Raw genomic sequence first — 1153433 nt, forward strand, 5'->3', positions numbered from 1 at the left:
CCAAGCCTCTCTGAGACGCACTCAGGCCCTTACGACGGTTCCCATGGCTTCCGCTTCGGCTTTTCACCGTCTCCTGCCAACATGCATCTTTCCTTTGTGTTTCCCCCACGTCAGATTGTGCTTATTTTGCTTGTCTTCTTTCATTCCGTTTTTAAGTCTGGAAACACCACCCGGGACGGTGCCCGCGTGACCTCCCCCTGACCCACTCCTTTGGTTTCACGTGTCTCTGTCCTCTCTCTTCCTAGTGTGTGTGTTGACTCACAGGGGCACAGTTTTTTAAACATTGTAAATGAGGCACTTTATTACTTTTATGCTCAACTCTCATTTGTCTTTATTTTTAAAATTTTTTATTGGAGTATAGTTGATTAAAATGTGTTAGTTTTTGCTGTACAGCGAAGTGAACCAGTTACTAGTTACTCAGTCGTGTCCGATTCTGTGCGATCCCATGGACTGTAGCCTGCCAGGCTCCTCTGTCTGTGGGATTCTCCAGGCCAGAATACTGGAGTGGGTTGCCATGCCCTCCTCCAGGGGATCTTTCCAACCCAGGGATCGAACCCACACTTGCTGCCTCTCCTGCATTTCAGGCAGATTCTTTACCCCAAGTGCCACCTGGGAAGCAGGGACGCCCTCACGTGTTGGAGAGACTCAGGTACTCTTGGTTCCTGCCTGACTGCCACCTGCTTACGAGTGCGAGGGGTCTGGCAGTTCACACGCAGTAGGTCCAGAGCTGTACACGTGCAAAGTTGAGCGTTAGTGTCACACGCGTCCTCAGCGGCTGCACACAACCGCTGCATACAACCAGCTCAGGGTTCGTATGTCACACCCTCTGCAACCGCAAACCGGAGCAGAGAGGGCAAGAGCAAGACTGTGGGTCTGCTGGAAACTTCCTCCGAGACTAGCACACCCCTGCCGTCTTGAAGGGAGGCTCTGGCAGGAATTCGTCCCGGGTCGTGCTCAGGGCCCCCACCCCTTCCCTTCCCCGGTGCTTGGAGCAGCCGGGGTCAGCCCCGAGGGGGCAGCGTGGGCCCTGCGTAGGCCCAGGGCCTCGGTCCACAGCGGCCTCCCCAGGCTCGCTCTCTGCAGCCCTTCCCGCCTCACGCCAGGCCCCCAGACGGAGACTGTGCTCCGCGTGCCCCTTTCCCTGTGGTTCAGACTTAGTTTCACTTTTAGGGCCCTTCCCTCAGCTGTTTCTTCCAAACATTCTATTAAAATTTTTATTTCTCCTGTCATAGGAGTTCTTTTTGATTCTTTGTTCTGTTCTATTTTAAATAGCATCTTGCTCCCCCCACCCCCGCCCCCGTGGCTGCAATATCTTCTCTCATCTCTCTGAACATTCTAATTATATTTTCTATGAAGTTTTCCTCTCCCTGTAGCTTTTGTTCCATAAATAAAGCCCTCGGGCGTGGGCGTCTCGGGTGTGCAGGGATCTGAGTCAGGCTCCCGCAGCTGGCTCAGCGGCTCTGGCCATCTCCCCATGGGGCCCGTCCACTGCTGCCTCCTCAGGAGGCCATGGCCTGCTCAGCATGTGAGCCTTGCTGCTGGTGCCTGGGTGTCCCCACGTGCCCGGTGTCTGGGTCTCCCCGACCGCCCACTCTCTGGGTATCCCCGTGTACCCAGTGTTGGGATGTCCCCGTGTGCCCGCTGTCTGGGTGTCCCCGTGTGCCCGCTGTCTGGGTATCCGCATGTGCAGACTTTGGCAGGTGGCCCCCTTTAGTGAGGCTGGCCCCTGCCCTCAGTTGGTCCTGGGGTCTCAGTCCAGAGACCTCCCCTGTAGCCCTCCCTAGGGTGCGGCTGTCTTGAGCTGGGTCGGGGAGGGTGGCCTCTTAGCTGGGCAGCAGGGGTGGGGGGTGCCGGGGCCCCCCTCCCAAGTGGAGGGCCTGCTTGAGTGGTTGGACGGGCTGGTGGGGGCAGGCCTCTAACAGGCCCTCTGGAACGGTCCCAGGGGGCTCCTCAGGGCCACAGCTGTGCGTGTGCACGTCTGCGTGTGCATGTGTGTGTCTGCATGTGCACGTGTGTGAGTACACAGGTATACGGCCCCACCCTCGGGCTCAGCCTGTAGGTTCTGAAGGGCCCTCCGGCTCCACCGTGCACTGCTGGGCTGGCAGGGGCTCCAGTGAGACCACGTGTGGCCACCCCCTTGCCCCCAGAGTCCCGGGTCCCACGGTCACCCCGATGCATGTCCTGCCGGCTCAGCTCCATCTCGGAGTCGGCTCCCTGGGCGAATCCAGTGGGCAGCTCTCCCACGCTTCCACCCCTGCTATCCAGCCCTTCCCCCAGCCTTGCATCTCGAGACGTCCAGGGCCTGTGGTTTGAAAACAGCCACACTGCACCCACCACACCCCTGCACCCACTGTAGACCTTGGCGCCCCAGTATAGACCACAGCACCCCATATAGACCACAACACCTCACTATAGACGACACCCACTATCGACCACAACACCCCACTAAAAACCATGACACCCCACTATAGACCAGACACCCCACTATGGACCACGACACCCCACTATAGACCCACAGCACCCCACTATAGACCATGACACCCCACTATAGACCACGACACCCCACTATAGACCACGACACCCCACTATAGACCACAGAACCCCACTATGGACCACGACACCCCATATAGACCACGACACCCCACTATAGACCATGACACCCCACTATAGACCAGACAGCCCACTATGGACCACAGAACCCCACTATGGACCACGACACCCCACTATAGACCACAGCACCCCACTATGGACCACAACACCCCAATATAGAACCACGACACCCCACTATAGACCCACAGCACCCCACTATAGACCATGACACCCCACTATAGACCAGACAACCCACTATGGACCACAGAACCCCACTATGGACCATGACACCCCACTATAGACCACGACACCCCACTATAGACCACAGCACCCCACTATAGACCAGAGCACCCCACTATAGGCCACGGCACTCCCCTAGAGACCACAGCACCCCACCATAGACCAGAGCACCCCACTATAGGCCATGACACCCCACTATAGACCATGGCATCCGCCATACCCCTCTGTACCCACTGCCCCACTGAGGAGTCAGCATCTGCAGTCAGTGCTCTAATGAGTCAGTCTGGACAAGCAGATCAACTTTCTGGCTTCCAGAAGTTTCTCCTTCCCCTGTGTCCACTGTTCACCACTCCTCATGGATTAAACCCTTAGAAGAGCCCTCGTGGTTGTTCCAGTGCGGCTTGGAGTCCATGCACATGTTTCTCCAGAATTCACCCTGGGTTACGTTGAGGGACGTGAGGTTTGGGACCTAGGGGTGCAGCACCCTGGGACACACGGGCACAAAGCCGAGGGCAGCGCCACGGGCATGGGGAGACTCCATGGCTGCCGTGGTGTTCGGTGTGTGTGACAAACATGGGGGCTTCCCTTGTGGCTCCGCTGGTAAAGAATCCACCTGCAATGCAGGAGACCCCGGTTCGACTCCTGGGTCAGGAAGATCCCCTGGAGAAGGGATAGGTTACCCACTCCAGTGTTCTAGGGCTTCCCTGGTGGCTCAGCTGGTAAAGAATCCACCTGCAATGCGGGAGACCCCGGTTCGACTCCTGGGTCAGGAAGATCCCCTGGAGAAGGGATAGGTTACCCACTCCAGTGTTCTAGGGCTTCCCTGGTGGCTCAGCTGGTAAAGAATCCACCTGCAATGTGGGAGGGCTGGGTTTGATCCCTGGGTCAGGAAAACCCCCTGGAGGAGGGGCTGGCAACCAGGTCCAGTATCCTGGCCTGGAGAATCCCATGGACAGAGGAGCCTGGCCAGATACAGTCCATGGGGTCACAACCAGTTGGACACGGCTGAGCGACTAAGCACAGCACAGTACAGCTGAGCCTCGACGGGAGAGGAACAGTGGCTGCCACCCTGGAGACACAGCGGCAGATCCGGGCTTATGCCTGAGGAGGGGGTGGGGAGGGGCCACGTGAGGGGGTCGAGGGGAAGGGCTCACATGGGGTCACAGTGGAGTCCCAGGGAGGGGGTCACGGGGAGGGGTTACGTGGGTCGTGGGGGGTCAAAGGGGGCCGTGGGGTCCAGAGTCTCTGGATGGCCCACCCGGAGCTGGAACCTGGACTCACCTGGACCCTCTGCCGCCAGCAGTGGAGGCAGGCCTGCCCTTCCGCAGGCTGGTGTGCATGCGGGCGGGACGGCTGCTGCTGCAGGACCACGTCAGCCTGGATTTGAGGTGTCGGGGCCGTGACCCCTTCCTCGGCCGGACCAGACCCGAGCCCTCACGTGTGCACCACCCCACCGTGTCTCACGCTCTTGGACTTAGCGGTCAGCTGTTAAGAAGGTATCCATATTTCCACTAAATTCTGTCCTGTTCTTTAGGGTTTAAACGGCAGTATTTTCTTTTTCATGAATCTAGAGCCAAGTCCGGAAGGCTGGCGTGTCCCCCTGCCCCCTTCTCTGGGCAGATTTTCAGATCAGGCGAGTCTGGTGATGGATGCTCGGCCCACATCCTAGGAGATGCGAGTGGACCCGACTTTACCCCCTTTTAAGCCAAGGTTGCAGGTGTCCGAGGTGGGTGCCTTTGGGACGGAGTCCCCCGCGGGCCTGGGCGGCAGAGTCACCGTCAGGGGCCACCACAGGGGCCTCCTCTCCTCGGCTTCTCATCTCCCACTTCCCTCCTCGGAGACTGACTGTGGCCACCACCCCACACTGGGTCTGGGAGGAGTCAGGAGGGCAGGCGCCAAACACAGAGCCCAGAGTGCGCAGCCCCTCTGATGGGGGTGGGGGTCGAGGTCACGCATGGTGTGGACCCCAGCACTCTGCAACATCACAGCTGAGAGAGTCCCACACGGTTTCAGGGGCTGCAATGTGCAGACACACCATGGAAAAAAAATAGGAATTTTTTAGGTGAAAATGTACAACTCAGTTTTGCAGACAAGACACCTTGGGCCTCCCTGGTGGCTCAGGTGTCAAAAAATCCGCCTGCAGTGCAGGAGGCCTGGGTTTGATCCTCGGTTAAGAATCCCCTGGAGGAGGAAATGGCAATCCACTCCAGTATTCTTGCCTGGGGAATTTCATGGACAGAGGAGCCTGGTGGGCTGCAGTCCATGGGGTCACAGAGAGTCAGCCAGAACGGAAGCGACTGAGCACGGAGCACACACCTTCAAAAGGAAGGAGAGCTTAGGCTGACGCGGGTGTGTGGATTCGCCTGTTAATCACAAGTGAAGTTAGTGTTCCCCAAAGCCCTCTCTGTGCAACAGCTGTGGGTGTCGCGCGTGCCCCGAGGTCCGAGCGACCAGAAGGCGGCCGTTGCGGTCAGGATGGGCGCCTCTGGCAGCCGTGTTCGTGCCTCAGCCTGACGTGGTCGGAGCGGGTGCAGAGCGGCAGGAGGACAGCGGATGCGATAACGGGGTTAGAACACGGGGGACACAGCTGCCTGATGAAGCGAACCACAGCCCTGGCCCGAAACCGGTGCGATCGGATGTAAAATCACACTCCTGTCCGCGCACAGCCTCGTCGGTGGGAGAGCGGCCGCTGGCAGAGAAGCCAGAGCGAGCTCTGCTCCCTCTTCTTTGAAGAGATGGTTCCACACCCGAGGCACTCGGGGCCTTCTGGGTGGGTCTGTCGGCAGGTGATGGCAGGCTTTTGTGTTTTGCGCGAGGCTGGCTGTGGTGTGTGTGTGTGCGTGTGTGTCCCCCTGTAAGATTTTTTTGAGGCAGGCTGCTGTTTCTCTGAATTCAAATAATAGCCTAATTAATTTTAATATTCGCCTGACTGTGCATCTAAGTCAGTTGCAGGATGTGTCACAGGAGGAAAATACTAATAGGAATGTGCCAATTTGCAGCTGAAGTAGGGCCGCCTCTAATAGGAGCTGAAGGGCTTTGTATTAACCCCTAACAATGGAGCGAATCAGCCCGCACGCTGATTACTTAGGCAACCCCCAGACACACTCACAGGCCTATTGAAATTCCAATCACTCCCTCCCACTCTTCCCACCTATATAATTGTCAACTGGCCCTTATCATCATTTATTATGCAAAACTGAATTTTTTTGAAGCGTGGAGAATGAAGTAATTTCGTATGCAAACAGTTAAAACTCTCATGTGTATTCCGATTCCGTACATGTTGATAAATTCACTTATGGTGAGTGACAGTGTGAGATTCTGGGGTCGGGCCGGTCAATCCGTGGAAGACACTGATGAAAATGATAAACTAAATGCCAGAAGTGTCCCCGACGCGTCTTGGGATGAAATGTGCAAAATGTCAGTCTCGCCGACGTCTATTAATAACTAAATATGATTGTGCGTGATGAGCAGAGATTTCCATGGTGATTGAAGGAGGGTGTCTTCTGCTCCTTCCAGCTGTCGCTGTTAGAAATTCCTATTGCTTTTTTACTGATAAATGCATAATGACCTTTAAAGCCCTTTCACCGTTAAAGCCCCTGTTGTTTGCGACTCTGGACTGAGCTGGGGTCTGTCTTCCCCTCGCGTTTGGGCCGACGTCCTACCCTTTGTCACGAGTCCCTCTTCCCCATATTCCCAACCGCACTCTCCCGCCTGGGCTCCAGGGTGGATGGCCCCAGCGGCGTCTCCTCCTGTCTCCTGGGGCCAGCTGCTCTCTGGGCGCCTTGGGACACCATGGAAGGGAGGCCCACCCTGGAGTCTCCCGGGGGCAACCTCGAGCCGGCAGCTGCCTGGGCAAGGTGACCACCCAGAGGGCCGGGGCTGGAGAAGCAGGGTTCCTGGGGGAGGGAAGCCGGTGGGAGCTGTCAATCAGAGCGTCTCCGTGGTTACAGGCCAGGCGTTCTGTTATCATCACTCCACGCTTGTGAGCTTTCACTCTACAAATACCCTGATGGAGGAGCCTCTAAAAACGTTCCCAGTGTGTGCTGGGGGCCAAAGGTGAAGATGAGTCAGGCGGCACGCCCCGCCCCCCTCCAGGACAGCACACGTGGAGCAACGAAGGCAGCAAAACAAGGTGGGGGCTTGGGGGGCGCCGCCGCCTGAAGCCCCTCCCGGAGCGTTGGAGGAGCGGCGCGGGGCGGGGCGGGGCCGCCTCCTTTTGCTCTGACCTGCTCCTGTCCAAACACCGGAGACCTGATGTCATGCGGCTCCAGCCGCTGCGGGAGGAACGGCGTCTTCCCTCCACATTTGTTGCTGACCAGTCGCTCAGTCGTGTCCGACTCTACGACCCCATGGACTGCAGCACGCCAGGCCTCCCTGTCCTTCACCATCTCCTGGAGCTTGCTCAAATTCATGCCCATTGAGTTGGTGATGCCATCCAACCATCTCATCCTCTGTCGTCCCCTTCTCCTGCTCTCAGTCTTTCCCAGCATCAGGGTCTTTTCCAGTGATGCTCTTTTTTCCTGATGCTCTTCGCATCAGGTGGCCAAAGTGTTGGGGCTTCAGCTTCAGCATCAGTCCTTCCAATGAATATTCAGGGTTGATTTCCTTTAGGATGGACTGGTTGGATCTTAGGATGGTGCTTAACTCTTGAAATGCCTTTCCTAGGGTGCATTCCACGCCCAAGTTCTGATGACAGAAAGCAGGGAGTAGATCCTTCAAGACTGTGTGTGAGGCTCGACGCTTGTACAGTGAACACTGTTTAACAAAAAGAGAAAAACTCACAAAGTCAGACACAAAGAAATCCACGCAGGCAAAGCAAATGAGCCAGGACACAGCAGGACCACAGGCCAGTGGATGGACGGGTGCTTCCCTCTGGGGTCCCCTGGGCCCAAGGAGGAGAGGTCAATAAAGCATGCGCTGAAGGCAAGTCCCTGTGGCCAGCTGAGGGTAGGATGCTGTGCCTCCCCCCACTAGGATATATTAAGTCCTGACCCCGTACCTGGAGTTGGGTCTTTGCAGTTATCATTGAGAGGAGGGTGCCCTGGAGGAGGCGGCCGGCCCAGCACAGGCATTCACAGTGGAGGGGGAGGTGCAGTCACGCAGGGAAGGCCCGGACGACGGAGACAGGGGCCAGGCTGATGCTTTGTGAGCCTAGGAGACCCGCGGTGCCATAACCACGTGGGCTGAACGGGTGAGAACCTCCCCTCTGGGGGCCACAGAGGGAGCCCAGCCCACCCAACCGGCAGCAGACTTCTGGGCTCCAGAGCTGTGTGGGGTTCAGCGCGCCCCAATACGACCCTTCTTACAGCAGTTTCCCAGCTTCTATGAGGAAGAGGGCTGGTATTCTGATATGAACCAAGGTGAATCTGCCCTCAGCCTGGGGAATGCTCCATCTTCCATGAACATGGGATGTCCTTCCATTCTTTCAGAAATTCATTTCTCACAACAACACTTTGCAGTTTTCAGAGCGTACATTTTACATTTCACTTGTTAAGTTTATTCCTAAGCCATTCATTCTTTTTGATATTATCTTGAATGTAACTGGTTCCATAATTTCATGTTTTAGTTTGTTCATTGCAAGAGGATAGAAATATAATTGCTTTTATATACTGACCTGATCATACTATTTTGCTGAACTGGTTTATCAGCTGTGACAGTTTTTCAGTGGCTCCCTTAGGGTTTGGCACACTCTGCATCACGTCACCTGTAACCGAGGACAGTTCTGCTTATTCCCTTCCCACTGGGATGTCTGTTATTTCCTGTTCCTGCCTTGCTGCCCAGGGGAGAGCCCCCAGCAGGTTTACGAATGGCTGGGTGAGATTGGACATCTGTCCTCACGATCCTACAGGGAAATAAGTCATCAGACTTTCACGGTGAAGTGTGACATTGGCTGTGGGTTTTCCTTCAGATGCCCTTTGTCAGGTTGAGAAATTTCCCTTCTTTTCCTAGCTTGCTGAGTGTTGTTATCATGAAAAGATCATGGGTTTGTCAAAGGCTTCTTTCTGTGTGTGTTGAAATGGTTATGTGCTTTTTTTTTTTTTATTCGATCAATTTGATATATCCCTTTATTGATCTTCAGATTTAAATGACTTGTGTTCCTGGGATAAATCCCACCTGGTCCTCATGTATAACTCTTGCACGTTGTTGGATTCAGTCTGCAGGGGTTTGTTCAGGGTTTCAGTTCAGTCGCTCAGTCGTGTCCGACTCTTTGCGACCCCATGGACTGCAGCACATCAGGCCTCCTTGTCCATCACCAACTCCCAGAGCTTGCTCAAACTCACGGCCATCGAGTCAGTGATGCCATCCAGCCATCTCATCCTCTGTCGTCCCCTTCTCCTCCTGCCTTCAATCCTTCCCAACATCAGAGTATTTTCTAATGAGTCGGCTCTTTGCATCAGGTGGCTGAGGTACAAAGTGCTTTAGGATTTTGCTAACGGTCGACGTGACATTTGCTGGTGTCGCTATTGCTGAATCTCCAGTCCTGGGACGAGGGGCAGGAGATGCACCGGGATGTGCCCTTGAGGTGTGTTAGACACCACTCAGCTGGCATCTCACTGGCCCGTGGGCCCCTCCTCGCCTCTGCTCTTGGGTTGGCCCTGGGCCCGCGGGGGTGGGTGCTATCCCCCATGGGGCTCATGTCCACAGATCCCGTTTCTGTCCCGTCAGGGCTGGTCCCACGTGGGTTCCCTTCCAGATGCCACCTCATCACGGTTCAGAGGAGACGGAGTGGCTGCATAGACACTCGGGCTCAGAGCCTCAGGGGTCCTGATGGCAGAGGAGAAGGAGCTGCGGGAGTGGGGACAAAGCCGGCTGGTCCCCTCGAACTCGGATGGGGGCGGGCAGGCCGGCCTGGCCTACTGGTCCCAGCCTGACCTTGGCGTCCCATCCGCTGCCCCCTGTGCTTTGCTCGCCGGCCGCAGTGGGAGGATGCGGCCACCCAGCGCCACTGTTCCCTGATTTCTTCTCCAGGGCCGGTCCTGCACAAAGCAGAGTAATGGGGAACATGGGCCGAGCCTTCGGCAGTGGGACAAAGAGCCCGGGAGGCCCTCCGCCTCTGAGAAGAGCGGCCTCCGGGCTGCTCTGGGCGGGGCCTCGGGCTAGCGCGCCTCCCGCCCGCTGGCAGCTCTTCGGGCAGCGTGCTCCCGGCTCCCGGTCCCGCGCCGCGCCCTCAGGCGCCGTCCGCGTGGCACCGCCGGTGCGCGCACGCGCTCGTCCTCGGTCTGCACGGCTGGCCGTTCCCAGGCGGGCTGGGCAGCAGCCTTCCTCGCCCTCCGTGGCTCCGACCTGCCCGCGGGCTGCGTGCCCCCTTGGCGTCGCCGGAGCCGCGCCGTGGGTGTCCACCGCCCACCCTGGGAGTGACGTGGCGGGACGGGACTTTGCTCGCCTTGCTCAGGGCTGCCCACCCTTGGTGCAGACGGCACCTTGCAGGTGAGTGTTCCGATCTGCGCTGAATGAGTGGACGGAGCAAAGTTTGCTAGCGGCCTCTCTCAGGCCCCCGCCCTGGAGCCCCCTCACACGGGGATCTCTTTGCAGAGGCCGTGCCCCTCACCCTTAGTGGGTTTTCTTTCAGACAGCCCCCCTCCGGTGGAGCAGAGAATCAGAACCTCAGAGTTCCTGACACGGAAAGGGCTCTGAGGGCCCCCGTCTAGCTCTCCCCTTTACTGGGGTGAATCTGAGCCTGGATGCCAGCTGGGGATGGTTCCCAGGACCCTGCATCCCTCCTGCCCAACTGGCGTTCCTGACCCCTCTGTGGAAGCCAGCCGCCTGGGTGGACTAGCTCCTCGGAAAACGTGCTCATATTCGGGGTGGGGGTGCCCAGAACAACGTCCTCTGCAGCTCTTTTTCAAAGAGTGGATGAGTGACTTCTCACTGCCTTCCCCCGGGATCATGTAAAACCACAGGTGGATTTTGTTTGTAACCAAACCTCCAGAATCAAGAGGAAAGTCTGGCTTCCGAGAATGTCCAGGGTGGACTTGGACCTGGGACTCAATCATTGCTGCACTTTGAGCTGAACACGTTATTTCTTGGTCAAATGAATAGATTTATCATTACGATCCCAGTAAACCAGTCTTTGTGAAGTTTTGATCAAAGCATCCTTCAATCCCTTTGGAACAAGGCGGGACAGAAATAATACCTGCGAAGATGATGGATGTCGGCGCTGGGGGAGGGAAGGAGCTCGTGGTTTCCGTGTCCAGCAGACGTCCACTGGCTGCCTGACCTGTGCAAGGCTCTGAGGGTGCCAGGAAGAACAAAGAGCCCTTCCAGGAGGGCTTGTGGGGTGGGCAGCGTAAGGAGACCCCGGGACAGCGCTGCGGTGAGGGAGGCACGAGTGGTCTGCTGGGGGGTTGTCACAGCCCCTCGGCTGTGATGTCCCCAAACCTGGCCCATCTTTAAGGACCAGCAAGGGTTTCCTGGAGGGACCAGAGAGGCTGCTGCTGTCATGGGTACGGCCCTGGAAGAAGGTGGGACCCTGGGCTGCAGGAGTGCAGCGTGACCAGAGCCCAGTGTGCACTGGGGCCGAGGGGGAGGTTGTGAAAGGTCTTGGAAGCATCTTATCCCGGGACGGAGAGCTGCTGACGTCTGGAGTGACGCCATCAGATTTGCCGTCAGGAGGATGGAGCCCTGGAGGTGGGAGTGGGTTAGGAGCCAGCCCAGAGGGAGACAGTGGCGGGGTGGGGGTGGGCAGGGGTCTTGCAGACATGGGAAAAGCAGCAAGAGCCTGGCGCCCGGGGACGGTGCAGATGGAGGGAAGGGTCTGGAGGAATGGGGGAGGAGGGACAGAGAAGAAACTCCAGGAAGACCTTCCCTGGGCTTGGGGGTGCTTTGGAGGCACGTGGGGTGGAGGCTTGGGGGAGGTGCTCAGTTTTGCCACGCAGATCCGGGGTGTGGTTTCCGGGGGAGAAGCCATGTGTAGCTGCAGGTGGGGCGTGGACAGACTTAGACCTCGTGTGTGCAGGGTCGGCAGCTCACGAGGACTCCTTCCTGGGAAACACGGTCAATTTGGAAACGGGGCCGCGGGGGATGCCTGCCGCCATTCTCAGAACCTCCATCTGCGTCCCAGCACCCCGCCCGCGGGTACCCCCGTTCAGCCTCACGGGCTCCTGCAGTGTTTTATTCGTCCTGGTGATGCGATCAGCAGGTGTTAGGTGTCTTTCCCAGAGTGGGATCCGTCCACCTCCCACCAGCCCCTCTGCTGTCAAAGGACCGTGCTCGACAAGACTCCTCACGAGAAAGAGGAAGGTGGGTCTCCCTACCCGACTCCCAGGAGCTTTCCCAAGACGGGGCCACCCTTCCGGGAGCCGGGGTGAACGAACACTCTGCTGTGCGTCTGGGAGCAGCATTTGTCGGTGAAGTAATTTAATCCGTGCTGGCCAGGACAATACTGCGGCGGAGGGGCTGACTCAGTAGCCATCAAGGGTTCCCAGACGAGGTGGGATGTGCAACAGCCTTGGGACATCAGTGGGTCAGAAGGAAGACAGCGAGGGGGGGATCGCCCTGCCTGGGTGGGGGGCTCTGGCTCTCGGGAGGGACACACCAGCCTTTCTGCTGTGGACACCCATGTCGCCTCTTCTTTGCAGGATGGCTCAGCCCAATGAGGCCTGTTTGCTGTGTCGGTGGTCTCTGGTTAGACCCCTTAACAGCTCCTGATACCTCCAGGAGAGTTTCTAAGCTGTTGGCCTGATGCGAACCCCGCGTGAGGGTTCAAGCTCCCATCCGAGCCTGTCGCCTGTGGAGCTGGCGCCCTGCCCTGCCCTGTGGGTCTGCCCATGTTCCCGGGATCCCCGCTGTTGGAACAGCAGCACAGGTCTCTCTGCCCAGGGAACACCCCTGCGGCTGGACTCCTGCGCCTCTGGGAATCTCCTGCCAACCCCCTGCCTTAGTTTTTAGGACACCTCTGGCCTCTGCTGTCACCTGCTGAAGGGCAGGCGCTGTGCATTCCACTATGCCCAGGACAACGCGCTGCTCCGAGAAGGTTCTCGCCTACCGTGAGTTGAAAAGAAAAGACCCTTTAGTTGCTTGGACGCTTTTCTCTGCTAGAATGAGATGTGTCTTAAGAGGAACCCGCCTGAGGGCGGGCTTGCTTCTACAGACGGTCTTACCGGGCGGAACACGGACAGTCACCAGCAGTGGGGCTGCTGGAGTGTCCTCAGTGGGCTGTGGTCAGTGGAGTGCGGCTGGTAGGTGCACCTCCTGTGGCTCCCAGAGGGGAGGAAAATGGAGCAAGACCCCCAGACAGAGGCAGACGGGCCGAACTCGAGGGCGACGCGTGAGGGGCCAGTGCGCCCTTTCCTTCGGGTTAGGGAGGTGTGAGTATCTGAGGGGCCGTGGGAGGAGAGGAGGATGGAAGGAGAAGGACCCGGTCTGGGAAGGCAGGCCCACACCACCCCGGGAGACGCAGGGCGCGCTCAGGACACAGGCTGGGCTGGGTGCCCCCTCCTGGCGCTGGGGAGGGAGCCCCGGGGGGTGAGCCCTGGGGGGTGGGGGCGGGGGCGGGCGTAGGGCGGGAACTCCTGGCTGAAGGCTTATTAGCAGCATCAATCACCGAGGTGTCATTTCCAAGCGCCCTCTCCTCACCTAATTTGCTAAACCTAATTCTTGATCACACCCAGAAGCTGGGTGAGAGATGCGAGGGCTAATGAGTGCTGGCTGGAGGCTCCCAGAGGGCGGGGGCGGGGCTGGGGAGGGAGTCCTCCAGCTGGGAGAGCTCCCCCCACCGTCTGTACCTCTCAGTCCAGCCTGAGCGAGCCACCGGGTTCCTGCCTCTCCAGAGACCCAGCTTCCAGGCTCCTGCTTGGAAAGCACCTTTGCAGCTCAGAATGGTCCCCGCTCACGATTAATCCCACCAAGGCTCTCTTTACACTCTTGCAGAAATCCAGGGGTGTCCAGCAGGGGGTGGGGGGTGGCTGGAGTGGAGAAGGGGGTAGCCCTCATCAGGTATCGACTCACAACTTTGATGTGTGAGTGGTCAGTGCCCATGTGACCCTGAGACATCCTGTGAGATGGGGACAGACCACTGAGATGGGACAGATCACTGAGACGGGACAGATCACTGAGACGGGGACAGACCGGTGAGACGGGGACAGACCCGTGAGACCGGACAGAGCAGTGAGACGGGACAGAGCAGCAACCTCTGAACCCCATCCCCTCTGTGGGAGTCAGAGCCAGGGAATGCACAGGCCATCCTTGCAGCCGCACCCACCCCGGCTCGGCCCCCGGCCCTGCCCTGACCAACACCCAAGCAAAACTGTAGCAGGAACGCAAACAACCCCCTCCGCTGGAAGGGACCCCAAGAGTCCACGGGCGCCCTCGCAGCGGTGAGGCTCTGCAGGACGGAGTCCATCCGGCCTTGGTGCACCTCGAAACGGAGGCGCAGTTCATGGTGCTGGGGTTCCTAGTTTTCTTTTCAGCAGAGGAGCAGTTGTGGTCAGGCTGCCAGTCAGACTTCTGTGTCCCGGGACAGCAGAAGACTCAGGCCCTCGGAAGTTTGATTCTGCACAAGAGCAGACCCAGCCATGAGGACAGGAGCAGGGGTGAACTTCCCCGAAGGTAGGGCCCCGGGCCCAGTGCCCTGAGCGGGGCCAGGGCCGCGGCCTGCCCAGGTGGGTCTGTGCAGCCTCGTCTTCGGCTGTGTCCGCAAGGCCTGGGAGATGGGTGAGCTGGGTAAGGCCAATTCTGCCGCGCCAGCACACGTGTGTGGGGCCAGCCGTGAGCGCAGCTGGTGCAGACGTGCTGGGGTGGCCGGCGAGCCACCGGGTCTCTGCCCTCCTCAGTGCCCAGGCCCCTCCGGCATCAGGGCACCCAAGGGCGGCCGGCTCAGGCTCTGGCGCGGGCGCGTCTGGGCCCGGCTGGGGGGCTGTGCTTGGCCGCCTCCTTGATGGCGCAAGTGTCCGCCCGCCTGTCTGAGCCCCAACCTGGCGGGTCCCGGGAGAAGTGCAGGTCCCGCTGCGTGGCGGGCCCCATGTGCGCGGACTAGGGTGGCCCCCCTGGAGTCTGGTGGACGGCCTGGCCTCTCCCGAGCACGGCCGGCCCTGGGGCCATCGGGGGACCGTGGACGGGGAAGCCGCAGGGTTGGGTCTCCCCCGCCAGCCCACCCACGTGGCTGCTCTCACTGCAGGGTCGGCAGCTGACTCTTCTCTGTGGCCGCATCATCGACAGGCCAGCCCTCCCCCCGGGGAGCTTCTGCTCTGGGAAAGGGGCCCCAGGACAAGTGGGAAGTCGTCACACGCAGTCCCCTCGTATGGGTTCTGATGTGTTTCTGGAACCTTTCTCCCTCTCTGCCCAGGTGCCGCCCGTATTTTAACTCAGGAGTCAGGCCGTCCCTCTGGGCCCTGTGTCCTCGTGTGCGTGTGATGTGTGTGTGCACAGGCACCATGGTGTGTGTGTGGGTGTGCCTGCGTATGCTCACTGCTCAGTTGCTCAGTCGTGTCCGATGCTTTGCGACTCCATGGACTGTAGCCCCCCAGGCTCCTCTGTCCTGGGATTCTCCAGGCAGGAATACTGGAGTGGGTTGCCATGCCCTCCTCCAGGGGATCTTCCTGACCCAGGGATCCCACCCATGTCTCCTGCATTACAGGCAGATTCTTTACCTCTCAGTCACCAGGGAAGCCCTAAATCAACTATACAACTTAGAAAACCACAATAATAATAGTGAGCTATTGTTCCTACAGAGTCTGGGTGAGCTGTTTACCCCAGGCAGGCGGGGAAGCCTTGCCTCTCTCGTGGTGTCTGGCGCTTAGGCAGGAGGATCCTGAGATGCCTTCCCCACACGTCTGGCCCGCAGTGATGGCTGCGGGCCGGGGCCCAGCGGGGCGATTGGCAGGTCACACCCACACGGGCTCCCGCGGCCTGCACACGGCGGCCAGGTCTGCGTGTGAGCACGTGAGGCGGTGGAAGCAGACACGGGCTCCCGCGGCCTGCACAAGGCGGCCGGGTCTGCGTGTGAGCACGTGAGGCGGTGGAAGACCCCGGGCTCTGATGACCCCGCCCCAGAGGTCGTGCAGTGTGAGCCCTGCGGCTTCCTCTTGGTGAGGGACCTGCTGGTCCAGACGAGACTCCAGAGGGCATATTCCCGTGCCATTGTTTCCGTAGCAGCTCAGGGCCGACCTCAGACTGCAAACTGTCCTCCAGTGACGGCTCCACCCAGTTCAGGCTCATCCTCGGGGGCGTGGCCTCCGCCCCAGCTCAGGTTCATCCTCGGGGTGGGGGCTCCACCCCAGCTCAGGTTCATCCTCCGGGTGGGGGCTCCACCCCAGCTCAGGTTCATCTTCCGGGTGGGGGCTCCGCCCCAGTTCAGGTTCATCCTTGGAGGCGTGGCCTCCATCCCAGCTCAGGATCATCCTCGGGGGTGGGGGCTCCACCTCAGTTCAGGATCCTCCTCGGGGAGGGCCTCCGCCCCAGTTCAGGTTCATCCTCGGGGGCGTGGCCTCCACCCCAGTTCAGGTTCATCCTCGGGGAGGGCGCTCCGCCCCAGTTCGGTCTCGGGGGTGGGGGCTCCGCCCTCGTTTAGGTGCTTATTCTTGGAGCCCTGGGCTTGCTTCTGCAGGGCTGGCGGGGGTTGGGGCAGAGGTTGAAGGCCCCCGTTCGGGTTCCTCCCGCGCTGCTCAGAGGCTGTGGTTGCCCTGGATGCTGGGGCCTGCCCTTTCGTAGCGTTGGCTGCCTTGCGGCCCCAGCTCCAGGCCGCCCCGAGGGTACAGCAGGTGCTCCCCCGTGCTGCGCTCCTGTTCGGGGCTGGCCCCTCCAGGGTTCTGCCTGCTGCGCTTCACTCTCCCTGCCGTGGGGTAGATTTCATCGCCCCCAGAGTTTGCAGTCATGTCTACAGAAGCGTCCACGTGGTGGGGACTCACGTGGCCTCAAGAGAAGCAGAGTCCAGCGTCTTCATGTGAAGACGAGGCCCCTGGAGCCCTGGCTTCCACCCCAGGTCCCCTCGCAGCTGCGGCTCCCTGCTGTCCCGAGTCCCGAAGCCTGGTCACACGTGGGGCCGCCCCGCTCGGGGGCGCGTCGACGCAGCCGTGCCAGGGATTGTGCAGTGCATGACACGCACCGCCGTCTGGGCGGCCCTGCCCTATGCTCCCTCCTGCCCCCTTTCCCCCTGAGGCTGACACCGACCTTTGGCCTGTTGGGGATCTCATCCATCCCCACTTCCGGGCTGGGGCCTTTCACGTGGCTTTAACCCCCCCACCCCATCCTTGCTCCTCTAGAAGTGCTCGGTATCTGGCCACCCAGGGGCAGGAGCACGCGTCCTGAGCCAGGCGGCCTCCACACCTGCCCCACCAGCTGGCCGTGTGCCTCGGGCAGGCCCCCTGTCTAGGGGGCTGACCTGCCCTGGGGGCCGGTCATGTAGGGCCACCCCGCACAGCAGCGCCCCGCCGCCTGTGCCCGGCGTCCACAGCTCCTGTTCCCGCCTGTTCTCCTCCCCTGGGCGCCCCCAGCCATCACCCTCCTGGGAGCCAGGCCTCCCCCTACACAGCCTCCATGCATCCAGGGCCTGCGGCCGCCCTAGCCCAACCAAGGAGGATGGGAGCTGGAAGCCCTGCCCAGGGCCCCGGGCCGCTTACTGTCCATGCCCTTGAGGGGCCTGGGGTCAGGGATGGAGCTGGACCTCCCGATGCTGTCTCAGGGCCCAGCCTGGACACACAGAGGCCCTTCCCACATGTCCCCGAGAGCTGGCGGCACACAGATGAAGCCTCGTATAACCTGTGCACGATCAGGACAGGCGTTTTCTTCTAATAAAGTGGAATACCTACGGCACAGCCCGCGTGGTAGACTCCCGAGTCCAAAAATGTCTGCTGAGCAGGGTGTAATTTTAGCCAACAATTCTAAACCACTTACGAAAGGCAACTTGTTCCTAAGCCAAGAGGACACCCTCCCTTTCAGATAAAAAGGGAGATTGCCCTGGACTGATGGTTCCAGAGCCAACCGCCTCCTGGCCAGAGGTTCACCAGTGGCGTCCCCACGCGTCCCCAGGCCAGGCGGGGCGCTGAGGCCCAGGAGGGCGGCCAGTGCCCTTCACCATCCGTCCCACCAATGCTTCAGGTTGCTGCCCGCAGGGCCCTGGGGCACACGGGCCACTGGGAGTTCTGGGGAGAAAACCAGAAGTGTGTGTGTGCGTGTGCGTGTGTGAGACAGAGACACACAGAGAGGCCCTGGTCTGTGCCCCCGTGGGGCTCTGGCGGGTGGCACAGGCATCGTGTGCATCCCAGCACAGCAGTCACCTGACTGCGACCCCACGAGAGACCGCAGTGATACCTGTAGTTGAGTCTGCTCAGCACCAGAATCGTGAGAAATAGTCAAGTGCAGTCGTCTGAAGCCAGGGAGCCTGGGATGCTTGTTAAGCAGTGATAGCTGATGGATGCAGAGGTGCTGGTGGGAAGAAGCTCACAGGCAGGTCTGGGAGGTGGGGCTTGGCACGGAGCCTGGCCACTCCACCTTCCTCTGCTCACAGTCCCTCCCAGGCCTCCCGGCCCAGCTGGGGAGCCCTCTTGCTTCTCTGTCTGGACCCCAGACTCCGGGACCACCCGCAGGGCCCCTCTCCCTCCTGGCGAGGCCAGGGCAAGCCTCAGGGTAGGGGCTGCAGACCTGAGTGTCTTCACACACATGGGCCCTCCCTCCCGTCCCCGTCATCCCCACACCCTCCGTGGCCGGCTCCGGGCCCAGGGCCCTGCTGCAGGCTGCACACGCGGCGTTGTAGCCACAGGTGTGGTGTGTGTGTGTCTCGGCGCCCGGCTGAGCGTGCCCAGGACCTGCTGGGACCTGGGTCACCCCGGGGCTGGGAGGCACCAAGGGAGGAGGGCAGGGTGGAGCTGGTCACTGCCTCGGTCCAGCAAGGCTCTGACCACAGGTGCACAGAAACGGCCTCATGGCCAAATGGCTTCTGACCAAACGCTAAAATCAAAGCCAGTCCACTCTGAGGCAGAAACCGGGCACCTCCACCACAGGAGGTGCTTCGGACCAGTAACTGCACAGTCACAATTTTATTATCAGAAAGCAAACAGTCAGCATTAAAGTTTAAGGAGTTCGTGTAGCAGAACGTGGACTTCTCAGCACGCCAGTGGCTGCCCCCGCCCCGCGTCGCGTGGATGAGGGGAAGCCTCGGACCCGGTCGGTGGGATGCAGGACCCGTTGGGTCCCTCACACGCTCTTCTTGTCCTCACACACGCTCTATTTTTCACACTTGAACCAAAGTTGACGTGTCCATGGATGGACATCTTCCTATTTGTGAAATAAGTGGATGTCCATGTGGACTTTTTCCTATTTGTGAAACTGCAAAGTTAACATTCTGCCTTTCGTTCATTCTCAAAAGCTGAAAAGTATTCTCAAGTTGGAATTGTTCTTGACTTTCTAAATGTCGGCAAATCACTGAAGATTCTTGCGCATCATTTGTTGCATTTTATGCACACAGAGCAGTTTTATACAGATTGTAAACAGGACACAGCGTGGTCTAAGGTTTTATGTCTCAGGCTGCCAGTCACACTCGTGTGTGTATTTTTGACCCCCGAATTGTGACACCTCCGTGAAGTTCCCCCACCCCTCTGACCGTCCGCAGCAGCCGCGGCGCTGGCCCATGCTGGCGGGTGGGCCCGGGTCCCCACCGGCTCCTCCCCCGTGGTGGCTGAGTTGTGACCTCATCTCCCTGGGCGGGACGGGTGTGCGGACCCGGAGGCTGGGGCAGTCGGCGGAAAGGCTTGTAGACTCAGCCTTTACTTCAGATCAAAGAATACACCTCTGATTTCATATTTTTGGTAAAACTGAATTTGAAGCTAGTTCTGTCTCCTGCTGAAAATATGCTGTTGCTGAAATTGAAGTTTAGCAAGCTGTGCAGAAGGACGCAGTCGTTTCTGGCTTTGGCCGAACACTCGCTAGGCAGGCAAAGCTTCTCTTACCGCCAAACCTGATTTCCACTTGGTTGGCTTATAAGTCTTTCAGAGCCCCTGATCATGGCTTCCCCATGTTTATGGGAGCCTGGAAACCTTACTTTGGCCACCTGATGTGAAAAACTGACTCATTGGAAAAGACCCTGATGCTGGGAAAGATTGAAGGCGGGAGGAGAAGGGGATGACAGAGGATGTGATGGTTGGATGGCATCACCAACTCGATGGACATGGGTTTGGGTGAACTCCAGGAGTTGGTGATGGACAGGGAGGCCTGGCGTGCTGCAGTCCATCGGGTCGCAAAGAGTCGGACATGACTGAATGACCGAACTGAACTGAATTTAAAAAGACCTTCGTCTGGATGACATTTACCCTCCACTTCTCAGCCCTTTCTGGTTTGGGGACAGGACCGGGAGGCAGGGTCGACTCTGGGCAAAGAAGCCACTCAAGGACGATCAGCAGACTTGGTGTGGGGCGGGCAGACCAGGTGGTCTCTGGACAGAACCTCTCTGGGTGACAGGTGTTGCCTCTAAGTGTTATTTCTGTCTTTTATCTTGTTCCACAATAGAACTGGGAGTGGTTTGCAAAGATGGCCGCATGGAGGGGGTGACAGGGGCAGAGTGCAACCCAGGGGCGTGCCCCGTCTCTCTCGCTCTCTGCCCGTGTTCCCAGGGGCGTGCCCCGTCTCTCTCGCCCTCTGCCCGTGTTCCCAGGGGCGTGCCCCGTCTCTCTCGCTCTCTGCCCGTGTTCCCAGGGGCGTGCCCCGTCTCTCTCGCTCTCTGCCCGTGTTCCCAGGGGTGTGCCCCGTCTCTCTCGCCCTCTGCCCATGTTCCCGCCAAGCCTGAGGTCGGATGTCTCAGCAACCCAGGGGCGTACCCCGTCTCTCTCGCCCTCTGCCCATGTTCCCAGGGGCGTGCCCCGTCTCTCTCGCTCTCTGCCCCGTGTTCCCACCAAGCCTGAGGTCGGATGTCTCTCTGGACGTGTACATTGACTCTCTTGCGATGCTTGTTACAAACCCAGATGCCCAGATTCTCTCAGTGAGCTGGACCGTGGACTCTGCCCTTGGCTTCCCCTCGGCCCTCATGGCTAGATGGGACCCCGTGTCCTGAGCCTGGGCAGCTGGCGGGACTGGGTCCCACCAGCTCTCGGCTGCCTTCCTGTGCCTGTCCAGCTGCAGCTCAGCCTTGTGTGTGGCAGGTCAGGTGCCTTGGCTTTCCACCACCCGAGTGCAGTTGGGTATGTTGTGCACTGCACAAGGGCCCTCGGCTGAGGGACAAACAGGGGCTGGAACCCAGCCCTGGCCTGTGGGCCAAAGCAGCACACGTGGCTGCAGGGCCAGCAGCTGCTCTGGTCCCCATGAGCCTCCAGGCCTCAGTGACACCTCCTCCGGTGCTAAGCAGCTTGACTGACCACGACAGCCAGTCAGCCCCAGCTGGGGTCCACACGGGCCAGTCCCACCTGCTCTGTGACTCATCCCCAGCTCTGTGCCCCGACTTTCTCTGGCGCCTCCCCCACCCTCCCCGACGCTGCCCCAGGGCCCTTCCACCCACCTCTCCTGCTGCTTCTCCACCTGCTCACGCTGTCGCACGGGCATACACACGAGTACACACGCACAGACTCGAGCACACATGCACACACGCACATGTATATGAGCACACACACACGTGCACATGTGTGCACACGCAAGCAATCACACAATGCACACAGACACGAGCACACACACAAGCACACATATGTACATACATGTGTGCACACACTCAAGCACATACATGCACACACATGCCCTCCCCCTCCCAGCTGCCAACACTGTCTGTCTGTGACCCTCTGTCCCCAGCAGAAGGTCTTCTGTGAGGTCAGCCTCTTAACAGGGGTCTTGTAGCCCCTCCAGCAGCCCTCTTGGGGTGTCCCCACACCTGCAGAGCCAGCCCTCAGTCCTGGGCCTTCCAGATGCTGAGCCCCCCAAGCCTGGAGGGGCCAGGATCCTCGACCTTCCACTGGGTCCCATTTGCTATGAGACTGTGGGAATTCTCTGTAAATCTTGACTTTAGGATTTTGGAGTTGACTAAAACAGCCTCATTTCTCAGTATTCTGAAAATTTTCATTGTTTCTTAGTGAGAATGTGTTCTGATAATAAATACACATTTGAACTTACAAAACACAATTATCAAATGCGATTAAACAAGGCATTGGCTGCCGACGTGGTGAGAAGGGAGGGGACCCCACGCCCGCCACCCGCCCTCCTGGCTGCGGCCCCCACTTGGGGCCTGGCACACAGTGGGCATGGTGGGGGCACTGTCTGCCTGCAGGAGGTTGGGGGGGGCCTGGGGAGCCCCTGGAAAGGCCCCGGGGACCCTGCTCAGGGGTGGCCTGTTCCTCCTCTGTAGGGACTGACCAGTCTGACTGCTCATGGATTGATTTTTCTGATTTCCATGAAAAGGGAAAGAAAATAAGAGTGTGTGAGGCCCTCAGAGGACCAGAAGGAAGCAGTCTGGCTGCAGATAAGCAGACGGGGGGCTTCGCCAGGTGGCTGCGTGGCAGGGAGGGCCCAGTGGCCCCAGAGGAAGCAGCCGGGGCTGACCCCAAGCTCTTGTGGCCGAGGCGGGTGAGGGCTGGGCTGCCCAGGGCTGGGCCCTGCCCATGCTGGGGGCGGTGACCATGTCCTTCTTCTTCTAAACCTGGGGACAAACCGAGGGCTCAGGGCTCAGGGCGGAGGCTGGGCGTGAGGACACCAGAGGCTGTGGCCTCGCGAGGGTGCTTCTTCTCCCGGGATAGTTTACAGGAGTGAAGAGAAAGAGCCTCAAGCACCCTGCCACCAGGCACATGACAGAGTCGGTCTGACGGACTCGGGGCCTGATGAAACAGCGTCTGTGGATGGCAGAAGCTATTTTCAGTGACTTGATAAATTATCACTATATTGTAACTATGATTGGGTCAGGAAATGAAGCAGAGACGGGAGGAAATGTTCAAGAAAGATGGGTTTGAATTAGACAGCCAGTCCAACCACCGAGACGTGTGTGTAAGCTGCTCTTTCAAAGCAGATGCCCCAGGAGGGAGGAGAGAGAGACAGACGGACAGGCAGAGGACAGACAAGCGGAGAGAGACGGGCAGAGGGGCTGGACCTGAGGCTGCCCCCGGCCAGAGCAAGCAGGGGAGGGCGAGCCCAGAGCGGCGTGGAGCTGCCTCTCGCTTCCTTTCCTCCGAGAACCGGCCCCCTCTCTGGCGGCCTCTCTGGGGACTCAGCTTCCCTCAGAGGCGGAAGCAAACCCACCAGCCCCGGCGCCTCGACGTGTGCGGGACGGACTCTGGAAGCCTGGGTTCTGGACAAGAGGGGGCGGTGCCCACGGGGGTCCCCACGCGTCCCCACGCCCGCCCCGGACCGAGTCTCCACCGCGCCGGGCTCGGCCCGGGCCGGCGGTCACGGCCCGGCGGAGGCGCACAGGCCCGGCTCCTGGGAGCGCCCTCCGAGCCGACCGCGGCAGCCACCAGCGTCGCTCAGCCACGGAGACGGCGGACACGCGCCACGCGGCTCGGCTAAGAAACGGAGCGGCCTGGACGGCGAAGACCAGTCTCTAAACAAATACCCCGAACAAAATGAAAGCCAGCCATTGTTTAGCAACAAAGGTGTAATCAAATTCTAATTTTCTATTCCAATAAACATCTTTGAATCGATGCCTGTTCTGCTAATTATGAAGGTTTTTATTAGCGTTCTACTTGATTAATAAACACACAGACAGACACAGAATACTGCTGTCAGTTCCCCGCGGGATGACGGTGGGGCCTTCCTGTTCAAATTTGAAGGCCGGAGTGAGAGAGCAGGAAACGGCTGGGAGCAGAGGTGAGCAGACCGGCTTTTAAAAGCACGGGCGTCAATTTTGTAAGAAAAAACTAAAGCTTCCTGAATGTGCCCTCTCCGCCTGCACCACCCAATAAATCAGACCAACAGCATCGACTGGAGGTGGCTCGTCCTGGCCAGGGAGGCCCAGGTGGGCCAGGGTGGGGCAGAGGTCTGTGGGGAGCGTTTTCACCCACGACCCTGCAGAGGAGACGCTGCTCCCAGCCACAGAGACAGAGCAGCATGGGCATGGGGTGGAGCTGGGTGACCCAGCTGCAGGATCTCAGCGGTGCCAGGCCAAGGTGGCGAACGGACTTGGTGTGGGCGGAGAGGGGGGTGCTGACCTGTGACCTGGGTGTCTCAGGGGAGGATGGGGAATTCTCTACAAGCACCGACCCCCCGAGGGCAGGCTGGGGTGCCTGAAGACACTGCGATTAGTTTTTCGGGGGGCAGGGCTGGAGAATGACATCGGGGGAGGGGCAGACTCTTAGAGTCAGGCTGTGGGCTGCTCTAGGGACCCCACGGCCTCACGCCAGGGCTTAGGACTCCCGGGGGAGGCGGGAGTTTTTAACAACGCTGGATCTGCCAGCTGATGTGAGGCTGTCTCTCCCCACCCCATGCATCTTCGCGGAATTCCAGCGAGCCCACCCCCGCCCCTGACACAGATGCCGGGTCGCCGTCTGGAGAAGCGCTGGGCACGCCGTGGGTGGCCTAGTTTACAGCACTCAGTAGGTGGGCCCTTCGCGTTCTCTTTGCCAGATCACCATCATCTCAGCTGCAGTGACGGTTCAGCCCCGAGGCGTCGTGAAGGTGAGCGGTGAGACGCCCACCCCAGCACGCGCCGTGCCCAGAGAGGCGTGGGGGCACCGGTGAGAGTCAGGACGGATTCGGAGCCTGTGTCACCCCAGGTGTGCTGTGAGAGCCGCTGAGCCCGTGAAGGGGGGTGGCTCACCCCCCAGATCCCTCCTCACGGGCCCCTGGGGAGGACTTGCACACTGCTCTGTGGCCCCCAGGGGCCCGTGTTTCCTGGTGGATCTTGAAGACGAGGGACTGAACCTCCCACCGCATGGCCCACCTCCAGCAGGGTACACATGTGGTGCACACTAATTGCTGGGTATTGTCCGGGGAGAACGCCCTACTTGTGGTTGGGAGACTCATAGCCTGGGTCCCTGGCGCCAACAGACAAGGAAGGCTCAGTTCAGTTCTGTCGCTCAGTGTGTCCAACTCTTTGCGACCCCGTGGACTGCAGCATGCCAGGCCTCCCTGTCCATCACCAATTCCCAAAGTTTACTCAAACTCATGTCCATCAAGTCGGTGATGCCATCCAACCACCTCATCCTCTGTCGTCCCCTTCTCCTCCTGCCTTCAGTCTTTCCCAGCATCAGGGGCTTTTCAAATGAGTCACTTCTTCACATCAGGTGGCCAAAGTATTGGAGTTTCAGCTTCAGCATCAGTCCTTCCAGTGAATATTCAGGACTGATTTCCTTTAGGATGGACTGGTTGGATCTCCTTGCAGTCCAAGGGACTCTCAAGAGTCTTCTCCACCTTGATAATAAAACTTACACCGGGCCTGCTGCCGGCTCTGAGCTGGAGCCGGGTGTGGGCAGGGTGCAGAGGGCCCGGCTCTCCCAGCTGAGACGGGACAGAATGTGGATCCCGGCTGCAGCCTCGGCGTCCGCCCTGCAGGAGCCCGCCACTCCTGCGAGCCTCGGCACCCTCTTCTGTCCCTGGGTCAGGGCGTGCTTCCTGCCCGCTGCACACGCTCACTGCATGTCTCCACCCCTTCCTCCATCCACAGCTCGGGCTTCCGCTGCTGCCTCCCTTCTGTCTCATCTGGCCTGCCTGTAAAATGAGCGCCGGCCTTCTCTGCTTTCTGAACAACTGCTCCCCTTGGGTTTCCTTCCAGAGGCTTTGTTGGGTTCTTTTCCCCTCTCCTTCCAGTCTTATAAGTGATAATTTACATACACACGGGTGAGCAAGGCATGTACAGAAGGACCGGACACACACATCATGAAATGATGACTACAATAATCATGGTAAACACCCATCATTTCAAACAGATACAAAATTAGAGAAATAGAATTTTTTCCTTGTGATGAGAACTCTTAGGATTTACTCTAAGAACTTCCCTATATAACACAGTGTTAATTATATCTATCACGGTGCAAATCACATCGCTGGTACTTATAACTGGAAGCTTGTACCTTTGACAGCCTTCATCCAATTCTGCTTCCTCCCACCTCCTGCCTCTGGTAACCACAAATCTCATCTCTTTTCCCACAAGTTTGTTGGTTTTTGAAGTAATGTTTACCTTCAACGCTATGTAAGTTCTTATCACACAACATGGTCGTCCAATATTTCTGTGCAGTTCAGAACCGTGGCTGGGAGGTCTGGCTACCGCTGTCACCATGCGAAGCCGGTAGGTAGCTCCTGACTTCATCTCAGCCCGAGACCCTGCCTTTGTGCCCGGCAGCTGGTGCCCCCAGGCTCCTGTGCCCATCTTGCTCTCCCCCTCTGGCAGCCTGGCCTCTGTCTCTAGGGTGCTGCTCCTGCCTCGTTGTTCGCTGGTTCTTTTTCAGAGCCCCTTGCTCTTGTTTTGTTCTGTTCTTCCTCACTGGCATTTACAGTGTTTAAATCTACGACTGTCTTCCCGAGTTGCGTCACCGCGCGTCGTCACAGCGGTGACCTTGGCCTCCTGGGCTCGGTGATGGTTCATCCGGAGCTGAGCACCACGGGGACGTCTCCTCTGGGGCTTGCATGTGGTCCATCTGAGTCGTTTGGCCTCCATGAGGTGGAGACCTCAGGGCTTCATCCGCGTCTCATTAGATTTTCATCCTGTTCACATTGAGGACTCCCTGTGTTCCGTGGGCATGGGGAACAAGCCCCAGCCTCTCAGACTGGGCGCCCACCTTCTTTGGGCTGGATGGTGGGGCCGGCCTTTCTCCAGACTTCTCCATGATCTCGAGGCAGAGGCATACCACAGCTGGCTCCTGAGGACTTGCAGAAGCAGACTTAAATTTTTGGGAGTGTTACAATCTAGTTGTTAAATATAGCCACGATTAAAATCAAATTATGTTAATGGACACATTAGACGAAGACGTAGGTGATAAACACTCAAAACGCATCCCTTACTGTTTGGACGGCACTTCCCTCTCAAGACTCTAGCAGCTGTCTCCGCAGCTCACCGAGGGAGCCAGCACTAACACCATTCCTGGCGGGTGTGTTTATGGCCCAGAAATCAGCAAGTCTGGCCAATCAAGGCTTTACTGTTGTCTGGGGGATTGCCTAGACCTTAAGCACGGGCTGGGGAAGACACTGCGAATGCGGATCAAACTTAAATGCGTGTGGCGTCTGCAAGTGAGAATCTGAAGAGCACGCGGACACGTGGACATGGTCCTCCAGGCCCCGAGACCACAACCCAGGTCCACAGAGGAGTCACCGGCCCCCAGATGAGCACGTCCCCGCTGCCTTGCTGGGCCGGGTGACAGCGGCCGCCAGTGCGCACGGGGGAGCTGCCGACACAGGACTCCCAGGGCACTGAAGCCGGATCCTGTGGGCCCGTCAGCTAGGGGTGCCGACGGCAGGGTGGCTGGCTGTGTGCAGCTCCAGGTCCCCTGCGCTGGCCCTGCGTGGACACGTGGATGTGGTCCCCCAGCCCAAGGGCACGCCCTCTGTCCTCATCCTGTCTGTTCAGGGCTGGCTCTGCACGACATTTTCAAAGTCCATTCTGCTCAGCATCCCTGGGCACCCTGGATGGAAGGGCCCCTTTAGGCCCCACGCAGACTCACATGTGTGTGTCTCGAGACGAGTCACCCGTTGTCCAATGTGTGTGTATGAATGACATCGACTCCCAGCACATGGACAGCAGAAGCGCGCTGGACCCGGGGCAGGACCCTGATGAGAAGCAGGCTCAGGGAAGGAGGGGCCCGCAGGGGTGGAGCCAACGGAGCAGAGTTGGATGCCCGCAGCTGAGACGGGGGGCTGATTTCCTGAGAAACCAACACCCGCATCTGCTCTGGCAGCACAGACCCCCGCGTCTCACCACCGCCCGCGGAGACCGCACGGGCGAGAGCGGGGCAGTGAGTCACGGCAGCAGGGCCGTCCTGGCAGGGTCTCAGTGCTCCCAGCGGGTCCCTGGGCTGAGAGGCTCCCGGGGCGGCTCGTGTCTTTGTGAGATGGGGAGCCCCCCTCCCCTGTGGGCAGCAAGGACGGGCCACCGCTCCCGGACGCTCCCTGGGCAGACACATGCAGCGAAGAGGTGGCAGGGACACCAGAGGCGGAGCACGCCCCAACGTTCGCCTGAGACTGTGTCATCTCTTTTTAATGAATAGACTCGCAGCCACACGCGACACTCTGGCCCCTGTACACACCCAGCTCGGCAAATAAAACTAGAACTCAGCATGGAGCTCCTGGGATGTACACAGTTTGTTCTGGCATCTAAACGCCCACAGCTTCAGGAAACAGGATGGATGGGACAAAAAAAAACCAAACAAACCCAAAAAACTGCTCTCTCATCCAAATACAGACCATTCAAATGTGAAATCAGAAGTTTAATCAGACACAATTAAATATATTTGTGTATCTCACACTGAAGAAACATGAAATGTTAGAAATTACAAGTGGGTATATGCGTCCTACGTTCAGATAAACTAGTTTCCATTAATTGTTTAGATTCCAGGTAGAGAAACAGCTTTGGGAAGGAAATGATCCATATATTAAAGCAGATACACACGACAACACCATTTAGAGACACAAACAGTATTTTGGCAGCTTTCTCCCCATTCGGTCGGCCACCTTCCCTGTCCCGCTTTTTGAGACGCGGCGTCTGTTTAAGATGAGAGGATGGCGTGCCGCACGGGAAGCAGAGGGCCCAGGGCCGCTGGAGCATCTACTCCCTAAAGCGAGGCCAGCGACACACAGAGCAGCCCGCACAGCCCCCTCGGCATCGAACTGTCCTCAGTCTAGTGAAGCGCATTCCTCTGTTTTGGGGTGGGGGCGCCCAGGTGCTATTTTGGCAAATCTGAAGGATCGCTAGACGCGTGTCTGTGTGACATCAGATGGGGATCTGCCTGAGAGGCCAGGAGCCTGAGCCCCGGGAGGGCCCTGGCCACCGCTGCGTCCCAGATGCCTGGATCCCATGCTGGCAAGAAGCAAAAAACAGCGGGCCTCCCTGCACTTCCCCCATGGTGAGGGCATTCCCGGTCCTCTCGGGACGCCAGCAGGGCCTGAGCCTTCCTGGGGAGGGGACCACACAGGCCTGGCCCCATTCTCATTACCCCTCAGGGAAGCCTTGAGCGGCATCTGGGTGAAGTCCAGTATTCTCGCCTGGGCAAGCCCGTGGACAGAGGAGCCTGGCGGGCTACAGTCCACGGGGTTGCAAAGAGTCAGACACGGCTGAAGTGACAGCACACGCGTGTAAACCCCTATTTGTAGCTAAAAGCCGTGTCTGGAGGTTGGGGCTCCGCCAGGGCCTTGCCAAGTGTCCCTGTCTACTGGCCTGGAAGGAGGCACTCTGGGTGGGAAAGCGTTTGCCCCCGGGGCCCCTGGCTGTCCTGGGGGAGTGGAAGTTTGGGCGGGGCTGTCACTGTCCCCCAACAGTGCTTGGGGGAGGGTGTGCAGCAGCCCAGATCGGATGAGGAGCTGGCACGATTGTGTTTTATGATCTACCCCAAAGCTGCAGAATGTCCCCGTCACGTCCGCCTAACTCCTGAAGAAGCCTGCGGTTTCTCCCGGTGGTACACAGTCGTAAGGACAAAGGCCAAGAGTGTCTTCTACTGAGGTGGCCCGCTGGCCCCTCTGGGCCCCGCCCTGCATGGCTGACCCTCCAGAGAGGGACAAGTCACAAACCAGCCCTCTTCTGGGGACCACACTGATGGTGCCGTCCGTATGACATGATTGGCAATTAAGAACATGGATATGTGTTTTAAGGAAAAATAAAGTTTTTTCCAAGAAATCGAAAATAGAAGGACTGATTGCCCCCATCATTTCATCTGCCCATAGATCTCCCTTTATCATTATTTGGCTGAACACACACACACGTAACTGCTAAGCTGCACTGACTGTAGACTCCTGAGGACTAGAGCTCTAGGCGGTTGCAGCAGAGGCGCGGGCACGACGTCGTGGTCGCTGACGGGGCCCCCGGTCGTGGGCGCCTCCGGCCTCACTGGGGAAAGGCCTTGAGGATGGCGTTCACCTCCTCGGCCACGGCCGTCAGGGCAAACTCGAACTGCTCCTGGAGGGACAGAGGAGGGAGACATGAGCAGGGCCCCTTCTGCTCCAGCCGTGGGCTCCCGCGTGCCATCCTGCAGGGAGAAGCTGTTTACGGAGGACAGGGAAGAGCTGCAGACTTCCGTGGGAGGTGGGCAGGGTACGGGTTTGCGGGAGGAGACCCGGAGCAGACGGGCTGCATGTCTCGTGTTCATCTCCGCTTCTGTCACTGGAGAAGCTGGGGTGGACGTGTGAGTGTGACAGCAGCTGCCGCAGGCTCCGTGCGCCCCCTCCCCCAGCCCCTTCTGACTCCAGCCCCAGCATGGCCCCCCAGGGGCGGGGCTGGGCGCAGCCTCCCGTCCTTCTGAGACTCACCGGAAACGGTCACAGTCATGACACCTCGGGGTTCCCTGGCCTCAGAATGGAAAGGGTCGTACTCGCGCTCTTTGAAAATCCACCCACCACCCGGCTCAATCCGACTCACTTCTGTTTGCCAAGAAACCTCGTCTCACCCTCAACCGTGCCAGCTTAGGCATACGTGTGCCCACGGACACCAGTGCTCCCAGGACGGGGCACGCTTCTCGTGCCGGCGGAACCCGCAGGGCTGCTGACTATACACTAGGGGCGAGTCCCGGGCGTCGGACCGTCTGCTCCTCCAGAAATGGGGGCTTGGCAGACAGAGGACAAGCCCACCTGTCCGGCAGCTTTCCCGGGTCCACAACCTGCTCCCAGCTTGGCATGAAACACTCGGAGCAGTGTACCCAGTACTTCCCCATCACACCAAAGAAATCACAAAAGAATAAACTATGCAAACACTCCCTTAACAGCAGATAGGGATTTTTGATGGAGGAGAGCCCTATCAATGGCTTAGATACTCGAAAACTCCAGTCATTGATAGACGAGTCCAGTGCCAGAAAGACTGACACATTTCCACTCTGAGTGGCACAGAACAGAAGCGTATGTGCTGTTCTGTGCTCAGCCGCTCAGTTGTGTCTTTGTGACTTCAGGGATGGGAGCCCGCCAGGCTCCTCTGTCCATGGGATTCTCCAGGCAAGGATACTGGAGTGGGTGAACATTCCCTTCTCCAGGGGATCTTCCTGATCCAGGAATCAAAGCCGGGTCTCCTGCACTGCAGGCAGATTTTTTACCGTCGGAGCCCCCAGGGATGACCTGCCAGGTTCTAGCTCAGAGCCTCTGCTGGCGGCCACGAGCCTCCCGAAGCACAGTGGGCTCTCCCGGGGAACAAGCCTCCAGGCCCACATGCAGGGTCAGCAGGAGGCCCGTCCACCTGCACCTCCCCACCCCGTGTGCCCACCTGGATGGACCTCTCCTCCCCTCGAGGCCTGGGCTCAGGCCCGCTGCCACCCGGACTGCCAGGCCCCGGGGAAGCCACCTCCTGCCACCGTCTCTCAAGCCAGCGGTCAGCCAGGGGCATGGTGTGTGCAGGACACTGCCCCAGACACGGGCACAGCCACCCCTGACACCTCTCAAGCCAGCGAACGGCGCAGGCCTGCTGGACTCCCAGACTGAACGGCCTGCTCGGCAGACATCGCGACACGGAAATGGGACAGGACGCAGGGCGGCTCTGGGAGTCCCGCTGGTTTGTGAGGCGACAAAAGCGGGGCAGACCTGCCCTGTGCCCTGACTGCTCACTGACCCACACGGGGCACGGGCCTGGGGCCAAGCAGGGCCATTCACAGCACTGTCGAGGTGCCGGCCAGCCGGGAGGGCGGGCAGCGGGCCCCACAGCCCGGGGCTCACGGGACCAGGAGGCGGTGCCATGAGGGAGCACGTCGGCCAGAGACAGGACCTGACTTCTCCTTCCTGGGCAAGAGCCGCCCCTGCCCTCAGCCCCGGTTCTGGGCTGCGTGAGGCTGCTGGTGGACACGGGGCCAGACCCTCCCAGATGGTGAGCCGACCCTGGATTTCTGGTAGGACGGCCCCGCCAGGGCCACTGGACCCGTGGGCTGCCCATCACCAGGATGGCAGGCAGGCGTGGGCAGGGTTCAGCTCTCCCAGGGCCCCATCAATTGCCAGTGGAGGAAGAGTGAGCACCAGGGAACGGCGGTGGCCACCCAGACCCGGCCGCTAGGCACATCCGGCTCCACCTGGAACAGTTTCCTGGCTCTACACGAAGGAGCTGAGTTGGTTTTGCCTCCATGCTAGGGGCTGACTTTGACCACGTGGAACCAGCCATAGGGGCCCATGAAGCTGTTCTGAGAAACGACCTTCAGGGTCAAAGTGTGCTCGCCATGCTTACTAGACGCTGGGCTCCTTCCCGCCCAACAGAGCGGGCGGAGTGAAGCCTGTGCTCCCTCCCTCGAGGCTCAGATGCTGCCCTGTCCCGTCTGCGGCACGGAGCTGGGCCCAGGAGCTGCTGACACCCTGAGGGGACAGTAAGAGCCCGAGCTGGGACGACGGGGGTCCCAGACCCTCACCACTCGGCACCAGAGCACAGAGCGGCCTGGTCTCCCGGGAGGGCTTTTACGACTTTTATAACTGAAGTTCTCTGCAAGGGTGGCTTTAGTGGAGGCGATGATGGCATCTGGAGAGTCCAGGCCACACCAGGAAGGAGAGGATCCTGTGCTTACGACTGTAGGACATGCGTGTGGGGTGTCTGTGGCTGGACATGGACACTCCTGCAATGCTAAGGGAATAGGCCATCATGTGGACATTGGTTTCGGCTTCAGCGAACTCAAGGCTGTCCAGGGATCTTTAGGCTCTGCTCCTTTTGCTGCAAACTTAGCCTTTTCAGTAAGCTACTCAGGGTGCTCAGGGGCCCAGCATGGCCCAGGGACATTCTGGTGACCGCCGTCCTGATAACCTTGCAGCGGGGCTGTGGCTGTGGGCTCCGGCGGAACACGCCACACACATCGCTGGCCTCTGACGTGGAGATCTCACTGTTCCCCTGCTCCCCCCATCGGCACACGGAGGGTCCCGGGCCCTGAGGTCCGACCACATCTACTCAGGCTGGAACGCTGGGGCTGCAGCCAGAGTTGCCCCGACCTCCTGAGTGGAGCGGGTGTGGGAGGCAGCCGGCCGGCTTGCCCCTCACTCCTTTTGAGAAAACCGCCCTCATGAGCCCCAACCCCGAGCCCCAGGCCCGGCCGCCTTACCTTGGTCTGGACCATGCCCGGTCGCTGGTCCCGCAGATGCTCCAGGGTGGCGGCGATGTCGATCTCCTTGGCGCCTGCAACACACACACGCCAGGCTCAGACGGGAGCAGTGCACATAGGGCCGATAGACACACGCCGGGCTCAGACAGGCGTGGTGCAGAGCGGTGCCCCTCACCCGCTGCTGGGGCCCCCAGGCTCGGCAGCCAAATGATGGTGACCGTCATTCTTCAGCTGCCTGGCTGGGAGGGGCATTTCGGGGTTCATACAGGAACACAGGGCAAGGTGGCTTTCGTTTGTGTTGGCTCAAGAAAGCTGGACAGAAGCTTGCTATCAGAGGCAGATACACACACCACGGCAAGCTGAGGCCAGGACAGACTAGGCCTTTACTTGGCTTTATTTGGTGGTGTTTCAAGATTTTTATTTTTTTGGCTGTGAGACTTGGAAGATCTCTGTTCCCCGATCAGGGACTCAACCCCGGCCAGGGCAGTGAAGGCACTGTGCCAACCACGAGGCCCCCAGGAAGTCCCCAGGAAGTTTTCAGAGAACGGAGCAGGTAAGCTCTAGCTTCTCCTGCGTAGGGTTTTCACTTAAGAGGAATGAAAAGGCAGACTAACCTCGTCCACCTTAGACCCCTAACGCCGGCTTCTAAAGAGCTGCTGCCTTCTGTTAGAAGCGAGTGTTCCCAACGCTAAGGAAGGCTGGGGCGCCCCGCGTGCTCACGGGCAGGTTGGTGCTGTGGCCCAGCGCCCCTCAGACGCGCCCACAGGACTCCAGGGGCCTTGGGGGCCGCGGAAAAAATACTATTCGAGCTAAAAATGCAATCTCATGAATTATGAATTCCACATATACTCCCGTTTTCCTGTCTTGCCAGGAGCTCTGGTAGGTGAACAGTGAACAGGACTGGGTCCCCAGCGCCCGAGCCTCTTACAGGTCAGAGGTGAGCGTCTGCAGTGCATCTTGGCAGACGCGCAGCTGGGTGGGCGGCACAGTGGGGCTGGCCGGAACCCACCCCCAGCCCCCCAAGGATAGGTGTCCTGCCAACACTTCCTCTCACGCATCAGGCCGTCACCAAACCCCTTCAGAGGAAATCAAGGCTTGTCCAGGTCTCAGAGCCGTGATCATCGGACCCAGACGTGGAAGAGACCCCGGGCCGGCCGCCACCTGGGGCAGCTCTGGCCTGCACCTCTGGCATACCTGTGTGTGTGTGGAGCGGATTCACCAGACGGAGACGAGCCTAGTCCTGTACAGTGAAAGCCTCAGGGGCCCGGGGTCCCGACCTAACCCCTCTCATCAGACGGAGACGAGCCTAGTCCTGTACAGTGAAAGCCTCAGGGGTCCGGGGCCCCGACCTAACCCCTCTCATCAGACGGAGACGAGCCTAGTCCTTTACAGTGAAAGCCTCAGGGGTCCGGGGTCCCGACCTAACCCCTCTCATCAGACGGAGACGAGCCTAGTCCTTTACAGTGAAAGCCTCAGGGGTCCGGGGCCCCGACCTAACCCCTCTCATCAGACGGAGACGAGCCTAGTCCTTTACAGTGAAAGCCTCAGGGTCCGGGCCCCGACCTAACCCCTCTCATCAGACGGAGACGAGCCTAGTCCTTTACAGTGAAAGCCTCAGGGGCCCGGGGCCCCGACCTAACCCCTCTCATCAGACGGAGACAGGCCTAGTCCTTACAGTGAAAGCCTCAGGGGTCCGGGGCCCCGACCTAACCCCTCTCATCAGACGGAGACGAGCCTAGTCCTTTACAGTGAAAGCCTCAGGGGTCCGGGGCCCCGACCTAACCCCTCTCATCAGACGGAGACGAGCCTAGTCCTTTACAGTGAAAGCCTCAGGGGTCCGGGGCCCCGACCTAACCCCTCTCATCAGACGGAGACGAGCCTAGTCCTTTACAGTGAAAGCCTCAGGGTCCCGGGCCCCGACCTAACCCCTCTCATCAGACGGAGACGAGCCTAGTCCTTTACAGTGAAAGCCTCAGGGGTCCGGGGCCCCGACCTAACCCCTCTCATCAGACGGAGACGAGCCTAGTCCTTTACAGTGAAAGCCTCAGGGGTCCGGGGTCCCGACCTAACCCCTCTCATCAGACGGAGACGAGCCTAGTCCTTTACAGTGAAAGCCTCAGGGTCCGGGGCCCCGACCTAACCCCTCTCATCAGACGGAGACGAGCCTAGTCCTTTACAGTGAAAGCCTCAGGGGTCCGGGGCCCCGACCTAACCCCTCTCATCAGACGGAGACGAGCCTAGTCCTTTACAGTGAAAGCCTCAGGGGTCCGGGGCCCCGACCTAACCCTTCTCATCAGGCGGAGACGAGCCTAGTCCTTTACGGTGAAAGCCTCAGGGTCCGGGGCCCCGACCTAACCCCTCTCATCAGACGGAGACGAGCCTAGTCCTTTACAGTGAAAGCCTCAGGGGCCCGGGGCCCCGACCTAACCCCTCTCATCAGACGGAGACGAGCCTAGTCTTTACAGTGAAAGCCTCAGGGTCCGGGGCCCGACCTAACCCCTCTCATCAGACGGAGACAGAGCCTAGTCCTTTACAGTGAAAGCCTCAGGGTCCGGGGCCCGACCTAACCCCTCTCATCAGGCGGAGGCGAGCCTAGTCCTTACAGTGAAAGCCTCAGGGGTCCGGGGCCCCGACCTAACCCCTCTCATCAGACGGAGACGAGCCTAGTCCTTTACAGTGAAAGCCTCAGGGTCCGGGGTCCCGACCTAACCCCTCTCATCAGGCGGAGACGAGCCTAGTCCTTTACAGTGAAAGCCTCAGGGGTCCGGGGTCCCGACCTAACCCCTCTCATCAGACGGAGACAGAGCCTAGTCCTTTACAGTGAAAGCCTCAGGGTCCGGGGCCCCGACCTAACCCCTCTCATCAGACGGAGACGAGCCTAGTCTTTACAGTGAAAGCCTCAGGGGTCGGGGCCCCGACCTAACCCCCTCTCATCAGGCGGAGACGGCCTAGTCCTTTACAGTGAAAGCCTCAGGGGTCCGGTGACCTAACCCCTCTCATCAGACGGAGACGAGCCTAGTCCTTTACAGTGAAAGCCTCAGGGGTCCGGGGTCCCGACCTACCCCTCTCATCAGGCGGAGACGAGCCTAGTCCTTTACAGTGAAAGCCTCAGGGTCCGGGGCCCCGACCTAACCCCTCTCATCAGACGGAGACGAGCCTAGTCCTTTACAGTGAAAGCCTCAGGGGTCCGGGGCCCCGACCTAACCCCTCTCATCAGACGGAGACGAGCCTAGTCCTTTACAGTGAAAGCCTCAGGGGTCCGGGGTCCCGACCTAACCCCTCTCATCAGACGGAGACGAGCCTAGTCCTTTACAGTGAAAGCCTCAGGGGTCCGGGGCCCGACCTAACCCCTCTCATCAGACGGAGACGAGCCTAGTCCTTTACAGTGAAAGCCTCAGGGTCCGGGGCCCGACCTAACCCCTCTCATCAGACGGAGACGAGCCTAGTCCTTTACAGTGAAAGCCTCAGGGGTCCGGGCCCGACCTAACCCCCTCATCAGACGGAGACGAGCCTAGTCCTTTACAGTGAAAGCCTCAGGGGTCCGGGGTCCCGACCTAACCCCTCTCATCAGACGGAGACGAGCCTAGTCCTTTACAGTGAAAGCCTCAGGGGTCCGGGGTCCCGACCTAACCCCTCTCATCAGACGGAGACGAGCCTAGTCTTACAGTGAAAGCCTCAGGGGTCCGGGGCCCGACCTAACCCCTCTCATCAGACGGAGGCGAGCCTAGTCCTGTACAGTGAAAGCCTCAGGGTCCGGGGCCCCGACCTAACCCCTCTCATCAGGCGGAGACGAGCCTAGTCCTTTACAGTGAAAGCCTCAGGGTCCGGGGCCCGACCTAACCCCCTCTCATCAGACGGAGACGAGCCTAGTCTTTACAGTGAAAGCCTCAGGGGTCCGGGGCCCCGACCTAACCCCCTCTCATCAGGCGGAGACGAGCCTAGTCCTTTACAGTGAAAGCCTCTCAGGGTCCGGGTCCCGACCTAACCCCTCTCATCAGACGGAGACGAGCCTAGTCCTTTACAGTGAAAGCCTCAGGGGTCCGGGGCCCCGACCTAACCCCTCTCATCAGACGGAGACGAGCCTAGTCCTTTACAGTGAAAGCCTCAGGGGTCCGGGGCCCCGACCTAACCCCTCTCAGACGGAGACGAGCCTAGTCCTTTACAGTGAAAGCCTCAGGGGTCTGGGGCCCTGGACCTAACCCCTCTCTCTTCTCTCTTAAGTTTGCTCAGGTGCATCCTTGTGCCTTGAAACTGGTTTGAAAGACTCTTCCAACAGCCGTTTGTCTCCGGAAGGCCAGTCTGAGCAGGAGAGCCGGCGTGCGGTCCTGGACCCCCGTTACTTGGTCGCCCTGAGGCCACTCCCTGCAGGGCTCCAGGTGGGGCCACGGGAGGTCCCCTCCCCGGGCAGTGTCGGGACGACCCTCCAGTCAGCTGTCACCAGTACTGCAGCGATGCCGGGCGAGGAAGCGACAAAGAGGACAGAGAAGGTGTCATTAGGTTTTCCCTGGACGGGGTCTTTAAAATATGAAATGCCAGGGCACGATGTCTCAGAATCAAGCTTAGCCCGAACCCAAAACTCTGCAGTGGAGGAAATTAAAGGAATGCTTAAAAGTGGGTAGCTGGAAACAGACAGAATGGGTTTATCAGGTGGGTCAGGGCTACCGTCTCCCTGCACGTTAGGACTGGAGTAATTAGTCACCTGAGGCGTGCAGGGAGACGTCTTAAGAGCACGCCCATGCAGGAGCTCTTCTGGGGGGTGGGGAGGTGTGACCCTGCACCTGGTTCAGTGACCCTGAGCATCCAGTGACCTCGTGGTGCAGGAGTGGACGGGCCGCCTCGGGGCGGGCGGGGTGGGCGGCATGTGTCCTTCTAACAGGCTTCACCGAAGGTAAAAGGATTTACTTAAATCCCTCAAGCACGTAGGAAGCTCCCTTGAGCACATTCAGCTGGAGTCCTTTCTACAAATCCCAGTCTACTGACCACACATTAGAGTCCAGGCGAACAGATACACGTGGTGCGCTGCCCAGGTCGACAGGCATGTGAATAGTGACTCTTTGCGACCCCACGGACTGCAGCAAGCCAGACTCCTCTGTCCTTCTCCATCTCCTGGAGCTTGCTCAAACTCATATCCATTGACTCAGTGATGCCATCCAACCATTTCATCCCCTGTCGTCGCCTTCTTCTGTCTTCAATCTTTCCCAGCATCAAAATCTTTTCCAATGAGTCAGCTCTTCGCACCAGGTGGCCAAAGTATTGGAGCTTCAGCAAGAGTCCTTCCAATGAATATTAAGGCTGATTTCCTTTAGTATTCACTGGTTTGATCTCCTTGCAGTCCAAGGGATTCTCAAGAGTCTTTTTCAGCACCACAGTTTGAAAGCATCAATTCTTCAGTGCTCAGTCTTCACAGATGCAAATAAAACTCAGATAGAAGATGGGTTTTTACCAATACAGGGGAGTGCACGGTGTGGTTCGGAGGACAGGCTTCCAGCATCTTCTACTGGAGAGAGTCACCACTGTTCAGACGCGAGACAAATGTATGTAAGTGGTTCCATGGTCAGTTTAAGCTGGTGACTCCACGAATGTGCAACCGAGGTGGATGCAGCCTGTGGGTGTGCACCCAGCAACATACGAGGTGAGCGTCCAGCCTGACCCATCTCTCCCGGTGCCCACGACCCCATGGGCATGCTGCAGACTCCAGGCACACGGGCTGGCCGGCTGGGTCCTGAGAGAGCCTGGCCTGCTGCCATCCCAGGCACCACTCTGTACATAGGGATAGCTGGGGCTTTGGCTTCCTGAGGCACTCAGGGGCCATCGGCTCTGGAGTTCATATATTGGTTAAATGCGTTTTTAGGACAACAGAGGTTTTTTAAGCTTTAGATAGAAGTAGTAACCATTAAATGAGAAACATTAAAAGAGCACTAATATTAAAGATATTAAAACTGCTTTTTTTTATGATGAGAGAATCAATTCGAAGTGGGAGAAAACCAAGCAAATAGGCCACCGCGCCTCGTCCCCAGGCCTGCGCTGATTTCTCCTGGGGCTGGCCAGCGGGCAGAGGGAGGCGTGGGACTCGCGGTCTTGGCCGCGTCGCCTCCTCCCATGTGACCGAGGGGCCGCAGCGCGTGGGCAGGAGCCAGCCTCGTCTCTCCCTTCTGCAGCACGTCCACGGCGTCCTCGGTGACGTCATGTCAGAAACAGAAATACCTTCTGGTCAGACTTTAACCCAGAAGGCTTCGCGAACCACACCGCAGGGATGCAATGCATCCTTTTCTCTGCAGCATAAAAGACACCACGTGTCGAGTGCACAAGACAGAAAGGTCTGAATTTTGCGGGAGGAAACTGTCTCAACTCCACTCTCTGGGGGGACCCAGGAAATGCTAAATACACCTGAAGGGACCAGGGCCGGGGCGGAGCTGTCCGTGTGCTGAGCTGGGCCCCAGGGTCTGTGCTCTTTGGCTGAGCTCCATTTTGGAAGGAAGGGCTGGGCAGTGACGGGCAGGGGCTGTGCGAGTCCTCACCGGCGGTCGGCCCGAGTGGCTGTCACCGCAGCCAGAGGGCAGCCTTCCTCCCACTCCGGGTGCCTCCAGGTGGGGGTCCCCCCTCCAGACCTCAGCCCCACGCTGACGCACACACACACGCACGCATGCTCACACTGTGCACACGGGAGGCAGCTCCCACACGCCTCCTAGGGGTGCGCACGCACGCGCGCGCACACACACACACACACACACACGCATGCTCTGTCCTGGGTCTTCCGTGCCAAGCAGTTTCTACTTCATGTTTCTGGACGCTCTGAATCGATGGAAGAGCTGTCAAAATTACAACCAGGACGACTTTTTGCAGGCTCTCTAGATTAACTGTAACCTCCCTTTCATGAGGTTTCGCTGGGATGAAGGAGACAAATGAGCATCTTGTTCACTGATAACTGGGGACCTCAGAACCCAAACAGCCCAGGTACTTCTCAAGCTTTTAGAAGCTAACTCGAAAACATTTTTTCAGGAGAAACTGGGATACCTCCAAATCTTGGCCACTGTAGACGCAGGCCATTGGGAAGGAGCGACTGTTAAACTCGTAGAGGAAGAGTGGGTGGGAAGGCCAGGAGAAGCTGAGAGGCCTGAGTCGCCAGACACTCGCTCCCTGTTTAGATCACCCGAACCCCGCCCCCTGGTCAACCCCAACCCTGCCCCCTGATCACCCCAACCCCGCCCCTGACCACCCCAACCCCGCCCCCTGACCACCCCTAGCCCTGCCCTGCTCCTTGATCACCCCCAACCCTGCCCCTGATCATCCCCTAACCCCGCCCCCTGATTCCCCCCCACACCCCGCCCCGCAGTCACAGTTGGGCCACACAGAGGCAGAGACCTCCACCACGGGGACCTCACTACCTCCCAGCACCATGGCCTGAGTGACACAGGGAGCCGTGCGGGACACACTCGGGTCCCCAGTGGACAAGTCAGAGTTCCGAGGGGACAGCGAGTGGTCATCTGGGCGATGTCTGTGGCTGCAGAGAAGAGGCGGGGGACCCACGGAGTCCTCTGAGTCCTCAGTGACACGGAGGCTTCAGGAGCAGGGGTCTCTGAGGGCACCCTCCCCCCACTCCACCGGCCCCATCTCCCCCAGGACCGGCACGTGGGGCCCTGGACACGCTCCTGAGTCCCTGCAGGGTCACAGCATGAGGGCAGAAGTGCTGGCAGCCAGGCCTCACAGACCAACGGCTGCCCTGAGCAGGGAGACCCTTGTTTCCCGTGGACTGTGGGACGAGTGCTCCAGGGGAGCTGGATGCCAAGCGGCCCCCCGAACCCCATCGCAGGCCCTCCTTGCCCCCCTGGCCCCTCGGCCCCAAGTCTATTTCCGGTTTAGAAGCTGAGTGTGTGGCCAGCTCGCGGCCTGGCTGGGGGCTGGACCATCCAGTTTCTCAGCGGACGGCAGCTCCAGACCCTGTTCTAAGGACTCCTCGGGCCTCCTCTCCTGGTGAAAGGAGACGCAGGGGCCCAGGGAGGCCCAGGGGATCTGTGAGCTCCTGAGGGCAGCACGGACATCAGCACTTGTCATAGAACATTCTACGGGAGGTTTTTGGGGGGTCACTGATGCAAAGTGACCTGGTTCCCGACCCCGCTGCCTGCTCAGAGCGCAGGCCTGAGTCCTTAACACGGTGTTTGGCCCGCCACTGTCCAGCGACTGGGTGGCTGTGCTCTGCGACTGCCCACCACCCGCAAGGGATGAGCGGTTCTTGGCAGGAGCAGAGACAGACCCTCACTGCCTGGTGAGGAGCTGTGAACTATTGCTGAAAGAGGCTGGGGCATGGCAGTCTTCCTGGGCCTCAGAGGCCTCCAGGGAGACGATGCGTGGGGTTGGGGAGGCAGCCAGGATCAGAGTGGCCACATGGCTCTGCAGGGCACCTGTGTGGCAGGAGGACTCTCTGGGCCTCTGAGCTGAAGTGATGCCACTGAACACGGAGAGCCAGGCCTGCCAGGGCCAGCAGGACAGATGGGGACGACACTCATGGGGACGGGGACAGTCTGGGTTTGGGGACGAGTGGACAGGTTGGCTGCTGCCTGTCCAGGGGAGGAGGAGAGTGACGGCCCGGAACCGGCAGCAGAGGGGGTCCAGCAGGTTCCTGGCTTCTCATCGGGTGAGTGAGGAGAGAGGAGGAGCCTGGGGGCCATGTGGGCGGGTCTGACCCCTGAGAGGCACAGGGGGCGGACGGCCACACCGGCCAGGAGCCCCTGCTGTGGTCCGAGGTGCGCGGGGCCCCTGCCCACCTGTCAGCAGGTGGGAGAGAGGGAAGAACCGTCAGCTGTACCTGCCCAGGCCCGATCCACAGGCTGGAGACCATTTCGGAGGCAAACTGCAGGATACGGTTCACAAAACTATCCGGATCAGACGATGGGCTTGTCGGGAAGTTTTCCAGGAGCAGCTGGTTCCGTTTCGTCTCATTCCTCTCCGATGACGATGGGCTTGTCGGGAAGTTTTCCAGGAGCAGCTGGTTCCGTTTCGTCTCATTCCTCTCCGGTTAAACTCACTTTGTGTATCATGTCACCCAGGCCTGGTCACACCCCATCCGGATCAGACGATGGGCTTGTCGGGAAGTTTTCCAGGAACAGCTGGTTCCGTTTCGTCTCATTCCTCTCCGGTTAAACTCACTTTGTGCATCATGTCACCCAGGCCTGGTCACACCCCGGCCACGCTGCTCCTGGGTCCCCACCCCCGCCCTCCCTGACCTGAGTCTCAGCTCCAAACGGAGAGACAGACGAGGGAAGAGGTGGGCGCCTGTCACCTCATGGGACACGAGTTCTCCACGCAAAAGGAAGACTCTCTTCTCCCTGGTTCTGAACGCTTCTCTCAGCCTGAAACTCCAACAAGCTGGAGACGGGGTCTTACCACCTTGAAGCCACGCAGAAGGCAGACCGGTCTATAGAATCCATTTTCTGCTGGGTCTTCGTGCTTCAGCCAAACATAAAAAGTGAGATGTTTTTCCCGACGTACCCTGCTCTTTGCAGCCTGCCTCTCCCAATCAGTCAGGCCCGTGGAAGGGTCGTCCACGGCTGGGGTCAGCTCAGCCCTGCCTGCAGAGCCCCGTGGGCACAGACCCCTGGGGTCCTGCCCCCCCAGCCCTCTTGTCCAGAGGTGCCCAATCAGTCCTGCCGGGACCAGCTCTATGTGTTCCTTCCCCCTGGCGCCAGGCAGACCCGAATCAGCGAGCCGGCGGTTCCAGGGCCCTGTCGTCCGATCTCTGTCTCCCCTCCCTGGCGGAGTTTCCGCTGCGGCTGTGACAGACCCGCTGCCTGCTCCACCCTGGCCCTGGACCATGCAGCCTGGTGGCATCTCTGCTGTGCTGACCCCCCCGCCAGCCACTGGGGCTCGGCCACTTTGCAGCAAGACCAGGGCTCTGCATTGCCCGGCCAGCTGGGTGCTTCCCAACAAGTCCCCAAACCTTGGAGATCTGCTTTCTCAGTTTGCAACCAGGTGTCAGAATCGGTGAGCCCTGAGGGCCCTTGGTGCTGTGAGGATGGGGTACAGATGCACACGAGACTCTGCAATGGGGGCAAAGTAGACCCCAGCCCTGCACCCCAGGGCCTCGATGGTGCTCAGCAGCCCACTGAGCTGTGGACACCGCCTGTTTCTCTCCACGGAGTGCAGGCCCCAGGAGGGTGGGCTCGCCTCCCGTCTTGCTCGTCGTGTAGACCTGGTGCTCAGTTAATAGCAGGGTGGAATGGCACTTCTGTGGTTCAGCCCAGTATTTGCTGAAGGGAGGAACAGGATGGTGGTGGTGGCCGAGAAGAGCAGAAGGACCTGTGAGAGGGGAAAGGGCTGGGGAGGGGCGCCTACCCCACAGTCAGGGCCGGGACCCGGGTCCTGCAGGAAAGAGCCAGTGTGGCCCCGAGAGAGGGGTCTCCTGGGGCCACTCTCACATCTCACCGGCTGCCATGAGCAGAAGAGACCAGTCAAGGGGTTACAGAAGAGGAGGCGCAGGGCGAGGGGCCCAGGGAGACAGAGAGACAGTGGTCTGGACACGCATGCATGAGCCCCTCGGCACATTCCCCGGAGCAGAGCTGTTGCACGGGGCGTCCTGCCGGGAGGCCTTCTCCGCACCGTGTGCGTGGCAGGCCCTGGGCACCTGTGCTACTGGGCGCTCAGCACGTGGCCAGCGTTTTAACCTCACCACGAAGCTGCCGCCTGTGACTGGCGGCTGCTGACTGAGCAGCACAACTCTGGAGGAGCGCTGGGTTTTAAAGTTCAAGGAGAAATGTTATTTCTCCCAGGATGGGAGGAAGTACTTGCACCACCACATATCTGGTAAGGGGCTGATATCCTCAATATATAAAGAACGCCCACAGCACAAGAGCAACCAAACCAACAGCCCAGTTAAAAGACGGAAGAAAAGAACTCGAATAGGCATTTCCCCAAAGCAAATATACAAAGGGCCAACACACACGAAAAGACACTCGACATTTCTAGTCTCCAGGAAAATGCAAAGCAAAACCGCAGCAAGACCTCACGGCCACCGGGGTGGCTACTGCCGAAGCCCCAGGGAACGACGGTGTGCGAGCTGGTGCGGGGACGCTGGCCACAGCCCTGGCCCGTGCGCTGCTGTTGGGGGCGGAAAACGGTGCAGCTGCCGTGGAAAACAGTAACGCAAGCTCCTCGAGAAATCAGAACAAGACCACACGACCCAGCAATTCCACTCTGGGTATTTCACCCCAAAGAACTGAAAGCAGAAACCAGACAGATACTTGCACAGCATGATTGGAGTAGTCGTGATTCAGTAGCTGAAAGATGCAGGGAACCCGTGTGCCCGGACAGACGGTGAACAAGGTAAGCGTGGTCCGTCCCGGGGGGATGTTACTCCGCCTCAACCAGGGAGGCGGTCCTGACACCTGCTACAGCACGGTCAGCCCCAGGACGTGACACTCAGAGAGAAGCCAGACACGGAGGGGCACACCCGTGTGCTTCCACCCACTCGAGGTCCCTGGAGACGTCGGAGCCACAGAGACGGGGGCACAGGGGAGGTTATACGCCCCCGTGGAAGAGGAGATGTTCACCGATGCCACCATGTGACGGGGAAACGGGAAATGGGTGAGCTTGCCGAGGACAGAGACCAGGGGCTGGACAGACGGCCACACAGGCGCCGGACATCCACTCACGCTCCGTGCTGAGACCATTTAGAAGCAGCTCCCAGCTGACGCGAGCTTCCTGGGCGTCTCCAGGCGCACCTGTGGACTCGGGCCCACACTCTGCGTCATGCAATGAAATCCCAGTCCTGCAGCTCCCGCCAAACAAAAGGAACAGGCTCCCAGGCTGGCCCGGGCCTGCGGACACCCCAGTGGCTGGGGCTCAGGCGGCACAGCCGGTGGGGCTCCTGCCGAGTGGCCCTCAGCCAGCGAAGCTGCCGCCTCCCGATAACCCAGCCAACGTGATCCTTGGGAAGCCCCCCCATTTGTCTGGCGCTCTCCATTCATTTAAAAAATTGTGGCGAAATATGAAAAACCCTGGGCGAAGAGACGTCTTGGACAATGTAAAAGGCACAGCTTGGAAAGTACCTTGGCTGCAAAGCCAGAGTTGCTGCACTTTCATCCGCGAGAGGGGAACGCTATCAAACCCTGATTCTACCCAAGACGTTAACCCTGAGTTAGAAATGTGTCTGGGGCCACAGGAAAAACACGCAGAAGGACTTCCCGGGGTTTCCTGCTTTCCCTCCGGCTGGCGGAGCACACACACCAGGCCCCGGGCGGGGTCCCGACGGCTGCGGAGCGTCCCCGCGGCCCTGGGGGCCAGGGCTGACGGGCCCGGCTGCAGGAGAGGCCTTCTCAGGTCCTTCTGCAATTCATTCCTTTTAAGAGAAGGAGACGGGAAGAAAGCTTTCGTGTCTAGGCCTGCGGCCTTTGATCATTTGATGAGCACAGGCGGGCAGTCGGGCCTCCGGCTTCTCAGGCCAGACAAAGGCACCCCCACCGCCCGGGGCCGCGCGGCCGGGCCCAGGACAAAACCCTGGTGGCTGCTGGCTGGGAAGGCCCGGGAAAGGGCCCCTCGCTGGCCGAGGGGCCACCCTGCCCTTTGATCTGCCCCGAGACCGCGGCCGGGCCCCGGGTCAGGGGATGGCTCAGTGTGGGCCCCTCGGGCAGAGGGGAGCAGGTCAGGGGCAGAGTGAGGGGTGACCGATCTCAGAAAGGGCTCAGCACCCGCCCTCCCGGGCCGGTTCCACACGGCTGGGCTCACATTGTTGCCGCCAGCCTGCACTTCCAGTGGAATCTGACAGGACGCGGCAGGCGGACGGGCCGCTGAATGAGGGGGCCCAGCTGGGATGGGGAGTCGCCGCCGCCTGCCCTGGGCTGTGGCTCTGCTCAGCGCCCCGTGCTGTCACACCAGCGAGCTGGACACCGACCCCCTCCAGCACTGCTGGGGCCCGCTCCTCGGGGGGAGCTGGACTCCACGTGGCGGTGTGTGCCCGTGAGGCTGCGTGTCACCTGCCTGCACACACAGATGTCTCCTCAAATGTGCGAGACGATCCACAGTCTCGGAAGGTGTTTGGTTTATCAGGTGGAAGCACTCTGGGCCTGGTGGCGGGGGTTGGGGGGCAAGGGTGGGAGGAGGCAGGAGACCCACGGAGACTCTGGGTTTGCAGAAACCGTGCGCTTGCAAATGAAGAGACAGACCCAGTTGATGAGATGGAGAGGCACAAACGACCTTCCCACTGGAGTTAGCTTTGCGGCTCTAAGACCAAGCCACGTTATCAAGAGCCGTTGTTTGCATCCGGTTTGCTGGTTCTTTGTCTGCATGCCTCAGCACTGCCTCAGGGTGTGAGAAACACCCTCTGGTGTACAAGCCGGGCCCACTGTCCCCTGGACCCTGAAGCCGGCAGGGAGCCTGCGGCACCCACTGGGTGGGGGCTGCCTGGGCCCTGGCGGCTCGGAACCTGACCGTGCTCTGTAGTCCTGGGCGTAACGCGACGGCCATCGTTTCATCTTCATGCAACCATATATCCTTGGGCTAGAAGTGTGTTCTGCTTTTCTGCTTTTCTTTTAACCAGGAGAAGATGGAGTAAGAAAGATGCCTGGTTCAGAGTTGCTGGCACTTGTCTGACGATGTATAGAAACCCATTTCTACAACTGGTGTCTGCTCTTATTGCCAGGCAAAGGGTGAAGGGTGGGTTCCTGGAAGCCAGGTGCCCCCACTAAGGACACACGTGTGAGTGTGTGCATGGGTGTGTGCCCACGTAGAGGAGATGGGGTTTTCTCAGGCGGGAAGGAGACCGGGAGATGGCGCCCATCCCAGGGCTCCCTTCCCAAGTCCCCAGAGGCTGAGGACAAGGAGGGGCCCCGCAGGTCAGGCTGGGGTCTCCCCGCTGACATGTGCCTGGTTCCCCCAGAGGCGGGTCCAAGGGGATCTCCCACTTGGCTCTGGGGTGTGCTGGCCTCGCAGGGGACACCTCACAGGTCTGGCGTGTGGAGCACACTGGGGAGCCGCCAGCCCCCTCAGTCCCCGCACTCTCGGGGGCTAAATCCCACCCAAGCCACAAGCTCACCCAGGCTCTGTGCTCAGGTCATAGTCCTCTGAGCCCAAGCACCCAGACGCTGTTACACGCAGGGTGTCTGAAGTGGGGCTACTTCAGAGGCAGTCTCCACCAGAGATAAAGGGGGTCTCCTGCAGAGACAGTCTCCACCAGAGAGTCTAGGCTCTGAATTTTGCAAATATAGTTCTAACAACAGGGAGGGTTTGTTTAAGGCTCTTCTGAGCCACCGCAGCCCTGGAAGATCAAGATGGCCTTCTCCCCACTTGTGATGTTAACACAGGATGCCGATCGCCCACTGCGCCCTGAGCCTGGCATGCGACCCCGGGCGGAGGTGGTGACAAAGGAGGACCCTCAGAAATGAACATGCTTGCTGCAAACAGCTTCCCTGCGATTCAGAAAAGGGACAACAGGCTAATTTCCCCATGGCTTTCTGTGACTGCTGCACCGAGGTTGCCATGGCAACACCATCCGGCTGGAGCCTCACAGAGCAGCCCCTTCCGACTCTTACCTTTGGCCATCTTATTGAGAACCATGTCGATCAGGACGTAGGTGCCACTCCTGCCAGCGCCGTCACTGTCAACAGAAGGAGAGAGGTGAGGATGCGACAGGTCACGCTGCCCCCACGCCCCACATGCCCACGACAGCGTGTGCCCTCGCGGCCCAGGGGGCCCATGGGAGGAGGGGAGGGCGGGGACCTGGAGAGGAAGAGACACAGAGCTGGGCATGGGGGGTCAGGGTGGGAGGGGGAGGAGGGAATGGAGGGGGGAGGGAGGAGGGGGAGGGAGGAAGGGATGGAGGGGAAGAGGGAGGAGGGGGGAGGGAGGAGGGAATGGAGGAGAGGGAGGGGAGGGGGAGGGAGGAAAAGGAGGGGAGGAAGGTGAGGAGGGAATGGAGGGAGGGGGAGGAAAGGAAGGGAAGGGAGGAGGGCGAGGGGAGGAAGAGGAGGGAGGAGGAGGGGAGGAGGGGGAGGGGAGGAAGAGGAGGGAGGAGGAGGGGAGGAGGAGGAGGGAGGGGAGGGAGGAGATGAAGCTTTCTTCCGGGCTGTGCTACGGATTAGCTATTGTGCCTGTGTTGATTTGTTCCTTTCTTCCCTTTTTCTCCCCTCTTTGGTCAAAGATTCAGCAAATTTTGTCAGGAAAAAAGGAAATAAAGAACTGGCTTGCAGTGTTGGAGCTGATGGCACTTGTTTTCGGAGCCTGCAGGGGGCTGGCTGCGGGGGAGGAAGGCTGGGTGCAGGCCTCGGCAGGCCCACCCCATGGAGGCAGGTCCTCCACCCATTCATCTGCTCCACCGCGGGGGGCGCGTCCGGGCCCCCATCACCTCCTCCAGCCTCCCTGCAGCCTCCCTCGGCCCCAGTGGAAAGTCCTCCTCTGGACGAGGGTTGTGAGAGTGTTCCAAGCCGTGGCTCAGCAGCAGGCGGCAACAGGAAAGGAAGGCAGCCTTTCAGGCGGCGGCCTGGCGTCTCTGCTCTCTTGTGCGGTGCCTTGAGAGGGCTGTCAGCCCAGCAGGCTGTCCCCCGCCCATGGGCACCCCTGGCGGAACCCGCTGACTTGGCAGGGAAGCGTCTCCGTTTCAGGACCCGGGGGCCTGCATGGCCACTGCGTCTGCTCTGTCTCAGACCTGCCAGCCAGCTGGTAGCCCGGAAGCCTGTCGGTTGTCCTTTCACAGCAAAGAGTCACTGGGTTTGGTGTCAACGTATTTCTCAAAGAGCAGAAAAAGGCTCAGGTAGAAAGAGAACAACTCCGCATAGCACTACTGAGTGGGGACACAGCCACGCCGAGGTCACTGGTGCCCCAGTGACATGCCGGCCGCTGAAGGCTCCTCCCAGACCAGCCTCGGAACCAACGCCAACCGGAGCTGCTCCTTGGGCGGGTCAAGGGTGTTCTGGTTCACTTCCCAGGGATCCAAACCACTCTGTACTCCTCCTCCCTCACGGACACACACGACACACTCAAACACACACTCAGACACACACACATACACACCACACAGGTGCACTCAGATGTGTGCATGCACTCACATACACACTCAAACACACACTCAGACACACACACATACACACCACACAGGTGCACTCAGATGTGTGCATGCACTCACATACACACTCACACACTCAGACATACACACTCACATACATACCCACACCACTCAGATGTGTGCATGCGCTCACATACACACCCAAACACACACTCAGACACACACACATACACACCACACAGGTGCACTCAGATGTGTGCATGCACTCACATACACACTCACACACTCAGACATACACACTCACATACATACCCACACAGATACACTCAGATGTGTGCATGCGCTCACATACACACCCAAACACACACTCAGACACACACACATACACACCACACACACTCAGATGTGTCATGACACTCACACACTCAGACATACACACTCACATACATACCCACACAGATACACTCAGATGTGTGCATGCGCTCACATACACACCCAAACACACACTCAGACACACACACATACACACCACACAGGTGCACTCAGATGTGTGCATGCACTCACATACACACTCACACACTCAGACATACACACTCACATACATACCCACACAGATACACTCAGATGTGTGCATGCGCTCACATACACACCCAAACACACACTCAGACACACACACATACATACCACACAGGTGCACTCAGATGTGCATGCACTCACATACACACTCACACACTCAGACATACACACTCACATACATACCCACACAGATACACTCAGATGTGTGCATGCGCTCACATACACACCCAAACACACACTCAGACACACACACATACATACCACTCAGATGTGTGCATGCGCTCACATACACACCCAAACACACACTCAGACACACACACATACATACCACACAGGTGCACACTCAGATGTGTGCATGCACTCACATACACACTCACACACTCATACACACTCACATACATACCCACACAGATACACTCAGATGTGTGCATGCACTCACATACACTCATACACACTCACATACATACCCACACAGATACACTCAGATGTGTGCATGCACTCACATACACACTCAGACACACTCACATACACACCCACACAGGTGCACTCAGATGTGTGCATGCACTCACATACACACTCACACACACACACCCACACAGACACACACACTTACATACACACCCACACAGGGGCACACAGACAGGCACATGCACTCACATACACACTCAAACACACACTCAGACACACACACTCACATACACACCCACACAGATACACTCAGATGTGTGCATGCACTCACATACACACTCACATTCTCACACACATGCAGATGCACAGACACACTGAGACACACACTCAGATGCATGCACACACACGCACACACACTCAGATGGATGCACACACTCAGAAATGCACACCCAGACACATGCACAGACACACACTCAGACTAGTGCACGTACACACACGCATGCACATACTCTTGACGGAATGGGCAGACTTGGTGTTTGGTCTTTGGAGACCTAGTTCTTCTTTATCCCAGACAGAGGGAACAGCCTGTGAGACGTTCTGGAAGATAGAGCACACTTCTTCACTGGTGCAGACAGGTGCAGAGCCCACCCTCGGAGGGAGCTCTATTCCAGGGGCTCTCTCTTCCAGGCTTGGTGTAACCTTCTCAAGGACACGAGCCGCTGAACTTCCACCCAAAGGCCACTCCTTTGATTCCAGGTTCTGTCCTGTCCACCAGTGGCCCCGAGTGCTTGGCACAGGTTCCACAGGTCTGCAGAGGGTGTTGGGCTGAGACCCCACCACACCACACACACACCATCTCAAGGTGCTTGTGTAGTGGCCCCAGGAGGTTTAACATAAAGTAAGCTATTATTCTCTGTTTCCTTAAGAAGCACCAGTTAGATATGTTATTAAGCAATTAGGAAGCTGAGCTTCTATATCCAACAGTGTTTACTTTTGAGGCAGCGGACACACGTTATCAGGGTGCAGCTGTACTTGCCTGCAGTGGACGATTATTAACACACGTTATCAGGGTGCGGCTGTACTTGCCTGCAGTGGACAATGATCGGACAAGAGCGGCCCCTGAAGCACTTGTTCACTTTTCTGAAACAAAGAGACACAGAAGTCACGGCGATGCGCTAGGCCGCAGCAGTCACCAACGGCCGCAGCCAAAGCAGACAGGCCGTCCTGTGGGCATGGTCCTCTAGTGGCCTGTTCTGACAAAGAAAATCAAAATTACACACACATTTTCCAAGGCTTATTTTTCTTTCCAATATTACATTATTAGACAGAGCCTTGAAAACAATTCTTACATTTGCGCAGGTTGCTTTTTCCCTTAATAAGCGTGAACTCTGGCCTCCAGTCGACCGGCCCATCGGCTTGGGCCCCCCGCCCCCCGTCCCCTCCCCCTTCCCTCCTGTTGCTCTAGTTCGTTTGACTTTCGTCGTTGCGGCATGTCTAGACTCCTCACGGAAATTTTTGAGTTTAGCAATTTACACACTGAATTTCTCACAGTCTAGACACCACACTAAATGTACTCTTACCATGACATCTCAGAACAGCATCTTCAAGACATTTCTTGACCTGTCAGTTTTGTAAGGACATCTAAATTTTGGAGAAACCTCAACTGTGTACAAGACAAATTTTTCCACTTTTATAAACCTGATTTTATGTAAAACAACCCTGTTGTGCAGGTTTTAGATCAGAGTTTATGCAAATTAACAAGAAGCACAGATTAGGGTTTTGTACCCAAGTCCTAAATCAAAACAGAGCACAGTTTAATATTCACTGTGTAAGCTCGAAATTTCTTGTAATTCAATGAAAGACATAAACATGTTTACAAAGTACATCCAAGTTCTTAGGAAAATCTTCCTAAATGAAGAAAAGCAAACACTGAGCTTTGGTTAATTGGAAGGAAAAGTGTGTGAGTGAGTGTGTAAGACGGGCTGTGAGTGTGAATTTACACAATGTAAGACGGAAAATAAAATTTTGAAAAGGATGATGGTGGAGAAAAACCTCTTACTTCATGCTGGAAATGGGAAAATGTCATTTCTCTGCTAAGGCCTGTCCGCTCAGCACGGAGATAGCTGAACGTGGACTTTCAATCAGCGGGTCCTTTTGCCATGGAAGCCTGAGAGGGTGTGGGGCTGGTATCTGATAGCCCAGGGTGGTATCTGACGGAGGAGCTGAGGGGTATTCCAGCATCAGGTAAAATGACGCTAATGCCCAGACCTCGGAGCTGGGCTGAGCTCCCACTTACGCTGTGGCCTGAACAGAACAGGTGCCTCTAAGGGAGGCTCCACCCTCCTGACCAGCAGCAGGGCTGGCGGGCCTGGCTGTGCAATCCCGGTAAGACGGGCCTGGAGGTGACCACGCCTGGGCCCAGCCCCCCAGCTGGAGGTGAGGACCCAGGCCCACATGCTGCTCCCTGAGGCCGTGTCATCGCCACTGCAGCAGCGGCTCCCTGCTCGGGCTGGCAGCTGGGCCGAGGCTTGGGGCAGAGGGAATGCGGATGGCTCAGAGCTGAGGGCGCACGGGCATGGGGTCCCTAGAAAGTGCTCTGCCCTCTGAGGATGAAAGGTATTGGAAAACAGACCCGCCTGCTCCTCCTTCTAAACCTCCCTTTCCCTGACTCAGGTTGTCAAGGCAACGGGAGCTTCAGCTCCGACAAAACAGATGCCAGACCCCGAGGACGTGCCTCCAGTGTGAGCGGCGGGGAGCCTGCCAGCCCCATACAGGTCATGTGTGTGCGCGTGCACAGGCGTGTGTCAGGCGTGATGCACGCACTGTGTGTGTATGTGCGGAGCCGGGAGCTGGGGCGGCTTGCCGCAACAGGCCCGGTGCCTTCAGAGGGCAAGTCATCCTGGACCCTTCTCAGTGGCCACATCCTTAATGTGTGGACCACCTCGGCTGGGCTCCTCCAGTTCTATTTCCTGCCTGAAGGTCCTGCCCGTGTTTCTAAAGGCTAACCCCAACTTTTGGTCAGTCACCCAGTTTTGCTCATTTTTTTTTCTGATGGGACCAAGCACAAATGGGTCCATTAAAAAAGAAATAAACAGAACAAGAAGACGGTCTTCTTTAAACTGTGCTGGTTTGGCCAAGAACAACACAGGGAGTCGGCGGACCAGCGGAGCTCCCTGTACAGCTGGTCGGGCTGCTCTGTGGCAGAACGCAGCAGGGAGCATCACCTCCCTGGCTAAGAATCGCTGCTGAGACGCGGGTTCCTGGCTGCACTGGCTTCCCCGTGCCTGCAGCCCCGGCCTCTCCTGTGGCACCTGTTTAAAGTGTTATTCTTGCACGTGTGTTGTGACCGGCTGCCTCGGGGGCCCCCAGGGAGGTCTCACTGCACTTTGACATCCACGCCAGCCCCGCCCTGTGCTAACCCTACTCGTCGACAGCCATGAGCAACCAAGGAGGCGAGCAGTGAGGTCCTGGGTGCTGCTGTGGTGGAGAAGTTTATCACAGAGAACTGGGCACTTGTGTTGTTACCACACAGAGCATCACAAAGGGCAAAGCAGAAGCAGCACAGAGTCCACACAGCGTCCATCTGGTCGACCCGAGACAGAGACGCGGGTTATTCATGGAGAAGAGCAACGCACAGCTGTCTGGTTTACTTTACTGGAACAAATCGTCAGTCAGCAAGAGGCCAAACATTGAGAAAAGTGGCGACGGCGTATACTGCAACAGGAGGAATTCGCCGAGAGAGAATGGTTAGTGATACAAACCGACCCGTGGGTCACTGCGTGAGAGGGAACCGCCATGCAACCACCAGCAAGCAAAGGCCAGAGGGCGTGAGAGGCTCAGAAAGGGGGCTTCCCACACTGTCCCTGCAGTACAGTCACAGTTTCCAATGATCACTTTTGTGACTATGCAACTGGGCTCATATTACTAGCTGCAACATCACAAAAATGACACTGGCCACCGCTAATTAGCTGGCAAAGTAAGGGTTGTCCGTTTTTACAGAGAGCAGCATTAGTGAATGTCAGTGCACACAGCCACGAGAGAGAGACAGAGACGGAGAGAGTTCTTCTAGAGCAAAGCCCTCGCATGTGATGCTAATTATCTCTTAGCTTAGCAGTTTCTCTTTAAAGTGTAAATGTGCTCCCTCTGGGCGCCAGAAATATTTAATTACACATCTCGGTCTCTGATGAACACGCTCGGCCAGAGAGGGAACGAGCTGGGTCTATTGTTCAGAGGGGGCCCCGCAGCCCACTGCCCTGCAGTGACCAGCGTCTTCCCAGCCGTCTCCTCTGCCGGACAGAGAGTCACAGAGCAGTGATTGTGTGTGAGCGCCACGCGCCCTGAGGATGTGACGAGACCAAGGCCTGGGGCCACGTGAGCAGCCCCGACCGTTGCTGAGGGCGGGCTGGCCTTCCCCAGCGAGATGGGCCCGCGGGCCTGTAAGCATCTCATTTCCCGAAACCTTCTCGGGCCCTGTCTCCTGGGACTCTGGAGAGAGGGAAGCGGGGGAATCCAATCTGTCTTCCGACGGACTGCACACACAGAGGGTGGGTTGTGGATTGTCCGATTCCACACACGGATGTGGAGCTAGAAACACGCCATCTGCACATGTGAGCAAGTACACCGGCTGGAGCGGGGGGCCGTCTGCGCAGCTGCGCCCGTTCTGCCGGTACTGACCGCTTTTTGAAGATTCTGTCAGGAAACGGGCTCTAAGCGAGGTTTTTAGAAATAAATTTGTATTAAGAAAATGTAAAAAATGACTAGGCGATCGGGATGGGTGGGGGCGGGGGGCACGTCTGGGTGTGTGTCATGCGCCCCTGCCTCCCTGGGGACGGACTGAGGGTGATGGGTATGACGCCAAGCAAGTGTCTCTCCTGGAGCTGTTTCACGTGCTATTTGATACAAAGGATTATCCAGTAAAAAAGAGAAAACAAACCCTGTTTTGTTTTTCCAAAGTGGACTAAAAGGAGAGAAGTGGTATCAAAGTAACCTTCAGAATCTGCCCTAAATTCAAGACACCCAGCTTTACGCTGGAAACCCCACCTTGATGACAGCAGCACTTGCCACACCCAGGGGTTACGTGTCTGTGAACTGTTCAGACACAAGTCAGTTCCCGATCACGCGCAATTCAAGTGCGTTAAAGCGTGTTTTGTCTTGACTCTCCAATTTCCTGTTTTGAAGATTTACTGGAAGCCTACTTCCAATCAGTAACATGTAAGGGAGGTTCCAGGGAGCGTAGAGTATGGCTCTGTGTAGCCCTCAACATCTTCATTTTCTTTCTAGATGTTTAAAACCGTCAGTTTCAAAACTGCACCACAGATACAGAGTTACGTGTGACCCCAGGCCAGGCGTTTATCCAAGGTCACCCATTAGCTAGTCATCTAGGCCTCATTCTCACCACCATCTCTAAGCAGATGAGTAGCCAAAACTCTGGGCTGTATTCATCCATACCTTGTGAAATATGAACCCCAGGAATTCTGCCCCACTGAAGAATCTTACTGATAACCATGGCCACATTTCCAGAATTCTAAGATACCCAGCCCCCCTAGCGTCTAACACCTCTAAAGCTACAGACGCCTCACAACCAACATGTGAGTTACCACAACCTCCCTCCTCGCCTCTGCAGATAACACGGATGTACCTGTGACGCACAAGCATAAGACAGACGGCATGTCTCACAGCGAACAGCCCCTCAGACCCAGATGTCCCCTCCCTCTGGGGGCAACCCGAGCGCGTTACCCCGCTGGCGGGCCGCGGGTCTTACCTGCGGAAATCCAGGAGGGACCTGGTGGAGGAGGGCACCCCCTGGTCATACCAGCTCAGGAAGTGGAACTGTGTCACTGTGCGAGTCTCGCTGGTCTGCAGGTTCTTCAGGTAGAAGCTCCTCACGAGGAAATCCTCGCACCAGATGTGCTCAGAGACCAGATGCACCTGTGTGGGGGGAGCGGACAGGGCGGGGGCGGGGCAGAGAGCACGTCGGCTGGGGGCCCGGCTCCCGGCGCGGAGCCACTTTGTGGGGAGGGGGCTGGGACCCTGAGGGCAGACTGCACGTGGCAGGCCGGGGGCCCGTCCAGCCTGCCAAGTTCAACACGGTTTACACAAAAGGTCACTTTGTGCTTCTGTTGTTTACATGTCACTCAGGGGCAAAATAGTCAAATTATTGGGAAAAAATGCGTTACAATCAAAATGAGTCCACTTTCTGTCTTTTCTAAGCCATATAAACCTCCAAGAAAATTCACCAGAAAAAAATTATACTTTCGGACAAAAACTCAAACGGGGTTCTATTCTCAGTGGCCTTTCATAAGAGAGGCCCCACCCAGCTGCAGAAAGACGAAACCGAAAGGTTCGTATAGACGCTGCCAGGCCGTGAGCGCTGGGAGCCCAGGGCGGGGACCCCAAAACCATGACCAGCTCAGAGGGGAACATCCGGACGTCTGAGGTGAGCCCTCCTGAGGGACTCTGGTGTTCTGACGAATTTCAATGGGAAGCAAAGTCGAAGGCACACCCTGGTGTTGGTGTAACTGCCCAAGGTCATTCATTTCCTTCTTGATGTGGGCAAGAAGCTAGCCAAGGAACCGAGCTGCCCAGCAGGGGACCCGCAAATCAAAAGGCCGAGTGGGCGCTACGGACACAGGGCCCGGGAAGCAGCGGGAGCCGGGATGCATGTGGGCCGCAAAGAACCAGGGTCAACAGGGCTGCTTCCTGAAAACAGGCCCCCGCGAGGTCCTTTCTTGGTTGCTTTCTGGCCGAATTTGGATTCATGGAATTTAAAAATGGAAACCACACCATTTCTGGCAGAGTTCCCGTGGCATGGCTGTCTGCAGGGTCTGCTGACCGCAGGGCTGGGCAAACCTCCTGGGGCTTCCAGGGACGGCGCCCGGTGTCTGCCCAGGACGGGCCCGCCCACAGCTGCCACACCCCCTGCCCACGGCCCGGCGGGCGCCCTGGGAGTACCTCGTAGATGTGGTAGAGGCTGGAGCCCTCGTCCGGCCAGTAGCGGTAGCACTGCCGGACGCCGTTCTCCGCGAGGGGAGTCAGCATGACGACGACCACGCAGCCGCTCTCCCACACCATCTGCGGACCAAGAGGCGGGTGAGGCGCCGAGCCCCGCCAGTGCGGAGTCAGCGTCCCGGATGCACGGCGCACGCGGGCCTGTCCCCGGGAAACCGGTTAGTTGCCGAGCCCCGTGACTCGCGGAGTCAGCGCCCCAGACACACGGCGCACACGGCCTCCATCCCCAGGAAACTGGTTCCGCAGGCGGTGCACTCTGCCTTTGCAGCTGAGCACACGGGCCCACAGTCTGCACGTTCCAGGAGACATTGCAAACAGGATGTAGTAAACCCGTTCCACACCTTACACCCCCTGGGTTCCCTGCTCTGCTCAGCCACGGGTCCTCCCTGCTGGTCTCTGACGTGCCACAAACAGGCCACTGGGCATCGGGTGCTGGGCCCCAGGCGGGCAGCCTGCTGGCTTGGACACGCCGCTGTTCCGAGGGACACGGGGGGAAATCACGGGCACGTGTGTGTGCTCGTCACCACCGTGGGACCAGAGAAGCGGTCTGCTTTGTGGAGCTGCCATCCCACCTGAAGCCGACTCTGGAAGATTCCTGCCCACGTGCGTTACAGAGAGTGCATGCCCACTTCTACCAAAATACAGCAGCTCTGCCCAAAGGAGAGGGCACCCTGAACTGACAGTCGTCCACCGCAGCCCCTACACCAGCTCCGGGACGCGCAAACGGACCCACATTTGAACACCAGACCTGGTGAGGACACAGAGGCCCTTGAACCCGACTCCTTTTCAGACACGTGTCACAGCGGGCGGCCGTGGACTTGGTGCTCAGTCGCTCACCTCACTGATTCTAAGGGGTCCCCGAGCAGCCTGAGGCCCTGCTGGCACGTTAAATGCAGTGACGAAGTCTCCGCATTCCCTGTGCTGGGTTACGCTAACTTCTCAGAAGTCTTTATAAACAACTGCGTCTAGACGTGAAGTTTGTATCCGAGCTTCCATCTCTTGAAAACACAGATTTAACAATCTGATGAAGATCTTGTAGTTTATAAAATCCACATAACTCGGGTATAAAATGCTTTCCCGTCATGCTCTTGTTACTAAGTTCCCCTTTAAATTATATTCTGAAAGTCAGATGTATGCACGATATCGTCTCTTTTAATATTGGTTCACCCCCACCCCCGTGATGGAAACAGCTAATATTCTTAAGGCCCCTCATGGTGTATCATCTGCGGTGGAATTTAATGGGACTTGCTGCGATGTTTACAGAAAAGCCCACACAAATATGAATTGCACTCGAGCCCACGCGCTTCCCTCTTCTTCAGTGCAAATCCAACAACTCAAGGCGGACGCCTGCTCTAAGCTTTGCCGGCTCCCAGACTGGCCCTAATCGGCCCTTCTCGCACGCCGTGGTTTAATGTGCCTGGAGAAGGTACAGAAGCTCATTGAAGCCATTAGGAAAATGAGCAGAAACACAGGTTTTATGAGTGTAATAAAAATACAATGATCCGGGCCATAAACTAATCACCAAGGCTCTGCTGTACCCCCGAGTGTGGAATCAGGAAGCCCTCCCCGCCGAGGTTCCTTCTGTCCAGGGACGCTCGGGGCTCTCTGAAGGTGTGGTTGAGAGTGAATCCAAATGAAACAATTTAGACCAACAACTCCAAAAGCACCCCAGGGGATAATACTTCTTTTTAGGTCACTGTGTGGAAGCAGAGAGGACTGACTAAATTGAAGCTGTCTCACCCGCTCGGGCACCCACTCCCTGCCCACCTCCCACCGCGGTGCCCTGCTCGCAGGGCTGGACTTCAGGGCACACCAGGGAATCCACGGTGGGTTTTGGAGAGAACACAGGGTCTGCTGAAAGTCCCGGTCACGTAGGGACCGTTTCTGGACGGGAGATCGCACTCTTTCCGGGTCAGTTTCACAGGGTCGTGCCCAGCAAGAGAAAGGCACGACTTCTATGCCCCGTCTTTGCGATACCTCCTGTGCTCTCTTCAAGGAAGCAGGCAGCAGCCTGGAGTCCTCCCTGATCCTGCTGTGGTCCCCTGAAGCAGCGGCTTTGCTGAGCCGAAGAGCGGATGGTTGATACCAGAAACAGCACTTTCTACACTTCCCGTTTGGTTAGGGCTCAGACAGCACAGTGCCGTGGGGCACGCGGCACGGTTACTGGGCACCTAACACAGGTCAGGACACCACAGGCCACGGCAGGGGGAAAGGGATCGGGCCGTAACGTTTTTTGGTGGCAAAAAGTGGGTGCCTTCTCCCAAACAGGAGGCAGGCACTGCCGGTCCTTGGTCGGATGAAACATGATCTCGGGTGGGGATCCCAAGGACAGGTCCCGGGGCTGTGCTTGGAGAACAACCAGAAATGCCCCCTTCTCCTGAGTGTCTCCTCAGACGCAAGGCACCAGCCGTGAAAGGCCACCCTGAATGCTCACTATCACCTGGCACTCGGTGGCGGGGAGCAACGGTGGCGACGGTCACTGCTTCACCAGCGGGCGTGTCACGGGAGTCGGGGCGGCGGCTCAGGGGTCCTGGGCTGCGCTCAGATGCTCAGTCGGGTCCGACTCTGTGCGACTCCGTGGACTGTAGCCCACCAGGCCCCTCTGTCCATGGGATTCTCCAGGCAAGAATACCTGAGTAGGTTGCCATTCCCTTCCCCAGGGGATCCTTCCCAACCCAGGGACTGAACCCACATCTCTTATGTCTCCTGCACTGGCAGGCGGGTTCTTAACCAGTAGCTCAGCCTCAGGGGTCCTGGGCTGTCGTAAAACACCGGCGACAACCTACACCCCCAGCCCGTCTGTGGCACTCAGAGGCCACCCAGGGAAGGGACACGTGATGATAACACAGCTGACACGGCCGAGGACGGGAGCCCGTTCACGGCCATCAGTCCTGGGCGCACAGAAGGGCTAACATGCAGCAATTCAGACCACGGGCGTGCGTGACTCGGAACACGCACTTTCGCGGCTGTTTCATCCAAATGAGTAAGCTTCCCATGCGGATCAGTGGTAAAGAGTCTGCCTGCAGTGCAGGAGACATTGGACAGGACAGGTGCGTTGGATCCCTGGGTCTGGAAGGTCCCTTGGAGGAGGAAATGGTGACCCACTCCAGTATTCTGGCCTGGAGACGCCCATGGACAGAGGGGCCTGGTGAGCCACAGTCCACGGGGTCACAGAGGCAGACCCGACTGAGCGACTAAACCACAGCAAGTTCACCAACAGTCGGTTAAAAAAGAAACGCCGTGCTGCTCTTGGCTGTGGGCTGGACTTTGTCTCTGAAATGACACGCTGACGTCTTAACCCCTGCCACCGATGACTGTGGCCTGATTTGCAGAGGGTCTCTGCAGATATCACCGGGATAAGAAGGCGAGGTTCCGATGCATCAGGGTGGGGCCTAATTGAGCACAGAGGAGGGAGATGCCGGGTGAACGATGGTGCTGCAGAGACGCTGCCGGAACACGCGGGCCCTGCGAGCAGGACGGAGCCTTGTCTTCCTGCTTCAGGGCCGGGAGAATAGCCCTGCTGGCACCTGGGCTGGACTCGGCCTCTGGAACTGAGAGGGAGCGTGCTTCTGCAGCTTTCGGCCGCTCCGTTTGGGGAAATCTGTCACGGCAGCGCAGGAAACGAACACACTCACCGAGGCCCGGCCTCTATGCCAGGCCCCGAATCGTCCGCAGGACTCGGGACATGTCCGTTCGAACCTTCTTTTATTCATCGAATTACACCAGACGGAAGGAAACTGTAGATTCTCTTCACCCGAAGTCTTTCTTGAGTACCAAGTGTATAGAAAAAAAAAAAAACCTCCTTCGGAGTGCACCGAGGCCTGATCTAAGGCAGGCGGTCTGCATGGACGCTCAAGTCCGGGGCCGCCTGCTCTGCAAGGAGCTCTGGTCCCTCCGGGGGCACGCGTCCCCTCCCCTTCCCCTCACGTCCTGTGAAACCCCCTCCACCTTGTTCTGCTTTCATCTGTGTGGGCACAGCTTTCTTCCACCAGACTGTCAGCTCCTTGAAGACGGCAGCCCGTCTGGCTGCCAGCTCTACCTCCAAGGCATCTGGCACCAGGCTTTATTATAGTTGATGCTTAGTTGAAAACAATACATATTTTAAAAAAGAGACCATTTGACTGCCTCTCTGAAAAGAGAACTCAAAGAAAACGCTATCAAAGGCTCGCCTGGCAGAGTCCTCCCAGGACCTGTTCGGTGCAGACATGTGCCTCTTGAAACCCCATGTGCTGTTTGCACGCCCGCTACAGCGGCCGCTACGTGAAGTGGAGACAGCTTTTCTCCAGAGCAGGCCGAGCGTGCCCCTCCATCCCTGACGCATGATTCGTTTCCGCTGCCAACTTCTTTTCAGGTGGAGGAGAGATCAGCTTAAGCCTGGCAGTGAGCATGCTGACAAAGAGGTCTGAGAACACATTTTATGTCAATCGGCTGGAACCACACACTCTGAAATCGATTAAAGAAGAGCAAACAGCAGTGTCTGAGCACCTTCTGCAGAGCAGACCCCCAGTCCCGCTCCCGCCCTGTCCAGAGGACGGTCGTAAGAAGCCTGCCCTGAAGTCTTCCCAGCCTCTGGTCTGTTTCAGCCACACATTCACCGGCCCTGTGTCAAGCTGTGAGTGAGGCAGCTGGCGATCTGGCTAAACGTGAATGAAGGTGATGAAATCTTCACTGTGTCTCGATGCAGGACTCATAACACAAACCCACCTGGTTCCTCTGTGAACAAAGCCGTCAGCATGGGCCTCCTTCGCAGGTAAAACCCCGAAGTAACAGGAACAAAGCCAATACTTAATCCTGACCCTCAGGAAGGGCTGAGCAGGGAGGAAGGAGTCTTGCAGATATTAAGATCGGACCCAGGGCTTCCCTGGTGGTCCAGTGGTTAATAGTCGGCCTGCCAATCCAGGGGACACGGGTTCAATCCCTGGTCCAGACAATCCCACATACCACGGAGCCACTAAGCTCGTGCACCACCTCTACTGAGCCTGTGCTCTGCAACAAGGGAAGGCGCCACAGTGACAAGCCTGTGCCCCAAAACTAGAGAGCAGTCCTTGTTCGTCACAACCAGAGAAAGGTGAGTGAGCCAACGAAGACCCAGAGCATCCAGAAATAAATAAGCAAATAAATGAATCTTAAAAGAAAAACCTGACCTGAGCTCAAGTCAGTCCCAATGCTGATAAACTGTAGCAGGCCCCCCTGGCTGCTTTCCCACCAGCCGTGTTTGTGCCCAGGCAGGAAGGAGAGCCATCAACTAGAAACACTTGCCCGTTCACTGGAATCCAGCAAGCGTCCTTTCGCAAAGACAGAACGGCCCGCTTCTCTCTGAGCAGAGGCGAGGTGGCTCGTGTGTGCCACTCAAGCACTTCCACAGCGAGGCCACGCGCAGACCAAGCTGCCTGTTCCCCTGAGCTTCATGCAGCTGCCGCAGAGGTGTTTCTGCCAGGTACTCGACTGTGTGGGAAGCCGCCTGAGCCCGGGCGTGCTGTCACTTAGGAGCACTTACAGCCCCTGGGCTGTGTGCACGTTTCACGTTTAATACACGTGTTGACGTCTTAAGCAAAAGCACCACTCAGGCTGTCATCATTTCAAAACCAGGACCTGACGTAGATGAATCAGATCCACTTGTGAACCAAGGGAAGAAGGAGGAGAGAAGAGGGGACAAAGTCAAAGACTGAATGAAAAAGAATGAAAGAAAGAAGGAGGGAAAGACAGATGAGGGAGCTGACACCACACACGAAAGCAGGGTGTTTTCTGCCGAGGGCCGTAAGAATCAGTTAAGAAGGGAACCCAGGCTGTGTTTTTCACGCCAGCCTGAGCTCTGACCCACACGCCTGGTGGGAGGACACACATATATCCAGGTGCCAGGCACACCACGCCCGACCACACACACGGCACGTTTCCCAAGTCCCACCTCGACGTAAGATGATCAGACAAAAGTTTTCTTTTATCTATAAAGGTCTGTGAATTCATGTGCAGAAAATTCAATCAGAATAAATGTTTGAAGAAAAACGTCCTAGAAAATCTAGGGCCTGTGGTTAAAATGCTTCTGAAACACAGAAACAAAGATCAGGTTTTTCTTAGGAAACTCATGGTCCTCAATTCCTGTAGTCCTTTAACTTAATCAGATAATCCTGCTTATTTAACTTATATGCAGAGTACATCATTCGAAATGCCAGGCTGGATGAAGCACAAGCTGCAATCAAGATTGCCGGGAGAAATATCAATAACCTCAGATATGCAGATGACACCACCCTTATGGCAGAAAGTGAAGAAGAACTAAAGAGCCTCTTGATGAAAGTGAAAGAGGAGAGTGAAAAAGCTGGCTTAAAACTCAACATTCAGAAAACAAAGATCATGGCATCTGGTCCCATCACTTCATGGGAAATAGATGGGGAAACAGTGGAAACAGTGACAGACTTTATTTTTGGGGGCTCCAAAATCACTGCAGATAGTGACTGCAGCCATGAAATTAAAAGATGCTTGCTCGGAAGAAAAGCTATGACCAACCTAAATAGCATATTAAAAAGTAGAGACATTACTTTGCTGACAAAAGTCTGTATAGCTATGGTTTTTGTGTATGGATGTGAAACCTGGACCATAAAGAAGGTTGGGACCCGAAGAATGGATGCTTTCAAACTGTGTTGCTGGAGAAGACTCTTGAGAGTCCCTTGGACTACAAGGAGATCCAACCAGTCAATCCTAAAGGAAATCAGGCCTGAATATTCGTTGGACGGACTGAAGTTAAAGCTGAAGCTCCAATACTTTGGCCACCTGATGCAAAGAGCCAACTAATTAGAAAAGACCCTGATGCTGGGAAAGACTGAAGGCAGGAAGAGAAGGAGACGACAGAGGATGAGATGATTGGATGGCATCACCGACTCAATGGACCTGAGTTTGAACGAACCCTGGGAGATGGTGAAGGACAGGGAAGCCTGGCGTGCTGTAGTCCATGGGGTTGCAGAGTCGGACATGACTGAGCGACTGGAAAACCAATTAGATAGCGTGCTCTAGAATCAGTCAGTCTGCACGTTAACAGCCCCCGAGTGCACTGCTCCATCCACAGCCTCTCGACATCAGAACGGTACCTCTGCAAGCCCTCCTCGCCCATCACTCGCTGCCCAGGGCTCGTGTAAGACGAACAGAGGAAGTGACTGCGTGGGCATCACAGGGACGGGGACTGGGGACCTCCTCCCGCTCTGTGTCCTGCCTCTTAGGACCACCAGAAGCCACGAGCCCCGATGTGACGTGGTCTCTGAGCCAGTGGGTATGATTTGACTGGGCGTCCTGCAGACTGGGGGTGCTGGGTGTCTGCAAGGGTCACCTCTGGCTGCTCCAGGCTAGGCTGCTGGGGGCTTGGTGGTACTAGCTATAACGGGGTCACCCTTAGCTGACCTGCCAGAGGTGGGGGTGGGGGCTGCCACCTTCCGGCCCCCTGTCTGCTGGGCCCATCACCGCCCGGGTGCACTGGTCAGCTGTGGAGCTCATCACTGCCGTTCTCATCACAAGTTCCTGGAGGAAAACCGTTCGGTCCCTCGGACCTCCCACAGCCCTCCACTCGGGTCCCTCCTTGTCCATCCTAAGAGCGGTGACTGATGGGTGCTGAGGAGCTCAAGTTCTTCAGTTAAATCAAGCCCCACTGCTTGGAAAAGAAAGTACACTGCCCCAGTGAAGACTTCATAGTAGAATACACTTTCAGAAAGTGGGAAATAGAAAGCAATAGGTGGACTTTTTTCTTGGTAAAATGTTAATAAGTGTCCGTACTAATTGGGCACCAGCTGAATTCCAGCTGCCTTCAGCGCCTGTACCTGGGAGTCGGGGCCCAGCTCCTCAGCCTCTGATTGCATCATCTGAAAGTCACCAAAGTCTGTCAAGCAGGGAGGGCAAGGCTGGAAATTCTAGACTGTCTTCCCTGCCCCTCAGCTCCCAGTGAGCAGGGCCGGCCACCAGTCCCAGCCCTGGAGAGGCCCTGGGCTGAGCTCAGGCACCGCTTGGCCGACTGCATGGTCCACGTGCGTGGACAGTGCTCACATGCCTGAACCAGCTGACCGTGCTGCCTGCACTTCTGCTTGGTCCGAAAATATGGGGGAACGGCAGCCAAAATATGAGGGCTCCTTGGACGGTGGCGAGGGGGCTGGTGGACTGGGGGCTGGAGCAGCTCTAGGACGGGTGGGTGATGCCCAACCGGACAGCTCAGTGCCGGCAGCCTGTGCCGGGGACTTGTCCTCCCTGCTCACAGCCCCGAGGTGCTGTTCTCTGAGAAAGCTGGCCCCGGGGCCCCCAGTTGCCTGGTGGTCACGTGTGAGCCTGGCCCCGGCAGGTGACAGACCTGCCCCCCTCCCTGTGTGGAAGCCACGGCCTCCTGAGAAGTCTTCACCCCGATCTAGCCTGGCTCTAGCCTTGCACACTTGCACGCACATGCACAGCTGGAGAGTGTGGTACACGACCTCTGTGCCTGGAGAGGACGCACCCTGAGGTCCTCACAGAAGGGGGCTGGCCTGAGCACAATGTCCCCATCGCCGATGCCCTCTCTCTCCTCTTTACAGAGACTCGCCTGCCCACTCACCGCCCCCCTTACTTCACAGCCCGTGGGGCAGCAAGAAGTGCTGTGGACCACAGGGTCAGGCCTGATCACAGGAGTTGGGTCTGATCATGGGGTCAAGTCTGATCACAGGGGTTGGGTGTGATCTCGGGGGTGGGGTCTGACCTCAGGGATCGGCTTTGATCATGGGAGTTGGGCCTGATCTCGGGGGTCGGGTCTGATCTTGGGGGTCAGGCCTGATCTCAGGAGTCAGGTCTGATCACAGGGTCAGGCCTAATCACAGGAGTTGGGTCTGATCATGGGGTCAGGTCTGACACCTGTGCAGCTGCTGTGGAGATTGGGGGGTCGTGTGGAGCCCTGGGCCTCAGTGCTCTACTGGATTGGGATTCTGACTTTCTTTTATTCTAGTAAAGTATACTTAATGTAAAAATACCTTCCTGATGGGTTTTGAGTATACAGTTCTAGGGCATTCAGGACATTCACCACCACCCCCAGAACCTTCCCATCTCCCCAGACTGAGCCTCTGCACCATCAAACACCAGCTCCCTGACCCCCCGACCGCTAGCCACCTCCCATCTTGCAGAACTGCCTCTGGGGATCACGCACTCGTGATAGCTTCACCCCAGGTCGTCAGGTGAGGTCACATCCCCCCGTGCCTGCCCAGGGTCCAGCATACACTAAGTGCTCAATACCTGTTGCCTCCCCTCTGTGGACTTGGATGCAGGCTGACTTCTCTCAGAGCAGGCACTTCAGGCCCAGGAATACCCGGGCTGTCCTCACAGGTCAGAACACATGTCTACAGGAAGGCGGTGGGCCTTACGTGCATTTGGGTTTAGAATCAGATTCTTAGAACGTGAGGTGTGAATTCAGAGAAAGAATTCTAATCGCTGGAGGGCGAGTGGCGCTGCATTCTGGCAGAGCCCCAAGGGCTGCAGGGTCGGGAGGGAGGGGCCTGGCTGGGCGCTGCATCCTGGCAGAGCCCCAAGGGCTGCAGGGTCGGGAGGGAGGGGCCTGGCTGGGCGCTGCATCCTGGCAGAGCCCCAAGGGCTGCAGGGTCGGGAGGGAGGGGCCTGGCTGGGCGCTGCATCCTGGCAGAGCCCCAAGGGCTGCAGGGTCAGGAGGGAGGGGCCTGGCTGGGGTGGGAGACCCCGCCTTGAGGTGACTGCAGTGTGGGCTGTCACTGGGTCACACCCACGATGTAATGTTCTGGAAGCGCCACGCTTGCGTGAAGACAGAGCCTCCCCCAGCCCCTCCTCTGGGTGTCGCCCCTCATCCTGAGCCTGTGGGGCCCACCTCGTGTGCCCCCTGCTGACGGCCTCGGGTGTCTCTGCTTTATGTTCTTCCTGCAACTGGACCCGGAGGCTTGGTGTGGAGACCACGCATCTGGCTCAAGGGCACCTGGGGAGACACAGTCAGGGAGGTCTTTTTGCTGCAGGCTGTCTCAGAGGCTGTGATGAGCTGATGAGCCTGAGACGGCCTGGGAGGGCGGCCTAGTGGCCAGAGTGTCCACTCCCGCCTCGAGGGACGCCAGTGTTTCCCGGAGGTTCGGTAAGTGCTGACCGAGGTGTCCTCATAGTATCTTGCACTTCATCTCACTTGAATATTTTTCTCCAGTTGCCTCATTTAGAGATGTTTCCTTTCCATTTCAAGAATGCTCCTTGATATCAGACCTCCATAAATGCTCTAGGACATCCTATGGTTTACAAATGCTGGCACAATGAATGGCCCCCAACAATGGCAATTGCTCAGAACAAGCAGTAAGAAAAATATACCAGCGGCCCTGTGTACTAACCACAAGAACCGGGGCAGAGTATGACCGCGAGTCTCGTAGAACGCCAAGATTAGGGGTCAAAATACACAAACCCCAACGCGTGGCCTGCCACAGGGCAAGTGCTCCATGGATGTAAGCGGTGACTGTGTGAGTGTTGACACAACCTCAGGATCTTGTGCTTCTGTTGGCAAGAGAAGCTTTGCCTACAGGCAGTTGCGACTGGGGCCTGAAGCTGGTAAAAATGAAACCACCCCTCTCAGGCACACCTACACAAACGTGCATGCTGGGATGGCAGGCTGAGGCTGAATGGAAGACGCGGTGACCGTGGAATTCTGTTGGCCCTTATTCTGCCACACGACTTGGGGTTTTCTGTGTTCTTTCTGTCTGAGCACGGAGCCTGGGCAACAGCAGGAAGGTAACTGAGCAAACCATGGAATTCCAGCAGCACTCCATAGGCAAGCTGGGATGGGTGGGCTCATGGCTCAGGGGGACAGCTCTGCGTGGGGTGAGGAGGCCCCTTGGGTCCAGGCTGGAGCCGGCCGCCTGGTCCTCCCGGGCTGCACGACCTCTCGGCAGGTGTAATGAGGAGGAGACGCCCTCAGGGCGGCGGGACCCACTGGTCCAGCCTGATGGCTCGAGGCAGCGATCACGGGGCTCAGCCTGGTCTTTCCTTCCCAGAGTGTGAAGCAGCACGGAAGGGCAGGGCCACGCAGAAGTGTCCATCTGGTTCCTACGTGCAGGTTGGGCCGAGCCACGTCATCTCACTGACGCGCACTCGTGTGGCCCATGAAGAACCAAGATGATGCCAGTTTGTGAACGCGCATACAAGGCAAGAGCGGAGCCCGGGTCCCTTCCTGACTCCCAGAAGCCCGCAGAGACTCAAGGGTGGGCAGGAGCACAGGCCTCCTGGGGTGGAGCCAGGACAGGGCTGGCTGGAGAGTTGGGGACGGGGCACAGGGGGCAGGGAACGTGGACTCTGCCAACTTCAGCGGGTCCCTCTGGGTTAGAGATGGTGCAGCCACTGGACCCTGACGGCCTGGCCCTGTGGCCCTCACACTGCTCCCGCCCATCAGCTGCGGACCCAGAGGCCATGCGTCCCTGATCTCATCCTCAGGGTGCACTTTGCCAGTCCTGGGACGCCCGTGGGCCCGACTCACAGTAGGGCTCTGTTTCAACTGCCAAAGAGTGGCGGGACCCCGTGTGCACACCCCTTGGTGCCACCTTCTCAAGACTGTGCTCCTGGAGCTCTGCCGCCTGCTGGACGGTGGGCAGGGAGACCGGAGCGCGGAGGCGAGGCCTCGCTGGCCCCCTGGCTCTCCTCTTACTGGCCAGTGTCCCCAGCGCCCAAGCCTAATCCGAGTGTGCAGTATTTGCTGGATGAAAAGAGACCAGCCTGGCTTCTCAAATGCATTATTACAAAGAATCCACAAGGAGAGACTATAATCTGAGCACCATTTTTTAAACTTCATAAGATTAAAACTATCAATACGAGACACATCTGACTAAAATGCAATAATTTACGCATGCATTATTTCATTACATTTCATAAGATAAAGTGACCGAAGCAGCTTAACAAGTAAAAGTCTTTAAAGGTTTAATATCTCAAAGGGAATTTATACTCAAGTTTTGGAAAAGAAGGTTGATCATAAGAAATATGAACGAGCTCATATAAATTCTGAAACCAAGGAACACCTGATGAACACCTGTAAACAAATCTGGATTGGCTTAACTGGATCCAAGGCATTACTCATGATCAATTTATTAAGCTGTTAGACTCAGAACAAAATTTAATTTAAAAAGAGTCACCTGCCAGAAGTCAGCCACAGTCGAGGGCAGGGGTCCTTGGGTGGCGATGTACGCGGGCTTCCTGGGGTCGTGGTCCATCTGCGGAGACAAGAGCGCAGGAGGAAGATGAGCTGGGGAAGGGCAGGGCCGGGGAGGCTCGGGGCCCTGAGTCCCGTGCTGACAGCCCCCAGGCCCGACACACACCACCTCTGTGGAAGCAGGAAAGCCCCTGGCTCCTGCCAGACCCCTCCTGACCTACCCCCCCAAGATTCTAGGGGGGCCTGGGGGCCTGGTGCCTGGAGTTTAGGGGAGGCTTGGTGCCTGGAGTTTAGGGGGGCCCTTGTGCCTGGATTTTAGGGGGGCCTAGGGACCCTGTGCCTGGAGCCTGGCGATGGGGCTGGATGTGCTTCTGACACCTGAAATGGCACTAACTGAGCAGCATCAGTAGAATGGAGGCCAGTCAACCACAGACCAGATGCCAGAGCATCAGCCACGTAGGGGCCACGTGAAGCGGGGCCGTGGGGAGGCAGGGAAGGTGCCCGGGTCACCCACGTGGCGACAGGTCCACAGACGACTGTGACCGCAGAGGTGTTCCACTGGTATGGGTGGCCTCCATGGCCACCACTGGCCACACACAGGGCTCAAAAGTAAAGCGGCCGAGGTTGGCACTGCGGGTGCTGGGCTGGGCAGAGGGCGGGCATCTCTCAGACCTGGAGGGGCCCAGCAACAGCGCTTCCTGCCTCCCAGGGTGAGGCAAACCCCCTCCCGTGCTGCTGTGCTGCTCTGCACCCTGAAAGGGTCCGAGAGCCAGCCCAGCAGGCGCTGGCCAGGGACGGGCCCAGGCTTCTAGCAGCTCGTTTCATATTCTTTTTCCACCTTGCCAGACAAGGACCAAAAACAAACAAGCAAAGGAGAACGCAGTGGCGAGCTTCCTGGCTGTCGATCCGCCCGAACGCGGCCTGCTGGCTCCGAGAGAGGAAGTCTGGCTTAAAAGACCTTCATTAGAACAGTTAATTCCAAGACTGACTAAGCAGGAAAAAAACATGAGAACAAAGCCTGGAGCAGCAAATCGGATTAAATCAGACGGCGTTCTCCCTCTCACGCTGGTGTCCCAAGAGGACAAGGGAGGGGCCAGGCGAGGTGTCAGCAGGACGTCCTCACTGTCCCCCCTTGGGGACCACAGAGACACCCCCCAGAAGAGAGCAGGCGGGTCTCCCCTGGGTGTCAGGCGACCACTCACTCATCAGACATACAGCCTCCTTTATTCTTTCCATCCAGCACTGGTTTCTACTCTTTTGACACCAGGGTTTGATGAAAGATTTAAAACACTCCGAATTTAAAGGTACTTGTTAAGAACTCATTTCCGAACATGGCGAAAAACAAGAAAGGTGCAACCACGCGCGATTCAGTGGAGACGCGATTCAGTGGAGGCGCGATTCAGTGGAGGCGCGATTCAGTGGAGACGCGTGGGGATGCCGGCTGGAAGCCCCGCTCACTGGAAGCCCCTCCGAGTCTGGGTCTGAGAAGGGCTCGTGTGCCCTTTAACATGCGTGCGGTGTAGCCTGCCCGTCAGCACTTTCAGAGCCCACGGCTGTCAGTCTGAAAGGACGCCCCCAGTGCACCTTATAATTACGTGCACCGTGAGAGCGGGAAAGAGCACAGGAGAACAGATGTAAGTCGCTCCATCAGCACAGCAACGTGACGCTGGCTAAGGGAGGGGGCAGGAAAAAAACGCTTTCTGTGCATCTAATTTAGTGATTCGTAATTAAAACTGGAAATTCACAACAACACACAATACAGGTAAAATTACGTTACTCTTGCTGAAAGCCCCAATTAAAATGTTTCAGTGGGAACGTGCTTGGCAGAAATAAGGAGTTTTGATGTTTAAAATATGCATTTGTTGGGGGTGACAGCTATTTACAGGGACCCTGTCTCTTCCTTGCAAATAGTTCTGCATGAAAAGTATAACCCCACCTCCTTTTCAAATGTGCTTTTTTGCCCAAAGCAATTCAGAGAGCAACGTATTTTAAAATCCTTCGTATGTACAACCCAGCACATTTAGCTGGTTTCACAGTGAGAAAATATGTGATTGAAAGCAAAAATCGGATCAGGGTTTCGGGAGGTAAATAAGGCCCCCTGTGGGGAGAGGTCTCCATGTCACTCCGTTGCCATCAACCCGAGCTGGAGATGGGAGGACGTGGGGTTGGGGGCAGAGGGTGCGCGATGGCCCATGTCACTCCCCTCCCCCTTGACTGTATCACGTGGCTGCCGCTTGGACGGCAGTAAATGATCACAGAGCAGCGACCTGTGCCACCAGCTCAACAGTCGCTCGGAAGACAAGCACCATCACCTCATCCCTCGCACGTTCTCTGTGTGTAGCAAAGAGGAGGCCTTGCTCACACACAGCAGCCTCTGTCCAGTTTTGTGCGTCTGTTACTGAACGAAAGTAAAGCAAACATTTAACTGAACAGCAGGCGTCTCAGCACACTTAAGACTTGCGGGGCAGGATAGGTGTGGTGGTTGGAGGGAACTGTCAGTTTCCGGGAACACGACTCCTCGTGCAGGCACGCTGGCTGCTGCCCCGGTGGGTGGGTGAGGGTGTCTGTACTGGCACTCCTGGTGGGGATGAGCGCTGGCTTCCGCTGAGGTCAAGGCTGATGGCCCCCCTTCTTCCTCACTCCTTTGTAGCGACTTCCTTCTGTATGGTTGCTGTGGTCACACAGTGCGCCAGGGCCATGGGCAAGGTCAGGCTCTCTGGCTCCCATCTCAGTGTCTGTAAACTGGGGTGGGAGGGGCTGGAGAAGTGCGACTTGGCTCTACGGGTCCTTTAGCTCTGGGATTCTGGGATTTTTTTCAGAAAAAGTAGACCCCCAACGTTTGGGTTGAGTCTCATGAAGACGCCACCTGGATAACCAACAAGGACCTACTGTGTAGCACAAGGAACTCTGCTCAGTACTCTGTAATAACCTAAATGGGAAAAGAACTTGAAAAAGAATAGATAGAGACATTACTTTACCAACAAGGTCCGTCTAGTCAAGGCTGTGGTTTTTCCAGTAGTCATGTATGGATGAGAGAGTTGGACTCTAAAGAAAGCTGAGCGCCGAAGAATTCATGCTTTTGACCTGTGGTGTGGAGAAGACTCTTGAGAGTCCCTTGGACTGCAAGGAAGTCCAACCAGTCAATCCTAAGGGAAATCAGTCCTGAATATTCATTGGAAGGACTGATACTGAAGCTGAAACTTCAATACTTTGGCCACCTGATGCGAAAAGCTGACTCATTGGAAAAGAGCCTGATGCTGGGAAAGATTGAAGGTGGGAGAAGGGGACAACAGAGGATGAGATGGTTGGATGGCATCACCAATGTGATGGACATGACTTTGAGTAGGCTCCTGGAGCTGGTGATGGACAAGGAAGCCTGGCATGCTGCAGTCTCTGGGGTTGCAAAGAGTCAGACACGACTGAGCGACTGAACTAAGATACATGTATATGCTTAACTGAATCACTTTGCCATACACCTTAAACTAAGACAGCATTATTAATCAACTATTCACCAGTATGAAAAAAAGACATAACCTGAACCAGGGTGCCTGCAAGGTGTGTCCCTAGAGATTTGGTTCAAGCTGTAGAAGGAGAGTTATAATAGAGCGACTAGCTCTAATCTGCATCAGAAAACGCACCAATATTTCCCTGATGTTCCAAACAAAACTCGTCTTGAAAGTTAAGTCGTCAGCGTGTTAAGACCAGGGCATCCATGTTCTGAAGCCTTGAAGGGTGGCTTGGGGGAGGCTGTGGGCTGGTGTGCAGGTGAGGGCAAGGTTGGTTCTGCCCCCAGACCACTGATACTTGCTTTTCATAATATGCAAAACAAATTTCACACATGGTTTCTAAAAACAAGACCCTATCAGGCGGAGTTTTCAAACCGCTTTTCCAGATACCAAGTCTTATGGTGAGAGTTTGCTGGGAAACAGTAGTCAAATCAGTGGGAGAGAGTGTGGCTTATGAACTTGAATTATTTTCATATTCATACAAGTTGAGATTTAAGAAAAATAATCGATATAAACTATAATTGGGCTTCCCAAGTGGCGCTAGTGGTAAAGAACCCACCTGCCAATGCAGGAGAGGTAAGAGATGAGGTTGTGATCCCTGGGTTGGGAAGCTCCCCTGGAGGAGGGCATGGCAACCCGCTCCCGTATTCTTGCCTGGAGAATCCCATGGACAGAGGAGCCTGCTGGGCAATAGTCCATGGGGCCGCAAAGACTCAGACATGACTGAAGTAACTTAGTACGTACGCATGCCAACTATAATTATAAATACATGGATGTTCGCTTATAAATCTGAAAACCAAGGAATTGTTCCCCCTATTTGGACAATTTCTTGTGATGTTCAGTGCATCTGAGCAGTTATTTTCTGAAGAGTCAATTTGTACTACTTAAATTTGTTAAATGAACTGAGTTTAAAAATTAAACAATTCTCCCCCTTTATTAATAAACAGAGGAGTGATGAGTAAGTTTAATTCCAAGTGTCACTGAGGTGTTCAGACTTGCCCCTGGTGAGGAATGTGTGTGCTGTCACACTAGTGGTAACACTATCCCTAGTCCACGCCCGACAGTGACCAAGCTCCCACGTGGCTGACGGTTTCTCTCACAGAACTCCCACAGACTCTGGTGACCAAGCGCCCGCGTGGCTGACGGTTTCTCTCACAGAATTCCCACAGACCCTGGTGACCAAGCGCCCGCGTGGCTGACGGTTTCTCTCACAGAATTCCCACAGACCCTGGTGACCAAGTGCCCGCGTGGCTGATGGTTTCTTTCACAGAATTCCCACAGACCCTGGTGACCAAGCGCCCGCGTGGCTGACGGTTTCTCTCACAGAATTCCTACAAACTGGTGACCAAGCTCCCACGTGGCTGACAGTTTCTCTCACAGAATTCCCACAGACTCTGGTGACCAAGCTCCTGCGTGGCTGTTTCTCTCACAGAATTCCCACAGACTCTGGTGACCAAGCGCCTGCGTGGCTGACAGTTTCTCTCACAGAATTCCTACAAACTGGTGACCAAGCGCCCACGTGGCTGACAGTTTCTCTCACAGAACTCCCACAGACTCTGGTGACCAAGCTCTTGCGTGGCTGATGGTTTCTCTCACAGAATTCCTACAAACTGGTGACCAAGCTCCCACGTGGCTGACAGTTTCTCTCACAGAATTCCCACAGACCCTGGTGACCAAGCTCCTGCGTGGCTGATGGTTTCTCTCACAGAATTCCCACAGACTCTGGTGACCAAGCGCCCGCGTGGCTGACGGTTTCTCTCACAGAATTCCCACAGACCCTGGTGACCAAGCTCCCATGTGGCTGACAGTTTCTCTCACAGAATTCCCACAGACTCTGGTGACCAAGCTCCTGCGTGGCTGATGGTTTCTCTCACAGAATTCCCACAGACTCTGGTGACCAGACCCTGGTGACCAAGCGTGGCTGACAGTTTCTCTCACAGAATTCCCACAGACCCTGGTGACCAAGCTCCCATGTGGCTGACAGTTTTCTCTCACAGAATTCCCAGACAGACTCTGGTGACCACAGACCCTGGTGACCAAGCTCCCATGCGTGGCTGACGGTTTCTCTCACAGAATTCCCACAGACTCTGGTGACCAAGCTCCTGCGTGGCTGACGGTTTCTCTCACAGAATTCCCACAGACTCTGATGACCAAGCTCCCATGTGGCTGACAGTTTCTCTCACAGAATTCCCACAGACTCTGGCAACCAAGCTCCTGCGTGGCTGATGGTTTCTCTCACAGAATTCCCACAGACTCTGGTGACCTCTGATTTCAAAGCAGAGATGGCACATTATTTAGCACTCATGGCTTCCCTGAACTTTAATGAGGACCAAGTACAAATATGACGGGTGTAATTACTGTAGTATTGTTCTGCGCAGCTGGGGCTTCTTGGGCTCTAATCGTAAGCTTCTCATTCAGCTCTGCCAGGAAGCTTGTTGTCATGGGACCATCACTCATTTCAGGGAGAAGAGGAGTTGAGGAGTTCTTCTAATTCATACTTAGACCCCAAATTTGAACAGAAAGAATTGTGGGGCAAAATAAAAGGAAAACATAAAAAGACACTGAAAGGTCATGTCTCTCTCCTGGCCTCACCTTCTGACCCATGCCCCTGCCCCGTCGTTGGGCCTGGGAGGCTGTTCTAAATCTCCGCCAACAGGAGAGAGACGGGGAAGGTGTAGGAGTGGGGGGCTGGGCAGCTCGGAGAGGAGGGGGCGGTGATGTGGCCTTCAGCCCCTTATCCTCCGCTGGTCCTAACTAGCCTGAAGTGGCCCAGACGTCTGAAAGCCGGAAGCCATTCAAGGGGGAGAGGCGGGCACCCCCACACTGAACTCCCGTCTCTCAGACTTGAAGGAATTTCTCTGGCCTGTCACATGTTCGTTCCAGGGAAGGAGCCCAACAGGACAAAGGCTGCTCCCCCTTCTGCAGCCACAAACCCCAGCCTCATCGGAGGAAACATGGGGAAATCAAGGGGGCTTTCACTTGGCTTTTTGAATTAGAATTGATGGAAAAATACCAAACTCACCAAGAGTGTTTACTGAGAAGACTGAAGGGCTCCAGTGAGGCCTCTGCACACATGGAGCCAACATTTGATGTCTATGCTGCCAGAAAGGAAGGTGTGACTCCTTAAAACAGTCCCAGAAACACTGGCTGGGGCTTGGGCGGGTGTAGACGGGGTGCTCACTGTGAATCCCCTTCTCACAGCGCGTGTGTTACATGGAGCTCCCACCGTGTGGTTGTGAAGTGTCAGGAAGTGGGACTGACCCACGGTGCACCGGCATCACGATAATAGGGTTCATGCGACAGAAGCGCTGAAATAAGCCACCACGATGACAGCGGTCTGCGCTTGGCGGTCCTGCGTGTGGCAGACAGGGAGCTGTCTCAGCAGGGTCACCCCCGAGGACAGCAGGGACTGTGGCTGGTGGCTCGCACAAGGCTCTCTCAGGAATCAGAGACAGCCCCGCCCGCTCGGCCACCAACACTCCCAGAGCCTCAGTCGTCAGAGCCCCAGGACGTGCTGCATCCGGCACGCCTGTCTGTGAAGCCAACTTGAGAACTTAGTGAGGTGGCCTGGCCCTCCCTGAAGACCAGCGCGGAGACCAAGGGGACCAAGGGACACAGCCCACACCCACACCCACTCCTCACACTCTGCTGCGGGTCCAGGTGGTGCCAACGCGGCACTCTGAGTGGAGACAGCAGGCTCAGCTCACCACCTGCCACCTACTCTCACTCCAGCCCTCAGGCCCACCTTCCAGCCCCTCTTCCCCCTGTGTTGGGGGGCGCTCCAGAGTTTCCTCCTAAGTGCCCCCCCCCGCCCCACCCACCGCTGGATGCAGGGCAGGAAGCAGGGGGAATAGCGGCTGAGGCTAGGGGTGGGGGGACTCTCCAGAAGCCAGGAATGTGCAGGACAGAGACCTCCCCAAGCCCCCATCTGATACCAGCTGCCCAGGGAGGTGTGGCTGCGGCCCGCCCACCCCAGGAAGTGAAGACCCTGCCGCTGGGAAAACCAGAGGAAACCAACCTAGTTTACACCACCTCCAGGCCCTCCCTCATTCAACACGCACCAGGTTTGGGTCTGTTTTTTTTTCTGTTTCCCCCAAGTAGGGAATAAGGATTTCCCCAAAGTCATGGGTTCCAGCAGCAACTTCGCAGGACGCTGTTGCTACAGGCTGACCAGGCCCTGTGCCCTGCACCGTGTCCCCTCTGCCCCGGATGCTGGGGACAAGGGCCGTCGAGAGCAGGCCGGGGTGGTGCACCAGCCCTGGCACCTGACAGGGGCTAGTAACCTGGAGGAGGCGAGTTACAGGGTGGAGGCTAGTTACCAGGTGGAGACTAGTTACCAGCAGAGGCTAGTTATCAGGTAGAGACTAGTTTCAAGGTGGATGCTAGTTACCATGTGGAGGCTAGTTATCAGGTAGAGGTTAGTTTCAGGGTGGAGGCTAGTTACCTAATAGAGGCTAGATACCAGGTAAAGACTAGTTACAGGGTGGGTGCTAGTTACCAGGTGGAGGCTAGTTATAGTGTGGAGTCTGGTAACTTGGTGGAGGCTAGTTACCAGAGGGAGACTAGTTAACTAATAGAGGCTAGTTACCAGGTAGAGACTAGTTACAGGGTGGATGCTAGTTACCAGATGGAGACTAGTTACAGTGTGGAGGCTGGTAACATGGTGGAGGCTAGTTGCAGGGTGAAGGCTAGTTACAAGGTGAATGTTAGTTACCAGGTGGAGGTTAGTTACCTGGTGGAGGCTAGTTACCAGGTGGGGACTAGTTACCAGGTGGAGGCTAGTTTCAGGGTGGATGTTAGTTGCCAAGTAGAGACTAGTTACAGGGTGGATGCTAGTTTCTGGGTGGAGGCTAGTTTCTGGGTGGAGGCTAGTTACAGTGTGGAGACTAGTTACCTGGTGGAGGCTAGTTACGGCGTGGGGGCTAGTTACCTGGTGGAGACTAGTTACAGGGTGGATGTTATTTATCAGGTGGAGACTAGTTACAGTGTGGGGGCTGGTAACCTGGAGGAGGCTAGTTATAAGGTGGATGGAGACTAGTTACAGAGTGGATGTTAGTTACCAGGTGGAGGCTAGTTTTATTGTGGAGGCTAGTAACCTGGAGGAGGCTAGTTACCAGATGGAAACTAATTACAGACTGGAGGCTATTTACCCCAGGGGGAGACTAGTTCCTGGGTGGAGGCTAGTTACTGGGTGGAGAGTTACCTGGTGGAGACTGATTACCAGATGAAAGTAGTTACCTGGTGGAGACTAGTTACCAGGTGGAGATTGGCTCAGCTCTTGACCCAGGGCGGGGCTGGCCTACTCCTTCCCCCAGGCTTGGTGGGTGGCAGGGTTGGTACTCACGATGGGGCTGGCGTTGATGTAGTCGGAGCTGCTGTGGCTGTTCTCCGATTTCAGCCGGATCCGGGAGTGGTCATCTGCAAGCCCAAGGGCAAAGCGTTAACCCATGTGGTGTGTCTTCAAGGGCCACCGCTCGCCCCCCCAAAGTGCTCCCAGTCCGTGCCTCCTCCCGTCACCCCCACTGGGGTCCTTCAGTCTCCCAGTCTGTGCCTCCTCCCGTCATCCCCCACTGGGGTCCTTCGGTCCACCAGCAGAGCGTTAGGTGTGTGGGCACCCAGTAACTGCTCCCAGCCCGTGCCTCCTCCCGTCACCCCCACTGGGGTCCTCCGGTCCACCAGCAGAGCGTCAGGTGTGTGGGCACCCAGTGTTGCTCTTGCGTCAAGTTCAATGCCAAAGCTGGCTATCACTCAGTTGTGTCTGACTCTTTGCGACCCCATGGGTTGTAGCCCACCAGGATCCTCTATTCATGGAATCTTCCAGGCAAGAATACAGGAATGGGTTGCCATTTCCTTCTCTACGGAATCTTCCTGGCCCAGGGATTGAACCTGGGTCTCCTGCATTGCAGGCAGATTCTTTACTTTCTGAGCTAAAGATAATCAACTCCATGGCAATAGCTCATGCAATGTTTGCTTTTAAATGACACATATTCAGTAACATAGAGAAAATAAACACCAACATAGATATTAAGCTATTAGCCCACCATTCAATACACCCAGTTTTGTGGTCTAGAAATGACAAGATACTCATGTTTAGAAGAATGTAGATTTAAAAGGGGAATAAGGGCAAAAGAAAATGAGGTTGAAGAGGGAGCCAGGAGCCACATGGGGACTCATCGACATGAAAATGTGCTTTCAATGGGCACAATAACTTGACTGATGCTGAAATCAGACACTTTGGTGGGGAGTAAGGGCATGCTCCATCATAGCTTGATGTGTCTGATCTGTGAATCATCCCTAATTTTGGTTCTGGAACAAGCACTCCCCTGCCTTCAGTGATAACTCTCTTTGCCTATTTGCAGGGACTTCGCAGTGAGCAGGGCACCCCGAGGGGTCCCGAGTCTCCTGCTTTCCTCCTCTCCCTCAGCAAGGTGAGACCTTGAAAATGGGAAGTGCTGAGCTCCGCTGTCAGCCCGTGCTACAGCGGGGCCTAAGGACCCCACCCCACCTGCTTCTGCCGAGAAGATAGAGCCCCGCTGCAGCCCCAGAGGCCTGCGTTTCTGCGGCGGCGAGCATGTCACCCCAAGTCCGAGTCTGGATTCCTGGCCCTTCAGCCGGGTCTCCCCACTTCCTGCCCCCGCCCCTGGGAGCAGGTCGGGGAGTGGGGGAAGGAGAGCTCGGGGGCTTTGCTCTGGTGGCTTCTTTCATTTCTCTGGGAGACTTTATTCACTTATTTTTTGTTTTAGACGGTTCTGGGAGTCAGGAAACTTGGCAAGGCCTATAGCTGACTGAACCCGGAAGTTACCGTTTACCCTCCTGTGCGTCTTATTAAGGTATTAACATTGGCCGTTTCCAAGCAGAGATAAGACAGGTAAGAACCATCTAGATATCAGGAAGGAGTTCACACTTGGCACGTTTACCTGAGCAGAGGTGACATGGAACGCACCCTGTGGAATGTTCTGAAGGTGTTTACGATGGCAGCTGCCAAGCCTCCTGCTAAGATGCCACCGATCCAAAGTCCCCTGGACCCAATGACTTTGGGTCCTGCACAGATTTATGTTCTTGAGAGGCTGAGAAATGGCTGCAGCAGGAAGTTACAAAGAATTTACAAGAGAAGTCTGTCAACTCTGGCATTCCAACGTGCTACAACACTAACCCTTAAACGCACTTCAAGGGCCCAGTTTCTCGGTGTGTTGGGGGAGGGGGGTGAGCCGCTCAGAAGCCGGGCCTCTCTCTGAATGGAGGCTGCGCTTGCTGCAGCCACGCAGGGGTCTGGATGCACAGGGCAGGGCTTCCAGAGGGCTCCTGAGGGCCTCACTGCACACTCTCTCCATGAGCCCGCTGTGGGCTCTGCTGACAGCAGCAGTCAGCTGCTCCCAGGGTCTGAGAACCCAGGGCCCAGGGCAGGGCTGCTGGTGATCGCAAGGGTGGGGCTTGGAGCTTCAGAGGGCCCCGTCCACCCGGGCAGGGTGGCCCCCGAGTAGCACTGAACTGACACAGCCTTGGGGGCTGTCGGGTCCCCGCATCTCCACGGAGCCCCACGAGCAGCCAGGCCCAGCAAACCCAGGACCAGCTGGGTTTTCTAGCAGGAGAATCGAGAAAGCGGGTCCTAAGTTCGGACATCCCGGTGAGCTCGGCTCTCTGATCGCTGACGGGACAGAATGAGCAGGGCTGGAGCGTGAGCGTGCCTGTGAGGATAGCACGCAGCCTCCTGCACCCTGCGGGCGCCGGCCCAGCCGCCTTCGTCCCTGCAAGGCACCCTTTCTGAGACGCCCCTGAGTCTGGGGCAAAGGCTTCCAAAGCTCAGAGTTCCGCTTCCTTCCCATCACATATCTGACTTGGTGGCAACATCCTCATTTTAGAATTGACAGTGAAGTTGATTTTTTTAGCGTGGCACCGTCTTTACCTCCCTCGGAGACACTGAGCGCCACCCTGGAAGGGCCAGGGTCCAGTGAAGGGCGGTTGCGTGTAGCAGGGATGCTCCAGTGGGCACGTCACTCGGCTGGGCATGTCTTATATTTTGTGGCTCGCAGTTCCTGTTTTGAGGGCGGCTGCAAGTTTTCCTCATGATGTGAAAGGCACAGAGAGTGCCTGGCAGGATCACCGATTCACTCCCGGTCAGCAGGTGCAGTGGAGCTGACGCCAGGGCCGGGGTGAGCAAGTCCCCGCCCCTCCCCCCAATGATTCCTTCGTCTTCCTCGGACAAACACACACATCTTTTTTGGGATCAAACTCAACATGATGACTCCAGCCACAGAGCAAGACATTTCACACCCGCAGCGCTGGTGTCTGAACGAAGAGGCGGGTGTGTCCTCAAGGTCTTCGTCTGAGACGCCCTCGGAAGCCAGGACACGAGGAAATTCAGGTCGCGTCTCCCCGCTGCACCTGGCTCCATCACTGGGCCATTCTCCTCTCACGAGATCCTCAGTGGTAACTTCAGCCAAGAAGGGAAGGAGAAGAACTCCTCTCAAGAAGAAGCTTGATGAACCAGCCCTCTGTGAGTAACCTTTCTGAACCCCTATAGAATTACTGGTGTTATTCCCACGTTTAAAAACGATGTCTTGAATTCCTCTCGTGGTCTATCCAGTACCTGTCCTGGTGTTTCAAACTCATCACCTCCTTCTTCCTAGAACACTGTGCCAGACAGAGCAGGGGCCATTTTCCCATTTTAGGCTGAAGAAACTAAGGCTCCAAAAGACCAAGTAACTGGCCTGGCAGAGGCCACAGCACTGAGGGCTCAGCCAGCCCTGCCTCCTGCTAGCCACGCGATAGCTGAGTAAACGGCTCCGTATCTTAAAGTGTCAGATTCATCATGCGGACCCTAGGACGCTGCAGTCCAACTCACAGGGCCGTTGTGCGAACGGCTCCCGTCAGGTGCCACGTGAGGCCTGGCAGACGGAAGGGACTTAGAAGCAAGGTCGAGACCACAGACAGACGCACACCTGACTGATGAAGGGTCTGCTGGGCTGGCGAAGCTCGCTGCATGGCTCCGACGAGTCGTCAGCAACCTCAGGATGGTTTTCACAAATGCCAGTGAGGAACAGGTTTTAGAACTGCTTGGCTATGACGAGGGCAGAGGAGCCTTGAAGCGGCAGACTCTGGAGGTGACTGAGCGTCACCACCCAGGCTTCCTTCCAGCCTGGGCCATGGTGTGGACCCTCCCCGCACTGCCGGAACCCAGCTCCGGACAGTGCGGAGGCCGCCTCCACTGTGATCTCCCACACGGGCCCCTCAGGATGGGGCTTTCCTGGGCTCCCCGGTCGCATCACTCACCCTGCCGAGTGTGCCGATCCGTGGGCGAGTCAACAGACTTCACCTCCCTCGAGGACGTGACTCATCGATGCTGCTGACGGCAACGCAAGCCGGGAGTCTGTAGAACCCGCTGGTTGACAGCAAGTAGCTCCAGCCGAGGGAGCTTCTGCCTCCGGATGGTCTGCCAGTGTTGCCTCAGGGCCCTTGAGCTTCTCAATTTGCTGTTATGACTGCGATGGGACCATCACGCTCGCTGGCTGACAGCAGTTTCTCCACTTGGAAGGCGTGCCAGGGGCGTCTGAGATGGGCCAGCACTGTCCAGAGGGCTGCGAGTCCTCCACAGAGACCCCACGTCGGGCCGCGCTCGGGAATGACCCAGTGGTCACCAGCTCCTTCCTGAATTTTGTGGGTCTCCCGATGGGTGAGCAAAGCACGAGCATCATGGGGGCTTCCTGCAGGGTGGCCGCCCAGCTCGGCACGTGAGTGGCCCTGAAGGTGGGTCACAGGGGCTGGAGCTCAGTGGGACCCCCTGTTCTAACTATGCACAGACCTCGCACTCAGCGTCTACAAGGGGAAGGCCTCTCGGGGCTCGGCCTGTGTGCCAGGCAGGAAAGGACCCCACAGGCTTCAGGTCATGGCCCAGGCTGTCCTGGGGCTCCTGGGGTCAAAGGTTGAACTGTGCCCCCCAGGACCTCGGGCTGTGGCCTTGACGCGGAGCTGGGTCTGTGCAGAGGGGATGGGCACAGCAAGCTCACAGGCACGGGTGGGCCTCACCCCACGTGTCTGGGGCCTGGAGAGAAGTGGGGAGGTTTGGACTCAGACCCAGGCAGACAGAAGGGAGCATGCAGACATGAAGGCCGAGGAGACGGCCTGGGACGGACACCCCTCAGAGCCCCGGCGGGCCAGCCTCGTCCTGGGCCCGGCCTCCAACCCGTGAGGACACAGCTCTGCAGCCCGGGCGCGCCTGCCCCCAGGGCTGGCCTGTGTCTGGGCCTGGCTCCCTTAGGACGCACCGACCTGTGTGCCCTGCTCCTGCATCTCAGCTCTTCCAAGTCCCACACCTTCAATGACCGAGAGCAGGACTTTCCTACCAGCCTAAAAAAGTGAGTTTTCTATGAGGAAAGCAGGGAACAGGCGCGAGGTGGGCCCTCACGAGCCTGGAGGAAGGGGCGGGAGCTCTGCTCAGAGGCCCCAGAGGCACTGGGGCCTGCGGGAGGCTCCAGGCTGGCCCTCGGTGGGTGCAGTGCAGACACCAGGGCACCGCAGGGTGGCGGGGAGCGCGGTGTGCCCGTGTTTGCCACAGTGGTCGTGTGGCACACGCAAGAACGACTCTGCAGAAACAAGAGCTCAGACACTGACCAAGCGAAACCACGCCGTCGCACGGTCCCACCCAGAGACCGTCAGCCGGCGCACCCCAGCCACCCGCTTCTCTGAGCGAGGCACCTGCCCCGGGCTGAGCGGAGGGCTGCGGACAGACAGCGAGGGGCGCGGCCTCCGAGGGCCCGGGTAGGGGGCAGCTCATCCATGCTTACACGAAACGGGGCAAGCCTGGTCTGCTGAGCACAGGGCTGTCAGCGGGAACCAGCGGCCTCCTCTGGGCTGACTGAGGGCCCTGGTCTGCTGAGCACAGGGCTGTCAGCGGGAACCAGCGGCCTCCTCTGGGCTGACTGAGGGCCCTGGTCTGCTGAGCACAGGGCTGTCAGCGGGAACCAGCGGCCTCCTCTGGGCTGACTGAGGGTCGATGGAGGGTGACACCCGCGTCACCTCCAGCTGACAGTCTCAGCATCTACAGGGACCAGGGCGGATGTGCGACCTGAGCCTTTGGGACGGGGTCTGAGAACAAGATGAAACCCCCTGCTCCCAGGCCCTGCCAATGAGGACGCCTGGGGAAGGAAGGGGAGCAAGTCTGGCAGGAACTGAGTCACCTTAATAGAGACGCACCTGTGACGGCAGGTAGGAGAGGGGCCCAGAGGACACTCCGACCGAGGCTGACGTGGCGGAAGGGGGCCGGGGCGGGGAGACCCGCGGGGGTCTGGGGACGGAGTCACCGGGACACGAGGTGGAGCAGCGTGTCTGGCTCCGCTGCACCTGTGACCCCGCAGGGGGCGGCCGCCCGCACCCCCGCCCCGCACGGAAGCCCGCCTCAGGGTCCTGGGCCTCTGTGTGCAGCATGGGAGGGTGGATCCTCCAGGAAAGGAGAGCCCTCGGGAGGGGTGCTCAGCGCAGCTGAGCTGGGGGAGCACGGGGCTGCAGTTTAGGTTGAGACCTGAAGGAGATCGGGCATGAGGGGACATGGCCCAGAAGCCCCCGAGGCCCCCGGTGCTTGACGCAGCTGCAGCAGATAATCTGTCCTCCTGGTGTGCAAGTCACTCAGTCGTGTCCGACTTTTTGCGACCCCGTGGACTGTAGCCCTCCAGGTTCCTCCGTCCATGGGATTCTCCAGGCAAGAACACTGGAGTGGGTTGCATTTCCTTCTCAGGGGATCTTCCCGATCCCAGCAGATGCTGAAGCCTAAACAAACAGTCCGGTTACTTGTTCTTTTAGGCCAGGAGGTCCACCAACACGGGCCTGAGCAGTGAGGAGGCGACTGTGCTTCTCCGCGTCTTCATCTCCACCAGAAAGGCGGCTGGCTGTATCAACGGTGTGGCTTTTCGCACAGAAACATGTTCACGATGCTCTGGGAGAGCTGCGGCAGAGGGCGGGGTCGGGGGCAGAGCCCAGCTAAGCGAGGGGGCAGGACCAGCAGAACCCGTGTCCACAGACCTAGCGCTTCAACACTGCCCGTTTATGCTTGTCCTTCTGCCCAGAAGCCTGGGGTGAGTCTGAATCAAGGTAGTTCTCCGGGTTCCAGCCTCCAGCTGCTCCCAGGATCCTGGCCAGGACCGTCCCTCTTCACCGCATCACCCCAACCAGCCTGGCTTCCCTCCTCCACGCCAAGGACCCTGGTGATGACCCTGGGCCTGTCTGGAAAACCCAGGCCCCTCTCCCTAAGTTAAGGTCAGCTGATGAGCAAACCTCAGGCTCATCTGCAACTCCCCTTCACGTTGTCACGAAGGCGGCACCTGCATGGGCCCCGGGGGCAGGACGTGGGTCCTGGGGCTGGTGGTCTGCTGCCGCACGGGCAGGGGGACCGAGCGGGACCCATCAGACTCAGGCTCCCTCTCAAGAGCAAAGTGACTCTGCGATCTGGGGTGTCTGCTGCCTGTCACAGGCCCGGGGCGGTGCGGGTGGCATGCCCCTCACCCAGGGCCGAGATCAGGCCCGAGGCTGACGGAGACGGCCGTCAACCTGATGGCTCCTGACGCCTCAGTCCGCTAAGAACTCTAACTGAAGTGAGCAGCGAGAAGAGGGGGTAAGAAGGAGGAGGAGGGAGGGGAGGGGAGGGGAGGGGAGGAGGGTCAGAAACGGGAGTACAGCTGGCAGTCTGACCCTCCTGCTAAACGCTGACCTCCTGGAAGTCTAAGCAGGTAACCACTCAGTTCAGTTCAGTCGCTCAGTCGTGGCCGCCTCTTTGCGACCCCATGGACTGCAGCACGCCAGGCTTCCCTGTCCATCACCAACTCCTGGAGTTTACTCAAACTCATGTTCATTGAATCGGTGATGCCATCCAACCACCTCATCCTCTGTTGTCCCCTTCTCCTCCTACCTTCAATCTTTCCCAGCATCAGGGTCTTTTCCAAGGAGTCAGTTCTTTACATCAGGTGGCCAAAGTATTGGAGTTTCAGCTTTAGCATCAGTCCTTCCAATGAACACCCAGGACTGATCTCCTTTAGAAGGGACTGGTTGGACCTCCTTGCAGTCCAAGGGACTCTCAAGTGTCTTCTCCAACACCACAGTTCAAAAGCATCAATTCTTCGGTGCTCAGCTTTCTTTATAGTCCAACTCTCACATCCATACCTGATTACTGGAAAAACCATAGCTTTGACTAGACGGACCTTTGTTGGCAAAGTAATGTCTCTGCTTTTTAATATGCTGTCTAGGTTGGGCATAACTCTTCTTTCAAGGAGCAAGCGTCTTTTTATTTCGTGGCTGCAGTCACCATCTGCAGGTAACCACTGTTGTCAGCTATAACGATGGGGTCATAGTTACGTAGGAGAAGGTCTTTACTTTAGGAGACACAGGCTAAACCATTTAGACACATAAAACCCACTTTGAAATAGTTCAGCCAACAATGAAGTAAAACAGCCAGATCACAAAACTGAGTGGCAGCCATGTGGAGTCTGGCCCGTGGGGATGTAGGCGATCATCAAATTATCACTTCAACCTGAGGATCTGAGAACTTTTGTAATAAAAAGGGTGGGGAAAATGATGCCAAGCCGGCGTTCTTTGCAAAGCACCCGCGGGACTGGGTGGCCAGGAGCCCCCTGGGGTCAGGAGGACGGGGGACAACCCTTGTCGCCCCCGACGCCCTGGCTCACCTCTGGCTCCAGGTTCTCAGGTGGCAGTGTGAAGGGGACGTTGCACACGTGGCCTTTCTGCTGTGCGGGTGTGTCAGGGCTGCAGGGCGGCGGCAGGCGGGCCGGGGTCATGCGGGGAGCAGCCATGGCCATGGTCCTTCCGGGTCCGTGCCTTGGGAGGCAGCGCTCTGCATTCATCTCCTTGAATATGATATCATCAGTGACTCGAAATAATCTGAAACATGCTTATAAACCACATGGAGAGCAAACACCGACAAGGAGGCACCATGATGAGCGGGTGTTGAGCTCCCCTAGGCTTTGAACAAGGGTGCGTTTATCGGAAGTGAATGCAGAGTTCAGTGCTGAGTCAGGATGGACAGATGAGGGCTGGGCCCTGTGAGGAGCCCATCGCACGCTGAACGGACACTGGGAACATCTCAGTGGAGGAAACACAGCCCGGCGTGGCCCTCTGAAGGCTGTGATTGGCTGCTCGGGGTGAGGGAACCAGCACGCATCCAGGAGAGGGCCCAGGTCTGGCCCCCCCCGAGGTCCCGGGTCTCTCCGAGCCCCCGAGTCCCCCTGAAGCTGAGACTCTGTGCAGCCTCGGTTGTGAGAGGTGAGACGTGCAGACACCAGGCCACAGGAGGTTGGACGTCTCACATGTCCAGTGGTCCAGCTTCCAGGAAGGGAGTGAACAGGAGGCAGAAGCTGGACCTGGGTGGCTGAACTGTGCAGACGGTCGGCATGGACCCCAGCCCGCCAAGCAGCCCCTCTGCTCTGGAGGGCTCTGGAGTGTTGTGCCCTCAGCCCCGGGCCCTGACTCCAGAGGCTCTGGCCCTGCAGGGCTCAGCTCCACGAGGAGGTCTGGTAGCGTCTGGAACACGGCCTTAGCCTCTCCTCTGCTTCCCTTAGAAACTGTTCAGTCCCAGGCAGCCCAGCCTCTGCGAAGGAAGAAGCCCACACACTGCTGCGGGATTTCCTTTTCGGCACCAACGTATCCACGGCCTCCCCCGTCTGGAGGCAGTTACTCAGCTCGTTCTGAGGCCATAAAAGTGGGGGTGAAGAAAAGACAGTGGGTCAGGAATTTCTCTGGACGCGCTGCTTTCTTGGGCAGCTTCTCACACGAGAAGAAATCCAGCTTGCTGTCAGATTCAGGAGAATTTCCCACGACTGATCGCTACAGGCAAAGCCGGTCACTCCAACGTGACCACACCAGGATGTTCACCGCGGAGATCCTGCTCAGAGTGGGGAAAAGCGTCAGCCCAAGGTTTGCTTGGAAAGAAATTTTCTGTGTGTTTTGAGGGAAGTGGTGCTTTGTCAGGACGGCGGCTGTGGGTGTATTTTAGATGTTCAGTCCGTGGAAGTGTGAAGTCTTGCTCACTTTCCTGACACGAGAGTCTCAGATGAGTCCACAGAAACATGCAAGGTGTTCGTCATCACAGGGCACACAGACAGACTCGAATCCCAGCCCCTTCATCTGTCAGGTGGGGGAGGCCGGGCAGGGTCAGGGGCAGGCCCGGGAGGGGTGGGGGCAGGCCCAGGCAGGGTGGGAGTCAGGCCGGGGAGGGGTGGAGGAGGCCTGGGAGGAGTGGGGGGCAGGCTGGGGAGGGGTGGGGGGCAGGCCGGGGAAGGGTTGGGGGCAGGCCCGGGTGGGGTGGGGGGCAGGCCAGGGAGGGGTGGGAGGCAGGCCGGGGAGGGATGGAGGAGGCCCAGGCGGGGTGGGGGGCAGGCCTGGGTGGTGTCAGGGGCAGGCCCGGGAGGGGTGGGGGGCAGGCTGGGGAAGCATTGGGGGCAGGTCCGGGAGCTCGGGGATGGCACGTGACATGATCAGCCGGCCACCGTCCTTTTCGTCACACGCAGCTGAAGCTGGTGCCACGTGTGATGCGGCTCCCACAAAGAGCCAGGAGGGAGTAGCTCAGACCCTCCCCTGCCCCGTCTGCCAGGTAAGGCCGTGGACGCAGCTGTGAGCCCGTCAGCAGCAACACCCTAAAGGCCACAGCTCGAGACACGGCTTCAAGGACCTTCTGTCCATCCTCCGTGTCTGCGTCCTCGACTTGACCTCTCCGGTTTCATCGCTAAGTACCCCCGGACCTCCATGTCTCTCTCTTGCTATTATGAGTCAGAATCACAGACTTTAAGATGGCATACCACCATACATCATATTCCTGTCCTTAGCTTGTAAAGAACAGGAATATGAGGGAATATTGCATAATTCTTTTAAAAATGCAAAAAAAAAAGCACTCTAAAGCATTTTAAATTCTTTAAACTTCTGAACTATATAACAGGACCCAGCACAGCACCAGCCAACATCTTGTAAATCTGCCTTCTTCTTTGAAAGACAATTTGTTTGCAGCTAGAACCTTCGGGCTGTCAGGGATGGGAAAGTTGCTGGTCCGGCCACTTTGAACTTCCCACCAGCCTGCTGATGGGGACGCAGCGGGTGCCCCAGCCTCAGCTGGACCGGAGCCAGTGTGGGCGGGGCGTGGGGGGCGGGGAGGTATCAGGCGGGCAGGCGACCAAGAGACATGGATGGGGTGGAGGGGTGGGGCCCGCACACGGCCCTGGGCGGGTCCAGGTGGGTGCCCCAGCCGTGCCCATCGGGGAGCATGGCGGAAGCCCAGAAGCACTCCTGTCTCCTGGGCGGAGGGTGGATGTGGTTGCTGGGGAGCGTGTCTGACACATGATGCTGTAATGAGCACCCTGACACCCACGTGGTGTCAACATTGGCTTCAGGGGCCAGGGTGCGTGGAGGCCCACCCTGTCTACACGCTCTGCTCCACCACGGACATCGCTGCACGTGTGGAGGGAACAGTCGGACAACACGAAGCAGATCTCAAGAAGCAGCCGTTCTCCTTGGTGGAGTCTGGTGAGACCACCAGGAGTTTAATGCACGCCATCGCCCTGGGGTCCTGCTCGGGGAGGCTGCAGGCCGAGACCTGACCACCGGGTCTCCTTCTGAAAGCTGAGAAGGCGGGAGCATGGAGGACCGAGCCAGGGACGCGTGTGCGGGACAAGACCCACGCGTCTGGGGAGGCTCTGTCCACCCGCCTGTCTCTGAGACCAGGCTCTGTGATGGCCACATGGTCAGGAACGGTGGCTTCTGGCTCGCGCCCCATGCCGGAGTCCGGCCAAGAAAGCACTTCCTTGTGGAGCCCTGGCTCCAGCCCACGTGCAGGCAGCAGGCCCGAGGCTCTGGTCCGAGGGCTTCTAGGGCCCTGGTCCCCTTGGGGTTGGCCCCCCACCCCCACTGGAGGCTGAAAACAGGTTGTCCTGTGTCCCTGAGGCCCCGGCCTGTGGACCCTCCGGCTGCAGGGCGTATGGCCCGGAACCTGTCTCCTTCTGGCTGGCGCTGCAGGAGGGCGCTTAGGGAAGAGCCTTTGAACTTGAGTGTTTATCTTGCAGCCCCAACAAACAAGGAAACCAGAGGCTTCCACACAGGCTGACCATCTGCCCCACACGGCTACTCATCTGGGGTGCAATTGGAATCCCCCACCCAGATCCTCCCTGAGGACAAGGGCTGAGCGTGGTTGACCGGACATCGCTGTTGGCCAGCAGTCCTCGGTGCTCAGTGCAGTTCAGTCGCTCAGTCGTGTCTGACTCTTTGTGACCCCACGTACTTCAGCACGCCAGGCCTCCCTGTCCATCACCAACTCCTGGAGTAATGTCTCTCCTTTTTAATATGCTGTCTAGGTTGGTCATAACTTCTCTTCCAAGGAGTAAGCGTCTTTTAATTTCATGGCTGCAGTCACCCTCTGCAGTGATTTTGGAGCCCAAAAAGATAAAATCTGTCACTGTTTCCACTGTTTCCCCATCTATTTGCCATGAGGTGATGGGACTGGATGCCATGATCTTAGCCAGATGCCATAAATGTTGAGCTTTAAGCCAACTTTTTCACTCTCCTCTTTCACTTTCATCAAGAGACTCTTTAGTTCTTCTTTGCTTTCTGCCATAAGAGTGGTGTCATCTGCATTATCTGAGGTTACTGATATGTTGATATTTCTTGGTGCACAGCAGGTACTTAAATATCTGTTTGTTATTGGCTTTCCTTCTAAATATAAAACACAAATTGCAATGGCCCCTATTTTTAGAGCTCTTTAGGGAAAAGCCCTTCAGACATCACAGAACTGGTCTGAACACCAACTAAAGTGTTAGAAAAACCTTATACCTAGAAGTGTGTTAAGATTTTCACAGGAGGGTGTCATTCCGGGCTCGGGTCCAAAGCCACACAGGTGCGTGTCTTGGCTCCTCCTGTCCTGTGAGCCGGGAGTGAGTCGCTGCCGTTGCCCACAAGCCAGAGTGTCGGCCACTGCATCCCCCAGGCAGATGGGCAGCAGGAGCTGGGCTCCTGCCTTTGGGTGACACCGCCTGGCCCCCTGGCTCCCAGCGCAGGATGCAGGCTGTGTCCTCGCGAGGGTGCTGGTCTTCCCTCTGAGACCTGAGGGGCTTTGCTGAGCCCTCGGACACGTCAGCCCACAAAGTACGTGCTGTCACGTCTGAAGTCTGCCTGAATCCCTCCTGCCCTCCGCCACAAACTCACTCCACGCGCACAAGTCACTCATCACGTGAAGCTGGCACTTACATCAGACACTGCTCACAACACACGTCGGACTCCCACCCCCACAGGGGGTGTGTATTAATAACAGACCCCCCCCCCACCCCTGCCACCAGCCCCAGCCTGGAACCTGCTGGAACATGGGAGGCTGGAGCATCTCCAGATAGTGACGGAAGGCAGGAATGGCTGGGTGGGGAGACGCACATTCAGCCCGCACCGCATATCCCTTCACGCCCCTGGGGTCCTCTGCCCCTGCAGTCGCCTGTCAGCTCACACAATGTCAGGGAGACGGAGGGCTGGCATCTCCCCGTGTCCCCTCTCTTGGCAGCGACTCCTGCCAGGCAGCAGGTGCCCAGCAATGCTGGGGAGACCTGTCTGCTCCTTGCACAGCCTGCCCGGCCTGCGAGACTGCCTCACTGACCCCATAGCCCTGAGAGTCCAAGGGCGATGATGTGATCCCCAGGAGAGGGGAGGACGAGGCTCCAGGCGTTTGGAACCGAGCCCCGAGTCCACAGCAATAGCAGCAGCACAGCCTGAGCTTGCTGGCATCTACCTGTGCCCACCCCCACCGCCGTGCCTCCAGGACCGGGTGGGGCTCGCAGGGCGCCAGGCACGGAATCCAAAATACAACACAAATGAACTTATTTACAAAACAGGAAGGGACACAGGGACACAGAAAACAAACTGATGGTTGGTACCAAAGGGGAGGCGGGGAAGGGATGACAGGAGTTTGGGATCAACACACACACACTTGAATATATAAAACAGATACTCAACAAGCTCCTACTGTGCAGCACGGGGAACTATACTCAATATTCGGTAATGACCTGTAAGTGAAAAGAATCTGAAAAAGAATAGAGGTGTGTGTGTCACTGAATCACTCTGCTGTACACCTGAAACGAACGCAACGTTGTAAATCAACTCTACGCCAAAAAAATAAAAAAGTGAAACGACCGATGTCGGCAAAGCGGGTAGATACGGAGGAGGGAGGGCTCTGGAGCCCCACGAGCCCTAGAGGAGACCCTGGAGCGGGGCGGGCGCAGCCCCTCCCCGCCACCCCCAGAGCGGGCGGTGTGTACAGGTCAGCACCGCCGGGCCGCCCCCGCCCCCCGGAGCCGGGCGGTACGTACAGGTCAGCACCGCAGGGCAGCGGTTCTTCGGCAGGTTCTCTTCCCTCTGGGCCACGAGCGAGCTGCTGGGCTCGGCCTGGTAGGCACACAGCGCCTCCCACTCCTTCTCCAAGCGGTTCTTGTTCTTCAGGTGGTCCTCCATGTAGGCCTGGAACAGAGAGCAAGCGTCAGCAGGTCCACCTGCGGGGCGTGGGCCCCGGGGCGGCCCCGGGCGGAGCCCACGCTCCACCTGCGTGGACCGGGAGGGGCGGGCTGGCACCGCTGCGGGGAAGGGGCGGAGCGCGAAGCAGACGTTGGGGGGCGTGTGTTTCGCGTCGCAGGGCAGGGAGCCCGGGCCAAATCCTCGCTGGGGCTGCTGACCTTACTGCCACCTCTGCACAGAAGTCGTTTTCCTTACGACAGGCCGGCTTCTCTGAACCCACCAGGGGGATGCAGTTTGCTCTGATCGGCACAGTGTTACGTGGCCGTCAGTGTTAAAAAACAAAACCCCAAACACAAACCAAATGTCTGACCCTCATCTGCTCTGATCTTAATTTTTCCAGGCACCTGCCTGTGGGCAGGGACACAGGACAGGTGGACAGGCAAACTGGCCTCCTGAACATTCCCTCCACAGACTCCGGAGCTGGTCTGTTCACTCGCCTTACTGATCTGTTTAGTCCAGAGATGACCGCGGTTTTAAGGAAAAGAATCTCAAAGGACCGACCCAGGTGGTTTTATTGGGCCCAAAGGAAGTAGTCTCATCTTCTAACGTCTTGCTTGTGGATTTTCAGATATGTCCACACAGCAAAGTGAAACACATACACATGTGCACACACACACGTGCACACATGCACACACGGAGCCAGGTCCCTGGTCAGGCACTCCAATGTCCCGCCAAGATTTACACCTCTTCCACGCCCACCCTGACCCCTCTGTCGGCCCCTTCGTCTGCTCAGTCCAGCAACCACCACTCCAGTGACCATCACTGCCCTTGACTGCCCCGCTTTATCGGCACCCACCCCAGGGGACAGACGGGCACGTGAAAAGGAAGGAAGTCCACCAGACGGTCGGGCTGAGACCTCACACCTCTCAGTAAAATGCGGAGTACAGCTGGCCTGAACGGCTTTGTATTATTCACTTAACAAACACCGACCCTGTCCATGCTGGTCCGACTGGTGTGTGTATCAGTGAGTGCACGCTGAAGCGGGGTGTGGAGGCTGGGTGCCCGAGGGTGCTGCTCCAGGGGAGGGGTCACGCTCCCGGTTGCCTGGCCCAGCTGAGGTGCCCCTGGCCTGTGGCTCCAGGAGGGCCAGTGACGGGCCCTGGGCGATTATCACACGTCCCTCGATCCCCTGCTACAGCCGCTTAGGGGACCAGCAGATGGCCTTTCGTGCAGATGACAAAGAACTGTGACCATGAACCCTTTTCAGGGACAGACCGTGAACCTCCGTAGCTCACCCTCGTGAGGAGAAGAAACACCACAGCAGTTCTAAGCCCACTCCCCGACACGGCCCTTGGGTTTCAGGAAAAGAATTTCAAAGGACTGACCCAGGTGGTCTGATTGGGCCCAAAGGAAAGTCTCATCTTCTAACGTCTTGCTTTTGGGTTTTCAAATATGACCACACAGCAAAATGAAACATCTTTAAAGCAGCAACTTTAGGGCACAGTCCAGAAAATGTAAACCACACACTGCTTTCTTTGGGGACAATCATCATGGAACATCACATACATATTTTTTGTACCAGTTACTCTGAAAAGGATGGCATTTTTGCATGACACCGTACTTAAATCTGTGTAAATACTGACCAGCTTATTACCTAGCCTTAAACACGGTGTGTGTGGAGGTTCCAGGAAGGAGGGTAGTTCTGGGTAAGTGTATGGTCTCAGTGCTTCTGGGGTTACTTTTCCCAAGACTGGTTAACGTACAGTCTTACTCGTGGGCATAAAACGGTTCCTGGCAAAATGATCCGGGATCCTCACTTTTCTTTGGAAAATGCTGTTCATGAAGCCCATCGGGGAAGAATGAGCTTCTTTCTGAGAACTGTTGTTTTCTAGCAGTAAGCTATACGGAGACTTGCTGGTTCTCTCCTCTAACAGTAAGTCTCCGTTGTGTCTGACTTTGTGACCCCATGGACTGTACGTGGCCCACCAGGCTCCTCTGTCCATGGGGTTCTCCAGGTGATAATAGTAGAATGGGTTGCATTTCCTTCTCCAGGGCATCTTCCTGACCCAGGGATTCAACCAGGCTCTCCTGCATTGCAGGCAGATTCTTCACTGCTTGAGCAATCAGGGAAGCCCCAAATGAGCTTCTTTCAATAAAACATGATGGATTCTAAACTGATGAGCCTTGGAAGGTTTAATCCAATCTCAAATGTTGTCTGCAAAAGGGGCCTCACACTCGAGCCCACGAACCCCAACTACTGCCCCGGTGCGCCCCAGAGCCTGCGCTCTGCCACAGAAGCGACCGCGGTGAGGGGCCCCGGCTCCTGCAACTGGGAGAGCCTGAGCGCAGCCAGAAAGAAAAATGAGTAAAAGAAACGCAAACACCGAGACAAAGCTTTCCTCCTCTAGGCGTGCACTGCCGCGGTCAGCTGTGCTCGTCCTGCTCCGGTCGTCTCAGTTGATCTGTTCCGAGCAGCGGTGCTTCTCTGTTACACCTTTACAGAGCGTCGGTCACCATGATAAATGGACATAATTCCCATCCGCGTCTGAGGAGCCGTCGCTCCCTACGCTTGTGGATTAGATGCTTTTCTTCTGAGACATGGGAGTGAGTTTCACGTTGTCTGTGGGGAAGCTAGGCTTTGGTCGCAAAAGAATGAGTTTTACACAAAAACAAAACCTGCCACCGTGACTTAACACCACAAGGGCCCTTCTTTTCAAGGGTGTGATAACAGGTGGAGGGGTGCCTCCCCGGACACAGTCGCCTCCTGGAATAACTAGGTAAGTGAACAGGAAATTTAAACACTCCGCGTGCTCCTCCCCCAGACTGTAGGTGTTCCAAAAGCTGACATTTAAAATACTTTCATTTAACGTGTGTGTGCCTGTATGTGTGTGTGTGGGGTAGTGGGTATGGCAGGATGGCCTAGTTTAAAAAAAGCGGTACCTTTTTATTCCATAAACAGCACAAGTAGGACAGGACAGAAAGTGAAGGGAAGCAGAGTGAAGCAGAAGCCGCTGATGACCCCCCGCCCAGAGCGAAGCTGCAAGGCTGTGGTAACTGCCACCGTCCTTGGCACATGCGTGAGCTGCTTTTTCATGTTGCTATTGCTTCTCTGTCCTGATAGCTGCTGCCTAGGCCTTGGACAACATCAGTACTACGGGGTTTTCTCACTTGAGCTGAAACGATGCTGAGACGAGGGTCTTTCAGACGCACCGTCCTGCCGCCTCCTCCGCTTCCTGCCTCAGGCCTCCTTCCGGTTCCTGCACAGGCGGGACTGTGGTCACAATACCACCTGCTCCAAATGCCGCCACCGGTGCCCCGACAGCATGTGCTCTGTCCAGACTTCATGCTACCAACCTGCCACGCCAGCCCAGCAAGAACACTTCCCTACTTGAACTCATCCCCCGTCACGGTCATTCTCAACACTTCACGCCGATTCTGCCACGAATCCACCCAGACGTCCAGGTCTGTGCAGACGCCACCTTCTCCTTCAGGCCCGTCCCCGCCCTGATCTTCCTTTCCCACAACCCGCTCCCCACATCAGATACTCACTATTGCAAAACCTGAGTCTCTGTGACGTGAATCCCCTTCTGCTTTGTGGGCGCCAGACCCTCCATCCTCTTGTGAGATCGCCTGTTCCAGGCTGGGGCCAATGCTGCACGCACTTAGCACAGAGTCAGTATTTGTTGAGTGACTGACATAATCTGGAAACCTGGATGCTGTTTTTCAGTTGCTAAGTCACGTCCAGCTCTTTGCAGCCCCGTGGACTGCAGCACGTCAGGCTTCCTCGTGCACCACCATCTCCCAGAGTTTGCTCATTCACGTCCATTGGGTCAGTGATACTATCTAACCGTCTCATCTTCTGCCTCCCTCTTCTCCTCCCGCCTTCAATCTTTCCCAGCATCAGGGTCTTTTCCAACGAGTTGGCTCCTCCCATCAGGTGGCCAGAGTATTGGAGCTTCAGCTTCAGCATCAGTCCTTCCAATGAATTGCTTTCCTTTAGGATTGATTGGTTTGATCTCTCTGCACCAATCCAAGGACTGGTGCAAGGGACTCTCAAGAGTCTTCTCCAGCATCACAAATTGAAGTAATTTGTATTACTTAAGTTGTATATTGTATATTGATAACTGGCAATCCAAAATTTTTGCCATCAAATCTAAAACTTGGAAGAACCGCCCCCCAAAGTACCATAAGGAGTTTGGAATGTTTCATTAAATATTTCCTGCTGCCTTCTTCCTTTCTGAGTTACCCAAGGAACATCCATACAATTCATGTCGAATGTTCCTGTGACAATCTCAAGGTCTCACAGGTTCTCAGGCATGGCCAGAGTTCAGAAAGGTCTTCTCCCAGTCTCCCCCACTGTTTGATCTTAACCCCCTTCAGCGTCCAGGTCTGTGGTGTCTCTGTGGGTCACTTCTGTGGACCTCGTGCCCTGGGTGAGCAGCCTCGTTCGGGATGTGCTGTGCGCAGTCCCAGTGTAAGGAGCCTGTCTTCCCCATGGGTTGTGAGCTCCTGGGGCATAGGGACCTGTCCTACACCAACACCATCGCCCCCACAGAGGAAGCTCTGGGTACACAGAGCAGAGCAGAGCAGAGCATGAGTCACAAGCACTGGAGCAGGCCTGGTCAAGTGAGGGAGATCCCCCACCACTTGGAAGACCCCAGTCAAGTGCACAGTCAGGGCTCAGCACCCGTTGGCTCAACTTGAAGAGCTTAGATAGTTGAGTTAAGACAGCTACGTAGTTCGTAAGGAGCTATTGTATCCTGATCCTCGCCTATGCCGTCTCTCCTTCGAATACCCTGGATCTGCCGGGGCTGGTCCCCGGCAGTAAGGGACCTTTGGAAGCAAGTCTTTAATCCTGAAGAACTGCTAAGTACTCTCCCCTGGACATGGGTTCTGGCGGGCTCTGGGCTTACGGGAATTGTGTTCCCAAAAGCCTGGGTCCATCGGGAACGTCACTCGGGCTGAGTTCAGGTAAGTCCCGAGTGCGAAGGTTTCTAAAATCTTCTTGAATTGTACTTTCCAAGAGCCTAGGTTTGAAGCACTTGCATAAAAGATAATCCCCAGATCAAACCATTCATGGAAAAAAGTCTTGAGCTTTCAGAATACGGGTTTTCTACATTTGCAGTCAACCCGGCTGACAATGACCTCTTGAACCTTGACCACATGATGCTACCATGAGGACGGCTTTCACAGGACCCAGTTCATGAGATACTGACTCAATCTAAGGCGTTCCTCTTTAACTTCCTTGTATTTCTGACTTTAACCTTCCAGTTCCCGAGCTCGCGTGCTCTTTTCTGGCCCACATGATTAGACTGCTTGGGTAGGAAAACGACCAACAGTTTCTGGGCCATGAGGACCACGTGCCACGAGACGACTTTTCAGGACACACTCTCCATATGTTGGACGAACCAGCTGGCTTCCACATTTAATAGAATCAATTTACTCAGAATCCCGAACCTTTGGGACAAAAATTACTGCATTATAATGTGGAGACGTATGTCCTTAACTTGTTAATATCACCCCAGGGTTTTTTGCATGGTTTTCTGATCAAATTGTCAACTACTTCAGGTCAAGAAAGTGATTCCTAGGAATATGGAGCGTTTGGGATGCTCTGGAGTATAAAAGAGTTTTGTTAATAATCACAGGAACATATTAAGAAAATAATCACAATCACAGGCACATTTTTGTATCTTTGGGAAGTTAATTTTACCATCACTCTCAGAGCCTTTGTGAATGCCTAAGGGAGTTTTCCAATAGGAAGGCAACTTCAATAAAACAGAGAAGGCAGTGAGCTTGATTTCAGAAAACTTCTTAATAATGTAATAAACAAAAGGGTTTGGTCCCCACACAGACTTTTTGGGCAAACCATCTAATTTTACTTACCCTTCATATACTGCTACGCAAAAACGGGAATTCTAGTACATATTTCTAAGGTAGTGCTGGGGCTTGAGTGAGTTAATATATGAATTATACTTTGTGACTATAAACTATATACAGATGGAAAAGATGGTGTTTCTCATGAGAGAATATCTCATGTCTTTTCCATATTCTGTGACTACAGTGTTCTGGGGACAGTACCATCCTCTAATGAAATACAGTATGTTAAGTCTCCACGGACAGCAGCTGCCAACTGCGGCCTGAGCACAGGAGGCGGGATCACAGTAGAGTTGTTGCTGTGAAGCCGCCTTGTCTGTGGTCAGCCTCCTGACGCTACTAAAGAGGCGAGCAGCAGCATCACCAAGCTCGTTGGTCATGGTTTCGATGCTGCTTCCGATTCACCAGGGATGGTGATCCCTCTAACAAGCCCACCGCCTCCTCACAGCACGGATCAGGCAGGACCCTCAAGCTCCTCCCCACTGCATGCTTCTTATCCCTGGGTTCAGATGGAGGTGTCGTGAGCCAGCCTTGAGGCGCCACTGGAAATGCCAGTGTAGAGACGTGAAGCTGAGCTGCCGACCTCTGGGCGGAAAGAGCTGGTGATGCCAAGTGGGACTGTGACCTGGCACCTTGGATCGTGTCGGGATCTGGACTGTTTCACCAGCACTGTTTTACCAGTGTTGGCATCACGGGTCATCTCCAGGGTCACAAGCAAAGAATCCCAGTCACTGAAATCATCTACTTCACCACAACATGACTAGCTCAATTTGTCTTCGTCAAACAGCAACAAGCCAACACTTTCCTCATGAAACAGAATATCCATCGGAAGGACTGATGCTGAAGCTGCACTATTTTGACCACCTGATGCAAAGAGCCAACTCATTGGAAAAGACCCTGGTGCTGGGAAAGACTGAGGGTAGGAGAAGAAGGGGATGACAGAGGATGAGATGGTTGGATGGCATCGCTGATGCAATGGACGTGAGTTTGAGCAGACTCTGGGAGAGTGAAGGACAGAGAAGCCTGGTGTGCTTCTGTCCATGAGGGTCACAAAGAGTTGGGCGTGACTTAGCAACTGAACAGGAACAAAACAAGCCAGCATCTGTGGTCTCAAGGGCTTTGGACTGTGACTGCTCCAAGGAGAGCCACGGGCACCCGGCTCCTGGCCCCCAGGCCGTCCTCTGTGCTGCAGGAGTGTTGCTGCCCACCTCTGAATGCTGGGAGGACCAGGCTGGAGATCTGTGTGAGTTGGTCTGAATCCAGCCCACAGAGCTGAGATCCTGGCAGATACTGGCTGCCAAGGTGCTCGACCAAACTCACGTGGAGTGGTCACGAGAGCCTGGGTGAACAGTGCAGTTTTAGTTCTGTGAAGTCACAGAAATGATGTTACTCTGGCATTTCTGACCACTACCAAAGGGGTTTCCCAGGTGGTTCAGTGGTAAAGAATCCATTTACCAATGCAGAGGTTGCAGGATTCATGGGTTTGATCCTGGGTTGGCGAAGATCCCCTGGAGAAGGGAGTGGCAACCCTGTCCAGTATTCTTGCCTGGAGAATCCCATGCACGGAGGAGCCTGGTGGGTGACAGTCCCTGGGGTTGCAAAGAGTCAGACACGACTGAGCGACCGAGCACGCACGCATGTACCACTAGCAACGAGAGGGTGACACCCTGAGAGGGGCAAGGGGACTTACTAAAGATAAAAATGAAAATAAGCTTTTAACACAAAAAACTGGAACTCATAAGGAGGGCGGACCATTGCTAAAATCTAGCAAACTCTAAGATCTGGTTCACTGGATCAGGACACACGGAAACCACTCACGTCAGCACAAAACCACGTCTGCACAGATCTCTGGAGACCTCTGTGGCTCTTCAGACATGAAACCAGTAGAGGCTGTCCCAGTGAAAGTCCATTTCACAGTGACACTGCCGGGAACAAGCTTCTGCCACTGAGGAGAGGGTGTCATAAAGGAGGTGCAGGTTTTGGAAGATCCAGTTATTACTCGGAAAGCTTTGTCTCTGTTCTCTACTCTACATGTGTGCCTATGCTGTTCTGCATGTGTGCTCAGTCATGCCCGACTCTGTGACCCCCTGGACTGTAGCCCGCCAGGCTCATCTCTCCATGGGATTCTCCGGGCAAGAAGACTGGAGTGGGATGCCATCTCCTTCTTCAGGGGATCTTCCCGATCCAGGGATTGAACCCACATCTCCTGCATTGTCAGGCAGACTCTTTCCCACTGGGCCACCTGGGAAGCTGGTATGGGTGCCCATGACAGCAATAAGACCGTTTGTTACAATAAGATTACATCCTTTACGTTTTCTTTCCTTGTGAGAGGACCCGAAGGCTGGTGCTTTAAAATCAGATGGAATCAGATGCAGGCTTTTAACAGCAAGGAGGGAGCTGCTTCTGCTGCCATTTGGGGAGATGATGACGTTTCTCCCTTAAAAATAAACAGGGTCACCTGTCTCTATTAATGCACGGAAGGAAGATGTGTGTGCTGAGCATCTGAACTCTAAAAGGAAGACGTTTAAGTCATGAGCAAAGAACATGGAAAGATTAAAGGAGAAAGGAGGTGGGGTCAACTGTCTGGGCTCAGCCCACATCACACAGATGCGGGCACAGTGAACGGCTGGGTTATGCACACAGATGCGGGCACAGAAAACGGCTGGGTTAGGCGGGCATCCTGTCTGCATAGACTGCTGCATCTGGCATATTTCAAATGGTATTTGTTAATATTATGCATCAGGCAGGCTAAGACATTTGGAATTAGAAATTCAAAGTAGTCTGTTCAAACTCAAGGAAGGGCAGATATGGTTAGGTGATCAGAGGGTAGTTTTGCTGTTTCTTAGCTTAGCAAAGATTTGCTTGAAATGGGAATCACAAACCATACAATCAAGTGTATTCAAACTGCCATCTGACTCCAGTGACAATAACCACACTGGAACCTCCGGACACGGCCGGCACCCTCCCCCCAGCAAGTCCTCACACCTGCCCCGCCCGCCCAGTCTCGCCTGGCGAGGGACGAAGGGTCTCAGCGGACAGTTACACACGTGCCGTTTTATCTCCTTCAAACCGGGAACTTTAAGTGCAGCGCAGCTACACACGCATCATATTAGAGAAAAGGGACACGCAGGGACCCAGACCGGGCGGCTCAGCACGTGGCCCTGTGCGGGCAGCGGGGGCTCACTCGGCAAAGGCCAGCATGACCTGGAATCCAGCCCCTGGGCTGCGTGTGCAAAGCCTGAGGGAGCCCCATCGGGAGAGAGGAATTAGGAAGGAGGAATGAAAGCCCATTCCTGCGGCCTTTCCTCTTTTTATCACACTTTCAGTATCACGGCTGAGGAGGAGGCATCTTTGAGGAGGGGACATTCACACGTGAGCTCGCAGGGGGCAGTCTGCCTCCCTTATCCTGGCGAGTTGGGAAGAGGACGAAAGCCTGACGCTGACCAGGAAAAGCATCAGGCATGTGCAGCAGAGGTGGCTTCACCAATGCATGTGAATCAAGGCCGTTTCCCCCAGTCCCCCCCTGAAAGCTCTGTTTCTCAGGCCGAGCTGTTTTGAAGATGGAATGGAATCTCGGCAGGTCCAGTGACCCCGAAAGCTGTTCTCAGGCTGTCTCAGCGAGAGTTAGAACCGAGCTCCCCGTTCTGATGTGGTGACCAACCTGACTGCGATGGTAGGGATGTTAAATTGTTAAAACAGTGCTGAAAAGTTCACATGGTTCCAAATGCAAAACCTTTAAGAGGAAGTCCCCAACGGACGCTCATAAGGCGAGACGGTGAGCAAGTAACAGCCCGGGACAGAGAGGCAGCAGAGGAGAAACGGAAGACGCTGGGCTGGGCTGGGGGCTGTGAGTCCTGGGTTATCTGTTTGGTCTAAAGTTCCTTCTGTACTTGAAAAAATAAACTACATTGAGGAACCAAGAAAACAAAGAAACAAAAGCTTTGAAGAAAACCATGTGCTTTTTCAAAGTACTGCCGGGAAAGCCTCCCCAGGATGAGTTCTTTGCCCCTGTGTGGCGCTGAGAAGGGCTGTGCTTTTGGAAGAGAAGGAAAAGGCAACTGCTCGCAAAGCAGGGCGTTGAGAGCACACGAATTTAGTTCAATTTAGATTTTGTAGAGCTTCACTTATTGGAAGGTTTAATTAATATATTTTTATTATAATTCTGAGTTTTGGTATTCTAAATCTAGAAGAGTCCTTAATTGCGGGGAGGCTTACTGATAACATAGGATTCCCTCATAGCTCAGCTAGTAAAGAACCCACCTGCAATGCAGGAGACCCTGGTTCTATTCCTGGGTCAGGAAGATCCCCTGGAGAAGAGATAGGCTACCCACTACAGTATTCTGGTCTGGAAAATTCCATGGACTGTATAGTGCATGGGGTTGCAAAGAGTTGGACACGACTGAGCGACTTTCACTTTTCACTTTCTTTACTGATAATGGGCTTCCCTTGGGGCTCAGCTGGTAAAGAATCCCCCTGAAATGTGGAGATCTGGGTTAGATCTCTGGGGTGGGAAGATTCCCTGGAGAAGGGATAGGCTGCCCACTCCAGTGTTCTGGCCTGGAGAATTCCATGGACTTTACAGCCCATGGTGTCGCAAAGAGTTGGACACAACTGAGTGACTTTCACTTTTCACTTTCTTTACTGATAATGGGCTTCCCCTGGGGCTCAGCTGGTAAAGAATCTGCCTGCAATGTGGGAGACCTGAGTTAGATCTCTGGGGTGGGAAGATTCCCTGGAGAAGGGATAGGCTACTCACTACAGTATTCTGATCTGGAGAATTCCATGGACTGTATAGTCCATAGGGTTGCAAAGAGTTGGACACGACTGAGCGATTTTCACTTTTCACTTTCTTTACTGATAATGGGCTTCCCTTGGGGCTCAGCTGGTAAAGAATCCGCCTGCAATGTGGAGATCTGGGTTAGATCTCTGGGGTGGGAAGATGCCCTGGAGAAGGGATAGGCTACCCACTCCAGTGTTCTGGCCTAGAGAATTCCATGGACTTTATAGCCCATGGTGTCGCAAAGAGTCGGACACGACTGAGCGACCTTCACTTTCACTTACTGATAACAGGAATTTCCTGAATTCTGCAGGGTCAGGCTCAGGAAGCCTCCAGCTTCACAGCTGGGTCGTCCCCACGGAGCGGGTGGGAGATGCCCTGAGAGACTCTCCCACACTAACCGATGCGCCCGTCAAACCTGCTGTGACCTGCACTCACCTTGCTTTACAGGTTTATGGAAAAGGAAAATCACAATTTTATGAAGACTCAAACTGAAACCCTGGTGGAAAATGTTAATAAGAGACACACTCTGTTCCAGAAGCGTTCTAATCAGTAAACTTTAAAGAATAAATATTTTGTCCTCACAACCTCTTCTGACTAAACAGGAGAACGTCTCTTTACACAACCAAGTTTGTTTCACGCTGGGCACTTTAGAGCCATGTAATTTTGGGTGTGTGCGTAGGAGAGAGTGACAAAGGTCTTCTGCAGTGAGGCTGAGCGAGAGCCATGCGGTAATAGCAACAACAACAGTAACTACACCTGCCTTTCAGGGCTGACGTGTTCAAGAAGCTCAAAGAATTTTAAATGAACAATTGTATGAACCTTAAGATCTTATTTAACATCTTAACAATTAAGGTTATATGAACGTAGGCAAAATACAAAGGTGAATACTTACAAGCAGTGGAAAATATTAACAGAATTATACCATATTTCCATAAATGTACAGCTATTTATAACTAAAGCGAAGGCAAAAAAGCTTTGCCTGGCATTATGAGTGAAACGTGGATTCTGCCTCTACTTGTGGAAGAGGAAGCTGAGAATTGCAGTATTATTTCAGAATCTTGTTCATGCGTTGGTAGATTTAGCCATTTATTTGTTCATTCAACTAGCTTTATTAAAAGCATCGTAGGAGCTGGGGTGTTGTATGTTCCGGGGACCCAGCAGGTCAAAGACTCTGTCCTCGGGTGCTGGGGTTTTAGCTGGAGAAAGACCACACACAGTAGGTCAGCACCATTTAGAAGATAGCTTCAGACAACGGCAGGGGGTGAGGGGACTAAAACAGGCAACTGGGGGGTGAGCAGCCCAGGAAGGCAGGTCCCTCCTGAAAGATGGGGAGGCGAGGCTGCCGGGGACGGCGGGGCGTCACTGGAGGGAGAACGTTCCGGATGGGAATGGGCCCCGTGGTTCCAGAACCAGAGAGGAGGCTGGGGTGACGGGGCCCAGGAGGGGGCACCAGGGGCCAGGGCCGGGAGCTTGAAAGCTGAGGGTGGGGAGCGGGAGATGATGCTTATTCGAGAGTGGCGAGGGCCAGCCGGGAGCTTCACGCAGAGGCACACGATGACAAAGATGCCCCGTTCCGTGCCAGCCCCAGGCAGGACCGAGGACACCAGCCAGGCGTTCCGAGAGGGGCTCAGGGGCTGGTCTAGGGGGGTTCCCTAACAGAACTAACTAGAGGCTTCGGGCCGAGTTAATACAGATTCTGCGCATTTCATTCTCCTGCCTGCTCTTCCTCACCCTCCCAAATGCCTGCAAACCCGGATCCCTCACTCAACCGGTGAGGACAGGTCTGGTCTCAGAACCAAAACTTCGGTCTAGATCCACTTGAAGTCAAACACCTGGGTAGAAATCGGAATGCTCAACAACCCTGACACTTCTAATAGCCTTTATGCTTCGTTACCCAGACAAAATGCTCAGATATTTGATGACACTAATTTTTATCTTAGCTTTGTTCTACAACATCTCATGGAAGATCAGTTTGCCCAACAGAAAACAGTCAATACTTAACCCAAACTTAATATGCAAAATCAACCTAACAACTAAACCAACTTGGTATTCTTGGATGTGCTGTGCTGTGCTAAGTTGCTTCAGTCAGGTCCAGCTCCGTGTGCTCCTAGGAACTGTGGCCTGCCAGGCTCCTCTGTCCATGGGATACGTTGATATACTTACACAAATAAGGCAACTCCTGAAATGCAGACAAGGGTGTGTGAGCACGCGTGCATCTCCAAACACAAGAACAGTCCTGAGGAAGCATGTGGTGACTGGCCACCGTCCCAGGGAGCAAATTCTCCTGGTGGCACAGAAATACTGCTCAGCTCTTCAGGTCACGTGGGTCCAGGAGTTCCGTCCGCATGCCAATTGTGGACTGGTTCCCAGATGACACGAAAGCCTCCTCTAAGAGATGCGCACCCTGGAGTAGCCAACAGGCCCAGTGCACTCGAATACACTTGAGTGAAACCAAGATGATCCCAGGCTTTGAGAAAACGAGAACGTCTAAGAAAGGCCCGGAGCACACATCTGCACCAGCTGTCCTCGCTGGTTCGCCATCTTCGGGGCCCACGTGGGAAGGGGTCCAGGGCTCCCAGGGAACCACCCAGCGCCCGGGCCCAGCTGCCTCCTCCAGCCCGCGGGGCTCCAGGACCACCCCCGAGCGCCCAGAACACTCGTGGGGTCTGCCACAGGCCCTAGAAGCCACGCCCCACCCCCCAGATCAACCTTCCCACGCTTCGGGAAATCCCAGCGTGGCCGTTCTCCTGTTCGCAGGACACCAGGCTCTAACCAGGTGATGCCATACACTGGCTATTGATTCAGTGGGAGGAACCGGCACAGAGAAATGAAAGATGCGTTTTCAGGCTGATCACTCTACTCCTCACCACCCCAGTGCCTGGCGCGGAGCCCAGCACAGCCTAGGTGGTCAGTAAACACTTGACGAACGAGGGGGGTGCACCCACCCACCTAGCCCCACCTGGAGAAGGGGCCCCAGCTCCACGGCCTCTGACGCAGCCTCAGCACCAAGGCCAGAGCCACCCGGTGGAGACGGGGGTCACCCCGAGAGACACTGAGCCGTGCCGGCCTCGACAGTGAAAGCCATTGGGAAGAATGGGTCTCAGCGCTTCATTTTTCAGTGTTCTCCACAATACTGACTATCTTAAATGAGCACTCAGCAGAGGGAAGGACAGACTTCTATGCTATGAAACAAATTTTAATTTTTTGCAGAATATTGTCATAAATTTCATTTTTTTCCGCCTTGCTTTTTTCTCTGCCTAGCTTACCAACGCTCTCACCTTCATTGGGATATTTGGGAATATTGCATAATCTATTCCTGGGATGCATGAGCAGCTCTGCAGCTTATAAAATATTCATTCACTTTCAAAAGTATTTGCACCCTGCTGTCAAACGTGGACAGATTCATACAGAGTATCGGAAAATGGCTATTTTAATGGCAAATGCTTTCCTCAAACCTCTCCACTAAAACATTTTCTTCAAAATTATTTTCATAAGATGAACAATTTCAACATTAGCGGCTAATCCCCTTTCATTTAAAACTCTGCTGATAAAATTCTTTGCTTGTCATTCAAATAGTAAGTAATAATTATAGACTGGAGGCTCCCATCTCTGGATTCATTAATGGTAAATTGCATGGAAGTCTGAAGCATAAGGCGGCTTTGATACATCTCAAAATGCAATTTCCATAGCTTCCCTTGGCTATGTACAATTAATTATACAGTTAATAAGGGAAATATGTTAATGAAAGAAACATTATTCATCCAGACCACCTGCCTTCACCAAATATCTTTTGTAAGCTTCTCTTCTTTTTGTACTTTTGGTCTACAGACAGTAAAAAAAAAAAAAAAAAAAAAGACCTCACAATTGACAATGTGGTGATTTTAAACATCAGTCTCCCAGGCTGCAGCTACTTCCATTAACACAAGTCTAAAGAAAAATTAATTCAAGTTTATTATATTTCTACTAATTTCTGCCTTTTAAAAGCTTAAGATGTCTACCCATGGCATTTTAAATGCCTGAAACAGCTGTTTATCAAACAAAAAATTACTATTAAGCTGTCTTATTTCTACCAACAATACACTCATCTTCATAGATAAATGGAAAGCCCTGGAAAACTAGGAGAAACTGCAAGAAAGATGCAGAAGCCCCAATCATTCTGAATAGATTAAACTCTCTTAAGTCGTTTCTCATCCACTGCAAACCCCCGTTTTTAACAATCATTAAATCCTCTCATTCCTTGGATAGTTGGAGTTTGTCTATAGATGGTTTAGTGCAGAAGCCAATGGTAACCCTTACAGACAGTTAATGTCTGAGGCTTTGATGGGGAAGAGAGAGCAGAACAGTTTAACAAGAAAAGTAAACTGTCCAGCTGTAGCTACCTCTCTGTCCGCTTTTTATAAATTACTTGGACAATAGGAAAGAAAGCATCTGCAAATATTAGTTTTAAACAAATTTTTATTAATATAGATTCTTTATTAAATGAGATAATAAGCATTTGATTCCAGCCTCAATCATGTCTTTTTGATATATGAAAAATACTTTCAACCATGAGTTATTCAGAAATTCCATTAATGTTCAAAACGTGTTGGAAACCAACCTTGGATTCCAGAGCTGATAGGCAATAAGAGGAAAAAAAAGAATCATGACAATGCAGTTTTAAGATAACAAACCCTCAAAGATCTTCCAATGAAGAAACTAGTTCTGGGAGACAACATTCTCCCAAAGAACATCCCTGCCATCTCTAGCATGGGGTGGGGGGCCTGATGGGTGACGTCAGACAAGAAGGTGAGCGATGAAGAAATCACTGCATTTTCACTGTCATTCGGCGACTCAGGCAGTGCTGCCTCAAGATCGTCGTGAAAAGCAGTTGCGAGTAACGTTTCTGTGTGGGTACCAGCAGGTCCATATGTTTAAAGGGCCATCCGCCCACACCTCCCCAACCAGATGGTCACCTATAAAATTCAAGTGGCCAATCTCAAATCACAATGGTAAGAGCAGATTCTGAGACCCAACACCTTCACCATCACCTAGCTGACATGAAAAAGCTGAGAGGAGGCAATTTTCACTCGAAAGATGACAGCAACCGCTTAACAGGGAAACCTCTCAGGAAGAGGAAGGGGGGGGGGTGGTTGCCTAGCAACACAGAGACAGCATCTCGCGCATCGCCAAGCAGCAGGGCTTTTCTTAGCAGCAGTCTCTTCTGTTCTGTACCAGTGATGTACTCATTACAATTTTCTGATGGAGTTTTTAGGAAGAAAGAATTCCAGTGGGTGCACTAAAGGTTTGCTAGGAGAGCAACATACCCATGAATTTCCTCTCCCATATCCAGACGGGAAAGGCTGGACTCTATAGAATAGTATTAGGGGATATTTGCAGACGATCTAAAAGTCTATTTGGAAGTACGATGTCTGGATTTTAATTTTCTGAAGCCAACAGGCCACACGCTTGTCGGCAATAATATGAGAGCGGGGAACAGAAGTGACACCAAGACAGGAAAAGCTAATATAAGACACACGCATTTACCCGCATCTTCTCCCCAACCAAACTTGCCGAGAGGGTATGAAGCCTAGACGTCGGTCTCCTGTCCTCCCCAAGACCTTCCAACCAGCAGCAAAGCCGCTAAAATACAGCGAAGAAAGAGGGAAAGATGAGGCTTTAATCGTCAGCACAATAACCAGGAGTTGGTTGACAAGCGTTCTTTGTTCAGTTGCTTTCAAATGGGGAGTTCAAGGTGGAAGAGAGAAGAGAGTTGATCTATCAGGCATTATTTTCACTTTTTAGGGTGAAAAGTTGGAGATAAGACTACCAAACACACTTTTCATCTCTCCTCAGTTCAGCTGCCAATCATACCGTGAGCTGCCCCAATGACACGCCCACGCGCTCTCAAGGTTTGATGGGTTAAGCGGAGGATTATCAGATGTCAGTCTTCCTGCTCCTCCAGCACAACCCAACTGGGAACCAGCAGGGCCCCTCCCAACAGCTGCCTTGACTGTCACGGCAACACACACGTCACTGGCATTCCCCGTGGCCACCAGACGTGCGCATCCAGGGTCCACTCACCTGCCCAGCTGCTGTTGACCAAGGCGCCTGTCCACGTGCGTCCACAGACAGCCTATGCTGCACACAGCTGTGCAGGCACTTCCTGAGGCGAGGTGACCCTTTTCAGTGCAGTCCCTCAGTTGTGTCTGAGTCTTTGCGACCCCGTGGACTGCAGCACGCCAGGCCTGCCTGTCCATCACCAACTCCAGGAGCTTGCTCAAACTCATGTCCATCGCGTCAGTGATGCCATCCTCTGTCGTCCCCTTCTCCTCCTGCCTTCTGTCTTTCCCAGCATCAGGGTCTTTCCCAAGGAGTCAGTTCTGTGCATCAGGTGGCCAAATTATTGGAGCTTCAGCTTCAGCATTGGTCCTTCCAATGAATTTCCTGATTTCCTTTAGGATGGACTGGCTGGATCTCCTTGCAGTCCAAGGAACTCTCAAGAGTCTTCTCCAACGCCACAGTTCAAAAGCATCAATTCTTCGGCACTCAGCTTTCTTTGTAGTCCAACTCTCACATCCATACATGACTACTGGAAAAACCATACCTTTGACTAGACGGACCTTTGTCGGCAAATGCTGTCTAGGTTGGTCATAGCTTTTCTTCCAAGGAGCAAGTGTCTTTTAACTTCATGGCTGCAGTCACCATCTGCAGTGATTTTGGAGCCCCCCAAAATTAAGTCTCTCACTGTTTCCACTGTTTCCCCATCTATTTGCCATGAAGTGATGGGACCAGATGCCATGATCTTCGTTTTCTGAATACTGAGTTTTAAGTCAGCTTTTTCACTCTCCTCTTTCACCTTCATCAAGAGGCTCTTCAGTTCCTCTTCACTTTCTGCCATTAGGGTGGTGTCATCTGTGTATCTGAGGTTATTGATATTCCTCATGGCAATCTTGATTCCAGCTTGTGCATCATCCAGCCTGGCATTTCACACTGCGTATAAGTTAAATAAGCAGGGTGACAATATACAGCTTTGCCGTATTCTTTTCCCAATTTGTAATCAGTCTGCTGTTCCATGTCTGGTTCTAACTGTTGCTTCTTGACCTGCATACATATTTCTCAGGAAGCAGGTCAGGTGGTCTGGTATTCTCATCTCTTGAAGAATTTTCCACAGTTTTTTGTGACCCACATAGTCAAAGGCTTTGGCATAGTCAATAAAACAGAAGGAGATGTTTTTCTGGAATTCTGTTGTTTTTTCTATGATCCAGTGGATGTTGGCAATTTGATCTCTGGTTCCTCTGCCTTTTCTAAATGCAGCTTGAACATCTGGAAGTTCACAGTTCACGTATTGTCGAAGCCTGGCTTGGAGAATTTTGAGCGTTACTTTGCTCGTGTGTGAGGTGAGTGCAACTGTGCGGTAGCTTGAGCATTCTTCGGCCTTGCCCTTCTTTGGGACTCATGACCCCTTTGCCCATGTACAAAAGGGAAGTGTGGGAACTGGCCTGGATGAGGTGGCTGGTCTCTCTCAGAATACAGGAGCACCTTGAGGTGTCTCATTTATTATGCAGAACATGAAGCTGGGCCTTAGATGTGATTCTGAAGGTGACGTGAAATCAACTGGCAGTGGCCATCCACACTGCATTTAACCTGCAATGAGCCTCGTGTTCCTGGAGACGAGAACAAGTAGCCGGCAAGGCTTCCTCTGTGAGAACCTGGAGATGCTGGGTGGACGGCACGGCCTGCCTGTCACAACACAAAGGGAAGTCCCGGGTGCCGGGCTCCCACTGCCCACACGAGACTGCGGGCCACCAGACACGTAGGAGGCAGGGTGCTGGGTGTGAGCCACCTCCTCCCCAAACCAGGACGCCCAGAGACCACACGCCAGGGAAAGCATTTGCCGAAAGCATAAGCTCCACGAGGAGCTTACCTGTCTCCTACAGACTCAAAATGGGAAAACATTCGGACCTGGGGCCTCATCTAGGGTTGAGGGTCAAACTCACGATACGTACGTCACCTGGGAATCTCTGGGTGGGGAGCTGATGTAAAGATGGTCGTGGCTTCATGAAAGCCAGGAGTGGCAGGAATATCCATCTCAAAACCTCTCCTTTGGGGTCAACACTGTCAGCATGGCCTACACAAAATTCTGAGAGATAAAGCCCCACTGATGAGGAGCTTATAACCTGAAATTCCAGAATCCAACAGATGGCAAACCTACCCAAGTGTGAGTTTCAGCCCATAGGAACCTAGATAATAGAAATATCACTATTACATGGAAACAGTCAAACGCTATGTTTATAACTGTCAGAGGAGGTTCAACAATTTAAGACAAGTAGAACGCAGCAGGCAGACTTGGAAAGAGTAGCAGAACAACTGCAAACGAAAAATGCACTCCTGGAGACCAGACACAGAGCACACGTCATGTGGTGGACCAGACGCTGCTAAAGGGAGGCGAGGCACGCTGGGCGGCAGGGCTGGGGACACGCCCTGGAATGCAGGGCAGAGGGGCCGACAGGGAATATGCACAGGGAGAGTGACAGGGGAGCTGTGAATGGCGCTCCACCTTCTAGAACTGGCGGAAGATAGGAATTCTGGCTTCAGGAATCGCAGTAGGTCTGGAGCAAAAGACAAATATATCGTGAAGTGGGTCCCCACGAACACGGCACAGGGAAGCTCCTTAGCGACGGAGCTGCGGGCCTCAGGAAGAGTCAGATGCTCACGAAGGCACAGCCTCCGCACGAGCAACAGCCTGTCAACAGCCTCCAGGGCAAGAAAACCAGGCTTAAAAGCGGCTAGAATCTGACCCTCGTCTCATCTATCACGCAAGTGTGAGGACTAATTAAAGACATTTTCAGACAAGAAAGGGAAGACTTTCCTACTAAAGGACCGCAAGAAGAATATGTTTTAGGACGAGAGGAAATTGTACCCCAAAGAACTGAGAAAAGTGATGCTGATGTGGAAGAAAATGAGTCAACCTGAATAAGGGCTGAGTATGAAAATCAGTAACTAAGAAATGGTTAGTTTAAGGGCATAAACATACAGTGAAACTAAAATACTGGAAAATGACAAAACTTGTCTCAGAGGGAGAGACCAGGTCAGCGTCAGCGTCCCTGAGGTTATCTGGGCGGGGGCAGAGATGTGCTTGGTAAAATCACCTGGATAATAATTAAATTACAACGGCTGAGCCTGTGGGGGGCAGTCAGCTGGACTCGGGCGAAGCCAGGCCTCGCAGAGGAAGCGAGGGGGCGACGCCGCGGCACGCCGGCGGCCCGCCCCACACCTCTGGCACAAGGAGTCCTGGGCGGCCCTGCACAGGCGGCTCGGGCACCCTCACGGGGCTTCGTGAGCCACCCTGTTCCTCGGCTGGGGAGACCAAGCCGATGGTCTTGAGCGGCCCCAGGGACTGCCCTGGGAGGCAGCCTTTGGGTTTGGGACCGCCTTTCGTCAGCGCCTCTCCCCTCTGACTCCGGAACAGAAACCGTCAGAGGACAGAGGTTGTGACCCCTGGGGTCCGGCTTGTGGGTCACGCCTTCACCTCCGGCAGACGCGCTCAACTGAGCAAAGGGAGAGCTGGACTCTCCCTGCTCAGGGAGCCGCAGGGGCCACATGCGGACGGAGTGCAGCCCCTCACTCTGGCCAGGGTCACGGCCGTTCAAGGCTGTGTGAACGCCCCGCTTCTCCCGAGCACTCTCACCCTGGGAGCAGGATTGGGGTTCCCGGAGGGGCTGCAACCTTTCCTGCCGTCTCCTGCCCACCCGGACAGTGGCCCCTCCCTGCCCAGGCCCCCCAGGACAGAGGGTCTCCCAGCAAAGGACCCGGCACTTGGCTGCATCCAGCCTGCTCCAGCTGCGCCCTCCTCCTCACCGCAAACAGACTGAAACCTTCTCGGGACAGCTCACTGACTGACTACTCCACTCGGACACTCAGGAGCACGTGCTGTGCCCTGGAGCTGTGCCACGTGGCAGGGACGGAAGGATGAGCAACAGTGTTCGCTGATGAACTACTGGTGAAGTGCAATTTCAGAAGCTACATGTTATACAGAGAAGCTACGACAAGCCTAGATGGCATATTAAGAAGCAGAGACAGCTCTTTCCCCACAAAGGTCTGTCTAGTCAAGGCTATGGTTTTTCCAGTGGTCATGTATGGATGTGAGAGCTGGACTGTGAAGAAGGCTGAGCGCCGAAGAATTGATGCTTTTGAACTGTGGTGTTGGAGAAGACTCTTGAGAGTCCCTTGGACTGCAAGGAGATCCAACCAGTCCATCCTAAATGAGATCAGTCCTGGGTGTTCATTGGAAGGACTGATGTTGAAGCTGAAACTCCGATACTTTGGCCACCTGATGCCAAGAGCTGACTGATTGGAAAAGATATGGATGCTGGGGAAGACTGAAGGCAGGAGGAGAAGGGGACGACAGAGGATGAGAAGGTTGGATGGCGTCACCGACTCGATGGACATGGGTTTGAGCAAGCTCCAGGAGGTAGTGAAGTACAGGAAGCCTGGTGTGCTGTAGTCCATGGGGTCACAAAGAGTCAGACACGCCTTGGAGACTCAACAAGAACAACACGTTATATACTACTGATTTTACACAGTTCCGCCCTGGGCCTGGGCTCACGCTGTGGTCACTCCGTTTCCCGAGTGTTTCTAAATCTGCCACACCCCAGAAGAGCCCTTTGGGCTGGAAGAACGTGGCCTGTTTTCTGGGCGACACGTCAGGTTTCGCTGAGGAAGGCAGTCAGGCACACGGGGAGTGTTTCACGTCTGTGCGTGTGAACGGACACCTCCCAACTGCTATCTGGACACCAGTTTCCATTTTTCCCCCTTGGAAACGTTAACTCACAAACTTACAGATTGTGTCTGAGCATTCAATCTAATTCAATAAACCCTAACTGAGTGCTGGGCCCCACGCCATCTTACACAGCTCACTCTCAACAAGAAGGTGTGACAAGCAAGAAGTCGTTCCGGCCTCATCCTACCACTTTAAACGACAAATCAGCTGTTTAATAATCACAAGACGGGTCACACCTCCCACCAAAAATGTAACGATGGTTCTGTGCCCCCAGGACTGGGCAGGGGAGACGGCACTCCCTCAGGACCAAACAGTGAGGAGCCACCGACGCCACCGGGGCCTCCCTGGCGGCCCAGTGGCTAAGACTCAGTGCTTCCAGCGCAGGGGTGCAGCTGCACTTCCTGCTTGGGGAACTAAGGTTCCGCATGCTTCAAGGCGGGGCCAAAATAAAAGGCACTGACCTTGAAGCTCCAGAGCAGCCCCATGCGGAGGGCCGGCCGCGTGGGCGGCACGGTCAGCAGGGGCCCCGGGTCGGCTCTGCAGAAGCCCAGGGCCCAGGCCCGTGGGTCTGAATGTTGCTCTGCCTCCCCACCTTCTATTCCCCGCTGAGCAGTGGCCCCACCCCAGCTCCTGGTGAGAAGCTGACGGCCCCTACACGGTTCCTGCCATGTGCTGTTGCTTCCTGTGCTAACACCTTCCTTTCCTGAGCACCCTCCTGGAGACGCGCCTTCTCCCAGAGGAGGAGGGTATGGGGGTCACTGCACCCAGAGGGGTAGGGGTGGGGGTCACTGTGCCCAGAGGGGGAGGGGTGGGGTCACTGTGCTCAGAGGGGGAGGGGTGGGGGTCACTGTGCCCAGAGGGGGAGGGGTGGGGTCACTGCACTCGGGGGTCACTGCACCAGGGACGTGGGGGTCACCACACCCAGAGGGGGAGGGGTGGGGTCGCTGCGCCCAGAGGGGGAGGAGACAGCCTGCGTCCACCAGCCTCCCCTCCAGCCCACTCGCTGTAGGTGGGGGCTGCAGAGCAGACGCCCCCGGGAGCCTGGGGAGCTGGCCGCCTCCCAGCAGTATAAGCCATCACCTCCAGCACAGTGTGTGGTGGAGGGCTTGGGCAGAAAGGAGTCGGGCCTCTCCCTGCCTTCACATGAGCAGCAGACGCACGCGGTTCAGGCCTCAGGCCCCGTCACATGCTAACTGTGTCCCCCAAACCCATAGGAGGAAGTTTGGCCCCGAAGACCTCGGGTGCGAGTTTGCCTGGAGGTGGAGCCTCGAAAGAGGTGATCAAGTGGTGGGTGGGCCGTGGGCCACCCTGACTGGGGTCCTTGTAAGAAGAGATGAGGTCACGCACACAGAGGGACGGCCGTGTGAGAACGCGGGGGAAGACCACGTCCAGGTGGCAGAGAGAGGCCCAGGCAAACGAAATCTTCCCACACTCCGACCTCGGGCTTCCAGCCTCCAGGCCCAGAGACCTGACAGTCGGCCTCTGAAGACGAGCGTGGTCTAGAAACAGGCCTTTTGAAAAGGTAAATTCAAAGGTGACCCTTTAGCTTTCCAAAGGGCGGATGGGGGTCTGAAGAAGCCGTGCCCGTCACGGGTGTAAACGATGATGCTGACCGCAGCTCCATGCAGTCCCTGACCCGAGGCCTCCGTCTCCGGAGCGCTGTCCTGAGCTGCATCAGACCTGGTCACATTGCCTTGGAAACGCGTCTTCAGAAGCCAGCCTGGTTCACCGCCCCATCTCCCCTCGTGGTGACGCTGGGGCCCCCACCTCGCCCCAGGCCTGTGTGCTGCATGGTCAGGCCCCGCCTCGTGGCCCCCCTCCTGGGCTCACAACCCCCCCCGAAGCACCGCTACATGCACCCAGGGCTGCGGCGTCCGCACGTCTCCCCGCGGGGCAGGCCCTTGCTCCTCAGCTTCGTCGGAGGAAAATTATTCTCATTTTGGCCCCAATGCTTCCCGGTTTACTCGTCACAGCTGCAGGTCCACAGGCCCGGCATCTCACCCTCCCTGGGTTAGCCCTCACGGGGAACTCGCGGGGTGCTACCACTGAGCCTGTGTTGCGGATGAGAAAGCAGAGGTCAGAGGGTTCATCAGGGACTCGGGGCCGGGATACGGCCATGCTTCCTCGCTTCTGCCAGTTGTGGGGGCCTGGAGCCCTCGCCGCCAGCAGGACGTCCGTCTCCAGTCTAGCCCCGGGCTCGGCAGCCCCGAGGCTGTGCCGGACCCCGTGGCGGGAGGTGGCCCTGGTCGGGTGGGCTGCCGTCAGTGACTTCATCGTCAGCAGCGCAGCCTGTGACTGCGTGCACTTCTCCCGCGAAGGCCTCGCAGGGCCGCCTGCCTCCTCTAGGGGGAGGGCTGCCGGCTCCGTCTCACCCCCAGGAGGACTGGTGTGTCGAGAGCTCTGTACGGCAGCTCCCAGCGTGGGGCCTCAGCGCAGAACCCGACGACACGCCGCGTGGATGGGGTGGCCGGGGTGTGGGGCGAGGGCGCTCAGGGCCGAGGGCTCCCGCAAGGTTGGCCCCTTGCCGCCCTCCGGCTACAGTGGCCTGGCTCAGCAGCGGTCTGCTCCTCAGTCCCTCAGAGGCTCCAGGCTCTGCCAAGGGGTACGTTCCGTCCTGCACCTTGGGGGTGAGGGCGCCTCCCAGCAGGTTCCCGGTTGGCTCCTGGGGTCTGCTTGGACTTGGGCACCCGTGGCCCCCCCACTGTCGCGAGTGATCCTGGGGGCCGGCTGTCTGATGCCGGGAGCGGTCCTGACGGAGGGCCGGGAGGCCCAGGCATGGCACGCCCGTGTCCCGGCGGCCTTGATGGGTCAGCAGGTCGGGGGTCAGGTCCCGAGGTTTAGGTGCTCCGCAGCCCATGCGGACGCGGGCCCAGCGTCCATGTACCACTGACAAGACCGCCCGGCCCAGGGAGGTGGCCCCGTGAGAAAGGCCACGGTTCCTGAGCCTAAGAGACGAGCCACACCACCTGCCGTTGTGGTGAGACGGTGTAAAAGGCCGCGGGGACTCGCTTCTGCCTGTCTCCATGTCTTGGCCCCCCGTGCGGGGGATGACGACCAAGGCGGGCTGAGAGGCCCCTCTGTGCCCGGGTCAGGGGGCGGCGGCTCGGGCCGTGCCCAGTGGGGTCCTCATGGCCCCCTTGGCCTGTCTCCACGGGGTTTGCTCCCCACTCCGAGTCGGGAGGAGCAGCTGGTGACCCCCGTTCAGACGAAGTCGGTTAATGAGAGGGAGCTTTGAGTCCACGGGCCGGCCCAGGGCATGCAGGTGTCTGTGTGGGATGGTGGTGGGTGGGGGTCGCTGCCGTTGCGGGGGCTTGCCCCATGTTAGCGGGGCTGCGGGCAGCTGGGGGATGGTGGGTCAGCTCTGTGGGTCGGGACTCACCCAGAGACTACCACCAGGCTCCCTCTCACATTTGCCGTCACACACGGGAACCGAGAGACACAATTTCCTATGGAAAACATAATACTCTCACCTCCCGTTTGGAGGTGAGATACATCAGGTTGCAACTTGAAGGTCTGGAAATATGGAAACATCCACGACAAAGACTCTCAACACACGTCTCCCGGAGGGAACCTGCCAGATAAATGGCCCTCGCCGACGTGTTGGCCCCAGCACGGAATCTCATCAGAAATCTGAACTTTTGGATACATTTCCTTTTCTAAAAGGGATGTGTTCTCTAAAAAAATCAGCTCTAAAGTAATATGACCACAGTTACTTATCCACAGAGAAGTTCCCTGGTGACTCGGTCTGTAAAGAATCCGCCTGCAATGCAGGTGACCTGGGTTCAATCCCTGGGTGGGGAAGATCCCCTGGAGAAGCGAATGGCAACCCACTCCAGTATCCTTGCCTGGGGGTGCAGTCTGCGGGGTCACAGAGTCAGAGACGACTGAGCGATTGAGCCACAATCCACAGGAGAGGCTCTTCCTGGGTTGCTGCCTGTGGGCGCAGCAGGGCAGCACATCTGAGACCTGAGGGTGAGCTGTCTCCCCAGGAGACTGCAGACCCGGGACTCAGGATGCCCCCACGTCCACGCGGAGCCCTGGGAGCGTCATGCGGCCTGAGCCCTGGGCCCTCCGCCTGCAGGGGTGGGAGGAGAGCTGAGCTCCTGGACTTCGGCTTCCTCCTGTCCTGTGGTCTCAGATGTGTCCGTCAGTCTGTGAGGCACCTATATCTCCTGCCCTGGGACTCGCACATCCGGTAGTGAGGCCTCTGCCCACCGAGGTCACCGTGGGTGACCCGAGGCCTCACCTCCAGCTGCCCACCGAAGCTCTTTAGCGAACACGTGGTCTCCCAGCTGCTCTGGGGCGAACGTCTGTGTCTCCCACATTCCCTGGAATCCTGGCCGCCAAGGTGACGAGGGCAGAGGTGGGGCCCTTGCGCCGAGATCAGGGCCCACACGAGACCCCAGAGCTCCCTGCCCCCTCCCCACAGAGGACACGCTGAGAGGCTGCCATCTGAGAGCCAGGACACGCACTCCCACCGAACCCCACATCTGCCGGCCTTGTCTCAGCCCCCGCTTCCAGACCGAGGGACTTGAGCGTCTGCTAAGCCACCCGTCTGTGCTGGTCTCCTGCCGGGGGAACCCAGACACTGGCTTCCTGTGGCTGCACCCTAGCACGCATGCTGTTAGCAGATAAACACCTAGGAAAGTCCCCACGAAGAACAAACGTTTAACACAAGGGCGGCATGTGGGACCCACCCCAGGGCGGGTCTCTGGACTCTAAGTATGGTGGACACTCCTCCCCGATCACGAGGGCCCAGCTGCTCTGGGGGCAGCAGCCCAGGCTCTGCCCAGGGTCACCTGCAGCCCGCCCCCAGCAGGAGGGACTGTGGCCAGAGAGACGGTCCTGACCAGGGAGAGGGTGGGGACCACAGCTGTCAGGACCTGTCCACACGGTGCAAGGGGCTGAGTTATGAACGCGCGCCTCTTATAAAACCTGGACGGCAATTATGCACCAAGTACCACCTGCTGGAAGGGCGGGGGGCTTCCTATGGGGAGGCTTCTGTGCTGAGCGGGCAGCTGACCCTTCCCACAAGAAGCAGCATGGGGTGGGGGGGACATTTATTCACCGAGACGCTGCTGCTCAGAAAGCCTCGCACACAGTCGGCACTCAACTGTGTACATTGAGTTGGCGCTCACCTGTGCGCGTTCCCAGGGCAAACCCCACAGCTGTTCACTGGGGCCAGTGTTCTGTGTAGAGTGGGGACAACCCTCCCTTGGGGAGGCCTCGGGGGAAGGCTGGATATCAGGGTGCCCTCCCCTTACTGCCTCGCTAGTGTGCTGGGCAGTTGGGGACCCTCCCCCACCAACCCCACCTCTCCCAGCCGCTCCCCCGGTGGGCGGGGCGCAGGCTGGGCAGTTACCCCACCCCGACCCTCCCAGCCGCTCCCCCGGTGGGCGGGGCGCAGGCTGGGCAGTCAGGGACCGCCCCCCCAGCCTCTCCCGGCCACTCTGCGTGGCAGGGCCCGGGGCCTTACCAGGACCATGTGGCCGGTGGAGATGTCCATGTTGGGCTGCACGGGCTCCTCTGACCAGGACGAGGTGCTGCTCCGCGCGGAGGGGCTGGGCATGGGCCCGTCGCTGAACTGGGAGGACACACTGCTGACGCGGGACGTGTGCGCGGCCTCGGGGCGCTCGGTCGTGCGCACCGCCATGCGCTGACGGCACAGCTCCTGCAAGACAGCGGGCCGGTCAGAGCCTCCCACCTGAGTCCCGGGGCCGCGGGACAGGGCTCACCCGAGACCACGCGCACCCTACAGATATGCGCACAGACACACACAAGGGTAGACATGCTCCAGAGACAGGCATACGGACACAGACACAGTCACATACACAGACACACAGACACATAGAGTCACACACACAGACACACACATGCATAGACACACAGAGACACGCACACACACACACACACACACAGAGTCACACACAGACACACACACACAAAGACACACACACACGCACACACAGACACACACAGACACAGAGTCACACACACAGACACACACACGCAAAGACACACACAGACACGCACACACAGACACACACAGTCACACACACACACGCAAAGACACACAGAGACACGCACACAGACGCGCACAGGCTCAGGCGGGGCTGCCAGGCCCACCGTGGCCGCCCTGGCCCGGGTGCTGTGTGGACAGACTTCAAGCGCCTCCTCCCTCCTCAGAATGTGGGCTCTGGTGGGGGCAGGGGTTATACTGAAATACAGACACTTGTACTTTCGTCACAGCACTAGGAAAAAACCCTCTTTTTGGTTCTTCTTGTTCCCAAAGCCTCGCTTGCAGCGGTGAGGCCGCGCAGGAGAGAATCAGCAGAAGCACACACGGGGGACCGTGCAGGGTGGACACGGACGGGCCTGCCGGACAAGCTCCCTGGGGCTGACGGAGCTTGGCTGGGTCACCGCAGGGCCTCAGGGCCCCGGCACAGGGGTGTGTGACCAGCCTGGCGGGGGAGGCCCAGCTGTGCCCGTGGCCGCCAGACTCAGGGCTCAGTGGTCACCCGGCCCCCAGGAGATCTGGCTGGACGCTCCCCCCTTCTGACCCACAGAAGTGCCTTTGGGGGGATCCCATCAGTCATGCTGTGGTGACTCCCAGCCCTGCCCAGCGAACGCTGTCAGCAGAGCCGTCCAGCAGAAGGATGTGGAGAGAAAGTCTACAAGAGAATCTTGGCCCACGAGTTGAAGACTGCTCGGGACAAAGAGGCGGTGTGGAGACCCGAGGCTCCTCCTCTTCCCTGGTGCCCTCGGGGGCTGCACCTCGCACACCCGGCTGCTGTCCTGGCCTCAAGGTCCTGCGGGCAAGGAGGTCTCCGCTCTGTGTCCTCTCACCCGGCCGCCTGTTTCTGGGACTAAAGCTCGTCCTGAGGCCGCTGAGGGCTCGCTCTCCCCGGGGACACTGTGCTGACCCTTCCCCGGGTCAGAGGATGGCTCAGGTGCGCTGTGAGGGGGGCCACCTGGCGGAGAGCCCCCAGCCCCGTCTGAGCATCTGCAGGGGGCGGGGTGGGCACTGCAGAAGCCAGCGCAAGAGACCAAAGGGAAGGAAGGGCGGTGGTGAGGGGGGCCCTGCCTCTCTCCCCCAGGGCTCAGGAGTTACCCATGGCTCCCAGACAACCAGTCTGCTTGAGACTTCCCCCTCGGCTTCACAGAATCTTAGAAGCAACAAGGAGCCCAACACAGCGGGTGTGCTCAGTTGCGTCCACAGGCCACCTATGGACTGCTGGCCAGGGCTCCTCTGTCCGTGGGAGTCTCCAGGCACCAAGGCTGGAGTGGGTTGCCACGCCCTCGTCCAGGGCATCGTCCCGACTCAGGGATCGAACCCGCATCTGCTGCGTCTCCTGCACCACAGGCGGGCTCTTCACCACCGAGCCACCAGGAAGCCGCACGGCAGGTGACTGTGCCGATACGGAGGCAGATGCCTCCAGGGCCAAGTCCACCTCCCACCGCTTCCCACTTAGGCACCGCGGATGTCACCTGACTTTGAGAAAAGCACACCGAGAACTTTCTGCAGTAACTTGCGAGGTTTCATGTCATTCACCCAGAAGAACAGAAAATGCCCTCCAAGAACGGCTCCTCTGGGGAAGAGGATCTGAGAAGCTGGCAGTTCACCCCCCGAACAGTAGAACATCAGGGCAGCTGCTGTCTGCCCTGGAGGTGCTGGGATGAAGGGCGACGGGCACCCCGGGTTCCATCCTTCCTCGGTCCCCATGGAGAGGGCGCGCCCTGGCGGGGCCCCTGCCTGGCCAGACTCCCTGTGTGACCTCGGGCGAGGCATTCAGGGCTCGACCTGAGTGCTTTCACCCTGAGACGGAAGGAACCGGAGAGCGCAGAAGACTCAAGGGTTCCAGTATGCGGAACGCCAGCGAGGCCCCGAGTGAGGTCCATCACAGACCCTGTCACCATTCCTGTCACTGACCAGTGCGGGAGTGGGGGGCTCCCCTCACTGACCAGTGCGGGAGTGGAGGGGGTCCCTCATTGACCAGTGCAGGAGTGGAGGGGCTCCATCACCGACCAGTGCGGGAGTGGGGGGGCTCCCCTCACTGACCAGTACGGGAGTGGAGGGGCTCCCCTCACTGACCAGTACGGGAGTGGAGGGGCTCCCCTCACTGACCAGTGCGGGAGTGGAGGGGGTCCCTCACTGACCAGTGCGGGAGTGGAGGGGGTCCCTCACTGACCAGCGTGGGAGTGGGTGTTGGTGCAATTAAGACAGAACCGTTCTCTAAACCAGATCAGCTCTCGGTGGCCTGGCGAGTTAGAGACACTTTTCTGGAAGCAGGAGTTTTAGAGGTGGGGGTGCCCCAGATCACCCCACGGCCTCCTCACGAGTCACTGGTGATTAGGACCGACTTGGAGAGCCGGCCCAGCCCACACAGGTGCCCGTGGCCCCCCAGGACTGGCCCTGCAACTCAGGCCCAGCATTCTCCAGGCCGCTACTGAGAGTGGATTCTCCTTGTGGGTCTCTGTGTTTTAAATAAAAGCTGCAGCAACAATCCAAGAGAAGCTGTCACCCCCGCATCCAAGAGCACCAACACTGACCACAGGGGCCCCAGGCTGCAGAGGAGGCCCCTTGCCTGCCCAGAGCGGGGCTCCGGGCCGCGCAGGCCCACTGCCGGGGGGGCCCACGCAGGGTCAGGCCTCTTTCACCTGCATATAAAAGTGGGTGTAGCCGCTAAGGGGGGGACGCTTGACCTCAAACTGACCACAGTCCAGCCTCTACATGATAAATGATGAGGTGGGATGAGCTGAGAGGTGGTGGAACCAGGGGAGGGTCAAGCAGAGATGAGACACCCGGGGGCTGGAGCCACTGCTCCTGGGGGCCTGGGAGGGCCCGGCCTGGTGCAAGTGGATGGGTCGGGGGGAGGTGATACGCCCGGGGCCCAGCAGCCGCCTCGCCCCAGCTCCCGCAAGTCACCAGCAGAGGTGAGTTCCGAGGGCCCTGAGCAGACACTGGGCAGCCCTGCCTCCGCAAAGCCACCCCTCTGGACAGCACACCAGGCCGCCCTGGCTGAACGCAGGCCCCCTGGAGCCCAGCGCCCTGCACCTGCTGCTCCAGAGGCTGCGATGGGAACAGCAGCATCCCCCACACTGATTCTCTCCTGGCTCCTGGAAGCGTCCATCCACTCACATCCGGAGTGCAATGCTGACGCTGAGTCCTGGGGATGGCAGTTGTCGGCTGTGTGACCTTGAGCAAACCGGCGAGCCTCTCTGTGCCCCCACCTCCTACTCTGAAATGGGGACACAGGCAAAGCCCTCTGGAGGCCCGCGTGGGAGACCAGGCTCAGGTGGAGCGTTCAGGAACAGGCCTGAGCTCCCAGGTGACCATCAGTGTCATCACGAACTGTCTCAGCAAGGCTCCCACCCGACACTGGACGCTGGGGCCTCGAGGGGTCAGGACGGGAGCCCCATGGGCGGACGAAGGCTGATGTGGAGGCCAGGAGGTGGGCAGTGAGGGCAAGAGGGCAGGAGGCCCACGTGGCTGGAAGAACGCCCCAGGAGGGTGGCTGCAGGTGGGGGAGCAGGGGGCCAGGACCTCCGTGTCACCCCTTGGGGAGCAATGCCGGGCTCCCACCACACACCCTTGCTTGGCCCCCCCTGGGGGACCTGGGTCCGGAAGCAACAAGGGTGGTCTCTGCACCTGCGTGGCTGCGGCAGCGAGGGTCAGAGCCGCGCTCCCTGGTCCCCCCAACCTGCAGCTCGGCTCCCCGGGGGTTTGCCTGCTGCAGTCCTCGAGGCTGGGGTCCCAACGTTGCCCTCTGGACCCGAGACATGGGGACGAGCTGTGTCTGGCTCGGATTAGTAGGCCGTGGCACTGTCAGAAGCTGTGGGGCTTGTCTGTGCTTGCTGCAGGACCACAGAGCTGAGTGCCATGCCGTGCCCGCAAGCAGGCAAGTCCCACCCCCGCCACAGCTCCTGACCTAACCCAAGAGCGCCAGACCGGTCCGTCCACAGCCAAAAAACAGGGCTCACCCCACAGTGGTTCAGTCTGACCCGCCCCAGTCTGACGATGAGCACACCCCCCTGGAGGGGACACGCAGGTCCCTGTGTTTGAGGAAAGGGCTCGAGTGAACCTTTGGTCCTGGCTCCTTCCACCCAGTACCGGGCAGAGTCCCTCACGGTCACTGCAGCCACCTCCCCGACCGGCGGCCACGTCACCCCCTACACGGTCGCAGGATGCTCTGGGTGAACCCAGAGAGGCAGATGGTCATAGAAAGATGCGGAAATCCTGGGGGTCACTGTGCAGCCTTTTAAGTTAGTCCTTTATGTTGATTACAGCTTGTAAGTTAATAATAGAAATTCTATATTTTGTCCATGCTCTGAGCAATGCTTGAAAATTAAAATTTTCAAAGGAAAAATGAACTTTTTAGAACATACCTGCCCTAGTAATGGTCTGGCAAGGAGACTGACTGGGTGGATTTTCACTGCCCAGGTGTACGGTCTTGTGGCAAGGTCCCAGTCTGTGGGTCTCGCAGCGAGGCCGCCTAGTGCGGCGGGTTCACCAGGCTGCCCGCCCCTTGACCAGATGGGGAACCTGCAGACAGAGCCTCATTCTTCATTCAAAAGGACCACGTCTCCCGAAAAAGGCATCCGCAGTCCCCATGGCGACAGCGAAGGCATGAACCCGCTGACCCCTCAGGCGACAAGAGAGCGCACCAGCTGGGCTTAACCACTTATTTAAATGTAACGTGCAGTTCACAACGTGAGTTCCCATCACACGGAGCTGCGACCAGGCCAACGCGCTTCCCTGAGTTCACTGCCTGCATTTACGACCAGGAAGGACCACGCAGCATCGTCGCGTGATAAACGCTGCAGTCGCCAAGACCAATCTCCTGTAGGTGACAGCCTGTGACAGGGGGTGAGAGTGCAGAGCTATGAGCTGTGATCATCCAGGGAAGGTGGCCCACTTGAGCGAAAGGACACTGATCACGCTGAATGAACTCCACAGCCGGCTCTGAGAGAAACCCAGAGACAAGCCCATTCACGTTTGGGACTTTTCCTCATTCATAACCCTGGCAGCCAGCAGACAGGGCAGAGTCCACGCCGAGCACTCACTCCCTGGGTGAGGTCACGGGAACCCTGAATGAAAACTATGGGACACAGCCCATCAAGGTACGAACTAGTGTGTGTGTGTATGTGAGTCACTCAGTCGCGTCCAACTCTTTCTGACTCCACTGACTATAGCCCATCAGGCTCCTCTGCCCGTGGGATTTCCCAGGCAGGAATACTGCAGTGGGCTCTGTCTTCTTCTCCAGGGGATCTTCCCGACGCAGGGAACTTGCGTCTCCTGTGCTGGCGTTCTTCACCGAGCCACAGGGAAGCCTGCGGACCACAGCGCAGCCTCACTGAAATCAGTCCCCTTCAACTTTGCAGACGTGGCCACGTCCTGAGCACAGACGAGAGTCTGGCAAATAGCCTTTGCTCGGCTGGACAGCACCTTCCAGCCCCTCCACCGAACAAAAAATCTTTAAGGAGTTTAAAGATCCAGACTAACTCTCTCTTGATTAAAAACGGACTCTGCTCATGATCTAGGACATGTTACTCTCATAAGAATGATCCTGGGCATTTAGCATGATGCCCTTGAGTGGATAAAGGCAATTATCATCCTCAGGTCCCGATTCACATGACTCAACAACCAAGGGCAATCCATTACGAAGAGGAAGATGGGCAGACTCAGTCACAGGCGCCTTTTGCTCGCAGACCTACATGCAGGGTCGACCAGCCATGTGTGGCTTCCCTTCAAACGTCTCTTGGCTCAGGGTGCCCCTCGTCCATCCCTGCAGAGTGGGCGCCAGCACAGAGCAGGAGCCCCGGGGCTGTACCCGCAGACATGGGGCTCCCTTACCCCCGAGCACTCTCTGCGGCTGTGACCGGAGCTCAGGGAACACTCCCACTAGGAGTCTGGCCGGATCTGTTTCTCCTCACAGTGCCTGCGCTTTAGCAGGAGAGAAGACGGCGAGTGTGAAGGAAAAGAAGTACTTTTCCAACAGCGAAGAGGAAACCGCCTGTTTGGGGCCACGCTGCTGTGGTTTCCAGGACGCCGGTCTCTGGGGAGCTGATGCTTCTCTGCGCGGCTGTGTGTCTTCAGCTTCTGGACTCTCTCAGGTCTGGGGACGGTCATGGAGAGGACAGATGCAGTGTCCCGAGCTCCTGTGGGGGGCGGTGCGCACGCAATCACGTGGAGATGGGGCCCTTTGGCCGGCGAGCCCACAGCAGCATCAGCAGCGTCGATGGGGCCTCTCCTCTTGGGGAGCAGGGGTTCCTTGCCATGAGCATCTCAGGAGCCAGCCCAGGGAGAAGATGGACCCAGTGGAACAGATAGCTTGGCCCAAGACAGACCCCATCCTTGGGTCAAGGGGGTTGGGGGACAGAGCTTGGCCCGAGACAGACCCTGCTCCACCAAGCATCTCGGGTCAAGGGGGTCCAGGGACAGAGCTCGGCTGGAGACACACCCCGTCTACGCCAGGCATTTCGGGTCGAGGGTGTCCAGGCAACGACTCCCACCCAGAAGCCTCGGGCCTGAGTCCCAGCTTGGCCGCTCAGCAGCTGCGAGGCTTTGGACAAGCCGCCTGTGTCTGGACGTCAGCCTCCTGACCTGTGGAGGTGGGGATGGTGGCAGAAGGGCTGCACAGGGCCGTAGGGGGCATTCCAAGAGCGAATGGGCAAAGAGCCAACACAGGGCTGGGGCGTGAGGCGAGCGTGCAGCCGCCGACCACACCTTCCTTCTGCTGGACACGGGCTCCCCGACCAGCTTCCTGGATCACGCATGGGTGTGCGGGAGCAGTCAGGATGCCTGGTCAGGTCCTCCTCCCAGGACACCACAGCTGAAAGGCGGGGTTCCACGCGCACTGTCCCCCTGCTGGGGAGGGCACGGGCCATGAGGAACCCAGTTTGCCGACCGGCCACTGTCTACAGTGGGAAGGATCTCTCCCCTCCCTTCTTGGGGAAACCAGGGTTCAGAAGTCTCTAAAGAGAAAAGAATAGCACTTCAGTCCCCCTAAAATCCAGTACTCCATCACAGAATCATCAAACATGTGCCGCACGTGTCCTGAACGCGTCCTCGTTGGTCAAGAGAGGTGAGACGGGGCGTGAACCTCCCATGAAGCCAACGCGGGGCCCCCCTCCTGGCACCGTGCAGGGCGCCCCCTCAGTCCATCCAGCCCCGCCAGCCACCCAAGCGGGCAGGTCCAGAGAACAGAGTCAGCACAGCATCCGCTGAAGCTCTGAAGCCTCCCACTCCAGGGGTCCTCAGGGCGCGGGCGTGCGGGGGTGTGGGGGGCAGGAGGGGGTGCAGGGATGTGGGCTCAGGAGCCAGGCTTGCACAGCGTGTGCAGATCTTTGTCTGTGAAGCCACCTGCTTCCCCCGCTACCTCCGGCCGCGGCCCTGGGTGCGTCTGCAGTGTCCACTGTCCCTACACTGTAGCACAATCTGCAAAGTGAGTCGAACAGGACTCTGGCGGCAGAAGGCCACCCTCACACGTGGAATCTTATCTGACGGGAACCTGGACCGAGTGGGGCTTGCTCTGAGAGACAAGGCCTGCCGTCCCCAGACTGCGCCCGAGGAAAAACAGGACTCCCCGGGCTTCAGAACAGCCTCTTTGTACCTTTCACGGAGCAGTGGGAACAAAGCAGCAGACGCCGAGTGTGCACACAAAGGCCCTGGGTTTGTGGGGCTATTTGGGATCGTAATTAGTGCAGCAGCGCAAAGCTGGGGAGGGACGCGCAAAGCTGGGAGAGAGCGAAAGGGGTTCATTACGTGCCCCGGGGGGTGGGGGTGGGGGGGCAATTACTCTCCGGGCGGATAAAAATGCTGAAAAGGAGCGGCTGCCCTGGGAGGCCTCAGCCCAGCTCCAAAGGCACTGCGGACCCCACAACATGGTGAGAGCAAGGGGCACAGGCGACCCCAGAGTGGCGTTCGGGGGGTCACATGCAAGAGGCCACGGAGATGCCATGACGGAGGGCGCCACGAACATGCTCGGAGGTGGCGTGACCACAAGCACCACGGCAAAAGGCCCGCGGGCAGCAGGGGAGCCCTGGGTCAGGCCCTCAGGGTGAGGCCCAGGCACGTCTCCTCTTCCCGCTCAGTTTGCTGGTTTGTAGTTGACTGATCAGGCTTCACTTTCCCAATAAAACCCCACACGAGGTATGTCTAACACACGGCAACTTCTACGTCCAAAACGAATGAACGAGTGAAATGTCTGACCTGGACACTCCGGGTCCGGGAACGTCCATCGAGAAAAAGCACAGGAAGAAGAGTGGAGCCTCGCCTGGTGCGCCGGGCTCGCCCCCAGCAGCTGTGACGCGTGACAAGTGTGACCGGCAGGAACAGCCTCGAGCAGGCCGCGAGCACAGACTCACGCTGGGTGAGGGTGGGGTTTCACGGGGCCCCTCCCACTGAAAGCAGCTCATCTGCTCGGCGTTGCCCTGGGACGTGGACACAGATGTGCGCTCTGTGCACCCCAGGACAGCTCTCCCCAGTGGCCTCGTAAGGGATCGGGTGCCCCGGCTGTTTCTGGGTAGGAAGCAGAGGACCCGGGGGGGTTAGAGGCGCAGCAGGGGCAGTGGGCGGGGTCCCCGATCCAGGCCGCCTTCTGCTCTCTGGACGAGAGCTGGCGCTCAGCCTGTCTCTCCAGCCCTGGCGTGTGTCACGGGGTCCCCACCACTCGTCCTGGACCCTCTTCACTGCATCCACCAGCTGCTCAGTGATGCCCAGATCACGTTTACATTCCCCTGGCAGAACAGCATGCTCACCCGTGCACAGACCATGTGCATGCATGTGCACACACATGCACGCACACATGTACACAGCGCACACACCATGCACACACGAATGTGTGTATGTGCACACACATGCACACACACACACATCCACGCATGTGCCCATGCAGGGGAGAAGCCCGTCTCCAGAGTGAATCCTGAGCTGGCCTGAGAGTCTCCACAAGCCGGTGCTCATTCTGACCTTTAACCTGTGCCCCACCAGCACCCCGACACCCTGAGAACAGCTGTGGCTGCAGACCCGGGCTCCTCTGGCGAGACCGCAGCCGCCTTCGGTGCCGGCTCCCGTGGCACCAGTCAACTGTGAGGACAGCCCCCCGGCAGCAGTGTTTACGGAGCAACAGTGAGTCACGGCTCCCGCCTTGTAAACGCTTTCTGTAAATGAGAGGTAAGGACACAGACTCATCTCTGCTGACAGAGGTGAGAAGGGCGTCCCGCTCGCTTCCCCGTCTGGAGCAGTCCACGGTCAGAGATGCGCGGCCGCGACAGTGACCCTGCCTGCTGTCCAGTTACCGCCACGTGGACAGTCCTCGCCTGCCAAACCGAGGGCAGCGGTCACTTTCTTGTTCTCTGTCCCCCTCGGTGTCCAGCACAGATCAATGAGGCTCTCCCGATGCCCGCTCATCAATGGGTACCGCCTGCAGCCAGGAGCCCCTAGGGCCCAGGCCCCCCACGCTGGGCAGTGGCCGAGACGCTGAGGGCAGGGCCGCCCCCACGAGAGGCTGCGGGCGGTGGGGCTGCCTGGGGGCTGGACTCAGGTCCTCGGGTGGGGCTGGGACATCGCTGGTGAGCCTTAGGTGAAAGCTCGAGACCGGTCTCATTTTCTATAGCTCTCTAGTGCAAGAGATGAAATCACCAAATTACGGCTGGCCTGCTGCCTAAAGATGGGCCCAGAAGACACATTACTAAGTTCCTCCCCGGTGTGTCTGACTCGTCCACGTCCACAAGGCCCCGCCCCGAGCCTGAGTGTCCTTTCAGACCTGGGACACACGCCGTCGGCTCTGTTTCTGATCACCATCAGGGTGAAACCGGGGAAGAGCTGTGACGAGGAGAACACAGGAAGGAAACACGTAACTCCACGAGTATCTTCTCTCCTAACCCACAGTTACCATGGTTTCCGCAATGATCTCTGATGCTTCAGCTGAAAGCCGGAATTCATGGAGATGCAGGAGAGAGTGTGTCTGACCCACAACCTCGGCAAGACCCAGAAGCCCTCACAGGAGGGTTCCCGTCCACAGGAGGATTCCCGTCCAGCTAGAAGCCCCCAGCAGGGCCACCGTCCTTAAGACAAATAAAACAGCAAACACAAAGCCCGAACTTCCTGGACTCCTGCAGCTGACAGCTCCCTGGGTCCTGAATGTCAGAGACGCCTCATAGCTCACATTCGACTCGGCCTCTGAGGGCAAAGGCAGTCTGGAGTGGCTCCACTGTGTGCAGGGGCGTTTCAGGTTCATATTTCATATTCAGACAATAAAAAACGGCCACGTCAAGTGGAAACAAACTGCGCACCTCTTCAGGGAGCCCTGGTCCTGACGCAGACGTGGACGAGCAGCCGTCTCCTACCAGCAACGTTTGCACCTCCCTTATTTTCTCCTTGCTCAGCAGATACCGAAGCCCCAAGGTCTGTCATCACCGTCGTCTCGTTCATCCACATGTGGAGCTCAACACGCACCCCGTGCTGCGTGCTGGGCACTGCTCTCAACGCTGGAGGTTAAGGGTGATGTCTTCACGAGAGTTCTAAACACGCCCCCCGACCGGCTCCTCTCATGACGATACCTTAGACCCACCTGCCAACCAGGCTTTCCCGGGCTCTGAGCGGTCCCTGCTGAGGCTGAGCGTTCATTCCACAGATCCTCACCTTCTTTTCAGAGGACACGCAGGGGAAGGAACAAGCCAAGTTCTGGTCTGGCTCAGCCCGGGGCGAAAGCCCCTCCAGAAGTGAAGGGCGGTCCAAGGTGCCAGGAGGGGTCCCTCAGGAGGGGCCACGCTGGGCGGGCGGCGGGTGTGGGGTCCGGCCGGGGGACAGATGGGACGCTCGAGGGGGCAGAGCTGGGGGACGGCTTTCCGAGTGAGGGCTGCAGCCTGCACAAAGGTTCCAGGACAGAGGAGCTCAAGGGAGGCCCAAGGCCAATACAGAGCCAGGCAGGGGCACAAAAGGGCTTCCCAGCTCCCCATCACACCTGCAGCCTTGTTAAGGCAGAGGCAGGGCCGCGGGGGCCGCGGGCCGGGAGGCAGCTGCCTCCGCCTCAGAGACAAACTCACAGCATCCTTCGGGGACCAGTTACGCCACCGAAGCTGCTGTGAATGGCGACGCGGCCCCCCAACACTGACGCACAGGGTGATGGGGGCAAGTCACCGTCAGTCCGTTTGATCTCGGTTCTCCCAGCTGTGAGGTGAGGGCGCTGACCTCTGAGGCCAGCAGGAACGTCTCAGGCTGTCACCGCCAGGAAGGCACAGGCGCCCAGCTTCCACAGCAGGTCCAAGCTGGCCGCGGCCCTGGAGGAAAGCCCCAGAAGGGGCATCCCAGGAGAGGCCCCGAGAGCAAGCAGACACGTGGGGCACTGCTGGCCAGGGCCCGGGGCCATGAGTCGCAGGTTGCTGGAGCCAGCGTGAGGTCTGTGCACCCAAGACGCGCCCCAGGAATCTGTCTCAGGAAGCGGGGGGCCACAGGATGGGGGACCAGAGTTAAAACGCACCACTTAACGACCACCATTTGGGAAACACAGGGTCTGAAGTCAGAAAAGAAAGTTCGAAAGCAAACAACAGGGGAACTGAGGTTTTTTTCCCCTTGGCGTTTCAATGTCAAGTTCTGCGGTCGCTGAACTCAGTACTTCCCTTCTCCCTGGATGTGGGAGAGGAAGGGGAAGCCGGGGTGGGGATGACTGGGGGCAGGTAAACAGCTGAGACTGCCCTCCCAGCTGACGGCTGCTGCACAAGCAACGCTTTCCTCCCACCCAAGACCACCGTGGACTCTACTTAAAGAGCACGGTGTTCGGGATTACGAAGGATGTAATCTAAAGAACATTCCTCTCACTTGTTATTCTTCTGCTTCACTGTCTATAAAACAAGAAAACGATAAAATGCTTACATATAAAACAAATCCCAACTCCTAACTCTAGAGGATATACGTCTAGTTCCATACTGACACTGGCGCCCTGGGCAGTGTTAGAGCCCCAGCGTCCGTCACACAGACTCTTCTAGCTCGTCTGCGATGAAACATCACTAACCTGTGCTTCCTGTCCGTAACCCTCACACACCTTACACAGCCGAGCATCTTAAAGCATCTGGCCTTTCCTGCTGATGCAATCATTTGTGAGCCTTCCTTTTTTCATTCTCCAAATAGTCACAGACGCATGCAAACACACACCCAGATACCGAACTTTGCTGGTTGCATTATTTTTTACATTAAAGAACCTTAAAACACTACTTTTTCACGACTGTCGCCTTCCTAATAGGAAGTCACCTGTATGAATACCTTGCCCTTGCTAATAAATAACCCACCACAATTCCATTCTTAATTATCAGCAAGTCTTTCAAAGCAGGAGTGCTTTGGCGGGCTTTCCTCATAGCTCAGTTGGTAAAGAATCTGCCTACAATGCAGAAGACCCTGGTTCAATTCCTGGGTCAGAAAGATCCGCTGGAGAAGGGATAGATTACCCACTCCAGTATTCTTGGGCTTCCCTGGTGGCTCAGCTGGTAAAGAATCCTCCTGCAATGCAGGAGACCTAGGTTCGACCCCTGGGATCCCCTGGAGAAGGGAAAGGCTACCCACTCCAGTATTCTGGCCTGGAGAATTCCATTCATGGGGTCACAAAGAGTCAGACACATCTGAGCAACTTTCACTTCCAAAATAGAAAACCCCAACGGAGACTCAAATGTTTTGAGCCACAAAGTTTAAGAGCTGTTAATTAGATGGAGAAGAGAAACACTGTTACGGAGCTTCTCCCCCGTTGGGCATCCCTCTGGTGACGTCTCCCGAAGAAGTGACTCGCGTGCAGCACAGACACGCCCCCCGGCTCCTGGAACTCCCACCTCCATCTGTCCAAGATGCTCTCGGATCTGGGCTCGACCGCCTCCAAAGGCCTCTCTCTCCTCAGTGTAAGCGTCAGCTCCAAGGAGACGCCTCTGTCCATGGCCCAGACTCCGGCCCCCTCCTCTCCCAGGCACCCTGCCTCTTGTCTCTCCGTCTGAGCCCCCTCGCTCACCTCCTCTGGGAAGTCCTCCCTGACCACCGCAGGCTCCCAGGGGCCCCTCTCAGAGCTGCTCGTCTCAGGCACGTGCCTAACCCAGCGTGAACCGGTCCTCCCTGTAAACTGCTTCGAAACAGAGTTCTCTTCAGCCCCTGCCGCTTTAGAAACCATGATGTCATCACTGGAAGAAGTGGATTCTGGAAAAGACTTTCTGGAAGAGGCGTACTTCTCTCGAGGCACGTGGTCTTCCCGAGGCTCCCCAAGACGTCCCTCCCCCAGGGTGAGCTGCAGGCCAGCAGGGACCCAGACACACAGGCCGTGCAGCTGCTGGCCAGGGGTGGGGACTGAGGCACACACACTCCACGCCAAAGGGGCCTCAGGAGACAGCGGTGTGGACGCTGGGCCTGCCCGGGCGGGTGAGTGCGCCGCCCTGCGTCGGGGGCTCACAGGTGGCCGTCCCCCGCGCCACGTCCCCGCATGGTCCCCTCTGACGTTTGGAAACCACTGTGCCCTGCCTGACTCCCCTGGGTTGGGCTGTGCAGCTGCTCTTTCCGAAGCGTTCTCCCCTCGTAAACACACACTTCTGTGGCCTCCGACGGTCGGAGCCAACAGCCCTCGGCTTTCCCCTCAGTGAGCTCTGCCCTCTGTTGTGCCAGGCCCATGTCAAGTTAAGAGCTGGGCTTGGCCGCCTTTGATGGGCGGGTGCACGTCACTGTGCGTGGCACGGGGGGCCCCCGGGGGCACAGGTGCCATCGGGCCAGCAGGGGCTCAGGAGCTGACCGGGCAGCGCTGCGGGGCTCTGCCCATGGCCGCCCGCGCCAGGCCCATCCTGGAGGCCTGGTGGACAAACAGCGGGCTCTGCAGGCGCAGGCCTCTGTGGAGCCCCCTCACCTTCACGGGGACGCGCGCTCCCCGGGGCCGGGCCAGCAGGAGCTGGGGAGCGGGAGGCAGACCCCGGAAGGGGAGGCGGGTTGTGGGCCTGTCGCTGGGCTTCGCGGGACCGCCTGGCTCACTCACGGGACCCCGGCCTCTGATTACCTGCCTTTTAGCATTCCCTCCCGCCCTCCTGCCGTCTGGGTCTAAATCCCCGTTGAATCCATTTTCACACTTCCCTGCACTCTCGCAGGCTTCTCCTCCCAGCGCCCACCTTTCAGCAGAGCTTGGCATCGCCGAGAAGCCCACAGGGGGTCTCCTGGGACACCAGGCCGCACACGGGCTCCGCCGCCTGCTGAGGGGCGCCCGCGGCCGGGCGAGGGGAACAGACGCGCTGGACTCAGGAGGCCCTGGACACACACACACGAGTCCACCTTCCTGCAGACGGTGGAGGACGGCGGGACTGACCTCCACGGACAGACGGGGAGCAGCGCCCCACGGACACCACGGCCACTGTCCCCACAGCCCGCCTCGATCAGCGCCCTCCCCACAACGTCCTGGACTCCCCAGGACAGTCAGGCCTCGGGTTTCTCTGGCTTTCCCCAGGAGCACACTGCTATTCTTGCAGAACGTATGTGCTCAGCTGCGGTCCAGGAAACGTGCCTGCATCTCTGGATCAGGGTCTAAAGCAGAGAGAACAGCCCTTGCAGGGCAAGAAGTCAGAGACGTTCACCTGAGCTGGGGGGGCCCGAGCCGCGCCTCCAGAGGAAGCCACACCCACCAACACCCGAGTGCCATGGTCAGCACACACACCGCGGTCAGCACACATGCCGCGGTCAGCACACACGCCGCGGTCAGCACACACGCCGCGGTCAGCACACACAGCCGCTCCCTGAACAGCACATAGAGGCGAGGTGCCGGGCGCCTCCGTGACCTTCTCGGACCTTCTAGAGCCCAGGGACCAGCCCGATGCGCTTCCCTTCCCGTCCCGTGGGTGAGGAGCATGGGGCCCGGGGACATGGCTGGCTGCTGCCGCCAGGCGGGGGGGCAGGGCCGTCCACGAGGTCAAACACTGGGAGGGAGCGAAAGGAATGGAGAGAGACTGGGAAGCGCAGTGGGAAGACAAGAGAAGACCAGCTGGACGGGGCGACGGGCCTGGCCCACAGTCGCCCTCACGCAGGAGAAGCCAGCTACCCGCAGGGGCAGCATGGCCCTTGCTCAAGGGTAGGGAGGGTCACTGGCCCCGTGGCCCTGGACCCCGTCCCTGCTCCACAGCGTAGGGGACACGGCGCCTCGGCGCGTACTCCTGCCCGCACATCCGCCCGAGGGTCCACACTCAGGCTCCAGCATGCCGCCCTGCCCTCCAGCGGGCTCTGTGCCCCTCCTGTGGCCCAGTGTGGGAGGTCCCCATCAGGCCAACGACCCCTTGGTCATCTGGGTGGTGCGGTGCCCAGGCCTGGGGTGGGTTTACAGCCGACGCTGTGTCTGCGAGGAGTCCCCAGCCGGCAGGGCGCAACGTCCGCCTCTCCAGTGTCTCCCTGGCTCCCCTCCCCTCGAGGAGGAAGGTGGCACAGGGCCCATCAGACCTGGGGCAGGGAACCCTGTCCAGCGAGCATCCTGCCGCCTGCCTGTCCCGTGGCCAGTTCAGCTCTGCTGCCTGCCACCTGGGGCCCGGGACAAGTCATGCCCACCCCACGCCTGCTTCCCGCACGCGTATGACAGGCCCTGCCGCCTGGAGTGGCCCCGCGGCATGGACCAGGGTCAGAGCAGGCTTTCCCAGCATGTCTACGGGCACCGCTCATGGGAGCCAGAGGCTGGGGGCAGAGGCGGGGCTCTCGGAGGGTCTTCCAGGCCCCGGGCTCCTATGGCGCGCTGCTTGGGCCTCAGGGAGGTGGAAGTGGACGCCCATGCTAACAGAGAGGGGCAGGCGGACGCGAACATTCCACCCACCCTCGCCAGAATCAGAGTCAATTCAAGTGACGCACCTTCCCTCCCCACCTGCCCCAAACCGTGCCGCCTGGACCTGCCTCTCAGGTACACTCTCTGCCCTCGGCTGTTACGGGACAACACGAGACCCGGGAAAGCAGCCTGACCTGGAGGAGGCAGGTGAGCCCCCTCCGGCCCCCATGCCCTGGGCCCGCCTAGGGTAAAGCCCAGATCCATGGACACATCACCAAGAGGAGAGCTGACCACGGCATGTAACACGGGATCCGGGGAGCCGCAGAGGCCAGGCCGCAGCGTCCTTCGCGTTAGACGTCCCGATCGTTCACTCCCCAGACACCTCACTGAGGGGTCTCCGGTGTTTAATAAGTCTGGTCCGACCGCCCCTGTCTGACCGGGGCAGCAGCTGCTCCATCGGGAAGGCGGTGTGTTTTCTGGGCGTGCATAGGTGTCTCTTTGGCCATCTTTCTAGACTCCAGCCTCCCCTAGAACAGGTTCCCCGATCTCGGGGCTATTTCCGAGAGAACGCGTTGCACAGAAGCCAGGGAACGCGCATGCAGTCGCTGCTTTTGGAAACGGCATGTTTGAAAATTTAAGATTTATGAGAAAAACACGCTACCACTTCAGGTTTCCAGAGGCACATTCAGACCCGGAGTGGAGAGGTATTGGGAAGGTCTGACTGAGCATGCAGGTCAGAGCCCGTCGGCCCTGAGCCGGGTCCCCTGACACGGAAAACACAGGCAAAAAGCAGGTCCCGCAAACAGGCCCCCTTACTCTCACCACCCAGAAAGTGAGCATGTTTTCCTGGGGTTCTCACAAGGCTGCAGGCAGGGAAGCTGAACGGACTCACAGGGGGCCCAGGCCTGCCCGGGGGTCACCAGGCTGTGCCCTCAGCAGCCTCCTGCTGCCCGGCAGCCCATACCCCTGCCACATGACCAGAATTCAGGACGTTTCGAGGGAATTCTGCCTGCGGTGGTTGGTACTGATGGCCACTTCTGCAGAGGCAAAACCCGAAAGACTCCAGTCCTCAGGCCTGACTAGGTCATCACAGAAAGAAATGTTCTTTAATAGTATTTCAGGGCACCCTTCCAGTTTTGAAGCAGGATAGATTTTGCTTATTGGAATTTGCACACAGAATTATTTCAACATGAGAATTTAAACATAAAGCCACGCCAAGCTGCTAAAAGATTCGCAGTGGACTGAGGTGGGAAGGGCTGGTTTAGAACCTGGATCAGGTAAACCCCAGGAATTCCCTGCTTTCCACGTTGAGGGGGGAGGGTTTCTGTGTTGAGAGCCACAGCAAGTGAGAAGAGGAGAGTCACCAAGGAGAAGGCCCCTGAGCCAGGCCAGGAGCAGAGGCAGCCTGGGGCCTCCCTCACCCTGAGCCAGGCTCTCCTCGCCCCAGCGCGGAGGTCGGGGGCCTCTGGGCTCCTGGGACCGCGGTTCATGGGCACCCCCAGCCCGACCCCGCCCTCTCCTCTGGGTCTGGCTCCAAAGGCCCCAAACACCCTGGGGCCTGTGGGCACCAGAGGCAGACCATCAGAGGAGGCCTCCTCGCCAGAGATTCTGCAGAGCTGCACCCTGGCAAGGGGAAGGGGAGCAGCCGCTGCTCTGAGATGATCAAAGCCTGGAAACAGAGCCGCGTTCAAAGAAACTCGGGGCGGGGGCGGGGGATAGGCGGGGACACCTCTGAGCATCCAGGGGCTTGTTTCTGCCCAGTCTTGCCCAATCCCCTTCCACGGAAGTAGGGCACTGACGTGACAAAACTCACTTGTGGGCTGTGACTTCGTCCCGCAGCCCCAGGGCTGCCCTCAGCGAGCACGTGTGTGTAAATACACGCTCACACATGCACATACGTGCACATCACGTGATGTGCCAACTGGGGGGAAATAGGAATAAAGGCAAAGACATTGGCCTTTTAGACCAAAAACACCGATTTAATCGAAGTATCTTATGCTTATCTACTTAGAGAACAAAAATAACATTTACTAAAACAATGGAGAAAGTTTAATTGCAGAATCCCATTAAAACATGACCTTTAAAGACGGATTTCAGTTCTTCTAAAAGTTAATACACCCAGTTCTTCCAAGTCCAAGCAAATTAAACTTCAATAGATTACCTGGTGAAATTGATATCTTGTTACTTGTTAAAATATGAGTCTGTTGAGAAAGATGTGATTTTTCCAATAGGAAAAGCAAATGAAAATACCACACTCTCACACATACGTAAGAGTCTTTAAAATGCTGACTCTTGTCTATAAAATAGTTCTATTTTAAGGGACAAGAGAAAAAAATGTTTAAACGTATTTGCACTGGAAGCTAATAATGCAAATTACTCGCTGTTTGGAAACAAGTTTAAAAAAAAAAAACCCGCCGAGCACTCAGGGACACTCCGCGAGCCCACAGGAACCCCGAACCCCAAACCGTGGATTAGACGAGCAGGCAGGGGCTGGCCCAGAGGACCAGGGACGTGCAGGGACGGGTTTTAGCAGAGCAAGTCCAGGTGTGCATGGAGGGCCGACCACCCGAGGGCTGCCCCGCTGGAAGAGCCTGGCGGCCGCGCCCCTACTGTCCGTGGGCTCTCCGCTCGGGGAGCAGGCGGACGCCCAGGTGCACCAGGCCCGCCTGCAGACCACCAGCCTCGAGCCTCCACTGCCCGCCCCCAAGGCCGCTCTCCTGTAAAGGCTGACCTCCTCCTGCTCTGAGGTCAGTAAAGCTACGACACTGCCACCTACCACTCCCGGGCCACTCGCTCCTCCCCGAACGTGCAGAGTGCTCATCTATCTTCTCCTTCAGAAACTTCATAAAATGAATGGGACGTTCCCAGACGCCCCATGAAAGAAAGCTCCATATTAAGTCATTCCGTCTTCCTTGTAACCCCGGGATGAGGGTCACTAACCGGACGGTACCCGTAACCTCGAGCACAGGGGAGAATTGGCAAAGTGCCGAAGTCCAGTGATTTGAAAACGAAGCACGGAAGCCAGCAAGACACCGTCTGCAAATGGCTGTTTGGGGTTCGAAATACTTAAAAAAAACTTTTTCAGGCAGATTTTTAAACTCGAAGGGGTCTCCATGGCAGTTATAGAAAACCCTGATGAAGGAGGGATCCGTGAATGGATGAGTACCCGCCCTGTTTACAGAGGCAGACTCCTCTGTGTGCAACTGCACCCCCACCAGCCCTTAACACATGACTCAGCAAATGCAGAGCCAAGAATCAGGACAGCCTCACCCCATTTGCTGAGTGTGCTCTGCTAAAAACAAGCCCAAACAAGACGACAGCCCAGTGCCAGCATGTTCTGAGCAGTGAGCAGTCTACTTCGGAGGAGCAAACCTCCACATTTCATCAAAGTAGCTCCCACAAGGGTGTTCTGTAGTAATCTCAAAACCAAGCCCACCAGAAAATCTCTACAATACTTTCATTTCCAAATTTTCCTAGACCCTATTTTTAAAGTTTTTTTCTGTGTTCCTTTTTTTTTTTTTTTAAATTAATCTGGATTGAAGAAAAGCACACATTTCATTTATTGTCTGGATTACAGATTCTTATTAAACAAACCAGAGCTCATTATAAAATCAATATCAACTTAGCCACCATGCCCCCAGGAGGAGCCACATAAAGGTCACTCCAAGAAATTCAAACAATTTTCCTGCTGGAAGGGCATGATTTTAATTACAGATACTATTAATTAGAGCTGTCGCTGGGACGCTTTTTTTCCTGTTAATTATCACAAACGCGGTCCTAAGTATGCATTCGCAACCTGCACTTTTGCCAGAACGAGTCACTTCTGCATGCTAGCCCAACCTTTCCATTCTATCAATATTTCATATTTGAATTTCAAAGCGTATCAAAGGATGCCATGCTTTCTAAAACCCTCCGCCCGTGTGATCTCCCGTCTCTCACACACGGAACAGAACCGGTGTGATAATTTATTTATGTCCTGGCACAGGCCTGGCCCAGCAGACCCGGCTGCCTATGCTGGCCTTGCTCAATAGAATTTCTGGATAAAGTCTTACTAGTTGGTGTGACATTTTTCCCCAAGCTTCTCCTTCAAACGTGCTTTTTCTTTTGCTTTGAAGCAAAGCTAGCTCTGCTCTTGAAATGCCATCTCCCACACATCTGAAGTTGCTGTTTCTTTAATAAGAAAAGACTGCACCGACCAGGCTTCTGACCCCCTCCAGAAAACCAGAGGTTCTCTTCATTCAACACCACCACCAAGAGTTTTGAAACGGGGAAGAAGGCTGTCTTCTGGTCTCTTTTGAGCAGAGTGATTTTATAAACTCATCCCAGTGGCTTATGCGAGATAGGGTCAGGGTGTCTCTCAGACGAGCTCCCGGGGGCGGGTGGCTCTGGAAAGGGCTTGAGCAGCCTCCAACAGTGCAGCTGTGATGACAGAATGGAAGTGCTCATAGATGTGACCGCGAAGCAGGACGCACTGTCTACGTGACATGCGCCATCCACAGTCACATGACGCGAGGAAACGACTCCGCTCCAGTCCAATGGGAGAGAGTCTTTTACAAAACAGACGACTGAATTTTAAAGAAGATGACTGAGTAAATGACTTTCCCAGGTGGAAAATACACTTAGAGTTACATTATATTTTCTGTTAAAAGCAATCAAACGCCCTGACTGGCGTATATTCCGGGCCTGCACGGCTGTTAGAACTGGAAGACTGTTTTCCTCAGAGAGCACTATTCACCTGGAGTGTGTGCTCCAGAACCCCCAAACATTCTGTGGGCTTTCCTCCTGTCCACTTCGGTCTGAAGCTGCCTCCCCTCGCTCTCATTGGTCCCCATTTGTTTCCAGGTTTGTTGGGACTGTTCCTGTAGCCCCCTGCCCACACACGCTCCCCCACCATGGCTCTCCTAAAGACACCTTGGTTTGCTTTCCAGCCATCAGCCTGAGATTCCACGTCATCCAAGACACAGCAAAGGTGGCAACAGACAGGGTCAGAGGGTCTTTTCATCTAAGACCCTGAGGAAGTCAATGATGTAAGAGACATCTTCGTACATCTATACAATCAATTTATCTTGCAACTCTGGTGTTTTTTTTTTTTTATTACTAGTGGCCAAACTAAGAAAGATAACAGATAATACATAATTCATGTATTGTACATTTTCCACATTTCTAATTAGCAGCCTGCTTTCACAGCTAACGTGAGACCATCCCAGAACAGCCTAAGATTAACTTAGAGAAGGAAAACCAGGGTTGCAAGGCATTTACATGAATGCTAATGAGAAGTTTCAAGTCGTCATCACACAAGAACCCAAACTATGAACAACTGCCAGGCATGCGGGAGGCCTGTTCTAAGGGTGAACGGAATGGCCATGGCACCGAGAAAAGTGTCTCTTTACCTGGTAGGCGTCGGTGGCATCTGGGCCCGGGTCACCCACCAGTCCGGAGAGCTTCTCCTTCAGCCTGTAGTGAGAGTTGTGTCGCAGGCAATAGATGACGCCGGACGCCAGCAAGACCCCCACGATGACCACGATGGAGACCAGGGTGAGCACCACGAACTTGGTGGAGTCCTCCCGCGCAGCCTGGTGAGGCAGAAGCTTGATTCTGCTTCTCTGCAAACAGGAGAAGGGGCAGTGAGAGGTGAGTACCCAGCTCCTGAAGACAGTCCTTTCCAAAGACACCCACAGGGGTAAAGCTCTGGGCTGGCACCGGACCGACCCGAGGGCGTCCAGCCGTGCAGCCCCCGGCCCAGGTCCAGGGTCCTCTGGACATAGCGCACCTGGGTCAGCAGGGCTTTCACCAGGAAGGTCAGCAGCGGCATCGCTCAACTCAACGACAGGAAGTATCTGGGCCCTAACTCACTGCCTTAAGGAAAACAAAGCCTTTCTCCCTTCTCAACGGGTAAGAGGGGCATTTAGGGCCACCACCGAGGCATCTGGGGTGGAGAGACCGGTGGGGTGGGGGGGTAGAAGCCGCAGCACAGGTCAGACCAGGGGCTGAGCTGCGAAGGCAGGCGACTACTCCTGGCTACACTGCAGGGGGAGGCCAGTTCAGAAGTCCTGCTCTCCTTCGGAGGCGCACCCCGCCCCCCTCCGCCGTACAGACCACCGACGGCGTGGCGGGCCGGGGCGGGGGCGCTTGCACCCACACAGACCCCCACATCACGCACTGCGGCAATTTTCTTTGAAAGCAGGGGCTTTCAAGGAAAGACAGGGGCTCGCGATGGTCCAGGAGTTCACTTCTTGGTGGGTGAGAGGTAAGAGAGCCCAGGTCCATCAGCTTCTCAGGCTTGACGAGGGTGGGGGGTGGAGGTCAGAACACCCTTTCGGTGCGTCTCACCGTCTCCGTGCGCCCAAAGCTGCACAGTGCTCGCCCTCATTAGCTTCATTATAAGGAATATTAGCAACAATTAAAAAACGCCAGGGGGACGATGGACCGGCTCCGGCCAGCACGCCATCCGCAATTACCCGGGAAATGAATAGAGACGCGCCCGCCTCAGTGCGGGTCGCTACGGGATGAGCACAATTAGCAAACTCCTTTCCACCACCTAATTTCGCGTGGTAACAAAATGGATTTTTCCCCATGAATGCCTGGCCGGCCTATTCATTATCTCCCTTCTATTAGTGATTTTCTGCGCCGCGTTCGGCCTCCAGCTCCTCACTTCCTCCGGCTCCCAATGTACACAGGGCCTCTTATGTCAGGCCGGGCCGTTTTTATCTTGTAATCATAAAGGCCACCAAAGCAATTATCGCCGGTCTTGACTGGAAAAGCTGGTCATTAATTAGCCTCCTTTGCCTTCCGTGCGGCGGATTAGTTGATGCCAGGACTGGGTTAATGGAAACGCGGGCGAAATGAGAAAAGACGCCGGATTTTCTTGCCTGGATGCTCGGATCCGAGGAGGACGGCAGGTCCGCCCGCGGCGGGAGGGACGGAGGCGCGAGTACGCGGCGGTGGGGGGGGCGGGGTGCGGAACGCGGAGGGAGGGGGAGGGGGAGGGACCCGGGCGCGGGGAGCCAGCGTGGGGCCCCCGGCTGGGGCGGCCGGCCAGCCGGGCCCTCCGGGTGGACCGAGCGCCGGGCGGGAGATCCTCCCCGCCCCTCCAGCCCCTCCCCTCGCTCCTCCCCCGGCCCACCCTGCTGCTTCCAGAACAGTCACCCCCGAGGCCGCTGGCAGTCTCCCCCGCTCCCCCCGCCCCGCGCCCAGAAACAGACCCAGGTCGGGGGGGAGTCCCATCCGCGGTGCTGGACCCCCGGGCTGACCCGGAGGGCGCCCGACACCCCTGCGCCTCCCACCCTGCTCCCAGTTCCTCGCCCGCACGCGGTGCCCGTGGTTGGCGCCCGTCGGGCCGCGGCCGGTTAACTCGGAGGCACGCCCCTCTCCACGAGCTCCGGCCTGGGACGCTCCTCCTAGAGGCCGGCGAGGCTCGGCCGCGCGGATTCCCGCTCGGCCGCTGCGCCCCTGCCCCCGCAAGTGCCGCCCCCCTGCTCCCGGAGAGGCCCGGGTCCTCCACACCAGCTCCGAGTCTTCGCAGACCAGCCGGGACGGCAACAAAGGGGGCGCGGCTGGCCGAGGGGCGTCCCGCTACCCCCGCCTCGGCGCTCCCGGCCATCACGGCATCCCCACCCCGCCCAGGCACAGACGACAGGCGGTCCCCGCGCCCCATCTAGGGGGTCCCGCCCGGGCCTCGGGAAGACCCCGCGCTCACGTGACTGACCGCGCCCCAGAACGGAGGCTTCCAGAAGCTTCTCGGCCCGCGACAGGGCGCGCACACGCGCGCGGTGACCAGCCTGGCTCCGAGGGGACGCGCGGCGCCTCGGTGGGTGGCCCACAGCTCAGTGCGCAACGACGGGCGGTCGCAGCGCGCTGGGGACAGAGGCCTGCACGGGGCTCCTCCCGAGCGGTGCACGCCTGGCGTCCGGACGTAAGGGACACAAACACCGCCCGCTGGCCCTTCGGTTCCAGGCGGGAGGCCGTGAGCGCGCAGGAGCCCCCGAAGGAGGCCGGCCGCGGCCTACACGTTACCCTGGCCCAGGCCTGTGGCGGCAGGAGAGGTCCCGGCGGGGCGCGCACCCCCACCCCGGAGGCTCTTCCAAGGGAGGCCAGGCGGCCTCAGCGTCCTTGATGCCAGAACCCAACGGATGCCGTGACCAGCAGTGTGCTTGGCCTGGGGAGCGGAAAGGAGCCTGCCTGCTGCCCCTGGCGCCGCGTTTAGAATTGGCTCAGAGGTCAAAGGAGAGCGTCCAGGAGCGGGACTGCGGGTCCCTCCTCCCGGGCCCGTTGCCCAGTCCCCGCGGGGTTCCAGCTGCCTCCGGAGGGTGTAGGACTGGACCCACGCCCACGGAGCCCCCTCTTCTACGCTCCTGCCCGGCTCCCCGCTTCCCCGGGCCGGAGCTGCCCCCCAGGGAAGGGATGGCCGGGGTCGGCAGGCTGGGCGGACTGGGAGAGGTGTGGCGAGGCTGAGGATGGCGGGCGGGGCGGCTGGAGCAGGTGGGGAGAGGAAGGATCTGACGCGGCTGCAGGGATGCGGGGCTCGGAGAGGCCGGAGACCCGGTTCTGACCACTGTGGTGTGAGGCCGCAGGAGCTTAGCGGCCGGCTGGGCGGCCTGCCTGCCGCTGGCGCCGGGGCACTTCAGCCGGACCCTGACAAGTCCCGCTCCTGGCGGGCCCCTCAGTGACTCTACAGAGAGCCGCCGGGAGGGTGCGGAGGCGGGGACTGTCGACTGCAAGTCCGGTCTTAGGAATCTTGGAAGAAACAAAAATTTATATTCATGTTTTTAAAATTAAAGAGCATAAACTCCCTCCTTGTCACAGTGATTGTGTTGAAATAATTTAGGATTATTTTATCTCCTTTCTTTTTTGTAGAGTTAAAAAAATCTCAGGATCCCTGCTAACCAGGAGAGGTGAGAGAAGGACACGTGTGCTTTCGCTTAAAGGCGAGTCTGACCCTCCGTCCTTCCGGGCGTAACCGGGTCCCCGGGACCCCCTGCGGAGCGCCTGCCACACAGGTGCTTTCCTGCCATCGCAACCTGGGGCTGAGCCCTGCAGAGAGCCCTCCACTAATTAGAGGCATCTTGTCAGTCTTGACTTGGAATTGAAAGAAAATAATGCTTAAATATTTATGACTTTGACATTTACAGTCAGGCGTCTTTTAAAAGCGGACCGCCTCCTTCTGTATAGTGGCAGCTCGCTTCCCTCCGGAAAGTTTGGAGCAGGAAGGAGGGGGGTTGGAGGAAGCAGTCCCAGCAGCCTGGGCACACAGGGAGCGTGGGGTGTCATGTACCCTAGGACGTAGGGGACACATATACAACTGGCACCCATAACTGAGTTTCAGAAGTAGGAAAAGTGTGCTTTTTAAAAATAGTTCAGGAAGAGTTAAGTCAACTTTATATCAGGTGAGATGCATCTTGAGAGTAAACTGAAGTACAGTAGTACATATTTTTCCCACTCAACCATCTCCACCTGCAGCTCCTTGAATTTATAATATAAAATATTTCAGAAGCTGTGGTTTGAAATACACGTGTGACCACAGAGTCAGTCAGTGGAACTGCCCTTAGGACCCACAGACATTATCCTGACCTAGTTAGACTATTTTGATCTGTGCTTACAAGTGGAGGTGCATGGGGCTTCCTTTCTGTTATCTTCTGAGCCATTTCTGGCAAAATATCTTCAGAACGTTTTTTTTAGCAGTCCATGTGGTAATCTTAAAATAAAAGAAGAGAGGAGAAAAAAGAACACTCTATACCCAAGCTTGACTGAGAATTGAGGCAGCCACACAAATATAAAACTTTATGGTACAATATTTGTTGACAGAAAAATTTAATATTTTTCTAAGACTGTGCTATGTAACCAGTTAGCAAGAGTAATTCATTACCTAAGTCATTGACTTCAGTTTTAAAACACACTTGCACCCAAAAACTTATATGGGCACTGGCATATAGCAATTTCATTGATACTAAAGTTCTTATACTGTGGATGTTACTATAATGGTAAAGATATTTTTCTCTGTAAAATTTAAAAATTAATTTTAGGGACTACTAATGAGCTGCTAAAACAAGTCTGTCTTTGGTTTCCCAGATGAATCATCTTAGAACTACTTGGGAATTTCATGCTAAATTTACTAAAATATATTTGCTAAGATACAGTAAGTATCACCTTAAAGCTGATCAAAAAATTTTAACATTTTTTCAGGCCATGGGAATGAACAAACTTAAACATATAGAGGGGGGAGGTGTCTTAAAATATTTTAAAAGTATTTTTAAAAGCTGTTAACTGAACTATTTTTAATTTGGACCCTGCCACAGAATTCTAATAAATGAGAGAAGTCAGGCGGAAATAATCATGTATTAATTCTCTGCATTACAAAATCTTTTCAGAAGCTATTATCAGAGCAAGAGGCATTGCGGTCTGAATTCAGGGTGGGAGAAATCCTTTGTGCAGCTGAAGGCTATTGTTCGTCTGTGCAGATGAAATTGTACTTGCAAATCTGCCATTCAAGTAGCCAAAAAAAAAAAAAAAAGGTCTATAAGGGCAAAAGAAAACAATCTCCAAGAAACAATTATTGTTAAATATAAACTTTAATGGAAATAAACTGGGGATACGCTGTTTTAAAATAGGCTATTTGTGAGGTGTTTTCCAGGCATAGGCAGAAAAAGAAATACATAAAAGGTGATGAACTGTCTATTTGCATCTTTAAGCACTCCTGGAAGGTCAGTTTTGGGGAGACACTCTTTTCCGGTGTCAGGGAAGATTTACGACATTTATGTTTAAAGTGGGAAAAACACTCCCCTGTGAACTAATTTTTAGCAGAGCTTCATAAGCACCAAATTGTCTTGAGCGGGGTGGGGGGGCGGAGTGGGGAGCGGGGTGCGGGGGCGGAGTGGGGTCCGGGGAGGGGGCTCATGGACGGCAGCGCTCCGCGAAGGGGCGGGCGCGCCTCGGGCGGGCGCGCCTCGGCCGGGCCATCGCTCAGACTCCGCGGCAGGTTTACTGCACCCGAACTCGGGCTCCGCCAATCGACTCGGAGCGCGGCCGGCGCGCACCGTCGGTCGGTGGCCTGCCTGGACCCGGGCGCGCCCCCAGGGTCGGCGGTCCACTGGCTCGCCCCTGCTTTCCAAGGAGCTTCCCTCGGCAAGGACCCAGCCCTTCTCAGCACTGAACTTTCCGCTTCGTCTCCTTCGCGGAGTCTGAGAAGCCGCCGCCTGGAATCGCCTGGAATCGCGCGAGTGAGGCCCCGGCTGCGGCGCCGCTCGGAGCGGGGTTCCCGGGGGCGCACGGCCGTTTTCGGCCCCTCCCCTTTCGACAGGCCCGGTCTTTCTCCCTCCTCCTTCCCAGTCCCTCCCCCCTTCCTATTTACGCGATCCGCACCGAGGTCAGAAAGATCAGACCGCAGTGCTGGACACAAAGGGTTCAGGGTTCCTGGGCGCCGCCGGTATTCATGGCACCGAGGGGTTCCCAGGCGGCCTCAGCTCGTTTCCCGGGGACAATGGTGGGGGGGGGGGCATAACCTCCCCTGCCACAAAGCGCGCGGGCCGCGGAGCACGGATCGATGCCCACCCCAGGGCCCGGGGAGGGAGGAGCCCGGCAGGCCCCCCCCCGCCTCGCCTCGCCACCCCTCTCGAGAGAGCCAAGCATGGGGCTCGTGGGGTGCGAGGGGGTGATAAAGAGACGGGGGTTCCGATGCTTCCTGCACACAGGCCTCCACCTTCTCACACTTCGGTTCGAGTTAAATTCAGAGAAGGTGGGTTTGCCTTGCAGCGCGCTTGACCCCAGGCGGGGAGGCTCCCCGGTGCAGGCCTGGGGCCGCTGTCTGCGCACTTCGCTCAGCCACCCGGCCGCAGGGCCGGAGTGCGCGGGGCCAGGGCCGGCCCTTGAAGCTGGGCAGCCGGGCGGAGCGCGGTGAGCACTGCGGCCCAAGCGGCGGCGGCTCCCGGCCCCTCACTCTCCGGCTGTGTGTTTGGGTGGTGGACGGGCAGAGGTGACGGAGACGACAGCCACAGCCGTCCAACGCGGAGCAGCCTCCGAGCACTGATAGCGCCAAAGGGCGGGAGTCCATCTCCGGCTCGAAAAGGCCTCTTCGGCTGAGGTTCCCACCCCTAGGTCGGGGTCTGCCCGACGGCCCCGAGCGAGGCTGCTGGAAAACCCGAAGCAAGTCTCAGCTCAGAACCACGCAGGGAGTGCTGAAGGAAGGAAATCAAGTTCCTCATTCAAACAGCTCCGCGTCAGAAGTTTCTCTGGCAAGCGCGCGCCCGCCCCGCCGGGGAGGGGGCCGAGAAGGCGCAGGTTCCTTTCGGGGGAGGGGAGGCGGCCGCGCCGAGGCGATTCTCCACCGGGCCGGGAGGTCCAGGGGCCCCTGCCCTCTCTCAGGCCCCCGCCCCGCCCCCCCCCCCAGGCCCCCGCGCTCTCCTCTCCGGCTCTGGACGGCTCAGAGGCGCGCTCCGGCCCCAATGAGGAGGGCGAAGAGCGCCCCCAAAATGGGCTGGGAGGAAAATGCCCCCACGCTGGTTCCTTCCACCCTGGCTGCTCATCATGTCCTTCACCTTTTCCCACCACCCTGCCTGTCTGCGCCCCGCGCCCCCCGCTCTGCTGCGGGTCGGAACTGCCCGGAGGGGCTGGCGTTGCGAAGGGAGAGTCCAAGAGGCAGTGGCCACAGCCCGGCCCGGGGGTCTCCGCCGGTGCCGTGCGGCGGGACGGCGGCCACCGCCTCTCAGTCTTCGCGCTCAGGACGAGCTGCCACCAGCCGGGTCACCAGGGGATGTCCACCCCTGACCCACTAGGAGGATGACCTCAGACGCAGACCTCCTCAGCCAAACAGAGCCTTTGGCAGGCAGCCTGCTGCGAGTCAGAGCTAGTCCCTGGACTGGGCTCTCTCCAAAGCTCGGGTCGCCCCCCCGACCCCCTCCTCCCCCGCCGCGTGCAGCCTCCATCCTTCCCCGGCTCGGGTTCCTCTCCGCGCCACCTACATGCCTGGCAGGTGCCTCCTTCAGTGGGACTCGTCCGCTCCCTCCCGCCCCCGACCCAGCCCCTGTCCTTTCTCCGATGGCCCCACCAGTGCCCACGCCCCGGCCCGGCGTCCCTGGTTACCTGCAGCGGGGCGGGCGCGGGTGCCCAAGCCGGAGGAGAAGGGGGACGTGTGCCCGGCCAAACAGCCTCGGGGTGCGGCGGCCGCGGGCAGCGGCGGCGCCATCACCACTGCCAGCCTTTTCCCGGCGCCAGAGCCACAGACAAGCGGGGCCATCCTGCTCCTGACCACAAACTTCTCGGGCAGCCGGCGGAGACAAAGGTGCCGCGCGCCGCAGCTCCCCCGGCCGCGGCGGCGGCGGCGGTACCAGCTCGGAGCCCGCGGGAGCCCGCCGCTCCGCTCTGTCGCTCAGCCGGGCTCTGTGGGCTCCGCCAGGGCCCGGGCCCGGGGCAAGGCGCTCGGGTCAGGGTACGGCGAGGGCGGGCGCCCGGTTGGGCGCGGGACGGTCCCCGCAGGGCCCCTGGCCGCGCGCGCAGCTCCATCCAGCGCGGCCGCCGCGCCCCGCTTTATATCCGGCCCGGCGCGCACCCGGCCGGCGGCGGCGCGGCTCGCGGCCCAGCCACCGGTTGCTATAGCGATGTCCCCCCCACCCCCCACATGTTGCTGACAGCAATTGGCTAAGGGGCCGCGGCTCTCCGCGCACCCTCTCCCGCCCGAGACTATGAATGGACATCGGCTTTGTCAGTCATTTGTACAGCGCGGCAGCCCGGGCCCTCGCCTTTTCTTTCTTTTCAGCCTTTCTCCCTTTCATCGGCCGAGTTGCACTTCAGACTGGGCAAGTTCAGGGTGGCACCCGGGGGAGAGGGCACTCGGCAAGAAATGTCAACCTGCGCGGCTCTACCGTGACCTCTGTTATTGGCGGCGGGGGTCCAAACTCTTGGCAGGAGAAAATCTCAGGACAAATCCTTCTTCCGAAGTGGTTTGAACACTTTTGCCCTGGGGGCCTTCCACTCCCTTTCCGAATAGAAGCAGGCTCAGGACCACCTGCCAATCGGCGCGTAAATACCGCCCCCGCCCCCACCGCCGACTCCCGCCTTCGCCTGGGCGGACGCAGGAACTACCGAGAACTTTTGCCATCGTTTGGTCCAGGCTGGCCGCGGGGCCGTCTGCCCAAGACGTCGGACTGAGATGACGGGGAGACGAAGGCGTCGAGCCGCCCAGGTCGCAGGCTCGGCCTGGCCCACCGGCCTGCGGGAAGGGCAGAGCGGTCACACGGCTCAGGGCGCGAGTCAGCCAGGCCGTCGGCGCCCCAGGTCAAACAGGGGCCGGGGTGGGGGTGGTGGGGGGCGGCCAGACCCGCTGGGGCCCGCAAGCGGCCTCTCCAGGGCTCCCCAGACCCCTCTCCCACATTCTCCGCCTCTGCGCCGTGGACGCCTGGTCGCAGCCACAGGTCGGGGCCGCCCGGTGCGCGGCGCCCCCGCCGAGCAGCCGGGAGCGAGAGAAGAAACCCAACATCTGTGTGTACAATGCGCTCTCGGGCCCACAGCTGCAGGCACAGGGGGAAGAAAGGCAGGGAGGAGGGGGAGACCCTGTCACAGGCGATGACAGTCTGCGGAGGGCTCTTTCGTGCCTCCTTTTCTGGAGACCCCGGCGCCCTACTCCTCGGCCTCCTCTCCCGCCGCCTCCCCATTGTTCCCGCGCTCAGGACAGCTGGAGACGGCGGCCCGCGCCAGCAGGGCGGCCCCTCCACACCGACGCCCCTCCTGCCCGCTCCCGGCGGCCCGGCCGAAGCCCCTATGCTCCTCGCTGGCCAGCCCCCCAGCCCCTCCCCACCCCCAGGCCCCTGGCTCGCTGCCCCAAGACCAGCCGCGCGCCGAGGCCCCCTCAGGGCCACAGAAATGCCTAAACCCTCCGCCCAGTGCTCAGGACACGAGGGCCTGCGAAGGGCTCGTCTCCAGCTAAAGTGTCCCAAGGACTCCTTCCTCTGACCGAAGCAGAGAACTACCTGTGTTTGGTGCTTCCCTGATGGCTTAGATGGTAAAAAATCTGCCCGCAGTGCAGGAGATTCGGGTTCGATCCCTGGGTCGGGAAGATCCCCTGGAGAACCAGAATAGCAACCCGCTCCAGTATTCTCGCCTGGAGAGTTTTGTGGACAGAGGAGCCTGGTGGGCTACAGTCCATGGGGTCGCAAAGCGTCAGACAGGACTGAGCGACTAACACTTGAGGGGCCGCGAGTGGAGCGCTTCAGCGAACCCGGGCTCGCTAGGCCTGGGAGGGCCCGAGCTCGTGGGGGCTGGAGGTCTACGAGCCGCTATGCCCGGCTGCCAGAAGCGCGAGCGGAAACTCGGTTCTGGGGTGGGGGGCAAAGGGGAACCAGGCTCCTCTCCAGCTGCGCACCCCAGCCCCACACAGCCGGCAGGACGGGGGGGGCCACCCCGAACCTCGCGTCCCCGCGCGGGGGTACAGGGTGCAGACCCCCTCCCGGCCGCCCTCCGCGGGGCCCAGGTACCTCCTGGAAAGAGGAGGTGAAAGGGAGGAGGCGGGAGGGCCCCCGAGAGCCGGGGAGGCCTGCGGGAGGGGACCTGCGGCCCTCAGCCTGGCTGGGAAGCGGCCTCTCCATAGCAACCGCCTGTGCGCGCGCGCGCATGTCTGTGTGCGCGCTCGTTTGTGTGCGGAGGAGTGGGCTCGCGGGCCTCCTTGGCCCGGGTGGGGGGATCTCGAGCCCTGGGGACGGGGGACAGGGAAGTTCTCTCCGGAACAGGGGGGCCGGCCTTTTCGAAGGTGCTGGGGACTCTGGGATCTGGGCACGCGGCGGCAGGCACCGGCCGAGCAGGGGGGATGAGCCCGGGCCCCGCACTGGGCCGTAGGGGCACCGAGGCGCCCGGTCCCGGCTGTTCGGCCGCCTGCCGCGGTCACGGGGACCTGGGGCTTGGCGGGCTGAGCGCGGGCGGTGGTCTTCACCTAGACCCAACGCGGTGCGGCGCGGGGTGCGGCGGGGAGGGCGGAGGCCCCGCGGCCGCGGTAGCCGCGCCTGCCTCCCGGCCCGCGCGGGGTCCGCCGGGCGCACCTGCGGTCGGCGCGCGGGGCGGCGGGGCTCGCGTGGCCGGGAAGCGCACGGAGGGGACCCTGCCCGGGCCCCCAGCGACGCGCGAGGGGCTCGGCTGCACCCTCCCCGCCGGCGCCGCGGTACATCCCTCTGGCTTTCCTCGCGCTCCACTCGATGGCCGGGAGCCACCACCAGGTGTGAGGACCCCCTCGGGCGGGCTGGGGAGTGGCCCGGGGAGGCCCGGTCCCTTGCCTCGGTCACCAAGGTGGCGCGGCCCCCATGCGCTTCCCGGCCCTACGGCTGCGCGAGCAGGACCGCTGCCGCGTGATCTAGAGCCCCTGGGGTGGGGTGGGGGTCAGAGGGTCGGCGACCCCAGAGGGGACGTGCAGCTCAGAGCCAGATACTGTCCTGCTTTCCACAGACACCATAGGACATGTTAAATAAGTAAACAGTGCTCGGTACATCCATTTTATTCTGCTAGTTCTCCCATTGTCCCAAAGGGTTTCAGTTCCGACATCAAAGCCGCACGTTCCGGGTTTCGTCTGAATTTGAAAGCCGAGTCTTTCTAGTGCTTTCAGAAAGGGTGGGAGGCGCCGTGGAGGCACAGTAGGTTTGCTCGGGGTCACTTTAGTGTAGAGTTAGAGGGGCCTTAAACTCTGAATGCGGTTTTCATAAGCAGAAAAGTCTTCTCTCACCCCACACCACATGGTATGTTCTTTGTGGGGTCCTGACTTGCCAAGTTCCCCTACCCTTTCCTCTCCGACACCCCCAACCCCACCCCAGGACACCACCCGGACTCCAACACTCCCTCTCAGAGCTTAAAGATAAACGGATTGCCTAGGGAATTCATTAAAGAAGGTATTTGTATTTTAGGTTCTGATCCTTTTCAGAAACTGATAAATTAATCCACCAGATTTTCATTCTATTTCCCTTTATTTTAAAATCCTTTCTTATATTCAGGGCAAGGAAAAATGTATCTATCTTTTAATTCTTGAAAATACTTTAGTAGGAAAGTGTTTTGACAATAATGTAAGACCAAGTTCAGCTTATAACTTGGAGAATGTTAGGATTTTGGTTTTTGTCCTCAGAGCTTAGACTTCATTTAATAATAAATTCCAATTTAAGATTTCAATGACATTTTCAGAGAAAGGCTTTACACGTGATGCAGAGTGTTTCTGAGAGGCATGTTGACTGACATTATTTATATATGATGAGTATATTATTCATATAAAAGTTAGGATTGTCTGGCTGATGAATAAAAAGAATAGCATATGTGAAATTCTACATAGTATCTGAACAATATAAATAGTTTAAAATGACATGTTGATTTTGCTAAGACTTCTTTTAAAGTGAAGTTCACATTTGTTATGTGTAAAACCTAATGTTCTGTGTTAAAAATCTCATTTTCAATTTAGGGAACACCAAACTGTTATAGATCGCATACTTAACTGATTAGAATAAAGTTCCAATGAACTAAATTATCAAAGAAAATGTATTTTAAAACAACATAGAGAAAGACAATCATGGGAAACATTATTATAAGGCAAAACAATACCTATTTCAGAAAATTTCAATATTATGATAAGATAGAAAATGGCAAAAACACCCTCTGAAATACTTGCCTGATTTCACAAAATCTGACTCAGTTTTGTTAAAAATATAGAATGGCACATGAATTATATTTAAAATGCTTTTGATTTGTAAATCCATACAGATGACTTTAAATTATAAAAATGAAATTTGATCCTTTTGAATATTGTAGCTATGTATATGTTGTATTTTCATACATATGTAATTTTAAATAACGTAACATTTTATATCAGTGAATGAACTTTGGGAAGTAGGATGCTTTAATTGGTCAGCCTCCTAGTGAAACAGTAACTGGCACAGATAATTTTCTAAAAAGGATGCTTGTACAGGTCAGTATAGACGACTCAGAATTGAACGGCATTAGTTGTAAATGGCAGTATTTTCAGGGGCAACATTTGGAAGAGCTTTAGACACTAATGTCAAGTCCTTCCTCTTGGAGACAGAGGACAAGTCTCTTGCATGTCTGAGTACAGTTCTCACCAGGCTCCCTTGCACACCAGAGAAGGACTATCAGATTTACAAAGAGGGGCGATTCTTTAGCAACTTTAACACGTCGCTGCAAAACCTTTAAAACTGAGAGGAATGGAAAAATAATAAAATTATTGGTTCAGATATTTTACTTTATTTCAAGAAAAATGTAAATTCTTTACTCAAAGAAAGTCTTTTGGTTTTTAAAAAATTGCCAACATAATTCAGCTTTTATTATTAATTCTCATTTGGCTCATGTTCAGATTGATCTAGAGCTTCCCTGGGGGCTCAGTGGTAAAGAACCTGCCTGCCAATGCAGGAGACTTGGGTTTGATCCCTGGGTCGGGAAGATCCCCTGGAGGAGAAAATGGAAACCCACTGCAGTGCTCTTGCCTGGAGAATCCCATGGACAGAGGAGCCTAGCGAGCTACAGTCCACGGGGTCGCAAAGAGTCAGATGTGCTGCGTGCGCATGGGCACGCACACACATACACAGATTGATCTAGAATTTTTGAAATCCAAAAATAGGAACTCTGTTATGAAACAGAGTTTCAATTCCCTTCAGTGGCTTAACATGATCACACAAAAGCATCATATTAAAACCAAAAAAATGGATTTCAGCTAGAGTCTGTGCTTGAAGGGTTGATTAACAAATATGTAGGAATTTTAGACTTTTTCAAACTTTGAAATCACAGTTCCTGTAAGGACAGGAAAAGTTTTGAAGCCTGACTATTGTTATTATTAGTCTGTCCATTAAAAGTAGCATTCTGAAAACTTCCTGGGGACAGAGGTTGAGAAACAGCAGTCTCGCTACAGGTTGATCTGGTTTTTATTCTCTAGATGCTAGCCTAGAAGATATATTATTTTCAATCTACCTCTTTGTAAAGATCTTTATTATTTACAAAACAATGCTGTAAAATACATATTTAATAATTGACATCCAGTATAGTAAATATACTGTATGTTCAAACTAGATTTTATTCTTCACAAAACTGACCTGAAATTCTGTAAAGTGCGGCGAATACTGGCAAGAAAGACTCATTACCATCGACCGAGCACCTGACTTTGTTGAGAATGTGTGCATCAGGCCATTAGGCTCAGAGGAAGCACAGGAGCGCTGTGAAGCCTGCGCGGCTTCTCTCTCCTTTGCGGCTGGAAGTGCCTCCACACGCTTTGTCATACGTGTCACACGAACATTACATATGCACGTCCACTACCGTTGTTTGGAAATAGTTTATTTTTTCCCTGAAATTGCTTGGGAATTAGAAGAACAGTAACTCACATCAGTGTTTGCTTCATAATTATGCATTTCAGCTTCCTACTGTCCACATATACTTTTTTAGGAAAACACGGACGGGTGTATGGAGATAGGTTCCCGGGTGTATGAAGACGATGCTTTTGTGTGATCATGTTAACTGTAAAACCATCACAGCCTGACAGTGGGTTTAGTACCTGGAGTCCGCAGAAGAGCACTGGGTATAAAGTGGTCTTTTCTGGTTTTACATTGCAAACATTGCACAAGTGTTGAGATCTAATGGGCACAGAGCTCCTGGAAGCAGCCAGCGGCGTGGCATCTGACACCGCATGGAGCAGTCCCAGAGAACTCAGGGTTAGCTGTCACTCTGAGAAATCCAGTAATGGCCCTTCAGGATTCCGAACGAATTCACCCATAGCTGCCAAGTAGCCGAGTGAATAAAGAACAGTGGGGTCTCCTCTGTGGATGCAGCACCATGCACGTTCGCACTCAGGGAGTCGGGGACACAGTCAAGCAGCGTGCAACCAGCGTGCTCCGCACACAGGGCGCCGTGGTGGACCGAGACACCCACCCCATGTACGCACATACATACAATCCCCCGAGATCTTTCGATTCAAACCCTTTAGGAAATTACACACTTCCTTCGACCTTTCTCCGTCACATTTGAAATTCTCGTTCAGAATTACCTGGGGATGTGCTCAAACAAAACTCGGAATCTGGTTTTATGTTTTCGAAACATTTTGGATTTCTCATTCCCCGAAGACGCTATTATTTACCCTGATGGCTGTCTAGTTCACTGTCCTATTGCCAAATGGCTTCTTGAGTATTTTTAAAAATAAACCTTTAAAGAAAGATTACTTTCGACCGTTAAGAATACTTTTTAAAAGGCCATTTACATGGGCAGTGCCCAAATGTGGTGTGCTGGGGCGTGGGGCTTCCTGGGTAAGGCCCCTGTGGGCTCAGTGTGGTCAGAGCAGATGTGGTTCCTTCTGTTCTGGTGGGTGTCCTGGTTTCCATGACAACGGCCCCTCTGTCCTCAACGTCCTTCTGAGGGTGAGGCTTGAGGCTTTCTCATCCTCTGTCCCCCTGCAGTCAGGTGTGTCCCTTCCTGCAGACCACAGTGGGCTCTGACCTCCTACTGTGGTCCCTGCCCGAGCCAGCACAGGTCGGCCACGTCCCGTGTCCGCAGGGGCACTGCCCTCAGCCCTCAGGGTCCACCCCTCCATCTGACCCCTTCCCTTCTTGCTGTGACCTGTGCCAGCTCATCCCCAGGTCATGGGACCCTCTCCTCCCACCATCCAAGCTACAGGCACACATACCTCCTCACCAGGTCACACACCACCTACAACATGCGTCAGCCATGTCACACGTGTACAACCCTCTCACATACATGTGCACACGTCACTCACCTACAGGCATACACACCTCCTCACTAGGTCACACACCACCTACAACATCGCCAGCCATGTCACACGTGTACAACCCTCTCACATACATGTGCACACGCCACTCACCTACAGGCACACATACCTCCTCACCAGGTCACACACCACCTACAACATGCGTCAGCCATGTCACACGTGTACAACCCTCTCACATACATGTGCACACGTCACTCACCTACAGGCACACATACCTCCTCACCAGGTCACACACCACCTACAACATGTGTCAGCCATGTCACACGTGTACAACCCTCTCACATACATGTGCACACGTCACTCACCTACAGGCACACATACCTCCTCACCAGGTCACACACCACCTACAACATGCATCAGCCATGTCACACGTGTACAACCCTCTCACATACATGTGCACACGTCACTCACCTACAGGCACACATACAGCCTCACCAGGTCACACACCACGTAGAACATGCATCAGCCACGTCACACGTGTACAACCCTCTCACACACATGTGCACACATGACTTCCCATGTGAACATGCATTGTCTCATACACTCTGTAATGCTGGTACTGTTGAGTGGAGCAACTGTTTCCTACTCAGCATCACGACGGGGCCAAGTTCCTCTGAAGTTCTCACCTGGTGTCCAGCTAAACAGCTGCGGTTACTTTCCAATCAGACTTCCTGCTTGGGATTAAGGCGCCTGCTGAGAAACTCCTGCTCTGCTCACATTACTGGGGGGCCCAGGGGCCACCCAGACTTCCAGGTGGTGCTAGGGGTAAAGAATCCACCTGCCAATGCAGAGACTTAAGAGACCCAGGTTCAAGCCCTGGGTTGGGAAGACAACACTTAAGTCAAACAGACAAAGACAATCATGGAGATGCCTGGTAGGAAACTGTGGATCTTCCCCCCACTTTCGGAGCCTGGTCTACCTTCTTTGGGCTGCCCTGGTAACTCAGTCGGTAAAGAATCCGCCTGCAATGCCAAAGACCCAGGTTTGATCCCTGGGTCAGGAAGATCCTCTGAAGAAGGCAATGGCGACCCATTCCAGTATTCTCGCCTGGAGAACCCTATGGACAGGGTTACGTCTATGGGGTTACGTCTATGGGGTTGAACCCAGTGAGGTGGTTTAGAGAAAGGACTCCCACCCAACTGCTGCCGCTTCCTGGCTCTGGCCTGAGTGAGGAGCTCCAGTTCTTGGTGGCTCTGGAAACGGAGATGAGGAGGGTGGCCCGTGGGGCGTGTTGGAAGGGTCACAACAGAGGGCTGGCCTCGGAGCAGGGTGGAGGTCCGTGCTGGGGCTCTTGCTGCCCATTGTTAGCGTTTTCTCCGCCTGTGGGCGCCGCCATCGTTTCCACTGAGGCACATGGAGGTCCTGAGTGCAGACAAACGCTGACGCTGTGATTTAAGGTGACGCAGCTCAGCAGCAGAAGTGCAGAGAGGAAGAGGTGCCTGCAACAGAGGCGGGAGGCCCCGCGCGTCTGAGAGCAGGCCCCCAGTTCCGCCCCTGCTCCCTGCACCCCTGGCCTGCAGCTTCTCCCAAGGGCCGTCAGAGGGAGGGTGGGGCTTCTCGGGGTCTGGAGGAGGGACCTTGAGCAGGAACTCGGGTCTGCCCAGATCCGGGCCGGGCTGCAGGCCCAAGGCAGGTCACGTCGGGAGCACGGGAGCACGTCTGACCTGCCCCGCTGGGCCCCCTGCGGTGGCAGCGATGATGGTTAACAGCCGTGGTTGAACAGAATCCCCGAGGCGCCCAGCCCCTCCGTGTCGGTGAAGGCCGCAGGGGTCTTCCTTCCGACATCACCCGACCCAGCGCTGCTCACCCGACTTCAAGACCAGAGTGCCCGGAGCGATCTACTGCTTCCGGTTTTCATCCTCCAAGGAAAATCCCCGTGGTTATCCGATTTCAGCAAACACCGCCAAAACCGCGGGGGTTTCACAGTCCCGAGCACTCTGACGTTCACGCTGTAGACGCCGAGGGGAAAGCCGGGTGACCGGTCCTGGGGCTCTGCTGCTGGGCGTGGGGCCGCGGTCGTCCACGCGCGCTCGTCCCCGAGAGCCAGGCCTTCCTCCGCGGGGCTGCGCTCTGTCATCGCCGTGGCTTCCCTTCCGCTCACGCCTCCTTTCTGTATCCTGCGGGACTCCCTGCCCTTCCCGTTGAGAACGCCGTCTAGGTGCTGAGCGCCTGTCCACGCTCGCCGTGTCCCTCCCGCCTGCCCACGAGGGTCATCAGGACAGCTCATCAGGGCCGGCCCTTGAGCCCCGGGAGGCGCTCCCGACGGGGCCCAGACAGTCCCTGTCTCTGCTTCAGTCCTCGGGGGGCCTCGCCCGCGAGACCTCGGCAGCATGGGCGGAAGTGAGCGCCCTGCCTGTACAAACTCTAAAGCCATGTCCGACTTGACGCTTCACGTTAGCCGCGAAGGTGCCTTGTGATGGGGAATTCTCTCCATGGGACTGAGAGGTTCATAAACCAACGAGTGCGATGTAACCACCCAGAGGTACATAATACGTTTATCCTTTCTCTCAGATATACTATGGGTCATAGGCACAGTTTAATAACAAATCAAGTGGGGCTCAGTAGAAATTATCACGAAGAGCTGGAAACTTTCTTCCGTTAACTTTCTCTGCCGAGTCTGGCTCTCGCACAGGGTCCTGAGCAGAGAGAAACCATCACCAGAGTGGGCACCGCTTCCAGGGTGAAGAGAAGCTGCCCAGGCCGGTGCTGAGTGAGCCTGGGAGGGTCCCTGCAGCCCCCCGTCTTCCGGCGGAGGGAGGCCACGGGCCTCAGGGAGACGCTGCCAGGGGCAGAGTCCCACTGTGGACGGAGCCAGGCCTGTTTGTGGGGCTGCCCGAGGCGACCCGGGGCTCCACGTGGGAGAAGTGGGCACATTTCTGTACAAAAGCACAGGTCCTGTACAGAAGCTCCTAACCCCTCAGGTCTGGATGGAGCTGCTGAATTTTATTTCCCAGAAGATGACGGCGATGGTTTTGACCTCTGACTATTGTTTTAGCTCCTCCCTTCTTCAAGGAACTGAAAGCGGGTGTGAGGCGTGGAAGGCAAGTATGCTGTGTGTGAAAACCCTCGCACAGACTCGACAGCTGGATTTCCTAGGTCTAGGAGACATGGGGGCAGGAGGCCCGGACCCTCCAGAGAGGCCATCTCTCTCCCAGCGTCCAGCCTCTGCCTCCTCAGGGGTCTCATCCACGGTGGGGCAGCTGCAAGGATATGGAGCTTAGGGGTTCACAACCTGCTCTGGGAGCTAAGTGGCACCTCCTTTGCTCAGATGCCCCCTGACTGCTCAGGCTCCAGAGGTCTCAGGCGGCAGAACACAGGCGGGCCCCTGATTAGGTGGGGGCCTCCTGGGAGTTAAGCGTTCAAGAAGGGGCCACGAAAACCCAGAAGAGAAAACCACGCGAAGTGAACAGAAAGATGCCCGGTGGGGCCTGCTCACCAGGAGGCGAGGCCACGGGCCAGGGCTCCAGGCGACCTCTCCAGCGGGGAGTCCAGGCTGAACCCCTGGCGAAAGGAGGCTGGGTGAGAAGCCCTCCCCCTGACCTCCCCAGCCATCAGTTCTAGCCATGCTTTCTGGAACGTTCGGAACAAACGTAACCCCCGTCTCTCCCTGTCTGGCCTTTCAAATGTGAAGACATGGTTATGTGCTCATCAAAACACTTTTCCCAAAAATTCTGATGCCAGATTATGAGCACCTGAATTAAGGCAGTGGCAAAAGGGACAGTGAGGAAGAGAAGAAACAGATTTAGGCACCCAATAGACCTGTTATAGAAATGACATGTAAGAGGCGAGACGGTTCCAGTTTCCAGTTTGAGAGAGACACTAGTGTAAGGAGATGAGCTGGGCAGCAACGTCGGGCCTCTGCACTCGGCCCAGGAAGACTTGCTTCCTCCCGGCGGTCTCAGGGGCACGCGGGTGGTGGGGTGTCCCTGCCTGCACGGCCACGCCCTCAGGAGGCTTCCTTCAGTTTCTTGACTCCACAGCCGCACGGGGCCTCAGTATCCTCCTCCAGTCCCTTTCTAGCCGCTGGCCAAACCATGAGGAGACCTTTGGGGTCCATCACGGGACAGCACGCTCATTTCTTTGGGGCTTCCCTGATGGCTCAGATGGTAAAGAATCCGCCTGCAGTGTGGAAGACCCAAGTTCGATCCCTGGGTGGGGAAGATCCCCTGGAGGAGGGAATGGCCACCTACTGCAGTATTCTGGCCTGGAGAATCCCATGGACAGAGAGGAGCCTGGCGGACTATGGTCCATGGAGTCGAAAAAAGTCGGACATGACTGAGCGACTAATACACACACGCACACACACACACACGCACACACACGCACAGCAGTTGGGAAGATCACTTCCTCCATGAGAGGTGGGTCATGGAGCCTGGGAGGTATGCGGTCTAGGGGGCCCGAGAGGAGGGAAAGATAGACTGGGCAGAAGACACAAACACACGAGGAGGAGGCCTGGCGATGAGCACGGAGTCCAGCCCTGGGAGGAGCCCACGTCAGGCCCAGTCAGGCCCAGAGCCTGAGCCTCCAGCAGACACACCCAAGCCGCTGGGAAGTCAGGTTCCCAGCAAAGAGGAGACCGGCTGCTGATTCCTCTAGGGGAACCAAGCCCTGCCCTGCGGCTGAACTTAGCTTGGGGGCAGGGAGGAGGCCCATTTCTGAGAGCAGGGCAGGAAGGGGCTCCCATTTCCAGCAGCATGATGAGATGCCAGAGATGGATCTCTGGCATCTCAGCAGCTGGCGAGATGGATCTCAAGGAGAAGCCTGCTTCAGGAGCAGTGAGGCGGTCCGTCCACGGCCCCCAGCAGGCAGACCCGAGGTGCTCTATGCTGCTCTGCCCGCCGTCGAGTCCGAGCTGTGCGCTGACACTTTCTTCAGCGTTTGTCTCGGGCGAGAAAAACGCCCAGGTGTCTTGGGCACACTCAGCAGTGGCAGCGCTGAGCGCTTCCCATTTGTCTCCGTCCAGTGAAAGGCGGGTGCCCTGGGACGGACACCCCGGTGAGGCCACGTCGCGGGCAGGGCCTGGGGTCCGAACATGGCCCGGCGTGACCCCCGGGTCCCCGAGTCCTTTCATCTGGATCCCAGCGCTGGACTTCCCTGGGCAGGCTGGGTCCTCTCAAGCCAGCACAGGCAGAGCTGTGGGTCGTGTGTGCACATGTGTGATCGCATGTGTGATTCACGCACCTCCGTCCAGGGCCGTGGCATCTGCCGCGTGTGGGGGAAGTTTTGGCTGCACAGCGGGAGGGGAGGTGCCCCCGGCTCGCTGGAGAGAGGGGGTCCACGCCTCAGGTTCCAGCGTGAGACCGACTCCCACTCACCTTCTTTGTTCCTACTGCCTTCGTGGCCCGGGTCATTCACACCTTTAATAAACCCAACTGGACATCATCAGGCTTCCCAGGGGTGCAGTGGTAAAGAGCGTGCCTGCCAGTGCAGGAGACGTGAGATGTGGGTTTGATCCCTGGGACGGGAAGATTCCCTGGAGGAGGGCAGGGCAGCCCACTCCAGTCTTCTTGCCTGGAGAATCCCATGGACAGAGGAGTCTGGTGGGCAGGCTACAGTCCGTGGGGCCGCAGAGAGTCGGACACGCCTGAGTGACAGGGCACGCACGCACAGATGTTCTTCAGCTAGGCTCCAGACAAAGCTGCTGGACGGAGCTCAGGTTACACCCCGCACGGCCCACCCCAGGGGGCCCCTCTCGTATGTCCAGCTCTCCTGGCTGGTTGTTCACCCAACAGCCTGTGAGAAGAGGCTGGTTTACTCAGCGAGACATTTATCTGAAGGCGCCTTCATTCCACTTCCCTAGGTTTGCTTTTGAAGATTCTGTTTAAAAGAAATCGCTGGCATCTATATTCTTGGTCAATAGCAGTTCCTTGATTCCCCAGATAGACACCTTCAAGGAAGAGACCAGCAACGCCTGACCCCCTGAAGTGCCAGGAGCCACCTGTTCGCAGTAGGTCCAGGATTTTACACGACCAAGGTAGGCTCCTTGGCCAGTGTTCCCTGAGCCTGCCCTGAGCCCTCAGTGACCACTCACCAGATTCTGCCACCCGCCAGCCCTGCTCCCTGCGGCCCTGTCACGGCCAACTCGAGGCCTGACCCAGCTTCCTTTGATCCCCAAGACAGGACTCACTCAGTGAGATGCAGACCAGGACGGACAGGGCGAGTCCCCCAGGCCACGGGGACTCTGTCCCCGTGAAGGAGGTGCCTTGCACTCATCACTGTGAAGATGCATCGTCACCCCTGGCTACCAGCGTGGTGACTGTGTCTTAGCGAGATTCCATGAGTGATCGTGACCAACCTAGACGGCATATTAAAAAGCAGAGACGTTACTTTGCCAGCAAAGGTCTGTCTAGTCAAAGCTATGGTTTTTCCAGTGGTCATGTATGGATGTGAGGGTTGGACTATAAAGAAAGCTGAGCACCGAAGAATTGATGCTTTTGAACTGTGGTGTTGAAGACTCTTGAGAGTCCCTTGGACTTCAAGGAGATCAAACCAATCCATCCTAAAGGAGATCAGTCCTGGGTGTTCATTGGAAGGACTGATGTTGAAGCTGAAACTCCAATACTTTGGCCACCTGATGTGAAGAGCTGACTCATTTGAAAAGACTCTGATGCTGGGAAAGATTGAGGTCAGGAGGAAAAGGGGACGACAGAGGATGAGATGGCTGGATGGCATCACCTGCTTGATGGACATGGGTTTGGGTGGACTCCGGGAGTTGGTGATGGACAGGGAGGCCTGGCGTGCTGCGGTTCATGGGGTCACAAAGAGTCGGACACGACTGAGTGACTGAACTAACTGAAAGCTGTGCAGTCTGCTCTTGGGCGTCCCTCCCGTGTTTCATTCTTGACCAGCAGGTGGTGGCTGGTCTGAGGTGAGCTCGGCTGCCCCTGTCATTTCACAAGGGACACTTAACGCTGTGAAAACTAAGAATTCGGTCCACGAGGCCGCAGAGTTGGACACGACTGAACTGAACTGACTGAGCGCTACCGCGTACAGTATTCAAACTAACGTCTTCCTCAGAACATCAGCATGCTGACGCCTCAGGAGAGCCAGCGTTGGCCGTCATGGGGTCAGGCGGTTGGGGGGTGACACGTGGAACCCACGTCCCGTGGGAACATGTCACCCAGCCCGGGAAACACTACAGCTCCCGCTTCCAAATGCGCGTCCGGGGCCTTTTGTGTTGCCTTTGTCCTGACGAGTGAGTGTGCTCATGAGAGTCTCTGCCAAGAGCCGTCTCCCGCAGGTTGGGAGACACACCTGGTGATGCCAGAGGCGGGGTGGCGGGCCCGCGGGGACGTGGACGCCTGTGGGTGCTGGGGTGGGTCAGGGCCAGGACCTGGTGATGCCAGGGGTGGGGTGGCGGGCCCATGGCAATGCTGCCTTGGGGACGTGGACGCCTGTGGGCGCTGGGGCGGGTCAGGGCTGGAGCCTAGTAAGGACAGGGGCATCCAGATGAGCCTCGAGGCCCTTGGAACACGAGTCCTCTTCCTGTGGTGGCCCCAGACGGGCCGAGGAGGGGTCAGGACGGGAGAAGGGATGGGGCGGGGGCCCAGGATTCAGGGACGTGCAGCCTTCTTCTCGTTGGTTCTGGGCTCTGCTGACCCCACCTGTGGCCTGAACGCTGACCCACACTTCCTCTTGGCCCTCCTGACTTTCAGCCACTCCAGGAGTCATCAGCCCAGGACACTGACAACAGAGACTCCCAGGAAATCCACCAGGAGCTGGAACCGCCGAGGGGAGCGTGGGCTCGGAGGGCGTGCCGTCTTGGGCGGGGGGCCCTACCCTCGCAGCAGCTCCTGGACCAAGGGGGTTGTGTGTAGGGACCCCCGTGGGTGAAGCTGCGAGTGACACATGGTGACATGCAGAGGCTCTGAGGATTCTGGGGTCAAGTCTCAGATTAGCTAAGTTTTTTTGGTTCAACCCAAACCTATCTGAGACCCCAACTGGCCACAAGATGAGGGACAAAGACCACAACCTAAGGTGGAGCCCCTGGGCTGGGGTGACCGGCAGAGACCCCGAGGGGGTACCCTGAGATCCCTCACGAGAAAGCACTTGCTGGAGGAGGCGTGGGCCACCCCGCGCAGCTCTGAACACCACTCACCCACCCAGCTGGAGCCCAGGTCCCCCTCAGCGTCGGCAGAAATGACGTGTGCGCACAAGTGTACGCATAGATGTGTATTTGTGTGTGCACGTGTGTGTGTGTGTCTGTGTGTGTGGGAGCACAGCCGTCAGGGTCCCCGCCCGTCTGCAGTGCTGAGCTGCTCCTGGGGAGTCACCTGCGTGGGCATAGCCCGCACCCCCATCCTGGCCTTGGGGGCCGCGGAGCTGGGGTGGCCTGTCCTGGGTCCTTGGCCGTGAGTGTCCGTGGGGACTGGCACCTCGCCCTCTCGGCTCAGCCCTGGAGGACCCACTCACTGCACATGCTCAGAGCAGCCTGGCCTTCCCGCGGGCGCCACCCTGGCCCCTCACCCTCACCCGCATCTCTCGTGTGACGCCGGCAAGGAGCCCCCCGGAGCCAAAGGGGTGGAGGAGAACCGGAGGCTCTGACCCTCGTGTGGCTTCAAGGAGCTGACGCGACACATCCGTCGGTGACCAAGACACACACGCCAGGCCCTTCCATCTCCCCGTCCTCACTTGCCTCCCCACACCCATGCCCGCCTCTGGCGAGAGGCCTCCCTGCCCGACACTTGTGGGGTGACCGCTCTTTCTTAACCCCTAATAAACGACCTCTGCAATCGCCCCCGAGCCGTCGCGCAGAAGGACCAGCAGCAAAGAGGAAATAGACCTGCAACAAACGGGGTGTGGGGCCAACGGCGAAGATCAGGATAATCTGAATGAACGCAGCAGACAACCGTAGGGTTTTGAACTATCAGCTCATGAGTAAAGGAGGCTATTTTTACAAACACTTGGCATCTCCGCCTTCACATGCACTGCGGACAGCGGGGCTGAGAGCACACCTCCTGCGCTGACCTCCCTGGGCGAGGGGACAGGCTGGCCGGAAACCACACAGTCAGCCAAGGCACTGTGTAGGGCGCGAGCTTTCCCCGCGCCTCGGGGGCTCTGTTGCTCCGTCCTGGGCGCCTCCTGGGTGGCACAACACCTCCGAAGTCCTCAGGGACAGTGAGACGCGGTCTGTCCTGTCTCAGTGTGGTCAGCGGTCCCCGACATGTGCTCTCCATGCCCACCCAGCCCTCCGACTTCCTCCTCCAGGCAGGCACCCCTCCTTCCTCTGCTGGCTCTGAGCCCTGGTGGAGCTCCCTGGGCCTCCCGTGGGATGTCCTGACTCGGGGTCCCAAGGAGGGGTCCCCAGGGTTCTTATGTGGCTCCTCTCCCCTGATGGCTGTCCACCTCTCCACCCACCCACTTGGTTCTGCAGTCAAGTCCAAGCCCCAAATCCTTTCTGATGGAGGTGCCCCTCAAGCAGGAACCCCCTCCACCAAGTGGACCCCAGTAGATCTGGGTCCTGGGTCCCCTGGGGTCGTGGGAGTGCTCTGACTCCTTGCCCACTGGCTCTGGGTGGTCCAGGCCAGTTCTCTGCAGGGCTGTGTCTCCCAGTCTCCACTCCAGCCTGCGGGCCAGGCCCTCCGGGGGACCTCAGAGCCCCCTTTAGGTTTGGGGATGGGGAGCCTCGCCAGTGGAGTGGAAGGAAAATGCCGGCCCCTCCCTCCCTGGGCCCCGGAAAGGGGCTTCCCTGTCTCCCGCAGCCCCCACGCCCCGACCACCCCCTGCAAGCCCCCCGGGCGCCGACCTGCCCTGGCCTCGGACGTGGGCTCAGAGCTCCCTTCCCATGGGCTTCTCAGTGTTGGGGAGAGTCATGGAAATGATGCGGAACCCAGAGCACACGGACGGCCTGGGGGCTGCAGGGATGAGTCTCCCCCAGGAGAGCAGGGTGAGACCACAGGCCGGGCCGGGCACAGACGGAGCTGGCCGTCTGCGTGGGGCCAGGGCCAGCAGAGCTCCTGGAGGGTTAGCGAGGGCGTCTTCAGAATGAGAATTCAGGACGCTCATCAACTATTCAGGCTTCTTCTCTATTTTTGTCCCTCTCTGTCATGCTGGACAGCGGTGGGACCGCCGGCACGAACCTCTCCTCCAGTCTGAGAGGCAAACGCGCCGAGGTGTGAGTGTGTGCTGACATGGGGGGCAGCCTCCTCGCGGCTCCTCTGCTGGTAGGGCTTCACGCGTTGGTGGCAGGGGCAGGGAGCCGGGGAGCCTGCTCCAGAGCCTCCTCTCCGAGGGATTCTTCTTCAACCTCTTGCCGCCTGGAATCTCCCATCCATCCCCCACGTCTCAGAGGCCTCGCTAATCTACTGTCTAACCGGACCAAGAGATACATTAGACCTGCTACTAAGGAGGTCGCACGTCAGCCAATTAACCCACTGGTGTCTGTTCATCAAGTGCTTTTGTGTCTTTGAGTCCAATGTGCTCCGTCGAGCTGCGGGGCTGTGAACACGAGAGACGTGGTTCCCTTTTTAAGGGAAGCAGGCAGGCAGCCGTCCACACGAATGGCCGCAGCAAGTGGAACACGCAGGCAGTGCTGTAACAGGTGAACTGGGCTCCTGGGGCTTAGCGGCGAGCACGGTGCCTGGGCTCAGATTCATTCCCAGGACTGCTTCCTCACCAGCCCCTCACAGCTGCAGGGGCCTTTCCTGTCATGACCGGCTCCAGACGCAGCCACCATCCAGTGGGCCACGCACCTCACCTTCCTGCGTCCTTGGCTACCTCCCAGTTGGGTGTCCTTGGTCCAGAGTGAGGTTCGGGGTGTGGGGAGGGCAGGGCTGGTGAGCGGCTGGCAGCTCCCCTTCCCATCCGTCTAACAATGCACAAATATCAGCGTGTACGAGTGAAGGTCTGTCTCGTGGGGAAGCACACGGCACCCCAGGCAGAGTCAGGGCTCAGCTCTGTCGCCTCCAGAACAAGAAACGCTGGCACCCCAGCCTCGAGTTACGGACTGAGTCTGTGTCCCCCCGGACGCGTCTGGTGAAATCCCCACCTCTGTGAAGGTGTTTGGAGGTGGTGCCTTTGGGAGGCGATGGGGTCAGTGCTCTGAAGGAGGAGACCCCTGAGAGTTCCCTCATTCTTCTCCCCCCGCCCCCCGGAGGACACGGCGAGAAGACAGCCGGCTGTGAACCAGGAAGCTGGCCCCGATCAGACAATCTGCTAGCAACTAGGTCTCAGACTTCCGGCCTCCAGAACTGTGAGAAACGAACGTTTGGTGTTTAAACCACGTAGTCTGTTTTGCTGCTGTTGTTGCAGCAACCTGATGGTCCAAGACCTGCCAGCGCCTTAGAATGTGGCCTTTTGGGAAATGAGATTGTTGCAAATGTACCCAGTTAGGGTCAGGTCAAAGGGTGGCCCTGATCCAATACGACTGCTGTTCTTACAAGAAGGTGCACTGTTTGAAGACAGACACAGTGTTGACGGAGGGGAGCACCAAGGAAGGTCAAGGGCACCTAAAGCCGGAGGGATGAGGGAGGAGCCTGCTGAACAGACACGGCTGCAGAGGAGATGCAAGGATGGCCCACGGGGTGCTCACCACCGCCAGTCACCAGGGAAATGCAGATCAAGCCGCCACGAGGAAGTGCCTCCGCCTGTCAGAATGGCTGCTATCCTAATGATGCGAAGTAGCAAGTAATGATATGAAGTAGCAAGTGCCGGCCAGGACGTGGAGAAAGGGGAGCCTCCTGCACTGCTGTGGGGACGTGAGGAGGCGCAGCCTCTGTGGAGGACAGGATAGATTCCTTAAAGAGCAAGAAATAGGGCCACATATGAGCCAGCAATTCCACTCCTGGCTACACAACCGAGGAAAACAAAAAAAACCAATTTGCAAAGATGCACACATCCCTGGGCTTCTGAGGGCTCAGCAGTAAAGAAAGTGCCTGCAATACAGGAGAGGCACGTTCCATCTCTGGGTCGGGAAGATCCCCTGAAGGAGGGCATGAGAACCCACTCCAGTAGTCTTTGCCCAGAGAATCCCATGGACAGAGGAACCCGGAAGACTATGGTCCACAGGGTCACAAGTCGGGCACGACTGAAGGGACTGAGCTCGCTCGCTCGCGCATGCACGTGCACACACACACACACACACGCGTGCGCGCATCCCTATGTTCACTGCAGCAGTATTCACCATAGCCAGAATATGGAGGCACCTGAAGTGTCCGGCTGAAGAGGAGTGGGCCCAGAAGATGCACATATACATACACGACGGAATATTACTCAGCCGTGAAAAATAATGAAACAATGCCATTTGCAGCAGCACAGATGCACTTTGAGGGCGTTATCGGAAGAGAAATAAGGCAAAGACAGCTACCACAGGATCGCTTTTATGAGCAGAATCTGAAAAAACCTCAGAGAAACAGAGTACGGAGGCTGTTGAGGGTGGGGGTGAGGAGAGGCACCTGCCTGTCGATAGGGACGAATTTGAGTTGGCAGGTGATTGAGTTCTGAGATCTGACGTACAGCATGGAAACGTTAATAAACACTGTATTAAAAACCTGAAATTTGCCAAGAGAGGAGGCCTTAAGCGTTCTCACCACGAAAACAAACAGCCCCAGATGGTCATCTTCTAGAGCTTTCAGAGCGAGCCTGGCCCGGCTGACACCTGCCCTGCAAACCACCCCCAGGACCGTGAGAGAAGCAGGCTCCGCTTTGTTTAAGCCACCCGGTCTGTGCACATCGTTACGGGATCTCTGGGAAACAGGCAGAGAAAGAAACCTCTGCAGCACATGGCTGTTCACTGAGCGATTTTGTGATGCACACAGCCAGCTGAAAAGCCACAGTCAGAGTCAGCCGGAATTCCTAAAGGAACGCTAGTGCTGGGATTCCTAAATGAAAATGGTTTACTTAGTTATTTAAAACTTAAACCTTCTAATGTGAAACTCCCTCTCACCCCAAGAAGCGTCCTTGGTTTGAAAAGCCCACAGAAGAAAATTAAGTAAGAAAAGGTGACCAAAACCAGGAACTATTCTGCTGGACATTTTTCAGAACATCAGCTCCCGTGACTCACGGTGCAAGAACCCAGTGTGACCCTCGGGGCAAGACGCTGGGGTCAGAGAACATGGATGAAGGTGGCCAAGACTCAGCTTCAGGGGGCGACGCACCAGGACCCCCCCGAGGCCCTCGGGGCACAGTCATCTGCTGGGGTCTGGGTCCCACCCGGGCCCCCACCCCACCACGGGCCATGTCCCAGGCGAGGACAAGCTTTCTGGAGCAGATGCCCGGGACCGTGGCCAGCTGCACCCTCCTGAGGCTGGGCCGGCCCCTGCGGCCCTGGTGTCTCTCGAGAGGCCGACCCATGCTGGGGGCTTGTGTCACAGGCCCCCCCATGCCCATCAGGGCCCCCCCGAGCTGGTCTCCACCGGCCACAGCCCCGGATGAGCATCTCAGGCCCCACGGCCACAGGAAGGTCTCTGGGGGCCCTCACCCCCATCAAGTCCACACACACGTAGCACAGCTGAGCCCCAAGACCAGAGGAAGACCCCGGGCAGGAGGCCTCCCACTGCAGGGTCAGCCCCATCCTCAGCTTCGCTCCCACCGTGGAGGGCACCATCCTGCTTGCGGGCTCGTCGGTCCTAGAGGACCCGCCTGCGGCCACTCCTCCTGGGTCACACGAGGGCACACCAAACCCCTTCTTCCCCAAGTCCAGGGAGGTTCGGCTCAGGGAAGTCGTGAGGTGAGTGGCTCTGGGAACCAGGGCCCCGCTCTGCCTGTCCTTGGGGGGCTGCCAGTGTGGGGTCCTTGAGAAGGCTGAGACAGGCAGCGGCTGTGGCCTCTGAGCTCAGAGTGACCCCTGGCTGGGCCCTCAGCGGGGTCACCAGGGGGGTCCAGGGAGCTAGTGTGTGGAGCCCGCCGGCCGCTGGCATCTGGGGGCTCAGGACACGGCCATGGGAAGGGATGGGTCAGAATGGACGAGACGTGGGAGCAGAGACATGGATGCTGGCTCTGCGGGAGGGGGCGCAGGGGGACCCCCGGGGGCTGAGAGGGGAGCCGGGGGCTGGGAGGGAATGCTGGGGGCCGAGAGGGGACCCTGGGGGCTGAGAGGGGACGCCGGGGGCGGAGAGGGGACCCCGGGGGCGGAGAGGGGACGCTGGGGGCCGAGAGGGGAGCCGGGGGCGGAGAGGGGACGCTGGGGGCTGAGAGGGGACGCCAGGGGCTGGGAGGGGACCCCGGGGGCTGGGAGGGGACGCCGGGGGCTGAGAGGGGACCCCGGGGGCTGAGAGGGGACGCCAGGGGCTGGGAGGGGCCCCCGGGGCTGGGAGGGGATGCCGGGGGCTGGGAGGGGACGCCGGGGGCTGAGAGGGGACCCCGGGGGCTGAGAGGGGACGCCAGGGGCTGGGAGGGGACCCCGGGGGCTGGGAGGGGATGCCGGGGGCTGGGAGGGGACGCCGGGGGCTGAGAGGGGACCCCGGGGGCGGAGAGGGGAGCCGGGGGCTGGGAGGGGACGCTGGGGGCCGAGAGGGGACCCCGGGGGCTGAGAGGGGAGCTGGGGGCGGAGAGGGGACGCTGGGGGCCGAGAGGGGACCCCGGGGGCTGAGAGGGGACCCTGGGGGTGGAGAGGGGATGCTGGGGGCTGGGAGGGAATGCTGGGGGCCGAGAGGGGACCCTGGGGGCTGAGAGGGGACGCCAGGGGCTGGGAGGGGACCCCGGGGGCGGAGAGGGGACGCTGGGGGCCGAGAGGGGACCCTGGGGCTGAGAGGGGATGCCGGGGGCTGGGAGGGAATGCTGGGGCCGAGAGGGGACCCTGGGGGCTGAGAGGGGACGCCAGGGGCTGGGAGGGGACCCCGGGGGCGGAGAGGGGACGCTGGGGGCCGAGAGGGGACCCTGGGGACTGAGAGGGGATGCCGGGGGCTGGGAGGGAATGCTGGGGGCCGAGAGGGGACCCTGGGGGCTGAGAGGGGACGCCAGGGGCTGGGAGGGGACCCCGGGGGCTGTGAGGGGACCCCGGGGGCTGAGAGGGGACCCCGGGGGCTGAGAGGCGACCCCGGGGGCAGGTCTGCCCCATCGCCAGTTGTGCGGGTTACTGGGTCCGGGCTTTTTGCAGGACGTATGCCTGTGACCCTCTGAGGGGGCCTTTGGGGTCGGCTGCTTCTGCTGGGGGTCCCCCGCCGGGAGTCCATGGGCTTGTCCCACGAGGAGAGGCAGGAACAGGCAGCGGGCAGGGGCTCCTGTGCGGGGCCAGTGCTCGGGAAGCAGCCACAAACACGCACGCTGTCCATGTCCCACCTGTCAGCCGCATCGCCAGACAATGTCTACACCGCAGGGAGAGCTGCCTCGAGCTTCTCTGTGAGGCAGACAGTCCCTGAGTCATGGTTAACGGGGGGAGAAGTTCAAGAGGGAGTGGGCAGGGCTCAGGAACCCTCCCTGACAGAGGGCTCACTGGATCCATCTGGGGAGGGGTCGCCACGCGGTGCCTAGACTGGGCCCCCATTAGTGGGCAGACCCTGGGCTCCATCCCTGACCTCCAGCGCCTGAGTGCCCGGAGCTCTGCCTCCAGCTCTGGCCTCGGTCTCCCCTGGAGTCCTGGGCCTGGCCCCACGGAGCTCAGGCGCCTCCGCCCAGCCCCTCTCGGTCTGTGGCACGAGTACCGACGACACCCTGACTCTGCCCTCCTAATCTGCATCCATCCTGCCACTCATGTGCCCAAACCCTCCATCCCTCTGGTGCTGCTGCCCAGCTCCCCGGCTCTGGCCCCAGCAGACGCCACCCTGCCCCAGGCATTCTGGCTCAGACAGCCCATCTCGGCCTTGACCGCTGCAGCAGCGTGGAAGTTCCATGTGACGCGTGCTCTAAACTTCCAGCTTGCTACTGAGGGGTCTGCAGGGCTGGCTGAGGGTGGGCCCTGGGGAGTCGCCAGCTGGGGGTGGCCAGCTCCTGAGGGCTCCCTCCCGTCATACCCCGCACTCCAGAGTCAAGGTCAGAGCTGAGGCTCCCAGGGAGGGTGTCCAACCTGGAAAGAATTTAGACCACTCACAACAGAAATGTGTTTATTTACAGAGGCTTGCTTACGAATAGTGGCCTGAAATTTCATTTTAAAAACTGAAATTATAAAAATAAACCATTTTTAATTGAAAAAGAATGTTCAAATGTCTGGTCATTAAAGCATTTTTTTGGTCTATTATCATCATAACACCTATTTAAATTTGGTTCCCAAACTAAGCATGATATATTATTGTTAAGTTTACTTTCACAAACAGGACTGGAAAAGGTCAGTTTCCATTCCAATCCCAAAGAAAGGCAATGCCAAAGAATGCTCAAACTACCGCACAATTGCACTCATCTCACACGCTAGTAAAGTAATGCTCAAAATTCTCCAAGCCAGGCTTCAGCAATATGTGAACCGTGAGCTTCCTGATGTTCAAGCTGGTTTTAGAAAAGGCAGAGGAACCAGAGATCAAATTGCCAACATCTGCTGGATCATGGAAAAAGCAAGAGAGTTCCAGAAAAACATCTATTTCTGCTTTATTGACTATGCCAAAGCCTTTGACTGTGTGGATCACAATAAACTGTGGAAAATTCTTCAAGAGATGGGAATACCAGACCACCTGATCTGCCTCTTGAGAAATTTGTATGCAGGTCAGGAAGCAACAGTTAGAACTGGACATGGAACAACAGACTGGTTCCAAATAGGAAAAGGAGTACGTCAAGGCTGTATATTGTCCCCCTGTTTATTTAACTTATATGCAGAGTACATCATGAGAAACGCTGGACTGGAAGAAACACAAGCTGGAATCAAGATTGCCGGGAGAAATATCAATAACCTCAGATATGCAGATGACACCACCCTTATGGCAGAAAGTGAAGAGGAACTCAAAAGCCTCTTGATGAAAGTGAAAGTGGAGAGTGAAAAAGTTGGCTTAAAGCTCAACATTCAGAAAACGAAGATGATGACATCTGGTCCCATCACTTCATGGGAAATAGATGGGGAAACAGTGGAAACAGTGTCAGACTTTATTTTTCTGGGCTCCAAAATCACTGCAGGTGGTGACTGCAGCCATGAAATTAAAAGAGGCTTCCTCCTTGGAAGGAAAGTGATGACCAACCTAGATAGCATATTCAAAAGCAGAGACATTACTTTGCCAACAAAGGTCCGTCTAGTCAAGGCTATGGTTTTTCCTGTGGTCATGTATGGATGTGAGAGTTGGACTGTGAAGAAGGCTGAGCGCCGAAGAATTGATGCTTTTGAAGTGTGGTGTTGGAGAAGACTCTTGAGAGTCCCTTGGACTGCAGGGAGATCCAACCAGTCCATTCTGAAGGAGATCAGCCCTGGGATTTCTTTGGAAGGAATGATGCTAAAGCTGAAACTCTAGTACTTTGGCCACCTCATGTGAAGAGTTGACTCATTGGAAAAGACTCTGATGCTGGGAGGGATTGGGGGCAGGAGGAGAAGGGGATGACAGAGGATGAGATGGCTGGATGGCATCACTGACTCGATGGGCATGAGTCTGAGTGAACTCCGAGAGTTGGTGATGGACAGGGAGGCCTGGCGTGCTGCGATTCATGGAGTCGCGAAGAGTCGGACACGACTGAGCGATTGAACTGAACTGAGACACCAGCCTGAGCTGTGACAAACTCTTTTACCTGAACAGTTGCCTCTTTTCCCATATATTATACAGAAACAAACTGACTTTTAAAAAAATCTTTTTTTTTTTTTTTTTTAGGATTCTAAAGAAAAGAAGGTTTTATTGCTGTTTCATCACTAACTGATGTCTGACTCTTTGTGACCTCATGGGTTGTAGCCTGCCAGTCTCCTCTGTCCATGGGATTTCCCAGGCAATAATACTGGTGTGGGTTGCCATTTCCTTCTCCAGGAGATATTCTTGACCTAGAGATTGAACCTGAGTCTCCGGCATTGCAGTCAGATTCTTTACCACTGAGCTATCAGGAAAGCCCAATTAACAGAGTTACGATTCCAAAGAAAATAAGGTTTTATTGCTGTTTCTGTTGTTTAGCCGCTAGTCATGTCCAACTCTTTGTGACCTCATGGACTGTAGCCTGCCAGGCTCCTTGGTCCACGGGACTTTCCCGGCAACAGACTGGAGTAGGTTGCCATTTCCTTCTCCATTAAAGTCCTTTGAGGGGAAAAATAGTCTTGTCTAGAAATTGTGTTGGAAAGCTGGACACCCACATGCAGAAGAACCAGGATGGACCCTCATGTTGTACCAGATACAAACGTTGACTAAGGTAAGAGGAAAAACTATAAAACAGAAGAAAACCTGAGGAAGAGTCTTTATGACACTGGATCTCCTGCTTATGACACCAAAAGCCGAGACAACCAAGGATAAAAACAGATAAATCTGACTTCATCAAACAAAAACTTTAGTGCCTCAAAGAACACCCTTACAAAAGTGAAGACACCCCAGGGAACGGGCGTCTAACAGGGGTTAGTGTCCAGAATGAAGAACTACAACGTAAAACAGACAACCGCATTTCTGAGTAGACAGCGCTCAGGAGGCCCTTCTCCAGAAAGACACACAGATGGCCAACGAGCACACACACAGATGCTCGCGGTCCGGGATCCTCAGGAAAACGCAGACCCAAGCCACAGGGAGACACCGTCTCACCTGTCAGAAGGGCTTCTAGAAGCAACACAGAAAATGGAAAAATGCAGGGAGGATGTGCAGAAATCAGAATCTCCACACGTTACTAGTCGAAACGCAAACTGGTGCAACCACTGTGGAAAAGTTTGGTGATTCTCCAGAAAGCCAAACACGGGGTTACCGTGTGTGTGTGTCAGTCGCTCGTCGTGCCCGACTCTATGCAACCCCGCAGAGTGTGGCCCGCCAGGCTCCTCTGTCCATGGGATTCTCCAGGCAAGAATACTGGAGTGGGTAGCCATTCCCTTCTCCAGGGGACCATCCCGACCCAGGGATCGAAACTGAGTCTCCTGTATTGCAGGCAGATTCTTTACCATCTGAGCCACCAGCGAAGCCCTCCAGTGATCCCACCCTCATTATAAACCATGGACAACTGAAAACCAGGGCCCAGACAGACCCCAGGACCTGTGCCCACAGCAGCGGGAAGACGGAAGCAGGTCTAGGGGCCATCTACAGAGCATGGATACATACAGACCATGGGATATGTGTTGTTACTGTGGTTCAGTCATTAGGTCGTGTCTGACTACATTTGACCCCATGGACTGCAGCATGCTAGGCTTCCCTGTCCTTCACCATCTCTTGGAGTTTGCTCAGATTCATGTCCATTGAGTCAGTGATGCCATCCAACCATCTCATCCTCTGCTGTCCTCTTCTCCTTTTGCCTTCAATCTTTCCCAGCATCAGGGTCTCTTCCAATGAGTCAGCTCCATGGAATACTACTGAGTCTTAAAAATAAAGGAAATTCTGTCACCCGCCACACCATGGATGAACATTGAGGACATTATGCTCAGTGAAATGAGCCCGTCACAGAAGGACAAATATTGAATGATTCTACTCATAGAGGAGCTTTGGGAGGGTGGGGGCCAGGGGCTGGGGAGGTCACGGAGAGTAGTGATCCGTGGAACACAGCTACAGTTCTGCAAGGTGGAGGGTTCTGGAGGTGATGCTGGCCCAGCAGTGCGAATGTACCTGACACCCCTGAGCTGTAGCTGCAGACGGTGAAAACGGTAAACTTTAGGCTGTGTATATTTCATTGTAACTTAGACAAAAAGGACATGATGGTGGGGAACAAAATCTAACCCACAGAGCTGCTAGGAATGCTATGCTCCTGACGATGTCTCAAGAGGCGGGCGGACAAGAGTGAAGCTGGGGTGCTGGGCTGGGGCCCCCAGGGCAGGCTCGGTACCCGGCCTCTGCCTCGGTCCGTCCGGCAAAGCCCTGGCTCGGGCCCCGCGCCTCGGGGCTGTGTCCTGGGTCTCTGGGAGCAGCTGTGCCTGCAGGGCCGTCCTCCTGCTGGTGTGGGGCCTCTGCCCAGCGGAGCTCCAGCCCATCCTGCCCTGTGGGCCTCACTGTCTATGCCTGAGCCTCACACTGGCTCCCGTGAGGTGCCTGGGACCCCGCGGGCGCCCAGGGAGTGAACCGTGGTGAAGTCCTGTGAGGCGCGGTTGGCTGGGGCCCTGGGGCCCAGGCAAGGATGGGCTGAGCCAACCTCCCCGAGGAGCGAGGGTGCGGGTCTGCACTCGCCTATGTCCAGTGACCTTCTGACGACGCCAAGGTCGGGCCAGGCGTGTCTGAGAGCCGGGCGGCTCTGACGTTGACAGGGTCCTCAAGCCCCAGGGAGGGAGCTTAGCCAAGTCTCTGCTGGAAAGAGACGGGCTGCCGCTTTCTGGAGCCATGGTGCCTGCCTCTGGCCCGTCTCCCCCCCATCCTGGCGGGGTCAGCAGGGGGCAGGGGCCGCGCTGTGCTGCCCATTAAACATGCCACAGGGTGTCTCTCGGTTCAGCCGACGAAAGGGCCTTAAAGTTCGAGGCTAACGCAAATTGGATTTTAGAAACACAGAGTCTTAAACATTTGTACCAAACCAAGGGATTACACTCTTATCTTATCCTCAGAGAAGCCTTTGAAGAAGTGGTGGGGGGAGGGAGCTCAAATTTTAAACTGGGCCTCAAAATGTGCTGGTCTGGGGCCCGCCCCCCATCCCCCCACCCCTGGCGGGCTGCCTGTTATCAAAAGGTAAAAAGTCTGACACTATTGAAAAGAGGATTTGCATAAATTGCTTTCACCTGCTTCTCATATGCGGTTAATGAAATGCGAACAAAGGGGGATGAATTCCCAAAGCCCGGGACCCCAGCCCAGAGACCTCCTTCCCATGGAGCCGGGAGCGCTGGTGTCTGGGTCGCTGCTCTGCCCTGGGGAGGTCCTCAGGAGGTCGGCTCGGCCTGGCGGGGGCCCCGCTGGTGGGGGCTGGGCACCCAGCACGGCGCCACTGGGGTCCGGGCCCTAACACGGGCGCCGAGCCCAGAGGCTGCCCCGGTGCACGGGCATAGAGTCTGCGTGGTCCCCAGCCTTGGAGAGCCAGGCATCAACGCTGGGAAATGAAAATAAACAAGGAGGAGGCGGCTTCAAAGGTGGGAGGTCAGTAACCACCTGGATTCACTCGGCTTTTGGAGGAAGCTTCACTAAACACAGTATTTGTTGTTGCTGTTCAGTCGCTCAGTCGTGTCCGACTCTACGACCCCATGCACTGCAGCACGCCAGGGCTCCCCGTCCTTCACCATCTCCCGGAGCTTGCTCGAACTCATGTCCATGGAGTCAGTGATGCCATCCAGCCATCTCATCCTCTGTCTCCTCCTGCCCCCAGTCCCTCCCAGCATCAGAGTCTTTCCTAATGAGTTTTAAGTAGAATGGGTTCCTGATTTACCTGTACTACCAAAATGATTTAAAAGTAGTATAAAAAGTCATTGTTCCAACTTCAGATACGTAATATAGAGTATTGTATTTTTCATCTTCCCCTCTATCCATCTTTGAACTTCCATGCATTGCAGGAAGGAGAAGCTGAAGGTGCGAGGCTGCTGGTGCAGACTGGTTTAGGTGCACTGGATCCATGGCTGCAGAGTGCACCCAGCCCAGGGATCGGTGGCTGGATGCCTGCCTGGACCCTCGCTCCGCCTTGAGGTCTGTCGTGTACTGGGATTCCTAGAAAACGTCTCTCTGAAGAAAGGTTTCTGCTGCTGAAACTTGTGTGAACACTGCTGTTGGCTTAAAGGGCGGATGTGGGAGACACGAGAGCAGACGCGACCTTGTCACCCAGGTCCCCAGGGACCACGATGGGTCAGGATGGACGTGGCGCCTTCGGCCCCTGGGCTGCGACAGCGGGGTGGGACCGCCCCAGGAGGGCGGCCAGGCCCTCCCCGAGCTCAGCCGGCCCCACAGGGTGTCCGGGGGCCCCGGGGGACGTGCCAGGAGGGCTGAGGGCTCAGGGGCCCCAGGCTCCCTCCCCTCTGTCTCCATCTCTCTCCCTTTGCCTTTCAGGTTGTTTTCACCTGACCAGCCAGAGAGGCCCCAGCGTGCAGGGAGCGCTCAGTGCACACGGCACCCATGCCAGGCAGGGGCAGCGTCCCGCAGGCCTGAGTCCTTGTCTACAACCTCCTCCGGCCCGAGTCCTGCCCTGCACCCCTGCCTGCCTGCCTCCCCCCGCGGAGGCCTCACCCCGGGCCCCGGTCACCCACATCGTCACTGCAGCAGGGCTGACCGCCTCTCACAGACCCAGCTCGGGACAGCTCCTGTGAAGTGTGATGACTGTCGCAGATGGTGAGCTGAACTGGCCACACGCGGCGAGTGTGACCCGGCCAGGTTGAGCCTGGCCGGAGCCATGCTGTGTCCTGGGGACAGCGAGGCCACGAGCTGGGAACACTGAAGACACCCCGCCCACCCACAGTGATCCCCTTCCTGGGGCTTCAGCCCCTTGCCGCCTTCACTGAGACGCTGAGGTCACTCCAGGGTGAATGGTGTGCCCCTGAGGGGTGGGGACATGATCAGGGTCTCTGAGTCCGAGTGTGTGTGCTCAACCCCATCTGGAAGCCAGCGCTGCCCAGAGTGGGATGCCGGCCCGCCATGCCAAGGTCGGACCCCCAGGCTTGTCCGCACTGTGAGCCGTGCAGCTGCCGGGCGGCATCCGGCCCGGAACAGAAGCTCGGGAAGACCCCCTGGGGAGCAGCGAGTCAGCTCCCTGGGCACAGGGGTGCTGCCGCTCACCTCTGTGTCTCAGGCACTCAGCGCGGCATGCCGCGGGTGTACGGGGAGCGTGCCGTAAACATTTATTCCAGGAAAACACAGCACAGTCCTTAACGAGGATCCACGGCCGGAAACAGGTGCCGCAGGGAGAGTGGTTCCCTTTACAGCGACTCTCGGCTCCTCGGGCTTGCAGCAAAGAGGGAGGCAGAGACGACATTTCAGCATCCTCCAGGCCCAGAGACGTGCAAATGTTTTAGCAACATCCGACGACTGAACCGTGACTCAGCCAACGCGGCCTGAGTGAGCAGCTCTCTGTTCTCTGCACCACCCCCCACCATCACCGGGCTTACACCTGGACACGGCCGCTCTCACATAGCTTGGCAGTGACACGGCGGAGCGTTTCGATCACTGGGAACCACCAGGGCCACCCCGCTAGTCATTCAGTCCCACCCACACGTCACGGACGGAGACGCAGGAGGTGGGGTTGGCCAGGGCGAGGCAAAGTCACACCGGGCCCCCAGGGCTCTGACCAGGGCTGCCTCCACGGCGGCCGCTTCGGCCGCTCTCAGGAGACGTGCCTGTGAGACCCTGGATCGGCCACTGACAGCCGCTGTGGGGGCTGCTGTCCCCTGACCAGCAGTGGTCCCAACTCTGTGGGCGGGCCGCTGTGTCTCAGGTGAGTCTGCCTCACTGGGCTGGGATGGAGCTGTGTGCACAGTGGCCCGGGGCATGGGGGCCGCTGGTGGCCGCTGAGCTGTGACGGGCTCCTGGGCTGCAGCACTTTTCAGGGGCCTCCGTGGAATGCGCATTTCCATATTACAGACTTTCTCACCAATCGCGTTCACCCACACACCTGGATGGACAGCTTTGACCAAACAGATGAGCTGGACAAGCCTTGAGTTGGTTTGGCGGAGACCCCCTGGAGCTGCAGCTATGGGCGGCCGAGTCGGTGGGTAAGAGCATCCCTTTGGCCGTTTGGTGGAGGGCAGGCAGGCTCTTCGTGCCGCTGGTCCAGGGCCTCGGGCGTCCGAGAGGTCGGAGTCAGAGTGGATCCACCTTTGCCGGCGACCTGCCTCCTACCTGTGCCTCTCCCACCCTAGCAGGAGTCCAAGGCACGGGGCCTGTGGACTGGCTCTGAGAAGAAGTTCGGACCCGCCCCTCGGAAGTGAGCTCAAAGCGCAGGAGCAGCGGGTGCTCGAATACAAGGAGCGCACCCCTGGATCTGAGACATCCAGCCTGAGGACTGCAAGACGGCCCGCATTGTGGTAGTCGGTACTTGGCAGCCCAGGCCGATGCAGACCGAGGGCGTGAGGCCTTGGGCAGCCCTGGGAAGGCAGGGCCCGTCTCCGGGTGAAACGGGCGTCCGGCATCTCCCCGGGGGCCACCAGAGCCTCGCCGCGCAGCACCTCCTGTTCCCCGCTTTTTTGCAGGGCGTGCCATTCACCCAGGTTCTGTGCAGCTGCTGCCACTTTAAGAGACAAAGATCAAAAAGGACACAGTTCCTCCCGGGCCAGGCTGGACACATACTGGCCTTGGAGCTGAGGGGCAGCTCTGCCCTCTGCAAACAGCCTGCTCCGTGCTGGTGGGTTGTGTGTGCGCGCGCGCGTGTGTGTGTGACATTTCTAAAGGGGAGAATAAATTTGCTCCAGCTTTGGCTGCCCTTTCCAGAGGTGCCGGAGCCCCTGGGGGATGCGTGTCCTCGTGAGGGGGAGCCCCGAGGATGCCCACAGGCACGTGGAGCCACACGCTTGGCCGGGGCCCGGGTCCAGATGTGTGTGAACCACTCTCGTTACAGGGTAACTGCACAGGTACCTCGTGCAGCCTTGGCATACTCTGAAGCGGCCCGCAGTTTCACTGTGGCCTGTCTGCCCTTCACCAGATGCTGGAAAAGGCTTCTCCCAACTGCAGCTGGGCCAGGGTCCCCACGGGATCAGCCTGTGAGCCAGTGGCCACTGCTCCTGCACTCAGCACGCATGCCCCAGCACCTGCCCATGGAGGATGCTCTGGACCCCAGGCCCTGTCCCCGAAAGGCTCTGGCTCCAGGGGCCCTGGGCCGTCAGCTCCTGTGAAGCAGGAGCCCCAAGGGGAGGTCCCAGGGCCCCTGGTCTCCCCCAGGGTTGGTGCTCCCATTCTGGTTCTGTGGCCCCAGGTCAGAGCTGGCGGGAAGGAGCCAGTGCCTCCCCAGCAAGGCCGGAGTGCTCGTCTTTAGGCGCAGCGTCCTGGCTGAAGGACTGCCCGAAATCTGCAGGACAGAGCACACGGGCCCCGCGTCGCCTGCTGCAAAGTCTGGAGAGACCCACTCGTGACTCAGATGCTGCGTGTTACAGCACACGCACCCCGACCGACGGGGAGCAGCTGCGTCCAAGGCTAGTGAGGTGGAGGCTCACGGTGGCCGGGGCTCAGGGCCGGGGCTCAGGTGGACACGCCGGCCAGAGGAGAGGCTCTGCTAGCACCGTCCTCCCCAGGCCACCGGGCCTGCTCACGGGGCCTCAGGGCGGCGGCTGAGGAGGCCCCGTCTCTGCCTTTCCTCCCAAGGCCCCAGAGGGCCTCCCTGCTCTGGACTGCCGTTTAGAGCTTGCACTTATCCTGAACACTTTCACTGTTAAACAACAGTAAGCCCTCCTGGGGGCTTCCCAGGGCACGCTAGTAGCAAAGAACCTGCCTAACAGTGAAGGAGACCCGGGTTCCATCCCTGGGTGGGGAAGAGCCCCTGGATAGGGCATGGCAACCCACTCCAGTATTCTTGCCTGCAGAATCCCAAGGACTGGGAGCCTGGAGGGCTACAGTCCATGGGTCAAGAGGCAGGTAGAGGATGGGAGGGTTAGACGGCATCGCCGACTCGATGGACATGAGTTTGCGCAAACTCCGGGAGTTGGTGATGGACAGGGAGGCCTGGCGCGCTGCAGTCCACGGGGTCACAGAGAGTCAGGCATGACTTAGTGAACAGCAGCAGGCCCTCTCAGCACTGTATTTCTTTAAAATACCCATTTATTGATTGTTTATTGGATTGATTAGGAGAAGTCTGTCACACGCAGCTAGCCAGGAACGAGTGACCCCCCCGGGGGGCAGACGCCGCACGGTCACCGCCTGCGGCCCCTCAGGTGGGAAGGGACCACCCGGAGCAGGAGCGGGGGTGGCTGCAGGTTTGCTGGTGGAGGCAGCACAGATGCAGGCCTGGGGCCCGACGCTCTGTGGTCTGGAAGCCCGCGGGGCCCCCAGAGGGTACGGCCTCTCCTGAGGCCAACCCAAGTGACGCGCAGAGCGGGGGAGGGGGACGGCTTGTTCCCGCTGCCGCCGTCCCCTCCCCCAGGCAGCCCCGTCCAGCACCACGTGGCCATTTCAAGTGAAGTCACCTGGTAGCCGATGCTTTAAGAGAGTCGTCATCACAGGAAAGAGAGCCCTTTCCCGCTTCTAGACCCGGTCTCATGGTTCTGTGCTGTCATTTTAGCGACACGAAGGGCAAGGGGGGCCAGACTTTTAGATGTTCCCGAGTCAAAACAGGCCGGTCCACCGCCGGACGCAGCTCCAGCCGACTGGGGCTGGAGGACGGTCACTAGGAGTTAGGAGCAGAGGAAAGGGCGCCCTTCACCGTTTGAGCGCGAGATTAACCCTGTATTAAGTTCTCTCTCATTGGAGCCTCCAACTAAGACAGAGTCCTTCCAGGAGCGCCGAGCACGCTGAACGCGTGTTTACTTCTTGTCCCCAGGTCCCTGTGACGCGGGGGAACGTCTCCCTTCACAGAGCTCGGTGGAGAAGAAGCCGTGAAGCCCAGTGAGGGACGCGACCTGCTGTGGTCACAGGGGACCTGCGATCCTGGGGTCAGCCTGGCCTCCCTCCCCTCCCCCAGCAGAATCACAGCGGCTGGGACGCCGCCCGCAGCCCCAGGGGTCACAGCGTGGGGCCAGGGGCAGCCCAGGGGTGGTCATAGCATGGGGCCAGGACAGCTCAGGGGTGGTCATAGCATGGGGCCAGGGCGGCCACAGGGGTGGTCACAGCGTGTGCGTGCGGTGTCAGGCGTCACCTCCTGGCCCGTCCATCTGGAGTTCCTGCCTCCTGAGCCCTGGAGGCCTCTGGGATCGGGTCCACACTGAGTCCTTCATCTGGGGAGGGTGGTCCTCACGTTACCCCAGGGGGCCTGCACCCTGTCCCCCTCTCTCCGTAGAGGGGGAGACTCCAGCGGCTGGAAGCTTCGGGGCACATTCAACGCTGTGACAGCCCCTCCGCAGCCCACCGTTGCCGCAGCGGGCTCAGTGCACACCCCGGGCCTCGGCTGGCGCGGCCTCTCCTCTGCGTGCCCACCCACATGGCCGCCGTCGAGTCTGACGGCGAACAGCGAGAAGGCTCACTCCAGCCTCTCTGCCGGCCCTCCCCAGAGGCACCGCAGGCCTCTGTGCGCGCTGAGCTCTGTGTCGCTGAAGGGCAGGGGGCAGCTCAGAGGTGCGGACATGGGGTCTGAGCGTGTTCACACACGGCCCGTCTCTGCACCCGGGTCTGGGGCGGTGCCCATGGGGGAGGGGTGCCCGCCGGCAGGCTCCAGCCAGAGACTGCAGGGTTCCCAGCGACGTCCTGTCGTGGGGTGCTGCCCACAACACGGTGGGGATCTCAGCCCAGCAATCTGCCCTGTGGCCATCAAGTAGGGGGTGGTTAGGAATGCCCGGGGAAAATGAAAAATGCAAGTCAACCCAAATCTCACCCGCATTCTGTTCTGCTGAGGAGGTGCTGTCTCCAGAGAGGCTGATGGAGCCCCATGCCTCCCACCCGCCGGGGCACGGGAGGGGACGGTCCACACTGCTCCACCTCCATCATCCGCCTTTCTCACGCTGAGACGAAATGACTGTTTCCTGGTCGGCCGGGTGCGTTTCCAGCAAGGCCCCGCCAAGGATGCTACGGAGATGCTAACCCGCCTTGCTGCACCTGCGGACACGGTGAGCTCTGGCCACACTGCGTGTCCACGTGCCCCCGGAGGACCATCGATCGGCAAGTCAGGCAAGGGCACCACTGGGCTGTTTTCTGTGCTACGACTCGACTGCTGGGAGACCTCGTGTCTGGCGCTGTCTGGATACTTTCTATCTTGTGCAGAGTCTTTAATTCAACATGTATTTGCTGCACAGCTGCCACATGTTAGTGACTGTGGTGAAGGGACAAGCACCCACGAGTGCCTGGGAGACGGAGGGTCCAGGCAGAGGGGGCAGCCAGGGCGAGGTGATGGAGGGTGGGACGGGGCGTCCCCAGGCGGAGGGGGCAGCCAGGGCGAGGTGACGGAGGGTGCGGCGGGGCATCCCCAGGCGGAGGGGGCAGCCAGGGCGAGGTGACGGAGGGTGGAGCGGGGCGTCCCCTGGTGTGGGGGCTCATGAACCTCCCCCAGCATGGGGATTCCTAGACACCGAGTTGAATTAAAAAGTTTAGAATTCAAAGAAATGGAAGGCATTGGAACATCCACCTAAATGCAGACGACGGGGCCCCTGGTCTGGTGTTTCACAGCACCTGACCCCCACTCTTCGCATCCAGGCCCTGGGGTGGGGGCTATGGCAGCAGTAGGGCCCACCCCAGGGATAGTGAACGGCTCTTCTGGAAACACGCCCAGAACCCCAGTTAGTATTAAAGGTTACAAGGTACTCTTCATTTAAAACAAGCAGACCTGTGAAACTGCAGCCACCTCAGTTGGGATACGAGGCTGGTCTGCTTTTGAACCTCAGGAAATACTGACGTCTGCTCTCTGCATGTTCGATGTGTGAAGCACCTGAGAACGTGTCCAGGAGAGAGGCGACGCGGCGGCCAGTGGGGTCCTGGGATGAACCTGGCTGAGCCCCGCCCCCACTCAGGCCACGTCATCCCTGTGGGGACTCCCCATGCGTCTGGTCCCCAAGGACACACCGTGAGCCACGCCGCCCCCAGCCTCTTGTCCAGGCAATCCTGGGCCTGCCTCAGGAGCCCAGCTCCCGGGTACAGGCACCTCACAGCTGCTGACCACTGTCTCCTCGAGCCCTGCCCCCCCCCCCCCCAGCAAGGGGAGGGCGAGGGGCCAAGAGGAAGCAGGGGCAGGCCCTGGGGCCCGTCCTCTCTCCCCGGCAATGACTGGAGCGTGTCTCCAGTTCTTTTGAAAACAGGTCTTGGCAGCCAAACAAACGTCTCTGGCGTCTAGTGTGTGCCCTCCCAGGCTCCGTGGCTGAGACCCTCCCCACCTGCCAAGAGGGGCCTACATAACTGTGCTGGGGTGCGGGGGGTGGGTTTCTCAGTCAGCTTAGAAGCAGCCAGGATGCCAGGATCCTGAGATGACCAGACCAAGCAGGGACCGACCTGCAGAGACTCTGCCAGTGGCTGGGGCATGGGCTCTGGGGGTGTGGGCATCGGCTCGTCCTGCTGGCAGGAGCGCCCTGGACCTCAGCGTCTGCATGGAAAGGGTTACTGGGCCGGATCTCCCTGCAGACACGACTCACCCGTGAGCGCCCTCCCCCTCCTGTGTCACTCTGGCTGCGGCCATCTGATCGTGAAGGTGCGAGGGGGACGGCCTTCCAAACACCCACTAATGGCCCGGGGGTTACACACAGGGGCCATCTGGGGAATTGATTTCTTTCTCGGTTACAAATTGCAAATGGAGACATCCTGCCAGGTGAAGGGAAGCCCGGGGGCGCGGGGGCGCGGGGGCGCGGGGGCCACGTCCAGAGTCGAGAGACGGCTGAATGTGGTGTGCACGCCCGACACAGTGAGGCTGGGTCAGCGAGAAGAGCGGCGGAGAGAAAGGAATCCATCCCAGGAGTAGCCCGCCTCCGGCAGCGGGCTTTACTTCTGAATGAGAGCTCCGTGCATTTAAATTAAATGTCAGATATAATTTCGCAGGGAGGCATCACCGGCTGCGGACCTGCGCGGGCCGACAGCTCTCCTGAGTGGTTAATTGCTGCGCCTCCTCTCGCGCCCTCTCTGAGACCTCAGGTTGGGGCGAGCTTTCCATCTCCTTTCGGGGGAGGGTCTCTGCCAAGGTGCAGAGGGGCTGCAGCCGCTGGAACAGGTGAGGCCGGGTCTGGAGAGCCCTGCCCTCCTTCTGTCCCACCGCCCTGGGGGGCGCAGCTGTCAAGGAGGGTGGAGCTGAGTCTCACGATAATGATCCTCTGTTCTCTGTACCCCCAAAAAACGAGGGGACCCTTTCCTGTGGGGAAGACGCCCCTCTAACAGCTTCCTGCCCCTGAAGGAGGCAGGAGGAGGGGGAGGGAGAGAGAACCAAAAGGAGCAGGGAGGAGGGGCTGGGGGTCCAGGTGAAGGGAGCATCCCCGCCCCCACGCCTCTGCTTCTTGACGTGGACGGCCTCAGCCTGGGCAGCCACGGGGCCTGAACCTGACTTGGAGAATGTGCCTGGGAGGTTTCCTGACCCTCGAGGGCCAGAGGTGCCGGGACACATCCGGCTTCTGGGGCCTGAGCCTCAGAGCCTGGGTCCCTGCACGGCTTCTATGAAGCACCTGCTCTGCGAGGCCACCTCATTTCTGGGGCAGACACCCCAAAGCGGCGGGTCCAGAGGGACAAGGAGAGGCTGGGTGTCCCCAGAGGGGGGCGGTGCTGGAGGGACCCTGGGCCCTGCTGCAGCACCGCGGGGGCTCCGGCAATCTAACCCTGCAGCCCAGCCGTTCCTGCCCCTCCCAGGCCCGGCTGGGGAGAGGGCCGGCCGTCACTCGGGCCTGATCATCGTGGAGGAAGTCCAGCTGGGGACATGGTCCCAGACGGCTTCCGAGGGGTCGGCGGGGTTGGAAACAGAGGCAGCCCAGGCAGGGTGCCGGCTGCGGTGTGGTTCTCTGGTTCCAGGAGGAGACGGGCCGGTCAGGGCGAGGCTGACCCTAACCCCACGGAGGCCCAGCCAGGCCGGCAGAGACACGCGGGGCCCTCGGGGCACCAGGCTCCCTGGGGCACCATCACGGGAGCTGCAGCCACAACCTTCAAGTGAGCTGATGCTGCGTGGACCCTCGTGGTAAAAGCGCTGCAGATGCGTCTTCAGAGGCCCTGTGCTCAGGGACGCTCCCGCAGATGACCGTGAAACACTGCTCACTGCACAGCTGTTTGTTTCTCTGCCCGCGTCCCGCCGGGCCATCAGCACGTGGCCCCAGAAGATGCCCCTGCAGATGTGGCCAGCGCCCCAGCTCACCCTGCTCCACCAGAAGTCAGGTGGATGTCACCTGTGGGCACGTGGCTCTGCCCTCCCTGGCTGCCCCATCCCCGCTGTGGGGAGTGTCCACCTCTCGGCTGCCCCCTCCTGCTTCACTGATTTCCACTTGCTGACGTGGATGTTCACCTCTGCTCACCCCCTGCTCACACCATCGGCTCCTTGGGGGCCGGGAACGGCCCCAGCCAGCGGTCAGGCCTTGACTGGGCCCCCCGCACTCACATGTCCACTGTGGCCGAGCACTTGCTCCAGCCAGCTGGGCCCCCACCCGAGGGTTCATCAGCAGTTAACCCCAACCCTCGGAAAGTCCTGTCCTGCAGGCCCGACACCCGCCACGTCTGTGAGTGGGTCCTGGGTGAGGGGATGATGGCCACGCCGTGAGGAGCCGACATCCGAGTTGGGCAGACGCGGAGGACCACAGAGGCCCACTCGGCTGACACCCTCCAGGAGGGAAGAGCGGAGCCTGGTGGGCAGCCCGTTCTGCAGCCCCCCGAGCTCAGGCCTGTCCCGGACACGCCGCTGCTGTCTGCCTGAGGACCCCTGCCCGGTCGTGGGAGGCGGGAAGCAGCCGCAAACACGGACCACTGCAGAGAAAAACGAGGCAACGCTGGGGCTGCGCTGAAGTCAAGGTCTGCGATGGAAAGGCTGTGGCATGGGCTGCTTCGGTGCAGATAAGCTTTAGTATGAAGTTTTGCTTTGAGTTACTCTTTGTGGAAAACACGAACATGGAAACTTTAGATTAAGCAAGCTGGACAGACACCCAGAAACGGATACCTTCCAAACGTTGAGAAAACCAGAGACACTGTAATTTAAAGCATGGGCTTCTAATGAATTTTGTTATTTTTAAATGACCACGTGGTACTAGGGTGCCCACGGGGATTACAGAGGATATTTCTTTCAGAAGTGCACCAAACTTGAGAGCCTGGTATTTATGTCTTTGGGTTCGTGGGTGAGTTTTGTACAGTTGAATCATCTCCATTTGGCGTACAAAATGGGACAATTTTCTATTGTCAAATGTTCTTCCCACGGCCGTGTCATGGACCCCAGGACAGCACAGGCGTGAGCATCACGGGCAGGAAGCCGAGCGGCGCTTGGTGGCCGACTGTTCTGACAGTTTACAGGCAGGATTTGTGCAACCACAGAGCAGTTCCAAGTGAAATACACGTGAAAAACGGTATGAAATGTAGTGACAGGATAGGTCGTAATCATACAGTAGTGTGTGTGTGTGTGTGTGTGTGTGCGTGCACGCAGGCGTGTGCGTGTGTGTGTGTGCATGTATGTGCGTTATGTTGGGTGCGTGTGTGCGTAAGTGTATGTATGCGTGTGTATATGCCTGTCTATATGTATCCACGTGTGTTTGTGGTTGTAGATGTGTGCGTGTGTATATGTGTGTATGTGTGTGTATGTGTTTTTTGTGTATGTGTGTCTCTGTGTGTGTGTGGATGCGTGTGCGTGTATGTGGTTTTTTGGGTGTGTGTGTATGTGTGTTGTGTGTTTGTGTGCGTGTATATGCATGTGTCCGGTCCCATCACTTCATGGGAAATAGATGGGGAAACAGTGGAAACAGTATCAGACTTTATTTTTCTGGGTTCCAAAAATCAATGCAGATGGTGACTGCAGCCATGAAATTAAAAGACGCTTACTCCTTGGAAGGAAAGTGATGACCAACCTAGATAGCATATTCAAAAGCAGAGACATTACTTTGCCAACAAAGGTCCGTCTAGTCAAGGCTATGGTTTTTCCTGTGGTCATGTATGGATGTGAGAGTTGGACTGTGAAGAAGGCTGAGCGCTGAAGAACTGATGCTTTTGAACTGTGGTGTTGGAGAAGACTCTTGAGAGTCCCTTGGACTGCAAGGAGATCCAACCAGTCCTTTCTGAAGGAGATCAGCCCTGGGATTTCTTCGGAAGGAATGATGCTGAAGCTGAAGCTCCAGTACTTTGGCCACCTCATGCGAAGAATTGACTCATTGGAAAAGACTCTGATGCTGGGAGGGATTGGGGGCAGAAGGAGAAGGGGACGACAGAGGATGAGATGGCTGGATGGCATCACTGACTCGATGGACGTGAGTCTCAGTGAACTCCAGGAGTTGGTGATGGACAGGGAGGCCTGGCGAGCTGCGATTCGTGGGGTCTCAAAGAGTCGGACACGACTGAGCGACTGGTCTGATCTGATCTGATATGCATGTGTGTATGTGTTTTTTGTGTATGTGTGTCTCTGTGTATGTGTGTGTATGTGTGTGTGTGTGTGTGTATGTGGTTTTTTGGGTGTGTGTGTATGTGTGTTGTGTGTTTGTGTATGTACGCATATGTGCATATATGTGTATATGTGTATGTGCGTGTTTATATGTGTGTACGTGTGTGCATATAGGTGGGTTTTTGTGTATGTGTGTGTCTCTGTGCGCACGTGTGTGCACACGTTGAGTGTTCGTGTGTGGGTATGTGCATATGCACACATGTGTATACGTGTGTGTATATGTATGTGCACATGTGTTTCTATATGTGGTTTCGTGTGTGTGTGTGTGTGTGTGTGTGTGTGCATGTGTGGAGGTGGATTTCCCTGGAAAAGTGGTATTTCCAGAAAGGAGTTTCTGTTGATGGGTACAATGTTGGCCTTGGTGGCTGGCTGGGCTCTGGTTGGGGTCTTCTTGGTTCTGTCCCATTTGTGGGGGAGGCAGGAACAGTGAGAACATCGCTGTCGCGTTGAGGACTGCAAAGCCCCCTCAGCAGTGAGGCCAGAAGAGCCCGGGAAGCGGCGAGCACAGCCGGCCCGTTCGGTTTACAGCAGGCGCGGGGAGGGGGTCAGGAGAAGGGAGGGAGACCAGCCTTCTCCTGACGGATGAGAACCCGCTCAAGAGAAAGGAGAAATAGCTTTTCCACTCCATTATTCTCCTGCCAATGCGGAATGGATTGAGCCGCCAGTCGATAATCCGGAAGGAGGAGGCAGCCTCTGAGAGGCCTGGGAGCCCGCGTGGGCAACGCCGCTCCAAGGCCGTCTGACGGTCCAGGGCGGGACAGGGCAGGGCCCCAGCAGGCAGGCGGGCTGTGGGCTCCCAGTGGGAAATGGGGAGATGCCAGTGGAGCGCAGGCAAGAGACCCCAAGGGTGGCTAGATGCAAGCTTCCTCCCGACCCCGCTGGGGCCATGCAGGCACCCACACAGAAGCAGCCTTGCTACGAGGGACCCCCACTCCCCCCAGGCCCCAGCAGGAGCGCTCGGCGTCCCCAATGACCGCTGGCATCAATGAGGGTCAGGCCGGCAGGGGGCAGGCTGAGCTCCCCACAAGCTCCAGGCCAACTGGCAACCGGGAGCAGGATGGGCAGACACGGAGCTGCGACTTCTGGGTGCTGGCTGGGTGTGGGACCCGTCCTGCTTCAGGGCGGGTGTCGTCCATGCCTTATTGAGCCAGTTTCATTTGTCCCCTAGTTAGTGTGAAGAACCCGCCTGCCAATGCGGGAGATGTAAGGGATGAGGGGTCCATCCCTGGGACGGGAAGATCCCCTGGAGGAGGAAACGGCAAGCCACTCCAGCATTCTTGCCTGGGGAAGCCCATGAAGGAGCCTGGTGGACACGGGATCACAAAGAGTCGGAGACGACCAAGCGACTTAGCCTGCATTTGTCCACTGAGGAAAGTCCAGACGCCGGGTATTTCACTCACTCATTAGACTGTTTCCTAAATACATGTTTGCTTGTGTGTTTTCTTTTTTAAAGAACCTCCCTCATCTCTATATTATGTTATATATAAAAAAATCGGGACATGAGTTTGAGTAAGCTCCGGGAGTTGGTGATGGACAGCGAAGCCTGGTGTGCTGCAGTTCATGGGACACGACTGAGCGACTGAACTGAACTGAAAAAAAACTAAACTTGCAAAACATATTTTGAGGAATAGTTCCCCAAAGACCCCTCTGCTCTAAGAACAGACTGCTGCAGAGACCCTCAAAGAGAGGGCACGGACAGGCAGCCTTGCCCCCCGACACAGAGCAGAGACCCTCCGTCAGCCCTCCGAGCCCCGCCTCTCCAGGACGCACGCCTCAGTCACTGTCCTCAGGTCAGACAGGGAGAGGAGGCCAGGGCCGGCCCAGCCTCCAGCGCTTCCCGCTGGCCACCTGCCCTGTGGGCCCGCAGGGGCTCGAGACCCCCGGGCCGCAGCAGCTGCCTGCCCCGCCTGGTCCCTGACGGCTGGTCAGCGTTTCTGCTCCAGCCGGCGGCCCTGAGCTTCCTGCTTCCCTCCAGGCTCCCCTGACTCACAGAGGGAGGTCCTGGTGGAGAAAGTGAAGGAAGGAATTGTTCTGGAATTTCTGCACTTAGAATTCACGTCGCACGTTCAAAGTTACCTAAGTCACACCTGGACTGATTTTGACATCCCCCTTGGGTCTGAACAAATCCGGCACCCGGAAGCCTTTGAGAACCTCCCCCTTGGGTCTGAACAAATCCGGCACCCAGAAGCCTTTGAGAACCTCCCCCTTGGGTCTGAACAAATCCAGCACCCGGAAGCCTCTGAGAACCTCTGGAGTAGACGGGGTCCCAGGCCGGGTGTGGACACTACGTGTTCCCTGCACTTCGGCGTGGCCTGCACGCTCCTGTCCGCCTCTCAGAGGCCGGGGCAGCGCCTGTTCTGGGTGAACCTAGGTCAGAGGAGACTGCCTTCCGCAGCTGTCTCTTTCGTTCGTGGACACATTCAGCTCTTGGTGGAGACCCGATTCCAGTCCTTTAAGAAAGCAGCCCAGACACAACAGACCCCCAAACTTGGCCGCGCCTGCCCGACGCAGGGAGCAGACTCGTGATGCTGGCGAGAACCACAGCACAGCCCTGGGTGCTGGGGGCCTTCCCACACAGGGTGCCCCTGCCTGGCCCACACGGAGCAGGTGGTCAGTGTCTGCATGGAACGGACTCTGCACGGCCAGAGGGTGGCCTTACCAGCTTCGATCCCTGGGCCTCACATCCCACTCAACACACATGACCCCAAACTTCCCAAATGCTCAGGATGCAGATAAAGTCACCACAAGGCTGGCTCTGAACTGACCATCGTCCGACCCCAGGCAGACTCGTGATACAACTGCGAAGGGGAAGAACGAGTGACTGGCCTGCCCTGTCCTCCTCAGACACTGGCTGGCCTCCCCCCATGGCCGCTCTGGCAGGCAGTCTGGCCCCAGGGCGACTGGGATACCAGTCATTTATCAAGGCATCTGGAACTGGGGAAAAACTTAAGAGCCAAAGTGAGGAGTGAGAGCCAGGAAGTGGACAGAAGGGACAGGGTGGAGCCCCTCTGAAGGGGGGACCCCACGCTGTTCTGCTGCTCTGGGGCCAGCCCTCCTTGGGGCCCAGGGCACGGGACACAGTGGGTGGGGTGCCCGCCCCTCCTCGGGGCCCAGGGCACGGGACACAGTGGGTGGGTGCCCGCCCCGACGGGCATGGGGCACAGTGGGTGGGGTGTCAGGGGTGGAGCTGGGGGGCCTGCCTTTCCTCATCCGTCTCTCCCTCCTGTGTCCCAATAAAGGGGCACCCACCATGGGCACAGAGCCACTGTGATACCCGGAGCTGGGCTCTCATGGCTGGAGAGGAGGTGGCCAGGGGCCAGTCCTCACAGCGGTGACCCCGGAGAGCATGGGTTGGCTGGGCTGGCGGCCTGGGTGGCAGCCCTTCCCGCGGCCCCAGGCCTCCCTGCAGGACTGGCAGGCTGCCCTGAGTGCGGGCAGTGGCCCCCGCAGCCTGGCCCTCAGACCAGCACCCGCCCCTCCGTGAAGGCGCTGTGCCGAAGATCAAAGCCCACTTCAGGGCTGAGCGCTTCACCGATGATTCCGCCCTCATCAGGCATTAATTTCTCACTCGGATGGCGCTGGCTGGTGGCGCATCCTCTCCTGACACACGGAGCCGCACAGGGCGGGGAGGTGGGGAGCCCCCCGGGAACAGACAGACTGGCGTCGGGACACACTGCCAGCCAGGGAGGGACTTGGCCCCAGCGGCCAGCCCGGGCGGGTGTTTGTGTCTCCTTGGGGCAGGACAGAGGCGCTGGGTAGTGGGGGGCCGTGGGGGGCCGGGGCGGGCTGCACCCCGTCTCCCTGCTGTGCCGGGGGTCTCTCTCCCCGGCTGCTCGCCGGGGGCTGATTGCACCTGGTGTAGCCCGGCTCACGCCAGCATCCCGACTCGGAGAAACCACAGCTCCTGCCGTCCCACCAGAGCTGCGGCCCCCGCCCCCGCGCTCCGTCACACTCAGAGGGCCTCCCTGGTGCCCTGAGCCCGGGCCGGCCTGAGCCACCATCCCAGGAAGACGCAGCGCAGGTCGAGAGGCTGTGTGCTCGCCCACCAGGAAGGTGCAATTAAAAAACAAACCAACCGGGAAATAGGTGTCGGTGGAGACATGGAGGAGAAGGAGTCCTTGTGCCTCTGGGTGGGCGTGGAAAGTGGAGCAGCCACCGGGGAGAATGCTGAGGAGCGTCCTCAGACAGCTCAGATCAGAGCTGCGTGCGACCCAGCAACGCCCTGCAGGTGTTTATCCAGGAGAACTGAAATCAGGGGCCCGGAAGTCTGCGAGCACCCACCTTCTTAGCAACGTTATTCCCAAGAAGGAGGCCGACACGGTCCCGACGTCCCCTGATGGATGGATAAACCGACAAACACAACGTGGTCCAGCCGCGATCCAGCCTTCCAAGGAAGGAGACCCTGACACAGTTACACTGTGGGTGGACCCTGGGGTGTCGTGCTGAGGGGGGGGCACCAAAGGACGACACCCGTGTGACCCCACGGCTGCGAGCGCCCCCGGAGGAGCCAGCCTGGGTGGACCCTGGGGTGTCGTGCTGAGTGGGGGGGGCACCAAAGGACGACACCCGTGTGACCCCACGGCTGCGAGCGCCCCCGGAGGAGCCAGCCTCACAGACGGGGGCTGGGACAGGGGCCGCATCCGGGATCACGGCTGGGTCAGCCTCGCGGGGCCCAGAGCACCCAGGAGTGGCGCCAGGGCACCCGGCCGGCCCAGCCCTGGGGCCTCCGGTGCTGTGCGTGGGCAGGCTGGTCTGGCGGCCCTGGCCCCCTGCCCTCCCCGGGGCTCAGGCTGCCCCTGGGCCTCCCTGCTCTCAGAACAGGGTCTGGACAGCCCCCTCCTCACCAAGGAGTGGACACAGGCCCCCAGGGTTCCCTTAGCCACGGGGGAGAAGGTAGGCTGTTCTGAACCAGTGTAGGAGGGGGAGGCCGTCTACACGCTCCTGGGCTCGGAAAGCCCACCCCAGGCTGCGGGTCTGGAGTCCAGGCCGCCTGGCAACGCCCTGGAGAGGCAGCACCATTTGGCACAGAGGGGTTACTTAGCCTCTGTGTACCCTTCCGTCGGTCCACCTGCCCATACATCCCGTCAGCAAACATCCACCGCACATACGAGAGCAGAACAAAGCCTGTGCCCAGGGCAGTGTCTGCTCTGGGGACTTGCTGTTCCCGGAACTTGAGTGCCGGGCTCTGTCCCAAGGGCACCCTGGGCACCTGGGGCCCCTTGCTGAGACCCTGCTCTGCTCCCGCCCCAGTCCACGGGCAGGCGGAGCTGAGCCCTGCGTGCTCGGGGCTCAGTGATGCACAGCATTTGGTCGCTGGGGGCCCGCTCCCAACACCCCCAGACCCCCCAGCCTCCTCCGTCTCTTCAGCAAGGGCCCTCCCCGGTCGCCACAGTGGTGCAGCAGTCAGTCTGGGCCGCCGACTCGCCTCTCAATCTGCTCAGGCTTCGCAGCATGAGAGCCCCTCCCCCGGCTTCTCGGGGCTCCCCTGGGTGGCAGCCCCGGCCTGAGTGCAGACCTGTGGTTCTGGGGGGCACGGTGAAGCGCAGGGCGACGTGGGTGGTGAGAGCCCCGCTTCCCCGGGAGACGAGGCGCTTCAGGTCCAGGGTGCACCTCCCTCGTCTACAGGACAGGGACGCAGGGCTCCGCCTGCTCGGCTGTTCCAAGGCCAGCAGGCCGAGGCGGTGCGGCGAGCATCCCCACCGTCAGCTTACACGTCGCTGCCACACACGCACCCTCTGACTTCACACTCACTACAGGGACACCGAGGGCAGAGCAAGCAGGGAGCGGCCCCGCCCTCTTCCTGGAGTTCTCTTTGTGATCGTTAGCCTGACTGCCCATGGCACCCAGGCCAGACGTGCAGCCCTGGAGTCGATGGCGGTTTTCACACGTTTATAAACACGGCCGGGAAGCGACCAGCACTCAGGACTTGGCACTGCCAGACGCAGCAAGGGCCGCAGGAGGAGAGGAGGAGGACCCAAGGGGGTCCTTGGCTGGGACATCTAGGACTCTAGGAGGCCGTGACGGGAGCCTGGCCTCCCTCCAGCCCCGCTGCTGAAGGTGAGCTGTGGACGGAGAGGAGCTCCCCGGAGTCACATATGCCAGTGCTGGCCGGGCACCGTGCCCCCAGACACTCCCACAACAGAAGCCTCCCCCAGGGGCGCCCAGACACTCCCACAGCAGACGCCTCCCCTGGGGGCCCCCAGATACTCCCACAGCAGACGCCACCCGCCACCCCTGGGGGACCCCCAAGATACTCCCAGAGCAGATGCCTCCCCTGGGGCCCCCCAGATACTCCCACAGCAGATGCCTCCCCTGGGGGCCCCCAGATACTCCCACAGCAGACACTACCCCACCACCCCTGGGGGGCCCCCAGATACTCCCACAGCAGACGCCAGCCCCCCACCCTGGGAAATCCCCACACAGGAATCCCCACACAGGCCGGACTTCCGGTCCCCCCAGGAGACGCTCAGAGCACCGTCCTGCAGGCCCACCTCACAGTGGGTGAATGACCAGCCGCTCCTCTCAGGGGCTCAGTGGCACGTTTGCGCCCTCTGAGCCTGTCCAGGAGGCCCAGCGGTGCAGGGCAGGAAGCGACCCCCGCCCGGGGCAGAGCATGGCCGGTTGGTGGGGGTGAGGATGCAGGGTGGCATCACTGCCCCAGCCTGCAGCAGTCCAGCCCAAAGGCTGACGTCCAGAGAAAAGCAGTTTAATAAAAACAAAAAAACAACATCACCCCACAGGAAAAGTACTTTGAAAATAATACTGATTTCCTTAAAATTTTTTTCAAAACATTTTAATTTATCTTGGCCTCCTGGGTTCTGCTGAGGGGGGCAGTTTTCGCTTTAATCACTCTGCCTTTTCTTTCGTAAACAACGGAAAGTAATTAGAGGCGTTTTCGGAGGCCAAGGCCACGACGGGAGGGTCTGAGAAGAAGGCGGGCTCCGGGAGGGAGGGTGCTCAGCCCCTCCCCGGGGTCTGGGGGCCGTGGGTGCAGCGGCCCTGCTGGCCGGACGCCCGCCCGCTCCCCCAGGCCCTGCGAGCGGGAGGCAGCCGCCGCCATCGTCATGGCAACGCCTGGCGAGTCCCGCGCGGCGTCCACTCGAGGGGAGCCGCTCAATGTCCTCATTACGCCGCCCCGCCCGTGCCGGGGGACGCGGCGCGCGCCGCTGATTTATTCCCGCGGCCGCTCTTGACAGCCTGGCATGGTGTCTGGGCTCGCGGCCGGGGCTGATTTCACAGTTTAATTACTGCTAATCTGAGGGGGGCGTGCTAACGAGCTGCTGGCGGCCCGCGGCCCCCGCCCCTGTGCGCCCTGAGCGCTCGGCGTCCAGGTGGACAACCACGGAGGCTGCGGAGCTGGGCGCTCCGGCCGCCCCAAGCGAGCGGCACGCGCCTGGGGGCCGCGCCCCCGCAGGCGGCACGGGGTCCCTGCCCGACCCTGGGCTTCGAGGACTTGGGCTCGCTGCGTCCTGGGGTCCCTGGGGTCTGAGTGCTCACCCTGACACTCCACATGGGCCTCAGATTCCGACCAGCTGAGCGGAGCTGAGAGTGGCCTCCACGCGGGGCACCCCCAGGATCTCCCAGCGCCCCCAACGCCAGCCCCTCCCAACCCTCCCCCCCGCCCCTCGGGGCTTGTCGACCATGTGCTAAACACGGAGCCCCCCGACAACCCAGCTGTCCCGCGGGGACCCCCACGGCCCTCCATCCACCCCAGTCTGTTCTTCCCACGACCCAGCCCAGATCGCACTGCCTGTCCCTCTGGATTAAGCTTTCAGAGGCTGACTGCTGCTTATAGGTGCAGACCCCGAGTCCTCCTCACGCCCTGCAGAGTCCACACTGGGCCTGCCAGGACCCTCGTGGCTCCGCTCCCCACTGTGTCTGGCCCTGCACCAGGGAAGGGCTTGTGTCCCTCCGCCAGGCGTCTGCCATCTCCCCGCCCCGTGCCCCCTCCCCACCCCTCGTTATGCCCCTGCTCTCCACGCGTCTAGGTGGGGCACCTGGTCCCACAGTGAAGACTGTCCCCTCCGCTAGATGCTGAGCTGGGCCCAGGCCACCGTCACCCACGTGGCGTCGACACACAGTAATTATTTGTTGAATGAGTAAGCAGAAAGTATGCTCTGCACACGGCATTCATTTCACCTCCGCATAACAGAGTACTAAAGGTATAATGTATATCTCATAGCTCAGTTGGTAAGAATCCGCCTGCAATGCAGGAGACCCTGGTTTGATTCCTATGTGGGGAAGATCCTCTAGCGAAGCGATAGGCTAACCTACTCCAGTGTTCTTGGGCTTCCCTTGTGGCTCAGCTGTAAAGAATCCACCTGCAATGTGGGAGACCTCAGTTCGATCCCTGGGTTGGGAAGATCCCCTGGAGAAGGGAAAGGCTCCCCACTCCAGTATTGTGGCCTGGAGAATTCCATGGACTGTGTAGTCCACGGGGTAAAAAAGAGTCAGACGTGACTGAATGATTTTGACTTCACTAAAATGTGTATCTGATATACCAACATTTTATATTTTTACTTATTTATCTATTTGTGCACTAAAATTTATTTATATCTCTCCTTATTCCACAAAAGACAAAAATACATCCAATAAAATGGAAAATACGTGAATAAAAACAATTGGTGGTCCAGCATTTCAGACCCCGCACTTCCGAAGCAAGGGGCCTGGGTTCCATCCCTGATCAGGGAACTATCCCACTCGCTGCAACTAAGACTTCATGTGCCTCAGCTAGGGCCCCGTGCAGCAAATAAATGAGCAAACAGTAAAACAGAAGTCAGGTCCAGGGCAAACACTGACGGAAACAAGAAAAGAGCAAATCCTGGTGTCACGCTGCGTATCAGGCCTCCAGGCGGCACGCCCATTCTAAGCCACGGACTCGACCTCTGAGTTTCTCAGAGGCCAGAGCGAAACCATAGAGAGTCAGCCCTGTGCTCTGCAGCATCTGCAAGGACACCACGCCCCCGCCCCAAGAGAAGTGGCTCTATGGCCAAGGCCGTCGCTGGTGACACAGGCAAGCTCTGTAGGTTGATTCTGAAGGTCCCTCAAAAAATGCCAAGGAGATGAGACACCAGGACGGCTGGGGGGAGGCTCGCGTGCTGACCCCGACCAGAGCCTGGCACCCCTCGGAGCTCCCCAGCGAAGACCCTGCTGCCACCGACGGTGCCATGCAGCACACAGCTCCATCTGGGGGGCGGGCGCAGCCACCCAGGAATGAGGCCTCTCGTTAGTTTCCCCACACGAGGTGCGCATCAGACACAAAACCCTGGTGCCCTCACTTGCGCTCTTTAATCCAGTAATTTAATTTCCGCAACGCATCAGAATGGAGCTCAGCTCCAGAGCAGGGTTCATGGAGACAGAGCGTAACTGGTTTAAACGCGTCTGTCACAGAGCCCGTGATGTCATCCTGCTTCATGACCCTGCTTCATGATGACGCTAATTAAGTATTCTTAACAGGGCCCGGAGAGGAACCGAGTTTTCAATGAGGCACTTTCATGTAGGAGGCCGGAGCAGCCTTCCTGTCTTCACGCTTCATGCGGGGCCCCCGTGGCCACCAGGCTGGTTGTGTTCCCTTCCCTTCGGGGGTCTGTGCGCCTTCCCAGGCGCTTGCTCCCGGGGCGGGGGTGCTCCAGGAATGCTCTGCTGCTGTCGGGGTGGGAGGCGGGGGTGGGGTGGACCCAAGAGAGCCCCCTATGTTCTCCCGGACACTCGTACACCGAGCTACTCCTCAGGGCACAGGTGCTGGGCCACCTCAGTCCGGGCACAGCCGCAGGCACTCGCTGGGGGACGAAGGTGGCCCGAACTCTGACACCCGACCCGGCAGAGAGGCCTCTGTGTACCCCCAGCGGCCCTGCACCCGTGGCTCCGGCAGACGCGGCAGCAGTGACCCTAGTGTCTGGCCTCCCCGCCCAGGCTTGAGGCCTGTCCCCGGGGACCCTTTCCACCGTTTTGGGGGAAGCCCAGGCCCCCTGGGGAGGATCTGAGACCAGTGGATGGCGGCCTGGTATTGCTCCTGGCTGACTGCCAGCCCCCACCTCCACAGCAGGGAACACAGGCTGTGGGTCCTGGGCTGGGCCGGGGGGCCTGCTGTCCCTCCCACAGGTCTCTGGCAGGTGCACCGGCCCCCCAGGCTGTACTTCCCCGTGGCACTCCGCTCCCGGGCCAGCCCGAGGTCACTGAGCTGCATGTCCTGGATGTTCGAGCCGTTCCAGTTTATAACCTGTCGCAGCTGCTGCCCTCCATGGCCTGCCCCGTGGAGGCGAGGTGACCGCCCCGATGAACTCCAGAGGCGCAGGGGCTGGGGTGCCTGGGGCGGGAGGGCAGTGAGGCTGGGGGCCAAGACCACGGCCATGGACGGGTGGCTTCCTGGTTCCCTGCCCTCAACAGGGCAGCTGAGCTGTGGACTGAAGGGGACCCAATGCCAGGATGTGACCCCAGAGGCAGGCTCCCCAGAGGCCAGCCCGGGCGCCCTCTGCTCCACCCGAGGGTGGCGAAGCCTCCTTGGGTTTAAGCAGAATTCTCACGGACCTGACGGCTGGGCCAGCTGAGGCCGGATTCTCTTTGCAGTCCCGAACCCCCAAACCCGCCCCCCCAGGGACAGCCATCAGGACTTGCCCCTGCGTGGCTCTCAGTGGGGGGATGTCTCTTCCACCGGCCGGAACGTGGGCCATGTGAGGCCTCCGGTCTTCCCACAGGGCCTGTCCCCCATGGCCACCAGGGCCGGGCTCATCCTTGCCTGCAGAAAGGAGTTGCAGGGGAGAATGTCAATGCCACTTCCCAGGGGTGAAACCAAAGGTCAGGGTGGGTCCCGGGGACACAGAGCCTGGTGCCCTGAGAGTCCGGCTGGGCCAAGCCTCGGTCCTGGGCGCCCAGCTGTCAGGTGGGGCGGCCACTGCCCACCTCCCCACCCTTCTCCTACTGCTGTGGTCCTTAACAAAGGTTTATTCTGCTTTCTTAGCTGGCAGCTAGGTTTCCAATTCCAGGCCTAGTCTGCAACGAAGGCCTTCCCTCAGTTCAGTCGGTAACGAATCTGCCTGCAATGCAGGAGACCCAGGTTCGATGCCCAGGTTGGGAAGATCCCTTGGAGAAGGAAATGGCTACCCACTCCAGGGTTCTTGCCTGGAGAATCCCATGGACAGAGGAGCCTGGCGGGCTACAGTCCACGGGGTCGCAAAGAGACACACACGATTGAGCAGCTAAAGCACCAGCACCAGGTCTCCAATCCCGGGTCTCGTCTGCAGCGGAGCCTGCTCTTCGGACTAAACAGACTTCTACAATGAAGAGAGGCTGGTGTTCTTGGCGGGTGTTTCCTGGGCCCGGCCCCCTCTCTGCAGAGAGGGGCTGAGGCCCCTCTCGCTCTGGGCTCCCCAGTGGGACCCCCATCTCCTATCCCAAGCCAGCCCTTTCTGCCCAAGGCCCTGCCGTCTCAGTTAGGACTGTCCCGGCGGCCTCAGTCGGGAGGCGCTGTGGTCAGTGGAGCCTGCTTGTAGGGCTTCGAGAGGACTGAGAGGGCCTTTCTGTCAGGGTCGGCAGGTCAGGGCAGTGTGATGCTAACCGTGGGAGACCCTCCCCACATTTAAACTGCATGCTCACAAAAACTTCCCACAGAAGAAGGCAGACAGAAGTGGGGACGGTGGTCGGGGAGGGTCACGATTTTGGAGCACGAGCCCTGCTTTTGCACAGTCTGCCCAGGGTCAAGGCTCGCTCCTGAAGTGCTCTGGGAAATGGCCCCCTGGCATGCAGTGTCCAGCCTGCTGGCCCCGCACTGCCCGGGAGGGAGCCCCGGAGGCCAGGCCGCCTGGTCTATCTGGCACGGCCCCGTCCGCGGCACACCCTCCATGGGAGCGGGCGCGAGGGGGGCGATGAAATGCCGCGTCTCTGAGCCCCCCGGGACCCGGCCCCTGAGCGGGGCCTCTCTGCACACAGGGTCCCGCTCCAGGACAGCCTTGTGGCCCAGAATTCTGAGTCTCCTGGCATCAGCTCCCTTTACTGAAACGAGACAGAGGCCGCCTGCCTCCCAGGATCTAAGTGCGGGTTGGCAGGCAGGAGGCTGGCCGCACCCCCCACGGCTCCACCCTGATCGAGGTGCTTCTCCAGCGTCACCGAGGATGCCCGCCACCACCACCAGCACCCTGCCCTCTGCACACTGCGGGCTGCAGGGACTAATTGCAAGCAAGGGGGTAAGGGGTTCGTCTTACTACTACTTCTCCAGGCCCGCAAGGGAGCCCCCGGGACTGTTGGCAGGGCAGCTTCTGGTGGGGGGGGACAGCTTGGGCTTGCGGGTCACACAGGGACCTGTCTTCCTGGGCACCCCCACCCCGAGAGGGCCCAGCCTCCCACGCGTAGCTGGAGACAGACCCGTGCGCAGTGGCGGCGGGTGGAGGTCTCAGAGCTGAGTGGGGGGCGGCGTGGGAGACCCCGCCAGATCGGGGTCACAGGCGGGCAGGCCTCCGTGTAGTTTGGCTCGAACTTTATTTCAGACAAAGTCCATTTCCTTCAGTTCTCACCACGGAGCATCCTTCCCCGTCTAGGTCAGCCGAGCAGCTACCATTTAGCAACCACCCCTGAGCATCTCAGCGGCAGCTCCCTCCCGTCTCTTCCCCTTCAGGACACAGGACCGACCTGGTCAATGCCTACAGCGTGTAAGCTTGCACGTTTGCTCAGCCCGAGGCTCCCGCAGTGTGTGAGCACAGACGCCTCTCCACCAGCCGAGTGTTGACCTTGCTGGCGCGTGGAGGGACGGAGGGCCTGGGGACGGTTTTGCTGGAAGAGCCTGAACAAAGGCAGCGCTTTCCCAGGAAGGGGCAACTACGAGGGGAGGAGGCGGGACGCGGAAGGACCCGCTCACGGGCTCAGCATGTGGACCTGCGCTCAGCCGCCCGCTGGGCACTCATTGGGGCAAGTCTGCCTGGGACCTTGGGCTCTCGGGCTCCGCAACCCGGGTCGCGGGACTGACGGTCGAGAAGCTTCCCGTGCGTGTTCTGGTCCTGCAATTGGCAGGTGTGTCCCTCGTCCCTGGGGTCTGCATGCACGCTCGCAGGGCCGAGCGCTGAACCCCTGCCCAACACGGGTTCCAGCCGCATGCCCTCGGGGGAAGGGTGGTCCACCCCAGCCGCTGGGATCCGCACACAAGGAAGGGAGAACTAAACATGGCTCTAAAAATCAGCTCTTTCTTTCTGATTGAAAAAGAAAAACTGAAAAAATACAGAAAGATATAAGGAAAATAAACTGATCACTGTGGATATTTTTGTGTATTTCTTTGTAGGTTTTTTTTTCCTTTTTACACACACATACATCCCCCCGAATGGAGGGGGACCACTTCAGGGGTGTTTGTGAAGATTGTTAGTGGTCATTTGGAGTCTTCACTCTCCTGCTTCTAGAACTTTCTATGAGCTTCCTGAGCTGGTCCTTCTTGTCCTACGGAAAGGAAGCTGGAAGGGGCTTAGGACCCCCACCCCACCTCTGCCCTCTGCCCCAGGGCACTTAGGAAAGTCTCCATACACTGTCCTGTGAGAACATTCACTAGGGTTTGCCTGCGTGTTTCCTTATCACCAAAAACGCTCAAGAGAAGGGGGAGAGAGCGTCTGTGTGGTGGGACTTTGAGGGCACTCTCAGGCCCAGGGTGGAAGCGGGGGGCGGGGGTGTGCGGCTCCCTGGGGACCCGACAGTCTGCTCCTGGGATGCGAGAGGAAGTTCGAGGGCCACCTCCCTCCTGGCGCCCAGAGGACCCGCCGTCTGCCTTCTTCCAGGAGCAAACAGATACATGGGTCCTCTCTGGAGACAGTGCGTCACAGACATGCAGGGAGCCTGGGGTTTCCTTCTCAGGGCTCCCAGGGAAGTCCCACCACAAACAGACGCTTCGGGGCAGTGAGGCCAGGCGCCCAGCTTGCCCTGCCCTTAGGAAGCCTGGCAGGTGCCTCCCTCAGCGACCAGGCCACGGCCCACACCTCCGGACTGAAAACAGCATCCTGACCTGCGTTCCCGCCCAGCGAGCGGCCAGTCTCTCTCTTCCCAGGACACGACCGCCTGAGCTTTGCAGCCAGTGCGGACAAGGGACGGCAATCTCTGATAATCTGGGCACGACACCCAGAATCAGACCTTGAAACACACGTGGAAATACGCTTATCGTTCTTCACTTTCCCTTTAACCGTGGATGTAAAGGAAAAACAGGACAAAACGTCTGCCTGAGAGTCAGTTCTTTTCAACCACCAAGGAAAATGCTTTGGTCAATAATATTGATACACGATTGATGACAGTGTTAAAGCACCTTTAGACGAATCAGCACAACACAAAATGCCCAAATTCAAAGCAAATTAGAGTAAAAATCAGCTCAGACAAGAACCCCCAAAGGCATTACGTCACAGAACAGAAGCTTAAAGTGAACAGAGCAGACTGGTGAAAACCGGAGCGTCCAGGGGTGGCTGTGTCCTGAGGACCCTGTGGAGGATGCGGCTCAAGGATGGCGGTCAGGACCTGGGCTGGAAGGGGCTCAGACGCCCCCGGGAACCAGGGCTCAGGCCTGCATCCTGCGCTGGAAGGGGCTCAGACACCCCCTGGAACCAACGCTCAGGCCTGCATCCTGGGCTGGAACATGGGCTCAGACACCCCCCGAAGCCAGCGCTCAGGCCTCCATCCTGGGCTGGAAGGGGCTCAGACACCCCCTGGAACCAGCGCTCAGGCGTGCATCCTGGGCTGGAACATGGGCTCAGACGCCCCCCAGAGCCAGCGTTCAGGCCTGTATCCTTCTACCGCTGCCTGTCTCTAAACCATCATCACAAAAGCAACCACTGGACCAGCTTCCATTCAGCCTGCTCCACACAACTTCCACTTCGCCAGAAACAGACAGAATTGCTCTCACAAAGCACTGGCTCAAGTGATGCTCAAGGAAAACCTCCATCGGCCTTGCTGGGGCCTCGGACGATCCCTCCCTGGGGTCTGGGGCCCCTCAAGCAAATGGCACTTGAATTGAACACTTTTCCTGGTCACCAGGAGGCAAGCCTTAAATATAACCATGGCTCCAACTTGAGTAGGACACCTCTCGAGTTTAGGTGGCAACGCTATGTCAAAAATGCCAGAATACTGTTCTCAGGGGATTGGTGATGCAGGAAGTTGCGCCCTGGGGCCTGGCACCTGCTGACCAAGGCCTGCGGGGCATTCAGCAGGTCCGTGCCCCACGGGGGCAGCCTTAGTGTCCGCATGGAGCACCGGTCCTCATTGGACCAGCCCAGGAGGCTGGCTGTCCTTGGGGGCCTGCAGGCTGCCTGAACAACCCTCCTCATGGCCCTGCCACGTGCCCTGGCACGTCCCCCTCCCACCAGGAACGGGAACCACCCTGACGAGGACCCACCTTCCCTGCCATTAGGCTGGGGTCGGGGGCACAAGACGTCCCGGGGGTCTGCTCCCTCAGGCCCGGGGGGTGGGGAGCATAAGACTGTCCTGGGTGTCTGCTTCCCCAGGTCCGGCGGCAGGTGGGGTGGGCAGGAGCCTGTCCGGAAGCCTGCTCCTCCAACAGCCCTCCCATGTTCCCAGCTCTGCGCCTGGGTCTCAAGGTCCAAAGACGAGCTCTGGACACTGAACAGGAGGAGCTGGGGGTCAGGAAGCTGGCCAGGTGTATGTCCTGACTGCAGGGCACCATAAGCGGTCCTGACACACAGTATTTCCTGGGTCGCAGCAGATGACGGCCTCAGCTGCACCGTCCGAGCCACTGGGCCGCCTGAATGCACGTCTGAGATGGACCAGCCTGTGGGTCATTAACCTGATGCTCTAATTCTCTGTGGTTGCTAGAAGTCAGCAGTGTGTCTCTTAAGCGAGGCTCTTGAAGGTCACTGGTACGCCCCCTGACGTGGTCTCTCTGACCCGCCCCAGCGAAGGACCTGGGGGCGGGAGCAGGAGTGTGCGCCCAGGAGATGGGGGGCCTGGCTCCAGTCACTCTGGGCCCCAACAGCTGCGGTGGCTGTGGGTGCTGAGTCAGGGACTGGGCTCTGCATCTGCTTCCTGAGCTTTGCAGTGAGAGGAGAGGCGTGGGGCAGATGCAGCAGACCGATCTGGGTTCCCTAGTCCCAGAAATTCTCCTCAGGCAAATGCTATTAATAGTCACTGCGCCTCTTGCCCGCTGAGAACAGAGGGAGGCCGGGTGATAAGTGAAGAGCAGCTTTGCTGAAATTATTATTAATTAAAATGATCAATATCACGCCTAATGGTAGCTTTCAAGGGACAAAGTTGTTCTTTGGCTGCCGTGTGCATCAGAGGCCAGTGGCTCATGATGCCCGTGGGGAGCTGGGTTTGTAGGCTCATTGGTGAGCTGCTGAGCACAGGACGCAGCCCTGGGCACGTCTGGAGCCTGGACTGGGAAAGACGGAGTGAATCAGGAGGAAGCGGAAACAGCCGCAGCACGTGCTCTGTGGGAACGCGGTCATCCACGCGCGGGTCTGCCGGGGCCGCCCCGTCCAGGGCTGTTGTCTGCGGTCTCGACAGAAGCAGCAAAGACCAGCTACACACTCGTGTATGTGCAAGGCCCCCCTGCTCCAGGGTCCCTCCCAGAGGAAGACCATCGTGTGCCCTCGAAGATGATCTGGATGATGATGACCACACAACTTCCCTCAGCGTCCAGCACACACGTGTCCGGTGCAGAGCAGGGAATCAGGAGAGCGGATGACAGGCTTGTCTCCTGTCCTTAAAGAGAAGAGGCATCGAGCTGGGGAACTGGCCGACTCCAGCCCTGAGGGACGGCTGTGTGTCCGGCGCTGTCCGCCTGCAATGGGGCTGTGGGAGCGTGTGGCTCCCTGAACAGGTTGCTATGACGAGCTGCGATGGGAGCTCCAACAAGACCTGGGAAACCCTCCCAGTACCCTCCACGAGAAGGATGGTCACATGCCTCCAAGCTGGGTGTTTCAACTCTGAATAGAGTGGTCTTGTGAGCAGGAACTGCACTCATTCAGATTTCGGAATCCACCAGGTCCGCACCGGAGCCGACTGGCCCGACCCGTGACGAGCCACTGTCCTCAGTGAGAATCCAGGACAAGCAGGACGGCCTCACGGCCCGACGCTCACTGCACGTGTGGCTGTGGCTCAGACTGCGGGTTCCACCCCACCTCCCACCTGGACCCGCTTTCCCGCAGTTCCTGGACAACCCTGGGAGGTTCCGCTTTCGGACGATGGTCGTTGGGGTCTGTTGACATCTGATCCTGACTCCAGGCCCAGAGCAAGAACGGGAGGTGAGGAGAGAAGCGTCTCCCGGAGGGGCCGCGGGCAGGTGTGCGGTCAAGCAGCTGGGGCGGTTGCTCTGTCACTCTCTGGGCCCCACGCCTCACCGGCACCCCACTCATGACAGCGCCCATCCCCCACAGTTATTCCCTGCCCTAGTCCCCGGGCCAGAACGGCCCTGACGCTCATTATTAAAGGGGAACATCACCCTGGGGTGATGGCTAACCTGAGGGCCGGAGGGGCTACCGGTTTCCCCGGGAACTGCTGTCAGCTCCCCCGAGGAGCTGAGGTGGCTGCCGCGTCCTGCCTGCCGTCTGCCGTCCACTGCGTGGGGCTGGGGGAGGCGGTGTCACTCCCGGACGCCCGGCCCCTGATGTGTGGGCTGCCCCATCCAGCAGCCCGCTGGGGTCCCTGCTGGTGCCGCTGGGTCCTTTCATGAGTCTCGAGGTGACAGCAGGGCGTTCAGGCTCGCACAGAGCAGCCGTCGGGCTGAGCTGCAGGCGCGTCGTCCCTCCCTCCCTGCCCCAGGCACATCCTCGGCGCGTGGGGGCCCTTCCCGAGCAGAGGCGGAGCCTCAGCGCCTCCGTCGGGGAGTCCTGCCTCTGGAGGTGAAGAGAATCCTCCACATTGTCGTGGATGAGAGGCGTCCTGCGGCTGGCCTGGCGTGAGGCCGCCTTCCCGGGAGGCGTGGACGGAGCAGCCCCCGGGTCTGGGGTTGGGGGGCAGGTCCAGACATGTGAGAACCCTCTCCTTCCTCAGAGCCTAAGAGATACACGCCCAGGTGCCCACTGGGTTTCGTTTTGTTGTTTTTAACAGGACGATATAACTTAAATAAGGAAGCTCTACTAGAGTGGGAGAGCTCTGGGGACAGTGGTCACCCCACATGAGGGGTTGCTTCTCTTCCGGGAACCAAACTGTGCGCCTGTGAGGCGGGCGTGGGCCGGGACCCAGCACCCCGACCACCCGAGGAGGGGAAGCGGGAACATGAGCGGCTCAGACAGCAGGTCGCGGGGCGCGGTCTGGGCTCGGGGCAGGGCCGCGTCCGGCTCCAGACCCTGTGGTCAGTGGGCGCGGCCCCCGGGGCGCACCTCCCTCCCTCAGGCCCGGCTCCAGCCCGCGAGGCCACGACCGGAGCCCCAGGAGGGCCCGACGGGCGAGGCCGGGTGAGACGGCAGGACGCAACCCACGGCCCAGAGATACCAGCACTCGGGGGCTGGCGTGGGGGGACGCTGGTGTGCGGGGACACTGCCGTGGGAGCCCTGTTGGGATGATGCTGGCCACCTCAGAGCACGACCCAAGAGCAGGGGAACACCTTGGCACTAGGAACGGCCCCAGTTCCGTGTTGTTAGAGCAACTCTGCACACACAACCCCGGTCAGAAGCTGTGACGCCAGCTGCATCCAGGCCTCCAGCCGCCCCCACATCTCAGCCCCGCTTCCAGCGCCTGAGCCATCTCCTCTGCATGCAGGCATCCAATTGATCCGAAATCCGGCCGAGTCGTGACACGGCTCTTCCTCACTGCCAGTTTTGAATTACCTCCTGACCCCTTGCGCCCTGAACCCTGACCTGACTGTCAACCCTTCTGGCCCCACAGCAGGTGCGGAGAGGGCAGCACCCCCCTGGGGGACTCATCTCTCTGGTGGCCCATCGCCAACAGCAGCCTGAAGGAGCTGCGCTGGGGTCCTGCAGTCCTGGGGGCAGCCCCTGCCTGTCCCGGCGGTGGACACAGGAGGCGTCCAGGTTTCTCTGATGGGCCTGGGGATGGGACTGCCGTGGGCGCCCTGAGCCCCTTCCTCCCTGCCACATCTCAGTCTCCAAATGCAAACCAAGTTCAGGCAGGAGCAGAAAGGAGACGCAGAGGCGGGCTGGCGCTGTAACCTCCCAGCACCCGACCTGGATGAAGGCTCCGTCCACTTCGTCCTCCAGAACTGGCTCTGGTTCAGAAAGGAGCCAAGCGGGCTTGGTCCCGGAGCTGCTGAGGCTCTGAAGGTCCCGCATGGAGCTCAAGTAGCCGCAGCCAGGAGGATACCCCAGCACAGTCTCAATGCAGGAAGCCCGGCCAGTGGCCCACAGGCCCCTCCGGGTGGAGGGCAAGGCCGAAGGCTTGTCGGGTGTCTGCACACAGCCGCACAGGGGCTGCTGCTGTGCCTGCCCTCACTCACAAGAGAAGAACCCCCTCCCTTCTCAGAGATGCACAGCCGACGGCGACCCATGTCAGGTGAGGCCCGCTGCATTCCCGCGTTTCCCCAGCTTTCTCATCCAAAGGAGTCATGGCAAGAGCCAACACACGTGTGGAAATCGTGGGATTTAGGGAAACTGTTGAACCTGCCGAGTGTGATAAAAATTCTAGGTCAGCATCTTCTAATAATGCTGACATTTGATGAGGGGGAAAAACCCCACCATTTTCTGGCTAACTGATCCTCTTCGGTGACATCATGAAGTCAGATGTCCCGGGACTAATGTTATCACCTCCAAATGACCCCTTTACGATGACAGGAGCGGCCACCAGGCCAAGCTGTCCACAGCTCCAGGCACGGCTGCTCTCCTGGGAGAGGAGCCACCAAAGTCCAAGCCCACGGCCACCAGGCTCCACTGGCAGTGGGAGGGAGGCCAGCGGACAGCGCTGAGGCAGGAGGGTCTGCTTCTCTGGCCCCCGCCTCGGCCCAAGGAGGGTGGATGAGGCGACTGTGCCATCTGGGCTGCCTTCTGCCGTCAAGACGGCTGGAGCGCTGGTGGCAGAATCCGGGACCCGGACTCTCGGATGACAGAGTGAAGTGGAGACCTCGGGGCCAGCAGGACCGGGCCCCTCACGCGTCTGGCCCCTGCTGTGTGGCGACACGCCAACATCGAAGGCTAAGTGACTATCTGGGGAGACTGTGCGCCCCAGGCAAGAATACTGGAGTGGGTTGCCAGTTCCTCCTCCAGGGGATGTTCCCGACCCAGGGAAGGAAGCCACATCTCCTGTGCATCTCCGGCTTTGCAGGCGGATTCTCCACCGTGGAGCCACCAGGGGAGCCCCACTGTGCAACCAGGGAGCCCCAAAGGCCCCGCCAGTGCTGACGGGAACCGGAAGGGCAGGCGCGCGGGGGGACGTGCAGTCCAGAGCATCTCTGCTCTGCTCTGCAGGAAACCAAGCCACGGAAAGGCCTCGGAGCAGTGACAGCCGCGAGTGCGCTTGACCGCAGAGGTGGGGGGTCTGTGGAGGAGACAGAGCGCGGTCCAAACACTTGAGGCAAGTCCTTCAGAAACGGAGAAATTAATTACGCTTCTGGATGGCGAGGCCCTCAGAGGGGAGGAGCCAGTCCTTACAAAGTAACGTGTTATGTGCACACATTCCTTATGAGAACTCCAACCAGGTGAGTCTCGCGGGTTGAGTGTGACTTGATGACCTGGCTCTGAAGGTCACTGGGATTCACGTCCCAGAAGAATAAATGGCCAGGAGCAGCCAAGAAACCGGGGCAGAGAATAAACAGCTGGCTCTGCAGACATTAAGATACATCATCAAACACCGAGGCGGCATTGTGCTGGCATGGGAACCGGCATCTGGAATAAAGTGGATCGTCTGGAAGCAGAGCAGGTGACACCTGGGAGTCTAGTGAGGAAGTAGCATTTCACACCGAGGGCAACGAAGGAGCTATCCAAGAAATACACCCATTTGTAAGAGCATCACATGAGATTCCTACCACATTTCACACGGAAAATTAGATGGCTTAAATCCACACATTAAAAAAAAAAAAAACAAAACTTCAAAGCAATTAGAAACACAGTGTAAAATACTCGATTGTCACAAACCCTAAGCTGTTTTTAAAAATCCGTGCATCTTAAAAGATTTATATTTCTAATGTGTAAATGGCTCCTACGAACCAGTATAGAAAACAATGAGAAGAAAACAAGCATAGACTATGATCAGGTAAGCTGCAGAGGACACGAAGGGGATGTTCACCTTTGTAATGATTACAAAATAAAAACTAAACCATATTTTGCCTATTGCATTGGCAAAAGTTAAAAAGCTTGATAATATCTTTTCCCCGTATACTTCTATTATACGTATAAATTGGTAAAGCCCTTTTGGAGGGTAATTTGGCAATAAAAATGCACATACTCTATGAGCAAAAAAAATCCCATTTCTTGTAATCTGATTTACAAAAATTATAGCATAAATGCATATACTTGTACAAGAATAGTAGCTCTAGCATCGCCTGCAATAGCAAATAAACAAACAGGAGACGAGCCATCACTGAGGATCTTTGACTACTTCGTTTTTAAAAAGAATGTACCTCTAGGTTCTGCCTGGGAAAGAGCCATAGTTCGCTGTTACGTGTTTGAAGCAAATCATGAACAATAGCCAACATCCAATTTTACTTTTGAAAATAAAACAATAAAAAGCTAACAAGAAACAGTGACCTTAGCCTGCGTGTCTGAGTGCTGTGTGCCTGGGGGAACCCGGGCTCCTCACGGGGCTCGTTTCTGGGGGCTACGGCGGACGGGGCGGGAGCTGAGACCCTCTGTGCTCACACACTCCTTGGACGTGACCCTGAGGCGGGTGGAGGCTGTGTTCGTTTTCTCCTGTGCTTGTGCCTTTGGGTATTTTTTGGGTGAGGGAAAAGCCTACAGGGACGACTGCCCGCCCAGCCCAGGCAAATGGGTAGCCGGGACAGTGTTGACGGCGGGTCGTTCTGTGGCAATGTGTGCAGAAACACAGCCCACCTTCACGGAAGACCCCAGGTGGCACCGAGCGTGGCTTTGAGGCCAGGCTTCACATGGACGGACGCGTGGCCTGCGGGGCTGGCTCCAATCACGCGCTGGGTCCGTCGTGGGACAGACCCGCCCTCGGGTCCCAGGCATCCACCTGGGCTCAGGGCCTGAGTCTCCATGGACACCGCTTTCTCCTCCCTCTAAATCTGAGTCTCAAACCAGCCCCAGCTCACAGCCTCCGGGCTTTATTTACTTTCCTACAGCAGTCTTTCAGCCAAGACCTTCTGGCTTTTAGGTTAATTTGGCAACAGAGTCCCAGCTGTATCCCTGCTTAGAACCTCAAGGATCCCTGCTTTTGCTGAACGCCCAGATTGTTAGTCTCGGAGCTTTCTGTGGCCAGGTTGTCTTTCCCAGAGACCTGACCTTTGAAACAGACTGGGCCCCCGAGTCCCCCTCCCCTGCCGCCCCCCCGCCTCACTCCATGCTCTACGGTCAAAGCAGGCAAGTGCTCCCAGCCGCCCCCGCACCAGGCTCCCCGACGCCACAGCCGCAGCCCCCAACCCCGCCTGGAGCCACGGCCCCTCCCATCTGCCTCCACAACCAGGAGAAGACCCACATCCGCTGTTTCCCGAGGTTCACCGCAGAGCACACACTTGGAGTGAAAGGCTCCAGGGTACTTCGCAGGGGGCCTGGGTCGCCGTCCCAGGCCAGCCCCCAGCCAGTCCCCTGACGTCCCTATAGACTGTCCCCTGACCTCCCCATAGACTGTCCCCTGACCTCCCCATAGACTGTCCCCTGACGTCCCTATAGTGTCCCCTGACCTCCCCATAGACTGTCCCCTGACCTCCCTATAGACTGTCCCCTGACCTCCCCATAGACTGTCCCCTGACCTCCCTATAGACTGTCCCCTGACCTCCCTATAGTGTCCCCTGACCTCCCCATAGACTGTCCCCTGACCTCCTAGAGTGTCCCCTGACCCCCTGAGTGTCCCCTGATCTCCCTATAGACTGTCCCCTGACCTCCCCTATAGAGTGTCCCCTGACCTACTTTAGAGGTGTCCCCTAACCTCCCTATAGACTGTCCCCTGACCTACTTTAGAGGTGTCCCCTAACCTCTCTATAGACTGTCCCCTGACCTATTTTAAAGGTGTCTCCTGACCTCCCCTATAGACTGTCCCCTCTACTGGGTGTCTGTGGGTGGAGAGGGACAGAGGGCTGCAGGCTGACCAGGAGCAGACCTCGAGCCCAGTGCCTGGCAGGCCTGAACTTCAGCCCAGGGTTTCCAGGGTCTGGAGAAGTGTCTGGCCGGGGCACGGTGCCCAGCACATGCAGAGGGTCTGTGCAGTCACTGAGCTCCTCCGGACCCCCCAGCCTGCTGGGAGGACCCAGGAATGCCAGGTGCTCGCAGAGCCGGGCTTCAGTGAACAGAGAACCCGCTCCTCTGCCCGCCCGCCCGGCCACGAGGCGCCCTTGCTGCTCTGGCCCAGGGATGTGAGGCCTCCGATGCGCGGGCCCCGGGTGGGGTGCGACCTCCCAGGATGTGGGGAGCAGGGGTCAGACTCTCACCCGGGGCCGGGCCGGGGCCTGGGGAGCCCGCGCTTCTCAGGCACTGCAGGAGCTCGGGCACTTCTTATCCGTGGGCTTTACATTTGAAAGCGGCGCTGGTGATTTAACACGAGAAATCAATGCGCACTCCGCTTTGACCGCACAGCTCGCCGGGCGGATCAATTTCTCTGTCATGCTCGTGCGGCCACCGACTCGGGTTTAAAGCCCATTGCTTCTCTCTAAAGCGGAGCCTCGGGACTTCGGTTTGGGATTAATCAACAGTGATGAGCTTAAATAAACGAGATGAATTTTCTATATATCTTGCAGGGTTTCTTTTGCCCAAATTCATGGAGCCCCTGTGTGCTGCGAGGGTGGGGGTGGGGCGCCCGGGAGCGTCCTCCAGGGCCGGGGGACGGCGCCCAGCTGCACGCCTGCCGGTACATTTGCACCAGCAAAGCGCTGTGTTTACTGAAAGTGAATGTCACACATTGATAAAACGCAAGGCTTGCTGGAGACGTTTAATTGGTGCTTTATGTGACACTACAGACCTCGGCGTCCACTTAGAGGCGATGGGGTGAAGCTCTAATGTGGGGGCTCCCCGTGGCACTGGCCCTGCAGACACTTGTGTGTCCAGGGGTAGAATTTCACGCTCGAATTGTTCAGACTATCACCAAATCACAAAATGGGTGACTATCACAAAATCACAGGGACTGGGGCAGGAAGGGCTTGGAGTCGTCTGACACCTCAGCGTTCTGTTTCTCGAGGGGGATGAGGGATGCATGTGGAGTTGGGTCCACCTCGAGTCCCCCCGCCCAGCTGAGAGGAGCAAGGGACTGCTGTCCCGCTCAGAGCCTGAACTGGGGCTCCCGAGGGGCGACACGTGCCGTCAGCCACCCCAGCCTGGAGGACATGCCCACACCAAGGGGTTGCAAGGCCCTGGCGTCTGAGCCCAGTGGTGTGTCTGATGCTTTGTCCTGGCCGGCAGGTGGGCCTCCCACTGAGGCTTCCTATGGAGGCCAAACACTCACCTCCCCGCAAGGTGGCCTCCGTGGGATGCCTGAGCCCACCCAGGTGTCTGAGGACACAGGACCCCAGGTGCCCTTGCCCACTGTGCCGGGCATGCTCAGCCCTGCTGGCTCCTCCGCGCTCTTTGTGAATTTGTGTGTTGTTCATTCCGGACCCCTGAAGGGCCCCGGTGGGCCAGGAGCATCGTGAGGGGCAGGGATGAGTGTGCTGCCCTGTCCACCGAGCTGGGCTGTGGAGGGCAGGGCTTTGGGAATGGCTTGGTCCCTGAAGGCCCACGAAGGCCTTAGGCAGAGGGGCTGGAGGCTGACATCGGGGTCGGACAGAGCTGGTGTCGGCACATTCCCCCCATTTAATCTCTAGAAACCTACGTAATCTCTGGGCCCTGGGCGTCCTCACCTGGATCTGAGGTTGGCAGGACCTATTTGCAGAGCGGCAGGGAGGGCAGAGGGCACCACCGTGAAGCCCCTGCCATGGGGGGAGGGGTTCCAGTCCCTCGTCTCCCCTCCCTCCCTGCTGGGGGAGGACGCAGGCCGCCCGCCCCCGCTGCAGAGGGGCCAGCTGGCCTGCTTCCATGGGTTCCTCAGCCGCGCCCTTGCTGCATGGAACCGGGGCGGGGGGCGGGGGGGCCACAGGCTGCAACGGGCCCACGGGTGAAGCTCCGCCACACTCGGGGCCAGGTTCCCTGCAAACCGTGCGGAGACCGTCCAGGGGCCGGGGCTGGACACGGTCCCCTCTTCTCCTGAGCCACATGGCCCCAGCTCCCCCCCACCATTGCCCGGCTGGCACCCAGGGCTCACCTCCCAGCTCCTCCCACACGGTGCCCAGCTGAGAGGAGTTTCCACAAGAAATGGGTGCTGGGGCATCTCTGCAGGGCTCTTGGGCAGGAGGAAGAGGCTCACCTGCTTCGGGTGAGGCCCACCTGCCCGGCTCCAGAGACTGACAACAGGAAGACAGGACCCAAAGTGGTTCCACCTCCTGGTTCAGGTAGACGTGCCCGACCGACAGCGCCGGAGCTGGTGTCTGGGGCCGACACGTGAGCGGAAAGGCCTGGGTTTCAATGACACTGCATCCCAAATGCCCGAGCCTGGAGGCCTGAGGACTTGGCTGTGTTCCGGCTGCTGAGACCATGGCCGAGGGGCTGCGCCGACCAGCCTGGCTCAGCAAGCCTGCCCAGAACGTTCGACCACGCCCGCGTCTCTCTGCAGGTGCCGCGTGCTCCCCGCGGCACTGACTTCCTACGTGCTTTCCTGTTCAGGCCACGGCTCCGAGACCAGCCAGACCTTCAGGGCCACCTCGGCGTCCACACTGGGGGGCCCGAAGTCTGCCTCCTGCCTTGCTCAAGAGCGACCTTGCCTCCTGGGTGGGACAGGGCCTCTGAGACAGACCTGGGGACTGTCACCTCCCGAGCTGCCAGGGTGGCTTCCCGTCGTCCCCCAGCCTGGCTGTCTCACTACCAGGCTGGACCCCTGTCCCCACGGGGTTCAGGGCAGCTGCGGCTTCCGTGTGCCTGTGTGGGCCTTGTGGTATCTCCTGCACACACGTGCACAGTCACGCACGCACGTGTGCACACACGTTCATCAATTCCGTTTGAGGGCCTCTGCCCCCTTTCCACCCCTCGAATAAGTCACTTCCTTCGCCTACTTATCACAAGCCCGTCTCTCGTCTTAATGATGCTGATGAGAGAGATTTACACCCTGTAATCAGGACTTCGTGTTTGTTTTATTAATTACTTCTTCTCTGCCTGTTGATCTGAAGAACCTGAGGCTGTGAGGTACGACAGACGCTTCTCTGCTTGGCTCTTACAGGCCCAGTGAGGGGGTGGTGGGGGGCCCAGGCTCCACACGGCCCCTTGAGCACCTTTCCATTTCAGTGCCGGCCTCCGAGACGGTCACTGCCGCTCCCTCCTGCTGCGTGGTCGCCCGGCCCACCCGCCGTGCCGCCCCCGCCCTCCAGGCTGGTCACAGGGCCACAGCCCGCGACCCTGCATGTCCTACATCCCATCCCCAAGGGGGAATCACACCGACCTTTTGAAACTGTAAGATTTAAACCACGTCCATGTGCTAACTGACCACCTCCTGGCTCTCACCCTGTTGGGACAGAGCTCAACCAGGATGCCTGTTGGTGCCGGGCAAGCCTGGAGACTGTAGTTGCCCGTCCCCCCGGGCTGCCTGCCTTCCGGGTCCCCACTGTGTCTGGTCAGAGGCACGTGGTCTCCACACGTCCCATCCTCGCTCTCCTTTGGAACCGGGGGCCGCTTCTCATCACCCCGCTCAGGGTCTCCTCCCTCGTCTGTCTTCTTCGAGTCTCTCGTCATCTGAGATAACCCCGTGCGCCTGCGGGTTTAGAACCTGGGCTCCAGGGCACGGCGGCCTCTCCAGGTGTGTCCCCGCCGACCCTCGAAGGTGCTGGTGCCCGGTGGGCAGCGTGGTCCTCACTGAAGCAGAACCGTGTCCCTGCTTCCTGGGCTCACTTGCAATTGAATCGAGGCCTTGTTAAAAAGAGGAGCTGTGAAAACTTTAAAATGTGAATGTCCGACTCACAGTTCACCCTGAACCGTGCTGGGCTCTCGGTGGGTTTTGTGCATCGCGTCTGGTGCAGGCGGCGGTGACTCCGAACCAGGAACTGAAGGGGCACAGAGCATCACGGTTCCGCCAGCCCCCCCGCCCCCCATAACCCTCCCAGCATCGGCCTCCCGGGTCCTCCATTTGGAACAACAACAGTAAAGCAGAATAAACGCCGCCACTGAGTCAGCACGGCTGGCTGCGGTGACTCACTCATCAGGCTCCTGGGTTGAGCGGGTCCAGAGCGTGACTCATGAACCCGCCGGAGGGCGAGGCCAGCCTCCCGGGGCGGGGTTGGCGGTGGGGGGCAGTCGCACCGGGCTTTCATGCCACACCCCACACGCAAACAGCACAGATCCCCATTTCTGCCCCACCAGGCTGAGAAGGCTGTGGGTGACACGTGGCATAAAAAAACCATAGTTTTCAGTCTGCTTGAAAGCAAATATTATCTTGGAAGAAGGAAGGAGCCAATGCTCTGAGGGTGCTCTAGGGAGGATGGGTGGGCGTGGTGCTATTACTGCCAGACGGTCTTCTGAGGAAGATGCACAGGAGGAGGAATGGCTGGTGATGCCTTGGGGCAGGGGGGCGTCACTGTCACCCAGACAGGAAGGGCACACAGGCTGCAGCCTCATCCTTGGCTCCACGGTCTCCCCCAAAGCCCCCAGCCTTCTGGGAAACTCGCACACTTTCTCACTCTCTGCCCTCACTTGCTTTGGAGGCCAGACGTCCCAAATGGCTCCGTGGGGTTGGGATCGTGGGCTGGTCTCATTGTCTCAGTTTCTGCGTTCCCTGCCCCTCGGCCCCTCAAAGCCAGCAGCTGGCTGTCCTCCGACTCTGCCCACTTCCGGCACCTCTCCAGGGCAGAGAGGGCACGGAGGCTGGCCTCTGCCCACTTGGCACCTCTCAAGGGCCGCTGGCCGCAGGCGCAGGTGGGAGGGTGGGTCTCCACAACTGAGGCTTCACGGCGCGGACTGGGAACTGCTGGGAACTGTGGCTCCAGCCCGGCCAGTCCGCCCTCTGCTCCGGCGAGTCTGGCCCGCTTGGGTTTTTCACGGAGCGCATCAGCAGTGTCTGTCCTGCGACTGCCTCTCTCACTCAGCATCTCGCCCACCAGGTCCGCCCATCTCAGGACGGCCTGCTTGCGGAGGCTGAAGCACTGCAGGCAAACCAGGCTCCCCTTCCTGCTCATCTGCGATGGTCACTGGGATTGTTCCCACAGATGGGCTTTTGTGAACAATGCTGTGATGGGGTGCAGACGTCTCTACAAGATCCAGATTTTAATTCCTGGATAAATACCCAGACGTGGGACTGCTCCATCTTACGGTGTCCGTCTCTGTGCGACCCCAGAGATGGCAGCCCACCAGGCTCCGCCGTCCCTGGGATTCTCCAGGCAAGAACACTGGCGTGGGTTGCCATTTCCTTCTCCAACGCGTGAAAGTGAAAAGTGAGAGTGAAGTCGCTCAGTCGTGTCCCCGACTCCCAGCGACCCCATGGACTGCAGCCTACCAGGCTCCTCCATCCATGGGATTTTCCAGGCAAGAGTACTGGAGTGAGTTGCCATTGCCTTCTCCACATCTTATGGCAGTTCTTTTTAGCTTTTTGAGGAAGCTACACATTTTGCAACATTTTACAGCATTTTGCATTCCCACCTACAGTGCACAAGAGTTCCAGTTCCTGAATATTCTTGCCAACACTTGTCATCTCTTGTCATTTTGAAGACAGCCACCCTAATAGGTGTGAGGGGATACCTCATTGTGATTTTAATTTGCATTTCCTAATGATTAGTAATGTTGAGCATCTTTTCACATACCTGTTGGCTATTTCTATGTTTTCTTTGGAGAAATATCTATTCAAGTCCTTTGCTCATCTCAGAATCAGATTAATGTTACTATTTTGCTATTGAATTATAGGAGTTCCTCACATATTTGGATATTAACCGCTTATCAAACAAATAATGTTTTCTCCCACTCAGCAGGTTGCCTTTTCACTCTGCTGACCGTTCCTTTGCCGTGCAGAAGCTTTTAGTTTGATGCGGTCCCATCTACTTTTACTTTTGTTTCTTGAGCTTTCTGTGTCATCTCCAGGACATCACTGTCAACCCAAATGTCATGAAGCTCTCTCTGCTTTCTTCTAGGAGTTTCGCAGTTTCATGTCTTACGCTGAAATCTTTAGCCCGTCTGGAGTTGATGTTCATGTGTGGTATGAAGGTCCAGTTTCATCCTTTCGCATGTGATTGTCCAGTTTTCCCAACAGCATTTATTGAAGAGACTGTCCTTTCCCCACAGTGCCTTCTTACGATCTTGTAGCAGCTGAGCCGCCCGTGCACACGTGGGTTCACTGTAGGCTCTCTATTCTGTCCCACTGACCTACGCGGTTGTTGTTGTTCAGTCGCTTAGCCATGTCCGACTCTTTGTGACCCTGTGGACTGCAGCACGCCAGGCCTCCCTGTCCTCCACTCTCTCCCAGAATTTGCTCAAATTCATGTCCATCGAGTTGGTGATGCCATCCAGCCACCTCATCCTCTGTGGCCCCCTTCTCCTCCTGCCTTCAATCTTTCCCAGCATCAGGATCTTTTCTAACCAGTTGGCTCTTTGCATCCCGTGGCCAAAGTACTCGAGCTTCAGCTTCAGCATCAGTCCTTCCAATGAATATTCAGGATTGATTTCCTATAGGATTGACTGGTTTGATCTCCTTGCAGCCCAAGGGACTCTCAAGAGTCTTCTCCAAACCACAGTTCAAAAGCATTGATTCTTTGGTGCTCAGCTTTCTTTATAATCCAACTCTCACATCCATACACGACGACTGGAAAAACCATAGCTTTGACTAGATGGACCTCTGTTGGCAAAGTGATGGCTCTGCTTTTTGAACATACTGTCTAGGTTTGTCATAGTTTTCTTTCCAAGGAGCAGGTGTCTTGTAATTTCATGGCCTGTTGACCTATGGGTCTGTTCTGGAGCCAGTGCTACACTGTTCAAATGGCCAGAGCTCTGCGACGTGTTCCGAGACCAGGGGCTGTTGCAGGATCTTTGATTGCCTTCTGGGCAGGTTTATCATGACAGCACAGCATGCCAACTGCTCCGTTTGGTATAATTTTTTCATTGCCAGCTCTCATTTTCCTTTGACAATGAAATAAACATTTTCTTTCTTTTTTTTTTTTTTTTTATTCCAGGAGCGGCTAGAGCACATCCGGCGCGGCCCAGGCTCCAGCACACCCCGGGAGGAAGTTACGACAGGTAGGGGCGGAAGTAGCTTCTGCCCTGAAATAAACATTTTCTAAGAGCCCCTTCAGAGGAGCCACTGAAAACACCTGGAATAAACAGGTGAAGAGTGAGTAATAGTGATGGACCCTTAACTGGCCAAGAGTTGAAGTAAAAGACCTCATCCTGCGGAATCTAGAAATCGCACCATCCAGGATTCCCTAAGAAGCAGGCTCAAGCCCTCCGTCTCCAGCAGCACACAGATGTCCCTCATGCACGGAATGGCTCCCCTGGAAGGTGCTTCGATGTCATAGCTTGGTCGTGCCCGGCTACCCAGGCTGGGAAGATGAATTTCCTAGTTCACGAAACAAGCAGACTTGCTTGGGAGTTGCTCTGAGAGAGAGGTTTTGTTTCCAGCTAAACAGCTCTTGATGGGACCACGGCACGTACAGGTGAGAACCCAGGCGTGTACACAAGCATGCACACACACACTCCCCTCCCTCTGCCTCCCTCTGGCCCTCCTGACCCTAGCAGGTCACCACCAGGTGATTAAGGAGACCACCAGCCCGTCCTCCAGACAGAACCTGAGACCTGACCCCTCGTGGTGGTGATTTTGTCAAGAGCTCTGAAGTCACTTCCCTCCCAGTCACACCTGCAGCCCCACGTGGGCGCCTCGCCCAGGCGGGGGCTTGTGTCCTCCTCCTGCTGTGATCGTGGTTTGTGTGGTCTGTCCTCACTTTTACCGCAGTGCAGGCAGCTCGTGCAGCGCTGTCGAAAAAGACCCCCCTTCAGCTCTTGAAAACAACCACAAAACCACAGGCTCCCGTCCCCAGCGCGCCGATACGCTCAGACGCCTTCTCCAGAAAACCAGAAACTGCCAATCCCAGCAAGGATTCAGGACCAGCTCTCTCCTCTAATGATGATGATTAACTTCCTTCCCACTTGTGGATGATCTTTTAAAGACTAGTTGTTTTCTTGAGAAAGGGAGAGAAAATATATAAAACAGCAGCAATTGAAGGCTTAAAGAGAAGGGAAAGGACGTCAGCTTATTAAGAAGGAAAGCTGACTTCTGCTCCAACATCCTAGTTAAAAGTTCAAAGCACATTTTTCTTATAAATTAGGCGAGTGTAAAATTCCGGGAGACAGGAAAAGAAGAAATAAGATTTTAAAACCTGTGAAGAATTTCAATGGGCAGCAGGAAGGAAAATCGGAGGCAGGCAACGTGCATCCGACACACGATTAACATGGTCAACGGGTGGCTCCTGGCCTCACTCACGGGGCAGGGGCCAGGGCAGGACTTGGCTAGTATTTAAGGAAGAAGAAAATCTTAAATAATTAGCTTGACAATGTAACTTTAGTAAAAGAACCATATTTTGCAAAATGGAACAGGAGCAATGGAACGAAAAGGGAAACAGCGATGGTTAGCGGCGATCCCGGGACGTGACTGCACTTGGAGGTGGGTCTTTGAAGAGGTGATTAGGGTAAGATGAGGTAGAGGGTGGGCCGTGATCCAGTGTAACCCGTCCTTGTAAGAGGAGGTGATCAGGACACAGGCCCAGAAGGATGGCGTGGGGACAGGATGCTAGGGCAATGCTATCGTTACCCTGTTGAGTGCAGACTCAGAGAACAACCCTCATCAGGCGCCAGCAGTCCCGTCCTGAGACCTCGTCCCCCACCCTCAGCCCAGGCTTCAGCGCCCTTAGACCCTGGGTCTCGGGTCTCAGAGCCTGCTCTTCCCCTCGGGGCTCTGTCTCCTCGTTGGCCTGTCCCCGGGCCTCCTGGCCGGCTCTCTGCCTGGACACCAGGTCCCCATGGATGCTGACCCACGTCTCAGGGTCAGCCTAGCTGAGTCTCTGCTGCTGGCCCAGCCTGTTCCCCGGTCTTGGTCCCCAGACCCTCCCTCCGCTCATCCAGGTCCCATCGCAGAGCCACGGAAGCAGGGGTGGTTCCCGGTCACCATGGAGACCCGTGCCCTCATCCCCACACTGCTCTGGGACCCTGACAGGTGGGCTGTCCTTCCCCTCAGTTTGCTGGGAACAGAGCTTCTTTGCCGGCGGACGTGCACGTCTGGCTAAGCTTGGCCCCTGTGCTCAGAAGCGCCCACGCCTGGGGCGGGCAGGGTCTCCAGGGCTGCGATTCTACAGCCTGAAGCGGCGGGGATTTTCAACAGCAGTTCATCTAGAGGGTCTGCTGGCCGCGGTGCCCTTGGGCATCCAGAGGCGCCTGGCGAGCCAGGTGCCCTGGGCGCAGCACTTGTCAGAGCTGAGCCCACGCTTTGCTCAAGAGCCCAGGTGGGCGGGGCCGTGGGCTCCCAGATGGGGGAGCGGAGCCTGGATGGGGGCCCGGGGAGACCCAGGCACGGGAGGCGGACACGTGGGGGTCTGTGCTGAAGGATGTGAACTGACATTCCCCCCAACATCTCCTGTCCCCGACCCCCGGCAGATGCCAGGCAGCCTCACTACGCTCTCCGTGAAGGAGGAAGACCCCGGCACCTTCCCCGGCTCCTGGAGCAGCAGCACGCACCCCCAGGGGTCCTTACACACAAGGCAGCCGTGTAGGGGGAGCAGATGCCAGCAAGACAGGAGTCCTGGTCCAGGGGCCTCGCGCACCCCGAGCAGCGGGAAGAGCGCCTTCCCTGCGCTGGCGCACACGGCACTGATGCTCAGCCGACGGAAACGAAGGGCGTCTTCCCAATTCTAAGAGGAGAAACGGCCAGAGCACATGGGCTGCGTGTTGCTGGGAAACTGGCCCAAGAAGAGATGAGAGATGCCTGCAGTCCTTCATGGTCACCCCACGGTGACCAGGTATTCAGCCAATTTCCATTTAATTTATAGCCAGAGAAGCCTGTAATCTCATCCATCTGACCTACAACCGGAGCGAGACAGGGGTCCGTGGGAACAGAGATTGAGTTCGTGGAGAAGGGACCCAAGGCTTTACTGTCATCGTCTCCCTGTGCTGAGACGCCAGTCAGGGACCAATATTGTGCAAACTGGCAGCAAGATGTGGAAGACCTGCCCCCACCCCCTGTCCAGCAGACCTTTATCTCTTGCTCAGGAGTCGCACCTTCCTGTTCACGTCCCAGCCTCCTCTGGCTGACCATGTGAATCAGGCTCGCCTCTAAACAGGCGTCTGTGGCTTCAGAGAGAACTGGGGCCCGAAGGGGACGTGAGGAATTTCAGCAGCATCTCGGGCACCACCGTGTGCCGGGCACATGCCGAGGTCCTCGTTGACATGCCACATACATGGTCTACACACACACACGCCATGTGTGACACACACGCATATAATGTAGATAACATGCGGGATAGGAACCCTCCGGCTAGGCAGCAACCCTGTGGAAACGTGCTTTGGTCCCCAGGGGTCTCCACAGCGCGGGATGGGTCCTGGGCTCTCACTGGCTGGAAGGAAGCGGGGCTCCTGCTGGGGAGACCAAGGCGGGGGTGTGGCCTGGGCCCAGCAGAGGGGACAATCTGAGGGTCTGAGAGCAGGTCCGTGTAACAGCTCGGGACGTGGGAACGGTCTGCTACATCTAAGAGTTCAGACACAAAACCTGCCAGTCCCACTTCTGCGCAAAAGGAAGCTCAATCTTGTAGGAAAAAAGCCCAGCGAGACGCCCCGGGAAGGAGGCAGGGGCCAGGGGACTTTCCTTGTTCTCTGTGGCCCGCAGGACTTTCTGAACGTCCCATGAGGATCCTGCATTACTTACTGGTCAGACACGGTTAGATCGCAGCCCTGGCGGGGGGGCAGGTGGGGCAGGTAGGGTGCCCAGGAGTGAGGAGGTGGACGAGGGGTCCGCATTCTCCATGTGGCTGCACCCCATCTCGGCACTGGCTTTGGGGCCCCCCGGGAGTGGTCAGCTCAGCACATCTCACCTGGCACTCCTGCATGGACATCTGTTTTATTTCCTTCTTTGGGAAAAGCTCAGCTCAGGCAAGCAGCCTCTGCAGGCCATTCTCTGTAGGAGCCTGGAGACGGCGGCTTCCCACCAGGGAGCCCACTCAGGGGCCCCGAACACAGGCTGGGACAAAGCAGACGGGCTCTGGACCTGCCACACGTCAGCGCGGGGCACAGGGGCTCTGCTCTCACCTGAGGACCACACGGCCTTTCTCTGAGGTGCCCCTCGCGTGCAATGGTGCCCGTGGCTTGGCCCATCCCCTCCACCCACACCGCACAGGCCGCACGCCGTCTGTCCCCCCCGGGCACCGCCGAGCGAGCTGTAACAACAGGCAGTGGGAACCCGAGACCATCGGGCTGAGCAGCAGGCACTTTGGGGTGGACTGGGAACAGCACCTTAGTAACTACTAAGCGGTCTTGTGAAAATTCCAACCAAACGTCTCTGAATTTCCAGGGGCCCCTCCATCATGGGAGTGTGGAGAGCAGAGCTTCCGGGAGCAACTCTGGAGCAATTACAATCAACACGTGCAAATCAGCGGCCCACAGTCAGACTCAGCTTTAAAAGGTGCTGGTCCTCGCTCTGTGGGACAAGTCCACTACGTTCGTTTGCAAAGAGAGGAACCCCATATCGAGCTCAGCACCGACGGCTACAAAAGCAAACCCCCGTTCACTCCAGTGAAGAAGGGACAGTGCAGCAAGGAGCCACAGCTCAGAATCGAGGGGCACGGGGCCCCGTGGCCAGGCTCTGGGCCAGGCCGTGGTCTCCAGACACACAGGGAGCCGGGTGGGGATGCGCCTTGGGGCTGTGGGTGCGACATCACACACTCAGGGTGCAGAGTAGGATGGAGCGTGTGGCTCAGGCCCAGCTCCCCTCTCAAGGGAGAGAACTGACGCTGCGCAGAGCCAAGGGCATTCCTACCACACCCGCAGTGACAGAGAAACCACCCGGGGGCTGGAGGCTGAGCCGGGAGACTCCACAGAAGTGGCTCCTGGGGGCAGGACAGCTGAGGGGGTCTGGAGGAAGTGGGGGGGCACCTGGGCGGCAGGTGGGAGGGGGCACCAGCTCTGGGGGCAGAACTCAGCTCCCTCGCAGGGGGGCCAGTCCCCAGGGCCACGCTGGGCTCAGCGTCTTACAGTCCCCTCGAGCCCCTCCCGCACTCCCTGCTGGCCACCCCGTACCCTGGAGCTGTCTCCTGGGTGGCTGTCTACATGGCAGGCATCCCTTCGTCCGGTGGTTTTCAAACCTGATCACGAGTGAGAATCACTGGAGACTTGCCCCCCTCCTGCTTTCAGAGGTGCTGAGTCCCTGGGTCTGGTGTGGGCCTGACACTCAGCATTTCCCAGGTTCCTGCTTCTCCGGGGACCCCCTTGGAGATGCACTGCCATGGACCACAGCATCCAGAGGCCGCTCCTCTGTCCTGCCTGGCGAGGGGGGCTGACCGCCAGCCGCACCTATGTCCCCAGGCGAGGCCCTGCACACAGCCGGCGGGCCCCCAGGGTTGGCTCGGCCCCGGAAGCTACGGCTGGAGAGCTGCCCCGGCGACCTTCTCAGGAACCCCACCCCAGGCTTCCCTGCCTTCCAGCTGAACTCTGTTCCTCCCCTCGCCCTCTGCTCACTCCCAGAACGACCCCTGATGCAGCTCAGATTGCATTCGTCCAAGGGAAGAAGTCGGGGTGCTGATGGCCCTGAATTAATACCAAGCTCACAGGACACTCTGTGGTAACCCCGTGAGGTTTGACCGGAGGACGGAGGGGTGACGGTGCAGACGGGACCCCGGCAGGGAGGGGAGGGTCAGGGGCTCGGACTGAGTCCAGGTCTTGCTCCAGCGGCCCTGCCTCCATCACCATCGTCACCCCAGGACCCCCAGCCCCACGCCAGCAGGAATTCCATTATTGAAAACTGAGGAATGAGAAGAGTGCAAACATCTTTCAGTCTTTGAACTGCCTTTGGGTCATGAAACAGTGCAAGAGTCGGCACTTAACTCCCAGCCGAACTGGCAGGAAGAAAGCTCTCTCCTGAACTTTATTTATTTCTTTTTTTTTCTCCTGAACTTTAAACATCCCTTTCACTCGGCCCAAATGTTCACATGCAAATCAATGATCACACGCAAATCTTCACTATTAGCTTCTACACTCGGCGTGCCCTCAGGCCCTGGAGAACTGGAGGGGGTGGTGAGCCCCTCTTCCTGATTTGGAAGGTGGAGATGAGACCCCCGGCTCTGGCTCCTGTTTGGCAGCCTGGTTTCACCCCCAGCCCCTCTGCTCTGAGGTCGCCCACAGGCGTGTTCAGGGCGAGGCTGGGCTCTGAGGTCCTGGATGCGGGGTGGGTCCGGGCCCGGCCCTTTCCACCCTCAGGCCGCGGTTCTCCTGGCCCATCACCCGCTGTGACCTGGGCAGGGACGTGAGCTCTGTCTGTGGAAATCGAAGGGCGCAGCCCGATGGCGCCATTGCTGTCTTAGTGTTCGTGGAACAACCTGGAGAAAACCTGTCAGCAGGGTGCAAAGGCATCACCAGTGGGTGTCGTGGGTTCAACCGTGTCCCTTCGAGAGACGCGGCTGTTGTAATCCGCAGTGACCGTGACCTCAGTGACTGTGGGAAGGGGGGCCTCTGCAGACGATGGGGTCACGACGGGCTCGCCTGGGGGGCCCCCATCCAGTGTCACGAGAGTCCTTGTTACGAGAGAGTCTGGAGAGAGACGGCCACGCCAGGGGACACGGTGTGACACACGGGGGGCGGCATCGCCAACGTGCACATGTATGACACACACGTGTTCTTTCACAACCCTGCTCACCGTGAGGCTCCCCCACCCACCATGCGCTTCTGGGGGCCAGCTGCCCACACAGCGGCCACCTCCTTCCGGGGCTGCAGCTGCCAGGGTAGATTCCAGCCCCTGGCTGGTCAGCCCCTGACGCCCCTCCTCCGCTGCATACCTCGCCCCTTCCCGCTTGTCCTTCTGTCCTTTCTTTCTACTTGGGAAAGCCATACCAGGGACCCTCATCCCCTCCATTTCATGCACCCACCAACCTAGTTATCCATGGACCTCTTCATCCGTCCATCTGCCCATCTCCACCCAGCATCCATCTGTCCTTCCATCCGTCCTTCCCATGCATGCACACCTCTGAACTGCTATGAACACATGTTGCACAAAAGAGAGCTAGTATCTGTATCAGTTCAGTCAGTTCAGTCACTCAGTCGTGTCTGACTCTTTGCGATTCCATGACCGCAGCACGCCAGCCTTTCTGGTCCATCATCAACTCCCGGAGCTTATTCAGATTCATGTTCATCGAGTTGGTGATGCCATCCAACCATCTCATCCTCTGTCATCCCCTTTTCCTCCCGCCTTCAATCTTTCCCAGCATCAGGGTCTTTTCAAATGAGTCGGCTCTTCACATCAGGTGGCCAAAGGATTGGAGCTTCAGCTTCAGCATCAGTCCTTCCAATGAATATTTAGGACTAATTTCTTTTAGGATGGACTGGTTGGATCTCCTTGCTGTCCACGGGACTCTCAAGAACCTTCTCCAGCACCACAGTTCAAAAGTATCAATTCTTCAGCACTCAGCTTTCTTTATAGTCCAACTCTCACATCCATACATGACTACTGGAAAAATCATAGCTTTGACTACATGATCAGCAAAGTAATGTCACTGCTTTTTAATATTTTATATAAAATACTTAATAAAACCTAAAATATTATGACTACTTAGAATATAAAAGCCTGGAAAAATAAATTATTAGCAGAATGAAATGGAAAACTCTTAATTAACATTCACAAGGTTACTGTCGGCCTTGAGAGACCCCCGTCTCAGGCGTAGAGTCCGGGCTCCTGACATGGAGCGCGGTTCCGGTGCCGGGCCCGCCAGCCCCTGCTACGGGTCAGGGGCTCCCTTGTGCCGGGGCTGCACCCACCTTCGCTCCTGACAGGAGACCCGTCTGGAGCTGGACCCCCGGCAGCCTGGTGTCTCCATCGCCCGGGACACCGTCTCCGAGGCGCCATCATCCAAGGTCAGGGAGGGTGGTCAGGTTTCCTTTCACTCACTGGCGGGCTTCCTGTGAACTGTTCAGGGCCCTGCTGTCCAGCCCCCTTAAACGGCCGAGCTCAGGTCCTGCGGCTTGATTCCCATCATGTCAAGCTCTTCCTTGAGGATGAAGATGCCCCAAGAACTCAGAAACCTGGTGGGCGTGGCTCCCAGTGGGTTTGGGCGCCCGCTGTGCGCCTCAGCTCCTCCAGGGCGGGGCCTGGAGGTAGATATGGGCGGGGGCTTCGCAGAGCCTGGGGCCTGGAGGGGGCCTGGGCGGGGCCTCGGCAGAGCCTGGGGCATGCAGGGGGCCTGGGCAGTCTGGGCAGGGCCTGGAGGTGGGCCTGGGCGGAGCCTGGCGGGGGTGGGGCCGGGCGGGCGGGGATGGGCGGGGCCTCAGCAGAACCTGGGTGGGGCCTGGAGCCTGGAGGAGGCGCTGGGTGGGCAGCTCGCTGGCCCTATGGAGAAACCAGTGCATTTCCTGTCTCCCCAGGGATGGGAGGGTGGACTGGCTGAAAAGTTTTCTCCTGAGTGAGCAGATTCCAGGCCTCAGAAAAGCAGCAGGTGACCGGCCATAGGTAACATGGCCCGGGACCACGAGGGGCCTGGGCAGGGTCACCGGAGCACCACTGAAGCCGGATTCTCATGCCTGCTGCTCCTCCTTGATTTCCTGGAACCCCCGGCCTTTAAAGCTGGACCACAACTGCCAGCATACAGCTTCTGCCTGCCGGCCACTCCCGCGGTGAGGCCAGTGCTTCCTCCCTGTGGTGCCCCTGGTGTGTGCTTCCCGCAGTCCCTGATGCTGGGATGTGGGCTGATGGTAGGAACTGGGCAGCCACCTTGGGCCGTGAGGAGGGAGCCCTGTGCTGAGGGTGTGGGAGCCACACAGGGGAAGGGCCTCTGCCACCTCAGATGTCAGGTGGTTCCTGGATTGCCTGACTCTGGACTTTTTCTTCTCCAAGAAATGAAAATAAATTTCTAGTTGTTTAAGCTGCTATTATTTTGGATTTTCTGTCACAGTCAGTCACACTAATCCTGAGTAATGCACATGCGTTTGCCAGTAAACGGATTATCCCCTCAAACGTGTGAGAACACCAAGTCAGCCTCTGAATCACACTTCTGGATGAGGGAGGCTTCACATCCAGCCTGGGAGGCCAAGGGAAGGCTGCAAGGGCAGGCAGACAGCACCCTGGGCCCCCATGTGCCCCCACAGCTCAGTGTACAGCTGGGGCCCAGGCCGTGGGGAAGACCCCAGGGCAGGGCCTGGGGAGGCAAAGCTGTGCCCTGGTCCTTCTGCCCCTCCTGCTCCCTGAGTGCAGAAGGGGCTTCCCGGCAGAGCTCCTGGCCGAGCGCTGGGCAGGAGCGGACACCAGGCGCTGGGGGCTCGTCTGGGCACTCGGCCCACAGCCTCCTCTGGAGGAGCTCAGGGCCCCTTGTTGTCCATTTTCCACTTCCTCGCCTGTGTGTTCGAGGGTGAGTGTGGTCCTGCCTCGGGGGCACAGGGTAGAGGCGAAGACACCCTGGCAGGTGAGTGTGATGAGTCTGGAGCCGGGCACCTTCCACACGGGGAGGCCTTTCTTGTCCCCTTTTCCAAGTGAGGACCCCAGGCGGAAGGCCCTGCGGGGAGCCAGGAGCCGTGGGGACGGAGCCTGATCTCGGCCAGGCAGTGATGGGGTATCCAGCCCGGTGGGAGCACCCCTGGGTGTGGTGGGACCACGGAGCAAAGGCCAGTGTTTAGGGAGCCTGGCAGCCCTGACGCCCTGCAGACAGGTCACTGCACCTGTTCTAGAACCTGCGTTACCCCCAGGCAGCTCTGCGCATGGGACCCCCGAGTGTCTGAGAGAGACATGCATGTCTCAGTGATTCTGCCAACGGGCATCTCCCCAGATGGACGGCACAGTCTGTAAGTGGCGCTGCCCTCAGTCTGAGGGTGCCGTCTAAGCAGGCAGGCTGGCTGTGAGTTTTCATCTGTAAACAACAACCCTGTACCAACGTTTCTAAAATATAAAACCCCCCTGCCCTCAGCAGCGCTCAGGGAGCCCACGGGTTTCTGGAATCACCTTTCCCAGGAGACTGTCAGGAATGCCCTCGTGTGCTTGCCTAAACCTGATTCTGCCTTCCAGTGTCGAGGGACTGGGCCTCCCCACAGATGAAGTAGGAGAAACCGGGCTCACTTTCCACACGACCAGGAAGGAGCTCAGATCTGGGCCGAGCACAGGCGGGGCCTGGGGCTCCGACGAGGCCTGGGGTCAAGTCCTTCCCCACAGAGGTCAGGTTGTCCTTGGGACTCATAGGGTGGGAATGATGCTGCATCCCAGGGCAACTTTCCCAAGGACTCCCCCCTGACATGGGGGCTCAGCTGGTAAAGAATCTGCCTGCAATGCAGGAGATGTGGGTTCAATCCCTGGGTCAGGGAGATTGCCCTGGAGGAGGGCAAGGCAACCCACTCCAGTATTCTTGCCTGGAGAATTCCACGCACAGAGGAGCCTGGCGGGCTACAGTCCATGGGACAGCAAAGCGTCTCACTTTCACTGGTCTTCCTCCTGACACGTGGGACCCAGGCCACGGCCACACATCCTGCCACTGTGGTCTGGGTAACTGCTTCCTCAGGATGACTCCAGAAGAACATCATGTTCAGACGGCCCTGGGGGAGACACCCCATGCTCAGATGGCTCAGGAACCCACTTAGCGTGATGCCAACAGCCCCAGGGATAAGAAGGGATAAGACACTCTGGGAGAAACCCAGCGGAGACCGTCTGGGTTGAGCTGACAGTCGCTCTTTGGGCCAGGAAGCATCTAGAAGCTGGTTCCGTGCTCCTCGGGTGTTTCCCGCCACCTTGCTTCTTCTCCTGCTGAGCCCGTTTCAGGTAAGACTTGGGACCATGTCGGGACCCTACTCGCATTATTCAAAGAGAAAGCGAGAAAAGAAACCGCCAGGGAAGTAAAATCAGATTGGGCGATTCCTCGCAGCCAGGCGCCCCCTCCAAGGACATGGGGCTGGTGTTCCCCCTCCCTGGGTTAATTTCCCCAGATTCAGACAAGAGCTGGGACCAGCCTGGTTTTCGGAGTCAGAAAAAAACTTAGCAACTAACCACAGAGCCTCACACAGGCCGAGGTGACGGCCATCCTTCCCGGTGTGGTGCTGTTCAGCGCCAGCCCCAGCGCTGGGGGCGGAGGAGAGAAGGGGCCGCCTGTCCTGGGCGCGGTCCTGCAGCCTCACTCGGAGCTGATGGCAGAGACGGCCAGCCTCACAGGGGTGTAATCCAGCCGAAGGAAACCAGATCCGGTCGGCTCCTGCCACTAGGAACCCCTGGGTGAAGGTGGCGGAAGCGTTCCCCTACTGAGGGACCTGGAGCGGCAGCCGGCTTCTCTAAGCCAGGACTCCATGTCCGAGAGACGGGCACAGGCTCAGGGACCTCACTGTCTACTCCAGCGCCGCCAAGGGTCCCCCCGGGGCGAGCTCCTCTGAGAGCAGCAGCAGCTGGTCGGAGCCAGAGACCTTGGTGTCAGAGACGGAGGTGGAGGATCAGGGGTCAGCTGCCTCATCCAGAGGATTTTGGCGAGTTTCCTGACGCCCGGATCAGCCAGACGCCTGGATCTTAGCGATGCCAACGGCCGGCTCTGCGGGGGAGAGTCGTGGAGAATCCCAGCAGAGGGAGGGCAGGACGAGGACCCGGAAGGCGTGCTGCTCCCCACCGTGTCGGGGCCGACGTGCACCTTTGGACGAGTCGATAACCTGTTTATGGCTTCCCCGCACACAAAGCCGTCATGAAGGGCCACTGCATCCGCCCTCCTCGCTCTCCTTCCTCAGCCGCACTTCAAGCTCTGATCTCAGGGCCCCCTGTGCAGACCAGGCGGCCGGGCCCTGACCCGGGCAGCTGCCATCTAGGGGACACGCTGTGAACCCTGGACAGACCGTGGGCACCACCGCGGCTTCCCTGGACCCCAGTGCTGACTCCCCCAGGCTGAGGCCTCTTAACAGACCCCTCTCCACGCCAGCCTCCCTTCCCGACCTGTCTGGATCCTGGGGGTCTTCTCTCTGCCTTGGACTGTGTCTGCATGTGGACACGATCCGTGTTTCAGTGCTGCACATCAGAGGTCGAGCCGATCAAGGAGCTGGTGTGTGAAGCGAGGGAGCCATTGGGTAGGAGATGTCTATGCCCTTTGCCCCCAAGCTGGCAGCCCCGGCAGCGCCCAGAGGGTGGAGGGGAGGGAAGTGGGCAGACACGGGCCAGTCGGGGGAGGCTGGACGGGGCCTCTGGTCATTGCAGACGTGAAACCTAAGTCAACAGTGTGCCGACGGGAACTCAAAGAAAACCAGGCAAACTCCAATCGATGGCCAGTGCTGCTTCCTGCAGAACAGCCGGCAGGGGTGGGGGACGCTCCCGGGTCTCTGATGCGGCCGAAGGGCGGATGGCAGCTGGAAGAGCACCCGCGGCTGGACGTGGCTCCCGCGGCCGCTGTGAACATTATTTCTGGGGCAGGCGTCCGGACTCGTGAATCCAGACAAGACGGTGTCACCGTTTCTTCAAACCACGCTTCTCTCTGCATCTCAGTTTCTGTAATTTTCTAAGGAAAACTGATTATGTCCCCACCTTAAAAGTAAACACTATTTTAATTTCGCACGCGTTGCGTTCGGAGCACTTCCTCTCACGCTCTGCTGATGTGTGAGGCGCAACCACGCCCGGCATCCCAGGGAGCTGCTTAGTTTTGAAATAACGCAATACATTTTTAGAGAGGACGGCTAAATCCGTCACCTTCCAAGTGCATTTTAAACTGCCATCTCTAAAGACAAACTATTTAAAGTCAAAGGCAGACATCCAAAGCCTTGTTCCCAAAGCAACTGTCCGGAGAGGTGCTGCCCACAAGCCAAACTTGTCGGCACACTACAGAGACACCAGATTCTACGGCGATTTGCAAAGTCGGTTGGTTAGCAGACGTCTGTAAAAATGACAGAGCTCTTCCGCATCAACCAGGCCACGATCTGGGGCCCTTCTGGGGTCGCCCTGCTCTAAGGCCACACGTGACCACGAGTACCTGTGTAGACCTCGTGTGACCCAGGCCTGAGGGCCCCTGCTGGTGGGGCTGTGCCCCCCCGGGGCGTCCCCACAGGAGGTCTGTCAAATGGCAGGGGAGCTCCACTGTTCCGAGGCTCCTGCAGGACTGAGGGGAGCTCGGCTGGGACGTGTGCAGAGGCCGCATTCAAAACCGCGAGAAGGACCGCAGCTCTGAGCCGAGCCGTGTCTAGATGGCCACCGCTCCAGGGAGGCTGTGCGGCTCTGCCCAGGCCCCGAGGGACGGTGTGGGGACTGTCCATCTCGAGGGTTCCCCTGGGGGGCGTGGTCCTCCCCGAGTGCCTGGCCATAGATACAGACTCAGGGGCCCACACCCAGCCCTGGGCGGACAGCATCCCCTTCCGCAGCAAGACCGTCCCCTCTGCCCCTCAGAGTTGCCCCCTCTCCCGAGACACCAGCGGGCTCTCACTCTGGGGGGACAGCCTGTCTTGGGGACACTCTCCGTCCTCCGGCTCCAAACCTCGGGCCTCCCGACCCCCAGAGCCCCACCTGCATAGCATGCTCCCCTCTTCCCCGTCTCCCGAGCTGGTCCCGCACCGTCCTGCTTACTGGCCCCAGGATAAGCTCCCACCTTGATGAGACAGGACGAGGTGCTGTATCACTGTCTGCATGGCTGTGGGGCACCGCTGAGAGCCTTGGGGCCACGCAGGTGGGCAAGAGGCTCCTCCCTGGGTAAAGACCCACCCGGCTCCCCCACTCAGCCTGAAACAAGGGGCGCCTGGGGAAGGTAGCTCTTCAGGGGATCAGGACATCTAACCATCTCAAAGTATGTCCCAGATTATTGGTTAACCACCTAGGAGAGATAGATGAAGGTGAAAAAGAAGAGTGGAAAAATTGGCTTAAAACTCAACATTAAAAAACTAAGATCATGGCATCTGGTCCCATCACTTCATGGCAAATAGATGGGGAAACAGTGGAAACAGTGACAGACTTTATTTTCTTGGGCTCCAAAATTGTTGCAGAGGGTGACTGCAGCCATGAAATTAAAAGACACTTGCTCCTTGGAAGAAAAGCTATGACCAACCTAGACAACATATTAAAAAGCAGAGACATTACTTTGCTGACAAAGGTCCATCTAGTCAAAGCTATGGTTTTTCCAGTAGTCATGGATGGATGTGAGTTGGACCATAAAGAAGGCTGAGTGCTGAAGAACTGATGCTTTTGAACTGTGGTGTTGAAGACTGTTGAGAGTTCCCTGGACTGCAAGGAGATCAAACCTGTCCATCCTAAAGGAAATCAGTCCTGAATATTCATTGGAAGGACTGATGCTGAAGCTCCAATACTTTGGCCAGCTGATGCGAAGAGCACACTCGTTGGAAAGACCCTGGGAAAGGTTGAAGGCAAGAGGAGAAGAGGGAGACAGAGGATGAGATGGTTGGAGGACATCACCGGCTCGATGGCCATGAGTTTGAGCAAACTCTGGGAGATGGTGATGGACAGGGAGGCCTGGCATGCTGCAGTCCATGGGGTCACAAAGAGTCAGACACGACTGAGTGACTGAACAACAGCCAGGAGAGAGGGTCCCTTCCTAGAGGAGTCACTAGCTGGGCCCCATTCTCAGCAGGGGCCTCACCCTCAGCAGGTGGCCGTCCAGCTCCTGACATGACGCCCAGGAGGTGCACGCAGACCCACATGTGCGGCATCCCTCGCCAAACCTTTCGTCTGAACCCGACCTCGTGGGAACAACAGACAAACCTAGATCGAGACGTACTCCACGGGACGAGTGGCCCAGTGTCTGTAGAAACTGCGATATTAGGAAAGGCCAATAATAAAACAGAGTCAAAAGACAGGAAGAGTGTTCCAGCATAAAGACAGTTAAGGAGACGTGACCACAAGAGCAGAAGTGCTCCCTGACTGCAGTCTGGATCAAAAATGAAATAGCAGCTGTGAAGAGCGTCACTGGGACGAGGGGGAAATCTGAGCACAAGTTGTGATAAATGACGTCCAAGCTGTGCTCGGGGGATGGTGTCAGAGAACACACACGTTTAAAAACACACTTCACGTGGAGTTTCACGTCTGCAGCTTACTTTCAACAGCTTCATCAGGCGGTGGATGAGTGGCAGGGGCCACTGCTGACCGTTGCTGAATCCAGATGAAAGGCTGTGGGTGTTGACTTGACTGTTCTTCCAGCTTACTTGCAAGTTTGAAATTTGCAAAAGAAAATAAGAAGAGAAACATGAAGAAAGTCTCCTTTCTGCCATGAGCTCGGCTGTGGGGAGAGGAGGTGCTGGGCACGGACTTGCATCCTATGACCACGGGGACAAGCTTGGGACCGAAGCCACCACGGGGAGGACAGCTGGATTCCCCCGCCTCGGAACCCCTGCTTCCTCATCTGGCCTCCTCTGCAGGCCCAGCCCTCTTCCTGGGGCCCCGAGGGTCAGAGCCGCCATCACCAGCCAAGCGTGGGAGGACACTTGGCCCCCCGGAAGCCACTGCACAGACGTGCTCTCCTGAGTTCCTCTGGGCTTCGGGGCTGGGACTGAGGCTGGGAAGGCTCGTGGGCGGCCCCTGGGCTACTGTTCCCACACAGGTGTCCCACGAGGCAGCTGCTGACGCTCCTTGAAGGGAGCCCTTTGCAGAGTGGGCATTGAACCTGAAATATAGCACGGGTCGGAGGTTCGAAGCCACGGAGCCCTGAAGGGGTGTGGATGTGTGCCCTCTGGATGGCTGGGCCTGCTGACAAGGGGCAGCAGTTCCCCATCCTGCTCCCGTCTGTGGGGGCCTCGTGGGCCAGCAGGACGTCAGTGGCGCGCGGTGGCTGGTGCTGCAGTTAATTCCTGAGCATGGAAACCGCTCCCACTGCTACGGGATTAACACTCCAGTCACCCCAGAAAGGGAACAGCCTAGGCTGCCAGGAGACACGGTGCCTAGCCAGCCCACAGGCGCCCCGGCTCGGGCGCCACTTGAAAACCGCATTTCCAGTGTAATTGGCGTCGGGCTCAGTGCCGCATCCTATGTTCTGTTTTATAAACAGGAGGATTATTTCAGATTGATCAGAGGCGACTGCCTTTTGCAAATTACCTTGTGCGGTGACTGTCTCACACTTTGCTAAGTGGGCTCCGCAGAGGCAGCGGCTCTAATCCATTTGGGCTGTTAAGGATGGCTGCGTTTGTGTAAACTGGAGACGGGAGACTGTTGCTTTTGTTTTAAATATGAGTCTGAGGAGCAGGTGGGAGGCAGGACAGTTCAGCGGCTCAGCTGGGGGGACAGACGTGCCCCGATCAGTCTGATCCTGAACTGTGCCCGGCGGGTGGATGCAACCAAGCTCCCCCAAGACCCAGAGATCCCTGTGCTTGTCTCCCGACGGCACAAGTCATCACTGAAAAAGGAACAAAGCAGCCTCCAAACACGAAGGAGAGGAACAGCGTGGAGGACGGAGCGGGGAGAAGGGAGCGCGCGCTGTCTCCGGCAGTTTTCAGAGGCGTGTCCTGAGCAGGGATCTGGGCTGTTCAGGAGGCGTGTCCTGAGCAGGGATCTGGGCTGTTCAGGAGGAGGCCCGGCCCAGTATTTCTGCTCCTCCAGCCTCCCCCCTCCTTCTTCTGGTGAAAGCAACCAAGGAGAGCAGGCTTGAATCCAGAGGTGGCAGCAAGCAAATTTACTGCAGTGCTCCCAGAGTCCCGAGGAGGAAGGCGGACGGAGACGCTGTCCTGAGGCCTGGACGTGGCGGCGCTCGGGATCTGGGTGCGGGCTGAAGCCCGCCAGCCGCGGGCACTCTCAGCTGACCCACCTGGGCCTCCTTCCAGAGAGAAACCAGCACTTTGCATTTTCCCAAATTCTTCCTTAAGGAAATGGCAGGACTAAGGAGTCGCCAGCCCCATCAAGCAGTGGGCCATCACGAGCCATGTTGGGGCGGAGGCAGGTGGACAGCGGGTCCCCCTGTCGCTGTCCCTGGGACGCCTGGGGCCGTGATGTGGACGCGGCCGCCCCGCCCGGAGCCCTAGTGGCAGAGGTCCGCTCCCGCCCAGGGCCTCGGCCTCCCGGTCCTCCACGCGCACGCCGGTCAGTTGCTGGGCTGACGGTGGGCTGGGCCCGCACTGAGCCCCTGCGGGCAGGCAGGTGTGGAGGGACGGGGTTGAGGAGGTAGATGCCCCGGAGGACGTGCGGGGAAGCTGCAGACGAGACCCTCGCTGACGGCGAGGACCGGTCTGGGAGGAAAGAGCCGCTGAGACGAGCCCGGCCGGTCCTCCTGTTCCAGGGCGACTTGTAAACACGTCACGAACCTGGCTAACAGCCCAGGAGGGGCGTGAACACTGAGTCCTGTGTAGATGTGACCTCGTGACCTCGCTGGCTGCCCCCAGCCAAGGGCTGGCTGGCCCCTGGGGATTCAGGGTCGCGTCTCCCTGGGCTGGGGGAGCTGGGGCCTTGGGCTGTTGTGTGGAAGCCGGGCTGGAGAGAGGTTCCTGCATGTTCCTCTGGCCTAGACTCGGAAGCCCAGCCCGGGAGCAGGTCAGTTGGCCCCACGGGGAGAGGGGCCTGCTCTCGGAGGACCCGGGTGGGTGGCCCTGCCCCCTCACCTCCTCCTCCCTGCCGGAAGAGCATGGAGGGGAGGGCCCGGGCCTCCCCTCTGCGCCAATGCCTCTGTCATAGGAGAGCGGCTAGCACCTGCCCCGTGCAAAACTCGAGAAACAAAGATAGGATCCACACTCTCCTGTCTTTACGAAATTCCAGAACAGGCTGGGACAGAGTGAAAGAAAGCAAATGGGTGTTGGCCAGAGTCAGGGTGAGGGGGGTAGGGCGGGATGGGCCTAGGCTTATGGGGAGGCTGGGGAGAGCCTGGGGAGTGGGGGACAGGGTGAGGGGTGAGGAGGGCCTGGGGGTGGAGGAGAGAGTCTGGAGGGGCTGGGGGAGGTTCTGCTGTACAGCTGCCAGAACTCATCAGGCTGGTGGGTTTTATCGTAAGTAAATCACACCCAGGAAAGCTGACCAGACCTGCCTTGGAAGCGGGGGACTTCTGCCTGGACGTGACCAGAGGGGCGGCCAGGGTCGCCGGTGGGAACAAGAGCAGACTCGCACTTGAGGAAGAGCCCGCAGGACTGGGAGGACGCTGGGGTGAGGATCAGGACTCTCAGGGGGAGTCGACGCAGGTCTGTCCACGTGCAGCCTCGGGGCTGAGGGAGCCACTGCCCACGCCAGCCAACAAACGAGGGCGCTGCCTGGGGCGAGCCCACGCTCTGCCTCGCTGCACAGCACGGGACGACAGTAGCCCAGAATGATCCGGATAAACTCAAAGAGTAAGTCGGACAACACGAACCAAAGAAAAGCTAAAGAGGAAAGCTGCTACTGAACTGGCCACAGAATGATCAGGGGTCCTCTGAGTGCGAGAGCAGCTGGTGAAATCGGAAGGGCCGTGACAGTGTGCTTGACGCACCACATACACCCTGGAGTTCAAACTCCTCCAGCAGAGACACAGGCGCAGAAGCTGCAGGACGGGAGACGAGAGGCCGGGAGAGAGACGCAAAGGTTCCTGAGCAGGGCGCACCCAGAAGCGGAGCGACTCACGACCACGCCTCAGAGACTACCTCCGCTTTACGAGACTTCAAACCCACAGAGTGACGCGATGAAAAGATGCCATAATTTGCCTTAAAGAATGCCCCAAACAGGGCTTCCCTAGTGGCTCAGGGGTAAAGAACTTGCCTGCCAAAGAGGGGACATGGGTTCAATCCCTGGCCTGGGAGGATCCTGCATGCCAAGGGCGACTAAGCCCCCGGGTCGCAGTGACTGAGCCTGTGCCCTGGAGCCCAGGAGCCACAGCTACGGAGTCTGCATGCTCGGAGGCCTGTGGTCCACAGTGACACAAGCCACCGCAGCCAGAAGCCCCTCCGCTGGAGAGTAGCCCCTGCTCCCCACACCCAGAGCAAGCCCGCACAGCAAGGGAGACCCAGCACAGCCATAAATGAATTAATACAACTGCATATTTAAAAAGAACGCTGAAACACAAGCCGGGCGGACATCTCCTTGTTGCCGAGAGCCTGTCAGATGCACCCCCCCTTCCCGAACCTTCTGGGATCTGGGGAGTCAGTGGCTCCACTGGGTAATAAGAACCAAGAGACCAAGAAGAGTCTGCACCTTTTGACATAGGAGTTATACTTCTAGGAATGTGTCCTAGAGAAGAAAGTCACAGAGACCAAACCCACATATATGGACATTAATTGCAGCAAGGTTTGTAAAAGTGAAGACCTTGGAACAGCCTAAATATTCAGCACTAGCAGATTGGTTATTTAATAATAGACAAATTATGGTTCCTTAAACTAACACCAGATGCAAAGAGCCTCATTGGAAAATACCTTAATTCTGGGAAAGATTGAGGGCGGGAAGAGAAGGGGACAACAGAGGATAAGATGGTTACATAGCATCCCCAACTCAATGGATGCGAATCTGAGCAAACTCCGGGAGATGCTGAAGGACAGGGAAGCCTGGGGTGCTGCAGTCCATGGGGTCACAAAGAGTCAGACACGACTCAGCGACTGAACAACAAACCACAATACAGTAACATTCTAAAGACCATCTGGCAAGGCCGATCACACAGAGTAAAAAGCTGGACGAACTCTGTGAGGTGCGCATCATCCACGGAGTCAGTATAGCGTGTGCCGTGCATGCGCTCCACAAGCAAGACCGGTGGGCGGGAACATGCGAGTGCAGAATCACCAGTGATTTTACTGTTTTACTGCATTTTCTGGTTCAAAATTGGGAAAGGTGTTCGTCAAGACTGTATATTGTCACCCTGCTTATTTAACTTATATGCAGAGTACATCATGCAAAATGCCAGGCTGGATGACTCACAAGCTGGAATCAAGATTGCAGGAGAAATATCAATAACCTCAGATATGCAGATGATACCACCCTTATGGCAGAAAGCAAAGAGGAACTGAAGAGCCTCTTGATGAAAGTGCAAGAGGAGAGTGAAAAGGTTGGCTTAAATCTCAACATTCAGAAAACTAGGATCATGGCATCTGGTCCCATCACTTCATGGCAAATAGATGGGGAAACAATGGAAACAGTGACTGACTTTATTTTCTTGGGCTCCAAAATCACTGCAGATGGTGACTGAAGCCATGAAATTAAAAGATGCTTGCTCCTTGGAAGAAAATCTATGACCAACCTAGACAGCATATTAAAAAGCAGAGACATTACTTTGCCAACAAAGGTCCGTCTAGTCAAAGCTATGGTTTTTCCAGTGGTCATGGATGGATGTGAGAGTTGGACCATAAAGAAGGCTGAGTGCTGAAGAACTGATGCTTTTGAATTGTGGTGCTGGAGAAGACTCTTGAGAGTCCCTTGGACTGCAAGAAGAGCAGAACAGTCAATCCTAAAGGAAATCAGTCCTGAATATTCATTGGAAGGACCAATGCTGAAGCTGAAGCTCCAATAATTTGGCCACCTGATGCAAAGAGCTGACTCATTGGAAAAGACTCTGATGCTGGGAAAGATTGAAGGCAGGAGGAGAAGGGGACGACAGAGGATGAAATGGTGGATGGCATCACCAACTCAATGGACATGAGTTTGAGCAAACTCCCGGAGATAGTGAAGGACAGTGAAGCCTGTCGTGCTGAAGTCCATGAGGTCACAAAGCGTTGGACACGACTGAGCAACTGAACAACAAATTGCATTTTTTAAGTTTTCCATCAAGTGGCGGTGGTGATTTAGTTGCTAAGTCATGTCTGACTCTTGCAACTCCATGGACTGTAGCCCACTAGTCTCATCTGTCCATAGGATTCTCCAAGCAAGAATACTGGAGTGGGTTGCCATTTCCTTGTCCAGGAAATCTTTCCAACCCAGGAATTGAACCCAGGTCTCCTGCGTTGCAGGCAGATTCTTTACTGACTGAGCTACAAGAGAAGTAGTCATCAAGTAGTTAATAAAATAAAACGAGTTTTAACAAGCATATCGTTTCCTGTCTTTGAAAAGGTAGAAAGCTGCCTACGAGCCCCATCCTGATGCAATGAACTGGCCTGGACCATTTTTATCTGCCACATTCACCCTTCCCACAATCCCCATGGCCTGGGGGAGCCGGGCAGACAGCTGCCCACTCAGGACAAAGCCCAGGCAGGTGCCACCACAGGACATGGCCCCGCTCATGGCCAGCCGACAGGATGGTCCTCTTTCCTGATAGGTTTTCTTTGACTTATAATTCTGTATATAAATGTGTAATGTAATATTGTATTTGCGTTTCAATGAAACCCGGGGGAAGGCTCCACACGGAAGCTTCTTCAAGCCCTAAAGAAACCCCGAATTAGCCTTAGAGAGAGACTCGAGATACAGGGGGAGCCCCTGGGGAGGGGGCATGCGCCGTGAACCCCGCCCCCAGGGGACCTCTATGGCTCGGGGGCTGACCAAGCCTGGCTCATACATTATTCAGGACCGTACGTGAAGCTGGCGTTCAAAAGGGAGAAAGTTTGGTTTAAAAGGGAAGCGGGAAGTAAATAAATGTTACTCAAGAAATCGCGCCATTTCCCCTACTCTGGAGGACAGCAGCCTGGGGGCCCGGGCGCCTCCCTTTCCGCCGCGTCTTCCATCCTGCACTTTCTTGGTGGGCTTGAGGCCCTGGGCGGGGGTCCCTCCCTTCCCCCACCGGTGCAGGGCTTTGTCAGCTAATGCTTCAAGGATCAACATCAAAATTGGAACTTTCTCTCTCTGCAGCCACATCCAATTAAAAGTCCCTGGACCTCCAGCAGCCTCCCTGCTGGGCGGCCTGGCTGTCAGAGGCGGGAACCACACAGGCCCCCAGCCCACACGCGGTGTAAAGGGCGGGATTCATCAGCCCTTTGTGCTGGGCTGTGAATCGATGCTGCTCAATCACAGGGCTGGGCTCCCTCCCGCACGCCCGCTCTAGGAGTCATTTCAGTGCGTCCAATTAGGCGGCTCTTCCCGTGACTGGCTGTTGATTACAGATCTATTTGCACTTATTTTCCTGTGGGAAGGGGGAGAGTTTGGAGCGGAATGGACGGTCGAAGGCCACCTTGTGAGCAGCTGCAGGAGCCTGGCCAGTCTGCTTTCTCCTTGACGTCGTGGGAACAGGCTCTGGGTGCCTCTGCAGGGTCCCTGTCTGGTGTGGCCCCCTGGACCTGCCTGGTGCGGGTCGGGCGCCCAGTGCTGACAGGGGCGGCCCACCATGTGGCTCCAGGGCCTTTGGGAGCAGCGGAGCCAGCCGTGCGGGTGCAGGAGGCAGGGGAACAGTGACCGCAGCCTCGGTCAGGGAAGGGGCGCGGTGGCAGGCGTGGGAGCTTCGCGCTGGGTCCCCGCACGGCCCTGAATCACGCTCTGTGAACATCGCTGTGACAGTGAAAAACAAGATTTCTCCCCTGAAAAATTAAATGTCACTCCCGATAGCGCAATGCCTGAAACACCATCTTTCCAAGTCCGCACCAATACTTTGTACAGAAAATTAAACTCTGCCTGTTTATTGAGTGGATAATGTAGCCTTCCAACGTGTGAGATCCCCCGCTAGGTGAGAAATTAAAAAAGCTGCACTATAAACCCTAATGGCATGTATGAAATACAAAAAAAAGGTAACTTAATTGGTAATCAGAAGAAATCATAAAACTAATCATGCAATTAATGTCTTCAAAAGCAAGTGTGTGAGGTGGGTGTAATTACAAGGAAACAATCCAGGCTGGCTCGGGCGCTAATGAATTAATCGTCCCCAGGGGTCGGTGTGCCGCTCCGGTTCATGCACCGCCTCCTGGGTTTGTGCCCACCTGCCTCTACCTGGGTCACCTTCCTGCAGCACCACCTTCCCCAGGCACTGGAGGCTGAGTCCCCACGGGCGGGAGAGGCCAGGCCGAGAACAGCGAGGTGTCGGAGGCTGGTCGCTGGGTGAGTATTAACGCGGTGGGAGTCCTCAGGCTTGTCCCTAAATGCGCCCGACAGGTTCGCACCCAGCTCCTCACTTCCTGCCTCTGTGCTGCTCAACCACTGCTAGGTCTGCATGCGGACGCGACGTGTGTTTTCAGATGAGGAGGGGAGGCGCCGGGGAGGCGGACAGTGCAGCACCCGCAGACCTGGGTCACAGCGTCTCTGCTTCGGGTCCCTTTGATGCCCTTGGCAGGTCTGGCGGCCAAAGGGTGGAGGGAGGGAGTGGGGGGTAAAGGGAGGGCCTTGATCCCACATGCAGATGCCGAGCTCAGGCCCCCAGGCTGGGGAGCCCACGGGATCAGACAGACAGGCGAGAGGCGGGGCCGGACCCCAGGGCATCTCCATCAAGAAAGACAGAGAAGGAGCAAGAGATTCTCTCTCCGCTCTCACCAGCGGACACTGCTCCACCTGGAGAGGGTGCTTGGCCAGCAGGGTAAGGAGGCAGACGCGCGGGGCCCGGCCTGCGGCTCCCACGGCCCACACCCCGCCGACGGCCGCTCTGGTACGGATGCTGTTGAAGCCCCTGTCTCTGAGGCTTTTCTCCCCACACGCGTGCAGCCGTGCGACACATGTGCTCTCAGTCACAGGCCACGGACACAGAGACAGCCTGCTGGCCGAGGCAGGGGCCTGCCCTACTGCCCGGGGACTCGGCGTCCAGCAACAGGACCCCGCGTGGGCGCCTAGGGGAGGGGCAGAGGAGGGCCCCAGACACGCGAGGATGCCGCGGTGGCACCAGGGCCACTCGGGGAGGAAGGAGGCTCAGCTGGACCCGTGTTCCTCAACACGTGAGAGCCAGCCCTGGGTAGACAGACACGGAACTGTAAACGCTTCGAAGGAAAATATCCAAACACCACTCTGAATGCAGGGGGGCGCGAATCACCAAGGGAAAGAGGAGAAAATGTGGTCAGACTCAAAGGAGAGTTTTCTGGGCCTCTCGGGACTTGCTGGTCAGCAGGGACAGGGCGGCTGGAAACCTGGGGTGCCAAGGCAGAGTGGGCAGTCCTGCCACCTGTGCCTGGGCAGCGAGGGCCTGTAGAGGAGGAGCTGCTGGTGTTTTCAGAAGACAAGGCGGAAATCACAGAATTGGGTCTTTAGAAGCTCCCAGCTGTGACTCCAGCTGTGACATCTGAGGAAATTAGAAAAGTGGACACTGACCTAGGGACTTCCTGGTTGTCCAGGGGTTAAGAGAGTTGGACTATAAAGAAAGGTGAGCGCCGAAGAATTGATGCTTTTGAACTGTGGTGTTGGAGAAGACTCTGGAGAGTCCCTTGGACTGCAAGGAGATCCAACCAGTCCATCCTAAAGGAGATCAGTCCTGGGTGTTCACTGGAAGGACTGACGTTGAAGCTGTGGCCACCTGATGCAAAGAACTGACTCATTGGAAAAGACCCTGATGCTGGGAAAGACTGAAGGTGGGAGGAGAAGGGGACGACAGGGTGAGATGGCTGGATGGCGTCACCGACTCAATGGACATGAGTTTGAGCAAACTCCAGGAGCTGGTGACGGACAGGGAGGCCTGGCGTGCTGTGGTCCATGGGTCGCAAAGAGTTGGACAGGACTGTGACTGAACTGAGGGTTAAGGATCGCCTTGCAACGCAGGGGGCACAGGTTTGATCCCTGGTCGGAGAACTAAGATCCCACGTGACGCTGCACCTACCGGGCTGGCGCTCTGGCCCACGCACAACCAGAGCCGGTGCGCTGCACAGAAGGATCCCGCGTGCCACACCAAGCCCCGGCACAGCCAGACAAACAGAAACACAAACCAGGAAACTGACCCTGAAAACTGAGAGCTGCTCCATTTGACCGTGAGAACAGCTGGGTTCTTATGGACCCTAAACACCCATGTCTCCTTCGGAGGGGCGCAGAAGGCAGTCTGGGGGCCTCGAAGAGAAAGCTGAGGGGCAGAGAGCAGGGGGCTCCCAAGACACAAGGCCCTCGGCTCCCCCTGATGGCAGGGCGAGCAGGTGGGGCCCCAACAGTGGGGGAGCCCCACCCCGGATCAGTGAGATGCAGGAGCCAGCCTGGGCCAGCACTGCCGAGATGGTCACCATAACGACACCACAGATCAGCACCCTGATGGGATGTTCACAGGTCTCCTGTTACTTCAGTGACTGGGGCCCCGCCCCAAGAGTGAGACCCAACCACCCATGTCCAGGTGAGGAGATGGCCCTGACCCTCCAGGAGCTCCAAACGGCAGGAGGTGGCATTTCTCAGGCCCCCCTGCAGTCCCCTCTCTCACGGCGGAGCCTGTGCCGGCCCGGGAGGCAGGGGTGCGCGCCTGCGACTGTGGTGCTGGGGCGGGATGAGCCCAGGGTCCGTCACGGCGGGAGGGTAGGCTGTGCGGTGGACACAGAGTCCACCTGCACCTCGGACTGCCCTCCAGGAACTGACGAGTCTAAACTCTGCTGTTTTAGTTTATACTAGCTTCTACTCAGACGCCCTTGCCGTTGTCGTTCAGTGGCTCAGTTGTGTTCAACTCTTTGCGACCCCAGGGACTGCAGCATGCCAGGCCTCCCTGTCCTTCACCAACTCCCAGAGTTCACTCAGACTCACGTCCATGGAGTCGGTGATGCCATCCAGCCATCTCCTCCTCTGTCATCCCCATCTCCTTCTGCTCTCAGTCTTTCCCAGTGTCCGGGTCCACGTGCTTCTGTTTTCTAACGACAGATCTGCATGAACAGGAGTTCTGTGACACCCTGCTCTGGGCATCCTCGGCTCTGATCCTGAGAGCAGCTCTTCTAGTTCCTCTGTCCAGGGGCTTCCCCTCTAGAGTCGCTCCAGCCAGGCTGGGCCAAGCACACGAGGCCAGGCCGGCCCACGGGGTCACACCGGGCAGCACGCACCTTCCTGCCCACTGTGGGCAGCGGGAGCTGCCACCCTGCAAGCCAGGGTGCCGGCCATCACAGCCACTCTCCACAAGGACCAGACCAGAAGTGGGGGGCAGTCAGGCCCTGGGGACACACGGGACCTCTCAGGAAGCACCCATGTCCTCAGATCCTCTGACACACGCAGTTCTCTTTCATACAAGAAGCATGACATGTGTGTGCAAGCCCCATGGCCTGTGTGTGTGTTTGAGCAAAGTCTTCTCTCCAGGTGCTCATGCAGCACACACCTTCCCCGACTCACTCGAGACAACTCACACCTGCCCACGGCCTCAGCCACAGCACACATCCCCCGAGACTGGAAGGCACGCACAGTCAGAATTCCATTCTACACGTGACGCTTCCCCGCCTGGTAAAGACAAGCAGGACAACACGACAAGAACCGTCACCTCCGCGCGGAGGTTTTTCTCCTAAAAATGATACCACAGTGTTGCCAGGCTTCAGGGTCAAGTTTGCTTAAAATGATGCCCACCTTTGTGTCTAGATTTTTTAAATATGCTAAAAACAATCCAGGGTCACAGTGATAGAACCAAGGAAAACTATTTCTATTGAGATTATTTTGTTTTAAAAGTTCAAATGTTAGCACACTCTTTGCCCAATTAAACATGCTTTCAATAAGAGACACCAATGTCTTTCTTTAAAAAGTTAATTTGCACATCTCTGTTCAAAACAATTAGGAAAACAATTATTAAGCAACTCATTACAAAGTGCAGGGAGGTCCGCTCACACCGAGATAAATTTCTTAACAACGTCCAGGTGACGAGGCCACAACAAGACACGTTAATCTCATGACTGCCACACCAGGTTGCCTTCCCCCCAGAATGGTTGTTTTAAAGTTGCTGCTGCTGCTGCTAAGTCGCTTCAGTCGTGTCCGACTCTGTGCGACCCCATAGATGGCAGCCCACCAGGCTCCCCTGTCCCTGGGATTCTCAAGGCAAGAACACTGGAGTGGGTTGCCACTTTCTTCTCCAATGCATGAAAGTGAAAAGTGAAAGTGAAGTCGCTCAGTCATGTCCGACTCTCAGCGACCCCATGGACTGTAGCCCGCCAGGCTCCTCCATCCACGGGATTTTCCAGGCAAGAGTATTGGAGTGGGGTGCCATTGCCTTCTCTGTGTTTTAAAGTTAGGTGCCTAAAAAACTTCATCTTAGAAAATATGGTCTGCCTGTGGTGAGGGGTCAGAGCTCACGAAGGATGGGCGGACTTTTCAGATCTCGGGGAGGGACGTGGATGTTGTTAGTGACCCAGCAAACCATCCGAGCGTGAGGCTCAGAGTGGCTCCCACTAGCCCACAGTTCTGGCGGGCACTTATATTGGAAGGAAGGGGCCCCCCTGGTTGGGGGCCTCCTGGGGGCAGCAGGCTTCCTGCCCAGGGTCCACCCATGGACCGTCACCCACCTGCTGGGCTCTCCCAGAGGGGCTTGTCCGAAAGATCGAGACGAGGGCTGACCGGGGAGGGGAGCCCGGCTCTCCTGGGGGTAATTAATTCCCTAGCGAGCAAGCGGCAGGGTGGGCGCAGACCTGGTCCCAGCAGCCCCGGTGCCGAGCACGGGAGGGAAGGAGGCGCATTTTCTTTAAGATTCGTGAGGAAGGCAGGGGCGCGGGGACCCCCTAATCCAGGGCCGGTGCTTTGTCTGTGCCCCTCCACCCGGCACCTCGCTCAGCTCCTTTGTGTCTGACTCTGTGTAAATGTGAAGTGGAAATCCTCGCGGTCAACACCCTAAGCCCTTCCTCCCAGGGGGCAGGCGGCCCTTTGTCACGGCTGCGTCTCCTTGGTGACGCCTCAGCAGAAAGGCCTGGAAGATCAGACAGAGGAGGCGGAGCCGGACCTCTGCCAGCAAGTTCTTCCCGAGGGGACCAGCGGGCGTTTCCATCGACAGGGCGAGGGTTCCATCCTCTGGTGTGTGCGGGAAGTCGGGCTTGGAGAGGAGACACTGCTTCTTGCAGGTTAGGGCTGAGCTGTGCTCCCAACTCACATGCCGAGTGCCAACCCCAGGTCCCTGGGAGGCACCTGGGGCAGGTCTGTAGAGGCAAGGGGGTGACCCTAACCCTGACCCCATAGGACTGTGTCCTGTAAGAAGGGATCAGGACACAGACGTGCACACAGGGACGACCGTGTGAGGACTCGGGGGGACGACAGCATCTACGCCTGAGGAGATGGGCCTCAGGAGGACCCAGGCCCGCAGGCACCTGGATCTGGGGTTCTAGCGTCCGGATGCGAGACACACGTCTGAGCTGGAGAGAACCGGGAACCCGTGCCCCATGCCCGCCTCAGCCAGACCACGGCCACAGCCACGCTCCTGCTGTGTGTCCTGAGCCTTGGGCCCTGCGGGAGCACGGAAGGTCTCCTGAGCCTTGGGCCGAGCGGGAGCACAGAGGGTCTCCTGAGCTTCGGGCCCTGTGGGAGGGCGGGGCGGGGGGTTCTCCTGAGCCTTGGGCCCTGCGGGAACACGGAGGGTCTCCTGAGCTTTGGGCCCTACGGGAGCACGGAGGGTCTCCTGAGCCTCGGGTCCTGCGGGAGTACAGAGGGTCTCCCAGGCTGCCACCAGGACAGCCAGTGCCCGAGGGCAGGCGGGCAGGTCCTGGCCAGGCTCCAGGGTCTGGCCTGGCCGCTTCCAGGTCTGAGCCGTGGGCCTGCGGGCCAGGGCTCTGCTGTGCACATGCGCTTGACCCGAAGCCCCTCTACCTGGACTGAGGGATATGGTCTGTCCAGGGTCCAGCCCAGGGGGACAGGAGAGGCCCTGCTGGGGACGCAGGACGCCATGCAGATGGCCCCTGGGGCCACACTGAGAAGGAGGGCGCCCAACTTGGGGCGCTCGGCCAGAGGGACTGGCCGGCGGAAGCACGGCAGGAAGCTGAGCTTTGTCCTCGGGGACTTAGATAGGAGGTCAGGATCACAAAGGTCAGCATTTTGGGAGAAACAGCACAGATACAGACACGAGGGAGAAAAAATGACTCCAAAATGTCCTTGTCCTGCAGCTTCGGGCGCCTGGCGGCAGTTACTGATTCATGGCAGTGTGTCTGTCCACTGCTGTCCTGATACACAGGCGATTCTGTGGTGTGTGCTGAGTCGCTTCGGTCGTCTCCGCCTCTGCTCGATCCTGTGGACTGCAGCCCGTCAGGCCCTTCTGTGCATGGGACTCCAGGCAAGAATCCTAGAGAGGGTTGCCATTTCCTTCTCCAGGGGATCTTCCGGACCCAGGGATTGAACCTGGGTCTCTTACGTCTACCTGCATTGGCAGGCGGGTTCTTTACCACTAGGAACACCTGGGAAGCCGTATTCTGTAGAGCGTCTATGAAATAACTTCTAAAGCATGAGAAAAAGATGAAATAAACAGCATTTAAAAGTAACTCCCTATATTACATGATCACATAAAGATCATTTTGCTCTCAAATATACTTCAGTGATAACCAGTTTCAAACATATGGTTGCATCAGTTCAGTTCAGTTCAGTTGCTCAGTCACGTCTGACTCTTTGCGACTCTATAGACTAGGCTTCATTATTTTTTGTAAGATTGGATTTATACCTTGTCCTAAAGACATCTGAAGGTCTGATACTAACAGTGTATTATTTTGATCCTTGTTCTAATGGCTCTTGAAGCTGTAAGGTCTCACACTATTCAGCTATTCAGTTTAGTCGCTCAGTCGTGTCCGACTCTCTGCGATCCCATGGACTGCAGCACGCCAGGCCTCCCTGTCCATCACCAACTCCCGGAGTTCACTCAAACTCATGTCCACTGAATAGGTGATGCCACCCAACCATTTCACCTCTGTTGCCCCCTTCTCCTCCCGCCTTCAATCTTGCCCAGCTTCAGAGTCTTTTCAAATGAGTTGGCTCTTCACATCAGGTGGCCAAAGTATTGAAGCTTCAGCTTCAACATCAGTCCTTCCAAAGAATATTCGGGATTGATTTCCTTTAGGATTGACTAGTTTGCTCTCCTTGCAGTCCAAGGGACTCTCAAGAGTCTTCTCCAACACCACCATTCAAAAGCATCAATTCTTCAGCACTCAGCCTTCTTTATGGTCCAACTCACATCCATCCATAAATACTGGAAAAACCATAGCTTTGACTAGATGGACCTTTGTTGGCAAAGTAATGTTTCTGCTTTTTAATATGCTGTCTGAGTTGGTTCATAGCTTTTTTTCTAAGGAGCAAGCGTCTTTTTAATTTCATGGCTGCAGTCACCATCTGCAGTGATTTTGGAGCCCAAGAAAATAAAGTCTCTCACTGTTCCCATTGTTTCCCCAACTATTTGCCATGAAGTGATGGGACCAGATGCCATGATCTTTGTTTTTTGAATGTTGAATTATAAGCCAGCTTTTTCACTCTCCTCTTTCACTTTCATCAAGAGGCTCTTTAGTTCTTCTTCACTTTCTGCCATCAGGGTGCTGTCATCTGTGCATCTGAGGTTATTGATATTTCTCCCAGCAATCTTCATTCCAGCTTGTGCTTCAGCCAGCCTGGCATTTTGCATGATGTACTCTGCACATAAGTTAAATAAGCAAGGTGACAATATACAAGCTTGATGTACTCCTTTCTCAATTTGGAACCAGTCAGTTGTTCCATGTCTGGTTCTAACTGTTACTTCTTGACCTGCATACAGATTTCTCAGGAGGCAGGTAAGGGGGTCTAGTATTCCCATCTCAAAGGCTTTAGCAGAGTTGGTGAAGCATAAGTAGATGTTTTCTGAAACTCTGTTGCTTTTTCTGTGATCCAATGGATGTTAGCAATTTGATATCTGGTTCTTCTGCCTTTTCTAAGTCCAGCTTGAACATCTGGAAGTTCTTGGTTCACATACTGTTGGAGCCTAGCTTGAAGAATTTTGAGAATTACTTTGCTAGCATGTGAGATGAGGGCAATTGTGCAGTAGTTTGAGCATTCTTTGGCATTGCCTTTCTTTGGGATTGGAATGAAAACTGACCTTTTCCAGTCCTGTGGCCACTGCTGAGTTTTCCAAATTTGCTGGCATATTGAGTGTAGCACTTTCACTGAGCTATTTCAAATCCTAAAAGGTCTCACATAGAAAGAGAAATATCTCCAAATGTCTCCTTTGCTCTGAAGGTTCATTTTATCTGCAAATATTTTCTGGGAAGCCTCCAATCCATCTGTCCGTCCATCCATCCGGACGCTGTGAACATGGGTCCATACAGCCCTTCAGTTCTTTTGAAATATTTCACCACATAACCAGCCAACCCCTGTGTGTGGCAGACATTTTCTGGTTTGTCCCTATTTTTGTACAAAATTTATGACAAAGGTTGTACGACAGTCTTGTATTAATAAAATAAAAATAAAAGAATAAAAAATTTTTAATGGCAGAGTTCAATCTTTTGGATACAGTCATGAATTTTCATTTGTTCTCCTGCGTGGATTTTCCAGAACGGGGCTCAGTATCTAACTGCATCCCCAGCACATTTCTGGTTTGGAATTAGACATCTATGCAAATCTCATTTCTGTGTTTTAACCATGCTTTTAATATCTAATCTTCTGCTCTAATATCTTGGTCACTAACTGTGTGGAGATAATTAAGTGATAGAGCCAGACAATTACTCAGTGGGCAGAGAGGAGACCATCCCTTACATTTATATAAATGCACTAGCTTTAAATAAAACAACTGAATGCATTTGGAGACCCGTCTAAAGCGGGCGACTTGAGAAACCGTTTGATCGCACGGTCGATTCAATCAGCAACTGGCTGGCTGGGTTCATTTTTATTTTTATTTTTTCATGGGACTGACCAGGCAATTCAGTCAATAGTTGTCAAAATTGGAGTCCAGAACAGGCACAGCTGGACCAGCCTAAAGTTAATTAAAAATCAAGAGCAGGATAAATGAAACGCGGCTCCTTCGAGGGAGCCTGGAGGCGGAGGGGGGCATCTCTTCTCTCTTAAAGGGGCCCGAGAGCAGCCGCCACGGGAAGCAGGCGGTTTTCCTGGTGGACAGTTCGTCCCTGTGAGGCCGAGTGCTGTTCCTGTGTTAAGTGGGAAACGTGTAAAACTAGCCTACGGTCTGGATGCCATCTGGTGTGGTGGGGGGCCCGCAGGCAGCCAGGAGCCCAGCACCCGGCCTGGCACGGCGCAGATACGCTGGTGGCCGTCGGGGACCCAGCCTCTCTACCCGCGTGCATCCAGCCCGGCACCACCCCATCAGAGCAGCCCAACCCCGCCTCCCCGCCGGACCAGCGCGTGGCTCCTGACTGGCCTCCCCACCAGCCCCCGGGACCTCGTCCTCTCCGAGCCCCGGCCGCTGCCCGCCTGGTCTCTGCCCAGACAGCTTGCATTGTATGGATGTCCAGCTGCCTGAGCCCCCTAGGTGGCCAGAACTTGTCACCGTACCCTGAGCGCCCAGAACAGCAGACACTTAGTCTCCCAGAGTCTAGAGGCCGAGGCCTGAGGTCAGGGTGTGGGGGCCCCCACCCAGGTCTCCACAGACGGGTGCCTTGCCTTCGGCACCCAGCCCCGCTGTGGCCTCTGCTCTGTCCCATGCTGCCCGCTCTCTAAGGACACGGCTGCACAGGGTTAATGGCTCACCTGCCCCTGCAAGGCCTCATCTCAACTAAAGTAGTGACACAGAGCCACCCTGGCTCCAAACAAGGGTCCGTTCAGGGCCCCGGACGGGACTGGACGTCCACAGCAGCCTAAGCACCTTCTTGTCCCACATAACCCGGGGACTGGAGCCTTCAGCCACCAGAGTCTCTTCGGAATACAAGGAGTTTCTCGTTTATTTCCATATGCTAATTCATCACACACTGCTGACTTGTCTTCACATTTCTCCCACTAGATTTTAAGGCAATGGAGGGCAGGATCTGTGACTTGTTATCTTTAAATTCACCTCTATTTCAGCACTGAAATTGGAAAGCCTTGGAAAGCCTTGAGAATGAAGCCTCCGGAGTGTGCGGTTCCAGAGCCGAGTGTGGACCCTGAGGTTAACAAAGTGCTTATGGAATGAAACAAGGAACCTTCAATACACATAAACACACACCCAGGGCCTCTTATCCAACATAAGATGCTGTGTAAGAAGGACCCACACAGCTGGCATGTGGAACGTGCGCTGTTCAGATGCAGAGGGACAGCTGGACCGTCCTCAGGGTGGACGGATAAACCGAGACTAGAGTTTAAACTTGGAGAAGGCGATGGCCCCCACTCCAGTGCTCCTGCCCGGAAACTCCCACGGACGGAGGAGCCTGGTGGGCTGCAGTCCACGGGGTCGTGAAGAATCGGACACGACTGAGCGACTTCACTTTCACTTTTCAGTTTCATGCATTGGAGAAGGAAATGGCAACCCACTCCAGTGTTCTTGCCTGGAGAATCCCAGGGACGGCGGAGCCTGGTGGGCTGCCGTCTATGGGGTCGCACAGAGTCGGACACAACTGAAGCGACTTAGCAGCAGCAGCAGCAGAGTTTAAACTGGAGCCCGACGCCGGGGCCAGAAGGCTGGACGGACTCCCATCCATGAGCCTTAGTGGACTTCAGAGACAAGCGGAGGAAAGGCCGGCCAGGCCTGTGCACTGCCCAGACCCCCGGGAGCCCCGTCCCCCTCTTCATGCCTGGGCCCCCGTGCTGTACATGTCTCAGTGTGAAGCTCAGTGGCCCAGAGCCAAGGGCTGTGAGGGCCGGAGCCGACTGGCGGCCAGTCTCCGAGGGGGCAGAGTCCAAGCCCACCAAGGCTACCGGCTCCTGAGACCAGCTGGGACAACAGCTGGGAGCTGCTGGGAGGGAGCTGAGGGCTGGTCACCGCGGCCCGGGAGACAGACGGGCCCTCCCTATGGGCAGAGCACAGAGCTGGTCCACCGGACGGTGGCCTCTCCAGGGCCGTCTCCCCACTTCCTGCCCCTGTGGCCAGGGGGCGGCTGGGGGCCCACAACTCCCGGGTTCTGGGACGTCGAGGGGAGGCCTGGCCACCAGGCTCGCCACCACCTGGCTGCTTCCAGGCCATGCTCTGGGGGGACTGACTCAGGATTCACAACGGCTCTGAAGTCAAAGTCACGGACTTCCCTGCACCCTCGGAGTCACACCACACACAGGATGAGAGCTTCAGGACGAGAGCAAAGAGGTCAGCACGGCGAGTCCCACCTTGATGCCAAAACATTCAGATGTTTTACTGAAACATTGGTTGTTTCTACAGATGCTTCCAGGGCTTCCAGTTTGCCAGGGCCAGAATGAGTGCTTTGTGGGCCTGCTGGGCACCGAGGCGGCCCATGGACATCCAGGAGGGCTGCAAAGGTCACCGATGGGGACAGCTCAGCTGGGCTCCACGGTGCCCAGAATGCCCCCTGCCTGGGCCCTCCCAGCGTGCATGGAGTGGGGTGGGGCTCTTACATGCCAGCTGCCACGGCACGGCACGGCCGCACAGTGCCTCGGGAGAAAGCCGGGCTCCCAGGCCCCACGGTCACTGTTAGGGCCCGATGCCCCTCTCGCCTCGCCTGCCGAGACCTGGGCCCCTGGGCTGTGCTGCTTCCTGAACTTCAGCCTTCGGAGGAGCACACTCCCGGGGGCCCGGCCCCGACCCCTGAACCCCAGGCCCAAGGTGGACGTGAGCGTCCTGAGTCAGCGCTCCTGACAGTGAGCACCACCTCTGGGGGCCCCGGGGCACTCGGCCGGGAGGCGCCCGGAGTGTCTGCTCCAGCCCACAGCCAGCAGCCCCACTTCACCTGCAGGCCCTGCCCACCCCTCACGGCTACTAAGCCCTCAGCTCCTCTGCTATTTACCGAGGGAAGGCTTCCTAGGGAGTGAGGCTGGTACAGGGTTAAAGTTCCTGCAAACACACGCCTGCACTCGTGTATACGCATGCACGCACACACACACGAGGACTGCGCTGTCCTGCCTGCGACGTGTCCCGGGCTGGACGGGGTGAGACACGGCCCACCGCCAGGCTGACCGTCGGCTTGAGGATGGGACAAGTGCACTCAGCAAACTCCGCCAGCTGCGTCCTGCCGGCTCCCCCGCTGGTGGCCGGGGAGGGGGAAGGCAGCCGGGGGGGGCGGGTGGGAGGCGTCGCTGCCCCTTTCCTGTGCCCAGCACCCAGTGAGCCCCCCGGAAGGGCCACGTGCTCCCAGCCTTGACCTTCTCTGTGATTCTGGTTTCTGCAGGAGGCTCAGATGGAGCCGGAAAGCCAGTGAGAGGGAGGCCCTTCTGGCCACAGGGCTGCCTTCCCGCCTCTTCTCCCTGGCTTCTAAATTCTTCCCCACTTCACACCACATCTCCCCTCCTCCTCACGCGGCCGCCCACCACCTCACAATCTGGACTTCCACAGAACCCGAGAGTCCTTGGCAGCCTGGGTCCAGCCCTGAGGTGCTGGGAGGAACCCACTACATGCACGTCTGGCCAGGTGGGGTCGGGGCCGCCCTGCACCGCACCACCCAGCCCCTGAGATGCCCCCGGGCTTCCTGTTCCTCTGCCCCCTCCAGGCCAACTGGATGGGCTGCTGCCCACCCAGCTCTCACCTCCCCTGTTGCCAACACACCAGCCCCTCACCTGGAACCCAAGGCCCCTGCCTTCCAGCCCACTTCTGACAACCACAGACCTTCCATCCGGACGCCAGCACGAGGGCTGAGTCCCACAGCCCCGCCCCCACAGACTGGACCACAGGGAGCCTAGTCCTGGACACTGGGCGCTCCCCAAGACCAGAGCGTGGATGGGTCCACCTGCCTGTGCCTGCTGCCCCACCTCGACCCCCGCCTACCTGCTCCGAGATGCTGCGGTGTCAGCTCGGCACCTGGAGCCACCCTCCCCTCAGGCCTGTGACTCTGACACATGAGTGGAGGCCAGGGGAGGCCAGTCCTGCTCCTCCCAAGGACGGGGCCATGGCCACGGCTGCAGGGAAGGAAGCTGGTCCTCGTCTGGGGAGACGTCTGCGAGGGCTGCTTCCCACAAGGTCAGGGTCGAGATCCGACTCCTGTGTGCTCACCGACTTGCCTCTTGTGTGCGCCGCGATGCCGGGCCAGCTTCCTTCACAGGGAGTCTGGACGACTGAACCGGTAAGCGAGTGCTGTGACTTCACCAGGAAGTCCTGTGGTCCCTGCTGTCGCGGGAGACCACTTGCTAACTATTCTGCACCCCCTCCCACCCTGGCTCCGGGACTGACTCTGCTGCAGCACGTCTTCTGGGCCATCATCCCGTAGGTATCTCAGCGCCGCGGAGAAGGAGCTGAGGAGCAGCAGTCTCGGGTGGACTGGGCCACCAGAGTGCGCCTAAACCCTAATGCTGTGTTTATAGCTCTTGCTGTGGCAAATGATCCCTCTCACACACCATAAACACCCACATACATGCACACACACACACACGTCCACACACCACATGGGTACACAATGTGCACACACACCACACACGTCCACACACATGTGCATATCCAAGCACACTCTCACACATGTACACACGCACACACGTGTACACACATCACATTGGTACACAATGCGCACACACACCACACATGTACACACACATACACACGTGCATACCTAAGCACACTCTCACACATGTACACACGCACACACGCACGTGTACACACATCACATAGGTACACAACGTGCACACACACCACACATGTACACACATACATACGTACGTACCCCAGCACACTGTCACACATGTACACACACGTGTACACAATACGCACACACACCACACATGTACACACACACGTGCATGCCCCAGCACACTCTCACGCATGTACACACGCACACACGCGTGTACACACATGTGCATACCCAAGCACACACATGTACACACACACCACACATGTGCACACAATGCTTGCACATGCACATGTCACAGTGCACACATATACTTAAACACGCAACACATGTGTACATACACCATGCATGTACACGTGCATACACATCACACACACACACATGTACACACCTCACACGTACTAGGTAAATGCACCCCCTTGAAAGAACAGACTCGACACTGGCACTGCCACAAACAACCCTAGTTGCGGACAAGCCCCTGTTGGCAGACACAGTCCCTGGAGCTTCCCCTCTCCCCCTGCCCCCTCCTGCCGCTGCTCCTCTGGGTCCAGGCCCCCAGGCGGTGAGGACCTGCTCGGCCCACCAGGAGCAGGAACATGGGGCACCTGCGATGGTGAGTCTTCACCTCCAGGGAAGAATGAGCCCAGAAGTCACAGGACACTGTCCCCCCAAATCCATGAGGATGACGCTCCAGGTCACGGCAGTAGAACCCAGCCTGGAGGAAGCTCAGTGTGAGAGGCTATACAAACCCTGCCCCCTGAACTCTAAGTCCTGCAGGAGAAGCCAGGGGGTGGAGGAAGGCGACTTTGCCGGCTGCCTGGGTGGAGACCACTTTCTCCCTTCTGCGAGAAGGACACTGGTGCTCTGGGGTCTTGGCTCAGACATGGGTTGGGATGTGCGCCGTGGATCCCCCAGGTCCCAGGCCTTCGGGATGGACCCAGAACTTGCAGCACTGGCTGCCCTGTGCCTCCGGCCTGCAGGCAGCAGACTGCAGCCTCAGGATGGACGGCCAGTTGCTCGTCATGAGTCGTCTCTCTTTACCGTGGTGGTTCTGTTGCCCTTGGGAGCCCTGGCTGACACTTGGGGGTGGTGCTCATGGCTCACCCACCACGCGCACAGACGTACACGATGAGGCTCTGCCGCGGTGCTGGCAGCAGCTCCCCCCGGCAGGTGAGGGGAGGCTGAGGCGCATGGCACAGGGCCACCAGTGGAGACGTGTCAGGAGGAGTCGGGTGAGGTTGGGGGGTCCAGGGGCCCCAGAGGAGGCTAGTGGCCCGTGGGGATGCCCCCAAACCCGACTTCTGGGAGGAGGGTCTCCTGAAAACACTGAGATTGACCGACTCCATCTGCACAGGAGCGGCGCGCGGGGCGCCGGGCGGGGGCTGGGGGTCGCGGCTCAGCTGAGAGACCTGAGCCTGTGAGACCCCCGCCCTGGGGTCACGCTCTTCTCCTCTCAGTATACAGCCCCCCACCCCGTGCTGGGGACTGAGATGTCCCTGGGCCGGAAACGTGAGGTCCTGATGGTGTGTGTGGGGGGCAGGACAGGAAAATAGACAGGGTGTCAGAGTCACACAATCTGAGTGCGGAGACCGCAGCCCCCAGCCGGCCCCTACGGGGAGAGCTTGGGGGGACCCCTTCAGGGGTCACATGTCCACGTGTTCTCCAGATGACCAGACCACCCCGAGACTGCTCTACTTGAGTCGGGTTAAAGTGAACGGGAAGGGCACGTTGGGTCATAATTTAACATACACATCTGTCAACATCCTGATTCGACAGAGATCAGTCGTGATGCAGAGCGAGTCCCGTCCAGGGGGTGGGGGCCGTCCCATCGCCGGCTGAGGGCCTCGTCTGCTACTTGGCTGGGGCTGAAGCCACCAGCTCGTGTCCAGCCTGCTCGGGTTTACGAGCGTGAACTAGCGAAGGCTCTGCTTCCCTGGAGGCCCGAGTCTAAGGGGGGCCCAAGCACGGGGGTCTGAGGGGCCCAGACGCCCCTATGCAGGAAGGCCAGGCACGTCGAGGGGCCAGCGGCCGTGTGTGGCCCACCGCGTCAAAGCTCACTGGCCAGGGGTCTGTGCACTGTCCTCACAGCTGCGACGGGCCGGGGCAGTCACGGGGACACATGCACCGTGTCCTGCGGTCGCCATCTTTTCTCTTTAAAATCATACATGTTTCATTAAGCTTCAGGCAGAGTGGCTTCTGATTTATGGTAATTGTCAACAAAGACACAATTCTAACCCTGCAGAAGCTTGGAGTTAACCGGCACGAGATTATGTAGTTTTTCCTTAAAAAAAAAAAAAGGAGGGAGGGCCCAGTGTGCCACACACACACCCCCACACCCCCCCACACACACACATCCCCACACCCCCACACACACACACCCACACACACAATGCAGAGGATGCTGGGGGCAGTGAGCTGGCCCGTCGCTAAGGCCCGCCGCGCGGGTGGAGCTGGTCTCCAGCGGCCACACCTGACCCGGCGGACACCCCGTCCCCGAGCCCCGAGTGCTCATGGCCTGGGAGACTCCAGTGAGAGGAATTTCCATATCAAACCCAATTTAGATGAAAAGTCTTGGTTTAAAAAAAAAAAGCCAGTGCATCAATAGTCCCTGGATTAGATTTTCATCTCCTGAGCAGACAAATATGAATATTTATTACCTTGGATGCAGACTTTCCTCCCTCCATTGCTCTGTTCTTGAATATTATCCACCACTAATTTTTATGAAAATTTGGGCAACATAATGTTTTCACATAAACTGACAGTTCTTGAGATAATCCCGTTATCGTCTGGTTGAAAATGACAGCTTCCGCTTATTCATGTGTTAACGAGGGATTAAATATTGTTTTTAGTCCTATAATCTAAGATGGACTGGAAATTAAAAATTGAACATTGTACATTAGCAGGGCTTTGTTTGCATTTACTTAGAGAAGATCCATAAATTAGCAGTTTAACAAGTAGGCCCTTTAATGTTGCTGCCAGAGGCAGCACGACGGACATTTCTAAGTAAATCCTAAAATAAGTTGTCGTCTACCTGCTGTACACCCAGAGGAAAGCAAGCCAAAGAAAGACGGCCTTCACCAAAGAAACACAATGGCGACACAACAGGAAGTGCTCCAGTGTCGGGGATCACTCAGCCTCCCTCCTCTCCCCAGGGAGCACTGTGTCTTCATCACGCCCCGGTCCTCACATCCTGAGACATGCCTGCCGTGCACAATCGCCGACGGGGCCCGGTGGGTGGGGAGCACGCCAGTCCTCCCCAGTGAGCGGCCGTGGGCACCGGGGAAGATTGTGCATCTGAACCAGGTGATTCAGTCAGTTCATCACTCAGCCGTGTCTGACTCTTTGCAATGCCATGGACTGCAGCACGCCAGGCCTCCCTGTCCCTCACCAACTCCCGGAGCTTGCACAAACTTAGGTCCATCGAGTCGGTGATGCCGTCCAACCATCTCATCCTCTGTCATCCATCCCCTTCTCCTGCCTTCAATCTTTCCCAGCATCAGGGTCTTTTCAAATCAGTCAGTTCTTCACATCAGGTGGCCAAAGTATTGGAGTTTCAGCTTCAGCATCAATCCTTCCAATGAACATTCAGGACTGATTTTCTGTAGGATGGACTGATTGGATCTCCTTGCAGACCAAGGGACTCTCAAGAGTCTTCTCCAACACCACACTTCAAAAGCATCAATTTTTCACTGCTCTGCTTTCTTTCTCTGTCTAACTCTCACATCCATACGTGACCACTGGAAAAACCATAGCTCTGACTATATGGACCTTTGTCAATAAAGTAACGTCTCTGCTTTTTAATATGCTGTCTAGGTTTGTCAAAACTTTTCTTTCAAGGAGCAAGCATCGTTTTAATTTAATGGCTGCAGTCACCATCTGCAGTGATTTTGGAGCCCAAGAAAATAAAGTCTGTCACCGTTCCCATTGTTTCCCCATCTATTTGCCATGAAGTGATGGGACCGGATGCCACGATCTTCATTTTCTGAATGTTGAGTTTTAAGCCAGCTTTTTCACTCTCCTCTTTCACTTTCATCAAGAGGCTCTTTAGTTCTTGTTCACTTTCTGCCATAAGGGTGGTGTCATATGCATATCTGAGGTTACTGAGATTTCTCCCAGCAAACTTGATTCCAGCTTGTGCTTCATCCAGCCTGGTGTTTTGCATGATGTACTCTGCATATAAGTTAAATAAGCAGGGTGACAATACACAGCCTTGATGTACTCCTTTTCCAATTTGGAACCAGTCTGTTGTTCCATGTCGGGTTCTAACTGTTGCTTCTTGACCTGCATACAGATTTCTCAAGAGGCAGGTCAGGTGGTCTGGTATTCCCATCTCTTGAAGAATTTTCCCCAGTTTGTTGTGATCCACACAGTCAAAGGCTTTGGTGTAGTCAATAAAGCAGAAGAAGATGTTTTTCTGGAATTTTCTTGCTTTTTATATGATCCAACAGATGTTGGCAATTTGATCTCTGGTTCCTCTGACTTTTCTAAATCCAGCTTGAATATCTGGAAGTTTTCAGTTCATGTACTGTTGAAGCCTGGCTTGGAGAATTTTGAGCATTACTTTGCTAGTGTGTGAGATGAGTACAACTGTGTGGTAGTTTGAGCATTCTTTGGCATTGGCTTTCCTTGGGACTGGAATGAAAACTAACCTTTTCCAGTCCTGTGGCCACTGCTGATTTCAAAATTGGCTGGCATATTGAGTGCAGCACTTTAACAGCATCATCTTTCAGGATTTGAAATAGCTCAGCTGGAATTCCATCACCTCCACTAGCTTTGTTTGTAGTGATGCTTCCTAAGGCCCACTTGATTTTGAACTCCGGGATGTCTGGCTCTAGGTGAGTGATCACACCATCGTGGTTACCCAGGTCATTAAGATCTTTTTTATAGAGTTCTTCTGTGTATTCTTGCCACCTCTTCTTAATATCTTCTGCTTCTGTTAGGTCCATACCATTTCTGTCCTTTATCGAGCCCATCTTTGCATGAAATGTCCCCTTTGTGTCTCTAATTTTCTTGAAGAGATCTCTAGTCTTTCCCATTCTGTTGTTTTCCTCTATTTCTTTGCATTGATCACTTAGGAAGGCTTTCTTATCTCTCCTTGCTATTCTCTGGAACTCTGCATTCAGATAAATATCTTTTCTTTCCTCCTTTGCCTTTAGCTTCTCTTTTCTCAGCTATTTGTAAGGCCTCCCCAGACAGCCATTTTGCCTTTTTGCGTTTCTCTTTCTTGGGGATGGTTTTGATCACCACCTCCTGTACAATGTTGCAAACCTCCGTCCACAGTTCTTCAGGCATCTGTCTACCAGATCTAATCCCTTGAATCTATTTGTCACTTCCACTGTATAATTGTAACGGATTTGATTTAGGTCATACCTGAATGGTCTAGTGCTTTTCCCTACTTTCTCAATTTAAGTCTGAATTTTGCAATATGGAGTTCATGATCTGAGCCACAGTCAACTCCTGGTCTTATTTTTTGCTGACTGTACAGAGCTTCTCCATCTGTGGCTGCAAAGACTATAATCAATCTGATTTTGGTATTGACTATCTGGTGAAGTCCATGTGTAGAGTCGTCTCTTGTGTTGTTGGAAGATGGTGTTTGTGACGGGGGAGCCTGGTGGGCTGCCGTCTATGGGGTCTCACAGAGTCGGACATGACTGAAGTGACTTAGCAGCAGCAGCAGTGAGGTCTCTTGGCAAAACTCTGTTAGTCTTTGCTCTGTTTCATTTTGTACTCCAATGAGGTAGCTGTTGGGCTTCCCTGTGGCTCAGAAGGTAAAGAATCTGCCTACAATGCAGAAGACCCAGGTTCAATCCCTGGGCCAGGAAGATCCCCTAGAGGAGGCATGGCAACCCACTCCAGTATTATTGCCTGGAGAATCCCATGGACAGAGGAGCCTGGTGGGTTACACTCCATGGGTTCGCCAAGAGTTGTATAGGACTGAGCAACTAAAGCTTGCAAGCTGCCTTGCAAGGTAGCCTGCTGTTACCTTATTGCTACAACTGGGGTCCCAGATCAAACCATGGATCTGGTGGAGCTCTAGGCAAGACCATCCCACAGGCTTCTAGGCGTCCACAGTACCTTGTATTTGTTTGTGCTTATCTCTGTGACCGGCATGTAGAATTGTTCACGTTTTCATTTATTGTCTGGCACGGTGTAGCGCATAGGACAGGGACATTTCTTGGAAGCCGACTCGTCCAGGCGATACTGAGTCTAATGAGACACCAACAGGACAGAGTTGACTACGGCTCAGTGCTGGGGGCTGAGCCATGACCCCAGGACCCGAGGGTCTGTCCGTATTTGGAGATGAGCCTTTAAGGAGAGAATTAAGGTAAAATGAGGTCCTATGGTTGGGTTATGATCTAGTGTGACTGGGGTCCTTATAAGAGGACATGATCAGGACACGGCCACGCATGGGGGGTGACCACGTGAGGATATGGAGGAGCAGTGTCCACGGGCCAAGGAGAGAGGCCTTGGGAAGGATGCCCGGATGTCAGATCCCAGCTCCCAGGACGCCCGAGCACAGGGCCCCGGAGGCGGCCCCAGGAAACCAGAGCATCAGCGTGCAGACACTCACCCTGGCCACCCTTCCCCTCCACTGAAGGCAGTGTCGCCCCAAGGAACAGCAAAGAGTTAGACGTCTTTACTGCTGGGTGAAGTCGAGTGCTTGTCAAGGGAAGAAGGAGACCTCTTATAAAATTCATTTTTGCTTTACGCTCTCACTCAAAACCAGAGCTGTGGCTCAGAGTTTACACTCGCAGAGGCCTGACTCACCTCTGAAAACATCTTCCTTCCTCAGGAACAAGAGGTGGAGTCTGTGCAGACACGCCGATTGTGAGTCTGGTGCCCCCCTCCCCCGAGGGGCTGGGCGCCATCACCCCAGGGAGGCGCTCTCCCTACACCTGCTGTCCTGGGGCCCCCCGAAGAGTGACCATGAGTAAGACGCAGGCAGGAAGGGCCGTCCCTGTGTCAGCAGGACAGCCCCAGGCTCTGGTCCAGGTGCATCCGGGGGGCCCTGTGCGTGGCAGGACCACTGCCTCATTTTAGGAGCCAAGCTCACTCACTTGCCCACCCCCCACCTTGCAGCTTATCCAGAAGTTAGGAAGTTCAGGTTTTACACTTGTCTCCCTTGGACAGCAAGGAGCTCAAACCCATCAATCCTAAAGGAAATCAACCCTGAATATTCACTGGAAAGACTGATGCTGAAGCTGAAGTTCCAGTACTTTAGCCCCTGATGCGAAGAGCTGACTCATTGAAAAAGACCCTGATGCTGGGAAAGATTGAAGGTAGGAGAAGGGGACGACAGAGGATGAGATGGTTGATGGCATCACCAACTCGATGGACATGAATCTGAGCAAATTCCGGGAGATGGTGAAGGACAGGGAATCCTGCTGTGCTGCCGTCCATGGGGTCGCAGAGTCAGACATGACTCAGTGACTGAACAACGAAGCAACGTGTCTCACAACCTTTGCCGCTAACACCTTCACGTGTGCAGTTAACCTTGCTTTGAAATACACCCTACTCACGGAGTGCAGCTGGTGTCACATGCCTCAAGAAGTGCCTACGGGGTTTCAACTCTCACAAATCTTGAGAAAAAGATGAACGACAAGACGGCGAGAATTAACTACTTTAATGACGAGTAACAAATTAGACTCTTTACGTTCCACGTTGTCTTTGAAGTGTGCAATTGTCAGGAAGGTCTATAAGGGAACACTTCCATGCATTTCTCAGGACGGTGAGATCAATCACAGTTCCAGCCCTGGGCACAGACAGTGGTTCGGTCCAGTTCTCCAGCCCCGATTCCTCCACCATAGTTCACACCCGTCAGATGGGCGGCGGGGAGCTAGGGAGCATGTGTGTGCCTGTGTGTACATGTGTGTGCTTGTGTGTGAGTGCACAGGGGCCTGGGGAGCAGGGGACCCAATGTAGCCCAAGGTCCATTCAATCAAACTTGACTCTTAATCAGCTGGAGAGGTGAACCCCGCTTACCAACCAGGTGAGCAAGGCACCTTAACCCCGAAAGGAGAGAATTCGGTTGTGGGTCAGCGGACAGGCGCGCCCGGTGCTTGGATGATGTCTGTGATTTGTGGGTGTTGAGGGCAAACCATCTCCCCGAAAGCTGTGCACCTCCTCAGCCCCGGTCCTGGGAAGGAGCCTCCCTGGCCATGGGGTCTTGGCGGGGGTGATCCAGGGAAGCAAGGTCACTGGGGGGCAGGGCGGCCCTAGTCCTCCTAAGAGGAGACACCCAGGGAGGCCGTGAGGCGGCGGGGCAGAGGCTGGAGGAGGCTGGCGAGGACGGGGCAGCCCCAGGCGTGGGACAAGGCGGACGCACCCTCCCCGGGAGCCCCCAGGGCACGCAGCCCCGCACCGTCCGGGCTCTGCGCTCTGGCCTCAGAGCTGAGGGGGGACACGCTGGAGTCTGCAGCCCTGGTCTGCGGCGCTTGGTCACCACTGTCAGCCCTGGGACCTGACGCCGGGTCAGAGGTGCCCACGGTCTGGGGAGAGAGACTGCAGCCAGCAGGAGGTGCCCGCCAACCAGGGAGGCCCCGGAGGAGGCAGGTCGGGAGGATGGTCCTGCAGAGGGATGACATGAGACGCGGGCACCAGGGCCTGTTAACGGGTCCCACGTGGTGTCTCAGGGACGTCAGAGGACCGGTGGCCCCAGTGAGGGCAGAGTCTTTGGACCACCTCAGGGCCTGGGTGGAGCCACACACGGAGCGGCTCTGCGCCCAGGGGTCTGGGGGTCCAGGTAAAGAGAGGGCGGTTCCGCTGGGCCCACAGGACCTCTGACCTCCCTGGATGCTCTCAGGACCAAGTCCCGGCCCGGGGCAGCAGCTCCAGCACCAGCTGCCCTTCTGCTCAGATGCGGGTTTGCACGTGATGGCCGGCGAAGCACAGCCTGGCTGGGCCGGGACACACTGAGAAGGGGCCCCGTCCTGGGTGGACGCCTGCATGGGGTCCGCTCCTCACTGCAGGGGAGCCGCGGGCCATCTCGACAGAGCAGGCCCACACTGCGGTCGCCAGCGTGGCACTGGCTGCATGTCTGTTTTGACGTGAGATTGTTTTAAATTTGGTGTTTGATTATATGTAGTGTTACACTGATTACTAATTAACGTAATTATTAATTACATTATATGGGTGAACTTCATATGGGTGAACACAGCTTTTTATTTTATTTTGAACTCACGGATAAAGCAGAGGGGAAGTATTCAAATCAGCAATTAAGGGCTGCACACCTGTTGCCATGGAGACGCGGCCTGGGATGGTCACAGTTAAAGACTGAATGTGCCCAGGCGGGTGTCCACCTGCTGCCCTGGGCTCGCGGTCACTCTGCCCCGACCAGGGGTGACTGAGCTGCCTCGGAGCGTCAGACCACAAGCTGGAGGCACCGGTGGTAGAGACGCAGGCGGCTTCGCTCCAGAGCTCACAGAAGAGGAGGGACCGGCTTCAGCTCACGTGACCCAGCACAGCCTGGGGAGCACCCTGGAGGGGGCGGGTCAGAGGCAGGGGACGGGTCCCCCACGGCAGAGCAGCCATCCACTCAGAGCAGCTCCCCGCCACCCCCAACCCTGTGATCCCCAGGGAGGGAGGGAGGCTGTGAAAGCGCCGATCTGGGGGGGTGGGCAGCAGGAGGCAAGCACCACAAGCCTGCCTCGGGGGGACCCATGTCCCCCCATGATGGACAGAGCGGGATCCTGACTCCCAGGACTTCAGGACACAACCTTTACAGAGGAGTGCAGTTCAGGGAGGTCACCCCACCAAGTGATGCCCCCATGACTCATCCCCCCCACGGCATTTCGGGCGGGGACTCGGGGGGCAGCGGGTGTGGAGGCCCCTGGAAGACCCGCATCTGTGGGCAGGAGACCGGAAGCCAGGCCTGGGGCTGACCCTCTAGTGGACACATTTCCAAGTGACGGGAGCCTCAGGGGCTCTTCAGCTAAAAGGCGGAGCTCAAGACATTTCTAATTTCAAGGCAAGGCTGGATTCAGGGACCGAAGCTCAGCCTCTGGAGGTGATGCCTGAAGGGGCGCTTCCGACCTCAATCCCCCGCACCCGGCTCCCCACCCGGAGGGTCATCTGCCTCTGCCTGGCAGGGTGGGCGCGTGGGCGCCAGGGACACTCGTCTCTCGCGGGCTGCCCCTGGCCACACGGCCGCTGCCCTGAACGAGGCTGGGGTGCTCTGCACGACCCCTCCAGCGGTCTTTGCGCCTTCTCGGCAATTCCAAGTCCTAGGGCTGAGGACAGGAAGCGGGCTTCTGGAACACCGCGTTCCGGGGGCTCTTCCGAGCGTCTGCAGAGCTCGGCTTGATATCAACACTGCCTTCTGATCCAGGCTGCCCGGCTCCGGGGAGGAGGACCCTGAACCGGCTCACAGACCATGAGACGTGCCTGCTCCCGCATCCCAGCGGGATGGTCGCCCGGCCCCAGCTGGACCACAGTGCGGCCTGGCAGGGAGACACACACCAGGCACTTTCTATAGCAACGCAGCTGACATGTCAGCCCGGGATGGTGGGGGATGCCACAGGCAGACCACACGCACTCCATCTTACATGACTGTTTACCCTGACGCTGCATCAAAGCTGAGTGTGTCACCATGGCAACTGCCTCATCACAGGCACCTCGCCTGCTTTAAACCACGGAAAGCACTCAAAAGACCCTGCGGGCCCACGTGATGGCGACTGTATACAGCACCGCGGAGGGAAAGGACGCCGCCTCACACTGAACTCACGTTTGCCACCATGTCAAGTGCGTTAATTATATTGAACATATTTTTGTCTGAGTCTCTTCACTTTTGAGAAATAAGAAAACAGTATGAGAAACCCTGGTTAAGGCTGTGTGGGGGACGCTGTGCTGAGCTCCGAGGGGCCCGGCCAGCAGAGCTGGGGACCCGTCCTCGTGGAAGGGACCACGTGGCCAACCCCGAACTCTGACCTCTGACACCGCCCCGAACTCTGACCTCTGACACCGCCCCCTCAGCCTAGCACTGGAATTCTCAGGCAGCCTGGACAGACCGCGGCAAACGTTCTAACGCAGTTTTATGCAGATTTTCAAACATAAATAGGAATATTTACAAGGCTAAAGAAGCCTTTCTTGGGATGACGCACATTTTACACCTTGAAGAAAAAAAATCAACTTTCTCTGTCTGGAAACACAGATTAGAATAAAAATTAAGTGACAGGCACAAGAATATAACCTGAGGAACCAGAGCCCTCGAGGACGGGCACAGGGCAGGGCCCCCAGCAGCCCAGGACGCCCGAGCCCCAGGTGGCTGCCAGGGCCCACCCTCCATCCTCTGGTCGCAGCTGGACAGGGAGGGGGAGCCGCGGGGGCGAGAGCGGCCCCGCCAAGCAGCCCTCACGTCTTCAGGGTCCAACACCCAGCGTCGCCTCAGTCAGCGCACAGTCTACGCGGGACAGCCTGCCGGCGCCGCCTCAGTCAGCGCACAGTCTACGCGGGACAGCCTGCCGGCTCCGGCGTGTCCGTCTGATCTGTGTCAGCATTCATCCTCAAAGCGACCGCTCCTGCTTCACACACTCTGGAGCCTGCAGCTCCTCCCGTCTCACAAGACCCACCCGCCAGCGCCACCTGTCAGCTCCCCACCTGCCCGGGCCCAGCTGCGGTCCCTGCAGGCCGCTCCCGCCCTCTGCATCCACACACCCCCAGGGTGCTTCCCCTTGGGTTTCCAAACACGGGCCTCGGTCTAAACCCGGGACACGTGTGACCACTTACCGCGTCCTGCCTACGTGTCTGTATTAACACAGCACCACAGATGTGAGTGTGTGAGGACTCGAGTTACCTGGAATGTCCTCCACAGCAAGCTGGGAGCCGCACTCAGCACACACGTGGTGGCATTTCCCCTCGCGTCCTCACTTATTTAAAAGCAAACATGTTCTCAGTTACTTTGGTTGCAAGCTTTTTCTTTACTAGAACTATAAGAAATGGTATCAAAGATAAAATGACGAATACCTACACACACATTGAGTGAGTGATAGTTGCTCAGTCATGCCCGACTCTGCAACCCCATGGACTGTAGCCCGCCAGGCTCCTCCGTCCATGTAATTCTCCAGGCAAGATTACTGGAGTGGGTTGCCATTTCCTTCTCCAGACACACATGTTGAACTGATACCCATCTCCTGGTTTGACTCTCAGCCTACAGCGACGTGGGTGCAGCCCGAGGGGTGGGGGCCCGGTGAGTACATATACATGGCCTCACTGGGCCCTCCTTGCAACTTCCTGTAACTTTACAACGATGTCAAAATAAAAGCTACAAATGATACTGACCGAGATTTTGGAAAAGGAGAGAACTGGCTTGTGATCCCACCATTCTAGGGGTGACCTCACGTCTGCACGTGCTGCCCCAGCCCAAGTCCATGGCCCAGTTTCCACAGCTGCGCTCAGGTTCAGAGCTGTCGTGACAATCTTCATGAAATAATATGACATAATGACCTTCCTGGGGTTTTACACTTAGGACAGTTTTGGTATTTCCAAAGCTCTGCGTTTTCATTTTCTTAGCAAAAGATGTTCAGTCGTGTCCTACTCTTTGTGACTCCATGGCCTATACAGTCCATGGAATTCTCCAGGCCAGAATACTGGAGTGCGTAGCCTATCCCTTCTCCAGGGGATCTTCCCGACCCAGGGACTGAACCCAGGCCTCCCGTGTTGCAGGCGGATCCTTTACCAGCTGAGCCACAAGGGAAGCCCTTCATTTTCTTGCCTGGTGCATTATCCTCATAAGATAAGTTTCTGGGGTGTGAGGACTCACCGAGAGTGAGGCCCTTCTTAAAGCGTCAGATCCGCACTGTCCTGCAGCTTCCTGAGTCAAGTGGAACTGTTAGCACTTATGATTTCTATTAAAGATCTGAGACTATTACCCGCCAGCCACCTCTGAAGCCATGTCCAAGGATGAGGCTTCAGATCAGCGCTGGGACGTCCCCAGCGCGTCTGCAGGCTCTGCACTCCAGGGTCCTCTGCCACGTCCCCCACCCCCCACAGCTGCCACGGGGCTTCCTGCATCACCATGAATTTATCCCCTGGAGAGCCGGTCCCTGGGCAGCACAGCCATGAGGCATTTCTGTCACGAGTACCTTGTCACTGTGAGTACCGACCATGCACCTGTGGGTACCGACTGCACGCCTATGGGTACTGACCACGCACCTGTGGGTACTGACCATCACCTGTGGGTATCAACTGCACACCTGTGGGTACTGACCATCACCTGTGGGTACTGACCATGCACCTGTGGGTATCAACTGCACACCTGTGGGTACTGACCATGCACCTTTGGGTACTGACCATGCACCTATGGGTACCGACCATGCTCCTGTGGGTACTGACTGCATACCTGCGGGTATTTACTAAGCATGATGAAGTGCCACTCCATCCACAGGTGAAAAGTGACCCCTGGGGGTGACAGCTTCCCCGTGGCCTGAGGCCCACACGGGGCTCTGTCCCCACCGTCCCCTCAGGGCAGGGGGTTGGCCCCACATGCCTTCTTCCCATCTTGGCAAGGCTGTCAACATCAATCCATCCCCAAGTCCAAGTGGACTGGCCGCAGGGTCCCTGGGGACTCGGCTCAACACTACCCCCCGACCCCGAGGGTCCCCGTGCCCCGGGCTGCCCGGGCTGCCGTTCTCTGGCCGCTGAGCACCACTCAGTTCTTCTCAGAGGCTCCCCGCACCCTGAGCTTTCCCAACAGCCGCTGAAACAGCCACGTGCTTCCACAGACACGCAAGGCTGGGGGCGCTTCTGGGGGAAACTACACCATCCCTCAAGTGACCGTGGAGTGTCCCCATGCCACCCGCTCGGCCTCCCGTGATGACTGTGGGCAGCCGCACACACCCGCCAGCACAGGCAGCACACAGCTGAGCCACGTTAAGGCATCAGGGGAGGAGTGCAACCACAGCTTCACAGCCTCTCAGGGTCTGCGGGGACCGACACACGCTTGGCCGCAGAATCCTTTCTCTGGACAAAAATCTTACCCAGGAGCCGGAACGGTGACCGATGGGGGCAAAGTGCAGCTGGGCTGAACCGGGGGGTAGATGGCCGCCTGCCCCGCCCCACAGAGCTCCCCGAGCCCAGGCTCTGAGACACCCCCAAAACCACGTGCGACCTCTCACCGACGAGTTGGGGACCAGGACACGCCCCCCGACACGCCCCCGTGGCCGAGGGCGGCTCCAGCCGCGCACAGCCTTCTCCCTGAGGCAGGCCCAGACCCTCTGGGAGAGACGCCCTCTGCAGAGACCCACATGGTGTCCGCACCCATGCCCCCCGACTCAGCAGGAGGCAGCTGGTCTACCCACGAATGTGGGCTTCTCTCCCCACGTGTCCTGGGAAACACAGATCAAGTGAACGTGCCGCTCTGCTCCTGCGTGCCCGTCTTCGTCAGTTTAACTTTCAGGGCAGGGGCCCTCAGGGGGTGCGGGAGAACCCCTCCTTTTCCCACAACCTGCGAGGAGGCAGCTCTCCCTCCTGCCTGGCTCTGCCCCAAGGCCGCCATCCAGAGCTATGCCAGGGCATCTGCACCGGGGCCCCGCTGAAACGCAGGCAGGTACATTGCTAATTGTGTTGCATTTACGACACTCTAGAGAACTAGGAAGCCCCGGTTTATTTCAGATATACCACGCAAGCCACTCTCACAGAAATGCTGGCCTGGGGACAGTCATCTAGATGGTTTTTCTTCCAAATGTTTGAGTTTATTTTTCTTGGTAATATCATAATTTTCCTTTGGAAAAAAACATGACTTTATTCACTGGAAAAAATATGAAGACATTCAAGACATCAGAAACTAGATTTTGAAAAATGTCAAAACACCACCAGTCTATCAGGAATGCGTGCGTCCCCTCTAATCTGTTCATTGCCTTTAAATTTTGTTTTGAGATATTTCCATTTAGCTTAAAAGGCGTTAATTCCGCTATCTGTCATCGCATGTTGAATCAGCAGCACTGGGGAGACATCCCGTAAATGATGGCAGATTTCTAGGAATCAAGACTCTGCTCCACTTTCCAGAGTCAGGAATTAGCAGAGACATTCATATCAAATACATTTCAAGGAAAATCAGAAGCATCAAAATCAGGCTCAACACTGCACAAGGCAATTAAAATTAGAAAAAGAAAGACTAGCTTCTTACACATATCTCCACTTGCCCCTCCTGCGCCCGTTTCCAGATCCAGGGCCCACCCCACGCACACACACCCCCTTCCCACTATGGGACCTGGGTTCGGGGCCTGACAACCGCAAAGGCGATGGCGGCACTGCCTCTGAGGATGAAAAAGGACGGGGCCTGAGACCCGGGCTCAGAGCACCCCGTGGCCGCAGAGACCCGGCGCCCCGGGAAGACACGGGCGACTCGGGGAGACCCTGGGGAGGAGAGCCGCCCGCGGCCATGCTTCAGCCTGGGACGGAGTACGCGGTCTGGGATGTGGCTGTTTCCTGCCCCTGGGGAGGGTGAGGTCAGGCTTCTGGCCGCTTGAGGAGCACAGAGGAAGCAAGCAAGGACGAAGACGCAGGAGCAGTGCTGTGGGCTGGGGTCTGCTCTGCCCTGCACCCCCACTGTCCAGGCCGGAGCCCTGCCAGATAGTGGAAGGGCACCCAGAAGTGGGCAGGGGCTCCTCTCTGAGTGTAGGTTGTCATCTCTGCAGACAAGCCGCCAGAGACTCAGGCTCCCCTCGTGGGGTCCCCCAGTCCCCAGAAAGCGTGTCACCAATTTCTGCCGTGAGCTGGGGTCCGGGGCAGGGCCAGGTGTGTGTGTGGGGAGAGGTTTAGGGTCCTTGCTTCGCCCAGCCTCGGGGACCCCTTGCTGGTCTCCAAGGACAGAAAGTTAGGGCTGGTGTCTGTGCATGCCTGGAGCGTGGAGAACGGGCCAGGTGGGGTCATCGTCACAGGATGACGTAAGGGTCGTGGCCTCAGGGAGATCCCCGGGGACATACAGACCCCACACGAAGACCCCTCAGTGCAGCTGGCTTCAGAAGGAGGCCAGGCAGGCAGGCCAGGAGGACCAGAGGCCACGCTCACGACAGTGACCACTGCTGCTGACCACTGAGCTCCGAGGCCGCAGACGTGAACCATCCAGGGGACGCTAGGGGCTGGGCGCGGCCGGGTGTCAGGAGTGAGCAGATGCTGACCTGCTGGTGCTAGGAGTCCAGACGCCTTTGCAGATTTGGGGGTGGTTTTGGGAAGAAGGAGGCAGCGAGCGGCAGGGAGGCGAGAAGGCCAGTGTGCCGAGAGACATGTCCAGGGAGCTTTCACCGTATGAGCTGGACACGCTGGTGCACGTGTTTGTCCAATAGGATGAGCCAGGGAGCAGTGACCATGCGGGGGAGCGCGACGGCAGGGTGGGGTGTGGGGGGCCCGGGGTTCATGGGCGGCGGGGGCCAGGGGGCAGGGCAGGTCTCCGAGCTGTGACACAGGCGTCAGATCACAGACAGGGGGCCCTGCGTGCAAGCTGGATGTGTGCCCGGCCAGGCTAGGAGCAGGGGGCGGTGGTCAGCGCCCTCCTCCGAGACCTGTCCCTACGACCTCTAGTCAGAGGAGTCCGCAAAGTCGCAACACCCCCACCCCCAACTCCCCGCCGCCCAGAACCACAGCAGCCCCCAGCTCCGCACCCCGACCTGGGTCCTTCCTCCCCTCCCCTGTCCAGGGCGGTCTGCCATCTCCAAGGAACACGCTCTGCCACCGCACAGGAGGGAGGGGCCCAGGGCCTGAGCCGCCTCTGACCCCTGATGCTCAGGGCCCTCGCCAGAGTCGGTCTGGGTCCGCTCCACCACTGGGCACCAGGCGCCTCCTGCAGGAAGGACACCCTGCAGAGGCTGGGAGCCGCGGACCAGAACCTTCCATCTGTGCCTGGATCCTCCGAACCCTCTGCCTTCCGGCCAGTGGTCACTGCACCCCCGAGGGTTATAGATGGTTTTGGGGGCCCACAGACCCCGGGCGTCCCCTCCCCGTCACCAATTGCCAAGGTTGGGGACACAGGGGCTTCGACGCAGGCCCCCCGCAAGGTGCCCTGCCTGGTGTCTGTGGAGCACAGAGCCTGCCTCTGTGCCGAAGCAGCTGCTAAATACGTTCTTATTTCAAGAGCCAGGGCTCCGGTGGGCCTTGGAGTGGCCACGTGGAGGCATCTCGCCCTGAGCCAGGAGCGGGTAAATAAGCGCCCTTAACGGTTAATTACTGTCACGGCGGGCGTGAAATCAGGGATTTCAGATGCGCGCGCACAGACTGGCTCCGGGCCCGCTGACTCATGATGGGGACAAGCACCCCAGGGCGGTGCATCCGCGGCGCACAGCGCACGTTTCATTAACTGCCCGCGATCCGCTCGGCCCGCGCCAGGGCTCCGGGGCTGAGTGCCTTCGGCTCTAATTGCTGATGGAGGACTCAGTCGAGTGCCTACTTATGTGGCCGGCGCAGCGATGCTGGGACTCGACGCCTCCGAGGGTGTCACGTCTACGCGCAGGCGCCCTGCTCTCTCCGCTCCGCCCCACGGGGTCTGTAACTAGGGAGATGGAAGGGCCCCTCCCGCGGGAAGAAGAGAACAACTTTCCCGCTGCAGACCTCACACCGGTGTCACTGGAAGAAGGGAGATCGCGCTCCCAGAGGCTCCAGCATTTTCTCGAGGGAGATACCGAGCACAGTTTCAAAGGCAACCAAACAGCGTCACACAAGCCGGGCACCACGCGTGAGCACCGCCCGCGCCACCGGAGGACCAGCCTGGCCCCCGCTCCGGCCCCGGCCAGGGCCTGCCAGGCCCCCGGCCGCGCAGTCACTCACCGAGCCGACTCCGGCCTGAAGAACTCTCAGCCCAGACATGGTCTGCAGTTTGTCTCTGTTGTCAGCTGCGGGAGAGATGGAGAGGCAAGAGGTCAGCGAGGAGAGAAGCGCGTTCTCCAGACACCTGAGCACCCCCTACCACCCAGCCCCGTGGTCACTGCCTGCCTGGTTAGCTGTGGACGGTTAGCTGTGGAGGAGCCTGGCGTGGAGACCCGGGCAGGGGGCTCCCCACCCAGGGCAGGATGTGGGTCCCTCCCACAAACCATCATCTTAGGAAATTCACAGCATCCTTATGGAGCCTGGGCGAGAGACGGGAGGCAGGCGTGCCGCCCGGAGTCTTGGTTTGAACGACAGGCGGGTTGCAGATGTGTACTGGGAAGTAGGTTCTGGTCCCAAGGCTTGTGTTCACAGACAGACTCACCAGCCGGGGGGCCCGACTGAGCCTTCCTCACCCGCTCCTGGAGCTGTCTACCCCCTCTGGCTCCTACCCCTGGCAGAACATCCTGTGAAGACCCACCTCCAGCACTACCCTCGTCCTACTTTGCTCCTGACTTAGAATGAGCAAGACTCTCAGAGAATGAATTACCCTCCATATCAGACCAAGTGGAATGGGTCCTGGAAACAATTAGCTGCCGGAGATGAAGCCCAGTTAATCCCGACGCCAGCCCGGCAGGCGCGCGGTCCCCACCTCCTGGAGAGGGAGGGTGTCACAAGGCAATTGACCTTGGCTTACGATTCTGCGGGAATATTCTTTCGGATAAAGCCCATGTCATTTTGGAAATGAAAACCAGGAGGAATAGAATTTTATCGCAAAGCCTAAGAAGGAAGAGTGCATTGCAGTTGTGATTAATGCAGAATGAGAGAGCAAAACAACCATCACTTTCACTCTTACTGTGAAACACCTCCGTGCATCTTAGGTGATGGAATTATATCTTTCAGAGGGATACACACAGAGCCTGCCACAGCCACCTCCCCAGCCTCCGGGGCCCTCTCCTTGTCTGGCAGAAAGTTTTCCTTTGAACAAATGAATGTTATTTCTTACATTTAGGTAATTATGGGAGCCCTGGGGGAGGCAGACACAAACCCAGGGGTTACCGCACCAGCACTTGAAGAAGCTCTAAGCTGGGGAGAGGGTGGCAGGGTGGTGAGGGGGCAGCGGCTCAAAGGTAAGCCTTGAATGGAGGATATTCTTTAAGAGATAGGGTATAAAGCAATTGATTTTAATGTTCTCCTGCGAACAAAGGAGGCATTTTACTGAATGACAGGCTACTTTGGGGGGATAATAGTGAGTCTTCAATAGGCTGAGGACACAAAGCACTAAAGATGGAATTAAATGTGCTCCGCCATCGCTGCAGAGGACGGACAGGCATTCCAGGCGCAGGGTGAACAGCCAGCGAGCAGGGAGGCTGCGAGTACCCAGCCAGGCGTCCGCACACCTGCCGGAGGGACTCCTGAGGCTCAGCCGCCAAGGATCACTCGCCATCCTCAAGTGTGCCCGCGGAGGGCTTCCCCAGCTGCCCGCCTCTCAGGGGGCCAGCCAGGGAGCCTGGGGACTCAGCCTCGTGCTGACAAGGGGCTGGGTCTGCTAAAGGATTTTCACTGGGAACTGACACAGCACTCATGGGGGCTGTCCCTGAAAAACCAAACAGGTGGGACAGACAAAATGCTGGGGCCGGTGCGTCCTGCAGGCAGTCGGAACATCCAGGGTCTGCTGGGAGGGGCTGGACACGGCCTAGTCCCTCCAGCATCGGCCGGAGGGATCCCCGCCTCCCCGGACATTCCATTACCACCCAGAGAAGCCCCAGGAGCGCCCCCTGCTCTGCAGGGGAGACGGGTCGGCAGCGCAGGGGCCCGTCTCTGCCTCCCGGGTCAAGACGCACGTCTGCCCCTGTTCTCATCCGATTTGCAGAGTCTGCTCCGCCCTTCGAGCCTGCTGTGGTCCTCAGGTGCCGCAGGGTGTTAACAGCCCTCCGTAAGTGGGCCTCGTCCCAATCACCGCACGTGTGCGTGAACAGCACACACACACACACACGGGTACGCACGTGCACGCAGGACCAGGTGCACCCTGAGGCGCACCCTGCGGGAGGACCAGCCACCTTCGCTCAGCTTCACGTGACCCACAGACTCTGCTCTGCGGCAGCCGTGGTTCAGCACGTGGTGAGTCTGCCCCAAACACCCCACACCATCCACTACTGTCACGTTGTCCAAGAACAGCACAAGCCACCAGTGTCCTCCTGAGGCTGCCCACCCCGCTTCCCGACAGGCTCTTTCTCGAAGAACATGTGGAGCCTTTGCTGGGATGCTCACGGGGGCCTCCGGAGGCCACGGGCACCTTCTCCGAACGACTTGAGCTAGAGTCCCAAATCATGCTGCCTTGAGTTCGACTCCGGGTCCACCTCCAGCCCACCTCCATCCTCAGCCAGAGAGCAGCAGTGCCCCAAGGCGCTGCCTGGAGTGGGGGTCTTCCGAGAGCCCCCCAGGGTCCCTGCCTTCCCGCTCTCAGCCGAGAAACCTCCCAGGAGACAGTGCGGTTTCTGGGCACATGTGTGTCCCCTCGGCGGCTGGAACGTGTGCGTCTATGGGACCTAAACGCTCTTCTCCAAGTCTCAGGCTCTTGTGTGACCTTCTCAGTCTTGGGCATCAACTCCTTTTCAACAAAGCCTGTCTCCCTTTTAAAATTTCTCACCGGTGGGGATGGCAGCCGCACACACACACTCTGGGATGGTCCCTTTATTCCAGCCTGTGTGAACGGTACAGTTTGTATTAGGCTGAGCCCTTTTGTGGTTGTTTATTTACATCCATTTATTGTAGCTCACGCTGATCTGAAAGGACCAGTGGTCTGCGGGTCTTCAGCATGCTCTGCAAGTCTCAGCCATCCCGAGTCCTCCCCACGCTGTTCTTAGACAGCCACCGCTGTGTCCACTTGCTCCAAGGCTCCCTGGCCCAGCTGCATGGACTTCGCCTCATGCGTCCCTTCTGCCGAGTGGAGGGGACCTCGCATGTTCATGCATCGTGTCCCTCACCCAGACGTGTGCCCTGAGCTCCGTCAGGCGTCCAGACCTGGCTCCCGGGCACCGACCCCTGTGTGCCCTCTGCCCAGCACCCCCTGGAGACACAAGGGAGATGAGTTTCACCCTCCACGGGACGTGGAGCTCATCTCCACTCCCAGGCAGGGCTGGAACCTTTCGAGGGGACAGAGGAGCCCTGCTGGGCCTGGATTTTCTGCTGGCTGTCGGCTCCGGGTTATTTTTATGCCCAAACGTGGACCCTGAGCTGGTGGGCGTGAGCGCCAGCAGGCCAGGATGCAGAGACTCCGGGAGACGCTGCTTTAATAAAGGCGAGAACAATGCATAAAGCCCATTCTTATCTTCACAGGAGACAAAAAGCGTTTCCAAACACAAAAAGAAGCCCTTTAAAATTAAATTCACTAGATGAAGGATATGCAAATTACCTGGAGGAGCAGAACCCCACAATGTTCTCAAAACTCCGCAATAGCCTATTTAATTAGTATTTTAATTTATCAGAATAATTCTTCGTACTTGACAATTTATGCAGCATTCCATATAATTAAGCCCGTAGCTACAGTGGAATAATTTTGCCTCCTTCTTTATCCTCGTGATTCTAACCTGAAAGGATGTGCAGAAGTCTCTTCTGTGATCTGAATTGCTACAGGGACAACTTAATGGCCGTGCCCATTAGAAAGCGGGAGGCGGGGAGCGGGGCTGGGCGGCGGGCGGACACGGGGGACCCACCGCTGCAGGAAGGCGTGGAGCCGGCTTCTGGCAGAGACGGAGGTGCCGCCCCTCGGGTGCAGATCCGCACGCCTGTGCTCGTCTGCCCGAGGAGACACGCGTCCCTCTGCACCGGCTCCCACCAGCAACCTCTGCAGAAGTGAACAGCCCAGAGCATCTGGGACACTGACCGGACCCATCGCCCCGGGACCAGCCTTGCTGAAATCGGCACGGCCTCTGGTCAGCAGCCCAGGGAGGGACTGGACCTTTCCTTAGAGATGCCAGCTGCTCAGAACTTGTTGGGCGAAGCAGGCCTGGGAAGGGGGCGGATTGGTAGGAAAGTTGATGCCACAGTTCTGGAAGCCTGGCCTCCCCCTCGGCTCTGAGCAGGGGGCCCAGATGAGCAGCAGTCCCCCCAGGCCCCAGGGGAGCTGCGAGTCGCCTGCCTGAGGACGCGTGGAGGCCCGGCCCTGTCGGGGGGGTCCCCCTGCAGGGCACGAGCACAGGTTCGGGCCGTCAGCAGGGGCCATCTGGCCAAGCTGCAGGCCTGGGGAGGGGCCACACCCTGCTTGTCCGGTCTGCTCATCCCAACCCCACAAGCCTTCAAGCTGGGGAGGGTCTGCATGTCAAGAAAGAGAGCCAGGTGGAGAAGACACACATTAATTAACTTGTCCATCCTGCCCTCAGCCAGAAAGCAAAGGCTTCCTGCCTGTGGGGCTGAGCCTGCTCTCCCGTTTCCCAGCATCTTGGTTTGCGGTTCTGCAAGTTCTGCAGGTCCCTGCGGACCATCACGCAGTCTGCGTGGCTGAGAAGCGTTTTGCAACCAGAAGGACATCTATCGGTTTCTCTGTTTGTCCGTCTGGGTGGAACGTCACACATCATGTCCCTGGCTCATCATACTGGCAACTAGATGGATATTGAAGTTGAACTGCACACACTTTATTTTTATAAAAAATGACTATAATTTGATTACAGTTTCAAAAACAGGATAAAACTTCAGCTTTATTTAAACACTTTAGATTTAAAGCTTTGTTACTTATTAATTCATTTTATTTTATAACTCTAATAGTTCATTTTAACTTTTTAAAATGTCTTCTTGAAGGGACATAATTTTAATTTGCAATTTCACATGTATCTTATATTTTTGATGAAAACAGTTTCACATTTTATACAATGTGTGCAATTACAGCTGGATTATTTCTGTTGAAACGCACAGACTTTTTGAAAATGATTTTTGCTGTCTCTCACTTATTTGGCTGCAACGGGTCTTGTGACATGCAAGCCCTTTAGTTGTGGCGCACGCGGTCTGGTTCCCTGAGCAGGGGTTGAACTCAGGGCCCCTGCACTGGGAGCGTGGAGTCAGCCACTGGACCGCCTGGGAAGTGCATAGATTTTGTGAAAATCTTTTTTAAACAATGTTATCAGTGATTTTGCGAAACAAAGGGAAGAAAATTCATTTGTAAATAAATATGCTACAATTTAGGAAGTGTATGTCTTTAAATTATTACACAAAGGTCTGTATAGTCGAAGCTATGGTTTTTCCAGTAGCCAAGTACCAACGTGAGAGTTGGACCATAAAGAAGGCTGAGCGACAAAGAACTGATGTTTCCCAACTGTGATGCTGGAGAAGACTCTTGAGAGTCCCTTGGACTGCAGGAAGATCAAACCAGTCCATCCTAAAGGAAATCAACCCTGAATATTCATTGGAAGGACTGATGCTGAAGCTGAAACTCCAATACTTTGGCCACCTGATGTGAAGAGCTGACTCACTGGAAGAGACCCTGATGCTGGGAAAGACTGAAGGCAGGAGGAGAAGGGGACGACAGAGGATGAGATGATAAGATGGCATCACAGACTCAATGGACATGAGTTTGAGCAAACTCCAGGAGATAGTGGAATGACAGAGGAATCAAGATTGCTGGGAGAAACATCAACCTCAGATATGCAGATGATACCACCCTAATGGCAGAAATCAAAGAGGAACTAAAGAGCCTCTTGATGAGGGTGAAAGAGGAGAGTGGAAAAGCTGGCTTGAAACTGAACATTCAAAAAAGTAAGATCATGGCATCCGGTCCTATCACTTCATGGCAAATGGAAAGGGAAAAACTGGTGACAGATTTTCTGTGCTTGGTCTCCAAAATTACTATGGATGGCGACCGCAGTCATGAAATTAAGACTCCTTGGAAGGAAAGCTATGACAAACCTAGACAGCATATTAAAAGGCAGAGACATCACACTGCCAACAAAGGTCTGTCTAATCAAACCTATGGCTTTTCCAGTAGCCATGTATGTATGTGAGATTTGAACCATAAAGAAGGCTGAGCACCAAAGAATTGATGCTTGTAATTGTGGTGCTGGAGAAGACTCTTGAGAGTCCCTTGGACATCAGGAAGAACAAACCAGTCTATCCTAAAGGAGATCAGTCCTGAATATACATTGGAAGGATGCTGATGCGGAAGCTCCAATACTTTGGCCACCTGATGTGAAGAACTGACTCACTGGAAAAGACCCTGATACTGGGAAAGATTGAAGGCAGGAGGAGAAGGGGACAGCAGAGGATGAGAGGGTTGGATGGCATCACTGACTCAATGAACATTAATTTGAGCAAACTTCAGGAGATAGTGAAGGACAGAGGAGCCTGGCATGCTGCAGTCCATGGGGTTTCTAAGAGTCAGACACGACTTAGCAACTGAACAAGAACAATCCTATAACCAAAGAAGAAATTAAGTTAGTAGGTAAACATCTTGATTCCAGCTTGTGATTCACCCAGACAGGCATTTCGCATGGTGTACTCTGTATATTAAGTTAAATAAGCAGGGTGACAGCACACAGCCTTTCTATTTCTTCATTTTGGTCATGGTATCTGAATTTTCGAATAAACAGTCACAACCCTGTTCACCCTCTTGCTCACCTTTCATACAGTAAAGCGTCTGTAGCTACGTTCCACTTTTGACTCCCAATATGAAGTTGGAAGTGACAGTCGCTCAGTCATGTCTGACTCTTTGTGACCCCATGGACTAAACAGTCCGTGGGATTCTCCAGGCCAGAATACCGGAGTGGGTAGCCTTTCCCTTCTCCAGGGGATCTTCCCAACCCAGGGATCGAACCCAGGTCTCCCAGATTGCAGGCAGATTCTTTACCAGCTGAGCCACAAGGGAAGCCTCCCAGTATAGTTTTTGCTTTCTTTCATATTGACCATCTACAATGGAGATTTTATCAGTTTTTCCCCCAAAAGAAATACTTCTGCTTTTTATAAAAATTTTTTTATATTTTATATCTCCGTTTTATATTTGTTCTCTATTTCAGTCATTTCTGCTTCTATCTTTATTATTTCATTCCTTCCACTTTACTTGGGTTTATTCTGTTGTTCTTTTTTCTAACTTCTTAAATTAAAAACTCAGTTATTTAATTCTTCTTTCTTTTCTAACACAGTTAAAACAGTAAATTTCCCTCAACTTGCAGATTTAAATGCAAACTCCCAGGTATTAAAATATACTTTGGTATTTCTATTATGCATTATTAAGCATTATAGCTTTAAAATTTGTATGTTGATATATATTATTTCTCTCTCTTTCTTGCTGTATTTATTATTTAGTTGCTAAGACGTGTCTGACTCTTTGCAACCCCATGGACTGTGTAGCCCAGCAGGCTCTTCTGCCCATGGAGTTTCTGAGGTAGGAATCCTGGAGAGGGTTGCTGTTTCCTTCTCCAGGGGATCTTCCCTACCCAGGGACTGAAGCCGCATCTCCCTGTCCCTGCACTGGCAGGCAGGTTCTTTACTGCTGAGTCTCCCGGGAAGCCCCAAAGGGGTGTGTGTGTGTGTGTGCATACGTATGTATGTATGTATCTTTTGTGTATTTTTACCTATGCTTCAAAAACAACATGCATATATATATACATATTTAATTTATATCTATCTTTCTAGTCTGTAGACCTCTGCTTCTATATATATATATATATGTATTTAATTTATATCTACCTTCCCAGTCTGTAGGCCTCTGCTTCTTCTATCTCTTTCACTGAACTCTGGCTTGCTCACCTTTATTGTGATTGCTGACGCGTCTGAGTTTACCCCAGCACCCTCTGCTGTCTTTCTGTTTGAGGGTCCTACTCCCTGTCTCCATCCTTCAGTGGTCTCGCAGAGACTGTTGCCCACAGGAGCAAATGCTCCTGCCCCTAAAGGCCTGTGCGCTCCCTGAACTTGACAAAGGCCCTAGAGCAGTCTACCCAGGCGCCCTCACGCAGCTCAGACACCGCTGCTCTCACGCCTGCGATTCCGCTCCTCTGTGATTCCAGAGGGCGTTCTTCATTTAGCTGCCTTCCCACATCCACTGTTTCCTTTGCTCATCAGCCCTTCTGCCCCTGAAGTCTTCCTCATGCAGTTATCTTCTTTTGCTTGTGGAAATCTTTTAGAATTAACTTAAATGAGAATCTCGGTGACATAGTCTTTTTTTTTTAAAAAAAGTATCTTTGTTCAGCACATTTTCTTGTAAGCCCTCATTTTTGAAAGACACTTCCTCTTGGTACAGTTCTAAAGTGAAAGTGAAAGTTGCTCAGTGGTGTCCGACTCTTTGCCAGCCCATGGCTCACCAGGCTCCTCTGTCCATGGGATTCTCCAGGCTAGAATACTGGAGTGGGTAGCTGTTCCCTTCCCCAGGGGACCTTCCCAACCCAGGGATCGAACCCAGGTCTCCCGCATTGCAGGCGGATTCTTTACCGTCTGAGTCCGTCCGGTACAGTTCTAGGTGGACAGCGATTTCCCTCCAGCGATATAGACATTACACTTCTGGCATCCAGTCTCCTTTCAGCTGCTGAGAGATCAGCCGCAGATTGAATTCTCTCTCCTCCCTGCCTTGCTTTCCTTTCTCCTTGGCTACTGTTCAGATCTGCTCTTTGTCTCGGATGTCCTGCAGTTTCTCTGTTACGAATCTGCACGTGGAATTGTCTTCACTCCGCTAGACTTCTTGAATCTGAGGACGCGCGTCTTCCATCAGTGACGGGATTCTTTAGCCGTTATATCTTCAAACAGTAAAGCTTGATCACTTTCTCCTCTCTTCTGGAACTCCTAGTAAGTACATAAAAGACTTTCTGCCAAGAATACTTACCTTTTCCTTTTCTTTACATGTTTTCCATTTCTTTCCCTCTCTCTAGGCTGCATTCTGGATAATTCAGTCAGTTCTATCTTTTAGTTTCCTAATCCCCTCTTCAATTAGATTTAATCGGTTGTTAAACTCACCTCCTGTGTTTAAAATTTCTATAATTGTATTTTTCATTTTAAGAAGTATCTTTGGTCATTATTAAGACTCTTGATCTTCAGGTTGTATTAACTTCCTTTTGTATTCCTCTGAACGGACTAAGATTCTTGGGCTCACTAAGAATTCTCCTAGTCAGCGTCCGAGGTTTCATTCTGACCGTGCTTGCAGGCAACCTTTCTCGTGGTGTCTTATTTTCCAGCATGTTCTGAAATTCCTATTTCTGGAGGTTTTAACTATGGGACTGCTTTGAGGACAGAGAAACAGCAGCGTTCCTCCAGGGATTTGCACTTCCTTCTTCCAGGCTTCTGGAAGCCCACCCAGTTGGGGCTCCAGTTTAAAATGAGATGCGTACTTTGGGTTTGCGGCCAGCAGGTGGCGTGCAGGCGGACGGATGCTCCCTCGGGGCTGGGCGTGCTCCGCGCCACCCTCACACCTGGTGACCACGCGGGCTCAGACCGAGTGGATGGGGGCCGCGTCGCCCCGTGGCTCTGGGGTGGCCCCGGCGGCCTGTGTGGGTCCTCGCCGCCCTCTGGGTTAGTCCCACCCTGGGTCTTGCTCCTGCCCTCCACAGTCTCCAGGGTCATGGGTGTTAAAGTTCAGGCGCATCCTCTGAAGACGAAGGCCAACGTCAGTGTCCCTCATGCCTCAGGCTCCTGCTTTCCTTCAGTCTGCCAGATCGTTGGCACTTCTGGTTGCTTTCTGAATGAGGATCAGTCCTAGTACCTGGCTTTCTCGGCGCAACGATGAAGTGGACAAACTCAAGCCACCCCCAGGAGGCCGCCACCCAGCACTGACAGCTTCCGGTTAGCAGGCTTTGAGCAAAGTGGCGGGAATGACAGACACGAGGCGTGCCACTGCAGGGAACGGGCGATGGGGCGGATGGGCTCACTCAGCTGCGTCTGACTCTGCGACCCCATGGACTCTGGCCCGCCAGACTCCTCTGTCCATGGCAGTTTCCAGGTAAGAACACCGGAGCAGGCTGCCTTCTCTTCCTCCAGGGGACCATCCCGACCCAGGTTTTGTTACACTAAACATAGCTGCAGGTAAACGCATGTTGGATGGTCGGATTCTTCAGCGTCGGGTGTGGCGTGCTGCAGGAACTCCTGTGTGGACTGTGAGCTGGGACGCCAGCAGCCACTGCGCTGCATGTCACGTGCAGAGTCTACAAAGGCCCTTCCCAGCCTGCAGGTTCCAGAGTCTCTGTCATCTACAACTTGGAGAGCAGCCTGGGCCTGACCAACCCCAGAGCTGCTGGCTCAGAGACAGCCGGAGGCGTTCCAGGCTCTCAGTGAGGTCGCAGGCACTCAGCCAGGCCGTCCTGACCCCTGACATCACCCCTCCAGCCCTCAGTGAGGCTATGGGCACTCAGCCAGGCCGTCCTGACCCCTGATGTCACCCCTCCAGCCCTCAGTGAGGCTATGGGCACTCAGCCAGGCCGTCCTGACCCCTGACATCACCCCTCCAGCCCTCAGTGAGGCTATGGGCACTCAGCCAGGCCGTCCTGACCCCTGATGTCACCCCTCCAGCCCTCAGTGAGGCTGCGGGCACTCACCCAGGCCGTCCTGACCCCTGACGTCACCCCTCCAGCCCTCAGTGAGGCTATGGGCACTCACACAGGCCGTCCTGACCCCTGACGTCACCCTTCCAGGCTCCCAGTGAGGCTGTGGGCACTCAGCCAGGCCGTCCTGACCCCTGATGTCACCCCTCCAGCCTCAGTGAGGCTGCGGGCACTCACCCAGGCCGTCCTGACCCCTGACATCACCCCTCCAGCCCTCAGTGAGGCTGCGGGCATTCAGCCAGGCCGTCCTAACCCCTGATGTCACCCCTCCAGGCTCTCAGTGAGGTTGTGGGCACTCAGCCAGGCCGTCTTGACCCCTGGATGTCACCCTCCAGGCTCTCAGTGAGGCTATGGGCACTCACACAGGCCGTCCTGACCCCTGACGTCACCCTTCCAGGCTCCCAGTGAGGCTGCGGGCACTCAGCCAGGCCATCCTGACCCCTGGACGTCACCCCTCCAGGCCCTCAGTGAGGTTGTGGGCACTCAGCCAGGCCTTCCTGACCCCTAACATCACCCCTCCAGGCCCTCAGTGAGGCCGAGGGCACTCAGCCAGGCCGTCCTGACCCCTGGACATCACCCTTACCCCCTCTAGGCTCTCAGTGAGGCCGTGAGACTCAGCCAGGCCATTCCAACTCCTGGTCATCTCTGGCCTCCGGATGACTGAGATCAGAAAGAAGCACGTGCTCCCGCACTGCAAATGGCTCCCTTCCCGTCACCTTTTGTTCACAAGCAGAGGAATGCAGACGGTCCCAAGCAGCTCTTCGAGGGGCCTGAAGAGCACAGGCACTGCCCTGTCCTCACGCAGAGAGTGGCCCTGGCACCCCGACCAGGGGGCGCTGCCAGCTCCCGGAGCACAGCGCCGACGCACCCGAGCCTGCTCGCAGGGCCCCTGCGTCTCGGAGCTCGGGCCTCGAGTCCGCAGTGCAGACCCGCCCTCCTCTGCCTACCGCCCTGTGTGAAGCGGAGCGCTGAACACATTCAGTCTCAAATGCAAAGTGCACCTCCAAGAGCCATCCTCCCTTGGAAACGAGAGCCTGATGTCAGCCTCTGCCATGGGGTCCCAGGGAAGGTCCTCCTGGCCTCACCTTCCAGCCCCGACTGAGTAAATAAAAGGCTCTTATTTGCTGGGTGTCCCGTGAGGTCTCCCAGGAGAGGCTGGGCTTTGGTGGGGACGGAGCTTCATCGCACGGTGACGACAATGACAAGCTGGTAAAAGCTATGTCAGCTTCAATTTCTAACTCATTTTTCAAATTATTTTAATTAGATATTGTTTCAATCTCACTTACATTAATTTAATATCTGATATCAACATTTCAGTTTTCAATTTGTTCAAATGATTTTTTCCAGTCTGCCTGGTTGCCTGTAGTAATTTAAAATACAATGTTTATCTTCAGCAATTTTCCATGCGTGGGTCCCGGCAAACTGCGAGTCCAATAAAAGTGTTGAGGGAGGAGGGCCCTGGTGTTCAGGAGGGATGGGGGCGTGCCTTCTTGCCGTTCATCTCTAGACATTAAAGGAGGTGGAGCAAGGGCTAGGAGCTCATAATAATAAGATTTTCCACCAATTTCACTGTGTAATTGGCTTTCCCAAAGCAAATTTCAGTGAAATCTGACAAAGGTATTTTTATTAAAAGGTATCCAAACAGCCACATTCCCTCATCAACACGTCGTTCTGATCGATTCTCAGCCATCAGGCCTTTAACCTGCCCCCACAGGAGCCTTCCCCCCACTGTTGGAGCCTCCTTATACTTCCCATTGTATTTTTGTTTGCTACACAGACACTAGTAAAGACACGCCTTTGATAAGGTGAACGTGAAGTTAAATTGGGCCTCCACATCACAAAATGTGGGAGTCAGAGGTCCTCAAGTGCCTTCCTAAGAGGAGAGAAGTAGCTAAATTCCTGAAGTTGATAATTAGAAATATGCAGATCAAAATGGTTTTTGAAAAGTCTAAAAAACAAAAGAGTGACTATCATCTCCAACTCACTTGAGAACGATACGAAACCAATACAATCTATGTGGCAGAACACAATAAGAGATGGGAAGGAAGCACGGAAAGTAGAAAGCATAAAACAAAATTATATATATATATATATCTCATTATGACAGTCAATGTGAATAGGTTAAATTACACAAGGACAAATTCTCTCACTCAGGCCTAACTATATGTTATCTACAGAAAATCCATCTACAACACAGCAGTTCAGAAAGAGCAAGAAAAATGAGGTAAATATAAAGAAATGAAGGTGTGGTCATGGCATTAACATCAAGGTCATGTATACTTTTTTAAGTGAAATAAACAAGGTAGTTGCATATTAATGTCACCACAAGTCCAGAATGAAGTATTCATGACCCAGCACGTGCCAAGAAATAAAACAAAAGGCTGAAGTAATAAAGAATAGACTCGCCGCTCAGACTCAGAGACGGAGGCTCTGACTGACGGTTCACGAGGCCTGGGATGGAGCCCAGTGCTCTGCTCGCACAGCACTCCCTGGGGGCAGCCCCTGGGGCAGGCGCCATCCGCTGGCCCTGGGCAAAGAGCAGCCAGACTCGAAACTGGTCTCTCCAACCCACGGTGGGCCCAGAGAGTCTTAATAACCCAGTTAATAAAGATAGCTCAGGAGCAGTTGGGCAGACTCCCTGGAATAAAATCAAAGGCATAACTGAAAAGATATTGGGTCTCAGAGAAGGCCCTCATGGTACCCCCAGAGTAAAAATTATACAACTTGCATCTCTAACCATAACCTAATAAAATTAGAAATGAACAACAACAGGAAATAAACTCTCTAATCAGCTGGGCACAGAAAAGTACGCTCTTCAAGCTCGCAGGTTGGAGAATAAATCAGAGCTGTGGTTACTGGACACACACATAAACCACGATGGTGAGGTCCCTGCAAGCGTGACCCGTGGAGGTGCCTCAGTGGGTGGGCCACCCCTGCTCTCACTGTCACATAGGAAATGAAGAGCACAGAAACCAGGCATCCGAATTAAGGAGTCCAAAGTGAAACCGCTGAAACTTGAGGGAAGAAACAGAAACAAGTAATAAAATTATAAATTAATAAATCATACAAGGAAACAGGACTGATGAATGAGTCCAAGAACTTGCTTTTAGGGGGGAAGACACAAAAACCCTCACTAGAAGTCTAACATGGCAGAGTAAGATATCCCTAATCCAAAATTACTAACAATTGATGATGAAAACAAAACATAACCGCAGATAAGTGGAAATTTGAGAGTTGTAAGCTAATGACACCACTTAGAGTATAAAAAATCGGAGCTCATAAGGAATCGAACTATGAAGAAAGAAAGTATAAATGACTAGACTGGTAAAGTATGAAGAGAGAAACTATGAAGAAATAGAAAAGACTGTCAAAGAAACTTCCTCCAGGATAAGCCCGAGGCCCAGACTGAGGAAGCAGAGCGGCTCCGAAACTGAGCAGGTCTTCCCGGGACGGACGACCCACCCCATGTGCTCCATCTGCCTTTTGTCTGCAGAAAGACTTTAGTCAAAGAATAAACTTAAGAGAAGTGAGAAAAGGCGGAAAGAAAGGAAAAGAGTCAAACAAGACAAAATAATAGGAGTTTAGCCACTGAGCAAAGCCAAGGACCTTTAGTTCCTCCTCAAGGGCTGTAGACAATATTCTGAGCTGTGTCCTTTGAGCTGTTTTGCAGCCACTGACACCGCCACCAGGTGGAAGAAGTCAACGACGTGCTGCCCACAAGCACTAGACCTCGGACGCGGTGGAAGCAGAGGTTTGGCCACGCTGAACCCGATTACGTCACCACCGAACAACCAGAAGGGTGCCCACAGCCCGTCACACGCCCTGCAGCCTCTCCCGCACCTTGCGTTTAAGAATCTTTCCCCAGAGCCTGCAGGCCTTTTAAGCACGAGCTGCCCATTCTCCTTGCCGGCCCTGCAATGACTCCGCCTTTCCTCCACCATCACGCGGGGGCAGTGGGCCGGCTTTACCGGGCTGGGCGAGCAGACCCAAGTTTGGGTCAGTAACAGCTCTGAACACCGTGGAGTGAATGACCCTGCTCAGCTCCTCTCGGGGCTGCAGCTGGCATGGGAGCCCGCGGAGCGAGCGGTCGGGGCTGGAGCCTCTGCCGGCCGAGGGCAGCCTGGGGACTGGCCTCACGGCCCCACAGCCCGGCTGATCTCTTCTGGTTTCAGCGTGACACTGCAGACAGACAGGGCCAGTGGGGCCACTCCGGCTGCCCACCTCATCTCTGCACTTACAGAGCTGCACAGGAGGGGGCGGCCGACATCGGACAAAGGGGCCAGGGCAGCTCATGGCAGAGGGCCGGCCCCTAACTGGGGGTGCAGGGGCCACCATCGACCACGCGCACAGGGTGGGTCTGGGCAGAGACCACACCTCTTAGAAAATCAATCCAATGATAGAAGAAAATGAAAATTATAAAACTAAATAACTCTAGAGGGTGACAGAGGAGAAGACCTAGCTGACCTGGGGCTCAGTGATGACTTTTTAGACACGACATGAACAGCATAATCTACAAACGGGACTTCATTACAATCAGGAACTTCTGCAAGAGACATGGAAGAGAAAGGAAAGAAAAGCTAGAAGACATTTCAAAAGTCATATCTGACAAAGGATGTATGTATATACAAAACACATACAAGCGCCTTAAAAATGTAAGCAGAGAACTCTCAAAACTCAATAGTGAGGAGACAACCTAATTAAAAGTGTACAAATGACCTGAACAGACACCTCAACAAAGCAGCTAGATGGTAAGTAAGCACCTATGAAAAGATGCTCCGCGTCACATGTCATCAGGGAAATGGGAACTAAAGCGGCGAGGCCCACCACACACCCACCAGAAAGGCCACATATGAACCTCCAACACCAAACGCCGACAAGGACGTGGAGTAACAGAAGCCCCCACTGCTGGTGCAAACGCAAAACTGGACGGCCACTCTGAAGAAGATGGCAACCACTCCAGTATTCCTGCCTGGAGAATCCATGGACAGAGGAGCCTGGTGGGCTGAAGTCCATGGTTTTGCAAAGAGTCGGACATGCCTGAAGTGACTTGGCACGAACGCACAGCCACTTTGGAAGACAGTTTTTCAGTCAACTACAAAACTGAACGCAATCTTGTCAGACAATCCAGCAATCCCACTCCTTGATATCCACCCAAAGGAGCGGAACACCATATCCACGCAGGGCCTGCACGTGGATGTCGACGGCGGCTTTATTCACAACTGATGCTAAAACTTGGAAGCAACCAAGATGTGCTTCCGAAGGTGAAGGGACGAACGAACTGTGGTCCATCCAGACAACGGAGTATTACTCAGCGCTAAACTCTAATAAGCTGTCAAGCCATGAAAAGATGTGGAGGAAACTTAAATGCCTGTTATTAAGTGAAAGAAACCAGTCTGAAAAAGCTACACAGATCCCAACTATATGACATTCTGGGAAAAACAGAACTATGGAGACCACAGACAAAACCACGGAGCAGAAAGACCAGTGGCTGTCGGGCTGGGGTGGGGGGTGAACCGCAGAGCACAGAGGCTCCACAGGGCAGGGAAATCACCCTACAGGGCGCCGGAAAGGGGAGACACGGCATTGGACACTTCTCAAACCCCCAGAGCACTCAGCACGAGGAGTGACCCCTGCTGCAAGCTGGCTTCAATCGATGATCAGGCGTCAACAGTGGCTCCTCAGGGGCGACCCGTGTGCCAGCCAGAGCTGGGTGTTCACGACAGGGACGCTGAGGGAGCAGGGACAACCAGCCTGAAAGCCCAACGTGGGGTCAGCTGTTGGTGTGTGAAGTGCAGACAGCCCTGGGCAGACACTCAAACATCTTAAGGACTTCAGGAAAAGGGCGTCCTCTCAGAAAAAGATGCTCACCGCAGAGGAAAGTTTGGGGGAATCTTGAAGAGCGATTATTATTTTTCCACCCCAACTGACTGCCGTTCGATGTCTTAACATCTCAAATACGGGATTTTTAATTTTTTAAAACCAGGTGACGGGGCAGTGGGGGTGCTCCCCGCAGAGGCTGAGTTCTGGCCGACTCCTCGCCCCGTGCCCTGGGGCCCTTGCGCATGCTGACCTGCAGCAAAGATGAAAACAGACCTCTGGGCCACAGTCCTGCCGCACAAGAGGCCAGAGGCAGGCAGCATCCAGTCACCCCTGGGACATTGAGGTTGCAGAGGAAATTACCAGCAGAGCCCGAGAAGACCCTCGCGCATGGCCAGGTGCTGGCTTCGACGCGACCCTCTTCTCTTGCTGAAGACGGTTGCCCGGATGCCTGCTCGGGGGACCCCGCTCTGGACAGGGAGCAGCATCAGGGTTAGGCCACGTCCTTCCCTCCAAGCCTTGGAGGCCGTGGGAGGGGGCTGGTGTCCTGTGTGAGCCGTGCTGGCATCAGCTGAGTGGGAAACATTTTCAATATTTCAGCTGACTGCGTCCCCGAGTCCCAACATGGCTCATCCGCGGGTCCCTCGCTCACAAACATCTGTCTGCTCTGCTTCAGAGCAGAGTGAAAATACCCATTATGAGTGGTGCCACCAGAACCGGCGCCCTGGGCCCAGCTGACCCCTGCTCTCCCATCACTGGCGGTTAAAACCCCTCTCCACAAAGCGATGCTAATAAAGACCCCGGAGACTGTTGACTCGGATGGACACGCGTATTTGTCACCAGGGCCTCACGTGAAATGCAGCCTAAATGGTGTGTGTTTCAATGCGGGTCTATAAATAAAACATCATTCTGGGTTTTTCATCTTTATTCCAACACGCCGCAGAGCTCAATATCAGAGCAGTTCCACTGGGAAATTCTTTAACCCCAAGCTATAAAAATCAGATAAGCCACCGGGAACCTTCCTACGAGCCGGCGTGGGTGTAGCGGGAGCAGCTGGCGCTTCGTTACTGCCTGAGACCGAGGAAAGAGCAGCAGGGTGTGTCCGGGCTGGGAGCCGGCGGGGCTGGGGGGTGGGCGAGCCAAGATGCAGGCTGGACCCGGGGGAGGCCAGCGGTTCTGCAGAGGGTGGGGGTGCGGGACCTGACCCCCACACGGCTGGAACCGCCGAGAACAGCATCACATCGTCCCTGTGGTCCAGACCGAGGCCAGGACCAAGCTCTGAAGCATCTGAGCTCAGTGTCTGGGGCAGAGCCAGACCTCGGAGGGCCTGACTCTCAGCCCCTCAACCACGGACGAAGCGCAGGAACCTGGAGAGGCAGTCACTTCTGCAAAGGGCCCTGACATGCGGACATGCTGGGCTCCAGGCCAGTGAGAAGGGAAGTCAGAGGACAGGCGAGACCACTGCGTCTCGGTTAAGGCGAACTGTCTGAACACGGCTGTGGTTCCAGTGGCACCTCTTCAGGCCCTGTGGCCCATGGGGGGATCCCTGTCATAAAGGCCATAAAGGTTGGAAAGAAGGGGTGGGGGGCTCAGAGCGTCCCCAGTCTTGGCAGGGGCCCTCCTCACCAGGGGCAGGACCAGAGCACAGAGAGGGTTGGGGAAGCTGGGGGGCTTCCTGCGGGGGACACCCTCCCATTCCTCGTCCTTTTCACCAACAGAGGAGCTCTCAGATGAAGCATCATAAGGAAGAATCTGGGTTTGGAGCGGAGGTGTCCTCTTCCAATGAAGCTGTGAGGTGAGCGACCCCCGCAGGGGCAGCGGCTCCTCCATGACTGTGGCTCCCACCCCGGGACCCCCGTCCCAGGAGGGCCCCCCGGCCCCACTCACGGGGCCTGCTTGTGGAGGCCCCGGTGTGGTCCTGAGTCACAGCCAACAGAGGTGTCCCTGCCCCACGATGGCCATTTCCGTTCTTGAGCCCAAAGGAAGACGAGTGTGGGCTCCCCAGGCCTGGAGAGGCGCCCCGGCTGTACTGGGTGCCACCAGGGTAAGAAGCCCCGCGTCAGGATGCCGAGGTGCACTCCCCACCCTCCAGCTCGTCCAGCTGCGATGAACGAGGATGCACGGGCCTCACACGCTCCGGGTGATGAGAACACTGCAGCTGAGGCTCGAAAGGGCACGCGCTGACGCTCATGAGCCATCGGGGGCCAGAGCTCACTGCGGTGGTTAGATCTCCTCCAGAACCTTCCGGATCCGCTAAGTCTAGACGCCCGTGTCTGCTGTCAAGAGCCCCGTGACATCGGCTCCTGGTGGTCCCTGCACCACCCAGCCCGCCCAGGCTCTGCTCGGAGCTGCCGCACGGACCCGTCTCTGTGGCTGCCCCCTGGGGGGATGTGGGGACCGCGGGTCACCCTGGACGGGGCTTCTCGAGCTGTGGGCATGCAGGGGTCACCTGCAATCTTGTCAGAACGCAGACTCTGACACAGGAGAGCCTGAATTCCCGGCAGCTCCAGGTTGAGGCCTCAGGAAACGAGTGCCTAATCGCCCCACCTGAACCTAAAACAATCAGGACAAAACGCAGTCATGTTTTTAAAAAGGGGAAGAACATGGGCAGCGATTCGAAGCGTTCTTCATCAGATTTCCCTTATTCTGAGTAATTATAAACCCGTTCTCCCAGGGATGAGAGGGTTATTTCCCTACAAAACATACTTTCCACTTTTGTCATAATTTTCAATATATGTACAACAATTAAGGCTTATCAAGATAGACTCTGCTAAGCTCTTGAGTACATCTGTGACACACACGAGTGGATTTGATACGTATTTATTTCCTGTATCTGTCTTTGCCCTTACTTGACCACTGTTCCCATCTACGGCCCATTTACCCGGCACCCCTCCCTCCACCGGCCTGCCCATCCTCATGGCCAGAGGAAGACACTGCTCCGTGTTCGCGGGTCCCCAGAGTGCCCCAGCGTGTGAAGCAGGAGGAAGTAGCGCCCCACAGCCACCTAGAGGCCGGAGAACCGAGACCCAGGGCGCGGTGGCTGGCTGAAGATCCCAAGCGAGGAAGAGCCTTCTTCAGCCCAGGCCTCCCCCTGCACCCCGACAACCCACAGCCAGGCGCCCCTGTTCCACTCCCTCCTGCCTCTCTGACGGGGACCCCCTCATGAAGGGACCCTGGATGGGTTCAGGAGACCCGAAGGCCAATCCGAGGGGACCCCCAATCCCTGAGGACAAATGTCCTGACGGCTCTGCGCCTCACCAGCTCCTCTGATGTCGAGGCCCTGGAGGGTTTCCTGAGCTCAAACGCAAGGAGCTGCCACTGCCGGCACGAGGCCGGTCACTTTTCCCCTGGAACGCCCCTGCCGGGAGCCGGCATATTGCATATTGAATGCAGCACTTTCCACAGCATCATCTTTCAGCATCTGGAATAGCTCAACTGGAATTCTATCACTGCCGGGAGCCAGTGTGAGGAACTCCGCCCATGACAAAGGTCATGAGGAAGGAGGCTCAGCATACGCAAAGGCGGGATCGAGCCTCAGGAGCCCCCCTGGAAATTCTCGAGCATCTACCCCCAAAACCAGAGTCTGCCTACTTTCTGCTTTGTGCTTTCACCTACACCTCTGACTTTACGGGGGGCTGTCCCCACTACCTCTCTCTGAAAAAAGAGTTAGCTGACACCTCCAGTTAATAATTCCTGGGTGTGACAGTGTTTAACCTACAAACTCCTTTGGAAATCCTCTAGCCTGCCTGAATAGGTTTTTCCGGCCACATGTGATTGTTCAGAGCCTCCCAACTGTGAGAGGCAGGAGATGTTCTAAACTGTCTAAACACAGATTCCTTTGAGTAGTTAAAAGATTGATTAGAAATTGTATTGGTGAAGGGATTTTCACTTGTTGGGCCAATGTTTGCTGCTAAGTCTCCATACCCCTTACCTACTGTGTCCTTGGCAGTGTATTGATTGATATAATGGGTGTATAGAAATGTAAGCAGTTGCCTCAATGTTTGTAACCTTGGACCCTTGAGTTAATTCTTTTCTTGATTGAGCCCACCTCACCTTTGCCCTATAGCAATGCAGCTTTGTCCAGTGCTTTTTGGAGGCTGGCGCCTGACTTTAGAATAATCACCTTTAGAGAAATATAAGTTCCTTAAAATGTTAACAGGCCTCCTGGCCAAAAGATGATGTAATTCACCTGAACCTTTGCATATGATAAGTTTAAAAGCCTGGCTTTGATTAGGACCAGGAGCTGCTGTCCTTGCATGACTGCACCCCTTCCCCCATTATCCTCTATGCACAACTTAAGGTATAAAACTACTTCGGAAAATAAAGTGCGGGCCTTGTTCACCGAAACTTGGTCTCCCCATGTTGTTCTTTCTCTCACCTTCTGGCTGAATTATTCAGCCTCTTTTCTCCACTGAATTTCCTCACTGAGCTATCCTTATTTCAGCCTCTTTTCTTCACTGAATTTTCCTACTGAGTTATCCTTATTCTATTACTCTTTATATCTTTGATAAATATTTAAATAAATAGGTCGCCTATGCCGTCTCTCCTTCGAATACCCTGGATCAGCCGGGGCTGGACCCTGGCACGCCCCTTCCCCCATCCCCCATTTGTAGTCCCCCACCCTCATTAAACACATTTATTCACAACCCTTGGACCTCTCTTCCCAAGGAGCTGTCCCTACCCCAGACACAAGCTTCCTCAGAGGGCCTGGGTGCAGGCGTGCCCCGGACCCATGTCCTAGGGACCCACCGTCACCCCCATGTCCACCTGGGCGGGTGAAGAGCACACCCACCCGTGAGGCCAGGCCCGAGTCCCGGCTCAGAGGCTCAGCCCAGGGCTAATGTGCACAGCTCCCACGCCCCGCGCCTCCAGGAGCCTCGGCGGAGAATCAGGGACTCACACTGGAGCTGCTGGTTGACCCTGGGTGAACCCAGATGGCCCCACAGAGGGAGCCTCGGGGCCCTGTGGGGGGAGCCCTGGGGACTGCAGAGGGATGACAGCCTGGCCCTGGCCCACGTGGTGGGGCTGCATTTCCTTGAAAACACTTGCGTAAGCCCCACGTGACCACAGCTCTAAAACACTCGTGGTCTGCAGTGTGTCAACCGGCAGCAGCTACACGGGTCTGATGTATCAATATTTGGTCATGAAGGCGGCAGTGCCCAGGGCCGCAGAGGCTCTCAGGATGTTGTTGCTTTCCCGCAGGGGCTCTGCTCGGCCGCCGCCTCACGGCCAGACCTCCCCGGGGCGGGAGTGTCCACAGGGAGGCCAGGTCCACGGAAGTGAGCGAGATGGAGAAGGTGCGTGTGTCTCCTGGGACTGCACGCCGACTGGGCTCCTGTGGATGCAGTGTCTGTGCTTGTGGGAACGTGAAGGCTCTGTCGCCCACATCCCTGCTCCCTCCCTGTGTTTAGAGGCTTCTTTGGACAAAAGGCAGACCAGCTCCCTGCCCACAAGTCGGGATGCTGACCGTCTCCCCGGGAGGTGCAGGCACAGCCCTGCCCTCCCTCCTGCTGGACCAGGGCCAGGAGCGGAGGAACCAGGACTCTGGGGGGCTGAGTGGCCTGCTGCAAGAGGGGTTCTCTAGACTCTGAGGTGAGAACATCAGCGCCTACAGCACCAGGACACGGCCCCAAAGTGCCTCCAGGCGGTGGGCCTGGTTCCAGCTCTCCAGGTTGGTCTCTGAGCTGACCGATACTTTTCAGAATGGACTCGGCGGCTCACACCAGGCTCTTCTGCCGATTGCAAGAATTCTGAATGCTGCAAGATGCTGGGGGCGCGCGAAGGACAGGGTCTCCAGAGGGTTGTTGCTGTTACGCTGCTAAGTCGTGTCCGACCCTTCGTGAGCCTGTGGACTGCAGCCCGCCCGGCTCCCTTGCCCTCCACCGTCTCCCGGAGTTCTCCAGCGGGTGACGCGCAACAAAAAGGCAGGTCCAGGAGAGAAACCGAGATGCTGAGGAGGGCGTGCAAGCTTGGGGCCTGAGCGGAAGCAGCAGGGGTCAGGTGATTCTTCTCTGCTCCCAGTCTCCCAGATACACAAGCAACAGACACTTAGAGAACCGCAGTTAAACAGGGGCTACACTGCTCGTCCGGAGAAGGAAATGGCAACCCACGCCAGTGTTCTTGCCTGGAGAATCCCAGGGACGGCGGAGCCTGGTGGGCTGCTGTCTCTGGGGTTGCACAGAGTAGGACATGACTGGAGCGACTTAGCAGCAGCAGCAGCAGCAGCACACCGCTCGTGCCCCTGTTCACAGGGGCCTGGGCGCCTGCCGGGGTGAAAGCACCTACTCTAACACTGAACCCGCCACCCGGGGGCAACTTCACGGGCATCTCAATGGTCATCAATGAACCAAAAATGCAAATAGTTTTCAAAATGTGTATGGCTAATTCCACATAATCTCCCTTCTACATATGACTAAGGGCTCTTTACAGGCTGTTGTTAGGTTAGCCTTGGTGAACTAACCTCAGTGGATGACTGGACTTTTACCACTGACTCTGACTCTGTGCTTGGCAACCGGCCGGGGCTTCTACTGTATACAGCCTGCCCTCTGTACCTGTGGGTTCCACATTTGCAGATTTAACCAACCGAGGATCAAAAATGCCTGAAAAAAAAATTCCAGAAATTTCCAAAAAGCTAACTTGAATTTGCTGTGCATGAGTAGCTAGTGACCTAGGGCTTACCCTGTATTAGGCGTTACAAGTGAGCTGGAGGGGATTTCAGGTGTGTGTGAGGACACGCCTAGGTTGTACGCAAGCACTACCCCATCTATACCAGGCATGTGGGACCTGTGGATTGTGGAATCAGCCAGGGGTGGAACCAGCCCCCGGGGATGCCGACGGCCACCTGTAGAAATGGTGCCGACACGAGGAACGCCACCAGCTCCACTGCTGGACACTGGTTAGGACGGCCCTGGTTCTCCGCCGCTTCTTGCTATTTGATACGTGTCAGATTTACAGAAAAGTTGTAAGAATATCATGCTAGAATGCTAAAAGCCCTTCACCCAGATCCCTCCAATATTTTATCCCACTGTATCCCTCTTGCCAACTCTACATTTATATTTTACTATCCTCAACCAACTGAGAGGCAGACACGATATCCCTTCAGCCTAAAAACTTCGGTGTGTATTTTCCAAAAGCAAAGGCATTCTCCCACATAATCACAGTACAGTTATCAAGATCAGGAAATTGATATGGTACCAATATCTAATCAATAGAATTTATTCGGATTTGTCCAGCTATCCCAGTAACATTTTTTATGACGAGATAAAGCCTAGATCACGCATCACATCAGGTGGTCCTGTCTCTTTAACCACCCCCAATTAAGAACAAGTTCTCCGGGTTTCCTCGTCTCTCACAACGTTAGCGTTTTTACCGTGTGCTCGTCAGCTACTTTACACTGTGTCCCGCGATTCAAGTTTGTGTGAGAGGCAGGCTTTGCATTTCGGCAAGAGCACTGTGGAAGGGCATGCGTCAAGGGGCAGGGGTGTTGCATGCCCCCCAGCACTTTGAGTGCTGTGCTAGGGTCTTGTCAGCCAGATGTCCCCATGGAAACGTCACCACATTCCCGCTGCAGCTAATTCCTGTGATGAGTCCATCCTGTTATCCCTCAGAATGGTACCCAGTCATCTTCACAGGCATTGATGATACTGGTCTGAATCATATACCATCAAGATGTATTTGATTTTACTGTAAAGAATATCAATTTTTAAGCACCAAAGGAGATTTTAAGCATTAATGTTATCGAGGGTGAATGTGGGATCGTTCCTTCCATGGAATAACGAGGGAGGAGGGTCTGAGCAGACAAGCTGTCTGCACCTCAGTCTTCGCTGCCGTCGTCTGCACGGGACAGACGGACAGACGTCTGCCTGCCATCTCCGCAGGCTTCCCTCCCCCTGTCCTCCGCCCCACCACACAGCCTCCCTTGGTCCATGGCCTCTTCCCGGGAGAGCAGATGAGCGCAGGACCCCTCCGGCTGCACTGTAGGGTCATACCGCTCTCCTGCCCCCTCGCCCGAGCCCCGCTCTGCCCCTGGGTCACTGAGAACCCGCCACTCCCCGCTGCCCATTCCTGCAGAGGCGGGTCTCCACCTGCTGACTCCTTCCTTGGTGGGACAGCATCCTGCGGCGTTTGGAGAGTCAGCGTCCAAGCGTGCAGATTCTCTCGTGCTGAGCTGAAGCGAAAATGCCTTTATGTCGCCCTACGTGGGAGGATGTTTTTGATGGATGTGGAACTCAGGCTGACTTTTTATCCCCCTCGCAGAACCTTTAAGATGTTAAGCTGTCTCCTGGCGTCTACTGCTTCCAGAGTGAAGTCACCCGTCAGCCTTGTCACCCTCTTCAGAAAGCAACGTGCCTCTGTTCCTGGTTTTTAAGATTTTCTGGCTTTGACATCTGAGCAGTTGGAGTGTGCCGTTCTTAGCTTGGCTCTGTTTTCACCGATTCTGCGCGGAGTTCACGGAGCTGCTTTTTCACAGGTCTGGGGGGCGTGCGTATTGCTCTTTCTCTGTGTGCTGTTCTGGCTCTTCTTCTTCCGGGATTCCTCCTACGGGCGTGTTAGACGACTTGATGTCCTACACGTCACCTCGGCTCTGGGCACTGTTTTCACCGTGCCCCTCTGCTCTTCAGAGCGCACGTTTTCCATTGGTCTATCTTCACGCTTGCCAGTCCTTTATTCTGGTCTCAGATCCGCAGGTCAGCCCATCCAGTCACTGTTTAGACTTTTTCGTGTAGTTTTCTGAAATTGCTGTGTGGTGTTCTGTACGGGCCTCCGGTTTCTGCTGAGTTTCTCCACGTCTCCAGTCACCATAAGCAAATTTTGGTTTAAGTTTTTGTGCGTATTTGTGATGGTTGCTTTAAAGTCCCTGCCTGTCCACCTCAGGTTTGTGTCTACTGACCACGCTCTTCTCTCATCACCGGTCACGTCCTGCTTTGCCGCAGTTTAGTAATTACTGATTGCACGCTGGACACTGGACAGACATCATGGGACTGTAGTTACACCTCATGAGCCGCTTTGGAAATAACTGTGAGTTACTGTGTCACATCTGTTAGTAGAGGTTTCCTCTCTGCAGAGCTGTTTAGTGATCCCCGGAACATGCACCAGCGGTGTTCTGACATGTACACTTTGCCATCCCGAAGTGAACTAATCATGTATCTATTACTACAGTGAATACAAACACATTCACTTTAACTTATTACCACAAATTCTTGTGCGAGGATGCTTGATACTACACTGAGTGTTACTACTACCATGACACTGTTACGGGGAAGTCTGAGAAGGTGTTTTGCCTCAAGTTATTTAAAAACAAAGAGAGCCTGCGATTCACTGGGCTGAGCTCTCTTGTGCTGCTGGGGAGATCACACCGAGATCCTAGGCTCCGTGGCCACAGCCGCCTGCACATGTCGACCCAGCTGCAGCCTCTGGAGCTGGGCCCTGGCCCTGCCCTGCACACCCGCTCACTCCACCAGATCCTGCTGAGCTTCTGCTAATCGCTCTCTGGCGGCCCCCCTTCTCCTCCCGCCTTCTGGTCACCAGGAAGGTGCCCTGCCTTCCTGGATCGTCACACAGACTCCTTACTGCCCCAACATCAGCGGTTCTCACTCCCAGCACCTCTTCTGCTCTGAAGCCAGAGTGGGAGCCCTAAGTCACAGGTCTGATCACACAAGACCCTGCACATGGCTCACCAAAGGCCTCCCACTCCCTTCTGAGAATTCCCGAGTCCTCGGGAGCATCAGAAGCGCTTTCCTGATGGACGAGCCTCGCAGGCTCATCCCCACCGTGATCCTGCCCTCCCATCAGCCCACCACGAGCCAGGGCTGCCCCTTCCCGATAGACCAGGAGGGGGACCTGGGAGGCCGCTCGCCACACACCGAGGCGAGGCACGGCCCGGACCCCGTCTGGCCCGCACCACACGTCGGCATGGCCGGTGTGAGGCTTCCCACTGCAGCACCCGGAACGGCACAGGTCTAGGTCTCGTCCAAGTCAAATATTCACGTGCTATTCAAGACCAAAGGCGCAACACCTTCCCGATCCACTGAACACGGTCACTGTGTCATGAAGACAACCGCACCCTGGGGGCCTCAGCACTTATGCAGAACAACCTGACGTCTAATAGTGAGACTGAGAGTTTTAAAACCTACTGGTTTGGCCCACAAGGAGCAACATCCCTGTCATGATGGTCACCCGGGCACTAAAGCAAATGAGCCGGGTCCACAGGCCCACAAGAGACCCCCTGCACAGCCAGGAGCCACAGGCTGCACACTAAATCACTTGGGATCAAATGAGACGCAGTTAAAGTCCTCAGTCACACCGGCAGCACCCCCACGTGCTCAGCCGCCTCACCGACACCGCCTCCTCGACAGCAAATCCACGTCCCCGTCATCGTGGGACTGCCTGGGGACCGGCCACTGAGTCTTGCAAGTGCGTGAGTCTGGGCGGAGCTTGCCAACAGGTAGACGCCTCTCTGAGGGGAGGTCACGCCGGCAGAACCAGCCCCCGGCCTGGCCTCTGTGCCTGTCGTTAGAAGGGAGAGCTCATGGCCTCATGGGTCCTGCTGCCTGGCTCCCTCTGAACCCACGGGATGGCCTGAGCAAGACCCAAGGTGGGGCCCCAAACCTCTGGGGCTCCATGGGTCATCAGCCCCCTGACCTCAGGGAAGTGTGGACTGGCTGCCGTGTATACAGCCCCAGATCTGTGAGGTCAGGAGACATCCACTGACCCGGCGGCCACAGCAGGTGAGTCCCGCTGCTGGAACTACACTCTTTATAAGCAGAGTTTTCTGTGGCTGACACACGCGCACACGCCCACCACTCACGCTCACACAGCAGGGACCACAGACGAGGTCGGCTGTGACCAGGCAGGCTGGGGAGCTTGTGAAGCTGGGGTCAGCCCACGGTGGGGTGAGTGGGCAGGGAGGAGGCGGTCCCTCTGCCCAGCTGTGCAGGCCTGGCAGGAAGGCGAGAAGCTTTAAACAGGAAGAAACCTGCGAGACCGGCTGGGGAGCTCTTCCCAGGGGAGTGAATTGAGCCAGCCTGTGCTGAAGACCTCCAGCACATGCCCTTCAGGGGGCTGTCTCCCTGAAGGGACGTGTCTCCTTTACCCAGGACGTCCCGCAAGTGCGTGAGCGTCAGTGATCTACGAGGCTTCTCTCGACCCAGACCCAGAAAGCTCAATGAGAGGCAGTGTCTGGCACGCTGGCCCCCAGGGCCCAGAACTGCAGGGACACCGGGACTGGCCCCCAGACCAGGCTCAGAGCAGCCTGAACAGCCACCAACCGAGGGCCCAGGATGCAGAAGAGCCTCATTGGTTCTAGAAGGTTCTGCATTCCTGTTTCAGAGGTCCATTCTGTGTGTAAGTTCCAGTGTGAGCCTGGTTGTTGGTATTCAGTTGCTAAGTCGTGTCCGGCTCTATGCGACCCCACGGAATGCAGAACGCCAGCCCTCCCTGTCCTTCACTATCTCCCGGAGTTTGCTCAAGCTCGTGTCCATTGAGTCCATGCTGCCATCCAACCATCTCATCCTCTGTCACCCTCTTCTTCTGCCTTCAATCTTTCCCAGCATCAAAGGAGTTAGTTCTTCCCAGCAGGCGACCAAAGTATTAGGGTTTCAGCTTCAGCATCAGTCCTTCCAATGAATATTCAGGACTGATTTCTTTTAGGATGGACTGGTTGGATCTCCTTGCAGCCCAAGGGACTCTCAAGAATCTTCTCCAACACCATAGTTCAAAAGCATCAATTCTTCAGTGCTTAGCTTTCTTTATAGTCCAACTCTCACATGCATACATGGCTCCTGGAAAAACCAGTTATAACTAGATGGACCTTTGTCAGCAAATCTCTGCTTTTTAATATGCTGTCTAGGTTGGTCATAGCTTTCCTTCCAAGGAGTATGCGTCTTTTAATTTCATGGCTGCAGTCACCATCTGCAGTGACTTTGGAGCCTAAGAAAATAAAGTCTGCCACTGTTTTCATTGTTTCCCCATCTATTTCTCATAAAGTGATGGGATGCCATGATTTTAGTTTTTTGAATGTTGAGTTTTAAGCCAGCTTTTTCACTCTCCTCTTTCACTTTCATCAAGAGGCTCTTTAGTTCCTCTTCACTTTCTGTCATTAGGGTGGTATCATCTGCATATCTGAGGTTACTGATATTTCTCCTGGCAATCTTGATTCCAGCTTGTGCTTCATTCAGCCCAACATTTTGCATGACGTACTCTGCCTGTAAGTTAAATAAGCAGGGTGACAATATACAGCCTTGACATATTCCTTTTCCTATTTGGAACCAGTCTGTTGTTCCATGTCCAGTTCTAACTGTTGCTTCCTGACCTGCATACAGATTTCTCAGGAGGCAGGTAAGGTGGTCTGGTAGTCTCATCTCTTTAAGATTTTTCCACAATTTGTTGTGATCCACACAGTCAAAGGCTTTAGCATAGTCAATGAAGCAGATTTTTTTCTGGAATTCTTTTATTTTCTCTATGATCCAGCAGATGTTGGCAATTTGATCTCTGGTTTCTCTGCCTTTTCTAAATCCAGCTTGTACATCTGAAAGTTCTCAGTTCACGCACTGTTGAAGCCTCAGTTGAAGGATCCTGAGCATCACCTTTCTGGTGTGTGAGAGAAGTGGAACTGTGCAGTAGTTTGAACATCCTTGGCACGGCCTTTCTTTGGGATTGGAATGAAAACTGACCTTTTCCAGTCCTGTAGCCACTGCTGAGTTTTCCAAAATTGCTGACATATTGAGCGCAGCACTCTGGAGGGCTGCTTTATTGAGAGTAAGCTTCCTAACCTGCTTCCTGCAAATGGAGCCGCTCCTGATGTCAGCCTGCCCTGCCCACCTCGCCTGTGGCCCCAGACGGCCGAGCAGGGATGGGAGGAGGACAGGTTGGAGGACCCCTGGTGCCATCACCACCTGCCGCCTCCTGCCTGGACCCGGCGCGTGGACAGAGCTCTCAGGGGCTGCCCAGTGACCTCCACGCTCTTGGAGGCACCACGGTGATCTCTGAGCTCTTGGGTGCTCCCGTCAAGAAGATACATTGCCAAGCCACCGGCCTCTGTCAGATGGTGGCTGAGCTGCCCGGCCCCGAGCTGCTGGGGAAGAACCAGCCAGAACCAGGATTCAGAGGGCTCCCCGCAGCCCAGGGCTGTGACCAAGGCCATGGCGAGTGTGGCACAGGATGCCTGTCAGCAGAGCAGAGAGCGAGGTGGGGCTGATCCCCGGGGCCCCTGAGTGGGTTGAGCCCCCTGTTCTGCCCCAGGTCAACCTGGCACATCGGCAGGCACCATTCCATGTGGTCTGTGTGTTGTGGTCACTGCGTCCGCAGTTAGGAAGAGCAACCAGAAAAGGCTATGACTGCAGACAGGCTGTGTCCCCTCCTGACCTCGGCCCTGACCACACCCGCCATCCCCTGCTCCCGGGGCGCAAGCTAGCAGGGCCCAGGGCGGGGTGCAGCCCCCAGGGCGAGGAGGACCAGGACATGCTCCCCGCTGGAGCTGGCTACGGCCTTCTGAGCCCGGGGATGGAGCCAGGGGAAGATGAGAGAAGTTGCTCAGCCGTTTCTCAGAACCAGAGACCGAAGGGTTAGCTCCTCCCAACCTCACCTGAGGAAAAGTGGAGAAAAAATCATCAACTTTTTGCTCTTGTAAAATAACCAAACTAGCTTTCTGAAGTCTCATCGGCCGGCTAATGCCTCATGAGAGCTTTTATAGATCTTTCTGCTAAGAAGACACTAAACAAAAAAAAGTAAGATCCTGCTAGTCCTTGGAGAGAAAGGTTTCCATGTCTGGGAAATTCAGCTGGGACACCTCGCTTGTGCGCTGAGTGAGGTCACAGGGGCCAGAAACACTGTAAACCACTTTTTCCACACTGCTTCACATGTGCCTATCCCTGTCCCAAGGCCAGGATGCTGCACGTCACCACGGTGACACGTCTGTACACAAATGAGAAGCTTCTAAGTCCTAACGTGTGACCCAGATGCACAGCCAGCAGCAGAGGGCGTGCCCGTGAGGAGTGGACATGGTCTCCCTGGGCACAGCGCCCCCCGCCCCACCAGCGCTGGTTCCTGCTGCTGAGCGGACACCAAGCCTGACCATGAGCTGCGGACACCAAGCCTGACCATGAGCTGCGGACACCAAGCCTGACCATGAGCTGCGGGCACGGCCGTGGTGTTAAACACTTGAAAGTTTGTTGCTTTCACAAAAACAGACCCTGAATAAGGACGTGGGAATGTGTAACTGTCTGGGAGGTGATCCCAGGAAAGAGCTGAGACGGTGAGACCAGGAGGGGAGGAGGGCAGTGAAGGTGAGCGAGTGCCTGGAAGGGGAGGGTCTGGGGGACGTGGAATGTGAAACAGGTATGGATCCATCAGGTCCACCCTCAGCCCCTGAAGGTCTCCAAGGAATAGCCTCCGAGCAGCCTTGACCCACCTTGGACTTGGACCAAACGTGCTTGTTCCGCTGGAGGGAGGCAGGGCTTAGGGCCCCACGCTGCCCGCAGATAGATAGGGGCTGCCTGGGGGCCCTGGGGGAAAGGGGGATCCGGCAGGGCTGCAGGGGGGCCCAGGGGGGGCTTGCAGGGCTGCAGGGGGGCCTGGCTGACGAACATGCCATGCCCAGAGGTGGGTGGCTGTGAGAGAGGAGAGAGTACCACCAGGCACCACCCAACTGTTCCCTTTGAAGGGGCTGGTTTATGCCGTGTGAATAGAATCTCAGGTTTTAAGGTGCCATCAGTTTAGCGGTGTCGTCCTTATTTGCTTCCCATTTATTCACAGCTGTGGCTTCCGGGTGTGTTGAGAGCGTGGACGGCGCTGGGCTCTAGTCTACGGTCCCGCCAGCTGCAGGCCTTCTGGCAGCACTAGCCAGCGTGGTGACCGCACCGAGTGACCTCAGAGTGACCTCACTGAGTGATTTCAGAGTAAGTACAAGGAGTGACCACAGAGTGACCTCAGAGTGACCTCACAGAATGACCACACTGAGTGACCTCACTGAGTGACCATGAGGAGTGACCTCAGAGTAACTACGAGGAGTGACCTCAGAGTGACCATAAGGAGTGTCCTCACAGAGTGACCACACTGGGTGATCATGTGGAGTGACCTCACAGAGGGACCTCAGGGTGACCACAAGGAGTGACCTCACAGAGTGACCACACAGAGTGACCACACTGAGTGACCTCAATGAGTGACCATGAGGAGTGACCTCAGAGTACGAGGAGTGACCTCAGAGTGACCAGAAGGAGTGACCTCACAGAGTGACCTCAGAGTGACCACTATGAGTTACCTTACAGAGTGACCACGAGGAGTGACCTCACAGAGTGACCACGAGCAGTGACCTCCCTGAGTGGCCATGCAGAGTGACCACACTGGTGGCCCAGGCAGGGCCACGCCATGCCCTCCAGCGGCACCTCCAGCTGCAGGAGGGGTGGCCCCGGCCGCTCCTCCAGCTCAGAGAGCAGCAGCCCCTCCCCGTCTCTGAACCGGTTCATTCACTGTGTGAGGAGGTTCTGGAAGGGCCATCCTTACACATGCCCCCGGCCCCCCCGCCCCCCGGACAAGCTTTGCTGCCGGCACCGTCCCAGGACGGGCCAGGCCTCAGGCTCCCCGTGACGCCTGTGGCAGGGCCGAGGGACAGAGGTGCTGGGCAGCCCCGTTCACACACCCGTCCCCGAGCAGCAGTCGCTGGATCTCCTGCCCTCGGGACCGTCACTGCTGGTGAAAGATCACTGGCTCTGCCGCCCCCAAAGACAAGCAGGCCCTTCTCAGAAATGCACCCTCATGCCAGGGGGTGCTCGGGAAACCTGGAGGCCAAGTCCTATTTCTCCAGTTCCTGCAAATCATGTTCCTTTGACCGGTTTTCTTCACTAGGAGTCAACATACTTGGAAGCTAGAGACGGGGGAAGAGGGTTATATGCAAAACAATCGGTTTCTCTCCTAAAGATGTTTCCTGACAGCCTGTGAAGTCCTACATGTGAGCACAGGACGATGACTGGCCCGCTTCCTACAGCTACGTGGGGCGTGTGGCGCGTTCGGCGGGTTTCTGCCCAGACGGGGCCCATGTCCACACTCCCGAGCCCACTGCCCGAGGTCCATGCCCCCGCACCACCCTCAGCCGCCGGCTGCGCAGGAGAAACAGGCAAAAGCCCTGATCTCACGGAGGTGCCATCCTAGCATGGGAGGCCGACAATAATATCAACGACAAATTCGCGATGGATGTGAGGGAAGTGGTCAGGGGAGGGGGCGCCACCCCGGGTTGGGCGTCCGGGGAGGCCCGGCTGAGACCGTGAGGCACGGGCCACGTGGGCCCTGGGGTGGGGGAGCCCACAAACATGTGGTCACCAGGGGAGGGGCCAGCAGGCGAGCTAAGGAGGGCGCTGGGCTGGCTGTTTCCACAGCAGCTGGGGAGGTAGAGAGGGTCCGAGAGGACGCGCGGAGGCTCTGCACGGACGTGACGGACGTGTGGCAGGCCCCTCCCCTCAGGCGGCGGCCTCGGAACAGCGCCTGGGGCAGCCCCGATCTCGAGGTCCAGCCCCTCCGTGGGGTCCGCCATCACCATCGCCAACTGACCCTTCTGGGTGCCCCAGGCCCTGCTGTGGGGCCGGGGATCCGTCCTGGGCCTCCCCCTCGACGGGGCGCGGGCGCGAGCAAAAGGAGCATCAGAGTGTCTGAAGCCGCAGCTCCCCCGTGACACCACCCGGCGCTGCCACGTCTTCCTCGCAGGCGGCACTTGCCCACCTGCGCCCGAGCTCCGGCTCTCCCCCGCCAGCCCTGACCCATTCCAGGCCCGCAGGAGCGAGTGGTCCGGCCCCTGTCCACACCCGGCCCTCGCGAGGTCTGGGGGCTGCTGCACGCCGCGCCGTGGTCGGGGGCCAGGCGGGAACGGGGCTCGCGGACACAGGGCCGCCCCAGAGAGGAGACCCGCAGAGGGACAGAGGGAGAGGGGCCTGGGCACACCGTGAGGGGGTGACCAGCAGCGACGCTGGGAAACGCGAGCGTCAGGGAGGAGAAAGCACGTGCGGATGTCTCCTCCTCTCTCTGAGCCAAACACGCTCCCCTTTGAAGATGCCTGCTCGCGGGAGCAGCTTGGCCCAGAGGACGAGCTTAAAAGGCAGTTCAAAGAGCTCGTAGTTTTTCAAAATGTCACATTAGTGGAGGTTCCAGCAACGGCGAACCAGTTTCAGGTTCTGCGCTAAAAAGTGAATGCTACGCATTTGATCTTAAATTGTTATTTCGCTCCTAATTGCCTGAAGGACCTTTAGATGGTGGGGGGCAGGGGGAGGCCAGTGGTGCTAGACTCAGAAGGTGAGGAGCCCTGGGGAGGGCAGGGGGGCTGTTGGTGTCCCCAGGGGCTGGTAAGTCACCCCATGGGGGTGGGGGTCACTCTCTGAGTCCCCGTGGAGACTCGGCCACTTCCTCCTGAATCTCTGGAACCAAGTCAGGTGATGGGGTTAAGTATCCCATATGCTTCCACAGTAATTATGTCCATTCCCAATAATCCGTCTTTCAAAATAAATAAGAATAATACATCAAAATAATAGATGTAAAATATAAAAACGGGTGCTTCTGGCATTCTCCTTGAACTTGACAAAGCTCTGCTTCTTTTGTTCCTTTCACACTCTGCCCAGGGATGGAGCTGAGTGCCGCTGGGTGGGCGTAAATAAGTCTCTTTTTTCTGTGAGAGGAACACTCCTCCGACCTATATTCCAGGAGTATCGATTCTCCGAGGCCACTCCTGGGCCCTGGAACAGCACACGCATACCTGAGTTTCAAGTGAAGCCTGGAATTTTCTGTCTCAGTGTAGGCCTTCTCTGCCGATTAGGGCAATAAATATCTTGAATTTACGCCAGATCATAAGTACTTTGGGGGAGAAAAGCAATTCTAAGTGCTGTAGCCAAAAGAACCGTCATGTTTGTGATAGCTGAAATTCCCTGCTGCTGGAAACCCATCACGGAGGCGAGACAGGCTCACGCCCTCCCTGCGGGGGGCTATTTCTAGATCTAATCAGTGGACAGGGAGGCCCTGCCAGCAATCTTCAAACCACAACTTCTCTGAAGGCAAAGCCTGGAAAGCATCGCAGCCGTCTCTGGTCCCCCAGGAAGGCAGCTCCCCCTCCCTGACCGCCCCCGGGTTCTGCACCCGCGGCTGCGTCTCGGCACCCCAGTTAGGGAGACAGGGTCCCCGGCTCGCATCCCTGCTTCGGACACTCCCCGTCCTGTTTTTAAGGGTCAGGGTGCAACTCAGAGGAGGGGACAGGAAGCGTAAGGTCGGCCTAACCCTAGCCCTGCGGCGCAGGGGCTGACCAAGGCCCTAGGGCGGCGCCGCCCCGCCCCCGCGCGTCCGGGGCGTCAGCACGCAGCGTGTGGCTGCCTCTCGGCTCCCGAGATGCAGGCCAGAGGCTCCCAAGCACCACCTCCGAGAAAGCCCCCGAACCAGTGCCGCTATGGGCAACGAAAAGCGGCCTCTGCGTATCTCTAAGGAGACTCCGGTCAGCAGGGACCCGGGAAGACAGGGAGGAAACACGCGAATGGTGCCGAGCGCGTCCTCGGGTTCATCCCTGGGTCAGCCGCGGGCGCGCCGCGCCCGACACCACGAAGCGCCGGTGCCCTTTATACGACGCCCGATCCCTCCCGCACGCTGGCAGCTGGCACGTGGCCACGGACGGCCACTCGGGGCAGCGCGGAGTCAGAGCAGCGGATCCGGGGCCCCCGCCGTGGGCACAGGTGACCGGGAAGAGGCGCGGCGGGCGGGGGGCAGCGATGGCTCCGAGCACAGCCTGGCTCACAGAGGGTCAGCGCGGTGCCCACGAGAGACTGTGCGTGAGCCGCAGGGACACGCTGATCCTCCATGTCGGTCAGCAGGGCTGGGACAGACGGGCCCTGGCTTGAGACGCACGGGGCAATCCTCGGGCAACTGCTGAACTGGGGAGCTGTGAGGCGGGACTGTGAGAACACTGGACCGTCGGGCCGAGCCGTCCTGGGCGCCAGCCTTCAGGAAACAAAGGAGTAAATAAAGTAGGAGACGCTGCAGCTCGGAGCCCGGAACGCCCACACAGGGCGGAGACCCCACAGACGCGGCCCACAGAGGTGGCCCAGGGTCCCGCTCACTCCTTTAGTTCTTCATAAAAATCTTACTTTCCCAGAGGATATGTTCTTTTTTTTTTTTTTTTATACAGAGCCTGCTGTCTTTTGGGTGCTAGGTCTGGCAGTTGGAATTAATCTGAGGGACTTATTCACTAGAAATTCACAAGAAGAGTTTGCTTATTGTCACAAAGAAAAGGGAGGACTTCAATTTGCATCCTGGCTAGAACTCCTGATCAGAGCCATTAACGCCTGCACCTGAGCACCTTCTGGTTTTCACGAAGGCCCCTCAAGAGGAATGGGGTAGATGATGATGGGGGCACCCGACCCGAGGGGAGAGGAGGGCAGCCCCCCCAGAACACGCGCGTCTGACCCTGTGGCAGGGAGGCAGGGAGGCTGGCCGAGGTGGCGAGAGGGCAGGGCTTCCGCCTCTCTCTGCTCCCAGCTTGCAGCAGCCCCAGGTGCCCACACTCTCGCCTGTCCCCTCCAGGGGTGGCGGTGCCCACGCTCAGTCCCGACCCCTCCCGGGGTGGCGGTGCCCACACACCAGGGCCTGTTCCCTCCACACAGCATAACCGCATCACAGCTTGCACACGTGGCATGTCTGTGTCCCACTTTGGGGCTTGAGCATTAGGCCGTATGAAGGATCCCCACACCCTAAAGACTCATCAAGGTAAGAGACCGGGAAGGAAATATATTTATAGAACAAAGTAAGAATCAGAGCGTGGTGAAACGATCTCTAGAGAAAAATATTTATAATACAAATGGATAAAAAATGAAAACGTCAAGTCATGCTTTCATACAGTAACATTTGACACTTTCAAAGCATGCTCTGAAATATACAGTATTACAAGAGACGGCTACAAATAAGTATTTGCCGACAGATGGGATGATGAAGTGCACACATGCCTGGGCAGACAGCCTACCAAGACGAAGTCATGAAGGGACAGAAAATATGAGCAGATACACAGCCAGTCAAAATAAGGAACCAGTCATCAGAAACCTCTCAACAAAAAAAGCCCTCGATCAGATAAACATCCAAAAAAGAATTAACGGCAAAGTCTTTCAAACTCTTCCAAAACACTAGAAAGGAAGGAACATTCTCTAACTCATTCTACGAGAGCAACATTATTCTGATACCAAAGCCAAATAATGCCACTGCAAGAAAAAAATATAGACCCTTAGAAATATTGATGTACAAATCCTCAGCAATATGCTAGCAAACATAATTTAGCAGGATATTAAACGAATTATACACTGTGACCAAGAGGGATTTATTCCTGGAATGCAAGGATGATTCTACACACAAAAATAGAGTGGTGTTATACACTTTGAGAAAATGAAAAGGGGAAAAAAAAATCACGATTATCTCAGTTAATGTAAAAAAAAAAGCATTTGACAAAATTCAACATCTTTTCGTGATTAACAAACACTCAGCAAACTAGAAGTAAACTACAGCGACAAAATAAAAGCTCAACACGAAAACCTGCAGCAGGCACCACACTCAACGATAAAGACTGAAAGCTTCTCCCCAGGACCAGGAAGAAGACACGAACCCGTGTTCCACCACTTCTGGTCAATACAGTGTTGGATGTTCTGGGCAGAGCAATCCAGTAAGAAAAAGAAGTCAAAGGCGTGTAAATCCACAAGCATTAAGTAAGATTAGCTGTGTTTGCAGGTGATAGGACCCTCTATATAGAGAAACCTTAAAACGCCACTAAGGTTCTTAGAACTAATACACGAACTTGACAAAGCTGAAGGATACAAAATCAACATACAAAAGCCAGTTGTTTCTATACACTAAAAAAAAAATTGCAAAGTTAATTTAAAAAATGATTCCAGCAACAAAAAATAAAATACTTAGGAATAAACTTAATCAAAGAGGTGAAAGATTGTACAGTGAAAACTATAAAACATTGCTGAGAGAAATTTTAAAAAACACAAATAAATGGAAAGCCATTCCATGTTCTGGGGCTGTGATACTTAATGGTGTTAAGATGTCAATACTCCCCAAAGCAAGAGTATGCCCTGTGGGAACCCAGTCTCTCCAGCGCACCCACGTTTTGCAGTGCTCCATTTAGGAAAAGTCCATCCCAAGGTTTATATGGACTCTCAAAACTCTCAGATAGCCAAAACTAACCTGGAAGAGGATAACAAAACTGGGAGACTCAGACTTCCTGGCTTCAAAAGCCAGTAATCAAAGCGACGCGACCCTGAAGTAAAGACAGAAACACGGAACAATGGGATAAAGTAGAGAGCCCGGAATTTCTCTCTCTCATGTAGGATCAAACAACTTTGACAAGTGTGCCAAGACCATTCACTGGAGAAAGGACAGTCTTTTCAACAGATGGTGCTGGGACAACTTGATATCCACCACGCAGAAGGAGAAAGCTGAACCTGTGTCTCGCATAATCTACAAAGCGGAGCACAATGGGCCAAAGACCCAGCTACAAGAGGTAAATCCGCAAAGCTTAGAAGGAAACAGGAGGAGATCTTCTTGACACGGGACTCTGCAGTGGTTTCTTGGATATGCATCAAAAGCACAGGCAACAAAGAAAGAAAAGAGTAAACTGGACTTCACCAAAATTAAAACTTCTGTGCATCAAAGGACTCCATCCAGAAAGTGAAAAGGCAACCCACAGAATGGGAGAACTACTTCCAAATCACCTATTTTGTAAAGGATTAATCCTATGGAATATACAGAGAACTCTCAGCCTCAATACAGAATAATTTAAAAAAACAAATAATCTCTATATACCTACATGAATTGTCCACAGGTACACATATGTTCCCTCTCTCTTGAACCTCCCTCCCATCTCCCACCCCTTCCCACCCCTCTAGCTTGTCACAAAGCACCAGGTTTGAGCTCCCTGAACTGTACAGCAAATTCCCACTGGCTGTCCAGTCGACACGTGGTAACTGTCTATGCTTCAGCGCCTTTCTCAGTTTGCCCTGCCCTCCCCTTCCTCCCCGTGTCCACAAGGCTCTCCTCTATCGTCTGCGTCTCCACGGCTGCCCTGCTGATAGAGTCACCAGTGCCATCTTTCTAGGTTCCATATATATGTGCTAATATATTTATTTTCCTTTTTCTGACTTACTTCACTCTGTACAATAGGCTCTAGGTTCACCCACCTTATTCGAACTGAGTCCCATGCATTCCTTTTTGTAGCTGAGTAATATTCCATTGTACATAGGTACCACACCTTCTCTATCCATTCATCTGTAATGGACATCGAGGTGGCTTCCCTGTCCTAGCTATTGTAAAGTGTTTCGATGAGCACTGGGGTGCGTGTGTCTTCTCATTCTTGCTTTTCTCAGGGTGTGTGCCCAGTAGTGGGACTGTTTGGTCATACGGTGGTTTTATTCCTAGTTTTTTTTTTAAAGGAATCTCCAGAGTGCTCTCCTTAGCGGCTGTATCAATTTCCATTCCCACCAACACTGCAAGCACTTTCCCTTTTCTCCACATCCTCTCCAGTAGAAACCAGCACAATCTTATAAACCAATTATCCTCCAATTAAAAGAAAACCAAATAATTTAAAAATGGAAAAAAGATTTGAATAGATATTTCTACCAAGAAAATATAAAAAGTGGTCATCGCTTTCACTGCAAGGGGAGTGGTTTCAAGCCTTGGTCAGGGAAATTAGATCCCACATGCCTCATGGTGTTTCTGAAAAAAAAAAACAAAGTCATTAAACTTGAAGAGAAGCTCAGCGTCACCAACCACTGAAAGTGAAAGTGAAAGTCGCTCCGTCGTGTCCGACTCTTTGCAACCTCATGGACTGTAGTCCATGGAATTCTCCAGGCCAGAATACTGGAGTGGGTTGCCGTTCCTTTCTCTAGGCATCTTCCCAACCCAGGGATCAAACCCGGGTCTCCTGCATTGCAGGAGACAGATTCTTTACCTTCTGAGCCACCAGGGAAGCCCAATCATTAGCAAAATGCAAGTCAAAACCACAAGGAGATGTCACCTGACACCCCCTCACAACAACTATGACCCCAAAAGCCCAGAAAACAATAAAAAGTTGGGAAAGGGAAAGTGTTAGTCACCCAGTCGTGCCTGACTTTGTGGCCCCATGAGTTGTAGCCCGCCAGGCTCCTCTGTCCATGGGGTTACCCAGACAAGAATACTGGAGTGGGTTGCCATTCCCTTCTCTGGGAGATCTTCCTAACCCAGGGATCGAACCAGGGTCTCCCACAGGGCAGGTGGATTCTTTACCACCTGGGAAGCCCAGAGTGGGGAAAGATGTGGAAAAATTAAAGCCCTTGCTGATGGGAACATAAATTCACGCGCCATGGTGTAAAATAGTTCCTCAAAAAATTACTGAAATAGCTGACTGAATCACCACATGAGCACTGTTTGTGAGTCACTGTAAGACCCAGTGTTCGCAGTCTCGAGTGTGCACCCGCAGAGCTGAAAGCCCTCTGTCATCTGTGCTCTCTGGAGTCCAGCCCAGGGCGGGAGCTCAGTGACATCCGTGATAGGAGGAGGACCCTCCGGGAGGAGTGGGAGTCAGCCTCTGGAGGAGCACGGTTCCTGAGCCCTGCTCCTGCGACAGTTGTTGTTCAGCCGCTCAGCCGTGTCCGACTCTCTGCGACCCGTGGACTGCAGCACGCCAGGCTTCCTGTCCATCGCCAACTCCCGGAGCTTGCTCAAACTCACGTCCGTTGGGTCGGTGATGCCATCCAACCATCTCATCCTGTGTCATTCCCTTCTCCTCCCACTTTCAATCTTTTCCAGCATCAGGGGCTTTTCCAATGAGTCAGCTCTTCACCTCAGGTGGCCAGAGAATTGGAGCTTCATATTCAGCATCAGTCCTTCCAACGAATGCTACAGAGCCATGGGGCAAGTTCAGCTGTCCCAGCGTCAGCCTCTGGGGACTCATGGAGGTCATCTGAGGCTCCCTATTTCAGGAGAGTTGTTATTGTCCGGCCTGGGGCCCACCTGCTGCGTGGATCATGGGGCCGGTGAACCACGCGTGACGGCGACCCACCACCACCTGAGTGTGAGGTGTGAGGACGGGCAGGCAGGTTCCAGCCTCCGTCTGCAAAGTGAAAGTGATATGCCGTCCCAAGATGACAGATGGGAACGTGGTCTCCACTGCGGCCGGGGGCCGGGGGCAGCAGATAAGAGCAGAAGCAGGCGGATCTACACCCAGAAAAGTGGACGCGAGACACAGAACCCACCTCCCTCAGATGCGAGGCTCCGAGCGACCTGTGCACCTCACTTACTGAAAGCATCCTCCTGGTCTCGGGCTAAAATAATTAAGAATTGATTCAGCTTTATTATTTCTCTTTAAGCACTGTGGCTGTGGTTAAGATTCAGTTCTTAAAAAGAATTACACGGGATGCGTGTTAAAGACATCAGTTCAGTTGCTAAATAGCCCATTAGCTTGGATTTAATTACTTCACATTTTCTCTGGGAATGTGCTCCACAAACATAAAGAATCTCCTTCCAACCTCGCCTGCGAACAGCTCCGTCCTGGGGCGCGAGTCCCGGTGCCTGATCTTTGATCAGGTTCTCACGCTCACAACCGAAGCCTTTGACAGCTGAGCTCACTCAGCACCAGCAGAGAAAGTCCACGAGGAGGACAGACGGGCACCAATACTAGTCCCTCGGGGACTCCGTGTTCCTTTCCAACTTGACAGCGGGGACGGCTACATCGATGACCTGTGATTTCTATGACTGAATCCTATTTATATGCTGTTTGTCCTGGTTAAGTTCAAACAATATATACTTTTTTGAGGACTATTCTCAATAAATTTTGCTCTGCGTCTGTAAGGTGCAGTCAGGGAACCGTCATTTGTGGGCGATCCACCCTCGCCTGGCCTTCCCTCACCTTGCGCCCCAGCACTGGGCGGGGAGCACCGAGTGCTGTGCTGGGTCCCCCCCACCCCGGACCCAGAGCCAGTGTCCTCTGCACCCTCAGTCTGTGAGGACACAGACCAGCCCGGGCTCTGGCCTGTGCACACAGGGGATCTCAAGGGGAATCTGGGGTGCAGACGTTGGGCCCCACTGCCTGCAGCTGATTCACGAGTCTGGGGTCTGGACGTCAGCATTTAAACAATCTTCCCCAGCTGGACAGCGCACGTAAGTCTACGAAGTTAGAACACTCCCTGACACCAGACAGGAGAACAAACTCAGACTGGTTTAAAGACGCGACACCACAGAACTCCTCAAAGAGAACACGGGCAAAACGTTCTTTGACATCACCTGTACCAGTGTCTTCATAGGTCAGTCTCCCAAAGTGGTCGAAATAAAAGTAAAAAATAAACACATGGGACGTAATCACTGGTAAGATTTTGCACAGCAAAGGAAACCATAAACAAAATGGAAAGATGACCTATAGACTGGGAGAAAATACTTGCAAAAAATGTGACCAACAAGGGGTTAATGGCCAAAATATACAAACAGCTCATACAACTGAAAAACAAGCCAAAAACAACAACAACAAAAAACAACCCAGTCCAGAAAAAAGGGCGGGGGCAGAAGACCTAAAGAGACACTTCTCCAAAGAAAGCACACAGATGGCCAATAGATGTTCACATGAAAACATCAACATCGACACATGAGAAGATGCTCAACATCGCTCATTATCAGGGAAACACAGTCACAAAACATAAGGAGGCGTCACTGCACATCGGGGAGAATGGCCATCGTGTTTTAAAAAGTCAACAAGTAATAAATGCTGGAGAGGGTGTGGAGGAGAGGGAACCTCCTGCACTGTTAGTGGGAAGGTAAGTTGGTGCAGCCTCTATAGAGAATGTATGGGAGCTCCTTAAAATACTGAAAACAGAACCACCATATGATCCTGCAATCCCTCTCCTCAGCATATATCCAGAGAAAGCTCTAATTTGAAGAAATACACACACCCCTATCTTCACTGTGGCACTAGTCACAGTAGCCAAGACATGGAAGCAACGTGCACGTCTACCAATAGATGAGTGGTAAAGCTGTGGCATGTACACGCAGTGGAATATTACTCAGCCCTGAAAAAGGATGAAGTGATGCCACGTGCATGGGTGGACATAGAGATCATCATACTAAGTGGAGGAAGTCAGACAGATATCATTATGATACCTCTTACATGTGAAATCCAAAAGAAAAGATACAAATGAGCTTACTTACAAAATAAAAACAGGCTCACAGATATAGAAAGCAAACTTATGGTTACCAAAGGCGTTGGGGACATCTCCCACCCTCCAAGTCCAGAGCTGACCGCGCTCCCCATGGGAACCTGCTTCTGTTCCCACCAGCCTGAGACTCAGTCACCAGGCTGGCTGGACCCCACAGCCCTTTCCTCCTCGAGACCCCTGTCCCACCCCCCTTCAGCTGCCCAACCCCAGCAGCCCCTGGTGGCCTGTCACTGGACATGGTGCTTGCTCCTGCGTGGACGGCAGCTCCTCCAGGTGTGAGACAGTACGGGGTTAGGCTCTCACAGCCCCACAGGGGTGACGACCCCCAGGAGCCTGCGCTCTCTCCCGCATGATCACCAAACGTGCCGTGCACCTTCAGGGCCACAGGGGGCATGACAGCCACCCCAGGACGGGGCGGGGGCAACGCTTTCTGGGGACTGAACCGTGGTGGTGTCTGAGTGACTCCTGTCACTTACACCCTTACAGGGCAGAGGAGTGGCTGGAACTGGACGCTGGGCAGGGGTGCCGAGGCACCGGAGGCGGACGGGGGGCAGGGTGCTGGCCACTCCCAGCCGAGCAGACGGTCCAGGCGGGCACCCGCCACGTACTGCGTCAGTTACGGCCTCAACGCTGCTGGGTGCAGAGAGGAAGCGAGCAGAAAGGAGGGGGACAGAAGCAGAGAACAGCACCGGGCGGCCTCCTTTGGGGAAGACAGGCTCACCTTGGGGTGAATCCTCAGGAAAGATAAAGGTAAACATAAATGGGAAAGCGCGCACGCTGCCTTCTCCACGGGAGCACTGACCTTCAGACTCGCCTCTTCTTCAAGTTCCCGCAAACAGGAGCCACCAGGGCACCAGAAGACTCAGAGCTGCGGAGTGAGATTGAGGGGGAGGAGGGTGGGGCCCGGGAGCTGAGGGGGGCTCTCAGACGCCTGGGGCCAGGGCCTGAGCTGCCGGCCGGGCCATTTGGTGCCGTTAAGGGTGGATGGACAGCAGCTGCCTGACCGTCCGTGGTTCCCCAAGCACCTCTCCCTTCTCCAGGGGGGTCTTCCCAACCCAGGGATGAGATCTCAGTCTCCTGCACTGCAAGCAGATTCTTTATCATCAGAGCCCCCGGGAAGCCCCTCACTCACTATTCATCTCAAATTAGCCATGAGAGGCTGGCATTCCAGGCCCAGCCCTCATCCCGACAGCCCCTGACACTGTCTGGGACTCAGAGGGTCCTGAGATGCATGGTTCTGCCCATGATCAGGCCGGGTGGGTGGCAGGGGCCGGCCACACCCCAAAGGCTGGCGCCCACTGTCCAGCAGCGGAACGGACCCAGCAGGGGGCCATGGTCAGCACAGAACTCACAGCAGTTCAGGGCGCTTGCTGCCAGGAGGGCCCTGAGAAAACGCGTGGCTCCCCGGGGCTTCTGGGGTCTACGAGCAGGAGGGCGGCTGCACGGGGGGCTGGGGCGGGGGCCAGCTCATTGCATTTCTGGGGGTGTCCCCGGGCCGCGAGCCAGGTGATTTGGGGGTTAGGCAGTCATCGCCCTGGGAGGCGTCCCATGCTCAGAAAACGGGGTCAACTTTCTCCACCTCTGTTTCTCCTTTCCTGGAGGATGGAGGCTGGCCCAGGTCCTGCAGCAGGCTCTCAGCTCTGTGTACGGAGGACCTGGGCCGCAGGGTGTAGCCAGGCATTGCTTTGTTTGTGAAAGGGAATTTCTGATGTGACCTTACTCATTTTGCTTCCACGCCTGTTGTGAAGAAGGAACATGCAAAGTGGGAGGAGGGCCCCCAGCGCACGCCCGTCACACCCCAGGGCTGCAGCCAGTGGTGGGGGCACCCCTACACCCCTGCCCCCACACCCCGCAGGGCTGCCCTGTGCAGACGGCTGCCCTCCCGGGCTTGAGGAAGCTGCAGAGAAGAGCAAGAGGCCACCCGCTCCCACAAGTCACACAATAATTTCCCTTTTAAATCTGCTCTTGTTTAATCTTTTAATACAGGCTAAATAATGAGTCTCCCCCCTCCCCCAAGAAGAGGTGCATGGGGGCTGTACCCCCCCAACCCTGCCAGGTCCCACTCTGCAGCCTGGGCCTGTTTGGGACCGAAGCAGAGTCTCAGCAGGAAGGCCTGCCTGAGCAGGGCGGACGGGACCACAGCTTCATCAGAGGGACCCCAGGGACCTGGTGATCACCATGGAAACAAGGGAGTATGAATAGAGACGAGGCCTGGAAGGAAGCTTTGAGAATGTGGGCTGAATCCTGGGCGCCGACGGGAGGGGTAGGGGGGGTTCGGGAGCGGCCCCCAGGTGGTCTGGGTCCAGGCTGGTGGAGCAGACAGCAAGAAGGCCCCAAGGGAACGGGTCACAAACGGCCCAGAGCTCGAAGGCAGCGAGGGGCTGGAGGACCAGGTCTGGAGGGCAGTGACTGCGGCCCTGGGAGGGGTGGGGGCCGGAGGGAGCGGGCCCGGAAGGGACACAGGAGAGGCCAAGGAGGAGGACCGGGCAGGAGGCGGGGCGGGCGGGGCCCAGGCAGCACGGCAGCGCAGGAATGCTCAGTGGGGATCTAGTTTCCAAGTGGAAGGCTCCAGCGCGCTCACCCCCTCCTCCCTCCGCCTCTGACGGCTGACCATACTCGGGAACAGCATTACAGGGACACACGTCAGGCCAGCTCCGGGCCGTCGGGCCAGCGTCCCACCCAACCACCCAGAGGAGAAGGGCACCCGGGCTGGGCTGGCGGGTTCCGTCTCCAGTCCTGTCCAAGGCCGTGATGTCAGGAGGAGGAGGAGGAGGGCCAAGTGCCAGGAGGGCTGGGCCAGCAAGCGGGTGGAGTCACATTGGCCTGCGGCCCCCAGTTCCCGGGCAGCGCCTTGTCACCCAGGTCGGGGCCAGGCTGCCCTGCCCCAGCCCGCCCAGCGGGTTCAGATGCTGCTCGTGCCCCAGGCCGGCCCGGGACAGCAGCCCTATGGCCCTGGCACAGCCCCTCGGAGCCTGGCTGGGGGGCGCTGCATGGTGAGGCACCGCGCGATGCCCCCAGCACTGGCCCCGTGGATTCCACCCCGACTCACAGGGCCTGCGGCTCGGTGCCCATGGCGGCCCCGCGGCCTCCACAGAGCAGGACCCCCTGTCCGTCCCGGCTGCTCTGCTATGCCAGGGCCTTCCCAGGCCTCACCCAGTTCTCCTGTCTGAAGGCACCAGACTGCAGGCCCCCGGGCTCCTCTGCCTGGTGACCCCTCCACCTGGGGTCCGAAGGAGTTTCTTCTGTCCTGGAGGCCCTGGAGACGGCCCCAGGGGTCACCCTGGTCCCCCTCCCCAGGGGTCACCCTGGTCCCCCCCCAGGGCGTATCCATCTCAGCTTCTGCACCACGCAGTCCTCCCTTATCCGTGTGTGCAGTGTTTCCTCCCTGGTCCCCAAGAAAAGGGGCCACGTCACGTTCAATTCTGCCTCCCCCCGAATACCTAATGTGGGGCCTCGCCTCGTGCACAGTAAAGGCTTGTATTGGTACTTAATATGTTTGGAAATGAATAAGTGAATTTTTGAAGCATTAACCCTTCAAAACACTTCAAGTCCTTCTTCTGACCCATCACGACCTCAAATTTGAATACTTCTGGAAGAAAAAGGAACAGCAAACGCTGGCGGGCAGGTCTGGGGGCTGGCTCCACTCCAGCTCAGGGTGCTCAGTGAGGACACTGAGCTGGTGGATCTTCCGAAAGCTCTTGTGGTAATGAGTAAAGATCTCTGAGTTTCCAGCACCACTTGGAAGTAATGGCCTAATCATTATTAATTCCTTTGATATTTCCTACGATAACATTAATCACAGCCGACTCGCCTGGTGCAAATGGAAGCTCGCAGGCACTCCTGCACGTCCCCCGCCACCCCGCGTCAATTAACCGGAGCGGGTAGTCAGTGTCACGGTGCCTCCAGAGCGAGCGCGCTGCCTGCTCACGCTGATTGAGACGCAGATCCTGAGCCAGTGGAGAAGGAAATCGGGGAGCAAAGAAGCACAGCCCTCCCCTCACCTTCACCACCGCAGCCACACTGACCCTGGACCGAACTCCCAGGGGGTGGGGGCTGCAGACCGAAACATCTCTTCCTGGACTCTTACGTTTTAACTGCCTACGAGGCACAGATGCGGTTTTAAAATGTGCGTTAAATACTCCAGTCAAATACAAGAGTCTGATTCGCAAAGAGACACGGTATACGTGCGTGACATAAGGGAAGGCAGAGATTCACACGCAAACTTAGAGCGAGGTACAGGAAAAAACCTTCTTTTGCCACTTAAGGTTAAGTTGTCAATTTCCAGGGGATAAAGTGCAGCCGCCGCATGCGGGAACACCGCGTTCTCCGCCGTGATGGGCATCTGGCCGTCCGGGTGGTGGGAGGGGCGCGCACGGGCCGAGGCCGGGCGCAACGGTGTGGTTGGGGGAGGGTCCCACAAACGGACACCGCCCTCACAAGAAGTCAGCCCATCTCCCACTCTCCCTGCGGGTTCACGTGGCTGTCTTTCTAGTGCCGACAGGTACGCTTGGAGGCGCCGGGGACAAGCCAAGCATGCCTCAGCTCTTCGAGGCTGAGCCCGGAGCCGACGGACAAAGCCGCCGGCCAGCGCGTGCCGCGCTTTCCCGCACACCCTTGCCCCCGCCCCGCCCCGCCCCGGCGGAGGCCTCCAGTCCCTGAGCCCGCCGTCTCCTCCCTCGCCCTGCATCTCCATACTCAGGCCGCCGCACTCTGACCTCCCCATCAGCTTCCCCCTCCTCCCAGATCTCTGAGAGTCCCGGCCGGGAGTCTGTGTCCAGTGCTGGGGCCCCCCTCCTGGCGACGCTGCAAACCCTGCCCTCTCCTGGCTCTGCCATGCATGGTCACCTCTGACAGAGCCCGAGGAGCCCTGTCCCCAGGCAGCTGCCTCCTCGCCACGTCTTCCAGACCATCTGGGAGAAGCCCTGAACGCTCAGGCGGGTTCTTCACACGAGCGCCACCTGGGGAGCCCAAATTGACTCAAGCCCCTCGTAAGTGTGTGTTCAGTTGAACCAGATACCCTTAAACCAGATAACAGACAGCGGGTCTCAGACCTAATTCATAATCGCTCTGAGTATTTTGTTTCAGAGGTATCCACGCTCACTTTACCTCGTTATATTGTGTGGTGGTGGGAGCGTTTCTCAAAGTCACTAGGCAACATAAATGCCTTTGTTGAAGCCCCAGAATCACCAGAACCAGATTTCAGATAAGAAAAGTGAGTTGACCTATATTAGAGGTCATTGACAAAGGTCACCGACATGCCATAAACTGTTACAGATTTCACCAAATTTCAAAGGTAAATGTGATGAGTAACAGTAACAGTTTCAATCAAAACTGTCAGTGGTTACGGAAAATGAAATGGACTCCCGGACGTGAACCAGAGGCAGCAGCCCTGGCGTCTAATTAATCAGTGAACTAATTAACGCAGCCGCATGGATTAAGCACAGTCCAGGAGGGAGGAGCTGCTCTGGGTGCTGGGTCCAAGCGTGGACCCTGCGGCAGGTGGCACGGACCTCCCCACCAGCGGCGTCTCCGGACGCCAGGGAGCAGACCAATAACGGCACAAGATTACTTCTGATAGTGACATGGTTCTGACATAAGTAAGAGTGCTGACGAGCAGGTGTGCTTGAGACGCAGGAACCAGGACAGGCCAGCTGAGGGGCTCTGCGGCTGAGCCATCAGTGACCTGGCTCGGGGCCCTGGGGGGCACAAGAGGGCGGAGGGGAGGGGCAGGCAGGTGTGGGGCATCTCGTGGGGCACGGTGGCCACGGGGCAGCAGAAACAGCCATCCACAGAAGCACTGATGCAGCTGTGGTGAGGAGGGGGCCGGCAGGGCGACTCAGGCAAGGGGAGGCCCGCGTGGTCACCCACAGGTTCAGTTCCAGACAGATTTTTAAACAGAGGTGGTGATGGTCGGGTGAGTCTTCACTGCTCGCACTGTTGAGGATGATGGGACGGGTGGGCTACCCCGGGGGCTCCCTGCCAGGGGCTCCACGCCTCTCCCTCCTGCTCCTCAAGCAGCTCCGCTGGGACAGGCTGGCAGGGTCAGTCCGTGTCAGGGGTGCACGATACAATGACTTGTCATACTCATCGCGTTTGCTTGATCCTCCTTTTCAGGGCCAAGCCTCTCCCCCCAGCCAATGCAGATCAAAATCCGCTCCCCCCCCAAGCAAAGAGGAGTCAGGCCCATGGGGACTTCGGACCACGCTCCCGAGACGGCTCCGCGCGCCAGCACGTCTGAGTTTCCGGCCAGGCAGCCGTCCCTTCAGGCCCACCATGATAGCGTTTGTGGGACTAACAGAAAGGTATCAATTTTGGCAACTTGAACCAACCCCTCAAAGTCACAAAGCCAGGAAGACAGAAACCAGAGCTAAACGTCTCGAGGCTGAGCGCTGACCACACCGTCCACTTTTTCAAGGACTGACACTTTACGGGGCCAGAGAGGGTTATTCAGCCTCCCCAGATCCCCTCCGGAACCAGGCACGGCTTGAGCCTTTCTTCAGCTGTGCCCTCCTGTCCTTCCCTCCTGCTTCTCTCGGGGCGTGAGGCAGCGTTTCGTCCTCGGGGTGCCGGCGTGCTTCCTCAGGCCCCTGCCGCCTGGCCACCATGGACAGAGCCCAGCAGGGCCTGACCCTACGCCCTGGGCCACGGCCCGATCTTCACGAGTGCCCCATGAAGCTGGAAGCTTCGGCTCTGTTACAGGCAGGGGGCTTGGTCGTTGGGGAGGCACAGCGGCTTCCTCAAGCTTACTCAGCCAGGATGCTGCTACAGCCGGAAAATGGACCACGTGTGCCTGGGGCCACCCCACCCCGACCCCCTAGTGCAGCCCCACTGCCCGGCTTTCATGTTTATCACCCCATGGCCTTGGGAGCACCCGGGCAGAAGAAACCATTTCTCTTTGCACACTCAGAATCTACCAGAGGACTCCGTACACAGTAGGTGGTTAATGAGTGTGTGTTGAATGGATAACAAAGAAAAAGGAAAAAAATTAAATATTTGAAATACTCAAAGAATGAAGGGCTGGATCTTCCCAACCCAGGGATCGAACCCGGGTCCCCCGCATTGTAGACAGACGCTTTACCATCTGAGCCACCAGGGATGTCCATTATTTAATTTAGCAGGGAAAAAATTCCCAATAGAAAGACATGTTAACTATATAGTATAGTTTAAAAAATACTATCCTTATTCCATGGTTTTCTCTGGAAAAACCACCACTCTAGAATTTCAAACATCAGAGAAAACACTCTTTGCGTGACTGTGGCTGAAGCAGTAATAACAAAGGATATAGTACTGCTGATGCTGGTGAGAGTGGTGGGGGCGACGACAGTGATTGATGCCGGTGAGGTGATGATATTAATGGTGGTGGTGGTGGGGATGGTGTGTTGATCGAGATGGTGGTTACGATAGTGATGGTGGGATGGCGACGCTGATGTGATCGTGGTGATGGTGGTGATGACGATGTCAGCAGCAACACTGTCCTGCGGAGTGTTTGCTATGTACTAGTTATTACCTTAAGTGTTCACGTCATATTTCACTCATCAGAATCCTGTGAAGGAGGTGCTATTTTAACTGTTCTGTAGGTGGAGAAACTGAGGAAGCTTGTCTAAGATTACTTGCTCACCACATAGAAAAGCCAGCACCTTATCCCAGGTAACTCGCTGCAGAGGAGCACTATGTTTTTAGTTCCTTGATTTATTATCAGTATGTGTGGTGTTTCTATGATGTCCGCAAACTGCTCAATGCTGCACCCTTCAAGAGGAGAAGCCAAACTCCCCTCTTGTGGAAGGTGACCTGGATCTAAAAATCCATGTCCAGCAAATAGAATAAAATGGACAAGACTCGGTCTCCAAGGTGCTGTGACTGCCTGCTGGCTCTCTACACCCGGGATCACTTGCCCCGGGGGCAGCCAGCGCTCTGCCATGGACATGCCTCTGAGAGGTTTGTGCAGTGAGGAACTGAGGCCTTCAGCCGACAGGTGTGTGAAGGGGTCACTTCAGAAGTGGCCCTAGTCAAGCCCTCAGGCACAGCTAGACTCCCAAGCAACTCTGAGCCAGAACCATCCGGCTTAGCAGATCTTCGGTCCCATGCAGGGTCAGCACTTAGCCTGCAGTGGCCCCAGGTGTCGGGGAGGTTCCCTTCCATGGAGGAGCTGAGAGCAAGGCAATGGCACAAGCAGCCAGCATCTGCCCTCCTGAGGTCAACAAATCAGCTAAGCCATTTTAAACACACAAAGTTCTGACTCTAGTCATAGATAAAATAGAAGGTGTTTTAAAAACAGTAACTTCTACCCTGGGCTTTTGGGTTGAAAAGGGAGAGTGAAGGCGTTCTCTTCTGAATCTGTACAAATAACACAGATGAAGATGTTTGAACGACTAGAGTTGGCTCAAAAGGTGGGAAAAGATATGCTAACATCCTCGGGGTCATGGAAAGCCACTTAATCCCAGGCCCCCATGCACGCCCCTGACCCCCAGCCTCCCCACGGCACAGTCCTCAGGCAAAATGTATGGATCAGGAACACGCAGAAAACATATGCCAACATCCACTGGATAAACAGACTTTACCCAAGGAGTGACCTCACGTCCTGCAAGAGCCCCACAGAGATTCCAAGGAGGCCCTGCAGACAGAGGTGTGGCAGGGCGCCTCCAAGGCCGCCCTGTGCTGGTGGAAAGTGGGTGGTGGAACTCTACTCCAGCACAGACGGAACTCACTGGAATAAACTCAGCTTGCAAACTTTAACACAGAAAGAAATCTGACTCCAATCATGGATAAAGGAGAAGATTTTAAAAAAACAATAATTTTTTTCTAAAAATAATAATTTTCTGTGTTAAAAGGAGTTTTTCCCTTTGACTTAACCAGGAAGTCCTTCTATTTCTTTATTTTTTAATAATTCAGTTTTAAAATTAAACAAAATCAGTACACCAAGTGACTTAACGATCCAATGTTCTAAAGTCCTTCTGGCTCGTAACTTCTCAGCACCTATGTCTGTTGCATCAGCAGGGCTTGCTCCAGAACCGCCTTGGCTGTTACAAGTGGCCAGAGACCAAGCTGATTAACGGACAACACTTTCGGAATGGCACAGTTACGATCTGAAGACCTCAAGCTCCCTGATCAAGTGAAGCGGTTCTTCACAGGTTTCACAAGTGATGCCTATTGGGAGGCAGAAGTAATCCGAGTATAGCCTCCCAACAGGCATCACCTGGGATCAGTTAGAAATGCAAACTGCCGCCTCACCCAGACCTGCGAGTCACACTCGGGAGACTGGAGAGCAAGCGGTGTTCTCACGAGCCTGACACAGGAGAGACTGAAACGTGATTTCAAAGGATGTGCCGGTTCATGCACGCTCCACCTTCCGCCGCACAGAGGGCCTCCAGCCACGGCCTCACAGTCCCCGGTGGGCCTGCGTCCAGCAGGGACGGCAGCCAGCATGTGCACGTGTGTGCATGTGCATGTGTCCATGGTGGGCATACGTGTGTCCGTGCTGCACACGTGTGTGTGCAGGGGCGAGATGCCCATATTTGTGAGTGTCTGCAGGCAGACCTGGCTGACCGCTGCCCTGATCACCTCCGTGTGGCCCTGGGCCCTGACGGGCGATTTACACGGTGAGGATGAGACGTGTCCCGGGTCGTGAGAGCGGTCGGGTGCTCAGCAGGTGCTGCCTGGCCCTCGGGATTAGAACTCAGCTGGTTTGCAGGCACCTGCGTGGCCCCGCACAAAGGGAGCTGTGGAGCCGGCGTCAGCAGTGGCGTCCGTGCACAGCCTGCGCTCCCTCGTCACCCTGCACGCGGCGTCCAGCTTGGGGAGGGAGCAGCGGGGTCCTCCTGACACCTTCGCCGTGACTCTGGCCTCCGAGCAGCCCCTCTACAGGCCGGTCCCCCCGCCTCGAGTGGTGCCACGCGCCCCACATACCTGCCGCACAATGTGGCAACTACAGTACTCGTGTCTGCGGGGCAACGCCCGGCCCCAGGCATACTCCACCTTCCCAGCTCGAGCCTTGGGACCTGCCGTGGCTCCTCACAGTGCCCATCCCCCAGCCTGTGTTCTGCTCGGTCCTGGCCCACAGCACCCTCTGCGCGCACCCCCCTCCTTCCCCAAGTCCTGCCCCTCTCCCCAGGTCCCCACGGCCTCCTTCTGTCCCCACCAGACCCCCATCGAGACTACAGTTCTTGCCAGAATTCTGGAAGCATGGCATGTGCTCACTAAAAACTCCCTCTTAAAAAATTAATAAGATGTTCTGGGCCCAATTGACATTTAAACCACTCAGTACATCCTGCATAAGAAGCCTGCATCTAAAGGACACTAAATAACTTAATCACAACCAATCACTCTTTCCTTTCGATGAAAGCAGAAGCTGTCTCATTACAGACCAATTTACACTCTAAACTGGAGAGGCCAAAGCAAGCCATTTGTATCTTGCGAGTTTTACCGTATCTGCCTGTCGACACCCACACTTATGTAGAGGAAGTTATTCTGAGCACGTGGGGTGCTTTCACAAATAATTTCTATGGAAAACAGCAGTCAGACAGTCATACAGGCCCAAGGTGACCTCATTACCAGAATTTGTTCTAGTTGTCATTAGACATATCACACTGTGTCACTCAAAATGGGAAAGAAATAAAGGATACTGCCATATAGCACTAGTGATTAGAGACGAGAAATGCCGTGATGCCATGGAAGGCCTTGGCCGGAGAGGAATATGTATAGTATTGAAGACTCAACCACCCTCAGATCCATCACTGTGGTCTCGAAGGCTCCATCCTTCTGCTGCTCTTTTTAATTATTCCTTCTGTGTGGGACACAGCAAGTGTGTCTTCTACGTGTTGCAAGCCAGCTTCCCTCCTGAGCAAAGTCCTGGGAGACATGTAAGTAACAAGCCCTGAGCCCAGATACTGGGAGCAGAAGAGCCAGCCAGCCATCCCACCAGGTCCCTCAGGGAGGGCGACTCCTGAGCCCCCGTGGATGAGGCCCCTCCTGGAAATGTGACCACGGACTCCAGCACCGACAGGAGGGGTGAGCGTACCTGCATGGGAGACGAGCACATGAGGAGCCATGAGACTACCTCATCCACAGCCAGGAGCCACTGAGCTGGGGAGGCTGAACCATTTGACTCGTTATCACCTGTTGAGCAGCTTGCAGTTTCTACCACGAGGCCTCGGGCAGAACTGGAACATCTCTAGCTTTAGAGTCTTTAAAATCATGGGACTCCGGAGCAGATAAAGGCCCAAGCGGCCCACGCATCCAATCCCTTCATTCTATGAACGCAGAGACGGAAGCCCACAGAGATGCCTGTGGTCACGGCACACTGACCGGGCACACAGGAGCCTCCAGGTGGGTGTTGAGAATAAACAGAATAAACCTGTGGACCCTGCTCCTCAGGCCTCTCACCCGCCCCCTGAGCTACCGCGTGCACGATGGCTTCTCTTTAATTGAACACATTAGGACTGTAGGAAAAGTGCATACCACTGTTGCTAGTGAAAACCAGCATCACTGCCGCAAGAAAGCGATTCTAAAGAGGAGAGCAATGAAAATAAAACACAGTGTCACGTTACACTAAAAAAACAGTAAAGTACTGGGGGAGGACCCTCTTTCAACAAGAAGAGGGCGGGCTGTGCTAAGGAGTTAAGCAGGGTCTGCAGCTGATCCTGAGTGCTGGCCCATGTGGGGTGTGGAGGCAGGAGTTGCAGGGGCAGTTTGGGTGGGATGCTGAGCTGTCCAGCAGAGGCAGGATCCAGGTCCACCAGCAGAACCTCACAGCCCCGTGTCCACTCAGTCCTGGTGAAGTCGTGGTTCACAGTGTGAGGTTCTCCACACACATTAACACAGAGAAGCTAAAATAAAAGCCAGACTCGACTTCCCCTGGAAGACACCTGTGGAGGCAGGCTCAGTTCTCATCCCAGCCGGGCTTAGGCGGGAGGCGAGACCGAGGCCAAGCCACACCAGGAGCCTGGGGACCCGGGGGTCACGGCTGATCAGGGCCCTATGGTTTCCAAACAATCGTGCAGGTGTCTCCAGAGTCTAGGCTTGATCACTGCAAACACCTAAGTGTTAGGAATGAACACCAAATAAAACGACCCCGGGACGTCTTCACTTAGGAAGCACTGGAAAGCCCTGTATCTGCCACACAGGCTCCTTGAAGGAGATAAACAGCCAAGGAGTCAGCAGCTCCCGGTGGAGGAGCCGCAGCGCCCAGGAGGGCAGGGCGCCCTCCCACGGGCCGCGGGGCTGACTCTCGGCCCCTCCTCCCCCTGCTCTCGGCTCTGACCCCGATCATTGATCGTCGCCATGTGCTTCCAACGGGCCGCGTATCACAGGGACCACTTTCCGACGGCCAGCGCACTCATTTTCCCACAATGTATTACAGGCGGCTCGCAAGATTTTCCATCACACTTAAATAGATTCAGATTTCTCTGAAGAGCAGGTTTCCCATATCAGTGCAGCAGTCCAGGTTAAGTCCAAGGACGTAGAGGAAAATAGACTTTTTTCTAGGTGGTACGACTTGACATTAAAAAATATTAGCATCTGAGCAGCCACCAGACCCACAAGCCCGGCCCGACGCTCTGGCAGAGCTGACATGCTCACTGCGGGTGTCAATTTTCTTTTCCTTTCAGAAAAGTAATTTCCATGTTGTACCCACGCAGGACTGGGGACTGCTAAAGAGACAGCGCAGCAGGAAACCTCCAGGCTCCGGAAACGCTCAACAAAGAGGGCAGATGCCATTTCAATCACCTGCCCGCCTAGAGGACCACCGCTTCCAGCCAAGAATAGCCCTCCCTTCCCAGCCCAACCCGCACACATGAGGGGGCGGGGCCAGGGCGTCCTGAGAGAGGGGCCAGGGAGACCCCAGAGAGCCCTGGGGCGGGCCTGGGAGGCCCTGGGGGGGGCCTGAGGAGACTCGGGGGCCCTGGGAGGCGGGCCTGAAAGACCCCAGGAGTCCTGGGAGGGGCCTGCAGAGGCTCCAGGGCGTCCTGGGGGAGGGGGCCTGAGAGACCTGGGAGGGGCCTGGGAGGCGGGCCTGAGAGACCCCAGGGAGTCCTGGGAGGCGGGGCCTGCAGAGGCTCCAGGGCGTCCTGGGAGGCGGGGCCTGAGAGACCCGAGGGCGTCCTGGGAGGCGGGGCCTGAGAGACCCCAGGGAGTCCTGGGAGGCGGGGCCTGCGGAGGCTCCAGGGCGTCTTGAGAGGCGGGGCCTGAGGAGACATACAGCCGGCGTCACTGCGGGCCGTGACATCCTCCCCAGCTTTTCCTTTTCATTTACTTTAGTAAGAATCATGGAGTTTTCCAAGATCTCTGTCCTTAAAACTGACGAAACATAAACAAGCCAACAGAAGACAGCATCCAGGCCCAGGAGGGGGATCGGGGCACGGGAGCCAGCCCGGCCTCTCTGCACACAGTGGTCACGAACCCCAAAGGTCAGCCTCCCCACTTAGAAACGCCCAGTCATGCTCTGCGGTTTCGGTCCCGTTTCATTCCCGTCTGACTGTCCTGGGGCCTGCCTGTCACTCGGAGACTATTTGGCCAGTCCAGCCGCATCTGGAAGATAAAGGCACAAGTCTGGAAAGTGATAATTGTCCATCTCAACTCAACTAGCAGTTATTAAACACACCCAACAGCCTGGAATCATGACCCCCATAGGGCAAGGGCTCCAAAGTTTCAGGAGTCCAGAAGCATGATCTGACCCTGACTGCGGGCTTTGGGTCCGCCCTACACAGGGCTCCACTCCTGACAGGAGGAGGGTTCTGCCTGCTCAACCCTGGGGGCCCGGAGTCAGAGTCTCCCATTTATGGTTAGGATTAGTAACGACCCCATCGGATGGCTTTGGTGAGGGTCCCCTATTCCTGACGCATATACTGTTGTGTGTGCACAGATGTGTGACCTCATTGTGCCTGGGTCCTCCCCTTCCCTGGCCATGCTGAACCCCAGACAGAACCACAGGAGAGGCCTGACCTTCCAGTGCCCGCCACGCCCTCGGGCTCCATGCCAGGTCCCCAGTCCTGCGGCAGCCTCGATGCCCCACTGGCCCCCATGTCCCTGGGAGGGACCTGCCCCTCGACTCAGCCCGCTCCCCGGGGCTCACCCTGCTACCCTGAATGGTCCGCAGCTCAGGCCCAAGGGCCAGTGGAGGCCCCTGTGGCTCCTCCCGCTCTGAGGAGGGACTTCCGTGGTCCAGACCAGGCTCTTTCCTCACAAAACACAGTCTCACAGCTTGGGGGGTGGGGGTGGTTCCAAACATCCATGCCTTCCAGCCCCTCTTCTGGGCGAGCGGCTCTGCCTGGCTGTCAGCCTCAGTCATTTCCATCAGATTCAAGGGGAAAGGCTGTCAGTGGAGCGTCCAGCCCCAAACAAGAACCTCAGACTCTCCACAGGGACCTGCAGTCTGCGTGAGGGCCCTGACTGTGGTCTTCTCAGCCCCAGCATCTCAGGGACCAGCCTCAGCAGTCATGGCTTTTGTCCTCACTATGAGGATTGGCCGGCAGCCCTGGGAAGCGTCCACGTGTCTGCCTCTCCCTCTTGACCATCGTGTCTCAATAATTAGTGACCAGAGGGGGCAGACTTCCCCCTCGCCCCAGGCAGCTACTATTTAGAGGGGAGACAGGCGGTCAGGAGCTGTCTGGAGCTGGGGCCCCCCTCAAGGAAGGCTGGAAGGAGGGCCAGCCGGTCAGCGGGGTGAGGGTGGTGGTGAGCGGGCATGAGAGGCCCTTGCCTCCCCTGCCAAAGGAGGGGCTGGCAGGCCCGTGGGCTCCCTCTTCCACGTCACAGCTTCCCATAGCCCAGCCTGGAATCCCCGTGATCCCAGGCCAGCCTGGGTGCTGGCGTGCTGGGGGCTGGTCACGAACTCCAACCGGCTTCCCAGCCTGAGCAGAGGCTCTGATGAAGCGAAGGCGTCAGAGCCTGCATGGCACTCACACGGCTCTGGTCAGTCAGAGCACGCCGTGGGCTCCTTATCCGAGGGATCAGGGCTCCAGCTCACAGAGCAGTCATGCGGCTTGGTGCTCTGCCTTGCACGTGGGGAGGCAGGGCGCTCAGCTTCCATCCCCAAGCGAAGCAGCCGGCGTTTCCTCCAGACGCTTCGTCCTTGGTCTCAGGAGAAGCTGAGCGCTGCTGAGGGCAGGGTCACCTGGGTGCCCAACAGGGACTGACCGGACAACATTGTTAAAGTAGGGGCCACTTGGAGAGAAAAACGATTACATCTTTTCTCTCAAAAGTCATTGACCTGCTTCTACAATGTGCCCCGACCCCGAGGACCCAGCATCTTTGAGGCTCCACTCCCACGAGTGGATGAGGGGTTCTGATGGAAACGATCCGAGTCTGTGCTGCTCGGGGTGATGAATGACCTGCGGGGGCTGGGGAGTGGCTACTTCAGCTTCTGTTTTGATTCATCATTTGTTCATCTGATGGAGAGCCTGGTGATGAATCTGCCAAAAAGGATCCCAACATTCAGAAAACCCGTCTTCTTCTTGGGTGAAGCCTCCAGGAAAACGGCCTTTTAGGAGCTGGGGATCTGCTTCCAGTTCTGAGATGAGGGTTTTCCCTTTGGACCTCGGAAGACATGCAGGCTTCACCATCAAACGTCTGAACAGTAACAACAGCAATGGAGACAAGGAGGTCCTGGTGAGTCCATGTTGAGCTCTGCGGGCCACTCACTCCCTGGCGGGCCACTCACTCCCTGAGTGCCTGCCGTGACGTCCACACCGCACGGGGCCTGGTGCGGGGCCCCCTCCTCCCCTCACCCCTTCCGCAGGAGGGGGAGAGGAGACAGTGAAGTCGACGGGCCCGTGGCTGCAGGGTGGTGGATGGTGAAGCTCTAACGCTTTCTGTCCACGGTCTTGGCTCCAAACACTGCACTTTATCAAACTGAGCCCATACAGCCAGAGATGCGGGGCCTGTCCTATTCGATCGGGAGCGACAACCCCCACGTGGCTATTTAAATGTAAAGTAAAAATTCAGTCCCTTGACTCGACCACCCACAGGGCCAGTGCCTCGGACAACCTGTGGCGAGAGGCGTCCACTGGGGTGCCACCCCCAGAAGTTCTCCGGGACAGCGCCCAGGACGCCCCTGGTCAGCGGGAAGCTCGGCTGTGCAGGCGGTGGGGCGATGAGACGCAGGCACCATTAGACGACTGGGGTGGAAGGTGGGGCAGGTGGGAGGGAGTGCTTGATGCACGCACTGAGCTCCGCAGGCGTGCCCGCTGTGGGGGCGGGGCTCCTCGCGCGCGTCGCCTCCATTTCCCGTTGGGCCCCGCAGTCCATCCGTGCTCCTCTTCAGGACGGGAAGGGACCTCGGGGTTGTCTTAGAATGGCAGCACCGGCTCTGCGGGTCGGATCTCCCAGGCTCCAACTGCTGGCAGAGGTCTCCATCCGCCCGAGTCGATGTTGCTCCGGCCTTTGGGGTTTAGTCTGTCTGTCCATCTTCGTCCTCCTTCAGATAAACAGCAAGCCATCTTCACAGCTTGTCTCCCAAATGGACCTGTCAAGTGCTGGCTCCCTGGTTTCTCAACAACTTCAAGGCCACCAGGCACAGAGGAGCCGCAGTGGAGACTCTGGACCAGCAGGTGCCCGGGGCCTCCACCGCCATGGGGGCGATGGCAGGGGTGGGCTGGAAGGGGGTCTGCGCTCGGCCACTGATGCGCTTGAAGCTCAGACACCTACAGGACTTGCCTCAGCTCTCGCTACAACCAGAGCCAGAATTTGGAATCCTGGCTGCGAAGCCAGGGCTTTTCCTAGGGGCCAGAGGGTGGCAGAGCAGACCCCCACACCTACTGGGGGCTGGATGTGCAGACACGTAGGCAGTGTTGTAACCGGTGGGGTACGAGCTGTGAAAGCGCGAGCGGGAGTCCAGCCACTTCCGTGACGCAATTCTCAAGCGATTCTAAAGGTGCACAGCCGCTTAAAACACAGTAAGACTGTTCACGTGTTTAGAGAGCTGATCTGCCGTGTTCACTGCGGCGTCTCACCCAGAACCAGATCTGTCTGAAGGAGACCACTGGGTTAAGGCAACATTTCTGAGACAGTCCGGACACAAATGCCCTGCCCCTCAGAGTCAGAAAACAGAGGAGCACCGTAGACGAGACAGACTATCTCCACGACCAGGACAGGGGTTGTAAGTAAAGACATGGGCTGCGAGACTGACACCAAGAAACATCCGATGCCGTTTCTCTCGGAGTAAGATCAGCAGCCCCAGGGTACACGCGGCGGCCCCCCAGCACCTCGGGGTGAGGTGGGAGCCTCGTCCTTCCCACACGCCCTTGTGAGAGACAGCCTGCAAACTGGCGGGGCTGCCGGCCACCCAAGCAGGAGTGGCCAGCACTGACCACGGGGAAGCCCCATTCAGGGACGCGGTGCCCGGCTCCTGCAAGCCCCCTGCGGGTGCTGTCACCGTTCACTCACTCACTCATTCATTACTCACTCACTCTCACTTGCTGACTCACTCATCACTTACTCACTCATTCACTCATTCATTCATGCATTCATTCATACTCACTCATGCATGCATTCACTCATTCACTTATTCATTCACTCACTCACTCATTCACTTACTCATTCATTACTCATTCACTAACCTGGTCACTCATTCACTCACCCATTCACTTATTCATTCATTCACTCACTCACTCAGCTGTCCTCAGTGCTAGCTCAGTTGAGGACAGAAGGTGCAGGACTCAGCCCCTGGGGAGGGGGAGGACACCAGGACCCCTGTGCCTGGTTAAGAGGCTGTGTTAGGTAGTGAGGAGGAGAATGCTGGATGCTGCAGCCTCTCGCTGGATGACCACTCTGGGCCTGATGCTTTGCACAGCAGACTGCACCCAGAAAGCTTAAGGATGCCAAAGGAATGAGGTGGACGAAGAGCCCCTGAAATCCCCACACAGCACGTGAGGCCTAGACCAAGCGCACAGCCGAGGAGGATGTAGGAAGGGAATCTCCTTGCCCAGCCCCTCCAGGAGCACACGGCCTGTTGAGCAGAGGGCCAGGCGCTCAAGGCCCGGTGGTCATTCACAGAAACACCTCTGGGCCGTGGGGTCCAGCCTGCAGGGAGCGAGAGGAAGGGGTGGGGAGGGACAGCGCTGGCTGGGTCAGGGCCCGGAAGGCCTCCAACAGATGCTGGGCCGCAGCTGCTCCACCCAGGTGTGGGGCCAGGCCGGGGCACCCTCCCTTCACTGGTCATGGATGGAGGCAGCAGCCTGAAGGTGCCTGGGAACAGCGTGCCGCCCTCTTGGGACTGTGGGCTCCATCGGGAAGCTGACCAGCACAGCACAGACTCCTCGGTCTTTGCGGCAGACCATGGCTCAGAACCCTCGCAGGAGGCAGCAGCCTCCCCTCTGGGCTCATTAGCCCTTCCCTCCCCTGGTGTCTGAGGTCCCTGACAAAATGGAATAAAGTTTCCCAGGTTCTCTCCTGTTTAAAGAATAGCCTGCTTGTCTAATTACTTCAAGTGTATCTATTAATTTCATCACTGCTGCTGACTTAATCAGAAACTTCATTTACAATTTTATAAACTGCAAAACTCATTTGCTACCTACTGTCATGCATTATGGCCAACTTGTCAGCACCTTGTTCCCCATTTGATGTTTCTCATTTCCCCGAGTTCCGGAAAATTTATACTGAGCTAAAATAAACTGGTCCAAGTGGAAGCTGTGTTTTAGCTCCTCACGTAAAATGCTTTGTGACCCGGAGATGTGGAAAAGGCACACAATCGCTCTGTTAATGCTTCCAGTGTCCAGTTTTGGGGAAAAGAATGAATATTATCACCTGAAAGAGACCAATGTGATATCAGCCTGAGAAAAGCACATGGGTTTCAGCTACCGCTGCGTGTCTCCTGGACACGTCCACTCGCCCCATCCCGCCCCAGGAGAACTCTCACACCCTTGAGACAAGCTCTGATCGAAACCGAGAGACCTCCATCCCACCCCTCCCTGACCCGCCTCAGCCTCCACCACAGGGCCGCTGCTCGTACCGGCAAATGTCACGTTAACCAAGGTGCTCCAAATGGACTGGACGCGTCCCTCTGCTGTCGTCGATGCCTCACCTTTCACACAGGAAGGGGTTAAAAATCGAGCCTGTTTTGCTGCTTGTTTACATTATATTTCTCTGAGGTAATAGAATCGGACAAATCATATCATCTGCCGACAGTTTAATTTCAGGACCGTGTAACACGACATTCGTGTGTGAGAATGTTTATCCCCTTGCTTTCTGTGCTCCCTAAATTTTGTTTCCATTTTTAAAAATTTGTGACAATATATTATTCCTGGAGGTTTTATAAACCATGTCCTTCAAGCAAATAAATGTAAATTTCACTCTGACTCTGAGTTCATTTTCAAAGAATGGCTTGAGAAGTGTTACATCCACTTCGCCAAATTTTATGTCTGAAATGCTTATTTCTGTTTTTCACACAATAGAGATACCCACGATGATGATTTTAGAGCCTCTAGGAGCGTAAGACGTGCTGCAGAAATGCCAATGCCTCGTAAACAAGATGTGCGACAGTCGCTTCCCTTCGGCCTGGAAGCTGCAGGATGGCCTGCTCGAGAGGCGAGGAGAGGCGGCCATCGTCCAGGCCGCTGTGAGTGCCAGGCCTCTTCCTAAGGGCACTACAGCTTACGGTAATGAGCATGGAAAGGTTACCATAGTTGTCTCTGTTGATTTCTTCTAGAAAATGCAGAGGAGAGAAAGGTCACCAAGCCTTGTCTGGAACCCACCGATCCAGCACTGACAGAAACCTGGAGCTGCTGACAGGGCCGCCTGAGCGGCATCATCGGCAGATCCAGTCAGGCACACACACATCTCTTCTGCGCTTGAAAAAGTAAGAACCCCAAGATCAGTGCTTCCAGTGGGGAGTGAGACCAGCTCCATTCCACGCTGACCCCACGCATGCAGTTAACCAGCAACGGAGGAGTCCTGCAAATGCTGACCACTAGGGAAAAGTCCCAGCCGGTGGCTCGGCTGGTAGAGAATCCTCCTGCGATGCGGGAGACCCTGGTTTGACTCCTGGGTCGGGAAGATCCCCTGGAGAAGGGATAGGCTACCCACTCCAGTATTCTTGGGCTTCCCTGGTGGCTCAGCTGGTAAACAATCCGCCTGCAATGCAGGAGATCTGGGTTCACTCTCTGGGTTGGGAAGATCCCCTGGAAGAGGGAAAGGCTACCCACTCCAGTATTCTGGCCTGGACAATTCCATGGACTGTATAGTCATGGGGTCGCAAAGAGTCAGACACAACTGAGCAACTTTCATTTTCAGAGAAAAGTTCAGTTTTAGAGATGGTGCAGTAGCATCTCATTCATTTAGCATAAATTCATTTAGCATAAAGTAGGTAAAAGTTATTCCAAAAAAATGTATTTCCAGGGTAACTTAAACATACATACTAAGAGCCCATTTGAGAGGCTTTAAATTAAAGTCTTTTGTAAAAGGATTGCTTATTTCTCTGATGCCTTGAGCCTGGCAGAATAAATAGACACTCATTCACGCTTGACGACCAGAGGCCTCATTTCACATATCAGCACAGGGCTTTTGGTCACACCCAAGGCCTGAGATGCTGTGGGACAGGAGGTTGCTGCCCCCATTCCAATGGTCCTATTTGGCTGTGGAAGGGAAGGCCCATCCCTACTTTAATAGCATCTTTCTGCTTTGAATAAAGCCCACCTCTACACACAGAAGATTTTAGAAGTTCACCAATTTATGAACACAGATGGGCTCATGGAATGTGACAGTCAAGTCGTCTTTGAAAATGACTGAAGATGTTCATCATGGGGTCTCCATGGTGTCTTCACCAACACAAGATCCTGTCTGCATGCCATTGCTAAAGAAGACAGAATGGGCCTCTGTGACACTGAAAATGACTCTCACAGTGTCCTCTGCTTCCTTGGGAAGCCTACAGATGGCTTTTAAAAGAACAGCACCATTGTCCATATCTCCCAATTAGCATTAAGGGCTGGTAGAAGCTCTTCTCTGTTACCTTCGTCTTTGAAACCCTTTACTGGAACGGTTCTAAGAGCGCCATCACCCTCAGTCGCGGGCACAGGTGCTTGGTTCCACCCCAGTTCAAAGCATCCATCCAGCTGGAAGAGGGAGCACGTGCTCACAAGAGCCCTGAACAACCAGTCATCACAACCAGAATAACAGCGTCTGGTAACACAGAACTGCAGACCAGGCTGAGCACACATTATGTGCTTGGGTTCACAAGAAGATGTGGGCCAAGAGAAATACAATAACAACACAAAACAAACAAAAGCACACAGAACCTACAGGATTAACAAAAGCAGTGTTTAGAGGAGAGTGCACAGGAATACAGGTCTTCTTCAAACAAATAAGAAAAATCTGAAGTAAACAACCTAACCTAACATCTAAAAGAATTAGCAGAAAAAAAGAACAAACAAAAGCTAAAGGCAGTAGAAGAAAGGAAATAATAAAGATCAGAGATGAAATAGAGATTAAGAAACAGAAGTAAAAGTCAATAAAACCAAGAGCTAGCTCATTGAGAAGGTAAACAAAACTGACAAACTTCTGGCCAGGCTCCCTAAGAAGCAAAGGGAGATCAGCAAAACAAATAAAATAATAACTAAAAGAGGAGAAATCACACTTGTGCTGCAGAAATACCAAAAAAAAAAAAATATGGACAATTATATGCCAACAAACTGGACAACCTAGAAGAAATATAACAGTTTCTAGAAACATATAACCCACCAAAACTGAATCAAGAAAAAAATAGATACTTTGAGCAGACTGGTCACTAGAAGTGAAACGCAACCTGTAACTAAAGGAAAACAACAACAACTCTCTGAATGTAGACGTCCAGGACGAGATGGCTTCACAGGTGAATTCTACAAAACATACAAAGAATTCATACAGAGCCTTTTTGGACTCTTCCAAGAGACTGAAGAGGAAGGATCACTCCCAAAGTCGTTCAATAAAGCCACCATCATGCTGACACCAAAATCAGACAAAGACACTACCAATAAAGAAAATTACGGGCCAATATCTTTGATGAATATATATGCAAAAGTTCTCAACAAAATATTAGCCAACCAAATCCAATAAAAGATCATACGCCATGATCAAGCTGGATTCATTCCACAGTCACAAGGATGGTTCAACGTACGCAAATCAATCAATGTGGTGCACCACGTGAACAAAAGAGAAGACTGAAGTCACATGATCACTTCAATAGACGCAGAAGAAAGCATTTGATAAAATTCAACATCCATTCATGATAAAAACACTTACCAAAGTGGGTGTAAAAGAAACAGAGTTCAACATAATAAAAGCTATTTATGACAAACCTACAGCCAATATAATATGTAACAGTGAAAAGCTGAAAGCCTTGTCACTAAAATCTGAAACAAGACAAGGATGCCCATTTCTATTCCCCATGCTATTGGAAATCCTAGCCACAGCAATCAGGTAAGAAAAAGAAATAAACACTATCCAAATTGGAAGAGAAGAGGTAAGATTGTCATTATATGTAGACAACATGATACTATATATAGAGAACCTTAAAGACTGCACACAAATACCATTAGAACTAATAAATGAATTCTGTAAGGTAGCAGGACACAAGACCAACATGCAGAAACCGGCTGCATTTCTTTATACTAACAAAGAAATATAACAAAGGGAAAGTAGAAGAACAATCCCTTTTAAAACTGCATCAAAAAAATAACAAAATACTTATGAATAAACCTGACCAAGGAGGTACGGACTCATATGCTGAGAAGTATGAAACACTGATAAAGGAAATTGAAGATGTTTCAAAGAATGGAAAACATCCCATGCTCTTGGATTAGAAGAATTAATCCTGTCAAAATGGCCATACTACTAAAGCAATATACAGATGTAGTGTTATCCCATCACATAGGGCTTCCCTGGTGGCTCAGGAGTAAAGAATCCACCTGCCAACATAGCAGATATGGATTCAATCTCTAAGTTGGGAAGATTCCCCTGGAGAAAGAAATGGCAACCCACTCCAGTCTTTTGCCTAGAGAATTCCATGGACAGAGGAGCCTGGGGGGCTACAGTCCATGAGGTCACAATAGAGATATGACTTGGCAACTAAATAATATCAACAAACAACAACTATCAAATTACCCATGACATTTTTCACCAATAGAACAAATAATCCTAAAATTTATATGCAACCACAAAAGACTCAGAACTGCCAAAGCAATCCTGAAGGAAACAAACAAAGCTAGAGGCATAACCATCCCAGACTTCAGACAATATTACAAAGCTACAGTGATCAAAACAGCCTGGTATTGGCAAAAAAACAGACATGTGGATCAATGAAACAGAACAGAGAGCCTAGAAATGAACCCATACATCGATGGCCAATTAATCTTCAGTAAAGGCGACAAGAACACACAATAGAGAAAAAGCAGTCTCTTCAGCAAGTGGTTCTGGGGAAACTGGACGGCTGCACGTGAACTAATGAAGCTGGGCCACTGCCTCACACCATCCACAGGGATAAACTCAGAATGGCCTAAGTGCTTACACAGAAGACGGGACACTAGGAAACTCCTAGACAAGAACGTAGGCAGACATTCTCTGACAGAAATTGTACCAGCATTTTCTTAGGTCAGTTTATCAAGGCAACAGAAATAAAAGCAAAGATAAACAAGGGGCACCCGATCAAACTTAGCTTCTGCACAGTGAAGGAAACCAGAAACAAAACCAGCAGTCCACGCACAGACTAGCAGAAAATACTTGCAAATGATGTGCCCAAAAAGGGCTTAATTTCCAAAATATACAAACAGGATATGCACGTCAGCAACAATGAAACAAACAATACAATTTAAAAAATGGGCGGAAGACCTGAAGAGATGTTTCTCCAAAGAAGTCAAACAGATGGCCAGCAAACACAAGTAAAGATGCTCAACATCACTAATTGTTGTCGTTACTGCTCAGTTTCTAAGACGTGTCTGACTCTTTGTGACCCCGGTGGACTGCCAGGCTTCTGTCCTCCACTATCTCCCAGAGTTTGCTCAAACTCAAGTCCATTGAGCTGGTGAAGCCATCCAACCATCTCATTCTCCATTGTCCCCTTCTCCTCCTGCCTTCATTCTTTCTCAGCATCAGGGTCTTTTCCAATAAGTCAGCTCCTCACATCAGGTGGCCCAAGTGTTGGAGCTTCAGCTTCAGTCCTTCCGATGAATGTGCTCTCCTTAGTTGCTCAGTTGTGTCTGACTCTCTGCGACCCCATAAACGGTAGACTGCCAGGATCCTCTGTCCATGGGGATTCTCTTGGCAAGAACTCTGGAGTGGGTTGCCATGCCCTCCTCCAGGGCATCTTTCCAACCTAGGGATGGAACCCAGGTTTCCCGCATTGCAGGTGGTTTCTTTATCATCTGAGCCACCAGGGAAGCCCAAGAATACTGGAGTGGGTAGCCCATCCCTTCTCCAGGGGATCTTCCCAACTCAGGAATGAAACCACGGTATTCTGAATTACAGGCAGATTCTTTACCAGCTGAGTTACCATTCAGGGTTGATTTCCTTTACGACTGACTGGTTTGATCTCCTTGAAGTCCAAGGGGCTCTCAAGAGTCTTCTCCAGCCTCACAGTTTGATAGCATGAATTCTTCAGCACTCAGCCTTCTTTATAGTCCAACTCTCACATCTGTACATGACTAATGAAAAAACCATAGCTTTGATTGTATGGACCTTTGTCGGCAAAGTGATGTCTCTGCTTATTAATACACTGTCTTGGTTGGTCATAACCTTCCTTCCAAGGAGTAAGCATCTTTTAATTTCATGACTGCAGTCACCATCCTCAGTGATTTTGAAGCCCAGAAAAATAAAGTCTGACACTGTTTCATTTCCCCACCTATTTGCCATGAAATGATGGGACCAGATGCCATGATCTTAGTTTTCTGAATGTTGAGATTTAAGCCAGCTTTTTCACTCTCCTCTTTCACTTTCATCAAGAGGCTCTTTAGTTCCTCTTTACCTTCTGCCATTAGGGTGGTCTGCACAGAAGTTAAATAAGCAGGGTGACAATATACAGCTTTGTACTCCTTTCCCAATTTTGAAGCGGTCAGTTGTTCCATATTCAGTTCTGTTGCTTCTTGACCTGCATACAGGTTTCTCAGGAGACAGGTAAGGTGGTCTGGTATTCCCATCTCTTTACGAATTTTCCAGTTTGTTGTAATCCACAGAGTCAAAGGCTTTAGCATAGTCAATGAAGCAGAAGCAGATGTTTTTCTGGAATTCCTTTGCTTTCTCCACGATCCAGTGAATGTTGGCAATCTGACCTCTGGTTCTTCTGGAAATTCTCAGTTCATACACTGCTGAAGCTGAGCTTGAAGGATTTTGAGCATTGCCTTGCTAGCATGTGAAATGAGCATAATTGTACAGTAGTTTGAACATTATTGGGCATTGCCCTTATTTGGGGTTGGAATAAAAACTGACCTTTTCCAGTCTGTGGCCACTGCTGAGTTTTCCAAATTTGCTGACACACTGAATGAGCACTTGAATAGCATCGTCTTTTAGGATGTGAAATAGCTCATCTGGAATTCTGTCACACCCACTAGCACTGTTTGTACCAAGGCTTCCTAAGGCCCACTTGACTTCACACTCCAGGATGTCTGTCTCTAGGTGAGTGACCACACCACTGTCGTTATCTGGGCCATTAAGACCTTTTTTGTGTAGTTCTTCTGTGTATCCTTGTCACCTCTTCTTTTTTTAAACTTTAAGCATCTTACTTTGTATTGGATATAACCGATCACCAACGCTGCGGGAGTTTCAGCTGAACAGTGAAGGAGTCAGCCACACACGTGCCCATCCCCCCACGCCCCACTCCCACCGAGGCCGGCACACGACACTGAGCGAGCTCCACGTGCTGTGCATTAGGTCCTGTGGTTATCCAGTGTAAATACAGTAGTTTGTACATGACTTCCCCAGACTCCCTCACTGTCCCTTCCCCCTGGCAACCATGTATTTGTTTTCTAAGTCTGTTGAGTCCCGTCTGTTTTGCAAGTAAGTTCAATTGTATCATTTCTTTGTAGAGTCCACATATTAGGGATGTCATACCATATTTTACCTTCTCTGACTTACTTCACTCAGTCTGACACTCTCTAGGCCCATCCATGTCTTGCCACCTCTTCTTAATCTCTTCTGCTTCTGTTAGGTCCTTACCACTTCTGTCCTTTATCGTGCCCATCCCTGCATGAAATGTTCCCTTGATCTTGCCAATCTTTCTTGAGATCTCCAGTCTTTCCCATTCTGTTGCTTTCCTCTACTTCTTTGCATTGTTCACTGAAGAAGGCCTTCCCATCTCTCCTTGCTATGCTTCGGAACTCGGCATTGTCAGGGTTTCCTTTCCCTTTCTCCTTCTGCTTCTTCTTTTTTCAGCTGTTTGTAAGCCCTCCTCAGGCAGCCATCTTGCCTTCCTGCATTTCTTTTTCTTTGGGATGGTTTTGGTCAGTGCCTCATGCACAATGCTATGAATTTCTGTCCATAGTTCTTCACGCATTCTGCCTATCAGATCTAATTCCTTGAATCTATTTGTCACCTCCGCTGTATAATCATAAGGGATTTGATTTAGGTCAGACCTGAATGGCTTAGTGGTTTTCCCTACTTCCTCCAATTTAAGCCTGAATTTTCAATAAGGAGCTCATGATCTGAGCCACAGTTAGCTCCAGGTCTTGTTCTTGCAAACTGTATAGAGCTTCTCCATCTTTGGCTGCAAAGAACATAACCAATCTGCTTTCAGTATTGACCATCTGGTGATGTCCATGTGTAGAGTCATCTCTTGTGTTGCTGGAAAAGGGTGTTTGCCATGAGCAGTGCGTTCTCTTGACAAAACTCTGCTAGCCTTTCCCTTGCTTCCTTTTGTTCTCCAAGGCCAAACTTGCCTGTTATTCTGGGTATGTCTTGACTTCCTACTTTTGCATTCCAATCCCATATGATGAAAAGGACATCTTTTTTGGGTGTTAGTTCTAGAAGGTCTTGTAGGTCTTCATAGAACTGATCAACTTCAGCTTGTTTGACATCAGTGGTTGCAGCACAGACTTGGATTACTGTGATGTTGAGTGGTTTGCCTTGGAAACGAACTGAGATCATTGTCATTTATGAGACTGCACCCAAGAACTGAATTTCAGCAAATTCCAGGAGATAGTGAAGGACAGGGAAGTCTGGCATGCTGCAGTCCACAGAGTCGCAAAGAGGGAGACCGAACTTAGTGACTGACCAACAGCAACTGCATTTCAGACTCTTTTGTTGACTGTGAGGGCTGCTCTATTTCCTCTAAGGGATTCTTGCCCAGGTAGTAGATATAATGGCCATCTGAATTAAATTCACCCATTCCCGTCCATCTGAGTCCACTGATTCCTAAGATGCTGATGTTCAATCTTTCCATCTCCTGCTTAACCACATCCAATTTCCCTTGATTCATGGACCTACAGTTCCAGGTTCCTATGCAGTGTTGTTCTTTACAGCATCAGACTTTACTTTCACCACGAGAAACATCCACAACTGAGCGTCACTTCCACTTCGGCCCAGCTGCTGCTTTCTTCCTGGAGCTATTAATAATTGCTCTCTGCTCTTCCCCAGGAGCATGTTGGACACCTCCCGACTTGGGGGCTCATCTTCTGGTGTCATATCTTTTTGCCTTTTCATACTGTTCTTGGGGTTCTCACGGCAATACTGGAGTGGTTTGCTATTCCCTCCTCCAGTGAGCAGCACTTTGTCAGAACTCTTCACTGTGACCCATCTATCTTGGGTAACCCTGCACGGCTTGGTTCATAGCTTCACTGAGTTACACAAGTCCTATTCCCATGACAAAGCTGTGATCCATGAAGGGGTACTAATTAGTAGAGAAGGCAAATCAAAACTACAACTTCACATGGGTCAGAATGGCCATTATCAAAAAAATCTGTAAATACCAGATGCTGAAGAGAGTGTGGAGAAAGGAGAACCTTCCAGTACTATTGGTGGGAATGTAAATTGGTGCAACAATATGAAGAAGCATATGGAGGTTTCTTAAAAAGCTAAAAATAGAATTCTCATATGATCCAGCAATCCCACTCTTGGGCATATATCCAGAGAAAACTTTAATCTGAAAAAATACATGCACTCCTATGTTCATTGCAGCACGATTTACAATAGCTAGGAATTGGACACAACCTTCATGGCCGTGGACAGATGAGCAGATAGAGAAGATGTGATGCATTTACACAGTGGACTGCTACTCAGCCATAAACAAGATGAAAGTAGGAGCCCAGCCTTGTATTCTGTCCGTTCTGCTGTTTGCAGACACTGGGGTACAGACTAGTGACCATGACACAAGGGGGGTCAGGGCCTAGTGGTGCAAGCTGACCAGTGCCCCGCAGAGACGACACGCTAAACAGCTGAAAGACGATGTGTGCAAGACCCGTCTTACTTTTTAACAAGAGAGCAAGAATAATCTTATCTTTTGTTTTATTGTGAGAAGGACGTGGAGAGAAAGCAATTGCTGTGCACCACTGAAAGAAATGTAAGTCGGAGCAGTCCTGGGGAGAACAGTGTGGAGGTTCCTCAGACAATTAAAAACGGAAGTGCCAGCAATTCTACTTCCGGGTCAAAGTCCTAAGGAAACACAATCACGTCTGTAGGGGACTTCTGCACCCCTGCTCATCACAGCGTTATTCATAATAGCTAAGATGTGCAGACTACCTAACTGTATGTCAATGGATGAACGGATAAAGAAATTACATCTGCATATAGTGGAATATTATTCAGCCTTTAAAAAGAAAGAAATTCTGCCATGATGGACCTGGAGGGCACAACACTAAGTGAAAAAATAATATTATTAGTTTTTAAGTCTAGTTGGTTTCGTTGGTCATAGGTAATTAGTAATATTTTATAACAAGGCACGTTTTCCAGCTCTTCCTCAGTCCAGTCATGGTGTAAATTCTTTTTCTTTCATTTTCCTCCTTTCTTTCATTCTCTTCAGAAAACTATAACAATAATATATCAAAATAACCATTTCATAACTTGGAAAGAACTTCAGACTCGACCTAGGACAGAGAATAGAAGCCTTTAGTAAAGTAATGCTCAAAATTCTCCAAGCCAGGCTTCAGCAATACGTGAACCGTGAACTTCCAGATGTTCGAGCTGGTTTAGAAAAGGCTGAGGAACCAGATATCAAATTGCCAACATCCGCTGCATCATCAAAAAAGCAAGAGAGTTCCAGAAAAACATCTATTTCTGCTTTATTGACTATGCCAAAGCCTTTGACTGTGTGGATCACAATAAACTGTGGAAAATTCTGAAAGAGATGGCAATACCAGACCACCTGACCTGCCTCTTGAGAAACCTATATGCAGATCAGGAAGCAACAGTTAGAACTGGACGTGGAACAACAGATTGGTTCCAAATAGGAAAAGGAATACGTCAAGGCTGTATATTATCACCCTGCTTATTTAACTTATAGGCAGAGTACATCATGAGAAATGCTGGACTGGAAGAAACACAAGCTGGAATCAAGATTGCCAGGAGAAATATCAATAACCTCAGATAAGCAGATGACACCACCCTTATGGCAGAAAGTGAAGAGGAACTCAAAAGCCTCTTGATGAAAGTGAAAGTGGAGAGTGAAAAAGTTGGCTTAAAGCTCAACATTCAGAAAACAAAGATCATGGCATCCGGTCCCATCACTTCATGGGAAATAGATGGGGAAACAGTGGAAACAGTATCAGACTTTATTTTTTTGGGCTCCAAAATCACTGCAGATGGTGACTGCAGCCATGAAATTAAAAGACGCTTACTCCTTGGAAGGAAAGTTATGACCAACCTAGATAGCATATTCAAAAGCAGAGACATTAATTTACCAACAAAGATCCGTCTAGTCAAGGCTATGGTTTTTCCAGTGGTCATGTATGGATGTGAGAGTTGGACTGTGAAGAAGGCTGAGCACCGAAGAATTGATGCTTTTGAACTGTGGTGTTGGAGAAGACTCTTGAGAGTCCCTTGGACTGCAAGGAGATCCAACCAGTCCATTCTGAAGGAGATCAGCCCTGGGATTTCTTTGGAAGGAATGATGCTAAAGCTGAAACTCCAGTACTTTGGCCACCTCATGCTAAGAGTTGACTCATTGGAAAAGACTCTGATGCTGGGAGGGATTGGGGGCAGGAGAAGGGGATGACAGAAGATGAGATGGCTGGATGGCATCACTGACTCGATGGATGTGAGCCTGAGTGAACTCTGGGAGCTGGTGATGGACAGGGAGGCCTGGCGTGCTGCGATTCATGGGGTCGCAAAGAGTCGGACACGACTGAGCAACTGAACTGAACTGAACTGAACTGATGCATGTGGGTGACTTCAAGGTTGTTATGAAAGTCACTCTCATTTCTGCTTTGTAGAAGTTGTTTATTGTATAATTATTAGATATCTGTTTCTTTTAGAATCTTTCCTAACAGGTTATAGGAGCCCAGAGGCAGGGCCCACAGCCCATCCGTCTGTGGATTTTTCATGGTGCTTGATACACACTGTTTACCGAGAGGACATCTGAACATATCTGCCTGGTGTGAGTGGATGAGTGACGGGAGAGGAGAGAAAGGCCGGGACTGAGTGTCATATCCAGAGGACGTAAAGTGAGTCATGGTGAGGCAGCCGTAAGCAAGCCACAGAGTTTAGGCAGCAGCCTTTCAAAGAAGAAACCCTATGGTGTTTGGTAAACCAGAGTGGAAAAATTCTGAAGTGAAGGATAACAAATCTCCATGGAAGAGAAACCAGAATTCACAACGAGCAGAAGGGAGATTTTAAAGGTGGATCAAGCTATCGGTGTGGGGTGGGGTGGGTGGGGTTCCATGTGCATCAGTGTCTGCTGTTGTTGACTTTGGCTGCGTGTTGACAGTGACGGCCCAGGGAGCAATATGGCAGATTTGTCTCTCATGTAAACTTGGAACTTGGTAATTCAGGGCTAAGACCGGGACTTGACATCATGAGTCCTCCTTTCCCTCTCTTGCTCTCAGGTGTGTGGCCTCAACTCCCAAGTCACCTCATGGACCATGGTGTGGCAGCAGTTCCGGCCATCACATCTATACTTTGGAAGCGGGAATGAGACAGAGGAAATGAGGGAGGAACAGAGAATGTGCGCAGAACACTCTGGCTGATACCTACTGGGCAGGACTTAGTCAAGTGGCCCGCCTGCAATGATCTGAAGGAGACGCGCGTCTGGAGGGCACACTGCTCACAACCACCTGCACGCTCAGCCCACGATGCTCACAACGGAGACCTGGTCTGTCCTCGCTTGATGGACAGCTGCTCTGCTGGACGGGAGGAAATGCATGGGGTTGCCAAAGATGTAACCAAAGAGGAAAATTCACATTACCACTCAGGCTCCAGCTCACTAAGGTTCCCATCGCCCTAATGGCATGCTTCTAGAAGAAAACGTCTTCCCTGAATTCCACTTCAGAATCACAGCCCAGTGCCCTCTCTCTCAGCCAGGCAGCTCCTGAGCAGATTAGGCAAGTTGCCAAACTACCAATCCATTAGGCACAGTTTCTATGGGGATTAGCCGCTGTTGAATATTCTCCTTCCATCCGCCATCTTCCATCCATTCATCTATCCACCTACCATCCCTTCACTCATCCATTCTTCCATCCACCCATCCACCATCCATCCATCCATCCATCCACCATCCACCATCCATCCATCATCCATCCATCCACCCATCCACCCATCCACCATCCATCCATCATCCATCCATCCATCACTTATCCATCAACCTACCCATCCACCCATCATCTATCCCTGCATCAATCCATCCATCCACCCACTCACCCATCCACCCATCATCCATCCACCCATCCACCATCCATCCATCATCCATCCATCTACCCATCATCCACCCATCATCCATCCACCCATCCACCATCCATTCATCATCCATCCATCATCTACCTATTCATCAATCCATCCATCCACCCACTCACCCATCCATCCATCCATCATCCATCCACCCATCCACCATGCATCCATTCACCTACCCATCCATCATCTATCCATTCATCAATCCATCCATCCACCCACCCACTCATCCATTCATCCATCATCCATCTTTCCATCCATCCATTGTGTACTTCTATGATATTCATCTATCTTTCCCTTTGTTCTGAAAAAAAATAAGCTAAGCCTACTGTTTTTCATGAAAACTCTTTTTTAAATTAAAAACTTACTTTCATTTCCTAATATTTAATGTAATAAAACTTTTCAGATTTTTCCCCTTCTATTCTTTTTTTCTTCCCTTTTATCTTGCAAATTCCACAGAGAAAAGTAGGTAGCTGAAATTGGAGGCTTGGACAGAGCAAAAAAAAATATTCTAGCTCCAAATGCCCAGGGAGCCCGGCACATAGCTGAACTCTCCGCACAAGCAGGGCCCAGTACCAGCCCGGCCCCATCTGCCCTCGCGTTGGATCCAGTGACTGGCCTGTCTATCTTCGAGCTCCTCTCAACCATAACAGCTTCAGTTACCTTTTCTCCATTTGTCCTCACAGGCCTGGAGCATGAGCCACGTCTCTGGAAGAGATGGGGTGGGGCACGACCTTCGACCGATGATGGGGAGCATGGATGCTGGAGACCCCGTGTGCTCGGTCTGGATCCTTCCTGGTTCTGCACCCTGGCACTGTGACCCCATCTCACACTTCCTTCCACTCTCACCTGCCCACAGCAGGGGCAGCATCCGCTTCTGCCACCCCCACCCCCACCCCCTATCTACATGTCAGAATCCACTTTCAAAGGAAGCTGAATATATGGGGTCTTTCTTCCTTTTTTTCTGCAATGAAGCAAAAAAGCTATGTATATGAATTTAAAGCAGACAACAAATACATCTATTACAATTGTCTGACAGTCCTCATGGTAAACCGTCAGGAAAAACATCTATTCCTTAGATCCTGGCAATTAAGACAGAGCAGCACAGAGTCTAGGGTCTACGAGGCAGGAGCAGGAGGAGCCACGGGGAGGGATGGGGCGGGAAGGAGGGCAGGACAGCAGACAAGAGTCTAACTTTAAGGCCAGCGGATTCTCCCATCATCAGGCACTGCTGAATGCCTCGGGGCTGCAGGGAATGACCCTGAGTGGACATTCGCCACAGCCGCTCAGGCTCTGTGAAGCTCCGCGGAAGACACAGCACACGTCCCGCAGGCCGGCCCCCACTCAAGGACTGAGAACTGCTTTCAAGACCTGGCCCATTCTGGCCAACCATCAGCATTTCTCTGCGAGAAAGAAAACACAAGCATATCTCTACGGCGCCAAATGGTGCCATGAAAGCTCGCAGGAGGGCCATGGAGAGGAGGGGACAGCGGGCGATGGTGCTGTCCGGGGAACCGCGTCTCCATGTGGATGGACGTGTCTCCACTGCAGCGCTGCAACCTGGGGTCACACGCGGGCAGACTGGCCATGCACTCCCGGGCTGAGCTGGGGCAGAGAGGACGCCTCTGAGAGACACACAGGGGTCCAGGGTCCCCCCTCAGCAGCCAAGGGCAGGGGGCCCTCGGAGCCCACTTCCTCTCTGAAGGTCACTGGGGACCAATCCCAGTAAACACACACACCCCCATCAGATTAGCAGACAAAATGGTTTCCATAGCAACGGCTGGACAAGAGTTGCCTGTATTCGGCATTAATTTAAAATACTTTCCCCCAGTCTCCTTGGAGTCGGTTCTGTGAAACACAAGTGCTCGCCGAGCTCTCTCATCTGCAGCAGCCTTTGAAATTCCATCCAGTGTGTGTTGAAGCTGAGCCAATTAACGTGAAGAGAATTGGGTGGATTGCAGAGAAGCTGGCAAGACTGTGTTTACCAATTAGTTTTTTTTTATGATGCAAATGTTGCACAGCACGCAGCAGAAATAAAAGCTGGCTAAGCTGAATATGAAACTGTTAATTGCATTTTCGGAGACACAGCTACAAGGTGAAACTAATCATACAAATGATAAGTGAGTTTCACCACCTACAGAGCTTTGCCATTGCACTCGGACTAATCTGTGTTAAAACAGCCCCGTACATCCTCGCAGGAAAGGACAACATAGCATTTGGCATAACCTCCCAATTTTAAAGGGAAAAATGTGCATATGTGGGAAGCAATATGAAGGATAATCTTCACTTAAATCAGATTAATAATGTTAACAAACACCAAGGCAAAGGGCGGGATGGTGTCTCTTGAAACGCATTTTCCGCCTCAGAATTACAGAAAGGTGCATTTGCAGATGAACGCCAGCGCCTCCTGACAAGTGTGGCTTAAACTTGTTAGAGAAGAAAGGTTGTGATAATTATCCACTGTTGATTTTCCCAACGAGAAACATCAGACAGAGAGGCCATCCTCGAGTCAGGGAGAAGGAAGGTCCTGGGAGCCAGCTGAGTCAGTGCCCAGCAGCCAGGCTGGGGACGGGTGGACCTCTGGACCCAGACCCAGGACACAGAGAGGTCTCCTGGCCACACTGGCGCTGCTTCAGGGCTTTCGAATGGCGAGTCCAGGTCTGAGGAGAAGCCGTCCTGGGCTTCTGGGGTGGCCACATCTGGGTTAGGCTTGGTTTTAAAGTGCCTCAGAAGGATTTATGCTCTTTTTCTCATTTCTCAAATTACCTGCCCCACTTCTGCCTAAGTTCATGTTACAGTATATGGGCAGTGATTGAGGAACAAGCCAGGAACCAAGAAAAGGGCGGGGTGCAGGCAGTTGCCCTCACTCCTCATCTGGACGCCAGGTCCTTGCGGAAGGCCCTCCCAGGGGTCACTGGGGCCCCGTCCCAAGAGTGAGTGGCTGGGTGTTCTGCAGATGCAGCGCAGACTGGTTAACCACACTGAGTCATGTCCTTGAAATGGGCTAACAAGAGAGCAGCCTGCAATCATTCTCACCAAGAAAAGTGTAGGAGGCAATGGTGTGAGGTGATGGAAGTGCTAATTAACTTGGAGAACAGTTTCACAATGTATACATATGTCAAACCATCATATATTTTAATGTTGTTTGTCAATGATTTCCTAATAAAGCCAAGAAAAAGCAGGCCATGGAGATGGATGGGGAAGCAAGGCAGGAGGGACACAGCCCCATGGTCCCTCCAACTCAAGTGTCAGCAATCTGACCTCACACAGAAGGTCTCTGAAGCCCATATGCACCATGTCCGCCCCATGTATGAACATACCATCTTTTCTAACTGACACGCAAGCAACCAGTTGGCCAGGCAACCTGACACAGAGATGGGAGACAAACGTGACTCATTTGTGCCAACAAACTGCCTCTCAGTAAACTGCTTTCCTCTCTTTGTTTTCTCTCACTGCAGAAACATCACTGTGAAGACAGGAGGTAAGTGGTTTTAAGCCCAAGTGATGGTGCATCCTCCCCAGCATCCCTACAACGTGGGCTCCTGGGTGCCCGTGTGAGGTGTGGCCATCACTGCCCCAGAGGCCTTGGAGGGCTCCTGCAGAGTTCTGATCATCTGGTCAAGATGGACAATGCTTTGCAGACTTTCACAGCAGGTGGTGAAGACAAAAGGTCAGAAACATAAACGACCTGCCGTGTACACAGAAAAAAGGACTAAGTGAAGTGGAGATAGGCCTCCTACCTGAGATGGTCAAGGAACTCAGGAGAAGAATGGGTACACAAAGTGAGAAGTGAGAAGTTCTTAACGAAGAAAAGAAAATACGAAGAGCAGCGGTGAAGAGCACAATAGCCGAAATGGAAAGCACGCTAGAAGGGGTCGGTAGCAGACCAAGTTTTTAGAAGAAGGGTTAGTGAACTGGAAGACAGAGCAGTGGAAATCAGTGCTGCTGAAGAGAAAAAAAGAAAAAGAATGAAAAGAAACGAGGACAACTTAAGAGACTTTGGGGTAACATCATACATACTAATATTCACATTATAGCGGTCCCAGAAGGAAAAGACAGAGAGAAAAGGGCTGAGAACATATTTGAAGACATAATAGCTGGAAAACTTCCCTAACCTGGGGAAGGAAACAGTCACCCAAGTCCAGGAAGCAGACAGAGTCCCAAACAGGATTAGACCAAACAGGAATACACCATGAAACACTGTATTTTAAATGACAAAAGCTAAAGATAAAAAGGAGCAAGAGAAAAGCAACAAATAACGTGCAAGGGAACTGCCTTGTAGTCAACTATCAGCTGCCTGTGAGCTGAAACTCTGCAGACCAGAAGCATGTGGCACATACATTTAAAATGATGAAAGGAAAAATCTACAACCAACAACACTCTACTTGGCAAGGTTCTCATTCAGATTTGATGGACAGAGTAAAAGTTTTATAGACAAGAAAAAGCTAAAATATTCAGCATCACTAAACCAGCTTTATAACAAATGATAAAGGGACTTCTCTAAATGAAAAAGAAAAGGTTACAACTAGAAATACAATAATTATGAAGGAAAAGTTCATTGATTACGACAAATACACAGTAAAGGTAATAAATCATGCACACAGAAAGCTGGTAGGAAGGTTACAGACAAAAGTAGCAAAATCATTTATATCCACAACAAGTAGTTGAGGGATAAACAAAATAGATGAAAAATATGATACAAACAGTCATTATGAGGGGAAGGGAGCACAAATGCAGGGTTGTTAAATGTATTTGAAATTAAGAAGTAGCAACTTGAAACAATCACATATGTAAATAGCTGGCTATATATAAACCTCATGGTAACTGCAAACCAAAAATCTGTAATAGATGCATTTATACAAAAAGAGAAAGGAATCCAAACATAATACTAAAATCATCATCAAATCACAAGAGAACTGAAGAAGAAAGGAACCAAAATGAACTACAACACCACCCCAAAACAATTATCAACATGGCAATAAAAACATAACATATTAACAATTACTTTAAATGAGAATGGACTAAATGCTCCAACCAAAAGCACAGACTGGCTGAATGGCTATAAAAGCAAGACCCACATATAAGCTGTCAACAAGAGACCACTTCAAATTTATAGACACACAGAGACTCAAAGTCAGGGGATGGGAAAGATATTCCATGCAAATAGAAATCAAAAGAAAACCAGGTTGACAATATTTATATCTGACAAAATGGTCTTTAAACCAAAGGCTGTTCCAAGAGACAAAGAAGTACACTACAGAATGATCAAATGATCAATCCAAGAAGATATAACAACTGTAAGCATATGTGCAGCCAGCATAGGAGCCCCTAACTACGTAAAGGGAAGATTCGCTGACATAAAGGCCAAACCGACAGTAACTCCATAACAGGAGGGGGCTTCCTCACCCACTTACATCTAAGGACAGACCACCCAGACAAAAAGTCAGTAACCACAGGCTCTAAGTGACACATTAGACCAAATGAGATTAACTGACACATAAAGAACACCATATCCCAAAGCGGCCAAATCCATATTCTTTTCAACAGCATATGAAGCATTCTCCAGGATAGATAACATGCTAGGCCATAGAACAAGTCTCCATAAAGTTAAAAAGATTAAAATCATCTCTGACATCTTTTATGACCACTATGCTATGAGACTAGAAATCAACTATAAGAAAAAAACTTCAAAAAAACCCAAACACACAGAGACTAAGTAATGTGCTACAAGACAACCAATGAGTCACTGAAGAAATCACAGAGAAAATAAAAAATACCTAGAGACAAATGAAAACAAAAACAGTGATCCAAAATCTATGAGATACAGTAAAAGCAATTCTAAAAGGGAAGTTTAGGGCGATAAAGCTGGTCTCAGCATACAAGAAAAATCTCAAATAAACAACACAGCATTATACCTAAAGGAACTAGGAAAAGAAGAATGAATAATAAAATCATAAATAGAAAAGCAGAAGTTACAATCTATGCCATAGATACACAGAGGATCATAAGACACCACTACAAGCACTATATGCCAATAAAAGGAACAGCCTAGAAGAAACGGAAAAATCCTGAGAAACAGAGAATCTTCCAAGACTGAACCAGGAAGAGTAGAAAGTATGAACAGACCAAATTACCAGTAATGAAACTGAATCAGTTATTTAAAAAAAACTCCCAACAAACAAAAATCCAAGACCAGATAGTTTCATAGGTGAATTCTACCCAATAGATGAGTTAATGCCTCTCCTTAAACTATTCTACAAAATTAAGAGGGGAAGAATGTTTCCAAACTCATTCTGGGACAAGCATCACTCTGATATCAAAACCAGACAAAGATATTCAAAAAAGAAAATCACAGGCCCATATCAATGATGAATTCAGAGGCGAATATCATCAACAAAATCTTAGCAAACCAACTCCAACAATACATTTAAAGAATCATACACCATAGTCAAGTGGGATTTATACCAGAAATATAAGGATTTTTCAGTATCTTCAAATCAATCCATGTTAACAAACTGAAGAATAAAAACCATACAATAATCTCAATAGATGTAGAAAAAGCTTCTGACAAAATTCAATATTTACATCTATTTATGATTAAAAAAACTTTCCCAAATGTGAGCATAAAGGGAATATATCTCACATAATCAAGGCCATTGAAGATAATCACTAACATCACACTCAAGGATGAGAAACCAAGCATTTCCTCTAAGATCAGGAATAAGACAAGGATGCCCACTCTTACCACTTTCATTCAACACAGTTTTGGAAGTCCTAGCCATAGCAATCAGACAACATTGACAAATCAAAAAATCCAAATTGGCAAGGAAGGTATAAAACTGTCAGTGTTTGCAGATAACATGATACTGTACACAGACAATTCTAAAGATGCCACCAAAAAAAAAAAAAAATACTAGGGCTCATCAATGAATTCAGGAAGGCTGCAGGATACAAAACTAATACACAGAAATCGGCTCCATTTCCATACACAAACAATGAACTATCAGAAAGAGAAATCAAGGAAACATCCCGTTTACGACCACATCCAAAAAATAAATCACCCAGGGAAAAACTTACCTAAGGATATAAAAGATCTTACCCAGAAAACTTTTAAGACACTTATGAAAGAAGCTGAAGACAAGAGAGGCAGATGGAAAGATATGCTGTGCTCATGAATTGGAAGAATTAATACTGTTAAAATGACCATAATACCCAAGATAATCTACACATTCAATGCAATCCCTAGCAAAATACCAATAGTATTTTTCACAAAACTACAACAAAAAATTCTAAAATGTATATAGAAACACAAAAGACCATGAATAGCCAAAGCAACCTTGATAAGGAAGAACAGAGTTGGTAGCATCATGCTCCCTAGCTTCAGACTATACTACAAAGCTACAGTAACCAAAGCAGCATGGTATGGCACAACCCAGACACACAGATCAGTGGAACAGGGGAGAAAGCCCAGAAGTAAACTCAGATACTTATGGCCCGTTAATCTATGATGAAGGAGGCAAGAATACACCATGGAGAAACGACAGTGTCTTCAGCAAGTGGTGCTGGGAACACTGGACAGCTTCATGTGAAAGAATGAAAGTAGAACATTTTCTAATACCACATGCAGAAGAAACTCAAAATGGATTAAATACTTAGGTGTGAGACCAGAAATCACGAAACCACAGAAGAAAACAGGCACAACACTCTTTGACATGAATCATGGCAGTGTTTTTTGGATCTGTCTCCAAAGGCAAAGGAAATAAAAGCAAAAATAAACAAATGGGATCTAATTAAACTTAGAAGCTTTTGTACAGCAAAGTAAACCATTAACAAAACAAAAAGACAACCTACTCAATGGGAGAAAACATTTGCAAATGAGATAACCAATAACGGGTTAATATCCCCAATATATAAACAGATCATATAACTTAGTATCAAAACAGCAAGCAACTCAATTAATGAGCAGATGATCTGAATAGCCATTTTTCCAAAGAAGCCACACAGATTAACAACAAGCACATGAAAAGGTGTCCAACATATTCAGAGGAAAACAATTCAAAACCACAATGAGGTACAACCTTATCCTTGTCAGAATGGCAGTCTGGAAAAAAAAAAAAGCCTACAAATACCAAATGTGGGAGAGAGCGTGGAGAAGGAACCCTCCTACACTGCTGGTGGGAATGGAAGTTGGTGCAGCCACTGTGGAAAACAGTACAGACGTTCCTCAAACAAATGAAAATAGAGTTAATACATGATTCAGCAATTTTACTTCTGGGTATCTGCCTGAAGAAAATGAAAACACTACTTATAAAAGACACATGCACCCCAGCATTCACTGCAACATCATTTACAACTGCCAAGACACGGGAGCATCTAAAGTGTCACAGACAGATAAATGGATAAAGATGTGGGGTGTGTGCAACATAAAGAATGGAATAGTACCCAGATATTAAAAGGGTAAAATTCTGCCATTTACAACAGCATGGATGGACTTGGGGAACATAATCCTTAGTGAAATAAATCAGACAGAGAAGACAACCACTATATGGTGTCCCTTACACATGAAACCTAAGAAGTAAAACAAACTTGTGGGAGATGGAGCCAAAGTGAAAACAACGCCCAGTTGTGGATGTGACTGATGATGGAAGTAAAGTCCGATGCTGTAAAGCACAATATTGTATGGGAACCTGGGATGTTAGGTCCATGGAACAAGGTGAATTGGAAGTGGTCAAACAGGAGATGAAAAGAGTGAACACTGACACTTAGGAATGAACATTTAGGAGTCAGTGAATTAAAATGGACTGAAATGGGCAAATTTAATTCAGTTGACCATTATATCTACTACTGTGGGTAAGAATCCCTTAGAAGAAATGGAGTAGCTCTCACAGTCAACAAAAGAGTCGGAAATGCAGTACTTGGGTGCAACCTCAAAAATGACAGAATGATCTCTGTTCATTTCCAAGGCAAACCATTTAATATCACAATAATCTAAGTCTATGCCCCAATCACTAATGTCAAAGAAGCTGAAGTTGAATGGTTCTATGATGATCTACAAGACCTTCTAGAACTAACACCAGAAAAAGATTTCCTTTTCATCACAGGGGATTGGAATGCAAAAGTAGAAATTCAAGAGATATCTGGAGTAAAGTTTGGCCTTGGAGTACAAAATGAAGCAGGGCAAAGGCTAACAGAGTTTTGCCAAGAGAACACACTGGTCATAGCAAACACCCTCTTCCAACAACACAAGAGAAGACTCTATACATGGACATCACCAGATTGTCAATACTGAAATCAGACTGACTATATTCTTTGCAGCAAAAGATGGAGAAGCTCTACACAGTCAGCAAAAACAAGACCGGGAGCTGACTATAGCTCAGATCATGAACTCCTTGTTGCAAACTTCAGACTTAAATTGAAGCAAGTAGGGAAAACCACTAGACCATTCAGGTATGACCTAAATCAAATCCCTTACAATTATACTGTGGAAGTAACAAATAGATTCAAGGGATTAGATCTGATAGACAGAGTGCCTGAAGAAGTACGGACAGAGGTTTGTGACACTGTACAGGAGGCAGTGGTCAAGAACATCCCCAAGAAAAAGAAATGCGAAAAGGCAAATGGTTGTCTCAGGAGGCCTTACAGATAGCTGAGAAAAGAAGAGAAGCGAAAGGCAAAGGAGAAAAGGAAAGATATACCCATTTGAATGCAGGGTTTCAAAGAATAGCAAGGAGAGATAAGAAAGCCTTCCTCAGTGATCAATGCAAAGAAACAGAGGAAAACAATAGAATGGGAAAGACTAGAGATCTCTTTAAGGAAATTAGAGATACCAAGGGGAATATTTCATGCAAAGATGGGCACAATAAAGGACAGAAATGGTATGGACCTAACAGAAGCAGAAGATATTCAGAAGAGGTGGAAAGAATATACAGAAGAACTGTACAAAAAAGATCTTAATGACCTGGATAACCATGATGCTGTGATCACTCACCTAGAGCCAGACATCCTGGAGTCCTAAGTCAAGTGAGCCTTAGGAAGCATCACTATGAACAAAGCTAGTGGAGGGGATGGAACTCCAGATGAGTTATTTCAGGTCCTACAAGATGATGTTGTTTAAGTGCTGCACTCAATATGCCAGCAAATTTGGAAACCCCAGCAGGGGCCACAGGACTGGAAAAGGTCAGTTTTCATTCTAATCCCAAAGAAAGGCAATGCCAAAGAATGCTCAAAGTACCACACATTTTTACTCATCTCACATGCTAGCAAAGTAATGCTCAAAATTCTCCAAGCCAGGCTTCAACATTGTGTGAACTGTGAATTTCCAGATGTTCAAGCTGGATTTCAAAAAGGCAGAAGAACCAGAGATCAAATTGCCAACATCTACTGGATCACAGAAAAAGCAAGAGAGTTCAAGAAAAGCAGCTATTTATGCTTTATTGACTATGCCAAAGCCTTTGACCGTGTGGATCACACAAACTGGAAAATTCTTAAAGAGATGAGAATACCAGACCACCTTATCTGCCTCCTGAGAAATCTGTATGCAAGTCAAGAAGCAACAGTTAGAACTGGACATGGAACAACAGACTGGTTCCAAATTGGGAAAGGAGTATGTCAAGACTGTATATTGTCACCCTGCTTATTTAACTTCTATGCAGAGTATATCATGCGAAATGCCAGGCTGGAGGACGCACAAGCTGGAATCAAGATTGCCAGGAGAAATATCAATAACCTCAGATATGCAGATGACACCACCCTTATGGCAGAAAGTGAAGAAGAACTACAGAGCCTCTTGATGAAAATGAAAGAGGAGAGTAAAAAAGTTGGCTTAAAACTCAACATTCAAAAACTAAGATCATGGCATCCAGTCCTAGCACTTCATGGCAAACAGATGGGGAAACAGTGGAAACAGTGAGAAACTTTATTTTCTTGGGCTCCAAAATCACTGCAGATGGTGACTGCAGCCATGAAATTAAAAGACACTTGCTCCTTGGAAGAAAAGCTATGACCAACCTAGACAGCATATTAAAAAGCAGAGATATTACTTTACCCACCAATGTCCATCTAGTTAATGCTATGGTTTTCCAATAGTTCTGTATGGATGTTAGAGTTGGACTGTAAAGAAAGTTGAGCACCAAAGAATTGATGCTTTTGAACTGTGGTGTTGGAGAAGACTCTTGAGAGTCCTTTGGACTGCAAGGAGATCCAACCAGTCCATCTGAAAGGAAATCAGTCCTGAGTGTTCATTGGAAGGACTGATGTTGAAGCTGAAACTCCAATACTTTGGCCACCTCATGCGAAGAGCTGACTCATTGGAAAAGACCCTGATGCTGGGAAAGATTGAAGGCAGGAGGAGAAGGGGATGGCAGAGGATGAGATGGTTGGATGGCATCACCGACTCCATGGACATGAGTTTGAGCAAGCTCTGGGAGCTGGTGATGGACAGGGAGGCCTGGCGTGCTGCAGTCCATGGGTCACAAAGAGTCAGACATGAGTGAGCGACTGAACTGAACTGGCTGACTCTAACAAGGCAGAGCCGACTCACAGACAGAGATCAAACCAGTGGGTCGCAGTGGGGGTGGGAGGGGCAGGGACCAGGCAGGAGCAGGAGACGGGAGGCCCAGACCACTATGTGTGAATAAGCTGTGAGGAGACATCATACAGGACAGGGAACACAGCCTCTACCTGATGATAACTGTACATGGAGTGTAATCTTTAAAAGTCGTGAAACGCTATGTTGTATCTGAAACACTGAACATCAACTATACCTCAATTCATAAAGTTATATAAAATTTTTAAAAAATATTTTAAAGAATATAAGAAAAGAATAAATCCAGTTAAATTACTTTACTAAAATTAGGAAGCATAACATGTTACAACCTGAGTGTGATCATCTGTAACAGGGTGATGGAAGTGGTCTAGATCCTTCTGAGCTGCGGGGAGAAACACAGAGAGGGCCTCGGGCCAGTGTCCACCCACCGAGTTGTTCCCAGAAAGGACCTCAAGGGCAAAGGTCATCCTGACCTGCACACAAGAGCCCACACGCATTCCAGACGCAGGGGATGCCGTCTTGATTCCAGGACTGAGTCTGTGGTTGTAACAATGCTTATTTTGTGTCCGTGTTTTCCATGTACAAATATTTATAAATGAATGAGCACTGTAAATAAACAGCAAAGGGACTGGACATATGTAAGGGCAGCGGGGAGACGGTGAGTCTTTGAAGCCCCCTTCCTCTGGGAGTGGGCACAGAAGATGGGTGAAGATACTCTGGGGATGGGAGGGTCCCGGTGGTCGGGCCCCCGCTGAAGGTTAGGATGCCGGAGAGCAGTGAGCCTGCGGGACCCACCGGCAGAGTGATCGTGTTTATGAGGCTTCTTTTCTTCCTTGGTCTCTTTTCTCTAAAGAATTCCAAGGACGAGATGGGGAGCTTACATAACATTAGCAGAGAAACTAGAGTTTCCCGAGAGCCTCGCATGCAGAAGACTCGAATTCCGCGGACCACCTGAGGCGTGTGTGACACACATTTGACGGAAGGGGGTCTCATCGGCTCCGCCCACAGGCCCATTAAACACCTTCGCCGGCCGGGTCGGCGGCAAAGGCTGACCGCGGATGAGGAGCCTCCGGGAGTCAGGCCGGTCCGGTGCAGGACCTCCGCTGCTCCCACCGTCCCTTTGGCCTCCCCAGACCATGCTGTGCAGGCCGGACCCTGACCCTCACGTCCAGGCCATGGCCCAGGGTCGCTGGGAATTCCAGCGCTGTGCTAACCGGGGACTTCTGTGTCACAGTCCTCCTCCCAGAGGGCCGGGGCTGGGCCCCACGCTTGCTCTGTGCTGTGTGGACCGAGTGGTGTCCCTGAGTGTCCAGCGCCGCCCTCTCCTGCCCGTGACATTGTGCTGTTTCCACTACGGGCCAGTACGACTCCTCCTTGGGGGCAACGCCGCAGAGCGAGGGGCCCACGGCAGCCACCTCTGACGTGCCCCGGGGTCCTGGGAGGTCTTCCTGCCCTGCCCACACTGAGCTTCCGACACCAGCAGTGGCTCCCTCAGGGAGGGTAGGGTAGAGTAGGGGGGGGATTCCAGGCAGGAGACCCCCAGGGTCGAAGCCTGGAGGAGCGACGTAGCACGTGAGGCTGCTGGGAGCCTGGGAAGGGACCCGGGAAGGAGTGGGGACCCTGGGGCTCCATCTGCGTCCAGCGGCCCCCGGCGGGCTCTGATCTGCGAAGAGCTGGCCAAGACTGGGGGGGTATGTCTTTGCACGTGGTATTGGGTCGGCAGCTGAGAGGCTGGCACAGGGTCCTTCTAAGGGGATGTCAGCATGGCGTGCCCGACGTCAGCGTGGTGTGCTGAGGGCACCAAACCCGCCTCGCCAGCGCTCCCAAGACCACGGCAAAAATGATCCTCACAGGGAACGAGGGCAGAGCAGGAAGAAGCCATGCCTGGGGGTGGGGGGGTGGGCTGAGGAGTGTGCTCTGCAGGAGGTGAAGGCAGAGGGCTCCTCTGCCCCGAGGAGCAGGGGCGGGTGGGCACACTCAGTAAGGCCGTCACCCCCGACCCGACTTCACTTCCCGCCACATCCGGGCCCACCCCATGCCCCCTCCCCTCTGCCGGGCCCACCTTCGCAGAAGACCTCCCTCCACACGTCTCTCTCCATCACAAAACGCCCTCTGCAGCCCCAACAGCCGTCTCTCTCTGCGTCATCACACTCAACGCCCCCCGCGGCATTCCTGCTGCCGCGGCTGCGGCTTTGCCAAGGCAGACACACTCAACTCCTCTACAGCTTCCTCACAAGTCGACCTTCCAACCTCTTAATCATTTCTGTGGTTTGCTGTGAATTTCCTCCAATTCGCCAACATCCTTTTTGGCTTCTCAGGTTTTAAATGCTTGTATTTACTTGTTAGGACACAGCAGGTATCAGAAAGAAGTTGGATGAGATTCAAGCCACAGTAATCATAGGAAACCAAGTTCAAAAGACTTGAATGAAACCAAGGAAAAGGGAGAGGAAGAAAAATCACAATAATGACCAACAGACGACAACTTTCCTAATTCAGAACAAGATGACAAGAGAATCCGTGATGTGGCCCAAGACAACTGCATGTTAAGAAAGAGAATACAGGAAGTCTTTACGGGAAACACAGGAAGACAAATACCGGTAACTGAACAGGGAACACGGATCCTGCCCGCAGTGGTACAGCGCTGGGTCTTTGGAGGTTTTACACCAACACGCTCAGCACGCATGTCTCAGGGGACAGACTTCTAACTCTGGTGAGCTGCCTCAGCTTCTGTGTTCAAACACCAGTCCCAGGCAGAGGTTACAAGTTTCACATCCTTTTCCCAGGTGGTGGCTAAGTTTTCATGTGAACTTTAAAAGGAATTGGGGTCGGCTTCAAGTAGAGTTTTGGAAGAAAAAAACAGTTTTGAACTGCAAGCTTAGGAAGAAGGCCCTGCATTTTTTTGAAACACTGACCCATGGGCTGTTCTCCCCTCAGACCTGTGTGTCCTGCCCCAGGGTCACCACCTTCGAGGGACGGGTGGGCAGCAGGGATCACGGACTAAACCAGCCCCTCAGGAAGGAATCACGATCCACGGAAGGGGAGCAGCACACAGCAGCATGGAGGGGGCCAGACCCCCTTCCCGAGCCGGGGAAAGGACCCTGAAGCAGGTGAGGACCACACAAGGCCCACCTGGTCGAAGATCCATCAACCCTGGGAAACCAGCTGTCTAACACCCCATCAGAACATCCCGCTGTGGGCTCAGACCAGTCATCCACTGGGAGCAAAGTGCCCCAGCAACTGGGTGGAAAGACCAAACTGCTCCAGACTGCCCACAGCCCTCCCTCCGCCTCTAGGAGGGCAAGTCCCTGGCCCCGTCCTGTCTGCTCGGTGCCTCCCTCAACAGAGAGGCGCTCCTGTGACCCTCCTCCCCCAGCACCGCCCCCGACCCCAGGGGGAAGCAGCCTTGCGTGCATCTCAGCACCAGCCCTCCTGAAGCCTGAAGCTGCCCGAGGGGAGGATATTGGTCCATGCCCCCGTTTCCAGACACAAGCTCCTAATACCCCCACATTTCCTGAGGGACAAGGACGACGGCACCTCTGCTCTAACGCGGTGGCTCTCGGGGTCCCTGGGGGCTTCAGGACAGGCTGGTCACCAGAGAGAGTAAACCTCGATCGGAAGCCTGAACTCTCAGCTGCAGTCTCCACGTCTGGGGGTTGGGGCAGAGGGTGGACACTGAGCTCAGCACCAACAGCAGGGGTCCGGTCGTCACACAGCCAGTCAGTCACAGACCCAGCACAGGAGTCCAGGACACCCCCAACCGCAGGGCTGGCCGGGCTGGTGGGCGGTGCGGATGGGGGCTGGAGCCCCGTCCCTGCCCGTCCCCGCCCCTCCGTCTGCATTTCCCCGAGTTGTGTCCTTTAGAACGTGGAATATAATGGGGGCGAAGCTCAGTCGGCCCGAGAAGAGAAGGGGACCAAGCACACGGCCTGTGTGAGGCACCGACACCCGCCTCCAGCACAGCCCGGCCGGCCATGAGCTCCGACCACACGTGCGGGGAGCGCTGGGTGCCTCGGCCCGCCGGGCACAACCCCCAGATCAGCAGTCAGATGCCTGGGAGGACGTGATGTGCGTAAACCACCCTTTAGGAACCAATTTCAAATATAACCACAGACACAGAGGCGGAAGGGCCAACGCGGCCACCCCACCCACACCCGGGGCCGCCTCCTGGCCCACAGCTGCTCCCTTCCAGGGTCTCGCCTTACGTTCCACCCTGTGGTGGTCAGGGATTTCCCCGTGGCTCAGCTGGTAAGCAATCGGCCTGCAATGCAGAAGACCACCTGAAATGCAGGAGACCCAGGTTCAATCCCTGGGTAGACTCAGGAAGATCCCTGGAGAAGGAAATGGTAACCCACTCCAGTGTTCTTGCCTGGAAAATTCCAAGCTGGAAGCAGAATTACATTAAATAATGCCATTGAGTATTTCGCAATATACGCCCAAGATCTGAGGTAATGCATTTAATCAGCCAGCCGTGGGTGGAGAATGGAAAACAACATGGCTTGCTTACTGAACCGCTGCTTTCTTTAATATTTCCCTTGTCTGCCCGGCTTTGCTAAAATTCAGAAGCAAAGCCAAACATCTGTTCTGGAAGACTGTGATCTGACAGGAGCCTTGATCCTGCAGTGACACAAACAGCAACGCCAGCACAATAAATCTTCTATCACACCTTTCTGAGCTTTCTTGATTTCTGCACTCAGAGGTTCCCATGTCTGACATCTGAGGTCTATTAATACTTTGTTTTCAAGGAAGGATGGGTCTTGCCAAGGGTACAACAGCAGACAGTAAAGCCACAGAAATGTCCTTAATTATAATAAGATATTCACCTATAAGCAGTGTGTTTGCATGAAATACCGTTGCTCTGAGATAGAATGTTGTCCACAAATAAGAGTGTGTAAAAGCTGCTTTATTTTTTAAATGAAAAGTTACACTAGCAATGCACATTCAGGAATTGGTAAATTGATGTTTTTTCTGACTTCAGATAAAATAACTGAAGGGGAGGCAGAAGCTATTTGTAGGAACAGCGTCCTCACACCTTCAAAAGGTGCTTGAGTCCTCATAGTAATGGTTGAGTCACATAGAAATGCTTGTTACTATTCACATTTTTTTAAAAAGGGAAAGGAAGCAAGGTCAGGAGTCACTAAATAACACCACAGGAGCTACATATACCGTGTGGAGAAGGGGCTGGCACGTGTGGGCGGGCTGTCTCCACGCAGCAGGACACCGACCCTGTCAGGCACGTCCCGGTGAAACCACAGACGAGGAGGGCCCGAGGGCTGGGGGCGCCGCCCACAGACACCCTTCAGGTTCCTCGGTTTCCTCCGCTTCGCGTTCTGGAGCATCTGAGCCAGCGGGTGTCTCTGTTTTCTGTAATCACTGCCTCTCCTGGGGCGTGAGATGCCCTTGGTTCGGGAGGGCAGAGGCCAGTGGTGGGGGCTCTGATATAGGTCCATGGCCCCTGAGAGAGTCCTGGCAGGAGTGTGGAGTGATGTCCAAGAGGACACGTCCTCCTGGGCTGAGAGGGACCCGGAGGAAGCCCAGGACATGTGTGCAGCCACCACCCTGCTCTCCGCCAGCTGCACTAGACATGCCCCAAACTCAGGCACAAGGTCCCAGCTTACCTACAATTAAATGACGAGGCCACAGAACAGGCGGCTAGCTCGGCCCCAGGAGGACACAGTGCCAGGCAGATGCTTGAGGTTACCATCCACTTAATGCACACAGAATACAGCTCTACGAATCAATCACCCCAAAGTGTGTTTTCTAAACAAGTCCTCGAGTGTCTGTGGTTTAAGTATTCACCAGAATAATCACACAGCAAGACACAAGGGTCTCGGACAAGCAGGGCCTGTCCTGCCCTTCACGATAGTGCCAAGCTTGTGGCCCTGCTCCCGGAAGCACCAGAAATGCAGCCAAACACTGGAGCGACTTAGTCAGCACGAGGGGCTCCAGGCCCCGGACGGCGGGGCGCTGACAGGCAGGGGGTGCAGACGTGGGTCCTGACACCTACACAAAGGTGGGCAATGGCCTCGGGGATGCCAGGCAAGGGAGGAACCACTGCCTCCACCCACAAGTGGGTCAGAAAGGCCTGCCCTCGCTGGGCTGGGGGCCCCTTGTCTTCAGGCTCTGGATGGAAGCAGGAATCTCTCTGGTGGGAAAGAGCCCCAGTATGTGCACCACATAGGCAATCACGTCCTCACACAGTAGGACTCTCGTGTACTTAACACTCCAGCTGGAATCACTCTCCTTAAAACCACTTGGAGGAACGTTTCCAACAGTGAGGGGTTTGGGGTCTCCCAGATGATTCTCCCAAGAAGGGAAACACTGAAGGTAAGTTTACAGTGAAAATTATAAGCCACACGGAACATGAACCATAAAGAGGAGATGTCAGCAAGATTCAAAAGAAAAGGCAAACAGGACAATTAACACCATAGAACTGAGACAGTGTCATCATCTGAAAGAGACTCAGACAGTAGAAATTAATGAAAATGTGAACAATAGAGGACGCTGACAGAAACCCAGGGCTGGTCGACAGAACAGTAAACTCAGAAGACATCCAATCAGGATTATCAGGAGAGAAGAGAAAGCAGAAATAAGCACCGTCAGGAACAAAGAAAGGACGTGGCAGCAGACACAGCAGAGATTCAAAATCATGAGAGGACATTGTAAATAATGCAAAATAAACATAATTGGAAAACATAAAGGAGATGAATCATTTTCAGGAAAAAATGCAAAGTTCCAAAGCTGAACTGAGGAGACTAGAACCTGACTGCTGTCACAACACCCAACGGCTCCCGGGGGGCCGGCACCCCAGTACCATCTGTTCCCTGTCTTACTCGGGTTTTCCCACAGTCGGGAGACACCTGGATAGTAAAACTGGACAACAAAAACATGAGAAAGAAAAATAAGTGAATCTCACTCCTCAAAAAATAGTAGCAACTGAATTCAACAAAAGTTCATAACCAAAGCGTCTAACGCAGACTTGCAAAAATGCTCCTGCAGCAGGAAGTGTGTCCATGCCGTTTGTTTTACCAAGAGATAAAGAGGGGAAAGATCCAGTAACACTCCAGAGGTCAAGAATAAGCATTTCATCCATTCAGAATTTTAAAAATTTTAAGAAACTAGGAATACAACTTCCTTAATTCAATAAAGGTTTTTGGCTAAAAATCGTTCAGCAAACCTCATTCCTTTGGAAAATGAAACACTGAAAAAGTGATGGGTGAGTAGAGTCCTTTTATTTAACAGAGGATCCAACAAGACTTAAAGTAAGAAGAATTACAAGATCAAACCAGTCGATCCTAAAGGAAATCAATCTTGAATACTCTTTGGAAGGACAGATGCTGAAGTTGAAGCCCCAGTACTTTAGTCACCTGATGCGAAGAGCTGACTCATCTGAAAAGACCCTGATGCTGGGAAAGGTTGAAAGCAAGAAGAGAAGGGGGTGACAGAGAATGAGATGGTTGGATGGCATCACCGACTCGATGGACATGAGTTTGAGTGAACTCTGGGAGTTGGTGATGGACAGGGAGGCCTGGCGTGCTGCAGTCCATGGGGTCGAAGAGTCGGACACAACTGAGCGACTGAACAACAATAACAAGATATGTAGGATTAGAAAGGAAGAAAACCAATATTCTTAGCTGTAGATGATATGTTTGTCTGGAAAACACTAAGAGAATCTGTAATCAAACAAGTATAACTACTAAGAGGCCTTTTTCAAGGATGAAAGACACAAGGTCAAAATACAAAACCATGCGCCTGCACACCAGCAACAACCAGACAGAAATAACTGCATCCTGCTCTCAGGTGAGCTACTGGGTATCATGCGGGAGAGACTGGGGGCAGGAGGAGAAGGGGACGGAGAGGACGAGACGGCGGGATGGCATCACCGACGCGATGGGCGTGAGTCTCAGTGAAGTCCGGGAGTTGGTGATGGACAGGGAGGCCTGGCGTGCTGCGCTTCATGGGGTCGCAAAGAGTTGGACACGACTGAGCGACTGAACTGAACTGAATGTTTACTATTTTCCCAGCTTTATTAAGATATAATTGGCAAGCAACATTGTCTCAGTTTGAGGTGTACAACGTGGTGATGTGATGTACAATCACACTGTGAAATGGTGACCACAATAATATTAGTTAACACGCCACCACCTCACACTGTTACCACGCGTGCGTGCGTGACCACCTCACACTGTTACCATGCGTGCGTGCGTGCGTGACCACCTCACACTGTTACCATGTGTGCGTGCGTGCGTGACCACCTCACACTGTTACCATGTGTGCGTGCGTGCGTGACCACCTCACACTGTTACCATGCGTGCGTGCGTGACCACCTCACACTGTTACCATGTGTGCGTGCGTGTGTGACCACCTCACACTGTTACCGTGCGTGCGTGCGTGCGTGCGTGACCACCTCACACTGTTACCGTGAGTGCGTGCGTGCGTGACCACCTCACACTGTTACCGCGCGCGTGCGGCGCGGCGTGACCACCTCACACTGTTACCCGTGCGTGCGTGCGTGACCACCTCACACTGTTACCATGTGTGCGTGCGTGCGTGACCACCTCACACTGTTACCATGCGTGCGTGCGTGCGTGACCACCTCACACTGTTACCGTGCGTGCGTGCGTGCGTGACCACCTCACACTGTTACCGTGCGTGCGTGCGTGACCACCTCACACTGTTACCGTGCGTGCGTACGTGACCACCTCACATTGTTACCGTGCATGCGTGCGTGACCACCTCACACTGTTACCATGCGTGCGTGCGTGTGTGACCACCTCACACTGCTACCGTGCGTGCGTGCGTGCGTGTGTGGTGGAGCACGTGAGCCCTGCTGTCAGCACACGCGTCTGTAACACACGCTGCAACCGTGCTCACCAGGCTGACTCGAGGTCTCCAGCAGTTACTCATCTTCCAGCTGAAAACTTCAGCCTCTGCCTGTCTCCCTGTTGCCCCCACCCACCCTGGTAAACGGCAGTCTACTGTTTCTCCAGGTTTGGTGTTCCGGAAACGACGAGGAGGAGCGATTGATCATACAGTCGCTGTATTTTGTGTTTTTCTGCCCGACTATTTCACTTCCCGTAATACCCTCAAACTTCATTATACTGTTGCCAGTGGCAGGGCTTCCTTATTTTTATGGCTGAATAATAATCCATGCATATACATAAAATGAAACGTCATAGAGAAAAATACTGATAGGCTTGATGAGATTAATTTTTAAATTCTATCCAGTAAGAAGATACCATATAAATAGGTAAAAATTAAGCTATATGTTTGTCTTTGTAACATACAGAATGAACTGAAAAGAATTAGTAGTCATATGTGATACTTTGTATGATTATCTAACAGTATTACACTATATACAATATACAGTTATGTAAAAGTATATGACATTTGTACGTAAGTCAAACTTACGTATTTTAATAAAATACAGCTGACCCTTGAACAGCACAGGCTTGAACTGCAGGGTTTTCGGTGGTGAATACCAGAGGGTGGTGGCTGGCTCAGCCATAGAAGTGGATCCGCAGACACGATGGAGCAACTATTCAGTCACCTGCAGAGCTTCGCCTGTGGGAGCACTGGCACCATGATTCGCACGTGGCTCAAGGGTGAGCTCGTGTGCTTATGTAAAACGTGTCTAGCACTGATAATGCACACGTCGTGTAATATACAGGACGCTGCAAATCCCATGTGTGCACCACAGATAAGACACCAAGTGTGCCCACGTGCTCCCGACTCCAGCCCCTGCAGCCTTCGTGCCTCCCTTCAGGGACAGAAACACGGAGCAGCTGAGTGGGGCGCACAGCCCAGGCTCACTGAAGACCGAGACTCACCCTCAGGCCAGGGCCTGGGCTGCCCACCCCCCACATCGCAGGGAATCGCAGGTAAGCCAGTGTGCACCTCAGACTCCCCTGAGAAGGAGGATTCCCGAGGGAGACCCAAAGGAAACAGAGACAAAACAAAGACACTGGAAAACTATCAGCTCTGGCGGCCGCGGCTGCGTCGACAGCGCACCCCTCCTGACACCCACGCAGAGGGGCAAAGGCCTCACGCTGAAGGCTTATGCACCCTGGGCCATTTTGCCCCATCTCCAGCGGTGAAGAACCTGGTGGCCAATGCAGGAGATGTAAGAGACACAGGTTCGATCCCTGGGTCGGGAAGATCCCCTGGAGGAGGGCATGGCAACCCACTCCGGTGTTCTTGCCTGGAGAAGCCAGAGGGGCCTGGCGGGCTGCAGTCCACGGGGGCGCACAGAGTCAGTCACGCCTGAAGGCCTGAGCATGCACGCACGCACGCACAGCTGGCTTCCAACAACAACAAATAAATTACAAAGCACATTACACGGCAAACAAAGCAAAACAGAAAGAAACATCACAGTTTGAAAAGACACAGTGAGATCAGAACGAGACTCAGGCAGAACAGACTGGGACGACCAGGCCACAGGTTTCAATCACTGTCATCAATTTGCTAAGGTCGCTAATGGAAAAAGGGATAGCGTGTAACAACCGCTGGGCAAAGTAGAGAAATGCAGATGCTCAAGAAGAACCAAAAAGAAATGCTGGAAGCTGGAGCACTGCAGTGGAGATGTCGAACGCCTGGGCGGGACAGGGCTGAGGGGGACGCCTCGAAGCTGCTCTGCAGAGAGAGAGAGAGAGAGAGAGAGAGAGAGAGAGAGAGAGACAGGAGAGGCAAGCCAGGGGCGGCTGCACAGGCGCACCTCCGAAAGGGAGAGGATGCCACTGCAGACGGGACAGCTGGAGAGGTTCCGAGTGAGCGTGCCACGGGACACACCCAGGGAGCTCAGGGAGCACCCAGCAGGGCGCGCGCCCTCAAAGTCACACGGCAGCGCAAACTGCACAACATCCAAGACAGAAAAGAGCAGCTTCCGGGGCACAAGGAGAGACCTGCCCCATGTGAGCAAGCAGAGAACGGAGCTAAGCATTTAGTGAGCCGGAGAGAAGGCACCCGCACCATCCGCGCAGCTCTGCGTCCATCAGAAGTAGAGCAGAAACGAAGACTCAGACGTGAGAAAGCAGCGAACTTGCCAACAGCTGAGCCGCCTTGAAAGAAACGTTGAAAGAAGCTCCTTAGAGAGAAGGGAAGCGACGTGGGTGAGAAACTTAAAGTGAAGTCGCTCAGTCGCGTCCAACTCTGTGCGACCCCGCGGACTGTGGCCCACCAGGCTCCTCCGTCCATGGGATTCTCCAGGCAAGGATACTGCAGTGGGTTGCCATTTCCTTCTCCAGGGGATCTTCCCGACCCAGGGATTGAACCCAGGTCTTCGGCGTTGCAGGCACGGTACCATCTGAGCCACCAGGGAAGCCCATTGCTCTGTGAAGTCGGTGAGAAACTTGAATCCATGTAAAGAAATGCAAGTGTCAGGGAGGCGCCTGCAGGGCCCGAGGGAGCCTGCCAGGAGCGTCCGAGGAGGACCCGGAAGCTGAGATGCACCTGCTCGTTATTAAGGGCCGAGGAAAGCAAGGATAAAAGTACATTATCCCCTAAAATGTCTTGCCTGCTTTCCCCTGAAGTGGTTCTTAATACCATTAATATAAAGAAACAATTGAAAGCTACAAATAGTCAATATTTATTCTCTGGGAAAACCTCTGGCCAGAGAGACACCTGAGTACTTAGGTCCAGAAAAAGGAATCAAGTTTCTGTGGATTTGGCTCTTGTAAGGTCAGCTCTCAGCCCTTCCTAAGTCTTTGTCACGAGACTTTTCCCAGTGACACCCTTTCCTGCCAATGACTAAGCTCATGTTTGAGGAGGTAGCTCAGACAGTAAAGAATATGCCCACAGTGTAGGAGACAGGTACTCGATCCCTGGGTTGGGAAGATCCCCTGGAGAAGGAAATGGCAACCCATGCCAGTACTCTTGCCTGGAGAATTCCATGGACAGAGGAGCCTGGTGGGCTACAGTCCATGGGGTCGCACAGAGTCAGACACGACTGAGCGACTAACAGGCTACTACTAGCTCCTTTATTAATGCTTCCATTTTGCAAAGCTCTTACTCATCACACGGTTTGGGGGCTTCCTGTATACATAGCATTTGTTAGAAGCCTCCTGGAAAGCAAAGTCAACAGAAGCAAGCCTAAAGGAGATCAGTCCTGAATATTCATTGGAAGGACTGATGCTGAAACTGAACTCCAATACTTTGGCCACCTGATGGGAAGAGTTGACTCACTGGAAAAGACCCTGATGCTGTGAAAGATTGGAGGCAGGAGGAGAAGGGGACGACAGAGGATGAGATGGTTGGATGGCATCACCGACTTGATGGACATGAGTTTGAGCAGGCTCCGGGAGTTGGTGATGGACAGGGAGGCCTGGCGTGCTGCAGTCCATGGGGTCGCAAAGAGTTGAACACAACTAAGCGACTAGACTGAACTGAAAGGAACATGCAATTAAAGACGCCAAGAGATCCTGAAGCTGGACACGCGACCTGAGAAGACACTTGCCCCGAGAAGACACTTGCCCCCACCAGGACCCATGGCAGGCCAGCGCAGTCTCCGTGGAACCTATGAGGTTAACTTGCTTCTTTCACAGAAGGGTTCGCTGCGCACCGGAGGGGGAGGGACAGGGGCAGGGGTGGGGGGAGGGGGAGGACTCTGGGAAGAGGACAGACCGGCCGCCAGCACCGCGCCTCACACTGCTGTCCTGCACCACCAGGCACACACTTTCCATACAGTTAACTAACCCCCAAAGCACCCCATAGGATCCTTAAGATCAGAAAATCTTCAAAACACTTCATCTGAGTTACAAGGTTTGACAAACCAACAGCCCATGAAATGCCCAAAGCAGTCTTTGGTTAAATAAAAAGTGATCGAGTGGCACGGGAAACGAGAGGAGTCATGACGCCGACGCGTCAGGGGCACTTCGCAGGATGAAGCGTGCAGAACAGGAAGGGGGCGGGGCTGCGAGCGCCAGTGACCCTTCCATCCGCGTCTGCCCTCGCCCCGCCCCCAGGCGCCGCCCGTCTGCAGGAACCGGAAAACGCAAAGCAAAGAGCGCCCCACCTGTAGGTCTCTCCGGCTCCCGGGTTTAAATCATTCGCAGCCCCAGGGGGGGAACAGACATCAGGGGCTGGGAGGAGGGCTCAGCCAGTGCCGAGGATGACCCTGCGTGAGGACTTGGGGCCGAGTGAGTGAGAGTCGCTGGGTCCTGTCCGACTCTGCGGCCCCACGGACTGTACAGTCCAGGGAATTCTCCAGCCCAGAATACTGGAGTGGGTAGCTGTTCCCTCCTCCAGGGGATCTTCCCAACCCAGGGATCGCACCCAGGGATTGAACCCAGGTCTCCCACATTGCAGACGGATTCTTTACCAGCTGAGCCACTAGGGAATCCTCAGAATACTGGAGTCGGTAGCCTATCCCTTCTCTAGGGGATCTTCCCAACCCAGGAATCGAACTGGGGTCTCCTGCATTGCAGGTGGATTCTTTACCAGCTGAGCTATCACTGCAAAGATGCCTATTAAATCAGACTCATCAGTGGAGTGCAAGGCACAGGGGAGAAGCTGAGATGACCCTAATCCTCACCCCAACCCAGACGAGGGGGTTGGCCTGGGCGCTGGAGGTGGGGTGTCGGATGCCCAGGGAAGGTTTCCTGTGCCGCACACAAGCCTCCAGACGTTCGGCTTAAGTAGAGGAAGCCCTGAGGAGGAGACCGGGGCCGCCCTTCCCTCTCAGTGGGGCGGGCAGGAGCCGAGAGGAGAAGCAGGACCACAGGAGATGAGCCCTGTAGGGCGACTTCCGACCACACCTCCCGCGTTCAGAACCAAAGGGGCCTCCTGTCGAATGCCCGGTGCCAGGCCCACACCCGAGCACCGACCCCAACATCCACCAGCGGCTCACGCTGAAACCACCCGAACGCACAGCTCGGGGTGTGGACCCGCCTCGCAAGAGCTGAGGCTTTTCAGAAACCTGGACTGCAGCACCAGCGTCTATTTCTGGCGAAGACGCGGAGAACAAGGGAAGCTGAGCCAGCCTCCGTGTCAGGCGGCTCCAAGTGGCTGCAGAAATAATTGCTTTTATTTTTAATAAAGAAAACTGGAAAGATGTTTGCATTCTTCGGATTTCCATTTTTCCACCTTCCAGCGGTAAAGACCGTGCACGCAAACGCTGGGGAGGCACCCCGAATCACCCGTGGGGCCGGCCCGGGTCAGCCGTGCGGACGCTCACGAGAAAGAGAGAGAGGTCCGAGGTGCGCGGGGAGCCCGGGAGGGGCTGGAGCATCCCGCCTGCCTGCGCCCAGCACAGTGATCCCACCGAGAGCAGCACCGGGAGGGCCCGGGAATAGAGGCGGAGCCGGAAGGGGAGCCGGGACGAGGGGCGGAGCTACGGACGGCGGGACTCCGCAGGACACCGGGCCGCCTAGACGCCCCTGAGCCACAGGGGATAAAGGAGGCTGCGCTGGGGGCCGGGGTGGGTGAAGCAGGCAGCGCAGGTGCCCTCTTGCCAGGGCCCAGGCCCCAACGTCTTGCCGGCCCACGCGGGGCCCGGCCGCTCCCGGGACTGCCGCCTGCCCACCTCCTCGCCCTCAGCCGGCCGCCCCCGCCGCCTCCCGGCCACTGTCTCAGCTCCCGTGGCCCTCAGCTTCCCTGGCGGTCGCTGCCCCGTCTGCGCCTGCTCACGGAGACCCTCAAACGGCCGCCCCAGCAGGCCTGGGGCTCAACCTGCGGCTGAGCCCTGAGCGCCCGGCTCAGGCTTACCCGCACAGCCGGGCGACTCCTCGCTTCCGGGCAGACTCTTGGTGCCCGGCCACCTCCCGGGCCCAGGAGTTAGTGCGCCGAGGAACCCCTGCGAACGCCCCAGCGGCTGCCCAGACCTGGAGCAAGCGCATCCCTGGGAAGACTGTCCCCGCAAACCACGGCTTAAATCGCCTGAGAGGAGTCACGGTGAAAACCGCACAGAATCATTCTGAAGAGTAGAACCACCCAGAACGCAGGTTTTCATGAATCACGCGTGTTTTGCAGCAATCATGCTTCTATTCCTGTCCTCTCTGAATGGAAGTAAAAGCCCTGCCCCACACCCCATGGTCACTACCGGGGCACCACGCCCACACGTGCCCTCTCGCTCAACCAGAGAAAGGAATCGGGCAGCAACCCTGACCTGCCTGCATGACTCACCCCGCGGGCCGGGAGCCGACCACTCCAGAAGCTCCTGCTGCTCCGGGTCCTCTGGGGATGGAGAACCGGCCCAAGGCCCTCTCCCCGGGCATCCCCACCACCCACAGGCTATGCACCTGCTTCTTGGCCTCTTGCTTCCCACCCCTAAGGCCCCCCCCTCCCCCCGCACACCCTCCTGGTCTCCGCAGCCAGGCTGGGCTCCTTCCTCCACAGGGTTCAGAGGCATCCCCTGTGGAGAATGGCCCAGACCCCGCCCCACCCTGACCCCCCACCACCCTGCTTGCCTGCTCCTGGCTGGGTGAGTCTGTTTGCTGAGTGCCTGCCCACCAGAAAGGGAAAGCCTACTCATCGCTCATGCACCCCTGTTCCTGCAAAAAGACACTCAACACAGCAGAGGCCCCGCCAACCCGGCTCCAACCGGCTGCACTGACCCTCCCTGTGCACCACGGCTTCGCGGGGTAAGTTTCGCCCTGCCCTCTGCTGCAGGGGAAAGCGCGGTAAGCCCCCACCTGCGGTCGTGTGCGGGGGGGCTGGTAAGGACGGGAGGGTGGGACCCGGAGATGCTGCCCCCATGGGGCACCCGGGCCCAGGGGCCCTCATGCCTGAGAGCTCCAGCCTCCCTCTGCCTGTGTGAAAGGACACGAGGCAGACGTGATGGTAAGCAGGGTGCCCACGGTGGCACAGGAGGGCGTGCTGAGAGGGGCAAGGGCAGTCACTGTCACCCCCGAGCCAGATGCAGGCAGATCACCCGCGGCCCCCGTGCACCTCCCTGAGGGGGACCCCAGGCCCCTCTGAACACGCTACACGTATGTGGAGGGCAGGAGCCCCATCTGAGCCAGGGAGACGCTGGGACAGGCGGTGACACCCCCTCCTCTCCACTTCTGTGGGCCTGCACACTGGTGCTTGCACACTCGCACATGCCCGCACTTGGGTTTGCACACTCATGCCCATGCTCTGCACAGTGTCTCCGGCTGTGCTCACACACACACTCCATCATGGACTCCTGGGTCTCCGGGGTGTCAGGCGCCCCAGGGCTCCTAAACTCAGCACCGCGGACAGCGTCACAGCCCCGCTGCGCGCCGTGAGGCAGGACACGCGGCCGAGGCCCCACACGTACCTGGCGCCTTGGCCTTCTCGCACTTTGATGATGCAGAGCACTGGTTACAAACTGTCTCAGCTGGCAATGTGTTCTCTTCATTTTTCTTCAAATGTGTGTCTCGTTCAGTCCACAGATGAATCCAATTAGCGTATCACTGTGACTGATTAAATATGCCTCGTGTGAATTTACATGTCAAAACACACTGAACTTGGACACGGCTTCCAGGCCTCCCTAAACAGCTCGCGGGCACAGCCAGCTCCAAACACAAAGGCTGAAGTTTGCTTCTGCTGTGAGTGCCTGGCGCGAGGGAGCAAGGGCCTGGAGCGGGCATCACTCGTGCAAAGGGCAGGCATGAAGACACGTGCAAGCCTCTCTCCATCTCTGGCAGAAGGGTCCCCACCTGCATCAGAAGCTGCCTTGGACGGGCCTGTTGGGGGTGGACGCTCGACCTCTGATCAGAGAGTCCCGGGCAGAGAAATAGAGGGGCTGGTTCAGAGGAAGGACGTTCTCGCAGACAGCGGCATGAACGTGGGAACGATGCCAAGGAGCAGGTGCAGCATCTTCTAACGTAAGTGATCTCTGACCTCCTGGTCGCTTGTCCCCTGGTTTCCGACTTTCTCTTCAGAAGGGAGCAAAAACGGAGTCTGGAAATTGGGCTTTGAAAGTTAAGGAAGAACGGACAGCCCTCGCTAGATTCCTCCAAAATCAGTGACTAAGGGGTCTGCGAGTGATTTGGGGGAGATTCTTAAACTGATGAAATGGTTCAGCCATTCCTTCACCACCAGACCTGGGGGAGAGCTGGTCCTGCCCACTGGGAGCAGGTGTCCTCACCCCCGGGGTCTCTGATCTCTGTTGGGGACCTGCCACAGAGGCACGGCCAGCTGGCGGCCCAGTCCTCCCGCTAAGTCCAGGGTCCTGGCTATTCCTGGACGGGGACAGACGTTGTGGGCGGCTGTTAACCCTGCTCCGTTCCTACCCACTCAGGACCTGACAGAGCGGTGCCCGTGGGCTCAGGGCCAGCACTGCGGCAGCTCTGGGAGTCCCCACAGGAGAGGGCAGCAGGGGGCCTGTGATGCTGGGTGGCTCTGGGGGAGGGTCGCTAGCGAGTGGGACAGAGGAGAAGAGAGAATTCCAAAGGAAGAGAGAAAGTCGCATCTTCTGCCCCAGTGGGCTTTCCGGAGAGAGAAGCACCGTGCCCAGATGCAGACATGCTGCCCGGTGAGCTGCGTTACAGACTGGAGCAGGGCCTCCCCGGGGGCTCAGTGGCCAAGAACCCGCCCGCAGTGCAGGGACCCAGGCCTGATCCCTGGGTCGGGAACAGCCCCTGGGAGAGGGCAGGCAACCCACTCCAGGATTCTTGCCTAGAGAATCCCATGGACAGAGGAGCCTGGCGGGCTACAGTCCACGGGATTTCGAGAGTTGAACACGACTTAGCAACTAAACCACCACCAAAGGGGCTAAACGTGTTTAATGTGGTCAAAGAAGAACATTCATACAGAACAGAGGCGCATTCCGGAGGCCGCCGTAAGGAAGCTTTTCTTCATGGAAAGGGTGTGTGAGCCCAGCGGAGGATTTGAGGAACCCCCAGCGCGAGCATGCGGCCCTGTGGGGAGGATGCCAGCTGGAAGGGGGCTTGGATGGGGTCCTTGGATGGGGAGCACCTGGGGAGGAGCCCCTGCCCCATGGGACCCCTGCCCCACACGGCCTCCCGCCCCACAGGGAGCCCCCTGCCCCACGGGGCCCGCCTGCCCCACAGTGCCACCTGTTCCACTCAGGGCTGCTGCGGCCAGTCCGCACCCTGAGAACCAGGAGGAAACCCACCACTCAAGGAAGGACGACGGCGGTGGGTGCCCCGCTCCGGGGCGGCTCGGGGGAGTGGACCCTCCGTCGGGCTGTGCGGGGCTCACGTCCGCACCGCCCCCTGCGTCTAGTCTTAGATGTGGAATCACTCTGAGATGCAGTCTTGAGCTGACTGACGTTTCTGAACACCTCCCGTGGCTGGTGGGAGAGGCCTGTTGGGCAGCACAGCTCTCCAGCAGCCAGAGACCATGGGGGCCCCATGGCAGGCAGCACCCTGGACTGACACCCCCCCGGATGTGCCTGCTGACAAACCTGGGAGCCTGTGCGCCGTTCGCCCGGCGTTTCTGCCCCTCCGTCCAGCCTGCCAGCCCCCAGGCCTCACCAGCTGCCCGCGTCTGTGCTCCGAGTCCGGGTGCCGGTCCAGGCAGAGGCCTGAGGTCCACTCCTACGTCTGCTCAGAGGCCCCACGGTGGTCGGTGGTCGGGGGGACGCTTGTAACCGACCCGAGGAGGGAGGCCCCATCCAGCTCTGCCTGCCCGGCAGCCTCGTTTCGGGCACCCGGCTCTGCGGGCCCCTGTGGCCGGGGCCCTGTCTCTGCATGGGCCCGCTCCGCACTGCCCACCCTCTGTCTGGCTGCCCTGGGGAGGATGGGCTGCAGACATGGTCGAGTGGCTCCGGGGGGGCTGGGGGAAGAGCTGGCAGGGGCAGGGAGGGCTGGCGGCCTCCCAGTGGACGGTGGGCAGGACAGTGGGTGCCTGGCTGGGCAGAGCCCAAGAGCAGGCCCCCCCCGACCCCAGCAGGGGCGCTGGGCCCCGCCCGACCCTCACTTTCACCCCGGGACATTCAAGGGAAGGCAACAAGGAGGCGGGGGAAAACTGGCTGTGCGTGTCAGCCCCGCGGTCTGCCCCCCCTGCCGAGGGCCCTAAGGTCACAGAGGGTGCACACCCGCGCCCTGCTCCAGGCTCGGCAGCCAGGAGAAGGAGCTGGCGCCCCGTGGGAAGGCTCGCAGACGGCGCCGCTGCCCACGCCCAGGCACAGGTCCGGGGGTCACCGCGCCGGGTGAGCCCCGCAGGATGAGGCTGCTGTCGCGGGCGGGGACGGCTGCGCTGGCTCACCACCGCCGGGTCTCCCCTGGCAAGCTCGAGCTGCCTCCCCGAGGACGTGGGGCTGCTTGCGACGCTGAGAGACTACCTGTGCTGCTTCATCCCGCGGGAGGGAAGCCTATCGCTGCTTTTGCTGAAGACTTTTCATTTTGAGTTGGCTTTTTCTGACTGTGCAATTGTAATAATGTGAGGTGTTGACCAAGAGCAAACCGTCTTCAGAGGAGAAAGGAACCGCCGTACAAGCACCTGGATCAGCCCCAGGGCTCCGACCCTGTGGGCCTGCTTCCCGGCTCTTCCGTGGGCGGCCGCCCTCACCCTGCGGACCACGGGCGACTCGTTTGCTGACTGATCTGCGTCTCACACATTCAGCGTCACCCCGAGAGTGTGGTCCCATAGCACAGCCACGCACAGTGTCACCCTCATGCCCCGAGGCACACGCTGAGTTATCACAGAGTTGTGTCTCAGGGCCAGATGACGGGGGTTCCAACGTCCCCTGTGAGTTAGATGGATTTGGGGGTGTCAGTGTCCACTGTGAGTTAGATGGACTGGGGTACCAGAATGCCCTGTGAGATACATGGACTTGGGGTGCAGCGTGTCTTGTGAACTGTGTGGACTTGGGGTACCAGCGTGACCTGTGAACCTGGGGTACGGCGTGCCTTGTGAATTAGAAGTTCACTTTCAGGAATGGCTGTCAGAGCATCAGGGCTGCTATGCGGGAGGAAATGAGCGAGTGGCGGGAGCCAGCCCCGGGAGGCAGCCTTGGCCGCAGCAGCCTGACAGCGAGACCCGCCTGTGCCCACCATCCCCACCAGCTCCCCAGGGCCTCCTGCCGAGCGCCACAGACTCAGGCTGGCCCCCAAGGCCGGGACCCCGGCCCCCTCCCCGCAGGCCTTCAGCAGGCGGCGCTTCTCCCTGTCGCTCGTCCCAACATCCGCAGGCCCTGCCCCGGCCAGCCAGGTGACCAGGCGGGCTGAGCGCTGCGGGTAAGGCCAGGAGAAAGGGGGTCAACATCCGCAGGCCCTGCCCCGGCCAGCCAGGTGACCAGGCGGGCTGAGCGCTGCGGGTAAGGCCGGGAGAAAGCGGGTGGACTGCTGACGCCGACGCGCCCGTGGGAAGACTCCGTTAGATGTTACTAGCTGGGCGTCACAGGGCTTCTGAAGTTACCGCATCGGAACGATTTGAGAATCAAAGACCTGAGCATCACCTCGTGTCAGGAAGGAAGCCCCACTCCCACATGGGCCCAGGCTCCCCTGCCCGGCGCCAGTGGAGCCTGGCAGGGCTAGGCTGCGAGCCTCAACGCAGACCCTGCTGGGCACCTGCTCACCCACAGGGGCCGCCTCTCTCCAGCCACATGGACATATCTCATCTCAGAGACTCGAGGCCCCAGAGAACACGGCCAGACTGCACGCGCCCGTCCGCACGGCGCCTCCTGCCTCCCTGACAAGCTCCCCTCCAGCAGGCCCAGCCGGAGAAGGGGCCCTCGGCCTGGGCACTTCCCGCATGCCAGCACACGCCAGCCGTGTCTCCAGGGCCCACAGCCAGCTCCTCGGCACCGAGCTCATCCATGATGCCATCATGTCCCACCCGTGACGCGAGGCCCCATCACCCAAATGCCTCGAGAGTGTTTCCCATCTCCCCGCCAGGCCACCCCACCCACCGGATGTCCCTCACGCGGAAACCGGGAGCTGTCCGAAGTCTCGGGTATCACAGTTAACACTGCAGGTCCCACCCCACCGTCGCCCGTGAAGCCCCAGTGCTCTCTCCTCAGGCTGCCTCCTCCAGGACGCCCTCCCTGCCTCTTCAGGATGTCTGGGCCCAAACGTCTCTTTGCAGGCCCAGTGAAGACAAGGGTGGTTCTGTCTGGTTCTCTGTGGCCCGTGGCACTCAGCACAGAGCCAGAAAGAGAAGGAAGGTGAGGGGCCAATGAAGGCGAGACTACAAAACCCGCCTGGACACCACAGATGGCTCCAGGATGGGCTGGGTGCCACGCTGCCGGCTCCCAGTCAGGCCTGGCCACCCACGCAGACACCCGGCTGCTCGTCCCCGGGGGCCCAAGCCCAGCATGGCGAGTCCCTGGCCGCCCGACCCGGCCTCCCCGTCGTCTCCCCGAGCCTCCTGACCCGGCCTCCCCGCCGTCTCCCCGGCCGCCCGACCCGGCCTCCCCGCCGTCTCCCCGAGCCTCCTGACCCGGCCTCCCCACCGTCTCCCCGAGTCTCCTGACCTGGCCTCCCCGCCGTCTCCCCGAGCCTCCTGACCCGGCCTCCCCGCCGTCTCCCCGGCCGCCCGACCCGGCCTCCCCACCGTCTCCCTGAGCCTCCTGACCCGGCCTCCCCACCGTGTCCCCGAGCAGCGCAGCCCCAGCCCCCCGGTGCCTGGCAGCCCCGGCCTCGGCTGGCCGGCATCTGTCCAGGCCCACTGTGGCCTGGTGTCTTTTCAGAACCCTCTCCGTGTCCTGACACGATGCGATGGGCGCCACACGACAGCACAGGGCCCCGCGCTTCACCACCGCACGCTGCCACTCGCCACGCCACGCCATGCCACGCCCCGTGCCACACTCTCCACGTGTTATACAGCACGTCGGGCAACGCTGTGCAGTCACGGAACAGCGTCACTACATTACGTGATGTTACGTGTGAGGCTCCCTCGCATAACTGATACCTCGCCGATCACACACAGCGCACGCTGCGTCCCCAGCCACACGGTGTTGCTTTATGCTCCACATTGCCCTCTCCTCGCCTCCCCCGCGGGGCTGCACCCTCACCAGGGCCGAGTCTCTGTTCGGTCAGACCGCAGCACACCCCGGCCCGCACAGGGCCTGGCGCGACCGAACCACATTGGTACCGACGAACGATCCCTAAGGGGGGGACTGGCCTCGACTGAAGGCATCTCCAGGAGACGCCTGGGCCCTCAGAGACAGCAAGGCTCAGCATCCTTGGCGTGGACACCCTGAAGCTACGCCAGCCCCTCCCCATGCCCCAGTTCCGCACCCACACGTGACTGGGCCCGAGGCGTGCCAGCCAGGGTCCATGTGCCCAGCCCCGGCAGGGCTGCAGCGCCCAGGACCTGCACGGGCCTGACCTCCAGGAGCCCTGAGCTGGTCCCCACTGCCGTCCCCGACTCCACCTCCCCCTCCACAGGGTCACCTGTGTCAGCATTCGGTCCAGAGCGACGGGGCCCATGGACAGCCCTCGGCCCTGACGGCATCCAACACCTGACCAGGATTCCAGGAGGAAAGTGAGGCCCCAGCCCTGAAGGTCCCCCGTCCCCCTCCCATCTGCTCCGTGGGGGCTCCAGCAGTGGCCTCCGTCCCCCCATCCGCTCCGCGGGGGCTCCAGCAGTGGTGAAGACATGAACAAGGAGCCCCAATACCTGCCTGGGGCTGAGGATGAGAGAGGAGCCTCATTACAGAAGCGCCTTCAAGTCTTTCAAAACAGAAGCAATTTCATCATCATATAAGTATGAAGAGGGAGCAGCACCACATGTCATCACAGGAACCTCCCGAGCGGGGCTCTAACCTCCCTCACAGCATGGGATCAATCCACTTATATCAGGAACCTCCCGAGCAGGGCTCTAACCTCCCTGATAGCATGGGATCAAGTCCACCCCCGTGTGGACTCTGTACCGGTGGAAGGCCTCGTCTGCCAGTGACCACAGACATGCCCGCAAGTCGGAGGGGGTCAAGCTGACTGTGCAGTTTGGTATTTCAGCACCAAATACTACGATCCTGTGGTCACAGGCTAATTCTCTGTAGTCCTTCCCTTATAGCATCAAGTACGTTCAGAACATCATGAAAGTACTTAAAATATAAAAAGGAGCCACGTTTTTAAAACTACAGGTGTCATTGCCCAGCCTGCAGGGCCTGCAGGACACACGGCGGCCGGCACCCCACGCTGGCTCACGGGCACGCTGGTGTGATGTAGACATCTGAGTTTAGAGGCCGTGACAACGCTCAAGCCACAGGTGCCGTTCCCTCTCCACGCCTGACACGGACACATGAGACAAAACCAAGACGCCAGGTTTCAAACAGTCAACCTCACTTCCCCCAGAGAGCGACAAAATAATGAAAGGCCATTGTCACAAGTACATGGTCACAAATCTAAAAAGATAAAAAGATTTCATTTCATTTCGTTCCATTCATATTGTCGTTAGGTTCCAACAAATCCAGTTCTGAAAGTATCATTTCCCAGTACTGGGGTGAACTGCCACTCACGGAACGATTAGTGCATATCTGGGTAAAACAATGATGCTTGTTTTGGTCTCAAGCATATGCAGTAACCTCTTGTACTGAGGAAGGAGGGGCATGAAGCCAGTCCACTCAAGCATATTCAGTAACCTCTTGTACTGAGGAAGGAGGGGCATGAAGCCAGTCCATGCAGCGAGGGGGTCCGTGGCCACTTGGGCGCAGAGACTTCAGACCAGAGTCTGCTGCCCGCTCCCCAGGGCCCGCTTGGCTGCTCTGCCGGACGGGGAGACTGCCCGGCCGGGTCGGTCCACCCTGAGCTCCACCCCCGCAGTGGAATGAAGCCTGGGAGCAGGCTCAGTCTCCACAGGCAGATCTGTCAGATTTATGGGAACTGGTACAACTGTGCAAGGAATTATTTAACCGACAATTCTTGTCCCCAGAATCATTGTGCTAAGTTGCTTCAGTCTTGTCTGACTCTTTGCAGCTCCATGGGCTGTGGCCTGCAAGGCTCCTCTGTCTGTGGGATCCTCCAGCAAGAATACTGGTGCGGGCTGCCATTTCCTCCTCCAGGGAGCATCCTCACCCGGGGATGGAACCCACATCTCTTGTGTCTCCTGCATTGGCAGGTGGGATGTGTGCCACCAACGCCACCTGGGAGGCCCCCAATCATCACTCTGAACAAACAAGCGCCACCAAGGGCCCCAGAATCCCTGCAAGTACAAGCCAGCAGCGACCGAGATCAAGACGGCCTGGGGTTTGTTCCTCTAAAGGGGGCATTACCACTGTTTTATGCCTGTTTACTGTCAGTGGACAAAGAAACTTTAAGTTAACAGACACAATATGACGACACCTCAACTGCCAGGAACTGTCCCTCAGTCACCCAGGACCCGCGCTGCACTGCACCCTGGGAGGAAGTGTCAATTCCGTTAAAGTAGTTTATATGCTTAGCGACGCACAGGACTGGCTGAGGCTGGCTGAAACAGTCACTCTGTGCTACACCTGGGCATCCTGTGCCCAGCACAGCGCTCGCAGAAGCCTTACCTGCCGCCTTCGCCGCCGCCGCTGCGGTCACATTCTGGGCGTTGGCGCGTACCCTGAAGGTCACTGCTGGCCCCTCGACCCTGGAAGAGACCGTTGAGGAGGCGTCAGGACTGCTCAGGCACCCCACACATCCCAGGGCCACCCTGGGTCCTAGGGGCTCTGCCCACAGGCTCTGCTACTCTAGAAATACATGTGGCAGGGCTCTTACAAAAAAATTCAAATCAACCCCAATAAACCAACAGTAACCAGCAGACACTCCTGTGTGGAAAAAGAAAATTGTTATGGAAACAGGTTTTAGTAGTCAGTTCCCCAGGGAGCCACAGAAGCCAAGAACAGACAGGAAAGAGACAAGTATTTTTAAAATTCTCTTGAAAACTTATTGAAATCTTTAAGAACTACTCAGTATAAAAATAACTGGCAGGGGACTGCTTGCCAGGAGTTATCAAGACTGTTCAAAGCATTTTAAATACTTTGTTGAACATGACTTTGAAAAGTGAGTCCGTTTTTAAACAACTGATCTGTCTGGGGGGGCAGGAGGCTGTTTCCATCAGGACTCCCCCAGCTCCGCGTCTCCTGGCCTGTCACCCCCTGGACACGCCCCAGGGGCTGGTGTGCCAGGAGCGGGAACCACGCCAGTGGCCCTTGCCACCAGGAGGGCCCTCAGGATAGCTGCTCTTCTGGTGACCAGTGAGGTGACATTTCTACTCTAACCTACATCTGGAGAGTCCCAGGTAAGTAGGGCCCCCCAAACCTAACCTTCCCTTGGGTGCTGAGAGTGTTCTCTGAAGATCTAGTGGACGCTCCTAGTTCCCGAAAGACAGAGCATGCGGTTCATTCACCTGTCCTCACCTGCAGCACCACGGCCCGCCCTCCTTCCTTCCTTCCTTCCAGGACACCATGTGCAAGCCCCTGGGACGTGCACACACGTGACCCTGGGATGCTGCACACTTGGCCTTAGGACATGCACACAGTGACCCTGGGACCGCCCAGCGTGGAAAGCCCAGCATGCCGTGAAGGGAGGTTCCGCGTCTCTGACCGCCCAGCCCCATGTGGCCGAGCTCTGCCCTGGCGTCAGCAAAGGAAGGAAAGATGACCAGCCGTGCCAGGCAGATCCGACCTCCCGGCTGGCCTCGGCGTGAGTTCAGGGCTCTCTCCCCGCACCTGCTCTTCTGGGTGGGCACATGGAGTCTCTGCACATAAATATCTGCATGTCCGTGTCCCAGGTCACCACCTGTCACCCCGCTGAGCCTTTTAAGCTCCGAGGCCTCCGGAGGCTCAGCTGTAAAACGGGAGGTGGTTCAAGTAGCCAGGGAGACAATAAGGGGCAAATAAGCACAGACCCCGCAGCGGGAAACTGAAACTCGACTTCGGGGACCCTCCCTCCCCCAGGGGTCCTCACGTGGAGGGAGGGGCAGGGTGGGGGCCGGGCCCCTGCAGGAGGGAGCCTTGGGCCTGCACACAGGAGACCTCCCGACGAGTCCGGTGGTGAATTCCCGCTCTGTCTTCAGGAACTGCCCTCCTACCACGCAGGACACCACACAGACAGTAGACCGCACCCTGCTGGCCTGCTGCAAACTCGGGGAGCGGTCAGGCTGAGGCAGCGCCGGCCGCCCGGGCTGGCCTCGGGCTCAGCTGAAGGCCCGGGCTGGGGATCCGGTAAGCAGACGGCCTCCTGTCCACCCGCCCGGCGAGAGCCCAGAGCAGCGCATCCATCGGCACCATCGACAGCCGGGACTCGATTATAAAACCATAAGAGCGGTGGCCGGGCATCTGCCGGCATAATTACAGCGGCATGCCGTTGGCGTCTTAATGGCCTCTAATGATGTAGTAAGATATAATGGAATTTACTTGACAGCTACAGAGCCATTAACAAAACATATTAAGCATAACTAGTCCTTCCACAGAAACACAGCCCTGAAAGAGCGCTCCAAGCGGCGCCCTCCACACCTCTCCAGGAGCCACGATCTGCCGCGCCAGCAACGCGACGCAGAGACCCCCTGCGGCCGTGCGGTCGTCCCCTCCAGGGCCCTGCCCGGTCACCCCTGCAGGTGCTGTGGACCCGCACGTGCTGTGTCCTGGGGGCGACATACAGGACTCGTTGGGATGCCACATGCACCCCACACGCGTGCAGCATTAAAGACCCAGAGGTGCCGGCCCCGCATCAACTGGGCAGGACCCGGGCTCCCGAGGCACAGATGTGCGGGCTGGCTCGGGGCTCCAGGGCAGGGCGAGGCCTCGGGGTAGGACCTTGAGCTGTGGCCAAGACTGACAGAGGCTGAAAGAGGGCAGTGGCGTCGTTGTGGCCCCCAGGGGACGCAGGAGGCCTGCGTTCACCAAGCAAGAAAGAGACCCCAGCAAGTGGTATTTACAAAAGAGCTGAGCTGATAACCAGCCCACCTCTGAAGGCGGGAAAACTCCCAATACCCCCAGACTTGGAGGTGGTGTGTCTGGGAGGGACTGAGCCAAGAAGTGAGGAGCAGAGCAAGGTGAGGGGCCGGAGAGGAGGCACCAGGTCAAAGCTGCACCTCCTGAAGTGCTGGGGCCCGCCTCTCCCCTCCCACTGGAGACCCCAGACCCCGCCCCTTCCCCTGGAGCCCTTGTGGCCCTGCCTCTCCCCTCCCACCAGAGCCCCAGGGCCCCCCTCCCCCTGGATCCCCCAGACCCCGCCCCTCCCACCGAAGCCCCCCGGGCCCCGCCCCGCCCCCTGGATCCCCCAGACCCCGCCCCTCCCACCAGAGCCCCAGGGCCCCCCCCCGCCCCCTGGATCCCACAGACCCCGCCCCTCCCACCGGAGCCCCGGGCCCCAGTGCATTTCCGACGGCCCCTCACGCTCTTCCCAGCCTCGGTCCCATCAGGAAACAGGGCTGGGCCCCAGACCCACGCACCTGTCACGTGCCAGCCCTGGCCTCCGTGTCACCAGCTCTTTCTAAAACCCAGCCCACTGAGGGCGAGGCGGGCTTGGGGCACTCGGGGACTTCAGGGCCCACTCCTTGGGGCCTGCACACTGCAGGTGCCAGCCCCAGGCCCTGGCTCACCTGCGGTGGGCCCGCCCCTACCATCCAGAGCCCCAGTGGTTCCCCAGGCCCTGGCACACCTGCGGTGGGCCCGCCCCACCATCCAGAGCCCCCGGGAGTTCCGGGTCAGCGGGGCCCTCTAGGGATCGCCCTCCTGCTGACACTCGGGTTTCTGCTGCGCTTACAGAGCTAACCGGACCCCCCAGATGCTCCCCTCTCTTCCTCCAGCACCAGCCTCTGTGGCACAGTGAACACACCCCACTGGTAACCTGCTGGAGGGACACTCAGAAGGAGGAGCCACCCGAGCCCCACCCGCACTCACTCAACGTCCGTGAAGACGCCCGCTGGCACCTCCAGGAGCCGCGCCACGCCCTCCAGCGCCTGCGTGCCCTCGTCCAGGCTCAGGGAGCTGTGGGGAGACGGCAGGGTTACCCGGTGGGCTTCTCACTTCGAGGAACAGGGCTCCGTGACCCCCACACCCCCTCACTGTGAGGAACGGGGACCCCGGACCCCAGCCCCTCACTGCGAGGAATGGGGCCCCGCCCCCTCCCGCCCCCTCACTCTGAGGAACCCGACCCCGCACCCCCTGGGACTCCGCGCCCCAACCCCGTTTTGATCCAAGAGCCGCCCTGCCTGTATTTCCATTATTCGGCCTGGGGTGGGGCAGGGGGCAGCTGGGAGCAAGTGTCTCTCCAGCCGGGATGAATCACCGCACTTTAAACCAGTAAGAGGAGCAACACAGTGCGAATGGGTGTGTTGGAGAGTGAGATGGGCCCAGGGAGCAGCAGGTTGGTCCCTCTGCGATGGGGGACTGCCCCCCCACCCCCACCATCCTGCTTCCTGAGACAGTGAGTAACCCTCAGGGCTGGGAACCCACGCAACAAGGATGGATGACACCCCCAAACCTCCCAGACACACTCTCCACAGGCTTTTATGTCACCAGGTTTTAAATAAGAATGTTTTAAAAGTGGTGCATCTGCATGTGTGGCTACCCTACAGTCCTCCCACCGGCTGCCCTGAACAGAACCACAGCTGCAGCCCTGGCTCTGTGGTGGGGCTGAGCCCAGAAGGCGGCAACTGAGGACAGCCACGGATGCACCAGGTGTGCACACGGATCCCTGAGGACACAGACACTCCCCGGTGTGCACACACACCCGAGGACACAGACACTCCCTGGGTGTGTACACACGCCCCTACGGACACAGACATTCCCCGGGTGTGCACACACACCCCTGCGGACACAGACACTCCCTGGGTGTGCACACACGCCTCTGAAGACACAGACACTCCCTGGGTGTGCACACACACCCCTGCGGACACAGACACTCCCCGGGTGTGCACACACACCCCTGCAGACACAGACACTCCCTGGGTGTGCACACATGCCCCTGTGGACACAGACATTCCCCGGGTGTGCACACACGCCCCTGTGGACACAGACACTTCCCGGGTGTGCACACACATGCGTGAGGACACAGACACTCCCCGGGTGTGTGTCCCAAGGTGTGCACACACACCCCCCTGTAGACAAGGACATTCCCCAGGTATGCAAAAACAGACACGACCCTGCAGACACTCCCAAGGTATGCACACACACTCCTGTAGACAAGGACACTCCCCAGGTGTGCACACACAGACACACCCCTGCAGTCACTCCCGAGGTGTGCACACACACACCCCTGTAGACAAGGACATCCCCCAGGTGTGCACACACAGACACACCCCTGCAGTCACTCCCAAGGTGTGCACACACACACCCCTGTAGACAAGGACATCCCCCAGTGTGCACACACAGACACACCCCTGAAGTCACTCCCGAGGTGTGCACACATACCCCTGCGGACATGGCCACTCCCCAGGTGTGCACACACACACCTGTAGACACAGACACTTCCCAGGAGCTGCAGGGGGACACCTCAGCCCCTCCTGCTGCACTGTCAGGGCAAGCAGGGCAAATGGCTCGTGACAACGGTGGCCCCATTCTTGTTCAAGTCAGACAAATGAGAGGCTGTCGACTGTACTCAAACCCAGCGCGCAATTATTTCTCTTTTGTTTTTAAACTACGTGGCCATCATCTGTCACTTCATGGTCTGAACTTCCTTAGAAAGTAGTTGTAGTCAATCTCAAAAATCACTGGACGGACACTTGTAATTTCCAGGGCCCGACTGTGACACCTGCCGCGGGGTCTCCTGGACGCCTGCCGCCTGGAACAGAGACGGCGCGCTTCTAGCAGCCGGAGGTCAGAGGTCGGAGCGGGAGTGGCAGCGGGTGCTCCGCCTGCCACGCCGTCAGGGCAGGAAGGGTCACCGTCAAGAGCTGGCGGGGCCTCCCTTCTAAGGCCCCTCTTCCTTCCTGAGACAGCCTGCTCGTTAAGCGAGGCGTGTGCTGGGGAGCCTGTACATCAGCAAAACGGGGAAAGGGCCCCGTAATCCCGTACAGGAAGCATGCGAGAGGCTGCCACACCCCATTCTCATGGCAGCCGCCCCACCCCTGCACAGCCTAGATCACTACTGGGTCAAAATGAGGAAATCCAAGTCTGTCAGGGGAGTGTTGAGGCCATTCTCAAAACAAAGACTAGGGACCATGACCTGAGGGTCAGAAACATTCAGTTCAGTCGCTTGGTAGTGTCCGACTCTGTGACCCCATGGACTGCAGCACGCCAGGCCTCCCTGTCCATCACCAACTCCCAGAGTTTACTCAAACTCATGCCCATCGAGTCAGTGATGCCATCCAACCATCTCATCTTCTGCCATCCCCTTCTCCTCCTGCCTTCAGTCTTTCCCAGCATCAGGGTCTTTTCAGAAACATTAAGACCAGTGAGAACTTAAAAGCAACTCTCCGCCCTCAACTACAAGGGATTCTATGGAAATTATCTCATTCATTGCTCACAACAAACCTGGAAGGAAGGGCCTGTATTAACCTCCCTTGAAAGAGGTGGAAACTGAGACTCCAGAAATTAAATTCAGTGCCGAAGATCACACTACCAGTAAATCCTCAAAGAAAGACACAAACTGAAAGGGTCAAGTGCACCCTGGTGTGTCAGCTTCGGGACTGTGGGGCAGACACGCATCTTGCCCGCACGCCCTCACCAGGCCACGCCCTCACCCCGGACCACGCCCCCACCAGACCACGCCCCACCAGACCACGCCCTCTGGCCACGCCCTCACCTGGCCACGCCCTCACTCTGACCATGCTCTCACCAGACCACGCCCTCTGACCACACCCTCACCCAGACCACGCCCTCCACTGACCACGCCCTCACCAGACCACGCCCCCCACTCCAAGGCTCCCCCACCCCAAGGCTCCCCCACCCCAAGCAGACGGAACCGCGTCCGCTCCCGCAGTCCCTCACGTCTTCTTTTCTTAGTGTCACCGCCTCTTCTGAGACAGATGAGATCCACCTCCAAGCGGTCTGTCCCTCCCGCCCACAGACGTCCACCTCGGGGGGTGCTGCATCCCAGGGCTGGCGGGGCTTCGGCTGCTTCACTTCCCAACTGTGAACATGTCACGGTTTATTCAAAAATTCTCCAAAGGTCGGAAACTAACTGAGTGATGGATCACAAAACACGAAAACAAGTCGGCCTCGATACCAACGTTTTTGCTGAGATACTTGAAATCAGTCAATAAAATGAGACTTTCATGGGATTCACCGATTGTTCTATAAAAATTATGATGTTTATCTTTTAAAATCATCTTCCAAGGTAGCTAGCATTTTCGTTAACCTACAAGAATTCTCTCTAGTGCAGACGAGTGATGCTTCTGACAAGGACAGGGATGTAGGTGGAGGGCACGGTGATAATTCAGAATTCCAGCTCCAGGGTGCACCACCTTCCTTCCCTGCAGAAGTCTAACAAAGACCCACTTCTCAGAGCAGGGGTGAGTGAGCCCATGATAACCTGTGGGCCAAACTGAACTCCCATGAGGGCCGAACACAGGCAGACTCACCTGAGTCTCTAACAGTCCTGAACGACTCAGTAAATTAGCCTTAAAAGACTGCTGCTGCTGCTAAGTCACTTCAGTCGTGTCCGACTCTGTGCAACCCCATAGACGGCAGCCCACCAGGCTCCCATTCCTGGGATTCTCCAGGCAAGAATATGGAGTGGGTTGCCATTTCCTTCTCCAGTGCATGAAAGTGAAAAGTGAAAGTGAAGTCACTCAGTCATGACCGACTCTTTGAGACCCCACGGACTGTAGCCTACCAAGCTCCTCCATCCATGGGATTTCCCAGGCCAGAGTACTGGATTGGGCTGCCATTGCCTTCTCCTAAAAGACTGCTAACAACCATCAACTTCAGAGGTAAAAAAAAAAAAAAATTGTAAGAAAAAAACTGCTATTTTCCAACATCATTTTTTAACATCAAGATGAGACTGTGCTTCTCAACATAAATATATTCAAAATTTTAGTAAATATCTTCTCCATAGGACATTTGAATAAACATATTCTCCACAAATATAGTCTCCATAACAATTTTACTCTCCAGGGGAAAAAAATCTGCCAAATGCTTAATACAAATCTAAGTACAAAATGTCTTAGAGTCATCTTTATAAAAAGTGCATGGAAATCAAAAACATAAAAGGGAGTAATGCAAAAATGTAAAGCTTTTGTATGCATTCAGAGTTAAGTTGCTATCAACCTACACAGACCTGTGAATGTAAGACGCTCTATGTAAGCCTCATGGTAACTGCAGAGCCAGTCAGCAGTAGTGCAATCTTAGAAAGCTTTCGGCCTTTCCCCGTTGAGTGTGGTGCTACCGGGGTTTGTGGCTGCAGCCCTTACTGTGCTGAGGATGTTCCCTCTACACCTGCTTTGTTAGGAGTTTGTACCGCTAAAGGAAATTGACCTTTTTCTTCTTGAGAGGGTCACTCTCACCTGCTTCCACGACGATGCGATCCAGACACACCGTGTGTCCCAGACTGCGGAGTGCGTGTCGGGGAGCACCGCCCTCCCCAGCCTCCTCCTGCCCAGGGAGGGTCACGCGGGGCCTTTGTGCACCTCTGCACCCGCCTGTGCCTCCCGACCCCAAGGGGGATCGTCCAGCATCGGAAGCCTGAAACCGACCCTGATGTGACCACGGGCCAGCACTTCCAATGGACACTTGCCATCTCAGGACAGAGTGTTTTCCGTTTTCCCTTTTCCCTCTGGCTTCATTATTCGTTTGCAGACTTACTACTATTTTGACAGCAAAGAAAATCTCATCTTTTCATATTTTCTCCCTCTTTCCTACTCTTTTGTATGTAGAAGTGGAATTTAAACTTCTTAACTTTGCAGATTTAGTCTCAGCCCATTTATAACACAGACCACACTTTGCAAAAAATCAGTTGCAGGGGTGAGAGGGTGAGGGCCTGTGGGGATTACCGTGGATGCTCAGGGCACCACTGAAGATGAAAAGCTAAACTTTCCCGATGATTATGGAAATCCAACAGCAAAGCCGATGGCTGGGTAGATACAGATGTGGATATGGATGTAGGTGACACGGGGGTAGGTGTGGATACACGCAGGTGTGGGTGCAGGTAGACAGAGACGATACAGATGTGCGTGCAGACACACAGGGATGTGTGTAGACATAACGTGTGTGTAGACATACAAATGTGCATGCAGACAGACAGATGTGCGTGCAGACATACAGGTGTGCGTGTACACAGACTGAGGTGCAGGTGTATATACAGATAGAGATGATACAGATGTGTGTGTAGACATACAGGTGTGCGTGCAGACATACAGATGTATGTGTAGACATAAAGATGTGTATAAATATACATATGTGCGTGTGGACATACAGGTGTGCGTGCAGACATACAGGTGCGGGTGTAGATGCAGGAACAGGTGTGAGTGGGGGTGCAGATGTAGACGCGGACGTGTCGGCACAGACAGGCCCGTGCTGTAGACACACAGGTACAGGTGATCCAGATAAGCAGACGACAGATGCTGGTGAACAGACACAGGAGCCAGCGCGCACACTGGGGACACACACACAGGCGCACATGTCTACAGTGACCTCCCTCCTGCCACCATCTCAGCTCAGCGAGAGGAGAACAGGGTTCCCACTTCGCCAGAACCCTCTAAGAGCCTGCTCCATCTCATGCTCCCAGTCTGAGCTGCAGAGCCGCCGGCAGGAGTCAGCGTGGGGACCACGCACAGAGAGAGGGTGAGGCCAGGCTCAGGCCCGGTTGGCGGGCCGGGCCGGGCTTCCGTCCCCTGCCCACCCCACCCCAATGACAGACCTTTGCTGCAGCAGAAGGATCCAATGGGGGCAGGGGGCTCACGGTCAGAGACCACAAGAGCCCCTGACACCACCGTTCCTCCTGGCACCTTCTGGCAGCCAGATGTGGCCACGCTGACCTGGAAAGTTTGGGGCCCAAGGGACACTGTCATAACTGCACTTTAATGGCGTTTTCTCATTTTCCCGACCACCATGGTTAGAGCCCAGACAACGTGAAATATCCTCCAGTTCTTTCTAGAATTCCAGCCGACAGCAGCCTGCAAGGCCCAGCCCAGCTCTAGAACCCTCTGAACATGAGCCCATGGCTCCTGGGCCACCGCAGAGCAAAGAGCCACCGATAAGGGGCACCTCCTCTGCCTCCCAGGTCACCCAGCAGACACACAAGTTCTGGACACAGACATGGGAACGGGCTCCACGTGTGATGATAGTAAGGGATCTGGGCTCCTTTCCAGGTGTGACGTGGCATCATGGTATGCTGGAAAGAAAGAATCCTGCTATTTTAGAGGTACTTCACGGCACGCCTCTGAGACACCATAGTTGGGGTTTGTGTCAGAGCAGCAGGAGAGTGGGGAGTGGGTGGGTGACTGGCCGGGCCTCTGGGCCTGGGTCAGCATCCTGTTCGTGTGCGTTTCAACTCTGCACGAGGAAGAGGAACACAAACCTGCTCCCCCATCTAGCCAGTCGGACAGGGACCCGTGACTCTGTCCCGTTACCGGGGCTCCCGAGTCCTTGAGCCCAGGCTGTGGGGACGCCTCCCGGGCCCCTGGAGTGCAGCCACAGGAAGGCTGCTGGGCTCACAGGGTCCATGCCTCGGTTTCCTCATCCACAAACCACTCGAGGTGGGCAGGACCTCTACACATGCTCCTGGCCACGGGTTCACTTCCCCAAACTCAGGCTCCGCAGCTGGGATGACCCCTGTGCAGGATTGGGGGTCCCTGAAGGACTCGTGCCAGCCGGCGCTCCAGCACCTGCGTCGCTGCCGTGCAGGATCGGGGGCCCCAGCGCCTGCTCAGCCGCCGTGCATGGGGGCTCTTCTCTGTCTTACACACACTGTCCACCGTGGTCTTCTGCCATCAGCCTGACTTGAAATAACTCTCAAATCACCGTGGGAGGACCAGGGATGGCTACCCTGCCCCTCACACGTCTTGAATCCACCCAGTTTGTGACAAGTGTGAAAACGTAAACGGGGAGGATCAGACTCCTGCCCGCCCATCCGGAAATGTACGAGTGAGGGCAAGGCAGGCAGTGAGGTCAGCGGCATGGTCCCTGTGAGCCTCAGAGAGAATGCAAGCTCCCCGCCACGCTCCTCCTTTTGTGAACAACCAAACATACAAAGTCCTTTTCTATTAAAAAAAAAAAAAAAAAAAAGAATGGTGTCGGATTCTTGTCAGTTAATAGCTGATCCATTAAGGCTTAAGCTGAGACCTGGTGAAATCCCGCCCCAGAGAACCTCAAATCCCCAATAATCTGACAACAGAGGGGAGACTCCGTGTGTCTGTGAGCATCCCACTTGGGGCAGACCGAGTTAAGGACACAGAGCTCTTGTCTGCACCAAAGACCTTCCACCTGGCAGAAGAAGCCACGATAAAACAATGGTCTTTTACTTTGGCCGCTCAGAGCAGTAAGTGCTCAGGCCCAGAGGTGCAGCCAAGGAAATGGACTCGGGATGCAGAGAACAGACCCTCTGACAGCGGTTCCCTCTTATACAAAAGTCAGTGAGAGCAAGTGGCGAGCCCGATGTGAGGGTCCCCCTGTGTCCAGGTGCCAGCCGCTCACTCTGGACGTCCTGTGATGCAGAGGACGCTCGGCCTGGAGGGTCCCGCCCTGAAGCCCACCATCCCGTCCTCTGTGGTTCATGGAGACTCAGAGTCTTCCCGAGGTCGGGGGCCCCTCCAGCACTTTCACGACTCACACTCACGCCCCAGAGAGCAGCAACCCTGCACCCACACTGGGACCAGTCCTCCAGCATCAGGACATGCTGGCGGGAGGAAAAGCACGCAGAGCAGCGGGCGGTGGCTCCACCAGCGGCTGTGCACACGCACGACACATGGAGACACAGGGACACACACACACTACACACACGCACCCAGGTACACACACACACAGGTAACCACGTACACAGACACGTGTACTCACACACATACACAGACACAGACACGGAAACACACACACGACACACAAACACGGGGACACACACATGTACCCATGGACACACACGTGTACTCACACACACACACACAGATACAGACACGGAAACATGCACACGACACACAAACACGGGGACACACACATGTACCCATGGACACACACGTGTACTCACACACACACAGAGACACAGACACGGAAACATGCACACAACAGACAAACATGGGGACACACACATGTACCCATGGACACACACGTGTACTCACACACGTACACAGATACAGACACGGAAACACGCACATGACACACAAACACGGGGACACACACATGTACTCGTGTACACACACGTGTACGCACACACATACACAGATACAGACACGGAAACACGCACATGACACACAAACACGGGGACATACACATGTACTCGTGTACACACACGTGTACGCACACACATACACAGATACGGACATGGAAACACGCACACGACAGACAAACATGGGGACACGCACATGTACCCATGGACACACACGTGTACTCACACACACACACAGATACAGACACGGAAACGTGCACACGACACACAAACACGGGGACACACACATGTACTCGTGTACACACACGTGTACGCACACACATACACAGATACAGACATGGAAACACGCACATGACACACAAACACGGGGACACACGTACTCGTGTATACACACGTGTACGCACACACATAGACATGGAAACATACATACGACACACAGGGACACACACAACACACACAACGTATGTGTCCACATACACGCGTAAACACGTACAACATACAGACATGGAAACACGCATACAACATACAGACACAGGGACACACACAGAGCACACACATGCACACGGCAGCAGGGTTTGCCACGAAATGGAAACCCCCAGCACAGGTCTGACCGGGCAGCCGGAAGGGTCTGACTCAACAACTGGAGCTGCGCCCTCGGCAGGACCACTGTCCAGGCCCCGGGTATCTGTGTCACACGTGATTCTCACACACGCAGCAGGAGCTAACAGTTCTGAGCAAAGAGAGTGGAGGCAGAGAGAGTGCAGTCTCTGTCTGGAGGTGACGAGGCCGGAATGGGCAGGCGGGTCTTCAGAAAAGGCCTGGGAGATGACAGCCCGAGGACGACGCCCAACCCAGGCGAGAACGGCACCTTCAGCTCCGTTTGGCTCTGACCCGGGCTGGGTCTGCTGCATGCGGTGCAGCGAGAGCAAACACGCATGGAGGCAAGAGTGCAGAGGCCACGGCGGGGTCAGCAGAGAGGGTCCCGGCTCCAACACAGCCCCTTCCATGGGGGTCAGCCCGGAAGGACGCTCGACCCCTGACCCAATGCGAGGTGGGGCTGTGTGCACACCTGCATGCACACCTGTACACACACCTGCACACCCCTCAACATGCTCCTGTACACACGCCTGTGCACGCAGACAGACAGACACGCTTCCCCTTGGACACACTGCCCCCGTCCCTTGAAGAAAGCACACGGTTGCACAGCACGGCGTCCACGTCAGACTCATCAGCGACAGGGCTGGGGACAGCCCGACCCCGCTGCTCGCTGTGCACGCGATGCCGCACCCTGCCCCGCGTCAAGCTCCCGTCAGAACTAAGGCGAGGCCAGGACATCAATGCCGTGAGGCACGTCTTTCCCCTGAAGGGCGCCGCATACCCTGGGATGCGGTTGGTGTAAAGCTTCTGGAGCTTCCTGGGTGTGGAGCCAGCGTTCGGCACAGCCCCCACCCTGCCCGCTGCCCTGGGCACCCCAGGCCCATCCACCCTGCTGGGCTTCTGGCCCTGCAGGCGCCCCACGCCCTGAGCTACGGCAGGGTGGGGGGGGGGTGGGGGGGTGGGCAGGGCCAGGGAGCTGCAGGGCTTTGTCTGGGCTGTTAGTGGAGGACTGACCTCAGGCTTGGGGTCCCCGCCCAGAACACGGACCCAGGGGACAGACTGACTGCCGACCGTCATCCCACACTGCAGGAGCGGGGCCGCCTCCAGGTGAGCACGGAAAAGCGAGGGCATGTCCCTGGCCCGCAGCGCCAGATCACGCCCACGAGAGATGGAACCGCCCACTCACTCATCTTCCATCACGATGTAGCCATACTCCTCCTCGGGGGGCTGGACTTGCAGCCGCAGGCCTGGGCCGGGGGGTGCCTGCGGCGGCCTCTGCAGCAGCTCCTTGGAGTAGGTCTGGCTCCGCACGTTCTCCACGCCCGCGTGCTCCTCCTCCGAAGACAGGGAGGCCTCGGCGTCATCCCCCTTCTTGCTCTCCGTCTTGAAGGGCTCTGTGAGATGGGGGGCTGCAGGCAGGAACGGAGACCCAGGGCCCTGCAGGAGGTCCCCCAGTTGGACACCCAGACGGTTCACCTGGTGGAAAGGAAACCAGCATGGGAACATGCCCTGAGCGGCAGAGAGACCGTCTGTCCTGGATGCTCAGGGGATGGGGTGCCGTGTATGTGGGCCTGAGGGCCACAGGGGGCAGAATTAGGGTCTGGCCGTGTGCATCTCGTCTGGAGACCCTGAGCTCCGCTGGCCTAGTCCCCTGTGACTGGAATTAGGAACCGTGTCCCCAGACCCCACACCTCCCTCCACGGTGTGTTTCTGATGGACATTTAGAACAATCGTGGGTGTTTTCTTCCCCACTCATGCTCAGGCACTGAGCTAGGATCCGCTAACACAACCTGTGGAGAAGCGCTACCCAGACGGTCTTCTTTCCAACCCACAGAACAGAGCGTCTAGAGCCACAGCACTGCCCTTGGCTATGAACAGATTTCCTGCGTCCGTAAGACGACGACAGGCCAGCAAAGGCTCTTCAGCAGGAGGACAGGCCCCATGGTGCATAGGTGTCATCCACGTCCAGCCTTTTCCAGACCGTCCTGACCAGCGCTGCTGTGGAAACCTGGACACGATGGAAGCCACCCCCAACCCCCCGTCTACCAGGAGCTGCCCTGCTGGGGAACTGAGTTTCTATTTACTTAATTTTAGTGGATTCGAGTCCACGCAGCCCCACGTGCCTGGTGGCTGCCATGTGGACAGCACAGGTCTGAAGGATCCAGAGGCTGCTAATGTCCATTAAAGGGACCCCGGTGACCGGCACACGCAGGGCGGCCTTGACGACAAGGCGGGTGTGGGGTGCTGTCGCATGACGTCACCCCCGTCTCCCTGGGTGGGAAGTTCTAAGGGAATTAACATGCTGCCTGTATTGAGCCTTTTCCATACTCCTACAATGGATACATATTAGCATCTCATCTGAAAACAGACAGCAGCATATATTAAAATACATACAAGTTCGTGTGTACTCTTCATGATTTCTCTCAATTTTGAGATTATGAGGGTTTTTCTATCTTTTTCCTAAAAGAGTTCTCATATTTCCCCCATGTTCCTGAACCGCAGGCGACGCAGCTCGCGCTGCACGGGGCCCGAGCTCCCGGGCGGGCCTCACCTCCCGGTAGAGTCCCTCGTCGCCGTCTCGCAGTCTGCTCTCTGTGGAAGACACAGCACAAGGTCACTGCACACTGGGGTGGACGCCTGGGTCCTGCTGCGGCGTGAGGACCACCGCCGACGCCCCCGACAGACCAGGGACGGCGCGCCCTCCGTAAGCGCCATGGCACAGGGGTGGCGGCTGAGGGGCCGGGACACAAGAGCCAGGGAGTCACGGTGCTCCTTCACGTCTGCTCGGAGTGGGGAGAGCAGCCGGGTGGGGCAGAGAGCAGTCACAGGAGGGAGACGGAGTGCGGGCCCAGCCGCGTCAGCTGGAGGCGCCTTCAGCCACGTTACTTCTCTGCGGTGGCCGTTTCTCCAAAGACACAGCAGCAGCTGGTGCGTGGCTCCTCCGGGCGGCCGCCCTCGAGACCCCCCAGCCCAGCACAGGGACCGTCGCCCGAGACCACCTCCTCCAGACAGCGACAGGCATCCTCTCCTGCACCAGCTGAGCCCGTCCCCCCACGAGAGGGGGGCCTGCGCCCTCCCCAGCTCCTCCTGGGGCCCACTGTGTGCAGGGCACCGCCCAGGGGTCAGGGTCACTGCCTGACCCTGGGCACAGACCAGACGGGGACACGAGCCTGCCCGGGTCAGCCCTCCACCCCCAAGGGCCGGGCCGCTGTCTGTGAGTGTGTGTGAGTGGGCATGAGTGTGCATGTGCGTGAGCTGCCGGGTGTTTGTGTATGTGTGTGTGTGCTGGGGGTGTGAGGGAGTGTCTCTGTGTGTGCGTGTGTGTGAGTGTGTGAGACTGTGTGAGTTTGTGCATCTTTGTGTGTGTCTATATGTGTGTGAGTGTACCTGTGTATGAGTGTGTGATGTGGGTTGTATGCGTGTGTGTATGGTGGGTTAGTTTCTGTGAGTGTGCGACTGTATGTGGGTGAGTGTGTCTGTGCGTGTGGGTGATGTGGGTTGTGTGACTGTGTATATGGTGGGGGGTATCTGTAAGTGTGTGAGACTGTGTGGGTGAGTTTGTGTATGTGATATGGGTTGTGTGAGTGTGTGAGAAGGATGTGTGTGTGCTGTGGTGTGAGGGTCTCTGCGTTCTCGCTGGAGCCCCTCGGAGGAGGGTGTGAGCCTCGCACAGACCCTTTCACTTGACCATTGGAGTATCTGACTCTAACTTTAACTCACAAACCCCACACAAAGTGCTTCCATCCGCCCTGCCCCTGCACGGAGGCACCTCCCCTCCCTCACCAGAGCGCAGCCCACCCTCCAACACGCCTGCCCTGCAAGCTCAGCCCGTTAGGAGAGCGTCCAGAGGCAGAGTCACACGGACCAAAGTCGTCACTGCAGACCCACCTCCCAGCAGCAAGCAGGCAGCACCATGTGGCAAGCCTGCAGCCGCGTGCCCAGATGCATGCGCGTGTGAGCTCACCTGGCACGCGGTCTCTGTGCAGCCCGGCCCCTGCGCCGTTCACCTCTGCTCCGTGTCTGCCAGCTCTCCCGGCTGCGCCCGGCGCCCCGGCCACACCCCCACTCGGCACCGCGATCGCGAGGGCGCGGACCACCTCATCTACGTCCAGGGCACTCAGACCGTCCACACCGGCCGGGCGCTTCTGCAGGTCCTTCAGCAGCATCTGAACACGAGCTTCTAAACAGACACGCAAAAGGGAGACACACAGAGGCAAGGGCAGCGTTAGGACAAGGAGGCGAGGCCGGCGGAGGAGCAGGCGGGTGGACGATGCGCACAGCCATGGAGTGGGAGCAGGGACCCCCAAGCGGAAGTTCTGTGGGGGCGGAGCAGGGCGTCTGAAGCCTAGAGCTCCCTGGACAGGCCGCCGGCAGACTGATGGGGAACAAGGGCCAGTGAGTCTGTGGCAGACCGCAGGAAGGACCGGGATCAGCAGGACAGAGAGAACCCTGGCGCCTGGGCACGGCAGTGGGTAGCAGAGGTGAGACAGGACCTGAGAGGGAGGGGCAGAGGAAGGGAAACCCCACAAACCCCCAGGACCAGCGACCAGCACCAACCCCACACACCCCCAGGACCAGCACCAACCCCACACACCCCCAGGACCAACGACCAGCATCAAGTCCGAGGCTCAAGGCCCTCGGTCAGCTCCAGGAAGAGGAACAAAGAGCAGCACACAGCCAGGCTCCCCCCAGAAAACCAGGTGGACGAGACGTTACACCGCCCAGGGGCCAGGACATGTCCCTGCCCTGGAAGCAGGACACACGTGACCGGACGCACACTTACACACGCGTAACTGTGACACATGTGACATGATGCACACTTACACACGTGTTAACTGACACACATGACATGATGCACACTTACACATGCATAACTGTGACACACGTGATGGGACACACACGTGCGTAACTGTGACACATGTGACGGGATGCACAATCACGCATAACTGTGACATGTGGCAGGGGACGCACACTTACACACGCGTAACTGTGACACATGTGACATGATGCACACTTACACACGCATAACTGTGACACGCGTGATGGGACACACACGCGCGTAACTGTGACACATGTGACGGGATGCACAATCACGCGTAACTGTGACATGTGACAAGGAACGCACGCTTACACACGCGTAAGTGTGACACATGTGACATGATGCACACTTACACACGTGTTAACTGACACATGTGACCAGATGCACACTTACACACGCGTAACTGTGACACACGTGATGGGACGCACACTTACACATGTGTAACTGTGACACGTGACATGATGCACACTTACACACGCATAACTGTGACACACGTGATGGGACACACACGCGCGTAACTGTGACACATGTGACGGGATGCACAATCACGCGTAACTGTGACACGTGACATGATGCAGAATTACACGTAACTGTGACACGTGACAGGGAACGCACACTTACACACGTGTTAACTGACACACGTGATGTGATGCACACTTACACACTGGGCCATTTATACATGAGGGACGCATTTGAACCACTGAAAGGGAAGATGTCTAAATTCAGAAGTCTAGTTACCCAGCAAAAATATTCTTTAAACGCCAGAGTGGAAGAAAGACATTCATTTTCATATTATTGAAAAAGAGACTTAGGCCCCACCCCCCTGGGCCGCCGGCCCTTCTGACCGCCCCAGCCCAGGTCCCAGCAGCTGGGGCCGCCCTGTGCCCCAGAGCCCCGGGCTCACTCTCACCTGCCGGACCTGCGCCCCCGAACCCTGCCCGCCTCACCCACTTCCTGCAAAACCACCGCTAGGCCCCGCCGTGGCTCCCTGCCTCCACCCCGCCAGCACCTTCCATCAGAACCCTCTCCCGACCTGCTGGTCTCACCAGGCCGGGACAGTAATAAAGCCTGTGCTTCGAGACAGCTCCCCCTGGAAGGAAGTGAGCTGGATGCCTTCCCGGTGCTGCTGCCCCAGGGGCCACGCCCCAGACCCTGGGGAGGCCCTGCCCCCACAGCCCTACCTGCAGCCCCACAGACGCCCCCGAACGTTCAGGGACCAAACGCTTGCTCAGAAATAACCTCCAGGGGTGAACGGGGAGAACACATCCCATTTCCCACAAACACTGTGAAACACAGAGAAGTGCGCCTGGCACAGAGCGGCATGGGGGCTCCAGGTGAGCACCACCCCGCCCACCGCGCACGGCAGGGTCAGGAGTCCCGCTCTTCTGGACTGACAAGGGCCCCTGCTGTTTTACAGACAAGAGAAAAACTAAGGCACAGTGAAAAGCGAGAGGAACAACGCGCAGCGGTTTCTTAAGCCTCCTACCTCACAAACACGTCACCTTTCAGTCTGGTCACGGCCAGGGTGAAAAGGGGAGGAGACACACGGCCTGGGGTCAGAGGACAGGACAGGCCCTTCAGGCGCCATCCCCCCAGGGGCCAGAGCGTGCCGGACCCACCACGGCATCCTGCACACTGACCCCGGCGGGAAATGGATCAGTCCACAAACGAGAGGTCTTGACAAGTGTTGGATCCAACGTGCGTTTCTGCTGGATGCACACTTAACCCGGAAAGGCGGCCCAGGATGATGCTCTGTTGCTGAGCCCCCGGGCTCACTGGGGATCTACTCCGGGTCGGCACAGGGTGGCGCCCATCCCAGTGAGGGCACAAAAGGCGGAGCCCTGCCCCAACTGTGCCCCGCGAGGACGTTTCACGACCCAGTGACGCCCCCGAGCCGTGCTGATGGCCGGCCTCCCTTCTCAGATCTTCCTCTCCAGCCCCTCCCACCCGCAGCAGTCCCCAGCCAGTTTGGCACCAAGGGCCAGTTTCCTGCAGGTTTTCCATGGATGGGGCGGGGGCATGGCTCAAGCGGTGATGTGAGTGACAGGGAGCGAGGGGAGCTGCAGATGGAGCTGGGCCCGCTGCCCGCCACTCCCCTCCTGCTGTGCGCCTGGCTCCTGACAGACTGTGGGCCAGCACCCGTCCACGGCCCCACCTCCAGACCTGGAGCACGGCCGGGTGGGGTGACCATGTCAGAACCGTAATGAGAACGGAGCACAAGAGGGTCAGGGCAACAGCTCAGACCCTGGGCTGCAGCAAACTGGCCACGGACAAAGCTGAGAAGTTGAGGCATCACAGTCTCGCGGGCACGTCCGGCTGGCGGGTGGCAGTGTCCACGTCCCCTGCCTCCCTGGTGCCCGCCCCCCTGGAGGCGGCCGGGGTCTCAGCTCCCCGTGCAGCAGACTCTCCATCCTTTCTGCCCGCACGCATCCCTTCACTGGGCTCTCAGGCTGCCAGAGGCCAGGTCACAAGGGAGGCTTGTGAGCACGAGACCCAGGCCTCCCAGGGGCTCAAGCTAAACCGTGGTGCTCAGGAGCAGGGCGCCCCCCGCCCTGCCCTCTTCTCCTTCCCTCCTCAAATGCTTCTGTGCATTTTCTGTGCCCAGGGGTCTGTCAGGAAGCAGGAGCAAAGCAGTCAGCAAAGCCCCTGCTACCACAGAGTGCTCGCCCATCGTGGGAGAAACAAAGCAGACGAAGCAGGACACACACCTGGCGGTGATGTGCTGCACGTGCCCCGTCACTCAGCTGTGCCCAACTCTGCGACCCCGTGGACTGCAGCCCGCCAGGCTCCTCCGTCCATGGGATTCTCCAGGCATGAATACTAGAGTGGGTTGCCATGCCCTCCTCCAGGGGATCTTCCCAACCCAGGGATCCAACCCAGGTCTCCCGCACTGCAGGTGGATTTCTTTACCGTCTGAGCCACCAGGGAAGGGCCTGGTGCTGATGGGGCTGTGGAAATGATAACCCAGAGTTGGAGGCCAGGGCAGTGGGAAGGGCAGATGCTCTGACAGGACTGTCAGAGAAAAGCTCACAGAGACCCAGAGAGGGGGTCCTGAGCCCAGGGACCGCCCAGAGGACACGCTCTGCGGGCAGAGGAGACGAGTGCAAAGCCCTGAGCAACGGGGCTGGAAGGACGGAGGATGGCCAGAGGGTGACCCGGAGCAGTGGAGCGGCAGCGCAGGGGGCTCACAGGTTCTCAAACCACAGCAAGGCCCCGGGATTCTGCTGAGCGGGATGAGAAGCCCCTGCCGGGTCTGAGCAGTGAGCCGTCAACTGACTTACAACATACGAGGCTTGCAGGCTTGAGACAGGGTAGACAGGGTGGCCGCATGGGGCTCCTGCAGGAACCCAGCAGGATGGCGTGGGGCAGGCGGAGCTGCTGGGGTCCGAGTGGGCTTCTGTGGCAGGGCTGGGCGTGCTGGACGTGGGTGCAGGAGTTGGCGCCGAGCCCAGCAGACAGTGACTGACGGCGAGGCTGGAGTTTGTGAGGTCAGCTCCCGACATCTGGGAACCTGGGGCCCTTGACAGCCCCTCAAAGCATCCCACCGGGTGGTGGGATGTTTTATGCAATCCACGCAGGGCAAGTGAGGCCACAAAGCCTAGAAGACCCACCACAGACGAGGGCCACGATCGTGTAAGGATACAGAGTGCCCTGCAGAGACCCCTCCGGTCTCCGCCCTGCCTGTGTAGACGAGGCAGGGATTCCCACTGGAAGGGGTTACAGAGAAAACGGAATCAAATGTGCAGACTGTCGACCATATCCAACAAACAGAGCGAAGGCGGAAGCTGTGCACTCCTCCAACGGCCTGTCCTGATGTGTAACAGCTAAGGAAAGCCTCCCTAAGGTCACCACACGTCTTCCCTTTGACGTCCCTCAGCTCTCGTCTCCTTATCTGGAGGGAAGCACGGCATGAAAAAGCTCGTGTTCATTAAGTTAAAGACTAATGAATGGGAGGGACTTTCCACGGGCCTCTGTGACTACAGTAAGAAACACCCACCTTCAAAGTGGAATAATAAAATAAATCGCTAACACTGTCTCTTCTCATGCAAAACATCATCACCACCACTAACAACACCACCACCACCAGCACTACCATCACCATCACCACTACCATCACCACCACCACCACTAACACCACCACCATCACTACCATCACCATCACCACCATCACCACCACCACCACTAACAACACCACCACCACCACCACCACCACCACCACCACCACCACCACCATCACCATCACCATCACTAACAGCAGCACCATCCCCATCCCCATCACCACCACCATCACTACCACCACCACCACCACCACCGTGACTAACACCACCACCATAACCACAGAACCACCATCACTACCACCATCACTACCATCACCATCACTGCCACCATCACTAACAGCAGCACCATCCCCATCCCCATCACCACCACCACCACCATCACTACCATCACCATCACTACCATCACCATCACTAACAGCAGCACCATCCCCATCACCATCACCACCACCACCACCACCATGACTAACACCACCACCATAACCACAGAACCACCGTCACTGCCACCTCCAGCTCACATTTTTTCATGCCCTGGGCTAAAATAAAATATTCACAAGTACTTAGCAAACCTGAGATTGTAGTATTCTGGGATTCTGAGAGTCTAACCATCATTCCAGATTGAATTTCTTCAAAAACATTCTAATACTAGAACTTTAACCAAAGTTTACCATTTTAGCAAACAATTTTAAATGCAATCTTAAAACAAATGATCTAACCAGATTTATATAGTACTCTAATATTCTAACACAAAAAGTTACTTTTAGCTACAAGTATGCCTGTATGCCAGTCAAGAAGCAACAGTTAGAACCGGACATGGAACAATGGACTGGTTCCAAATTGGGAAAGAAGTACGTCAAGGCTGTATATTGTCTTCTCTTATTTAACTTATATGCAGAGTACATCTTGTGAAATGCCCGACTGGATGAAGCATAAGCTGGAATCAAGATTGCAGGGATAAATATCAATAATGATATGCAGATGACACCTCCCTTATGGCAGAAAGTGAAGAGGAACTAAAGAGCCTCTTGATGAAAGTGAAAGAGGAGAAAAAGCTGGCTTAAAGCTCAACATTCAGAAAACGAAGATCATGGCATCCAGTCCCATCACTTCATGGCAAATAGATGGGGAAACAATGGAAACAGTGACAGACTTCATTTTCTTGGGCTCCAAAGTCACTGCACATGGTGACTGCAGCCATGAAATTAAAAGATGCTTGCTCCTTGGAAGAAAAGCTATGACAAACCTAGACAGCATATTGTGAAGCAGAGACATTACTTTACCGACAAAGGTCCGTCTAGTCCAAGCTATGGCTTTTCCAGTAGTCACGTATGCATGTGAGAGTTGGACCATAAAGAAAGCTGAAAGTGAAAGTGAAGTCGCTCAGTTGTGTCCAACTCTTTGCCACCCCTGTAGCCTACCACGCTCCTCCGTCCATGGGATTTTCCAGGCAAGAGTACTGGAGTGGGTTGCCATTTCCTTCTCCAGAGGATCTTCCTGACCCAGGGATCGGACCTGGGTCTCCTGCATTGTAGGCAGACACTTTACTGTCTGAGCCACCAGGGAAGTCCCTAAAGAAAGCTGAGGGCTGAACAATTAATGCTTTTGAACTGTGGTGTTGGAGAAGACTTTGAGAGTCCCTTGAACAGCAAGATCAAACCAATCAATCCTAAAGGAAATCAGTCCTGAATATTCATTGGAAGGACTGATGTTGAAGCTCCAAGACTTTGGCCACGTGATGCAAAGAACTGACTCACTAGAAAAGACCCTGATGCTGGGAAAGATTGAGGGCAGGAGGAGAAGGGGACAACAGAGAATGAGATGTTTGGATGGCATCACCAACTTGATGGACATGAATTTGAGCAAGCTCTGGGAGTTGGTGATGGACAGGGAAGCCTGGTGTGCTGCAGTCCATGGAGTCACAAAGAGTCAGACATGACTGAGAGACTGAGCTGAACTGAACAAATATGCCATTAAAATTATCCTCACCTCCTAATCAATAACTGGTAAACTAACATTCTCACAAACACTACCAAAATTTTAGAACAGTAAGATTCTGTTAATAATAAATATTCTAACAATGCCTTGGTTGGGAGGACGCCCTGGAGTAGGAAATGGCAACCTACTCCAGGATTCTTGCCTGGAGAGTTCCATGGACAGATGAGCCTGGAGGGCCCCAGTCCACAGGATGGTAAAGAACTGGACATGATATGCAGGTCCTGGAAGCGCACAGAATTCTGGAGAAGATGAACCCAAAGAGACACACCAGCACATCAGTTTAGTTGCTAAGTCCTGTCTGACTCTTTGAGACCCCATGGACTACAGCACACCAGGCTTCCCTGTCCATCACCAAGTCCCAGAGCTTACTCAAACTCATGTCCATTGAGTCGGTGATGCCATCCAACCATCTCATCCTCTGTTGTCCCCTTCTCTTCCTGCCTTCAATCTTTCCCAGCATCAGAGTCTTTTCTAAGAAGTCAGTTCTTCGCGTGAGATGGCCAAAATATTGGAGCTTCAGCTTTAGCATCAGTCTTTCCAATGAACACCCAGGCCTGATCTCCTTTAGGATGGACTGGTTGGATCTCCTCGCAGTCCAAGGGACTCGCAAGAGTCTTCTCCAACACCACAGCTCAAAAGCATCAATTCTTTGGCATTCAGCTTTCTTCATAGTCCAACTCTCACATCCATACATGACTACTGGAAAAACCATAGCCTTGACTAGATGGATCTTTGTTGGCAAAATAATGTCTCTGCTTTTTAATATGCTGTCTAGGTTGGTCATAGCTTTTCTTCCAAGGAGCAAGCGTCTTTTTAATTTCATGGCTGCAGTCACCATCTGCAGTGATTTTGGAGTCCAAGAAAATAAAGTGTCTCACTGTTTCCATTGTTTCCCTATCTATTTGCCATGAAGTGATGGGACCAGATGCCATGATCCTAGTTTTTTGAACGTTGAGCTTTAAGCCAACTTTTTCACTCTCCTCTTTCACTTTCATCAAGAGGCTCTCTAGTTCTTCTTCACTTTCTGCCATAAGGGTGGTGTCATCTGCATATCTGAGGTTACTGAAATTTCTGCCGGCAGTCTTGATTCCAGCTTGTGCTTCAGCCAGCTGGGCATTTCTCATGATGTACTCTGTGTATAAGTTAAATAAGCAGGGTGACAATATACAGCCTTGATGTACTCCTTTCCCAATTTGGAACCAGTCCGTTGTTCCATCACCTCCACTAACACCAACACATATTATAACGAAAACAGTAAAAGTTAAGGATAATGAGAGAATCCTAAAAGCAGCAAGAGAAAAACAACTTGTTATTCGCAAGGGAACCCCACGAGGCTGTCAGCAGGTTTTTTGGCAGAAACTTTGCAGGCCATAACGGAGTGGCATGACATGTTCAAAGTGCTGAACGGAAACCACTTCCGACCAAGAATTCTCTAGTGGGCAAGGTTATCATTCCTTGTGCATGGGTCAGAAGAATTAACATTGCTAACTGTTCATACTACCCCAAGGGGTTTCCAAGGTGGCTTAGTGGTTAAAGAAGCTGCCTGCCAATGCAGGAGGCTCAGGAGATGTCAATTCGATCCCTGGGATGGGAAGATCCCCTGGAGGAGGAAATGGCAACCCACTCCAGGATTCTTGCCTAGAGAATTCCATGGACAGAGGAGCCTTGGGCCCCACTCCACAGGGCTGCAAAGAATTGGACACCACTGACCACTCATGCAGGCACAGTTATAAAACAGCGTGGTATTTCTCTTGGCACAAAAACAGACACACAGATTAATGGGACAAAACCGAGAGCTTGTACGGTCAATTAATCCACAATAAAGGAGCTAAAAATATATAATGGAGAAAAGACAGCCTCTTCAGTAAATGGTGTCAGGAAAACGGAACAGCCACATGTAAAGGAGTGAAACTATGCTGCAACCTTACGCCACACACAGAAATCAACTTCAAACGCACCAAAGACTTGAAGGTACGACCCGAAAGCCTGAAAGTCCGAGAAGAAAACATACACAGTAACTTCATGACATCCTAGAGATATTTTCGTGGATCTGACACCAAAGGCAAGGAAACAAATGCAGAAAAGTAAACAAATGGAACAATGTCAAACTGAAAAGCTTCTGCACAACGAAGAGTCAGTCAGTTCAGTCGCTCAGTCATGTCCGACTCTTTGCGACCCCATGAATCGCAGCACGCCAGGCCTCCCTGTCCATCACCAACTCCCGGAATTCACCCAGACTCACGTCCATCGAGTCAGTGATGCCATCCAGCCATCTCATCCTCTGTCGTCCCCTTCTCCTCCTGCCCCCAATCCCTCCCAGCATCAGAGTCTTTTCCAGTGAGTCAACTCTTCGCATGAGGTGGCCAAAGCACTGGAGTTTCAGCTTCAGCATCATTCCTTCCAAAGAAATCCCAGGGCTGATCTCCTTCAGAATGGACTGGTTGGCTCTTCTTGCAGTCCAAGGGACTCTCAAGAGTCTTCTCCAACACCACAGTTCAAAAGCATCAATTCTTCGGCGCTCAGCCTTCTTCACAGTCCAACTCTCACATCCATACATGACCACAGGAAAAACCATAGCCTTGACTAGACAGACCTTTCTTGGCAAAGTAATGTCTCTGCTTTTTAATATGCTGTCTAGATTGGTCATAGCTTTTCTTCCAAGGAGTAAGTGTCTTTTAATTTCATGGCTGCAATCACCATCTGCAGTGACTTTGGAGCCTCAAAAAATAAAGTCTGACACTGTTTCCCCATCTATTTCCCATGCAGTGATGGGGCCAGATGCCATGATCTTCGTTGTCTGAATGTTGAGCTTTAAGCCAACTTTTTCACTCTCCTCTTTCACTTTCATCAAGAGGCTTTTTAGTTCCTCTTCACTTTCTGCCATAAGGGTGGTATCATCTGCATATCTGAGGTTACTGATATTTCTCCTGGCAATCTTAATTCCAGCTTGTGCTTCTTCCAGCCCAGCCTTTCTCTGATGTACTCTGCATATAATTTAAATAAGCAGGGTGACAATATACAGCCTTGACATACTCCTTTTCCTATTTGGAACCAGGCTGTTGTTCCATGTCCAGTTCTAACTGTTGCTTCCTGACCTGCATATAGGTATCTCAAGAGGCAGGTCAGGTGGTCTGGTATTCCCATCTCTTTCAGAATTTTCCACAGTTTATTGTGATGCACACAGTCAAAGGCTTTGGCATAGTCAATAAAGCAGAAATAGATGTTTTTCTGGAACTCTTGCTTTTTGCATGATCCAGCGGATGTTGGCCATTTGATCTCTGGTTCCTCTGCCTTTTCTAAAACCAGCTTGAACATCTGGAAGTTCACGGTTCACATATTGCTGAAGCCTGGCTTGGAGAATTTTGAGCATTACTTTACTAGCATGTGAGATGAGTGCAATTGTGCGGTAGTTTGAGCATTCTTTGGCATTGCCTTTCTTTGGGATTGGAATGAAAACTGACCTTTTCCAGTCCTGTGACCACTGCTGAGTTTTCCAAATGTGCTGGCATATTGAGTGCAGCACTTTCACAGCATCATCTTTCAGGATTTGAAAGAGCTCAACTGGAATTCCATCACCTCCACTAGCTTTGTTTGTAGTGATGCTTTCTAAGGCACACTTGACTTCACATTCCAGGATGTCTGGCTCTAGGTGAGTGATCACACCATTGTGATTATCTGGGTCATGAAGATCTTTTTTGTACAGTTCTTCTGTGTATTCTTGCCATGTCTTCTTAATATCTTCTGCTTCTGTTAGGTCCATACCATTTCTGTCCTTTATCGAGCCCATCTTTGCATGAAATGTTCCCTTTGTATCTCTAATTTTCTTGAAGAGATCTCTAGTCTTTCCCATTCTGTTGTTTTCCTGTATTTCTTTGCATTGATCGCTGAGGAAGGCTTTCTTATCTCTCCTTGCTATTCTTTGGAACTCTGCATTCAGATGCTTATATCTTTCCTTTTCTCCTTTGCTTTTCGCTTCTCTTCTTTTCACAGCTATTTGTAAGGCCTCCTGAGACAGCCATTTTGGTTTTTTGCATTTCTTTTCCATGGGGATGGTCTTGATCCCTGTCTCCTGTACAGTGTCACGAACCACAATCCATAGTTCATCAGGCACTCTATCTACCAGATCTAGTCCCTTAAATCTATTTCTCACTTCCACTGTATAATCATAAGGGATTTGATTTAGGTCATTCCCGAATGATCTAGTGGTTTTCCCTACTTTCTCCAATTTAAGTCTGAATTTGGCAATAAGGAGTTCATGATCTGAGCCACAGTCAGCTCCCGGTCTTGTTTTTGCTGACTGTATAGAGCTTCTCCATCTTTGGTTGCAAAGAATATAATCAATCTGAATTCAGTGTTGACCATCTGGTGATGTCCATGTGTAGAGTCTTCTCTTGTGTTGTTGAAAGAGGGTGTCTGCTATGACCAGTGCATTCTCTTGGCAAAACTCTATTAGTCTTTGCCCTGCTTCATTCCATACTCCAAGGCCAAATTTTCCTGTTACTCTAGGTGTTTCTTGACTTCCTACTTTTGCATTCCAGTCCCCTATAATGAAAAGGACATCTTTTTTTGGGTGTTAGTTCTAAAAAGTCTTACAGGTCTTCATAGAACCGTTCAACTTCAGCTTCTTCAGCATTACTGGTTGGGGCATAGGCTTGGATTACCGTGATACTGAATGGTTTGCCTTGGAAATGAACAGAGATCATTCTGTCGTTTTTGAGATTGCATCCAAGTACTGCATTTCGAACTCTTTTGTTGACCATCATGGCTACTCCATTTCTTCTAAGGGATTCCTGCCCGCAGTAGTAGATATAATGGTCATCTGAGTTAAATTCACCCATTCCAGTCTATTTTAGTTCGCTGATTCCTAGATAAAAAGAAAGCTTCTACAGAACAAAGAATACCATTATGAAAATCCAAATGCACCCTCCTGAAAGGGAAAAGAGATCTTAAAAGCATATAACAATAAGGGTTTAATCCCCCAAATACAAAGAGAACTAATACACTCAACAACGACAAGAAACGCCAAACATCCTGAATTTTAAAAATGGGTTGAGGATCTGAAGAGTCATTTTTCCACGGAAGATGTACAGAGACGCTCGGCATCACTAATCATCGGAGAAAAGAAAATCAAAAGCAGGCTGCGCTATCACCTCCCGCTTGTCAGAGCAGCTGTTGTTGAAAAGAAAGAAACATGAACGCTGCACAGAATGTGGAGAACAGGAAACGCTCGTGGCCACTGGTGGAAACGCAGCCAGTGCCGCCGCTTTAGTGAAGAGCATGGAGGCGCCTCAAGAAACTAAGGAAAAAGAGCACCATATAATCCAGCAATCCCACGCCTGGGTATTCATCCCAAAGCAAGCAAAAACACTAATTCAAAAAATATGTATAACATGCAGCCCATGTTCAGCATTGTTTACTACAGCTGAGATACGGAAGCAACCAAAGTGTCTATCAACAGACGAATGGATAAAGATAATGTGGGGTGTGTGTGTCACGCCGCATCTTTATCCATTATCTATATAGTGGAATACTACGCAGTCACAAAAAAGAATGGAATCATGCCATTTGCCCCAACATGGATGGACCTAGAGGGTATTAAGGTAGTAAAACAAGTCAGGCGGAAAGAGACAAAAACCACAGGATTTCACTCATATGTGGAATCCAAAACAAACAAAATCAAACAGAAACTCATAGATACAAAGAACAGATCAGTGGCTACCAGAGAAGAAGCGGTGGGGGGCCCGAGATGAGCGCAGAGGTGAGCTGCATGGGGAGGGGTGCAATCGGGCCTCTGGTGGCAATCACTCTGCAGTGCACACAGGTTTCCTACTAAAATGTTGTGCACTTGAAACTTTCAGATATTAAAAAAAAAAATGATGGAAGGGGAGAAAGGAGGGAGGAGGAAGCTTCTGTAGTTTAAAAGGGGCTTAACAGGTACATCCACCTATTCAGTGAGCCTTCTTCAGATCTGACTTCAAAGAACCAACTGTAAAGAAAATTTTCAACTGAAAAATTTAAGCACGGATTAGCTGTTTGGTGATATGAAGACATCAGCATCAACTCTAGCACGTGATAAAGCTACTCAGTGAGGTCTATTGGAGAGCCGCATCTTTGGGCAATGCAGTGCCATGCGTGACAGATGAAATCTGATGGGGGCGTGCAGGGGAGGGGAGGGTCACAGAAGCAACGAGAGGAGCCAGGAGCTGCTTGTCGGAGCCCAGCGAGGCGTGTGTGAGCATCCGTCCTACAAGGCTCTCTGCTTGTTCCATGACTGACATCTTACATGACTCCCTTTAAAGCACACGGTGCGGCCGGGAAGACAACATATATAAAAAGATAACCGACACTGCAGCTTAGCACAGGAAAAACCACAACCCAAAGACGCCGGTAGTGAGTCACGGGAGAGAGGAGAAGCATCTTCGGCGGGTGTTCCGGAAGCCCCGAACCTCGGGGTGTGCGGACCGAGGAGGGGCCAGTGATGTGGGGTGGAGCTGACCCCGGGGCGGGGGGCACAACAGACACACGGAGCCGACCACCTGCCGCCTGAGACGGTATTTCTCTCTTCCCGGTTCCAACATCCGGGGCAGAGGCAGTCGACAAACGGGGCTTGTGTTAAGCTGGGGGCGATGAGGAAGGAGCCAGAGAAGGGGCGCTCAGACTTTATACGCTCGGCTGGGTGGGCACACGCAGCAGGGGCGTTGGCGTCAGCACCATGGAGAGGGGCAGGGGTCCACACACAGGCCTCTGCCTGCCCATCGAGGGCAGGGCTGGCCGTCGGCAGCGTGTGGACAGTGGTGATGGGTGCTGAGCGGGGCCAGATCAGGAAGCACAGCGCTGGGGAACGACGGGCAGCGGGAGGCGGCAAGGCCAGTGAGAGGGGTTCCCGGGGAGCCTGCGGTTTAGAGCGGGCACAGCCCAGGGAGGGGAACGTGGGGCGCAAAGGAGCCGCTGCCCGCAGGCCGCCCGCCAGGGCCACCTGAGCCCAGTGTGCCTTCTTCCCCGAGACAGGAGTGGCCGATGACCACCTACCCTTGCCCGCAGTCACAGCTCTGCACCCCCTCCAGCTGCAGCACCACAGCGGCCGTCTGGACAAAGGGGGGCTGAGGAGAGAGCCACCAGCTGAAGGGCACAATGTGGGCAACAGGGGACTCACGGTGGCTTCAGTGACGCCTCTGCTCACAGCGGGAGCGCTAACCGGAACAGGTTCGCAGTCCCTGTTTTTTTTAATCTGCTACCTGCTTGATGTTATGATTTGCATATCTTCAAAGGAGAAGTCAGACTTGATCGCAATCTCACTTTACATTTTACGGTCTCAGGGAAAGGCTGCTAGAAGAGATGAGGGCCCCGGGCGTCGTAGAGACCAGGCCAGGCCAGCGGTCATCTGTCCCCCAGCGATGACCACTGCGGGGCTGACTCACATCAGGGTGCTGGGGTGTGGCTTGGGGGTCGGTCACTTCACAGGCCCAAGTTCCCTCCAGCAACTGGGACAGCACTCATTTTAGGCTGGGGTCTCCTGGGGACCCGTGATACCCACAGAGTAAGCAGCTGAGCGTGAGCTTGCCCACGGGAGTGGGGAGGCGTGAGAAACAGTGAGGCCCCTTCATAGTCAACCCTGCAGACACCACGTAGGCCCAATGGGCCTGGGACCCTCCCCCCAGCATCTTCATCAAGGCCAGGGAACAGCGAGGCTGCCGGGGCAGGAGACCTACACTGAGCCGCCTGAGTCTGACACCCCTTCCCCACAGGACCAGCCTGGCCACCTCCCCACACCCCGCCCCTCTCTGAGGGGGAGCCTCGGGAAGGGGAAGAGACCCTCGAAGGTCCAGCCTAGGCAGGCGCCAGAGAAAGACTGGAGCCCCCGAAAAGGCGCAGGGTGCTTACCATCGTCTGTGATCGGGGCATCCCTGCGGTCCGTAGGCGAAGGCCATCTCTGGGGGGCCGCCGGCGCCGACAGGACCCGAGGCGCTCTCCAAGGCGCGCGCACAAGGCCGCGGGGCGCGGGGTCGCCGTCCCTGGCGGGCGCGGGGGCCTTTCGGGCCGCGTAGGCGCCCAGCGCAGCCACCAGACGCTGCCTGTCCACCCCGCCGGCCACTTTGGGGCTGAGCTCGTCCGGCTGGAGCCGGCGGAGCGTGCGCAGGGGGCGGCCCCCTGCGAGGTCCGCGCGCGCCGCGGGAGCGTAGGTCAGAGCGGACGTCTGAGCCACGAAGGTCAGCACGCTGTCGGCCAGGGGATCCTCACCCTGCAGGGGCGGGGGACAAACAGCGGGTGAGCGCCCATCGCCAGCCACGCCCCGCAGTGGCCCCGGGTCTGGGCCGCAGGCGCGTCCCAGCACCCCAGGCGCGCCCAGGTTCGCCTCCACCGATGGGCGGGCGCGTCCGCGGTCCTCCCGCAGTCTTTCCACAGCGGCTTTACTGAAGCGCAGCCCGCGCGCCGCGAGCCTCGACCCATCCGTGTGCTCAGCGCCTCCACCGAGCGGCGCGGACACCACCTGTCTGCCGCCCGGACACCCGCACCCCTTCCGGGCTCCCCTCCCGCAGGCAGCGGCTCATCCGCGTCCTGCGTCCTTCTCCCGCGTGTGCCGACGCTTCCTGTAGGGCAGCCCCGCGCAGCCTCTGGTGTCTGCTTCTTGCAAGGAGCGGGAGACCTGGGTTCCACCCCTGGGTTGGGAAGATCCCCTGGAGAAGGCAAAGGCTACCCACTCCAGTGTTCTGGCCTGGAGAATCCCGTGGGCTGTGTAGTCCGTGAGGTCGCAAAGAGTCCCACACGACTGGGCGACTGTCACTTTTTGCCGCCCTTCTCGCCCTGAGCATGCCCACCCCAGGCGCGCCAGCAGGCAGCGGTAGGTGCCGCGCTCCCTGGTACCCCTGAAGTCTGCTCTAAGGACAGGGAACGTGCTTGCGCTTTCATTCATCAGCTGGGGAACCTTCGGGTTCTTTCCGCTTTGGGGCCGATGTGAGGAACGCTGCTGTGAACAGCCGTGTACAAGCCTGCGTGTGAACATGGGTTCTTCCTCCTGGCTGACCGGTGGGTGGCCCTGCGCTAACTGTGCAGGAGCCGCGGACCGTGTCCCCGCCGGCCGGCTTGGTGTCCGCGCTCACCGTCTTCTACCGCAATGAGCGCTGTCTGCCTTCGGCCGCCCTGCACCGTGAGGAGGTTCCTGCCGGTCGGGTCTGCGTTTCCTGCCGCGGAGCTACGCCGACCCCTTCTCCCGGGCTGTGTGTTCGGCGGGGAAGGTCCGCCTAGGCCTCTCCCTGCCCCGGGGGTTTGCTGTGGCTCCGCAGAGGGGCTCCCCAGGGCTGCACCCCGTGTCTGACGTCAGTTTCCCTGCAGCTCCCTTTTTCGCTGGTCACTGAAACCCCTTTTGAATCTGATCCTTTTGACGCTGCCGGGGCGCCTGGTTTCACACACAGCGTGGATCCAGGCCTTTCCCTGGCCTCCCCTGCCTTCCCTCCTCACTCAGGACTCTCCCAGGAGCATGTGGTCTCGTCACATTCTGATTTGCCCACAGAACAAGGCCCAGTTTCCTCACCTCGAGGGCAGCTGTACAAACGTTAGAAGTCTCAGTGTCCTGCCTCTGACACGTCATCAAAATTTCACGGACAAACAGTAATTTCCCACAAGGGTCTGACTCGGCGCGGCTTTCACTGTGCGCTCCGGGTGGGGTGCGGGGCCGCAAGCTCTCAGAATCTCGGGCTTCCCGTTCTCCACGTGCCCCTCCCTCGGGGCACAGTATCGGGCCAGGGGTACGTGCCTGGGGACCCAGCTAAGACGTGCAGCTACCACTGAACCTACGACGGTGGTTCAGACTCCCAAGGCTGCTGTCTGTTTCTACCAATGATGATGCTGGGGCTCAGCCTACAGCACAGATCTGGGGGCAGCGAGCCTGGATCCGGAACCCGCTGCTCTGCGTGCTGCTCTCCTTTCTCACGTAGGAAGCTCGGCCAATCACTTGACGTTTTGACAGTTGGTTTTCCTCTGTTACAGGAGATTGACCACTATCTGTCACATTGCGTTTATTTCTAAAATGATGTAACTGTGCTGTGCTTAGTCACTCAGTCGTGTGCGACTCTTTGCGAGTCCATGGACTGCAGCCCACCAGGCTCCTCTGTCCATGGGGATTCACCAGGCAATACTGGAGTGGGCTGCCCTTCTCCAGGGGCGCTTCCCGACTCAGGGATCGAGCCCAGGTCTCCCGCGTTGCAGGCGGATTCTTTACCAGCTGAGCCACCAGGGATGTAACTGTAGTTGTCATCAAAATGTTTAATTCCATCCAGCTGGCTGAAATCAACTGCTTTTCCTTTAGAGGAAGAAAAGATTCACAAGGGAGAGAAGGAGGGGAGGAGACAAGACGCCTCCACAGCAAACGGCCCTCTAGCACTTCTGCACAAACTGGGCGCGAGGCTCAATCTCAAGTTCAGCTGAACTCCCGCTGAGCAGGCTGCCTCGGAACGCCTGGGGTCCCAGCGCGGGGCTGGACAGCCTCTGAGAGGCTCATCAACCTGCCAGAAGCACCGGCTCCCTATGTGCGAAGGCAGCTTCTGCTCGAAGGGCCTTCTGTTACGGTCGGTGGAGAGGCGGGTGGAGGCCCCGCAGGCCCTCCGGGTCAGTGACCGTCAAGCCAGTGAGCTCTGGGACCAACTGCGATGAACAGCCTGTGGGGTCCTGTGTGCTCTCAGCCAAGTTAAGGTGAAGAGGGAGAGAGGGTTTTAGCAGGCAGACTGAAATAATAGAAACGCCAGCTCTCCCAAGTCACACCGGGTCCCGTGAGGGACAGCGGGGGCCCTGGTGTCGGGGACTGTGCACCCTGCCGCCGGGTGCCCAGGCCAGCACGGGCTGGGGACAGGGAGCGTCCTCACGGTCACCCCCCGCCTGCAGCTTCACATCCTGACTGAGCGAGCGAGCAGAGGGCGCTGGCCCCTGGCTCGGATCCCGCTTCTGCTCTCAGTGGCCTTTGCCCTAATTGGTCGTCTAACTCCAAGTGCAGTGGGGGTGGCCGTGGCACCCAGCACAGACGTGGAGGGGCTCCCGCTTCCTCATGGCTAGCCCCCGGCCCGCTCACACCAGTGATGTCGCTCTCTTTACCATCTCACACCTGCGCCTCCTGTAAGACTCGGGGACCCGGGCACAAGCCCTGGGGCAGCAATCTGGTGGGCTCTGTGCACTCGCACCTCTGAGTCAATAAGATTCTGGGACAGTTCTCAAAGCCCTGTTTTGAAGGTGTTTTAAACTTCAATTCAACAGACCTATGACCTCAGGTTTCCTAGGATAACACTGAGTAATCGTTAAGACAGCAGTTGCCCAAATCAGGAGATTAGCAACTGAAAAGCAGGAGAACTGGCCAGGCTCCATCCACCATCAGCAGCATCACCAGCATCACCACCATCACAGCCACCACCGCTGCTGTGTGCTGAGCTCTGGACCACGTTCTACATTCTGGGGTGGGGGGCGGTGGGGGGTGGAACGCCTCAAACATGGGCCTGTCTTCAAACAGCTTGCCGACTGAAATGGAGTCAAGTCACAGACTTGGTAGTGGAAAGAGTATCAAAGAGGTTTGGTGACAGGCAGTTTGGAAGGCAGTAGTCATCCTGAGCTGGGGAAACCACGGCCGCTTCCTGGAGCCACAGTCCGCGTTGCTTCCCTGCCTGGATGTCTCCACTTGCCCCGAGCCGTGCTGGGGCCGGGGTCCTGGAGCCGAACATCGGGCTACTTCCTCCCACGGAAGTCCGCCGGCCCCAGTCCCAGATCACTCAATTACGAGTTCAGCCTGCCAGAGCCTGCAGGCTCTCGGGTGCCACATGCCAGCTGACGCTGAGTGAAGGAGATTTTCATGTATACACTGGTCACTCACGCTCGTCAGATATTCTCTTGTGCCAAGCATCCAAAACAAATTAGGAAGCCCAAATTGGGCCATCTTTGACCGCATAACAAACATTTCCTCCAGTTTGTCTCACAGCCTGAAGGCAGCATTGACAAGCAGGCTGATCAAGACACATTTGCTGCAGGCGTGACGAAGCAAGGAGCGGTGGCGGTGTCCACAGGCTGCCTAACGAGGGCCCCACAGTGCCACCGGCGGCGGCAAGTCTGGGGGCTGAGCAGGAACGGGGTGCCTGCCCTGCCTGCTTGCGCTTAGGCCACAGAGGGCAGTGCTGGCCAGGCGCTCCTGGTCTCTCAGCACAGGGGAGGGGCTGCAGCGCCCCACACTGCAGGCTCCAGTTGCCCTGCCCACTCCCCACGCTGGCAGCCGGAAGATGTTATTCCTACTGACAGCGCTGTCACCAGGGCAGGCGTCCCCCCGTCCAGAGCCTCACGCTGGCCCCTCTCTGACCATGGCAGTGCTGTCACCAGGGCAGGCGTCCTCCATCTGGAGCCTTCACACTGGCCCCTCTCTGACCACGGCAGCACTGTGACCAGGGCAGGCGTCCCTCCGTCCGGAGCCTCACGCTGGCCCCTGTCTGACCACGGCAGCACTGTGACCAGGGCAGGCGTCCCCCCGTCCAGAGCCTCACGCTGGCCCCTCTCTGACCACGGCAGTGCTGTCACCAGGGCAGGCGTCCTCCGTCTGGAGCCTTCACACTGGCCCCTCTCTGACCATGGCAGCGCTGTGACCAGGGCAGGCATCCCTCCGTCCAGAGCCTCACGCTGGCCCCTGTCTGACCATGGTGCCTGTGCTGTCTCTGCTATCAGCTTCTAGAGCTCACGAAATCTGAGGTTGAAGGGGTGTTAAGTTCCAAACCACAGGGGTGACGATTTCCGCAGGAGGCTTACAGCAATGCGAAGCCTGGGTGTTCAGTTCCGAACATCTGGCCATGATGTCACATTAAGTAGCTTGGAACTGGTCTCGAAGACCACTTATGACAGGAAGCGTGTGTGGTGTCCCCCCGACCCCAGCCCTCCCTCACCTCTGCTCCAGCACACTCTCCTCCCGCTCTGTCCTCCGCAGCCGCACCCACGGCCTCACGCCTGTGGTCAGAAGGCCCAGGGGATGCTCCAAAGCAGGCAGCCGCCACCTCCTGTGCACCCGGGTCAGCCCGAGGCGGGTGGCATGCGTGCTCCGCCCGGAGGACTACGACGGTCGCAGATGGGTGGCATTTTCCAACTGCCAGGGCCAGGCCGGGCTTTGACTTGACGTGTTTCCCTTCTTTCTGACCTTCTCAGCCACCCTTGTGTAGAGACACAGTTCAGTTCAGTCGCTCAGTCGTGTCCAATTCTCTGTGACCCCATGAATCGCAGCACGCCAGGCCTCCCTGTCCATCACCAACTCCCGGAGTTCACTCAGACTCACGTCCATCGAGTCACTGATGCCATCCAGCCATCTCATCCTCTGTCGTCCCCTTCTCCTCCTGCCCCCAATCCCTCCCAGCATCAGAGTCTTTTCCAAGGAGTCAACTCTTCCCATGAGATGCCAAAGTACAGGAGTTTCAGCTTTAGCATCATTCCTTCCAAAGAACACCCAGGACTGATCTCCTTCAGAATGGACTGGTTGGATCTCCTTGCAGTCCAAGGGACTCTTAAGAGTCTTCTCCAACACCACAGTTCAAAAGCATCAATTTTTTGGCGCTCAGCCTTCTTCACAGTCCAACTCTCACATCCACACACGACCACAGGAAAAACCATAGCCTTGACTAGACGGACCTTAGAGACACCACTAGCCTCATTTCCTGGATTAGGAGACAAGCTCTCCGGGGAGGAGGGGCCCAGCTGGGATCTGGCCCCAGGCCTGGCTTCAGGCGGGGCCCCAGGGAAGTGGCCCCACCGGCAGGCTGCCTGCTGGAAAATGCAGAACTGTGCTCAGCTGGGTCTGGAGGAGGCAACTTGGGGACCTCGCTTTGGCTTAAAAAATTAACATGTGAAAGCTGGACAACAGCTCCAGGCCCGAGTTCCTGTGCTTCCCAACTAATTGCAGTTTTCCTCTGAGGTTTGTGCTCTGGCCATCATGTATTTTCCTTCCACGTAAGCTAAAAACCTCACAGTCCGTGTTAATTATTTTGCCTTAAACATCCAATTGTTTTTGTCCAGAAATTTACAAATATTATGTGGGTTTCTCATTCCTGGCTACTTGCCAATTTACTATTTCTGGTTCTTTTCTTCCCCTTAGCAGATACTGGCGTCTCTGCGTCAACTTTCTTTAAGCTGAGGAATGTCTTTCAGCGCATCCGAGGCACGAGTGTTCCAGACTCGAGTGCTTCCCGCTCCCCTACAGTTGTGAACAGTGCAGAATCCAAGGCGACGGGGTTTTGTGCCCTTTCTGTTGGTTCCACTGTTGTCTGGTCTGCTAACGAGACGCGAGACATCGTCCTTATCAACAGCCCCCGGATGTAAGGCATCTGTTTACCTGAGGATACCGCTAAGATTTTCTCTTTATCTTTGGTTTTCCCCCAATTGCTTATGATATGCCTAGATTTTGTTTTCTCTGTATTTATCCTGCCTGAGGCTCAGCCAGTCTCCTGCATCTATGTTTTGATTAGCTTTATCAGTTTTTGGAAAAACACCAGCCACTACTACTTCTTTAACCATTTCTTCTGCTTCCTCTCTCCCATGTAGGATTCCAACCGTGCAGGTTAGAGTACTTGGCGTTGTGCCCCGTGTCTGGGTGCTTTGTTCCATTTCACACTCTTTTTCTGTATTTTTTCTTTTATTTTTGACCATGTCTACTGACCTGACTTGAAATTCACTGATTCTTCTCTCCACGTGGCTAGTCTATCATTAAGCTTCTCAAATGAGTCCTTCACCTCTGAGCTTCCTTTAATTTCTAGCATTTCCATTTGGTTCTTTTTTACTGTTCCCATCTCTCTGCTGCAATTTCCCATTTGTTCATTTATGTTTTTTCACCTTTCCCACTCAATCCTTTAACATATTTATCTTACTTATTAAGATGTCCTTTTGTAATAATTCCAGCACCTGAGTCATATCTGGGTCTCCTCCTATCCACTCTTTACTCTCTCGACCAGAGTGGCGTTTTGCTGTCCTTCATGGGTCTCCCGACTTTTGATTGCATGTTGGATCAGTCATACATAATTGGGATTGTACGTTTGATTATTGCATGAATGAGCAATGGAGACCAAAGCAAATCATATTTAACCCGTCTTCTCTCCGTCCGAGTCCGTGGAATCTGTCACTGAAATGGTGTGGACTTTGTAGCCGAGTCGGTCAGATTCGGTCACTCCTGCCCACAGTAATGCTGAGGGTAGGCTCAGGCTCAGGTCCAAGCTGGAGTCAGCCTTGAGCGCTGCCTCGCGCTTTGCAGTCAGCCGCCAGCTTTCTGAACCTGGAGCTCTCTCTGATTCACAGCCCCACATGACATGTGCAAGACACTTCTTTTCCTGGCTTTCTGCACTCTACACATCAATCTTTCTCCACCACATTGCCTCGTCCAAAACTTTCAAGGGGTGAGGTGTGCTCAGCAGGGCTTGGCGCCCCTTGGAAGGACGTCTCCCAGCTCCCGTCTCTGGCACTCGGCGCTCTGTGCAGCCTGACTCTGGGCTCTACCCTCACACTAGTCTCCACTGAAAACGGCTCCTTAAAAACCTCAGCTGCATTCTCCCCCGCTTCCCCCCATGGTTCCTGCCTCCAGGGAAGTCTCTGTGGTCTCTTCTTCCCTAGAAGGATCTCCTCCCTTTCTGAATTTAGTTCATTCAGGGCTCTTTGTATTAGCTCCGTGGGCTTTTTCCTTTAAGGCTATGGTTTAGCAGCTCACCTGGCCTGTTCCTATTGTCAGAGTGGACTGGGGTGGCCTCTTGACGTTCTGCCCTTCGAGATGATCCAAACATCTTCAACTGCTGACTTCTGGGTGTTTGTCCAACACCCACCCTCTGGGAAGCCCCTGACCCCATGTGCCCTTCCGGCTCAAGTTCAGCCAGTCATTAGTACTAAACAACACAGTTCGGCACCATAAATTCAGAGCCCTTCTCTGACGATCATGACAGCTACATGCTTGATGACATACACGGAAAAGGTGATTCCTAAAGTAATCCACCGGAAACTGGTTGCATCACCAGTGTCGAAAGCTTACGCTTCCAACTGAGACATGTCATCAGCTGACGGGTAGGGAGATCGGCCAGCGCTGCCCAAAGCCCTGGCCGGGTCTGCACAAACGCTTCTCACACCCGAGTCCATGTCAGCTCATCGGAGAGATGACCAGGGCTTTCTCCTCAGTTAAACCCTGGACACAGAAGATAATTTCTAGACTTTTGCACCTTTTTTAACATAATGAGAAGCATCTATCTCACACAGAATAAAAACGCCTGAGCCAGAAGCCAATGTTGAGAAGCCGCTATCTCAACACAGCATAAAAATACCTGAGCCCTAAGCTGCCGAGTGCTCCTTTTCTGAACCATCCTTGTGACCATCATGCTCAAACAGCCGCACGGTGAGACGAGCACAGAATCCGTTCTTCAAACTGGGCGCTTCTGAGAGGCGAAGGGCTCGCTGGATTGCAAGGAGCAGTAGCACACCCAACCCGGCCCAGGCAGGACCCCAGGGCCTCATTTTCGGCTGGGACTCTCAAAGCCCGGCCCAGGCAGGGCCCCAGGGCCTCATTCCCGGCTGGGACTCTCAAAGCCCGCAGAAGCCAGACCTGCTGGCAGGTGGCAGCTGCTGAAGGCGGCTGGACAGGACCGCGGTGTGTCGGCAGCCGTGTGTCCTGAGACAGAGAGAGGCCTGGGGCACAGGCGTCGTCTCGTGGGCAGCCCAGGGCAGCAGGGCGCAGCCTTTGGAGGAATGACTGGTGCCAGCAGAGAGCAGTGGCTCCCCCTCGATGGGGCAGGTGCCAGACAGCCCGCCTGGCTCTGGGCCCTCTGAGCTGGGGTGGGCACTGAGGCTCTGCGGGCATCCCAGGGTCAGAGCCTGGGCCCCGAGAGGACCCAGGACCAAGGCCCCACCTCCCATTCCCCACCGGGCCACCATCACCCCTAACCCCAGTCTCCTGGGCGCTGACAGCCACCCGGGGCCCAGGGGGCAAGGCTGCCCCACGTGTGTTTCCAAGTCTGGTGCCAGACAGAGCTCACGCCATAGAGTGCCCAAACCTGAATGAGAAACGGGCCGGTGGGCTTAGGACTGACCACCACGGGCGGCCATCGCCGCCCAGCTGAGCAGCCGCCGGCCCGCCTGGGACCTGGGCTCAAGGCTTCATTCGGCGCCACCAACACCTCATCAGGAAGGCCCTTCCAACTGCTTCACGGGGAGACTTCACCGGAACGCCTTCCGCTCAGACTTCTCCCGCGCCTGTCGCTGATCGAGCGCCTCGTCCCCGCCTTCTCGCCACGTGCACTCCACGCGGGTCGCTCGTTACCGACTGCTCATGCCCGCTGCCCAGGCACCCGCCCCGGGGTCCCCACGACGGAGTCGGGATGCCCACGGCCGGAGCCGAGGCCGGGCTGGTAAAGACTCGCCGGGCCACTGGAGGGAGCCCCAGACGATTTCTGTTTTACATTCTCAAATCCCCAGCATCGAGAGAGCGAGGAGCGAGGCTGGCTTTCTGCTGTGAGAGGAGACGGAGTCCGTCCTGCCGGCGGTGTGCCGGGCAGCGGCCTCGCCCCTGGGTGCTGGGCGGGCGGGGGCACAGATCAGATTTTCTTCGTGAGCAGGCCGCGCCCCTGTGAGTCTCTCATGGAGCCAAGCACACCTTTGAGCATCCAGCAGATGGCTTTCAGACTTGACCTGGTTTCCGTTTTGCCTCTAAAACAGGGATGACTACTTCTAGAAACTACAATGAACTGAGCCCTGGGCTGAGAGCTTCATCCTCCCACTGATGTCCAGACCATCACTGCCCAACGGCAGGACCCGGGAGGACAGAGAAAGGGAGCGGCCTCCCAAGGCAGCACAGCACCAGCGTCGGAACCCCGGGCATCTCTTGCGCTGCCCTCTGCCGGCCGCCAGGACAGGGTCCTGGCGTCGATGCAGCCCCATGGTACCCAGCTCGGTGTCTGCTTCACAGAAAGTGCAAGGTGGAAAACCCGAGTTTAACATTAAAATACACAGTGTGGTGCTCGCCTCAGCAGCGCCGCATGCGTGCTACATCCCTTCAGTCGTGTCTGGCTCTGTGCGACCCTATGGACAGCAGCCCTTCAGGCTCCGCTGTCCACGGGATTCTCCAGGCAAGAATGCTGGAGTGGGCTGCCACATCCACCAAATAAACAGCGTCAGTGCAGCCGGGTCAGCAGGGGTACGGCCTGCGCTGAGGAGCTTGCAGAAGGCTCACAGGAGAGCTTTCAAACCCCCCACCCTGCCCCGCTCAGGCGGCTCCCTGGAGCAGGGGGCCAAGGGCTGGAGTGGGGATGCAGACCCTCCCTCTTTGTGCGATTCCCCTCCGGGGCCTGCGCTCGGCCGCCCCGTGCCCCACACGGCCGCCCTGCACGGGCCCCAGAGCCCAAAGCCGGGAGGGGTCTGAGAACCGGGCTGAGAACCGGGCTGACGCGGGCCGCTCGGGCTGCAGAACCTGGGGAACCGAGTCAGCGCCCCTTCTCCAGGAGCTACGAGCAGGCTGCGGAAAGGGGCGTGTTTGCCACCAACACCCAGGGCACAGCGTGGCAGAGGGACACAGCCTGGCGGAGCAACCCAACCCACCCCGGGGTTCCGGCGCGCGGCCTGGGGCAGGGCTGGGGTGGGGCTGGGGAGTGACCTGACCAAACCTGGGGGTGTTCATCCGCCTTCCGGGCAGCCTCTGGGTCAGACCCAAGGCCGAGTTCTGCAGGCGGCGGGAGTGCGGCTGTCACATACCCCGCCCTCCCGAGCACGCGGACCTGGGTGCTGCCCCCAGAGCCCCTCCTCGGCATGCGTGAGGGCCCCGGACGCCACCTCTAGGCCCTGCTCCCCCAGGCAAGTGAACAGCTGGCAGTGCCGCTTTAACCGGCTGTCATGAAAGCACACCTCCTTTCCCATCCAGAAGGTTACGAGACTGCTCGATGCATTTGTAAACTGTTCTTTTCCATGGGCTTCGAGTCCCAGAGGTCTCCAGAGCAGACTGGCCCCGCTGCAGAAGGAACTCCCACCCGAGGGCCTGACAGCTGGCACACAGGACGCCCCGAAGGAGCGGTGCCCACGGACAGCTGTCAGGGGGCGCAGGAAGACAGGGGTGCACACAGGCCCTCCAGGGGGCGGGGAGGCCCCCCGTCCTTCCACCCCGCCCACCACTCGCCCGGGACATGGTGGGGAGAGCCCAGAGGGGCCGCAGGCACGGGAAACATCCCCTGTATGCGCCTGGACAACGAAACACCCCGAGCACAGGGCCGCGAGGGTCACCGCCCCGACCCGAGGGCTGCGAGGCTCACCTGGGCAGGTGGCCTGTCCAGCTCCGGCCCTGGGAGGGCGTCGGCGGCGGCGGCTGCCTGGGACAGGGCCTCCAGGTAGGGCAGGTAGCGCTGCAGGGCCTCGGCCAGCACGCCACCCTCCAGGCTGAGGCTCCGCTCGTCTGGGACGCTCTGCTTCGAGCTCCTGGGAAGGAGAGGGAGGCGTCAGGCGGTCCTCAGGCACAGTGCTGGCTCTGCCCTCAGGGCCCACAGCGGGCAGGGGGGCAGCAGGGCTGTGCAGGCACTCAGGCACCAGGCCAGGCGGCGAGGGCTGGCAGCAAGGGCCCGACCCGCCGCTCACACCGCCCACGGTGGTGCCCTGTCTGCACCCAAGCCTGGTGCTGGGACACAGGTGAACCTGGTGAGCGAACCCTGACTTACTTTCTCAACAGCCGCCCCACCACTGGGGGCAGAGACAAGCCGGAATGGGGAGTCGGCCAGGACTTACTAAGTGCAGGGAGAACCTCAGCGGCAGAGAGGCTTCCCGGGCAGGGAGGGGAGACTGGCGAGCGCTGGGCCCGCCACCCCCTGCTCTGGGCCTGTCTCCGTCAGCGGCCTCCCCTCCACTCCCCGCCGGGTGCCAAGGAGCAGGCACAGAGGGTGAGAAGGTCGTGCTCACCCACCTCCCGGAAGAGGGGAACACAGGGGTCCGCAGGGCATTGGCTTGCTAGTCAGCTGACGGGGAGATGACCCCGGGCCCTCCTGGTGCCCCAGTGTGACCACAAAAGGCAGGCAGCAATCCTGGGAAGCTGCCTGGAGGAAGGGACCTTGTTCTCGTGGGTTTTCTTGCTCTTTGCTCTCCTGAGAATCTGCATGGGGCCTCGGCCACAGTCAGCACTGGCAACAGTGTCCGCTGAACAAATGAGCTTGGAAACACGTGGTAGGCTCAGGTGATGCCGAGTTAGCGCAGAACCTGTGTCCCCACCGCTGACCTCGCAGAGGGCGCCTCTCCAGCACCAGGAAGGGCAGCCCTGTGACCAGACTCTGCTGTCACTGGGGGTGAGTTCAGGACAACCAGTGGCTGCCTGCGGTGAATGGCAGTGATGCAGGTCATGAACTTGGGAAAAAAAATGTCCTGTTTCCTTTTTCTTTAATGACAATGCATTTTAAAATCATGTAAAACACAGTACTCAGCCCCCGTTGGACTCGGACAACTGCAGATGCCGTCTGTGGGCACAGGAGTGGGCAGGCTCCGAGGCAGCCGCACACGGCTCACAGTGTGCTCTGCGGGAGCTCGGCAGCCGGGCGGCAACCGAGAGCCACAGACTGCGGCCGGAGGCCCCGGCGTCCTCGCAGCTGCCACGTGCGCTTGCCGCTCACACAAGTAAACGCTGGGTTTCACCTGTGTTTGTTTTGCATTAACTGCCGGAAGTGCCCCAGAGATTGGAGGAGGCTAGCCCGGCCCCCAGCAGAGGCAGCACTCCCAGCCCGGGCCGAGGGTGAGTGCCTGTCTGCTGACTGCCTCATTTCTCCCGTCCTTCCCCTGGTGTTTGTGTTTGCAGAGACGTGGGTTTTCAGGAACAGCTGGATTTTCATGTTTACTTACAAATGCATCAAGTACGGTAAAAGTCGTGATACCTGCAGGAAAGGGTGGGCAGAAATGGGCCTGCGGCGCTCCCAGCCAGGCGCGGTGGGGGGCCGTCATGCGGGAAGGCCGTGGACACGGCGAGGGACAGAGAACGGGCTGCCTCTGTGCGCCCGGAGCTGAGATCAGGGCTGGCCTCGCTCTGCAGCCAGAAGGCGGCCTGCAGCCTGTGTGCAGAAGAGACTGCCCGCTGCCTGGGTCTCCTGTGGGAGACCCGTGCCAGCCCCGGAGCCCCGAGGGTCAGGGCTCTGGAGCCTGTCATCACCACCGCCCCTTCTCCGAACTCCCCGGGACCAGAGCCTGCACAGCTCAGGCCCGACCGAGGGGAGCTCCCTGGGCACCCGGGCAGGATCTCGCTGGGCTCGAGGGCCCAGCCCCCTGCCCCCCGGCCTGGTGTCTTCTCAGACAGCAACCCGAAGAGGAGGGATCTGACCGTCATCCAGGTGAGAGGGCGAGGCCTGGCACGTCGCTGGGTCTCACGACGACGCCAGCTCTGGTTGTGCCTGGAAGCCGCGGGCAGAGCCGAGCTGCTTCTATGAGCGCGTCTCGTGTGGGTGTCTAGGTGTGTGTGTATCTGTGTGTCTGTGTTCCTAAGTGTGTGTATGTATCTAAGTGTGTGTGCCTGTGTGTCTATGTGTCTGTGTGTGTGTGTGTGTTTCTGTGTGTGTGTGTGTATCTGTGTTCCCAAATGTGTACCTAAGTGTGTGTGCCTTTGTGTCTATGTGTCTGTGTGTGTGTATCTGTGTTCCCAAATGTGTATCTAAGTGTGTGTATCTGTGTAACTCTGTGTGTGTATCTGCGTGTGTGTCTGTTCATAAGTGTGTACATGTATGTAGTCATGTGTGTGTGTCTGTGTGTTTTGCAGGTGTTGGGTAAGGCTGTGTTACTAACAACCATATCCACTTTCAGTGACCAGGGAACAATGTTTTAAGTACTTTACTCCAAGCGTGACTGTTACCTACACATGGTAACAAACATCTGTTACCTACATGTGGGTCTTTACTGTGGTTTAGACACAGTTGAGGAATGTTCCCTGGTGTCTGAGATGATACAGAATCTGCCTGAAGTGCAGGAGACCTGGGTTTCATCCCTGGGTTGGGAAGATCCCCTGGAGAAAGGGATGGCTCCCCACTGCAGTCTTCTTGCCTTGGAAGTCCCATGGACAGAGGGGCCTGGTGGGCTACAGTCCATAGGCTCGCAAGAGTCACACACAGACTGAGCGACTGACACTCTAGCAGTGCATGGGGTGCAGATGGGTGTGACTTCCCACTTGGGGTCACGGAGAACAGGCTCCTGGCCACTGTTTTCACAGGGAAAGTCTGGTTCTTAAGAACAGGCCACTGATGTGAGGGGCTCGATACCCATGTGTATTTCATACGAACTAGGACCTACAGAAAATCTCCACATTTGAGCTTAATTATCACGATTAACAAAACTGTCCTGTTATTATTTCTGAAGCCTTTTCAAGTTACATTGGCTCAGACTTAATAGGATGTAAACGATCAGGAGCCACACGGTTCTTTGCGTCTCAAATCATGGCTATCGCTGACCACGTTTTAATGGATGAGATTTCATGCTCCGTGTTGTCAGCGTGATTTAACTGACGTCAGTTTACGTTTCTGGTCCTTTGTCTATTTCTCTCACTAATTGCTGATCAATGCAAATAGAACCGCCTCACAAATGTGCCTTTAAATGGTCTTATTCATCTTCCCGGGGGTCTGTGCTGGAGGACTGTTTGCGACACTCTAACAGGTAACAGCGACGGGCACAGCCGTCACCACGCTGAGACGTCGCAGGAATTAGCTTGCAGCCTGACTTCTGCCCTGTCATTCTCTTGAAGCAGATCAAAGCTTTGTAAGCGTCCATTCTCTACCTCGGAAGACCAAGCGTGTCGTCTCCACTGGTCACTTTCCCACCCCCTGCACTGACCTTCAGGCTCCAATAACACAGGCTGCTTTACGGTGTCCCCCAGTTTGCTACAGGAAAGACTCCGAATTATAAGTAGAATCGTTGCAAAGAGCACGCCACAGCCTGGCTCTCACTCCCTTTGTCCATAAGCCTAACCCATCTAACCATCATTTACTTTTGGAAATGGTTATTTCTAACCATTTTATTTTTCACGGAAGCAGAGCTCACAGCTCAGTCACGTCCTCTGAGGAACGAAGGGCCGGCAGGATTCTGGTCACTGCGATGACTCCTGTAGTCACCAAGTGCCACGAGGTCTTTCACCAGCTCCTTCCTTCTTTAGTCAACAGTTCTGGGCTGGACGCCCCCCGGACACGGTCCATGCCAGCTGCCAGGGCCGTGCCGGGATGGAGGTGGGGCTCAGACCTGTCACTTCAAAACCTCCCTGGAGAGCCAAGAGGCGACGGCCGCAGGCTGAGTGTAAAGTGAGAGGCTCGGCTACAAACACCAGAGGTGGTGGAAGCAGAGTCACGGTCACGGGGGGAAGAAGGGCAGAGAAGTCAGGGGTCTCACGGAGATGCCCAGGGGCTCCAAAAATGCCGCGTGACACTGTTTGTAAAAGCCACCTGCCAGTCAGAGCATCCAAAGGGCAGGCTTTCAGAGGGTGAGTGAGGCAGCAGCACCCGGAGGACACAGGCACGGCAGTACCAATCGTAGAAAAGTGGGGTCAAGACAAAGAGCAATAAAGACGACAAGGCTCCATCTAACCACAGCAGGTGTGACGCCCACAGTGAGGAGATGCCGGGAGCTGGGCTGGGTGTCAGACCCCCAAGTGTGTGAAGCAAAATACAAATGGAAATAAGGCTTCTGCCTGAGACATTTCAATAAATCAAAATATAAATAAAGAATCTGACTCTGAGTAATTTATACATAGTTATAAATTTTATGTCTAACCATCTATAAAAATGTGCTCTTTAATAGTGGATACAAGGTTTTTAAGTATCCACTGAAAATTAATAAACATGTGGTATAAACTAGGCCACAAAGAAATCCCAAATTTCTAAAAAGAAAAAGCTGAACATGTCACATTCTCTGATGAAAATGCAGTAAAAGTAGACAGTAATTTAAAGTCTAAAGAAGACATGAGTAGGACGAAATGCAAGCCTGCACTTACTGCTCCCACAGGGTGCACAGCTACAGTGGCAGATAATCGAGAACACAGGCAAACGGGCCTGTCGACATCGCAGGACGTCGCCAGAACCACGCTCGCAGGCGAACGCACAGCCGCAAGTGATGAAAAGATAAGGACAAAACTTTCAGCTCAAGAGCTTCATTAAAAAAAAACAAAACAGTAAATACGTCTAATGATAGTAGAAAGAGGAAAATCCAGGAGATAACTCTTTTTATAAACTGTGTTAAAGGGTAAAGATAGACGTGGATGGCAAAGTGTAATAACCACGCGTGCAATGAGCAAGTTTTAAGTGATAACACAGCACTGTGATCACACGAAGTCAACACAACTGGGAATCCCTGTGGAAAGGATGAGAGTGCTCTGCAGAAATGTGAAGGCTCCAAATTCACACAGTGAGACCTGTGAGCATATTTCACCAATGATCTGAGAAGACAGTGGGAGTGGTACGGGATTTAACCACACAGAAAGATCGTTTAAAATATATATTGGGCAGCAGACAATTCAACACTGAAGAAAATTTAGCAGGAGATTTTCGAAAAGAAGGAACATTATTCCATGCATATCCATGTGCATCATTCCGCGTGTATGTTTCCTGACAAACACCGAGGGATAGCCTGGGCGGCCAGGATTCCCGTGCTGGCTGCTAAGTCACCAGCAGATGCCCGACGGGACGCACAGCATCTCCAGTAAGGGAGCCGCTTGCAGAGACACCGCAGGACCAGGAGAACCGCAAGCTCACGGAGGAGAATGGCTGGGTCTAGGGAGGGAGGGCTTGAAGAGGCAGAGTGGGGGTCCGAGTGGCTGTGGCCTTGGCAGAAAGGTGGCTGTGCTGCCAGCCCTGCCTGCCAGCTGGGGGTGAGTCTACCCCAACCCGCCGAGCCTGAGGCCAACGCCTGCTGGTTGCCTGCTGGAGGCCAACGTCTCCTGGGGTGGAGTATGGTGGGGCGGCTACTGGGGAGCATCCCAGAGTGCCACCCCCGGCACAAGGCTCTGCCTTTAGAGCCAGACGGTTGGTTTATTCGGGTTCAACACCCTCGAGAAAGACATGATCCGTCCAGCCCAGGAGGCTATGAGCCCAGTTCCACTGGCGACCACACCTCGTTCACGGGCGGAACAGACCACAAATCTGCTTCTCCAGAACGGGGCACATGAAGAGCTACCAGCCTCACACAGAAGACTCCATATGGAGAGAAACAGCCCAGGAACATACAGAAACACTTCTATACAGACACAGATCGTGCACAGGAAGTTCATATAGAAAACTCCAACCTCTTCACATGTGTATTTTTAAACTTTTAATCTCACTTGTAATCTAAAAAGCCACGTTATTTTTCACAGCAAACGGGCAACTGTTTTAAACGACAGCATCACCAGTGGTAAGAACGTGGCTACCTGGGTGTGGCCCTCGTCTGACTTCTCGGGCGTTCTCTCTGGAAACTCTCTTTCTGTGAGGCGACCTGGCCTTCCCCACGCTCGGCACCTGTCCAGCCGGGGCAGCTGTTCTGCTCTGCCTCCTGGCGCTCCCGACCCCCCGTGCCGTGGCCTCCTCCGTGGCGTCCGAGGTTGCCTGGGACAGTGCAGCCCGCTCAGGAGCCTCGGCGCCAGCAGGAAGGCGCCGTGGGCTGTGTGAAGCGCCCACGTGTCGCTCAAAGACCAGCGCGAAGAGTGTGAACCCGCCCAGATGAAAATGGACAGCCTGACTGCTTTTTGAGTGTTATTTTTGCAGAACAGACTCCCGAGGCAGGTTCTCATTGATGAAGCTCAACAGACCAGTGAGGATGACAAGGCAGAGCTCCCACCTCCCCTCAAGACGCGCACAGCCTGGCCGGGGAGGGCCGCCGGTGCACGTGCTCTCACGTCTGGCGCGTTGACTCTGCGGGACCCGGCGGCCTGGCTGCCCCTCTGCTGGACGGACTGAGCAGGAAGGAGGAGGCCGATGCTTCTGCACTGGGATTTCTCTACCCGAGGCTGCGGGCAGACGGTGGGCTTCCCCGCTAAGCCGAAGGGGCGGTCCCTTCCCTGCTGTCTGACCTTGAGGAGCAGCCGCCCGTCAGCTTGGGGACGGCAGCCAGCTCCCGCACGCTGCCCATGGGCCGCCCCTCCCCTCCCCAGGCCGGTGTCCTCCTGCACAAGTGGGCAAAGCTTCCACACCCTCTGCACGTGTGCGGAGACGACGAGGTGGAACAATCCGGCTCTCACAGGCTGCTGTGCTGGGGGCCCGAACGCGGCTTCCATGGCTTAATTTGCTTTTTGTACTAAACTGAGCATAAATTCTTACTGGGAAATGAGAATTCTTGACCCTCCTGCTTTTAACCAAGGCTCTGGAGACGCAGACTCTCCAAGGGTCCCGGGAAGGGAGATAGACCCTTGGGCACGTCCGTTGTTGAGACCAATCCCTTGTGGGAGGGTCCCCCTCACACCCTCCCCGGGGGCCAGGACCCTGTGGTGGGGGGAGTCCCATCTTCCCCTTCCCCACATCCCAACTTCCGGAGCATCTACACCAGAGAGACGGGGCTCTTCGCTCCATGAAACAAGGAGAGGGCTGGTGGACACGGGCCAGGGAAGAGACACGAACAGGTCCGCTTTACCTGGCGGGGCTGGACGCCTCGGGGTGGCGCGGGTGGGTCTGGGGAAGGCTGGCGAGCTCCCGGGCCATCACACGCTGGGTGGAGTCATCCTGCCACGTGAGACCTGGGGAGAGAGTGGCAGGCACCGTGTTAGTGTGGAGGCTGAGCCGGAGGCCCTGCTGCGGTCCCCGAGCCACTGCTGGGGTGCTCTCCCGCAATCTCACCAATCAGCCAAGGCCCCTCTCTGCGGTTTCTTATGAGCTCTTCTCCTTATCGAACCCCAGCCCTCCGCCTAGACCAGAAACGTGGTGGGTGCTTTGCTATATGAACAACACAGGCGGGGCGGGGCCGGGCTGGACAGGAGGTGAGCGCCACGGTCAGCAGACAGACTCTGTTCACGGGGAAGACGCGACCCTTCTGCCTGGGGAGGCCTGGCCACAGGAGGTGCTCCTCACCCAACAGTGAGCCAGTGGCCAGTGCTCCGCGCCGCTCCACTTGCTCGCGGCTGCCACGTCCTGGCTGTTTGCTCCTCACAACCCTGACCTGCTTAAGAGCCACATGTTGGAAATGAAATAAGGGTTATTGTTACTATGAAAGCAATTATCATGGGGCTTAATGTACTGTATCTGGGAGCCAATTACGTTATACTTAATACTCAAATGTTATGACAAAGAGCTTTATAACAAGGGCGAAGTAGTTATGAAGGCAAAATCCATGTGCCTATGCATTAATTACATGCACTGCAGATCACATGATAATTATGCTCAGAATTACCAAATAACTCCCAAGAATAATTATTATGCAATTTGTACATTTTAGATCTTATGGTAACACTTTAGCACTTAGAACTACCCCGTGCAATTATCCATAATTATCTAATCACTAAATATCATGTAATTACAGAGATATATTTTTATGCCCTGTACAAAAACACATTACCAAAAACCTTCGCAACAGGACGGCTGTGCTTGTTTGCGTGTGTGTGTGAGCGGGGAGCAAGCAGGTCCACAGCTCGCTGAGAACACTTATTCTGGGCAGAATTAGAAGAACGTCTCGCACATAAGCTGCCTTCATGAACACACTTCAGTAATTTTCAAATGCAAACCTAACATTTTTTAAAATTTACGAACGGCAAGATTCAAACAGCTGGGTCACTTCTAAGTCTCAGAAGCCCGTGGCCTTATCCTGAGCGGGAGCTGCAGGAAGTGCAGCCGTGGGCAGCTCAGCTTCTGCCCTGACAACTCGGGGGAGGTCGCTGCAGGGAGACCAGCCCCAGAGGCACAGCCGCCCTTGCTTCAGGATTACATACGCTTACTGTCAGCAAGCATGCTCCACGCAACAGGCACGGCGAGAAAGCACCCCACATGGAACGTGCTCGTGTGGCTGTCACTGGCCCGTTCCCCGAAGACCCACAAGCGAGAGCACATTTGCAACACAAGCGTAGTATCTAGCACCTCGGACCCAGAAAACAGGCCTGGTCTTATTCCCCAAAATCTGGTCTCCACGTTGACGTCCACCAGGAACAGAAAGAGTCAAGAGCACAGAAAGAACTTTCGGTGGAAAAAAGTTGAAGTTAAAATTTAAATAACAGAGCTTTGATAATATTTTTATCTGAAGAGCGCAGCAGCCTGAGTCATGCCAACTTTGGGGTCTGTATGGGCCAGAGAAGAGCGCTGAACCCCTAGCCCAGACCGCTCAGCTGTCCTGGCGCGGGCAGAAACGGGGCGCTTGGGTAGAGAGTCAAAGGAAGGCGCAGCTCCGGGGGCTGGGCGTCCCCGGGAGAGACCGTCCCCGTCTGGAAGACAATGAGACACGTGGGCCGCGCTCGCCCCTGCAGCACAGCCGGTCCCTGGAAAGCACACATGGGCAGCTGAGAGCACGGAAAGCAGACGGCCAGGGGCCAAGAAGCAGGTGCTGGGCCCCCGGGGCCTCCCTGGCTTGTGATCTCAGGCTTAGAGCTGAGTCACCAGCAGCCCGGGTGCCGGCCAGGCCCCAGTGAAGCCACCTCGCTCTCATGAGAGGGTCAGGAGAGGAGCCACTGAGCAGCTGCAGACAGAACAGCTCCACTCCCACCAAGCACCGCAGAGGCCCACAGGGGGCCTGGGTGTCCTCCTCCTGCGGCCAGGGCTCCTGCCAGTGTCGGCAGAGCAGCTGACGGGGAGGGGTCTTTCCTCCCCACTGGGGGGTCACAGCTCCGCGGGCCCCAGTGGAGACCAAGCGGGGGCTCAGACTCCCACCGACCCCACTGCCCAGCAGTGAGGACAGGAGCTGGCCCTCAGGGGTCCGCAGAGCTCCGGGGGGCACCTGGGCTTCCACCTCCACCGGCAGCAACAGAGGCCCCACCCCACCTCAGCAGAGCAGTGCCAGGAAAAGGCAGCTACTGCACAAGTTTCAATGAAATGCAGAGTCTCATAATATAATCCCAAACGCCCAGGCTTCCACAGAAAACCACTCTCGCCAAAACCAAGGAAACCTCAAACTGAAAAAAAGACAGTCCGCAGACACCAACACTGAGATGTTGGCCTTATCTGACAAAGATGTAACACAGCCACGATACAAATGCTTCAGGGAACAATCACGAACACTCTGGAAAACAAGTGAAAAGTGGGAATTCTCAGTAAAGAAATGAATATAAAAAGGACCAAGTGAAAATGTTGTAACTAAGAATACAACAACCAAAATATACAGCTCAGTGGACGCACTTCATTGAAGGATGGAGGGGACAGAGAGACGAATCAGGGACCTGGAAGAGAGGACAATAAAAACCACCCAATGCCAGCAACAGAGAGAAGACAGTCTGAAAAACAAGGACAGAGCCTCTGGTTGTGGGGCTATAACAAAAGAACTAAGGTAATATAGGAGTCCTAGGAGAAGAGGTGAAAGAAGGCAGGGCTGAAAATCTACTCAAAACATAATAATAATGGCTGAAAATTTCTCAGTTTTGGCAAGAGATAAACTTGAAGCTCCAATATCTTGGCCACCTGATGGAAAGGGCCAGTCATTTGAAAAGGCCCTGATGCTGGGAAAGATTGAAGGCAGAAGGAAAAGGGGACGACGGAGGGTGAGATGGTTGGATGGCATCACCAACTCAGTGGACATGAGTTTGAGCAAGTTCTGGGAGACACTGAAGGACAAGGAAGCCTGGTGTGCTGCAGTCCATGGGGTCGGAGGGAGTTGGACCTGACTCAGTGACCGAACAGCAACATAAACCAAAAGAGCCCAGAAGCTGAGCACCCCAGGCAGGATGAGCCCCAATCGCCTCCAAGACACTGATAATTAAACTTCTGAGACCTGAATGCAAAGAAAAAAATATTGAACATAGTCAGAGAAATGATGCCTTAGCTACAAGGGGAACATAATTCAAATGACAGAGGATTTCTCATTAGAAACCAGGCTGCTGCTGCTGCTGCTAAGTTGCTTCAGTCGTGTCCAACTCTGTGTGACCCCATAGACGGCAGCCCACCAGGCTCACCCCGAAACCAGGCAGGCCACGTCAAATCACATGACATTTTTCAAGAGCTAAAAGAAGAAGCTGTCAGTCCAGAATCCTGACAGACAGCCAATCCAGATGCCTGGCAAAAGTGCGGTTCAGGAATGACAGGGCAAAGAAGACATTCTCAGATAAGTGAAAATGAGAGCCGACTTTACCAGCAGACCTGCCCCAAAAGTACTGCTGAAGGAACTTCCCTAAATAAGGTGATGGCAGAAGGAACCTTGGAACATCCAGGGGGAAAAGGCATGAAAAGCAAAGACACGAGTAACTGTGATGAGCGTCCCTCTTCTGAGCTTTCTAAGGTATGTTGGACAGTTGAAGCAACACTATGATGCGCTCCTCAGTATATGCAGAGGGAATATTTAAAATAATTATAAAAAACAAGGGAACGAATCATAAAGGGAGGTAAGGGTTCTATACCCCACTCAAAACGGTAAAATTATGACACAAGTAAACGGTGAGACTTTTGTATATATAATGTACTATCTGTACCAGCCACTAAAAAGGTTAACAAGAGGCAGATCTACAGATACATTAAAATGGATTTGTAAAGACTATTAGCCTGAAGTAATGTAGGAAAAGAATACAGATAAAAGAGAACACATAGAAAACAAAAAATAGGACTTTAAGTCTTAATAAATCAATAACTACATTAAATATAAATAAATAGGTTAAGCAAACCAATGAAGATAGACACTGAGTGGATTAAAAACGCATGACCCAACTATATTCTGTTTATAAGAAACTCACTCCAATATTTGAGTGGAAGTAAAAGGATAAAAAAACATATATCATTAATCAAAGAAAAATAGCAGCAGTTATTGTAATAGCACATGAATTAGTCTTCAAAACAAACAAACTTACCAGGGACCCAGACATAATATAATGATGAAAGGGTACATTTGCCAAGAAGATACATCGATTCTAAGTGTATACACACCGAACACCAGAGCTGCAAATAGGAGAAGCAGAAACTCTCATCATCTCAATTACCCTCCTAAACATGTGCGTCTTCATCCAACTAAGGCGGACCATGTCCTGGAACACAAATAAAACTCAGCAAGACGAAAAGAACCAGAATCATTCAGAGTATGTTCTCCAGTCACAATGGAGTCAAACTGGAAATCAAAAACATAAACATAACAAGAAAAGTCTCCAAACACTTGCAACTTAAACAACACTTCTAACTAAGCCACAGGTCAAAAAGAATCCGAGGGGAAAATACACTGAACTGACTGAACACGGAAACACAGCATACCAAAATCTGTGCTTGAAGCTGCACTGAGGGAAAGTTTAAGCACTAAATACCTAGATTAAAAAGACTCAAATCAATCATATAAATCCCCACATGAAGAAGCTAGAAAAAGGAGAGCAAAATAAACCCAAAGAAGGAAAGAGAAGGTATCAATAAAACTGCAATATAAAAATAGAGAAGTCAGTGAAAACAAAAGCTGCTTCCCTGAAAAGATTAGTGAAATTGGCAAACCTCTAGCAAGACTGACAACGAAAAAGGGAGAGCAGTCACGATGAACATCAGCAGTGAAACAGGGACAGCAGTACAGACCCTGCTGACCTCCAAGGCAACAGACAAGCCCCCCCCCACACACAGAGCAACTGAGATCAAACGGACCCCCCACACACACACACAGCAACTGAGATCAAACAGACCCATCCCTTGGAAACACAAACCACCACAACTCACCCAGTATGAAGCAGATCATTTGATAGCCCTATAATTATTAGAAAAATTGAATTCTTAATTTAAGACCTTCCCAAAAGAAATCTCCTAACCCAGATGATTTCCCTGGATAATTCTACCAAACATCTAAGGAAGAATCAGTATGAATTCTACAGAATCCCTTCTGGAAAATAGAAAAGGAGGAAGAAGTTTCCATTTAAGTTTATGTAGCTAATATTAGGAGAAGGTGATGGCACCCCACTCCAGTCCTCTTGCCTGGCAAATCCCATGGATGGAGGAGCCTTGTGGGCTGCAGTCCATGGGGTCGCTAGGAGTCGGACACGACTGAGCGACTTCACTTTCACTTTTCACTTTCATGCATTGGAGAAGGAAATGGCAACCCACTCCAGTGTTCTTGCCTGGAGAGTCCCAGGGATGGGGGAGCCTGGTGTGCTGCTGTCTATGGGGTTGCACAGAGTCGGACACGACTGAAGCGACTTAGCAGCAGCAGCAGCAATAGCTAATATTAACCTGAACCAAAAGCAGACAAACACTGTACCACACAAAAAAAAGAAACCTGCAGACTAACATCCCTCGTGAATATTGATATAAAGATCCATAAGATAAGATTAACATGCAAGATCCAGCAATATTAACATGCAACTCCATTACACAGCATGGAGTTTATTAAAGGGGTGCAAGACTGGTTTAATACGAAGTAAATCAGTTACTTCAACACCTTTTTATGATGAATATTCATCCACTTGATACTGAACATCCATCCACTCAGGCCCTCAGCTGCCATTGTACCTAATGGTGAGAAACTAGACCCCATCCCACTCGGATCAGGAACGAGGCGAGGACGTCCTCTCTCAGCACTGATCACAGCAGAGCTAAAGGTTCTCTGCAGGGCAATGGGGCAAGTCAAGGAAATACAAGGCACACACATGAAAAAGAAACAAAACTGTGCCTATTTCCAGATAACATAATTTTCCACATGGAAAATTCCAATGAATCTACCAAAAACTCCTAGAAGAATTGATGCTTTCAAACTGTGGTGCTGGAGAAGACTCTTGAGAGTCCCTTGGACAGCAAGGAGATCCAACCAGTCCATCCTAAAGGAAATCAGTCCTGAATATTCATTGGAAAGAATGACTGATGGTGAAGCTGAAACTCCAATACTTAGGTCACCTGATGTGAAGAGCCGACTTGTTGGAAAAGAACCTGATGCTGGGAAAGACTGAAGGCGGGAGGAGAGGGGGTGACAGAGGGTGAGGTGGTTGGAGGGCATCACTGACAACAGACACGAGTGTGAGCTCCGGGAGCTGGCGATGGACGGGGGAGCTAGGCATGCTGTGGTCCACGGGGTCGCAGAGAGCTGGACACTACTGAGCGACTGAACAACAAACTGGAAATAGCTCAGATGCTGCCCAACGAGTGAGGGGGAACCAAGCAGGTCTGTCCATCCTGTGGATTAGTTAGTTCTCAGCAATAACAACCCAGTGAACAAAAGGGAGGAACCACAGACCAGCCACAACATTGTGCCAAGTGAAAAAAGCCAAAACGGCTGCACGCTGCGCGGCTTCACTCACACAACATACGTGGCCTGCTCTGCTCCACCGCAGGCAGGCACTCCAGAGGCCAGCCAGACGCCTGACCCGAGCCCTTACAGTCAGCTAGGATCCAAGCTGAACTGTGATGACTGTATAATAAAGTTATCAGCAAACATCTGTGGAAAATAGAGAGGAGAGACTCACTGGGATGGGGAACTGGGAGAAACTGCACAGAGAAAAGCAGTATTCGAGCCACGTTGGAAGGATACGTAGAATTCTGAGGGACGGAGAGGGGCTGAGCAGAAATGCAAGAGCGCAGCCAGGGCGGGATGCAGTCGGCAGGGATGTAACTCCAGCCGGGGCAGAGGAGGGACCGGAGGGTCAGTGTGAGGCCACACAGGCCTGGACGCCACACCAGGATGGCTGGCAGTCTCTGTATGCAGCGCAGAGCCGTAACAGTATTCTGAGCAGGACAGTTCTGTGTGCAGGGGAGGAGTGAGACCAGGAGTGGGAGGGGGCGGGGAGGAGTGAGATCAGGAGGGGAGCAGGGGAGGGGGGGAAGGAGGGGGAGGGGTGAGACCAGGAGAGGGAGGGGGGAGGAGTGAGACCAGGAGGGGAGGGGGAGGAGCAGGAGGAGGGGGAGGGGCCACAGGGGGGAGGGACGGGAGGAGTGAGAGGATGGGGTAGGGGAGGGAGGAGTGAGACCCAGAGGAGGAGGAGGAGGGGTGAGACCAGGAGGGAGAGGGGGAGGAGCAGGGGGAGGCCCACGCCTCGGGCTGTAGGCTCCCAGCAGGGACATCACCCTTCTGGTGACCAGCTCCCTCAGGTGTAAAAGGACCATCTCACATTTGCCATAAGCGAGATATTAGACCAAACGTGTTTCATTCACACCGGCACGTGGCCGCCCTGTAACTGAGGTACCCATGGCAACGGCAGGTGGAGGGTACCCATGTGGGGGAGTCTGACCTCTCCAAAGCGGCTGAGGCCCCAGCCCCCGCATCTCGGGCACCCACAGGCAGCTCCCAGCAGGCGCAAGGTTCCAGGCTGTGGTCCGTCACGGGCTGCGCGTGTGGCCCGAGGGGTGCGGGTGACGTCCTCTTCGGGGGGTCAGAGCCCCAGCCTGAGCCCCAGCAGAGAAGCCTCATCCGAGAAGCCTGATCCAGCAGGTCCCTCAACACAGAACGGCTCCCCCTGAAGGAGTCCCACACTGACCTGCTTGGCGGGTACACTGAGGGCACAGCGGCAGCGCCAGTTCTCCTGAGACCTCGATGGACCCACCCGGCTGTGGGCAGGACCCGGAAGCCGCACAGGAGAGGCGGGCGCAGGACTCGAGGTCCTGACAGGGTCCCCGTTACCACCCGCCCCGCACCGCGAGCACCCCCTGAGCAGTGCCCCCACCCGACGCCCCCCCAGAGCCCACCTGGGAAACACAACCTCGGCCACGTCGAGGCCCAGCGACAGAGGCAGGGACACAGAGGTTGGGGCGCCACCTCCCCGAGCCCTAAGTGTGCAAGACACTGCCTCCATGGTGCACAGATGGTGCCGGGTCAGGACACCGCACAAGCTGACGATGTGGGTGAGGCTCGGGCGCAGACGGTGGCTTTATTTATTAGACTTGTTTAAGACACACTTTCGGAGAAGGCAATGGCACCACACTCCAGTACTCTTGCCTGGAAAATCCCACAGATGGAGGGGCCTGGTGGGCTGCAGTCCATGGGGTCGTGAAGAGTCGGACACAACTGAGCGACTTCACTTTCACTTTTCACTTTCATGCATTGGAGAAGGAAATGGCAACCCACTCCAGTGTTCTTGCCTGGAGAATCCCAGGGATGAGGGAGCCTGGTGGGCTGCCGTCTATGGGGTTGCACAGAGTCAGACACGACTGAAGCGACTTAGCAGCAGCAGCAAGACACACTTCTTCCTGCCTCTGGTACGTGGAGTGAGAGAGTGAGTGAAAGTCGCTCAGTCGTGTCCAACTCTTTGCGACCCCATGGATCACACAATCCATGGAATTCTCCAGGCAAGGATACTGGAGTGGGTAGCCGTTCCCTTCTCCAGGGGAACTTCCCAACCCAGGGTTCGAACCCAGGGCTCGCGCACTGGTACATGGAGCACAATACAGATGGCCACAGAAGTTAAAGTCTGCACCTACGGGAAGGGGTTAGGCACCAGCGTGCGGAGACTAGAGTGTGACTGGGCTCTGCCAATGACCGTGTGTGGAGGCCCAGTGCGGTGGGGGGCTCCTGTGACCTGCAGGCAGCTTCCTTGGGGTGAGCGATGAAGAGAAACAGGAGGTGTCCTGGGCTGCGGGCTTGCGTCCCCCAAATCCACGTGCTAAAGCCTAGCCCCGTGGGGCGTCCCCGGGGGGCGGGGCCTGGGGGCGGGAATGAGGACCCTGGGGGAGGCCGCCTGGTGGGACCAGAGCCCTTAGCAGAGGAGGACCACGCCCCCTGCCGGCTTATCAGGACGGAGGGAAGGCGCCGTCTGCAAAACAAAACGCGCGTCAGCGAAGCGGGGCGCCCCGACTTTGGACCTCTGGCCCCCAGACTGTGCGCAGCTTCCGCCCCATCTGGGGCTCCACTCAGAGAGGAAGGAGGCGGAATATGTTCAGTGAGCACGGTGAGCGTGTGGGTCCTGGGCCTGATCACACACCCGAGGATGGTGTGAGCTGGGGACGCTGGTCCGGGGCAGGGGCCCCGAGGGTCACAGCCATGCCAGGGCCACGACTCCAAGGTCTGGGCTCCCGGGCACCTCTCAGGACACCCGCGCTCCACATGAGAGGAGGCCTGAGTCCCAAGATCCTGTCACCAGGATCTCCGTTGCCATGGCAACCCCAGCACCTTAGCCCCTGGGGCGGGTGGAGGGTGGGGTCTGCAGCCTGGACTCCACAGCTCGCCAGCTCCAGCACATCCGCCTCATGGCCACATCCACCGCAGAGTCTGGGCTGGGGCAGGGGCCGAGCTGGCTCCCTGGCACCAATGACCCCCCGCCCCCACGCCTCTGGGTAGGCCAGGCGGTGGGAACAAACAGCTCTGCGCGGGTGGACTGGCGTTTGTTGCTCCTCGGTTACTTGCACGCAGTTCCTCGCGCCCCGCAGAGCAGAGCTGCCCCCCCACCCCCCGCACCTCCCCTCTGGTTAAGGCAGTGAACAACGCTCTCGTTCCCCAACCATCTCGAGGGCCGCAAGCCCCGCGCCCAGCCCCAGCCATGGGCCCTGGGCAGGCTACAGAGGACAGGAGGGGTCAGTGAGTGGTCACAGCTGACTGTGGAAATAGAGGGATGCTGGGCAGTTGATCCAGAGAAGTGTTGGCTGGGAAACAGCACAAGCTCCGTAAACAAGGTGGGTGATGTGATGTGCAGACCCAAGGTGGGCCTCTGCCTGCCCCAACCCTGCCCTCCCACCATGCTGCCCAGAGAGGAGACAGACAAACCCGCTCCCGGATGGACCCCGCCCACTCAGGGAGGCCTGCCTTTCTTCCCGCAACTGAGGCTCGCTGGGGAGGGGTCCATTTGACCCGGGGTCCCTCACCTCCCCCTCACGACCCAAGAACCAGAGAGGAGGTGAGGGCACGGCTCCCCCGCACCATGTGAACTGTGCAGAAGTGTCCTACCCCTTATTCCAAGCCCTTCAGATACGCATCGGCGCTAATGCTGGGAGAATTTAACATAAACTCACCATCTTTGTTCCCATTAACTGACCTCCTCGGTCAGGCCGTGTCACGTCTAGTCACCTGAACCTGGGCATACACAGGCGCCCAGGCTGAGCCAGTAACCAGAGGGGATCGGTCACCGGTCACCAGTGAGCTAGCTAGCTGGTCAGTTGTTAGGCTGTCCCTTCACAGGACTCTTGGAAAGGAGGGAGGGAAGAGCCGCAAACAGCGCCCACCCCACTCCCTGGCGGGTCCCATGATTCCAGGCACATGTGTTGCTTCCACAAAGAAGCCTGCACAGACCAGGATGTCCTGAGACTGCCCCCCGGGTGGGCTGCCCCCCGCACATGGCGCCGGCCCGGTCAGCACAGGACAGCTTGCCTGCTGACCCTGCTCCTGCCCACAGCGGCTGGCAGGTCCAAGGCTAGGATCTGGGACCTCCCCGGGCCAGTGCTGAAGGTGCTTCGAAAGGAGGCAGACACCGAGAAAACAGCTCAGAGAGGGCTGGGCCAGCTCCAAACACGCCACCGCAGGGGTTCACACCCCACCCGCCTGCCAGGGAGGACTCGGCACAACGCCGAGCACCGCAGGGGGCTTCAGAGGAGCGAAGACTCGCCGCTGCCCAAGGGCACGGATGGCCCTGACCCCACGTTAGGGGAGGAGAGGGCGTGGGTTTAGCTCCCCAAAGGGCAGAGGGGGCAACGTCAGTCACCTTTGCTCCTGGAAAACCAAGTACTTCAACTTCATTGAGCCCCAACATTTATTTCACAGACAAACATACTTTGTCTAGCAAAACAGACCCCAAAACAAGAAACAGGAATTGCTGAGTGACAGGGAAACCCCTGAGATGTGCGCTCGTGCCAGGAAAACCTGTGGAGGATGTAAACCCAACGCTCAGGCTGTTACCTGCGTGCCCCTCCTCACCGCCCTCCAGCCCCTCCTTCCATGGGGCCCTGTCCATTCCTGACGCCCAGTGTCAGAGCGCCCAGCGCCTCACACGGGAGCCCAGGCATGCCTGACGTGACACACGTGTCACACACGTATGTGCACACACACATGTGAAACACGAATGCACACGAACCACACGCACACACGTGTGCAAAGCATGCACACGTGCATATACACAGCACGCGTGACCGCGTGACACACGCAACATATGTGCGGGCACAGCATGCACACGCAGCATACATGAACACACGTACATGCACACATGCACACAGAGGGTGCCCAAGGCTGTGATCTCCCCCCAGAAGAACGCCAAGAACGGGGTTCCAGCGGAGCACGTTTGGAGGAACACCGGGGCCTGTCTGACCCTCCCCACCAGCGTCCTGCAGGTCACAGCACAGAAGAAACACAGACGCACGGACCTGCCCTGACTGACAGCGCTCAGCGCCCGGGGGGGCCAAGCTCCTGGAGAAAAAGAGGGTCCACACTCAGGGCAGCCTCGAGAGGAGCCCCGCCTCAGGTTTCCTCCTCAGGCAGTCCTCAGAGTCACCGCCTCACGTCACCCCCTGGACTCAGACGCACTGGACCAGCTGCGGCAGGGCTGCCCTGAGTGGCCCAACGGCTGTGTCTCCTCTCACCCGGGGGCCTGGCCCCTGAGCCACTCTGGGGGGGTGGGGTGAGGGCAGGGTGACGGGGCAGGGGCTGCTGGCGAGCCCCGCAGAGGAGGGGGCGGGCTGCGCCCCTGGAGCCCCCTGCCTTAGGCCCTGCAACTGGCCTGCGGGACCTTCTGCTCACAGACGCTGACGAGCCAGCTTGCGGTCCCGAGAGCCGAGCTCTGCAAGTCTCGCAGAGCGTCCCTGCCTCCCAGAGGCCACGGCCGCCCCAGGCGCTCTCTGCCCCCGCCCCATGGTCACCAGGCTGCCCCCACACATGGCCACCAGGATGCCTCCCTCACGGCCACCAGGCTGTCCCCCCACAGGGTCACCAGGCTGCCCCCCTACTTGTCACCAGGCTGCCCCCACACATCACCAGGCTGATCCCCCCCACACACATGGTCACCAGGCTGCCCCACATATCACCAGGCTGCCCCCCACAGGGTCACCAGGCTGCCCCCCTACTCGTCACCAGGCTGCCCCCACACATCACCATGCTGATCACCCCCCATGTCACCAGGCTGTCCCCCCCACAAGGTCACCAGGCTGCACCCCCTCCAACTGCAGGGTCCCCAGGCTGCCCCGCTGGACCCACGGCCGAGCTGCCCCCTGGGTGCAGGAGCCTCTGGCTGGGTGGCTACAGCGCTGCTGACCCTTCAGAACAAGCCCCACCAAGCCCACCCTCCTGCTCAGGGTGCGCAGAGAACCGCCTGCTGGGAGAAACGCCAGCCCCACGCCTCCTCCAGTAACGCCTGGCACAGCCGTCTGGGATCTGAACCATGACCGTCCGTTGTGGCTCCACCAGCCCTGAACCCGGGAGTTTGTGGTGGAGACCAGGGCGGAACAGAGGCACGTGTCACAGCTGAGGGTGGGCCCTGCTTCCAGCAGAGAGTGGTGCGTGAGCACGCTGGCACACACACGGCTGCCCCCACTGCCCAGCCCGGACTCGGGGTCAGAAGAAGTACTTTGGATGAGCCTAAAGGAAACGCGTGGGTCAGGCCGTCAGAGGCCGAGTGAGGGGAGGCGGGCGCAGCGTGGCTGCCTGCCGCCTGCAGAGGAGGGGTGGGCAGGGGGCAAAGGGGGCCTCGCCAGCCTGCTGGGGGCAGGAGGGACGAGAAGCCTGCTGCGGGGCACAGCAGTCCTCTGAACAGCACCCCAGCAGGAGCGCCAGCTGCCACAAACCCTTGGCTCGTCTCGGCTCCAGCCAGAAGTGCATCCGGAACCGCACGCCCGCGGGCCCACTGCAGGGACAGAGGTCGATCCCCACGACAGGGACGCTGGTCCAAAGGCGCGTGAGCTTGTAAAGAAGAGACGACAGGCTCTCCTCCCAGAAGCCGTGTGGTTTAAGTCCCCATCGGCCGTGTGTGAGGGCGCCTCGTCCCACCTCTCCGGGCATCGGGCACCAGCAAGAGCCTCACTGAGTGGGGGCTCCAGGCGTCGCATCGTCCACTCCTCTACGGCGGTGAGGCTGGGGCTCACGTCTGCTGCTGACTCACAAGCCTGCGTCTGCGAGCCTCCTGCTCGTGGCCCGGGCCGTTCTTGGTCAGCTGGTCTGTGCTCTCCGCACCCGTGTGTGCGACATGTGACCGACACAGAAGTCTAGCTTCTGCCGCTCACATGTGTCTTGAGACTTTTTTTATGATATTTTTTCCACCCAAATTTTTTAAAGTTTTATGTAGTCAAATTTATTACTCTTTCCATTTACGGCTTCTTAAAATTTGCATCACAATTTAAAAGGGGCTTTATGATACAAATCAAGTTCACCATGCTTTCTTCTATGGCATTTTTTTATCACTTTCATTTAAGTTATTGATCCTTTGCAAATTTGTTTTTATTGAAAGAAATAAGAATTCAAATACTTTTTCCCAAAAAATTAGAACACATTTTATTGAACAATTTGTCTTCTTGTTGATTTAAAAATCTATCTTTGTCCAATCTATCTGTTGACTTTAAAGCCTATCTTTATCCAATACTTTGTCCACCTGATGCAAAGAACTGACTCATTGGAAAAGACCCTGATGCTGGGTAAGACTGAAGGCAGGAGAAGGGGACGACAGAGGATGAGATGGTTGGATGGCATCACCGACTCCATGGACATGAGTTTGGGTAAACTGTGGGAGTTGGTGATGGACAGGGAGGCCTGGTGTGCTGCAGTCCATGGGGTCGCAAAGAGTCGGAGTCGACTGAGAGACTGAAATGAACTGAACTGACTGTTGTTTTAAAACCCTATCTTCATCAGACTCAAACTCCATACGTATTTTAGTGTATTTCTGGACTCTCCTCTGTTTCTCTAAGAAGGTACTCTGGACTAGTTCACATAGCACTGAAACTGTCCATTTCTTGAAGACCTGAAGTAGTTTACCTGTGAATCCAGCTAGTCTGGCCCTTGGTGGAGGTGGGCGGGGCTGTGTGTAACTGGTTGGTCTCCCGCTACCGGGACCTGCTTAGGTAGCCCCATCTTCTGTGATCGGGTTTAATACCGGTTCTATTTTGCTCCGATGTTAAATGTACTTGTATGCTTCTACAAAGCACTCGCTTTTTGTTCTAATCATCTGTCTTTTTGCATCTAATTCTGTATGTCTGTGTTCTCTCTCTTTTTTCCTGATTAGCCAGCCTTTATTTTCTTGTTCTTTTTCCCCAAAGAACTGGCTCTTAACGTTATTCGTCAACTTTTCCTGGCTTTCCGTATTTAACCCACTAATTTCTGCTTTGTCGTCTTCATTTCTGTTTACTTCATATCTTCCCGAGTGTGTCTCCTTTTTCTAACTTCTCCACAAATGCCTCGCTCATCTTCCCGGCCTTTCTGCTGCCGGCATCATGAGGACTCTCGTGCTCAGCCGGCCCGGGTCATCACTGCTCCCACCAAGGCCAGAAGAACTGACCAGGCGCCTCTGGGTCACACAGGACCAGCTCTGACCACTGGAAAAGACGGGAGTCCACCCAGGGAGGGTGTGCTGGGCTGGGGTGGAAATTAGTTCCTTGGCTGTGAAAGGAAGGAGCCACTCAAGGAAACTCCTTTTGTCTCTTTCCTCCCTCTTTCATCGCAGATGTCATGGCTGGACTGCGGGAGGCACTTGGGGCCATTAGGCAACAAGGATAGGGCGAGAAGGGGGAGAGAGGAGAGCTGGCATGCTGAGGACCCTGGAGGAGTTCTGAATGAGGAGTCTGGGTCGGAACCAATGTCGTGGCCCAGTAAACAGACGTTTACTCCCAGCCTCCTTGTGAGGGGAGACCAGAACTTCCTGCACAGCAGCCCACCACTCGATTTCCTTCCACTTACCTACAAGTGCTCCTGCCTGCAAAAGCAATGTGGGTGGTGAGGGCTACGACTCTTCCTCTGAGTGCTGCCTTAGCCACACCCCAGCAGTCTGAGCATCATGCATTTCTATTATGGCTGCTTTCCAGTCATTCTTTCCCATCCACGTCATTTATGTGGAAGCTTTTACTTTCGAGGTGGAGCAGTAACCCCACTTCAAGAAACCAGCCACTTGTTGAGAGACCCCACATATAACTCGCCTTCAAGTAGGTTCATCAAGAACTGGCCCTGATTCTTTCTCAATTGATGTTCCTTGTGTGACTCTGCCAGATGCCCCACCCAGCGTCTTCTCCACTCTCTCTGCCTTAGTGCCCAGTTCCAAACCCACCGGAGCCCAGACTTCCAGAAATGCCACCCAGCATCCCCTCCCCCAGGGTGGCGCCCCCCACCCCATGGCCCCTTCTCTGCACGCAGACGGTGGGGGATCCTCGCTGGGGGGAGCGGGATGCACCCCTGCAACTTCTGCCAGGGAGCAGACACAGCTGTGCAGGAGTGTCTGCACGTGTGTGTTTGCACGTGTGTGTATTTGTGTGCATGTGTATATGTGTGTGTGCCTTCATGTGTGTGTATGCACATCTGAGCATGTGTGCACACTTGTGCTTGTGTATGTGTGTGCGTGTGCATGAGCACACATGTGCTGGGGATTAGAGTCTGCAGGTGGAAACAGAACACCTATACGCCTGATGGACAAGAGGCCTGTCTGTCCATCCATGAGGCTTGGAGGTGCACACGTGTGCATCCACCAGACATTCTAAACCCAGCAAACTCGAGCAAATACCAAAGGGGCCAGGATGCTGCCTTCCGCTGTCCACCGTATCACCACCTGCAAGACTGCCTCCTCAGCGCTGCTCAGGTTTCATTAAATAATTCCACAGGGAAATAAGATTTTATACACAAAACTTTGTTTTATAAATATTTTGTCAGTGATGCATGGTGATGTGAGCGCTTGTACACTGTGGTAGAGAAACCGTGCGCCCAGCCGGGTGTGGCTTCTCCTGAGGACCAGAGAGACCAGCGTCTGGATGGACAGAGCCCAGAAGGGCGGTAACTCCAGAGGGTGTGCTCCCACAGGCTCTGAGACACCACACCGCGACTGGCGTCCTATGGCCCAGAAGCGCTCTCACCCACGGGCACAAAGCAGCTGCTGCTGTGCTGCCGGAGGGCCTGTCGACAGCAAGGCCTCCGACTGGCCATGCCTGCGCTCCTCCGCAGAGGAGGAGGAGCAGTCTGGGAAGTCCACAGGCCAGGACGCTCAGGCAGGGGACAGGGAGCCACGAACACAGCTCCGCCCGTTTGAGCCACGACCGCAGCTCCTCCAGGTCAGCTCCGAGGTCCAGCGCCCTTGGGGTGAACGGGAGTGAGTCCACTGAGCCGCTTCTTTCCAGCGGGAATCTGGGCATCTGAGCAGGGAGCCACCAGTCAAGCTAGACAGCTCATGCTTCTGTAAGCCACGGAGAGGGTGGCCGAGAGGGACGGGTGGGCCCTGCCTGGAGGACGCAGTGCAAGGGGCCAAGTGGCCCCGAGGACAGGAGGCGAGACCAGGGCTGGTGAGCAAGCTGCGGACGAAGGCTGGCTGCAGGGGTCCCCACGCAGGGCCCGAGGGAGCCCCTGCAACTAGGAAGAGGTCACCCAGCAAAGAGGAGCAGTGTGTAGAACTGAGAGACACCTCCCACCCCGCAGTGAGTTCCTGCGGAGGCCTGGGCACACTCGAGCAGCGCTGGACCAAGCCCAGGGACGAGGGGTGGAGTGCGGAGAGGCTGGGGCCCTGCAGCCTGGCCCGGCAGAGCCCTAGATGGGGATAGACAGAGTGGCAGAACGGGCCGGACTCAGGCTGTTCCCCGGGAGCCCAGCGCCAGTGCTCCCTCGGACGAGGACACAGGAAACGTTTCAGATCTGGCCTCTAGGCTGTGTCCTCTGCCTTTTGAATATTCTGTGGGTTTTCCACTATTTCGGGGAAATCCAGTTCCACACACAGCACTCAGGACTTTCGGAGCACACACTACCTCAAACCCAAAACCACCGCAGTTCACCCCCGACCCCCAGGAGTCCTGGGCTCCCTGCTCTCAGGCACGCGGCACTGAGGGCCCAGCATCTCAGAGCCCGAGACCTGCAGGCTGATGGGGCAGGCGCTGTCTCATCAGGCCTGACAGCTGAAGTGACCACCCCAGGGCCTCGGGGCTCTCACCCCCCGACCCTGACCTACAGACACATTCATATGTGTGCACACACCCCTGTGCACACACAAACACAGGTTACACACACCTGTGCACACACGGGTTACACACACCTGTGCACACACGGGTACACACACCTGTGCACATGCACAGGTGCACACCCAAACACACAGGTGCACACGGCACAGCACACGTGCCTCCCCTGCCCCAGCTGGGAGCCTGCCATCCAGCTGGGAGCCTCTCCTGCACCAGGTGCAGTCACACTGATTCCACAAATGCTCAGAAACGTTTGAGTACAGCTGACCCGATGCCAAGGCTCCCCAGCACGTCCTAGAGCTGTCCACTCAGCTAACGGGGACTGGCAACCCACTGACCAGCTGACTGATGCTGGCTTCCCTCCCTGAAGTCAGACCAGGTCTGGCCTCCCCACACTTGCCCTCCGACCCCAATGTTTTACATCCTGGGGAGGGCGAAGCGGAAGGAGGCTGGACGCTGAAGAGGTGACTCTGTCCCAAGTTCTGAGCCCCTGCCGTCGCTGCCCCCATCGATAACGTGTGACCACTACATGCACAGTCATCTCAGAGGGCACCAACTCCCACGCGGGGAATAAAACCACCCAGCGCAGCAGAGACATGAACACGCACGTCGCATTTTATGTGCACTCTGATGGAGATGAACGCACACGGTGCAGAAGCCAGATGCGCAGGCACTGCGCGAGCTGCCAACACTCGCGTGTGAAGTCGTGTCACACTCCAGGTGTGATGCTTGTTGGGCTCTTACTGCACACGGCGCACGCAGAGTCCACTCCTGACGCTGGACGCTCATGATCCCCAGGACGCCACGGCCTCCCCGGGCACGCTCAGGGCAGGAAGGCTGCCCAGCACGTCCTGTGCAGGCTCCGGCAGGTGAGGGCGGCAGGAGGTGACTTCAGGGGCGACAGTCCAGACGAGAGGCTGCCTCTGGATGGAGCCTTGACACAGTTCCAAATCCCACAGGGACAGGCGGGGGCTGGCAGGAAAGGCCTCTCCCCAGGACCCCTGCCCGCACCAGAGCTCCAAACCCTTCTTCAGCTGCAGACTGCCAATTTCTGAAGGTGGCCTGTGCCACATGCCTTCCTGGTAGGAAGCACTCGAATGGTGCCCAGCTCCCTCTGTACAGCCTGACCTCCGCCTGACCAGGGCCCCGTCCACTCTGGGCACTTCCCTCACAGCGCTGGGGGCCCGGCGGGTCCCATGCCTGCTTCCATCCTGCTTCTCCCTGCGTGCACAGCCCCGTCCCCCACCCTCTCACCATGGGCAGACGAGAGGCTGCCTCTGCTTCAGCCCCCCTGACAAACCTCGGGCTCTCTGCCCGGGGCGCCCCTGGCCCAAGGCCACTCCTCCCAGCAGAGCACCCCCCGCCAGAGCGCTGCCTCTGACCACAGGGGCCCTGGCTCCAGGCCCCACGGGCTGTTCTGCAGGGGACCCCTGAGCAGCCCCGGGCCGGCGTGGAGCACTGTCTACCCGCCTTGGCTGAGGCTTCCCACCCCCCCGGCAGCCTGGGGTCCTGCCAGGCACGGCGGGTGGGGGGGTGGTGTCACACGGGCACACGTGGCCCTGGACAGGCGACACGGGCAGCCTCGGGCAGGCGCTCCCACACGGCAGGTGTCAGGAGCTCTGGCGGTCAGGGGAAGGGACAGCGGATGGTGGTTCAGACACGTCTCCAGGAGGCACGCAGCCTACGCGTCCCGGGCCTCAGGCACCTTCCTGGCTCAGCGGCGGCGTCTGGCAAAAGGGAACCAGGTGTCGGGGGCGGGGGACCGTGGGCGGCGCCTGACTCTGCACAGTTAAGGGCTCTGAGGGGGGCCTCGCAGGTTCCGCCAGGGACGGCGCACTCGCCGTCAGAGCGGGGGTGAAGCTCTATCTGTGAAGGTGGAACTCACGGCGCAGGGGCTCTAAGAGTCATCGTACATGGCGACATTCAAAGGTGGAGCCAAAGATGTCAGATTTTAGAAGTACTCATTCATCGGCTGCACCAAAGGGAAGGAAAACAGGCCCCAACTGTCAAAACGAGCGGCGGCCGCAAGCCTCTGTGAACCAGGAGTGGGCCGCCTCGCCTCCGCGGGCCCGCCCGCGCCCCGCGTCCTCCCGTCTCCCGGCTGCTGACGGTGGACGTGCCGCAGCAAAGCTGCCTCGCTCGCTCCCACGCCTCCTTCCCGACGGTTCACCCGGCACACACCCCACCCGCGCAGCCTCCACCAGCCCTCGCCCGGGAAGCCCCTTAACTGACGAGCTTCAGAAAAGCCGGCGCCTCACCACGGGCTCGCCAGGCCTCCGCCGGCAGGAGCCACGGGGACCCGGGAGGGCGGCGCTGGCCTCTGGCCAGGCCGGACCACAGAGCTCCGGGACCCGCTGAGGCAGAGGCGCGCGGAGGCAGGACGTCGCGCTCCCCGTGTCTTCAGGCCGGCTGGCGAGTGTGTGCACAGGGGCCACGGCCTCCCGGCCACGTGTCTTCAGGCCGGCCGGCGAGTGTGTGCAGAGGCCACGGCCTCCCGGCCACAGAGCTCCAGGTGTCAGGAGCGCCCCGCCCTCTGACGCAGAGACGCTGAGAGGAGGTGGGGGTCCGTCGGGACCGCTCAGGCTAAATGCGAGAGGCCGGAACCCGAAGGCGGCCTGTCTCGGAGAGCGGATGACGGCGCACTGGGGGCAGCTCGAGGCAGAGCGCGGCCCTAACTGCCCTCTCTGGACGCAGACACCCAGTCCCACGGTCCTTTCCCCCTTCCCTTGCATCTGTCTGTCCTCCTTCCAAAAGTTAAGGTCGCACTCACGTCACTGCTTGAACGACTTCATCACACGCACTTCTCGGTGCTCAGCACTGCACACGACCCAGGGCAGCAAGGGAAGCCCGGCGAGGCGCCTGACTTCTTCGCAGCAAGCCTTGGGCTCTGGTTCACGCTGCTGGAGGGGCCCCTGCTGCCGGAACTACTTCCTTCTCCTGGCCGCTGCCTCCTCTGCCGAAAAGTCACAGGAAAGCTGGAACAAGGGACTCTGGCCCCTGGTCGGGGCAGGACACTGGTCCCTGGTCCTGCTGCCTCCTCTGCTGCAAAGTCACAGGGAAGCTGGTACAACAGACTCCACCATCCAGACCCTTAAACATCTAGGGGCAGGACACCAAGTGCATCCACTTTTGACTTTGGAAGTGTCACTTGGCAGAAGCGGGGAGGGACCCCGAGTCACAGGTCCTGCTCACGGGCCTGGTCACCAAGACACTCAACAGGTTTGCTGGAAGACAGAGCCCCGCTCCCCAGGTCAGGCCGTCCTCCCCACCCTCACCCTGCCCCCCGACTCCAGTACGTGGTCCCACCTCCAGGGCACAATCCAGGGCACAGGACACACGGCACACGAGGCTTGCACAGCAACACCAGGGGTGGAACCCAAGCTCTGAGTGCCGGGAGCTGGGAATCTGAAGCAGCTGCTGCGGGCCAGGGAGCCCTTTGCAATGAGACCTGCCTTCATGAGCTGCAATGTGATGCTCACAAGTGCCCAGGGAGGCTGTCCTGGGCGCCTGTGGGCGTGATGGCGAGCGCTAACTGGAAAGGGGTGGAGCAGAGTCAGGACGACCGGCAGAGGACCTGAGGCATCGCCGCTGGTCACTCCACCGGCCTCCCCGCTGGTCACCCCTGAGGGTCACCCTCTGTCACCTGCAGCCCTCCCCTCCCCCCTCTAGGGGCGTCTGCAGGGATCCCACCGCTCTTGTTTCCTTCACGCCAGCCGCTCTGCCTGAGGCGATGCCGGCAGGTGTCCCCTGGGAAAGACCGGCTGACACGAGCCGAAAAGGCCAGGCCCAGCTCCCCACCCAGCCACCCAGGGAACAGGTGGCCGCCAGGCCTCTCCGCGTCCTGGAGGCCCTCGTGCTGGTGAACCCGGCCCCTGCCAGCCTTCGGGGAGCAGCTCATGCTGCCAGGCTCTGCGTCTCCAGCATTGGGTCCAAGGGCAGACGGCCGGTGGGAGAAGACCTGGTGTCCGGCCTCCATCACACGGGGAGCTCGGCCTCCCCGAGGCCCTCCCAAGACACCCCCGCCTCAGCTCTCAGGCTTCCCTGAGCCGCTGGGACGGAGGACCCGAGAGGACCCACCCCGCCTGCTCCTCGGGGTCCCAGTCACCCTCTGCAGATTCGGGCAGGACGCAGCGTCAATCTCTGCACGTCACTTTGGGGCCCTGTCACAACTCAGACTCGGGGCTGCACCCCCAGCGCCCAGAGGAGCACGCTGGCCCAGAGACTTGCACTGGCGCCCTCTCCCACCCCGGGCCTGCCGGGCGCAGGTGTGCACAGATCCAGACCCGTGACGCTTCATCATCACTCGTTTCCCCTGCCTGTCCTCTATATCACAGTGTTTCACTGTTGTAACTTCTTGTGTGATGCGGTGCTATTATTATTTCAGGGTAGTAAAAGGGGCTTACAAAATGCTTGTTATAAAGAGGGCCGGGATCTGGGTGAAGCTTGAACCTCACCGTTTGAGCCACATGAGACCCACCGTGACTTCCTGCAGCGGCTGTGGGCTTGGACTTGAGGGGCTCCAGGGAGGGGGGCTTGTGGGTTCTGCAAAGGACACGCTGGGATGGCGGGGACACCGGCATCTGTGGGGGGGTGGGCAGCGGCCCCGAGCCCAGGGCACCGCTGGTCCTGTGAACAGGGTGGCCGTCCAGGAGAGGAGGGGTCACCCTGGCCCTGGGTTTGCTTGGGAGAAAGAAACATGTGTAACCGTGGGTGCCCTTCATTTCTGGTCTCTGGAGGCTGCTCCCACCTATCTTAACAGAAAATAAACCCGGGCGGGCAGGAACCACACTCACGTTTCAACCTCCACCCAGGCGCAGGCGTCGTCTCGGTTAAAATGATCAGTTTGCAAGGTTTCCAGAGGAACCCAAGTCATTTCATTTCTGAAGATTTTACTCGGAATATTTACCTGCCAGACAAAGGAGGGCAGAGTTCCCTGGGGACAGGGTCCCCTCTCGGTCCACAAAGGTGGTCTCCTGCCTGCCATCCATGTGCAGACCACCTCAAGGAAGCTGACTTAGTGAGACAGGAGCCTCCTGCCCTCATTGGCCCAGCTCTCCCCACACCACTGAGCAGGGGTAGTTCTGGAAGTCAAGGCAGAAGATGGCAAGGAGACCTGGCCCCTTGGGCCACCCGGCTCCAGTCTGCCATCCAGAGGGCCAGCGGCCGCCCTGGCCTGCATCCTGGGACCTGGCGAGCAGGTGCTCCAAGGGTCAGCTTGGCTCTGGGGCTTCTCAGTAGACCAAGCTCCGTAGGTGACTCTGCACACACCAAGAGGGGGTGCTCCATGGGGGATCCTGTGTTCAGTTCAGTTCAGTCGCTCAGTCGTGTCTGACTCTGCGACCCCATGGACTGCAGCATGCCAGACGTGATGTCCATCAGCAAATCCCGGAGTTTACCCAAACTCATGTCCATTGAGTCAGTGATGCCATCCAACCATCACATCCTCTGTCTTCTCCTTCTCCTCCCAGCTTTAATCTTTCCCAGCTCAGGGTCTTTTCAAATGAGTCAGCTCTTCGTATCAGGTGACCAAAGTATTGGAGTTTCAGCTTCAACATCAGTCCTTCCAATGAGTATTCAAGATTGATTTCCCTTAGGATGGACTTCTTGGATCTCCTTGCAGCCCAAGGGACTCTCAAGAGTCTTCTCCAACACCACAGGTCAAAAGCATCAATTATTCGATGTTCAGCTTTCTTTATAGTCCAACTCTCACATCCATACATGACTATTGGCAAAACCATAGCCATTTCATTTCTGAAGACTACTCGGAATGTTTACCTGCCACAGACAAAGGAGGGCAGAGTTCCCTGGGGACAGGGTCCCCTCTCAGTCGACAGAGGTGGTCTCCTGCCTGCCGTCCATGTGCAGACCACCTCAAGGAGGCTGACTTAGTGAGACAGGAGCCTCCTGCCCTCACTGGCCCAGCTCTCCCCACACCACTGAGCAGGGGGTTCGGTTCCTCGACTAGACGGACCTTTGTTGCCCTGTGTTAGCCAGGGTCAACCCTTTGTTCCTTCTTCCTCCCCCAGACCACGGTTACTGGGCTCCCCCAAATACCCAAGCTGGCAAATTTACCGAACAAAGTGCCTAGACAAAAGCCCCAGCAATGCAACTCAGAGGCACCCCTGGAAAAAAGCATCACCCGAAAATGCACTAAATTAGGACTTAATTGCTAGAAATCACTTTCAATTACTAAAAATTATCACAAATTACTTGTTGAATAGACACATTCTTTCACCACCATTAATAATTTAAAATAGCTAATTGCATGTAATTGGGAGTAATTTTTGATCTTCGGTGAGAGGCAAGGTGCTGTGTTCTGCTGCCTGGCCAGGCTGGGCCTCCCTCGAGGCACCTCCGTGGGCGGTGCCCCCGGGCCGGGTCTCCCAGGAGAGAAGGCAGCCGGCAGGGCCAGGTGGCCACCGCCTTCCCTCGATGAGGGTGCTGTCTGTCCAGAAAAACGTGTGGGATTCAGAGCTCCTGGGGCAGTCAGCCTGCTCCTCCAGCCTCACCATGGATGCTCCCAGCAGGACGGCACTCCTTCCCAGATGCAACTGCTCATGGGTGAAGCAGCAGGAACCGGCTGCCTCCCACAGGTTGCCTCCCCCAAGAAGAAAGGAATTCAAGGTCAAGGGTCACCACTGAATCAGTCACTGTGATTAAGGAGACCACCACCTCCCAATCTGACTAAACCCAAGCCAGCAGGGCCACCCTGAGTACACGAAGCCGGGAGGGGCTGGTGGAATTCCAGCCCAGGGAACAGGAGGCTCTGATGTGTCTGTGCAGACGTGGCCTCTGGGTTCTTCCACTCCTGATCCACAGTCCTGAGTTCACAGGCCCTGAATCCACAGGCCCTGAATCCACAGGCCCTGAATCCACAGGCCCTGGGTCCACAGGCCCTGGGTCCACGGGCCCTGGGTCCACGGGCCCTGAATCCACGGGCCCTGAGTCCACAGGCCCTGGGTCCACGGGCCCTGAATCCACAGGCCCTGAATCCACAGGCCCTGGGTCCACGGGCCCTGAATCCACAGCCCTGGGTCCACATGCCCTGGGTCCACGGGCCCTGGGTCCACGGGCCCTGAATCCACGGGCCCTGAATCCACAGGCCCTGGGTCCACAGGCCCTGAATCCACGGCCCTGGGTCCACATGCCCTGGGTCCACGGGCCCTGAGTCCACGGGCCCTGAATCCACGGGCCCTGGGTCCACGGGCCCTGAATCCACAGGCCCTGAGTCCACGGGCCCTGGTTTGCAGCCTTCCCAGCCAGCGGCCTGAGCAGAAGGTGAAGCTCAGAGAAGCCGTGCTTTCTCCTCAATGTGCCAACTGGCAGCTGAAGACACCTTGCCCAGCCAGGGAGGCTGTGTGCAGGACAGGACCGGTCCCCCGGGCCTGCAGGGCTCTAGCTCTCTGCTGGGGAAGGCAGGGGAGTGGGGGGATGCCCCCAGCTTCCATGCTTCACCTGCAAATTCCAGACACTCTTATGATCCCAAAGACTCCAGCCTCCACCACAAACCATTTTCATGTATTTAATTGGCTCTCTCTGGGGGATGTTTTTGAAACTAGCTCTTTGAAGATCTTTCATTGTGGTGTTGAGATAAAGCTCGAAAGAGCAGGGGTTTATCACGAGAGGAAAGAGCAGATAAAATGAGAAGCAGGAGATGAAAGGAGGAACGGACAACAAAAGCAGGCCCGTGAGGATGCGTGCGGGCCAGACACGGCCCTGGGCTCTCCAGCCCCGATCTCAGAGCCGCTTCGTTAACTCAACCAGAGGACAGTGCAGACCTCTTTCCTTCAAGGGCCGTATTATCAATTAAAAAATTTTCCCAAACGCGGAACAATGGGAGTGTTTTCTGCAGAGAGAGTTTAAGAAATGAAAAGCCAAGCCTGAGAGGAGGGGCATGAAGTGGGGGGTCAGCGGCAGGAGGAGCCCCAGAGCCACCGGCCACGTGGGGTCCCGACACTGGAGCGGCACGCAGCTCCCACCTGAGTGCACGTGCTCCAGCTCACTGTCCTCCCCCAGAGAACGGGGTCACCAGCCGACCCTGAGGCTGGCAGGGGCTGTCACCACAAAGCACCATCCTGCCAAATGAGACGGGAGACCGAGCCCCTGATCAGACACACGCGGGTGGAGTGGGGGCAGCCGAACTGGAGCTGGGTGCTGGACCCAGAGGACTGGCTCTCCTCCCCACTCGCCCCCTGAGGTCACAGGAACCTGCCCGGGAATCCAAGCCCTTCGGGGCCACTGCCCCCCATCCGCGCTCCTGGCAAAGACAGCCCTCCGTGCAGGCTGGTGAGTCAGTAACAGATAAACCAGGAGAAATCCTGATCGTTCTCCTGAGGTTCGAGGGTCTCAGGTGCCCGACCCCACACAGTGCATCGCGGCTAATGGAACACAAGGCCTGGACACTGCCTCCCAGCCACCGCCTCCCAGGCTCCGTGGCCTGGTGGAAATGCTCAGCCGTCCAGGGTGAGCGGATGCTGCCTTCTGTGAGCGGGCCCCAGCCTCGGCCTCGTGGGGGCCCCAGAGCCTGCCCTGAAAGGTTTTCATGCGGTCAAGTTGCTCCTGTTGACAGAGAGCCTGTGGTTCACAATCCGGCTGCCCCTGCATGGCTCCTTCTTGCAGCAGTGAATCAGACCGCAGTAGGTGCCTGCCTGGGAAAGCTTCGGACACCTTTCTGCTGTTTCTGTACAGACTCCTACCAGCGTGAGCTGCAGATAATCCTAGAAACGACGCCTGAGTCACCTGCCTCTTTCTGTTGTCTGGGGAAGTGACTGATCACAAGCAGAGGGGAAAGCACACTTTGCTTCTGAAGCCTGAGGTGAGGCAGATGGCCCTGGAACAGAGTGTGCCTCTTCAGGGCGAGCAGGACGCAGCAACCACCCAGCACAAGCGCTGCAGAGCCCGGCTGGGGAGGGGTCTCCACTGCCCCCACAGGGCCACCCCTGCCCCGTGCTGCTCCTAGGGCACGCACCCACTCCCACCCGTGGGTCCTTACAACTCTCTGCTGTGGGTCCAGCCATGTTACTCTGCACTGTTGACCACGTCTGACCATCCGAACGCTTCTGAGGGTTCTAGACAGAGTCGTGGGACAGAACTGGACATGTTTGTGGGTTTGGGAGACAATGGAGCCTTCGTTCACATGAGTGCTTACTTTCATTCTGTTTCATTTTGTTTTTCAGTCTGAGGGCTGCTGCTGTTGCTGCTGCCAAGTCACTTCAGTCATGTCCGACTCTGTGCAACCCCAGAGACAGCAGCCCACCTGGCTCCCCTGTCCCTGGGATTCCCCAGGCAAGAACACTGGAGTGGGTTGCCATTTCCTTCTCCAATGCATTAAAGTGAAAAGTGAAAGTGAAGTCGCTCAGTCGTGTCCGACTCTGCGACCCCGTGGACTGCAGCACGCCAGGCCTCCCTGTCCATCACCAACTCCCAGAGCTGCTCAAACTTATGTCCATTGAGTCAGTGATGCCATCCAACCATCTCATCCTCTGTCACCCCCTTCTCCTCTCGCCTTCAATCTTTCCCAGCATCAGGGTCTTTTCAAATGAGTCAGCTCTTCGCATCAGGTGGCCAAAGTACTGAGTTTCAGCTTCATCATCAGTCCTTCCAGTGAACACCCAGGATTGATCCCACTTTGCTTTGGTGAATAAACTAGATTTTGGTTGGTTTCTAGTGTTTTATAAAAGGTGTTTGTACACCTCTTTTTGTCTTGAAACCTGAGATTTGATGGGGTGAGTAAGAAAAAGTCCTGTGTCAAGAACGCAGCCCGGAACCACCGTGACAGGCGCTGCCAGCACCTCTGGGGCTGGGCTTACTGCTTCCGGCCTGTAAGGATCCTTCAGAGGCTGAACCCAGTGTTAGAAGAAAGTCTCTGCCTGCACCCATGTTCCTGCACTTTGTAATTCAGTTCCCGGGTTCAAATACAATTGATTTCATATAGCTTTACCATTCACTCATATGGCCGGCTAACAGCCCCAGAACCCTATGGTGACCACAGAGTTTAACTGGGGAGGAGAGGGATATGAGAGGGAGAGGAAGAAGGGGAGGGGGCAAACGAGAGGCCCAGACATCATCTGCGATCATCCGCCCACGCAAGTCTGAAGGCTCTCACTTGATAAGGCAAGTAACACGCAAGCCTGTGATGTAAATTATTTCAAAGAATAAAAGCCTGATTGTCTCCATGACCCATATTGCTTTCAGTGAGGCTTAAGACAAGACTACATTCCATACAGCCCATAAATGGGTCACCGCTCTCAGAAACGCGGGGTTTGCGGCACCGTCTGGGGAGTGTCCGGGTTTCCGGGGGTCTCCGCTTCCGCCTCTGCTGTGACATCCAGTTCTCTTGAGGGTGAAGACCCTGTCGTGTTGGACAGAAAGACCCCACTCCAGGGTGTTCAAAGGTAGATGGCCGCCTGCCTGCCTCCCTGTTCATCACTTCTATTAATGCTCAGCCAAACCCTGAACCAAGCCTTCACTCCGCTTGTTAAATTTCAGTGGAGATGAAGTCTACCTGACCTCATATGACCAAATTAAAAGCAAAAATCTCTAACTTGCCTCAAAAGAAAATGCGAATTTTTAAAATGTTCAAAGTTAAGAAATCTAGCTTTAATTATAAGAACAGTATACCGTTTGTCAATGTTTCTTGAACCTATTGGGATACCTCGGCATCTCCTAAGAGATAAAAACTTGCCTCTCAAATATGTATATTAATAAATAAGAATGGCTTTGGTTTGCCCCCAGAGCAGTGACACTTCTGGGAGAATTTTGTCTGCGTTTCCGGGTCTGTCGTGTGACCTCGAGCTTCACCCAGGGGTCACCTCGGGTGGCAGGGCGCCCTTTCACCATGACGGTATGTCATGCGATCCCAGCCATCCACCCCAGAGAGATGCACTGCGGCCTCAGAAATGCGTCTGCGTCATCCCCAGTGCTTGCAGGGACCCCCCCGGGCCCGTGGCAGGACAGGACGGGGGCGAGCCAGAGCAGAGAGCCTGGTGAGGAGGGTGACGAGGACCCTGGGGGGGCCCCAGGGCACACGTCCGCAGGGCGCCCTCTGGCTGAGACCCGAGGCGGAGTGTCCCCGACTGGTCTTGTCAGCACCTTCCTGTGTTTCCATGGTAACCGGCTTGTTCGCAGACAGCTGGTGCCACCTACAAGTCTCACCGTCGACTCTCAGACACAGGACCAAGGTGGTCGAGGGTGAGTCTGTGCTGATGACCCCAAGCCCCCTCAGTCCCTCCCCTCACGCTCACTGTCCGTCTTTCTGCGGCATCTGATGGGGCAGAACCTGTGGTCTGTGGCCCCTGTGCCCCTGCCTGGGGCCCCCCACCCCGACAGACATGCTGCTGAGTCCCCCAGAGGCCAGGCTAGGGGCCTGGCGAGGGCCTCGCAGACAGCAACACACTGGGAGTCCTCAAATGTCACAGGAAACTCACACTGCCCACCCCACAGACACAGGGCCTCCTGGCTGCTCTGCTCCTTCAGGTGCCCACCCCACAGACACAGGGCCTCCTGGCTACTCTGCTGCTTCAGGTGCCCACCCCACAGACACAGGGCCTCCTGGCTACTCTGCTCCTTCAGGGGAAACACTGAGAATGCAATGTGCAAAGCAAACCTTCTCTCAGAACCGCGCCCCAGAGGACCTGGGGTGCAGCGCGCACCGCTTCTGGAATCACGGCTCTAAGGGTGGGGCAGGGAGCTTTAGAAGCCCATCATCGAGTTTTCTGTTGTAACCACAGGGCAGCTCTCTCTTCTTTTCAGGCTGGTAACATTTAGCTGTGAGCTCTCTGGTGTTCACATGTCTGCCCTGGGGTCAGGATCTGAAATGTTCCAAGGGCGCGTCACTCAAAGGGAACCTGCAGAGAATGTGTTGAGACGCTCCTCTGCAACGTCGATGAGGTCGCCAAGGTGTTCGGCTGGGACACTGTCTTTCCTTTCGGTTCAGCAACCCTCAGCCCAGGACACAGTGAGCTCCTTCGACCATTCTTTCTACTTCTTTAGAGACACAGAGGCATTTGTCTTGGAAGGGTCTTCACTGAATTAAGGCTCTTGTTGCAAAACCCACCAATAAGGAGAGGTCCTTTAGAGCCAAAAAGGAGATGTTACAAGAGAACAGGGACCTAGAAGAATATAAGGTTCAGGGCTTTCTTGCCAAACAGGAGATGATGGCCACTGCTCAGTTTCACGAGGACTCCTGCAGAATCCAGGTTTCCACGTGCCCCGTGGCTGGGCTGGAATGACCTGCAGCGGCTGTGTGCCTCACCACTGGGAGCCAGTCCCAGGTCTGGGGAGTCATTACAACAGCGCAGTTTGGGGACCACATGCATTTCCCACTGCGCATGCAGACTGCGCGCATGGAATCCTCAAAAACAACTTTCTGAAAATTTAGGTTACTGATTTTTTTAAGAATTATAAGCCTGTTCAAAAGTGACCTTTTGGAGTCACTTTTATTGGCTTACAGTTTTTAAGTCTCTTTTTCACATTTCTCAGAACAAGTCTTCACAGTTTCCTCTTGAGCCCACCGAGAGCGACGCCCCGTCTCCCCGATAAGTGCGTGTGTGCCCTTTATTACTACTGTTGGTCAGAGGTCTGTTTTAGGTGCTTCTTCAAAGAACCGGGCTTTCTGTTTGTCTGTTTCCTTGATGCTTGCCTTTCCATCTATTTCTCATTTTCTGCTCTTCTCTTCATGTCCCTCTTTCTAATGTCTTTTGCTTGCTCATTTGGCCTTTTACCTCTGTATTATGAATTGTTTCAGGGGGTCACCGAGGAATAAAGTAACCTATGGAAGAGCCCAAGGACATCACTGACCTGTGGAAGCAGTGAACCATTGCCGAGGGTGCCCCTCTCTTCTCCTCCCCCAGAGTTGACGCTGCCCAGCTCCCACACTCCATGCCCCCCATGCCCCGGGACTGTGCCTGCGTGCACGAGCTCTCCTAAACAGCACGCAGAGTGGCTGCTCTTGACCTCGTACACTCCCGCTCTGTGCTTCAGCGTCTCCCCAGCCCTGCGACAAGACATGCGGGCACCAGTGCCTCCCAGCAGCTGTGGTGCTGAATTCCTCTCTGGCTGAGGGCAGTTGCGGGCACTCCCGTTTGACTGCTGTCAGGACGGACGAGGCACTGACCGTTAGGGATGGGCTTGTCCTAGAGCCCAGAACACAGCCGGGAACACCTGCGCATGGAGCTTCAGGGAGGGCTTGCACACAATCACTGCATTTTGTCGTTGCCAAAACAGCATTGAAAGGGTTATATCAGCGGCGTCTAAGAATTTCCAATTTGCCCCGGATTCTGGCCCACACTTGAGGCTGTCAGTCTTTCCCTCTGCCGGTCTGAACAGTTAATGAAATAGTATCTTGTGATTTCAGCCTCACCTTCTGGGATCTCTGGTGAGCCTGAGCAGCCTCCGTTTCCTCCTGGCTGGCGTGCATTCCTCGGGGCCAGGTGCACGTCACGGGATCCCCGTCCGCCCACACCCTTCTCCACGCTCCCCTCCTGCGGTGCCCCACAAAAGCTCTCTGTCTCGATGCTCCAGTCCCTTCTCGCCCCGCTCCTCCTCGGCTTGTACCTCAGCATCTTTTCTGGGGCCTGCGCTGCTCCTGAGATAAACGCTTTAGACGTGCCTCTGGTTTGTTAGTGGGGAGTTCGGTTTCCATTTGTCATTTCTCCCTTTGCTCTTCACTACAGCTTCAGGGGACATACAGTTCCTGGCGACAGTCAGCTCTCGGAGTCTGGAAGGACTCCCCGCTGTTCCCACTGCCCTCGCCGCTGATGCTTAGGCGCGGCCTGAACGTCACCCTTCCCCACGCAGTTTGTCTCATCTCTCGGACCTTGGGGTCCTGCTGGCCCACTGCGATGTATCCCACCTTGACTGTCCAGTTTGGAACATCCTGCTGGGAACCTGTGACTTCCAGCAACACACAGCCTGGCACCTTCTTGCCCTTCTGGGGTCTCTGCCGCCATTCCTATCTCCACCCCTTTGGGAACTCACACATCACGCCACCTGGACTGTCCATCCTTCCCCAGCCCCGCACGTTTCCACCCCTGTTGCTCTGGATGCTGCACTTGGGATCATCTCTCCAGACCCACGCTGCACCTCAATAACCCCCACTTTATGGGCACCTGACCAGCCATCTGATCCATCCACAGAGTTTCTAGCTTCCAGGCCCACATTTTCTGTTTCCATAAGTTCTAGTAATTTTGTTTTAACCTCTCATTCCATTTTCATTCTGCTGCATTTTCCTTAATTATTTCAAACACTGAATAGGCAGTGTTCACCCTACTCCATGATTTCTGTTCTATCTGATTCTTTTATCTGCTGCTGCTTCTGGCTCATCCTGTTGGGTTATTTCTTCCTGTGATCTTTATTTCTTGATCATTTAAATCAGGATTTCCAGCTCACCCCAGATCCAAAGTCAGGAAGGCGTGGCCTCCACTGGCCTCTGAGACCTCAGCAGTTGAAAAACTGTCCAATAAACACAGTCCTCTGAGGAGGACAGCACAATCACGCATGCAGAAATGCCAACCTTCAGAGTAACTCCAGAGGCTTTCTTCAGGAGCTGCCTTCATAATTGTCTGTAAATAGTGCATATTCTTTATTGTATAATGCTGCTTCTCACTGAAAGGCTTCCTGATTGTTTTACTTAACTCCAAGGCACATTGAGATGTCTTAAAATTGCCGTATATTTTTCCACACATAAACTGTTCTTCAGTGAACATTTAAATACGCAGATTGATCTCTGGTCACATTTTCAAGCACAGCCTCCACAGTGCCATTAACAGAGGTAGCTCAGCTGGGAATAAGCATGCGATAGCCTCTCAGGAACCGCCCTGGAGTTGACCACTCTCCAGCGTTCAACGCCTGGATCAGTCCGAGGGCATCACTGGTTTTGAAACCAAAGTGGGAAGGCTCATTAATAGAGGAAACTAATGCTCACCACCATCTCCAGAAGAAGCCAGACTAAAACACAGAATTGTTCTGCTCTGTCTTGACTCATTTAATAGAAAATTAACTTTTCAAGAGAACTCACATTAATCTAGAGTGAACCATGTAATCTAAGGATACCTGATAGACCACTGGCTAATTTTTGAAATGCTTCCCTGGCCTGCGTGTGATTTCAAGCCATGCACAGTGGCTCTGGGCCAAGCTCTCAGCCATGCCGGAGAGAGTCAGGGTCAGGAACAAATGTGTCAGGGGCAGGTCAACCACCAGCCCGTCTGGCAGGGCCCCCATCACCTACACGTGGGGGCCTTCTCCAATGGCTGCCCACTCCTGCTGGCCACGTGTAAAAACTCACAAAGCCGGGACCTCTTTCCAGCTCAGAGGAGTGGGCCTGTGCCCACTCCCATCCTCCGGCAGTGGCCTCAGCAGGGAACTTAGTCTCCTCCCCACATACTTGACCTGCTCCAGACCAGGGTGCTCTTATAGGCAAGGGGCAAAGCCCTGATAAGAAGGCCCTTCTGGCTCCATGGCCACGCCCACCCATGCCCCCCACCACACACCCTCAGCCCTGCGTTCTGCCCCACACACCCCACCTGTCCCCCACGCTGCCTGCGCTCAGCCCCAGCAGTGCACCCCACCCCCACCGGGCCCGCATGGAGCTCCTGGTGAGCCCACCAGGGGATGCGCGTCCTCTCCCCCGTCTCACGCCCCCTCCTCCAGTTAGAACCGCCTCGAGACCTCCAGACGCCTTTCCCAGAGTCAGCCTCCAGGGGCTCGTGGGGTCAGGTGGACGGCACAAGCCCCCATTCCTCCAGGAAGTACATCCTCCCAGAATCAGAGAGTCAAGGGATCTATGTTCTAAGTGAAACCTGGGCCGCTTTCGCAGCAAACTGATGTCCCTCTGAGCCACAGATGCTGCCTCTGAAATTAGGAGGTGGGCCCTGGCAGAAGCAAGCATTCCTAGAGACACATGCTCAGTGACTGTTTGGGGGGGGGTGCCCCATCTGTGTGCCCACTGCCCTTCTTGGTCCGCTCACACACGGAGACACCCCCAACTCAGAACCCAGGGGGCTCCCAGAGACCAGCTCTGTAGCGCCCATAACCGCTTCCCACGCATAAAGCAAGCAGCGGTGTTCTGAGAAACACAAACCACCCGGGGCTCCATCTCAGATTCCTGCGACTTCCCAGATTCCCGGCCTTGATGCTGAGTGAGGACCTGTAAGGAGGGGCCAGTAGGGCCCACAGTCCCCACGCCCTCGCGCCCATCGGGAGCCCAGGGTGCGGATCAGGCGGATCCGGAAGTGATGCAGAGCTTCTCCACCATCTAACATCTCCGAGCTGCACGCACGTCCGAGCCGTTGGAGTTGGATAATTGTGGTGGTTTTGGGTGTGAATGATATGCTCTTATGTTTGTACTCATTCGCTTAATCCTGTCCGACTCTGCGACCCCATGCACTGTAACCCGCCAGGCTCCTCTGCCCATGGGACTCTCCAGGCAAGAATGCTGGAGTGGGCTGCCATGCCCTCCTCCAGGGGGGTCTTCGGACTCAGGGATCGAAACTTTGTCTCCTGCACTGCAGGCAGATTCTTAACCAGTGTGCCACCCACTTGCATTTAAAACCAGAATTGCACAATATGAAGATGAATGATAAAAGTCTATGCTAATAATTTTTCTTGACTCAGAATGACGCTGAACAGCAAGTATTAACACCAGAGCAGGTGGAGGGGACACATGACCCCGTTCTGCGGGGTCCCTCCCCCGCCTGCCCTGGCGTCGGGCCTTCTGAAGCGCAGGCCGAGCATGCGCAGACCCCCCTGCCCTTCCCCGGCGTGGGGCCTTCGGAGGCGCAGACAGAGCATACGCAGACTCCCCTGCTTGCCCTCTACGCGGGGCCTTCGGAAGCGCAGGCCGAGCATGCGCAGACTCCCCTGCCCTTCCCCGGCGCGGGGCCTTCGGAGCTGGAGCCGACAGAGCATGCGCAGACTCCCCTACCCTTCCCCGGCGCGGGGCCTTCGGAGGCGCAGGCCGAGCCTGCGCAGACGTTAGCCCTGCCCAGCGCTGCTTCTGGGCTGGGTGTTGAGACGCTCTGCGCGGAGATGCTCTGCGCGGAGACGCCCCGCACCTTTGCCTTCCTTTAACGATCTGCTTGTGCTAGTTTGCGCCCAGTTGTAAAAAGCTGAACAAATATATTCATTCAGAGTCACAAGCAGCTAACCAGAATTCCCAATTCTGGTTTTTCGTTTTAGCTCCTGAGACACTTAGCAAAACTCTCTAGATTCATTAACTGGCCCACGAGATGGTCACCTCAGCCAGCTGAGGACGGTCATTGTTGCCCAGGCCGCCCCGCTCACGCCCTCATGGAAGGGCGTTTCCTGAGTGTTTAGAGAATAGCACCGCCTGACTTCATCTAAGGAGCAACCCGATGAGATGCTATTACTACATTTCATCCAAGATAAGAAATCGTCGATTTAAGTCTTACTAAGAAAAAGCCAAGATGTTGCAAGTTAAACGACGACGCGCCATTGATATAAGATGCATGCTGCTGATTTCAGGGGTGTTAACGTGTGAACACAAAGTGCTTCTGAGAAAGGAGTGATCACCTTGTGGTGGCTACAGGGCTCGTGCTGCACAGGCCCCCCCCCCCCCCCGCCCCCCAAACCCGGCTCTGACACCGGCGGCCGGCAGCTCTCAGCCTGGGCCTCGGAACTGCCCCTTCCCAAGGCCCCACCCTGCACCTCCTCCTGGGCAGAGCGTGTCCAGTCCAGATGCCCCTTGGGGCACAGAGGCTCAGCCCCATGCCCTCACGGGGTGCCTCCAGACCTGGAGCTCTTGCAGGGCACGCCTGTCTCTTTCCCCTCTGCCCGGTCTGACTCCTGCCACCTGCACAGGTGTGATGCCCCGAGCAGGGCTGCCCCTGTTTCACAGGCAGAGAAACCGGGAGAGCTTGCGTGCTGTCAGGACGTGTGCGCCGAGCCGACAGGGCCCACTGAGGGCACAGCTGGAGCGGACGCTAGCTCCTGACTCCGGACCCACACTCTTTTCTCTACAGCTGTTCTCAAAGTGCGACCTGAGGGCCTCCGTTGGGTCCCTGGGGCTCTAAGTGGGAAACAGGTCAAAATTATTTTCGTAAAATACTAAGGCTCTGCTTTCCTCTTCATTGTATTTTCAATTACACTGGAGTTTTCCAGGGCTGTGTGGGCCAAGACTGCCTGGCATGAGTGCAGAAACAGACAGGAGGACCCAGCTGTTTCCTCTGAAGACAAACCATAAGGAAATATGCAAAAATGCCTAACAAAGCATCACACCACTTTAATACTTTGGAAGACAGAGCTTCTGTGGTTATTATGTATCAAGTTTATTATGACTATTTTAATTTTAAAATGGATTAAAATGTAGCTTTTTAATTTTTCTCAATTTTTAAATTTCTAAGACAGTAAATGCAGATAGCACTAACCCACAAAAAACACAAGCTCTTTAGGGTCTTCAATAATTTTTAATAGTATGAAGATGTCCTGAGGTCAGAATTCTGAGAAGTCTTGTTCTACACTCTGCTGTTGGGAGTTCTAGCACCAACAATGCTCCAACTACATGGCACTGGGAACATCCTTCAATCACTCTGTTTTTTTTTTTTTTTAATCTTCTAAATAAAAAGGTATATTCTTCTTACAGCAAAAAGAAAGCTTGTGCTGAATACTGAAGTTGTAACTATCTAAAAATTATACTGTACTATACCAAGTATTGCTAGTCTCCATTATTCTTTGAAAATTATAACAATATACCATATTAATGTACCTTATAGGAGTAAAATGCCATTAAACGTGCAACTTGAAAATCTTAGAACATTCAGATAAAAAATGTAAGACATGAATAGGGAAAAAGTGATTTGTATGTTTGTATTTAAATAAGTTCTAGGTAATTCAGAGACTGTTAGTCCCATTTTATATGAAAAAAAAAAAAGAGAGAGATATTAAGACATCAGAATCACCAGGGGAATTTTTAAGAGCTGCTGAAGGCAGGCCTGCTATGAAAGTATTTAGGTTAGGCTCTTTGGAGTAAGGCTCAGACATCCTCTTTTTTGAGGCCTCCTGAGTTATGCTGTGTGAGGTCAAGGCTGAGACATGCTCTGGAGACAGAATGGCTCACTTCCTGCATGCAGAGTGATGCAGTGGGTACTCCCACCAAGGAAAGGGCCATGCATTAAACAGGCATTCATGTCCATGTTGGGCAACTGAGGGAGGACACATATCCTGTCATATACATGGTGGGGGGGGGGATATAAATCAGTTCAGTGATCAGTTGATCCTGGGAAGATGGATGTGGCGATGGCAGCAATGTTTTAGATAATCCCCAACTGCCACATAAAAGTAGAGATAGGGACTAGGTAGTGAGCAAAATCCAGGAGCATATTTAAATCAAATCTAAGTGAAGTCATCTCCAAGGACAGGTAACCCCAAGACGATGTCCAGAAAAAGGACTGGAGATGAGAAACCTCAAGAAGCCAGCTCTGGACATAGTAAAAATGGCAGTTCTTCATAAAATAAAATGATGAGAAAACCATCAAAAATGGTCAGAATCAGCCTTTTCAAAACTCTGGCAATCAAAGGCTGGCATGAATCGGTGGGGAGGCAGCAGTTACTCAAGAAATATGGCTGATTCTCAGTACAAGTCCTCAACTGACCGGCTTTGTAACCTGCCCTGTTCCCACCAGCCTCTCCAGCTCCACCATAGCCTGGAACTGAGCAGCCTCAGCAGAAACGGAAGGCTGGCAGACGTGGGACAGGGCAGGGTGGGCTGGAGCTCCTTCTCAGCCTCGCTACTTGACCTGCCTGTGGTTCCCTAGATGAGCCGTCGTGTCTTTATTAAGTCTACTCACAGCTCACCGTGTGTGAAAGCCTCATCCCCAGGGCAGCTGTTGAAAACACTTAGAGGTGTACCGAGCTGCTCAGCAGCTGAGGGCAGGGGTAACTGTGGGGCAAACAGCAGACTAAGCAGAAGCTGTAAAGGAGAAATGAGAAACGAGACACCCACAGGGCTTTGTAGAGCTCTCCATAGTCCTGGGACTCAGCATGGCCACAAGCATGTGCAGGATGGGGCACGTGCTCAGGAAAGCCACAAGAAGCTCACCTCTGTGTGACCTTCAGGCTCTGAGGTGGTAGGAAGCAAGGCCAAGGCAGAGCTCCCAACTGCCTGGCTGAACAATGCAGGCCTGCCCAGCACACACAGAAGTGCAAGGCCTAGAGACTTGGTTTCAGGTGTTCAAGGGACCTGGTGGTCATTTCTGACCACTAAGCTAGCTGGGCAGAGACTTCAGTGGCCACACGTGAGACAGAGTACAGGCTTTAGAGCATTGGTTTACTAGAGTCACTAAACAAATGGGAACAACGACAAACCTTGAGTGGGGGGAATATCTGATCTCAAGGGTTGCCAGGCTGTATTATTTAAAATATCCAATTTTTAATGAAAATTTTGGGGACATGCAAAGAAATAAGAAAGTACATTTCACACATAGAGGGGAAAAACAATAATAAAAACTGTCCCTAAGGAACTGGATGCTGAGGTTACTAGACAGAGAGCTTAAAGGAGTTATTTTAAAGATGTTCAAAAACCCAAAAGGTGCCATGTCTAAATAATTAATGAAAATGAGTTATCAAATAGAAAATATCAATAAAGAGATAAGAATAATATTAAAAAACAATAGAAAGTCTTCAGTTAAAATTTATAAAAAATGAAATGAAAAGTTCTCCAGAAGAGCTCAACACTGTCAGAGCAGGCAGAGTAAGAATCAGTGATCCTGAGTATAGTCATTGGAAGGACTGATGTTGAAGCTGAAACTCCAATACTTTGGCCACCTAATGCAAAGAGCTGACTCATTTGAAAAGACCCCATGCTGGGAAAGATTGAGGGCAGGAGGAAAAGGGGACGACAGAGGATGAGATGGTCGGATGGCATCACCGACTCAATGGACATGAGTTTGGATAAACCCCAGGAGTTGGTGATGGACTGGGAGGCCTGGCGGGCTGCAGTTCATGGGGTCGCAAAGAGTCAGACATGACTGAGCGACTGAACTGAACTGAACTGCAGACAGTCAGTTGAGATTATCCAGCTTGAGGAGCAGAAAGAAAAAGAGAATGATGAAAAATGAACAGAGCTGGTGAGGCATCATCAAATGTGCCAATATACACATAACAGATGTCTCAGATGGAGGAGAAAGAGAGGGGGCAGAAAGAATACTTAAACAAATAATGACCCAAACCCCCCAAATTTGATAAAAACTATAAATCTAGACATCCATAAGCTTGAGAAATTCCAAGTAGGACAAACTCAAAGAGAACCTCGTCAGCATCAAACTGACAAAAGCCGAAGTGAGGATCCTGGAAGCACAAGAGAAGCAGTTCCTCCCATACAAGGGATCCTCAACAATGTCAACAGCTAATTTTCATCAGAAACTGTGGAGACCACAGGCAGTGAGATGACATATTCAAAATCCTGAAGGAAAGACTGTCAGTCAAGAATTCTATACCCAGCAAAGCTATCTTTCAAAATTAAGGCAAACAAAACAGAGAATCCACTGCTCGTAGATGTTCCCTAAAATAAATTTTAAAGGGAGTGCGTCAGACAAAAACAAAAGGAAACTAGACAATAAGTCATCCCAATGAAGAAATCACGAGCACAGTAAAAGATAACTGTGAGCAATGTAAATGACAGAACATGTATATTTTGTGTATCTAACTTTTTTGCTCCCAAATTAAAAATAACTACACAAGGCAATAATTATGAACCTGTTTTGAAAGATAGATATTTTTGTATAAAAATATAATTTGTGTGACAATCAGTCCTTCTAAAGAATATTTAGGATTGATTTCCTTTAGGATTGACTGGTTTGATCTCCTTGCAGTCCAAGGGACTTTCAAGAGTCCTTTCAAACACCACAGTTCAAAAGCATCAATTCTTTGGTGCTCAGCCTTCTTTATGGTCCAACTCTCATATCCATACATGAATACTGGAAAAACCAAAGCTTTGGCTAGATGGACCTTTGTTGGCAAAGTAATGTTTCTGCTTTTTAATAGGCTGTCTAGGTTGGTCATAGCTTTTCTTCAAGCAGCAGGAGTCTTTTAATTTCATGGCTGCAGTCACCATCTGCAGTGGTTTTGGAGCCCAAGAAGATAAATTCCATCACTGTTTCCATTGTTTCCTCATTTATTTACCACGAAGTGATGGGACCAGATGCCATGATCTTAGTTTATTGAATGTTGAGCTTTAAGCCAGCTTTTTCACTCTCATCTTTCACTTTCATCAAGAGGCTCTTTAATTCCTCTTCACTTTCCGCCACAAGGGTAGTATCATCTGCATATCTGAAGCTATTGATATTTCTCCTGGCAATCTCGATTTCAGCTTGTGCTTCATCTAGCTTGGCATTTCACATGATGTACTGTGCATATAAGTTAGATAAGCAGGCTGACAATATAGAGACTTGAAGTACTCCTTTTCTAGTCTGGAACCAGTCTGTTGTTCCATGTCCAGTTCGAACTGTTGCTTCTTGACTAGCATACAGATTTCTGAGGAGGCAGGTAAGGTGGTCTAGTATTCCTGTCTCTTTAAGAATTTTCCATGGTTTGTTGTGATCCACACAGTCAAAGGCTTTAGCATAGTCAATGAAGCAGAAGTAGATGTTTTTCTGGAATTCTCTTGCTTTTTCTATGAATCAATGGATGTTGGCAATTTGATCTCTAGTTCCTCTGCCTTTTTAAATTCAGCTTGAACATCTGTGAGTTCTTGGTTCACATACTGTTGAAGCCTAGCCTGGGGAACTTTGAGCATTACTTTGCTAGCATGTGAAATGAGTGCAGTTGTATATTTTGAACATTCTTTGACATTGCCCTTCTTTGGAACTGGAGATAAAAGACATATATCCTATCTAATCAGTAACTGCATTAATGTTAATGGGCTAAATATTCCAAGTAGAAGTCAGAGTTTCTTAGAATAGATTTAAAAAGCATTATTCAAAAATACGCTATGGGAAACATGGTTTATCTCTAAAGACAAAAACAGCTGAAATTAAAAGGATTATATAAAGAAATCTCATTAAATAGTAACGAAAAAACAAACAAACAAACAAAAAAAAAGAACAGGAATGTGTAACTAACATTAGATGCAATCACCTTTAAGACAACAGCTGTTACTAGAGACCAGTGGGCAAGCTACCAAGAATGTGCAACAGTTACAGATATCAGTTCAGTTCAGTTCAGTCCAGTCGCTCAGTTGTGTCCGACTCTTTGCGACCCCATGAACCGCAGCACGCCAGTCCTCCCTGTCCATCACCAACTCCTGGAGTTGACTCATATTCATGTCCATCGAGTTGGTGATGCCATCCAGCCATCTCATCCTCTGTCGTCCCCTTCTCCTCCTGCCCCCACTCCCTCCCAGCATCAGTCTTTTCCAATGAGTCAACTCTTCGCATGAGGTGGCCAAAGTACTGGAGTTTCAGCTTTAGCATCATTCCTTCCAAAGAAATCCCAGGGCTGATCTCCTTCAGAATGGACTGGTCGGACCTCCTTGCAGTCCAAGGGACTGGCAAGAGTCTTCTCCAACACCACAGGTCAAAAGCATCAATTCTTTGGTGCTCAGCTTTCTTCACAGTCCAACGCTCACATCCATACATGACCACAGGAAAAACCATAGCCTTGACTAGACAGACTTTTGTTGGCAAAGTACTGTCTCTGGTTTTGAATATGCTGTCTAGGTTGGTCATAACTTTCCTTCCAAGGAGTAAGCATGTTTTAATTTCATGGCTGCAGTCACCATCTGTAGTGATTTTGGAGCCCAGAAAAATAAAGTCTGACACTGTTTCCACTGTTTCCCCATCTATTTCCCATGAAGTGATGGGACCAGACGCCATGATCTTCGTTTTCTGAATACTGATTGAGCTTTAAGCCAACTTTTTCACTCTCCTCTTTCACTTTCATCAAGAGGCTTTTTAGTTCCTCTTCACTTTCTGCCGTAAGGGTGGTGTCATCTGCATATCTGAGGTTATTGATATTTCTTCCGGCAATCTTGATTCTAGCTTGTGCTTCTTCCAGCCCAGTGTTTCTCATGTTACAAATATATATACACCTAAAAATGAAGCTCCTGTATACAAAAAGAAGGACCATCAGAATTGAAGGGAAGAATAGACAACGATAGCTGGACATTTCAATACTGTACTTTCAATAATGGATAGAGAAACTAAAGAAAAGATGAACAAGAAAACAGAGGACTTGGGAAATATTCCACCCAACAGACCTAACAGAACATGCCACACCACAGAGCAGATCACACTTTCTTTCCAAATGCCCAGGAAGGGTCTCACAGACAAATTTTAGGCCATAAAACGAGTATAAAGCTACTAAATATGACCCAGAAATCCCACTCCAGGTGAACCCAAAAGAATTGAAAACATATGTTGTCACAAAGATGTGTACTGAGGATTCGCAGCAATAGTATTCATCATGGCCAAAGATGGAGCAGCCAAAAGCCCACAAATGATAGGCCAGTCCAGTCGCTCAGTCGTGCCCAACTCTGCAACTGCATGCACTGCAGCCCGCCAGGCCTCCCTGTCCATCACCAGCTCCCGGATCTTGCTCAAACTCATGTCCATCGAGTCGGTGATGCCATCCAACCATTTCATCCTCCGTCACCCCCTTCTCCTCCTGCCTTCAATCTTGCCCAGCATCAGGGTCTTTTCCAATGAGCCAGTTCTTCACATCAAGTGGCCAAAGTACTGGAGCTTCAGCTTCAGCATCAGTGCTTCCAATAATGAATATTCAGGACTGATGTCCTTCAGGATGGACTGGTTATATCTCCTTGCTGTCCAAGGGACTCTAAGAGTCTTCTCTAACACCACAGTTCAAAAGCATCAATTCTTCAGCGCTCAGCTTTCTTTACAGTCCAACTCTCACATCCATACATGACCACTGGAAAAACCATAGCTTTGTCTAGACAGACCTTTGTTGGCAAAGTAATGTCTCTGCTTTTTAATATGCTGTCTAGGTTGGTCATAGCTTTTCTTCCAAGGAGCAAGGGTCTTTTAATTTCATGGCTGCAGTCACTATCTTCAGTGATTTTGGAGCCCAAGAAAATAAAGTCTGTCACTGTTTCCATTGTTTCCCCATCTGTTTGCCATAAAGTGATGGGACTGGGTGCCATGATCTTAGTTTTCTGAATGCTGAGTTTTAAGCCAACTTTTTCACGCTCACCTTTTACTTTCATCAAGAGGCTCTTTAGTTCTTCCTTGTTTCTGCCATAAGGGTGGTGTCATCTGCATATCTGAGGTTATTGGTATTTCTCCCAGCAGTCTTGATTCTAGCTTGTGCTTCATCCAGCCCAGCATTTCACATGATCTACTCTGCATATAAGTTAAATAAGCAAGGTGACAATATACAGCCTTAATGTACTCCTTTCTCAGTTTGGAACCAGTTCATTGTTCCATCTCTGGTTCGAACTGTTGCTTCTTGACTAGCATACAGATTTCTGAGGAGGCAGGTAAGGTGGTCTAGTATTCCTGTCTCTTTAAGAATTTTCCATGGTTTGTTGTGATCCACACAGTCAAAGGCTTTGGTGTAGTCAATAAAGCAGAAGCAGATGTTTTTCTAGAATTCTCTTGCTTTTTCCATGATCCAAAGGATGTTGGCTAATTGATCTTTGGTTCCTCTGCCTTTTCTAAATCCAACTTGTACATCTGGAAGTTCTTAGTTCATGTACTGTTGAAGCCTCATTTGGAGAATTTTGAGCATTACTTTTGCTAGCATGTGAGATGAATGCAATTGTGCAGTAGTTTGAACCTTCTTTGGCATTGCCTTTCTTTGGGATTGGAATGAAAACTGACCTTTTCTAGTCTCGTGGCCACTGCTGAGTTTTCCAGATTTATTGGCACATTGAGTGCAGCACTTTCACAGCTGACGAATGGAGAAACAAAATACAGTATATCCAGGCAAAAGAATATTGTTCAGCCTTAAAAGTGAGCACAGAACTGATACATGCCACAGAATGAACACAGCTTGTAAACGTTATGCCAAGGGGAAGAAGCCAGACACAAAACGGTCATATTTGCATGAACTCATCTGTACGAAATCTCTAAGACAGTCAAATCCATTAAGAGAGAAACTAGATCAGGGTAGCCAGGAGCAGCGGGGCGGGGAGATGGAGTGAGGGCTGAGTCGTCGCTGAGGTTTAGTTTCTGACATTGGACAGTGGTGATGAATATCTGAACACACTAAAAACTGCTAAGCTATACACCTCCAAAGGGTTCATGTGTGGCCTGTCAGTTCTATCACGATAATGAAATTCTATCACGATGATAAAAAAGTGACCTGCCACGTGTTTTTGACACTGCACCAAAACACACACACACACACACACACACACACATACGCAGAAGGGTGAGCTCCACAGAGTTAGAAAAGCTTTAGGAACCCAGCCTCTTTCTAAATGTTCAGGGAAACTAAGTTCACATTTTTTAAAAGGGCAAAAAAAGAAAGACTATAGGCATCAAATCCCGTAACAAGTTGCCAGGAGGCAAGAAAGAAAAGGAGGAGCAGTAGCATGACTGCCAGCAACGGGAAAGCAGGCCGCACGGAGCGACAGAGGGCAGTGACTCGGCTCCTGTGGGCTCGGGAGTCAACGCGGGTCCCGGGGAGACTGCAGCTCAGACTCACCGAGAGACCCGGCACCCAGGTCCACAGACACAGCCATGCACACAGGTGGGATGCCAAGTGCGCAAGCGCAGAGGGCGAGACACAGGCAAGGGCGAAGGCTCTCAGCACCAGCAGCTGGGGAGCTGCCAAGCAGGGGTCAAAGTTCAGCCCGCTGACGGCGGGAGCCGCCCACCCCGCCCCGCGCAGCCCCGGCACTGCGGGCCGCACTCGCGTCGGGCCTCCTCTGCCGCCCGTGCTGGCTTCCTGCGTTCTGCTCCGTTTCATTAGGGGATTTCTTCTCATTCTCTTTTAAGGAAATGTGACATTGTGTTAGATTTTTACTTTTTGCGTTTTTGTTTCTTGCTTTTGACATACAGCTCAATATATCAGGAGATTCTTGCCAGGAAGTAAATCCAAAGTTGTTTTTATGACAGCAAATTACGTGCCAACGAGTGACATCTACATGCTGAATTTTAATGAAGTGTCAGAAGTGAAATGCGTTTTTTAAAACTTTAATACACGAGAGAACAATGTATCCACTCACGAAAGAATGTTGCCAGCAGGAGACAAGAGTAGTGAATAAGCGTGAACATCTTCTGTTCTCTCATGTGTGTGTTTACGTTGCACAATTAAGCCCCGTTTCCCTTCTTCAAAAGGAAGGCTCCTGACAGCCCGGCCAGCAGCCGCCTTCGCTGGGACCAGGCCTGTGTTTCTGGGTGTGGCCGTGAAGAAGCAGGGCAGGGGAGACGCACCGCCCACTCTGCCCGACGCGGCCGAGCCCACGGGATGGCAGGGAGTTTGCATCCTGAGGTCTTCCACTCGAGAGGGTGAAAACAGGACACCACCAACCCCCGACAAAGAGGAGGATGAGTTTCCCCAGGAACCAGCATCACACCGTACAAGAACTGCAGGTCTCACCTGCAGAAGCTGAGCCTCACACCCAAGGGAGATGGGAGTCTGGACAGGAGCCTACCCCTAAGGCCTGGGGCCGCCACCTCCAGTGGGCTGGCCCAGGAGGGGAGAGGCATGGAGGGCAGAGAGCTACAGCGTTAGCGGGCAGACGGGTCCAGAGAGAAACACAAGATCGTTTCCAGAAAGTGCTAGGATATGCAGTTCAGGAGACCACAAGTGTCCCCATGATGTTGCTTTTCAACCAAGCCTATGAAACTTTATTTCACGTCTACATCTCCTGGCTCACCGGGGAAGCCCCCAGTGCCTTGGAGACACAAGGAAATGCAATTTGCCACCAGGTACAGCAGCTGGGCCCATCCAGGCACTCCAACACGCCCTCTGGTGGCCCAGCAGCAGAAGCCAAAATGCTGTCCCCGCCAGGACTCCAAGCCCAGCAGAACCGCTCCAGCTTCTGTGGGAGGCACCCATGTGGCTCCCAAGACACTGAGCGTAACCTGCTTGGGACTGGCTGGTGGAAGATAACTTAATAACAAGGTGCTCTCTGCTTTATTTAAGATGCATAACCAACAAGGACCTACTATAAAGCACAGGGAACTCTGCTCAGTGTTAAGTGTCAGTCTGGATGGAAGGAGGGTTTCACGGAGAATGGATCATGTATATGTCTGGCTGAATCCCTTTGCTGTTTACCTGAAATTGTTACAGTATTGGTAATCGGCTACACCTCAACACAAAATTGTTGTTCAGTTGCTCAGTCGTGCCTGACTCTTTGTGACCCCATTGACTGCAGCACACCAGGCTTCCTTGTCCTTCATTATCTCCAGAGTTTGCTCAGACTCATGTCCACTGAGCTGGTGATACCATCCAACCATCTCATCCTCTGTCGTCCCCCTTCTCCTGCCTTCAATCTTTCCCAGGGTCTTTTCCAATGAGTCAGCTCTTCGCATCAGATGGCCAAAGTATTGGAGCTTCAGTTTGAACATCAGTTCCTCCAAAGACTATTCAGGATTGATTTCATTTAGGACTGACTGGTTTGATGTCCCTGCAGTCCAAGGGACTCTCAAGAGTCTTCTCTAATACCACAGTTCAAAAGCATCAATTCTTTGGTGCTCAGCTTTCTTTATAGTCCAACTCTCACATCCATACATGACCACTGGAAAAACCATAGCTTGACTAGACAGACCTTTGTCAGCAAAGTGATGTCTTTACTTTTTAATATGCTATCTAGGTTGGTCATAGCTTTTCTTCCAAGGAGCAAGCATCTTTTAATTTCATGGCTGCAGTCACCATCTGCAGTGATTTTGGAGCCCAAGAAAATATAAAGCTTAAAAAAACAGGTGTGTTCTGGGGGAGGGGGAGGAGTTCCACAGAGGGAATGGGTGTCCAAGGACGGCTGAGTTGGGCTCAGGGAAGGACGTGGGTTCTGTTCCAAGCCTGAGGGCACATCCTGCCTGTCCCGTTGCTGGTGGTCTAGACAGGCTCCCCTGAGGCACGGCCACCCTCACCTGTCAGTGAGTCGACCTGAATCATCATGGTCACCACCACTGATGTGAGGAAAGAGCTAGAGCATACCTGTGTCCTGTGAGAAATGGCTGCCCTTCTGGCATTAGAGTCAATGCACAGAGCTAACCACCTCAGCAGAAACTCTGCAATAATTCCCACTGGAAAAGAAATAGGTGGGTATGAACTGGTTGATTCATGCACGCCAAGTCACTTCAGTCGTGTTCAACTCTTTGTGACCCCATGGACTATAGCCCAGCAGGCTCCTCTGTCCATGGAACTTTCCAGGCAAGAACACTGGAGTGGGTTGGTGTGGGGAGCGAGCTCCGCCCGTGGCAAAGGTCATGAGGAAGGAGGCTTGACATACGCAAAGGCGGGATCAAGCTTCAGGAGTCTCCCTGGAAATTCTCGAGCAATCTACCCCCAAAACCAGAGTCTGCCTACTTTCTGCTTTGTGCTTTCACCTACACCTCTGGCTTTACGGGGGGCTGTCCCCCACTACCTCTCTGAAAAAAGAGTTAGCTTATAGCTCCAGTTAATAATTCCTGGGTGTGACAGTGTTTCAACCTACAAACTCCCTTGGAAGTCCTCTAGCCTGCCTGAATAGGTTTTTCCGGCCACATGTGATTGCTCAGAGCCTCCAAACTGTGAGAGGCATGAGATGTTTTTAAACTGTCTAAATACAGATTCCTTTGAGCAGTTAAAAGATTGATTAGAAATTGTATTGGTGAAGGGTTTTTCACTTGTTGGGCCAATGTTTGCTGCTAAGTCTCCATATCCCTTACCTGCTGTGTCCCTGGCAGTGTATTGATTAATATAATTGGTGTAAATAGTAGCTTTAATGTTTGTAACCTGGGACCCTTGAATTAATTCTTTTTCTTGTTATAGCCCACCACACCTTTGCTCTGTAGGAATGCAACTTTATCTAATGCTTTTTGGAGGCTGGCGCCTGACTTTAGAATAATCACCTTTAGAGGAAAAGGCCTCCGGGCCAGAAGATGATGCAAATCACCTAAACTTTTGCATATGATAAGTTTGCAGGAAGAAAGCCTGGCTTGCTGCTTGACTCTACCCCTTCCCCCATTATCCTCTATGCATAACTTAAGGTATAAAAACTACTTTGGAAAATAAAGTGCGGGCCTTGTTCACCGAAACTTGGTCTCACCATGTCGTTCTTTCTCTTACCTTCTGGCTGAATTATTCAGCCTCTTTTCTCCACTGAATTTCTTCACTGAGCTATCCTCATTCTATTACTCTTTATATCCTTAATTAACGTTTAATTAAGCAGTTGTTTCCTGATCCTCGCCGACGCCGTCCCCGCTTCGAAGTCCCTGGATCCACCGGGGCTGGTCCCCGGCAGGTTGGCGTGCCCTCCTCCAGGGGATCTTCCTGACCCAGGGATCGAACCTGCGTCTCCTACATTGGCAGGTGGGGATCCCCTGGAGAAAGGATAGGCTACCCACTCCAGTATTCTTGGGCTTCCCTGGTGACGGTAAAGAATCTGCCTGCAATATGGAGACCTGGGTTTGATCCCTAGGTTGGGAAGATCCCATGGAGAAAGGAACAGACCCACTGCAGTATTCTTGCCTGGAGAATTCAATGGACAGAGGAGCCTGGCAAGAGTACTGGAGTGGGGTGCCATTGCCTTCTCCGGTGAACTGGGTAAAAGCTCCATAAATCGGGACAGAGCATCAAATGAATAATAGCCAACATTTGGAAGTACTTTTATAACACGTTTAGAGTACTTTACTTGATGTCATCGTTTGACCTTCACGATGGCCCTGTTTTGACATCCACATTCACTCGATGAAGAAACTGCACCTCTAAGAGCTTTGGTAAGTCCCCCACCGCCCCCGCCCCCTCACCGGCCACACTGCTGCTTGGAGACAGTCAATTACAAAACGAAATGTGCTCTTACGGTAAGATCTGGTATTTACCCAAAGGAGTTCAAAAGTCCTGTCCACACAAAACCCTGCACATGGACGTTTATAGAAGTTCTCTTCACCACTGCCAGTGGTTGGGAGCAATCAAGACGTCGTTCAGTGGGTCAACTGAAAAACTGGTCCATTCAGACAGCTGACTGTCATTCAGCGTTAGAAATAAGTGAGCTATTAAGCCATCGAAAGTCATGGAAGGAACTTCAAAGCACAGGCCTAGGTGAAACAAGCCAGTCTGAAAAGGTTACACACTGCTCGATCCCAGCTAACTGACGTTCTGGAAACAGCAGTGGGAAGGGAGTGGCTGTCAGGACTCGGGGAGTGGGGGAGATGACCAGGCGCACACGGGGCCGTTAGGGCAGCGAGCTTTCCCCACCCAGACCCGGAACGGCACTGCGTGACATCACATGCCTGTCAAACCCACAGAATGTGCAGGACAAAGTTAACCCTAGAGTGAGCCATGGGCATGCACTGATCATAAATACCGACGCCCAGTGCCAATCCAGGTGCCACCCCAAGGTCAGAGAGCCTTTCGGGGGGCAGGTATGCAAGCTCTACTCGTTCTGCTCAACCTTTCTGTAAATCTAAAACTGCTCTCAACAAGGACATCTACGCATTTAAAAACGTACTTCCCTGTCTGTTTTGCCTCCTCCATGAAGCACCCTCCGTGTGTCTCGAATTCCCTCTGGAAGGAGCCCAGAGTCTGAGCCCGCAATCAGGCTGCGACGGGAAGGGTGCTGGATGCGGGTGTGGACAATCCCGATGCAGCTGAGACACGGGGCCCTGCAGCCTGCTCTGCAGGGGGAGGGCACCCGGGTGTGGACCATCCCGACCCAGCTGAGACATGGGGCCCCGCAGCCTGCTCTGCAGGGGAGGGCACCCGGGTGTGGACCATCCCGACACAGCTGAGACACGGGGCCCCGCAGCCTGCTCTGCAGGGGAGGGCACCCGCCCTCTCCTGAGGAACCCTGACCCCCAGGTGGTGGTCCTGCGGCCCACAGACCTCCCAGGACACAGTGTCTCGCCCGCATCTGGATGGCTGCGGCGGGCCCAGACGGTGAGGCTGGGCCGTGAGAGCAGAGCACGCGGAAGAATTGTGTGTGGGCCGCTCTGCAGCAGCAGGAACACCTGTGGGCATGGAGCCAGGGCGTGAGACAAGGGGGACGGATGGAAATGGGCCAGGCGGGCCTGCCGACCCGGGCCCAGAGCATGGCTCTCTGCTGCTGGCCCACACACACAGGGACACGGGGCCTCTGTGAAGTGAGCTGGACACACCGCAGCCTCCTCGTCCCATGACAGGCTCACACTATGCCAATGCTCCAGAAGGCCTGGGGTCATGAGGAATAAGTCCATGGGCCCGGCCTCCTCTGAGAGCTCAGGAGAGGCCCTGCACATCAGGAATGCACTGGGCGCTGTGTGCCTCCAACTGGGACCACTGGGGGCACCGCTTGGGGGAGGCATGGCCCAGGCGGGGGCACTCAGCACTGAGGGGAAGGCATGTGGCCACCACGGAGCGCTGACCATGAGAGAGGGACTGCAGAGACCTGGGGCTTCGTAGCCACTGCAGTCTTCCCAGAGTGGACAGGACGGCCTTCCGCCAGCACCCAGGGCCTGCCTGGCAGGAGAGCCCTGCGTCCACCGAGGCAGCAGGACAGTCACGGCCTCTCCTGTACTTTCCAGACGGAGGAATTTCACCTCACAGATCAGAGCCCGGGAATGGCGGGGTGGGGGTAGGGGCCCTGGAGGAAAGGCCCTGCTACACAAGCCAATGTTCATCCTTCCGTCTGCCCCTAGGCCCCGCTAAAGGGACGCCTCTGACCAGGAAAGGACATCAGCAGACTCTCCAGTGACCACTGGACCGGCCCTCAGCTGATACTAACACCAGAAAACCCCGAACTTCACAGCGTCCACCAGACACCCTGGGGCTTAAAGGCCAGTGATCAAAGCCGTCCTGGGCTTGCTCCCTGGTCTGGAATGCATGAACTCGGTAGCTAGCTCGGTAGCAACAGGACGCCCCCTATTCCCTGACCTGTGGGGTGAGGGTTGTCGAGGTGGAAGGGCACCAAACTGCTCCACTCAACACCACCTGCCATGACTTCCACTGACAAGCTCGCAGACCAAAGGCAGCAGCCAATTCAAAGGGGGTTGGCAGGGGCTGGGGCTGCCATCATGGAGGGCTGATGGCCCCCAACACACACGCTGTCTGCAGACAGCGGGCCCTGGGGTCAGCGGCTGCAGCTCCAGGACGGGACCCACCTTGGGCCCGGCTGCTGCTGCTAAGAGTGGTGGAGACCAGAGGCGACCCGCTTTCTGCTTGCCAGCCCAGCGACTGCCTCCTGCCAGCACTCCAGGCCCCGGCATCCTCTGGGGCTCGGGGGCTCATCACCTCTGTTCCCTTGAGACTCATGCAGGGGACATGGGGCCACCGAGGACACGGGGCTGGAGGCCGCCATGGGCCCACATGCACGCTCCATAGCCTGGGCCCACATCTACAGGTAAGGAGCCTGTGCCGAGGGTCGGCAGCAGACAGGACGCCGTGGAGCCTGGGCGGCCGCGGCAGCTAAACCTACAGTGCAGACCCCTGGGGTCTGGGCGTGAATGCATGACATCTTTTGGAGAAGACTCCCCTCCTCTGTAGGAGCTGCTTTCGCCTGATCCTGGGCCTCAGCCAAGGCCATGCGCACCTGACCACTGGCCCTGAGGAGCCAGGCGGCGGGGCTGAGACACTGGGACTGGGGCTTCAGAATTGTGGTCATCTTCTTGGGCACGTGGCCAGCCCTCCACTGCCACTGACCCACAGCATCGGCCACAGCTGCCGGGAGGGACCCAGGCCACCTCTCCCTGCCCGCCGCTGGCTGGCTGACCCGCTCTTTGTCTAAGGCCTCGGCACCGGGAGGACGCGGATGGGCCGGGCCCACCCACCTGTGCGGGAGAGCTTCTGCAGGGTGGCTGTCAGGTGCTGCAGGACCCCCGGCGACACTTCATAGCGGAGTGCGTCCACGGCCGGAAACTCCTGACACCGTCCGAACACTCCGTCTGCGAGAAGGGAGGCAGAGAAGAGAGACCGTGAGGGGGTGACAGACAGATGGGCGGACAGCCCTGGCCGAGCCCAAGGCACAGCTCCGAGCAGCTGCCAGGATCAGAAACCCTCGGAAAGGAACGAGTGTGTGGTGTGTTAGCCGCTCAGTCGTGTCTGACTGTTTGTGACCCCATGGGGTGTTGCCTGCTAGGCTCCTCTGTCCATGGGACTTTACAGGCAAGAATACTGCAGTGGGTTGCCATTCCTTTCTCCAGGGGATCTTCCCGGCCCAGGGATCAAACCCGGGTCTCCTGCATTGCAGGCAGATTCTTTACCATCTGAGCCACCAGGGAAGCCTAATGGAAAGGAATGGTTTTAAACAAAAAGCAGCTCATCGTGAAAACCACAAACGCAAAGGTGAGCCCAGTGCAGCGTGGCTTCCAGGCTGCCTTCCAGCTCGCGCTCTCACCCCCACCCCCCGCCTTTCTGTCCTTTTCAGCCTGAGACCGTCACACTTGTGATGTGAAGCTTTGCTTCTGACGGTCCGGTGACCATTCAGTGTTCAGCACTCAGGGCTGGTTTCCAGGGGAGAGACGGGACCGCCAGGGGCAGATGCGCTGGTTTGCCGGAGGTGCTGGCGGTGGGGCCACCAGGCCAGTGGGGCTGCTTCCGGGGGCCTCCTGAGAACACGGCGGGGAAGGGGGGCTCTGGGAAGAGTGAGATATTAGTGGGGCCCCATTTATCCCGCTCTGTCCCATTTGTCTGAAATGACAGACTCTGCTCCTCAACCTCTTTTCAAACCGCACCTTCTAATTAATTTAGGCCCTAATTAGCCCTTATATGGGAATTGTTCCCTTTGAGACAAGCTTCCTGTGGAGGTTCAAGCATTCAAATCACTGCCTTGGGTACAAAAGGCTAATTCAGGGCCCAGGGCCTCACACGGTGCATCTGCCGGCTGCAGGCGAAGGCGCCTCCGTTGTTCACATGGTCTCACTGCAGGGACGCAGCAGAGGAGAGCCTTTCACACGCGGCCCGTTTAATTATCAGGAGCACGTTGCCGGGCCGGGCTGGTGGGCAATTGCCGGTCGGGCACTACACGTGCTTACGCCGAGATGCCCCACTGGAGCGGCAGAAAGTCATCTGAAGTATTGCAAGCGTCTCCTGGATTTCTGGGGCCTCTGCCAAGCCCGGAGGATCCAGGCAGCGACCTGCCCAGCTGCCCGACTGGCCGTGGAGCTCAACCTTCTGCCTCCCTCTCGGACCAGCCCACTGCCCCTCCTCTGAGTGCTGCTAAAACCAACCTGCCTGCCACCAGTGGCTGGGGCCCTGCTGTCCCTGAGGGAGGGTCTCCACCGTCGCCGGCAGGGTGGACAGTCTGCGCGGCCGGGACTCAGATAGTGCGTGGGGTTCTGGAACCCCAGTCAGTGCTGTGGGTGGCGTCGGGGAGGAGAAACGAGATAGCATGTTCTTCAGAACACACGGAGCTTCCACGTCACGCTCTGACCCCAAATACCCTGAAAGCAGGGACCTGAAGCAGCACTGGGATGCATCGGCCACACACCTTACAGACGAGAAAGCCGAGTGCAGGCAGGGGTCAGCAGGTCAGCCGCCAGCAGCTGAGCCGCACGGGGCCCCAGGCCTCCAGGACCCACCTGAGACCCACAGGAAACACCCCACACGCAGGCTGGCACGGAGGGAAACGCGCAGAGACATTTCCTATGTGTTTTGGAACACCCCTTGTAAGTCACTTCCGGTCTGCAGTATAATGGAATCATTTTTAAATTTGGTTTGTGGTGGACAGCATTGTAAATATATTCTAAGAGAAACATCCATTAGATTTTCTTGAAACCTTTCTTTTAAATTTATATATATATATATATGTATACATACACAGAGCGCAGGCGGCTGCAACAGCGCACATAGCGTGGCTGAGAGGAGCTACCCCACATCCGAGGTCAGGGGCAGAAGCCAGGAGGACCCCATGCCCGAGGGGCGGAGGCCAAGAGGAGCTACCCCACGTCCAAGGTCAGGGGCGGCAGCTGAGAGTGCCAGGCTGCGACAGCACAGGAGCAGCTGAGAGGAACTACCCCATGCCTGAGGCCAGGGGTGGCGGCCAGGAGGAGCAACCCCACGTCCAAGGAGCCGTGGCTGCGCGGGCACAGGAGGGCCTAGAGGAGCTATTTCACGTTCAAGGTCAGGAGGGGCGAACTAAAATGGACTGGAATGGGTGAATTTAACTCCGATGACCATTATATCTACTACTGGGGGCGGGAATCCCTCAGAAGAAATGGAGTAGCCATCATGGTCAACAAAACAGTCTGAAATGCAGTACTTGGATGCACTCTCAAAAACAACAGAATGATCTCTGTTGGTTTCCAAGGCAAACCATTCAATATCACAGTAATCCAAGTCTATGCCCCAACCAGTAACGCTGAAGAAGCTGAAGTTGAACGGTTCTATGAAGACCTACAAGACCTTTTAGAACTAACACCCAAAAAAGATGTCCTTTTCATTATAGGGGACTGGAATGCAAAAGTAGGAAGTCAAGAAACACCTAGAGTAACAGGAAATATTGGCCTTTGAATATGGAATGAAGCAGGGCAAAGACTAATAGAGTTTGCCAAGAGAACGCACTGGTCATAGCAAACACCACTTCCAATAACACAGGAGAAGACTCTATACATGGACATCACCAGATGGTCAACACCAAAATCAGATGGATTATATTCTTTGCAGCCAAAGATGGAGAAGCTCTATACAGTCAGCAAAAACAAGACCAAGAGCTGACTGTGGCTCAGATCATGAACTGCTTATTGCCAAATTCAGACTGAAATTGAAGAAAGTAGGGAAACCACTAGACCATTCAGGTATGACCTAAATCAAATCCCTTATGATTATACAGTGGAAGTGAGAAATAGATTTAAGGGCCTAGATCTGATAGATAGAGTGCCTAATGAACTATGGAATGAGGTTTGTGACATTGTACAGGAGACAGGGATCAAGACCATCCCCGTGGAAAAGAAATGCAAAAAAGCAAAATGGCTGTCTGGGGAGGCCTTACAAATAGCTGTGAAAAGAAGAGAAGTTAAAAGCAAAGGAGAAAAGGAAAGATATAAGCATCTGAATGCAGAGTTCCAAAGAATAGCAAGAAGAGATAAGAAAGCCTTCCTCAGCGATCAATGCAAAGAAATAAGAGGAAAACAACAGAATGGGAAAGACTAGAGATCTCTTCAAGAAAATTAGAGATACCAAGGGGACATTTCATGCAAAGATGGGCTTGATAAAGGACAGAAATGGTATGGACCTAACAGAAGCAGAAGATATTAAGAAGAGATGGCAAGAATACACAGAAGAACTGTACAAAAAAGATCTTCATGACCAAGTTAATCACGATGGTGTGATCACTCACCTAGAGCCAGACATCCTGGAATGTGAAGTTAAGTGTGCCTTAGAAAGCATCACTACGAACAAAGCTAGTGGAGGTGATGGAATTCCAGTTGAGCTATTTCAAATCCTGAAAGATGATGCTGTGAAAGTGCTGCACTCAATATGCCAGCAAATTTGCAAAACTCAGCAGTGGCCACAGGACTGGAAAAGGTCAGTTTTCATTCCAATCCCAAAGAAAGGCAATGCCAAAGAATGCTCAAACTACCGCACAATTGCACCTATCTCACACGCTAATAAAGTCATACTCAAAATTCTCCAAGCCAGACTTCAGCAATACATGAACCATGAACTTCCAGATGTTCAAGCTGGTTTTAGAAAAGGCAGAGGAACCAGGGATCAAATTGCCAACATCCGCTGGATCATGGAAAAAGCAAGAGAGTTCCAGAAATACATCTATTTCTGCTTTATTGACTATGCCAAAGCCTTTGACTGTGTGGATCACAATAAACTCTGGAAAATTCTGAAAGAGATGGGAATACCAGACCACCTGACCTGCCTCTTGAGAAACCTATATGCAGGTCAGGAAGCAACAGTTAGAACTGGACATGGAACAACAGCCTGGTTCCAAATAGGAAAAGGAGTACGTCAAGGCTGTATATTGTCACCCTGCTTATTTAACTTATATGCAGAGTACATCATGAAAAACACTGGGCTGGAAGAAGCACAAGCTGGAATCAAGATTGCCGGGAGAAATATCAATAACCTCAGATATGCAGATGACACCACCCTTATGGCAGAAAGTGAAGAGGAACTAAAAAGCCTCTTGATGAAAGTGAAAGAGGAGAGTGAAAAAGTTGGCTTAAAGCTCAACATTCAGAAAACTAAGATCATGGCATCTGGTCCCATCACTTCATGGGAAATAGATGGGGAAACAGTGGAAACAGTGTCAGACTTTTATTTTGGGGGGATCACTGTAGATGGTGATTGCAGCCATGAAATTAAAAGACGCTTACTCCTTGGAAGGAAAGTTATGACCAACCTAGATAGCATATTCAAAAGCAGAGACAGTACTTTGCCAACAAAGGTCCATCTAGTCAAGGCTATGGTTTTTCCTGTGGTCATGTATGGATGTGAGAATTGGACTGTGAAGAAAGCTGAGCACCGAAGAATTGATGCTTTTGAACTGTGGTGTTGGAGAAGACTCTTGCCAGTCCCTTGGACTGCAAGGAGGTCCAACCAGTCCATTCTGAAGGAGATCAGCCCTGGGATTTCTTTGGAGGGAATGATGCTAAAGCTGAAACTCCAGTACTTTGGCCACCTCATGCGAAGAGTTGACTCATTGGAAAAGACTCTGATGCTGGGAGGGATTGGGGGCAGGAGGAGAAGGGGATGACAGAGGATGAGATGGCTGGATGGCATCATTGACTCGATGGACGTGAGTCTGAGTGAACTCCGGGAGTTGGTGATGGACAGGGAGGCTTGGCGTGCTGTGATTCATGGGGTCACAAAGAGTTGGAAACTGAATGAATGAACTGAACTGATAATACGTGTCTTTTAAACAGTTCGTGGGTTCCCACGGCAAGAGCTCTGGAGCGGCTGCCACTCCCCCTCCAGCGGGTCACGTTTTGTCAGAACTCTCCACTGTGGCCTGTTCATCTCGGGTGGCCCTGCACAGCATGACACGTCTGTTTACTGTCAACCTGTTTATCTAACTTATATGTAGAGCACATCATGCAAAGTGCTGGGCTGGATGAGTTATAGGGTGGAATCAAGATTGCCAGGAGAAATGTCAACAACCTCAGACACGCAGATGACAACACTTTAATGGCAGAAAGTGAAGAGGAACCAAGGAGCCTCTTGTAAGTGTCAAAGAGGACAGTGAGAAAGCCAGTTTAAAAGACAATATTAAAAAACTGAGATCGTGGCATCCAGTCCCATCACTTCATGGCAAATAGATGGGGAAACAGTGGAAACAGTGACAGATTTCCTCTTCTTGGCTCTGAAATCACTACGAATGGGGACTGCAGCCATGAAATTAGAGATGATAGCTTCTTGGAAGGAAAGCTATGACAAACCCACACAGTGTATTAAAAACCAAAGGTGTTGGGACTTCCCTGGTGGTCTAGTGGCTAAGACTCTGTGTGCCCAGTGCAGGGGGCCTGGGCTCGATCCCTGGTCAGGGAACTAGGTCTCGCATGTCACAAATAAGACCTGGTACAGCTAAATAAATATTAAAAAAAAAAACAAACCAAAGGTGTCCCTTTTCTGACAAAGGTCCGTCTAGTCAGGGCTATGCTTTTTCCAGTAGTCATGTGCGGATGTGAGAGTTGGACCATAAAAAAGGCAGAGCACTGAAGAATTGATGCCTTTGAACTGTGGGGCTGGAGAGTTCTCTTGAGAGTCCCTTGGACTGCAAGGAGGTCAAACCAGTCCATCCTAAAGGACATCAACGCTGAATATTCACTGGAAGCACTGATGATGTAGCTGAAGCTCCAGTCCTCTGGCACCTGATGTGAAGAGCTGACTCACTGGAAAAGGCACTGGTGCTGGGAAAGACTGAGGGCAGAAGAAGGGGGCAGCAGAGGATGAGATGGTTGGCATCACGAAGTCAATGGACACTAACTTGGACAAACTCCGGGAGATGCTGAGGGACAGAGAAGCCTGGCGTGCTGCAGTCCAGGGGGTCACAGAGTCAGACTTGACCTGGTGACTGAACAGCAATATAATGTGTGTGCGTGTGAGTCCACGTGAATGTGTGTGTGTGTATACACACACACACACACAGGCTCCTACTTTTTTTATCTGTCAAACTCAGCAATAGAACAAGGAAGCTGCTTTTCCAACCTCCACACTCATCCCAGAAACCTGACCCCCCGCCCCACCTGTTCCTCAACAAAGAGCTTCAGCGCTCTCTCGTCCACCTCCACAGACGGGCAGGCTGCACTCTGCTCAGCACAGCCGCGCACGTCCGGCCCGTGTCCACGGCGAGTCTGTGAGGCCCTTCCTGCTCTCACAGTGGACTCGTCTCCATTCACGCTGCCCTGTGCTGCCCCGACCCCGGGACACGGCCCTGCCCTAACGCCCCGCGGGACAAGCAGGCAGAAGAGCCACAGGACAGGCGCTCGGGGCAAATGGACGACACAGGCTCTGCTCTCGGGGCCTCTGGGCTCGGGGGCACCCCTCCCACGAGAAGCATCCACCTCTAACTGTGATGTGGGCAACAGGGGACGGGCCTCGAGGACAGCAGAGGGGCATCAGCTGCTCCACCCACAGGAGGTGGAGGACCCAGGGGACGGCCGCACGGGGCTGCCAGGGCCATGCAGGCTGGGCAGCGGGATGGACGGTCACCAGGGCCAAGAGGGCAGAGCTCCGAGGCTAGAGTAAGCGGTGGGTCCGGTGGACGCGAGGGCGAGGGTGGAGTCTGGGCGGAGAGTCGGCCGTCCTCCAGGAGCGCAGGAGGCGCTGAGCTGGGGCGATTCCACGCCAGGAGCCGAGGGGCTGAAGGGAGCTGCCCGTGGGGGGTGGGGGCCTTGGCGAGGGTGGGGCAGTGCAGATGGAAGAGCTGGACAGACCCACGGCCTCGTCAGAGGTGAGCATGCATCTACGGGGGGGGGCGTGCGGCCCAGAGGGGCTCTGGGGTCCAGGGTGTGTTCTGGGAGGAGGTGTCACAGAGCACAGAACGCGGGCACTGCCCACGGGCCTCCAGGGGAGCACGGTCTGGAAGTCCCCCAGACCTCCCTGCAGAGTGACCACAGCAGCCACAGGTGCGGGCAAGGACTGAAGACCCCAAAGCTTGATGAGCTCAGCGGAATTCTGGGGCCGCACCCACAGCCCCCTTTATCTGCAGAGCAGAAGACTGGGACGGAGAGCGGGTGGGTGCCCAGACAGGACCGGAGGGACGCTGAGGCCCCAGGGACGAGACGGCTGCCTCCCAGGCGACCAAGCATGCTGCCAGCAGTTCAGAGGGGCTCATGTGGAGTCAGTCTAGCATGGGTCTAGAATGGGAGGCTGATCTCTTCCTCTGGAAAGGGAAAACATCGATAATTTTTTGCTGGATTTTTGACTGGAGCTGCGGCCCCCTCCCCAGGTGGCACAACCATGCCTGCCCCACCTACACCGTGTCCTGAGCCCCACTAAAGGGCGAGGAGGCAGCAGCAGGACCCAGGCCCTCGTCCCGGTGCTTCCCCAGCCTGCTGTGCAGCCTGGGCGCACGGCCTCCCTTCTCTGCACGCCAGTTCCTGAAATACAACTACCAAATCAGACCTTTCTTAAGGTCTCTTCAGCTGGAGGACTCTGGGCTCGAGTGCAAACCCCTGGGCACAGGTGAGCCTCCAGCTGTTCTGAGAGCAGGACCTGCCCCGCTTCACCCCTTCTGAGCAGCAGCTCGCCCTGCCAGCACCCCCTCATCCTGCACCTGGCCTTTCGTCCCACAGAGAGCCAAAGGCAGCACAGCGGGGCCCATGGGGGTTGCCCTCCAGCCGCCGGCAGGCCGCCTGCTTCTCTCCGCTCCTCAGCGAGGACATCATGTTTCAGCTCAGACGCACCAGGCTCCCACAGCTCCCTTCACTGCTGTCGTCAGAGGAAAGCAGAACATGATCAAACACCGTCACAGCAAACTCCCGTCTGAAAGGCAACCAGAGTTCCAGTTCCGGCAGGCAGGCCTCAGAGGAAGCGGAGTCAGGAGCCAGACTCTGGACCTGCACCAGCTGTGCACAGAAGGAAATGCAGTGATGGAGACGGAGCTCACCTTGTATCTGAGCAGCCGAGTATCATAGTAAAAACGCTATAGTTTCTAGCGGCCAAATTGCCTTTGCCTTTTCTATGTGAAATCCGATGAAATGACCAGGACAGAACGTTCCCGTGGACCAGCGGAAACGTGAGGTGGTCATTCAGCCTTGCAGTGCCAGCCAGGGGCCTGGCCTGGAGGAGCCCACACAGCCTGTGCAGCTGCCACCTCTCAGGTCCTCAGGGGTCTGGGGTTTGGATTTTGTTTGTTTCTGAAAATAACGGAAGAGAACCAAATGATCTGAACCTTTCCCAGTTCTAAAATTCCACGATCTTGTATGAATGACCAGCAGACAAAAGGCAAGATTCAAGGGCAGAGGAGAGTGGAGTGGACACGGGCCTGCGGGCAGGGAGGCAGCATCCTGATGCGGTGGCCAGCAGGTCTCATCCACACGAAAGGCATTTACTGGAAGAAAGACCATGAAGAAGCAGGAACCAAACCACCAACAGCACCCGATCGTCAAGCCTCGCTAACAGCTCTCAGGGTCCCAATGGGGCTGACTCTGCCCCCGGGCCAGCCCACCCTGCTGCTGTCTCTGCCTGGCCTGGCTGACATGCCGGCCAGGCTGCGGGATTTCAATGGTGCTTCCCCTGCTTCCTTGGAGAAGGAAATGGCAACCCACTCCAGTACTCTTGCCTAGAAAATTCTATGGATGGAGGAACCTGGTGGGCTACAGTCCATGGAATCACAAAGAGTCAGACATGACTGAGCGACTTCGCTTGCTTTCTTTCTTTCTTTCCTTCTTTCCCCTGCTTCCTTAAAGACCTCCGCTGCAGGTTCCAGGAAGCCAGGCTCCTCCTGGCGGGGGCACCTGCCCAAGGCTGACTCAAGGGCACGCAGTAAGCTTCCTTTGGGAGCTCAGACTCCGCCCAAGTCTCTGGGGCTGCTGCGGCTGTCTGCTGTGGTCCACAGAGAAGCAGCGGGGAAGGAAGGCGGTTTATCGCCGCAGCTGATCTTCCCATCAGCAGCCCTCCGCTCCAGCCCGTTGCCAGGTAACGGGGCCGCTCCTCTTATCAGCCTGGACCGTTCCGTTGACTATTCCGAGGAGAATAGAAAGGCCTGGCGCTGCGGGCCGTCAGCAGCGGTGAAGGAGAACGGCGCGTCATGTGGGATCCTGGGAGCAGCAGCTGTCGGCCTCATCTTATCGGGACGCTGACAGTCACTCAGAAACAGCCGTCCATCACCTGCCCTGCACCCACTCCTGTTCCACCTCCCAGGGAGTGGGGAAGGGAGGGGAGGGCGAGGGGAGGGGGGGAGGGGGAGGGGAGGGGCGGGGACTCGTCCACTCCAGCCTTAGCGTCAGGCCCCAGCCCTCCCCCCTTCTCTTCTCCCCCTCCCGGCCCCTCCACTCACAGGGTGAGGGCAGCTCCTCAGAATGGAGGGTCCCACCCGTTGAGTCACCCACAGCTGTGCCTTCGAGCCCAGGCGGACCAGCTGAGCGCCGAGCAACGGCCGCGCAGCTGCCGATGACCGCTCTGCTGCCCTCTGCTCCGGCCCGCCCCGGCGCTCCGCGTGCTCAGCCGTGTGGGAGGCCCCACCCCTTCTCGTGTCCGCCCAGCAGTCCAGGGCCTCCCCACCCCGAGCCCACTCTGGGCCCCCGGATCTCTCTCCCACGACCCTCTCTCCTGCCGCCCCCGGGGCCCAGTGAGTCCTACACTCCGGAACCATCCTTACCCGTCTGTCCCCCTGCAGTACGGAAGGTGCGTCGCGCTCACCAGAATGCTTGGCCCGTGGAAGTTACTTAAGAATAACGCACCGAAGCCTAACGCACAGCCTTAAGGAGATATTTGTACCTGCATGGGCACAGCAGCCAGGAGGCCACTCAAGGGTCCACTGATGGCTGAACATGTGAACCAAATGTCCGCCCACGATCCAGCCGGAGAAAGGAAGGACAGACACCTCGACCCCGCTACAACAGGAAAGAACCCCGAGGTCGTCAGGCTGACTGACATGAGCCCCACGCAGAGGGACGAGCACTGCGTGACTCCTCTTCCGCCAGCACCTTGCTGCGGCACGGTCGCTAGGTCATGTCTGGCTCTCTGTGACCCCACAGCCTGCAGCACGCCAGGCTCCTCTGCCCTCCACTACTTCCTGGAGTTTGCACAGACTCATGTCCCCTCGTCTCCTGCACCTCCTGCGTTGGCAGGCGGATTCTTTACCACTATGCCATCTGAGAAGCACCCACAATGATCAGACTCACACACGCGGAATGTAGATGTGGGTCCCGGTGGCTGGGGTGGGGACTCTCGTGTGATGAAGAGAAAGGCTCTGTTTGGGAAGGTGAAGCGTCCTGGAGGTGATGGTGGTGACGGCTGCACGACAGTGCGAACGTGCTGAGAGCCACAGAACCGTGCGCCCAGGTTAAATGTAAGCTTCAAGGGCGTGTGTTATTTACACGCGTGGGTTCTTGCTATGTTAATGGTATTGTGCTGTGCATCTCATTTTTGTCACTAAACATTCTGCTTTCTTTTTTAATCTTTTGGTCGCGCTGCATGGCACGTGGGATCTTAGCTCCCCAACCAGAGAACTGAACACATGCCCTCCTCCCTGGAACCACTGGAAATGCAGTCTTACTAAGAGGGAATCCTGGTAAACTTAATGCCATGTGTATTTCACAATGATTCTTAAAGAGTGATAAATACTTGACCAAAGAATGAGGGATGATGGACAGAGAAGCTCTCCACGTGGAGACGAGTGATGCGGACAGGCCTGCAGACTCACCAGGCCGTGAATTCCAGATGGCAAGAAGTGATGGCTGGAGAGCTGCCTGGAGGTGAGGAAGTAGCCTCGCTGACCCAAGGCCAAGGAGCCAGAACCCACGGGCCAGAGCTGTCCATGTGTGGGTCGGGGCTTGTCATCTAAACCCAAGACCTCATAGAGACAAGAAAACAGTGCAGCAGCCCAGGACGCAGCTCGGAGCTGCCATGGTTTCAGTTTGGACAAAAGTGGCTTCTGGGGGGCGGGGACGGGGGACGGGGGTGCGTGTTTAAATCGTAAATTTTGAAAAACAACTTCATTTGGTTTCCTGATGGCAAAGAGACATCCAGCGAGGCTGACCACCGGTCTGGCCCCTGGCAGCCCCTGGACGGACCTGATGGAGAGCCAGCCAGATGTAGGGGCCTCATCCCGACAATCATTAATAGTCACTGTCCTCACACGTCATGGTGTCCAGCAGAAGTACCAGTTTTAGCAACTCTCTACGATGTTTTCTCAAAGAGTAAAAAATAATAATCCCTGTAAACCAATACGCATGGTCCTTCATGACTGCACTGCCGCCACGGCCACTGAACACCGAGCTCACAGAGGAGCTGGCAGACGTTAATAGGCAGGGGTGCACACGTGGTACGGTAAATGGGAGGATAATGAAAGTAATTTATCTGAAAATTAAAATAAGATTAAGAATGGCAGTCCCTGCAAGAGCCCAGGTGCCTGAGGAGAGGGGTGTGCAGCCAGCCTCATTAGCTCAGGGCCGCAGGAAGCCACTGTCCTCTCTGACAGCTTTAATACCAGGCCCTGCACTCACAGACGGGTGTCCTCTCGGAACCGAGAGCTGGGGCACAAGCAGAAGCAGGGCCTCACTAACAGTCCCCCCGACGGGGGCCTGGGCCCCAGCGCCCACCACACCCAGCACGCCCTGGGCACCGCTGACCGAGGCTTCACCAAGTCTGAGCTTAATTTTCAGCCTCAGAGACCACGGGGGACACACAGCAGGTTCTCGAGATGCTGCAACATGGAGCCACGGGATCTGAGCACAGGCTCTGCAGCCAGCCGGAGCCGGCTGGGGGAGTCGACCAGCTGACCTTCCAGGTGGGGCCCATGGTGGGTGTGGACATGAAGGACCTGTGTCCTCAGCGGCCCCACGGATGAGCCCACGCGGGCCTTGGGAAGGCAGCGCCCAGGCCTGCCCTGCCCACGGTCAGTCACCCGGGGCTCTGGGCGGCTCAGGCCTCCGGGTGTCTCGACGGCGGTGCACGGTGTGCCAGGGGCGGAGGTGCAGAGCGCTCCCGGTGGTCTGCGCGGCCTGCGGACCATCCCCCTGCGGTCAGCCTCACTTCTCTCTGAATGCCGGCCTCGGTCCCTGCTCCCCTCGCCCACGTCTGGTCTCTCTCCTCGCTGTCTGGTGTCGTTGCCCTTCCTGTGCACCGTCTGATCCTGACCTTTCCTCTGATGCAACCAAGACCCAGCCCCAGAGTGGAGAGCTGAGGACGCCTCCACCTGCCGTCACCAAACGTCAGAACACCGTGCGGCCGGGCAGCGGAGCCAGACGGCCACAGGAAGGCTGGCACAGAGAGCACACGCAGACACACATGCACACACAGACTCACACACATAAACATATACACTCACTCACACACAGACTCACACATGCATACACACATGTACACCCACACACACATATACATACACGCATACACTCACACATACACACACACGCGCACACACACATATACATATACACATACACGCACACAGAGACACACACACATATACATACACACATATACACCCTCCCACACACATACACACCCATATACACTCACACAGACTCACACACACAAACATATACACACATAGACTCACACACACACTCACACATGTACACCCACACACACATATACACTCACAGACACACACTCACACATATACATACACACATACATATACATTTACATAGACACACACACATATACACACACATACACACACACATATACACCCTCCCACACACATATACACTCACAGACACACACTCACATATACATACACACATGCACACACACATACACACATACATTCACATACACACACACACGTATACACACACACATACACACTCACATATATACACATACACTCACACATATACACACACTCACACATATACACTCACACATGCATATACATACACACTCCCTCACACATAGACACACACACATACACTCACACATGTACACACTCACAAATACATACACACATATACACACACACATACACACCTGCACTCATACATAGAGTCACACACACAGATATACATACACACACTCACACACAGACACACAGACTCACACATTTATATACACACACACACAAACTTACATTCACACACATACACACACATACACACTTATACACACTACAGATGCATACACACATATACATACACACATTTACACACATATACATTCACACTCACACATACACTCACACACATACACACACATACACACATATACACTCACACATATACATACACACATACACTCACAGTTACACATACACACAGATACACTCACATACACACACACATATACATACACACACACACACACACACTTGCACACACACAGAAACTTTTTCTTGCCCGGTAATGAAGGAGGCACGAGCGACAGCAAAGCGAGGCTCTGCCCAAAGGGCTGGCAACGGCTCTGGGGGCTGACAGTCTGGCTGCTGGCATGTGGTGAGTGTGACAGGTTTGTCCATTTCAAAACTAAATAATCTTGGAAGCGTGTAAGTGGGCCACACCCTTTTTGAATTACAATTTTGTCAAAAAGTTATAAACTATTGGCAGCACCCTCTAAGGCGCCTGGCGTCCGCAGAGAGCTGACCTTGACAAACACCCGCAGGCACCTGCTGTCTCGGGGCCCCTGCTGACTGCAGGGCAGTGCAGCCATAGCCAGGCTCGCAGTTAACCCACGGGAGGGTCAGCAACTCAAGCCCAGCTTTGCCCCTGCGTGTCACCAGGTCGTGGCAAAAGCAACAGGGTGAGGACTGGTACTTTTGATCAATCTTCTAAACTCCTGAGGTCCCAAGAACAAGCCATTACATTTAAATTATCATATTATGACTGTATGAGATATTTAGGGGCTCATTGGATAGAGAATATTCAGTTAGTTAAGAAAAAGTCCTTTTAATTCTATAGAAAATTAATACCCATTTGCAAAATGTGAGATGTTTTTGCATGCCTGCCCTAATTTTCTACAGAAAGTGTTTATATTTTTTAAAAGGTTCACAGAAATGAAAGGAATAAATTTCCATAGCTTGGGTCTACACAGTTTTTTGTGCATGGACTTCTCTTCCTTCCTCCAACCACAAGCCGCGTGGTATTTACTCTCCAGGGCAGGGGTGCAGACTGAAGTGTGCAGGGGTGGGGGGGCGGCGCCAGAAGCCTGTGCCCATCCAGGGCCCTGGCGTGTGCGCCAGTGTGCACCACACATGCACATGAACACAAGCGAAACAGGACGCAGCAGGACAGACGTGAACCACCGCGCGTGCTCGCTCTCCCGACAGGTCTGCGGTAATGAGAGGTCGCCATGGCAACCTGAACAGCAGGGGCCCCTCCAGCGTTCCCCACCGCACCAGAGCCAGAGCAGAGGCTTGGCGACTGGCACTCAACGCCGTTTGAAGGACGGGAGGCCACACGGTTATGGGCAGGTCTCTCGCCATGTTTGGGGGCCTGGCTCAAGGAATGCTCCTGCTAAATCAATCATCACTCCCAACTGGGCTGGCGGCCGGCTCCGAGGCTTTTCCCTTTACCTCTGGTCGCCCAGATCCGAACCAGCTGCCACATAACTAATTTCTGCCTCCAGGTTTGCGGGTGGAAAAAATCCTTGAAGATAAATAAGGACGTGCACGGAGAGGAGGGTGAAGTCATCCCTCTCTCAGCTTCTGGTGGGTGCTCCTGCTGCAGCGGTGCAAACCCACCAAAGCTGCAAAGACCTGTCCTCTTCCCCTCGGACTTGAACAGGTTCACACAAGGGTCGGGGAACTGGCTCAGCTCGGAAAGGCAAGTTCACCCAGAAGGTGGGGATGAGCCCGTGGGGAACCTCAGGTCTGGTTTCTCTGCCCCAGGGTCCATGTGAGAATGATGATTTTAGGACAAAAACGCGTGGGACAAAGGTGAAGAAAGAGGAGGTGGGTTGTGAGCGCTACATTACCACCCAGTGTCCAAGGACCAAGCCCTCAACACCCGGCCAGCAGCCAGTGGGCAGGAGCAGGGTGCCCCTGCCCGGCGAGGCCATGAAAGAAACAGGCCAGGGTGGGCATTCCTGGTTGGGGGGTGCTGCCCAACCATGAGGACACCACTCTCCCCCGAGATCCAAGACACCCACATGTCCTGCCCTGGGCAGGATCAGCCTGAATACATGCTTCCTCGTCGTGAGGATAAAGAACAGCTACAGTCGACATCAGACACCAAAACAAGAGCGTGAGGGTGAAAAATGATTCTGTGACATGAAAGGCAAACCTGCGTGGCTGGTGCGAGAAACGTGCTTTTAACAATTACTATCAGAAACCCATACACTCTAAAAAGCATCTGATTTTTGTTCTCAGTAAAATTTAGGGAAATGCCAACTACAGAAAAGGAGATAACAGGACAACAGGCCAGATGTAAAGCAAGCTGAGTGAAAGACTCATGGAAAACAGGAGGTTTGATTAGAAAAAGAGGGAAGAGTGATGATGGAGCCTGGACCACAGACTCATAGGACAGAGCCATCCCCACGGAGAACCCAGGCGGCCACAGGGAGGCCGGACCTGGAAACATGAAAAGCTTGGTTAACGTGCAAACCACAGAGCTGGCAGCTGTGGTGGAGGAGACGACACCCAGACAGGACTGAGAATGAGAGCCAGCGTCAGGACAGACACGCAGAGAAGGAAGGGGAGGGGAGAAGGAGGAGGGAAGGAAGCAGAACCAAGGCATGGGCCAGGGAAGCTTCCAGGACCAAAGCTCTAGTCTGAAGATGGAAGCGTTTCCCAAAAACCACATTACAGTCCTTACATCTGACTTCTTTGAATTACAAAGAATCAAATGAACTATTAAAATGAAAGAGTCTTGGTAAAGCAGCCCATTGTAAGACAAAAGTTAAAAATATACACTATATACAACTATGCTTAATGAAAATCTGGGCAAATCGTTATTTTCTTGGGAAACAAATACCAGATTTGACTCAGAAACCAGTTGAAAAATTCCTGAATTTACATATAAGCATGGAAGAAATTTTTTTTAATTAAAAATAAACAAGGAATTACCATTTAGGAAATGTCATGGAAAAAATGAACAGCTGGATTTAGAAAAGGCAGAGGAACCAGAGACCAAATTGCCAACATCCATTGGATCACACAAAAAAGCAAGGGAATTCCAGAAAAACATCTACTTCTGATTCCTACACCCCGGTGGCTCAGATGGTAAAGAATCCACCTGCAATGCAGGAGAACTGGGTTCATTCCCTGGGTCGGGAAGATTCCCTGGAGGAGGTAATGGCTACCCACTCCAGTATTCTTGCCTGGAGAATCCCATGGACGGAGGGCTACAGTCCACAGGATTACAAAGAGTCGGACACGACTGAGTAACACACACAAAAGCCATTGGCTGTGTGGATCAAAATGAACTGTGGAAAATTCTTCAAGATATGGAAATATTGTACCTGTCTCTGAGAAATCTGTATGCAGGTCAAGAAGCAACAGTTAGAACCAGACATGAAACAACTGTCTGGTTCAAAACTGGGAAAGGAGCACGTCAAGGCTGCTGGTTTATTTAACTTATATGCAGAGTACATGATGAGAAACACTGGGCTGGGTGAATCACAAGCTGGAATCAAGATTGCTAGGGAAAATATCAACAACCTCAGATATGCAGATGATACCACTTTATTGGCAGAAAGTGAAGAGGAACTAAAGAGCCTCTTGATGAAAGTAAAAGAGGAGAGTGAAAAAGCTGGCTTAAAACAATATTCAAAAAACTAAGATCATGGCCACTGGTCCCATCACTTCATGCCAAATAGATGGGTAAAAAGTGGAAACCCTGACAGATTTTATTTTCTTGGGCTCCAAAATCAGTGTGGATGGTGACTGCAGCCATGAATTAAAAGCGCTTGCTCCTTGGAAGAAAAGCTATGACACAGCAGCCATGTAAATAACACACTTTTACCAACAAAACAGAAACCTGAGCACCCTGGGGTTTAAATACAAGCATCTTGCGAAGCCCACTCCCGGCCTCCAGAGCTGCCAGGACAACACAGGGAGTCTGGGCCCAGCGTGTGCTCCAGTTCTTCCTAATTACACAGACTTGCAGACACTGACTATCCTGCGGGAGATCCAAGAGACGATTTTAAACCTGTCAGAGTGTCAGAAATGCATTTTGAAGTTCAAAAGTCAAGGTAACACTCTAAACAGAGTCATCAAGACAGAAGGCAAGAGAAGGCGCTTATGTGGCAGGGAAGACAGAATTGACAGTCGGGAGTCAGAGCCTGAGCCTGGGGATGGGGCAGCGAGGGGCCCGGGCGGCAGGGCAGGCCGAGGTGGGCACAGGGCTCACCCAGCCCGGGTCCCCTCTGCCGGGAACGTGCAGAGGCACTGATGAGCGTGGGCGGTAGCGCTTCTTCAGTGCTTTGACGTAGGAGAAATACTACGATCCAGAAGGTCTGAGCACACAGAAGGAACCGTCCTGGCCAGAAGCCCTCGTCTGCAAAGGCTCCCTACTTTGTGCTGTGCCTTTTCGTCGAGGACTTTGAACACTATGGGAGAAATGAACGTTTTAAAATGAGAACGCCTGTGCTCTTACAGGGGGAAGGCAATGGCAACCCACTCCAGTACTCTTGCCTGGCAAATCCCATGGACGGAGAAGCCTGGAAGGCTGCAGTACATGGGGCTGCACAGAGTCGGACACGACTGAAGCGACTTAGGAGCAGCAGCAGCACCCTTACAGATAAGAAAGAGACCACGGCAGACAGTGCGCTCTGAAGACTCCCTCTCAGGACCCTGTGTCCCCAGCACTGACCAGCCTCAAGGGTCCTGCACAGTGAACGCTGGAGCTGCCTGCCTCGCCTCCTGCCCTCCTCATCCACCCTCGCTGGACACGCCTGTGTCCACTGACAGCCCCGAGGGCGGCGTGGGAGGTGGAGGAGGAAGACCACTAGGGTCTGCACCATCACGCCTTCCACAGCAAGCAGTCCGTGGCTTCAGAGGGCCCGAGGCCCCCGGGGACCAGTAAGGGCCTCCGGCCGCACACACTGGAGACGGCACTGAAAGGGACCCAGCTGCAGGGGCCACGGGCAGCAGAGACCGCTACTCCGGAGCAGTAGTGCCGCCTCAGCAGCAGCAGTGCCGCCTCAAGGCCGCCCCCTCGCCGTAGTCTGCGGGGTGGAGGGGCTCCGGCATGCCGAGGTTTCTGCCCCGAGACCGAGGAGCACACCCACAGGTCTCGGAGGCCACCCCTGAGGGGCCGTCAGCCCCCGAGGGCTCCTGGGCAAGGAGAACAACCTTCACCTCGTCCAAAATCACCACAAACTCTGTAGGTTTAAAATACATTTCATTTAAGGGAAAATGATGATATTCAACTCTGGAGCGTGCCTGCATGCACAAGGCCCCAGAGGCACAGCCCTGAAGCGACGGTCCTCAGGGGACAAGCCATGCAGGCCCGAGCAGAGCTCACGGGAAAGTCCCACCGGACTCAACTGCCCGCGTGGGTGAACCTCCTCCGAGCTTTCTATCCCCAGTCCCAATGCCCTGGGGACGCTGATAAAGATGCTGATAAAGAGCAGATGACTCATCCCTTCTGGCAACGTGGACAAGAACCTGAACTCCCTCTTCAGAGGCCTCCACTCTTTGAGTCCCGTGTAACAGAAGTTGCTTTGATATGAGGTCCTGGGAGCAGCTCAGGAGACCGGAACTCCAGCCAATTCTGTTTCATCCATTATCATTAAAGCATCAGGCCCAGGGAAATTTTCTTAATTGCAGTCATGAAAATTTGCTCTGATGGAAGTTCAGCTTTGAAGGGATTTAAAAGTTAACACAAAACTACCAAAGTAGCATTGACTTCTGTTTTTATTTCTTGTGGCATTACAACCAACAAGAGCTGTTCGGCAGTAATCAAATTCAAAGACCCAGATTCACCTGGGCAAAACATACAATGTCCTGGTCAACTGAAAATCAGATAATTGAGACCATAACATCATTTTTCTCAGTGATTAGAATGCCAATCACTTCCTCTTTAAATTCCAAGTTTAGGAAAACATTCTTTTTAATTCAGGCCACATTGGCCAAACCGAGAGTGGTCCCCGCTGTGCTGGGGAGATGCTGAGTTCCCCCGCTCCCCAGGAGGCCTCTCACCCTGTCCCGCCTTCCTCGTCCTCGTGCCCAAGACAGGCAGGCGCAGGGTTACACCTCCTCTGAACTGAAGGAAACTTGAGGCCGGTCTCCTGAAAACCAGAATCAATTGTTCCTGTCACAGCCTGTTCCCAAAATCAAGTGCGCTTTGAGTGGTGCGGATCGTGAGCCTCTGTCCCCAGACTGGACAGCGGCTCTGCCTGCACTTGCCGGGTGGGGCGGTGGGCCCTGTTCCAGGGGGTCTGGGCCTGCACGGCTCTCTGTTCCCAGGGCAGCCCCTCCTTCCAGCTTATCCTTTCCCATCTGGTGGGATGACCACCCGGGGCCCCTCAGACACCATCAGGGTCTGCTGCCCAGAGTCCGCTCAGATGTGTCCTTGAGATGCAATCCAGCCTGGGCCCTGGAGCAAATGCTCACTCAGGCTCAGGACTTACCATCACCTTCTGCCCAGGGGAGGTGGTGCCCGTCCAGCCCGGGGGCTGAGCCTCACGTGGTGGGAGCCACACGTGCAGCTGCTGGCATGTCTCCACAGTAGGATCTGCTTCAGGGGGATGTGCTTCAGGGGCATTACCCTCCCGCAAACGCTAGAGCCGGAGGCCGGCCTGGAGACCAGACGCGCGTAACGTGCTGTTCTGGGCCCCCTCACCCGCAGTTCCTACTTCCCCCAGCCAGCTAACACTTCATTACGGTTTCATGAGTGTGTTTATCTAGTACAACAATGTCTAGTACTAAAATCCAATAATGGGTTCCTCCGGGATGCTCACCTGCACCCTGACCCTGCCCTCCTCCCCGGTGTTGGTGTCGACCCGCGGGCACCGAGAAAGCAGCTCCCACGTGTTTGTCATACTCTCCCAAACCAAGCAGCTGAGGACCGTGTCCATCGGTGAGCGATCTGCACTTAACGCACACAAGCAAGTCCAAGTCTTCATTCCTGGCAGCAAGCACAACCTGAGGCTCCCCCAACACCCAGCCCCCCGACACTCGACACAGACTAGATGTCCTGGGACTTAACCCGTGTCTGACACTCACACTGGAGTTAGGGCAGACCCCCAGGTCACGGCTCTGTCCCACGAGGCTGCCCGACTTCAGATACCAGCCTAGTCCCAGCTGCAAACCGGGGTCCCCACAACTCCCTCTGACCCCCACCCCTGCCACCACAGGGCTGGTAACCTGCCCACACGACCCATGGACTCAGGAACACTGCTCACGGACGTTAGTAGTTTATCGTAAAGGACACAACTCGGGAACCACCGGGGGAGGGAGACGCACCAGGTGCGCGAGGGGCAGAGCTCCGCACCCTCGGGGCGCCCCGCTCCCAGCCCTCTCGCACTCGCGGCCCAAAGCTCTCTGAGTCACAGTCCTTTATGCGGTTTCTGGAGGTTCCATCACAAAGGCGTGACTGTGGTCAACTCACTGGCCGCTGGCCCTGACCCCACGTGCAGTCCCGACGTGAGGAGGGCCTCAGGCCCATGTGAAGAACCTACATAACTCAACCTAAAATAAGAAAGGGAGGAATCGAACCCTCACTGCTGACCGGGTCAGGGACGGACACCCCCAGCCGGTCAGAGACCCAGGGCGCAGCCTACGCGGGCTGGGGCTGCCCCAGTGCCCACCCGGCAGCCCAGGTGCTCGTGCCCTGTGGGCAAGCCAACCCAGACACCAGACGCCACCACGTGGCCATGACGCGGAAACGGAGGGTTCCTGCAGGACGCAGGCTGAGTCCTGAGCCCCGCCGCGCCCCCAACCAACCCCTCCCTGCCCGCCCACCGCCTCCAGCAGGAACCCGCACGCTGGCCTCCACATGTGTCTCCCACCAAGTTCCCAGGCCTCGTCTTGGGCCCAGGTCGCCCCCATGCAGCCCCTGCGTGCAACTGGGAAGTAACTCCTTTGTTGAGGGGGGCGGTGATCAGGGCACAGTGGGCAGCCTGTCCACCTTTCTGACCGTCCTTTGTTCCCTGACGTGGGGCGGACGCCCCTGTCCTCCAGGAGGGAGGGGTCACCAGGCAGCGTCCACAGTACTGCCTCCCTCTCTCCACCCCAGGACTCCCTGAAAAGATGGGCCCCTGTACCCAGAGGAGCTGTGGGTACTCTGATTTTGCCTAGAAAGCAGTGAGGGGCAGGCGGGCGCAGGGCCGGCGTGCGGCAGAGGCTGCGCACAAGACTGACCGCAGCCACGCCCGCCTCCCTCACCGGGTCTGCTTTCAGCCCGAACACCCGACTTCGAAAACCCTGCAGGCACTCGAGACACCTAACTGGCTATAAACTCAGAACGGCGCGCGCGCCCCAACTCCCACCTGGGAGACCGCGGGGCAGCCCGGCTTCTCGGACACACCCACCGGGGCGCCCGGGGGAACCCAGCCCGGAGCACGAGCACCGGGCTAGGTCTGCGCTCCGCCCCGCGGGGACGGCGCGGCGGGAAACAGGGCGAAACCCGGGGCTGAAGCGTTTCTCTAGAGAACACGAGGGCCCTGTCTGGGGCCTGCTGGGGTAAACGTCACTCTGGATTTCTTACTTTGGTGAATTGGCACCTTAGAATTGAAATTCTTCAAATGTAATTTTCATCAGATAAAGTTTCTTGTTTTTCAAAGCAATTCTCATGGCTTACTGGGTGAGCCTTCCAAACGGTGTAATTACTCTAATGGTGTTCATTATAACCTAATTACCTAACACTGAAAAAGGTGGAATTATGAAGTGTAATTGCAACGCGCAGCAATGAAGCTCCTCACGACGGAATATCATTTACCGGCTTCTCGGAAAAGGCATGAGGTACCCGCCACGGCCTGCCTGCTCCCCCACCCACCACTCAACACAGTCAGACGCCACTGTGGCCTGTGCCCGGGGCCTGGGTGGTAAAGTGAGGGAGTCCCGGGGACACAGGATTCACAAGAGAAAGGCAGGAGCAGGTGAGAGAAGGCCTGGAGCAATCTCCCAGGATTCCAGAATCTTCCAGAATCTTCCCGGTGCAGGGGGCAGGAGGGCCCAGCAGGCAGAGGCGCTGGTGTGTGGGGTGATGTGGCGGCCGCTGCCTGCAGGACGGGCTGGGCTGGGAGCACAGCTGCTCAGGACCCGTGAGCCCCCTGTGCCCCCACCAGAGGCACCGCTGAGCACCACCGCAGGGCCCCCAAAGCAAGGGGAGGAGGCAAGACAAGGTGAGCTGAGCGGACAGAGAAATTTCCCTTCTGGCGGAAGAAAAATAAAAGTCAGGGCTTCTAAATCTCTGGCAAAGTCGCTTCAGTCATGTCCGACTCTCTGCGATCCCATAGACGGCAGCCCACCACGCTTCCCTGTCCCTGGGATTCTCCAGGCAAGAACACTGGAGTGGGTTGCCATTTCCTTCTCCAATGCATGAAAATGAAAAATGAAAATGAAGTCACTCAGTCGTGTCCGACTCTTCGAGACCCCATGGACTGCAGCCCACCAGGCTCCTCCGCCCATGGGATTTTCCAGTCAAGAGGACTGGAGTGGGGTGGGGCAGCAAAGACTGTAGCGAGCAGACAGATGGAAGGCGCTGGGGGAGCTTCGGCAGCAAGTGCAGCCCACGGGCAGGTGCACAGACCTGGGGATGCAGCTGGGACCCTGGGGGCAGCCTGACGCCCCTAACGGCACATCAGACGTCTGCCTGCAGCCCCCTGCCACCTTTCCCAGCCATCAGGGCTCCCACACTGCGGGCGGATTCTTTACCATCTGAGCCCCCAGGGAGGCCGCTAGCGTGGAATTAATTCCACCCACCTGTGGGATTCTGGCTTGGTCAGGTGGTGCTAGTGGGAAAGAACCCACCTGCCAATGCAGGAGATGTAAGAGACTCGGGTTCAATCCCGGGGTCAGGAAGATCTGGAGGAGCGCATGGCAACCCACTCCAGTATTCTTTCGTGGAAAATCCCACGGACAGAGGAGCCTGGCGGGCTGTAGTCCCTGGGGTCACACAGTTGGACACGGCTGAGTGGCTTAGCACGGGTGCCCGGCTTGGGAAAGAGGGTTGCAATACTAGAAAGAGGCCACAAGATGGCGCCCAGAAGAGGCCTTCCCCGAATCCCGGGCACAGCCGCCTACAGGAGGCGTTGCGGGGCCTCACGGGCTAGGGGAACCTGCCCGTCAGCGCCCTCCCTCCCGAGGCAGGAGCTGCTTCCCAGGGCTGCAGGGAGAGGGGGATTCAGCTCCTCCCTCCTGGCTTTCACAGGGCGAAGGCAGGGCTCACAGGACCACCCAGACCCCCTGCGGAAGGGCCCAGGAGAGGGCAGTTTCAAGCTCCCCGGGCGGGCCCAGCAAGTCCATGGTGAGCAAGGGGGTGGGCCACCCCCTCCCAAGCGTGTTTCACGCTCAGGCTGGCCCCAGCCTCCTTGCACCGTGACCAAGCTGCTCCAGTTCTCAGGCAGAAGAGGAGGCTGGATTCGGATCCCGGACTGCTCTGGGGACAGCCTGGGGATGCTGCTCAAGGCCACGGGTCATGGAACCGAGGGCCCCACTTCCAGTGCAGACACTGTTCCCACTAAGACCATTTCTCTCACTTTCAGTATCAAATAACTTTTGAACATTTCTACTAAAAAAAAAAAAAAAAAGGCAGCAGCAGCTATTTGAAACAGAATAAAAATATCGTGTGAGGGTAATGGTGTGTTCACGTGTGCTCAGCTGCTTCAGTCGTGTCCGACTCTTTGGGACCCCATGGACTGTGGCCTGCCAGGCTTCTCTGTCCGTGGGATTCTCCAGGCAAGAACACGGGAGTGGGTTGCTGTGCCCTCCTCCAAGGGATCTTCCCAACCCAGGGCTCAAACGCACATCTCTTACGTCTCCTGTGTTGGCGGGCAGTTTCTTAAAGTAGTGGGTTTTATTTCTTCTCCTGGGGATCTTCCTGACCCAGGGATCAAACCGGTTCCTCTCGCGGCTCCTACATCTCAGCAGGTTCTTCCCCACTAACGGCACTGTGTAAACTTTCACTTTCAAATATGCAGAATGGCCTGAAACCAGAAGTCCCCTGGAAGCAGGCACAGAAAGGGGGTGCTGCCCCAGCCTTGCGCTCCAGCCCCAGGCCAGGAAGGGGCGCCCTGGCCCTGAGGCTGGGGGCCATGGTCCTCTGACCCAGAAGAGCCTCCTGCTGTAGGCGTCCCCTGCCCCACTCTTCCAACACGCGTGAGCTCGGACTTCTGCTCATCCCCCTGCCCTGCATCATTCTCAAGCCCAGCAAGATTCTGGGGGACCTGCCGCCTGCACCGCTGGCCAGGGGCGTGGGCCCTCCATGGAGGTGGGCAGCACAGCCCAGTCTGACTGATCCTGCTGACGGGGGCCTGGACGCCTCCGCGGACCTGCCCCCGGAGTATGGCTGGGGCAGCCAGGCTGGACGCGAGGGCCAGTGCCCAGGTCCCTCGCGTCCCTGGACCACACCCGCCCTCCCACAGAAACAGTTCCTGGTGTCCCCGCCTCGGATTGGACGGAAGCAGACCGGCCCTGGGGAGCTGGGGGCCAGGACCACTCCACCCCAGCCCCTCACGTCCTGGCGATTCGCTGGGGTTCCCGGGAGGAGGAAGAGACATCCGGAACTCCCGATGCTGGCCCCGGGCTCCCCGGGGGCCCGCTCCTGCCACTGGGACCAGTCGCCGTCCCTCTGAGGCTCTGCTTGGGCTGCTCCTCGAGGTCTCGTGAGGTGTTTGCAACCAAAAAGAAACAAGAAACAAACAGAACAGAAGCCTAACCGCAGAGTCACAGCAGCTACTCGAGTACAGACGCGCGAAGCAGACCGAATGAGCACCCTCGGAGGCAAACGGCAGCCCTCGCCATGGGAAACCCGGAGGGGCACGTGCCCGCGAGCGTGATGCGCGTACTCATGGTGCCCACGGGGGCGGGGCCCGGGGCGGCCACTCAGCAAAGCGGAGGCCGAGCGCTGTGGAGGGAAAAGAGGCCTCGCGGTCTTGCCGTGTGTTTTATCAGATATACAACCCCTCAGAAACCTGACAGAGAAGCCTCTTCATATCACAACAAAACAACAGCCACAGAAATCAATGGGGCTGCTCTGCCATCACTCAAGTCCACGTCTCTGGAACCCAAGCCATCTTGACGTCGCAATGCCGCAGAGCCCGCCGCAAACCCCATAGAAAGAGCCTCTGGCTTCCATTAAGACCAGAGTGAGGAATGGCCCCCGTGAACCCCGGGCCTGAACCGCGGGCAGCACTGAGACCCACGAGCGAGCAGGAGACTCGGCGGCTGGCCCTCCGGCCACGAGTGCAGGTGGGACACCTGTGTCCGTAACCCTGCGGCCCGACCAGAAGCTCGGAGCTTCTCACCACAGCGCCCGGCACACAGGCAGGGCCTGAGCTGCGCCGGCCAGGGTGGGTCTCCAGGCAGTCTGGCTCTGGGGGGCGCCTCAAACACCGGCCAACGACCCCATCCCTCACCTTCCCTCCCCGGATCCCGTGAAAAATACCAAAGATCTGGGGTCTTCTCCCTTCGTGGGGAAGAGCTGAGGAAGCAGGAAGCCTGGCTTTCCGCCAACCTGGCCTGGGTGCTCCTCCAGCCCCTTGCCGACCTGCAGGCCCATCACTGTGACGGCGCTCTTTGCATCGCTGAGAGACAGGGAATAAAACGGGAGGGCCGGAAACCGTCCCTGGGGACGGGGGTGCAGCAGGGGCCCCAGGGTTGCTGAGACGCCCGAGGCTCTGACGGTTGTTCAGAAACGCGGAGCAAGGATGGGCGGGCAGGCCCCTTCCCTGTGCAGGGGCAGGAGGCCTGGGACCTGGGACCTGGGACTCGGCTCCTCCTCTGTGGTTTCATTGTGCTGCTCCGCGCTCTTCCAGAAAAGTCTCTCAGAGCTGCCACAGAGCAGCAGACAAGCCAGGAGCTCATTCCCTGCCCTGCACCCGCAACGCAGGCAGCGGGACCGCAGGGCCGGAGCTAAGGCAACGACGGGAGGGGCTGCACCCTGGGCGTGAAGCAGGGGGTCCCTGGGGCCGGGCACTCCGCTGGAAGGTCGTGAGTAGGGGGAGAAGGGCAGGCTTCATAGCCAGCCGTGCGGCTTCCCTGGTGCCTCAGTGGTAAGGACCCCCTAAGTGCAGGGGACGCAGGCCTGATCCCTGGTCCAGGAAGACCCCACATGCTGCGGGGCAACTAAACCTGAGGGCTACGGCTGGAGCTTGCATGCCCAGAGCCAGCTCTGCAACGAGAGGCCCACGCACCGCCAGTGGAGAGGAGCCCCGGTCACTGCAACTAGAGAAAGCCCACGTGCGGCCATGAAGGCTCAGCTCAGCAGTGGAAAAGAAATAAAAACAGACAACAGTAGATTCTCGTGTAAAAGGTATAGTCAAACTACCTTGATGTATTTGAGGATGAAAGAATTGGGGAACACATGTACACCCATGGCTGATTCATGTCAATGTATGGCAAAAACCACTACAATATTGTAAAGTAATTAGACTCCAATTAAAATAAGTTAATTGGGGGCAGGAGGAGAAGGGGACGACAGAGGATGAGATGGCTGGATGGCATAATTGACTCGATGGACATGAGTCTGAGTGAACTCCGGGAGTTGGTGATGGACAGGGAGGCCTGGCGTGCTGCGATTCACGGGGTCGCAAAGAGTCGGACACTACTGAGCGACTGATCTAATCTAATCTAATTTTAAAAAGAAAAGAGAAAGGACAGCTGAAGACCGGGTCTGAGGGAATCTGGGGGCCGGCGAGGGGCGGACAAGGGAGGCTGAGCACGCGGCGGGAGGGCCGTCTCCTGCGCTGTCCGCCGTGGTCCCCGCCTGCAGAGAAGTCGAGACACTTGGAAAGGAGCACCTGGTCAGTGTCCAGCGGGGCCTGGGGAAGCGCCGCGCTGGGGACACAGGGGCGCTGGGAGGGCAGCGCCACCAGCCTCAGTGCGCACGCGGCCGGAGAACCGCGCGTGCGCAGAAGCCCGAGTCCCGCGGCGCAGCAGCTCTGACTACTGTGCTTACCTCGGGGCCACGACCTCAGGCTCAGGGCCTGGCACCCCGGTTTTCCGTGTGGGGAGGCTCGTAGCTCAGTGCCGCCGTGCACGTCTGTTCAGGTGGGAGGGTGGCTCTCACAGGCAGAGGGGCTCCTGGGCGCTCGGGAGCGGGCGGCGGTGCCGTGGTCTGTGCTAACACAGCTCTGTCCTCCACGCAGGCGAGCGCACACCAGTGAGAACCCAGGTGTCCCTGCGGCACACACGTGACTCCACAGCACCGCTCGTCCTGACCTGCGTGCAGAGCCCAGCCCACGGCTGCTGGGGGGACGTGAACCCGCCCCCACTGCAGGGGATCCGTCTGAGCCCCTCCTGAGGCTGACGCCCTGGGTGGCCCTGCAGTTTCCCCCCGGGAAAGGGGGTCTTGGTGGAGGATCCGCGGTCGCCCCACAGCCTCACGTGACCACCCACGCGTGGGTTCAGGGTGACCCTCACACTGTCGTGCAGCCTCACCACCATCATCTCCAGAACTTCATCTTCAGAAACTGAAATTATCCCCGTTGAACACTAACTGCCCCCCGGCCCAGACCCTGGCCCCCACCGCTCTGCTTTCCACCTCGGGATGGGACTCCTCCAGGGACCTCTCAGTGCCTGTCCTTTTGGACAGGTTTAGCTCACTGGGCGCCGTGTCTTCAAGGTTCACCCGTGCCGTATCACATCATGGAATTTCCTTCCTTTTTAAGGTTGAGTAACGGCCATTGTATCAGGGCCCCCACAGCTAGCTGTCCTGAGTCAGAGCTGCATGAACGTAGGGATGCAGAGACCTTCTGGGTCACTGGCAGCTCTGGTAGTTTTTTGAGGAAACTCAACTCTTTTCCACCATGGCGGCACGTTCACGCTCCCACCGCGTGGGCACGAGGGCTCCAGTCTCCTGACATCCTCACCAGCTCTTGCTGCTTCCTGCTTTCTGCAGCAGCTATCGGCCTTGTGCCTTTTCATTCGCTCATCTCTTTGGGTCTCTGGGTCTCAAGTGAGTCTCTGGATGACAGCACACAGGGATGGTGCACTTTAGTCCATTCTGTCCATTTCTTTCGGAACACTCAGTGCATTTACACTTAAAGGACAAACTTACTTCCACCCTTTTGCCCTTTGTCTTCTATACACCCCATGGCTTTTGTCCCTCATTTCCTGCAGCCCTGTCTTCTGTGTTTAACTGACTTTTCGCAGTGAAATGTTTCAATGCCTTCCTCATTTCCTTTTGTGTGCATTCCCTAGCGATTCTTTTGTGTTTACTATGTGGATTATATACAACATACAAACTTCAACAACACACAAAACACTCTGCTCCTTTACGGCTCCATCTCCACACCTTGCATTTGTTGCCACAAAATCACATCTTATACACTATGTGCCCGCAAACACAAACTAATAATTATTTCACACGCATCAGTCCACTACATTACGTAGGAAATGAGATTTAGATTTACAAACCAAAGGTACAGTAACCTTGGCTTTGGCACCACCTTTTCTTCCTGTAAGGCACTCGTCTCTTAAACCGTGGACAAAAGGAAGACTGCAGAGCTACAGCCCAGGTTACAGAACCTGCTTCTGTAGCAGCCCGCGTCTACCTCGAGTGAGACCCTCATCCCGCACACGGCTCAGAGGTGCCGTGGGTGCCCCTTGGCTCCCCTGCAGGGCTGTCTTGAGCATTTCTTGAAGGGCAGGACTAGTGGTCATGAGATCCCTCAGCCTTTGTTTACCTGGGAATGTCTTATTTATCCTTCACTTTTTAAGGACATTTTTGTGGATACAGGATTCTTGGTTAATACTTTTTCTTTGAGCACTTCTAATATGTCAGCCCCCTGCTTTCAGACCTCCAGAATTTCTGATGAGAAATCTGCGGATGATCTTATTCAGAGCATTGTATGTGGTGATTCATGCCTTGCTTGCTGCTTTTAAGGTTTAACCTTTGTCTTTGGCTTCTGAAAACCTGATTATAGTGAGTCTGGATGTGGGTCTCTTTGAGTTGATCTTGTTGGAGTCCACTGAACTCCCTGGACTCATGTCTTTCCACAAATCAGGGATATTTTCAGCCTCTGTTTCTTCAAATACCCCCCCAGCCCCGCCTCTTCTCCTAGGAGCCCCACAACGTGCGTCTTCATCTGAGAACTGACGGTGTCCCCGGGACTCAGGCTCACTTTCCCTCCATTTTTCTTTTTGTTCCTCAGACTCAGTTTCCATTGTCCTTTCTCCAAATCCACTGATCCCTTTTCCTGCACTCAAATCTTCATTTGGATCCTTCTACTTTTCTTTTCTCCTTTGCTTTTCGCTTCTCTTCTTTTCACAGATATTTGTAAGGCCTCCCCAGACAGCCATTTAAGTTATATGAGTGAAAAAGTTGGCTTAAAGCTCAACATTCAGAAGACGAAGATCATGGCATCCGGTCCCATCACTTCATGGGAAATAGATGGGGAAACAGTGTCAGAGTTTATTTTTCTGGGCTCCAAAATCACTGCAGATGGTGACTGCAGCCATGAAATTAAAAGACATTTACTCCTTGGAAGGAAAGTTATGACCAACCTAGATAGCATATTGAAAAGGAGAGACATTACTTTGCCAACCAAGGTCCGTCTAGTCAAGGCTATGGTTTTTCCTGTGGTCATTTATGGATGTGAGAGTTGGACTGTGAATAAAGCTGAGTGCTGAAGAATGGATGCTTTTGAACTGTGGTGTTGGAGAAGACTCTTGAGAGTCCCTGGGACTGCAAGGAGATCCAACCAGTCCATTCTGAAGGAGATCAGCCCTGGGATTTCTTTGGAGGGAATGATGCTACAGCTGAAACTCCAGTACTTTGGCCACCTCATGCAAAGAGTTGACTCATTGGAAAAGACTCTGATGCTGGGAGGGATTGGGGGCAGGAGGAGAAGGGGACGACAGAGGATGAGATGGCTGGATGGCATCACTGACTCGATGGATGTGAGTCTGAGTGAACTCCGGGAGTTGGTGATGGACAGGGAGGCCTTGCGTGCTGCAATTCATGGGGTCACAAACTCAGTCAAACATGACTGAGCGACTGAACTGAACTGCACTGAATTTTCCCATATATGTGGTTGTTTTTAATGTCCTAGTCTTTAACATTTAGCTCCCAAAAGGGGGAAATGAACAACGAAGGGGTGAATAAAAGGATGCTGGCCCTTTAAATGCTCTGGAAGTCATTTCAGCCAAAGGGCGAGGGCCGTGTGACAATGGAGGAGGTGCAACCATGCAGGCACCTGTGCGGTCAGAGCAGCGCCCAGGGCCCCTGCACGTGGAGGACGCGCCCCAGCTTCCCTGCTGCAGTCCTGCGGGCGGCCCTGGGAACACGCACAGGGGCCACCGTGCAGCTGGCAGGGAGCAGGTAACTGCTACTGTGCCGTTCATCCAGGCTTCTCCCGGAAGTCGTGAGCCTCACGGGACAGTGCCGTCCGGGAGGCTCTGCCAGCTCAGCGCTGGTCCAGGTGGGAGACGGGCTCCGCTGCTTCCTGCTCCACCACTTCCTCAGAGTCCTCCAGCTTTTTTTCTTTCTCAGGGAAACGCATCCCTCAGTTGAACTTGCTGCTCTCCGCAGATTCCAGACCTGAGTTACTGCCCTAGACAGTCTGCATGTGATTAAGTAGCCTCTATCTGGGTCTTCTGTGGAGAGACATCACATTAGCACCTCCCAGGCAGTCCTGTAACGACTCTGATCTCTCTACTGTGGCTGAACCACGGCTCCCTCGGCACGACCGAGGGGCTCCCAGGAAATAACAGCGTGCCTGAGCTTGCCTGTACTTGTGCCTTTGCATCGACATTTTGCAAACAGGTCCACGAACATTATCAGAATTTTCACCTCTCGTGATGGCAGACGTAATTAAAGCACAGGGTACGTCCTGAGATAGCACGCAGCTGCCCTTTCCAAAAGCCTGCTGCCATGAGCGCTGTTCCCTACAACACGCCTTAGGCCCTGGGGCCAAAGTCAGGTTAGCTGGTAACCTGTGCAAAACAGAAGAGAAGCTTCCCTCCTGAAGCCTCTCCCGAGGCACAGCCAGCTGATGGCCTCTGCCCGACGCCCGGCCAGCGACCCGGAGGCTGTCTGTGCGGACGGGCGCTGAGTCCCCGTCTTCCTCCCTCCACTCCACACATGGGAGCAGGTCTACACCTCCACATCCTCTCCCATCAGACAAGCAGGGACCGGACCCTCCTCCACCACCTGGTCACCGAGCCGTGGCCTCCACCCCACTGGCCCTCCTGGGAGGTTATGTGACTGTGTCCGTTCATTTCCATCCACCTCAGCCCTCCAAATGCCTCACACGTGCAGGGCTGGCACAGGGCGCCATCCAACATGGAAAGACAGCTCCAGGGATCTTGGAACTCTGTCGCAACCCCGCCTGCACCCCGGGCCCCTGGACACGTGCAGCTGGAAGGGCTCTATCGTGGCATTGCGGTGGGCCACCGGCATCTCCTCTTGATGGCGGCACTGCTGCTGAGTCACCTCAGTCGTGTCCGACTCTGTGCGACCCCATAGACGGCAGCCCACCAGGCTCCCCCGTCCCTGGGATTCTCCAGGCAAGAACACTGGAGTGGGTTGCCATTTCCTTCTCCAATGCATGAAAGTGAAAAGTGAAAGTGAAGTCGTTCAGTCATGTCCCATCCTGGGCTAATTTCAGGGTTTGCAGCAGTTGAGCAGAAGAGAGTTGGAAACCTGCGCCAAACAGGAAGCAGCCACGGGGACGGAGCACTTCCCAAGGCCCAGCCTTGCAGGGGTCGTCCCTGGCCCTCCCCAGCGCCCACAGTGGGGGCTTCAGTCCTTTACCGGACAGACCGGAGGGTGACTGAGGACACAGTGGCAGCCGCTCGTCCTGGTGTCTCTTGAGATAGGAGCCAGCCTTCCCTACCCCGTCTTCTCGAGGCCACAAAACCTCATGCCATGGAGACTCCAGGGCCAGTCAGCTGCCTCGTCTGCTGCTTGCCCTTCCTCCCAAAGCACATGACTCTATCTGCATGTGTTTAAAAATACTCTGAGGTTGGACTGAAAACCAGCTCCCATCAAACCAGAATGGATATGGCAACCTTGTCAAGACATTATTTTTACTCCCAAGAAAAGTTCACAGGCTCTCCCTGTTCCTGTCACTCAAGAGAGGCTGAACTGACTTTCAGGGAAAAAAAAGAGGCTACTTTTGGGCAAAGACCAAATGAGCATTTTTTTCCATCTGGCGCACAAATGGGAAGTTGAGATTTTTGGTTTCAGGGGCAGGAAGGCTGAGAGCTGAGTGAGAGGAAAAGATGCACGCGCATCCAGAGTCAGAGACATGAAGGCCGCTGGGGCAGCTTACGTGTCCTGGAGAAGCCAGATGACACCCCAGAACAGGACGGGCCCGAGTCCCAGATAAGGAGGCAGGGGGGCGGCCCCAGCCAAGTCCACAGACCAGGCGGCTCAGAGAGCAGAGTCGCAGGTCCTCACTCCGGGAGGCCAGCCCCCAGGGGCCTCGGCCCTGGGCTGTCTCCTCCCCTGTCCTCACACGGCCAGCCCTCCTCTCACACACCCTGTCACACGGGAGGAGGGCCACTCCAGGGACTCACCTCAACACGTCACACTTGCCACAACCCTGCTTCCAAGTGTCAGTCACGTTCTGCAGGGCCCAGGGTTAGGGCATCAACAGGCAACTCGGGGCACAGCTCAGCTGGGACGGGACCGTGGCAGGTGCGTCTCCAGTGTCTCCTGGCCCCACGCTTCCCTCCAAGCTTGGGGGACCCCGGAGACCTCCCGCCCTCTGTCCCCACACACCCCCACCTCGTGGGATGGATGTCCTTGGTAAGACGGCTCAGGAGTTTGGGCAAGACGCCCAGGAAGCTATCACGGTGCGTTTCTCGATGTGCCCACAGGAGGCAGAGCATGTTCAGCTCTGCAACGGGACAGACCTGCCCCAGCAAAGGCTCAGATGTTAGAACTGGGGCTCACGGGGCTCCAATCACAGAAATCCAGCGAAGGGCCTCTTAGCTAAACAAGCCAATGACACAAAAGCAGGGATTTCCTTTCGTGTGCAATTAAAAAAAAATAATCACAGGGTGTGACCTAGAGCAGTCCTCCTCCATCCTGACTGGGCGTGGGAATCCACCAAGAATGTTCGTAAGGATGTACAGGCTGGTTAGACGAGGCCCTGGGTGCCGAACCCAGGCTGCCAGGCGGTTCCCTGGGCAGCAGGTTTGAGAAGCAGGGGCTAATAGTAAAAACAGTGCACGTGAGGCCCCGACTCCAGAGGGGGATCCATGTGGCACCAAGAGTCCACCTACGTGGACCAGCTGGGTGGGGGCGCCGCGGCAGGCCGGGGGTCAGACGGGCCAGCATTGCTCAGAGGAGACCCACCCACCAGTCCTGCGATCTGACTCCACTGGATTCCCCAGAGTTCGGAAGCTGGTTATAGGATAACACACTGGAAAAATCAACAGCTGTGGGAAGAGAGGAAGTGGATATTTGCTTTACCTCTTAGGTTAATGTAAAAGTTCACCCAATCAAGGTAATAACGTTTTCAGTGGTCAGTGCTCAGGGAAAGTCGCTCAGTCGTGTCCGACTCTTTGCGACCCCACAGACTACACAGTCCATGGGATTCTCCAGGCCAGAATACTGCAGTGGGTAGCCTATCCCTTCTCCGGGGGATCTTCCCAAGCTAGAGATCGAACTAGGGTCTCCTGCATTGCAGGCGGATTCTTTACCAACTGAGCTATGAGGGAAGCCAATTTTCAAGGCAGGTTTAAAGGCACTAATTACACTATGACTTCATCTCTAGGAACACTCAGGCACCTCCCACAGGGAAGACAGGACACACAGACGCAGGGACGGACCACTGGAGTGACCCAGACCTTGCTGATCACCTGTACCCTCTGAACTTTCTAAGTTAAAAGGCATCACCGTGACAATAAGAAAAATTAATTCTATAAAAATTACTTACTCAGAATGCACTGCCCTGCCCCCAAAGTTTTAACATCGGCTTTAGTGACTGTAAATGTGGTGCCCAATGCTCGGCAAGGAGGGCGGTGGGCATCAAGTGTTAGATGCCAGAGCCAAGGCCGGGTGTGGCCGTGGAGGTTTCGCAGGCTTTGACTGTGAACCACGGCTTGGTCCTGAGCCTGAGGTCCTAATGAAAACCTCCGCAGAGCTGGCCTGTCCAGCACAGGCCTCTGGAGGAAACGCTTGGTCAGTGCTTGTTCAACAGGGACACAAAAGGAGCTGCAGGCATGTGACCCGCGGGAATCGGCAGGTAACAACCCACAAACTGCAGGGATCTCTAATGACGAGGGTTTACCTGCACAATTCTCCCCACTGCAGAGTGTGATTGGCCCAGCTGTGCAGTGCCAGTATTTTCTGAATGTGCAGAATTCACTTTTCTGAACTCCACCTAGTTTGTACTCTGTCCATGCCTGAAAAAGTGAAACTCCTCTGTGGGGACTCACCCTGGAGAGCCTGGAACCCTTTCCAGTAGCAAAGCGGGGAGGCCGTGTCCTCCGGCCAAAGATGCCAAGGCTCTGAGATGTTCGACTGAAGTGGAGACGGGACAGCGGCCTCTGACAGGGGGAGGCTGGTACCCTGAGGGCTGGATGCCCTCTGTGGCCCCAGGGCGGCCTCCATGGAGGCCAGGCTGGCACCCCGCTCTGAACGCCTCGCTCACCCGATGGCCTCCTGTGGGAGCCTGGACTCATCGCCCAGCTCCCGTCCCGCCGCGGCGTCACAAGCCCAGTCTCACCCGCCATCCTGCTGAACGAGCAGCTGCCACCTCCCGCACTCGGCTTCCGTGAGAACCTTCTGGACGCCCCTGCCCTGGGGTCTCTGTGAGGTGTGTGTTGCAGCTAGTTTTGTTTCTCTTGCCTGACATCAAATGGAGCCAAGTTCCGAACCAGACAGACCAGTGCCTTCAGGCAAATTACTTCACTCCCGTGACTGTGCAACGTGGAAAGGTATAAATATGTGGGGACAAAGCACCCACCGCACAGAGGCTCACGCACAGCAAACACTCACCCGCTGGCCCCACAGGACACACCCCCACAGGTGCACACCCTGCGGCTGTGAGTGAGGGCCCTGGAGTGAGAACTCCTGGAGGGGGGGTCCCCTCTGCCCAGGTTGAAGTTCAGACACAGACCTCCAGACCCAGATTGAACCACCCCGGCCTGAGGCGGAGCCCTCTCGTGGCCGGGAAAGCCGTGCAGCTGAGACAAAGCAGACCAACCGGAAACTTCGGGGGCGACAGCAGTGCTCCCCGACTCAAGTCGCCCTTGCGGGGCCGCATGCACGGTCCTCACAGCTGCCCGGTCTCAGGCCAGTGGAGGCGCCCCGACAGAAGCCCAGGGCGGCGGTCTCACTCTGTAACCTAAACACACACGTGAGCCAAGCGCAGCTTCACCCCTGCTCTGCGACGGAAAACTACCACCAGAGGCAGAGGAAGATGTTCACAAAACAAAGAAGAAATTACCAAGAACCCACCTTTATACCATTTTTATTTGAATAAACCTGTTCCAGGGTCACAGTCTAACAGCCAAACTGGAGTAGCTCTGTGCTCAGGGGAAGTTTTCAACCAGAATTGAACAAGACGATGCAGAGGAGGGAGCCAGCCCTGCGGGCACAGCCAGGAGGCCTCTGTCCTCTGGGGCAGCTGCAAACAGACGCGGAGCACCCAGGAGCACCTCACAGGGAATGCCTGACAGTCTTCTGTTGCAAAATTAGGAGAAAGGGAACACTCACCACTGATTTCTGCATAAGTTGCCTTGATTACTGTGTGTGTCAAGAGCAAACTAATGAAATGGGTAATGCAAAGGGCCCAGAAGAGCCCAAATCATGGGAAGAGGTGCTTTCGTGGTATATGTGTCTCCCCTGAGTTTGTGGAAACACATTCAAACACTCACGCACCCTCTCAGTCTGACTGCGGTGGTGACTGTGAACCACAGAGATGACGAGAGGCTGGATCAAAATTCCAACTTTGATCGAAGGCCAAGCGAGTCTCTGCAAAATACCGCAGACGCTGGACGTCCCCAGTCGTGTTCGTGTTTGTTCGCTTGTCTGCTACTGCGAATGTTACTTTAAAAGATGTAAAGTTAATCCTCACATTTGCCACCCATTCGAGCAATTGCTTTACCCTCTTTAATTAAAAAAAAAGCATCAAAGGCTGACCACCCATGCCTTCCTCAACAAGCAGGATCTCATCTAATGCTCGTTGCACTCAGGAGTGACCCCTTCTTAGGCACGACTCCCGGCTCACAGATGAACCAGCGGCGTCTCCAGGTGTGGACGGCACCCACCATGGGCTTACATTCCAGCCTTGGGACATTCTCAGCTCCCCAGATGTGCACGGTGGCCTGGGGTCTGGCCCACGTGTCTCCTGCCCACCCTCCCTATGCTCCTCCTCCCGGGCAACACCCACTCCCACCAGGGAGGAGCCCCACCAGGCAGGAGCCCCACCAGGGAGGAGCCCCACCAGGAAGGAGTCCCACCAGGGAGGAGCCCCACCAGGGAGGAGTCCCACCAGGGAGGAGCCCCACCAGGGAGGAGTCCCACCAAGGAGGAGCCCCACAGGGTGGGAGCCCCACCAGGGAGGAGCCCCACAGGGAGGAGCCCCACAGGGTGGGAGCCCCACAGGGAGGAGCCCCACCAGGGAGGAGCCCCACAGGGAGGAGCCCCACAGGGTGGGAGCCCCACAGGGAGGAGCCCCACCAGGGAGGAGCCCCACAGGGAGGAACCCCACTGGGCCGGAGAACAGGCACACAGCAGGCCTTTCTCCCACCCACCCCCCAGCCGCTGGGCTGGGTGGACACCCTGCGGCTGCAGCCAGGCCCTGGACATTTGAGCTGCACCGGCTTCTAAAGAGACGAGCAGACCACATGGTGAAAAGGGAGAGCCTGCGACCCGGATAGTGGTGAGATCTGAGGAGGGGCCCGGGCCTGCCCGCCGTGGGTGGTCAGGATAGAGCCTGTCACAGTTCTGCAGGGGGGTCCTGCCTGCTCCCCACCTGTGGGGCTCTGCTTCTGAGCTGGCTCCACCAAGACTCAGCCGCCAGCCGGGCAGCCACACCCCTCTGAAGAGGAGGGGCCAGCGGGGGGGACAGGGCGAGGCTGGTCAGCGCATCCCCTCGGCCTCTGTGCTGCAGCCGCTGCTGGCACGCTGACCAGACAGGGAGCCCTCCTCCTCGGGACCCAGGCTCGTCCACCAGCGAGTGGACCACCATCACATGCGGGACATGCCTGGGGCAGACAGCGGCTCAGGCCCCGAGGAGGCTCGGGGAGCGAACCACGAGCGGCTGACGATGGCAAGGGTGTCCCTGGAGGTCCCGAGGGCATGGAGCTGCTGGCTGGCTCCAGCCTCAGCTGCTGAGGCTGGGGAGGGCCATTCTTGCAAAGTGCCGACATTCACAACACTTCCTGCAGGAGCTGAGGAGCCTTCCAAGACCAAGGTGCGGAGCTCAGACACGGGCACTGATACCGCCCACGCAGAGACACAGCAGCAGAGAGCAAGCTGATGCCTCCCAGAGTGGACGCCCCATGCAGCTGCTTAAGAAATAGGCAGCCCACGTCCACAGCGTCCGCCTCCCGGCACACGCCCACCTCTGGGCACACACCCACCTCCCGGCACACGCCCACCTCTGGGCACATGCCTACCTCCAGGCACATGCACACCAGGACCCGTTCTTTCTGCAGCCCCTCCCCTCCCCAGAGCGGCAGCCTCATCAGGGGCAATGGGCACACAGCAGCTTGGGAGGAGAGCTGATGGTCAGGATGGCAGGGTCCACTGCTGTCCTGCCAGGCTACACAGCTGACCCCAAACTTCTGCAGGAGGAAGGACATGGAGTGGGCACCCTCTCAGCTGACCTCCAGCCCCAGCCAGTGCCCCTTCCTGCTACAGCCAGTGACTCTGAGGCCCTCTGGGCACCAGGCGGCAGAGGCTCCCAGGGTGTCCCAAACCAGCTGAAACCTTTGAGCGAGACCAGACTCTGCGAGCGTCTGTTTCCTGGGCCTGAGACAGCAAACATGTCTGAGGCTCTTCAGCCCTTTGAGGACAGGGTCCTGCAATGGCTGGAGTCCTCACAAGATTCACGCCCATCTGGGATGCAACCACACCTGGAAATGGGGTCTCTGCAGGGCTGAGGACCTCAAGATGAGGCCATCCTAGGTTTAGGCTGGGCCTGGAACCCACTGGGTCCTTCCGGAAGAAGGCACACGGAGCATGGGGAGGCCAGGGTGGGGCGTCTCAGGACACCGTCTCCCCCTCGGGGTGGGCTTCTCCAGACGAGATGCTGTCCCCACCTGGGGCTCAGCATCCCACGGACAAGGTACTGGACGGGCGCACAGCAGGCCCCAGGGATCGAGCCCCTGCATCCTCGAGCGTGCCCGTGGGCCTGGCCCTTCCGACCCCACGGGTGGGTGTGTGCAGCCCCGGGCCTCCGCCCCAAGTGCCTCTCACTGGTCTCCCAGCTCCTCCTTCTGCCCGACTCGTCCCACCAGGGTCCTCACACCCTCCCACACAGCTCATGGGGCCACGGGAAGTCCTGCATCCCGGCAGCTGGTCCTGCTATCAGGGGGTCGGGGGCAGACTTCACGCCACAGTCCTCAGCGTCTGCAGAAACTAGCTGAGTTTGCCGAGGGGTCCTTCAGAGCCCCTCCAGGCTGGGGTTCAAGGGTCACACGTCCTCGGTCTCCCCAAACGGGGAGGGATGCAGCTCAGCAACTGCCTTGGAGGAACTGGCTCCCTGCCCCCTTGCCCCCGGCCTCAGGCTGAGCATCTGTCGGCGCTTCCCAGCAGACCTGCACCAGGAGACCTCTGACCTGTGCCGAGCCTCAGGAGGCACCAGCAGGAGAGGTGCCCGAAGCCCGCGCTGCGGCCGCCCAGCACCTCTGAGACCGAGTCCTGCCTTCAGCCGAGAGCTCGGCACTCACTAGTGTCTACCCGTATAAGGTCTCCTGTGCAGGGTCAGGAAGCTCGCCACTTCGTCGGTGGCAACGTCTGTTTCTCTCCCAGGCCGGTGGACGGCAGGCAGAGGCAGCCCCACACGAGGCAGCGCTCTGCTCGTCTGCCCGCTGGGCGCAGAGCCCCGGCTCACAGCACCCAGCAGCTTCCCACTGTCCCTGTTGGGCACCAGAAGCCCCACCATCACCCTCAGTGTGTCCCGGGAAGGGGCCACCGTGCGTGGGGAAGTGCCCCATGCGCCCCTCTGGTCCCTGAGCGGCAAGTCCACTGTGCGTGGCGGAGGCCGTCAGAGGCCTCAGCACTGAGGCCCCTCCCCACGAGGCATCTTCTGTTCAGCTGGGATGTGTGGCCACCAGTGCATCCACTGGAGTCCACGGGGCAGGGACCCCACCACCAGGCTCACGTTGCCCACTTGGGTTCTCAGCCAGGAGCCCCCGTGTAAGTCAGGGCTCCCTGGAGTCGCAGCCCCCAACCCAAGGTAAGCGGACATCCCCCAAGGTGAGACCTCCCCACCGGAGGGCTGTGGATCCTGGGCAGCCGGGAGCTGCCCCCTTGGGCTCTGCCTGTGACCTGGGTGGACCCCATCCCCATCCTGCAAGCACAGGGGGGCCCAGCCGATGCCCCACACGCCTCCCCTCCACGACCCCCCAGTTCCTTCACCTACAGTGCAGGCCTCAGCCTTCCAATTCCAACCTAACAGAGGTGTGCAGGCTAAAGGCCCACGACAACAAAATCTGAACTCAGGTTCAGTTCAGGAGCAAAGTAACCCTCTGTATTGGATTCGCAACCAGTTGTAGGAAGTCATGAAAAAATCCAATTTCTACCGTATGTGTACGTTTCCTATGCGGTCCACGTGGTGCCTGAACCCAGGCGGAGGCACAGATAGGATGCGTCAGACGCTCCCTTCAGCAAGCACCACCGGGCCTGTGTCGGCCACCCCACCCCTCCCACCCGCCTTCCCAACCCAAGGCTGTCAGGCAGTGGGGCCCAGGCCCGGCCCTTCCTGCCGTCTATCCAGGGCCCGGCCCAGACAGCACAGCGGGCGGCTCCCAGCTGCCCCGCAGTGACGGCCGTCTTCTCAGAGAAAGCCCCTGGGGAGGCAAACCTCAGGTCAGGGGCGAGTCACGGCCCAGGCACCACCTGCGGACCCTGAGCCTGAGTCACAACCCCCCACCCAGAGCTCGGGGGTCTTCCTGTGCAGGCTCTGGGGGGGCACTAAGGTTGGGGGTCCTCCTGTGCGGGCTCTGGGGGGCACTAAGGTTGGGGGTCTTCCTGTGTGGCTGGCAGGCTCTGGGGGGCATCCGGCACATGGGGACATCCACTCCTGACCCATCAAGCCTGAATGAGGTCAGGCCTGCTGGCGGGTCCAGTCAGGCAGGGGGAGCCAGGGACCCACGAGTCCAGCAGACTGGACCGGAGAGCTCCCTGCCGCCCAGGCCGGTGTGGTCACCCCTCATCCCACCCCGAGGGAGGCGGGCTCCCAGCCCACCCAGGGGAGGGGGTCCACTGAAGCAGGGACTGAGACGGGGCGCTGACCAGAGTAGCAGCTGGGACGGCTGAGGGCAGACTCAAGAGCTGGGGCGCTGGGCCCCGAGGACGGCCCGGGGGGCAGCGGGTGTCAGCCATGGCTGAGAGGCTTCCCTCCAGAGGGAAGATGCCCCCCAGACAGAAGCTCACCACATCCTCCCGAGCCATCTGTGAGAGGGGGGGCACAGGGGGGAGCGGGCGCCTCGGGCTCGGTAGTGGGGGAGCAGGCACCATGGGCATGGGGGGAGCAGGCACCTCGGGCACGGGGAGGCAGGGACTGGGCGCCTCAGGCTCAGTGGGGGAGCGGGCGTCTCGGGCTTGGGGGGGAGCGGGCGTCTCGGGCTCAGTGGGGGAGCGGGTGCCTCAGGCTTGGCGGGGAGCGGGCGTCTCCGGCTCGGGGTCAGCGGGCATCTTGGGCTCAGCGGCGAGCAATGTATCAGAGCCACCCACCCAGAGACCCACCAGAGGCGGCTCCCGGGCAGCGAGCCCACGGACGCAGCCGCTTCGGGGTCCACACCAACACGGCCGACGCTTCACCGTCCCCACTCACGCCTGGGGCCGTGGACACGGGCTGCGGGCCCCCACCCTCTGCAAACCCCCTTACCCTAGCGGCCAGGCTGCGGAGCTGGAAGGAGGCGGTATGAGCTACCCACCCTCCAGGGTAGGGAAGACACCCCCGCTGCACGGGACAGGAACCAGCTGCTCCCGCACAAGGCCCCGTAACAGCAGCCCAGGTGCCCACCTTCCTGACTGATGGGCAGGCCACAGGCTGCACCTGCGGCTTCTCGTCTCCAGACTCACACTCTCCTCTCCAGCCTCTGCTCGGACACCGCTCGTCTGCACTGGGCGAAGAGGCCCCTCCACTAGCTGCTCGAGCCAGCCAGAGGCCGGCCCCTCCCGGCCGGCGGTCCCTGGGCCTACCCACTGCCCCACGAAACTCTGCACCCAGGCAGCACCCCGCAGGCGCCTGGGCCCTGGGGATGCAAGGCCTGGGCCTGGCTCTGCTGGGACTGGGGGGCCGGACAGCCTCACAGACTCCAGCACGGATGCCCCGGGGACTCTACGAGCGTTAGCACCCCGCATGGAGTCCACAGCCCCACACCAGACGCCGCGGCACCACCCTCAGAAGGGTGTCTGCCGATTCCCCCACCCCCGGCATCCCTCCTGCAGTGACTCATCACACATACAAGGAGACCGTCAGCAAAGACCCCCTTCAAGGCTCCTTGGTCTGCCTGGTGCGTGATAAACGGAAAGTCTCTCAAGGAAGAGTCCATGACTCGGTGACATATCTAGACTCAGTCCCAGGACGGACTCCAGAGCACTTCCTGAAGTCACGGCTGCCGGCATCTTTTGTGGGAGCGCATTGCGGGGCTGGGTGTTCCCCTCGGAAGCCGTGCAGCTGTGAGGCGGGGCCCCGGGGCTGCCCCGGGCCTCCCCTGCACCCGATCCCTGCTCCCGATCCGTGAGGTCACACCGCGGCGCCCCCAAGTGAGCCTGGCCTGCGTCTGGCCACACCTGACTGCAGTGACCCCACCAGTCGGCACCCCACCCGGCCCTATGTCGGAGCCGCCCTGACGGCATCTATGCGCGTTGCAGGACCCGGGGGTCGGGTTCCACTCAGGTGTTCGGGTCCGGCCCTGCTGTCCGTGATGACGGTGGCGGCCTAGCCCCGCCCACCCCGGGCGGGCAGCTAGGTTACACGGCGCAGCCCTGGGCACACATCCGCTTCTGGTTCCCGTGACGATCACGGTGCCCGAAGGACAGTCTGCTGCCAGTCCTCCGCCCACGAGTCACCGCGTCTGCCGCAGATCTCACGGTGCTGGGCGCCACGCACAGCTCCTCTCCAGGGCCCGTCAGAGAAGCGGGGTGTGTGCCGACGCCCGGACAAACCACAGAACAGCTCCCAGAAGCGAGTCCTCGGAACAGAGGCAAACCCTGCAGGACGGGAGCGCAGCAGAGAGAGGAAAGCTGAGAAGGCCGCAGGGAAACCTGAGTGGTGGGGCAGATGCTGACCAGGGGAGCGTGCACACGGCCACCCCCCGAGACACTCTAGACACGCGGCCCCAGGAAGGCCGTGAAGACGACTCACCACGTCAACAAGGGACGTGGTTTCAAAGAAGGAGGTGAAGCAGAGGAGGTGATGTCAGCAGAAACACGTGCTGGGAACTCTGGACACAGAACGTGCGGAGGAAGAACGGTGGCGGCTGGGCCAGAGGCAGAAGGTGCAGGACGGCACGCGGGGCACAGGGAGGACAGCACGCGGAGCACAGGGAGGACAGCACGCGGAGCACAGGGAAGGCGTTCCCCCGCAGGCTGTGAGGACGGCACGCGGGGCACAGGGAAGGTGCTCCCCCGCAGGCTGTGAGGACGGCACGCGGGGCACAGGGAAGGTGCTCCCCCGCAGGCTGTGAGGACGGCACGCGGGGCACAGGGAAGGTGCTCCCCCGCAGGCTGTGAGGACGGCACGCGGAGCACAGGGAAGGTGCTCCCCCGCAGGCTGTGAGGACGGCACGCTGGAGCCACAGGGAAGGTGCTCCCCGCAGGCTGTGAGGACAGCACGCAGAGCACAGGAAGGTGCTCCCCCAGGCTGTGAGGACAGCACGCTGGAGCCACAGGAAGGTGCTCCCCCGCAGGCTGTGAGGACGGCACGCGGAGCACAGGGAAGGTGCTCCCCCGCAGGCTGTGAGGACGGCACGCGGAGCACAGGGAAGGTGCTCCCCCGCAGGCTGTGAGGACAGCACGCGGGGCCACAGGGAAGGTGCTCCCCCTGCAGGCTGTGGCCCGAGAGGGCGGGCGTCGCCGGGCCGACTTAGATGACCCGCCCTCAGGGCGTCTGGCGCCTTAGGTTACAGGCACTAAATCAACATCAGGGTTTCCATTTCCACTTGTACACACATAACCAGCATTAAGAGACTTTTAAATTTTTTTAGAAACTATTTTAAAGGCCCTGGGATTACCACAATTTCCCCACTGATGGTTGAGGCTCACAGAGTCTTGGGGTGGCTGGGCCAGGCCTCAGCCCGGTCCTGCGCCTGCGCAGGGCGAGGGCCTCGGGCACCAGCCCCGTGAACGCCCTCCGTGTTCAAATGCCTCGTTCGGCACACAGCTGCACGCCAAGCATTGAGGGGAGACGTGCTCGTGGCTGGCTGCACGAGCACCTCCGTCTCCCCAGAATACTCTGGGAGGACGGCACGGGCCTGCGAGGCTTTTCTGAACACGATGTCCTTTTGGCCAAGAAGGTCCCTGTTTAGGAAATGGCTGTTTTGCCAGACATTACACACAGAACAACTGGGTCACTTTGCTGCCTTAGCTACTCAGCGTAGACTCAGGGAGTCTGCTTCAAGTGCATCGGGGAGCACAGCGTCACAAAAACACTGCTAAAATGGAAAGTCAGACGAGTGTCGGCTCTTTGCTTCCCAATCATGAGTCCTCTAGTGTTGACACCGATCTGTGCAGACCTTCCTCTTCCGCTTCATGCCAGCAGGCCAGTCAGCAGTGCGCCGCCGGCTGGAATTAAAATGACGAATGAGGGTAAAGAGCCTGATTAACAAGCCCAGGTTCCCTTCCTGTGCCAATGCTCACCACCAGGACATCTCCGAGCTGCTGAGAAGTATGCTCAACGTCTTCAGATCTCCAAGCTGCTGAGAAGGATGCTTCAATGTCTTCAGATCTCCAAGCTGCTGAGAAGGATGCTTCAATGTCTTCAGATCTCCAAGCTGCTGAGAGGTATGCTTCAACGTCCTCAGATCTCTCAGCTGCTGAGAAGGAACACTTCAGTGTGTTCAGATCTCCAAGCTGCTGGAAGTATGCTTCACCGTTTTGGGACACTCAGCATTCCGTCCTTCCCCACCTCTAAGTGCAGAGGCAGGTGGAGGTCTCTGTCCCGAAGCTGCGCCTGGGGAGGCCGCCAGCGCTGAGCCAGAAGCCCACCTCCGTCATCCACTCGGGAGGCAGGGGCTGTCAGGCTCTGTGCACACGATTTCACCCGTCCCGGCCAAGCCCAAGTGGGAACAAGCCACACGGCAGTGGTTTCTGCTAGGTGGGGTCCTGCACTTGGTAAGACAGCAGAGGACATCGAGAGCTGCCTTTCTCCCAACAAACTACTGTCCACCTTCCTTTCCAGAGCAGGCCCGTGATGCATGCCACAGCCACAGCCTGGGCTGGGGCTCGGAGGCAGACACCAGAGGAGCCAAGGCCGACTGAGGCCTCCGGAAGGGCTTGGAGCAGGACCACGCCTCCCACAGCGGCCCAGACCTCCCCACCTCCTTTCAGGGCACAGCCCTCGGGCCGCCCTCCCCAGGGTGCAGCCCAGGACCCCCCCAGGAGAGGGGCCCGCAAGCCCCTGCACGGCAAAGGAGAGCAGCGCAGCTGCAAGGCCGGCGTCCGCTCCCACTTCAGGAGGCGTTTCCGGGAAGAGGAGGTGTCGTCAGCGTGACGCAACCATCCATGTACGGAGGCGTTACTGCTGAGCTCTCCTTCCCCCAAAGACGGGGCTGTCACGGATGTGGATCGGGAAAGCAGTGTCTTCGCTCTAAACCAAATGGCTTCCAGAAAAACCTATTCTGTCGCTTGGCCCGCTTCCTGTTCTAAAACCTGGAACACCGCATGGACACTGTGGCCAGAGTCGCGTCCTCCCTGCCCTTTTCAGTGAGTCACGGAGGGGAAACAGCGGGGGCTGCAGCTGGGGGAACAAGACGCCCCAGGTTCCAGCAGAGCCAGGCAGAGAAGCCCACCCTCGCCCCCCGTGGTTTCTAAGGCTTTTCAGAAAGCAGCCTGGGCCCCGTCTCACCACGGTCGTGTCTCAAGCCCATTTCTGGAGAGACGACTCTTACACTTCCTGAAGCCCCTGGGCCCAGATCTTCTTTTCAGGCTTCAGAATAAAAATAGTCCAGTTCTGCCTGTTTACCAGGTACACGACCAATCACAAATACACTAGCTTAGGCATTACACACCGACTCCCATGGACTCCCAAGTCCTAAGACAGCAATTTCAACAGAACCACATTTAAAAGGGAGAACTTAACCTGCTGCACGTTATTGAGACCCACCCCATTTAGAAGCGTAAATATAAGATTTGTTTGTTTTCTGGAGTCTTCAAATTTATTTCTAAGTTGAGGTAATAGCACTGAGGTTTTGAACCCTAACTAGACTATAGCTGAATTATTTATGCAAAAATGCATTGATAAAACGATACCTAAAGTTTCTGACATATTTTCCTTTTTGTAACTTTTCCAAGTGAGATATGTCGAGAAGCAGCTTTCCTGCGATGTGCCTCAAAAATAAATGCAGAGAAAGAAGCACACCAGATGGCTTGGATTAAATCTGAACAGCAACGAGTAATGACTTTTAGGACAGCTGGGTAATGTACTCTTTGCTCAACAACATGTTTGATCTGAAACACAGAAACAGTCTATGGTTTCCATGAAAGTGAAAGAAAAATGAAGCTGAATGTGGAGCAAGTCGCTGGTTTTCTCTCCAATATGCTCCGTGCGGCTTTGAGAGCCATATGGTCTGTTTGATATAAATGGGCTATAGCTGAAATTTAAACCTTTTACATTTAGAAGTAGTGATCAAACATTTATGTCACATATTCAGCAGTAGCTGTGGGGGAATAAAGAATTACTATTGGGGATAAAAAATAAAGTTTGTCTTCGCTCTAAACAGCTACGTCTCTTTCCTGCACTGTAAGATCTGTGCAGCCTCTCCAGAGGGGCTGAGATGGAGGCCACGCTGCTGTTGAAGCGGAGGTTTGTGGTTAGCAGTTGAGCTTCATCACACAGGTACTTCAGGAAAATCCACCATTCAAAGAATACCTACAAAAACCTGTCATGAAAATGCAAATTTCCTGGAATCCCTATTTCACAAGTTACTGAATCCACCTCCAAGACGGAAACTGTGATGGAGCTGGCAGGGCTGAGGTTAGGGTTCCACGGAAACCCAATCACGACATTTAAACATGAAGGGGCCCAGGACCAGGTGGGCTCTGGGGCTGCACAGACAACCCTGAAGTGGAGATGGGGGCCCCTGGGCTCGGGGAGACTCAGGGCACATGCGGGGGGCACCCCCCATTTCCTGAGACACAGATATGGATGCGGGTGTGAACAGGCACACTCCCAGTGCCACCAGTTCCCGAGTCACAGACACACACGCATTCTAGCACGTCTCAAAGGTAAGATGGAAATAAGAAAAAAGAAGAAAAACGGCCTCCCGCTGCACCCAAAGCAGCAGACACCCCGTGAAAGGCCATGACGGGCGGAGACTTGCGCTCCGGGTGATGCTAACGGCTGGGCACTGGGCTCCAGAGATCAGCCGGCTGACGAGCGATGGAGATGGGACAGGTCAGCGAGGCCATGCCCCCGGGTGGGGACGATCCCGCCCGAATCTGAGGCCGCAGGCTCCAGTTCTGCTCATCCACCCAAAGCAGCAAGGAGCAGAGACCGTAGGCGAGCACCCACCATGTGAAAACGTGTCTCAAAGCCCTCCATTTTTAAGGTAACAAAGGGCAGGCTGAGCGGCGTCGGGCGGATGAAGTGAGCCTTTGGGAAAACACTCAGGTGAGAGGCCCAGGGCTGAAGGCAGGCGAGCCTCGGCCACCCTCCTCGGCCGGGCTTCAGGCTGGCAGGGCCTTGGCAAAGCGCAGGCGGCCGGCATCAGGCAGCCTGGTCCTGGGGGCCTCCCTGCACTCCCAAGGCCGGGTCATCCAGCTGTGGCCCCCATACAGCCTGTCTTCACTGAGACCAGGACGTCCCGGGCTCCTATGATGGGCCTGACCGGTTCCTCCTCTTCCAGATGCAAAGGGAAGCAGAGAGCCGGCGGAGGAGCAGGGCCAACGGGACCTTCGGCAGACGGCAGCGGGGGCGTGGAGCCTGCGTCCTGTGTCCGACCAGCCCTGCGCAGCCCTCCCAACCCTTTGGCCGAGCACGTTCCCGGGGGAGGCGCGCACGTGCGTGTGGCCCGCAGAGCCCGCGCCCCACAGGGGTCCCCGCACACATGAAGCCTGTGGCCTGGGCAGCAGGGTGAGCGGCCCTGCCCGCCTCCTCACGGGGGCCATTCTCTGCTGGGCTCAGTGAAGCCGAAGGGAGGCAGGAGTGAACCCCGCTGCACTGACCCCGCTTGGCTGTAAAGGACGCGGTCTGAGGTAAGCGGGGGCACGTTCTGCCCGAGTCTGTGATGAGAACTCGGCTCCCAGTGCCCGGGGGCAGACCCTTTACAGGAGCAGGGACGTGGTGACCCTCCCGGCTCCTTTCTCCACAGGCCTCTGGCCAAGTTTAAGCACCTTCTGAACACACGGAGCAGACTGCACATGTCCTCCGGCTTGGCTGACGTCAGGGGAGGCCTCCAGCAGAAGCCGTCCTCAGAGCAGGGTGGGCACCTGCCTCTTCGGTCAGGGAAGAGCTGGGCGCCAGAGGGGCTCCACGCTGCTCTGTGCGTGGTCAGGTGGTCTCCCTGCTGTTCAAACAAACACGGGTCCCCGCGTGGCTGTGACGTGCCCTGTGGTGGGACTACCGGCTGTCATTGGTGACTGTAGGTAAAGGGCACTGCCCTCCACGGGCTCGGCCTCAGCCACTCACCTGAAGGCCTGAGGAGCAAAGAGTGAGGCTCCCCTCGGAGAAGGAGCTCTGCCCAAGACCGCGGCGTCACCTCCTGCCTGAGTTTGCAACCTCAGGCCCACCCCACGATCACAGGTGCCAACCCCTGCAGATAAACCCTGCACACACACACACACACATACACACACACACCCTGTCGGTTCTGCATCTCTGGAAACCCCGATAATACAGCAATTGGGGCAGGGTGGGGGGTGAGGAGGGAGAGAAATGTGCAAACACGTCCTTACAATGGCACATCGTGAGACAGGCATCGACCCACAGGTTTGCACAAGCACGCGGGGGGCAGGGGAGACGCGCCAGGCTTGGTCAGTGTGAACCTGGGTCAGAGATGCTCATGGGAGGTGGGCTGGACCTTCACCTGAATAGGTGACCAAGCACACACGGGGGAGGGGGTGCAGGTCCACACAGAGCAGGTGCAGGCAGAGACCATGCCCAGGAGGGGGTTGGGGGCATGCTGCCGTGCTGCTGGAAGCAGGGGGGAAAGCGCTGTGGAGGGCAGCTCCCATCCGACGGAGCGTGCAGCCAAGAGCCCGGAATGATACACTGGAAGTGCTGCCTGGTTCGCTGCCAGGAGAGAGGCTGATGCCTCATATCTCATTCCACCCAGACCTGAGATTCTGCTTAGTCTCCAAAGTACTGTGGTTCTCTTAACCTATAGCCAAGTGTTAAAAGAAGGTGTCATGAAACCCAACAAACCCGTCTCTAACCTGGGCTCCTATGAGAGGAGCGCAGCACTGAGCATGCGCTCAGGCTGGAAGGAGAGAAAGTCATCTTCCCAACAGGCAGCGTACATGGGGAGCGCATACGGGGTTCAGGGTAATTCACAGAGCACCCAACACGGCTGTTCCCTACGGCTCAGAAGGAGGCGGGTGCTGACAGCCTTCAGGGACTTTTCTAAAAGTCCTGTCAGAGCCTGCCCTTTTAAAGAATGTTTGTTCCCACACAGAAAAGTATAGAAGAAAACCAAAAGCACTCCCCACCCCAGCAATCTGAGGGACTGCGGTCAGTGTCTGGGCAGCTCCTCCTCTTCCCATTCAGGCTGTCTGCACACAGTGGAGGAGGCAATACTTGCACAAACTTAACGCTGGGCCTCAGGAAGCTTTTGTCCTTAGAAAGTGTTCATTTCTTTTCATTTTAAGGCACAAAGCACCCGTCATCTGTTCATAGCTACTCTGCCATGCTTCTCTTCTGCACGTGTGTGTGCTGTGACTGCTCAGTTGTGTCTGACTCTCTGTGACCCCATGGACTGTAGCCCTCGGGGCTCCTCTGGCCATGGGATTCTCCAGGCAAGGATCCTGGAGTGGGTGGCCATGCCCTCCTCCAGGGGGTCTTCCCAACCCAGGGATCGAACCTGCATCTCGTGGGTCTCCTGCACTGACGGGCGGGTTCTCAGCACTAGTGCCCCTTCTGCATAGGAAGGTCATTTCCGGTCAGCACACGTCTTCTGAGTGGACGGTGGCGGGTTCCCAGGGCCGAGCAGCACACACGATACAGCGGGCAGGGAGTTACACTTTGATCACAGCTTCACCCCAGACTCCGCTCAGGAAGTTCCATCGTGTATTTATATTTTATTCAGTCACTTCTTCCAGAATTATTTCCAATAAAGACAGCTATTTTTTATAGCAATGGGAATTTACAGTAAGAAATAAAAAAAACTATTATGGGAAACCATGATCAATTTGATCAATTAGGATTGATCAAATGAGTCAATCCCAAAGGAAATCAGTCCTGAATCTTCATTGGAAGGACTGATACTGAAGCTCCAATACTTTAGCTCCTGATGTGAAGAGCTGACTCATTGGAAAAGACCCTGATGCTGGGAAAGATTGAAGGTGGGAGGAGAAGGGGACGACAGAGGATGAGATGGTTGGATGGCATCACCAACTCCATGGACATGAGTTTGAGTGAACTCTGGGAGTTGGTGATGGACAGGGAGGCCTGGTGTGCTGCAGTCCACAGGGTCACAAAGAGTCAGACACGACTGAGAGACTGAAAAACAACAATTTGTTAGCAGAACAAATTTGGAAGAAATCAGAAGCAATTAAAACTTCCATCTCGGTATCAATTAAGACATTTTCATTGCAATTCAGAGCAAATATAACTGAAACTGGCTTAAAATCAGGGACTGTCTCGGTTCACATGACTAAAGTGCCGGTCTTGGGAGCTGCACGCCTGGCCGCCCTGTGCCCCTCTCTCATCGCCCCCCTCTGCCCCTGGCTCGGGGCTCACCTGCGGGCTCCCGCCTCTGGGTTACGATGGCTGCACGCTCACACTTATGGTCTGTCCACCTGAGCACTCGCGGGATGTCCTATGGCTCACCGCGATTGGGTAGTGGGGTCACGTGACCACTCCTGCCCCATCACTGCGGCCAGGACCATGGAGAGCTCCTCAGACTCCCAGCCGGGTGAGGCTCTCTCACAGAATATGAGGGAGAAAGGTAACGGTGCCTGCAGTAATAAGGAGAGGGCTGCCGCGTGCGGGGTGCGGGTGTGCACGCTGGGCTGACATGGACAGGCACGATGTAACAGGGCCAGACAGCAGTCTACGGAAGGGGCTCCCCCATCCCTGCCTGGCAGAGGCCCTGGGCGCGAGGGCCAGGGACGCCGTGCAGGGGGCCTGCAGGCAAGCTTCACAGCAGCTCTGCCGGACGCGCTGGGCCTCTCCTGCCCCTTTAACCAGCCGTCCCTTCCCTAGAGAGACCCAGGCTGCGGTTGCCCCCCCTCTCCACGAGCCGGCCCCCCTGGAGGTCTGACCACCGCACGGGACCTCCTCTGACCCGAGCCGGCCCCCTTGGAGGTCTGACCGCTGCACGGGACCTCCTCTGACCCGAGCCGGCCCGCGGGAGGTGTGATCGCCGCACGGGATCTCCTCTGACCCGAGCCGGCCCGCGGGAGGTGTGACCGCTGCACTGGGCCTCCTCTGAGCCGAGCCGGCCCGCGGGAGGTGTGACCGCTGCGCGGGGCCTCCTCTGACCCGAGCCGGCCCGCGGGAGGTCTGACCGCCGCACGGGGCCTCCTCTGACCCGAGCCGGCCCCGCGGGAGGTGTGATCGCCGCACGGGACCTCCTCTGACCCGAGCCGGCCCGCGGGAGGTGTGACCGCTGCACCGGGCCTCCTCTGAGCCAAGCCGGCCCGCGGGAGGTCGCGGGAGGTGTGACCGCTGCGCGGGGCCTCACGTGACAGCTGCGTGCCCTGGACAAACGTCAGCGCGCCTGCTGACCGCTGCCGCCTGCGCCTCGGACAGAAAGCCGCCCCCAGCTTCCCTGGCCCTGGGGATGGGAGGCTGCCTCGGTCGTGAAGCAGGGACGCACACACAGAGCCGGTACCTACTGACAGAGACTGGCAGGGGCCCCGCCCGTCGAGCAGGACTGAACTGAGGGTTTCAGGTGGTAGCGGTGAAAGCGCTGAGCGCTTAGGCGTTTGCTGGGTCCTTCCTGAGGTCACCCACGTCACCGGCTCCATGGTAAAGGAGACCAGGATGGAGCTGAAAGCTCTGTCCCCTGCGTTCAGCAGCCTGAGGGCTGCAGCTGCAGCATCTTAATGAAACTGTTAACCAGTCGTGCTGTTTTCAGCAGCCACGTAACTGGTTGTGGCCTTTCACTGATTTCTGTAATCAAGTAACCCTTTCTGATTTTCCCTCAAACAGAAATATCAATCCTAAACCTCTTTTTATTTCTAAAGTATTTGCTTCTCAAAATCACATTATAATCGGTATTAAAATGAATCCAGCAGAGCCAGGTCCAACCTCAAACCTTGCTTTAATAGAGACAGGAAATGGGCGCAGACATCGAGCTCACACGCACACCCCGCGCCCTGGCTACCCCTCCAGACGCACAGACAGACGGACGCTCTCCCAGCGCCGCCACGGAGACCACAGCCAGTGCCTGCACTCCCTCCTTCCAGTCACTCACCACAGGCCCGTTCATCAGCTTCATGCAAGCCACTCTGGACAAACTCAGCGTTTTTTAGGTAGAGTCGCTGCTCACACAGCGGGGAAGATCCGGCCTGACCTCATCCAGGAAAGAGCTCACCCGGTGGGCCTGCTGCTGGTCTGAGGGAGCGGCCGATCCCCAGGACTCCAGTCTCCTCTCCCCGTCTCCCCCATCCAGCACTGGACCCACACATCTTGCTAAAGGAAGGACACCGTGTGATGAAGTGATGCTGGCTGCTACATGCCCTGGTCTTAAACACACTCACATATCTAGGTGGAGGCTGGGAGGCAGCAGAAGGCACAGGGTGCCCCACCCTGGGAGCCATCCTTGGGTGGTTATGCCCCATGGAGAGTCCTGGAGCTGGGCTCTGGGGAGAGTGTATCCAGACTACTGGATACACATTTGTCAGTAGTCAGACTCGGGTGGGGGTGGAGGGGGTGCGTTGTCCACATAATCACCCGAAAGGGCAGTTCACACCTGAGCAAGTTTTCTCTAGAGGGTTGAAGAGACAGTGGCACCAGAAAGCCAGCCTCGTGGTTCCACTTGCAATAGACTTCAGGGGCGTGAGAGGAAAACTTGAGCCGATTCATTCACGTTGCACCCGCTTCCAGAGCACCTACCCTTCCTGGCTTTCCGTTGTTCTTGTTATTGCTATTCAGTCACTCTGTCCTGTCTGACTCTTTGCGACCCCATGGACTGCAGCACGCCAGGCTTCCCTGTCCATCACCAACTCCCAGACTTTGCTCAAACTCATGTCCATTGAGTCGGTGATGCCATCCAACCATCTCATCCTCTGTCTCCCCCTTCTCCTCCTGCCTTCAATCTTTCCCAGCATCAGAGTCTTTTCTAATGAGTCAGTTCTTCACATCAGGTGGCCAAAGTACTGGAGTTTCAGCTTCAGCATCAGTCCTTCCAATGAATATTCAGGACTGATTTCCTTTAGGATGGACTGGTTGGAGCTCCTTGCAGTCCAAGGGACTCTCAAGAGTCTTCTCCAACAGCACAGTTTGAAGGCATCAGTTCTTTGGTGCTCAGCTTTCTTTATGGCCTTCTGTAGGCTCTGGAACTGCTAATATGATCAGCATGTGGGTCTCTTGCTGTCTGTGACTTAGGCGCTAAAGAATGGAGCAGGAACGGAGGATGCCTGTCTGTCTCTTCACCATGCTTTCAAATGCTCGCGGCCACCTCCTGGGGTCACCCAGATGCCCCAAGTCCTGGTGGTGACATGGGTGCGGGCTGGCAGCCAGGCAGGCAGCAGAGAGAGGAACCTGAAGGCCTGGTTCTCACCACCGCACCGGAGTCACAGGGTGGAGCGTGGGTCACGGGGGGACACCCCATGGGGGACCCCGCATCCATGACATTCTGCACTTCCAGAATTTGTTACTTTTTAAAAGGCTAACTCATCATTTGATCCCCAGTCAATTTGGAGGCAGCCCTTGAAGAACATTCATGGTGAGAATGAATCCATCCTTCATTTGTTACCACTTTAAATCACAAGCATGTCCCTGAAATTTTTTCTTCCTCATGAAGGGAAACAGGTATCAATACAATCTCTTAATTATAAAAATATTCATTACTGTCTACTGAACACGTTGAAGGAGTAGGGGTTTTATACATATGGATATCTTTGGCTGTGCCGGGTCTTTGTTGGGGGAAGTGGGATCTCCAATCCTTCGCTGCACGTGTGGAATCTAATTTCCTTGCCCAGGGGTCCAGCCCGGGCCCCCTGCCTTGGGAGGGAGGAGTCTAAGCCACTGGACCACCAGGGAACTCCCAGGAGGGTTTCTAAATACATGGTTTCATTTGGCTAAAACACAGGAAGACAGACAAGTCCGATCTCTGCAGGAGTCACAGCTGTAGGTGCAGCCGCTCAGGAGACGCTGAAACCGAAATGGGCACAGGAGACGCACGGTGGGTGAGGCCTCCTGCCAGGGGCTCAGGGACTTTGCCCACATCGGGCACACACTTGTCTGCAGGGCAGTATTATCAGACCTGTACAGTACAGCCTTCACAAGCTTCCCACATGGCTCAGTGCTAAAGAATGCCCCTGATAATGCAGGAGACCCAGGTTCAATCCCTGGGTTGGGAAGATCCCCTGGAGGAGGAAATGCAACCCACTCCAGTATTCCTGCCTGGAGAATCCCATGGACAGAGGAGCCTGGTGGGCTGCAGTCCATGGAGTCTCAAAAGAGTCAGACATGACTGAGCAACTCAACAACAATACTACCTACAGGACATGTGCCAAAACCTTGCCTTAATCTTCATGGGCAACCTCAGCAGCAGCAGTCCTGGAGCAGCAGAAGGGTCACCAGGGGCAGGCCCGCCGGGCACAGGTCCCTGCACCATCTTCCCTTCCACACACAGAGCACAGGACTCCACTGAACAAAGCTGATACGGTCTTGAAAAAGCTGAATGTTGTTTAATCTTGTTAAGCTGAAGGGTTTTCATATGCACTGTATAAGTCTAAAAATGAATTTTTTTTCATTTAAAAAATTAATAAAAAGGAATCTACAATAGAATATAAATTGTCTTCTAGTCCAGTCTCCCAACCTCCAGCTGCCAGCGGATTCTTGGCATCCTCTCTAGAATGTTCTCCCACACACAAGGACAGAACCACGTTCAGTTCAGTTCAGTCGCTCAGTCTTGTCCACCTCTTTGCGACCCCGTGGACTACAGCATGCCAGGCCTTCCCGTCCATCACAAACTCCTGGAGTTTACCCAAACTCATGTCCATCGAGTCTGTGATGCCATCCAACCATCTCATCCTCTGTCACCCCCTTTTCCTGCCACCTTCAATTGTTCCCAGCATCAGGGTCTTTTTCCGTGAGTCAGTTCTTCGCATCAGGTAGCCAAAGTATTGGAGCTTCAACTTGAACATCAGTTCTTCCAATCAATATTCAGGACTGATTTCCTTTAGGATTGACTGGTTGGATCTTCTTGCAGTCCAAGGGACTCTCAAGTCTTCTCCAGCAGCAGAGTTCAAAAGCATCAATTCTTTGGTGCTCAGCTTTCTTTATAGTCCAACTCTCACATCTATACATGACTATTGAAAAAGCATAGTTTTGAATAGATGGGCCTTTGTCAGCGAAGTCATGTCTCTGCTTTTTAATATGCTGTCTAGGTTGGTCATAGCTTTTCTTCCAAGGAGCAAGTGCCTTTTAATTTCATGGCTTCCGTCACCATCTGCAGTGATTTTGGAACCCAGGAAAATAAAATAAAGTCTGTTGCTGTTTCCATTCTTTCCCATCTATTTGCCATGAAGTGATGGGACCAGATGCCATGATCTTAGTTTTTTGAATCTTGAGCTTTAAGCCAACTTTTTCACTCTCCTCTTTCACTTTCATCAAGAGGCTCTTTAGTTCTTTTTCACTGTCTGCTATAAGGGTGGTGTTATCTGCATATCTGAGGTTATTGATATTTCTCCCGGCAATCTTGATTCCAGCCTGTGTTTCATCCAGCCCAGCATTTCACATAATGAACTCTGCATATAAGTTAAATAAGCAGGGTGACAATCTACAGCCTTGACATACTCCTTTCCCAATTTGGAACCAGTCCCTTGTTCCATGTCCAGCTCTAACTGTTGCTTCCTGACCTGCATACAGATTTCTCAGGAGGCAGGTCAGGTGGTCTGGTAGTCCCATCTCTAAGAATTTTCCAGTTTGTTCTGATCCACACAGTGAAAGGCTTTGGCATAGTCAATAAAGCAGAAGCAGCTGTTTTTCTAGAACTCTCTTGCTTTCTCTTTCTATTATCCAACAGATGTTGGCAATTTGATCTCTGGTTCCTCTGCCTTTTCTAAATCCAGCTTGAACATCAGAAAGTTCTTGGAGAATTTTGAGCATGACTTTACTAGCATGTGAGATGAGTGCAATTGTGCGGTAGTTTGAGCATTCTTTGGCATTGCCTTTCTTTGGGACTGGAATGAAAACTGACCTTTTCCTGTCCTGTGGCCACTGTTGAATTTTCCAAATTTCCTGGCATATTGAGTGCAGCACTTTCACAGCATCATCTTTAGGATTTGAAACAGTTCCACTGGAATTCCATCACCTCCACTAGTTTTGTTTGTAGTGATGCTTCCTAAGACCCTCTTTTCTTCACACTCCAGGATGTCTGGCTTTAGGTGAGTGATCACACCATTGTGGTTATCCAGGTCAATAAGATCTTTTTTGTAAAGTTCTTCTGTGTATTCTTGCCACTTCTTAATTTCTTCTGCTTCTCCAGGTTCAAACTGTTTCTGTCCTTTATTGTGCCCATCTTTGCATGAAATGTTCCCTTGGTATCTCTAATTTTCTCAAAGAGATCTCTAGTCTTTCCCACTCTGTTGTTTTCCTCTATTTCTTTGCATTGATCACTGAGGAAGGCTTTCTTTCTCTTCTTGCTATTCTTTGGAACTCTGCATTCAGATGAGTACATCTTTCATTTTCTCCTTTGTTTTTCTCTTCTTTTCTCAGCTATTTGTAAGGCCTCCTGAGACAACCATTTTGCCTTTTTGCATTTCTTTTTCTTGGGGATGGTCTTGTTCACTGCCTCCTGTTCAGTTCAGTTGCTCAGTCATGCCCGACTATTTGTGACCCCATGAATCACAGCATGCCAGGCCTCCCTGTCCATTACCAACTCCCGAAGTTCACTCAAACTCACATCCATCGAGTCGGTGATGTCATCCAGCCATCTCATCCTCTGCCGTCCCCTTCTCCTCCTGCCCCCAGTCCCTCCCAGCATCAGAGTCTTTTCCAAGGAGTCAACTCTTCCCATGAGATGCCAAAGTACAGGAGTTTCAGCCTTAGCATCATCCCTTCCAAAGAACACCCAGGGCTGATCTCCTTTATAATGGACTGGTTGGATCTCCTTGCAGTCCAAGGGACTCTCAAGAATCTTCTCCAACACCACAGTTCAAAAGCATCAATTCTTCGGCGCTCAGCTTTCTTTATAGTCCAACTCTCACATCCATACATGACCACTGGAAAAACCATAGCCTTGACTAGATGGACCTTTGTTGGCAAAGTAATGTCTCTGCTTTTGAATATGCTATCTAGTTGGTCATAACTTTCCTTCCAAGGAGTAAGCGTCTTTTAATTTCATGGCTGCAGTCACCATCTGCAGTGATTTTGGAGCCCCCAAAAATAAAGTCTGACACTGTTTCCACTGTTTCCCCATCTATTTCCCATGAAGTGATGGGACCAGATGCCATGATCCTCGTTTTCTAAATGTTGAGCCTTAAGCCAACTTTTTCACTCTCCTCTTTCACTTTCATCAAGAGGCTTTTTAGTTCCTCTTCACTTTCTGCCATAAGGGTGGTGTCATCTGCATATCTGAGGTTATTGATATTTCTCCTGGCAATCTTGATTCCAGCTTGTGCTTCTTCCAGCCCAGCATTTCTCATGATGTACTCTGCATATAAGTTAAATAAGCAGGGTGACAATATACAGCCTTGACGTACTCCTTTTCTTATTTGGAACCAGTCTGTTGTTCCATGTCCAGTTCTAACTGTTGCTTCCTGACCTGCATATAGGTTTCTCAAGAGGCAGGTCAGGTGCTCTGGTATTCCCATCTCTTGAAGAATTTTCCACAGTTTATTGTGATCCACACAGTCAAAGGCTTTGGCATAGTCAATAAAGCAGAAATAGATGTTTTTCTGGAGCTCTCTTGCTTTCCATGATCCAGCGGATGTTGGCATTTTGATCTCTGGTTCCTCTGCCTTTTCTAAAACCAGCTTGAACATCTGGAAGTTCACGGTTCACATATTGCTGAAGCTTGGCATGGACAATTTTGAGCATTACTTTACTAGCATGTGAGATGAGCGCAATTGTGTGGTAGTTTGAGCATTCTTTGGCATTGCCTTTCTTCGGGATTGGAATAAAAACTGACCTTTTCCAGTCCTGTGGCCCCTGCTGAGTTTTCCAAATTTGCTGGCATATTGAGTGCAGCACTTTCACAGCATCATATTTCAGGATTTGAAATAGCTGAACTGGAATTCCATCACCTCCACTAGCTTTGTTTGTAGTGATGCTTTCTAAGGCCCACTTGACTTCACATTCCAGGATGTCTGGCTCTAGGTCACTGATCATACCATCGTGATTATCTTGATTGTGAAGGTCTTTTTTGTACAATTCTTCTGTGTATTCTTGCCACCTCTTCTTAATATCTTCTGCTTCTGTTAGGTCCATACCATTTCTGTCCTTTATCGAGCCCATAGTTGCATGAAATGTTCCCTTGGTATCTCTCATTTTCTTGAAGAGATCTCTAGTCTTTCCTGTTCTGTTGTTTTCCTCTATTTCTTTGCATTGATCACTGAGGAAGGCTTTCTTATCTCTTCTTGCTATTCTTTGGAACTCAGCATTCAGATGTTTATATCTTTCCTTTTCTCCTTTGCTTTTCACTTCTCTTCTTTTCACATCTATTTGTAAGACCTCCCCAGACAGCCATTTTGCTTTTTTGCATTTCTTTTCCATGGGGATGATCTTGATCCCTGTCTCCTGTACAATGTCATGACCCTCACTCCATAGTGCATCAGGCACTCTGTCTATCATATCTAGGCCCTTAAATGTATTTCTCACTTCCACTGTATAATCATAAGAGATTTGATTTAGGTCATACCTGAATGGTCTAGTGGTTTTCCCTACTTTTTTCAATTTAAGTCTGAATTTGGTAATAAGGAGTTCATGATCTGAGTCACAGTCAGCTCCCGGTCTTGTTTTTGCCGACTGTATAGAACCACATTGGCTAAACTCAATAGGTCTTCATTCTTGCATTCTTTGAGTCTTCTTGTGAAAGGTAATGAACACAGATAAGTGTGCACAAAACTTCACAGTATAACACACAGTTATCAAGTATAACACAGAACTGTTTGTAGAATCACTGCCCCAGTCAAGAAATACAATCCAGCCGGGAGCCCCTGGGCCAGGCACAGCCATCAGGCCGCCGCTGTGTGCTCCGGTTCTCCAGCCTCCCCTCGCAGATCTGGACTCACGTGGCCTGGACTCCTGTGAGTCTTCCTTCTCTCACTCGACTTGATACGTGATCCGAGTCATCGTGGTTTGTTCCGTTTCACTGCATGGAATGTCTCTACTGTGTGAACGTAAGGGATGCACGATATATTCAGTTTATACTCATAAATGTGAAGAATATTCATACAACATACAAAATACATAAATTCCATCATATGAAATATTCATTTTGTGTCTTCTGCCCCTTAAGTGCGTTTGGGGATGTCCTGACTGGCAAGCTTAGGAACAAGGCTACTTGTGAGAGTCGTTTGGGGGTGTCCTGGGCACGCAGGGCACTGCAGCTGCCGTCCACGGCCGGCTGGGCTCGGGCAGACTTTACTCCACCACCGGCCCACACGCTCCTGCTCTGCATTCTCAGCAGCACCCGGACCTGGCAGGCTTGCAGTACCCACCCGTCTAGTAGTGGCTGCCATGTGTCACGTGGCTCCCGTCTCACGTCTCTGCTTCAGTAACGAGGCTGAACACCATCCTACTCATTTCAGTCACTCGTGCTTCCACCTCAGAAATTCCTGTGCAGCTGTTTAACCGATTTTTTCTTGGATGTCTGTCTTTTCCTTAAAGATTTATGGGGCGTCTCTATGTCACTGGTCATGAGGCCTTTCCTGGGTGCACATCGTTCACCTTCTCCCATGCCCGTCCCTTGTCTTAGCACTGTCTTTATTAAGAGACGTTCTTGATAGCTGAAATTACCAATCTTTTACTTCACGGACACGACTAAGCAACTGAACAACTTTGTGGTTAGTGCTTTTTAAGTCCTATTTCAAAAATCTCTGTCTACTCTGAGGTCATGAAAATGTATGTTCTCATATAGGAGTTGATCTATATGAAGAAATTTGGTCCAGTTTCATTTTTTCTAATCTGGACCCCAGCTGTTCTACAGATTCATTTTTTCATTCAAAATATCCTGAGATCTTTCTGTATCTGCACATACACAGTTCCATCCTGAGGATAAATCATAATTTGAAGAGTAATTAGGATATTCATGTGGTTTCCTATTCCAGTGTTTCAAAGGCTCATTTTACATTTGATTCTTTACATACATATTTATGCCTATTCATCATGGACTTCACAGGCATAGGCCTAGGGAGTTAAAAGCAAAGGCATTTTATATTTTCTTAGATATTGGGTTTTCTGTCTTGCTTTAAAAATTTAATTCTCTGTCAAAATTATTAAAATTCCCCCTAAGTTTTCTTTTAGTGTTTATGAAGTCCCGTTATACTCTTAAGTCTTTGAGCCATCTGGATTTTATTTTGGGGTGAGAAGTTTGGGAGGGATCCAGCTATATATTTTCTGAATGTCTGGCCAGTTGTCCCCAAATCATTATTGAATAATGCATCTTTCCCCGCTGATTTAAATGTCGTCATTAGCATATGCTAAATGCTTGCAGCGTGGGGGGCTGTTTCAGGGCTTTCTGTCCCCTCACTTCAATCCGTCTGTCTGTTCGTGGTCGCAGCCGCTCGAGTGTAAGGACCCCATCATCTCGAAGCACCAGGCATGGGGCAGTCAGCGGCCCCCACACAGCCTCCCTGCTTCACGACCTTCCCATTATGTCTCAGTGTGAACTTTAAAAGTAGCCTGCTAGGTTTCAAAAGAAATTCTGTGAATGTTTTATTGTGCTCACTGAAACACTGAGGTTAACTCAGAGAGCACTGATACACCACAGTGTGGGAGCTTCCTGCCCGGAAACGCAGTCTGAGCGCAGGTCCCGTCTTGCCGTGTGTGTGTGTGTGTGTGCACATCTGTGTGTGTGCGCACGTCTGTATGTGCGTGTGTGTGTGCGCGTGTGTCTGTGTGCGTGCACGCGTGTCTGTGTGTGTCTCTGTGTGCGGGCGCGTGTGTCTCTGTGTGCACATGTGTGTGTGTGTGCGTGTGTGTCTGTGTCTGTGTGTGCGTGCGCGTGTCTCTGTGTGTGCATGCATGTCTTTGTGTGTCTCTGTGTGTCTGTGTGTCTGTGCGCATGTGTGTATGTACATGCACATGTGTGTGTCTGTGCACGTGTGCATGTCTCTGTGTGTCTGTGCATGTGTGTGCGCACATGTGTGTGCATGCACTTGTGTCTGTCCGTGTGCGTATGTGTGTCTGTGTGCACATGTGTGCATGTGTGTGTGTGTCTCTGTGTGTCTGTGTGTGTGCGTGCATGCATGTCTGTGTGTGTCTCTGTGTGCATGTGTGTGCACATGTGTGTGTACATGTGTGTCTGTGTGTGTGTGCGCGTGCACGCCTTCCCATCCTCTCCAGGCCCGTCTCCCACAGCTGCAGTGTGGGGTCAAGGCTTTCTGCCTGAAGACCTCTGCTGGTTGTTCCTAGTCAGGGCACTAGCAATAAATTTTGTTTTTTTGATGGCCTGAAAATGTCATAATTTCCCTTTCCGTTTAGAAAGATCCTTTCTCTGGGATGGACGTTCACTTTGGTGGCTGTTTTCTTTCAGTTCTTTAAAGACATCATTCCATTATTTTCTAGCCACCTCCAAGTCTGCGGAAGCTGCTGTCAGTGGCATAAGAAACCACCCCCGAAACCCACGGCTGAAAACAACAAGCGATGCAATTCTGCATGAGTTTGTGGGGGAGCGGGGGCCAGCTGCGGGGCTGTGCTCCTGCGACTGTCCTCCTGGGGGTCTGGCTGTAACAACGTCAGGGCAGCAGCATCAGGACCTCATCCTTCTGACCTCGTGTGATGGTCAAGCGAGTCATAGCCGAGGCCAGAACCAGGCAGCGGGGCGGAAGCTCCCCCTGAGACCCAGGCTTGCCTGGCAGAGGGCATGCGTGCAGGAAGAGGGAAGACCTGGGGCTTGCTGCCATCTTGCCCGTGGTCTTCTTAGAACCTTTGAGGTTATACGTGTTTTCTCTGGCTGTGACGGCTTTTTAAAATTTGTATTTTCAACAATTTCACTATACTACTCCCGGATGTGTGTGTGTGTGCATGCACGCACGCCTGTTCTTGGGATTCGTGGTACTTCTTGAGCTTTTGCGTGATGTCTCTCCCCTGTTTGGGAAACCTGCTAGTCTTCATCTCTTCAAACGCTCTGCCCCTTCTCCGTCCCCTCCCCTGTGGACTGTGGCTCAGTAAGGGACTCAGGAGGGACTGTAAGAGACTGTAAGGTCTCTCCCTCTCTTTGTATTTTCCATTCTTTTTTCTCTCTGGATGGTGTCTTCTGTTTAAGATTTTTTTATGTGAACCATTTTAAAGCCTTTATTGACTTTGTTACACTGTCGCTTCTGTTTCACATTTGGTGTTTGGCCCTGAGGCTCGAGGGATCTGAGCTCCCTGACCGGGGGCCAGACCTGCAAGCCCTGCCCTGGAAAGCGAAGTCTTCAGCACTGGGCCCCCAGGGAAGTCCCTGGATACAGTCTACTGACCCCATGCCACTACACCACGTCCCCACCTTACACCACTGTGCCACTCGCCCCACTTACACACCACTCACCCCACAGCCACCGCCCCACTTACACCACGTCTCACCTGCTACAGTCTACTGACCTATGCCACTCGCCCCCACTTTCCCCACTTACACCACGTCTCACCTGCTACAGTCTACTGACCCACGCCACCTGCTACAGTCTACTGACCTATGCCACTCGCCCCCACTTACACCACGTCTCACCTGCTACAGTCTACTGACCTATGCCACTCACCCCCACTTACACCACGTCTCACCTGCTACTAGACCCGTCGGCTCATTTCTAAATTCAACGTGTGCATGTTACAGGGCTACCGTGTCCATGTGGTTCTTCTCTACAGACTGTAGAAAATCTCCGGGCCTTGGCCACCCCCTCCCCACAGAGGGTGGGGTTAGAGGTGCCATCGCTGGGTGGGGCATCACCCATTACCATGATTCAGCAGTCTACCTCCCCACACGCCTGCGTCCTTCCTGGGTGGGGGTGCTAATCCCCAGCTCCAACCAGTCCCTGCCACTGACACTCAACTGTAAGTCTCTTCACAAAATGAGTTATTGAATGAACAAAGAACGAATGGATTTTTTAGGCAAGAAAGAGGGATCGTGATCTTGACAATTTTATGATCCCGAACTATTATTCTTTTAAAGGTTATATTTAAGAAGAGAGTGAATTAGATAGGAAAATATGTATTATATAAATTCAAAAGAGAATTAAAATAATGATATGTTTATAAACGCATAAAACATGTTCAGCTGCAAGAAGGACACATAAAAAAAGAGATCAAAACGAAGCTGTCTCCAGTGACTGGCCCATGGGCTCACCTTTTCCCTGCTCTCCTGCATGTGCTAACTTTTCTTTAATGATGAACTGCTTTTAGAATGGAGAATAAAGCCTCCATAAAACTCTGCACTTCGGGCCATGCCGGTCAGCACCTTTTGCTTACAAGACGCACTGCCTTCAGGTCGCGGGGCTTCCCACACGGCACTAGTGGTAAAGAGCCCCCTTGCCAATGCAGGAGACTAAAGAAAAGCAGGTTGGGTCCCTGGGTCAGGAAGACCCCTGGAGGAGGGCACAGCAACCGACCCCAGGATCCTTGCCTGGAGAATCCCATGGACAGAGGAGCCTGGTGGGCTACAGTCCATGGGGTTGCCAAGAATCGGACAGGACTGAATGACGGAGCACGCACAGGCCACTGGGGCTCAGCATGCCTCCCGCCCAGCCCGCTCGAGCCCAGGGAGCAAGGCCTCTTATCCCACAGGACAGACTGACCACCGCTTCCCACGACTGGAGAGGAGCCTGTCTCAGGACAGAGGAAATAAATGAGAAAAGCAAAGTACAGTGTTTAAAAACTTTGATCTTAAGGGAATCAGATAAAATTGGGACAGAATTGAATAGGAAAAAAGATCACTCTTGAATGACTTTTAATAATCATTAATCTGCAGTATGCTTTTTTACCTACTTCTGCCCAAAGGAGTATCTGTGGAGATTTTTAATAGTTTGATTGGATCTCATCTCCACTCAAGCACCCAGGCTTCTTCCACACGGCCCTCCCTGTCGATGACGACACTTGGAAGACAGTGAGGAGCAGTAGGCGCTCAGACCTCAGATGACGCTGCGCCCCATGCAGGGTCCCCCACACCCAGATAGGTGCAGTAGCACATGGATGTGAGGGCGCTCAGCTCTGTGTGTCTCCCCGGGACACTCGCAGTCCAGAGCGGGGCACCTCACGCCTCTCAGCGCACTGGGCAGGCAGCGTCACCCTGTCATGCTCAGGGCGCCCACGAGCGGTGCCCCGCAGCAGCTGGCCTTCTCCATGGAGGTCGGTACTTGCCCCCCGCCCACCCCCGGAGGAGTAACTCAGACCCAGCCCTGGGACAAGCTGTGGGGCTGGGGGACCCTCTGCTGTCTGGAACTCGGGAAGTGGGCAAAGCGGGCATGAGGCCCCTTGCCTGCCTCGGACCCCAAGAAACACTTCGCAGACTGTCAGACCCCAGGCACTTCCCACCACATGCTGGGTACAAACCAGGAGCAGAGCAAGGAGCCCACATGTGTCCGGCCTGGCCTGGTGCTCTGGATGCGGGGAGCCCCGAGGCAGGAGTCTGCAGTGGGCACAGCACCACTGGAGGCTCCCTCGCAGCCTGAGCGCGACAGTGCTTAGCCTAATGTCGGGAAGCCCCACCCACAGCCCTCTAGGAACCAGGAAAGAGCTAAAAAGGAGCCTCCCTCCTTCTCAAGGGGAGACAGTTCTGCGGCTCCTCCCCACCTAACTGGACCACCTGCAGCCTGTCTGCACCCCATGCTCCCGAGAACCCTCTCGCCACCCCAACACCTCAGCTGGGAAATAGGCAGCTCTGACAGTTGTCTTGAAATTGGTGGTCGTCTGACCAGCGTCATCTTGTTTTAAGTACGGTTGGTCTCCAGGTCCAGGGCTGGTTTGTTCCTGTTTCCTTGAGGCCAGTTCTCCAAACTGCCAGCTTACATCATGGCTGCAGTCTGCTCATCATGTAGTTAACTTCTTCCGCCCGGTGGGGGTTTTGGCATGTACAAATCAGCCCAAAGGACATGGCTCAGAATACTACCTGTAGTCCTTACGGAGACTAAAGCTCCTTGACTCTTTAGCAGCTAAACTATTACTATTTCAGTGTTCAAAAAATTCAACATTCAAAAACCCGAGATCATGGCACCTGGTACCATCACTTCATAGCAAATAGATGGGGAAACAATGGAAACAGTGACAGACGTTATTTTCTTGGGCTCTAAAACCATTGCGAACAGTGACTGCAACCAGGAAATTAAAGGACTCTTGCTCCTTGAAAGAAAAGCTATGACCAACCTAGACAACATATTAAAAACCAGACATCACTTTGCTGACAAAGGTCCATATAGTCAAAGGTATGGTTTTCCTAGTAGTTATGTATGGATGTGAGAGTTGGACCATAAGGAAGGCTGAGCATGGAAAAATGGATGCTTTCGAATTGTGGTGCTAGGAAAAACTCTTGAGAGTCCCTTGGACTGCAAGGAGACCAAGTAGTCAATCCTAAAGGAAATCAAAGCTATGACAAAGCTATGACAAACCTAGACAGCATATGAAAAACCAGACATCACTTTGCCAACAAAGGTCCGTCTAGTCAAGGCTGTGGTTTTTCCAGTGGTCATGTATGGATGTGAGAGTTGGACTGTGAAGAAAGCTGAGCACCGAAGAATTGATGCTTTTGAACTGTGGTGTTGGAGAAGACTCTTGAGAGTCCCTTGAACTGTAAGGAGATCCAACCAGTCCATCCTAAAGGAGACCAGTCCTGAGTGTTCACTGGAAGGACTGATGCTGAAGCTGAAACTCCAATACTTACCAACTGATGGGAACAGCTGACTTATTGGAAAAAACCCTAATGATGGGAAAGATTGAGGGCAAAAGGAGAAGGGGACGACAGAGGATGAAGTGGTTGGATGGCATCACCAACTCAACGGACATGAGTTTGAGCAAGCTCTGGGAGACAGTGAAAGACAGGGAAGCCTGGCGTGCTGTAGTCTATGGGGTTGCAAAAAGTCAGATACGACTGAGCAACTGAACAACATTATTATTTCATTTTGACTGTTTCTCTTTGTTTCTGCATTTTCTGACTTTTCTGATTAAATTTATTCTTCAAAGCTTTTCTACAGACAAAATGCAAACAGAAGACTGGGGCGGGGGTGCAGAGTCTGTTCTGGGAAGGCCCCACAGGGTCCTGCTCTGTTACAACAGGAGCAAGAGGAGGACCAGCGACCCCGGTGACCAGGGCGGAAGCGCACACCGTGAATACACAGTGGTCACCAGGCTGGACCGCCAGGCGGTGCGCGCGGGTGGGCGGCCTGGGCAGGCCGGCAGAGTGTTCTGGCTCTATTAGAACCTCATGTAACTGACTGCTTAAACCATGCACATGCATCACTTTGATAAAGTTAACTGAGGGAAAGTTTAAAGCGCCACGTCCCATGAACACAAAATAAAGTGACATCTGCTGTGACCAGCTCTGCCACGGGCACTGCTGTAGATGCCCAGGAACGTCAGTGAGCCGGACAGTCAAGGCCCCGCCGTGCGGCTCACGCTCTAGGGGCAGACAGACCGGAAGCCACACACACAGCGAGCCCAGACTGGTGACAGATCCCATGCACCAGACACGGCCCTGAGTATGTGGTCTCCAGCAGATGCCCGCTGAGGGCTGGCCCACAGGTGCTGCACGTGGGCACCAGGGGGATTGGGCAGAGGACCTCTGACCTCCCGAGGCTCCTGCGTAGAGCTCCCAGGTCACACTGAGGCTGCTCGCTTGGGGCCCTACTTTCAGACCCTGACCCGGGCGCCCTGCCCTCTCCCCTGGGGTCTCTCTGTTGCATGATGTTTCAGATGCTGACCCAGGCGCCCTGCCCTCCCCCCGGGCTCTCTCCGTTGGACAATGTTTCAGACCCTGACCCAGGCGCCCTGCTCTCTCCCCTGGGGTCTCTCTGTTGGACGATGTTTCAGACCCTGACCCGGTCCCTGCCCTCCCCGAGGGTCTCTGTTGGATGGTGCTTTGTGCAGCGACAGGAAGGACACACACTCAGCACGGCACTCCCTCCCTCGCTTCCCACAGCACACGTTTGAGTCACCGGCCTCCAGAATGTAGGTAACTCTACTGCCAAAGACCTGGCAGCCCCGCACCAGGTCTGGCGTTGTTGGGGGTCGGGTTACACTGAGTCGTGCCAACTGTTTACATCCCTGCTCTGCCAGGCACCCTATCCTGTCTCTACCTGAGCAAAGAGCCGGACAAGCAGCCTGTCTACGGTGCAACTGGCATTTTGAGGCCTAAGTGAAATAAAGTGTACAAAATCTCCCATAAATTATAAAACACTGTGCAGGTGTTAATAATACTTACAGCTATTTACAGTCTTCTGTGTTTTGGGCAAATATCCTAAATAACGAAGTGTAGAATACTGTCAACTTGGACTAGGGTTATTTACCTAAGACGGTCTTGCGTTGGAATCTGCAATTTCTTAAATGGCGGACTCGTCATGTGCACTGATTTGCACGTCCACAAGAGAACTATCTTCTATGCTAATGATGCTCTTTCGAGCAAACCGTACAAGTAATACTGAGGAGACTGAACTGCCCTCCACATGCATGGCTGTGTTGCACAGAGCACAGCTGGCATTTCAGTGCAGATGTCAAGGAATTTTCAGGGTTGGAAGGTTTCTTAGGAATCATCTGGCCCAGTGCTTCTCAGCTATGGCTGTGCGCTAGAACCGCTTCAGGGAGTTTTAAAACAGGAAAGGAAAGAGCTGATGCCAATCCCCTCTCCCCAGCCCTGGCAATGCCTGGCCATCAGTTGTGTAAAAGCCTCACTGCACAGCCATGGTTGGCAACTCCTGATGGAGCTACACACCATGACGTAGTCAAACCTCATTTTACAGGTAAGGAAACAGGCTCTTTCCAAGGAGGAGAAAGCTCCTTCCATGAAGAATTCACTTAAATAGCAAGCCAAGGAAAGGCTGGCGGCAGAGCCTAGACTGGCCCTGAGTGTTCTGACTCTCAGTCCATTCTGTCTGTGCCTCAGAAATCAGGACAACCGTGTGTGCGCTTAAGTCCTTACGCACACACACACACCAATCAATGGCATCAGCCTTCAGATTAAGAAGATAAAAACATCAATCCACAGTGAACAGACGCAAAATGTGAAGACTGGGGCCCGGGAGTGGCGCGCGGCCCGGGAGAGGCGCGCCTGTGTGTCTGTAGCTGACCCCTTCGCTGTGCAGCTGAAGCTGTCACCACGCTGTCAGTTGGCGCGTGCTGCCTGCGCATGTGCCCAGTCACTGCACCCCTATACAAAGTAAAAAGTGTTTTCAAAGTTTGGGTCTAGTTGTTTTGTTGGCGATTCCTTCTAAAGAGTAGAGAAACCAAATGCAAGCTGCTGACGCACCTCTGTCTGTGGCAGGGAAGAGCCGGCCAGCCTGCGGACACTGCCGTCGGCAGCCCGGGCCCCCAACCCCAGCCACTGGGCAGAAGGAGACACGTGACGTGGAGGCTGATGGCCCCGAGGCCAGTCGGTCAGACCAGAGGTGGGGCTGGCGACCTGGGCTTGGGCACGTGAACTGACACCCTCCCCGTCCCCAGGACCCTCAGCGCTCTGGGCAACGCTGGAGCGCGTTTCTGTTCCCCAAAGCAGATGAGAACAGCTGCATCCTGCGAGCCATCAGACTGCCTTCAGAGCACTTGTTCAGTCCACTGGGCAAGTGAGGGAGAGGCCCTGGACAGTGGTAAGCAAAGGCGTGGGGGGTTTCCTCCCATCGGAACAAGGTCTGATGCTGGAAAATGTAAAGTAGACGTGGAAGAATTCCATTTGGACACAGGTTATAATCGAATAAGGTCACAGTGTTCTATTCCAACAGCTGGGAACATACAATTTATTCTGTTTTACTGAAGAACTAAGACTGTCCAAAACGCAATCCTATGGTGGGTTTTCCCAACTGCATGATTTCCTAGTGGCCTGTGGGATAATCTGTCTTTTATTTCTTACATTTCTGCATCTTACCAGAATCTCCAGTAACCTGACTCAAGGGAACTTCCCAGGTAGGTACCCCAAGACAAGCCCCGCCTCCTCCTCCAGAAGGACATCAGCAAGCCCCCAAAGGCCCATGCAGGGTGTTCCCAGGGGCCCTCCTACCACAGCCAAACACTGAAAACCACCGGAAACGGCCCATGCACTGACAGACCAGGGCTCAGCATCAGAACAGGAGGCGCGGGCCGGGGAGGGCCAGGTGACAGCTGGTGCCAATGACCAGGAGGGGAGGAAGCTCAGGACCCCCATCACTACAGGAGGAAGCTCAAGACCCCCAACAGAACAGGGCTCAGCAACAGAGCAGGAGGCACAGGCCGGGGAGGGCCAGGTGACGGCCGGTGCTGATGACCAGGCGGGGAGGAAGCTCAGGACCCCCGTCACTGGGAGAGGGTCACGTACAGACACTAACCCTAAGCGTGAGTCTCCATGGATTTTTACATCACACAGAACTGTAGGAAGGTGTGGGGTGCCTGCTGCTGGGTGAGCAGAGTAGGCGCGGGGGTGGGAAGGGCCTGCTCCATCCCAGGTGAGCCCACCCGGGCAGCCAGGGATCCCTGAAGACCGGGCAGCACTGTGGGAAGGGGCCTGGACCCGCGGGGTGTCCAGACTGCCCACGTTCTGTTGGACTGGCTGCTCCAGGACATAAAACCCTGGTCATCAGTCTTGATAAAGCCAATCCACGTCTGGACCACAGCCTGGGTAATCGCTATTTTAATGCATCCATTAATCTTGTACTACTTCCAATCTCTTCACCGCATCACAATGTTTAAAAACCTGGACACTTGACCTTGAGCTGGCCTAACTTCCACGGACCCAGAGCAGCAGGGTGGGGTTGGGGGGGATGAGGATCTGGGGAGCCTGGGGTCTGTGTGGACCAGCCCCACCACCAAGAGGCCTTCAGGCCATCATGCTTCCCCCTCTTTCTCTCCAAGTACTCCCAGGGGATCAGTTCTACTCTAAGCAAAAATCGGAGCTGATACTTTTTTCCAAAAAGGAGAAAACAACAGGAAAGTAAACTGGCCCCTGTCGGACCTCACCGAGGGCAGCTGAGGAAGCGCCTCCTCCCTGGAAGATGACGGAGCCACTGAGCGTTTCCTAGAGGACGGGGGAGGTCTGCACGGAGCCGGCCTCCTGACAAAGCCCCAGGCTGGCCACAGGCTGTGCCCACAGGGTCTCTCCCACCCACAGTATCACCTGGCTTCCAGTCTCGGCGATTTCTTCCAATTCTGAGAACAAGTTTAAACCCATTAACAAAACCGATTTCAAGCCAAATGAATAAACGGGAGGCCCTTCCACAGGAGGTTTCCTCTGATTAATATTTATGAGAGCGGAAGCAACCGAGACCCGGGTGACGCGTGCCCCGGCCCAGGATCTCTCTGGGGTTTGGGTGAGCGTGGGGCTCCCAGCTCATTCCGTCATCAGAATCTGCCTTCAGGGAACAAGATGACACCAGTTGGCAGCTCGCCCGGCTGGTGCTTCCAGCCAGGCCCCAGGCCCTTGTGAAGGTGCTTGCAACGCGGTCATTCTCGCTGCAACACCCACTCACCACAGATGACCATTTCCTTGCCGCAGCAGCATCTGCAGATCCCTAAGTGGCAAACCCACAATGCTGACCCCAACACCCGCTGTGCCGTCGTGAGAAGCAAACACTGAGCTCAGCTGGGGGACGGTGGGTCGGCCCTGGTTCTAGATTTGATTCTGACCCCTTCACCCAAATTCAAGAGGTCAGGTCTGCCATCCACTAAATGAGGACGAAGTTCTCTCAGGAGGAAAGACTCTCTCAGGGATGCTGAGATAGTCCAGGGAGGTCTGTGCGTAAAACACTCAGAAAAGCACAAAGCCTCCTACAAGCACACCGATGCCAGTGACGCTGTTTCAGGTCCAGGACAGATGTGGGGCGCGGGTCCACTCAGACTCCCTCCCAGGCTCAGGGCACGTTCCAAAACAGCCCCACCCGGCTCGACTGTGGGGTCACTCCTGAGTTGGGGGCGGCAGAGACCTCTGCTGTTACCCAGCCGCCAGCTGACCCTCTGCAGACCCGCCCTGTGAAACCTGTGCATCCAGTGTCCCAGGCAGGCAGAGGCTCCTGGGGGCGGCCACGGCTCCTGATGGCGTTTCCCCAGCTGCCCCAGGGTGGAGCCGCACTGGCTGGAAATCAGCCCAGTGGCCAAGCTTAGGCCACAGAAACTGACTGCAAGTCAACACAGCTTGCCCAGAGCTAGCTGCTGACCACTGACCAACAGAGCACTGGCCGAACCACTGAAACGAGGCCCCATACGGTTACCCATAGACCAAAAATAAAAGCTTTTTAAAAATACAAACATATAATCTCTAGGACTCAAGTTTAGTATAAAATTTTGCTTTAAAAATACAGACGTTTGTGCTTTTCACAGTGGCATGACTATGGGCACATTCCAGCCTCTGGTCACACCGTGCACACTGCTCACCCAGCCTCTGGTCACGGCTAAAAACATCAAGAGCCCCAGTGTCAGCTCCCAGGCTCCTCCAACACCTCCGGCGAAAGGAACCAAAACTGAAGGAGGATTTAGCACATTTCTCTCAAGATTTCGGCAATTCTAGGCTCAAGGTCCTACAAGCGGAGAAGGAGCAGCCATGAAAATATGTTAAAACTTTAACACCCTCCCTGCTGCAAACCCACAGCCGTCCTCAAGAGCGACAAGCAACTGTCTCCATAAGGAGCCGCTTCAGGGTGTGAGCGTGGGCAGGGTGGGTAAGCAGAAGCCCACGCCTGGGACAGCTCCAAGAGGGGCAGGCTGACGTCACACAGAGCCGAGAGGGCACGTGCCCACGTCATCTGCACTCGGCAGGGGAGAAGGCGCATCTGCAGACGGGGCCACACCGCAGTCCTGCACCCAACGCGACATGCTACAATCACCATGGCAACTGGATGGGGCAGGGGCTGGGAGAGGAAAGGATGCCCACTCTGAGCAGTGGACGCTTCCTAAAGCACAGAAATGCAGACACAGGGCTCTCGAGGAAGACATGGTCATAGCCTCAGAAAATCCAGATTCATTTGAAATGAGCTAATTAGAACTCCAATTTTGGCTTTGAGAGACAGCTCAGATTATCCAACCATCTAACAGTTGACAATGACAAACTGGGGGAAAAAATGTTATTTTAAATATTAATGCAGGAAAAAACCAGGTTGCCATAAGTATCTTAAAAACCACATTTTTAAGCATTTGAAAGGAAAAGAAAAAAAACTGCAAGGCAGGTACCACTTCAATAAACAGCTCAAACAGGGAAGCATCTTGGCCCTGACAAAGTCTACTTGGCTTAACTTGCTCCACCCAGGCCCCCGACGCACCTGCCCAACAGCTCTCTTCTTTACGTCGGTGATGCTCTTAAGTAGACACCAAGACCTAGTACTTATAAGACCAAAACCGAAACCAGAGGATCGATGAGCAGAGACTCAGGCCAGAAAGGAAGCCCTGGTGGGCATGGGGGGGGTGTGGTTCTCATGCCCTCACCCGCCTGCACGGAGCCCAGCAGTGTGGCCCACTGGACATCACCATGGCAAACCCTGACCCAAGGGAAGGAGCCACAGCGCCTCGGGAGTCCGCACAGACTGCACATCCACCAAGAAGCCGTCACGCGCTGAGATCACGGGCGGACCCAGGACCCTGGGCCTCACAGGAGACGCTGTCCATAACTGGCGCCTCAAGGTAACTTTCCCCACAGAACGCCCTAAACAGCCCTGGTTGGGATACAATGGAAAACGTGCAAGCAGGTTTCATCTGCTAGACAGTTCATTATCCTCTCCTGTGTTTATAATTAAAGACCGTGAAAAGTTAATTGGGCTAACTGGTAAGTCAGTCTGGAAACTGGTGCAGAAGGAAGAAATAACATTTCAAAAGCATCTTAAGACACACACGCACCCCAACAGGGTGCTCCCCTCAGAGGTGGCATTCCACTGGGAAATGGCAACGCCACCTCCCATCTCCCCTCGTTCTTCCGTGGGGAGGGGGACTCCCGGGTGGGGGATGGGTAGGCAGGGGGGCAGTGGGCGCTGGGAAAGAATGGGCTGCTTGGCTGGAGGGTGTGTCCCAACAGAGGGCGTGTCCAGACAGAAGGCGTGTCCTGAAAGAGGACGTGTCCCATCAGGGGCGTGTCCTGATAGAATGCGTGTCCCGCGGAAGGAATCCCTCGAGAGGCCTGGGGAGGCGAAGGCCCCAGAGGGACCGTCTAACTGCCCCCTGGGACGAGCACTGATGGAGAGCCGGGAGCGGCTGCTGCAGCCGCCTGTGTGCCCTGGGAGCAGGGGACGCAGCAGGGACCTCGGACAGCACCCCAAAACCCGAAGCACACAGATGCACTCTGTGGGGCCGACCGAGTCCCGCAGTGGCGGCGGCACAGGCTAGGTGAGGCTGCTCGGCAGTCTGCTGGAGCGTCTGGGATCAGGGCACTCCCCCCCGCCCTATGCAGGGTGGACCCTCAGGAGCTTGCCTCCTTAGCCCCTGACCCCAGGGAAGGCCACAGACAGCAAGGTCTGGAGCTACACTTTTACGCAAGGGGAGTGTCCTCTCTTGTTTACTCAGAACAATAAAACACCCCGGTCCCCTCCAGGACTGGTTACTGCGGTGACAAAACACACCAGATCCGAACACGAGGGTCACACCAGCCGTGCTGGGAGCCACCCATGAGACGCAAAGAAGCGAGTCATCAACCTCCGACACAGGGGCATCTCTAGTCCCCCAGAAACGCCCGCCCAGGAGCAGGAAGAGGCGGCCCAGGGGCTCCCTGGGAATTCAGGGCCCAGGGCCGCTGAGGGGAGGGGAACGAGAACTTGCCTCCTGCAAAATGGCCCAACAGCCACCCCAGAGGCAGAGACGGAGGAAAGCAGGGCACTTCCCGGGGCAGCTTCCTGGCTCCTGAGCTGCGATGCAAGGGTAGCCAGGTAACGAGGAGTGAGAAGACCGGTCCTGCAGGAGCCGAGCCTGAGGGACAGCAGCAAAGGGACCCTCGGAGCCCAGGGCGCCTGCGGGCACGCCAGCTGCGTGCGCGTGCGGACACGTGTGTGTTCCTGTGTGTGGCAGCCGCTCAAATGGAGCCGCATCAATTGCAACTCATCTCCAGTCATTCATGTGAGGCTCGAAATGGCATTTTTTTCCTGTTAACATGCCAAATTAAACTCTGCTTCGCACCGTTTAACTCAGTAATTAATCCCCATTCATTCCCCTGAGTTGTGATTAACTGGGATCTGGGAGGGGAACAAGCCTCCCAGCCACACACCTCTGGGCAGCTGTGGCTGGAGCCAGGTCCTGCCCGCAGAGCCGTGGACCCACGCCCTCCCGGGACGAGACAGGTGAGGCCCTTCCGTGCGCTCCCTGCTAGATCTTTCTCGTGAGGAAACGCCTGGCTGCGGTGAAAACATTCCCACAACTCAGTGCCCCAGGTCAGCTCAGGCTGTCTGCAGACCAGTGGCGGGGACGAGCCCTCCCTCTGGGCCCGGGCGGCTGAGGCAAAAGCACTCGCATCACTACTCAGGGCTCACGTTCCCAGGCACTTGCCCACCTGATGCTTTCCTGGGCCGGGACACAGCCTCTTCCCCAAGCCCCTCCTCTGCAGAAAGAGCAGGGCACCATCAAGGACCCAGGACACAGGGAAGGGAGGAGATGAGCCTGAAAGGCCGAGGACACGGCTCGAGAATGTGCTTCCTTAGAGGAGTCGCTTCTCTGGTGCAAACAAGTGGACTCGAGGGACAGTTGAAAACGCCCCCAGGTTACAGATGCCACCCCTCCATCTGGGCAAACTGCAGACAGATGGACACAACTTCTCTCCCATGATTCAGGAACTTTTCAAGGAAAACCCCTCTCAGAGGACGTGAGCAGCATGGATCAGGACAGCAGCCGGGCTGCCCCGAACTGACAGACTTCAGAATATTCAAACCCTGCACCTCCCCCTGGTCCTGGGGGCACATGACTGGTCTCATCTGCTGTCTCCACCACAGTAAGGTCAGCGAGCGCTTTGTAGGGAGGAGGGGGCTGGCCCCCAGCCGTTGTCTCCCAGCACAGGGTCTCCTCAGATATGCCCCAGCGTCTCGCAGAGACTGCAGCCTAACCCTGAAGAGCTGCTGCAGGGCGGACTCGCCGGAGCAGACCGTGAGGAGGGCCCACTGGTGAGGGCCAGACCCACCGGCTGGCCTCTGTATCCTGCTGACAGAACAGCGCTGGGAAGGCCACAGCCGTAGCATCCCTAACCAAGCGCCGTGAGCCTGAGATGCATCCAGACAACTCATCACCAACTCTACCTCCTTGGCGTCTAGAAGCCCAGTCAGGATATTATCATCCAGGGAAGCCGACCATTTCTCAGCACTGCTTTTATCACCTCAACAGCAGAAGCCAAAACGGGAGCATGACCTTCCTGAAACAAGGTGGGAACGGCTCTCACAAAGCGGGCTTTGTGAAGCCATTCCATGGGAACCCCATCAAGCTTCAAAGTCAGCCTTCAGAGCCGGTGGTGGGGAACACCGAGCAGCCCCTCCACATGCTGCTCCTCCCAGAGCCAGCAGCCACCAGCGCTGAGCCCGGAGCCTCCGCCTGCGGCCTGGGGTGTCGGGACCACAAGGCCTCGCCAGGCTCTCGGTTCAAGGCCCGTGATTCAGACCACATCAATTCTATTGCTCCGACCTAATCTGTTTTTCAGACTGGCCGTACTTTTTCATAGTCTCCAGGTTGTTAAATTAAAGCTCCTTCCTATTCTGTCTTTCCAGTGCAATAGAACAGAATAGCCCCGTTTATCAAACTTGCCAAGACATACTGGATGCACAGCAGCTCACAGCAGCTCACAGCAGCAGCTGGCAAACTCCACCTGTGGTCACCAAACATTAACATGGAGAAAAGTGTTCCGAGAGCTTCCGACAAAGTTACTGATTTGGTCTGCTTCTTTCGAGAAAGCTTCAGAAGGAAAAAAGAAGGGGGAGGGAGGGAGAGCGGTCGTTTACAAGCCTGGGGGTCCGTGCCCTGAGGACCAGAGGCCGCGTGTTCGAGACCCCAGAAAGGCCAGCTCGAGAAGAAGGTGGGCTGCCCTGAGAGCTGACCCAGGCTCCTCCCAGCTCGGAGGCCCTGCCTGCCAGCCCCGTGAGCGGCTGTCGTGGGACAGACGCCGTTCCGTGAGCCGGGTGCTGTCCTGGAGGCCCTTCCCAGCCCCAGCCTCTGCTCCTCCTCTCCGGGCCTCCTGCAGTTCATCACTGTACTTGGGGAGCTGTTCCCTGCCCAGGTTCTCGCCCCGTTACCACCCACAGTGCCAGCCCTAACTGAACGCAGTCTGTCCTTCTGCCCACCCACCTCAGACACCCAGCACATTTCTGCCGAGAAGCTCCCCCCTGCGGCCAGAACAGGGTCCGTGGCTCCCCAGGGCTGCTCTGGGCGGCAGCTGGGGGCTGTGCCCACTCAGTCAGCACCCACGGCGGCAGGCCCGAGCCAGACCTGCCTCTCAGAGTCAGCTCAGCAGATGCTGCAACATCTTTATTAGATGAGTCTTATTGTAAAAGTAACACAGGACCACTTTAATAAACGAAGGGATGCAAAGGGACTTCAATGTCCGTTAATGCCCCCCATACCCCCGGCCAGGCTGAGCCCTGCAGCCTCACCCGGGGTCACGAGCCGGGCCAGCACCTTCCATCCCTGCTCGCTGCTGTCCCCTCGCTTGGTCAGGCCACAGTGGGCCCTCAACTGGACCGGAGGAATATCGAACACCGGCTGTCTCCATAAGTCAAGGCCCACGTGTTTCTGTTTACACTTAAATTGCCTTCTGTTTCCACATAACTCAGAGCTACTCTGTTACATAACGTCAGCACCCTCCACACCAGGGAGGCAAGTGGAGGTTCGGGGGAAGGACGGCCCGCGGGAGCCATGGCAGCTGCGGGCCTGCTCCCCGCTGGGGACAGGGGAGGCTCCGAGCTGCAGCGTTCACGCTGCCGATCCACCCGAGCCTGCACTCACACTAAACACACACCTGTTTCTTTTAGAATCCAACTTCACCAAGTCAGGGCAGATGATGCTTCTTTTTTAATAAATTATTTTTTCAAAAGCTGCCTCCAGATAAAAGCTTCACGAGGTGTAAGCAGGAGGAGCCGTGCTGGGGCCCAGCGAGAGGCCCACCCGTGCAGCTGTGGTGAGGAGGTGCTCAGGCCGGCCAGTGTGCAACGGCCCGACCTGGGTGGGCTCCCATCACACAGCTGCTGCAGCCTCCAGCCCAGGTCAGTACTCGCCACAATCTGCAGAGTTCTCCCCACAAAGAACGAACACAAAACAGAGCCGTCCAGCCCATCGGCGTGGTCCCCCGGGCACGTTCGCCGCGAGGACGCACACACAGCTGTCTCAGCCCCCCGTCCACGGGCTCCGAGTGGGACTTTCTCGCCAGGACGCTGGCCTAGCTGCCCCTGGGTCTTGGCCTTCAGGCCCTTGACAGCGTGCCTGGGGGCCTGGCAGACAAGCCAGCTCGGAGGTGGTGGGGCAGAGGCTGCACTGGACCAAAGGGTCCCAGGGGCACATCCCACTCATGGGCTCTGCCTGCAGGCCCCTGGTTGGCACAGAGAGCTGGGTGCATCTGGGGCGCCCACGCAGGTGGGGAGGATGCAGCTGGAGGCAGGCAGGGACAGAGCCCACCTTGCAAACACTCACTGCTGGGGAGAGGCGACCCCGTCTCACACTGGGCCTCACGGCACGCCTGGGGCCCTGCGTGCAGAGGGCCTGGTGGGCGCTCTGGCCTGACCCCCGTCAGTGCCTGAGGTGCCGAGGCCAATGTCTGCACGCGCTCGGAAGAATCAAACATGAGCCCACCCAGGACCCCCCTGCGTGTAGTGAAGCCAGCCTTGGAGTCACCGTGGGCTGGCACTTACCGTTCACACAGGTCTCAGCAGGTCTGCAGAGGCCATCTTCAAACAGGCAGCCTGGGAGGAAAAACAGAGGAGAGAGAGTCAGAGCCTCAGTGCGCCGTGGGCCACGGCCCTACTGGGCCTGGCATCCAGGGGGCCGCACGGCGCTGGGGGCCTGCTTCGCTGAGAGGACGCTGGGCACTGGAAGCCAGGCCACACGCCCCTGGCTCGGGTCGGGGGGAGGGAATGAAGCAGGGCTGGCTCCCCCTGGGAGGACGATCAGTCATCCTGTTCCTCTGTTACTAGGAGGACCGTCCCCCGCCTGCTGGGAGGCAGTGGTGAGCCCGTTGGGAGCACCTGCACGGCAAGTTCCCCATGGGGCCAGGCCCACCGTGCTCTGAGCGCAACACCACTCAGGCAGCATCTCTGGGCCTCTGTCAAAACCCCTGTTCCTCACGCTCATGGCGCGCACCAAGGTGTCACCAGGGCACACGGACGGCAGAGGCAGACGGACGGAGGCCCGTGTGCTCCGTGAGGAGACCAGACGGGAGGTGAGGAAAGCGCTCACCCACAAGCGGGGCAGGGGAAGCGCACAGCAGGGGATGTGCTGCCCCGCGTCCAGGGTCGTCTGAAATGCAGCCCCGGGGCCTGCTGAGGCCAGTCAGGAGGGTGTGAATAACGGGAACAACACTCAGAGCGCCGCTTAGGGTGCCCCTGGCACAGCCACACCTGCTGCGGCAGGAGCAGCTGAAGCCAGACGGTTCCAGAACGTACACGTCCGTTTAAGAGCACCGAGCCTGTGCTCAGGAGCAGCTGAAGCCAGACGGTTCCGGAACGTACACGTTCGTTTAAGAGCACAGAGCCTGTGCTCAGGAGCAGCTGAAGCCAGACGGTTCCGGAATGTACACGTTCGTTTAAGAGCACAGAGCCTGTGCTCAGGAGCAGCTGAAGCCAGACGGTTCCGGAACGTACACGTCCGTTTAAGAGCACCGAGCCTGTGCTCAGGAGCAGCTGAAGCCAGACGGTTCCGGAACGTACACGTCCGTTTAAGAGCACCGAGCCTGTGCTCAGGAGCAGCTGAAGCCAGACGGTTCCGGAACGTACACATCCGTTTAAGAGCACCGAGCCTGTGTTCCTGTGTCTCCAGCTGACACCCCTGCTCGGCCACTGAGGCCCAAGTCCACAGTCGCCCAGGGACACGCCCTTCACTAGGCCGGTCCGCTGCCTCGGTGCAGGCGTCCATGGCAGGACTCTCCACACTGTGTTGTGATGTCAACCCGAGGGCAAACCTCCCTGAACCGGAGACTCTTGAGGTGAGGGACCACAGAAATGTAGCTTCTTGTCCTCCACCGTCGCCCGAATGGCTGCCTGTGTCCGGCCAACGGCAGATGCTCGAGAGCCAGTGGAATAGCGACAGAGGAGGACGAGCGGAAGGGAGCTGCCAGTTACGGGAGACTCACCCGGGGGTGCTCCTCACAGGGAACCTCTCTGAAATCCCACAGCTGGAGACCTCATTCCCCTGGGCAGGCATGGCCTGAGGAAGGCCCAGCTCTGCAGAGGAGGCAAGCACGGTGCCAGGACCAAGGGCACGAGCCTCACAGAGGGCGGAACTGCCCACACTCACAAGAATAAAGGAGTCTCCCCCGCCCTGTGACAGCTTTACACACCCGCTCTTACAGCCCCTTTGCCCCAGAGGAGAAGCCCTCGGAGGGAGACCCCAGGCACAGACGCGCCGTGAGCCGGACGCTGCCCGGGGCCCCAGCTCCAAGCAGAGCTCCATCCTCCTGAAGTAACAAACCTCATGAGAACAGCATTCCTTCTCAGTCCAGTCTCAGCGCACGCCTTCACCGCCTCCCTCATCCGTGCACAGACCCCCATGCCCTGCTCCCTCTTCTCAGAGCTCCGCTCCCTGCTCACTCTGCTCTCCCTGCAGAGCCCGGCCAAGCGGAGGAGAGGATAACACCTGGGGGGAAGCCAGCGAACACCCCCACCTGCCCAGAGACAGCCAGGCATGGGGAAGCCTAGGGAGACTGACTCTGCTCTGCTCTCCCCCAAAGTAGCGACCTTGAGGAGGTCCCCCAGCTCCTCTGGTCTTGGCACTGTGAGCAGTGAAATCAGGCCAGGGTAGCTGACCTCCACCCCACGTCCAAGGACACCGGAGGAGCCTCAAAGAGACAGTAGGAGGGGCACAATCACGTTAAAAGTCAAATCCCATACCCGCCGTGTGGGTGACCCACAAACTGAAGAACAGTAATATCAAGGAAGTTCTCAAACTGTTGCAAATGCTCTACACCCCACAGCAGATTCCTCAAGCTGGGGATCCAGCCAAGGGACTGGGGATCCCCGGGAATCTGACTTGGAGGAACAGTGGCATTTGATTACAGAACTTGCACAGGACTGGGAGAAACAGAGAGGGTACAAACAAAACCAAATGCACACCAGGACCCAGGGGAGAGGAGCACTGACCCCGCAAGGGACTGAGCCAGGCCCGCCTGCGAGTGTGCGGGTCCCTGCGCAGGCACGGGTCAATGGTGCCTGCCACAGGTCACGGGCACTGGCGGCATCAGTCCTGGGAGGTGCGTGTTGACATAAGTCCTTTAGGAGGCTGCCACTGAGCCCTACCACAGAGCTGTGGACTCCAGGACTGGGTTGCCTCGAGCCAAACAACTAACAGGGATAGCCCCACCAATCAGCAGACACGTGGAATAAAGATTTACTGAGCACGGCCCTGCCAACCAGAACAAGATCGAGTTTTCCCCACAGCCAGACCGTCCCATCAGGGAACGTGCATAAGCTATTAATCCTCATCCATCAGAGGGCAGACAGAAGAAGCAAGAACTATAATCCCACAGGCTCCAGAATGAAAGCCACAGTCAGAGAGCTAACCAAAATGATCACGTGGATCACGGCCTTGCGCAGCTCAATGAAGTTGTGGCCATGCTGTGTAGGGACACCCAGGACACACGGGCCATGGTGGAGAGTTTCTGATAAAACACAGTCCTCTGGAGGAGGGGATGGCAAACCACTCCAGTGTTCTTGCCTCCAGAACCCCATGAACAGTATGAAAAGGCAAAAAGATAGGACACCAGAAGTGAGCCCCTCAGGTCAATAGGTGTGCAAAATGCTGGTGGTGAGAGCAGAGAAATAGCTCTAGAAAGAATGAAGAGGCTGGCGCAAAGCAGAAACGATGCTCAGTTGGCTGGTGGTTAAAGCCCAATGCTATAAAGAACAATATTGCACAGGAACCTGGAATGTTAGGGTCATGAGTCATTTAAATCGGACACGGTCCAGCAGATGACAAGAGTGAACATGGACATCTTAGGAATCACTGAACTAAAATCAATGGAAATGGGCGATTTTAATTCAGATAACAATTGTATCTACTACTGTGGGCAAGAATCCCTTAGAAGAAATGGAGTGGTCCTCACAGTCAACAGAAGAGTCCAAAACACAGTATTTGGGTGTAATCTCAAAAACAACAGAATGATCTCTGTTTGTTTCCAAGGCAAAGCATTCAGATCATGGCAATCCACGTCTATGCCGCAATCACTGATGTCAAAGAAGCTGAAGTGGACTGGTTTTATGAAGACTTACAACATTTTCTAAAACTAACAAAAAAGATGTCCTTTTCATCATAGGGGACTGGAAGGCAAAAGTAGGAAGTCAAGAGATACCTGGAATAACAGACACGTTTGGCCTTGGAATACAAAATAAAGCAGGGCAAAGGCTTTGCAAGGAGAATGCACTAGTCATAGCAAACACCCTCTTCCAACAACACAAGAGACGACTCTACACATGGACATCACCAGATGGTCAATACCGAAATCAGATTGATTATATTCTTTGCAGCCCAAGATGTAGAAGCTCTATCCGGTCAGTAATAACAAGACTGGGAGCTGACTGTGGTTCAGATAATCAGCTCCTTAGTGCAAAATTCAGACTCAAATCGAAAAAGTAGGGAAAAGCACTAGGCCATTCTGGCATGACCTGAATCAAATCCCTGATTATACAGTGGAGGTGACAAAGAGACTTGAGGGTGAGATCTGGTAGACCAGGTGCCTGAGGAAGTATGGGCAGAGGTTCATAACACACTACAGGAAGCAGCGACCAAAACCATTACAAAGGGAAAAAGACGCAAGAAGGCAAAGTGGTGGTCTGAGGAGGGCTTACAAATAGCTGAGAAAAGAAGAGAAGCAAAAGGCAAAGGAGAAAAGGAAAGATACACTCAACTGAATGCAGAGTTCCAGAGAATATCAAGGAGACATAAGAAAGTCTTCTCAAGTGAACAATGCAAAGAAATAGAAAATATTAGAATGGGAAAGATTAGAGATCTTTTCAAGAAAATTAGAGATACCAAGGGAATATTTCATGCAAAGATGGGCTCAATAAAGGACAGAAATGGCAAGGAATTAACAGACGTAGAAGATATTAAGAAGATGTGGCAAAAATACACAGGAGAACGATATAAAAAAGGTCCCAATGACCCAGATAATCATGACGCTGTGATCACTCACCTAGAGCCAGACATCCTGGAGTGTGAAGTCAAGTGGGCCTTAGGAATCATCACTACAAACAAAGCTAGTGAAGGTGATGGAATTCCAGTTGAGCCTTTTAAAATCCTAAAAGATGATGCTGTGAAAGTGCTGCACTCAATATGCCAACAAATTTGAAAAACTCGGCAGTGGCCACAGGACTGGAAAAGGTCAGTTTTTATTCCAATCCCAAAGAAAGACAATGTCAAAGAGTGTTCAAACTACTGCACAATTGCACTCATCTCACATGCTAGCAAAGTAATGCTGAAAATTCTCAAGTAAGGCTTTAACAGTACATGAACCGTGAACTTCCAGATGTTCAAGTTGGATTTAGAAAAGGCAGAGCAACCAGAGACCAAATTGCCAACATCCATTGGATCATATAAAAATCAAGGGAATTCCAACAAAACATCTACTTCTGCTTCACTGATATGCTAAACCCTTTGACTATGCAGATCACCACAAACAGTGGAAAATTTTTAAAAAGATGCAAATACCAGACCACCTCACCTGCCTCCTGAGAAACCTGTATACAGGTCAAGAAGCAACAGCTAGAACCAGACATGGAACAACGGACTGGTTCATAACTGGCAAAGGAATATGATGAGGCTGTGGGCTTCTCCAGTGGCTCAGCAGTAAAGAATCTGCCTACAATGTGGAAGCCACAGGAGACATGGGTTTGATCACTGGGTCAGGAAGATCCTCTGGAGGAGGGCACAGCAACCCACTCCAGTATTCTTGCCTTGAGAGTCCCATGGACAGAGGAGCCTGGCGGGCTACGCTCAAAGTGTCGCAAAGAGTTGGACTGAAGTGACTTAGCACAGCAAGACAAGGCTGTATATTGTCACCCTGCTTTATTTAACTTATACGCAGAGAACATCATGCAAAACCCTGTGCTGGATGAATCACAAGCTGTAATCAAGATTGCCAGGAGCAATATCAACAATCTCAGATATGAAGATGATACCACACTAAAGGCAGAAAGTGAAGAGGAACTAAAGAGCCCTTGAAGAGCGCGAAAAAGGAGAGTGAGAAAGCTAACTTAAAACTCAACATTCAAAAAACTAAGATCATGGCATCCAGTCCCATCATTTCATGGTAAATAGATGGGGGAAAAGTCAAAACAGTGACAGATTTTCTTTTCTTCGGCTCCAAAATCATGGTGGATGGTGACTGCTGCCATGAAATTAAAAGACGCTTGCTACTTGGAAGGAAGGCTATGACCAACCTAGTGAGTGAACTCGCTCAGTCATGTCCGACTCTTTGCGACTCTGGGCACTGTAGCCCACAAGGCTCCTCTGTCCATGGGATTCTCCAGGCAAGAATACTGGAGTGGGTTGCCATTTCCTTCTCCAGGGGATCTTCCCAACCCAGGGATTGAACCCAGGTCTCCTGCATTGCAGGCAGACCCTTTAACCTTTGAGCCACCAGGGAAGAGAGCATATTAAAAAGCAGAGACATTACTTTGCCAACAAAGGTCCATAGAGTCAAAGCTATTTTTTTTCCAGTAGTCATATATGAATGTGAGAGCTGGACTATAAGGCTGAGTGCTGAAGAGTTGATGCTTTTGAACTGTGGTGCTGGAGAAGACTCGAGAGTCCCTTGGACTGCAAAGAGATCAAACCAGTCCATCCTGAAGGAGATCAGTCCTGGATGTTCTTTGGAAGGACTGATGTTGAGGCTGAAACTCCAATCCTCTGGCCACCTAATGCAAAGAGCTGACTCATTAGAAAAAGACCCTCATGCTGGGCAAGACTGAGGGCAGGAGGAGAAGGGGGAAACAGGGGATGAGATGGTTGGATGGCATCACCAACTCAATGGACATGAATTTGAGCAAAATCTGGGAGTTGGTGATGGACAGTGAGGCCTGGCGTGCTGCAGTCCGGGGGGTTGCAGAGTCGGACACGACTGAACGACTGAACGACAGCGCAGGCTGCTCAATGACCAGAGGGAGAATGCCTCGGCTGACCACCAGGAGCTGCTGCCGAGGGCCTTGGAGATTCCCCGGGCTCAGGCCGTCGTGCCCGCTGCCGGGCCCTCGGGGCGGCCCCTCTCCGTTACTGCCTGGGAGGATGGCAGTGCGTTTCCTGTGCCCACAGAAGACCTCAAGGAAGGCAGGGTGCAGGGGCGAGGGCAGGCGCCCGCTGGGGCCAGAGGCTCGCTCACGGTGAGAACTGAGCGAGTCACATGCGAGTGGCGGCGACGCTGCCAGGACAGGCAGCAGAAGATGCGTTATTCACTCCCCAGCCCGCTCGCCGCCTGCTGACAGCCAGGTGGGGTCTGAAGAGCATGTGCCGCACAATTCAATCCTGATCACCAGCCCCGCAACAAAGACCTGCTCAGCGTTCACCCGGCTTGGTCCATCCCGGGGGCTGGAGAAGACACGTGGCAGAGACCTCGAAGTTTCTTGGTTCTCAACAGCCAGAGCACATCTCTCCCAGCCAGGACACTCGCTGATTTGACCGCTAATTTACTTGTGTTGCTACTTGTGCTAAAATTAAGAAAGACCATATTTCATTTTAAATATAAGCCATAAATCACCAGGAGAAAAAGAGAGGTTTGTCTGCCAGAGCTTGTTTCAGACACACTCCTGGCCGAGGTCCGCATACCCCCCGACCCCCACTCACCATTGCTGAAGCCGCAGCCTCAGGTCAAGTGCAAGGATGGCCTCGGGGCCAGGGGTCGCTCTGAAAGCAGAGTTAAATCTGGGAAGAAAGCCCAGGCTGACTCACTGTAAGGACGTGCGCCACCCTGTCCCAGAAGGTTGGGCGGTATGAGCACAGTCCCCTGACCCCCCCTGTCCCTGAAGGCAGTGTGAGCACAGTCCCCTGACCCCCCCATCCATGAAGGCAGTGTGAGCACAGTCCCCTGACCACCCCTGTCCATGAAGGCAGTGTAAGCACAGTCCTCTGACACCCCTTGTCCATGAAGGCGGTGTGAGCACAGTCCTCTGACTCCCCCCTGTCCATGAAGGCGGTGTGAGCACAGTCCCCTGACTCCTGACATCCACAGATTTCCCTTGGCTTCAGAGCACATGCACGTGAGCATGCAGGAGACACACTCACAAACAACAGACACACACACACGCGACACACACTGAGCTTCAGTGTGACATCTTCCTCCGCCCCCTCTGAGCTCTGAGCGGGGTCTCATGACCATCCTGCAGTGCCTTCTCTCGCTCTCGTCAGAGCTGCAATCCACCTGTTCTCCCAGGCGGGCCACCCTGCCTCTCACACCCCTCACTCCCACAGGCATTTGGGAAGGGTTTTGTCCTGTGTGTGATGGAAGCAGTCCATGTGAGCTGGACCCCACCGCACTGCTGGCTGGAGACTCACTCCCGCCTGCCCTGGCCTGTCCTCTCCACTGCAGTGCCCCCACCCCAGCGGGCCCTGCTAAGGGAGCCCCCAAGCCCAGCCCCCAAACCCCAGCCCCTCTGCTCCAGCCTGTCACCTCCGGGCCTGGCCTTCTCACCCAGCCTGAATCAAAACAGCTCGCTCCCCTCCCCCAGGGCTTCTAAAAGTGCCGAGATGGGCATAAACACACACTGACATAACACAGAGGCTTTATGACTGAAAAATGTAAGAAAAAAATGAATGCAAAGCAAATCATCTCACCAGAAGGAAAACAGTTTCCCTCTCACACAGAACAAGAATGGGAGCAGTGGTAATGCATCATCTACAAGGCAACAGGAAGAGTCTCAGAAAGCAAGATATTCACACCCAGTTTTGTTAAGCTGAGAACTGATCACGCTCCTCAGCCAAGAACGGTTTCTATCGCAGCCAAAGAAGACTGCAGTGACATCGCCTGGCACAGGGCAACGTGGGGCGTGCGGATAACAAGTGCGTCGCGGTTTCCCAGCAGCAGCTCTCCCCAGAACGTCTCCGCACACACGCGTCTTCCATGTCTCCATCGCCTGTCCCTCCCCTGGGGGAATGCTATTGTGCGGCCCTCTCAATACCCCGTACAGCTTGTTCCCAGCTGCCGTCCGATGAGCGCTGCGACCCGGCCCCGCGTCGGATGAGCAGCCAGCCCCGTGTGGGGCGAGTGCCGCGACCTGGCGGTCCTAGGACAACACTGCGCTGCGCTGTTCCCGTTTCACAGATGAGGAAACCAGGACTCAAAAGGAATAATCACCCGTGTCCAGAAGCCCAGTCTGTCTCTGTCCCACACATGCTCTTCCCCACAACCCCACGCCTTTCCGGGGAAGAGGGTGTGTGCTCACCACAGCTCCTGGAGCAAGCAAGGCCACAGGACTCTCACTGGTGGGGGCAGGTCCAGACCTCAGCCGGGCTCCTCAGGCCGCCCCCCCTCAAGCCGCCCCCACCCTGCGGCCCTTCTTTCCCCTGTGCAGAGGGCAGACCTGGGGGAGGACAGCGGTCTGCGCGTTATTCCACTGGTGACCAGCCAGCTGGGGGTGCGGAGGGCCGGAGGGAGGGACGCAGAGGGCGGGCACTGACACCCTCGGGGGCCCTCTGCCGCACCCCCGTGGCGACACCCCTGCAGTGGCTCTGCCCCCAGCCCAGCGCCTGGGGAGCAGCTCCTGATCCAGCAGGGAGGAGGGGAGAGCCGCTGGTGTGCCTGGACTCGGGGCCATCAGAGTCCTGCAGACCAGGGAAGGCACGGCAAAGCCCACCAATGCACCAGGGACCAGGAGGCCAGGCTGAGGCACGTCGGACAGCGGACACTGGGGAACCACAGGGATCAAGAGGCAGCCAGCCAGGAGCAGGCCCGCCCAGGGCGCGGAGACCTGGCCGGTGGGCAGACAGCTGTTTGGGCTGTGAGTTTTGTTGGTGTTTTTCAGGTTTGGGTGTTGATGTTGACTGGCAAATCTTTCACTTGTTCTCCACTCATCTGGGCCATTTTTCTTTTCCAGGAGCTACTCCTTGCCTGTAAACATCAAAACAGCAGCAGCCTAGAAGCTGTATACACGTGTGGCCTCTGTATACGATGCTTCATGCCTGAACCAAACTGTGAGCAGCTGAACCCCAGCGGGGAGCAGGCAGGCGCCCCCAGCCCCGTGTTCACAGGCTGGGGGACTCTCAGGATGGGTTCTGGGGCCTGTCGGAGCAGAGCTGGGCACAGGTCCCCGGGCCCTCATGATGCCTGCACAGGTGGCAGGCAGTCCAGGCCTTCCCAGGGGCAGGATAGGCGCTGGGTAAACCAGCTGAGCTGGCTGTGAGGAGTGCTCCCCAGCTCATGAAGGAGCTGGACAAGAACTCTCCAAGGCCTCCCTCCTGGACCTGAGGCATCTACGCTCAGCCCGAGGCTCAGCCGGCCCATTCGCTCCCATTATTCAGAGCTGGGGCACCGACACAGCGGCAGGAGGCATTCAGTGTAGCACATTCCCCCTCACCCCATGACTGTCTACCCTCCTCCGGAGGCTGGACGCCCATGTGTTTGACCAGCCACTGGGCAGCGTGAGGGGCCCTTGCTGAGGGCAGAGGTCCAGGGCAGGGCCTGGTGGGCCAGGCCCCGATGGTCCCCTCTCTCTCCGTGGCTGCCAGGCTCGTGGTGGGGGACCACCCTGGAGAGCGGAGAGGCAGATGCACTGGGCCTGCGTGGTGGGCGCGTCCTCCACGGCTGCAGGGGAGGTCCAGCCTCAGTCCCGCCCCAGGCCGCAGGGACCACAGGAGCGTGTGGACCAGCGCTAACCCACCTCGTAGAATGCCTGTCAAGCCCGGCAGAACAGAGCTCGCAACAGGAAGCGGCCGTCAGCCGGGCGGGATGAGAGCTGTCCCCTGGACACAGGCCCAGGCCTGTCGTCCTGAGGCCCGTGGCAGCTACCTGCACTCACGCGCCCGCCCTCTCCGCTGAGCAGTTACCCCCGGCCCCCAGGTGGAGGGCGGTACCCGGTGCAGCCCCAGTGCTCACACGGGGGGCACAGTCCTGTGAGCGCGAACGCCGGCCTCTCAGGACAGACACTCAACCCCTCTCAGTCACAGTGTCTAAAGAGGTGTTTTCACCACAGCTGTAGCGGCGCTGGCGGGGGAATGCGGCACACATGACAGCCTACACACTCTAAAACGGCAGGACAGAAACTTGCCTGTCCCTCACTTGCAGACGCCCCTGGCACAGTGACCCTGCTCCAACACAGTCCCAGCCCCCTGCCCACAGCCCCGCCCTCAGGGCATGGCCACGCCCCCGGGCACACAACCACGCCCCCTGCCCACAGCCCCGCCCCCAGGGCACGGCCACGCCCCCGGGCACACGACCACGCCCCCGACACAGTGATCCTGCTCCAACACAGTCCCAGCCCCCTGCCCACAGCCCCGCCCTCAGGGCACGGCCACGCCCTGGGCACGGTCATGCCCCGGCACAGCCACGCCCCTGTCCAGCAGCCCGCCCTCAGGGCACGGCCACATCCCCAGCACACAGCCACGCCCCCTGGCACACGGCCACACCCTGGCAGCGATGCTGTGTCTGCCCGCTAACCCTCAGGAATCCACACACCCTGGGTAGCAGCCTCCCCTTATCAACGTGCCTTCAATGCCAGAGCCTAAACGCCACTTTCTCGAAATGTCTCTCGTGGAAACACTAAGGGCTTGAAGCCCTGAAGTTCTGTGAATCGCCCTGCATCCTTTTCTAGGAACTCCATCGGCAGAGAAGGTGTGAGGCTGAAGAGATGCCCTCTCGAAAGCCATCTTCATCCGTAATATTCCAAGGGGAAGCGCAAGGCCGGCTCCGCCCCATCTTCTCCCCATCTCAACCCCAGGCGCAGACCCCACACAGGCGCCCCTGCACCCACTGTGCTGCTTCTCGATGTTTCCATCAGATCAAAAGCAAAAACATGTTTCAGGGCAGGGTATCCAGGCAGGAGCAGAAAACCACTTCCACGTAAGAACCCCCGTCTCTTGGAACAAGACTCTGGAAAACAAGCAAGAGATTAAAGAGCTGCAGTCCAGAGCGCACAGCCGAAAATGGTGCTCACTTGGGCGGCGAGGGCACCCAGACCTCAGATCAAAGCCAGAACGGAGGCTTCAGAGGCCAGGGGGAGAGCGAGGGGAAGGGGAGACAGCCGCCCACAACGGCTGGGAGGAGCCGCCGAGGCAGACCTGCTCCCACGGCCTGCACGCCCCCTCCCCCTACCCGTCCACCAGCTCCTTCCCTTCCCAGGCGGTCAGGCCAGGCCCTCCCTTGGGGGCCTCTTCCTGTGGCAGACCTGGGTGGCCGGCTGCACCGCGGGCAAAGCACACCTAGGGCAGTAACTCAGCCCCACACGCCCGCTTCACCAGGACGAGGTGGTTTCTGAGTGGTACTGAGTCTCTCCTAGCTTTCTGTCCCCAGACAGGTTTTCTGAAACGCAACAGTATCTTCCAAAAAATGAATATTTGCTGAATTATTCTTTTGGATTTAGAAAGCATTTCTAAGCTTGTTTCCATAGACACAAAAGTAAAGCAAAGCTTTGAAAAAAAAATAAGAAGGAGCCTTGAATGTTAGATACCGGGGGTACAAATAGCCGCTGCGTTAGGAGGAATAACTGGAACCCAGAGACCCCGGGCTCACAGTCATGAGCCAGGCCAAGTGCAGCAGCTCCATGTGAAGGAGCGGCGTGGAGGGGAGAGCAGCTGTTAGAGACAGACGCAGCGGGTGGGACGTCACGCAGGCGCAGGGCCGGCCCGCAGGGCTGCGGGGTGCTGCTGCTGCGCTCCGGCTCCGTGAGAGAGGGAAGACCAGGCCAGTGATGCAGCGATTCCTCACGTACCGGGCCCGCGCAGTCGTATGAAACCCCGGGACCCTCCTCAGGAAATCTATCTCACTTTGCCATCACCACATGGTAGAACACACGGTTCTCAAGCCTCAGAGCCTGTGAATCATCCAGGGTCCTGGTAAAATGCCACGCTGACTCCAGAGGCCAGGGGCGGATTCCAGGTTTCTTCATTTCCAACAAGAAGCAATGGCATCGCATGTAGAAATGATTTTAATTTAAAATTTTGAATCAGCCTACTATACTTTTATCTATTTTGAATCCGAGAATAATGGCTTTACAGTATTGTGCTGGTCTCTGCCTTACGTCAACATGAATCAGCCACAGGCATTACATGTTCCCGCCCCTGAAGCCCCGCCTACCCCCGCGCCCTCCCCCTTCCCGCCCCCCGCACCCCGCCCCACCTTCCAGAGCCCCAAGCTCCTCACAGAGCACCCACTGAGCCCCCTGGACCACACAGCAACTTCCCATCAGCTAGCTATACTACATACACTGGTGATGGATGCTTTCAATGAATACCCTGTTACTAAGGATTGTATTATAGCGTAAATGTAACAAACTATGGTGTATTCTTTGGATCCAAATTCTGTATTTTCCCATACGCCAAGGGATACGCCTTATTCAAATTACCATGTATGAGCTATGAAAGGAAAGTCATGCATCAATTATTGTTTATGAGTATCTTAAGTTCAATTTTCCCATTCTGTTATTTTCCTCTATTTCTTTGCATTGATCGCTGAGGAAGGCTTTCTTATCTCTTCTTGCTATTCTTTGGAACTCTGCATTCAGATGCTTATATCTTTCCTTTTCTCCTTCACTTTTCACTTCTCTTCTTTTCACAGCTATTTGTAAGGCCTCCCCAGACAGCCATTTTGCTTTTTTGCATTTCTTTTCCATGGGGATGGTCTTGATCCCTGTCTCCTGTACAATGTCACAAACCTCAGTCCATAGTTCATCAGGCACTCTATCTATCAGATCTAGTCCCTTAAATCTATTTCTCACTTCCACTGTATAATCATAAGGGATTTGATTTAGGTCATACCTGAATGGTCTAGTGGTTTTCCCTACTTTCTTCAATTTAAGTCTGAATTTGGCAATAAGGAGTTCATGATCTGAGCCACAGTCAGCTCCTGGTCTTGTTTTTTGTTGACTGTATAGAGCTTCTCCATTTTTGGCTGCAAAGAATATAATCAATCTGATTTCGGTGTTGACCATCTGGTGATGTCCATGTGTAGAGTCTTCTCTTGTGTTGTTGGAAGTGGGTTTTTCTATGACCAGTGCATTTTCTTGGCAAAACTCTATTAGTCTTTGCCCTGGTTCATTCTGTACTCCAAAGCCAAATTTGCCTGTTACTCCAGGTGTTTCTTGACTTCCTACTTTTGCATTCCAGTCCCCTATAATGAAAAGGACATCTTTTTGGGGTGTTAGTTCTAAAAGGTCTTGTAGGTCTTCATAGAACCGTTCAACTTCAGCTTCTTCAGTGTTACTGGTTGGGGCAGACTTGGATTACTGTGATATTGAATGGTTTGCCTTGGAAACGAACAGAGATCATTCTGTTGTTTTTGAGATTGCATTCAAGTACTGCATTTTGAACTCTTTTGTTGACCGTGATGGCTACTCCATTTCTTCTAAGGGATTCCTGCCCGCAGTAGTAGATATAATGGTCATCTGAGTTAAATTCACCCATTCCAGTCCATTTTAGTTCGCTGATTCCTAGAATGTCGACGTTCACTCTTGCCATCTCTTGTTACAACACTTCCAATTTGCCTTGATTCATGGACCTGACATTCCAGGTTCCTATGCAGAATGGGAAAGACTAGAGATCTCTTCAAGAAAATTAGAGATACCAAGGGAACATTTCATGCAAAGATGGGCTCGATACAGGACAGAAATGGTATGGACCTAACAGAAGCAGAAGATATTAAGAAGAGGTGGCAAGAATACACAGAAGAACTGTACAAAAAAGATCTTCGTGACCCAGATAATCACGATGGTGTGATCACTCACCTAGAGCCAGACATCCTGGAATATGAAGTCAAGTGGGCCTTAGAAAGCATCACTATGAACAAAGCTAGTGGAGGTGATGGAATTCCAGTTGAGCTATTTCAAATCCTGAAAGATGATGCTATGAAAGTGCTGCGCTCAATATGCCAGCAAATTTGGAAAACTCAGCAGGGGCCACAGGACTGGAAAAGGTCAGTTTTTATTCCAATCCCAAAGAAAGGCAATGCCAAAGAATGCTCAAACTACCACACAATTGCACTCATCTCACATGCTAGTAAAGTCATGCTTAAAATTGTTCAAGCCAGGCTTCAGCAATACGTGAACCGTGAACTTCCAGATGTCCAAGCTAGTTTTAGAAAAGGCAGAGGAACTGGAGATCAAATTGCCAACATCCTCTGGATCATCGAAAAAGCAAGAGAGTTCCAGAAAAGCATCTATTTCTGCTTTATTGACTATGCCAAAGACTTTGACTGTGTGGATCACAGTAAACTGTGGACAGTTCTGAAAGAGATGGGAATACCAGACCACCTGACCTGCCTCTTGAGAAACCTGTATGCAGGTCAGGAAGCAACAGTTAGAACTGGACATGGAACAACAGCCTGGTTCCAAATAGGAAAAGGAGTACATCAAAGCTGTATGTTGTCACCCTGCTTATTTAACTTATATGCAGAGTACATCATGAGAAATGCTGGGCTGGAGGAAGCACGAGCTGGAATCAAGATTGCCAGGAGAAATATCAATAACCTCAGATATGCAGATGACACCACCCTTCTGGCAGAAAGTGAAGAGGAACTAAAAAGCCTCTTGAAGAAGGTGAAAGAGGAGAGTGAAAAAGTTGGCTTAAAACTCAACATTCAGAAAATGAAGATCATGGCATCTGGTCCCATCACTTCATGGGAAATAGATGGGGAAACAGTGTCAGACTTTATTTTTTTGGGCTCCAAAATCACTGCAGATGGTGACTGCAGCCATGAAATTAAAAGATGCTTACTCCTTGGAAGGAAACTTATGACCAACCTAGATAGCATATTCAAAAGCAGAGACATTACTTTGCCAACAAAGGTCCGTCTAGTCAAGGCTATGGTTTTTCCTGTGGTCATGTATGGATGTGAGAGTTGGATGGTGAAGAAGTCTGAGTGCCGAAGAATTGATGCTTTTGGACTGTGGTGTTGGAGAAGACTCTTGAGAGTCCCTTGGACTGCAAGGAGATCCAACCAGTCCACTGTGAAGGAGATCAGTCCTGGGTGTTCTTTGGAAGGAATGATGCTAAAGCTGAAACTCCAGTACTTTGGCCACCTCATGGGAAGAGTTGAGTCATTGGAAAAGACTCTGATGCTGGGAGGGATTGGGGGCAGGAGGAGAGGGGATGACAGAGGATGAGATGGCTGGATGGCATCACCTACTTGATGGACGTGAGTCTGAGTGAACTCCGGGAGTTGGTTATGGACAGGGAGGCCTGGTGTGCTGCGATTTGTGGGGTCGCAAAGAGTCAGACATGACTGAGCGACTGAACTGAACTGAACTAAGTTCAATTTTAAGACAGATGTATATTTAAACATATATTTTAATTTAATCAGGATTAAAAAGGCAAGAACCGATCCTATGGCCTGATGTTTAGAATTCTCACCCTATGAACTCAAAAACATCAGATGTCTATTTCAGATAATTTTTTTATTCAGTTTTTAAATGATGAGATAAGCAAGAACGTTTGGCATTTCCCTGATGGGTGAGTGGTTAAGAATGTGCCTTACAATGCAGGGGACACAGGTCTGATCCCAGGTCGGGGAGGTAAGAGCCCACATGCCCCAGGGGAACTGAGCCCTCGGGCCTCCACAAAAGGTTCTGCATGCCACAGTGAGGGTCCTACGTGCTGCAACAGAGATCCGACAGTCAAAGAATTAAACACTAAAAAAAAAAGTTTGCTACATATGAGTGCTTGTCCAGGAGGGACACGGGGCGCTGAGTGTGGTCTTCATGCCAAACGCGGAAACCCGGATGACACGGCTGTCACTGCAGGTCCTTCCCACATGGACGCCGCCACGCTGGGGACAGACACACCAGGAGGACGGGCTGGGGTCGAGGAAGGGTGTCTGCGGGGTGGCTTCCGTGCTCCTGACGTTGCATTTCCGCCCTGCGTCTCCTGCAGCCTGCTGTCCAGCACAGGTCCAGCTGACACGGCGGAACAAAGAACAGCAACTGAAGATGGTGTCTCAGTGAGACGAGCGTGTAGCGTCCAGCTCGCTGAGACGCGGGCAGGGCGCAGGCCACGGTGTGGCAGGGCCTCGTTCAGACAGGGCCGCGAGCTGAGAGAAAGTGTTTCCTGTCTCCTCTCTTCAGTTTAGTTAACTTCCTCTCCAATCCTTTCCTGGCCATGCTGCAATCAGCCGAATGCCTGCCTATCTGAGCACTGTGCCTGCCGCGGGGCCAGCAGACGCTCCCTCAGCTCAGGCCCACACGTGGTGCCCCCAGCCCCGCGCGAGATGTCTGGGCCCACTGCGGGCGTGAGCACAGCGCCCTCGGCCGGGAACCCGGCCCCGCCACACAGGTGCCTCCTTATCACAAGTGACGTCCAAGAGGCTGGCGCTGGCTCTTCCAAACCCTCCTGCCAAGTCTGGGAGGCAGGAGTCCTGGAGAACAGGTCTGCCGGGCACTGCTGGCTTTCTTGCCCCAACAACGTAAAGGAGCGGCTCGAGCACACACCTGCTCTGCGTCTCAGGAGGCAGCAAAGCTGAGCGCTGGAAAGAGATGACCCAAGCGATGCCCACAGAGAGGGTCTCATGCTGGAGCAGCCACAGCCTCCCAAACAAGCCTCGTCACTGGACAAGGCCCCCAGCCCAGGCCAGAGCCAGCCCAGCAGACATCATCCGTGATGAGGTGGAGCCCCGTGTCGGGACAGCTCCGAGTATTTCAGCATTCTATTCTGCGGAGTGTGATTTTATCTGCTGGGTACTTCCTTTACTGACCTTGCGATTCTGAGCATCACGCAGAGCAAAGCTTCTCTCTTGAAACAAGACAACTGTGCAACAGGCTGCCACAGGCCCTGGTTCCAACCCGCCCGTCCTGTCGCCTGCACCCGTCAGCGCCCGGGGTCCGAGAGGGGCGCTGCAGGCTCCCCGGGGCATGCAGGCCATGGCCACAGGCCGCTGCAGGCCAGATGCTCTTGGGACCAGCCCACCCACCTGCTCCCGCCTCCTGTGGCCGTGCCACCCCACAGCAGCTAAGCACACCTGTGACAGACGCTGTGGCCTGAATGTGTGAAAGTTGCTCAGTCGTGTCCAACTTTGCGACCCCAAGACTATACAGTCTGTGGAATTCTCCAGACTGGAATACTGGAGTGGGTAGCCTTTCCCTTCTCCAGGGGATCTTCCCAACCCAGGGATCCAACCCAGGTCTCCCGCATTGTGGGCAGATTCTTTACCAGCTGAACCACAAGGGAAGCCCAAGAGTACTGGAGTGGGTAGCCTATCCCTCTCCAGAGAATCTTCCCAACCCAGGGATTGAACTCAGGTCTCCTGCATTGCAGGCGGATTCTTTACCAACTGAGCTATGCCATTATTTACAGAAAACTTAGGTGGCTGAGTCCCTTAAAAGGGAAGCAGGCTGCTCTAGGACCAGAAGGAGGTTAGAAATCGGGCTTAAAAGACGGGCAGGAACCAAGACAAGACACCTCCAAGACCCACCCAGGGATGCAGCTAACCCAGAGAGCTGCTCAGGGTGGCAGGGGGCACCAGCTGGCCTCGCCTCAGCCAAGCGGCCTTGTGTCCCCAGCACAGCTCACACGGGGCAGCCCCATGCCCCCAAGCCTGGATGCCGTTGCCCAGCAACCCGTGGGCCGTTCCGGGGGCCCTGACACCATGGACTCCAAGCTCACTTAGAACACAATCCTTTTTCTTTTCACATTCGCAGCTGAGCCACCCAGCTAGCCCATCCTGTACTGTTCCCAGCACTGGCCTCTGGACCCCAAGAACCGACTCTGTCCCCATTCTCATGGAAACTCAGTCTTGCTGAAGCCGCAGCCTAAATCTGGAGCCTACCCGTGCCATTCCATCCTCTCTGCAGCCCTCCCAGCTGGGGATCCTACACAGATGTAATAAGCAGGTCAGGCTGTCCCAGCCATATCTACGTCTTAGACCAGCAGGGTCGAGCCAGGTCCTGCCCTGGATGCAGGGCCATGTCCAGAGCGGTCTAACCACCAGTGTCTGTGGTGAAAAAACTGCCCCAAATGCCCACACGAGCCTTCTGCGCTTGCTGCAGCTCTTTGACCCCGAGAGCAGGACCGGGGACTCTTCCTCCAGAGGAGGGGGAGACCACAGTCAGCGAGCCACGGGCCCCCAAACTCTGCCCCACGGGAGGCGCAGGAACTGCGAGTCCGTGCTGTGATTCAGGTCAGGAACCTGGCATCCTCGCCATTTCCCCTTCTACTGACCAGAGTTAACAGGTCAAGATGGGGCTTCCCCGGAAGTGCAGTGGTTAAGCCTGCACGCTCCCATCGCAGGGGACACAGGTTTGATCCCTCATCAGGGAAGAACCCACATGCTGCGTGGCACAGCCAAAAAAAGTCGAGGTGACGCAGAACCAAAGTTGAGCGTCACCGCAGAGAGCAGGACCAGAACTGCGCACGTTCCCGCACGGAATCAGGAGGAATCGACTCTGGAGACTTCCCACCCCGTTTCAGTCTCCACGGCCTTGCTGACATCTCTGTTACGGGTTCTGCTGACAACATGCTCTAGGAGAGGGCAAGCCGCCAACCGGCATCCCCCAGGCACGAGCTCATGGACTGCATGGCGGGGACAGGGTGCTGAGCCTGGCCTCTGTCCGGAGGCCCTGCTGGGCACAGGCGGGAGAACAACTCTGCCCGTAGGTATGCACGGGAGAAGCCGGGGCAACGGGACGACCGCTGTGCTCCACGCCTCGTGGAGGGCTGTGAGCAGCTCAGCCCTCTCAAATTGCAGTTCCACTCAGCAAGCGTTCATTCGAGGTCCTTTACAGGCCTTAAATTAAAAAATACAGACAAACACGAGTGAGATACAGACACTTGTCCCCAGAAGCTGCTGCGAGAAGCGTGCTGCGAACCTTGCTTCGGGGATGGTGACCCCCCGGGAATGTTTCAGGGCCTCCGTCCCCAGTGTCAAGGACAGGCTGGAAAAGCACCGTGTCTTGTGAACGCTTGGGGACATCCCTCTGGGCCTGGTTCTCAGAGGGAACACTTGATGCTCCCAGCGTTATGACCCTGCATCTTGGCCTCGCTTGTTTGGTCCTCGTGGCCGCAAGACAGAGAATAACTTTGACGTCCCAGGTGCCCACTTAACCCACAGCAGAGGTTCAGCAGCGAGTAATAACCGCACGTGTGAATGCGAGGGAGCCACTTCTCAAATTCTCACCCGGTGAAAACCTCACTCCCTCAACCCCCTCTCTCATCCTCGCAAGTGCAGAAGCCTATTTTATCTTTTCAAAGATTTCATCACAAAAAGGAAGCTCTGCCCCTCTTCACATTCACTGTCACCCTCTTCTAACCCGGGCTCTCTCTTTCCTATTGTAACAGTAAAGCAGTTCACAGACATCAGAAATTCTCCCACTTGACGAAAAACTAGAATTCCCTGAGGGAGAAGCAACCACGTTCTTAGGAAACTGAGGAGGAGAGAGGAGAAGGAGAGGCAGCTGCGAGGAGGTCAGGAGGTGAGTGAGAAAGGCCGTCAGAAAGGGCACGAAGACGGCTTGGAGCGGGAGCTCGACCCCAGAGACGCTGAGGGCGGCACCTTGAGAACCGGGCTCTGCCGTCTGACGGCCCCTCCCACAGCCTCGCCTCTCAGATGCGCGACCATCTGGGGCTCGCAGAGCATCTCACCAGTGCAACGTCTGCAACTGATGCACGATTTTCAGGGTTTTTTTTTTCTGGAATCAAAAGGCTGAGAAGAGTTGGCTGGGACTCGGGGCCAGGAAAAATGCCAGGTTAACTTTCCTCCTGACGGCTACAACTCTCCACTCTCTTCCAAGGGGCAAATCGCCGTGGAACCGCCTCCCTCCTGCCCCCCTCCACGTCTTCTCCTCCTTCTCCCGCTCCCTCAACAGAGAGGCAGTGGGGAGAACGGACGTGTCTGGACTGGCAAGACCGTGCGGGGCCCACCCCCAGGGCTGGCGTCCCCAGCCTTGCCCTGTCCACAGAGAGCAGCACTGCTTTTGTGACTCCACTGAAGCGACTGGACGCAGGCGACACTGAGGCACGTACGTGGCGATTACATCAATTTTTGACGCAGCAGCCAGAAGTAGGAGAGACCCACGGACCACAGAGCCGTTTCTCCCTCCGGTTCTTCTAGACTGTGCGCACCTTGGAGCCGCGTGAAAGACCAGACGGGTGGGGACCCTCGTCCCCTGGACGTGCCCCAGCAGACAGCCCACAGGCCTTGCTGAAGAGAAGGGGAAATGCCCCAGCAGACAGCCCACAGGCCTTGCTGAAGAGAAGGGCAAATGCCCCAGCAGACAGCCCACAGGCCTTGCTGAAGAGAAGGGGAAATGCCCCAGCAGACAGCCCACAGGCCTTGCTGAAGAGAAGGGCAAATGCCCCAGCAGACAGCCCACAGGCCTTGCTGAAGAGAAGGGCAAATGCCCCCGCAGACAGCCCACAGGCCTTGCTGAAGAGAAGGGCAAATGCCCCAGCAGACAGCCCACAGGCCTTGCTGAAGAGAAGGGAAAACTTCTGCAGCCCTGCCCTGCGGGGAACACACGGATTCCCCTGAGCGTTTCTGCTCAAGCATCGCATCCCTGTGGCCCCAGAGCGTCAGCACGAGCATGTGGGCAGGAGCCCCGCACCGCGCCCCGGCGCAGACCAGGGTCGTTAGTGCAGCATTTACAGAGAAATCATCCTAAGTGAAAGAAGCCAGTCTGGGGCCCCTTGAGAAGGCAAAACTACAGAGACAGGAAAAAAATCAGTGGTTGCTAGGGGCCCAGGGAGAAAGGGCTGACTAGGTGAAGCACGGAGTAATTTTAGAGCGCTCAGACTTCTCTGTATATTGTGAAATCGTGCGCAGCTGACTCTACATGGCCTGTTAAAGTCCACTGAGGTCCACCGGATAAGAATTCACCTGCCAACGCAGGGGACACAGCTTTGCTCCCTGGTCGGATTTGATTCCACGTGGCTCGGGGAAACTAAGCCCATGCACCACAGCTGGTGGGCCCACACACAGCAGCGACTGAAGCTGTGAGCCCAGAGCCCCTGATCTGCAGCAGGAGCAGCCGCAGCGTGAGCCTGCAAACCACGAGCACGTAGCCCGCCTGCCGCAACTAGAAAAAGCCTGAGCACAGTAACAGAGACCCACACAGCCAGAAATTAATAAGTACATAAATAATAGCCAAGATTCATCAGTTCAGTTCAGTTCAGTCGCTCAGTCGTGTCCGACTCTTAGTGACCCCATGAATCGCAGCACGCCAGGCCTCCCTGTCCATAACCAACTCCCGGAGTTCACTCAGACTCACGTCCATCGAGTCAGTGATACCATTCAGCCATCTCATCCTCTGTCGTCCCCTTCTCCTCCTGCCCCCAATCCCTCTCAGCATCAGAGTCTTTTCCAATGAGTCAACTCTTCACATGAGCTGGCCAAAGTACTGGAGTTTCAGCTTCAGCATCAGTCCTTCCAATGAATACCCAGGACCGATCTCCTTTAGAATGGACTGGTTGGATCTCCTTGCAGTCCAAGGGATGCTCAAGAGTCTTCTCCAACACCACAGCTGAAAAGCATCAATTCTTTGGCACTCAGCTTTCTTCACAGTCTAACTCTCACATCCATACATGACCACTGGAAAAACCATAGCCTTGACTAGACGGATCTTTGTTGGCAAAGTAATGTCTCTGCTTGTGAATACGCTATCTAGGTTGGTCATAACTTTCCTTCCAAGGAGTAAGCATCTTTTAATTTCATGGCTGCAGTCACCATCTGCAGTGATTTTGGAGCCCCCAAAAATAAAGTCTGACACTGTTTCCACTGTTTCCCCATCTATTTCCCATGAAGTGATGGGACCGGATGCCATGATCTTAGTTTTCTGAATGTTGAGCTTTAAGCCAACTTTTTCACTCTCCTCTTTCACTTTCATCAAGAGGCTCTTTAGTTCTTCTTCACTTTCTGCCATAAGGGTGGTGTCATCTGCATATCTGAGGTTATTGATATTTCTCCTGGCAATCTTGATTCCAGCTTGTGCTTCCTCCAGCTCAGCGTTTCTCATGATGTACTCTGCATATAAGTTAAATAAGCAGAGTGACAATATACAGCCTTGACGAACTCCTTTTCCTATTTGGAACCAGTCTGTTGTTCCATGTCCAGTTCTAACTGTTGCTTCCTGACCTCCTATAGGTTTCTCAAGAGGCAGGTCAGGTGGTCTGGTATTCCCATCTCTTTCAGAATTTTCCACAGTTTATTGTGATCCACACAGTCAAAAGCTTTGGCATAGTCAATAAAGCAGAAATAGATGTTTTTCTGGAACTCTCTTGCTTTTTCGATGATCCAGCAGATGCTGGTAATTTGATCTCTGGTCCCTCTGCCTTTTCTAAAACCAGCTTGAACATCTGGAAGTTCACAGTTCATGTATTGCTGAAGCCTGGCTTGGAGAATTTTGAGCATTACTCTACTAGTGTGTGAGATGAGTGCAATTGTGCAGTAGTTTGAGCATTCTTTGGCATTGCCTTTCTTTGGGATTAGAATGAAAACTGACCTTTTCCAGTCCTGTGGCCACTGCTGAGTTTTCCAAATATGCTGGCATATTGAGTGCAGCACTTTCATAGCATCATCTTTCAGGATTTGAAATAGCTCAACTGGAATTCCATCACCTCCACTAGCTTTGTTTGTAGTGATGCTTTCTAAGGCCCACTTGACTTCACATTCCAGGATGTCTGGCTCTAGGTGAGTGATCACACCATCGTGATTATCTGGGTCACGAAGATCTTTTTTTGTACAGTTCTTCTGTGTATTCTTGCCACCTCTTCTTAATATCTTCTGCTTCTGTTAGGTCCATACCATTTCTGTCCTTTATCGAGCCCATCTTTGCATGAAATGTTCCCTTGGTATCTCTCATTTTCTTGAAGAAATCTCTAGTCTTTCCCATTCTGTTGTTTTCCTCTATTTCCTTGCACTGATTGCTGAAGAAGGCTTTCTTATCTCTTCTTGCTATTCTTTGGAACTCTGCATTCAGATGCTTATATCTTTCCTTTTCTCCTTCACTTTTCCCTTCTCTTCTTTTCACAGCTATTTGTAAGGCCCCGTCAGACAGCCATTTTATTTTTTTGCATTTCTTTTCCATGGGGATGATCTTGATCCCTGTCTCCTGTACAATGTCACGAACCTCTGTCCATAGTTCATCAGGCACTCCATCTATCAGATCTAGGCCCTTAAATCTATTTCTCACTTCCACTGTATAATCATAAGGGATTTGATTTAGGTCATACCTGAATGGGCTAGTGGTCTTCCCTGCTTTCTTCAGTTTAAGCTTATGCTACATTAAGTTCTGAAAAACTTGCTAAAAATCCCAAGACTATAAAAAGCTGCACTGAAATCTGTAGCGGTGTTCTATATCGAGCCGTAGGAATATGCTGCCATTTCATTTTCTTCCTCTTTCGTGAATGTGTGTTTTTAAACACACTATTGTCTTTGTAGCAGGAAAAAGTCTACAGGTTATCAGTTACTGGATCGATAACTCATTGGATCAAAGAAGCTGAGGACAGGGTCTTGATTTCTTCACAGCTTGAAAGTGGTTTTGACTGTTCACTTGCTCAGCCCATCACCACAAGAAAACCAAGAGGTCTGCTTCATGTTTAAAATGCCCAGCACCTTGTATCAACAAATCCTGAGCTGAGCAAAGCAGATCCCAAACTGAGAAGCGTAACCACAGGACCTTCCTGACGCTCCATCCAAGACTGATTCCAAGAAGGGCAACTCAGCAGGTCTCAGCCTTGCCTTTGTCTTCGAGGGTTTCCTCATCACACCCAGGAATGTCAGGGGTTCTGGGCTAAGACCTCTTGCCCACACGCCAACAACCTGGGAAGGCGCACAGTTGGTGGGGACGAGCCCGTGATGACAGGCAGGAGCCAGTCAGAGGCGACGCTCACAGCCAGTGAAATCATTCAGCCCATGTGGCCAAGACGAGACAGTCTCAGCTCTGGGTGTGCTGGAGCTCCGGGTGTCCCCGAGGAACATAACACACCCCACAGTCCAGGCCAGGAAGATGGCTCCCACTGGCAGAGGAGTCATCGTTTTCGCGGCAAGAGCTCACACTGCGTAAGAGCACGCCTCCTCTGTGCCCGGGGCACGGTCAAGGCAACAGGTAAGAACCAGACACGCTTTCCAAACATATCACCCACCAACATGCAAACACACCACCACACATACACACCAACACACACACACACACACCACCAACACACACATACACACATACACATCACCAACACACACCCCAACATGCACACACACACACACCAACACACGCCACCAACACACATACACACCAACACACACACACACACACCAGCACACACATACACACACATACACCCCACCAACACACACACCCCACCAACACACACACAGCCCCAACACACACCCCAACATGCACACACACACACACATCCCACCAACACACACACACCAACACACACCACCAACACACATACACACCAACACGCACACACACACACATACCACCAACACACACACACCACCAACATGTACACACACACACACACCAGCAACACATGCCACCAACACACACCACCAATACAGATACACACCAACACACACACACACCAACACACACACACACCACCAACACACACCAACACACAAACACACCACCAACACACACACATCACCAACATACAAACACACCAACATGCATACACACCACACACACACACACCAACACATAAACACACCACCAACAAACACACCAAGACACACACACATACCACCAACAAACAAACACACCAACATGCAAACACAACACCAATGCACACACCACCACACACACATACCACCAACATGGACACACACAACCAAAACACAAACATACCAACATGCAAACACATCACCAACATGCACACATACGAACACACAAACACACCAACATACACACACACCACCAACATACACACACACCAACACACACACACCACCAATACACAAACACAGCAGCCACCAACGTATAAGCAGCTAGCTTCCTGAGTTTGCTTCTTCATTACTCAGAGCTAATGAAAGATTTGGAAAATATTTATGAAAAGAAAACATTGGAGGATGAATCTGCCCCAGTCTGTTCCATCAAAAAGAAAAGAGAGATAGTTTCTGTAGAATTTCAAGATCAAAAGATATTTCCCTCTGAAAACTGCCTTTCAAAGTTGTTCCAGTACTCTTTAAAAAGAGAGAAAAGAAAACAGGGACTGAAAGTAGAGCTCACAGATGTAACCACATGGCTGACCCCTCTCAGGAAACCAAGCGTCTGAGTGACGCCCGCTGCGGCCAGCCGGACCTGTGTGCTCTTGTCACACACCTCAGAGGAGCCAGTGAAGGAAAGAGCAGGCAACACAAAGGAAACAAGCCACCTGCATCACTTTACACTATTTCTTGCCCAAGTGACTTTCAATGAACGTCAAAGCATAGAACACTGAAGACGGCCGGGACGTGTAAGCAGCAGAAGAGCCGACCGCAGGGGTGAGCGGTGGTTGGGGGCAGCACTCGCGTGCCGATCTCGCCCCTCACAGCGTCTTGTGAAGAGGATCCCCTCCCTCTCAGTTCAGCTGCCCCAGGGGCCCACGGCCCTTGCAGGCAGGCCCCCGCGCCTTCCGGAACCTCCGTCAGGCACCGGACACGCTGAGCAGACGGCCACAAGCCACCCTCCTGGCTCCCCGTTTCTCCAGCCACCCCTCGCCTCCCTGCCAGTTCCCATCCTCACATCACATGTCCACGGCGACCACTTTCAACGTTCCCTCTCCCGTCTTACATTCTACACGCTTTCCTAGGTCTCTCTCCACGTGGATGGCCTTCTTTAGTAATGCGTCCTGAATACATTTCCAGGCTCTTCTGAGAGCCCCATTGTGGAATCCAGCCTCTCCGGACAGTCACCCTACGGCGCGTGCCCTCTTCCTAAGTGGCTCCATGCGCCCACGTGGCCGCGCCTCCCAAAGCTTCCGCCTGCCCCCACGTGCCTTTCCTCCCTCCTTCTCCCGCCTCAGCAGCCCTCTCAGTAGTCCTAGGCTTCAGGACACCTCCCTTCCAGCCATTCTCTGAACTAGGACTTCCTGCGACACCAGATGAACTGCATCCGACTACAGGGGCCAGTCTCTTCTGTAAAAGCTATGGGGCCCTTTGTGGGTCCTGGCCCCTCCCTGAGCTCTGGGCATCTGCCGCCTCCCTGCTTTTGCGCACGATATTCCGGGGTCTGGGATGGTCCTCTTCCCACTGGACCCGAAGGAAAGCTCCCACTCTAGACCTCAGCTCACTCACCCTCTCCCAGCATGCTTGGCCCCTGAGCCCCTTGTGGGTTTGGAAAAGAAAGAGGAAGAGGAATCTCAGACACGCAGGCTGAACCTCCTCCAGGCCAAGCTGTGCTGCTCTGTAGCCACTGGGCCGGGGGTGGGGGCGTCTCTGCAGAAGCAGCCGGGGGCCACCTCCAGGCCACTTCCTGGGCCCACGCCGATGTTCTCTGAAGTGACGCTTCCCGGTCCCCTGTCCTTCCTGAGAGGAGCCTCAGCTACAGGTCCCCAGGGACATGAGGGTAACAGGTGAATCACTTAATTATTATTTGGTGTAATTAAAACATATGACATGAATTTCAGTGCTCCTCTTGCTCATGAGCACGGATTCACCTGAGGTGTCCCGGAGGCAGGCTGGCCCTCCTCCCCACGCTGTCCCAGGAGGACCCCAGCTGACCGCTCCAGCCAGGCCCGAGTGCTAGCTGCTGCCTCCCTGTCTGGAGAGGGAGAGGCCACGGCTCATCAAAGGCCTCCTGGGAGCCTGGCAGAGCCACAGTGCCCTAAGAGCCCAGCCCAACACCCGGGCTCATGCCAGGGCACAGCCCTCCAGTGCGAAAGCCATGGCCACAGTGCCTGGAGCAGCAGGAGCCCCCAAGGCTCCCCGTGTAAACCGCAGGCCCCCACCCAGCCCGCTCAGGACCCACCACCCTGCAAATGCATAGGGCTGCCCCTGGCATCCAGCTGCCATGGGATTCTGCAGAAACGAGCGTGTCCTTGAGCCCCTGAGGGGGTCACAACTTCCAGAAACTTCTGAAAGGGGCCCCAGACACATGGCACAGAGACGTGACTTGCCCTGCCAGCCCAGGGGCCCAGGATCTGCTGTGTGTGGGGGGTTGGGGGACCCGGGCAGCACTCACGGGACCCAGAGGGCTTTCCCGTGAGACACCCAGCTGTGAACCGTGAGACCCATGCTCCTGAACCCACCTGCAGGCCCCGGACAAGAATCCCTGTCCTGCTGCGGAATGGCTGTGAACCCTGGCTCTGGCCTCACCTCTCCCTGCCTCCCAGCTCTCCACCTCCAGAGGGTCTGCCAGGGCTCAGAAAGCTGACTCCATCATCCTGCACTGCGGACCTCGTTACCTGTGTGTAGGTGCGGCGGGCTGGGCTGGGTCACCCCAAATTCACATACGGAAGTCCTGACCCAGGACCTTGGGGTGTGACTGCATTTGGAGATGGGGAGCTGTGAAGAGGTGGTGAAGTTAGAGCCACGAGTCACGGGCAGGTCCTGATCCCGTGTGACCGGCGTCCTCACGAGACTAGGACACAGACACACAGGGGAACCTTGTGAGGACACGGGCCTCAGGGGAGCCCACCCTGTGCACACCTGGCCCACCCACAGCAGGCAAGCAGAGCAAGCCCGGCTCGGACACGGCCCCAGCATGGGTACTCCACGGACGGGTCAGACAGAAGACGCTGGGGTGGGCATGGATGTTCCCAGGACCGCACTCAATACAGCTGCAAATTCCCGTCTCCTAAGGGACAATGGTCCTCTGGAACGACCTGAGTCCTCCAGGTCAGGATTGTGTGTATTTTGGATGAAAGAGAACAGACGGTCGGAAGGAGAGTGGGAAGCCGCACAGCGGGCAGTGTGAGGATCAGGGCCGTGGGGGGCCCCCGACTCACCCCCTCTGCCCACTCGGGGTGCTCAGGGAACAGTGTGAGGAGATGGGAACATGGGGGGCCCCCAACTCACCCCTCTGCCCACTCGGGGTGCTCAGGGAACAGTGTGAGGAGACGGGGCTGTGGGGGCCCCTGACTCACCCCCTCTGCCCACTCGGGGTGCTCAGGGAACAGTGTGAGGAGACAGGGCCGTGGGGGGCCCCCGACTCACCCCCTCTGCCCACTCAGGGTGCTCAGGGGAACAGTGTGAGGAGATGGGGCCGTGGGGGGACCAAGGGGGCAGGTAAGGAGTTGAGCAGAAACATGGAATGAGCTCTGTCGTTCCCCCACCCCCTTCATAGACATGTGCACACTTGTGCACACATGCATACACACCCCTGGCTCACACTCCAGCCCTGGGTTTCTGTTACAACCAAGACAGAAGCAGAACACAGAGGCATACTGAGATTCACTCTCAGAACAGACTCCCCAGTCAAGTCAAGTCAGATATTTGGAACTTGGAACTAGTGGTTTGGTGGCCGGGCCAGCCCACAAAGCCTTTTTAGTACAAAATACACTTTAAGTACTACATATGTGCAATAAAAAGTAATGGGAAACACACTCTATGTAACAATATTTAACCAAAAACAATCGAACTGAAGTAAGTCCCAGTAAATTTTTATCCTGAGTGCCGATGCAACGGCCTGAGGAGGCCAGCCGGGCGAGCGCAGGCCGCGGACCGGGAGGGGACTCGGGGGTCCCGGGGGCCTTCCGGGCACAGCCCCGGCTCATCCCCTGCCCTCACCCCTCCCGTCTAACTGCCTGCCCTCAGGACCACTCGCATGGTTCCTGGCTGTGAGGAGCGCCGTGTGGTGTGGGGGGTGTGAGACACAGGTGTGAGCAGGGGGCGCAGAGCCGCCGTGGGCCACCAGGAGTGAAAGACAGGGACACAGCCACAGGCGCGTGTGCAGTGAGTGTGTGCACGCTGTGAGTGTGAATGTGTGCGAGCGCTGTGCGGAGGGTGTGTGCGCGGGCTGGGGCTGGAATCGCCCACGGTGCGGGCGGAGGGGAAGCTGCACACGCAGGCACACCTGCATCTCCGGCTTAACCACCGCTGCTTCCGTGAGTGACACAGGCAGAGCCCAGGAGGGGAAGAACTTTCTATGTTTCAGGATATTTTTTTACTTAAAAAGGAAAAAAATCAAGGAAAAACCTACAAGCAACTTTAGAGTTGCAGACAGAGCTTATTTTTCCTCAAAGAGAAGTCAGCATTACCACCTGATCAAAGCCCACTGACGGAACTCCCGTGAAGGCTGGTCAGCACCAGAAGGCCAGCAACAAACTAAAACGAAACCAAAACGGGCTGTCCCGAGCCAGAGACGCCGGGCAGCGGCGTGGCCGGGGACAGGGTGGCGCGGGCCCCGCGGACCCTCAGGGCCCCTGGTGGAAGCAAGCAAGGCAGCAGCCCCGGGTCCTGCCCGCCCCAGGCTGCCCACCGCCCGGCCCAGGGATGCCAGCCTTCCCCACGTCACCCCATTGAGTCTCATCTCACAGCCAGTGGCTGCGTCGCACCCACGGGCTGTGACCACTCTGAATGCTCGTGGGGGCCGGGAGCAGGCGTGAGGCCGTCCAGACGCAGGTCGTGAACCGAGGCCAAAGCTCGGCACGGGAACAGTGACGGGCCTGCCCATGGCTCTCACCGAGGCCCGGGGCACTGCAGTGGGTGAGCAGACTCGCGTGCTTCACAGACAGCCTCCTAGAAAGAGCAGGTGAAAGTGACCTGTCCTGGCCAAGAGGGGCACAGCCTACAGAGAGTTCAGCAAAGAATAAAACCAAAGAGCTGTTAAACACCACCCATGGAGAAATAACTTAAGGACGAAAACGATGCTCAGACACCCACCCCAGGCCCCCTGCTCTGGCGCCTAGCCCCTGGGTAGAGAGGAGAGAGAGACCGTCTGGCCGTACACCTCCCACCAGCCTTCTACAGCACACGCCCACTCACACTCGGGCCGCCAAGCAACGCCAGCCCCACCCCTGCAGAGCCACCTGGAGGCCTGAGCTCCGTGTAAGCCCGCTGCGTGTCCTCTCAGCCGGGGGTGAGGGCCCAGGTGCCCGGGCCAGCTGTCCACAGGAACACGGGCGCCAAGAGCCAGTCTGCGTGCTCTTCCACCGATTACAAATCATGCTTATGTTGCTCTTAGAATGGGGTTTTCTGCATTAAAACTGCAAACAACAGAAGCAGAGAGAAGAAGGGATGCGCTCACCCCAGCCCAGCTGTCCCCACCCTGCAGACACACAGGGGCACCGAGGTTCACAAGGCTTTGAGGCACAAGGAACCAGCCAATACCCATGGGTCACAAACGCTCCCAGCTAGAGCAGGGGCTGTTTTCCCCACACAAAGCCTGACCAAGCCCTCCAAGGGGCCCTGGTGGGCTCTCCACAGCGTCCCAGGGACCCCCTCTCAAGACCCCCGCGTGGAGAAAACACAGCAGAGCGTGAGCACCCACGGTGATGCTCACCCCCTGGCTGCGGACCAGCCTGCCCTCGCCCATCTGGACGGCGGGCTTGCTGGAGGGACACCTCACCCAGAGACGCCTGCAGGCTGTGGCCTGGCCCAGCCCGGCCAAAGTGCCCAGTGCCTGGTGTGAGGTCATAGCTGTCCCAGCCCCGGGTGTGGTCAGGGACAGCACTGTGCTCCGCGGAGCACCCCGGACCTGCCACTGGACTTCTGAAAGGGGGCTTGGCCCGTCCTGCCTCCCCAGTGCTCCTGGCACCCTGGAGGCCCAGGGAGTCGCAGCTCAGGCTGGCCACCCAGTGCCTCCTTGCATAGCCGCCTCTGCCGAGCTGGCCCTCACCATGCTGGCTGACGCTAAGTGATGCCACTCACTGTCGCCACCGCAGCAGCGTCTGACCTCGGCTCTGAAGACAGCGCGGCCCTCCCAGGACGTGGCCCTCCCAGGAAGCTTAACCAAGATGCACTGCTGGGCCACGGGGGCCACGCCCACCTCCCCCTCTCTGCACCACTGAGGCAGACGGGCGCGACTTGGGCACGCCTGCGTGGCAGCCACGGAAGGCGACAGCGCCGGCAAGCGGCTCGTCAGCCTGGACCTGGAGCCGCCCCAAAGCCCCACCCCACACACCAGCCCAGGGCCGGAGCCTCAGACGGGTCCTGCACGACCACCTCGACGAGTCCCAGGCCGGGAAGGCCAAGTCTCCAGGGGGCTGGGGCTCTCACCTAATCTGAGGAAGGGTATACTCTCCAAGTTACCCTCTAGAAAAGGCAATCTATGTTCCTTCCGCAATCTCAAAAAAGAAAACAGCAGCTTTGGTCTCTCATACTCTTGGCAACACAGGGCAGTGGGAGCCAGGGGCTTCGGCCAGACGCACCTGACTTCAGTGTCCACCTCATCCCTTCCAGCTGAGAGGCTCGGGCAGTGCTTCTGCTACCCGTGCCTCCGCCTTCCTTTCTGTGCAATGAGAGCCGATGGTCCCCACCCCGTGGGCACCGGGGCATGGGAGCCTGCGGGCAGTGCCGGCTTCGCTCTCCCTGCACATGGCTGCGTCTGCAGTCCTGCCTTCAGCGCCTGAACTGCTGTCAAACGCACATTTGAAAAAAGAGACAGAGAAGAAGCCAGAGGGGTCGTTAGGTCTTCCCTGGGGGCCAGATCATGGCATAGGCGACTCCCTCTCACAGCATTCAGGTGGTTCCTCATTCAAAACACAGGAAAACGCTCATGAGGCAACCATTGAAAAGGAGGTAATAAAGAGGTTTTCAGTTACTCGGTAACTCGCTCACACAATGCAAAGTCAAAAAACAGGGTACTAATTGTACATCAAGTATGTCCACAACCATGAATTTTTTTTCAACCACTCATTTAAAAAAAGATGGAAAGAAGTATAGCAAATCTTAATACAGGGGCTGTACTTGGTGGTATCGGTTTTCTCTTGATTCTTTATAGAATATCTAAATTTTCTACCATGAGCCTGTATTATTTTTAGTTCAGAAAAATACTTCACAAATGAATCATCTAAAAGGCCAAGTCCTAGATAAGATGCACAGGGAAAAAAAGATTTTGGTGAAGGCCTCCTAAAGCAACTGTACACCCCGTCCAGTCCCCAATCAGTTTTTATTGTGGTTGTTGGTGACACAGTGCCCAAATGTCATTCATCAACCCATTAAAATAATACATTTGACAACATGAAAATTAAAACAGGAAGGTCTGAAATGCTCTTTCAGGTTGGCTGCATCTTCACTCCCGTCCAGGGTCCAGATAGGGATGGGACACCTTGCCGAATGAAACTGAAGATTTTACGCTTACGACTTTACGGGTTGATGACACTTTCGAGAAAAACAAACAATAAGCAGTAACTAAGTAAGTGAGCCTGCCTGAGCGACGCCTGAATTCTGTGCCCGGTACGTAAGAGACCCGCTGGGCTGGGCTGGGCTGGGCTGGGCTGGTGGGCGTGCGGCTCTACCGCGGCTGAGCCAGCACTCGGGAGAGGCTGGAGAGGCCGTCCTCTGAGTCAGGGAGGCGGTGAGGAGGCCCGGCTGTGCGCGGTATGGCTGCCTCCCCAAGTTCATGCTGAGACCCTGGGCCCTAAGGTGACGCTGCGGGCGGGTCCCTGGGGCAGGGCCTTGTGGGGGGAGCGGTGCGCTTCCTGCCTCTCTGTCCACCTCACGACGACACAGCAGGAAGGCAGCCGTCTGCGGGCCGGGGGGAGAGCGCTCAGCACACAAGGCTCCGCAGCACTGCACCCTGGCCATGGACTTCCAGCCTGCAGAGCCACGAGGAACAAACGTCTGCTGCGTGAGCTGCCGAGTCCCGGGTATCTTACGGCAGGAGTCCAGAGGGACCAAGACAGAGGGCCCAGCCAGGTTACGGTCACAGGGAGAGCGCTTAACAGAGGGACCACGTACAGGGGTGCGGGGAGGGCTCTGTGGGAGCTCCAGGCTGGCACCCGGGGAGGAAGACGCTGTGCGGGCAGTGACCTGAGGCCCAGGACAGGGCCGACTAGGAGGGCTCTGAGACAGAGACCCCAGACATCCCTGCTCTTCTCAGCGCCTGCCAGGGTCCCGCTGCCCGGGGACCCGGGGCCGCCAGCAACAGAGTCACCAGGACCGCACCCCAGCCAGGGCTTGAGTGGATAGGAGAGGGGAGCACCCCAGAGGGGCTCGAGGGGACAGGAGAGGGGGGCACCCCAGACGGGCTCGAGGGGACAGGAGAGGGGAGCACACCAGAGGAACTCAAGTGGACAGGAGAGGGGAGCACCGCAGAGGGGCTCAAGTGGACAGAAGAGGGGAGCACTCCAGAGGGGCTCGAGGGGACAGGAGAGGGGAGCACCCCAGATGGACTCAAGTGGACAGGAGAGGGGAGCACCCCAGAGGGAAAAAGCACACCCCGCCACATCCTGCCAGCAGAGCAAACAGCCTGCCCTGGGCTCCTCTGCCAAACTCTTATTTCTTGCATAAAAATCTGAATGTTGGGCTAAGTTACCCTTATACGAACAGTTTCGCTTGATAGCACTCTCGGCTTCTTTCTTATTTAGCTCTTTAATAAATGACTGTCTCTTCTCCATTTTTATTTATGAATGTTTGTTTCCTTGTTATATTTGCTAGTTTCACCTCGACCTCATAAATTTAATTTGTTGTTTCAAATTCTAGCAGCAGAATTGCTTTTTAAAATGCCGGAAAGCCGTCACTTTAGAGCTGAGGACAGAAACACTGGGTTTGCTCATAATTTATTTCTTCTAGTTCTGGAAGCAAAATGCTGGCTTTCCAAGTGCTGCAGTGAGTAAAACACCAGGGAATTTCATGCTCCCCCTGGGGGTTGGAGGAACTCTGCTCTGGACAGTGACTAAACACCACGCACAGGCGGCTCTGGATCGGTGTCAGGCTTTTAGGGAGCCCCGTGGGCTGCTTTATTTTCACGCGTCACAGAGCAAGCAGCCACGGCTGGGCCCCGACTCTCACTCTGGAACAGTCTTCAAGGCTCTCCTTCTGTTTGCCGCGTCGTTAATGAGCACATTTATAGGCCTTTATTTTCCGTGATTTCCCTCTGAGCCACTCATCTGCTCTGGTGCTGAAGGCATCTGTGGAATCCCACTAGTGGACGCCTCACATCTGAGTGCCCGCGTGCCCACACCAGCCAGGGCACACCTCGAGTTCCCAGAAGACGTGCGTGTCCCAGGCGTCCAACGCGGCTCACACACCTGCTTCAGGAACAGATGGGATGACCCCTGAGCTCCGTGGTGCCTGGGCCCCAGGGGTGGGTCTCGCGGTCCCTGCGTGGACAGGAGCAGGGCCCTACCCCGGCAGCAGAGGTGGAGCTGGGCCCTCTGCGGCTCTGAACCCGCTGGCACGCTGTGCTCCAGAAAGGAGCGTGTGTTGCGTGGTCCAAGCAGAAGGGTGCGGGGAGAGGCTGGCTGGGCCTGGGAGGGACGGCTGCTGTTGTCCGTGGACACAGGCCGCATGTGGACACCAGGCCCAGCGCTCCACCCTCTCACCTGGAAATTCAGTCACGCAGACTCCGCGCCCACTCTCATCTTAGAGGTGAGACAGAGGGCGGCAGGCTGGCTGCCCTGCACCCTGAGGTCTCACCCCCAAGCCCACGCCCTCACTCTTTCCAAACCCAGGGGGGTGATCGCCCATTAGCTTCCAAAAGCTCTGGAGGGAACGAAAGCAAATCCAAGGAAAACCACGCTCCTGGGTGTTAGCTGTAATTCTCCACAGTTAGATGCTGAAAAGATTTACACTGATAACAAACTAGAAAACTGGCACATTTTTCCACGAAATATTTCTCCAAATTGCATCTAAAAATATGACTATGAATTCAAATGAGCCTGAGAATCTTTTGAAATTTATATTCAAATATACTGAGATGTGGATTTACTATTTATCTTATTCACGTTTTCTGTGCTTTAAGCCACAACTAATAGTAATATCGGTTGTCTCCATTTAACTTACAAATTTACCCCAAATTGGCAAGGTGCTTGCCTTGTAAACAGCCTAGGGGCTGCTCCTTTAAAAGAGGTGTTTCATTTCCAGTGAGAAGTCACCCTGAGCCGCTCAGCACCGCAGGTGGGAACGCAGAACCTGGCCGACCCAGCCCCCACGCGAGTCCACAGAGGAAACCCTGACAGCCGAGGGCACTGGGCCCCCACCTCTGGGCGGGGAGGAGAAGGTGTCCGAAGGGCCGCCGCTGGGCGGAGGAGGGGCCCAGAGGCCTGCAGAGAACATGCCTGCAGCACTGGCCAGGGTGGGCCTGCTCCGCCGCCCTCTGAGGGGCCGTCTCCGCACCGTCTGCTTCGGACCTGGGCCCTGGGCCGTGCAGCATCCGCTGGAGCCGGCGCGCCGGACCTCACCGCATGGAGCTGCACCCGCAGTGCTGTGCCCACCGTCAGGAAGGCGCTTGGCCCTGGCTGTTGCCGCACGTCACTCCCGCTGCCCGGGTTTATGTTTCCTGCCTCCTTACGCTGCGGGGTCCACTCCAGGGTCACTGCCATCTCCCTACAGAGGGCCTCTGACACCTAAGTCACTGCCCTCGGCCCCAAACAGAAGACTCCAGCGTTGAGTCACTTTCCTGGGGCTGCACAGGCCACTGGCTCTCCACCCGAGTCTACAACACAGGCCATGGTGGCCGGGGGGCCCCATGGGCGAGGGGGCTAGGCTGTGTGACCCCCATCTCCCGGAAATGGTGAGGAGTGGGGTCTCTGAGGTGGCCTCCCCCATGCCTGGGGACGTCGAGCACAGCTCCCGCACTCCTCCAGCACTGCAGACCTGGGGCAGGTTGCGGGAGATGGCCCCAGGCCTTTCTGCACCCCTGGGGGTGCTCACACAGCTCCCCACCGCTGGAGCCTTGTCCACCCTCAAAATCTCACCAGCTTTTCCTTCCACTTGGATCAACCAAACAGTATTCTGTGCCCACATCCGTCTACAGGGTTATGCCTTCAGTTCTGGTCATCTGATGTCTAGTGAGAATATGTCACATTTATCAAGTACTTCTTGAGTTCCATCCACAGAGTGCTGTCCGTAATGACCTCATTTAATCCTCACGACAACCTGTGAGACAGAAGTTCCCATTTTGCAGATGAGGACACAGAGGTTCTGAGACGTTGAATGATCAGAGGCTGCTCATCCAGCAGCAGGGCTGGGGCTGGAATCCAGGCCTGCTTGAGACTGTACGGCCACAAACCCCCGAGCAAACCTGCTCTCAGAGTGCACAGCCCTCCCAGCCTGCATCCACTGGCCTCTCCTCTGGAAGATGGAGGTTGCAAATGTCATTGCAAATTTGGTTGCAAATGTCGGGGCGACACTCCGGGACTTCCGGAGGACTTTCCATCGCCACGTGCCACCTGAAGTGCCGAGAGTCAGGGCTGCAATGGCAGGGAACCACGGGTGTGACCTGCCACGAAGCACGGCGCATGGAGTGAAAGTCACTCAGTCGTGTCTGACTCTGTGACCCCATCAACTACACAGTCCATGGGATTCTGCAGGCCAGAATACTGGGGTGGGCAGCCTTTTTCCTTCTCCAGGGTATCTTCCCAACCCAGGAATCAAACCCAGGTCTCCTGCATTGCACAGATTCTTTACCAGCTAAGCCACAGGGGAAGCCCATGGCAAATGGAACTTGTTTTTAAAATTCAAGTCAAAACACCAGACAAGCAGCAGTTATTCGCCCAGCCCTGCTGCACCCCAGGGTCAGGTGCCCCCTCCTCCCATCATGCTGAGCAACCGAGCGTCACCACCACAGAGATGGGCGATGGGCTGAGCCAGCTGAGCTTGCACACAGCACGTCATCAAGCCAGGAAACGTGCTGCCGCCCAGATGAGCCTGACTCTGCGGCCGCCGGGCTGCCATTCCCTGAGCTTTGCAGACTCTGGCTGTGACTCTGCCAAGGAGAGTAGGTAGGACAGTAGGTAGTGTTTTAAGGCTCAGCAAGTGAGTCGAAGAAAATCGAAATCCTCGCTAACGCTTGCCACGGTTGAGAATGAAAACGGCTGCAGTGCTACGAAAGGAGACTCTGCTGGAAGGAAGAGGGGCCAACATGGAGAAACTGAGACTAAAGAAGGCAAAGGAGGAGCCAGGCTTCACCCCTGCACGGCACCTGCACGGAACTTAGGATGGTCACTACACTGTGGTTTGTTACATTGATTTATGCAGCAAACTGGTTTAACCTACTTGTGACCACAGACACTGCTGTATTACAAGCATCCATCTTCAACTACCCGTTGACGTGCTAACTACTAACATGCATATATACACACACACATCAAATAAGAGCCCTAAGGAAGAGCAGATGCAAAAATGTGTCTGTCTGGCCTTAGTTCCATTCTTTATAAAAATTGAACTGGATCTGTTTTCTAGATTTTTCATCAGCTCCCTTACTTTTCTTAGTTTCTTACTGACTTCTCAGCCTGGTCTGGAACATCAAAGAACCACACGCTCAGTTGAGCGTGGTCCCTGCCCTCTGGCGAGGATGCGCGGAGCAGGAAGGTGCCCACGAGGAAGGGCAGCGCCAGCCCCTGTCTTTCAGCTCGACGCTCAACCCCACGATCCCCTCCATCACAGTCTCACCACCGTCCCGCATCCTGCCTGGCCCTTGTCTCACCGCAGCCATCCGCAAGAGGATTCTTCCAAAGGGGCTGCAGCATGTGGAGCCTGCACACCACTCCAGTGCCAGCCCTTCCGGCCTCTTGGCAATACCACGGCAATGCCAGGGAGCCAAAGAAGGGGGGCACAGCTTGCCCCCAAAAGGGGGCGGGTGGGGCACAGCTTGGCCACATCAGTGTTCCATCGAGCCCTCCCTATCTTCTAGAACAACTGTCAGGGCACACAAAGCCCGGAAGCCCTCTAGTTCCTACGTAGCCTCCAGCCTCCCTCCAGTGACACGCATGTGCCAGTCCCTTCGCTTCCCGCCCCCTTCCCAGCACAGAGACAGTCACTTTCAGCCCAGACAGACATCTGCAGGGCCTCGAATTAGCGCCCTCTCAAAACAGCACCATGGAGCTGCTTCCTGAGCCCTGCACCAGCTACTGGAGCCGCACAGATGCAACACGGGCCCTGGAGAGACCTCGTGGAGGGGAAGCAAGGGCCCCCAGGCAAGCAGCAGGTGACCGGGCACTCTGCTCTAAACTGCTATCCCCCGGGATCGCTTCATGCCCCCTCTTCCTTTAAGACTCCCAAATGTTACAAGATGTAACTGAGGAGCAATTACAGCTGGAGACCACGCCAGGGAGACTCCGCACCCGCTGAGCCAGCAAGCTCCGCCAGAAGCAGGAGCAGGATGTGAGGCTGGACCTGGCCTCCGGCACCCTCGCTGTCCTCCCCTGTCCAACCGGAAACACGCCTCCCACTCAGGGCCCAGTTCTGAACTCTCCCATGAGAAGCTAAAGGTGATTCCGTGCCCAGGTGGGGCCTTTGCTGAAACAAAGGTGCACAGCTCCTTTGCGATGCTTCCTTTGATCTGTGAATATAAGCTGTGGGGTCTGATGAGTTTTTGTTTTTGCTTTGGCTGCCGGGAAGCTCAGAGCTCACCTTGCTATTAAGACATAACCGTGTCACGTCTGTTAGCAAAGCATTTACATTTTCACTGCAACATCTGCACGCTGGGCCTCTACCAAAATGTCTGGCCCCGAGCAGCTGGCCACTGCCAAGGGAGAGGCCAGTGATGGTCCAGCCCACTGAGCGCCTCCTAACTTGGATGTGCTCCACTGCGTTTCAGTCACTCCTCCCAACCCTTGGGGCAGGGATTGCGGGGCCCACTTTACACTCGAGGAAACCGAGATGCAGAAATGCAGACGTACAAGGGGCATGTCACCTTCTCACTCTCGGAGGAATATCTCAGGAGAGCCAGGCCTGACCCCTCACCATCACCCCGGGAGAGCCCTCAACAAACTGGACAGCAACACGCCCAGAGGCTCAGTCTGGCCTGCGTCACGTTCTAGGGGACTCTGAGATGCCAACAGGGCATGGTGACAGTAAGTGAGGAGTCTGGGGTCGGGCTGTGTCCTGGGAGCAAGCAAGAAAGCAGCAGGAATCACGGCCATGGACACACTCTCCTGGCTCAGGGGCACAGAGGACTCAGCTTCAGCTCCACGGATGAGAACGTGCCAGCATCTTGAGAGTCCCACTCTCCCTGGAGATGGGGGTTTCTGTGCCACAGTCTCTGAGCACAGCTTTGGACCGTTCACAAGTCGCTGCTGGCAACGTGCACGCAGCCTGGAGGCGTCCACTGGCTGCTCTTCAAGGTCACTCTCTGAAAGCACGTGCTCGCTGGACAGAAGCAGCCTCTGTCCCCTGAGAAATAAGTGAAATATGTCTGAGGTGATCAGAGGGCCAATGCGGAGGAAGGAGACTGGCCAGCATGACCTTCCATGGGAGCCCTGCTGTCACCCCACCGGGTGCTGCCTGTGCCAGCAGCCAGGAGGGCACGGGCTGAAAAGGGCGCCTGTGTCTGCAACCATCAAGTCAGAGGTCACACCTGCCCTCCCCAGGGCACATGCATGACAGGTGGTCACAGGTCACACCTTCCCTCCACAGGGCATGCACAGTGCTCACACCTTCTCTCCCCAAGGCGTGCACAGTGGTCATGGGTCACACCTTCTCTCCCCAGGGCGTGCACAGTGCTCACACTTTCCCTCGCCAGGGCGTGCACAGTGGTCACAGGTCACACCTTCTCTCCCCAGGGTGTGTACAGTGGTCAGGGGTCACACATTCCCTCCCCAGGGCATGCACAGTGCTCACACCTTCCCTCACCAGGGTGTGCACAGTGGTCACAGCTTACACCTTCCTTCCCCAGGGAGTTCAGTGGTTACAGCTCACACCTTCCCTCTCCAGGGTGTGCACAGTGGTCAGAGGTCATACCTTCCCTCCCCAGGGAGTGCACAGTGGTTACAGCTCACACCTTCCCTCCCCAGGGAGTGCACAGTGGTCAGGGGTCACACCTTCCCTCCCCAGGGAGTTCAGTGGTTACAGCTCACACCTTCCCTCGCCAGGGCGTGCACAGTGGTCAGGGGTCACACCTTCTCTCCCCAGGGCGTGCACAGTGGTCACAGGTCACACGTCTCCCCAGGGCGCTTGCACGCTGAGTGGCTACCTGCTGGGCAGGAGGGCAGCTACGTCCAGTGCCCCCTTCCCCCAGAGCGAGGCCATGGAGCAGGTGCAACAGGCAGGCTGTCGAGCAGCCGGAGATTCACAGAGCTGCCCTCTGGCCTGCACTCCTCTCTGCAGACCTCTGTCCACTGTCCCGCTTAGCACACACCAGCGACCCCATGGCACTGACTTCTCTGCAGGGAAAGCTGACTTTTTTCAAGTTGTTTTATTCTTGCTTCCTCTTCTGGAAGACCCAAACCCCCTCAGAATGGTCTTCAGGTGGGTCAGACAGCCTATTTCCCTTGGAAGTGGAGGACCTTTACTGCAGAGTCCTGGAAGCGCTGAGTTCACGGCGGCAGCCAGCATTCCCTGAGTGCCTTCACAGCTGCCAACCTAAGACCACCCGCAGCCCCGCCCCGCCCACGGTGCTTTGAGGACACTTGCCAGGGCTGCACTGGGCTCCATGCACCAGTTTACAGAACAAACCTAAAGGCTCACCGAGCCCCCAGGAAAGCTGTGGTCCCTGACTACAAGCCTCATTTTACCGTGTGTGTGCCCTCAGAAGGCAGAGATAACCACCGCTGTGCTCCTCCCCTGGGGTTTCCTGTGTGGATCCAGTTCCTCCTTGAATAATGCAAGGGCAGTGGACCCACAGAGGCCGGCAGAGCTGGAGTCCAGGGCAGGAGCCCAGAGGGCACACGGCACGGCCTGGTGTCAGTTACGATGCAGCACTGAGCCAAACGCAGGTCTGGGGTGGGCCGGGCAGCTCCGTCCCGCCAGCCCCACAAAGCGGCCCTGCTGAACGCCCCCGTACAGGCCCGAGGGGGCCTGCCACTGTGCCCCCAAAGCCACAGGGAGCTCGGCTGCGGGGTTCCCATAAGTGCACAGGCCACAGTGGTGAAGGAAGCATCGTCCTAACGTTGTAAACATGGCCCCTCCTCCCGCTCCCCTCTGCACCCAGGGACCCCCCAGAGGCCCCTCTGGCAGCCGTGGACCTGACCCCCTCACCCCACCCCAGAAGGCGTGCCGGCCCTACCTCTCGGGCCTGCGTGGCCTCTTGCAGGAGCCGGGACGTCCCTGGGGATGCTCCCAGGACGCTGCTCTTGCCTAGAAAGTGCTCGACCGCAGCAGGCGCCTGTGCCGGCCTGCAGCGGACCTGCCCTCGGGGCGGAGCTGTGCAACCACGCTGAGATCCCTGCTGCCGGTGCCTCGCACCCAGGAGCGTTTGATTAGGAAGACACACTGCTCAGAGACCCGCACCTGGGCATGGGCTTTGGGAAGGGGGCTTGTCCCTGGGCCCCAGCCCTCACCTGCTGTCTGTAAAGTGGAGGTTGAGTCCTTTCAAGGACACACAGGGCAGAAGTGGAGCTGCTCTGCTTGGCGCTGGCTGGGGTGGGCTATCACCCGACGCGCCCGCCCAGGCTGCCCACGGTCTGCCAACCCCCTGAGGCGGCCCTGCACCCTGACGGCCGCCGCAGAGCCGGCAGGAACATCCCCGTGTGTCGGCACCAGGAGGAAGCCTAGAAGCCTCGGTCTTGTAGGTGAGAACGGAACTTGGGAGGAAGACGCAGAGGACCGGAGTGCTCCTGGGAGCCCCAGCAGCAAGGAGGGCGCCTGCTGCACGGACGGCCTGGCACCCAGGCTTCGGGCCCCACAGTCACCGCCCGTGAAGGTTCGTGAAGATGGCTGTTCTGTCACGCGGAGGAGGAAAACAGCCTCAGCACACTGCGCGGGTGACGCGGTGGCTGTGGCCCCGGTGAAGGGGTCAGGGCGGTTTCTCACGGCTACCCGGTCAGAGCAGGCCCCCCGCCTCCCCAGCCCGGGACGGCAGGGAGGGGCGCAGGCAGCCACTGCACAGGGCTGCGGCCCAGGCCTGGGGGTGCAGGGCTCCACAGGACACCACGCGCGGACGCCGCTTCAAAACCGAATCCTCCCTGCTCTTCTCTTCCCATTTATCCATTTTAACATTTTCAATGTGATAAAAAGCACATTTCACAAAATTTACCACCGTGATCATTTTTAAGTGTTAAGTATTTGCACATTTTGTGCAACAGACCTCTCCAGCTTTCCCATCTTACAAATCTGAAACTCTGTCCCCACGGAACACAAACTCTCCACCCCAGTCCCTGGCCCCACCATTCTGCTTTCTGTCCACAAGGCTGATGGCTCCAGGGGCCTCATACAAGTGAGTCATAGCGCTTGTCCCCGGGGGACTGGCTCATTTCCCCGCGCATAATGTCCTCTAAGTTCAGATCAAGGCTGACTAATATTCCACCGTGTGGAAGGACCACTCATCCCTCGATGGGTACTTGGCTCACTTCCCCAGTCTGGCTCTGGTGAATAACACTGGTGTGAACGTCAAGGACCTCTCTGAAGCCCTGCTTTCAGCTATTCTGGATATAAGAAGGGGGCATATGTTCATGTTTACATTACATGATTTCTACTGAGGTGACAGAATGATAAGTAAACGTTCTGACCCAGTAAGGGGAAACACACAGCCTTGCCTTTAGTTTGTCATCAGGGGAAAGTGGAACTGGTATTTACTGAGTAACAAGTAGGGGCCGAGCTCTCGGAGCTCAGTGAGTGGGGACAGCAGGGCCGCCCTCTGCACACCCGGGACCAGGCGCCGCACGGAGTCCCGAGAGACTGTGGGTGCAGTCCAGCCGCCCGCCCCACCATCAGACAAGGAAACCCCCAACACGCCACCAGAAGCAGGATGTGGCTCCTCCCGCCTAGGACAGAGCTGACAAGCACAAACTCCTCCTCTCCAGGTGCGGCCCTAGAAATGCGGAATCATGGCTCCAAACCTGCAGCCGCATACTGAGGCGTCCCCCAATGACTCCCTCACCTCTCAGGTGGAGAATCTCTGTGGAGACAGAGGCTGCTTGCCAGGCAGGCGTCCCTGTGGCGAATGTGCCACTCCTGAGATCACACAGGATTCTTCAGCGGGGACTCCACGGTCTGGGTGAGTGTGGGCAATGGGAAAGCAACCTGAAGGCTGTGCACAGACGGAGGTCTCTGGACACCTCAACAGTGAGACCTGCGAGCATAGGTCTGGGGCCATGGGAGCCAGCACGGAGGCCAACGGACATGAGTCCTCCTGAGACCACCTGACCCCCGCCCCCGTCTTCTGAGATGGAGAGGGGCTTGAGCCCTGTCTCCACCTACCTTCACCCAAAAGGGACCAGTGAACCAAGCCCACACGGCCGCACCCAGAGCCTGTATGAGGGCCTCCTCTGCCTTCCACAGTCAGAGCCAGCGCTCGAGGGACATTTCCCGTCACCCTCGGGCGTTCAGGGCTGACAGCACGTGCTGGCGCTGGCCCGGGAGGCTGGGGGGAGACCACGACGGCTGAGCAACACGGTGAGCAGGAGGCACTTCAGTCCCCAGCGGCTCAGTAGTTCACAGAGCCTGTCCTCTGGTGTGCCGCCACCCCCTCTTCCTCGGGGCTGGAAGGCCTGCAGCAGGAATCCAGGCTGGAGCATGTGAGGGGGCGCAGGGCCACACCAGGATGTGACAGAAGCCAGCTCTGTGGATGGAGCAGGTTAGTGCCAACCAGAGATGTACACGCCTTCCTCACTCTGAGCACTGTCTCCTTCAAAGGCATGCAGTATCTCCCCGCTCTGAGGCTGTGACACCGAGCAGGACGCTGGGAGGGCCTTCCTGGGGACAGAGCCCCCTTATGCCCCAACCTTTTGTTTCTAAAAGAAGGTTTAGCCTCCTAGGTCTTCCCCAAGTTGCAAAGAGCAAATTTAATCAGAAAAATGAGAAAATGTAAAAACAAAAACAATCAAGAAAGACAAAACAGTAAAGAGTTGAGACATATAACAAAGTCAAGGACCTCAAAGGCCATAGATAATATCCTGAACCATAGGAGCTATTCTGCAAAGATGGCAAGCCCACCAGGGGAAGGAGCTAATGCTGATACCAGCACACAGAGCCTGGGCCGGCTGGAACCAGATGCTGGTGATTGAGGTCCCCAAAATATCGCCCTGATACCTCACCACCAACAGAGAAGTGTGCACAGGCTGATGACAACCCTGGGACTCTCTCCCTCACCACCAACAGTCAGAGAAGTGTGCATAGGCTGATCACAAACCCTGGGACCTTGTCCCTCACCACCAACAGTCAGAGAAGTGTGCACAGGCTGATCATGACCCTGGGACCCTCTCCCTCACTACCAACAATCAAGAGAGTGTGCACAGGCTGATGACAACCCTGGGACCCTCTGCCTCACCACCAACAGTCACAGTGTGTGCACATGGTGATCACAACCCCAGGACCCTCTCCCTCACCACCAACAGTCAGAGAAGTGTGCACAGGCTGATCACACACCCTGGGACCCTCTCCCTCACCAATAACAGTCAGAGAGTGTGCACAGGCTGATCACACACCCTGGGACCATCTCCCTCACCTTGTATTTAAAGCCCCTCCCCTGAGAGCCATCAGGGACTTCGGGTCTTTTGAGCCCGAGCTGCCCACTCTCCATGCTTGGCCCTGCAGTAAACACTGAACTTCCCCTCACCACAACCTCGTGCCACTAGACTGCTCTGCTGTGCATCCGGTGAGTGGGTCCAGGTTTAGAAATGCTGGCAGTTCTGTGTGTCCTACAGCAATTGTTCTCTGAGGCAGACAGTGGTCCTCCTGGCTGCAGAGAAACTGCCCGCCATGGCCAAACCCTCATGCACGGACCATCCACTGCCTCATGCAGTAAGGACAGTACCTGGGATGGAGCGACATGAGAGCCATAACCTCTGCCAACGAGGCAGGACCACAGACTCACAGCTGAAGTCTTGGGGGGCGGGGACAGGACCACAGACTCACAGCTGAAGTCTTGGGGGGCGGGGACAGGACCACAGACTCACAGCTGAAGTCTTGGGGGGCGGGGACAGGACCACAGACTCACAGCTGAAGTCTTGGGGGGCGGGGACAGGACCACAGACTCACAGCTGAAGTCTTGGGGGGCGGGGACAGGACCACAGACTCACAGCTGAAGTCTTGGGGCGGGGGCAGGACCACAGACTCACAGCTGAAGTCTGGGGGAGGGAGGGACGGGCAGGACCACAGACTCACAGCTGAAGTCTAGCGGGGACAGGACCACAGACTCACAGCTGAAGTCTTGGGGGGCGGGGGGTAGGACCACAGACTCACAGCTGAAGTCTGGGTTGGGGGAGGCAGGACCACAGACTCACAGCTGAAGTCTTGAGGGGCGGGGGGGTAAGAACACAGACTCACAGCTGAAGTCTGGAGGCGGGGGGCAGGACCACAGACTCACAGCTGAAGTTTTGGGGGGCGGGGGTAGGACCACAGACTCACAGCTGAAGTCGTGGGGGGAGTGCAGGACCACAGACTCACAGCTGAAGTCTTGGGGGGTGGGGGGTAGGACCACAGACTCACAGCCGAGGTCGGGGGGGATAGTGCAGGACCACAGACTCACAGCTGAAGTCTTGGGGGGCGGGGGGTAGGACCACAGACTCTCAGCTGAAGTCTGGAGGTGGGGGGCAGCACCACAGACTCACAGCTGAAATCTAGGAGTGGGGCAGGACCACAGACTCACAGCTGAAGTCTAGGGGGGACAGGACCACAGACCCACAGCTGAAGTCTTGGGGGGCGGGGGGTAGGACCACAGACTCACAGCTGAAGTCTGGAGGTGGGGGGCAGGACCACAGACTCACAGCTGAAGTCTAGGGGGGACAGGACCACAGACTCACAGCTGAAGTCTTGGGGGGCGGGGAGTAGGACCACAGACTCACAGCTGAAGTCTGCGGAGGGGGACAGGACCACAGACCCACAGCTGAAGTCTTGGGGGGTGGGGGAGCAGGACCACAGACCCACAGCTGAAATCTGGTTGGGGGGAAGACCACAAACTCACAGCTGAAGTCCTGGTGGGGCGGGGGCAGGAGCACAGACTCACAGCTGAAGTCTTGGGGTGGGGGGTGATGTTTCCTGAAGTGGCTTCTTGGAAAAGGCTGAATCACTGATGGATCATCCAGCATTAACTACTCACCAATGCCCTTTTCTTGAAGTGTGACACCGGAAGGATTCAAATGTAACGGACACAGGATGCTCAGGAAGAACCAGAAGCATAATGAATGCAATCCACATTCATGCAGCAGTGTGCAAATTGGCCTGATGTTCCCTAATTTGAAATCTGGGGGAGGCAGTGCCGACACCCAGCTGGTGCAGGCTGGAGAAACAACTGCGCTGCAAAACCTCAGGAACACGACTCGATGGCAATGAGCGCCTCTCCCAGACGAGCTAATCACGCCGCATTCAGCCGCGCCCGGCCGCTTGAATAGGAGCGCCGGACGTGCGCTCCTGCCTCTGGCATCTGGGCATCCTTGTCAGCGTGGGCCTGCAGCCTTCAGCGAGCCCCACAGCCTGAAACAGGTCCAGCTTGGCAGGAAAAGGGGAAGGGGGCCCAAGACCCCACGGGGCTCCACAGGCCCGCCTCACCTCCCTTCGTTCCATTCCCCAGTGAATTTTGAAAAGATTCCCATCTTTTAATGAGCAGTCTTTTCTACTTACAGGCAGCATGTATATATGTTTAGAACCTGGAGTGGGGTGCTTCTTCATACCTGACATTCACTAGCTCAGTTGAGAGCTGAAGCCTGAATGCATCTACGGAACACCCGTCAGAGGAGCCCGCCAGCACAGGGCAGTGGCAAGGATTACAACAGACTGCAAGGACAGAGGGCAGGGCGGCGCAGGCCCACGGCAAGCTCTCCAGGGGCCAACTTTCCTCCGAGGATCGTTCACTGCACCACCAAAGACTAGTCCACCCCATTCTTTCCAACAGCTGCAGATTCTGTGGTATGAATACAGCACGCATTCAACGTCCTTCCAAAAAGGAAGTTGTTCCCAGGACCATTTTGTAACAGAAAAATGCAGCCGCGAAGATCTGTGCACGCGAGGATCTGTGCACATGAGGATCTGTGCAAGTGAAGATCTGTGCACGTGAAGATCTGTGCAAAAGCTGAGGCGACCCCACTCCCACCAGGAGTAAAGAGGCAGGGGTGCCCTCACACCCCCGCGGGTCACCCCATGTTCTGCGAGGCGTGGAGACCGAACAAGAACGTGAGCAGCCCCCGTGCCCAGGGTGACACGTGAGCAGAGAGCCAGCCAGGGAGTGGCTGCCCCATCCCATCGACGGACGCCCTGGGGGCACCTCCCCGATCCCCTTACCCCAACTGTGTCCCCACCTCCGTTTAGGTCCATTCTGCTTTGCCTTCACCTGCATGTGTTTACTTACAGGGCAGCTGAGGCCCAGCCCAGCCAGCAGACCAGTCCCTCACCCCAGAACAGGCTCCGGGACCTCAGTCAGCCAGAACACAAAGGAGGACGGGTGAGCATCTTGCTGAGCAGAGAGAAGCACACGCGAGCCTGAGAAGAACTGTGCTGTGGCCAGAGGGCCACGCTGTCCCTCATGCCACCTCTTGCTTCTCCACAGGGTCTGCATCTGGGAGAAGCCACCGGAGACCAGGTCCAGGCCCTGGGACAGACAGCAGCCCCAGGACGTGCCATACGGAGGGAGAGAGGCGAGGTCAGACCAAACAGGCAGGAGGCTTCCCCCTTCTAAACCGTTAGGGTCAAAAAATAAAAAAAAAAAAAAAACCGTTAGGGTCCCACGAGCGAAGGTGCCCCACGCTTCCTGGGGGCCACGCAATGGGATCTGACTGTACTTGCAGCAGAGTTACCTTTTAACTGCAAACATGCGGCTCATGCAGGCAGTATTTGTGACAAGACACAGTCAGTCAAAACAGAGCTAAATAAGCACCTTAGCAGTACTGCCATCCGAAAGGGGAGCTTTGCAGTAGACAGAGTCCCACCTGGAGGAGGAGATGGAGCCACCTCCACCGGCCGGTCACCTCCACCCAGGGCCCACCAGGCTCCGTCCAGCCCAGCATTAAGTGGCTGTGCCCACAGGCGTGCAGCTTCCCTGGGAAACCCAGCATGGTGAGGGCCTGTAACTGCACATGCGACTCACCCAGCCTCAGCCAAGCGTCCAGGTGGAGCCCCCGGAGCAGACTCGCTCTGCCGCGTCATGACTCCACACGACCAACAGGAACAATCCGACTGCAGCGTTTGTGCAAAGCGCGCCTTCCAGGACCACAGAGGGAGGCACAGAGGGGCCTGCCTCCCTCATCTGAGCCCAAGCCCACTCATCGGCCACAGCAGCACCCCAGGAGGGCTTTGTCCGAGCCATCTCCTCCTCCTGAAAACCTCTCCCCGAGACTACAAACTGGTCTGAAGACACCGAAGCCCAACCACAGCGGGGGAAAAAGTCCTGTTAGCTCCTGAACACAGCGCACCAAACCCATCAGACGGAGGCTCAGCACCCACTGCAGAGCCCTCCAGGCCCGCACACGACCCCAGGGCCTGCCTCCCTGCCCGCGCCTGGGCTCACCCACAGGGCAGCCCATGTTCAACCCAGGGTGCTGACGTCCCTGTGCTTGCGACCTCAAAGGTGGGGGGCCCTGGACTGGCACAATCGGGGTCCTCTCTGAGCTCCCAGGCTCCCCCCCTTCGAACGTCTCCAGAGGACAAAAGGATTTTCATCCTCACGGTGCATGGGGCACGGCTCCCGGGTCCTCGCAGGTGACGACAGCGCTGTCCATGGCGGGTCCGTGAGCAAGGACTAAAGCCCTGGAAGTGACCCAGTGGTAATGGAGGCCGAAAGGCCTTCATCAGCTGAACGAATGAAACGCAGCTTCCGCTGCACGTCTCTGGATACATGTGGGGTTGCTTCCCAGCTTCTCTGTGCTTCCGATAGCCTATCCTGTCACTGTGGCAACCAGGCTGGCTGAGGCCGCGCTGCCTGCGATTGCACTTCCACCCTCCGAGCAGAAACCATCAGACATTACCCAGGCAGTGTGTATTTTAGGAAGGCTTTTCATTATGGCGATGCAAAATGTCAAGGCTGACTCCGTGGGCTCCCTCCAGACCTCCAGGCTCACTCGTTATCTGACACACACACTTCCTGACCTGTGCTGGGCGGCCTGGCCCACCCCTGAAAGCAGGCAACCCAATGTCCAAGTTAATTAAAGGTTGGAAATGCTGGAGGAAGGAAGGCGTCCAGGACAGACGGGGAGGCAGGCACCTCCTGCGGCGAGTGCCCGGGGAGGAGGAGCAGAGATGAAGGCCTCTCAGCGAGGGGACGTGCCCAGCCCCAAGGTGCAGGATGGACAGCAGGTTGTCCCAGGCGCAGAGATGACCAGCATTCCGCCAGCTACACCAGCTGACACAGAGCAAAGGGAGGTGACTCCTTTATGTATGAAAACTGGTGCTTACACATGGACATCACCGAATGGCCAACACCAAAATCAAATTGATTACGTTCTTTGTAGCCAAAGATGGAAAAGCTGTATACAGTCAGCAAAAACAAGACCTGGAGCTGACTGTGGCTCAGCTCATCAGCTTCTCATGGCAAAATTCAGGCTTAAACTAAAGAAAGCAGGGAAAACCACTAGGCCAGCCAGCAACGACTTAAATCAAATCCCCTGTGAATATGCACTGGAGGTAATGAATAGATTCAAGGGATTATATCTAGTAAACAGGATGCCTGAAGAACCACGGATGGAAGTCTATAATATTGTACAGGAGGCAGCAAACAAAACTGTCCCAAAGAAAAAGAAAAACAAGAAGGCAAAGTGGTTATCTGAGGAGACTTAAAAACAGCTGACCAACTTAGACAGCATATTAAAAAGCAGAGACATTACCTGGCCAACAAAGGTCAGTCTAGTCAAAGTTATGGTTTTTCCAGTTGTCATGTATGGATGTGAGAGTTGGACTATAAAGAAAGCTGAGCACCGAAGAATTGATGCTTTTGAACTGTGGTGTTGGAGAAGACTCTTGAGAGTCCCTTGGACTGCAAGGAGATCCAACCAGTCCATTCTAAAGGACATCAGTCCTGGGTGTTCACTAGAAGGACTGATGCTGAAACTGAAAACTCCAATACTTTGGCCACCTGATATAAAGAACTGACTCATTGGAAAAGATCCTGATGCTGGGAAAGACTGAAGGCAGGAGGAGAAGGGGATGACAGAGGATGAGATGGTTGGATGGCATCATCAACTCCATGGACATGAGTTTGAATAGACTCCAGGAGTTGGTGATGGACAGGGAGGCCTGGTGTGCTGTGGTTCATGGGGTCACAAAGAGTCAGACACGACTGAGCAACTGAACTGAACTCAACTGAAAAATAGCTGAAGAATGAAAAGAAGTGAGAAGCAAGGGAGAAAGAGAAAAGTACATCCAAATAAACGCAGATTTCCAGAGAATAAAAAGGAGAGACAAGAAGGCCTTCTTCAGTGAACACTGCATAAAACTAGAAGAAGAAAAAAAACAACAGCAAAAGAGGAAAGACTAGAGACCTCTTCAGGAAAATGGGAGGAAATATCAAGGGAGCATTTCACCCAAAGATGGGCATAATAAAGGACAGAAATGGTAGAGATCCATTAGACGCTAAAGAGATCAAGAATGGAAAGATGGAAAGAATACACAGAAGCACTGCACAAAAAAGAGCTTAATGAACTGGATTACTACAAAGGTGTGGTCAGCCACCCAGAGCCAGACATTCTGGACTGTGATGTTAAGTAGGCCTTAGGAAGCACTGCTATTAATAAAGCTCGTGGATGTGATGGAATTCCAGTAGAGACACCAAAAGCCCTAAAGGATGAAGCTGTCAAGGTGTTGCATTCACTATGTCAGCAAATCTGGAAGACCCAGAAGTGGCTATAGGACTGGAAAAGGTTAATCCTCATCCCAATTCCCAAGAAGGGTAGTACTAAAGAATGTTCTAACCGTTGGACAACTGCACCCATCTCCCATGCTAGTTTGGTCATGCTTAAAATCTTGCATGCTCGGCATTATGCAAACCAAGAACTTCCAGATGTTCACATGGGTTTAGAAAAGGCAGAGGAACCAGAGACCAAATTGCCAACATTCACTGGATCATAGAGAAAGCAAGAGAATTCCAGAAAAATTTCTACCTCTATTTTACTAACTACATTAAAGCCTTTGACTGTGAATCATAACAAACTGTGGAAAGCCCTTAAAGAGATGGGAATACCAGACCCTCTTACCTGTCTCCTGAGAAACCTGTACGCAGGTCAAGAAGCAACAGTTAAAACTGCATATAGAACAACTGATTGGTTCAAGATTGAGAAGGGTATGACAGGGCTGCTTGCTGTCATCCTGTTTGTATGCTGAGCATGCCATGGGAAATGCCAGGCTGGATGCATTCAAGCAGGAACCAAGACAGGCAGGGGAAACATCAACGACCTCAGATATGTGGACGATACCATTCCAATGGCAGAAAGTGAAGGGAAACTAAAGAGCCTCTTGCTGAGGGTGAAGAAGGACAGTGAAAGAGCCAGTTTAAAACTAAATATTAAAGAAACTAAGATCATGGCATCCGGCCTCATTACTTCATGGCAAGTAGAGGGAAAAAGGTGGAAGTAGTGACAGATTTCCTCTTCTTGGGCTCCAAAATTACTGCAGTGGTATGAAGTCAGAAGACAACTGCTTCTTGGCAGGAAAGCTACGACAAACCTAGACGGTGTATTGAAAAGCAGAAACATTACTCTGCCAACAAAGGTCTGTTTAGTCAAGGCTATGGTCTTCCCAGTGGTCACGTACAGTTGGGAGAGCTGAACCGTAAAGGCAGAGCTCCAAAGAATTGATGCCTTCAACTGTGGTGCTGGAGAGGACTCCTGAGAGCCCTTGACAGCAAGGAGGTCAGAGCAGTCAGTGTTAAGGGGAATCACCCTGATACTCATTGGAATGCTCAAGTGAAACTCTAGTATTTTGGTCATTTGATGTGAAGAGCCAACTCGTTGGAAAAGTCCCTGATGCTGGGAAAAACTGAGAGCAGAAGAGGGCGTTAGAGGATGAGACGGCTGGATGGCATTACTGATGCAATAGACACGAACTTGGGCAAACTCCAGGAGATGGCGAGGTCTGGGAGGCCTGGCGCGCTGCAATCTGGGGCACAAATGGTCGGACACAACTGGGCGACTGAACAAGTGTTTACAAACTGTATACCTATGAATACATCTAGTTAAACTTTCTTATTAGACGGACAGGGAAGCTGAGGTCCCCAGAGAGTAGAGAATTCAGTCACTCATAATATCACGAAACCTCTTCCTTTTTTTCTGTTACTCACAGACATGATAGAGGCATTAAATCCTTCCTTCTGGGGTCCTTGGTCTCGGAGGAAAAACAACAACTTTTAGACTAGATTTCCTTTTTCTGACATACAAGGGAATCTGCAGGGAAAGGAGGTCTTCAAATATTGCTGTCAGTCACACGCCTGATGTACACGCGGCACCCACTGTGATACTTACCTCAGATACCCAGAAAATTTCCGGGGGCAGACCATCCACCCGCCACACGCACAGAAACGCTGCATCAGCAGTGCAGGGGGTGCTTCGCACAGTGCATCGGAAGCTGCCGAGAGCAGATCTTCAAAGCTCTCATCCCAAGGGAAAAAGCTCTGCTTCCTTTTTTCTTGTTATCTGTATGCTGGATGTTAGCTAAACTTACTGTAATCGCTTCATGATCAATGGAAGTCAAGTCATCACGCTGTGCACCTCAAACTTACACAGTGCAGTACGTCAGCTGTACACAATAAAACTGAAATTTAAAACATAACTATTCCTTAAAATCGGAGAAGGCAGTGGCACCCCACTCCAGTACTCTTGCCTGGGAAATCCCAGGGGCGGAGGAGCCTGGTGGGCTGCAGTCCATGGAGTCGCTAAGAGTCAGACACGACTGAGCGACTTCACTTTCACTTTTCACTTTCATGCACTGGAGAAGGAAATGGCAACCCACTCCAGTGTTCTTGCCTGGAGAATCCCAGGGACGGGGGAGCCTGGTGGGCTGCCGTCTATGGGGTCGCACAGAGTCAGACACGACTGAAGCGATTTACCAGCAGCAGCATTCCTTAAAATAGCAGTCTGCATTTTTTTAATCCCACAAACGAGTAACCATTTTTTTTCAGATTGGGAGAACCAATACAAAGTTGCCAAATCTTTACATTTCCAATTTAAAATGCTTAAAGAAAAAAAACCCTACCAGTTGCTACCACAATCACGTCTTAGAAAAATCACAAGCATCAAAAAAAGAGAGAAGACTTCCCTTTTGGCTCAGTGGTAGAGAATCTGCCCGTCAATGCAGGAAACATGGGTTCGAGCCCTGATCCAGCAAGACTCCACAGGCGCAGAGCACCGAGGCCCGCACGCCCCACAACCTGGAGCCTGCAGCCCACGATGCATGACAAGAAGCCACCAGAAGCAGAGGCCCCAGCACTGCAATGAGTAGCAGCTCCCACTCGCCGCAGCTAGAAAAAGCCCACACAACGAAGACCCAGCACAGCTCTGCCAGGTCTTACTACAGGGGTGCTGCCCCGAACCCTGGAACCCCAATACAGAAACACGGGAGCCTCTGAGGCGACGAACATGTGAGCTCTGAGCCAAACTGGAGCTGCCAGAGAGAGCAGTCTCGCAGCTCTGACCACAAACCGACCGAAGACTCAGGTGCTGTCCACTCACAGCCTGGGCCATGGGCCTGGAAGGCCACAACTGGCCGAGCATCACACACGGTCTGCATGCTCACGCCCCTGCCTGCAGCACGAAGTGTGTAAATCTAGGCAAGAGTCCTTCCTCCTCACTCTCGCGTCCTTTCCACAAACACCTCACTTCCAGTTTCTTCTAGTTGTTAATTTAGGACACAGGCCACAGAAGCCGCCGAAGGTCAACTCCAAACACAAGCCACACAGAACCCAGAGCAGAGAAACAGAGAGCACCCTCACAGGCCCTGGAGCGGCCAGCAAGGCACCTGCAGACTGTGGGCCCCGTCTCAGCCACTCAGGGCTGACACATGGAACGCCATAAACCGCCAGATCGAGGCCAATGGTGGTCCGTGCCTAAGGAAACAATTCACAGCACAGCTGTGACCTTTCTATCTTTTTAGGGACAGCTCATCAATTAGGGGTTCACAGAAGGGCTTTCTTCTCTCAGCCCAGCAGCTACCCCACGCCAAGCCCCAAAGGACCCAAACAACAAATAACCAAGGCTGTGGAGGAGGACGTAGGGGGGCAAGGCCTCCCTCCCCAAATGCCTGCTTCCCCAGGGCCATCACATTCACACAGAAGCGTTTCGAAAGTGTGTTTTCAAGCTGGACCTGAAGCTCTGCCTGCTGAGTCTCCAAGTTCAAACTGGGGCCATATTTCATTTATTTTATTCTGCCTGTTCCAAGGTTTGGGATTTTTGTTTCTTTTGGCATGCTATTATTTTTTAATAAAGCCTATGTTCATCAGCACAGCTAATGAGAAACATCTATTCCTTCAGGGTCCCGAAAGGTAAAAGTCAACTTCACAAGTGTTACCTGGATTTCCTGGCAAGAATTAGGAAGCACAACAAAATAACTATCCACAGAAGGAAGAACACAGTACTTACACAGGAAGGTCTTCTCACGTGGGAAAACTTCATTGTATGACAAGCACTAGGAATGCACAGGAGAGGGGCCCTGGTGAACTTCTGGAGGGCAGGGAAGAAGGTTCTGGAGGTCATAGAAAGTTCTAGAAGGTTCTCAAAGGCAAGGAAAGTTCTGGAGATCACGGAAAGTTCTAGAGGGCAGGGAAAGTTCTGGAGGGCAGGGAAGGTTCTGGAGGTCATGGAAAGTTCTGGAGATCATGAGAAGTTCTAGAGGGCATGGAAAGTTGTGGAAAGTTCTCAAAAGCAAGGAGAGTTCTGGAGGGCATGGAAAGTTCTGGAGGGCATGGAAAGTTCTAGAAGGTTCTCAAAAGCAAGGACAGTTCTGGAGGTCATGGAAAGTTCTGGAGGGCAGGGGAAGTTCTGGAGGGCATGGAAAGTTCTGGAGGGCAGGGAAGGTTCTGCAGGCAAGGAAGGTTCTCAGAGGCAAGGGAGGGTCGGGGGGGCAAGGACACTGACGTGTTTGCATGTCCAGTGCTGGTACAGGGCCTGGCACTAAGTGCTCAGCGCATTATATGACTATTGTATAGCTCAAGGGAAAATTGACACTTTGTTCATAATGATATTAGAGAAACCTGACGAAGGATAAATATCTGAATTTTCCTCAAGACATACAGTTTTCCATTGGTATACATGGGGTTAGTCCCAGGACCCACCATGGACACCAGATCCATGGATGCTACAGTCCCATATCTGTATCTGGTTCTTTATCCATGGATTTAACCCTCAGACTGCAGTGTAACGTATTAATGGAAAAACACTGATACGTAAGTGGATTTGTGCAGTTCAAACCTGTGCCATTCACAGGTGGATTGCTGTCTGTGTCCTAGGCACAGACGTGAACTTGGAGCCCCCTGTAATCTCTGGGGATGTCACCTTCCCCAGAGAAGCCTGGCTCCTGCTTCCGGCTGAAGGCAAAGGCAAAGCCCCCGACACCTTATCTGGAGAAGGTGAGACGGCTCACGCTGGTCTCTGACCCTGCGAGGCCTGTCCTCTCTCCCCTGAACCACTTCTCATCCACAACCCACTCGGGTCCCAAACAGCACCTCAGAGACACTACCAGGAGCCCTGCCTGGGAAGTGGGGAGCCCTCCCCAGAACTGGCTGACGCTCTGATCCACCTTCTCCTAGAATTCCCTCCAACTCTTCACTCTGATTCTTCTTCTATCTGCCACCCTGGTCCAGACTCTCTCGTGTTCTAGTGGGTTAGTCAAATGCCTCCGTCCACCACTAATGGGAACGGAACTGCCTCTGGGATCTTTGGCATTGAAATAGCTTTAGATTTTGTCATTTAGTAGAAAGCGATTAAGCTGACATAAAAATGGTTTCTAAATGAAAATGAGACCGTGATATGGGTCACTCAGCCCACTGGCAGGTGCCAATAGAGTAAGGTCCAAATAAGAGTGTATACTTTCTGAATGCTTACATTTTATTCCAAGTGAATAAGTAAATCTCACTTCCTGACATTTTCTAAGGTAAAGACGAGCCATTCACTCATTTTGAAATGTTCTTAGAACAAGAATCTAGATTTTATTAAGTGTTCTGGAGGAGACAGTGATGCATGAAGAACAGTAGCAAGAAAATCTGATTGAGATCAGATATTCTCTTCCCTCATCCCACTTTTATAAAAATACTTGATAGGAATTAATCATCTGATCATCAGTAGTCCTCTGTAATTCACTGACATTTTATACCAAGCCAGAGAAACGAGGCAGGGAACAAGAAAGGGACTCTGCTTCCTAGAAATACACAAAACATCAGCTTTGGATGCTGATGAGGCCAGAAGAGATGTTCAGATAGTCAAGAAATGTTCAAAAGAAGACAATGTATATTTGTGGGAAAATATAATCCTTTACTATCACTTTTGAAAATAAAGAGTCCAAATCCAGAATAACTGGAAGGATTCTGGAAGAATAACTGGGCCCGCATCCGGACTCAACTTGAGCAAGGCCCGCCCACACTTCATGGCCATGTTTATTAACTTCCTTGGAGACTTTCAGACCAAGAGGACCCCTGTATCTCTCCTCAGTGTCTCTCTGGGTCAGTCTGGGAGGCTTTGTGATCACCACGTCCTCATGTCTCAATCTCCTCACTTAGAAGTTATAAACTGGGCTTCCCTGGTGATTCAGACAGTAAAGAATCTGCCTGCAATAAGGGAGACCTGGGTTCAATCCCCAGGTTGGGAAGATACCCTGGAGGAGGGCATGGCAAGCCACCCCAGTATTCCTGTCTAAAGAATCTCATGGACAAAGGAGCCTGGCAGGCCCATGGGGTTGCAAAGAGTCAGACACAACTGAGAGACTAACACTAACAAAAATTGATGAAACTGGACCAGGGAATCTTCCACCTGTGAGTCTACATTTGGCTCATCCATTTATCAGCAAAAACAACTGAGTGTATATACTGTTTAGTTTAGTTGCTAAGTCATATCCAACTCTTTCCAAGCCCATGGACTGTAGCCTGCCAGGCTCCTCTGTCCACTCAGCATTACTCCAACTCAGGGCTCACTCTGCAGCCTTACCAGTCTGTGGCAAATAGGCCCTGAGTCCTGGTGAAGGAGGTGCGAGGGTAGACCTCCCTCCACCTGCACCGGTCCTCTCGATGTGCCGTCGCCCACGCGTGCCCCGTGACGCGGGTTACAACCAACTGTAACTAAACACAATGAGTCAGATTGGAAGGACTTTTGCAAAGAAATCATAGACTGTTAATGATGACACTAACATAGAAAATGGGATGAGCTGATACTTGTCCTAGTGGGAACTATTCAGACACGAGGTCAAAGGAATGGCAATTTAATCAGACCCAACAAGAAAGCAGTCAAGATTAAAAATCATCCTCCAGAATTTTTCAAATATGGATTTCTATATATTATCATTAATAGTAGACATTGTTCTAACTGCATATTATGCCTTGATACAGTAGATAATTATACCCTGAAACCACTGGGATTGAAAAAACATTTAAAAACTAAGCAAAAAAATAAATAAAAACTAAGCATCTGAAACAATATTAATATTAATGAGTACAAAAGTTTTTTTACTTTCAAAAACAATAATTAATCATTGGCAATGTTATCTTAAAGATATAGAATTACCAGACCACCTTACTTGCCTCCTGAGAAATCTATATGCAGGTCAAGCAGCAACAGTTAGAACTGAAGATGGAACAACGGACTGGTTCAAAATTGGGAAGGGAGTACGTCAAGGCCGTATATTGTCACCCTGCTTATTTAACTTATATGCAGTGAGTGCTGTATGTGCTAAATTGCTTCAGTCATAGCCAACTCTTCGTGACCCTATGGGCCATAGCCTGCCAGGCTCCTCTGCCTTGGGATTCTCCAGGCAAGAATATTGCAGCTGGTTGCAATGCCCTCCTCCAGGGGATCATCCCAACCCAAGGACTGAACCCACATTTCTTATGTCTCCTGTATTGGCAAGAGGGTTCTTTACCGCTACCACCACCTGGGAAGCAGTGAACATCATTCCGATACATCATATGAGGTGCTGGGCTGGATAAACCACAAGCTGGAAGCAAGACTGCTGGGTGACACCACCCCATTCAGGGATGACCCAAATCAAATCCCTTACAATTATACAGTGGAAGTGACAGATTCAAGGGATTAGATTTGATAGACAGAGTGCCCAAAGAACTATGAATGGAAATTCATGACACTGTGCAAGAGGCAGTGATCAAAACTATCTCCAAGGAAAAGAAATGCAAAAAGGAAAAATGGTTGTCTGAGGAGGCCTTACAGAGAGCTGAAAAAAGAAGAGAAGCGAAACGCATAGGAGAAAAGGAAAGATATATCCATCTGAAAGCAGAGTTCCAGAGAATAGCAAGGAGAGATAAGAAAGCCTTCCTCAGTGATCAATGCAAAGAAATAGAGGAAAACAAGAGAATGGGAAAGACTAGAGATCTCTTCAAGAAAATTAGAGATACCAAGGGAACATTTCATGCAAAGATGGGCACAATAAAGGACAGAAATGGTATGGACCTAACAGAAGCAGAAGATATTAAGAAGAGGTGGCAAGAATAAACAGAAGAACTCTATAGAAAAGATCTTAGTGACCCAGATAAGCACAATGGTGTGATTACTCACCTAGAGCCAGACATTTTGGAGTGCGAAGTCAAGTGGGCCTTAGGAAGCATCACTACAAACAAAGCTAGTGGAGGTGATGGAATTTCAGCTGAGCTATTTCAAATCCTAAAAGACGATGCTGTGAAAGTGCTACACTCAATATGCCAGCAAATTTGAAAAACTCAGCAGTGGCCACAGGACTGGAAAAGGTCAGTTTTCATTCCAATCCCAAAGAAAGGCAATGTCAAAGGATGTTCAAACTACTGTACAATTGTACTCATCTCACATGCTAGTAAAGTAATGCTCAAAATTCTCCAAGCCAGGCTTCAACAGTACATGAACCGAGAACTTCCAGATGTTCAAGGTAGATTTAGAAAAGGCAAAGGAACCAGAGATCAAATTGCCAACATCCACTAGATCATAGAAAAAGCAAGAGAGTTCCAGAAAAACATCTACTTCTGCTTCATTGAGTATGCTAAAGCCTTTGACTGTGTGGATCACAAACTACTGGGGGAAATTCTTAAAGATAAAGGAATACCAGACCACCTTACCTGCCTCCTGAGAAACCTGTATCTAGGTCAAGAAGCAAAAGTTAGAACTAGACATGGAACAATGAACTGGTTCAAATTGGGAAAGGAGTACATCAAGCCTGTATGTTGTTACCCTGCTTATTTAACTTATATACAGAGTACATCACGTGAAATGTCAGGCTGCATGAAGAACAAGCGGGAATCAAGATCACCAGGAGAAATATCAATAACTTCAGATATGCAGATGACACCACCCTTATGGCAGAAAGTGAAGAGGAACCTTTTGAAGAAGGTTAAAGAGGAGAGTGAAAAAACTGGCTCAAAACTCAACATTCAAAAAACTAAGATCATGGCATCTGGTCCCATCACTTCATGGCAAATAGATGGGGAAACAATGGGAACAGTGACAGACTTTTTTACTTGGACTCCAAAATCACTTCAGATGGTGACTGCAGCCACTAAATTAAAAGATGCTTGCTCCCTAGAAGAAAAGTTATGACAAGCCTAGATAGCATATTAAAAATCAGAGACGTCACTTTGACAACAAAGGTTAATATAGTCAAATCTATGGTTTTTCCAGTACTCATGTACGGATGTGAGAGTTGGACCATTAAGAAGGCCGAGTGCCAGAAAACTAATATTGTTGAACTGTGGTGTTGGCGAAGACTCTTGAGAGTCCCTTAGACTGCAAGGAGATCAAACCAGTCAATTCTAAAGGAAATCAACTCTGAATATTCATTGGAAGGACTGATGCCGAAGCTGAAGCTCCAGTACTTTGGCCAGTTGATGCAAAGAGTTGACTCATTAGAAAAGACCCTGATGCTGGGGAAGATAGAAGGCAGGAGGAGATGACGATGACAGAGGATGAGATGGTTGGATGGCATCACCGAGTCAATGGACGTGAGTTTGAGCAAGCTCCAGGATATGGTGATGGACAGGGAAGCCGGACGTGCTGCAGTCCATACAGTCACAAAGAGTTGGACACAGCTTAGTGACTGAACAACAACAACGTTATCTCATTCTTTCTAAATTTGTGTTTAGTTTTATAATAAGCATTAGTTCAGTAAAGCATATGTGATTTGCAAATCTGTGGACACACATATGTACACTGATGCGTGCACACACACGTGGCGCAGGCCATGTCCACGAGGTGAGGTTTCTCGCAGAACAGTTACAGTTCAGATTCGAGGGTGGTCCGTGGTCACCCCACCAGAACCGGAGGGTCGTGGGGAGAAGGCAAGCTTCTTTCTGTTACAGCTGTCCTGCCACCCTATCAGCCCACCTCTCCCCCCGCATGTGAGCACACAGCCAGCAGCTCCTCCCAAGCCCCACCTGCAGCAGGGCTCCTCAGGGGGTCTGGCCAGTCCTCTGAGGTGGGGGCACCCAGTGCACTGTAGGCTGTCCAACATCCCAACCCCTTCTCTGGAGACCCTAGCAGCACACCTCCCACCCAAGCTGAGACAACCGGAAATGTCCCCACGGCAGCCGAGACCCCAGTGGAGGACCACTGGGCTGGTAAAGGAGCTCAACACCTCTTTCTCAAGGGGGCACTTAAAGCAAGCCTCTATCTCGTCTGCAGAGAACATACTCTTCCTCCATCATTCATTTATTTTACACAGCGAAGAGGCATCTTACGATATCCTGGAGGAACTATTACAGCACTTGAAACACACATACCCACACCCACATAGAAACGTTCAAGTTAAGGCTTTGATTTGGGAGTTAGTAACCATTCAATCCTCTTGATGAAAGTGAAAGTGGAGAGTGAAAAAGTTGGCTTAAAGCTCAACATTCAGAAAACAAAGATCATGGCATCTGGTCCCATCACTTCATGGGAAATAGATGGGGAAACAGTGGAAACAGTGTCAGACCTTATTTTTTGGGCTCCAAAATCACTGCAGATGGTGACTGCAGCCATGAAATTAAAAGACACTTACTCCTTGTAAGAAAAGTTATGGTCAACCTAGACAGCATATTGAAAAGCAGAGACATTACTTTGCCAACAAAGGTCCGTCTACTCAAGGCTATGGTTTTTCCAGTGGTCATGTATGGATGTGAGAGTTGGACTGTGAAGAAGGCTGAGCACCGAAGAATTGATGCTTTTGAACTGTGGTGTTGGAGAAGACTCTTGAGAGTCCCTTGGACTGCAAGGAGGTCCAACCAGTCCATTCTGAAGGAGATCAGCCTTGGGATTTCTTTGGAAGGACTGATGCTAAAGCTGAATTCCGATACTTTGGCCACCTCATACGAAGAGTTGACTCTGATACTGGGAGGGATTGGGGGCAGGAGGAGAAGGGAATGACAGAGGATGGGATGGCTGGATGGCATCACTGACTCAATGGACGTGAGTCTGAGTGAACTCCAGGAGTTGGTGATGGACAGGGAGGCCTGGCATGCTGTGATTCATGGGGCTGCAAAGAGTTGGACACGACTGAGCGACTGAACTGAACTGACTGAACTGAAACATTCAATCTCCTACAATCATTGTGAAACATCTTATTTCCTGTAAGATCTCCTCTAACAATCTGGATCACTCTTTTTTCCTAGTGTTTGACTTTAAATATACTGTGGATATCTGATGTTCTTTCAGAGTTCCTAAGGAAAACATTTAATCATTAAACAAATGCAACATATCCTTCAACAGTATCAATTCAGATCAAATATATCACTTTTTAACATCACCAACTGACTTCTTAGTTAACTTACTAATATGTCAATAATGTAGTCTCCTGGAACACTAAAATTAGTTTCACATCTGTATTTCTCTCCCTCAGAATCTTCAGAAGGATTTCCCTGGTGGTCCTGTGGTTAAGAATCCACCTTGCAATGCAGGGGACGTGGGTTCGATCCCTGGTCCGGGAACTGGGATCCCCGTGGTGTGGAGCAACTAACAAGCCCACATGCTGCAACTCTGGGCCTGGAGGCGCAGTGAGCATCCGCGCTGCAACAGAGGACCCGGCCTGCTGCAGTGGGGGCCCACGGCTGACCCAAGGCAGCCCAGTGAATAAACGCATGTCTGAACACAAGCGAAGAAGAGCAGGCATATGTATATGAATATCCAAGTTTCTGCCTTTAACAGATTGCGCGTTTTTATCTTCTCAGGATAGTGCTAAACCAAGATACTCTTTGAGAACTGCTTCTCCTCAGATAGAACAGATGTAACTAAGCAGAACCTAGCTCACCGCTGAGCTCTGACGCACTGACGCTCTTTACCCCATACCCACGTGCAGCATTCTTTACTAATAGAGCCTCCCTTCCCAGGCTGCTCCTTTGATACCCCACCAGTTTGTTCCTCTAGACACGTAGTTGTCTGATGAATTTCGCACGATGGTTTTCAGCACACTGGCAATATCCTCTGCATGGCCTGGTTATAGATCTGTGTGTATGCACCAGTATTCTCTATGATGAGGGTAAATTAAAGTTTAAGTTCATTATGATATGTTAGGAATACAGAACCATTAGAAATGATCACAGATATCAGGAAGTAAGTGATACTGCTTCTTAACAGACTGAGAATCTAATCTTTATTCTGAAAAATATTCTTTTCATTTAAAGAAGGTTTCTTTACTCAAATTGTCAAATACTTCCTTCTGCTTAAACTCCCAGCAATGACAAACTCATGTAGGAGAGCAACCTCTGGGGTTTCAGCACCTGCCCCTGATGCACCCTTTGGAGTGCTCGCCCCAAACAAGACACAAGCCAATGGGAGACCCCAGCCTGCCGCGGCCACTTCCAGGGAGACAGACCGTGCACAGCCAGGCACCAGGCCACCCTGCCAGAGAGGCATCCAGCCCACCTCTGGCGCTGCGAGGAATGGGTGCCTTGGCTTCTGACGCTGCCGTCTCTCCCTCCCACCCGCACTCTGCCTGAAGCCCTTCTCCACAAGGAAGGCTGCGGGGAAGGAGGGGTGAACTCGGGGTGTGCGCCACAGGGAAGGGGCACCAACCAGAGCCCAGCGGGGCTCCCAGCAGGAACCCAGAGCCTAGGGTGGGGGCAGGCCTGCCAACACAGGGCACGAATCACCCCTCAAACTGTAGGTAAGGGGCAGGCAACCGGCCAGGCTCATTAGCTCCCTCCTGCAGCCACAAAGACACGCCCGAGGGACAGACTGCAGTGCCCAGCGGACCCAGAGTGGGCCTGGCACCTGACCCACACACCCTCGGTTGGAAATCAAGGTCTGAGCCCAGGTCCCGCAGAGAGATGCTGTGGTCCTCAGACCTGGGGGCAGGGAGCCTCTGCACCCTGCTCCCCCCGTCACGGCCATCTTCACCAGCGGGATGGGGGCATCCTCACACCTGCCCAGGCGAGCGGTGCGGACAGCAGTGGCCTCGGGAGCCCTGCGTGGGTCCCAAGTGCTGGTGTGACCCCTCCAGTGCTTCCACAAGACATGCGAGGGCTTTGGTCTCTATCATCAAATACTGTTTACACTTTGGAGATAAGACCAAAATATAGACACTTTGAGTGTTTTTGAAACAGTGCAAACTAGACATGTCAAATATACCCTCAAAGGTGCTCTGATTTTTGAATTTGTCAAATGTCAGTCAAATAGTTAAATATCATTTAAAAGAAAGTGTTGACCATTTGAAAAAGGAATGTACTACCTCTTTTTAGTACACTTTACACTCAAATGTGTAAAATCTGTATGACTATTATCTAAGCCCTCTTTCTTTTACTCAGGGGCCTTATGCTCTTTTGAGGGATGGCATAAGCTACAGACGTGTTATCACCACTGCTTGTTCTCACTGTTACAACACAATCGGGCCTGCATTCTACTTAGTTGAACTAGTGACAGTTTTTTAAATATGTTTATTAGAAAACATAAATAATATTGACCTTTTTTTTTTTTTTTGCCTGTACCACGTGGCTTGTGGGATCTTAGTTCCCCAACCAGGGATCAAACCCAGGCCCTTAGAAACAAATGTACAGAATCCTAACCACTGGACCACCAGGGAATTTCTGATATTACTATTTTAAATGTTAATTTTTAAAAAAAAAAACCTCAGTAGTCAATTCAGCTGAGACTTGGACTCAGCAAAGTAACACTGTTTTCAATAATAACAGTATTCCACTGTGCCAGGCCACCAAGCTGGAGAGAACTACAGCTTCTAAAAACAAGTAGGGTTACAACTAGGACTGCCATTGTCAAGAGTTCTCCCACTGTCTCGTAAGATTCTCTCACACACACACCCAAACTGGCATTTTGCTCGTGGTATAAATTCAGAGAGATTCAGGTGAAGCCCTCCATTTTTCCTGACTCTCACTGTGAGTGCAGACAGAAAGACGAGGCAGCTTCTTAGTCTATCCACATGCCCACCCCACCCCGAAATGATGAGCTTTCTCACGTGATCTGTGTCCTGGACCCATATGCACTCAGCCCCACACGTGTTTGGAAGCTGTTAGAATCCTCTCTGGTCCCCACGCTGACCGTGTCCTGGATCAAGGACCAGAACACCCCGGGGAGGCAGCTACCAGGCAGGGGCGGGGAGGGCGGGGGGTGCGCTCAGTCACAAGGGTGGGCCCCGGTCGCCCAGAACTGATCCTGGTACTTCCTCATGTTTTGTTCAGACAGCACTTAACTCAGATGCAAGTATGGTGATCTGAACCTTGGCCTATTTTCAGGCAAAACCAGAAAAGGAGATTCAAGAAGACCCGAAGTACTGACAAAGCAAATGTGCCTTTCCGGGATGGAAGACGGTTCGAGGCGGGAAGGCGGGTGGACCACGGCTCAGGCTGCTTCTTCACCCACGTCCCCATTCCCACCTGCCACGGAGAGACTGTGCTTCCTCTCACCGGTCTGCTTCAGCTGGTGCCACTAAAATACCAGCTACTTCAGAGAACATACACATCACTGAACTGGCTTCCAGCCGCACCTCAGGTTAATTACTGCTCTGAGCTGGATTAAAGCCACAGCCCCAGATGGAAAAGGCATCAACCTCCCAGGGCCAACTTCAGGGGCTGCTCCGTCCATTTATGAGTTGACTATATTTCACTGTTGGAGTCAGAATTGACTTGCGCCATTAATGTAAAGTCCTTTCCCCTTTGGAAACCAGGTCAGTTTTTCTTCTGAAAATTCCTTCCCCCAAACAAACTTCCAAACACATCCTTTGTACTGTACATTAGGAGACTGCAAAATGGGCTTTGAGAATCACCTGGGACAAAGACTGCCCACATCACACAAGGAAAGCTTCATTCTTTCACCTCCTCAGGCAAGAATAAGGAATGATCAGAAGGCACCCTCCCTTACCTGTCTGTTACTCTAAATGTCAAGCTAAATAAATAAATAAATGTCAAGCTAGATGGAACCACTCTACCTTTTCCTATGAAAGTAACCCTTCCTTCCTCCCTTACTCTGAACTAGACTATTTGCTATGACGAGTCTGAAGTGAAAGCTAGCTTCTTTGGTGTTTGTATTGCTACATTCAAAAAATCTGATGGAAGCAGAGAGGCATCTGAGCAGAGGGCATGAACACAGGAATCTGTGAATGCTATGGTGGCACTGCACTCCTGCCATCTTGGGAAGGCTAGGTGTCCAAAAACAAGTCGTCCGTTTCTAAACATCAAAATTCCCTCTGAAAGGCCAACTAGATACTTGAATCTGACAGCCAGAACAAACCCCAGTTTGGAACATCACCGCCCTCCTACAGACGTCCTGTTCTTGGGAACTGGAGGGGCAGGCTCTGAGGGCATACAGATCATCTGCCAGGACCTGCACACTCGGGGCTGGTGCCGCCCCATCCTGGGTCAGCCGCTGGAGGAGGCCAGAGCCCAGGACCCAGCCCCAGCAGCGGGCGTCCCACAGCGTGCTCCTCAGCCGCTCTGGGCCTCAGGCTTCCCACCTGTGGAACGCAGACAGAAACATGCGTCCACCAGGGCTCTTCTGGGGCCAGCACGTAGGCACATACAGGGCACTCAGGGGCTGCTGGGGGAACGAGTGGGGCAGAGCTGGGGTTACAGGACTGTCCTGCCACCTGTCACTGGAGTCTGTACACAGAACACACACCAAAAGAGAAACTTGATTTCATGTGTGATCATTTTTAATTGAATAAAGAGAGAAATCACCCCAATCTGTTTTATAACTATTAGCTCATTTCCTCCAGCCCATCACACTCTTGAACTGCCCTCACGGGAACCATTACTAGTCACATGAGGTTAAGAGGGCACGTCCTTGCGTTTTCTGAATTACAGCCGATACTCTGGCAAAATAAGTGAACCAAACGCTCCCTTATCCACCCCCACACAGGAGAGTCAACACCAAGCGATCTCTGAAAACCCTCAACGCTCTCCTCCTTTCTTCACACCTCACGTGAAGGCCATTTTAAAGACAGATGGACCCTGATGTTTCACACGTCAGCACTTCCAAGTCCAACGTCCAGTTTCTTAGACTAATGTGGGAGTCACTCACTTATCAGCTTGGAAGCTGACTAACAAACAAAAATGTTACTTAATATGTGAACATAAATGTTTCCAGGAGAACCGCACCTCTTTTCACTTCCTGCCCTAGATACTTAAACAGTGGTTGTGGCCAAGCTGTTAGAGAAGGCAGGAGTTAAAAGAGAAAATTTCCTCGTCCTCCTACAAGCTCTGTTTCCAGCCAGCTGCAAAGAGCATTGACTGTTTTCTGTTTCTCCGGTTTTCTGGCCTCCTATCAACCAAGATGTGAAAAATAATTCCAGCTGGGTCTACATTTATGAAGGTCAATTTAGACTAATGTGAAAACAGCTGCCAGGTGCTGTTATATGGCACAGAGGGTTATCTGCCATGAATTCAACTGTTTGCTTTCTCAGGAAACAGAACATCTAGTCAGAAGAGATAAGATAGGTTCTAGCTAGCTGAGCCTCGCCAGGCCTGCATCTACCGACACACATCTAGATGAAAGCCTCGCCCACTCCTTAAGCTTTTTTCCGCCTCTCCACCCATAAAACATCCTTCAACTAGCAATATTTGCATATACACAGGCATATCTTAAATATCTGCCACCCAAAGCCTGAGGGTTCTTTTCAGTTTGGGTCCCATTCAATTACAAACATGTTTTCATTTAAAAATCTTGAAATTCTAAGGTATTGCTCAAAGAGGTTGTGGCAATGGAAACCCTTCTTAATAAGACCGTGTGTAATAACAGCTCAGCTGACCCCATTTCTTCATACTTCACCACCTCACTCCATATTCCTAACTTCCAAAAATCCTAAGGAAAGGGGTGAATAACTGCATTTGCAAGTTAGGTAGTACTACATGTAAAACATAGAACAAAATAAACTCAGAATGTAGAAATTATTATCATGTAAAAGAACCAATGATTGCCACAGAACTCATCAAACCACGTGCTCCAGGACAATGAGCCTGGGGCTGCACCCTGCCTGAGCTGTAGACACCCTGCTGCCCTTCTTCAGGGGAAGCCAGGGCTCCAGCTAAGCCTGCACATTTCACGGCATTCAGAAATTGTCAGTGGGGACCAGCACCACCACCGAGGAAAAGAGAAAGAGGACTATGACAAATTGAGCACACCCCCGCACCTCCCCGGAACACACACAGCTGATGATCTTGGTAACCAGGTGCGAAACCAGATGAGCGTTTAAAAGGAGAGATGCGAGACGCCGAGATGCACAGCTGAGCTTCGCACAGAGAGGAAGCCATCTGAGAACCGCGTTCATTCCCTGCACATTCCTCCTGAGCCTGATACATTTAACTGCCATCTCTGGACACGGGAGACAGCCACACCACCACCCAACCCAAAGCCCCTGCACCTGTGGGGGCGCCCACTGTCGGTACCTCTCTCTCCCGGAAGCCTGGGGTTCTCCTTGTGCCCCAGTCCCGCTGCACTGGGACACCAATCAGCACCTGGGGCTGCAGGGCCAGAGCAGGAGGAGGAGGAAACCACCGGCAGAGAAAAGGCTCACAGCTGGAGAGAAGGCAGCAGGCAGCGGGGCTCTCGCTCGGGGGAGGGGCAGGCTGCTCACCACCATACAAGAGGCAAAACCAACAGCTCCGGACCCCAAGAAGCAAGGATGGATTGTGCTCTTGTGGCAGGAAGAATACTTTGATTTAAAAATAAACATCATGCCATCTAGGTGACAAAGCACGCCGACTGCTCCTGGCAGCGCTCTCCTCAGTCCTGTGTGGGCTCACTGGTGAATGAAAAATACATGTGGGCAAATCGAGAGGCAAAAACAAAGGAGAAAAAGAAACAGGCGCCCATCTTCAAAGCCAGGTAGGTCTGACTTGGGATTCTCCAAGCTGAATTTGCACAAAAGGTGGATTCTGTCCTTTAGCAAATGAAATGCGTGTTTCTTTAGCAAAAAAGGAAGATCTTTAATATGTATGACTGCTTTAAATGTGGGGGCTGCCAGAGCAGGTTCACAGACTAGCCTCCCTATAACTGAAGAATGACTTAAAGACAAAAGGCTCAAGTTCACAGCAGCATAATGGAAAAAGTACTGAGCACCCGAACAAAAGGATGTCCTAAAATCACAGAGAAGGGCAGAGCGAGGAAGAAAGAAAACCCAAAGACAGAAGAGAATCGCTAAGCTGCCCAGGACAGCACTACCTGACAGCAATGGTGTTCTGGCCACAAGCAGAGCTGAGTCGGGTCCTTGAGAAGGGTGCCTTATTCCTGCCCCACGCACCTCTCATCACCGTGTCATAAATAACAGGCCACCATCTGCCATAAGGGAGCCTTCTGCACCAGAAAGACACGGGCAGAATAGGTGCTGAAGGTCAGGAGGCTAACATCATTAAGGGGGAGAGGGCGCCCTTGAGGAAAGGGAGCGGTGAGATGTCCACGGTCACTGAGATGCTGCCAACAGTTGCTGTGGACTGTGGCACGTGGCTCAGAGCAGTGAACATACACTCGGACGCGGTAGTTTTGTCAATCCAGGGTTTCAACAAGAGCTCCTTCACTGTCCCCTAATTCAAGGCAAGGCATCCTCTGCAGAAAAAGCTGGCCTCGGGTCTTGGTGACATTTGACCCCTGATTCTAACCTGCAACTCTAGGACTCAACTGAGGAGGCAAAATGTGTATCGTCTTGAACCATGTGTTCTATAGACCTTAACCTGAAGTTGAGTGTTAACAGTTAAATAAATAAATAGGCATAAGTGACATAGCTGGGACCAGATCTATGGTCTCTGGGTACATCTTTCCTTGTCTGTCGTTATTTGGAACACTGCAGTTGCTGTGACCATTATTTACAAGATCCAGACAGTTGAGAAAGAGAAACATGGCAGCATGTGCCTTTCATGGGTGACCATGGCCCCCCTGCACCATCTGCAGACTGTGCATGTGAGCCTTGAGGACACAGCAGCATCCCCTGGGTGAGGATGGCGCAGGGATAGAAGGCTGAGTGCACAGGACGTTGCGAGTGTATGTGGGTAGGCGTGGCCACATGCAGCCCCAGGCTGGGTCCCCCAGTAGGGAGAGGACACTTCCATCTGGCTATCCGTGCACCCCGCCATGGTAATGTCCAATCATTCCGGGATCCAGCAGGCTACACCAATCAGCTGGAGTCCCTGAGACAGTTCAAAAAGGTCTGGGCCCCTAAGGTTGACCCACACCAAGACTGCATTCAGGAGGCTCCCTAGAAGCACATCAAAAACAGAGGGGGAATAAGGCTCTCCTTAACGATACAAGTCAACTTTGCTGGTAGCCAGAACACCACTGCTGTGTCGGGCCGTGCTGTCCCAGGCAGCTTAGCGATTCTCTTCTGTTCACTTATGTCTGCCTTTGGGTTTTCCTTTGCTCGCTCCCTGAGCCACCCCCTCCTTCCTCCTTTCTCTACCATTTCTGAAAGTGGTAGAGATTTTCAGCTTGCGATGAATGGGCAGTTACAATGGAAACAGAATAGTCGAGGACCAACCTCGCCTTCATCCCATGGAAACTGCCCTCCCTGGAACACCGAGTGTCCAGTGTCAGCTGACCCTGGTTCTCCCTGATCGTGTGTGTGTGGAGGGCGGCGTCGGGAGAGCTGAGCAAACAGCTCTCACAGGAGGTGACATGCCAGTTCCGGCCAGATGAAGGAAGGAGCACAGCCCAGCTAAGGCTGACCAGCACACAGCCAGGCCTCTGTGGCTGCTCTGAGGCAAGGTCCTGGAGGTCAAGGCAGAGTGGGGGCGGGGGGGCCGAGCCTGCCGGGCGGGGCTCAGCGGGGCAGGCTCACCTGGGCGCGCGGTGGCTCGGGGGGAAGTGGCTGGACGACGGGGACGCCAGGTGCGAGGACCAGACGCGTTGTTCCCCTCAGGACCTCCCCGGGCGGGCGAGGACCTCTTCCCGGGTGGCGCTGGCCTTCCCCGTGCTCGCTGTCCGCAGGCCGGGGCTGCGTGTGCGCCAGAAAAGCCAGGGCGGCGCTGGGGGCCCGGGACCTGCGGCGGCCGTGCCCACCTGTGTTGGCCGTCCCCGGTCTCTGGGACGGCGGCGCCCGGGGGGCGGCGGGGCGAGGCCCGGGCCGGCTCTGCCCGCAGCCCCGCGACAAGCGCTCCTCTCACCTCAGGGGCCCAGGGCCGGCGCCCGCGGACCCACCTCAGCTGACCCTCCTCAACCGACCCTCCTCTACCGACCCTCCTCAACAGCAAGGCGGGCGCGCGTCGCAGGCCGCGAGGCGGCGGCCTGGCCCTCCCCGCGCCCCGCTGCCCCCCACTCCCCTCGGGGGGACGCCCGCGCGACCGCGAGGCGCGGGGGAGGCCGCGCGGGGGGGGGGACACGCGGCGCGGACACGCGGGGGCGCCCCCGCAGAGCGCGCGCCCGCCGCTGCGCCCGCGACCCCGCGCCGCTCGCTGGGCGCTCCCCCGCCCCCACACCCGCCCGCCCCCACACCTCTTCCCCAGCCCTCCCCACCCCTCCCCCCAGAAGCGCGCCCGCGCCCAGTCAGGCGCCCCTTCCCCGCTCCCCTCAGCCACACGGCGCCCCTCCCCCACCGCGACCCCGACCCCGACCCCACTCACCGAGCAGCCCCGGGAGCGGCCGGGTGCGGGGCGCGGGCGCGGGCGCGGGGGCGACGGGCCGGGCGCGCGGCAGCAGCAGCAGCAGCAGGAGCGCGAGCGGCGGCCCCATGTCGGCGGCACTCAGTCCATGGCGGCCGCTCCTCCCCGCGCTCCCGGCGCTGCCGTGGCTTCAGCACCGGACAGCGCCGCCGGCCCCGCCCCCGGCACGCCCGGCCCCGCCCCTCGATGCTTGGTCCCGCCCCTCGATGCTTGGTCCCGCCCCCGACACGCCCGGCCCCGCCCCGCCCCGCCCCGGGCCCTCCAGCTGCCCGCGCTCCCGGACCCTGGCTCGAGAAGGGGTGCCTGAGACGAGCTCCGAGCTCCGGGCCGCCTGCGCCTCCTCGCTGCGTCTCCCGGCCTGCAGGGACCCCGTCCCCCTCATACCCCACGATGGGGCCTGAGTCGGAGCGCCTGCAGCACGGGCAGCGCGGGCCTGCCCGGAAGGGGGCCGGGGTTCATGAGGAGGGGCGCCGTGTAGGGGTTGTGGGGGTCCTCAGCCTGGGACTGAGAGGCCATGGGAGCCTAACCTGGGGGTCAGCGGGGACGGGCCCGCGGCCCCGGAAGCCGCGCCCGTCCGCCAGGTCGGGATTCCACAGCAGGAACCCGGCCCGAGGTGGAGTCTCCGGAGGCTCTTCCCTCCTCCCTGCACCCTGCCGCCACTGGCCGCTGTCGGGGTCCGGAGGGGGCGCTGGGGACCGTGTGTTCCTCCCCAGGAGACTTTTTCTTTCTAAAGACCTGGGCACCGCGTGTGGGGGTTCCTTCAGCGGATGGGGGCTCTGTGTGTGTCACAGAGAAGTGAGGTGTGTGCGTGAGTGTGTTTGTGTCTGTGTGGCAGAGAGAAGTGAGTTGTGTGTGTGAGTGTGTGCCTGTGTGTGTGAGACAGAGGTGGGCTGTGTGTGTGTGTATGTGTCTGTGTGTCAGAGAGAAGTGAGTGTGTGTGTGAGAGGTAGGGTGTGTGTATGTGTGTGTGTCTGTGTGAGAGAGGTGGGCTGTGTACGTGTGTGTGCGTGTCAGACAGAAGTGAGGTGTGTGCATGCATGTGTGTGAGAGAGGTGGACTGTGTGCATGCGTGTGTGTGTGTGAGAGAGGTCGGCTATGCGTGTGTGTCTCTGTTAGAGATGTTGGCTTTGTGCATGCATGTGTGTGTGTGTGAGAGAGGTGGGCTGTATGCATGCGTGTGTGTGTGTGTGTGAGAGAGAGAGAGGTGGGCTGTGTACGTGTGTGTCAGAGAGAAGTGAGGTGTGTGCACGCGTGTGTGTGTGTGAGGTGGGCTGTGTGCATGCATGTTTGTGTGTGTGTGTGAGAGGTGGGCTGTGCGTGTGTGTCTATGTGTGTGTTAGAGAGGTTGGCTTTGTGCGTGCACGTGTGTGTGTGTGTGAGAGAGGTGGGCTGTATGCATGCGTGTGTGTGTGTGTGTGTGAGAGAGAGAGGTGGGCTGTGTGAGTGCATATGTGTGTGTGTCAGAGAGAAGTGAGGTGTGTACGTGTATGTGTGTGTATCTGTGTGAGAGAGAGATGGGCTGTGTGCGTATCTGTGTGTGTCAGCAGTGAGGTGAGTGCGTGTGTGTATGTGTCAGAAGTGAGGTGTGTGCGTACGTGTGTGTCTGTGTCAGAAGCGAGGTGTGTGTGTACATGCGTGTCTGTGTATGTCAGAAGTGAGGTGTGTGCATGTCTGTGTGTACTAAGGTGTGTGCATGCGTGTGTGTGTGTGTGTGTCAGCAGTGAGGTGTGTGCGTGTCTGTGTGTGTCAGCAGTGAGGTGTGTGCATGCGTGTCTGCATGTGTACTCAGTGAGGTGTGTGTGTGTGTGCGTGTGGCTGACTGTCCTCACACCCTGCCCGCTCGGCCCCCGGCATCCTTGGCTCCCTGGCTTGGCCTGGGTCAGCTGTGCCAAGCTCCAGGAATGGCAGTCCCAGCAACAGTCAGAGGGCAAGGCCCCCGAAATGGAGCGTGGGGACCGGACCCACAGGGGGCACCGCAGGGAAGCTGCAGTCACAGCCCACGGACAGAGGCGTGGACCCGCCAGACGGCGGGGATCTAAGGAGGCAGACGGTGCCAGGCCCTGCCTCACCTGGCATCAGCTGCACTATTCCACTGGGAGCAGGACAGAGGAAGCTCCCGGGGCAGGAGGGGACCTGAGGCAGGAGGGGGAAGGAAACCTCGCGTGGAGACAGGGCCGGCCCCCAGGCAGCCCGACTTCCCGCGGGCGGCACAGCTGTGCACAGCCCTTTCTGGGATGCCACTGGGGAGGTGGTCACGAGAGGAAACCCGTGCCGGGCCCTGACACGTAGGGGCGAGTGTGCACACAGGAGCACGGATGCGTGTGGGTACAGCCGAGGATACGGTGTGTGAGCACACGTCAGTGCTGTGAACGGTGCACACGCGCGGATCTGTCCACTGTGTGTGCGGCACACACCCACACGCGTGCTTGCTTCCTGAGCCCCTTGGGCAGGGTGGGTGTCTTCCACGTGCACTCACGCTTTGTGCCTTTCCCGCTGACACACCGGCCGGGGCCTGTGTATGACCCGGTCCAAGGCTGCACAGTAAGAACACAGTTGCGGTCACAGGTCAAGGAATGACTCTCCCAACATTTTCAAGGCCCCTGAGGCACATGTCCCTTCAGGTCTTCTGCCCACCCGAGGAGGAAGCAGAGGGGGACTCCCCCCACGAGGGGGGCTCAGACCCTGGCCCCGCAGCCTTGGCACTGCCGAGTGGAGACAGAGGAGACGGCTGGGAAACCCGTCAGCCAGCGCTCTGGACTTGCTCGGAGCCGACCAGCCTAACCATGATGTCTTATTGGCTCCAGAAAGCTGTCAGGATGGGGAGCTGGGCCTCTTGTTCTCTGGTGGAGAACATGGCCCAGCTGTGGGGGATCCACCAGGACGGTAGCATGGGAGCCTCTGGGAGGCGGGCTCCTTCGTGGAGCCCAGGCCCTCAGCCAGGTCAGCAGCACCGACGGGGTCTTCCCTTGCATCGGCAGGCGCCTGGCATGCTAGGCTGGGATGCCCACTGGGTTGCTACTCAGCCAGGACCCATCTCCAAAGCAACAGCTATGGGGTGGGCTTCCAGGAAGCAGACAACCCACGTGTTGGTGGGCGCCTGAAACAGGACTGACAGACAACCCCAAGTTACTTATCTTAGTTTGGCCGCCACTCTGGTCAGCCGTGATGGAACTTGAACTGTTGACTGATTCGGTCAAAACTGCCATTGGCCATTTCCAGCTGGCAGGTCTTTATTGCACAAACACAGCCCGGGTCTGTCTGAACCGCGAACCCAGTGTGAGTCATCAGATGGTCCTGGTTCCAGCAGGAGAGAAGTCGGGCTGCCAGACCCCCAGGAGATACGCCTCTAACGGGCCCGCAGCTGCCAGCCCGTGACCCCCTTAGAGCCCCATGAGGCGGGGGGAACACTCCCCATCCTGCTGCTGCAGAGGCTGCCCAGCTCAGCTCAGGATGGGCCACCACTGCCTGCCCCCGAGTGCGCTCTCATCCTGCCCAGGGGACAGCTCTGTCCCACGGAGTCCTGCCGGCTCCAGGGCACAGCCCAGAGTGGGAGACAGGACCTGCACCCCAAAGCTCAGAGCAATCGGGGTGAGCACGAGAGGGCTGGGCACTTAGAAGATTCTGGAGCCCCGGAGGTGGATGCAGCAAGAAGGGCCTCCAGCTGGGAGAGACGAAGCCCCAGTGAAGGGACCTGCCTTTACTCCATGTGTGATGATGGGTCGGAGGCCTTCTGTGAGTGGGTGGGCAGGAAATGAGCGGGGTGGACTGGCAGGAAGTGTCTTCATCCCGTCCTGCTCACCCACATACTGTGGTCACACGCGTGAGCGTAGTGTTCAGTGTTCAAATCCTGCTCACCCACATACTGTGGTCACACGCGTGAGCGTAGTGTTCAGTGTTCAAATCCTGCTCACCCACATATTGTGGTCACACGCGTGAGCGTAGTGTTCAGCGTTCAAATCCTGCTCACCCACATACTGTTGTCACATGTGTGCGTGAGTGAACAGTGTTCAGTGTTGTGAGTGTTAAACCCACTCCTCTCGTGAAGCCTCACGCTCCCTATCTGAGACCCTCCCTGTCTTCCATGCACACATATAGCAATTTCTCTAGGGCGTATGCCTACATCAGAATTTTCTGAACTATTTTGACCCAATAAAAACTGAATTATATTTTTCCACAAATTGCATTACTTCACACATTGTTTCACACAAAAGAAAACCTGACTGAAGGCTTACATGTGAATTAAAAAGCAAATTAACCTCTTCCCACTAAGAAAACAAACACCAAGGTCCCTTTTAGAGTTCAGTGCTACAAAAATCCCAGGAACTACTTCTCATCTTGCACAAACTCTCCCAGGAATAAAGACAGAACACTCCTCAGTTCACTTTATGAGGCTTGACTCTTCTAGAAACTAAATCAAGGGCAAAAAAGAAAAGAAAGGCCATTCACCAATATAAACCATGGCTTAGTTAAGCAGCAAAGGTGTTCAGGGTCTCATGTTCAGAGTTAGCTGCGACAAGCAGCCCGCCTCAGCCTGCAGACGCCCCGCAGGGAGGCCTCCCCTCAGCGCCATCGCTGCACAGGCCGTTCTTGGAGGGGCAGAGGCCCTGTGCCATCGGAACTGCCCGCCTTCCTCCTGGGGCTGAGAGTGAACGTGCGTGCGTTCAACGCAGCGCCCAGGATGCAGGCTGCTGGCCTTGGACCGAGCCAGGGCTATCGGGATCTGAACGTGGAGACCCCAGTAACGGGGGCGCAGAGATGAAGTCAGCGGGACGCAGCCAGGGCGGCTCTTGGCTCAGCAGTCAGGCTGGATGACTGGGTTCGTGTGCCGTGCGCACAGCCTCAGGGCCTCGTCCATGCCCGGGGGCAGGGGGCGGCTGCGTCAGGCCCCAGGGTGGCCTCCTCCCCACACCCACCTGGCCCCGCCATGGGTCTCACCGCTGCCCCTGGCGGAGGGCCAGGCCCGGCCCAGAGCGCAGCCCTGGTCCCTGGAGGGAAGACACGCACTAGTGTTCATCAATCAAGTACACAAACAGGTGTTGCCACCACTTTATTACTCAGAGTCTGCAAGCAATATGATACATGAAAGTCATTTTTACAACAATCGGGCTTGCTAGAAAATTGTCTTTTCTTCATGCAATGGGGGTTCTGCACCAGAGACACCTAGACCTGTTAAATGAAACGTATCCTTCGTGCAGGCGCTCCACACAAATGTCAAGACCTTTGAGGTCTCCACTCACACCCACCCCAAAGCAGCCCTGCCTCTTCTCTATTATGTGGGTTGTTAACGTTAAAAAACTAGAAAAATACAGTCATCTCACTTTCTGTAGAGTCCTTTTCCTCTATTTTTACATGACCAAGACATTGGCTTGGTTATGAATTCAAAAGTGCTCCCAAAGTCCTTGATGAGGATTCGTAGAGAAACCTGAAACACAGAAAGAGAGAGTCAGCGATAGAAACGCGGCCTCACGTTCGCCAGGCGGGTGCGTGACAGTCTGCAGCACACAAAGGGGACGGGAGCGGCCAGGGCCCCGCAGCAGGCGGAGTAAGACCCGCCTCACAGACTCGGGGCGGCCAGGCGCCGGGACAGACGGAGCACCTCACAGGGCCCGTGCTCGCCCCAGGACAGACGGAGGACACTGCACCTCACAGGGTCCATACTCGCCCCAGGACAGACAGACAGACAGAGTACCCTCACAGGGCCCGCGCTTGCCCCAGGACAGACAGACAGAACACCTCACAGGGCCCATGCTCGCCCCAGGACAGACGGAAGACAGAGCACCTCACAGGGCCCACGCTCGCCCCAGGACAGACGGAGGACAGAGCACCTCACAGGGTCCATACTCGCCCCAGGACAGACAGACAGACAGAGCACCCTCACAGGGTCCGTGCTTGCCCCAGGACAGACAGACAGAACACCTCACAGGGCCCATGCTCGCCCCAGGACAGACGGACAGACAGAGCATCCTCACAGGGCCCGCACTCAACCCAGGACAGACAGACGGACAGAGCACCCTCACAGGGCCCGTGCTCAACCCAGGACAGACAAACGGACAGAGCACCCTCACAGGGCCCATACTCGCCCCAGGACAGACAGACGGACAGAGCACCCTCACAGGGCCCGTGCTCAACCCAGGACAGACAAACGGACAGAGCACCCTCACAGGGCCCATACTCGCCCCAGGACAGACAGAGCACCCTCACAGGGCCCGTGCTCAACCCAGGACAGACAAACGGACAGAGCACCCTCACAGGGCCCATACTCGCCCCAGGACAGACAGAGCACCCTCACAGGGCCCGTGCTCACCCCAGGACAGACGGACAGGCAGACAGAGCACCTCACAGGGCCCGTGCTCGCCCCAGGACAGACGGACAGACAGAGCACCCTCATAGGGTCCATGCTCAACCCAGGACAGACGGACAGGCAAACAGAGCACCTCACAGGGCCCATACTTGCCCCAGGACAGACAGACAGACAGAGCACCCTCACAGGGCCCGTGCTCACCCCAGGACAGATGGACAGGCAGACAGAGCACCTCACAGGGCCCGTGCTCGCCCCAGGACAGACAGACAGGCAGACAGAGCACCCTCACAGGGCCTGTGCTCGCCCCAGGATAGATGGAGCACCTCACAGCACCCGCGCTTGCCACAGGACAGATAGACAGAGCACCTCACAGGGCCCGTGCTCACCCCAGGACAGACGGACAGGCAGAGCACCTCACAGGGCCCGCGCTCGCCGGTGCGCTGCCTCCGTCCGGCACAAGGCCGCGCCCTGGACCCAGGAGGCCCCGCTCAGGGTGCTGACACGCTCAGGCGAGCGGTGCGGCCTGGGCGCCCCTCCCACACCCAGTCAGCGGCCCGCTGAGCACCAGTGGACGAGGCCCACTTCCCCAACAGCGCATGACACACACCATTTCCTCTATCGCCCGCGACCCGCACACCCCTCACCTCCCACCCCTGCACCCCCGTCCCCGGTGACGCTGGGGGCTCATAGATGCGAGGCAGCTTGTCAGCCCCTCACCTTGCTTCTCCCTTCCCTGAGCTCCTTCAGAGGGTGTGGGCCAGCCAACCTCTGCTTCCCTGCTGAGACGAGGCACGGTCTGGGCCCCAAATGGCCTCAGCTTATTCCCTCTTCAGCCTGGAGCTGTCACAGGCACTCGGGCCTGCCCGAGTCTTGCCCCGAACAGTATCAAGACAGGCTCAGAGTAACTGGGCATTTTCTAGTAGCCACATTCAGAGAGATTAGCAGAAATCAGGTGAAATTCGAGAAATACAGGTGGCCCGTGAACAACACAGGGGTTTGGGATGCCAACCCTCTGCGAAGTGGAAAATCTGAATATAACTTAGCTCTCTGAGAACACGGCTCCCACATGCACAGATTCAGCCAGCCAGGGCAGGTTAGTCCCAGAGTAAAAGTTTACCCCTGGAGCTGCCTGCATACAAGTGGGCTCACACAGTGAGGACCTGTGCTGTCCAACAGCCAGCAGTGTATTTTACCTGACTCCATACACCGAAGGAAGTCGACCTGTAATCAACACAGCGTCACCGACGCAGCTCAGGGCCCCTGCACACCAGCAGCGGAGCCTGTGAGTTTCCACAGCAGGGCCACATCTCGAGTAAGACTCACGTGTCCCAGTTTTCACAAGGGGCCACGTAGAGGCCAACATAAAAGTTTTTAAGACGTTTCTTTGTCTCAAAATTCAGGGATTTGGTTCAGACTCAGGTGTGACGTTGTGGCAGAGTGCCGCCCTCGCACACGGTCACTGCTGCGTGCCGTCACCACCCCCATCACCCAGCAAGTGGGCATGCCACCACTGGCGGTCCCACTCAGCCACTGGGCAGTGCCGCAGCGGCTCTGCCCACAGCAATCACCTGCCAATGACCAATGGTGAGCCGTCCTGCTCAGCCACGGGTTGGCACCACGGTGATTCCCTTAAGGCACCACCTGTCCGTGAGTGACTATTAGAGCCGATTCAACCAGCTGTCGATGGTGGCTGTTGGGTGGCAAGCGAGGCAAGAGGCGGGCCCCGGCCTTGTCCCTGGTGCCCCGGCTCACCCCACCTTGGACCAGCAGGTTATCTGGGGCTCCAGAGCCCTCGCCAAGGACCCCCGCCGGCCGTGGCCCAGACCTCAGGGCAGTGGTGAGCCTTGCCCCACACCTGTGTCTGCACCCTCACAGCAGCAGTGGTCTGCATGGATGCAGTCTGCAGGAACTGACCCCCATCGCCCCCCGTTTCAGCCACCTGAGGAGTCGAGTGTCAGTTGGGTCCCGAGTGCCTGGCTGTCTCGGGGATGAGAGCTGAGCAGGGTCTGGGGATGGCCCAGCCCTGACGGAGCCGCCAGCTGAGCCCTGCTCCTCAGCCAGGACTGTGCCCTCAGAGGGTGACATGTGTGTCCTGGGACTATGCCCTTTCTTGTCAGAACAGAGAAGAACATTCGTGAGGTGGAGATTTACAGGAACCTTGTTATCTGACCATGACCCGACCTCAAGGACAAAGGATCTGACACTAAGAAGGCTGCCACAACCAACCACACCCCCCCTCAGCTTGCCTAGAAAAGGGCTTTGCTGACAGGTTTTGGGGAGTCTGGTGTTTCTAAGGCACGAGCCACGCACCTCCTTGTGCGGCCCCACAGTAATCCTTTCTCTGCCCTCCACGCTGACGCTTCGGTACGGCTCGGCCGCACTGTGCATGGGCACGTGGACTTGTGTTACGGTCATTTTTTTCTCCAGTCCCGTCTAAAGCTTAGTTACAGAAACAACAACAAAAAAGAACCTTTACAAGTACGTGTGTCTTTAGCCATGAAAACTCTCTCCCCACGGTGGCTGCACGGCTGCCTCCCCTAGGACCCTCCTCTGCAGCGGTGTCTGTCCTGCTCCGGGTTGCCCTGCATGGAGGCCGTTTGGACCCCCGAGGAGCTGAGGCTCTGGTTCATCAGCTGTGTTTCCAATGAAGGGCTTTTAGTTTGGGCTGCAGCTGGTCTTTTCTTTAATGACTCCTATCGGTGTCTGGCTGGCCCAGCCCTGCTGCCTCACCGATGGCTGCCTGCCTGTCTCTCTCACTCTCCGCCACTGCACACGTGCCGTCACGTGTGTCTGCGCCCCGGGACGCCATGGGGTGTGGAGACAGCAGGCAGTGGGCAGCATGGAGCCCGCGGAAACCGCCAGCACAGCAGCGCACAGGCGTCTGCTCCCTCCCGCCTGGCTCTCCCGGCAGGTGAGGCTCTGAAAGTGCAATAGGACAGCACCCAACGGACCAGTCAACAAAACACTGACCCCCCTACAGAGACGGCTGGTGTGTCTGCTTAGAAAGCACTCACTTCCCCATTAACGCCCCACTGCCTTAAGCTCTAACTGGACCAAAGGGCTCCTAGAGCCTTGAAGGCAAACCTGCCTTAACGTCTCTATGTTGACAAAAATAAATAATATTTAAAAATATAGTCTTAAATCTTAATTGCATATCTTCCATTACATTGATCTTTATGTTTTGGTTTTTAGGTTCTTCTTTTCCCTCAAACACTGGTTTTTCTACAGTGTGCTTCTTGAATATTTAAGAAGGAAGCCAGTATTTCAGCCTCTACCTATTTGCTTTTTTAGGACATTTCCGCCTTAAAGGGAAGAATTCTTTCTTCCCATCTGTGTATCAGCTCAGCAGAGAAAACTGCATGTAGTTCTAGAAACAATGAATAAACAAAACATGACATTTTGTTGTTTAGTCACTGACTCCAACTGACTCATGACTCTTGTCAAGGGCTCAGCCATTAGCCCTCTAAATATTACATGCCTGTTTTTAAATTCTATGAATATTCTTTTCTTTTCCATAGAGTAAGTTCTGAACTTCTAGGGCCTTTTTTCTGTCAACGTTAACTAATAACACAATTCAAGTACTAGCCTTGAATGCCTGTGCAAGTGCAAATGTCCCGCAGAGCCGTTCATACCATATTATTCAAAAAAACTGTCCTTACAGAAGGTATTTCTAACAAAGAAATCCTGTAAGAGGCTCACATTTCTGAGGTTATGACTATGTCCTATGACAATTACTTGTCATTATCTGGTTTGTAATTCTCACAGCCTTATTGAATATCTGCACTGCCCAGTTGTCGACAGCCATACCACCCGCAACGTGCCCGATCTTGTCTGATCTCGGAAGCTAAGCAGGGTCAGGCCTGGTTGGTACTTGGATAGGGGATCACCTGGGAATACCGGGTGCTGTAGGCTTTTTGCCTCCCTCTCCTGACTTCCCAGGCGGCTCAGTGGTAAAGAATCTGCCTGTCAATGCAAGAGACACAGGTTTGAACCCTGAGTCAGGAAGATCCCCTGGAGAAGGAAACGACAACCAATTCTTGCCCGGGAAATCCCATGGACAGAGGAGCCTGGTGGGCTACAGTCCATGGGGTCGTAAAGGAGTCAGACACGACTGAGCAAGTAAATGGTGACAGTGTTTTCAGAAACACACACACACTCTTCAGTTTCCTCCAAATCAGAAGCTCACATTCCTCTTCCCCACAGACGCAGAAATAAAACAGGTTCATAAAACCTAGAGTCTGCTGGTTTCTCCCTCAAAGATCCTTCTTAAACTGCACAGGAAACAGTCAACAGTCTCCAGAAGAAAGCATGTAGCTCAACGCGTGTGCTTGGTGCAAGACCAAGGACACTCCAGCCCCCTCCTCCAGTGCCTGGCTGCCTGTCACCGAGGCATGGCACCAAGCAGGTCAGCAGGGCCACTGGAGGGCTCCCCACAAGGCCCTGCCTTCACCGGGAGGCCGGACCGCAGAGGTGGCACTGCAGCCCTGGCCCTCCGGGCCCTCCACGGTGCCTGCTGGCTGGGGTAGCGCGTGGGCGCAGTGAGGCTCGCTTGGCCCGGCAGCTCTCAGCACCGCTGTGTGCACGAGCCCCCTGAGCTCCCAGGGACCAGATGGGCAGCGTGCCCCCAGGAGGCCTCAGGGCTTCTCCCTCCCGGGAGTGAGGGTCAGCCTCGGGCTGCAAGTCCTCCCCAGTGGGAGCATAGCTCCTCCATGCTTCAGCGTTCACTATAACCCTCACCAGCTCCAACCCATCACACCGACACCCTGACAGGAACCCGACTTGGCGCTCAGGCTGTCCTGTCACTGTGGGGTTTCTACCTCCTTAAAACACCACTAGCACTCTGAACATGTTCACCAGACGAGGCTGGGGAGCCGTCTTAATAGCTAACAGAATGGATTCTATGGAGAAAAGCATGCTAGAGAAAAAGCATGAGAAATAGCTAGAGAAAAGCATGCTAGAGAAAAAGATGGACCTCTCGTACAAGTGAAAGGGTCAATTCATCAAGAAGATATAGTAGTTCTAAATTCACATGCTCCTAATATCAGGATAACAAAATATATACAGTAAAACCCCTCTATCAAAAACAGACAGACAGATCCAGCAAGCAGAATATCAGTAAAGACAGAGATGAACTCACCACCGCCAACAGGATATAACTGCCATTTAGACATGCCTTCACACAACAACAGTAAAACATGCGTTCTTCTCAAGCTCATATGGAACATTCACCAAGATAGGTCACGCATTAGGCCATGAGACACACCTCAATACATTTAAAAGAACGGAAGCCCACAGTGTCCTCTCTCAGATAACATGGAATTAAACTAGGGACCCATTACAGAAACGCAACTGGAGAACTGAGAGATTAAATGACACTCTTCTAAAGAGCACATGGGCAAAGAGGAAACTTCAAGAGAGATTTTAAAATATTTTTAACTGAGTGAAAATGTAACACAGAAATTTGTGCCATGCAGCAAAAGCAATGCTTAATGGGTAATAATAATTTAAGGCACCAACTGAATATATTAGAAAAGAAAGAACATCCAAAATCAGTAATTAGGCTTCTACCTTAGGAAGCCAGAAAAAAAAAAAAAAAGACTAAATTAAATCCAAAGCAGGCAAAAGACAAAAAATAATAAAAATTAGGACAGAAAGCAAAAAAATTTAAAAAAAGAAATCAATAGACGAAATCAAAGAAACTAAAATCTGGTTCTTTTGAAGATCAATAAAACCAATAAGCCTCTTTGTTGTTTAGTGGCTAGGTTGTGCCGACTCCTTTGTGACCCCGTGGTCTGAAGCCCACCAGGCTCCTCTGTCCATGGGATTTCCCAGGCAAGAATACTAGAGTGGGTTGCCATTCCCTTCGACAGGGGATCTTCCCCACCCAGGGAAGGAACCCAGGTCTCCTGCTTGGCAGGCAGATTCTCTACCACTGAGGTACTAGGAAAGCCCAACAAGCCTCTAGTCAGACTGGAAAAAAAAAGAGGATACAAATTACTAATATCAGAAATGAAAGAGGGGACATGACTACAGATCCCATGGACATTATAAAAGATAATTAAGGAATACTATGCCCACAAAGTTGACAACCTAGATGAGATGGACCAAATTCCTGAAAGACACAGTCTGCCAAAACTATTTCAAGATGAAATAGACAATCTGAACAGCAAGTGAAAGTCACTCAGTCGTGTCCAATTCTTTGCGACCCCATGGACTGTACGGTCCATGGAATTCTCCAGGCCAGCATACTTGAGCGGGTAGACGTTCCCTTTTCCAGGGGATCTTCCCAGCCCAGGGATTGAACCCACGTCTCCCACATTGCAGGCAGATTCTTTACCAGCTGAGCCATCAGGGAACCCCAAGAATACTGGAGTGGGTAGCCAATCCCTTCTCCAGTGGATCTTCTTGACCCAGGAATGGGACCAGGATCTCAAAAAATTGAATAAATGATTAATAACCTTCCAAAGCAACAGACCCAGATGGATTCACTGATGAATTAATTGTGCCAAATGTTTGAGGAAGAAGTTTACCAATTATTTACAGTCTCTTTCAGAAGAAAGAAGGGAAGGAATACTTTCTAACTCATTCTATGAGGCTAGCATTTCCCTAGTAGTAAAGCCAGACAAAAACATTACAAGGAAAGATAAATACAAAATGATCTCCCCTCATGAGAGTCACTCAGTCATATCCGACTCTTTGCAACCCCACAAACTATACAGTCCATGGAATTCTCCAGGCCAGAATACTGGAGTGGGTAGCCTTTCCCTTCTCCAGGAGATCATCCCAACTCAAGGATCAAACCCAGGTCTCCCGCATTGCAGGTGGATTCTTTACCAAGTGACCCACAAGGGAAGCCCAAGAATACCGGAGTGGGTAGCCTATCCCTTCTCCAGTGGATCTTCCCCACCCAGAAATCGAACTGGGGCCTCCTGCATTGCAGGCAGATTCTTTACCAACTGAGCTATCAGGGAAATCCCACAGATGCAAAAACACTCAATAAAACATAAACTCAACAGTATATTAAAAAATTACATACCATGACCGACTGGGATTTATCCCAGGTATGCAAAGCTGGGTTAGTATCTGGAAATCAACTATTGTAACCTATCACATCAACAGGCTCAAAAAGAAAAATGATATGATCTGGTAAGTAGATGCAGAAAAGGTTTTTGACAAGATCCAACACCCACTATAAGAACTATTTGTAAATTGGGAGTAGTCGGGAACATCCTCAACTTGATAAAGAACGTCTACAGCTAACATTGTGCTTAATGGTGAGAAACAGGAAGCGTTGCCACTAAAATCTTGTATAAGACAAGTGGGTCCTTTCACCAGTCCCTTTCAGTATTGTACTGGAAGCCCTAGCTAATGCAGTAAGGTGAGAAAAGTAAAGACAGGTCTACAGATTGGCAAGAAGAAAAGACTGTCTTTGTTAAAAGTCAGCAATTTAGGATTTTGAAAGCCTTTCTTCTAAGGAGAAAGTAGATCTGAAAAGTGGTTTATTTCCCAGGCTTATATAAAACTAATTACCTGGTTCAAAGCCCTGTAATACCTAACCATACGGTGTTCAGAAAATAGAAGGAAAGCACTGCTTCTATGGCTGGTCTGAGAGTCAGACACAATTCAGAAAAGAGTCTACAGGAAATTGCACAGCATGTCAAAAACTGTACATAGCAACAGAAATACTTGGGAAAAACAGAGCAATGAACACATTCTTAGTAGTCCATGTGGCAGCAACTGGCCACCCAGAAAGTGGAAAACAATGCATGTTTCTTCAGTCTCTGGAGCGATCTTCCCATTCCCATCATGTATATTTGTAAACAGATAATTATATCCTATGAATATCCATGGTTTCAAAAATATAGCAAACCACCAAATATAACCTGCTTAGATTTAAAGTCATATAAAGTGAGTTGTACGCCCTCACTTTTCCAGGGCAGAATCTCACCAGTAACAGTTTTGGTTTTGTTTTTAAAGACAGAATGGGGAAGCAATTAAAACATGCCCAAGGGGTCTCACCAATAGAAACATTTCTGTCCCTTCAATCCCCAGTTCTCTACCTGCTTGCAACTAGCAGAAATGGAAGCGAGATCTAATATATATTAAGGAACACCTAGGAGAGTTCAGATAATCACAGCTGGTGTGTAGCTACTGCTTTACCTTTCCAAGCTATCCTCCTCCAGAGTAATTTCCATGAATGTCTTTAGTTTTCTCTCAATACTAGCTGCAACATCCTTCACTTTTGAAGTCTTATGTTTACCTGTTAAAGACAGAAAAATTTTGAACACAACCAATCAAAAAGTACACGTACTTTTTCAATGCAGGTACAATTTTAGTTAAGACAAAGCCTCCTATCCTCACCTAAGTTAGTGCATCATTGACCTGTGGAACAGAAATAATTCCTTTAAAGGGATGCTAGAAGATCCAGTAAGGGATTACAAAAACACTTCTCACATCTGAGGTAGTTTTCAAAGGCATGATCCCATTCTGCTGCCCGTGCCATCAGACTTGATCATCACCATCTTCAACAGTAATGAAACTAACACATTTCAGAATCATCTCCTGCTTGGCTAACGTCTAAGTACTTATTAAGTACTAGGTGCTCATTCACTCCTCAATCTCCATTCACACCATTCACAGTCATCCACACCCTTGAGAAGAACGACTCCTGCAGTCCCTCACACTCTGCTCAGTCACCTCAGTCACCTCACACCTCCGTGGAGAACGTCCCTCACCCGCAGACTCTGCTCAGTCACCTCACACCCTCCGTGTGGAGAACGTCCCTCACCCGCAGACTCTGCTCAGTCACCTCACACCCTCCGTGTGGAGAACGTCCCTCACCCGCAGACTCTGCTCAGTCACCTCACACCCTCCGTGTGGAGAACGCCCTCAGAGACTCTCCTCGTCCCTCACCTCCGCAGACTCCCTGCTCCAGTCACCTCACACCCTCTGTGAGAACGCCCTCAGAACGACTCTGCCCTCACCCGCAGACTCTGCTCAGTCACCTGACACCTCCATGTGGAGAACGTCCCACACAGATTCTCCTGTGTCCACGTGGAGAACGTCCCTCACCCCCGGAGACTCCTGCTCTGTCACAGTCACACACCCTCTGTGTGGAGAACGTCCCTCACCCGCAGACTCTGCTCCCATGTGGAGAACGTCCCTCAAGCACAGATTCTCCTGTCACCTCACATGCTCCACGTGGAGAACGTCCCTCACCTGCAGACTCTGCTCAGTCACCTCACACCCTCTGTGTGGAGAACGTCCCTCACCCGCAGACTCTCCTCAGTCACCTCACACCCTCCATGTGGAGAACGTCCCTCAAGCACAGATTCTCCTGTCACCTCACACGCTCCATGTGGAGAACGTCCCTCACCCGCAGACTCTGCTCAGTCACCTCACACCCTCCGTGTGGAGAACGTCCCCTCACCTGCAGACTCTGCTCAGTCACCTCACACCCTCTATGTGCAGACTCTCCTCAGTCACCTGACACCTCCGTGTGGAGAACATCCTCAAGCACACCTCACACCCTTGTGGAGAACGTCCCTCACCCGCCAGACTCTGCTCAGTCACCTCACACCCAGTGCAGAGACATGAACATCCCTCACCTTGTCCCTCAGGCAAGTCTTTCCAGATTCCCGGCTGGGGTCACACTAGCTACAAATTCCTGTCATGAATCTACAGCCATACTATGCATTCATGCTTATAGGAATAACTTGTTTTGCGAAGAGCCCCCTATGCATAATACCTAGAAAATAATTTCAACGTTACTAAAACTTGTCAAAAAATATAGAAACCCAACCGTAGTCACTTGCAGGGTTATTACTCTATTTTACACTTTGGTAAGTATCTCAGAGGTATCTCTGATCATTTTTCCAATAGTATTTCAACTGGCTAGGATACTCAGAGTACACACAGTTAAAGCAAAACACAGATACCTAAAATATTAATACCAAAACACACTATCATTGGCAAAAATGATTCTGACTTTTAAACATACACGGCAAAGGCAATAAATGACGTATCAACAGAAATTTGGTCTGAGGTACAGAGAAGGAGACATAATGGGTCCTGGGAAGAGTGGACAGGAGCTGCGTTAGGGAAGTACTGTGATTCATGCTGGTACAGGGCAGCTGCACAGCAGACGCCCAGGCAGACAGCACACGTGTGGGACATGGAAAGCTGGGAGAAAGCGCCTTGAGAGCCTGACTGGCAGGGTACTCGTTCCCAAACATTCTAAAGAGGATCTATGTAAGACACACTCAGCAGTATCCCAAACAATACAAGAGGAGACTCAACCAACCTTTATTAATTACCAAAATAATGTGCACAACAGCTGTGAGACATACTATGCCTTCAATATCCTCAGAAATGACACATGCCTTCAATTCATCTAAAAATGACCTGCAAAAAAGTAAAAAACAATTGCAATTACTCTATAGTATATCTTAATACTTTATAGAAAAACAAATAATAGCCAAGATTCATCAGTTCAGTTCAGTTCAGTCGCTCAGTCGTGTCCGACTCTTTGCGACTCCATGAATCACAGCACGCCAGGCCTCCCTGTCCATCACCAACTCCCAGAGTTCACTCAAACTTATGTCCATCGAGTCAGTGATGCCATCCAGTAATCTCATCCTCTGTTGTCCCCTTCTCCTCCTGCCCTCAATCCCTCCCAGCATCAGAGTCTTTTCTAATGAATCAACTCTTCACATGAGGTGGCCAAAGTACTGGAGTTTCAGCTTTAGCATTCCTTCCAAAGAAATCCCAGGGCTGATCTCCTTCAGAATGGACTGGTTGGATCTCCTTGCAATCCAAGGGACTCTCAAGAGTCTTCTCCAACACCACAGTTCAAAGGCATCAATTCTTCGGCGCTCAGCTGTCTTCACAGTCCAACTCTCACATCCATACATGACTACTGGAAAAACCCATAGCCTTGAGTAGATGGACATCTGTCGGCAAAGTAATGTCTCTGCTTTTGAATATGCTATCTAGGTTGGTCATAACTTTCCTTCCAAGGAGTAAGGGTGTTTTAATTTCATGGCTGCAATCACCATCTGCAGTGATTTTGGAGCCCCCAAAAATAAAGTCTGACACTGTTTCCCCATCTATTTGCCATGAAATGATGGGACCAGATGCCATGAAATTTAGTTTTCTGAATCTTGAACTTTAAACTAACTTTTTCACTCTCCACTTTCACCTTCATCAAGAGGCTTTCTAGTTCTTCTTCATTTTCTGCCATAAGGGTGGTGTCATCTGCATATCTGAGGTTACTGATATTTCTCCCGGAAATCTTGATTCCAGCTGGTGTTCCTTCCAGTCCAGCGTTTCTCATGATGTACTCTGCATATAAGTTAAATAAGCAGGGTGACAATATACAGCCTTGACATACTCCTTTTCCTATTTGTAACCAGGCTCTTGTTCCATGTCCAGTTCTAACTGTTGCTTCCTGACCTGCATATAGGTTTCTCAAGAGGCAGGTCAGGTGGCCTGGTATTCCCATCTCTTTCAGAATTTTCCAGAGTTTATTGTGATCCACACACTCAAAGGCTTTGGCATAGTCAATGAAGCAGAAATAGATGTTTTTCTGAAACTCTCTTGCTTTTTCGATGATCCAGCGGATGTTGGCAATTTGATCTCTGGTTCCTCTGCCTTTTCTAAAACCAGCTTGAACATCAGGAAGTTTACAGTTCACATACTGCTGAAGCTTGGCTTGGAGAATTTTGAGCATGACTTTACTAGTGTGTGAAATGAGTGCAATTGTGCGGTAGTTTGGGCATTCTTTGGCATTGCCTTTTTTGGGGATTGGAGTGAAAACTGACCTTTTCCAGTTCTGTGACCACTGCTGAGTTTTCCAAATTTGCTGACATATTGAGTGCAGCACTTTCACAGCATCATCTTTCAGGATTTGAAAGAGCTCAACTGGAATTCCATCACCTCCAGTAGCTTTGTTCATAGTGATGCTTTCTAAGGCCCACTTGACTTCACATTCCAGGATGTTTGGCTCTAGGTCAGTGATCACACCATCATGATTATCTTGGTCATGAAGATCTTTTTTGTACAGTTCTTCTGTGTATTCTTGCCACCTCTTCTTAATATCTTCTGCTTCTGTTAGGTCCATACCATTTCTGTCTTTTATTGAGCCCATCTTTGCATGAAATGTTCCCTCGGTATCTCTAATTTTCTTGAAGAGATCTCTAGTCTTTCCCATTCTGTTGTTTTCCTCTATTTCTTTGCATTGATCGCTGAGGAAGGCTTTCTTATCTCTTCTTGCTATTCTTTGGAACTCTGCATTCAGATGCTTATGTCTTTCCTTTTCTCCTTTGCTTTTCACTTCTCTTCTTTTCACAGCTATTTGTAAGGCCTCCCCAGACAGCCATTTTGCTTTTTTGCATTTCTTTTCCATGGGGATGGTCTTGATCCCTGTCTCCTGTACAATGTCACGAACCTCCATCCATAGTTCATCAGGCACTCTATCAGATCTAGTCCCTTATTTCTCACTTCCACTGTATAATCATAAGGGATGTGATTTAGGTCATACCTGAATGGCCTAGTGGTTCTCCCTACTTTCTTCAATTTAAGTCTGAATTTGGTAATAAGGAGTTCATGATCTGAGCCACAGTCAGCTCCTGGTCTTGTTTTTGTTGACTGTATAGAGCTTCTCCATCTTTGGCTGCAAAGACTATAATCAATCTGATTTTGGTGTTGACCATCTGGTGATGTCCATGTGTAGAGTCTTCTCTTGTGTTGTTGGAAGAGGGTATTTGCTATGACCAGTGCATTCTCTTGGCAAAACTCTATTAGCCTATGCCCTGCTTCATTCCGTACTCCAAGGCCAAATTTGCCTGTTACTCCAGGTGTTTCTTGACTTCCTACTTTTGCATTCCAGTCCCCTATAACGACAAGGACATCTTTTTTGGGTGTTAGTTCTTAAAGGTCTTGTAGGTCTTCATAGAACCGTTCAACTTCAGCTTCTTCAGCATTACTGGTTGGGGCATAGGCTTGGATTACTGTGATATTGAATGGTTTGCCTTGGAAATGAACAGAGATCATTCTGTCGTTTTTGAGATTGCATCCAAGTACTGCATTTCAGACTCTTTTGTTGACTATGATGGCTACTCCATTTCTTCTGAGGGATTCCTGCCTGCAGTAGTAGATATAATTGTCATCTGAGTTAAATTCACCCATTCCAGTCCATTTCAGTTCGCTGATTCCTAGAATGTCGACGTTCACTCTTGCCGTCTCCTGTTTGACCACTTCCAATTTGCCTTGATTCATGGACCTGACATTCCAGTTTCCTATGCAGTATTCCTGTTTACAGCATCGGACCTTGCTTCTATCACCAGTCGCACCCACAGCTGGGTATTGTTTTTGCTTTGGCTCCATGCCTTCATTCTTTTTGGAGTTATTTCTGCACTGATCTCCAGTAGCATATTGAGCACCTACCAACCGGGGAGTTCCTCTTTCAGTATGCTATCATTTTGCCTTTTCATACTGTTCATGGGGTTCTCAAGGCAAGAATACTGAAGTGGTTTGCCATTCCCTTCTCCAGTGGACCAGATTCTGTCAGATTCATCAAGCACCATGAATTCCAGTTTTCAGAGAATGGGAAATACCACGTGTCAGTAACATGGGAAAGTGATTAAAGTCTTTCCACACTCTTCACTGTAAGCATGACAAATCACACAGGTGAGACACTAAAATCAGATGCTGCTGCTAGAAAGAGAACAGCGATGTTCTGGCAAGTGAATGAAGCCCTCTGCATACTTATAATATCATAAGAAAGATTTAATGTGCTATTGAAAGATAATTCACAGCTGTTGAAATGATGCTTTTGAAGTCTGCAGCAAACATATCCACTACTGAAGGTCCACAGGTACCAGCTATCTGCAGGACTCGCCCTCGTGTGGCCCGTCAGTGCTGCATGTGCCACAAGACACCTGGCATCAGGTCAGGTGACACCACGTGGAGAGATGAGCACGTGCCCGGGAAAACTACACGGCACTTAACCAAGCATCCCTGTCAGAAGCTGCAGTGCACAGTAACGCTGTAAATGTTTCCCTCTAAATGAACTGGAGTTACGATAAGCATAACCAGAGACTATGTGGATGAACGTTTCTTTCAGAAAGTTATAATTTCTCTTTGTAGAAGTATAATGCTAATATCTTGAGAGTAAAAGGAACAGAGCTAAAGTTACTGAGAGCTTACAGCCACAGGAGTAAGAAGACAGTAAAGAGAAAAGGATTACCTGACTAAATTTGGAGATTTTATTATTATTCCTATTAAACACCTTGAAAATGGTGGAAGGGCTGAAAGACCCTCTGGCGGGGTAAGCTCTTCCGTATTAGAGACCTAAAAAAAAAGTCAAGTTAGTAACATGAATCAAGACTGAGACTGGGCTAATCACTCATTTTATACTTCTCTGAACTTTCTTACAAACTTGAGAAAGGCTTTCCAGAAACTCAAAATAACTATTTTTGTTAACTTTTGCAATGGCTATCATAATCATGATTTGCAGTGGTGTCAATCAATTGGATAGAAGAAAAAAGACACATGTCACTTGACAAGCCCTCTGTCAAACACTCTTTGATTATCTTCTTTTGTCAACAATGTGTTTCTACAGTAAGCAAATTTAATTGTTATTCTTATTAGCCCAGATCAGGTTTTCTCAACTCAAACTTTTTCTATAAAGCAGTAAAACAGTAAATATTAAATAGTAAACATTTTAAACTTTTTGGCAAAATGATCTCAGCCGCAACTACTCAATTCTGCTGTCATAGCACAAAGCAGCCATAGGGAAAAAATGTAAACGAATGGGCCACAGTGCCACTGGTGGCCTCAGCTGTCAGCTGTGCCCCTCACAGGCCCGAGTAGCCTCCAGTTAGTAGGCTGTGTGTAGGCCAGGAAGCACGCTCCTAAACCAAAATGATCTCCCTTCAAGCTTTCAGGAGGGCCTGAAACTGTTAATGTCCTACAATTTTGTCAACTTCTTTTATATTTGTGATTTCATAATACAAAATTTGTACCAATTATATGTTTGCATTTATATATTTCGATGGTATTTCCTGTCAGATTTCTCCTTTCCATACTGAGAGAAAACACTGCTATTTACTGTCTTGCGGCATTGCTCATGCCCTCACACACTAGCATCAGGACTCCAGGCCATGACAGAGCACGCTTTATTGTGAGCTGAATTATCGTCCTGATTATGTCAGCCTTGAACCAAGCAGGCTAATCATATGAAACAGGCTCCTGCCAGGAACTGACCAGTCCTTTATGGACTAGGAGCAAACTATCTGTCTAAACTGATATTACAGATTCAAACTTCCTGTGCTTAAAAGAAAAAGTAAGGTTTATGTATCGCACGGCAGTCAGAGATGTGAGCTGCTCCAGAAGCAGCACCAGGGCACTCTCACACCCTGCTCACCGCTGAGCACGGCTGTGAACACAAACCAGCCGTGGAACCGTGAGGTGCAGCCATGTAAGAAGCGGACCTCCCGCAGTACCTGAGCTCTGAAAAACACCTAGAGAAAGACAAAGACGTGCTGCCAGCAGAAAACAGCCTCTTCAGTAGCCAAAACGAGACACAGCAGCTTCAGGACAACACACCTTCCGGAGCCAGTGGCTTATCTCAACCACAGACGCAGCGATCAGGGTGGAGAACACGCCCCGGTGAACAGGCTTGTCCACATGCCAGGACTGCACGGTGCTGATGAATTCATGCAGAGGAGTCTGAACAGAGTAAAGGAGCTACAAGAAACACATCAGTCACCGTTAGTCCTTAACAGTCACCGTCAGGGATGCAGCCTCCTCGGGTCTCCGCGGGGCCGAGGCCCGTCCCACCTGACGACCCTGCTGCCCACGCCCTCCTCTCTGGTGCTGGAGACGACACACAGCCCGAAGGCCCTGGGCAGTAACTTGAACACGCTCTACCCCAGAGCAGAGAAAAACTCCGAGAACAGGAGCATCAGCAACATTAATAAAGTTCTCAAAACGAAAGAGGAAGAAATATCACTGACATTAAGGGAAGACACCCACTATGAGGCCATGTATTCTGAACAAAGCTGCACAGCCAATAGTGAGAAAAAAAAATTCTGGCACAAATTACATGAACAGATCACAGACACCTGAACCAACTCATCAAAAACAGGACTTCTTCAAACTAACAGAAAATATGGCCAATGACCTTCAATTCCCTCTACAAGCTAAAGGCAGAATGAAATGGAAAGTTTCAATAACTCATAAACATCCTCCCACTGAAGCATTTTTTAAATCTGCGCTCCTAGCAGCTGAGTACTCACAAGCTACTGCAAGTAGCTCTCTGCTTCTGTCCGGCCGAGCAGAAGAGCTCTTGGGCCAATGGCCCGCTGACCCGAACTGCCAACACGGTCCCCAGACCAGCACTCAGAGGTGGGCTCCTGGCCCCCCAGCCTCCCCCCAAGAGCACGCTTCCCCAGGGAGAGGGGGCAGCACCAGCGGAAAGGGGCACTGGGCAGCCGCCTCCTGCTGCATGGCACCTCCCCGCAACGCCGACAGCACCCATGGGCTCCGGGGCCTGCAGGCCTGGCTCCACGCCCTGGGCCGCCAGCTGGGCGCTGCCTCTCTAGTTCTGAACCTGCCGGTGGAGAAGCCCACACCTGCAAACCCTCTTCTGGCTGCTTCTTGAAGCTCCGCGCCATGCACTCCAGCATCTGCTGAAATACTTTCTGGACCATGTCAAACACCACGGCGACCTCTTCCTCCGAGTCTGTTTTCCACGTCAAGGAACTTCCAGTTATCTCTTTCAGAATGCCAAGAAGCAATGAAACATAAAAGAATCCCTTCACTGGAAACAAAGTTGGGAAAATCTGTTGTTTAATCACATAATTTAGTTGAAATTATTACATTTTTCACTTAACACATATATCATGGTAACTTAGAGGAGTGTTTCTGGTGAGCCAGTACCAAGTTGATCAGATTAATATAAAATCTGACATCCACACAACTGGCTCCTTTTATCAGACACAAAGCCACTGTCCTCACAAACAGCGCGGACGGACGCAGCTCGTGTGGACAGCGCAGCTCCCGCGGCCCCTGGTGCGGGGCGTGTCTGCTCCCCACGTGACGGCAACACTGCCGGCGAGTCTGAGAGGAAAGGCCTGAGAGCCTCATGACCAAAGACCTGTTTCTGTTTGCAACAAAACTCTAAAAGAATGAGCTCATAGCAGATTCTCTCCCGGGAAGTGCTGATTATTAAAATATCTAAATACAAAGATCATTTCAGCTTGGTCCAAGGTAAGGTTAGAAGCTTAGGGCCTTATACTTGAGGGGAACAGACAATTCTATGTAATAAATCCGCCTACATCGGAGATATAAAAATTTCCAAGGAGCTAATTAGAATTTTAGAAGTGTTAAAAATAGATTCAATCCTTGTGTGCTGCTAAGTCACGTCAGTTGTGTCTGACTTTGTGACCCCCTGAAGTGCAGCCCACAGGCTTCTTTGTCCATGGGATTCTTTGGGCAAGAATCCTGGAGTGGGTCGCCATGCCCTCCTCCAGGGGGTCTTCCAAACCCGGGGTCGAGCCCGCATCCCTCGCGTCTCCGGCACTGGCAGGCGGGTTCTTTGCCACCAGTGCCACCTGGGAAGCCCAGATTCAATCCTTAGGGGAAATAATTACTAGATGACAAATTGAGTTACCCAAACGCAAATCATTTTTAATGTTTCAACAATTAGGCTTAGATTTATTTATTCTAGAGTACTTGTTTGTTTATTTGGCTGTGCTGGTCTTCGTTGTGGCATGTGGTATCTAGTTCCCTGACCAGGGACTGAACCTGGGCTCCCTACACCGGCAGCAGGGAGTAGTCAGCCACTGGGCCACCAGGGAAGACCCTAAATTTAAGATGGAAGTGAGACTTATAATGAATTAAACAAAGCAAAAAGTCAGATCTTAAAACAAAAAAAATTCTTCTATTTAATATTTAGCCCCTGTGGGTATTTTAAACAAATAATGTATTAATCCTACTAAAGCCCCTTAGTTACAGATAAGGAAACATATAATCAGGACAGCAGAGCAAGGCAACTGGCACCCAGCTCGGGTGCAGGCCAGCCACCACCCCAGGGACAGCAGCACAGGGAGGAAGCTGCTGTGGGGTCTGAGGCCAAGCCATGTCTGAGGTCTGCACAATGATGCTCAAGACCACACAAGACCCCAGGAGACTAATGCAAACTTACTGTTGGATTTGCTCAATGGTCATACCATTTTCAGTCTCTTCTAGCAAGTATCTGAGTTAGAGCCATTTGAACCCCTCCTTCCCAAGCCTCTGTGGCTCTCAGAGGAGCACGCACAGCTCCAGCTGTGGAGCGTGCCTACGTGGCAGCGGCTGGGGAGGCCGCGGGGCGGGGCTCACGGCAGCAGGCTCTCAGCCAGAGCCTGGCCCGAGGCCAAGGGGACGGCCTGGGCCCCACACTCCTCCTGCCATTGGGCGAGGGGCTGCAAGAACCTGCCCGATCCTGGGGGGCTCCAGATAACCCTCAGCCCAGATGGCCTGAGGGCAGCCAACTTCCCAGGCACTCTCTCAGCACGTACCACCTGGCACCTCCCCCAAGGCAGGTGTAGACACAACGGTGTCAGTCACCAGGGCCACACTGTCACCCCATCCTCAGGGTGACAACAACCTCCCAGGGGTCCCAGGGTGGGGGGCCATTAAACAACTCCTGACTCACAGGCAGACGGCGAGCACTCTTTTGTGAGCTCTGCCCACGGACACCCGATGGGAGCAGCAGACAGGTGACCACGCAGCGCAGTCGTCCACAACCACACAGCCCCCAGAGGAGAAGCCTAAGACCCCGCCAGAAATGCTGCACTTGTCAGGCCAGTACCAAAAGTACCATGAACTTCCTGGCTGCCTCAGCCTGTTAATTCCTTTTTTGATGTAAACCAGTTTGTCATACCGGAGAAGGCAGTGGCAGCCCACTCCAGTACTCTTGCCTGGAAAATCCCATGGACAGAGGAGCCTGGTAGGCTGCAGTCCATGGGGTCACTAAGAGTCGGACATGACTGAGCGACTTCCCTTTCACTTTTCACTTTCATGCATTGGAGAAGGAAATGGCAACCCATTCCAGTGTTCTTGCCTGGAGAATCCGGGGACGGGGAGCCTGGTGGGCTGCCGTCTATGGGTCGCACAGAGTCGGACACGACTGAGCGACTTCACTTTCACTTTTCACTCTCATGCATTGGAGAAGGAAATGGCAACCCACTCCAGTGTTCTTGCCTGGAGAATCCGGGGACGGGGAGCCTGGTGGGCTGCCGTCTGTGGGGTCACAGTGTTCTTGCCTGGAGAGTCCCGGGGACGGGGCGCCTGCTGGCTGCCGTGTGTGGGGCCGTGCGGAGTCGGACACGACTGAGTGACTTAGTAGTAGGAGTAGTTTGTTATATGTCTGTCACTCAAAAGGGAGCGCCCCGCAGAGGGAGGCACTGCTTCTTACTGTGAGTCGCTCTTAACTAGTCCTTTAACAAACTAGGTACCTGTTTCCATGATTCCAAGGCTCCACTGTAGAAGATGTGTCTGAAACTTGCAGTCGCCAAGGCCAACCATGATGACATCCTTACACACGGTCAGGTAGGTCTGGAAGAGAGACAGACACGCTGCTGTGACCTCCTCACAGAGGCCAGAGGGGCCGCACGCAGCTGGCACAGCTCCTAATACCTAAGGGGCTGCCAGGTGAATCACAGAGAAGGTGTTCACAGAGTGGTTTCCATAAAGACACATCAATTCTCATTTTTCTTTCCATAGGAAATCTAGAAACACATGTTCTGTAATTCCAAAAACAGCACCTGTTACCTGTACTGTGTAAAATTGCATTAAAATTACACAGTTTGTGCTTTGCAAAAGATAAACTCTGGACACTCAGAGGCTAGCGTAGGTACTCAAGAAAGCAGCATTACTGACTGAAGTCACAGTTCAGATTGGAAATGAGACCCGGAAGCCCATCACAATGGAGCAGGGTTTCCATGTCCCAAGACTCCTAACCTGGATAATCTGCTGATAAACCACCCTGTGAAGCTTCAGGTATTCTTCGTCTTGATCGCGAATGAAAGATAAAACTTTGCTTTCTAACCAAGACCCGGTGTCTTCCAAAGTGGACAGGTACACTTTGCCTTCTGAGCAGAACTGCCCAAAAACAAGAGCAGACAGGTCAGCGTGGAACCCCGGGCCCACTCAGCCCACACCCCACCCCGAGCCACAGACACACCTTGTGCTGAAGATGGATGCTCAGCCGACAGTACAGGCTGAAGGCCCGCAGCGCGGTGCCCTCACTCAGGCGCGGAGGGCTGCCATCTGGCGTCTGCAGAATGGACTCCAGATTCCCCTGCAGAACAGGACTCCTCAGGCCGGGCTCTGGCCGAGCAGCCTGCACGGGAGGCGAGGACACCGTGGCCCGGAGTGCCGGGCAGGTACAGCACCACGGGGCGCCCTGAGAAGTCCACGCCTCCTCCCTCCGCCAGGCCTCCCGCAGAGTGGCAAAACCACAGCTCTTCACGGGCGCTTCCCCCGGGGCCCAGGACTGAGCTCTGCTGGCTCATGCCTCCCATACCCCCGCCCGCCCCACCCGCTGCTAGTGCGTGGGGGCCTCCGGCATGATAGAATCGGGCAGCAGCAGCCAGGGCAGGCCTGCAGAGATAGCCGCAGAGAAAGGGGATGAACCCACAGGACTGCACACAAAGAGCCCGGGGTGGCCTGCCCCAAACTCGGGGGGCTGGAGCCCCTACAGCCATGCGAGGAGGACAGCGAGGGGCCTGGGTGGTGGGCAGCCTCCTGCCCACAGCCAGTTCCGGCAGGCAGGCTCACCCGAGGAGGCAGGCAGGACAGGACACTGAGCTCTGAAGAGACCTGGTAGAAAGAGCCGGGCCCAGAAATGTGCACCCGGTCCCCTCCCGCCCCCGGGTGAAAAACGACACTACAACACGGAAAACTCGGCTCTGACTTCATCAGTCAACGTCCACGGAGCCTGTGTCTGTTCTACAAAACTACCTTGGATGTTTCAAGCGCTTTCAAAAGACAGTTCAGCTTCTTCTGGGGTGCAGAGAGGAGGCACTCGCGGTTCTTGGGGTGGGTCAGCAAATACTCCACGTAGACCAGCGCCAGCCCAGGTTTGACTGGACACGGGTCCTGGACCCGTACTTTCCGCTTGGAGGCTGAGTTACCCTGAGGGGCAGGGAGAGACCGGCAGGAGGAGATCCGTGAGCCCTGGCACGCCGCCCCCGGCGGAGCGCAGCAGGAAGACCCCTACCTTGCTCTGAGGCGGCTCCTCGGGCAGCCAGTCGCAGACGAGCTCCAGGACGTGCCCCACGTGGCCCCAGGAGCAGAGGCAGTCAAGCAGGATGCAGTAGGTCCTGTCGGCGGTCCCCTCCTCCTGGTTCCTCAGTGTGGAAATCACACCGCAGCTGAAAGGGCCACACATACACAATCACGTCTGTATCTCGATAACAACTACTCATTTTCCTAAAAGGTGGGGAAAATGGAGAAGCTAAAAGCTGAGGGACACAAACCCTTCCTATCATGGGAGCATGCAGACACCCTCCACTGCAGGAAAAATGCACCGTTTTCCACGGTCACTGGCGGGGTAAGTTCCAGGACACATGGTGACTCTGCAGGCAGAGTCGGGGACCCAAGCCTGCGCAGCCTGGACGTGAGGTGCCAGGCACCCGCAGGCACATACAGACCCTAGTCCTTTGCTTCTGTGCTGCCTCTGTCAGACTGTAAAGATGCTTCATTTTGGGGAAATAATTTGTTTAGCATCAAAACATTTATTTTTAAATACATATGAATAAAAATAAGTAACTTTTACTGAGTTAATAATCAACACTCTAAAGCAACACTGCCCAATAAAATATAACATGAGCCACAAAAACAGGCCAGTGTGTCATTTTAAAGGTTCTAGTAACCCTATCTAGAAAGGAAGACTGACTTCAGTAATACATCAGCCCAGCCCACCCACAACACTAAGACGCAGTCACCGTAGAAATCCACGATGCAGCACGTCACAGCCCTCTTCCCACACCAGACCTGGAGTCAGTGTGCACCCTGCGCTCGCAGCTCATCCCTGCTCAACCCGCGTCCCAGGCGCTCAGAGCCACGTGTGGCTGCAGCTCCGCGGCAGCTCAACTCAGACCTCGCGTCCCCACCTGCATGTGGACGAGTCCCGGCGCTCAGCGCCCCGGGCCCTGGAAGCCGCTGCCCTGCCCTCCCGCCTGCAGGCTGCGGGGGCATCGCTGGGGAGACCAGAGGGCGGGGAGCAGGCACCTGAAGGTGGGCACGGCCGGAGCAGGCATCAGGGACGCCAGCACGCACAGAGGGGCCCTGCAGCGCTCGTCCTGGGGGCAGGAAAAGACAGAGATGGGGCGTGAGCGCTGCGGCCCACGGGCCCCGCCCTCAGGACCCACCTCAGGGCCGCTGGGAGGAACAGCACACCACAGGACCCGACCCCTGCGAGGCGCCAGGTGTGCTGGGTCTTCTCAGGCTTTCGCAGGACGCTTCCCTACTTTCTGTGATGTGTCGTTTGTGCAAATACTTATTAAACACCCACTGTGTACCAGGCGACCCTGGGGACACAGCAGTGGCCAGAACAGACGAAAGTCCTTGCTGTGAAGGCACTGACTTGTGAAAGAAAAAAAACAACAATCCTCTGTACCTGGTGTGTCCTCAGTATAAAACTGAAGAAAATGAAGCTAATCAGAGAAGTTCTTAAAGTAATCAGAACACCTTCGGAAGACAGAGCAGTGCAACGGAGCTACCTGGCCAAGCCCAGGTCCCTGTGAGGACAGCACACGGGCCCCCAGCGGCACTTCGCACACGGCAGCCACCTCACCACAACCGTCCCTGTCGCCGTAATATGGCCGACAGGCCAGATGTCACCCAGATCACTAATAAGAAATACCCTCAGATGGCGACACAACCAGAGAAGATGGGTCCTAAAAGGAAGAGAAACAACAATTTTCCTGAAATATAAACAGGAGCAAACTCACAGTTCTGTAAATAATCTGCATTCAGGCAGAGTGAACCCACCCTCACCCCCAACTCCCAATACACAAAACGTTTTCTTAATGTCACAACAGACAGTTGATCGCTACTCCCGATTCTGCTCTAAGTGTGGCTCACAGACGGTTTACCCACTGACAGGAAGACCACAGGGTTCTCGGACGGACTGAAGGCAGAAAGGCTCTCTGGTCAGGATCGCTCCAGATTAAAACACTTAATGAACCGCCTGCCTTTCCACAGACACTCCCAGGGCACACTGTTCTTCTGTCCTCTCATCCAGGACCCGACCTCCTCCGCGTTTTATCTACTTCTCAGCCTAGTGTGACTGTCTGAGCCTGTAAACGTCCCAGTGATGGGGCAGCCTTCACCCTTCACCTTCACAAACAGGTCACGTTGGCATTTCAGCGGCAGAATGGAGCGTGGAGACCTAACAGTCACAGAAATACAGCTCCAAAAGCTAAAAGGTCTAAGGTCACACAAGCAGTTGTAGAAGAACCAGAAGTAAACCTTCCCAAGAGAAGACTGATTCCTAAGACCTGTGACCGTTCTATATTTAAGCCACGCTTTCTTTGTAATTGGAAACAAACCTGACTTTTACATAGCAGTTTTATCTCCATTAGTTTGAAGTACGGCCTTTGTTCAGAGAGGAGGTCTCCTTCACTTAAGCAGAAGATACACACACGGTGTGTCTGCCCCAGTAACACAGACACGACTCGAAGGCCTCAGAGACAGGTGCGCACTGGTGCCGCCCGAGGCCCCACGCCCGGGCGTGGTGCGTCCTGGATGTTCAGCCTCCTCTCTCTCAACTCCCAGCACATCAAACTAGATTCTAAAACCGGGTCGCAGGCCATTAGCAACGGAAGACCAGAGCCGCCTGGACACGCGCTGGGGCGGAGGCTGGAGGCTGCCCGGCCCCACCATGCAGGGCGAGCGCCGCGGGGCCCGGCGGCAGCTGGCTCAGCCCTGCGCAGGGGGGCTGCCCCACTGCTCCTGGCGGCCGTCTTACCGTGAACACTCGCATGTACTGGGGCAGCACCGAGGCAAACTTGTCGACGGTGTACACTCGGGCCTCCTTGTTATTCTCCAGGCTCCTGTGAATGCTCCTCCAGAGAATCACCACGGTCTCCAGCAGCCCTGCCATAGACGCGGCATCGCTCACTGACAGCGTCTGGTCCAGAGCCTAAGACAAAAATCACTGACTGTGAAAGAACGAAGCACAGCGACTGTTAAGGGAACAGCACTGTCTTTAACAGCACGTCTCAGAATTCCAGCCCTAAGGCAGCAATGCAAAGGACAGGCAGGCAGAACCCCCAAGGGTGCGCTGTGGTGTCTGAGGGGTCCACCGTCCCCAACCCAGGGCTGCTCCAGCTTGGTTTCAAGTCGCAGGCCTACACGCGCCTTCCAAGCCCGGCTGGCAGGGGACAACAGCACCGCTGTGTCCTGAGGGCTTCTGGGGACTCCTCCGTGTTTGTGGGGTGGAAGCCCACACCCCATCACCACCTCCAAGTGCAAAGGATGATTCGTTTCAAGTGCTGGGATTTCTGTGCTACTCAAATGGAATGGGAAAAGACACAGGGAGCAAATGAACTGAACTAAAAAGGGTGCCTTTTCACTACCATTCACGGGGTTCTCAAGGCAAGAATATTGCTACTCCCTTCTTCAGTGGACCATGCTTTGTCAGCCGTGAAATTAAAAGATGCTTGCTCCTTGGAAGAGAGGCTATGACAAACCTTGTCAGGATATTAAAAAGCAGAGACATTACTTTGCCAAAAAAGGTCCATCTAGTTAAAGCCACGGTTTTCCCACTAGTCATATACGGATGCGAGAGTTGGACTACAAAGAAGGCTGAGCACCGAAGAACTGACACTTTCAAACTGTGGTGTTGGAGAAGACTCTTGAGAGTCCCTTGGACTGCAAGGAGATCAAGTCAGTCCATCCTAAAGGAAACCAGTCCTGAATATTCATTGGAAGGACTGATGCTGAAGCTGAAGCTCCAATACTTTGGCCACCTGATATGAAGAACTGACTCACTGGAAAAGATCCTCCTGATGCTGGGAGAGATTGAAAGCAGGAAGAGAAGGGGGTGGAAGACGATGAGATGGTTGGATGGCATCACTGACTCAAATGAGTCTGAGTAAGCTCTGGGAGATGGTGAAGAACAGGGAAGCCTGGCGTGCTGCAGTCCGTGGTGTCACAAAGAGTCAGACATGACTGAGTGACTGAACAACAAAAGAGGGTGTACAGAAAACACAAGAACAGTTGCTATGCAAAGGTAGGTTTTTCAATAGGCTCTTAAAACTTGGAACGACTTATGGCTAAATTTAAAAACAGTAAAACTATTAAAGGGTTAGAAAATACTATGTGAATGACAAAAATAACAAAATTTCAACGTGGATTTTAGTTTTTACATTCTAACATTAGACATAGCAATCTTATCATTAAAGTCCCCAAGAAAGGCACCACTTTTCCTTTACAAAAATATGCTAAGTTCCAAAGATTTCATTAAAGCAGAGATTTTTAGTAGATAGCAATGGGAAAAAGTAAAAGAATAAACTCAGAAACTTTTGCTTTTAGCCATTGTATGTTCTTAGAATGACAACATCCAGATACCAATTTGTATTTCTTTTCTACTACCAGTTATAATCAGTTCAGTTCAGTTCAGTCGCTCAGTGGGGTCCAACTCTTTGCAACCCCATGGACTGCAGCATGCCAGGCCTCCCTGTCCATCACCAACTCCCGAAGCTTGCTCAAACTCATAGCCATCGAGTCCAACCATCCAACCATCTCATCCTCTGTTGTCCCCTTCTCCTCCTGCCTTCAATCTTTCCCAGCATCAGGGTCTTTTCCAATGAGTCAGTTCTTCACATTAAGTGGTCAAAGGATTGGAGTTTCATCTTCAGCATCAGTCCTTCCAATGAGTATTCAGGACTGATTTCCTTTAGGAGGGACTAGCTGGATCTCCTTACTCTCCAAGGGACTCTCAAAAGTTTTCTCCAACACCACAGTTCAAAAGCATTAGTTTTTCAGCACTTTATGGTATCTCAGCTTTCTTTATGGTCCAACTCTCACATCCATACATGACGACTGGAAAAACCATAGACAGCTTTAACTTAGATGGACCTTTGCTGGCAAAGTAATGTTTCTGCTTTTTAATATGATGTCTAGGTTGGTCTGACTCATTGGAAAAGACTCTGATGCTGGGAGGGATTGGGGGCAGGAGGAAAAGGGGACGACAGAGGATGAGATGGCTGGGTGGCATCACCAACTCGATGGACATGAGTTTGAGTGAACTCCAGGAGTTGGTGATGGACAGGGGAGGCCTGGCCTGCTGCCAATTCATGGGGTCGCAAAGAATCGGACACGACTAAGCGACTGAACTGAACTGAACTGAACTAGGTTGGTCATAGCTTTGCTTCCAAGAGCAAGCACCTTTTAATTTCATGACTGCAGTCACCATCTGCAGTGATTTTGGAGCCCAAGAAAATAAAGTCTGCCACTGTTTCCATTGTTTCACCATCTATTTGCCATGAAGTGATGGGACTGGACGCCATGATCTTAGTTTTCTGAATGTTGAGTTTTAAGCCAGCTTTTCACTCTCCTCTTTCACTTTCATCAAGAGGCTCTTTAGTTCTCCTTCGCTTTCTGCCATAGGGTGGTGTCATCTGTGTATTTGAAGTTATTGATATTTCTCTCAGCAACCTTGATTCCAGCTTGTGCTTCATCCAGCCCAGCATTTCACATGATATACTCTGTATATTAGTTAAATAAGCAGGGTGACAATATACAGCCTTGATGTACTCCTTTTCCCAATTTGGAAGCAGTCTGTTGTTTCGTGTTCGGTTCTAACTCTGCTTCTTGACCTGGATACAGATTTCTCAGGAGGCAGGTCAGGTGGTCTGGTATTCCCATCTCTTTAAAAATTTTCCACAGTTTGCTGTGATCCACAGAGTCAAAAGCTTTGGTGTAGTCAATAAAGCAGAAGTAGCTGTTTTTCTTGAACTCTCTTGCTTTTTCTATGACCCAACAATGCTGGTAATTTGATCTCTGGTTCCTCTGACTTTTCTAAATCCACGTTGAACATCTGGAAGTTCATGTACTGGTGAAGCCTCGCCTGGAGAATTTTGAGCATTACTTTGCTAGCGTGTGAGATGACTACAACTGTACGGTACTTTGAACATCCTTTGGCATTGCCTTTCTTTGAGATTGGAACGAAAACTGACCTTATCCAGCCCTGTGGCCACTGCTGAGTTTTTCAAATTTGCTGGCATACTGAGTGCAGCACTTTCACAGCATCATATTTTATGAACTGAAATAGCTCAACTGGAATTCCATCACCTCCAGTAGTTTTGTTCGAAGTGATGCTTCCTAAGGCCCACTTCCATTTCCAACATCCTATCTTTATGAAGCAGGGTTTTCCACAGTGACAGCAACCAAAATGGGATTATGGAGTAGACTGGACATTTTCAATCTACTGTACAATTGCACTCCTCTCACACGCTAGCAAAGTAATGCTCAAAACTTTCCAAGTGAGGCTTCAACAGTGCATAAACCAAGAAGGATGGCCCTCCTCAGTCTCTTTCAGAACCTCTGCTTATGTCTGAAACATGTCAAGAATCCCAGTGCTCACTCAGCCCTCACAGTTCATTTGCCTTTGAATACAGCCACTTTACCTTCCGACTGGAGCAAGCTGTCATCCTACCTGAAGCAACCGATTGAGTTCATGGAGCAGGCTGACTACGTCACACAAGGAAGCAAGTTTTGCAACCCATTCTGTGTCACTAAAATGTGCTGCCAGCCATGACTATTTTTCTAAAAGAAATCTCTGGAGCAGCTCTTGTAACTCAAAAACCCTAGCCAGCAATCTACCTTTAGAAAGCCATCTCACTTCTGTGTGTAAGAGAAGACATGTGCGCTCAGCATCCATTTCCTCACAAAGTTGTGCAGACAGCTGTGCGTTCAAGGCATGGACTTAAATGTGGCTGGTAACTTTAATCACGCCCTGCAACGTGAAGCTCAGGTGCCACTTCTCAGCTGGCCAGCATTTCCCCACGAATGACACCGTGCACAGACACACTCAGAAGCGACCTCTCTGACCCGAGCAGTGAAACCAGAAGCCGCCCAGTCTTGGCAGCTGCTCCATCCGTGTACACGGCAACACGGTATATGCCGACACAAAATGCCCAGTTCAGTCTCCCTGGCACGCAGTCATGCAGACTTGAACAGTTCTGCAGCTGTGGTGCTGGCTGGCAACAAAAGTGCACACAGCCTCGTGCACATCCTCCTGAAAACGTTACCAACAGGCACTGCTGCCTCACTAACATCAGCAGGCTCATCAAGCCAGACTGCATCCACGGTGATTCAATCCTGTCTAACAGCTGTGCCTCACTATCCTCTGTTTCATCAATTCATCTAGTTACGGTGCTAGCCAAAAGAGGACCACGTGCCACCTTTTGAACTACAGCGTCTCCTAAAAGTTCACAACAAACGTCCTCAGCAGCAGGCAAGACCAACTCGTCCCCAACAGTAAACGGAACCTTCGGTTTAGCAGTGCAGTTAGCCAGGAGGAATGACACTCTCGGTGCAGACGCAGTTGATCAAGTGGTGGCCCTTCAGTACTTGCTCTGTTCTTCACGTGCATGTTTTTTCCTTTTGAAAAACTGCACTGGCTTGTCTTTTAACGCAGGGTGCTTGGTCTCCACGTGGTGAAGCAGTTTTGATGGTTTCCTGGCTTCACTGGATAGCTGGTTGCCACATACTTTACAAAGCAGGCTTGGAGAATGTGAATCACCTGTTGCTGTGAACTCATAATTTAAGTAGGACTCGGTGTGTTCTTTTCAATGCACACTTCTTTTTGTCGGCAGTGTTAGAGTCTTCTGCTCTCTCACCATGGCGTCTCCCCCATTTTCACAGCAGCTCAGTGACATTTGGCTTTGTGATCATTTTGGCTAGGGTAAGCTTATGGGCTTACCAAAACTGGGCACAATAAGAAAGAGGCACGGACAGAAGTGGTAAATAAAACAATGAGCAGGCCACGCATGGACTAAAATACGTGTGGGATTTTGACTTAAAGCCTGCTACCAGATGCAGCTTAACTGTCACTTGCCACTCACTTGATAGGGTTTTGATATGGGGCTGCAAGCAGTTGCTCACTTCGGCCCTTGTGCAGTCAAACCCCTCACCTATTGACGCTCTGTATTTGCAGCTGTCCCCCAGCGTTAGCATCACTGCCTCAGCTCCAGCTCATCGGGCGTTAAGAGTCTCATGAGGGGTGAGCAATCTGGAGCCCTCGCAGGCACAGTTCACCATAGGGCTCACACTCCGAAGAGTCTAGTGCCACTGATGAGCAGCAGGAGTGGGCGCCCAGGCGGTACTGCCAGCGATGGGGAGCATCTGTGAACGCCCGCTGTGCAGCCTGGCTCCTTACACGCCACAGACAGGCCACCCTGGCCTGGGGACCCTGCTTTAGAGGCACATAAGCATGACAGTTTGTTTATAAGCTTAGGATCCTGTTTGTCAGTAACAAGCATCTAAGTCTTAAATGCTCCTTTTTTAATGATATAATTGATCACTTCAGGTTCTGAATAAGTATCGGCTACATAGTCTCCTCGATAAATTATTTTAAACTATTCTCAATGAAGCTTGTATCCTGAAATTCAACTCGATGATGTTTCTAGTAGGATCTTAGAGCAGGAGCAGTGAACAAATCCTTAGGGCCTCACCACCATCTAGCTGTAAAACACGGTGATCAACAGGCCCATCCAGGTGTGCCACCCCCATCTCATTAAAACACAGACGCTTAAGGTAAAGAAAACTGGAGAAAGGGTGTCACCAATAATAATTCCTTTGTATTAGATCCTACTCAGACTCCACAGTGAACTACAAAGAATACACAGGAAGTTGCTCCAAAAAATTACTTATGATTCTCCAAAATAATTAGTTGGTGTATCAGAACTAAAGGAATAAATGAAAAATAAAAGACTGCCAAGGTAACAGCTCGTGGAAGCAGCGCCTCTACCTTGCCACCCCGCCCGCTCTAAGCACTGCCCGCCCGGGCCCCACCCTCAGCAGGTGCCGGACTCACGCTCGCATTCTCCTTCCCTGGCTCCTCCGCGTCCTCCCTGCAGGCGCTCAGGGCCCTCCGGATGCAGGCGTTCAGGCAATGGCGGATCACGTGGATCAGCTTTGCTAAAGCGTGTAAGACAATCAAACGTGTTTCTTTAACAAAATTTTCTAACAGTGAAATTATAACCCCAAATAATTAAAGCGTTATGTTAAGGGACCTCATTAAAACTGCACTGGTGTGTGTACACTGCCTGTAGTCGTGTCCCAGCTGTGCTGTGCACAAGGCGAACACGGGGCTGGCGGGGAGCGGGACGAGGCGCTGGGGTGAAGGGCCGGGCCTGGGGGTGTGGGAGCACGGGGCTGTGGGGTGCGGGGGCCTGGGGGCATAGGGGCAGGGGGTGCAGGGTGTGGGGGCGCAGCGCGGGGCGGGCCCAGGGCCGCGCGTACCTATGTTGGTGCACGCCGTGTGCTCGTGCGCGTGCTGGTAGAACCTGCGCGCGGCCGCGTGGTTCATCTGCAGCAGCGCCACGCAGCGCTCGCACCACACGGCCTCCGGCTGGTTCACCGGCAGGAAGGAGTTGAAGATGAGCCCCACCAGGCGCCGGCACACCGGCCGCGAGTCTGACTCCAGACGGGCCAGAATGTGCTCCATGGGGCATATTTTCCAAAACTGTGAACGTGGCACATGTGCAAAAGAAAACCATGAGAACATTTTAAGCAAAATTTCAAGATCACAATCAAAAAGGAGCTAATTTTTATATTCAAGAAAACTCATTTCAAATGACTCCACCAGGACGTGGGACTCTTCTGCAGAGAAATCAAGCCCATATTTGAAGGAGACTGACATGCATGGCAGCTAAGCAGGAGGCTGCCGGTGTTAATTACAATCCATCAGGGCAGCAAGTGGACTCCCAAATGAGTTATGATTATCAGCCTAATAATTTTAAAGTTTCCTGAAACAACACAACTTTTGGGCCATTAACGTGAAAAGTGGATTTAAACATGTGCAACAGGTTTGGCACAGAAAGCTAAAGCGAGCACCTGGTCTCCCGCCTCAGACACAGGCCTCCCTGGTGGGCACCCCTCCTGCCATCTCCCGAGTGCTGACTGGGTGGCCACGTGCCTCCTCTGCCACCCACAGCTGCCACCCACATGTGCACACAGAACTGCCTGCTGCCCTCAGCTCAAAAACGTCCAAGTTGTCCACCAACCACCCATAGAAAGGGGCCAAACTCCTCGACAAGCAGTTTAAAACAACGGGAACCACCACAGAATAACAGACATTAAGACAGACTTCGATGGGAAGTGGTCATGGGGGGTCAGAGCCTGTCATCTGTGTAGCGGGAGCAGCACAGCGACACGGACGTTTCTCAAGGACCTGACTCCCACAACAGTCCCCTTTCCAGGACTTTCGGTGGATCCTTCTCATCAGCATGTATCTTCAGGTTGTTTCCAAGCCATAAACACAAAGGCCCCTCCCGGGGACCAGCTTCCGTGAGCTGCCTGCCCAGTGCCTTCCACACTCCCACAACACCTCAGTGCGCCCTGCAGGTCCGAGGACCCTGCACTTTCAGACGCACACAATCCCCTGGCGGGAACGTCTGAGCATCAGCCCTACCACCACTGCCCACACGCCCCTGGGACACTTCCATAGACACGCCTGGTATTTCTGAAAGTTACTGCAGGAAAGACAGGACCCGCCTGACAGCCATACCATCAGCAGACTGTCAACCCAGAGCAGCTGGCACAGCACCAGATGTAAAGAGGGAAGCCAGGTGCTCGGGAGAGCAGGGCCCTTCAGCCTCAAGACCCCAGAGTTCATCCAAAGTTGCTGAAACCAACCAAGATACCCAGGAAACCCTGACCAAGGGACAGCACCAAAAAGAGAGGGTCTTCACACTGAAAGGGTTGGTTCCTGAGCATTCATGGAGACCAGACCACCTTGAATGGAAAGAAGTGATTGGCATTAACACCGAATGCCAAGGCTCCAGAGGTGGGCGATGCAGTGAACATTTCCTGCAAGTCTGCCTTTCCAGAAAAGCCCCACATTAACCTATTTTTCTTTTATTTACTTTTCCTGAAATAAAACAGAACAATTTGGATTAATTCAGGGTTCTTCACTTACCTGAGGTTTTATTTTTATCCAAACATATTACCCACAGGTGACATTAACAGCAGACAAGACCATAAACAAAACTGCTAACCGGTGTTTCATTTCTAAAGTTAAAAATAATTGCATATTAAGAAATCCCAAATTGGTTTTTTAATAAAGATATCTCAATATTAGTATACTGTTAAAAAAAAAATATTAGTATACTGTTGATTTGGCCTAAATCTCAGCTATACGATATAAAAACTACAGAATTTCAAAACAAACAGTAAACAACTTGCAATCACCAGCACTGAGGATGGAAAGCATAAACAGAAGCTTAATTAACCAAGCGCTGACGGCCCCGGGCCTCAGGACCTGACTGTATAATCAGCGCGGATTATCCACCACCTTTCAGTGTCTGTGCCCAGAGCCTCTGCCTGGCCCTCCGGGGCAGCCCCTCCAGAGCTCACCGGGACTTGAGGGCAGGACACCCCCCACTGTGCACAGAGGCCAGGACGGCACGCTGACAGCAGGGCCCTGCCCGTGCCACCCATGCGCGCGCGCTCCAACCTAGGGGCGAGCGACATCCACCCGCTCCTCCTAGCTGCCTCTCCACCGGCCTGTCCATCTGTGATCTTGATTTTCAGAGAACTGGCTTGTGTGCCCGTAACAAAACCTTCCGAGATCATATAGCTAAATCACTCTCCGCCTTGCTTGGGCAAGCTAAGCATTAAGATAGAAGAAGCATCTCACTAAACGTTTCACTTCCTCCTCTGCTCCTCCTCCTCCTCCTCCTCCAGATCCCAGACTCTCTGGTCACAGACATTGTCCAGGTCTTATCTGGCCCCTCCCCTGCTCTCCTGGGGAGACCCACAGGTCTCAGGACATCTGGTCTCTCTGCCGTCTCACCAGCCGTCCCCAGTGGTCCTTTGCACACGGATGTGCACTTCAAACAAAACTACACAACTCCCGCTTCAGACTCATAACCACACTTTCAACAGGCCGTTACAACAATCCAGTCAACGCTGCAGCCAGTCTTTCTGTTGAACTGACAAGCTGATCCTAGACTCCATACAGAAATACAAAGGCCCAGACCACCAGGAACTCTGAAGGAAGAGCCGGAGGGCACACACACCAGGGCGTCCGCAGAGCTGCAGGGAGCTCGGGCTGCGGCCTGGCCAAGGATGGACAGGCACAGTCCGGAAGCAGACCACACACCAAGGCAGTGAGACCACGGAAGCCACGTAAAATATCCCTTTCTCATTAAAAAAATCCAGTTCAAAATTTGAAAAGCATAAACCAATGTGCATGCTCAGGAGGGGCAAGTCTTCCCCGCGGCCCGTCTCCAGACCTCTAGTACCCGCCCCGGCCACAGAAACTGCTGTCTACTTTCTGTTTGCCTCCAGGGATGTGCGAGGCAGCTCTGAGCGAACACACAGCTGTGTCCCCGTTCTCAGAGCTGGCGGCGCCCCACAGCCCACCTGCACTCCCTCTGTCTAACTTAGTGGTCTTTCCACGCAAGTGCGCCCCTCCCCATGGCCACGCGGCAGCATTTCACGGCATGAACACACGCCAGGGCTGGGCACTGATTCCACACGGACAACAGTGTCAGCTTGTTCCCAAACCCTGAGCCTCGACAGAAGACCACTCTAAAGTAAACTTCAGAGGACTCTTGTGTAGGGAAACAAAACCCTGTTACCAATAATAATGCAGTTAGCAACCTCGTAAGTGACATTGGTAGCCAAAAGCTGAACAGAATTAGACTTAACACTCTCATGTCAGTGGTTTACACCAAAATGCACACAAATCAACAAACACCTCCTTGCTTCCTTCTGTAAGATGTTGGAGGATGAGGATCTTATATTCCATATGTTCAAGTAATATTTTAAGTGCTTACTGTGTGCCAAGCATTTAAATATTGCAACAACAACTTTCAGGTATATGGTAAAACTATAATTTAGGGTGGGACTGCTTACATTAGTGTCTTTAAACAGAAAGCACACGCTGACGAAACAATTACACTTTATGACACAACCGGTGAGGACGCAGGCCTCAGGCAGTTCACAGTGTGGTCACAGAAGCTCGTGGGGCTAGAACTGCTTTGTCCTTTTGTTGATGAAAATAAATAAACTTATTTATTTCACGTACTAAATAAGAAACCTCTAGTCACCTTACCTTAGCAGCCCTCACAGCCTTAACTTTCAGCAGCATATCAACAAAAGCCACCCTCACTTTCTCCGAATTGTCATGGAGACAGTATTTTAATGCTGGCAAAAGCTGTTCTAATAACGGGTGGCTTAATTTATTATCCAAAATTATCGGCAGACACTACGAGAAACAAGAAAGACAAACAGTTCAAAATTGGAACATAAACAAGGAAAAGTTCAGGTAAGAAAAATTCAGTTCTATCTTTACTAAAATCATCAGTAAAATAAATATACCCACAGAAAATAATACTTTTGCCAACACAATTTCATAGAAAAGCAGTCACTGAATGCATTAATCTGGTTTCAGTGCTTGATAGTCAATGCATCCATTGCTTCATTCAACCAAGACTGAAGCAGTTATGAAATAATCTTCAGAGCTTTCCGAGCTAAATGTTAAAGGGTTTTACTGGAATTGAAAGAAACAGGAGGCTCTGGTGGGGAGGTCCCAAAGCCAGAGTCCGAGTCCTTCCAGTCCTCCTCACAGCCTACTGCGCCCCTGTATGTCCTGACTCGATCCTGCACGGAAACAGGGACACAGCACCCCCCACGTCTCAGACCCGTGTGCCCCCACGGCCGTCCCCGAACCTAGGTGGGCATCGGACAGAGCGGCCTGGGCTCAGACCAGACACGCAAGTCTGGAGAGCTGACGCAGTGCACCACGCTCTCTTTCCAGTTATTAGGAAAAAGATACGTATTTTTAAGAGACCTTATTTTTTATTTATTTTTTTGGCTGTTCGCACAGCGTGTGGGATCTTACTTCCCGGACCCGGGATGAAACCCGCACCCCCTGCAGTGAAAGCACCAAGTCTTAAGCACAGGACCTACCAAAGTGAAAGTGAAGTCACTCAGTCGTGTCCAACTCTGTGCGACCCCATGGACTGTAGCCTGCCAGGCTCCTCTGTCCATGGGATTTTCCAGGCAAGAGTACTGGAGTGGGTTGCTATTTCCTTCTCCAGGAGAACCTACCAAGGACATTGCTAAAAGACTATGTATTTTAAACATCACACTGAAATGATTACAGATGAGCTGATAAATGTCCTGGATTTGCTTCAAAGTAACTGTGTGTGAGAGATGAGAGAAGTAGCTATAACGCAACAAGTGTGGATGTGTCCTGGGAACTGCTGAAATGGGTGATGGACAAGGGATGTTCCTGTTGGTTCTTGTGCAAAGTACATACAGTACACAAAAAAGTTCATTCTGATACATAATAACAGTAAAAAATTTTAAATACATGCAGGTCCTGTTCTAAAACACTATGCCCCCTCCACTAACATACATGACAAACTAGTATTTCAAGTAGACTTTTTCTATTTTGGGTAACACTTTTATTCTGTTTTCTTCACAAGTGACTTTGGATATTCAACAAAAATGTGAATAATGCTATACTTATGGAGTAGGGCTGGGGTGATTTTTAAATTTTTCTTTCTCTATGCTGCTGCTGCTAAGCCGCTTCAGTCGTGTTCGACTCTGTGCGACCCCATAGACGGCAGCCCACTAGGCTCCTCTGTTCCTGGGATTCTCCAGGCAAGAACACTGGAGTGGGTGGCCATTTCCTTCTCCGATGCATGCAACTGAAAAGTGAAAATGAAGTCGCTCAGTCGTGCCCGACTCTTAGCGACCCCATGGACTGCAGCCTAAGAGGCTCCTCCGCCCATGGGATTTTCCAGGCAAGCGTACTGGAGTGGGGTACCATTGCCTTCTCCTTCTTTCTCTATAATTTAGAACTATTCTACAATAAACAGGTATTCCTTATATAATTTAAAAGCTTACCTTAAAGACCGAACAGCGCACATCAGCGGAGCTCAAATCAAATGCTAGCTCCTCAGTTACCTTCTTGAGGAGGTCAATAAGAATGGTCGGAGGCATCATCTCCCAGTACTTGGAGGTTATTTTACAAACACCGAGGATCCCTGCAGAACGGACCATCGGGTAAGGATCTTCTAAAAGGCTCTATAAGTACAAAAGAGAACAAGGCTGAATTATCTTAAATTAGTTCACTTTTTTCCACATTGGCTTTACTCGTGGGCACAACGGCAGTCACAACCCAATAGCCATTTCAAGTCCACAAATAAGCAAACCCGGGGACCTAGAGTCACACGTCATTCCTGCACAGTCAAACACGCAGACCCAGGGACCTCCAGTCACGTGTTGTTCCCGCACAGTCACAGTCACACACACAGACCCAGGGACCTCCAGTCAAATGTTGTTCCTGCACAGTCACAGTCACACACATAGACCCGGGGACCTCCAGTCACGTGTCATTTCCGCACAATCACACATGCATACCTGGGGACCTCCAGTCACGTGTCATTCCCGCACAGTCACAGTCACACACACAGACCCGGGGACCTCCAGTCACGTGTCGTTCCCGCACAGTCACACGTGCAGACCTGGTGACCTCGTCACGTGTCGTTCCCCACAGTCACACATGCAGACCCAGTGACCTCCAGTCACATGTCGTTCCCACACAGTCAGACACACAGACTCGGGGACCTCCAGTCAAATGTCGTTCCCACACAGTCACACACACACACCTGGGGACCTCCAGTCACATGAGCTTCCTGTAGTCGAGTGTTTACAGGAAACCATCTAGACAGGAGTACATCAAGGCTATATATTGTCACCCTGCTTATTTAACTTATATGCAGAGTACATCATGAGAAACGCTGGGCTGGATGAAGCACAAGCTGGAATCAGGATTGGCAGGAGAAATATCAATAAACTCAGATATACAAATGACACAACCATTATGGCCGAAAGTGAAAAGGAACAAAAGAGCCTCTTGATGAAGGTGAAAGTGAAAGAGGAGAGTGAAAAAGCTGGCTCAAAACTCAACATCCAAAAACTAAGATCATGGTATCTGGTCCCATCACTTCACAGCGAATAGATGGGGAAACAATGGAAACAGTGACAGACTTTATTTTCTTGGGCTCCAAAATCATGGCAGATGGTGACTGTAGCCATGAAATTAAAAGATGCTTGCTCCTTGGAAGAAAAGCTATGACAAACCTAGACAGCATATTGAAAAGCAGAGACATTACTTTACCAACAAGGTTCCATCTAGTCAAAGCTATAGTTTTTCAAGTAGTCATGTATGGATGTGAGAGTTGGACCATAAAAAAAGCTGAGCGCCAAAGAATTGATGCTTTTGAACTGTGGTGTCGGAGGAGACTCTTGAGAGTCCCTTGGACTGCAAGGAGATCCAACCAGTCCATCCTAAAGGAAATCAGTCCTGAATATTCATTGGAAGGACTGATGCTGAAGCTGAAGCTCCAATACTGTGGCCACCTGATGCAAAGAACTGATTCACTGGAAAAGACCCTGATGCTGGGAAAGATTGAAGGCAGGAGGAGAAGGGGACAACAGAGGATGAGGTGGTTGGACAGCATCACCAACTTGATGGACGTGACTTTGAGCAAGGGCCAGGATTTGGTGATGGACTGGGAAGCCTGGCGTGCTGCAGTCCATGGGGTGGCAGACAGTCGGACACAACCGAGTGACTGAACTGAACTGATCTAGACACTCATGGTTCCTTGCCTGCCGACCCTGCCTGTGACTGCTGACTGCAGGGTCTCCAACACCACCCTGCCACACAGAGGGAGACACAGGGACTTTGGTTATTCCTTGAAACGGAGTGTTAGCCACACTCATGAACTTCCAAAACGCCATAACACACTAAGCCCAGGATACAGCGAGCCCGCTGTGATCAACTGTCCGAGCAGTGGGCCAAGGGGCGGCCGACAACACAGGTGGGGACAGGAGGTTACACACCCCTGATCCACATACATGGATCCCCCTGAGCACCTAACAGAGGAGACGTGACCCTAACCTACTGCATGTTTAACCAACTTACAGGAAATTTAAAGGGCAGAGGAACATACGAATGACAAGTAGGACAGGTTCTATGGGAAACGAGAAAATCGCTGTGCTTCCTCAACAACAGAAGCCAGCATAAAAGAAGAAAAACAAAGAGAGAGGGAGACGGTGTGCCTGCTGGAGCAGGAGCTGGTTGCCCAAGAGATGAACACACAATGTAGGTCTCGCCCGGACACAGATTCAAACAAAACTGGAAAAAAAGAATCACTGAAACGTCACTGAAGAACAATGACTGAATATTTGATCAAATCAAAGAATCACGATTCATCTTACTTGAGTTGTGCGAATGGTAGGATTATGTTTAAAAAAGAGGGACCCTGTCTTTTAAGGACACCTACTGAAGTAAAGGGGCTTCCCAAGTAGCTCAGATGGTAAAGAATGTGCCTGCAGTGTAGGAGGCCTGGGTTCAATCCCTGAGTTAGGAAGATCCCCTGGAGAAGGGAATAGCTACCCACTCCAGTATTCTTGCCTGGAGAGTCCCATGGACAGAGGAGACTAGTGGGCTACAGTCCATGGGGTCGAGAGAGCTAATCTTAGGTAGGCTGATAAGGAATCCGGGGCCCTCAAGGAGGAAGGGGTCCAGGGCCCTCCAGGAGGAGAAAGGGGTCTGGGGCTCTCAAGGAGGAGAAAAGGACAAACTTTTGTCTTTGTGCTTTGTCTCTGTCACGTAAGACTGCTGCTGCTAAGTCGCTTCAGTCGTGTCCGACTCTGTGAGACGCCATAGATGGCAGCCCACCAGACTCCCCCATCCCTGGGATTTTCCAGGCAAGAACACTGGAGTGGGTTGCCATTTCCTTCTCCAATGCATGAAAGTGAAAAGTGAAAGTGAAGTTGCTCAGTCAAGTCCGACTTAGCGACCCCATGGACTGCAGCCTACCAGGCTCCTCTGTCCATGGGATTTGCCAAGCAAGAGTACTGGAGTGGGTTGCCATCACCTTCTCCTAAGAGAAGACTAAAACTAACATCTCACTTTCTTTAGGACCAGAGCTAATGATCACACAATAAAACAATTCATCTTAAGCTCTGTACTAAGGATTCAGTCAGTTCAGTCGTTCAGTTGTGTCTGACTCTTTGTGATCCCATGGACTGCAGCATACCAGGCTTCCCTGTCCTTCACTGTCTCCCAGAGCTTGCTCAAATTCATGTCCATTGAGTCGGTGATGCCACCCAACCATCTCATCCTCTGTCGTCCCCTTCTCCTTCTGCCTTCAGTCTTTCCCAGCATCAGGGTCTTTTCCAGTCAGTCAGTTCTTCACATCAGGTGGCCAAAGTATTGGAGTTTCAGCTTCAGCATCATTCCTTCCAGTGAATATTCAGGACTGATCTCCTTTAGGATGGACTGCTTGGATCTCCTTGCAGTTCAAGGGACTCTCAAGAGTCTTCTCCAACACCACACTTCAAAAGCATCAATTCTTCGGCACTCAGCTTTCTTACAGTCCAACTCTCACATCCATACACGACCACTGGAAAAACCATAGTTCTGACTAGACAGACTTTTGTTGGCAAAGTAATGTCTCTGCATACGCTGTCTAGGTTGGTCATAGCTTTTCTTCCAAGGAGCAAGTGTCTTTTACTTTCATATCTGCAGTGATTTTGGAGCCCAAGAAAATAAAGTCTGCCACTGTTTCCATTGTTTCCCCATCTATTTGCCATCAAGTGATGGGACCTTATACACTAAGGATTATATAACAACAATGTATCTTGCTTGAGGACATGCTTCTCCTTTTTAACAAAAACCTTCTGAATCTTGTTATCTTAAGACTTGTGGGAGTGGATCTGGTAAGAGCTTTCTATTGTCAATTCTAATCTTGTTCATTTAAGATGTAGTTATGGGAGTGGGTCTGGTTAGAGTATACGCGGCCTCTCTTAGACCAGCACAGGGTCGGGGGCACTTTGTCCCCTTCTGAGGTTTGTGTCAGAAGCGTTCTCTGCCCTTTTTCACTCTCAATTCTGCTATACAAACACTCTCGAGTGATCAAGTCTGCTCCCTGTTCACAAAGTTAAATTTTTGGAGATCACGAATCGACATCATTCACCAGAAGCTATTACAGTCGCAAACAGTTGGACATTACTGAGCAACAAACACATTCACTGAAGTAATTAAGAGTTGGAATACTTTGTGGCTCACATCTGCTTAAAAACAGGGAGGAGGAGCCAAGTGGGCCGGGTCAGCACTGCCAGGACTGTCTGAGGGCGCAGGGATCCCCCACACAAGGCCCTCTACTGCTATGTGCAGAACTTTCCAATCCAGAGTTTAAAAGCAAAAATAGTCCTCAGTCCATAATTAGACCAGAAGAAGGCTGAACTCACATGAGTAAGCACTTCCTTCCTGCTCTCCTCCCGGGTGACGAGAGCAGGCAGTGCTGCAAACACCGGGGGGCTCCACTCCCCCAGAGGGGGGAGTGGGCAGCACTGTGCCCACAGAGCTCAGACCAGCCGAGCCGGGGCCAGGCCTTGGCAGACACTGTCGGGGAGGGCTGGGGCGGGGACTGGCAGCGTGGGAGTGCACAAGCCACTGGGAAGAGCTGAGACAGATGCTGAGGGGCCAGGCACACCCGAGAGCAGGCAGAAGCCCTGCAAGCTGCACAGGCAGAGAGAGCGGAGCACACGCGCAGGACACCTCCGTGCCTAACCCAGGGGCCGGCCCGCCTGCTGCCCACGCCCAGGCCGCAGGGAGTATGCCGGTGCCCAGCCCACCCACTGACACAAAGCCATGACCAGCGCAGCAGGCAGGGAAGACGCCCACGGAGGACAGCGCCACACCGCCAGCGAAACCCCGAGCCGGCCCCCGCCTCCAGCCAACACTCTCTGCACAACAGGGATGGAAAGTGAAGACGACAGGTCACTTGAGAAAAACAAAAAGCAAGGAAGAGAGACAAAATAAAAAACAGAAAGGAACAGAAGGAACTCACAAGTTTTATAGCTTTTGTTTTGTATGGATTACTTACAACATTATTCTTCAACGTTAATTCCAGATGATCACCTTATGGCACACAGCCCACATCAGGGACTCGCCAACCACCAGGACAAGGCACTTCACGCGGTTTCCACACAGAGACCCGCTGCCCTTCAGGGACCACAGGCACGCACGGGGCCTCCTCTGTCATCTTCATCAAGCCCTCCCTCACCTCCTGGATCCCCCAAACCCCCTACTCAGGCCCTGACCCAGAGGGTCATGAGCTCGCCACCAACCCACAGGCCAGAGAGGCCCATGCCTGTGTCTGTGTGGCCTACAGGACATGAGAATGGTTTTTTGCTTCCAAGTAGTTGGAAAAAATGAATAATATTCTGAAACATGTAAATATCACATGGAATTCACAGATCCATATCTGTAGGTCAGTTTCACTGGAATAAACCACTGGGCTGCCTTCCTGCCAAGCAGCGGGGGAGTGGCTGGACCACGTGGCCACAGCCTAAAACCACTATTGTCTCGCCCTCCACAGAAACAACTCCTGCTCTTAACCAGCTCTGTTACTAACTTAACCATGACACTGCACTGCTCCCTAAAAGGAGTTAGGAACAAATGGACATTGGAAAGAAGAAAAGAAAAAGATTATTAAGAAAATTTCCTTTGTCTAGTATGCAACCAACACACTGAATTTCATGTTATAGCGGAAGAAAAAAAAATCAAAAGATAAAGAAAATCATCCTTAAAATTTCAGAAGCACCTCAATGCTAGAAAACATACAAAATATTTTGGCAGTCCTGGAATAAAATGATTTTGAAGACAAAATTTCTACCTGGCTGAACTATAAACTGTCACAGAAAAATAAAGGACATTTTAGGCTTCAGTCAGAGGCACCTGCCTCCCCAAGGACATCCACAGCAAAGCAAGGCCCATGGCAACTCAGCTCTCACAGCTGCTGTACACAACCACCTCCCCAGATGCGCTCACTACACTCCCAAAAGGGATCTGAGGCCGTCACAGCATGCTCTGCTCACACAAAAGCCCCTCCCTATCCATTTTCATCCCAAACAAGATTCCGTTATTGGCAGTTTTAATTTTCAAAGGTCTTTAAAATATCTGTTTTGACAGTGACATCTCATTTCTATAAGACTGTTGACCAAATTTTGCTACTTGAAAAACATAAACCTGTCTCCACTAAGAAAAAACCGCAGGACTTCCCTGGTAGCTCAGCTGGTAAAGAATCTGCCTGCAATGCAGGAGACCCCAATTTGGTTCCTGGGCCAGGAAGATGCCCTGGAGGAGGGGCACGCTGCCCACTTCAGCATTTGTGGGCGTCCGTGAAGCCAGGCCTCCTTTGAGTGTTGCGTGTTTCTTGCAGAGGCACGAGTCTGCAGTGGGCTGCTGAGGAGTCAGTGTCTCTGGACGGCGCAGCGTGTGGCACAAATCCACATGCAGGAGGTCGCCACTAGCCCCACCAGAGCCAGGGGGCGGGCGACCCACAGACTGGAGAACAATGGCATCAAAGAAGTCCTTGCACTGCTACAAAAGTCCCAGGGCTGCAACAGACTCCCCACCCTGGGGATCAGGCAAAGGGACGGACAACCCCCAGGGAATCTGACTTTGAGAGCCAGTGGGATATGATTACAGAACTTCCGCAGGACTGGGGAACAGACTCTTGGAGGGCACAAACAAAACCCTGTGCACACAAGGACCCAGAGAAAGGAGTGGTGACCCCACAAGAGACGGAGCCACACTTGGCTGTGAGTGTCCAGGAGTCTCCACCGGAGGCGTGGGTCAACAGTGGCCTGCCATAGGGTCAGTTCAGTTGAGTCACTTAGTCGTGTCTGACTCCTGACTCTTTGCAACCCCATGGACTGCAGCACGCCAGGCTTCCCTGTCCATCACCAACTCCCAGAGCTTGCATTAACTCATGTCCATTGAGCCGGTAATGCCATCCATCTCATCTTCTGTCGTCCCCTTTTCCTCCCGCCTTCGATCTTTCCCAGGATCGGGGTCTTTTCCAATGAGTCAGTTCTGCCCATCACGTGGCCATAGTCTTAGAGCTTCAGCTCCAGCAACAGTCCTTCCAACAAATATTCAGGACTGGTTTTCTTTAGGACTGGCTGGTTTGATCTCCTTGCAGTTCAAGGGACTCTCAAGAGTCTTTTCCAACACCACAGGGGCACTGAACACAACAGTCCTGGAAGCCCCAGGACATGCTGGCGTAAGTCCTCCTGAAGGAGGTCACCATTAAAATGGCTGTCTGGGGAGGCCTTACAAATAGCTGTGAAAAGAAGAGAAGTGAAAAGCAAAGGAGAAAAGGAAAGAGATAAGCATCTGAATGCAGAATTCCAAAGAATAGCAAGAAGAGATAAGAAAGCCTTCCTCAGCAATCAATGCAAAGAAATAGAGGAAAACAACAGAATGGGAAAGACTAGAGATCTTGTCAAGAAAATTAGAGATACCGAGGGAACATTTCATGCAAAGATGGGCTCGATAAAGGACAGATATGGTATGGACCTAACAGAAGCAGAAGATATTAAGAAGAGGTGGCAAGAATACACAGAAGAACTGTACAAAAAAGATCTTCACGACCAAGATAATCATGATGGTGTGATCACTGACCTAGAGCCAGACATCCTGGAATGTGAAGTCAAGTGGGCCTTAGAAAGCATCACTACGAACAAAGCTAGTGGAGGGGATGGAATTCCAGTTGAGCTCTTTCAAATCCTGAAAGATGATGCTGTGAAAGTGCTGCACTCAATATGCCAGCAAATTTGGAAAACTCAGCAGTGGCCACAGGACTGGAAAAGGTCAGTTTTCAATCCAATCCCAAAGAAAGGCAATGCCAAAGAATGCTCAAACTACCACACAATTGTACTCATCTCACACGCTAGTAAAGTAATGCTCAAAATTCTCCAAGCCAGGCTTAAGCAATATGTGAACTGTGAACTTCCAGATGTTCAAGCTGGTTTTAGAAAAGGCAGAGGAACCAGAGATCAAATTGCCAACATCCGTTGGATCATGGGAAAAGCAAGAGAGTTCCAGAAAAACATCTATTTCTGCTTTATTGACTATGCCAAAGCTTTTGACTGTGTGGATCACAATAAACTCTGGAAAATTCTGAAAGAGATGAGAATACCAGACCACCTGATCTGCCTCTTGAGAAATCTATATGCAGGTCAGGAAGCAACGGTTAGAACTGGACATGGAACAACAGACTGGTTCCAAATAGGAAAAGGAGTACGTCAAGGCTGTATGTTGTCACCCTGCTTATTTAACTTATATGCAGAGTACATCATGAGAAACGCTGGGCTGGAAGAAGCACAAGCTGGAATCAAGATTGCCGGGAGAAATATCAGTAACCTCAGATATGCAGATGACTCCAGCTTTGTGGCAGAAAGTGAAGAGGAACTAAAGAGCCTCTTGATGAAAGTGAAAGAGGAGAGTGAAAAAGTTGGCTTAAAGTACAACATTCAGAAAATGAAGATCATGGCATCTGGTCCCATCACTTCATGGCAAATAGATGGGGAAACGGTGAACACAGTGTCAGACTTCATTTCTTGGGCCTCCAAAATCACTGCAGGTGGTGATTGCAGCCATGAAATTAAAAGACGCTTACTCCTTGGAACAAAGTTATGACCAACCTAGATAGCATATTCAAAAGCAGAGACACTACTTTGCCAACAAAGGTCCGTCTAGTCGAGGCTATGGTTTTTCCAGTAGTCATGTATGGATGTGAGAGTTGGACTGTGAAGAAAGCTGAGCGTCAAAGAATTGATGCTTTTGAACTGTGGTGTTGGAGAAGACTCTTGAGCGTCCCTTGGACTGCAAGGAGATCCAACCAGTCCATCCTGAAGGAGATCAGTCCGGGGTGCTCTTTGGAAGGAATGCTGTTAAAGCTGAAACTCCAGTACTTTGGCCACCTCATGCAAAGAGTTGACTCATTGGAAAAGACTCTGATGCTGGGAGGGATTGGGGGCAGGAGGAGAAGGGGACGACAGAGGATGAGATGGCTGGATGGCATCACTGACTCGATGGACATGAGTCTGAGTGAACTCCGAGAGTTGGTGATGGACAGGGAGGCCTGGCGTGCTGCGATTCATGGGGTCACAAAGAGTCGGACACGACTGAGCGACTGAACTGAACTGAACTAACTGAACCATTACCCCTACCATATTTTGGCATCAGGACAAACTACAGGGAGGGAACACAGCCCCACCCATCAACTTACTGAGCATGGCCCTCCCATCAGAGTAAGACCCAATTGCCCACAGCCAGTCCCTCCCATCAGGAAGCTTTCACAGGCCTCTTACTCTTATCCATTAAAGGGCAGACAGAACGAAAAACACAATCACAGAAAACTAACCAAACTGATCACATGGACCACAGCCTTGTCTAACTCAATGAAACTATGAGCCATGCCAGGTAGGGCCACCCAAGATGGACAGCTTATGGTGGAGAGTTCTGACAAAACGTGGTCCACTGGAGAAGAGAATGGCATACCACTTCAGCATTCCTGCGTTGAGAACTCCATGAACAGTATGAAAAGGCAAAAAGAGAGAACACTGAAAGATGAACTCCCCAGGTCGGTAGGTGCCCAATATGCTACTGGAGATCAGTGGAGAAATAACTCCAAAAAGAATGAAGGGATGGAGCCAAAGCAAAACCAACACCCAGTTGTGGATGTGACTGGTGATGGAAATAAAGTTTGATGCTGTAAAGAGCAATATTGCATAGGAACCTGGAATGTCAGGTCCATGAGTCAAGGCAAATTGGAAGTGGTCCAACAAGAGATGGCAAGAGTGAACGTCCACATTCTAGGAATCAGCGAACTGAGATGGACTGGAATGGGTGACTTTAACTCAGATGAGCATTACATCTACTACTGTGGGCAGGAATCCCTTAGAAGAAATGGAGTAGCCATCATGGTCGACAAAAGAGTCCGAAATGCAGTACTTGGATGCAGACTCAAAATCGACAGAACGATCTCTGTTCATTTCCAAGGCAAAACATTCAATATCACAGTAATCCAAGTCCATCCCAACCAGTAACGCTGAAGGAGCTGAAGTTGAAGGTTCTGTGAAGACCTACAAGACCTTTTAGAACCAACACCCAAAAAAGATGTCCTTTTCATCACAGGTGACTGGAATGCAAAAGTAGGAAGTCAAGAGATACCTGGAATAACAGGCAAGTTTGGTGTTGGAGTACAAAATGAAGCAGGGCAAAGGCTAACAGAGTTTTGCCAAGAGAATGCACTAGTCATAGCAAACACCCTCTTCCAACAACATAAGAGATGACTCTACACATGGACATCACCAGATAGTCAATACCAAAATCACATTGATTATATTCTTTGCAGCGGAAGATGGAGAACTCTATACAGGCAGCAAAAACAAGACCTGGAGCTGCCTGTGGCTCAGATCATGAACTCCTTATTGCAAATTCAGACTTAAATTGAAGAAAGTAGGGAAAAACCACTAGACCATTCAGGTATGACCTAAATCAAATCCCTTATGATTTTACAGTGGAAGTGACAAATAGATTCAAGGGATTCGATCTGATAGAGTGTCTGAAGAACTATGGACAGAGGTTCGCGACATTGTACAAAGGCTGTGATCAAAACCATCCCCAAGAAAAAGAAATGCAAAAAGGCAAAATGGTTATCTGAGGAGGCCTTGTAAATAGCTGAGAAAAGAAGAGAAGCAAAAGGCGAAGGAGCAGAGGAAACATATATCCATGTGAATGTAGAGTTCCAGAGTATAGCAAGGAGAGATAAGAAAGCCTTCCTAAGTGAACAATGCAAAGAAATAGAGGAAAACAATAGAATGGGAATGAATAGAGATCTCTTCAAGAAAATTAGAGATACGAAGGGAACACTTAATGCAAAGATGAGCACAATGAAGGACAGAAGATATTAAGAAGATGTTGCAAGAATACACAGAAGAACTATATAAAAAAAGATCTTCATGACCCAGATAATCACAATGGTATGATCACTCACCTAGAACCAGACATCCTGAAGTGCAAAGTCAAGTGGGCCTTAGGAAGCATCACTACCAACAAAGCATGTGGAGGTGATAGAATTCCAGTTGAGCTATTTCAAATCCTAAAAGATGATGCTGTGAAAGTGCTGCACTCAGTATGCCAGCAAATTTGAAAAACTCAGCAGTGGTCACAGGACTGGAAAATGATATTTTCATTCCAATCCCAAAGAAAGGCAATGCCAAAGAATGCTCAAACTGCCGTACAATTGCACTCCTGTCACACGCTGTAAAGTAATGCTCAAAATTCTCCAAGCCAGGCTTCAACAGTACATGAACCGAGAACTTCCAGATAGATGTTCAAGCTGGATTTAGAAAAGGCAGAGGAACAAGAGACCAAATTGCCAACATATGCTGGATCATAGAAAAGCAAGCAAATTCCAGAAAAACATCTACTTCTGCCTTACTGACGACACTAAAGCCTTTGACTCTGTGGATCAGAACAAACTGTTGAAAATTCTTCAGGAATGGGAATACCAGACCACCTTACCTGCCTCCTGAGAAATCTGTATGCAGGCAAAGAAGCAACAGTTAGAACCAGACATGGAATAACAGACTGGTTCCAAAGTGGGAAAGGAGCACTTCAAGGCTATATATTGTCTCCCTGTTTATTTAATTTACATGCAGAGTATGTCATGTGAAATGCCAGGCTGGTTGAAGCACAAGCTGGAATCTAGATTGCTGGGAGAAATATCAATAACCTCAGGTATGCAGATGATACTACCCTATGGCAGAAAGTGAAGAACTAAAGAGTCTCTTGATAAAAGTGAAAGAAGAGAGTGAAAAAGCTGGCTTAAAACTCAACATTCAAGAAATTAAGATCATGGCATTCAATCCCATCACTTAATGGCACATGGATGGGGAACAAGGGAAATAGTGACAGACTTTATTTTCTTGGGCTCCAACATCACTGCAGATGGAGACTGCAGCCAAGAAAGTCAAAAAAAGGTGCTTCCTCCTTGGAAGAAAAGCTATGATCAACCTAGACAGCATATTAAAAAACAGAGACATTACTTTGCTGATAAAGGCCCACGTAGTCAAAGCTATGGTTTTTCCAGTAGTCATGTATGGATGTAAGAGTTGGACCATAAAGAAAGCTGAGCACTGAAGAGCTGATGCTTTTGAACTGTGATGCTGGAGAAGACTCTTGAGCGTCCCTTGGACTGCAAGGAGATCCAACCAGTCCATCCTAAAGGAAATCAGTCCTGAACATTCATTGGAAAGACTGATTCTGAAGCTGAAGCTCCAATACTTTGGCCACCTCATGGGAAAAACTGACTTAATGGAAAAGAACCTGATGCTGGGAAAGATTGAAGGCAGGAGAAGGGGACGACAGAGGATGAGATGGCTGATGGCATCACTGACTCAATGGTGTTGACCACTGACCTCAGCCATCCACCCTGAGCAAGCTCTGGGACATGTTGACAGACAGGGTAGCCTGGTGTGCTGCAGTCCATGGGGTCGTAAAATTTGGACACAACTGAGTAACTGAACTGAACTGAAAGAAAAAAATGTAAAATCAGTGTTCTCCACAGTCTAGGTTTTTTTTTTTTTAACTTAAAAGAGTTATTTAGAATTTAATACTTATAGTTCTGAAAAAAAATTTAATTGACTTGAAATTCGTTTAGTGTTTTTCCTTCCTTAAATTCAAACAAAATAGGAAATATTAATTTTTGTTTTTTAAATAGTTAATAAAGCAAATACAAAACTCACAATGATTAAGCTGAGTACAGACTGTCTGTGATACAGGGGCACCATGTTAAGGTCTGGGAGTTGGTGATGGACAGGAAAACCCGGCGTGCTGCAGTCCACGGGGTCAGAAAGAGTCAGATACTGCTGAGCAACTGAACTGAACTGATGTTAGAGCGGACTCTGTGGGACGGTTACATCACTTTACAGATTGTGATGTCGTTTTGGACAGTTATAACCACTGTCACCTTAGTGCTAGGGGCTGAACTAAATGCTTTATATACAGTTTTTCATTGGAAACTTATCACAATCTGATAAAATATTTTCTCCAGTTTTAAAGAAGAAACAGGAGTTGAAAGAGGTTAATTTGAGAAAAATCAGACATTAACTGGGAACTGGGATTCAAATTGCCTGACTCCACACTCTAAACCACCATGCAACCTGCCTCCCCATCCGTGGGCTGGGATGGTACCCTCCTCATCGCCGGTCAGGCCCATCGCCAGGGCCAAGCGCCTGCGGCAGATCCCACGTAAAGGGGGTCGTGCTAGACATCCAGCACACCCTCCACCTCTGCATTCAAGGGCAGAGTCTTCAGCGCTTCAGGCAAAAACACAAGTGCTTCACCGACTGGACACCTGAGCTAAAAAGAGTGTAAGTTTTTCATGGTCTTATGGCTAAAACCTTCCAAAATCTAGTTGTGGTTTGCCCAGCAACATTTGTCCACAAAATTAACCACGAACCCCAAAGGGGCTTTTAAATAAACACACGTGTGGATGCGGCACACCTGGTGAAACACTGACACCGGTTCACTTCAGGGGGTGCGTGTCTCTGCATGTGCGGGTGGCATCCGGGGGTGAGATGGGAATGCACAGGTGAGGAAATGTGAAGAGGTTAAGCAGGAGACACTAATTATACTACTATTTCAACTTTTTGCATGTCTGATATTTGTTTATAGTGGGCCAGAAAACACACAAACCAAAGGAAGTATTTTAGGACAGCCATGGGTAACCGTCACTGTCATGGCGTGTGTGCTATCCCTTCCTAAAATGTTATTCTACTAACTAGGACAATAAATAGTTTCTCTTAGCTTGTGTCAGGAGACCCTGCAAATGGCAGGGGCTGTAGAGAAATCAGCAGAGGCTCACACTGTCCTACCAGGTGAAAGACTGGAGATTATCACTTAGGAATAAATGTCACATCCTGATGTCCTAACGACTCACTAGGAAAATCAGTCATTGGGAAAAAACCACCGCAACAGGCATTACTGGCCTTAAAAGCTAACTAGTTGCGTGTGTGTTCACGACACTGCCCCACCTTACACAGGTGCTACCACCACGCCCGCCACACAGATAAAGACAGAAAAGTCAGTGCCCACCTTGCCCCAAGGCACACAGCCATCAGACAGAGGGACCAGCCCCGGGCTCTGTCCTGACCACTGTGACACAGCCTCTCTGCTGGGGGAACACATAAGGCACTTCAAACTACACACAATAAATGACGAGAGGGTCCAAAAGAGACCGAGAGGAAGAGGAAACAGACCCTGCGAGTCCTCGCTGCCACAGAAGGCACTGGGAGAGGCCGGGTTCCTGGAAGAACGTCAGGATCTGGAAAGATTGCCCTCTGGAGGCCGCCCAGGGCAGCCCCAGGGACATCCAGGCCCAGACCGCTGCAGGCTGGGAGCCCCGCCACATGAATACATACGTAGAGTTCTTCAAACTGTTTCTGAATCTCGCTGTCCATCTCAATGGCGTTAAACCCTGGATGCCGAATCGGAAACGCCTCAACGAACAGCAGTGCAGCATTGGACCGGACTTCCGAGTTTCTGGCCTGGAATGGTGAGAGAAGTTTCAGAATCAAAGAGCTGACAGGCAAAGGCGTCAGCGCAGAAGCCCTCAAGCAATGCTTCTAGTGTCTCAACACAGGCATGTTCCTATTTACATATTAAAGACAACCGTAACATTTAAACTAACCAAGCTTGTGAGACCTTCCTTAAATGAAGCCAAACTCCCAGCTCCATGTCGACAGAGACATTTCCCTACCTCAAAGTCCACTGTGTCAGGAAGAATCAGTCATGTCCTGCCCCCAGACCACAGTCACCTGCGTTAAAATGACCCGCATGCTCGTCTGACCCCTCCTCACGTGCTGTCACCGTGTCCCCAGTCACCGGCAGGAGGCCCGAAGGGCCAGGAAGGCTCAGCCCAGCTCTGCACACACCACCCCTGCCGAGCATGACGACCCTGCTTCCAGCTGTGCATCCAGCACTGACTCCATTCAGGTTCCCAGCTTAAGAAATGCTTTTAGTAAAAGCATAAAGTATTCATTCAGAATCTCACACATGCCCAGCCTCAAGTCTTACTTTTAGTGCCTGAATCAGAAGATGCTAAACCCCACAGCATACTCAGCATCCTAAACATGGACAGTTAAGAGGCATACCTTTAATCCTCTCCAAAGGATGGGCTTGTATAGCTTGTAAAGCATCTCTTCCACTCCCTGCCGAACTTCCTTTTGATGGTGAAAATAACTCAGCACCTATGAGCCAAGAAAAGAAGAAAAGAACAGTAATATTGGTGTTTTCAAAAGAGCACTTAAGATCCCACTTTGAGCAAACAGGGAGCACTGGCTGCCCCTGCATTCACAAGTCTTGGACGCACAGTTCTTTCTATCAGGAACCACGACAAGAAACCATGCTGCCAGCTCGGAACACGGAGATCTCACAAAGGCACCGACGGCGGAAGAGAGACCTACAGCCTTGGGCTGTACAAAGGTTCGGGTTCCAACTTCTACTCTTCTACCAATAGCCCCAAAACCTCATAAAAAGACACACCTCTGATCTCAGGGTCAAATGGAAAAGGAGCAGCCTGATTGTTCCTACAGCGCATTCTGCCTTCAAAGTGCACTGGCTACGACTGTCTTGTTCTGAGAACCTCTTTCAGGCATTCAGAATGGCGCGAAGAGTCAGCCCTTCACATCCATGGGCTCTGCATCTGCAGATTCCACCAAGCGTGGATAGAAAATATTTGAGGGGAAAAAATTCCAGAAAAGTTCAAAGCAAAGCTTGAAACTGTCACTTGCTGGCAACTGTTTATGTAGTAATCACATCAGATTCACAGCCTATTACAAGCACTTACACTGCACTGGGTATAAGTGATCCAGAGATGATGAAAAGTGTTCAGGAAGGCACTGGAGCCCGCAGACTCCAGGGGCGACTGTATCTCAAAGGGGTGTCACTGCCCAGTGATCCTTCCCAGGAGAAACCTGAATGTCAGGTCCCTCCCTGAAGTCACAGACAATCAGAAAACATACTGCTTTAACCAGCCAGGACCTTCCTGCGACTCTTCAGATTCTTGTCCCCAACAACAATCAGTGTTGCCTTTTGTCCTTAATTCACAACTCTTGCAGCCAAAGTTATATTAGTGAAAAATAGAAATTTTTTATAAATTAGGTTATAAAACAATAGACTTTAAGTGAATGTCAACCAACTTTGCCCTAAAAGAACTACAAATCGCCAACTCAATAGACATGAGTTTGAGCAAACTCCGGGAGATAGTAAAGGACTGAGAAGCCTAGAAAGCTGGAGTCCATGGAGCTGCAGAGTCAGACGTGACTCAGTGACTGAGCAACAGCAGCAAAAGCACTGCAATCTGGGATTTCCTTCTTCTGGCTGTAAACTTTTCATTTAGGAGATTTCAGTCTGTCATTTGCTTTCTGTGAGCAATGTTAATTTGGTATTAATGGTACTTGCTTCACAGAGAGCTTTTAAACAACTATATGAGGTACAATTCATAAAACATAAGTCACTCATAAAGTGTGTAATTCAGTGGGGTTTAGTATACATAGAGTTGTGCAACCATTACTACTATCTAATTTTAGAAGATCTTCATCTACAATAGGGATTTCTTACTTTCAAGTGACTTCTAAGGTATTTTCTGAAGCTTCTTTCAACATATCAATAAAATGACTTATCAAGTAAATTTGGTATTTATCAAAAAAAGGATTCAAGCAAGAAGCTATGATATGTTATAAGCAGTAAGAACAATGACTTGGAGTCCAAGAATACATTTCACTTGAGAAGTGAAATCTAATATTCTGCCTTTCATTCTGGCTGTGCATTTTGCCATAAATCTAACAAACAATGATACCTGTACTCATCTTCATTTCTTACTACCACAACAGAAAATCAGGTATGAAAAAGTCTTCAGTTATTTGGTAGCAGCAGTAAAGTAACCACATCACAAATATGTATGATTTAATAAAATACCACTCCTTACAGTTAGGCAGAATCTGAACATTAAATCATACATGTGAAGTAAATGATCCAAACTATCTACCACTTACGAAGTGCCAGGGACCGTGTGTGCTGGGTGGGGCGGGTGGTGGGGAAGGCACATGGATATATTTTCATCTCTGGGTCTTTATCTTTGGATAATACAAACTAAATCATCAATAATAAGAAATGTTTTTTAATATAGTTTACGCCTACAAATAATGACTCCACTACACAAACAGTAGCAGGCACCTCATCTTTATTCCCCTAGCTTCCTGACACACAGTTGCCCAAACCAGCAGTGAGCACGGGGGCCTCGCCCGGGGTAGACACGGCCCCACACAGCCGACCAGAGCCTCCAGGTCCTCCTGCAGGAGCCCTGCTTATCAGACTCCGTCAGAACAACAGCCACACCAACAGCAGAGACTTGATCAGTCAGATCATGTACAACATGAGGATAAAACCATACCCGAATTCTGAGACTACGTTTTAAAAACAAAATTGTATCAAGAGAAACTATCAAAACAATTATTCAATACGGTTTGCAGACTACAAAGTGGAAATGTAATATATGAAAGTCAACAATAAAAATAATCCCAAACAGTCTCTTCTTTGAAAGCAGCAGTAGTGGCAGTGAGAAAGTGATGGTTCTAGACATTGTTATGTCCAAGAACATAGTTAAAGGCTGTCTGAACACAGTTCCGATGTCTTAACAACAGATGTTTGCTTTCCTAATCAAAACTTTGGCATCAAGGTAGATCTCCCAGAATTCCAAATGTCAAGATTCTGAAAAATTCCTTTAACTGATGCCTGTGGAAGCTTAACAAAATTTCACAAAAACAACTCTCTAAAAACAAAAAATTTGAGAGACAATTTTCAAAAGTGCTGCAGGAGCGTGCTCACCTTGCGCACCCTGGGGTGCACTGGAGACCTCCGAGGAAGGTGGACGCCGTGGTGCATGAGGTCCTGGATGCAGTCGTTCTCGATGGCCTGGAACAGCCGGCGGGGAGCACGGGTGAGTGCGCCCCGCAGAGAGCAGGGCAGGCGCGGGAGGAGCCTCGGCACAAGGGGACAGTCTAACTGGCTCACCTTCCCGCTCACGAGGGGAAAGGCCTGGGTCCCGTCATCAGGGCTTCTCCACTTTGTCTACACTTCTTAGAACGCACATACCAGAGAGAACTTTTCTTTTATCTTATTTGAAGAAATACCACATTTGTACCAAATTGCATGGCACTCGAGCCTGGATCAAGCCAGACAGGGCCCAGAGACAAAGGTGGGCCTAGGAGCACCCCTCCTGACTCATCTGATAATCTCAGAAAACTGGATCTGTTCCAAGAGCTTACCTCACCCCCCGCCCAAGAACTCACACCGTACCGCTAAGGTGGGGGCCAGGATTCCAAACTGACAGAAACAGATGTCTGGGAGGCACCCCAGTGAGAGGCAGAACAGGCAGTCCCCAGGACTCCACGGCAGTAGGGAAGGATCGAGGGAGACTCGCCACTAACATCTACTCGTCTCCACTAAGTGAGGATGCCCCCTGAAGCCGCCCCTCGGCTCAACGAGACTCCCGTGGGGACCGGGCTGCCCGACCTGTGATCACACAGGAGGTCCACGGCACCACCAGCCAGGCATCTGGGCCATAGAAGTTGACCCTTGAGAGCTAACCACCAGAACACGGGCATTCTACAACTGACCAGGTTTGCTAACATGTCAATGGCAGAGATTTTTTCAAAGAGAAGAAGGCTTTAAATGACGTAACAAGCAAATGCCATTGGGAGACCTGTTGGATCCTGGCTTCAAAATGAAGACATTATTTAAACAAAGCAGAGATGTTTAAATATTAGTATGGGGCTTCCCTGGGGGCTCAGATGGTAAAGAATCTGCCCACAATGCAGAAGACCCGGGTTCACTCCCTGGGTCGGGAAGATCCCCTGGAGAAGGAAATGCCAACCCACTCCAGTACTCTTGCCTGGAGAATCCCATGGACAGAGGAGCCTGGTGGACTATTGGCCCATAGGGGTCACAAAGTAAGCATGGACCTTTTAGAGATGATGCATCCTGAAGTGCACAGGAGTAAGGTGCCACATCTGGAGTTTGCTTTAAAAACTTGAAGGGACACAGGGAAGGGAGTGAAACTGAGAAGCACACACTTCTGATACTAATTTGGTGCAGACCTAAACAATTACCTTTAAATCACAAACTCCTATTTTTAAATCACTGCTAGAGAAAAGGGGAACAAATACTCCTTCCTGTGAAGTTTCATGGAGTATAGACCAATGCAAAAAATGCATAAGAACATCCTGGTTCTGCCACTTCCCCAAAAAACTATACACTGAGAAACTACTGTAGAAGTTGTCTACAGGGCAACGGGAAAGGTGAGTTCTTGTTTCCTAGAAGCAGACATCAGTGATAACTGACAGCGTGTGTAACTGAAGCACAAGCTGGGCAAGAGAGGAGAATGTACAGAAATAAACATGGGTGGTTAGCCTCCCCTCTGCCCCCGACACTGCTCCAGGGCCTGCTCTCCCAGGAGAAAAGACCGCTTGATGACTTAGAGTAAAAATTTTACTCTCAGAAGGAAAAAAACACATCTAAGAACCTAGTATGAGAAAAATGTAAGGGATATCAGACATTTTCTTTTGATTTTTTTCCAAAAGAGCCTATGAATGTTTAATTGTGAATTACACAGCCAGTATGTACGTGTTATAGTCATTAAAGGTTATAAGCCTGATTCAAACATCTTTAAATTCTCAAATTATGTTGCTGAAGAGATGGCCTGAGTCTCCCAAGGAGCACTGGCCAACAGAAACACAACAGCAACCACAAATGCAATTTTAAACTTTCCAGTGGTCACACTAAAAACAGGAAAGAAAAAAAGTAAATTTACTTTAATAATATATTTTGTTTAGCCCAATTATCCAACACACTATCATTTCAACATCAGTCAATATTCTTTTTAAAAATCCATGAGATACTTTATATTCTTCTTTTCCCAGACTGTCTTGCAAATCTGGTGAGTTCCTTACATTTACAGCCCATCTCAGCTTGGACTGGCCACGTTTCAAAGGCCCAGCAGATATACGTGGTCGGACACTGCAGGTCCAGAGCTGCCAAAATGCGCAAAAGCCTTGGTTCCACTCACACTGCACGTCGTGGTGAGGGAGGGACATCTGAGGCAGGCTCGGTGTGGACAGCACCGCCCCCGCCATGTGGACGCTCACTGTGAGCTTTGGCTTGACGGGAACAAACAAGGGTTCAAACAGCCCTACTGTGGCTGCGCTAACACTTCATAAAACGAAAAGGACATACCTCCAGTATTTTCCCTGAAGCCTTTTTCCAAGCTCTGAAATAAATTTCCGCAATGTGTACCATCAAAGATCTGGAAAAAAAATTTAATGCAAGTTTGAAGAATTATATTTTCACATGTATCATTTCAGGCAGTCTCCTCTCCCAGGGAAGAAGACACGGTTTTACACTAGTGCTCTGCGAAGTAGAGACAGGCTGTCTGCCTGGAGCAGGAAGCAGAAACCAGTTTGGAGAAGGACTGAAACGTCAGCTTCTTCCCTCTCAGTCGCTGCTTCCCCAGAACTTCACTACTTTCTGCGAAACTATGACACGTACGCCCAGAACCAAATTCTTAAGTAAAAAACTTTAAAGATAAATTTCTAATAAAAACTATAAATACAAAAAGTTTAAATATAAATACACTTTAACTTGGAGTCATTCTAGACTAATTAGCTCAGGTACAGGGAATCCTAAAATACCAGGGTTGACTTAGACTCATAATGAGGAAAATCTGCTGATTCAACCCAAATATTGTGCAAATGAGGGGAGAGGAGGCAGCATTCCAGTGAACAATCAGAGATCCAGCATCGAGTCCCAACTCAGTTCTCACACAGCCACCTGATGGGATAGAGGATTTGAAAATTCCAGAGCAGGTTAAGGACTTGACCTCGAATGCGGCAAATAGCTCCCAGTGCTGCCAGGGCCCAGAGGCTGGGGAATCAGTAGAGAGCCCCTCCTCAAGGGCTCCTCCACCACCCACACGGCTCCGCCCTAGGGAGATCGCAGTGTGCACACAGACCCAAAGGACCAGACGTGCTAGCCACATGAACTTTACTACGGCCGAGGCTGAGATCGAACCGGTGAATAATCTATGTAAACGACTACCACAAAGTAAAGTCTTAATTTCAATGTCACTACTGAAAAAGAATGGTTTCCTATAGCAAGGAAAATAACTATTCAGTAATACAACAGTACATAATAAATAATAAGAGATAATTTCTAAAGCTTCTAATCATCATCATTGTCATGTCAGTCGCTCAGTCGTGTCTCACTCTGTGATCCCATAGACTATAGCCCAGCAGGCTCCTCTGTCCATGGGACTCTGCAGGCAAGAATACTGGAGTGGGTAGTCACTCCTTTCTCCAGGGGATCTTCCCGACCCAGGGATCGAACCCAGGTCTCCTGCACAGCAGGCGGATTCTTTACCAGCTGAGCTACCAGGGAAGCCCCTAAAAGTTGACCTGACCAAAGTCAGGTCCAATAGAAACTTTCAAAACCAGACTAAGCACAAAATATGAATTGTTTTTAATACTTACTTTGGTAATCCCTGTAACTGGTTTTTAATGGTCCCATGAATCATTTTAATGAAATTTATATTCCAATTGAAGAGAGAACTAAGAAATCTTCTTCCCTATGAATTAAAAATAGGATGTAACGTTAAAATTGCAACCAAATAAAAAGTCCCCAGTAACCAACAACAAACAGCTCTTTGAAAGTGCAGCAGCCAGTACTGAGGTGCTACTCCCGAAAGCGCAGCAACCAGTACTGAGGTGCTACTCCCGACGAAGGAGGCTCCCGTGCTCTAACGTGGAGCCTGCATGCCGGAGCGGCGGGGGCCCAAGCTGGGAGCACGGCAGGTGGGGGCCGCACACTGGTGCGAGCAGCAGGGCCATCAGGCTTTGACAGGCAGCTTTTTTAACAAGTATTTACTGGAAGTAAGTTGCCAGTAGAGTCCAGAAGAAGTTTATCATTTACCTAGAATGACTGGAAACTGACCTGAACAAATTAATAACTGATCAGGAAACTAGTTCAGCTATCTTAAATTCAAAAGAGAACACAAATTTTAAAAAGAGAGACTTTTAACACACACATATATATTTATGTCTAAGTGCTCATTTGCTATATCATGTCCAAGTCTTTGCAACTCCATAGACCATAGCCCACCAGGCTGCTCTGTCCATGGGATTTCCCATGGGAAAATACTGGAATGGCTGCCATTTCCTCCTCCAAGGGATCTTTCCATCCCAGGGATCGAACCCACATCTCTTGCACTAGCAGGCAGACTCTTCACCACTTGAGCCATCTGGACCATTTACACCTGTATTTCATATATGTGTGCGCGTCTGTATGAAACAGTGCAGTTTACCCACTGCTATGTATCACTTCATGGCAAATAGATGGGGAAACAGTGGAAACAGCGTCAGACTTTATTTTTCGGGGCTCCAAAATCACTGCAGATGGTGATTGCAGCCATGAAATTAAAAGACGCTTACTCCTTGGAAGGAAAGTTATGACCAACCTAGATAGCATATTCAAAAGCAGAGACATAACTTTGCCAACAAAGGCTCGTCTAGTCAAGGCTATGGTTTTTCCAGTGGTCATGTATGGTTGTGAGAGTTAAGACTGTGAAGAAGGCTGAGCGCCGAAGAATTGATGCTTTTGAACTGTGCTGTTGGAGAAGACTCTTGAGAGTCCCTTGGACTGCAAGGAGATCCAACCAGTCCATTCTGAAGGAGATCAGCCCTGGGATTTCTTTGGAAGGAATGCTGCTAAAGCTGAAACTCCAGTATTTTAGCCACCTCATGCGAAGAGCTGACTCATTGGAAAAGACTCTGATGCTGGGAGGGATTGGGGGCAGGCGGAGAAGGGGATGACAGAGGATGAGATGGCTGGATGGCATCACTGACTCGATGGACGTGAGTCTGAGTGAACTCTGGGAGTTGGTGATGGACAAGGAGGCCTGGTGTGCTGCGATTTATGGGGTCGCAAAGGGCTGGACACGACTGAGTGACTGATCTGATCTGATGTATAATTCCATGGACAGAGGAGCCCAGTGGGCTACAGTCCATGGGGTTGCAAAGAGTTGGACACAACTGAGCGACTAACACACACACATGTGTAAGTCAATATAAAGTGTGTCTGAATCCACTCTATACTTTACTCTCCCAAACTTCACAACTACCCTGGATGCCCAGGGCAGAGGCCCAGCGTCTCTCCAACAATGACGACATCAGAGCAGCAGCAGCAGTCAGCGTATCTCCTGTCACGTGGGCACCGAGGGCCCTGTGAAAGGCTGAGTGTGCCCCGAGGGCACCCTGGGAGACAGTGGGTGCTGTCCCTACAGCACAGAAGGAACACTGGGACTGAGCAGTGTTTGATCGAGGCGACCTACCACCTGTTCAGTGGGCACCAGGGGTCTGAACACGGCCTTTCTGAGCCCCAGGGCTGAAGGTTTTGGCCAGTGTGGGCCGCAATCAGGTCCAGCCCTTCTGTGTCACCAGTGAGAGGGGGCGTGCGAAGAAGGCACACTGGGGTCAAACCCTGCCCTGCCCCGCCGTGAGTGTGAGGCCTGAGCAAGTTCCTCAGGGCCCTCCCCCTCTGGGAGGTCCTCCCCACCTCCTTTGGGGATGGGTGACGGCTGCCCCCTTTTGCCTCAAATCGTGTCTGCCAGGCCACAAGCAGTCAGAGTCAGGGCTATATTCTATATTAAAAACAACATGCTTTGCATCCCAACATGGAAATACAGTCAATCTAAAAAGACTACCAGTCAATCTTAAAGGAATAACCCTGAATATTCATTGGAAGGACTGATGCTGAAGCTCCAATACTTTGGCCACCTGATGTGAACAGCCCACTCATGGGAAAAGACCCTGATGCTGGGAAAGATTGAGGGCAGGAGGAGAAGGGGGTGACAGAGGATGAGATAAGATGGGTAGATGGTATCACTGACTCAATGGACATAAGTTTGAGCAAACTCTGGAAGACAGTGAAGGACACGGAAGCCTGGTGTGCTGTAGTCCATGGGGTCGCAAGGGGTCAGACATGACTGAGTGACGAAACAATGAACAAAAAGACTAGAGGGGCTTCCCTGGGGGCTCAGTTGTAACGAATCCGACTGCCAGGGCAGGAGACACAAGCTTGATCCCCGGTCCAGGAAGACCCCATGCCACGGGGCAACCAAGCCCGTGCACCACAAGTGCTGAGCCTGTGCTCTGGAGCCACGCTCTGCAGTGAGAGACGCCAGCGCAGCAACGGCCCTGCAAGTGACACTGGACAGCTGCCCCGCCGCTGCGGCCGCGGAGAGCCGAGCAGCGAGAGGGGCCCAGGGGGCCACAACAGACAGACAATACCGTTTTTAAATCTAAAACGCTGCCCAAATTACAACAAATTATCAAGAGGCTCATGTTCCCAGCGCTTCTTAAAAAAATAAATAAATAAAACAAGTACAGAAAACTCTAAAGATAACAGATGAGCATGTCCAAGACAGCTAGGCAAGCCACTCTGTAATTTTAATTCTCTAATAGCCACATTAATAAAAGTAAAAAAGATCAAATTAACTTTATTAGTGTATTTATGTAATCTAATATATCCAAAGTGTCATTTAAATATGTAATAAATACACAAAAATTATTAATGTGATATTTAACATTCTTTTTCCATATCAAGTTTCAAATCCCCACATATTTTACATTTAAGGCCACAGCTGGATTGGCCATATTTCATGTGCTCGGTAGCCAAGTGTGGGAGTGACCACTGGTGGACAGTGGAGCACTGGGCCAGGAACCTCGCTTTGGATTTACTGGATAGGTATGAAAGAAAACAAGAATCTTACGATAATAGCTTTGAGTTATATGCCAATTAACCTGGAATTAGGGCAGAGGGTCAGATCTAATCCATGGGGAAGTGCCTTCTCAACCTTATTTTTAGTCATTTTTAATTTAAAATGCAATCATGGTTCCCCCAGGATTCACACAGCCACCTGTTCCCATCTCCTTTAATGATGAAATACGCAATGACTTGTAAAATGTTTGCTTAACACTGTCACGCAGTAAATATGAATTGCAACAAATATAATAGTTTTTGACAGTTAAGCTGGCTCTTTTATTAAAACACTGAGCATGATGCAAACAGCAAACTCACGAACTCAGGAAAAACTCCCATCACAAAGCAGTTCACAGGACTTCCCTGGTGCGCCAGCGGTCAAGAATCCGCCTGCCAGCGCAGGGAACATGCATGTGCTCCCTGGTCCAGGAAAACCCCACATGCTTAGACCACGCGTCACAATAAGAGAAGCTCTGAGAAGCCCACACATTGCAACGAAGAACAGCCCCTGCATGCAGCAAAGACGACTCAGCGCAGTCAGAAACAAATTAGTTTTTTAAAAAGCAGTTCACAAACACACCAAGATGAAAAACCACTTGCCTCTTCTTTTTTGATGTAATTGACATTTATGAAGCACTCAAGCAGCATGTCTTTAATTTCTCTACTTTCTTCCAAATGATAATCAAAGCAATATAAAGCCTGATGGATACGCCACAGCCGACATATGTCTGCACCCTGGGGATGACAGGAAAAGAAAATCAACTAATTTTTCTTTTTTAATAATGGGTAAGGCCACATTTCAAATTAACTATGAGACTATTTTATGTCATCAAAAAGAAAAAATGACAAGAGAAAACATTTTAAAATTTGCAAACAAAGCTCCAGAGAACATTTTCCTAAAACTCAGGCAAAAGCAAGCAGAGATGCTGCCAGCCAGCACTGCACACCGTTTTATGTACCAACGACGAGGCGAGCCTGCGCTGAGTGTGAGGGGCCTGAGCCACGCCAGGCTAGGAGCGACTGCCGCAGGACTGCACCGCCAGGAAACAGACCTGAACGTTCTTAACTGGAAATGTAATCACCCCGTGTGGCTGGTGGCTACTGTGGTAAACGGCACAGGTACAGACGTTTGATTTTAAAGGTGAACAAGAATGGCAGGGAAAATGGATTTTAAAAAGGCAAACCAAGGATGGCTTATGGATAAATTCTGACACAAACAACGAGTTTTCGATCACTCCCATGGTCAGAGCGCGAGCTGAGGATGCAGTCAAAAAGATTCTTTTCTGTCGTGAAATTGACTGCTCCTTGGAGGCCACCCTGGGACAGTCTGTCCCACAGGAGGTAAGAAAAGGATCAGCTGCAAGGTACATAGAAACCTGCTGGCAATGTGTACCAAGAGCTCCAAGTTCAAACCCGCTGACCTACAAATTTCACTTGGAGGAATCTGTGACAAGTGAGCAAAGATGTAGAAGGAGGGCAAAGAGAAACCCCCAAAGATCCCTCAATGACAAGGGTCGCCTTGGCAGTGGAATTACTGATGATTTTTGTTTTTTTTTCATTTTCCCTCTTCTTCATTTGCCCAGGTTTCTAAGATGAACACAAGTATCTGCTGTTGTTTGATCAGGGGAGAAAACCGCTCTTTTTCTGGATCTCTGAGTTGCATGCCAAAGACTGAAGGATGCGTTATATCCTGTTCTCACCATGCTTCCTGTGGGCCTGCCAAAGCTTCTACAGGCCTGGGCTGCAGTCTACAGCCCCACCCCGGCCGCCCTCCTGCCCACTCACTCAGGTCAGCAGGCTCTCCCTGACACCCTCCCCCCTGCCTCCCTCAGTTCTCCCTGGACCAGTTCCCATCGAGGGGACAGCCTTCCATAGGCCACACACTGAGGAAGACGGGGAGATAGTCTACGCACAATGCACGCACGTGGAGCTCTGCCCATCCTTGACTGCCCACCTCTGAGCATCACCCAGTGAAAAACCCCGCCCGGGAGCCACTGGGCCAGGCCTCGCACAAGCAGACGTAACTCCTAACTGGTGTAAACACGTGCACTTCTCAGCAAAGCACAGCGTGTGCTTTAGAAAGGGAACGCACTGTCTTCGTCCTGAGACTCCTCCTCAGCAGCATGATGAAGGCGGTCTTGCCCATGTTCTCCTTGGCGGGCAGGCCTCTCTCCCACCACTTCACGCACAGGTCCTGGATGGAGCCCTGCAGCGCTCGCTCACCCTCTGGCAGCGCGTACAAAATTCCTGCAACAGAGTAGGCGCTGCACAGTGAGTGCATGTAGTGAATCGGGGCTCGTCCAGATCCAACCCAGAAGAGCATGTGACTCACAAGTGTGCCCAGCAGACATTAGTTTAACTCACCAAGACTTCTACACATTATTTATAGCATACAAACAATGCTAACTAAAAAACTGTTCCACCACTGTTGTAAAAGCAGACCCAACAGAACAGGAAATTTTAGAAGACCAAGAGGTCCTATTGCCCAAACTCCTAACGACGAGAGGCTCCAAACCCGAGTGCAGGGACACCCATGGCAACACTCAACAGCTGAGCCAGGGCAGGCCGAGTGACCAGTTACCCCACAGCTACCCCTCAGCTTGTTGGCCTCAAGTTCTGGCTCACTGGTGAAAAATAGTAAAAGCAACTATTATAATGAATAGAAAAGCTGTAGTGCTGTTAATAACAAAAGAGCTCAAGAACTAAATTAAAATGCTGACAGTGTGCTCGTAACTGGAATCCAGACATCTGAAAGCCATTCCTTTAAAGTAAAATTCCTGAATTAACGGGGAATTTTATAAACCATGTTTGGAGACTGAGGATGAACTGTGGTAACACCCACAAGCATCTGGGAGCTCCTTTCATACTGACCGGGGTAATCTTAGTAAGACACATTAATTCCACACAAGAATTCTGAATAAAAGAGCATACTAAACAGATGCATAAGCCAAGTGGCTCTGGTTTATGTGTGAAATGAAAATGCCAGTAAGAATTGATGACAAAATCTGATTAGGGAACTAATCAGATTCACACAGTGGGAGGTGAGGGTACCTGTGAGATTTTTCTTCAAAAAAAAAAAAAAAAACAAAGTTATCTTTGCATCTTTTATAGCTATAATTTCATTCAAATATTATATGATCAGATCATCTCATAAATTCATACTAGTGTTCCTACTAAATTAATAACTATCACTTCACAGTTTAGTTAAAATTTAGAGTACCAACTTAGGAATATTCGAGTAGGAGGAGTCAACAACTGTTTCCCAGGTCATATTCATGACGCAATTAAAGAAAAAGAGGCAGTGCCACAGGTACTGGGCTCCCCTGAGCTGCTGGGCAGTGAATCCCCAGTCAAGGAGCTTGCAACGGCTGGTTCCCCTTATCAGCTCTTATTGGTCCTGAAGGTTCAAATATAGCCTGTCGTCCAGTAATGCACATGTTCACCATCTGAAACACTTATATGTGGCTCAAATGAAATAATTACTCAGGACAGCCCCTAAAGGAATGCTCCTTTGCTCGTTTTTTCCAGCTGAAGTACAAGAGCCCTGTTTCTCCACTGCTGGGGGCTTCCTTTTACTGGTATCACAGACACAGCACTCATTCACACCCCACGTTACTGCAAAGTCAACTTACCATTTAATATAACAGCACACTCCAGTAAGGGTTCACAGTTCTCTCTTTCATTTATGACTGACACAGAAGCAAGAATCACAGATGTAACTGCATGGATTATTTCTATGTTTCTATGCTATAAGTAAAAAAAAAAAAAAAAATCAAAGCACAAGTAAGTTAAAATCAACTTAAAATTTAATTTTAAATGTAAAACTTACTAAATTTATGAAAATAAAGCCACACTTGACACTCATTCTAAAAAGTGAGTTAGGGCTTCCCTGGTGGTCCAGTGGCTGAGATCCCGGCTCCCAGTGCAGGGCCCAGGTTCAATCCCTGGGCAGGGACTATATCCCATATACTGCAACTAGGTTTATAAATAAGTATTAAAAAATAAAATAAAATAAAAAGTGAGTTAAAGCTGGACACAGATCAGCAGTTTGAAAAGAGCAGCCCTGAATCCTGGGTAAATAACGGTAGGCTCAAAAAGGTGTAACCACATTAAATAGACTTCTGGTACCCGCGTCTTCTAACTTTAATTTTAACAATGTAAAACTCAATTATATACAATAAATAATTACTTTTTTAACAAGAAAAAGAAAATTTATCTTTGAAGGATGAGGGTTACCATTTTTGAATCCTGCTCTGCTCTCACACTGTCCTCACTGGGGGCTTCTGCTGTCTGCCACCCCTCCACCGGGCTCTCCAACAACATGTCTACTAGCAAATTCTTGAGCCTTTGCCACAGTTCTTCTTTCTGCTTCCTTGATAATTCATCTATCAACTCATTTAGGCTGAACGGGTCACAAGTATCATTCTGCAAAATAAATAGCAACTGTTACATTTCAAATACAAGAAAACAGTTCTATCTTCTTTATAATGGCATCAAAAGAAGTTTATGTGCTAATAACTAAGTTTGAAATTTGAGAGTCAGGCTGTAGTGTCTGAAATCCAGTCCTAAAAGGGCAACAGGAGTGATCAGACAGAAAGCAGCAGATGCCTCCATGCCTAGTCAGTCCTGGTATACTCCTCTTCACCCCCTTAGCAAAACTGCCCCTGACATCAATCCACCCAGACGTCCTCCGTCTCCAGGCCTGAAATCTGGTTACAAGTGGACACCAGAGCTCAAGTAACAGTAAGAGCCACAACAGTAATAATACAGCCATGCAAAGGACTGCAAGCAGGTTTTCTGGTCTCCAACCAGTCTTGGGCCCTGACTTTGTCCCTGTATCCAATCTGGTACAACCTGAGCACCACAACAGCCACAGTAAGGGATTATAACTCCTTGAATAAAATAAAAACCAATGAGGCCATATTGATAATAAATAGTAGCCAATAATTGGGCTTCCCCAATGGCTCAGCAGTAAAGAATCCGCCTACAGTGCAGGAGATGCAGGCGACGTAGGTTCGATCCCTGGGTCAGGAAGATTTCCTGGAGGAGGGCATTACAACCCACTCCAATATTCTCACCTGGAGAATCCCATGGACAGCGGAGATTGGCGGGCTGTAGTCCACAGCATCACAAAAAGTCAGACACAACTGAAGTGACTGAGCATGCACACACAGCCAATAACTTATCAATAATTAACTAATGGCATTGGCATGCTATTAATAGCAATAAATAAATACAGCAGCAATTTGGGATTGGAAAATCACAATTTTGTAGTGATCATTGTAATAATTGATTCAGGCAAAAAACCCCAACTATCAATATATTTTAAAGGTATTGTGAAATACACATATGGAAAAGTGTACTAAGTGTGACTGTAGGTAAATAAATAAAGCCTCGTGTCTCCACCACCCCTCCAGGGCTGCCGCCCTCCCCTCCCCAGTTTTTTTAGCATTTATGGTAATTACTGCCTTGCTTTTCTTGATAACTTCACCACCATTTGCATCCCTAAACCATGTCCTGTAAATAGGTCTATTTTCCACTTGGTAGAGAACTGGGTCACAAGGTCTCTGTTCTTTCATATCTTGCTTCTCTTGCTCAACATTATTTAGTGACGCTCATCCATACACTGCATGTCATTACAGTTCATTTAGTTTCATTTCATTTCCATTATAGTTTTGCTTTTACTTTTGTAGAGTTTTCCATTGCATAAACATAACAAAATATATTTATCCATTCTTCTGTTGATCACTATTTAGTTGTTTCTGGGTTTTGGGTATTTCAGAAAAACACTGCAAAGAACATTGTTTTACATGGCTCTTATTTAAGGACTAAATAAAAAATGGATTGTCAATTGAAGAGTCTGTATACATTCAACACTATCAGTTGAATATATATTTATTACTCTAAATGTTGTAGCAGTTTCCATATCCCCAGCAGTGATGAAATTTTCAAATATTCCACATCTCCCCAACAAGTAGTATTTTCAGTCTGGTGGGAGACAGTGGTATTTTATCTTTTCGTTTTCTTCCAAAGGGCAGAAGTTGGATGAGGAGAAAAGAATTTACCTAGTCTCAATTTACTTCCCCACAGCATGCGTGCGTGGTCAGTTGCTTAGTGTTTGGGACTCCATAGACAGCAGCCCACCAGGCTCCTCTGTCCATGGGATTTCCCAGGCAAGAATGCTGGAGTGGGTTGTCATTTCCTCCTCCAGGGGATCTTCCCGACCCAGGGATCAAGCCCATGTCTCCTGTGTCTACTGCACTGGCAGGTGGATTTTTTTACCACTGTGCCACCCAAAGATCACTTGTTAATTACAAAAGTGGGAATACTAACGCACCAGCAATGACACAAATCGACACCATGTGCCTCACCAAGGAGGCCGTGACACCACTTACACACGCAGCCCCTCCATATGCATAAACGAGCAAACGAGGGCAGGGGAAGGGCAGCCTCAGAGCAGCTGCCTGCACGCTTCCAGACTGTCAGTCACGTGGGGTGTGCCGTGGCACTCTGGAGTAAAGAGACTAGCAAGGCAGGACAGCGGAGCAAAGCCACCTCTCCATCCCAGTCCCAGCAGCCTCCTCTCCGTGGGACCCATCGGAGTGGTCCAGGGCTCTTCGTCTTTCCCACTACTTTTGTCTGGAATTCTCTCCCGCAATCTCCATCCAATTCTTAGCTGTCACTACTTTGACTTTCACTGCATGATCAGAACAAGTGGGGTATGTGTCATGTGCCCCAAGGTCACAGATTTTAGAGTCGGGGCCCTAAAGCTGGGGTCCTCCAGAGTCGGTCCTAGGCCCTGCTCCTACTACACTGCGTGGATGACCCAACGCATCCCACAGGAGCTGACGCCCCCGAGCCTGCCTCCGGCCCAGCTGCTCCTGGCTCCAGGCCTGCCTCTCCACATCCACCTGCACGCTTCTCACACGTGCGTCCTGGAGCCGCTCAGCACATCCCACGTGAGCCATCTCCTCCCTCAAGCCTGCCCTCTTCCCACTTAGGACCTCGCTGAATGAATGAGGTCCTTTTCTTTGTGTTCAAAGGAATATTCCCAAAAGGTGAGTCTTCTCTTTCTGTCTTTCTCTCTCTTTCACCCTTTTGCACACAGGTCACTCTCTGCTTAAAAGTCCCTGTTCCTCTCAGGACAGTCTCAATTCCTCAGAATGGTCAAGGTCTCATTCCCGATGTCACCTCTTTCCTTCTTCCTCAGCTGGTGTTTTTACACTAAACATCTCTAAGTTCAAACACAAGGTACTTCTCCAGTCTTCAGAGTTAACCCTGTTGGTTAGCGCAGTCCTTCTCCATACCCCTCTGACTGGTTAACTTATTTCACTTTTTAGATCTTTGGTTCCACAGCCTTTTTATCAGGATGGGAAACATTCCATGTCTAAATCTGGGTCCCTCCACACCTCTGCCCCAGTTTAGCCCTTACCCTGGTGTGTTTACACACCTGGATTCACCACAACACAGTAAATAACCTAAGGACAAAAAAGGATGTCTTCCTCACAATGCCACGCACAGAACAAGAGATCAATAAACGTTTAAGTAGGTGATTCGAAACATCTTGTGTTACGCCACTTAGCATGCTCACAACAACCCTCTTAAAGCAAACGGGAAACACTCCCATCGGGAGATCTAATTGTGTTTAGTTCTGCCTTACTTCTTTAAATACACCTTGGTCTGTACGGATTCACTGAAATGATTATATTTCACTTGTGGATATAATGATTTTAGCAAAACATCTATATATTAACAGTCAAAATCACAATAAAGCTAAATATAAAACTTACATCAAGTTGAATGAATTGCAAAAATTTTCCAATTAGCTCCTTAGACACTGCTTGTATGAATGTCTCACGTTTTTCCATAGCAGATCAAACTGTTTTTCATATGGCATTTATTCTGCAACACTAGTAAAAAAAACACAATCATAGTTAGTACCCAAAACTGCAAGGAAATCCCTACACTACCTGTGATAGACAGTTTCTAACAATATTCTGACCTAAACAAGCTATAACATCTAAAAAAAAAACTTTGTTACCAAGGAGGAAAGGGATTGACATATACACTCTACTGTATATAAAGAGGTAACTAGTAAGAGCCTCGGAGAAGGCAGTGGCAGCCCACTCCAGTACTCTTGCCTGGAAAATCCCATGGACGGAGGAGCCTGGTGGGCTGCAGTCCATGGGGTCGCTAGGAGTCGGACACGACTGAGCGACTTCACTTTCACTTTTGACTTTCCTGCATTGGAGAAGGAAATGGCAACCCACTCCAGTGTTCTTGCCTGGAGAATCCCAGGGATGGGGGAGCCTGGTGGGCTGCTGTCTCTGGGGTCGCACAGAGTCGGACACGACTGAAGCGACGCAGCAGCAGCAGCAGCAAGAGCCTGATTACAGCACTGGGGGCTCTACTCTACACTCTGTAATGACATATATGGGAAAGAAAGAATCTAAAAGAGAGTGGATAAGTGTACAATTGATTCTGTGCAGCAGAAACTAACACAACATTGTGAATCAACTATATCGCTAAAAAATAATTAAAAATAAATAAAAATAACTTCCTTCTTTTCTTCACTGAGAACAGTATCAACAAAACATCATGTTTTTATCGATTGTTAATGAAGTTACCAACTAAGGACAGAGAAATCCAACAGCTCTAGGAGGCTCACCTCTCTCCCTTTCTAGGACCTTCACAAGATGCTCCTTCAGGTCTGAGGCAGCTCAGCAAAGAACAGACTGGGCCGAGCTGCTAACACCTGAAGACTCTCCTTCCTCAAGCGCATTCCTGCACCAGGAAAACCCTGCCGGTGGCCTTGCCAGGCAATGTGTGGCCTCGGGGCCGCCTGTGAGCTTGTTAGTGTGCGCATCAGGTGCACTCCTCCCTGGCCCCGTGGGACAGAGCTCAGGGATTGTCTCCCGGAAAAAATCCTATTTTCCATTTACACTGCCTAGTGCTTGCAGTGCCTGATTCGAAAGAGATCATGAAGCAACTGCAAAGAACATAGGTGTAGCAGGACACTTACCTTAAAAATAAATGAAAACCTCCTGCAGTCACAAGCAGAGCAACACGGAAAATTACTGGTACCAATGGCAACAATTACCAGGACAGAGTCATCTTAAATGCAGAACCCCAAGATCTTAGCATTTAAATCAAACAACAATAACAGAAAATAACTTCTCCAAATAAGTAACACTAAAGTATGGCCGCCTCAACCCTCAACTCAGATGGCTGAGAGACAGGCATGACTTCTGACCCGCCAAGCAGGCAGGAGGGTCACCAGCAATAAGCCTGATGCATGATTATGGCTAGTTTGAGTTCAAGAGTTTAAATGAACAGTATTCCAAAAAAGGTGCAGCCAACCACACAGAACCTTTTACCTTAAAATGGGGACCTTGCTTGTTTGTGATTCTGGTAGCTTTTCTGGTTTGCTCTATTTCCAAGTGTAATTCCCACAGTAATCCAATAGACGACCAGATTCACTGCCATAGCCCCCATTTTCTCTCTGGTGATTGTAGTTCTTTAAGGATAATTAATTTTCCAACTTCACTAAATCTCTCTAGTGAAGTGACCACTTCACTAGAGTGACCACTACTGTGTGCATAAGGCCCCGCCCCTCCAAGCAGAGCTACCTTCTAGGAGAGATCACCTCGCCAGGCAACTGCCATCCCAATGGCAGGGTGCTCTGTACTAAGATGAGTATTTAAAAGAGACTTTTGTCACGTTGTTACCGCAGAAAACCCCTATCACCTGGAGCCAACCATTCATCTCAGAACTAGGAGAGACACCTGAGGACAGTTTTCCCAGGGCACAAGCGCTCAGAGAACTGATCTCTGAGATCAGTCTCCGGTCCAGGGCTCAGGGGACCCTGCCCGGTGTCAGTCCCCGGTCCGGGCTCAGGGGATCCTGCCCGGTGTCAGTCCCCGGTCCTGGGCTCAGGGGACCCTGCCCGGGATCAGCCCCCGGTCCGGGCTCAGGGGACCCTGCCCGGTGTCAGTCCCCGGTCCTGGGCTCAGGGGACCCTGCCCGGGATCAGCCCCCGGTCCGGGCTCAGGGGATCCTGCCCGGTGTCAGTCCCCGGTCCGGGGCTCAGGGGACCCTGCCCGGTGTCAGTCCCTGGTCCTGGGCTCAGGGAACCCTGCCCGGGATCAGCCCCCGGTCCGGGCTCAGGGGATCCTGCCCGGTGTCAGTCCCCGGTCCGAGGCTCAGGGGACCCTGCCCGGTGTCAGTCCCCGGTCCTGGGCTCAGGGGACCCTGCCTGGGCTCAGCCCCCGGTCCGGGGCTCAGGCGATCCTGCCCGGGGTCAGCCCAGCCCAGGCTGCGGGGCCTCTGAACTCAGTCCCGGGGGAACAGGCGCGGAGTGTGGCCCGCTCCCGGCCCGGCGCCCGCCTTCCCGGCCGCCTCAGAGCCCCGGCCGGGCCGCGGGCTCAGATCGCGGCCCACGCGGAGGCTGCGGTGTTAGGGAACCGAGCGGACCGAGCCCCCGTCTCCCGGTCCCCCGCCCCCAGCCCTCCGCCGGCCAAACCCGCGGCGCTCACCTTGTCCCCGGGACCCGCAGTTTCCCGCGTTCTGACCAGATTCAAACCCGCCCGCCGGCTCCCCCAACGCGCCCCGCCCGCTCGCGCGTCACACGCGCCGCTCTCGCGATAACTGGGCGTGGGCGAGGCCGCCGGAGGGCGCACGCCCGCCCCGCCCCGCCCGCCTCAGGCCCCGCCTCCGAGGCCGCCAGAGCCGCTGCGCGGGCCGCGCCTCTCCACGCGAGCTCGGATCGTGACATTTTTTAGCTTGACATCAAAATTTGTCGTGGCTTAAGTGATTGAAACAGATACAACCTCTGACATAATTATAAAGACTGACTCAGAATAAAACTGTGACATCACCCTTTATATGCATCCAGTGACGTCTGAACACTAGCAGCTGAACTCCGGTCTGGGTGAACTCTACGTTTCCCACGTAATTGTGTCCTTAATGCAGTATCTGTTTCTGCCATGCAATTTCTATGGACCATGTGCCCAGCAAAATATATTTATAAATAAATGTAGACACATATACTTACTATCTTCTCATCAAAATTCTCTAGATTTACAAACATATTAATTGGGATACAAATATATCAGAATGAAAGTGAAAGTGTTAGTGGTTCAGTCGTGTCCGACTCTCTGTGACCCCATGGACTGTAGCCCGCCGGGCTCCTCTGTCCGTGGGATTCTTCAGGCAAGAATACTGCAGTGGGTAGCCAATCCCTCCTCCAGGGTGTCTTCCCTACCCACGGATGGAACCTGGGTCTCCTGAATTGTAGGCAGATTCTTTATCATCTGAGCCACCAGGGAAGCGTACAAATATATCAAAGTCATATATAAATTGATTGTAAATGTCGTAAATATTACATATAAAATTAAACTTGTTGAAACACACTTCTTAATACTATGTTTAAGACTGTTTTCTAATAAGTTGTATATTCTGATTTATGTTTATTGCTGCAAATACTGAGAAAACTTTACACTAAAAAAAAAAGCAGACAAATGAAGAAACAATTGATAGCAATGTTCAGTTCAGTTCAGTCGCTCAGTCGTGTCCGACTCTTTGCGACCCCATGAATTGCAGCAGGCCAGGCCTTCCTGTCCATCACCAACTCCCGGAGTCCACTCAAACTCACGTCCATCGAGTTGGTGATGCCATCCAGCCATCTCATCCTCTGTCGTCTCCTTCTCCTCCTGCCCCCAATCCCTCCCAGCATCAGAGTCTTTTCCTAGCTAAATACAATAGCATTTAACTAAAATATGTTCATACTAGCAATGAACATATTTTACTTAAATGCCAAAAATCAGATATTGATCTATCATCAATTTCTTTTAATTTAACTTGTATCAGCTAACAATTTGATTGGACTTTCCTTCAATTTTCGTTGAAACCAAAGACTTGGAAACCATCTGAATTTCAAAAGAATTTGAACCCAGTCACTTGAAATAATTTTTCTCAGTTTCCGAAAAACCTTAACCCAGATACATTGAATTACTATTAATTATATCAGCTACTATTTGAAGGCACTTTTGCCAATACAGGTTTTTTAGATAAAAGCTTTTTTTGCTCGCTTTATATGTTTTTCTCACACCTTGGGGATCTGCAGATTTCACTCATCCATTCCTCAGCCAGATCAGATTGAACCGTCTAAGGAACTGTTCACAAACTGCTGAGGAACAAAGAATGTATCTCTAAGATTCTGGCCGTGGGCCCACTGAGATCACCAGGACAAAGGAACAAAGTCCCCCTGGACTCACCCCAGGCGTGTCCTCCACTTGGAATCAAGACCTGGAGGAGGACCATCCCCAGGGCTCCAGCATGAGCCCACCCTTTGTGTCCTGAGGCTTTGGGTGTTGCTTTGAGGGCTCATCTGTGGTGTAGGTGCTCTGAGCCTTCTGCGCCCCCTGCCCAGTTCCAGTAGTCACCACACAAAGCGGCACCCCAAACCCCAGGCCCTGTCCCGCGAGGCCCTGGACTAGCCCTTCTCGCACCCACCCCAACGTCTGAAGTCCTTTCACTGTGCCTGTGAGGACAGGCCTGCAGCTGCCACTCCTCAGGCTGAACCGTCCGGAGCGGACCCTGGACTAACTGGCCATCTGGGGAGGTAGCGGGTGGTCCTGGTTTGACAAGAAGCTTGTGACAGCGAGGCCAGAGGAGCTCACTGGAGGCCCGGGGCATCCGGGCGGTCCCCAGGGGTCTGCGCGGCCCCGCCCACTTCTCCTCGGGAGCAGCCCCAGCCCCCGCCTTCTGCTCAGCCCCCGCCCCTGAAGTCCCCGGACGCCACGCCCCGTCACCCTGCTCCTCACCCGCCGGGCGGCCACGCCCACCTCCTACCACAGTAACCTTGGGGCTGTGGGCGCTCCCGGTGGCCCCGCTCCCCCGCTGCCCCCACACCCCACATACCCCACACTCCCCCACACCCCCACAAACACCCGACGCCCACACACGCCACACAGCCCCACAGCCTCCACATGTCCACACCCCACCCACGCCCACATCCCCCACTCCCACACAACACCCACACAACCCCCACACACCACACCCCCCACACACACCTCACACCACACACACCCCACACGTCCACACAACACCCGCACACACACAACCCCCACACCCACACACCCCACGCACACACAGACCTCACACCCCTCACCCCACACACACCCCACCCACACCCGCACACACACAACCCCCCACACCCACACCCCCCACACACCACACACACACACAGACTTCACACACCTCACCCCACACATACCCCACCCATGCCCGCACCCACACACACACAACCCCCACACACCCGGCACCCACAAACCTGACACCCACACACACCTCATACTCCACACCTATACACCCCACACTCCCCCACACCCGCACATACACAACCCCACACACCTCACATCCCACACCACACACACCCCACATTCCCCTACACATCCACACAACACACACAGATAACCCCCCACGCCCACACACCTCACATCCTTCACCCCACACACAACACCACACACACACAACCCCCACATACCCGACACCCACACACCCCACACTCCCCCACACACCTCACACCCACACCCCCCCACACAATACCCGCACACACATCACACACTCCCCCACACACACACCCACATACTCCACATCCCCACACACCCCAAACACCAACATACACCCTACATACCCCACATCCACACACCTCACACCCCACACACCTCACACACCCCCACACACCCACCCAGACACCCCACACCCACACACCCCACACACATCCACACACCTCACATCCCACACACACACACACACCCCACACATACACCACACCCTCCACACACCCACACACCTCCCACACCCACACATGCTCCACACCCTCCACATACCCCTCACACACACCCACACACCCCTCATGTCACACGCACCTCCACACACACACACACACACACACACACCCTACACACCCCTCACATCCCCACACACACCCCCACACAGCCCCTATACCCCACACACACCCACACACCTCACACCCCCCCACACACACCCACATACCCACCCCCACCCCCTAGACCCACACATCCCCACACACACCCATACACTCCACACCCACATACCCAGCCCCCAAGCCCCACACATCCCCACACACACCCACACACCCTACACACACCCCCACACACAACACATACACACACACGTACACAACCCACACAAACCCACACCTCACACACACACGCACACCCCATATCCCCCAAACCCCACACACCCCCACACACCACACACCCACACACAGCACACACACCCCTACACACTCCACGTCCCCACACCCAGATACCCAACCCCACACACATACCCACACACACCCACAAGTCCCACACACCCCATACCCGCCTCGCTGCCCCACGCGGAACCCTGCTCCACTTCCTCCCTCTTTCCATCCCAGTCCACTCTCCAGGTTGGGGGTGTTCAGTCCCTGGGGCAGAAAGTGATCAAAGCAGGTGGTTCTGGAGCCATACAGGGCTGGGAGGAGGCCCTGCAGAAACCTGTCCTTCTTTTTGTGGTTTGATACTCTACCTTCTCTGCAATAAAAGTCTGAACTTGGGAAACGTACGTGGAGTGGATTCAACAACAATGAAAGGTAAAGCAGAAGTCACTGGAAGCTCAAGGGCCACCCTTGCTCTGCCTGGGGACTTCACCCAAGTCTGGAGGATCTCAGGGCAACACCCAGGAGGGGGGTGTGAAGACAGGGGCCCCTCTGCAGGTGCCACCACTCCTAGACATAAGACTCTTCCACATGGTCCCCAAAGGAATCTGCACACACATCTGCCTCTCAAGATGGCAGAAATAGAAGGATGTGGGCTCATCTTCTCCTGTGAGAACTCCAAACTTGAAACTAACCACTGAACAACCATTGACAGGAGAATATTGGATCCCACCAAAAAAAGATACCCCTGTCAAGGGCAAAGGAGAAGCCCCAATAAGACAGTAAGAGGAGCAAGATCATGTTTAGAAACAAACCTCAGATAAATATCAATAACCTCAGAGAGGTAGATGACATCACCCACGCATGTGGCAGAAAGCGAAGAGGAACTGAAGAGCCTCTTGAGTAAAGTGATAGAGGAGAGTGAAAAAGTTGGCTTAAAACTCAGCATTCAAAAAACTAAGATCATGGCATCCGGTCCCATCACTTCATGGTAAATAAATGGGGAAACAATGCAAACAGTGACAGACTTTATATCCTTGGGGCTCCAAAATCACTGCAGATGGTGACTGCAACCATGAAATTAAAAGACGCTTGCTCTTTGGAAGAAAAGCTATGACCAACCTAGACAGCATATTAAAAAGCAGAGACATTACTTTGCTGACAAAGGTCCATCTAGTCAAACCTATGGTTTTTCCAGTAGTCATGTATGGATGTGAGAGTTGAACTATAAAGAAAGCTGAGTGCCAAAGAATTGATGCTTTTTAACTGTGGTGTTAGAGAAGACTCTTGAGAGTTTCTTGGACTCTAAGGGGATCCAACCAGTCCATCCTAAAGGAAATTGGTCCAGAATGTTCACTGGAAGGACTGATGCTGAAGCTGAAACTCCGATACTTTGGGCACCTGAAGGTAGAGTTCCAGAGAATAGCAAAGAGAGATAAGAGAGCCTTTCTCAGTGATCAGTGCAAAGAAATAGAGGAAAACAGTAGAATGGGAAAGATTAGAGATCTTTTCAAGAAAATTAGAGATACCAAGGGAACATTTCATGCAAAGATGGACATAATAAAGGACAGAAATGGTATGGACCCAAGAGAAGCAGAAGTTAAGAAGAGGTGGCAAGAATACACAGAAGAACTATACAAAAAAAGATCTTCATGACCCAGATAATCACGATGGTGTGATCGTTCACCTAGAGCCAGACATCCTGGAGTGCAAAGTCAAGAGGGTCTTAGGAAGCATCACTACAAACAAAGCTAGTGGAGGTGGTGAAATTCCAGCTAAGCTATTTCAAGTCCTAAAAGATGATGCTGGGAAAGTGCCGCACTTAATATGCCAGCAAATTTGAAAAACTCGGCAGTGGCCATAGGACTGGAAAAGGTCAGTTTTCATTCCAATCCCAAAGAAAGGCAGTGCCAAAGAATGCTCAAACTGCCGTACAATTGCACTCCTGTCACACGCTGTAAAGTAATGCTCAAAATTCTCCAAGCTAGGCTTCAACAGTACATGAACTGAGAACTTTCAAGCTGGATTTACAAAAGGCAGAGGAACAAGAGACCAAATTGTCACATATGCTGGATCATAGAAAAGCAAGCGAATTCCAGAAAAACATCTACTTCTGCCTCATTGACTACACTAAAGCCTTTGACTGTGTGGATCACAACAAACTGTGGAGAATTCTTCAAGAGATGGGAATACCAGACCACTGACCTGCCTCCTTGGAAGGAAAGTTATGACCAACCTAGATAGCATATTAAAAAGCAGAGACATTACTTTGCCAGCAGAGGTCCGTCTAGTCAAGGCTATGGTTTTTCCAGTGGTCATGTATGGATGTGAGAGTTGGACTATAAAGAAAGCTGAGCGCCAAAGAATTGATGCTTTTGAACTATGGTGTTGGAGAAGACTCTTGAGAGTCTCTTGGACTGCAAGGAGATCCAACCAGTCCATCCTAAAGGAGATCAGTCCTGGATGTTCATTGGAAGGACTGAAGTTGAAGCTGAAACTCCTATATTTTGGCCACCTGATGTGAAGAGCTGACTCATTTGAAAAGACCCTGATGTTGGGAAAGACTGAAGGCAGGAGGAGAAGGGGACGACAGAGGATGAGATGGTTAGATGGCATCACCGACTCAATGGACATAAGTTTGGGTAAACTCCAGGAGTTGGTAATGGACAGGGAGGTCTGGCATGCTGCAGTTCATGGGGTCGCACACGACTGAGCGACTGAACTGAACTGACCTGCCTCCTGAGAAATCTATATGCAGGTCAAGAAGCAACAGTTAGCACCGGACATGGAACAACAGAACTTTTACAGATTGGGAAAGGAGTATGTCAATAAGCTGTATATTGTCACCTTGCTTATTTAACTTATATTCAGAGTACATCATGCAAAATGCTGGGCTGAATGAAGCACAAGCTGGAATCAAGGTGGCTGGAAGAAATATCAGTAACCTCAGATATGCAGATGACACCACCCTTATGGCAGAAAGTGAAGAGGAACTAAAGAGCCTCTTGAAAGTGAAAGAGGAGAGTGAAAAAGCTGGCTTAAAACTCAACATTCAGAAAACTAAGATATGGCGTCTGGTCCCATCACTTCAAGGCAAATAGATGGGGAAACAATGGAAACAGTGACAGACTTTATTTTCTTGGGCTCCAAAATCAATGCAGATGGTGACTGCAGCCATGAAATTAAGACGCTTACTCCTTGGAAGAAAAGCTATGACCAACCTAGACAGCATATTGAAAAGCAGAGACATTAGTTGCCGACAAATGTCTGTGTGGGCAAAGCTATGGTTTTTCCAGTAGTCATGTATGGATGTTGAGAGTTGGACCATAAAGAAAGCTGAGCACCGAAGAGTTGATACTTTTCAGCTGTGGTGTTGAAGAAAATTCTTGAGAGTCCCTTGGACGGCAAAGAGATCTTTTCTTATTAAAGAAAATCAGTCCTGAATATTTATTGGAAGAAATGATGCTGAAGCTGAAGGTCCAATACTTTGGCCACTTGATGGGAAGAACTGACACGTTAGAAAACACCCTGATGCTGGGAAAGATTGAAGGCAGGAGGAGAAGGGGATGACAGAGGATGAGATGGTTGGATGGCATCATCAACTCGATGGACATGAGTTTGAGCAAGGTCCAGGAGGTGGTGGTGGATAGGGTAGCCTGGCATGTTGCAGTCCACGGGGTCGAAAAGAGTCGGACACGACTGAGTAATTGAACTGAACTGAACCTTCTACAATGACCTTGGAACAAGATGGGAAAGGGGAGCGATCTGCCTTCATCTTCCTCAGGGCTCCTGGAGCCAGGGTAGCTCCTCCCGGGAGAGCCCCACTGAGCTAGGTGGGGGTCTCTTGGGTAGGCAACTCCGAGGAGTATGTGATATATGCCCAGAGCAAATCACCTTTAGCCATGCTGCAGATTAGAATTTCCTGAGCTGCTAATGAGAACATGAACCTATACCTGGGCAGACCAATGAACTCAGACAATGGGAGGGAGGCCCAGTGAGCACTCGTGTGTTTAACTAGTATCAGAATCCCCAGGTGATCCTAATGGGCAGAAGTTGCTGGCAGAAAAGATGGAAAAGTGAAAGTGACGTCGCTCAGTCGTGTCTGACTTTTTGTGACCCCATGGACTATGGCCTACCAGGTTCCTCCGTCCATGGGATTATCCAGGCAAGAGTACCAGAGTCGGTTGCCATTTCCTTCTCCAGGAGATCTTCCCAACGGAGGGATTGAACTCGGGTCTCCCACATTGCAGGCAGACACTTTACCATCTGAGCCACCAGGGAAGTCAGAAAAAATGGGGAAAGAGGAAATTTGAGTGGCACAAGCGTAGAACCTGTAGTGCTGAGCCCACCGTAAGCGAGCATTGCCTGGGGGATGCTGCCCCCTGTCTGAATCCTTCCAAGCCAGACTTCCAACCCCTGTCATGATCACCGTCCTCTCAAAGAGCACCAGCACGATGAAACTGGACACAACCCAACGTCCACCAACAGACAAGTGGGCAAACAAGGTGGGCCCACCCACACGGTGGCATACTCTTCAGCCTTAGAGGGAACAGGGCTCTAACTCAGGCTGTAATGTCGATGAGCCCGAAGACACGATGCCCAGTGAGAGAAGCAGACACAAAAGAGACACCGTGTGTGATTCCACTAATAGGAAATGTCCGCAACAGGCAGATCCACAGGCAAAGGTAGCTTAGGAGATGGCAGAGGCTGACAATGACTGCTAATGGGTGCAGGGCGCCTTTCGTGTGATGAAAACCATCTGGAATTGACTGTAATGTGTTCACAGCCTTGTGAACATACTAAAAACCACTGAATTGTATACTTTAAAAGGCTAAATTTTATAGCATATGGATTATATGTTAATAAAGCTGTTATAAACAAATCTCAGCAGGCTGAGTACCAACACAGACGTACCTAGCTGGGGATTTGAAATCGAGTTAGTGGAGTGGGAAAGCAGAGCTGGTGTGGAAACCTCTACCGGGCCCACACTCCTGGGCAGTGCTCACAGGCAGTGGGATGTGCAGGAAGCTTTCAGAAGGCGGCCGCACTCAGCAACAGGAGCTCTCACCTCAAGACAAACGAGGATCACCCGGGAGTCTTTATGGCCCAGCTTGGGCCTCCTCAGACCGACCTGGTCAGGCTCTCTGGAGGTGGGAATGGGTCTCTTGGGGGCCCTGTGTGCGCATGGTCCCAGGGGAGCCTGTTGGGAAGACGGGAATGGGAGCTGGCACAGCACCGCTGTGGATCTGTCTGTTCTGAACCTTTCAATGCAATGCAGCCTTTGTGTCTGCTCCTCGAACGGAGCAGCAGACAGAGCAGGTGGCGGTTCCCAGGATGTAGGAAAGGGGCCCCTGTGCACAGCTGTCCCTGCAGGGACTCCTTCCTGCTGTCATTCACACAGGGCCAGCAGTGTCTATGAGATATGTGGTCTGGACCTCCTAGTGAGGAGCAGAGCCCTAACACTGTTCTGTGTGCAGGTAAGTTAGGCTTGCCCTTCACAGCCTTTTCCAGGAACATACATGTTGAGTACGTACAGCACACAGTCTTGTCTTGTCCAAATTAACATCAACTGTCTATCGTGTTAAATCACTTTACACCATCAACTTTATCTTACGTGTGGTGGGTATTTTCCTAGAAGTCCATTCGTGAAAGAGTAAGGAAACTGTAATTATTGGCTGTTACTAAATAATTAAATTCAAGAGATGGCTTAAAGGTTTTTGTGATATTGAGATAGTTTAGTAAAATAATAACTGACCATCAACTCATGTAATCTCGTAAGAGTGACTTCATTGGAAGTATTTTGTTGTATTTAGATTGGGCGGTATCTCTACTTTAAAAGGAGATTCCTTGGTAGGCAAGTTTGCCATCCTGAGACAGCTGTAAAACATGCTGGTGGGACGCACCTGGTTCTTGCAGTTAACAAGATCTTGGGCAAATCATTTTCTTTGAGAGCCTATCTCCTCACTTGGAAAATGGAAGGCAGAGCTGTCACAATTAGTGGCTCCTTCTGGCTCTAAAACACATGCAGAAATGAATGAAATAGCTCCTTCCTGCGGAGAAGGCGATGGCACCCCACTCCAGTACTCTTGCCTGGGAAATCCCATGGGCGGAGGAGCCTGGTAGGCTGCAGCTCATGGGGTCGCTAAGAGTCGGACACAACTGAACAACTTAACTTTCACTTTTCACTTTCAGGCATTGGAGAAGGAAATGGCAACCCACTCCAGTGTTCTTGCCTGGAGAATCCCAGGGATGGGGGAGCCTGGTGGGCTGCCGTCTCTGGGGTCGCACAGAGTCGGACACGACTGAAGTGACTTAGCAGCAGCAGCTCCTTCCTGAACCTTCGAAAGCCGAAAGGTATCGCCCTGACCACAGCGCCACCTGGTGGGACCACGGCTCCTGACGGTGAGGAGGTGTCCGTCATCAGCAGCCCGACTGTCTCAGGATGACACAGACGTGAGGGCTCTGGGTCAGGGTGACGTGAGTGCTCACTTCAGTGCTCTGCTCACTTCTCCTGCCCCAGCAGCTGCAGGAGACAGGATATAAATGGAGAAAACAAAAACTGCATCGCTGCACCCGTGGAGCAAAATTGGAACAGGAATGCAGAATGAGGTCCTGGGGCCACGGGTTGCAAGCAGCGGACAAGCAGCTACAGCTGGAGTGTGGGGCCTCCTTTTTCATATGCTGTCTAGGTTGGTCACAGCTTTCCTTCCAAGGAGCAAGCGTCTTATATTCACGGCTGCAGTTACCGTCCGCAGCCATTTTGGAGGCCAAGAAAATAAACCCGTCACTCTTTGCACTTTCTTCCCCTTCTGTCTGCCATCAAGCGGGCTGGGCGTGCCCCATGGAGGACCAGTGCCAGGTCTGGGCTCTCTGCTTGCAGCCAAGTGCCAGGCAGACCTACCTGCCCAGCAAAAGAAGCTGAAAGGTTCAAAAATTGGTGCTTCTGGCGCAGCAGCCCCAGACCCAGACCCTGACCAGTAGCCATGTCAAGGCCCCTCTCACTTGGTTGCAGGAGCTGCTATCCCAAGATCCCAGCTCTCAAGGAGTGGGTCTCGGAATCTCCTTTAAGATCTGCTCTGGACCAAGGGCCAGGAGGCAAAGACAAGGATGGGGGACGAGCTCGACTCCCCCTGAAGCATCAACGTTGTGGAGACATCTATGTTGTAGTTGTTCAGTCACCAAGCCACGTCCGTTTGTGACCCATGGACTGCAGCACAGTACGTCCTCCACCAGCTCCCGGAGTTTGCTCAGATTCACGTCCACTGAGTCAATGATGCCATCCAACCATCTCATCCTCTGTCGTCCCCTTCTCCTCCTGCCTTCAATCTTTCCCAGCATCAGGGTCTTTTCCAATGAGTCAGCTCTCCGCATCAGGTGGCCAAAGTATTGGAGTTTCAGCTTCAGCATCAGTCCTTCCAATGAACACCCAGGACTGATCTCCTTTAGGATGGACTGGTTGGATCTCCTTGCAGTCCAAGAGACTCTCCAAAGTCTTCTCCAACACCACAGTTCAAAAGCATCAATTCTTTGACGCTCAGCTTTCTTCACAGTCCAACTCTCACATCCATATATGACCACTGGAAAAACCATAGCCTTGACTAGACGGACCTTTGTTGGCAAAGTTATGTCTCTGCTTTTGAATATGCTGTCCAGGTTTGTCATAGCTTTTCTTCCAAGGAGCAAGAATCTTTTAATTTCATGGCTATAGTGACCATTTGCAGTAACTGTGGAGCCCAAGAAATAAACTCTGTCACTGTTTCCACTTTTTCCCCTCCTACTTGCCTTGAAGTGATGGGACCAGATGCCATGATCTTAGGGTTTTGAACGTTGAGTTTCAAGCCAGCTTTTTCACTCTTTTTCACCCTCATCAAGATGCTCTTCAGTTCCTCTTCACTTTCTGCCATTAGAATGGTAACATCTGCATACCTGAGACTGTTGATATTTCCCCAGGCAATCTTGACTCCAGCTTGTGATTCAGCCAGTCTGGCATTTCCCATCATGTTATCTGCATATACGTTAAGTAGAAAGGGTGACAATGTACAGCCTTGTTGTATTTCTTTCCAAATTGTGAACCAATCAGTTGTTTCATGTAAGATTCTAACCGTTGCTTCTTGAGCCGCATACAGGTTTCTCAGGAGGCAGGTCAGGTGGCCTGGTATTCCCATCTCTTCAAGAATTTCCCACAGTTTGTTGTGATCCACAGAGTCAAATGCTTTAGTGTAGTCAATGAAGCAGAAGTAGATGTATTTCTGAAATTCCTTTGCTTTCTCTAAAATCCAACAAATGTTGGCAATTTGATCCTTGGTTCCCCTGTCTTTTCTAAATCTAGCTAGTACATCTGAAAGTTCTTGGCTCACCTACTGTTGAAACCTGACTTGAAGGATTTTGAGCATTTCCTTCCTAGTGTGTAAAATGAGTACAATTGTCCAGTAGTCTGAAAATTCTTTGGCATTGCCTTTCTTTGGGACTGGAATGAAAACTGACCTTTTCCACTCCTGTGGCCACTGCTCACTTTTCCAAATTTGCTGGCGTATTGAGTGCAGCACTTTCATAGCATCATCTTTTAGGAATTTAAATAGCTCAGCTGGAACTTCATCACCTCCACTAGCTTTGTTCATAGTGATGCTTCCTAAGGGCCACTTGACTTCACACTCCAGGCTGTCTGGATCTAGGTGAGTGACCACACCATCATGGTTATCTGGATCATTAAGACCTTTTTCGTACAGTTCTTCTGTGTATTCTTGCCATCTTTTCTTAATCTCTTCTACTTCTGTTATGTCCATACTGTTTATTATATCGTGCCCATCCTTGCATGAAATGTTCCTTTGATATCTCCAATTTTCTTGAAGAGATCTCTAGTTTTCCCCATTGTATTGTTTTCTATTTCTTTGCATTGTTCACTTAAGAAGGCCTTCTTATCTCTCCTTGCTATTCTTTGGAACTCTGCCTTTAGATGGGTATATCTTTCCTTTTCTCCTTTGCCTTTTGCTTCTCTTCCCTCCTCAGCTATTTGTAAGGCCTCCTCAGACAACCACTCTGCCTTCTTGAATTTGTTTTTCTTTGGGATGGCTTTGGTCACCACCCCCTGTACAATGTTACAAACCTCTGTCCATAGTTCCTCAAGCACTCTGTCTACCAGATCTGATCCCCTGAAAATATTTGTTACCTCCATTGTATAGTCATAAGGATTTGATTTAGCTCGTATGTGAATGGTCTAGGGATTTTCCCCACTTTCTTCAATTTAAGCTTGAATTTCGCAATAAGGAGCTGATAATCTGAGTCAGAGTCAGCTCCAGGTCTTATTTCTGCTGACTATATAGAGTTTCTCCATCACTGATTGCAAAGAATATCATCAATCTGATTTTGGTATTGACCATTTGGTGATGTCCATGTGTAGAGTCATCTCTTGTGTCGTTGGAAATGGGTGTTTGCCATGACTGGTGTGTTCTCTTGACAAAACTGTTAGCCTCTGCCCTGTTATATTTTGTATTCCAAGACCAAACTTGTCTGTTATTTCCGGTATCTCTTGACTTCCTTCTTTTGCATTCCAGTCCCCTGTGATGAAAAGGACATCTTTTTTGGGTGTCAGTTCTATGAAGGTCTTATAGATCTTCATAGAACTGGTCAACTTCAGCTTCTTCAGTATTAGTGGTTGGGGCATAGACTTGAGTTTCTGTGATGCTGAATGGTTTGCGTTGGAAATGAACCAAGATCGTTCTGTCGTTTTGGGACCGCGGCCAGGTACTGGATTTCAGACTCTTTTGTTGACTATGAAGGCTGCTTCATTTCTTCTAAGGATTATTTATTGCCCATAGCAGTAGTTACGATGGTCATCCCAATTAAAATTGCCCATTCCTGTCTATCTTAGGTCACTGATTCCTAAGATGTCGATGTTCATTCACTCTTGCCATCTTCTGCTTGACCATGTCCTATTTACCTTGATTCATGGACCTACAATTCCAGGTTCCTATGCGATATTGTTCTTTACAGCATCGGACTGTACTTTCACCACCAGACACATCCACAGTTGGGCATCATTTCCGATTTGGCCCAGCCTGTTCATTCTTTCTGGAGCTATTAGCAATTGCCTTCCACTCTTCCTCAGTAGCATATTGGACAGCTTCCAACCTGAGGGGCTTATCTTCTGGTGTTACGTCTTTTGGTCTTTTCATGCTGTTCACGGGGTTCTTAAGGCAAGAATGCTGGAGTGGTTTGCCGTTCCCTCCTCCAGTGGAGCACGTTTCTGTCAGAACTCTTCATACGACCCGTCCGTCTTGGGTGGCCTGCACGGCATGGCTCATAGCTTCACTGAGTCACCCAAGCCCCTTTACCACAACAAGCCAGATTCATGAAGAGGATCTTCTCTGACATCAGTGCAGTTAACTTCATAACCAACACCAGAAGGTGGGGGAGCATGCTTGGGAAGTTAAAACATCTTCTATGTAACTCCGGGAATAAAGAGTAAATCTCAATGGAAGTTATAAAACATCTAGATTAGATGAAAGCACGTGCTTAGCCAAAGTCGGGAGGGGAAGCAGAGCAGTGTGAAGGGTAAAACTTCTAGCATTAGATGAATTTAATTGTCTTAAAAGAAGGATGGAAAATAAGTTTGATATTCAACTCTGTAAACCAAGGTAGACAGAAGGGAGGCAAGAGCAGAATTTAATATAAAGAAAACAACTGACATAATAAAATAATATCTTTACAAAACTAATCTGCTTCCTGGGTGGCTCAGATGGTAAAGAATCCATCTGTAATGCAGGAGACCCAGGCTCGATCCCTGGGTCACTAAGACCCATGGAGAAAGGAATGCTACCCACTCCAGTATCCTGGCCTGGAGAATCCCATGAACCGAGGAGCCTGGGTAGGTAGGCTACAGTCCATGGGGTTGCAAAGGGTCAGACACAATTGAGCGACTAACACTTTCACTTTCTTTTTTTCTTCTTCACAAAACTACTAAGATAAATGGATTTCTCGCAATTCTAATCAAGAAAAAAGTAGAAGGTACACAGAAACAATGTTGTGAAATTAAAAGGAGCTGCAACTACAAATATAATAGAGATTGATAAGAAATTGTTTTCCAAAAAATTGGAAAGCATGAAGTAGATAGTCTGCAAAACTGATTTGATGAGAAATTGAAAATAAACTAATACCAAATGTTAAAATGAATGGCAATCCAATTCTTCCTGAAAGGCATCAGGCTCAGAAGTTTTTATAGGCAAATTACAGGTGATCACTCTCTCATGAGAACTTATCTTTTCAGAGACCAAAAGAGAAGGGAAGTCTCGCTCTCAGCCCCACATTACCAAACAACCATACGTACACAGGTCTTGCCTTAGGCTCTGCTCTCAAGGCGATCCAGATTGAAACCCTGGGTTTGAGAAGAACATCTTGGAAAAGCCAAACATGCTCATGCATACTTATACACACGCACACAAAGTGCATACATACGCACACACCATACACATGTACAACACAACAAGCACATATCCATACACTTGCGTGCACACACGTGTAAACACACAGGGCAGGTGTGTACATAGTCAACATCATGCACAACACACACGCGTCCACTCGTGCATGCACTGGCGGTTCCCATGTGCTCGTGCATGCAGACACAGGCACACGTGCACACCTGGCCCCTGAAGACAGGCCGCCCCTCGCGGCCTCGCATGCTGCTTGTGTGCAGTGGACTGCGACTCAACTTTACCAAGCGATGGGTAGCATCGTAAGCAGTTGGGAAAAGTCAACAAGATATTTCAGAGGTTTACACTTTCAAAGAAGGGTAACGTGTATACAACCAAATTTCCCCAAAGCTATTTCTGCACTCTTTATAAAGAACAGGTAGACCTGGTTCCTCATGTTGGGGGCATTCACACACTTGGAGGGGCGTGAGGGAAAATCTGGGCAAGGTTTTGGAAAAACTGTTGCATAAAAAATGATCTAAGAAGCTCTTGGTGTTATGTTTCATTTAAGTTATGCTAACGTGTTTGACTATGCCAAAGCCTTTGACTGTGTGGATCACAATAAACTGTGGAAAATTCTGAAAGAGATGAGAATACCAGACCACCTGACCTGCCTCTTGAGAAACCTGTATGCAGGTCAGGAAGCAACAGTTAGAACTGGACATGGAACAACAGCCTGGTTCCAAATAGGAAAAGGAGTACGTCAAGGCTGTATATTGTCACCCTGCTTATTTAACTTATATGCAGAGTACATCATGAGAAACGCTGGGCTCGAAGAAGCACAAGCTGGAATCAAGATTGCCGGGAGAAATATCAACAACCTCAGATATGCAGATGACACCACCCTTATGGTAGAAAGTGAAGAGGAACTAAAAAGCCTCTTGATGAAGGTGAAAGAGGAGAGTGAAAAAGTTGGCTTAAAGCTCAACATTCAGAAAACTAAGATCATGGCATCTGGTCCCATTACTTCATGGGAAATAGATGGGGAAACAGTGGAAACAGTGTCAGACTTTATTTTGGGGGGCTCCAAAATCACTGCAGATGGTGATTGCAGCCATGAAATTAAAAGACGCTTACTCCCTGGAAGGAAAGTTATGACCAACCCAGACAGCATATTAAAAAGCAGAGATATTACTTTGCCAACAAAGGTCCGTCTGGTCAAGGCTATGGTTTTTCCAGTAGTCACGTATGGATGTGAGAGTTGGACTGTGAAGAAAGCTGAGCGCTGAAGAATTGATGCTTTTGAGCTGTGGTGTTGGAGAATACTCTTGAGAATCCCTTGGATTGCAAGGAGATCCAACCAGTTAAAGGAGATCAGTCCTGGGTGTTCTTTGGAAGGACTGATTTTGAAGCTGAAACTCCAATACTTTGGGCACCTCATGCAAAGAGTTGACTCATTGGAAAAGACCCTGATGCTGGGAGGGATTGGGGGCAGGAGGAGAAGGGGACGACAGAGGATGAGATGGCTGGATGGCATCACTGACTCGATGGACGTGAGTCTGAGTGAACTCCGGGAGTTGGTGACGGACAGGGAGGCCTGGCATGCTGTGATTCATGGGGTCACAAAGAGTCGGACACGACTGACCGACTGAACTGAACTGAACATGTTCACCAATAAAGAGCTCAGCTTCTTGAGTTAAAGCAGCTTGCAAGATTGCAGACAAGTGAAAGGAAATCTTGGGTTATTTGATATGAAATATTAGCGTGAAAATGAAAGCAAAGTCCGACAGAAAAACCCGTCTCCATCACATGGAGGTGGGCTTGCACAAGAACAGAGGGTTGTGCCTTTACTTTTCTACTTATTTAGAAAACTGCCATGAACAGCTTGCCTTTCACCTTGGGGACAAATCCAGCCCTGAAGCTGGTAGCAGTGAAATGACCCAGAACCTGAAGATCAGCCTTCCCCACACTGTCGGATTCTAGAGAAGCTTCTAGAAAAGGATGTGTCTTGTGTGTGACTGTCCCATTTGGGACTGGGGACGGGGACCAGCCTGGAGCCTGAGTGCGGCGATGTGTAGCCTGCCGGGGACCAGCCCCGGCTGATCCAGGGTATTCAAAGGAGAGACGGCATAGGCGAGGATCAGGATACGATAGCTTCAATTAGATATTAATTAAAGATATAAAGAGTAATAGAATAAGGATAGCTCAGTAGGAAAATTCAGTGGAGAAAAGAGGCTGAGTAGCTTGGTTTACGCTGGGAGACCAATAAAACTTCAAGACAAAAGTTTGCTGCCGTAGGCGCAGGCGTCCTTCCGTTCTCCCGAAGGAGAGGAGACACTGAGGCCTCCCGGTCGGATCTTAGAAGCCCAGGCATGATTAGTAAGCATGGTGGGTTCGGCGCTCCAGATGGAGACTCAACCAGAGTGAGAGAGAGAGGCGACATGGGGAGACCAGTATTTGAGAAACTGATCCCAATTCTTTATTTTCCAGAGTCTGTTTTTATACACTGAGATGTTATACAAAAGTCACATGGGGACAGCAGTCCTGACTTTTATTAAAGTCAGGTGCTTCACACAAATGTATACAGAGGTCTTAGGGGTGTTACATCATCTTCTGGCCAGGGGGGCCTGCTGACAATTTACGACCCTCTCCTTGTGACAGCGGTCAGTCAATCAGGACACTTATTTCTCCAGGGCTGATTATTCTCAAAACAGATGCCACCCAAGTAAAGTTACATTCCTACAGGGTGAGGGTGTAGTGGGTTTTAGTTAAGGAAAGAATTTACTTAGCCTAAGGTCTAACGTGATTGATATCAAAGGTTAATTCTATATATTCATTAATGTGTGTAAGGGCAGGGGATATGGAGACTTAGCAACAAACATTGGCTCAACAAATGAAAAACCCTTCACCAACACAATTTCTAATTAGCCCACTATACTTATAGTTTTCTAACTTCTCTAAAGAACCTGTTTTTAGAGGGTTTAAAGCATCTTGTGCCTCTCACGGTTGGGAGGCTGTGAGCAATCACATGTGGCCGGACGAGCCTGTCAGGCAGGCCAGAGAACCTTCAGAGGAGTTTGTAGGTTAAAACACTCTTATCACGCCCAGGAATTATTATAAACTGGAGCTCTAAGTTAACTCCTTCTCCAAAAGAGGTGGTGGGGGACAGCCCCCCGTAAAGTCAGAGGTGTAGGTGAGCACAAAGTAGTAAAGTAGGCAGGCTCTGGTTATGGGGGTAGATGCTCGAGGAGTTCCAGGGGGACTCCTGAGGCTCGATCCCGCCTTTGCGTATGTCGAGCCTCCTTCCTCATGACCTTTGTCACGGGCGGAGTACCTCACTCTGGCCCCCAACAGTAGCCCATGACTGGGTCCTTGTGGCTGGAGCAGGAAACCCTCCTGGGGTTGCCATGGTGCTGCCCAGCCTGGCCCCTGGGCCCTCCTGTGCAGTTACTTCAAGTAGAATCCACCAGGCCTCAGAAGGCAGGCACTGCCCGGGGTGCATACGGCCCAGGGTGTGCAGCGAGCTGGCGGAAGGCCTGTGGGCCAGGCCAGGTATCCTGAAGGGCACCTGGGTGGGGTGGGGGGGGGCACTGAAGGGCACCTGGGTGGGGGGGGCACCTGGGTGCTATTGGTCACCGCATGTGGGGCACACGGCAGCCCGTTTGGGAAACTTCAGGGCAGAACGATTAGGGCTTCTGCACATATCTCTTTCTTATGCCGCGATGAATGAAAGCAGTAGTTACAAACTGGCCTGTTTGTGCCGCGGGGAGTGGCCTTCAGAGGCCCCGGCCCACAGGCCTAGGCAGGCCGCGGGCAGCAGATGGCGCCCGTGGGGCCGCTGCTCGGGGCCTGCAGCGGCGCAGAGCTGGGGACGCGGAGGCTGCCCCCCACCCCCGCGCACGCCAGGCGCCTTCGCCAGGCGCCTTCCCACGGCCCCTGCGTCCTGCTCGCTTGCCAGGCACGGCTGCAGCCGCTCCGGCCCCCTGGGCCCGCTCAGCCGAGGGCGAGACGCGTGCGGGGCGCGCGGGCCGGTCTGACTGGGGCTCCGCTCTTGGCCCGGCCACTCCCGGTAGAAACAGATGACTGAGTCCCAAGGGGACGGCCGGAAGCAGACGTCCGTCCTCGGGTGGCCCTTGCAGGGCAGGTGTAACGGTGAGAAGAGAATCTGGGGACACGCCGCCCTTCCTTCCGTAGGAGAGTCTTGCTGGAGACGGGCTCTTCCAGCGCTGGGCACGGTCACCCGCGTCCTGGCCTCAGTGGTTGCGGTAAGCCACTGGCAGGACCTCAGCGCGTCCTTGTGGAAGACGCCTGAGCCTGCCTGCCCTCGTTACGGCTGAGCCGCGCCTGCTGGGGCCTCTGACTTTCTCCTGCGGGAGGTCTGCTGAGCTGCTTTAATGTGTGATGTTTCCAGCAAACCCGGCGTGTTTCCGCGTCATCTGGTCCCGTTCCTCCCTCCCCTCTGGGGCGTCACTGAGTGGCCTTGTTCACGCTCCAGCCTGCTCTTTGTGCTCAAAGGAGAGGAGATGGTCTGTGACTCCGCTTCAAGTTTCTGACTCTCTTTTCAACTCAAGTCTATCACTGAACCTCAGTGGCATTTACCTTTCATGTACTGTATTTTATACTCCAGAATTCTTACTTCATTCTTTCGATAATTTGTTTCCCTGAAAATCACTCTTTACTTTATGTGAATTCTTTGGCTAGTTTTCTTTGAACATACTTGCCTTGACTCAGATGTTTTTCACTTAGTAGCTTCTTGGATAAATTCTCTAGAAGCCATATTCTTTGTCACATGCTGCCTCTGAAGTCTCCACTCAGTTACCCAATTTGGTCAGCTAGTGACCAGTCAGAGGTTTCTTTAATACTTTGGACTCCTCTCCCAGTATTCTTGGGCTTCCCTGATAGCTCAGCTGGTAAAGAATCCGCCTGCAATGCAGGAGACCTGGGTTTAATCCCTACCTTGGGAAGATTCCCTGGAGAAGGGAACGGCTACCCACTCCAGTGTTCTGGCCTGGAGAATTCCATAGACTGTGTAGCCCGTGGGGTCGCAGAGGCACGACCGAGTGACTCACTTTCCTGGTACTTGGTGAGAGCTGGTGTGTGTGTGTGGGGGGGGGGCGGGGGGGGGGTGGTGTGCCCCATCACGTGGTCCTGCTCAGCCCTCACCCCCGCTGACGGAGCCTCAGCACAGCTGGAGGTGATCGGCCAAGACTCACTCACGTGCCTGTGCATGAGTACACCTTCCTAGACGCCCAGGGATGGGAGAGGTTTCCCAAGCCCTCTTTGACATCTATTTCCCAGGTTTTCCTTTTTAACATTTTTTGGTCAGTCTCCTGTTAGTCCCAACTGGCCTCACCACCCCAGGGAGCTGCAGCGTGAGAGAACCACCACTAACTGTTTTCGACACGGTCTCCCCAGGACCCAGAGCGCCAGTGCTCCGGGACGGGTTCCGGGGAACGGGTTCCACGCCCGCTCCTGATCGGCTGCAGGTCTCACTGCCAGTGTGGCGCCAGGCCTCTGTAGGATGTTTTCCATGCTGCTTTCTAATAGCTATTCTTGGATAAGACACAGAAATTTGTTTTTATAACTGGTCCTTTATGAAATACTTGTTCAAGAGTTTTCATGACTTGCTTAGGGTTTTCACGTTGACAATCTCGTATTTGAAAATGACTTTCTTTCCCAAGACAAAATTTATAACCTGTTTCTGTCCTTGTTGTATTGCCCAGGGTTTCCAGGTTAACACAAAGACAGACAGACTTCCTGGTCCAATTACTTCTCAATTATACTATTGGCTTTTGTCTCAACAGTATTCTTTACGGTGTTCATCAGTATCTTTCTCTTTAGCCATAACTAAGAACTGTCAATTGGTGTCTCTCTTTCTTTAAATGGAAACTTGTTAGGACAAATTCATGTTATTGTTATTTAAGGTCTGCCAAGTTTAACAAAGGTCCGTCTAGTCAAGGCTATGGTTTTCCCAGTGGTCATGTATGGATGTGAGAGCTGGACTGTGAAGAAAGCTGAGCGCCGAAGAATTGATGCTTTTGAGCTGTGGTGTTGGAGGAGACTCTTGAAAGTCCCTTGGATTGCAAGGAAATCCAACCAGTCCATCCTAAAGGAGATCAGTCCTGGGTGTTCTTTGGAAGGACTGATTCTGAAGCTGAAACTCCAATACTTTGGCCACCTGATGCGAAGAGCTGACTCATTTGAAAAGACCCTGATGCTGGGAAAGACTGAAGGCAGGAGAAGGGGTCGACAGAGGATGAGATGGCTGGACGGCATCACCGACTCGATGGACATGAGTTTGGGTAAACTCCGGGAGTTGGTGATGGACAGGGAGGCCTGGCATGCTGTGGTTCATGGGTTGCAAAGAGTCGGACACGACTGAGCGACTGAACTGCAGTTTATACATCATTTATTCAACAGATACCTTTTCGTCAACTGTGTGCCAGGAACAGGGCTAAAGTGACTTTGTTTAGCTCACTGGAAGATAACCTGTCCCCCACCCCCACCTGTGAATGGCTGTGACATTCTGGAGATTCTTGCGTGGGGAGTGGTACCTGCTCAGAATTCATATTTGGGGTCTGAAATGACAGACTGCTAACCCTTGTTAGCCCATCCTTGTTTACTGATGCGGCAGGAAATATTCTTTTTTCACGCGACCTGTGAAATGGCTGTAGGAACATGAAGCTCGCACCCCCCGCCTGCGGCTGGCCACTCCAGGAGCCACTCGCAAAAGGACCTGTGAAACGGCTGTAGGAGCATGAAGCTCGCACCCCCCGCCTGCGGCTGGCCACTCCAGGAGCCACTCGCAAAAGGACCTGTGAAACGGCTGTAGGAACATGAAGCCAGACCGCCTGCGGCTGGCCCTCCAGGAGCCACTGCCAAAGGACCTGTGAAAAGGCTGTAGGAGAATGAAGCTCGCACCCCCCGCCTGCGGCTGGCCACTCCAGGAGCCACTCGCAAAAGGACCTGTGAAACGGCTGTAGGAGCATGAAACGGCTGGCCACCCAGGAGCCACTGCAAAAGGACCTGTGAAACGGCTGTAGGAACATGAAGCTCAGACCCCGCCTGCGGCTGGCCACCCAGGAGCCACCGCCAAAGGACCTGTGAAAGGCCACTCAGACCCGCCCGCGGCTGGCCACCCAGGAGCCAAGGACCTGTGAAACGGCTGTAGGAGCATGAAGCTCGCACCCCCCGCCTGCGGCTGGCCACTCCAGGAGCCACTCGCAAAAGGACCTGTGAAACGGCTGTAGGAACATGAAGCTCGCACCCCCCGCCTGCGGCTGGCCACTCCAGGAGCCACTCGCCAAAGGACCTGTGAAAAGGCTGTAGGAGAATGAAGCTCCAGCGGCTGGCCACCCAGGAGCCACCAAAGGACCTGGAAACCTGTAGGAACCCCCGCCGGCTGGCCACCCAGGAGCCACTCGCCAAAGGACCTGTGAAACGGCTGTAGGAGCATGAAGCTCGCACCCCCCGCCTGCGGCTGGCCACTCCAGGAGCCACTCGCCAAAGGTAGGTCTGTTTACTTTGTTTTCTCACCTCCCACCATGTCTGACACATAAAAGAACCTGGCATCCAGGCCTGGTCCACATGATTATTTTCAGACAGGAGCCTGCCATCCCTCTAGGTCCGCCAGCTCTCCGAGTACAGTCGATGATGCCGCACCCCTCGCCTCAGCGCGCTTACCGGCCCCTCCAGGCGAGCGGGTGGGCCTGTGCTCAGTGACACTGCCTCCAGGGCTTTCCCTCCTCCTGTTCAGACCAGACCCTCTTAGCAACTTCGCAGAGCTCTGGCTTTAAAGACTTGTTTTTTCTATTCATGATTATCTTTCAGAAGAGCTGTTTTCAAAACTCAGAGTCTGAGAGAGGCAGAGAAGAATCAAATTAAGATGGAAACTCCAAGGAGTAATATCAGTGATCTGATACAGTTCTGAAAACAAAAGAATTCACAAGTAACATATACAAGTGCTATACTACACACACTTTTCAAATTGCCTGGTTCCACACTAAACATTTTACTTCAAAAGACAAAGGAAGAATAAATCACAAGTGAGGTAACACAAAAAGTTTTATTGAATAAATACATGCACTGTCATGTAAAATTAGTTCAGCAAAAAGGGCATTTTACAATAAAAAACAAAAACAAAAAAACCCCTCTGCTGTGTTACATCTGCAGGGGGTGGTCCAGCTAGAATGGCGTTAAAGCAACAACCGCGTACAAACAACCAGTGTTTGCATTTGGCTTCAACAGTTCCTGACAGAGGAGGGCTGACCCTTGACGAGGAATAAACTGTGGTGAACTCTGCTGTGAGGCGTCTTCTGTTCTAACCTGAAGCAATGCCTCACACTTCATACTTTAAGGCACAGGATAAGCAATAAGGTAACAATTCAAATTAACCAACGTTAATTTTCCCTCCATTGGTTTGGGTCAAGGTAGAAAAGTTGAAGTTCCCTTTTCCCAGATGAAGCAGTTAGTCAGAACTGGTGATGAAGGTTCTGAGAAGTGACTGTCCATCGCCAGGATCACGGAGCCCAGGGTCTGGCCTAAAGCCGAGTCTCAGCTGCCCCACTGGACACAAGAGCTTTCCTCTGAACACCCGTCAGCCATAAAGGCAGAGTCCCAGCCTAAGAGTCATCCCTTCCCTTTACAGAGAATGGCGCTGGCTGCTGGGTCTGTCCAGACCGAACCGTCCACACAAAGGGTGGGCATCGTGCAGCTAACTGGCTTTGTTTGGGTTTTGAACCTTTCGTGGCATTTACTTTACCCAATTGCTTAAGTAAAGCATTCCATGTAGCACATGCAGCAGAACATGTTGAACAGATGAAGTGCATGGCTACAAAACCCAAATACTGGGGATGTTGGCAGAAATCATGGGTGTGCTAAATTTCAGTGAGTGTTTCCCTTTAGAAATTATGCCAGAAGCCCTTCAAAAAACCTGATTTTTGGGGGGAGCAGCAGGTACCTCATGGCTTGTGGGATCTCAGTTCCTGACCAGGGGTTAAATCCAGGTCCCTGGTAGTGAAAGCATCCAGTTCTTAGCACTGGACCGCCAGGGAATTCCCACAACAAACCCAATTTTTAAAGTCTCCAATAAATCTAAAACCATGGGCAGGCCACTGGATTTAGTAATGACCTGTTTTCCTCCTGCTGCTAAAACACCAGAGTTAGGTGTTTCCTGTGTGTGTCATCAGGCTTGCAGCGCCTCCCGCGCTGACGGAGGAGGTGGTCTCTGCTGGGGCTTCGGAGAAGCTTTACGGCCCAGGAAGCTGCAAGGGCACAGGGTCTGCACGGCTGCGTGAAACGTGCTGCGAGGCTCCGGGCTCCACCACCCTCTGGGGTCAGAGTGTGAAGGGCCAGAGCTGAGCCCCGAGGGCAGGAGAGGCAGTGCAGAGGCAGCGTCCACAGGCACTTGGGCAGTCAGGCCCCGAGAGCGTCCAGGAGTCACGCGGGATGAACAGTGAGGTCGCTAAGCTCAGAGCCGCATTTCCCCCGGTATTTACACAGGGCTGGAGGATGTCCTCATGGCTCAGGGTCATCTGCATCCTGCAGCTTAGAATATTTAAAGCTTTCTGCACACGTGCACCTTGTTTAGGGCACGCACAGCTGCCACAGGCTATGGAATCTCACCTCCCAAGAGGCTTGGGACCTTTATATACTTGGATATAAAACGTGCTTTTCCTAATCTAAGAAGAAAAAATACTCCGAAATAAAAGTTGTATAACAACATCCCAACACTGAGGTCAGTCATGGCATGAGGTGAGGAAACCCAGTAGTTACTGACAGCCTGCGGCTGCCGTGCCAAGACCCCTGGGTCCCCACGGTGGAGGTGCCGGCTCCGCCCCGTGCGAGTCACACTGACACACATGCACCAGCTCCGCCCCGTGCGTGTCACACCAACACATGTGTGCCAGCTCCTCCCCATGCATGTCACACCGACACGCGTGCGCCAGCCCCGCCCCGTGCACACAACACCAACACGCGTGCGCCAGTGGCGGCTTCCCACATCATGTCCTATCTGCTCACCCCGACCTGTCTCACAGCCTCTGCAGAGACAACCTGAGTTAGTCTTTCTTTTACAGCTGAGAAAACACCGAAAATTCCACAACAGACTAACCGCTAACACTGAAGTATTGTATTTCAGGGAAAGGATTATGTATCTGTACTGTTTCATGAATAAGTTATAACAAGCAACTTAAAAATAAACTTAAGACATTCTATTTTATGTGAGAAATTTCAGATTAGTGCACTGTGAACCGTGACAATTCTTGTGATATTTTATATTGCTCAGCTATACATTTTTCCTTATAAGTGCTACAACTGACTCCTTATAATACATCTTTATATTTATGAAAGTGTAAATATTTTGCATACATTCTTTTACCATTCATAATGAGCAGAAATATACTAGCATTTACTAATCTTTCAGCTTTTCTTTTTAAAAAGAAACACCACAAAATAGGTCACTGAGAACTTTTTCCTGCAAAGACAAAAATGATTATTTGTAATAAGAATTTAATAAGTTTCAGAAGAAAAAAAATATATATTTCCTTGATCCATTTTCTCTGAATTTCAAACCAGCATATAGAGATAATAAAAAATAGTCTATTCATACGGCATAGTACACCTCAGTGATATACAAAACAAGGCAATAATAAGCAGGTCCATACATCGGCTTCCTAGGAGACAGCCGACATGTAGCTTTACACACACAACAGCTGGCCGCTATGCTACGCACACCGTGACAACTGCTGAAATACTAGGGGAAATTTAAACATACAAAACTTAATGCTAATATTGGCCAAATACGCCTAAAGTATCAACATTTTATAAAACCGTCACGGGGCCAGTAACCAAGTACGTGAAATTATAAAAAGAGCATGGGTGTGTCTGCGGGGGCCGGGGGAGAAGGGTGTGTCGGTGCGGGGCAGCGTGGGTGTGTCTGCGGGGGTGTGTGTGAGGGTTGTTGGTGCAGGGTGGGCAGGTGCAGCGGGGGCTTCTTGGCGGCGGCCTACGTCACCACGTGGGGCCTCGTCCCGTCTTCTGTGAGGTCGTACCTGAGACATAGGAAGACAGCAGACACGCGGTCACAGGGGCCATGCTCCTGAGTGGACTCACGGGCTCCGTGTCTGTCGGGGGGACACTCACCACTGGGTCCAGCCTTTGGCGAGCTCTTCAGATGCTAGACCAACCAGCACCTGTGGGTTAGAAAACGCCTATAGAAGTGGGTTCTGGCAACTTGCACTTTGGGTGTCTCGCTTTTCAATTTTTCTGCCCTTAAGATCTACCCATGACCTATGGTTGATTATACCCAAGAGGCCCTTCCTGTAGCCAACGGCCTTGATGGCAGGTTATCATGCAGTGTCAGTGGAGATAATTCACATCAATACTGACTCACAAACCACTCACGGCAGCTTAGCTGACATGGATTATCCATGCACATAAATCCAGTCCAAAATGCACACTTGGGGTCAAGTGTTTAATTTTTACAACATGCAGAACTTTTTAAACCTACTTTGCCAAGAAGCCCTTTGTCTTTGGACAGGAAGCCACCGCTGTTCTTCACGGCCACATCCAAGGTTCTCCTCTGCACGTCTGGCAGTGAGACGCTAAAATCAAAGCTGAAGCAGAAAAAGAGGATCATCGTACACTTCTCCAGAATTTTGCTCTGTTTTATTAGAACTAAAAACTGACATTTCTGTTTATGCTGCTGCTGCTGCGTCACCTCAGTCGTGTCCGACTCTGTGCGACCCCAGAGACGGCGGCCCACCAAGCTCCCCCGTCCCTGGGACTCTCCAGGCAAGAACACTGGAGTGGGTTGCCATTTCCTTCTCCAATGCGTGAAAGTGAAAAGGGAAAGTGAAGTCGCTCAGTCGTGTCCGACTCGTAGCGACCCCATGGACTGCAGCCCAGGCTCCTCCGTCCATGGGATTTTCCAGGCAGGAGTACTAGAGTGGGTTGCCATTGCCTTCTGTTTGAGTCCACTCCAAACATGATCTTTGTTTCTTTATTGTAGAAGTGATCTCTTTGGCTAGATGTTTAGACCTGGCCCTTCAGGAAGACTCAGTTTCCCGCTCCGCCCCCCCGCCCCACCAATTATTTCCCAAACACAACAGGAGACTGGAACCCTAAACGTGCGAAGCTGACCCTGTGGCCCCCTGGTGTGGACACAGTGCCTGAATCCTGGGGAAAAACCTGGGCTGTGGTGTGAGACACCTGGGCAGTCCAGGCCAGTCCCTCCCCTGCAGACCAAGGGGTGAGAGCTCAGAGCCCTGCATGAAGGAAGATCAGCACCCTCAAAGCAGCCTCGTAGAAGAGGCATCTGCAGGCAGCTCCTGGCGGCTGAGGCCAGAGGCTGCCGGACAAGCCTCCAGCAGCCAGGCTGGCAAAGCAGAGGACGAGGTCGGAGGCTTCGCAGGACACGTGGATGCGCTGGTCTTCCCGGAGTGAGCAGCCTGACCCCCAGGTTTGCAGGTGAGTCCCCAAACTTGTAGTAGCTGTGGCTGACCAAGACCAGCTCCTGCTCGTTGGTTTCTGGCCTCAGTTTAGATGAAGTCACCGGTCAGAAAGCATGGTGAGCAACTAGTACCTTCAGCAATGGAATGTCAACTGAATCAATCAGTGGACATCGACATCATTCAACTTGTCATTTCCCCGGATGTCGGTGGTGTTTGAGCCACGAGGACTGGGGTCCAGCCACATGTGCGCAGGCCAAGGCTGCTGGGGTGTGGTCTGAGGATCCATGTGGTACTCATATCTATCAACAAGCCCCCGACTGCTCACAGGGGGTGTTTTTCGCTCAGCCTCCCCATAGGCACCACCTGGCCTTCCTCAAAGGGCGGCGTAGACCGTCCGCCCCACAGCGTGGACCATACCTCTGATCAAACACGGGGTTCAGTGTCTTCTTCGACACGTGTGTTTTCCTCCTTCCCGACCTCCTCTTGTCTGGTAACAAATACAGGCGGACGTAGGGATCAGAGCCATCCTCAGAGAAGGCGATGAGATTTCTTGTGACACAGACCGGAGAACACTGGGTGTTAGGGTCTAGAAAAATGCCAGTGAGCACCACACGAGAACCTACCCCGACTTTTGCATTTATCCCGGCGCTAAGAACTCAGGGAGGCGACTGTCCTCTCCTGTGCTCACGGGCTTCCAGCAGCCGCGGAGGTGGCCTCGGCCCCGTCTCCTCAGCCCAGAGTCTGGGGGACGCTCTGACTCCCTGCTCTGCTGCCAACAGGGAAACCACAGCATCACCCTCCACACTGCTTCACTGGCCCTCCGAGAGAGGGGCGCGGCCAGCCTCCTGGGAGGCCCCAGAGGCCGTGCAGCCGCAGTCCTCAGGACCGCTCCCTGGCCTCTGCTCAGGCCGAGGATGCCCTCCTCCGCCCTCTGTCCCCCTGAACCCTTCCGTCAGAGACACATGCCCACCTCCTCCTCACTGCTCTTGTCCCAACAACTGGGCCAAACACACCTAGTATTGAACTACAGCTGATCTTGAACTACACGGAGGTTAAGGACCTATGTGGTTCTGTATCCACGGAGTCAGCCAACGGCAAGTGGTGTAGAGTGGTGACATTTAGGACTGAAAAAAAATCTTCCTGTTGGTGTAGCCACACTGCTCAAACCCACGGTGTCCCAGGCTCAACTGTCCCTGCAGCCACTTCCACCTGCTCACTCATCTCGAGGAGCCCGAAAGCCCAGAGGAGGGGCGTCTAGCCAGCCTGCTGCTCTGGAAGCTCTCCAAGGAAGCACCTCAGCAGCAGGAACACAGGAGGTGCTCAGTAAACAAGCATGTGTTGAACTGACCTACGCGCTCACATAATCATGTTTCTAAACGTTACTAATTTTCCTTCCCTGTTTCCAACACTTTTTTAGAACATCCAAATTTTTATATCACCTATTTACATCAGAGCTACTAGTGAGACCGACAAGTCACATAAAGAAAAATAGCCAGTCAGCCCTGCACCGTCATCACTGACAACCAAGCACGAGCCGCATCGGCACTGCTGCCTCCCGCTGCGCTCACTGAGCGGGCACACACCGCCCTGCCCTGGCACGCTCCTCCTGAGAGACTTCAGCTGCTCCTGTCACAATGCCAGAGATCTGCCTGCATCTTCTGAACTGTTAGCTGCTCCTGTCACGATCCCACAGACCTGCCTGAACTGTTAGCTACTCTGGAAACTGAATCCCCAAAGACACTTCAAAGACAGAAAAATACACCCGTTATTGTGTTCTAAAGGCTCAGTAACAGGGAACGTCTTATAGACTACAACATGGCAGTTTAAGGGAGTATTAAAAGCAAACAAAATGGCTGTGAACAGAAAATGTCATGGAAACCAGGATCACAGTCCCACTCAGAGCCCCGCCTGCCTGCTCTGCTCTGTAAGGACGCTCACCTGCAGGAGTGCACGACCACCACCAGCTTGTTCCTCTGCGAGCTGTGCCGGATGGTCAGCTGGATCTGCCCCAAGGGGGACTGTCCCAGGGTGGTTCCACTAGGGAAACACAGCAGAGAGTGAGCTTTGCAGACGGCTCAGAGGCTGCGAGCACATTCCTTCCCTCACATGAGGAGGAGGCAAACCCACGAACGGGAACCCTGTCAAACTGGGCACAGATGGACCAGCAGGATGCACATCCACTCAAGGGCTCAGTACAGCCCACTTCCTAAACCTGGGGCCCAAAGTAAGATCGAGACAGAGGACCAGCAGGGTGCACATCCACTCAAGGGCTCAGTACAGCCCACTTCCTAAAACTGGGGCCCAAAGTAAGATCGAGACAGAGGCTCTCCTTACAGACATCAACTCTGTCTTCCTGAGGCTCTGTCTACCCGGGCACTGCCCGAATCTGTGCTCCTTTCTCGGAGCCCCCGGCCCCAGCCTCGCAGGGATGAGGTCACAGCCCTGGCCTGTCTCAGGCTGAAGCACGGAGCTCATGGACAGAGGGGCGCTCTCTCTGCACCACCTCCCCCGCCTCACACTGAGCACGGCAGGGCAGCAGAGGAAGCTGTTTCAAATGGCAGCTCCCCCCACCGAGAGGAAAAGGCTAACATCTGAGGCTCTGGGTAACCACAGACTCTGTCCTTATCTAAGGGAGCCATGGACACACCTGTGACGAATGGGCGTGAGTGAGAAATCCATACAAACATCCCCAGACAAAGCACTGGGCGGTGTGGCAGGTGTGAACCCAGCATGGAAGAGCAGGGCTGTCCTCAAACAACAAACACGCCCCACTGCCACCAGGCCTTTCCCTGACCCGGGCTAAGGTCCAACAGGCCCGCTTCAGACACTGCCTTCCTGACCTGAGCGTCACCCCACTGTTCTTAAGCTTTAAGTGAGCCAAACACTAGGCACCAGAAAACAGCAGGTTTACTCTGAAAGCCAGAGGCTCAGGGAGCACAAGGGCCACCCTGCCTGAAACCGTCTGGTTAAGACTGCGTTCCCCACTGGCAGCCCATGGGGCCCGCGCCGATTCCGCAAGAGCGAGGGCACGTCTAGTTACTTCTCAAGCTGCCGCAGCCTCTGCCGCAGCTCCTGTGTGGCAATGGGCAGCGAGATGTCCGAGGCGATGCTTGGGGTGGGTTCCTTGACGGAGACGTGGCTGGGGGAGCCGGTGGGGCCCGCCTGGAGGCTGGAGGAGCTCCGGCCGAGGTCCCTTGGGCCCTGCAGGCCGGCCTCCACGGGCAAGCCTCGCTCCTCCACACCAGGCCTCTCATCGCCCCCGGCAACTGGTGTGGACGGGGCTGTGCCACCGTCACCCGAGCCCGGCGATGCAGACATCTGAGGCCTGACAGAGACTTTCCTGCCTTCCTTGGACACAGAAGGCCGTTTCACTTGAGCCGAGTGCTGGTGGTCTGGAGGCCTCTCCTGCTTCTCCAGGTGGAGCACCTCGGGGTGAAAACAGACACAGGATGAAAACCGCTGATGCTGGTCACAGGTGCACACGTGAGCAGCTCTAGGGATCCGCATTTGCAAAGTTTCTTCAAAACCTGGCACAAAACATTCAAAGCAGTCTACCTATTTGGCTATCGTACCACACATCAAAGAAAGTGTAAAACAGGAGTGTGCAGGCCACTCAACAGCACAACGCGCTCTGGCCTCTGCCAGCAGCCACTCTTGGCACAGGGTGGCAGCTTTGTGGAGGAAGAGCCCAGATCATAAACTCCTCCTCCACAGACCCCTATCCCGCCGTCTTACCAGTGATCACGGAAGGAGAGGCTGCCGGACTCTGAGAGTCGATGTGGAAGCAGCCCCACCCTGCGAGCTCCTGCCACACCTGCTCTGCGTGTGCACACGTCCCCCGAGCAGCCTACACGTGAACCCCTGGCATCGGGGGTCATCTCGACAGCCTGAAGCCTCTCCCCAAGTAAAGCTGCAGCCAACACCCCCAGGGCTATGCTGGCTCCAGGAGTCGGGCTTCCAGACAAAAAGCTCTATGATTTACCACTGGAGACACTGTGGTCCCACCTGGAAAGGCTGTGACCACGCCCAAAGAGATTGTTTCTACCACACCCTCCACAGACTACTGAATTTTTTAAGAAGCTGGTTCTTCGTTTTAATTTGCATTTTAAAAATTAGAGTTTTAGCACTTTCCCATATGTTTGCCAGTTTTATTTTCAGCATTTCCTTAGGTACTTAAAAATGAATCATTGTCTCTTTTGGACAGAATTTATTTTTCCTGTAATCTCTACCATCTTGCAGAGTTTTATTAAATTCTCCCTTCTGAACGACTTTTGAAAATTTAACAATAGCAAAAAACTTTACTGATCCAGATAGCAATACTTTCTGGACCAAAGGATCAAAAAAAAGACTGGCTGGACTCATCTGAAAGTGTGAGGAACGGCTCCGGCCTGCTCAACAGCCGGGATCACCGCTGCCATCGGCGTCTGAGCACAAGCCTTGGTCATCGCTCCCCTGAGCTACACAGCCCTGCGTCCGGCACTGAGACTGTGTCCACCCAGGACCCTTCCCCCAACCACTCCGGACACTCAGTACCCTGAGGGCGAGCTTCATCTTCAGAGAGCTGTTGGGACCTGAGTTGCTGAGCTGGAACCGCTGGTTCAGGGTCATGTCCTCGCGGGCGAGCAGCTGGCTGAGAGGGATCCTGAGGTTCCCCAGCGAACACTGGTGCTGCTCATCTCTCACCTGCCAAACACACAGAGCGCTCAGCATGGAGACGGGGACAGGAAATGCAGGCGGCCCAAACCTGGGGTGTCAAAAACACACGTCGCCTTCCCCTTCTCAGTCACGTGTCCATAAATGAGGCAGGAGGAGAGCTCCTCAGGGAAACACAGCACCATATCCAGTGGTGCTACAGGGTATCCGTGTCACAGGGCTGGCCATCTCCTCCTCACAGGCAAAATGAAAATAAAAGATGGAAAGTCTTGTCCAAAGAATCCACTACAAGAACCCTGAGCCAGAAGCAGCAGTCCACACAAATCTGAAGACTAGAAAGGAATGTCTTAAATCCTGTGAAAATGGTGACAACACACATTCCTGGTGTTGTGCCGAGTTTCTACTGGAGAAACATAAACACTTATGGAGAGGACACATTTCTAAATTTCTTTTAAGCTTTCTATTCAAAATCTACAATAACCTGCTTTAAAGGCATGGCAATATCTGGCTACTGAATATTAACTTTCAGCTTTACCTCTACAACAGGAATTATTCCTGTTAGATTGTCATGCTACAGATTGTTTAAACAAAAGAGTAAGAACTTTGATGGCTTCACAGACTATATAAAAATAATCAAATAATTTAACTACACATGAAAACCTAAAAGCCTCAATGCTCATTTTTTAAACTGCAAACACAAAAGCATTTTTAAATGAAATAACTAAGTTTACAGAACTTTAAAAGTTATTGTAAATTCAAGGTCCAGTTACTATAAATTATTTTATGAGTGGGCTTCCCAGGTGGCTCAGTAGGTAAAGAATCTGCCTGGAATGCAGGAGACATGGGTTCAATCCCTGGGTTGTAGTGTAAAAATTATATTTTAAAATTATTATCCTGTCTTATTATTTTCTTAAAATTGAAGTACAGTTTATAACATTAGTTTTAGGTGTACAAAAGTGATTCAATAATTTTATAGACTAGACTCCATTAAAGTTATTACAAAATAATGGCTCTGTTTGTCTGTGTTGCACAACACACCTTTATTCTTATTTATGATGCAAAAATTCTTAATACAATTTTAGCAAATTGAGTATGTAAAAAGGATACTACATCACAAGTAAGCGGGGTTATTCCCCAAAAAAAGTTTGCTTGCAAGGCTTTCTAATGTTAAATCTTGAAAATCAATAGAGGTTTACAAATTTAAGATTTGAAAATCAGTACTGCATTTCACCATATTTACGAATTTCAAAAGGAAAAACCACATGATCATCTCAAACACCACAGAAAAGTCTTTGACAATATTCAATATCCACTCATGACAAAAACCTACAGCAAACCAGCAGAAGTAGAAAGAAACTTCCTCCAACATCAGACTTAGCAACAGGGAAACATCAAGGCTGTGCCTCAGGACCTGAAGGAGGCAAAGGTGTCTACTCAGGCCGAGGCTGGGCAGGCAGTGAGGCAAGGGAGGAAGGGAAGTGCCCTGACTGGGAGCAGACAGCACACAGCAGCACCCGGGGCGTCCGCACAGAAGCTGCAGAGCAAGCACGCACAGCAAGGCTGACGGTGATGCCAACATACACACGCCAGCTGCAGTTCTAGACGCCAGGAACAATCAGCCAAAGGTGAACATGAAAAACGACCCCCTCCTGCCCTGCTGCTAACACTTACCGCAGGAACATGTCTCGTGGGCCCATGGTGGCAGTTCTCTGCGTGCTGTGTGATGGGGAGATATAAACACATCTATGTAAACATGCAAATAAATTACCTCCACTTCGAGCTCCTGGCGCTTGGGATTGTGAATGAAGAAGGTGAAATTTTCCTCCCACACAGGTTCGTTGGTTTTGTACCGAATCTGAAAAAAATGTCCTGAATCAGCTCTAGCATGTTTTCTGCAGACAACTGCTCCAGCACCGTGCATGGAAGCCGAGATGACACCTGTTTTCTGGGCTGTCCTGTGCTTAGCCATGTCTGACTCTTTGCGACCCCATGGACTGTAGCCTGCCAGTCTCCTCTGTCCTTGGGGATTCTTCAGGCAAGAACAATGGAGTGGGTAGCCTACCCCTTCTCCAGCTGGGCTGTGCTGCTAGGCATCAACTATGTGAGCTGCCGTGTGGCAGGGGGATGACTGCCAGCAGCTCCCAGCCCAGGTCCCGGCCCCGCCACAGCATGTCATCTGCATGGACAGCCCCTACTCCCCTGGCCTGTGGAGTGCTGCTCGTCAGAAGTTTCTTAAATTAATGGTTAGCAGTCAAAAAAAGGGAGGAATTCCCAAAATGTTTCCTGAAAGTACCACATGTTATAGCAACAGCAATGTCTTCTATTCAATTCGCATTTCTTGAATTTTAAGTACACTGTTGTCTTTTAAACAAAATATTAATAGTGCATTCAAAGGAAACTTAGAAATTTGTCCCATGTCATCTACCCATGAAATCAAGCAAAAGCATAATTAACAAATTCATGTCTTTTTCATGTTATTTTTAAGTGAATATATTTTATTCCAAATTAAGTAGCTCATTATCAAATGATTGATTTGAGAATACAAAACAAAGACATGGAAGTCAACAGTCTCAATACCTGCCCCCTCCCCCTCCTCCAGGGGTGCCTGTGGCAGCTAGGTCACAGGGGCCAGTCAGAGCGTCACCACCTTACCTTGCTCTCCTGGGCCTTGTGACCAACTGACATTTGGACAAGAGGATTTGGATTGCTGTTTATTTTCTTCCCAGACTATCCAAAAAGAAAAAAATAGATAAAATCAATAAACATGCCTTGAAATGGGGATTACTAGAAATGGAATCACTGCTTATCTTAACAGTCATTTCTATTTATTTCTGATACTTCAGCTACAGGGAGTATCTAGACACAGTTTCAGTGGAAAACAATTAATTGCTAAGCACACCCCAAAGCCATAATTGTATCTACATAAATCAATGAAACTTGTATTTGCAAACAATTTTAAAACATTAAGGTCTTTTACGTTTAAAGCAAGCAACCCTGGAAAAATGGAATCTTCTGAAAATCTTTCATGTTAATTCCAGCTCTGAAAACTCAGGTAACAAACTGAATAAAGTGAAACAAATGGAAAGAGAAAAGCACAGGAAGGACAAATGTGAGAGCCTGTGATTCAGAACAGTTTTTCTGGTTGGAATCTTAAAAATACTAACGTGTCAGAGGCATGTTTTTACATTTTTAATTTAGTATCTTCTGCTTGAACATGTAGCAATCATCAAATCTTGCTTACCAGCTGCTAAGTAATTTTGACTGGAAGAATAGACATCAATCTAAATTGCATTTAAGCAGATAAAATGCAATGAGAAAAATTTAGGAATAAGTTAAAATGGTAAGCAGCATACTTTAGTACAGATAGCTGATAGAAGAAAACACAGTAAAATGCAACATATATGAGGTTTATTTATAACTTAGCCCCACAAGAAGATGCAGTTAAATATTTGTGTTAGTGGAAATTAATTAGAAGAAAGTCACAAAATGTTTTTAAGTTAAATAATTTTAAAGTCAATCCTCAACACTGCAGCAATGACAGAGGTGTCAAATTTATGATTATTGGAATAAAATATTTCTAGCCCAAACCTACTGTGATAATCTAGTTTCTGGTTCATCTTTTTGATGTGAATTAATTCTGCAAAATGAAATAAACACTGTTAAAAAAAAACCCCAAGGCTACAGACTACTGCGGGAGAATACTAATTTCCCCCTAAATCCACTTCTCCTTCTTCCCTTAACGTGAGAGCCCGGGGGCTGTGGCTGAGCACACACCCTGTGTGACACGGATTCTGTTTCTGAGTCTCCCTCGTGGTAGGTGTGGCCCCAGAACGATCTAGGGGTCTTGCCCTTGTTGTGTGCCCCTTCTGGCTGGAGGCATGGAGCACCACAAACCACAGGTCAGCATCCGGTGGCATCCAAGGGAACTACACTTCTGTCTCACTTAAGCTACTGCTACTTTTGCGTCTCTGATACAGAAGCTAACTTTATACATTTAATTAATCTCTGAAAAAGTAGCCATTCATTCCTATTTACTGTAGCTTATCTATTTAAATACATTCCCCCAGCCCCTTGTCTAAACTTTCTAACATCTCTGAAAACAAAATGAAATTTATAATGGATGACTTTAAGTGCCTGCTTTGGGGCAGACTATAGCAGAGTGGTAGCTATCTCTGCCTTCCCCAATTAATTTTGCTTATATTTTCCTTTTATGTGTGTGTGTGAATGGCATCCTAAAAATGTTTACCCTGAGTATTAAAATTCTTTCAGTAAGTGTAAAATAAATGCTATCAAACCTTAACTGGCACCTTATTTTCTTTCTTTGTTGTTTTTGTTATTTAGTTACCAAGTCGTGTCAGACTCATTTGCAATCCCATGGACTGTAGCCTGCCAGGCTCCTCTGTCCATGGGATTTTCCAGGCAGGAATACTGGAATGGGTTGCCATTTCCTTCTCCAGGGGATCTTCCTGACCCAGGGAATCAAACTACAGTCTCCTGTGTTGGCAAGTGAGTTTTTACCACTGGGCCAGCAAGGAAGCCCATGCTTTATTTCTCAGTCGTATATAAAATAATGGTGTACAGTCATCCCTTGGTATCTGCTGCGGGGTTGGTTCCAAGACCCCGTCAGGATGCCAAAACCAACAATGCTCAAATTTCACTTATAAAACGACCTATTATTATCCTCTGTATAATTTACGTCATCTCCAGATTATATGTAATACCTAATAAAGTGTGTAAATGCTATGTAAATAGCTGTGAACACAATGTAAATGCTGCTATTTGGAGCTTTCTGTAGATTTTTCCAAGGTATTTTCGATCCTAGACTGAACTCGTGGATACAAAATCCGCGGATACCAAGGGCTGACTGTCCTGAAATGGATGATATTCTGGATGCTATGAAACAAGGTTAAATCAGTGACTAAGTAGTCTATCAGGACGCAATATTCAAAATGCTTCAGCACAAGACAGACACACAGGGTATAATGAAAATAGGAACTTTTAAAGTCAGACTGTCTTGAATTTAAATCTTAGCTTTTCTCTACTTGATTACTAAGATCTACGTGTATTTTATTTATTTGAACCTCAGCTTTCATGGGTGTAAAACCATTTCCAGAACCGAGTTGTTAGGCTTAAATAAGATAACACAATAACAATTAAAAATACACGTATTCTGCTAGCTACACTGGGCATTTTAAATGCATGATCTCAGTAACAGACTCAGCACCCCCACAGGGGTGAGAACATCACCTCCACTGAGGAACAAAGCAGGGAGGCCTCTGCTGCCTGCTGCAGGGCCCACTGGTGAGCGCTGGCTGTGCAGGGGTTCAAGCCCAGACAGTCTAGTCTAACTGGAGAGCCTTTATTCTAGCCATCACGCTCTGCGGGTCAATAATCTTCCCTTACCAAAGAAGCGGTGAGCCAAGGCTGTGGAGACGTTCCCTCCCGGCGTTCTGGTGAGGAACTACCCCGCTAACCAACTAATACTCCACAGGAAAGCCACCCCTCCTCCCCAGTGGGGTGTGCTACGGGCTTTCTAAATCCCGTATCAGAGCAGAATGCTAGTCTTCCTCTTTTGAAGTTTAACTGATTCTTCTGGATGAAACTGATCAAAACCCACTGTCGATTCCTTTGCATAGAATTAAAAGAACTACACTGAACTCCTCACTCATTCCCCTAAATATTTAAGCTTAAAATAAGGCCTCAAAGAAATCAGAAAAAAAAAAAAAAACCATTTTTAATTTAGCCAGAAAATACATGCTCATGTCGTTTTAAGAAGTGGAGCTTAGTTTTCAATATACCTCATTTAATGAAATGTAAAGCTTCTTGAAAGATCTGTCACCCAAACGAGCAGCACCAAAAGCCCGAGGTCACCGACTCAGAGATGGCCCTGATGCAGCATATTGGAAGAGGTGATTTTTTAATGGGAAGTCACGGTGCACTGGGCACACATTTTAATCATAGTCTAAAAATTGGTTATGATTTTAAACAGAACTTCTCTATCACCATTTTCACAAACTCAAATCCAATTAAAGTACAGATGATTTAAAAGCACCTTAGATACTGCTGCCTAAGGCCAACAGGACAAAAGTCTAATTTAATTTACCACATTGATATCTCACAAATTTATCATCAAAGTTGATCTAAATTCTTCTAACTACTAAATTCTTTAACAATAACAGTAGCCTCTCTTCAACTAAACAAGTAATTATGACTCTATTACTTTGTGAAGAATCTGTCAATAAACCTATATGGGTTAAAGCATCATCTCTTTCAATACGTTTCATCAACTTTCGAAGGGAAAACTATTAGTTTACCTTTAAAGCTTTCTGAATTGCAGCCTTCTTCAAGACATCAGGGTTAAATTCTAATGGGTTACTCTTTCAAGTCAGAAGAAAATGAATATACCAAGGGTTAATAAACATGCAATGAGGAGTTTATGTTAAGGTTAATGACATGAAAACTTATGAGAACAAAAAATTTTTTAAACAAAACCCACCAAGAATTACACAAAGAAACAGTAAATATTAGCTGTAATAGTATTCTTTATGCCCAAGATTTTCTTAGACTAAACCTTTAATCTGTAAATATCAAAGCAGATCAGCCTTTACATCACTGTTCTTTTCCTCCCATCCCTCTTGTCTTTGGGATTTGAAAAATCCAAAAATGACACCCAAGGAAAGGGTTCTGTTTGCTATCCTTAGCTTGAACAAACCCTAGGATCTGTCCCTTGAAAAAAATCGTAAAGTTTCAACCATAATTAAGCTGAAGGTTTCATCTAAAGTACAAATCAATGGGCTAGAGACGTCCCAACTGCTCTCAAGCCAATGATATCCTGGAAGAGCAAATGCTACCTTTCTTCCTTCTGAACTTTATCTTCTCATGAAAAAAAATCACAGCAAAGATGGGACCTGATCTACCTCATCCCCCACTCTTCTACAAGCATACAATGCAGAAGCGGATCAGATCATCTCAAAAGCTCCCCCTCGCTTTAAAGTTGTACTATTCTATTATTATTATTACGGGTTTTATGTCCTTTTTTTGATTTTAAAAACTCATTACTTTATTGCCCTCAAAAAGTCAAGAGTTGTTTTGCAAGATCCTTCGAGGATTAACATTTAAGATGAAAGACTTTATCACCCGAGTTGGAATTAACATCAAATTGAGTGTTATTCTTTATGGAGCACCCTGGAACACTGAGTCCAGCAGATGCCCTTGGGGCGGGGCTGGGCCGGGCTGGGAACTGCAGTCCTGAGGTTGAGGAGAGCTGAGTGTAGACATTGAGAACCCTCCCTACAGCTAGCTCCCTCTCTACAGACGTGACCTTGCTGCATGCGTGTTATTCTAGCATGCACCAGCAGACGTGATGCAAGGAGAGAGGCTCTGGTGTGGGCTAAGTGAGCAAGAGGAGCCATGTGAGGGCGTGGGAAGCTGCCCAGGCCAGGGGTGTGACAGAGCAGGTGGACAGAGCTCGGTGAGGGCCCAGCGTGAAGCCTCTGGACATCACTGCACTGCCGGCACTGGGGCGACTCACCACCAATAGTCACCTGCGCTGTTTCCAAGCGAGAGCTGAAATTACTTTTAACAGAGTGTGGAGGAGCACCTCGCCCAAGGGCTCCACGTCACAGCCAGGATCTCTACGGATGGAGTGGGCGTCAGTGCGAACAGCACTCCTCTCAGATGAGGACTCCATAGACAGCACTATGAACTCACAGACTTACTGAAGTGGTAACAAGTTCACTTTATACGAGGATGGACTAGACAGGAAGGTGGAAAACTGGGCTCTGGGTCACACAGCTGAGTTCAGATCATCCTGGCTCTGCGGCTTCCTAGAGGCAACCCTGGTCTCTAATCTCAGCACCTCATCTAAAAAGCGATTCCGCTGGCCCGAGACGCAATGAGCTCTGCACGCAGAGCCCTTGGAAAGTGCTCAGGAGATGCATGTGGTCACAGAGGCCTCTGGGGGTCAGAAAACACCCTCTTGTTCCTCTGGCCAGAGGAGGAGGTCCAAGTGCTGAGGCCACAGGATAAAGAGGCCCTTTCCAGCTAGGGAGCAAGGACCGTGTGCTGAGGTTTCCAGATGGGACCGGGGGTGAGAGCACACTCACGGGACTGGACAGGAGGGGCTGGACAGGAGGAGTGTTTCGAGCAGCAGAAGGTACCAGAGTGTGGGGCTGGCAGCTGCCCAAAACCTCCGCTGGAAATAGCAACAGGCTCAGCCTTTGGGGACAGCTGACAAAGGGACAGATCCACAACATACTGAAAACCAGAGGGGGGAAGTGATCAATCTATCCAGATTCGTTTTGCAGGACTTTTTGGTGACACCTATATTTGAATCCAAGCAGAGTATGTGGTTTTGATAACTCAGGAGGAAAGGTAGTTTGGATCAATCAACACCTTAGATAAATGTAACAAAGCAATTAAAAAAATCCCGACACAAGGGCAGAAGCATTTCCTATAAAAGGAGCAGTCACAGAAAACAGTAACTATACAGCCAGCTTGGCTGGCACAGGCAGCAGCTTCCAGCACAGGCCCCACTGGGACACTCCTGGGAGTGACCAGAAGCAGCAGCCAGAGGCACAACTGCCTCCTCCTGACCCCCCAACAGCTGCTCGGGGGCGGGCGCTGCAGGAGACAGCAACCCACCTGCCCCTCGTTTGGCTTGACTGTCTTCATCCATCAAATGGGACAAAATGCCACTTCTTTCAGTTTTGCTCCCCGCCCCTTAGTTTTAAAAATAAGAATAAACTGAGTATGCATGCTGAAATAAAAATGAAAACAAGTGAAAATGAAACAAATGAGCTTTAAGAATCTCACTAGTTATTGAATTAAATCAATAATTAGTTTCTAGACTAAGGACTAAGCCATTGGCTTCCTCTGAGCCCGAAGCAAGTGAAAATAACTCTGCTAAAAGGACCAGAACGGTGCCAGGAATCAAGCTCCAGAGCACGGACTCAGGAAACACAGGCATGAAAACCACTTCCCAGATACAGGCCAGGAACTACCCACCCCAGGAATTCTTGAAGCTCCTTAAAAGCAGCGAATCGCAAAGTCAACATACACTTCTTCCCCCCAGGAGCTCCGGGTACACAGGGGAGAAGGCACATCTTCAGGCAGCAGTGAGTTTCTGTCTCACCCACTGTTCCCGGGGCCTCGGGGACTTTATGGAAAGCCAGGCTCTGATACCCCTTGTGTCTGGTCAGGAGGAGAAAGCAGATTTAAGGAAGATTTCTGAAAGCTTGCAAAGAAATATTTACATCTCACATTGAGATGAACCATAAGAAAATCCATTTTAATCATTATGGTTTCACTGTTTCCTCAGATGATTTTTTTTAAAAAAAATTTTCAGGGCCAGGAGCAGCGTCAGAGCCCAAGGCTCCTCCATGGCTCATCGGGCTGGTCCACCTCGGTATCAGATGCAGTCACCAATGTTAGTTAAAGCAGAGTTACGTTTCACAAAACAGGCACGAAAGCAACACTCACAGGAACTGAAATCATGCAAAACTGAAGGCATGCACGTCATTCCGGCACTGACAGACGGCATTAGTCTCCAGTCCACATTCTAGCAGTCCCCACCAAACACAAGAAGGAGGAACACGGAGAACTCACAAATAGTGCTCTACAGACTGAGGCAGTATTCTCACAAAACACTAGTCCCGACGCTCGCCTCTCTTTTAAGTAGCCACACCCAAAGTTTCCCTCGTAGATACTCTTGGGAAAGTGGAAATGGGAGGAGAAAGCAAAGAATGGTGGATTGTGGTCAATGGAGGCACGGAAGCACGGACCCAGGATGCAGCAGGCAGAGTCAGAGAGCCGCACGGAGACGCGGGGGCGCCGCACACGCCCGTCCCAGCAGGCCCCGGGCTGGGGGTCTGCTCAGGGTCCTCTGTCTCTGACGGCCAGAGCACACTTCATGCACAAAGTGCCCTTTCCATAGCAGGTTAGTACGCTCACTTTTCTTTCTGTCCCTTGCTTACGTGACATCATTCCATTTTAATTTAATGTGACAAAACACACAGCTCTCAAGAGAAGCCAATTCACCACCACTTTCCTCTGTTCTAAAATATACAACAAACTCACTCCCATCAGGCATTATAAAAGACTTTAAAACTTAAACTGTGGTTAAAAACAAAAAGTTCTACCGTATAAGTCATTCTGCAGAAAGATTAAATCTTCACTGAAAGAAAGGGCACAATTATACACACTCATAAACACAGTTCAGGTAACATCTTTGCAAAATGAAAAAAACAGGTTATCAATCAGATTTTAATTGTTAAAAATTTTAAATAAAACAGAGATGCACAAAATACATCGAGTTTGCTTTTGAGCAAAGCCCAAGTAATGTACCATTTAAACCCTGGAGAGATGCTGAACAGAATTAGGGTGTGTATTTCATGAGGTAAAGGGACAGGGTGGTATGACCACGGTCAGGTGGGACACCTAGGCACCCACCCACAACAAGGATGCACCCGGGGGGCACACACGGGGCACTCAGGTGACTGGGCACTGACCATCCCGTCATCTCAGGAGGAAACACCCTGCCTCGGGAGACAGCAGTCTTTAACAAAACTGGCCTCCAACACGATGAAATGGAGCAGACAGGCCATCTGTTGAACAGGTAGACGGGCTCTAAAACATGCTGTCGCAACGGTGAACTCTGATGACAAGCCAGTGCCCTCAGCGTGGAGGGGCGCCACAGCAGGGCTGGCTCGCCGCCTCCTCTCCAGGTGCTGCTGCCACCTGTGAGACTGTCCTCCTCGGTGCGAGCCTGGGGCTGGACGCCGTGCGCAGGGCATCCCTGCCCCCATGCGGCCCCTCACTCCGCCATGCCACGGCCGGGGGGATGCCAAAGGGATTCGATTTTCATCTTCGGGCATGAATTTCAGTAATTAGCACTTCTCCACAGGGTATTTTCTTTCCTAACTACTAAGTCCTTCTTTTCCTGTGTACTAAAACACGTCAGCTAGTTCTGATCACCCTGGGTAAGCCAGTAAGGTGGAGTCGTAACACTACATCCATGAAGGGAGTGCACCTGTGTCCCTCTCCACCGCTGCCCTCCTGGCTGCAGGGTAGGGAAAGGACAGCAACGCAGACAGAGCACACGGCTAAACCCAGCAGGAGCCGCTGCCAGCAACCAGCACCTACCGGAAGGTTCCGGGCCGAGTCCAAGTACAAGATGAGCAGCGAGGAGGACAGCCCGTCATTGGCTTGGTCTTTGTCAGCTCTGATATCTGTCAGCACCTACAGAGAAAGGGAAAAGCCTTAGCAGGTGGGTTTCCAAGCTTCCTGTTTCTATCTAATTATGCCTACACTGCTCAAGAAAACAAGGGAGATGGAGAAATAAGCATCCCATACACGCAGTACAGAGAATGAACATGACAAGGTTCCACCCAGATCAAAGTGCTCAGGTGACCTGAGGCTCCCCAAGTCCCTGCAGGGCACCCAAGCACGAGCCCTGAGACCTCCGAGAGCCTGCGGATGCCTGCAAACTCCCGCTGGCTCTAATCTGTGCCGATGCCACCGCGGTGACTCACAGCATGAGAGTCGCGTTACCGCTCCGAGTTTGTAAGTGAGCAGCAGCAGTTTCAGGCACTAATCTTAGTGCCCAGGACTGCGGGCTGCCGTGGGGCCCCTCCAGCACCTGCTCAAGGTTCGACGCGTCAGGCATGAGCGTGAGCCACTCCAGCTTCAAGTGCAGCTTCCCTCTGGGCACCTCGTCCAGGGTGAACCACTGCAGAGAAAGTGAGACCGGTCAGCCAAAGCCCTCCTGGATCAGACACATGAGCTGAGCAGTCTTTACAAACCCAGAAGGCCCGAGTCCTGCCATTTTTAGCTCCAGGCCTGAGAAGGAGCTGCTGGCCCCAGAAACTGACAGCAGGGGCCGCTCTGTGTGTTAACTCACTGACTCCCAATGCCATCCCTGTCTGACATGCAAGGACTCAAACGTCCTCTCGTACTACCCAGCACTACCAGGATTCTACGTATGGACATCCATAGAATTTAGGGGCCAAGAAAAAATATAACATTGATCCCAAGTACTGAATTTCAGTATCAGACATGCTAACAAGTGTGCTTTTCCTCATGACTGTGTAACAATAATTGGTTCACACTCGTTTCAGCTTAAAAGCTATCAGGCTGTTAACTGAGGACGGCGCTCAAACACTCGGCGTTAGGAGAGACGTCCGAGTGCAGGGCGTGTTTGGTGGGCCCAATGCAGCACACAGCACACGCGATGGCAGGACAAACTGCAGACGCCTGTCTAGGGTGTGCTGTGTGCAGCTGAGAAGAGTTCTCAACAGAGATTTGCTTAACTGCGCCTTACTTATCCAAGTCTTACCCATCTTTTAGCAGCCATCACAAACTTCCTTCCTTATCCTTTTTATTCTGATAGCAGCATCTTGCTTGAAGCAGCATCTGTGGCTGTCAGTTCATGATGCGTTTGTGGGTGTCTTTCCTGGGACAACGTCTCATCAACTGCACTGTGCTGCTCTGCTATGACTCCCAACTACCTTTTAAGGCCCGATTCTTGGGAGCTTCTACCAGACTCTGCCCTGACTCCAAAGCAGACCATGACTGCCTGAAACAAAGTGGGTGTGTATTTGGATCCTTGAGGATTTTGTTTCTGGCAGGTGCTGATTTATTTTCACTTCGCTGGTACTGGAAGGCCTAAGTTCTCAACGTCTGTGAGCGGCTGTTCTCAGACCACCAGGGATGGTGGCAGTGGGTACTCGCCATCAACACTCACGAAATAGAACAATACTCAAAGGAAACTTACTTCATCTAAAAGGCGCTCCTTTTCAACTTCAATAAGATCAATCATAAGACTATAGAAATAACAATACAACAACTTTAGAACACAGAAAACCACTTCTGAAAACTGAAATAAACTTAAGCATTACTCTATGAAAAAGTACTCCAGAAAAGCAACAGAATGCTACAGTTTATCAAGAAACAAGCTTCATCCTCCAAGCTTCCTCAAGCTTCCACCCGGGTGTGAAGTGAGCAGGGAACACGCAGCGCAGCACGGCTGAGGTCAGGGCTGGGAACGCTGGTCCTCCCCACAGGCAGTGAGTGGTCTGGAGGCGCCCCGGGCATGTGAGCATGTCTACAGGTGAGCCTGGGGCGTGCTAGTCTACAGGGGAGCCCCGGGGCGGGGCGGGCAGGTCTACAGGGGAGCCCAGGGTGTGCGGGGCAGACGCATTCGACCAGGGTGGGTGGGACGTCCTCTCTCTGAGCCACACCCGCTGCTCCGGATCGGACTCCGTAGCGGTGCGCTGAATCAGGTGCTGACCACCTTTCTAGCCCTGATTCCTCAGCTCTGACCGGCACCCTCTAGGGCCGCGAAGGCGACCCCGACAGCCCGTCCCACTTCCCTCAATAGTCCTGCTCTGCTGGGAAGAGTGAGGTGGCAGGAGCCAGAGCCGAGCAGGGCGGGACGATCGCACGCCCGTCTTCCGCAGCCTCTCCTCTCTGTCCCTGCGCGCTGCCCCGCACGGCCCTGGGTCCCCTGCTCCACTACAGATGCCAGGGGCCCAGCCAGCCCCCGGTCTCAGCCCCTGACGCCGGAATCTAACAGAGGCGTTACTGCAAATCTCATCTGTTCGTTGCCTTGCCTACAACCTTTTGGTTGTTCTTCAATAAAGGGTCTCACAAATGAATTCTGAGGTCACAGCCTAACACACAGGCCATCCTTGATGAAACCATTTACCCTTCTATCTTTTTTGCCACAAGAAATTCAGTTATATAGGCTAAAGTGTGTTTTTTGATAGTTCATATTTTTTCAGCTGTACATGTTCAATTTAAGTAAACAAGTCAGTATTTATTTTAGCAATATATAGGCACAATGTAAATTACTATCTATCCCCACCTCCATAGGCCAATAACAAATCAGAAGTTCACAAACCTGTTTCTAGAGCCTGGAGCCCAGCGGCCTGCTGGGTGCAAGGCTGGGGAGCTGGGCTGCGTGCGGGGCTGCAGCTGGTGGCTGAGCACTTAAATGGGGCAGCGCAGCCAAGAAAGTGAATTTCAAGTTTTGTTTAACTTAGCTTTCCTTTTCTTACTTAAATGTAAAACTTGTTTTAGGAACAAAAAGCATGTTTTAAGAGGTCTAAGGTGAAACAAACCTAGCATCAAAAAGCCATTTTAACACACATGTAACATGTAATAAACCTGCTCTGATGTTACAAGTTTAAGAGTGACTATCAAAGAGGAAGAGTCCACACCCTCGGTCACGGAGGACTTACCTTCCGAGGAAGTCATCCTTGTCTGGGTCTTCGTCAAAGAGCTCGATCTCCAATTCCTGTCCGGGATGTTCATAGACCAGAGCCTGGAAGGTACCAGTGCATGGCTGTCTCACCCTTACGAGCGTCTGTTCTGAGTCATAACCGCAGCTGACATCGGCGCCAGCAGCTGCTCCGCACTCAGGCCCCACTATCAGACCTGAGACATGGTTGATGGCAGAAGCCCCTGGGAACTCCCCTCGCATATGGCACTGCGCTTGCTCCCACTTATCGGGGCTACAGGCTCGGACCTCTCTCCACTCCTGCAGCAGCCCCAGGCAGGGCTGGCCCCTCACCACCACACGGAAGTTGGGAGATCCAGCAACAGACAGGGCAGGGAGGACCAGAAGCTGGTGGGGTAAAAAGTGTACCCTCTTCCAGTTCTTTCCAAGCTGCATGCCCTGTGATGCAGCAGTTCACTCCGAGAGGCACTCTCTGGGGGCAACTTGGCCAAGTGCACCAAATGCAGCCCCATGGCACCCAAAAGGCACTGGTTACAGTGCTGAGCCCAAAGGCCAGATCCCTCGTGTAAAGACATGAGGGCGTCCTCTCACGTGAGTGGCTGTACCTGGGACATGAAGAGACGTCCAGATGCACTAACTGCAAACTTACACAGCAGTACATAACTAACCTCATCGTGGACTACGTCTGTGTGTTAGTGGCCAGTTATTTACTGAGATAGCTTAATGTGATTAAGGTTTAAAATTGTGTGTAAGGCAGGGATACAAGGTGAAGCATGTTTAAAGACTGAAAATCAAAGCAAAGAGAATTGCGCACTGAACAAGCACACCACCACCACACGGGTGGGAGCCGGAGCGGACCCCGGGAAGGGCGGGAGCGGACTCTGGGGAAGGGCGTGAGTGCACCCCGGGGAAGGGCAGGAGCAGACTCTGGGGAAGGGCGGGAGCGGACTCTGGGGAAGGGCGGGACCGGACCCCGGGGAAGGGCGGGAGTGCACCCTGGGGAAGGGCGGGAGCAGACTCCGGGGAAGGGTGGGAGCAGACCCCGGGGAAGGGCTCACGGCACCCACCCCTCACCTCGCACCAAGCACTCGCCACTCCCTCACCTCATACACCTCGTTCCACTTCGGACTGAGGTTCTCCTTGATGACTTTGCTTTGGAAGATCTGGTTGCCAACTCGAATCACTCCGTAGGGGTCTGACTTCCCCTTGACAAGTCCCTTAAGGTAAGTGTCTTTTCCTTGAAGATCCTGAGCTTCAATAAAATGTATCCTCAGGACACCCTGGGAAGAAGACAGAGCAGACTATTCACCGGTTCACCCACACACCTGGAGCAGAGGCTGGCTTGGGGACAAGACAGAGCCTGTCCCCTGAGCAGAGAAGGCAAACGCGAGCGCCTCGGGTGCAAGACCAGGGCCCAAGGCTCTGACCAGAGGCCAGAGATGCAGACCCTCCTGGGAGGGAGGGGCCCCGGCTGGGCAGGGCCGACGGCAGGAGCGAGGCAGGCGACACAGGGCCCCGTGGGCCCGGAACAGTGCAGTGTCCTGGTAGGAATCCCATGGGCGGTAACTGCAGTGGAGACCAGCACCCCAGGATGCAGCAGACTCTTCCTAAGTCCTTCATACCACCGATCACTGTGCTGCGTTTTTAGAATAATCCTATGAAATACTGTCATTAAACCTATTTTATGGATAGGAAACTGAAACTCTGAGATACATACACTCACAGACAACATGGTTCTCTTTCCCTAAGATGTTGCTTAATTGATAAAATACCCACCCTTTACCTTGTGTTCACCTGTGTCCAAGGTAAACACAAGTGGTAAAGTTATCTTTAGAGGGGGTAGCATTTTATACCATCAACACTTTAAGTTACCAGGTACTGTTCATGAACCAATCAGCATAGGATGACACATATTTTTATAGATAAATATATGCAGATGACACCACCCTTATGGCAGAAAGTGAAGAGGAACTGAAAAGCCTCTTGATGAAAGTGAAAGAGGAGAGTGAAAAAGTTGGCTTAAAGCTCAACATTCAGAAAACGAAGATCATGGCATCTGGTCCCATCACTTCATGGGAAATAGATGGAGAAACAGTGGAAACAGTATCAGATTTTATTTTTTTGGGCTCCAAAATCACTGCAGATGGTGACTGCAGCCATGAAATTAAAAGACGCTTACTCCTTGGAAGGAAAGTTATGACCAACCTAGATAGCATATTCAAAAGCAGAGACATTACTTTGCCAACAAAGGTCTGTCTAGTCAAGGCTATGGTTTTTCCTGTGGTCATGTATGGATGTGAGAGTTGGCCTATAAAGAAAGCTGAGTGCCAAAGAATTGATGCTTTTGAACTGTGGTGTTGGAGAAGACTCTTGAGAGTCCCTTGGACTGCAAGGAGATCCAACCAGTCCATCCTAAAGGAGATCAGTCCTGGGTGTTCACTGGAAGGAATGATGCTGAAGCTGAAACTCCAATATTTTGGCCACCTCATGCGAAGAGTTGACTCATTGGAAAACACCCTGATGCTGGGAGGGATTGGGGGCAGGAGGAGAAGGGGACGACAGAGGATGAGATGGCTGGATGGCATCACCAACTCGATGGACACGAGTTTGAGTGAACACCGGGAGTAGTTGGTGGACAGGGAGGCCTGGCGTGCTGCGGTTCATAGGGTCGCAAAGAGTCGGACACGACTGAGTGACTGAACTGAACTGATACTTATAAAAATAACAGCCAACCTCCTGTTTACATTTTCACAAATCTAATGCTTAGACATTGTGGCCACATATTTAAGCGGCAAGGAGGGTGGATCCGGGCAGGCTCAGACAGTCCCCAGTGCTCAGAGAACACAGAGCCCATGGCCTAGGAGCAGGAGGATTCCTACGTGCAAAGGCAGGCCTGCGTTCCCCGAGCTGAGGATGCTAAGTGAAGGAAGAAAGACATCCCCACCTCACCCGTGTCCCATCACACCTGCTGAGTGCCAGCAATATGACTAACTGGGATGTGAGGACTGGGGTGCTGTTACTTTGAAAAAAGTAGGACTGCTCATGAATGTTTGTTGGTCTGTGCACTGTTACTAAGATCGAGCTTACTAGAAGGGTAACAGACAGGGGGAAAGGCTGGCTACTTCTACTTCATGAAACAAACTCTGAACTGAGACCAGACACCATATGACAGGCTGCCCACTCCACCTCTGGAGCCCACGGTCAGTGAGATCACACGGGCGGGACACAAACCATTAGGAACAGCCCTCCGAGAACGTGCTCTGGGCCTCAGACAGGATTCCACACCCATGGCTGGCAGGCTCACGTGGTCTCGGGCTGAGGTTGTTTAGTTTACTCAAATGAAGGTGCCTCCAAGATGTGTGGTCACCTGTGTGAGGCACCACCCCAACCTGCAGATGAAGACACTCTGAGGGATGTGATCCCAGAGTGAAGCTGCCACCAAGCCCCAGGCCGTGACTCAGCCCAGCCCTGCCCACTCACTCCGTCTAGGGGGCTTAATACCCACGGCACGTCCGCCCTGAAGGACTCCACAGACGACCGCTCCTCACGCCTGGCAGGAGCCTGGCACAAGGTTCCCAGCTCAGGCTAAAACGTACATCTTACACACAAGCAGAAAGTGCTTTCTGAGGCAGTAAATAAGTTGTCACAGCTGTCCTTTACAATTTGCAGTGACATCTGCAGAATTAAATTCCTGTGAGCACCTCTGAGGTTTAAGAACTGCCCTTAAGTCTCCGAAAGCTTTAGGCCAAATGGCCCTTAGCCAACCTCCTAAGGACGAGCAGGACAGACCACTTTTACAGCATCAAGATCTACACGGCAAGGTCATTGTTAGAAGAAATACAAGAAGACTCAGCACCCATGTACGTGAAAAGTTCCTTCAGTCTATTTTAAGTGTTAATGAACACATGCTTACCTTTGGTACAGGAAATCGCAGCTGAGCTATTTGAACTTCGCTGACAAGAGGGACCGTGATTCGATTGGGAAGCACCAGATAGTTTGATATTATATCCAAAATGATAGTATCTGATAAACCACTGTTAGGTGGGAGGTTAAAAAAAAAACAACAATGATCAGACATTTCATGTTAGTTACCACCCGTAACAGCGAACTTGGCATAAACATGATACAATATCCCACCAACAGGTCAGAGCTAGTTCCCCTAACACAGTATTTATGCTGCTATGGTGACAATTATGTGGGATTTATTCTGAGAACATGAGGTAATATTCTGGCTACATTTCTCAATGTCCTAAATCACACTCATACATTTGTTTCCATATAACTTTATCATTGATTTAACACTGAATATACATTTAATTAAATTTCTTATTTTAACATAAAATATTTCAAACATACATAAAAGTGCAGAGAATATGAAAACAAACATTTACTCATTTCACATTTATTACATTAAATTCATCTTTCTTGTCATATATGTGGAGCTCCTAATGAAGTACAAGAATTTACAGTTCATTCTTCTTTACACTTTATTAGGTACTGAATACTGTAATCAGTTTGAAACAGTATACACCACTGCACAGAGAATTCAGTAGTAGGAATAGAGTTGTGGGGGCTAAAGAAACTAATGTACTTTCAATATCCTTTTTGTCTGTTCCTTGTAAATGTGTGTGAGTGGAGAGTCAGGGGTCTCTGCAACACCACTCCTGAGGGCCCAGAACCTGAACCGCACAGCTGTGCGAGAGCACCTTTAGCCAGAACAGCAGAGTCCTAGAAGAAACTTACTTCTTGCCAGTACTTCTCAGATGTCAGCATTACGGACATGGCAGATGTAAAGCAACCACAGCTGGAACATCCCCTGGGACACAGTGACAGTCCTATCGCGCCCTGAGAGATGACCGAGCCTCGCTGCAGGCTGGGGTCCAAACGCCAACCAAGGTGTGGAGGCTCAGCGCCAGCCCTCTCAGTTCAACGTGGGAACCACGCTTCCCAGACAGCTCTGCTCTGTGAAGAGGCCAGTAAACCAGCGTCTACACTCCAGAGGGACTCGGAGGGCGTAAGCTGGCAGACACTGGATCGGTGCTCACCAAGCTGACGACGGAGGGGTCCCTCAGAGCTTAGCACCCAGCACCCTCAGTCCAGGCAATCTCCCTGCAGAAGCATGAGTTCTGTTTATTTCGAAAAATCTACTGAGACAGAAGGCCCCTCACTGCTGACGCAAGTGCTTCAGGACCTGCTCGCTGCCCTGGGGGTGGGCTGCGCCTCACCTCCCGCTGACGCCTGTGCCGCCAGCAGAAGGCCCAGATGGCACCTCTACCGACGGCTCCCTAGCGGGCTGCACACCCCCCGAGTCGCCGCAGGGCCCAGCACACAGCACAGCTTCCTCACGCCTTCCGCCCTCCCGGTCTTCCTGACCCGGCCCTGCATCACCTACAGCCTTCACCCCTCACACTCGGGTTAGGGCTCCTCACTCAACAGTGGCGGGGAGCTCGAACACGCATGGTGACGTGAAGTGACTCAGGGCATCCTGCCGCCTCCTCACCCCTCGGCTTCTGTTCTGCAGTCAATGAAGGTAGCAGGCAGACGTTCATTTAGTAAAGCTTGGGGCAAGATTTCATTGTGTTAGGTTCAAAGTTATTAAATATTTACTTTTACAAGGTAAGGTCTGCTACAGCTGTTACCTGATAAAATCTTCACAAAATAGTGGCCCAAGTTTTACGTTAAGTACACATGCATATATTTTATCGCATGAAATTTACATAATTATATATAAGTGATGTCATATATAAATATATGTAATTTTAAAGGAGTATTTTACTATATTTCTTTTATACCATGGTCTCATTTTTGCATGGTGTGTGTCTGTTTCCACCTGTATTTCTAATATATATGCATATATATTCTTAACAATATATGCAATCCTATATATACCTAATACGTAAGAATATGTTTTATATGTGTATAAAAATCTACATATAGAATAACAGCTAGAAGGTATGCCACACTGAGTCTGTCTTCATATAAATCCACGAAATGAACCGAAGCTGTATCTGCACGTGTGTATCTGTGTGTCCTTGTGTACGTGTGTTTCTCCCTTTCCACTGGTTTGGGACTGACTCCAGAGCTGCGGGCTCACGGCCAGGAGCCGCCCACCGGCTCTCTGCGCCACAGCGCGACCTGCAGAGGAGACGCCTGACGAGCATGGGTCGCGGTGCTGCGGGGAGGCAAGCAGGATCCACGTTCTTTTCTGCACTAAAGGACAGCAGGGATTTGCTGCTTTGGCCACTGACCAGCACCCTTTCCTCCAACTCCGGGAGTCCTTCCTTTGGGGGACTTCCTGTCCTTCACTGCAACTTTTTCAAGCCACTCTCTGCCTCCTCTCAGGGTGGGCATGAGACCCAGACCTGATCATCAGAACCAGGAAAATTTGTCCAAGGAAAGGCGGACAAACAGAGGTCAACTCTGAAACTTTTGCTGGAACTAGAGGGACATTTGCTGGAATCTTCTCCTGAGGTTGCTAAGCATGCCACAGAATAGAAGCCAGAAGCTGCTACTTCACAGCAAGAGCCTGCCTGGCAACAAAGCCACACACAGAAAACGGGGGTCAGAAGGCGTCCTGTGGACATTAGTGTCCAGCCCCGTCTGGCCACCTGACAGGGCCACAGGCCACACCCAGCACCCAGAGCAGGCACTCCCCGCCTGCTTGGTGGATGGAAGAACAGACTGTCTGTCAAAACCTTTACTCGCTTAATGAAGACCAAGTGAGCTGGGTTTGTTCTTGAAGGCAAGAATGCTAACCAACCCTTTTACAAAATTCTTTTAAAGCTGTCCTTTCCAAGAATCTTTTAAAGATAACGGTACTTTTCTATATCCAATAAATCACAGTACCTAAAAAAGTTTTATTATTACAACTATGCCTCAGCTTATTAAAGTCTTCATTTTTTCCTGATAATGAAACAAAATAAAATTCTTTCTAATGGCCACTTCAAGGAGATAATAAATACAAAGGAATAGAAAAAAAAGCAGACTGAACCAAGGCTTTCATAATTCAATTTTCTAAGCAAAATAGGGAAAAGAACAGCACAGATTAACAAAGTGTCCACCAGGAACACATGCACCTGTAACCAACACTTCACTCGCTTTAACCTTCAAACGCACTTTAACCTTCAAACGCACGGTAAGACCAGAAGAAGCGGGTTCCTGCTTGGTGCTGACTGACAGTCTGCCGCTGTCGCCTTCCATCTTGGAGGACAGACGACCTGCAGCCTGACTAGGAAGCCTCACCGTCCTCACAGGAGGGACGTGCCCCGAAGGCTTCACAGCTCGTCTGGAAGGAGTCCTCACGGTTCAGACACTAGAGCACACGGAAGAGCAAAGACTCCCAGCGCACCCCGCAGCCGCATGTCCGGGCTGACTCCTCCCCGCCCAGGAGGAGTGCATCAAGGCAGAGAAGGCAGGAAGGGATGGGGCAGCACAGCTTCAACGTAGCCAGAAAGGGCTTAAAAACTTTTTAAACTTTTATTTTTCTGGTATATTAAAACACCAAAACTGGAAAGACACCTCATGACAAATGAAATGGCTCCAATGAGCCCCAACAGGGCTCGAGTGCAGCTGCAACCCAGAGCCTGAAATGCAACTCGGGTTCCGGAGCCTGAGCGCCCTGCCTGAAAGGCACGGACGCTGGCTGGGAGACGGCGCTCAGCCGCTGGGCTGTCTCATGACGCCGCCAACGCACATGCCATCAGCAAGCTGGCCACAGGGCACGACAGAGTACTTACTTCAATCCAGGAATGTCGAGAAGATTAGTCAGTCCTGTCCAGTTAATTTCTAAAAGCTGTTTTTAAAAAAACGGCAAATATAGTAAGTATGCAAACTACTTCTAATTATCATTATCAAATTATACAAGTCTTTTCTTTATAAATGAAATGGGCTACTCAGTACATAATGCTGTCCTATACCTTGATTTTCACTTTATAAAATATCAAAGCTGTTGTCCCTTATTGGTACTGATAGCTTGCCTGTTCTTATGTTTTTTGATATCATAATTTTCTCCAGTAAAATCATAATTATTTATATACCCACCCTCCTATTGATGAGCACTTAGAATATTTGCAGTTTATCCTTTTTGTAAGTAATGGTCATAGCAAATACCCTCTTCCAACAACACAAGAGATGACTCTACACATCTACATAACCAGATGGTCAATACCAAAATCAGACTGATTATATTCTTTGCAGCCAAAGATGGAGCAGCTCTAAACTGTCAGCAAAAACAAGACCGGGAGCTGACTGTGGCTCAGATCATGAACTCCTTATTGCAAAATTCAGGCTCAAACTGAAGAAAGTAGGGAAAACCACTAGGCCATTCAGGTATGACATAAATCAAATCCCTTATGATTATACAGTGGAAGTGAGAAATAGATTCAAGGGATTAGACCTGGTAGAGACAGTGCCTGAAGAACTATGGACGGAGGTTCATAACATGGTACAGGAGGTGTGACCAAAACCACCCCCAAGAAAAAGAAACGCAAGAAGTAAAAGTGGTTGTCTGAGGAGGCCTTACAAATAGCTGAGAAAAGAAGAGAAGCAAAAGGCAAAGGAGAAAGGGAAAGATATACCCAACTGAATGCACAGCTCCAGAGAACAGCTAGGAGAGATAAGAAAGTTCTCTTAAGTGAACAATGCAAAGAATTAGAGGGAAACAAAAGAAAGGAAAAGACTAGAGATCTCTTTATAAAATTGGAGATACCAAGGGAACATTTCATGCGAAGACAGGCACAACAAAGGACAAAAATGGCAAGGATCTAACAGAAGCAGAAGAGATTAAGAAGAGGTGGCAAGAGCACACAGAAGAACTACACAAACAGCTCTTAATGACTCGGATAACCACGATGGTGTGATCACTCACCTAGAGCCAGACATTCTGAGGGGGCCTTAGGAAGCATTACTATGAACAAAGCTACTGGAGGTGATGGAATTCCAGCTGAGCTATTTCAAATCCTAAAAGATGATGCTGTTAAAGTGCTACACTCATTATACCAGCAAATTTGGAAAACTCAGCAGTGGCCACAGGACTCGAAAAGGTCAGTTGTCACTCCAACCCCAAAGAAAGGCAATGCCAAAGAATGTTCAAATTACTCTACAATTGCATTCATTTCACATGCTAGCAAGATTATGCTCAAAATCCTTCAAGCTAGGCTTCAGCAGTACATGAACCGAGAACTTCCAGATGTACAAGCTGGATTTAGAAAAGGGAGAGGAACCAGAGATCAAATTGCCAACATATGCTGGATCATAGAAAAAGCAAAGGAATTCTAAAAAAACATCTACTTCTGTTTCACTGACTATGCTAAAGCCTTTGGCTGTGTGGATCACAACAAACTGTGGAATATTCTTAGATGGGAATACCAGACCACCTGACCTGCCTCGCGAGAAACCTGTATAGGAGTATGTCAAAGCTGTATATTGTCACCCTGCTTATCTAACTTATATGCAGAGTACAGCATGGGAAATGCCAGGCTGGATGAATCACAAGCTAGAATCAAGATTGCAAGGAGAAATATCAACAATCTCAGATATGCAGATGATACCACCTTAATGGCAGAACGTAAGGAGGAACTAAGGAGCCTCTTGATGAAGATGAAAGAGGAGAGTGAAAAAACTGGCTTAGAATTCAACAATCAAAAAACTAAGATCATGGCATTCGGTCCCATCACTTCATGGCAAATAGACGGGGAAAAAGTGGAAACAGTGCCAGATTTCATTTTCCTGGGCTCCAAAATCAATGTGGATGGTGACTGCAGCCATGAAATTAAAAGACACTTGCTCCTTGGAAGAATAGCTATGAAAAAACTAGCCAGCGTATTAAAAAGCAGAGACATCACTTTGCTGACAAGGTCTGTATAAGCAAAGCTATGGTTTTTTCAGTAGTCATGTATGGATGTGAGAGTTGGATCATAAAGAAGGCTGAAGGCCAAAGAATTGCTGCTTTTGGACTGTGGTGTTGGAGAAGACTCTTGAGAGTCCCTTGGACTGCAAGGAGATCCAACTAGTCCATCCTAAAGGAAATCAACTATGAATATTCATTGGAAGGACTGATGCTGAAGCAGAAGCTCTGATACTTCGGCCACCTGATGTGAAGAGCTGATTCACTGAAAAAGATCCTGATGCTGGAAAAGTTTGAGGGCAAGAGGAGAAGGGAGTGACAGGATGAGATGGCTGGATGGCATCACTGACTCAATGGACATGAGTTTGAGCAAGCTCAGGGAGATAGCGAAGGACAGGGAAGCCTGCTGTGCTGCAGTTCATGGGACTGCAAAGAGTCAGACATGACTTAGCAACTGAAGAAGAACAACAACAAAATGGTTCAGTGAATATTTTTTTACACACGTGTTCTTACAGGGACCAGCATTCAAAAAGTTGAAGCTCTGGTCAGAGATACATGTTCATTTTTATGCTGATATACACTACCTTGTTGTTCAGTTGCTAAGGCATGTCACTGTCTAATTGCTCTAATATTGTACCGATTTACATTTCCATTAAAATTGTATGAAATGTACTTTCTTTACAGCCACACCAAACACAGATGTTAAAAATCAGTCTATTTGGCAGTTAAAGAATGGTTACTCCATCACTATTTCAAACAGCATTTTCCTGATATTTGGAGAAGGGACCAGCTACCCACTCCAGTATTCTGGCCTGGAGCATTCCCTGGACTGGACAGTCCATGGGGTCGCAAAGAGTTGGACACGAGTGAGTGACTTTCACTTTCACTTTTTTCCTGATATTAGTGGGATATGTTCCATTCATTTAGTCAACTCTTGTATTTTTTTTGCTCAGTTTTCTAGTGGGTATTTCAGAGAAGGCAATGGCACCCCACTCCAGTACTCTTGCCTGGAAAATCCCATGGATGGAGAAGCCTGGTAGGCTGCAGTCCACGGGGTCGCAAAGAGTAGGACACGACTGAGCGCCTTCACTTTCACTTTTCACTTTCATGCACTTGAGAAGGAAATGGCAGCCCACTTCAGTGTTCTTGCCTGGAGAATCCCAGGGACAGCGGAGCCTGGTGGGCTGCCATCTATGGGGTCACACAGAGTCGGACACGACTAAAGCAACTTAGCAGCAGCAGCAGCAGCTAGTGGGTATTTATCTTAGAATAATTTCTATATAGTTGGCTGAGATTCCATTAAACAGATGTGGACAGGTAAGAAGTACTGATGAAAACACGGCTTCTCCTGTCAAGGTGGGTCCTGCACATAATGCAGCCACTTCTGCTTTACACGCAGAAGACGCTCAGCGAAACTGTATGGCCTCTGTCACTTACACACACCGGAGTGACAGAGCTGGGCAGTAAGCAGCTGTAAGTATGCACTGAAGGGTCAAGATTCCTTTGGACAAACCCAAACGCAAAAGCAACAACTTTAATAAAGTCCTGAGAAACTAACCTCCATAGCACTCCCTGGTGGTTTAGTTGCTAAATTGTGTCCAACTCTTGCGACACCATAGACTGTAGCCTGCCAGGCTCCTCTGTCCATGGGATTCTCCAGGCAAGAATACTGGAGGGGGTAGCCATGCCCTCCTCCAGGGGATCTTTCCAACCCAGGAAGCAAACCCAGGTCTCCTGTCTTGCAAGCAGATTCTTTACCGACTGAGCTAAGAGGGAAGCCCATGGACGCCCTAGACCATGACGGCGATCTCTAGATGCATCTGCCACTAAAGGAACAGGAGACTCTGAAGAAACGGCTGATTCTGGGTCTGGGGCAAAAACTGCTAACATGAACCTGGGGCATCCTGCTGAATCAGAAGGTCAAAGAAACTCTCAATGGCCCTCCCAAAGGGCGATCACGTCGAGGGACTAAAACTAGATTATAAGCTCGGGTAACAGAGCACCTACTTGCAGGACACTTGTCAAAACGATGAGATGTACCTGAATGCTACCCGAGTTCAGAGAAAAAGAATAATACTAGGGGGATGGGGAAAGAATTCACAGAAGGACAGACTCAGCTGAGTTTGAAGAGATACGAATGCAAGGAAGGCTCCAGGCACGCCTGTTCAAGGCCCTGAAGGGGGAGCTGGCCTGTCCCTGAGCACAAGGGAGGCCAGAGCACACAAGAGCCAAGCTGGAGGGCTGTGGAGGGAGAGGAGTGTGAGTGACTCTGGGTTTGAGGATGAGACTGAGAGTGTGTGACTGAACAGGTGTCCAGATATGTGAGAGAGAAAAGTCCACCCAGCCCTAGGGGCAGATCGAGGAAAAGCAAAGAAAATTAGTGCCCTCCCCATCAGCCCTCAGTCTGGATGGATCTCCCTTTGGGAAACTGAAGAGCCAGTGGGAAGCGTTCCCAAAGGAGAGGAAATTACCTCTTTCTGAGGGCTGAGAAGTAGCAGTGAGGGCAGGGGCGGGGCAGGGCGGGGCGGAGACCCCCTGCACCTGGAGCCCCAGCAGCCTGAGCAGTACAGGAGCAAGGGCAGCCTCAGCCACGCCTCCCGAGTGCCCTCTGAGGGCCTGTGGGTCCAACAGAATCCGAACCCACAGACACTGCTCATTTCAGCGCTGACTGCACGCCAGCCTCCTACACAGGAAGTTTGCTGCAGACATACTGTGACTCCGCCCTTCCCCAGAGCTCTTGAATTTGCTGGTCTGGGCTGGTGATAAAGGTCAAGAATGTTTTTCTTATGTTTTAACAGCCCTGGGACTTCCAGCTTCCACTTGGGATGCAGCAAACTGGGGAGAGTGTCACTCCTGAATGCACAGACAGCTGAGGTGACAGAGCCACCCTGGGCAGGAGAGCCAGAGCAAGCCCTATGAGAGCCAGAGACAGAAAAAGAAAGAAAGACAGGCCAGCTGCTCAGAGGCCAGGACAGAACTCCCTCTGCACCACACAGGTGCAGAGTGCTGAGAGCGCGTCAGGCCCTCCCGGGGCACGGGGAGGGGCCGCTGAGAGCACCAGCACCCTGGCGGTGTGGCAAGAAGCTCCAAAATAGGACAGGATATCAACCCCTGCTCCAAGAAACTCAGAGAACATCTGGCAGGATAAATACCCTCAAACTCCCCAGTGGCCCCATTCTGGGCCCTCCTCAGCGCAGTGGGCTCCAAGGACCCCCCTGCCAGTTTCTGCCTCATCACCTCACTGCTGCCTCCCACAGAGGGTGGCAGGATCAGCCTCCGGGACCCTCTTCAAACGCTGTGTCCTCCGCACTCCTGGTCTCAGGGCCAAGGACCTGTGCCTGGCGCAGCTGGAAGGGGGCAGGCCAGGACAGACGGAGAGGGGAGGCTGGCTCCTCCTCGGGGCCATGGCAGCTGGTACTCTGGCCTGTGGCCTGGAGGACCAGAGGCCATGGTCTCGGGGAGAGAGAGCGAAGCAGGCAGAACAGGCCTGAGAAAGGACGGCAGCCACAGTGGCCACGCACCAGTCATCCTGTTCCTGATGCTCGGCTGCAGCCCCTGCGTGGATTCCATGAGACAGCAGGACATGCTCATTCTGTTTTTAAAGTCCCCCCTTCATCCTCCTTCTTTGCTTAATGTACATCAACTGCTTGCTCCTTGGAAGAAAAGCTATGACAAATGTAGACAGCGTACTAAAAAACGGAGACATCACTTTGCTGACAACGGTCCATCTAGTCAAAGCTACGGTTTTTCCAGTGGTCACGAATGGATGTGAGTTGGACCATAAAGAAGGCAGAGAGCCGAAGCTTTTGAACTGTGGTGTTGGAGAAGACTCTTGAGAGTCCCTTGGATTGCAAGAAGATCAAACCAGTCACTCCTAAAGGAAATTAGTCCTAAATATTCATTGGAAGGACTGATGCTGAAGCTGAAGCTCCAGTACTTTAGCCCCTGATGCGAACAGCTGACTCATCTGAAAAGACCCTGATGCTGGGAAGGATTGAAGGCGGGAGGAGAAGCGGCCGGCAGAGAATGAGATGGTTGGATGGCATCACCAGCTCGATGGCCATGAGTTTGAGTAAACTCTGGGAGTTGGTGATGGACAGGGAGGCCTGGCGTGCTGCAGTCCATGGGGTCACAAAGAGTCGGACACGGCTGAGCGACTGAACAATAACAACGTCAATTGCTGGAGTCCTAGCTAGATGGATTCAATTTCTTTTCACAATCACTCTTAAAGGAAGATATTAATTCCATTTTATAGATGAAGAAACTCAATCTGCGGATCACAGACTCAGAAGACATGTGCTTTGCTACCAGGGAGGACCCCTCGGATAAACACATTCAGAGTGAGCCCAGACCACCTCCTGGAGAAGTTCTAGAAAAGGCCTCCCAATTCAGTCTAGTCTAATCCACACTCCTGAGATGAACCTAAATGTGACCTAAGGATTCTGAAACACCCTCAAGAGCATACCCCAGAGGCAATGCCAATAATGTCAAGTCAGCATGAGTGGGTGGCCACCAATTTCTGGGACATGTCCAATGGCAGACAGTGGGTCTCCCTGGCTTTTCCCAGAACCTTCATCCAAGCTTACCAAACCTTGACCTCTGCTGTCAGGACCCACCAGAATGCTAAACCTATGTATAGGAAAATGTTTTATTTCTTAAATACTTGAAGACTTCTGTATGCCAGGTACTATACTGAGTATTTTTACCCACTGACATTTAGCTGTCAAATCTAATCTTTTACCGGAGGTATTATTGTACTCTCCATGTTACTGATGGGGAAACTGAGGCTTACAGAAATCAAAAACAGTTGGGCCTCAGTGTCCAAGGATCCCAGCTCCATCTCCTCAGATTTAACCAATAATGGATCAAAAGTGTTCAGAAAGAAAAAATATCCCAGAAAGTTCCAAAAAGCAAAACTTGAATCTGCTGCACTAAGGCAACCATTTACATAGCATTTACATTTCAACTATTTACACAGAAGTTACACTGTATTAGGTGTTACTACTGATCTGGAGATGATGTAAAGGATGCAAGAGGCTGTGCAGAGGTTATGAGCAAACACTGCCATTTACTAAGGAACCTGAGCATCTGTGGACCGTGGTTGTGGGAGTCCTGGGGCCATCCCCTGTGGAGACCGGTGGCGGGAGACGGCAGTCTGATCAAAGAACAGGAGGAACCGAGAGTGGGAAGTGAGGCTGGGAGGCCTGCTTCCATCACTGAGCCTGAAATGGGGCAGCACATCCATCCATGCGCTCCACGAGGGCAGCATTTCAGAAACTTGCAGTTTTGTTTTTTATAAAGCAAGTAGCACATTATCAAAACTAAACAAATCAACAAGCAAAATAGTGTACAAAAGTTTCACATTCAAAGATTTCCATATGTCTAAATCATCCAGTCAAAATCCCAAAATCTTTGTTTTTCACTGTGGTGGGGAAGGACTTGGCAGACGGCAGGGAACTGTGCTCTGATATTTTCCAGATGAAAGTGACCGAAAAAGTCCCTTTTCTGTGAAGATTGTGCTTAGGGGCTGTAATTCACCATATAAAGGTACCAGTGATTCTCAACCTCTCACAGCCACATCCTGCTTTTCTGAGTGCTAAAATTTCATTTGGAAATTCGTATTATAACGTTATTTTTACTTTTTGGCTGTGCGGCGTGCAGGATCTAGCTCCCTGAACAGGATAGAATCCCCACCCCCTGCAGTGGAAGTATTGAGTCTCAACCACTGGACCACCAGCAAATTCCCAAACGTATTAGTTTTATAATGAGGAAAAAGTTGTCTATCAAGAGATGTTAAAGCATAAAGAGATGAAAACATACAGGATTCATGCCTCAAAGGGAATAAAGTGAGATAAGCTCTTTTCCTTCACTCTATTCTTTGGTATGCACACATTCTTGTCAGTGAATGGGAAGAAGAGAATGAAATAAACCTTGACTTACTGGCTTCCTAAGGAAGAAGATAGACAAAGCTCCTACTAAGGGCATGTCTCCAATCAATGGTTCCAGGATCACCCGCATTGTACCATGAATCTAAATTTAAATGGGAAAACAAAGCATTAATGGAAATAATTTCACAGCCCCTTACTGACTCAAAAGGAGGATGCAAGATCCTGACAGTGATTCCTGAGCATATGACTTCAGGCTTCTCTAACTTCAAAGAAATTCTGAGTTAATAAAAACTTCACAATTTTCTTCCTGAATAGAGCGCAGAGAATCTGATAAGAAAATGAAACTTAAAAAAGCCTTACCTGTATACTCTGCACACCAGCTCTACAAAAATATCGCTTGATCTCCAGATCGATCTCACAATTCCCTACAAAACTAGCAAAGAAAAAGTTCTGATTACATTCTCTTCATCATCACAGACCCAAGCTACAGAATCTGAATACAGTGCTAGTAAAGCCACCAAAACTGGACTGTAGGCAAGCTGTAACCTGCAGGCCAGCTGGGCCAGAGTCCCAGCACCTGGGCTGCGGCAGCCACAGCCCCAGAGTCAGCACGGCCACACGGAGGGCGAGGCTGGCTGCCTGGCCAGAGGTCTTGGAACAAATGTCACTTCTCAAAGGGCAGCTTCTGGAGCAGTCTCTTGATGGAGTATAGTTTTCATTTGTCTCATAAATAACTCTGTTTAAAACATACACAAAGCTTAGATCATATTTCATCACAAACAATGTGCCCATGCTCCCCCACCGTGAGAAACCAGCAGTGCTCAGGCCCTCAGAGACATTACACCTGTTCGAGGCATCAGTTTTACTCAGCAACTGTCCCTTCAATCGTTAATGTGAACACCCATGAACACTGTGTGACGCTGCATGGAAGGCTTCACCTGTCTTTATAAAAACGTGACAGGCCCATAATATTTTTGTGGAACCTGAATGGTTTGATGCCCACCCTTGATTCTAGAAGCAGATCATCTTGCTCCTGCCCTGGAGCATCGGGAGGAATCTGATAATCACAACAGACAGTGTCTAAGCACATGAGCAAAATATCAACAGAAGGCATCTGGGATGAAAGTCTGCCAACAGTCACATTCCTGCCTTAAAAGTCACTGGCAATGGCACCCCACTCCAGTACTCTTGCCTGGAAAATCCCATGAACAGAGGAGCCAGGAAGGCTGCAGTCCATGGGGTCTCTGAGGGTCGGACACCACTGAGCGACTTCCCTTTCACTTTTCACTTTCATGCATTGGAGAAGGAAATGGCAACCCACTCCAGTGTTCTTGCCTGGAGAGTCCCAGGGATGGGGGAGCCTGATGGGCTGCCGTCTATGGGGTCGCACAGAGTCAGACACAACTGAAGCATTTTGTGTGTGTGTGTGTGTGTGTATAAATTCTTTTGGTGAAGAAGGTGCACGCGATCAAGGACACATTTTGGTAGAAGGCTGCTAGCAGTCACAAGAAGCAGACGTCTTCGTTAATGATTGTAGAGTTTTTCTAGCTATGAGAAGATGAAAGAAACTGGGCTCATAAAATCTTCTCTTGAAAATATCGAACTGCTTGAAAGTCAGTTCTGCCAGTCTTCTGAGAGCACAGAGGGCCTCATTCCTGGTCTCTGCTCTGAACTCCTTTCAGGGGTGTGGAAGGGCAGTGACCACAGTGGCTGGGTGACCTCATCCTTGTAGAGGCAGATGGCGAATGACAAGTTTTCTCCACATACCCTAAGACGTGATCATTTTATGTTCTATTATCTCTCAATTACTCCTTCCCCAACTCTACAGGCAGTGATCTAGTTACGGTTCTTGTCTGGAACATAGGAAAAAGTAGAATGCAGACTGCTTCAGAGACATAAATGTCTGAGCTGCATAACTTGCATATGCTGCTATGTCTGCTGAAACCACAAAAGCCAGACTGCAGTCTTCAAAATGGCATCAGGTAACAGACTCATTTCAGTGTTTGTTTAACAAACGTGTATCAAGGGCTCCCTCAGTGATGGAATAAGAGAACAGGGTTCCCACCCCCTGAAGCTCACCCTCAGCCTGTGGACAGCCTTGCCAGGTACAGCTGACCCCAAGACAAACACGGGGCTACGTCTTTTACTCCACTCATGACAGCAGTATTTGCAGTGGTGCCAAATGTGTTGAAGACGCAGAGTTTTCCCATATTACATCATCATAACACTCTACGCTTCTTTCTAAAATAAAGGCAATTGGTATGGACTCTGTTCATTTACTACATTAATACACTTTAGAAACTCAAAGATGACATGATAAAAAAAATGACCCTTAATCAAAACAAAACCAACCCTGCTGAGCCATGTCAGTCAGTAGTTGGCACACAGCTGGGCAGGGGCCTCACAAAGCCATAAGCAGGTTCTTGAAGGACAAAGACAAGAGCCAGAGAAGCCCTCTACCACCAGGAAAGGCAGTTGGCAGACCCCTAATCAATTTTTCCCTATTATTTTTTATCGTGGTAAAATATACATAGCATTACCATCTCACTCATTCTGAAGTGCAAGGCGTGGCATTAAGCACATTCAGACTGCTGTGCAACCACCACCACCATCATTTCCAGAACTCTCTTCATCCTGCAAAACTGAGACTCTATGCCCCTCACGCAGTGACTTACATCCTCCCCCCGTCACCGGCAGCCTGCATCCTGCTCTGTCTCTGTGGGTCTGCTCCTCGAGAGGTCTCCCACAGCGGGAATCACACACAATCTCTTTGTGACTGTCCTGCTTCATTTAGCATGATGTCCCCAAGGTCTGCCCATCCCACTGTAGCTGGATGGACACTGCCCACTGTGGCACTGTGCCACTCCTTCTCTGAACAGCCTGAACGATGCTCTCCTGTATGCACACAACACGCCTTCTTACCCATCCAACAGTCAGCGAACACCTGGGTTGCTTCCAGGTTTTAGCTGTGGTGAACAAAGCTGCTATGAACTGAAGTATACAATCACCCCTCTGGGATTTTGTTTTCCACCCTTCTGGGTACGCACCCAGAAGGGGAAGTGCTGGGTCATATAGTCATTGTTCCTTGTTTTAAGGAGACACCACTGTTTCTACAGCAACCGTGCCCTTTGTATTCCCACCACCAACGTGCAGGGGCTCCCATCTCTGCACACTCTCACCCACCACTCTGGGTTGACAGCTGCTGTCTGATGGGTGTGAGGCGCCGCCTCTCGGGTGTTAGCAGTGGCGTCTGCACCCTCTCACGCGCCTGTGAACACTAGTCTATCTGCTTTGGAGAAACGTCCATTCCAGCCCCTTGCTCCTTTCTGAATCACGTTAATTGTTTTTTTGTTGTTGTTGTTGAGTTGTAGCAGTTCTTTATATATTCTGGATCTCAATCCTTTATTATATATTTGATTATATGCGTACATCTGATTGCACTGATTCTATAGATTACTTTGAGTGTTGGCTTTTAACAATATTAAGTCTTCCAAACCACAAACATGAGCTGTATCTCTATGTATTCATGTCGTCTTTAATTTTTCACATCAGTGTTTTGTAGTATTCATTGTACAAGTCTTTCACCGCTTCAGTTAATTTCTAAGTATTTTATTCTTGTTTCTACCGTAAATGAAATTTTCTTAACTTCCTTTCTGGACTTGTTTATTGTTAATGTATAGAATGCAACTATACATTTTTTTGCACGGATTTTGTATCCTTCTACTTTACTACTGCTTCCTTTCCAACAATGTCTGCATTTTGTTTTCTTCACACCTAGTTGCTCTGGAAGAGCTTCCAGTGCCGTGCTGGACAACAGTGGTGACGGGGTCCTTGCCGAGCTCCTGAGCTCAGAGGAGTCGTCTCAATTTCTCACCACTGAGCATGCTGCTTGCTGGGGACACATGCCGAGTGCTCCAAGTGCAATAAACAAGCCCAGCAAGCTGACACTGTTTCTGTCTGTGCCCTAGGTGTTTTTATCATCAGAGTGTTGAATTTCAACAAATGCTTTTTCTGCATCAACTGAGATGATGAGGTGGTTTTCCCCTTCACTCTTAATACTGTGGAGTATTACATTGATCACTTACGATGAACCATCCTTACATTCTGGAAATAAATCTCACTTATTCATGGTGTATAATCCTTTCACTATGTTGCTGAATTCAGTTTGTGAGCATTTTCTTGACGATTATGGCATCAATGTTCACAAGGGATATGGGCCTGTAGTTTTCTTGCAGTGCCTTTAATTTCTTTTATTTTAACATGTTCTACGAATGGCAGTTATCTAAGCTGCTGCTGCTAAGTCATTTCAATCGTGTCCGACTCTGTGCGACCCCATAGACGGCAGCCCACCAGGCTCTCCCATCCCTGGGATTCTCCAGGCAAAAACAATGGAGTGGGTTGCCATGTCCTTCTCCAATGTATGAAAGTGAAAAGTGAAAGTGAAGTCGCTCAGTCGTGTCCGACTCTTCGAGACCCCATGGACTGCAGCCTACCAGGCTCCTCCGTCCATGGGATTTTCCAGGCAAGAGTACTGGAATGGGTTGCCATTGCCTTCTCCTATCAGGGACTAAAACCAGAAAAGCTAAGTTTAGGTCCTCAACAAGAAGCTAGTCCAATTCCAACAAATAGCAGTAAGATATGTGCTCATTCTATTCTCTACTTTATGGGCACAGCTAAGTCACATCACACACCAGTAACTACGACAGACACACAAACTTACCTGATCTGAAGGTCCAGAATAATCTGCCTTTTATCCACATTCTCAGTATACACCTTAACACCATTGATCCTGAGGGGCTGAAACAAAAATTGGCTTCTTTAAAACATAGGAAGGGTAAAGAACACCAAACTCTGTGACCCAGCAGAGCTGAGAAGACGAGCCTGGGTCCCAGGCCTGGGCGGGAACACTCTGCTTCATGATGCTGTCGTCTCACCCCCAGGACACCGGGGGCCTCTGGCCCTGAGCACCCTCATCTGTAAGACACTCAGGAGGGTCCTGCAGACTGAGAGCGGCCCACAGGATGTGGGACCAGCAGGCCATAGAGCGCTGCCTAGCTTAGCAGGCGCTCGGGGCCGTGATCCGGCTTCACTGCCGCCCCAGGACCCTCAGTCCTTGCCTCCTCCAGGGGACTCTGACCCATTCCCTCTAGTCCACCCTTAATACCCTGTCTAAAACAGAAGTTCTTCTCATTTTATCTTTATGTCATAACTTTCTATTTTTTAATATTTTTATAAAAACGGAACTTTTTGAGTGAATCAAAAATATTAACTATATTTTCAACAGATAATACAGGCAATAAGGTGAGAATCAAATGACTATAAAAAGAAAAGGCAGACAATAATAAATTTTATATTTCAACATCATTTCAGAATCTTTTCCCAATTTACTGATTTGAGACCCCCTTCTAAGAAAGTTCGAAACATGACAGCTGGACATGAAAAACTCAAGCTGAAGAACCACCGGGTGCCCACGCTCACTCTGACAGTGAGGGTGTCCTGAAGTCTGATCGCCCAGTCGGCCGCAGGAGCAGACTCCAGGCCCACGCTGCCACCACCCCAGGTGGCAGGGTCTCCGCTCAGGCTCCCGTGCCCCCTCCGGTCCCTGCATCAGACGCCTGGGTCCTCTATTCCTACGAGAAGTCCAAGCACCCTGTGACACTGAGCTCTCTGACCAAACCTGCACTACTCTCAACATTCCTACCTTTTGTCAGCATTAAGTTGAAAGTACACACACAAACATGAATGTAATTCTTTCTGAGACAAACTCAGTTGGAGCAAGAATTCCAAATCTGCATGAACATGAGTGTGCCTGACTGTAAGACACAGCCTGAGTGTTATTTTAAAAGAAAAGAAGGGGGCAGGGCAGGAGGAGGACACGCCTCTGAAACCGTCTGTAACCATCAAAACGCACGCTATTCACCACCCGCCCTTCACAGAAAACCTTGCAACCCCCATTTCATATTCATGTGGCATTCCGGTTTCTAACTGTGCATTCCCACTTGTCGTGGTCCCTTTAAGGGACTGAGGTGAAGTGGAAACGAGAGGCAGTGTCCCACAGGAGTCCTGCGCTGGCCCCATGAGCTGAACAGGGACCATGTCCAAAACGGCAGCACGCTGCAGACTCAGCCAGGAGGGCAAACAGCCTGCACGACCCAGCTGGGCAGGACACACACGCCTGTCTCTGCACAAAGATGGACCTCGACAAGGAAAGGCGACTGACACCTGGGAGTGTGGGCTGGGAGGGAGCCTGGGGCAGGGACACAGCTGGGGTCACGGTCCTCTGCCCCGCCCCCTGGAGCATCCGCAACAGGACGCAGCACGGGGAAGGTGCTCGTGGGGCTCTGCAGCTGCTGACCCCTGGCTGTCGAGTTAGGATTCTGCAGGGTCGCAGTGTGGCCAAAAAATAAACTAAAAAAAAGTACTGTTGAACTCTGAACTCTTATTAGGCATAAAAACAATGTTGCCTTGAAATTAATAAAACATTATGTGTCAATTATGCCTCGATAGAAAAAATGCTACCTTCAGCGGTTGCTGGTTACTGTGAACACTGACTTAACAAAATAAAACAGGAAACTTGCTGTTATGGCGGTCCCGAGGCTTCCAGCAGTGTTGGAATCAGTGACCATCCTCTGTATATGACTCGACTCCAAGAACAAGGTCCACCTTCCCCTTCCCCTGTGTCACTAAAGCGGTGCTGCGAGCCCAGCACTGGAGCCCCGAGTTGCTGTTTTGAAACATGGGGGTGGGAGCGGGGGCTCCTTCCAGCTTGTGTCAACCATTAGTGAGTTTCCACAGAAACCCCGTCTCCTGCAGGACAGTACAAAGGTAACTGTGATGGGAGAACGTGCGGCTGAGGGGCCCGCAGGTGGACCTGGACTGACAGAGGCAGCCCCGCGCACAAAGGAGGCGAGTCCCGACAGAGGAGAGACCCCGAGACAGGAGACCCAGGGAGGGCCTGCGCACACAGCCAGCCTTCCAGAAAACAGCTCGCTCTAGAAAGCAATGTGAAGTGGCTTAGCCTTCTCTCCAGTGGTGCACAGGTAAGAAAGCCCGAGAGGAGACAAACCTGCTGCCCCAGGTCCACCCTCGTGAAGCTGAAGGTGCTGAGGTGGGTGTGTGCGCCCCGCACGGCCGGCTCTATGGTTTCTCGAAACAACTTCTCTATAAACTGGCAAATAAAAGGCCACATGTGTTTTACAGTCTGGAAAAGAGAAGGAGTTCAGGTTAAACATGGCTCAGCTGGTAAAGAACCCACCTGCAATGAGGGAGACCTGGGTTCAATCCCTGGGTTGGGAAGATCCCCTACAGAAGGGAAAGGCTACCCACTCCAGTATTCTGGCCTGGAGAATTCCATGGACTGTATAGTCTGTGGGGTCACAAAGACTTGGACATGACTGAGTGACTTTCACTCAGTCAAACAAATAGTACAGTATCTAAATCATCATGAAAAATCACGCTCGTACAGTTTACCAGAATTTTTGAAAGGCAAAAGCAGGGGGCGTCCTTTTTTGTTATGCAAAAACAGCATCTAAAATTTAAAAATGTATTATAACAATAAACTATTGATTAACCAACCTGTATATTGCAGGAATTAGTTATTTGAGTTAAATATTTTGTTTATGCATATCAGCACATTTAATCATTACTAAAAAGTCAGAAAGGGGCTTCCCCAGTGGCTCATCAGTAAACAATCTGCCTGCAATGCAGGAGCCACAGGAGACAAGGGTTCGATCCTTGGGTCGGGAAGATCCCCTTTAGTAGTGCATGGCGACTCACTCAAATATTCTTGCCTGGAGAATCCCGTGGATAGAAGAGCCTGGTGGGTTATAATCAATGGGGTCAAAGAGCTGGATATGACTGAAGCAACTTGGTATGCACAAACAGTCAGATAATCCTGTAATTTCAACTCAGTGCTAAAAACTTTCTAAAACTGTGTTGTTCTTAACAAACATTAATGAGTTCTCTTTAAGGACGGACTAACTTCCAGTGATTACGTTACGGGTAATCATCACCTACATTAGTTTTTACTACAATTCTAAGGATATATAAAATACAGAGATAAAAGAGATGTATTTCAAAGTATAATGATTTAAAAACATAACCTTTTTAAAAAGGCTAGATTTCTTGGGAGTTATCCCCCTCTTCATAAGAATGTTCTAAAATTTTCACTCACGACTATCATCAAAGTGAGGAGACACAGGGCCAAATGTCCAACTATGAGAGTATTATTAGCTTTCCATGTCAAAGACACAGTTTGCACTGCTTAGAAAAGCAAAGTAACGTCTCAGTTATTTTGAGAGCAGAAGCCAACCCGCTAAGTCCAAATGAGTTCACATATTGTCAACATCCAAATCCCCAAATATGGAAAGGTGGCATCTCACCCTCTAATTCCCACTGATATCTGGTGTTTCGTGCACTCTTCTCTTACCTTATTTAGCCATTCTGCTCTCTCAGTGTCTGGAAAATGAACCTAAGAGAAAAACATACACACGACTTAGCAACTCCTGACAACTCTAAGTAAAATGTCACACAGGCCAGTTAGTATTCTTACTGTATATCTACTCTATGTCTGCGGCTCTTTCACCCCGTGCTGGGAAACCTTCCACAGAAGCGTGTGGCCCAGGCCCTCATGTTGTGAGGACACTCTGAAACCCCTGCCCACCTCCCCGCTGGCCTGAAGAGCACCCACAGAGCCCGAAACCTCGAGCTCATCCCTTAGCACCCCCACCCTCCGTAGGCTTCCAGGCTCAGAGCCTCAGAAGCCCACCTTTCTCTTCCCCTTTTGGCCCAAAGGAGACGGCACACAATGTTCCTTAATTGGCCCCTCTCCACAGAGTCTCCCAAACGAGGATTATAATTACAGTTCTCCATGATGGGGCCTGTATACTGGAGAAAATAAGTGGAGAGGTAGGGAAAAAAAAAAACAACCCTACTTAGAAATAGCTGAGAAAGTGCTCTTTTTGTCATTAAAACAATCCCTGCAGAAAAAAGGCTAAAGCAGTTTTGAGCAGGGAGTTGTCTAAGAAATGCTCCCATTCCCTTCCAAGAAAGAACACAATGGCCACACGAACATTCTGAAAATTGCTCTGGGGCCCAACGACAGCCTGGAGTACAGACTGGAGTGCGGCAGTTTTGTCCTGGGGACTGGGGGTGGAGGGGGAGGGCAGGGCCCAACGTGGCCACACCGACTCCTCTCAGTAACATACACGCTGCAGCCAGTACGAGCCAAGCCCCATCCCAGCCTCCGGCTGAGAGCAGCTGCTCAGCAAACATTATTCTAGGGTACGTGCCCAAGAAGATGCTTCCTTGAGGACCAATTCCACCTCTGAGCCTTGGTCCCCGAGCACAAACCAGGACAGCCAGGTCCTGGCTGGTGAGACCACTGTCTCCACGTCTGTCACGGCCGCACAGATCCACCTTCCTCGAGCCCACATGCCTAAGACTTGCCCCTTCATGCCGCAGGATGGGAAGCCCTTAATCTTCATGAATCCCAGGGGTGGGCTGGTATGCCTGCAACAAATTTTTCTAAATTAAGTTTTAGCTTGAACCCATTCTGGAACAAAACCAAATAGATGGCAACCTTCCAGAATTAAGGAAAAGGCTCAAGAGTTGAGAAAGATGATGCTTAAGAAGCAGAGATTTAGGAAAGGATGCTGGCGATGCTGCTCCTGTCTGGAGGTCACGTCGCTGCAGAGGAGCCATTTCTACCTGAGGGGAACCGGAGCACAGAAAGGACTGCACTTCCCCCAGAGGCAGGAGGCTGCGGGGCTGGAGAAAGCTGAGGGCTCTCCAGACCAGCCAGACTAGGTTGCAAGAGATTTAGATCTGGCATGAGGGGTCGGGGGTTGGGGGGCGATGAGGGCAAGGTCTCTTCAAGGTCTTTCAGGTGAACGATTTGGAGGAGCAGAAAGTGAGGAAAGGCAGACGCTGAGGGCTGGCCGATAGACATATCATAAATCTCCCCTGAACTAGGTTTCTGGAGGTCAAGGTGAACAATACGACTAAACTATAAACTATTTTTGTGTGTTGTTGTTTAGTCGCTCAGTCGTGTCCAACTCTTTGTGACCCCACAGGCTGTGGCAGAAATCCAGGCTTCCCTGTCCTTCACCATCTCCCAGGGTTTGCTCAAACTCATGTCCATGGAGTCAGTGATGCCATCCAACCATTTTTGTATAAAATTATATGAGTAACTACCATTTGGGTTCCCCAGGTGGTGCTAGTGGTAAAGAATCTGCCTGCCAGTGCAGGTGATGCAAGAGTTGGGGGTTCGATCCCGGGTCGGGAAGGTCCCCTGGAGGAGGGCATGGCAACCCAGTCCAGGATTGTTGCCTGGAGAATCCCACGGACATAGAAGCCTTGTGGGCTACAGTCTACGGGGTCACAAAGAGATGGACATGGCTGAGCTACTGAGCACCGGACTGAACTACCGTTTACTGAGTATAAACTGCTATGTATGTAGCAGGTGCTGCGCTAAGTTAGTCAGACACATTCCCTGAGTTAATTCTTACAACAAATCTACAAATTGGGACTATTACTATCCCAAATTTACAGGACAGCTACTAGTGACAGAATGAGGATGAAAAACCAGATTGTCTGCCTGTGCTCTTGGCCACTCTGCTACGAAGGGAAGTGGCAAGTGCATGGAGATCACCATTCGTAGAGCACGCTGAACCCTCACGAGAACACACCCCCTTAAAGAGCAGAACCTGCAAGTCTGATTTCATGTCTTAAAATGTACGAGATCCTGAGTGGTAGCCAGAAGTAGAAAATGTGTGTTTAACGGTGATTTATCTAGAGGTGGACCATAAAGGCTGAACGCTGAAGAACTGATGCTTTCAAACTGTGGTGTTGGAAAAGACTCTTGAAGAGTCCCTCGGACTGCAAGGAGATCCAACCAGTCCATCCTAAAGGAGATCAGTCCTGGGTGTTCATTGGAAGGACTGATGCTGAAGCTGAAGCTTCAATATTGTGGCCACCTGATGCAAAGAGCTGACTCATTGGAAAAGACCTTGACACTGGGAAAGACTGAAGGCGGGAGAAGAGGCTGGAAAAGATGCGATGGTTGGATGGCATTACTGACTCCATGGACATGAGTTTGAGCAAGCTCCAGGAGATGGTGAAGGACAGGAAAGCCTGGCATGCTGCAGTCCATGGGGTCGCAGAGTCAGACATGACTGAGTAACTGAACAACAAGAATCTACGCTCCAGAGGTTGTACAAATCCTGAAACAGCTGATGGCGAAGTTCAGAAAACCAGACAGCACTTCACAATAAAACACTATTAGCAGACCTAGTATTCCACCCAAGACTCACAACAGAGCAATTTAAGACTGGTTTTACTTAACATTCACACTTGCCACGGCAAAGAGCTAGTGTCCAAGAACACGAAATAATGATGAAGTAGTAATGACAAAATTCCATGTGCATCCATCCACCCTGTGAACCAGCAATCCCATTTCTCAGAATCTGGCCTAGGAGAACGATGCATGTGCGGCATGCCGGGAGCGGCCACCACTGCCCTGAGCGGCAGGGTGGGACAGACGTGCCCACACGTGAGGGCTGCACAGCTACAGGAGCGAGGAGTGGTCCAGGGCGGGGGCTGCCAGAGCTGCTGGAATACTTCTGTGGAGTAACTCCCAAGATTTGTTTTCAGTGAAAATACAGAGAAAAGCAGCTACAACTGGCTACCATTCATTCAGGGGAGTGGGGTGGAGGGAGAAGGTGTATATAATAAAGTTTTAAAATAAAAATTAACTTAAAAACTTAAAAACACGGTTCCCAAGGAAGGGGACAAGAGAGGAGAGACGAGAACAGGAGAAGGGCCCAAGGTGGAAGTGAGCTCCCCCGTCCACGCCCACCCGGCCCTGTTCCCTGTGGGAACAGCTGTCCCACAGTCACCGCACAGACAGGCCTTGAGGTTCACCAGCAGGGGCAGGGCACATCCTCAGCTCCCGCCTCCCCGTCCAACTCTTCAAATCCTCAAGACACTTACATGGCTCCTTTCTACTTTCCCAGCGTCAGAGAACTCCTTCACCGACCAAACGAGGGACTTAATTTACCAACTGGGCCCTTGTCGGTCCCTCTGTCTTCCAGTCAGTTCAGTTCAGTCGCTCATTCATGTCCAACTCTTTGCAACCCCATGAACCACCTCCCTGTCCATCACCAACTCCCGGAGCCTGCTCAAACTCATGTCTATCAAGTTGGTGATGCCATCCAACCATCTCATCCTCTGTTGTCCCCTTCTCCTCCTGCCTTCAATCTTTCCTAGCATCAGGGTCTTTTCCATTCAGCAGCTCTTCGCATCAGGTGGCCAAAGTACTGGAGTTTCAGCTTCAACATCAGTCCTTCCAATGAACACCCAGGATTGATCTCCTTTAGGATGGACTGGTTGGATCTCCTTGATGTCCAAGAGACTCTCAAGTCTTCTCCAACACCACAGTTCAAAACCATCAATTCTTCGGCACTCAGCTTTCTTTATAGTCCAACTCTCACATCCATACATGACTACTGGAAAAAGCATAGCTTTGACTAGACGGACCTTTGTCAGTAAAGAAATGTCTCTGCTTTTTAATACACATGGCATCCAGTCCCATCACTTCGTGGGAAATAGATAGGGAAACAGTGGAAACAGTGTCATACTTTATTTTGGGGGGCTCCAAAATCACTGCAGATGGTGACTGCAGCCATGAAATTAAAAGACGCTTACTCCTTGGAAGGAAAGTTATGACCAACCTAGATAGCATATTCAAAAGCAGAGACATTACTTTGCCAACAAAGGTCCGTCTAGTCAAGGCTATGGTTTTTCCTGTGGTCATGTATGGATGTGAGAGTTGGACTGTGAAGAAGGCTGAGTGCCGAAGAACTGATGCTTTTGAACTGTGGTGCTGGAGAAGACTCTTGAAGAGTCCCTTGGACTGCAAGGAGATCCAAACAGTCCATTCTGAAGGAGATCAGCCCTGGGATTTCTTTGGAAGGAATGATGCTAAAACTGAAACTCCAGTACTTTGGCCACCTCATGCGAAGAGTTGACTCACTGGAAAAGACTCTGATGCTGGGAGAGATTGGGGGCAGGAGGAGAAGGGGACGACAAAGGATGAGCTGGCTGGATGGCATCACCGACTCGATGGACGTGAGTCTGGGTGAACTCTGGGAGTTGGTGATGGACAGGGAGGCCTGTGTGCTGCAATTCATGGGGTCTCAAAGAGTCGGACACGACTGAGCGACTGAACTGAACTGAACTAGGTTTGTCACAGTTTTTCTTCCAAGGAGCAAGTCAGTACAGCAGACCAAATTCACCTGTGCAAATATCATTCAATGAACTTCTACTTTCAGTGAAAGCATTTCAAGAAATTACTATGTTTGGTAATAAAGTACTGCCAAACTTTCCAATTAATGAAAATGTACTAAATAGAGGTCACATATTCTTAAAAACACTGGTATATTTCTCTGTGTACATATAAACATACTTTTATATACGTTATACATGCTTATGAGTGTACAGAAAAACTGCAAAAACACACATCAAACTAGTGTAACAAGGACCGGAGTGAGGATTTTACTTTTTCCTCTATTTCTATACATTTGAACTATGTGTAAGAAGCATAAACTACTTTTCCAGTTATTAGTCTAACTTAAGATTAAAACCAAGAATTTTCTAACACAGGAAGTAGTGTTTTATATAATAAGTAACTCAAACTGTGTAACAAGAGTTTTCACAAAATTGATTTTGAACATATTGATTATATCAGCAAGAATACTTGGAAACAAGATTTTCTTATAATACAAGTAACCTACTCTAAATCTGATTTGAAAAAAATTTTTTTTCTGAATCCTCAAGTTTTAAAGCTAAAATATAACTACGTTGAAACAAACATCTTAATGACCAAATACAATAACTCCTGCAAAACTATTCAAAAATATAATATCTGCTTTCTCTAACATAACGTGATTTCTTCAAGTTCACTGATATTCCTCAAGCCATTCCTGCTAACAAACCATCAACTCCTATGTATCCTGTCACACACCTCAGGCAAAACACACCAGTCCCTTGAGTCACCTACACCTAATAAGAGAACTTCTCTACTCACCACCAATGGCAACCCACTCCAATGTTCTTGCCTGGAGAATCCCAGGGACGGGAGCCTCGTGGGCTGCCATCTATGGGGTCGCACAGAGTCAGACATGACTGAAGCGACTTAGCAGCAGCTACTCACCACCATGCACCAGGAAAGAGTACAGTTCACCTGGTGTAAATTCTGACTCTGTTACTGCATTTTCATCACTGTGCTATTCCTTAATCTACCGCAAATGTACAGACTGTTCTTTTAGAAAAACAGGTTGAAGAAGTCACTTTTCAGTTAGTTGGGTCTGGCGCTGTGCCCAGGGCCAGGGACATAATGCAGAACTGGGTGTGGTCATGTCCTTGGGAGGCTCACACTGGCAAGGACAGGTGTGGCCACCAGCCTAGGAGGGAAGGACAGTACAGGCTGGGGAGGGCCTGATGCTGCCTCTAAGAGTCCATGAGAGATTTAGGAAGATAGCATGTGACATGGGTTTGATGAGATTAGCTGGGGTCTGCCATGCAAAGAAACAGTACATTCTAAGCAAAAAAATGGAGCATGTAATTTACTCTGGCTGGACCAAGACAACGGAAGAATGGTAGGTGCTGAAGCTGGAAAATCAGGTCAGGACCAGCCCGATGTGCCTTCTGTGCCACACATAGAGGAGCACGGATTTTGTTCTACTGGCAACGGGTCAACCTGAGGGTTTTCAGAAGAAAAATTACATAAGATTAATATTTGAGGAACTCTATCCTGTAACTACCAGAGGAGAGGGCAGAGAAACCATCTGCGCAAGTAAGCTTTCAAGGGAAGAGAACGGGCTTACATCACTAAAGTTTATATAAGAAGAATTTGAAAATCAAGCCATCTCTTAGTAGAGAATCCCAAGACATTCAACAATTCTGTGGTTTTTAATTTATAAGAGATTGTTTCAAAGTGCCAAAGAAAAAGAATATTTCAAAATGGAATAAAATAAACCTGTTACCACATTTTAATTCTGTTTACTGCTTCTCACTAACACATACTCACAGACATTTGTTTATGTTCCACAAAACAATTTAAAGTAGCAAAAACCTCAGAGAGAGAGGTAAAGATGTACAGGGAAAATAGAAAATGTGTCCCCAAAGCATAGAGGAATAATGAACACATGTCATTTGGTTGTAAATCATTTTCAAAAATCCAAAGAAGAAGAAGAAAATCCACTCAAATCTCTATACGTCTAATTATGAAACATGTTTTCATATTTATTATTCATAGTATCTTTACAAACTAGAAATAACCATTGTAGGAGCACCGAAATTTTGACTTTACTTAAGAGTTGAAACTAAGAAATCTCTTTAATCTTTTCTTCAAAAAGAACAAAGGCATATTTTCGATTCTAATATGATGTTGATATTATCAAAGCTGCTTGCTTAGGAAAAATAAACCCAAGACACAACGCTGACTGTATGCCAGAACCCTGCAAACAGTGCCTTTTTTTAATCTTCACAACAACCTTGTCAGCAGTCCATGCACCACCTAACAGATATGGAAACACAGTCTCTCCAGGGATAATCTGTTCAAAGTCCCAAGGGAACAAGTGAGTTAGAGGGAAGAGGCCCAGACCCCATGACTGTAAGTCCTCCCTGAAGCATAAAGGATGGAACCAATTTACACACAGCTGACATCTTCTACTTAAATCCTATTTCCCCCACTTCTGAACATGAAGTAATGTTTGGAACTGAAGCTAAACAGAGGACTCTCTTCTGGGAGACCCTGCTGATGGTCAGCACTCGTGCAGACATCTCTGTTCAGCCCAAGACAACCACACACAGTGCAGCGGGCGCCTCCTGGGGCTGCAGAGAACCCCGCTGAAACCTGCGAGCACCATTAGCACTGAAACTGCGGTGGAAAGTAACTCACTCCTTTATTTAAACATCTAAAAGAATTAGTCAAGGTCTGGGAAATCCAAGTAAAGACGGCCTATCTACTACACTGGAAGCATTACTGATTTAACATCTTTAAGTAAAATACAAAAGATAATGGATAAAATGAGCAATTTAGAAATGAAATGTCATTAAACTTCAAACAGTAAACTGGCCAATCAAGCCAGGACTGCCTGGAGAAGCCAGGATCTGGGAGATGCTGTCAATGATGGAGAAAGATGGACACCAGTCCAAGAGAAGGCCAGAAACCGTTCTCCCTCTGTGGACCCTGGGTCAATCAGATACCTACAGGTCTCTATACCAGTGCTTTCAGAAAACCACGTGTGACTGGCCTGCTGCGATGAACTGGGGCCCTGGGAGCATCTGTATGTGGCCTGGAGGAAAGTCCCTCAAAATCTCTTTATGCTATGTAATTATGATGGGAAAAAAGTATCAGAGACACTAACAAATACTGACACTGGAGAGAACTTTCAAATAAGAGGGTCTAAACAAAGTTTAAACGGCACCAGCATCTTGCAGGCCCATGCCAGCTCTTTCCAGTACCGCAGAGGGGGACTCTGAGCATCCTCAAGACTGGCTGGGGAGCATGTTAGGAGAAAATGACTCAAACGCAAAGTGGCATCAGCTAAATGTATGGCCTCTAATTTTTTTATATTAAAACTTCTTTATCCATTTCGCACATGGGTTATTAAACCATCTCTGTCTTTAAAGCCTCACAATTCCCAGTTTCAATCTGCTGCCTCCCATCTTCTCCAGAGATTCAGCGTGCATGGAAATTGGAAAAATAGGGCCAAGAAATCTTAATGATATTTTTTTCTAAATACCGGGACACTTTCTCCTAATAGCTACTTCTATAAAGAATAAAGTATTCAAGGCTAAAAACGTGGGGGAGGAATGTCTCTCAGAATCTCTGTCAAATGGTAGCAGCAGGGCCAAATTACTCCTTTGGAGGGTAAAAAAATAACTTGGTTCATCTATGTCTAGTGCACAAAAAAGTAGGCAATCAATCCACAGTCACACAGTAAATACAGCAATTAATATTTTTCAACCTCCACAATTACTATTTTCTTGGTTGGTTTGATCAGCTTTATGTAGACTTTGATTACTTTCCACTACCTATTTTTGCAGATCAGGAAACAGTAAAATAAAAATTAAAAAGCTTGGCTTGGGGAATTTCTCAGTGGTCCAGTGGTTAGGACTCTGTGCTTCCGCTGCAGGGGCCATGGGTTCAATCCCTGTCAGGTAACTAAAATCTCGTGTGCCACATGGCATGGCCAAAAGAAAAACAAAGCTAGGTCTATCCCAGCATGATTTCTATAATTAAGAAAGCTGTCCAAATTATGTGAAAACAAACTTACTTCTAATTCACTAAAGAGAATGTCACTGTGAGGCTCCTATAATCTCATACATCGCTGTGTTAGACACACTATTTATCTATCCATTTAATTTTGAAGGGGGCTTAAATTTCAGTGCATGCATAGAATGATTAAGGGGATTTAAGCCAGGACTCAGAATCAATGGCTGGGTCAAAACAGGGATACAAGAAAACAAGCAAAAGCAAAAAAAAAAAAAACCAACAGGGATGCATCATGACTTCCACCCAGGAGAACAATCAGACATCCCCCTTCATCAAAATACTAATGCCAAGAGGTTTAATGCCTTACATATAGATGCATGTCTGTGATATTTTTCAAAGACTTGAAGCATATTTTAATAAAATTCTAAAGTCATTGACATATTCTTTCCGTAAATGCTAAAAAGAAAAAAAAAACTTACACAAGGAAATTGCTTGACAAGCTTGGTTTAAAGTTGAAGTTTTGGCATGAGACATATCTCACAAATTAAAATGAGTCCAACAACAGGAAACATGTCTTCTCATCTTCTTTGCTAAACACATAAGACAATATGGTTGTTTTTTATTTTAAATTCAAATCGAAAGCTACCATTCAAATTTACAAGCTTACATCTTGATTGGAATGGACAAGAAGATAGAGAGGTAATTATTGCGCTGAATTAACTGGACACATTCTTTGTACTAAGTGGAATCAACCCAGCTTTGTTCTGTTATAAAAATGAAAAGGAAAGGAAAAGGGAAAGAAGGGAGGGAAGGAGGAAGGGAAGAAAGAACCTATGAGACTATGATGTTGTGATGCTGGGGTTAAATTTACAGATTACAGAACGGACAGGTATACCAAACATCTACACGGAATCAGAAGTCACCTTATGTTTGAAATTTTACTATAAATTTTTCATTTTCAAGAAATAAGCTTAGTACCATGCAATATTTATTAAAATTTTAAATACTCTTCTAAGGAGAAAAAGCAACTCTGTATGTAATTAAACATTAACACAGAGTGACTTCCGGCAGTATTTCACTTCTGTAGATATCTACACAATTATCCTGGGGGAAAACTACCATTGTAATAAGTGCAGCAAAATCTTAGAGCTCTGAGAAATTATACTGGAAAAATGTATGGGAGTTTTTTTGTGGGGAGGGGTGTTTGTTTTGGTTTTGTTTTTTCAAATGCAAATTCAGAAAAGCCATGAATAAATCTTTTGATTTACAGTAAAGAAATATATGGTATTTCTAAAAGCTTAATTTCATTCTCTCACACTGACACAAATATCTCAAAAGTTATGAGAATGAAGTCAGAGAAATTTATGAACCTAAAACCTTATTGTTTTCTCCTTTCATTCCTCTATTTGTATGCAATAGAGAAACAACAGAGACTCCAGCACCTGAAAGCACTGAGACTTTTCCCTGAATATAATCATTTATCTTTACTGGATGTTTGAGACCAACGTTCCAGCACATCCCTCAGTGCTTGTCTGTAATTAACTGTGATCACGGAATACAGAAATAACTAAAAACAAAAATTAAAAAGAAACCCTTCAGTTTTGGTGTTACAGTGATAACCCAGGGAGAAATACCATAGCTTACCTTATCATGCTTTGTTTTCCATACAAGAATCTCAGGGGGAAAAAAACTACAAAAATTTTCATAATCTCTTGATCAAATCCCAAACTCTGTCCAATTTTTCCTAGAAAAACCCACTAGTTTATTCACCATAAATGCAAATTATATAGAAACCAGTAACTAGATCATAAGATCACTCTCATTTTTTTTCTTTTGAAATAATTACAGATATTGCAAAAGAGCAATATTACAACAGAAAGCCCCTGTGTGCACTTCACCCAGACTTCCCCAGTGGTTATATATTATACAACTAGAGTACATCACCACAAGAGGGAATGGACGGGTATCTCTGTTTATCGCCGTTTATCTATCAACCCATCACCATTGTATCTATCAATCACATCACCTCTCTCATTTTCTATCACCTATCTACAGACCTCTATCATCTATCACATGGGTTGTCCAAGCCACAAGGACTGCACAGTGTCTGATTCCACAGGCATGGACACCCAGAAAAGGGAAGCCTTGATACAGAAGGGAGACTAGCAGTTGCCTGAGGCTGGCATAAGGAAGGCGGAGGGAGTGGAGAGTGAGTGCCAGTGCTTATGGACAAAAACATTCTAAAATTAGATTTTGATGATGGTTACACAATGAAAAGGAGAACATCAAAGCTGTATACTGTCACCCTACTTATTTAACTTATACGCACTGTACATCATGAGAAACATTGGGCTGGAAGGAGCACAAGCTGGAATCAAGATTGCCGGGAGAAATGTCAATAACCTCACATATGCAGATGACACCACCCTTATGGAAGAAAGTGAAGAGGAACTAAAAAGCCTCTTGATGAAAGTGAAAAAGGAGTGAAAAAGTTGGCTTAAAGCTCAACATTCAGAAAACGAAGATCATGGCATCTGGTCCCATCACTTCATAGAAAATAGATGGGGATACAGTGGAAACAGTGTCAGACTTTATTTTGGGGGGCTCCAAAATCACTGTAGATGGTGACTGCAGCCATGGAATTAAAAGACACTTACTCCTTGGAAGGAAAGTTATGACCAACCTGCTGCTGCTGCTGCTGCTAAGTCACTTCAGTCGTGTCCGACTCTGTGCAACCCCATAGACGGCAGCCAACCAGGCTCCCCTGTCCCTGGGATTCTCCAGGCAAGAACACTGGAGTGGGCTGCCATTTCCTTCTCCAATGCATGAAAGTGAAAAGTGAAAGTGAAGTCACTTCAGTCGCGTCCGACCCTTAGTGACCCCATGGACTGTAGCCTACCAGGCTCCTCCGTCCATGGGATTTTCTAGCCAAGAGTACTGGAGTCGGGTGCCATCGCCTTCTCTGATGACCAACCTAGACAGCATATTAAAAAGCAGAGACATTACTTTGCCAATAAAGGTCCGTCTAGTCAAGGCTATGGTTTTTCCAGTGGTCATGTATGGATGTGAGAGGTGGACTGTGAAGAAAGCTGAGTGCCAAAGAACTGATGCTTTGAACTGCGCTGTTGGAGAAGACTCTTGAGGGTCCCTTGGACTGCAAGGAGATCCAACCAGTCCATTCTAAAGGAGATCAGTCCTGGGTGTTCTTTGGAAGGAATGACGCTTAAGTTGAAACTCCAGTACTTTGGCCACCTCATGCAAAGAGTTGACTCATTGGAAAAGACTCTGATGCTGGGAGGGATTGGGGGCAAGAGGAAAAGGGGATGACAGAGGATGAGATGGCTGGATGGCATCACCGATTTGATGGACGTGAGTTTGAGTGAAGTCTGGGAGTTGGTGATGGACAGGGAGGCCTGGTGTGCTGCAATTCATGGGGTCGCAAAGAGTTGGACAGGACTGAGTGACTGAACTGAACTGACACAATCTTGTGAATGTAACAAAAATCTGAACCATATATAGCTGACTCCTGAACAGTTTAGGGGTTAGAGGAGCTGACCCTCTGCCCAGCCAAAAATCTGCATATAATTTACAGTCAGTCCTCCGAATCCTCAGTTCCAACTGACCATGGATCATGTAGTATTGTGTCCTCATGTGGATCAATATTTCCCCAAATAACACCACCACCAAATAAGTGACTGCAGAGTCCCAAGGCAAACCAGTAGCTTGACTCAGAGCTGTCAGTGGATTAGCCAGCAAGTGAGGACACACTGGTGATGTTTCAGCCTTAAAGGACCCTGGTCCACTCACTGGTGAAGGAAGAGCAGTCACACCACTGGGGCCCCCAGATGATTCCTGAAGTTAAAAGCTGTTTATACACCAGAACCAAAGTACTTCCTGAGGCCATAAAACTATGAGAATAAACTGCGTTGTCATACGATCCACAGTGTATACAACAACAAACGCTTGTCCTTCCTGACAGCCAGCTGCTCCTTCCCTCACCCCCTCTAGCTTCCTCCTCAGCACGCTAATGCCCGCTGCCCACCTGAAAGCAGCCTCTCCCCTTGTCTGCACTGCCCTGCTCACCGCTGCCCCTCCCTGAAGGCCCGACTCCTGGCTCGTTTCCTGTTTTGTCTCTAAGGCTGTGCAGGAACCTGACAGGTGAACCACTGTGCTTCCTCCCTACTCGGCAGGCGAAGAATCCGAGTACCAGAAAGCGGGTGCTAGCCAGAAGCCACGGAGCACAGGCGGGCACGCCGAGGCTGGCCTCCAATGCAACTCTGGCACCAGGCCGGGTCCTGAGGTCCCTGAGACAGTGCCGGGCCAAACTGTTCCAGGGGCCAGGTTCCCGGCCCCTCCTTACACAGGAGGGACTCTAGTGAAAAGTTCTAAAATCCATTTTTCAAAACTCTTTTCTCTGCTATTTGTAACACTCCCAGTGTTTTCAGGCTGTCTTCGTCCTGAAGCTACAAAGCATAAAATGCAAGAAACAGTGCTCACCACTCATAAAGATATGAGTCGACTAAGTGGTCAAGCTAAACAGGTATTTCCAAGAGTTTACCAGACCTGCTGGGTGGCGTTTCACAGGTAAAATAAGTGAAGCCCTGACTGGAGTTTTTCTACAGCTGTTTACGTCAAGCCTCACTGCTTAAAATTTACCTCACACCTTGGGCAGTATTTTCCTGAAAACAACAATTACAACAAACCCCCCAAACCATGAAACCCACCTAAATTTAAAATATTTACCCAGAGAAATATTTTGAAACAAATTACACACCTAAAACTCAACCTCCGCCCTCTGTCTTCTAAACCTATCTCCCAACAGAAACTATCGGTTCTTCCAACTTTCACATGGAAATATACTAGAGTTCAAATCTATTTTTTCCCTAAAAATAACACTGGCTTCCAGATATGATGATCAGAGCACCTTGCAGCAGCCCATCTGCTGAGAACATGAGAAACCCAGAAGAGACCCAAGTGCACGCCTACCTGAGGTCACAGGGCACTCAAGGCGTGAAGGACGAGGACACAGGGCAGAAGGCGCGCAGGGCAGTGAGGAGGCACTCTGCGGTGCCTCTCCCCCAGCGCTGTGGTACCAGAGGTTGAGAAACCCGGAGGAATGCAGCTGAGAAGCCAGATGAGCTGACAGAAACCTCACCAGACCAGGGAGACAGGAACTGGAGTTCAGGTCAGCTGAGCGACACTCTGAGCGCCCAGACCCTGGGTGGGGAGGGTGTTGGGGTTGGGAGGAGAGGCCAACTAAGCTTCCCTTCAGGCATCTGCCAAATTCCTGAACTACCGAGGGCAAGAAGCTAGTCTATAAAAAGCAAACTAGAGCTTTTGGCAGGTGTCCTGCACTGAGAAAGCACAGCCTGGACTCTGAGAGAGGCTGGAAGGGACCCGGTCAACAGGGCAGGTCCTCTTCTGTTACGGGCTCCGGTACAGCCTCCACTGTAGGGAACCCGGAGCACAGTTGGGTCCAGATCAGAGAGCACTCCTCCCTACCAACCCGCCCTCAGGCCAACTCAAACCTGCTGGGCTAAGGCGTCTGTTCCCTCTGCCTTTAGCGGTTGGGGTGCAGATCTCCGGAGGAGGGGAACAAAGATGGCTTGGGGCAGTGGCAGAGCCAGCACGGGTTCACAGCCAGTTCCCAGGACTGCCGACTGCCAGGGTACACTGTCCCACCACGGTCGTTTCACGCTACGAGACAATCTCACCCTGTGAAGCTGGGAGGAAGTGCATGTGGGAAGGTGACATTAGTCACTGGAGAATGCAGAATTATCCACAGTGACATCCCAGTTCACACACTCTATGATGACTTGCAATCAAAAAACAGAAAATAATATGTGTTTGCAGGCAGGTGCAGGAATTAGAACCTTTTTGCATTGCTGGTGAGTCTATAAAGTATTCCCACCATTATGGAAAGCAGTTTAGCAGCTCCTCCAAAAGTTAAACCCATCAATTTCACTTCTAGGTATATACCCTCCAAAACTGAACACAAGTATTCAAACAAAAATGTGAACATCAATGTTCAGAACACAACTCTTAATAGCCAAAAGACAGAAACAACCCAAAAAGTTCTTCAAAGGATGAAAGGATAAACAAAGCGGAGCATACCTGTAAAACGGAACGTTATTCAGCCATAAAATAAGAGGTATGCTATAGGGTAAGATCTTAAAACGGAGAAGGCAATGGCACCCCACTCCAGTACTCTTGCCTGGAAAATCCCATGGACGGAGGAGCCTGGTGGGCCGCAGTCCACGGGATCGCCAAGAGTCGGACAAGACTCAGCGACTTCCCTTTCACTTTTCACTTTCATGCATTGGAGAAGGCAATGGCAACCCACCCCAGTGTTCTTGCCTGGAGAATCCCAGGGACGGGGGAGCCTCGTGCGCTGCCGTCTATGGGGTCGCACAGAGTCGGAGACGACTGAAGCAACTGAGCAGCAGCAGCAGCAAGATCTTAAAAATGTTACGCTAAGTGAAAGACACAAAAGTTCACATATTGTATGATTCCATCTATATGAAACATTAAGAAAAGGTAAAATTAGAAAGACAGAAACATATGTGATGGCACAACCACGGGGAGGGTGAAATGCATCATGATTGCTAGTACAGGCTTTCTTTTGGGTGATGAAAACTTGGGGGACCAGATAGAGGTGATGGCTGCACAACACTATGAAGGTACTAAATGACCCTGAATAATTTTATGTTACTTGAAACCTTCTGCAGTAAGAATAAAAGAAATGAACTATCATGCCAGGAAAAAATAAGAATAAATCTTAAAACATATGTTGCGAAGAGAGACAGAAGCCAACCTGAAAACACTACACTGTATGATTCCAACTCCCTGAGGTACTGGAAACGGTAAAAAGGTAAGTGGCCACCAAGAAGGTCAGGGATGGGGAGGAAGGAAGACTAGCTAGAGCCTCCTCATGTAAACCCAGGGACTTTACTTAATCATGTATCACACTGTTTCAATAACTGCAACAAATGTAGCACACTAATACAAGATGCCAACTCAAGAAACTGCCTGCAGGGGGGATATGGGAACTGTATCTGCTTGACTTTTCTGTAAACCAAGTAGAGAAAACCTGTTGCTGTCCAACTTGCATTAAAGTAAGTATTAATGTGACCTTTTCAGGTAGAAAGAAAATGATCCCACACAAAAACGTGGAAATGGAAGAAGGTCCTGTCACAATTATAGAGACAAAAAATGCCTTGGAAGGAAAGTTATGACCAACCTAGACAGCATATTAAAAAGCAGAGACATTACTTTGCCAATAAAGGTCCATCTAGTCAAGGCTATGGTTTTTCCAGTGGTCATGTATGGTTGTGAGAGTTGGACTGTGAAGAAAGCTGAGGGCGAAGAATTGATGCTTTTCAACTGTGGTGTTGGAGAAGACTCTTGAGAGTCCCTTGGACTGCAAGGAGATCCAACCAGTCCATCCTAAGGGAGATCAGTCCTGGGTGTTCATTGGAAGGACTGATGCTGAAGCTGAAACTCCAATACTTTGGCCACCTGATGCAAAGAGTTGACTCACTGGAAAAGACTCTGATGCTGGGAGGGATTGGGGACAGGAGGAGAAGAGGATGACAGAGGATGAGACGGCTGAAAGGCATCACCGACTCGATGGACACGAGCTTGAGTGAACTCCAGGAGTTGGTGATGGACAGGGAGGCCTGGTGTGCTGTGATTCATGGGGTCGCAAAGAGTCAGACACGACTGAGCAACTGAACTGACTGACTGACCTTCCCCCATCTCTGATCTGTAACAGAACCTGGCATCCAGACCCGATGAGATGGTTATTTTGAGGCACTAGCCTGTCATCTTCTTCATCAGCAGGCTCCTTGAATCAAGTCTCTTTCTTGCCTCAACCCCTTGTCTCTTAGATTCACTGGCCTGTCGTTCCATGAGCAGAGTGAGCTTGGACTCAGTAAAAGGATGGTTTTGGTCACTGACTCCTATACAATGTTATGAACCTCTGTCCATGGTTCTTCAGGCACTCTTGTCTACCAGATCTAATCCCTTGAATCTATTTGTCACCTCCACTGTCACCACCCACTCCAAGGGATTTGATTTAGGTCTAGTGGTTTTCCCTACTGTCTTCAATCGTAGCCTGAATTTGGCAATAAGGAGTTCGTGATCTGAGCCACAGTCAGTGCCAAGTCTTGCTGACTGTATAGAGCTTCTCCATCTTCGGCTGCAAAGAATACAGGCTGATTTCGGTATTGACCATCTGGTGATGTCCACATGTAGAGTCGTATCTTGTGTTGCTGCAAAACGGTGTTTGCTATGACCAGTGTGTTCTCTTGACAAAACTTTGTTACCTTTGCCCTGGTTCATTTTGTACTCCAAGGCAAAACTTAACCTGTTATTCCAGGTATCTCTTGACTTCCTACTTTGCATTCCAATCCCCTACGATGAAAAGGACATCTTTTTTTGTTGTTAGTTCTAGAAGGTCTTAGAACTGATCAATTTCAGCTTCTTTGGCATCGGTGGTTGGGGCGCAGACTTGGATCACTGTGATGCTGAGTGGCTTGTCTTGGAAATGAACCATGATCATTCTGCTGTTTTTGAGACTGCACCCAAGTACTGCATTTTTGACTCTCTTGTTGACTATGAAGGCTACTCCATTTCTTCTAAGGGATTCTTGCCCACATTAGTAAATGACTAGATGAAATGATGTCTAATCCCCAGTTTCTTCCTCACCACCATCAAGAGAGGGCTGAGAACTCACAGACTTCCCAGTTCAAAGTCTGTCGCAGACCCAAAGTGCGTGCCAGTGTGGTCTGTCCCCTCGCCCTTAGGACAGGGTAACAGGCACGCTGCGGGCCTTACTGACTTCCTCTACGCAGAGCTTGGAAGAGAAGCTGCACACAGTGAGCACTAATGGATGGACCATGTCCCCCTTTTTTTGGCCATGCTGTGTGGCTTGTGCTATCTTAGTTCCCTGACCAGGGCCTGAGCCCGGGCCATGGCAGTGAAAGCATGGACTCACAACGGCTGGATGGCCAGGGAATTCCCTTTCCTCATTTTCCACCTCCTGATTTCCTCCGGGGAGCAAAGGCCTGTCCTGGGTGCTCTGGTCTTTCTACACTGTCTACACTCACTTCCTCCATTTCTCCACTTCAAGCATGATCTCAAGCACCCATCGCCTGTGAACTGAGGTATCCGGCTATGCTCCCAGGTCTCCCTTACCAGCCACTGGCTGCTGTTGGACAACTCCTCTAAGAACTCCTTTAGGGTTCTTAAACTCAACGTTTATAAGACAAGATTAACCATCTCCCAGCCTTATCCCTAGGCCTCCAAACTCCTGTTCCTACTGAATGGTTACTGGCGAAGGCCATCACGCGTCCTCCCCTAGGGGCTCAGCTGGAGCCGCCTTCCCTCCACGAGCCCAGCCCTGTATCCCTCCCTCCAGTGAGCCGTCAGGGCCAGGCGCTGCTTCCTTCCTCAGGCTCGGAGCCGGTCCCCACTCTGTCCCCTCAGTCTCCTTGGCCATCACTGCCAGATTTATCTTGCTACACGTCCAGTTTTCAAATTGGGACATGCCATCGCTTTAAATGTTTCGGTGTTTTCCTGGCGTCGTTCAGATCTGGCCCAAATGCCAGCAGCGAGAGGCCCTGCTCCACTCCTCAGCTCCCGACGCAAACACTGTAGCCCAGCTCCTCTCCCCCACCTGCACCCACAAGGCCACATGTAATTCTCAGGCACCAGGAGAACGGCAGTGAAGGGGAATAGTCACAGTACTGAACCCAAGACACAACATGAATCTGAGCCCAGAGGTCCAGTGGAGGGAAAGGCCTTCCAGAGCAGATGAGACAAAGCTGAGCCACCGCCACTGTGCTCAGCTACCCTCCTCCTGAGTATCCAAGATGGAGGGGCGCTCGTGGCTCTTCAGGAGATGGCCACGTTTCACTCCTTAGGACTCGTGTTTCCTTACGAGACAAAAAAAAAAGGACTTAGCAGATGTGATAAGTTGAGTTGATAAGCTCTTGAGTTGAGGAGCTGTCCTGCGTCCTGTGTGGGCTGTGATGCAATCACACACGTCCTCTCAGGTGGGAGCAGAGGCAGAACAGACACAGACAGAAAACAGAAAGTATGTGATGACTGGAGCAGCTGCCGGCAGTGAGGGTGAGGAGCCACGCACCCAGGAGCGCAGCTCCAGAAGCTGGGAAGGGCCTGTCAATCCCCTGGTTTCAGCCCTTGGGAACTGCTTCCAGACTTTTGGCCCCCAGAACTGTAAATGATAAATCTGTGCTGTTTTAAGCCACCAGTTTGCAGAGCTTTCTTCTGGTGGCCCCAGTCCGGGGAGCAAGTTAAGGGGGCTGCTCCCTTCCCCTCTTGCCCATCCATGATGAAACAGCCCTCAGGTAAGTCCTGCTAAGACTGTCCCTCACACACACAGCAGTGTTCATGCTTTCACTTCCCCAGTGTAAAACCACAATCAGATTCAAGCTACTAAGTAAAATCAACACTTTCTAACAGCTCCGAATAGATTTCAAAATCTATGTATATGAAAAAACATTAATTTAGCATTAATAGATCTTATGTGTTCACTTGCTATGCATGCAAGTATTTATAGCACAAATGAAATAAATTGATGATCTCAGTAGGCAGCTCACCTCAAATACATATATTGGCATCATAGGCATTACACGACAATTTATAATTGAGTGTAGAGTCCTCGTAAAACAAGCAATTAGTAGTTCACTGTTTCAACCACTCACTAGGTTTTCTGTGCAGACTCCTTGCAAACTGTTAGATGCTACAGCAGACATAAAAAGTCCCTGTCTTCAAACTCTTGATCCACAATTACAAGACTAAGCACACTTAACTGAATGATTGATATGAAGCAGTTCTGTGAGAAAACAAGAGCATCGCCCAGATGAGGAACTTTCATCTGATGCTGGTACCTCAGAACATGAGTGGCAGACTCAAAACCCAGCATTTCACACGCACTCCAGGGTAGAATTTACGGCACAAAGCAAGCTGGAGGATGTTGTCTTTCCACATCACTGGGTTTATCTTCTGCAGATCCACCGTACTCTAAGAAACCCAGAACATAACCCACTGGATGGAAACAGAAGGAAACAACTCTACATCTAATATCGGTTAAATTAAACTATCATAGTTGACCCAAAATTTTGTTGTTGTTGTTCAGCTCAGTCATGTCCGACTCTGCGACCCCATGGACTGCAACACGCCAGGCTTGCCTGTCTTTCACCATCTCCTGGAGCTTGCTCAAACTCATTCATTGAGTCAGTGATGCCATCCAACCATCCCATCCTCTGTCATCTTCTTCTCCTCCTGCCTTCAATCTTTCCCAGCATCAGGGTCTTTTACAATGAGTCAGTTCTTCGCATCAGGTGGCCAAAGTATTGGAGTTTCAGCTTCAGCGTCAGGCCTTCCAATGAATGAATATTCAGGACTGATTTCCTTTAGGATGGACTGGTTGGATCTCCTTGCTGTCCAAGGGACTCTCAAGAGTGTTCTCCAACACCACAGTTCAAAAGCATCAATTCTTCAGCACTCAGCCTTCTTCATGGTCAAACTCTCACCTCCACACATGACTACTGGAAAAACCATAGCTTTGACTAGATGGACCTTTGTCAGCAAAGGTCTCAAAGACATCTCTTTGCTTTTCAATACACTGTCTAGGTTTGTCAGAGTTTCTCTTCCAAGCAGCAAGCGCCTTTTAATTTCATGGCTGCAGTCACTGTCCATAGTGATTTTGGAACACAAGAAAATAAAGTCTGTCACTGTCTTCATCCCCCCATTCGCCACTAACTGACAGGACCAGATATCATGATCTTAGTTTTTTGAATGTTGAGTTTTAAGCCAGTTTTATCACTCTCCTCTTTCATCTTCACCAAGTTCCTCTTCACTTTCTGCCATTAGGGTGGTGTCATCTGCGTATCTGAGGTTATTGATATGCAGTTTCAAACCCCCACTTTAGTCCCCAACCAACACTTACTCACAAGAGGAAGGAAATGAGCACATGAATTTAAAGGTTTTGCGTGACAGTCTCCTAATGGAACGAGCCACAGCCATCTGCTGTGTCAGGGCGGCTGCTACAGCAGAGCAAGAGCAACCACAGCCTCAGGCAGGAGACGGGGACAGAGGACGACACGGGGACAGAGGACGACACGGGGACAGAGGACAGGCGGCTCCGTGGACTGAGTCTGAGCAAGCTCCAGGAGATGGTGAAGGGCAGGGAAGCCTGGCATTCTGCAGCGTTCATGGGGTCACAAAGAGTTGGACACGACTGAGGGACTGAACAGCAGCAGGACAGAATTTAAGGAAGAGGCAGCGAGGATGAGGGGTAACAACACTGGCTCCTTGGATATTACTTTAGGATGTTCAGAGACAAAAGAGAAAGAAAATACAAGGAGTATTTTCAAGTGCAACTCATAACAAAGCATTATGGTAGATAAACTCTTAGCAACAAAACAAACAACCCCAGTGAAACAGAAACTAACAGAAGCTCTGTCATTTGCCTGCTCCAGCTGAAGTGGGGGAGGCAGTGGCAAGGTGAGAGACGCCCTCAGGCAGCAGGAAGCTGGAGGTTAACAGCCGACAGTTAAAAGGAGGCATCAGCACGGGATTCCTAACCCTAAGGGACCTCCAGCTACCCTGCCAGCCCTGCTGCTGCTGCTAAGTCGCTTCAGTCGTGTCTGACTCTGTGCGACCCCATAGACGGCAGCCCACCAGGCTCCCTCGTCCCTGGGATTCTCCAGGCAGGAACACTGGAGTGGGTTGCCATTTAGCCCTGGGCCTTCCTTATTCCAGCCTCAAGACCACAACACACAAGCCGAGGCTCCTGTCAGTGCCCACCTAATGATAAGGGCACTAAGGTTCTGAAAGCAGTGCTGACCTGTCAGAGAGCACAGAGCTGGGAGTGGGTGGGCCTCAGACAGGAACCCACGTGGGTCAGACCAAGCCTGCTTCTCGAGTGTGTGCCCCAGCGGCAACACCGTCACGTGTGACACAGGTCCCTGAGGGTGACCCACAACACTCAGTGCCCAAGGACTGCCAGGTAACACTGACGACGCCAGTCACACAGCTGGCTATTTTCAGACAAGATCAAGGACAATGCAGTGAGCCCTCTCAGCCATTTCCAAACAACTATCCCTATACCATGCTACAAAAAGCAATGACTTGGCTTACCCAACTCTCACTTGCCAACACAGCACAGAGGAAGAAAAGCCCTTCAAAGAGTGACTGCGTGGGAGCACTCTCTTCTTCTAAAGGTTATTTACATAAGAGGGGATCTGGATAAATCTACTGTGCTTATTTTAACATCACACTATTCAAAAACAAACACTGCCCTCTAAAGCTAGACTTCTGCTTATAAAATTACTATGCTACTCTTAGGAGTTCAAAAATAGTTCATATATCCTGGACAGATTACATGAATGGCTCACACGAACCATCTTTTGTAACGTGAAAAGGTAAAAAATTAAATATCTCAAATTCTAGTTTTACCTTTTCTTAACCTTCAGTAACTAACAATCTCATTTTTGGAATCTGTACATGAGACAACCTAAATAAAGCATGGCACTCCCATAAACAAGACACTACTGCAAAAACCAGCCATGTTTCTGAAGAATAATGACATAATGTTCACACCATAATGCTTAGTGAAGGCAAATACAACACACACATACATCCATGTACCTCCAATCATGTCAATACTAAAGACTCAGAAAATCACCAAAACATTAATAATGGCTACCACTGGTTAGGAGGACAGTAGGTAACTGTTTTCCTTTTATTCTTCTGCAAAGCTTGAAATGTTCTACAATGAGTATGTATTCTCATACCAGAAAAACATGTTTTTAAAACTTGTCTAGCCATAATATAAAGGGCTTCCCTGAATCTGCCTGCCAATGCAAGAGACTCAAGAGACACAGGTTTGATCCCTGGGTCAGGAAGATCTCCTGGAGGAGGAAAGAGCAGCCCACTTCAGTATTCTTGCCTGGGAAATCCATGGACAGAGGAACCTGGCAAGCCACAGTTAGTCCACGGGGTTGCCAAGAGTCAGACATGACTGAGCCACTGAGCACACAGCCATAATAAAAGACATACAAGACAACATATTCATTGAAAGTAGAAAGATAAAGTTCACTACATGACTGAACAAAGAAAAGAACTTCAAGCTCAACTTCAATGACATTTTTGGAAATAATAAAAAAAGAAAGAATAATAAACACTTTCATATTAGTATTTCCACATCTGCCATTTGTGCGGTTATCACTAATTCTCAAGTATAGTCACCAGGTACGACGACGACGTCCTTTAAAAAACAGAGTCACCGCTGCTGACAGTGCCATCACTCTGATGTTCTCCTCTGCACATCCTGCTGTAATCCACTTAATAGACACAGAGATTGAACTACGGGTCTCAGAGGCATCCACTATGAGTGATCACAAGACTGCCTTTCCCAAAATAGGCATAGACAGGACAACATAACATTGAAGTTATATGCACAGCTAGCTGTATCTACAAACCCTAGAAGAAAGGGTTTAATCCTTATCAATAAAATCTTTTACAATACACTGATTTAAAGAGATGCTGCTGCTGCTGCTAAGTTGCTTCAGTCGTGTCCGACTCTGTGCAACACCATAGATAGCAGCCCACCAGGCTCCCCCATCCCTGGGATTCTCTAGGCTCTGGAGAACACTGGAGTGGGTTGCCATTTCCTTCTCCCATGCATGAAAGTGAAGTCGCTCAGTCGTGTCCAACTCTTCGGGACCCCAGGGACTGTAGCCTACCAGGCTCCTCTGTCCATGGGATTTTCTAGGCAAGAGTACTGGAGTGGGTTGCCATTGCCTTCTCCTTTAAAGAGATGAGCTATTACTTAAATGCACAAAATGCTCTAAAAGGCAGACTCTTTTAAAAAAATGAACATATCATTTCACTAACTGAAAGATCTAATAAAGGTTTGCCTTTCTTTTTCCACATGAATAATGTTTTAATACACTTTTTTGATTTAAGAAAAATGAGTATTATTTTTATTTTTTAAAAAAGAAAAAACTGCTAGTGCACACTAAAATTAGGATTATTCCTGGATTTATGTTATTATTAGCTATAAATTTCTGAGTTTAAGGCCTTGTCTTACTTATTACCTAGCACAGTACATGGAACATAGCAAAGGTTTAATAAATTCTGGCTCAGTGAACAGATGAATCAATAAAAGCTCATTTTTGATTCCTGCACTTAAGCTAGGCTTGTTACTTAAAATATCATCTACTCTAGGAAAAATTCACCAAAATAGAATAGTTTCCTTTTAAAAAAACTTACAAGACTTTTTTTTTTTTTTAAAAAACAGTTAAGCAGGGGAAAAAATGAAGCAAAACCACTGACAGGGAGAAAGACCATGAAAAAACTTGTGAATCAAACATGTTAAATGGAAAAATGCCATGCAAGACAACTACAGACACTATTTATACAAGAACTGTGCCCCACCCAGTTCCAAAAGAACACAAGGTGACTCAGTGTTTACAGCACAATAAGGTCCTTAGGAGTGAAAGCGAGCAGAGCTTGAGGGAAGGCGGGCGGGCACCTCCAGCAGCCCCTCCAGGCTGAGCGACCCAGCGGCAGCGTGGCGCTAAGTGTTCCGGAGCCAGGGCAGGAGATCTCCCGCACTACGCAGGGTTCCCGTGTTCTGACCTCACGAGCCTGGTTCTGAACACATCGCCCAGCCCCCCTGAGACACGGGGGTGCTGCCTGACAGGTGGCCCAGTCCCCAGTTTGAGCACCTCCGCTCCTCACCCCTGGGCCTGGATGACAGTTCCCACCTTACTTACAACCCTCCCCCGCCTGAACCCCCACCAAGGAAAAGCCCAGGGATCCACTGTGCTGTCCTACTGGGCTCTGACACTTGACACCTCCACCCTGAGACACGCCTGATTTTGCTGTTCCCACTTATTCTTCTGTCCTTTAGGGTGTCTATACGCACACCTTCCCCCACAAACCACTTTCTGACCATGAGGGCACTCTTCAGCCATCACACCCCACCTCGTAGCTGCCTGGAGTAAGTACACACAGGAAGGGAAGGTGATCTCTAACACGACTGTAGATAGTGGGTCCTTAGATCTTTAAACGAAGAAGGAAAATTAATCCGACAGTGTTGGCATGGAAACCAAAAAAGATAATAAATTAACAAAACATAACAAAATTCAAGAGTCTACAAACAGTACATTCATTCTAAAATCATGCTATGAAGAATTCCCTGGTGGTCCAATGGTTAAGACTCCACATTTCCAGGACTTCCCTGGCGGCTCAGTAGTGAAGAATCCACCTGCCAATGTAGGACACAGGGGTTAGATCCCTGGTCCAGGAAGATCCCACATGCTGTGGCGCAACTAAGCCCCTGTACCCCAACTATTGAGCCTGTGCTCTAGAGCCCGCGAACCACAACTATTGAGCCCTCACGCCGCCAACTACTAAAGCCCAAGTGCCCTAGAACACACGATCAGCAAGAGAAGCCACCACGATAAGAAGGCAGAGCACCGCAACTGGAGGGTAGTCCTCGCTTGCTGCCACAGGAGAAAAGCCCATGCAATACTGAAGACCCAACACAGCCAAACAATAAATTACATAAATATAAAAAATTACATCTATATAAAAACTTCTCACTTCCACTCCAGGAAGTACAGGTTCTAGCCCTGGTAGAGAAACGAAGATACTGCATGCCACATGCTGGTGACCCAAATAAACAAATAAATTAATTAAAATTTTAAAAAAATAGTGGGCCTTAAAAAAATAAAATCATGCTATGATAATGTCAGTGTTAGTTGCTCAGACATGTCTGACTCTTTGCGATCCCATGGGCTGTACCCCGCCAGGCTCCTCCATCCATGGGACTTCCCAGGCAAGAATACTGCAGTGGGTTGCTATCTCCTTTCCCAGGGAATCTTCCCAACCCAGGGATCAAACCTGGGTCTCCTGCACTGCAGACAAATTCCTTACAGTCTGAGTCACCAGGGAAGCCCTATGATAGAATATATCTTATAAAAAACAAACCAATTTACCAGCTAGATTTCTCAAATACACACTGTAATTACGTATCATTACCTTGAATTAAAGTTAAGAGTTTAGAATAACTCATACAGAACTCCCTACACACACACACATTTAGGATATTTACATCTTTGAAGTAAAATCTCTATTTGTTCATTTAGCCAATGTAGCAGCAATGCTTAAAGTAACATCTGTTGTTGTTTAGTCACTAAGTTGTGTCAGATTCTCTGTCCGTGGGCAAGAATACTGGAGTGGGTTGCCATTTCCTTCTCCAGGGGATCTTCAAGAACCAGGGATCAAACCCACATCCCTATATTCTTTACCAGGTGGATTCTTTACCACTGAACCATAGGGAAGTAGAAAGTAACATTAGGTTTAAGGTAATAATATTTATGGAGTTACTTTTTTCATTCATAAGCCCTCCTCGTTCATTAAATATTCTTTATAAATTACTCCAAATTTACATCGAAACAATAATTTTAAAAAGGTATAACAGCTTTAGTTGGAATTCCATAAGCAAGGTGGTTTGTGTGGCTTACTCTGTACTATAACTAATCACCTGTTTCACTTATTTTTAAAAGAAATTTAATGTCTATAATATTTTTCAATAGCACTATTGACAAGTAATTCACATACCATAAAATTCACTCATTTAACGTCTACAATTCAGTCGTTTTTAATCTATTTTCAACATCTGTGATATCATTCAAGGTTAAATGTCGCAACTAGTATAGAAATCATGAAAACTCACAAAGAATATAGTAAGAAGTTCACCAGGCCTAAGGAGAACACTAAGTGACTAGTCAGTTGTTGATAATTGTTTCTTCACAGGACCAAGATCTATATTTTACACAAATATTTAATATAACTTAATACAACATATATTAACTAAATATAACTTAATATAATTACATATATTTTCAATTCCTGTATCTGTTTAATTATTTACAGTTTAGTCCTAGCTCTACATTCTCCGATCTTGAAATATAAAGTGAGGCTAATATATTCACCTGAAGCAGAAAACCCAGAGCACACAACCTGATGTATGCATAGATCCTGAATGTGAATAGGTATTTACTGCTTTACGTCCGGCACCGTGGGGCCTTCTGCTCTAACTTCATGAAGCACTTGGCACAACAGTGAGCTGCCGGTGACTACAGCAGTAGCGGGTGCAGAAAGGAAACCCGAAGAGTATCCACATCTCTTTCATAGCTTTGAGGAGGTCCCAACATTTTCTCCAAGCACTTAATTGGTCTAGGGTCTAAAGTTGCAACTGCAGTTTAAAATAGCTAAACTCTGGGACCTGATGTAGTTACAAGTCTGTTAACGAGTCTTCACAAAACTTTTTAATAGGATAAGTCAATGATTAACACTGAGAATAAAAGTATTTGCCGTTCCTTTACATAAGACCAAACTTTGTACACATAATAAATTTTGGCTAGACTTAAAATTCTCCTGAACTTCCCAGAAGAACCACAGGAAGAAAGCTCTCCCTAAAGAAAAGCTAGTGCATAACAGTAAAAACAGCAGAACACATAAGCTGACGGTGCTTTAAATCTCAATCATCAAGGTGTAAGAAGCATAGAAGACCAATAGTCATTTACAGCAGGTTTGGGTTTCTAATTATTTGCTGCCATAGAATCAACATTAATTGGCAGCAGTGAAAACGGAAAAAGGGCAGACTTCACATCAAGTTCTACTTTTTCAAATAAACAAAAATCGTAGTGGAAAACCATCTTTACGCATCTCTATGAAAAACTCTTCAAGAATTTTCTTCAACCATAGTCTAATTTTACAGGGCTCAATTGACAAGGGACAACCACAGGGACAACAAAAAGGCCAGTCCTCAATCTGTCAACTCAGACTTACCAGGTGATTTCCCTGTTGATGAAAAAAGAGAGTAAAGAAATGAATAGTACTGTGGTTCATTAAAGCTGTAAGATCAAAGTCTTACAGAATTGTCACATGTTAAATGAGAGCCGTTTTTCATATCCTCCTAATAGCCTTGATTTGAAATAGTATATACACTTTTCTCAAAGTATTCATATTTGTTTATCAGCCAACATAAATTTTTACTTTACTAAATAAAAAGAAGAAAAATTGTGAGTAAACATATTCAAAAGTGAAGCTAGGAAGTGAGTACCACATTACTTCATGTTTTCCTCTGCTTCTACCCTGCTGTGAATCACAGCTGTCAATGACCCACTATGAAATCTGCACAAACACATCTTGTTCAAAGCAAAATACCAACCAGAAGAACCTAAGTTTGTACAGTAAAAATCAAAGAACTACTAATACAGAAATCTTAACTCTTCTTATATATGAACGATTTCTATTGCTGATTTATTCCCTAGCTATAACAGAACAGCAGGTCCACTTCTAGGCAGTGTAATTTACTGGCTTTATTAGGAAAATAACACATGGGTATTACAATAAAAAAGGTATTAAAACATCTTCCTCAAACCTCAGACTCCTAGGCTTTTCTTGGATATGATCACAATCAAATTTTGTGTGAATTCTCACAGCAGTTTTCTAAGCAATACAGGCGTGTTTAAGTGTATATACATGTAATGTGAGCGCAAATACAAATTTGATGAACAAGTGAAAAGCTGTGTGAAAAATAGAAATTCCATACTTTACGAGATGAACACCAAGGTTCATCAGTTTAAGTCACACTGAGGAAAATCCAAGAAAGGAATCTTTGGCTAATCACCCTTTTCTTCTGTTAATAAAATAATAACAATTTGTCATGTCCTTCAATATGGTAACAAACATACCTCTTAATTTACTGTTAAAACAGCATGCATTTCACAACTTTCACAAGCACTGATGTTAGCCAACTGCCCCATAACCAACTATCTATGAATGTCAACAGCCCCAATTCCTGTGACTCTCGACCCTGATTATGTCTACTGTTTGGGTAATGTCCCTATGCTATGCTATGCTATGCTAAGTCACTTCAGTTGTGTCCGACTCTGTGCGACCCCATAGACGGCAGCCCACCAGGCTCCCCCGTCCCTGGGATTCTCCAGGCAAGAACACTGGAGTGGGTTGCCATTTCCTTCTCCAATGCATGAAAGTGAAAAGTGAAAGTGAAGTCGCTCAGTCGTGTCCGACTCTTAGCGACCCCATGGATTGCAGCCTAACAGGCTCCTCTGTCCATGGGATTTTCCAAGCAAGAGTACTGGAGTGGGGTGCCATTAATGTTCCTACTCACTGTTTTTGGTTACTTTCTGTAATCATTTAATTTGGTGTAACATAAGACACAAGATGCCGCTTGAAAGTCCTTCTGCCTTTCCAAAAAGTGCATCTCTGTTCTTGGCTTTTCACACCTGGGTTTCTACACTTCACTCCTCTTTGCTGCTACTGGCGAAAAGCTACACCACACTACTTATTCTGATTCTTCCAAATACTACTGTGCACACATCCACCATGTATTGATAGAATTTTAAATTCCCAAAGTCCCTGACTGTGAGATTCTTACTACAATTGCTATTTGTCCTCACAGGTAGTAGCCATTAGGTTAGGTTCCTCCTGACCCTGGGCACTCCAGCTTTGCAACCTGTCTGCCTGTGTCATGTACTCCATGACAAATGTCTTATGACTGGAAACAGGGATCACACGCCAAGTCCTTTTCTCCGCTAACAGAAAACGACCCTTCTGAAAGTCACTGGCTGGCCATTTCCCCATGAAGTTTACATCAAGCCTAACATGAGCATCATTTATCTTAAAATAAGCACTATTTCCTGTTGCCTGAAACTGCGACACCAACTTATGGCTAAGAAAGCAGGAGGAAGCCAACTCGATTGGTTTCCACATTGCATAAATAAATTATGAGAATTGCTGGGTGTAAACATAATCAATACCAGGACTCTTTCCATTAGTGCAACTCTTCCAAAACTTCCTGCCCCCACCCACCTAAAATTCACCTCGGATTCAAGTCTACCCTACATAAAAGCTACTCAGCTCATAACGTTACTTCCAAAGATGTGAAAACAAACCTCCAATTATCGTAACATCAGAGGACCTTTTGGCGGACCCCCCACTGCTCAACTGTGTCAGAAACAACCGAGAAACGGCTGAGGCGTCTCAGCGGAGGAGGAAACCGCCCTTCCCCGCTCACCGCTGGCCGCCTTCTCCGCAGCAGAGAAGCGAGCGGCGTCCAGGCCCGCGGAGCGCACCAGGCGCCCCGAGCTCACATTCCAGCGGCGGGAGTCGCGGCACCGCGCGGGGAGGCCCGGCGACGTGGCCGCGGGAGGAGCGCGCGGGGCGCGCCTCACCTGCGCTCGGGACCCGCCCGCGCGGAGAGGGGAAGGCGCCCACCCGCGGGGTCTGCGGGCCGGGGTGGGGGCCCGGCGACAGCGGCGGCGACCCCCGATTTACCCGGCTCGGACAGACGCCAGCGCCCGGGGCTCAGAACGCCCCAGGTGGGAGGGGTCGAGGAATGAGGGGACCCCAGACCCGGGAGGGGCGGGGACGAGCCCGGACTTCCGACCGGGCGGGCGGCCAGCGCCAGGACCCGGGTCGCGGCGGGCAGGGACCCTGACTCGGGCGGGGTCCGGTCGGGTGGGGCGAGGACACGCAGGAACCCCTGACGGGGCGGGTGGGAACCCCGACCAGGCGGAGTAGTGGCGGGCGGAGACCCCTGACCCAGCGGGCAGGCGGGGTCAGGGCGGGTGGGGACCCGACCCGGGCCGGGTAGTGGTGGGTCGGTACTCCCGAAGGGCTTTCCCGGCCGGGCGGGCAGGCGGGGTCAAGGGCCGGGACCGTGGCGGGCGGGCATCCCTGGTCTGACCTGGGCCAGAGTAAAGGTAGGCGAGGACCTCCCAGACCGAGTGGGAAGGCGGGGTCAGAGCGGGCCCGGGGCCCCTGACCCTGACCAGCGGAGGCCGGCAGGGCTGGTCAGGTCCGGGGGCGGGCCGGGGTCCGCGGCGCCCACTCACCCAGGCCGGCAAGTCGCAGGCGCGCACCCCTAGGCGCACGGCGCGCTCCTCGTCCTCCAGTAACGCCAGCGCGCGGCACAGGCGGGTGGCCTTAAGGCCGCGGCTCCTGCGGCACCACACGAGCAGCCCGAGCGCCAGCAGCACCCAGCTGAAGCTCAGGCCCAGGTAGCCCAGCGCGTACACCGGCAACAACAGCGCGAAGCTGCGCGCCAGCTGTGCCAGCAGCCCTGCCACGTCCACGCTCAGCGCCGCGCCGGGGGGCTCTGCCCCGGAGGCGCCCACCTCGGGGCCCGGAGCCCTGGAGCCGCTCATGGCCCCGCCGCGTACCGCTCCCCTCGGTTCCCGGCCGAGGCGCCTCAGCCCGCGCTGCAGCGCCCCTCTGAGGGGACGGCGTAGCCGCCCGACCCACCCGCCCGCGCTTCCGCCCGCGGCGCCGTGTGACGTCAGCACGCAGGGCGGTGGCGGTGGCGGAGAGGAGCGGAGGTGTTCCACTGCGGCAGCCGGGTGTGGCCCCAGGCCTGGGTGCGGCCCAACGCGGGGTGGGCCCGGCCCGCGAGGGACGTCATCCCACAAGGCCCGCCAGCGCCGCGGTGGCGGGGGGTTGGGCGGGGCTGGCTGGTGTGTGGCTTCTTGGCGCGGGTGGGCGGGGCGCCTCTGACGCTGGGGGGGCCGGGCCCGGCGTGGGTGTCGCCTCACAGGCTTGAGAGAGCGCCCCTGAGGCGAGGTGGGCGGTGCTTTGTGACGTCATCACGGACTGGCGGGGCGCCTCTGACACTGGGGGGAGCTGGGCTCGGCGTGGGTGTCGCCTCACAGGCTTGAGAGCGCGCGCCTGAAGCGGAGTGGGCGGTGCTTTGTGACGCCATCACGGATGGGCGGGGCGCCCTTGAGGCGTGGCGGGCGGGTTTTGCGTGAAAGTTGCGGCGCGGAACGATCAGCCAGCCGGCTTCCGTGTTCGCCGAAGGGGCTCCGCTCTCCCAGTCACCTGGGCCGCGCTTCGCGCCGGGATACTGCGGAAGGAGAAGCCCACGCTCCTGAGTTTGCGGGTCCTGACCGCCCACAGCCGACGGACGATTTCCTGACGGAATTCTCTCCGCGGCCCTGGAGACGAGGGAGCTTGGATAGGCCGCTTTGTGCGCGAAGGCGGGACTTCTTCTCGCCCGCGGGATCGCGGGGACCCGACAGCCGCCCTCAGCAGGATTTCCGACGAGCGCCCGTGTTTCCTGAATACCTTCGCTAGCAGGACAAACCGCTCTTGATCGCTCTGTTTCCCCTTAAACTCAATCAGGGTAATTATATTTGCACTCTAGTCTCCTTAAAGCCAAACAGTTGCAGAGGACAGCCTAAGTAAGTTTTTAAAGCATATCAAGTGGTTTCGAAGGATATTTTAATTCAATTTCTGGCAGCCTTGAATGATCACCTTTAGGAGGGACAGAGCCTATTGGACATGGAACAACAGACTGGTTCCAAATCAGGAAAGGAGTACGTCAAGGCTGTATATTGTCACCCTGCTTATTTAACTTATGTACAGAGTACATCATGAAAAATGCTGGGCTGGCTGAATTAGAAGCTGGAATCAAGAATGCCAAGAGAAATACCAATAATCTCAGATATGCAAATGACACCACCCTTAGGGCAGAAAGTGAAGAGAAACTAAAGAGCCTCTTGATGAAAGAGGAGAGTGAAAAAGCTGGCTTAAAACTCAGCATTCAAAAAGCTAAGATCATACCATCCGGTCCCAACACTAAATGGCAAGTAGATGAGGAAACAATGGAAACAGTGACAGATTTTGTTTTCTTGGGCTCCAGAATCATTGCAGATGGTGACCGCAAACCATGAAGTTAAAAGATGCTTGCTCCTTGAATAAAACGTATGACAAACCTAGACAGCATATTAAAAAGCAGCGACATTACTTTGTAACACAGGTTCGTATGGTCAAAGCTATGGTTTTTCCAGTAGTTATGTATGGATATGAGAGTTGAACCATAAAGAAGAATGAGCACCAAGGAATCGATGCTTTTGAACTGTGGTGTTGGAGAAGACTCTTGAGAGTCCCTTGGAGAGCAAGGAGATCCAACCAGTCCACATCCTAAAGGAATATTCATTGGAAGGACTGATGCCGAAGCTGAAACTCCTGTACTTTGACCACCTGATGTGAAGAACTGACTCATTTGGAAAGACTGATGCTGGGAAAGATTGAAGGTGGGAGGAGAAGGGGCTGAGAGAGGATGAGGTGATTGGATGGCATCACCGACTCAATGGACATGAGTTTGAATAAACTCCGGGAGTTGATGATGGACAGGGAAGCCTGGTGTGCTGCAGTCCATGGGGTCACAGAGAGTCAGACACAACTGAGTGAACTGAGCTGAACTGAGGCTTTAAGTTGGTAAGGACAGGAACCATATTTATTATGTTGATTATCATCTCTTCAGGCTAGCACAGTACGTGTCACAGCAGGTCCTGAGTGAATAAAGGATACCCCCTCCCCTCATCTGTGAGTCTGTATGTAATAGGTATACATAAGTGTGTGTGTGTGTGTGTGTGTGGCTATGGAGAGATATGTAAATATATAATCTCATAACATTGCTCTAGGGTCTTAAACACACAACATGAAGCAAGGACACTAAACCAGAAGCAAGGGAAGGAGTGTTTTTTTCTTTCTCTTCCCCAAATTACATCATGTGAGTTATAGATACATGAAAGGGTGAGTCTCATCCCTTTTGCTAGGCAGCAGCTTAAAGCTGAAAGGCCACCTGTCACTCAAGGCCAATTTACAACCTCAAAACAAGTAATTGCCGTGTTAACCTAGGAAGAAGCATGAGCCTTTCTGTCTTGTGGTATTTCCTCTAAAAAGCTGTAGAATCATATCCTATCAGAGAAGGCAATGGCAACCCACTCCAGTACTCTTGCCTGGAAAATCCCATGGACAGAGGGGCCTGGAAGGCTGCAGTCCATGCAGTCGCTAGGAGTCGGACACGACTGAGCGACTTCACTTTCGCTTTTCAGTTTCATGCATTGGAGAAGGAAATGGCATCCCAGGGACAGCGGAGCCTGGTGGGCTGCCATCTATGGGGTCGCACAGAGTCGGACACGACTGAAGCGACTTAGCAGCAGCAGCAGCAGCAGCATATCCTATAGATAAAAATTTGGATGAACATGATCCATATGAGAAATCCTGCATGTCTGTGATAAAGACTTTGACTTGGCGGCCTTGTTATTTAGTCCCTCAGTTGTGTCCGACTCTTTGTGACCCCATGAACTGCAGCACACCAGGCTTCCCTGTCCTTCACCATCTCCTGGAGCTTGCTCAAACTCATGTCTGTTGAGTCGATGATGCCATCCAACCATCTCGTCCTCTGTCATCCCCTTCTCCTCCTGCCTTCAGTCTTTCCCAGCATCAGTCTTTTCTGATGAGTCGACTCTTCAAAACAGGCAGCCAAAGTATTGGACTACACATCAGTCCTTCCAATGAGTATTCAGGACTGATTTCCTTTAGGGTTGACTGGTTTGATCTCCTTGCTCTCCAAGGGACTCTCAAGAGTCTTCTCCAACACCACAGTTCAAAAGCATCGATTCCTTGGTGCTCATTCTTCTTTTTGGTTCAACTCTCACATCCATACATAACTACTGGAAAAACTATAGCTTTGACCATACGAACCTGTGTTACAAAGTAACGTCGCTGCTTTTTAATATGCTGTCTAGGTTTGTCATACATTTTATTCAAGGAGCAAGCATTTTTTTACTTCATGGTTTGCGGTCACCATCTGCAATGATTCTGGAGCCCAAGAAAATAAAATCTGTCACTGTTTCCATTGTTTCCTCATCTACTTGCCATTTAGTGTTGGGACCGGATGGTATGATCTTAGCTTTTTGAATGCTGAGTTTTAAGCCAGCTTTTTCACTCTCCTCTTTCATCAAGAGGCTCTTTAGTTTCTCTTCACTTTCTGCCCTAAGGGTGGTGTCATTTGCATATCTGAGGTTATTGGTATTTCTCTTGGCATTCCTGATTCCAGCTTCTAATTCAGCTAGCCCAGCATTTTTCTTGATGTACTCTGCACACAAGATAAATAAGCAGGGTGACAATATACAGCCTTGACGTACTCCTTTCCTGATTTGGAACCAGTCTATTGTTCCATGTCCAGTTCTAACTGCTGCTTCTTGACCTGTATACAGGTTTCTCAGGAGGTAAGTAAGGTGGTCTGGTATTCCCATGTCTTTAAGAATTTTCTGCAGTTTGTTGTGATCCACGGTAAGGTGTACCTTCTTTGGCACTGACTTTCTTTGAGATTAGAATGAAAACTGACCTTTTCCAGTCCTGTGGCCACTTCTGAACTTTCCAAATTTGCTGGCATATTGAGTGCAGCTCTTTCACAGCATCATCTTTTAGGATTTGAGATAGCTCAATGGGAATTTCATCACCTCCACTAGCTTTGTTCGTAGTAATGCTTCCTAAGGCCGACTTGACTTCACACTCCAGGATGTCTGGCTCTAGGGTGAGTGATTATACCATAGTGGTTATCTTTGTCATGAAGATCTTTTTTGTAGAGTTCTTCTGTGTATTCTTGCCACCTCTTCTTAATATCATTTGCTTTTGTTAGGTCCATACTATTTCTGTCATTTATTGTCCTCATTTTTGCATGAAATGTTCCCTTCATGTCTCTAATTTTCTTGAAGAGAAAATTTGTTGTTATCCTTACCATGCATCACAACAAACTGGAAAATTCTTAAAGACATGGGAATACCAGACCACCTTACCTGCCTTGTGAGAAACCTGTATACAGGTCAAGAAGGAACAGTTAGAACTGGACGAGGGACAATGGACTGATTCCAAATTGGGAAAGGAGTTTGTCAAGGTTGTGTATTTCTTGAAGAAATCTCTTGTCTTTCCCGTTCTATTGTTTTCCTCTATTTGCATTGATCACTTAGGAAGGGTTTCTCATCTCTCCTTGCTATTCTTTGGAACTCTGCATTCAGATGGGGATATTTTTCCTTTTCTCCTTTGCCTTTTGCCTCTCTTCTCAGCTATTTGTAAGGCCTCCTCAGACAACCATTTTGCCTTTTTGCATTTCTTTTTCTTGATTATGGTCTTGAGCAGTGCCTTCTGTCACAAACCTCCGTCCATAGTTCTTCAGGCACTCTGGCTATCAGATCTAGTCCCTTGAATCTGTTTGTCACTTCCACTGTATAATTGTAAGGGATTTGATTTAGGTCATACCTGGATGGTGTAGTGGTTTTCCCTAGTTTCTTCAATTTAAGCCTGAATTTGGCAATAAGGAGTTCATGATCTGAGCCATAGTCAGCTCCTGGTCTTTTTTTTTCAGTCTGTATAGAGCTTCTCCATCTTCAGCTGCAAAGAATATAATCAATCTGATTTTGGTATTTTCCATCTGGTGATGTCCATGTGTAGAGTTGTCTCTTGTGTTGTTGGAAGAGGGTGTTTGCTATGACCAGTGTGTTCTCTAAGCCTTTACCCTACTTCATTTTGTACTCCAAGGCCAAACTTGCCCACTACTCCAGGTATCTCTTGACTTCCACATTTGCATTCCATTCCCATATGATGAAAAGAATATCTTTTTTGGGTGTTAGTTCTAGAAGGTCTTGTAGGTCTTCATAGAGCTTTTCAACTTCAGCTTCTTTAGCATCAGCAATCGGGGCATAGTCTTGGATTACTGTGATACTGAATGATTTGCCTTGGAAATGAACAGAAATCATTCTGTCATTTTTGAGATTGCACCCAACTACTGCATTTCAGACGGTTTTGTTGACTGAGAGCTACTCCATTTCTTCTAAGGGATTCTTGCCCACAGTAGTAGATATAATGATCATCTGAATAAATTTGCCCGTTCCAGTCTATTTTAGATCCACTAATTCCTAAAATTTCAATGTTCACTCTTGCCATCTCCTGTTTGACCACTTCCAATTTACGTTGATTCATGGTCGTACCATTCCAGGTTCCTATGCAATATTATTCTCCAGTGGACCACATTCTGTCAGACCTCTCCACCTAGACCCACAGCACATTAAAAAGCAGAGACATTACTTTGTGAACAAAGGTTTGTCTAGTCAAGGCTATGGTTTTTCCATTGGTCATGTATGGATGTGAGAGTTGGACTATAAAGAAAGCTGTGTGCCAAAAAATTGCTGCTTTTGAACTGTGGTGTTGGAGAAGACTCTTGAGAGTCCCTTGAATTGCAAAGAGATCCAACCAGTCCATCCTAAAGGACATCAGTCCTGGGTGTTCATTGGAGGGACTGATGTTGAAGCTGAAACTCCAATACTTTGGCCACCTGATGCAGAGAGCTGACTCATTTGAAAAGACCCTGATGCTGGGAAAGATTGAGGGCAGGAGGAGAAGGGGATGACAGAGGATGAGATGGTTGGATGGCATCACCGACTCAATGGACATGGGTTTGGGTGAACTCCGGGAGTTGGTGATGGACAAGGAGGCCTGGGGTTGCAAAGAGTTAGACACGACTGAGCGACTGAACTGAACTGAACTGATGCAATATTCCAAAGCCAAACTTGCACCAATAAAGGGTCACGGTCACTGTTTGGTGCTCTGCTGCCCCTCTGATCCACTACAGCTTTGTGAATCCCCATGAAACCATTACACCTGAGAAGAATGCTCAACAAATGGATGAGATGCACTGAAAACTGCAGCACTGGCATCGGTCAACAGAAAGGGCCCAATTCTCTGCAACAATGCCCAACCACATGTACAACCAACCAAAGTTGAATGAATTGGGCTACGAAGTTCTGCCTCATCTGCCATATTCACCTGACTCTTGCCAACCAACTACCACTTCTTGAAGCATCTTGACAACTTTTTGCAGGGAAAATGCTTCCACAACCAGAAGAGGCAGGAAATGCTTTCCAAGAGTTCGTCGAATCCCAAAGCATGGATTTTTATGCTAGAAGAATAAGCAAACTTATTTCTCATTGGGAAAGATGTGTTGATTATAATGGTTCCTATTTTGATTAATAAAGATGTGTTTGAGCTTAGTTATGATTTAAAATTCATGGCCTGAAACTACCAACCTAATAAAATACTCTGTGCACCAATCAGTCTCCAGCCTCTCTGCTGCCTTTGTGACCCCACTGAAATTCTGGCTCCTTCCCAGCAAGGTGGAACCATCTCCTTCTACACTGAGCCTGTCGGCAAATACAGCCCAGCTCTTAGGTCTTTGATAGCATGTTACTCTACACCCTGGACTCCTGTAACCTCTTCATGGTGCCTCTTTCCTTATCTTCGGGGCAGACATTTTTCAGAGGAAAGACGAGCATGATCATGAGTGTTCCAGTGCAGAACTTTAGAAGTTCAGCCTCTGCATTCATCCTGTCTAGTTTCAGAGCAAAGTGCTGCCTTCTCTGTAAGTTCAATCCGTTCTGCTTTGTTTTAGATTCCCCTCTGGTGGAGGGGCTGGGCTTTAATGAACCTTTCCCAGCTTTGTGTCCTAGCTCATTCCCTGCACCTCTACACTAGCTTCATGCAGAGGGGAGGGGCACAGTCGGCCTCCCTTTCATGCTGTCGACAGAATAAATACACAAAATGAGACTTGTGAGTGAAGTTTTATTTGGGGCAAAATGAGGACCATAGTTCAGAAGACAGCCTGTCAGATAGTTCTGAGGAACTGTTCCAAAGAGCTTGTCGGGGTCGGGGTGGGGGGGTAGTATATGTGTGATTTTGGTGAAGGAGGTGCATGAAATCGGACACATTTTGGCAGAAGGTTGCTACTGGTCACAAGGGCAGACATCTTTGTTAATGATTATAGTGATTTTCTAAGCTATGACGGGATGCAAGAAATTGAGCTCATAAAATCTTCTCCTGAACATATCAAACTGCCTAAAGCCTGTTCTGCCAGTTTTCCCAGAGCACAGAGGGCCTCCCTCATTCCTGGTCTCTGCCCTGAACTCCTTTCAGGGGTGTGGAAGGGTAGCTACTGCAGTGGCCGGTGACCTCATCCTTGTAGAGGCAGATAGCGGACGACAATTGTTAGCTGACTCTACCATCCAGACTCGTTTTACCCTAACCATTGAAGACTGCTATTCCTGTGTCTCTGAGATGCTTCTCTGGTGACAAAATCACGTCACCAAGAGTGACGTCACCAAGTCACCAAGTGGATCTCTTTGCTGTGCAACTAGAGGAATCAAAGAAAGCTTGGTCCTCGTTGGCTCACCTAGATTATTACAGTAGTGTCTTAACTGATTGATATCCCTTTAATCTTTCTCTCTTTTAAAGCTCTCTAGAGGCCTCTGCTCCCCAGCACAGAAGGGACAGTGGTAGGCCTAGCACTAGTGACTAGTCAGCCTGGATATACTGGCGAAGAGACACATACACTGGATATTGCAAGCCAGGTTTCTTGCTGTTGGAGATCTTATAACCATGGAAAAGGGGGAGGCTGGAAAGAGCCCTGAGGTGTTGGATTGGCATTGGAGGGAGTATGATGTAAGTGTACAGATCATATGCATAGTTCCCAGATCTTGCTCGTAAATACCATTCTCCAGTAAAAGGAACTAGGGATCTTTTGAGAAACAGTTGACTTCAGGGCTGAAGAAGTGAAAGTACTTCCATTGAGCCTGAAATACTTTGTTGTGCCAAAAAGTAAGGAAATTACCAAAGAATCAAGTGATGTCAAAGGACATATGGGAGGCAATGGGAAGGGTGCCCCTGATGAAATCTGGGTAATTTAGCAAACAGACGGGGAAACAGTGGAGACAGTGACAGACTTTATTTTGGGGGCTCCAAAATCACTGCAGATGGTGACTGCAGTCATGAAATTAAAAGTTGGTTACTCCTTGGAAGAAAAGTTATGACCAACATAGACAGCTTATTAAAAAGCAGAGACAAAGGCCAACAAAGGCCTGTCTAGTCAAAGCTATGGTTTTTCCAGTAGTCATATATGGATATGAGAGTTGGACTATAAAGAAAGCTGAGTGCAGAAGAATTGATGTTTTTGAACAGTGGTGTTGGAGAAGACTCGTGAGAGTCCCTTGGACTGCAAAGGAGATCCAACCAGTCCATCCTAAAGGAAATCAGTCCTGAATGTTCATTGCAAGCACCGATGCTGAAGCTGAAACTCCAAAACACTGGCCACCTGATATGAGAAACTGACTCATTTGAAGAGACCCTGATGCTGGGAAAGATTGAAGGCGGGAGGAGAAGGGGCTGACAGAGGGTGAGATGATTGGATGTCATCCCTGACTCAATGGACATGAGTTTGAATAAACTCTGGGAGTTGGTGATGGACAGGGAGGCCTGGCATGCTGCAGTCCATGGCATCGCAAAGACTTGGACATGACTGAGTGACTGAACTGAACTGAATTTGAGCAGCAAAGTCAAGAATGATGTTGACAGATTACCATCCAGTGAGTAAAACAGGAACCCATGAGTCCATACCAAGGTAGGTAGACAAGTGAGTGTTGAATATGTAGAAATAAATAATTGGGAGTGATGGAAACGGAAAAAATCACCATTTAGCAGGCATCATGGGGCTGCAGTCAGTTATTAGTGGAGGCTAAGGATGGTAGGTGGAGGCCTTAATACCTGTCACAAGGTACTCTTCAATCTCAAAGGGAAAAACTGGCAGATGTGACCTAGTTGGGGTTGGGGGCCAGGGTGAAATTTTGCGTCCTGACTCCACAAGTGGAGAGGAGCAGAGCAGCATGCCTGGGGCATTTCTGCCAGAAAGCTTGGTCCAAGTGTGGCCTGGGAGCTCATCAGACAGATGGGGTGTTCAGGTGCCCTTTTTTCTACTGAGAAACTGTAATTATCTCAGATCCCAGGAGACTGAAGAGACACAACTCCTTGCAGTGTATGCTCCAGAGTGGGATCTGGGCCACAAAGGAAATACCCTGGGGACAGTCTGTGGATTAGATAGAGTTGTTTCAGTCTTTACTTCTTGAGTGAGAGTGCTGTAGAGGAGAGGCTGTCCTTATTTTGGGGAAATAGGTACTGGAGTATTTCAGGGTGATGAGTAATCATATCTGAAAGCCTTTGTTAGATAACTCAGAAAAAGACTAATAATAATAGGTAAGCTCAGCTGGTAGACCAGCTGGTAAAGAATCTGCCTGCAATTCAGGAGACCCTGGTTCGATTCCTGGGTTTGGAAGTTCCCCTGGAGATTGGATAGGCTATCCATTTCAGAACTCTTGGGCTTCCCTTGTGGCTCAGATGGTAAAGAATCCCCCCGCAATGCGGGAGACCTGGGTTCTATCCCTGAGTCGAGAAGACCCCCTGGAGGAGGGCATGGCAACCCACTCCAGTATTCTTGCCTGGAGAATCCCCATGGACAGAGGAGCCTGTTGGGCTACAGTCCATGGCGTCGCAAAGAGTCAGACGTGACTAAGCGACTAAGCACAAGCGTGTGTGTGTGTGTGTGTGTGTGTGTGTGTGTGTAGAGAGATGCTTGCTAAATGAGAGATGGGGTCAGGCGAGGGGAGCACATGCTGTTGAGGCTCACAGTGGGGATCTGGTGGTGGAGACTTTTGTGTTCAAATGTTTTCTCCAAATTTGAAGTTAGTTCAAAAATTATTTTTGAAAGTCCCTATTTCTATCAAATGGCCAATTTAAAGTGCAAGTTTGATTGAATCTCTCCCCTGCTTATAAACTGTTCCCTTTTCTTCTCCTGTGAAGTTAAAGACCTTCTGCAAGCAAGCAGAGCTCTTCACAGTCTGACCTGTGTCTCGCCTCACCCAGGGTCTGCTCCCTGCACCGTCACATTGCTCCCCACTTGCTCTCGCCAGACCTCACTGTTGTCTGTCTCTCCAAGCCTTTGCACCTGCACCACTGTTCTCTGTGTCTGGACTTTTTCCTTCTGTCTCTATGCAAAACTGCCATGCATCTTTCAAAACCCGATTTGTATGTCTCCACTTCTGAGAAGCCTTTTGTTGTAGTGAGTTAATCTTGTCTATACTTTACGCTTGTCTCCATGATGAAACTTATCCACCGAATACAGCTCAACCCTCAGGAGCCCCGAGGAAGCTCTGTGCCTGTGAGGGGAGCCCTGGTGTTCATGGGGAAGTCTGAATTAGGCAGTACACTTGAGAACCCCCAACTGAAGCCATGTATCAAGTCACAGCCATCTTTCAGTGTTTACCAGTAATGAAGATGCGCTTGCATGATCTCTCTGGGCCCTCTGCTCAGGTCCAGGAAGGCAAGTGAAGTGCTAGCTGAGTCCTCTTGGAGGGCCTCACCTGAGATCCTCTCCAAGTTCACTGAGGCTCTAGGACGCAGGTCCTGATTTGTGGGGCTGACAGTCAGGGCTCTCCCTGGGCTCCCTCCATGTTTCCCCTCCCCGTGTCACAGCTCACTTTATCTTCTCAGGACAGCAGAAGTGTCTCTCTGAAGTGTCACCTCCTTTGCTGTTATGTCCACTCAGGGCAATCTCCTTTTTGACTTACTTGATTAAGGAGCCGTGGCTGTGCGGGCACAGGAGGGCCTAGAGGAGCTATCCCACGTTGAAGGTCAGAACGGGAGGCGGTGAGGAGATAACCCTCATCCAAGGTAAGGAGCAATGGCTGCATTTTGCTGGAGCAGCCGTGAAGAGATTCCCCATGTCCAAGGTAAGAGAGGGCAGACACACTGAAACCATACTCACAGAAAACTAGTCAATCTAATCACACTAGGACCACAGCCTTGTCTAACTCAATGAAACTAAGCCATGTCCATGGGGCAACCCAAGATGGGCAGGTCATAGTGGAGAGATCTGACAGAATGTGGTCCACTGGAGAAGGGAGTGGCAAAACACTTCAGTATTCTTGCCTTGAGAACCCCACGAACAGTACGAAAAGGCAAAATGATAGGATACTTAAAGAGGAACTCCCCAGGTCAGTAGGTGCCCAATATGCTACTGGAGATCAGTGGAGAAATAACTCCAGAAAGAATGAAGGGATGGACCAAAGCAAAAACAATACCCAGCTGTGGATGTGACTGGTGATAGAAGCAAGGTCCAATGCTGTAAAGAGCAATATTGCATAGGAACCTGGAATGTCAGGTCCATGAATCAAGGCAAATTGGAAGTGGTCAAACAAGAGATGGCAAGAGTGAACATCGACATTCTAGGAACCAGCAAACTAAAATGGACTGGAATGGGTGACTTTAACTCAGATGACCATTATATCTACTATTGCGGGCAGGAATCCCTCAGAAGAAATGGAGTAGCCATCATGGTCAACAAGAGTCCGAAATGCAGTACTTGGATGCAATCTCAAAAACGACAGAATGATCTCTGTTCGTTTCCAAGGCAAACCATTCAATATCATAGTAATCCAAGTCTATGCCCCAACCAGTAACGCTGAAGAAGCTGAAGTTGAATGGTTCTATGAAGACCTACAAGACCTTTTAGAACCAACACCCAAAAAAGATGTCCTTTTCATTATAGGGGACTGGAATGCAAAAGTAGGAAGTCAAGAAACACCTGGAGTAAGAGGCAAATTTGGCCTTGGAATACGGAATGAAGCAGGGCAAAGACTAATAGAGTTTTGCCAAGAAAATGCACTGATCATAACAAACACCCTCTTCCAACAACACAAGAGAAGACTCTACACATGGACATCACCAGATGGTCAACACTGAAATCAGATTGATTATATTCTTTGCAGCCAAAGATGGAGAAGCTCTATACAGTCAGCAAAAACAAGACCGGGAGCTGACTGTGGCTCAGACCATGAACTCCTTATTGCCAAATTCAGACTTAAATTGAAGAAAGTAGGGAAAACCACTAGGTCATACAGGTATGACCTAAATCAAATCCCTTATGATTATACAGTGGAAGTGAGAAATAGATTTAAGGGCCTAGATCTGATAGATAGAGTGCCTGATGAACTATAGAATGAGGTTCGTGACATTGTACAGGAGACAGGGATCAAGACCATCCCCGTGGAAAAGAAATGCAAAAAAGCAAAATGGCTGTCTGGGGAGGCCTTAAAAATAGCTGCGAAAAGAAGAGAAGTGAAAAGCAAAGGAGCAAAGGAAAGAGATAAGCATCTGAATGCAGAGTTCCAAAGAATAGCAAGAAGAGACAAGAAAGCCTTCTTCAGCGATCAATGCAAAGAAATAGAGGAAAACAACAGAATGGGAAAGACTAGAGATTTCTTCAAGAAAATTAGAGATACCAAGGGAACATTTCATGCAAAGATGGGCTCGATAAAGGACAGAAATGGTATGGACCTAACAGAAGCAGAATATATTAAGAAGAGATGGCAAGAATACACAGAAGAACTGTACAAAAAGATCTTCATGACCAAGTTAATCACGATGGTGTGATCACTCACCTAGAGCCAGACATCCTGGAATGTGAAGTCAAGTGGGCCTTAGAAAACATCACTACGAACAAAGCTAGTGGAGGTGATGGAATTCCAGTTGAGCTCTTTCAAATCCTGAAAGATGACGCCGTGAAAGTGCTGCACTCAATATGCCAGCAAATTTGGAAAACTCAGCAGTGGCCACAGGAATGGAAAAGGTCAGTTTTCATTCCAATCCCAAAGAAAGACAATGTCAAAGAATGCTCAAACTACTGCACAATTGCACTCATCTCACATGCTAGTAAAGTAATGCTCAAAATTCTCCAAGCCAGGCTTCAGCAATATGTGAACCGTGAACTTCCTAATGTTCAAGCTGGTTTTAGAAAAGGCAGAGGAACCAGAGATCAAATTGCCAACATCCGCTGGATCGTGGAAAAAGCAAGAGAGTTCCAGAAAAACATCTATTTCTCCTTTATTGACTATGCCCAAGCTTTTGACTGTTTGGATCACAATAAACTGTGGAAAATTCTGAAAGAGATGGGAATACCAGGCCACCTGACCTGCCTCTTGAGAAATTTGTATGCAGGTCAGGAAGCAACAGTTAGAACTGGACATGGAACAACAGCCTGGTTCCAAATAGGAAAAGGAGTACATCAAGGCTGTGTATTGTCACCCTGCTTATTTAACTTATATGCAGAGTACATCATGAGAAATGCTGGACTGGAAGGAACACCAGCTGGAATCAAGATTTCTGGGAGAAATATCAATAACTTCAGATATGCAGATGACACCACCCTTATGGCAGAAAGTGAAGAGGAACTAAAAAGCCTCTTGATGAAAGTGAAAGAGGAGAGTGAAAAAGTTGGCTTAAAGCTCAACATTCAGAAAACGAAGATCATGGTATCTGGTCCCATCATTTCATGGGAAATAGATGGGGAAAGAGTGGAAACAGTGTCAGAGTTTATTTTTTGGGGCTCCAAAATCACTGCAGATGGTGACTGCAGCCATGAAATTGAAAGACGCTTACTCCTTGGAAGAAAAGTTATGACCAACCTAGATAGCATATTCAAAAGCAGAGACACTACTTTGCCAACAAAGTTTTGTCTAGTCAAGGCTATGGTTTTTCCTGTGGCCTTGTATGGATGTGAGAGTTGGACTGTGAAGAAGGCTGAGCGCCGAAGAATTGATGCTTTTGATCTGTGGTGTTGGAGAAGACTCTTGAGAGTCCCTTGGACTGCAAGGAGATCCAACCAGTCCATTCTGAAGGAGATCAGCCCTGGGATTTCTTTGGAAGTAATGATGCTAAAGCTGAAACTCCAGTACTTTGGCCACCTCATGCGAAGTGTTGACTCATTGGAAAAGACTCTGATGCTGGGAGGGATTGGGGGCAGGAGGAGAAGGGGACGACGGAGGATGAGATGGCTGGATGGCATCACCGACGTGATGGACGTGAGTCTGGGTGAACTCCGGAAGTTGGTGCTGGACAGGGAGGCCTGGCGTGCTGCCATTCATGGGGTCGCAAAGAGTCGGACACGAATGAGCAACTGAACTGAACTGAACTGATTAGTAAGCTAGTCCTCGGTGTGAAATCCCATCACATTCTCAAGGAGAAGGGACTGTGGAGTTGGGGTACATTTAGGGTTCTGCCACTATGGTCTCTTTGTGGACTGAGAGAAGAAAGGGGTGCTGATGGGCCATCTGAAATTGCAAAAGGGGCTGCAATTATGGTTTCAGATCGTTGCTGCTGTTCAGTTGTGCCAACTCTCTGTGAGTCCTCGGACTGTAGCCCGCCAGGCTCCTTTCTCCATGGGCTTGTCCAGGCAAGAATGCTGGAGTGGTTTGCCATTTCCTTCTCCAGGGATCTTCCCAGACAATGGATAGAACCTGGGTCTCCTGGATTGGCAGGCAGATCCTTTACCACTGAGCAGCATGGCAGCCTGGTTTTCCATGGTAGCAGATGATTTATGAATTTACAAAGGAAGGCTATAATTTTGGTACTGCACCCATTTTTATTTCTAAATGCTTATAGTTTAAGCATTAGTCTGTAAGAGCAATAGTACCCTGCAAAAGGAAATGGCAACCCACTCCAATATTTTTGCCTGGAAAATCCCATGGACAGAGGTGCCTGGCGGGCTACAGTCCATGGGGTCGCAAAAGAGTCACAGGACTTAGCAACTAAACAACAATAACAGAGCCTCAGTTCAGTTCAGTCACTCAGTCATGTCCGACTCTTTGTGATCCCATGGACTGCAGCACACCAGGCTTCCCTGTCCATCACCAACTCCTGTAGCTTGCTCAAACTCCATCGAGTTTGAGTGTCCATTGAGTCGATGATGCTCGTGGTGCTCATTCTCCAGGGTATCTGACCTTGCAATTACAAAAGTCCATCACAGTGACAAAGATGGATGGAAAGGCTACAAGCCTTCTTTCTTGTCCAAGACACAAGTGCTGCCATCACTAAGTCTCCGGGGCTCAGAGAGGTAGGTAAGAATTAGTAGGTGGAAGGATGCACTTTACAGAGCCCAGAGTGCAAAACGTGAATTGGGAGACAGCAGTCAGGGATGTCCAAACTGCTCTGATAATCCTTGCATAGCCTCAGCCCTGATCCTCAGCCTGTGGGGTTTGACTTTTGCTGCTGGCCACTCTGCTTCCTGGCGTGCTGCAGTCCACGGGATTGCAAAGGGTTGGACTTGACTCGGCGACTGAACAACAACTTTCCTTCCTGCAGTGAGGCTGCCTCTCTCATTAATTTCCAGGTTGGAAAAAAAAATGAAATCAAAATTTCCAGTCAAATAAACTAGATTGAACCAAAAAAAAAAAAAAAAAAGAGCAACAATAATAAAAATGTCAATAACTTACATTTATTGACTGCTCAGCTTTGCAGGTACAGATGCTCAGTACTTTATAGAATTACTCATTCAGCCCTCGTGATCCCTGCAGAGTAGGTGCCCTGTGATCCCGCTTCGACGCAGGTGGTAAAACACCCTGCTGGTGACCTGAGCTCAGACTTCTGACCAGCCCTTAGTTAACACCGCAGGCAAGTTTCACATCCACACACCTCAGTGACAGTATTGTGATGTGACTTCTGTAACAAAGTTATTAATGTGGGAAAAATTTTTTTGTTTTTACCACAACCTGCCAGAGCGAACATACATCCCTATTTTTATATATGTTTTGGCTGCTCTGAGTGGCAGGAAGGATCTTAGCTCCCACACCCCCTACAGTTGAAGCTCTGAGCCTTAACCAATGGGCTGCCAGAGGAGCCCAGAACATACATTTTTAAATTACAGGGACGAGGATATGGGGGACTGAGGCAGAAGAATCAGAGAGAGATGGAGCAGAGGAGGCACTGGGGGAAGCAGAGGTGTTGCAGATCCAGGCAGAGAAGCAGCCTGTATGAAGGCCGCCAAGCTACCACCCAGTTTCTGGGTGTCAGGAGTTCTCCACCGGCCCAGTCTTCAGCGCAGCTTTCTCTTCCCATGTTAAGGACTGATCACTGCCTAATCTAATGCTTTATCTTTATATCAAACCTTCCAAGGCCCTGGACAAATTGTTCCCCTCCCCCCCAGTCTCATCTCCTGCCATCCACCCATGGCATGTCCCCTGCCCCTACTCACACACCCTATGCTCCAGACCTGCACTGCCCGGAGTGAAAGCCACTGGCCACCTGGGGCTGTGAGCCCAGGAAAAGGGGCCAGTCTGAACCGAGGTGTGCTGTCAGTATAAAAAACACTCTGGACTTCAAAGACAGTATAAAAAAAGTATAAAACAACACAATATTTGAAACATATTTTCTGTGACAAAATGATAACATTGGTATATACTTGGTTAAATACTATATTTGATTTCATCTGTTTTTCACTTTGTAAAATGTGGCTACTAGATAATTTATAATGACTCTGTGGCTCGTATTATATTTCTATTGGGCAGCTCTGCTATAGACAAGTTATTACATTTCCTAAACCCTCCAGACCCTTCCCTCCCTTCCGGTGCCCTTGCCCCCACGTTTGTTCTTGCCTAAGGTGTTCTCTGTGCGTCTCTGCCTGTAGGTTGTTTGTGCTTCAGGGTCCACCTGAAAGGAGGCCCTTCCCAAACTCGTTCCTTTCCTGCAGGCAGACTTTGTCACCTCCTCAGTCACTGCGTTTTTATGAGTCGCTCTTACGCTTTCATGTTGTTTAATTACTGTTTGCAGTTATGAGAAGCTGGAGGTCCAGGCGGCGTTTCTTAGAAACACTTCTTTACTTGGTTTGCCAGGTCTGAATCGTGGTGTGCAGGATCTTTGATCTTGGTGTTCCACGTGGGGTCTGGGTCCCTGGGGGAAACCAGGCCCCCTGCACTGGGAGTGCAGTCTTAGCCTCTGGACCACCAGGGATGTCTCCCAGGCAGTGTTTTATTCATCTGTCTTCAGCATTGAGTTCCCACGTCATCAAATAGAGAGTCATCTAGTGAATACAGTGATAGAAGAACTATCACAAGATAAAATGTGATTGGCAAATGAATTGTTTAGAAAAGAATTCTTCTAAGAGGTCCAAGGAGAGAAAAACTGTTTTAACTTCCTCTATGGATATTTATTTGGCACATATGGTGGGGACGGTGAGAGAGGGGAAATAGCACTTGCAAAGACCTGTGAATATGGTGCATCTGGGGAACCCTAAGTCAGTCTGCTTGGTGACAAAGAGTGCAAGTGGGTGAGAGCCAGATGGAGTCGGAAGCAGGGCGTTGAAGTGTGTCACTTGTTGGATTGCTGGCTGTAGTGGACGATGGATTGGTCAGGCTGGAGAGGGAAAAGACGGAGAAGAGAAGTTAAGACACAATGATCCTGACAGGAGTGTATGGCTACTCTCAGGAGGAGAGAGAGGAGTTCCAGGGCCAGGCCCAGGGCATTCATGCAGTTGGTGTGTCCATGACTTCATCTAACAATGTAGCTGACCGCCTTATCCTCAAGGCTGAAGCCTTTCCAGTATCAGCTGTTTCCCCAGCTGACAAAGACTGACCCAGTGGTTAAGAGAATTAACTGCTGTCAGATCATCCACCAGCCTAGCTTTGAGCTCAGGCAACTAAATTAATCTTTCTGGCCCTCAGGCTCATCCCCTGAAAAACAGTAACATGCCTGTCTCACAGGAACAGTAGGCGAATTAAATGAATTACCAAGGGAAAAATGTCAAGTTTGCTGCCTCCCTTGGAGCAGTCCCTAAGTAAATCATAGCTGTCACTGAAATTACCTTTCCTATTCTTGTTTCCTGTTTGGTTCTTCCTAAATGCTGTAGTGAAAATGAAAAAGGTAGTACTGCAAAGTTCAAAACCAGAGAAGAATTAAATATAAAAGGCCGATTGGATCTGATGATACTAACTCCTCTGAGGCAAGCAGCCAAGAAAATGGCTTTTAATCCGGAGGGAAGTAGATCCATAAACCATAACAGTTTGTGACTCAAAACACAACATCTGCAAAACTGCATATCTACAGCAAAACCATGACATCAAAAGTTGTTCAGTTGCTAAGTCACGTCCAATTCTTTATAATCCCAAGACGAGCACACCAGGCCTTCCTGTCCTTCACTCTCTCTCAGAGTTCGCTCAAATTCAAGTCCATGGAGTCGGTGTTGCCATCCAACCATCTCATCCTCTGCCACACTCTTCTTTTGCCTTCAATCTTTCCCAGCATCAGGGTCTTTTCCAGTGAGCTGGCTCTTCCCATCAGGTGGCCAAAGTACTGGAGCTTCAGCCTCAGTCCTTTCAATGTAGTCAGGGTTGATTTCTTTAAGATTGACTGGTTTGATCTCCTTGAAGTCCAAGGGACCCTCAAGAGTCTTCTCCGACACCACAGTTCAAAAACATCAATTATTTGGTGTTCAGCCTTCTTTATGGTCCCTTCATGGACCACAGCCTTGTCCTGGGGAAGGGGCTTAGACAATTCAACGAAATTATAAGCCATGCTGTGCAAGGCCACCCAAAATGGATGGGCCATAGTAAAAGGTTCTAACAACACAAGACACGGTCCACCGGAGGAGGGAATGGCAAACCGCTCCAGTATTCTTGTCCTGAGAACCCCGTGAACAGTGTGCAAAGGAAAAAAGACATCAAAAGTACAGACCCCCTAATAACACGCTCACGGATGCGCTCCTTAGCACAAGATTTGAGCCCTCTCTCTCTCTCTACCGGTAAGTTAAATCTTTTCTAAGTAACACTGGCAGGCTAAACTGACGCGAAACACTTGGCAGAATCAGAGCTAAATGTCAGTTACAATGCGCATCACGGGAGTAGGACCCATCCCTCTCTAGTCTTGCATGCTTAAGGTTGGCTTTTGTGTTAACCTTAAAATAGTTGTGATAAAATATTATAAACGTGAGATGCAGACTAGCGCCTTAATATCTCAGTCCCCTTCTCTCCCGTTTTGTGTAAAAGTTGAAATTTTCAACAATTACTTTTTCAGACACTTCGTGATTCCTACCAATCCCGCACGGAGTCAAACGGCAACCACGGGCAGAGGAACTCGAGCAGTGCGCGCCTCCGCGGAAGGAGAGCGCCCTCCGCCGCCCGCCCGGACAGAGGCTGGGTTCCGCTCCGCTTCAAAAGGCGGTTTGCCCGTTTCCCTGCAGCAGCTCCCGTTCTGCCCGGCTGCTTCCCCGCCCAGAGAGCCGCCGGGCCGAGCTCCGGCCGCGCCCTGCCCTGCTCCGCACCCTTTTCCCCTCGGTCCCACGGGAATCCCGGCCCAGCAGTAGCTCTGGGCTTCTCGGGCCTGCCGATCGGTTGCTAGGAGATAGGAGGGCGCAGGCGCGCTGGGGCGGCCGCGGGGCACGCCGGGCCGGCGGTCGCTCGGTGCTCTACTGCCCAGGCTGTCGGTTGCTAGGAGGAAGGGTGGCGCAAGCGCGTTAGGAGAGGCCGCGCCGCGGCGCCGTCTACCAGTTGCTAGGAGGAGGAGAAGCGCAGGCGCGCTGGGGGCGGCCGAGGGGCAGGCCGGGCCGGCGGTCGCTCGGTGCTCGGCTACTCCGCCTGCAGGTTGCTAGGAGGCGGGACGCCGGTTGGGGGCGCGGGAGGCCGAGCGTCTCTTCTCTGGCCTGACCGGCCGGAGGGCAACGCGGCCTCCGGGGCCTGCGCGCAGCGATGGAGCCCGGCAAGGTGGGTGCGGACACCAAGCGGGCAAGCCCGTGTTCGCCGGGGCCGCCTCCTCCTCGGGGCGGGAGGCGCCCCGGGGCCGCGCTGTGGGACCTTAGGAAACCTACCGACGTGTCTTACTTCCCAACGGATACATCGGGGCAGTACGAGTAGGGCTGGATGAGGTTCTAAACGTTAAAGTGCTCAGTAACTAACGCAGTAACTGAGCTGTCTCGTTCTGCTTGTCTGTGGATTCCCGTAAAAGATGAGGACTGACTTTGCATGCATTTGCCTCCCTTTTTTTGTCTTCTGTCATTCACTTTTATAGTGTTAGTAATATCGATTAGGAGTTAGAGCATCAACTTCCTGACTTCTGTCGTTTTCTGCACCGGTTCTTTACATTTTAATAAGTTATTCTGTCACTTGTTTTCTCTGATTTGTTTATAGGAAGTTTTAAAAGTTGTGTTAACCAAAATTGTAGAAAAGGAGACTTGATTGAGGTTAAAAGGTGTTTATTTGGCGTATGTTACGACTGCAGCTTGGAGATACAGATGCAAACTCTTGAACTGTGTTCCCCGGTTGCACAATGGGGGAGGCTTATAAAGGCAAGAATTTACAATGTTACTTTTAGCTGCTTGAGTTGTTTGTCAAGAATTGTCACTGGAGCTGGGAGGAGATCAGGGCTTGCTTGGGGTCCTTGCAGCTGCTAGGTGCTGTTCTGATCGCTGGTGGTGATCTTGGGTGTGGTGAGACAGTTCAGTTTCTCAGTGCTGTGGGGTAGTGTCTGAGACCGGATCCTCAGTGCTCACCCTTTTTGTTTGCCTGAACTGGGGTCACTTCATTATAACATCTGTTTGTCGTCAGTTGTCATATAAGCAGAGTTCACGCAGAGTTCACTGCAGAGCTAAGTTGTGTGCTTGGACCAAGGGAGAGAGTGCAGTCGTGCTGCTCAAAGAGCCATGTGGGCATGTATATACCTAAATATATGTAAGTAGCACGGGTTGGTTTGTATAAGTTACATTTGCATAAGGAGGTTGGAGGTTCTGCTGTTTAGGCATCTCTTCTGGAGTTTTCCTTTGTCCTCAGGCTGCGATTTATTCCTCTCAAGGGGGAAAACACTGCCTCCCTACCTGGAGCCTCAGTTTTAATTTATTTGCCTTTATCTGCCTCACAGGATGGGACCCTGGCGGAGCAGAGGGCAGGAGGCAGGGGCTCCTGGTCTGAAGCACAGTGGCCAAGCCTATGTAGGGTGATGCCTGGGGTTGTGATGGGCATGAGGAGCTCTGTATCATTTTACAGTTTAAAGAATTTAAAGGAGAAATTTAAAAAGGAAAGGAAGAAAAGCTTCAGGATGAAGTAAGGCCCGAAGCCAGGTTTTTGTTGGTGAAAATGTAAGAGGCAGCTAGAAAATCCTGGGGTCCCTGTTGATCTGTTGCCTTGTTCTTTTTTTTCTTTTTTTAAATTTTATTGGCGTACGTAATATAATTACAACCATTAAGAGCCCTGATCCAGTGGGTTTCCCACATTGGATCACATTCCTGCGGATGCCTCCGTGGGTAGGGGTCTTGGACTCCACTGCCTGCTCCACCAGCAGCACACTGTCGGCTTTGGGCCATTTGTTTGGAAACGATCATGTGTTAAGCCTCTCTTAAGAGCAGTTAACTTGAGAGAGAATGTTTTACAGTTTAGCAGCTGCAGGTTGTAGCAATGCTAACTGTTGCTCACCATCCTCACCATGTCTTACTGTGCACTCCTTTTGTAAAATCGACCAATTTATCAGAAAAGAGTGCGTGTTCCACTGAGAGCAGAGAATGATGCCCTTTCTGCTTAGTACTCTGGCAGATTCTTGACCTTGTTGCTTTTTATTTATTTCTCCTTGGAGTGTTATGAGCTGTTGTGAATTTTCCCCCTGCTTTCTTCATTTACACATCACCAGGATGATTTTTGGTGGCTGGTCCATGAATGTGTTTTTGTTTTTTATTTGCACTCCATTTGCTTTAAATTCGAAACACACCAGGTCCTCCTGTATTTATGCTCTTAAGGCAGAGTTTCTCAAAGGCAAATGATGTAGTTGGTATAGGTTTATCTTGTTCTCTATAGGAAACCATCCTTGACTCGTATCTGTCGTCACCCAGGGCTCACAGCTGGGCCCTGTGTTGTGGACTTGTTGCTGTCAGCACCTGAAGAGGCATCTGCCCAGCAAACCTCCCACTGAGGGGCCCACTGTGGGTCTGCCTGGGGAGGTGGGGCTGGGTGTCTGCACTGGGCCTGAGCCTCGGAGCAGCAGGAATACAGGGTAGCCTGTGATTGTTTATGGGTAACTTAAAAAAAATCTGTTTATGATATCTTTTATTCTTACAGACAGACAATAATGTCTGGCATACCAAGGATTGCCATTGACTAAAATGGTCTAATGAAAAAGCAGCTCACTGGAGCATAAAAAACTAGATGTTTTAAACTCTAAAATTAAATTCTAACTCTATACTTTTCTTTTTAGAGAAGAACCAAAGATGATACTTGGAAAGCAGATGACCTCCGAAAACACCTTTGGGTAGTATATTTTAAAGATTTGGGGAAAAAAATTTTGAGGTTGGGTCTGTGTGGACCCTGGATGGTAATCTTGGATAGTGTTACCTGGTTCTCAGCTCTGCATGGCTTTGCTTACATATGGCTCATTTCAGAGGCGTTTTGACGCAGAGATAAAGCCACGTGGTTAGTTGCTCAGGAACCGTCCTGGCTGCAGTTTTCTGGCCTATTTCAGCCCAGCATCCCACCAGTGGGGTTCCTGTTGGGGTTCATAACTGGGGCCTTGTGTGTGTGTGTGTGTGTGTGGTGTGTGTGTGTGGTCTGTGTGTGTGTGTGTGTGGTGTGTGTGTGTATATGTATATGTGAGGAGCTGAAGGGTTGCAATCAAGACCTCCTGAGAAGGGACTTCCTGGTGATCCAGCGGTTAAGACTCCACGCTTCCACTGCAGGGGGCATGTGTTCCATCGCTGGTCGGAAACTGAGATCTCGATGCTGCGAGGTCAGTCAGTTCAATCGCTCAGTTGTGTCCGACTCTCTGCAACCCCATGAATTGCAGCATTCCAGGCCTCCCTGTCCATCACCAACTCCCAGAGTTCACCCAAATTCATGTCCATCGGGTCGGTGATGCCATCCAGCCATCTTATCCTCTGTCGTCCCCTTCTCCTCCTGCCCCCAATCCCTCCCAGCATCAGAGTCTTTTCCAGTGAGTCAACTCTTTGCATGAGGTGGCCAAAGTGCTGGAGCTTCAGCTTTAGCATCATTCCTTCCAATGAACTCCCAGGACTGATCTCCTTTAGAATGGACTGGTTGGATCTCCGAGGTCACACACACAAAACACCTCCTGAGAGTTTATGGCGATGGTCCTTGTTCTCTGAGGGGGACCCCAGCGGCCAGTGTCCTGAGGCTTTCGGGCACGGCCTCAAGCTCCCTTCCTTTCTTTCGGATTCACGGGGCCATGCAGGTTTGACTGGCCGGCACCCTCTGATGTTCCTGGAGGTGAGCACCTGGCAGGTCACGGGGCTGCAGAGCTGACTGCAGGCGTGCAGGGAGCCACGACCGTTTAAGCCAGTGCTGCCTAGGGCCCTTCGGTGGGTGTGACCCCGGGGTGCAGACCCCCGCTCTTCTTCCCTCGTGTAGGCGGCTCAGTCCTCTGGTCCCAAGGAGGAGAAGCAGCACAGAGACCGGAAACCGCTGCGAGAGTCGGAAGCGGACCTGGCAGACGGCAAAGAGCACCGATCCAGGGACCCCGATCGCGAGGCCAAGCACAGAGAGCGGGCCGCCGAGCGGGACGGCCACGCCGCGCGGGAGCATCCCCGCGGGGACAGGGAGCGGGACCGGCGGAAGGAGAGGCGCCGGGAGCTGGACGCGGAGAGGCCGCACGGCCGGGGGAAGGAGCGCGAGAGGGACCAGGAGCACCGGGCGCGCCGCGAGGAGCTGAGGCAGGCGGCCGCGCACCACAACCTGCTGGCCCGGGACCGAGACCGCGACCGGAACCGGGACCAGGACAGGCCGGAGCGCAGGCGGGCAGGTCTGTGTGTCCCTGGAGGCGACCCCGCCCCCTGGTCTTCTCCTGTGTGTTTTTCTAAAGGCTGACTGTGGGGTCAGAGCCCCTGCGGTGCGCCTGTGTGCGCACTTGGCACTGTTTTCTTTTGGCAATCCACTCCAGTCCTCTTGCCTGGAAAATCCCGAGGGCGGAGGAGCCTGGTAGGCTGCAGTCCATGGGGTCGGGAAGAGTCTAACACAACTGAGCGACTCCCCATTCCCTTTTCACTTTCACGCATTGGAGAAGGCAATGGCAACCCACTCCAGTGTTCTTGCCTGGAGAATCCCAGGGACGGGGGAGCCTGGTGGGCTGCCGTCTATGGGGTCGCACAGAGTCGGACACGACTGAAGCAACTTAGCAGCAGCAGCAGCAGCAGCAGTGAACAGAAAGAGTAGCAGCTTAATTATTGGCTGGAGTTTTACTATTGAAATATACTTTAGATTTATTCCCTCCATAATTCACAGCCCCTGTTTTAAATAAAAAAATAATGCTCTTTGATAAAAAGAATTCCTCAAAAGTATCAGATTTATTTTAGCCATATTTAAATATTTCAAATTCCTAGAGATTCTAAAGGTAGAGGTAAGTACTTTTTTCTTCCCAAATGGAATTAAGTATCTTCATTGTTTTTTATTATACAAATGGTATCTTCCTATAAAAATTCAAACTAGCCAACATAAACTAAAAAGGAATATGTTAGAAGAGCGTATCATGGCTCCAGTGTCCTCAGGCTGTGATCGTGATGGAAGCAGGACCTCAGTTCATGGTCTGGTGTCATGTGTTGCCCTGTGTAGGGGCTTGGGCCCCAGGACCCGAGGTTTGGGCAGGGTGAGGTTAAGTAGGCTATCTCTACTCAAGTTTAACAATGACTCCCTTACCATCTATTGCCTCTTTTCAGGATTATCATTTTGATGTTCTTGGTATGTTTTTAGTAATGAAGTCTTTTTTGTTTTCCGGTTGCTCTGGTTGCTACATGGTCTTGTTTTCTCAGTGCAGTGTTGCTCTGGTTGTTCAGGAGTCTGTGCAGAGTCTGTGCAACCTGACTCTGATGGGCCTTCCTCCTCCCCCTGGCCATTTTCTTACCCCTTCCCTTGTCTCCTCCATGTCTCCCTTGGGTCCCCAGACCCTCCCTCCCTTCCTTCCTTACATCACAAACCCTGGGAACCACCCTGATCACCACTCTCTCTCAGAGCCTAGCCCTTCTCTGCACTCCTGTCGCCCGCACCAGGGGACCCACTGTGTGTTTTGATCTCTTATGAGCATGCTTAGTCGCTCAGTCGTGTCTGACTGTGACCGCGTGGACTGTGGCCTGCCAGGCTTCTCTGTCCATGGAGTTCTCCAGGCAAGAATACTCCAGTGGGTTGCCATGCCCTACTCTAGGGGATCTTCCCAGCCCAGGAATCAAACCCAGGTCTCCCATGTTGCAGGCAGATTCTTTCCCATCTGAGCCACCAGGGAAGCCCCTGTTCTCATTTGTCCAAGACTTTTAGAAAGTGGTCAGGTTTGGTGAATACTTTTGTGGTGAATGAACTTTGTTTTCAGTGGTCTCTGTATGTTGAGTTTTGTCCTCACCTTTAAAAATGTGGGCTTTGGTAGTTTTAAGGCTAATAAGTATTGTGCAGATTCAAAAGCAAAAGTCTGGTTTTTCGATCCTGGACTGGGCTGTGGGCGTCACCGGTGATTGAGGTGGTTGTATTGGGTCCCCATGGCAGGGAGAGATCACAGGGTAGAGCCTCCGCCCGGAGCCAGTGGAGTGGGCCGTCCTTGCCCCCTGCATCACAGGGCCTCCTGCACTCGTGTGCCCTCGGTGGCAGGGCTCCAGGTGGCCTGGGGGCAGGAGGGGGCAGTCCCCCAGTTTGTCCGAGGCGGCTTTTCCCCGTGGCTGAGCGTGGGGAGGGAATGCCTGCCCAGCTGGACTGGACTTTGCTTCCCTGAGTCTCTGCCAGCGACTGGAGCTCTGAAGGCCTGTGTTTGGGCTGGTGCCTGTCTGGGGCTCCTCTGACACACTTTCCAGGTTTTCTCCTTCTTTATTCCATTTTAAGTTTAGATTCTAGAACTTTCCATTCTTGAGATTGGAGAATGTTTCTTAATTAAAGAACATGTTTACATATGTGATACTGTGTGACATGTACTGTAGAGACTGCTGCAGGATGTTAAAGTTTGGGCATGTTAAAAATATGTTTTATTTTTGAAGGAAGTAAAGCAAGAATTGAAGAGAGGGAGCAGAGAGATGAAGACTCTGAACGAGGAGATGAGGATCGGGAGAGAAGGTACCGAGAGAGAAAGGTATGCAGGGCTCGGCCCTGGGCCTCGGCTGCAGGGCCCAGGACGCCCAGGCGGGCACTGTGGGAGCTTTTCTGGTGACGGGCGTAAAACAGAGTCCAAGACTTGAGACTCTTGTCAGGCACTGAGATCCTTTAGGCAAATGTGTTTCTCCAATTCCAAGAGTCAATATTGACTATTCTGGAAAATTTACAAAATACAAATAAATAATAAGAAGAAAATTAAAGGTGGGTGCCCACCTAGAGATAATCATTGGTAATGTTTAAGTATATATGTCCTGTAGGTTTATGTCCATATATTCATATATATGTATGTGTTTGGATATGTACACAGAAAGTTCGTTTTAAGTTGAATCTTTGCTGTTTTATAGCCGCTTAAACTGAATACATTTTGAGCATTTTTTCTAAGCTATCACACCTGTCTGTAGTATTTTAATGGCTGCATGATACATTATTCAGTCATATGGACACGTCATAGTTTTCTTGACACATCTGCTTCCTTGGATATTTACTTTGATTCTAAATCTTTTTATTGTGAGGACATCCGAGGTGTAGACTTCTTGCGTTTACTCCTAAGTGTTTCCTAATGATCAGTTTCTGAAAGTGGACTTGCTCCATTACATTGTGCCGCCTCACCTGCTCACTTCACACCCAGTGTAGTTGTTCCCATTGTCCGGGTGTGAGTCCCCCGTCCTAAGCAGCACCTGGGCATTATCCCAGTTTGTAATGTCTGCTCATTCGACTCAGACACATTCTGTGCAAGGGTCTGTTGCCCTTTTACTTGTTACTACCTGTGCATGTCTGCCTACTCGTCTGGGTGCTTTTGAAGAGGAACTGTCTGATAGTTATATATGTCAGTGCTGTGAGCAGAGTGGATGGGGCAGTGGGATTGTCCCCAGAGGGGTGGTGGAGATGGACCTTCAGGGTGCAGAGACGGAGGAGGCCCTGAGTGAAGGGAAAGGATGGTTTGTGTTCCATTAAGACGTCGTGGTAACGCTCACGATCCGCCATATTAGTTTGCAGCCGCTCACTGCCTTGTGGTGCCCGCCCCCGGGGTCACCGGGCACCCCTGGGGTCTTGAGGGACCCAGGGGTGAGGAGCGGTCTCCCTGCGGGTGGGGGCAGACCCGTGCTGGGAGGAGAGGCGCCGTGTGCTGTCCCGGGACGCCTCACACGGCGCTGTCGGAGGGCCTGGCGGGCCGGGTGCTCGGGACGCGGGGAGCCGGGGAGGGGACAGCAGCAGGGTCAGGGGGGTTCGCCCCGCGGAAGAACGGGGGCGATGGCCCCCCGAGGGCCAGGCTGCGTGAGTGTGCGTGCTGGCGGGGCGTCCCTGCCGTCTCCTGCCTTGGCTGTCACGCGCATCTGGGAGGGTGGCCGCGCCGGAGGCCTGCGCCTCCCACCTCTGTGGGGTGTGAACACGTGACGGCGCGTGCCGCTTACACACGCTTACGTGTCTGTCACCGGTACATTCACAGCTGCAGTATGGTGACAGCAAGGACAACCCGCTCAAATACTGGCTGTACAAAGAAGAGGGCGAAAGGCGACACAGGAAGCAGAAGGAACCAGACCGGGAAAAGAAGCACCGGGAAAAGAGCAGCACGAGGGAGAAGAGAGAGAAGAATTCAAAAGAAAAAGGCAGTTCGTTCTCCGACAAGGAAGGGGAAGAGAGACATAAAGAGAGGCGCCATAAAGAGGGCTTCCCCGCCGGCGAGGAGAGGCCGCGGGGCCACGCGGAGAGGAAAGAGCGGTCTCGCAGGGAGGAGCACAGGAGGAGGGAGGGAAGCCCCCCCCCCCCCTCCCCTCCCCTCCCCTCCCCTCCCCTCCCCTCCCCCCTCCCCCCCCCCCCCCCCCTCCCCTAGCTGCCTGGTATTCTGTCATGGTCCTAACCTCATTTGTTTACAAGTGACCTAATATTGGACACACAGGTCGGTAGAATTTATTGGTCAGAGACAGTGTCTGAATAATGCTAACTTTTATTAGGCGTTTGCTACTTGCTGTGTATTGCCCTGCACGCCAAGCTTCCTTCCGCTCTGTGCTTTTTCTGGCTCTCTCCCCCTGACTCCCCCTCCCCTCCGGCCCCCAGGTGTGGAGCCCCTCTGGCCCAGGCCCTCCTCAGGGAACAGCCTACTGCCCCTCCTTTCCCACGTGCTTCCGGGCAGTGCCCACTCAACAGATGGCTCTCCTTTAAACAGCCTGCCTTCATGTGTTGATTTACATTCTGTTTTTAAAATTCACTTAATTTAAGAGAAGAGCGTTTAAATTTTTTCCATAGGTGTGCAGATTTGTGAAACAGCCATATTCCATATGTTTGAAAGTTTTATCGTTTTAAACAGTGTAAGGATCTAGTCAGATTTTCTGAAAATTATGTAGAATTGGTAAGTATAAGTTTCTTTTACTTAGGTAATATTACTGAGACGATGGATAACCACCTTTTAGTGTACCTTATTCATCTCCCTTACGTCAGACACCTTATTTACTAAGACAGGTGGTAAAAACAGTCATTTTAAGAGGTGCCTGTAGCACAGATGCGGTTGTTAGATTTTGAGCCCGTGACCCCTTTTTCAGAGCCTAGTAATTGTGAATTCGTTATGCTGTACTCATTAACGGGTGTGGGACTTCCTGACAGGATGGGGAGCACAGACATCGAGGAACAAGTCTGAGGAGAGATGGCACGGGCAGCCGGTGAGTGAATGTGTCCTTCGGCCGATGGCTGTGTTTATAGCTGAGTTCTCCCAGAAAGCGTCAAAATGGACTTTTCCTCTTGGGCCTGATTACGGCCAGGAGATGAGAGCACACTACAGCTAGACTTCAGGTTCTCCAGACACGAACCCTCCAAGTTGTGTCTTCGGGGTCCTCCAGGGGCTGGGAGCTTGTTATGGGTTATAAGTCCTGCTTGGCCTTGTACACACTTGCTGGTGTGGCCTCAGGACGCCAGCCCTCCCCGGGCACCGGTCTCCGGGACTCTCCACTCTGCGGGGGAGGGCACCTGCAGTGGCTCTGGGCTTCGGTTCACGACCCCTGGACGCTGAGCACAGACGTGCCCAGCAGACCACCTGCCCCGTGTCTGCAGGTCAGGCACCCGCTGCGTCCGCCCTTCCTGGGGGTGGCTGGCCTTTCAGAGCCTGTCTTTACTGGTGAAGCTTGGATGAGGCCAATTTTGTGGGTTTTATGAAGGCTAAGGTTATAGTTTGCCTGTAAATCCTCCTTTTGAATGTGAGCTCCAGATTATAATTTATTCTTTACAGCAGCGATATTTGGTGATTCTTTTTCACAGATTAGGGAGATTCAGGTTAAACACCTTGCCCTAAATCTTACAAGTTTGTACAAGGTTATGCTTAAGCCTGGGGTGCAGATTCCTAGATTTTGTATTGCAGATCTGCTAGAAAGGCAGTGAAGCTTTTGCTTGGTTCTGTATGATTTTAAACATACACTGGGTTGAATTGGTATGAATGTTAAGTTCCAAATATTGAGAATCAGGTTGTAATTTTGAAAACCTTAATTTTAGGTCCAAAGTAAACGTACAAAATATGTTCTATAAAAATAGAACATAGTTCAAGATAAATCTTTTGGAAATATAAATATTATATTAAACCTAAAACATTTCAGATGGATTCTCTAATAAAATTATAGGAATTTTCTAGAACTCTTAAAGGATATGGGTTTATACCTAAACACAAATTTGTTAAAACACAATTTCTTCTCTCTACTGAAGATATTTCCTATCCTGTACTACTGCTGAGACAGTAAAAATAGTTTAAAAAGGTTTAACCTATAGTTTAAAAAATAGTTTTAAAAAGGCCTTAGTTCTAATAAAGTTCTAATAATAGTCCTAATAAAGCATGCTTTGCAAATATGCCAACCTGTAGCCATTCTTAATCATATCAAAAGCTGACAGCAGCCTTCACTGAGACGAAAATGCTTTAATTTTCAAGTCTTTGTTTAAAATTAATTTGACCTTGATCATATTTGCTTTCTAGGCATTCAGAGAACTTAGTGAGGACTAACGGGAAGGACAGAGACTCAAGAAGGAAGGTGAGACCCTTCCCGGGGATTCTGTGGTGCGGTCCTGAGACTCAGAGAGCAGAGCCTGGCAGGCCTTTTTTCATGGGTTTACTTGAGTGGTGATTCCACGAGGCACATAAGAGATACATTTTAGATTAAAAGACTCAAATGGATTAAAGTGAAAAGATGGACACGGTGGCCACCAAACAACAGTTGTACCAGAGCTTGGGTGGCTGGACCAGAGGCCCGAGAACACATCACAGGAATAAGACAGGTCGCTTGCAAGGAAGACATGACAAGTGTAAATGAACATGCTGCTCAGAAGAGATCCAGAATACAAGAAGTAGAGGCGGGCAGAATTAGAGGGAGAAACAGAAAAGTCAGTAGAGACTGGGACTTCAGCTCCCATTTTCACAAATAGGATTGACAGCATTTCCTGCTAACAGATTAGACGATTTAGATAGAAGGGAAATTCCTGGAATATCGACGTTAGTGACGTTGCCTCGAGAAGAAATAGGAAGTCTGAGGGTGTGTACATACAACTGTCACTCAGTTGTGTCCTACTCTTTGCAACCCCGTGGACTACAGCCCACGAGGCTCCCCCATTCATAGAATTCTCCAGGCAAGAGTCCTGGAGTGGGTAGGCATTTCCTTCTCCAGGAGATCTACCCAACCCAGGGATCGAACTCAGATCTCCTGCATTGCAGGCAGAGTCTTTACCGACTGAGTGACCGACTTAGTAAAAAAGTTGCATTAGTGTTGAAAATCTTTCCACAAAGCAGCGCAGGCTTGGGTGACTGGCAAAGTCTATCAGGCGTTTGTTATTAACACTGATGCCCTCATGGCTCCACTCATTTCACAGTTACTTCATATCCTGGATTAAGCGTGTGCACACATGTGTGTATGTGTACATGAGAAGCACACGCAAGTCATAAAGTGTAATAGTTGTTTTACGTTCTGGGTTATGCGTGCGTGTGTACACGTGAGAAGCACAGGTCAGTGATATGGTATCATTCAGACACCACAATCCTAGGCTTCATTTTTATGCCATCTTCATCATTATCACCAGAAGAACCTTCATAATGATTATGTAATATCTTTAGAATTGTATACTGTGGTGTTAAAATTGTTATCCTCCCATTTCCTAGGTTTTGTTCTGTTATCGGTAATGTGGCAAGCAGGTTTTGGCTCCTGTTGTTGTTGTTCAGTAGTTAAGTTGTGTCTGACTCTTTGAGACCCCGTGCACTGCAGCACCCCTGGCCTCCCTGACCCATCACCAACTCCCAGAGCTTGCTTAAACTCATGTCAGTTGAGTCAGTGATGCCATCCAGCCATCTCATGCTCTGTTGTCCCCTTCTCCTCCTGCCTTCAATCTTTCCCAGCATCAGGGTCTTTTCCAGTGAGTCGGCTCTCTGCATCAGGTGGCCGCAGTATTGGAGCTTCAGTTTCAGCACCAGTCCTTACAGTCAGTAATCAGGGTTGATTTCCTTTGGGATGGACTGGTTTGCTATCCAAGGGACTCTCAAGAGTCTTCTCCAACACCACAGTTCAAAAGCATCAATTCTTCGGCGCTCAGCTTTCTTCACAGTCCAACTCTCACATCCATTCATGACCACTGGAAAAACCATAGCCTTGACTAGACGGACCTGTGTCAGCAGCGTGATATCTCTGCTTTGTAATACACTGTCTAGGTTTGTCACGGCTGTTCTTCCAAGGAGCAACCGTCTTTTAATTTCGTGGCTGCAGTCACTGTCTGCAGTGATCTCAGAGCCCAAGAAAATGAAATCCCACACTGTTTCCACTTTTCCCCCTTCCACTTTCCGCGAAGTGATGGAACTGGACGCCATTATCTTCATTTTTTGAATGTTTAAATGTTTCATACTTATCAAGAGGTGCTTTAGTTCCTCTTCACTCTCTGCCATTAAAGTGGTATCATCTACATGTCTGAGGTTATTGATATTTCTCCTGGCAGTCTTGATTCCAGCTTGTGCTTCATGCAGCCCTGCATTTCACCTGATGTACTCTGCATGTACGTTAAATAAGTTGGGTGACAGTACCTAGCCTTGATGTACTCCTTGCTCAATTTGGAACCAGTTCCATGTCCAGTTCTAACTGTAGCCTTTTGTCCTGCGTACAAGTTTCTCAGGAGGCAGGTAATGTGATCTGGTATTGCTATCTCATTAAGAATTTTCCACAGTTTGTTGTGATCCACACAAAGGCTTTAGTGTAGTCAATGAAGCAAAAGTAGACTTTTTTTGGAATTCCCTTACTTTTTCTATGATCTAGTATATGTTGGCAATTTTATCTCTGGTTCCTCTGCCTTTTTAAATCCAGCTTGTACATCTGGAAGTTCTTGGTTCACATACTGCTGAAGCTTAGCTTGAAGGATTTTGAGCATAATCTTGCCGGCATGTGAAATGAGTGCAATTGTACCGTAATTTGAACATTCTTTGGCATTGCCTTTCTTTGGGATTGGAATGAAAACTGACCTTTTCCAGTCCTGTGGCCCCTGCTGAGTTTCCCAGATTTGCTGGCGTATTGAGTGCAGCACTGTCACAGCGTCATCTTTCAGGATTTGAAAGAGCTCAACTGGAATTCCATCACCTCCACTAGCTTGTTCATAGTAATGCTTCCTCAGGCCCACTTGACTTTGCATTCCAGGATGTCTGGCTCTAGGTGAGTGATCACACCATCGTGGTTATCTGGGTCATGAAGAGCTTTTCTGTATAGATCTGTGTATTCCTGCCACCTCTTCTTAATATCTTTTGCTTCTGTTAGATCCACACCGTTTTTGTCCTTTATTGTGCCCATCTTTGCTTGAAATGTTCCCTTGGTATCTCCAATTTTCTTAAAGAGATCTCTAGTCTTTCCCGTTCTTTTGTTTTCCTCTATTTCTTTGCATTGGTCACTTAAGAAGGCTTTCTTATCTCTCCTAGCTGTTCTCTGGAGCTGTGCATTCAGTTGGGTGTATCTTTCCCTTTCTCCTTTGCCTTTTGCTTCTCTTCTTTTCTCAGCTATTTGTAAGGCCTCCTCAGACAACCACTTTGCCTTCTTGCGTTTCTTTGGGATGGTTTTGGTCACACCTCCTGTACCATGTTATGAACCTCCGTCCATAGTTCTTCAGTCTTTCTGTTTACCAGATCTGATCTAGTCCCTTGAATCTATTTGTCACCTTTATAATTTGTATAATTATAAAGGATTTGATTTAGGTCATAGCTAAATGGCCTAATGGTTTAACCTACTTTCTTTTGTTTCCCGGGAAGAAGGATCTTTTTCTTTCTCTGATAGTTATCTGAAACAGTGGACTATGAGAGCCGTGTCTTTAGCATCTGATGCCGTGTTTTTCTGGGTCTGTATTCCACGCACACACCCAGGAGCACAGTGTTTTCAGATAAGTCAGGTGGGGCGGCTGTGCTGGTTGATGTGAGCATGTTGTGTTCAGTCTGGGCAGTGGTTGGATTCCTCCCTGTCTAGGTATAGCCACTCCTTAGTAAAAAGTGAGCCTTATAGGTGATTCTTCCCATGTAGTCTTTTTTCTGTGTAATCTTTCACTCTGCTCTTCTGACGTCTGTGTTGGGGGGCGGGTGGTTGACGGCTTTTTTGTGTCTTGCTCACACCTGCAGCATGTGCTGTTTGCCCTGACTCTGTGGAAACCCCTCTAGCTGTAATGATTCAGATCTCCCTCCTACTGCTCATGAGTAAGTTTCTTAAACTGGAATTATTGAATGAAAATATACAGTTTTTAATACTTTCTTTCTGTCTCTCAATTTTTTTGGTAAGGGTTAGCACTGTTCACTAGAATTACAATGTGAGCCACATTTGTAATTTTAATTTTTTTGGTGGTCACCTTGAAAAAGAAACATAAAATTAATTTTAATAACATATAATCCAACATTTCTGAAATAGTCTTTCAACATGTAGCCAATATACAAAATTAGACATTTTACATTCTTTTTTCACTAAGGGAGAAAAATATGAGAGGTGTTTTTCCCCTGAGAGAGCCCGGAAGTGATCTTGAAGATAGCTGGCAGCCTGTTTGGCTTATGACTGGCCACGTGTTTTATAGCATCAGCCCTGAGTTACCTTGGTGTGGTTGCTCAGCACTTACACGGAGAGCCCACTTGGCCAGATTAAGTTTTTAGGCGGAAAGGGGTTCCCCTCCTCTTGGGGGCGCCATGCCGTCCCCATGCCTTTGCATCGGTGGTGTCTGAGAGCCGTGCCTCCCTGGGGCCATGGCCCCAGTGGGACAGCCAGGTGCCCCGCCTCACCGGCACCTGGAGGAAGGTTCACAGTCTCTCCGTTTCTCAGAGGAGGACCCTGAGGCCCGGAGAGGTAGAGTTCCCTGTGAGGCGTTGCTCGGCCGGTGCCACTCCACGCCAGCCCCTGGTCCCCGCGGGAGGAGGGTGGGCCTTGCCTCTGCCCTCCGGCTGACCCGCTGTGCTCTGTCCCCCAGCATGGCCGCGAGGAGGGCCCCTCGATGTGGAAGCTGGAGCAGAGGCAGGGAAATGAAGAGGCCATGGTGAGGAGAGGACGCGTCCGTCTGCGCTGTCTGTCTGCCTGGGGCCCTGAGGACGCTGGGCCGCAGGGGCTGCCGTGCGTTTGCCCTGCACCCTCCGTGTACGCTCCCAGGAACTCGGACTGGACGCGCCCCCAGCCTTCTTGCCGTTTCTCTGCCTTGAAAGTCAGTAGCTTTGGGGAGAATGCAAGAAAGTAAACAGAGACCTCACAAAGACACGATTCGGGTGTTGTCAGTGAGGAACGGTCCAGGGAGCAGAAAGTTTGCAGAAATAAATGCCGAGCCAGCGGTGGAGGAGCAGCCAGCTCCTGCAGGAGCCGCTGGTGGTGCTGGGGTGTTCTTTCCAATCCGGGGCGGAGCGGGGGGCCCTGAGCTCAGGCCCAGCAAGCCAGAGACACTCTCCTGTCCCCTTCCTCCCTCCTGTCCCTGGCAGGCACCCTGGGTGGCTAGGGGGCTCATGGTGTGTTTGCTGAGCAATAAATTGTTGGGATGTGGTGAGCCTGTGATGCTGGGTCTCTGGTTTATTTGTTCAGTAACCAGAGACCCACTTTTTTCTTTGGCCATCAGAATTTATAGTTTTCTCAAAAAGGATATGATTGTTAACTGTTTTCTCTTTCTGGTCATACTTATAAGTCAGGGTATTTCTTTAAGAGTTGCGATTAGGTTATGTTAATTTTATAAACATTTGAATTTCTAAATTAACAACCTGAAGTGAATCTCAGAAAACATGTATTTTCCAGCCTATTTGCAAGAATCAACCTGAGATTGAATATTTTAATTATATGTTTGATTTCTGCCCGTAGGAAATTGAAAAGGAAGACCTTGATTTAGAAAATGCTGGAACGGATGAGTATACAGCCATTTTTGAAGATGATTTTGAAGTAGGTATTTAAAATTTTCTCATCTTAAAGATAGTTTGTTCTCAAACCAGAAACAATTGTTTTTTCATCTCCTCTTACTGCTCTCAGTACTCCTTATCTACTTGATTTAGATCTGGTACCTATAAAAAGTTTGCCATATGTCTATCATTGCTGACCAGTATGGTGGAATTAAAATTTTCAATTTAGCCTGTTGATAGTGCACTGCAGTCAAACGTGTGTGTGCGCACATGTGTGTGCATTATGTGCGTGCATGTGTGTGTGTGTCTAAATGAAGTACACATGGGTACACAGGTCTCCGTGTGCTCACGCTCCCATTCTCGGCACAGGTACGTTTGCACTTTATTGTTCACTCAGAGCTCTCAGAGTGCACAGTTCTGTAGGGTGTGTGCGGACGCGGAGGAGCAAGCACAGCAGTTTGCACAGAAACCTGTGAGCTCCAGGGCGCCCAAGCACACGCGGCCCTGTCTGTGCATCCTGCTGGCTGCGTGCTCCCAGCTCTGTGCGCGCTCACGCGTGTCTGCTCTGTGCGTGCTCTGCCTGCGAACGTGTCTGCTCTGCGCGCAGGACTATGAGGACGACTTCGAGGTCTTTGACGGGGCTGACGACTGCGGGGCGGACGAGCCCAAAGAGGGAGAGGCGGCGGAGGAGCTGCCTCCGGCCAGGAGGAGGGAGATCCAGGAAATCCAGAAGGCCATCCTTGCGGAGAACCAGCGGGTCGGCGAGCTGTCCTCGAAGCTGCTGGAGAAGCACGGCTGCCCGGAGTGCGCTGGGGGGCCGGGCCCGGGTACGTGACGGGAGTGCGGGTTGAGGCCCTCCTTGGGGAGGGCGCTGTGGCCGGGCGGGCCAGCCCCGTGCCCTGAGCTCAGTCGGCGTCCAAGGCCCCGGCTGCGTTTCTTCAGACAAAGTGACTGCATCGTCAGGAGGCCGGCACCACGTGGTGGGGCAGCCTTGGCGACTTTCTCTATGAAACTGGGAATGTGTTTTGCTCCAAAGCTCTTGGCATCTGGGTGTGCGAAGGTTACTTGTCAGGGCAGGAGAGTGCTCTCCATGAACGCTCCTGACAGCCCCGAGTGATGGTGTTCTGAAGCAGGAGAAACAGGAGGTGCTTGGTCAGCACCTTCTCACGGCCTCTGACAGGACACAGTGCGCTCTTTGCCTGGGTCCAAGGGGAATGAGAAGACAGAGTGAGAATAAGTGCATAGAGAAATACGTGGGTCTGTCTGCATGCGAAGCGCGGGGGCCCTGCGGCCGAGGCCACGGAGGTGGACCCCTCAGAGGGAGCGGGTGGAGCGGTCTGTCCTGTGGGGTCTTCTGGCGGCCGCGGCCGCCACCAGGCCGACCAGCCTGCACCCTGTGAGCTGCCGAAGCCCCGCCCGTGTCTGCCCGTCTTCTGTCTTCTGCTGCAGTGAGTGGCTTGTCCGGCATGCACCAGCCTCTGTCTGTTTTCCAGCTGCTCTGTGTATTCACACCTCAACTCCCTTACCTGAGAAGACGGGTTTTGGAGCGGGCAGGAGAGCGTGGGGTGGGAGCGGAGGACTGACCGCGCTTATATGTGTTATGTATTTCTGGAAGTAGTGTGGCACAGATGGAGGAAATTTTGCTTTGTTGCAGGTTTTAGGTGAAATGAGCAGAAGTGGTTCCTAAGTGCACATAGAAGACATTTGTCATTAGTTGAGTGAACATAATTGGTTTATATGTGTCTAATTGGTTTACTCTTCATTTCTTTTGCTTGAAAGAAATATTTCAGTTTCACAAAAGTAGCTTTTCTTTTTTTTTTTACGTGCAGATGCAAACAGCTCCCTTTCCAAAACCCCACTGTGTGGAATTTTCGTGGATTTTGCCACAGCTTCACACCGTCAAAAGAATCGGACTCAGGCCCTTAAGCAAAAGTAGGTGTACTGGAAAAATTGCAGAAGGAATTAGGAGTTTCTGTACTTACTGCAACGGCCCTGTGAATATTAGTGTTTATTTTGTTGTCAGTGCTGTGCTCAGGCCGTGGTCGTGTTTGTGCTGCGTTCCCAGGTCCCGGCTCGTGCTCCTGGTGCAGGAGTGCAGTGCCGTAGGCGAGCTTGGCCCGGCATCTGTGTCAGTTCTGGGGGCCCCGGGAGCCCCGCCTTCACGGCCAGGCAGTGTCACAGGCGCTCTGGAGGCTGGAGGCGGGCAGCGGGAGCTATAGCAGACAGCGGGCCAGGTCCGCCCGCGCCCCCTGCCTCCTGCCGTGTGGGCCGCGCTCTCGCAGCTGGCGCCCCTCGTCTCAGCGAGGGAGCCTCACGTCGGCCAGCCGTCCTGTGTCCCAGGCACTGAGCCCCTGTGTCAGCGTCCTCCGTGGGCTGCAGGCCGCCTGTGCAGGCCCGGGTCAGCCCAGCAAGGGTGGAGATGAGGGTGAAGAGCCAGGGTCAGCGGGGTCAGAGTCCGGGCTTGACAGCTATGAACCCAGAAGCTCGTGAAAGTGAAGGACAGACTCTCAGCCCACGTCTGTGGTACCGAGCCCAGTGCAGTCTGGGGATAGATGTCGGAGTCCTGGACGCAGTGGACTTAGGAGAGTATCTGGTCAGCCAGAGAGCTGTGCTGGCAGGAAGCAGCCTTCCCCCACCCCACCTCCCCCAAGAGTACCTGCCCTCTGTAGCAGAGGGAGCCAGGGTGAGGTTGGTGGGGGCTCACCCCGCTGGATGCACCTCCGGAGCGGGGTGGGGGGGGACCGACAGCAGTGGGAGGTGGGGGTTTGGCCCTGCAGCCTCGGTGTCCACAGGGGGTCCAAGTGTGGTGACTGAATGTGGATGGCCTGCTGCCCCCAGGCCCCGGCCTCTGTCCTGCCCCCCACCCCCCCCGCCCCGCCCCCAGTTCACGTCTGTGCTCTTCCCTCCAGGATGCGCAGCGCAAAGTTGCTCCGGCTCATCGACATGGACTTCTCCTTCACCTTCTCCCTCCTCGACCTCCCGCCCGTGAACGAGTACGACATGTACATCCGGAACTTCGGGAAGAAGAACACCAAGCAGGTCAGTGCCGCGCGCCCGCCAGGGGCCCGTCCAGTGCGGTGGCAACCTAGGTGTGACACATGCGGTCCCGATATCAGAGTGGGGGTGGCCAGGGCACTCTCATCACCTGGAGCCTGTGCTCTGGGGGCACCTGGCCGCGGACGTGGCTCACTCGCAGGCTCTGACGGCAGCCTGGGAAGGGCGGCTTTATTGAAAGTCACCGGGTGTCACCTGGGGTCACCTGCTCCCGTCCTCACGGGGCTGCAGCATCTTGTATGTGTGACCCTAGGTGCAGAGGCTCCAAGATTTGGGCTGGAGTGCCCCCCTGCCCACCTCTCCCTGAGGTCCCAAGCTTCTGGACTCGCCTCAGGGTCCCTCCTGCCTGTTCCATTCTACTTGCCCTTACTTGGGAAAAGGCAGCCCTGGCCAGGCCCTCTGGTAAATGCCCTTGGACCCCCCCACCTGCTCCTGGACCCCCCCACCTGCCCAGGCTCCCCCCACCTGCCCCTGCATCCCCCTCACCTTATCAGGCTCCTCCATCACCTGCCTGTGTACCCTCTCACCTGACCAGGCTCCCCCCACCTGCCCCTGGACCCCCCACCTGACCAGGCTCCCCCATCACCTGCCCCTGGACCCGCTCATGTGACCAGGCCCCCCCACCTGCCCCTGGATCCCCCTCACCTTATCAGGCTCCCCCATCACCTGCCCCTGGACCCGCTCATGTGACCAGGCCCCCTCCCACCTGCCCCTGGATCCCCCTCACCTGACCAGTCTCCCCCATCACCTGCCCCTGGACCCCCTCACCTGACCAGTTTCCCCCTACCCATCCCCGGACCCCCTCATCTCCCCATGGACCCCCTTGCAGGCCCCTTGGTCATCTGCCTGGCTTTCTCCGTTACCTGGCCTATGCTGTCCACACCTCGTCCCTTATCTGTCTGCCTGTCTCTCTGTGTTCACCGCCTGTCCTCCAGGTGAACTAGGTGATCATCCCTGCACGCCCTCTGACCCCAGCGTTGCTCAGTCCGCCCCACACAACTCTGCCCTTCCCCATCTCACTTCCTGCCACTGACTGTGAGCTGGCTGGCCTTCCAGGGTGGTGAGGTCCTGAAGTCAGCAGTCCCTCCAGTGTTTCTCTCCTGTCCCCGTGGAGCCATCCCTCAACATGCTCTTGGGTGTGTCTGTCAATAATCTTTTAACAGGAAGAGGGTCACAGCCAGACATTTAAGCTGACAGATTAACCCTGGCTTTGCAGCTGACCCACTCTGACCTTGAGTAGACTCTTTAACTTCTTTGCTTATTTTCCTCATCTCAAACCTTTTTGTTGTTATTGTTCAGTCACTCAGTCATGTCTGACTCTTTGTTACCCCATGGATTGCAGCACACCCAGGCTTCCGTGTCTTTCAGCATCTCCTGAAGTTTGCTCAAACTCATGTCCATCAAGTCAGTGATGCCATCCAACCATCTCATCCTCTGTTGTCCCCTTCTCCTCCTGCCTTCAATCTTTCCCAGCATCAGGGTCTTTTCCAATGAGTCAGTTCTTCACATCAGGTGGCCAAAGTATTCGAGATTCAGCTTCAGCATCAGTCCTTCCAGTGAATATTCAGGACTGATTTCCTTTAGGATCTCCTTGCTGTCCAAGGGACTCTCAAGAGTCTTCTCCAACACCACAGTTCAAAAGCATCAATTTTGCAAAGCTGTTAGTATCAAAACTGAAGCATGTACCTTTTTGAAACAAATGTGTGTCTGGTTTTGCAGAGCTGCTGTGTTGTTAGAGACTAGGGTATTGGCAGACTGGGTCATAAGAGTTTTTAAACTTGTAAAGGTTTTGTTTATTTATTTGCTTTTGGCTGCACCGGGTCCTAGCTGTGGTCTGTGGGCTCCTCTCTAGTTGGGGTGCACGGGCTCCAGAGCGCCTGGGCTCAGTAGTTGGGCCCAGCAGATGCAGTGTGCAGGCTTGGTTGTCCTGAGGCAGGTGGGATCGTAGCTCCTTGACCAGGGATGGAACCCATGTCCCTTGCACTGGAAGGAACCTCTGAACTGTGAGGGAAGTCTCTAGGTCATAGAATTTTCAAACTGTAGCTGAACTGTTTGCTGTGACTTTTGAGAACACTTTTGAAATTTAGGCCCATGTTTTTCAAACGTTTAAGACATAAGTAGTCTTTGCATGATTGTTATTTATGCCACGATACTTAATTTTGACGGAAGCAAGAACAGTGTCATCCTTAACTTTAAAAATTTAGTTGTTTTCTTTTCACTGATGAGAAACAGGTCTGAGGTGGAGACCCATGGCTAACTCAGCCTGCCTTCCTTCTCAGGCCTACATTCAGTGTAATGAAGACAGCGTGGACCGGGACATCCAGACCGAGGAAGTAGAGACGCGGGAAGTGTGGACCCAGCACCCGGGGGAAGGCACCGCCGTGTCCGGGGGTAACGGCCTCTGCTCTCGGCCTTGGCGGCTGTGTTCGTCCCCTCTCTTGTTCTTTCCTCGCTCTCGTGTGTGCTTGCGTGTGAGCTGACTACGGAAATACCAGTGAGTTTGCAGATGCCACCCCGGCCTGGAGGCCTGGTCTGGGCCCTGATCGGGGCTCGTGACACTCGTTCCTGAACAGAGGAAAGAGCCCAACTCCAAACACACCTGCAGAGGTGCTGTTCAGAGACTCCGTGCTCTTCAGCGGTTCACACTCTTAGAGAATTTTCTGCTCTAAGTACGTTCTCCAGGTGTGTCTCATCGAGACAGGTGGAAGGCCCTGGACGATGCCGAGTTCTGCTCCCGCTGGTTCTTATCAGTTGCTTATGTGCTAAATGTTACTTTACTGGATGATTGTTTGCTCTGAGGAATGACCTCTGTCACTCCCGTTCCTCAGGGAAGCCTGATCCTAAGAAGTAACAAACCTAAACATTGCTGTTCAGTTGCTCAGTCACGTCCAGCTCTTTGTGACCCTGTGGATTGCAGCACGCCAGGCCTCCCTGTCCTTCATTATCTCCTGGCGTGTGCTCAAACCCATGTCCGTTGAGTCGGTGATGCCATCCAACCATCTCATCCTCTGTTGTCCCCTTCTCCCACCTTCAATCTTTGTCAGCATCAGGGTCTTTTCAAATGAGTCAGTTCTTCACATCAGGTGGCCAAAGTATTGGAGTTTCAGCTTCAGCATCAGTCCTTCCAATGAATATTCAGGATTGATTTCCTTTAGGATGGACTGGTGTGATCTCCTTGCAGTCCAAGGGACTCTCAAGAGTCTTCTCCGACACCACAGTTCAAAAGCCTCAATTCTTTGGTGCTTAGCCTTCTTTATGGTCCAACTTACACATCCATACATGACTACTGGAAAAACCATGGGTTTGACTATACAGATCTTTGTCAGCGAAGTGATATCTTTGCTTTTTAATACACTATCTAGGTTGTCATAGCTTTCCTACCAAGGAGCAAGTGTCTTTTATTTTCATGACTAAAGTCACCATCCACAGTGATTTTGGAGCCCAAAAAATAAAATCTGTCACTGTTCCCCTTCTCTTTGCCACGAAGTGATTTGCCTGGATGTCATGATCTTAGTTTTTTGAATATTGAGTTTTAAGCCAGCTTTTTCACTGTCCTCTTTCACACTTATCAAGAGGCTCTTTTGTTCCTCCTCACTTTCTACCATTAGAGTGGTATCATCTGCATATCTGAGATTGTTATTTCCTCCAGCAATCTTTATTCCAGTTTGTGATTCATCCAGCCTGGCATTTCACGTGATGTACTCTGTGTGTAAGTTAAATAAGCAGTGTGAAAATATGCAGCCTTGACGTGCTCCTTTCCAGTTTGTACCCAGGCTGTTGTTCCATGTCCGGTTCTAACTGTTGCTTTTTGTCCTGTATGCAGGTTTCTCAGGAGACAGGAAAAGTGGTCTGGTATTCCCATCTCTTTAAGAATTTTCCACAGTTTGCTGTGATCCACACAGTCAAAGACTTTAGTGTAGTCAGTGAAACATGTTTTTCTGGAACTTCCTTGCTTTCTCTCTGATCCAGTGAATGTCTGTAATATGATCTCTGGTTCCTCTGCCTTTTCTAAATCCAGCTTGTACATCTGGAAGTTCTCGGTTCACGTACTGCTGAAGCCTAGCTTGAAGGATTCTGACCATAATCTTGCTAGCAGTTTGAACATTCCTTGCATTGCCTTTCTTAGGGATTGGAATGAAAACTGACCTTTTCCAGTCCTGTGGCCACTGCTTAGTTTTCCAGATTTGCTGGCATATTGAATGTAGCACTGTAGCAGCAGCATCTTTTACGATTTTATTTCAGCTGCAATTCTATTACTTCCACTAGTTTTGTTCGTAGTGATGCTTCCCAAAGCCCACTTGACTTCACACTCCCAGATGTCTGGCTCTAGGTGAGTGATCACACCATCATGGTTATTCTGGTCATTAATAGCTTTTTTGTATAGCTTTTCTGTGTATTCATTCCATCTCTTCTTATTGTCTTCTGCTTCTGTTAGGTCCTTACTGTTTCTGTTTTTTATCATGCCTGTCCTTGCGTGAAATGTTCCCTTGAGTATCTCCAATTTTCTTGAAGCGATCTCTGGTCTTTCCCGTTCTATTGTTTTCCTCTATTTCTTTTTTATTTTGGTTTAAAACTGTTTATTGGTCAAAAAAGTAGAAAATGACAAAATTATTGCATAGGGAAAATACACTAGTAATTTAAAAACAGGCTACATAATAAGGAAAGTTTATATATGTTAATAGGTGGAAGGCTGAGAGGAATCTATCTTTTTTAATATATATTCTTACACCATAAGATTTATTGTTTTTATTTGAGATGTTGCCAAGATTTTTTTTAGTATTTTAAAAGTTTTATCATTTTTTTATTAAAATTTTTTTTTTTAAATTGGAGGCTAATTACTTTACAATATTGTAGTGGTTTTTCCATACATTGACATGAATCATCCATGTGTATACATGTGTCCCAATCTTGAACCCCCCTCCCTCCACCCTCCTCATCCCATCCCTCAGGATCATCCCAGTGCACCAGCCCTAAGCACCCTGTCTAATACATTGAACCTGGACTGGCGATCTGTTTCACATATAATAATATACATGTTTCATGCTATTCTCTCAAATCATCCCACCCTTGCCTTCTCCCACAGAGTCCAAAAGACTGTTCTATACATCTGTGTCTCTCTTGCTGTCTCGCATATAGGGTCATCGTCACCATCTTTCTAAATTCCATATATATGCGTTAATATACTATATTGGTGTTTTTCTTTCTGACTTACTTCACTCTGTGTAATAGGCTTCAGTTTCATCCACCTCCTTAGAACTGATTCAAATGCATTCTTTTTAATAGCTGAGTAACATTCCATTGTGTATATATACCACAGCTTTCTTATCCATTCGTCTGCTGATGGACATCTAGGTTGCTTCCATGTCCTGGCTATTATAAACAGCTGCGATGAACACTGGGGTACACGTGTCTCTTTCAGTTCTGTTTCCTCGGTGTGTATGCCCAGCATTGGGATTGCTGGGTCATAAGGCAGTTCTATTTCCAGTTTTTAAAGGAATCTCCACACAGTTCTCCATAGTGGCTGTACTAGTTTGCATTCCCACCAACAGTGTAAGAGGGCTCCCTTTTCTCCACACCCTCTCCAGCATTTATTGTTTGTAGACTTTTTGATAGTAGCCATTCTGACTGGTGTGAGATGGTTACCTCATTGTGGTTTTGATTTGCATTTCTCTGATAATGAGTGATGTTGAGCATCTTTTCATGTGTTTGTTAGCCATTTATATGTCTTCTTTGGAGAAATGTCTGTTTAGTTCTTTGGCCCATTTTTTGATTGGGTCGTTCATTTTTCTGCAGTTGAGCTGCATGAGCTGCTTGTATATTTTTGAGATTAATTCTTTGTCAGTTGCTTCATTTGCTATTATTTTCTCCCATTCTGAAGGCTGTCTTTTCACCTTGCTTACAGTTTTCTTCATTGTGCAAAAGCTTTTAATTTTAATTAGGTCCCATTTGTTTATTTTTGTTTTTATTTCCGTTACTCTGGGAGGTGGGTCATAGAGGATCTCTCTGTGATGTATGTCGGAGAGGGTTTTGCCTATGTTTTCCTCTAGGGGTTTTATAGTTTGTGTTCTTACGTTTAGATCTTTAATCCATTTTGAGTTTATTTTTGTGTATGGTGTTAGAAAGTGTTCTAGTTTCATTCTTTTATAAGTGGTTGACCAGTTTTCCCAGCACCACTTGTTAAAGAGATTGTTTTTTCTCCATTGTATATCCTTGCCTCCTTTGTCAAAGATAAAGTGTCCATGCTGCTGCTGCTGCTGCTAAGTTGCTTCAGTCGTGTCCAACTCTTTGCGATTCCATAGACGGCAGCCCACCAGGCTCCCTTGTCCCTGGGATTCTCCAGGCAAGAACACTGGAGTGGGTTGCCATTTCCTTCTCCAATGCATGAAAGTGAAAAGTGAAAGTGAAGTCGCTCAGTCGTGTCCGACCCTCAGCGACCCCATGGACTGCAGCCTACCAGGCTCCTCGGTCCGTGGGATTTTCCAGGCAAGAGTACTGGGGTGGGGTGCCACTGCCTTCTCTGAAATAGGCGCGTGGATATATGTCTGGGCTTTCTGTATTGTTCCGTTGATCTATATTTCTGTCTTGGTGCCAATACCATACTGTCTTGATGACTGTAGATTTGTAGTATTGTCTGAGGTCAAGCAGGTTGATTCCTCCAGTTTCATTCTTCTTTCTCAAGATTGCTTTGGCTATTCGAGGTTTTTTTGTATTTCCATACAAATTGTGACATTATTTGTTCTAGTTCTCTGAAAAATACTGTTGGCAGTTTGATAGGGATTGCACTGAATCTATAGGTTGCTTTGGCATATACTCATTTTTGCTATTTTGATTCTTCCGATCCATGAATGTGGTATATTTCTCCATCTATTTGTGTCATCTTTGATTTCTTTCATCAGTGTTTTATAGTTTTCTATATATAGATCTTTTGTTTCTTTAGGTATATTTATTCCTAAGTATTTTATTCTTTTTGTTGCAATGGTGAATGGAATTGTTTCCTTAATTTCTCTTTCTGTTTTCTCATTGTTAGTGTATAGGAATGCAAGGAATTTCTGCGTGTTAATTTTATATCTTGCCACTTTACTATATTCATTGATTAGCTCTAGTAATTTTCTTGTGGTGTCTTTAGGGTTTTCTATGTAGAGGATCATGTCATCTGCAAATAGTGAGAGTTTTACATCTTCTTTTCCAATTGGATTCCTTTTATTTCTTTTTCTGCTCTGATTGCTGTGGCTAAAACTTCCAAAACTGTGTTGAATAGTAGTGGTGAAAGTGGGCACCCTTGTCTTGTTCCTGACTTTAGAAGAAATGCTTTCAATTTTTCACCATTGAGGATAATGTTTGCTGTGGGTTTGTCATATATGGCTTTTATTATGTTGAGGTATGTTCCTTCTATGCCTGCTTTCTGGAGGGTTTTTATCATAAATGGATGTTGAATTTTGTCAAAGGCTTTCTCTGCATCTATTCAGATAATCATATGGTTTTTATCTTTCAATTTGTTAATGTGGTGTATCACATTGATTGATTTGTGAATATTGAAGAATCCTTGCATCCCTGGGATAAAGCCCACTTGGTCATGATGTATGATCTTTTTAGTATGTTGTAGGATTCTGTTTGCTAGAATTTTGTTAAGGATTTTTGCATCTATGTTCATCAGTGATATTGGCCTGTAGTTTTCTTTTTTTGTGGCATCTTTGTCAGGTTTTGGTATTAGGGTGATGGTGGCCTCATGGAGTGAGTGTGGAAGTTTACCTTCCTCTGCAATTTTCTGGAAGAGTTTGAGTAGGATAGGTGTTAGCTCTTCTCTAAATTTTTGGTAGAATTCACCTGTGAAGCCATCTGGTCCTGGGCCTTTGTTTTTTGGAAGATTTTTGATTACAGTTTTGATTTCCATTAAGATTTTCTGTTTCTTCCTGGTTCAGTTTTGGAAGGTTATACTTTTCTAAGAATTTGTCCATTTCTTCCAAGTTGTCCATTTTATTGGCATATAGTTGCTGATAGTGTCTCTTATGACTTTGTATTTCTGTGTTGTCTGTTGTGATTTCTCCATTTTCATTTCTAATTTTGTTGATTTGATTCTTCTCCCTTTTTTTCTTGATGAGTCTGGCTAATGGTTTGCCTCTTTTATTTATCTTCTCAAAGAACCAGCTTTTAGCTTTGTTGATTTTTGCTATGGTCTCTGTTGTTTCTTTTTCATTTATTTCTGCCCTAATTTTTAAGATTTCTTTTCTTCTACTAACCCTGGGGTTCTTCATTACTTCTTTTTCTAGTTGCTTTAGGTGTACAGTTAGGTTATTTATTTGATTTTTCTCTTGTTTCTTGAGGTAAGCTTGTATTGCTATGAACCTTCCCTTTAGCACTACTTTTACTGAATCCCATAGGTTTTGGGTTATTGTGTTTTCATTCATTTTTATGCATATTTTGATTTATTTTTTTATTTCTTCTGGGATTTGTTGTTTATTCAGAAGCATGTTGTTTAGCCTCTATATGTTTATATTTTTAATAGTTTTTTTTCCTGTAGTTGACATCTAATCTTACTGCATTGTGATCAGAAAAGATGCTTGAAATGATTTCAATTTTATTGAATTTACTAAGGCTAGATTTATGGCCCAGGATGTGATCTATCCTGGAGAATGTTCCATGTGCACTTGAGAAAAAGGTGAAATTCATTGTTTTGGGGTGAAATGTCCTATAGATATCAATTAGGTCTAACTGGTCCATTGTATCATTTAGAGCTTGTGCTTCCTTGCTAATTTTCTGTTTAGTTGATCTATCCATAGGTGTGAGTGGGGTATTAAAGTCTCCCACTATTATTGTGTTATTGTTAATTTCCCCTTTCATACTTGTTAGCATTTGCCTTACATACTGCGGCGCTCCTCTGTTGGGTGCATATATATTTATAATTGTGATATCTTCTTCTTGGATTGATCCTTTGATCATTATGTAGTGTCCTTCTTTGTCTCTTTTCACAGCCTTTATTTCAAAGTCTATTTTATCTGATACGAGTACTGCTACTCCTGCTTTCTTTTGGTCTCCATTTGTGTGAAATCTTTTTCCAGCCCTTCACTTTCAGTCTGTATGTGTCCCTTGTTTTGACGTGGGTCTCTTGTGGACAACATATGTAAGGGTCTTGTTTTTGTATCCATTCAGCCAGTCTTTGTCTTTTGGTTGGGGCATTCAACCCATTTACATTTAAGGAAATTATTGATAAGTATGATCCCATTGCCATTTACTTTGTTGTTTTGGGTTCAAGTTTATAAACCTTTTCTGTGTTTCCTGTCTAGAGAAGATCCTTTAGCATTTGTTGAAGAGCTGGTTTGGTGGTGCTGAATTGTTTTCCTCTATTTCTTTGCATTGTTCACTCAAGAAGGCCTTCTTATCTATTTTTGCTATTCTCTGGAACTCTGCATTCAAATGGGTATATCTTTCCTTTTCTCCTTTGCCTTTTGCTTCTTCTCTTTTCTCAACTATTTGTAAGGCCTCCTCAGACAACCATTTTCCCCTCTTGCATTTCTTTTTCTTTGGGGTGGTTTTGGTCACTGCCTCCTGTACAGCGTTAAAAACCTCTGTCCATAGTTCTTCAGGCACTCTGTCTACTGGATCCAATCCCTTGAATCTATCTGTCACCTCCACTGTATAATCGTATGGGATTTGATTTAGGTCATACCTGAATGGCCTAGTGGTTTTCCCTACTTCAATGTAAGTCTGAATTTTGTAATAAGGAGTTCGTTATCTGAGCCACAGTTAGTTCCAGGTCTTGTTTTTGCTGACTGTATAGAGCTTCTCTATCTTTGGCTGCAAAGAGTATAATCTGATTTCAGTATTGATTATCTGGTGATGTCCATGTGTAGAATCTTCTCTTTTGTTGTTGGAAGAGGCTGTTTGTTATGACCAGTGTGTTCTCTTGGCAGAACTTGGCAGAACTAGTTTTTGCCCTGCTTCATTCTATACTCCAAGGCCAAAGTTACCTGTTATTCTGGGTATCTCTTGACTTCCTGCTTTTGCATTCCAGTCCCCTATGATGAAAAGGACATCTTTTTTTTGGTGTTGTTTCTAGAAGGTGTTGTAGGTCATAGAACTGGTCAGTGTGGCATTGGTGGATGGGGCATTGACTTGGATTACTGTGACATTGAATGGTTTGCCTTGGGAATGAACCAAGATCCTAAATGTAACACATCCATGGTAAAATGATGCTTTGCATAGGGCTCTGCTTACAGACTTTCTGTGAACAGTTTCCTGTGAGGAATGAGGAGGAGCTGAGCTCTGGAGAAAGAGACATGACCTGGCTTCTCCTTCTAGGGGTCTTGGTTCTCAGGCATGCCCTTCCTGGTGTGCGGCCTTGACCGGGAGCCCACCCACCTGGTGAGTATCCCCTCAGCAGGGGTTGATGTGACCTGTTTTTCAGGGAGTGAGCGGAGCGGCCCCGGAGATACTGCCATCGTCCCGAAGGTCGACACGCCCCGTCTGTCGGGCTTCCTGCGGGCGGCCTGCCAGGTGCGCTCCATTGGGGGCAGGGACCCCAGTGCTGCACATGCTGTTTGGATTCTGAACAATAATACCGATTGCTTGCATTTTAGAATAAATATAGACAGAAGAACAGACATAACTAAATCGGCAAGGCGAGCACAGGTCTAGGGTTTTTAAAACTAGTAAACTCGTTGGGGAGGGAGGAGGGAGGAGGGTTCGGGATGGGGAACACATGTATACCTGTGGCGGATTCATTTTGATATTTGGTACAATTATGGGTTTAAAAATTTTGGAAGAATAAAAAAAAAAAAAAACTAGTAAACTCGTGACTTTGAAGACTGGTTATGGGAATTTTCAAAGTCCATACAAAGGTCAGAGGGCGCACGTGGTCCTGTGTACTTCGGGGTCCCAGTGTCCACCACCTTCCCTCCCCGTGGTCGTCCTGAGTGTGACCCACCACCCACAAGGGCAGTGGCAGGACTTGGCTGGTCCTCACTGCAGCCCAGCGGGCAGGCCGTGTTGCTGTGGGCGACGTGTTTGTGCCCCCGTTTCTTCTAGAGGAGGTGGAGGGCCCCATCCCCCTCCTGTATGTCTACTGTGAAAAACAGCATCGGTGTCCATCGTGGCTCGGGGTTTACAGAGCGGGCTTTACTTGGTAGTCTCTACTGCTGTGCAGAAAGGACAGTATGACTTCCTTCTGTTCGTTTCTATGAGTCTGGGACTTGGTTAACTTAAGGGATGGGTGAATTTAGGTAGTGCTTTGCGGTTTTTGCTTTTTCTTTGAGAATGAGCCCATCTGAGAGTGTTGATGGAGGCCTGCCCGCGTGTCTGCTGCAGGTGATGGCAGTTCTGCTTGAAGAGGACCGGGCGGCCGAAGAGCCGGGCTGGGCGTCCCAGGCGCAGGACTGCACCCTGCCTTTCAGCGACAGCTGTGCACGGCTGGGCACCAGCCTGCCCTTCCTGCAGGGTAAGCGGCCCTCAGGGTGGGCGTGGGGCGTGGACCCCAAGACGGTGATCCTCACGGATGCATCCTGGGAGGGGTTTGTTGAACGGAGCAGAGGTTTGGCTTCTGTAGCCTCGAGCGTGTGTGTCACTGTCCTCACGAGAGGGATATGCAGTGATTTAAGGGAACATTTGTTTTCAGTCCTGCGTCTCTTAATTTCTTTTGGTTTCTTGGTAGAGGAGTGGTGGGAGCCACAGGCAGTCCAGGTGGGAGTCATGTGGTGAGATGTGAGCTGATCCGTGGTCACAGCACAAACGCTACCCCAGTAAAGCTGTGTCTTCACATACGGTGTGTAGCTGCCTGTGACTATAAGCTGAACAAACTTTGTGTGTTCAGTTCTTCAGTTAGTCTCTGCCTTCCCGGCTGCTGAGGGCCTGGGTGGGGCCAGGGTCCTGGTCTGAGTGCAGGAGGGCGGGCAGTGCTTGGCCCTGCTGTCGGCATTCCAGGGCGCCTCTGGGCCAGTGGGACCTGGTGTGTGGCTGCCACTTGTTCCAGAAGTTTCTATGGAGATTCAGATTGACGTCCGGCCCTCTGCACTGACCATTAGCACCAATGGCATGAAGTTAACAAGCACGTGTTATTTGAGCATGTTTTTTTTAAAAGTTGTGTTATCCTATTAGAAAAGCAATAGATTGTAGCATTGAAAACACAGAAGCCCACAAACCCACCTCCCTCTGCACCCCAGGAAGCAGGAGTTTGAGGTGCTTTCCTCAGCTGAGGAGGGATCAAAGAGCCCTGGACTGAGGCAGGGATTGGTGGGGGCGTGGTGTGGGGGGTGGGAGGTGGGGAAAGGGGGTGGTGGTGGGGGAGGGGTGGGGAGGCCACACCCCCCAGAACACTTCCTCAGAGAAGGACGATGCAGGTGTGTTGTCCGGGACTCGCCCCTTAGTTCCACCTGTGTGCAGAGCGGAGGTTTTTCTTGTGTCTGTTTTAGTAAAGTGAGTTTTGAGGTTAAGAGGGAAGTTGGGACACAGGTGCCCATGACCTGAGCCTGGGTCCCATCCTGGACCTGAGCTTGGAGGGAGTGGCGGGCCCTCTCAGTGTCAGCAGGCTGTCCAGCACCAGCCGCCCGCTTGTCCTTCTGTGGGCCCCGCAGATACTTAGGCACACAGGCAGGTCCCGGGCCTTGGAGCCCAGTGGACGGACAGAAAGCACGCGTCACAGGACAAATGGGGGCACTGGATGGTGCGTCCGAGGGCAGGTGTTGGGAGGAGGCCGGCTGGGGCCCGCTGCAGGGGGAAAAGGGGCAGCTGATGGGGCGGATGTGATGACCCCCGCCCCCTGCGCCCCCAGGTCCCCTCCGCACCCCCGGCCCGCGGGAGTAGATGGTGGATGGTGGGGTCCTGGGCCGTGCTGTGCCGCCTGTGGGGGAGGGTGGCTTCTTGCAAGTGAGGCCACCCGGACGCTTTTGAGTTGAGCTTGGCCACTCGTCAAAACCCCGATTTCGGGCAGGCGTATCTTTGAAAGACCATGTCTTCGTCACTAAGCTGAAACCTATTGGAGCAGTCCTGTGTGTTAATGCAGCGTGGGTTCTGCAGCATTTTTCTTGTCTTGTCCTCAGACCGGAGAGTGTCCTGCCTGCACGCGTGTCGGGCTCAGAGGCGCACTGTGGTGTCCGTGCACGGGCTGCCGGGGAAGGCCTCGGCGCCGCTGCTGGGCCACAGACACGTGCTCTGCGTGTGGGATGTCCGGCAGCCCTCGGAGCCCCAGAAGGTCCTGGTGTGTGAGTCGAAGGTACAGCTTGGGGGGCCGTGGGTGTGACTTGAGAGGGTGGGCCCCAGGGAGGGGAGTCCAGGGTCACAGTTTTCCATCCCGGCTGCCATGTGCAGGGTGACAGGGGCAGGAGCTCTTTATAGGAAGGACCAGGTCGACCGAGGGGTCACGTGGCCATAGTCCCCAGGGCCCCGAGGGTGGGCATCATCCCGCTGTGGGTTAGTGGAAGCACCAGCCTGGCGTCCTTGGGGTCGTGGAAGCGAGCTTCCCAGCTTGCTTGGTCGGGTCACGGGTGCTTTAGAGGTTTCTTCCAGTGCCTGGGATTTTCTGAGTCCTTAGTGCGTGTGTTTCCTGGCCCCTGGTGAGTGGGGCTGTGGTGTGGTGACCGCACGGGTGCAGGGGAGAGCTGTTTCTGGTCTTGTGGTTCTTGACTTCAGAACCATTTGATTTCCATTCCACTGCTTCTTGGTGCTGTGGGCTTGAAAATAGCTTACTATGAATGACGGGCGGCTCCGCTGTGCCAGAGACCCTGCGGCCACCACCCCCGTGTCCCGAGGAGGGCACCCTTAGAGGCGCCAGCCGCTTGCTGCGGTACCCCCGCTGTGTCTGGATGGAGAGTCCACGGGGCCAGTGCTCCCCGGCCCCGCCGCCCACCCGGCCCTGCCCCCCCCACTTAGCCCCGCCCCCACCCGGCCCCGCCTCCCAGCCCGCCCCCTCCACTCGCCCTGGCTCCTGACCGCCCCCCACCCCCAGCCCTGCTCTCTGTGCGGCTGTCTAGGTCACGTGCTGCTGCTTCAGCCCTGTGAAAGCCTGCCTGCTGTTTGCGGGGACCGTGCATGGCTCGGTGGTCGTGTGGGACCTGAGGGAGGACCCCAGGATCCATCTCCGTGTGACGCTGAGCGGGTGCTCCTGGACGTTCAGGACCCCCACCTTCTCCACTGGTCAGTGACGCGGCCCACCGGTGCGGGTCCCTGGAGCAGCTGTGAGGCCTCTTTGCGTCCTCCATGCAGGTGGCCCCAGAGGACGCCCTGACCTAAGGGCACAAGACGCCTGTGCCAGCCAGGGAGCAGCATCTTTCTGGGCAATGGTGGGGTGCTTGTCCTGTCAGCTCTGGGGCTCCAGGTCACAGACACAACCCCAGTTACAACCACAGCCGATTGCAACCTAAGCCCAACCACGGTTGCAATCACAGCCGAAACCACAACCTCAAACAAGGACAAGCGTGACCCCCCACCCCCGCCCCTGCTAGGCACTGTGTTCTGGGGTTTTTTCCCCGTGTTGTGTGGACGTGTCCCACGCAGGCCCGTCTGGGTCCCTCCCGGTGCTCAGGGAGATGGGAGGCTTATCCGTGGTCACACTGGCCACGCAGGGGGCCAGCACCCAGATCGTCTCCAGTACTTTGACCTTCCTGCTCAGAATGGCACTCTCCCCCACTACCCCGCCCCAGCTGACTGCGTCCCCCGCCCTCTCCGTCCCCACGAGGTTTTGTCTCTGTCTTCTCCCATGGTGAGGGCGAGACTCTGTGGTGTCCAGACTCTGTGGTGTTCAGACCTTGGAGTCTGCTTTCCTTCTCTCACAAGTGCCTGCAGGTGTGCGGAGTCAGGACGTCACTCCTCCACTGGGCAGGCCCCCATGGGTGCCGCGGGGCTTTACCCGCCCAGCAGTGGTCAGCTGCTTCTGGTCAGTTTCCTCTGTCAGCAGTCAGGATGGGCGTCTGCACCGCAGGCACCACAGCCGCAGGTCCTCGCTGTGGGCCGGCAGCCTCTCTGCTCCAGCAGGCGTCCCTGAGGACGCAGGGTGCCGGGTGTCTGTCTTCAACGGGGTGTCTGTGCGGGCCTTCCGCACACAAGCTGCTTCTGACTGCTGTGCTTTAAGAGTCCTTGTGTTCTCAGTACCATCCTGTGCAGACTTGTCTGGGTTGTCTCCAGCCCTCAACCAGGCCAGCCCTCAACTTTCCATTCCTGACCCTGCTCTGGGGAACTCCATGCATATACTGCACGCCTGTTTACGTACTGAGTTTGTCTGTGTTTTATGCGTAAAAGGGCAAGGTTTCTTTTGTGTCCCAGCAACTTGATCTTTGCCCCTTTGAGGGTGAAATTGCCACTGTTGAGAACGTGTGTGTTTATAGGCACCTTATGGATCTGATAAGGGCTTCCCTGGTGGCTCAGAGGTTAAAGCATCTGCCCACAATGCGGGGACCTGGGTTCAATCCCTGGGTCGGGAAGGTCCCCTGGAGAAGGAAATGGCAACCCACTCCAGTATTCTTGCCTGGAGAATCCCATGGATGGAGAAGCCTGGTGGGCTACAGTCCACAGGGTTGCAAAGAATCAGACACAACTGAGTGACTTCACTTCACTATGGATCTGATGCCATTGGAAAAGGTATCTTTTAAGAACTTATATTTTTTAACTGCTGCTGCTATTACTAATTAACCTTTGAATTCACCACTATGTTCAAAACACCGAAATGCTTAGGATTTGAAACTTAATATTTCATTAAAAGGCTGCTTTCATTTTTTTTTTTTCTTTTTGCTATCTAAACATTGTCTCTAAACCTTCAAAGTTCTAGTAACTGAGTCGGAGAACACCCCTCCTCAGTGGGCCTCCAGTTCATTGAGTCTGAAGCCTGTCATTCTCCATTCCCAAGAGCACTTTGTCTTTTCTTCAGTTTCTAACTCTTATTTTCTTTCTGATGTTTTTAAATCCATTTTTGTTCTAGGTTTCTGACTCCAAGTGTTTTTCTTTGTTTGTTAAATGTATTTCCGAGTGCTTTTTGGTGACACGTGATGTCGTTTGGGTGCTGGATTTTGGTCTTCTGTTTCACGCTCATTTTTGGAGCAAGAACCTTCGTGGGTTGAAATGCTTTCATCCGCGTTTTCTATCTGTTTCTGTGGTAGCGCTGTGTGCAGTTTGTCTTTCTCTGCTAGGGGCATTTTGTAGGTGGGTTTGCCAGGCCAGAGGAGCTGTGTTCTGTTGGGCTGTGAAGGTGCTTCTGGTCTGGCTGCGAGCCTCCGTCTCCTCCCGAAGCTGCAGGGCTCCTGGGGCCCTGACCTGGGAAGCAGTTTCCGCTGGCTCTGGGACCCCTCCTCCTGTGGAGAGTGCCCTTGCCCCCCAGTCTGTCCTCGCACCTGCAGCTGTGCAGACACGGGGCTCGAGGGACTCTGCTCGCCTCCTCCTCCAGGTGGATGTGGTCTGTGGTCTCTGCTCCTCGGCCGTGCTGAGAGCCATGGCACGTGCCCTTCCACGGTGATGCGTGTGGCTGGGCGCCTAGGGACACGCGTGTGCCCTGCACGGGCAGCTGTGCTCCGTGACTCACCGCATGCACACACTGCCTGTGCTCTGCCCCCAGACGGCGTCCTGACGTCCGTGAACCACTGCAGCCCCCTCCAGGCAATAGAGCCCGTCACAGGGTCTGTCTGCAAGAGGCAGAGCTGTGTGCTCTCACCCTTTTCTACTCAAGAAGGTACGTGACCTTCACTCCGTGAATCTGAGCTCCGCTGGTGAGACGTGGTTTCTGGTTGCGAGCCAGTCCTAACCCACTTGTGCCCTCACCAGAGACGGCAGGCCTGTCCTTCCACATCGCTTCCTTGGATGAAAGCGGGCTTCTCAATGTGTGGGTGAGTCAGGCGCGTGGTCAGTGGAGGGGGACGGGAGGTGATGTGTGCGGGGGTGGGGAAGGGCAGGAGGCAACGTGTATGCGAGAGGTGGCCGAGCTCTCAGCCAGGGAACCAGGACAAGGCAGCTTGCGGGGAACTCAGGAGGGAACGAGGCATGGAAGCTTCAGGGCCTGTCGCGGTGGAAAGAAGAAGATCAAAGTCAGGGATTTATAACATTTAAGCGTCAGTCTTCCTTCTGGAGCGACTGTGTCCTCGGCGTGTTGTGTGACGTGCTCTCCTGATCAGAGCTGTGCTTTGCTTGGACTTCTTCCCGGTCATCCTGTGTGCTGACCCTCGTCTCTGATGGTCTGTTTCAGGTGGTGGTTGAATTACAGAAGGCGGATGTTGCAGGTTCAATAAGTGATTTAGGTAACTAAAAATAAAAGAACTAATTTTAGTCAATGTTTGCTAGAATCAATAAAGATTAGGGATACCCAGAATCACTTTGAAGAATCAGTAACTACCTGCCTGGAAAATGGAGATTAAGTTGTGTATTTTATAGCCTGCCGGCTGTTGCACAGGCCTGACGCCCTTATTGCAGGAGGACACGTGTCCTCTTTGTGCCTGTGTGGCATCTGCTTCTCATCCCCCAGGGCGTCCCTGTGACTCCAGTGTCTGAGGAGCCCTTGGTATGACCCCCGAGGTCTCTGAGACCGCAGCCCCACCCCTAGGTGGTGGTGAGGGGATTGGCTGGCAGTTTGCTGTCCTGATGCCCAGGGCTCGGGCACTGAGGAGCCCCAGCCTGCACTTCTCAGAGCCCCGATTGATTGTTTAGTGACCAGGCTGCAGACGCTGCCATAGATCCAGCCAAAAAATAGGACCAGAGCCACTCTGACTGTCCCTGACTTCTAGAAATGAAGGAGGGGTGTCTCCTGCAAGCAGGGCCCATGCTAGGAGCCTGGTGCTGCTGCGGGGCCTTGCGCGGGTCCCTCCTGAGAGGGTAACAGGCAGGGAGGCCAGGGGTCTCCAGACGGAGGAAACAGGCTGCAGATGGCAGACGTTTTCATCTCTCTCTTAAGCAGCAGGAGGAACTAGTGTTATATTTTTCCCCTTCCTATACACATTTAAAAAGAGGTTTCTGTTAAAATTCTGTGTTGCCATAATGACACCTGGTTCTACCCGAACTTAACTTTCCTCAAACTTTGAGCTACCCGGTGCATTTTTCTTACGGAAATGTTTGTCTTAAGCTATGTTAATGTCTATGTATTTACCCTAGACTCTGTCTTTCTTCAAGTCAGTTCTGCCTGAGACTCAGAACTGACTTGACGAACCAGTATGTTTTACTCATGCAGATGTTCTCCTAAGCTAGGTTTTAAGGAGACTGTGTATTTGCTTGGAAACCTGCCTTTCTTCAAGATTCATGTCACTGGTTTTATGGCGTGGGACTACTTACCTGGCGCCAGTGTTATCTCAAAGTGCATGCTGTGGGTGAGGGGCCTGGTGCCACTCTGAGTTTTGAGACATTTCCTTTCTCTACTTAGCAGCCTGCTGATAGGAATATAACATACTGCTGAAGGCCAGCAGGTTGGTGGGGGTCACTCTTTCTGCCCCCTTCTGATGTCTGTGTCAGAAGCTGTCTCTGTCCCTTTTATACTTTAATAAATCTTTATCACACAAAAGCTCTGAGCGATCAAGCCTCATCTCTGGCGGCCAAGAATCCTGGTGTCTTTCATGACTCAGCAACAACCTTTCACTCCCAAGGGGCCATTTTTTCCACCTCTCGTGCAGTCCACTCTGTTCCCTGGGCCGTGAGCAGGGCCATGTGAGCGGGGCTGCGTGAGGGGGACATCAGGGCGGGATGGGGCTTGAGGGACATCCCCGCCAGCACAGGTAACCCAGACCTGTGGGAGGAGATTTCCAGAGGAGGGTTTCCGTGGGGAACTGGAAGATTGTTGAATATTGACCTTTTGCTTTTAGAAGTATATTTCCCTTTTAAAATCAAATCTAAAAATGGAAAGGCTTTTTGATGCCAGCAGCCCTCTTCCCGCCAGGCCCTCAGCTGCCAGCTCCCAATTCATCTGAGGCATCTGCAGGGCCCTCCCCTGCAGTGCTCACCGCCCTGCCTTTGATGTTCCTCCCTGCACAGGCCTTAAACGGTGAAAAGGAATTCCAGAATGCTTGGGTTTTGGTGTAACTTGTACTAAGAGGTGCCTTTATCCCTGATTACTTTGTAGGTTTAATTCCTGGAGGACGGATAAAACTGGTACACAGTGCTGCGATCCAGCTGAGTGACAGGTGGGTCTGTACCCACAAAGCCCTGTTTCCCACAGGAGGAAACAGCCTTAGGTAATAAATCATGGCCAGACTGGCACTAGAGAATCCTGGCTTCCCACATTGTATTTTTGCTAAGTAGTTTATTTGCTAACTAGTTTGCTATTAATGAGTCAGTGTAACAAATGCAATTGCCAGGTGTTACAGCTAACATTTTTTCTTGAATTAAAATATTTTCTGTCTTATGAATTGGTACTATTTGACTGTTTTTCATCCAGTTTTAATACAACCCTGAAATTAAATAGATGAGGTTCAGAAACTAGAAACACTGACATGAAAGTTTTATTCAGAAATTAGTTTTCTGTTTTTACTCAAATAACTTCCTGTGATGTAAAAACCTTCTGGCTATATGAATATTGTGTGTATTTATGTATCTCATGTTAACTTACTTCCCAAAGCTGTCTCTTCCCATCAGTCACTGCAGCTGGGCTGGCTCCCAGCCTGCAATTGACCAGGAGAGTCCTGATGTTATCCTCCCTGCTGTTTGTCAGTTGGAGCACCCCTGGGTTGTGTTAATGATTCCATACATGCTTTGTGGTTAGACATTACCTGCCATTGCTTTCAGTATAACAAGGAATCTGTTAACATTTGCAAAAACCCACCTGATAAACTGCAGACTCCAATCCCAGGCCCTCATGGAATTTCTGTGAGACTGTTCTCGTCTCCGTTACGGCCTTGTCACTTTGAGCCTTGAATTGCATTGATCTTCACCTGCTTTAAAGAAAGTGTCACCTGGAGCTGATGTTGGGTCTCCCCTGCAGGACACACACCCCCTGTCCGGATGCAGCAAACAGCCACTCAGACCTCGTCCACACACGGGCCGCATGGAGTGTGCTCTGTCAGCTGCTTCATGCTGCCTCTTCCCTTAGGGGCCCCTAAGTGCAGACCAGCGACCCTTGGCCACTGTGGCCCACAGGGTTGGCATCTGGTAGGAGGGGGACAGGGAGCTGCCCAGCCCTGGAGCTCAGAGCCACAGTGCCAGCCTCAGCCCCCTCCATCAGTCCCTGAACGTGAGCATCCCTGGGGTGGGGGCAACCCTGGGCTGCAGGGCCTCTGCTGAGGGGTCCTGGTGGCCTGTCCCCTTGTCCCCATGGATGGCACACACGGAGTGTAGGTGAGCGAGCAAGCGACGGGACGGGTGAAGGGACCGTCTGGAGCCTAGAAAACTGAACTGGAGATGCGTCGAGTGGCAGATGGCAGGTGGTGCTGGTGGCACCTCTGCCCTGACGGTTTCAAGACTGCCCATCTATTAATCTTTGCTGTTTTTTTCCAGCCTTTCTCATAAAGATTATGAATCCTGGGGTCCGTGCAGACACTGAACGTTAAATTTCTGCCTTCAGACCCTAATCACTTTGTTGTTGGCACAGACGTGGTGAGTAACCGTCTAGACCTTTTCCTGTAACTACAGTGGCTTAATAAGTATCTTCATTGGAGCTTAGCTTCCTGTTTGCTCTAATCAGAATGTTGTTTAAATAGTTCCGAGAATACAAGCCTCACCCCGCCTGGTTCCCACCCCCCCTCACCCCGCATCCAGGGCCTCGTCAGCCACGGCAGCAGACGGGACGTCAGAGTGTCTCCCAGGCTGTTCCGGCCCCAGCAGCAGGGCCCGAGGCCTGTGAAAGTGACCGTGATTGACTTCTCACCATTTGAGGAGCCTGTGTTCCTGGTAAGGACACCTGTTTGTAGGCACTGACGCCTTGGCAGCACCTGCTGAAGTTTCCAGCACTTGGGTCTGTATGCGTTGCCTCCTGGCTTCCTGAAGTCCCGTCTGCATGGTCAGTACTCATCTGCGTGGTCAGTACAGTTTGTTCCACTGCACTGTTGTGTGGATCTTCTTTACACTTTTTATTCTGACCTAATGTAAGTTTGTAGAGAAGTTACAAGGCTGGCGCAGAGCACTCCACATGCAGTGGCCTGTGTGTGGCCAGGGTGCTCCACCCCAGGGTCTGCGTGTTCATCTCCTGTGGTCACAGGTCAGTCTGTCAGGCCTGCCCCGTGACTGCCCCACCAGTGTCCTTTGTGAGTGGGATTGTGGCCCCAGTCAGGAGTTCTGTCCACCTACTGTGTCTCATCCTCACTGCCTTCACCTGGGAACAGGCTCAGCACCTCATAGAGGGCCTGGGTACCTGACACCCTGAGGCTGGGGGTGTCTCCTCGTGGTTAGAGGCAGGCCTTGTCCTGACTATGGGCTCCTCTTTCCCAGTCTGATCAGCCAGGGCCAGGCGGGGAGATGTGTGGACTGAGCTCCTGCTGCTCCCAGGGCAGATCTGTCCCCAGGGAGGTTCTGTCCCCAGGGTGGTTCTGTCCCAGGGCAGATCTGTCCCAGGGAGTTTCTGTCCCCAGGGCAGATCTGTCCCAGGGCAGTTCTGTCCCCAGGGAGGTTCTGTCCCCAGGGCGGTTCTGTCCCCAGGGCAGATCTGTCCCCAGGGAGGTTCTCTCCCCAGGGCTGTTCTGTCCCCAGGGAGGTTCTGTCCCCAGGGTGGATCTGTCCCCAGGGCGGATCTGTCCCAGGGCGGATCTGTCTCCAGGGAGGTTCTGTCCCAGGGCGGATCTGTCTCCAGGGAGGTTCTGTCCCCAGGCAGTTGTGTGCCCAGGGAGGTTCTGTCCCCAGGGCGGATCTGTCCCCAGGGAGGTTCTCTCCCCAGGGCTGTTCTGTCCCCAGGGAGGTTCTGTCCCCAGGGTGGATCTGTCCCCAGGGCGGATCTGTCCCAGGGCGGATCTGTCTCCAGGGAGGTTCTGTCCCCAGGGCAGTTCTGTCCCCAGGGCGGATCTGTCCCAGGGTGGATCTGTCCCAGGAGGATCTGTCCCCAGGGATGTTCTGTCCCCAGGGTGGTTCTGTCCCAGGGCAGATCTGTCCCAGGAGTTTCTGTCCCCAGGGTGGATCTGTCCCCAGGGCGGATCTGTCCCAGGGCGGATCTGTCTCCAGGGCGGTTCTGTCCCCAGGGCAGATCTGTCCCCAGGGCGGATCTGTCCCAGGGTGGATCTGTCCCAGGGCGGATCTGTCTCCAGGGAGGTTCTGTCCCCAGGGTGGATCTGTTCCCAGGGCAGTTCTGTCCCCAGGGCGGTTCGGTCCCCAGGGAGGTTCTGTCCCCAGGGATGTTCTGTTCCCAGGGTGGTTCTGTCCCAGGGAAGTTCTGTCCCAAGGAGGTTCTGTCCCCAGGGCGGATCTGTCCCCAGGGCGATTCTGTCCCAGGGAAGTTCTGTCCCAAGGAGGTTCTGTCCCCAGGGCGGTTCTGTCCCCAGGGCGGTTCTGTCCCAGGGCGGTTCTGTCCCAGGGCGGTTCTGTCCCCAGGGCGGTTCTGTCCCAGGGAGGTTCTGTCCCCAGGGCGGTTCTGTCCCAGGGAGGTTCTGTCCCCAGGGCGGTTCTGTCCCCAGAGTGGTTCTGTCCCAGGGCGGTTCTGTCCCCAGGGCGGTTCTGTCCCAGGGAGGTTCTGTCCCAGGGAGGTTCCGTCCCCAGGGAGGTTCTGTCCCAGGGCAGTTCTGTCCCAAGGAGGTTCTGTCCCCAGGGCGGTTCTGTCCCCAGGGCGGTTCTGTCCCAGGGAGGTTCTGTCCCCAGGGCGGTTCTGTCCCAGGGAGGTTCTGTCCCCAGGGCGGTTCTGTCCCCAGAGTGGTTCTTTCCCAGGGAGGTTCTGTCCCCAGGGCGGTTCTGTCCCCAGGGCGGTTCTGTCCCCAGAGTGGTTCTGTCCCAGGGCGGTTCTGTCCCCAGGGCGGTTCTGTCCCAGGGCGGTTCTGTCCCAGGGAGGTTCTGTCCCCAGGGCGGTTCTGTCCCAGGGAGGTTGTGTCACCCTGTTGTTTACTCCATGTGAGCCTCCCTGGTTGGAAAACTTCCTTTCCTCTTTGTGTATTTTTCTTTCTTGACGTGGACACAGGGCTTTTCAGTGTCCTCAGTGGGTTCAGAGTCACTGCCTCTGTTTACTCTGCTCTCACATGGTGCCCCTGGGGCAAGGGCACTGGATCTGTGAGTGCCTCTTGCTTTCTGGTACAGGAACCCTTGGGGTCAGCCGTTCCTCCAAGGAGTCTTGGCTCCTGCTGGGAGAAGGACACCTGGATAGCAGGCTGGGCAGTCAGAGTGTCGTTGTAAGGACATTGTCACGGTGTCCTCTTACCCTGCGCCCCAGGTGCAGGCTGGCCTCGGGGCCCCCGCCCTCCCACAGTGCAAACCTGGTTCCTGTTATCTGTACTAAGTCTACTTCCTCCATTTCGGGACTCACAGAACCTTTTGTGATTGCTGTCTGTTGCCTCTGCTTTTTTGGAAAAATTAAATATGTGAAAAATTAAATATATTGAGTAAAAAGGAGTTAATTTTAGTAGGCTAAAATTTATTCTTTTACTAGACCAGCTAAGTTTTGTTTTATGGGAAATTCAATTGAAAAGGAATATAAAACCATATTATTGGTACAAATGTATGTGGGTTTTTATTTTTAAGTCAGTCTTTCCAGTCTTAATGTCCTATGTTTGAATCAATGATATTCAGCTTTGTTAAAAAATAAACACCTATTTATATATTCACTGAATTCACTGATTATTAGCCCTCTTTGGAGGGGAGGAGGTACAGAGTGTGTCAGGATCTCCAAATGCCCACCTTTGTAATTTGTGAGAACAAGATGGAATGTTACAATTTTATGTTTGGGGAAACAAAAGAATAAACCAGATGTTTTTGCTGTGTAAGTGTGAAAGCTAATGTTCTGAGAATTTTCCTTGGCTGCTCGGTTTGAGTGAACGAGAGAGAACTGTGATGCGCTTTCCCTGCCTCCCCCAGGCCGGCTGTTCTGACGGCAGCATCAGGCTGCACCGGCTGACGGCAGAGTGCCCGCTCCTGCAGTGGGACTACAGCACCGGCGGCCGCGCCGTCACTGGCCTGCAGTGGTCCCTGACGAGGCCGGCCATGTTTCTGGTGCAGGATGATACATCCTGCGTGTACGTGTGGGACCTCCTGGAGAGCGATCTGGGGCCTGTGGCCAGGCAGCCCATCTGTCCAGACAGGTGAGATGCCACAGTGACTTCTTCAGACGCGTCCCTGCTGGTCTTCCATCCTGATTTACGTAAAGGGCCAGCGTACTTTACTCTGGTGGTTGTGCTAATCTTAATCTCTCAGTCGTGTCCGACTCTGCGACCCCATGGACTGTAGCCCGCCAGGCTTCTCTGTCTATGGGATTCTCCAGGCAAGAATCCTGGAGTAGGCTGCTGTTTCCTTCTCCAACTTTATATTTACTTATATATTTAAATTTAAATATCACTTTTATATTTAAGTTCTGAAAAAGCCACTTTAAAATGGGTTCATTTCATAATAGCCCAAAATAGTCTCAGGATTAAAGAATTATTATCTATTGTTTTTCATTTATATTGAGGTATAATTGATATAAAATATGCTAGTTTCAAGTGTACAATATGATGATTTGATATTTGCATATATTATCAAAGGATTACATCTGTCACCTCACATAGTCCCAGAATTTTTTTCTTGTGATGAGAACTTTAATGTTTATTCTCTTAGCAACGTTCAGATTTGCAATAGTGTTATTAAGTACATTTTTCATGTGCACTGCTTCCCGTGACTTGCTGTTTAATGACTAGAACTCGTATGCCTTCACCTGTTTGGCCCGACCCCACCCCTTCGTTTGGCCGCCAGTCAGTTCTCTGTGCGCTGAGCTTGTTTTCGACGGGGGCTCACGTGTGAGTGAGGCCACACAGTGCCTGTCCTCTGCCTGGTGTCACTTCGAGTGGTGCCTCGGTCCGTCCATGCTGTCATGGTGGCTGACGGAAGCCGTGCGAGCCGGGCCCCTCCCGTGGCTGCACGCTGACTCACAGCTGCGCCCTGTTGGTTTGGGGCCTAGAGTTGGTGCTGAGGATGCTGTGGCCCACGTGAGGGAGACTTTTCCCAGTATGAACCCTCCTGTGCCCCTGGGGTTGCCCCGACACTCGGGTTGTTCCCACGCCCGGCTGGTGTGAGCAGTGCAGCAGTGGACGTGGGGACGTGGAACCCCATCCCCACGTGGGATGGGGACGTGCACCTCTTTGAGATACTGACTTCATTTTCTTTGGATAAATACCCGGGAGTGGAATTGCTGGATCCACGTTAGTTCTATTTTTAAATCTTGAGAAGCGTCCGTGCTGTTTTTCACTGTGTCTTCCCCAGTTTACGTTCCCATCTACAGTGACCAAGGGCGTCCCTCTCTGTCCTCACCAACATTTGTTGTTTCGCATCTTTCTGATGGTGGCCACTCTGATGTTGATGTCTCTCTGTCCTCACCGACATTTGTTGTTTCGCATCTTTCTGATGGTGGCCACTCTGATGTTGATATCTCTCTGTCCTCACCGACATTTGTTGTTTCGCATCTTTCTGATGGTGGCCACTCTGATGTTGATATCTCTCTGTCCTCACCGACATTTGTTGTTTCGCATCTTTCTGATGGTGGCCACTCTGATGTTGATATCTCTCTGTCCTCACCGACATCTGTTGTTTCGCATCTTTCTGATGGTGGCCACTCGGATGTTGATATCTCTCTGTCCTCACCGACATCTGTTGTTTCGCATCTTTCTGATGGTGGCCACTCGGATGTTGATATGTGCGTGTGGCTTTTATCTGCACGTCCCTGTTGATCACTGGTGCCCAGCGTCTCCCACATGCCCGCCATCTGAGTGTCGTTTTAGAAGCACATCTGTTGAGGCCTTCTCCCCACTTTGTAACTGGCTTACTTGTGGGTTTGTTTTTTTTTGCTATTTAGTTGTATGAGTCTTTATATATTTTAGATACTAACCGTTTAACAGACATAGGATTGGCAGATGTCTTCTCCATCTCTAGGTGGCCCTTCCTGTTTGTTTTTGGCTTCTTCTACCCTCTTAGTCATCCCACCTGTTTGCTTTTGGAGTCAGATCCAGAAAACCATCCCCGACTGATGTCAGGGAGCTGCCCGCTGTGTTTTCAGCATTTCTGTTCCTCCTGCTCCCCCCGGGGGAGGTGGGTAATCAGGTGACTCAGCATCACACAGCATGTGTTTCTTCATTTCAGGTTGGTGGCCATGACCATTGTGGGGGAAGCAGAGAAAACCCGTGGCAGCTTCCTGGCTCTGGTGCTGGCCAGAGCCTCTGGCAGCATAGACGTCCAGTACCTGCGGCGGGAGTGGGCAACCCCGGCCAGTGACGAGCTGCAAAGGCTGCGGCTGCTGCTTCGGGAAGCCCTGTAGGTGGCGAGACCCCGAGATGAAGTTGTGCGGTGGCTCCAAGCTTACATCAGATGCATGTACATTTGTATAGATAGAAAGCGTGTGTCTGTACAGAATTAATTTTCAAAATTATTGCTTTAATATGCCATAAATAAATCACTATTTTTGAATGGAAACAGCAAACCTTTTAGTGTATACTAAACTCCAAAGGCAACAGAGAGCCATATAGACACTGTTTTCCAAGGATATTTCTACTTGTTTTCAAAACAGCTTTGTAAAATTTATTATTAGATTTTTAAACACTCCAAATGAAAATTTATTTTAATGAACAGTTTTCTTAGTCTTACATAAAATGATATATTCACTGGTTTAAATTAAAGACCTGATTCCAGTGGAATGACCTCCCACTGTGTGCTCCTGGACTTTCTTGGGCTTCTTCTACGGGAGACGTTGGAATGTCTGCTTCGGCACGTTTGCTTTACGCTTTAGTGTATTAGCTTTGAGTAAATATGACATGAGTGTATAAGTTCTCTTATCTATATAGTTATCATAGCAGTTTAGGGGCGGGAGAACCCTGGGCTGATGGTCTCTGCTCACACCCGGTATCACTGACATGGCGACAGGTGAGTGGTCAGCGTGGGGAGGGGTTTGTTCTCTCTGGGCCACAAGCAGCTGCTGCTGTGTGCCAGTGACAGGAGGGTTAAACCCAGAACTGGGAGCTGGCGGAGAACACAGGCTCCCAGGGCCCCCTGGCCGATGTTCTCTGAGTTCCTCGTAAATCCCTCAGCTGCCCATGGTCCTCTTAGAGCCCTGTGCCCTGCTGCATCTGCTGGTGTGGCCCTTGCTGTGGCTAGCTCAGAGCCACTTTCTCTCCAAGGCCTCCCCTGGTCCTGCCTCTGGAAGTCTCCTGCTGCTGTTCAGTCACTCAGTCGTCTCTAACTCTCTGCAACCCCATGGACTGCAGCATGCCAGGCTTCCCTGTCCTTCACCAGCTCCTGGAGCGTGCTCAAACTCAGGTCCATCGAGTCGGTAATGCTATCCAACCATTTGATCCTCTGTTGTCCCCTTCTTCTCCCACCTTCAGTCTTTCCCGGCATCAGGGTCTTTTCCAGTGAGTTGGCTCTTCGCATCAGGTGGCCACAGTATTGGAGCGTCAGCCTCCGTTGCCCTCTGGCTGCTCCATAAGTGTCAGCCTCAGGGTCTCTGCCCACTTGTGGATGAGCTCCAGGGAGTGGGAGCATGCTTGTCTCATTGGTGGTCAGAGCCCCAGTGTCTGACTGAGCCCAGCTCCGTGAGGGTTTCCTGGAGGAGCCGCTGAAGGAATCTGATGCAGAAAGAACTTTATCAGCATCACTGCTTCAGTGCGAAAACTTCACTTTGAAAGTGTTCAGCCCTCCATTCATCTTTTTTTCCTGAATGGACTAACGTACCTGAACATAATTTGGCTTCAATATCTAGCTATTTGTAATCTTGTGTTGCTTTTTTACATTTAAGAGATTTGAGGAAAAGCAATCAAGATGGGAAACAGTAAACAAGACTGGTCCAGGGCCTGGCCTGCGGGTTTGGGTTCTGTCCTCTAGACAGTCGCCTGCGCCTGCTGAGGGTTTTGCTCCTTCCGTGTGATCGGTCTGGGGAAACAGCGTGTTGTGTGGTGTGGTGTCAATACCCAGGAAGTGACAGGTCTGGAATGACAGAGCAGAGCAGAGCGGAGAGCTGCTCCGAGCCCCGTGTCTGCCCCTCACCCTACACCCAACATTTGCAAATGTTTGTGGAACCGCCCCTTGCACCTCCCTAAGCCCTGGAGTGGCTCCACCCGCTGGGTCAGCAGCCGCCTCCCAGCAGAGCCAGGTCCTCAGGGCTGTGTGAGCAGGGCCGAGCTGAAGCTCTAAATCTGTCAGGATTCTTTAATTTGTTTACAGTGGTTAGAAGAGAAGAATTCTCTTAAATATGGTGGTATCATAGTTGTTGCAAGGAGGAAGCCAATTCTGACTCCATGTTGGAAACTGTTTCTTTGGCTTGTTTTTGTTATTACAGTCATACTCAATGGCTTGCCTGCAGGACCCTGCCCCCCTGTTCGACTGTAAACTAAAGTGCCTTGTTCAGCTCAAGGAGAGAGAGTTCATCCCTGCCCACCTGTGAATAGAAGAGGTTAACAGACCCCTTCCAAAGGCTGGACATTCCCTTGGAGACGTTTTGCAAGACTAAAGACCCTTTGGCCACCTGATGCGAAGAACTGACTCATTTGAAAAAACCCTGATGCCGGGAAAGATTGAAGGCAGGAAGAGAAGGGGACAACAGAGGATGAGATGGTTGGATGGCATCATCGACTCAATGGACATGAGTTTGAGTGAACTCCAGGAGCTGGTGATGGACGGGGAGGCCTGGCGTGCTGCAGTCCATGGTCACAAGGAGTCGGACACGACTGAGCAACCGAACTGAACTGAGAGACCCTTTACTTTACTTCCCCACTGCATCTCCCTCTCTGTTCTGCCTTTTGCCTTTAGTTTCTCATTGCTCTTTTCTCTCTCATCTATAAAAGAACCTGGCATCCAGACCCCGATAAGATGGTTATTTTGAGGCTCTAGCCTGCTATCCTGTTGGTCTCCCAGCTTCCCGACTAAAGTCTCCTCCCTGCCTCAACACCTCGTCTGTTGGATTCATGGGCCTGTCGTGCAGTGAACAGAGTGAGCTTGGACTCAACACAGTAGAGTATTACTGGTTCTTGCTCACAGTTTTACTTGGATGAAGATATAAACTATCACACATCAAGGACTCACCAAGAGCTGGAGATGTATATCCAGTTTTTCAGCAAATAAATAATCTCACACTGTTCTGTAGTTAAAAAAATAATAAAGATTTACAAATAAACTGAAGTAAGAAAAAGGTAATTGTATCTGGACCATCCAGAGGCAAATACCTTCAATATTACTGGATTTCTTTCCTGTGTCTTTTTTTCCCTCACTTTTTAAGCAACTTTACTGAGATGCAGTTCACATACAATTCACCCATTTACAGTGTGCAGTTCAATGGCTTTGGTATCAAAACCACAGGGTTGGGACTTGCCTGGTGGTCCAGTGTTAAACTCCACCTTCCAGTGCAGGGGAGGAGGGTACCATCCCCCACCCGAGAACTGAGACCCCACATGCCCCAGAGCTACTGAGGCCACCCTCCACAAGTAGAGAGTCCGTGCACCACAGTGAAGATCCCCTGTGCCACAGACCCAACACAGCACATGGTGAGTGTGCTGTAAACCCAGTGTGCGAGTAAACCCAGCTTTAGAACATTTCTGTATCTGCAGAAAGAAATCTCGTGCCCAGTTGTCCAATAGCAGTCTCTCCCCATGGTCCCTAGTCCCACCAGCCCAGGATGGACACTGAACTACTTCATGTCTCTGTAGGTTTGTCCATTCTGGATATTTCATACAAGTGGAATCACATATAATATGTGGCCTTTTATGACTGGATTCTTTCACTTACATGATGATGTTCACAAGATTCTTCCGTGTATCAGTACTCCATTTCTTTTTATTCAATTATATGGATCTACCACATTTTCTTTATTCATCATCTGGACATTCGAATTGTTTCCAGTTTGGGGCTGTTGGCTACTGGGAGTATTTGTGTACTAGTTTTTGTGTGTTTTCATTTTACTTGGGTACACATCTTGGAGTGGAATCCTTGCCAACACTCACCATCTGATGTTCTGATTATAACCCGTGTGTGCATTGGTGTCTCAGTGTGGGAGTTGGTGATGGACAGGGAGGCCTGGCGTGCTGCAGTTCGTGGGGTCACAGAGTCGGACATGACTGCGTGACTGAACTGAACTGAAAGACCAGTGATGCTGAGCATTTTCTCCTGTGCTTTTCAGCCGTTCATACATATCAGCCCTTTACAGAAACGTTTATGCAGATTGTTTCACCATTTTTAAATTGGGCAATTTATCTTTGAAATTGTTGACTAGTGTTTTTCATATTTTTAGATATGTCTCTTATCAAATACATGATTCACAGATATTCCCTCTAACTTTGTTGGTTGTCTTTTCCCTTTCTTGACGGTTTACTTTGTAACGCAATTTTCTAATCCTGATGATGACACCCAATTTTTTTCCTTCTGTTGCTCCTGCTTTTGGTGTTATGTCTAAGAGGCTTTGCCTAACGAGAAATTGCAAAGACTTACTGTATGCTTCTTTAAGCATATTCTAGTTTCAGCTCCTAACTTTGGTTCTTTGATCCATTCTGGGCTAATTTTTGTACATAGTGTGAAGTAGATAGGGTCCCAGTATCATTCTTTTGCATGTGACTGTACCATTGTCTTTTTTATGAGATATTTATACGCAGTCAGGATGAAAATTCTGCCCCTTGCTATGCTTCCTTGTCCTGAAGACATGTTTGGTCTATCCATGGAGAGGGTCAGCCTCCTCAGTAGCGCCGAGCCTGGCCAACCTTTCCTGCAAGACCCAGAGACAGTGCCTGCCTTCCTGCCACGTTTTAGGCCCGCACCCTGCTCTGCAAGAACTAACAACTAGGTTACTAGCTCTGTGTTGCTGCACAAAGGCCTCCATTCTAGTGGGACATTCTACCCAAGGGCTCCATTCTAGTGGGACATTCTACCAAAGGGCTCCATTCTAGTGGGACATTCTGATCCAAGGGCTCCAATTCTAGTGGGATATTCTACCCCAAGGCTTCCTTCTAGTGGGACATTCTAATCCAAGGGCTCCATTCTAGTGGGACAATCAACCCCAAGGGCACCATTCTAGGGGGATATTCTACCCCAAGGGCTTCATTCTAGTGGGACATTCTACTCCAAGAGCTTCATTTTAGTGGGGCATTCTAATGCAAAGTTTCCATTCTAGTGGGACATTCTACCCAAAGGGCTCCATTCTAGTGGGATATTCTAACCTAAGGGCTCCATTCTAGTGTGACAGTCTAACCCAAAGGGCTTCCTTCTAGTGGTACATTCTAACCAAGGGCTCCATTCTAGCTGAATGTTCTGTTCCAAGATCACCATTCTAGTGGACATTCTATTCCAAGGGCTCCATTTCTAGTGAGACATTCTCTCGAAGGACTCCATTCTAGTGGGACATTCTACCCCAAAATCTCATTCTAGTGTGACATTCTACCCAAGGGCTCCATTCTAGTGGGACATTCTACCCAAGGGCTCCATTCTAGTGGGACACTCTACTACAAGGGCTCCGTTCTAGTGGGACATTCTGCTCCATGGGCTCCATTCTAGTGGGATATTCTGCTCCCAGGGCTCCATCTTGGTGGGACATTCTGGTCCAAGGACTCCATTCTAATGGGACATTCTACTTCAAGAGCTCCATTCTAGTGGGACATTCTACCCCAAGGGCTCCATTCTAGTGGGACATTCTTCCCAAAATCTCATTCTAGTGTGACATTCTACCCAAGGGCTCCTTCTAGTGGGATATTCTACCCAAAAGCTCCATTCTAATGGGACATTCTACCCCAAAATCTCATTCTAGTGTGACATTCTACCCAAGGGCTCCTTCTAGTGGGATATTCTACCCAAAAGCTCCATTCTAATGGGACATTCTACACAAGGGATCTGTTGTTGTGGGATGTTCTACCACAAGGGCTCCATTCTAGTGAGACATTTTACACCAAGAGCTCCATTCTAGTGGGGAATTCTACCCCAAGGGCTCTTCCTAGTGTGATTTTCTACCCCAAGAGCTCCATCTAGTGGGACATTTTACCCCACGGGCTCCATTCTAGTGGGACATTCTGTTCCAAGGGCTTCCATTCAAGGGGGATAGTCTACTCCAAGGACTCCGTTCTAGTGGGACATTCTACCTCAAGGGCTCCATTCTAGTGGTACATTGTATCCCAGGGCTACATTATAGTGGGACATTCTACCCAAGGGTTCCATTGTAGTGCGACATTCTACCCCAAGAGCTCCATTCTAGTGGGACACGCTACTCCACGGGCTCCATTCTAGTGGGACATTCTGCTCCAAGGGCTCCATTGGGATATTCTGCTCCAAGTGCTCCATTCTTATGGGACATCCTATCCAAGGGCTCCATTCTAGTGGTACATTCTACTCAAGGGCTCCATTCTTTTGGACATTCTACCCCAAAACTCCATTTTACTGGGAGATGTAGCCAAAGACTCCGTTCTAGTGGGATATTCTACCCAAAGGCTCCATTCTAATGGACATTCTACTGAAGGGCTCCAGTCTAGGGAGACATTCTACTTCAAGGGCTCCATTCTAGTGGGACATTCTACCCAACAGGCTCCATTCTAGTGGGACATTCTACCCAAGGGCTCCATTCTAGTGGGATATTCTACCTTAAGGACCCCATTCTAGTGGGACATTCTGCACCAAGGGCTCCATTCTAGTGGACACTGAGTTCTTCTTGGTGTGTTTTTTTGGGGTGATTTTAGGAGGTAACTTTGAGGATGCAAAGTAAAATTTGAAGATGTTTCCAAATGTCTGGGTTTTTAAATGAGTCACATAAAGGGTATATTGAAATTGCACTTCTCTTATTTTCATTAGAAATAGAGCATCAGATAATCTAGAGGTAGCTTTAAGGCTTAATGAAGCATAATTATTCTTAAATAAAATCAAGAATATGACCCATCCCATAATGCTCAACCCTATCATGTACAAAAGAAACCCATGGCCTGTTCTCTGCACTATCTGCCCTTTGAGCTGTTTTTCAGAAGCTCTGGTGGGTTGCACAAATCTGTTTGCCCTGATCCATCCTGTGCTTTGGAGGCCAGCTGGCCCTTTGCTAAGATTTCAATCTGCAGCCAAGAAACAGAACCACTAACAACTGGCTAATCTGTCCAGATGCAGGGCAATGTTCCCTTAGTTCTCACAGGAGCATCTGTGCCATCTGTACTGGTAGGGCACGCCCTACAATCCACTTACATTCAGAAGTGTGCTGTACCCATGAGGAAGCCAGAAGTGTGCCTGCTGCAGGTCAGGGACGGCCTGTCCCTGTGCAGGGAGACACGGCCCTACCTGAAACCGTCAGCCCAGCCAGTATCAGGCTCTCAGCATCAAGAGAACACACGTCCCATCTTTTTCCTCAGCCTTTGTACACAGAGCAGATGAGGGGGTGGGAAGGGGAATGGTGGGCTGGGAAGACCTGGGCTCCAGGTTTCCCTGCTATTTGGCCATCAGCTCATAGTCAATGGTATGCCTGCTAACTTTTTATTTTAATACTTCAGACTGAAGAGGTTTTGAAACTATTTGAAGTCATAATTAGGGACTGAAACTGAAGTTATGGTTTCACGGTGTGTGGTATGACAGAGGCAGGGAGCTGTAGCCCACCAGGCTACAGGGCTGGGCTAGGAGTGTGAGCACATGTCTGCTTCATTTCCTCTGGTGTTGGTTCTGAGATGCACCTTGATTCCAGAAACATCAGCGCACAGCAAGCACCGCAGCTCAGGGGCACGTCTGTGCCTGTCATCTGAGAACTCAGTGGCATCACCTCACCCCTTGCCAACTGGAGACCCAGAGATAGCCGTTCTTCCCTGCTCACCGGGGCTCCAGGACCCCCGGTCAGAGTCTGGCTCCTGCCTCCAGTGGCTGCTGGTGTCTGGAGAGCAAGGCCAGGACACCCACTCAGAGCACCGTGTTGCTAGACACAGCCATGTGGCTTGTCTGCTCCCATCAGTTCCTTGGTCAACCTGCCCAGAAAGCGCAGGATAGTCTGGGCTGGGTGACATGCACACACCCAAATTCCAGCCCCCAAAACCTGTTCAGGAACCACTTCCAGCCCCACAGGTCCCCTTGCTTCTTGTGAAAACGTTTACCCATAAAATGTGCAAAATACAAATGTTTACCCATAAAATGTGTAAGCATACAAATGTTTACCCATAAAATGTGTAAGTATACAAACATTTACACATAAAGTGTGTAAAGTGTGGCAGCTCTTGCCACACTGAGGACTACTCCCGCTTCTCTGGGCTGGTCCTGGTCATCGGAGACTTTCCTGCTGAGTCCTGTGGGCCTGGCCTTCAGCGACTGTCCCCGTATGAAATCTGAGACACTGAACGCAGTGCAGAGGAGCCGAGCTTCCTTCTGACTCTGAAAGCCTGTGTTTGTGACTGCTTAGACGACTCACAAGACCAGCGCCCTGTGGCTCCAGGACAAGCAGAGTGCTGGGTGGCACTCGGAGATTTGAGGGAGACTTGCTGAAAGGTGAGCTCAACCCTTTCCCCCGAGGGAAGTCCAGCCAGGCTTCCCCACGCAGGACCACAGGCCGCCCTGGGCAGAGGCTGGGGGCCCCTCAGTGACTGACCAGTCCCGCAAGGCGGGAACCCAGGCCTCTTCTGGAATGAGCCCTGGGCCTCACAAGGGGCCTCTCACTGGACCTGCACACACACGGTGGCTCTTTCCTTCCCGTAACCTAAAGGAGGGGCTCCGGCAAGCTCACCCACAGTGGTGCCCCACGGAGGCAAACCACACAGGTGACGCAGGCTCCCGCTAGGACCTGTCTGTCCCCTGGGGTGGCCCTGGTCCCCCGAGACCCAGCTCCGGGCCAGCTGAGACGGCCAGCGCACATCTCCCCCGTCACCCCAGGTCTGGCAGCTGCCCCAGCTTTGTGTCAATAGCCCAGAGATTGAGCACGGCTCACCCAGAGGCCTTAGATTCGGGGCACTTTTCACAAACACCCTGAAGAGGGCGTCAGAGGAAAAGCAAAAGTTAGAGGAGGGTGCTTCCGGGAAAGGGTCGAACCTGATCAGCAGGCTTTTTCCCCAAATCCTGTTCACCAGCCCCTCAGGCCAGGCGGAAACTTCTGTGCCCAGATTGCCTCAATTTAGGTGCAAAGCAGTCTCAAACTGACTGCAGGGTCCTCAGCGTCGAATCTGTGATGACCTCACCCTCCTGCCCAGCACTTTTGAGGGTGGGAAGGGGGCGCAGGGAGGGAAAACGCCTCCTTTCCCGCTGACCGTGGGAGTCAGGCTCAAGGGCGTCCCTGCTGCCCTCTTTCCGCTTAGGCAGCCCCCTCTCCCCGCTGTTTCGCAGTAACGAGTGTGGGAGTGCATTCTCTCTCCCTTGCAGGATTTATAGAGGCGCTGGTCTCTGCTCCACGGGCTCTTAGGGGGCCGTCCTGGGAATTCCCCAGAGTCTGGGTGACAGTGAGAGTTTCTCTGGGAGAGTGATCTCTGAGGTCACTCGGCTCTATTAACGACTGTTTATCAGAAGCCGGTCTTCCTCATTTTCCTTCTTAGTGTTATAGGACAACCTCCTCTCATCACAGGCTCATCACAGGCTCAGCTTCCGTGTCTTCTGAAAGGGCCTTCTACCTCGTCTGTTCTGTTATAAATAATTGGATGACTGAAGTTTTCTTTATCTATCAATATTAGAACCTCTTTTCTTCTGAATTAACTGTGCATTTATTTATATGTAAGTAATCTGGGATTTATGAGTGGATATTATTCCAAACTTCCTTTACACTTGTTGTTTGGGAGTCAAATCCTTCTTCAGCCCTGTAAGGGGCGATTATTTTACTTTTAATCCAGCCCCTCCTATTATGTAAAGGATGGAGAAGCAACCACCTCACAGAGAGGTTCCCGTGAGACTCCAGTGGGGCTTGGGTGGAGCAGTCGCCTGCAGAAACCAGGATGTGGGAGGAAGAGCTTGGTGGCGGCAGCTGGGGGGAGGGGGGGGGAGGGTTTATTGGAACCGACTTGCCCCGAGTTCGTCCCCCGTGGCCTCTCTGGCGTGTTGATCTCTGAAGCCACCTTTCCTCCTGATTTCAGCCACTGGCCCTTCACTGCTTTCCACGGGGCCCTCTTTGTCCCCCAGGGGAGGCATCTCCCAGGTCCACTCACCACAGGAGGGGTGGGCACAGAGCCCTTCCTCACACTCTCAGACCCTGGAAGTTTTGTTTATTTGTTTGAGTTTTAGAAACAGTCTGAAACACAGAAGGAATGGAAAAGAGACAGGAAGCCGGGGGAGCAGGTTCCTAGAAGGCCCCGAGGGGCTCCTCAAGCGTCTTCTCCAAGGTCAGCTGCTGGTCGGGGTGCACAGTTGTGCCTCTGTGATGGGGCGTCTCACACGACTCCCCACAGAACACCTCGTGCAGTGGCCCCTGACCCCGTCCCATGTTTCTGTCTTTCTGACACCACTGGACACACAACCCGCTCCTGTCACCTTCCTAAAGGGAAGCAGGCCTGGGGGAGTTAGGGGCACGGATGCTTTGGCCTGTTTTCTGTCTTGCTCCAGCACTTGGATGTTGCAGGAAGGATGGATTTAGACGGTGTTTAGACCAGGGGCCCCTCCTGGCCTGGTTGGGCTCCTTCCACTTGGCACAGAGGCTGTGATGACACCCGTGCATGGAGGGCCGGCAGGTTTAATGAATTTATTCACCTTCCATGTGGAGCATTTAGCACAGTTCCTGGCACAGGGTTAGAGCTGAATACATGTGAGCCTTGTTCTGAGTCAGTTCTGAAGGACAGCTGTGTGCATGAGTGAGTGACAGGTGAGTAACACAGGTAAGTGATGGCCAAGTACAGTGACTTACTGTGGGAAAATGGGAGAGGGGATCCACTGGTGTGTCATGACTCGGGGTTGTGCATGAGAGATCTGCTTATTAGACAAAAGGAATCCAGAGTTTGGGTGTTGTCACAGCAGCAGAATAGCAAAGAGTGACCCAGAAATGGGGGAAAGTCTAAGATAAAGATGCCCTTTAAAGGCTCCTTTGCTGGCCTCCTGGGCAGGGGGAGCTGTCCGTTGAAGAGGGTCCTGTTTCGCTCCTCTGGGCAGACCCTCACCATCTTTAGCAAGTTTCATTAAACATCCTTTTTTCACCACTTGTTTTAAGTAATTTTTATGTACCACCCTTCTCTCGCTGTGTCTCTTTCTGGGACTCTAACTGCACATCTGTAAACCATGTGATATTGTCCATAGGTCATTTGGGTTTTCTTCACTTTTTAATAAATCTTTTTTTTCATTAACCTGTTCTCAAATTCACAAATATTTTAGTTTGATGTGTTTAATCTAATGTTGATCTCAATCAATGACTTTTTTTACTTTAAATACTATATTTTTCATGTCTAGAATATCTTTCTAGAAAAGTTTCTAAATCTCTTCTGAAAGTTCCTGCTCCTTGTGTATATCCTTTACCTGCAGACTCTTTAACAAGTATTTCATAGCTATTCTAACGCCCCTTTACTGCTTAGGCTCTGACTCATTGGTGGGTCTCCTCCTATTGACTGACCTTTAGCTGTGAGTCAGTGTTCCTGTTTCTGCTTGTGTCCCTGGCCTTGTGACGGACACCTCCTGGAGCTGGCTTCCCCCAATGCCCTCAGAAGGGCTGGGCTGTGTGCTGGAGGGTCTTGAGCTCGTGGGGGCTGACTTCACTGCCGGTTAGGATGGATCTATTTCAGTTTCCCCTTGGCTCTTGGCTGTGAGTCATGTTTCTGCCAGTATCTCAGTGGGGAGTCAGCCCAGCCTTGAGCCTGGAGAGACTCAGGCACTATGCTCCAGGGTCCAGGGCAGAGGCCGTCCACTCAGCCCTTCAGTCTCCAGGATCCCTCCTCCCCTGCGCTTGGACTCCTCCAGGGGAGTTCAGTGCAGTTCAGGGGTCACCAAGGGGCTGAGGAGCTGGACTCAGGTCTGGGGACTCCTCAAGCTGCTCTCCCTCCAGGGCCCTGACCTCTAGTGGCCCCGGACATCCTTCAGACGTGGTGCCTTTCATTCTGGCTCTCATGGCACGGCCAGGCCTCCATCATCTGACGGCTCAGAGCCCTGAGACCACAGGGAAGGGCCCTGAGTGCACCTCCCCCAGGCAGCGCAGCCGACGCACAGGGAGCACGGTCTTCATGGGCTGCCTGTGTTGGTGGCTGAGAGAAGGTCCCTGGAGTGGGCGAGGGAACCCCCCCACCCCGGCCCACAATGCAGGCTATGGAGTCTGAGCAAATAAGAGGACTGTTCACACCACTGACTTTTGGGGGTGTGCCTGGTGGCAGCAGGTAACCGATGTGCCTGGAGAGGGAACAGAGGTCACCAGACCCTTATATGGTCATTAGAGCATCGTAACATTTTTAGAGTCACAATGTCTCCTGGACACGAGACAGTGAAAGTCGCTGAGTAGTGTCCGACTCTTTGTGACCCCATGGACTGTATAGTCCCTGGAATTCTCTAGGCCAGAATACTGGAATAGGTAGCCTTTCCCCTCTCCAGGGTATCTTTCCAACCCAGGGATCGAACCCAGGTCTCCTGCATTGTGGGCGGATTCTTTACCAGCTGAGTCACAAGGGATTTGAGCAAACTCTGGGAGATGGTGAAGGACGGGGAGGCCTGGGCTGCTGAAGGCTGTAGGGTGGTAAAGAACCGGACACAACTTGGTGCCTGAACAACACAACAACAGCAACAGTGTCTTATAACGCAGAGCCACGGTGGCGTAGTTTACTTAACAGTACTTACTTCTCTTGTACTTCCTTAGTACACAAACATATTATGTTTTCAATCAATGGCTACTTAGAGTCAACAGAATACAGTGCATTTGAAAAAACTGGGCTTAAAACAAAGTGCTCGTTGACTGCGGACTTCCCCAGAGGGACTGTGGAGGGTGAGTCTCCACCAGGGAGTCAAGGAATAAATAATGAAGCAACACGTAGCTGTATGTACACCAGCATGTGGGACACATGTGTGAAGGGTCCGTTAATAAGAAACAAGGGAGAAGTCCTTGAACCACAGGACCTGCCCCATCCCTCCCCGTTGCAGGAAGGGGGATCCTTTCCAGGGCCCGAAACTGGACTCTAGTCTGACACTCAGAAATCAATTGCCCAAGGAGACACATGTGCTGACAAAGTCAGAGACTTTATTGGGAAGGGGCGCCCAGGGGGAGAGCAGGAGGGTAAGGGAACCCAGGTGCCGGGAGCAGGAGCTCCGCCCCTGGCAAAGGTCATGAGGAAGGAGGCTGGGCATACGCAAAGGCGGGATCGAGCCTCAGGAGTCCCCCCTGGAAATTCTCAAGCATCTACCCCCAAAACCAGAGTCTGCCTACTTTCTGCTTTGTGCTCTCACCTACACCTCTGACTTTACGGGGGACTGTCTCCCACTACCTCTCTCTGAAAAAAAGAGTTAACTTACAGCTCCAGTTAATAAAGTTCCTCGGTGTGATAGTGTTTCAACCTACAAACTCTTTTGGAAGTCCTCCAGCCTGCCTGAATAAGTTCTTCCGGCCACGTGTAATTGCTCAGAGCCTCCCAACTGTGAGAGGCATGAGATGTTCTAAACTGTCTAAATACAGATTCCTTTGAGCAGTTAAAAGATTGATTAGAAATTGTATTGGTGAAGGGTTTTTCACTTGTTGGGCCAATGTTTGCTGCTAAGTCTCCATATCCCTTACCTGCTGTGTCCCTGGCAGTGTATTGATTAATATAATTGGTGTAAGTAGTAGCTTTAATGTTTGTAACCTGGGACCCTCGAGTTAATTCTTTTTCTTGTTACAGCCCACCACACTTTTGCCCTATAGGAATGCAACTTTAATGCTTTTGGAGGGTGGCGCCTGACTAATCACCTTTAGAGAAAAATAAGTTTTCTGAAGAAAGGGTCTTAAAATGTTAACAGGCCTCTGGGCCAGAAGATGATGCAAATCACCTAAACTTTTGCATATGATAAGTTTGCAGGAAGAAAGCCTGGCTTACTGCATGACTCTACCCCTTCCCCCATTATCCTCTATGCATAACTTAAGGTATAAAAAACTAGTTTGGAAAATAAAGTGCGGGCCTTGTTCACCGAAACTTGGTCTCACCATGTCGTTCTTTCTCTTACCTTCTGGCTGAATTATTCAGCCTCTTTTCTCCACTGAATTTCCTCACTGAGCTATCCTTATTCTATTACTCTCTATATCCTTAATTAACGTTTAATTAAGCAGTTGTTTCCTGATCCTCGCCGACGCGGTCCCCGCTTCCAATTCCCTGGATCAGCCGGGGCTGGACCCCGGCACCAGGAGAACTGCTCTGTTTTATGGTGATGGGATTAGTTTCCGGGTTGTCTTTAGCCAGTCCTTCTGACTCAGAGCCCTTCCTGGTGGTGCACGCCCTGTTCAGCCAAGATGGATGCCAGAGAGGATTCTGGGAGGTGGTCAGGCGTGTGGTGTCTCCTTTGACCTTTCCCGAACTCTTCCAGTTGGTGGTGGCTTATTAGTTCCGTGTTCCTTACCAGGACCTCCTGTCGTAAAACAACTCTTGCAGATGGTTACTGTGGTGCTTGGCCAGGGTGGGTGGTCTCAGGCAGCGTGTTTCCCCTCACAGTCCCACCCCCGTCAGGGCCTCCTCACGTTACCTTGGACATCTCAGAGATGCAGCATTTGGGACTCAGTTCAGGAAGCTGGGGTCTACACATTTCTCAAGGACGACCAGTCCGTTACGCTGGTTTCTTCACTTGCATGGCCAGAAACGTCAGAGAGTTACTCTGAAAGCATAATAGTGTGGGGGGGAAAGGCGGGAAATAAAATGGAATTTGAAAGAGGAAGTCAGGGCCTTCTTTAGAAGCCAAGACAAATGCCACAAATCTCGAAGAGAAAATGTTCATGCTGGTGATTTTGTTGTTACTATTTGAAGTATGCTCCTTTCTATTAAGAATAATAGAAACTCCTGTATTAAAAATGGCTCCAAATGTTTACATTAGCTCTGGCCCCTCCTGGCTCTGAGATGAAGCTTCCTGTCAGCTGGTATAAACATAAACTCTCTCCATGTGGAAGCGTTCAGTCTAACAGCTAATCTAAAATTAGCTGCTGGAAGAGAAATCCCAAATTAAAGGCATTTATATCCCAGATCAACAACAAATGTTAAAAAATGATGTCCCCAGTTAATTTTTCCATGGCCCAGAAGTGATCATCCTAATTTGCACAGTAGTGTTTGGTAAGGATCATGGAGTCTTCTGATTATGGGAAATCAAGTATTTTTGGATTTCAGAATATTAACATTGGAAGGGGAATCTCTTGCACAAAACCCCAACTGACTTTTTTTTGGCAAGAAACCTACCATTTGATTATACAACTAGACTTTATGAAGCTGATTTTTTCTTGACTATTGTAACTTATTTTAAAAATGGTTTACCGTTTTCTGTTATAAAAGTAATTCATGCTCATAAATGCAGAAGGTTTAGGATGGCAGAGCAAAGAGAAGAGGCCTCGGGAGAAGGGGCCTGAAGGCGGTGGGTTCACAGCCGGGTGGGGTGTCTGGCTGTGTCCAGCACAGCTACTCTCACCGTCTCAGGTCGGCTGAGAAGGTTAACAGGCTCGGTAGGGAGGCCAGAGGTCCTCAAGAGGCAGGAGGAAATAAATTCAAGGGGGCAGACTTTTTTTACTTTGCTGCACAAAATTAAAGGAGCCAGCTTTAATCCTGTGTTGTCATGACGACACCTGGTTCCACCGGAACTTATCTTTATCTCAAACCTTGAGCTAACCAATGTGCTTTTCTTATGGAAATATTTTCTTAAGCTATGTCAATGAAGCTATGTATTTGCTTGGAAACCTGCCTTTCTTCAATACTCATGACAAGTGTTTTCTGACCGGAGATGACTACCCTTCTGCCATTCTCTCTCTAAATGCATGTTGTGGGAGAGGCGCCTGGTGCAACTCTCTCAGTCTTGAGGTGTTTCTTTTATCTGATTAGCAGCTTGCCAACGTATAAAACGCCTTGCTAAAAACTAGCAAGGGGGCACTCGTTCTGTCCCCTTCTGATGTCTCTGTCAGAAGCTTTCTCCATCTCTTTTGCACTTTAATAAAACTCTGCCACACAAACCTCCTAGTGATCAAGCCTTCTCTCTGGTCCTGGATTGAATTCCTCTCCCCTGGGGGCCACAAATCCCAGTGTAGTTCACGGCTCGCAGCCACAACCTTTTATGATCATGTGTACTGACCTGTCTTCACACGACAGCACAGCTCTGTTTCCCTCTCCCTACAGGGCAGCTCTGGACGTCAGCAGCTGTACACACAGCTCTGCATGCTGTGGGCTGAAGGCCTGTGTCCCCCAGATTCACCTGCTGAAACCAAACCTCGGGGGATGGTGTCTGGAGGTGGGCCCTCTGGAGGTGATGGGGTCGGGAGGGTGGACCCCCAGGGTGAGGTCAGTGCTCCCCTGTAAAGACTCAGAGAGCCCCTGCCGCTGGCCCCCCAACTCCTCCGTGAGGCCACGTCTGTGATCCAGAAAGAGCTCCCCCTGGACACGGAGCCTGCCGGGCCTTCCAGCCTCCAGCCTCACAGTGATCTCTCACTGGCGTCCCAAGCAGACGCAGATGGGTCCCGTGGTGGCTTGAAAGTCCCCCAGAGGGTGGTCATTTCCTTCAGCCACGGGGCATCATCTTGTTCACATTTAAGGGTGATGATGGCTGTTCTCCTGTGAGTTCTGATCTGCGATCTCATCACTGAAGCAGCTTGTATCGTGTGCAGCAGCTGTGTCCCCGGGTCCCCGTCAGAGTCACAGGGCTGAGTCAGCTGAGGCGAAGGCGGATGGCGGCAGGACAGGCTTATTGGGAACGGCTTTTTCTCGAAGGCCCTTTCCTGAAACAGCGGCTGCCATGCACAGCGCTGTCCCTGGCACTTTGCTTAGACGCAAACAGGCGACTTTACTTAGTGGGTGGGCTCCCAGCGGGCCGGCTGGAGGTGGGGGCAGAGGGTCCCCCAAACACACACTCCCCTGACCTGGCCAAACCCTAGGCTACCCCTGGGGGGCTGGAGGAGGTGCCAGCCAGGCTCGAGGCCCGGGGACATGGTTGTGGTTGGCGCCTGAGCACTTTCCAGGCTGTCTGCAAGTCACTGAAAGTTTAGAGAAGTTCCTTGTGAAGTACTGTAGAGATGGTAGGGTAAGGGAATTAGAGAAAGAAGGGTGGAGAAAGAACAAGACTGGTGCTTTACAGGAGCATATCACTTTTAATGAGGCGAGAAGCGGCAGCAGTCAGATTAGTGAACTGCTGCACTGACCCACAGAAAGAGTAAGTACATACAGGCATGTATGTGGAAAGCTATTGTCTTAAGGGGGCCTGTTCTTCTCCAAGGTTGTTCGGAGTAGTTATCTTTTAAATGACTGGGGCAAGGAATTCCAGAGATCGGCCAGAGTCTGGGACTGGCTGGGAGCTGGGCGTAATCAACCTTAGTGTCCATTCTTTTCTTTGGGTGAGAGAGTTCTTTGTTTTCTATAGAATGACGTATTTGTAAATACCATGGATGCTGTGGGCTCTTGACAGGTGCTGGTGGAAGGAACGTGGAAGGGCCTGACATGGAAGTGGGTCAGAGCCTGAAGGCTTGAGGTGCAGGCCTGGGGGGCTGGAGCCCTGGGTTCTGGGCCTGACCCGGGTCCGAGAGGGGTGGCTGGGGCTCTGACTGCTGGGGAGCTTGACTGAGGTCTGGTGCACGGTGTGGGGAGCGTGGGGACTCAGCGTCAACACCGGACTCTCTCAGCAAGAAAAGCATTTATTATATAACCAGGCTTCTCTACGGAGCTTTTTTTCCTTTCATTCGAGCAGCACCGCTGTGAACTTAAGTGCCTCCCTTTGATTTCCCACCTCCTTTGTCTTCAAACTGGAGCAGCGTCTGTCTTTCACGCCATTGTTCTGGCAGGTGAGGCTCAGATTTGTTTCGTCCAGCCCCGGCAAGGGTGGCACCTGTCCGGCCTTTTGTTTGGAATCACGCTCTTGGATTTATTAGGTTCCAGTTGACATCTTTAAATTGTAGAGTCTGCTCAGCTGGGAGTGTTCTACATCTTTTCTTATGATGCTCAGTTAAATTATGTCTTTTTAACTAACTGGCTCAGGGCCAGAGGGCCCAAGGCAGATGGGGGCTCCTGTGGCCGAACTGAGAAGATGCCCCAGAACCCCATGGACGCGGAAGCGCCATGCCAACCCCTCACTCCTCCCGGGCCAGGGCCTCCTGATGCCCCCACCCTGGCCCCTCCAAGCCCCCTGACTCTGAAGTGAGAGATGGAGACTGAGGAGGGACCGGGGTCCCAGGGCGTGGCTTCCTCCTGAGCCGGTGGAGAAGCGGGGTCTCAGGGCGTGGCTTCCTCCTGAGCCGGTGGAGAGGCGGGGTCCCAGGGCGTGGCTCTCTCACTGACACGTGGACTCCAGGCGGCACCCGCTGCTGCTATCTGGTCCCGGGCTAGGTCTGCTTCCCTGACCCCGCTCCTTCCTGCCTGCCCCAAACCGGGTGACACTGTGGTCCTTAGCCCGTCATGCGCACAACATAAAATCACCACCTTGACCAGTTTCAAAGGCACAGCTCAGTGGCATTCAGCACACTGGTGGGCAACCCTTTACACCTTCTCTCCAGAACTCTCTCACCGGCCCAAACAGAAACTCTGCCCCCGTCCAACACTAGCTCCCTCCCCTCCCCCAGCCTCCTTCTGTCTCTGTGTGTCTGGCTCCTCTAGGGACCTCACGTGAACAGAAGCACACAGGGGCTGTCTCTTTGTGTCTGGCTTATCTCAGTGAGCACAGCGTCCTCCAGCTTCATCTGTGCTGTGGCGGGTGTCAGGACCTGCTCCCGCTACAGGCCAGATGATGCTCCGCCACATGCCCAGGTCATGTTTTGCTGACCCATCATCTGCTGTGGACATTGGCGGTGCTTCTCGCGTTGTAGCTGCGATGAGTGATGCATGATGCTGCTATGAACAGGATTGTATCAATATCTCTTTGAGATCCTGCTTTTAATATCTGGGTAACTTTACATTTAATTTTAGAGAAACCAGCATACCATGTCCTGTAGCAGGGTGCACCATTTTACAATCCCAACAGCAGTGCACCAGGGTTGCAGCCTTTTCACATCCTCCCAACACTTGTTGTTTTCTGTCTTTTCCTGGACAAGGGTCACCCTAATGATGTGAGGTGGTATCTCACTGTGGTTTAGATTTGTGTTGCTCTAGTGACCAATGCTGAGACTCTTTGCATGTGCCCATTGGCTGTCTGTTTACCTTACTTGGAGAAATGTCTACTCAAGTCCTTTGCTGTTTTTGAATTGTAGCTTAGCTGGTAATGAATCTGCCTGCAATGTAGGAGACCCTGGATCGACTCCTGGGTTGGGAACATCTCCTGGAGAAGGACATGGCAACCCACTCCAGAATTCTTACCTGGAGAATCCTATGGACAGAGGAACCTGGTGGGCCCCAGTCCATGGGGTCACAAAGAGTCAGACACGACTGAGTGACTAAGTGCACAGTGCACATTTTTGAATTTGGTTGTTGAGTTGCAGGAGTACATTACATATGCCTGAAGTCTTATTTTTATGGTTCAATGTGTCTCTCTGGTTCTCGACACTAAATAACCAGATGCTGCTGTTTCTGGTATGGTCACAGCAAGGGTAAAGCCTGTCCACCCTTGATGGCTTAACCAACACTTTGAGGTTCATTAACCTGAATTCATCTTTTACAATGACACAGCGTTTATAACAGAACACTGTAAAACTGGTTTCAGTGTTTTTGGGGCCAAGCATCACCATGGAGAAACACGTGCATGCATCGTGGGGACCCTTGAACATACCAAAGCACATTGTGAAGGGCCGACCCCAGGCGAGGGCAGGATAGTGCCTTGGATGGCAACACAGCATGGTCTAGTTGATAATCTGGGAGATTATCAGGAGAACCCCACAGCGATAAAGACAAATGATTTTCATCGAAGTGGCGGCCGTTCAGTGAAGAATTAGGACCCACTGGCAAAGGGTCAGCATGTGGCTTCGCTCTCAGGACAAAGGGCTGACGAGGCTGGAGGGCAGCCAGAAGGGCAGGCCGCCCCAGGTGCACGGGAAGACCAGGTTCCAGTGCGCTGAGGCCTGGCCCCTCCCCTGGGTCCCACAGCGTGGGGAGCGAAGGACGTGCTTTTCCCAGGCCCTGTGGGGGCCTTCCCTACACAGCAACCCCCGCCCCCCACCTCAGCCCCCAGGACCAACTCGGGGGTCTCAGATCACACTGTGCAGAATTTTTCTGAAAGGGCTGCTGGATGCCAAACACCAGAAAGAACAATTGTGTTTACTTCCAATTACCTCTTACATGCTCATTTGGACATCATCCAGGGATGGCGCCAGAAGTGTTTGCAAGTTCAGATGGAAACCGTGAGGGGGAGTGTTTGGCTAGGACCTTCCTTCCAGAGTCCTGATCGTGCTTCTGAGAGAAAGGGCATCAAAGTGGGAAGCTGATGAGCCCAAGGGGTGGGCCAACAGCTGTGCAGCTGCCCTAGATTAGGCTACTTTCTGCTCCCAAAGCTCCACACCAGGATACTGATGGCTTTCTTGTTTACAACAATGGAAAGCTGTGAAGAATCTGAGAGTCTGCACACTAAGGGCTGAGTCAAATACATTCTCCTGGGGTCCTCCTGGGGCACGAGGCAGGCGCTGCGACCTATCCGTAGACTCTTCCAGGATGAGGGTCTTTTCGTTTGTCTGTTTACTGACACATCTGGAGAGATGCTCAGTATGTATCACAGATGATGGCGATGTCTCTGCATGGAGAATCGTGTTGAGTACCCAAAGCCTGAAGCTGCAAAGATAAAAGGGATCGACATGCGTGGGGGAGGGAGCGGCAACCAGTGCCCCTCCTGTTGCAGCTCCTCGGCCTCAATCCCTGAATTGTCACATCACCCTCCTGGAATCGCGGGCTGAGAAGGGGCCCCAGAGGCTGGCACCCCTGGAGGGAGCTCGCTTCCTCTCTCAAGCTTTTCACACCAGCTTCTGTGCCCCGGGACACATGACTGACCCAAGCCCATTCAACTGTAGGGGTCAGATGGCCAGGTCTTCCCACGGATCCAGGGGGAGGAAAAATACACAGTGTCCAGATTTGCTAACATGGTCTCCACACCCCAGAGCCCCCCGAGCCCAGGAAGAGGCTCACTGCCCAGCATCTTCTTTGCTGTATTTTCCTCTGTGTGGCAGCTCTGACAACACTTTTAACTCTGTCGCATCAAGGTGCTGACACTGGAGCTAGAAACTGTGAACACACAGTGTTCAGCCCCAAACAGAAGACAGGCTTGTGCAGAAAAGTGGGCAGGGCCGGCCTCACCTGGAGCGGCTCCCGGGTCCCGGGTAGGAGGTGGGCCCCCTCACTTCCCTGCTGGCAGCCCCTCTCCCAGGACATCCTGCGCCCCCGTGCATCACGGCAGTGCTTGGACTGCATGTCCTCCGAAGCAGTCTCTGGGCTTGAACGACTCAGGACGTAAGTCCACACGGATTCCCAGGCAGCTGCAATCTCCACGTGCTCCCTAGTTAAACATGAATGCTGTGAATTTAACTGTGTTCATAATGAACATGCAATTAGAAAAGTTCTTAAAGCATTTGGGGACCCACTGCTCAAAATTTCATGCTCTGGTACAATCAGCTTTCCCTCCGAGATATGTAAAGCAGGTTATTCAGAGTTTAGGGCCACATTTTACATTTTTTAATTTGCCACTCAATGGCTTCAGCTGTTTCAGAAAGTACATCTTGATATTTATTCAACAAATATCTATTGAGTTTAGTGGCATCATTTCTCAAGAAGAAATATAATTGTACTTGAGCAATGGTCTTTGTTAAGTGGTTCAACTAAGTATAAACATAGAAGAAGGCAGGTCAAAACTGTTTGACTGCTAGTAATACTTTGAGAAATTATTTGGATAGTGATTGGGGAAAGCTGCCTTTGGTATAAAAGGCAGCTTAGAGATATAATTAGTTGACTTTCATAGAGGAAAGGAACAGGAGGATTATTTTATCCACCATCCATCCATCATCCATTCATCCACCATCCACCTATCTTTCCTTCCATCCATCCGTCCACCATGCATCCAATCTCTTCCAGTCCCTTTTTATTATGACTGATTCAAGGCGCTCATCCACTTCCTTCTGCCCTAGCCACCCATTAGGGAGAGATTTCCTGGAAGCTTATAAAATCCATCTTTCCTTCTCTCCAAAGGTGGAAATATTGTTATGTCTCCAAGGAGACCCTAAGCCTCAAGATTCTCCAGGAGACTCATCTACTGCCATTCTACTTTTTTGGCCCTAACCCTCCACGGTCGAGCCTAACCGTCTTTTAGACACCATCCCTGATAAACCTTGGTCTATGAGTCACTCTGTGCCACGCATGAAGATTCAGCTGGAGAAAAGAAAACCTCTGCCAAGCGTTCATCGGTATCCACTGAAAGCAGAGGCTGTTGAAGCAATCTAGCGTGTAACTGAAGAATGTGTTAAACGCGGTTGATTGTTCCGCAGAAAGGCCCCTGCAGTAACTCCATGCTCCCTCTTTGGAAACCACTTGGAAGAAGTTGGAGGTCTGTCCAAGACTTAAGAGCCGTTAGCAACATCACTGCACCCTGACACCCAGTTGGGCCGAATGCCCCTCCCCTCTTTGAGCCGCAGCCCTGAGGGCCCACCCTTTACTGTGGTCGACTCTGTAGTGTTTTCTTGAGCACCCCTGCTGGCCTGAGAGTCAAAATGTGTTTGCCTGCATCTGGGAAATCAACAGTTCACATGGACTGGTATGCCTCGGGGCCACACTGAAAGCCCAGTGTTTTTAAGCAGAATTTTAAGATCGAAGTCACCTTCCCTCCAAATTCTTCCCCTTTGCAGCATGTGGACAATATTCCCCACCCACCTTTGGCAGAAGCACTCTTGGAGGATAGCCTCCATTTTCTCTGAGAACTTGCAGAAAGGGGACATGAAGTGTCAAAGAGAAAAACTCCAGTTTTGTAAACCTAAAATTAGATGTTCAGGCCAGTTAATTACTGAACATGGCTGCTATTGGATCCACATAAAACTGAGTGTCTCCTAACATTTCCTCACCCCAAAGCAAAGAGCCAACTGAGAGGCTATCAGGATGGCCAGGGTTCTGTGGAGACTGGACCCAGATTTTTCTGCCATGGCCCAGCTCTGTACTCCCTCCTGAAGGCTGATCAGACCTAACCTAGTATTTGGACAAAAGAAACTCAAGAAGCTTCAGCCCTGATTGAAGGCTGTCTTCCTCATCCCCCTGCCTTCAGTCACCCTGGTTCTAAACTACCCTTTTCCTTCTGTTCCTGAAAGAGAAGGCGGTGCCTGTGGTACTGACTCAGTGCCTTACAGCTGACGACTAGACCTGGGAACCAGACCCCTCCTCCTTGGTGAGGCGCTGTGGCTGCTGCCCAGTGATCAGGACACAGAGGGGCTGTTTTCCGCCCTGTCCCGGAGCTTCATTCTCTGCACACTGAGCACCTCTTCCCAGCACCCTGACCTCCCGTTTGGGCCTTCTAACAGGGCTTCTTCCTGCTCTGACACCCTGCGTCCTGCCAGCCTCCTCCCCTTACCAGCTGATGAAGTCCTCTGGACGGTAATGCTGACTGACCAACTCCTAACCCTTGGCATGATCTGTGGGATTCCCCTCCCCAAACACTGATCTGATCTGGTTTACTGATGGATCCTGTTTGAGAGCACCAAGTCCTGAGTCCTAGACCACAGGGAGTGGGGTGGACCCTCGCTGAAGATGAGTCTGGGCTTTACTGAATGCACTGAGCCCGCTGTCACCAGAAGCCGCTTCTGCTCAGCAGGTAGAATTTCTCGCGTTATCTGGAGCCTACGTAATGGAAAAGGAGAAAGCCATTAATATAAACACTGGCAGGAGATAAAATTTTTGGCGTTGCTCATGATTTTGTCATGCTTTGGAAGGGTTTTTAGCATTTTCAGGACAGAAAATCAAACAGTTGTTAAGTGCTGAGACCCTCAGATGCCACGCAACTGTATAGATCCTTGGCAACAATGAAAAGTGCTGGACATTCAGCAGCAGACAAGGAGGGAAGTGGAAGGAGCCATTTGGCTGATGCGGCAGCTCAGGCAGCAGCCCTCCAGAAGCCCAAAGTGACACTAGAGGGACCCTGCCTACCGGGAAGTCAGAGTCTGAGCTAATTGCTAAGGTGTTAGAAGCACAGCGACTCTCTGTTCAGAGAGATCTAAAAAGTTGTATCAAACAAGGTTGTGTACATGACTCTAAGAGAAACCTTTGGTTAGGACCAAATGGTAGGCTTGTCCTCTCTGAACTGAACATGAATTCATATCCAACTTATCCTTGAATATGAATCTGCCTGCAATGCGGGAGACCTAGGTTTGATCTCTGGATCAGGAAGATCCCCTGGAGAAGGGAATGGACCCCACTCCAGTATTCTTACCTGGAGAATCCCATGGACAGAGGAACCTGGTGGGCTACAGTCCACGGGGTTGCAAAGCGTCGGGCACGACTGAGCGACTAACACTTTCACTTCCACTTTCATCCTTGGGTATACACTTGATCTGACTCATGGGACAAGTTAATTCAATGGGGAAAACCATATTGTAAAAAACCGTCTCCTAAAATGGCTCAACTTATTCCTAAGTCGTCCAGTTTGTCCTAAACATAGCCCAGGAAAGACAACCCGTCCATACTCCCATGAGTCATTTTCTCTCACCCTGGGGCGTTTGCTGCCCTCTCAGGGATATGAATATGTGTTGGTAGTGACTTGTGTCTCTCTCATCAGGGAAGACTTGCTTGTCACAGAACCTCGACCATGGCAGTAGGTAAAGCTGAAAAAATTATTCCCACTTGGGGAAAATCCTTTGACTCCTAGTGAGGGTGACGGAAGTTGGGAATGCGGACAGTGACAGCTGCTCCCATTTTACTGGCAAGTAACCCAATCCATTTGTAAAATTTGGCTGGTGTTACAGGACTTCTGCTGTGCCTTCATCCCCAGGCGTCAGGACTGGTGGAATGTACCAATGGAGCCGTAAAGATCCAGTAACTAAATTTGCCACATCTTTTAGGCTGCCTTGGCCTAGAGCCTTTAACCTGAGAACTACTCCCTTTGGGAAAACAGGCTGTCACCATTCAAAATCCTGACTGGCAGGCCTGTCAGGTCTGATGAACGCTTCTGTGAACCTGCTCTACTAAAGCTTCTACACCTGCTGTCAGGAGCTTACCAGGACCTGGAAAGCAGACGCAAGAGCAGCCTTCCCACAGTGCCGCCCTGGGAGATGAAGACATGCAACATGATGATGCTCTCCAACCTGGAGGCTGTGTCCACTGGAAACGACACCTTCACAAAGACGCCCTCCAACCTCGTTGGGACCATTGTTGTCGTCCAGTTGCTAAGTCGTGTTCGACTCTTTGAGACCTCATAGACTGCAGCACACCAGGCTCCCCTGTCCTTCACCAGCTCCTGGAGTTTGCTCAAATTCATGTCCATGGAGTCATCTCATCCTCTGTCGTCCCCTTCTCCTCCTGCCCTCAATCTTTCCCAACATCAGGGTCTTTTCCAGTGAGTCAGCTCTTTGCATCAGGTGGCAGGAATATTGTAACTTCAGCTTCAGTATTAGTCCTTCCAATGAATATTCATGGTTGATTTCCTTTACGTATTTCTTTTTTTTTTTTCCTTTACGTATTTCTAACTAACCTCTGTACTGCTAAACTTAAAGACATCATCGTGTGGATTCATTTTTCTCATTTAAAGAAGATACTGCCTCCTATTTGGACTTCACAACCATTTGGAGACTTGAAACTAAAATTAACCAGACAAAAGCTAGGGAAATGAAACAGACAACATCCGTTGTGGACAACTGTCCCAAGATTAAGGGCCAGGCCTGTATAATCTTACTTTTTATTTGCTTTTTTCCACCTTTCAATGCTTTTTCTTTTATGATGACAATCATATGCTAATTAAAAAAAATAAATCAAATTGCTGAATTTGTAGATGACTGCCCTGCTCCAGTACTTCTGGGCTACCTTGATGTATGTATACCCCCATTATAGGGATCTGACTAGTTAGGTGAGGAGACTTTATTTTAGAGGGGAATTACAGTAGAACTCCATATTTCCTTTGTCCGTGGGATTCTCCAGGCAAGAATATGGAGTGTGTAGCCACTCCCTCCTCCAGGGGATCTTCCCAGCCCAGGGATCAAACCCAGGTCTCCTGCTTTGGAGGCAGATTCTTTACCACATGAGCTAACAGTGAAGCTCCTCTAGCAATAGCAGATATCACTAATTGGAACCCACATGAACAGCCCATCAACCAAACCTTAAATGACACCACACACTATTTTTTTTTCCTCTTCTTCTTAGTGCTACCAAGGTCCAATCTCAGGAAAGAGCAAGACCAGAACTTAAAAATTTCACCTCCCATCTTTTAGGGGATGCCATACCCGAACTATCAGCTTCTGGTTGAAGCTGAAACTCCAATCCACCAGGGTATGGTTATCTGAACACCAAGACTCATGTCTGTTGGAGGCAGCATAACCATATGAAAAAGAAGTCACCAACTGATATCAACCTGACATCTCAGATAGGCAAAACATGATTCTTGAATTGCAACTGCTGCTTTAAAGGCTGGTTTGGAACAGATTGGGACAGACGACCTAGTGTTTATTGGGCAACCCCAAATGGAACCCAACGGCTTTGTAGAACTAACTTCTGGGCTCGACTCCCTCCTGAGTAGACAGGATGTTATTCCTTATGATTCCTCCGAATTCAAGGGCATATTCACACAACTCTCAACATGGCCACTGCAAATTACTGCGTGTTGAAAGTAAGACTGTTAGGTCAGTCTTCCGTGTGATCATTGTGATCATAGCTGCAAAAATGGCAGCTATTTTTGCTCCTTCACTAAGACTATGACAAACCTAGATAGCATATTAAAAAACAGTGACATCACTTTGCCAACAAAGGTTAATATAGTCAAAGCTATGGTTTTCCCAGGAGTCATGTATGGATGTGAGAGTTGGACCATAAAGAAGGTTGAGTGCCAAAAAACTGAAGCTTTTGAACTGTGATGTTGGGGAACACTCTTGAGAGTCCCTTGGACTGCAAGGAGACCAAACCAGTCAACCCTACAGGAAATCAACCCTGAATATTCATTGGAAGGACTGATGGTGAAGCTGAAACTCCAATACTTTGGCCATCTGATGTGAAGAACTGACTCAATGGAAAAAAACCCTGATGCTGGGAAAGATTGAAGGCAGGAGGAGAATGGGGTGACAGATGATGTGATGGTTGGATGGCATTACTGACTCGATGAACATGAGTTTGAGTAAACTCTGGGAGATAGTGAAGGAAAGGGAAGCCTGGCGTGCCGCAGTCCATGGGTCACAGAGACTCAAACTTGACTGAGTGGCCCAACAACAAGCGCAAGCTTAGAGTAACTCATGCTTCCTCAAGGACAACTACTTCCTGACTCACATCAATCACAATTATTGGCAGGCAACTTTTAATGACTTTCTGGCTTTTTGCTTTTATAAGCTCCTGATTTTCTCTTCCCCAGAACTCTCACTTGGGTTTACCTGTATCTGTGTCTCTTGAAGGGCAATTCAAAAGACTCCAAATAAACTCTTTTCTTATTTGCAGTGTCATATATTACTTTTTGGTTGATGCACCACACTAGTGCCGAGGAAATCTAACAGCTGTGAACTTGTCATGTTTCTATTAAAAGGGAGGTTAGGAGAATGTGGCAGTTGCCCCGTCTGAGCATCATGGCCCTCCTTATCCTTCGGATCCACACTTCGCTGTGATTCTTCTTGTTAGTAGCTCTCTTGGCATTACAAAGGGAGTACTAGGGTAGAGGTCAGATGCCTTGAACTTTGACCCAGGGCTTCCCTGGTGGCTCAGGCAGTAAAAAATCTGCCTCCAATGTGGGACATCTAAGTTTGATCACTGGGTTGGGAAGATACCCTGGAGAAGGGAATGGCAACCCACTCCAGTATTCTTTCCTGGAGAATCCCATGGACAGAGGAGCCTGGCTACCATCCATGGGGTCGCAAAGAGTTGGACTTAACTGAGCGACTAATACTTTCTGCCCAAATGCAGGATGTCGCTTTTGACAGGTTGCTTAACCTTCCTGGTCAGTTTCTATGCTGTAAAAAGAGAGGCAGAACAGATGTGCTGGTTTCAAACTGCTTTTTGAGCTTCTCTATTAGGACGGGCTGGGAACAGGCCAAGTCTGTGGTTTGTTGGCCAACGGATTTGCCACCCTTCCATCAACCAGAACCAACAAATCCATTTATAAATTGGAATCCTTTGTTCCATCTTATTTGAACAAAATGTTCTGCCAGCTTGAAAACCATTAAGGAGGTCATTAAGGACCATACAGCTCTGCCTCTGATTTAAAACTCACTGTCCTTCCAATTATTGGTGTTTCTTCTTCCCAGTTTTGGCCGCTCAGCTTCTGGACTTTTTTTTTTTTTTTAGCTTTTTGTGGGTCTCCTAAGAGGACAGGCAGGTAAGGCCAGTGTCAGGAAGGATAGCATAAGCAGTCCTCCAATGACCACGGTCAGACACTGGAAAGAAGGAAAAGGGAGAAATCGTTGGCAACATTGAAGGCTTTGGGACCTGGCCAGACACCTGCAGTGTGATGCCCCTGCAGCCCCTCCCTCAGGGGGCCCCACCCGGCTCCCGTGCAGAGGACAGTTTGTCTGAAGGGCTCTTGCCTCACACTGTCTCCCATCCCTGGGGGCTGCTCTGCCAACTTGCTTCAGACTCACACAGCTGATCTCCATGGCTCATGGCGCACACGTGTGCTGCGGAGAAGGTTGGCGGCCCAGGTTCCCATGGAGCAGCAACCCCAGCGCATGGGCCAGAGCAGCGGGGCACTCACACGTGGGCGCTTACAGGTAGGCACTTGCGGGTGGGCGCTCACGGGCGGCCCAAAGCTTTGGACAGGGGTGGGCAAACTGTGATGGAAACACAGGGATGGGATGAGGGCTGCAGAAAGAGCAGCTCGGGCCCACATGGAGTTTTCTAAGGAATGGGGGTGGGGCTGGTTATCAGCCAGGCTGGTGGATGGGAGGTGGGTGGGCTGGCATTTCAGAGTCAGGGAGCCAAGGAGAGGCATGTGGCTATAAAAATAAAGGTGGCTGTTGGTGAATTTCTTGATTTATTTTTTTAACTAGGCAAGTCTTGAAGTGTGGAAAACTAGACATTTGTTTCCTGTATCGTAAGAGTAGGAATCCAGTTTTGGAAAGATCTGTATCATCTAGGAAAAGCGAAAGATCCAGGTCTTCAGCATGAAGTTCCCACACAATATTACAGTCTATCCAGCACAGTTTCTTCCACATAAATTGTCCCTCGCAGTTCAGTTCATTTCAGTCGCTCAGTCGTGTCCAACTCTTTGTGACCCCATGAATCACAGCACGCCAGGCCTCCCTGTCCATCAACAACTCCAGGAGTTCACTCAGACTCATGTCCATCAACTCGGTGATGCCATCCAGCCATCTCATCCTCTGTCGTCCCCTTCTCCTCCTGCCCCCAATCCCTCCCAGCATCAGAGTCTCTTCCAATGAGTCAACTCTTCACATGAGGTGGCCAAAGTACTGGAGTTTCAGCTTCAGCATCAGTTCTTCCAATGAACACCCAGGACTGATCTCCTTTAGGATGGACTGGTTGGATCTCCTTGCAGTCCAAGGGACTCTCAAGAGTCTTCTCCAACACCACAGTTCAAAAGCATCAATTTTTCAGTGCTCAGCTTTCTTCACAGTCCAACTCTCATATCCATACACCACTGGAAAAACCATAGCCTTAACTAGATGGACCTTTGTTGGCAGAGTAATATCTCTGCTTTTCAATATGCTATCTAGGTTGGTCACAACTTTCCTTCCAAGGAGTAAGGGTCTTTTAATTTCATGGCTGCAATCACCATCTGTAGTGATTTTGGAGCTCAAAAAAATAAAATCTGACACTGTTTCCACTGTTTCCCCATCTATTTCCCATGAAGTGATGGGACCAGATGCCATGATCTTCGTTTTCTGAATGTTGAGCTTTAAGCCAACTTTTTCACTCTCTTCTTTCACCTTCATCAAGAGGCTTTTTAGTTCCTCTTCACTTTCTGCCATAAGGGTGGTGTCATCTGCATATCTGAGGTAATTGATATTTCTCCCAGCAATCTTGATTCCAGCTTGTGCTTCTTCCAGCCCAGCGTTTCTCATGATGTACTCTGCATAGAAGTTAAATAAGCAGGGTGATAATATACAGCCTTGACGTACTCCTTTTCCTATTTCCAGAACCAGTCTGTTGTTCCATGTCCAGTTCTAACTGTTGCTTCCTGACCTCCATATAGGTTTCTCAAGAGGCAGGTCAGGTAGTCTGGTGATGAAATTCCAGTTGTGCTATTTCAAATCCTGAAAGATGATGCTGTGAAAGTGCTGCACTCAATATACCAGCAAATTTGGAAAACTCATCAGTGGCCACAGGACTGGAAAAGGTCAGTTTTCATTCCAATCCCAAAGAAAGGCAATGCCAAAGAATGCTCAAACTACTGCACAATTGCACTCATCTCACACACTAGTAAAGTAATGTCCCTCACAAGTAGGCTTAATTGGAAAACCACCTTTCTTTAGTGTCTTCAAAAGTGAAAAATATTTGTATTTTCATGTGGTGGAAGAACCTGCAGATTTGGAAGAGGAATCCTGAAATCAGGTGGTTTTGGGGCCCAGCCTGCACCAGGCTCCAAGGAGGAGTGAGTGCCCGAGAGTCCAGGACATTGGCGCCCTGGCCAAAGGGCTCCCTGAGCCTCGCACTCCCGACCACAGCCCTGCAGCGGGCGATGGGAGTCTGCTTCTGCTCCTGACGCCCCTCCCCAGATGCCCTCGGTCCGCCCCTCCACAGCCCTTCACCGCTGTCTCCGATGATGCTAAGAGCCACGGGGCAGTGCTCAAGCTTGAAAGGATGGAGACTCTCGTTTCAGGGTCCCATCTGAAACTGCTGCAATGATATTGCAGGGCTTTCTGCTTTGCTTGTATGTGATTAGACTCTTTGATAGGTAGAGCCTGTTAGCTGCTTGGTCTTTGCAAACCAGGAAAACTCAGAAAATGTCAAGTCTCTAAATGTCGGTGGGTAAAGTGTCATAAGTGTGATATGTCAGGATATTTGCTACTTTATTTGAAAGTTTAGGCTTCATAGGAAAACAATAAAGAAGTCCCCCAAAGCCAAAAATGCTTTTTAGAAGGTGCCAGTTACTACTTAAAAATATCAAACCAAAAAAAAAAAAAAAATCAAACCGATATTGCAGAAGTAACTCATGACACATCCAGAACCAAATATTTCCTAGCCAAGAAGGTGACCCCTGGAAGCCTTCCTGGGGAGAGATGAAGGGCAGCTTTTATTCCACTGACTGTATGGTTTGGCTCTGGTCTAATGTGGATGTCATCCCACTTAATTACAGAGCAAGCCCAAATCCTCACTCTTACAGAAAGGCTGCTAGAAAGTTCTGTCTGATCATCAGTCTTCTGATTGTTATATGCATTAATAATTCACTAACTGGGGCAGACAATCACAGTTTTCTTTAAAGGACTTTTCTTTAAAAATCCATTTTCCAGAAATTACTTTTCTCTTTGACTCAGGTCTAAGTTTTCACAAAACGAATTCAAGGTTAGCCCTTAAACACTGTTAGTTCTTAAAAACTGTGCCCAACACGTGGGAGCTCAGTACATATCAAATGAATAAGAGCCTCAGTCTCCATGATTTGCATGGACACTTGCTTGCAGTTTCTGTATCTTCTTTGCCTTCCCTGCAAGACGGTGATCTTGCCGAGGTGGGTACGGTCTCTCCAGATGCTCAGCACTCCCGGGTCCTGATGGACGTCTGACGACTTGATAAAGAGCACCTTTCTGGTGGGGCTGGACTGGTGGAGAGGAGCCCAGGTGTCTTCAGACACAGAGCAATGTGCACAGAGAGGAATCGACAGAGTGGAACCTGGAGCCCGAAGGAAAGAGTATTTGGAGTTGGTGATGGATCAGGAGCAGCTGCCCTGGGAGGTGAGCTTGGACTGAAAAGCAAGGAGATGAGGGGGGCTGTGGCACTTGCTCTGCCCTGTGAAATAATCTGCACCTTTAAAGGCACTTCCAGCCACTACCCACAGTCATAGTTTCAACAGAGGACTCCTTTACTGTCGGACGGTTCCAGTGAAAACCAAGGCTGCTGCCTGGGAACAGCCCTCAGGGGGTGCCAGGACATGGAGTGTTTCTCACACAGTGAAGCACCACTGTTACCACCACTCATGAGAGTCTAGATCAGAATAGAGCAAAAAATCTGTTGCTGCAATTTGTGAAGCAGCACACTTCTGTTACTTTTGGTTTTGTGTAGAAAATCAGATGGAGCCATCAGCCTGATTCTAGGGGCACACACAGTAATAGATGTAGAGTTAAGCTAAGCTAAGTCACTTCAGGCTCCCTCGTCCCTGGGATTCTTCAGGCAAGAACACTGGGGTGGGTTGTCATTTCCTTCTCCAGTGCATGAAAGTGAAAAGTGAAAGTGAAGTCGCTCAGTCGTGTCTGACTCCTAGCGACCCCATGGACTGCAGCCCACCAGGCTCCTCCATCCATGGGATTTTCCAGGCAAGAGTACTGGAGTGGGGTGCCATTGCCTTCTCCAAATAGATGTAGAAAGTTTGCAATTAACCCAATTTCTGCTCTGACTACTACAGGACCAGTTACTCTGGGGCTGACCATGGTCAAGTTTTACCCCCTGAACAAAGTTACTGCTCATAGACCCCAGATGTCGAAGGAGCTCACCTCCCAACGTTGATGTCACAAAGAGATTTACTCTGGAACTTGTTGCAGTTGCTTTTTTTTTTTTTTTTAACAAACTTTCCTTTAATTCAAAGACAAACTTCTGCCTTGACCTGTTTCTGTGTTCATCATTTCCACATTATACAGAATCCAAAATCACAAGGGTTATGTGCCATATGAACTTAAAGGAATTAGAAGGAATTTACCTCACCATAATAAAGGTTAGGTATGACACGCCAACAGCTAACATCATACTCAGTGATGACAACCAAAAGCTCTGTCTCTAAGAACAAGAGCAAAACAAGACCGTGCCCGTGCTGGGCAACCAGGCAAGAGAAAGAAACAAAAAGCACCCATATTGGAAGGGAAAAAGCAAAACGATCTGTTTGCAGGTGACATGATTTATGTGTAGAAGACTCCAAAGTTTGCATAAAAAAAACTATTAGATTTAATACATGAATTCAGTAAAGTTTCAGGATACAAAAATCAGTTGCATTTCTATACACTAACATGAATCATTCAAAAAGGAAATTGATCAAATTATCTCATTTACATAGGATCAAAGATTATAAAATATTTAGGAGTTAACTAAGGAGATGAAAGTCATTTCTGAAAACTACAAAACATTAGAAAAAGAAATTAGAGGAGGTAAAAATGCATGGAAAGATACCACATGGTTGAGGCTTGGAAGACTTAGTGTTACAATGTCCAGAGCCAATGTTTATCCCCATCAAAATCCCAATGGTAGTCTTTACAGAAATAGAGAATAGCTAAAAATTAAAGTTAATGAGGACCCAGAAAGAAGAGCCAAAGCAATCTTGATAAAGAACAAAGTTGGAGGCATTACAGTTCCTGATATCAGAATATATCACAAGGTATGTTAAGGCACAGGAGTCTAATCAAAGGAGCTCATGACCTGCATGGATGGTGGCCCTTTGTGGAAGGAAACCCACCATCCTCAAGCGTACATCACCCGAGCGACAAATCTTCCTAATGCTTGACTCAGGACCTGCTAATCTTGTGGATTTCCGAGACTTTACATGTGCTGGGGTCCAGCCCTGGTGGATCCAGGGAATTCGAAGGGGAGACGGCTTCGGCGATCAGGATACGATAGGATTAAAGATATAAAGAGTGATCAAATGAGGATAGCTCAGTGAGAAGATTCAGCAGAGAAAAGAAGCTGAATAGCTTGGTTTACATGGAAAGCTAATAAAATTCCAAGGCAAGGAATTTACATCACCTACATGGGCCGCAGGCGTCCTCCCGTTCTCCTGAAAGAGAGGAGACACTAAGCCCTCCCTGGTCAGATCTTAGAAGCCCAGGCATAATTAGTAGGCTTGACGAGCCTCCACGCTCCAGATGGAATTCAGCCAGAAGGTGAGAGAAAGAACGACATTGGGAGACCAAGCTTTGGTGAACAAGGCCCGCATTTTTTTTTCCAAAGTAGTTTTTATACCTTAAGTTGTGCATAGAGGATAATGGGGGAAGGGGTAGAGTCATGCAAGGACAGCAGTCCTTGATCCCTATCGAAGCCAGGCTTTCAAACTTATCATATACAAACGTTTAGGTGATTTACATCATCTTCTGGCTAGGAGGCCTGTTAAAATTTTATGACCCTTTCTTCAGAAAACCTATTTTTCTCTAAAGGTGATTATTCTAAAGTCAGGCGCCACCCTCCGAAAGCATTAGATAAAGTTGCATTCCTATGGGGCAAAGGTGCGGTGGGCTATAACAAGAAAAAGAATTAACTCAAGGGTCCAAGGTTACAAACAGTAAAGCTACTACTTACATTCCTATACACCAATTATATTAATCAATACACTCCCAGGGACACAGTAGGTAAGGGATGTGGAAACTTAGCAGCAAACATTGGCCCAACAAATGGAAAACCCTTCGCCAATACAATTAATTTCTAATTAATCTTTTAACTGCTCAAAGGAATCTGTATTTAGACAGTTTAGAACATCTCATGCCTCTCACGGTTGGGAGGCTGTGAACAATCACATGTGGCCAGAAGAACTTATTCAGGCAGGCTAGAGGACTTCCAAAGGAGTTTGTAGGTTGAAACACTCTTGTCACGCCCAGGAACTTTATCAACTGAAGCTGTAAGTTAACTCTTTTTCAGAGAGAGGTGGTGGGGAACAGCCCCCCGTAAAGTCAGAGGTGTAGGTGAGAGCACAAAGCAGTAAAGTAGGCAGACTCTGGTTTTGGGGGTAGATGCTCGAGAATTTCCAGGGGGACTCCTGGGGCTTGATCCCGCCTTTGCGTATGCCGAGCCTCCTTCTTCATGACCTTTGCCATGGGAGGAGTTCCTCACGCTTGCTCCTGGCACACATGTTTGCCGCGGTTACAGCCTCTGGAAGCCTTGAAGGACGGAGCACACCCTGGCCTCCTTTGTCGCCCAGCCAGCACTTCAGGGAAAGAGAGGAGGGCACTTTGCTCTCTGGCCCACCCGCAGTTAGGTGCTGGATGAGCCACACTCGTCTTCACAAGTGGCTGACGTGGCCATGGGCCTGCCCGGCAGTCCACATGGCTCCTCTCTGGGCACCTGCTCCTAGATGGTGTGGTGCTCCCTGCCCTTGCTCTGGGCTCCTCCAGGCACGTGTCCTGGGGGGGTCGGGATCAGAATCCACCACATGTCCTTATGTCATCATCTACTGTAGGCCTGCGTGTTCCGGAACAAAGGAATCCCCAGGAGCACTGGGTGGAGAGGGGAAAGCAGACTCCTGGATCAGCAGCAGGTGATCAGGTCCGTGTACAGGGATGGTCTCACTTAGGGAGGAGGGAAGTCCAGGAGGTCAGTGACCTTTTCCTGCACGCTGGGGAAGCAACTCTTAGCAATGGAGACTATGCTACTTGGAACACTCTGCCCTGCCTGGCAGCTCAGAAAGCAGTCCATGAGATACAGGGCCAACACAGGGCCTCTCTCTGCTGGTTGATTACGCTAATTAAAGTCCTCCCAGCTTTGGGCCAGAGCTTCTACTTCCTCAGTCTGCCTTTGATTTCTGGAGTCTTGACCGAGGACTGTGTCCCTCTGTGTGGCCCCAAGAGGTGTGAGTTGGTTTCTTTGGTCCACATTTGATGGCCTTTTTCACTCCAAATATGCTCCAGTGGTTTCCAGCAGCTGAGAAGAGTGTGGCTTGCCACAGTCTCCCCCGAGCTCCTGTCTCAGCTCATGTCCATGATGGGGTGACCTGTCCACGTCCTGTCTGGGGTGTGCAGGGCAGACCCACTGACCTGGGTATTTGTCCAACGTTTGTGCCCAGGAGCTGTTGCTTCTTCTCTGGGACAGAGACAGTATTATAGCAGAATTCTCCAGTCCTGATGAGCAGAAATGTCTTCAACAGAGAGTCCTTTATTTTTAAAATTTTATGTCTTTTGTCATGTTAATGACAAAAGATGGTCATTTCTGTTTTGAGTCCTTACTGGCCAGAACTTTGAGCCTCTGATGCCACCCGGGCATTACTCCTCTTCACGGTCCCGACGTCTGGAGCCAGGGGGCCGGGCGTCCCAAGTAGGCCTCCCGGACTAGTCTCTGGGCGGGGTGCCGCAAGATAAGACGTGGCTGGTGGTGTCCATGCACGAGGGCCCTCTTGAACGTTTTGTGCTCGGACAACAGCCCACGTGCAGACATGTAGTATACAAGATCTGAGATGTCGCTTTGCTTCGTTTCAAAGCAGAGATGAGCCTTAGGCTTTTTGTTGTAGGAGCCGCCAACAGAAATTGACTGAAATACGTGTAAACAGTGCTGTTGGTCTGTTCAAGCCTTAGCCCCAGACTTGGACTAAAAACTCAGCAGGTCAGGTTGACGGCAGCCATGCATCCACGATTCTTTCAGTCAGCAGCCGGTGAAAGTGGGGCATGTGTGTCTGTGCAGTAACAGACAGCGCTGCCAAGTCCTCCAGAGTTTACCGTTTTCGGGGGGCGGGGTGGTGGTGTGTGGGGGTGGGGGTCCTCTGGGGAGGGCGAGGCCCTCTGGAGTTCCACTGGTCCTGAGGCTCTGAGGCCAGACTCCTGCATGGCCAGCAGGGTCTCCTAAGAGTGAGTGTCTCTGCTGGCTGACCAAGCCATCTCGGGACCTTAGGTTTTATTCTATAGAGTATGTCTTGAGAAGGTTCCACTTCAAATCTCTTCACCCAGAGAAGGTGTTAGGGAAGCTGACATCACACTCTCTCTGCCTAGGGGACTAGGCGGAGAGGAGAGCTGGCCCCCTGGCTCCTGGTGTCCTGAAGAGCCAGGGGACACGCACCCTGTCCGATGTCCCTCGGGGCTCAGGTGATCCTTAACAGGCCCCTACCTGTGCGCGAGGGACCCCGTCACAGAAGGCTGCTCTGGGCCCTGTGCAGACCCAGGCCCCAGAGCCAGCCTGCTGTCCTCCTCCTCTCCCCCGGTTTGCTCCTGTGTGTCTGGCTCCTGGTCCACGGCAGCTCAGACGTTTGGCTCTCGACACAACGCCACCTGCAAAGTTAGGCAACTCCCTTCAGTGCGCTCTCGTTGCCCTGTCTGTGCAGGGCAGAAAAGGACTTGATTTTTAACATGACTCTCTATTTCAGATACTCTCACGTGTTCCAGGTTGACTGAGTAGGTGGGAAGGTGAAGGAATCCCATTTCACAGGTTGTAAACTGAGTCCAATTTGATGATTTGCTCAGGGTCAGGGCCACAGCTCTGGCTTTAGGGGCCAAACTTCCAACCAAGCAACAGGGCCTCAGGTTCTGAAGGAAAAGTATTTTTGTGCTCTTTGTTTATTGAAAAAAGTTCACTGTGTTTGTAGACAATCTCATGTGGTCATGGCTTTCACAAGCTGCTTTATGAAGACACCCGAGGTGTTTGGTGTTAGCCCAGGATTTTCTCTGTCCTGCTGAGGAGTCCACGCAGTGAGGTTGTATTGGTGGTTCCTGTTCCTGAAGAGGGAGACTAGCTAGTGTCCAGGTGGCTGGGATGGAACCACCAGCAGATCTTTCTGGGAAGGTGCTGAGTCAGCCTACTAGTGAAGGCTCTTTGGGAGGCCAGCCCCTCCCTCTTCTGGGGGCACTTATGGTACCAGCTTCTCCCCCCCTGCCCCTCTTTCAAAGGGGGACCCAGCCACATACACATGACGTTAGTCCAGCCTTTCAGCTACTGAGGGGTGCTGTTCACATCTGCGCCTTTCTCTGGGCGTTTTCGAGGTGGGAGCTCCAGTTTGCCTTCCTCACCTGCCCTCTTCCCTGCTGCTCTGTGCCCCGCTCCCCCTTCCCTCCCCCCGCCCAGCCCCCCAGCCCCTGTAATGGAGACCCAGAGCTTGGCTGGGTGAGCTGTCTGTAAGGATACTGTCCTTTCATTTAGCTGGGCCTTCCTGCATTCCGTTCCCCAGCAGGCCCTCTCTGTGTAGAAAATGCCGTAACATCCTGTAAGATTAACCACAAATTAGCCACGACAGTGAACTGGCAAAGCTGTCTGCAGGACGTCTCATTCTACAGGAAGAGCCTCTTGCAGCAGCTGAAGGATTTGGGGGCCCGATTTTGGTTTCATTTGACACGACGCTGTATTCACAACTTGCTGGCCCAAAATGTGTCATACTTCCTTGTGCTGAGTGAAGAGCTGCCTTTTGATTTAATTATAGAAGTGTGCATCGTAGAAAATTCAGCTCAGTTCTGTTCAGTCACTTAGTGTCTGACTCTTTGCGACCCCATAGACTGCAGCACACCAGGATTTCCTGTCCATTACCAACTTCCGGAGCTTGCTCAAACTCAAGTCCATCGAGTCTGTGATGCCATCCAACCATCTCCTCCTCTGTCTAGAAAATTAGGAGGACCATTCATCCAAATTCCTGCCCTGCGGGAACTGACAAGCAGGCCAGCGAGGCACCTGCCGTGGGCTGACCCAGAGAATCAGGCACGATGCCTTGGACGCCAGCTCCCGGGACCCAGGGCTGTGGGCAGCCAGCCAGGCCGGAGCACCCAGGTCTCCTGACTCCCAGCTTTGCAGCCTTGTGCTGTGGCTTTCGCTGGCAGAGGGGCCAGACCTCCCTGATGGCTCTCAGGTGGCCAGCCTCAGCTTTCAGCTGCCCTTTGCTAGGTTTCTACCAAGACACTGGGTGATGATCATCCATCTAGTCAAGGACTGAGGCACACTGTTGAGAAGTGATCACACCGATCCTGTCAGTAATGAAAAGAGCAACCCAACATCTGATGCAGCAGGAATTCTCGGCTCATTGGCCAGCTCCTCCTCTAAGCCTGGACTCAGCTTGGGAGGACTGGCCTCCCTGATGTGAGCCCTGGGCAGGAGGTCCGTAGCCCCTGAGGGGCCAGGACAGCCCAGGTTGACAGGGGGACGAGCTGGAGTAATTCTGGTCTGGCAGAGTTTACCAAGACTCAGGCCATGGAAGCTTCTGGTTACCAAGACCCTAGAAAGGGCAGGACCTCTGTGGGACTGGCCCACGCAGGGTCTCAGGCCCCCCTCTCCCCCAGGAAGGGGTGCCATGAGGGTGGGGGTGGCCAGTGCACCCTGGGTTGGGGAGCAATACAGGCAGACATGGCCCAGTCTCTGGTCCCAGACTCTCCTTGGCCGCAAGTAACAGAACAGCTTAGCTTAGAAAAGGAGGGTTTACTTATCATATGAAGAGAGGTCCAGGAGAGGTGGCTGCTGACTCTTAAAATCATCCCCCTGGAGAGCCAGCCCCTGCGAGAAACCTGTGCACTGGTGAACCAGAAGGACTGTATTGACTTGTTGATTTGTGCTCTGCAGCTGTGACTGGAGGTTTCATGCATTTCTTGTCTTGATTCTAGCCAGACTTGCCCTGTGATACATCTACCAAGGGCAAGACCACCTTCACCAGCCTGGGGCAGGGGCTTCTCTCTGCGTGACCCGGACCTCCCAGGTCCCCTCGCTCCTGGGGTGTGGCCGATCCCGCCACTGTGTGGGGCTGTCCACACAGCAGTGACTCAGGAGCAGCCACAGCCCTGCAGAAGTGGGATGTCCCCGCCACACGTGAGCACTGTGGACCCATGCACCCGGGGGAGCTGGAGCTGGATGTGTGAGGGGGCCCCGCGTTCATGATTAACTGGGTCTGGATGATCTGAACGTGATGTATAAACCTCAGGCTGGAGCTTGCTAATCTGAAAATCAGCACCACAAAATCCTGGGAAAACCCTCAAACGGGATTTGAATGGAATAGAAACTGGTCACTTCTGAGGGCCTGCTCTCCTCAGACTCGGAGAGAGGAGGATGGAAGGAAGTGGCAGCGGCTGGGGGCGTTGGGCAGACCCGCCAACCCCTAGACTAGAGCTGACTCTGCCCGGCCCTGGACTTCAGACGCGTCCCAAGGCCGGCTCCGCCAGCACTGAGTGGACCCATCCCCGCGTTGGCGGCAGAGTTGTGTGGGGACTGCAGGCGTGCATGCGGCCAGCCCGCGGACCCTCCGCACTGCGGGCCCGTCTCCGGCTGCCTTAGAGCTTGGGGACGTTCTGATGCCTCCACTGGACCCAGACCAGTGAAGGGAGAGGGGCGGGCCTGGCCTCGCACTGAGAAGCCCCACCGCGGAAGCCTGTCTGCAGCGGCTGGGCTGCCAGGTTCGGACCAAGTGTCTGCTGCTGTGTCCTGGAGGCCAGACTGCTGGGGAAGCGGGTGAGGACGCTCAGCTGCCCATGATGGACGGGCCCTCCGGGCGCTGGTCGTGCACACTGCAGGAGAGCCCTGTCCAGCAGAGAGGAGCTGCAGGAGCTCCGGTGGAAGTCTCTGCGCACCTTGTCGGCCCAGTGCCTGGGGGCAGAGTGGGGTGCTGTCCAGGAGCTGGGGTGAGGGGGCGTCTCTGGGGGGCGGAGTGGGGTGCTGTCCAGGAGCTGGGGTGAGGGGGCGTCTCTGGGGGGCAGAGTGGGGTGCTGTCCAGGAGCTGGGGTGGGGGGCTGGGTCTGGGGGCAGAGTGGGGTGCTGTCCAGGAGCTGGGGTGGGGGGCTGGGTCTGGGGGCAGAGGGGGATGCTGTCCAGGACCTGGGGTGCGGGGGTGTCTCTGGGGGCAGAGTGGGGCACTGTCCAGGAGCTGGGGTGGGGGGCTGTGTCTGGAGGCAGACTGGGGTGCTGTCCAGGAGCTGGGGTGGGGGGCTGGGTCTGGAGGTCCATCCCATCAGGCACACAGGTCAGCTGCTGGACGTCACTCTTCTGTCAGGCTGCTGCCCCTCCATGGGTTTCCAGACGTCCTCCCCAGATAAACATCCCACACTCACCCTTTGTCTGGGGGTGTGCCCGGGGGGGACCCAAACTGAAACAAGCGTGGTCCGAGCCTGGGTCCAAACAGGCTCCTGTGGTGGGAGAACAAGGTCCCACTGCCCACAGACCTCACTGTCCTAGAAACGCCTGCCTGGGGAGAAGGAGAACCTGCAAGTCACTGTGTGTCAAATCACCTTCCTTGAGGGACAGACACTGTGTGAGAGCAACAGCTGGCCTCTGGGAGGTCGCTCTCCCAGAACCCCTGGGGCCCCGGCAGACCCCCACCTCAAGGCCCCTGAGACCTTTGTGCTGCTGCTCTGCCTTCACGGTGCACCTGCAAACCCTCCCTGACTCCCTGGACGTTTTAGACGTGGGCATCGGTCCAGAGCACGGACACTGACAAGGCCCCAGAGGAGACCGGAATTGCTGGGGTGCCCAGGGGGCAGCTGGAGCTGCTAGGCATCAGACAGAGCCAGAAACACAGGGCCGGGCACTGAGAGCTGATGGTGAATGGTGTCAGATGCTCGATCTCCAAAGACAGCTTCGGGAGCAGGGACCAGGCTTGATCACTCAAGACCTTTTGTGTAGCAGTTTTATTAACGTGAGAAAGGGTCAGAGAAAGCCTCTGACACAGACATCAGAAGGGGGATGGAGACTGCCCCCCTTGCTAGTTTTAACAAGGGAGGTATATACTCTTCCAGTTAGCTGCTACAGTACATCAAAAGAATGTCTCAAGGCAGTAAAGGTCCTACCGGACCCACTTCCACAATTTACAGTTTGAGACAACAAGATTGGAACTAACAATAGAAAGATCTTACCAGACCCATTCCCATAATACACATTTTAAGGTGACAGGATTAGTCAGAAGGTTCTCAAGGAGGAGAAATAAGTCCTCAAGTAGGGTACACTGTTGTATATAATCATTGGTACAGATGAAAGGTTGTTGCTGAACAATACAAAGATGCCGGGATGCTTGGCCCCCGGATGAGAAGAATTTAATCTGGGGCCAGAGACGAGGCTTGACCACTCAGAGCTTTTGTGTAATAAAGTTTCATTAAAGCATAAAGGAGATAGAGAAAGCTTCTGACATAGGCATCAGAAGGGGGCAGAAAGAGTGCCACCCTGCTGGTCTTCAGCTGGTTGTCATATAGTCACTCACAGTCTGTTAATGAAAGAAAGGAATGTCTTAAACTCAGAATGGCACCAGGGCCCTCACCTATAAGATGCATTTTGGGATAATCTTGACACCAATCTGGACCATAAAATGGTTAACTTGAATCTTGTAGAAGGACAGATTACCATACAAATAGTTTTGTTCACATAGATTAGGGGAACAATATCTGAGTCTAACATACTGGTTTGTCAAGTAGGTTCTGAGCCAAGAGGTGGAACCGACTTGAAGACAGAGTCTGGGGTAAATGCATAGCACATTAGCATAGCTTAAGACAAACATTCCCATAAGAAAAATGCATTGGTTATCTCCAGGTTTGAGAATAGTTAACTTCAAGTGAAACCAGGTGTCATTATGGCAACACAGTGTTTTAAGAGAAACCTCCTTTTAAATTTGTATAGAGAAGAAAAAAATATTGCTAGTTTGTTTCCTCCTGCCACTTAGAAAGATAAAAATGTCTGACACTTGCAGCCTATTTCCTCTGTTTGGAGACCCCTGGCCTTCCTGCCTGTTACCCTTTCACAGAGTTCAAGATGAGCTGTTTTGTTGTGGTATCATCAGCTTTGGGCTTAAAGAAAAAACGTTTTATGGGATTAAGATGCAGGAATGTAGAAAAGAAGTTTGTCCTTTTCTCCTTCTTGAGAGCCCCAGACCCCTTTCTCCTCCTTGGGGACCCTGGACTTCTATCAACCTAAGAATTGACTCTCCCGTTCAGTTCAGTTTCAGTCGCTCAGTCGTGTCTGAGTCTTTGTGACTCCCTGGACTTTACCATGCCAGGCTTCCCTGACCATCACCCACTCCCGGAGTTTACTCAAACTTGAGTCGGTGATGCCATCCAGCCATCTCATCCTCTGTCGTTCCCCTCTCCTCCTGCCTTCAGTCTTTCCCAGCATCAGGGTCTTTTCCAATGAGTCAGTTCTTTGCATCGGGTGGCCAAAGGATTGGAGTTTCAGCTTCAGCATCATTCCTTCCAATGAATATTCAGGACTGATTATCTTTAGGATGGACTGGTTGGATCTCCTTGCAGTCCAAGGGACTCTCAAGAGTCTTCTCCAACACTACAGGTCAAAAGCATCAATTCTTTGGCGCTCAGCTTTCTTTATAGTCCAGCTCTCATATCCATACATGACCACTGGAAAAACCATAGCTTTGACTAGATGGACCTTTGTTGGCAAAGTGATGTCTCTGCTTTTTAATATGCTGTCTAGGTTGGTCATAACTTTCCTTCCAAGGAGTAAGTGTCTTTTAATTTCATGGCTGCAGTCACCATATACAGTGATTTTGGAGCCCCTCAAAATAAAGTCTGCAACTGTTTCCACTGTTTCCCCATCTATTTATCATGAAGTGATGGGACCAGATGCCATGATCTTAATTCTGAATGTTGAGCTTTAAGCCAACTTTTTCACTCTCCTCTTTCACTTTCATCAAGAGGCTCTTTAGTTCTTCACTTTCTGCTATAAGGGTGGTGTCATCTGCATATTACTGTAGGAGGGAAACCAGACCAGTAACCAAATCACAGCCTCCCTGCCTCCACCTGGAATTACTCAGCACTGTATTTGCCTGGATTCTTTGCCAATAGATAAATAAAATATAGTACTGTTTCAAGTATCATTTATTTTAGGTGCAACTTCTAAAAATAGCATGTGGTTGGATTTTGGTTTTAGATTCAGTTTCAGATTTATTCTTCTACAGAGAATTAACCTATGAATGATTTCAGGTTAGTTGCTCAGTTGTGTCCAACTCTGTGACACTTTGGACTGTAGCCCACCAGGTTCCTCTGTCCATGGAATTCTCCAGGCAACAATACTGGAGTGGGTTGCCACTTCCTTCTCCAGGGATCTTCCCAATCCAGGGATTGAACCTGGGTCTCCTGCATTGCTGGCAGGTTCTGTACCATTTGAGCCACCAGGGAAGCCTGGGAATGATTTAAAATCATATCTAATTTAAATACTCTTTCCTTATTTTAACTTAGGCTTGCATGCAGCTTCCTTCTTTTGATACTGGATTGGTATTTTCTTCTGCGTTCTCTATGTTTTACAAGCAATATGTACTATATTCAGTGCTAACTAGTGATTATTTTTAGTTTTTAATGGCATTCTTCAGCCGTATTTCCTAATTAGTAGAGTCACTGGTGTTGACTTAAAAAAGATGCACAATTTGAGAGTTGTGAGTTAAGTTTTATTTGGGGCAAAATGAGGACTACAGCCCGGGAGGCGGCATCTCAGATAGCTCTGAGAGACTGCAGTGGGGGAAGGTTTTTGTGAAGGGGGAGTCCAATGCTGTGAAGCAGTCATTTTATGAAAGGCTTTTTGTTAGTCATGAGGATCTGATGTCACCCTGAAGGGATTTAGTGCTTCTCTAGATATGAGGAGATGCAAGGACTGAGATCATAAAATCTGTTCCTAAAAACATCCAACTATCTAAAGACCTGTCCCACCAGATTCCCTGGAGCACAGAGTGCCTCACTCTGCCCTGAGCTCCCTCAGGGAGTGTTAGGGTCGCCAGCTAGCAGCATGGGGTTCGATCTCCGTGGGGGCAGATGGCAAATGCCTTTGTTGCTGAGTCGTTGGCAATGCTCTTGGTAAGTGCCAATTTGCCGTTGACACTGGTGACATGACCTGTCTTGAATCCCCTTCTGCTGAAGACGTGTTTGTAGAGCCCTCAGCTCTTCACACACGTGCTGTACGTATGTCCACTGCCCAGGATGAAGGAAATATCTACTGTTTTAAATGGCTATTGCAGTTATTTTATATAATCTTATGTCATGTAATTCAATATTGAGATTGCTTTTTACATTTTCATTTCATTTTAAAAGCAGTTTAATTATTTAGACCATCTCTACTTAGACTGATTCAGGGCTAACAGGTTTTATAATACCATCATTTCTCATTCTTGAAAATTTTTATTTTCTCTATTTGTTGAACTGTTGACATGCCATGTCGTTAAAAAAAAAAAAAAATTGGAGTTCCTGGGTGGCATCTGAGTCCTGAGTCTGGCGTTTTCTGAGCATTTATGTCTTTTCCTGCCTTTACACATGAAGAGATCTGGCTGGGTATAAATCTGATGTCTAGGTTTGTAGAGAAATCTGACAGTGGCTTGATTTTCAGCCTTTATTTGTTTCAATGTTTGTAGAAGATTTTTAAATTACAAAAAAGTCAAAATATAACTTAGAAGAATAATTTGAAGCTCAATTACTACTGCCACACATACCTCCCACATACTTTGAATCTGAATTATCACAAAATCAACTTAATGAAAATCTGAGTTACATTATGGAGGCTTAGCTCTTTAGTTAATGAGCTTCCCAGGGGACTCAGTGGTAAAGAATCTGCCTGCAATGCAAGAAACATGGGAGACACAGGTTCAATCCCAGGGCCGGGAAGATCCCCTGGAGAAGGAAATACCAACCTACTCCAGCTTTCTTGCCTGGAGAATCCAATGGACAGAGGAGTCTGGTGAACCACAGTCCGTGGGGTCACAAAGAGTCGGACACAAGTGAGCACGTACTCACTTAGGTCTTTCAATTCCGTTCAGTTCAGTCACTCAGTCATGTCCAGCTCTTCGTGACTCCATAAACTGCATCATGCCAGGCCTCCCTGTCTATCACCAACTCCCAGAGTTTACCCAAACTCATGTCCACTGAGTCAGTGATGCCATCTCACCATCTCATCCTCTGTCATCCCCTTCTCCTCCTGCCTTAATCTTTCCCAGCATCAGGGTCTTTTCAAATGAGTCAGCTCTTCGCATCAGGTGGCCAAAATATTGGAGTTTCAGCTTCAACCTCACTCCTTCCAATGAACACCCAGGACTGATCTCCTTTAGGAGGGACTGGTTGGATCTCCTTGCAGTCCAAGGGACTCTCAAGAGTCTTCTCCAACACCACAGTTCAAAAGCATCAATTCTTCTGTGCTCAGCTTTCTTTATAGTCCAACTCTCATATCCATACATGACCACTGGAAAAACCATAGCCTAAAGACTTAGGTCTTTAGGTAATAGAATAAGATGCTTTCCTCTTTTAAAGACATGTGCCCACAGTTCTACATGAAATTTAATATAAACAAAGTATTGCAAATAAAAAGCAGAAGTAAATACAGACATCATCGCTTCTAAAATCAGTGGAGAGCTTGTCCCTCTTTCCCCACTGAGCCTCTGCTGTGCGGGGGTCCCCTTATGCCCGGAGAAGGCCTCACACCCAGGGTGGAGGGGGGCTGCCCGGGACCCCAAGGCTCAGACAGAGGGCTGGTCCTGGCAAGGGTGGAGGACGCAGCCCGGGAAGGAATGTGTGGTTGTGTTAAAAAGCCAGCGCCTGGGGTGGAGCGCAGGTTCTGATGAATAAACTGTCTCAAGCCTTCGTGTGTGTGGTGTCTGACTGCTGGAGCTGCACCTCAGGGTGGTATGCTGACCTCAAAGGGCAGAGGCCCACGGCACACGGCAGGAGCGTGCTTAAGTGAGAAGGAACTGCCCGCAAGCCAGGTTTGTGGGGTCTCTGTTTCCACTGTTTCCTTCTCATCATAACGTCAGTGTTGGGTACCTCTGTCTTCACCCCTCGATGCTCCTGAGCCCCGAGACTGTGCAGAGACTGTGCATGGCATGACGGACCATCCACCTTCCTGACTGGAGCGCGAGTCCTGGGGAGGCAGGGGTCCGATCCATCCACACGTGTTCCCAGAGCCCCACTGCGTGCAGTGCATGTCACACATGCTGGTGACGGGAAGGAAGGACAAGCTGATGAGAACGAGTGACTAGTGGCCCTGGGAGTCACCACTTTAATATTTTGTGTTTTTAATGCCTATCATATGAATTAAGGGCAGGAGGAGAAGGGGGCAACAGAGGACGAGATGGTTGGATGACATCACTCGCTCAACAGACATGAGTTTAAGTAAACTCCAGGAGTCAGTGAAGGACAGAGGAGCCTGGCGGGCTTCGGTTCATGGGGTAACAAAGAGTTGGACACAACTTAGTGACTGAACAACAATAACAATATGGATTGAGGCTTCTACATACAGTTTAGGGTTTCTGTTTTCTCCTAATATCCTAAGCATTATCTTTCATCATTTCATCATCTGTATCCAGTGGTCAAATTATATCCCAGGGAACGGCACACTGCTATCTAGTCACGGCCTCAGGGCCCAGTTTTGTCCTGTGGGCATCCTTGTGCATAACAGTTGCTTAAAACCTTTGCCCCTTTTCTTGCTTAGGGTAGACTCCTGTGAAGAAGCGCCGTCTTTATTCGGCCGCCCCGGGTGGCACACAGCACCTTTGCTGCAGGTGCGGGGTTCAGTGCCCTGACCAGGGTGGCACTCGGGCCTCCTGCACTGGAGCCGAGAGTCCTCGCCTCAGGACCACTAGGCAGGTGCCCCGGGATACAGTCTGCAGAAGTTAAGCTGTCAAAGTTTGTGAACATTTTTAAAGTTACTGCTGTCTTTACCAAATCGTTTTCTACAAGTTTTGGGTCAATTTAATCCTATCACTCACATTCCAGGTCCTGCCTCACACGGGCAGAGTTGAACCTCATTTGTTTCACAAGTTATTGTTAAGTGTCAGGAAATAAAAATGTGTTCCTTCACTCTCTTGTGAGACTGAACAAGCTCTGTACGTTTATCAGTCATTTTCATTCATACTTGGCTTTTTATGTAACCCGCCTACATATTTCTTGGTGTCTTGGCAGGTTTCTTACTGATTGAACCTTAGGAATACTAACTGCTGTTTATAGTTCTTGCAAATATTTTTGTTTGCCTTTTAATTTAGTTTTCGGCTTTTTTGTTTTTTTGATGTGCAGAACTTTAAAATGTTTATGTGATAAAATGGAGCATGTTTCTTTGTACTTAGGAAGAGTTTTCTCAATTAGTGATAAAAAAATTCACCCATATATTCTTTTTTTATGGACCTATATATTCTTGTACTATCTTTTGGTTTGGATTTTTAATACGTTATTAACTGTTTTATCTTTCCGAGGTTCATATTCATCCATAACGTGAAGTACTAGCATATGTTTTTCTTTTCTGGTTTTAAAATGAGCCTTTTTTTTTTTTCCTATTCTGAAAGGGCCCTTGAGAACCCCTGGTCAGGTGAGGTGTCTCCAGCTCCTGGATGCTGGTGGAACATGCGTGGTTCACGAGGAGCCCACAGGCACCTAGCCTCCCAAGTGGCTCAGACTTGCCCTCCCAGCGCTGTGGACGGGCAGGGCTGTGGGTGGGCCTGGCCCAGACCCTGGCCAGTGTGATGCCAGCCCAGGTCTCCAGCCCGGGCCTGGCTCGTGACCCTGGGGACAGCAAGCGTGTTCCAGCACAGGGCGGCTGGGCTGCTGGAGGGAAACGTGGTCCGACCGTGAGGCTGGGAAACCTTTGCTTCGTTGACCTTGGCGCCAAATCAGGTCCGTCTGCTATTTGAGAACAGAACTGTCTTAATGAAAAGATCCTATCAAAACAAACCCAAAAATTTTCTGAGGAAGAACTCTGAAATTTCTGGACTGGTTACTTCTCATTCCACACTCGTTACTATGACAACAAGTATCTTTTGGTAAGGCAGATAGCTGGAGACAAAGCGACTACTTGAGAAAATCAGTTACTTTATTTAAACATTTTTTTTTTCCTCAGAGAAATAAATGCTGTCAAATGTAGTCCTAGGAAAATAAAGTGAAGGCCTATTCAGCCCTGGTCTCATCAGTCCAGGGCACCCCTGCCTGCTGACCAGGCCAGGCCGTGGGTGGGTTGGTTGCTGGGACGGCCATGTTCTCCCAGGCACCTCAGCGCCACAGCCACCCTCCAGCCCTCCTGGGGCTGCCTGCGACCTATCCTATCACCAGGGAAATTTTTAACGAAGTCCTGAATCTCTCACAGACCTCTTTCTTAAGTTACTACATCTGTGATCAACAAGCCTAAGGCGTGCCCAGGGGCTCCACGCTCTCTCTCTGCAGCTCGTCGGCTGCCTGCCTGGGGGAAGGACCATGGTTCATGCTGGCCCCCGGGGCCTGGGGCAGGGACCTCGGGGCCCGAGTGGAGGGCGTCCTTCTGTTTCAGGTGCCGCCGCCCAGCCCCTGATCACAGGTGCTGAGACCACGTCCCGCAGCCCCGGGGGCCCCGGCTGCTCTTCTTCAGCCACCTGCTCTACTCACCGCCATGTGCAGATGAGCAGCACCGGATGCGCCTCGACGTGATGGATCCGTAGGAGCTGGCTTGAGAATCACCTGATCTTTACTCCCTGGAGAGATCTAACACGGCAGCTCTCCAGGAATTCTAAGTTGAGGTTTTCTGCTTCCAAGCATGGAGGAAAGTCAGCAGGATAACGTCTAAGCAGTCTTTGGATGTTGCTGTCCATTGGAAGCACAGGAGACCCTCGCCCATTTGATTCTTTATGTCCAGAAAATCTGCCTCCTGAGTTCACAAGTCCCAGGGATGTGGGCCAGAGGAACGACTTCTGCCCTGGGCCAGATCTCTGCAAGGAACACTTCTGTAGGCAGCATGCCCGCCTCGGCCATCACCATTAATGCGGAGCGAGTGAACAGGACCTGCTTTCTGCAGTGACGCCTCAGTCCTGGGGGGCAGAGGCGACCAAGACACCATTTCTCTTAAGAGACTTAGAGTCCAGATGAGAAGCGGCACGAGCGTGTTCACGGTGAGGCTGGTGCCAAGGGAAAGGTGGTGCCTCAGGCCCCTGGGGGAGTCCTCACTCTCAGCCACGGATGGGCACCTGCCACCCACCTCAGCAAGGATTGAACCAGGCGCCGCTGCAGCTGCCGACCCTCAACACCCCCTGAAAGGAGCTCAGGGTGGGGAGAGGAACGAGGCACTCTGTGCTCCAGGAAAAACTGGCAGAACAGGTCATCAGATAGGTATTTTAGGAGCTGACTTTATGAGTCCAGTTCTTGTTATCACCTATCTAGAACACTAAAATCTTTCACGGTGATGACTGCTCCTCGTGACTAGCAGAAACCTTCTGCACAAAAAATATATGCCCGATTGTATGTACGCCCCCTTCACTGAAATCATATGTATACTGACCTTCCCTCCTACTTCTTACGAACACTCTCAGAACTATTGGAAATGCTGTCTCCTGGGCTATAGTCCTCTTTTTGCCCCCAGTAAAACTTAACCTGCAACTCTCATGTTCCGCATTTCTGGTTAGCCCAGTCTGCCGGCAGGGAGTGCAACTGCTTTGTGGGGTGGGCTGAGAACCGGGGGTCACGGTGGTGAGGGTCCCCCAGAGCACAGTGTGACCTGAAGTGCACATCAGGAAGGTCATCCTGTGGATGACTTAGGGAAAATTCGGGGGAGAAGCAGCACCAAGAGCCCAGCTAAGAAGCTGTTGGTTAACACCAACAAAATGAGGTCATAGAGGAGGGGGTGGGGGTGGCCCCCCACTTTCCTCCAGCTTCTCCATCACAAAGTCCTAAGCCTGTCTGATGAGGAGCAACCCTCCTCAGAGGGACAGAAGAGGAGGATGCTTTGCAAAGGCCCTGGGGAGGGAGCTGGGGGTGCCTCCCCGGAAATACTCCCTGACCGGCATTCACGAGTGTGTTTTGCGTGCGCACACACACACAGAACCTGGAACTATGCTTCCAGAGATGGGCCTTCTACAGTGCCAAGAACAGAGAGTCCTTGGGTTTCAGAGCAGGCTGGCAGTTTTGGAAAAATGCATTGACCCATGCCCGGGAGAGTCTGCAGGGTGACGAGTCACCTTATCACGGGGTCTTACTGTATTGTGTGACTTAAACCTGAAAGGGTTGTGATTGTATGAAGATCAGAAAACCACAAATTTTGCATATTCTGGATGCATGATCGCAATGACTGAATGATTAATACGAAAGCTTGTGTCGTTAGGCGTCCTGGGTTTACACGCCGCTTCTCATACTTTGTCGCCCATGGCATCCAGCACACAAGGATTTGTAAAACCCTAAATCGTCAAAGGTTTACCGCATGATTGCACTCATCTCACACGCTAGTAAAGTAATGCTCAAAATTCTCCAAGCCAGGCTTCAGTAATACGTGAAGAACTTCCAGATGTTCAAGCTGGTTTTAGAAAAGGCAGAGGAACCAGAGATCAAATTGCCAACATCCACTGGATCATCGAAAAAGCAAGAGAGTTCCAGAGAAACATCTATTTCTGCTTTATTGACTATGCCAAAGCCTTTGACTGTGTGGATCACAATAAACTGTGGAAAATTCTTCTATGGATGGGAATACCAGACCACCTGATCTGCCTCTTGAGAAACCTATATGCAGGTCAGGAAGCAACAGTTAGAACTGGACATGGAACAACAGACTGGTTCCAAATAGGAAAAGGAGTACGTCAAGGCTGTATATTGTCACCCTGCTTATTTAACTTTATGCAGAGTACATCATGAGAAATGCTAGGCTGGATGAAGCACAAGCTGGAATCAAGATTTCCGGGAGAAATACCAATAACCTCAGATATGCAGATGACACCACCCTTATGGCAGAAAGTGAAGAGGAACTCAAATGCCTCTTGATGACAGTGAAAGAGGAGAGTGAAAAAGTTGGCTTACAGCTCAACATTCAGAAAACGAAGACCATGGCATCTGGTCCCATCACTTCATGGGAAATAGATGGGGAAACAGTGGAAACAGTGTCAGACTATTTTTTTGGGCTCCAAAATCACTGCAGATGGTGATTGCAGCCATGAAATTAAAAGACGCTTACTCCTTGGAAGAAAAGTTATGACCAACTTGGACAGCATATTCAAAAGCAGAGACATTACTTTGCCAACAAAGGTTCGTCTAGTCAAGGCTATGGTTTTTCCAGTGGTCATGTATGGATGTGAGAGTTGGACTGTGAAGAAAGTTGAGCCGAAGAATTGATGCTTTTGATCTGTGGTGTTGGAGAAGACTCTTGAGAGTCCCTTGGACTGCAGGGAGATCCAACCAGTCCATTCTGAAGGAGATCAGTCCTGGGTGTTCATTGGAAGGACTGATGCAGAAGCTGAAACTTCAATATTTTGGCCGCCTCATGTGAAGAGTTGACTCATTGGAAAGGATGCTGATGCTGGGAGGGATTGGGGGCAGAAGGAGAAGGGGAGGCCAGAGGATGAGATGGCTGGATGGCATCATCGACTCGATGGACATGAGTTTGAGTGAATTCTGGGAGTTGGTGATGGACAGGGAAGCCTGGCGTGCTGCAATTCATGGGGTCGCAAAGAATCAGACACGACTGAGCCACTGAACTAAACTGAACTGAAATCTCCCAAGGAGAGACTGGAACTGCTCAGCCTCCTTTTTTTGTGATTATATTCCAATAGTTTGCATCCCCTGTGGTGCAGTGCCAGTGGTTGAATATAAGCAGCTTTAACAACGATACCAGTGACAGCTCTGGGTCAGTGTTGGCACTGAGGCCTGTTGTCCCGGGCTCCAGTCAGGACGGCCCGGGAGGTGGGACTGCTGTCAGGAGCAAGGGGACCTCCAGCCACCTCTGCCCACTCCCCTGTCCTCATTAAAGCTTTAGAGAGGAGAGGAAGTGACAGGCTCTTTTCCTTCCATCTTCCAAAGAGCATGCTTCTGTATAAAAGATGCCCTAAATCCTTTGTTGATGTACACAAGCTGAGCGCGCTTCTTGGAGGGCTCATGGCCAGTGACGCAAACAGGTGACAGATGCACATCGTCCACAGTCTATGCTGAGTCTCGCCCCCGTTTCCAAGAATAAACACATTAATCTGTAAACTTTCAGCAGGGCCTGAGTCAGGTAGGCCGGCCACCTGGAGCAGCGGCTGGCTCCCTGACGCCTGCATCAGTGGGTCGGGCTGAGGCTCAGGACCAAAGGAAAAGCTTTCCGTAAAGAAGAGATGCTCACCGTCCTCAAGACTGAGGACAGGCAGATTGGAGTGAAGAGAGAAGGGAAGCCCAGCGATGCGTCAACCACAGCTCGGCCAGAGCGGTACTGCTCCCACCTCTTCCTGGGCCACGCCTGCCGGGAGCCCAGCGCATGCGCAGGGTCCCCGACTTCCGGGCCGGGTGTGCGGGAGTGCTGGCGCAGACGCAGAGGCGCTCAGACGCTCATGAGCGGGGTGGGGTGGGGTGGAATAAACCTGGCGTGTGTGCAACGGAGACTCACGCAGCTGTTAGGGGTGAGTCCGCACACATCTAGACAGGCAAGATCCACACACGTCTGACCCAATGGAAAGGCAAGTTGCAGAAATGTCTGTACAATATAACGTACTCTCCACGAGGAAGAGAAGAAAGAGTGTGAGAGAGGGAGAGAAGTTTGCATGGGCCCAGAAGAAAATGTCGGGAAAACACCACGCACTCATGATGGTAATATTGAGTTCCCGAGCGGTGAGAGGCAGATGGCGGATGGAATTCACAGCTTTTTCACTTTTTAGCTAATATCTGCCTCTGATGTTTGAGCTTTGGTAGCTCCTCTGAATAGCTTCTCTAGTCTGAAAATGGCACCACTGGAAAAAACTGCCGTTCTTGATACGAAAGGAAGGCGCTGGCTGTTTCCGTCTATAGAGGTGGCGTCTTCTGCAAAGTGGCCCCTGGGCACACACCCGCCCCCACGGTGTGCGTTCATTTCAGTTCCCCAAGTCTGGGACAGACCTGATGCGAGTCCTCACGAAGGTCCTTCCACCAGCAGACATCTGACAGAGTCCTGTCACCTGGAGCCTGGGGCTCTTAGAAACCACCAGGGGAGGGTCTCCGCTCGTTTCTAAGTCTTCTCTAGCTCTGCCTCTGGAGATCGCAGGTGCGATGCCTTGGCGCTGTGCGATATTCCCCTTGGAATGAGGCGGTTTGACTGAGCATGGGGTTTATTAGAAATAGATTTTGTCTATCTGTGGTACAAATGCCACAGTTAGGAGTTTGCTCGCAGAAGGCACGCACACACGCACGCACACACACGAGAGCACGTGTGTGCTCAGCCCTGCCCTGGTGAGCAGGTCCCCAGGTTCCATGGAGCGGGGGTGTGTGTCTTGGGAGCGGCAGCCCCCTCCCCACGTCCAGGGGTGCCAGGAGCCCCTGCATGGACCAGGCCTGTAAGGAGCAGTCCCGACTGGTGCCAGTGCCCGGGAGGCGATGGCGTCCAGAGGCCTGAGCTGCCGTCCGCCCGCCCCCACCAGCCCACCCTCCGCCGGAGCTCCTCTTCACAGGCGGGAAGGCTTCCTCCGAACGTCCTCAGGATGTTGATGCTATCAGAGTCAGCCAGCAACAGACACGAAATGGGTTTTATTCAAGCGGCCACTCACGGCGGCTGGGGCACACTCCAGGCACACGTTTACAGCACTTTGCAATGACACGTTGGGCGCTTCGGTCACCTCTGTCCTGCTAACGGGGAGTGACAGGCAGTCTCCCCCCTGCTCCCATTGGGCCGGACCACCAGTCCTAGGCTCGTGGCCTTGGCTCCGGCAGCTGACAGACCCCCGGGTGCTCATCCAGCACCCCCGCCATACGGCGGCCCTGAGAGGCTTGCTCGCTGTCTGAGCTGGGATTCCGCTGCCGGGCCCCCCGCGGCTGCCCCAGGCTCTGGGCCAGGCTCCTCTCACCGGGGGCCGGGCACACCCCCAGGGGGCCTCTGCTGGGTGACAAGCCTCCCAGTCTTGCCCAGGCTGTCCAGCCTACTCCTCAGCCCAGCCCTGCGCCCCGACCCCGCTGCCCAGCGCCGGCCATCCTGACGACAGGCACCCACGCTCAGGTCTGTGATGCCCCAAGACAAAGGCTCCATGGCCTTGTTGGTAAGGGGGGCCTGATGTCACAGAGCGGCTGGAGAACTGAGCACAGCAGCAGAGAGGCGAGAGTCCCGATGTGGCGTGAGCAGGGCGGGGCCGCGGGGCACCCAGGGGTATGAGGCAAGGGGCCCAGCTGGGCTTGCAGGAGGCTCCCTGGAAGCCTCGGAGGGGGTGGAGGCCCACATGTCCCGCACCCAGCGGGGTGGACCGCCCCTGTGACTAGGGGTGGGAGACCAGCGGTGGAGGTCATGCAGAGACGGGGTAACCACGTCCCTGAGGGCCAGCGCCCCAGCTCAGGCCTGCGCCCCCCGAGAACTGGCGCTGAGATCAGAAACCCCTTCCTTCTTCCACAGTCGCTGGACCCAAGCCCTGGGTTCCACCACTGTGGTCTTTGTTAGTCTCTTTGGAAATGGGCGTGTCTGCCAAACATGTGAAGTACAAAGTGCCCGGCTGCTGGCGTTTGACAATCGTGAGCTTTAAGTCCCGGGTGTTTTGAGGTCCCCCAGTCCCCCGGGGGCTCAGCTAGGCCCGGCTCCGGGGGGTCAGCGCCGAGTCCGCTCGGGCCCCCACTGAGGCACCCTTAGATGACTGAGGTCTCCGTCTGCAGCAGGGACGGGGCCCGGGAGCCGCGGGGGCCCTGCAGGGCGCCGTCGGAGCCGGTCCTGGAGATGGACGAGCTGTGCAGCCGGTAGTCCCGGGCAGAGGGCCGGCTGGGCCACAGGCCGCGCCACGTGCGTCTCAGCTCGCTCTGCACCTGGAGCGGGGCACGGTCGCACGGGCTCAGCGGGCGGGAGCCGGGGGCCTGCAGCCCCAGAGCAAATCTCCCCCTGTGGCCCGCTTCTGGGTGTGGAAGCTGTGATATCCGTGGACGGAGTCAGGCGGGCTTGGGAACCAGGAGGGGACAGGGACGCGGGGAGTGCCAGAGAAGAGTGCTCTGACCTGGAGCCGGAGGCAGCTGAGACGCACGGGAGGGCTGAGCAGAGAGCTATGAGCACTGGCAGTGGCATTGACCCCGGCAGGGTGACCCCCAGAAGGTGGGCCCACTCCAGATCTTTTCAAGTGAAGTCGGTCAGTTGTGTCCAACTCTTTTGTGACCCCATGGACTGTAGCTCACCAGGCTCCTCCGTCCATGGATTTTCCAGGCAAGAATACTGGAGTGGGTTGCCATGTCCTTCTCCAGGGGAGCTTCCTAACCCAGGGATCGAACCCGGGGCTCTCGCGTTGGAGGTGGATTCTTTACTGTCTGAGCCCCCAGGGAAGCAGGTCCTTTAGGGGTGTTTTAAGGAATCCCCCACGAGCCGGGAGCCTATGCTTCCCTGGGAGGCCAAGGGACTCACCTCGCTGTTGAGGAAGCAGTAGAGAACCGCCACCACCAGGCCCTGAAAGGGAGAAGGTACTGGTCAGAGGCCACCGGTCCACCCCCCGCCACCCCCACCCCCGGGACTCGTGGCCCCGCCCGCCGCACCTGAAAGGATCCGAGGCACAACTCGAACAGAATCTGGTACTTGGAGGAGATGCGGATGGGAAAGACAGCGAACACCATGTAGTGGACTCCAAACAGCGGGATGAGCAGCAGGGTGGACTTGGCCAGCCTCCTGCAGCGGAGAGAGTGGTCATGCTCTGGGCAACCGAGGGCCTCCCTACGCAGCCACACCTCTGCCCATCCCAGGAGAGTGTGCAAAAGCAGGGGCAAGCACCACTCTGCCCCACAGAGCAGCAAAGCCCTCTCGGGAATCTTGGCCAATCGGAAAGGGCGGCACTGGTCTGAGCAGGTCAGACAGCCCTGTGTGTCCCTCGTTTAGAAGCAGAGACGGGGCAAGCATCCCCAGCATCCAGAGGATGGGGCGAGTTTTAGTTTCAGATCCAAAGAGCAGATGCTGCAAGGCTGCCCCTGGGCACAAGTGAGACCGTGTCCCCCTGACGGCCATGGACAGGTCCTGCGGGCGACCCTGCTGTGGGGCCCAGACATCTGAGGAGTGGGAGAGCTTGGACCCTATTTCACTTCCCTGCCGGGGAGCTCTTACCCTCTTAACCAAAGAGCAGACTTTCTTCTCACTGCAGTGGTGTTGAAAGCAAGACAGCTGAACTCAGTCCTACTTGCCCCCAAGCCTGTCCCACACCCCAACCAGGTACAGGTCATTTCCGCTAAGTCAGCATTTCCCAGGCCCCAGCACCGGCCCCGGCACCGCCCGAGGCCATGCTGAAGCGGGCCTCCTCCGACTCAGCGTCTGGGTCTCAGTGCTGAGTCCTTCTTCAAGTGCACAGAGGTGCTGCAGCTGCTGAGCAGAACCCCCTCGGAGAAACTGCTGTGAGCCAGGGACTCTCACAGCTGCACACAAGAGTCATCGGGGGGGCTCTTCAGACTTGGAATCCAAACTGCACCCCATCCAGTTACGTCAGGTCTCTTCGGGTGACCTGGCCTCTTCCCGGGGGAGTCCCCGTGGCTGTATCTGATGCAGTGACCCCACCACGGTCTGAGGGTCAGGAGCCCTGGGGTCACCGGGAGGACGGGCAGGCAGGCAGGGGCTGGGCCCCCTCATGACCCCAGCAACGAGCCACCACCCGGATGACCAGCCTCATCCTGGCAACGTGGAGGGAACCAAGGGAGGGGTGCCTCCGGCTCCTCCCCACCTGCTCTGCTGGGTTGGCACCACCCAGTACTTGGGAAGACCCTGATGCTGGGAGAGATCGAAAGCGGGAGGAGAAGGGGATGACAGAGGATGAGATGGTTGGATGGCATCACCAACTCAATGGACATGAGTTTGAGAAAACTCCAGGAGATAGTGAAGGACAGGCAGCCTGGCGTGCTGCAGTCCATGGAGTCACAAACAGTTGGACACAACTGAGCGACTGAATTAACTGAACCGAATACTCAGAAAGAAGTCACCACTTTGCTGACGTGTTTTGAGACACCTACAGAGTTCACAAGGGGTTTCCTTGTATTGGGTGATCTGCACAAGCTCTGCCCCAGCTGCACGCGTGACCAGGGCCTCGCTGGGCGGGGAGGCCTCAGGACCCCCCACCAGCATGTACAGGCCTGACCGTCTGACCATAGCACATGGCAGTCTCGCGGGCTTCAGCACCGCGGCCGGTGTCCACCCGGCAAGTGAGGCTGAGGTTCTGCAGGAAGCAGCCCATTAGGCAGATGTCAGAGAGACCTGCCTGGACTCCTGCAGTTGAGACTCTGCTGGTCTCTAGAAAGGGGGCTTAGAGGTGGGACTCCTGTGCCTGGGGATCTGCCACTTCTGTTATGAGATGGAGACAGAAAACACACCAAAATACAGCCAGGCGAGCATCACAGATGTGCTCTGCCTTTTTTGTTATTCTGAAAAAAGAGTAGATTCTATTATCCGCATCTTCGGGGTCTGCAATTCCCGCCCCCGTTTGCCTGAACCCAAGGCTGGACCAGCTGCACCAGCCCCTCCACACTGGACTAGTTTTAGTTACACTCGAGTCGCAGACTTTATTTTTCTTTATAAATTCTTGATAGATTTACAGAGTCTTCCAGTTCCTTTACAGAGTTCTCAGTCCTCGTTAATTAGCTGGATGAGGGTGGGTGATTACTTAAACTCTGCTCTCTTTCTAATGAGGGAGATGATATCCACCTTTCTGTTACCATTCAGGCAACAAACACCAGTTCAGTTCAGTCGCTCAGTCGTGTCCGACTCTTTGCGACCCCAGGAATCACAGCACGCCAGGCTTCCCTGTCCATCACCAACGCCCGGAGTTCACTCAGACTAACATCCATCGAGTCGGTGATGCCATCCAGCCATCTCATCCTCTGGCCTCCCCTTCTCCTCCTGCCCCCAATCCCTCCCAGCATCAGAGTCTTTTCCAATGAGTCAACTCTTCACATGAGGTGGCCAAAGTACTGGAGTTTCAGCTTTAGCATCAGTCTTTCCAAAGAACACCCAGGGCTGATCTCCTTTAGGATGGCCTGGTTGGATCTCCTTGCAGTCCAAGGGATTCTCAAGAGTCTTCTCCAACACCACAGTTCAAAAGCATCAATTCTTCAGCACTCAGCTTTCTTCACAGTCCAACTCTCACATCCATACATGACCACTGGAAAAATCATAGCCTTGACTAGACAGACCTTTGTTAGCAAAGTGATGTCTCTGCTTTTCAGTATGATGTCTAGGTTGGTCATAACTTTTCTTCCAAGGAGTAAGCATCTTTTAATTTCATGGCTGCAGTCACCATCTGCAGTGATTTTGGAGCCCCCCAAAATAAAGTCTGACACTGTTCCCACTGTTTCCCCACCTATTTCCCATGAAGTGATGGGACCAGATGCCATGGTCTTCGTTTTCTGAATGTTGAGCTTTAAGCCAACTTTTTCATTCTACACTTTCACTTTCATCAAGAGGCTTTTTAGTTCCTCTTCACTTTCTGCCAGAAGGGTGGTGTCATTTGCATATCTGAGGTTATTGATAGTTCTCCCGGCAATCTTGATTCCAGCTTGTGCTTCTTCCAGCCCAGCCTTTCTCATGATGTACTCTGCACAGAAGTTAAATAAGCAGGGTGACAATATACAGCCTTGATGTACTCCTTTTCCTATTTGGAAACAGTCTGTTGTTCCATGTCCAGTTCTAACTGTTGCTTCCTGACCTGCATATAGGTTTCTCAAGAGGCAGATCAGGTGGTCTGGTATTCCCATCTATCAGACTTTTCCACAGTTTATTGTGATCCACACAGTCAAAGGCTTTGGCATAGTCAATAAAGCAGAAATAGGTGTTTTTCTGGAACTCTCTTGCTTTTTCGATGATCCAGCGGATGTTGGCAATTTGATCTCTGGTTCCTCTGCCTTTTCTAAAACCAGCTTGAACATTAGGAAGTTCATGGTTCACATATCGCTGAAGCCTGGCTTGGAGAATTTTGAGCATTACTTTACTAGCATGTGAGATGAGTGCAATTGTGTGGTAGTTTGAGCATTCTTTGGCATTGCTTTTCTTTGGGACTGGAATGAAAACTGACCTTTTCCAGTCCTGTGGCCACTGCTGAGTTTTCCAAATTTGCTGGCATATTGAGTGCAGCACTTTCACAGCATCATCTTTCAGGATTTGAAATAGCTCAACTGGAATTCCATCACCTCCACTAGCTTTGTTTGTAGTGATGCTTTCTAAGGCCCACTTGACTTCCCATTCCAGGATGTCTGGCTCTAGGTCAGTGATCACACCATCGTGATTATCTTGGTCGTGAAGATAATCTGAGTCGTTATTAAGTACAAGGCCCACATGAGGTGTTGCCTGGACCCTGTGGTCAGACAGGGAAGACAGAACCAAATATAAAATGCAAAGACGTGTGGCCAAGGAGAAAGGTCAGGGTACAAAAGAGGAGAGTGGACAGACACTTGGATACCCAGCTCTCCAGAGGCTGTGCACACTGGCGGCAAGGGAAGCACCCAGCCTGAACAATGGCCTTGGCGACGCTGCCCTTGGACAGGTCACTCCAAGTCTAGGGGTCCCTGTAAATTGGCCCAGGGCACACTCCTGTGGCTAAAGGAGACGACGTGGGGTCATGTGTGGGTCCCCAGGCCCCAGTTTCTCTGCTCTGCACACACGTACTCCAAGTTGTCAGGCCGCGTGCGGCTGCTGAGGGTGGTTCGGAGCTGGCTCAAAACACATACTCACTTGTACTGTGACTGGTCGTTGCCACCGACATCTGGGGACGTCAACTTCTGCAGTAAAATTCGTATAATGCTAACAAAAAGGATGAAATTGACCTGCACAAAAAGAGATGACATTTCAGGGTGTGAAGTCCCCCTGCAAGGGAGGCGGCGAGGCCAGGATGTCTGCAGCTCAGCCTCGCCCAAAATGGGGCTCCGGGCCCCACTGGCTCAGGAGCGCCAGTGCCCTGCCCAGTCGGGTCTGCTCCCCCTGCCCGCCCCCCAGGTCAGAGCAGGGCAGTCTGTCTGTGGCGTCACCTATGTGTTGACCCCAGGCTGCAGCAGTTTAGTTGAGAACATTAAGACGTGCATTCCACAGATGGAAATCCAGTTCAGATCCAAGGCTGCACACTTTGGGGAGCTGACTGTGCCCCCCTCCAAAGGTGCATCTCCCTCTTGCCCTCCCCTTCCTCCTGACGGTGGGCCGAGCCACCTGTGGTAGAGCTCAGCCTGGGATTCTTGTCTCGAGAGGCTGAGTGGAACGGGGCCGTCTGTATTCACCACAGGGCTCTCTGCCCAAGTGCAGCCTGGTGGTAACTCAGGTTTCCACACAGAAGTCACTTACTATAATAGAAATTAAAATTGGTGTTCGTATAACCCACCAAGGAACACTGTGGTCATTGGTATCCCAGCAACTATTGAAGAAAGAGAAGGAAAATCACATTATCACGGATTCCATCTACAAACGAAGCATAGGAGGATAACACAGGCCTGTGGCTGCACCCCTTCGAAGGGGCTTGCCAAACCAGCCGGCACCCCCCACCCCGCCACGATGAACCCCTGACTCACAGGTTTGTTGGGTGGTCCCTCCTGACCGCCACGCCCTGTCTCCGGGAGGAAGCTGGGACAGCAGGCTTGTACAACGCCCCCCGATTGCCTGTTAACTCACACCCCTCCCAGCAGAACAGACCCACCCTTGCTCTGGAGCCTGGCTGGTTCCGACAGGAGGGTGTGGAGTCCTGGAACTCAGTGTGGCCTGTCTAGACCTGCAGCCCCGGCCTCCCCTGCAGGTAGAGGCCCACGGCAGTGAGTGAGCAAGACTGAGCTGGAGAGCTGCCCAAAGAGCCAGGGACAGAAGCACACCAATAAACTGGACCTGTGTGAGCGCCAAGCTTGGGGTGTTTGTTACTGGCAGGGGGCGGCTGGGAGGGGGCGGCAGGTGGACCCGGGCCTGCACGAGGCACAGCAGCTGCTGGGCTCCATGGTGGGAGCTGGGGTGCCTCAGGCTAGGCACGGCCTGCCCCACCGTGCACACAGCAGAAGCCTCTGGGCCTGGCCCAGCCGCAGGGCCTCAGAGGGCTGAGCCCGGATGCCCTCCTGCTGGGCTCCCACTTGGCTCCGGGCCACACGTCTCCCTGAGACGTGGCTCTGTCTCTGCCTGGCAGACCCTAGGCCCCGCTCCACGGCCAGCCCCCATTCAGCTCCACCTGCTCCGTGGCACCTGTCCGAGGTCCCCACCCTGAGTCGCCCCCTGAGCGTCCAGAGGCTGCCTTCTGCCTAGACACAAAGCTGCCCTCTGGCTCGCCAGGCCCTCTGTCAGCGGCGCTCCCCCTCAGCCACAGGCACAGCACTCACCCCGTGTCCTCCAGCAAGAGCCGAGCCACAGTCCACGCACCCGTGCAGACAGTGGGGATGCCTGCAGAGAGACACCCGGTCACCCCGGCCTGGCGCTGGCCACCTGGACCAGCCCAATGGGGACGCACACGGGAGCCTTCGTGAGCCCCCTGCCAGCAGGGACAAGGGCTTTCTGACGGACAGATTAATGGAAACTCTTCATAAATATGGAGAAGGCAATGGCACCCCACTCCAGTACTCTTGCCTGGAAAATCCCATGGACAGAGGAGCCTGGTGGGCTGCTGTCTACGGGGTTGCACAGAGTTGGACATGATTGAAGTGACTTGGCGGCGGCGGCAGCAGCTTCATAAATACACACAGGCTTACCCTCACGCCTTACTAAGCAGTGAAGATAATTAAATACGAGTTTGAAGGCTTCACAGGCCTGAAACGCATGTGTTTCTGGATGTTGGTACCAACGTGCTGGAGAGGCTGTGTCCCGACTTGGCAGAGACCTGAAGGGGCGCCCCTCACTGCGAAGGTGGGGCCCGCAGCTTCACCCCTTTCCGATTCCAGCTTAGGCAGAGCCCCACTGATGAGCACGTTAGGGGGACCTCGCTGGGGATGGTCTCCCTGCTCCTTCTCCCAGGCCCCTTCTTTCTGGTTCTCCCCTGACCCCCCGCCTCGGTTGGGGTTCACCCCAGGAATGAGAGTCACAGTGGTTTTAAACCAGGTTCTAGGGCTTCCCTGGTAGCTCAGCTGGTAAAGAATCCTCCTGCAACGTGGGATACCTGGGTTCAATCCCTGGGTCGGGAAGATACCCTGGAGAAGGGAAAGGCTACCCACTCCAGTAAGAATACTTAGAATTCCATGGACTGTGTAGTCCATGGGGTTGCAATGAGTCCGACACGACTGAGCAACTTTCACTTTCATTTCCTGGCTCCCAAAACATTAAGGTGTTGACTCCCTTCCTCCGGGGCAGCCCAGGGTTTTTCTGAGCGGAGAGGGTCTCTGTGGGTAGGTCCGAGCCAGGGGCACCTGGCAGGCAGGGGGAGTCCTCACCCCATCCGATCAGGAGGTAGGCCCGGAAGCGCCGGCCGGGGGCGAAGCTGACGGCGAGCAGGGTGTGGAGGTAGAGCCCCTCCACCAGCAGCCAGTAGAAGTTGGCCGTGATGCAGTACTGGAACAGGACCAGGCTCAGCTTGCAGCCCACCTGCACGGGGAGGGCCGCGTGAGCGCGCGCCACAGGCCCGGCTCCGGCCCCGCTGCGCAAGGAGCGCGGAGGTGCCTCCCGGAGGCGCGAGCGTGTGCGTGTGCGCGTCCGGCGAGGCCTGCAACCTGCGGAGGGCGACACGGGCCGGGCAGACGCACACCACGCCCGAGGGGACGGTCACCCTGGGTGACGCGTGAGGCCCGGCCCCCCTCCCCCGGCCGCCTCGTCCCCACTAACCCTCCGCTCACTCCCACTTCCCTCCTCTCTCCCTGCTCACTGTGGACTCTTAACAAGAGACAAGAAGTAAAGGAAAAAACAAGAGAAACCACCAAACAAAATGTTTCCTCAGGTGTTTAGAAAGGGGAAATTTAGGCTTTAGGTCACTAAGCTTATATAAATGCACCGAAAACAACCCCCCAGCACGTTTAGTATTCTGTATCTTTACAGCCTGCAGCCCAGATACATACTTGTGGACGGATGGGCTGGATACACGAAGACGTGCGGATAGACCCGCGCACGTGCACTTGGTGGGCGGGCAAGAAACGCCTGGCAGCCCTTCAGGCAGGCGCGGCTGCACATCTCCAGGCCGCTCGCTGCCGGTGCCTGGCACTAGGTTTCTCTCGCTCTGTTTCTTTCTAAGGCAGTTAAGCTTTACCAAAGCCGAGTGTGGGGCGGGGGTCCGGCATGTGGAGGACAGCAGGGCTGGGCCCGGTAAGTGGAAAGAGGCACGCTAAAACCCATCGATGAGACCCCGGGACTGGCGCCCCTCGCTGGAACACTGACAGAGGCCGGCCTGGTGTCGGGGAGAAGGAGCCCCCCATCGATGAGACCCCGGGACTGGCGCCCCTCGCTGGAACACTGACAGAGGCCGGCCTGGTGTCGGGGAGAAGGAGCCCACGCCCGAGGGTGGAGGGGCCCACGGTGAGCCCTGCTGGCCAGGGCAGGGGCATCCTGTACACGGGGCGCCCACGGCGACCAGCTCTGCTTGTTACAACTTAAATACACGTGCCCTTCACTGCCTCCAGTCTCTCTCCAGTCCCCCCTGACCGAGTGGTGGCAGAAAGAGAAACCAAGGTGTGTCTGTTACTGGCGGGATGGTCGCACAGACTACGTCACACCTTCCAGATTCAAAGTAAGAGACCCTGGGACCCTGGTAGACTCAGAGTTTCCAAGATACACTGTTGAAGGAGGAAAAAAGACAAAGTGTGTTTAACATGATTCCAATTCCTTCTTCTTAGTAAAAGGTTTAAAATGCCATGTCTGCACTTCTTCACTGCAGCTCATACGCCATCAACACACTCCAAGGGCAGAGGCTCTGGGGTGAGGGGCTGTCTGCTGACCTTCAGTCGTGGGAAGGCCGAGAGGCCAGCGGCCAGGACTGCACCCTGCTTGGTTCCCAGCGGGTCCTTGGCCAGTCCTGTGCCATCTGGGAGCCTCTACCACCCACGGCAGCCAGGCGTGCAGGGCGCTGAGCCCCAGGGCCTGCAGGAGGTCCTGCTGAAGGTCAGCTTCGGGTGGCCCTCGGGTCGCTTCTTTTCTCCAGACTGCAGCCGGTTTCCACGGTTTGGATGAAACCCAAGCCAAGGAGCAGCAGCGAGGTGCCCGTGTGTGTGGGCTGGCCTTGGTAGGGACGGAAGCCGGGTTCTGTCTCTAGGTCCACTTTATGAGCCAGTACAGCTGGCTTCTTTGAGGGCCAACCCCTTGCAAAGGACGAGAAAACTGCACCCACGTCCATGACTGTCCAAGGCACAATCCGGGGTCACACCTGGGAACGCTTGCCTCTCGGGCCCTATGGGGACATAAGCAACTCCCTACGGTGCTGGGGAGACTTACAGCGTCCACAGGTGCTAAGAGCAAGCAAACAGGAGATCTTACTTAAACGTGTGGAAGTGACGGCTGCAGGGCTGGGGAAGGAGGCTTTGTCACCTCTGCGGGCCTGAAGCCCGGAGCCCTCACTGCTCAGCGAGCAGCAGAGGCGAGGGCCACGGCCACGGCCACTTTCGTGGTTTCTGGTGTCTTGTGTGCCAGCTGCCCCACACTCGAGGACGTGGGCTCCCCCAGCACCACTCAAAGCCCCTGTCTTCAGAGCTGTCCTTCCAGGGTTGGAGCCAAACTTTCTTGATGGGACAGAATGTGAAGAGTGTGTGTGTGCCTGGGTGTGGGCACACATGGCTATGTGTCTGCATGCACGTGTGTGAGCACACACTGCTGTGTGTCTGCATGCACATCTCTGAGCACACACATGGCTGTGTGTCTGCATGCACATATGTGAGCACACACTGCTGTGTGTCTGCCTGCACGGGTGCATCTGTGTGTGTTGACAGGCTCTGCTCACTTCCCTTTCTCCTGCTCCCTCTCCCCTCTCTGCCCCTCTATTCTATCCTGGGCTGTGGAGCCCAGGACCCTCGGCAAAGTCAGGCCCCCAGCCCAACCTCCTGCCCTCCTCTCTGGGAGTACCCCTGTTCAGATGTTTCAGACCTCTGAGTTTGCCCCTAACGCTCCAGGCAGGTGGGACTTGGGGCAGGGACATCCAAGTTCCCATTCCTCCACCCCCACCTCCCTCAGCCTGGAGCCGGCCAGGTCCTCTGTCTACACAGCAGGACAGCATACTGCTCAGGTCAAGGGCCTGGTGTCCATGGGTCCATCAGGGTCACTACATCCTTTAATGAAGGAGGAGCTAAGTAAGGAGGGCTCCTTGTAGCAGAGTTCTGAGTAAGGCAGAGAAGCAGCAGAAGATTTCTCAGCCGGAGGAGAACTGGGTCTCCCGGGTCCTGGCCTCTGGGGGACCCCCGTCTGTGCAGAGGAGACTCCATCCCGGGACAAGAGCCCAGGGCTCCCCTTCCACCTGGGGTGGGACGTCCGAGTGGAGGGCCGTGCTGCTGATTTTACTGTTGCAGTCAGTCCACACGCCTCGCGGAGGGACTGTCCCCAGGGTATATTAACCTGCGGGCCGGGAAGCAGCTGCTCTAGTGTGGTAAAGGCTTTACTGTCTTAGAAAGACCCTGATTCAGACTTCTTCAGTCCAGAGGAATGGAGTCAGCAGATGGGTCCATCCATGCCGGATGCCGGTGGAAAGCCGGCTCTGGCTCCGCGTGGAAGAGCCGACCTGACCGGGTGACATGAAGAACCCGGACGAGGGAAGCACTGGACCGCGGCACGCTCCATGAATGCACCAAACTCAGCTTCCTCCTAAAGCCCCACTAAGTCCACCGCATGCCCCGCCTGCACCGCACAAACTCCCAGTCCGGGCGATCCCTGCGTGGCCCATTCACCGCACTGTGTCCTGGGCAGGTGCCAGGGCCACGCTCCCCAGGTGGTACCCGTCCTGCCAGCTGGAAGCATCCACCGCTCAGAATCCCGGACACAAGGGAGAAAACGGCGTCGCACGTGCCCACCCGTGTCCCTTTCTTCCAGCCCCCGGCTGCTGCTGGTCCCTCCGGCGGTGCCCTCGAGCAAGTCTGGTTTTGCCCGCATCAGCGCTCAGGCCGTGACCTCCCAGCGGGCAGCGCCTGTGCCCCCACTCACGGCACCTGCCGCCCTGAGTTGCTCTGAGCGCAGGCCGGACCCCACCCCACCTTGACCGGGGCCTCGGTGAAGCCGGCTCTGGACCTCATCACAGACGGAGGTCGGTGGCAGGCAGGAGTAAACAAGGCTGCCTAGAGGGCCCAGCCCCGTACAGCCTTACCCAGGAGGATGGCAGGTCCAGGCAGTGCAGCATCCCAGAGCTGGAGTACAGCACGTCGTCCTTGACCAGCACCGAGACGGCCCGCAGGATGAAGGACAAGAACAGGTTCAGGTGGATGTAGTTCCGGGTGCAGTGCAGCTTCCTGCCGAGGGGAGGTGGGGGGCGCGTGGGGGAGGGGCGGGGGGCGAGGAGGGCGAAGGGGAGGAAGGATGGGGAGGGGGGAGGGGGGCGGGGGGTGAGGAGGGCGAAGGGGAGGAAGGATGGGGACGGGGAGGAGGGAGGGAGGGGTGTGGGGGGGAGGGAGGGAGGGGTGTGGGGGGGCGGGGTTGAGGAGGGTGAAGGGGAGGATGGGGTGGGGGAATGGGAGTCATGGGAAGAGGGAGGAGATGGACAGTTAAACACTTCGACAGATGCCTGTGTGGCTTTAATGTTAAAGCTTCTTTTTTATGGAAGTGAACAATGTTGAAGACTCTTGAGAGTCCCTTGGACTGCAAGAAGATCCAACCAGTCCATCCTAAAGGAAATCAGTCTTGGGTGTTCATTGAAAGGACTGATGTTGAAGCTCCAATCCTTTGGCCACCTGATACAAAGAACTGACTCAGAAAAGACCCTGATGCTGGGAAAGATTGAAAGTGGGAGGAGAAGGGGACCACAGAGGATGAGGTGGTTGGATGGCATCACCGACGCAATAGACATGAGTTTGGGTAGACTCCAGCAGTTGGTGATGGACAGGGAGGCCTGGCGTGCTGCAATTCATGGGGTTGCAAAGAGTCAGACACGACTGAGCGACTGAACTGAACTGAACTGAACAATTTAAGTATTCCTTGTGTATTCAAGATGGTTTCTGCTTTGCATTACGGTACACATTTTTGGGTATCAATATTGCCCTTTGTTTCTGACTTTGCGCCTTAGAGCAGAGTCCTAGAAACAGGGCTTTGGGATAAATGTGGACAGCACAGCCACGGCGCATCTGAGCCTGCAGAAGCATGCCCCACTTCACAGATGTGAACACCATGTGTCTCTGCAGCAAACTTCCTGCAAGACCACCTCAAAGGACCTGTCTTTGAACAACTTTATGTGGTATTTGCTTCTCTAAAACATGTTAAGAACATTTTGTTTATAATCATTTTACAACACATAAATTCTGCTTTGGAGAAGATTTAATTAGATATTTGATTTAACTCTGACTTTTTATTGTTTGGAGACAAGCTGTTCCACACAAATGAACTTCCAAGATCATTAAAACATTAACTCCTCAAGTTGAAGTAGAGTTTACAAATTTGAAGGACATTAAAAATATATTCTAAGCAGACTTCCACCTGTGGCTCCAAAGAGAAACTTATCTGACCTCTCTCCCACGTCATCCCTGATTTAAAAAGCTGTCTACAGAGCTCTGGAGGGCAGCTGAGGCGGCTGGGATCTAAAGGGCTGGGGCCCTGGTGAGGAGGGAGCATCAGGCACTGCAGCCTCCTCTCATCTCCTGGCTGAGGGTTAACCCAGGTTTTAGGGCACAGCGCTGATTACAGAGCGGAGGCCCAGAGCTTGTAACAGCGTCACCAGATGGAACGGACGACAAAAGACGTTAAGGGCTTTCAAGGCAACAGAGTGGAGAAAAGGAAGCCACAGGGAGCCTCAAATTCTGCAGGCAGTTACCTAAGAGATTTTCCTTCTCTTTTTTTCCATTTCCCAAGGTGTTCATTTGTTGGATGAGTAGAAGGATTCCTAGGTTTTCATCTGAAACCCCTAAAGGGCTGTGACTTAGGAATAATGACAAACCAGCCTTCAGAGAGCCTAAAATGCGGCCTTAGATTGACTCAGTCCCTGCCTGGCTCAGGCTTGTCTGCCCATCTTGCTAGAAAGAGTAAATACTCTCTATGGTATGATACCATCTAAAGCCTCTATGATTTAATTATATGTAACTTCAATAATCAATTAATAAATATGCCAGAAATAGTACCAAATGATCAAATGCAGTTAAAAATGGAAAAACAAAAATAGAATAGATAGAGATCCAGATACTGGTATTTTAAGACATGACTATAAAATGGCTCTGATTAATATATCCAAGAAAATTAGAGGATGGTGCGCTAATAAATATTTCCCTTTACTTCTGACTTAGTGCCGAAGAATTGATCTTTTGAACTGTGGTGCTGGAGAAGACTCTTGAGAGTCCCTTGCACTGCAAGATCAAACCAGTCCATCCTAAAGGAAATCAGTCCTGAATATTCATTGGAAGGACTGATGCTGCACCTGAAGCTCCAATACTTTGGTCACCTGATGTGAAGAGCTGACTCACTGGAAAAGACCCTGATGCTGGGAAAGATTGAAGGCGGGAGGAGAAGGGGATGACAGAGGATGAGATGGCTGGATGGCATCACCGACTCGATGGACATGAGTTTGAGCAAGCTCCAGAAGTTGGTGAGGGACAGGGAAGCCCTGTGTGCTGCAGCCCATGCGGTCACAAAGAGTCTGACACAACTGAGTGACTGAACTGATACTGGCTAGAGGATGGTATTAATTGTAAAAATCAAATGGAAAATTGAAAATTTTAAAAAACCCATGAAATTAAGAATTAAATAGCTGGGTTTAAATATTAGATTAGACACAGTAAAATAGAGTATTATTATAAGTTGGAAAACAGATTGGTAGACTGTGTCTAAAGTCCTGCATGCATGTGCACTTAATCGTGTCTGACTCTTTGCAACCCATGGACTGCAGCCTGCCACACTCCTCTGTCGATGGGATTTTCCAGGCAGGAATACTGAGCAGGTTGCCATTTCCTCCACCAAGGGATCTTTCCAACCCAGGCATCAAATCTGTGTCTCTCGTGTCTCCTGCACTGACAGGATTCTTTACCACTGAGCCAGCTGGGAAGCCCATGTCTAAGGTAGAGAGAAACGAATTAATGGAACATAGAAAGAAATAAGAGGAAGTATACAGGAAATGTTGAAAATATTTATCATGTGAAAATGGTGTTTCAGAAAGAAAGGAGAGAGAGAATAAGGTAGAGGAAATATTTGAAGAGCTGCTGGCCAAGAATTTTTGAAACTGATAAAATATAATAACAGATTAAAGGAATTCCACTAACCCCAAGAAGGAGGATTACACAGAAAACCACACTAAAGCCCATGACAGCAAAAGTGCTAAAAACCAAAGACAAAGAAAAAAATCTTCAAAGGACCCAGAGAAAAAGACTCATCCTTCAGCAGCATTATGGTGAGACTGGAAGCTGACTTTCAAAAGAAATAACGATGTATATCTTCAAAGTGATGAAAAAGAGTAACTGCCAACAAAGAATTCGGTCCTCTCAAAAATATCCTCAAAAGTGAAGGCAAAATTAAGATGATTTCAGGCAATCAATAGCCATGAGAATTCATTGCTGGGAGGCCTGGTCTCCTAAAAGGAGATCTTCAGGGAGGAAGTTGACCCAGATGGAAACGTGAAGATGCAGGAAGGAAAGAGGAAGATGGGCAATTCTAAACAAATACTGAGTTTGAAAATAACAAAAATAGTGATCACGCATGTGGCATTTAAAATATGTGCACAATTAGAATACATGACAATGACGCAGAAGTCATGAGGCTGAAGGGAAGGCTTGAGTTACCTGGAAGAGATGGAAATAGTAACTGGAGGTTAATGCCTGTGAGACACGGATGCACTTTGTTAACATGAGGTGGAAACCAGAGGAAGAAGCACTGAATATACGACTAACGATCCAAAAGGGAAACACTGGAATAATAAAAACACTTGACAACTTAAAAACAAACACGAATAGAGTGCAGGGGCCACAGAACAGCTGAGACAATAGCGAAGAGATGGAGGCAGACTGAAAGTGCAGCTTGCCAGCAAGCAGTCGGAACGTGAGCGGAAGACACTGTGTGCACGACTAAAAACAGACTGGAAGTAAAGAACAAATCTCAATTAAGTGGAGCTTACAGAACACGCAAATGTAAAATAGAGATGAATCTTGCAGATATCAAAGAAAAGAAGGCAGACATAGCTACACTAATGTAGACTTATTTTTAAGGCAAGGCGCGTTACTAAACATGGACAGCTTACAGGAAGACAAAACATGAAACGGGGGTGCCCCTAATAACATAACCTTGAAGTGTGTAAAGCAAACAGTGAAATAAATAAATGGAGATATAGTTAAGTCCACAATTATAGCTGGAGATTTTAATACACGTCTCTCAGTGACTATAGAACACGTGAAAGTGTTAGCTGTCCAGTCGTGTCCGCCACTCTGTGACTCCACGGACCGTAGCCGCCGGGGAAGTAGTTAAGCGAAACAGTAAAATTTAGAATATTTAAATAACACGATTGATAAATGATGGAAATGATATATGTAGCACACAAACCAGTAACTGTAGGATTTGCACTGTCTTAAAATGAAAATGAAACTTTGACTAAAAAAGACCAGATTCTGAGTCACAAATCAAATCTTAACAAATTTCAGAGGATTTAATTCATGTGGTATGGTCTCTGATTACCACAAGTTAAGCCAGAAATCATTAGCAAGCTGAATAGAAAACTAATAACAGATTGGAAATTAAACTATAAAATTTTATAGTTAAAAGATAATCAAAAGAAGAGCTTAGAAAAACTATGACTAAATGATAATGAAAAACACATCTTTAAACTTGAAAGATGGGAATGAAGCAGATCTGAGAGGGAAATTTGTAGATATAAATAAAAGCAGTTTAAACAAAGGAAGGCTGAACATCTAACTTAACAAGCTAGAAAAAGAACACCAAATCGAAACCAGAGAACACAAAAGGAAGGAAGTAATGAAGATAAGAAGGCATGTCAGTAAGTTAATAAATAAGCATACAAGAGAAAAAAGTCAAAAGCTGGTTCTTGGAAAACACTGATAAAACTGATAAAACTTTATACAGTATGATTCATCAAGATACAAAGAAGGAAAGTAACAACGACCAGTGTTGTTCAGTGTCTGACTCTTTGCAACTCCATGAACTGCAGAACACCAGGCTTCCCTGTTCTTCACAATCTCCTGGAGTTTGCTCAAACTCATGTCCATTGAGTCGATGATGCCATCCAACCATCTCATCCTCTTCACCTCTTCTCCTCCTGCCTTCAATCTTTCTGAGCATCAGGGTGTTTAGTCAGCTGTTCTCATCAAGTGGTCAAAGTATTGGAGCATCAGCTTCAGCATCAGTCCTTCAAAAGAATATTCAGTGTTATTTCCTTTAGGATTGACTGGTTTGATCTCCGTGCAGTCCAAGGGACTCTCAAGAATCTTCTCTGACACCACAGCTCAAAAGCATCAATTCTTTGGTGCTCAGCTTTCCTTATAGTCCAACTCTCACATCCATATATGACTACTGGAAAAACCATAGCTTTGACTATACGGACCTTTGTCAGCAAAATAATGTCTCTGCTTTTTAATATACTGTCTAGGTTTGTCATAGCTTTTCTTCCAAGCAGCAAGCATCTTTTAATTTCATGGTTTGCTGTCACCGGCCACAGTGATTTTGGAGTCCAAGAAAAGAAAACCTGTCACTGTTTCCCCATCTATTTGTCATCAAGTGATGGGACCGGATGCCATGATCTTAATTTCTTGAATGTTGAGTTTTAAGCCAGCTTTTTCACTCTCCTTTTTCACGTTCATCAAGAGGCTCTTTAGTTCCCCTTCACTTTCTACCATTAGAGTGGTATCATCTGCATATCTGAGGTTGCTGATACTTCTCCTGGCAATCTTGATTCCAGCTCGTGATTCATTCATTCCAGCATTTTGCATGATGTACTCTGCATATGAGTTAAATAAGCAGGGTGACAATCTACAGCCATGATGTACTCCTTTCCCAATTTTGAACCAGCCCATTGTTCCATGTGCATTTCTAACTGCTGCTTCTTGACCTGCATACAGGTTTCTCAGGAGGCAGGTAAGGTGGTCTGGTATTCCCATCTCTTTAAGAATTTTCCACAGTTTGTTGTGGTCCACATAGTCAAAAGCTTTATCATAGTCAATGAAGCAGAAGTAGACATTTTTCTGGAATTCTCTTGCTTTTTCTATGAGCCAACAGATGTGGGCAATTTGATGTCTAGTTCCTCTGCCTTTTCTAAATCCAACTTATACATCTGGAAGTTCTTTGTTCACGTACTGTTGAAGCCTCATTTGAAGGATTTTGAACATTGCCTTGCTAGCATTTGAAATGAGTGAAATTGTGCAGTAGTTTGAACATTCTTTGGCATTTCCTTTCTTTGCGATTGGAATGAAAACTGACCTTTTCCAGTCCTATGGCCATTACTGAATTTTCCACATTTGCTGGCATGTTGATTGCAGCACTTTAAAAGTATCATCTTTTAGGATTTTAAATAGTTCAGCTGGAATTCCATGACCTCCACTAGCTTTGTTTGTAGTACTGACTCCCATGGCTCACTTGACTTCACATTCCAGGAGACGACTCTACACATGGACATCACCAGATTGTCAATAGCAAAATCAGATTGATTATAATCTTTGCAGCTGAAGATGGAAAAGCTCTATACAGTCAGCAAAAACAAGACCTGGAGTTGACTCTGGCTCAGATCATGAGCTCTTTATTGCAAAATTCAGGCTTAAATTGAAGAAAGTAGGGAAAACCACTAGGCCATTCAGGTATGACCTAAATCAAATCCCTTATGATTATACAGTGGAGGTGACGAATAGATTCAAGGGATTAGATCTGGTAGAGTGCCTGAAGAACTATGGACAGAGGTTTGTAACACTGTACAGGAGGGGGTGATCAAAACCACCCCAAGAAAAAGAAATGCAAGAAGGCCAAATGGTTGTCTGAGGAGGCCTCACAAACAGCTGAAAGAAGAGAAGCTAAAGGCAAGGTAGAAGGGAATGAAATACCCAAGTGAATGCAGAGTTAAAGCCTTCTTAAGTGAGCAATGCAAAGAAATAGAGGAAAACAATAGAATGGGAAGGACTAGAGATCTCTTCAAGAAAACTGGGCATACCAAGGGAACACTTCATGCAAAGATGGGCACAACGAAGGACAGCAAGGAGCTAACAGAAGCAGAAGAGATTAAGAGGCGATGGCAAGAGCACACAGAACTATAGAAAAAAGATCTTAATGACCCAGATACCCATGATGGTGCGGTTACTCACCTATAGCCAGATATCCTGGAGTATGAAATCACGTGGGCCTTAGGAAGCATTACTACAAACTAAGATGACCAATACCAGGAATGAAAAAGGAGGTATCAGTATAGCTCTTACGCACGTGAAAACATAAGAGATATAGATGAAATGAGCAGACTCCTTGAAAAATACAGTTTATAATTAACATAAAGAGAAACAGAGAATTTGAATCATCCTATGTCTGTTTTTAAAAAATTGAACCTAAAAATAAAACCTTCCCACATGACAGTCCTCCACCCAGATGGCTTTCCTGGTGAATTCCACAAACGCCACAGAGGAAGCAGCGCCTTATTCAACCTTCACTATCCCACAGAATAGGAAGGAGGGCACTTGCTCATTCACTTGTGGGCCAGCATAACCGTCAGAGCAGAGCCTGATTTTACAAGAAAGGGAGTTATAGATTAAATTCATGAGTGTAGACACAAAAGCCCTAAACAAGACATTAGTAAACTAAACCCAGCTACATAGTAAAAGGATAGTACGTAGAACAACCAAGTAGGAATGAAAGGGAGATTTAATATCAGAAAACCTCCCTATATAATTTTCACATTAAATGAACTTATGAGAAAAAACCACCTACTTATGTCAATATATGCAGAAAAATTATCACAAAATTCATAACCCATTCATGATTAAAAATTCAGAAAACTGGGAATTGAAAGGAGTGTTCTTAATCTGATATAGAGTATCATCAAAATATCTGTAGTGAATTTCCTGCTTTACAGTGAAATACCTAAAGCTCCCACTGTGAGCTCAGAAATAAGGGCAGGGGCTCTGCTACCGTCACCTCCAGTCACCAAGACATGAGCCGCACATGGAAGAATCCAGATGGATTTACCTAATAAGTATAAAATTCATAAATTAAGCAAGGCTGCTGAAGCAAGATTAATACACAGAAATCACTTCCTTTTCTAGAAAGTTAATACACACATATATACAATAGCATAAACAAGGACTTTGGCATGACTATCAAAAGATGTCCAAGATATTTACTCAGAAGACCACAGAAGAGTATTGAAAGAAATTAAGAAAGCCCAAACCAAGGGAAGGAGCTCCTAAAGTCATGGCTGGGTGATTTAAAATGGTGAAGGTGTCCAGTCTGTCCAAGCTGATCTACAGATTCAATGCAATCCAAAATGAAATCTCATCAATTTTTTTTAATGGCTACTGACAAACTGATCGATTATGGAATTGCAGATGACCAACCTCTTCGTAATGAGAAACAAGAGTTGACAGGCGTACATTGCTGGAAATCAGGGCTCGTTATAAGGCACAGTGGTTACAGCCACGCAAAAATGGCAGGGGAGAGAGGAAGGGGCAGACAGGACAGTGCGCAGTCCTGCTGCCGCCGCCGCGGTGCCCTGGCGCAGGCTGGCTTTCCAGGCAATGGCCTTGGAGAAGCTGAATACACACACAGAGAAAGCACGTGAATCTCAACCCCTACCTCACACCACCCACAAAAACAAACCACCCGTGGATCATAACCCAAACACAAGAGATTAAACAATAAAATTTCTAGATGGTAACAGGCTTAGGAAGCTCTGACCATAATGACAAATAGTCAACAGACTTGATTAAAATGAAGAACTTTCACTGATCAAAAACCTCATCAGGGGAGTATAAAGTTGAACCACAGTGCTGGAGATACAATCTGTAATTCCCAGGGCTGACAAAAGGCTGCACTTCAGAACTCCTAAAAATTAACTTAAAAAAAAAGAGAGACAGCTGAATAGAAAAATGAGCAAACACTTGAAATGGTACTGCAAAAAAAAAAAAAAAATTAAAAAGTTTCCAAACATGATATCATGATCCACCAGGGAAATGCAAATTAAAACCACAGTTCTATATTATACAGACCCAACTGCATGGCAACAGCTTTTAAAATTGGGATAACAAATGGTGTGGGAGATGGAGTAGAAGGAATCTTCACTCAGCAGGTGTGAGTGTGCAGCACCCGGAGAGAAAGAGTGTGTGCATGGCTATGATCAGGCAAGACGTATGATTATAAAACAGATGGGAATATAAGGGGAGGCGTGCACACACTCACACACCTGAAGAAGTGTCTACATGTGTGCAGGAGACGGCACATGCTGTTCACAGCAGCACTGCCTGTCGTCAAACAGCTGCCCCGAGCTCCATGAACACTGAATGAGTAAGTGCGCTGTGTTATCTTCACACAGGACAACCACACGCAACAACGCGGATCAATCTCCCTGCAAAATGCTGAGTGAGGAGCCCCGAGACTGGGCATTCCTCCCGTAAGTTCTAAAAGAGTCAAATTAGCGCTGCAGTCAGAGCTCTGAGTCGCGATCACCTGCTGGGAAGTGGGAGCTGACGGACAGGCGGTGTCCCAAGCCCGGCTCTGGGGCTGCTCCTGCTGGGCCGCGGCCTGGGCGCTGAGCTCGTGGGGAGATGGGTCTCAGCGTGGGGAGCCCTACCCAGGCCCTGCTGCAGGCTTCACTCAGGGAAGGCTGTTCTCTGTGTAACGGACCACAGGGGCCTCAGTAGTGAGGTGTGCTCTGTGTGTGCAACAGACCCATGGGGCCTCGGTCGTGAAGTCTGTTTCATGCGTGTAACACGCCCACAGGGTCTCAGTCACGAAGTCTGTTCCACATGTGTAACACGCCCGCAGGGCCTCAGTTGTGAAGTCTGTCCCACATGTGTGACACGCCTGCAGGGCCTCAGTCGTGAAGTCTGTCCCATATGTGTGACACGCCTGCAGGGCCTCAGTCGTGAAGCCTGTTCTGCGTGTAGCACGCCCGCAGGGCCTCAGTCGTGAAGTCTGTTCTGTGTGTGTAACATGACTCAGTAATGAAGCCTGTTCTGTGTGTGTAACACGCCCGCAGGGCCTCAGTAGTGAAGCCTGTTCTGTGTGTGTAACATGACTCAGTAGTGAAGCCTATTCTGCGTGTGTAACACGCCCGCAGGGCCTCAGTCGTGAAGTCTGTTCCCTGTGTTTGGCACGCCCGTGACTGTGTGAACAGATTCCTGAAGGTGAATGGGGTGCATGTGGCTGTGGATCCGACCCTGCCATCCCCTGTTCAGCAGCAGGGCCTCCTTCTCAAGTTGCTACAACTGGGATCAAGAGCACTCACCTGCTGGAGGTGTTGTAAGGACCAAATTATTAATAACGACCCTGATGAAACGCACAGCACAGGCTGGAGCAATCACTGCAGCTGCTCCTGGGCCCGTGAGTAAAGGCCCGTGAGCACATGCTGGACCCCGGGACGCGGTCAGGAGCACAGCGACCGACCGCCCACGACTCCCGCGCAGAGCTGGGCCCTGCGCCGGCTCCCAAGTCTGCACGCCCCTGGACGAACGAGACGCTCCCTCTCTGTCTGCAAAGTAAGGTCGTGGTGGCTCGGTCCTTTCTCAGCCTCTGGGCTGTTTTGGAGAACAAATGTTGGGTGACCGCAAAGAAGTCTGTTTCTTGGGTGTGGTGACCAAGACAATGGGGCGTGTTATTTTTATAACGTGGGTTTTAGACTCAGCTGTCTCACAGCTCTCTGGGGGTGGCGTGACCAGGCGGACAGAAACCCAGACGGAAGGCGGAGCCCAGCCTGCAGCTGTTCCTCACTGAGCCAGCGGCGCAGTGACTGCCACTGCAGGAGTGTGCTGCCCATAACCAAGCATCTTCTCTTGCAGAGAAGATGGTGTTTGATATGCATAAAGCCACCTGAGATCCTCCTCACGGGTCATGACCGTACTTGCAATAGTTAAATAGGCCGTGAAGGACAAACCCGAGGGAGACTGTTGATGTCAGTGTTAGTCGCTCAGTCGTGTCCGATTCTTCGTGACCCCACGGACTGTAGACCGCCAGGCTCCTCTGTCCATGGAATTCTCCGGGCAAGAAAATCAGAGTGGATAACCATGCCTTTCTCCAGGGGAATGTTCCTGACCCAGGGATCGAATTTTACCAGCTGAGCCACCACGGAAGCCCCATACTGATATCAAGTATATGGTTTGCTCGAGATAGGAGCTCTGAGTTTTTTCTCATTCAAGTTACCCTGTGCCAGCTTACCTCCTTAAATTTTTTTTTCTGTATTAACAATTTCTATATTTAAAAATGTACAGTTAAATATAGAAGATAGCATAGCAAATAGTAATAATATTATATCAGTTTCTTAAAAGAGTTTTTTATCATATACAACGACAGGTCTTCCCTACACTTTTCAAAGTGCAGTTCTGGATTAAAGGCACTGCCTCATTCTTCTTGAGAATGATCAGCCACCTGTCACACCTGAGATGCCTGAACGGAGAGAAGCACCAGCCAACAGCTGCTGGGATCTCGTCTACACGCTCCGTTGCCTCCACTCGCTCATTTTCTTCCAAGAATGGATCTCCTAATTTTTAAAATTCTCCATTTGCTATGCCACTGATGTTATCTGAAGGCTGACCGACACCTGATCTACATTTTAGCAGAGAGAAAGAAGACGTGGTGTGTGGAGGAAAAGGAAAAGGAGGGAGTCTTGCCAAGAGAGCACCCACACGGGGCTGGAGGCCTGGAGGCAGTGGGCTGCCCACGTCTCAGCCGATGGAATCTGAGCTCTGACCACCTACTGTCTGACAAAGGTGCCCAGAAGGTCTGCACAGTGTCCCCGAAATCAGGCGCGTGTGGGCCCCCGACCCTGAACAACTCGTCACAGTCTACGCCGTGACGACACCATTTCCCTCTGTGTCAGGGCCAGTCCCAATTCCTGCCAGACGTCTTTAACAACCCGCGGCTTCTGCCTTTACCAGCCTCCAACTCCTTCTCCTCCCCGGAACCCTCTCAGGTTTACCTGAATCTGTGTCTCCCAAGTTGCAATTCCTAAGACCCCCAAATAAAGCTCTTTGTTGTCTACAGATTATTTTTTGACAGGTGATCAAAACCCTTTAAAATAAGCTGGAGAGCACCCATTTTACTAAGGCTAGTGATGCTTAAGACATGGATTTAACCTGAAAGTAAAAGCTTTTCTCAGGTGGAAGCGTCTACACCTCCTTCACACCCCACCACCAGCCACAAGACGTCTGGCGTTAGCTCCAGAGACAGTGAGGGTCCGGGCGCAGGGGAGGAGCAGGCTGAGTAGGGAGCGCCCCCTACATGCGGCGTGGGTCCGTCAGCTTGTGTACTTCACAGACGCACAGAGAGAAGGCAGTCTGCTCCGCATCACGCCGCCGCTACGAGACCGGCCCGGATTTGAACCTGTCCTCCTGAACACATGACACTGTCTCTCAACAGAGTGCCCCCACAGCTTCAACCCGGGCGGTGTTCTGAGCGGGGAGGGGAAGGCCAGGCTGCGTCTGTTTTCAAAGCATGGCATCAGTAGGGGCTTCACTGGCGGCTCAGCTGGTAAAAAATTTTGCCTGCAACGCAGATGACTCAGGTTCCATCCCTGGGTCAGGAACATTGCCCTGGAGAAGGGCATGGTTACTCACTCTGATTTTCTTGCCTGGAGAATTCCAGCACTTGAACTGCATTCTTGTCCACGGTCAGCATTGTCTCCTCAAATGAGACGTGCAGATCTCAGCGTCAGCATCCTACTGTACCTTCCAAGGGAGTCTGGCCGGCTCGGCACAGAGGAGGGCGGGGGCGTGGTCTCTGCCCCCCTCACGGGCTGAGACAGCTCAGATGGATGCTTTCCCATCTTGTTTTTGGCAGAATCACTCATTTCTGCTGCTTACCTGAAGAGGCAAAGAATTATGCTTCCTGTTGTAAGGGAGATCAGAGACACGCTGTAGCCCAGGGTGTAAATGGCCTTCACCAGAATGTAGAACGTGATCTGAAAGAGAAGGAGATGCGTCCGTGAGCCGCAGCGGGGCCCTCCTCCTCGGGAGGGGCTGGGGGGCTGCTGCTGCAGGCATGACGGAGCAGTAATGTCCTGGAGCTCCACCTCCGCCCTGAGCCAGAAACGACACTCAACGCCCACCTGTTCCCTTCCATGGCACCGTGAACCACTTGGCCTGGTCTCCATAAGGCAAACCTGTCTGGAGGGTGCCAGCTGGGGAACCTCAGGAAGCCAGGACGGTGGGCGGCACCTTTGGAGGTAAGCACCAGGCCTGCCCAGAGCAGTCAGCCCTCCAGACGCAGGGACCCATCTCTGCAGCTCGTGCTCGCCTCTGGGGGGAGAAGCCCACCCCGGTGGGTGCTGCGCCCAGCCCGTGGTCTTCCCCGAGGTCACCCTGCCCACGGAAATAGCCACTTTCAAGCAGAACCGGGCGGGTCTGACCCGGGAAGACCAGCCTGAGGCAGGATCCTGCCTCCATGGCGTGTGGCTCCCGGCTCCCACAGCGGACCCCTGGTGTGATCTGGGTTAAGTGAATGGGACGGCAGAGGTAAGCGTGAGAGAAACGGCAGATCCTGCCTCCAGCGACCCCGAGGCCCACGGGTCAGCGTGTGTGGGATGGTCACTCTTTGTGGCCTCGAGCTGCAAGGGAGGAAGCAGGGATGCACTGGCCTTCACAGCATCCTTGGAAACCCGCACTGGAGGTCTGCCCCCTTGTCGCCCTGACGCGGGGTCACAGGTAGGACGGGCCTGTTTGCAGCTGCTGCCACCGTGTCATCTGCAGTTACAGTGCAGGCGGGACCGTTGGAAAATGACATATTTCAAGCCCACGGAAAGCACAAAAAACGAAGTGATGAGCACACACACTTGCAAACAGACCCCAGAAGCGAAGCCACAGCTGAGTAAAACCAGGGGGCGCCCGGGACCCTCCCCAGGCGTGAGGCCCGCAGTGTACCTATAACACACGCGGTCTGTTCTCGGGTCTTGGCGGGGTCGCGGGCGGTCTCCTCTCCTGTAGCCGCCTCCCTGCTGCTTGTCCTCCGCGCCCCATCGCGCTGTTTGCAGTTGCCCCGCCTCCTTTATTATTGTTCAGTCTCTGCTGCGTTTTCCCTTCTCCGCCTTTTTCTCACGTTTCCTGACTCTCAGTGCCCCCTCTGCTTTCTGCGTCCCCGGAAGCACACTCCTCAGGCTCGTCTGATGGGTCTGTGGCCGTGGACCCATCAGGCTTGTTTTCTGGACCGTCTCTTCCCGCTGCGTTTCTGAGCGCACTCTGTGCTGGATCCCGAGAGTCCCAGGCGCGGGCAGAGGCCGCGTCCGCGCGGTCTGCGGTGGGCAGCCTGTCTCAGACTCTCAGCGGCTGGGTGCTTTCCGGGCTCACCGCAGCTGCCTGGCTGGGGATGGCCCTCTGTCCACGGTGCCTGGGTGGCGGGGTCTGTCCCTCCTGCTGGGGCTCCGATCACAGTGACACTGCCGCTCATCCCAGGGACCCTCCAGGGCCTGCCCCCTCACCCCTCTGCGGTGTCCTGGCAGTTTCTTTGGACTTTTCTTCCCTGTTCCAGAAATTTCTTTTCATCTGTAACTGATTTTGCTCTTTGATGAATCTACTTGAGTTTCATTTTAAAACTGAAGTGTAATTGATTTACAGTGTTGTCTTGGTTTCAGATGTACTGCACGATGACTCAGTTACACACACATGTTCGTTTCCTTTATAGGTTATTACAGAATACTGGGCATGATTCCCCTGTTGTCTGTTTTACAGACAGTAGTGTGTGTCTTAGTTCCAAGCCTCCCCCCGTCTGCTTTGTTAACCATGTTCGCCTTCTGTGTCTGTAAGTCCGTTTCTGTTTCGTAAATAAGTCCATCTGTATCATATTTTACATTTCACATACAATTAATACCACGTGACTTTCGTCTTTTCTGACTTCACTTAGTATGATCATCTCCAGGCACCTCCGTGTTGCTGCAAATGGCATTATTCCATGCTCTCTGAGTGGCGTTCCACTGTACGTATGCACCACCTCTTCTTAATCCGTTCACCCACCGGTGGACAAACATGTTTCCATGCCCTGGCTACTGGAGACGGTGCTGTGATGAACACTGGGATGAATGTTTCTTTTCTAGTCAGAATTTTCTCCACATACATGCCCAGGAGTGGGATTGCTGGATCATATGGTAGCTCTATTTTGGCTTTTAAAGGAACCTCCACAGTGTTCTCCATTGTGGCCGCACCGACTTACACTCCCACCAACAATGTAGGAGGGTTGCTTTTTCCCCACACTCTCTTCAGCATTTATTTTTTGTAGAATTTTTAATGATGGCCATTCTGACCAGGGTGAAGTGATGCCTCCTTGCACTTTTGATTTCCATTTCCTTACTAATTAGCGATGTTGAGCGTGTTTTCATGTGCCTGTTGACCACCCGTATGTCTTCTTTGGAGAAATGCCTAGGTCTCCTGCTCATTTTTTTATTGGGTTGTTTGTCTTACTGTTTTTGGGTTGCATGAAGTATTTGTATATTTTGGAAACTAAGCCTATGTCAGTCTCATCGTTTGCAAATATTTTCTCCCAGCCGTAGGTCGTCTTTTCATTTGGTTTATGCTTTCATTCACTGTGCAGAAGCTTATAAGCTCAAGCTCCACTTGTTTATTTTTACTTTTGTTTCTATTGCCTTGGAAGACTGATCTAAGAAAACGCTGCAATGATTTATGTCAGAATGTTTTGCCTATGTTCTCTTCTAGGAGTTTCATAGCATCCTGCCTCATATTTAAGTCTTTAAGTCATTTTGAGTTGATTCTTGTATATAGTATGAGGGAGTGTTCTAACTTCATGATTTATATGCAGCTGTCCAGTTTTCCCAATCCCACTTGCTGAAGAGACTGTTTTTTCTCTGTTGTATATCCTTGTCTCCTTTGTTGAAGATTAATTGGCCATCGATGTGTGGGTCTATTTCAGACTCTCTGCCCTGTCTCATTGATCCATGTGTCTGTCTTTGTGTCAATACCATGCTGCTTTGATTACTGTAGCTTTGTGGTATTGTCTGAAGTCTGGGATGGTTATGCCTCAAGCTTTGTTCTTATTCTTCAATACTGCTTTGGTAATTCTGGGCCATTCATGGCTCTATATAATTTTTAGGGTTATTTGTTCTAGTTCTGTGAAAAATGTCATGGGTAATTTGATAGGGATTGCATTAAATCTGTATATTGCTTTGTGCAGTATGGTCACTTTAATGATAATTTTCCAATCCAAGAGCATGTGGTTTCTTTCCATCTTTAAAATAATGTTCAGCTTCCTTTGTTAGTGTTTCACAGTTTTCAGCGTGTGAGTCTTTCACCTTCTGGGTCGGTCTTTGTTGCTGTTCAGTCTCTAAGTCATGAATGACTCTTTGCGGCCCCATGGGCTGCAGCACGCCAGGCTTCCCTGTCCTTCACCATCTCCTGGAGTTTGCTCAAAGTCATGTCCATTAAGTCAGCGATGCCATCCAACCATCTCATCCTCTGTCATCCCCTTCTCCTCTTGTCTTCAATCTTGCCCAGCACCAGGGTCTCTTCCAATGAGTCAGCTCTTTGTATCAGGTGGCCAAAGTATTGGAGCTTCAGCTTTAGAACCAATCCTTCCAGTGAATATTCAGAGTTGATTTCCTTTAGTATTGATGGTTTTAACTCCTTGGTGTCCAAGGGACTCTCATGAGTCTTCTCCAACACCACAGTTTGAAAGCATCAATTCTTTGGCACTCTGCCTTCTTTATAGTCAACTCTCACATCCATACATGACTACTGGAAAAACCATAGCTTTGACCGTATGGGCCTTTAATACACTGTGTAGGTTTGCCATAGCTTTTCTTCCAAGGAGCAAGTGTCTTTTCATTTCATGGCTGCAGTCAATTTCTGCAGTGATTTTGAAGGCCAGGAAAAGAAAATCTGTCACTGTGTCCATTGTTTTCCCATCTGTTTGCCAGGAAGTGATGGAACCAGAGACCGGGATCTTAGGTTTTGAATGCTGAGTTTTAAGCCAGCTTCTTCACTCCCCTCTTTCACCCTCATCAGGAGGCTCCTTAGTTCTTCTTCACTTTCTGCCATTAGAGTGGTGTCATCCGCATACCTGAGCTGTTGACATTTCTCCTGGCAATCTTGATTCCAGCTTGTGATTTATCCAGCACAGCATTTTGCATGATGTACTCTGCCTAGAAGTTAAATAAGCAGAGTGACAACACACAACCTTGACATACTCCTTTCCCAATGTGGAACCAGGCTGTTGTTCCCTGTCTGGTTCTAACTGTTGCTTCTTGTCCTGCATACAGGTTTCTCAGGAGGCTGTAAGGTGGTCTGGTATTCCTATCTCTTTAAGAATACTCCACAGTTTGCTGTGATCCTCAGAGTCAAAGGCTTTAGTGTAGTCAATGAAGCAGAAGTAGATTTTTTAGAAGAATTCCCTTGCAGTTTTTATGATCCAGCATATGTTTGCAATTTGATCTTTTGTTCCTCTGTCTTTTCTAAATCCAGTTAGTACATCCGGAAGCTCTCAGTTTACATACTGCTGGTTAGTCTTATTCCTCAATATTCTTTTTTGATGTAATTTTAAAGAGGTCATTTAAAAAATTTCTCTTTCTGATATCAATATTTCATCGTTAGCATAAAGGAATGCAATAGATCTGTATACTTTGCTTTTCATTATTTTAGTTCTATTTTTTCCCCCTCAGAGCAGGTCCTTTTTGGAATATCTTGTCTTTGGTTATTTTCAATTTCTTCTTAAAAAAAAAAACATTTTAAAATGAACTTATTTGTATTCTGTGCTTGATGAATCCACTGTCTCCAATGCTGGGGATATGACTTCACTGTGTGTGACCTGCTGACTGGTTCACAGTGCTTTCTTCTTTGCGTGCGTGCTAAGCCACCTAGTCGTGTCCGACTCTGTGCAGCCCTATGGACTGTAGCTGCCAAACTCCTCTGTCCATGGGATTTCCCAGGTGAGAATACGGGGGTGAGTTGTCATGCTTTCTTCCAGGGGATCTTGCCAACCCAGGGGTCGAACCCGTGTCTCTTGTCTCCTGCATTGGCAGGTGGGCTCTTCACCACTGGTGCCGCCTGGGAAGCTGCTTTGTGCAGTTTGTACATTTAGGCATGAGCTCATCTTTGGGGTTGGTTTACGGGAATGTGGGAGGCCTGGGCAAGGATTTCCTTCCGGGAGAACCTGTGTTTGCATCTGCCAGGCCCCTCAGTGCTGCTGGTCAGGAGGGCTCTGCCTGCATGTCTCAGCTCAGAGTCTCCTTAGTGAGCAGCATAACAAGAAACCACCCTGCAGGAAGGCACAGCTGGGGTGACAGATCCCGGGGAAGACGGGCATCCAGGAAGGAGGACAGCCCAACAGCGAAGCTGGCAAAGGAATCCTATGGGGAGCCCGAGTCCACTAGGATCAACCAAGTCCAGTGGAAATAATAAGATAACTTTTTTTGTTTACAAAATTGGTGATAACTAAAAGAATATGAAAGTGCTGGTGAGGGTGTTCGCTAAATCACATCCATTTCCAGTGAAAATGCACATCAGCACATTTCAGGGAAAGCTGTTTGACAACATAATTAAAAACATCCTCTTCATACTTCACATCCTTTAACCAAGAATTTGAGATTGGCACCCAGATTTGTTTCGTTAAAGTAGTAAGATATTAGAAACAACCTAAGCTATGAACTAAACTCAGCATATTTATAAAACAGAATATCACACTCCCTTAACAATCTTGTTTTTGAAGGATGTTGACTGACTTCAGAAAATGTTCATGATATATGATACTTTGTAAAACAGAAGAAGCCGGGTGTACATTACGTACAATGGCAACTTTGAAGTAAACACATGAGCGCCGGGAAGGCATGGGGGTGGGGACTGCCCACGCCTTCCTCCTGGAGGGCCCCTCCCTGTTCACGCTGCCGCACCGTGCAGTAAGAGGAGTAGAAACAGGAACGGTTGCACGCTAACCACACGCACAGCAGAGGCTGCTCGGAGGTCGGTAATGGGCCGCCAGTCTTCAGTTCCCAGCAAAACTACTGGCAAGCTCCCAAGGGAGAAAATACCTATTTTCTGTCATCTGTAACACCTATAAAGAAAGACAGTGAAGTCGCTCAGTCGTGTCTGACTCTTTGCGACCCCATAGACTGTAGCCTACTAGGCTCCTCCATCCATGGGATTTTCCAGGCAAGAGTACTGGAGTGGGGGTGCCATTTCCTTCTCCAGAGGATCTTCCTGACCCACGGATCGAACCCAGGTCTCCCGCATTGTAGGCAGACGCTCTACCATCTGAGCCACCTTTTAACACCTATAATCTGCACCGCAAACCTCATGAAACAGAGCTGAGCACAAATACTTGGGGGAAATGCAACGAGTCCAGTGCTCACCCCCCTTCTAATACCTCTGAAATTAGAAGGCCTTGCTCCCCTTCAGGGTGAGGGACCCATCTAAACGCTCCTTTGTAGTAATTTCTTGATACAGAAAAGATTCATTCTACATGACTGGCTGAATTTAATATTCATCTGTGACACAGTCAGGATAATAGGATGACACCCTTTCCAAACTCATTCTTATGAACTGTGAATTTATAGAAGTCTTACAACTAGACATCTAGTCTAGTGATGTATGAGAAGGATGTTTTTAATTATATTGTCAGTTAGGACTTGTTTTCCTGAAGCCAATGAAAGGTGATAAAAGAACATGTAGGATACTCTGCAGTTCTTAACTCTTTTCTTTGTAACCCTTTGGGCATCCACTAAGCTTGTGGTCCGTGAAAAGTCAGCTCAGAGAATACACTACTTAGCTGATGTTTGATTGCATGGGGTTTGGAGTCAGACAGGCCACGTCTGGCTACACTGTTGATGAGCCTGGTAGTCTCTGCCAGCTTCTGTCTGCACACACGGCCTTTGCAGACCCTTTCAAGTGTTCAGAATTGTGTATCACCCTAACCTGCGCACTGCACACGTTTGGACCCTTGTGGTGTCATGGGCAAAAAGCCACGGAGGGCATCTGCTGCGGGTTTTGCTGTTTTCCCTGCAGTCCCAGTAAGCTTTTCACTGTCGCCTAGCAGAAAGCCTTTACGTGTGACCTGCAACGGTGTTTATGCAATTTTATGCACAAGTTTATGCAGTTGAGTTTCAGACTCGACATCACATCCCCTAATCTTGACCAGGGCATCTTAGGGAGGAAGGTGACCTCTGGGGCTTTCTCTGAGGCTTCTCCAAGGGGTGTTGGAGTGAATATTGGGGTGAACAGAGAAAACTCATTAAAAACAGCAGATGAGCCTTGCACACAAGAGCCGTGGCCTGAGCCGTCCTGTGAAGTGACCGCTCTGCTCCCCTCCATGGGCAGACGTTGCTCACCGTCTCAGGGCATCTCTCGGAGGACCGGTGAGGGGGTCAGGCTGGCCCGGCTGTGGTTCTGCTGCTGACCGTGTCCAGCACGGGGCCCCTTGGGCCCGAGGGAGGCGGGACTGCTGTCCGTCAGCATGTGGGTCAGAGGCCACTTTACCCTGAACTGTTAAAACCCTGTCATCCCGAAACAAGGGCGCAAACCTAAAAACCCAGTCAGGCAGCTAATTCAGCCACAGCCCTCGGTCAAGCGGCTGCTCCGCTTTGTTTTCCCTCTGCTGAATGGATGGAGTGCACGTGCTTCTGAAACAAGGGAAGGCCTGAGTTCTGGCTGCCAGTACCGCCCTGAAACAAAGTGACCTCGCCTGGCACAGAGTGGGCGCCAGGGGCCAGGGACCCCCGCATCTCCACCAGTGATGTGACTCAGCCCAGGGAGCCCGGGAGGGCAGGCGGGTCCCTGCTGGGTCAGAGCCAGGGCCCCTCCCGAGTCAGGGTCCCGGTCCCTCCGCTGGAGCATCTCCCAGTGTGCAGACAGTAGGAAGGGAGGCCTCAATGCATCCCATTCGTATTCAATGCTGTATTGTTCTTTTCCCAGAGAGCCCTCAGATTCGCGAAGCTTGAGGCCTACAGGATGATTCCTGGGAGTGGAGAGGGGGGAGAACTTTGCTGCGGGCACCTGATCTTGAGGGGCTGAAGCTGCAAAGATGACTATCAGGGAACAGAAAGGTCAGTCCCAGTGCGGCCGAGGTGCCCCCCAGCGGGACACCCGAGGGCAGGTGGGGGCCACGTTTCCAGGGCCTCAGCATGAGCAGTACACATGTCTGCACGACTCGACCAGGGGAGATGCTCCAGTGTCACATGAAACAGGCACGAGTGTGAGACTTCGATTTACTTGGGAAAACGCTCTACAGCGTGTCACCGTCATCGCGTGATCAGGCGGTGGGGGGAACACGCCAGGGAGCTTGCCCTTCTCGAAGCTTCGGGGTCTTGGCGGGGCGGGCTGCAGTGGGCAGTGGGGATGAGACCCTGCACGCTGGGCTGTCGAGGCCCTGCTGGGAGGAGATACCGCCCCTTCCCCCACCGTCACCCGGGGCGGCCTCCCGCCCCCCAAGTGCATGGGGCCAGGTGGCGAGTGAGTCCCCCGCAGACCCCGCTGTCCATGCGCACCCGCCGCCTGGAGCTGCCGGCAGAGCCCTCCCCAAGGCGCCCCGTGGCCTGGCCTGTGTGTGCAGACGCAGAGCCCTAACTATGCGACGCAGCCTCTGCTCGACCCGCCAGGCCTGCTGTGCATCTGCTGTCCCCGGGACTATTAATAGCTCTCGTTCTCTCCTGAGAGCCCAGGTTTGGCCAATATTTTATACAGCCACCCTATTTATAACCCAGTCGTGGGTTATGCAATCAATTCCGAAGGTGACAACCAACACTTAAAAGAAGGCAGCACGGAAAATGTGGCTTTGTGGAGTGTTTGTGTTGGCTCACAGTGTGAAACGCATTTCTAACTGTGGATGTCAATCAGCAGTCGAAAGCCCCTTGGCTGGACCAGAGACTTGATTCGGGAAACTTCTGATTACAGCCTGGCCCAGCCCATTGCCTCACCCCGCAGCTGAGGCACAAACACCCTGACGTGTTCTCTTTTGAACCTGCGGAAGCCCCGTGCTTCAGTACCTTTGTAACACAAAAGCTAATTCATTTCCGCAGACCTTTTGGTAATGATTAACCTGTGTACCTGGGGCCCTGGGAATGCAAAGGAAACCACCGCTGATACTCAGTGTCTGTCTGGGACAGGAGCCACTTGATTAGAAGGCACAACCCCTGTCTCTGGGGAACGTAGGACATACAACGTCCTGTTGGATGAACAAGACTAACACAAACCCTGAAAAATGGATGAGTAGGCGCTGACCTGCGCTTCTAGCTGCAAACTCAGACCGAGCGGCCAAGGCACAGCAGGGGCCAGAGGGGCAGGGACCCCTCGTGGCTGGCAGGCGGCAAGGGTGGGTGGGGGGCTCGAGGTGGGGGGCGTGGGGTGCTAGGGACACCGGGATGTTTCTGGATGGGGGCCGGGGCCGTCCAGGCTCCATGCAGAGGCATCAGTAGTGCACGACACTCACTCCGCTTGGCAGCTGCTCCGAACACGCCGGTCCTGCTGGGTCTCCCAGCTCCTCTGAGAAGGCACCGCAGGGACCCACGCACGCTGTCCTGTGGGGCGGCAGGTGGAGGGCGCAGTGGGCAGTGTGTGCTGCCCACGGCAGGACACAGAGTGGGCTGGCCAGCCCGGGCCTTTCCTCGTGGTGGCTTTGGCGCAGGGCAGGATTTTGGAGCCTGTGGACCAGCAGCAGGGCCAGGAGGTAGCCTCTGTCTCCCGTGCAAGGAGGTTCCTATTCTCACGTCAGAGATGGAAGCTGGGGGCTTCTTCATTTTAGAGGCCTCCAGAAACACAGCCCCGCCCGTCTTCAGGGCCTGTGGTCCAGGCTCAGTTCCAGCTCAGGATTCGCTGTGAGGCTCACTGTCACGCTGGTAACAATCTTACCGTTGAGTTTTTCTTCCTGAAGGTTGTTGGCAAATATCTTTTAAGATCCACCCATTCTGATTAGAAGATTCTAACTATAACCTAATCATGATGGTGCTTTGCAATTTACAGAATGTAGCACAGAAGTTAATTCATTCTCTTCTTCCAACGGCCTGTGAAGGAGCAGACGTGTTCTCGCCACCCTTCTCTTACTCAGGTGGGACCTGAGTCCGGGGAACAGTCGTAAAACGCGGGGCCACCGAGGTGCAGGGTTGAGACTCCACTCAGACCCTAGTGTCTTCTCCCTCCAGAGGCTCCTCCCTGAGGGCAAGTTACCCAACTGTTTCAGCTTTTTCCTTTAAGAGGAATCGGTCAGTTCTGCAGATAAGGACGTGGATGTCACCACTCTATCCAAACAAAGAGCAGAACTCTGAACACACAGGAAGTCAACGGCTCTCCTTTGGTCCACAAGAGAAGGGAGGACACAGGACAAACAGCTGTCCCAAGACTGGGGGGGACCAGGCAGCGGCAGGAGCTGGGGGCTCCCCGAACAGAACCGCGAGGCTGCCTGTTAAGCTGCAGGAATCAGACACTGGCGCGGCGGAAAGGACAGAGAAGGACGTCAGCGAGCAGGACAGAGCAGAGTCCAGTCCGCGTGATGGTCACTGGTCTTTGACAAAAACTAAAGGCAGCACCCTGGGGCAAAAGCAGTCTTTCCAACAAACGCTGCTGGGACAACTGGACATCCACACGCAAAAGAACGAGCCTAGGCACACCCATATGCTGCTGCTGCTGCTGCTGCTGCTAAGTCGCTGCAGTTGTGTCCGACTCTGTGTGACCCTATAGACGGCGGCCCACCAGGCTCCCCCGTCCCTGGGATTCTCCAGGCAAGAACACTGGAGTGGGTTGCCATTTCCTTCTCCAGGCATACCCTTATATTTTCACAAAAATTAACTCAAAATGGGCTATAGCCGTAAAGAAAGTAGGAAGGCGCACAGTCCTATCTAACTCTTTGTGACCCCATGGGCCATAGCCTGCCAGGATCCTCTGTCCGTGGGATTCTCCAGGAAAGAATACTGGCGAGGGTTGCCATTTCCTCCAGGGGATCTTCCTGACCCAGGGATCAAACCCAGGTCTCCTGCATTGCAGACAGATTCTTTAGCATCTGAGCTGTCAGGGAAGCTCCTATAGATGTAAAGGTAAACTGCAAAACCATAACTCCTAGAAAATAACATAGGAGAAAAGCCAGATTCCCTTGGGTTGTGATGCTTTTTAAAATACAATGCCTGTATGTATACCTATGGCTGATTCATGTTGAGGTTTGACAGAAAACAACAAAATTCTGTAAAGCAATTATCCTTCAATAAAAAAATAAATTAAAAAAAATACAGTGCCGAAGGCACCCTTTATGAAACAAATCATTGATAAGCTGGACTTCAATAAAATTAAAAAATTTTACCCTGTGAAAGAATTTCAGAGAATGAGAAGACGGGCCACAGACAGGGAGAAAATATTTGCAAAAGACATCTGATAAGGATTGTTATTCAAGACACATAAAGAACTCTTAATACTCAACAATGAGAAAACAAACAACCCAACTAAAAATGGGCTGAAGACCTTAAAAGCTGCCTCTTGAAAGAACGGATCCAGGTGGCAAACAGGCCAATGAGAAGATGCTCCCAGAAAGCACAGGTCAGGGCGTCCAGGTGGACAGAGGCCCCAGGAGCCTGCAGACTCGGTGGTGAGCAAGAGTGTGCGGACTCTGCACTCACCGGGGACCCCGGTGGTGAGCATCCCTTCGCTGTGAAGCGGTGATTAAAGGCAGAGCTCTCCCTCATGGGCTTGTTGGGGGATTTAATGAGCCAATCCATGTGAGAGCTGTAAACACTCTCAGTAAAAGCCTGAGACGTGATTTATGGCGCTTGGTTTGATTTTATAATAAAGACCGTTTTTATTAGGAAAGAGATCCTCGAGGTTGTTAATCCAGCGCCCCTAGTCCTCCTGGGTCAGGCTCCGTTTGCGCTCACTCTGCTTCATGGAGCACCTGGAAACACCCACCGCCTCCCCACGGGCAGCGTGGTCCCGCCTCCCGCACGATCACCAGCATCGTGTAGGAAGGACTGGCCGGCGCGATCCTGCTGACCGCAGCTCCTCCTCCCGTCTGGGGGGCTCAGAGGCGCCGCGCACCCAAAGGGGAGACACAGGTCCCCGGCTTTGTGCTGGGCCCCTCTGGTCTCTGCTGCAGCCTTCGGGGCCTCTGAGTGGACCTGAGCCCAGCTGGGCGTCCTGACAGCACTGTCCCGGGAGGAAATGACCAGGCCCCTGTCCCGGCAAGTCAGGGTCACCTGGGGACATCACGTTGCCCCCGAGGTCACTGTCCTCCTGAGGATGAGCAGAGGCTTCAAGAAGGAGACGGGGGTCCAGACAGTCCCCACGACTAATGCCCCCTCAGCACAGGCAGACTCCCCATGGAGACTGCAACCCTGAGCGGCCGGCAGCCTGGCCATGGGTCGGGGGGCAACCCTCCGGAGGCGGGGGCCCTGGGGTCCTGGGATCCTGGGGTCCTGGGGGCCCCATGGCACTCCAGAGACAAGGGTCCTGGTGTCCCGTGACCTTCCGAGGTGGGGGTCCTGGGGTCCTGGGGTCCCTGTCTGCACAGCTGTCAAGACTGTGGCCCAGCTCCCTGTCTTCAGTCACCGCAGGGACCGCTCCTTTGTTGGTATGGACTGGTTACAGGAGAATGCATTTTCTTTTAAAACCCAAATGTGACATTTCTGAGGTTAAAAAAAAAAGTGGTAGATATTTTTGAATGTTTTCTCCCACTGACACCTATTTTGAGCACAGGGTTTATGCTAAAGAAAAGGCAACAGAAAGAGAGGTCGGGAACCTGTGCTTTGCCACCAAGCACCCTCACGCTCAGTGGGGAATCCGGACCTGACCCTAGAGACACCAGGCAAAGCCCACAGGGAGCCGGGTTGAGGGGCAAGGCCTCCAGCACGACGAGGGAAGGACAGAGAACGGCTGGGGCGGGAGAGGCTGGGTCACTCCACCAGAGCCGCCCTGGCTCCTCGGAGGGACGCGCCCTGGGCAGGGGACACAGACAGCAGTCAGGGAGCAGCTTCGCAAAGACGTGCGGTGCTGGGCTTACAGCAGGGCTGCTCACTCCTGAGGCAGCGCGTGTGTGTGGCCAGGGGTCTGCTGCTTGCCCCCCAGGCCTCAGAGGCTGCAGGACAACCAGCCAGCCGGGTTCCCCGAACCACTCCTGCAAGAAAGTCGCCTCCAAACAGGCCTCAGGAAATGCTCAACAGCAGGAAATTTGACGGTTGAGTCTCCACTTGTCCTGACAGAGTCCGGGTGGAGGCAAATGTCACTGAGAGATGATTTGTCAAACAGCAGAAATTTGTTCTGAGGGGTCTTAAAACTATTTGAATATAGAAATAACGTATTTGCTGACTTCTGAAGAGGTAGAAAATATAACCAAACCACTAAAGGGAACACGCAGCTTCACTGTTTCTGGTCCTTCATCCACGTTTCCGGGCGTGCAGTCTCTTGCTGCCCTTGTCCAGCTCCTGAAATGCCCACGTCCCACCCCAGTGGCGGGTGGTACCACCCTAACAGTGAGGAGGGGAGCTTCTCCGAAAGCCTGTCCTCTCTTCCTAGGTCTGTAACAGATCGCCAGTAAAACAAACATTGTTAATTTCCATATTTTCTTCAATTATCTCTTTGGACTACAGACTTTCAGTCCTGAAATCTGTATGTCATGTGGAGAAACAGACAGGATTATCCAGCGAATATCCTGGTTGCCCCCATCCTACCCTGGAGCAGCGCCTCCCTTCCTGAGGGTCTGGTGGGTACGGCTGGGGCTGATAGGCACCCAGCCCTGCTGGCAGGGCTCCCCATCCTGAACCCACCCCCCGCCTGCCTCACCTCCCAGACGCAGTGCCGCCCCGTCATCTGATGAGCAGTCCATGCACTGAGTGTGCCCTCCCGTGCCCTGAAAAAAACCCTGGGAAGCTTCCTCCCTCCACTTGATGCAAAGTGAAGCACAGACACCACCCTTGGTGCTTGTTTGGAGGCAGAACGGGATTGGCCACCGTAACAGAGCTGACTGTGGGCCCCCCTGCACCTTTAGGGCTCCAATCCTGGCCTCCGCCCCCTGCAGGCCATCCCTGCTGAGCCCCTCACCCCACCCCACGCGGGGACATCGTGGTCCTGCAGGGCCTAGGAGTGAGAGATGGAAGGCATCTGACGCGGAAGGACCGCGTGCTGGGGACGGGGACCCTGGGGGAGGCAGCACTAGCGGTCAGAGTGAGAGTTGCTGCGTGGTCTGAAAGCTGAGAGGAGGCCGCAGAAATATTTTTAGGAATATGGCATAACATGGAAGAAATGTGTCTGCTTGAAGCATGGGAAGGTTGAAATGCCAAACAGCTCTCTTGGCTAAATTTAGCAGAAGTGCTCTTTATTTAAGACCTATGTTAGCAAATATATAATGTGGGAGATGTATGGAGTGCCTGCCGTGGCGTGTCCACTCAGCACAGGACGCCAGCCTGTCTCTGGGACTGCTGTCCTTGGGAGGGGCCGTGGGCCAGGCACACGCAGTGACTGAGTCACACCTGGTGGCCGAGCGGGGTACAGCCCTGGGGCCCTTCACCTGGGCGGCTCTCGATAACAGGGGAAAGGAGACCTCCTGGGCCGACAGAGACTCATCACGGCCTCCGACTACAAGCTGCTGGATGTTTTGCCAGCTCTCGGGTGGGACACTGGGCAGGAGGTGGGAACCAGAGGCAGGGAGGCTGGCCAGGACACTCTGACCAGGAGCCTCCAGATGGCCTTCAGCGGAGGAGGGAAGTCAGGAGGACAGGGTCTGCCTGACGTGCTGTGGGGGCGCCCCTGGGCCACAAGAGCCTCTGGGTCTGGGGCAGGACTGGTCGGGGGCTTGGTGGGGGGGCAGGTAGGCAGGCAGATGACATGGGGTGGAGTGCCCAGTCCTGGCTGGTCCCTCCTGAGGCTGAGGCTATAGTGCAGGATAAGCTCCTTGGCTCCAGAGACCTTCAGCTCTCAGGGAAACCCTGGGCTCCCATGATAAGGGTGGGACTTCCTTAAACCTTCTTAGTGGTATTAAGCCCTTTATCCAAGGGTTAAAAGAGAAGAAGTTTAAGATGAAGATACGCAGGCCAGGCTGGAGGTGACTTTTGCTGGGAGAGGAACACAGACAGGGGAGACCTCGTCTGTGGAAGCTGGGGCACAGTGAGAGGGTGTCCCATGATGAGCAGGGCTGGGTCAGGGTTTTGAGGCACCAGGAATGCAGGCTTAGACCACTGAGCGCCCCCCAGCCCCTCGCAGCCTCACAGTCACGGCTCCGGCTGTCATCCAAGGGCTTCTCTGGGGTCTTCAAGCCCGTGTCTCCTTCTCAGGGCTCCCGCTCCCTGTTACTTTACCTCCTGATTCCCTCACCATATGTGGCTTATGTGGAGACTGTTTTTCCCCTTGAATTTAATTAACTTTGAAACCAACAAAGGTTGCACGCGTGGCACCCAGGGTGGAGTTTGGCTCCGTGACAGCAGGAAATCCAATTACAACTGTAGAACTGGGGAGAAAGATGGGCTGATGAGACGCAGAGTGATGTATTAGCAGGAGCCCATGGAAGGCCGGTGGGCTGAGGCTCTCGCTCCCCACCAGGAGGGCCTGTCCTGGCCTCGCTCGGGCAGCCCCATGCCTTGAGGCTCTCATCCTCACGGACTCACTAAACAACCAGGCATCCAAAGCATGCGAGCGTGGGAGCTGCAACCAGGGAGAGAGTTACTCATCCTGGCTTTGTGCCATTATTTCCTTCACTTTCTCATATTAAAGTATTTTGAGTTTCTAATCCATTAGTAGGGAATATGCACTCATGATACTTGCAGAGTCTCTGAAATGTTTGAGAACAAAAATAGCTTTGCACACTGGATAGAAAGGCAGTGGGAAGTCACACGCGCCCCATCCTCGAGGGGTCTGAGCCGACGCGGTTCCCACAGGGTGTCCTCTACAGCCGTGTCAGTGCTTCGTTGCCTGAGGACAGAGGGGAATGCCGGGGTTCCTGGAACATTCACGTGTGACGTGAGCACAGGCTGTGCTTCCCCCCATGGGGTCCCGAGGCCTGAGAGGTCCACATGCTGGGCTGGCTGCGGCGGCGGGCAGGAGCTGTGGGCAATGGTAGGTGGGTGTTGGAGCCCCACCCGCCCTCCACGCTCAGGAGGCCGGGCGCTCCCCGGCTGCACCCCTGGCCTGTCTGGGAGCACGTGTGAGGTGACAGGGGCCGGGCCACTGTGGGGCTGTCCTCGCTCCTGGTCAGAACAGGGCTGGGACACTCGTCTCTACAGGGATGGTCCTCAAACTGGGGTCAATGCTACGCAGTTTAAGGCTCCCTCGTAGAACACCGACAGGACGGCTCCCAGTTTGGACACGTTACATCATAGAACAGCAGTCTGGGGCGAGTCCGGAACCTGAGATGGCTCACAGGCCCGTAAAGAGTCGGTTGGCCTGAGTTCCCTCGGTGGTCTCTGACCCGCCTGGGGGCCCGGCCTCCAGCGAGCCCACGGGCCATGGCACCCAGCCTGTCCTGGGTGGCGGGGCTGACAGTGGAGGCGGTGAACGCCGCCCAAGCCGCAGGCTCAGCACCGGGGCCCCACCTTTGTGCTGCAGCCACGGGGGCCATGGGGGCCTTCCGGCCACCCCTTCTCTGTGGGGTCCCTGCAGAGCGCCCCAGGGCGCAGGTCCAGGTGGGTCTGTGGATGGGTCAGCAGCCCTGGCTTGGCTGCCCAGGTGGGTCCCAGTGCATCTGGGCAGCTGCCCTTGTGTGGGGAGCGGGGGCTCGGGAACTGCCCCCGAGGAAGGGTCAGACGGACTGACTCTCGTCAGAATGGCAGGGTCCCTGGCTATGCCACATTGTTCCTCCAAACCACAGTTTCTCCATCTATAAAGTAGGCTGTCACCTGGTAAATGAGGTGCGGGTGGGCAAGCGGCTGACGAGCACACACCTGCAGTGGTTGGAGGAGTAGGCTCGGGGCCTCCCCAAGGCGGATGTGAGGGGCTGTGAGCCCCCACGCCCGGCGCACGCAGGAGAACCTCACACCTGTCAGCAAGGCGCACACAGCACGGACGCCCAGCCGCACCCCGGTCACCCTCCCTGACTGCCAGTCACGCCTCACCAGGCTGATCTTCCAGTTAGAGGGGTACACGCAAAAAAAGGTGCTTCTTCTCCAGGGTTTCCTGATCCTACAGGAGAGGAACTGGCTTTAAATTACAGACCTTGGTGAAGAGAGCAAAGGAAGCCCCTCGGTCATCCAGGAAAACGACGGGCAGCAATGTTCCCGCGGGTCTCACCTGGGGACTGACATGGGGGACTGGCGGGAGGGGGGCCTCAGCCCACAGACAGGCTTCTGCCAAGGTTCTCTGGGCTCCTGCTTGGGTGGCAGGCAGCCCCCAGGCTCTTTAAATGAGCCCCACACCCAATGTGTGGACTGTGTGGATCACAACAGACTGTCGAAAATTCTGAAGGAGGTGGGAATACCAGAGCACCTGACCTGCCTCCTGAGAAATCTGTATGCAGGTCAGGAGGCAACAGTTAGAACTGGACATGTAACGACAGATTGGTTCCAAATAGGAAAAGGAGTACGTCAAGGCTGTATATTGTCACCCTGCTTATTTAACTTATATGCAGAGTACATCATGAGAAACGCTGGGCTGGAGGAAGCATAGGCTGGAATCAAGATTGCCAGGAGAAATATCAATAACCTCAGATATGCAGACGACACCACCCTTATGGCAGAAAGTGAAGAAGAACTAAAGAGCCTCTTGATGAATGTGAAGGAGGAGAGTGAAAAAGGTGGCTTAAAACTCAATATTCAAAAAACTAAGATCATGGCATCTGGTCCAATCACTTCATGGCAAACAGATGGGGAAACAATGAAAACAGTGACAGACTTTATTTTCTTGGGCTCCAAAATCACTGTAGATGGTGACTGCAGCCATGAAATTAAAAGATGCTTGCTCCTTGGAGGAAAAGCTATGACCAACCTGGATAGCATATTAAAAAGCAGAGACATTACCTACAAAGGTCCATCTAGTCAAGGCTATGCTTTTTCCAGTAGTCATGTATGGATGTGAGAGTTGGACTATAAAGAAAGCTGAGGGCCAAAGAATTGATGCTTTTGAACTGTGGTGTTGGAGAAGACCCTTGAGAGTCCCTTGGACTGCAAGGGGATCCAACCAGTCCGTCCTAAAGGAGATCAGTCCTGGGTGTTCACTGGAAGGACTGGTGCTGAAGCTGAAACTCCAACTTTGGCCACCTGATGCGAAGAACTGACTTACTTGAAAAGACCCTGATGCTGGGAAAGATTGAAGGTGGGAGGAGAAGGGATGAGGATGAGATGGTTGGATGGCATCACTGACTTGATAGACACGAGTCTGAGTAAACTCAGGGAGTTGGTGATGGACAGGGAGGCCTGGTGTGCTGCAGTCCAAGGGGTCGCAGAAAGTTGGACACGACTGAGTGACGGAACTGAATACCCGAAGCTGGCAGGGAGCACACGTCTGAAGCAGGCCCAACCTGGGGCTCCTAAGGCTCATCCCTGTCCACACAAGGTCATGGCCTTAGTAGCAGGGCCCAAGGGGAGAGGGTGGGCTGGTTTTTGGTAGTAAACAAAACAACCCCCGTCACGGGCCATGGCTTGGTGAGCGTGCCGGCACCGGGGAGTTTACAGAAGGCCCGGGGCAGGCTTCAGCAGAGCCGCGGTCGTTCCTGGAGGGGGGGCTCTTCTCGCCCCTCGCCTGCCCTGGGCCAAGTCTGGACCCAGCCTGAGAGCATCACCAGCAGGCACTGAGCCGGGGCAGCCCCGGCCAGGCACACTGGCTCTATGTCTGCAAAGATGCTCCAAGCTTGGTCCCGTCCCTGCGGCTGGCTCAAGGCTAAGAAAACCGCTTCACAGCTTTTGAAGAGCCTGTATTGTGGCGACATCTCCAAGGGAACAAGAAACCCTCACAGCAGAAAGGACACGCATTACAGCTGGGCTCAGCAAGCACCGCCACTCTGGGGTCACCTTCCAGACACAGCAGGCTGGCGAGGCCTCCCTACCCCAACCTTACAGAACCGTCATGATTCCTAAGCCCATGCAGCTGAGCTGAAATACGGGCCCAGCTGGATTTGACCGGAAGTGGAAGGAGCAGCGAACAAGGTGCTTACCTTACTCTCATCCTCAGGGTCGCTGTAGCCACACGCGTCCATGAAATCCGGGAACGTCTCTGACCACCCGTCACTGGTGCAGTTCTTGCTTATGTTTCCTGGAAAGTGAACGCCACGGGTCTGATCTGCGTGTTCACGGCGTGCACCTGCGCCTCGGGGCCTCTCGCTCCCTCTGCCGGTGAGGGTCAGGGCCTGGACCAGGGCACCCGCTGCTCAGGGCCTCCTGACCCCTGGAACCCGGGCAGTGGTCCTGCATTTCAGGGGGCCTCGGTGGCTGGAGGGAGCAGGTTCTCAGACAAAGCACGGGCACATGATGGTCGTCACGTGGGATGCAGTTAACCGTGTGCTCGGATCGCCACAGAGCAGAGTGGAAGTAAACAGGGTGTATCCTGTCAAGTGAGAAGGGTCTGCAGCCAGACCCCGATCACCGTGTTCTGCTCTCCAGACCCGATCACCCTGTCCTGCGGCTGGAGTCGGGAACAGAGAAGAGCGATGGCGGAGCAGGGTGCGGGGCTCTTTGTAACTCACGCAACCCTGACGTCTCACGAGGAGGCCCTGCGACGATCCCTTGCTGTGGACAAGAAACCTGACGCTTAACGAAGGTGGCCCACCGGCCCAAAGCTCCACAGCCGAGAGCAAGTGGCCCGTTTCAGGACGGGGCAGTCAACTCCTCAAGTGCACAGCACGCTTGCGGCCCACCTGCCCTTGGGACAGTACCCTGAGTTCTGGAAGGCCAGGGGGTGGGGCGGTGAGGGGAGGGCGGAACCGCGAGGGGCGGGGCAGCAAGGGGATGGGCCGTAGTGATGCGGCGGGGCAGAGAGTGAGGGGCGGGGCAGTGGGCGAGGCAGTTGGGGAAGCAGGCGCACAGTTAGAGGGTCTCCCCACCAGGGTCTGTGAGAACCTTGCTCTCCGGCGGCGTCAATCGCTGTGGGACCTCCCCCTGCTGTGGGGTCCTCTTATCTCCAGGCCGCTCCCTACTCTGGCCGTCCTGAGTTGCGGTTCATGGCGGGGGTCTCAGTACAGTGGTGACAGGCCCCCACCATAGTCCCCCCAAAGCTGACTGCACACCCTTCATGGCTCAGAGGGCAAAGAGCCCTCCTTCTGTGCAAGAGACACAGGTTCGGTCCCTGGGTGGGGATGATCCCCCAGAGGGGGGCATGGCAGCCGGCTCCAGCATTCTTGCCTGGAGAAACCCATGGACAGAGGAGCCTGGGGGTCACTACAGTCCTTAGGCTGTAAAGGACTCAGACACGACTGAGCAACTAGCACTTTTCCCACGCTTTTCCTTGCTGCTCAGTGCATGGTTGAGCGTGACTGTCCCGTAGGGGCCATGGTCACAGCGTCTGGTCCTGAGCACTGACAGCTGGGCTCAGACCCTGCTCCGGAGGGTCCTGACTTGGGGGTGAGGCTGGAATGGTGGCGGGCTCCACAAAGAACCAGCCCCCGGGAAGAGCTCTCATCCCGGGTCACGTTCAGGCTCGAGTCAGGGGCAGGTCAGAGCCCTGCAGCCCTCTAAGGACCAGCCCCGTGGCTTCTAGAGAGAAGCGGGCAGAACGCAGGGCTGGGCCCTCTTGCTGCTGGATGCAGAGTGCAGCACCTTCCCCGAAGGGGCAGACCTCCTGAGGGCCTTTGTCCATTCATCAGAACAGATCTCAGAGTCCTTGAATCTGGCCCTCCTGCACCTGGAGGTTTGACACCACTCCTTTCAAAGACCTGCCTCAGAGCAAAACCCAGCCCAGCTCCCCACCCAGAGGCAGTCTCCTGCGGCCCGTTCCCACCCCCATCCTAGCCCTGCTTGGGGGGACCTTCTGCAGCCCCAGGGCCCACTGGCATGGTTGCTATGACAACGTGCACCAATGTCTGGAGAGACCCCCCCCCCCACAATTTCCCACCTACAACTTTTTAAAAAAATAAAAAACAGGTGTATTTCTCACACATCCGGGTTTTCACGGTCTGTGTGCAGAGCAAGCCCCAGGAAGAGGCAGCCCTTGGCCCCATGAGCGCCTCCTGCAGGTGTTCAGGGGCTGAGAACCCAGAGTCGGTCCAGGAAGGGAGACGTTTCCTGTGAGGGAGAGAGTGCGTCCTAGGCCAGCAAGGGACACCCTGGAGGACATGCTCTGAGGGCCATGGGCGCCCAGGTGAGGCAGGTGTTCCTGTTCTCCCTCTGCCTGGTGCCCGCGGCCCCTCGTCTGCACTGGACACCCATGTGCCGGGCTCCTGCTCAGGGTCTCCCGTCCGAGCCCTCCGCGTGTGCTGTGGGTGGACGGCCTGGCAGCAGGCATTCTGTCCTCCCAAGCTCTAAGGTCAGGTCAGCACAGCTGCTCCCTGACCCACCAGGTCGTGGATACCGATGCCCTGCTTCTTGTGCCTCCATGGAGAAGTCGATCCCTCTGACCAAAACCCCCAAAAAGCTAAAAAATGACACAGCGGAACAGTACCTGGTTTGCTGTAAAAATTGCTGAACAGTTTTGGACAGGGCACCGTGACGGTCTCGCCAACATCCGCAGGGCGCCAGCAAGTAATGTTGTCCCAGATGCCGCTGCAGGCTGCAGGGGAGACAGGGGTGAGCGAGGCCTGCGGCCCACTGCAGGCAGCTCCCTCCGGCCCGCACGTGGCACCCAGAGGTGGGGCCAGATCTGCTCTGAAACTTTGCAAATAGAGAGCCTATCAGTTAGATGATTATACTGCAAATGATTCTCCTGTGAAACAAACTCGCACCACGATATTATTGAGAACATGCTTGGCACGGGTTCACTGTGATCAGCTTTGCAGAAGTGAGTGAGTGGGAAGGGACGAACCTGAGGCACCCAGAGTGCACTGTGCACTTTTGAATCTCAGCAGAATCAGTACTTTTTCCTGATGATATGCTTGCCCCTGTGACACAGTGGGCACCACCCGGTATCTGTGTAAGTCTCGGAGGTGAGGGTCCCCTGAGGCACACACCCTTGTGCTTTTATGGACTCTGACTTCAAGGACAATTTGTAAATTTAAATATTTGATAAGATTTAGTTGATTGCAGCAGTCAAGATGATATACTGGTGGTGAAATTTTAGGCTACCTTCGTGGAGTTATCTAATAACTTAATTAGCACAGTGTTAAAGCCTAAAACATTTTTCAGATCTCCTATTTTGTGTAATAGCCCCCCCATGAGGGTAATTCATGCACACATTGCATTAATCATCTTACCAGCAAACAGCACTGAGCCTCAAACAGTGCAAGGACCTCTCATGTCAAACAAACAGAAAATGAATCCTTGAACCCAGGGATTTTTTACTACAAGTTCAAGGTGTTTCTACTATGTTTTGTGACCTCTAAAGTTTTGCATTTCAGTTAAACTTCAGTATTGGAGGAGCAGTGTGCTGGCTTCAGTTAAAACAAAGAAACAACACTTCTGCTCTCTGACATGCCATCCAGATCTGTACAATAACTGTGATATAGTTTTGGTTTGACCACAGGAATGTTTTACTTCTATGAAAACAGATAATGAAAAGTTGGCTCCAAACCAAGTTTTGCAAAAAAGTTGAAAATATCTTTCTAAAGGCTTTTATAAATAAAATGAAAATATGTGTGCTTAGTCACTCAGTCTTATCCGATTCTTTGCAACTCGATGGACTGTAGCTCACCAGGCTCCTCTGTTCGTGAAATTCTTCAGGCAAGAATACCACCCCTCATGGGGTGGCTATTACTCAAAATAAGAGATCTGAAAAATGTTTTAGGCTTTAACGTTGCACTAATTAAGTTATTAGATAACTCCATGAAGGTAGCCTAAAATTTCATCACTCATATATCATCTTGACTGCTGCAATCAACTAAATCTTATCAAATATTTAAATCTGCAAATTGTCCTTTAAGTCAGAGTCCATAAAAGCCATTTCCTTCCTTAGGGGATCTTCTTGACCCAGGAATCGACCCCAGATCTCTTGCATTGTGGGATGATTCTTTACCATCTAAGCTGCCAGGGAAGCCCCAAAATGAAAATACACTCATCCTACAAACTGCATTCCATACCAAAGATTGAGCACAGGAACGCACACTACAGTAGCTCACACATGTAAAGAGAACGCTGCTTTCTGAAAAATTAACTAGAGTAAATCATCAAGGACAAAGACGTCAGCAGAAACACTCTCCCAGTTGGGTGGACAGTGTGGCCTGTGGGCCTGGGGGTGTGTGGGTGAGCAGGGGGCAGTGGTGGGGGGTTTACCTGGGCAGTGAGTCTGAGCACAAGCCACAGATAATGGGGAACATATGCGCTTCTCTCTCCACCTTCCAAACCTCATGAAAATGACAGTCGAGAAATCAGAAAGGGCAGTTCCTAGAAAACTTTATGGCAGTTCCATAAAACTTTGAAGACAGACAGCACGTGTGTTTTAAAGACTCAGGCAGAGCCAAGGGGGCACAGAAGAGCCTGCAGGAGAAGGGAAGTGGGCAGTGCCCTTGAAGGGCCCTGGACCCCAGGACCTGGGGCTCAGGCCGACTAAATTTGGAAGAATCACACTGAGTGTGAATTCTGAACTCTGGGAACTCCAGCCTCCCCCAGCCTGCCAAGTGTCTGGAAGCTCTGCTTAGGCCACCTGCTGGAGCAGTGCCCAGGGGAGGCCCCAGACAGCCAGTCCACCTGAGACAGGCGGAGTCGCTCTGAGAACTGCAGTTGGGGACCACCCGGTGTTCATCCCGAGAGAAGCTTGTCTTGTTCTGCTGCAAAGTCTGATGCTAACTGTTGAGAGATATGGGGCTTCCCAGGTGGTGTTGATGGTAAAGAGCCCACCTGCCAATGCAGGAGACATAAGAGATGTGGGTTTGGCCCCGGAAGACCCCCTGGAGGAGGGAGTGGCGACCCCCTGCAGTATCCTTGCCTGGAGAACCCGATGGAGACCGGAGCCTGGCAAGACTTTGTTTTGCAAAGCCAGATTTCCAGACATTCCCAGCCATCATTCTCACCTCTAACTCTGTGGCTGCTTAGCAACTCACTTTCCTAGTTTTTCCAAAGCACACCAATTGGTTTTCCCAGAAACAAGTGCCTTTTGGTATCTGTCAGCTTACATACTGTTTAACTAAGCCGGTGGTTGAGTAGCAGATGTGGGCGGTGACGATACATTGTAAGCTCGGCAAAGTGGTCCCAGAGGTTGCAGGGAGGAGGTGGCGGAGAGCCTTGAGCAAAGAGCTTCCCGCCAGGGTCACCAGAAAAGAAAGCATAGGAGCCCAGCGGACACTGGTGCTGGGCTTCCTAAGCTCCTCTTGGGAGGGCAGTTTAGTTCCCCGAAAGCAGCCTTCCAGCCCAAGCGGTTCAGGAAAACTGACCTGACGCAGCGTGCAGCCTCCAGACATCCCCGAAACTTCACAGCATCTCATACAGAACATACTGGAGGCACTGATGAATAGTGTAGGAAGGGCTACGATTGGAACACGTACCTATAAATATGCTGGAGCTCCAAGGGGACAGCGGCAATTCACTCGCCAGACAGGAGTCTTAAGCGGGGGGTACCCACCATCATGGAGAGAACCCTAATCCCCTTGTTCCCAAAAACCCACTTTCTCTCCAAGCTATCTCCGGGCAAGTCACACTACCACAGGTGGGGTACTGGTGTTGTTTTGAGTCCTGGATTTATTTTCTCATTATTTCAATGACATAAGCATCACTTTCCAGAAAACCACATGAGTCTCATCACTCAGGTCCTGCGGTTCCTCTTGGCAGAGCTTTCACAGGCACCGCGTTTCCTGCCCACGGGTGCACACAGGGCGGTGGGGGCCAGAACCCCATCTGGCCCCCACCGCCCCGACCCCTGACGGCCATGTCCTCACTGGTGGTTTGTGGTCGGAGCCCTGGACACAGAGCCAGAGGTGCGTCCGAGTCCAGGTGAGCATGTGGACAGAGGACGGCCCTGGGCACTCGCCCGGGCGCTGAGGGCTGAAGTCTCAGGTAGGCTCTGACCACACGGACACGGCTGCCCTCTCTGGGTGAGGCTCCTGGGGCGTTCCCAGCAGAGGCCGGGCTCTGCTCCGTCCTTGTTGTCACTGGGAGAGGAATCCATTACCCAGCCAACACCAAGGCAGAGAGAGAGAGCACAGCAGTGGGACCGCGGGTACCCAGGGACCCTGGCAGACCGGAGGTGCCCATGCAGCAGGGAGGTGCCCAGCGGGCGGGCAGGCACGGGGTGATGGAGGAGCATCCCAGACCCACCGGGAGCTCCAGGGAGTGGCTACACTCCTGCAGCCTGGCAGACCAGCAGGGGGCAGAGGGCCCAGCACCCCAGCACCCCCGGGTCACCTTGCTCCAGACGGGGTATGGGGCAGGAGCTGCAGGAGCAGGGACGTGGGAAAAGAAAACGCAACACACCCATTCCAGCACAAAGGCGCGAGGTCTGGCAGCAGCTGGCAGCGCCAGCACCACCTTCCATTTGTAAGTTTAAAGTTGAAGTTGCGAGCAGCCGGAATCAGATGCTGCAGGCATGTGCTGGACGTGCCCCCGGGCTCTGAGGCTGGAGCTAAGCTGGTCGCTGGACCCCAGCCCACAGACGGCAGGGCCCACGAGGCCCGGGGCGTCCCCACGATGCACTGATCTTGCTCAGGAGAAGCCAGAGAAATGGCAGCCTTGCTCTCTGGCCAGGCCTTGTGTGCACACGCCTTGCGTGTGACGTACTGTGGCCAGAATGACAAGGTCTCCAAGGCTCGCCCGGCCGCCCAGGGAGGAGGCTGGAGCTCTGGGGCTGCCCTGCGTGTGTCCACGGATAACACCATCAGACGGCAGGTCTCCCCTCGGTCCAGGCTGGCAGTGGGGCGGCCAAGGGGCAGTGACAGCATGCCAGGTCCTTCCCAACTCCCCACCCCCACCCACCCCCTGCCCTGGGACCCGCTGTGAATGCCCACACCCAGGGTCCTGCTTTGATTCTCCCTCTGGCGCGGCTCAATTTTTAAGTTTCCTGGAGGTTCTCACAAGTACCCAGGGCTCAGACCCACTGTCTTGCAGGGCAGGCGCCAGGAGGGACCTTGAGGTCATTAGTGTGGGTGTTGATGAAGGTGCTGGGGCTGCTGTCCCTGGGAACTTGTCAGAAAGTTCTTGGGTCCCATCCTAGGCCACCAAGCCAGAGACGCAGGGTGGCCCTGCAGTCCCGAGCTGGTGCTGAGCAGTTCAGGGGCTGAGGCGGCCCCATTCCCGCCCAGCACAGGAAGGGGGTGGGTGTGGAACTCCTGCATCTCAGCAAGCCTGGTTTCCGCTGTAAACGGTGGGATGGTGGCTGGGGGGGGGGTGAAGGGGGGAACCCTGGTGTGCCCACGTGGCAGGTGCCAGGGTCTGTGTGGCCCAGGGAGCCCAGAGTGGCCATGGGGTACCTCCTGGGGTGACAGCAATGCTGGAGGGCCATCCCTGCTCCCCAACTCGATGGCCCCCAACACCTCCACAGACCTGGGGGGCTGTGCCTGATGACCACCCCATCACATGAGCCTGCTGGGGAAAGGGCTGCTCAGGAGGAGTTGTGAGAGCAACAGGGGGCAGGATGCCACCCCCAGGGGCCCGCTCTGCCCTCAGGAGCTCATTTTATCCCCAGACCCAGGCAGCAGGGCGGGGGTGGCTCCCCAGTCTCAGCTCATGGATATGGACGTGCAGGCCAACATCTGCTGGATCATCGAAAAAGCAAGAGAGTTCCAGAAAAACATCTACTTCTGCTTTACTGACTATGCCAAAGCCTTTGTGTGGATCACAACAAACTGTGGGAAATCCTTCAAGAAATGGGAATACCAGACCACCTCACTGCCTCTTGAGAAATCTGTATACAGGTCAGGAAGCAACAGTTAGAATCGGACATGGAACAACAGACTGGTTCCAAGATGGGAAAGGAGTACGTCAAGGCTGTATATTGTCACGCTGCAGGGCTCCAAAATCACTGCAGATAGTGACTGCAGCCATGAAATTAAAAGATGCTTACTCCTTGGAAGAAAAGTTATGACCAACCTAGACAGCACATTAAAAAGCAGAGACATTACTTTACCAACAAAAGTCCGTCTAGTCAAAACTTTGGTTTTCCCAGTAGTTATGTATGGATGTGAGAGTTGGACTATAAAGAAAGCTGAGCACCAAAGAATTGATGCTTTTGAACTGTGGTGTTGGAGAAGACTCTTGAGAGTCCCTTGGACTGCAAGGAGATCCAACCAGTCCATCCTAAATGGGATCAGTCCTGAATATTCATTGGAAAGACTGATGCTGAGGCTGAAACTCTAATGCTTTGGACACCTGATGGGAAGAACTGACTCATTTGAAAAGACCCTGATGTGGGGAAAGATTGAGGGCAGGAGGAGAAGGGGACCACAGAAGATGAGACCATTAGATGGCATCACCAACTCAATGGACATGAGTTTGAGCAAGCTTTGGTAGTTGGTGATGGACAGGGAGGCCTGGTGTGCTGTGGTTCATGGGGTCGCAGAGATTCGGACACAACTAAGTGACTGGACTGAGTGATGTGGCGGGGCCCCCCAGCCCTGCCTGCAGCGCCTCTGTGTGACCTGTCTGGGGTGGGGCAGGGTAGACACCCAGCAGGCGTCCAGCTCGGTGAGGCTGCTTTTGCCCTGGCGGTCAGTGGCAGCGCCGGGCTGGTGGTCTTGGCCTGGGCCAGATGGAGTGTCGCTGACCCACCTGGGCCTCCTGGGTGGCGAATGGCCCCCAGGGCCCCCGACCCTGGCACTCCTGTGGGGCCACCCCGGTGAAGGCCACAAGCCCACCGCCGGGCCGAGGATGGGAGACTGGCTGGCTGGTCAGTGCCGCAAGATGGCTCTGGTGTCGGGGCCCTCTCCTCCCCTGAGTTCTGGTCTGGGTGATTCAGGCCGCACTAATTACTAGACCCCTCCCAGCGGGAACAAAGCACGTTGAGAATGACTGCCACGATTCCTCACTGTGCCTGCCATTCTCCTCGTGAGCCTTTGAAAATCAGTGCCAGGGCTCTGCCTGGAGAACAAGGACTGTGGGGCAGGGCCAGCTGGGGCTCACTAAGGGGACCGGAGGACATCAGAGCTGGGAGGACCTGCTGAGCCCTGGAGGCCCTCTGCCTCACACCCGGGGGTCCACGCCTAGAGTCTCAGGAGCTTTGAGGCCCACGGGACGCAGGCCACTTCCCATGACGCCAGCCTCTGTCCACTCAGAACGTCTCAGCCATTCATGGAGATGCCCTTACAATCCTACAAAACCTTCCAGGTGTGCAATCTTAAGCTACGGGCGCTGCACATGTGCTGGGTGTGTGTTTGCACGGGCGTCAGTCCAGGTGCGGGGAGATGTGCGCGGCGCTGGGAGGCCATGCCTGCTCCGGTTAGTTCCTGGCTGACGGCACGTCACGGCCCCCATGGCCCCTGCTCCAAGGTGTGGCCTGGTTCCTAGTGGACGCGCCTCCCTGACCCCGGCACACTTCAGGCCAGTGGCCCAGCGTGTGGGGCCACTCTGCTGGCGGTGCTCTTCTGGGCTCCCCTTAGGATCCAGCACCTCCACTTCCCACAGCCCAGAGGCTCCTCACCCCAAGTGCTGGCACTGACCCCTCCTGGACCCTGCTCTGGGGGCCGTCCTCCCCGGCAGAGGACGGTTACAGACCCAGAAGACCTCCCTGCCACCTGCAGCGGGGCAGCTGCCACTCACCTCTCATCTCCGCGTCCCCTGGGACTGGGGGCCCTCCCTTCCCTCCACAGTGGGGCAGAAATCACAGGGTATTCCAAGGTCTCTCCCCAAAGACACCTGATCCCCAAACAGTCCTGCTGTTTTGCTTCTGTGCTGTGGGTGTTGAGGAAACACCCCTCTGAGTGGCCTCCTCCTGGCCACTCATGGGCACCTGGTTCTGGCTCTCTTCTGGGCCTGAGAACATCCTATACATCGGCCTATACATCCTATACAACAGCCTGTACAACAGCCTGTACAACACCCTATGCTGCTGCTGCTGCTAAGTCGCTTCAGTCGTGTCCGACTCTGTGCGACCCCATAGACGGCAGCCCACCAGGCTCCCCCATCCCTGGGATTCTCCAGGCAAGAACGCTGGAGTGGGGTGCCATTGCCTTCTCCAATACAACACCCTATACGACACCCTGTACACCCTATACAACACCCTACACATCCTATACAACGTCCTGTACTCTGCACCACGGACACAGAGACGTGACATGCTTTTCTCTCAGAAAAACAGGACGCCCTATATGCTGTCTTCTTTGCTTTCTCAACAAAACACGTCTCATATTTTCCTGTTCTTTCTGCGGTGCGCCGCGTTTTTAATGGCTGGCTAATAGATCAACATCCACTTACTTGTGACACACAAGGAGTGGTGACCCAAGTGTGTGATCGGAACTCTAGGTAGTAAGGCCTTAGTAGGTGCCCCCCAGGTGACTGGACTTGTTTCCTGTTCTTTTAGAAGGAACTGCAGTTCTTCCCCAAATGATGAGGAAAAGCTCTTCTTTACAGAGAATGCTAATTGATACGTGCAAAGAATGGTTAGAACTTTAAAAGCTGACATTTTGGACCCTGAGACAGACTGATTCAAGTGTGAATCAGGAACAGGGTGGGGGGAAGGCTGGGAAAGAGGAGCAGCTCCAAAGACCACCAGCCAACTGCAGGGAAAAAGAACTTGGTGTTCAAGATCTGGAGGCCACTTATACTCAAGTGGCCAGACAGCATAATGGGATACTGAGGGACATATCAATCACCAGTGTGGGGACCCCACAGAGCACACACGTGACCTGCATCCGCTCTTCCCAGAGGGTCTGATCTGAGTCTCCTCAAGCCTTCATGTCCAAGCTGCTGTAAGGAGACATGGGCTGGAAGGACACACCGAAACGCACCTGGAATATGGGACACTCTGTGAGGTGACTGATCTGCTGCTTACTGTCTGGGGGTGCAGGCGGAAGCACCCCCAGGGCCAGGGCCCACAGCTCTGTGGACATGTCCACGGAATGTGTCCTGCACAAGTCGGCCCAGCAAGTGCAGAAGTGCTGACAGCTGCTGAACACCCAATGCCTCCTCTGCAGCACCTGACTACATGGATGTTCAGTCACACAGAAAGGGCAGCCTCGCTGCGGGAAAACTGCTCATGAAGACAGCAGGGGAAAGCCACGGTCCCTTGGCCTGCAGAGCGAGGTCCGGCCCTGGAGTAGCTGGGGCAACGTGGGATCCTGGGCCCTGGCTGGAGAGAGGCGGCCAGGATGCCCTGTGGGGGAGGCCGTGCCAGGCCTGGTGCGCCTGCCACTGAGCCCACGAGCAGAGTGCACAGGGACAGAGGTTAGCTACAGCTAAGCCTCCAGGAGAGGCCTCTGGGTGCTCTCACGGGAGCAGTCTCAGAGCCGGGAAGTACAGCCGGCTCTGGTGTAGCTTACTTATTCTTATTCCTTGAAGGTGAGGACTCTGCATTCCCACAGGAAAAGAGAAACTGCCAGACAAACCCTGCTGGGGTGGCAGCACAGATGTGGTCACCGCCGGCTGGGCTGACGGTGAGACCGCCCTGTAAAAACAGGACTGCAGCCGCCCTGTGCAGACGCAGCTTTGCAGCACACGCTGCAGGGGGCTGTGCTGACCCAGGAGGTTTGCCAGGGGCCCTCTGTGCTCTGAAACTCTGATTTAACAGTTTTAAAGAAAGGAGTTATCTTCATTTTAGCCCTCAGAGCCACTGATCTGCTTCTGGCTCCCAGCAACCCCCGTCTATTATCAGTGTAAATAATTGAAAGCTAGATGGATCGTCTCACCAACTGAAGTTGGGAAAAATCCTTTTTAAAGTGGGTTGGCCAAAATGTTCATCTGGGTGCCCCCCTGGCCAGCTTTAACTTGAATGAAATTCTTGGCCAACCCAAATAAAAGGGTTTGTGCTTCCCTGTGAACCTGCTCACCTGTTCTGACCTGAATTACCGAATAGGCCGCTTCCCACTTGCCTGCCGCCCGAGGGCCCCACTCTGGGTGCAGGGTGAGCACCTGATTTGCTACTTTCTGCAGGTAAATCCAGGCCAGCCTTGAGACCCCCAGGGTCTGGATGACTCTGACCAAAGGGCTTCCCCAGGCCAGTGGGCACCCAGGATTCGAAAGAGGCCACAGAGGCAGCTGGGGTGGCCCAGAGCCTCCCACCTCTCCCAGGGCACGGAGCATAGCGCTGCCAGACGTGGCCATCAACGGGGCCTCTGTCTCTGGTCAAATCTGCTGTGTGCCCACGACCAAACCTCCATGGAGGCTCCAGGCTCAGCCCTGGTTGAGCCTGGCCCCTTCCCAGGGCAGCTGCAGTCACGACCGGCAGAAACATCCCCACATCCTCACTGCCGCCTCACCTTGACTGCCTGCCGAGACCACCTCTCAGAACGCTCCCACCCTAGACTCTCAGGCCACACAGCACAGGAAGGACCCCAGGGTCTGCCTCCTGAATGCAGGGTGTGCAAGGCTGAGATGCGGAAGGTACCCCCAGGGAAGCAGCCCGGAATGCCCCATGTTTCAGCCCCTACGCCCAGCGGTCTTAGCGTGCACCGAGGGGGTGGATGTGATGCTGAGTGGGTTCAGACCCCCAGCCCCGCAGATGGTGACGCGATCCCTGGGGATCCCGTGCACTGGACCTGGAGGCTCTGAGACACTGGCCTGCCAGCCCCTCCCTCAGTTTCGGAGTCACCCTTTGGGCATATTCAGTGCGACCTGTCCAGGTGTCCAACTACAAATGCCCTGTTTCCCGACGTCCTGCAGAGAACCCAGTTACCCTGAACACTAACAGTGGTGACCAAGCTCTCCCAGATGGAGGCCTCCTCCTTCTGTTGTTCTAAGGATGCATATTTACACCCTTTGTTCTCAAAATACTTGCAGTGGCGTAAGGAGCGCTATTTCCACGCATTTCCTCAGCTGGACACGGAGCCAAATGTCTTTTTAGAAATGCTGTCATCAGGGATGACAACAGTACTTGCCAAGGGTGGACACAGAGAGGAGAGGCACCTTCAGAGGGGACAGCCCCTCAGAGCAAATAACAGCCATGTTGGGAGGTGCACTTCTCAGACATGTCATTGACATTGACACTGAAGTCGCTCAGTCATGTCCGACTCTTTGTGACCCCATGGACTGCAGCCTTCCAGGACCCTCTGTCCATGGAATTTTCCAGGCAAGAATACTGAAGCGGGTTTCCATTTCCTTCTCCAGGAGATCTTCCCGACCCAGGGATTGAACCCGGGTCTCCAGCATTGTAGGCAGACGCTCTACCATCTGAGCCACCAGGGAAGTCTCAGACATGTCAGTGCAGGTGAAATCAGCCACGTGCTGGGAGCGGGCCGCTCCAGTCAGGACTCGGAAGGCACTCACAGCACAGGCTCAGGGCAAGACGACAGCCCCTGCTCGTGCACGCGGAGATGGAGCATTCGTCTTCCACAAACGGACTGGACCTTCTTCATGACTCAGCACAGCTCTGGGACCAATGCAGCCTCGGACCCTTCACACCTGTAGTGATGAGTGTTCATGTCCCCCCAAAAAAATATTCACTGAGGGTCACTGGTCCTGAGGCTGCCCGAGGGGCCTGATGGAGGCGCTGGGCCAGGAGGGTCTCTCCAGGACTTCCTGAAGCAGGAACACCACAGATTCACAAGCCAACAAAGGCACCAGCTTGGGGCTGGCTCTTCCGAGTCCACACTGCAGGCCAAGCCTTCGGGCCCAGAGAGAAACCATCGGGCGGGTGTGGACCATGACCCAGAGCCACGCTGCTTCCTAGGCCACCTGTGCAGGAGCCTGGACTTTATACAGGAGCGAACCCAGGCTCCACAACAGTGCTCCAGCTCTAAACGCGTTTCCAGGGCTGCAAGGAATGTTTTACGAGGAACTCATTCTTCAGACACCTCCTGGATATCCCAATAGTCAGTATAATTAGGGTGCTACAATGACCCCGACCTTGGTAATTTGGAGGCAAACCACAAACCAAGGGCTGGGAAATGCCATTTTGGGTGACAGTGCCACCGGATGGTGTCTTGATCCAATCACTTTGGAATTTCGAATATGGAAGTGGCAAAGTTTCATTTCAGTTCAGGTGGATTCCATAGCTGGGAGTCATATTCTGGGACCTGAACTAATGCTAAACAAAGATTCAAAACCCGGAACTAATCAAAGCTGTTAACTGAACAAAACGATTTTTTTTTTTTAAAAAGAAATGTACAGAAGCCCACTTTGAAACTATTTTAAAAATATGCTGAATCCAATCAACCCCAAATATCAAAATGTCCCCCACACTGAGCTGAGCAAATGCGGTGCCTGTGGTGGGTGTCCCAGCAGGCACGCCTGCCTGAGGGCTGACTGGAAATCCCCCTGAGACAGGCGTCTCCCCACAGTACCAGGACCGGACCGTCGGGAGACCCGTGAGGCCCCGCAGCGAGTCAGCTCAGAACTGATGGAGAGCTAAGCTTGTGCAGACGCCACACCTTCACCTGCCGTTCTCTGTACAAATCCTCAAGAACCTTCCCTCCGACGGCAGTGACCCCTTGGGACGTTGTTGGTGCCCCACAAGCTCCCGGGTGGGCAGAGTCAAGCCTCATGGCACGGGAGGCCGGACTCAGCTGACGGGCTGGGGCTGGAGGATGGTGGATCCTGCCATGTTACTCCCAGGGCGATCTTCCGTGGATTTACGAGCAGCACTTGGGCGCCGTCCCGGGATGGTCCCGGGACATCCATCTTGCAGTGTTATGACAAGACATCTTCACACGGGCCAGCAGCCGCTCATCCGAGCGTGCCCCCGGGGGCTGGACACCCGGCTGCGCAGACCAGCCTCCCGCGGGGCCGTCCTCCTGGCTGTGGGCGTGGCCGGGGCCAGGGGCGTGGCCGGGCGCCTCGTGCGTCCACAGGTCGCTGCCCGGGTGCACAGCCTGTTGACCTCGCAGCCCGGGAGCCCCCTCTCCCTGCCCTCCTCCTTCTGGGTCACACCCTTGGGGCCGGCCCTCGGTCACTCCTCCTGTCTCTGGGGCCCATGGCCCCGCACGATCCCACCTGGTGGGCAGCCTCCAGCCTTCCTCCCGTTCCGTCCTCTCTCTCTACCTGGCCTCCGGGGTCCCCGCTGCCCCCCAGGGAGGGGCTGGATGCTCTCACCCTGCCGGTCTGCAGCTTCAGGCCTTGCGGTGCCTCTGCCTTCCCCACTCCACCCGCTCACTCCACTCGCTCCACGGTGGCGTCCCCAGCGAAGTGGCCTCTCTGGCGGTCCGCCCAGCTCTCCAAGCTCGGGAACAAGCCTGACGCCTACCTGCCTGCCACCTGCCTGGCGACCTTTGGTGCTTCACGCAAGGCGGGTCAGGAGCAGAGGGACAGCAGGGGACGCGTGCTGTCCTTGTCACAGGGCGGCAGGCCCCTGGGCAGCCTGGCCTCACCCTCCGCGTCCACTCAGACCAGCCTCAGTCCTTTCCTCTCAGGGAAGGAAGGAACTGTAAGAAGTCACAGATGACTTAAGAAGCGGGAGCAGCCCTTCCCTGGGGTGGGAAAGAGGCGACTTGTCGGTCAGTTCTCGGGCTGTGGGAGCCCCTCACAGCTCACAGCCAGGGTGGTGTCCAAGGGTAGGCATCTGGGCTGCCCTGGGCCCCGGTTCAGTGCCTGCGCTGTGGGGTCTCCGCCTGCAGCTGAACCCCAGTGGCCTCCAATGGCCCCTGTGGACACGCAGAGAACCGGGCATGTAGTGAGGACAGCCAGCCAGGAAGGACTCACCAAATCCACACACTGCCCTCAAACCCCAGCAGAGCGATGTCACTGTGAGTGGCCAGGGAGGGTCCTCCATCCCAAGGGGGTGCCTGAGCAGAGGTGCAGATAATAGATGAACAGAGGCAGCTGTGGGGGTTCAGAGGGAGGCCCCTCAGCTTTGAAGCAGGCTTGGGAGGGAAGAAAACTCTGGTCTAAAACACACCTCGCTCACTACGGTGCCAAGTACAGTTTTATGAAAAGAGCACTGGATTCAGGGTCCAGGGAGCCAGGCTCTGCCACCAGCTTGGGCGAGAGACTGGGGGTCCTCTCTTGTGTCCTCACTTCGGGGAGGTGGCTGAGGGCACCTTCAAGCATCAAGACCGGAAAGCCCTGTGCCTCCTGGGTGGACGTCGCCCTCCCTTGTCCAGAGAGAGGACGCTCGGGGCCTTCCGTCTGCCTGCCAGGTGGGGTCTGCAGGTCTGCTTCTGGGTCAGCAGACGGGATGGCCCTTGGCAGACGCCTTGGTGCTGGGAGGCTGGGGTTGTGCAGACAGGGCCCGCCCCGGAACAGCAGAGGGTGCGCCTGGCCACCCCCAGGAGGGTGGCAACACCAAGTGCTGGGCAGGACCTGTGGCCGCAGGGACAGCGGACAGCGCAGCAGAGGGGCCAGCAGCCCACGTGGGAGCCAATGCTGGAGGCCGCGGATGGCCACCCTGCGGGGAGTCGCCCCTGAGCTGGAGACAGGCGTGGGCGCCTCAGGAGGGGCACGGACAGCCTTGCCCCAGACCCTCCCTGAGGACAAGTGCAGGGCAGCGAGCTTGGCAGTCGGTGCATGGCCTCAGGGCTGATCGCCATAATGAGAGGGTGTCTCTCGTGGGGCGGAGGACAGGCGGGCAGACCAGCGTCTCCCGCGAACCTGGGGTTCCCCAGCTCAGGGCTCCTCAGGCAGGACACACTGCCCCAGGCCTTCCTCCGAGGCTCGTGGGGGTGAGGGCAAAGGGCACCCATGGGAGTGAGAGCACATTGCCCACAGCCTGCTCTGCCTGGAGCAGTCACCTACGACGACCAACCTGCCAGGGCCTCAGGATGAGCCAGGACCTCCCGCTAGCTCAAAGGGGCGAAAACCCAAACCCGCCGTGGCTCTCGATGGGTGAATCAAAATCAGTCCAGTATCCTTAGAAAAGTCGAATAGCGGGAAGCTTGCTAGTCCAGCACCTCCTGGGGACCTGGTTTAAGCTACTGCTTGTTATCAAAGCCTCCATAGCCAGGAACCTTCTTGACACGGCTCAGACTGTGGAGCTGCCCCATCCCCTCTCCCAAAATTAGGGCAAAAATGATGCAAAGTCACGGGGAAGGTCCCAGGTGCCACGGGCACAGGCGGGGACACAGGCAGAGAGGAGCGTTGACTCAGGGCCTCCCACCGTGGTCGGCGGTGCAGGCAGGGACGGAGCTGCTGTGAGCTTACTTCCAGGCATCCGTGGCCTGAGCCTCACGGGCGGGACTAGGTCAGTCTTAGTGCTGAATCAATATTAAGTCACAAAGCTCTAAATATCTCCAAACACCTCCTAAACTTTTCTGTTTTACAAAGTGAATCCGTTAAAGAGCTTTAGAACTGAAGTTGGCTTTTCTCTAGATTTCTGTGTTGGTTTGTTTGTGTTTGTTTTAGATCCAACATGTAATAAAAAGGATTCCTTGTTAGACTTACACAAATTACCTCACCAGAATTGAAAGCCAGTGTTTTTTTTTTTTGCCATTTCGGGTGCTGTCTCACGCTGCTTTCTCGCAGCTCCTACAGACCCTGTGTCTCCTGACGTTCACTGTGGATATGGGAATCCGTCTCATCTCACTCGGCGAGAAGGCCTTCGCTCAGCTCCTGGTTTACCTCGTCTGTAGTATCTTTATTCTGGTAACTCATTACTATTTATATCCTTGGTATTCAAGCCACACACATTTCAAAGAGCAACAAGGAAAAGATGGGAATTCAGAACACAAGCTGCTTCTCTCTGCAGAAAGCGGGGGTGCCCGGCAGGCTACCTGGCCGGCCTCCCTCCTTGGGGGCGGAGCGCTGCCCACAGGCTCTTCCTGTGAGTCAGGGTGAAAGGGCTCCGGCAGGTGTTTTTGCTGTCGAGCTAACAGTGAAATAAGAGCCTTTGATACAAGGAAACACTGAAAGACTGACGCTTGTCATTGCAGAAAGACCGAGTGACACCTTCCCCCGGCTCCTCTAACTCTCCCACATCCTTTCTGCTCCGGCCGACGCCAAGTCTGCACAGGCTGTGCCGTCCATGCTCCCGGCAGCATGTCCAGCGGGCCCTGTGAGGTCACTCTGAGGAATGCGGAGCCAGACAGCAGAGCCTAAGAGGGCTGAGCCCTGAGGAGTGCTTTAAACATCCTGGCCCATCTCTGCACCACGAGCAGCTCTCCGAGGAGGCCGGCCTGGCCTGCGGTCCCTGCAGAGCAGCCTGGCAGCTCAGGCAGTGTCTGCACGGCAGCTCTGCCTGCTCCCATGGAATGTTTTAAAAAATACTGGTTGCAGACTTTTAAGAATTGGAGTATTTTCACCAACTCCATGGACGTGAGTTTGAGCAAACTCCAGGAGACGGTGAAGGATAGGGAGGCCTGGTGTGCTGCAGTCCATGGGGTCAGTCGGACACGACTGAGCGACTGAACAACAGGGACGTAGAGTTTGCTTTTCTAACGTTTGGTGCCCGCGTTTCTTCACAGCAACAAGTGGGTGATGAGGGACATTCCCCAAGGCCCCGTGGCCAAATGTTACCCTGTCCAGCGTCATGGCCCCGGCTCACACTCGTGAGCTGTTGGCCAGGGACCAGGGACAGACTCGAGCCTTTGGAACGAGAAGCACGAAAGGACAAGCCTTCACACTGCTTACGGCCACACTCCATCCACCTGGGCCGACCAGAGGTGAAGAGTCTCTTTATGAAAGAGAGCCGACTGAGGACCGTGCCTCCTGCCCCACAGTGGACGCGCTCACACTGCTCTCCTGGTCCTGTGTCCGTCAGGGTGATCACGGGCACAGACCTGCAGGCACCCCTCCCAACGCCCAGTGACCCTGGCCAGCTGGGAGGGGTCTCCACGAGGGAAAGTCACGGCCAAAGCCCCTCTCCTGAAAGTAAATGCTCCCTGCCTCCTGTTGGGTCGGCTTCCTCCTGTTAGCAAAATGCTCTTGGTGAGCGTGGGGGATGAAGAGTGTTAAGGAGGAAGCACGAGGCCGGCGCTTCAGGAGCTGTCCCCGAACAGAGGGGACAGCGAGGGGCGGGAGGGGCCGCCCCGGGTGACTGCCAGGCAGGCTGGGACAGAGGCTTTATCCATGGTGAAAATCTGACTCCAGTTCAGTCTGCCCCTGTGTCAGGGGTTGCGTCCTCCCCGTTCCCGCGTCGGGAGTGCCTGCTGTATCAGGCCTGTGGCGGGGGCCTGCCAGCGGTGAGGGCTGCAGGACCTGGAGGCATCGGCCTGCCCTCTGAATGCTGGCTGATGCCCGCGTGAAGAAGGGGTTCTGTTCACAGCTGTCCCCGGTCAGTGCCAGGGAGTGGACGCCATCTGGGAGCAGCCTCAGAGCCCAGCAACCTGATGGCCCAGTGATGACGGCATGAGGGGGCAAAGGCCGAGGGTCACCCCACGGAGCCCGCCCACGCTCCCCACGAGGGAGGCCTGGACCGAGCGCTGTGCTGGCCGGACCTGCTCCTGCCGTGACTAGATGCTTCTAGGGTTTCAGCTCGCCTCCTATCCGCGTTTAGCTCCCCTAAGTCTCTTAATTTCCACCAAAAGGACAGAGTTCAGTGGCTGTGGCAGCTGTCTTGTCCTGAGGCTGACATGACTGGCAAGACCCAGCCTCATGGATCCTAGTAGCTGGCTAGCGGTCACATGTGGCTTTTACAGGACAACTTCTGAGTTCATGTTTGAGTCACCTGTTTTGCCTTCCTCCAGACAGAGCTTGACCAGACCTTTTGGAAGACATGGCTCTCAGGACGCTGTGTGCACTGCAGAACCACAGATCTCAAAAGCTGCAAGGAGCCCTTGGACCAGAGTCCTTGTTTTTTCAGCTGAGGAAGGGGAGGGTCCAGGGAGACAGGAAGGGGCCCGGGAGAGCTATTTTAGAACTGGTATAGAGCCCCTCTGGCTGCAGACCACCTGTGAATACCTGAAATGTGTGGTCCAAATTGTGATGCACTCTAAGTGTGAAATGCATATTGGGTTTCCAAGACAATATACAAAAAAAGCAAAATCTCTCCTCAATATTTTATATTGATCACAAGTTGAAAAAATAGTGGTTTGGGTATATTTGGATAAACAAAACCATTGTCAAAGTCCTAAGTTTCTTTTCGCTTATTTTAACATGGCCACTGGAAAACTCAAGCTGCCCATAAGGCTCGCATCCCGCTTCTACTGGGAGGTACTGGTCTAGAGCAGCACCCACACCTGGGGCTTCCCACTCGCGGTCCTCTGCAGGGCACCAGGCTCTTAACACATGGCTGTACTTTGACTTTAATTTTTTCTTGAATAGACTAAAATGATGACACAGAACAGAGAAAAAGAAGAAAGCTGAAGGACGAGAGGTTTTTGCCACTGTTTATGATCTGGGTGTTATCCCAGAACCTTCAGAGTTTACAAACAGGAAACGGTACCCAGGGTGGGAGCTCATCATCCCAGCTTTGCTTCTGGGAGAAATAAAGTCAGTAAGCTCACTGTCCTCATAACTGGTCTGTTCTTCAAGAAAGCAGAAGTTTCAATTTCCTGTTTGATTTCTGATAAATTCCCACCGTTCTTAACTGGATCTAAATCATCTGTGATGTAACTAAGGATTTAAAATGCAAGAAATCAGATAAATAGTCATGGGAAAAGGAGTTGCCTTTGCAAAGTGTAACAACCGTCATAAATTATTTTAATAACTGTTGCTATTGTCTCAAACCATGGAAACTATGATGTAATAGTTTGTGAAGGACCCCCTTCCCCTCTGCCTTTCCCAACACACATACCCCACTGCCCATTACCCACAATGCTATAGGATTTTTGCCAGCAGTTCATTAAAAAACATTGGAAGCAGACTTTTTAAAAAAAAAAGACACAAATGACTGTAAACACCAGTTTACTGAGTGAGGTGCAAGCTACTTGCAAGTCCGCCTGTCCATCCCAGGGACAGTCTCACCAAGCATCATCTGCCTTACCTTTGTGTTTTTCTGTTTGAGTGCTCAGAAGCTCTGCACATCTCGTTTCTTCCTCCTGAATTTCCAGATGAAATCGGCATTCTGGGTGAATACTGCTCACCTAGTCGTGGTTAAAAGAAAGGGAAAATTCCACTGTAATAGGAAAGGCAAGCAAAAACTACATAAAAGCCCCTAAACCTCACAGTTCTAAACTGCTTCCAAACTAACACTCATTTAAAAGCAATAACCTTCATATTTTGGCGTGGCTATTTTTTAAAAAAGCCTCACTATTTACTTTGTAAAGGAATTAGTAAACAAATAAGAAACTTGATATAATTTTTTTTTTTCTGGGCAGGAAAGCAAACTAACGCAATACATGGTATGTTATCAGCACTAATTTGGCAGCAATAAAGCTCTTTAATCCAATAATCTTTCAATATTCGAGTCCTCCATTTCATAGCCCTTGATTTAATCAAAGTAAATACATGTTTACTCATCAGCCCATTCTTCATGGCTGCACACAACCCCAGACGCCAGTGTGCTTCATCTAAGGCCAGCCTCCGCCTTCACTGGAAAGCCCTAATAGAATAACTTTATTTTTAGAGGCTGCAGGTCACATTCAAAACTGAACTTTGGAATCTGGTATGAACGAACTTTTCAAAAAGATGAGGGGTGAGCAGGGATAGGCCTCGGGCAGAGTCACAGCAACCGAGGCAGTGGGGGCCTTCTCGTAGGCTTGATTACGGGAACCAAAGATGTGATGAGCACTGTCTGTCAATGTGTGCAAAAGACAAAGCTGAACACCGCTTGAGTCTTGGAAGGTAATATTCTCTGGTCTTTATTTTCACAAAGGTCCAGCATTCTCTTTTTTTTATTACCATCTCCAACCCCTGATAAATAGTCACACAGTAGGCTGGAGCTGTGAGGCCCACTCTCATGTCTGAACAAAACTTTTGTTTTACTGAAGAGAATCATACTCTTGCATATATTATGGCCGTCTATATTTAATTCGGCTTCCCTGGTGGCTGAGGAGTAAAGAATCTGCCTGCAATGCAGGAGACAGGTTTGGTCTCTGGGTAGGGAAGATCCTCTGGAGGAGGGCATGGCAACCCACTCCAGTATTCTTGCCTGGAGAATCCCTATGGACAGAAGATCCTGGCAGGCTACAGTCCACAGGGCTGCAAAGAATCCTACCACTGAAATAAGTCAATAGAATTCTAACCAGAAATAACATTTCCCAACAGTGTTAAGGGGGCTTCCCAGGTGGCTCAGTGGTAAAGAATCTGCCTGCCAAGGCAGGAGATGCAGGAGACTCAGGGTCCATCCCTGGGTTTGGAAGATCCCCTGAAGGAGGAAGCGGCAACCCACTCCCATCTCAGGTCTCCAAGAATGCCTGGGAAATCCCATGGACAGAGGAGCCTGGTGGTCTAGAGTCCACAGGGCCACAAAGAGTGGGGCACAACTGAGCATGTATGCAACAGTGTTAGGAGCAGAAACTTAATGCTGAATGCTTTTGCCACATTTACCCTCATTTTGGGCTTCCCCGGTGGCTCAGAGGGTAAAGCGTCTGCCTGCAGTGCAGGAGACCTGGGTTCGATCCCTGGGTCAGGAAGATCCCCTGGAGAAGGAAATGGCAACCCACTCCAGTACTCTTGCCTGGAAAACCCCATGGACAGAGAAGCCTGGTAGACTACAGTCCATGGGATCGCAAAGAGTCGGACACAACTTAGTGACTTCACCCTCACTTAAAAAAATAAGACGTGAAGCATGGTCTTTTTTTTTTTCCCTCCCCATGGCTCATCACGGGGCAACAACCACTGTACGAGCTCCTGGTTTCAACCAGGTTGTATTTTTCGTACATGAACAAGTCAATACCTTAAATGTCAGAATTAGGAAAATTGTATTGACTTAAAAAATGGATTTTTGATAAGGTACTAAAAGACATCACAATACCAGACTTTCTTGGAATATGCACAGTGATGCCTTATTTTGGGATACCCTAGAAGTTAAAGCAGCATTAAGCGTAACAATTTCTGCAGCTATTTCATGCACTGAAATGATCAGGCAGGCTCTTATCTCCACAGCATTCCTCTGAGGGAGGAAGGCATCCTTCGCCTTCACTCTGAGGAGGGGTTGGCCCCTCTGAGGGGTGGGCTAGGTGCAGAGGAGAAACACCCTCAGCACAGACGACTTTCCCTAAATAGCTCCATCCCTGGCTTCGCAACCTTAAGAGGGGATATGAGTCAATAGAGACGGTGATCTGGCCGCGGTGATCTGGCCGCGGTGTGAAGTGCGTAAGCTCGCACACCCAAACTGGCTCCAGGCTGCGGGAGGGAAGCAGGAAATGGGGCTTACGGTTTAAGTGTCTTCGCATAAGAGGAAAAATTAAATAGTCTATAAATGCATTCATTCAACAAACTTCCACCCAGCATATGACTTCCTCCGGTGCTCTTAAATAATGGTAACAAATCAAAGCAGTCTATTTCCAAAGGAAACTTTGGTTAGCCACATCACGTCTCCCTGACACACACTAAAACAAACAAAAAGCATAACCGGTACTAGCAGGTGGAAAGGAAAGTGTTTTATGATAAGGCAAACTCCAATTTCCCTCTGAAAGGAGAAGCCTGCGCAGGTGACCGCAGCCCAGTCCCCAACTCCGGAGGGGGCGCCAGGGCCCCGGACCCGCTCCGCTACGAAGGGCGTCGAGCAAGGCACTGGGTTCCGGTCCCAGCAAACCCGGGACGCCGGAGCAGACCGTGCGAACGCATCTTCCCAGCCGGGTCTTACACCGGGCCGGGCTGGGGCTTCGGTTCTTCGCGCTCTGCGGGGGAATCCAGAGTCCCCGGCAGGCTTGTGCCCTCCAGCGAGCTCGGAGGGCGGGTGGAACCCCCGGGCCAGCCGCGATCCCCGCGCCCCCGGGACCAGCCCGATCCCCGAACCCCCGGGACCAGCCCCGATCCCGGAGCCCAGATCCCCGAGCCCCGGGACCAGCCCCGATCCCCGAGCCCCGGGACTAGCCCCGATCCCCGCGGCCCCGGGACCAGACCAGCCCCGATCCCCGCGGCCCCGGGACCAGCCCCGATCCCCGCGCCCCCGGGACCAGCCCCGATCCCGGTGCCCCCGGGACTAGCTCGATCCCCGCGCTCCCGGGACCAGCGCCGATCTCCGCGCCTCGGCCCAGCCCCGCGCGGGACCCGGAGGTGCAGTAAAGCCGGGCGCCCGGGGCGCTCCCTCCAGGGAGGGTCGGCGCGGCGGGGCGTGAGGGCGCGGGTCCGAGCGCACTCACCGGGGCGAGCAGCCAGCCGCAGCAGGTCAGCAGCGCGGGCGGCAGCAGCGCGGGCGCCCTCATCCCGGCTCCGCGGCGCGGACATGGGCCGGGCCGCCCGTGCGCAGCGACGCGGCCCCAGGGTCGGCTCCGCGCTCCGAGGTCGGTGCGCGGCGCCCGGCAGCGGTCTCCGGGTCGGCGGTCCGCCGAGGTTGCGCCCGGCGCCCCGGCTCCGCCCCCGCTCCTTCCCCCAACTCCGTCCCCACCCCGCGCCCCCCGCCCCCGCCTCTCCGTCTCTCCCCTCCCCTCGCACTGGCTTCGCCGCCTGGGTCTCCGCCCCACGTTCCGCAACCGCCCCCCGCCACCCGCACTCCTTTCGGCCGCCCGCCCCCAGGCGCTTGTACCCACTTCCCCGCGCCCCTGCCTCTCCCTGGCGACCCCCAGCCTTCGCTCCCTCCACCGCCTCTAATCCGCGGGTGACGGGTGCGCACAGGTGGAGTCCCTGTGCGGCCCAGCTCCCAGCGGAGATGCCAGAGGAGCCACTCCGGGGCGACCCACCTTATTGGAGACCCGGGCTCCCGGCCTTTGCACCTACTGTGTCCTCCCTGTTAAACAAGACCCTCGAGAAGTTGGCAGAAAGGGCAAGTGGGTTGGTTGGGGCAACTGAAAAATCAGAAGGCATTTGGAGGGCGTCCTGATGCGGGGAGACCCGCGTCAAGCTGGGTAGGTCATTCTTTGCCCCCTCCCGCCGGCCCCCTCCCCTCAACTGCTGGGGCCGCAGAGTTGGACGCTGGGCAGGAGCGGCCGGGGGCCTGAGATCCCGCCTCATCCCACACCTGTCTCAGAACTTCGCAAGGAGCAGCCGAGCCTAAGAGCTGGTTGTTACTCAGCAAATGGAAAAGCGCTAGAAATGAAAAATGAAGCCGGGAATTTTCTTTTTTTCTGTCCTCCGCCTATCATCTATCAATCGTCGTCTGTTGGTCATTATCACCTACTGTCTGTCCTTCTGTCTGTGGGGGGTGGGGGGATCAGTAGTAGAGACAGGATCTGGACTCGGGGTATGCAGCTTGGGATCTGGAAACTTAACCGTTCTGGATCCAACTTGACAGACATTTTTTTACTCACTATTTGAAGCTGGACAAGCCGTGAACTTTGGACCAAGTGCCCTTGTAAATGAGAAAGCTGACACCTGCCCCTCACCTAGAGGGTTGCTGAGAATGTAGACCATTTATGCGAATGTAAATACCATGCTGTAAACATTAACTGCTTCTGGTGCAAGCAAGACACACGGTCTCCCTCTGCAGGAGTTTGTGGTCCAGAGAAGGGGGGGTTGATGTGGAGAAACAGTGTGATAAGTACAAGATGCAGACAAATGGGAGGAGGAGGGGCCCAGAGAAGTGAATGTGAAAATGAAACACAGTGGAGAGTGAGAGACAGGGATGGTGGGGCAGGCATCTCCATCGCAGGGAGCGCCTGGGCAGAAGCCTGAGGCCCAGGGCTGTGTAAGGAAGAGGGTCACCTTGGGAGGCCTGAAGGCCTGAAAAACAGTCTTCAGTCCGTGGAGAGTAAAACCTGAATCACACAGGACTGAAAATGTTAACACGTTGCGAACGCACAGCACTAGGTTCTTTATATTCTGACTTACTGTTCTTGTTCAAAACTGATGTTGGGATGGGTGGTACTTACATGTGTCAGTTGAAGGTTACTCTGTTTCTCCTGGGTGAATGCCCATTCTTTCAGGAATTTTCTCACTTCCCCTTGCAGGGGGAGGTCTGTGTGTCCTCAGGACTGGTGGGCAGAGGGGCCCCTCTGTGGGTGTCTGATGCGGTGGGGTGGGTGGTCCTGTCTCTAGACCCCTGGCACTGGTGCCCTGAGGCGTGGCAACCCCCTGGCAGGGCTATGCTGATGCCCATGGTCTCCTGGGCCCTGGTTTCCAGGACCTGACCCATGCCTCCCGACTTGGACCACGTGGCTCGGAGCCCCGGCACCTGCTTGCCTGTGTTCTGAGGCCCCAGGAGGGGCCAGGCCAGTGAGACCGTTTTCAGTTGCCTTCCCCACCCTCCTGCCTGGACACCTTTGCCTGTCACCACTCCCACTCTGCTGCGTCCTTGGGTGTCCAGGCTGAGCTTTGTCTGTTGGTGGAAGCTAGCTGGCTCCTGGTGTGCCAGCCTGCACGCTAGAAGCCTGGAAACCTACTTTTTCAGTGAGGGAAGCTGCAGGCCTTTGCAATCAGGAGCAAGTGGAGTTGCTTCAGAAATATGTGCCACGCTGTTACCTTATATTTTGTTCAAAGAGGGGTAGAAGCTTCGCAACCATGTGACTCTCTGAGGCCGCCTGGTCCTTCTGTTCCATCTAGATCTGCTTGGGGGGAGGGGACACGCCCCCACCCCCAGGTGCATTTTTAACTCGTACCTACAAAGAAACGTAGGGGTCACCTGCGTCCCTCTTTTTCCGTCCTTTGAAAGCCCGGAGACTAGACTTCAGTAAAAAGTTTACTTCTTCCTCCTGCTAAAAAAGCCAGGGGAGTCGAAGATGCTGCTGGCTGGAAGTCTCTGATCAAGGTGGCAGGGAGCACTCTCCGGAGCTTGGACCCTGGCCCCTGCCTCCTGGTTTCCTGGAAGCAGACTTAGAGCATGTTTCTTTGCTGCGTCCTGGTTCCCGTAGGCATAGGGCACCCCGGCTCCCGGGTGCCACAGCAGCACGGCTGCCTGCAGCACAGAACGGGTGCCGCATGTGTGCTTATAATGTCAGACTGAGTTAGATCCCCAGGCTGTGGTGGAATTCCTAATATGTGCTCAGCCTACTTCTCAAAATGCTGGTGAAGATAAAATCAAATACCAGCCCGGGAAAGCCTTCACACACATTTTCCAAGTATATAGATGTGACGTGCTGCCTCGGGGGTGTGCCCCTGTGACCCTGTGGGGGCTCTCTGCTGCCCAGGCCAACACTGGCAGTCTGCTCTCAGGCCTCAGGACAGGTCAGGGATCTGCTTGACGGGCTCATTTGCCCTGGGTGGTTTCCAGCCCCTCCTGTTTTCAACCATAACCAACTTGTCCTGTGAGGGGATTAATTAGGCCAAGCTCCCTTACAACTGCACCCCTGCCCCGATGTCTGCAGTCCTGGGCCCTTTGCTGGTGATGCTTTCCTTTCCAGCTATGAAAAAGCCCAGCACTTGGATGGCAAAGCGCCCCACTTTCTTTAGATTCAAAAGTCTCTCCTGCAGCCCGGTTCTGGATCAGGCCCCGAGCCTGAGGTTAGGGAGCTTTGTCCTCTGTCGGCGGAAGGGAAGGCTCTGAGTCTGGAGGAGGGCCAGAACGCAGACAGAGCGCTGGGCAGCAGTGGGCAGGGTTGGGGTGGGCGGTGTCTTTTCTTTCCTGCTTCACCTCTGCCCATTTTGAGGCTTGGGGGTCCCCCAGGCTCAGAGGGCGGGTGGGGGGTCAGGCAGCCCCACTTCCTGGCAGAGCTGGGGCCCCTCCTGACTGGCACCCCCCTCGGCCCGGAGCAAGGCCGCCTCTCAGGACGCCTACTACTCCCAGAGGCTGTCCTTTTGTTGGGATCAGCCTCCCTCCCTAGACGGTCCTCTCAGGCAGGAGACTCTCAGATGGTCCTCCTCAGGCTAATGAGGACACAAGCCCATCCTGTGCTTTGCCAAACGGGGAAGCGGCGGCTGCCAGGAGAGCGTCCTCCGGGGACTCTGCGGGCGGGCGGCCAGGCTCAGCCGGCCTGCCCCCGCGGAGGACGAGGGCTGAGCTCCGCTCGGTTTGCGGTGCGGAAGCGCTCCGGAGTCCGTCCTGGAGAAGGGGGTGCTGAACCCCGGGCCCCTCACCTCTGAGAATGCCTCCCTCGGGCCCTGCTGCGACTCAGCCCGGAGCTGGGACTTGCACGGGCCTCGGGGTCACACACCCTGCAGATGGTCCAGCCCCTCCATTTAAACACGGGGACTTGATCAGAGCTGTGTTGGTCTTTGGGCTCACACACTGACGTGATGAGCTGAGCTGTCTCCGATGTCTGACATCACTCTCAGCCCTGTGGCCAGGGGGCCTTTAGAAACATCTGGGGAGAGACCTGCCCTCGGGTGTTCCCCTGGAAGGTTGTGGTCTTGTAAACAGACTTTATTTTTTAGAGCCGCGCATGTTCATAGGGAAGTACAGAGTTGCTATATGCGTCGCGCTTCCACACACTTCCCTGTGTTAACATCTCGTTTCACGGTGGCACGTTGTTAAAACTGAGGAGCCGATGTCATTGTTCACTGACGTTCGTGGCTCACTGTCATCAGAGTTTCGCCTTTCCCAGAATGGCATGAAGTTGACTCAAAGAGTTTGCAGCCTCTTCAGATTGGCTACTTTCACTTAAAAACATGCATCTAAGGTTCCTCCATGTCTTTTGGAGGCTTGACCGCTCATTTATTTTTAGAGCTAAACAATTTCCCAGTATCTGGATGTACCAGTTTACTTCTCCACTCACCTACTGAAGGACGTCCAAGTTTCTTCCCATCGTGAACAAAGCTGCTAAAACAGCACAGTCCTACTGCGTGGCACAGGAAACTACAATGAATAGAATTGTAATAAATTATAAGGAGAAAGATAAGAAAAAGAATATATGTATGTATGTATAACTGACTCATTTTGCTGTACACCAGAAACGAATACAACAATGTGATTAACTATACTGCAAAAAAACAAAAACCTGCTAAAAGCATTGCTGAGCATGCTTTTATGTGGACATAAGTTTTCCCCTGATTTGGATAAATACTGAGGGGGGTAGCTGCTAAATTGTATGGCAAGTCTATATTTGCTTTTATAAGAAACTGCCAAGTTCTTCCAAAGTGGCTGCACCATTTTGCTTTCTTGCCAGCAATGAATGAGAGTTTCTGCTGCTTCACGTCCTTGCCAATGTTCAGTGAGGTCAGTGCTCTGGATTTTGGACATTCTAATGTTTGAATGGGCTTCCCAAATGGCTCAGAGGTAAACAATCTGCCTGCTTATGCATAAGATGTAGGTTTGATCCCTGGGTTGGGAAGATCCCCTGGAGAAGGAAATGGCTACCCACTCCAGTATTCTTGCCTGGAAAACCCTGTGGACAGAGGACCATGGTTGGCTACAGTCTATTAGGTCAGTAGAGTCAGACACAGCAACTAAACAACAACATTTGTATAGTAGTATCAGAAAGTGAAGAGGAACTCAAAAGCCTCTTGATGAAAGTGAAAGTGGAGAGTGAAAAATTTGGCTTAAAGCTCAACATTCAGAAAACGAAGATCATGGCATCTGGTCCCATCACTTCATGGGAAATAGATGGGGAAACAGTGGAAACAGTGTCAGACTTTATTTTGGGGGGCTCCAAAATCACTGCAGATGGTGACTGCAGCCATGAAATTAAAAGATGCTTACTCCTTGGAAGGAAAGTTATGACCAACCTAGATAGCCTATTCAAAAGCAGAGACATTACTTTGCCAACAAAGGTCCATCTAGTCAAGGCTATGGTTTTTCCAGTGGTCATGTATGGATGTGAGAGTTGGACTGTGAAGAAGGCTGAGCACCGAAGAATTGATGCTTTTGAACTGTGGTGTTGGAGAAGACTCCTGAGAGTCCCTTGGACTGCAAGGAGATCCAACCAGTCCATTCTGAAGGAGATAAGCCCTGGGATTTCTTTGGAAGGAATGATCCTAAGGCTGAAACTCCAGTACTTTGGCCACCTCATGCAAAGAGTTGACTCATTGGAAAAGACTCTGATGCTGGGAGGGATTGGGGGCAAGAGGAGAAGGGGACGACAGAGGATGAGATGGCTGGATGGCATCACTGACTCGATGGATGTGAGTGTGAGTGAACTCCGGGAGTTGGTGATGGACAGGGAGGCCTGGTGTGCTGCGATTCATGGGGTCGCAAAGAGTCGGACACGACTGAGTGACTGATCTGATCTGATCTCGTTTTTTTTAATGAATAAAGCCTGTGGAGGTGATGGGTTTCCAGCTGAGCTATTTAAAATCCTAAAAGATGGTGCTATTAAAGTGCTGCAGTCAACATGCCAGCAAATTTGGAAAACTCAGCAGTGGCCACAGGACAGGAAAAGGTCAGTTTTCATTCCAATCCCAAAGAAGAGCAATATTAAAGAATGTTGAAACTACCATATGATTGCAGTCATTTCACATGCTCATAAGGTTATGCTCAAAATCTTTCAAGCCAGGTTTTAGCAGTATGTGAACTGAGAACTTCCAGATGTACAAGTTGGATTTAAAAAGGCAGAAGAAGAACCAGAGATCAAATTGTCGACATTCGTTGGATCATAGAGAAAGCAAGGTAATTCCAGAGAAACATCTACTTCTGCTTCATTGACTATGCTAAAGCCTTTGACTGTGTGGATCACAATAAACTGTGGAAAATTCTCAAAGAGATGAAAATGCCAGACCACGTTACCTGCCTCCTGAGAAATCTATATGCAGGTCAAGAAGCAACAATTAGGACATGGAACAACTGACTGGTTCAAAATTGGGAAAGAAATACAACAAAGCTGTATATTGTCACCCTGCTTATTTAACTTCTGTACAGAGTACACCATGTGAAATGCTGGGCTGGATGAATCACAAGCTGGAATCAAGATTGCCAAGAGAAATATCAACAGCTTCATATATGCAGATGATACCACTCTAATGGCAGAAAGTGAAGAAGAACTGAAGAGCCTCTTCATTAGAGTGAAAGAGGAGAGTGAAAAAGTTGGCTTGAAACTCAACATTAAAAAAAAACTAAGATCAGGACATCCGGTCTCATCACTTCCTGGCAAATGGAAGGAGAAAAAGTGGAAACAGTGGCAGATTTTATCTTCTTGGATCCCAAAATCACAGCAGGTGGTGACTGCAGCCGCAAAATTAAAAGACGCTTTCTCCTGGAAGAAAAGCTATGACACACCTAGACAATGCATCACAAAGCAGGGGCATCACTTTGCTGACAAAGGTCCGTATCGTCAAAGCTGTGGTTTTTCCATGTATGGGTATGAGGGTTGGACCACAAAAAGAAGGCTGAGAGCCGAAGAATTGATACTTTCAAATCGTGGTGCTGGATAAGACTCTTGAGAGTCCCTTGGACTGCAAGGAGATCAAACCAGTCAATCCTACGGGAAATCAACCCTGAATATTCATTGGAAGGACTGATGCTGAAGCTGAAGTTCCAATACTTTGGCCACCTGGTGAGAAGAGATAACTCATTGGGAAAGACCCTGATACTGGGAAAGATTGAGGGCAGGAGGAGAAAGGGGTAGGAGAGCATCAGATGGTTATAGAGCATTACTAACTCAATGGACATGAATCTGGACAAACTCTGGGAGATAGTGGAGGACAGGGCAGCCTGGTGCACTGCAGTCCATGAGGTCACAAAAGGTCTGACATGACTTAGAGACTGAACAGCAATAATTTCATTCTTTTAATTTGCATTTCCCTGATGACATAAGAGGTGAAATATTTTTTCACATGCTTATTTGTTATCTGTCTAATTAAACTTGGTGAAGTGCTTATTGCTATCTTTTATTGCTTTTTAAAAATTGCTTCATTTGTTTTCTTATGGTGAATTTTAAGAACCTTTTGTAAATTTTAGATTCTAGTCTTTTATCAGATAAGTGGTTTGCAAATATTGTCTCCCAGTCTTCTCATTTTCCTATCTTCTCATTTTCTTAACAGTGTCTTTCTCAGAGCAGAAGTTTTTAATTTTAATAAAAACTCACTTATCAAAATTTTCCTTTCTTGATTTATGCTTTTGGTGTTATGTCTAAACTGAAGGTTACCAAGATTTTCTCCTATTTATCTCCTAGAAGTTTTATAGTTTTGCATTTTTCATTTACATCTATGATCCATTTTGAGTTAATTTTTGTGAGAGGTGTAAGATTAGCATCCAGACTCACTTTTTTGCCTGTGGATAGTCAGTTGTTCCAGCAACATTTGCTGAAAAGACGAATATGAATTGCTTTTGCTCCTCAACTGTCAAAGATCAGTTGACTGTATCTATGAGGGTCTATTTCTGGGTTCTCTGTTTTGTTTCACTGATCGATTAGTCTATTTCTTTGCCAATATCATGTGGTCTTGATTACTGTAGATGTCTAGTAAGTTGTGAAGTCTGGTGGTATTAGTTCTCTGATCTGCTTCTTCTTTTTCAATATTGTGTGGGCTATTCTGCATCTTTTGTTTCTCCATATACAGATCTTATAATCAATTTGTCCATATCCAGATAATAATTTGCTGAGATTTAAATTGGGATTGCAGTGAATCCATAGGTTAATTGGGAAAGAACTGACATCTTGACTTTATCAAGTATTCCTATCCATGGACATAGGATATCTCTCCATTTATTTAGTTCTCCTTTGGTTTCATTCATCAGACTTCAGTAGCTTTCCTCATACAGATCTTGTATATATTTTGTTTTGATTTATAGATTTACATCTAGTAGTTTATGGTTTTTTTTGTGCTAATGTTAGTGGTATTTTGTGTTTTTATTTTTCAGTCTCAATTGTTTGTTGCTGGTATATAAGGAAACAATTGAGTTTTGTATACTAAGCTTGTTTCCTGTAACTTTGCTGTAATCACTTATTGGTTTCAAGAGATCTTTTGTTGTTGTTGATTCTTTGGGATTTTCTACATAGGCAATGATGTCATTTGTGAAAAAGACAGCTTCATTTATTCATTCCAAATCTGTGTTCCTTTTCTTTCCTTGTCTTGTTGCATTAGCTAGGACTTCCAATATGATGCTAAATAGGAGTGGTGAGAGGTGACATCCTTACCTTGTTTCTGATCTTAGCAGTAAAGCACCTAGTTTCTGACCAATAAGTATAATACTGGCTGTAGGTTTCTTCCCCCCAGGTTTTCTTTATTAAATTAGGAAGGTCTCCTGCATTCCTACTTTGTTGAGAGTTTTTATCATGAATGGGAGTTGGGTTTTATTAAATACGTTTTCTGCATCTACTTTATGTGAGAATGTAGTTTTTCTTCTTCAGCCTGTTGATGTGATTTGTTGTTATTGTTTAGTTGCCAGGTTGTGTCCAAGTCTTTTGTGATCCCATGGACTGTAGGCTGCCAGGCTCCTCCACCCGTAGGATTTCCCAGGCAAGAATACTGGAGTGGGTTGCCATTTCTTTCTCCAGAGGATCTTCCCAACCCAGGGGCTGAACCCACGTCTCCTGCAAGACAGGTGGATTTTTGCCTCTGAGTCATTGGGGAAGACCATTGATGTGATAAGTTACATTGACTTATTTTCAAATGTTGAACAAGCTTTGTATACCTGGAATAAATGTCACTTTTTTGAAGTGCATAATCTTTTTATATACTGTTGACTTTCATTTGCTAATATTTTGCTGAATATTTCTGCATCTGTGTTCATGAGTGATCTTAGTCTAATTTTCTTTACTTACAATGTCTTTATCTAGTTTTGGTATTAAGGAAATAAATGAGTTAGGAATATTTACTTTACTTCTATTTTCTGGAAGAGATTGTAGAGAATTTGTAAACTTTCTTTCTTAAATGATACAATTTACCAGGCAACCCATTTGGACCTGGTGCTTTTTTGTATTAGAAGAGTATTAATTATTGATTCAGCTTATTTAACAGATATAGGACTATTTAGATTATATGTTTCTCTTTATGTAAGTTTTGATAGATTGTGTGTTTCAAGAAATTGGTTCATCTCATCTAAGCTATCAGACTTGTGGGCACAGAATTGCTCCTAGTATTTGTTATCCTTTTAATGTCCATGGAATCAATAGTGATGTCCCCTCTTTCTCTTCTGATATTAGTAATTTGTGTTTTCTCTCTTTAGTTAAGTCTGAGAGTTAACTTTCCCTGAAGTTTATCAATTTTATTGATTTTTGCAAAAAAAACAGCTTTGGGGTTTCTTTGATTTTTTTCTATTAATTTCCTATGTTCCATATCACTGATTTTTGCTCTGATTTTTTAAAATTAATTTTTATTGAAGGATAATTGCTTTACAGAATTTTGCTGTTTTGTGTCAAACCTCAACACGAATCAGCCATAGGTATACATATAACCCCTCCTTTTGAAACTCCCTCCCATCTCCCTCCCATCCCACCCCTCTAGGTTGATACAGAGCCTCTGTTTGAGTTTCCTGAGACATACAGCAAATTCCCATTGGCTGTCTATTTTACATATGGTAATGTAAGTTTCCATGTTACTCTTTCCATACATCTCACCCTCTCCTCCCTTTTCCCCATGTCCATAAGTCTATTCTCTATGTCTATCTCTCCATTGTTGCCCTGGTAATAAATTCTTCAGTACCATTTTTCTAGATTCCACATATATGCATTAGAATACAGTATTTATCTTTCTCTTTCTGACTCACTTCACTCTGCAGAATGGGTTCTAGGTCATCCACCTCATTAGAACTGACTCAGAGGTGTTCCTTTGTATGGCGGAGTAGTGTTCTGTGTGTATATGGACCACCACTGCTTTATCCATTCATCTGCTGATGTTCTGGCTATGCTAGATGTTTCCATGTTCTAGCCGTTGTAAATAGTGCTGCAATGAACAATGGGATCCATGTGTCTCTTTCAATTTTGGTTTCCTCAGGGTATATGCCTAGGAGTGGGATTGATGGTCATATGGTGGTTTTATTCCTAGTTTTTAAAGGAATCTCCATACTGTCTTCCACAGTGGCTGTATCAATTTACATTCCCACCAACAGTGCGAGAGTGTTCCCTTTTCTCCACACCCTCCAGCATTTATTATTTGTAGACTTTTCAATGAGGGCCATTCTGACTGCTGTGAAGTGACATCTCATTGTAGTTTTGATTTGCATTTCTCTAATAATGAGTGATGTTGAGCATCTTTGCATGTGTTTGTTAGCCATCAGTATGTCTTTTTTGGAGAAATGTCTGTTTAGGTCTTTTCCCACTTTTTGATTGGGCTGTTTGTTTTTCTGGTATTGAGTTGTATGAGCTGCTTGTATATTTTGGAAATTAATCCTTTGTCAGTTGTTTCATTTGCTGTTATTTTCTCCCATTCTGAGGGTTGTCTTTACACCTTGTTTATAGTTTCCTTTGCTGTGCAAAAGCTTTAGTTATCAACAGGCAGTACTATTAACAATATTTTATATATTGTTATAAATACATAATATAAATATATTTGCCTAATTACAGTTTGCCTAATTAGGTATGGGTATAAATAAAATATAATTAAGTATACCTGATTCTGTTTATATATCTATACTTAATTAATTTGTATATAAGTTAATATGTATACTATATATGCATATTATATATATATACTGTATAATTAAATATATATTGCAGTAATATAATGTGTGTGTGGCTGATATTAATTGGTGTGGATTGATGTGCTGTGATGATATATGTTCTATATACTGTATAATTATATTATATATGTGTGACATGTATTATTGCAGTACATTGGTTTGTGTTGGTTGGTATTAGCTGTGTACGTGTTGTATTGCTGTAATATATATTAATTAATATATTAATTATAAAGATTAATTCAAGTATATTGATTTATATATATGTCAATAAGTTTATACTTGTTGCCATATATAAATACATATATAAATAAAATTTGCATTTATGTATATCTGTATACCAAAATGAGATAAGGAGGTTATACATTTATTATTTAAATTTATACAGAGACATAAACTAAACATTAGACCTAAATTAACATATGCCTAAATTTATGTTGTTAAAATGTAAATTTTAAAAATTTAAAAAATTAAATTGACAACTGCTTGACAATTCCTTTGCCATAAAACCCCCATAGGTGTAATTGGGGTAGCCAGACAAAAAATTGGTTTTATGGCAAAACGGCCCCCTAAAATGGGTCCATCTCCCCGCCCAAGCTAAAAAAGTAGCGGCTTCTTATCCAGGATTGATAGCTACTTTGATATTAAAGTAAAAAAGCGGACCATTGAATTATTTGGTAAAGAGCCATCAGAAATTGTAATTCCATATAATAAGGAACAACTTGATGCTCTTCTAATGTTTGATGAAAATTGACAGATTGTTATAGAAAACTGTTGTGGTCAAAATTTTGCATCATTTACCCTCCAATGTTTTGTTAAATTTTATATCTAGACACCCAGTTATTTTCCCTGTTAGATACAAACAGTTCCCTATTCCAGATGCCAAAAATTTTGTATAAAATTTCAAATAAAACATAACACGGGCATCCCTTATTATCCCCAGGGACAAGCTATAGTAGATAGAGCACACCAAACATTAAAAATACAAATTCAAAAGTTAAAGGAAGGGGAATTTAAGTATAGTTCCCCCCATCAGATCTTACAACATGCTCTCTTTGTAATAAATAACCTAAATGCTGATTCATCCGAAACAAGAAGATACAAAGCCCTTGGTGAAATGGAAGGACCTCCTCTCTGGACAATGGAAGGATCCTGACCCATTATTAACTAGTGGTGGAGGATGTGCTTGTATTTTTCCACAGGACGCAGATTCTCCAATTTAGATCCCCCACGGGCTGATTCGCCATGTTGCAGTCCCCCAGACATCCGGTTCCCCCATTGCTTCTGTCACAAAAGAGGAGGGGCACTCCTCTGCCCCTGCCGTCGGAGCACGGAACAGCCGCGCATGGGGAGCCGTGGGCCGGACCAGCCTGGCTGCCGGGGCCCAGCGCACAGCGCTCGCAGCCGGTAGCCCCGCCAGCGTCTGTCTGCACTCGCTTGGCCACCGCTGAGCCCGAGGCCAGTTCAGCGAGGGAGCGGGGGCGGTGCCCGCCGGCAGGGGTGGCAAGATAAACATCGAGATCCCAGCTAGACTGATGGGGCTGCTGCAGCGCGGACTCCAACCAGAAAATAATTCTACTTATTATGTTTTAGCTTGTCTAACCTCGCCTTATGTTTTTCTTTTTACTAATGACTCCAAGAAACTCAATGTACGTATGAATTATTCAGGTGGATCTAATGTAGTGACTTGTGAACAAGGCATGCTCTCATCTTGTTTAAACCCTCAATATAATGTTTGCTCCTTTGTAGTTTTACAACATCTACCTTATTTTATGATGTAACCACTTATTGATATGATAATTTTGATCTTGCTGTATAACAACAACTGCAGGATTTAATGCGATCGCGAGGGTTTGTGGGCTTGCTTATCCTGGGAATAGCAGCTTTAATAGCAGCAATTACTTCTGTTACTGTGGCAGCAATATCATTGACTCAACAAGTGCATACTGCCCAATATGTTGATACCATGTCTAAAAATGTTTCTCTAACTCTAGCAACACAGGAAGCTATAGATAAAAAGTTGGAGATGAGGGTAGATGCCTTGGAAGAGGCAATAATGTATATTGGGACTGAGTTACAGGCTTTAAAAGTGAAAATGGCTCTGTCATGCCATGCTGATTACCAGTGGATATGCGTGACATCTTTGAAGGTAAACGAGACAGATTATGAATGGGAGAAAATTAAAAATCACACTTCAGGTGTTTGGAACAGCTCTGACATTGGCCTGGACTTAAGGAAACTTCATAATCAAATACAGACCTTGGAACACTCTCAACTGGATTTTACTGCTGCTGGAGCAGCTATTGACTTTCTTCACACCTTCTCTAACTTTATTTCTGGAAAAAAACATTCTGTCTAATCTTCTCATAATCATTCTTTCTTGTATTGTCAGGATTCTTCGGCAGAACATTCAGAAGCTCATGACTGAGCTGCATCTGGCTGTTTTAAGAAATAAAAAAGAAGGACATGCAGAGAGCCAGCGTGAGGAACTCCGCCCATGGCAAAGGTCATGAGGAAGGAAGCTGGGCATACGCAAAGGCGGGATCGAGCCTCAGGAGTCCCCCTGGAAATTCTCGAGCATCTACCCCCAAAACCAGAGTCTGCCTACTTTACTGCTTTGTGCTCTCACCTACATCTCTGACTTTACAGGGGGCTGTCCCCCACCACCTCTCTCTGAAAAAGAGTTAAATTACAGCTCCAGTTAATAAAGTTCCTGGGCGTGATGAGAGTGTTTTAGTTTACAACCGTGAGAGGCATGAGATGTTCTAAACTGTTTGAATACAGATTCCTTTGAGCAGTTAAAAGATTGATTAGAAATTGTATTGGTGAAGGGTTTTTCAATTGTTGGGCCAATGTTTGCTGCTAAGTTTCCATATCCCTTACTTGCTGTGTCCCTGGCAGTGTATTGATTAATATAATTGGTGTATAGGAATGTAAATAGTAGCTTTAATGTTTGTAACCTTGGACCCTTGAGTTAATTCTTTTTCTTGTTATAGCCCACCACACCTTTGCCCTATAGGAATGCAACTTTATCTAATGCTTTCGGAGGGTGGCGCCTGACTTTAGAATAATCACCTTTAGAGAAAAATAAGTTTTCTGAAGAAAGGATCTTAAAATGTTAACAGGCCTCCTGGCCAGAAGATGATGTAAATCACCTAAACTTTTGCATATGATAAGTTTGCAGGAAGAAAGCCTGGCTTGCTGCTGACTCTACCCCTTTCCCCATTATCCTCTATGCATAACTTAAGGTATAAACACTACTTCGGAAAAAAAAAGTGCGGGCCTTGTTCACCGAAGCTTGGTCTCCCCATGTCGTTCTTTCTCTCACCTTCCGGCTAAATTCCCATCTTGGACGTGGAGGTTCGTCAAGCCTACTAATTATGCCTGGGCTTCTAAGATCTGACCGGGGAGGGCTTAGTGTCTCCTCTCCTTCAGGAGAATGGGAGGACGCCTGCAGCCTACGTAGGTGACACAAATTCCTTATTTTAGAATTTTATTAGCTTTCCATGTAAACCAAGTTATTCAGCCTCTTTTCTCCACTAAATTTTCTCACTGAGCTATCCTTATTTAACCACTCTTTATATCCTTAATTAACGTTTAATTAAGCAATTGTTTCCTGATCCTCGCCGACGCCATCCCTGCTTCGAATTCCCTGGATCCACTGGGGCCGGACCTCGGCAGGTCCCATTTGTTTGCTTTTGTTTTTATTTTCATTACCCTAGGAGGTGGGTCATAGAGGATTTTGCTTTGATTTATGTCATCAAGTGTTCTGCCTATGTTTTCCTTTAAGAGTTTTATAGTTTCTGGTCTTACATTTAGATCTTTAAGCCACTTTGAATTTATCTTTGTGAATGGTGTTAGGAAGTGTTCTAATTTTATTCTTTTACATGTAGCTGTACAGTTTTCCCAGCACCATTTATTGAAGAGGCTGTCTTTGCCCCATTGTATATTCTTGCCTCCTTTGTCAAAAATAAGGTAGCCATAAGTGCATGGGTTTATTTCTGGGCTTTCTCTCTATCTGGTTCCATTGCTGTGTATATCAGCATGGTACAGCAGTAGCATACTGTCTTGACGACTGTAGCTTTGTAGTATAACCTGAAGTCAGGAAGGTTGATTCTTCCAGCTGCATTCTTCTTTTCTCATAGCTTTTTTCTCATAGCTTTGGCTATTTGGGGTCTTTTGTGTTTTCATAAGAACTGTGAAATTTATTGTTCTAGTTCTGTGAAAAATTCCATTGGTAATTTGATAGGGATCACATTAAATCTGTAGATTGCACTTGGTAGTATAGTCATTTTCACAGTATTGATTCTTTCTACCCAGCAATATGGAACATCTCTCCATCTGTTTATGTCTTGATTTCTTTCATAACAGACATATAAGGAGAAATTGATAGTAACACAATAATAGTAGGAGACTCTAACACCCCATTCACACCAATGGACAGATCATCAAGATGGAAAATTAGTAAGGAAACACATGTCTTAAATGATACATTAGATAAGACAGATCTCACTGATATCTTCAGGACACTCCATCCAAATGCAGAAGAATACACCATCTTCTCAAGTGCACAAGGAACATTCTCCAGGATAGACCACATCTTGGATCACAAATCAAACCTCGGAAAATTTAAGAAAATTGAAATCATATCAGGTATCTTCTCTGACCACAATGCTATAAGACTAGGTATCAATTACAAGAAAAAAGTGTAAGAAACACAAAAACATGGAGACCAAACAAGCTGTTTCTAAATAACCAACAGGTTACTGAAGAAATCAGAAGGAAAATAGAAAAATTTCTGGAAACAAATGACAATGAAAACATGACAACTCAAATCCTATGGGATGCAGTGAAAAGCAGCCCTAAGAGAGGTTTATGGCAATACAATCCTACCTCAAGAAACAATAAAAACATTGAATAGACAACCTAATTTTACACCTAAAACAACTGGAAAAGAAGAACACCCCAATTAGTAGAAGGAAAGAAATCATAAAGATCCAAGCAGAAATTAATGAAAAAGAAATGAAAGAAACAATAGTAAAGATGAATAAAACTAAAAGCTGGTTCTTCAAGAAGATAAACAAAATTGACAAAGCTTTAGCCAGACTCATCAAGAAAAAAAGAGAGAAGAATCAAATCAACAAAATTAGAAATGAAAAAGGAGAGGTTTCCACAGACAGTGTAGAAATACAAAGGATTATAAGAGACTGTCATGAACAGCTATATGGCAATAAAATAGATACCCTGGAAGAAATGGACAGATTCTTAGAAAAGCTCAATCTTCCAAGACTGAACCAGGAAGAAATAGAAATTATGAACAACCCAATTACAAGCACTGAAATTGAAGCTGTGATCAAAAATCTCCCCCAAAATCAAAAGCCCAGGACCAGATGGCTTCACAGGAGAATTCCATCAAACATTTAGAGAAGAGCTAATGCCTATCCTTCTAAAACTCTTTCAAAAAATTGCAGAGGAAGGGACACTTCCAAATTCATTCTACAAGGCCACCATCACCCTGATATCAAAACCAGACAAAGATAACACACAAAAAAGAGAACTACAGGCCAATATCACTGAAGAACATAGATGCAAAAATCCTCAACAAAACTTTAGCAAACAGAATTCAGCAACACATCAAAAAGCTCATGCACCATGATCAAGTTGGGTTTATTCCAGGGATGCAAGGATTCTTCAATATACACAAATCAATCAATGTGATATACCATATTAACAAATTGAAAGATAAAAAGCATATGATAATAGAAGCAGAAAAAGCCTTGACAAAATTCAGCACCCATTTATGATTAAAACTCTTCCAAAAAATAGGCATAGAAGAAACCTACCTCAACATAGTAAAGGCCATATATGATAAATCTACAGCAAACATTATTCTCAATGGTGAAAAACTGAAAGCATTCCCCCTAAGATCAGGAGCAAGACAAGGGTGTCCACTTTCACCAGTATTATTCAACATAGTTCTGGAAGCCCTAGCTACAGCAATCAGAGAAGAAAAAGAAATAAAAGGAATCCAGATCAGAAAAGAAGTAAAGTTCTCACCGTTTGCAGATTCCATGATACTGTACACAGAAAATCCTAAAGATACTATCAGAAAATTACTAGAGCTAATCAGTGACTTCAGCAAAGTTGCAGGATACAAAATCAATACACAGAAAGCACTTGCATTTCTATATACTAACAATGAAAAATCAGAAAGAGAAATTAAGGAATCAATCCCATTCACCATTGCAACAAAACGAATTAAATATCTAGGAATAAACTTACCTATGGAGACAAAAGAACTGTACACAGAAGATTTTTGCTCTAATTTTCATATTTTCTTCTTGTGCTTATTTTGGGTTTAATTTGTCCTTCCTTTTCCAGTTTCTTAAAGTGGAAGCTTGGATGACTGGTTTTAGATCTTTCTTCTTTCCTAATGTATGCATTCAATGCTATAAATTTCCATTAAGCACCATTTTCCCTATATCTTGAAAATTTGTTTAGTTGGATTTTCTGTTCACTTAGGTCAAAATATTTTTAAATTTCTCACAAGACTTCTGTTAGATCCACAAATTATTTAGAAGTATGCTGTTTAACCTCCCAGGATTTGGGGGTTTTCCAACTCTCTTTTGTTACAGATCCCTAGTTTACTTTCTCTGTGAGGTGAGAACGGACACTGTATGATTTCTATTGTTTTAAATCTGCTAAAGTGTGCTTCGTGGCCCAGAATGTGGTCTGTCTTGGTGAATGTTCCTGGTAAGGCTGAGAAGAGCTCTGCTGTTGCTGAAGGGCGCAGTCCATAGAGGTCAATTAGATCCAGTTGGTGGATGGTGCTGTTCAGCTCAGCTGTCTACTAATCACCTGCCTGGTAGATCTGCCAGCTGCTCACTGAGGAGTGTTGAAGTCCAGCAGAAATAGCAGATTCAGGCTATTTCTCATGCAGTTCTATCAGCTTCTGCCTGATGCATTTTGGGGCTTTGCTGCTTTGCACATACACATTCATGATTGTTGTATATTTTTGAGAATGTACCATTTAATGATTATGTGGTGCCCCTCTTTATTCTCGATAATTTCCCATGTTATAAAGTCTGCATTGTCTGAAATTAAACTAACTACTCACACTTTCTTCTGATTCCTGTTAGCATGAGATATATTTCTTATTTCCTTCCTCTTTAATCTAGCTGTGTCTTCATTTAAGGTGAGTTTTTCTGTAGACATCATATAGCTAGGCCTTGTTTCTAATCAACTCTGACAGTTTTTGCCTTATAACTGGTGTATATTAAGATCATTGATATTTAAAGTGGTTACTGATATAATTGGATTAATCTACAATTTTTGTTACTGTTTTCTATTCGTTGCCCTTTATGGGTATTTTTTTCTTGTTTGTTTTTTCATCGTCCTGCTCGTCTTTCTTCTCTGGTTTTAGTTTATCTTTTTATGTGATTTAATTTTATCATCTCTAAGCATATTAATTGTATTTCTTTAAAATGACTTTTTTTTAGTGGTAGCCCTTGAGTTTGTAATATACATTTAAGACCAATTCATGTCCACTTTCAAAGGACACCTCCCTGCAAAGATGTAACCACAAGACAGGCAGAACACAAGGAAAAAGAAAGCACTGAAGTCAAGAGCTTTGGGTTTGCATCTGAAGACTGGCATTCCTGGGGTCCCTTCTGCTCAGGCCTTGGCGTCTTCATCTGTAAAATGGTAAAGCTGGCTGAGACAGTCTCTCAAGCCTGACTCTGTTTCCAACACTTTGAAATTTTAACAAGTCTTTAGGGGAATATGTTGAAGTATAAAGTGTCCTTTTGAGTAAGTTTTATTTCGCAAAGTTAAAAAAAAAAACAAAAAACCAACACTAAACCACTAGTAACATAAGTACCTTATAACAGAGTACCCCAATAAATCCTAACGTTCTTTATGTCATTCAATGTATTCATCCATCAGCTATAAAAAATGTACCATTTCTTTTACTATTTTGAGCAAAGTGTCATGTGTTAGATCAATTAGAAATAAAAATTAAAAAAAATTATTTTACCTTCAGTTATACCTTCCTTAACACTATTTTTTATAGAGATTCAGATTTCTAATCTATGGCATATTTCTTTTTTCTGAAGAGTTTATTTTAACATTTCTTGCAAGGCATAACTATTTGCAACAAACACCCTCAGTTTTGCTTGTCTGAGAAAGCCTTGGATATTGGAGGCTCAGATTTCTCATGTTGTGGTTTTTCCTCCTCTGTTGTCTCGGTTTTCTCTAGAGATGACTTCTTTTTCTTGTTTAAAGCTTTGAGGTGCGCAGGTCTTGCAGTTTATTTCCTTGTTGTGTCCAGGAGCCCTACTGATGTGGCAGAGGGGAATGTGGGGAGGGGCTTCTATAACCTGTGAGAGGCCTCAGCCTTGAGGCCTGTGTCCTTGGACTGAACTTGCCAAGTGCTTCCCAGTTTTTTCTTCCCCTTAAGCAGACGGATGGCCGGGGGTGCTGGACTTGAGTATTTCCCTGCCCCCAGTAGGTCAGGCGATTGTCAATGAGCTCCCCCAGAGACAGGCCTCAATAGGAACAGAGCACTCTGGAGTGTTTCAGTTCAGTTCAGTATAGTCACTCAGTCGTGTCCGACTCTTTGTGACCCCATGAACCGCAGCACGCCAGGCCTCCCTGTCCATCGCCAACTCCCGGAGTCCACCCAAACCCATGTCCATCGAGTCAGTGATGACATCCAACCATCATCCTCTGTCATTCCCTTCTCCTCCTGCCCTCAATCTTTCCCAGCATCAGGGTCTTTTCAAATGAGTCAGCTCTTCTCATCAGGTGGCCAAAGTATTGGAGTTTCAGCTTCAATATCAGTCCCTCCAATGAACACCCAGGACTGATCCCCTTTAGGATGGACTGGTTGGATCTCCTTGCAGTCCAAGGGACCCTCAAGAGTCTTCTCCAACACCACAGTTCAAAAGCATCAATTCTTTGGCATTCAGCCTTCTTTATAGTCCAACTCTCACATCCATACATGACCACTGGAAAAACCATAGCCTTGACTAGATGGACCTTTGTTGGCAAAGTAATGCCTCTGCTTTTTAATATGCTGTCTAGGTTGGTCATAACTCTCCTTCCAAGGAGCAAGCGTTGTTTAATTTTATGGCTGCAGTCACTACATGCAGTGATTTTTGGAGCCCAGAAAAATAAAGTCAGCCACTGTGTCCACTGTTTCTCCATCTTTTTGCCATGAAGTGATGGGACTGGATGCCATGATCTTAGTTTTCTGAATGTTGAGCTTTAAGCCAACTTTTTCACTCTCCTCTTTCACTTTCATCAAGAGGCTCTTTAGTTCTTCTTCACTTTCTGCCATAAGGGTGGTGTCATCTGCATATCTGAGGTTATTGATATTTCTCCCAGCAATCTTGATTCCAGCTTGTGCTTCCTCCAGCCCAGCGTTTCTCATGATGTACTCCACATAGAAGTTAAATAAGCAAGGTGACAATGTACAGCCTTGACGTACTCCTTTTCCTATTTGGAACCAGTCTGTTGTTCCATGTCCAGTTCTAACTGTTGCTTCCTGACCTGCATATAGGTTTCTCAAGAGGCAGGTCAGGTGGTCTGGTATTCCCATCTGCTTCAGAATTTTCCACAGTTTATTGTGATCCACAAAGTCAAAGGCTTTGGCATAGTCAATAAAGCAGAAATAGATGTTTTTTTTCTGGAACTCTTTTGCTTTTTTGATGATCCAGTGGATGTTGGCAATTTGATCTCTGGTTCCTCTGCCTTTTCTAAAACCAGCTTGAAGTGTTTAAAAATGATTTTTTCTCTCCACCCCTGTTGCAAGCACAAAGGGATTTTCACTATGAGAACCTGGTCACTCCTGGAGGTAAAAGTCATGAAAATGTGAAGCCATCTGGGTTCCCCTTGGAGTTTTTAATTCTTAAATTTGTCCACAATGAACCTCCATCAATTAATAATTACAAATTAGGTGTTCCAGCCCTAGGCCTGGTTCCCACAATGGTCTCGGCTTCTGGTCTTTTGTCTGGAAAGCTGTGGTTCTCTGCAACAGTTGTCTGTCTCTCCAGTTTGGGGGGAATGGTTTTCCCTCTGAACTCAATTTTCTGATATGTCTAAGTGAGTTTTTGGTCTCCAGGTTGTTCAGCTTTTTCTTGCTGTGAAGACAAGACTGATGGCTTCCAAGCTCCCCATGTCCTGAATTAGTAACTAGACGCCTAAGGGAAGTCAGGGGTGAGGTAGAATATAGCATGATACTTCTGTAAATATACTGGATTACTTTTTAAAGGACTTGCCAGATTATAAATCAGATGGACTCCAACATTTACCCAATGTTTGGTAAAATCCAGGGAAAACAGATCAAATGATTAACCGATCAGCAGATTAAGTGATAAAACAAGATTTTATGTACTTTTTGAAGATCAGGAAAGCCTTGTAGTTGTAGCTTTAATGTTTCAAATGGCAGGCTGACTTCCCAGAGTGGATAAACTCAAAACAATAAGCTGGAGATTATCAGCCTGGAGAGCGTAATGACCTTGACCGAATGGGTTGAATCCTCATTCCCAGAAGAGGGGAAGGGGGAAAAGAGAGCAAACCTTCCAACACACCTAACTCTGTTTGGTTCCCTGACCCGTGCTCTGCAATCTGAGCTGCTCTACTTGCCTCTTGATGAAACCATCCCTGCACGGTGGGTACTGTGACTGGCCCCTGCAGACGCCTGCTTGGCCCGAGCTGACATCAGGCTGGCAGCCTCTAGCGGGACCCTGGGAGCTCAGAGGGCCTTTCCTGCTCCTGCCTTCCAGGTCACTGCCACACAAAGCAGCTACTTCCCCACTGAGCTGGAATCTCCTCAGCTTTTCTTTCAAAAACCTCACCAGTGACATCTAGTGTTTTTGATGCCCAAGTCACAGGTATTTCTGTTTCTGTGACTGAGCATGCACACACACACACACACACACACACACACACACACACACACACACAAAGGTACCAAAGCAGCCAGCAAGGATTCAGGGCTGCTTCTGCTCAGGTTGCTGGGTCCAGGGGGCAGGACCAGCCTTTGGGATGCTGATGTCCTTACAGGTAGAGCTTGTCCTGCACACCTGCCCTCCCCCAACAGTCTTCCTCACCCCAAGCTCAAGGGTCCACCCTGGGAGGCAGACTCTGCTTCCTACTGGCTGCCTCCATCACCAACTGACTGTGAGTGTAGGAGGCGTGAAACCGGCCCCAGACTACCAGCAGTCTCAGGTGGAGCTGTCCCTCCTGGGGTTTGTGGAGCAAAGAAGGGGCTTGTGAACATCAGTGAGGCCAGGTGCACAGCATTCTGAGATGTAGGCAGCTGTTCCTCACCTTAAAGATCTACCCTCCAGACCTGTCAACAAAGCCACCTGAGAGGCACAGCCTTAGGTGGAACCTCACAATCAGCTTAGAAAGATGAGATCTAGTCATGTGGGGATTTTCCCCAAAACCATTGTAAGATGTAGGGGACTGACGGTGTGGTCCAAGGAAGGCATTATGCAGGGCACACCCGTGGTCAGGGCCATGAAACAGGAGTGTGGGGTGAGCCCAAAGTCCCTGCAGAGCTCAAGGACAGCCCTGATGATGAGTTCCTTGCAGTGACAGGGATGGAGGGTCAGGGTATGCCACAGATACAGGCTCTGTTGAACAACCACCAAACCCGCTTTTAAAATGCAGTGACCATGACACCTCCCTGCCCAGAACCCTCCTATGGCTTCCGCTTATACACCTTTCAGCATCACGCCGAGTCCGCCATCTGCTTCACCCACCACCCCAGCAAGGCTATCACCAGTGTTCTTGCATTCCACCTGAAATGCAGGAGACCCCGTTCAATTCCTGGGTTGGGAAGATCCCCTGGAGACGGGATAGGCTACCCACTCCAGTATTCTTTGGCTTCCCTGGTGGCTCAGCTGGTAAATAATCTGCCTGCAGTGTGGGAGACCTGGGTTTACTCCCTGGGTTGGGAAGATCTCCTGGAGAAGGGAAAGGCTACCCACTCCAGTATTCTGGAGAATTCCATGGACTGTATAGTCCATGGGGTGGCAAAGAGTCAGACACAACTGAGTGACTCTCATTTTCACTTGCATTCTCAGACCCGTCCTGGTTTGGACCTTTTCCATGGTCACCCTACACTTGAGGCCACAGGTGATCTGACCCCTCCTTACCCCCTTCTCTCACCACTTGCCTGAGTTTGTAGTGAGCAAAACTTGCTGTCGCTCCCAACTGGACAACTCGAGATTCTACAAGCCTAAGGTGGACACTCTCACCTTTGGCCCATCTCCAGAAGCATCTTGTTTTCCTTGCTAAGGGAAACATGGAGACCCTCCACCCATCTAAGTAGAGTTTAGTGCCAGGCCAGGCCGGGGTTCTCACCCAACAGAGCCAGGAGCTGGGCTTGAGCAGGCCCCGGGGAGAGCAGCCTGGGGGCTAGGGCTCCCTCCCCAGGCTGGGCGGAACCAACAGAAACAAATCCAACAGCTCTCAGGAGGAGAAGCTTGTCTTCTAAACCAGGCCCCAGCTTTGGGGCGCAGGTGACAGGTTTTAAATCATGCACGTTTAACACAAACTGGTAACTCAGACCGTTCATCTTTGAGAAAAGTCTGGGCAGAGAGTGCCCTGCGGTGGGCCTGGGGAGGAGGGGCAGTGGGGAAGGAGGGAGGTGTGGCAGGATGATCCTTGCTCCCTCAGATCCTCCTCCAAAGTAGACCCAGCCTTGCAGTTGTCATGCGCCCAATTCTTGCAAGACCAGGGTCCTTCCCTCAGAGCTGGCTGGTGGAGGAGGCAGGCTGGGGTGCCCAGAGGACGCTGAGGGGGTGACTGGTCCAGAGAGGAGGAGAACCGGGGGTAGAAGGGAGAGAGCCAGAGGGCAGAGATGCAGAGGCCTTGGGGCTGGGGCTGAACGCCCCGGTGGAGCATGGGACAGGGACGGGGGACTGATGTGGAGGGCCCAGGGTGGAGGGACGGTATCTGCTGAGCCCCGTTGCACAAGGGGCCATTAACAGTTTTGAGAAGGGTCCCATCCGGTGTTTCTTTCACAGGGCAGCCCTGACCAGTGGCGTGGACAGACATCACACACAGAGGGTCCGAAAGACCCTTTTCAATGTCTTGTTTCTGTTTTTTTTTGGGAGAAGAGAAGAAAATGAACAAGTTTAAAGGAAAACAAGATAAAGAACAGTTGTAAACCTCGTGTTCAGCGGTCCAACGCGGTTAGTCCCCAGTCGGCACCCAGAGCGTGTGGGCCGCGCTGGACCTTTGAGAACCAGAGCCTTGCCCCGCCTCCGGGGCGCAGCGCCTGCAGGGAGACCGCCTCGGCGATGACAGGAAAAGCTGTGTTGTCATCAGTGCTTTGTTCTGATAAACTCAGCCGGCTGATCACAGAGAACGCAGAGATGATTACACATGAAATAAACAGTGAGCTTTAGCTCAAATGCCTTTATGAGTCAACATAAAGTAAACACGTGGAGCTGGACGCGATGTGACTGCACAAGAGAACGCTCCCTCAGGCCCACGTGCGTCCTGAGGCTGTGCCTGGCTGTAACCGAGAGCACTTCGCTGATCCCTTTAGGGTGCTCATCTCCCGAACACTCACTTCCTGCTTGGATTCTCTGCGCCGGCAGCTCTCCCTGCAGCTTGTAAAACACGAGACCTGAGGAGCCGGAACCGGAATGGAAGTGGGAGAGGAAACCGGAAGAGGACACGGAGGCTCGGTGTGGGCAGCATGGACAACCTGCCGGCCTCCGGGCAGGAGTGGGGGTCGGCGCTGTGAGTGGGGGGCTGTGGCTGGACTGCGTGGGCGGGCAGGTGTCATGAGGTCTGACGCCCTCACCTGGGCGCGGTCCCTGGGAATCTGCAGCTTGGATCCCGACCCCCAATCCCGCCCTCCCTGCCCCCGCACTGCCAGGTGCTCACAGCCCCACTCTGCACCCCAGGCAGGGGTCACATTTTCTTCCCTTTGAATAATAATAATAATATAAAAAATGTTTCTTTTAATTTTCCCATTTTCCTTATGGTTCTGTTTATGAAATGGTCTTTTGAAAATGCAATTTTAATGCCATCTTCTTAGAATTTAATTTCTAAGAAGATAGAAAAATAAAGTGCTGCATCTCCGATTGGAGACCAACACTCGGGACTCAGGAGATGGGTGTGGTGAAGACGGAGCAACGGAACCGGGGAGCCCTGCTGGCTCTTGCTCAGATGTTTACCCAAAGCAGCGTCCCTCAGCGCCAAGAGCTGCCTTCTCTCTTCTCCTAGTTTCTCCACCAAAAGACACATTTTTGTTGCCTGCCCACTCAAACACTTTGCTCAGTCCAAATAAAAGCAGTGTATTCGCACAACTCTCTGGAGCCATTTCCCATACTGGGATTCCTTCTTCACTGTCCCTTCTTTAGTAATACTCAAGATCACCCCATCATGAACAAGCCCACCTGGTAGTCACTTCTGCTCTTGTCCACCCTATGTATCCCAGGCACTTATAGCCCAGAGAAGTGACCCATTAAGCCAGGTCTGAATGAGCTCAGTAAAGCTCCATGCAATAAGAAATTATTTAGCAGTAAATTTAGAAACCAATGAAATTGTAACATTTTTGAAGTTAAAGTTCATGATGTTATAAGTTATAAGATGGCAGTTATAAGATGGCAGAGTAGAAGTACATGTGCTCATCTTCTGCAAGAACTCCAAAACTGCAGCTAGCTGCTGAACATTCATCAACAGGAGAACGTTGGATTCCACCAAAAAAAGGTACTCCACACCCAAGGGCAGAGGAGAAGCCCCAACAAGACAGTAGGAGGGGCAAAATTGCATTTAGAATCAAACCCCATACCCACCAGAGATGCTTAGAGGACTCAAATAAAACCTTGTGCACACCAGGACCCAGAGACCCCACAAAAGACTATGCCAGACCTGCCTTTGAATGTTTGAGTGTCTCCTGTGGAGGCACGGATCAGCTGTGGCCTGCTGCAGGGACAGGGGGTCTGGCTGCACCAGACCTGGGACCTGTGCCATATGGCATAAATCCTCTTGGAGAAGGTTGCTATTAGCCCCACCATAGAAAACCAAGTAGACAACCCACAAAACTGGAGAACAATGATATCAAAGAAGTTCTCACACTGTTGCAAACTTCTAGGGCCCACAACAGATTCCCCAACCTGGGCATCGACAGAGGGGCTGAGACTCTCCAGGGAATTTGACTTTGAAGGTCAGTGGGATTTGATTACAGAGTTTCCATAAGACTGGGGAAACAGACTCTTGGAGGGCACAAACAAAACCATGTGTGCACCAGGAGAAACGAGCTGTGACCCCACAAGAGATGAGCCAGACTTGCCTGTGAGTGTCCAGGAGTCTCTGGCAGAGGCATGGATCAACACTGGCCTGCTGTGGGGCCAGGGGCACTGACTACAGCAGTCCTGGGAGCCACGGGGCATGCTGGTATAAGTCCTTTTGAAGGATGTCCCCATTACCACCATTACCCCTACCATAGTTTGGTCCAAGGCCAAACTACAGAGAGGGGACACAGCCCCACCCTTCAACAGAAAACTGGATGAAAGATTTACTGAGCATGGCCCACCTATCAAAGCAAGACCCAGATTCCCCTACAGCCAGTCCCTCCCATCAGGAAGTTTCCACAGGCTTCTTTTTCTTATCCATCAGAGGGCAGACAGAATGAAAAACACAGTCACAGAAAACTAACCAAACTGATCACATGGATCACAGCCTTGTCTAACTCAGTGAAACTAGGAGCCAGGCCATGTAGGGCCACCTAAGGTAGACGGGTCATGGTGGAGAGTTCTGCCAAATCGTGGTTCACTGTAGAAGGGAGTGGCAAACCACTTCAGTACTCCTGCCTTGCGAACCCCATGAACAGTATGAAAAGGCAAGAAAATACAATGCTGAAAGATGAACTCCCCAGGTGCCAATATGCTATTGGAGAAGAGTGGAGAAATAGTTCCAGAAAGAATAAAGAGAGAGAGTCAAAGAGAAAACAATGCCCAGTCATGGACGTGACTGGTGATAGAAGTAAAGTCTGATGCTGTAAAGAGCAATATGGCATTGCTAAGGGTCCTGCATTCCAGGACCTAACCTGGAATGTTAGGTCCATGAATTAAGGTAAATTGGAAGTGGTCAAACAGGAGATGGCATGAGTGAACACTGACATTTTAGGAATCAGTGAACTAAAATGGACCAGGATGGGTGAATTTAAATCAGATAACCATTATATCTACTACTGTGGGCAAGAATCCCTTAGAAGAAATAGAATAGCCCTCATAGTCAACAGAAGAGTCCAAAATTGCACAGTACTTCTGTGCAATCTCAAAAATGACAGAATGATCTCTGTTTGTTTCCAAGGCAAACCATTCAACATCACAGTAATCCAAGTCTATGCCCCAACCAACCACTAATGCAGAAAACGCTGAAGTTGAATGGTTCTATGAAGACCTACAACAGCTTCTAGAACTAACACTGAAAAAATGTGTCCTCTTCATCATAGGGGACTGAAATGAAAAAGTGGGAGGATGAGATACCTGGAGTCACAAGCAAGTGTGGCCTTGCAGCACAAAACGAAGGAGGATAACAGAATCGGTTGATGGAATTTTGCCAAGAGAATGTACTGGTCATAGCAAACACCCTCTTCAACAACACGAGAGGCAATTATACACATGGACATCACCAGATGGTCAATATTGAAATCAGATTGATTATATTCTTTGCAGCCAAAGATGGAGAAGCTCTATATGGTCAGCAAAAACAAGACCAGGAGCTGATTGTGGCTCAGATCTTGAACTCTGTATTGCAAAATTCAGACTTATATTGAAGAAAGTAGGGGAAACCACTAGACCATTCAGGTATGACCTAAATCAAATCCCTTATGATTATACAGTGGAAGTGACAACAAGATTCAAGGGATTAGATCTGATAAACAGAGTGCCTGAAGAACCATGAACAAAAGTTCGTAACATTGTACAGGAGGCCATGATCAGAACCATCTCTGAGAAAAAGAAACACAAAAAGGCAAAATGGTTGCCTGAGGAGGCCTTACAAATAGCTGAGAAAAGAAGAGAAGTGAAAGGCAAAGGAGAAAAGGAAATATACAACCATCTGAATACAAAGTTCCAACGAATAGCAAGGACAGAAGGATCTCCTAGTTTCACTGAGTTAGACAAGGCTGTGATCCATGTGATCAGGGTTGGCTTCATTGACTACACTAAAGCCTTTAACTGTGTGGATCACAACAAACTGTGGAAAATTCTTCAAGAGATGGCAATCAGTCAGTTCAGTTCAGTCACTCAGTCGTGTCTGACTCTTTGCGACCCCATGAATCGCAGCACGCCAGGCCTCCCTGTCCAGCACCAACTCCCGGAGTGCACTCAGACTCACGTCCATCGAGTCAGTGATGCCATCCAGCCATCTCATCCTCTGTCATCTCCTTCTCCTCCTGCCCCCAATTCCTCCCAGCATCAGAGTCTTTTCCAATGAGTCAACTCTTCACATGAGGTGGCCAAAGTACTGGAGTTTCAGCTTTAGCATCGTTCCTTCCAAAGAAATCCCAGGGCTGATCTCCTTCAGAATGGACTGGTTGGATCTCCTTGCAGTCCAAGGGACTCTCAAGAGTCTTCTCCAACACCACAGTTCAAAAGCATCAATTCTTCGGCACTCAGCTTTCTTCACAGTCCAACTCTCACATCCATACATGACCACTGGAAAAACCATAGCCTTGACTAGACGGACCTTTGTGGCAAAGTAATGTCTCTGCTTTTGAATATGCTATCTAGGTTGGTCATAACTTTTCTTCCAAGGGGTACAAGACTGCTTTACCTGCCTCCTGAGAAATCTGTATGCAGGTCAAGAAGCAACAGTTAGAACTGGACATGGAAGAACAGAGTGGTTCCAAATTGGGAAAGGAGTATGTCAAGGCTGTATATTGTCACCCTGCTTATTTAACTTATATGCAGAGTACTTCATGTGAAATCCCAGACTGGATGAAGCACAAGCTGGAATCAAGATTGCTGGGAGAATTATCAATAAGCTCAAATATGCAGATGACACCACCTTTATGGCAGAAAGCAAAGAGGAACTGATGAGCTTCTTGATGAAAGTGAAAGAAGAGAATGAAAAATCTGGCTTAAAACTCAAGTTCAAAAAACTAAGATCATGGCATCTGGTCCCATAACTTCATGGCAAATATATGGGGAAACAATGAAAACAGTGACAGAGTTTATTTTGGGGGGCTCCAAAATCACTGCAGATGGTGACTGCAGCCATGAAATTAAAAGATGCTTGTTCCTTGGAAGAAAAGCTATGACCAATCTAGAAAGCAGGTTAAAAAGCAGAGACATTGTTTTACCAACAAAGGTTTGGCTAGTCAAAGCTATGTTTTTTCCAGAAGTCATGTATTGATGTGAGAGTTGGACCATAAAGAAAACTGAGAGCCGAAGAATTGATGCTTTTGAGCTGTGGTGTTGAGAAGACTCTTGAGAGTCTTGAGAGTCTTCTAAGGAGATCAAACTAGTCCATCCTAAAGGAAATCAGTCATGAATATTCATCAGGAGAATTGATGCTAATGCTGAAGCTCTAATACTGATGTGGCCACCTGATGCAAAGAGCTGACTCACTGTAAAAGACCCTGACGCTGGGAAAGATGGAAGGTGGGAGGAGAAGGGGATGACAGAGGATGAGATGGCTGGATGCATGACTGACTTGATGAACATCAGTTTGAGCAAACTCTGGGAGTGGGTGATGGACAGGGAAGTCTGTCCATGGGGTCGCAAGAAGTCGGACACAACCAAGTGACTGAACTGAATGGTAAGTTCATGAAATAATTTTGCTCTTTAAATTTTTATTCACTGTATTTTTATACTGTCTGCCAATTTGTCCTTAAAAATCAACTCTGACTTTTTAATGTTTAAGATCTGGGTTACCATGGTTTCCACCTGGTTCTCCTGGGACACTCCATTGGGGAGCCGACAGAGGCCATGTGAGGAGTTACCCTGAGCCATCTGCAATGATTTGGGCCTCTGTTCCACACCCAGAGAAATCCCAGGAGTAAGCTCTCAATGGGCATCTGGCTGCAGGGCCTGTCGGTGGCCAAAATTGGCCTTCTCTGTCCACCGAACAAGAATGAAAAATACAGGGACAGAGTTTGGAGGAAATAGAAAGGTGGCTTTAGTTCTCAGTGGACTGAGAGGGGAACCCAGTAGGCGCGTGCCTCAAGAACTGTGCCCCCCCACCCCCATGAGGAGTCCAGGGGCTTATAGAAGGCAGGGCTCGCAGGCAGGAATCAGTGATGAGGAACAAAGGGGATAGGATCTTTATTTCTGCCTCTTGCATTGTTTCAGAGTCATAGGCTGTCAGTAGTAAGCCGTCGTTGGGTCTGGAAGTTTGGTGGCTCTGCACCTTCTTTCTGGTATGTAACTCCAGGAGGCAGAGTGGTGTAAGGGTGAACACCAGGTAGGGGACGCACTTAGCACAGAGTCAAAGGAAAGTAGGTGCGAAGTGCAGCTTCTGCAGAGCTGGGGGCAGAAAAGCAAATTTAGTTATAGACATACAGCGTTAGGTGCAGTTAAAGTGAAAACAGTAGGAACGTTCAGGCCTACTCACTGTTCTCTTTACATTCTTTGTTCTCAGGAAAGGGAAAGAGAAAAACTCATTCCTCTTTCTTCCTTTTCATTACACACACACACACACACACACACACAGAAGTCGCTCAGTCATGTCTGACTCTTTGTGACCCCATGGATTGTAGCCCACCAGGCTCCTCGGTCCATGGGATTTTCCAGGCATGAATACTGGAGTGGGTTGCCATTTCCTACAGGCCCCCAAATAACTGTGGCCTCAGCTGCCAATGGGGATAACTACATTAAAGACCCTAAGTGAAAGGTGCTCAGCCGTGCTCCTACCAAATTCCTGCCCCCAGCTTTGTGTAAAAGCAACATCAAGTGCTTGTTTGAAGCCCCTAAGGTTTGAAGTAATTTGTTCTGCAAAAGCAGCTAAATCTTCGTGATGTTGAACATCTTGCAGCTGCAAAAGAAATTTGACAGATGATGTCTTTCCTCCTCTGACCCTCCGGGAGGGGTCCTGCTAGGGCTACAGACACAGAGCCTCCAGGTGAGCAGGGACCCAGCACCTTCATCGGGTCAGCCTCTGATTCAAATACAGCCCAGAAGATGTCATCCTCATGCCTCAAGCTAGAAGTCATTAAAAAGAAGACTCGCCTGTAAGTAGACCCATTGGTTGCCAGGATGTCATTGATCAAGGCCTTCACTGCACACGTGTATCACAGTCTCTAAGGGGAAGCTGAAAACCTTGGTCTTCACTTTGCTGGAGGAGCTGATGGAGCCCACAGCTGTCCGATCGGAGGCCCTGCTCAGCTCCCACGATGCCCACTCCTGAGGCTTATGTCACTTATCACAGGAGGAGCACAGGTGGTAGGATGTCACTGAGCCCCAGGCGGAGATCTTAATGCCTCTTCTGAGATGAAACCAGTGGTTAGGTGTCTGTTCCCTGCTGTATTCTGCATTCAGAAAAGCATGTGGGTGGACAGCGCCCCACCCCACCACAGCATGTTCTGGTTATTTACTGCTCTGTAACAAACCACCACAAAAGTCAGGGCATTAACACCGCTGTTTTCTCTTGCATATGGCTCCAGGTCAGATGTGCAGAAGGACAGGCCGCTGTCTGACCCTCTTGGCTAAGGCCAGAGGAGCCACCACTAACACGGCTTCTCACCCATGCGTCCGGCCTCTCTGTCTCTCTTGGGGTCTCTTCTGCTCACGGCCTCTTCAAGCCCTTGAGCTGGGGGTGGGTAATGCTGAAAGTCTTGCCTGGAGGAATGGGTCCACCTGGTGCTGCCTGGGGCAGAGAGGAGGGAGGCCAAGATGCTTCCCCCAAAGCTGCTGGAGTTAGAGATGCATGGACCTTTCTACAGCCCATCACACATGCCCTTCAGGTTCACATCGGCCAGGAGCCTGCTCTTTGTTTCTCTTTGCTTCACTGAGGGGATAATCCACGTCAGGCCTGTCACCTGTCCCAGAGGTCACTGCAGGAATACACTGCATCACAGGGAGGTTGTGTCTGGACAGCAAGGTGCTCTGGAAATTGGAACAGAAGCCGTTTTCTGAGAGACAGGTGAGGCGGGAGGGAAGCAGAGGCCCCATGTCTGTAAGTCAAGTGCGGCAGCCACAAGCTGTGAACTCCTCCACAAGAGAGTCCCTGCGCCCTGCACACCCACGTGATCTACCACAGTCACGTGCTGACAGGACCGCAGACGACTGGAGCGAAGGCTGTGCTGTCAGACCAGGCTGAGCCATTCCCAGGCAAGCTCTCAAGGGTGGGTTTCAGCGGCTCAGCATTTATGATCACTCGGACACAGGACGGCTCACTGTCAGGTTATTAGCCTAAGAATTTTCAGGGTGACATTCTTGAACAAGGAAATTCATTTTTGAAACTTTCAGGTAAATTTTGAAAATGAGATGTGTTTGACATCTATTATTTTTCATGGACCATTTTTGTTGAGGGCATAATGATACCACTTTAAAGGCAGAATGTGAAGAGGAACTAAAGAGCCTGTTGATGAAGGTGAAAGAGGAGAGAGAAAAAGCTGGCTTAAAACTCAACATTCAAAAAACTAAGATCATGCCATCCGGTCCCATCACTTCATGGCAAATACATAGGGAAGAAGTGGAAACTGTCAGATTTCATTTTCTTGGGCTTTAAAATCAATGCAGACAGTGGCTGCAGACATGAACTTAAAAGACGCTTGCTCCTCAGAAGAAAGGCTGTGAGAAACCGAGACTACTGCAAAAGCCACATCTTTGCTGGCAAAGTGATGTCTCTGCTTTTTTGCATTGTGTAGTTTGTCATAGCTTTTCTGCCAAGGAGCAAGCATCTTTTAATTTCATGAAGTGATCTGAGACAAGATAGACATGAGTTTGAGCAAAATCTGGGAGATGGTAAAGGAAATGGAAGCCCGGCATGCCACGGCCCATGGGGTCACAAAGAGTCAGACACGACTTAGCGACTGAACACAGTATAATGTAATATAATACTATTTTATTTAGAATTAAAGCCACGTGTTCTTCACTTGCTTTCAAAAGAGGATACCCAAGTGGCTAATAAGCATATGGAAATGTGATTAAACTACTTACTTATCACTATTTATCAAAGAAATGTTCTATATACTCAAAGAAATGGCTGAAATTAAAAACACCAACAGAACCGAGTTTTAGCAAGGAGGTGGGGTAGGGAACTCACGTTGTTTGTTGGTAAGAGTGTAAGTTGGTACAAGCCACTTGGAAAACCACTTGGAGAGGCTACTGAAGACCAAAACCACGTCTGTGGGTAACGCACTGGCTCCATCCACGGTGGCACCCGAGATGAGTGTGTGTGCGTGTGTCCACCGTGGCACATGGACAGTACTCTTAGCGGCCTTTTAATAGCATCCCCAAATTAAAAGCAATCTCATATTCATGAAGAATAGGAGAGAGAGGTTGCCTGTGCTGTTGTTGGCCCTGGGATAATCTACAGCAGCAAAGAGGAGAGACGGCTGACATACACGATGTGATGAACGGGGAGGAAACCAGGCCCCAGACTGCCCACCTAGGATGAGCCCAGAGACACCAGGTGTGAGAACAGACTATGCTCACTGTGGCAGCAGGGGTCAGAGCTGAGGCCTCTGAGGGTCGGGAATGTCAGAAAGGATCTGTGTGTTGATCTGGTAGTTGGATCCAGGGGGATGTATGTGTGTAAAATTCACTGAGTCATATACTTAAGATTTGCTCAACTTATGTGCATCAGTTTTCCCCATAAGTTTGAAGCAGGGATTTTTTTTTTTGCCACACAAAAGTGGCTTCATCTCCCAGACCATGGGGTCCCTCAAGGCCACCTGGAGAAGGACTGAGAACTCTAACATTTAACTTCTTGAATACTTTTTGGTCAGTTAATTGGATTTTTAAAATATGTTTATGTTTTATATATTCTTGGTGGCTCAGATGGTAAAGCATCTGCCTACAATACGGGAGACCCAGGTTCAATCCCTGGGTCGGGGAGATCCCCTGGAGAAGGAAATGGCAACCCCCTCCAGTACTCTTGCCTGGAAAATCCCATGGACGGAGGAGCCTGGTGGGCTACAGTCCATGGGGTCGCACAGAGTCGGACACGACTGAGCGACTTCGCTTTCACTTTCATACATTCACATGGCTTTGAGTGACAGTGAAAATGCTACAAAAGCCAATCAAAAAATAGTTGGTACTGATGAAGCTATTTGAAGGGCAGGAGTAGAGACACACACATAGAGAGCAGACTGCGGACACGGCAGGCGAAGGAGAGGGTGAGCTGGATTGTGAGAACAGTGTTGACAGACACACACCTCCGTGTGTAAAGGAGACAGCCAGCGGGAGGCTGCCCTGCAGACACAGAGCTCAACTCAGCTCTGCGACAACCTCGGTGTGAGGCTGGGGGAGGTCCAACGGGGAGGGAGCGTGTGCACTCAAGGCTCCCTCGCGCTGTTGCACGGCAGAAGCCAACACAGTGGTGTAAAGCAATTATCCTCCAATTACAAATAAGCTTTTTTTAAAATTAAAAGCTTTGGGTTAAAAAAAAACCAAACAGTCCTTGAAGAAAATAGCAGGCACTGTTTCTTAACAACACCCTTCTTGGTTCATCAGTAGGAAATTATAGCTTTTTCTCTCTGTCACAAATAACTCTGCAGCTAACTCTGAGCAGCCAGTTTGTTTGGGAGGTGGCCCCGGAGTTGTTGATGGGGTCACAGGGAGGAGACACGGGGAAGAGAAGGTCATTAATAAGCAGATTATTGTGGTGAATGTCTGGGGTGTGCCCCAGAATTGCCCCATCCCAGGGGCATGAAATCCAAGGCCTCCATCCTTCAGTTCTCCTGTGCTGCTGGGGCCGCCTTGAGGTCTCTGGTGGAGGCTTGGAGTTGCCTGGGGTGGGCGTATCCAGGGAGAGGCGCTGAGGTCACAGGAGCGCTTCCGATGCACCTGTGTTCAGACACCAGCTGGTCACCCAGACTGACTCCTTTCTCTTCATCATTTTTTCTTAGTCACAGATTAGGTGTTTGAAACTAAGATGAAATGAAGATGGTTACTCAGGTATTTCAGGCACTATTTCTCTATCCCTGATGTAAAAAAGAGTTTGGTGCAAGTGAAGCCCTTTCCTGGACATCTCACTCACTGGGGGTCGTAGGGGGTCTTCTTCCCCCTTGGGGTCTTCCTTCCACTCAGAGTTCCCAGTGCCTCGCACAACAAGGGGAAACCATTAAGGCTCAGTGAAGACCTTCTCCCAGGCTCGAGTTTTATTTATTTCCAGGAGAGGGAAACATTTTGAAAATTAAAAAGAATTTCTTTCTCTTTGCTCTTACAACCAGAACTCAGCTCAGGCTGCACGCCCCCGCCGCGTGTAGAGCACGGCCCCATTGCGGGACGCCTGGCAGGGATGGAGGCCAGGACCGCCAGCGCTGCCAAGCTTCCCTCTCTCAGGCCAGTTCCCAGAAGGTGTCTGAGGGCTGGAGACTGCAGGGAGGCAGCTGTTGGCACGCTGCCTGCTCCCAGACGGACATCACGTCCTGGGATCAACTTAGAGGGAGCACACAAAGCTCCCTTCCATCCCCTAAATGAAACCAAGGATCTGATGCTAAGCCTGGTACTTAAGTCTATTTTCCTAGCGATCGAGATGGATTTGCACGTGGCTTTTCTTATACCATTGGCTGTGACTTGGCTGTGAGTTTCAGCGTCATTGAGAGCCATTAATAAAGATTTTCGCCTGGGAGATGATAGTCTGAGGAGTTGGCACTGGGGAGAATCATTGCATTTGCCTGCCTTGGCGATGGAGTGGAGCATGCCTTTTGGCCCAGAACATAACCTGAGTTTATCCAATAATATCTGGTCCCTGTGCTTTGCCATGTACAAGGCAGAGGTCCTGGGCTGCAGAATGAAAGACAACAATAACATCATTGACACAGGCTGCTGTGAAGGTTAAACAAAATGAAGCCTAAGTAAGAACGGTCCAGCAGAGAGCAAGGACCGGCGGGCGTCAGCAGCTGCGGACGCGGGTCTGGCTCCTGTTGACAGCCCTGCTCTGTCTCCCTACCTGCATCCTCGCTACCTGCTCCAGGACTTCTCCCTGGATCTTCCTTATGCTGAGCCTTTCCCAAGCATCCCTCAACTGGGCAAGCTTCAATCCAACAAAATCTTTAACATCAAGCTCTTAACGGTGGTCACAGTTTAATACCAGCTTTCAAGGCTTTAACCTAGAGCAGTGAGTTTTAAAACTTAAAGTCCGAGCAGGCAAGTACGGTAGTCTTGCTCACATGTTAAGCTTCAAGATTTCACTCTGATCTTAAACCTCCTCCCGACCAGCCTGGCTGAGTCCAACAGTCTCTGCTGCAGGGCAGATGTGAGTCGACACGGTCTCTGCTGTAGGGCAACTGTCTCGGCTTTCAGGCCTGTTGGCTGAGTTGCGCTTGTGGGATGCAGTGCCCTCCGGCTCCTCATCTATCAGATAAAACGACCAGAGCTGGACAGGCCCGCATGCCTGGAGGATCACAGAAAATTATTTCACCTCTCTGGGCCTCGTCAACAGAGCAAGGGACTTGGCTCTGCTGGGTTCCATCTTCCCTGAAAAGCAGTGCATTTCTGGAAGCCTCGTCTAAGCCAGACACTGCTACACACCAAGCCAAAGAGAGTGCTTCTGAACTTCCTTTGGGTGAACTGACATGCACAACCAGGATTTATGATTTTATTTTTCAGACAGAAGAAATTCTAGCTTCACAACATTTGCAGATTTTTCATCCAAGAAAGGAGGAGACTCTTGATTTATTGGAGTCAGTCATTGGCACACTTTTGAGCAGGTCATCATGACTTCTGGCTCTGTGCCTTTCTTCTCAGAGCTGCCTGGGACCCCTGTGTGGGCTGAGCCGCCTGGGGCCTCAGGGTGTCCCCAGGGGAAGCCCACCCTGCCCTGCATGTTCCCTCTCGTCTCTCTGGGGTCCCACCAAAGCTCTCGCCTCCTTAGGAAATTGAGGAAATTGAAACTAGGCTACTAAACATTAGAGCGGAGTCGCTTAGTCATGTGCAACTCTTTGCAACCCCATGGACTGTAGCCTGTGAGGTTCCTCCATCCATGGAGTTTTCCAGGCAACAGTACTGGAGTGGGTTGCTGTTTCCTTCTCCAGGGGATCTTCCTGACCCAGGGATCGAACCCCAGTTTCCAGCATTGCAAACAGACGATTTTACCATCTGAGCCTCCAGGCAAACTCCTGGTGAGGAAACTGGGACTAGTGTACTAAAGCTCTGCAAAAGCACGCGTTGCCGAGACGTAAGTGTCTGTAGTGGCTTCCCGTCATGATTCTGACTAAGCCTCACCGGGCATCGGCCAGAGTGACTTACAGTTTCTCTGCCTGCTTCTTACCATGTTAACGTAAGGACATTTGAACCATGAGCAGGCGGATCACTCTCGGTCCTCAGGCCCTGGCTTGCAGAGGCTGCGTCCTTGGCAGGGGCAGCTGACCACACAGGCGCCCTCGCCCCCACTTCTCAGGCAGGGCTGTGTTTCCCTCCCTGGGAGGACGAGCTGCCCTCGCCGGCAACTCCTCCTGCACCACATTGCAGAAGCCTCTCCCCCTCGGCTCCCACCTGGAGGAGGGAAGCCTTCCCTGGCACAGCAGGCTGAGCCTGGGGTCCACACCCCAGCTCCCTCATTCCCCTCGGGGCTCCCACTTGCAGAGCATGCGTGACGCTGCAGGAAGAGAGGTCGGCTCTCCACCCCTGCGCTGGTGCAGCGGGACTGGCGGAAGGCAGGGCACGATGCACAGGAGTCCCGCCCTCGGGGCACAGGAGCCTGGAGGGCCCCTTGCCAAAGCGGAGTCAGTAGCCATGGGGGTCTGGGCAGGGGGAACCTACCAGGGGGCTGGTAGCACCACAGTGTGAGCAAGGCGGCAGAGCCTCCAGAAGCTTCTCAGATGACCCGGAGGGAAGGGGCGAGGCTGGGTGCCGGCAAGCAGCCCGTGTCGCGAGCAGCAGACATGAACGCATTTCCTGGCCACACACAGACCATCATCAGGGCAGGAGTCACAGACCATTACCAGGGCAGCAGTCACACCGGGACGCGGGCCTTGTGACCAAAACTGACCAAGTTGCTCTGACCCAGGGGTAACTCCTAGGCAGCCCGGCCTGTGAGGGACAGCAAGGCAGGCCTGGTGGCCTGGAAGACCGTTCCTGCCTCCCACCGTGTCCCTCAGGAGAGGTCAGCAAGGAAAGGCACAGGCTGCTGCTCTCTGGATGAACAGGAGGCAGAAAAGGTGAGCTTAGCGAGCTGCGTTAGCTGCCTCTGAGCCCCAGTCATGTAACGTGTTAAAGGGTGAAAAATGTCACTGACTTAAACACAGCCGTTGACCAGAAGGTGACCTGGGCTGACCCAGAGGGGAAACTTAGGCAGCCAGACTAGAAGATGGCGGAAATCTGGTTGGAGATACTAGGGGTTGCACTCGATGTTCAGGGGCAAGCTGGTGGGGAGACAGACTTTAGGGAACTGGCTCAGCCAAGAACAAGACAAACCACCAAGCAAACACCACCCGGAGGTGAGTCAGTGTGCGGTTGCTACAGTGTATTATCTGAGATCCTCTGTTTTTAACCAAAAATTCTGAGATATGCAACAGACAGGAAAGTGTGGTCCATACACAGGGCAAGAGAAGAAAAGCAGGCAAGAGAAACTGCCTTTGAGGCACCCAGAGTGTAGACTTAGAGACTTCAATGCAGCTGCAAGAAAGATGTCCAAAGAACCAAATGGAACCCTGCCTAAGAAACTCAAGCAGGATGACAATGTCTCATTAAACAGAGAACATGAATCAAGAGAAGTCATTGAAAAGAATACAGTGAAAATATTGGAGATGAAAGTGATAATAACCAAACGAGGACGTCCCTGAAGGCTCACCGGTAGGTCTGCACTGGCAGAAGGAAGATCAGGAGCGATCACGCAGAGCGGGGATGCAGAGGCGTTTGAGGCTTGGCTAGGCGCATAGCATAAGTGCAATGGAAACAGTAGAGGAGAAGAGGGAGAAAGTGGGATATTGTTTAGAGAGAGAACTAATAGCTTCCCAAACATGATGAAAAATATTGATCTACCTGTCAGAAAAATTAAAGGCAAAGAAAGGATAAAAACCAAGAAATACACGTGTAGCTATATCACAGCCAAAATGTTGGCAGCCCAAGACAGCCTCAAACTTGAAAGCAGCCTTAGAAAGTCTGCTGCTGCTGCTGCTGCTAAGTCACTTCAGTTGTGTCCGACTCTGTGCGACCCCATAGACGGCAGCCCACCAGGCTCCCCCATCCCTAGGATTCTCCAGGCAAGAACACTGGAGTGGGTTGCCATCGCCTTCTCCGTCAGAAAGTCTACTCACCCTAAAACATTCAGATAATGCTAACATCTCTTCAGAAACAGTTGAGGCCAGAGGAGGCAAAACGACACATTCAAAGTATGGAAACTAAAAGAAGTTCAGCAAAACTAGCTTTAAAATGAAGTCAGGATATAGACCTTGTTAGATAAAGAAAAATAGGCAGAATAAGACCTGAATAAGACTTTTCTCCAAAAGAACATACAGATGGCCAGTAGGCGCTTGCAAAGCAGTTCAACCTTGCTAGTTATTAGAGAAATGCAGAACAGAACTGCACCGACACGTCACCTCACACCGGTCAGAAGGGCTTTCATCAAAAAAGCCACGAACAACAAGTACTGGAGAGGGTGCAGAGAGAAGGAGACCCTCCTGCACTGTTGGTGGGAATGCAGACTGGACAGCCGCTCTGGAGAATGGTGTGGGAACACAAAAGCCGCTGGTTTCTCAAGGGGACTGTTCTGCCTTCCCCTTTCCTTATCTGCCCTTTCTCATGCTCTTAAGATAGATACCTTGGCTGACACATCGCCTCAGCAGATGCTCTGCATACAGAACAGACTTCCTTATCTTCAAAGCTTTACTATTGCTTTGCTGAGCTCCGTTACTGAATGTCAGATAAGTTCTCAGTAAGTCCGCACTCAGCATTTTCTCGGGGAGTTGCTCTTTCACGAGTTCTCCCTGAGCTGTCTCTCATAATGCTGTGTGTTTGTGAGAATTAAGTCAGGGTGACGTGGCCACAGAACAGTAAGGAGATTCCTTGAAAAATGAAAAGTGGAGCTACCATATGACCCTATAATTCAACTCCTGGGCATCTATCCGGAGAAAAACATGATCCAAAAGGATACATGCACTCCAGTGTTCATTGCAGCACTGTTTACAGTAGCTAAGACATGGGAGCCACCTGAATGTCCATCAACAGAGGACTGGATAAAGAAGATGTGGTATACATTTATGACAGAATGTTACTCAGCTGTTAACAAGAATGAAATGATTTCATTTGTAGCTACATGGATGGACCTGGAGAGCGTCACTGAGTGAAGTGAGTCAGACAGATGAGGCCACTGCATGACTCCCTTATACAGAGGACGGCCACTGCATGACATCCCTTACACATGGAGTCTAAGCGGAAACGATACAAATGAACTGACTTATAAAACAGCAAGACTCCAAGACTTAGAGAATGAACTTAGGATTGCCAAGGGGAAGGGATAGTTAGGAGACTGGTAAGGTCGTGTACACACAGCTAAATTCAAAATGGGTAACCAGCAAGGACCCATCAACACTGTGTGCCAGCCTGGATGGGAGCGGGCTTCGAGGGGGACTGGATGCACATATATGTGTGGCCGAGACCCTTCCATGCTAACCTGAGACCACCACAACATGTCAATCGGCTATTGTTGTTGTTCAGTTGTTAAGTCACGTCCGACTCTTTGCAACTCCATGGACTGCAGCATGCCAGGCTTCCCTGTCCTTCACCCTTCTCAGAGTTTGTTCAAACTCATGCCCATTGACTCTGTGATGCCATCTGACTGTCTCATCCTCTGTCACCCCCTTCTCCTCCTGCCTTCAATCTTTCCCAACATCAACTTCTTTTCCAATGAGTCAGCTCCTCACATCAGGTGGCCAAAATATTGGAGCTTCAGCTTCAGCATCAGTCCTTCCAGTGAGTATTCAGTGTTGATTTCCCTTAGGGTTGACTGGTTTGATCTCCTCGCAGTCCAAGGGACTCTCAAGAGTCTTCTCCAGCACCGCATTTCAAAAGCAGCAATTCTTTGGCACTCGGCCTTTTTTATGGTCCAACTCTCACATCCATACATGACCACTGGAAAAACCACAGCTTCAACTACGTGGACTGTACTCCAATACAGTAAAAAGGTTTAAAGCTTGGAAAAAGTTTAGATTTAAGAATATAAAAGAAAGCTAAAACTAATTTATGTGTTGCTGCTGACTTTAATCTGAAAAAATTTAAAGACAGAGAAGGATAGAAATTCCTGTTGAGTTGAAAAAAATACCATATAAAATTTAAAAATTTTATTGTGGTAAGAATACTTAGATAATAGGTCCCTGTGGCTCAGACAGTAAAGCGCCTGCCTGCAATGTGGGAGACCTGGGTTCAATCCCTGGGTCAGGAAGATCCCCTGGAGAAGGAAATGGTAAGCTACTCCAGTATTCTTGCCTGGAAAATCCCATGGACAGAGGAGCCTGGTGGGCTACAGTCCACGGGCTCACAATAAGTCGGACATGACTCAGTGACTTTAAGAATACTTAACATCTGTCCTCTTAAGACAGTTTTCAGTGCACTTACGTTATCTTTGACTACACACGCAATGTTGTATAGCAAACAGAAAGCACTTTTTTTCTGAAAGGAAAACTTACTATATGGCTGAATCAGAAAATAGGGACATTGTTAACATAAAACCAAAGAGACAAGTGGTCCTAATATAATATTTTGTTTTGTTAAACCAGGACCTCTTGTTCTCCAGTCATTTAAGGGAAACAACCCATAAAACCTGACTGAAGAGCAGCTCAGAGACCCCTCAATAGGAATCCCCTCTCTTACCTGGACAGCAGTTGAAGACTCCAAGGTGAGACCACCCAAGGAATCGCTCAGCAATGAACTCCGTCTAGAACAGACATACTCTGATCACCAGTACGTTTTCACTTGGATAAAAATAGAATTCATTTAGCTGGAAATGTAGAAGAGAAGCAAAACTCACCTATTTAAAGCATACGGGCTGAAATAAAATGAGAACAGACAACCACAAATCTGTCAGGAAAACGGAATGAAATACAAGGGCTGCTCAGCCAACCAGACCTGGTTGTTGTCGAGACCCTGCTGTCCCTTCCGCACCAGCTTCGCCCTGTCTTCCGACCACGCTGCCCCTGCTCTGTCGAAGCTTTGCGGCAGAGGGTGCCCAAGCCTCCTTCCTCTAACAAGGAACACACAGAGCAAGTATTGGTTTGGTTTTGAAAGAGGAAGATTTTCACAAAGGCGTCATTTGCTTTTGAATTTTTCCAGCCAAAACAGATTAATACATGAACTGCTCTTTCGTATCTATGTGAACCCATTCCATCTCATGAGCAACGGTAAACTTGAAAGAGGTCACAGATACGAGACTTGAAGGGACAGCAATTGTTACAGCTTTTTCCACTTTCCACATTTTCCCACTCTTACAATTCTCCAAGGGGCTGTAAACACCCAGGATTTCAAGTTGGCCGATGAGCGAGTCTCTCAGAGGACCATGGAGGGCGGGGGGCACGTGAGCTCAGCTGAGCATCTTGACTCCTCCTTACCTTCCCTCCCTGCTGGCTCCCTTCCCTCCTCTTCTGTGGGTTCACTCATCTCTCCTGAGGCTTCAGCATTCTTTCACTGTTCGCTGTTACCTCAGGCTGTTAACATGTTCAAATGATTTACATCCGGGGGATAAATAGGAAGTCAAATGCATGTGAAACACTCTCAACTGTCCTCTCAGCCTGGTTGCTTTCTACCCTTTCTCGCTGCTTCTCAGCAGAGCTCCCCAGAGGAACCAAACTGTCTCTTCCCCTTGTCACACATGTGTTTCCTCCAAAGTTTTTCCTGTGGTTTTCTTGCCAAAGTCAACAAGCCCCTAAGACAGCCTTGTAGGTTCCTCTGTGACCTCCACGCGGTCCGTCCACAATGCTCAGATGTGGTCAGCTTAGCTTTGCGGGCGCCTGGCCTGGGGGCACCACTGCCCTCCCCACCACGTTGGTTCCTTTTCTTGCTGCAATAACAAACCCTGGGCTCGGTGGCTTAACAACACACATTTGTGTCTTACAGGTCTGAACGCTGACGTGTCTGGTGAGGACCTGCTTCCTGGCTTGCAGAGGCATCTTCCCTGTGTCCTCATGTGGAGGCAGGAGCCAGGAGCTCTTGGGTCCTTCTGGAAGGCACCGTTCCCACCACGAGGCTCTGTCCTCCTGGGCTAGTTGGTCCCACATGCTGTCTCAATGAGGGTGAGATTTCCACAGTCGGATGAGGAGGGGGACAGACATTCTGCAGCAGCTCTTTGCCCTTCGTGCCTGAGCCTCACCCTCCTCCTGGGCTGGTTCTCACTCATCCCAAGGATTCCTTCCCTGCTGGTGTCTCCTCAAGGGTCCATGTTTCCGGGCTTCTCTTCGCAACCCCCTTCGTCCTCTAAATTAGTTCCCTACACATTCTTTCTCCCTATGCTTCTTTTAATCGTGTACATATTTCCTGAACTACTGTAAGGTCATTTTCCCCAATTAAGCCACTTGATCTGAGCTACTTGAGGGGAGGCTCTGTGCCTTGTCCCTGGGTCTCCAGGGGACCGGACATGTAGGAATTCACTTGGGACCCCTGTGACTTCAGTGGCGGTTTGTAGCTCAGGGATGTTGAAGTCTGCACCGCAGTTCAGACTTCTCACGGGCAGCAGACTGCACCCTGTGCTGCTCAGCAGAGAGGTGAAGTGTGTGCCGACCAAGGGCGAGGCGGCCCTCAGAGCCCGTGTTCACGCTGCAGCTCCGCGAGGACCCATCCCCCGCCCCGGTGTGGACCTGAAACCAGGATGGAAGCCCGCCGGGCGGGGCCGGGCTGTGGCGCTGAGGACGCAGGGCACTCGGAGCGCAGCCTGTACGGACCAGCTGGCACCTGCTGCCACTCCGATTCTCCCTGGGACGTCTCGGCCCCAACTCATCCAAGGATGACTCCTCACCTGCGTTCTGGGCACCAGGACTCCAGCCTGCCCACCCCGTCTCCCATCACGCACAAGTGTTGCCAGCCCCGCCTGTCTGTCCTCATGGTCTCACCTTGCCGCAGGGACCCTCGGCTGTCATCTCCCTAGACTCTGAGAGCAGAGCTCCCTGCCTGGTTTTCAGGTTCTAAACCATTCCCCACTCTGCACCTGGATGTGCTTCCCAAAGCAAAGCCCTTGTCCTCCCTCCTCAACTTAAGTCCTACAGCGGCTAAAGTCACCTTCAGGATAAAATCCAAGCTCAGCGGCACATGTGAGGACCTGCCTTTCTCTGAGCCTCAGTCTCAGCTGAGCCCAGGATTCACAACTTATTCAACAGGAATGGGTTCCTCGCCTGCCAAGCGAACACCTCCTCCTCTTTCAAAACCTATGTGCTAAGGACTACAGCCTGAGGAGTCCATGAGCTCACCCCACCCAAGACAGACTGGGTCACTCCTCTCCTTGAACCGCTCTTTCCTTGGAATGAACCATCTTCATTACTATTTTGAGGTCAGATCTGTACAGAAATCATCTTTTTATATCCAGTGTTCAACATCAGACCTAGCACAGCGGTCCCCAACCTCTGGGATCTAATGCCGGATGACCCGAGTTGGAGCTGATGTAACAATAACAGAAATAAAACGCATTATGAGTGCAATGCCCTTGAGCCATCCTGAAGCCACCCCCACCAACCCAGTTCATGGGAAAACTGTCTCCCTCAAAACCAGCTCCTGGTGCCAAAAAGGTTGGGGAGCACTGATGTAAAACATAGCAGGTACTTACGACTGAAAAAAATTATTATGAAAATAACTAATATTAGTAATGCTTAGTAACTGAAGCCATTTTCTACTGCGTTAGGCCCGATTTAGCCCTCCTCTCCATTTCAGTCTCCAGGCTCTCCCCCGTTATAACTCTGGAAACTCCCATGTATCCAGGGAAAAGCCTACAGCGTCTGGAGGGTGGGCTCTGGGTTAAGCCCAGGGCCTCCTTCCATGAGGGGTCGGGGGAGTCCTGCTCCCACCACACACTAAGCTCCCAGGGCCTCAGAGCCTGGAAGGACAACCGGCAGTTAAATGAGGCGGGGCTCAGACAGGAGGAAGCCTGGAGCCTTTGTTCCCGCAGCCACTGGACTAGCTGCCCGGGGGCGGGGCGGGGCGGACGAAGCCCCAGGCCGGTGTCTGCATCACCTCTGCTGCCCGCACCAGCCAGCGGCCCTCAAACAGCCCCAGCTGCGCACGCAGGCCCACTGGGCAGCCGTGTGCTCGGTTAACCTCTGGAGTAAGAGAAGGGGAGGGTTCTGGGGGAAATGGGCTCTGTCTCAAGTTACTTTGGCTGGCTTTATTGAAGAAGTTGACAGTAAATTTAAGATAGGGTATTAATGTCTACCTACAAAGGCAGTGCTTTTCACAACAAAGTTCAAAATTGCGTCCCTTCATCGCCCAACGAGCATTTTCGTATTTTGGTGTGCTTGTCAAAAACTCCATGAAAACAACTGTTGCGTCTGTTCTCGTCCTTCACGCAGATTCCACGACACACAAACCCCGCAGGCTGTGTGTACAACCGAAGGCAGTCACCGAGGAGAAAGAGGAGAAGCTAATCAGTTGAGATGACAGCATTGTCTGTGTGCTGATAATTTCCAAAATAGGCCATTTCACACGTACCACCGTTTTTTCACATTTTTTTGTGACAACAAACATTCCACTTTTTCCTAGTCATTTTTTTTTTAAATGTCTGCAAGAGACTTTTCTGTGGAAAAGCTTCAGCATATTTTATATGGAGAGTTGGCTTTCTTCTGGCCCCTTTTCCACAGTTACCTCTAGTAATGGGAAATTATGCTTCAGAGTAAAATTTATAAGCAGAGCATTTTCTGCCTGCATCTCTAAAGCCAGGTTTCCCTTCATGAAGTTTTCTTCCTGGAAAAAATGCAAACTTTTCTAACAGATACTTTCCCCATCTGGCAATGTAATGATAAAACCTGTTGGAAGGGTACAAAAAATGTTTAAATCATAATTTTCCTCTGCATCAAACACTTTGGTTTGGTTTCTGACTTCCCAGTGGCAAAGGTTCCACTGACTGCTTTTCTTGTTTTCCAGTTTTCCAGTTCTGAGGGATTTTTTTGAGTGATTTTCCACACCATGATCTGGAAATCCTTCATCTCAGTTCTCAAACTCTTGACAAGTGTGTTAATGCAGAGCACACTAGAATAAGCTGACTCAGGTGGCAACTCATGGCTTGGATCAGTCCTTGGATGACTTCAATTATCAGAATAATTAAATACTTACCATTCTTTGTAGGGTCTTCTCTGATAGCTCAGTTGGTAAAGAATCCACCTGCAATGCAGGAGATCCTGGTTCTATTCCTGGGTCAGGAAGATCCGCCAGAGAAGGGATAGGCTACCCGTTCCAGTGTTCTCAGGATTCCCTTGTGGCTCAACTGGTAAAGAATCCACCTGCACTATGGGAGACCTGGGTTCAATCCCTGGGTTAGGAAGATCCCTTGAAGAAGGGAAAGGCTACCCATTCAATTATCTGACTTCAATTATCAGAATAATTAAATGTTTATCAGGTTCATTCTTTGTAAGTTTTCAGCAACTAGAATCCAGTCGTTTTGCCTTCTTTTCAAGGGCGTGTCCAGTCACATACCAACAAAGTCTTCCAGCCACATTCCCCCGCTGGTCCTCAGCTAGAATCCCGCTGCTTGTTCTACCACTTTGGTCAGATACCTGGTCGTGAATATGTCTTTAATGTGCTCATTGCTTCATTCCCTCCTTTTTTTTTTTTTTTGCATATGTAAATCCTATCCCTCATTCAAGGTGAAGCTGAAATTCTTCATCTCTCACTAAAACTTCAAGTAACTCACAGGCCCCTAATTGCCTCCTGTGAATTTTAATATTACTTATGATTTATGTCACTTATTTGGTAATCACCAAGTCCCATCTTTTGTTAGATATTCTTTTAATTAATGCATGTAGATAACCTCCCTGGGGCATTTTAGGCACAAGTTACAGAAATCAAGAGAGGCTTAAGTAAGACAGCTCTTTACTGCTCTGCAACATCCCAGGAGTCCAGAAGTGGACAACTGAACGTTGCCACGATGGTCACAGGGACACGGAGCCAGGCGCCTCTCATTCTGCTGTGCTGTCCTGGAGGACTCCACTGCCAAGGCCACTCCAGAGTCTAAGGTGGCTGAAAGGAGCTCCAGCCATTGCTTCTCCAGTCAGATAGTAGCACAGAAGCAGAAATGGAAAAGTATGTGTCCTTTCCTTTCAGGACACTGCCTGGAAATCACACACATGTCCCATTTACCAAACAGTACTCAAGCACACCTACCTCTGGGAAAGACTTGAAAAATTAGGTTATGTTTTAGGTGGCCATATAACCATCAAAAGAGACAGATGTTCTATCCATGGAAATTAAAGGGCAAATGAATATTGATTGTCTCTGTCACAAAGGGCAAAAGTTGTATTTTTTCAACACTGCAATGTGGCTAATTCAGAATCTTATAACTAATATAATAACAATGCAATACATTTGGAAGTTTCCCGAGTTACATTTAAAAGTTATTTTGGGGGAATTCCACTTTTGTTAGTAGTAGGCTAGGTGATAATGAAAAGCCTCCTGACAACAACTAGAAAATCTGGACAAAGATAAAAATACTTGCTTGACTTCCACTTATTTTTACAGTAAATTAGAAAAAAAAAAAAAATACTTGCTTGAAAGCCTCAGAGAGCCAAAGATATGGGGCCAAGGCTGGGAAAAAGGAGGTAATCCAGTGATGCTTTTTCTATAGGAATATTTTCCTGATTCTGAGACGGCAAAGGCAAATGAAAGACTTTGAAGCTTAGCAGAGCCTTTAAGGGAAAGAGGGGTGAAAACTGGAATATAGTGTCTGCCAAGAAAATGAGAGAAAAAGGGCTGAGGACAGATTCAAATCCTCTCAATCCTTAGAAATACATTAAGGTGTTCTGGAATTGTTACAGCTTTTAATCTAGCTGACTGCTAAAAATAAAGAAAAATTCTCCCAAGATATGTTTCATCCTATATGTTTTTTTCCCATATAAAATACACATCCATAAAAAATAAACTTGTTTCAAAAAAAATAATAATCTTGTCTCAAGGAGACAAATAATGTGATTGAAAAAATAAAAGAGATAATACACAATAACTAGAGATGCATGACTTTAAAACAGCCACCTCATAATAAAATGATAATAAAAGACAAGGTTGATATTTTGGCAGAGAAATGGAAATAAGACATAACCAAAAGGAAATTCTAGAACTAAAAAGTACTATAACCCAAACTAAGAAATTAATGGATGAGATTATTAATAATAAAGACAGAGCTAAAGAGACAATTATGGAATTGAGAGATATTTTAGAAAAAATAAATAGAATGAACAAAAAAATATGGAATATAGAAAAAAGATTAAGAGTCATAAGGGAAATAATAACAACAATAAAAATCTAACATGGCTATAATTGTAATTGTGGAAGGAGAGTGGAGAGAGAATGAAGCAAAAAGAGAATCTAAAAAATATTGCTAAGAATTTTCAAAATATGTTCAGTTCAATTTAGTTCAGTCTCTCAGTCGTGTCCAACTCTTTGTGACCCCATGGACCGCAACATGCCAGGCCTCCCCGTCCATCACCAACTTCCGGAGTTTACTCAAACTCATGTCCATTGAGTCGATGATGCCATCCAACCATCGCATCTTCTGTCATCCCCTTCTCCTCCTGCCTTCAATCTTTCCCAGCATCAGGGTCTTTTCAGATGAGTCAGTTCTTCCCATCAGGTGGCCAAAGGATTGGAGTTTCAGCTTCAGCATCAGTCCTTCCAATGAACATTCAGGACTGACTTCCTTTAGGATGGACTGGTTGGATCTCCTTGCAGTCCAAGGGACTCTCAAGAGTTTTCTCCAACACCACAGTTCAAAAGCATCAATTCTTTAGCGCTCAGCTTTCTTTATAGTCCAACTCTCACATCCATATATAACTACTGGAAAAACCACAGCTTTGACTAGTCAAACCTTTGTTGGCAAAGTAATGTCTCTGCTTTTTAATACGCTGTCTATGTTGGTCGTAACTTTTCTTCCAAGGAGTAAGCATCTTTTAATTTCATGGCTGCAGTCACCATCTGCAGTGATTTTGGAGCCTAAAAAAATGAAGTCTGCCACTGTTTCCACTGTTTCCCCATCTATTTGCCATGAAGTGATTGGACCAGATACCATGATCTTAGTTTTCTGAATGTTGAGCTGTAAGCCAATTTTTTCACTCTCCTCTTTCACTTTCATCAAGAGGCTCTTTTGTTCTTCTTCACTTTCTGCCTTAAGGATGGTGTCATCTGCTCATCTGAGGTTATTGATATTTCTCCTGGAAATCTTGATTCCAGCTTGTGCTTCTTCCAGCCCAGCATTTCTCGTGATGTACTCTGCGTATAAGTTAAATAAGCAGGGTGACAATATACAGCCTTGACATACTCCTTTTCCTATTTGGAACCAGCCTGCTGTTCCATGTCCAGTTCTAACTGTTGCTGCCTGATCTGCATACAGATTTCTCAGGAGGAAGGTAAGGTGGTCTGGTATTTCCATCTCTTTAAGAATTTCCCCCAGTTTGTTGTGATCCACACAGTCAAAGGCTTTGGCATAGTCAATGAAGCAAAAATAGATGTTTTTCTGGAACTCTCTTGCTTTTTCGATGATCCAGCAGATCATCGAAACTAATGTTAAGAAAAAAGTCTCCAGTATTCTTTCTGGGAAAATTTCATAGACAGAAGAGCCTGGCCAGCTGCAGTCCTTAGGGTCACACGACTGAGCACTCATGCATAAGAGAGATGATGGGAGGTGGGTTGGTAGCAACAAACAGAGCAACAGCAAAAAGTCTTTCAAGCAGTCAACTACTGAGACAATATTAAATGGAATGATAATTAGAAGATACTTTATCTCTCAGGGGAAAAAAAAGTCCAGAGCAAAATAGAATGTTATTGCTAAATGTGAAAAGAAATAAAAATACCAAGCTGAAATTTTATATTCAGCAAAATATTATTTAATAATAAAGAAACTTAAATATTAAAACTTCTTTGACAAACAAATTTGAGAGATTTTTTACAAGAAGAGCTAATTCTCTAAAGGAAATATATAAAGTCTGTTCAAATATTTCAAGTAGAAGTACAGTGATACTAGCTAATAGCATCTCAGAACTTCAGGGAAGAATAGAGAACAGTGAAAAAGAGTGTATATGTGTGGTAAATCTGTATGAGGATGATTTTAAAAATAACAACAACAGCAATAATGTATGGAGAGTTTCAAAAAATATATGATATGAAGAGCATATGATTTGTGAGGTGGCAAATGTAGTAAAATTATTCAAAATTCCTTCAAATTTTAAGAGGAAATATACTAATTTAAATTTGAATTTTCTAACTAAAAGATGCTGGTGGTAGTCTCAAGTGTAATCAGAAAGAGAATTGTAGTAGAATCTATAATTACTAATAGTTAAAAGGATAAAGGTAAAGAACAAAAAAATAATCTTATGGAACATGAATAGAGAAAAAGAAGAATATAAATCATATGTGACAAGTTGAAAGCAATTAATAAGTCAAATAAAATGTATCAATAATTACATTACATGTAAATAGAACAAATATTTAATTATAAAATAAAGTTAAAACCCCAAACTTACATGCTTCTCCCAAGAGACATATACAAAATGTAAAGATAATGCAGGTTGAAAGTGACAGGATAGGGAAGAATTTGATGCAAACCTAAACCAAAAGAAAGATTATGTAGCTGTATATCAATGCGGACTTTACGGAAAAATGCATTTCTTGAGATAAAGAGATGGACTTCTTTCTTAAATCACTTTATTTGTTTATTCATCTCTTCACTTTTGGCTGTGCTGGGTCTCGGTTGCTGCACAGGCTTTTCTCTAGCAGCGGTGAGGTGGCTGCTCTTCACTGCGCTGCTCGGGCGTCTCCTGTGGTGGTTCCCTTGCAGCAGAGCACGGGGCTGCAGGGCCCACGAGTTGCGGTAGTTGCGGCTTCTGGGCTGAGAGTGCAGTACCTGTGGCGAATGGGCTTGGCTGCTCTGTGGCATGTGGGAGTTTCCCGGATCTGGGATGGAGTGCACGTTTCCAGCACCGGCAGGTGGATTCTTTACCACAGAGCCACCAGGAAGCCCTAGACCTCTTATGTAAAAATATAGTTCACTGGTTCACTCTAGTAATTACAAATATGAATGCCCCAAATAACATAGATTCAAAATATATAAGGAAAAACTACAGAACTACAAAAGAAAAAGCCCAAAACCTGTAATAATGTTAGTAAGTTTTCAAGTACCTCTCTCAGTTCCTGATAGAAGAAGCAACCTAAAAATATTAGAATATAGTTCAATAAGCTAAGCTTAATTAACATATTTTAATTGGAAAATATTTTGAACTAAATGAAAATAAAAATAAGACATGTAAAAACTTATAGGATCTGGCTAAAGTGAGTGCTAGAGGGAAATTTTCCAGCATTAAATATCTATATATATATTTAACATCTTATTAGAAAAATAGAAAAAATTCATCTAGGAAAAAAGAACATTAAACACAAAGGAAGACAAAGGAAAAATATGAAAACAAAAATCAGTAATATCGAAAACAAAACCAATACAGAAAATCACTGAACTCAAAAGCTTATACTGTGCAAAAGGTCACTGCAATAGATAAACCTCTAGCTGGACTGTTCCACAAATAAGAAGGCAAGACACAAATCATCATTATCAAAACTTAATAAAAGGATATTTCTAAAGAACCTAAAGACATTAAAAGGAAAATAAGGGGCTACTATAAACATCTCTATGCCGATACATTTGACAATTAGGCTAAATAGACCAATTTCTTAAAAGATACAAACTACCAAAGCTCATTGGAGAAGCAGCAGGCAGTCCGTCAACTTGGACTGCCACATTCAACAGTCTGAAGGATTTGCGTTGTTCGTCCTTCCCTCCTGAACGGTTACTTGCATAACGGGCTGAAGCTCCTTTGAGGCAAGGACTAAGGAAATCAGAACCATGTTCTCCTGCGACAGTGTATCCGATTCTTTCCTACTGGAGGACTGGTGACTCCTTCTTATAGTGGGGTTTGCCGTCCCCAAACTGTGGTTCAAAAGTGTTCACTGGGGGCATGGACATGCTTGACTTGAATTCACAGTGCCTCTGCTTAGCGCCTTTGCTGACTGTCCGTCTATTTTGCACGTGAGGACCCTCCTCTGCCACAATCCCGCTGTGAGTCGGGCTCCCCCGACTGCCCCTCCGGCTCGCAGATTCCGAGTGCTGCCCTTGGCTCCTGAGGGTGGCGTAAGCCTCCTGGCCTGCAGTATTCAGGGTCCGGTGACCCCACTGCTGTCGGAGAGCCCAGTTCAGCTGTGTCTGCTCTCGTCAGCCCAGCCTGCTCGGAGGGCCACCACTCTCCCTTCCACCAGCAAATTCCTCTGAGCTTTGGTCAGTGGGGTGTCTTTGGGTGCTTTTCCATTCGAGCGAGCCCAGCTCTCCTAGCCCACCCATCCCTCCTTCACCATCTCTAAGGCAGTTAGGGCGTTTGCACCTCCTCTATGGCAGGAGCGGGCAGAGGGCAAATCTGAGCTGGGACACAGTCTCAAGAGGCCTCAGCTGACCACACAGAAGACGCTGTGGCTGGGGTGGCCCTTTGCAGCGGCCCCTAGTGTGGGACTTTTACCCCCATCTGGATCCATCAGGGGTTGTGAGGTGCCCCGGGTGTTCCAGGCCAGCCCTGTGCAGATCATGGCTGTGGGCCCTCTGCCGACAGCACTCCCAGAGGCTGGGAGAGTCGAAGCAGGAAGGACATCTGAGTGGATCATCACAGCACAGGCTAGTCAGGCCGGCCAAGAAGCCAGACCCAAAGGAGTGCACGGGGTCCGTTCCACAGGGCTAGCAGCCAGGCAACGCTGCACTGGTGCTCTCGGACCAGGGAGCAGCTGCCTTGCGGGAACAGGGCAGGGGCAGTCGCGGGGGCAAGGATGGGGCAACCGCCTGATTTCCGCGTGGGCATGCTTGCCTGAACGTCACATCTGTGTTTTGTACACTTTTCCATCTGTGCTCTACTTCGAACAGCGTGAAATTACTTGGGAGAGGAGGAGTGTTTCTGAGATCTGGCAAGCACGGTTGTTTGAACTGCTGCTTACCTCTTGTAGATATTGACACAGCCTGGAATTTCCTGGTTTGCTGGTTGAGGAATACTTTTTCCAGGTGCAACACATCTGCTCTCACTTTCCAGTCGTTGAATTTGGATGATTCAGATGCTAAATTGGACTCTTTTCCTTTATTTTACTTTATTTTTTTCTGGTTGACATGAGTAAAGCAATGTGTGTGTTGTTTTTAGAATGGAAAGCTTTGGCTAACTGAAACCAAAATTATCCCTTTTAAATCACAGGGCAAATTGCCTGCATGCTGTAATAAACTTACTATAAAAGTTTGGGTATGCATCTATGTAGAGTAATTTTGCTTTGGGATGAATCAATATAATGCCTTGTTTCTGATATTTTAGAAAGCTCTTCATAGCAAGAAGGAATTTGCTGACTTTGGCATGTGAGCAGTGAGGGTAAGATGTTTCAAAATTATTCAGTTTTAGTAATTCTAAGAAGAAGGTTTCTAGTACAAGGGAAACAAAGCCCATGTCAAGTGTTCCCAAGACACCATGGGAGCCTGAGTTCCTGTGCGTTTCGAGAATGCCAGTTCTAAGGATCAGTCTCATTCCCCAAGCAGACAGAAGAGCGTTGCAAGGAGCCCCTTGACACACAGCCTCACCCTAGACTTGATGCCTCAAACCACACAATCTGATCCAGACCTTTCATTCCACACTTAGGAAAAATGCTTTAAAAGCCAGTGACCTTGGCCAAGCTAACATGTCAGTTGCTTCTGTGCACAACTTGAAAGATAACTGAAACTGTGCATGCGACGGTGCTGCTCGTTTTCACGGAAAAAGTAGGGTGGCACCAGTAGAGAATGTAGATGAGCATCTTCCAGACGGGACATCTGGGACGCCATCCTGGACATCCAGCAAGAGAGTTCTCAAATAAGCCCAGAAGTGCTGTTGACAACAGCAACTCAAGTTACCTTAAGGGCATTGAAAACATCATACAATGGGAGCAGATATGTGGACCATATAATCAACAAAGGATCAGTATCTGGAATTCCAAGAACTGCTTTTTTTTTTTCATTTTATCCTCTCCCTTCTCTTGTGAGTTTACTCACCAGCACAGAGCAGAACTCTGAGAAGCCACACCTTGGAACTACATCTACACCCCGAGAGGGAGTGACCACCCCTTCTCAGAAGTGGAAACCCAGTGGCCCAAACACTGTTTTAAATCAATAAGAAAAGGACGAGTTATGTCCAGAAGCAGCAGCACGTCACAGAAATGTACACAAAAGACATGAATGGGAATGCTTCGTGTGGTAGCAGAGGTCTGCAATGACCACCAACAGGAGAATAGGTAAATTGTCATATATCCCAACCGTGAATTATTTTTAACACCCTAAATTAGGCGAAATGCTGGGCTGGATGAAGCACAAGCTGGAATCAAGATTGCTGGGAGAAATATCAATAACCTCAGATACACAGATGACACCACCCTAAAGGCAGAAAGTGAAGAGGAACTGAAGAGCCTCTTGATGAAAGTGAAAGAGGAGAGTGAAAAAGTTGGCTTAAAACTCCACATTCAAAAAACGAAGAACATGGCCTCTGGTCCTATCTCTTCATGGCAAATAGATGGGGAAACAATGGAAACACCGACAGACTTTATTTTCTTGGGCTCCAAAATCACTGCAGATGGTGACTGCAGCCATGAAATTAAAAGATGCTTACTCCTTGGAAGAAAAGCTATGACAAACCTAGATAGCATATTAAAAAGCAGAGACATCATTTTGCCAACAAAGGTCCATCTAGTCAAAGCTATGGTTTTTCCAGCTTTCATGTATGGATGTGAGAGTTGGACTATAAAGAAAGCTGAGAGCTGAAGAATTGATGCTTTTGAACTGTGGTGTTGGAGAAGACTCTTGAGAGTCCCTTGGACAGCAAGGAGATCCAATCAGTCAATCCTAAAAAATCCATCCTGAATATTCATTGCAAGGACTGATGCTGAAGCTGAAGCTCCAATACTTTGGCCTTCTGATGTGAAGAAGTGACTCATTGGAAAAGACCCTGATGCTGGAAAAGATTGAAGGTGGGAGGAGAAGGGGATGACAGAGGATGAGATGGTTTGATGGCATCACTTACTCGATGGACATGAGTTTGAGCAAGCTCTGGGAGTTGGTGATGGACAGGGAAGCCTGGCATGCTGCAGTCCATGGGGTCACAAAAAGTCGGACACAACTGAATGACTGAAATGGACTGAAATTAGGAACCGCAGATGTATGAATTTCAGCAATTTGGTTTTGAGTGCTAAATGAAAATCCCCAAAGAATTAAAAACAAGTAAAACCAAAGCCACATGTATGTAGGCTAGAAATACATGCACAGAAAGGAAGTAGCACCAGATGACATCTAAGGGGAGAGTGGACTGGGGGCTGTTAAGGCTGAGGTAGTGTGTTATCAAGTCTGCATTTTTATTTTGGGTAGTACTTTTCTGGACGTTTGCTAAATATTTAAGTAAATTAATTTTAAAAAGTAGGCATTGCATAAACAATAACGAGAATATGTTAGAAACTGAAGGTTCAATTAGAAGGAAAAAAAAAAACAGGAAAAACTGACCATGTGATTGAAGTAGTCAAGCAGGGCAAAGTTCACTGAAACGTGGGAAAACAGTGAAGACCAGAAAAGTGAGCAGGACAGTGTGAGGTGGGTATAAAGTTGGCTCGGCTGTTTTGCTGAGGACCAGCCCTGAGACACATGCTCACTCTGGTCAAATTCCAGAGAAGCTGTTTTTCTAAACAACTTTATCTCCTTTTGGGAGGGCTTGAAGTTGCAGGTTCCACCTGCAGAGACACAAGTTCTCTGCTTGCTCCTGGGGGTGTAGGTGGCTATGAAATCCTTGAAGAGGTTAAAGGTTTTCATCTTGGCTGCTTGCCCAGGGTTCGCTTTAACGGGATTAGGAAATGGTACTTTCACAGTGTATTTCTGGAAACTTTCATAAGGTAATAAATCAGCAGAAAAATTCACACAGCCTTCTCCCTCATAGCACTTCTGTGATAGACAGGGGTTTCCATGAATAGTTCATGTGGAAATTTTAGTCTAAACATGACACTCTCGAGTATTCTACAGAGAAATGACCTGTCACTAACGGTGGTGGTTTAGTCTCTAAGTCACACGGACAGAGGAAGGCAGAAGCTGGGCGAAGGCTTCGGATCCCGTGACTGTGGGCCCCCCCGTCTCAGCCCACCTCCTTGGCCAGGTGGGGACCGCCGGATGCGGCTCCAAGCGGCAGGGCCTCAACTCGGCCCGTGGCGTCAGCCTCGTGTGGACCGTGTGGAGAGCGGCAGGTTTGCAGAGGGTGTGGCCTGCTTTGCTGTGGGTAGGTTAGGAGGAACAGCCTGGGCCTGCTGGGACGATCTGGAGAAGGAGATGGCAACCCACTCCAGTGTTTTTCCTGGAGAATCCCAGCGGGAGCCTGGTGGGCTGCCTTCCACGGGGTCGCACAGAGTTGGACACGACTGATGAGACTTAGCAGCAGCAGCAGCTGGGATGATCTGTGTCTCTTCCTGCACCATCCACACCCCTGTCAGCTGCTTCAGTGTTTCTAAAGGCCAAGCTCGACGGCAGTTAGGGTGTTCACTTCCCGCATTCGTGTCTCCGTGCTTAGGTTAGATAAACAAGGCAAGAAGCCTTTTTATTCACGTGAAAGGCTTTAAATGTTGGTGTTGCAGCATCCTTTCCAAGCATGCTCATGGACAATTGCTTTTTCATAAATTTTTGTTTAGCTCTGGTTGTGAAATGACAGAGTTATACGTGTATAAGTGCATCCACTTTGCAATGAACTACTTGTATATTTTTGGTAGTTTATCTACACTATACTTTCTCTGATTAGGTTGATTGCAATATTACTTTATGCCTCTTCTAGCTAATAAAAACCTGGACTTGCTTGTGTATGCTTTTGATTTTTCTGGTAATTTGTTTTCATTGTCTTTTATAACAGTGTTGCTCTGAATGTCTTGGAAACTAAGAATATAATTAAGTCTCCCACAGGTTGGTTGGGAAGCACTTGGGGGTCCCCACGGCGAGCCCTGAGCCCTGAGCACATATCCGGGTCAACAGTCCTGTGAGGTGAGCAGGTCCACAATCTGGACCTCTTGATGCAAGACTTAAGAACTTGGAAAAAATCCTTTGGGTGCCAGTAAGGGAGCCAGGCCTAATATCTAACAATTTAGCTATAAAACAATTCAGGGAACTTCTGGCTCATGAGTCCAACCACACAGAACTTTATTTTAAAGGAATGAGCTTTACCTGACTTTTAAGAGAGAGGCAGATGACATGAAAATAAACTGCTTGCTGAGAATTACCAGAGATGTAAGAAGAAGAGTTTCGGCACCTGACTTATGCTGACTGACTAGAGCCTCGCTAAAACACTTCACGGTGTATTTCTTGACAGGCCAGTGGCTGGAGGACCCAGCCGGAGTGGCCACAGCCCCTTCAGATTCAGCAGGATAGGCCAAGGTCACAGTGCTCAGGTCTCTGGTGGAGAGGGGGCAGATGAGAGTGGTGAAGGGGACCCAGAGTGGCTGCAGAGAGCCTGTGCCACAGAGAAGCAGCTGGGCCAGGCGAGGCAGGAGGGCTGCCGGGGGTCCGGGAGGGCCGTGTGAGAGGGGGAGAAGCCCCTTCACCATTGATGTAAATTCTACACGAATTTCAAGTTCACACCACTGTGTCCATTATACGGTCAGTTCAATGACTCAGTTGTGTCCGACTCTTTGTGACCCCATGGACTGCAGCACACCAGGCCTCCCTGTCCATCACCAACTCCCGGAGTTTACCCAAACTCATGTCCATTGAGTCAGTGATGCCATCCAACCATCTCATCCTCTGTCATCCCTTTCTCCTCCTGCCTTCAATCTTTCCCAACATCAGGGTCTTTTCCAGTGAGGCAGCTCTTCACATCAGGTGACCTAAGTATTGGAGCTTCAGCTTCAGCATCAGTCCTTTCAATGAATATTCAGGACTGATTTCCTTTAGGATGGACTGGTTGGATATTGCTGTTCAAGGGACTCTCAAGAGTCTTCTCTAACACCACAGTTCAAAAGCATCAGTTCTTTAATGCTCAGCCTTCTTTATGGTCCAACTCTCACATTCATATGACTACTGGAAAAACCATAGCCTTGACTAGATAGACCTTTGTCAGCAAAGTGGTGTCTCTGCTTTTTAATATGCTGTCTTCCAAGAAGCAAGGGTCTTTTAATATCATGGCTGCAGTCACCATCTGCAGTGATTTTGCAGCCCAAGAAAATAAAGTCTGTCACTGTTTTCATTGTTTCCCCATCTATTTCCCATGAAGTGATGGGACTGGATGCCATGATCTTAGTTTTCTGAATGTTGAGTTTTACGCCAACTTTTCCACTCTCCTCTTTCACTTGCATCAAGAGGCTTTTTAGCTCTTCCTCACTTTCTGCCATAAGGGTGGTGTCATCTGTGTACAAGCATTAAGTAATATTATTCATAAATCTGACCTTTGAGAGGGCTGGCAATCATTTAGTCCTGCAAACAAGCTCATCAAATACTACAGGAAGAAACACAGAAGCATCTGTGCTGAAGATGGGGGCAGGCACAGCCGCATCACAAGATCAAGAACTCCTGTAACTCCCTGTTGTGCCCTGGAGACCGGCTCCATACCCTCCTACCAACACACCCCGGAAGAAAGCCTGGGAGGCTGGAGGGAGCTGGGACGATCTGAGGGTTATTTTATCCCTCCTAAATGCTTGTTTTGCAGTGAACCACAAAACTGGAACAAGAATCTGTAATTAGACCTTCAGCAATGTCAGGATTTGGATCTGGCTTTTATGTGTGTTCAAAGGTGATAGGCAAGAAGGAAGGTAAAGAAGCACACTTAATTTAAGAGTTTTAAAAGAATAGTTCTAGAATTCTTGTGTATGGAAGGCGGGAAAGACTGCCTCTTTTTTTTAGAGCTGGGAGGCGCCTTGGTGAGAGCAAGCCTCCTTCTTGCACAGGTTTGGGGACAGAGAGGCCGAGAAACTTTCTAATGTCACACAACCTGTGTCAAAGCAGGGGCCAGCAGCCAGGCCAGAATTTTCTCCATTGAACTGCACTGGTTTAGACATCTGCTTTTTAAAAATGACAGTTTGAAAGCAGCCACCACACCCATTCCAACAAGTTCACTAATGTCCCTTCTCTGAGTGCCTCTTCTCATAAAGTGCTTGACCAGCAGCACATTTCTCCTTGGATGTCCTCGGGAACCAGGCCTAGGGACAAACTGTGTGGAGTTCATCCTCAGCCGCCCGCTGGCTGGGATGTATGTGCTGCGCTCACGTCCACTAACGGGGAGGCCACCAGGGCTCCCAGCCCTCAGGGCCGCGAGCCACGCATGACCGCACCACCGATAGCAGACGGGCCACATTCGCACATAAAGACCTCAGAGCACTTGCAGAGGGTCACCTGTCCAGCCAGGGATGCTGGCATCCCCGGCCTGTTGTACAGAAAGATGATGCAAAGTGAAGGCTCCAGGGAGCTGGGCACGGGCCACTGCTCCTGTGGGTTTATGATAAATTTTCTCTCTTTAAGAGACTTCCTTACAGAGTATCTTTAAGGCACTTCCAGTCAGACCATCATCTCTGAGGGACTGGGTTCAATTCCAATTTTCTTACTAATTTCTTTCTTCAAGAGTTACGGGGATTCTGACATGCAGTGACTTGAGGGAATCCAGAGTAAAAGATTTATGCTCCCGGGCCTTTCAATGCTCCCTGGAGTCCTGGAGGTGCCGCCGGCTACCCAGACGCCATCTGATGGTCTGTGTATCTGGATGGAACAAGGACGGAGCCACACAGGCACGCACTTGCCCAGGGCCACGTCAGACAATTGCAAACACTCGTGTTTCTCCTGTATTTAATCCCCAAAGAGCCTCTGAAATTTGAATCTATACTACAAATCCTTTCATGAGAATACAGACACCAGCTAAATTCTCAAAGGGCTTGCAGTTAATCAGGGAGGATAAATAGCAAACTCAGGACCTGGGGTCTGGGGAAAGCCTTCTAGAAGAGCCAGCATTAAGCTGAGACCCAAGCGACGATAGGGACTTAGACAAGATTGTTGCAGACAGCAGGAGGACCCTGCTGCAGCCTGGAGGAGGAGGGGGCATCTGAGAGCTGGAAGCAGCCGTGATGCTGGGACGTGGCTGAGGGGGAGAAGGCGGGAGGGGCCTGGGGACAGGACCAAGAATGTGGACTCTGTGCAGGGAAATAGGGGCCCTGGGGAAGGGGAGCCAGATGGGACCATGCAGCCGTCCCGGCGAGAAGACGGTGCTGTCAGGGCTGGGAAGAAACAGCCAGGTGAGAGTAGCATCCCAGGTGGCACGCAGCGGAATGGGTGACGAACTGCAACTCTGGGACCAGCGAGCGGGCTCTGTCACTGAAGTAGGGTCAGGAAAGAGGCCGGGCAGCACTGCCTGAGGCGGCGCTTCTCCGAGGGTCCTGCATTCCTGATGTCCAGAACCCTGGGGATGCTCGTGAAGATGCTGATTTTTCTGCTCTAAAGCGGGAAGAGGTGACAGTGGAGACCCGGAGTCCTGGTCAGGCAAGTGGTGAGCACACCAGCAGTGTGCGGGCTGTGGAAACTGCCAGGAGTTCATTCACCCCGGAGACCGAGGTGTGTCCACTGGATTTGCCAGCATGAAACCGTCCTCCACGTCCCTGGCAAGGTCGGACTCAAAGGAGGGGTACAAACACAGGCCAGGCCGACCGGTCCGGGAGGTGCATCAAGATGCCGTAATGCAGACCGAGTCTGGAGGATGTTTTCATGACCCTTGGCGGGAGTATCAGCAGCTGGAGGAGACGCGAGGCCTGAGCAACATCAGGGTTTGGGTTTCTGTTTGTTTTTAGGGTGAGAGAAACTTGAATCGTGGTGGGAAGGAGCTCATAGAGAAACAGAGGTTGGAGCTGGTTGGCCAAGTAAGTCCTTTAGAAGGACAGGGTCCCCCCGCACAGGGGGAGAACAGTTTCATACAGCAGAGGAATCAGAATTGCTCAGTGCTCATCCAGGTTCCTCTTGAACACTTCTGTGCCAAGAAAGACCTGATGCCTTTCAACCAAAGGTGACCCTTTTGATAGTTCTGAGTGAGCCAAAATTCCTTCTTGAATTTTCTCTTACCGGTCCTAATTTAACCCTGGGGCCTCTAGAATAGACACAGTCCTCCTTCTGCATTGTGGAAATTCAAATACTGTATTTCCCCGCGCCTTCCCTTTAATGCCCTAAATCCCTTTACTGCTGGCCGTTCTGTGCCCTCACTGGGCACCCAGAGCTCAACGTCCTGCTGAGTCTCACTGGCTTCTTCACGACAAAGCTAACACTCCTGACCTCTCCCTGGAGAGCTGCGTTGTTTCTGCTTTTGCATGTGTAACTCCAAATGTCAGTTTAATATTTGATTACTATAAAATAGTGAACAAAAGCAAGGAAAATTAGGGCCTCCGCTCCAAAATTTGAATGGTATAAAGAGAATTCAGTGACTCTGGACTCACTCAGATTAAATTTTCCAAGCTTGTTTACTTAGTTTTTCAGAATGTAAGTGAATGTAAGTGATATTAAGATTAAACTATATACTATGATTTGGCAGCAAAGCATTGTTGATAGAAAAAGCTTTATTCTAAGTATGTGTTTTAAAAGACATCAAAAGGGGCTACAAGTGAACTTTAACAGTCTACCTCTCAGTTTTTGCATATTTCCAGATGTTGATCCCAGAAGAGAAGATTAATTAATTTGGCCCCAAGAAAGTATGGTTAGTTTGGTTTAAATCTATTTTACAGATGGGCCAGGGTAGAAAAACCAGAGGCTGGAAGGGACAGGAGACTGGGGAGGCTTGTGATTTGGCTTCTCCCTCTACTTGCAGTCTACAGGAAACCATGAAGAACAAGTATCTCCCTCTTCTCTGAAATCTCCAACGCCCTCCGGACCTTAAGCACGTGGCTCTTTGTCTGATGCCTGAGCTGACACCACTGGTAACTGTATTCGCCACAGGGACCACTTTTCCTGTTGTGGGCATTCTCTTATTTTTGACTGTCCAGCATTCATCCCTTTCGAGGGTGTCAGACCCTGACTGTCTTTGGGAAAACATGTATTCTCTGCATTTTCCAGGACTGAGGGGACCCAGCCCTTGCCATTCAAGAGTTGCATCCCCCTGGCTGGGGGCACGTGGTGCTGGGGGACCCTGGAGACCTCCCTCCTGGCTCTGCACCAGCCCACAGGCCAGGGGACACTCCTAATTTCTGGCACAGGTGTTCAGAGAGCATCTGTGAGCCTGAGCTGAGGGCGGAGCTAAGACAGCAGAAGAGAACGGGGGACAGACAGACTGAGTCTTGATTTCGTCGTCACCCACAATCTCTCACGCTGCCAGACTTCTCAGCTCTGTGCATCTCAATCTCAGCTCTGGTCAACTGGATTTAGCTTGATCGCTATCATCTGCTGCAGAAGCATCTGGACTGAGCATTCTGCTCTGCATTCGTGCCGTGGGTCTGGGCTCCAAGCTCCCCCACGTACACGTCCCCCGGCCCCTGGACGTCATGGCAGGCGATGCTCTTCTGATGTCAACCTTGGCTACTCCTCAGCCTACAGCTTGTATCCCTGTTGGCCTCCGTCTAATTCTGGCTGCTCTGGGTAACAATCAACATGATCCAAGTTTAGCTGGTGTTACTGCTCTGTTGCCCGGGGAACTACAGGCAGACAGAGAAAGTTCACAGCTGCCTTGAGCAAAGTATTCTCATGTCTCTCAGAACCAACAGAAATTCCTTCTAATTTCTTAACTAAAATAATCATGGATGGAGACATGCAAACGTCAGTTAAAGGCAGCTATTCTGAACAAGTGTTTTCTACAGGCTGACCACGTTCTCGTTGTACGTTAGCCTCTCTTAGATCCGGCCTCTGTATTCGCCATCCCAGGCCCTCGGCTCCAGTCTAGTTAAGTCAGGGGTCAGTGCCGCATCGTTGAGAAATCAAGAATTATTCTATCTGCATGCCACACTCCTGCTCAAGAGCTCTGAATGTGCCCAGTAAGGGCCAAGTTGAGCTGAGGTCTGCTGGGTTAGGAAGTTATGCTTGGGTTCACAGCTTCTGCCTGAGTTCAGGGGTCCTGCTGGACTTGAAGGTCCTTCACACCTGCCTCTATCCTCAGTTTCCACCTTTCCTCTATCCCCAGCTTTTGTTGGATGGTCTCCCCCACTATTTTCACCTCTCACCCCCAACCACACCCTTGAAAACTGGATAAAATTGGTTTCTTCCCATTTCCTCAAATGCAGCTGGAACCGACATGCGCCTTGAAGAATAGACCCTAAAATCCTTGTGCTGAACATGACTGCCTAGTTTTAGGAATTAGAACTAGGGGTGCAGAAAGGAGAGGCAGTGACTCCAGATGGTGGGCCTGGAGACCCCCTGCCTCGGGAAGACTGAGGGGACTCTCCAGGAGCCAGTGGATTTACCTGGCCAGAGGGAGCCAGGTGGCAGTGACAGGACTTGGGCCACACTTCGTGGGGCCTTGAATGGACAGGGTGCAGGCAAGAAGTGGTTTCAACACAGGATTTGTATCAGTGTGTGTGAGGAAAGTGCCATCTTTTGGTGACGTAATTACTATCTGCAAGGGCGTGTGCAATGTGGGGCTCAGATCCACCATGAGATAATATTTAATATACAACTTAAATTGCCATTTTTGTCCCCAGGGGTCTGTTTTCAATCTAAAGATTAGGTTGATCTTGAGATACTTTCTTGAACCAGTTAACGGAAAGCGAGAAAGATGATACCTGGCCTTCAAGTATGGCCTTGAAGTATGACTTTTCTTCTCTGTATTCCTTATCTTTGCTTCAAAGGAAGCTGAGTGTAACTACCAATGGTTATGACATTAACAATCTTTTTCAAACATTTAAAAGATGGGATTCTCCTTGGATTTAGTCGTCCTTAGTCAGTTAGACCTGGGTACACAACTCAGGAGCAATGATTGCATAAGAACTCAGAAGTGTTTTCTATTATTAATACTAAGTTGATGTATGTCTGAGGATAGGCTCAATTCAAAGTCAATCTAGACTCAAAAAGCTAATAGCTGGCATCTTTGGAGGAAATTCTTACCCTTGAACTGGCCAAGGGTAGAATTATTCTCTCTGAAGAACAAAAAAGGAAAACTATTATCCCTGCATCGTGACTAATTTTAAGTGGGGAGTTGGCTTTTTGCAGAACTATTACCCATAGAAAGTTGAAGGTGCATGGAAATGAAAGACCTAAATGTAACATCATGGGGTCTCCAGGTGTCACACTGGTCTTTTCATCTTTGAAGTGAGCAGGGATGAAATGCAGGCTGCATTTTCCAAACCTACAAGCCTGTACTTTCCGAGGAGCGGTTCCTGTCTGCGTGTGTCCCTGGTCCGAAACGCAAAGGTGGGAGTGGGCCCATTGTTTGCAGGAGTCTAACTGTTGCTGGAGGAAGTCTCTGTCACTCAAGGTGGTATCAGGCCCGTGTTATTCTGGAAGCCCCAAATTGGTTTGGGCTGTTGCTATTGGAATAATCCTGTTCTGGGGGGACAAGTAGGCTTCTTTAGTCATGGATAGCTGTGCATGGACCCTTGGCCTGTCCCTGATTCACCCTTCTTTGGAGAAGATGAGGACACGAAAGCCCATAGACGTCTGCATCCTACTTTCTATTTAATTATCAAGACATTCCTGGAGATCCATGGTTTTAAACCTTAGAAAAAGTTCATGATCTGTGGTCCATTTGAAGTCACTCTGCCAGGCATCTGATACTGCTGGTGGCTGACAGCACTGGGAAACCTGCTGATTGTTCTGGAGGGACCACAAGCAAGCCATTGTCTGCACTCTCAGGAGGCTGATTGGGGGCCCGCGGGCCCTCACAGAGTGTGTACTCCACGCGCCCAACCCCATCGCCTGGGGGTTGGGAAAGCCTGGGAAGTGGGGGCCCCTCTGGGGTGAACATGTGTTTCAGGGGGTTGGGGCTCTAGCTTCTATGACCAGCACAAGGGCCTCTGTCTCTGATTCCACCTCCAGGGTGAAAATAATCTCCTGGAAGTCTTCAGAGAGGTGCATTTTCCACGGTCATCTGTCAGCTGTAGGAGTTTTAAATCGGCTCTTTCTCTTCACCTCCAGTCCCAACAAAACTGACCCCTCTTTCTGCAGACACAGAGGTGCTGGCTGGGCCCAGCACTTGGGAGATTGCGGGGTGCTGTGCCCTGTGACTTCTCGATGAGAAAATCACTTTTTACATCACTTTACCCTCTTACAGCCCAGTGAAGAGGGTAATTCATGTCATATTCTCGGATGGAGGGTAAAGGAAACCGCACTAAAGTCGGAGGATGAGAGGCTGGTGACACACTCGTGCTGGTGCCACGTCACACTCTGAAGCCGCCAGACTCCTGACAGACGGTGCTTTCAGTTTTCACGTTTTCCCCAAACAAATCCTGTTTTTTAAATGCAGCTCTAGCTATGACACCTCAAACAAACAAGGCTAGTACACGTTTCTCTCAGGAGGTGCTGCTCCCCACACCTCTGGCGCCGGCTGCAGACGGGCCCGGGCAGTGTGCCGTCCACGCCTGGCTCGCATCCCGGGACTCACTCTTACAACCTGAGTGATGAGGCTCAGCGTGGGGAGGGCTGTTCATCCAGTTGATAGCTTCTTTGTTTTCCTCCTTCTTCAGGACTCCTGTTTTTGCTACTTTTCTACAAGTTTAGTGGTCCTAACTACACACATTGTAGTAGGTAACCACTTTTCACTAGGTAAGTATGCATTATTTTAAAATTTACATGTGTGGATTAAACAATGCTCCCAGAATGGTGGAGTAAAGGCCTTGAAAATCTGTTCTTCCATAAAAACAATGAGAACACTGGCAAAATTGTCAAAATAAACTTTTTCAACAGTTTAGAAATTAACCAGAGCCTTACAACAACTCAAGGAAATTTTAAAAATTAATTAATTTATTTTAATTCGAGGCTAATTAATTTACAGTATTGTAGTGGTTTTTGCCATACGTTGGCATGAGTCAGCCATGGGTGTCCACGTGTTCCCCATCCTGAACCCCCCTCCCACCTCCCTCCCCATCCCATCCTTCAGGGTCATCCCAGTGCACCAACAGGGAATTTTTATTCAAGAAAAATGGCTGTGTCTTGGTGGGATCTTTGTGGCGCTGTAACTTTCCCCGTTCCAGCCCTTCTGCCCCAGCTTGGCCGTGACGTTGAAACCTACAGCCTCACAGTGAGGGCAGCTGTGTAGCTACCAGAGGGCCCAGAAGTCTTTGAAGCTCCCCAGACCCTGTGCCCAGATCAGCACACTATTTGGCAAGCCTGGCAGTTCTCTGGAAACCTCCACTCAAGGACTTGTCTTTATTTGACCTGACTCAGAGCTTACTCAGTGTAAACAGTCCTTCCCTGGGGTGTTTGTTGGAAAAAGTCAGTGGCAATTATTTAATATAATAGCCACATAGAGCAGCAATAGCATTTGGGCAAACAAGAGAATGACCAAAACAACAGAAGGAAAGTCTAAGGAATAATGTGTCTACAGGGGCTTTGGAAAGCTCCAACACATCCTGGGAATAGAGCATGTCACCCACACAATGCCCAGGAAAGGCCTGGGAAGGCCCAGTTCTCTCACTTCATGGCCACCTCCTCCACAGGCAGGAGGTGATGGGTGAGCCCGTGTTGTAATCTGCCTGCCAGAGCATCGCCACAGCACACACAAGGCCCACAGCAAAGGCTGGGAGACCTACTGCTCGAGGCTGTCCGGGAAACTTCAGCTGTCATTAGGAGCAACCAAGGCAAGTGACCAGAGACGTCAGTGCCCACCTGTAACACAGAATGCACTCACGTAATGAATTTGCAAGTGGAAGTTGCTGGGGCATGTCTGACTCTTTGCGACCCCATGGACTGTAGCCTGCCAGGCTTCTTTGTCCGGGGAATTCTCCAGGCCGGAATACTGGAAAGGGTACCTGTTCCCTTCACCAGGGGATCTTCCCAACTCAGGGATCGAACCCAGGTCTCCCACATTGCAGGTGGATTCTTTACCAGCTGAGCCACAAGGGAAGCCCACATGATGACTTTAGGAAAGTCAAAAACAACAGTAACAACAAGCAAAACAAGGACTCCCTTGGAGCAGAGGAGTGGTCTCACTTCCCGAACTGCCATATTTTATGTTAGAAAAAAACAACAGAAATAGTTTTCAACAAAAATTTTGGGATGTCCAAAAACAGGAAAGCTTGGCCCAAAACAGAAAAGAATTGCCAGTATAAATTCTCCCTGAGTAATCTGAGACATTGAATTCAACAGGCAAAGACATTAAATTAGTTGCAGTGACTATGTCTAGGAACCAATATTATCCTGGCTTGGAGTCTAAAGAACTAAAGAAGAGCATAAGAGTGAGGTTACACCAAACAGATGATATTAATAACAGATCATAGTTATACAACAGTACCAGAGAGGACTTCTAAAGTTGAGAAATAGGACTAAAATGGAAAAATTCAATGCAGGCGCTCAACAACAGTTTGGGCTGGCAGAGGAAAGAGACAGAGAACTTGAAGATAAGTCAAGTGAGACGATCTAGTCTCACGTACTCAAGTGAGAAAAACAAGGAAACAGAAAGAAAGAAAAATAAACCCCAAAATATACATGATAGAAGCCTCAAGGAGAGGTGAGACAGGAAGGGGTAGAGAGAAAATTTAAGGAAGTAATGTCCCAAACGTCCCAAATTTGATGAAAAACATTAGTCTACACATCTATAGAGCACAAATAAATTCCAAGAAAGAAAAATTTGAGGTGATTTACACCTAAAAAGGTAAAACTATCAAAAGTCACAGAGAATATTGGAGGCAGCAGGACAGAAGGGACTCATTGTGAACCATGTATCCACAATAATAGTAAAGCTGATTTTTCATCAGAAACCATATCGGCCACAAAACAGTGGGACGACATATTCGAAGCACTGAAAGCCTCTTCAGGGGAAGAGCCAAAAGCAGGAATTCAAGCAAGGGTTTGTGTTCCTTACAGCTCTATGTGTGCTCAGGTGCTTCCATGTCCAACTCCTCCCAACATCACGGACTGTAGCCCACCAGGCTCCTCCACCCATGGAATTTTCCAGGCAAGAGTACCAGAGTGGGTTGCCATTTCCCACTCCAGGGAATCTTCCCCACCCAGGGATTGAACCCATGTCTCTTCCATCTCCTGTGTGAGCAGGCAGGTTCTTTACCACGGGTGCCACATGGGAAGCCTCATAGCTCTGTAAGTGGAAGTGGAAGTTGCTCAGTCACGTCCGACTCTTTGGGACCCCATGGACTGGAATTCTCCAGGCCAGAATACCGGAGTGGGCAGCCTTTCCCTTCTCCAGGGGATCTTACACAACTGCCAAAATGTAAAAACAGCTCAAACGTCCATCAAGAGATGGGTGGATAGACAAAATGCCGTCTATTCATATAATGGAATTTTTATACGGCTAGACAAAAGAAGGGAGTCCTGACACACTACACAGATGAACCGTGAAAACTTTATGCTGAGAAGTCAGACACAAAGGACCACATATTCCGTGATTCCATTTTCCTCGTCCAGAAAAGGCAGATCCACAGAGACAGAAAGCACAAGAGTGGTTCCAGGAGCTGGAGGTGGGGGAGGGAGTGCGGAGTGTGTGCTGAGGCTTAGGAATTTCTCTGGGGGCGGTGATGAAAACCTGCCTAATTAGAAGTGCTGATGGTTGCAAAACCATGCAAATATACCAAAGCTGACTGAACTGTACACTTTAAAATTGTGAATTTTAGATTTTAAGAATGGAATTAAGTCTGGAAAGTATATCTGACCTGAGATTCTATAATTCAAAGGAAACACAAATATTGTCTTTCTCTACAAACTGTAGAAAACCAAGAACAATTTTTCTAAGTTCTTGACCAAAACCTCAACTATACAGAACACAGCCGAGAAAAAAGACCCAACTGCAGCATTCGGTGCTCACTCAGGCTCACAGACTCGGCTCATCAGGGTGCTCTCAGTCCTCACTCTACTCTGCATGACAGTTAACAAGTCTGGGGATCTAGTCTTCCAGCAATAAGAAATTTTAGGATAATAAATAAAATAGTAGATGTTATATGATAATTACATCTCAGTAAACAAGAATGTTGCAAGTTCATCTTCCATGCTGTTGCTGTTCAGTCGCTCAGTTGTGTCTGACTCTTTGCAACCCCACAGACTGCAGCACACCAGGCCTCTCTGTCCTTAACTATCCCCTGGAGTTTGCTCAAACTCATGTCCATTGAGTTGGTGATGCCATCCAACCACCTCATCCTCTGTCGTCCCCTTCTCCTCCTACCTTCAATCTTTCCCAGTGTCAGGGTCTTTTCAAATGAGTCAGTTCTTCCCATCAGGTGGCCAAAGTGTTGGAGATTCAGCTTCAACATCAGTTCCTCCAATGAATATTCAGGACTGATTTCCTTTAAGATGGACTGGTTCAATCTCTTTGCTGTCCAGGGCATTCTCAAGAGTCTTCTGCAACACCACAGTTTGGAAGTGTCAATTCTTCGGCGCTCAGTCTTCTTTATGGCCCAACTCTCACATCCATACGTGACCACTGGAAAAACCATAGCTTTGACTAGACTGAACTTTGTTGGCAAAATAATGTCTCTGCTTTTTAATACACTGTCTAGGTTTGTCATAGTTTTTCTTCCAAGGAGTAAGCGTTTTTTAATTTCATGGCTGAAATCAGTACCCACAGTGATCTTGGGTACCCAAGAAAATGAAGTCTGCCACTGTCTCCACCGTTTCCCCATCTATTTGCCATGAAGTGATGGGACCAGATGCCAGGATCTTAGTTTTTTGAATGTTGAGCTTTAAGCCAACTTTTTCACTCTCCTCTTTCACTTTCATCAAGAGGCTCTTTAGTTCCTCTTCACTTTCTGTCATTAGGGTGGTTTCATCTGCATATCTGAGGTTATTGATATCTTCCATAATGACTATCAATGTAAAATATACACCCCATTAATAGAGCACCTATTTCATCAGATCACCATCAGCTCTGGGTATTGTCTTACTCTTTAGTCTTTGCCAATCTGAAAGTTATAACATAATATATTATTAGCTCAAATGCAACTTATTTGGTTGAAATAAAGGTGGCACTTTTTTTCATGTTCACTGATCAGTGTTTCTTTTTCTAATTATTCATTCATATTTGCTGCCATTTTTTATCCTACTCATCATATTGTTTTACTCACTTGTAAAGATTCTTAAATTATTAATTTTATATCGTTGACTGTCATATAGGCTGCTGCTGCTGCTGCTAAGTTGCTTCAGTCGTGTCCGACTCTGTGTGACCCCATAGATGGCAGCCCACCAGGCTCCCCCGTCCCTGGGATTCTCCAGGCAAGAACACTGGAGTGGGTTGCTGTTTCCTTCTCCAATGCATGAAAGTGAAAAGTGAAAGTGAAGTCACTCAGTCGAGTCCAACCCTCAGCGACCCCATGGACTGCAGCCCACCAGGCTCCCCCGTCCCTCGGATTCTCCAGGCAGGAGCACTGGAGTGGGTGCCATCGCCTTCTCCGCATATAGGCTGCACTTTTTCTCATATTTTTCTTGTATCAAGTGCAAGTCAGTAGTTTCTTTGTCATATTTATTAGTTTTTCCATTATAACTTAATCTTGGTATAATATTTAGACTTTTCATTTTTAACGATTGTAAGACATTCTCCTCTACATTCCTCTTATAGAATTATGAATTTAAGCATTACCCATTCCCTCTGAATCTGAAAGAACTACAAAATTATGAGTCTTGCTGGAGGATGGAGAAATTATAGATATCTGGCAATGTTTCCTCCTAATTCACTTGATGCACAATATGTAATTTTAGTTTTAAGTCTGGCAACTGCATAATAGTCAATGCCTGCTGTTTTCTAATTTAAACAAAGAAATCCTGTCAAAGAGAACTTGTCAAGGTTACAAAGAGGCTTATAAGCTTTAATAGTTTTAGCACAATACTCAAATATGTAGTGAATTACTGCTTGCACATAAGCAGGTAAGTTTATGTGCAGATAAGTAAGAACTTTGGAGATTCAAGAAGCACATTTCCTATCATTATTGTTCAGTCACTCAGTCGTGTCTGACTCTTTGCAACCCGGTGGACTGCAGCACGCCTGGCTTCCGTGTCCATTACCAACTCCTGGAGCTTGCTCAAACTCATGTCCATCGAGTCGGTGATGCCATCCAACCGTCCCATCCTCTGTTGCCCCCTTCTCCTCCTGCCTTCTATTTTCTCCAGCATCAAGGTCTTTTCCAGTGAGCTGGCTCTTGGCATCAGGTGGCCAAAGTATTAGAGTTTCAGCTCCACCATCAGTCCTTCCAAAGAATATTCAGGGTTGATTTCTTTTAAGATTGACTGGTTTTATTTCCTTGAAGTACAAGGGACTCTCAAGAGTCTTCTCCAACACCACAGTTCAAAAGCATCAATTCTTCAGTGCTCAGCTTTCTTTATAGTGCAACTCTCACATCCATACATGACTACCAGAAAAACCATAGCTTTGACTAGACTGACCTTTGTCGGCAAAGTAATGTCTCTGCTTTTGAATATGCTGTCTAGGTTGGTCATAACTTTTCTTCCAAGGAGCAAGCATCTTTTAATTTTATGGCTGCAGTCACCATCTGCAGTGATTTTGGAGCCCAAGAAAATAAAGTCTGTCACTGTTTCCATTGTTTCCCCCTCTATTTGCTATAAAGTGATGGGACTGGATGCCATGATTTTAGTTTTTTGAATATTGAGTTTTGAGCCAGCTTTTTCACTCTCCTCTTTCACTTTCATCAAGAGGCTCTTTAGTTCTTCTTAGCTTTTAAGGGTGGTGTTCTGCATATCTGAGGTTACTGATATTTCTCCTGGCAATCTTGATTCCAGCTTGTGCTTCATCCAGCCTGGCATTTCGTATGATGTATTCTGCATATAAGTTAAATAAGTAGGGTGACAATATACAGCCTTGATGTACTCCTTTCCCAATTTGGAAATGGTTTGTTGTTCCATGTCTTATTCTAACAGCTGCTTCTTGATCTGCATACAGATTTCTCAGGAGGCAGGTCAGGTGGTCTGGTATTCCCATCTCTTTAAGAATTTTCCAGTTTGTTGTGATCCACACAGTCAAAGGCTTTGGTGTAGTCAATAAAGCAGAAGTAGATGTTTTTCTGGAATACTTGTGCTTTTTTGATGATCCAATGGATGTTGGCAATTTGATCTTTGGTTCCTCTGCCTTTTCTAAAACCATCTTGAACTTCTGGAAGTTCACAGTTCACAAACTGTTGAAGCCTGGCTTGGAGAATTTTGAGCATTACTTTGCTAGCATGTGAGATGAGTACAATTGTGTGGTAGTTTGAACATTCTTTGGCATTGCCGTTCTTTGGGATTGGAAAGAAAACTGACCTTTTCTAGTCCTGTGGCCACTGCTGAGTTTTCCAAATTTGCTGGCATATTGAGTGCAGCACTTTCACAGCATCATCTTTTAGGATTCCATCACCTCCACTAGCTTTGTTTGTAGTGATGCTTCCTAAGGCCCACTTGACTTCACAGTCCAGGATGTCTGGCTCTAGGTGAATGATCACATCATTGTGATTATCTGGGTCATGAAGATGTTTTTTGTATAGTACTTCTGTGTATTCTTGCCAGCTCTTCTTAATATCTTCTGCTTCTATTAGGTCCATACCATTTCTGTCCTTTATTGTGCCCATCTTTGCATGAAGTGTTCCTTACTTTGCACAAAATGTTCTCTACAAGGCTCTACTTATCAGCAAAGCCCTCTGGGTCAGGGTCTTCTACAGGCTGATCTGGCTGATCCTGAATCAGTGTAGATATCAGATTCATTATGGACTCCACCTGGTCTTGAGAGACAATTTTGGTGTTATAATCCAGAACATTACTAAGCACATAACAACTCATGCTCTTTCTGGACTCATTGTCAAAGTTCTCAAAGAGTGGGTGAAAATATTTTAACTTCAAGGCTTAAAATATTGTTGTGTCAAGGGGTATCTTCAAAAGTCTGGTGAGCTTATGGTGAAACTGCACGACTGGTAGCAATATATTCATGGTTGAGTTTATTAAATATTTCCACTGTTGCTTCTAGAACTTTATCAACATAGCCACAAGGTCAGGATAACACTTAATAGTAAGGTTAATGAGAGAGACTTGTAAAGATGCAACACCCTCTGAAGGCATGTCTTGTCTAGACTGTAATACTGTAGCCACCTACTGTGAAAATATGTCAAAAGTTTAATATCTGTTGGGATTCCAGGTCCATCTTCATGGTGAGCAAATAAAGCGAATCTATCAATTAAAGAAATGATTATTTTTTTCACATTTACATATTGGTGTAACTCAGCACAAGCCCAAAGAAATGGATTCAAAGTCTGAAAGTGGAATTCTTCAGGGGAAAACCTGAATAATGTACTCCATAAGATATTCCTGATCCAAAGCATCTCTGCAGTTCACCACTTGCTCCAATATGCTGGTCAAAATAATCTGTAACATTCCACATTTACACCTTCCAGCTGACTAAGGTGCACCAAATTTCTTCCTGCTAAAATTCTCAGTTCTTGTCTTTCTTGTTCTCTTTTCTCTGTATCTCAGTTCTGTCGCTGATGCTGCATTCAACCCCATAGCTTGTTCATATCTACAAAGTTGAGTAGTACAAAATCCATGGAATCACTGATATTACCAGTTGTTGCTTCATCTGTTGGCTCTCCTGCTTCAGGTAAGATATTCGTGGTACACTGAAGTAGATAATTTCAAAGAAATAGACCTCTCATGGGTATTGCACAACAGGGCACATTTCTACCAAATCTTTCAAAATATCTTTCCTGGACTGAGGAAATGACTTAACATATACAATTCTGAGAGAGTCAATTCCTAGGCAGGTTGATAAGAAGTCTGGGGTCCCCAAGGAGAGAGAGGTCTGGAGTTCTCAAGGAGGAGATAGGGGTCTGGAATTCTCAAGGAGGAGGAAAGGAAAATGTTTTTTTCCCTCTACATTCCTTAGTCTTAGTCACATACAACGTTTTGATCTTTAAGCCTGGAACTGATGATTACACAACAAACAACTCAGTTTAAACTCTGTACTAAGGATTATATAACAACAATGTATCCTGCTTGAGGACAGTTTCTCCTTCCTGAAAACCTCTGGCTAATCCTGTTATCTTAAAAATGTAAATTACAGGAGTGGGTCTAGTAAGATTTTTACAACCTCCAGACATTCTTTTGATTCATTGTAATAACTAATTAAAAAAGTATATAACTCCACTGCTAACCCTAGCAGGGGGGCACTCTTTCTACCCCCTTCTGATGCCTATGTCAGAAGCTTTCTCTATCTCCTTTATACTTTAATAAAACTTTATTACACAAAAGCTCTGAGTGATCAAGCCTCGTCTCTGGGCCCTGGATTGAGTTCTTCTCCTCCGGAGGCCAAGAGTCCCAGCGCCTTTCATGATTCAGCAACAACCTTTCAGTTCCAGCTATGATCAACAGATAAAGCGTTGGGATGATGTTTCCAGCATACTGTACAAATTCATAGAGATCTGCCACTTTTCTGCCTTTAGCAAACTCATCTGTCAGGTAAACTTCCAAGCAGTGCAGTTCATCAGAGACAGCCGTATGAAGTTCACAGTAGCTCTTTAGTGATAACATAGAATCCTGGAGTTCACCAAGCATATTAGAAGCATGCCTCAGAGCATACATAAGCTTGTTCTTGTCCAGGAATGATTGGACCTTCACAGCCTGTATGGCTTCATCCAAGAGTTTCTCTGCTCATCCTGCAGTGTCTGCCGTGTTTTAAGCATGGTGACTCCCCTAAGCCTGCAGCAAGCAACACCCATGCGGATCCTCCCGCTGTCCCACACTTCTTAAGGGAACTAGACAGTGTGGTAAAGTCAGGGCATCAACAATTACAGTGCTTTGAACATACAATTATCTTTCAGTAGTCACTGTTAGGTAGGTAGAATAGGGAAAAGGAGTCCAAAATGGTGATGGCTAAAAAAAAAGGAAGGTCAAAGGAAGGTCTGAGGACCAGAGTGAAGACTTCAGGCAGAACAAGCAGCACTCCTGGCTAAGCCCAATTTGCATAGGGCAGACCCAGGTGGAGGACAAACATATAAAAGGAGAAGCCAAAGTGCTTTCTCACGGACTGTCTCTCCCGCGTGCGTGTGCTCTTTTCTTTCTCTCTCTCTCTCACTCTCCTGCTATCTTCTAAATAAAATAGAGCTGTAACAGCTGATTTGGTTAGCTGTTTTGCCTAAGAGCTGTAGCACGGTTTGTCCAAGACCCAAGAGCTGTGACGCGCCGAGGGCCTTAATGTCCATTGCTCCAAAGCTTTGTTGTGATGAGACAAAGAAATGAGGAACATACACTCGCATGACAGTCACGCTTCAAAAAAATAATTTACTACACATGTTGAACAAAACTTTTATTTCCTAATCATATATAAATATAAGTATATATACGTAATAGGCACTGAGACTTTCATCTCCCAAATGGAATTGTCCTGATTAATAGAGATATAATATATAATTCTTACAATTTACCAAGTTAAATACTAACGGTTACAAAAGGCCCTTTCAACATATCTGGGTCTCAAAAATGTGTGCATTGAAGAGACTCCTGGTTCTTGACAAGATGAAATAACAGAGATTATATTTACCATTAAGTCTGAAACAACCAAAAAGCAGCCAAATATATGAAACAATAATTTTAAGACACTGGAATCAAGCACTGAAGGACAGTGAGCTCTGAAAGACGAGAAACAAACATAAGTTGCCCCAGCTCACCCGCCGGAGGGCAGGGAGGGGAACCCAGGCAGAAGGAGGATGTCCCCCGGGGTTAAGGAGATGGAGCTGCGTGCTTGCCTTAGTGACTAGATAAACTAGCCATACCGAGCAAGAGAAAAGGCTGGAGATGCAAACTACCAGCGTCGGGAATGAGAGAGGCGACCTTACTGCAGACTGTACTGATGGTAAAAGGAAAACAGGGAGGCATTTTGCATTACTTTATGCCAATAAATTGTACAACTTAGATAAAAGGGACAAATTTCCCCCAAAGGGTGGATTCTTTGGATGACAAAAAAGAAGTAGATTACCTGAACAGTCCTGAATAATGTACCTACTGATGAAACTGAATTTTTAGTGAACAAGCAAACAAAACCTTCTCACAATGGAGCCACCAAGCTCAGATGGCTTTTTTGGTGATTTCTATCAACTATTTCAGGAAGAAATTTTATTTTAAACAAAATAACTCTAGAAAAAAATTAAGGAAAGATCTTGTTTGACCTAAGGTTCTTAGGTGTGATATCAAAAGCATTGTCCATTAACGAAAAAAGTGCATAAATTTAAGCTAATTAACATAAAACATTGCTGCTGTTTGAAGGATTATTAGGAGAATAAAAATAGAAGCCAGGGAGAAATTATTTGCAAGTCATGAACTTGTATCTAGGCTATATAATGAACATTCAAAGCTTAATAATAAAAAAAACAAAACCACCAACTACAAAGTGGATGAAAGATTTGAACCACAGCAGAGATAAGAGTGGCAAGTGGACACATGAAAGCACATTCAACACCATTATTTACCCGTTAAACACAAAGTTAAACCACGGAAGGTTGGCTACAGATAAAAAGATCAGCCATAGCAAGTGTCAGTGAGGCTGCGAACAACCGCAACTCTCAGCGGGGGTGGCAGGCGGAAGGGGAGGGCAAAATAGCACAGCTGCTTTGGAAGACAATTGCAGTTTCTAAAAGATGAGCGTACAACTCCAGTGTGTTCAGTCATTCTACTCCTAGGAGTTTACAAGGAAAAATAAAAGCATATGTCAACACAGAGTCGTGCACGAATGCTCAGGACAGCGTCATACGTCACAGCCAGAACTGGAAGCACACACCCTCTATGAGTGCATGGGTAAACTGTGATACAGTCACACAAGGGGACGCTACTCAGCAACAAAGAGGAAAGAGGGCTGATACACGCTGGTGAAATGATGTCTTGGTATAATCAGGCTGATGAGACAATCCAGACAAAAAGTGCACACACTGGATGATTCGACTAATATAAAATTCTAGAAAATGGAAACTACTGAATTGTGATGAAAGTGCTTGCCTGGGTACTGGAGGAGGGGAGGCCACCGGGGAAGAGGTTAAAGCCAGCAGGAAGACACTTTTGGAACTGATGGACACATTTACTATGACAATGAGTGGTGGTTTCCTGAGTGAATACAGATGTTAAAACATTAACTTGTACATATTTAATATGTGTATTTATTTTATGTCAATTATGGGGCTTCTGTGGTGGCTCAGATGGTAAAGAGTCAGCTTGCAGTGCAGGACGCTTGGGTTGGATCCCTGGGTTGGGAAGATCCTCTGAAGAAGGGAATGGCTACCGGCTCCAGTATCTTGCCTGGAGAATTCCATGGACAGAGGAGCCTGGTGGGCCTCAGGCTCTATAGCCCTTTCTCTTGGTATCTTGTGAAAACTAGGGTTTGGAGACTAGGACCACAGTCTGTAGCATTGTTGAATGAAACTCAAAATCATGAAATCTTATGTTAGAATAGACCCAAGGACTTTGGTAGATCAATTTCCCAGTCAAACAGAAATTCTTTGTATATCATCTTAGGTTACAGGTACCTAGTATTTCCTTAGCCTATTTAATTCCAGAGCATTCATTATTTCATTGTTATTTGTTTGAAAATCTATATATTATGAAGAAATCTGCTTCCTCTGGACTTTTCTTTACAAGATATTGTGTTTGATGCCTACTGAATATATGGTATTTAGTGGTAGGGAAATAATAACTTGATCCCTTGGACAGTTTTTTTTTTTAATTTTTATTTTTTGCTAGAAAGGGAACTTATAAACCACTTGCTGTACCCCTTATTTTACCTGCAGAAAAACTGACACTTAAAGTGTACATGGCCTGCCGTCTACACTCAAGGGCTTGGCCCAGTCCTCCTGTCAGTGTGCCCCAACAACTCTGTGCAAAACCTGCTTGTGTGATGGAAAAAGATAACTTGACCAACGCAGTTTAAACAGATGCTCTGTCATAAAATGCAGTCCATTCCAACCCCCCATTGTGGAACTGGAGTCACCCAGAGGTAGTCTTTATTCTATCCAGGAATATCTGACACCATGGTGTCTGATTTGTTTTCTTTTAAAATAATTTGTATATATGGAATCTTAGCAGTCATTTTATTATTGCTACACAATGAACTTAATGTTCTTCATTATTTAAAAATAATTTGCATCAGTTCAGTTCAGTCACTCAGTCGTGTCCAACTCTTTGCCACCCCACAGACTGCAGCAGGCCAGGATTCCCTGTCCATCACCGACTCCTGGAGTTTACCCAAACTCATGTCCACTGAGTTGGTGATGCCATCCAACCATCTCATTCCCTGTTATCCCCTTCTCCTCCCACCTTCAATCTTTTCCAGAATCAGGGTCTTTTCTAATGAGTCAGTTCTTCACATCAGGTGGCCAAAGTATTGGAGTTTCAGCTTCAGCATCGGTCCTTCCAATGAATATTCAGGACTGATTTCTTTCAGGATGGACTGGTTGGATCTCCTTGCCGTCCAAGGGACTCTCGAGAGTTTTCTCCAATATCACAGTTCAAAAGCATCAATTCTTCGGCACTCAGCTTTCTTTAGAGTCCAACTCTCACATCCGTACATGAATACTGGAAAGACTAGATGGACCTTTGTTGGCAAAGTAATGTCTCTGCTTTTTAATATTCTGTCTAGGTTGGTCATAACTTTCCTTCCAAGAAGTAAGCATCTTTTAATTTTATGGCTGCAGTCACCATCTGTAGTGATTTTGGAGACCCCCAAAATAAAGTCTGACACTGTTTCCCCATCTATTTGCCATGAAGTGATGGGACCAGATGCCATGATCTTAGTTTTCTGAATGTTGAGCTTTAAGCCAACTTTTTCACTCTCCTCTTTCACTTTCATCAAGAGGCTCTTTAGTTCTTCTTCACTTTCTGCCATAAGGGTGGTGTCATCTGCATATCTGAGGTTATTGGTATTTCTCCCGGCAATCTTGATTCCAGCTTGTGCTTCCTCCAGCCCAGCATTTCTCATGATGTACTCTGCATGTAAGTTAAATAAGCAGGGTGACAGTATACAGCCTCGACGTACTCCTTTTCCTACGTGGAACCAGTCTGTTGTTCCATGTCCAGTTCCAACTGTTCCTTCCTGACCTGCATATAGATTTCTCAACAGGCAGGTCAGGTGGTCTGGTATTCCCATCTCTTCAGAATTTTCCAGTTTGTTGTGATCCACACAGTCAAAGGCTTTGGCATAGTCAATAAAGCAGAAATAGATGTTTTTCTGGAACTCTCTTGCTTTTTCGATGAATCAGCAGATGTTGGCAATTTGATCTCTGGTTCCTCTGTGTTTTCTAAAACCAGCTTAAACATCTGGAAGTTCACCATTCTATAATTTGAATAGAAATAATTATAAAACTTACTATAAACAGATTGTTATAAAAGTAGCTTTCCAAAGCCCCAACTACCAATCCCATCACTGAATTGCATATTTGAATGTTTTACTCATTTCAAAATATCCTGAACAAACATTGGGGCTTCCCCAGTTATTCCAAGTTAAAATTGTGATTTCCCTTAGCCAGAGACCCCTCAAGAATCTAAAGCATCACAGTGTCCTTGTGGACAGAAACACTGCCTCACATTTGCATGGTGTCTATAAAATGACCATTTTGCTTTATCCACATTGTGAATAGTTTTTGGCACCCAGACTAAAAGCATTTCTGAATGGTTTTAGAAGAATCTTTAAGCCATTGTGCCAGAAGGGCTATAAGACATTAAAGAAGAGATCTCACGTAATTTCATGAAAAGTTGTCTGTTACTAAATGCTCACTAATTCTATTTTAATATAAATATAATTTATAATTCTTAGGAGCTTAACTTGCAAAACAATAAGAATTGTGTAAGTCTTTGTCAGTTCTGTCCTGAATTAACTTTTCAGGTGTGTTTACTGTTTCATGAGAGAGAGTAGATGAGCTCTCTTACAAATCAGATGTGCAGCATCCTATTACCATGGTGACATGCAGCCCATCCAGGACTGTCCACAGGCATCTGATGAGGCGTAAATTCACTTGCACTGATTGACTCTTCCCAAGTATTTGGATAGAACTTGGCCTCCACAGGAGAGTTATATAGTGTTCTTTCCCATTAAAAGTTCTGCTATTTTATGTTGTTTAGGCATGCCCAGCGGCCTAGGAAAAGTGAATGTAATATACTCCTTAACTAGCCAATTTAGCAGGAATGCTCTTTCAGAGAAATCACTCATGTCCAAAACTAAACTAATTTCCAAGATCTTTCATTTTGATAATCCAACCAAGCTCACTGGAGGTCTAAGCACATGGGGAAGAAGGAAATGGCAAATACACTCACGGCAGGACTGTTTGTTCTCACTGATCCCACAGGGGGTGACCGCTGGCACTTCCTGAAGGAAAACTCTGAGGAGCCTCAATCTGCCTTGGCAGACGTCAGCCCAGAGGAAAGGAGGTCGCCTGCCCCCGGAGGCGGAGTCTCAGTGGCTGTCTCTGGGCAGAGGAGAGGGTCTTCCCCGCCCACCTTGGTCTCCACCTGTGTTTCTCTTTAATATCTCTGCAGGGATCCTTGCCAGCTTCCGACGTTTCTTTCAGATACACAGTGAGGAAGTGATACCCTGAGGGACTGCAGTGCTGGCAACAGCTTTGATTCCTCTGAGGTTTCAGGTGTGAACAACACCAAACACTGTCGAGCAAATTTTTAAAAATTCTGAATGTGTGTCTCCCCTTTTCCCCTACTATTAGCACATTATGCTCAACTGTGAGCCTACCTGGTAAATTATATGACTCATGTTCTGCTTCCACTCAGTATTTTTGAAGCTTTTTGAAGATTATAAATGTGGTTAATACTCTGACATAACCAAAAATGTTTCTCAAGTTTTGTTTTTAAACAGTGATCTTTGCAGTGTTAAATTGTGTAATTCTGTTAAATTGTGAAGAGTATGTCTTTCAGCCCTAAGATCTTCCATACTCAGACCAAAAGCTTCAAATCCAAAGCAAGATCCAGTCTGATTGACATTTCACTGGGACCGCAAATGGTAGGTAGTCCAGGAAGCAGGTATTTTCAACCTGAAAGTCATATTCAAACCAATCAAAAGAAAAGCCTTGAAGGGCTTAGTTTTAGGGACTTTTTCTAATTTGGAAATTCCTCTCCGGTATTGAAATAAGCATTAAGGTAAATAGAGAATTAGAAATTAAATTTTGAAATACATGATGGATTATGATTTGTAAATAATTAGTAACAAAAATTCTAGTAACCTAGCATTTTCATTCGGAGAAGGCAACGGTAACCCACTCCAGTACTCTTGCCTGGAAAATCCCATGGACGAAGGAGCCTGGTAGGCTGCAGTCCATGGGGTCACTAAGAGTCGGGCACGACTGAGCGATTTCACTTTCACTTTTCACTTTCATGCATTGGAGAAGGAAATGGCAACCCACTCCAGTGTTCTTGCCTGGAGAATCCCAGGGACAGAAGAGCCTAGTGGGCTGCCGTCTATGGGGTCACACAGAGTCGGACACGACTGAAGCAACTTAGCAGCAGCAGCAGCATTTTCATATTCACTAGGGAATGCATTGTTATTCTAGGAAACTCTGAACTGAAAAAATATTTTCTCTAAGTATTATTTATAAATATTTTTGATGCTTTATGAATATTATCTTCCCTGGTGGCTCAGTTGGTAAAGAATCTGCCTACAATGCCTGAGACCCAGGTTCAATCCCTGGGTAGAGCAGATCCCCTGGAGAAGGACATGGCAACTCACTCCAGCATTCTTGCCTGGAGAATCCCATGGACAGAGGAGCCTGGTGGGCTACATTCCATGGGGTGGCAAAGGGTCGGACACGACTATCTGAGCATGTGGTTATTTATGTTGCGTGTGCCTGCGTTCTAAGTCACTTCAGTTGTGTCTGACTCTTGTCAGCCCACCGGGCTCCTCTGACACATGTGTATGTGCAAATAGCAGATTCACCCACAATAGTAGTATCTTTATTTCATCGATTATTTCATTATAAGCATACAAATAACAGATGAATGCTATATTTTATAAAGTCTCAAACAGTACAATGGCGATATCTCCCTCGATGAGGAAAAACTGCTTTGTTTCTTTTTGTCAGTGCCACGTGGCTTATGGGATCTGAATTTCTTGACCAGGGATCGATCCCAGGTGACCGGGGTGAAAGTCCCAAGTCCTAACCACTGGACTGCCAGAGAATTTCCCAAAATTGCTTTTTTATGACCATAAACTTTCCACTTGCTGAACCTATCTTCCCATCAGCTCTGCTTTCTCCTGCCTTCATGCCCAGGGCCTGAGGCATCCTGGAGGGTGGATTTAGGTGCCCACCAGCAGCCAAGGGTGACTCTGGGGGAGCCAAGGTCCCCGAGTCCTCATTTCTTGCTTGTGGGATCACTCTGCATCTGTTTCCTAGTGAGCTGGCTTCTGTCTAAGGACTTCTGACGTGCCCACTGCAGGTGAGGACATGGTGAGAGCATTGGCTATTTAGAAAACCATCCTCGGGCCCTTCTCCAAACACACACACTGCTGATGCACGTCCTGAAATTATACCTCTAATCATTTAAGTACATATGTAATTAAACTATGTAGCACATTTCACATTATAAATTCCGTAAGTCTGGGAAAGACTGAGGGCAGGAGGAGAAGAGGACAACAGAGGATGAGATGGTTGGATGGCATCACTGATTCAGTGGATATGAGTCTGAGCAAGCTCCAGGAGATGGTGAAGGACAGGGAAGCCAGAACTGAGTGCTGCAGCTCATGGGGCCACAGAGTCAGACACGACCTAGAGACTGAACAGCAATAACACACACACATGTAAAATAATACATAGAGCTATGTGCGTGTGTATATACAAATATGTGCATATGTAACTACATTCGCACAAAATGACAAAACATGACCAGTGTCTGTGTCTCTCCTGCTGTCTAGACCATGAGCTGCGTGTGTGCAGATCACAGCTCTTCTGCTCCGTAGCGTATCTCTGTGGCCTACAACAGTGCAGACGGCGCTCAGTGGGCAGCTGTTGAATGGGTTGTTTAGTGAGTGGATGGAGAGGGGATGAGAGGTTGTCTGTGGCAGGCAGCCTTCTTATGCACAGGCTGCACCTCGGCTGTTGTGAAGTCTGATATTAGAAAGTCCTTCCTCGCCCCAGGTTCTGTGGGTGGGCTTCTTCCATGTGCTGGGCCTTCATATTTGTAATGATAGCTGTCCTCTGAGCCCCAGCTACCCCGTAGGTAAGTGCAAACAGAATGAAGGCCGTAACACATGGGGTTTCCTGCTTCTAGTCATGCTGGGGGTGGATTAAGTTGCTGATGGTATTTGGATCAAATTATTGCACTCATCTCACACACTAGTAAAGTAATGCTCCAAATTCTCCAAGCCAGGCTTCAGCAATACGTGAACCGTGAACCTCCAGATGTTCAAGCTGGTTTTAGAAAAGGCAGAGGAACCAGAAACCAAATTGCCAACATCCGCTGGATCATGGAAAAAGCAAGAGAGTTCCAGAAAAACATCTATTTCTGCTTTATTGACTATGCCAAAGCCTTTGACTGTGTGGATCACAATAAACTGTGGAAAATTCTGAAAGAGATGGAAATACCAGACCACCTGACCTGCCTCTTGAGAAATTTGTACGCAGGTCAGGAAGTAACAGTTAGAACTGGACATGGAACAAGAGACTGGTTCCAAATAGGAAAAGGAGTATGTCAAGGCTGTATATTGTCACCCTGCTTATTTAACTTATATGCAGAGTACATCATGAGAAACGCTGGACTGGAAGAAACACAAGCTGGAATCATGATTGCCGGGAGAAATACCAATAATCTCATATACGCAGATGACACCACCCTTATGGCAGAAAGTGAAGAGGAACTAAAAAGCCTCTTGATAAAAGTGAAAGTAGAGAGTGAAAAAGTTGGCTTAAAACTCAACATTCAGAAAACTAAGATCATGGCATCTGGTCCCATCACTTCATGGTAAATAGATGGGGAAACAGTGGAAACAGTGTCAGACTTTATTTTTTTTGGGCCCCAAAATCACAGCAGATGGTGACTGCAGCCATGAAATTAAAAGACGCTTACTCTTTGGAAAAAAAGTTATGACCAACCTAGATAGCATATTGAAAAGCAGAGACATTACTTTGCCAACAAAGGTCCGTCTAGTCAAGGCTATAGTTTCTCCAGTGGTCATGTATGGATGTGAGAGCTGGACTGTGAAGAAGGCTGAGCTCTGAAGAATTGATCCTTTTGAACTGTAGTGTTGGAGAAGACTCCTGAGAGTACCTTGGACTGCAAGGAGATCCAACCAGTCCATTCTGAAGGAGATCAGCCCTGGGATTTCTTTGGAAGGAATGATGCTAAAGCTGAAACTCCAGTACTTTGGCCACCTCATGCGAAGAGTTGACTCATTGGAAAAGACTCTGATGCTGGGAGGGATTGGGGGCAGGAGGAGAAGGGGACGACAGAGGATGAGATGGCTGGATGGCATCACTGACTCAATGGAAGTGAGTCTCAGTGAACTCCAGGAGTTGGTGATGGACAGGGAGGCCTGGTGTGCTGCGATTCATGGGGTCGCAAAGAGTCGGACATGACTGAGCAACTGAACTGAACTGAACTGATTTAATGCTGACTTTTCAAGACCAGGGAATGTACACACTGAGTGTTCTCTATGGTTCTGTGTGATGCTCTTGCATGTGGTGACATTTTTAGCCTTCGGAGGCATTTGTCTTGACTACACTGGGTCTTCTGTTCCTTCATATACATTTTAGAACTGATTTACTAAAGACCACCAAAAAGAAAAAACCCTCTCAGGATTGTGATTGGTATTGAATTAAATTTATAATTTATTTTTATGGAAAAGTTAATGATTTTGCCTTCCTATCCATGAACATAATGCATTTTGGGGTCCTTTTAATGAATTTTGATTAAATTATATCATTTTTTCCATAAGAATTTTACACATAATTTGTTAGATTTATTCCTAGATAGCTCATATTTTTATTGCAATTATATCTGTAGCTCTTAGAAATTGCATTTAACTGTTGTTGGTGTTAAGAGAGGCAGTAAGTTCTATAAGATGTTGAGTGTAAGCCTGAGGTGTTTTTGAAAATCCTTATTAGGGTTCTAGTCTTTCTCTGAAAGACCGCCTCCACCTGTTCCTCTGCCTCTTAAGTGAGCACTAAAAATACCTCTTGGAATCAAAGTTAAAGAATGGGTACATGTTTTGGACTTAAAAACAGTGAAAATAATTTATGACCATGGCTATCGAATCTGAGAAAATAGTATAAATATGGAAATAGTAAAAACTTCTGGAGTTGCACACATGTTCAAAGGCTGTGTTTTGGAATACAGCAGGGCCCTCGGGAGCAGCACAAGGAAAACTCTACTGTTTTTCAGTGACTGTCTCAGTTTCAAGTCACTTAAATTCACAGAACCGTCTTATTTATTGACACAATTGCAGCAAATTTAGAAAACAATATTCAGTAACTGGGCAAACTATGGAGAAAAGCAGATAACTTATATGCCTTTTGTCAGTTAGCAGCTGGTGTTTGAAACAGAAGCACTCACTTCCTGCAGCATATTATTGACTAAAAGTCAATAGATCTTGGCTGTTCAGTGGGTTCTGAGATACAGGTGGGTCCGGCTCTGCTCTAGCTGTCTCTCGATCTGCCGTGAGCTGGCTGGTGATGACCGAAGAGTGGAGGACAAGCCGCGCATCAAGCCTCTGGAACCGTCATCTCTGCTGCAGTCCTACTGGCCAGCAGGAGGCACTGGCCAAGCCCAGCGCCAATGTGGATAAAGTACACCTGCTTTTAGCATAAGGAGCTGCAAAGGCCCTGGCAGAGAGCGTGCATTTAGAGGAGGCGGCAGTTTGGAGTCACAGTTCAATCCATCAGAGTGCATTTGTGATTTCTACTCTGGCAGTAGAATGCTATCCTACTCACTGTTGGTTTGAAGGCATATAGTCTCACCACTTCAGTGTTCTACTGATGGACAGGGGCAGGAACATGGGTACATTTTAACATTCATTTGGTTGAGTGATGTGCCTGTGCATTTGGCTGATTCCACAAGTCCTGTGGAGGCTCCATAAACAATTTTACTTGCTGTTTGCACAGTGAGAATAACCATCCACTTGATGTCTGAGCACTTTCTGCAGATGTAAGAGTTCTCACCAAGTGCACCATCTGACATGGTGTCTGAAGTTCTATCCTTTCTGGCCTCATTCTTTTGGATCTTAAACATTTGCAGATACTGCAAGTCTTTAGGTCCTAAGCTGCCGACACCCTGATGACAAGAAGCAGCTCTTGAGGAGCTGATGGCCCCGAGGGAGGCTGGGCTTCCTACTCTGTCTTGTCCTGGGTGGACCTGTCTCATTTCATCTTGAACAAGCACACCTTTCTCCAGAGAGCTGCTGTCTGTGGTGCGTACAAATCAATAGACCAATATGAAGAATTGGGGTTTAAAAAATAATTGTGGATTCTTAATTGGAACAAGTGCTAGAAGGTGGCAAGGTCACTTACCTGGGAAACACACTAGCGGGTCCCACTGTGGAGAAGCTGCAGGATTCGTCCTGCGCAAGCACTGGTCTGAGCTGAATCATCATGTCACCCTTCCCATGACTTCACCACTCTCTGATGATGATAAAGGAAGCAGGATAGATTGAAATATCAGCAGCACTCATGAGGCACCACCGACATGAACGAGATAATACCATCTCAAGACACTGCGCAGGGGAATTAAGAGAAGTCAGATGATTCCGCGTGGGCTGCGTCCAAGCTCAGTGGGACTATCAAGTCCTTCCAGATGTTAAGTGATTAATAAATAAAGCAAGTTTGACGGAGTCCAGGCTGTGACTGAGGAACTGGTAATTTGGCAGAGAATCTGGTTTCACATTATCACTTATGGATGTGATTTTTAAGTAACCTTGGAAAACACTTATGAGTTAAGCAACTGTTTATGCCCTTGAAAATTTTGTGCTGTTCTCAGTTGCCAGTGAGTGTGGGTGTGAGCAGAAGGTGGAGCTTGGGCTATGCGTGGAGTGGACGGGAAGTGGCAGATCTGAACAGTAGTGGAACTGACAGCACGCTCAACGAGGAAAGAGACTCTCTCTGTTTTAACAGATCTACATCACATTCTATTTAAAATCATCTTTTCAGTAGATTGCATTTCCCTGCTAAATTGTAAACTTTGTTTGCTTTGCTCAGAATCATGTTCCCAGAGGCCAGCTCGGTTCCTGGAATACAGCAGCGTTTCTTGGGTGAGGAGCTGGGCACAAAGGCCAGGCGGAAGGCTCTGTCATGGGCAGGCAAGGCGAAGTGGGGAGAGGGCCTTTCACAGCTTCTCGGGTTCCCTTTCAACTCAGTCTTTCCTGAAGAGGCACAGGGCTGGGACGAATAACCATGGATATCCAATAAAAATAAGCGAGGAGATTGCTTCGGTCTGAGGGGACAGGAGCGGAGGTCTGGAAGTGGGGAACTGACTGCAGCAACTGCTCCTGGAGTGCTCGTCTGTTCTTAGGCTCTCGGTCACACACGTGCCCCCCCACCCCACGTGATGAGCCCTCTGACCTTGTATTTACTCACAGGGCAATCACCCTTCACTCCCCAGATCACCCAAGCACCCAGGTTACAGCACAATATGGTAAAGTTACCCCTGTAATCCAAGTCAGCAGGAGTTTGAAGGAGTTCTTGTTTTAACTCAGGGAACCCAGAAAGCTTTTGCAGTCCAACCAAAATCTTAAATAGTTTAACTGATTGCTTCTCTGCCTTAGTTTTAAAAGTATAACATATTTGAATTGTACTTTATTTTTGAGAAATAGTTTTATTCACTAAAGAGAATTTTTATGTGCTTTAGCAAAAGAACATTTACACAAAACACAAATCCTGACTGTATTTCTCAAACTTATAAAACAATGTGCCACTTTGACAAATGCCACAATTTATGAACTTTCTTAATGATGTTTTACATTTCCAAACTAACAACATAACTAAAAACAAATCAAAGCAGGAGACAAAGCAACTCATTTTCCCCCAAACATTCTCTCTTACTCCTTTGAGAAGTCTGCATTGTATGATTTGACCCCTAGCAAACCTGTGAAGTGGCTGAAGCTCTATTTCCACCTTTCAGCTGAGCCACAAGGGAACTCCCATTTCCATCTTTCAGAAGAAGAGCAGAAACAAATTACTAGAACCAACCAAAGACTCGCCACTGAGGCACTGCATGGGAGTAGGACCCTGGTTTTAAATTCCTGGTCTAGCCTACTGTGGTTTCTAATAATTGAAGTTGAATGTTACGGGGTTGAATGAATTCCTCTCACTAAAATACGAGGTCAATAGTGAGATGTCTCCTGGAAACATCTCTTAACTTTTAAAATAAAGAATTCCTACACTGACTTTTTTCTTACAGTCATTATTTCTAATTCAAGTTAATGAAGGAACATGAGTATCTACATTTTCTACTGTGTATATTTAAGAACATTTTTTTTTTAAAGAAAGGGATCTTTTGTGTTCGTAGCCAGCAATCAAGCTAAGCCTAGAGAGTAATACAAGAGCCAGTTACCTTAAAGAAGTGACTTTTTCTTCCCTTAAATGATGATTAGGAATATAGAGAAAAACTGTAAACAAAATCATTTAAGCAGATCAAGCAGCTAAAACTCATGATGATGACCACACACGTGGAGAGCAGCCCAAAATCCCCGTGAGAGGTTGTTAGTGTCCCTTCTTAAAGGGTTATTTTGAAGGAACCTGCAGCCTCCTGCTAAACAGCAGAGTCAGCCCTTTCACCGCTTGTGGGGACTCTGCATTCTGCTTCTGCCAGGTGTGAACTGATTCCTCCCTGGGACGGCTGTGGCTCCACTTCTCAGTGTTGAATTAATCCCAGCACACAACGTCCTGTGTAAGTGGTTCTAGAGTTGTCTGAGACAAAGTGTAAACATGTTGAGTGAGGGGAGGGAGAAGGAAAAGGTGGGCCAAAAGATGAGGAAATACACTGATTGAAAAAAATATGGAGTTAAGAGTAGAACCAAATTTTTCAACACCTACTTGGAAGTGTCAGAGGAGAGGAAATTTCTCTTTCAGCTTTTCTGCTACCGTCTTTAATTGCATAAGCTCTCAAAGAGACCTTCTTAGAAAATCCCACTTCATAGAGAAATTAGCATTCCCATGACTTATCCCATTGTTTATATGAAGAAGAGTAATGACCATTGTTGAGTAACAATACAAAAGCGATGGTAATATTTACTGAGCCCTTACCGTGTGCCAGACACCATGTGCCAGACACCGTGTGCAAGACACCGTGTGCAAGACACCGTGCCAGACACTTTTCTTGCACTGTCTGTCCCACTGAACTCCTACAATAACTATAAGAGGTGGACATCATCATCCCCACATCAGGGGCAGAATAAATAGAACCCTGGGATTCAGGGTTGGCCTGACCCTGGCCTGACTCCAAAGGTTACTGTTTTCTCTCTATATGTTTGCCGTTGTGTAGGGGCCAGGGGCAAGCAATGATGTACAGGGGCTGTGCATTAAGGCAGGTACACCTTCTTGAAAGGGCAATTCTCTTGAACGATTTGGTGAAAAGGTTTTGAATTTTTGAGCTCTTAAAGTGCAAGGAGATCCAACCAGTCCATTCTAAAGGAGATCAGTCCTGGGTGTTCTTTGGAAGGAATGATGCTAAAGCTGAAACTCCAGTACTTTGGCCACCTCATGCGAAGAGTTGACTCATTGGCAAAGACTCTGATGCTGGGAGGGATTGGGGGCAGGAGGAGAAGGGAACACAGAGGATGAGATGGCTGGATGGCATCACTGACTCGATGGACATGAGTCTGGGTGAACTCTGGGAGTTGGTGATGGACAGGGAGGCCTGGCGTGCTGCGATTCATGGGGTTGCAAAGAGTCGGACACGACTGAGTGACTGAACTGACCTGAAAGTGCAAGTATTGCAAGTCAGTCGCTCAGTTGTGCCTGACTCTTTGCGACCCTATGGACTGCAGCCCACCAGGCTCCTTTGTCCATGGGACTTTTCAGGCAAGGATACTGGAGTGGGTTGCCATTTCCTTCTTCACGGGATCTTTCTGACCCAGGAACTGAAGCCGGGTCTCCTGCACTGCAGGCAGATTCTTTACCATCTGAGCTACGAGGAAAGCCTTGAGCTTTTAAAAAAGTTGTCAAATAAGTTGAAAGCAACATCACAACAACTCTTGCCTTGACAGGTGGCTCAATCACATTTTGTCTAGTAAGACTCAGGGGATTGAATATTTTATGTTCAGCAGTCACAAAATTGGCTTTTTCCGTTTGTTAATTAATTTCATAGTAGCTGTCGTAAGAGCATGTTCAAGAGGTTAGAAAGACTTGTTGAATAGTCAGTCCACTGAAATACATGAGCATAAACTGAAATCCTTGGCAAGGTTGGCCAAAATTAAACGTTTATTTTCTCAAAAGTGTCGAGTTTTCCTCTTGCAAAAGAGTGGGACTTTCTTCTTTTATTAAACATTGGCTCCCACTGGAATATTATCTCCCTGAAAGCACAAACTTGTCTGTTTTCTTTCACTACTCTATCCTCAGAACATTTCCAGCATGCACCACATGTTTGATAGACATATGCAGAATGAATTAATAGAATTAAAATTACACAAAATGTTAGCAGTTCAACTTCCTGCCACAGCTGTGTTCCATCAAATAATTTGTTTGTAAACAAATATGATATCTAATTTTACTTCTGTTTGCAAGGAGTTTCCTGATACCAAAAGACTGAAAATATGGGGTAGGAACTTTAGAGTCAATTTTCACTTAGGTTGTCCAGTTGAACTTTAAACTGGAAAAATGGATCAATTTTTGAAGGCAGGAAATTTGAATGTGAGAACTTGATGAAAATATACAACATAATAAGAAACGTTCAGAAGAGTCTAACAACACAGGAAATGAGGATATAAATATAGATATGTAGATATAGCAATTTTCTTTGGATTCCCCACAGTGAACCCCCACACCCTAACTATAACTAGCTAATAAGGTCTTGAGCAGCGTTAGTTAATCTAAAACTGTGTGACATAGCAACACAGGAGGATGGGGGAAATTACTCTTTTTGAATCATGAGCTGTTCAACTACAGTGCCAAGACCATTCAGTTGGGAATGTTCTTTCAACAAATTGTGTTGGGAAGACCTGATATACACATGCAAAAAGCAATGAAGCTTGACCCCTACAGCATACAACAGAAAAAAATTAACTCAGAATGGATCAAAATATTAAATGCAAGTGCCCAGACTATAAAACTCTCAGAGGAAAACGTAGGGAGAAAGAGTCATGACATTCGATTTGACAGTGATTCTTTGGACAGCAAAGGCACAAGCAACCAAAGAAACGTAGACAAGGTAGACCCCGTCAAAATTAAAACCTTACATACAGCGAAGGACACGGTCAGCAGAGTAAACAGCAACCCACGGAAAGGGAGAAAATGTTTGCAAATTATTTTTCTAAAAAGGAATTGATATCCAAAATATATATAAGAACTTGTACAATAGAAAGTTTAAAAACAGAGAAAGGATTTGAATAAAAATTTCTCCAATGAAGTATACAAATGGCCTTTAAGTACATAAAAAGACGTTCAACATCACTAGTCTCTGGGGAAGTGCAAGTCAAAGCCTCAGTGAGACAACACCTCACACCACTTGGATAGGTTTAATCAAAAACCGGAAAATGCAAGTGTCGGGAAGGATGAGGAGAAATCCAAAGTCTGGGACATCACTGTGGGAACGTAAGATGGTGCAGCTGCTGCAGAAAATGATATGCATGCCCGTGTGCTCAGTCGTGTCTGACTCTGTGACCCCGTGGACTGCAGCCCACCAGGCTCCTCTGTCCATGGGATTATCCAGGCAAGATTACTGGAGTGGGTTGACATTTCCTACTCCGGGGGATCTTTCCAATCCGGGGATCAAACCCAGGTCTTTTGCATCTCCTGCATTGGCAGATGGATTCTTTACCACCTGGGAAGCCCCCATGGAAAATGATATGGCAATTCCTCAAATAATTCAACATAGAATTATCATATGATCCAACAGTTCCACTCTTGGCATTATAGCCCAAAGAAATGAAAGCAGAGACCAGAACAGCTATTTGAACACCTATCTTCATAGCAGCGTTATTCACAGTAGCCAAAATGTGGAAGCAAGTCATGTGCCCATCAGTAGATGACAGGAAACAACATGTAGAACATACATACGATGGGGTATTATACTATGAATAAGGATACGAGATTCAAACAAGTCTTGCTGTGGACATAGGTTTTGAGTTCTCTTTCTTCAATATCAGCAGGGGTGTGCCTGAATCACTGGATAAGTTATGCTTTTAATTTTATAAGAAACTGCTGCCCTTCTTCTAAAACCATCTCCAGAATCTTTCACTTCATGAGTGATGTGTGAAAGTTCTAGATGCCTCACTTCTCAGCTCAAGGCCATGCTTGATTTTTAGATTATTACCTATTGTTATGGCTGTGAAGTGACACTGCATTGTGATTTTTGATTGTCTTTGATGACTAATGGTGACAAGCAAGTTCTTACATGCTTACTGGCCATTCATATACCTTATTTTGTGAAATGTCTGCTCAAATTTTTACTCATTTTAGTCTGATTGTCTTTTTGTTACAGATTGATTACAGTTTCTTATATATTTTAGAGTACTTTGTTAGCTATACGCATTGTAAATATTTTCTTCCAGTCTGTTTTATCTTTTCATTCTCTTAAAGTGCATTTTTATGAGCAGAAGTTGTTGATTTTGATGAAGCTGAGTTTATCATATTTCATTTTGTGGTTGATAGGTATTTTTTTTATTGTTGTTTTATTTTGTTTTTGTTTCACATCTAGATAAATTTTTGCCTACCTCAAGTTCAGAAAGACATTTTTTCTATGTTTTCTTCTAGAAGATTTAGACCTTATAGATTTATGTTTAGGTGTAAAATCTATCTTGTATGACCAGTAAGACTTTGGCAAGGAATCAGAAGACAAAAAGCACAGAACACAGGTGAGGAGTCGCAAAACTTAGTGATGGGCGATTTGCAAAGTTTTCTGGGTTACTCAGTCTCCTTCCGAAGTTCTTATAATGGGCTAGTCAGAGGAATGAAGACAGGGGTGGGGGTCAGCTTCTCAGGCGCTTGGAAGACAGTCATTACCACTCCCCCAACACAGAGGGTCCCCATCCTTACTGCCTGGGGAAGTGGCCCCAGTTTTCAAACCAGCCATGAACACCCCAGAGGCTGTGACACAGATGACACGGCGGGTGGTGCAGGACGTCCTCCTTCTCCGTTTGGGCTCAAGGGTGTGGAGCAGGCGCTGCTAAGGAGGCACGGACGAGAATCTGAGGCCTCAGGCTGCACACCAGAGCAGACAGAGTCACTTCGTCCTGAGGACTGTGGACGAAGACAAACCTTCCCAGGGGAGGGCTTCCTGGCTGGGGGAAGCAGGCTCTGGCCTGAGAACCGCGTGGAGGGGCGGTGAGAGGGCACCGGCTGCCACCAGGGTTTGGGGGGCTCTGTGGGGACAGCACCAGGCCTCCTGGTCCTTGGGTGGGCCCAGGACCCGGGCTGCGGCCTCGACCCCAGGGCAGCGACAGCCTGGCCCACAGTCGGTGGGGCTGCTCCGCACCACCTTCAGATCCAGCCTCTGGATTTGACTCGACCAGCTAGAATGTTTTCAAAACTTGTCTGTGCCCCCAAATAGAGGAATGTCCACCCAGACAAAGCACCAAATAAACAAACTGCAGGACGTCAGCTGGACTTTGTTTACTGCTGTGACTTCTGTGGGTGGAGCGGGGAGGATGAAATGCTCTGTTTCTGCAGAGTTTGAGCCTAAGGAGGATTTCAGTCTTGAGTGTTACGTAAGAGCCTGGAAGCTGGTCCCGGAAAGAGCTGGCGCCCTGTCCCAGGCAGCACTGCGTCCAAGCATCGCTCTGTTTAGCCTCAGACCTGGACGTTCCAAAGGGGGGCCGCTTTACTCATCTTCGCGTTCCTCGTGCCTGGCATGTTCTCAAACTCAGTAGATATTTGAGCTCATTAATCAAAGGATGACTAAATAGTCAGGTGGCTGCCAGACTCGCGTGCTAATTGAGAATGTGTTTGAGACCTTTGAGAGTCTTCTTTTTTTAGAAGTTATTATGTGAGGAAGGTCTCTCCAAATCCCCTTGACCCTGGGGACTGTTAGTTGACTTTTGAGAAGAGCTGACCACCTCTCAGTGAGCACACAAGGTCATCCTGGTCGTCTTTTCTTGGACTGCAACCGCAAATGCTTTACAGACTGTGATCTCATTTGGAAAGATGCTAATTTTAGAAATAAATCTATTTCTTCAGAAACTTGAGTTTGGCTCCAGAGGGCATTTTGGCCCAAATCTCTGTTTGCTTCGGCACTTTTTTCACCATGGCTTTTTGGCTTTGGTGATTCCGCAGTGAGACAGGAGATGCTGGGGACAGATCTGCATTCAGACTTGGCAGACACGGGAGAGCTGCTTTGTCTGAGTGATAAACAGGGACAAGGAGACTCATTCCGACTCCTGAGTTTGGACATCTCAAAGCATAAACATTCAGCACTATCCCTGGCAGGCCCTAGGCCTCGGGCATGAGAAGTCTGTAAACAAGTTTGCAATGGAGAGAGACAGCTCCCAGCTCCTGTGATGCTGACGACCGCCACACAGGCGCACAGGCCTCTGCCTCCAGATGACATGTGGCCACTCTTAGCACTTTGCAGGGCACTGGACAGTGGGCTTGGGGTCTCCCAGTCAGCCTGGGATCCTGTCTGAGCCCAGAGCTGACTTGGGCAAGAGGCAAATCCACTTTCAATGTTGTCTCTCCACTTTCACTTCTCCGAAGAATTGTTAATAATTTTGCACCACCTTATATTTTTTGCAAGCTTTATAATTCATTTAACACTGTCACATGTGTTGCACATTAATATTTTGAAAATATTACACTGATAGTCTTTTTAAAACCTCTTCTCTTCCACAAAGACTGTCCTCCAGATGTCATTCTGTTTTCATGGAACCAGGGAAGGAAGGTCCACACATGCTCTGGGGAGAAGGAGACAGGCAGAGAAATGCCTCTCGGCCTGAAGAGGAAGAAAGCAGGGCCTCTGGCTGAAATGGAGGAGGAGGAGGAGCACGAAGTCAGCAAGCATCTTGGCTTCTGTTTCCCACTCAGTTCAAGTTGAAATGCCAGAAGCTAGGGGAGGGAACCAGAGAGGTTGTGGATAAAGCCAGATGCTTCAGGATGTGTGCTCCACCCCCCTCAGGACTCTGGGAGTGTTCATTCCCCATGTGGGCAGCCTCAGCCAGTGTGCGTGACCTCCAGCAGGAAGAGCTGGGGTAGTCAGCACTTAAGCCTCCCATAGCCATTGTGTGCTGTAGAAAGAACCAGAAACAGGCACCAGCCTTGGGACACAGAAAGTGACTGAGTTAGAGTGCAGCGCCTTCCAGTGCAGAGTCAGTCATAGACCTCAGTCTACACTCTTTCTTCATGGTTGTGCGGTGGCAGAAGCTGCCCAACACGGCCACTCTGAGAACAGGATATAGTCCTTGGCTGCCCGTGGTCTGGCCGTGTGAACTAGTTCTCAGAAGCAAACATGGAAGGAGTAGTCTTTACTACTTTGAACCTCCCACCTGTGGGGCTCCATGTTCTTTTTCCTTCTAATGGCCAAACGTCAACACTGTGGTTAAAGTTGGAAGCCAAGTGTTAAAGAAGCTGAGGTGACAGAGTGCCCACTGCTCAGTCTTCGAGCTGATTATTCACATGATTAACTGCATGTTAAATGTTAGAGTACATCATGGGACATGCCGGGCTGGACTAAGCACAAGCTGGAATCAAGATTGCCAGGAGAAATATCAGTAACCTCAGACACACAGATGACACCACCCTTACGGCAAAAAGCAAAGAACATCTAAAGAGCCTCTTGATGAAAGTGAAAGAGGAGAGTGAAAAAGTTGGCTTAAAACTCAACATTCAGAAAACTAAGATCGTGGCATCCGGTCCCATCACTTCCTGGCAAATAGTTGGGGAAACAATGAGACTATTTTTGGGGGCTCAAAAATCACTGCAGATGGTGACTGCAGCCATGAAATTAAAAGACGCTTGCTCCTTGGAAGAAAAGCTATGACCAACCTAGACAGCATATTAAAAAGCAGAGGCATTACTTTGTTGACAAAAGGCCATCTAGTCCACTGGTTTTTCCAGTAGTCATGCATGGATGTGATAGTTGGACTATAAAAAAGGTTGAGTGCAGAAGAATTGATGCTTCTGAACTGTGGTGTTGGAGAAGACTCTTGAGAGTCCCTTGGACTGCAAGGAGATCCAACCAGTCCATCCTAAAGGAAATCAGCCCTGAATATTCATTGGAAGGACTGATGCTGAAGCTGAAACTCCAATACTTTGGCCACCCAGTGCGAAGAACTGACTCATTGGAAAAGACCCTGATGCTGAGAAAGATTGAAGGCAGGAGGTGAAGGAGATGGCAGAGGATGAGATGGTTGGATGGTACCACCGACTCAATGGACATGAGTTTGAGCAAGCTCCAGGAGTTGGTGATGGACAGGGAAGCCTGGCATGCTGCAGTCCATGGGATGGCAGAGTCAGACACAATTGAGTGAATGAGCTGCATGTTAAAGACACCCTCTTCCTGATGGCCAGAGACTCACTTAGTTATCTGTTAATTCAGTTAAAAAGAAAATTTCATTGTTTTAAAGTGCTGGCATTGTGTGGTTTATTTGTAATAGTACCCAGCATTACCTTAACTAATACAATCAGGCACTAATCATGCCTTTTGGTCGCAAAGATGAACAAATAGCAGAGCTACACTCAAAGAACACAGCCTAATGAGGGGGACAAGCAGGTAAGTAAGCAGCTTTTTCTATAGTGCGTCAGGTATAGTGAAATTACTGTGAAGAGGGTGGTAGCAGGTTGCCCAAGTGGGAAATCTAACAGAACCGGGAGTTGCCAGCCTGGGAAGCAGCAAGGACGCTGGTGGAGGAGGTCCAAAGCACGCACGGGATTCAGCACGAAGCACCCAGGGTGCGAACAGCATGGGTGAATTTCACATGCTCCGCTCCAGATGAAAGAAGTCAGATTAAGGCTCAGTCTTCTGTAATGCCTCTAATGTGACACCTGCAGGAGGCAAATCACCAAACAGAGACTGATCAGTGTGGACCAGGGGCTAGGGATACAAGGAGGTGTTGACTACAAAGGACCATGAAGGAATTTTGGAAATGTTCCTACAAATGTTGATGGAAATGTTCTACATCTGATATTGATAGCGGTTACATGTCAGTATGTACTTGTCAAAGTTCAAAGAAATGTATACTTAAATGGGTGAATTTTATTTATTATAACTCAATTTTTAAAATGTTCTGCAAAAAGGAAAATTTCATGTCTTTTTTTAAAATAAAAAAGTAAAAAGTATACCATACAAACACTAATCAAAAGCAACCTGAATCAACTATTTTAATATCAAAGTAGACTTCAGAAAAGAGAATACTATCAGGTATAAAGTGAGATATTTCATAATGACAAATCATTTCATATAGAACATCCATCCTAGATATGTGTTCACCAAACAATGAAGCTTCAGAATATGTGCAGCAAAATCTAAAATAACTTAAATGACAAATAAATGTGGTACAAAAAAATTCTCCAACCATGAGAAACTTAAAAAATAAGAGAAATTAAACACACACTAAGCAGAGAAAGAAAAAATTAAAATAGCAGAAACCAGTGAAGTAGAAATAAAAGAGAAAGTTAACAAAATTCGACTCTTTGAAATGAGCAATAAAAGTAACAAACCGCTGGGGAACAGACAGGACAACACTGCAGATGCTGTACATAGAAGATTAACAAAGGACACTGTGGATGCTAAGACATTTGACTGCAAGTGGACAAACTGAAAAACATAAATTTCTAAAATTTGCTCAATGTATGACTTTGATAGCCCACTATCTATTAAAATTAGAGAAAATTGAATTCATGGTACAATGTTATAAAAAAGAAAAACCCCATTCCAGTCCCTAGTAAACTCTACCAACCATTGAAAAAAAAACCCATAAAAACCCTTCTACACAAACCCTTCCAGAAAAAGGAAGAGGAAAGAACACTTAACTACTGCTTTGTGAGAATAGCGTTGTCCTAACACCAGAAGCACATTGAAGCATCACTAGAAACTATAGAAAACAATATCTCTCATGGACATAAATAGAAAAGTCCTCACCAAAATGTAAGCAAAAGGAATAAGCAGTACATAAAAGGGAGAATTTGCTAGGACTGACTGGAGGCTTCCCGAGTTACACAAGTTTGTTTCAACAGCCAAAGCTCAGGGAATGTAGTTCACCATATTGAGATACTAAAAGGAAAAACACAAAACACACAATAGAATGAAAAGGCACAGATAACATTGTTTTTCATAAAATTCAACATCAGTGCAATGTAGCTAATCATACATAGAAGGAAATTTTTGAAACACCTACAGCTAACACTCTACTGAGCAGTGATAGATAATTATTTTCCCTTTAATGTCAGGACTAAGGAAATGGCGACCCACTCCAGTGTTCTTGCCTGGAGAATCCCAGGGACAGGGGAGCCTGGTGGGCTGCCTGTCTATGGGGTCGCACAGAGTCCGACACGACTGAAGTGACTCAGCAGCAAGGCAATTTAATCACCATTGTTACCACTTCTATTCAGTATTGCATGGCGGCCCTTTCCAGAGCATTAAGGGGGAAAAAATTAACCCATACAGATTCAAAAGAAATGAGCAGAACTGACTTTTTTCACAAACAACCTAACCGTCTATCCATTGTTATTCAGTCACCAAGTTGTGTCTGACTCCCTGCTACCCCATGGACTGTAGCATGCCAGGCTTCCCGGTCCCTCACCATCTCCCAGAGTTTGCCCAAGTTCATGTCCATTGAATCAGTGATTCCATCCAACTATCTCATCCTCTGTCGTCCCCTTCTCCTTCTGCCTTCAATCTTTCCCAGCATCAGGGTCTTTTCCAATGAGCCGGCTCTTTGCATCAGGTGGCCAGAGTATTTGAGCTTCAGCTTCAGCATCAGTCCTTCCAAAGGGTATTCAGGGTTGATTTCCTTTAAGATGGACTGGTTTGATGTCCTTGCTTTCCGGGGGACTCTTAAGAGTCTTCTCTAGCACCACAGTTCGAAAGCATCAATTCTTCAGCACTCTGCCTTCTCTATTGTCCAGCTCTCACACCTGTATGTGACTACTGGGAAGACGATAGCCTTAATTATATGGACCTTTGTCAGCAAAGTGATGTCTTTACTTTTTAACACTCTGTCTGGGTTTGTCACAGCTTTTCTTCCCAGGAGCAGTTGTCTTCTAATCTCATGGCTGCAGTCACCATCAGCAGTGATCATAGAGACAAGATAAGGAAGTCTATCACTACTCACTCCTTTCCCCTTCTATTTGCCATGAAGTCATGGCACTGGATACCATGATCTTAGTTTCTTCAATATTGAATTTTAAGCTGTTTTTTCCCACTCTCCTCCTTTACTCTCTTCAAGAGGCTCTTTAGTTCTTCTTCACTTTCTGCCATTAGAGTGGTATCATCTGCATTATCTGAGGTTGTTGATATTTCTCCCAGCAATCTTGATTTCAGCTTGTAGTTCATCCAGCCCAACATTTCACATGATGTGCCCTGCATTGTGGTGAAGGGGCTCGCGTAACTCAGTGAAGCTATGAACCATGCCATGTAAGAGTTCTGACAAAACGTGATCCACGGGAATGGCAAATCGCTTCAGTGTGCTAGCCGTGAGGACCCCACGAGCTGTATATAAAAAATAAAAACTCTGTATCTAGTATATCTTAAAAAATCAATTTTAAAAGTTAATATAATTAAAAAGTAAGTTTAGGAATGTCTTAGGGTACAAGGTGAATATTCAAAAATTAATTGTGTATTTACATATTGCTGCTAAGTCACTTCAGTCATGTCCGACTCTGTGCGACCCCATAGACGCAGCCCACCAGGCTCCCCTGTCCCTGGGATTCTCCAGGCAAGAACACTGGAGTGGGTTGCCATGGCCTTCTCCAATGCATGAAAGTGAAAAGTGAAAGTGAAGTTGCTCAGTCGTGTCCGACTCTTAGTGACCCCATGGACTGCAGCCCACCAGGCTCCTCCGTCCATGGGATTTTGAAGGCAAGAGTACTGGAGTGGGGTGCCATTGCCTTCTCCGGTATTTACATACCAGCAATAAACAATTGGAAATTAAAATAGAAATGATAACATCAAATGTAATAGCATAGTAAAACATAAACTACACAAGGACAGGTTTAACGAAGTATAACAACATCCATGCACTGAAAACAGCAGACATTACTGAAAGAATTTAAAGAAGACTTAAATAAATAGAGATACCATGTCAATTCTTTGAAAGTCTTATTGTGAAAAAATGTCAGTTATCTTCAAAGTGATTTTAAGATTCAACAAGACTCCAATTAAAATTCTAAGAGACTGAGTATTTTGTATAATTTTATAAGTTGATTATAAAATTTCACATTAGTTTAAAAGATGTAGACAGCCAAAACAATTTTGACAATTTCAAATTTTGAGAACTTAAAATACATGACTTAAAAGTGCATAATAAAATTATACTAATCAAGACAATGAGATTTCAGTACAAGGATAGCTATACAGACCAAAATGGAGTCCAGAAGTAAATCCACAAAATTTATTTTTGACAAAGGAGCTAAGGTAATTTTACAGAGAAAAGATTATCTTTTTGACATATATTACTGAAAATATTGAATGTTTATATGGATAAAAACAATATTTACCTTTATTTCACACCATATAGTAAAAAAAAAAAAAAAAATTGGAAATGCATCATAGATGTAAACTTTAACATAAAGCTGTACAACTTCTGCATGAAAAAGTAGGAGTAAATCTTTGTGACCTTTTTGGGGAAGATAAACTAGATATGATACCAAAAGAACAAATCATAACAGAGATAATTGATAATTGGGCTTTCTTCAAAATTAAAATACTTTACCCTTTCAAAGATACTCTTTAAAAATACTGAAAAGGCAAGGTTCAGACTGGGAGAAAAATATATCTGATAAAGCACTTGTATCCAGACTATATAAAGAACTCTCAAAAGTCATTAATAAGACATACAATCTGAGTCAAAATATTTGTGGAAGATTTGAACGGGCACTTTAACATAAAAAGATATTTGCATTAGAAAAATGAAGATGAAAATGAAAAACAGAAACAATTCCCTAAATAATAGAAAAGCTAAAGTGGAAAAGACCCCAAGCCGAGTATTGAAGAACCTGAACAAATGGGAACTCGCATATTTTGCTGTTGGGAATGCACAATGGTGTGCTTTAAAAAACAGTTTAACAATTTCTTACAAAATTGAAAGCACACTTACCATTTAACCCAGCAGTTCTACTCCAGGTTTTTACAAAGTCTCGTGTAAAAGTTCCACAGTAGCTTTTTTCACAGTTGCCAAAGCTGTAAACAGTTACATGTCTTTCACTTGGTAAATGGATAAGCAAAATATGGTGTATCTGTACAATGTTATATGATTAAGCAGTAAAAGGGAGTGAACTCAAAATAGATTAAGGATCTAAATGTAAGACCAGAAACTATAGAACTTTTAGAGGAAAACATAGGCAGAACATTCTCTGACATAAATCACAGCAAGATCCTCTATGACCCACCTCCCAGAGTAATGGAAATAAAAACAAAAATAAAGAAATGGGACCTAATTAAACTTAAAAGCTTTTGCACAATGAAGGAAGCTATAAGTAAGGTGAAAAGATAGCCTTCAGAATGGGAGAAAATAATAGCAAATGAAGCAACTGACAAATAATTAATCTCCAAAATATGCAAGCAGCTCATGCAGCTCAATACCAGAAAAATAAATGACCCAATCAAAAAACGGGCCAAAGTACCCAATAGACGTTTCTCCCAAGAAGACATACAGATGGCTAAGAAACACACGAAAAGATGCTCAACATCACTCATTATCAGAGAAATGCAGATCAAAACCATAAAGAGATGCCCTCTCACACTGGTCAGAATGCCTGCCATCAAAAGTCTACAAACAATAAATGCTGGAGAGGATGTGGAGAAAAGGGAACCTCCTACACTGGATATCTGTTTGGAAAGAAACTTTTTTTAAATATACCAAAGTTAACGCCAGATGAAAGATACAAATGCAAAGAATGAAACCATATAAATATCAGATGAAAACATGGGTCCATTTTCTCAGAGTCTGGAACTGAGGAAAGCCTTTGTAACTCTGTCTCTGAATCCAGAAACAAAGGCTGACACACGTGACTATAGACAAAAACAGTAACTTTCACATGGCAATCAAAGCAAAGCACCATAGACAATGTTAAAAGACAAACGACAAACTGGAAGAACGTACTTACAACTCACATCACAGATAAAGGGCTCACCTTTGGAAAATATAAAGAACTCTTTATATAGACCCACTAATCACACTTGTAGGATAAACCCTAAAGATGTTGCTGGTGTTTAGTCGCTGAGTTGTGTCTGACTCTTTGTGACCCCATGGACTGTGACTTGTCAGGCTCCTTTGTCCATGGGCTTCCCAAACAAGAATACTTGAGTGGGTTGCCATTCTGTTTCCAAAAATAAAAGGAAGAATAAGCAAAAAAGAAAAGAAAAACATAAAGAGATACAATTACCTAAATAATAGAATACCTACAGTGGAAAAGACTGGCAAAACTGAGTATTGAAGAGGATATGAACAAATGGGAGCTTGCATATTTTGCTGTTGGGAATGAACAATGGTGCAGTCACTTGGAAAAAAAGTTTAGGAACTTCTTACAAAATTGAAAGCACACTTACCATTTAACCCAGCAATTCTACTCCAGGTTTTTACAAAGTCTCATGTAAAAATTTCATAGTAGCTTTTTTCACAATTTCCAAACCCAGAAACAGCTAAAAGTCTTTCACTTGGTAAATGAATAAGCAGAATATAGTATATCTGTATAATGTTATATGGTTAAGCAATAAAAGGGAGTGAACTCATAAACACAGCAGTGTGAATGAATGAGTCTCAAAAGTACTGTTACATGAAAAAGAAAAAACAAAGACTACATAATGTATGATTCTAGTAATACGAAATTCTAGAAAAGGCAAAATTAGATCAGGAAGCAGATCCGTGGCTGCCTGAAGAAGGTGTGACGGTGAAAAGCAAGGACAGTTATAAGAGGTGGTGGGAACGGGCTCTATCTTGATGGTGCAGTGTTTACACGACTGTATACAGTTTGCAAAACTCATTGAATTTCATACTTCGTACAAGTGAATTTTTATGGCATTCACATGAAACAGCAATGCAACAGGTTATAAAAGAAAGAACATACACTCCTTGTAGGAAACAAGAGTATATATTTGATTCTCTTAAATGAAAATAATCTGAAAAATTTCTAATAATTTGATGCATAATCTTCTGGATGGCCAACAAAGGTCCGTCTAGTCAAAGCCATGGTCTTTGCAGTAGTCATGTATGGATGTGAGAGTTGGACCATGAAGAAGGCTGAGCACTGTAGAATTGATGCTTTTGAACTGTGGTGTTGAAGAAGACTCTTGAGAGTCCCTTGGACTGCATGGAGATCAAACCAGTCCATCCTAAAGGAAATCAATCCTGAATTGGAAGTACTGATGAGCTGAAGCTCCAATACTTTGGCTACCTAATGTGAAGAACTGACTCACTGGGAAAGACCCTGATGCCAGGAAAGATTGAAGGCAGGAGGAGAAGGGGACAACAAAAGTTGAGATGGTTGGATGGCATCACCGACTCGATGGATGTGAGTTTGAGCAAGCTCTGGGAGTTGGCGATGGACAAGGAGGCCTGGCGTGCTGCAGTCCATGGGGTCACAAAGAGCCGGACGTGACTGAGTGACTGAACAACAACAGAAATCTTCTGGATTGCTTTTCATCGACATATACTAAGTATATTGTTTCATGAACTTTTTCATGACTGCACGTTGTGAACATTTTTATGTGTCAGTAAATGCTTCGTGTACTGACTTTTAAAAGTTCAGTTTGTAAACAAGTATTTAACAAATCACCCATGTTTGAGTATTTGAGTAATTTTTCATTTCTCAGTGTTGAAGACTGTGTTATAGTTTCAAATACTCTGAGTTTAGTGCAGTAATTTTGGTCAGATTTAGCTTACAGTTTTATGAGCTTGATAATGGCTATGAACAGTTTGTCAGAGGAATGGAGAAAGTCCTGTTTGGGTCATGTGACTGACTCATGGATTTTGAAGTGTGAGTACAGACAACCATGGCTGTCAATGGAAGACACGTTTTTGGTTAATGAAGATTTTTATCTTCTTCTGTAGACCACTGTGTAGAAGTGACCACTTCAGCCCTGGCTTGTGAAGGCACCTCTAACAGAGAGAGGCCTTACTAACAGCTGACTCTTGAATACAAGCCAGTCTTGCTGGGGGATGAAAGTCCATAGAGTTACAAGTCCTCATCTTCAGCCCCACCCTTTACAGCTAGAAGATCACATTGTGATAAAAGGAACCAGGTTCTGCAGTGATGTTCAGGAGATTCTGAGTTTTATTCCTTGGTCTCTGGTCGCTACATGGTAACAACACCTGACATTTTTATGTCCGAGCTCACTAAGGACTTTCACATCCATTAGTTCATCTACTACTAGTTACAACCAACCCGTGAACAAATGAGGAGCCCAAAGCAGAAGTGAATGAGACTCATGCTCAGGTAACTAGTTCGTGGATGAAGGAACCAGGGTGAGCGCTGCAGATTTCTTATGTCAGATTCGGTAGTCCTCATTGTAAGCGTTCCCTGTGGGAATGGTTGCCCGTGGGGAGAATTCACCACCTTTCACCCTGAGGTGATGGTTACACGAATCTACGCTCTGGATAAAATGGCTTTGGGTGGTGTACACATGTGCCAATGGCAATTTCCTCATTTTGAAGATGTCTGTTACGATACATAGGACCTCTCTGTATCCTCTTTTCAACTTCTTACAAATCTAAAGTTATTTCAAAATTTTTTTGAAGTCAGTAACAAGTTGAATTACTGTGAAATGAAGAATAAATAAGAAACAATTCTTTTAAAATATCCAGCCATTCTATATCCAATTCAGGTTTCCCTCGTGGCTCAGTGGTAGAGAATCTGCCTTTCAATGCAGGAGTCCCAGGAGAGGTAGGTTTGATCCTTCACTTGAAAGATCTCCTGGAGAAGGAAATGGCAAGCCACTCCAGTGTTTTTGCCTGGATAATCCCATGGATGGAGGAGCCTGGTGGGCTACAGTCCATGGAGTCACAAAGACTCAGACATGGCTAAAGCCACTGAGCATGAACACACAGACATACACCCAAGTCAGGTGTCCAGAAACTCTAATCATTGTTCTTAGTTTCACTGAAAACTGTAAATCCTAAAGCAGTTCTATTCAAGGGAAAACATTTATTGATCACTATTTTGTTTCAAGATGGTTAATTTATTCAAATGATACTTTTAGGTACATTTATCTGCCTTTTATTCTAATTTAAGTTCAAGGAGTTTGTTTGGCATGAGGAGAGTACATCGTCCCATCTACCCTCGTGATAACCCCAAGATGTAGGTAGCAGCCTTACCACCAGATTACAGGTGGATAGACTACTCATTTAAGGAAAAATTTCCACACCATTCCAGTTTTTACACAAATCTGGGGTGGTATCAGCGATTTCAATCTGATTTTATTCAAAGCCCATAATGTCTTTCAGGGAACCCACTCAGGCAATTTCAGTACTGGTGGCTCAGAGGAGCAAAGCGGTTGTTTTGGACTTGCGTTATCCGGAAGCCCTGACAAGCCAGGTCACATGCACAGCAGTGCAGCCATCAGCGGGGAGCTGCTCCTCCTCCCAGGGAAGGGGCAGTGTCGAGCTTGCCCTCGAGTAGAAGAGTAGACAGCAGTGAAGGTGAGCTTAGATCATTTTGTTCAACAAATTTGAGGAATCATGGCCTTTCTGGCAGCCAGGCAGGGACAAATAGGAAATTTGCACATAATCCTACAAACCAGTCAGCTTCTCAGAGGACAGAAGAGGAAACTTTTGGGCATGCAACCCAAGATTCTGAGGCGTTAGCTGCGGGACCCCAAATCCTTGGCTGTTCTTTGTTCTTGTCACAGGAGAGAAAGCAGTTGGCCCACACAGACGAGGTTCCTTCCCACAGAGCTGTAGCCTGCTTTGCCTGGGAGAACTTCAGACAAGACCCCATTTTCCCTGAGAGATTCAGTGTCTGCTTTGTCCCATGGTTGCCCTGTAAAATAAATCACAACACATAATTGTTCCACAGGATTCTCACATCTTGCATATTTTCAGATCATCTAGACAGCAAATCTGAAGGGAACCTGGAGTGGGTAGCCAGATACAGGCTCTACATTTACTTATTGAAAATAAAAAGGAAAAAGCCAGCTAATGTTTAACAATAGAGAAGAACCATGAAAAAACTTTTTTACTTGTTGAGTTTGCAAATGTCTTTATTGTAGTCTTTTCCTTTGACAAGAGGAATTAGCACTCAAATGTTAGCTGAGCCTCACTTCTGATAAAAGAAAAAAGCAAAACCCGTAAACTAGGCAAGTCAAAGTATGTTTTAATCTATCAAAACCCGAACTTTACTGAACAAGTGATTGCATTTGGCAATAAGAGGTAAAATCAAAAATGATTGATTTTTATCCTTAATTTACTGCTATAGACATTGATTTTCAACTGCAAGTTATGATTCTCATCATATAAACAATGAAAAATAAGTATTCCAGAAAAGCTGTGAAAAAAAATAAAGCTAGATGTGCACTCAACTGCAAGTACGCATTCAAACACAATAGACCAACACAACATTGCCTGCAGGAGTTTGAAGTTCATGATTTAGAGATATCCATTGTAACTCAGACTGGAAATGAGACAGAATCTACTCTGGAAAAACAATGGTTCTCCTGAGATAATCATTAGCTCTGCAGAGAGTACGAAGTCAGATCAAAGACTCCCTTCCTGGAAAGGCTATGGTGAGTTCAGTGAAACTCTGGCAGCCTGATTTGAGAAAGAATGCTCTGTTCGCATTCTGGGGGACAACTAGAGCACCATTGCCTGTGAGCTATAGACCACAGCAGCTCCATTTCTGCTTAAATGGCCTGAACAAAACTCCCAGTGTACCTCAAGGTATCTTTTGGGCTCCAAGTATGTGTGACTGGCACAAAGAAGACTGGGTGATGACTGATCTTAAAAATATTGTAAGACATGGTAGGGCTACCAGAAACTTTTCCAAGTAAATCAACTTGAGCTTCATTGACCACATTTAATTTATTTTCTCTCTGTGTATTCGTGGCTAGAAAATTGAATACTCGTGGAATATTTGTTTCTATTTCATTTTTCCATGCCATCCTATTGTTTGCACCATTGTTTTCCCATACAGCCATAATGACTCTAATTTATGTCGGTGCTACCCGGTGAATAATTGGTCATGTGTTAGGAATAATGCACAAACTCTGTTTAGACTTGGATGATGAAAGAATCAGTGTGTAATATTTGATCCATGCATATGTGTTTTGTCTATACAAATCCAGTGTTATTACCAGTATGTTTTGGTAAATTATACTTCCTTTTTAAAAATTAAATAGTAAAAACAAAAGTGAATTGATGTGTTCTAAAGTTCAAATAGTATATCCTTCTTATCACGAAACATGCTCAGCCCTACCCAGCTAAACTTTTCTCTAACCCTCGTGGTGGCCTCAGGGCATTATCTTGGCTTCAGCTCCATCTCTGTATTATTCCTGGATGCCCATATTATTTGCCAACCAGTTTTTTCCCTCCAGATTTATGGCTGGCTTGTTTTCTTAATCCTTACCACATTTCTGAAATTCCACTCTCAAAATAGAGACACACAATGCTCTCAATCTGCTAATTTCTCGTGACTCATCTGGAGCCTCTTTCTCCTAGGAAATTGAGCCTCCATTTTATTTCTTTGGCTCTTTAAGAAGCTAGACCATTTCTCCTAAGTATTCTAAGCTATCCAACATAACACAACAGTTTATAAATAGGATTAGTGGCCTCTTTGTAACATGGACATCACCAGATGGTCAACACCGAAATCAGATTGATTGTATTCTTTGCAGCCAAAGATGGAGAAGCTCTATACAGTCAGCAAAAACAAGACCAGGAGCTGACTGTGACTCAGATCATGAACTCCTCATTGCCAAATTCAGACTTAAATTGAAGAAAGTAGGGAAAACCACTAGACCATCCAGGTATGACCTAAATCAAATCCCTTATGATTATACAGTGGAAGTGAGAAATAGATTTAAGGGCCTAGATCTGATAGATAGAGTGCCTGATGAACTATGGAATGAGGTTTGTGACATTGTACAGGAGACAGGGATCAAGACCATCCCCTTGGAAAAGAAATGCAAAAAAGCAAAATGGCTGTCTGAGGAGGCCTTACAAATAGCTGTGAAAAGAAGAGAAGCCAAAAGCAAAGGAGAAAAGGAAAGATATAAGCATCTGAATGCAGAGTTCCAAAGAATAGCAAGAAGAGATAAGAAAGCCTTCCTCAGTGATCAATGCAAAGAAATAGAGGAAAACAACAGAATGGGAAAGACTAGAGATCTCTTCAAGAAAATTAGAAATACCAAGGGAACATTTCATGCAAAGATGGGCTCTATAAAGGACAGAAATGGTATGGACCTAACAGAAGCAGAAGATATTAAGAGGTGGCAAGAATACACAGAAGAACTGTACAAAAAAGATCTTCATGACCCAGATAATCACGATGGTGTGATCACTGACCTAGAGCCAGACATCTTGGAATGTGAAGTGAAGTGCACCTTAGAAAGCATCACTACAAACAAAGCTACTGGAGGTGATGGAATTCCAGTTGAACTCTTTCAAATCCTGAAAGATGATGCTGTGAAAGTGCTGCACTCAATATGCCAGCAAATTTGGAAAAGTCAGCAGTGGCCACAGGACTGGAAAAGGTCAGTTTTCATTCCAATCCCAAAGAAAGGCAATGCCAAAGAATGCTCAAACTACCGCACAATTGCACTCATCTCACACACTAGTAAAGTAATGCTCAAAATTCTCCAAGCCAGGCTTCAGCAATACGTGAACTGTGAACTTCCTGATGTTCAAGCTGGTTTTAGAAAAGGCAGAGGAACCAGAGATCAAATTGCCAACATCAGCTGGATCATCAAAAAAGCAAGAGAGTTCCAGAAAAACATCTATTTCTGCTTTATTGACTATGCCAAAGCCTTTGACTGTGTGGATCACAATAAACTGGAAAATTCTTCAAGAGATGGGAATACCAGACCACCTGACCTGCCTCTTGAGAAATTTGTATGCAGGTCAGGAAGCAACAGTTAGAACTGGACATGGAACAAGAGACTGGTTCCAAATAGGAAAAGGAGTATGTCAAGGCTGTATATTGTCACCCTGCTTATTTAACTTATATGCAGAGTACATCATGAGAAATGCTGGGCTGGAGGAAGCACAAGCTGGAATAAAGATTGCCAGGAGAAATATCAATAACCTCAGATATGCAGATGACACCACCCTTATGGCAGAAAGTGAAGAGGAACTAAAAAGCCTCTTGATGAAAGTGAAAGGGGGGAGTGAAAAAGTTGGCTTAAAGCTCAACACTCAGAAAACTAAGATCATGGCATCTGGTCCCATCACTTCATGGCAAATAGATGGGGAAACAGTCTCAGACTTTATTTTTGGGGGCTCCAAAATCACTGCAGATGGTGATTGCAGCCATAAAATTAAAAGATGCTTACTTCTTGGAAGGAAAGCTATGACCAACCCAGATAGCATATTCAAAAGCAGAGACATTACTTTGCCAACGAAGGTCCATCTAGTCAAGGTTATGGTTTTTCCTGTGATCATGTATGGATGTGAGAGTTGGACTGTGAAGAAAGCTGAGCACTGAAGAATTGAAGCTTTTGAACTGTGGTGTTGGAGAAGACTCTTGAGAGTCCCTTGGACTGCAAGGAGATACAACCAGTTCATTCTAAAGGAGATCAGTCCTGGGTGTTCTTTGGAAGGAATGATGCTAAAGCTGAAACTCCAGTACTTTGGCCACCTCATGCGAAGAGTTGACTCATTGGCAAAGACTCTGATGCTGGGAGGGATTGGGGGCAGGAGGAAAAGGGGACGACAAAGGATGAGCTGGCTGGATCGCATCACTGACTCGATGGACGTGAGTTTGAGTGAACTCTGGGAGTTGGTGATGGACAGGGAGGCCTGGCGTGCTGCAATTCATGAGGTCGCAGAGTTGGAGACCACTAAGCGACTGAACTGAACTGAACTGTAATGAATGTGATATTATTTGCAGACTTTATGCCCCAAGTTTTTGTCCCACTCTATTAGCAATGGTGGTAACCCCACCTCACTCCCCGCAGTTTATGTCCAGTCATTGAACTGACTCTTGCTAATGTTATCATTTTGCTAAATGATGCTAACAATGACCTCCCTTTTGGTAAATCCACTAGGCACCCTGTTGTCCCCAGCTGTTACTCAGCCTGTCAGCAAGGTTCATTACAGTTGGCCACTCTGTCCTTTTATATTTTCTCTCCACTTAAAGCACTTTCTTCTCAACAACATGATCTTTGGGGATTTCCTCTGGCCTCACTGGCTATGCCATCTCAGTATCCTTGCCTAGATTCTTCTCCTCCACAGTGGTTAGAGAGCACCAGAGTGTGTCATGTCTTCCCTGCCTGCAGGGTGTCTCCAGGAATTCTCATCCAAGGGCATGGTATCAAGTGACATGCAAGTATTTACTAACTCTGTGACTCCACCTCGTCTGACAGCCTACATGGCTTGACCACTGGACGTGTATCAGATTCCCAGTGTGGCCCGTCCTAGGGAGAGTGCTCACTCCCTCCACAGGCTGCTCTTCTTCCTGGTCCCCTGGCAATTCTTGGTGCCACCATCCTCTAAGTTCCTTGACCTAGAAATATGGAAATTATCCTTGGTTCCTATTCTCATCCTACCTGGCATTCAATCTTGCAGCAAATTCTATCATCTCTACTTGCAGACACACCGCTGGTCCTTCCACCCAACTCACCTCCCCTACTGGCCTGGGCCACGACCCCCAGCTCACCTTGATCATTCAAAGTCTTCAAGGCGTCTTCCTGTACCTACGATTGCTACTTAATCTTGTTTTCTACAATACAAAGTGACCTTCTGAAAACACAAGATAGAAGTCAAACAACTAGATTCTTTGTTCCCGAACCCAAACAACAGCCTAAGTGAGCCGTTTGCCTGTTTCTGCAGTGGAAACACAAGTGCCTCCCACCGCCTGACACAGACCTCTGTGCTCTGCTTGTTCTTTTCAGCCATTTTGACCACTTTGCTGTAAAGTTGGGTACCACCACCTGGCCCCTGCCATTCTGGAGTCCTGTAATCCTAAATGATACAAGAAAACCCAGTTCAGCTTCATCTCATACTGTCAATCCCAGACTTCAGTATTCACACCACATTACCATATGATGCCAACATCTCTTTATCAATAGACTTGTTAGCCTTGTTGAAGGGGACACTCTCCATGGTATCTCAAAGGAGTATATTGGTATCACTCATTAAATCTGCTTTAATATTCCCACCTCTCCAAAACCATGGTCTTTCCTCAACACTTGAGCAAGGTAGATCTGCCATCTCTGCTCTTTCCTGGAGGATGTCAGTGCTCTGGGAGCCACCCTAGCAACACTCAAGAACCAGCCACAGGGGTTCTTGGCTGGGTTGCTAGTTCCTAAGCCAATCACTTTCTGTTTTTCAAGTCTTCCAAGCAGTTAACAAAAGCCAACTCTGTCCATCATCATTTCCCTTATGTTCCTAAATCGTCTAACTCCCAGAGCCCAACAAGGCCTGTGTTCCAACTGCTTCCATTCCAGTTACCAAGGAAGAGTCCTAGTGGGGGTGTTCGTGCATGGCCTCTGCTAGCAGCTCAGCTGGTAAACAATCCACCTGCAGCGGGAGACCCCGGTTTGATTCCTGGGTTGGGAAGATCCCCTGGAAAAGGGATAGGCTACCTAATCCAGTATTCTTGGGCTTCCCTGGTGGCTCAGCTGGTAAAGAATCCTCCTACAATGCAGGAGACCTGGGTTCTATCCCTGGAGAAAGGAAAGGCACCCACTCCAGTATTCTGGCCTGGAGAATCCCATGGACTGTATAGTCTGTGGGATCGCAAAGAGTCAGACACGACTGAGCCACTTTCACTTACTCTGCTCTCAATGGGGTCCTCATTGCTGTTAGACCTGGCTCCCAAATCTCCCATTTTAAGGGCCCATTTTAGTCTGCACTCTCTCAAAACAGAACAAAAGGCAAGATTTTATGTGCACACTATTTACCTCGGAAGTGACTTCAGAAGCAGAAATGAAAGACCAAGGAAAGTGAAGCGGGAAAACAGGGATCGTTCACACGAGAAGGCAGTGTCTGTTGGTCACCAGGACTTTCTGCAGCGCATATAAAATGCCGTCCAAAACCATCTGCTGAAGAGGTGAAGGCAAAGGGCATCCGCTCCGGGCCTTTCCCACTCGCACTGGCAGGGAGACGGCCTCCCTGCACTTACAGCTTGTGTGTGCCTGAATTCAGGGCAGGCGTCAAGAAGCCTCAAGGGGAAAAGTGTAGCTCAAGCCTGAGATGAGGCACAGGCATCACCAGGTGGGCAGCTCTAAGGTGGGGCTGGGGGGTGAGGTCTGTCTGAGGGACAGCCAGGCCTGGGCAAAGTCAGTCCACCAGCAGAGAGAGGGATATCAGATCCTTTCTGCTATGACACTTCAGACAGTCGCTAAAGTGCCCTGGCTCTCCCTCAGCTTATTCATTTGTAAATCGTGAAATGTGGGCTAAATTTGTGGCTCCAAAACCTATCTTTAGAACACAGCTACATCGGGAATTCCTAAAGTCACATGAATTTGGGCCCCAGAAATCCTGTTTCAGGGAGTCCTGGCTACAGTACAAGAAATCATGTTTCATAAACCTCTGGGGTGATTCCAATGTAGTTAGTCTCTACACCCACTTCTAGAGTCCTTTTTCATTCTGTGACTTGGTGGATTATTTAGCCATTGGATAAATGATGTTGGAATTTCAAGATAAATATAGCATGGAATTATTTAATTTACAGATTTGCATTTGGATGAGTTTACACAAAAGAAGCAATAAGTTTGTAACATAAGACAATATCCAACCAGATGTTGCAGATCACACAACTTTCACCTGTGGAGGTGGTTTTTTAGCAATAATCAAATTGTTCTCTTCATTCTTTTTTACCCAGTGTAATAAATACTTGCTAAACATATTCTATCTAGTAGATTGTACTATTTGTTGATAGTGATCTGGTGCTATTATAAAAAGACAAATAAGACATTGTCCTCGTATGAAAGAAGTGTGTTACAATGTGACAGATAAAGAATTAAGGCAGAATGAAGTGTCATGGTCAGGGGGTGGGGGAGAGACAAAGCCTGTAGATTTTTCCAAGAAGGAAACAATTACATTTTGCCAAATGAAGAATGCAAGATTTTTTGGCTATAGTTTATTAATCTCTCCAGCTATGTTCAGCAACCAAGGACAGCATAGAAGAAAGCAGAATTTGAGGAAGATGGACATGGAAGTAAAGACAGTGAGGGGTCCTCAGGGCCCCCAAGAACATCGCTGCACTGAGTTGGAGGCCAGTGAAGCCAGAGTCAGAGGACGTGGACTGCCCTGGAGAGATGAAGAAACAAGGCATCATCACGCGGGGAAGTGAGCACAAGTTCAAGGTACACTGAGAGACAGACTTCAACAAAGTTCTGGGTGTGAATGAGGAATTTACAGTTCGCAAGCTTGAATGGTTGGCAGCTTCAAATAATGCGTGTGGTCTGAAGGTTGCCCTAGACCACAGTCGAGGCTGCCTGAGCGGCAGGAGCAGTCCTACTGATGTGGGCCTGACAGGTGTGACTTCAGGAGGGTGCACGCCCGGCCAACCAGACACGGGCTTCAGGACAAAGAGGCTTCTCATCCTCAGTTTATCTCACGATACCATTAAGATGCAGGCTATGGGTTGAAAGTCAAGGACAACCTCTGACACCAGGACTGAGACGTTTCTAATCTTCAGTGGCAGAAGCATTGAGTGCAGTTCATTTGTTTGCTCTATGTAACTGTACTGGCTTCATGACCCCACACTCCCAGTGGCCCTTAGGATGCTGCCACGCCAGTAACTCGCAGCTCAGGGACCTCCAGACGGGTGGGCTTGCTCACTCATTCAGCCCCAGGGCCCTGGACCGAGCGTGACTGCTGGTCTTTCGCACCCTGACACACACCTCCTTTCCTCCGGAGATCTGGGTTTTGGGACGGGTCAGTGCAGACTCTGCTGCAGGCATGCACACTTGGCTTCTGTTTCAGAGCGCCCAGATCAACTTGGTGACCCTGAGGGACCCAAAAAGTGTCTGTTAATCAGTTGGCAATTAGCAGCCCTGACCCTGATGAACAGCAGAGGGTGGCCAGGCTGTTCCGGGAAGCCTGGCCTCTGTTTGGAACACTTGAGATCACAAATGCTCTCCATGTGCAAGCCCTCCAGCTCACTCAATCACTGGAGACTAACTGCCCTCAAACTGTCACTCCTTTTCCGGAATCATCAATTTTCTTGGAAAAAATAATTAGACCCATAAGAAGGAAAAAAGAAAAGAAAACAGTATGAAAGGCAAGATAAGCCAAAATGAGCAAAATGTTTCCAGTCAAAGAGAAGGGAAAGTAAGACTTGTCAGCAACCCCTCAAAAATAATATGATTATGTTTTATTGCCCCTTCTTTTTTTCCTGGCATTTCTGATGTAAATATTTTGTATACATTAGAGAAGTTGTAAAAAAAAATTATTTCAGAGTGCTGTAGCTTCCTACTGGGGACAATGTAAGTCTAATCTTGCCAGGAGGCAACAGACAAATCACTACACACACTCCAAGCTTTCTGTGATGCTTAAAAATAGATGCTGAAAAAAGTTTCTGAATGCTTCTTCTCAGGAACATAAGAAATGTTGAAATCATTATGTGATCATTCAAAATATAGGCTGCCATGTAATCCAAGTTAATAGAATTTGCTATGTTTATTTTGCTTTTAAGGCATAACCAGCATAAACAGATTCTGCTCTAATGGCTTGGTGTTGCTATACATAACAGGCATAAATAGGGATTTTGGAAACCGTATGTTTTCACTTGATTGAAACCAAGGAAGAGATGTAAATGTGAAAATGAACTAAATAAAAAATGAGATTGACCTCTTCATGAAAAAATGATGTATATGTTTGTGAATTTAAAAATGAGCCCTCAAAGACAGATTATTAAAGACTTTCATATTTATCATTATCTTCTGGATAATAAACCTGGAATTAAATTTAACTCCTATAACATAGAAACTTACCATAAAGGAAAGGCATTAATAAGAAAAATAATATCACACAAAATACCTCAGATAAATGAGTTTGATGGTTGCAGATTATAGCTTGTGTTGAGGCTGTTTTGTCTTAGAAATCTGTCAAGCTTTCTCTACTCAAAACACACTGCTGAGGTGGGGAAAGCTCTAGATTCTGTGCTTTGGGAAGTATTCCATTCAAGGGGAAGGAGTGAGTCTCCTGTGTGCTCTGCACATTGAGGGCTGGGGGAAACCTGCCTGTCACATTTCCTGAGTATCAGCAATGCACACGTTCGATATTTTTGACAGACACCAGACACCACGTGAGAAACCTGGAAGGGACGTCCCCACAGAGCCTGGCATCCGCGAGTTCACCTTATGATGAAAGGCGGAAGTGTCTGCAGGTAAAGGGATCAAGGCGCTGACAAGTGGCAGATATGGAGAAGAGAGACAGAAGATTTGGGGTCAAACAGCAGGGAGGAGAAGAGCCCTGAGACAACAGAAGCTGCCGCTCTGAGTCCTGTGAGCTCCGCTGGACTCAGGGACTTGAGTCAAATGAAAGATGGGTCTGGTGAGTTTTGTTTTGAAAAGCCAGATCTAAAGTTTCAATCCCTGCTCGCACTGATGAACTAGGTTATGCATATTTTTATATTGTCAACAGTTTCAAGTAATAAAAAATTTAAAAATACTTGCAGGAACCATTGACTGAGCACTCATTCTGTGCTTTACGTCAGCTTTAAAATCTGTTCTCCCAACAATCACGTTATCACATTTTGTATGGAGAACTGAGGGCTAAGAGAGAAGGAATACCTTGTCCAGTGTCGTGCAGGAATATTAATACCAAAATTGAGTTTGAACCCAGTTCTTCTCAACTCTGAAGAGCACATAATTAAATGTGACAATATGCCAAATTATTTCAGTTCAAAGATTAGAATATAATGCTATTTTTGGTCCTAAATTCAACCTGATTCAAGTCTCCAGCAATTTATTCAGAATGACTGTATTTCAGGTGTATACATTATACTCACACACACACACACACACACACACACACACACACAGCAGAAGCCTAACTGCTCATCTTCTGATATCTGCCTACACTCTTGTAATTGAGCAAAATATCTACAATCTGATTTTTAAAAATAAAGAAAATCTCACAGAAGGAAAAAAAATGATCATTTTCCATATAAAATTTGATACAGTTAGGTTTACTCCAGGGGGTGGTAAAGGAAGACGTCTTGTTCTTTCTGTAAATTGCTTTCCAGTGTTCAGGCATCCTGCCTGCAGCTTACCCTTCAGATAACACCTCTCAGATCTTTATCTGTCATAGTATTATTATGGCATTCCTTATTTATAATCAATTAGGGGAAAATGTAAAGAATGATATGCTTCAAATGTTTTTTGATGTAGCGCCAAATCTTCACGTATGTTCCTGGCAGATTAGTCCTCTCTGCAGAAGGGTATCAGCAAACGGGACTTCCCCGTGTGACATATGCAGTCACGCTCCACTTTCCTGCTAACTAAAAGAGACTAAACCACGACTTTTTTGCCTCACACTACCAAATCTACAATTGAGAACAGAAGCACTCTTATTTTCTGATGCTGCTTTCAAGAAATCGGGGGCCTTGAAGAGAGTTCATTCAAGGCTGAAAAGTCTTTCTCAGCTGTGAGATGGGACTGTCACTCCCTACAGAATTGCCGTGCCATCTCAAATTCTTGCAAGGAGTTGTGTCCCCTAAATCTGCCACCAAGGTCACAGAATCTCTTCATTCTTACAAAGAAAATGTAAATGGTACAGGAAAATGATAAATCTATTACTCCATGAATGTGTCCTCACCATTAAGGCACAGAGTTGCTTCCGACTCAACCGCCCTAGTGCGCCCCTCCTCCAGAACTAACAGTTCATTTTGGTAGGCCAGCTGAGCCCACGTGGCCATTCACCAGCTACCAACAGTTGTCTATGTATGTGGAAGCTACAATGTCTGATAATTATTGCCGGAATTCTTGGTAGAAAATTTAACATGCCTAGACATTTATGAGAAAAATATGTATCAATAAATTCAGATACAAAAGGCCTAAAGAGATGCTTCCCAAAAGTAGACACACAAATTGCAAATAGGTCTATGAGAAGATGCTCAACATCATTAGTCATCAAGGAAATACAAATTAAATCCATGAGATTCAACTTTTACATGCTTTAAATTGCCTAAAATAAAAAAGGCAATACAAGTCTTGTGAGAATATGGACCACCTGGAACTCTCATGCACTGCTGATGTAAAACTGTGCCACTATTTAGCAAAACAGTTTAGCAGTTTCTTTAAAAGTTAACATACTCCTCAGTTCAGTTCAGTCACTCAGTCGTGTCTGACTCTTTGCGACCCCATAGACTGCAGCATGCCAGGCTTCCCTGTCCATCACCAACTCCCAGAGTTTACGCACACACATGTCCATCAAGTTGGTGATGCCATCCAACCATCACATTCTCTGTCATCCCCTTCTCCTCCTGCCTTCAATCTTGCCCAGCATCAGAGTCTTTTCAAATGAGTCAGTTCTTCGCATCAGGTGGCCAAAGGATTGGAGCTTCAGCTTCAGCATCAGTCCTTCCAATGAATACTCAGGACTCATTTCCTTTAGGAGGGACTGGTTCCATCTCCTTGCAGTCCAAGGGACTCTCAAGAGTCTTCTCCAACACCACAGTTCAAAAGCATCAATTCTTCGGCCCTCAGCTTTCTTTATAGTCCAACTCTCACATCCATACATGACTACTGGAAAAACCATAGCCTTGACTAGATTGACCTTTGTCAGGAAAGCAATGTCTCTGCTTTTTAATATGCTGTCTGGGTCAGTCATAGCTTTTCTTCCAAGGAGCAAGTGTCTTTTAATTCCATGGCTGCAGTTAGCATCTGCAGTGATTTTGGAGGCTCCCCCCCATCTTCCCGCCAAATGAAGTCTCTCTCTGTTTCCATTGTTTCCTACTATACAGCAGAAACATTCCACTCCTGGATTTTTAATCATATATATATATATATATATGTCATACATGACTGCTCATTGCAGGATTTTTATTTTTGTTTTTGGCAATAGCTCCAAACTAGAAGCAATCCAAAAGCCTGTAAACAGGTGAATGGGAAGCAAATTGCTTTAATTCATATAGTGGAATGCTACCCAGCAATAAAAAGGAGTGAATCATTGATATATGGTACCACATGGATAAATCTCAAAAACCACTAAGCTGAATGAAAAAAGTGAAGCAAAATGAGTACATACTGCATCGTTCACTTACAAAACATCTATAAAATGCAAATTATGACTCCCCTAGAGGATGTTTATGGAGGACAGTGTTCCTAAGACTTATGCAGAACCAAGAGAATGCCCAAACACTCTAACATGTAGCATGCAGAAAAGGCATTTGTTGAAATTTAAGGCCCATTCCTTATTTGTAAAGCATATTTTAAACAACTCTAATTTCACCATCCCAAATATTACTCATCTTTCAAGCTCCAATCAAGCCTGGAATTCTTTTCTAATCCTTTCTTTAAGACAGGGAGTGAGCAATTGCTGACCAGTTGCATGACTACTTCCATTTGGCCGTCTCCCCAGAACTGATGCTCACACCAAGGAGTGGTCCTGACTCCAAGGCCATGGCCTGTCAATCCAACCTGACTGGGACCAAATTCCAGTGTCCTCAGCATCCCTGAACACTGGAGTCTGCTCTGTGCTGCCTCTCATGGCTGTTCTCTCAGGGCCCCATGCGTCCGCTGCTCTGAGTAAGCCAATGGCACACGAAAACCACACAGACTTTTGGACTCCTTTCCCTGCAGCTCTGTGCTCTCCCTTCCCTAAATCACAGCCACTTAGCACTGAGTTCTGGCCTCCATTTTTCTGTCCAGAGAGCCTGTGGTCTCCATGTGGGCTCCAACCCCTGTGCTAGAGTCTGGAAGATGCTCTCAGGGAGAAGCAAGGATGAATGTGAGGCTCACATGTGTGCTTCTTTTATCTCAGGGATCACAGCCTGTGTTTGTTGTCAAAAGCCTGCAAAGAGCAGCTTTGAATATTTTATTCAGCTTTTTCACTTGCCAGTGGCAGGATAATAAGCCCAATAGCATCCATTCCATCATGGGCAGAGCATAGTGAGATCTTTTATGTTGAGAATATTACACTTGAAAACTAGCTGTAGAAATAATTTCTGTCTTAGGAGGACACTGTTTTCTCTCTCAGGGGTATTTTCTGGTTTGTTCAGCCATATGTCAGGTTTCCAGGGCTGAGATGGGTCACAGCTGGGTGGTGGTAACCACTGCAGTCAGCTAGTTACTTCCAGTCCCCCTTGTTTCTGCAGGACTGATGCTGTAACCCTCTGGGCCCTGGACATCAGTGCCCCCTCCTGTTGGGGGCCAGCGTGAGGCACTCCACCAGTGGCAAAGGTCATGAGGAAGGAGGCTCGACATACGCAAAGGCGGGATCGAGCCTCAGGAGTCCCCCTGGAAATCCTCGAGCATCTACCCCCATAACCAGAGCCTGCCTACTTTACTACTTTGTGCTCTCACCTACACTGACTTTATGGGGGGCTGTCCCCCACCACCTCTTTCAGAGAAAGAGTTAACTTAGAGCTCCAGTTAATAATAATTCCTGGGTGTGACAGGAGGGTTTCAACCTACAAACTCCTCTGAAGGTTCTCTAGCCTGCCTGACAGGCTTGTTCGGCCACATGTGATTGCTCACAGCCTCCCAACCGTGAGAGGCACGAGATGCTTTAAACCTTCTAAAAACAGGTTCTTTAGAGAATTTAGAAAACTATTAGTATAAGTATAATGGGCTGATTAGAAATTAGTATAATGGGCTGATTAGAAATTGTGTTGGTGAAGGGTTTTTCATTTGTTGAGCCAATGTTTGCTGCTAAGTCTCCATATCCCCTGCCCTTACACACATTAATGAATATATACAAGAAATAAGTATTAACCTTTGATATAAATCATGTTAGACCTTAGGCTAAGTAAATTCTTTCCTTAACTAAAACCCACTACACCCTCACCCTGTAGGAATGTAACTTCATTTGGGTGGCGTCTGTTTTAAGAATAATCACCCCTGGAGAAATAAGTGTTGACTGATCGCTATCACAGGGAGAGGGTCATAAATTGTCAGCAGGCCCCCTGGCCAGAGATGATGTAACACTCCTAATACCTCTGTATGCATTTGTATGAAGCACCTGACTTTGATTAAAGTCAGGACTGCTGACCCCGCGTGACTTTTGTATAACATCTCAGTGTATAAAAACAGACTCTGGAAAATAAAGAATTGGGATCAGTTCCTCGAAATACTGGTCTCCCCATGTCTCTCTCTCTCTCAAACTCTGGCTGAGTCTCCATCTGGAGTGTGGAGCCCGCCAAGCTTACTAACTTTGCCTGGGCTTCTAAGATCCGACCAGGGAGGCCTCAGTGTCTCCTTTCCTTCGGGAGAACGGAAGGACACCTGCGGCCTATATAAGTGGTGCAAGCTTCTTGTCTTGAAGTTTTATTGATTTCCTGCGTAAACCAAGCTACTCAGCCTCTTTTCTTCACTGAATTTTCCTACTGAGCTATCCTTATTCTATTACTCTTTATATCTCTAATTAATATTTAATTAAAGCCAGTGTATCCAGTGAATTTGCTGAAGCTGTCTCCCCTTCGAATACCCTGGATCAGCCGGGGCTGGACCTTGGCAGCCTCCAGCCCAGGGGCTCAGCCCACAGGCTGTCCCAGGGGAAGAAAGGCCCCAGAGCCTGGGCACTTCTCATGATTCCACCCTCTCAGGGAAGTTGTGTATACCAACCTACATGTACATCAAATGTGTACATTGATTCAGCTTTTCTACTCATCTTCAGCAGGGGGTTGTCACGTGATCTAGACCAGGGGTTGGCAACCTTCCTGTGAATGGCCAGATGGTGCACATCTGAGCCAGTGGGGCACACTCTCCACCATGCCCCTCGACTGTACCATGCAGCACCAACGCGGCACAGAAATGCATGAGTGCAGCTGTGCTCCAACAGACCTTTCACGTGCATTCAGGCACGGGCTGGAGGCCAGTTTTCCCTTATGCAGGTGGTTGTTACCGAGGTCCCACTTTTTTGCCTTGTTTGTTGGTATGGTCTCCTTGTCTATGATTAGTTGAGAAATGAACCATGTTTCCTATTTCTCTGGCATCTTCTTTAAGCTGAAGGGGGACACATGCCATCTGTCTTATGAACACTGTTAACTGTTCGGGAAGATGGGAGGGTACAGGTGTCCAGTTGTGGCTAGAATCTGAACTGAGAAAAGTGCTGTGTGATGGGAAATCAAGTTTTAAATGATCAAGCCAAAATCTTTTTCAAGGTTTTGAAAACTCAGGGATTAAAGCTCTCAAGGAGTAATCCTGTTCTTTAGATTTGAACTGATTAAATTCAAGAAGGAAGAGTGGGCATTAAAATGTACTATAAAGGTTTCTTATCAGAAGGTTTGAAACACATGCAGTCATACATTTACCTTCAGTTGTTTGTAGTTTACTGGTTTAGGAGTTATCAGTTCTAATCAGATATCAATTGCATATCTAAAGACTGAAATGCTTTCAGAACTACTTCATAAGTGTGAATAATGTCCTTCCTTCCTTCCTTGGATAAATCCAGTGGTTAAAATACATTCAGACTACAAAATTGGATAGAAAAGATACTGTTAGTGCTGTTTATAAAGTGAAAGAGCACTAATGTGCAATGTTTTGAAATGGGACCTGATAAAATGGGTAAAATTGATATCTCTTTGAATCCAAAAAACATTTACAAGATTTAAAAGCATTGAGCTAGCTTGGTATTGAAATATTTATCTAAATAAAAAGAGCTACAATACAGTGAAAGTTCTTGAATTAATATGAATCATTTTTTCTTGTCATCATAGTGATGAGGCAGAACATGGCTTGAAACCTAAATGCAGTTTCAAACTTTAAATCCTTGCCATTTACCTTAATTTGTTTTTACTTAGTTTTGCTACTTCTACTTTGTAGCTTAAAATAAGGCTGTTAAAAATGTTAGAAGTGTTGGTTTTAATGTTCCTTGTTTTTGGCTATGAAAATGGAAAATATTGGAATAAAGTAATATCCAGCATTAGAGTTTGAGTGAACACTCTGACACATGGATGTAATCTTTCTGCAAAACAGTTTGTTTGGGCATAGCAAAAGTCTTGGAAAAATAATCATAGGCTCTTTAATCCAAATTTATTATTTCTAGGCATATATCCTAAGGAAACATCAAGGAAATTTAGTTTAAATAATAATAATATTATACAACCACAACATTATACCGTGGAAGTGTGCTTATTAACCTGAACAGGCCTTGTGTGCATTAGTTCACTCTACATCACCCTGTGTTTTTATTATTAGAAACAGAAATGAGAAATCAGTTAGATGTCCAGACTCCCTTGCAGCTAGGGATCCACATATAACCTAAGGTCTGCCAAGAAAGTCCACCCATCTCCAACTGGATGTGGGAGGGAGTGATGGGAAGGGACACAATGAAATGTCAGCAGTGTTGACACTTGCTTGTCCCTGAATCCATGTGGCTGGCTGGCTTCACAGGCAGCTTACAGAGTAAGGGCAAGATCATCTCCATTCCAACTGCAGGATGCTCAGTGTCCAGGAAACACGTGGTAATCCACATAGCCTGCAATTCTTTTGATTGAAGTCAACACCAGATTCCATCAGCACAGCGGATAACAGAATTACAGCATTGCACCTCCAGGGAGGCTGCACCAGTGACTCAGTCAGGACGTAGAAAGTGGAGAACTGATCAGCTGTGCCCCACAGGCCTCAGTCATATGAACAGTTCCGAGTCATCAGCTGGTGACAGCTTTCTCTTCAAGTTTGCAAAGTGGAGTCAAAGTTTAAACCAGAGCAGGAGGAGGGTGGGGCAGTGCTCAGGAGAGGAAGACTCTTCATGACAGACTCTAGTCACCAGCAAGCGACCTGACAGCTCCCCACCTGCTGCAGCACACGATGCAAACCCTCTGCCTAGGCACCCAGCCCACATGTGCCCGAGTGTGCATGTGCATGCACTCATGTGTGCGTGTGTGGGTTTGTGCACATGCACCCAGACTCAATTTGAGAAATGGTTTCCAACATTAAACTGTTATAAATCTGGCCAGAGTTTCAGTTAATGATTTTTCTCTAGACGGACTTTCTGATATCTGACCATTTCTCAGAGTATCACCTTCTTTACTGGGAAATAATGCAGTATGGAGGTATTTCCTCTTCATTACAAAAACTGGATTTTTAAAAATAATAATACTATATATAAAACAGATAACTAGTAAGGACCTACTGTAAAGCACAGGGAACTCTACTTAATATTCTGTAATGGCTTATATGGGGAAAGAATCTAAAAATTAGTGGATATATGTATGTTGTTGTTGTTCAGTTGCTAAACTGTGTCCGACTCTTTGTGACCTCATGGACTGCAGCATGCCAGGCCTCCTTGTCCATCACCATCTCCTGGAGCTTGCTCAAACTCATGTCCATTGAGTCGGTGATTCCATCCAACCATCTCATCCTCTGTCATCCCCTTCTCCTCCGGCCTTCAATCTTTCCCAGCATCAAGGTCTTTTCTAGAGTCAGCTCTTTGTATCAGGTGGCCAAAGTATTGGAGCTTCAGCATCATTGCTTCCAATGAATATTCAGGATTGATTTCCTTTAGGATTGATTGGTTTAATCTCCTTGCAATCCAAGGGACTCACAAGAGTCTTCTCTAACACCACAGTTCAAAGGCATTGATTTTTCAGCACTCAGCCTTCTTTATAGTCCAACTCTTACATCCATACATGACTACTGGAAAGATCATAGCTTTGACTATACAGACCTTTGTTGGCAAAGTGATATGTGTGCTTTTTAATACACTAAGTTGGTCATAGCTTTTCTTCCAAGGAGCAAGCATCTTTTAATTTCATGGCTGCAGTCACTGACTGCAGTGATTTTTGAGCCCAAGAAAATAAAATATGTTATATCGTCCACTTTTCTCCCTTCTATTTGCCATGAAGTGATGGGACTGGCTGCCATGATCATCCTTTTTTTTAATGTTGAGTTTCAAGCAAACTTTTTCACTCTCCTCTTCCATGCTCATTAAGATGTTCTTCAGTTCCTCTTCACTTTCTGGCATTAGAGTGATATCATTTGCATATCTGAAGTTGTTGACATTTCTCATGGCAATCTTAATTCCAGCTTATGGTTCATCCAGTCCAACATTTTGCATGATGTACTCTGCATATAAGTTACACAAGCAGGTGTATGTACATATATAACTGATTCACTGTGCTGTACAGCAGAAAGTAACCCAGTAGTGTGAACCTACTACACTACAATAAAAAGTTAAAATAATAATAATATTTAACAGTTGTCCAGTGGATCCTTTGTGTCTGAAGATGTTCCAAGTGCATACCTAGTAATTTCTTCAAAATTAATAACAGCCTTGAAGTAAGTAGCATTATTACTACCTTTCCAGATGAGAAGTGCCTTGCCTGAGGCCCCAGACTTACTAAAAGGCAGGGCTAGTTTCCTCCCATAGCTGGAAGGTGCACTCCTCACTGTGACTGTGCCCAAGCGGGACATAAAGGAAGCCTCCTACACCCCACATTTCCTTGTAGAGCTGTTTCCACCCCCAAGGCCCAGACAGCCTTTCTCACAAGTGCTTCCGACACATCCTGAGAACAGCTCCAATTGGAGCCAGTTCCCCTCTTCCTTTCTAGGTGGGACAAGGGAACGCCCCCCCCTCCCAGGCCTTCCTATCCCCAGGTCATTGGACTCCACTCCTCTGACTCCAGGTAACCCTGACCTGGTAGATGTCAGGCCGCAGCATGCCAAGTGGTCCCACTCCACTTCTGACCACAAACCCTATGTGTTCTCCATCCCCAAGGCCACCGTCACCCCCCTACCTTCCCTGTGCTGGACTCAAGCAACATCTTACTTTTATTTCACAAACAAAACAAGAGAAATCAGACTGGAAGCTTATCTTCCAACCAAGAATCTGCCATCTGGTTGTACCCAAGCCCACGTGGCCAGCCTGTGGCCAGTGTTGGTGGATGAACCTTGTGTCCCTTCAAGCCAGCACGCTCCACACATGTGCTCGAGGACATTGCCCCACCCTCCCACACCTTCCATCATCAACCACCGGCTGTTTCCTTTAGGTAATTATGTACCCAGGTGCTCAGGCCAAAGCATTTCCCCAAATAGGGAAACGCATCTCCCCTCCTGGCTCACGGTCAGGTCCTGGGGTGGTGTCTCCAGAGCCTGGGTTGGCCAGGTCGTGTCTCAGCAGCTGCTTCTCTGCCCAGACTGTGGAGAAGCCTCCTGACCATGTGTCCTGTCTCCCCCATGGTGCCCAGAACCACAGTCCTGAAGCTGGTATCACAGCCCGGCTCTGCCCTGAAGGCCTCTGAATGCTCCCTCTGGAACACTGAGGATAAAAATGCAGTCTTCACTGAAGCCTGTTCTGACGTGCCGGCTTCCTCCCACCCCAGCCCCTGAAGCTGTGTTCCCGGCCTTAGAACTCTCCCCAAGATCCCCTTCTCGCATTCAATGTCTCCTCGGCAGTCTCAGTGACCCGCCTCCACCTGCTGTTGTTTCTCCATAGCACTTGTTCCCAAGAGCAACGCTATTACTTATTTCCCTCTTGGCTAGTTTGTCTCCTTCACTAGAGCAAAACCTCCACAGCAGGGGCCCCAATCTGTCTGTTCACCACGTGTCTTCAGTGAGCACACAGTGAGAGCTCAATAAATGCTGGTTTGAATGAGTTAATTAATCTGCCCCAGAGCCATGTTCACCACCACACTGCAGGCTTGACATGGGGAACCCTGGGAGGGAAAGTGCATTTCCCGGGAGAAGTCCACGTGCCTAGGGAGTTACTATGTGCTGGACTTCTCTGTCATATGTATTTTTGCATCAAGAGACAAGGCCAAATTATTTTTTTTAAAGGTATTTACAACCAGTTTATCCTGAAAATTATTAAGCTTGAAACAACGTACTTCCTCTAAATGGCAATCCACTCCAGCATTCTTGCCTGGAGAATCCCATGGATGGAGGAGCCTGGCAGGCTATTGTCCATAGGGTTGCAAAGAGTTGGACATGACTGAGTGACTTGGCACTTTGAGACACATATAGCTAATTCTGCAGCTGATGCAGACTATGGAGGGATTTTTTTTTTTTTTAATGGAGGGATTTTGAAAGCAAATTATTATCCTGGAACTAGTTCTTTGTTTTTGGTTAATAAAAATTTATATTTTACATTTCCAACAAGCTTTAGATTGGAACTCCCCCGAAAGACATAAACAAATTAAATGTCACACATAACCTGGGTTCTTGAGAACCAGCCCATTGTCACAGCCTGACATGCCCACCCCCAGACCATGGTTCTAGGGGTGATGCCTCAAGGCAACAGGCTCCCTGGGCCTTTATTCACAATGCCCAGCACCGTTACTGGCCCTACTGAAATAAATCTTAGGTATTCACGGTCCACTTTTCATGGGTGTTAAATTAGCAGTGAGTTGTTTGGGGGGAAATAGACAGCTGTAGTATTGTAATTATTTATGGTAAGAATTTTTTGTTTAACACCGATAGCATATTCCTCTTCTATGTTAGAGAATTTTCCAAAAAACCAAAGCATATTTTCACTCATGTACATGCAAGTCTTCTCCATCAGAAAATACCGATCACACTTTGGACTTTCCTTATAACTCACAGTCATTATAATTTAAATTTTTTATAAAACTACAGTTTTATTTTTTATAATTTTTAATTAGGCATTGAATATAATAAAATGAAAACTTAATTCATTCTTTAGTTTAGTTGGATGGTGAGACCCTTTCCATTGATATAGTTGCTGCAGCAAGTCTCAACTGAGAGAGAAAAGCTAGGAACAGGCAGGAGGAACTTAGACTCTGGAGATGGAGAATAAAGAGGATGTGGTGCAATCCAGGAAAATGTCACCAGCTTAAAATTTGCTTCAGGTGGATGGGGTGAGAGGGGTTCATAAAAGAACCCAGAGAGGGGACAGGTTGTGGATCAAGCAGCCTCACTCTGTCAAATTCTCCACGGATCTAAAAGAGTTTCTGTTTCCAAGACGGGCACATTTTCGCTGAACTACAGCCTTCATTCGCTCGATGGTGCTGTTAGTTGCTTCCACGTTAGTTGTTCCCTGACCTCCCCACTGTTAGATATGTACAAAAAGTTATAAAAAATGAAAAACAGGAGCTTGGGCACCTATAATGGCATCCTATATGTAAATGGCATTTACATACTTTAAATGCAGTTTAGTAAACTCACGAGCTTCCTATCTCCTAAACTCTAATAAGCATGAAAACCTACAACATGATAGAAAATCTTTGTAACTGAGAAGCTAAGCACACTATCTCTTCTGCATAAAATGCTGTACTGTTCTAGAGTGTATGAAAATTAATGATGCAAAAAAATGTAGCTCTTCCTTCAAATAGCTTGTGACTTCATTGATGAGATAACACAGAGAGAAGAAAGCAAAAAGCCATAATTAATAGATGAGTTCATGGTTAAGTTCTGTGGGGACTGTCTTGGGATGAGCTTCCTCCAGGAGGAGACCCAGAGACAAACGCGTGTGTGAGCAACGTGTTTGGAGCCTGTTCTCAGGAACCGCCCCCAGGGGGAGGGGCAACGTGAACAGTGGGCGGGAAGAAGAGCTTAACGGGGCTCAAGCCTCCGGGGGACTTTGGGAGCTGCTACAGAGCAGGCTGCCCGCTCCAGGACAAGCTGCCACAGCTGGGGCGTTCACCGCCAGCTCATGCCATTGCTGGGTGGAGCTGCTCCCAGGAATGTCAGGGGGAGTCCAGAAGTCAAAGGCTCTGGAGACGTGGCGAGGACCCACAGGGTCTGCCTGCAGGGTGCTCCCTAACAAAGAAAAAGTATCTCAGAGCTTGGATCCTTGAGGAAGTCTTCTTGGGGACTTACATCTTAAAAAATAGTTCAGATTCTGAGCAGAAAGAAGAGCGAGGGCAACAGTTTGGACCGTTGGCTGGTGAGAGCCAGGGTCGGCAGCAGCAGGCAGCATCTTGCCAAGGTTCTGGTGGAGACCAGAAGGAACTGAGGGTACACTCTGGAGGAACCTGAGTTCACACGGGTCTGTGGGCAACTTAAAGACTGAAAGTAGACTGCCAGCCCCTACATAGGAACATTGGCAAAACTGCTGGTATGTTTCATCCCCGGGATGAGACTACCTCAGGGGTTATTTCAAGGTTGAGCTGCTTTCAAAATTCTCAGCCCACAGGGGCTGGCAGTGGGCCTTGCAGTGCTGGGTACTGCCTTTTAGAGGTCCTAGGCCATAAGTCTGAGAGGTCTATATGTTTTTACAGTGCCTTTTAGCAATAGATGTATGTCTGAAGGTCTTCCCAGGTGGCACCAGCGGTAAAGAACCTGCCTGCCAGTGCAGGAGGCATGAGACATGGGTTCCATCCCTGGGTCGGGAAGATCCCTTGGAGGAGGGCATGGCAACCCACTCCAGTATTCTTGCCTGGAGAATCCCACGGACAGTGGAGCCTGGCGGGCTACAGTCCATAGGGTCACAATGAGCCAGACACGACTGAAGCAACTGAGCACGCACACACATATGTCTGAGAATTCAAAAGCACTAGGAATCTTGGTTGGAAATCTGCTTAAATACACTAGCAGAGGGCTGTCTTTAGCCTCTGGGCTGTCCTCTCTGGGATGAAAAGAGAAGCAGAGGCTGAGGGTGGGGAACTTTCTCAGGTTCAGCTCAACATCTCCGTCCACATTGTACCCCAGAAACAAGCAGTGACCATGACTTCAGCCTCCAGATCTCCCCTATTTTCTTTTAATTTTTGTTTTTGTAGTGTTTGTTTTTTCCCCTTGTAGTAACTGGATTGACTGTGGGAAGCAGTTATTTTTAGAGCATCACAAGGTTTTATTTGGAGCCAATTCAATGACTTGAAGTTCCCCAGTATCCAAACCAGGAGGAAAAAATCTGCCTCTCTTTGTTGGGGGGACCTGCTGAGAGGCCAGCTCTGCCTCATTGGATTATGTCTCTACCATACTTTGTTCTGGCTGACTCGCCCCAGAGGTGGAAGCCTCCAATCCCTATGCCCCCAGGGTCTGAGCTACTGAGGCCTTTGGCACACAGCTGAGCTAGAAGAAGGTTGCAGGGGCCCCGGTCTCTTTTGCCCTCTGCTGTGACCTCAGCACAGTTCCGGACATGGTTGTCAGCCAGACTGGATGAAGCACAAGCTGGAATCAAGACTGTCGGGAAAAATATCTATAGCCTCAGATAAGCAGATGACACCATCCTTATGGCAGAAAGCGAAGAAGAACTAAAGAGCCTCTTGATGAAAGTGAAAGAGGACACTGAAAAAGTTTGCTTAAAGCTCAACATTCAGAAAACTAAGATTATGGAATTCAGTCCCATCACTTCATGGCAAATAGATGGGAAACAAAGGAAACAGTGAGAGACTATTTTCTTGGGCTCCAAAATCACTGCAGATGGTGACTGCAGTCATGAAATTAAAAGATGCTTGCTCCTTGGAAGAAAAGCTATGACAAACCTAGACAGCATATTAAAAAGCAGAGACATTACTTTGCTGACAAAGGTCCAGCTAGTCAAAGCTATGGCTTTTCCAGTAGTCATGTATGGATGTGAGAGTTGGACTATAAAGAAAGCTGAAAGCTGAAGAATTGATGCTTTTGAACTGTGGTGTTGGAGAAGACTCTTGAGAGTCCTTTGGACTGCAAGGAGATCCAACCAGTCCATCCTAAAGGAAATCAATCCTGAATATTCGTTGGAAGGACTGATGCTGAAGCTGAAACTCCAATACTTTGGCCACCTGATGGGAAGAACTGACTCATTGGAAAAGACCCTGATGCTGGGCAAGATTGAAGGCAGGAGAAGAAGGGGACAGACAGAGGATGAGATGATTGGATGGCATCACCCAGTCAATGGACATGAGTTTGAGCAAACTCTGGGAGTTGGTGATGGACAGGGAAGCCTGGCGTGCTGGAATCCATGTGGTCACATAAAGTCAGACATGACTGAGTGATGATGAATGGGAACATGGTCTGTGTGAGAAGAGAGATAAGAAAAGGGGTCTTAGGACATGGAACCTGAGTCAAGGACCCCAGTGAGATGATTTATCTAGGAAGGATTCTGGGAGTGAGGGAACAGGGAGGGAAGGAGCAGGGCAGGGTGAGAGGTCAGAGAAGCTCAGAACATGACAGGGCATTTGGGCTCAGAGTAGGTCCTGCCTCTGGGCAAAAGCACTGGCGTCTTGTTCCCTCATATCGGATGGTGCTTGGTGTAGGGAGGAGGTAAGTGGACATTTCCGGCAGTTTTCTTCTTTGGGTGATGCAACTTCACATCTGGAGCATCTTCTGAGTGAACAGCCACAGCAGCCAGGGCTGGACAAGCAGGGCCTGTGGGAGCCTGGGGAGGGGGGTGTCAGCAGTTCTGCTTGGAGCTTCTGTTTAGAATTTGTGGGGATTTGTCAGAGAAGGCAATGGCACCCCACTCCAGTACTCTTGCCTGGAAAATCCCATGGACGGAGGAGCCTGGTAGGCTGCAGTCCACGGGGTTGCTAAGAGTCGGGCACGACTTCACTTTCACTTTCATTGAAGTATAGTTCATGTACCTATTACAGTCCCTTCAGCTGCGCATAGTGATTTGACCTTCACTGCACTGTGCGTCGATTACCGCTTTACGATTACCGTCTAGTAACAGTTGACGCTCACACAGGTAATGCAGCGTTACTGACTCTTTGCCTCGTGCTGCATATTTTATCTCTGTCACTGGTTTAGGTTCTAACTGTAAGTTCGTATCTCTTAATCTCTTTCACTTGTGTCGTGTCCCCACCTTCTCCTGTGTATAATCTTGCCTCCTTTGCTGTAGATTAAGTAACCATGTACCTGTGCGTTTATTTTGAGGCTCCCTAGTCTGCTCCACTGCTGTCTCTTTTGCTCCAGTGACAGCATGCCTTGGCTACTGCACCTTTGCAGTATGGTCTGAAGTCAGGGGTCTTGGTACCACCAGCTCTGCTCTTCTTTCTCAAGATTGTTTTGGTTATTCAGGATCTTTTGTGCCTATTCTAAATCTTTTAGAATTTGCTCCAGTTCTATGAAAAATGCCATTGCTATTTTGATAGGAATTGCATTGAATCTGTGGGTAGTATGGTCATTTAACAATGTTAATTCTTCCAATCCACCAGCATAGTTTATCTTTCCCTTTATTTGTGTCATCTTCAAATTCTTCCATCAGGTCTTATAGACCTGTCATATAGTCATAGAATACAAGTCTTTCAGCTCTTTGGTTAGATTTGTTCCTAGGTGTTTTATTCTGTTTGATGCAATTGTAAATGAAATTGTTTTCTTATTTTCTCTTTCAGATAATTTGTTATTATCGTATAGAAATATTACAGATTTCTGTGTATTAATCTTGTATCCTGCAACTTTATTGAGTTCATTTATTAAATCTAATAGGTTTTTTGGTGAGGTCTTTAGGATTCTATATCTGTCGTTGTTCAGTCACTAAGTTGTGTCTGACTCTTTGAGACCCAGTGGACTGTGGCACACGAAGCTTCCGTGTCCTTCACCATCTCCTGGAGTTTGCTCCAGTTCCTGTCCATTGAATCGGTGCTGCCATCCAGCCATCTCACCCTCTGCTGCCGCCTTCTCCTGCCCTCAATCTTTCCCAGCATCAGAGTCTTTCCCAACGAGTCAGCTCTGCATGTGTGTGTGTGTGTGTGTGTGTGTGTGTGTGTGTGTGAGATATTGTCATCTACAAGCGTGACGTGTTACTTCTTCCTTTCCAACTTGGATTCATGTCACTTCTTTGTTTTCTTTCTCTGTCTGACTGCTGTGACTGGCACTTCTGGTGGGCTTCCCTGGCGGCTCAGATGAGTGGGGAGAGTGGGCATCCTTGTCTCGCTCCCAGTCTTAGAGGGAATATTTTCAGCTTTTCACCATTGATGATGTTTGCCGTGGGTTTGTCTTTTTATTATGTTGAGGTATGTTCCCTCTCTACGCAGTTTGTTGATAATTTTTGTAATAAATAGATGTTGAATTTTGTCAGAAGCTTTTCCTGCATCTGTTATATGATCATATGATTTTTATTCCTTAATTTGTTAATTTAGTGTATCTCACTGATTGATTTACAGATAAACTTGCATCTCTGAGGTAAATACCATTTGATCATGGTATATGATCCTTTTAATGTATTGTTGAATTTAGCATGCTAATATTTTGTTAAGGACTTTTCAAGTGAACACTGATGCACTTGTGTTCATCAATATTATGGGTCTCTAATTTTATTTTTTCTTTTCTTTTGTGGTGTCTTTGTCTAGTTTTGGTATCAGGTTATGATGGCCTCACAGAAAGAGCTTGGAAGCATTCCTTGCTCTTCAATTCTTCTGAACTAGTTTGAGAAGGATTAGTGAAAAGTTCATTAAATATTTTGTAGTATTTACCTGTGAGGTCATCTGGTCCTGGACTTTTGTTTGTTGGGAGTTTTTTGATTATTGATTCAATTTCATTACCAGTAATTGGTCTGTCCGTGTTTTCTCTTTCTTCCTGAGTAAGTGGGAGACTGCACATATCTAGAAATTTATCTATTCTTTGTAGGTTGTCTATTTTATTGGCATATTCGTATTTCTGTGGTGTCAGCTGTGACTTCTCTTCTTTCATTTCTAACCAGCTGCCCAAGACATTGGATAACAGTGGGGCAAACAACAGTCTGACCAGAAGCACAAAAGGAAAAGAGGCTCATGAGCTGCCCACAGGGGTTTGTTAAGGCTCTGTGAGGACCTCCCTGGGAACCTAGAAGTCACATGCAGGCCCAGGGCTGTGGACATGCTAGAATGAACCCGAGCCCTGAGCCGGTGGGAGGTAAAGCCACGGCAGAGTTCCTGACTGCCTGGCTGGGTGCTGAGGGCCTGCCACCGCACAGAACCTTGGCAGGCCTAGAGGCTTCGCGGTTCCAGGTGTTCAAGAAAACCAGTCCAGTTGTTTTTGACCACTAAGCTAGCTGGGCAGAGACTTTCATGGCCACACAAGACTGAGAAAATAGATTTACAGAATTAGTTCAGAAATCACCAGAAAAGCAAACAGCGATGAAAAGTACTAGTACTGCACAAAAGGCAACAGCAACAAACGCCGTGGAGAGGGTGGACCCAATTCCAGTGTTTCCGTGTTATAGTGCTTAAAAGGTCAGTTTATAGGACATGCAAAGAGGCAAGAAAGTACAGCCCACACACAGGGAAGAAAGCAGAAACTCCTGGAGGAGGCCCATGGTAGAATTACTAGTCAAAGACTTAAGTCAGATATTTTAACTATATTAAAAAAATAAAGAAAGCCATACCTAAACAACTAATGTATGACCATAATGTCTCACCACAATGGAGAATATCAATAGTGAGATTGAAATTATAAATATATGTTTAGAATTTAAATTGTATGTTTAAAAGTTTTTAAATTTGAAAGTTAATATAAAATATAAAAATACATATTAAATAAGTGAAAGAATATAAATACATGTTTCAAAATAGAAATTGTGGACTTATAAGTACAATAACTGAAATAAAAAATAATAAACATCTTGCACATAAATCCTCACAATTTATCGTTGCTTTGCCTCAAGCTTCAACAGTTAGAAGTTCATTTATTTTTTGTGATATATTCACTTTTTTAAGTGTAAATATTCGGAGACGGTTAAGCCACCCCTCAGCCCCGCCACAAGCGTGACTCAGCTCCTGCGGGGCACAGAGGCTGACGGCCCTGGGACGCGGCGCTGGGGGGACGGCAGGGAGGGGATTCTAGGCACGAACGCCCTCTCCCGAGGACCCCAGCCATTAACCGCTCCAGGAACGGGAGGGCAGACTGGGAAACGGAGCCGTAAAGCAGGAAGGAACACAAGGAATCAGCGCTGGAGCGCCAGGGCCAGGAACAAGTCTGACAGAAGCTATGGTGATTAGACCGTGAGAGTTCACATTTAGCTCCATTAGCGTAAAGTAAACACAAGGAGAACAGACATTCATAAACATAAAGTAGTCTCTTTCCCAAATATAGCACAAGGCAAATATTTAAAGTTTCCAGTTGGAAGTGCTGTGCACGGCTGTGGAGCGGTGGGCTTGGGTCACTTGTGGGCTTGGGTGATGACAAGGCATTCTGAGAGGCTGACCTTCACTTCCTGTCCTTGGAGCTCTTAGCGTTTCTAAGCATTACAGATGGGAGAGCCTAACAGAGCCGGTAAAATGTGTTTGTGGAGAAAAGCCAAAGCCAAACCCTGAGAACAGCTTATTTATATATCATAGGTGAATACCTAGGCTCTGTGTTTGTTTCACTGTTGACAACCTCCTGCCGAAAGACATTAGATTACAGAGGTTAAATGCTTGATTCAGTTCTGACCTTTGTCAGCTGTATGACGTAGGCACACTAAGCATCTGAGCATCTATTTTCCCATTCCACGCCCCTCCCCCCCCAAAAAGAAATACTCGTTTCCTGAGGTTCTTACGAAATAAGAACTTAAATGATATGTTGTTTAAAAAGAATGTAGGCCAGAGGCTGGTGTAAACACAGACTCAAAGACTGGTGATGCTGTTACTGTTTAGAACGGCATATCCACCAGTTCTCCCTGAGTGCCTGAAATATGCAATGCCACAGAGCTACTGTTGTGGGCCTGTACGCTTGTTCCCAGAATTTCTCTTTTAAAATGTAAATGAGTTCAGGAGGTGATAACTTATCTAGCCAGTTTAATTAGTAATACCTTGGTATTTCTTAATAGCTGAAAGTTTGATCTCCAATTATTTACTAAAAAACCAAGCTCTGGAAAAATTTAAACACAAGCCCAATAAGCTTTTATGGAAGTGAATCTGTTATGACCATCTCCTGCCTAGGAAGTGGGACCAGACTGTGACTCCTTGGACAGTTAGAGACCAGTGTGGAAATGCTGATATCCCGGAGCGGAAGGGGGATGAAGATGGAGCAAAGGGTGGCGGATCCATCCCTTTGTAGCTCTGGAAGTCCACGGTCATGGAGCAAAGGGTGGTGGATCTCTTTGTAGCTCTGGAAGCCCACGGTCATAGAGCAAATCTTGCACAAGATGGAACTTCGGTTTAATAAAATTGAAGATTCACAGAGTGTGAGTCCAGAGAGTACAAGAAATTACACAAAGCAACAGAAGATGGAAACAGACCAACAGAAAGAAAAACCAAAACCACAACCACTTCTCAGAAAACCGATGGCAGTCAGCGGGAACCAGCCTGAGGGTGAAGTGATTCTGTGTGGTCTGTGACCCAGTGTACTATCTGGACTTCAGCCAAGTCTTGAAATCCCAACACACTCAAGCTATAGCTCTTGACCCAGGCTGAACTCCAGAGCACTAACCAGTGTTGAACTGCCAAGCTCAAATCCTGTTTGAACAAATCAGTTTTCCCTTGTCAATTCTCGTGGCTTTGCCCTCATGAGTCTGAGGCTTTGGGTGATTTTCCCTCCAGGGCTTCTCCCACCACCTGCTCCTTGCAGTCAGTCCTCCGTGCTCCTCGATGACCCCCCCGAGTCTCACTTTGTTGGTCACTCTGCAAGCACCGGTGTGGAGAACCTCATCTCTGCCGTGGAGTCAGGACCTCCAGCCAGCAGTAAGCTTGGATTAGCACTGCTATGTCTCAGAGACATTCCACCTGAAAATATAAGTTCCTGCATCTGTCTCCCTCATTAGAGATGTGTCCTAAGGGGGTTGTGAGTGTCAGCTTGCCACTATTCAGAAGTGTATCAAAGCACAGATAGTCTGTAGAAGCAATTTTGTCCTTGAGTCATCACTGAGCCTTGCCCTTTAATCAGCTGACTCTCGCGGGAATACGCAGAGTGAGGGAGAAAGCACAGACGGTGAGGTCAGAGCAAAGACAAAGCGAGGAAAACTGCAAAGCAGCAAGAGGGTAGAACTGCTTGAGCAGAGCTGTTTCTCACAGTGACCACCCGTGGATGGAGTTTTCTCCATTTGAAAGTTCTCACAAAGCAAGGGCGCACTGACACACACCGGGAATCTAACCTGCCTGCTCATGTGCTCTGCTCCACAGATATGTAAATCTTCTGTATGAGTTTTACAAACGCTTCAGTCTAGAATATGTAAAATGTCTCAACAGTTGCTTTCAAACAAGTGAAACCTTTGCTCTGTCTGGGCATTTCCCACTTCTTTGCTTTATAAGATCTAGAGAAATTGAATACAAAAATAAGCAACCTGGAATGCTCAAGTGTTGACTGTAAGTCATACCGTTCAGTTCAGCTGCTCAGTCGTGTCCAGCTCTTTGCAACCCCATGGACTGCAGCACGCCAGGCCGCCCTGTCCATCACCAACTCCCGGAGCTTACTCAAACTCATGTCCATTGCATCGGTGATGCCATCCAACCATCTTATCCTCTGTCCGTCCCCTTCTCCTCCTGCCTTCAGTCTTGCCCAGCATCAGGATCTTTTCAAATGAGTCAGTTCTTCGAATCAAAGTATTGGAGCTTCAGCTTTAGCTTCAGCATCAGTCCTTCCAATGAACATTCAGGATTGATTTCCTTTATGGTGGACTGGTTGGACTCCTTACAGTCAAAGTATTGGAGCCAAAGTATTGGAGCTTCAGCATCAGTCCTTCCAATGAACGTTCAGGGCTGATTTCCTTTAGGGTGGACTGGTTGGATCTCCTTACAGTCCAAGGGACTCTCAAGAGTTTTCTCCAACACCACAGTTCAAAAGCATCAATTCTTCAGCAACAGACAGAGTGCCTGAAGACCTATGGATGGAGGTTCATGACATTGTACAGGAGGCAGTGATCAAGACCATTCCCAGGAAAAAGAAATGCAGAAAGGCAAAATGGTTGTCTAAAGAGGCTGTATAAATAGCTGAGAAAAGAACAGAAGCTAAAGGCAAAGGAGAAAAGAAAGACATATCCATTTGAATGCAAAGTTCCAAAGAATAGCAAGAAGACATAAGAAAGACTTCTTCAGTGATCAGTGCAAAGAAATAGAGGAAAACAATAGAATGGGAAAGACTAGAAATCTCTTCATGAAAATTAGAGATACAGAGGGAACATTTTATGGAAAGTTGAGCACAAAAAAGGACAGAAATGGTAGGGACCTAACAGAAGCAGAAGATAATAAGAAGAGGTGGCAAGAATACACAGAACTATACAAAAAGATCTTCATGACCCAGATAACCATGACGGTGTGATCACTCACCTAGAGCCAGACATCCTGGAATGTGAAATCAAGAGGGCCTTAGGAAGCATCACTACGAACAAAGCTAGTGGAGGTGAGATAATTCCATTTGAGCTGTTTCAAATCCTAAAAGATGATGCTGTGAAAGTGTTGCACTCAATATGCCAGCAAATCTGGAAAACTCAGCAGTGGCCACAAGACTGGAAAAGTTCAGTTTCCATTCCAATCCCAAAGAACAGCAATGCCAAAGAATGTTCAAGCTACCACACAATTGCACTCATCTCACACGCTAGCAAAGTAGTGCTCAAGTCATACATCTGCATATATTCAATGTATCTATATTGTTTATATGGATACTTTGTGTAAATTAAAATGAAAATAGCTGTCAACAGCAACTGGGATTGCAAGGCCATCTAAAATTGCCTGTCTTTTGGCAGATTTTCACTTGGTTTCATTATTTGCAATACTTAAACTAGACAATTGTGGTGTTGGCTGTGATTGGTAATCTGTGACTATCTGTCATTTTAATGAAGTTCAAAATAACATGTTATGACAAAAATAGAACACAACCAAAAAACACTGAAATAGATTTATAACTGTAGCTGAGATATTTATAACTGACATAATTAGAACTATTTATAACAGATATAACTACAGCTGAGTTACAGATTATAACTTAGAGAAGACTAGAACTGAATTTCACTATCATTGTAAAAGTGGAAAATGTTTATTTTCCCAATAATTTGCCTGACATTCATCAGTCAAAGCTAATGGACATCTATTAATAACACCCTGTGGCCAGGAATTGTGGGAAATTCAATGTCTGAACATCAGAGTCTTCAGTTTTAGGCCAGTTTGGTCACTGGCCATTCATGCAGACCAGGCAAAGCCCTCCACTGTGATGATCTGCTTGCCACATTTTCACAACCAAAATAAAACACAGTAAAGGAATTCCCAAATAATTATGTTTAAAAATAAAAGATAAAAAAGTAAAGCTGCAAGATAGCGGATTCCAAACTCTGCCTTGGAAAATCCTCGGGGTTGGGGGGAGAGGAAGTGTTTGGGCCCCGCTTAGCACCCCCAGCTTCCCAGTCTCCGCTCCCCACCCGCTGCTCCCCAGCGCCACCGCAGGCCTGCTCACTGTGTTCTTCCTCTGTGGTTATCACAGCGCACACTTCCCTCTCTCTTTCTGGCCAGTCAAAAATTATTGCACATGAGTAGCAAACAGATGGCATTTTCTCCCCACATTGAAGAAGGCTCCTGTCTACTTGGGGATGCCAAGGCTTTTATTACATGAACCGATCGTAGAGGATGAGATAGATGGTTAGATAGCATTTCTGCATTAATGGACATGGAGCAAACTCCGGAAGACAGTGGAGGACAGGAGCCTGGCGAGCTGCAGTCCATGGGGTTGCAAAGAGTTGGACACAACTTAGTGATTACATACTAGTGTGTACTTAGTGAACAGACGGATCTGTCTCCCCACATTGAAGGGGGCTTCTGTCTCTTGGCCATGCAAAGGGTTTTAATTATGGAGTCTTTAAATGCTAAACTGGTCAGATCTGAAAGTTCAGACAAAGAAGGATGAAGACAGGCTGGAATACTTAGGCAACTGGTGCTGCAACAATGTGGTTTGAGGTGAGAAAAGTCAGTGGAGAAGGCCGCACTCTGAGTCAGGACAGCATGCCTCGCCCTGGAGAAGCCTTTCTCAGGACCTGCTGCCCCTACTGAGGTGACCAGGAACCCTGCATGCCCTGCTATTCTGGACCAGCTTCCTTAATTGTGGAAGGTCAGCTGTCTCATGCCCCTTCTCTGAAGACTCTATCACCAGTTAGGCTGACTTGCTTGCCTTTTAGCAAGAGAAGTCAACATCTAAACAACACGTTTTTCTTAGCTCACTTGAGAGGAAAAGTAAGTATGTATTCCAAGAAGCTGGGGAGCAGAGCCAAAGGTCCTGACGTGGCACCTAAGTCAAAACATCTTAATAGTCATGCTTTATCTTTAAAGATGATGAAAAATAAACTTGCTCTGTTGCTCTCCCCCAGATAGCCATGCACACGCCTTGTGCCCCCTTCACTGGGTCTTGGTTCAAACGCCACCTTCTCAGAAGGTCTCTGACCCAGCATCTCTGTGCAGGGCCGCCCCTGGTGTGGAGCCCCCTGAGCCTGTATCACTTTGTGGGAATTCCTTCCTACTGCCCACTGGTTCTTCATGCCTCACACTATTTGCACAAAGTGGACACTCAGTGTTTGTTAATTAAATAGGTTTTACTCTGTGATATGCATGGCTTTCTTTTTAAACAAATACAGCAGAATTTTAGTAGTGAACTTTTAACTACCCAGTGTATATCTGAAGGGACTTGACGCTCCAGTAGCATGTATCTGTTGATCCTGTGGTTTTGTGACCTTCTGTATCCGGTGCTCCTACCCTGAGCTGCCCGGGGCTCAGGCTGCCCCTGTAAAGCCCAGCTTAGGACCTGAGGGTGAGCTCTGTGAGGCCCTGGGATGCTTGGGGGTGCCATCCTGCTGGACGCTAGGTGTCCCTGGGGGCAGGACTGAGCGGGTGCCCACCTCTGTCCGCCTGTGTTTTCCATCTCCCTCCTCCTTCTGCTGATGTGTGGGTTTCCCACCACCCAGGGGTGGCCTCACACCCTGAGACGGATGCGGCTGAGGACTCTATCCACCTCACCAGCTGGTCACAACCATCTGGGATGTTTCTCTGAGGCCGCCTTCTCCTTCCGTGTGGAGGGTCACCAAGTGGGTGATTTCAGCTCTAGTAAAGCCACTCTGGGGACTTCCCAGGCAGCTCAGAGATAAAGAATCTTTCTGCAATGTCAGAGCTGCAGGAGATGCGAGTTTGATCCCTGGGTCAGGAAGATTCCCTGCAGGAGGGAGTGGCAACCCACTCCAGCGTTCTTGCCTGGAGAGTCCCACGGACAGAGGAGCCTGGCGGGCTGCAGTCCATGGGGTCGTGAATCAGATATTACTGAGCAACTGAGCACGCATGCAAAGCCACTTTGGGGACCTGGCTGAAGCCCCTCGGATCTCAGCACAGCTCAGCCACCGACTTCTAGTACAACTGTAGGCAACTACTTATTTTGAGCTTTGGGCTCTTCACTTGCAGAATTAGGGAATGCTTTAGATTATCTGTTCCATAGGTATTTCTTGACCTACTTTAGGTTTCAGGCTGGTTCCAGGGTTGCTTCCGCCTCCTGAGTTCTGACCCCGCCCTCCCCTCCCTTCCTGATCCCTCTGTCTACACTGTGGGCCCTGAGATGCTCCCAGCGCCACATCGGGCCAGCATGTATCTGCAGGGGGCACCCACATGCCGCTTGCCGTGGCTGAAGGGTTGAACTTCGGTACTTTGTTGCTCTGAACTCAAACCCAAGGCTTTGGCTAATGTGCCTCAGGCCGTCTCAACAGCAGCACCTGGATCAGGTCTTCTTCACAGCAGGTGCAGAACGGGCTTGCTGGGCTCCACCTGTGTCCAGGACTCCAGCCCTGACCCTGGGGGTGCTCCTAGAGCACAGTGATTATAAATCACTGTGGAAGATATGAAGCTCTGGTTTCACAGAGGACAGAATTAAAGAACAGAATGTGAGTTCCGAGAAGTCAGCTGGAGAAGCCAAGGGGGGTCTGGGAGGAAGTGACTGTGTGCACCAAGGATGTGAGCCCTGCCTGACCGATGGCCCCCCAGGGGCTTCCAGGAGCATGCGAGCTACCGATGCCCCACAGATCCAGCACTCCAGCCCCGCTGGTGAAGCTCAGTTACTCCTGTAAGCTCTCTGGCTACTTCTCTTCTGTGGTTGTGGATTCTTGATACATTCTCCTCTGACCAGGACTGTTTTGCATGGTTTTCATACTATTGAGTCAGTTCAGTTCAGTTCAGTTGCTCAGTTGTGTCCGACTCTTCCCGATCCCACCGACTGCAGCACACCAGGCCTCCCTGTCCATCCACCAACTCCTGGAGCTTACTCAAACTCAGTCCCTTGAGTCGGTGATGCCATCCAACCATCTCATCCTCTGTCATCCCCTTCTCCTCCTGCCCTCAATGGTCTTTTCAAATGAATCAGCTCTTCACATCAGGTGGCCAAAGTCTGGAGTTTCAGCTTCAACATCAGTCCTTCCAATGAACACCCAGGATTGATCTTCTTTAGGATGGACTGGTTGGATCTCCTTGCAGTCCAAGGGACTCTCAAGAGTTTTCTCCAACACCACAGTTCAAAAGCATCAATTCTTCCGTGCTCAGCTTTCTTTATAGTCCAACTCTCACAGCCATACATGACTACTGGAAACAACATAGCCTTGACTAGATGGACCTTTGCTGGTAAAGTAATGTCTCTGCTTTTTAATATGCTGTCTAGGTTGGTCATAACTTTCCTTCTAAGGAATAAGCATCTTTTCATTTCATGGCTGCAGTCACCACCTGCAGTGATTTTTAAGCCCCCCAAAATAAAGTCAGCCACTGTTTCCCCATCTATTTCCCATGAAGTGATGAGACCAGATACCATGATCTTAGTTTTCTGAATGTTGAGCTTTAAGCCAACTTTTTCACTCTCCTTTTCCATCAAGAGTCTCATTAGTTCTTCTTCACTTTCTGCCATAAGGGTGGTGTCATCTGCATATCTGAGGTTATTGATATTTCTCCCAGCAATCTTGATTCCAGCTTGTGCTTCCTCCAGCCCAGCATTTCTCATGATGTACTCTGCATTTAAGTTATATAAACAGGGTGACAATATACAGCCTTGACGTACTCCTTTTCCTATTTAGAACCAGTCTGTAGTTCCATGTCCAGTTCTAACTGTTGCCTCCTGACCTGCATACAGTTTCTCAAGAGGCAGGTCAGGTGGTCTGGTATTCCCATCTCTTTCAGAATTTTCCTCAGTTTGTTGTGATCCACACAGTCAAAGGCTTTGGCATAGTCAATAAAGCAGAAATAAATGTTTTCTGGAACTCTCCTGCTTTTTCGATGATCCAGCAGATGTTGGCAATTTGATCTCTGGTTCCTCTGCCTTTTCTAAACCAGCTTGAACATCTGGAAGTTCATGGTTCAAGTATTGTTGAAACCTGGCTTGGAGAATTTTGAGAATTACTTTACTAGTGTGTGAGATGAGTGCAATTGTGTGGTAGTTTGAGTATTCTTTGGCATTGCCTTTCTTTGGGATTGGAATGAAACTGGCTTTTTCCAGTCCTGTGGCACTGCTGAGTTTTCCAGATTTGCTGGCATATTGAGTGCAGCATTTTCACAGCATCATCTTTTAGGATTTGAAATAGCTCAACCGAAATCCCATCACCTCCACTAGCTTTGTTCATATGTTCATAGTGATGCTTCCTAAGGCCCCCTTGACTTCACATTCCAGGATGTCTGGCTCTAGGTCAGTGATCACACCATCGTGATTATCTGGGTCATGAAGATCTTTTTTGTACAGTTCTTCTGTGTATTCTTGCCACCTCCTCTTAATATCTTCTTCTTCTGTTAAGTTCATACAATTTCTGTCCTTTATTGAGCCCATCTTTGCATGAAACGTTCCCTTGGTATCTCTAATTTTCTTGAAGAGATCCCTAGTCTTTCCCATTTTATTGTTTTCCTCTATTTCTTTGCTTTGATCACTGAAGAAGGCTTATTTCTCCTTGTTATTCTTTGGAACTCTGAATTCAAATGAGATCTTTCCTTTTCTCCTTTGCTTTTGGCTTCTCTTCTTTTCACAGCTATTTGTAAGGCCTCCTCAGGCAGCTATTTTGCTTTTTTGCATTGCTTTTTCTTGGGGATGGTCTTGATCCCTGTCTCCTGTACACTGTCACGAACCTCCATCCATAGTTCATCAGGCACTCTGTCTATCAGATATAGTCCCTTAAATCTAGTTGTTACTTCCACTGTATAATCATAAGGGATTTGATTTAGGTCATACCTGAATGGTGTGGTTTCCCCTACTTTCTTCAATTTAAGTCTGAATTTGGCAATAAGGAGTTCATGATCTAAGCCTCAGTCAGCTCCTGGTCTTGCTTTTGCTGACTGTATAGAGCTTCTCCATCTTTGGCTGCAAAGAGTATAATCAGTCTTATTTCAGTGTTGACCATCTGGTGATGTCCATGTGTAGAGTCTTCTGTTGTGTCGTTGGAAGACAATGTTTGCTGTGACCAGTGCATTCTCTTACTGGAAAAACTCTGTTAGCCTTTGTCCTGCTTCATTCTATACTCCAAGGCCAAATTTGCCTGTTATTCCAGGTGTTTCTTGACTTCCTACTTTTGCATTCCAGTCCCCTGTAATGAAAAGGACATCTTTTTTGGGTGTGAATTCTAGAAGGTCCTGTAGGTCTTCATAGAACCGTTCAACTTCAGCTTCTTCAGTGTTACTGGTTGGGACATAGACTTGGATTACTGTGATATTGGATGGTTTGCCTTGGAAATGAACAGAGATCATTCTGTCGTTTTTGAGATTGCATCCAAGTACTGCATTTCGGACTCTTTTGTGAACCATGATGGCTACTCCATTTCTTCTGAGGGATTCCTGCCCGCAGTAGTAGATATAATGGTCATCTGAGTTAAATTCACCCATTCCAGTCCATTTCAGTTCGCTGATTCCTAAAATGTTGACGTTCACTCTTGCCATCTCCTGTTTGACCACTTCCAATTTGCCTTGATTCATGGACCTGACATTCCAGATTCCTATGCAATACTGCTCTTTACAGCATCGGACTTTACTTCCATCACCCGTCACATCCACAACTGAGTGCTGTTTTTGCTTTGGCTCCATCCCTTCATTCTTTTGAGATTTATTTCTCCACTGATCTCCAGTAGCATATTGGGCACCTAGCGACCTGGGGAGTTCATCTTCAGTGTCCTGTCTTTTTGCCTCTTCATACTGTTCATGGGGTTCTCAAGGCAAGAATACTGAAGTGGTTTGCCATTCCCTTCTCCAGTGGACCACATTTTGTCAGAACTCTTCACCAAGACCTGTCCATCTTGGGTGGCCCTACATGGCATGGCTTAGTTTCATTGAGTTAGACAAGGCTGTGGTCCACGTGATCAGATTGGTTAGTTTTCTATGGCTGTGGTTTCAGGCTGTCTGCCCTCTGATGCCCTCTCTCAGAGCCTACTGTCTTACTGGGGTTTCTCTTACCTTGGACATGGGATATTTCCTTAAGGCCGCCACTACTGACTTTGGACATTGGGTTTCTCCTCTCCACCGCTTGCTCTTCCAGCGCTTGACACAAATTCTTTCTGAAAATAAATAGGCTATAAATACAGTGTTTTCCTAATTAAACCTGAATATATTCAATTATGATCCATTAGCTCTAAGACCAATCTGAGAATTTAAAAAGCATATTAATAATTTAGCAGTTTCCCAATATTTGGGGTTTTTTGATAAAAAAGTTATAATTGTAATAGTCTATAAAAATAATCTGTAGACATTGAATGAGCTGGGTTTTACCTCAAGAAGAGCTGGCTTTGTGTCAGGGTTGTGCTAATGTTTATTCACTGTCACCCCCATGTGGCCATTTCTAGACAGCACTTTGCAGAATTTGTTACCATTTCATGGCTGGCTCAGACGGTAAAGCATCTGCCTGCAGTGCAGAAAACCTGGGTTCAGTCCCTGGGTTGGGAAGATCCCCTGGAGAAGGAAATGGCAACCCACTCCAGTACACTTGCCTGGAAAGTCCCACAGACAGAGGAGCCTGGTGGGCTACAGCCCATGGGGTCGCAAAGAGTCGGACACCACTGAACGTCTTCACTTTCACTTTTCATGGCTCACATGGTAAAGAATCTGCCTGCAGTGCAGGAGACCTGGATTCCATCCCTGGGTCGGGAAGATCCCCTGGAGAAGGGAATGGCATCCCGCTCCAGTATTCTTGCCTGGAGAATTTCACAGACAGAGGAGCCTGCAGGGGCTACAGTCCATGGGCTCAAAGAGTCAGACATGACTAAGCAACTAACACTTTCACTTTCACTTTGTCACCGTCAGATTGAAAGGAGGATAAGAATAGGGTTGATTCCTGGATCTCCTGGCTCCTAAAACTCATCATACAGTTTATGAAATGTGTTGTGTCTTAGTCACTCACTCATGTACGACTCTCTGCAACCCCATGGACTGCAGCCCACCAGGGTCCCCTGGCCACGGTATTCTCCAGACAAGAATACTAGAGTGGGTTCCCACTGACTTCTCCAATTTATGAAATGACCGTATTCAAATTCAGAGTAGATCTTACATTATATATTTTGATTAATATCATGTTAATTACGATTTTAAAATTTATCATTCCAATTTGAAATGTCTCCAAACAAATTTAGATCTTACATTATATATTTTGATTCGAAAAAGCATATGTGGCACTCTGCTGGCATCTTTTGGTGCTAGGACCCTGAACGCTAGAAGAGTGTCCAGTGAGAACGCTAGAAGAGTGCATGAGAAATTGGGGAGGACCTCGCTGGAGCGCAAAGTTGAGGCAAGGGTTTATTGTTGTCCGGGGAGGGGTTGTCCTCAGGCAGGGGTCTGGGGTCGGGAGACCCCTAAAGGGGAGAGGTTCGGTGGGCAGACATATGTTTCCACACGTGTGTTAGGATGTGAATGGTGAGCCCACGGAAGTCCTGTGCAGCCGGCATTTGTGTGCTGAACTTGGAAGCCCTGCAGTGAATCTCTAGCGGGCAAGGCTGGAAGGCCCAATGCCCCCAATCATTTGCATCCTGAGCCCTTTGGTCCAGGGGTCAGGTCGGAAGTGCGCGTGTGGGGCCTCGTCAAGGGGAATTCCCCGAGAAAAGTGTGGGTGGTTGGATGGCGGGAGTGGGAGTGGGCACGCCCTCGGCCGCCTCAGCCAATGAGGAGCCTGCACGTGCGGGGGTGGGGCTGTGGGGAAGCCCCCAAAGGCCCGAGGGGGCGGGGCCCAGGCCCTTTTCTGGAGCCGGACCGTCTGAGGGAAGGAGGCGTCGGCGTGCAGCTGCAGGTAGGAGATGGAAACCCTCGTGGGCCTTGTGTGCAGAGCCCCGGGGGCTGCTTCTGAGCACGGGGGAGGTGTGTGTCCGTCTCCCTTCGACGTCTTCCCCGGAGGGCAAGGTTGTGGGCCCAGCGCCGCTGGTGCGGATGCCCTTCGGGGACCCTCTGTCCCTGAGGGGCCGTCGCCGGCGCTTGGGCGTCCCCAGCGGGGTGACTTGGCTCCTGGGTCAGCAGGGCTGACGCCTGGCCAGAAAGGCGCCCTGAGTTGGAAGGGGCCGTGGGGGGTGGGGGCTGGGCTTCAGAACCTGGGGAACACCTGCTACGTGAATGCGGCGCTGCAGTGTCTGAGCCACACGCCGCCCCTGGCCAGCTGGATGGTGTCCCAGCAGCACGCCACCCTCTGTCCGGCCCGCAGCGCCTGCACGCTCTGTGCCATGCGAGCTCACGTGACCCGAGCCCTCCTTCACGCGGGAGAGGTGATCCGGCCCCGCAAGGACCTGCTGGCGGGCTTCCACAGACACCAGCAGGAAGATGCCCACGAGTTTCTGATGTTCACTCTGAATGCCATGCAGCAAGGGTGCTTGAGTGCATCCCAGCCGTCGGGCCATGCCTCCGAGGACACCACCGTCATCCGTCAGATCTTCGGCGGGACCTGGAGGTCTCAGATCCAGTGTCTCCGCTGCCTCGGTGTCTCGGACACGTTCGACCCTTATCTGGACATCAGCCTGGATATCACGGCGGCTCAGAGTGTGGAGCAAGCTCTGAGAGAGCTGGTGAAGCCCGAGAAGCTGGACGCGGACAATGCCTATGACTGTGGCGTCTGTCTCCGGAAGGTGCCTGCCACCAAGAGGTTGACTTTGCACAGCACCTCCCAGGTCCTGGTGCTGGTGCTGAAGCGGTTCACACCGGTGAGCGGGGCCAAAAGGGCTCAGGAGGTGCGCTATCCCCAGTGCTTGGACCTGCAGCCCTACACGTCTGAGCGGAAGGCAGGGCCACTGGGCTACGTGCTCTATGCCGTGCTGGTGCACTCCGGGTGGAGCTGTGAGCGAGGACACTACTTCTGTTACGCCCGAGCGGGCAACGGCCAATGGTATAAGATGGACGATGCCAAGGTGACCGCCTGTGACGAGACCGCTGCCCTGAGCCAGAGCGCCTACGTCCTGTTCTACGCCCGGGAGGGTGCGTGGGAAGGGGGCGCTGGGGGAGGGGCAGCGGCCCCCGTCGGGGCTGACCCCACAGAGCCCGGGCAGCCTGCAGGAGACGCCAGCGGCAGAGCTCCTGGGTCGGAGGAGTCCCCGGGGGACACAGAGGTCGAAGGGATGAGCTTAGAGCAGTGGAGACGCCTGCAAGAACACAGCCGACCGAAGCCGGCCTTGGAGCTGCGGAAGGTCCAGTCTGCCCTGCCTGCCGGCGCAGTCGTGATTCACCAGTCCAAACACGGAGGAGGGAGAAACCGCACGCCGCCCCAACAGGAGCACGAGCGGCTCGACCGTCCCAGCACGGACACCCCGCCTCCGGGGCCGAAGAACGTCGGCAACGGCCCTTGTGCCAGCGGGAGGGCCAGAGCCACCAAGGGGAAGAACAAGAAGCCGCGGCCGTCTCTGGGGCTGTGGCGGTAGGTCGGCTCTGACGCACATGCGTGCAGACGCCCAGGCACACGCTGTGTGCGGCACGCCCTGTGTGACGCACCAAGAGTTCCGACGAGGAGCGGGTTCCTCTCGGCCGTGTGCGTGATGCAGCCTCCTGGGGAAAAGCGGGGCCTGGAGTGTGCCCGGGGTCTCGGTGTTCACTTGGGACGGGCTCGTGCCTGAGCGGCTGAGCTCTCGAGGGCTGGCTCTGCTGGGAAGTCGCTGGAGAGGATGGGGTGATGGGGTGCATGAGCGGGCCTGGGCACGGTCCGAGGGCCTCCCACTTCTGCGAGGGTGGGAGAGTCCTCTCGGGATGGGACTTTGGGTGTGGGTTTGCCTTTCGTTCCCCGTCTCCGTTCCCTGGCCGCACCGCTGGCCTCGGGTGAGTGACGCGGCCTGGAGACGCCTCACAGAGCGCTCACAGCCAGCCGAGCAAGGAGAAGATCTCGGGAGCCCTTCGGGGGGCAGGGAAGAGCGGGTGCAGGTCCATGAACCGTCTCCTTCCGGCCGGTCAGGCTCTCGAAAATGCCCCAGACGTCGAGAGGCGTCCGGGGAGAAGACGGGCAAGCAGCCTTTATGGGTGTCTGTCCTTGGGAGGCCTCGTGCTACTTGGCGGAGGGTCCGGCAGGAATGAGGCGGGGATGCGCGCGTCCCCGGCACGGACTTCGTCCGCAAAGATCCCTGGGGCTCCATGTCCGGTGCAAGGAGTACGCTGGAGAAGCTCCAAGTGCCAAACAGGAGAAGCGATCCACAAGGCCATGAGCACCGCCACCAGCACCACCAGCACCACCAGCACCAACACGAAGGCCAAGGGGAGAAAGGCAACCCAACCAGTCCCAAAGAAACTTCTCCACCAGCATCGCACCGGTGCCTGAGTGGAGATATGTCGCGCCACGTTCATTTCTGAAAGCAAAGGTCCTCCCCGCACTGAGGAAAGACCCGAGCCTACCCTAGATTGTGATAGCAAGACAACTGGACTTCCGACTCTGCCCGTCCTGTCTGGCAGTCTCATCCAGCTGGGCCCCGGGCAAACGCCTCTGGACGCGAGGAGATGCGGCCGGCCTCCAAAGTGCCTGGGGCGGTGGGGAAGCTGTCCTCCCCTAGCTGCTTTCTCGACTGCCTCATGGGCCCGTGACCCGCTGGAGGGGCACCTGAGGCCCCTTATCGACCACCTCTTGCGTTTTTCTTTCTTTGGCTTGGCTGATGGCTTCAAACCCCAAACCCTCCATCAAACGGCAGACCGGGAATTTGCGATGTAACATCTCCGACCTCGAGGGCCAACTCTGGCTCCTGACTGCGCTAGTCGGCGTGGCAAGGAACAGAGAACGTTCCGATGGCTTGTTTCCCCCGCATGGCTACCTACGCCGCACCATGCCCTCCGCACGTAGAGAGGACAAAGAATGATGAGCAGTATCTTCCCCCGAGAACACGAACAAGCGTGCCCTGCACGAGGAAGCGGAGCCACCCACAGTCCGCCCTCATCATCACCACGCATCTTCCTCCGCCCCATCGTCTCAAATGGACTTACTGCTTGCCCCATCCACACCCTCTGAAGAAGGAGGAGGAGGAGGAGGAGGAGGAGGAGGAGGAGGAGGAGAGGAGGGGGATGACGAGGAGGAGGAGGAGGAGAAAAAGGAGAAGAATGTCGACTGGGGCGGCGTGACAGAGGAAATGGGAATTTCGGCTTATGCTGGAGGATGTCCGTGCAAAAGAGAGAAAAATCCTGGCTGATCTCGCTTCTCTGTGCCATGGGAAGGAGGCAAGATGGACAGCAAGTTTGTGAGCACTTGGATCATAAAGCACAAAGCGGTAGGGTTCTGGAATGGGGTGGGTGTCTCGGAGGTTTGAGGGGTGAAATAGCCTAAGGAAGAGAGCGGCGTCAGGGCCGTTTTTTCCTAGTAAAGATCAACGGAATCAACCCATCAACTATGATAAACCCGTGGACGGTCAAAGCCCCATAGTCCTGGAAGGGAAGCATAATGTCCAGGACAGGAGAGCAAACAAACACACATGTTACACACCGAGAAGGAAAGCAACAGTCACCCTCCTCCAGGAGGGAAATTCGTTCATTTCAGTTCAGTAGGTAACTCGTATTCCTCTCTTTGCAACCCCATGTACTGAACTTGCCAGGCTTCCATATCCAATAGGTAGTCTCAGAATTTAGTGTGTCTAATATCCTTTGTGTTGGTGGTACCATCCTGCCATCTCATCCTGTGTTGTCTCCTTCTTTTCCTGTCTTCAATTTTTCTCAACATCAGGGTCTTTTAAAATGAGTCAGTTCTATTCATCAGATGTCCAACTTATTGGAGTTTCACCTTCAGTATCAGTGCTTCCAGTGAACATCCAGGACTCATCTGCTTTCTGAAGGACTGGCTTGATCTCTTTGCAGCCAAGGTGCTCTCAATAGTCTTCTCCAACACCACAGTTCACAAGCATCAGATCTTCTGCGCTCAGCTTTCTTTATAGTCCATTTCTCTCTTTCATACATGCCTATTGGGAAACCATAGCCTTAACTAAAAGTACCTTTGTTGGCAAAGTATTGTCTTTGCTTTTTCATATGCTGAGTTGATTAGTCATACCTCTTTTTCCAAGGAGCAAGCATCTTGTAATTTCATGGCTACAGTCACCATCTGCAATGATTTTGAAGCCCCAAAATAATATAAGCTGAGTTCTCCACCACAGCAGCAAAGAGACTTTGAGGCAGAAACGCCCACATAAGCCATTTCTAGCTCACAGACTGTGAAGAGTTTAATAGGCAAAGTTTATTAGTGCAGTCTTGGAGTAATGCTGCCAGAGAGGAACAGAAAGCACCGTCTACCAGGAACCAGGAACTGACTTCACCACTCACCACCATCTCCTACCAGCCTCCCTCCAGAGGCAACGCTCACATTCCTAGCCTCACCTGGGCATCTCACTTCTGCCTTCATGTTTCTGTGTAAGGGCTGCCTGCTCTCAGACGTGCTTCTCCTAGAATTGTGCAGGCCCAGCTCCTTCCTTCATCCTGGTCACCGCAGCAAGGCCTTTTAGACCCTCTTGACCAGTGACTCCAAGCCCTCCCTCACAACGCCCTTTTTTATTTTCAGTAGAGCACTTGTTCTTTTCCTTCCCTTGTCTGGCTTTCCATTTTTTTTTTCTTTCTTCACTCCAAACCGAGAGCTCCTTGAAAGGACGGGCCGCTGGTCATTTTCAGCACTGTTCTCTGTACCACTGACTCACCTGGCATAGAGTGAGTACTCACAGCCTGGGGGCAGAGTAAATAAACGTGAAGATCCTGGGGCTCCCCTTCCTCTTCTGTCCAGGTCGGTCTCTTGAGATGATCACTCTTACTAGGAAGCGCGTGCTGTTTCTGAGGCGGGAGCATGGCCAGAATGACCTCCACCATCCTTTTTCTCTCTCCAGTTGCTCCTGCAAAGCTCAGCCAGCAACCCCGACTGGGTGCCTCCTGGTGGCCCGCGCTAGCATTGCAGGACTAACTCGAACCTTCATTCAGGTCTTCAAGGCGGAGGCTCTCCAGAGTTCCCGAGGTGAAAGTGTACTTCAGGCAGGCTGTGGAAAGACCCAGGAATCTCCTCATTTTTCATTTCCTCTCCTCTCTTTGGGGTTTAGTTCGTTCATGTTGCATCCTCGGCT

The 1153433-nt window shown here is 52.2% G+C and overlaps 6 protein-coding genes, 2 long non-coding RNA genes and 2 pseudogenes across 15 annotated transcripts; 4 read left to right on the top strand and 6 right to left on the bottom strand.

Annotated features, from left to right (window-relative positions):
- Nucleotides 1–28072: 28072 nt before the first annotated feature.
- On the bottom strand, nt 28073–633934 carry PTPRN2 (protein tyrosine phosphatase receptor type N2). Its single transcript, XM_070369001.1, has 23 exons — nt 633796–633934; nt 562351–562401; nt 484234–484347; nt 432891–432993; nt 425603–425765; nt 414219–414576; nt 399433–399648; nt 398020–398060; nt 396655–396944; nt 386516–386602; nt 383180–383259; nt 272990–273054; nt 140485–140697; nt 118825–119019; nt 91794–91941; nt 77810–77883; nt 68943–69020; nt 56776–56895; nt 55586–55752; nt 50911–50964; nt 47372–47436; nt 32853–32926; nt 28073–29761 (listed from the first exon to the last, which is right to left on the bottom strand). Exons 1-23 carry the CDS (start codon nt 633902–633904, stop codon nt 29690–29692), a joined length of 2937 nt encoding a protein of 978 aa, XP_070225102.1. The 5' UTR covers nt 633905–633934; the 3' UTR covers nt 28073–29689.
- On the top strand, nt 383272–385212 carry LOC138987586 (uncharacterized). The gene is made up of 3 exons (XR_011463931.1): nt 383272–383910; nt 384071–384314; nt 384688–385212. It is a non-coding gene; the product is annotated as an uncharacterized lncRNA (long non-coding RNA).
- A 4932-nt stretch (nt 633935–638866) lies between the features above and the next one.
- On the bottom strand, nt 638867–711806 carry NCAPG2 (non-SMC condensin II complex subunit G2). Its single transcript, XM_070369002.1, has 28 exons — nt 711719–711806; nt 708974–709093; nt 705420–705608; nt 704816–704930; nt 703276–703430; nt 701784–701918; nt 697898–697992; nt 696606–696675; nt 694200–694286; nt 691466–691561; nt 690734–690859; nt 676286–676465; nt 674484–674636; nt 670664–670886; nt 670236–670339; nt 664161–664334; nt 662420–662490; nt 661407–661560; nt 661148–661321; nt 660369–660485; nt 660146–660286; nt 659641–659740; nt 656773–656960; nt 655745–655885; nt 654384–654487; nt 650439–650539; nt 648296–648395; nt 638867–639256 (listed from the first exon to the last, which is right to left on the bottom strand). The coding sequence occupies exons 2-28, from the start codon at nt 709049–709051 to the stop codon at nt 639205–639207; spliced, it is 3423 nt and encodes a 1140-aa protein (XP_070225103.1). The 5' UTR covers nt 709052–709093; nt 711719–711806; the 3' UTR covers nt 638867–639204.
- Nucleotides 643929–644047, top strand: LOC138987692 (5S ribosomal RNA; annotated as a pseudogene).
- Nucleotides 711807–734845: 23039 nt separating the features above from the next.
- On the bottom strand, nt 734846–813558 carry ESYT2 (extended synaptotagmin 2). 6 transcript variants are annotated; one of them, XM_070369005.1, is made up of 23 exons: nt 813123–813558; nt 782299–782340; nt 780937–781071; nt 778591–778667; nt 774231–774303; nt 773923–774012; nt 765875–765930; nt 762052–762172; nt 759242–759418; nt 758140–758222; nt 756672–756720; nt 755538–755627; nt 755042–755137; nt 753506–753607; nt 746552–746626; nt 745571–745615; nt 743780–743929; nt 742287–742672; nt 741185–741283; nt 739664–739795; nt 738304–738409; nt 737937–737986; nt 734846–737845 (listed from the first exon to the last, which is right to left on the bottom strand). In XM_070369005.1, the coding sequence occupies exons 1-23, from the start codon at nt 813432–813434 to the stop codon at nt 737800–737802; spliced, it is 2592 nt and encodes an 863-aa protein (XP_070225106.1). In that variant the 5' UTR covers nt 813435–813558; the 3' UTR covers nt 734846–737799. The 6 variants fall into 6 exon arrangements, with proteins under 6 accessions (XP_070225106.1, XP_070225107.1, XP_070225104.1 ...); XM_070369006.1 differs by lacking the exon at nt 753506–753607 and adding an exon at nt 750214–750276 and having other exon boundaries at nt 813123–813556; XM_070369003.1 differs by lacking the exon at nt 745571–745615 and adding an exon at nt 745668–745754 and having other exon boundaries at nt 813123–813554.
- Nucleotides 813559–833320: 19762 nt separating this feature from the next.
- On the top strand, nt 833321–882314 carry DYNC2I1 (dynein 2 intermediate chain 1). Its single transcript, XM_070369010.1, is given in 27 exon segments — nt 833321–833477; nt 835951–836004; nt 837117–837507; nt 839714–839805; nt 841276–841579; nt 842422–842482; nt 843778–843832; nt 848256–848321; nt 849122–849199; nt 849764–849983; nt 850986–851088; nt 852066–852195; nt 854490–854601; nt 862613–862701; nt 863512–863641; nt 865239–865411; nt 866169–866331; nt 868739–868852; nt 868945–869006; nt 869363–869414; nt 871220–871280; nt 872590–872618; nt 872621–872688; nt 872851–872982; nt 876076–876299; nt 878326–878496; nt 880514–882314. Coding segments are annotated over 27 exon segments (3204 nt in total). The 5' UTR covers nt 833321–833462; the 3' UTR covers nt 880569–882314.
- Nucleotides 882315–929341: 47027 nt separating this feature from the next.
- On the bottom strand, nt 929342–1001306 carry VIPR2 (vasoactive intestinal peptide receptor 2). The gene is made up of 13 exons (XM_070369011.1): nt 1001091–1001306; nt 997826–997925; nt 979469–979576; nt 977031–977128; nt 957860–957957; nt 945046–945187; nt 941210–941360; nt 940169–940229; nt 939159–939228; nt 938559–938650; nt 934397–934526; nt 934269–934310; nt 929342–933685 (listed from the first exon to the last, which is right to left on the bottom strand). The coding sequence occupies exons 1-13, from the start codon at nt 1001151–1001153 to the stop codon at nt 933512–933514; spliced, it is 1329 nt and encodes a 442-aa protein (XP_070225112.1). The 5' UTR covers nt 1001154–1001306; the 3' UTR covers nt 929342–933511.
- A 29918-nt stretch (nt 1001307–1031224) lies between these two features.
- On the bottom strand, nt 1031225–1044096 carry LOC138987514 (uncharacterized). Of its 3 annotated transcripts, XR_011463876.1 has the most exons (4): nt 1043997–1044096; nt 1043420–1043632; nt 1043263–1043326; nt 1031225–1031811 (listed from the first exon to the last, which is right to left on the bottom strand). It is a non-coding gene; the product is annotated as an uncharacterized lncRNA (long non-coding RNA). The 3 variants fall into 3 exon arrangements; XR_011463874.1 differs by lacking the exon at nt 1043997–1044096 and having other exon boundaries at nt 1043420–1043850; XR_011463875.1 differs by lacking the exon at nt 1043997–1044096 and having other exon boundaries at nt 1043263–1043342; nt 1043420–1043850.
- Nucleotides 1044097–1074325: 30229 nt separating this feature from the next.
- LOC102269029 (vacuolar protein sorting-associated protein 35-like) lies at nt 1074326–1095645 on the bottom strand (annotated as a pseudogene).
- Nucleotides 1095646–1148192: 52547 nt separating this feature from the next.
- LOC138987654 (ubiquitin carboxyl-terminal hydrolase 17-like protein 6) lies at nt 1148193–1149794 on the top strand. Its single transcript, XM_070369929.1, has one exon. It carries the CDS (start codon nt 1148193–1148195, stop codon nt 1149792–1149794), a length of 1602 nt encoding a protein of 533 aa, XP_070226030.1.
- Nucleotides 1149795–1153433: the final 3639 nt, after the last annotated feature.

Source organism: Bos mutus, chromosome 4 (assembly GCF_027580195.1).
Source record: "Bos mutus isolate GX-2022 chromosome 4, NWIPB_WYAK_1.1, whole genome shotgun sequence".
Taxonomy (NCBI): domain Eukaryota; kingdom Metazoa; phylum Chordata; class Mammalia; order Artiodactyla; family Bovidae; genus Bos; species Bos mutus.

Excerpts from the sequence above, each read along its gene's own strand:
- NCAPG2 (XM_070369002.1), bottom strand. The coding sequence starts at position 709,051 with ATGGAAAAACGTGAGACATTCATACAAGCAGTGTCTAAGGAGCTAATT. Across the intron at positions 697,993-701,783 it reads ATTACATCAAAAAAGAAGAG|GGAAGAAGATTTCTTAGTTC; the intron begins GCAAGTGGTTTT and ends TTTAATTCATAG. Across the intron at positions 691,562-694,199 it reads TGCACCCCAGGGTGCGCAAG|GTGCTGAGTTATTTTCACCA; the intron begins GTGAGCACGCTC and ends CTTGGCTCATAG.
- LOC138987654 (XM_070369929.1), top strand. The coding sequence starts at position 1,148,193 with ATGGAAACCCTCGTGGGCCTTGTGTGCAGAGCCCCGGGGGCTGCTTCT.
- VIPR2 (XM_070369011.1), bottom strand. The coding sequence starts at position 1,001,153 with ATGAGGGCGCCCGCGCTGCTGCCGCCCGCGCTGCTGACCTGCTGCGGC. Across the intron at positions 957,958-977,030 it reads ACCCTGAGGATGAGAGTAAG|ATCACGTTCTACATTCTGGT; the intron begins GTAAGCACCTTG and ends CTTCTCTTTCAG. Across the intron at positions 934,311-934,396 it reads TGTGCCTCGGATCCTTTCAG|GGCCTGGTGGTGGCGGTTCT; the intron begins GTGCGGCGGGCG and ends TCTCCCTTTCAG.
- ESYT2 (XM_070369003.1), bottom strand. The coding sequence starts at position 813,434 with ATGAGCGGCTCCAGGGCTCCGGGCCCCGAGGTGGGCGCCTCCGGGGCA. Across the intron at positions 781,072-782,298 it reads GAGCAGAATGGCTAAATAAG|ACTGTAAAACACATGTGGCC; the intron begins GTAAGAGAAGAG and ends TCTCTTTTCCAG. Across the intron at positions 739,796-741,184 it reads GTGGTCGTGCACTCCTGCAG|AAATCTCATCGCCTTCTCTG; the intron begins GTGAGCGTCCTT and ends CTGTGTCACAAG.
- PTPRN2 (XM_070369001.1), bottom strand. The coding sequence starts at position 633,904 with ATGGGGCCGCCGCTCGCGCTCCTGCTGCTGCTGCTGCTGCCGCGCGCC. Across the intron at positions 386,603-396,654 it reads TACATCGTGATGGAAGATGA|CTCCCTGAGCCTGGACGAGG; the intron begins GTGAGTGGGCGG and ends GTCTCCCCACAG. Across the intron at positions 383,260-386,515 it reads GGCGTCTTCACGGACGTTGA|GGTCGAGGGGCCAGCAGTGA; the intron begins GTGAGTGCGGGT and ends GGTCTCTTCCAG.